Source organism: Nomascus leucogenys, chromosome 20, assembly GCF_006542625.1.
Source record: "Nomascus leucogenys isolate Asia chromosome 20, Asia_NLE_v1, whole genome shotgun sequence".
NCBI classification, from domain to species: domain Eukaryota; kingdom Metazoa; phylum Chordata; class Mammalia; order Primates; family Hylobatidae; genus Nomascus; species Nomascus leucogenys.
In genome coordinates, this window is record NC_044400.1 from 15,939,479 (window position 1) to 17,047,506 (window position 1,108,028).

Below are 1,108,028 nucleotides of genomic sequence, written 5' to 3' on the forward strand. Positions count from 1 at the left end.
TTTAAAATTTATTAACCTGTTTTTGGGCATTTCTCTTTCTTTTTTTTTTTCTTTTTTTTAGATGAAGTTTCGCCTTTGTTGCCCCGGCTGGAGTGCAATGGTGCAATCTCGGCCCACTGCAACTTCCACCTCCCAGGTTCAAGAGATTTGCCTGCCTCAGCCTCCTGAGTAGCTGGGATTACAGGTGCTTGCCACCATGCCCAGCTAATTTTTGTATTTTTAGTAGAGAAGGGGTTTCACCATGCTGGCCAGTCTGGTCTCAAACTCCTGACTTCAGGTGATCCACCCGCCTTGGCCTCCCAAAGTGCTGAGATTACAGGCATGAGCCACATTTATTTCTTTACTCATTCTTCCCAATAATAAGCAAAGCTCTGAGGAATAATTTTGTACACAAGTTTTTGCATAGGTCCGTACTATTCCTCTGGAATACATTCCTGGAAGTAGACTTGATGAGCTATAGGATGTGGATTGTTCTCCAGCCACAGTGAGCCAAGGAATATTCCACAGGTAGAAGGAGAGAGCCTGTCACTCCTAACCTCCCCAATGCTTGGTGTCCATTTTAAGTCTTTACCAATTTGATAAACCAAAAACAATGATTGAATTTTTGTTCTAGTTTTCATTCCTTTGATTACTAATGAGGCTAAACACCTTAATCAAATACTAACGGCCATAGAGCCAACATATAAAATCCTTCAGGTTGGATTTTATTAGTGTGAAATGAACTAAAAAGAATGCTTCAGATTCATTTTCATTTTGCTTCCTGAAATGAGATTATAAAACTATTGATCATGAAACTGCATCTATGGGAAAATAGGAGAGGGTGGCCTGATTTTCCCATTGATTGCACCTGCCCTCAGCTTCAGTCTTCGTTTGACTGGGAACAGCTGGCCTTTGAAAATTGGCCATGCTGTAATGCATTGTACTAGAACCCCAGTTCTGTGCCTTATCTTAGGCTCTTTGAACCTTGACCTCTTCTTCCAGCTCTTTGAAGCCTCATTAAAATTTATTCCTCTCTAAAGGCATGTATCATATCATATTTTGCTTGAAATAGGCACTTAGCTTTCCCTTCTACAAAGTAAGTTTTTTGAGAGCAGCTTTGTCATATTCACGTTATCCCCTGCAATTGCTAACATGATGCCTCCAGCATTTTATGAAAATAAATAAATATAACAGTTTAAAATGTATTTATGTCCTTCTCTTCAAAACAATGACTTTTTTTGTCATTGGGATTTCTTATTCTTAGAAAAACTACCCCCCAACATGAAAACAAAATCTCAAAAAAAGATATTAAATTAAATAACACAATGAATTAAATAATACACTTAATATCTAAATAACACCCAAAGAGGGTATTTCCTCCTTTCTAGAAACTCTCCCCTTCATGGGCCAGCTGTCATTGAATCATTAAATTATATTGTATTCTAGTGGATGCAAATAAGAACGTGTTTTTAAGCTAAATATGGTTCGGTTTTTGGACCCAGTTGTTTTTTCCCTTCGATTCTAAAATAATTTCAGATTTTTATACATATTTAAGGACTGTTTATTTAAAACCCCAGATTGAAGTATTTTCTAAACATAATTTATGTTGTATTTCTCCACTGGAAAGGTTCACCTCCATTGAGCACAGGGACTTCTGAAACAGAACCTTAATAGCATACTTAGCCAAGGAATAGTCACCAGCTGACTACCTATTGATTTAATGTTCCATCATTTCCATGGTTCAATCACACCTACCATGGTGAATCACTTGGAACATCCTCAATGAACCAATAAATGAGCAATTTCCCCCACCAAAGGGATACGTTTCATGTGTGGCAGAGGCATACATAACTTATCTCAAACAATGTGAGGATCAAGTGAAGCATTGATTTACCCTGAATCATCCAGCCTTCTGTTTTCAGTAATGGTTTAGTCCTCTAATTGGCACAAACCCCACACACCAGCTTTTTGTTTAAATATTTGGGCATGTGATGTATCTCTGCTTGAGGTCAGGGACCATTTCTTACATACTTTATCATTTTCAAGACATATATTAGGTGGTCAATATGTATTTGTCAAATGAGAATCATATGTTAAGGTAGAATAGGGCCAGAGTTTGCTATATGCCTGTGGTTCTCAACCCTCGGTATCCATTAGAATCACCTGGGGATCTTTCTGAACAATACCCAAGCCTCATCCTCAAAGCTGTGGGCTTAATTGGGTATAAGGTAGGGTCTGAGCATTCCATCCAAACCTTATGTTTTAAAAGCTTCACAGGTAATTCTAATGAATTGCTAGGCCTGAGAAGCACGGCTATATTGTCACACAATTAGGCAACAGGAAGTATGGTAAGTGGTCTGGTAAGTACCACACAGTACTTTGAGAAGTGTGGTCCCTGGACAAGCAGCAGCAGCACCATCCTGCCACTTGTTAGAAGTGAAAATTATTGGGCCCCTTTCCAGACCTAGAGAATCAGAAACAGGCCAGGCATGGTGGCTCACGCCTGTAACCTCAGCACTTTGGGAGGCCGAGGCGGGTGGATCACTTGAGGTCAGGGGTTCAAGACCAACCTGGACAACATGACGAAACCCCATATCTACTAAAATACAAAAATTAGCCCAGTGTGGTGGTGCAAGCCTGTAATCCCAGCTACTCGGGAGGCTGAGGCAGGAGAAGCACTCGAACCCAGGAGGCGGAGGTTGAAGTGAGCCGAAATCACGCCACTGTGCTCCAGCCTGGGCAACAGAGCAAGACTCCATCTCAAAAAAAAAAAAGAGAGAGAGAGAGAGAATTAGAAACTGTGGGTGACATCCATAAATTTGTGTTTCTGTGCCCTCCAGATGACTCTGATGCCTCCTAAAGTTTGGGAACCACTGTAATAGAGAAATCTATGTTGAACTGAAAATGGCAAGGCTGGCACTGTCTTAGAGAAACTGATTTCAAGTTATATTAAACTCAAAACATAAAGCATGTTATGCTTCATAAAACAACACTCTGAATCTTAGTTTTTTCTTTTAAAGAGACAGGGTCTCACTCTGTCACTCATGCTGGAGTGCAGTGCTGCAATCATAGCTCACTGCAGCCTCAAACTCCTAGGCTCAAGCTATCCACCCACCTTGGTCTCCCGAGTAGCTGAGTAGCTGGGACTATAGGCATGTGCCACCATGCCCAGCTAATTTTTTAAAAAGTTTTTTTAGACACAGGGTCTTGCTTTGTTTCCCAGGCTGGTCTCGAACTCCTGGCTTCAAGTGCTGGGATTATAGGCATGTTGGCCATTCACTGCCCCCACCTGTAGTTTTCCTTGGTATTATCCTTTTAGCACCTGAAAACGAAAACAAATTTCAGTATGTATAAGATACTCCACTAAGGCCAAACCGTGGAGATGGCCATGTCGGCCTTCCCTATACAAAGATACTTGGTCTAGAGGGGGAACCAACCACATGTCATCAGCTCCTGCCTTCATTGCTCTATGCTTCGTGGTGGCTCTTAATACTTGGGCAAGAGACCTGTTACTCAACCTCAATTTCCACTCATTGTAAAATCAAAGGCAGCGGGAACCTCAAACCACAGGCCCAACTTTCTAGCCAGGTTTGCAGAGCTTCTTCAGAAGCCAGGGTCAGAATTAGGTGTGCTTCTGCTCCCAGCTGTGGGCTTGTGAATGTAGAATGGGAACACCCTCATCCCGCCTTCCACAGTGGCTTCTTCCTCAAGTGCCCAATGCTGGATCTGACTCAGCTATGGAGGGTGAGGAGCAGAGGGACAGTGGCCGTTGGTGGTGGCAAGGGGGAAGTGACAAAGGGAAACGCGGGGGTTGGTGGCAACAGCAGAAGTGGTGACTGGCAGCACATGATGTGGTGAAGGGGTGATGCCGTGTCACACCCCACCGTGACAGGAGGCTTGTTTGCCACACCTTTATCCGGATCCATTCAAGGGACAGGCAGATTAGGGTTGCTGGTTTAAAAGTGATTAAAAGGCCAGGCACAGTGGCTCACACCTGTAATCCCAGCACTTTGGGAGGCTGAGGCAGGCAGATTGCTTGAGCTCAGGAGTTCGAGACCAGCCTGTCTCTAAAAAAAATTTTAAAAATTAGTTGGGCATAATGGAGCATGTCTGTGGTCCCAGCTACTCAGGAGGCCGAGGCAGAGAGGATCGCTTGAACCCAGGATACAGAGATTGCAGTAAGCCAAGATTGTGCCACTGTACTCCAGCCTGGGTGATAGAGCAAGACCCTGTCTCAAAAAAAAAAAAAAGTGATTAAAGGCCTAACAGAAAGTAAGGTTGGTGATGCAGAGCTGTGAACAAATCTCTCCAAGTTTGGCTGCTGTGCTACCTGTGTCAAAATCACCAGAGGTAATTGTTAAGGCTGCAGCCTCCTGAACCCCCACCACAAAACTCCTGAATGAGCATTTCTTTTTTATTATTATTTTATATTTTACTTTAAGTTCTGGGATACATGTGCTGAACATGCAAGTTTGTTACATAGGTATACATGTCCATGGTGATTTGCTGCACCCATCAACCCATCATCTAGGTTTTAAGCCCCACATGCATTAGGTATTTGTCCTAATCCTCTCCCTCCCTTTGCCTCCCACCCCCCAACAGGCCCCAGTATGTGATATTCCCCTCCCTGTGTCCACGTGTTCTCATTGTTCAACTCCCACTTTTGAGTGAGAACATGCAGTGTTTGGTTTTCTGTTCCTGCGTTAGTTTGCTCAGAATGATGGTTTCCAGCTTCATCCATGTCACTGCAAGGGACAGGAACTTCTGAATGAGGGGGGACAATCTAGAAATTTGCACACTAAACAAGCTCTTCATGGGATTCTGATACAGGTGGTTCTTAAGATTTCATTTTCAGAAAACCAACCGAACATAATTTTGTTGCTTAGAAATTTGAAGTTGCTTGTCCTTCAGTGTTGACTCTATGCAAAAAACTGCAGAAGACACATAGTCTTAAGATATAATCCCTTAAAAAGAAATTAACCATAAGTATTATTAGGAGGAGGAGCAGTAGTCATGATAAATAAACAAATAAACACTAAACTGCAACAAGGTAGAATGAGGGAGGAAAAATAGCAACAAAAGTTTATGGGCATTAAAATGAGAAAAGTTAAAACTCGGGGTTTAGGAAAGGGATTGGGAAGGAGGTGACAGTTCAGACTTCTTAAATAACTTTTTTCCTTAAAACAATACATGTGTAACAGTGGTTTATGTTCCTTGCAGACATCTGAGATCATTCTTGGAGGAATGAAGAGAGGATTTCAACAGGTGGAACAGGAAGGGGAAAGCATAGGATTCCAGGAGAAGGGAAAAACAGACATTGATGTGTGTTGACTAGTATTTCTGTCATCTCGGGAATTTGCTCTTAGTAAGAATCCTCAAGGGCCTTAAAGTTAGGACCTTAGGAAATTGGGTTCTCTTTCAGGCTAGCCAAGGCTAATTTACATTTTTGGGGTCCAGTGATTTCTTATAATGTTTCCTGGTTCCACAATGTATATAAAATTGAGGTATTAAATTATTAAATGATGATAAAACACTATGCTGCTTTAGGGGAAGGAGTACAGATATCTGCAATTCACTTCGAAAGGCATCCAGGAAATAAGATGATAGAAGGATGGATAGAGGGATAGTTAGAAAATAAACAAGTTTAATAAAATATTAACAGTAGAATCCAGGGAATGCATACACAGCTGTGCCTTGTAAAAATCCTTTCAACTTTGCTGTGTGTTTGAATTTTTTCACAATAAAATGGGGGTAGGGATGTTCTGCTTCTACAGGTCATGTGATTCTGAGCAACTCTCTGCTTAGCTCCCCTCGGCTTCACTTTGCCATTACTTTTAAGGGCAAAAACTGCAATTACTTTTGCACCAACCTAATGGTTAGTCTGCAAGGTCCTGTCCAGTTCTCAAATTCTCTCTTATTCCCTCTTCTCAGACAGGGAACACAGGGGTTACTACCACAGAGAAGCAGTCCTCTAACCTACCATGACTTAGCTCTGCTAATAAAGGTAGTTAATCTTCCTTATGGCATGGCAGGGATGACCTAACTTGGACCCAGACAGTGTCAAACTGCTGTCTGTGGTTCTAGAGCAGGTGCCAGGCGAGTCAGACCTTGAAATTTGTTTTGAAACTGACCACCTGTTACTGTAATTGTGTGGCTGTTTTCCTGGCTTATGGGATTTTACTTCAGCTGTTGTTCTCAGGCGAGAGTTTATTTCCTCTAGGAATCACTCAGTTCACTTGCCCTAAACTTAGAATTTGAGTATAGGGATCTTCCGGAGACTGAGTCAACTATGCAAATCTGCATCTTCTGTCAAAAATCCTGAAGTTACCTACAGACTTGAGTAACAAATTTTAAGGGAAAAAGTGAGAATCCTCTTTCAAGTCTTTTGTTACAGATAAAACATCTTCTGAATTTTGCAGGGAGAAGGAGCTAAAGGATTAAATTTATGGTTGCTCCTCATTTTTGTTCCTGGCTAACAGACAGCATTGTGCTGAGTCAGCACTTTCCTGGCATTCACCACCTCGCTGAAAATTCTAGTGCCCATAAAACTTTACTGCAAGCTACAACTTAACAAAGAATAAGTCAATTTTTCCCTGATGGTTAGAAGGGAATGCCACAATTATGGAACTAGAGTGGACCTTAGTGATTAACTAGTTCAATCCTTCATATCAGAATTGAAGCAAGTAAAGTTCTGTGACATTGTTATAAAGAGACTTGATCAAGATCATAAATCTTGTTCAGGGCTGAGATAGAAATCTCCTTATGTTGCAGAATGTGCTCGTATAAAGGGAAAAATAATAAAAGCAGCTTAAAAAGCTCTGCTTATGAATATCAAGTTATTTTCTAAAAAAAAAAAAAAAAAGGCTATGGTGTTCTAGTTTCCTATTGCCACCTAACAAACCACCACAAAACAGAGTGGCTTCAAACAACAATTTATTATTCCCTGCCATGGCTCTGTGAGAGAGAATAATACTAGGCTCCTGCAGGCAGTTCTTGCTTGGGGTGAGCAGTGTGGTTGCATCAGATGGTAGCTGGGGCTGGGCATCTAGGATGGCTTCTTCACCGCATGTCTGGTACCTGAACTGGGGATGGCTGGAACAACAGGGGGCTGGCCAGATGTCTCTCCATGTGGACAGCTTGGGCTTCACACAGGAAAGAACACTTGAGCAGAATCATGAAATACAAGTGGGAGTTTGCCATACACAGGAGATGGGAAAAGGAAAATCAATAGAACAGACATAGCATGTACAAAGGCATGGAAGCAGAAAACATCACCGAGAAGGGAAAGCAGCTTTAGACCGGGAGTGAGAATGCAGTGCCTCCTCCCTCAAAAAGAGCCCAAAATGGAGGTAATCCTAATGGGAAAAAGAAAGTCATTGAGGCCGGGCACGGTGGCTCACGCCTGTAATCCCAGCACTTTGAAAGGCCCAGGCAGGCAGATCGCCTGAGGTCAGGAGTTCAAGACCAGCCTGGCTAACATGGTGAAACTGTCTCTACTAAAAATACAAAAATTAGCCATGCGTGGTGGTGCATGCCTGTAGTCCCAGCTACTAGGGAGGCTGAGGCAGGAGAATCGCTTGAACCTGGGAGGCAGAGGTTGCAGTGAACCAAGATCATGCCACTTCCTCCAGCCTGGGCAACAGAGCAAGACCCTGTCTCGAAAAAAAAAAAGAAAGCTGTTGAATATTTCAAGGGAAAGCTGAAGGAAAATGGCCGGGCGCGGTGGCTCACACTTGTAATCCCAGCACTTTGGGAGGCCGAGGCGGGCAGATCACGACGTCAGGAGATTGAGACCACTGTGAAACCCCGTCTCTACTAAAAAATACAAAAAATTAGCCAGGCGTGGTGGCGGGCCCCTGTAGTCCCAGCTACTCGGAGAGGCTGAGGCAGGAGAATGGCATGAACCCGGGAGGTGGAGCTTGCAGTGAGCCAAGATTGCGCCACTGCACTCCAGCCTGGGTGACAGAGCGAGACTCCGTCTCAAAAAAAAAAAAAAAAGAAAGCTGAAGGAAAATAATGTTCCTAAGTGAGTACCATCTTGGAGTGAAGTTCTCCTTCATTATTTGAAACTTCACAGTTTTGTTAGAAATTGAAGCTTCTGCTGGGTAGCAACTGAACCCTCTTCTTTTGAGTTTTTCACTGCCAGAGAGAAGGGTCTTTTCTGCCTTGTGAAGGTAATAGAAACTTTCCCAGACTTAACATTGACATACATGTGTCATGTGTCTCAGAAATTAAAATGGAACACTCTTTTTTTAAAAAGTGAAAGCAGTTTGATAGCACTGAAGCATAGAGCCAAAAGGAAGGAAGAGGAGAAATGAGGTCAACTAGAAGCACCGATGAAGGGACCATTTTGGAAGCCATCTGACAGCCCAAGTAAGAGATGATGAGGGCTTGAACTGGAATTGAGATGAAGGAAGGGGTGGTGATTTGAGAGCAATCTAAGGAGTATAATGAAATGACTGGTTAGCTATCCAGAGACAAGATGAAGGAATCCAGAAACTGCCTGGATTCCTGGCTAAGATGACACAGTGGGTGATATATATAGTCATTAGCTGATAGAGTGTAGCCAGGAAGAAGAATGGATGGGGTGGGAAAGAAAGTAATGAATTTGGACATACTGAGATGAAGATGCCCGCAGGTCATCTAGATGAGAACTGTTCCATATGCAGTTCAATGTATGGGCCTGGAGCTGGGGGAGCTGGGCAGGAGAAGAGATTTGGGAGTTACTTGCCCATTTGGAGAAGTATTTTTAAAAGTTACTGTTTCTAGGCCGGGCACAGTGGCTCATGCCTGCAATTCCAGCACTTTGGGAGGCCAAGGGAAGTGGACCCCTTGAGCCCAGGAGTTTGAGACCAGCCTGGGCAACATGGCAAGACTCGGTCTCTGCAAAAAAAGTTTTTTAAAAATTAGCCAGAACTGGGCATGGTGGCTCGCACCCGTAATCCCAGCACTTTGGGAGGCTGAGGCAGGTGAATCACCTGAGGTCAGGAGTTTGAGACAAACCTGGCCAACATGCTGAAATCCGTCTCTACTAAAAATACAAAAATTAGCCTGGCATGGTGGCACATACCTGTAATCCCAGCTACTTGGGAGGCTGAGGCAGAAGAATCACTTGAACCCGGGAGGCAGAGGTCGCAGTGAGCCGAGATCGCACCATTGCACTCCAGCCTGAGTGACAAGAGTGAGACTCCATCTCAAAAAAAAAAAAAAAAAAAAATTAGCCGGGTGTGGTGGTGCACTCCTGTAGTTCTAGCTACTCAGGAGGCTGAGGTGGGAAGATCGCCCCCAGTGGGTGAGGATGCAGTGAGCCAAGATGGTGCCATCGCACTCCAGCCTGGGCAACAGAGTGAGGCTCTGTCTCAAAAAAAAATTTTTTTTAATAATAAATAAAAGTTCCTGTATCACAAACTAATCAGGAAAACCTGCCACCCCTTAGTTGATGTCCATTGAGTTGGTTCTATACACAACTAAATTATATACAAAGAAACAGTCCATGGTCATGGAGTTTGATTCTCCCTGGTTTACAACAGTAGCAAGTAGAGTTAGGGTCTAATAAAGGTGAAAGAATTACTGCCAGTTTGTTTTAACTATTTTCACTAAAAGATACTAAAGATCAATATCATTCCTTATCAGAACTTACTCAAGACTCTCTAAGAGCACACCTTAGGAATGAGGGGCTCTAAGTTCTGATATCTATTCCACTGTTTCCTGTTGCAATTGGTTCTCAAACTTAGCTTTAGAATGTCCTAGGAGCTTTTTTTTTCTTCATCTAGATTCCAGAGCCCCAGCCCCAGTGATTCTGATTCAGTAGGTCTAGGGTAGAGCCCAGGTATCTGCAATTTTCCAAGTGATTCTGATAAAGCAAGTATTACCAACACAAACGGAATCATTTCCTAGGGCTCAATTTCTTCATCTATAAAGGGGAAATAATGACACCTGCCATGCCTATTCTCAGGGCTTTTATGAAGTCCCGAACAACAGTGATATATGTAAGAGAGCTCTGAACACTCTGGGTTCTCCACACTGGTAAGATGTTGGTATTGTGTGGGGCAGTGCATCAGAATTACCTGGCAGGCTCCTTAAAACATAGAACGGTGAACCCTATTGCCAAGATTTCTGATTCAGTAGGTCTGTGGTGAGGCCCAAGAATTTGCCTTTCTATCAAGTTCCTAGGAGATATTGATGCAACCGGTCAGGGGACCAGGCTTTGATATGCTCATCCGGGCACCCAAAAGCACTGGTGTTAGGTCAATCAACTGAAAGCTGTCGGGTTGGTTCAGAGGGTGACATATTTTACCTTAGAATTGTCTGGGCCTAGGTTCTCAATGTTCATGATTCCCAAAACTGTATTCATTTACCCAATAAATATTAACTCAGCACCTTTGATGTGCCAGGCACTCTTCTGAACACTGGACACACAATCCTGAATAAAACAGACCCAAAAATGAATGAATAAAATTACTTCAGATAACAGTAAGTGCCATAAAAATATAAAACAGGGTAATGGAATAGAGAGTAGCTGGGTTGGAGGTAGTTCTTCATATAGAGGGGTCAGGAAAGCATCCTCAAAGGAAGTAACTTTTTTTTTTTTTTTGAGACAGGGTCTCGCTCTGTCACCCACGCTGGAGTACAGTGGTGCAATCTTGGCTCACTGCAACCTCAGCTTCCCAGCTCCTGAGTAGCTGGGACCACAGGTGTGTGCCACCACACCTGACTAATTTTTGTATTTTCTGTAGAGACGGGGTTTCGCCATGTTGCCCAGGCTGGTCTCAAACTCCCGGGCTCAAGTGATCTGCCCACCTCGGCCTCCCAAAGTGCTGGGATTGAAAGTGTGAGCCACCGCTCCCAGCCAGAAGTAAGTTAGGCTGAAATAAAAGAGTCAGCCATACTAGATGGGGCAAGAGCACTCCAGGCAGACAGAACAGCAAGTACAAAGGCTTGAAGGCCAGAACGAGAAAGACTAGTGGGGCTGGAACTAGTGAATGAGAGGTAGAGTGACATGGGATGAGACTGGAGAAGTATACAAGGCCAGAAACGTAGGATCTTGCAGGCTTTGGAGAGTGTGGGTTATGAGTCAGGCCTATAGGGCAGATCTGTGCAGATCAGCCCTTTCCAAACTAACATGCATGCAAATCGCCAAGGATCTTGTTAAAATACTGATTCTGATTCAGTAGTCATAGGATAGTGCCTGAGATTCTGCACTTCTCATAAGCAAGATGCTGCTGTTCTGCTGCTGGAATCACACTTTCCGTAGCAAGAGCCATAGAAGAAGATGCTAGGAAGCAAATAGACTCTTTCTTTCAGTCAGGGAAAAGTATGGATAAAAGGTAAAGGGAATGGCGGAAGATAGGGACCAAGGAAAAAAATCACCATATTGGGGAACCGTGGACACTAAAAATTATCTTTCAGGAGGATCTATAATGTCCTTTTCAGCATACAGCTCAAAGGATTAAAAGATTGTCACCGAAATGAGGAACCCAAATAAAATAATAATTCTCTTGGTAGTTTACTTAGAAGTGGCTGCATAGGTTTCCAAAGTGAGTTTGTCTGCTCACAGTTGAGTGCTGCTGCTTTCTCAAACCCCACCAGAACTGCTTGCAAAACAAATGACTGTTTCCACAACCTCTTTAACCTTCTATGACTCTCTATGGCTATTGCCTGCCACTGCCTTCCTCGAACATTCTCTATTCCTGTTAACGAATGTTGCTGGCCCTTCTCCCTCTCTCTGCCATGTAAGCGCCCAGGACTTGGGTGGAGTAAGAGGGAAACATAGGCCTGAGGATAGCAGGGGGAAGAAGGCATTTCAGAGCCTGCCTGTTACCTCTGCAGTACTGCCTGGAGTGCAGCCATAAAAATATAGCCAGAATCTGCTTCCCTTCCTCCATACTCTTCTGGGGGTTGGGGTGAGAACTGAGTAGTCTTACCTTATAAGCCATATGGCTATTTCTTTTAAGGAATGATCTTCCTAGAATGCAGCCAGAAGCCCAGAACGGTAAAAAAAAAAAAAAAAAAAAAAAAAAAAAAAAATCTTAAAATCGGATGCCTCTTTGTGTAAACTTCTATACCACACGATAGATCCCTTGTTTGTTATCATAAGCATGTTTCCCCAAAATTTCCTGTTTTTTAGATGATTTGTGAATTGAAAATTCTGTCTGTGGAAGGAAAGCCACATTATTGAAGCCCCAAACAATAGAATGACTATGGCTTTAATCCTTTGAATAAGGCTTTGTTTCCCATTGACTGAAAACTTCCGAAAGGAAGGAAAGATAGGAACATTCGGGAAGGATTTGTATTTCATTTTACAACAGTTTCACGAAAGGGGAAAATCATCTGGAGGCCTTAGACTCCCTTTCCTGGTTGATGGGTATCCGAACACACAGCCGTGCTGGGAGCTGGCTGCAGATGGTGGCTCCCGCCCACCAAACACTTCCCCACCCTACTGCCAACTTTGTTTCATTATTGTTGTGCTGACACCAACAGACGTTTATCCTGAGCCAGAGTTTCACATATTCCCTGGGCATGACTAGGAACAGGTGCACCCAGTCTATCTCAATTTACTTGCATGGATCAAAAATGTTTCCCTAATATATTCCACAAGGCTTATATTGCATACTCCTTAATTTATGAATTTCCTGTTAATAAAGAGATATCATAATAATTGAAAAAATAGTCATCAACCATTGAACTCTTAAATTACTTTCAATTACACTCCTCCTTGACTGTGTGTTTTCATTTACTTTACACATCAATAATTATTTTCTTTTAAAATAAAGTGAAATCAATGAACTGAATCCTTACAATTTGGGGAAGAGGTCTGTGGATAAAAGAAGCTGCTTTAGCCGGGCATGGTGGCTCACGCCTGTAATCCCAGCACTCTGGGAGGCCGAAGAGGGTGGATCACCTGAAGTTGGGAGTTTGAGACTAGCCTGACCAACATGGAGAAACCAGTCACCACTAAAAATACAAAATTAGCTGGGCGTGGTGGCGCATGCCTGTAATCCCAGCTACTCAGGAGGCTGAGGCAGGAGAATCGCTTGAACCCGGGAAGCGGAGGTAGTAGTGAGCCGAGATTGTGTCATTGTACTCCAGCCTGGGCAACAAGAGCAAAACTTCATCTCAAAAAAAAAAAAAAAAAAAAAAAAAACAACGCTGTTTTAAATCCCCAAATGCAGATACAGCCATTCCTGCTTTGCACAGATTCTATGCCGGAGGCATAGATTATGGAGCTCAGTTCACGGGCTGTCAGGCCCCATTGCAGAAGTCAAAAGGGCCTCTTGGACACCTGCCCCTTCTGAGTGATATCATCCTCATTTATAAATCCCCACTGAATGTAGAATACCACACACACCCTCTTACGGCCAACAGCCCTTAGGGTTTTGTCTCAGGTATGTCTCTGGGGACATAATTTAGAGATTCATCATCCTGAGAATTGTTTCAGGTACCAAATCCTAATTATAGGTCTACTCCATAAGTGACTTCCCAGAGACAGAAGGTGCAGTTGAGGTTAGGCCTGGGTCTTTGTTAGCTGTAATTAGAGAAGGCAATACCTCTTCGTCCACGTGGTCCTATCATTACCGCATTACCTGTACTGGTGGGAACAGTCAGCCTCACCACTCTGTTAGCGACACATTGGAGAAAAGAGACCAGTCCTTGGCTGAGAAAGACAGGATACATTTTTCCAGTGCTTTCCAAAGCAGCATCCACTTTAAGTCAGGGAAGACCTTCAAATTACTTTCCATAGAGGAAGAGTTAAAAGAATGTTTCTGTTTAGGGTTTTTCAGTCTTTTGTCCAAGGACTCTTCCATCTTTTGTCCAACCACAGAATCCTTTAAGAGTCTGTTGACAATTATGAATCATTTCCCCTCAAAAATGCACATATGTGTAGACACAAACAATGTTGCATGCAATTTCAAAAAGTTCACAGACCCCTGGAAACCCATAAGCCTCAGATTGAGCATTTAATCAAGATTTAGACACTTTTTAAATTTATAGAAGTTGTGAATTTATAGAAGTTGAAAGCAGAAGAGCTATTAAATGCTCCAAAACATTTAAAGGACAAAACTAAAATAAGAAAGTAAAAAGAGAACGATTAAAAGATAGCATTTTTCTTCCATTTGTTTGTGTCCTCTTTTATTTCATTGAGCAGTGGTTTGTAGTTCTCCTTGAAGAGGTCCTTCACATCCCTTGTAAGTTGGATTCCTAGGTATTTTATTCTCTTTGAAGCAATTGTGAATGGGAGTTCACTCATGATTTGGCTCTCTGTTTGTCTGTGATTGGTGTACAAGAATGCTTGTGATTTTTGTACATTGATTTTGTATCTTGAGACTTTGCTGAAGTTGCTAATCAGCTTAAGGAGATTTTGGGCTGAGACAATGGGGTTTTCTAGATATACAATCATGTCATCTGCAAGCAGGGACAATTTGACTTCCTCTTTTCCTAATTGAATACACTTTATTTCCTTCTCCTGCCTGATTGCTCTGGCCAGAACTTCCAGCACTCTGTTGAATAGGAGCGGTGAGAGAGGGCATCCCTGTCTTGTGCCAGTTTTCAGAGGGAATGCTTCCAGTTTTTGCCCATTCAGTATGATATTGGCTGTGGGTTTGTCGTAGATAGCTCTCATGGGTTGGAAGAATCAATATCGTGAAAATGGCCGTACTGCCCAAGGTAATTTATAGATTCAATGCCATCCCCATCAAGCTACCAATGACTTTCTTCACAGAATTGGAAAAAACTACTTTAAAGTTCATATGGAACCAAAAAAGAGCCCGCATCGCCAAGTCAATCCTAAGCCAAAAGAACAAAGCTGGAGGCATCACGCTACCTGACTTCAAACTATACCACAAGGCTACAGTAACCAAAACAGCATGGTACTGGTACCACAACAGACGTAGATCAATGGAACAGAACAGAGCCCTCAGAAATGATGCCGCATATCTACAACTATCTGATCTTTGACAAACCTGACAAAAACAAGAAATGGGGAAAGGATTCCCTATTTAATAAATGGTGCTGGGAAAACTGGCTAGCCATATGGAGAAAGCTGAAACTGGATCCCTTCCTTACACCTTATACAAAAATTAATTCAAGATGGATTAAAGACTTAAATGTTAGACCTAAAACCATTCAAATCCTACAAGAAAACCTAGGCAATACCATTCAGGACATAGGCGTGGGCAAGGACTTCATGTCTAAAACACCAAAAGCAATGGCAACAAAAGCCAAAATTGACAAATGGGATCTAATTAAACTAAAGAGCTTCTGCACAGCAAAAGAAACTACCATCAGAGTGAACAGGCAACCTACAGAATGGGAGAAAAATTTTGCAACCCACTCATCTGACAAAGGGCTAATATCCAGAATCTACAATGAACTCAAACAAATTTACAAGAAAAAAACAAACAACCCCATCAAAAAGTGGGCGAAGGACATGAACAGACACTTCTCAAAAGAAGACATTTATGCAGCCAAAAAACACATGAAGAAATGCTCATCATCACTGGCCATCAGAGAAATGCAAATCAAAACCACAGTGAGATACCATCTCACACCAGTTAGAATGGCCATCATTAAAAAATCAGGAAACAACAGGTGCTGGAGAGGATGTGGAGAAATAGGAACACTTTTACACTGTTGGTGGGACTGTAAACTAGTTCAACCATTGTGGAGGTCAGTGTGGCGATTCCTCAGGGATCTAGAACTAGAAATACCATTTGACCCAGCCATCCCATTACTGGGTATATACCCAAAGGATTATAAATCATGCTGCTATAAAGACACATGCACACGTATGTTTATTGCGGCACTATTCACAATAGCAAAGAGTTGGAACCAACCCAAATGTCCAACAACGATAGACTGGATTAAGAAAATGTGGCACATATACACCATGGAATACTATGCAGCCATAAAAAATGATGAGTTCATGTCCTTTGTAGGGACATGGATGAAACTGGAAAACATCATTCTCAGTAAACTATCGCAAGGACAAAAAACCAAACACCGCATGTTCTCACTCATAGGTGGGAACTGAACAATGAGAACTCATGGACACAGGAAGGGGAACATCACACTCCGGGGACTGTTGTGGGGTTGGGGGAGGGAGGAGGGACAGCATTAGGAGATATACATAATGCTAAATGACGAGTTAATGGGTGCAGGAAATCAACATGGCACATGGATACATATGTAACAAACCTGCACATTGTGCACATGTACCCTAAAACCTAAAGTATAATAAATAAAAAAAAAAAGATAGCATTTTTCTAAAATAGATCACGGTGATTGTCTTTTTTCCTCAGCAAACATTGTACAGCAGAGCATGAAACACCAGCTTTACCCTTTGCAGCTTACATGCTAAGATTGCATGGTATGTTAATGGTCTCATAGATCCAAAATATATTCTATGTTTGTAATTAATAGCTACCCTGATGGTTGCCTGGTATATATGAGGCCAAGGGTTTTGACTATAGGATTACTTACTGCTCACAACAAGCACACAGGGTAAATATCACTAACCCATTCTATAGCCAAGAACATTGAGAATCTGAGAAGAAAACAGCTTTACCAAAGCCACACAGCAATTAAGCAGCAGAGACGGAACTCTGACCCAGGGCTGTCTGTCTCCAAAGGCCTCATTCTTAATACAATGTAAGAATGCAGGCCTACTGAATTTAATAATTAGCTTTTAAAATGTTCCTTCAGAGTCCTTGGGGCAGTTATCAGGCAAATAGGAAGCAGGAGAACTTCAAGGGCTGCTTGAAGCAAAATCACACGCTTTGCAGTGACAGCTCCAGGATGTCTGCCTAGGAGGGATCTGAAGGTCGTGGGGAGCTTGCCTTAAGGCTGCAATTGCAATTGCGTAGCAAGCAAGGAGACTTTCCTCCCCTTCAAGTCAGATGGCACAGTTTTGGCAGCCACAGCCCTTGCTATTGGAAGAAGCAGCTGCCCTTGGTGAGAGTTGGGGCTGAGCTCCAGCCTAGCTCTCACGCCTGAGATGTGCAGATAGCTCCGCCCACCCCTGCCCTGCCTGGGCCCTCCATCAGTTCTGCTTCTCTGCCCCCTCTGCACCCTCAGCCTGTCACTCTGCTGCCCTCTGCGGTGGCCACACAGGGATGAGAAACCTGGGAAAACCAAGCAAGCACTCTATCCTACCCTGAATTGTGAATGTAGGAATAGTCAATTTAGACTTTTCTAACATTAGAGTTTTCTAAATGTAACTGCCAGCATGGGACACAGCCTGGAACCTAGAATAAATGAAGGAGGCAATCAAAGCCTTAGAGGATTTTCTTAACTCAAGTAGGGCCAGACATGGTGGCTCACCCGTATAATCCCAGCACTTTGGGAGGCCAAGGGAGGAGGATCTTTTGAGCCCAGGAGTTCAAGTTTTCAGAGAGCCATGATCATACCACTGCACTCCAGCTTGTGTGACAAAGCAAGATCCTGACTCAAAAAGGTTTTTTAAAAAAATTAAAATAAGCTTGAGATATTATTTACGGGAGGCAGGACATCACAGTAGCTAAGCATGTGGCTCTGGGGGCTGATGCTTGGGTTCTGATGGTGATTCGACCCACTTACTGTTTTACAAGTTACTTTGCCTCTCTGTGCCTTACTTTTTTTTATCATAAAATGGAAATAATAATAGTGCCTAGCTCAAAAAAGTTGTTCTAAAAATTGTTTAGATGGAAAAACCCTAAACAGAAACATTCCTTTAAATCTTCTGCTAATGAAAGTAATCTGAAGGCCTTCCCTGACTTAAGACAAAGAGAATACTGCTTTGGAAAGCACTGGAAATGGATCCTGTCTTTCTCAGCCAAAAAGTTGTTCTAAAAATTAAATATATGAATAAATATATTATACTTAAAACAGTGCCTGGCACATCGTGAGCATTCAAAACATCTTAATTAGTATTGTGATCATTATTTGGCCACTTTCATAGTCACTGATGAGTGAACCACTTTGTCCATAGAGCTAAAATGATTGTGAAAACCCAGAAAGTAAGTTGTATTTCCCTGCAGAGGTTTGAGGGTGATTAGGTGGGCAGGTGAACATGGTGCAAGCCCTCAAAACCAAGCTGAGCAAAGAAGCCCCAGTGTTTCAGTCAGGTATTGCTGCATAACAAACCACCTCCCAGTGTACTGGCTTAAAACAGCAGTTTATTATTTCTTATGATTCTGTGGGTCGATCAGGCAGTTCTAGTTTGCGGAGTGTTGGCTAGGGCTCCAATGGGCTGGAACACTCAAAATGGCCTCATTCACATTCCAACTGGGAGCTCAGCTGGGGTTGTTGGCCAAAGTCCTTGGTTATCCTCCATCAGGTCCTGTCATATGGCTCTGGAGCTTCCTCACAGCTTGGCAGATGGTTCCAAGAAAGAACACTCTAAGACATGAAGACAGAAGCTGAAGGCTTCTTAAGGCTCAGCCTTGGAGATTATATTATATTGGACAAAACAGGTCATAGGCCAGTCTAGATTCAAAGGGAGTGAATCTAGACTCTACTTCTTGATGAGGGAGTGACACAGTCACATTGCAAAAGAACATATGGGATGAGAGATACTGTGGCAGCCATCTTTGGAAACACGATCCACCACAGCTACGGGAAGAGAGAGGAACCGGATTTTCCTACCAAGCTTTGGATTGAGTGACTCACATAGGAAGACCAATCTGAGTTTGGATCACAAAGTTACCTACTAAAATGAAGAAGTAAATGGAACTAAATGTTTTTAATTTAGCACAACTTGTTTATACGTGACTTAAATAGGATTATTCTTCAGAATATTAAAAATAGTTCCTTTAGGTCAAAAATCACATGGAGAGGTCGGGCGTGGTGGCTCATGCCTGTAATCTCAGCACTTTGGGAGGCCAAGGCGGGTGGATCACCTGATGTCAGGAGTTTGAGACCAGCCTGGCCAACATGGTGACACCCCATCTCTACCAAAAACACAAAATTAGCCAGGAGTAGGGGCACACACCTGTAGTCCCAGCTACTCAGGAGGCTAAAACAGGAGAATCGCTTGAACCCGGGAGACAGAGGCTGCAGTGAGCCTAGATCACGCCACTGCACTCCAGCCTGGGCAAGACAGAGTGAAACTCCATCTCAACATACATACACACATACAACCAGAACCATAAATGAAAATAGAAAAAAAGACATTAGGTTGGAGAAAATAATTATCAGTAAGGTGCCTTTCTAAAAGTAAAAACTTTTCCTTAAAAGGTAGATGATAAAACCACATACTCCCTGATAGTGACAATGGTGAGCTTGTAGTGAACACTGAAGGGTACTGTGTTAAAGTGAGCAAAGCAGAAAACTATAAAAAGGAGGCTGAGTGATGAATAGGAAGAGTCAGACAAGAGCCCCAGGAGAGTCTTGAAATTGCTATTGCTGAGATTTTGATTTTTCCCTACCTCCTCGCACATGTAGAATTCTTTTTAAAGTGTGATATACTTTATATTTGTATTTTACATTGTAATTTATTGGGGTTGGGGGTTAACACCTTTTATAAAATTTCTGGATATGGCTGCAGTCATACATGGATTTACAAAATAAGACTGGAGATAATCTCACTAAATGAATTATGATTTACCTTGAATGTTCCAGTTCTCCACAATTACAAAAGGTCTGGTCTTTAAGATTCATTAGAGATGGATAATGTTAAAAAAGGAAAAAGCAGAAAGACTTTGATAGATTTTTGAATGGTAGGGAGAAGAGAAAGCAACAAGAAATGGCACCAAGATTTTGGGCCTTGGTGATAAATGAATGGTTATGTTTCCTAGAGTGATTGAGAAGGTGAGTAGAAGGAAAGAGAATTGCATACTGCAGGGCAGAATTACAAAAACAACAAGTTTGGGACTGAAAGACTATATTAAGGGAAAGTAGCAGCCATTCAGCATTTTCATAACATCCTGATGTCCCTGGCTCACTTCTATTTGGGAGAGGGGCCCCACTCGTTCTCATTTTATGAGACTATAACTTTTTAGTATTCATTTTACTTTGTCATTTATTGAGTTGTTTCTACCCAGTGTGTTTACAACTCACATAAAATACTGAAGACAATCAAATATACAGAAACAAGGCTGGGAAATGCAACTTGCCCAGTGAAAATGTCATTAGTATCTAGTGGCAGCTGCATACTGTAAAACCATTGGCATCGCCTCAGATAAAAGGCAGATGAAAAACAAGGGAAATGACTATCTAGATGCCTTGATGGAAAACTGTTTTTAATAGAAGGTGGTTTTAAATAGGCTGTCAGGGAAAGAGGATAAGTTGTCCAAGTGAGAAACTAGACAATCCATCAAGAACAGAATGCAAAGAGGAGAAAAAGGTAAAGTTCTCATGGGAACAGGATATAAAGTTGATGACAAAAGGCCTTCACAGGGAATGAAGAGCAGCATAACAATGTGTGCCATGTATTATTTGCATAAACTCCAAAGAACTTGGCACAATTTATATTTCCCACATCACAATCATAAACCAGGAAGTAAGAAAAAAGAGTGTCAAGCAGCCAAAATAGGTGGAGTATTCAACTTCACTCAAGGGAGTTAAAGGAGTTCTCAGGTCCTCACTTTAACAATAATTCCAATAAGCTTGACTATCCGTTTCTCCAAACCCAACCATTTCAAGTGAGATGCAGATTCAACATTTACATGTTATGTATCTCAACAGTAGCTCACACCTGTTGAGCATTAACTAAGCGTCAGGTACTGTTCTAAATTCTATCTAGCTGGACCTATTTATCACCATAGCAACCTAAGAGGTAGGGACTAGAATTATCCCCATTTTACAGATGAGGAAGCTGAAACACAGAAAAGTTTTTAAAACTACCCACCAATCACATAGCTAGTAAGTGGTAGAGTCAGGATGTGAACCCAGGCTAGGCAGGTTCCTATATCCTTAACAACTAGGCCAGCCCTGCCCATAACAATCACCTGTTGGGCTTTTAAAACAGTTTGCTGGGCTCCACCCTGAGAGCTTCTGATTCAGTGGGTCTGGGATGGGGCCAGAGACTTTACATTTCTAACAAGTTCCCAGGTATATTCGTTTGCTTGGACTGCTGTAACAAAGTACCATATACTGGGTGGTTTTAAATAACAAAATTTATTTTCTCACAGTTCCGGAGGCTAAAAGTCTGAGATCAAGATGTTGGCAGGGTTGATTTTTTTTCCGAGGCCTCTCTTCTTGGCTTGTAAATGGCCCTCTTCTCCCTGTGTCTTCACATAGCCTTCCCTCTTGTCTGTGTGTGTCTGCGTCCTATTTCCCTCTTCTACAGACACCAGTCATACTGGATTAGGGCTTACCCCAATTACCTCATTCTAATTTAATTATCTCTTTTAAGACCCTATCTCCAAACACAGTCACCTTCTGAGATATTGGGGGGCTCCAACATATGAATTGGGGAGGTGGAGGTGGGTCTACACCTTCAGCCCGTAACACCAGGTGATGCTGATGTTGACATGCTGGTCCAGGGACCACAATTTGAAAACCACTGAAATTAGCAAAAGTAGGTGTCATGGACTGTTTTCTCTTTCAATTTTTTTTATGCTTTTATTTTTATTTATTTTTATTATACTTTAAGTTTTAGGGTACATGTGCACAATGTGCAGGTTTGTTACATATGTATAAATGTGCCATGTTGGTGTGCTGCACCCATTAACTCGTCATTTAACATTAGGTATATCTCCTAATGCTATCCCTCCCCCCTCCCCCCACCCCCTGCCCCGGTGTGTGATGGTCCCCTTCCTGTGTCCATGTGTTCTCATTGTTCAATTCCCACCTATGAGTGAGAACATGTGGTGTTTGGTTTTTTGTCCTTGCGATAGTTTGCTGAGAATGATGGTTTCCAGCTTCATCCATGTCCCTACAAAGGACATGAACTTTAATCCTTACATGAGAAAACACCATGACTCTTATTTTCTTGACAAAACTGAGGATCCAAGATGTCAAATGACTCTCTTCAGATCACACAGCTAATGTAATGGACACAGCTGGCTATCTACTCAGCATCCATTCTTATCCTTCCTCCATCCTAACAGAATCTGGTTTTATTTAGATGTCCACCCCTCTCCCAGGTATACATGTGCTCCAGTGGAGGCAACAGTCCCAACCCACCCCCAAAATTCTGAGGTAGGCCTGACTACCTATTGATCCTATTTCCCTTACCAGTAACTGGTTTGAACACAAGCATGTTGATCCAATTCTGGCCAATCAGGTGTGAAGGAAAGCTGGCTGCAGAAATTTTAAGGAATGGTTTCTACATTTAAGGGAGAGGCACGGGAAAGTACGAGGTCTGTCTCCTTCCCTGATGTTGTCACAACTGAATGTGATGCCTTTTTGGTTCCTGCATGTTGAAGCCAAAAATGGTTGGTTGCTGCAGTTGCCTTGCTACCAACCTGAGGGTGAAGCCTCCAGAGCAGCGAGAAGGAAAGAACTGCTCCATCCTTGATGACATTGCTGAATGCATGGATCAACCAAACGTGGACTCTCCTCTTTCCCCAACGTCCTTCTGGATGAGCAATACATTACTGTTTGAAACAGGCTGAGTCAGGGTTTCTCTTATTCGCAGCCAAAGGCATCCCACCTGATTCAGCTGGTAAACAGGGGTGTTAAGATTTGAACTACATCTAGGCGTGAGAGAAGTAATAGCTAAATTCAACATGACAGCAAGGCTGGAGCCAGCATGAATTTGCAATACAAGAACTCAAAAAGCTTGGCAATATACAACAGGACAAATACTATATGATTCCACTTATCTGAGGTATCTAAAATAGTCAAAAATCATGAAATTAGAAAGTGGAATACTGGTTGCCCAGGACTTGGGGGAGGGGAAATGCCAAACTGTTACTCCATGGGTGCAGGATTTCTGTTTTGCAAGATGAACAATTTCTAGAGATTTATTACACAATGTGAATATAGTTAACATTACTGAACTGTATACTTTTAAAAGGTTAGAAAGATAATTTTTATGTGCTTTTTCACAATTTTTTAAAAAGCTTGGCAAACTAGAGTCATTCAGGATAAAGAATCCTACACACTTCAGAGGCCTTAAAGATGTTACCCTAGGTATAGAACATTGGCCTCCTTGCTCCTCCCATCTTAAAGCCCTTACACTGGTTGTCCTCTTCCCTGCAATGCTCTTTCCCCAAATATGTACACAGGCACATCTCTCAGTGCCTTCAAATCTTCAAATGTCACTTTCTCACTGAAGCCTACCACCACCATATTTAAAACTGCAACCTCACCACCCCAGAACTCCTGTTCCTCTTAACTTGCTCAATTTTTTTCCATTTTCTCACGTTACATAATTTACTTATTATGTTACTTATTTTGTTATTTATTATCTGCCTCCATCCTCTAAAACATAAGATGCACAGGAACAGGGACCTTTATCTACTTTATTCTCTGATGTATCCCAAATGTCTAGACTAATGCCTGACACATAGTCGACTCTCAATAAATACTTGCCGAAAAAATGTATGAGCATTGGGACCAGGTGTAGTGGTTCACACCTGTAATCCCAGCACTCTGGGCGGCTGAGGCAGGTGGATCATTTGAGGTCAGGAGTTCAAGACCAGCCTGGCCAACATGGTGAGATGCCATCTCTACTAAAAGTACAAAACTTAGCCGGGCATACTGGTGCTCACCTATAATCCCAGCTACTTGGGAGGCTGAGGCAGGAGAATCTCTTGAACCCAGGAGACGGAGGCTGCAGTGAGCCAAGATCGTGCCACTGCACTCCACTCCAGCTGAGACAGAGTGAGACTCTGTCTCAAAAAAAAAAAAAAAAAAAAGTATAAGCATTGGTATAAATTTTGGTAACTACAGTCATCAGCCAGAAACTTTGTATACACTGAGGTTATAAAACATGAAAAGTGACTTCTGTACTAAGATGGCAGATCTAATCTTGCTCCTGCCCTTAATGTCACAAAAACTATAAACGAGAGGATGGGAGAACAGGAGAGGAGACAATTCCCCCAAAAATGCAGGAAGCCAAAAAGCAGCAGGTGGGCCAGTGGTAACCTACTTAGCAGATATGAAAAGCTGAATCCTAAGGGAACAGTCAAGAAAGCTGAGAAGTGACCTCACTGATACCACAGAAATCACAAAAGACTCAAGACAAGCAGCACCAAATACCTCTGGAAATGGAGATGGGGAGTGGGAACGATAATGACAATTTGGGGGAAGCTACACGAGAAATCTGATCCCTGCAGCCTTCCATACTCTACTCTTTTGGCAAGAGTCTTCTCCTACCCTGACATGATGGATTCTCTAGAGAAGGTAAAAGGTGCTGGGTACTGTACCCAACTAGGGGAATTCAGTGACCAAATACATGTGGGATGCCAGATATTCCCAGAACACTAGCAGTCAGACCTTTATTCTTCATGCAGCAGATCAGAAGAGCTTTTTCCCTGAACAATCTGACCAGCCAAAGAGAAAGATCTAAAGACACTGACACCCATCAAATGGCCCAACCAGACCATCATACAGTAAAACCCACAATGGACAAACCCCATGGAAGTGCTCAGAGCTTCTAATCAGCTTTTTAGTCTCCACTTTTTTTTTTTTTTGGAGACGGAGTCTCGCTCTGTCACCCAGGTTGGAGTGCAGTGGCGCAATCTCAGCTCACTGCAAGCTCCACCTCCCAGGTTCACGCCGTTCTCCTGCCTCAGCCTCCTGAGTAGCTGGGACTACAGGTGCCCACCACCACGCCCAGCTAATTTTTTGTATTTTTAGTAGAGACGGGGTTTCACTGTGTTGGCCAGGATGGTCTCGATCTCCTGACCTCGTGATTCTCCCGCCTCGGCCTCCCAAAGTGCTGGGATTACAGGTATGAGCCATTGCGCCCGGCCACCACTTTGATTCTTGGTCCTTTGTATGTGTTTTTTTTCCCCCTGGAAAAGGAAGAAGCTCACAGGACATCTGCTAAGTAGACTACATGGGTCCTTCTTTGTTCCTAATGCTCAGGAATTTCATAATATTTATCAGCCTGTGGGTTTAAATTCATCATTGTGCTGGACATTGGGCCATTCCATCTGGAAGCTCATTAGTTCTGGGGCATTTTCTTGAAAAACGTCTTTGATGATTCTCTACCTTCCATTTCTTCTCTTCTCTGTTTCCTGAATTCTTATTAAGTATTGGACTTTCTCAGCTGGTCTAATTTCCTTATAATTTCTCTCCATTTTTCCATCTTACTGTATTTTGATATGCTTTTGGGAGATTTTTTCAACTTTATCATATAGTCTTTCAATTGTGTTTTTCCCATTATTGCCATCATTTAAGAATTTCCTAAAGCACTCTTTTTGTTATTTGAATGGTCCTTTAAAAGAATAGAATCCCGATCTTTTAAAATGTATATAATATCTTCCCATCGTACCTTAGAAATGGAAGGTAGAGAATCATCGAAGACATTTTTCAATTAAATGCCCCAGAACTAATGAGCTTCCAGATGGAATGGCCCAATGTCCAGCACAATGATGAATTTAAACCCACAGGCATTTTGGGAAGCCTAGGCGGATGGATCACTTGAGACCCAGAGTTCAAGATCAGTCTGGGCAACATGGAGAAACCCTGTCTACTAAAAAACAAAAAAATTAGCTAGTCTCATAACCCAGTCTTGAAAAAAATAAAGAAATAAAAGAACCACAATGGCACTTCAACCCTCTTAACAGCAACAACTAGGTCCATGGACCTACCCAAAAGTCATTTTCCTGCTCCCTAAATGTATAGTTTGGGATGGATATCGTATTGGAAATTGGCAGAGTCCCATGCTGATTGCTGTCAAGATAGGAACACACAGGACAAGCAAGGAAAGGTCAAGGCCTGAATGATTCCATCAGTAAAGCTGTAACATGCTGCTTTTAGATTTAGATGGTTTATTACTGACATAGACAGTGAAAACAAGAATAAGCCCCCAGCCTGGACAACATGGTGAATCCCCATCTCTACAAAAAATACAAAAATTAGCTAAGCATGGTGGTGCACACTTGTAGCCTCAGCTACTCCAAAGGCTGAGGTGGGAGGACCCCTTGAGCCCGGGAGGTCGTGGCTGCAATGAGCCTTAATCGCAAGGCTGCATTCCAACCTGGGCAACGGAGTGGGACCCTGCCTCAAAAAAAAAAAAAAAAAAAAAAAAGGCCAGGTGCGGTGGTTCACGACTGTAATCCCAGCACTTTGAGAGGCTGAGGCAGGCAGATCACCTGAGGTCAGGAGTTTGAGACCAGCGTGGCCCACATGGCGAAACCATGTCTACTAAAAATACAAAAATTAGCCAGGCATGGTGGCGGGCACCTGTAATCTCAGCTACTCAGGAGGCTGAGGCAGGAGAATCACTTGAACTCAGGAGGTGGAGATTGCAGTGAGCCAAGATCACACCACTTCACACCAGCCTGGGAGACAAAGGGACACTCTGTCTCAAAAAAAAAAAAAAAAAAAAAATTAAATTAAATTTAAAAAAAAAAGAGAGAGAGAGAAAGAAGAATAAGCCAAAGGTGCCAGCTCTCTGTGATTCTTGTCCCATTAAGGACATCACTGAAACAAAAGGCACCAAACGACTGCAACATGAGCAGTGGGACACTCGTTGCTGAAGAGCCACTTCTAGACCCCAGTTAAGCAGTAAGATATTATATACATTTTTGTATTCTGCATTTCCCTTGAGGGAAGGGGGCAAGAAGTCCCACACCTCATCAGAATCTAGGAGGTAATAAGAAACCATCCCATGACAGCCTCTCAGGGACACAGGGAAGTGAGTGGGAGATGGCCTTCCACCCTCTCATGTTCCAGCAGGATCACAAGGTGTTTTTCCAGGATTCAGGTTAGCTGCAGTTCACGCCCTTGCCTACATGGCTTATGTGGATCCTGCAAAGCAGCCAGAGCACCATGGCAGAGCTGTTCCCCTATTCCTTGGTCTGTGGAATAGGCTACCATACTGGATAAAGCTAAGAGGAAATTTCTAAAAGTCACTTTCCCAGCCCCCAACTAGGATAGTAAATCATAAACAATAACATGTCCCCAAGAGGAATAGTGGAGATCAGTGCAACCCTTAAAGACCTGATGGTTGGCAGTCTCCATCACATTCCTATTGTCACCGGTGTGGCTCCAGCAAAAACCAGACAAATTCAGGAAATTGATAGTAGACTACTGCAAGTTCAACCAAGTCACAGCCTCAGTTGCAGCTGTGGTATCTTTACTACAGCAGATTCTTAAGACCTCAGGCACAGGACATGTGGCCATTGATCTGGCAAATGCTTCTTTTCTATCACTATCAGGAAAGGAGGCCAGAAACAAAAATATATATTTACAGTCTTATTCCAGGACTAAATAAGAATACTTTTATCAAGGCAACGGGGCCAAAGTAAGAAAGAAGTACATGGACAGGCCTCGTGGACAGATGGAAAGGTAAGATCGCTACCCTAGCAAAGAGATAATAGATGGGATTTGTATTCAGATTTCTGATAACCAGTCCATACATTAGGACTATACCTGATTGAGGCAATCCAAGCTTTAAAAAAAAATTCCAAGATGAAGCAACTTCACAGACCTCCTTCTGTATTCCAATCCCATGAGTATAATGGGATGCCTTTTTTAACGGAATGTGATATTGATCATGAATATTCAGTGTTGCTCCCCAAGGAATGAGTAAATTCTCCTGCCCCCATGAACTCAGGAATGACTATGTGACCTTGTTTTGGCCAATAAACTAGGAGAATGTGAAATGTGTCACTTCCAGGCAGCCATTTTAAGAGCTAAATTCTCTTCCTGACTCTGTAATCATGGAAGCATGTATCAAGATGGCGCATCTATCAGCCTAGGTACCTGTGTAATATTAAGAACAGGAATTAGGACTTATCTTTTTATTGCTAGCACCTGATAGAATGCCTGGCACAAAGTAGATGTTTGTAAATAATCTTTGATCAATTAAATAGGGAATAAAATTTCATACCACCTGCAATTAGAAGGAAAGCTACAGGCGAGCAAGGACCATGGCTGTCTTCTCACTACTCCACGGGGGAGCCTCCCGAGAGAGCCTTTCACTTGCGCTGGGATCTATGTGCACCCCTTAACACTTTGTGCCAGACTAAGACACTACCAAGTCAGTGGAAACGACGGGGCCGGGCGCGGTGGCTCACGCTTGTAATCCCAGCACTTTGGGAGGCTGAGGCGGGCGGATCACGAGGTCAGGAGATCGAAACCACGGTGAAACCCCGTTTCTACTAAAAATACAAAAAATTAGCCGGGCGTGGTGGCGGGCGCCTGTAGTCCCAGCTACTCGGAGAGGCTGAGGCAGGAGAATGGCGTGAACCCGGGAGGCGGAGCTTGCAGTGATCCGAGAGCGCGCCACTGCAGCAGTCCGGCGTGGGTGAAAGAGCGAGACTCCGTCTCAAAAAAAAAAAAAAAGAAACGACGGAGTGCAAAGTCTGGCAGGGGAAAGAGTATCAAACCAAATCTCCAAATTATTTTCAATTTCGATCCAAAACTCATGAATGATAGTTTTTTTAAAAAACCAGTTTTTTAAAAAAGCCTAATTTGGGGATATTCGCCCATTGGGCAACCAACACTATGCACTGTCCCTAACACTGAACAGATCCAGGCAATCAGTGCAATTGTACGGGTTTCTTGTTGTCGTTGCCATTGTACTTACACTTCACTTACACAGGGACTGGTACCCCATGCTGCCTTGGCAAGCCAACTGCACTCCTCTGTCCCAACAAGCAGGGCAATGGATTGCGAAGAGGCCTCCTCCGTCCCCAAGCAGCTACGTCGCCCAGGGGAAGAGAGAAGGCGGGAAACTCCAAGAGAGGAGAAACCAAGGCCCGCTCTTAGGTGGGTGTTTTAGTGACGAGTCTGCGGTTACAGCCGAGCGGAGTTGAAAGGGCTGTTAGAAGAATGGAGCAGAAGTCGCAGTTGGGACGAAGTTGAAGAGAGCTGGCATTCGCCCAGTTCTACAGCCAGCCACCTGGTAACCCCAGGCCCCGCCCCCAGAGCCAAACCAGCGAAACTACCGCGAATTCCCGGGAATTCCCTCCAACTCCGGGAAAACTCCCGGAGGGGCGGGGCCAGAGTGGGAGGAGACCCCGCGCGCGCGGCCGCCAGCCCTCCCGGATCTCGAGATAGCCGCAGCTCTCGCGATCTTTCTGGAGCCGCCCCTCCACACGGAGTCCGAACGCGTGTGCTGAGACCCGAGGGTCGGGAGGGCGGAGACTGGGAGGGAGGGAGAAGCCCCTTTGGCCTGCCTTACGGAAGCCTGCGAGGGAGGGTGGTGTCCACTGCCCAGTTCCGTGTCCCGATGCCCAGCGCCAGCGCCAGCCGCAAGAGTCAGGAGAAGCCGCGGGAGATCATGGACGCGGCGGAAGTGGGTTTCTTCCTTTCCCGGGCCTGGGAGGACAGACCCCTGGGCCGGGCTGCGCCGAGGGAGGGAGGAGGGGGAGCGGGGCCCTCTAGGTCCTTGTCGGCACGTTCTCCGCAGGCTGCGGGCGTGGGGTCCGGGCGCCTAGAGCCCTTGCCCCATCAGTGGGGCCAGACCCTCTCCGGATCGCGTTTCTTGCGGGGGTCATCTGGGAGTTTGGCCTACTAGAAGCGTGTCCCCGGGGTGGGGAGGACGGGAAGAACCAGCCGCCCCGGAAGTAGGAGCGCGGCGTCACACTTGAGTCTGGGTTAGGCACGTCCTGCACGTAATGCACAATCCCTGGGAAAATTTTAATAACCACTAGTAATCGATATGTACTCAGCCCTCCTGTTCCTAGTGCTTTAGCAAGTAATGACAGTACTTAGCAAAACCATCTGCCAATATGTTTAATGACCATTTCCCATGTGACAGCTTTAAAGAACACATGTCATTTTTATTTACTTTCTCCCTCAGTGACCCAGTAAGGTAGGTAATAGGAGTTACTGAGAATGCATTTGAGGTGAAGTGTCCCCAAATCACGTGGATAATTCATAACACCCAGTGATCCTTCGGTGCTTTTCAGAAATCAAAGTTTGAAACCATCCTACAAGTTATGTGTGCTGTAGTACTGTTAAGCCTTAATTTCCGTCTGGCTCCCTAATTTTTCTATGAGGAGTTCTGAGTTTGTGGTAAGCAACATGAGAAATAGGTCATCTTAGAATACTAAATGAGGAAGAGTCACTGAAATATTAATAGTACTAATTATGAATGCAACTTTTTTGTCCTTCACACAATTTAATCTCCTTCTGTTGCCCTCAGGCTTCATTGCGTGACTGTATCTCTCTACTCTGGCCAGGGTTGTCTTTTTCTTTAAATTGTTCAGTAAGCGCCTTAAACATGTCTGGTTTTATTTTGGTGTAAACACAAAATCCAGCACCCTCCTGCTCTAAAGGAGAGGATTCCAACAGGTAGCTGTAAAGTGACAGAAACTTAATTGTTTCATACAGATCTTAAGTTACCTTGTAAAAATCTAGGGCAATTATTTTTGTGTACTCTTAATCTGCTTAATTACATAAACTATCAGTGTACCCTTACAGCTAGTATAGGTCTAGATACAAGGTAGACATTGTGGCAGAGTTAATGCCATTTTATAGCTAGAAGAATCTTAGATCATTTTAGAGGTAAAGTAAGATTGAAATAAAGGCCACTTATCTATTTAATAAGTATATTTTGTTAACAGATTGGACCCTAGGTCTCCTGTTTCCTGTTCCTAACTAATCTGTAACAAGAAATTTGATATTATTATATTATCAGTGTCAAACTCCTGTAACCTGGTATCCTGAAGCTGGTTTTTAGAAACAGGAAGCTAGTGAATTTTTTGATGATGTTTTACAAAAGGAAAGTTGTAGTTAGCTTATACCCAGCATCTCCAGTTTCTAAAAACTGTGGACATCTGGTGCTCAGAAAGCTTACCCAAAACGTTGGTTCTCTTTGAACATTTCTTCCTGTAATAGGAAGTTAATAAAACTGTGGTACTTCATTCTACTCCCTTCACAGAGGAAATTTATGTCCCTGCTTTGAAGTAGTTTCATCTTTTTGAAAAAGGTAGTTCAGATGTGTTGTACATATGTGTAAATTTTACTGAGAATGTTATTAAGTATGGTAAATCCATCTAGGAGTGGTGATCTTCAAAACAAGCTAACCAGGAACAGTACTTCTCTGTTTTCTGTAGAGTACATGTGTAAATGAATGACAGATTTCCACATTATGAAACTTCTGACTTTCTGAATTAATAAAATGATCCTGAAAGTTAAATTCATTTTTATATTCTATTATTAGTATTTATGTGTTTACTGTGCTGTTAGTGTTTACATAAAAATTCACGATGCAAAAACTTTTTTTGTAGGATTATGCTAAAGAGAGATATGGAATATCTTCAATGATACAATCACAAGAAAAACCAGGTTAGTAGCTATGTGACAATAAATAAAGCTTTTTTGCTTTCTAATTCCAGGAAAGCTCTTCATGAAGTTTTAAGTAAGGTTGGCATAAATCTGAAGGTATAATTCTGAAAAGCTTAAATGACATTAATAATCCAAGTAGATGTCATAACCCTGTGTAAACATTGTCAGTTTAGGGTTCCGTCTCTAGAAAAGGAAAAAAAAAAAATGTTATTAGGTATTGTAGGTTAAATGGTATGTTTTAAATGGTAGATTATGTTTTTTAAATATTCCTAAATGATTAGATAAGATTCAACCGTCGTCTAGATAGGAGAGTGGCTAATAATAACTGCCTTCATCACATGTAGCCTTTTTGCATGCTTTAATAAAGCTACCTCTTTTACTTCCCCCAACCCCCACAACTTTACTTCTCTGACTGTTTTTAGCTATTACTTATTCCTATTTTGCTTGACTCTTCCCAAACATTTAAATTTTCACTTATTCTCTACAGCATCCTTGAAAACTAAGGAACCAAAGTTGAAAGATAAGAAACTTGACTTACACAGAGTCTGCCAGACCTGGGATTAGAACCAAAGGCCATCTGACCCTAGAGTCCATGGGTCCTTCCATCTTACATCTTCTCTGGCTTCTTTGGCAGTACTGTGATTTGAGTTTTAAAGCCTCCACCCCTACTCCATTTTGTTTACTCTTAGCTTTAGTGTCTGGGAATGAAATTAATTATTCTTAGACCCCAGTCTATCTTTTCTCATAACCGCTCTTTTTTGTTAGTGTATGTTGGCATCTTTATATTTCTTTTTTTTTTGGAGACCGAGGCTCGCTCTGTCGCCCAGCCTGGAGTGCAGTGGCATGATCTCAGCTCACTTCAACCTCAGCCTCCCAAGTTCCTACAATTCTCCTGCCTCGGCCTCCTGAGCAACTGGGACTACAGGTGCAAGCCACCACGCCTGGCTTATTTTTTTGTATTTTAGTAGAGATGGGGTTTCACCATGTTGCCCAGGCTGATCTCGAACTCCTGAACTCAAGGCAATCCACCCATCTCGGCCTCCCAAAGTGCTAGGATTACAGGTGTGAGCCACCGCGCGCGGCCTTATAGTTTTTTGAAATTGACCTGACTCATGTTGTTTCTCTCAGACCTGTAGATTTTTTATTTATAAATGTTTGCCTTTCTTTTACTTCTATTTTATATATGTAATTTCAACAGATTTATCTTACTCAACTATTTGACAGTCTTTTTTCTTTTGGTAGACACTTCAAATTATGTCTCTCACTCTTTGGTGCAGTAATTATAGACCTTTACATTCTCGCCCATTGGAAGCACTGCTTCCAGTTTAGAGGGCTGCCTATGAATATTATGCTTTGGAAATAAAACACCTCTAGGTTAATTTTATTGTTGTATTTGGTTTACCACATGATCACAAAATCACTTTTCTTTCCCAGCCTTGTTGGGAAAGAATACAATAAAAGACCAAAATTCAGAGACTGAGTTGGGAGGATCACTTGAGCCCAGGAATTTGAAACTAGCCTGGGAAACATAGTGAGACCCCATCTCTACAGAAAATAAAAAAATTAGCTAGCCATGGTGGCATACACCTTTTATCCCAGCTACTCAGGAGACTGATGGGAGGATCACTTGAGTCTGTGAGGTCAAGGCTGCGGTGAGCCATGATCACACTACTGGACTTCAGCCTGGGCAACAGAGTGAGACCCTGTCTCAAAAAAAAAAAAACAAAAAACCCAAAACCAAAATTTCTGAAAATCATTTCCAAAACATAAAGATGAAATAAAATAATTGAGTACAGGTTGAGTATCCCTTAGCCAAAATGCTTGAGACCACAAAAGTGTTTTGGACTTTATTTATTTATTTTTTTTAGACTTTGGAATATTTGCATTATATTTACCACTTGAGCATCCCTAATCTGAAAATCCAAAATCCTCCAATGAGCGTCTCCTTTGAATATCATGTCAGCACTCAAAAAGTTTTGGATTTGGGAGCATTTCAGGTTTTCGGGTTAGGAATGCTCAACCTGCATAAAATAGACTATGAGCAGTAAAGTGTAGGGGATGATATTCCTCTGCCAGGGCAAGCAGGAGGAGACACTTGAGACTTTGTTTTCAGGTTAGGTGTCTTTCTCAACTGTACTTCCTTGAGCTGTAATACAAAGAAGCTCACTGGAGTTAAAGTCTTTAACATAGGCCCAAAGCAGCCATTAACATAATTGCTGTTCTTCTTTTGCTGGCAAATCCACAGACTGTTGCGTTCTTCCACTTAGAGAGAAAGATAACCTATGTATGTAATATGGTTGTAGTAACATAACAATAAAATTCTAACTTTGGTTTTACCTCTGCAAAAATCCCAATTCTTTGCTCAAGGTAGTTTCCTTTATCTCCTTTTCTCCACATTAATCACTCTGATGCCCGTGACTCTTAAAAGTGCAGTTTTCAAACTGAAATCCTACTACCTTGCTTGTTACTGGTTAGCCAGTCATACTGGTGTGAGTATGGCATGGGCTTCAGGTGTGTTCGGATGTATTAAAGGTTGAGAACCGCTATGCTAGTTAATTGCCATGCCACAAGAAAGAAGAGCCATTACCCTTTTTCTTTTCCAAAGTGCTAGTAAAATTATCCTAATTATCACATATCTCTTAGATTTATGCTTTTCTGTTTTGTGTGGTTTTGAGTTGTGATTGCTTGGTTAGCCATTGCTTTTTCAGTCTTGGCATTTTCAAATCTGCCTTTTAAAATCTTCTGCTGATGTGTCTGTCTTTTCTCTTTCACACTTTCTTTTGCCTGAGTTTACACAGCAGACTTGGAAGTTGGCTTAACTCATAAAGTCTGTTGGCAGTGTTTTGCAGAAATCCTCTTATGATGCCAGTGGCTTTAAAATTCCTCTTTCATTCTCTTTGCTTTTGGCTATGAGAACCATGTTATTTATTCTCCTGTAAATGAGATTCTCTCTGCAGCTGCATCTTTTCTTCAATAGGCAAATTATAAATACATTTAGACAAATTCGGTAAGACATACAGTATTTATAATTTGACTTCATTTTATGTCTCAAAAGGTATTCTTGATATTGTAATGTCATGTCTATTGCTACGTTTAATTTAACTAATACTTAAATGTTTTTCTCTAATCAAATGATTGCATTTAGAAGAGTAGCAAAAATGTTGTTGAATGTTGCGTTGTATACACATCTTTACATAATAGTTGTTTTGTAACTGTTTTCCTGTTTAGGAACTCTAGATGAATGTAGTATTTTGTTTAGTATTAGGAGCATAATAGTTGGGGCTCACTTACACCCAAAAGGCTCGATAGGGAAATGTATGAGATGACATCAAGCATGATTGGATCTTGGGGCTCAGGAAGCATCTACAAGCCTTTCTCTCTCCACCTTTTGGCTCTGTTTCCTTTAGGATATTGGCCTCCTTCTCGAATCCTGCAAAGATAGCAGGAAAGGTGAAAGCTGCAGCCCTGGGCCTGCACTGTGTCAGCGCAGCAATCCCAGCAAAGAGAGCTTCATTCCCAGCATCTGTATATTTAGTCCCAGAGAAAGACTTTGATTAGCTCAGAGTCACTCCATTCTGGGGAATAGGATACTGCAACTGTCCAGACTTGGCAGAGACTAGCTGACTTAGGTACTGTGGCAGGCAGGCAAAAGTTCCATGTCCTAGGCAGGATAGGCTGTGTTTGGCCTTACAAGTCATTGAAGTGTTCAGATTTGCATTTTGAAACTGTCTGACTTCAAAGGAGACTGAATTAGAAGGGGACACAGGGATTGCAGTTAGGAAGCTATTGCTGTAGTTTAGGTCGGAGACAATAGCTTGGTTTAGTGTGGCGGCAGTGAAGATGGTAGAGAAATAGACAGATTTTAAAAATATGTTTAGAAAGCACAATTCACAAAACTTGAGGCAAATTGCATATGGAACGTGATACAGAAGACAGTGTTGTCAAAGATTGAGAATTATTCAAGATGGTTCCAAGTACTTTTGTCAAAAATAATTATGATCTCTTTGTAAATTCTGAATTTAAAAATTATTTTACTATATAAAAATTGTTTACTGTTATTACAGATCGAGTTTTGGTTCGGGTTAGAGACTTGACAACACAAAAAGCTGATGAAGTTGTTTGGGTGCGTGCAAGAGTTCATACAAGCAGAGCTAAAGGTAGGATTGATTTCTTTGTTAAAGCTCTTCCGGTAAGGACTCCGAATTTTTTGTCTTACATATTCCTTACAGACCAAAGTAAATCTTTGAAAACAAAACAAAAACATATAACTTTTCTTTCTTAAAAGTCACCGTAAAGTATTAACCCATGGTTAATCAATTTTAGATTCCTGTAAGACATCCTTACAAATAATTTGACCCTAAAGACTGATGAAATCTAAGACTTCAAGCTACTTTTCTAGCATCGCTCTAAAGTTTAATTATTTTCAGCTGGAGAAGGAGTAGCTAAAAAAATAATAATAAAAAAAGAGTAAAGTTTAATTATTTAAGTGAAGACTGTTTTTGAGAAACTTCCTGTTTGTTAATATTTTTATATTTGTAATTATCTAGATGAGGAGAGAAGTGAACAAAAGACTGGGCAATTCAATACAGTAACCACTGACCACATGCAGCTATTTACATTTAAATTCAGTAATTCCGTCATACTAGCTGTATTTCAAGAGTTTAATGACCACATGTGGCTAACGGCTCCCATTTTGGACAGACAGCAGAAATACAGAATATTCTCATCATAGAAAGTTCTTTCAGACAGTGCTAAAAATTTAGCCTCAACAACAGAGAAGAAACATTAGGATCATTTAGACAGACCTCTGTTTCTTATAGAAAATTGGCCTACTATAGTGTTCAGAATTGTCTAAAAATATCAATTGACACGTTAGTTTATAACTTTGTGCTTTTCATACTTTTTCACATTTGATCATCCCTACAAGTTTGTGAAGTAGGCAGAACAAGCATTCCTATTCCACTTTATAAATGAGGAAACACGTTCAGAATGAAGCTACTTACCCAAAGTCTCGTAGTAATTGATGGAGTATAAACAGAAGCTAGAAGCTTTCTAAGACACCTCCGTCTCTTTAGCAGAGTTCTTTGCTTCTGTAGTATTTAATGTCCCATGATAATAACATTTTTTAATTGTGTTTTATAATATTTTTATTGTAGAATTAATACATGCCCATTATTATAAAAATTCTACTTTGCTTCTGTAGTATTTAATATGTCCCATGATATATAGCATTTCTTTTCTTTTCTTTTCTTTTTTTGAGACAGAGTCTTGCTCTGTCACCCAGGCTGGAGTGCTGTGTTGTGATCTCGGCTCACTGCAACCTCTGCCTCCAGGGTTCAAGTGATTCTCCTGTCTCAGCCTCCCAAGTAGCTGGGGTTACAGGCATGCGCCACCATGCCTGGCAAAGTTTTATATTTTTAGTAGAGACAGAGTTTCACCATGTTGGCCAGGCTGGTCTTGAACTCCCAACCTCAGGTGATCCTCTCGCCTTGGCCTCTCAAAATGCTGCGCCCAGCCAATAGAGCATTTCTTAATTGTGTTTTATAATTTTTTATTGTAGAATTAATACATGCCCATTATTTTTAAAATTCCAGCACTTCGTACATATATTTCAGTCTCAGGGCCACCATTGTTAAGAGTTTGTCTATTCTTTCAGTATCCTCCCCTGATGAATACTGACAGACTTTGAGAAGAATACTGGTGGAGTTTTAAATTTTCAAATAATGTTGATTTGCCTTCCTGAAAGGTTGGGCCATTTATTCTGCCAATAGTCAGTCACATTGTATTATAATCTTTCATTTACTCATCTCTCTCCCGTTATACTGAGAGCCTTTGTTCTATCCAAATTGGGCACTTTTTCCTAAACATAGTAATTTAGCAAATTAAAAGATAGAATGCATGCTACAAGTAAGCCTGAACCAAGAGTATTTCCCTTCACACCCATCCCTTTATTTTATGACTGCCATGTCTCTTTCTTAACAGTTAAAACACATAAGTGATACTTCCCAGTGGTTATAAGACCTTTTCAATGAGACAGATGTGTGTTTGAATCCTGGATTTGTGCTTACAATCTGTTTACTCTAGGCAAATTGCATAACCTTTCCAATCCTCAGTGTCTTCTCTTAAAACAAGTATATATTAATACCTAGCTTATAAGATGTTATGTAGTAATATTTATAAAGTATTTAGCTCTATGCTTGGTGCAGTGTAAGCCTTCGATAATCGAGTCATGTTAATGAGCATGACAGTTACTTACTTGCCTTCCATTGTAGTTTTTTATGTGTCTTATTTCCTGTTGTCAGCTCTTGGAAGGTGCTACTGCATATTTTCTTGCTTTGTTTGGTACACAACACATAATAAGAACCCTACCGAATAATAGATGAATAAAATAGGTGTTTTATACACATATAATAGAGCATTGTCTTCTGGGTCTTACTCTTGCTGTCCAGTAGCTCACTCTAATTGAGATCAGCATGGAAGTATGAAGCATCACGTAAGTGAAAAAATATACAGGTTGAGTATCCCTTATCCAGAATACTTGGGACTGGAAGTGTTTTGGATTTTGGATTTTTTTTTTTTTTTTGGAATATTTGCATTACTGGCTGAGCATCCCAAATCTGAAATCCAAAATGCTCCAATGAGCATTTTTTTTGAGAGTCATATCGGCACTCAAAAAGTTTTTGGATTTCGAAACATTGCAGATTTTCGGATTTGAGAATGTTCTTCCTGTACCATCTGCTAGTGTTTTTTTTTCCATTTGTGACAAATTATTTTAGTCTCTTAATTGATAGTGCCTCCTGCCTCAAAACCTGAAACAAATTGCAAGGTGTAAGGACTTTATTGATGATACGAGCTAATAATGGTGGGCCGATAGGGAGAGTTTATGAGTGTCAATGTTACGAACAGACTGAATGGTTTAAAACTTTCTTAAGAGTTTTTAATTTAGGAATTTCATAGCACTTTTTATTAGTATTTTAACTAACTTATTCTTTCTCAAAAAAATGAGTTATTTATGGGTATTGGGGAATTTTGGAGGGGCTAAATGCCAATGCACTATTTTAAAACTCAAACAGCACAAAAACTAAAGAATAAAGCAGAAAGTGTAATTCACTTTTTCTGCCCCCAAGAGAATAAAAACACTGTGAAAGTTGGAAATGATAGAAATTGCTTTAAACAAAAATTGATACTTTTTCTTTTACAAAAATTAGTTCATATGCTATATCAGTGTTTTATGTAGCTCTACATGATCATTTACAGTATTTTTAATTTGCAAAATAGAAAAATTTGTTCTAGATTATAAAAGTAATAACCATTTTTTGTGAAATACTCAAGCATTATAGAATTAAATCAGATATAAAGTGGAAAACTGACTGTAATTCTTCTTTACAGATTTGTGGGGTTTTTTCTGTTTGTTTGAGGTGGAGTCTCGCCCTGTCACTCAGGCTGGAGTGCAGTGAGGCGATCTCAGTTCATTGCAACCTCTGCCTCCTGGGTTGAGGCAATTCTCGTGCCTCAACCTCCCAAGTAGCTGGGATTATAGGCACCTGCCACCACGTACAGATAATTTTTGTATTTCTAGTAGAGATGGGGGCTTTTTTTTTTTTTTTTTTTTTTGAGTCAGGGTCTTGCCCTGTCACCCAGGCTGGAGTGCAGTGGTGTGATCTCGGCTTACTGCAACCTCCTTAGCTAGGACTACAGGCATGCGCCACCATGCCCAGCTGATTTTTGTATTTTTAGTAGAGACGAGGGTCTCACCATGTTGGCCAGGGTGGTCTCAAACTCCTGACCTCAGGTGATCTGCCTACCTCGACCTCCCAAAGTGCTGGGATTACAGGCTTCAGCCACTGTGCCCGGCCTCAGATTTGTTTTTATGGGGAAGTTGAGGGTCAATGTGAGTGTATATGTGTGTTTGAGCTAAAATTTTTATAATACTCTATATTATTTTATAACCTGCACTTTTCTTTATCTTTTGGATATCTTTTCATGTCTGTGCGTATAGTCCTGCTGCATCATTGTGTTTTTTTTGTTTTGTTTTGTTTTGTTTTTGAGACGGAGTCTCGCTCTGTCGCCCTGTCGCCCGGGCTGGAGTGCAGTGGCACAGTCTCGGCTCACTGCAAACCGCACCCCCTGGGTTCACATCATTCTGCTGCCTCAGCCTCCCAAGTAGCTGGGACTACAGACACCCGCCACAACGCCCAGCTAATTTTTTTGTGTTTTTAGTAGAGACAGGGTTTCACCGTGTTAGCCAGGATGGTCTCAGTCTCCTGACCTCGTGATCCACCCACCTCGGCCTCCCAGAGTGCTGGGATTACAGGCGTGAGCCACCGCGCCCGGCCGCATCATTGTTTTTTAATGGTTTCATAGTATTTCATAGTATGGCTATATTTATTTACATATATTTTTCCCATTTGTATAAAGTTCAGGTTTATCCATTGTTGCTTTAATTTGTGTTTCAGTCACTGGTTAGATTAAACTTCTTTTCCTGATATGTTAACTATTTTGAACTTCTTTTGTATATTGTTTGTTCTTGCCCTGTTCGTATTTTATTTAAAAAGAACAAATAATTTTCTCCAAGTCTGTTTGCATTTCAGTTTTTTGAGGTGAAGAGAGGCATTACAAATAATGATCATTATGTCCTTTTCTTTCAGGTGTTTGTATCTCATTTCTTGTTTCTCTTTGCAATACTAGTAGGTTCTCTAGTACTTCAGGGATTCACACAATGAAGAATTTTTGAAAGAGCAGAAATTCCAGTTCTAAATGAATGATTTTGAGTTTAGGGTTCTACATAAAATGTCATTAGAAAATAAATGGCAAAGTTTTAAAAAGTAGATTAAAAGTAGTTTCCCATCCAAGTTTTCTGTTTGTCAGGAGGAGATGTTGAATTTTATCAGACCTTTTTCTAGCATTTCTTCCCTTCAAAATATAATTGTGTTATGTAATATATATGTAGAGAGGTTCATTATACTATTCACTCTGCTTTTGTGTTTGTTGGAAATTTTCTGTGTAATAAATTTTAATGTAGTTGATCCTCATTATTCATGGACTGTGTATTCGCAAATTCACCTACTGGCTAAAATGTATTTATAACCCCAGAACACTTGCAGCACTTTTGTGGTCATTCTCAGTCATGCCAGACCTGTACATGTGCAGAGTGGCAGAGTATTTGCATCATCCAGTACACACATTCCCAATTAAAGTCAAACACAGTAATGCTTTGCCTTCTTGTTTCAGCTCTCATATTGTAAATAAGTGTCCCTTTCACAGTCTCTTTAATGCCACATTTATGCCTTTTAAAAAAGGACTTTTAAAAACTTTGTGTGAGTACATAGTAGGTGTATATATTTACGAGGTACATGAAATATTTTCAAATAGGCATGCAATGTGTAATAATCACATCATAGAAAATTGGGTATGTATCCCCTCAAGCATTTATTATTTGTGTTACATACAATCCAGTTATATTCTTTTAATTATTTTTATTTTTTAAATTTTAATTGTTTTTTGAGACAAGGTCTGGCTGTATGGCCCAGGCTGGCGTGCAGCTGTGTAATCTCAACTTACTGCACCTGTGGCTCCCAGGCTCAAGCCATCCTCCCACAGCCTCCTGAGTAGCTGGGACTACAGGCACATGTCACCACGCCCAGCTAATTTTTATTTTTTATTTTTTCATTTTTTTTGTAAAGGTGGGGTTTTACCATGTTGCCCAGGCTGGTCTGAAACCCATGAGCTCCAGCCATCCGTCCACCTCAGCCTCCCAAAGTGCTTGGATTACAGGTGTGAGCCACCACGATACCCAGTCATTCTTTTAGTTATTTTTAAATGTACAATTATTATTGGCTATAGTTCCCCTGTTCTGCTATCAAATACTAGGTCTTATTCATTCTATTTTTTTTTTTTTTGGTACTCATTAATTTCCCCAGGACCCCCCGCCTTCAACCCCTATTGCCCTTCCCAGCCTCTGGTAACTATCTTTCTATTCTCTATATCTATGAGTTCAATTGTTTTGATTTTTAGATCCCACAAATAAGTGAGAATATGTGATGTTTGTCTTTCTGTGCCTGGCTTATTTCACTTAAAATGACCTCCATTTCCATCTATGTTGTTGCAGATGATACGATCTCATTCTTTTTTATGGCTGAATAGTACTCCGTTGTGTATATGTAGCACATTTTCTTTATCCATTCATCTGTTGATGGATACTTAGGTTGCTTCCAAATCTTGGCTGTTGTGAATGCTGCTGCAGTAAACATGAGAGTGTAGATATCTCTTCCATACACTGATTTCCTTTCTTTTGGGTATATACCCAACAGTGGGATTTGCTGGATCATGTGGTAGTTCTATTTTTAGTTTTTTGAGGAACCTCCAAACTGTTCTACATAGTGATTGTACTAATTTACTTGCCCACCAGCAGTGTACCAGGGTTCCCCTTCCTCCACATCCTCACCAGCATTTGTTATTTAACTTTTTGTTATAAGCTTTTTTAACTGGAGGGAGATGATACCTCATTGTAGTTTTGATTTGCATTCCTCTTAAGATCAGTGATGATGAGCACTTTTTCATATGCCTGTTTGCCATTTGTATGTCTTCTTTTGAGAAATGTCTATTTAAATCTTTTGCCCATTTTAAAATTGTATTCGATTTTTTTCCTATAGAGTTGCTTGAGCTCCTTATGTATTCTGGTTAGTAATTCCTTGTCAAATGGGTAGTTTGTAAATACTTTCTCCCATTCTGTGGGTTGTCTCTTCACTTTGTTGATTGTTACCTTTACTGTGCAGAAGCTTTTTAACTTGATGTGATCCCCTTTGTCCATTTCTACTTCAGTTGCCTGTGCTTGTGGAATATTACTCAAGAAATTTTTGCCCAGACCAGTGTCCTAGAGAGTTTCCCCAATGTTTTCTTGTATTAGTTTTATAGTTTGAAGTCTTCGATTTAGGTCTTCAATTCATTGTGATTTGATTTTTATGTAAGATAAGAGATAGGATCAAGTTTTAGTCTTTTGCATATGGATATCCAGTTTTCCCAGCGCCGTTTATTGAAAAGACTGTATTTTCCCCAGTGTGTGTTATTGGCACCTTTGTCAAAAGTGAGTTTACTGTAGATGTGTAGATGTGCTTCTGGATTCTCTCTTCTATTCCACTGGTCTGTGTGTCTGTTTTTATGCCAGTACCATGTTGTTTTTGGTTACTATAGCTCCGTAGTATAATTTGAAGGTAAGTAGTGTGATTCCTCCAGTTTTATTATTTTTGTTCAGCATAGCTTTGGCTATTCTAGGTCTTTTGTGATTTCATGTAAATTTTAGGATTTTTTTTTTCTATTTCTGTAGAGAATGTCATTGGCATTTTGATAGGGATTGCACTGAATATGTAGATTACTTTGAGTAGTATGGACATTTTAACAATGTTGATTGTTAACATCCATGAACATGGAATATCTTTCCATTTTTTGTGTTTCCTCTTCAATTTCTTTCAATAGTGTTCTATAGTTTTCAGAGATCTTTTACTTCTTAGGTTAATTCCTAGGTGTTTAATTTTATTTGTGGTTATTGTATATGGGATTACTTTTTTTTATTTCTTTTTCACATTGTTCACTATTGGCATATAGAAATGCTACTGACGTTTATATGTTGATTTTGTATCCTTCAACTTTACTGATTACTGAATTTATCGGTTCTGATAGGTTTTTCTGGAGTCTTTAGGTTTTTCTAAATATAAGATCATAGCATCCACAAAAAAGGATAATTTTACTTCTTCCTTTCCAATTTGGATGCCCTTTATTTATTTCTCTTATCTGATTGCTCTAGCTAAGATTTCTAGTCCTACGTTGAATAACAGTGGTGAAAGTGAGCATCCTTGTCGTGTTTCAGATCTAAGAGAAAAGGATTTCAGTTTTTCCCCATTCAGTACAATACTAGCTGTGTATCTGTCATATGTGGCTTTTATTAATGTTGAGGTATGTTCCTTCTATGCCCAGTTTTTGGGGGGTTTTTATCATGAAGGGATTTGAACTTTATCAACTGCTTTTTTAGCAACAGTTGGAAATAATCATATGGCTTTTGTCCTTCATCCTGTTGATACAATGTATTACATTGATTGATTTGTATATTTTGAACGTCCTTGCATCCCTGAGATAAATCCCACTTGGTCATGATGAATGATCTTTTTACTGTATTGTTGAATTTGGTTTGCTAGTATTTTGTTGAGGATTTTTGCATCAGTATTTATCAGATAGTGGTCTGTAGTTTTCTTTTTCTGATGTGTCTTTGGTTTTGGTGCCAGGGTAACACTGGCCTCTTAGAATGAGTTTGGAAGTATTTTCTCTTCCTCTGTTTTTTGGAACAGTTTGAGTAAGATTGGTGTGAGTCCTTTAAGTGTTTAGTAGAATTCAGCAGTAAAGCCATCAGGTCCTGGGCTTTTCTTTATTGGGAGACTTTTTATTACGGCTTTAATCTTGTTATTTGTTACTGGTCTGCTCGGATTTTGGATTTCTTCATGGTTCAATCTTTTTTCCTTAGTCTGGCTAAAAGCTTATCAGTTTTGTTTATCTTTTCAAAAAACCAATTTTTTGTTTCATTGATCTTTTATATTGTTTCCTTTATTTCAAATTCATTTATTTCTGCTCTGATCTTTATTATTTCTTCTTCTAATTTTGGGTTCAGCTTATACTTTTCTAGTTCTTTAAGATGCATTGTTAGGTTATTTGAGGTTCTTTTTTTAGGTAGATACTTAAAGGTATAATTTTCCTCTTAGTACAGCTTTCACTGTATCCCATATGTTTTGGCATGTTGTTTCCATTGTCATTTGTTTCAAGAAATTTTTTGATTTCCGTAATTTCTTCATTGACCCACTGGTCATCCCAGAGCATATTGTTTCATTTCCATGTGTTTATATAGTTTCCAGAATTTCTCATTATTGATTTGTAGTTTTATTCTGTTGTGGTCTAAGAAGATGCTTAATGGGTTCTTTTTTTTTTTTTTTTTTTGAGACAGGGTCTCACTATGTTGCCCAGGCTAGAGTACAGTGGTTATTCACAGGTGTGATTGCAGCGCACTGCAGCCTCCAACTCTTGGCCTCATACAATCTTCCTGCCTCACCCTCCCAAGTAGCTGCGACTATAGTTATGCACCACTGTGCCCAGCTTGCTTTTGCCTTTTAAATTGGCCCCCAAGTATGGTTCTCAAATGTTTCTAAAGTTCGCAAGCACAAGAAGACTGTGCTGTTCCCTTAAGGAGAAAATACCTGTGTTTAGATAAGCTTTGTTTAGGCATGAGTTACAGTGCCCTTGTCCATGAGTTAAGTGTTAATGACTCAACAATATATATTAAGGTATCTTTAAACAGAAACACACACAAAAGAAGGTTATGTATTAATCAGTTGGCAAAAATATTGTGACCATAAACGTGAAGAAACCTAACCTTAAACTTCCCTCAGGAGCAATGATTCAGTATGCCCTAATTCAGTATTGTGGCAGCTTTACAGAGCATAACTTCTATAAATAACAAGAATCAACTTTATGTAATTGTAGTGATTGACAATAATGTATTTTATAATGTTGAACCATTTTTAGATTCTTTGAATAAACTCAATTGCGGGTGGCTTTTTTTTTAGTATAGTGCTTGTTTAACTTACTTTTTATGGAATTTTGCATTTATAATCTGGTCTTCATAAATTTTAACTGGAAAATTCTATTCTATTTTTAAGTTATAATACTTAATGTAAGTTACTCAAATAATACATTAATATTTGCACATGAATCTTTAAAAGAATACAGAAATAATGATACTCCCTTTTTTCTTCTATGCTACCTATCCTCTGCCCCAACCTTTTCTATTCATTCTTTTTTTTATTATTCATTCTTAATTTGTTCAGTGTCTTTCCAAATCTTTGTAATGCACGTATGTGCATGTACACACCCACACACACAGTTTGTTTTATTTTGGGTGTGTGTATGTTTAATATGTCTTGTTATACTTTATATTTTTTTTTCGACTTTTTAAAATAATTAACTGTTTCTTGGAAACCCTTCCATGGTAACTAGTTATAGATCTACACAAGGTAGTATTTCTACAAGATGGGTATATAGAAATGAGATTGCTGGGTTAAAGGGCATGCATATGCATTTTCTTTTTTTTTTTTTTTTGAGATGGAGTCTCGCTCTGTCGCCCAGGCTGGAGTGCAGTGGCGCGATCTCGGCTCACTGCAAGCTCCGCCTCCCGGGTTTGCGCCATTCTCCTACCTCAGCCTCCCGAGTAGCTGGGACTACAGGCGCCCACCACCACGCCCGGCTAATTTTTTGTATTTTTAGTAAGATGGGATTTCACCGTGTTAGCCAGGATGGTCTCAATCTCCTGACCTCGTGATCCGCCTGCCTCGCCCTCCCAAAGTGCTGGGATTACAAGCATGAGCCACCGTGCCAGGCCTGCATATGCATTTTTAAAATTTCTAATACTGGATCGTCCTCCCAAGAGGTTGTATTCAAATATATTCCCACAGGTATGTCACAGTACCACTTTCTCCACATCGTTGCTGCCATGGTTTCATTATTTTTCCCCTGCAAAACTCATATTGAAACTTAATCCTGGTCAGGCACAGTGACTCACATGTGTAATCCCAGCACCTTCAGAGGCTGAGTCAGGGCAGATCACTTGAACCCAGGAGTTCAAGACCAGCCTGGCCAACATGGTAAAACCCCATCTCTACTAAAAATATAAAAAATAGCTGGGCATCATGGCACACGCCTGTAATCCCAGCTACCCGGGAGTCTGAGGCATGAGAATCACCTGAACCCAGGAGGCAGAGGTTGCAGTGAGCTGAAATCGCACCACTGCACTCTAACCTGGGCAACAGAGTAAGACTCTGTCTCAAAAAAAAAAAAAAAAGCTTAATCCCCAGTGTGGCATTGTTAAAAGGTGAGGCCTTTAAGAGGTGATTGGGTCATGAGGGCTCTACCCCCATGAATGGATTATCACAGGAGTGGCATTAGTGACTTTATAAGGAGACCTAAACTAGCACACTCAGCTTCTCACCTTGATGCCCTCTGCCACCTTAGGACTCTGCAGAGTCCCCACCAGCAAGAAGGCACTTACAAGTTGTGTCCCTTCAATTTTGGACTTCCCAGTCTCCAGAATTTTAAAAAAATAAGTTTGTTTCCAATTTCAAATACTCTGTTATAAGCAACAGAAAACGTACTGAGACACGTGTCAGTAGTGATTGTCAGTGTTTTTTATTTCTGCCAATGTAGATTATTTATTTTTTGAAACAGAGTCTCGCTCTGTTGCCCAGGCTGGAGTGCAGTGGTATGATCTCAGCTCACTGCAACCTCCACCTGCCGGGTTCAAGTGATTCTCCTGCCTTAGCCTCCCAAGTAGCTGGCTGGGACTACAAGTGTGCACCACCACATCCAGCTAATTTTTATATTTTTAGTAGAGTCGGGGTTTCACCATTTTGGCCAGGCTGGTCTCAAACTTCTGACCTCAGGTGATCCGCCCACCTTGGCCTCCCATAGTCCTGGGATTACAGACGTGAGCCACTGCCCCTGGCTGTAGATTGTGTTTAAGAATAAAATCTTGTGCTGTGAATTTGCAAAAACTCTGATTGCTAGTACCCTCTTCTTCCTATATCTTATGTACGAAAAATCGTATCAATAAATACGACTTACTTGGGATCGTTTGTGTGCTTTAACCCCAGGAGTAATAACATATTAAAGCTGGGCTTGAAGGAACAACTCATAGTGGCAATTTCTAGTAGAGCAAAGCCCTGAGAAACTATGAATAAGGAAATGGAAGTGTCAAAATCCTAGTGTCAAAAGTATGACAGTTAGAATCCTGTAATGCAAAAATAAGAGTCTCTTCATATAAAAAAGCAAAACAAGAAAAGCCTGTATATTTTTTCCTTAAGGGCAGTGTTTCAGACATTTTTTAAAATGAAAATCAGATTTCTTATAGTAGGTTTATATATAACATCCCTAAAGTGAAGTGTTTTAAATAGGAGCAAGGAGAAATTTCTTACCTTAATGATATGCTTAAAATTAGTTTCTTTCAAGCGTGAAACATATGAGCATAAGTCTGCATATTGAAAGAGTAATTGGAATGTCTGTCATTCCTTTCAAATTTTATACATACCATGTGGAAGGCACTGGCACAAAATAATTATTTCAACACTATTCTTCCTAAAAACTTACTTACACTTCCAAAATCAACTTAAATCTATGCAGGAACATTACAGGGGAAACAATAAGTGGAAAATACATCAGAACGTTTAGATCTTTGTTGTTTTAATCCCTAATTGATTAATACAAATGATGAAGGAAAATATTAAGATTGGGTATTAGGAAGTTAAGGTACATTATCTAAATAATGAATCCAGGGGGCTTAGCAAGCTAAAAGTCAGCAGGAAGAGATGAAAACATAGGATTGCCTCACATCTTTGATAACCTGGTTCTCCCATGAAGGCCTATTTCATTGCTGAGCCATCACCATATTGGAGCTGAGAAGAAACTTTTTGTCCTAACTACCTACCATGTTTGTTCTTCAGCTCAGAAATAAAGACTTCATGAGAAAAAATTTCTAACTTTACATTTTTCTAAAACACTACATCCATATAAATTTAAGAAATAAACTGCTTCTTCTAAAAACTTAATCAAAATGCAGCACAAAGTTTTAAGTGTTAAGAATTTAAATTTAAAATATCAAAAGATAGACCAGGCTTGTAATCCCAACACTTTGGGAGGCTGAGGCAGGTGGATCACTTGAAGTCAGGAGTTAGAAACCAGCCTGACCAACATGGCGAAACTCCATCTCTACTAAAAAAAAACAAAAATTAGTTAGGCATGGTGGTACACGCTTGTAATCCCAGCTACTCGAGAGACTTGAGGCAGGAGAATCACTTGAACCCAGGAGGCAGAGGTTGCAGTGATCGTGCCATTACTCTCCAGCCTGGACAACAGAGCAAGACTCTGTCTCAACAAAACAAAACAAAAACAAATAAAATATCAAAAGATAGTTCATTCAGCTGTTTTGAACACTGACTTTGTTTTCTATAAGCTGTCTTTTGTATTGGAAAGTTCCAAGAAGAAAGATTAATAATATTTAGCAGTTGATTAATCTGCCCTCTAAAGTTCATATACCAGCTTTTGAAGTGAGAACTTTTTACTAAACTGAGGAATTATATATTTGCTTCTTAAAATAAAAAGTAATTTATGGGTATGGTAAAAATAAAAATTCCAGTAGTAGAAAAAGATATGGAAATAGAGGTCTCACAATTCTCCTCCATCTCACCACAGTCTCTTCCCTGCAAAATAGCCACTGTTTTTTCTTGTGTGTTCTTGCAGAAAAAAAATATATACATATACATTTACAGACAAACAAAATATACATACAGACATGACCATATTTTTTGTTTTTTAAATTTGCACAAAAAGGATCATGTACACACTGCTCCTATTTATCTCTCAGCATGTGGAAGGTAGTGCCTTGTAAAACATGGAACTAAGCTAATCATGCAGTACAATCTGTCACCAACCAGAGCCAAAGAAAGAACAGTTTTGTTTCCTAATACATGACAAGAGCTTGGTCTCAAAAGTACTTCATAGAGAAGTAGTCTGAGTGGACAGTTCTATTTACCAGGAAGCCAGTACTGATTGTTTGTTTGTTTGAGTCCTTTAAAAATCATTTTAAGTGGACCATCAAGGTTCTTGTATTTGAAAGTGCTTTGAACGTAGAAAGCTTGGGGACCATAGCATTAGTCACAAGTAGTTCTGTTTCAATTTTCTTAACATATATTCTAAGAAATGTATTTATTGAGTCAAAGATAACGTTTTTAAGCCTTTTAATGCTTATTGCCAAATTGTTCTCTAGAAGCATTACGCAAGTTTACCCTGCCTTCAGCAAGTTATAAAGGAACAGTTTTACGATTTTAATTCTCCCAAGCATTGAGTAATAATTTGATTTTGTATTTTGTATTTTTTTAATCTTTGCTCATTTGAGAGGTAAATAATCTGTCATTGTTGTTTGCTTCAACTTGCATTACTTGCATTACCAGTAACATTTTTTTCCTTATACTGTATTTACTTACTATGGTTTTTTTCTTTCTCCTTCAGATTATCTGTTTTGGTCTATTGCCTGTTTATCTATTGGGATCTCAGTGTTCTTTTCTCATAAATCTTTAAGATCCTTATATATTAAAAAGATTAACTTATATAGGTTATATGCTGTTCAGCACTTATTTTTTCTCAGTGTTATTGTTCCTTTGATTTATTTTTGTATATAGATGTTCTTTCATTCTTTTTTTTTTTTTGAGACGGAGTCTTGCTCTGTCACCCAGGCTGGAGTGCAGTGGCGCGATCTCGGCTCACTGCAAGCTCCGCCTCCCGGGTTCACGCCATTCTCCTGCCTCAGCCTCTCCGAGTAGCTGGGACTACAGGCACCTGCCACCACTCCCGGCTAATTTTTTGTATTTTTAGTAGAGACGGGGTTTCACCGTGGTCTCGATCTCCTGACCTCGTGATCCGCCCACCTCGACCTCCCAAAGTGCTGGGATTACAAGCGTGAGCCACCGCACCCAGCCAAGTTCTCCCTTCTTCCGTGATATAGTTTAATATTCACTTCCATTTTTTACTCTGTTTTTGTATTCGTTGGGGTGTTTATTTAAATTTTGTAATCTCCTGAATTCTGTTTAGAATTAGGATCTCCTTTATCTAATAGGCTCTATTATCAATTTTTTCTTATGCTCTATTGATCTGGTTATTTTTGTACTGGCACACTTTTACATACTGTATAGGTTTTTATAAAACAGTATGCTCATAGACTGTTCCCACTACTTCATTCCCTTCCTCCCCCATCTGTTGCCTTTTTTTATAAGAAAAATTTTTTAGAATTAAATCTAATAAGCACAGTAAACATTTAAACGATATAGTGAACGTTCTCCCCTTTTTTTTTTTTTTTTTTTTTTTTTTTGAGATGGAGTCTTGCTCTGTTACCCAGGCTGGAGTGCAGTGACACAATCTCAGCTCATTGCAACCTCTGCCTCCTGGGTTCAAGCAATTCTCCTGCCTCAGCCTCCCAAGTAGTTGGGATTACAGGCATCTGCCACGACGCCCGGCTAATTTTTGTATTTTTAGTAGAGATGGGGTTTCACCACGTTGGCCAGCCTAGTCTCAAACTCCTGACCTCAAGTGATCTGCCCACCTCAGCCTCCCAAAGTGCTGGGATTACAGATGTGAGCCACCATGACTGGCCTTCACTTCACTTATAACCATTGATTTTATTTCTTTTCTCTAGCAGGCATGCGAATCTTAGGAGGTACATTTGCTCCTATGTTCAGCTGCCTAAAACTTCCCAGGTTCTACTTACTGCTTGTGTTTAATTTTGAACTTGGCCAAAATTTCCTTTCAGCCGTTACCTTTCTTCTGTACCTACCTCTGAGTGTATAGTTCTCTTAAAAAATTTTTATTCTGATTAGAAAAGTAGTGCATATTTATTGTAGAAAGTTCAGAAAATACAGAAAAATGCAGGGACAGAACAATTTCCTATAATTTCACCATTCATTGGTAGCCACATTTTGGTGGTTTTTTTCCCTATATGCTCAATCTTAATATACTTCTTACACAAACAAAATTGGGACTACACGTTACATATGGTTTTATCACTTTTTCCTCATGTAAGAGTCTATCATGATTTTCTAACAAATATTTACGTTTGTGTTCCCAGCGCCCTGCATACTTTTTGTATATAGTCATCCACCTGTGAAATAGGAATGATAATCAATCATCAAATAAGTAGTCAGTGGTAGTGGTGTTACTAATAATAGTCATTAAGGCCGGGCACAGTGGCTCACGCCTGTAATCCCAGCACTTTGGGAGGCCAAGGCAGGTGGATCACCTGAGGTCACGAGTTCAAGACCAGCCTGGCCAATATGGTGAAGCCCCCGTCTCTACTACAAATACAAAAATTAGCCAGGTGTGGTGGCGGACACTTGTAGCCCCAGCTACTCGGGAGGCTGAGACAGGAGAATTACTTGAACCCAGGAGGTGGAGGTTGCAGTGAGCCGAGATTATGCCATTGCATTCCAGCCTGGGCAACAGAGCGAGACGCCATCTCAAAAAAAAAAAAAAAAAGTCATTAATAGGCCGGGCGCGATGGCTCACGCCTGTAATCCCAGCACTTTGGGAGGCTGAGGCGGGTGGATCACCTGCGGTCAGGAGTTCGAGACCAACCTGGCCAACATGGTGAAATCCCATCTCTGCTAAAAATACAAAAATTAGCTAGGCCTGGTGGCATGTGCCTGTAATCCCAGCTACGCAAGAGGCTGAGGCAGGAGAATTGCTTGAACCCAGGAGGCGGAGGTTTCAGTGAGCTGAGATAGCACCATTGGACTTCAGCCTCGGCAACAAGAGCGAAGCTCCATCTCAAAAAAAAAAAAAAAGTCATTAATAGTTAACATTAATTGGGCTCCATCTCAACTTTAAACATATTATAAAATCCTCATGATTATGGAAGAAAACCCCATGATTATTACCGTCTCCATTTTCCAGATGAAGAACTGAGATATAAAGTGGTTTAATAATTTTCCCACAGGCCCCTTCATAGGAAGTGATAGGATATGATACCAGGCCTTTTGATTTCAAAGCTTTTACTTTTTTTTCTACCAGACACTTACACTAATTGTTACCCCCTAGTGCTGACCCATAGACTTATCCTGTGCTCACCCTTTGTAAGTCCTTTAGAGTTCTCCATTCTTTCTCCAGGGTCTTTGTGTAGCACTGAAATTCATCACTGGACAGCTTTATGAGGCAGCTAGGTTGGTGCTGCTTCTGTCTGGACTATTAGAGTAGGTAATATACTCTGACTACATTATGGCTTAGCCTAGCACTGTCGTGTGCACATTACCTTCCATTTCACAGTAACATACTTTTCTAAGTAGGGTAACATGTGGCTGTGGTTTCAGTAGTAGTTCCTAGGAAAATGTTATTTTTATTCATCTGCAAGTTTCTCTGTGGTAATAACCTTTGTCCATCCAGTATTTTAAAATTCCTTTGAATTTGTTTCGTGTATTAATACAACTTCGTTTTTTAGGATTTCACTTTGTGACTGGATCATCCTCCAAAGGAAAAGGGAAAATTAAGAGTGTTTTTTAGTGGTTAAAAATCTGCCAATCATATATGACTCTACAGTCAATAGATTATGTCTGTGTTGACACTTTGTTTGCAACCTGTCTTTTTAAACTTGTGATTGCTATCTGATTTGCATTTCAAAATACTGTATGTTAAAAGTAGTAACTGTAAGTCTGCTTGCGTTTTTGCTTTCCTTTTTCTTTCTTTTTTTGGTTAAGGCCCATTCTAAATGTAAAATATAATGCTCAGTTTAAAAAACAAAATCTCCCCGTCTCTACTAAAAATACAAAAAAATTAGCCGGGCGTGGTGGCGGGCGCCTGTAGTCCCAGCTACTCGGAGAGGCTGAGGCAGGAGAATGGCGTGAACCCAGGAGGCGGAGCTTGCAGTGAGCCGAGATTGTGCCACTGCACTCCAGCCTGGGCGACAGAGCGAGACTCCGTCTCAAAAAAAAAAAAAAAACAAAAAACAAAATCTTCTTGTGATGTTTTACAAAACAATCTGATGTGAAAAGTGGTCTTGGAGAGATTAACCCCTCTTTTACGAAGAAGTAATTTCCCAGAATTTGATCAGAGACTTAAGAAGGATCTGCTTTGGAGGAAAAAGGGATGTCACAAGGATACATAATAACTGAAATATATTATGAATAATGTTTTTCAGAAGGTTAAGAATAAGGAGTGACAGTTCTTTATCAAAGGAGGAGGAAAAAAGAGGCCCAGGATATGTAAAAATAAAACTGGTTGTAGGGCTTGAAGAAAATGATCTTTAATAGACAATATTAAGTTATTTGGAGTAAAAAAAATGCAAGACTCATAAAATATGAAGGACTAGGAAGATGATAAAGGAAAAATGAAGAACGTAGAACATGAAAGGCACTAGCCTGTCAATTTAAATGCTCTTTAAAATGTACTTTGGTAGGAAGAAACTCTGTAGATGGACCACCCCCGTAGAATGTTTGTGTCCTTGTTTTTAAGCGCTGTGTAGCACTTTTGTGGTTGCAGTATTGAAACTTCCATAGTAGTACAGTGCCTTTGCATGTAGAATATACTAACTATTGAATGAATTTTGAAAGTGATCTCAAGTTACTTGAAATTTGTTTAATAAATCAATGCAATGACAAGATAATTTTCTTGATTTAGAAGTTTTTTTGAAATTGGTGATTTGCCTGTGTTCTTACAACAAACAAGTTGAAAGCGTTTCTTGTTACTCATCATAGGAACTTGAGTTTCTTTAAGGGTTGTCAGTTGAGTATGAGTATTTTGGCTGTGGAAGCCAAATGGATAGTGTACACATGTGTGCGTGCCTGATGAGTATAGTAAATTTTGGCCCACTTTTAAAGTCGAGAGCATTTTCCTTCTTTGTAAAACCTGAAGTTGCATGTCCTTAATACATTTGTGTTCTTTCTGTCTTTTTCAGGGAAACAGTGCTTCTTAGTCCTACGTCAGCAGCAGTTTAATGTCCAGGCCCTTGTGGCGGTGGGAGACCATGCAAGCAAGCAGATGGTTAAATTTGCTGCCAAGTAAGTAAGCAATTATATCCTGTTGTCAGAATAAACAATGGTGGGAACCAAGACTCCCAGGGGTTTGGAACATTTTCATACATTAACATCAATGCTTCGTTTGTTTAAAAATGTAGTTATTTAAATTGTCAGTTCAGTGTTGCTGAATACATTAAACTTACAAAAGAGAAAATATGGAGCACAGGCTTAAAATTCATTTGGAACTGCTGAAGCAGCACTCTCTACAGACAAGTCACATTTACTTTCAAGTAGAGTAACAAAAAGCCTGGCAGCCTCAACATAGCAGAGCAACTTTATTTTGTTGTGTTTGTTGAGCTTCATTTCCTCCCTCCTTCCCTCCCTCCCCCAGTTTGAGATTTGCATATTGAGCAACAAGTTTTCTAACCAAAAAATAAAAGTATATAAAGTAAAAGAATGTAGTTTGGCAAATGATTTCCTCCAGAAGGAAGTAAAACAAATGTTTTACAACTTTTAGCTTTGACACCAAAAGGGTTTAGGAGAAAAAAAGTGAAACTTGCTTTTTCCTCCTGTAAAAGTCTGAGCTGTCTGGCTCAGAGTTCCCGTAGAAGCAGCACATTGTTTTGTTCAGCTTGCAGGAGGCAGATATAGAGATAGAAGTGTGGTTGTGTGTGCAGTGGCTCTAAGGTGATGAGAGCTGTTTTACTTGGTAGTGGTGATGTGGCTAATTTTGTTTCATGTTTTTTTCAATTTCATCAGAATTTTATTTCCATGATAATGATCTCAGAAAACATGAGAAAATGGATGGTCTTTGTGTTTTAAGTAATAAAGTAATTTCATAGGTGTAAGTGTTTTTTAAAAGAAAGAATTCAGTCAGAGTAAATGATATATTTTTTCTATTGATTTTTGTAAATGTTTGCTTTTTAGATGCATGCTTTCTAAGAATGAGTTAATACAGATGGAATTATGAATTTTAGAATTGGAAAGAAACTTAAAAATTATCTAATTCAATATCCTAATTTAGCTTTCAGCCCTCCCTGACCTTCTAGCACAATGTTATACATATAGAGGATGCTCAGCAGCTGGTTTTGGTTTAGATATTTATTTATTAAATTACATCATAGTAATACCTGCACTCAGATTTAAGGACTTAAGTGCTATGAATTATATCAATTCATTGATGAGATCAGTAGTATTTTAATACTACTAGTACAGTAGCCCCACCTCTCCCTGTCTCCCTGTCGTGCTGCCCAGAGATGACCACTTTTCTTCTACGTGTGTCTTCTGGTAATTAGGTTTGCTTGTTTCGTCTCCTGGTTAAGAGTGTGTGCTTGTGGGGTGCATTTGTCTTCCAGCCTTTTAAGGTTAGTGTGTATCCTATGAAGTCAAACATAAATGAGCTTGGTCCCTAGAAATTTTATCTGCACAGAGAACCTTCTATAAAAGAAAAAAAGATGGTCCTGGAAACCACAGACGTAGATGCTAAATTCTATTACATATACTGAAAAATACGGGAAAAAAGTCAACCTCAAATCAACAAACAACTTTTGTTTTTTGTATAATAATTTGGTTTTGAAAACTAATACATGAAGCTGACGGTTACATAGAGAATATATTTTTCCATTAAACTGCATTATAACCTCAGTGTTACATTCCTAAAGCTTCCAGTGGAAAAGCCTTTTGAAAATCCCACTTACCCACAATATTCAGTGAGAGGCATTCTACTGACAAGTGGACAGTTAATCCATGTGATGTGTTTAGAAGCAGACACATTAAAGTACTCCACAAATAAGTTATTCCCATTATTTTGGATCTTCTCAGAAACTCCTGGGACTTGACTAAGTAACAGCGATTGACTATATCAGATGTCAACCATAGCTTAATAGCTAAAAGAGCTACTTTCAAATGGTCTCCCAAACAGAACTTAGTTCACTAATGCCCTCATAAAATTAAAGAACATCTTTTTATCATTATTTTATTAAAGGGTTTCATCCAAATGGGATGATATGGGATGATATACAGGCGATCTTTCTTTTTTTTTTTTTTTGTTTGTTTGTTTGAGACAGAGTTTCACTCTTGTTGCCCAGGCTGGAGCTGGAGTGCAATGGCGTGGTCTCTGCTCGTCGCAACCTCCTCTTACCCGGTTCAAGCAATTCTCCTGCCTCAGCCTCCCCAGTAGCTGGGATTATAGGCATGTGCCACCATGCCCAGCTACTTTTGTATTTTTAGTAGAGACGGAATTTCTCCATGTTAGTCAGGCTGGTCTCGAACTCCTGACCTCAGGTGATCTGTCCGCCTTGGCCGCCCAAAGTGCTGGGATTACAGGCATGAGCCACCGCGCCCGGCCGTGGGTGATCTTTCTTGTAGACAAGGGAAGAATATAGGTAATTTAGCCTAGATTTTTAAATTCCTGAAGTGGAACTCCATAAAGATCTAGACGCAGTTCAGGCTTAACTAAATTGTGACTTGATTTTTTTTTTTTTTAAGCAAAGAACATGCAGCTATTTTTAGTCCCTTTAAAAAATGGACTTTATATAAAGTAGCAGTGTGTGGGAAAAGGTTGAGCTGTTCCAAATTATAAACCTTGTCACTGGTTATATGTAAGTGAATGGAGCCAATTTTGTACAATAGGTTCAACATGTGGTACATAGATAACTATTATTAAACTTTTGGCACTAGTATGTTAAGGAATCGAGCCTGAATAATTACCAGTAGGTGGGTTAATGGTTTTTGCTATCTTGTGAAAAAGGAAAATTCTTATGGCTAAGACTCGTTGGCAAAAAATGATGAGTTTTTAGGTTTTGTAGTTGGTTAAGATAATTTTCTTAGAAACATGATTTTGTGTTCCAGATGGGTCAGTCAGTTTGTCCTTTCTGTGTGATGTAACCTATACTTCTAAGATAGTTCAGAAATCCTGATCCTTCTTGGTAGAAGAAGTCCACTTTTAGACTTCAGCAAGAACTTTTTAGAACTTTATTAGGGAAAAGAAATATGGGATTTTTCTTCGTCTTTTAAAATCCTTTTCCTAAAAATTGTTAACTGTGTTTTATCTAAAATGGGTATGCGCTAAAATTGTGAAAGCAAAAATTAAGGTAGCTTTCATATGTTTATCTCTGAGGTCACTTGTTTAGGCAGTACCATTTGTTGAACTGATACTTCTAAAAACAAAAATCTAAGGTGTAAGGTTATTATTGAATCATAAATAGCAATAAAAAGAAATTCCTCTATTTGTTATTAACAGATTAAAAGAAAGAAATTTTATAACCTGCTGTTGTCTCACTATATTCACTGTGGTTTTTAGTATTGTTATTCACTAACTGTATTCATTATTGTTGTACCAAACTGCAGAAACCTTAAGTTCACTTGGACTTTCTGTGTTTTTGTTGTTGTTGTTGTTTTGAGTTGGAGTTTTGCTCGTTTCCCAGGCTGGAGTGCAGTGGTGTGGTGTCAGCTCATTGCCACCTCCACCTCCCGGGTTCAAGTGATTCTCCTGCCTCTCAGCCTCCTAAGTAACTGGGATTACAGGCGCCCGCCACAACGCCTGGCTAATTTTTTGTATTTTTAGTAGAGATGGGGTTTCACCATGTTGGTTGGTACCAAACTGGTCTTGAACTCCTGACCTCAGGTAATCCACCTGCCTCGGCCTCCCAAAGTGTTGGGATTACAGGCGTGACTTTCTGTGTTTTTAAGCATGAAAGATAATTGAATTTTCTGATATGACACCAGAATGAAAGCAGTACTAAAATCTCTAAAACATTTGAGAGTAAAGTCTTAACGTTTGTCTCTCCACATGAGATTTTAAAGATATTTGGCTTCAATTTTTCTTGTCTGCTTTTAGTGTCATTCTTTATATGTTCTGCCATGTTATTTGGTTTAGGACAAAATAGTCCAATCATTTATTAAGCTAATATTTATTGAAGGATACATGCCCTTTTTGCTCCCTCTTTAAGTTCACACTTGCCAGAAGTTTTATTTTCAGTGCTAGTTTATCTAAAATCTTTAATGGCTTCCTACTTCCAACCATGTCCAAGATGAATCCTGCCTGTTGGTTCCCTCACTACAATGTTATTTCCCACTACTTCCCAGTACATACTCTTCAGATTGGGCAGACACTCCATGCCTGCAGTGACCTGTCTTACTTCACTTCTCATTTTAAAGGTATTGGCTTTATTCATTAATCCTCATTCTTTGTCATTTAGCTTAACCGCATATCCTTCATTATCCTCATTGTTTGGTTTCTCTGTTCCTTTCTTAGGGATCCACATATATATTCTTAGGAGGCTGAGAATTATATATATTTACATACATGTATTATATATATTTAAAATTTTTAGTATACATTTTGATGATAATCTTAGAGCTACATTATTCCATATCATCTTAAAGACAGATTTATAACTGAAAACTGCCATGTGAATCTAGTGCTCCATTAGCTTTACTGTCTTATTTACAATTGCATTCATGCCAGCTGAAGCCAAATGATGTTCATATTCTGTACAAATGAAGGTTTCATAGTAGTTTGAATAGAGACACATGCTGAACGAGTTGGGTTACCAGGTAGTACTTGGTAATTTAGAGGAATTCTGAACTCAGAAAATCCTGTACCATTCAAGCAGATATATTAAATTCTCTTTTTGTCTGTATAGGAGCAGCAGATCCCTAGTAGTATAACAGTTTGATGCAAGGAAAAATGTTTCTATTTCTAGTTCCAGTTAAGTTTCAGATATTTGATAATTCATTTGATACAAATTTTAATTAATGCCACATTAACTTTCACATAAGTAAGACAGTTTTATAAAATGATTGACTGATACTTTATTTCAATTGTCATTCTTAGATTACTCTTTGCAGAATTTTGGTTAATTATGAAGCTGAAATGTCCTGACTCTACCTCAAAGTTAATGTTTTAGGTAACTGAACAGGTATTCTTCCCATTACTAGTATTGAAGTCAGAATACAGAAATAAATTAATTATGGAACTGGCTCTGAGGCTACAAGCTTTATACAGTAAACCAAATGTCAGCAATTTAGTTTTAGTGAAACTAAAAATATTACTTACTAATTTGAATTTTGTTTTTATTTAAAAATTTATTTCTGTTTTAAAGTTAAGGGCTATAAGCATAAGCATTTACACTAGTTTGGTATTTGTAGGTCTTTAAATAACATGACAGAACTTATTTGAGTGATTAATGGGGTTTGCTGACATTTTTTGTTCCACTAAAGAGAACCCATATAGTAGTTTTAGAACTGCTAGTCTGTGCCTTATTGAGTAGTGCATACTTCTCACCACGCTTATTTTAGACCCAAAATTCTTGGGATTTTAGTGAAGAAAAGTGAGTTCATAAAATAAGTTATCAGCTGGGCATGGTGGCTCATGCCTGTAATTCCAGCAATTTGGGAGGCCAAAATGGGCCGTTCACTTGAACCCAGAAGTTTGAGACCAGCCTGGCCAACATGGCAAAACCCCATCTCTACCAAAAGAAATGTTTTTAAATTAGTCGGCTGGGCGTGGTGGCTCATGCCTGTAATCCCAGTACTTTGGGAGGCCGAGGCTGGCAGATCACGAGGTCAGGAGATCAAGACCATCCTGGCTAACACAGTGAAACCTCGTCTGTACTAAAAATACAAAAAATTAGCCGGGCATGGTGGCGGGCACATGTAGTCCCAGCTACTCGGGAGGCTGAGGCAGGAGAATCAGTTGAACCCAGGAGGTGAAGGTTGCAGTGAGCTAAGATTGTGCCACTGCACCCAAGCCTGGGCGACAGAGTGAGACTCTGTCTCAAAAAAAAAAAAAAAAAAAAAAAATTAGTAGGACATGGCTGCATGTACCTGTAGTCGCATCTACTCTGGAGGCTGAGGTGGGAGAATCACCTGAGCCCAGGAGATCCAGGCTGCAGTAAGCTGTGATTGAGCCACCGCAGTCCAACTTGGGCAACAGAGCAAGATTCTGGCTTAAAAAATAAGTTATCACAGGTCGGGCACGGTTGGTCAGACCTGTAATCCCAGCATTATGGAAGGCTGAGGTGGGTGTATCATCTGAGGTCAGGAGTTCAAGACCAACCTGGCCAACATGGTGAAACCCCGTCTCTGCCAAAAATAAAAAAAATTAGCTAGGTGTGGTGGTAGGTGCCTGTAATCCCAGCTACTCGGGAAGCTGAGGCAGGAGAATTGCTGGAACCTGGAGAATGGAGGTTGCAGTGAGTGAGCCGAGAATACACCATTGCATTCCAGACTGGGTGACAGAGTAGGACTCCGTCTCAAAAAAAATGAATAAGTTATCATGATTTAAAGAATGATTTACATCTTTAATTTTTGCAAAGCACCAGTGGACAGATGGGTGTAATAGAGATACAGAGAATGCAAGGATTTAGTTCCCTACTAACTAGTGACAAAGAGTCCCTCATTGACCAAACTCTCCTCAGATTCCTTTTGAAGAACTTTCTGCTCCAGTAAGCCTCCACTTTTTTACTTCATGTTTATGCTTGCATTGTTCAGTTTTAGTAAGAATCCTGCTGAGTTGCTTTAACTACAACCCCTGTCGTCCCCCCTCAGTATCTGATCACCCGCCATAGCTAATTGGGTTCCTTCTCCTCCACCATCCCTCAGGTGATGTTTGATCACCCTCGCCTGCCTTCAACAAGAATCCTGTTAGGTCACTTTAGCCAGCATCTTCCCTTTCTCCTGATGGCTCCTCTTAGTAATTTTCCATCCGCTGACTCTGTGTTCCCATCTTTGGCACTAAGTTTCCACTTGCCAATGATGTATTCAAAGTTGAGCCCAGTTCTATACTCAGATCTCTTTTCCCCTATTGCAATAATCTTGAATAAAATTTGTTTTTACCACTTTAAGTATTGTCCATCTCTGGTTTTCCCTGACACAACCATGTGACTTCTTATATTATTTACTGTTTGCTTAGCTCATTCTTCAAAGCTAAGACGCTTATTCAAACACTTATTTCTACTTGCCTGAGAAATATAAAAGTCTGAGATCTAGTGTGGTACTAATTCACTATAATTGAAAGAAGTGCTTGACCTATAAATGAAGCTTATGCTTACCTTAGAATTGAAACATATGGCTGGGTGCGGTGGCTCACACTTATAATCCCAGCACTTTGGGAAGCGAAAGCAGGCAGATCACTTGAGCCCAGAAGTTCAAGACCAGCCTGGGCAATAGGGTGAAACATCATCTCTACAAAAAAGGTCAAAATAATTAGCCGGGCGTGGTGGTGTGAGCCTGTAGTCCTCAGCTACCTGGGAGGCGAAGGTTGCAGTGAGCCGAGATCATGCCAAGGCACTCCAGCCTGTGTGACAGAGCAAGACCCTGTCTAAAAAAAAAAAAAAGAAAGAAAAAGAAAAAAAAGATTTTTATTTCCAAAAGGTGGTTTTATTATTTTTTGAAGTACTTACCTAATTTACGTTTGTTCTTTTGATGCTGTTTTAATTAGCAAATACGTGGTTTCTTGTGTTTGGGCATTTTGCATTTCTTTGCCTCAGTGAATTGTACATTTAATTTATAACATTGAAGCATTTTATGTTGGTGCATTATTTGAAGAACTGGTGTGTGACAACTTTATGGCATGCCTCTTTTCTAACTAATCTTTTATTACACCCCTGCAAAGATTTAAAAATTACTCATTTGAATGTGGGTGGTTATGTAGATCTGTAAGTATATTTATCATTGAGTATATAGTAAGATTTAACACATTATTTCTGACAACCAGAAAGCTAAAAAATTTATCGGTTTTGCTGAAAATCTTTAATAGTCAAGTTTCTGTGTTAAAAATTTTAGTAGTTTTTGTTGATATAAGGATATATAAATATGCAAATGGAAAAACTATTAATGTACATAGTGTCTCTTTCACCATTATTGATTTTTTTTTTTTTTTTGGTGGTGATGGTAATAAATGGAAATAGTTTAGAAAAATATGAGCCGATGACTACCCAAAAATAAAATTTGGTCATCCCCCAGCCTCTACCAACTCCCAAGTTTATCCCTACTATTAACAACACAGTCAGAATACATCAATATATAGGATTTCTGTTATATTTTAGGCCTTTATTGAGACTATCTAGTAGAATGAAATACTTCAAGGTGCTTAAATCTGTGGTACCTAGAATGATGAGAAATAAAAGGTAACACTATTTGTATAAAGGTTATGCTGCCCATCTTCTGTCATCTTGGGTTTATTGATAGATTATGTGAATAATGATGGGCTACTCTTCCTCGACCTCCGTAGCAGGTGTCATGTATTTTTTAGATGAAAGGTCATGGAAAACCCATCCCCCACCACATACCAGACTCATTGCATGTGGAATGTTATTTTTAATATTTAAGAAGCTTAATCTGAAATTAAAAGTATATTAACTACACTTGCTTTATTTTGCCACCTTTCCAGTGTCTAGCATGGATTTTTATGCTTATTTGGATGCCTCTTCTCTGTTAGTCCCTGTACCAGACCCAAAAGTTACAGTACAGTGGTCACCAGCATCTTCCCCAGTTGATGTACAGGGGAAATAACAAGTTCACGTATAATAATAGCAATAATAACTGACTATTATTATATACTAAGCATGGAGCCACAAAGTGCCAGACTTTTTTCTCACTTGATCCACACGACAGCCCCATGATTTGTAAATACCGTTTTTGTCTTTTTTTGTTTTGGGGCAGGGAGGAGGTTGGTTCTGTTCTCTCTCTCTTTGGTTTTGTTTTTGTTTTCAGATGAGGAAATCGGGGTGTGAAATATTAAGTGTCTTGACTAAGGTCTCTTAGATGCTGGACTCACACTCTAGTCTCTATGTCATCTTGCCTCTCTGAAATTGTGTGTAATGGTGTTAGATCAAAACCCTCCACATTATAGCTCCGCTTAGAATACAGTTTGTTAGCTAGACACTGCTCCCAGGGTATTACAAGTCAAAACTAAAGGGAAAAAAGTTTAGTTTAAAAAATAGAACTGGGCCAGGTGTGGTGACTCGTGTGTGTAATCCCAGCACTTTAGGAGGCTGAGGTAGGACGATCACTTGAGCCCAAGAGTTCAAGACCAACCTGGGCAACATGGCAAAACCCTGTCTCTACAAAAAAATAATTAAATAAATAAATAAAAATTAAAAATAAATAAAAAGTGGATCTGATTATAAAGTAATAAAAAATATTTTTATGTTTGAGTGATAAATTCCTGCTAAAAATTCCAAAGGAGGAATTTATTTTTAACCATTAGTAACACTAATTAGTTTGTCTCTTCCACTGTAAAGCAGTAGCTGCCTTCTGAGGAATCACCCTATTGTTAAAAAGCATGCTCTAAAAATAAGGGGGAGGGACAGGGAGTTGGAACCTAGAGAGTTTCATGTTTTCAGTGACAGTTATTCTTCCTGAATAATCTCAATAATAAAAATTTTGATAGTTATAAAACCTAACACCACTAGAGGCAAATCTAATAATTAATTGCATCTACTTTTGCTTAGGCTTTGGGCTTTTTTTTCTTATCAGCACTGCCGTTAACACAACACAAATACGTTTTGCACCTTTGTATCACTCTCTTGAGAAATAAGGCACAAAGTCACTCAAAAAAGCAGCTGTGTGGTATATGCCACTGACGTTGAAAATAAAACCACAGACTCAGAATTTAAAATAAGAATTTATCTTTTACTAAGATTGTGGATGCAGGAAAGAATTGAAAGGATTTGGCTGGATAACTAATACTGTTCCTTAACACATCAAATTGCAGGCGCTTTGTTAGACACTTGTACCAACTAAAGTCCTTTCCTAGAATTGTTCCGTCAACAGCAAGGGAGAAGAGATCTTGGGACATTTAGGTATGGGTGTCATTTTAGATTAGCTTTTTGTAGAGTGTGCTAATGTACTGTCAGTTCTGCTGTGTAACATATGCATTCCTAAAAATAACTGTCCTATGCAAATTTGCACAATAAAAACCACAGTGTTTATGGAGAAAATGGGGTTAATGGCGTAACACTCAAAAACTTGATGTGGAGAAAGGGAACCCATCATACACTATTGGTGGGAATGTAAATTAGTATAGCCTGTATGGAAAACGGTATGGCGGCTCATGAGAAATTAAAAACAGAACTACCATATGATCCAGTAATCCCATTATGGGGTAATTATTCAAAGGAAATGAAATGATTATGTCAAAGAGAGATACATGTTTGCACTCCAATATTTATTGCAGCACCATTCACCATAGCCGAGATATGGATTCAATCTAAGTTTCCTTCAACAGATGAATGGATAAAGTGTGGGATATATACACTCTGGAATACTATTCAGCCATAAAAAGTGAAATCTTGTCATTTGTGGCAACATAGATGAACCTGCGGAGCATTATGTTAAGTGGAATAAGCTGGACACAGAAACAAATACTGCATGATCTCATGTGCTAAAGATGTTGATCACATAGATGTAGAGAGAACAGTTGGTGGGGGGCAGAGGGGGATGAGGGAGAGATTGTTCAGTCTGTTCAAAATTACAGATAGGAAGAAGAGTAAGTTCTGGTGTTCCCTTGCACAGTAGGGTAACTACGTTTAACAATATTGTATATTTGAAAATAGCTAGAAGAGAGGATTTGGAAAGTTCTCACCACAAAGAAGTGATAAATGTTTGAGGTGATAGAAATGCCAAATGCTCTGATTTGATTTTTATACAATGTGTACATATATGGAGACATCACACCATACCTCATAAATATGTACAATTATGTGTCAATTTAAAAAAAAAAAAACTTCATTAATGGCATACTTTTTGAAAAGACGAGATGGAGTCTCACTCTTGTTGCCAAGGCTGGAGTGCAGTGGTGCAGTCTTGGCTTACTGCAACCTCTGCCTCCCAGATTCAAGCGATTCTCCTGCCTTAGCCTCCTGGGTAGCTGGGTAAATTACAGGCGCCCACCACCACGCCCAGCTAATTTTTGCATTTTTAGTAGAGACAGGGTTTCACCTTGTTGGCCAGCCTGTTCTTGAACTCCTGACCTCAGGTGATCCACCCGCCTCAGCCTCCCAGAGTGCAGGGACTACAGGCATGAGCCACCACGCCCGGCCAGTAACCTAACTTCTTAAAGGTAACAGTTTTATACTCATTGAATGGTTAAGAAATACATAAATACTACAATAAATGTAGCATTTTACCTTGAAAAAAATGTGCAGTTTGCTTGTGGAAGTGGGTTTCAAAAGAAAGGCAGTTTGTAAGTTATTGTGAAGTGATGGAAGGAACAGTGTCTGAAATCAGAGGGAAAGTTGTAACACCAGATGTGAATGGGTCTGGCTCATAACATGAGTTACAAGTAGATGTTTAAGGTGTGTGCATTTTGTATATTCCTCTATGGCCGAGTGCACCCAAGTATTGTTGTCTGCATTGACTGAGTGTTCTCACTGATGAAATCTGGCATAGGCAAAAGCAAAATTCTCATTATACTCAAATTATTCCCTAATGTGTCAACGATGTTGAAACAAATTCACATTTTCAAAACAAGCTTTACAGCAAAACTGTACTCTTGAAAGTGACAACAGGGTTTGCTAGTGAATGGGTAAAACATGAATCTTATCTGTTTGCTTACTACTTATGTGTGGGGGTAAGGAAAATAATGAATTAGAAAATTACTGGTTTGAGAAACTAAGTGGAAATGACACCATTAATCTGTAATAAATTGCCAACATGGACTGAGAGTACACATGACCCACTCTTTGGAACTGAGATGGGCTCATCTTCCCATATAGCACTTGGCCAAATAAAGAGTAGACACCGAAGAGGAGTGAAGCTAGCCTCTTTAGCAAAGAAGAAAGGAACTCCATTGGGTAGGCAGCCAGTAGTGTCTCCTAAGCTTGACTATATCGAGTTAATTGAAGAGAAGTTCCAGGCTTTCGAGTTTATAAAAAGCCCAACAGGTTGTTTTACCCAATAATCCTCTGATTGTGATTTCCACCAATCTGCCTCCCCCAGGCCGCCTCATTTTCTGTTGGACCTCATCAAGACTTTTAGTCTTTTTATCCATCTCCACATTCTCTCCCAGTCTTTTCAGCCTCCTCCTGACCTCATGTGGCCCCATGCTCCATTGCTGAAACTACTCTCTGCACCTTTATCCACTGTTCCCCGCCCCTTTGTTTCTCTTGCACCACAAACACCCTACAAACTCCCCTGTCCCAAAGACTCCTGATTCCATCATCTAACACCAGGCTAGAGTATCCTGTGTGTTCATGGCATGACAACTGATTCCTATTCCTCAGCTGGGCCCACTAGTGTATATTCTACTTTATAATGAAAATAGAGGTTTATGGGCTGTGCCTGTATTTTCGTTGTTTCACTGACCTCTTCAGGATCTCATTCCTCTTTATCTCTTAGTTTCTAAGTATAATTGGAAAGGCAAAATTTGGAAAGCACTGTGAGTTCCATTGCTTAGTATTCTACCACCCTTCTGTTATTATTAAAAACAGTACATCACCAACATCTAAACCAATTCTAGTGGATTCTGTTGCTTAAATAAAACAAAAATCTTTACTTAGAAACTTGAGGATCAATGAAGCATGAGATAATTCAGAAGAATATTTAGTTAGTAACACATTCTCTTTGGGAAGCTAGCAGCTCAGTTAGTGGACGAGCTAACTATTCTGCCAGAATCTCGTTTGGAAAATAGTATGGATAGAAATATGTCTGTGAGGAAAAGGCCATTTCTAATCTCCATTTAATTTTAATTCTGTCTTAGATCAGTTGTTATATATAAAATGCTTGGAGCTAGAGGAGTGCCTAAGGACTATTTATTTTCAAGATGTTACGTTTCCATACTGCCCAAAGAGACTGGACATTAAAGCATGTGAACTCATACACAACAAATTGGGAGAAATAATAGTATTTATATGTTAATTCCATGAAGCCCTATATTTAACTCTATTCCCTCTGGCCATATACCAGGTGGAAAAAAGCAAGGACTCTGCTATTAAAAATATCAAATCAGATAGTTCCAGCTGGGGTTTCTTAATCATTTAAAAGGCAAAGTATGAGGTCACTTTTAATATCTTAAGTAGATAACGATCTTAGCATTTACTTTAGATATTAAATCTGAAGTGTTTATCTTTTGCCTTACTGGCTAGACAATACTACTAGCAGTTTCTAGCTTTGGAGTATTTTCCTTAAAAGAAACATTGGAATTTAATACGGAGCCAACTATTTTGCCTCAAATTGTCTGTCTTAGGAATATCCAATTCATCAATAGAGTAATCTAAAAAGTTGATTCACTAATTGGATTTAAGTGCCACAGGACTCTTCACACGTTATTTTAATCAATTTGTTGGAAAGATCAATTTTCTCATGGCTGAATGCATATAAAAATGAAGCAACTGAATGAGTTACGTAGGAAGGTTGGCACATCTAATTCCCTAGAGGTTCTAGGAACAGGTTCTTAATTATATATCTGAAATGGTTTGAGGTTTTTAAATGAAATTTGTCTAGAAGCAGGAAGATGCAATACCTATCTATCCAGGCCTGTATTTCTGGATCCCCATCTTATCTAATATTTAATAGTTGATCCTGAAGTTGAGATATTATCCCTTTTTTCTTTAAAAAAATTTTTTTTGTATGTGTGCCATTTTAAAGTAATTAACAGAATAGTTTGTGTTAGTTTTGGTTAAGTGTTATAAAGCCAGTTTTTTTTAAAGGAAGTCCTGGAGGCCTTTTTGTATTGACTGTTAGAGAGGACAGTGAGTGTAAACACAAGTTTTTAAAGTTTAAAGTTACAGCGCCCGCTATAAAGGACTACAATTAATGTGAAAAGTAGTTTTAAAGTTAAAATTTATATATCGCTGTTTGTGCTTATATAATACTTCCCACTCTCCCCAAACATAGAGGTATTTTGATTCTGAAAATAAGCCTTTTTTAGTACCATTATGTGTATACATATATATTTTGTTTTATTTTTCTTCATATTAGTCATTGTGGTTAAATGATTTATTGGTAGCTGATGAGTCACAAGTATGTTTCTCATTCTCTAATGAGTCACCTAGCTACATACAAGTTTGTTTATTTTCTTTCCTTTCTAGATCTTTCACCTAAAACAGATGTTTTACTAGTTGGTAGGTTAAAATTTCAGTTTGCTACATTAACTTTTTTTTTTTTTTGGAGACGGGAGATGGAGGCTCACTCTGTTGTCCAGGCTGGAATGCAGCGGCACAATCTTGACTCTCTGCAGCCTCTGCCTCCTGGGTTAAAGCAATTCTCTCTGCCTCAGCCTCCCGAGTATCTGGGACTACCGGCACACGCTACCACGCCCAGCTAAATTTTTTTTGTGTACTTTTAGTGGAGACGGGGTTTCACCATGTTGGCCAGGCTGCTCTCAAACTCCTGACCTCAAGTGATCCACCCGCCCTGGCCTCCCAAAGTGCTGAGATTACAGGCATGAGCCACTGCACCCAGCCTACATTAACTATTAGATCTGGAAAATACCAAAATAATACTCAGAAGAAGTCTCATTGATTTTTACAAACTTGTATTTAGCACGTGCCCTGGTCCAGGTACTCTGCTGGGCTTGAGTATGCAAAGATTTATGTGTGTCATATATGTCTTAGGAGAAGCTTAATTTTGGGAGAGGGCAAGGGAGATAAACAACTGCATGCAGAGGCAGGGTATACAGGTGCTGTGGTAGGAGTGTATATTGTCTATAGTTGAGGCCCAAAGAGAGGTATGCATGTGGATACCCCTTGAGCATCCATGTGGATAAATTGGTGAATGTAGGCGAGGCCATTATACTATTGTGTATTGCAACTCCTTGAACAATTGCACCTACATTTTATACCTCTTTGTTGGAACAGGATATTTATCTGTTAGAGGAAAAATAGCTTCCATTTTCAGTCCTGTCCACTGCAACATCTGTATTGAAAATTTGGGTAATGCTAAAGATGTGCTAAGAAAAAAAACGGGTCTAAAATCTGCTGTCAGAAATTTTCAGATCGTTTGTAGGATTAATTCTCCTTGCCTAAATATAACTTTGTATAAAACAGTATGAAATTATTATTTAAAGATTTTGCTGAATTTCTACTAAGGTTGGCAACAACAGCAAAACATCGAGATACATCAGTGTTACTGGGGAAGGTAGTATGATCCCTGGACATTTGGGAAACTATTACTAAAGGGCCTATTAGTTTCAGGTTTTTTGTTTGTTTGTTTTTTCACAGAAACTATAAAGCAATCTAGTAGCTCATGAGCTTCTAAGAATGAAAATGTATTATTTCAGAGTGAGTTGATGATGCATTCTGAGATATTTAAATTTAGTTCTAATATGTCAGTCTGTAACAGAACTGTCTAGTGCAATAATCATTAAATGATCTTATTAGCTATGTGATGGTAGTCTAATTACTTAACCTTGTAGAGTCTCAGTTTTCTCGTCTGTAAAATGTTGATTTTTTTTTTTTTTTTTTTTTTTTTTTTTTTTTTTTTTTTTTTTTTTTTTTTTTGAGACGGAGTCTCGCTCTGTCGCCCAGGCTGGAGTGCAGTGGCGCGATCTCAGCTCACTGCAAGCTCTGCCTCCTGGGTTCACGCCATTCTCCTGCCTCAGCCTCTCCGAGTAGCTGGGACTACAGGCGCCCGCCACCACGCCCGGCTACTTTTTTGTATTTTTAGTAGAGACGGGGTTTCACCGTGGTCTCGATCTCCTGACCTTGTGATCCACCCGCCTCGGCCTCCCAAAGTGCTGGGATTACAAGCGTGAGCCACCGCGCCCGGCCAAAATGTTGATAATACCTACCGTGTAGGCCTTTGTGAAGCTCAAATGAGATAGTGTGTACCTAAAGCACTTCACACAGAACCTGGAACATGAAAGGGAATTGCTAAAGAGTTAATAGAAATAATACTTTAGGGATTTAGTTGTTAAATCTCTTTTCTCTTTTTTCTTTTTCTTTCTTTCTTTTTTTTTTTTCTGCGACGAAGTCTCGTTGTGTCACCCAGGCGCAGGAGTGCAGTGGCACAATCTCTGCTCACAGTAACCTCTGTCTCCTGGGTTCAAGCAATTCTTCTGCCTCAGCCTCCAGAGTAGCTGGGGCTACAGGGCCGCGCCACCACACCCGGCTAATTTTTTTGTATTTTTAGTAGAGACTGGGTTTCACCATGTTAGCCAGGCTGGTCTTAAACTCCTGACCTCAGGTCATCCACCCACCCGACCTCCCAAAAGTGCTGGGATTACAGGCATGAGCCACCGTGCCTGGCCTAAAATCACTTTCATTTGAGCTATAAAAATAAAAGTGTGTTTTCCAGGCATGGTGGCTCACGCCTGTAATCCCACCACTTTGGGAAGCAGAGGCAGATGGATCACTTGAGCCCAGGAGTGCGAGACCATCCTGGGCAACATGATGAAACCCTGTCTCTACATAAAATACAGAAATTGGCCGGGCGTGGTGGCGCCTGCCTGTAGTCCCGGCTACTCAGGAGGCTGAGGTGGGAGGGTCACTTGAACCTAGGAGACGAGTTTGCAGTGAGTCGATCCCAGTGATTCTTCTCTATACTCTCAGGAGGACTTATCCGATTCAAAACCTGACACTGGGAACCAGCAGCAAGAGATAAACTACTTTTTCTCCAGATTTATGTCTCCATTTATTTGCAAGATGGTGACCTCTTTGACTGGAGTTGTGTGCTGTTAAATATTTTTTCACCTATCTCCTATACAAAAATTACACCTTCACCCTTGGTTTTCAGATCATCTACAGTAGCCATTTCTCAGGGTTTATGATTCTTGTTCTCTACCCCAGTGCTCTCCAAAGTGTGATATGCTCAAGATTACCCATTGAGGGAAAGAAAATAATTCAACTTCCTTCATTCCGCCTACCCTTTCTTCCCTGCTTTTTTCTTTTATCTAAAAGAATGAGAATGAATTTGAGTTTTTCCAATAGTTAATTTATGCATAAACACTGGACCCATAACTTGGATTGCTTCTCAGGAGGTCACATATCACCTATAGCATGAGAGGTTTCTGAAGGAAGATTGTGGGATTCCAATAATTAAAAGAAGCTAGCAGTGGTACCCTCATTCTCCTCTCTCCTCCCCTCTTTCTTCCCTTCCTCTCCTTTCCTCTCCTGTAGATATTATGCCATCTTCATATACAATGTCAGTTAAAATCATATAATTAGACTGTTTCTACAATCAGTAGAATTTTATTCTTCTACTGGCAGTAATGTACTCAAGTATTCCTGTCTCTCTTGTTTTGACTCTATTTTATACATACACATAAAACCCTCGGATAGTCTGACCCTTTTTCACAAATGGAACCTTGATTTTAATGTTTTTTCTTCTGAATTCACTCATGTCTATAGTAAGATAAAAATAGATGTAGATACAGATGTAGCTGTATAGAGATAATAGAGCTAAATTGTCCAAAATCATGGAATAGTTTTACTAATGTCTAAATAGGTTATGATTTTTAACAGCTGCAAATAATAAGGGGAAATACTGAGATTGGAAGGGTTAAAAAAAATTAATTGTTCTCTATGTCTGATTAATCCTGCCTTCTTTCCCGTTGATTCAGTAGAACAATTTGTAATTGCAGAAATTTATAATAGCTTTGGCCCTAGCTTAAGAAATAGTTTGTGGTTTCAGAAGTTAATTTGTAAGTTGTTTAGTCCTGGAAACAATGTTCTAAGTGGTAATTGTTTTCTAGACTAACTGATCTAATATTTTAGCACTCAGTACTATGGAATTAAAGTACTAAAGGTAGATATAGTTCCAGGTTTCAGGTCCTGGGTTAAAAGAGTCATCTGGTACTTCTGAATGAGAAAGAAGAGGAAATTTTTGTTTGCTTTAATTGGACCTACAGCCAGCCCTGGGCAGAGTTATCTTTGACTACATTCCACCTTCTTTCTAGAAGGATACTAGCATGATGCTCAATCCTTAAAAGTAAATGTGTTTGGGCCAGGCACAATGGCTCATGCCTGTAATCCCAGCAGTTTGGGAGGCCGAGATGGGTGGATCACCTGAGGTCAGGAGTTCAAGACCACCCTGGCCAACAGGGTGAAACCCTGTCTCTGCTAAAAATGCAAAAATTAGCCAGGCATGGTGGCACATGCCTGTGATCCCAGCTACTCAGGAGGCTGAGACAGGAGAATCACTTGAACCTGGGAGGCGGAGGTTGTGATGAGTCGAGATGGAGCCACTTCACTCCAGCCTGGGTGACAGAGACGAGACTCTGTCTCAAAAAAAAAAAAAAAAAAAAAAAAAAGTAGATGTGTTTGACTTGAGTTGGCTTGAAGAAGACTGTCTGATAATGGAAGGTGCAGAGGGCCAGCAAATGCCTTCTAATAGGAGTCAAAGGAGGTGAGATGAGGGGACCAAGGGGTCAGGGATATAGAAGAAAGGTAGCAGAGTGGACCTCTACTTGGGACAGGTCAGATTGCTTGATGAAGCAGTACATTGATCGATACAGAGGAGAAAACCTTCCTTGTGAAGATGTGTGAGATAAGCAATAGAATTCTCACCAGGCCTGAATATACACTCAGTTATCACATTTACTGGTAGGTGGCAGTCACAGTGAAGATAGATTCATTCAGTGACACTAGATTGCAAGTATTAGAAAGCCCTTATAACAGTCCACTGGAGCCTCTTGATGCCTTCAAGCCTCAGAAAAGCCTTATCTTAGTTCACCAACTACTTCTTTTGCCATAATAAATTCTGAGTTTCTTCAGTAGTCAAGATTTTAGCTAGGTGTTAGGTGATAGCCCCAGTGCAGGAGACTTACAAGAGTACAAGAGATATGCATGCTGTTGATTTTTTGTTTTTTTTTAAGTTAGTTGGTAACAGACATACAGGTTTCTAGGCAGTGTAGCCAAGTGAAATAAACAATTTTCTTTCTTAACTACTCTTCACGTATTATCCTCATTTTGATCCTTTTTCATTGAAATGGATTCTGGTGTTCTCTTATATAAAGTAAGTACTGTCTGGTTTCTGGAATGTCTAACTGCACCACAACTACTAAAGACCCAAATCCTCATCAGAATGAATAGAATTTTTCCATGAAAATTAAATCTTATCCTTTTCATCAACTATATTGTGATATACTTTGTCAGTACAAGAATATACACAAAAGTAAAACGGGTACATTTTGTATGGGAATCACCATTTTGGGTTATACACTTTCTTCCTTGGTTATGTACTAGTGATTAAAAAAAAATCATTGTGTTTAATAAGCTACTTTATAAATTTTGTATTTTAGAATTTCAGTGTCTGGTGTTCAGAATTCAAGTTATTATAAAAATAAGCTGTCCAGGAGATGCATTTATTTTACATTCATCATATATTAAACTTAATATAGGCATCCTTTTAAATGGGAGTACACAATCCAATAATCATAAATCCGATGACAGAGTATACTCAGAAACTAAAGGTAGTGAGGATTTAATTGCAAAACAGCACCCTAGTGTCCTCTTATTACCTTAAAATCTTTTCAGTTGACCTTCTTCTATTATTTAATTCCTTCACATACCAGTAATTGCATTTATTAAAGCCAGTATTTCTCATTATAGGAAATGCTGATCTTAATGATTCTCAAAAATAGGGAGGGAAATGTTCTTTAATAAATAATTAAGACTTTTTACCACTTTTCCCAATTCGGTACTGGTTTTATTACCTTTTATGTCCAGAGTATTTTATAAGTGGTAACTAAATTATGGCATCTAAAAAATCATCTCTTCAAGGAATCTCACAAGGTATGCTACATAATAGCTTATTCTAAGTAGGTTAAATAGACTGGCTTTATCTCAAGTGGCTTACTGTATTAAAGAAGAGTTTAACATATTCAGCTTTACTGCTGAAACACCAGGTGAGTTCTGACACCTCTGATGAGATGATTAAAGTTGGGAATTTTTTCTCTTGACAGCATCAACAAAGAGAGCATTGTGGATGTAGAAGGTGTTGTGAGAAAAGTGAATCAGAAAATTGGAAGCTGTACACAGCAAGATGTTGAGTTACATGTTCAGAAGGTAACTTTTTTCAAAATATAAAATCGCGTATAGAAATAGATTTGGGTTCTAATTGTTTTCATGTCAAATTTATATGTTCTTACTAATTAAAATTAATGTAAAATACTGAGGTTTATAAATTAGTTACTGAATCAATTAGCTTTTGTTATGAAACAAATCACACCAGTACTTAGTGACTTGAAACAACAAACATTTATTTGCTTACAATTCTGTGATGCACCCAACTGAGATAGCTCATCTGCTCCATGCGACATTGGCTGGGCTCACTGATAAATCTGGCGTATCTCTTTCTGTGGCTTCCTCTCATCCAGCAGGCTAGCCCAGATATGTTGATATTCAGGTACCAGGAGGGTTCCCAAAGGCAAGAGAGTAAAACCCTAAGAACAGACACTTTTCAAGCTTCTACTTGTGTCACATTAGCTAAATATTCCACTCGTCAAAGTCACACAGCAAAACTTAGATTTAAGGGGTAGAGAAATAGATTCTAGCCCTTGATGGGAGGAAAGGCAACATGATTGCAAGGGAATATACATGCAGGAGCAAGAGGAAATATTGCAGCCATTTTTGCAAACAGTCTACCACAGCCACATAGGGAAAAATATAAAACACATCCGAAAAACTATTCACCAATATAAGTGAATAATAATGGACCTATCTTGCTGTAAGTTTTCTGATGATGTACTTTTATTTTATTTTTCAGTTTCCATTTTTTATTTTTTCTTTATACTTTAAGTTCTAGGATACATGTGCACGACGTGCAGGTTTGTTACATATGTATACATGTGCCATGTTGGTGTGCTGCACCCATTAACTCATCATTTACATTAGGTATATCTCCTGATGCTATCCCTCCCCCCTCCCCCCACCCCAGTACAGGCCCTGGTGTGTGATGTTCCCCTTCCTGTGTCCAAGTGATCTCATTGTTCATTTCCCACCTATGAGTGAGAACATACACTGTTTGGTTTTCTGCCCTTGTGATAGTTTGCTCAGAATGATGGTTTCCGGCTTCATCCACGTCCCTACAAAGGACATGAACTCATCCTTTTTTATGGCTGCATAGTATTCCATGGTGTATATGTGCCACATTTTCTTTTTTTTTTTTTTTCAAATACGTTTATTACTCATGGCAACAAGGGAGAAGTGTGGGGTGATTCAGTAAGATGGTGATTATAGGATCTTGGCTTTTGTTGGGTAATTTGGGGGAGGGTCTAAGTAAGTAGGGGTTCTGAATTGGGTGCCTCAGAAAACCAGGGCAATTCTAGGATCTAAAATCTTTTTTTTTTTTTTTCAATGATAATAACTCAATCCTCTATTTGACAAAGAAGAAGGAGAAGGAAGAGGAAGAAAAAGATAGTGGGATAAAGGATCACAAAGGGAGGAAAATAGAAAAAATTAGAGTATGACTCCAGGGTAGACCTGTTCTGTTGTCGCTGGGTTGGTTGGTTGGTTGGTTTGTCTGTTGTATTTTTCATATGTTTCGCCATGTTGGCCAGGCTGGTCTCGAACTCCTAGCCTCAAGTGATCAACCCACCTCGGCCTCCCAGAGTGCTGGGACTACAGGCGTGAGCCACCACGTCCAGCCCCCACATTGCGTCTGGCCTCCGTGGTAGACCTCCCAGACGGGGCGGCCGGGCAGAGGCGCTCCTCACTTCCCAGATGGGGCGGCCGGGCAGAGGCACTCCTCACTTCCCAGACGGGGCCCCGGGCAGAGGCTCTCCTCACTTCCCAGATGATGGGCAGCCGGGCAGAGGCGCTCCTCACATCCCAGACGATGGGCGGCCGGGCAGAGGTGCTGCTCACATCCCAGACGGTGGGCGGCCGGGCAGAGGTGCTCCTCACTTCCCAGACGGGACGGCCACGCAGAGGCGCTCCTCACTTCCCAGACGGGGCGACTGGGCAGAGGCGCTTCTCACTTCCTAGACAGGGTGGCGGCCGGGCAGAGGCGCTCCTCACATCCCAGACGATGGGCGGCCGGGCAGAGGAGCTCCTCACTTCCCAGACGACGGGCGGCCGGGCAGAGGAGCTCCTCACTTCCCAGACAGGGCGGCCGGGCAGAGGCGCTCCTCACTTCCCAGACGGGGCGGCCGGGCAGAGGCGCTCCTCACTTCCCAGACGGGGCGGCCGGGCAGAGGCGCTCCTCACTTCCCAGACGATGGGCGGCCGGGCAGAGGCGCTCCTCACATCCCAGACGATGGGCGGCTGGGCAGAGGCGCTCCTCACTTCCCAGACGGGGCGGCCGGGCAGAGGCGCTCCTCACTTCTTCCCAGACGGGGCGGCCAGGCAGAGGCGCTCCTCACTTCTTCCCAGACGGGGCAGCCAGGCAGAGGCGCTCCTCACTTCTTCCCAGACGGGGCGGCCGGGCAGAGGCTCTCCTCACCTCCCAGACAGGGCGGCCGGGCAGAGGCGCTCCTCACATCCCAGACAGGGTGGCCGGGCAGAGGCGCTCCTCACCTCCCAAATGGGGCGGCCGGGCAGAGGCGCTCCTCACTTCCCAGACGATGGGCGGCCAGGCAGAGACGCTCCTCACTTTCTAGACGGGGTGGCGGATGGGCAAAGGCGCTTCTCACCTCCCAGACGGGGCGGCCGGGCAGAGGCGCTCCTCACATCCCAGACGATGGGCAGCCAGGCAGAGACGCTCCCCACCTCCCAGACGGGGTGGCGGCCGGGCAGAGGCTGCAATCCCAGCACCCTGGGAGGCCAAGGCAGGCGGCTGGGAGGCGGAGGCTGCAGCGAGCCAAGACCACGCCATAGCACTCCAGCCCGGGCAACACCGAGCACCGAGTGAGCGAGACTCCGTCTGCAGTCCCAGCACCTCGGGAGGCCGAGGCGGGCAGACCTCCCGAGGTCAGGAGCTGGAGACCAGCCTGGCCAACATAGCGAAACCACGCCTCCAGCTAAAGGAGAAAAACCAGGCAGGGGTGGTGGCGCGCGCCCGCAATCCCAGGCAACCCGCAGGCCGAGGCAGGAGAATCATGGGAGCCAGAGGCAGGGAGTCTGCAGCGTGCCAGCTATACTGCAGCCCGGGCAACAGGGGAGGGGGGCGGGGGAGGAAGGCAAGCAGGCCGCATTTTCTTAATCCAGTCTATCATTGATGCACATTTGGGTTGGTTCCAAGTCTTTGCTATTGTGAATAGTGCTGCAATAAAGACACATGTGCATGGGTCTTTATAGCAGCATGATTTATAATCCTTTGGGTATGTACCCAGTAATGGGATGGCTGGGTCAAATGGCATTTCTAGTTCTAGATCCCTCAGGAATCACCACACTGTCTTCCACAATGGTTGAACTAGTTTACAGTCCCACCAACAGTGTAAAAGTGTTCCTATTTCTCCACATCCCCTCTAGCACCTGTTGTTTCCTGACTTTTTAATGATGACCATCCTAACTGGTGTGAGATGGTATCTCATTCTGGTTTTGATTTGCATTTCTCTGATGGCCAGTAATGATGAGCATTTTTTTCACATGTCTGTTGGCTGCATAAATGTCTTCTTTTGAGAAGTGTCTGTTCATATCCTTTGCCCACTTTTTGATGGGGTTGTTGGATTTTTTCTTGCAAATTTGTTTAAGTTCTTTGCAGATTCTGGATATTACCCCTTTGTCAGATGGGTAGATTGTAAAAATTTTCTCCCATTCTGTAGGTTGCCTGTTCACTTGTATGGTAGTTTCTTTTGCTGTGCAGAAGCTCTTTAGTTTAATTATATCCCATTTGTCAATTTTGGCTCTTGTTGCCATTGCTTTTGGTGTTTTAGTCATGAAGTCCTTGCCCATGCCTATGTCCTGAATGGTATTGCCTAGGTTTTCTTCTAGGGTTTTTATGGTTTTAGGTTTAACATTTAAGTCTTTAATCCATCTTGAATTAATTTTTGTATAAGACGTAAGGAAGGAATCCAGTTTCAGCTTTCTGCATATGGCTAGCCAGTTTTCCCAGCATCATTTATTAAATAGGGAATCTTTTCCCCATTGCTTGTTTTTATCAGGTTTGTCAAAGATCAGATGGTTGTAGATGTGTGGTATTATTTCTGAGGGCTCTGTTCTGTTCCATTGGTCTATATCTCTGTTTTGGCACCAGTACCATGCTGTTTTGGTTACTGTAGCCTTGTAGTATAGTTTGAAGTCAGGTAGCGTGATACCTCCAGTTTTGTTCTTTTGGCTTAGGGTTGTCTTGGCAATGTGGGCTCTTTTTTGGTTCCATATGAACTTTAAAGTAGTTTTTTCCAATTCTGTGAAGAAAGTCATTGGTAGCTTGATGGGGATGGCATTGAATCTATAAATTACCTTGGGCAGTATGGCCATTTTCACGATATTGATTCTTCCTATCCATGAGCATGGAATGTTCTTCCATTTGTTTGTGTCCTCTTTTATTTCATTGAGCAGTTGTTTGTAGTTCTCCTTGAAGAGGTCCTTCACATCCCTTGTAAGTTGGATTCCTAGGTATTTTATTCTCTTTGAAGCAATTGTGAATGGGAGTTCACTCATGATTTGGCTCTCTGTTTGTCTGTTATTGGTGTATAGGAAAGCTTGTGATTTTTGCACATTGATTGTGTATCCTGAGACTTTGCTGAAGTTGCTTATCAGCTTAAGGAGATTTTGGCCTGAGACAATGGGGTTTTCTAAATATACAATCATGTCATCTGCAAACAGGGACAATTTGACTTCCTCTTTTCCTAATTGAATACCCTTTATTTCTTTCTCCTGCCTGATTGCCCTGGCCAGAACTTCCAACGCTGTGTTGAATAGGAGTGGTGAGAGAGGACATCCCTGTCTTGTGCCAGTTTTCAAAGGGAATGCTTCCAGTTTTTTCCCATTCAGTATGATATTGGCTGTGGATTTGTCATAGATAGCACTTATTATTTTGAGATACGTCCCATCTATACCTAGTTTATTAAGAGTTTTTAGCATGAAGGGCTGTTGAATTTTGTCAAAGGCCTTCTCTGCATCTATTGAGATAATCATATGGTTTTTGTCTTTGGTTCTGTTTATATGCTGGATTACGTTTATTGATTTGCATATGTTGAATCAGCCTTACATCCCAGGGATAAAGCCAACTTAATTGTAGTGGATAAGCTTTTTGATGTGCTGCTGGATTCGGTTTGCCAGTATTTTATTGAGGATTTTTGCACCAATGTTCATCAGGGATATTGGTCTAAAATTCTCTTTTTTTTGTTGTGTCTCTGCCAGGTTTTGGTATCAGGATGATGCTGGCCTCATAAAATGAGTTAGGGAGGATTCCCTCTTTTTCTATTGATTGGAATAGTTTCAGAAGGAATGGTACCAGCTCCTTTTTGTACCTCTGGTAGAATTCAGCTGTGAATCCGTCTGGTCCTGGACTTTTTTTGGTTGGTAGGCTATTAATTATTCCCTCAATTTCAGAGCCTGTTATTGGTCTATTCAGGGATTCAACTTCTTCCTGGTTTAGTCTTGGGAGGGTGTATGTGTCCAGGAATTTATCCATTTCTTCTAGACTTTCTAGTTTATTTGCATAGAGGTGTTTATAGTATTCTCTGGTGGTAGTTTGTATTTCTGTGGGATCAGTGATGATATCTTCTTTATCATTTTTTATTGCATCTATTTGATTCTTCTCTCTTTGTTAGTCTTGCTAGCGGTCTATCAATTTTGTTGATCTTTTCAAAAAACCAGCTCCTGGATTCATTGATTTTTTGTTTCTCTATATCCTTCAGTTCTGCTCTGATCTTAGTTATTTCTTGCCTTCTGCTAGCTTTTGAATGTGTTTGCGCTTGCTTCTCTAATTCTTTTAATTGTGATGTTAGGGTGTCAATTTTAGATCTTTCTTGCTTTCTCTTGTGGGCATTCAGTGCTATAAATTTCCCTCTACACACTGCTTTAAATGTGTCCCAGAGATTCTGGTATGTTGTGTCTTTGTTCTCATTGATTTCAAAGAACATCTTTATTTCTGCCTTCATTTCATTATGTACCCAGTTGTCATTCAGGAGCAGGTTGTTCAGTTTCCATGTAGTTGAGTAGTTTTGAGTGAGTTTCTTAATCCTGAGTTCTAGTTTGATTGCACTGTGGTCTGAGAGACAGTTTGTTATAATTTCTGTTCTTTTACATTTACTGAGGAGTGTTTTACTTCCAACTATGTGGTCAATTTTGGAATAAGTGTAATGTGGTGCTGAGAAGAATGTATATTCTGTTGATTTGGGGTGGAGAGTTCTGTAGATGTCTATTAGGTCTGCTTGGTGCAGAGCTGAGTTCAATTCCTGGGTATACTTACCTTTCTGTCTCATTGATGTGTCTAATGTTGATAGTGGGGTGTTAAAGTCTCCCATTATTATTGTGTGGGAGTCTTAAGTCTCTTTGTAGGTTTCTAAGGACTTGCTTTATGAATCTGGGTGCTCCTGTATTGGGTGCATATATATGTAGGATAGTTAGCTCTTCTTGTTGAATTGATCCCTTTACCATTATGTAATGGCCTTCTTTGTCTCCATTGATCTTTGTTGGTTTAAAGTCTGTTCTATCAGAGACTAGGTTTGCAACCCCTGTTTTTTTGGTTTCCATTTGCTTGGTAGATCTTCCTCCATCCCTTTATTTTGAGTCTATATGTGTCTCTGCACGTGAGATGGGTTTCCTGAATACAGCACACTGATGGGTCTTGACTCTGTCCAATTTGCCAGTCTGTGTCTTTTAATTGGAGCAGTTAGCCCATTTACATTTAAGGTTAATATTGTTATGTGTGAATTTGATCCTGTCATGATGTTAGCTGGTTATTTTGCTCGTTAGTTGATGCAGAAAAGCTGAGAATTCTAAAAATCAGAGCGCCTCTTCTCCTCCAGAGGAACGCAGCTCCTCGCCAGCAACGGAACAAAGCTGGACAGAGAATGACTTTGACAAATTGAGAGAAGAAGGCTTCAGACGATAGGTAATAAACTTCTCTGAGCTAAAGGAGGATGTTCGAACGCATCGCAAAGAAGCTAAAAACCTTGAAAAAAGATTAGACGAATGGCTAACTAGAATAAACAGCATAGAGAAGAACTTAAATGACCTGATGGAGCTGAAAACCATGGCACAAGAACTACGTGATGCATGCACAAGCTTCAGTAGCCAATTTGATCAAGTGGAAGAAAGAGTATCAGTGATTGGAGATCAAATGAATGAAATGAAGCGAGAAGAGAAGTTCAGAGAAAAAAAGAGTAAAAAGAAACGAACAAAGCCTCCAAGAAACATGGGACTATGTGAAAAGACCAAATCTACTGTCTGATTGGTCAGTAGATTGGTCAGTAGTCTGATTGGTGTACCTGAAAGTGACGGGGAGAATGGAACCAAGTTGGAAAACACTCTTCAGGATATTATCCAGGAGAATTTCCCCAACCTAGCAAGGCAGGGCAACATTCAAATTCAGGAAATACAGAGAACGCCACAAAGATACTCGAGAAGAGCAACTCCAAGACACACAATTGTCAGATTCACCAAAGTTGAAATGAAGGAAAAAATAAGGGCAGCCAGAGAGAAAGGTCGGGTTACCCACAAAAGGAAGCCCATCAGACTAACAGCTGATCTCTTGGCAGAAACTCTACAAGCCAGAAGAGAGTGGGGGCCAATATTCATCATTCTTAAAGAAAAGAAATTTCAACCCAGAGTTTCATATCCAGCCAAACTAAGCTTCATAAGTGAAGGAGAAATAAAATACTTTACAGACAAGCAAATGCTGAGAGATTTTGTCACCACCAGGCCTGCCTTACAAGAGCTCCTGAAGGAAGCACTAAACATGGAAAGGAACAACTAGTACCAGCCACTGCAAAAACATGCCAAATTGTAAAGACCGTCGATGCTAGGAAGAAACTGCATCAACTAATGATGATATACTTTTAAAGGATGATTAATTAATTCTTAATCTTATAATCATTATTTTTCAGATATTTTTTACAACATAGAGAAGTCAAAATAAATAGTACCTTATTGGTCTTATATTCCAACAGTAGCTTCCTTTTTTTTTTTAAGCAAGACTTATCTCTGATCTGTTTTTTCTCAGGATTACAAACAGAAAGAGCTCATTATCATTGACTTAAAATACCATAAGTGTCACTTGAGATCGGGAGTTCAAGACCAGCCTGATCAACATGGTGAAACCTTGTTTCTACTAAAAATACAAAAATTAGCCAGGCATGATGGCAGGTGCATGCAATCCCAGCTACTCAGGAGGCTGAGGCAAGAGAATTGCTTGAACCCAGGAGACAGAGGTTGCAGTGAGCCAAGATCGCACCACTGCACTCCAACCTGCGTGACTAAGTGGGACCCCATCTCAACAACAACAAAAAATCTTAAGTGAATTCACACATATTTAGTACTGTTGAAATAACCCTGCCAGTTTGAACCTACAGTGCTCAGATTTAGGTCTAGATTGTATCTACAATATGCATCACTAGATTTCTCTTAAGGAGTAGTCTTTAAGACAGCATGGCCTCTTCTCGCCCTGATCCGTGTGCACATGCATGACCATATGTAAGAGTCAGGCAGACAGATTCAGAGATAGGCCCATATGTACTTACTAATTTAAGAGTAACATTGTATTTAACTGGAATCGATTTTCATGGAACTCTTCAAGACTTAGAAAACCTTGTAATTTTTACTGACCTAATTTGACAAATGACTTTGTTGTGTTTGTGTAAGTCTCATCTTGAACCAACCCCACCAGGAAGTTTGTAACCTAGTAAAGACAAACTGACCAAAGAGTAAGAATAAAGATAAATGAATAAACCCATTTATGTTGACCAAGAAAGATAACTCCCACATTTTCCAAGTAACACATCTTTTTCAGTACTTGAATAAAGAAAATTTGAGGCCGGGCATGGTGGCTCACGCCTGTAATCCCAGCACTTTGGGAGGCCGAGGCGGGTGGATCACGAGGTCAGGAGATCAAGACCATCCTGGCTAACATGGTGAAACCCCGTCTCTACTAAAAATACAAAAAATTAGCAGGGCGAGGTGGCAGGCGCCTGTAGTCCCAGCTACGCGGGAGGCTGAGGCAGGAGAATAGCGTGAACCCCCAGGGGGCGGAGCCTGCAGTGAGCCAAGATGGCGCCACTGCACTCCAGCCTGGGTGAAAGAGCAAGACTCCATCTCAAAAAAAAAAAAAAAGAAAATTTGGCCAGATATGGTGGCTCACACCTGTAATCCCAGTGCTTTGGGAGGCCAGGGTGGGAGGATCGCTTGAGCCCAGGAGTTGGAGGTTACAGTGAGCTATGATCACGCCACTGCGCTCTAGCCTGGGTGACAGAGCAAGACCCTGTCTCAAAACTAAAAAAAAAAAAGTGTGTGTGTGTGTGTGTGTATCTATATTTCTGTTTTTTTACTAGAAGCAAATGTAGTTTTAAGATATTCTTATTGTCTAGATGTGTGCAGTGCAACATTAATAAATATTAGTAATAAATTTTAAGCCTAAAGAGCTTACAGATTTTGCCATAATAAAAATAATTATAAAGTATTTCACAAAGCATGAAGTATTACCTACTAAGTAGAATCTTATATAAGTAATGACTTTGCTTTATCACTTATTTATTTATTCAGCCAGTAGTTACTGTTGATAGGTACTATGAGCCAAGCACTATGTGAAGATTCTAGGGTCAGAGTACTCATGGTCTAGTAAAGAGGATGATGAATTCCCACTAGTTATAAAAGTAGAAGTAGCAGCTCTTCAGTTCTCCAATTTGGATTGGAGATCAAGTTTCTGTTAACTTGTCAAAGGGAATCCTAGAATTTGGGTTTAGGGAGTGGTGACAAATAATTCTATTTTATAATAAGGAATACTAGAGTATCCTACACTATTTCTTGGAGTATCTAAGCTGAATGCCAATATTGATCTGCCAACTAGAAGAGTATAATTCCCTTTCCTGAAGTAATTAAATAAGGTATTTTTCCCGTTTGTGCTTTAGCAGGTTTTCCAGACATAGTTTGGGTTAACTAATATGGTAATATGCTTTAAAGGTAGCCAGAAAAACAAAAAGCAAAAAACTCTAGTTCAGTCTTTATGAGCCAGTTGCTTTTTATCACTAAAATGTGAAATTAGTGTGAGTGAATATTGAGGGAATTTTTATTTTTTATTTATTTATTTATTTTTCTTTTCGAGACAGAGTCTCGCTGTGTCACACAGGCTGGAGTGCAGTGGCGGGATCTCGGCTTACTGCAACCTCCACCTCCCAGGTTCACGCCATTCTCCTGCCTCAGCCTCCCGAGTAGCTAGGACTATAGGCGCCTGCCACCACGCCCCACTAATTTTTTGTGTTTTTTTTAGTAGAGACGGCGTTTCACTGTGTTAGCCAGGATGGTCTCAATCTCCTGACCTCGTGATCCACCCGCCTCGGCCTCCGAAAGTGCTGGGATTACAGGCGTGAGCCACCGCGCCTGGCCTATTGAAGGATTTTGACAACATAAAGGAACATCCTCTAGGGCATTTCCTAACCAGGAGACTGGCAGGAAATGAGATGTTTGTAACATGTTTGATGAGAGAGAACAATGAAGGGATACTTGAAAGGAGAAAGAATGAGAAAAGAAGTGTAGCAGAGCTGGACTGAATTTGATCCTAGTGGTGGCAGTGGCAGTGGCACTGGCCAAATACTGTTAAAAATAACAAGACGGCCGGGTGTGGTGGCTCATGCCTGTAATCCCAGCACTTTGGGAGGCCAAGGCAGGCAGATCACGAGGTCACGAGTTCGAGACCAGCCTGGCCAACATAGTGAAACGCTGTCTCTACTAAAAATACAAAAATTAGCTGGTGTGGTGGCACGTGCCTTTAGTCCCAGCCACTTGGGAGGCTGAGGTGGGAGAATCGCTTGAACCCGGGTGACAGAGGTTGCAGTGAGCCAAGACCACACCATTGCACTCCAGCCTGGGTGACAGAGTGGGACTCCGTCTCAAAAAAAAAAAAAAAAAAAAATGATAACAAGTCATATGTTAATTGCTCCTTCACATGAGTAAAGTGTTTTCACATTTATTATTCTGTTTGATTCTTATAGCAGGCTTTATTTTAAGTGAAGCTCTGAGATTAAGTGATTTCCCTAACAATAGCTTTTTTGTGTTTGTGTTTGTTTTTGTTTCTGTTTTTGTTTTTTTGAGACAGGGTCTCACTCTGTCACCCAGGCTGGAGTGCAGTGGTGCAATCTTGGCTCACTGCAACCTCTGCCTCCCAGGTTCAAGTGATCCTTGTGCCTCAGCCACCCAAGTAGCTGGGATTTTAGGCACGCGCCACCATGCCTGGCTAATGTTTGTATTTTTTGTAGAGACAGGGTTTCACCATGTTGCTCAGCCTAGTCTCAAACTCCTGGGCTCAAGTGATCAACCCACCACAGCCTCCTTAAGTGCTGGGATTATAGGTATGAGCCACAGCACCAACCCCTAACCATAGCTTTTTTGACATAGCTGGACCGTAAGCCAGTGCCTACACCCCAGTCATTACTTATTACATTGGTAGGCATCTTAGAATTTACAAATAATTTTTATATGTGTTATCTTATTTGACTGTTCTAACAACCATAGAGGTAGGCAAAAAATATTATTATCCCCATTTTAGACAGATCATCAAGGTGAAAAAACCTGTATCATCTTGTTTGATTTCAGCAAGTAGTTTCAATTATGCAAACATTGCTTCATGCTTAAGTAAACTGTAGATTGTTTTTTAAGCAAAAGATGCAGATTTTGCGTGCTTTCTACTATTTTTGGCAATCTCTCACTTACAGATTTATGTGATCAGTTTGGCTGAACCCCGTCTGCCCCTGCAGCTGGATGATGCTGTTCGGCCTGAGGCGGAAGGAGAAGAGGTAAAAATTATACTTATGAAATATTATGCTTCCTCTGTATATTTAGTTTGCAAAACATTGAAAACCTGATGTACTAAGGGTACCTGTGAATTGATTTTAAGCTCCATTGTTATTTAAACTTACTCTTAAAATCAGCAATTCTCAAACCTTTTGGTATCGAGTTGCCTTTTACATTATTAAAAATAATTAAGAACGCTACAAGCTTTTGTTTTTATTGGTATATATATCAATATTTACAGTATTGGGAATTAAAACAAATTTTTAAATATTTATTAAAAATTATATATACATTGCATACATGTTTGCATATGTAGTATTATGTAAATAATGAAGCTAATAACATTTTATGAAAAAATTACAGTTGTCCAAAGCAAAAAATAATTATTCTTAAGAGTGACATTGTATTTAGCAGTCCATTACCTTAACCACTCAGCTACCTCATCTTTTGGATGACATTCTATTTATATAACCACAATTCTTTGTAATTTCTGGCTTAATAGACAAAACTAGATTCTCATATTGCCTCTGCATTCATTCTATTGTGATAATACACATCATAGAAGCTTTAGAAAACTGCTCAGTACACTCATGAAGAGTGAAAAACAAAAAGTATTATTATGAAAAAGTAAGTTTGACTTCATCAACTTCTGGAAAGTCTCAGGGAGCTTCACTGCTCCCTAGACCACATTTTGAGAACCACTATTCTATGTCAGCTTTTATCTGTTCCTTCACCCTTGGGCTAACAGGTTAAATCCAGGAATCAATGAAGAAGCGGGTGGTTAATTTTTCTTATATCCCAATAATGAGGGAAGGCTTTGAGGGGTGGAGGAGGGAAAGAAACCATTAATATCTGTTCATTCTTTGTCTTTTTTCCATCTCTCTTTTAACGCTAACTTCTCTCTGGCTGCACTTTGTGTTTCTACCATTGTTTGAGATCCCTGATTTTCGGGCATAATATTAACGTACACACATCCTACTCAATTAAAAGTAAACAAGGCTTCTGAAAGTATTTTTTGTGCTCTTAAAAATATTAGTAAAATTTGTTTTTTTCTTTTCTTTTTTTTTAGGAAGGAAGAGCTACTGTTAACCAGGATACAAGATTAGACAACAGAGTCATTGATCTTAGGGTATGCCTCATTTATTTATTAAGTGAAGCGATTATGCCGCATTCGAGAGGGGCAGGGATACCATACCTGTCTCAGGCTTATAAAGCTAAATGGTATTTGCCTGACAGTAAGTATATAATACAGGAAACAATGTCCTTTTCTGACTGACCCTTCCCCTAAAAAGAACTGCAGGCAACAGGAATGGTTAAATACTAGTTAACAGGATATTGACTTTCTTTGTTTTAAAATGACAAATGAATTTGAAGCCAGTAAATGATCTTGCTTCCAGGTGATATCTTTTTTAGACAAGTTATTCAGCAAGTAGAAACATAACCGTTAATATCACTACAAAGTTATGAAAAAAATTACATGCACATTTTAGATCGACCAGGTGGAGATGAGTAATTAATGCTTCAATCCTTTGAATTTGATTGGAGCACCAAATTAAAAATATAAAAGCAGTTGGCTCTGGTGGTTTATGCAGTAGTCTCATGGGTCTTCAGTTTCCCTTTCTGGTTTGGTTGCAAGTGAAAGAGAGTTTAGTGGTTTCATCATTATTGTAGTAAAACCATTGCATCTTTCTTTCTTAATATTTTGACCACATCTTCCTTTTTTACTTAAATATTCTACCTCAAGCTCAAATTTTTTGTCACCTTAAGAGTTCTTCTTGGCTCTTCTACCATCATGTGAGTCTACCCTTATTATATACTCATGTTATTCCTAATTATTTGCTTTTTGTCTTTTACCTTTTCCATTTTAATTTGTATAGGAAAAGCAAGCAGTAATCCAAAGTCCTCTTGATACTACCTAGAAACCTCAGGTTTTTCATGTATGTTGGCCACAGGAGTGAGATATCTTCCTTTATTTGTTTGCCCTTGCTAGTTGTTCACACAAGTTATTATTGGTTTGTGCCTCTAGAATTTGGCCTGAGGGGTTTTTGGGTTTTGGGTTGTTTTGTTTTGTTTAAATTCATTGCCACCATTGAAAAAATGGGTTTTCACCTTAAAATCTGGATGACACTTCTTAAAAAGAGGAGAATCTGGAACATGAGCTAGCATGCTAGATGGGACATGTACAGGTTTCTTACACTGTCTTTTGCTTTGCCCTGTACCACCCAGCAAATATCATTCATTTCATTCATTCATGTTATTTGGCCCTTGCAAGCATTCACATGTTTAACTCTTTGACTTTACATTTTGGGAGATGTTGTGTACATTAGTAACTCTAAGTTTTTAAGCACCTTAGCTTCCTTCTAAACTACTGTCTTGGTTTGGTGCAGTGTCTCACGTCTGTAATCCCAACACTTTGGGAGCCTGAGGTGGGAAGAATGCTTGAGCGCAGGAGTTTAAAACCAGCCTGGGCAACATGGCGGGACCCCTGTCTCCTTAAAAAATTTAAAAATTAGCCAAGCATGATGGCATACATCTATGGTCACAGCTACTCAGGAGGCTGAAGCAGGAGGATTGCTTGAGCCCAGGAGGTTGAGTCTGCAGTGAGCTGTGTTTGTACCACTGCACTCCAGTCTGGGCAACAGAGCAAGATCCTGTCTCAAAAAAAATTAACTACTATCTAATTTAGTCCCCAACTAGCTCTTTCATAGACTGTCAGCAAAATCAAGGGTTAAAGAATTTGGAAATAAAAAGCAAAATTGCCATTCTTCTTCTATAATACAAACGTTCTAAGATATATCCTCCTTTAGGTTCTAGTGTAGCCTAACTTTTTTCTTGTATATGAATTGTTTTCTCTCTGAACTTTACAGGCAGGTGCCCTGATTAAAAATACTTCACCTTCCAGCCCCCAAGAAGGTTAAAGCAATTTTCATTCCTAGAAAAGTGAATTAAAATGTCTTTGGCACCCTTTTCATACATAGCACTCACATAGCTCATATTCCAGATTGGCACGGCAAATTAGCTTCATCCTCATAGGTTAGCAGGTTAGGAGGGTTTTCTGGGAACCTATTCAGGAGAGTTCCCTTTAGATCAGAATTGTCCCCTTTATTTCACCTCACTCTTAGGTACAGGTGAAGGTTGTCCTAGGAGTAAATGTTAGTCTTCCCTCTTGAGAATCATTGTTTAAGTACTTTTCCCAAATACGAATGGATTAGTTGGTTCAAAATTACAGTCTATTTATTTTATTTCTTTATCTAAACCCCCTGTACTATAGCTAGTCTACAAAATATTTATTATGTTCGTATTACAGGTTTCTTATACTGTGGAATATGTGTTGGTCATCTTCAAAGAACACATCATTTTGTTGGGGAGATAAGACTAGTAGTGTGAGGTCTCCTTAATAGGGATGCCCTCCCTTGGGTTGCCAGGTAAGCATAGAAACTGAGCCATCTTTAAAGGTGAATCATCAGCTCTTTTTTGCTACTTGGTTTCACATGCCCATGGGATAGACAATTCAGGACTCATGGGCATCCTAACCCTTGAGACCCCATGGCTTTCCTAAAGTTCCCTTCGTTTGCTAATACACCACATTATCCTCAGTGCTACCTCTGAAATCACACTATCAAATAGCCCCTACTATGTAATTCTGTAAGTTTTTTTCCTGAATGTTTAGGTATATTTTGGCATGCAGGGATTAAGAAATAGCTATCTGAGCATATATTTTATTGTTCACTAATGAACTCTACTTTGACCCTGTGGGTTAATGAATGAAAAGTATCTGCTATTATGGTGTGGTTTCAGCTTATCAGTTACATATTTTTGTTTTGAAATTTGTCACCTTTGTCTTCACCATTCTTTTCTCTTGGACAGACTGTTAGCCCTTTAACTCATGTACTTGCCTTAAGTTAACAGTCTGTCCAAGAGAAAAGAATTACATTCATGGCAAATGCCCCCAATCAGGCACAACATACCACATACACATTATTCTTGATGAGCTTCAAGTAGCCACACAGCACTCAGGGCAGCCTCCACTAACTGATTGGAAATAAGCCTATTTGCCATATCTCCCTGAAACTTTCTATTAACAAAGCCACAAAACGCTTAAACAAAGAAAAATTAGATAATATCAATAGCCCATCTTCTAACACATTGCCTAGCTCATTACTTTCTATACATATTTTCCAAACTAAAAATTAAAATCTCAACTGTTTAAGAGAAGTTTTGTAATTTTGTAGTGTAAGAGATTATCCTGGCAATATAGTTTTGATGCCAATATATTGAAACTTATATGACATTTCAGTGATTTTGCAGTGTTTTCCCAAGTATGATACCTTTACCACTGGAGGTACACAGTGATTTCTGGGTGTTAAACAGATGAACATTTTTTATTTTAATAGCTATACAATATAACCAGCAAATAAAATCCATGTTTTCATGGATATTATTGCTTAGAATTAGTTAAGTTTTAAAATATGATTTAAAGGAAAATATTAAGTACTAGTACGAGAGATACCCAGTATGACAGAAATGATAGAAGAAGGCAAAAGACAAATTTAAGAAATGCTGGTTTGTGTCAGCAGTGGGCAGAAAATTGGGAACTCGGGGCTGCCATGAAAATGATAGGTGTTTGATCACCACAGCTATAGGAGTTCTTTGAAAGTAGATCTGGACAGTCTGAAATAGTCAAGGGGAGGTATCCTCAGGGATGTCATAACTGTTGACCTCAAGACCAATGCATCAATTAGAAAAACATTTTAAGGATGCTCAGCACTGCTATGGATCACAGGGTCCCTCCATAGGACATACATACTTGATCTGCTAGTGTTTTTGTCATACGTTAGAATGAATGGATATGTGTTGGAATGTCTTGACACAGAGTTAACCTGAACACACAGCTGGAATCCCCCTGTTGCAATTGTTATTATATGTAATGTAATAGCAATTGCAGACAGCTCAGATTCTTTCTCACAGATATTACTTTTGTTCGATTAGAAATTCTATGTAATTCTGGCCAAGCGCAGTGAATCACTTAAGGTCAGGAATTCAAGACCAGCCTGGCCAACATGATGAAACCCCATCTCTACTTAAAATACAAAAATTAGCCAGGCATTGTGGCGGGCACCTGTAATCCCAGCTACTTGGGAGGCTGAGGCAGGAGAACCGCTTGAACCCAGGAGGCAGAGGTTGGCAGTGATCCAAGATCACGCCATTGCACTCTAGCCTGGGCGACAAGAAAGAAATTCCATTTCAAAAAGAAAAAAGGAAAAAGAAATTCTACATAAATCTGGCCAGGCGTGATATCTCATGCCTGTAATCCCAGCACTTTGGGAGGCTGAAGTGGGTGGATCACTTGAGGTCAGGAGTTCAAGACCAGCCTGGCCAACGTGGTGAAACCCCGTCTCTACTAAAAATACAAAAAAATTAGCCAGGCATGGTGGCATGTGCCTGTAGTCCCAGCTACTCAGGAGGCTGAAGCAGGAGATTCGCTTGAACCCTGGAGGCAGAGGTTGCAGTGAGCTGAAATCATACCACTGCACTCCAGCCTGGGCAACAGAGTAAGCCTCCATCTCAAAAAAAAAAAAAAAAGTTCTACGTAAATCTGATTTTTTAAAATAATAGTTCCCTTTGGAATTAAGTCAGATATCATTTTAGAAATGTCTTTCCCACTTCCTTTTCTACTATCTCTCCTGACCCCTAGTCCAGCTTCACAGTAGTGTCTCTGTAACCTGATAAACCATAAATAAACAGGAATTCTCTGCAGCCATTAAAAGCAAAAGATATAGTGGGTATCTTAACTAAGATGATAACTTAAATAGGTATTTTAAAAAGCTACAAGTCTAATACAACATGGAAGTAATTTGTTGTGAGGATTGTAAGGCGCTAAGTACTATTAAAGAGTGCCTTATAAAGTTTGGGTTTGTTTGAATTTTTGTCTCCTATCGGAATTCTTTCAACACCCTTACTTCTCTCCACGTACCTACCTCTCTTCTCCACAAAAGATATAATTTTGCTTTCTAGTGCTATGAGGACCTCAGGGAAAGGAATTCTATAAATGCAGAATATTGTTTTTCCCCTTATTTCAGATCTTTCACGTAATACAGAATAGCAGTGTTTTAATTTTAACAACCATACTTTTGGGAAGTTTGCTATAGAATTTAAAAATACTATTTTAATATAAGAATGTCAAGCTTTTCTAGAACTAAAGTTCAAGGACTGAGTTTTTCGTTTTGTTTTTCTAAAATTAATTTTTTTAAGTGTAGAAAAATTAGTTTTCTGCTTTCTGTTTAGTTTATCTTCTACCTCATGCCCTCTGTAATCACCGTTATCATCTAAACCTAGCCCAGTACCAGGAGGCATATAATAAATATTTGTTTAATGAGTGAGGAGGAAGTACTATTTTTTTTACATATTATGGAATCATGAAAATATTTGTTTGACCCAAAACAATTTTTAGATGTAAACATTAAGGAAACTAATATTATTAGTATGGTTTGTAACTTAAATGATAAAGAAAGCCTTTTTCCTGTTCATTTAGGTATCTTAAGGTAAGGGTAAGTATAGTAATGATAAATTAAATATATAAAGTATTTGTACATTCCTTGGCAATTGAAAATAAGGTTGTTATATATTTGCATTGAAATTAACATATGTTGCATTCATTTTATGTACTATATTTTAGAAGCATTTAATTTGAGATAGATTTAATATATAATTATCCTATTAAACATACTTTTCTTTTGTTATATACACTCTGTAATCTTACTGATAAGTTGGATCATTGTTGATTTTTACCTTAACCATCAAATTCTTACACACGTGTAGAAGTCAGTTGTAGTAATCAATATGTAATAGGGAAACAGTTTTAAAATGAGTCTATAAAAAATTGATTTTGTTTCTCTTTAGATGTGTTCTACCCAGAGTGTCTTGTTTCGATCAGGAGAGGAAAAAATACCATTACCATTTCTTATTTTAACTATATTGTGTTGTTCTCTCATGTAATGATAATGCTTTTTGAAAGAGGAATAAATGTAGAAAGACAACCCAGCAGTAGGTACAAAAAGTTTCTCAGACTCTGATGCAGTCTGCTTAGTACTCTTCCTCTACTAAATTAACTGACTAACCTGGGCCTGAGGACATTATTTTCCTCTGAGCAAAGTCAGAGAGTTTACAGGATACTAATCTTACCTCTTTGTCTTGTTCCAACCAGCAGAGATAGCTAGTCTGAATTCGCTCGCACAATGTGATTCTCTTTGCAGTAATGGGTATTCTTGCTAGTAAGATACATAATCAAAATAGTTGAAGATTTATTTTGAAATATTTGTTTTTCTTCCTTGTTATTTACTTTTAAAGAACATCTTATATTTAGTAATTCCTTTTTGTTTAATTCTTTTCCCATCTACCCCTGTGATTGGTGGTTTTCAAATTAAACCATTTAAAAGCTGGAATCTGCTAGAAAATATTCTCCAGTATGTAAATGCTAGGTGGAAATTAGGATGTATTAGAATTGTCATGTGAATAACTGTTCACTGTCTAATCAAGTAGGTGCCTGTCTTCCTATTAGCAAGTGCCTTGAAGAAACTAATGAGAAAAAAATCATTTTTCTTATATATGACAGATCCATTTTCCCCATAAATGTTACACATTAACATAGTTGTTTGTACAATCAGGAAGTGAAGAGGTACAGTTTTTTAAAAACATAATTGGCGGAATTTCAATTCATATTAAATAATCTATGACAACCAGTTCATAAGTTTAATTTCCATTTAGCAAGATGTTGAAGTGAGTTTAGGCAGGCGTCGTGGCTCACAGCTGTAATCCCAGCACTTTGGGAGGCCGTGATGAGCAGATCGCCTGAGGTCAGGGGTTCAAGACCAGCCTGGCCAACATGGTGAAACCCAGTCTCTACTAAAAATACAAAAATTAGCTGGGCATGGTGACGGGCACCTATAATCCTAGCTACTCAGGAGGCTGAGGCAGGAGAATCACTTGAACCCAGGAGGTGGAGGTTGCAGTGAGCCAAGTTTAGTTGAACTAGCCAAGGGACAAGCGGCAATAAAATGTATTCAGTGACCCTCTTATAGAATATATTCTGAAGTGAAATACATCTCTGTACATTTGTCAGTAACAGTGAAACAGCTTTTTGCTAAATAGGTCACTAGGTTTTTGAAAGCAGAAGATAATGCCATTTGTTTTGATTGGATGAACCAAATGTTTCACTAAACCACGTAATGTGAAAAAAACGCAAGTCTTTTTCTGTAGTTTAAATGTAGACATCTTGAAAATGAGTAAGTAAATAATCTAATAAATTATAAAGACCTTTGAAATGGTTTTCATTGTTTTATGAGAAACTATTGATTTGTAACTTTGTATGTAAGTTATAAAATAATGTTACTTAAGTATGACCAGTTTACATGAATGTTTTTATCTGATCTGCAGAAATTCAAGATTATTTAAATATCATTCTTTAGAGTGAAAGAAATGTAATCATTCCATTATTAACAGTGTTTTCACAGGGTACTACTGTGTAAATGCAGAAGGGGTGAGCCCTTTGATATGGGAGAAGTAATTGAAATTCTTGTAATGAGACTAAGAAGACACCTTCTTCACCTAACTCAGTTATTCACAGCTAACTTAGTGGTTTGAGGTCACATGTTTTACTGAACACCTACCTAGCCATAGGATAGCTATTTTTTAGAAATATAATAAGCCAAGACCTAAAGATAAGAAGTCACTTCTTTTGACCAGAGAAGTGGACAAAAGTTAGTCTAAAGTAGAGATAATTACCTCTAGAGCTTTCTGGTCATCATCACAACTGATTGAGGCTAAAAGTAAAATAGGAGGACCAGAGAAACTGAGAAAGAAAGGAGGGAAGAGAGAGAATAGAAAGAACAGGTAACTGTGCTGCACAGTTGGAGTGCTACTGTTGTTTTATGTACCACATTGGAAATCAGTGTCATGGGATGCCTACCCCTTTTATTGTATTTTTTTTCTTTTTAATTTCTTAATCTAATTGAACAAATACACAAGTATCTGCAATTGTATTGTTGTAATGGTTAAAATAAAAATACATGGTTTTTATTCATTTATTGTCAAGTACCAAAAGCTTACTTAGAACAATAGTATGCTGCACAAACATTGCTATGTCTCACTTTATGGGTTGCCTTTTAAAAAAAACAGTAAGACCATTCACAAGTAAGTTGTTTCACTAATTGTTAAGAAACATTTTTCTTTTATGGAATTCCTACAAATTAAAACATCTGCTCACTAAGCGTTTCTGGTGAAATACCTTTATATGATCATATATAGCCATTATATTCCAGCATGCCTTTTTGCCTTGTATTTATTTGTGTCCTTTTGTCTTCTCTCCAATTATTAGAATTTAAAAATGTTGAAAGCAAGAATTGTTAGGTTTCCACAGTGCCTAGCCCACAGAGTTAGTGCTTAGTAATTAACTACATTGATTTAATTAGATTTTATTACTGTCTTCTAGACATCAACTAGTCAGGCAGTCTTCCGTCTCCAGTCTGGCATCTGCCATCTCTTCCGAGAAACTTTAATTAACAAAGGTTTTGTGGAAATCCAAACTCCTAAAATTATTTCAGGTATGCTTCAAAATACTTGTCTTAATTTTTAAAAATAAATTTGCTCTCCCCAGAGTTGCTTTATATTAATAAAATTTTTAACTTGAGAATCCCGAGTGTCCATTAATGTTTATTGCCATGAGACTACTATTTTGAAGACCATCTTATATAGCAACAATCATATATCACCAACTTTAATAAGTACATTTTCTTATTCCAAGAGTCATTTTGTGATAATGATTGTAATGTGAGGCAGTAACACACAAAGCAAGATTCTTGTTACAGAAGTTACACCAGGAACTACTTTCATTATATAGATTTCTTTTGAAATTAGTATTGCAGTTTTGTTTTGTATAAACTGCATTGTAAAATCAGTAAATACTAATGATGGGAAAATTTCCTTAATTCTTGTTGCCCAGGCTGGAGTGCAGTGTTGTGAATTTGGCTCACTGAACCTCCACCTCCCGAGTTCAAGCGATTCTCCTGCCTCAGCCCCCTTAGTAGCTGGGATTACAAGCATGCGCCACCACGCCCAGCCAATTTTGTGTTTTTAGTAGATACAGGGTTTCTCCATGTTGGTCAGGCTGGTCTCGAACTCCCAACCTGAGGTGATCCATCTGCCTCGGCCTCCCAGAGTGCTGGGATTACAGATGTGAGCCACCACGCCTGGCTAATTCTTATTCTTGTATGAGAATCTTGTCTTAATCATTTTACCGTTTTTAGATTTGTTTAACACTAGAAAGTGTGTTACAAATGGCATTTTGTTACAAATTCAAAATTGAACATTGCATTCTTAATAATTAGAAAAATGATTATTCCAGGCTGGGCACAGTGGCTCATGCCTGTAATCCCAGGAGTTTGGGAAGCCAAGGCGGGTGGATCACGAGGTCAGGAGTTCGAGACCAGCCTGGTCAAAATGATGAAACCCCGTCTGTACTAAAAATACAAAAACTAGCCGGGCGCGGTGGTAGACGCCTGTAGTCCCAGCTACTTGGGAGGCTGAGGCAGGAGAATCGCTTGAACCTGGGAGGCGGAGGTTGCAGTGAGCCAAGATCGTGCCTCGGCATTCTAGCGTGGGTGACAGAGCAAGACTCCATCTCAAAAAAAGAAAAGAAAAGAAAAATGATTATTCCAGCTCCTGGGGAAATTTTTTTAAAAAAGGAAAAATGAAGAATATCTTTTTTCATTTAAAAAAAAAAAAATTTTACAACTCCAAAGGGGCTTTAATAGTTTTGAAATTGATGCAGAAAGGGAGCATATATATCCACAGAAGTGAAATAAAAGCATAGCCAAAGAAGTAAATCTGGTTTAAATATAAACTATTTAGAATCATATAGAAGACAATGTATATAGACTATGATTTAGCCACAATTTTTCATTTTCCAGTTTTTCTTAAAGTGAGCTACCTGAGTATAAACTTTTTAACTAGAAGTTTGCATTGATAAGCTTACAATTGATTATAATAATATAAATGTTTACCTTTCAGCTGCCAGTGAAGGAGGAGCCAATGTTTTTACTGTGTCATATTTTAAAAATAATGCATACCTGGCTCAGTCCCCACAGCTATATAAGCAAATGTGCATTTGTGCTGATTTTGAGAAGGTTTTCTGTATTGGACCAGGTAAGATTTTGGCAGTTATGTTTTATCCAAGTTCATTAATTATGCAGTAGTTACAATTTTAGAAACATTTTACTTATATAATGTACAGACACTTTGAAAGCTTAAATTATTTTATCTGCTGACTACACAAATGCTAGGCTTTGAGTTAGAGATAATATATTTGGGTAGACATTTTCCTAAAAGTAATAATAATAATAATATGGTCAATAGTACTTTAAACAGTTGAGCATCATTCCATGTGAATACAATTATAAGCATATGTATTCTTACAGGAGTGCTGAAGAAAATTTTTATCTTGAGAATGTCATTTTAAAAATGCATTTTTTGAAAATATACACCATCTGAAATATACCTAAGTATATGTTTTAATATACCTCAGTGCAGTTAGAACAGAATTAGCTCCCATTTGGACTCTTTTCAGCTCCCTATCAGCACTAAAGAGCAGGTAGTTGCAGTGGTCAAAGTAATATATGTTTTTGTCCTTTATAACTTCTTACTCCTGTAAGTTTACAATGTACCTCTGTCTAATTTGCTATTAATTTTATTCCAGAGCTGTTCTGTTTCACTATTTTGTTTGTATTGTCTTTACTATTGGTAATGTGCTGATGTCCATTAGAAACTACTAACAAATACCTTATATTTAATAAATTATATTAATATGGTCTTTAAGAAATGTTTGCTAAAAGTCAAGCACAGGCACGAAATCATGTGGCAGATTCTTTTTTGAAGCTAATTGTAAGTGAAAAGCCAGCATTACTTTAACACTTACCAAGTTATTTTATATATGTTTTTTGATGCCTTAATAAAAATTAAATACTTGCTAATAGAGAAACTGGCAAGATCATTAAGGATCTTAATTTTCTGAATTTATTAACTAGTTATTTGTTGAACACCTGCTGCTTATATAACCTTGTGCTAGGTACCATGTACATAAAAGAAGAACCAGCCAGCACTTCTCAAATGTTAATATGCACACAGATTACCTGGAGATCTTGTTAAAATGCAGATTCTGATCAGTTAATCTGGGGAGAGGTCTGAGATTCTGCAGTTCTCACAAGTTCCTGGGTATTGTTGATGCTGCTCATTTCCAGACCATGCTTTGAGTGATAAGGGAATCAATATTGTGCCTGCTAACAAGACTAAGACATACATACATATCACAGTCATAGGGAATAATCAAATAATTTTCACAACAAATAATCAGATTGTCCTATACAATCAGCAAATGGGTGTTAATTATGTAGTATAAATAGTAAGTGTAAAGAGAGAAAATGGAGTTTGCTAAAGTCACCATAAAAGAAAATTCAAACTGAGATTTGCTTTAAGGGCAAAGTAGGATATATAGACAACAGAGATGGCATTCTAGACAGGAAGCAGAGTAAGTAAAGAGCAAGAATTACACAAGAAAACAAAAATAAGACAAGTTAACTATTAAGAAGTGAGAAAATATAGGTTAGGATAAACTTATGAAAGCATAAAGGTTTTAGGGTTTTTTTTTGTCATGTTATGTCTTACTACAGTAGTCATTTGGGAACCATTGTTAAGTTTCTGAGCAAGGATGTATTATAGGAATATTAGTGATGTGAAAGGTGAGTTGAGCTAGAGTCAAAAAGACTGGACAGGAGGAAAAGGCACTGAGGATATTAAGGCTGGACTGGATATTGGCTGGACTGGATATTAGTTGGACTGAGCTAATGGCTCTTAATATCCTCAGTGCCTTTTCCTCCTGTCCAGTCTTCCTGACTGTAGCTCGAGTCATCTTTCACATCACAAATATTCCTATAAATGACTGCTGTAGTCAAATGGAATATGTATGTTACTTTATTTGTAGAGTTTCACTTAGTTTGAGTCAGGTTTTAATAAAATGGAGAAGAACTCACTATCTTGGTCATAATTGAATGTATTTTTAAATATTGAGAGGACACCTCAGGCTCTTGCATTCCCCCAGGGTTCTCGTGAACCTCTCTTATTAATTTACATTTGGTACGGCTTTTATTGCATGACCGTAGGAGTTTGTAATGAACTTGCTGTCCAAGAGAATGCTCAAACAGATGGTTCATCAGAGGTCCTTCCAGCCCTGTAATATGAAAATAATACCACTGGAATCCAACTAAATAAAATTTTGTATTTAAATCCCAATTTATCCAAAATTGAAAACAGTATTTGCTCTCTATTTCTTTTATTAACTTCACAGTATTCAGAGCAGAAGACTCTAATACCCATAGACATCTAACTGAGTTTGTTGGTTTGGACATTGAAATGGCTTTTAATTACCATTACCACGAAGTTATGGAAGAAATTGCTGACACCATGGTACAAATATTCAAAGGACTTCAAGAAAGGTAAAAAGTATTTTATGCACCTAGATGGACTTAATTTCAAATGTTTGGGATCTTTAAAAAAAAATTCTTCAGGCCGGGCACGGTGGCTCACACCTGTAATCCCAGCACTTTGGGAGGCCGAGGTGGGTGGATCACGAGGTCAGGAGATCGAGACCATCCTGGCTGACACGGTGAAACCCCGTCTCTACTAAAAATACAAAAAAAAAAATTAGCCGAGCGAGGTGGTGGGCGCCTATAGTCCCAGCTATGCGGGAGGCTGAGGCAGGAGAATGGCGTGAACCCTGGGGGGCGGAGCTTGCAGTGAGCCGAAATCGCGCCACTGCACTCCAGCCTGGGCGACAGCGAGACTCTGTTTCAAAAAAAAAAAAAAATTCTTCAATTTAAACATACAAACTTAAGTTTCTATGAACATATATATAAAGATTTATCAGTTAGATGATCCATTTAATTGGTTGGAAAAATCTACACTCAGAATACTGCTTCTGGATCCAAATCATTTGGGGGCTCAACTAATTAACCTCTATTTTGTTAGTAAATTTACCACATTGTGAACAATCCAACTGTATTTTGTTGTTTTTGTTTCCTTTATACTGACCTCCCGAATGTCTCAAGAAATACAGCATGTGTTACTTTTAACAGTTTATTATTTGGGAAATAGTATGAAGGTAGTGCGTAAGAGGTTGGATTCAGCAACATCCAGATAGCCTGAGTTCAAATCCCAGCTCTGCTGCTTCTCTGTGTGGGCCTTGTGCAGGTTATTTAACTCTGTGCCTCAGTTTCCTCAGCCATTAAGTGGAAATAGCATTATTACCCACCTGAGAGGCGAAAAGTTCCTTCAGTCAACTGAATCTGTTGACATGTAAATTAAGCCTGGTCAAATATGGTTAATTCTTAAATCAATTTATATTTACATTGAGTGCTCAGAAAAGATTAGAAACTAGTAGACTGAAGGGATGTTTAAACCTATTTGGATCTGATGAATGAACATTTACAGAAATATTACATGTGTTCTAGATGTTCAGAAAATTGAATTATGTAGAATGTCCACTTCACCTACACCCTCTAAACTAGCAAAGAGCTCTTCCCTTTAAAGGTCATTGAAAGTTGTTTACTTATGATGATGTTTAACATGGAGAAAATAGGAAAAGAAAATAGAAGCGAGTCAAGTTGATTAAGAAAGTCTCTATATTTTCCTCTTTATTTGTGACTATATTTCAAGTATTAGGTAAGCTATAATAGTCTAAGCTAGCATTTTAATAACTGACAGAAGATCATATTTAAAATTTTATTTGAAGACCAGCAATTCAACTATTCCTTGTTGATGTATTTGATATGTTTCATTGGTATTTTAAAAGAGTTCAAAAATATGAATTTTATTTACTGCATTGCAAGGCTAATGAGTATGTTTAAGAATGTAGAAATTGGCCAGGCAAGGTGGCTCACGCCTGTAATCCCAGCACTTTGGGAGGCCGAGGCGGGTGGATCACTTGAGGTCAGAAGTTCAAGACCGACCCAGCCAAATTAGCAAAACCCCATCTCTACTAAAAATACAAAAATTAGCCGGGCATGTTGGAACGCGCCTGTAATCCCAACTACTTGGGAGGCTGAGGCAGGGGAATCACTTGAACCCAGGAGGCGGAGGTTGCAGTGAGCTGGATCACGCCACTGCACTCCAGCCTGGGCAACAGAGCAAGACTCTGTCTCAAAAAAATAAATAAATAAAATGTAGAAATTAATCACTGATCTTAAGAATACTGTAGCATAAGTGCCAATATTTCCAGGCATTCTCTGCAGCTTTGTACCTTTGATGGCTAGTTAATTGCAGACAGCCTTTTTCTTTTTATATCTTTGTTCTCTAAAACATTTTGATGCAGTTTATTTTAATCAATTTTCAATGGTTCATGGAACAACTGATAACATTTTCGTTATAAAACGAAATATACTTTAGAACTACAATGAAGAAACACACACAGCTTTTGTCATTGTCTGTTCACATTTATAATTCAAGAAAGTTTCAGAAACTCATTTTTTAAAAATACTGATAGCTTCTCTATTAAATAATAGAGTTTGACATTTCCACTTTGATTTTTATAACAGACCAAGCATGAATTTGAGTCCTTGGGATTAATCAAATCTCTGCTTACAAATTAGACTCAAACGCCATTACTGCTGAACTTTTTCAGTAGAGTTAAGGTGGCAATTTGAAAATAAAAGCCTTCTTTGTATGTTCTTCAAGTCATTTAGGAATTTTAAGTTTTAGTGTCACTTGTTTATTGGGTTATCTGACCTGTGTCATGTTCCTGTCATGTTTATTATTAGTATTTACCTCTCATAGAAAAATACACATACAAATGTATTTGTATTATATTGTATGTATATGTATCATATATATATCCAAATATGTATATGTGTATAAAATACATATATAAATGTATTTTAAAGTATTGATAGTCATATTTTTGTACTACCATTGATAGACATGATGAATGGGAGTTGATATATAAAGCAAAGAAAAGCTATTTAAAAATCAATTGGGGGCTGGGCTCGGTGGCTCACGCCTGTAATCCCAGCACTTTGGGAGGCCGAGCTGGGCAGATCAGGAGGTCAGGTCTGAGACCAGACTGGCCAACATGGTGAAACCCCATCTCTACTAAAAATACAAAAAATCAGCCAGTCATGGTGGCACACACTTGTAGTCCCAGCTACTTGGGAGGCTGAGGCAGGAGAATTGCTTGAACCTGGCAGGCAGAGGTTGCAGTGAGCCGAGACAGCTCCACTGCACTCCAGCCTGGACAACAGAGCAAGACTCCGTCTAAAAAAATAAAAAATAAATTTTAAAAAATCAATTATGGGGTCTTTCTAACCCTTCTTACATCAAGATTTTAATAAATCAATGGCTAAGCTTTATTATTCCCATGAAAGCCTGTAAGACCAAGAAATGGTAGTGTTTTAATTTTGAGAATATAAATTCTAGGCCAGGCATGGTGCACATCTGTAATCCTAACACTTTGGGAGGCCGAGACGGGCAGATTGCTTGAGCCTAGGAGTTCAAGACCAGCCTGGGCAACATGGTGAAACCCCATCTCTACAAAAAGTAACAAAAAATTAGCCAGTCATAGTGGCACATACCTGTAGTCCCAGCTACTCAGGAGGCTTGAGGTGGGAGGATCGATTAAGCCCAGAAGGCCGAGGTTGTGGTGAGCCAAGATTGCACCACTGTGCTCCAGCCTGAGCAACAGAGTGGGACCCTGTCTCAGAAATAAAAAAAAATAAAAATAGAATGTAAATTCTAGTTAAAGAATTCTATATATAAAATACAAACATACTTTTTTTCTGTATATAGAATAAAAACATACTTTTTTCAAGTCTGTTAATTATGGAAAAATTTCAAACACATACGAAAGGATGTGCAATAGTCTAATGAGCCCCCATGAACTCATCAGCCAGTTTCAGTCCTTGTCAACCTGTGGCCAATTTTGTTTACCCATTTCCCTCATTCACTATTATTTTGAAGCAAATCCCAGCCATCATTTAATACATAAATACTCCAGCAAAAATAGACTTCTTTTTTTCTTTTTTTGAGTGGAGTCTTGCTCTGTCGCCCAGACTGGAGGGCAATGGCCGATCTTGGCTCACTGCAACATTCACTGCCCAGGCTCAAACAGTTCTCCTGCCTCAGCCTCCCGACCACACCCAAATAATTTTTGTAGTTTTAGTAGAGATGGGGTTTCACCATGTTGGCCAGACTGGTCTTGAACTCCTGACCTCAAGTGATCCACCTCCCAAAGTGCTGGGATTACAGGTGTAAGCCTCTGCGCCCGGCCAAAAATAGACTTTTTAAATCTCAATAAAATATTGTCTTCCATAGCAGAAATTCAGCTCAGTGCGGTAAACATTGTCCTGTACCTTCTATATATGTAGGGTAGGCATTGTACTATAGAGATTATCAAAATGGGAAAGAAATTGACACTCCCCTAAACATACAGTGTAATACTGATGGGGGAAGATAAGACAAATATTCATTAATTTGGTCTTCCTCAGTGATAACAAGAATTGTTAAAGATTAAAAAGTCAGATTTTTGTAATGCTTCATAAAATGGGCATTTTATGTTTCTAACCATATTAACTGATATGAATTATAAAGAAAATTTTTAATCCTTTGATGTTACTGTGGTTACAAAAACGAGATTGAAAAATGGTGTTAAATATTTGAAGTATTTAAATTTTATTCTTTAATAATTTGATAATGCTTTTCCTGGTGTATATACTGATTCAAAGATTGATTTTTGTATATTGCCACAGTGACCTCTTGTGGGGGAACCATTTATCTCATACATTTTGTTAACTAAATCATTCTGCAAATAGGTTTCAGACTGAAATTCAAACGGTGAATAAACAGTTCCCATGTGAGCCATTCAAATTTTTGGAGCCAACTCTAAGACTAGAATATTGTGAAGCATTGGCTATGCTTAGGGAAGCTGGAGTCGAAATGGGAGATGAAGACGATCTGAGGTTTGTCTTTGTGGTTTTTCCTATTTGTTTTTTTTTTACTTAAGTTCCAGGATCCATGTGCAGAACGTGCAGGTTTGTTACAAAGGCATACATGTGCCATGGTGGTTTGCTGCACCTATTGACCTGTCCTCCAAGTTGTCTTTGTGATTTTTAAAACCTAGTAATTTGGTTTAAGATAAGAGAAAATGAAAATATTAATAAATGATTTTTTTCACCTAATACACTTATATTTTAACTTTGGTATACAGTATGATGCTCTTTTATATAATGTGTGATCTGAAATAAAAATGTTTACTATAGTTTGCCTAAGTTTTCATAATTTTGTTTATAAACACCATTTTCTCTTATTTTCCCTCATGTTTGTAACTCTTTAAAGAGTATAGAGAGTTTTGCCTGTGATTTTATCTTCTAATATGTTACTTCTCTTTCCAAATTAGTGGTATTAGAGAAGGTAGACAACAGTCTAAATCCATCCCCACACAGGATCGGGGTATAAACTGTTAACATCCAAAAGTCACAGAAGTCAATATTGTTTATATAGTATCATACATACTATATTATATATAGTATTTGGTATAGTATTATCTAAATTTAGATCATACGACTTACAATTTTGAAACAAATTATGCAGTTTAATAAAGATTGAGGCTGGGCATGGTGGCTCATGCCTGTAATCCCAGTACTTTGAGAAGCCAAGGTAGGAGGATCATTTGAGGCCAGGATTTCGGGACCAGCCTGGACAACACAGAGAGATGCTGTCTCTACAAAAAAATTTAAAATTTAGCTGAACATGGTGGCACACACCTGTAGTCCCAACTACTCCAGAGGCTGAGGCAATTGGATCACTTGTGCCCAGGATTATCAAGGCTGTAGTAACCTATGATCATGCCACTGTACTCTAGCCTGGGTGATAGAGTGAAAGCCTGTCTGTGAAAAATAAATAAAACATGTAAAGGTTGAAAATTTCTATCTACTTATATTTTATTCAAGACTTCCTTCAATGATTCCTTTAAACCATCACAATACATATGTATTTAGGAGGGAAAGGAAATGATTATTGTCACTTTTTAGGGTTTCTCAAAAAACAATTCACCCAAAACCCTTTATTTTTGTTTAACAAAAAATATATATATGGCCTTAAACATTGCCTGCATTGCTAGATGACATTTTAAGGCAAAATGAAAATCCTATAAGCTTGGGTAGTATTTTTTTAAGTATTTTAGAAATTGTTTTTACATAAGATAGAAGCTAAAGTAGCTACCTCTTGGCTATAGAAATGTAACATGTTTATATAAACACTTTTAAAACCTTGGATAATACTAATTTTTATTTCATAAACCATTGATAAAGAGTACCAAAAAGGGAAGATTATTTCATGGCAAGACTAGCCCATATTAGTATAGCGAACTTTTATTATGTGTAATTGTAGGAAATTACTTCATCCATGATATTTCTGAATCAATGAATTGCTATATTCTGTTTATTGCTTTAATTAAATATTTGAGCAGCATCTACTAAGCACTGAGTCACTGTACCAAGGTATACTCATAAGTGATTTTCAATAGTACTTGCCTTTTTAAAAAAGAGCAGAATAGACAACTGCGTGTTTTGGCCAAATTTTGTAATCCCTTGAGAAACTCAAATAGAAGAAGTTCCTTATTAACGTTTTTAAGTTGCCATTTGATCTTCAAACACTGATTTCACGTTTCTTTTTCAGCACACCAAATGAAAAGCTGTTGGGTCATTTGGTAAAGGAAAAGGTAGGATTCTTGTATATGCTGGATTTCTTTTTCTAATTCTGAAATGTCTCTTGGGACTAAAAACAATTGCAAAGGGGTCTGAGCTTCCTAGAATGGTGTGATTCTGGAATAAATAAAAACTGAAGAAGGACAACATTAAAAAATTTTTTTCTTAGAAAATTGAGACATATTCAGACAGCCTGCCTTTCTCCAAGATGATCTGATTAACTCAGTATTTAATATTTCTACGAAGTTGTTCTGAGGTATCTCTAAAAGTGATACCTATGTCGGATTAGTTGGAAATGACCTCCAAATTATTTGAAATTATTTAGAAATGATCTTCCCTGTGTACCCCTGCTGTCTTATGAGACTTAAAGATGAATGAGCTTCCTCTCTGCCTCTTATGTAATAGCTACTTTGCAGTCTCATTTTCTAAAACGAAGTCTCCAAAGAGGATAAAAGCTAAACTTAGTATCATCTTTTTAAAAATTTTAAGATATAATGAAAAGGAAAATTAGTCCTTGAGCTCCTCCTACTGGTTGCAGTTGAAACTGTTAGACTAGAGAACTGATATTTCTGAAGTCATACAATATTCGGTTTATACCTTTAAAATGCTGTTTCAGCAGAGCCAATTTCAGTTTGTCAGCTGTTAACATCCTCATCTCAAGTTTTAGCAAAAATGTTGAAAGTCAAAAACTGTTGAAATGTAATTTTTTTTTTTTGAGACAGAGTTTTGCTCTTGTTGCCCAGGCTGGAGTGCAATGGCACTATCTTGGCTGACTGCAACCTCCACCCCCTGGGTTCAAGTGATTCTTCTGCCTCAGCCTCCTGAGTAGCTGGGATTATAGGCGCCCACCACCACACCCAGCTAATTTTTTGTATTTTTAGTAGAGATGGGGTTTCACCATGTTGGCCAGGCTGGTCTCGAACTCCTGACCTCAGGTGATTCACCTACCTTGGCCTCGCAAAGTGCTGGGATTACAGGCATGAGCCACCGCGCCCGGCCCTCAAATGTAATTTATTTATTTTTAATTAAATCTAGGTCACATAGTAAGCATTCTCTAAAAAAAAGTCGTAATTTCAAGTTAATGTCATGTATTTCTTTCAGTTGTAGCATTCACTTGAAGAAAACTACCAAAATCTCATGTATATATCTAGATAAAAATTTAAATTCTTGGGAAGATAATCCATGTTTTTCAATGATGAATACTGTAAGATACGTCAAATTTCCCAAAATAATTCATAGACTTTAAATACAGTTTCTATAACAACCAAAAGGATTTGAGATAATTTTTTTCATTATAAAATGCATCAGAATGACTAGATGAACTAGAATAACAAAGAAAAAAGTAACAAAGATGTTTATCAAAGCATAATTTAGAATGGGGGAGAAATTAGAAAGGGCTTACATGTTCAAAAAAAACAAAAAACAAAAAAATGAATATTTAAACGGTAGGCCTGGCACTGTGACTCATGCCTGTAATTCTAGCACTTTAGGAGGCCAAGGTAGGAGGATCATTTGAGGCCAGGAGTTCCAGACCAGCCTGGGCAAACATAGCGAGATTCCATCTCTACAAAAAATTTTAAAAATTAGCCAGGCTCCTGCTTAAGCCATGATCTCATCATGCACTCAAGCCTAAGCAACAGAGCAAGACCCCATCTCTTAAAAAAAAAAAAAAAATTTAAAAACTATGGATAATAAGTAATGCCTGAAAATTAGGTATTACAAGAATTTATGACACCATGGCAAAATGCTATAGGATAAAAATGTTACTTGAAAAAAAGCAAGATATTCATTGTATATACAATATAATTAGAGTAATTATGAAGAACCAAAATTTTTGTATAAAAAAGTTAGTTACTGGCCGGGCGCAGTGGCTTCACCCTTGTAATCCCAGCACTTTGGGAGGCCAAGGCAGGCAGATCACGAGGTCAGGAGATCGAGACCACGGTGAAACCCCGTCTCTACTAAAAATACAAAAAAATTAGCCGGGCATGGTGGTGGGCGCCTGTAGTCCCAGCTACTCAGAGAGGCTGAGGCAGGAGAATGGCGTGAACCCAGGAGGCGGAGCTTGCAGTGAGCCGAGATCGCACCACTGCACTCCAGCCTGGGCGACAGAGCGACACTCCGTCTCAAAAAAAAAAAAAAGTTAATTACCAAAATGTTAGCCATTTTACTTTTTTTAAATGTATTTTAATTGCATTTATTCTTTTTATAGTATGATACAGATTTTTATATTCTTGATAAATATCCATTGGCTGTAAGACCTTTCTATACCATGCCTGACCCAAGAAATCCCGTAAGTAGTTTGGTTTTAAGTAACCCATTTTGGGGCAGAAGGGAAATTTTATTGTCACTGTCAGATTGTATAATGGGGATAATGGTTTTCATTAATAATTTGCAGTTTTGATAGACATACGTATTACCACTGATGTCTGTCACCACTGGTCAAAATGATATTGTAAAATTTGAATATTCTAGAAAATTAGTTTTAAAAACCTATGTTAAAATCATTTTCCTTGGTCATTTTTCTGAAGATTTATGAGGGAGAAAGACTATGTAAATTATAAATAGTACTACTAGATTTGCATACTTTAGCAAATCATCCTGTCATTGACCTTAAACTGGGAATTCACTTGTATCCTGGGAGTTAATAATCTAAATAATGTCTTACGGTCTTTTACCGTTTTTCCATTTTAGTGGTTTCTAAACTTTACCATGCATCAGAATCACCTGAAGGCTTTTTAAAACACCAGTTGCTGAGGCAGAATTTCTCATTAGTTGCTCGGGAATGGGAGCCTGATAATTTGCAGGCCCCAACTAACAAATTTCTGGTAATACTGAAGCTACTGGTCCAGGAATCACACTTTGGGAACCACTGGTTTGTTGAAAGACAGGGGATTAAAGTAAAAAATAATAATAATTTAAAGACTCACACCTGTTGATAACTTGGAGTTCCAAACGTCACCCCAAAATCATACCATGCTTAAAAACATCTCAGATGATAAAATGAAATAAGGATCAGCACTACTTCTTAAAAATTAGATGTGGTGCTCTGATTTGTTATTGGGGGGTGTGGGAGGAGAGCACAAAATCTGATATAAACAAAGAAGTTATTCAGCCCTCAGTAGTTTAATTCTACTTTAGAGAACAAGGTTGCATTGTTAATTGTAGGAAAAAATGAACTTGCTCTTCATGCAGCAGAGATTTTTTTCCGTATATATGTAATAGAAGTAGGATGGTAGTCACTTGAGGAGTGGTGTTTTTCTCTTGCAGAAACAGTCCAACTCTTACGATATGTTCATGAGAGGAGAAGAAATATTGTCAGGAGCTCAAAGAATACATGATCCTCAGCTGCTAACAGAGAGAGCTTTACATCATGGAATTGGTAAACAACTTAAAATAATTTAGGAGAGTGTATATTCTGAAAATAATACATTGTAAACATTTAAAAGACTTCTTAGTCTTTTTAAAAATCTCCATTGAACAGTCATTGCTTTTGTGATCTTTTAAGATAAATAAGATGATAAATTATATTTTGTTTTGTGTCTTTTTGCAGATTTGGAGAAAATTAAGGCTTACATTGATTCTTTCCGCTTTGGAGCCCCTCCTCATGCTGGTGGAGGCATTGGTAATATTCTGTTATTGCTTACAAATAAGTTCATAAATTCTAAGTATAATACAAATTTGAATTACAAGAATTTTTAAAAGTGAATTACGACATAAGTGAAAATTTGATTTCCAAGAAAGAAAATAAACAGCTAATTTGTGTGTTATAAAATATTATTGTCATAAAGTTCTAGCCATTTTTTTCTCTTAAGAGTTTAGAAGCCAAATGTCTTGTAAGTGGAGTATCCTGTTTTCTCTCTGCTGCTGTGAGTTCATTCGCATTAGCACAAATTAAAGCTCTACCTTAAAATACCTCAAAGAGCTGCTAAGTGTTTTTATTGAGATGTAGCACTTGATTGACTTTAAGAACACTTCTACAGTATATGTAAGGGACTGCTCTGCAATTTAAAATGGGTAAATATTTAACTCATCTTTGGATGTCCATATCAAACACTCTTAAAAATTTTTTTGAATGTATAGTTTCATTGAAGTTTTTATTTGTTGTTTATTTTGGGGTTTTTTGGAAAATACAAAATGTACTTAAAAAATTTTCAAATTAAAATTGGTCGAGGGACAGTTTTTTCAACAGATGGTACAGAGAAAACTAATGTCCATTTGCAGAAGATTGAAATTAGACCCTTACCTAACATCATATACAAAAATTAACCCAAAATGGATCAAAGGCCTAAATGTAAAACCTACATATAAATGGCCAATAGGTATATGAAAAAACGCTCAGCATCACTCAACATTAGGGAAATATAAATTAAAACCTCAATGAGATCTCACACCTCTGGCTGTTAGTAAAAAGATAATGGATAATTGTTGGTAAGGATGTGGAGAAAAGGGAATCCTTGTTTGTAAATAGTTGATAGGAATGTAAAATTGGTACAGCCATTATGAAAAACAGGATGGAGATTCTTCTGGACATTACAAAGAGAATTACCATATGATTCAGGAATTCCATTTCTGGTCTTATATACCAAGGGAAATAAAATCAGCATGTTGAAGAGATTTGTGCACTCTCATGTTCAATGCAGCATTATTTACAATAGCCAAGATATAGAAATGACCTTAGTGTCCATCAGTGGATGAATGGATAAACAAAGTATAGATTGAGTATCCCTTATCCAAAATGCTTGGGACCAGAAGTGTGTCTGATTTTGGATTTTTTTCAGGTGTTAATCATATTTGCATTGTGCTTACTGGTTGAACATGCCAAATCTAGAAATCTGAAATGCTCCAATGAGCATTTTTGGTTTTTTTGTTTATGTTTTTGAGTATCATGTTGGCACTCAAAAAGTCTCAGATTTTGGAGCATTTTGGATTTTCATATTAGGAATACTCAAACCTATTTTATCTATATAGTGAAATAACACTCTGCCTTAAAAAAGAAGGAAATCCTATCATTTGTAGCAATGTGGATGAACATAGAGGACATCATGCTAAACAAATTAGCAACTCAGGCACAGAAAGACAAATACTGTGTGATCTCACATATATATGGTACCTTTTAAAAGTTGAACCCATAGACAAAGAGTAGAATGGTTATTGGATGGGGAGAAGATGGTCAAAGCTTATAAAGATTGAGTTAGGATGATTAAGTTCTGGAGATCCATTGTTCCACATTGTGACTACAGATAATAACGTGTGCTTGAAAATTGCTAAAAGAGTAGATTTTAAATGTTCTCTCCACAAAAAATATAGGTATGCAAGATGATAGATGTGTTAATTAGCTTGATTTAATCATTTCAGTGTATCAGAGTGTCACATCATACACTGTAAATACATACAATTTTTGTCAATTATAACTCAATAAAGCTGGGCAGAATTTTAAAAATAGCACCGGTTAAGGTCATTACATATGGTTTTTTGTTTTTTTAAGTTCTGGGATACATGTGCAGGATGTGCAGGTTTGTTACATAGGTAAACGTGTGCCATGGGGGCTTGCTGCATCTGTCAACCCATCACCTAGGTATTAAGCCCTGCATGCATTGCTCTTTTTCCTAATGCTGTCCCCTACCCCACCCTCCCGACAGGCCCCAGTGTGTGTTCCCCTCCTTGTGTCCATGTGTTTTCATTGTTCAGCTCCCACTTATAAGTGAGAACATGTAGTGTTTGGTTTTCTGTTCCTGCATTAGTTTACTGAGGATAATGGCTTCCAGCTTCATCCATGTCCCTGCAAAGGACATGATCTCGCTCCTTTTTATGGCTGCATAGTATTCCATGGTATATATGTACTATATTTACTTTATCCAGTCTATCATTGATGGGCATTTGGGTTGATCCCATGTCTTTGCTATTGTGAATAGTGCTGCAATGAACATACACGTGCATGTATCTTTATTACTCAGAATCCACAAGGGACTTAAACAAATTTTCAAGAAAAAGGCAAAACAAACAACCCCATTAAAAAGTGGGCAAAGGACATGAATAGACACTTCTCAAAAGAAGACATTTATGAGCCAACAAACATATGAAGAAAAGCTCAACATCACTGATTATTAGAGAAATGCAAATCAAAACCAAAATGAGATACCATCTCACGCCAGTCAGAATGGCGATTGTTAAAAAGTCGAGAAATAACAGATGCTGACAAGGTTGCAGAGAAATAGGAATGCTTTTACACTGTTGGTGGGAATTTTAAATTAATTCAACCATTGTGGAAGACAGTATGGCAATTCCTCAAAGATTTAGAACTGGAAATACCATTTGACCCAGCAGTCCCATTCCTTTGGATATAAACATGATTTTTTTTTTTTTTTTTTTTTTTTTTTTTTTGAGACGGAGTCTCGCTCTGTCACCCAGGCTGGAGTGCAGTGGCGCAATCTCGGCTCACTGCAAGCTCTGCCTCCCAGGTTCACGCCATTCTCCTGCCTCAGCCTCTCCCAGTAGCTGGGACTACAGGCGCCCGCCACCACGCCCGGCTAATTTTTTTGTATTTTTAGTAGAGACGGGGTTTCACCGTGGTCTCAATCTCCTGACCTCGTGATCCGCCCGCCTCGGCCTCCCAAAGTGCTGGGATTACAAGCGTCAGCCACCGCGCCCGGCCTTAAACATGATTTTTTTTAAGACTTATAGAGATGAATGACAGTGATGATTGCACAACACTGTGAGTGTATTTGGCACTACTATACTGGACACTTAAAAATGGTTCAGATGGTAGATTTTATGTTATACGTATTTTAACACTATTTTTTTAATTGGAGGAGGAAAAAGAATAGTGCGTATTCGCCTCCCTACGGGAAAGCATTGTTTCTAGTTTTCAGCTTAACCTTTGCAAAGATACCTTTGCATATACGAAAAGACACACACATTTCTTTAAATATTTTTACACAAATTGCAGCATACTATTATATATAAACCATTTAGTACTTTGCATTTTTTACTTAATGTATCATTTTTTTAATGAGTCCAGATAGAGAAGAAATACTTTAATGTATCTTGTAATTTGTTTCTTATCAATACCTGAAGAGCTTTTTCATTCTTTTCACATCTCTACATAGAATCAATTGAAAGGAGGGACCATAATCTTGTTAACCACCTTCCAAAAATCAGTTTCTTCTTTACAGTCAAAACACTTAGTATAATAATGTACTCCAGAGCTTTTTATCATAAGGTCAACCATGTTAAATGTCTATAGAATTAACAGTAAATTTTCTCATACTTCTATTATTGCTTAAGCAAGTTTATGGCTCTCATCCTCATTGCCTGGACTGTATAATCAGAGTGTGGTATCATTGGAAACATTCAAGCTTATAAATTTTCTTATTGTTTACATCATAGATTTTGTTCATTCTTATAGATTTTTGTGGTTCACATTTTAGACTCCTTACCACTTAAGGATATATTACTTAGTCCTTTTCATTTATAGTAGCATCTTTATTCTGAATCAATACTCAAAACAATTTTAAATAAACCCAAAATAATAGGAGTCATTTTCTTTCCTAACAAGGAAAAGTATTTAGTTTAACAATTTCATTTATGTCTGTAGTTCTAAGTAAGACCCTGAGAGATTTTCAAAAAGGAATTAATCATTATTTTTGTCTTCCCCAGGATTAGAACGAGTTACTATGCTGTTTCTGGGATTGCATAATGTTCGTCAGACCTCCATGTTCCCTCGTGATCCCAAACGACTCACTCCTTAAATTCACACTTTGCCACTTAACTCCAGTGTGGATGACAGAGCAAGACCCAGCCTCAAAAAAAAAAAAAAAAAAGCCACACTTACACTTTTCAGTAACTTGCTAGTGCACAGGCTGTACTTTAGGTACTTAAAATATGCACTAGAATAAATTTGCAAGGCCCTAAAGTATCACTGTTATTTTTGGAGTAATTCAGTATAGATTCGTTTAAAAAAGATTTTTATAACTTCAGACATGCATCAGTAGGAAATACTTGAGAAATTCATATGGTTATGTTAAAAATTCATATTCTGTTACTACAGTAAACGTTAAGAGTTTTAAACAGTTAAGATTGTACAATTTTTTTTCTTTTCTATATTACAAGGGCCCCAGTGTTGATGTCTTAGATTTTCAGTATTTGAACTTATTTTTTTAAATTCTGACATTGGGATAAGAATAATTCAGGTAGCATCTGAAATTTTAATGAATGTATAATTGGCATATCTTGGAAAATTAACCAGAAAGTATCACTTCTTAAAAGTTATGCCTAGAAATTAGGTAAAGCTAAACTACTGGTTAGAAAGTATTCAGTGTAATATTGTATTAATTTGTTAAATTCTAAACTTGAATTTCAATAAAATTTTAAAGCTAATTATAGTTTGTTTTTGTGTAACTTTGTGGCCATTTGATTTTATAAGTGGTGCTAGGCATTTATAATTTGGGAAAAGAAAAAATACACAACTAGTTTATATAAATGAAGACTAATAAGTTGACAACATGTATTCATTTCAGGATATTAGTTTAGATGGGCGTAGGGATAGAGCTCTTAAAGTTGACAGCTTGGGTCGGTTGACAGAGTTCATTTCACGTGGGTTAAAATATATTGCAGAATTTTGTTTGATTTTTAACTGGAACTGGTACTGATACTTAGTGAACGTAAGTAAAATCCAGTCCCATCTTATCCATCAAAAAGAAATTTTTGTGTAAGAATTACAATTGGAAACACTTTCCCTCTAGATTATTACAAATGTTGATGCTAACGTTAATTTTACATGAACCACAAATATTGGGGAGGAACAAAACATAACATTTTTGTACAGGAAGAAAAAATTATATGCAGAAAAATAGGAGGGTCAAAAAGTTAGGAAGTTACCCTGGACCACAAACATCTGCCCATTATTTTTGAAAGTTAAAGGGGGTGTTTACCATCTAGATTGTGCAGTCTTTGAAAGTTTAGATTCAGTTCTTATTTTTTTCTTTCATATCCTACCAGAATACCTTAAATATAGAAGGCATCCCAAAAGTATTTCATAATTTAATCCACAGCAAGAATAAAATATCCATCTTCTTCTATAGTGTGTAATTGCTAGACCCTAAAATAGTACAATAATATTGGCCCTAGAGCTGTTCTTAATTTCATATAATTATAGCTTGTTTCAAAATAAAGTTTGTAAAGTCTTAGAATGATGTAATCTTTGGAGAGGCTGAGGCAGGAGAATGGCGTGAACCCGGGAGGCGGAGCTTGCAGTGAGCCAAGATTGCGCCACTGCACTCCAGCCTGGGCGACAGAGCGAGACTCTGTCTCAAAAAAAAAAAAAAAAAGAATGATGTAATCTTTTTTATTGTGAAGGTTTTCAAACATGCTGACCAGATTAGAACATGATAAAATACTCTTGTACCTGTTATCCAGTCTTATCAAATCTTAACACTATCATATTTGCTTCAAATATTTTTTCTTTTTTTTTTATTTTTATGTATTTGTTTTGAGACTGGGTTATGAGACTGGCTAATTTTTGTATTTTGGTAGAGACAAGATTTCTCCATGTTGCCCAGTCTGGTCTTGAACTTCTGGCCTCAAGTGATCCATCTGCTTTCGCCTCCCAAAGTGCTGGGATTACAGATGTTAGCCACTGCACCTGACCTTTTATTTATTTATTTTTTTGAGACAAGTCTTGCTCTGTGGCCCAGGCTGGAGTGCAGTGGCACCATCTCTGCTCACTGCAACCTCCGCCTCCCCGGTTCAAGCAACTCTCCTCAGCCCCCCAAGTAGGTGGGATTACAGGCTGCCGCCACCACGCCCAGCCAATTTTTGTATTTTTAGTAGAGACGGGGTTTCTCCATGTTGGCCAGGCTGGTCTCAAACCCCTGACCTCAGGGGTGAGCCACCTGCCTGGGCATCCCAAAGTGCTGGGATTACAGGTGTGAACCACTGTGCCTGGCCCTTATTTTATTTTTTAAAGAGAAAAGAAATTAAAAAAAAAAGAAATTGTGGGCATAGTTAAGGTACCCTCTTATAGGAAACTATTATATGAATTCAAACTTTTATTCTTTGTTTTTATATTTTCGCTAAATATGTATGTTTCTATAAATGTCTAATATTGTTTTGCAGATGTATTTGATATGTAAATCCTGAGATTTTCACTGGAATTACCTTAAATTTATAGAATAATTTAAAAAGACTTGGAATTTCCCTCTCTTTAGTCTTCCAGTGGATGAACATGGTATATCTCTTCATTTATTGATTTTTTAAATTGTAGTAAAACATTTTTATTTTATACTTTAAAAGTATTTTGCTTTTTGTGTGATGTTACTGTTTACCCTATCAGCATTTTATTCTCAAGATTATCAAAGAATTTAGTACTGTTAATGCTGGAGGCAAATATCTTTCCATTTTAGCTCTACATCCTTGTCCTTTCCAGATCTGAAGATATTTTAGCTGAGTCAGAACAGCCTTGCCAAGGATCTGCTAATCATGTGATGAAGGGAGAAACCGGTGAAGGTAGCTTAGTGTGTTTTTGTGGGCAGGATTTAATGAGCACTCTTGAAAACGAAATATTCAGTGTAACAAAATTTAAAAGATCTCACCCTGTTGCCCAGGCTGGAGTGCAGGGGCAGGATCTCGACTCACTGTATCCTCCACCTCCGGTGCTCAAGCAGTCTACCTCAGCCTCCTAAGTAGCTGGGACTACAGGCGCACACCACCACACCCGGCTCACTTTTGTATATTTAGTAAAGACATGTAGTAGTTGTCATGTTGCCCAGGCTGGTCTTGAACTCCTGGGCTCAAGCGATCCACCTGCCTTGGCCCCCTGGAGTGCTGGGATTACAGGCATGAGCCACCATGCCCAGCTTGTGTATTTTTTCGGTTTCAGCCCAGAAATAAATGTTTCCCATGAGTTCAGTCATAATATAGACATTGCTTTGTTTACTGTAATTTTACTTAACATTAGCATATTAAAACTGCTTTTAATTTTCCAGTTGATGTTAGAACACCTTACAGTGTTTTTTTTTTTTTCTGTTGGGAGTGAAACCATGCCCCAAGGAGTTAAAAAAAAAAAGTTGAGTAACAAATTCTTGGGTGTGGAGGATAAACAGATAAGAAAAAACAACTTACTAACACTCCCCTCCCTTATAACAAAACTGTCTAAAATCAGTTAAAACCAATATGGCTAACTGGAGTTTACACAGCAAGCTTGCTAATGTTACAGCCTAAAGTTTCACCACATATTTTGTACTAACTACCTCCAGATTGGCACATGGGACCCATAAAGAGGCATAAAGAGGTAACTACACATGCCGAAGAACTTTCCAGACCTCTTCCACCAATCACCTACTAATCCCAGAATCCACCCGCTAAAGGATAAAATCACTGCCTTAACACCAGCACAGAGAGAGCAATTTGAGCTGCACTCCTGTCTCCTTGTAAGTCACTTGAAATAAAAAGCTTTTCTGAAAAACCCAGTGTCATTTTATTGGCTAAGGGAATTGGGCAGTGAGCCCCTTCTGCTTGGTAGCAGGATGGGGATCTCCTTTTCCGTGACATTTTTAAATTGTTACAAGGGTAAAGAACACTATCGGTTATCAATTTTTTTTTTTTTTTTCTTAGACGGAGTCTCGCTCTGTCGCCCAGGCTGGAGTGCAGTGGCGGGATCTCGGCTCACTGCAAGCTCCGCCTTCCGGGTTCTCGCCATTCTCCTGCCTCAGCCTCCCGAGTAGCTGGGACTACAGGCGCCCACCACCACACCCGGCTAATTTTTTGTAGTTTTAGTAGAGCCGGGTTTCACCGTGTTAGCCAGCATGGTCTCGATCTCCTGACCTCATGATCTGCCCGCCTCGGCCTCCCAAAGTGCTGGGATTACAGGCATGAGCCACTGCGCCCGGCCTCAGTTATCAGTTTTTATATGTTGCCTTTTTATGCAGCAGTATTCTTGATCTCTTACTGTTCTAATAGTTTGTATTGAGTATCTTGTATTTTCAAGGTAGGTGGAGAGGTGTGAGAAGGGATAGCGTAACAGGAAAAAGTATGGATTCTGTTAACCACACTGCCTGGGTTCAGATTCTGGTTTTGCTCTTACATTAATGTATAACCTTGGATAACTTGCTTATCCTCAGCTTTCCTTATTTGCATAATCCTACGTCATGAGACTATTATGGGAATTAAAAAGTGTAGAACACATAGAATAGTGTGGGGCAAAATAAGAGTTTAGTCTTTTCGCCGGGCGCGGTGGCTCACGCTTGTAATCCCAGCACTTTGGGAGGCCGAGGCGGGCGGATCACGAGGTCAGGAGATCGAGACCACGGTGAAACCCCGTCTCTACTAAAAAATACAAAAAATTAGCCGGGCGTGGTGGCGGGCGCCTGTAGTCCCAGCTACTCGGAGAGGCTGAGGCAGGAGAATGGCGTGAACCCGGCAGGCGGAGCTTGCAGTGAGCCGAGATTGCGCCACTGCACTCCAGCCTGGGCGACAGAGCGAGACTCCGTCTCAAAAAAAAAAAAAAAAAAAAAAAAAAAAAAAGAGTTTAGTCTTTTCCTGTCTCATATTTGCCAATTACATTAGATTGGTTCTTCAGTAGAGTGCTGAATAAAAGCAGTGATAGAGGCATGCTTGTATTGTTTTTATTTAAATACTAAAGTCTTGAGATTAAGTGTGATAATTTCTGTAGGTGGTTTTTGTTTTCGCTGTTCTGTTTTGTTTTTTTGAGACAGGGCCTTGCTCTCTTACCCAGGCTGGAGTGCAGTGGTGCAATCTCAGCTCACTGCAGTCTCGACCACCCAGGCTCAACAATCCTCCCACCTCAGCCTCCCAAGTAACTGGTACTACACGTGCATGTCACCACACCCAGGTAATTTTTTGTATTTTTTTGTAGAGACAAAAAAATGTATGTTGCTCAGCCTGGTCTCGAATTCCTGGGCTCAAGAGATCTGCCTGCCTCAGCCTCCCAAAATGCTGGGATATACAGACATGAACCACTTTGCCTGGGCTTTAGATTTTTAATAAATGTCTTTTATCAGGTTAATGGAGATTTTATTTGTTCATTTTCTGTTATGAATAAATTTTGAATTTGTCAAATACTTTATCAGTATTTGCTGTGATTTTTTCATTGTTGTTTGGATATAGTGGGCTGTAATAACAGAAATCCCTGATACTGTTTTTCTGGAATAAATACTGTTTGATCACTACGTATTATTTTGTGTATGCAGCTGGGCATGGGCAATATAGCAAGACCTCATCTGTACAAAAAATGAAAATTAGCCAGTGTGGCAGCACATACTTGTAGTCCTAACTACTTGGGAGGCTGAGGCAGGAGGATGACTAGAGCTCAGGCATTCAAGGTACAGTGAGCTATGATTGTATCACCACACCCTAGCCTGGGTGACACAGTGAAACCCTGTCTCTAAAAATAAACATTTTTTAAATAAATTTTTTGTATGTACTGAATTCAATTTGATAATTTTATTTAAATTTTTTCATTTTGTTCAGGTATACACAACAAAATTCTTTTTTTTTTTTTTTTTTTTTTTTTGAGACGGAGTCTCCCTCTGTCACCCAGGCTGGAGTGCAGTGGTGCAATCTTGGCTCACTGCAAGCTCCGCCTCCCGGGTTCACGCCATTTTCCTGCCTCAGCCTCTCCGAGTAGCTGGGACTACAGGCGCCTGCCACCACGCCTGGCTAATTTTTTGTATTTTTAGTAGAGACGGGGTTTCACCGTGGTCTCGATCTCCTGACCTCGTGATCCGCCCGCCTCGGTCTCCCAAAGTGCTGGGATTACAAGCGTGAGCCACCGCACCCGGCCAACAAAATTCATTTGAAGTGTACAGTTTTATGAATTTTGTTAATTGTATAGAGTCAATTAACCTTCACAATACGCAAGCTACAGAACATTTCCACTGCCCCAGAAATTTTCATAGTGTATCTTTATAGTCAGTCCCCATTGCTAGCAACTCAAGGTCTGTTTTTGCCTTTTCTAGGATTTTATATAAACAGAACAATATAGTATGCAGTCTTTTGTATTTAACTTCTTTCATTAAGCATAATTTTTTGAGATTCATCCATGTTATTGCATATATTAATAATGTGTTTCTTTTTATTGAGTAGTATTCCATAGAATAGATATACCATAATTTGTTTATCCATTCATCAGTTAATGGATATCTAGGTAGCTTCCAGTTTTTAATCTATAATGAATAATGCTGCTGTGAGCAATCGTTTGCAAGCCTTTATATAGACATGTTTCTATTTCTTTTGGATAGATACCTAAGAGTAAATTTTCCGGATTATATAAGTGTACTGTCTTGTTCTGTACTACTATAACAAAATACCATAGATTGGGTAATTTAAAAAAAAAAATTTATTTCTCATAGTTCTGGAGGCTGAGAAGCCCAAGATCAGGGTGCCAGCAGTGACTGGTGAGGGACCCAGTCCCTTCTTCGAAGATGGTGCCTTGTTGCTGCATCCTCTGGAGGGAATAAATGCTGTATCATCACATGGCAGAAGGAACAGAAGGTCAAGAAAGGGTCTAAGCTACTCTCTAGCCCTTTGATAAGGTGGATAATCCATTCGTGAGGGCACAGCCTCATGACTTAATCACTTCCCAAAAGGCCCCACCTCAATACCACCACAATGGGGATTAAGTTTCAACACGAATTTTGTTTTTGTTTTTTTTTTATTTCCAACTTTTATTTTAGGTTCGGGGGTACATATGCCAGTTTGCTACACGGGTAAATTGCATGTTGAGGGGGTTTTGGAGTAAAGATTATTTCATCACCCAGGTAATAAACATAGGTAGTTTTTGGTTTTACTTTGTTCTGTTTTGTTTTTTCTCTCTCTTTTTTTCTGGAGTAGGTGTTTGTAAGAAAATGATAGGTAGTTTTTCAATCCTCACCCTCCTCCCACCCTTGACTCTCAAGTAGGCCCCGGTGTCTGTTGCTCCTTCTTATGTTCATGTGTCCTAAATGTTTAGCACCCACTTGTAAGAAAGAACATGCAGTATTTGATTTTCTGTTCCTGCATTAATTTGCTTAGGATAATGGCCTCCAGCTGTCATGTTGCTGCAAAGGACATTATCTCATTCTTTTCTATGGTTACATAGTATTCCATGCTGTACATGTACCACATTTTCTTTATCCAGTCCACTGCTGATGGCCATTTAGGTTGATTCCATGTCTTTACTATTGTGAATAGTGCTGTGATGAACATACATGCATATGTCTTTCAGGTAGAACAATTATATTCCTTGGGTATATACCCAGTAATAGCATTGTTAGGTTGAATGGGTAGTTCTGTTTTACGTTTTATGAGAAATCTCCAAATTGCTTTCCATAGTAGCTGGACTAATTTACATTCCCACCAGCAGTGTTTAAACATTTCCTTTCTCCACAACCTCACCAGCATCTGTTATTTTTTGGCTTCTTAATAATAGCCATCCTCACTGGTGTGAGATGGTACCTCATTGTGGTTTTTATTTGCATTTCTCTAATGATTAATGATATTGAGCATTTCTTCATATGCTTGTTGGCTGTGTGTCTTCTTTTGAGAAGCGTCTGTTCATGTCCTTTGCCTGTTTTTGGTTTTTTGTATTTTTAGTATAGATGGGGTTTCACCATGTTGGCCAGGCTGGTCTCAAACTCCTGACCTCAAGTGATCTGCCCGCCTCAGCCTCCCAAAATGCTGGGATTATAGGCGTTAGCCATCGTGCCTGGCCCTAACTGATATTTTTAAGTGAATGTGTATACAATACATTACTATATAGATGGGTTAGATAAGAATATGTTTTTTAACACAGGCTCCTGTGATCTCTGGAATTTTTTTTCTTTTTTTCTTCACTGTATATGTTAGGATCTGGAAGTATTTAGACCATTAAAATAGCCTGGGTTTTGTTGTTGTTGCTTTTTGTTTCTGGGCTGTGGTTATAGACTTCTAAGTGACACTGCCTTTGGCAAAGTCTAACCGTAAAGAAAATACAACATTCTCCGAATTTATGTTTCAGTTCAGTTGGCTGGCACTTGAGGGTTTCTCTAGATTTTGAGTTGTATTTGCTACCTGCTGCATCAGTTTCTCAAAAGTCAGGTAGACTCAGATTAATACAAACTCTGTCAAATGTCAACATCTGCACAAATGACTGGCTAACTCACTAGTCAAAGTAGTCCTTTGTTCACCACATGGTGTTGTAAACCAAAAAGTGACTGAGGCAGATCTCAGCTGATTAGAGGTTTATTTTGCCAAGGTTGAGGATGCGCCTGGGAAACAAAACACAAGTTACAGTTGGATCTGTAACCCGTGCTTTCTACAGAGAAGGTTTGGGGAACTTCAATATTTAAAGGGGAAAAAGCTAGCAGGAGGGGAAGGAAAAAAAAAGGAGGGAGGGTAGGCAGTGAGGCAAGTGGACACATTCTTGTGAGGCTTTGATTAGGGCTCAGTGAATCTGCATTTTACATGTGAAAATAAAGGAGAAGGGGGAAAGTCAATTATGCATTTGTCTCAGCTCAGTAAATCTATATTTTGCATCAGATAAAAAAAGCATGTGAAGTTACAGCCATCTGGAAACAAAAAAAGGTTTTTTGTGTGTGACTCAGTTCCCAAGTTTAACTTTTCCTTTGGCTTAGCGAGTTTGGGTTCCCAAGATTGTATTTTTCTTTCACAGTGTCTTACATTTCCTCATCAGTACAGCAGAACCCACACCACCAGCCCCTGATGTTCTCTCTCTAGATGGGCTGCATCTGCCATTTCTTCCCCTTGCTCAGCCATAAAATGTTGTCCTTTTATCCTATCAGACCCAGGCAAACCTTCAACCCTCCTTTCCCCAGGCCTGCTTCTCTCTCCCAACACTTACAGGAATGAGTCTTCTGCTCCTAAAGCTGCTCAGGATCTTCCAAATACTCACCTGTCCATTCACTATATTGCAACTTATTCAACCAATGAAAAACGTGACAATCTTACTATCAAAACCGCATGGTTTTGGCGCCATGGGAGGTGGGCGGGAGGGCGGCCACTCCTGGCCCTGGGCCCGGGCCTGGAGCTGGCTGCCTTGGGGCGATGCCTGGAGGGGGCCCCGGGCAGAGCCTGCACATCCACTTGGACCTGCACACCTTCTACCATATTGTGGTACCAGAGCCTTCAGCATGAGGGCCACTACATTCACAGGGACCCCAAGATCTCAGCCAGCTACCCCCACAGCCACCACAGCCCCCCAGACAACTTGGGCTCCAGCTTCTACACGGAGCTGGGACCCTACAGCTCCTGGGACTCCAATGTCCTCTTCTCTTCCTGGTATCACCTGGCATAACTGATGGTCACGGGGAACCCTCACATGACCTGGTGCCTGCCATTCTGGACACCACCCATCAGTGCAGATCCAGGTGACTGGATCCACATCCAACCCCACATCCACATCCAACCCCACAAGGTCAGGATGACATCACTGTACATGACAACATCAAATACATCATTGACATGGATGGCTCCTATGGTGTATTTTATCCCTGTAAGAACAGCATGGGCAAGAGCACCCCACTCTTTTATATCTATGACTCATACCTGACGTCCCTTGAGGCCTGGACCCACCTCCTAACACCAAACAGGCCCCACTATGGGGTCTTCATAGCCCTGCTGGTGGAAGAGGGCCACACCCATGATGTCCTGGCCACGGGGTTTGACAGCATGTCTCCAGTGGATTCTCCTGGGGCTCCTCCCACCAGAAGTGGAAAGCTGTGAAGAACTTTTATGATGCCAACAACCTCATGTTCATTCCCAGCATGGGGCCTGGCTGCATAGACACTAGCATCCAGCCCTGGAACGACCACAATAGGGAGAACAGGGTCAATGGCAAGGACTATGACAGGGCCCTGCAGGCAGCCGCGATGGTGAGGCCCAAGATCAGCTCCATCACCTCCTCCAATGAGTGGCCCGAGGGCACCCAGATGGAGAAGGTCACTCCCAAGAAGACACCCCCACCTGTATTTGGACTACCTGCCTCCTCAGCGCAGCCTGTACTTGGAGCTGACCTGCTTCTCACTGGGCGAGCACTTCATCAAAGAGGAGGTGCAGTGGCTCAGGTGAGGAGCCTGTAAACAGGGGTGTGAGGTGCCAATGCCCTGTCTCTCTGGAAGATGTCACCACGTGGGGCTCAGCTGAGGTTGGAAGCACTCACTCCTTCCCACGTTGGCAGCTGAGTGCTTCTGGGTGGGCCCTCAGATAACCCAATTATCTGGAAATCATCCTGAGCGCTCTCAGGTTCATTGAACACTTGCTCCTCAAGCAACTTCCTATGTGCCAGGGGCCAGGGAAAGCTGGACCAAGGAGCGGTCCCTGTCCTGAAGCTTACAGAACCCAAGCTTTCCTTATCCGGCGCAGCCTTGTAGCTAGTGCCTGGGCACAGGTGTTTGTTTTTCTTTTTGCAGTTTTGCCCGGCGCTGGAAGTTCAGTTCTTTTTGCTCCAAAAAATACCTTGTGCAGCTGGGTACCGTGGCTCAAGCCTGCAATCCCAGCACTTTGGGAGGCTGAAGTGGGTGGATCAGGAGTTCGAGACCAGCCTGGCCAACATGGCGAAACCCCATCTCTACTAAAAATACAAAAATTAGCTGGGCAAGGTGGCGGGCACCTGTATCCCAGCTACTCAGGAGGCTGAGGCAGGAGAATAGTTTGAACCTTGGAGGCAGAGGTTGCAGTGAGCCGAGATCATGCCATTGCACTCCAGACTGGACAACAAGAGCAAGATTCTATCTCAAAAAAAAAAAAAAAAAAAAAAACCCAAACCTCTGTGCTCCAGAGCCTACTTTTTCCCAGGTGCATATTTCACTCCAGGGAGAGGACTAGGAGGACACCCCCCTCCCTTTAGCTGCCTGAACGGAATGAGGCCCACTCACTAAAGCCACGTCCAGTGCTCCTGTGATTTGTGGTAATTAAATATGAACTGGTATTCTCAAAAACACACACACACACACACACACACACACATATGGTTTCACACCTAATCTTTCTCTAAAATTTGTTACTTTGTCTCTTTAACTAGGTTTTGTTTTGTTTTGTTTTCTGGGGTCTTTTTTGAGACAGCATCTCACTCTGTTGCTCAGGCTAGAGTACAGTGGCGCCATCTTGGCTTACTGCAGCCTCTGCCTCCTGGGTTCAAGCAACTCTCTCGCCTCAGCAACCTGAGTAGCTGGGATTACAAGTGTGCGCCACCACCCCCAGCTAATTTTTGTATTTTTAGTAGAGATGGGGTTTCACCATGTTGGCCAGGCTGGTCTTGAACTTCTGACCTCAAGTGATCCACCCGCCTTGGCCTTCCAAAGTGCTAGGATTACAGGCATAAACCCCCGTGCCCGGCCTCTTTAACTAGGTTTTAAACAATTTGGTGTAGCAGCGTGGAATCAGAAAACTTCAGGTTCAAATTCTGACCTGACACTAGGTGTGTAATTCTGAGCACAGAATTCACATCTGTAGAATGGAGTTAACGATGCTTACCTTGAAAGATTATGAGGATTAAATGAGACCCATAAGCGAAGACTCTTCTACAGCTCCTGACATATAAAATGTATTCACCAAACAGGCATTGTTGTTAATGCTACGGGTAGGGACCACATTTTAAACTTTTTTTTTTTTTTTTTTTTTATACAGGGTCTCTCTCTGTCTTCCAGGCTGGAGGGCAGTGGCAATCATAACTCACTGCAGCTCGACCTCCTGGGCTCAAGTGATCTTCCCACCTCAGCTCCCAAGGAGCTAGGACTACAGGCACACACTATCACACCCAGCTAATTTTTTATTTGTCGTAGAGAGGGAGTTTCACTATGTTGCCCAGGCTGGTCTCAAACTCCTGAGCTCAAGCCATCTACCTGCCTCAGCCTTTCAAAGTGCTGGAATTACAGGTGTGAGCCACCGTGCCCTGACCACATTTAAACTTTTTGTAGTCCCATATTCATAGCATAATGATAAGTATATGGCATGTTCCTGATATTACAAATTGATTGCTTAGTTTTGGGAGTTCAGAGATAAAGCTGGTAATAATAAACCAAAGATAAAATGTATTTATACTAGAAGTTTTATTTTTACATTCACATCTGACAGTTTATTATGTACATTTATGTCTGATAGTGTGTGTGAATATATTTAGTTGAGAGATGAAAATATGACCCATAGGCCTTTCTTAAAAATGAGCTAAGACACTTTGCAAAGTCTTACCACTTTTTCTCTATAGTCTTTCTTCAAATCATTATGTATTAGCTTAATTAAAATGAGCTGGCAGACTCATAATTGCTACCCAGAACGTTAAATTGGTAGCTGCCACTATTTCTCATGGATAAAGATATCATACTCCTAGAGCAAGAAAATTCTCTGCTTTCAATGTCAGTAATATTGAAGGAACTCCTTTTTTTTTTTTTTTTTTTTTTTTGAGGTGGAGTCTCACTCTGTTGCCCAGGCTGGAGTGCAGTGACAGGATCTTGGCTCACTGCAACCTCCGCCTCCCAGGTTCAAGTGATTCTCCTGCCTCAGCCTCCCAAGTAGCTGGGATTACAGGTGCCCACTACCACGCCCAACTAATTTTTGTATTTTTAATAGAGATGGGGTTTCACCACGTTGGCCAAGCTGGTCTCGAACTCCTGACCTTAAGTGATCCGCAAACCTCAGCTTCCCAAAATGCTGGGATTACAGGCGTGAGCCATTGCGCCCGGCTGGGAACTCTTCAAACACCTTTTTAAAACCTTATTCTTTAAAAATATTCAGCTTCCCTGGTGATCATGAATTGAAACAACAGTGAGGTGACAAACTGGCAATGAAGATAAAATATGCTTATTGTTCACCACGGGGTGGAGAATTGGGAACTTTGAGGTGCTGTTGGTGGAGTATAAACATACATCATTTCAGGCAGGCAGTTTAGCTGTGTGTATCAAAATGTGAATGTGCATATCCTTTAACCCAGTAAGGCCTCTCTCTTAGAATTTAGCCTTAGCTGGGTGGGGTGGCTGGCACCTGTGATCCCAGCTACTATGGAGGACTGAGGCAAGAGGATCGCTTGAGCATAGGAGTTAAAATTAAAGGCTGCAGTGAGCTATGAGTGCACCACTGCATTCCAGCCTCAGTGCCTCAGTGACAGAGCGAGACCCCATCTCTTAAAAATAAAAATAAAAAAAGAATGTATCCTAAGAACACAGGTGCACAAAACAAGATGTGTTTAAAGATATCTATTGTAGCATTGTTTATACCAGAGAAAGAAATGCAAACAACCTAAATGTCCATTAGTAGAGGATTAAATAATGCTATATCCATATTGTAGAATGTTAATCAGCCATTGAAAAGCACAGTACAAGAAGTCCTCACTTTGCATAATTATGTGGGACCCTAAAAATGACCATGCAAAGCAATGTTAATATTCAAAGGGTAAAATATGATTGTCCTATGATCTTTAAAAATTTTTGTCAAATGTTAAAAATTCCCTTACTGTTAGTTATAAGAAGATAGAGAAATTTAAAAAACAGTGGCCAGGCATGGTGGCTCACACCTGCAATCCAGCAGTTTGGGAGGCCGATACGGGTGGATCACGAGGTCAAGAGATCAAGACCATCCTGGCTAACACGGTGAAACCCCATGTCTACTAAAAAATACAAAAAAAAATTAGCCGGGCATGGTGGTGGGCGCCTGTAGTCCCAGCTACTCAGGAGGCTGAAGCAGGAGAATGGCGTGAACCCGGGAAGCAGAGCTTGCAGTGAGCCTAGATCGCACCACTGCACTCCAGCCTGGGTGACAGAGCGAGACTCCATCTCAATAAAAAAGAAAAGAAAAAAGAAAAAAAGAAAAAAATAGTGAAACTAATATTTATTTTGTGTACTATAATTTCAAACATTGGAAACATTGAAAATTAAAATGGTTTATGCCTTTGTAAAAAAAAATTATGAAGAGTAGTTTGAACAATGCTTCGCTTCTTGTGGTGTAATTTTCACTATTGAATGACTGTTTGTTTTTTTAAGAGACAGAGTCTCCCTATGTTGCTCAAGCTGGTCTTGAACTCCAGAGATCAACCAATCCTTCTCCCTCAGCCTCCCAAACAGCTGCAACTACAGGCACGCACTGCTGCACCCAGCTTGGGGTGACCATTTCTTCTATGCTTTGGTGAATTGTCATACTCCATCCTAAATTCAGATCAGCTTCCAACATTTTATCTGTTGTGCTTTCAAAACCATGAAATCTCTTCAAAATATTTTAATGTGAAGTTTTTTTTGCTATTGTCACTTCCTCTAGGAAATCTTCATCCTTTCCATCACAACCTCTTTCCTCATTTATGGTATATACCTGGAGTTTCTCAAAAGGTGGCAGTGTCGACACTCCCATGGTCAGCTATTTCTTCTGCAATGTCATTTATGTTTGATGCAAATTTCACTTCCAGAGTTAACATGTTTTGTTCCTTTGCTGCACTGTCATCTTTGTTGACTAATGCCCTCTTTTGAATATCTATTTTTAAAAATATCACATGGATTCATCAGTGGGAGACATGGAGGCAACAAAACTACACACTTTGCTGTCTGTGCATGAACTGAATAACATGTACAGTGACTGATCACCAATAGATTTTGAAAGAAATGACATAGCTGATCACTGATTATGACACACATCTGTTATTTATGGAGTAATTTCTGACCTGAAGAGGTGACAGTGTATTTTATGCAATTACTCACAATTAATATACCATGGTAACTGAAATTTGAACCACGTTGAGGGACTGATGTAATTTAACTTGACAGTGGTAACTGAAAATAATATATATCAGAACCACCCAAAGCAAGGACTACCTATATGTGTGTTCATTGTCATTGAAAGCTCTTCCTGTGAGCTGGACATTCTCTGTTTGCCCTTCCTTTCTCCACTTACTGCCCTTTTCCACTCTGCTGTGTGTCCTGAGAGGTCAACCTCTATGGACTGCATCAACCAAGCACCTTCCCTAACGGCTTCTAATTGGGTTTGGTCATTGGAAAACACCAACAGATCAAATGGAGGGAGAAGAGAAAGGTCAGGATATTTATTTTCTTTCTTTGCTGGACCACATTCTAGCCATAGCTACTTTCCTCTCCTGAAGGCCACAGCCTCCTCTCTACCAGTACACCTGCTTCTTATACCCCACTAGCTGCTCCCTCTCTGCTCCTTCAGACCTAAAGGTGGTAATAGCTTCCTGTGGTTGCTGGCTCTAGGGTACTTCACCAATCCTTTCTGTTTCCTTTAAAGCTTCCCAAATCTTTATGGCTTCATTTTTTTTTTTTTTTTTTTTTTTTTTTTGAGACGGAATCTCGCTCTGTTGCCCAGGCTGGAGTGCAGTGGCACGATCTGGGCTCACTGCAAGCTCCACCTCCCAGGTTCATGCCATTCTCCTGCCTCAGCCTCCCAAGTAGCTAGGACTACAGGCGCCCGCCACCAAGCCCACCTAATTTTTTGTATTTTTAGTAGAGACAGGCTTTCACCATTTTAGCCAGGATGGTCTCGATCTCCTGACCTCATGATCCACCTGCCTCGGCCTCCCAAAGTGCTGGGATTACAGGCGTGAGCCACCACGCCCGGCTATGGCTTCTTTACATAACTGTTCAAGCATATTTTGTTTGAGTGTGGCATGTGTTTCTGACCAGGACCCTGACCTAGATAACATATCATACTGCTCAGGGAAATTTATATGCACATATCCAAATAGTATATGCATTCGGAGGTCTGAAAGGATGTAAGCAGTAACATTTTTAACTAATTTCCTTTTTCCCGTCTGTTTGTAAAAGTAAATAGATTACATATATTGATGGATTATTTGAGCTTCAAAATAGTTATTCATTTTTCTAATTTAGTCAAATCTATTATAGAAATTTCCAAATTAACTATTCTACCTTTTTTTTTTTTTTTAAGACGGAGCTTCACTCTTGGTGCCCAGGCTGGAGTTCAATGGTGCGATCTCGGCTCACTGCAACCTCCACCTCCCAGGTTCAAGTGATTCTCCTGCCTCAGCCTCCCAAGTAGTTGGGATTACAGGCATGTGCCACCACGCCCGGCTAATTTTGTATTTTTAGTAGAAACAGAGTTTCTCCATGTTGGTCAGGCTCGTCTCGAACTCCCAACCTCAGGTGATCTGCCCACCTCAGCCTCCAGCCAACTATTCTACTTTTTAACATGTTCAGTCAGGTATATCTTTGAATGAGTGTTCTTATAAATCTGTTCTAACAAAGAAGAGCAGATCATGCAGCAATCCATATTTAAAAATTGCTAGCAAGGCGCGGTGGCTCACGCCTATAATCCCAACACTTTGAGAGGCCGAAGCGGGAGGATCGCTTGAGGTCAGGAGCTCAAGACTAGCCTGGGCAACATAGCAAGACCCTGTCTCTACCACAAATAAAAAAAATTAGCTGGGCATGGTGGCATGTGCCTGTAGACCCAGCTACTCAGGAGGCTGAGGCAGGAGGATTGCTTGATCCCAGGAGTTCAAGGCAGCGGTAAACTGACTCCAGCTGGGGCAACAGAACAAGACCTTGTCTCTTAAAAAAAGAAAAAGAAATTGCTGATCAGAGACAAGTTTCTGGAATTAAATAAGATTAGCTGTTGTCTTCTTTCTTAGAGTAACTCAGAACCTGCTTTCTTTCATAACAGACTCCCACATCTGGACTGTCACTGAGTCCAATTTGGGAGAGCTAACATTTCCACTTTGCAAGAAAACAGCCAACATCCACAGTCAGCTTTAGTGCTGCTGACTGGTTATCAGCCACAGCCTCCACCTAGCAAACTTAACATTTGCTTCAGAATGAGACTCAGTTGATTTTTTTACTTATGAGAAGCATTAAAATGCTAATTCTGAAATTCCTTTGTGTTCTTAGTATTGTCACCAGAATATTCAACGAGGCAAGCAAACATGGTGGGGCTAAACACATATACAAAATGGCTTTTGAAAATGCCTATGTAGATTTATCATTTGAAATGCTAAAGGTTCTGGGTTTTTTTTTTTTTATTTTTATTTTAAGGTGATAGGAAAGTAAAACATTTCTTGGATGTTTTTGAAGAAACCTATCATAAAAGGGCACCCTAAAGGAAGATTTGTCTACTGAAATTCCTTGCCTTTGCCTTTAAAAGTCTACCATTTCTACAGCAATAGCTGTAGAATGCACTCCACTGGTTTCACGTTTGTGAATTGTATTAGGCCATTTTTGCGTTGCTATAAAGGAATACCCGAGACTGGGTGATTTATAAAGAAAAGAGAACAAATTGGTTCATGGTTCTAACGTAGGCTGTAAGGAAGCATGGTGCCACCATCTGCTTCTGGTGAGGGCCTCAGGAAACTGACAATCACGGTGGAAGGCAAAGGGGAAGCAGGCACGTCACATGGGAGGAAGAGAGGACAGAGATGCCACACACTTAACCAGATCTCACATGAACTCAGAGTGAGAACTCACTCATACCAAGGCGATGGTGCTACACCATTCATGAGGGATCTGCCTCCATGATCCAAACACCTTCCACCAGGCCCCACCTCCCACACTAGGAATTACGCCTCAACATGAGATTTGAAGGGGACAAATACCCAAGCCATATCATGACTGAAGAGAGATTTATTCAATAAATAACATTTTTACAGTGCCTCACTTTTTGTAAGGCATTCAAAAGTGTTATAATAATAATAACTTCTTGGTTTCTTTGGACTTCCCAAGTCCAGAATACATGGACCTAATAACTAAATAACTGTTGAGCCGGGCGCGGTGGCTCATGCCTGTAATCCCAGCACTTTGGGAGGCTGAGGCAGGCGAATCACGAGGTCAGGAGATCGAGACCATCCTGGCTAACACGGTGAAACCCCGTCTCTACTAAAAATACAAAAAATTAGCCGGGTGTGGTGGCGGGTGCCTGTAGTCCCAGCTACTCAGGAGGCTGAGGCGGGAGAATGGCGTGAACCCGGGAGGTGGAGCTTGCAGTGAGCCGAGACCATGCCACTGCACTCCAGCCTGGGCGACAGAGCAAGACTCCATCTCAAAAAAAAAAAAAAAAGCTATCAAACAGAACCTTCAAACAACACTGCTCTGATCCATCTACATGGAGTGCTGTCAGTTTTGAGCTGTGCCTAGCACAGGAGAGGGCTCTAAAGCAGTTCCAGGCTATGGTTCAAGCAGCAGATCCTATGCTACTAAAGCTATCTGCGGTAGGAAATGATGCCATGTAGAGTTTATAGGAGGCCCCAGTAGGAGAATCACAACACAGACCTCCTAGGTTCTGGAATAAGACTATGCCATCTGCAGCAGAGAACTATACACCATTCAGAAAACAGACTCTGGCTGGCTACAGGGCCCTGGTGGAGATAGAGCACCTAATTATAGGACATCAAGTGACTGTGCAGCCAGATCTTCCCATTGTGTGCTGGATTCTTTCAGATTCACCAAGTTACAAGGGCTAAAAGCATCCTAGGATAGTAGTTGCCAGCTGGGCACAGTAGCTCACGCCTGTAATCTCAGCAATTTGGGAGACTGAGGTGGACGGATCACTTGAAGTCAGGAGTTTGAGATCAGCCCGGCCAACATGGCGAAACCCTGTTTCTACTAAAAACACAAAAAAATTAGCCGGGCATGGTGGCACACGCCTGTAGTCCCAGCTACTCCGGAAGCGGAGGCATGAGAATCACTTGAACCTGGGAAGTGGATGTTACAGTGAGCAGCAATCTCACCACTGCACTCCAGCCTGGGTGACAGAGCAAGACTCTCTCACACACACACACACACACACACAAAATATACACACACACACACATATATAGTAGTTGGACACTTGGGATTGGGCACGAGTAGAAGGACCCAAGTAAGCTGGATAATAATCAGGATTCCCAGAGTTTCATGTCATCACCACTGTTGGGTCTGTTCTCTTCCTCAGCTCAAACTTATGGTCATGTTTGGAGTTGGAGGAAGAGGGAAAAAGGAATCTCCCTTGAGACCAGCTGGCAGAGGATGAAAAGGGCCATGTTTGTTTCACAGTTGGGCTGACTTGGCAAGAGGCTGCTACTATTATACTACAACCACTTAAGGGTGGCCTTGAAAGACTTAAAATCTTTCCAATGGGCAGTGCCTCTGGTTATGTATTTTGTATGGAAAGGGAAGTGGCCCAAGGTAAGAAGAACACACAGACATTTGTGGACATTAGTGAATGGCTAGGCTGATTAGTCAGGGGCCTGGAAAGAGAAAGATTGGAAGTTTAGGGGCAAGGAGGCTTGCCCAAAAATCATATGGGTGGAACTACAGAAATAGGAACAAAATGTAAAGATCTTAGTATCATACGTTAACACTCACCAGAGAATATCCACCATGTAACTCTGGTGGACAGAGTGACTTGACCATTCGACGTCAACTTGCCTCTGTCAACAGTCACTGCAAGTCTAGTACAACAGTCTCATGAAAGTAGGCAGGTGGCAGGGATAGAGGCTATGGACCCAACGTGGATTCCTGCTCACTGAGACTGATCTAGTTTCTCTCACTGCCAAATGTCCTATTGTGTCTGGAATTTATTCCTTCTGGTGGGTTCTCGGTCTCACTGACTTCAAGAATGAAGCCATGGACCTTTGCGGTGAGTGTTACAGCTCTTAAAGATGGTGTGTCCAGAGTTTGTTCCTTCAGATGTGCCCGGAGTTTCTTCCTTCCAGTGGGTTTGTAGTCTTGCTGACTTCAAGAACGAAGCTGCAGACCTTCATGGTGAGTGTCACAGCTCTTAAAGGTGGTGCAGACCCAAAGAGTGAGCAGCAGGAAGATTTATTGTAAAGAGCGAAAGAACGAAGCTCCCACAGCATGGAAGGCGAGCTGAGCAGTTGCCAGTGGCTCAGATGGCCAGCTTTTATTCCCTTATTTGGCCCCACCCACATCCTGCTGATTGGTCCATTTTACAGAGCACTGATTGGTCCATTTTACAGAGTGCTGATTGGTGCATTTACAATCCTCTAGCTAGACAGAAAAGTTCTCCAAGTCCCCACTTGACCCAGGAAGTCCCGCTGGCTTCACCTCTGTCTGCCAGCAACAGAACTCAATGCCAAGCCCTCAGTGTGGCATCATCCCTGGAGGAAACCAACCACTCACTTCTTAGCAAGTTGGTAACATTGGACCCTTCCAAACTCCAGCAGCAATTCACCTTACTGGACTCAGCACATGTTCTAGGTATGTGTTGGGAGAAAAGCTGAGTGTTGGGAGAGAAACTGAGGCAGGGCTTGGAATATGTCTGGGGTCCAGGGTCTAAAAGCCCTCGTGGCCTCTGGAATGTGTCTAGATTTGCTGGCTCCTTGCTTCTAGCACTCCCATTATCTCAAGTAGCCATATGTTTCAAAGAAAAATGCTAAATCATCACAGCTGTACCTCATTTGCTTGATACACTGCTTCCTTTCTTTTTTTTTTTTTTTTTTTTTTTTTTTTGAGAGGGAGTCTTGCTTTTTCACCCAGGCTGGAGTGCAGTGGCGCGATCTCGGCTCAACTGCAAGCTCCGCCTTCTGGGTTCACGCCATTCTCCTGCCTCAGCCTCTCCCAGTAGCTGGGACTACAGGCGCCCGCCACCACGCCCGGCTAATTTTTTGTATTTTTAGTAGAGACAGGGTTTCACCGTGGTCTCGATCTCCTGACCTCGTGATCCGCCCGCCTCGGACTCCCAAAGTGCTGGGATTACAAGCGTGAGCCACCGCGCGCAGCCGCTAACATTGCTTCCTTTCAACCCCCACATTCTCACCACCTGTTTCTTTGTTTGATCACCAATAAATAGCGTGGGCTCCCAGAGCTTGGGGCCTTCGCAGTCTCCAAACTAGCATTGGCCCCCGGTCCCATTTTCTTTCTTAACTTGTCTCTTCTCATTCCTTTGACTCTGCCGGACTTCGTAGCCCCCACGGCCTGGTGTTGGGTCTGATCACCCCAACAGTACGGGTTTTCATTTTCTGCCTTTGAGGTCTCATCTAGTAGCAGTGTCCCGGCATTTACAAAGTTTGATGCACCAACATGGAATCCCCCACAGCTCAGACTCAGAGTCCCACCTTACAGCAAAGCAATAGGTGCAATACCATGGGATCTACGGGTTGAGGAGTCTGGCCCTTGGTTAAACACCTATCTGTGATTTTTCAGGCCTGACCATAAGCAATTACAAAAACTACCTGGCAGGCCTCACAGGGAAAGCTGCCCTCTCCATGCCATTCATGGTGCACAGCCAGTGCATCCTGGTTTCTAAAGGAAGTTGTAGTCAAGGACTCAGGCTCCCCTGGCCAGCCATGCTCTTCCTGCATTTACATTCCTAGCCTGGTGCCTTTGTCTCTGGGTCACCATCTGAGACCTTGGGCAGAGGTCCTCCTTGGCCTCCTCTGCTGAGGTCTCCTAAGGAGGGGGGAGGAGGAAGAACCTTGAAGACACTTTTTCCCCAATCTGACTGAGCACCCAGGACTTTTCTACCCCAAACCCTCTCCACTTCAGGGTCCATAAAACTACTGGAGCCTTTTGCCCAAGAGACTGCCATGTCTGTGCTGATCCCCCGACCCTCATCCACTACATCATTTCATAGGCGAAATGAAGCAGGAGTTGGCGCTTTCTCTAGCTTTAAACTTGCTTTTACCATCACAGTAAGTGATTAAAGGCTTCACTTTCATTTTTGGCTTATTGCTCTAATCAGCTACTCTGACAGCTCACTCTCCCAGCTCCACTTCCTGACACTGATCCTACTACTCACTGAACTGCCCAGAAGCTTCATGACTTATAGGGTGATAGAAGGGCCTTTTGGAGGCTCAACCAAGGCGCTGGCTTGGAGATGTTATTGTGCAAGGCGGGGGCCTTGCACAATATGGTCTATGCCTTAACTCAGCAACTGTTTTAAGATGCATAGTACAGCCGGTCACGGTGGCTCATGCCTGTAATCCCAGCACTTTGGGAGGCCGAGGCAGGCGGATCACCTGAGGTCAGGAGTCTGAGACCAGCCTGGCCAACATGTTGAAACCCCGTCTCTACTAAAATACGAAAAAAAAAAAAATTAGCCAGGTGGTGGGCGTGGAGATTGAGGCAGACGAATCACTTGAACCCGGGAGGCGGAGGTTGCAGTGAGCCGAGATTGTGCCACTGCACTCTAGCCCAGGTGACAGAGCGAGAGGATTGCCCGAACCCAGGAGTTCAAGACTGACTGGGTGACATGAGGAAATCTTGTCTCTTCAAAAAATATAAAAATTAGCTAGGCATGGTGGTGCACATCGTGGGAGGCTGACGTGGGAGGATCACCTGTGCCCAGGAGGTCATGGCTGCAGTGAGCCATGATTGTGTCACTGCACTCCAGCCTGGGTGACACAGCAAGACTCTGTCTCAAAAAAGGCCCTGGTGTAGTGGGATCACACCTGTGATCCCAGCACTTTGGGAGGCCAAGGCAAGAGGATCGCTTGAGCCCACAAGTTCAAGGCCGGCCTGGGCAACACGGCAAAACCCCATCTCTACAAAAAATACAAAAGCTAGCCAGGCGTGGTGGCATGCACCTACTTGGAAGGCTGAGGCAGGAGGATCACTTGATCCCAGGAAGTCGAGGCTGCAATGAGCGGTGATTGTGTCACTGCACTCCCTCCTGGGTGACACAGCAAGACCCTGTCTTTAAAAAAAAAAAAAAAATTTTAGACTTCCAAGTATTCAGCATAAATCACATTTTACAGTTTAGGTACAATGAGCCATCCTTATCAAGGGATGGTGTTATATCGATGTAGAGAATTATTTACCAGTCAAGTTCCCAATGCCAGCCAAAGGCCAATCTTGTGAACAGGCCTTTCTAAGGATAGCGATCAGGCCTGGGCACCAGTGCACACACATAGCATACAACTTTCTGGGGTGTGACAGAGATATTTTATAACTCATACCCTCCTCCTGTTGTGGAAGTTATCCCTACAAACCTCACTTACACACCTCATCTACTATTCTGATTCAGAGATACATGTCTGAAGGAGGAAGGGAATACCTGTGAGATATGGAGAGCTGAGAAGAGGAAGCCTTGAGTTTCTCAATGAGCACAGCTGAAAATCAGCCCAGAGCTCTGCACTATCATTTTTGTTTTTTTCCTTCTGTACATGGGACTTTAGTTCTGAGAAATCTATCCTGAGGATAGAGGAGGAAGAGAAGGGAGAAGAAGAAAAATGAGAAAGAAAAGAGTGAGGCCTTTCGAGAGGATGGAGTAGAATCGGGTTAGCTCAATCGGGTTGTGAATATCCAGGAAGCATTCGAGTTCAGGCTTCCTAAAATATGTACAAGTGGTGATGTCTGGTAAGCAGGCAGACTCTGGAGCTGGTAAAGGGCTGTAGGACACAGAGCCTCAAGTGTTCATTTTCTTTTCTTTTTTTTTTTGAGACAGTCTTGCTCTGCCACCAAGGTTGGAGTGCAGTGGTGCTATCTCGGCTCCCTGCAACCTCTACCTCCTGGGTTCAAGCAATTCTCTGCCTCAGCCTCCCGAGTAGCTGGGACTACAGGCACCCACCACCACGCCCGGCTAATTTCTGTATTTTTAGTAGAGACGGGGTGTCACCATATTGGCCAGGCTGGTCTGGAACTCCTGACCTCAAGTGATCCACCCACCCTGGCCTCCCAAAGTTCTAGGATTACAGGCATAAGCCACCGCGCCCGGCTGAGTGTTCATTTTCAGTTTTTGGGTTTTTTTTGAGAAGGAGTCTCGCTCTGTCGCCCAGGCTGGAGTGCAGTGGCACGATCTCGGCTCACTACAAGCTCCGCCTCCCAAGTTCAGGCCATTCTCCTGCCTCGGCTTTCCTGAGTAGCTGGGACTACAGGCGCCCGCCACCACGCCCAGCTAATTTTTTTGTATTTTTAGTACAGACGGGGTTTCGCCGTGTTAACCAGGATGGTCTCGATTTCCTGACCTCGTGATCCGCCCATCTCGGCCTCCCAAAGTGCTGGGATTACAGGCAGGAGCCACCGCGCCCGGCCGAGTGTTCATTTTCAAATGAGGTAATACATACGATTACAGATAGACTGCAACACACCAGCATTGAGCTTTTTTGTTAAACTGTAAATATCTTGTGAATAGTGTATTTGTACGTATGTTAAAATAATTACTTGAGCTTCTGTCCACTCTGTTTGGCATTTTAAAATCTTTTCAGGCCGGGCACGGTAGCTCACGCCTGTCATCCTAGCACTTTGGGAGGCCGAGGTGGGCGAATTGCCTGAGCTCAGGAGTTTGAGACCAGCCTGGGCAACGTGGTGAAACCCCGTCTTTACTAACATACAAAAACAAAAAAATTAGCCGGGCGTGGTGGTATGCGCCTGTAGTCCCAGCTACTCAGGAGGCTGAGGCAGGAGAATTGCTTGAACCTGGGAGGCAGAGGTTGCAGTGATCCGAGATCATGCCACTGCTCTCCAGCCTAATGACAGAGCGAGACTCTGTCTCCAAAAAAAAAAAAAAAAAAAAAAAAAAAAAAAGAAAAAGAAAGAAAAGAAAAAAAAAAAGAAAAATTTTTTCAATAAGTTGGATTTGGTGGTGGCAGGAAATCCCAGCTACTCGGGAGGTGGATGCAGGCAGATTGCTGGAGACCAGGTGTTCAAGGTCAGCCTGCACAACATAGCAAGACCTCGTCTCAAAAAAAGAAAAGGAAGAAAAAATATTTTTAATATGCAACAAGCCTCAAAAAATGGAAGTGGTCCCCGTTTCTCTTAATGTCTTGGAGGCCAAAAAAAAGTACTAGTTGGTGAAATAAATACACATATAAATATCATCAGTACCCAGACGTTAATTAATGCCAAGGGAGTGTAAGGGGTCGCCCAAGAGAGCGACTTTATGGGAAAAGAAGGCTCTGGAACCAGAACATTTAAAAGACTCACTGAAGGAGAGGCGCCTACAAAGGATGCTAACCAGGAATGGCCAAAGAGATGGCAGAAAAACCAAGTGAAATGGTTAGGGAAAGATGGGGGAAAAAACATAAGGATAACTCAAGCCAATAGTGCATTTTAAGAAGGGTATTAAGGCCGGGCGCTGTGGCTCAGGGCCATAATCCCAGCGCTTTGGGAGGTCGAGGCAGGCGGATCACCTGAGGTCAGGAGTTCGAGAGCAGCCTGGCCAAGATGGCGAAAACCCTGTCTCTACTAAAAATACAAAAATTGGCTGGGCATGGTAGCGAGCGCCTACAATCCCAGCTATTCAGGAGGCTGAGGCAGGAGAATCCCTTGGACCCGGGAGTTGGAGGTTGCAGTGACCTGAGATCGCACCACTGCTCTCGAGCCTGAGCAACTGGGTGAGAGAGACTTCATCTGGAAAAAAAAAAAAAAAAGAAAAGAAAAAGAAAAAAAAGATTAATCAAAGTGTCAAATATTTCTTTCTTTCTTTTTTTTTTTTTTTTAGACGGAGTCACACTTTGTTGCCCAGGCTGGAGTACAAGTGGCACGATCTCGGCCCACTGCAACCTCCTCCTCCCGGGTTCAAGCGATTCTCCTGCCTCGGCTACCCGAGTAGCTGGGATTACAGGCGAGCACCACCACACCCGACTAATTTTTGTATTTTTAGGAGAGACGGGGTTTCTCCATGTTGGTCAGGCTGGTCTCAAACTCCTGACCTCAGGTGATCCGCACGCCTCGGCCTCCCAAAGTGCTGGGATTACAGGTGTGAGCCACCGCGCCCGGCCAATGTCAAATATTTCGCTGATTTTCCTCGGTCAGCACCACCACAATAATTGTGCCACCTTACCCATGCAAGGTTTAGATATCTCTTTGACTCGTTTACAGGGTTTTATACTGTTGTTTCCATTATTTCCTCCAACTAGACAGCAGAAGCGGGAGATTTGAATCTTACTCCTTTTTCTCTTCCATAGAGTCTTACGCCGATCGTTCAATTAATATCAGTGGAATGATTTAAAGAACATTTGAAAAACCACTCGGACAAAACCCTCAGATTCGAACTCGTTCCAGCAGCCAAAAACACCCGCGGGCCATGGCTACACTGCGCAGGCGCACAGGCAGATGGGCTTTCTCCAGAAGGGCTTTGCATTTGGCGCGAAATCCCTTTCCGTGGGCGGGGGCTCTTGGAGAAGTGCCGTTCATTGGTCAGGTTTGGCGCGAAATCTCCGGCTCCTGTGTCACGATTGGTTCCGGCCGTGCAGGTCGGAAGAGGGGGCGGGGCGGAAGCGGCGGCGGCGCGCGCAAAGCTGCAGCGTCTGGAAAGAAGCGACTTGTGGCGGTCGAGCGTGGCGTAGGCGAATCCTCGGCGCTAGGCAAATATGGACCTCGCGGCGGCAGCGGAGCCGGGCGCCGGCAGCCAGCACCTGGAGGTCCGCGACGAGGTGGCCGAGAAGTGCCAGAAACTGTTCCTGGACTTCTTGGAGGAGTAAGTCGGCGAGCGCCCGGGGCCTCGCCCGCCTCCGGAGCCTGCGGTGTCTGGGCCGGGCGGTGCCCTGTGGGCGGCGGGTGTTCCGGAACCTGGGGGTCGCGCGTCCGGGAAGCGCCTCCGCGCCCGCCCCTCAACTTTAGGCTCCGAGCCCGGCGGCCGCGAGGAGCCTGGGACAGGCTGGGTTTTTCTGGACTAAAACCCATCTCGAGCCCTAAGACGCTCGTGCCCAGTGCTCAGCGCTTTGCTTCTGTCACTTGATGCTTACCACCCCGTGAGCCTGGTATTTGCACAGCCCCCGGTGACCAGCGCGGAAACCTGGGCTCGCTGAGTATAGTAACTGGGCCGCTGGGTGCGGCCGGGTCGAGTGAGAGGCCGAAGTGCCACTGAATCCCGTCGGTGCCCTGTTGGGCCACGCAGCCGGGAGCCTGGTGCTGGGGGTGCGCAGGGCCCGGGCCACCCTCGCCTCCTGTGCTGATGAAAGTTTCTGCGTAAACTGGTTTGAAAGCTGCTGGGGGGCGGAGCCCTGCCCTGTAAGAGCGTAGCTCACCATATCCCTTCTTCTGGGTCCCTTGCTCCCCTTTCCCTCTGGCCTTCCTTTCCTTTCTCTACCCTTCTTTTTTTCTGTGCCTCTGGGCTCCTAGCTTCATAACCCCAACCTCCTGCCTGGCTTGCCTCACCCACTGGTTATTTTTCCTAGAGTAGATACACCATACACCACGGCCTCCAGGATGAAGGGTCAGCAGTTTGGAATGGCTTATGAAGTTCTTTTTTAGTAAAATATACATAACAAAGTTGACCATTTTAGCCATTTTTAAGTGTACAGTCCAGTGGCACTAAGTGCATTCACCTCGTTGTGCACGTTCACCACTCTCCCATCTCCAAACTCTTTTTTTTTTTTGAGGTGTAATTTAGCCCTTGTTGCCCAGGCTAGAGTGCAATGTCACCATCTCAGCTCACCGCAACCTCCGCCTCCCGGGTTCAAGCTTTTCTCCTGCCTCAGCCTCCCTGCTAGCTGGAATTACAGGCATGCGTCACCACGCCCGGCTAATTTGGTATTTTAGTAGACATGGGGTTTCTCCGTGTTGGTCAGGCTGGTCTTGAACTCCCGACCTCAGGTGATCCGCCCGCCTGGGCCTCCCAAAGTGCTGGGATTACAGGCGTGAGCCACCGTGTCCGGCTCCAAACTCTTTTCATCTTCCAAACTGACATTCTCTGCCCATTAAACACGAACTCTCCTCTGTTACCCTCTCCCTCAGCCACCGTCACCCACCACTCTGCTTCCTTTTATGAGTTTGACCATTCTAGGTACCTCATATAAGTGGAAGCATATAGTACTTGTCCTTTTGTGTCTGGCTTGTGTAGCATAATGTCTACGAGGTTCCTCTGCGAGGTAGCATGTGTCAGAATTTCCTTACTTTTTAAGGCTAAATAACATTGTCTGTACAGATTGAGTATCCCTTTTCTGAAACGCTTGGGACCAGAAGAGTTTGGGATCTTGGATTTTTTTTCAGATTTGGAATATTTACATTATACTTAACCAGTTGCATCCCTAATTTGAAATGCTCCAGTGAAAATCATGTCAGCACTCAAAAAGTTTCAGATTTTGGACCATTTCATATTTTAAATTTTCAGATGAGGGCTGCTCAACCTGTATATATACTGCATTTTGCTTATCCATTCAGTGGACACAGGTTCATTCCACCTTTTGGCTATTGTGAATAATGCTGCCGTCTTAGGAAATTTTGGTATACTTAAAACCATAATTTAATTTCCATTTCGCTACCTATGGCAATGTTATCGTCTGCCTGATAGTTCCTCCTTCAAAGCCTAGCTAAAAACTCACACCTTTGTGAAACCTTGTGAACGTTTTTGAGAGACACTAATCCTTTCTTCCTTAGGCTCCCAGGGTGCTGTTTGTTTTTCATTATCTCCGGCAGTGTAACACATTTACCTCTCAGCTACTTAGTCTGGAATTCAAATTCCATCCTCAACCCCATCTACCCACCACATCACATTACAAAGGTTCTTCAATAAATGTTTCATTTCAACAAATAATCTAAGTACCTTGACTTTGCAGCTAGATGATAATGATGAGACAAATAATCTCTGTACTTTGTTTAAAGAAATGCCAACTCCCTGTCACAAAATAAACTTTAATTCACCATTGCTTGTGGAATAAAGTTCAAATTCTTCACCACTCCTCTTTCCTGTTTGTCTTACAAAAACACCCCAGTCATCATCCACACCTCTCCCCTACCTTCTCTGACTTAATCACATACTTGGAATCATCTGTAGTCAGTCACTCCACCACCTGTTTTTGTTTGAAATTTTTAACTCTTTCAGAAGCTGAATTCCAACGCCACCTTTTATATGTATGACTCTTGTAGTTGTTCTGTTAGGCAGAATTAGTTTCTATTACCCTAGCACAGTTCTTGTTCTTCTCATTAACAGGAACATCTTTCTTGTCTGTCTTCATTGTTTACATGTCTAACTCCCTAGACGCAGACAAAGTGTTAGTTAACCCTAGGGCAGGAACAACACTGCTGTTTTCAGCCTCAGGTACCTCTGTTATAGGGCTTTGCGTGTAGTTGTTTAACAAATACTTTAAGGAGTCAGAACATGCTGTATTTGGAGGAGAAACTGATTTTTTTCTTAAAGCGAATCTGCATATTATGTTTGAAAGAACAGAAATAAATTTGTATGATATCCTGCTTGGGCTTTAGAAGCAAAAATACCAGCAGCTTTATTTAGTGTGCATGTTTCAATTTTCCTGAAGTCTTGGGCAGTGAAACACCTCATTTCCATGTATTCTTATTTCTATTCTGCTTCTTAAATCCCTGACTAATTTGTTAGTTTGCAAATTCCCTACAGAAATGGAATCATTGGGTTTGAGACTGAATTTCTTGATTTAACATTTTCCAGTCTTAATTATACATGACAATAATAAAAGAAGAGTTAGTTGTTTTGTTGGGTTTTTTTGTTAGTTAGCAGTTAAACTTCACAATCATGGTGGAGGGCAAGGAGGAGCAAGTCACTGATGTCTTAACGTGGATGGCATCAGGCAAAGAGAGCTTGTGCAGAGGAGCTCCTCTTTTTAAAACCCATCAGATCTCGTGAGACTTACTGTCAGAGAACAGCAGGGGAAAGACTTGTCCCCATGATTCAATTAACTCCCACCAGGTTCCTCCCACAACGTGGGAATTCAAGTCGAGATTTGGGTGGGGACACAGCCAAACCATATCAGAAGGGACGAGTAACTTGCCCCAAGTTACAGAACTGCCAAACATGGGCCTATCTGAGCCTAGTTGTTGGACTTTAACCAATATTCTGAATTATCATTCAGGTTCTTTGTACTGCCTGTGTCCTTAATCTAGTTGACTCGCATGTACCTGCAGGTTTCAGAGCAGCGATGGAGAAATTAAATACTTGCAATTAGCAGAGGAACTGATTCGTCCTGAGAGAAACACATTGGTTGTGAGTTTTGTGGACCTGGAACAATTTAACCAGCAACTTTCCACCACCATTCAAGAGGAGTTCTATAGGTATGGGCATATTAACCTTCTTTACTTTGAATAGGGGTTGAAATCCGGGAAGCCAGCTCTTCTTGGACTGTAAGTGTTCACTTGTGTAGCAGAAGGGCAGCTTTCACAGTTATTTCCCACTGAGAAGAGGTGCTTTGATACTGCCAGTGGTCATTTTAGTAATGCTCTGAACTTCATGTAGGCCTTTATAGAGCCGAACTTTTTTTGTCGTTATTGTTTGTTTTGTTTTTGTTTTTGAGATGGAGTCTTGCTCTGTCACACCCAGGCTGAAATGCAGTGGCGTGATCTTGGCTCACTGCAACCTCTGCCTCCTGGGTTCAAGCGATTCTTCTGCCTCAGCCTCCCGAGTAGCTGGGATTACAGGTGCCCACCATCACACCTGGCTAATTATTTACATTTTTTAATAGAGACGGGGTGTCACCATGTTGGTCAGGCTGGTCTCGAACTCCTGACCTCAGGTGATCTGCCTGCCTCGGCCTCCCAAAGTGTTGGGATTACAGGCGTGAGCCACCGTGCCCGGCCAGAGCTGAACTTTTTTTTTCAAATACAAATATTGAAAATCTTTGCTTTCTATATAGTTTTCCCAAGAGGAAAACTGTACTTGCTTACTTTTGTGTCATTCCATTGATCCTTTTTCCCCACAGGAATAGGTGTTTGTGTGGGTCCTTTTCTTGTACTGGGGATATCTTTACAGCATTGACGTTGTTGTACTTCTTGTTCCCTTAAAGTTTAATTTTGTTTTTGCTTATAAAAGTAATAGGTATATATTGTAGAAAATAGAGAAAAGTAGGGAGAATTAAATTGCTTGTACACTTGTAATCCCCCACCATCATTAGCAGGTCTGCTACAACAAAGTTCCAGGAGCCTTCCAAGTCTGCAAGTGCAGAGTTTTGTAAGGATCTTCTGTCACATTTTGATGTCTTTGTGTGTGTACTGTGTATGAAATTACTCAAATTCGTATAAAATTTCTTAAAATCATACTAATAGCTCCAATTGTGGTTTTTTTGTAGAAATACTGTGGTTAGACATTATATTTAATAGAAGGCTTTTATTTTGTTTTGACTTGTTATATACAGCAAGAAACATCTTTGCACACAAGACTTTCTATTAGGATTAAATGAATGTAACAATCTATAGAAATAGAATCAGGTTAAAATAAATTGTGGACAGTTGTGAAAGATAAATGAAGACCCAGGGATAAGGAGGCACAGTCTTGTTCATTTCTTGGTAGATTAGAAGATGGAGGATTTGTCTGTGTTTCTAGTCATAGCTGATGATCAAGAATAATTGGAGGAGTAAGTAAGCAACAGGATTTATTGTGAAAGCATGCGGCAGTAGAAGTTATAGCACTGACAGATGAGGGAGAGGTAGACAATCAAGTCTGGTGGTAGAAGCAGCTGTGCCATGCCTCATGCACAGCCAGGCAGCAGTTCTTTTCCTGAGAGTAGCACCTTTTTTAGAGGGCTTTCAGACCACACTTCTTAAACAAACTAAGCTGGAGTAGGTATTAGAAACATATCAAAAAGACATGCATAGTTCACTCTCACCAGTCAGATGGAGCATTTTTGCCAATTTTTTCTCACATTAGTGCACAAATACTTCTCCTGTCCTCATCCATTTCTTATCAAACCAGCCAGATGTAGTGGCTCACACCTGTAACCCTAACACTTTGGGAGGCTGAGGTGGATAGATCACTTGAGCCCAGGAGTTTGAGACCAGCCTGGACAACATGGTGAAATCCCATTTCTACAAAAAAACCCACAAAAATTAGCTGGGCATGGTGGTGCATGCCTGTAGTGCCAGCTACTCAGCAAGCTGAGATGGGAAGATCACCTGAGCCTAGGCAGATTGAGGCTGCAGTGAGCTGTGATCGTGCCACTGCACTCCAGTCTGGGTGACAGAGACAGACCTTGTCTCAGAATGAAACCAAAGAAATAGACTGACTTGACACCTGACTTACTAAGTCATAAACAGCCCACAGAAAATTCACAGTATTGAGCATAATATTGACAAGATGATTATTCAGCTGGGTATCTTGGACAGAGGAATGGCCAACAGTGTGGGTGCTATATGATAATCAGGTATGGTGTGACATTTTATATTTAGTGTTTCGGTGGGATAGGAGAGAAATGAAAGAGGGTCCTAAACCTAGACTAGATAATAGAAGTGTCCTGCACAGTTAAGTTCTAAGGCTTAGTTGTAACCAGATGAAATTCCTTAATCTCGGCTGTTGGTAGGTATGTAAAGGGAAGGAGGCCTTGGTAAACCTCTAAGGTATCAGTTGGCTTTTTTGTTTTTCAGAGTTTACCCTTACCTGTGTCGGGCCTTGAAAACATTCGTCAAAGACCGTAAAGAGATCCCTCTTGCCAAGGATTTTTATGTTGCATTCCAAGACTTGCCTACCAGACACAAGTAAGAAACCCTTCTCTGGAGAAAAAGGAATGCACCAATGGTATAGGTACCACTTAGCTGACAGAAAACTTGAGAGATTGCCTTGATCTGCTATTAGCTGGCTATTTAACATTATCCAAATCACTTTTACCTCCCTGAGCCTCAGTTTCCTTGTCTGAAGTCTTTTGGCTTAGGTTTTCTACCTAAATCATGCAAAAAGTAGGTTTGTTGCTGTAAAATTACTTTTTCATAATTGATAATCACAATAATTATAAAACAAGTACTTAAAAAATTGATGCTGTAAAATACCAGGAGGAAAAAATAGTGGTTTGCATTCAGATTTTGTAGAAGGTTGACTTTTGTAGGAGTTATACCCAGTTATCCAGAAAGTTTAGTTTTGGAGAAATGTATTTTCCTATGGAGATGGGATTGGATGTAAAGGGAGTGAAGCAAATTTTTAGGATTATCACATTTTAGGGCGCCTTTTAGGGAAATTTGGGAGAAAATTGATCAAGGCAGAAAATACGAAATTCGAGAAATTCCTGAATCTCTGGAAATTTTTGTCGGTTTAAATGCATAATTTTCAAACATCCCTTTGGCAATTATTTTAAGAATAAATTTACTGGATAAAATTGAAGTGATATTTTGAAAAGTTAAACTACTGAAATTACTTTATAAAATTACCAAATTATTTCACATAAAATGGGTTTGTAAAGGAAGTGTTTCTGAACTTTGAGTACAAAATTTTTTCTCGTGATAGGATTATTACATAACACATGCTTTTTTAGAAATTGCAGGTAAGCAAAAAAGTATTTGCATATAAAACAAAAACAGGATCATTCTGTTTTTTTTTTTTTTTCTGAGATAGAGTCTTGCTCTGTCACCCAGGCCGGAGTGCAGTAGCACGATCTTGGCTTACTGCGCCCTCCACCTCCCGGGTTCAAACAATTCTCCTGCCTTGGCCCCCCGAGTAGCTGGGATTACAGGCACCCGCCACCACAACTGGCTAGTTTTTGTATTTTTAGTAGAGATGGGGTTTCACCATATTGGCCAGGATGGTCTTGATCTCTTGACATCATGATCCGCCCGCCTTGGTCTCCCAAAGTGCTGGGATTACAGGCGTGAGCCACCGCGCCCAGCCCGTTCTGTTTTATAATTTTAATTTTCATTTTTTTGGCATCCTTTAGTTTGTTTATATATTTTGTTCTGGATACATAATACGTCATATAATTCAGGAATGGGCACGTTGACTAAATTATTCTTATAGGAGAGTCCAAAGAATACCTTGTCTCTTGAATTTTTTTTTAAACATAAATTATCTTTGAATACCGTCTCACTAAAATGGAAAGATTCTTAGTTAAGAGATGAATATTTACTAATGGGACATTTGTCTTTAAACAGGATTCGAGAGCTCACCTCATCCAGAATTGGTTTGCTCACTCGCATCAGTGGGCAGGTGGTGCGGACTCACCCAGTTCACCCAGAGCTTGTGAGCGGAACTTTTCTGTGCTTGGACTGTCAGACAGTGATCAGGGATGTAGAACAGCAGTTCAAATACACACAGCCAAACATCTGCCGAAATCCAGTTTGTGCCAACAGGAGGAGATTCTTACTGGATACAAATAAATCAAGATTTGTTGATTTTCAAAAGGTATTTATTTAACATCTGTTTAGATCAGAGTCCATCTATGATAATAATTCACTTCTAGGCCCTTGCAATAGCTTATTTAGATAATGTCCAACTCAATTTTTATATAAGTTAAGCATCATCAAAATGACCACAAAGTTAAGCCCAAAACTGTTCATGTAAATTGTAATTGTTAGTATATACATTTGTTTTAACTTTCAATAACTTGGAAGTTCCTTAAGACTGACAAGATGTGTTTGTCAAAGAATAAATGGTAACTAGGTGGTGGTGGTGGTGATTATGAACTGGAGTTAAGAAAACTTAAAGAAATAGCAACTTGTTAGTGTAAGATTTCCATTCGCTGCATAAAAAGGAAAGCATGAATATGACAGGCTAGCTTGGAAGCAATGAGGATTATCATGATTGAAGTAAAGGAGCCAAATTGGAGATCATCTGAGAGATGATTTGATGTGAGACCTGGAGGTACTTGGATCCCTAAATCTTAGGCTGAGGAGTTTGAGCCTATCTTAATAAGCAGTGGGAATATAGTGGGAAGGTAGTTTGTGTGTGTGGGTGTGTGTTTGTTTTGTTTTGTTTTTTGTTTTTTTTTGAGACAGAGTCTCTCTCTGTCACCCAGGCTGGAGTGCAGTGGCGTGATCTCCACTCACTGCAAGCTCCGCCTCCCGGGTTCACGCCATTCTCCTGCCTCAGCCTCCCGAGTAGCTGGGACTACAGGTGCCCACCACCACGCCCGGCTAATTTTTTGTATTTTTAGTAGAGACGGGGTTTCACCGTATTAACCCAGGATGGTCTCGATCTCCTGACTTCATGATCCGCCTGCCTCGGCCTCCCAAAGTGCTGGGATTACAGGTGTGAGCCACGGCACCCGGCCTGCGTGTTGTTTTTTTTTTTTTTAAATGAAACTAAATAAGTCTGTGATGGGTTTAACAGAGGGTAATAGGCAATTTCAGTTACCCGGGCAAGAGGTGATGGATGGCAGTAGTAAGAATGAAGGGGACCCTCAAATTTCAGCAGCACTTAATTTTATGGGACATACAAAAAGGAAAGAAAAGTTGAAGCAGCTCAAGTATGGAATAATTATTATCAGATGAATTTAATATTATTTATATTGCTCTGATAATAATTCTCCTTATTTAGCTTTCTTACATTAACCTGGTAGCTTATAAGATGCACATATTCTACCAACAGCTTTGGGTAGGAGATGCCTTATCTTACAAAGTAAGAGTCTAGATTGGGTCTTAGTTTGGAGGGGGAAAACACAACTGTATAAAGGACACTCTTGACAATCAAGACATTTGAAGATGGACTAGATAATAGAAGATATGTAATTTTATGAAATTAAATATTGTTTAATTATCTTGGTTGTGATAATGGTGTTGTAACAGGATTGTCTTTATTCTTAGAGATGAATGCTAAAATATTTAGGTGTGAAGTTTCTTGATGTTTACAACTGTGTTCAAATATATAGTAAAAAAGAAAAAACATGTATCTGTAAATAATGTTAGCAGTTGTGTTGAAGTGGAGGGTATAAAAGGTGTATTTGAAATTTTCTGTAAAATTATCTTAAAGTTTAGGAGAAGATGGAACATAGAACAGATATTTGGAGTCATTTTGAACAAAGAAAAAAATTATTTTTTAATGAGAGTAAAAGTGAAGTTTTTTTTTTTCTCTGCTGCTTGAATCAGCATGAAGTTTTTAAATAGATGTAATCTCTTGCCAAATTGAACTATTTGACTAAAAGGAGTTTTAGAGTAGATAATTTTTAGGATAAATGTTGGTACATGTGAAAAGTCTGCTAATGGGTCAGATAGTTTAGAATATGTCAGTATTTGTGGTATTTAATTTAGATCGTATGGCATCTGAAAGGGATCGCTTCTCATTCTTGTTTGGTTGTTTGTCTGTATTACAGGTTCGTATTCAAGAGACCCAAGCTGAGCTTCCTCGAGGGAGTATCCCCCGCAGTTTAGAAGTAATTTTGAGGGCTGAAGCTGTGGAATCAGCTCAAGCTGGTGACAAGTGTGACTTTACAGGGACACTGATTGTTGTGCCTGACGTCTCCAAGCTTAGCACACCAGGTCAGTAATCTGTGGCTCAAATTTAACAAATTCTCAGTTACCTAAACTGCAGAGTATCTAGCTTCCCACATCTTCATTGTCTCCTTTTTGGCTACCAATCAGAAGCTGAGCAAGGAAGTGTGATGAAAATAAAAACAAATTGGTTTTGCCACAAATGGTGCTATTCTGAAAGTATTCAAGGCTTAAGTGAAGTCTTTGGATTTATAGCTTTCATTTATTTGAGCAATTTTGATGTTCAGCACCTTTAATATTTAAGTTGTGAAACAACCTATCATTCTGTTTCAGGAGCACGTGCAGAAACTAATTCCCGTGTCAGTGGTGTTGATGGATATGAGACAGAAGGCATTCGAGGACTCCGAGCCCTTGGTGTTAGGGACCTTTCTTACAGGCTGGTCTTTCTTGCCTGCTGTGTTGCACCAACCAACCCAAGGGTCAGTTGTTTTGGGGGTTTTTGTTTGTTTTTGAAACAGTCTTTCTCTCTCACCCAGGCTGGAGTGCAATGGCAAAGTCATGGCTCACTGTAGCTTCCACTTTCTGGGCTCAAGTGATCCTACCATCTCAACCTCCTGAGTAGCTGGGATTATAGGTGTGAATCACTGCACCCAGCTAATCTAAAAAATTTTTTTAGAGATGAGGTCTTGCTCTGTTGGCCAGGCAGACCAACAGTGAGTCTTAGTAGAGTGACAGCTTAAGAAACACCTACCCTGAGGCTGCCACAAAGTGATAGGATTCTGAAACATCTGGGCTGTCTCATCAATGTTAAGAGCACGGGATGGGGTTAAGATTTGATGAGTTTTAAGACCAAACCTTTTGACGTATGTCTTTCTGATCTTGAAAAAAAGTCTTATTTGATGTCTTACATAAAAGCTCAATGCTTTTAAGTGCAGTAGTACAAATTATCCACGCTGTTTTTTGTTTTAAAGTTTCACAGTTCCTCTGTTATTCTTCTGGAGGAAATATAAATAAAAAGATTTAGTAATCTGGGAAGTAAACTTCTGAGAATGATGAACCCCTGGCAGTATCATTCAGTTAACTTGATTCTGTGTCATAAATGGGAGTTTGGAAAATAGTTCAGTATTGGAAAAAGGGAGTGAACATAATATTCTCTTATTTTATTTGCATCTTTATATCAGTGATTAACATTCTGCTATGGCTTATCTCTTGAGCATTCAGGTAGCTTGTTTCCTATTTAACTCACTGGACGAATGACATACCCTTAAGTGTCTTTGTTAACTGAGGGCTTACTAGTTCGGGGAGTTGTTTTGTTTTTTAAACCTTTACAGTCAATAAATTGTGAGGTGGACTTCCCATGCTATGTTGTGTTTGTAATGAAGTTTCTTCCCCTTTATGCTCTTTTGACTGCTTCTATACTAATGATTCTTCCTTTTGTTCTCTACCGTTAGTTTGGCGGGAAAGAGCTCAGAGATGAGGAACAGACAGCTGAGAGCATTAAGAACCAAATGACTGTGAAAGAATGGGAGAAAGTGTTTGAGATGAGTCAAGATAAAAATCTATACCACAATCTTTGTACCAGCCTGTTCCCTACTATACATGGTAAGAATTCCATCCATTTGTACCATAAACTTGAAATCAAAATAATGATTATAAACAGCCACAAGTGATTTCTGAAAGCACATGAATCAGACTGTGAAAGTTTTTAGCGGGTCTAAAAGAGGTCATTTACAAAAGGACAGGTACATGATTTCACTTATACGAGGTACCTGTAATGTGCAAATTCATAGAGACACGGTAGGATAGAGGTTATCAGTGGCTGGGGGAATGGGAGAAATGAGTTATTTAATGGATAAAGTTGCTATTTGGGATAATGACAAAGTTCTGGAAAGGGATAGTCGTGACAGTTATACAACATAATGTACTTACTGCCACTGAACTGTACACTGAAAAATGGTTAAAATGATAAGTTTTATTATTTATTTTTATCACAATTTTTTTTTTTTTTAAGGAAAAGTTATTTTGTCATCTTATTTCCTGGCCTTATGACAGAACTGCACTTAAGTGTGTTTCCATATGCTAGACTAGTCTCCTGGCCTTTTTGTGGTTGTAGTCTCCTGACCTTGTTGGTGTGTGTGTGCGCACATTGTGTGTGTGTGTGTGTGTGTGTGTGTGTGTGTGTGTGTGTGTGTGTGTTTTAGAGAGACAGGGTTTTGCTATGTTGTCTAGGCTGAAGCACTCCCTCCTGGGCTAAAGCAACCCCACCTCCAGCCTCCCCAGTAGCTGGGATTACAGGTGTAGGTCACCACACTTGGCTCTTGTTTGTCTTTTTGTTTACCCAAATGGAGTGTTTATGATTGGTTACTTGTTCTGTCTATACCTTTGGCAGTTTCTTTCACATTTTCCTGACTCTTGGTTGCTAGCTGTGTTTTGAAGGCTATGACTAAAATTTTAGGCCTGATTCTTTATCTTTGAACTCTTCCATCCTTGTCTTCCATACTCAATTGGGATTATGGTAAGAACTCAACCTTTCTTTATCTTTTTTTATTCTGTTTTATTTTGAGACAGAATCTCGCTCTGTCGCCCAGGCTGGAGTGCAGTGGCGTGATCTCAGCTCACTGCAACCTCTGCCTCCCGGGTTCAAGCGATTCTCCTGCCTCAGCCTCACGAGTAGCTGGGGTTGCAGGATTGCCCCTACAACACTCGGCTAATTTTTATATTTTTAGTAGAGATGGGGTTTCGCCATGTTGGCCAGGCTGGTCTTGAACTCCTGACCTCAAGTGACGCGCCCGCCTTGGCCTCCCAAAGTGCTGGGATTACAGGCATAAGCCACTGCGTCTGGCCCTTTTTTTCTATCTAAATATAAGTCAGAGAAGTTTTGTTTGTGGAATGGATTTTTAGTTTTCTACCTGTTTTGTTTTGTTAGGGTCTCAATCTTGCCCAGGCTGGAGTGTGGTGACAGCAAACATGGCCTACTACAGCCTCAACCTCCTGGGCTTAAACGATTCCCCACCACAGCCCCAAAATTAGCTGGGACTACAGGCGCCTGCCACCATGCCCAGCTAATTAAAAAAAAAATTTTTTTTTTCGAGACGGAGTTTCACCATGTTGCCTGGGCTGGTCTCAAACCTCTGGGCTCAAGCAGTCCTCCCACCTTGGCCTTCCAGAGTGCTCAGATTACAGGCGTAAGCCACCACACCCAGCCTGATTTTCTGCTTTAAGGAATGCCTTGTGTAAATTTGCATAGCACTTTGTTGATGGAGTTCAGAGAGTCGATAGTTCCACAGAAAAATGTTTCTTTTAATAGCACAGTGTTCTTTTTTAAGAAAATTGTTTTTCCTGGCTGGGCGCAGTGGCTCACGCCTGTAATCCCAGCACTTTGGGAGGCTGAGGCGGGTGAGTCACGAGGTCAGGAGTTCAAGACCAGCCTGGCCAACATGGTGAAACCCCATCTCTACTAAAAATATAAAAATTAGCTGGGTATAATGGTGCTCGCCTGTAATCCCAGCTGCTCAGAAGGCTTAGGCAGGAGAATTAGGCTTGAACCCCAGAGGTGGAGGTTGCAGTGAGCCGAGATTGCGCCACTGCACTCCAGCCTGGGCAACAGAGCGAGACTCTGTCTCAAAAAAAAAAAAAAAAAGATTGTTTTTCCTTCTTATTGGATTTATGAACTAAGCAGCTGTAAATTGCATTCAGCATCTTATTTAATCCACATGGATTCAGTTAACGTATATTTATTCAGTGCTGGTCACTGTAGGTGATAGAAAAGTGTTATGAACCATTTCCTCAAACTCTTGACAGAACTATAAGAACTAGCATTAAAAAGGACTAGCAAATGTGGTAGGCCTTGGTGGACATAGTTATTTATCAGGAGAGATCTTTGAGGGCTAAGGCATTGGGTAAGGTTTTGTGTAGGAAGTAGGACTCATGGACAAGTAAAGGCTCTTAGGATGGTGAGCACTGGCACGGTGACATCTGTGGTGTAGGAGAAAACATTGGAACAGTGGTTTAGGTGACTGAGTCCACAGAACAAGAACCAAGTTCGGAAGCCAGGTGTTATTACTCCAGTTTTATGCTTTGCTTTAGCAGACTCTGCCTTTTGATTGGTAAACATGCCTTTACTGTTTCCTCTGAAAGTGTTTAACTTCATGTTGAAAAATTAGTTTTTCATCTGTAGCTTCTTTTCATTTCAGGCAATGATGAAGTAAAACGGGGTGTCATGCTGATGCTCTTTGGTGGCGTTCCAAAGACAACAGGAGAAGGGACCTCTCTTCGAGGGGACATAAATGTTTGCATTGTTGGTGACCCAAGTACAGCTAAGAGCCAATTTCTCAAGTAAGCATTTGCCTGATACGGTGTAGCAGGAAAAAGTGTACATAGTTCCCAGGCTGGCCATGCTACCAAGAATGCAGTCAGTATGGCCTTACTAGGAGTGTAAATTAGGACTATGTTGAATATATAATTCTCATAGATTAAAGATACGGCAACATTGTACAATTTTTTAGACTAGGGAAATATTGCCTGTAATACCAATCTCACATTGAACTCTTTAGTCTTTATATAATATCTTTGTATAAAAGTCTTTGAATGGCCGGGCGTGGTGGCTCACGCTTGTAATCCCAGCACTTTGGGAGGCTGAGGCGGGCGGATCACGAGGTCAGGAGATCGAGACCACGGTGAAACCCCGTCTCTACTAAAAATACAAAAAATTAGCCGGGCGTGGTGGCGGGCGCCTGTAGTCCCAGCTACATGGGAGGCTGAGGCAGGAGAATGGCGTGAACCCAGGAGGTGGAGCTTGCAGTGAGCCGAGATTGCACCACTGCACTCCAGCCTGGGCAACACAGCGAGACTCCATCTCAAAAAAATTAAAATAAAAATAAAGTAGGATGTACTTTTCAAAGGGAATCCTGTGAGATATTTTATGTTAACTTTGTCAGTGTGAACACCATTTTTGACTATTTTTAGAAGCTATAATAAATATTGGTTACTTTCAAACTTTTAAGAAACTTAGGGCCCAAAATAAAAGCAACAAGTTTCTGAGCACCTGCCATGTTCTTGGTGCTGTATATGTGTTATTGTCTTAACTCTAGCAGCACCCAGACAGGCATGTGTATTACTCCCTTTTTTTCAGGGAGTCACGACCTCTCCAAGCCTAAAAGAAATTTACCCACTTTCTTGTAGGTGAAAGGTGACACGGAGCCATGAATATTAAAATTCAGATACAGTTGCCTACAAAATGAGTACTTCATACTACATCAAGCTGCCTTTTCTTTGTTTTGGAAATTTGTAACATAGTACCATTTTAGAATATTGAACATTTTTAGTTGGTTTGGAGTTTTATGATTAAATATTTCTTTTGAATATATCACGAACTGAGTTTTAGATTTTAAGATAGTAGTCCTGTGTTACAAAGGATTCTTTTTTTTTTTTCTTGTCATTCTCTCTCCCCCCCAAAAAAAAGATGTACTACAATATTGCCTCTGGTAACAGTATCATGTGGTATGTGACAGTCTTAGTGAATTCTATAGCATTTTCTATGTATAAAATCTGTATATAATGATAGTTGGAGTATCCAATCTGGCTGCCTTTTTTTCTTGCCTAATTGCCCTTGATTAGAGCCATCAGTATAATGTTGAATAGAAGTGGCAAGAGCAGACATCCATGTCTTATTCCTGATTTTAGGGGCAAAACATTCAGCCTTTCACCTTTAAGTTTGATGTTATCTGTGGGTTTTCATAGATGCCCTTTGTCAGGTTAAAGAAAAAACCCTTTATTAGACTTAGGAAAACCTCCTCTATTCCTAGTTTGTTTGGTTTTTGTAATGAAAAGGTGTTGGATTTTGTCAAATGCTTTTTCTACATCTGTTTAGGTGGTCATGTAGTTCTTTTATTAATTTAGCATATTGATTGATTTTCTGATGTTAAACCAATCTTGCATTTCTGGAATAAGCCCCATATCTAGTTTTGTTTGGTTTTATTTTTAATTGCAAAACCTTCTGGTAGATGATTGTTGCTGTTTATTACTATTAAAGACTTCTTTTAAAATTGATGTTTTAGCCGGGCGCGGTGGCTCACGCCTGTAATCCCAGCACTTTGGGAAGCCGAGGTGGGTGGATCACGAGGTCAGGAGATCGAGACTGTCCTGGCTAACACAGTGAAACCCCACCTCTACTAAAAATACAAAAAAAATTAGCCGAGTGTGATGGCGAGTGCCTGTAGTCCCAGCTACTTGGGAGGCTGAGGCAGGAGAATGGCATGAACCCGGGAGGCGGAGCTTGGAGTGAGCCGAGATCAAGCCACTGCACTCCAGCCTGGGTGACAAAGCAAGACTCTGTCTAAATAAATAAATAAATAAAATTTAAAAATAAATAAATAAAATTCGTGTTTTAGGCTAGGTGTGGTGGCTCACACCTGTAATCCCAGCACTTTGGGAGGCCGAAGTAGGCGGATCACCTGAGGTCAGGAGTTTGAAACCAGCCTGGCCAACATGGTGAAACCCCATCTCTACTAAAAATACAAAAATTAGCCGGGCATAGTGGCGCACACCTGTAATCCCAGCAACTCGGGAGGCTGAGGCAGGAGAATCGCTTGAACCCAGGTGGCAAAGGTTGCCGTGAGCTGAGATCATACCACTGCACTCCAGCCTGGGCGACAGAGCAAGACTCTGTTTCAATTAAAAAGAAATTGATATTTTTATCAGGTATTAACTCTGAAAATAGAAAAATTAGCCAGGCGTGATGGTACACGCCTGTAATCCTAGCTACTCAGGAGGCTGAGGCATGAGAATCGCCCGAACCTAGGAGGTGGAGGTTGCAGTGAACTGAGATTGTGACACTGCACTCCAGTCTGGTGACAGCAAGACTCCGTCTCAAAAAAAAAAAAAAAAAAAGAAAAGCCAAGGGAGATAAACCTTCCCATTTAGTCTATGACATGTGTCTTTATAAATTGCTTAAGCTTAAGCTCTCAAATGTTCTTTCAGTAATTTAAACTCTTCTGCTGGTTTTCCTGGGAAGGGTGCTGTATAGTCACATACTAATGAGTCTTTATATGATAATCTTGAACAGGCACGTGGAGGAGTTCAGCCCCAGAGCTGTCTACACCAGTGGCAAAGCGTCCAGTGCTGCTGGCTTAACAGCAGCTGTTGTGAGAGATGAAGAATCTCATGAGTTTGTCATTGAGGCTGGAGCTTTGATGTTGGCTGATAATGTAAGAACATTTTACATTCTTCAGTATAAAGAAGTCAGAATACCCCTACCCTATCAGTAAAGGCCTATAAGTTACCATTAAAAAGATGTCCTTAAAAACAGCATTCTCAGCTGGGCGCAGTAGCTCACACCTTTGTCCCAGTACTTTGGGAGGCCAAGGTGGGTGGATCACCTGAGGTCAGGAGTTCGAGACCAGACTGACCAACATGGTGAAACCCGATCTCTACTAAAAATACAAAAATTAGCCGGGCGTGGTGGCAGGTGCCTGTGGTCCCAGCTACTCAAGAGGCTGAGGTGGGAGGATCACTGAGCCCGGGAGGTGGAGGCTGCAGTGAGCTGAGATTGCGCCACTGCACTCCAGCCTGGGCGACAGAGCGAGACTCTGTCTCAAAAAAAGCGAAACAAAAAAACCCAGCATTCTTTAGTAAATAATTCAGTTTTCTTCATCTAGAATTTAAAATTGTGATAGTTGATCAGCATGTCCTGAGCACGTGTATTTGCTGTTACTAGTTTAGATCAGTAGATGTGTATATAAGTTGTAGATATAAAATCAATCCTGAGTTGACACAAGGTTTTGATGTTGAGTACAAGTACAGTAAGTGTATATTTTTAGTTATGCTCTTAGTTTTAAGTCAATTGTATGGTTCTTTCTAGCTTTAGGATCTGTTGAATTATGTTCCTTAGAAAAGGGACTTAAGAATCTTCACTTACCTATCTTCTACCTGTTTGGAGAATAAAAGAGTCCCTGCGGTAGCAGACTTTGTGAGTTTACTTGTAATTTTCCATCTGAAAGACTGTTGTTCTTGTTTTTCGCGATGAAGTCTTGCTCTGTCGACCAGGCTGGAGTGCAGTGGTGCAATCTTGGCTCACTGCAACCTCTGCCTTCCGAGTTCAAGCAATTCTCCTGCCTCAGCCTCCCAAGTAGCTGGGATTACAGGTGCATGCCACCACACCTGGCTAATTTTTGTATTTTCAGTAGAGACGTGGTTTCACCATGTTGGCCAGGCTGGTCTCAAACTCCTGACCTCATGATCCGCCCACCTCAGCCTTCCAAAGTGCTGGGATTACAGGTGTGAGCCCCCACACCCGGCCGTTGTTGTTTTTTAAGAGACAGGGTCTCACTCTGTCACCCAACCTGGAGTACAGTGGCAGTCATAGCTCACTGTAACCTCAAATGCCTGGCCTTAATGAAGCGTTCTTCCTGCCTTGGCCTCCCAAAGTGCTGGGATTACAGGTGTGAGCCATGCATCCAGCTTGAAAGACAGCTTCTTAGGCTTAATTTGTTTGGTTACAGGGTGTGTGTTGTATTGATGAATTTGATAAGATGGATGTGCGGGATCAAGTTGCTATTCATGAAGCTATGGAACAGCAGACCATATCCATCACTAAAGCAGGAGTGAAGGTACGTGTTATCTATTTCTGTTCTGCTGCATCATCCATAGGCTTGTTGATTAATGTAGTACTAGAGAAGTTCACCTGGATAAAATTCATTACTTCAGTGTTTAATGCTGTTCATTAAAATGGAAAGTACAGCCCTGAGAATTATTTATTCAAACTATAAATGCTGTTTAGAGTGCTGTGTAAATGTATTGCTGTGATAATAGAGGAAAATGTCCATGAACAAAGCTTCTATTTTCTTTGATAAAGCATGCTCCAATTATAACAAAAATAACCAAAGATCAACAGATTGATTATATATGTATGTATTTATTTATATTAACAGATTATTTAAATGAAAATAAGTATGACAGTATAACCAACACTAGGGAGAATCTAAACTTTAAAAGCTATAGATTCAAGTAGCTTTTAAGCAGTACACAATTGTAAATTGAAAAGACAACTCTTTCCCTGCAACTCCCAGCAACAGTAGATACTTAGAGGTATCTAATGGATAAAAAGGAATTTTAGGAGGAAGAAAAAAAGGCATCTATTGAGTTTGTGCCCCTTTTAGGAATATTTTTACATAAATAAGCATAATACCGACAGTTTCATTCCTGCTGGTTTAACTTCATAATTTTATTTTGGCAATCTTTTACCAGCACATATTAGATCAACTTTGGTTTTTTATTACTTTCCCATATTCAATTGTGTATACCACAGCTTGATTCTTTAGACTCCTGTTGAGTGACATTTGGTTCATTTTCAGTGTTTTGTATTACAAACAAAATTGTAGTAAGCATCCTTGAACGTAACATCCTCTTATATTTGGCTATAAGAGAAATTTCTAACAAATTGATGTCTTCAACGGTGTGCACATCATACCACCAAAATCACATAGGAGTTCCTGTTTATGTGAAAAAGGATATGTCATTATTTTGGTTTGCGTTTAGTTAATTATGGGTGAGATTGAACATGTTGTTATATATTTATTGGCTGATGTCTGTTTAAACCTGTTAAGATTCTTTCTTTTGTGGTCAGGCTACTCTGAACGCCCGGACGTCCATTTTGGCAGCAGCAAACCCAATCAGTGGACACTATGACAGATCAAAATCATTGAAACAGAATATAAATTTGTCAGCTCCCATCATGTCCCGATTCGATCTCTTCTTTATCCTTGTGGATGAATGTAATGAGGTAACCCCATGAGCTTCCTTTTTTATTTCCAGTTTGAGTAATCGAGTGAGACAAGGCTGGAAGATACACTGCTCAACAGCTGGTGCATGTATCTGCACCAGCCTTTGATTTCCCTCAGGGTGGCACAGGATCAGGCAAAGGGTTTAGTAAGCAGCTCAAAATAAAGTCATTTGAATTGCCGCTTCCACTTAATTGTGTTTAAGAATATTAAGTTTTCAGGTTTTGTTACTATTTATTTCTCAAAAGGAAACAAGTTACAGTTAACTTCCAACCACACTTTTTATTTTTTTAATCAGCCTCTCACTGGAGACTGGGCTGGAGTGCAGTGGCACAGTCTTGGCCTACTGCAACCTCCACCTCCCAGGTTCAAGCGATTCTTGAGTCTGAGCCTCCCAAGTAGCTGGGATTACAGGCATGTAACACCACGCCTGGCTAATTTTTATATTTTTAGTACAGACAGGGTCTCACCATGTTGGTCAGGGTGGTCTTGAACTACTGGCCTCCAGTGATGCACACCCACCTCGGCCTCCCAAAATGTTGGGACTATAGGTGTGAGCCACTGTGCCTGGCCCCAACCACACTCTTAAGATTTTTATACGATTTTTTGTTTTGTTGATTGGGCTTTTATTTTATTTTTCAGTCACCTTGAAAAAACTGGGATGCCAAAGAAATTTCTTCTTTTTTTTGATCACGAGTCATTTATCTTCGTATTTTTTCCTATCAAGTTGCTGAATGTATTTTACCTTTTTTTCCTCACTTTTAAGATTGAGTGAAAAAATGTAGATTTACTTGGATTCTGATATGTTAATTATTAGAGTTATTTGTACTTAAATATTTAACAATGCACCTCAGATGCCCACAGAACTATAAAATGACAGTTTGTAGGAACTAATATTTTAGGCTCTACTTTTTAAATCATTCAGCTGGAGGTTCTACGTTTTATTGGGTACAATGCACAACTCTTTATTACGGTGGAACTTTAAATATTATCTAAATAAAAGTAGCCTTCCATTTTGTGAGTGTTTGGAAGGCTTGGATTTTTATTTATTTATTTATTTTTAAAGACAAAGTCTTACTGTGTCACCCAGGCAGTGCCACAATCATAGCTCACTGCAGCCTCAATCTCCTGGGTTCCAGTGATCCTCGTGCCTCAGCCTCCCAAGTAGCTGAGACTACAGCTGTGTACCACCATGCCTGGTTAATTTTTTCATCTTTTTGTAGCAACAGCAACAAGTTCAAGACCCGTGTTGGTCTTGAACTCTTGGCCTCAAACCATCTTACCACCTCAGCCTCCTGAGTAGCTAAGATTATAGGCCTGCACCATCACACCTGGTTTGGTTTGGTTTGGTTTGGTTCACTTTTTTTCCCTTCACAAGAGAGGCATATTTAATCACCAGATAATTGAGTTGTCTGATTTTCATACATTTATGTTTGTTCATGATTCATTAAAGTAGCTTTAGTAGCATATCAAGTTATAAGCCTTTAAAAGATCAATTTATAAACCTTTAAAACATTCAAGATTTTTTTAAAAATTTTCGTTGTGTTTTGTGACAGAGTCTCGCTCTGTTGCCCAGACTGGAGTGCAGTGGCACAATCTTGGCTCACTGCATCCTCCACCTCCTAGGTTCAAGTGATTCTTCTGCCTCAGCCTTCTGAGTAGCTGGGATTATAGGCGTGTGCCACCACTCCCGGCTAATTTTGTGTATTTTTACTAGAGTTGGGGTTTCACCGTGTTGGCCAGGCTGGTCTCGAACACCTGACCTCAGGTGATCCACCCACCTCAGCCTCCCAAAGTGTTGGGATTACAGGTGTGAGCCACCACGCCCAGCTTGTTTTGTTTTTGAGACAGGGTCCCACTCTTTCCTGCAGTGGCGTGATCATGGCTTACTGCAGCCTCAGCCTCCTGGGCTAACGCAATCCTCCCACCTCAGCCTCCCGAGTAGCTGGGACCACACATGTGCACCATTGTGTCTGGCTGACTTTTGAGTTTTTTGTAGAAACAGGATTTTGCCATGTTGCCCAGGCTGGCTTCAAACTTCTGAGGTCAACCAATCTACCCACCTCAGCTTCCCAAAGTGTTGGGATTATAGGCATGTGCCATCGTACCTGGGCAAAAAGCCTTTTTCTTTTACTCTTTTTTTTTTTTTTTTGAGGTGGAGTCTCGCTCTGTTACCCAGGCTGGAGTGCAGTGGTGCCGTCTCACCTCACTGCAACCTCCGCCTCTCAGGATCAAGTAATTCTCCTGCCTCAGCCTCCTGAGTAGCTGGGATCACAGGCGTGTGCCACCTTGCCCGGCTAATTTTTGTATTTTTTGTAGAGATGGGGTTTCACTGTATTGGCCAGGCTGGTCTCAAACTCCTGACCTCAAGTGATCACCCTGTCTCGGTCTCCCAAAGTGCTGAGATTACAGGCGTGAGCCACCGCGCCCAGCCTGTTTTATTTTAGTTATTTATTTTGAGACAGGGTCTGGCTGTATTGCCCAGGCTGGAGTGCAGTGGCATGATCTCAGTTCACTGCAACCTCTGCCTCCTGGGCTCAAGCCAGCCTCCCACCTAAGCCTCCTGAGCAGCTGGAACTACAGGTGCAGGCCACCATGCCCAGCTAACTTTCGTATTTTTTGTAGAGACAGTTTTGCTATGTTGCCTGGGCTGGTCTTGAACTCCTGAGCGCAAGCTATCCGCCAGCCTTGGCCTCTCAAAGTGCTAGGATTACGGGCATGAGCCACTGTGTTCCGCCTAAACAACTTCTTAATTAGAAATAATTTCAAGCTTTCAGAAAAGTTGCAAGAAATGGAATAGTGCATAGAACACCCATATACCCTTTACATGATTCACATAATAACATTTTACCGTTTGCTTTATTGCTTACTGTGTCTGTATATCTGCACACTTTTTTCCTGAACCATTTGAGAGCAAGTTGCATATTTTGGGGTCTTTTTTTTTTTTTTTCCAGTATTCTGGGATGAATATCTTCAAAATTTAGTGGCTAAGAGCACAGTCTCTGAAGCTAGACTATTCAAATCCTGGCTCCACTACTTAACTGTGACCTCAGATAAATTACTTAACCTTCCTAGGCTTCAATTTGCCCACGTATAAAATGGGGATAATATCATTTACCTAATAAAATTTTTGTGAGGATTGCATAAGTTAATTCTAAGACCTGCCTAAGACAACAGTGTCTCATACACTGAGGGCCCTATAAATGTTAGTTCTGCTATTTTTGTTGTTTCGTTTTTGAGACAAGGCTTGCTCTGTTGCCCAGGCTGGAATGCAGTGGTGCAATCATGGCTTCACTGCCCCTTCAACCTTCTGGGCTCAAGTGATCCTCCTGCCTCAGCCGCCTGAGTAGCTGGGATTACACATGTGCACCACCATGCCCAGCTAGTTTTTTTGTAGAGACAGGGAGGGTCTCACTTTGTCGCCCTGACTGGTCTCAAACTCTTGACCTCAAGCTCTCCTCTCACATCAGTCTCCCAAAGTGTTGGGATTACAAGTGTGAGCCACTGCACTTTACCCTACTATTGTTTTTAAAGCCAATTAATTCCTTCAGGTATAGTTTTAGAGTGGGGCAATGGTATACATTTAAAAGTTTGATTTTAAATCCACCTGTTCCCAAACTTTCATCAGAAACTTGGTACCCATTAATACTTCTTTAAGTGGCATATTAGAGCTTGTTTTTGGCTATAAATTATTTCTTATTGCCTGGGATAGTCTGGAGAAGATATTGCTGTGACTGTCAAAGTGATTTTCTTGTTTTGAATTAGGTTACAGATTATGCCATTGCCAGGCGCATAGTAGATTTGCATTCAAGAATTGAGGAATCAGTTGATCGTGTCTATTCCCTCGATGATATCAGAAGATATCTTCTGTTTGCAAGACAGTTTAAACCCAAGGTAACCTACCCTTTTGTACTGGGATAAGGTATAATGGGTATATTAAAGTGGAATTTAAGTAAGTGTTATATGGAAATTAACTGAACCTGTCATCTACCTTAGTTCCTAAATTTTACAACCTTTTTTTTTTTTTTTTTTTTTTCTGGAACGGCAATTTGTTTTTTCAGAGAGGGCTGAGAAAGGGAACTTTAAAAAAAATTCTAAATAATTCCATTATTTGTTTGGTGGTAATAAAAAGATTTTTATGGGAGAAGAGTTTTGGATAACTGGATAATCTAGAGCATTCTTTTATTTCAAACATTACTAAGAACGTTAAAATTGTTTATGTGCCTAAATCAATAGTTGAATCTTTCTTTGAAGGAAACATTGGATTCATCTAGGCCATTATGATAAATATAAATTACTGTTTTACAGTGATTGATGCATTGTATTGGACTGACTCTGTCCTGGACCCAGGATTCTTACCTGGACATAAATCCCCAAATGCTTGGCATTTTCCCAAGATAGGGTATGAAAATACTCATTCTGGTTGAGATTTTCACACTGTTGGCTAACTTGACTTCTGAAAGGTGTTACTAGGTACTGATCATTTATCATCTTCACTTGATTTTTCATGAGATTGCGGTTGGCTCTCACTGTCTCAGAAGAAATTTAATCATTTAAAACTAAGGATTATGGGTGATTCTTGTGTAAAAAAAGAGCATCTGTTCTCCATTACTGCATACTGATATACTGATCCCTCTATAACCTTGGCATGCTTCCTTAATATGCTGAATTCCTTGCTCTGAAAAGCTGAGGATCCTTTAGATATAAAGTTTATTGAAACAGCTTTTTTTCCCCCCAGAGTGTGAGTTAATTAATTGAGCCTCAAATACTGAGCATTAATTTATTTAATGAGCATTGACATCCTGAGGTGTAAAAGACATTACATCTTGTTCCATCGCTTCAGCTTGTTAAGCAGCTTTTAGAAATGGTCATTTGCTTAAATACTAAGCCTTTTTTCAGGTTCATAAAATTAGTAACATGGAATTCACAAGCCTCCTTAATATTAGTTTCTTTTGAAAGACATTACAGTAGTAATTTATTGTCACTGGCTTCTCAAAGTTTCAACCCTCTCGGTTCCCTAAATGTTTCCACCTAGAAGGCTCTTAAACTTACGTTTACCGTAGCTCTCATCAAATAGAAATGTTTCTCTAACTTGAGTGATGATCTGAAACAGATTTCCAAAGAGTCAGAGGACTTCATTGTGGAACAATATAAACATCTCCGCCAGAGAGATGGTTCTGGAGTGACCAAGTCTTCATGGAGGATTACAGTGCGACAGCTTGAGAGCATGATTCGTCTTTCTGAAGCTATGGCTCGGATGCACTGCTGTGATGAGGTATCAGAGTCACTTTGATATGATGAGAGCAGAGATAAACAGATTTGTTGCATGTTTTTAATCTTTGGTATGGGACATACTAGAATTCACTGCAAATATATTTTTATGTAACTGTTGAGTGCTCATAGGACCATGGAATTCTTCCCTTTAAAAAGCTTGTTAAGCATTTGAGTGTAGTTGTTAGACGGAGATGATCATGTCATAGGTTATAGAGTGCATAAAGACGTAAGTTACCATTTAATACCTTTCATTCAGGAAAAATGTACTTAGACCCCACAATGTACTAGTAGGCCTCTGCGCTGGCAATACAGATAAGATAATGTAGCCCCTGGCCTCAAAGGAACTCTCCTCCTTACGTTACATTTGTATAATGTTTGATTTTTAGATTGTTCTTTGAGCCCTGCATTCCACGAGGATAGGTCAGTGGGTATTAACGGGGTAAAAGGGGAGTAGTACGAAAGGTCATTCAAGCGTTCCATCTTCGCTTCAGCCAAAGCAGCCCTGCTTTTTCCTAGTTTTATTAATAGGTTTGATGTGAGGTCTTCTTTGAAAAGGGGGTTTGGCTTTTTTTTACAGTATGACTGAGGTATAATTTATAAAAAGGGAAATGTATGGCATGGTGAGTTTTTTCACATACATCCTTGTGAATACCCAGCTCAAGATCCAAAACATTTCCATAATTTCAGAAAGTTCCAAACCCCTGCCTCTTTTCAGTCTTAGCCCTCTTCCCCTGAAGTAACCACTGTTCTGACTTCAATCACTACTTTTCTCCCACAGGTTAATTTTTTGGCTTTTTTCCCCTAAATTTTCAAATTCTTTGATATGGTACTTTACTATTGAGGAAGTACTTTCACACTAAGTTATTTAATATTCTTTGATTCACCTGATATTTAGGGAACACCTGTAGGGGACAAAAAAATGAATGAGAGCCCCTGCCTTCCGTTGCTGCTAATCTGGTGGGAACGAGACATGTATTTTTATTTATTTATTTATTTATTTATTTTTTATAGTTTTTTTTTTTAATTATACTTTAGGTTTTAGGGTACATGTGCATAATGTACAGGTTTGTTACATATGTATCCATGTGCCATGTTGATTTCCTGCACCCATTAACTCATCATTTAGCATTAGGTATATCTCCTAATGCTGTCCCTCCCCCGTCCCCCAACCCCACGACAGTCCCCGGAGTGTGATGTTCCCCTTCCTGTGTCCATGAGTTCTCATTGTTCATTTCCCACCTATGAGTGAGAACATGCAGTGTTTGGTTTTTTGTCCTTGCGATAGTTTACTGAGAATGATGTTTTCCAGTTTCATCCATGTCCCTACAAAGGACATGAACTCATCATTTTTTATGGCTGCATAGTATTCCATGGTGTATATGTGCCACATTTTCTTAATCCAGTCTATCGTTGTTGGACATTTGGGTTGGTTCCAAGTCTTTGCTATTGTGAATAGTGCCGCAATAAACATACGTGTGCATGTGTCTTTATAGCAGCATGATTTATAGTCCTTTGGGTATATACCCAGTAATGGGATGGCTGGGTCAAATGGTATTTCTAGTTCTAGATCCCTGAGGAATCGCCACACTGACTTCCACAATGGTTGAACTAGTTTACAGTCCCACCAACAGTGTAAAAGTGTTCCTATTTCTCCACATCCTCTCCAGCACCTGTTGTTTCCTGATTTTTTAATGATGGCCATTCTAACTGGTGTGAGATGGTATCTCACTGTGGTTTTGATTTGCATTTCTCTGATGGCCAGTGATGATGAGCATTTCTTCATGTGTTTTTTGGCTGCATAAATGTCTTCTTTTGAGAAGTGTCTGTTCATGTCCTTTGCCCACTTTTTGATGGGGTTGTTTGTTTTTTTCTTGTAAATTTGTTTGAGTTCATTGTAGATTCTGGATATTAGCCCTTTGTCAGATGAGTAGGTTGCAAAAATTTTCTCCCATTCTGTAGGTTGCCTGTTCACTCTGATGGTAGTTTCTTTTGCTGTGCAGAAGCTCTTTAGTTTAATTAGATCCCATTTGTCAATTTTGGCTTTTGTTGCCATTGCTTTTGGTGTTTTAGACATGAAGTCCTTGCCCATGCCTATGTCCTGAATGGTATTGCCTAGGTTTTCTTGTAGGATTTGAATGGTTTTAGGTCTAACATGTAAGTCTTTAATCCATCTTGAATTAATTTTTGTATAAGGTGTAAGGAAGGGATCCAGTTTCAGCTTTCTCCATATGGCTAGCCAGTTTTCCCAGCACCATTTATTAAATAGGGAATCCTTTCCCCATTTCTTGTTTTTGTCAGGTTTGTCAAAGATCGGATAGTTGTAGATATGCGGCATCATTTCTGAGGGCTCTGTTCTGTTCCATTGATCTATGTCTCTGTTGTGGTACCAGTACCATGCTGTTTTGGTTACTGTAGCCTTGTAGTATAGTTTGAAGTCAGGTAGCGTGATGCCTCCAGCTTTGTTCTTTTGGCTTAGGATTGACTTGGCGATGCGGGCTCTTTTTTGGTTCCATATGAACTTTAAAGTAGTTTTTTCCAATTCTGTGAAGAAAGTCATTGGTAGCTTGATGGGGATGGCATTGAATCTATAAATTACCTTGGGCAGTATGGCCATTTTCACGATATTGATTCTTCCAACCCATGAGCATGGAATGTTCTTCCATTTGTTTGTATCCTCTTTTATTTCATTGAGCAGTGGTTTGTAGTTCTCCTTGAAGAGGTCCTTCACATCCCTTGTAAGTTGGATTCCTAGGTATTTTATTCTCTTTGAAGCAATTGTGAATGGGAGTTCACTCATGATTTGGCTCTCTGTTTGTCTGTGATTGGTGTATAAGAATGCTTTGTGATTTTTGCACATTGATTTTGTATCCTGAGACTTTGCTGAAGTTGCTTATCAGCTTAAGGAGATTTTGGGCCGAGACAATGGGGTTTTCTAGATATACAATCATGTCATCTGCAAACAGGGAGAATTTGACTTCCTCTTTTCCTAATTGAATACCCTTTATTTCCTTCTCCTGCCTGATTGCTCTGGCCAGAACTTCCAGCACTGCGTTGAATAGGAGTGGTGAGAGAGGGCATCCCTGTCTTGTGCCAACGAGACATGTATCTAATTAAGCATGTAAAAAATGAGACAGAGTGGATGATGAAATAATCTATATACCAAATCCCCATGACACACAGTTTATCTATGTAACAAACCTGCATGTGTACCCCCGAACCTAAAATATGAGTTGGAAAGAAAAAAAAAAACAGTGAGAGGAAGAATAGAGCATCACAAGCAGAGTGCTGAGATTAATTACTTTATTACCAAAGAAGGAGGAGGACTCAGGGAGGTGCCGACATTTCAACCCAATCACTGAAGGGTGTGCAGAATTTGGATAGGCAAGATACCTTGGGACAAGGTCATTCTAAAACCATGCTAACATTTGTACTTTTTTTTTGATTGTGTTAGTTCCTGAAATGAGTTGCATAAAACTGATAAGTGTCTTAGGGCAGTCTCTAATTGATTTTTATTTTGTTGTATTTTTAAAAATTAGTCTGCAAATAGATAGCAAATTCACATGATATTAAAATATATGCACATAAATTATGTACACAAATATATTTTCTGAATGAAATTTAGTATCTTTGCATATATTTAAGAGCTATTTCTGTCTCATATGTTCATAATCTTCATCCATTAAAAAAACTTGTTAGAAAGGGCTTTTTCACTCTAAGATTATAAAAAATTCTCCCAGTATTTACCTAGCTAGTTTTCTAGTTGTTCCAACACCATTTATTGAACAATCCATCTTTTTGACACTGGTTTGGCATGCCTTAATTATATATTCTTGTGTGTGTTTGGATCTCTTTTTGGACTTTCCATTCTGTTTCATTGAGTCTTACCAGCTCCTCTTACTGTGGTACCATGATGTTTTAATCTATGGGGCTTTGTAGTTTAAATGTAGGGCTAGTTCCAGTACATTGTTCTCTTTCAGCTGTTAGGAACTTAGAAATCACCTTGCTCTGTTTTAAAGAAAAACCTGGTATTTTTTATCAGTATAACATTCAATTTATATTAACTTGAAGAATTGAAAACATCTTTATGATTTTTCCTATTCAATAACATAGCATCTAGAATAGGTTAGGTTGTACTACTATAAAATCTCAGCTGCATAAAACAGTTTTTTTTTGCTTGTGCTACATATCCATTAGGTCATCAAGGGACTCACCTTGTCAAGTTACTCAGAGATTCAGGCTGATACAAAGGTTTGATCTTGACATACGCTTTCATGATGATAGAAAGCAGGGAAGAGAAGGTGGTGAGCCACGTGCTTTCTCCACTTTCTACCCAGAAATGACACGTACTCACATTTCATTCGCCAGAGAAATTAACATGGCCACCCCTAAGTTCAAATGGATAGAGAAATGCCTTCCTACCAGGTGCGCAGAATTAGAAGAGCAAACATTTGTGGACAGTTGTGAATACCACAAATACTGTTATCTTTCCACTTAAGTCTTTTGTTTCACTCAGTAGTGTTTTAAACTTTTCTTCATATGTTTTTCAGTGTTTCTTGTTGAATTTCTTGATATTTTATCATATTTGTTGGTAGTGGAAGTAGCCTTTTTTTCCATTTCATTTTCTGGCTGGTGTCTTTGCTGGTTGTTTTTTTGTTTTGTTTTGTTTTTGAGATGGAGTCTCACTCTGTCACCCAGGCTGGAGTGCAGTGGCACAATCTCCGCTCAGTGCAACCTCTGCCTCCCAGATTCAAGCGATTCTCCTGCCTCAGCCTCCCAAGTAGCTGGGATTACAGGCATGTGCCACCATGCCCAGCTAATTTTTTGTATTTTTAGTAGAGATGGGGTTTCTCCATGTTGGTCAGGCTGGTCTCAAACTCCCAACCTCAGGTGATCCGCCTGCCTCTGCCTTCCAAAGTGCTAGGATTATAGACATGAGCTACCGTGCCCGGACTACTTCTTATGGGATGTATACGTCTTTGGGTTCATATGAAATGTATATATGTTGATATTTCTACAAGTACATACTTAGGAGTGGAATTGTTGGGTCATAGGTTAATGCATGTTTTTCTGCCAAACAGTTGTGTCAATTTCTGTTTTCACCGCTGTGAATGAGAGTTGTTCTACCTTCTTGCCAACACTTGATATTGTCAGTCATTTTAGCCATTCTGGTGAATTTATAGTGCTATCTCTGTGTGTGTAAGAGAGAGAATGAGAGAGGGTGTTTGTGAGAAAACCAAAGCAACACTGTGAGAGTGTGTGTGTTTGTGAGAAAACCAAAATATATACCACTGTGATTTCATTGGGAGAAAATCTGTTTGGTATATCAAAAAAAGTAACTTAATTACTTCATCATTGTTGGTTTAGGTCCAACCTAAACATGTGAAGGAAGCCTTCCGGTTACTGAATAAATCCATCATCCGTGTGGAAACACCTGATGTCAATCTAGATCAAGAGGAAGACATCCAGATGGAGGTAGATGAGGGTGCTGGTGGCATCAATGGTGAGATACTTGTTCATGTGACTGTTTTGGAGTTAGGGACCAAAACATTTTCTGAGATGTCATGTGGTAGAAGTACACCTGCTGATGGTTAATAAAGTCTATGGTAGAAAAAAGGGAAAAGCAGATACTGAATTCTATTAACTGTTTACAAGTTAAAATGAAATTAAATAGTTGATATAAAATATATATACTTGGCTGGGCACAGTGGCTCTAGCCTAGAATCCCAGCACTTTGGGAGGCTGAGACGGGTGGATCACAAGGTCAGGAGTTTGAGACCACCCTGGCCAATATGGTGAAACCTCGTCTCTACTAAAAATACAAAAATTAGCCAGGCATGGTGGCGGCCGCCTGTAGTCCCAGCTACTTGGGAGGCTGAGGCAAGAGAATCGCTTGAACCTGGGAGGCGGAGGTTGCAGTGAGCCGAGATTGTGCCACTGCACTCCAGCCCGGGTGACAGAGCGAGACTCTGTCTCAAAAAATATATATGTATTTGAAAGACTAAAAGGGCACCAAAATGGTGATAATAGACATAAATCCCCTGGGTTTTACCCTTATTTGTATTGTTGTTTTGCTTCTGAATTAAAAACATTTTTTCAAGCACATTAGAACAGAAAAATACTAGAAATTTTATTTATTTTGAGATGGGGTCTCATTCTGTCACCCAGGCTTGAATGCCTTGGTACACTCATGGCACTGCAGCCTTAACTTCCGCTCAAGCAGTCCTTCTCCCTCAGCCTCTCTAATAGCTGGGACATATGCCCATGCCACCACTCCTGGCTAATTTTTTGAGAATTTTTTCTAGAGACAGGATCTGCCATATTGCCCAGACCGGTAGAATTTTTTATTTTGTATATAATACTGCAAGTGGACTTTCAGGCTGTGAAATCTTTATATCTCTGATCCCTCACATTCCTCCCAAGTTAGTTTTTGTCTTTACTAGTAGAGTTTCTAATTTATTTGAAAATTATTATATACTCTGTATAACTGTATGCTTGGTTTTTTTGTTTGTTTGTTTGTTTTTTGTTTTTTTTTTTAATTTTTGAGATGGAGTTTTGCTTTTGTTGCCCAGGCTGGAGTACAATGGTGCAATCTCATCTCACTGCAACCTTTGCCTCCCGGGTTCAAGCAATTCTCCTACCTCAGCCTTCCGAGTAGCTGGGATTACAGGCACCCACCACCACGCCCAGCTAATTTTTGTATTTTTAGTATAGACAGGATTTCACCATGTTGGCCAGGCTGGTCTCAAAACTCCTGACCTCAGGTGATGTGCCCACCTTGGCCTCGCAAAGTGGTGGGATTACAGGCGTGAGCCACTGCACCTAGCCAGTTTATTTTGTTTTTCATTTTTATTTTTTGGCAGAGGAGATCCTGTGGGAATGTATGCTTGTTTTAAAATTAGTGTTAAGGCTGGATGTGGTGGCCCACACCTGTAATCCCAGCACTTGGGAGACCAAGGCAGGAGGATCAGTTGAGTCCAGTAGTTGGAGACCAGCCTGGGCAACATAGCAAGACCCTGTCTCTAATAAAACAAATAATAATAATAATAATTTTTAAAAGTGAAAAAATCAGTATTCAATATAAGTAGTGTATTTGTAAATGCTTGACAAGGGGATGTTAAGGGCACAAAAATAAGATTCAGGTGGTCAATTTTTCACTTAGGTCATGCTGACAGCCCTGTTCCTGTGAATGGGATCAACGGCTACAGTGAAGACATAAATCAAGAGTCTGCTCCCAAAGCCTCCTTAAGGCTGGGCTTCTCTGAGTACTGCCGAATCTCTAACCTTATTGTGCTTCACCTCAGAAAGGTGGAAGAAGGTGAGGCTTACCTGGTACCGCTTACATGCTCGGTCACTTCTGTAAGCTCTGTTCACATAGGCCACTTGTGATTGCCAAACTTCGTGTTGTTCTGTTGGAAGAGAGGATAAGTTGTTAGATAAACTCACTTTAGCAAAGTAAATTTGTGGAGTATCAGCATACCTGCCAGCCTGAACATTTCTTCACAAGCTTATTGTAAGGCAAAGGTTTGTAGGTCCTTCTTTTTAACATTGTGGGCCTATGTTAATAATTTTGGGACCTGATAACATATGAAGCAGCACATACAAATGTTTTTACAAATGCAAAATTACCATTCCCTTACAATGGTCCTGTTTAAAACAGCTGGACCCCTAGGGTATATTTTAACAGTAATATTTTAACAGTAATTAATTGAACCCAGAAATCTATACTATCAAAAGGCCATTGCAGACTGGAAATGGAGTAAAATCCTCATCTAGTTATTGGTAAAGTGTGGCATCTGGACACTAGTAGGCTTCCTACCCTTAACGGCTTTACCATGCTATTCAAGGTTTTATCACCCTATAGTTAACTACAAAGCAGAAGGAAAAATGATGAATTCAAGATGTTGAACCTAAACTTCTACTTGATAGTTAAGCATCAGATACTTCTTGATTAAAAGCCCCAAGGATGGCTTGTGCTGGCTTCCTGGAATATTTTGTCGTCACAGTATTTGCTCTGCTATGAAAGAAGAGAACAAGAGATTGTAGTTTCTGCCCTTGTTCCCTTGGGAACTTTAGACCAGTAGGAGAGAAGGCAACAAAGTGGCCACTAGGACGCCTCAGCTTTTGTCCTCATTCCCGTCTCACACAAAATGATTTGGGAACTCAAGGTGTTCTTGATTCATGTTATATGTCATTATTCTCTTTCTCCCTCATACAACTAAGTTTTAAACATAGAAGTTGAGTTTTATGATAGTTATATTATCCAGGTCCAAACATTTCCTATGTGTTGAGGGTTCTACCAGGACTTTCTAAAAGTCTGGTAGACCTTGGACTTGTTAAAAGCAGCAGGCAGTTCACTTAGTAAGATGAACCTTGCTAAAATAAACAAGTAATTTTTTATTTTGAGTGAATACTCATGAATTTTACTTCTTAGTAAACTCCAGTTCCATAAAGCCTTCCTCTTTCTACAGAGGAAAAATTGTTATATTTCAGAATTTTTGCTTGCTGTTGCTTCATTCCTAATTTATGCTTTTAGTTTCTGTTGGCAAACATTCTCAGAGGTGGTGAAGCATAAGAAGATGAAGAAAAGACCTTCATACTTTGAAATCTTAATAGCTTTAAGAAATGTATTTCTTATAATCTATTTTATTAGGTTTCTCTCCTTATGGATAAAATAAGGCATGGTTTAATACAATGATATGACTTGTTATTTCAGGCTTATGCTAGAACATTGCGGACCTTATGTCACCAGATGTACTTTCGGACGGCTTGACATTTATCTAATCTGTACATTATCTTGTTGTATATGTGGCAGAGATTTAACCAAGGACTGACAGTACGAGTTGCTAGGATAATTTGAATGTGTTTTTTTTTGTTGCAGAAGAGGACGAGTCAGCATTAAAGAGGAGCGAGCTTGTTAACTGGTACTTGAAGGAAATCGAATCAGAGATAGACTCTGAAGAAGAACTTATAAATAAAAAAAGAATCATAGAGAAAGTTATTCATCGACTCACACACTATGTAGGTGCAGAAGTGCGTGTGCTCTGGTATCAGGGAGGGAGGGAGTTCATGCCCTGTATCTGCAGGTTCACTAGTGAAATTTTTTTTGACCTTTGTTTGTTTTGAATCATTGGAGTGTAGTCAGAAGTATGAGTTGTAAAATAAGAGAGAATTAACAGCAGGTAAATGACTTATTTCCTCTGCTGAAACAAGCAATTCAGGTTAAATCTCAGAAGGTGGGATTGAGGTCTTACTAGTTAGGTGTTTTAAGCTTCTGTTTCCCACCCTCATATTCGCCCTTGGTCGTACTGCTGTCACCTACTTTCTATGTTTCATTTTCCTCACATCCTTAGTTCCCACCTTACCCAACCCAGTAGTCAATCTTCTGTCTTACTTGCTTGGCGAAACCCCAAACTTGGTTAAATATAACTTTTTTTTTTTTTTTTTTTTTGTATCCTTATCTAAGCAGCTGAAAGTATCTGGAGAAAAGCGTACAATTATGAGCCCAGTCTTATTTAAATTGATGACCAGAAATCTCAAGTGGACAGTTCTTACTGTCTCATCAACCTCATGATAGCACTGCCCAGTGCAATTCCTGTTGCCGGGTCAGTTCTTTGCCTCACCCTCTCACAGGCCCATCGCATACCTTCTCTCCACTCCTGTCACCTGGCCATTCTCAGTACTCAGCCTGTCCACAGCTTTGTCACAGTCAATCACTCCTACAAATACTGTCTTCCTCACTTGGTTCTGAGTCACTGTATCCTCCTGGGGCTTCCTTCTCCCTGGTTATTCCCTCTTAGTCTCTTTCCCTGAATGGTTTTGTTGTTGTTTTTTTTTTTTTGAGACAGAGTTTTGCTCTTGTTGCCCACGCTGGAGTGCAGTGGCACAGCTCACTGCAGCTTCCGCCTCCTGGGTTCAAGCAATTCTCCTGTCTCAGCCTCCCAAGTAGGATTACAGGCGCCTCCCACCACGCCCGGCTAATTTTTTAATTTTTTTTTTTTTTTTTTTTAGTAGAGACGGGGTTTTGCCATATTGGCCAGGCTGATCTAGAACTCCTAACCTCAGGCGATACGCCCACTTTGGCCTCCCAAACTGCTGGGATTACAGGCGTGAGCCACCGTGCCTGGCCTGAATCTTTCTCTTCTTACTTTACTGTCAGATAGTTTACATTCATTACCTAAGTGATCTCATTTGGTTTTATGAATTTATCCATCTACTGATGACTTCCATATTTATGTCACCAGCTCTCACCACTCCTGTAAACTCCAGATGTATAGAGCTGGTTGCCTACTGATGAGCGTTTAACAGGCATCTCGTACTTAACGTGCTCAAAAACAGAGTTGTTCTTCCCTGTTTGCGGTTGACTTGTTCTTACTCAATTGCTATAGGCCAAACGCCTTGGAATTGTCTTTGACTCCTTGATTCCACTCTCCCCTCACAACTCCTCTTCAGCAGCAAATCCTCTGATCCCCAGCTTCAGTGTGTGTATATTTTCTGTTCTCTTTTTACCACCTTCACCAGCCCACCCAAGCCACCAGGCATGGACTGTTGCAGAAGCCTCGTAATTGTCCTTTTTTTTTTTTATTGGCTTCTTGCTCAGCAGCCAGATAAGTCTTTTTAAAATATAAATCAGATTATTTTACTACCCTCCCTTCCAGTGCTTCTCTCACATTAGAAGGAAATTCAGCCTCCTTGTCATGGCCTGCAGAACTATTATACAGTGTAACCCCTGTCCACTCATTCACCTAATTTCACAGCAGTCTTCCCTGTACCCATTTCACCCTAGTGACACTGGCCTTGTTCCCTAGACACACCAAATATGAGGGCCTTTGCACTCACCCTTTGTCCGTTTACCTAGATATCCTCCTCCTCTCCGATGTCTGCTCAAATGTTACCTCTTCAAAGAAACCTTTCTTGCTAGCCTGCCAAAATAGTAGCCTTCTGCTCTTGCTGTCACCCTGCCTTGTATTTCTTCATAATGTTTAACATGGCCCAGCAGTATATTCTTTATTTAAGTGGTTAGTTTGTCTCTCTTATGGAATATAAGCTCTGTGAGGGTAGAGACTTTGCCCCAGGAGCTACAGTGGTACCTGGCACATAGCAGGATCAAATATATGTTGAATGGTTAAATTTTCCTATTATGTGGCAGAGATTTAACTGTTGTGCCAATTCACAGTGCTCACTATATAAATATTACAGAGGTCATGTACTGGGGTTGTGTCTTCTCAAAAACTGTTTTCCTGTGAAGGTAGATCAGTGTGTGATTATTGGGGGGTAGGGAGGTGTTAAGAACAGCTACTCAGATCAGGGTCCAGAGTTGCTTTTGTAGTGGTGGGACATGTCTGTGTGCTCCTTGGGATCAGCGTAAAGTAAAACGACCCAGGCAAGGAATCTGCTTCAGGACTTTGGAACACACTGTGAAGCTAACTGATCTAAACTTGAATTTCCTATTTATTTATTTATTTATTTATTCATTCATTCATTCATTCATTTATCTTTTGAGACAGAGTCTTGCTCTGTTGCCCAGATTGGAGTGCAGTAGCATGATCTCAGCTCGCCACAACTTCCGCCTTCTGGGTTCTAATGATTCTCTTATCTCAGCCTCCAGAGTAGCTGGGATTACAGGTGCCCGCCACCACACCCAGCTAATTTTTGTATTTTTAGTTGAGATGGTGTTTCACCATGTTGGCCAGGCTGGTCTCGAACTCCTGACCTCAGATGATCCACCTGCCTCAGCTTCCCGAAGTGCTGGGATTACAGGCATGAGCTACTGTGCCCGGCCTGGATTACCTTTTAAAATTTGGCTTACCACCTGAACTAATTTGCTACAGAAAACTAGAGAGCTTATACTGTGCTGATGAGATATGATGCTTCCTATGAAGGTATGTTAACACATAGAGTGAGTGCTTGAAAGTGTCCAATCTAACTTCAGGGGTAGATTTGAAAGGGCAATTTTTAAAAAAATGTCCAGTCCCCCTTAGTGGCTTCAGTGTTTATACTGTGGAGCCTTGCCAAACTTCTTAGGATCAAATCACAGTTTCCTGAGTTCCTTTCTATGGGCTTGGCTAGGAGCTTTTCTCATTTGTGGACATTTTTTACTGACCTATAATTATATCGTGGGCTTAAAATCTGTCATCAAGATTTTAAGCCAGATGGCATGTTCTACCTTTTTTATTAGCTCAGAGTGAAAAATTTTTCAGATGAATTTTCATAGATTCTTCTCCTAACTGTACGAAATGGTGGTATATGAAAAAGTTCAGTGGTCAGTAGTTAAAAATTACTGAATGATATTAAGTATGAAACACTTACAATTAATTAGAAGATTTTGCAGAGTTGTTTAACCTTAAAATTCAAGCATTACTTCCTTTTTTGAAGTTGTATTTACAAGCATTTGATGTAATATATTTAAGTATTTCTTAATTTTCCACAAGGGGTTTATGGTATGAAAAGGTCAGCATCCTACTAGGAACAGGGTTTAGCAGAGCACTGATAGTGATTTTTAAAGTGTGGTCCTTTTCCTAGTAGTTTCTAGTTGGGAAATGAAAGAAAATATTGATAGCAAACACTCGGAAGAAGGGTCAAGTCTTGTATATCTGGACATTGGTATAATACTGCTTGAAACCTGAGGACAAATATTTGTGTTTCACAGGATCATGTTCTAATTGAGCTCACCCAGGCTGGATTGAAAGGCTCCACAGAGGGAAGTGAGAGCTATGAAGAAGATCCCTACTTGGTAGTTAACCCTAACTACTTGCTCGAAGATTGAGATAGTGAAAGTAACTGACCAGAGCTGAGGAACTGTGGCACACCACCTCGTGGCCTGGAGCCTGGCTGGAGCTCTGCTAGGGACAGAAATGTTTCTGGAAGTGATGCTTCCAAGATTTGTTTTCAGAAACAAGAATTGAGTTGATGGTCCTGTGTGTCACATTCATCACAGGTTTCATACCAACACAGGCTTCAGCACTTCCTTTGGTGTGTTTCCTGTCCCAGTGAAGTTGGAACCAAATAATGTGTAGTCTCTATAACCAATACCTTTGTTTTCATGTGTAAGAAAAGGCCCATTACTTTTAAGGTATGTGCTGTCTTATTGAGCAAATAACTTTTTTTCAGTTGCCAGCTCCTGCTTTTATTCATCAAAATAAAATAACTTGTTCTGAAGTTGTCTATTGGATTTCTTTCTTTTTTTTTTTTTTTGAGACGGAGTCTTTCTCTGTCCCCCAGGCTGGAGTGCAGTGGCGCGATCTCGGCTCACTTCAAGCTCCGCCTCCCGGGTTCACGCCATTCTCCTGCCTCAGCCTCCCGAGTAGCTGGGACTACAGGTGCCCGCCAACACGCGCGGCTAATTTTTTGTATCTTTAGTAGAGATGGGGTTTCACCGTGTTAGCCAGGATGGTCTCGATCTCCTGACCTCGTGATCCGCCCACCTCGGCCTCCCAAAGTGCTGGGATTACAGGCCTGAGCCACTGTGCCCGGCCTGTTGGATTTCTTTCTACCGTACCCTGATTATTGCTTCCCTCTACTTGTGAATGTGAGACTTTCCCTTTTTGCTTAACCTGGAGTGAAGGAGTAGAACTGTGGTATTATGGATTAGGTTTCTATGAGAAGGAGTCAGAGAATTCATATGAAAGCTAGAGGCCTTGGAGATGACTTTCCAAGGTTAATTCCAGTTTTTTTTTAAGTTTATAAAAGTTTATTATACTTTTTTAAAATTACTCTTTAATAATTCATTTTACTTCTGTGTCCTAAGGGTAATTTCACAGGATTTTTTTCAAATTGCTCTTTTAGGGGAAATAGGTCATTTGCTATATTACAAGCTATCTCTAAATTTTATGGTCTTCCAGGAAAAGTTATTACTGTTTATGATACTAACAGTTCCTGAGACTTAGCTATGATCAGTATGTTCATGAGATGGAGCAGTTCCTGTGTTGCAGCTTTTAACAACAGATGGCATTCATTAAATCACAAAGTATGTTAAAGATCACAAAAGCAAAATAACTGTCTGAGGCTAAGGCCCACGTGGGACAGTCTAATACCCCTGAGTACTCAATTTGCCTTGATGTCTGAGCTTTGCAGTGCAATGTGAATTTGAGCAGCCACAAATCTATTAGTAGAAAGCAAGACAGATTAATGTAGGTTAAAACAATGATTTAAACACGTTTCTCCCAATAATTATCTCTTTCCCTGGAATCAACTTGTATGAAACCTTGTCAAAATGTACTCCACGAGTATGTACAAGTAAGTATTTTAAAAATAAATGACAAACATTAAAAAGAATGAATACTCAAGTAGATTTGTCATGGGATTTTATAAGAATGGTATCAGGTAATGTATCTTTAAAGACTAGGCTGCTCTGCCGACGTAGTAACCATTTTTTATTCCTTTACTTTCCTAATAGGCTTGCTTTCACTTAAAAAAAAAAGCTAGTCACGGTGGCTCACGCCTGTAATCCCAGCACTTTGGGAGGCCGAGGTGAGTAGATCACCTGAGGTCAGGAGTTCGAGACAAGCCTGGCCAACGTGGAGAAAACCTGTCTACTAAAACTACAAAAAGTAGCCAGGCATGGTGGCGGGCACCTATAATACCAGCTACTCAGGAGGTTGAGGCAGGAGAATTGCTTGAACCCAAGAGGTGGAAGTTGCAGTGAGCTGAGATCATGCCACTGCCCTCCAGCTTGGGCAGCAACAACAACAACAACAAAAGATTCCCAGGCTTCACCCTCTGCAGTCTGTGGAAAGTCATGGGAATCTTAAAAAAAAAAGACACTATAAACCAAATTAAAAGATGAGAAAATTTTTCTATCACGTTTTAATATGTGATATCCAAATTCCCATTAAGAATTTTTATATCAGTAATAAAATTCAGAAGAAAAATGCCCAGTTAACAAGAAGAGCTTCACCTCTTAAATAATCAGAAAAAGAAAAGCACATAATATTTACGTCAAAGTATCAAAAATGTAAAAGGTTTATAATAGGCATTAGCAAGGCAGATTCAGGCACACATCTAACTATATGTAGGATTTAACTTGGAAGACAATTTGCATTTCAATCAATCAAAAACCATTTTTTTTGAGACACGATCTCCCTATGTTGCCCAGATTGGCCTCAAGCTCCTGGGCTCAAGCAGTCCTACAGTCTCAGCCTCCAAAAGTACTGGCAAAACAGGCGTGATTGACCATGCCCAGCCTGTATATAAGGATATTCATTTGCAGCATTGTTTGCAACACAAAAATGTAAAACCAACCGAAGTGTTTAATATGCAAGATGTTAATTTATGGTACATTCTTGCTGTGGAAAGCTGTGCATCTGTTAGTGGTGGGTCTATATGTTCTGATACAGGTAGAGCTCTAAGAGCTATTAAGTGAAGAAAAGGCTGAAAATACATAAGGCATAATTCCATATATGTTAAGTTGTTCTGTATTTTAAATGTTATACACACATTTCCATTTGTATTTATGTAATAATAATGATCCCTGAGCTGTACTGTTCTATACATGCTACAAGAAAGACCCATTTAATTCCCACAGCCTATAATGAATTATCCACATTCTACAGGTGACAAAATAGAGGCACAAAGTTTAGTAATTTTCGTCGGATGAGATTTAAACCCAGGCATTCTGACTCCTGTATAACCATTAAGATGCAGAGAAAGAAAACTGGAAAGATACATATTGCTGAAGATACTTATTCTAGGAAGAAGGCGGGGGGGAGGGTGAAGGAATTTGCAAGTTTTTCATAGATGTTTCCAAACTGAATCTCTTACAAAATATGTTCAGCATATTTTTAAAGAGAAAATTTGGGGCAAAAGACTTATTTTTGTTGTATTATGTAAACAAATTTTAAAATAATTTGTGGCTGGGTGCGCTGGCTCACACCTGTAATCCCAACACTTTGGGAGGCTGAGGCAAGAGGATCGCTTGAGCCCAGGAGTTTGAGACCAGCCTGAGTGACATGGCAAAACTCCATCTCTACTAAAAATACAAAAAATTAGCCAGTCGTGGTGGCGCACACCTATGGTCCCACCTACCCAGGATCCTGAGATGGGAGGATCACTTGAGCCCAGGAAGTCAAGGCTGCAGGGAGCTGTGATCGCACCACTGCACTCCCACCTGGGCAACAGAATGAGACCCTGTCACCAAAAAAAAAAAAAAAAATTTGATAATTGTTTTCAGACATTTTCCGGGTTCCTTTGCTTAAATTGTATAGGAAGTCTGAGGTTTTTGTGTTGGTCTTTACCTTTTTTTTAAGATGGAGTCTCATTCTGTCGCCCAGGCTGGAGTGCAGTGGCATGATCTTGGCTCCCTGCAACTTCCGCCTCCCGGGTTCAAGTGATTCTCCTGCCTCAGCCTCCTGAATAGCCGGGACTACAGGCGCATGCCACGATGCCCGGCTAATTTTTTGTATTTTTAGTAGAGATGGGGTTTCACCGTGTTAGCCAGGACGGTCTCGATATCCTGACCTCGTGATCCGCCCGCCTCGGCCTCCCAAAGTGCTGGAATTACAGGTGTGAGCCACCGTGCCCAGCCCTGATCTTTGCGTTTTTAAATATTGCATTAGTGAACCGTGTACTGATTTTGTGATCATAGATAACCCAGTTAAATATTAAGTCTTAATTATCACTTAGTATTTTACAACCTTAGTTGTAGTTATAAAGTAAGGGTTCCACAGACCTCCTAACAGTTCCTAGAAAATGGAGCTGTCTTGGCATGTAGTCTTTATTGCCCTGCTAAGTTTTTCATGCTGGGGGTCAGACTGGGAGTCTGATAGAAATTTCATTTCCACCGCTGGTCCTCTAACCAATGATTTGCTGCACAACCTGAGTGGTCTCCTGGGAGACCAGAGTTCTAACTTTGTAGCAGGGGACAAAGACATGTATGTTTGTCACCAGCCACTGCCCGCTTTCCTGCCAGAATACTTCAGCAGTCTCCATGCCAGTCAGATCACCCACTATAAGGTATTTCTATCATGGGCACAGCTCCTCCCAGCAGGAAGCACCCAGAATCCAGACGAGAAAACAGTGCAGTGCTACCGGCGACTCCTGGAGGCCCTCAAGACTGCACGGCTTCAGCCCATGGTCATCCTGCACCACCAGACCCTCCCTGCCAGCACCCTCCAGAGAACTGAAGCCTTCGCTGACCTCTTCGCCAACTATGCCACATTCGCCTTCCACTCCTTCGGGGACCTAGTTGGGATCTGGTTCACCTTCAGTGACTTGGAGGAAGTGATCAAGGAGCTTCCCCACCAGGAATCAAGAGCGTCACAACTCCAGACCCTCAGTGATGCCCACAGAAAAGCCTATGAGGTTTACCACGAAAACTATGCTTCTCAGGGTGAGTACACATTGACCTGATGGTGACCCCTCGGCAGCCTTCACCACACACCTTCCCCATCCTCCTTAGAGCAGATTCGACATTTCTCCCTACTCACCTTCAGCAGTCCTCTTATGTCTGCGCATAGGGAGAAATTAATGTTGTATTGATTTCCCACTGGCGATAGGAAGGGGTAGCTAACATGGCAAAACGCTCAGCATTTCCTTTGAAAAATATCTTTGAGGCCAGGTGCAGTGGCTCACGCCTGTAATCCTAGCAGTTTGGGAGGCCGAGGTGGGCGGATCACTTGAAGTCAGGAGTTCGAGACCAGCCTGGCCAATATGGCAAAACCCCGTCTCTACTAAAAATACAAAAATTAGCCAGGGATGGTAGCAGGCGCCTGTGATCCCAGCTAGTCGGGAGACTTAGGCAGGAGAATTGCTTGAACCCAGGAGGCAGATGTTGCAGTCAGCCGAAATCATGCCACTGTACTACAGCCTGTGCGACAGAGCAAGACACAATCTCAAAAAAAAAAAAATATATATATATATATATATATATATATTTATATACACACACATATATCTTTGAAGTACCCTTGCCCTGTCTTGAGTTGTGCAAGCAGATTGTCTTTCTGTCTTCTTTCCGTCTATGTCCTGCTACCCTGACTTGGAGGCAAAGTTTCATGGTTTCCTGTCCTTCCCCCTCAGCTCCCCTATACTTACATGTCTTAATTGGAGCTTACATTCCAGCTTGGGAGACAGACAAATACAAGATGAAACAATTATATACCACAGGATGAGGAGAGCACAACTGTAACTGTTCACATTCCTGCCTCCTAATGGGACTTGAAGTTCTGATCTGTAGGCCTAGGCTGAACCAGGACATTTGTGATTATAATCAATTCCCTAAATGTATGTTAGGTACACCAATTTTGAGAATCAATTTTGGATTATATATGCTTTCTTGTTTTTATTATATACCATATACATACATATTTATATATATAGTACCTGATATATATATACTTCTGTGTTCTACTTTTTCATTTTAACATAGTTTATGACTATATTCTCATTTTATTAAAAACTTGAGCCAGGTGTGGTGGCTCATGCCTGTAATCCCCGCACATTAGGAGGCCAAGGCAGGGGGATTGCTTGAGGCCAGGAGTTGGAGACCAGCCTGGGCAGCATAGAGAGCCACCATCTCTAAAATAATATAATAATTTACTCCAGTGCTGGAATAGTATTGCTTAAAACAAAACAAAAACTTGAAAGCATAACTTTCAATGGTCTTTTAGGTTCCCATTGTATAAATGGAGCATAAAGTTTAAGGTATTTTCCTTATTTTTGTATGTTTATTCTACTTTTCACTAGTTACAAGTTATGTTGCAATGACATTCCTATCTATAAACTATTTCCCACCTTCTGATAAATTCTTTCTGACAGAGTCTTAGAATTGAAACTACTAGGTGAAAAGATCTGCATTCTTTAAGATTTTAAAGCATGGTACTAGATTATTTTCCAGAAAAGTTGTAATCATTTATACAAAGTTATAAAATTACTCTTCTGACCCCATTCTGTCAGTTTCAAATGCTATATTTTATTACTAATTTGACAGCTGAAAACAACTTATTTTCATCTCTTGTTAATTTGCATGTATTTGATTATAGACATGTTAAACATTTTTTTCTTCTTTTTTTTTTTTTTTTTTTTTTTTGAGATGGAGTCTCACTCTCTTGTGTAGGCTGGAGTGCAGTGGTGTGATATCGGCTCACTGCAACCTCCGCCTCCCGAGTTCAAGCAATTCTCCTGCCTCAGCCTTCCCAGTAGCTGGGATTACAGGCATGCACCACCACATCTGGCTAATTTTTGTATTTTTAGTAGAGATGGGGTTTCACTGTGTTGGCCAGGCTGGACTCAAACTTCTGAGCTCAGGTGATCCGCCTGCCTTGGACTCCCAAAGTGCTGGAATTACAGGCGTGAGCCACCACGCCCGGCCTTAAACAAAAAAATAAAATAAGGCCAGGCGTGGTGGCTCATGCCTGTAATCCCAGCACTTTGGGAGGCTGTGGCGGGCGGCTCACGAGGTCAGGAGATTGAGATCATCCTGGCTAACACGGTGAAACCCCGTCTCTACTAAAAATACAAAAAATTAGCCAGGCGTGGTAGCACGTGTCTGTAGTCCCAGCTACTCAGGAGGCTGAGGCAGGAGAATCGCTTGAACCTGGGAGGTGGAGGTTGCAGTGAGCCGAGATTGTGCCATTGCACTCCAGCCTGGGCGACAAGAGCGAGACTCTGTCTCAAAAATAAATAAATAAATAAAAAAGAAGCTAGGACATCGTAGCCGCCTTATTCACAATAGCCAAAAGGTGGAAGCAACCCAGATATCCACTGATGGATGAATGGATAAACAAGACGTGGCATAGACATAAAATGGAATATTACTCCACATTTATTAAAAAGGGAAGAAGTCGTCACATGCTACAACATGGATGAACCTTGAGGACATTATGCTATGTGAAATAAGCCAGACACAAAAAGACAAACGCTGTATGATTCCATGTATAGGAGGAAACTAGAGCAGTCGAATTCATGGACAGAGGAAGGAGAATGGCAGAGGCCAGGGGCTGGGGTAGGGGAGAAATGGAGAGCTCTTTAATGGGGGTAGAGTTTCTGTTCGGAAAAATGAAAAAGTTCTGGAGATTGGTTGCACAACAATGTGAATATACTTAATAATACTGAACTGTGCACTTAAAAATAGTTAAGATGGCCGGGCGCGGTGGCTCACGCCTGTAATCCCAGCACGTTGGGAGGCCAAGGTGGGCAGATCACGAGGTCAGAAGATCGAGACCATCCTGGCTAACCCGGTGAAACTCCGTCTCTACTAAAAATACAAAAAGTTAGCCGGAGTGGTGGCGGGCCCCTGTAGTCCCAGCTACTCAGGAGGCTGAGGCAGGAGAATGGCGTGAACCCGGGAGGCAGAGCTTGCAGTGAGCTGAGATTGCGCCACTGCACTCCAGCCTGGGTGACAGAGCGAGACTCCATCTCAAAAAAAAAAAAAAAATTAAAAAAAGATAGTTAAGATGGTACTTTTTCTGTTATGTGTATTTTATCACGATTTTTTTTTTAAAGAATGGGTAAGGGAAGAAAGTGTGAGAGTGGCTGGGGGTATTTTAGACAGAGTTGCCAGGAGGGCTGTTCCTGGGCCACCATTTGAGCAGTTGGGAATGCAGGGAGACAGCAGGCTCCAGAAAGAGGAAAGGGGCCCAGTCTGAGGGAGAGCGGAGCTGTGGACATGGAGACAGTTTCCTGAACCTAGGAGCGCCATGAAGAAGAACCACTGCGCTCATTGCAGAGCCTGTCTTGGGGCGGGTCAGCAAATAAACACAGAGATGTGTGTTGGCTCCAATCCTACTGAAGAAACTCTGAGTAAAATAAACTTTGAAAGAATGAGACGAGGCACAGTGGCTCACATCTGTAACCCCAGTGCTTTGGGAGGCTGAGGTGGGCAGCCTGTTTGAGCTCAGGAGTTCAAGACTAGCCTGGCCAACATGGCGAAAACCCCATCTCCACCAAAAAAAAAAAAAAAAAAAATCACAAAAATTAGCCAGGGGTGGTGGTATGCATGTGTAATCCCAGCTACAAGGGAGGATGAGGTGAGAGAATCGCTGGAACCTGGGCAGCAGAAGCTGCAGTGAGCCAAGATCACGCAGTGAGCCAAGATCACACCACTGCACTCCAGCCTAGGCAACAGAGCCAGACGCTGAGAAAAAAAAAAAAAAAAGGAAAGACAGAAAGAGAGAGAGAAAGAAAGGGAAAAGAAAAGAAAAGAAAACAAAAAAGAGTGAAAGACTACAGAAGAGGGATTGAAAAATAACAAAAGAAAGAAGGAAAGACAATATAATCTCAAAGAAAAATCTTATTTTGAGGGTGGATGCCACAAAATTCTTTAAATTATAAAACTATATGTACACGTTTATTTAAATGTTTTCCATATTTTATTTTTACTTTCCATCAGGTGACTAAAGACTTTCTTTTTAAACTCATATCTTCCTTCTTTCCTTCTGCTTATTTTCTTCCCTTCATTTTGTTTCCCCAAATATCTGTCCCCAATATCATGCAAGACAGAATAATTCTCTTTTTCAGTCTCCTTACTATTTTAAAAAGTGGTTTTTCTTCCCTCTCCCTCATTCTCACTTCCCTTCTAAGTCCAATCCTATAGACTTACTATTCTCTTAAAAATGTATTATTTAATATACATCAAAAATGTTATATAACATAGCTTGGTTAAAAGTAAAAAAAAAAAAAGAACTATAAGAAACGCCAATGAACCAACTACTTAATCCAACAATTAAAATAGAACAGAATACCGCTTCACACCTACGAGGAGGGCTATAATTAAAAAGACAGGCAATAACAGCGCTGGTGACACTGTGGAGTGAATGGAACCTGTGTACACTGCTGGGGCCATAAACAACGGTGCACCCACTTTGGAAAACAGCCCAGTGTTTCCTCAAACTTTAGAGTTAACATATGGCTTAACAATTCCTCTTCTAGGTATAGATCCAAGTGAATTGAACAAATATCCAAACAAAAATGTGTACACAAACATTCATAGCAGTGTTATTCATAAAACCCAAAAGTGGAAATACCTAATGACCATCAGCTGATGGATAAATAAAATGTGATCTTAATGTATCCATACAATAGAATATTATTTAGTAATAAAAAGAAAGAAATTCTTTAATTTATTTATTTATTTTTTAGACAGAGTCTTGCTCTGTCGCCCAAGCTGGAGTACAGTGTTGCGATCTTGGCTCACTGCAACCTCCACTTCCTGAGTTCAATTAATTCTCCTGCCTCAGCCTCCCAAGTAGCTGGCACCACAGTCATGCACTACCCCGCCCGGCTAATTTTTTTGTATTTTTAGTAGAGACGGGGTTTCACCATGTCAGCCAGGCTGGTCTCGAACTCCTGACCTCAAGTGATCCTCCCACCTCGGCCTCCCAAAGTGCTGGGATTACAGCTGTGAGCCACCGTGCTTGGCCAGAAAGAAGTTCTGGTATATGATACAACACAGATGAACCTTGAAAACATGCTAGTGAAAGCAGCCAGTCACAACCACATATTTACATTTACAATTTACATTTACATTTACAATAAATGTCCCGAATAGGCAAATGTATAGAAACGCTGAAGTAGATTAGTGGTTTAATCTGCGGAAGTGATGATGGTCTGAAGTCTGGAAATCTGTGGAATGTCAAACGGATCCATGGGGCACAACCATTAAATAACTGGGAAACGTTATCTTGTCAGAATCAGAACTAAATATCTCTGAGTGATATTCCATGCTCAGAAGGATTTCAAAGATTCATTATGCTTATCAAAATAAGCACCATTGTAGTTGGTAATGGTTGTTTGTGGTGGTTTCATTGGTGGAGGATATATCTTCCTCCTGCAGAGAATTTGGATGAAAGTGAGAAGACAGCCATATGGTCCTATTGTTAAAATCTGAAACTCCAGTTTTATTCCATTTTTGTTTCGTGTTTCCAAATCACAGGTCTGAGCACTTTCTATCCACCCAGTCCTAAGCTTGATACTTGGAGGGATTAAATAAATGTTTAAGTTTTGCTCCTCAAGGAACATCCAATATGGGTTGAAAATTTATATCCATCGATAGCAACACAGAACGGCTGAGCCATCCCAGCTCCACACAGTGTTTCTCAAATTATGGTTTGAGGACCATTGTATCGGAATCCCCCAAGAAGTGTGTTAAAATGTATGCGCCTGGGCCCACTCTACTCTGCTGACTCTGAATCTCTGAGGGCAGGGCCTGAAATCGGCATTTTTTTTTCTTTTTGAGATGGAGTCTCACTCTGCGCCCAGGCAGGAGTGCAGTGGTGCCATCTAGGCTCACTGCAACCTCTGTCTCCCGAGTTCAAGCAATTCTCCTGCCTCAGCCTCCCAAGTAGCTGGGATAACAGGCTCACTCCACCACGCCTAATTTTTGTATTTTTAGTAGAGACGGGGTTTCACTATGTCACCCAGGCTGGTCTCAAACTCCTAACCTCAAGTGATCCACCCACCTCGGCCTCCCAAAGTGCTGGGATTACAGGCATGAGCCACCATGCCCGGCCTGAAATTGGCATTTTAACAATCTCGGTAGGTAATTGTGATGCACACAACAGTTTGAGAACCACTGTTACATCATCCAATGTCAAAGCAAGTGGGTACAAGCCACACATGCTTATATTTCCTTGTTTCTCTCCTCAATGCCCAGTAGGGGCTGTATTGATGTTTTCCCATGAATAAGAATCAGGGAACAGCAGTTTCCTGAGAGCACCCTGACTTTAAAAAGAAGTTTAGGAATGGGCGCAGTGGCTCATGCCTGTAATCTCAGCACTTTGGGAGGCCGAGGCTGGAGAAGTGCTTGAGCCCGGGAGTTTGAGATCAGCCTGGAAAATATAATGACACCATAGCTCTACAAAAAATTTAAAAACTAGCCAGGCATGGAAGCACATGCCTGTAGTCCCAGCTACTCAGGAGGCTGAGACAGGAAGATTTTGAGCCTGAGAGGCAGAGACTGCAATGAGCCGAGATTGCACCACTGCACTCCAGCCTGGGCGACAGCAAGACGCTGTCTCAAAAAAAAAAAAAAAAAAGCCAGTTGCAGTGGCTCACGCCTGTAAACCCAGCACTTTGCGAGGCCGAGGCGGGCGGATCACGAGGTCAGGAGATTGAGACCATCCTGGCTAACACGGTAAAACCCCAGCTCTACTAAAAATACAAAAAATTAGCCAGGCGTGGTGGCGGGCACCTGTAGTCCCAGCTACTCGGGAGGCTGAGGCAGGAGAATGGCATTAACCCAGGAGGTGGAGCTTGCAGTGAGCCGAGATGGCGCCACTGCACTCCAGCCTGGGTGACAGAGGGAGACTCCGTCTCAAAAAAAAAAAAAAAAGTTTAGGAAGGAGTTCTCTCCTTGCCAACTTTCCAACTGCTCTGTATTTCATAGTCCTGATTTTCACAAAACACTCTCTAAAGGAACATTATTTTTTTAAGCCACCTTGTCTTCTAAAATCTTTCAGCTAGAGTAAAGTCATTTGGATGATTTCTTCGGGTCCATAGGAAATGAATCCCCCAGTGATTTCCGCACTCAGAGCCTCCTGCCCTCGCTCACCTGCTGTTCATGTCTCTGGTTGGTTTCAGGTGGGAAACTCTCTGTTGTCCTGCGAGCTGAAGATATCCCGGAGCTCCTGCTAGAACCACCCATATCTGCGCTTGGTCAGGTGACAGCAGCCCAAAAATATACCTGTAACATCTCAGGAGAGTTTGATTTTAATTTTTTAAAAACAAGAAGTTTTGGTCTATTGGTTTGACATTTCTGTAAATGCCTCAGAATGAGTGGTGTACATTCTCCAGGTTCATAATTACCTTGAAAACAAAATTTTGAAGCTGCAGCTCCTGCTTGGTCAAGTATCCGCTTCCCTGCAGGAAGGAGCCACCTGCTTCTGCTGGCTCTGATTTTTGAGTCCAAAATAGCTTATAGGAGAAGAGATGAGATTATGGCAAAACAGGTACTAGGGTAAAGGGGTTTTTCAAAAATGTGCACCTGGCCAAACACGGTGGCTCACGTCTGTAATCCCAGCATTTTGGGAGGCGGAGATGGGAGGGTTATTTGAGCCCAGGAGTTCGAGCCCAGGCTGGGCAACATGGCAAAACTCCCTTTCTACTAAAAATGCAAAAATTAGCAAGGCATGGTGATGCATGCCTGTAGTCCCAGCTGCTTGGGAGGCTGAGGTGGGAGGATCGCTTGAGCCCTGGAGGTCAAGGCTGCAGTGAACTGTGATCATGTCACTGCACTCCAGCCTAGGTGACACAGCAAGACCCGGTCATGAAAAAAAAAAAAATTACAAATGTGCATATATCCTCTATCACTTTTTTTTATTTTTATTTTTTTTTTAGAGACAGTGTCTTGGGGTCTTGCTCTGTCACCCAGGCCAGAGTGCAGTGGCATGATCACAGCTCACTGAAGCCTCTACTTCCAACTCCTGGCCTTGAGCAATCCTCCCACCTCAGCCTCCCAAAGTGTCAGGATTACAGGCATGAGCCACCACACCCAGCCAACTATCGCTTTTTAACTGTAATTTATATATCTATATATATATATATTTTTTTTTTTTTTTAAATTTTTTGAGATGGAGTCTCGCTCTGTCACCCAGGTTGGAGTGCAGTGGCGCCATCTCGGCTCACTGCAAGCTCCGCCTCCCGGGTTCACGCCATTCTCCTGCCTCAGCCTCTCCAAGTAGCTGGGACTACAGGCGCCCGCCACCACGCCCGGCTAATTTTTTGTATTTTTAATAGAGACGGGGTTTCACCGTGGTCTTGATCTCCTGACCTCGTGATCCGCCCACCTCGGCCTCCCAAAGTGCTGGGATTACAAGCGTGAGCCACCGCGCCCGGCCTGTAATTTATATTTTATATTTTTTTTTTTTTTTGAGGTGGAGTTTCATTCTTGTTGCCCAGGCTGGAGTGCAGTGGCACGATCTCGGCTCACTGCAACCTCTATTCCCTGGATGCAAGCAATTCTCCTGCCTCAGCCTCCCAAGTAGTTGGGATTACAGGCTTGCGCCACCACGCCCGGCTAATTTTGTATTTTTAGTAGAGATGGGGTTTCACCATGTTGGTCAGGCTTGTCTCGAACTCCTGACCTCAGGTGATCCACCTGCCTCGTCCTCCCAAAGTGCTGGAATTACAGGCTTGAGCCACTGCGCCGGCCTTTAACTATAATTTTTAAAAGAAAAATTAAAATAATCTGGGAAGTGAACAGCTTCGGGCCGCCTTGGGCAGCTGGGCAGTCTGGAAGCCATGGGAACCACCGCTGCATAGTTCTGCAGCATCGCCCTGGCACTGTAGAGATGCTGTGCTGCTCGTTGGCGTCCATGCGTTGCTGGGGGCCCCAGGAGTCAGGGTCCGGTCTTCAGATTTTCCAGTTCAAACACGATGGAACCAAGACCTGATAAGGTTCTGGAGGGACAACTCCCAGGCTGATTGCACGGCCAGAATGGCACCTAAATTAGTTTACAGAGGGCGATAACTGCTATCAGTTACGAACGCAGGAGACCAAAGTGCTGATCAGAAAAATGCTTGTCGAGAAATAGCCTTTGTCCTGGTCTCTCTGCCCCAGTCCATGCTGTGCAACGCTTCTGGGTAATCTCCCAAAAGCACAGTTCTGACCAGTTACCTGCTGGGAAGCCATACTCCCGAGTGGGACAAATCCGACAGGACCCTCTAGTGCATGAACATGTGGGCATCTCTCTCTCTCTCTCTCTCTGGCCTCACCTCCTATTTTGCCCATGTGAGTGCTATGCTTGCTTCCTACCCTCCTGCATCCCCTACTGGACGTCCTTCCTGTCTTCCTGCCTTCCTCAAATCTCCTTCCAGCAAAATTTTCTCCATTGTTAATGTATACATAACTGTGCTCTCCAGCGGAGGCCGTGCTCAGTAACACTCCCTCACTCACCCTGATGCGCTCTCTTCCCACCCGGACCCTTAGCCATTGCTTTAGACCAGTAGTTCCCAAGCTCAAGTGGGCATCAGAACCACCTAGAGAGCTAGGAGAGAGCACGGAGACCAAAACTTAATGTGGTGGGACCCACCTGGGCCTGCACAGGCGTCCCAAGTCCCCAGGTGAGTCTAATCCCCAGCAAGGCCTGAGAACCACTGGTGTGGGCTTCTTACAGCACTTCTAAATTTCTGCCTTCTCCTCGTGTGATTGGTGCATTTGCTAACCCCCCCTATTAAAGGTGTAAACCTCTGTGGATATTATTTATCTCTAAATGTGAATCCCTACCCACCATCCCAGCACAGTGTGACTTTCAGAGTTAGGAACTCAGTGACAATGTTTTATGCAGAACTGACAGACATAAGCAAGAGCTGTGAGGGTGGGCAGGGAATGCTGGAGTGATACCTGCCAGTGTGGTCTTTAGTGAATACTGATGACAACTTGACTGAGAAAGAAACAGGGAGCCAGTAGTGAACCACTTATTAACCCATTTATGCCTGAGGTTGCAATTTTTTGAACTTTTGCAATCAGACCTTAGCGAAGACCTTGAGCAGTAGGATATAAGTAATTTCCACAGGCTTAGCATTCCAATAATGGAACACTAGGCATTCACAGAGCACTTGGTTCTGACCAGGTGACAGTAACCATTAGTCCTTGACTTGAAGAAGCAGATGATCAGTGGGAGGGATAAGACAGGTAATGATCTAATCAGGCCAAGGGTAGACAGGTACGGCCAGCCAGGCTCGTGGAGGGGAGCGCAGCATTGAGGGTGTTGGCATGGTCCTGTGTAGACTCTCTGAATCTGAAGTTCTTTGAGCACATGCAGGCCAGAGACAGGGCAGAGGGAACATCCTCATCAGAAGTGTGGATGGGGGTGTCGACAACCAGGACCATGAGGGTTGTGCTCTGCTAACGAGGAAGTCCCCAACACGTACTCCACAGGCCCTAGCTCTTGGCCTGGCTAGGGATAACTGGGAATGGACTTCAAACGGTGGCCTGAAATTAAAACTAAAACCAAAAACCCAGTAGGATCACAGGGATGACTGTGGAGCCATGCGTGGCTGAAGGCTCCACCACCCCCATCCTGGCCAAGTGTGAGGGTCTGCGGAAGAAGCGCCAGGGGCAGCACTGGCCTCTAGCTGCCTCCCATTTCTGGCATACACACTCCTTCACCCATTCATTTAGCCATCAACACTACGTGCTTTCTGTGTGCTGAGCACAGAGGCACACGGTTGAGCACATAGGTGATGCATTCCCAACAACATACTGGCACAGGCAGCCCCCACCACCCTCCACACACACACACACACACACACACACACACACACACACACACTTTCTCATTCCATCTCTGTCTTTTCCTTTGGAAAATCCCACTTTGGAGTATTTGGTTTAGTGATAAGGGGAGAAACAAAAAAGCATACTTCTGAGAGGCTCTTAGTCTTGACACTGCTTAGGCTCTAATGACCCTATTTACTATTTCCAGGATGCGGTCGATTTCCTCTCTCTTGATTTGTCTTATGAATGCCAAAATGAGGCAAGTCTGCGGCAGAAGCTGAGTAAATTGCAGGTAATTTGAGCCCTTTTCCACATTGATGATGAATGTGGCGAAGGTTTCAGAGAGCAGATTAGACATTTAATGCTTTGGCTACTGCATAAACTGAACTTCCATCAACAGTCAGAGACGGCTGAGTTGTGTCTGGGGAGATTTCCGTTAGGCAGTCTTTCCTAGAAGGGATACGAGGGTTAGCTTGTTAAGGTGAGTATTTATATAGATCCTCTGCTTGCTTGTGTAGAAATCTGCTGAGAATTGAGATTCTAGGGTTCATTCTGAGTTTTAAAAAGGCAACTCATCAATGGGAGTGATGGTTGCATAACGATGAGCGTCTACTTAATGCCACTGAACTATACATTTAATGGTTATGATGGTAATTTTTTTTTTTTTTTTTGAGACAGAGTCTTCTTCGGTTGCCCAGGCTGGGGTGCAGTGGCGTGATCTTGGCTCACTGCAGCCTCTGCCTCCCGGGTTCAAACGATTCTCCTGCCTCACCCTCTCCAGTAGCTGAGATTACAGGAACACACAAACACGCCTGGCTAATTTTTGTATTTTTGGTAGAGGCAAGGTTTCACCATGTTGGTCATGTTGGTCTCAAACTCCTGACCTAAAGTGATCCGCCCGGCTCGGCCTCCCAAAGTGCTGGGATTACAGGCGTGAGCCACCACACCTGGCCCGTAAATTTCTTCTTTATGTCTATTTTACCACATTTTTAAAAAAACAAACATTTCACACCCAGGTCTACTAAATCAGATCCCAGCTGTCTGGACCTTCCAGTAAGCTCAGGACTCCCTTCTCTACCCGATACTTCTTTTCTCAAGTCTAATGGTGTGGGCTCATTAGAGAAAGTATGTTAGGAGCCTCCTATCCAACTACCAGGTTTCTCTCTTAGGCTTGGTCACTGCTGTGTGACTTACTTGCTTCATTCCCTAGAGTCCCAACTATTCCCCCATGACAAGGTCTATCTGATGGTGCCCATGTTTTCTCCTGCACCTTCTGAGTGCTGGCAGTATTCCTATAACCCTGGAGAGCTGCCTTCCTGTGGGCCTTTCCAAGGATGTCTGGCCACTGGAATGCACCCACTTTGGACCTCCTGCCTCTGCAGGTTTTGGCACAAAGCCCCTCCCTGCTGCTTTCATCCTGTGCCTCCCATGAGGCAGGCAGAGCAGCCCCCTACACTCACCTGTGGTTTTGAATCCCACCATCTCCATCACCAAGGAGGATGGTTTACCTGACGAATTATCCCTTTAAAGGCCAAATTTGGCCGGGCACAGTGGCTCATGCCTGTAATCCCAGCACTTTGGGAGGCCGAGGTAGGTGGATCATGAGATCAAGAGATTAAGACCATCCTGGCCAACATGGTGAAAACCCATCTCTACTAAAAATACAAAAATTAGATGGGCATGGTGGCACGCACCTGTAGTCCCAGCTACTTGGGAGGTGGAGGCAGGAGAATCACTTGAACCTGGGAGGCGGAGGTTGCAGAGAGCCAAGATTTCACTACTGCACTCCAGCCTGGTGACAGAGCGAGACTCCATCTCAAAAATAAAAATTAAAAATAAAAATAAAAGGCCAAGCTCAGGAATGTCAAACTAAGCTTCAGCTACATGGACCCTCCATTTTACCTGAGGCAGAGTGTTTGAAATGGACAAATTAGCACCAGTCCAATCCCAGTGTCTGTGTGTTTCTAGCTGTCTGTGTAGTAGACACTGCTGCTTTTGTTATCTACAAATAATAAGATGATCTAATTCAGGGGTCCCCAGCCCCCAGGCGGAGCACCAGTACTGGTCCATGGCCTGTTAGGAACCTGGCTGCACAGCAGGAGGTGAGTGGCAGGCGAGCAAGCATTACCACCTGAGCTCCACCTCCTGTCAGATTAGCGGCCCTATTAGATAGGAGCACAAACCCTATTGTGAACTGCACATGCGAGGGATCCAGGTTGCGTGCTCCTTATGAGAATCTAATGCCTGATAATCTGAGGTGGAACAGTTTCATCCTCAAATCATCCCCCCTACCTCCCCCAAGTCTGTGGAAAAATTGTCTTCCACGAAACCGGTCCCTGGTGCCAAGAATGTTGGGGACCACTGATCTAATCAAAGGTGACAGATGCAGCCACAAAGACATCTGAGTAACAGCTATATAATTTTAGTGCTTGCTTATCCTAGACACCTGGGAGGCACTTCATCCTTACATCATCTCAACCCCTCCAAACACACTCTGAGGTTTAAACAATTTTTTTTTTTTTTTTTTTTTTTTTTTTTTTTTTTTTTTGAGACAGAGTCTCCCTCTGTCACCCAGGCTGGAGTGCAGTGGCGCAATCTCGGCTCACTGCTAGCTCGCCTCCCGGGTTCACGCCATTCTCCTGCCTCAGCCTCTCCGAGTAGCTGGGACTACAGACGCCCGCCACCACGCCCGGCTAATTTTTTGTATTTTTAGTAGAGACGGGGTTTCACCGTGGTCTCGCTCTCCTGACCTTGTGATCCGCCCGCCTCAGCCTCCCAAAGTGCTGAGATTACAAGCGTGAGCCACCGCGCCCAGCAGGTTTAAACAACATAACCAAGGTGGTGAGCTCCAGGGTTGGGATTTGAACCAGGGCTTTCTCATTCTAAGACACCACACTGTCTCTTCAAAAGAAACATAAGTCTCACATCTGTAATCCCAGCACTTTGGGAGGCTGAGGCAGGCAGATCACTTGAGGCCAGGAGTTCAAGACCAGCCTGCCCAACATGGCGAAACTCCGTCTATACTAAAAATACAAAAATTAACCAAGTATAGTGTCACGAACCTGTATTCCCAGCTCCTTGGGAGGCTGAGGCACAACAATCGCTTGAACCCGGGAGGTGAAGGTTGCAGTGAGCCGAGATGGCACCACTGCGCTCCAGCCCAGGGGACAGAGAGAGACTTGTCTCAAAAAAAAAAAAAAAAAAAAAAAAAAGAAAGAAAAAGAAGTCCAAGGGTTGGGAACATGATAATGAGGGTGGTATTTTTTAAATCACATATGATCAATTTCAGTTGTTTTTGTGAATGCCTCACCTGAACCTAAACTTGCTTGCTACCCAGGGCCTGTGCTTGTGGGCTGGCTGACAAGGTTTCTGGGCCTTACATAGCACTCTAGTGTCTTCAAGGTCTGCTTGTGCCTGTGATGACTAAAGCTGCCTTTTGTCCCCCTCATGGAATTAAACCAGAGCTTGTTGCTAGGCTAATGAGTTCAGACACAGCTGCCATTTTAAAACCATCTCTGTTGTGCGGAGGCGGCGAGCCTCTGACAGGCAGTCAGCAGAGGCACTGCATGGCTGGTACTTGAGGATGTGATTTTCAGTCTCTTCCCTTTTTCCATCACAACACTTTTTTTAAGATGGAGTCTCGCTCTGTCACCCAGGCTGGAGTGCCCCGTGGCATGATCTCGGCTCACTTCAACCTGCACCTCCGGGGTTCAAGCAATTCTCCCGCCTTAGCCTCCCAAGTAGCTTGGACTACAGGTGTCCGCCACCATGCCTGGCTTTTTTTTTTTTTTTTTTTTTTTTAGCAGAGACGGTGTTTCACCATGTTGGCTAGGCTGGTCTCGAACTCCTGGCCTCAAGTGATTCACCGCCCCCCTTGACCTCCTAAAGTGCTGAGATTACAGGCATGAGCCACTGCACCTGGCTACCACATTTTCAAGACACTTCTACCAGTCTCTGGGTAAAGCACTGAAACTTCAGTCTGTAGCTGGCCAGCCAAATAGTAAAACTCTCTCTGGACAAACTTAGCAGCCGTTTATAAATGCTCTGCAATGGTTATCTATTCCTTTTACTTCCTTGGGTAGGGTTGGCCCCTCAGAGGCAGCCTCAAAGATGCGGAAATGACAGCTGACAACCCCTGAGCTGGAGAGGACACTGTTCCTGGGATTGTGTCTCATGCCTGGTAGCATTTCCCATGCACAGTTACCACACCCAGGACAGGAAGAACAGCTGAGCCTGCCCTGAGGACAGGGGCTGAGTTGTGTCCACAGGAGCCTGAATGGCGCTGCCCACCTTCCCAGTGTCCCCTCCCTCCCTGTCCCGGAACCCCACCCTCCCCTTGAAGGGGCCTCTTCCTGTGGGCTGTGAGGGAAGAGGGCGAAAGCAGGGCAGGGAGGAGCAGGCACCTGCTCCCATTCCCACCCTCTCCCCGGAGCACCTGCACAGCCCTCTCTGAGCTGCAGGGGCCCTCAGCGGCCACTCCCCAACGGCACACAGCTGTCTGAGGGCCTGAGAACAGCCTCGAGCCCAGCAGTGAAGAGCTGCAGCACACCCTTGGGTTCTCGGTTCTGCAGGAGGCACAGGAGGAGGTCCCGCATCCACTTATCAGAAAAAGCTGTGCTCCCTGGGAGTTCTCCGCTTGGCAGAAGGCAGCCTGGGGGCCACCGAGGCTCCTCTAGCTCTCCAGCCCTGGGACATCACCGGCTGCCTCATGGCATATCCGTCTTTCAGGAAGGAGAAAAAACCCTTGCTTCCCTAAGCACGCCACCCTGGGTCATTTGTCCCCACTGCATTGACCCCCAGCACAGGGAGGGATGAGGACTGTGTGGAGTCACAGCTCCACTAACTGCGCAGTCATGGGCAACCCGCTCGGCCTCTCGAGCTTCTGACTCCCCATCTGTAAAGAAAGTCATAGGTGGCTATGAGAAAGTAAAGACTATGCCTGGCTCCTTTTAAAGTGGTTACTGTTGGTATCTGTTGGTAGCTTTTAGTTGCTCAGAGGAGGAAAAAGTTACTGTGAGTAAAATGACCAAACTCCAACCCCTGCAAAAAAGGTAATTTAAAATGAAGTCAAACAGCATGTCAGCCCTGAGACGTTTTCCTTGATACTGGCTAGAAATAAGGAGAGGAAATTACATTGGCTTCCATTTTAATGATGACAGCTAATATAACTTTTTTTTTTTTTTGAGATGGAGCCTGGCTCTTATTGCCTAGGTTGAAGTGTAGCGGTTCACTGCAACCTCTGTCTCCTGAGTTCAAGCGATGCTCCTGTCTCAGCCTCCTAAGTAGCTAATATTACAGGCATGCACCACCAAGCCCAGCTAATTTTTGTATTTTTGATAGAGACAGGGTTTCGCCATGTTGGTCAGGCTGGTCTCGAACTCCTGACCTCAGGTGATCCGCCCACCTCAGTTTCCCAAAGTGCTGGGATTACAGGCGTGAGCCACCACACCCGCTGGGCTGCTGTAACTTTTTGTTTTGGAAAATTTCTAACATCCAAAAGTAGAAAGTATGATGAACCCCTATGAAGCCATCTCCAGCTGCAAGAGCTATTACTGGCTCATAGCTAATCTTCTTTCACCTAACCTATAACTTCTATCTCCCAAACTAGATTTTTAATTAAACTTTTTTTAGAGACAGGATCTTGCTCTGTCACCCAGGCTGGAGTGCAGTGGTGCAATCATAGCTCACTGCAGCCTTAAACTCCTGGGCTCAAGCGATCTTCCTGGCTTAGCCTCCCAAGTAGCTGGAACTACAGGCATGCACCACCACACACAGCTAACCAAACTGGATTATTTTGAAGCAAATCCCAGACATCCATAGATATGGCAATGGTGGCCTCTTAACTAAGCTTCTTAAGTAGCACAGGCTCTGGATGTGAGCAGTGGCCTTGTTCCTGATCCTAACACCGTGCCTGGCTCTAAGAGGTGCCCTGTAAGCCTGAGATGAAGGAAGAGGTGAAGGTGGGGGTTGGTGGGTAAGGTAGACTATGTTATTGAAAATTGTAGATCTTTCTCCTTCAGAGTCTAGAGTCAGCTCCTTTAATTAACTGAGATAGTTAAAGGTCATTTCCAAAGCCAGAGTAAGTGCCACAGCTTCTCATCTTGAAACTCTGTCCCTGTTATCAAGATGCTTTCCAGGAGGCTTCAGTTCACTTGCTGGTCCTTCTCTTTTTCAGACCATTGAGCCAAAAGTGAAAGTTTTCATCTTCAACCTAAAACTCCCGGACTGCCCCTCCACCATGAAGAACCCAGCCAGGCTGCTTTTCAGCCTTTTTGAAGGTGAGTGGGGCCATGGCTGAAGAGGTTTTGAGTGACATTTGGTGCACTGGTGTGCTGGGTAGCAGTCTTAAAAGTCCGGGATTCCAATGGGAGGAGGAGCATGGAGGAAGGCTAGTCTAAAAGCCCACCGTAGATTGAGTTAGTGTACTATGCCTTCCTACTGATGGTCCCTTGCAACCATCCCCCATTGACCCAAGAAAGGGGAGAGGTTCTACACAAGGATGCCTCTTATGGACAAAAAGATAGTTAGGCCTCAGCTGTGAGTTGTAAGCATGGAAACTCATCTTTGCCTCCTTTTATTACCTCTCCCTCCAAGGTCCCTCATCTCTGCTCCTCTTGGCAGGGCTTTTCTATGCCCCTCTCTCTCCAGCCAGCCCTCTCTACTTACCCTTGTTCTGTGTCCCCATTATCTCAGTTTGCACATGGCCCTGGTGGGTACCTGACCAAGATGCTAAGAACTTTTCAAGTGTAAGACTCACAGCTCAAGGGCCATCTTCCTAGTGTCTCTTAGTTCAAATTCTTGAAAGTGAATCTGATTGTTAGCCATGGATCAGGAGGCTGCTCCTGGTCCAATCAAGTCAGGGGAAAGGTGGGGTCTATGACAGCATTGAGGCTGGCAGTCACTGGAGACTGCAAGAAGGGAGGAAGGGGCAGAGGGGAATGTGCCTGAGGGCCCTGATATTCAGGTCTGTCACTCTTGTCCATAGGCCAGAGTACGGGAGAAGTCAGTAGTGTTCTTTCTACCACTGTGTCTTAGTCTGTCGTATGTTGCTATAATAGAATACTCTAGACTGCGTAATTTATAAAGAAAAAAGGTTTATTTAGCTCATGGTTCTGGGGACTGGGAAGTTCAAGATCAGCCAGCCACATCTGGTCAGCTTCTGGTGAGGGCCTCATGCTGCATCCTAACCTGGCAGAGAAGTGGAAGGGGAAGGAAGTGCCTGCAAATAGATGAAACACCAGTAGCAGCCTCACTTTATAACAACCACTGTTATGGTAACTAATCCAGTCCCACTAGAATGGGAACTCACTCTCCCTGGAGACTGCACTAATCCCTTCATGAGGGTGGATCCCTCATGACCCAAATGCCTCTTAAAAGTCCCATAACCTCTCAACAATGTTACATTGGCAATTAAATTTTAACATGAGTTTTGGTAGGGACAAACCACATCCAAACTATAGCACACCTGGACCCCCTCCCAGCATTGGGTTGGCTCCACAGGGCCCCTGAAGTTCATCCATAGATACCATTTAATAATGCTTATCTGAACTCACCTTTGACGGCATAACAATTTCTGTTCTTAGATCCCACCTCTCTCTAAGTGGTTAAAATTGTACCTTTTCTGGTTATGCATATTTGACCACAATTTAAAAAATATTCCACTCCTTTCTGATCTTTGAGTTCTTCTAAATCAATTGTTCCCAAAGTTGTGGTCCCCAGACCAGCAGCATCAACATTAGCATCACCTGGGAGCTCATTAGAAATGCATATTCTTGAGCCCTACTTGAGACCTACTGCACCAGACACTCTCGGGGTGGGACCAGCAACCTGTGTATTAACAAGCTCTACAGATGATTTTGATTCACATTGAAGTTTGAGAACCACTTTTAAGCAATAAGTAAATAGAATTCACTTCTAAGCTTTTAAAGTCCTTAGCACATGGTATTTTCCAAAGGGACTTGGAACCACTGCTTGGAGTTTGGGTGTGTTGTATGAGCGAGGAAAACTGTTGATTTCAGACTTGCATGTTCTTAGTTGGCATTTACATAGAGTTAATTTAATTTCTTCTCTTACAGCCATAAATAAAGACCAAGTGCTCACCATTGGGTTTGATATTAATGAGTTTCTGAGTTGTTCATCAAGTTCCAAGAAAAGGTAATGTCAGGTTGCCTATTGAACTATCAATAACTGATATTTGTAGAATACTGTTTCTTTTACATGTATAATCTTATAGGACTGTTGTCATCAACTCTTGGGCCACCAAGTTTGTTATTGCCATTCAATCGATGAGAAAGACTCAGAAAGAAAGCAGGGAGTCTCTTACTGAGTGGGACTCACGAGGTTCTGCTTTCTTATCTGTCAGTTCACCCAGCTGTGCGCAACTAGCATGATGGCTCACACCTGTAATACCAGCACTCTGGTAGGCAAAGGTGGGAAGATTGCTTGAGTCCAGGAGTTCAAGACTGGGCTGGGCAACATGATGAAACTCTGTCTCTACAAAAAATTACAAAAATTAGCCAGGCATAGTGGTGCATGCCTATGGTCCCAGCTACTTGGGAGACTGAGGTCAGAGGATCACTTGAGCCCAGGAGGCAGAAGTTGCTGTGAGCCGAGATTGTGCCACTGCACCAGCTAGGATTTGAACTCCTGCCTTCTAGTTTAAGATCTTGTTGGAGACAGTGTGAGCTTGTGGAAGAGTGGCCAGGTTAAAGATAGATCTGACCATCCCACTGAAGTTACATGATAAGTAATGGGTTCTCTGTGCCCATTTCCTCAATATGAAGGGTGAAACATCCTCCCCGGAAGGAGACAGCATAGACAGGAAAGCCAGCTGTTGCTGCAAGCCAGATGCCTAACTCGACAACATTCTAGGGACAGAGGTTTGAATCTATGGTGGGGTTGTAAATAATATCTTACTGAGTGACTCAAGTGCCAAAGTTTGCAAATGATACGCTTTAAAAAATTAGAGGAGATTGCCGGGCATGGTGGCTCATGCCTGTAATCCCAGCACTTTGGGAGGCCGAGGCGGCAGGCGGATCATGAGGTCAGGAGATCGAGACCATCCTGGCTAACACAGTGAAACCCCATCTCTACTAAAAATACAAAAAAATTAGCCAGGCATGGTGGCGAGTGCCTGTAGTCCCAGCTACTCGGGAGGCTGAGGCAGGAGATTCATTGGCGTGAACCCTGGAGGCAGAGCTTGCAGTGAGCCGAGATCGCGCCATTGCACTCTAGCCTGGGTGACAAAGCGAGACTCCATCTCAAAAAAAAAAAAAAATTAGAGCAGATTTTGAGATTGTGCCCATAATTACATTGCTTTCATGCACGCATATCCCAATATGCTCTTGAGTGAGTGAGAAAAGAATGGCATGGTAGCCAGCACTGGGAATTGCCCAGAACCTCAGCACTCCTGGAGGGATATTACATGCATGAAGTTCATGCACCATCCCTTAGGGTGGGACAAAAGCTGGAGACAATAATTGACTTCCAGACCTTCAGCTAGAGTTCTCTTTGTCACTCACATCTGATATTTCCAGTGCAGCCCTGTTCAGGGTCATTCAGTGCCAACACCTCTTTGTACCTTTCCTCTTCCAGTACTTGACTGTCCTGAGCCATATCCTCCTTCTATTGTTCCATCCTCTCAGTCCACTTCAAATCAGCAGTTCAGATCAACAGACCCACAGCAGCAGCTGTACCTCAGGCTTTGTGTGGCAGTACAGACTTGCAATAGACAGACATGGGTTACCATTGCTCCCTGACCACACTTGAAGTCAGCCAAGAAGGAGTGGCTGTGGCTTCAGGAAAGAAAACTCTAGAAGCCATAATAAAATGGGTTCCCTGAGAAGCCAGTGATTACAAGTGACCCCAGCTCGGAGGTCCTCTCAGCACTTGGTGGTGCTTTGCCTGAAGGGGAAGGCCAACACGGGCTTACATTAAACGGACAGCCAGGGGCCCCTACTCAGGAGGATGTGGTTGGAGAACCCGCTGAATGCAGGGGCGGTAAGTGGGGAGTGATTCAGAAAGGACTAACATAGTTTTCTCTTTCAGAATTTTAGACCTTATAGGGGAGACAGGCCCCTGAACAACTCTCACATGAGTGTGGCAGGAGACACACAGCACTGTACCCTAAAAAAGGGAGAACTTAGGAGCCCTGGGTGTGGAGCCTGAGGCGCCATCATGTGCTAAATCCCTCTCCATGGCCGGCAAACCCAGGGTTCCCAGCTCCAAGCCTGTATAGCAAGTTCTGTTTCATCCCAGGGCAGTTTATTTGTTTCCTCAAAACTCTTTTCATGCAATCCAGGAGGACAGAGTCAGGGCCAGGAGGGCTGGGTAAGAGCGAGGTTCCGAGCAGCGGAGGCTGTGTTTATGGGCACCGTGGATGTGCAGAGGCTGAGCACCAAGGGGCGGTGCCGCATCCCTGGCTGCGCTCCACAGTCGCACATGTGTTGGGATCATCTACAAAGGAGAAGATCATTTCCCTTTCCCCCTGATCTAGCAAATGTCAGGGAGTTGATGCTGAGTGAAACAGAAGGCGCTTAGGTTTGGAAGATGCCTCCTGCAGGGTGACCCGGCCCCAGGCTTCGCTCTTTGAGAGGAAGATCCCTGTGCAGTGTCCTGTCACTTCTCCCAGTTCTGCGCTGTGGGCCAGCCTGGTATAGGCGCCATGGGCTCTCCACATGATGGCTGTGTGACAGGGAGATGCTCTTGTACTCCACGTCGTTTTCCCCAGGCATATGCCACACTCCTCAAGGCCGCCCTCTGCTGGCTGTAATTTGCAGCATGCATGCTTTCCTGCCTGCAGGACATGACTCATTGACTGTGAAATCAATTTAGAAGTTGGTGATCACAATTGAAAAAAAAAGAAAGAAAAAAGAGGAAAGGAGAGTGGGAGGGACGAAAATGGACTAGAATAAAATAGAAAATATCAGACCACATTTTGTATAAATGCAGCATGCACTTTTATGTGCTTTCATTTCATATGCATATACATATGTACACGCATATACATGCACATAAACATGTATGTATATGAGGTTAAAAGCACAGAATCTGCTCCACCACCTGCAAGCTGTGTGCAAGGAGAAGTTACTCATAATTACCAGGAATCCAGGCTCCTTTGTTGTTGCTTTGTCACCTTTAACAAGGTTTCTACCTCATGGTCCGGGATGGATGCTTGAGCTCCTGCCATTATGTCTGAAATCCAAGCAGCATGAAGAAAGGAGGTAGTAGCCAGGACTGATATTCAACTGGTCCACATCAGTGTACTTCAGTACCAGCTGGTAAATAGCTGCTGGCTCCCTGAAGTCAGGAAGTTTTCCATTTCTTTTTTTTTTTTTTTCAGACTGAGTTTCACTCTTGTTGCCCAGGCTGGAGTGCAATGGCGTGATCTCAGCTCACCGCAACCTCTGCCTCCCAGGTTCAAGTGATTCTCCTGCCTCAGCCTCCTGAGTAGCTGGGATTACAGGCCCCCACCACCACGCCTGGCTAATTTTGTATTTTTAGTAGAGATAGGGTTTCCCCCATGTTGGTCAGGCTGGTCTTGAACTTCTGACCTCGTGATCCACCTGCCTCGGCCTCCCAAAGTGCTGGGATTACAGGCGTGAGCCACCGCGCCTGGCCCCCGTTTCTTAAAGTCTCAGTTTCCTCCTGTGTAGGATGAGGATAAATCATTGTAGTACCCATCTCATAAATTTGTTGGGAAAATTAAATGAGATAATACACATCCATTCTTATCACAGTGGCCAGTGCAGAATCAAGGCTCAATAAATTGGAGTCATTGTTATTATTAGCTATGTTTTACAAATAATGAATTATAAGAAGAATAAAGTATGGTAGTAACACTGAAGACAATATTCAAGGGCAATCTAATACAGAGAACAGTAGCATTTTAACCATGAAAGAGCAAGAATCACTCACCTCAGAAGGGGTAATAATAATAATTTTCCCATCTGCCAGTTACTTCCTGCCCATGGCTTTGCAGATATGACTTTTGACTCAGTGTTTCTGGAATCTTTTCTGATTAAACACAGTAGTCATCCGTAGGGGGCATTTGTAACTGACAGAGTCATTCATTATTATGTCCTTTTATGTCCCTTCAATCCCGCAGCATGTCTTGTTCTCTGACTGACAGCCTGGCCCTTCAGCCTGACCAGCAGCAGGACCACGAGACCACAGGCTCCTCTCCTGCCTCTGCCTATCAGAGAGTCTGGGAAGCATTTGCCAATCAGTCCAGGGTGGAAAGGGATGCCTTCCTGCAGGACACTTTCCCCGAAGGCTTCCTCTGGGGTGCCTCCACAGGAGCCTTTAACGTGGAAGGAGGCTGGGCCGAGGGCGGGAGAGGGGCGAGCATCTGGGATCCACACAGGCCCCTGAACACCACTGAGGGCCAAGCGACGCCGGAGGTGGCCAGTGACAGCTACCACAAGGTAGCCTCTGATGTCGCCCTGCTTCGCGGCCTCCGGGCTCAGGTGTACAAGTTCTCCATCTCCTGGTCCCGGATCTTCCCCACGGGGCACGGGAGCAGCCCCAGCCTCCCAGGCGTTGCCTACTACAACAAGCTGATTGACAGGCTGCGGGATGCGGGCATCGAGCCCATGGCCACACTGTTCCACTGGGACCTGCCTCAGGCCCTGCAGGATCATGGCGGATGGCAGAATGAGAGTGTGGTGGATGCCTTCCTGGACTATGCGGCCTTCTGCTTCTCCACGTTTGGGGACCGTGTGAAGCTGTGGGTGACCTTCCATGAGCCGTGGGTGATGAGCTACGCGGGCTATGGCACTGGCCAGCACCCTCCCAGCATCTCTGACCCAGGAGTGGCCTCTTTTAAGGTACTTCCCATCCCTGCAGCTGCTACTAATTGGAGGAGAAAGGACATTGGCTGGAAGAAAGTCATTTTCTCTGTTTTATTCTATCAGCAAGCCTTTACTTTTTGTTCTTTCTTTAAAGGAAATCAGGGGGAGGGAAGGAACCCTAAATTGTTAATTAAATTATTAATCACTCGGCCAGGTGCGGTGGCTCATGCCAGTAATCTCATCACTGTGGGAGGCCAAGGCAGGCAGATTGCTTGAGTCCAGGAGTTCGAGACCAGACTGGGCAACATGGCGAAATCTCGTCTCTGCAAAAAAAATATAAAAATTAGCTGGGCATAGTGGTGCACGCCTGTGATCCCACCTACCCAGGAGACTGAGGTGGGAGGATCGCTTGAGCCTGGTATGCAGAGGCTGCAGTGAGCCAAGATTTTGCCGCTGCACTCCAGCCTGGTCAACAGAGCAAGACCCCGTCTCAAAAAAAAAAAAAAAAATTGTTGATCACCTTCTTTTGTCCAGACACTCTACTGGTACTTTTAAAATATAATAGTTATTACATCCTCAGAATAGCACTGATGAATGAGTGAGGCTCAGACAGGATAGACAATGTGGTCATGATGACATTGCTAGTGAGTCACCAGGTGGAAGTCAGGATTTGAGCCCGAGTCTTCTTGACTCCAAGTTCCTCATGTCACGTAGTGACAAGTGACAGAAAACTCAACCCAAAGTGACTTAAGCAAGGAGAGAATTTGCACGTTCAGGAGGCTGAAAATTCTTCATTTGGCCTGATCAGGGTGGAATTTGATCAGAGCACAAGCGATGCCACCAGGACCCAGTTCTCCTCTTGTTCCTCATTGGCTTTATTCTTGGGCTACTTTGCAGCCAGATAGCAGCAGCCCTGTTTCTATTATTTCATGACCAGTAGGGAAAAAAGCTTGGCTCTTTTCTGTCCTTCCCAACAGAAGTGTCCCTGTGTCTCATGATCTCTCAGTGGGTCGCATACCCACCCTGAACCCATTGCTGGGTCCTGGCCGGGGGGGCTGTGACAGCTGACTGGTGTGGGCCAAGGACCCATGCTTTACTCCTCAATACGCTCGCTGAGAGCTGAGGAGACGCAGAGGGAAGAGGCAAGGAGGCATTGGCTTTCCAGACGCCAGTCAGGGCATCGTTTCAACAAGAAGGAGATGTATACACTTGGCACAAAATTTTAAATGGTTATAGGTCTTTTCCATTATTTCCCTTTTTCTTCGGAATCTCCCAGAAAACCCACCAGCTTTCTCTGACAGCGTTCTTCAGGATGGACGTGATAGTCTGCCTTTTCCCTGTCACTGTTTGGGTTCTGTTCTTAAAGATGAGTATTTCCGGCCGGGTGCGGTGGTTCACGCCTGTAATCCCAGCACTTTGGGAAGCCAAGGCAGGCAGATCACCTGAGGTCAGGAGTTCGAGACCAGCCTGGCCAACATGGCGAAACCCCATCTCTACTAAAATACAAAAATTAGCCAGGTGTGTTGGTGGGCGCCTGTTATCCCATCTACTTGGGAGGCTGAGGCAGGAGAATCACTTGATCCTGGGAGGTGGAGGTTGTAGTGAGCCGAGATCATGCCACTGCACTCCAGCCTGGGCAGCCTGGGTGACAAAGCAAGACTTTCATCTCAAAAAAAAAAAAGACTATTTCCTGTGCCCCATGGTAGGTGTTAAAGAGGGGTGACAGCCATGCCCTGGACATGTTATAGCCTTTTGGGGAAGATGACACTAACACACATAGCAAAATTACACAACTCTTCAAAAAGACCATTACTAGGGCGAGCTGGAACATCATGAATAAATGACTCAATGAAATGTCAAACATTGTAGCACATAAGTCAGAGCTTCCATTCAGCTCTTGAACAGCAAGTGACTGCACATATGGAGTCATTCCACCACCTGCCTCCTGAAAATGGAAGGTTTGAAATCTTCTGTTTCACTCCTTGTTGTAAAACTTATCTAAACCTTTTCTTCTTAGGCTTTTCTTCCCCTTTGAACTGTGGATATCTGAGATATCTTTACAGAGACTTTGATGAGAAAGTCCCCTTCACTCTTCTCCTTCAATTCTTCCCTTTATTTATTAGCTGAATGTTAGAATACCATTGTCTTAGTGAGCTTGAGCTGCGATAACAAAACACCATAGACTGGTGGTTTAAACAACAGATATTTACTTCCCGCCATTCTGGAGCTGGGGAAGTCCAAGATCAAGGGACCAGCATGGTTGGGTTCTGGTGAGGGCTCTCTTCCTGGCCTGCAGGCAGCCACCTTCTTGCTGTCCTCATATGGGGGTGGTTGGAAGAACTCACTGGTATCTCTTATAAGGACACTAATACCACCACCATGAGAGTCCCACCCTCACGACCTCCTCTAAACCTAATCACCCCTCAAAGGCCCCATCTCGAAATACCATCACATTGGGGATTAGGGCTTTAACATATGAATTTTGATGGGGGACCTAATTTAGTTCATAGCAACTATTAAGGAAAAAATTTAAAGAAAAAAATGTCTTGGGCCGGGCGTGGTGGCTCACACCTGTAATCTCAGCACTTTGGGAGGCCGAGGCGGGCGGATCACGAGATCAGGGGTTCGAGACCAGCCTGGCCAACATAGTGAAACCCCCTCTGTACTAAAAATACAAAAATTAACCTGGAATAGTGGCGGGCACCTGTAGTCCCAGCCACTAGGGAGGCTGAGGCAGGAGAATCGCTTGAACCTGGGAGGCAGAGGTTGCAGTGAGCCGAGATTGCACCACTGCACTCCAGCCTGTGTGACAGAGTGAGACTCCGTCTCAAAAAAAAAAAAAGAAAAAGAAAAAAATGTCTTTTATTATTTTAGAGTATTTCCTTCCAGTCTTGGCTCCTTTGCATTTATGATGTTGTCACAGGGCACCTCAGATTCTTGCTCACTGTTTACTCGATATCATGTCATTAGCACTTTTCCCTATTATTAAGCGGTCGCAATGACTGTTTTTGTCTTTTTTTTTTTTTTTTTTTTTTGAGACGGAGTCTCGCTCTGTCGCCCAGGCTGGAGTGCAGTGGCGCAATCTCAGCTCACTGCAAGCTCCGCCTCCCGGGTTCACGCCATTCTCCTGCCTCAGCCTCTCCGAGTAGCTGGGACTACAGGCGCCCGCCACCACGCCCGGCTAATTTTTTTGTATTTTTAGTAGAGACAGGGTTTCACTGTGTTAGCCAGGATGGCCTCGATCTCCTAACCTCGTGATCCGCCCGCCTCCTCCTCCCAAAGTGCTGGGATTACAAGCGTGAGCCACCGCGCCCGGCCTTGCAATGACTGTTTTTGATGGTTAATATTCCACTGAGCTCCCTTCCCAACACTGGCTAATGTAGAAGAAAGACATCTTTGCTTTTGGGAAAGGAGCACAGTTTGCCATTCGAGTTTAGAACTCAATTAAGGACTAATATTTGGGATGTGAGAAGCAGCCAGGCTTTTTAGTGATTATGGCATATTTTGACATGAAATTCTTCAGAAGTAAGTGTCATCCTCTTCAGATGATAAAAAGGAAAAAGGAAAGCAAGCTAAGATTTAGCAAGCTCACTCCTGCTCTCTGAGTTTCTGCTCAGTGCTTTGTATACACGTATTTAATAATCCCAGATGGATCCATAATTACCCACTTTTGGCCAACAAGTAAGCTGAAGTTGAGAGCAAATTGTCCAAGTTAACAAGTTAGTGACAGAGTCAAGATTTAAATCTAGGCTTGTTATATTTCAGACACCCTCCTGTTGCCCCCTGCTTCCCACAAAAAGCTGTTGCTGTTTGTAAGAGCATGAGTTAAGTCTACAAAGAAACTCCTAGTTTGGTTTTTCTTCTGAGATTCCATTAAATAGAAAGAAGAACAAATAAGCAAGAAAGAGCCCTCCTCTCCTTTGTGTGCTAATTAAAATAATCCTCCCCATGGACTGATTTCTCAACAAGCACTTATTAAGGACAGAGGAGAGGCAGAATAGCAGTGTGGGTAACAATAACAGGCTTGGAGTCAGACTGCCAGGGGCTTGTTCTCACTTTTCTCCTGACTCTCAGCCTTGTGAGATCCTGATCCACAGCTCTGGATCTTGTTTTCCCCATCTCTATAGTGGTGATAATGATTGTACCTGCCATACGAGGTTGTGGTGAGGATTACATGAGAGAATTCATTAAGTAGTAGGTGCCCAATACATGTTAGTTGTTATTGTTAAAGTGGTTGTTGATGCTGTTATTTTGTTGACAATGTTGAAGAATTGCTGTTGATTTGTTGACTTTGTTGATGATACTGGTGTTGACTTGTTGACATTGTTGACTTGATATTGTTGACCTTTTCACATTGGTGTTCACTTGTTGATGCCGTTCATGTTGCTATTGATGTTATTGACATCAACGTCATTGATATTATTGACTTGTTGACATTGGTGTGGATTTCTTGACATTGTAGACTTGTTGACATGTTAGCATCAGTCTTAACTTGTTGTTTATGTTGTTAACTTGTTAACTTTATTATTGACTTGTTAACATCATTGACGTTAGTGTCAACATTGTTATTTGTTGATAACTTGATGTTAACATTAGTGCTGATGTTGTCAATATTGACAATGTCAATGTTGTTGTTGTCTTTATTGACTTGTTGACATTGTTGTTGACTTGTTATTGGTTTATTAGTCCTGTTGTTGTCATTGTTCTTATTACTAATCACTGTATTTCCTTCTTTCTTTTTCACAAGGTGGCTCACTTGGTCCTCAAGGCTCATGCCAGAACTTGGCACCACTACAACAGCCACCATCGCCCACAGCAGCAGGGGCACGTGGGCATTGTGCTGAACTCAGACTGGGCAGAACCCCTGTCTCCAGAGAGGCCTGAGGACCTGAGAGCCTCTGAGCGCTTCTTGCACTTCATGCTGGGCTGGTTTGCACACCCCATCTTTGTGGATGGAGACTACCCAGCCACCCTGAGGACCCAGATCCAACAGATGAACAGACAGTGCTCCCATCCTGTGGCTCAACTCCCCGAGTTCACGGAGGCAGAGAAGCAGCTCCTGAAAGGCTCTGCTGATTTTCTGGGTCTGTCGCATTACACCTCCCGCCTCATCAGCAACGCCCCACAAAACACCTGCATCCCTAGCTATGATAACATTGGAGGCTTCTCCCAACACGTGAACCATGTGTGGCCCCAGACCTCATCCTCTTGGATTCGTGTGGTGCCCTGGGGGATAAGGAGGCTGTTGCAGTTTGTATCCCTGGAATACACAAGAGGAAAAGTTCCAATATACCTGGCCGGGAATGGCATGCCCATAGGGGAAAGTGAAAATCTCTTTGATGATTCCTTGAGAGTAGACTACTTCAATCAATATATCAATGAGGTGCTCAAGGGTAAGAACAATGGATGTGCCAGTGATTGGAAGGTGGGTGGTACTTCTCCAAGTCTTCACAGTTTCGTTTAATAGGACAAAGAAAGTCTCCTAGGGAAATGGAGCCAAAGAAAGCATTATTGGTAGTAATAGTGGGGAGTCCTTCGCATCAGCTCCCTAACTCTCTTTCCCAAGGTTCATTCATGTCATTCATGTCTTTGCTCCTGTGGTTTTATTGTTTTGTTTTGTTTTGTTTTTGAGACAGGGTCTTGCTGTGTTGCCCGCTGGAGAACTGGAGTGCAGTGGCATAAACGTGGCTCACTGCAGCCTCAAAGTCCTAAGCTCAAGCCACCTCCCACCTCAGCCTCTTGAGTAGCTGGGACCACAGTGCACACCACTATGCTTGGCTTTTTTTTTTTTTTTAGACACGGGGTCTCTTCACATTGCCCAGGCTGGTCTCAAACTCCTGGGCTCAAACAGTCTTCTCACTTCATCCTCCCAAAGTGTTGGGATTACAGGCATGAGCCACCATGCCTGACCCAGTGTCCTTATTGCCTAGAATACCTCCCTCTACATTCTGCCCATCTGAGTCCTATGCAGCCATCAAGCCTCATCATCTTTTTTTTTTTTTTTTTTTTTTAGAATCAGTGTCTTGCTTTGTCACATAGGCTGGAATAGAGTGGCATGTTCATAGCTCACTTCAGCCTCAAACTCCTAGGCTCTAGTGATCCTCCAGACTCCAACCCATTAACTCTTCCCTCATTGCTCCAGCCACACTGGTCTTCATGTCCTCTAATTGGCTATAAAATCTACGTTCTATGTCATTGATTTTGATCCAGTTGATCCACATCTACGGTCTCATTCTTACCTAACATACTATTTCATATGTCTTTTTATTCCAATTGGAAAGGTATGGCAAATAGGTTTCATCTAACAGGTCAGTCCTCAGTTAACCCAGGGTGTTCTTATGTTGAGCTCATTAACTTAATTACATCTGCAAAGATCCTTTTTTCAAATAAGGTTATATTCACTGGTACCACAGGTTAGGATTTAGACATATCTTTTGGGGGCCACCATTCAATGCACTGTACCAGGGAATACATGTTTTAGGCTTTATTTATTTCTTTATTTTAATTTTAATTTTTTTTTTTTTACTTCTTTAATCAGTTTTTTTGACATAATAACTCACATCAATTTTAATTTTAATTTTTTTAGACAGGGTTTTGCTCTGATGCCCATGTTGGAGTACACTGGCCTGACCTTGGCTCACTGCAGCCTTGACCTCCTAGGCTCAAGCGATCCTCCCACCTCAGCCTCCCAAGTGGCTGGGACTACAGGCGCACACCACCACGCCAGGCTAATTTTATTTTATTTTATTTTATTTATTTATTTTTTTGAGACGGAGTCTCACTCTGTCACCCAGGCTGGAGTGCAGTGGCGCGATCTCGGCTCACTGCAAGCTCCGCCTCCTGGGCTCACGCCATTCTCCTGCCTCAGCCTCCTGAGTAGTTGGGACTACAGGTGCCCGCCACCACGCCTGACTAATTTTTTTTGTATTTTTAGTAGAAATGGGGTTTCACTGTGTTAGCCAGGATGGTCTCGATCTCCTGACCTCGTGATCCGCCCGCCTCGGCCTCCCAAAGTGCTGGGATTACAGGCATGAGCCACCGTGCCCGGCCACCTTTTTTTTGTTTGTTTGTTTTTTAATAGAGACAGAGTCTGGCCATGTTGCCCAGGCTGCTTTATTTCTTTTTTAAAATATGAAATATGTTGTCACTTAATGTCAATATTACTAAACATAAACAAGGAAAAGCAAAAGCATATTGTTAAAAGATTGATTTATGTATTTTATATAAAACCAAGACCTGGTGGTAACACATGGGACACATCCCCTCCACTATTTATTTGAAGGTGGGAATGCTCCTTTGGCTTGAGATTTATGGCCACAAAAGTGGCCTGATGTTTTGTGAGGATCTTGTGGATTTTCCTTTTATCCATTCTGAGGAGGAAAAAGGGTGAACATTTGGGGGGTAACCCAAGTCACCCCCAAAACTTTCATGTCAAAAGGAACACTTTTTAAAAGCAACATTAGTAACAGAGACTACACTTCTAATTTTTCAATAAAAACTATTTCATTGCAAAACAGTCCTCGCTGGTCCGAGGTAATAACTTATCTCAGTTGACTGTTGACAACCAGTTACAGATCAAACAGCTTCTATTACTCTTCTCCCCCTTCTCACTACTGCACTGACTAGTCTTTAAAAGATAAATAAATAAAATAGTGGTGCACCAGCTCACTCCTGTAGTCAGTCCCAGCTACTTGGGAGGATCACTTGAGTCCAGGAGTTTGAGACCAGCCTGGGCAACACAGTGAGACCCCATCTCATTAAATAAATCCATAAATAAATAAATGTAATTTTTATTTTTCTTCACAGCTATCAAGGAAGACTCCGTGGATGTTCGGTCCTACATTGCTCGTTCCCTCATTGATGGCTTCGAAGGCCCTTCTGGTTACAGCCAGCGGTTTGGCCTGCACCACGTCAACTTCAGCGACAGCAGCAAGTCAAGGACTCCCAGGAAATCTGCCTACTTTTTCACTAGCATCATAGAAAAGAACGGTTTCCTCACCAAGGGGGCAAAAAGACTGCTACCACCTAATACAGCAAACCTCCCCTCCAAAGTCAGAGCCTTCACTTTTCCATCTGAAGTGCCCTCCAAGGCTAAAGTTGTTTGGGAAAAGTTCTCCAGCCAACCCAAGTTCGAAAGAGATTTGTTCTACCACGGGACGTTTCGGGATGACTTTCTGTGGGGCGTGTCCTCTTCCGCTTATCAGATCGAAGGCGGGTGGGATGCCGATGGCAAAGGCCCCAGCATCTGGGATAACTTTACTCACACACCAGGGAGCAATGTGAAAGACAATGCCACTGGAGATATCGCCTGCGATAGCTATCACCAGCTGGATGCCGATCTGAATATGCTCCGCGCTTTGAAGGTGAAGGCCTACCGCTTCTCCATCTCCTGGTCTCGGATTTTCCCAACTGGGAGAAACAGCTCTATCAACAGTCAAGGGGTTGATTATTACAATAGGCTGATCAATGGCTTGGTGGCAAGCAACATCTTTCCCATGGTGACATTGTTCCACTGGGACCTGCCCCAGGCCCTCCAGGATATTGGAGGCTGGGAGAATCCTGCCTTGATTGACTTGTTTGACAGCTACGCAGACTTTTGTTTCCATACCTTTGGTGACAGAGTCAAGTTCTGGATGACTTTTAATGAGCCCATGTACCTGGCATGGCTGGGTTATGGCTCAGGGGAATTTCCCCCAGGGGTGAAGGACCCAGGCTGGGCACCATATAGGATAGCCCACACCATCATCAAAGCCCATGCCAGAGTCTATCACACGTACGATGAGAAATACAGGCAGGAGCAGAAGGGGGTCATCTCGCTGAGCCTCAGTACACACTGGGCAGAGCCCAAGTCACCAGGGGTCCCCAGAGATGTGGAAGCCGCTGACCGAATGCTGCAGTTCTCCCTGGGCTGGTTTGCTCACCCCATTTTTAGAAACGGAGACTATCCTGACACCATGAAGTGGAAAGTGGGGAACAGGAGTGAACTGCAGCACTTAGCCACCTCCCGCCTGCCAAGCTTCACTGAGGAAGAGAAGAGGTTCATCAGGGCAACGGCCGACGTCTTCTGCCTCAACACGTACTACTCCAAAATCGTGCAGCACAAAACACCTAGTCTAAACCCACCCTCCTACGAAGACGACCGGGAGATGGCTGAGGAGGAGGACCCTTCGTGGCCTTCCACGGCAATGAACAGAGCTGCGCCCTGGGGGACGCGAAGGCTGCTGAACTGGATCAAGGAAGAGTATGGTGACATCCCCATTTACATCACCGAAAACGGAGTGGGGCTGACCAATCCAAACACAGAGGATACTGATAGGATATTTTACCACAAAACCTACATCAATGAGGCTTTGAAAGGTGAGTGAGGGTTCAGCTCCCCTTAAAGAAACCTTCCAACATTCCCTGGGTCATATGCCTGAAATGTTTTGCCAGGATGATTTATGAACCATCAACAGGTCTCTCTCTTAGGTCCCAACTCCATAATTCTTTATCTGTTTGGGGGTTATATGTTCCTTGAGAAGCTGGGGGAAAAACGGCTATGGTTGTCTCTGCAGAGGAAAAACACAAACACAACACACACAGGGTCCCTAGCAGAATATTCATATTGTCATGGGTCCATTCATTCATTACTGAGCAAGTTCTATTTTAGGTGCTGGGAATACAGCAATGAACAAAACACAAATTTCTGCCTTCATAGAGCTTATCCCATGCACTCCAGAACAAGAAAGTTGTGTAAATTCAAACTTCCTTTTTTTTTTTTTTTTTTTTGAGATGGAGTCTTGCTCTGTTACCCAGGCTGGAGTGCAGTGGCCACCATGCCCGGCTAATTTTTTTGTATTTTTGGTAGAGATGGGGTTTCACCATGTTGGCCAGGCTGGTTTCAAACTCCTGACCTCAAGTGATCCACCTGCCTCTGCCTCCCAAAGTGTTAGGATTACAGGTGTGAGCCACTGTGCCCAGCCTAAAAATCAACTTTTTGTTTCATTGATTTTTTTTTTTTTTTTGAGACAGAGTCTCACTTTGTTGCCCAGGCTGGAGTGCAATGGTGTGATCTCAGCTCACTGCAACCTCCACCTCCCGAGTTCAAGCAATTCTATTGCCTCAGCCTCCCCAGTAGCTTGGACTACAGATGCATTGGGCTTAACTTCCTAAGTGGGCTGAGGATCTTGAATTTGGGGCATGTTTCTTTACCCCAAGAGAACAATTTGATTTGGAGATGATCAGTCATTAATGCTAGCTGTGGGGTCATAGGTACTGGCAGAAAAGTAAGATCAACAGGTGATCTGTTAGTCTCTCAGGGCGTATGTCACTTTTAGGACCACAACCTTGAATTGAGGAGCTGGCACTGGGTTGGCTGCATGGAGGTCCTGACTCCTGGTGTCAAGCTCTCCTCTGCTTCCTTTGGGATGTTCCCAGCCTACAGGCTCGATGGTGTAGACCTTCGAGGGTATGTCGCCTGGTCTCTGATGGACAACTTTGAGTGGCTGAATGGCTACACGGTCAAGTTTGGACTATACCATGTTGATTTCAACAACACGAACAGGCCTCGCACAGCAAGAACCTCCGCCAGGTACTACACAGAGGTCATTACCAACAACGGCATGCCACTGGCCAGGGAGGATGAGTTTCTGTACGGACGGTTTCCTGAGGGCTTCATCTGGAGTGCAGCTTCTGCTGCATATCAGGTGAGGAGTTCAGGGTGGTGGGACACCAGTGACTGCACACTTGCCCTGTGCCAGGCTGTGGGCTCAGTGCTGGGAAGGGCAGATGCATGAACAGGAGATTCCAGCAGACCCATGGAGGGGCAGCATGGGGTCTGGGAGTTCCTCTTCCAGACAGCCTGGCTTTTTCACAGCCCCAAATTTACCCAGACCAGCATGGTGAGGCTCGCTGTCCTGAGATGGGTGCTTGCAGGGCCAGATGGAGCAGGGGGAGCCTGGGCAGAAGCACTTGGGCAAAGACACACAAATACAATCACGCATCGCTCACAACAGGGATTTGCTCTGAGAGATGTGTTGTTAGGTGAGTTCATAGTTGTGTGAACATCACACAGAGTGTACTTACACACACCTAGATAGTGTAGCCTACCACATACCTAGACTACACGGTATAGCCTAGTGCTCCTAGGCTACAAAGCTGTACAGCCTGTTACTGTACTGAATGCTGTAGGCAGTTGTAACACAGTGGTATTTGTATATCTAAATGTATCTAAATGTAGAAAGGCACAGTGAAAATATGGCATAAAAGCTGGACGACAGGGTACTCACCATGAATGGAGCCTGTGGGACTGGAAGTTGCTCTGGGTGAGTCAGTGGGTGAGGGGTGAGTGAATGGGAAGGCCTAGGCATTACTGTACACTACTGTGGACTTTATGAACACTGCACACTTACGCTACGCTAAATTTATTTTTTAAATGTTTTTCTTTCTTCAATAACCCATTAACCTTAGCTTAGTGTAACTTTTTTACTTTATTAACTTTTTAGTTTTTTAAACTTTTTTACTCTTTTGTGATAACACTTAGCTTAAAACAAGCACATTGGTCCAGGTGTGGTGGCTCACGCCTGCAATCCCAGTGCTATGGGAGGATCGCTAGAGACCAGGAGTTCAAAACCAGCCTGGGCAACATGGCAAAACCCTATCTCTATAAAAAAACCAAAAAAATTAGCCAAGTGTGGTGGTGTGCTCCTGTAGTCCCAGCTACTCGGGAGACTGAGGCAGGAGGATCACTCAGCCTCCCCAGTAGCTGGGATTACATGCACATGCCACCACACCCAATAAATTTTTTATTTTTAATTTTTTTGTAGAGACAGGGGTCTCACTATGTTGCTAGGGCTGGTCTGAACTCCTGGCCTCAAGTGATCCTCCTCCCTCAGCCTCCCAAAGTGCTGGAATTACAGGTCTGAGCCACAGCACCTGGCCTGCATGTGCTATACTTTTATACTGCTGGCCACACGGTAGGTTTATTGACATGAGCACCGCCACAAACATGAATAATGCAGTGCTCTACAACATTACGATGGCTGCAAAGCACTAGGCAATAGGAATGTTTCAGCTCCATTATAATCTTATGGGACCACCATCATATATCAGGTCCGTCATTGACCAAAACACTGTTCTACAGCCCATGACTACGACCAGTCCCTGCTGGACCCTTTTATTCCTCAGCTAGATCCTTCCAAGCAGGCAGTTTGCTCACATTGGCTCTCAGCATGGGCCTGAGCTTATTCTGATGTCCTAACAACATCACACCGCTACTGTATTCATGCCAAAATGAGGCTTACTCATACAGAAAATAGGATGGTTTTGTTTTTTCCAAGAAAAATGGAAAAGGCGAGTGACTTGCCTGGCAGTTAGTGGTGGTTCCTGCTTTCCATCTTCTGCCTGCGCCTGTCTCTGTGCAAGAGTGGGCCTGCCACATGCATAGAGAAAGCCGGGGGAGTTCCGAGACTGAGTTGGGGCTAGAGCAGGCTCCCAGAGGAGGTAACCACACTTGGCTAATTTTTTTGATTTTTTTATAGAGATGGGGTTTCGCCATGTTGCCCAGGCTGGTTTTGAACTCCTGGGCTCGAGCGATCCTCCCATAGCACTGGGGTCGCCGGCGTGAGCCACCACACCTGGACCAATGTGCTTGTTTTAAGCTAAGCGTTGTCACAAAAGAGTAAACATCCTGACTTGAGACTCACCCAGTGGCAGAAAGGAACCTGTGAGTGCTTGACTGAATGACCTAAAGAGACCATGTCTTGTCATTTTGAGATCGAAGGTGCGTGGAGAGCAGATGGCAAAGGACTCAGCATTTGGGACACGTTTTCTCACACACCACTGAAGGTTGAGGATGATGCCATCGGAGACGTGGCCTGCGACAGTTATCACAAGATTGCTGAGGATCTGGTCACCCTGCAGAACCTGGGCGTGTCCCACTACCGTTTTTCCATCTCCTGGTCTCGCATCCTCCCTGATGGAACCACCAGGTACATCAATGAAGCGGGCCTGAACTACTACGTGAGACTCATCGATGCACTGCTGGCCGCTAGCATCCAGCCCCAGGTATGGTGGGTCCTGGCAAGGCCTTGGGAAAGTCCACATGCAGGAACCAGCGGGGCTGGGGGAGCACATTTATTATGTAAACAAAATGCTAGTTTCAAATTTAGCTTTTGTTGTTGTTGTTTTTGAAACGTAGTCTCGCTCTGTCACCCAGGCTGGAGTGCAGTGGCGGATCTCGTTTTTCAGCCTCCAGAGTAGCTGGGCTTATAGGCACACACCACCATGCCCGGCTAATTTTTGTATTTAGTAGAGACGGGGTTTCACTGTGTTGGCCAGGCTGGTCTCAAACTCCTGGCCTCAAGTGATCCACCCGCCTCGGCCTCCCAAAGTGCTGAGATTATAGGTATGAGCCACCGTGCCCAACCTCAAATTTAACTTTTTAATTGTCAGTAAATTCATATGGTGCAGAATTCAAAAAGCATAAAAGAGTTTCCTTCCCAACCTTGACCTCAGCCATCTAGTTCTCCCTGAAAGCAATTTACCCCTTTCCCAAAAGAAAAAGAAAAAAATCTTTGAGCCTTTTTGTCTCATAAGTCACTCTCAGGATTAGTAGCAGACGTTGATGCTGGCACATCTAACCTAGGGCTTCCCATGGAAAGCATGATTGATGCAACAGCTGATCTGGCTTCTTCCCAGGTGACCATTTACCACTGGGACCTACCGCAGGCGCTCCAAGATGTAGGAGGCTGGGAGAATGAGACCATCGTGCAGTGGTTTAAGGAGTATGCAGATGTGCTCTTCCAGAGGCTGGGAGACAAGGTGAAGTTTTGGATCACACTGAATGAGCCCTTTGTCATTGCTTACCAGGGCTATGGCTACGGAACAAAAGCTCCAGGTAAGTCCCAGCCCTGGCTCATCGGCTCTTTGGATCATGGCATTCTTAGCACATCAAGAGTTGAAATCCAGATGGCACAGGATGAGGCAGCCAAGAAAGCCCCATGGCAGAAACCCTGCCTCTTGCTCAGGGCTGTAGAGGTTTCCCTCCTGGCACTGCATTACTAAACATGAATTTCACATCTCAATTCCTCAAGGTGGGTTCGTTTCTTTGCTCTGTGACTCTCATCGGCCTCAGGTGGGAAGCTCTCTGAGATCAGAGATGTGGGCAAATTGATGTGGTGAAGGACAGTTTGTCAGGCTGTACAGGTCTACAGTCTGTTTCCACAATTCCCAAACCCCAAAGTTTCTGACGATTGGTTTGGCTGACCTGAGCTCATTTAATAGTAGTGAAACCTGACTCAAAGCAACAGGAGGCTGCTCATGGTCTTTATCGCACTGAGCGAACATTCGTAAGTTCTGCTGCACAGGTACCAGTGTGCTTGACTATGGAGAGCTGATAGGTACTTTTCTCAAAGGAAACATTTAATTCCAAAACACATCTGACCCTAAAAGATTTTTTTTCTTTTAACTTTGGTTGACATGCAATAATTGTACATATGTATGGAGTACAAAATATATTTTGATACATGTATACAATGTGTGATGATGAAATCAGAGTAATTAGTATATTCATCACCTCAAACATTCATCATTTCTTTGTGTTGGGAAAATTCGGAGTCCTCTTTTCTAGCTTTTTGCAAATATACACTAAATTCTTTTGTATCATTATTTTTTATTTTTTTGAGACAGAGTCTTGCTCTGTTGGCCAGGCTGGAGTGCAGTGGTGTGATATCAGCTCACTGCAACCCCCACCTGCTGGGCTCAAGCAATTCTCCTGCCTCAGCCTCCCAAGTAGCTGGGATTACAGGCATGTGTCACCATGCCAGCTAATTTTTGTATTTTTAGTAGAAACGGGGTTTCATGTTGGCCAGGCTGGTCTCGAACTCCTGGCCTCAGGTAATCCGCCTGCCTCAGCCTCCCAAAGTGCTGGGATTACAGGCATGAGCCAATGTACCCAGCCTAAATTGCTAACTATATTCACTCTACAATGCCACACATCGCTAGAACTTCATCTTATCTAGCTTAACTTTGTATCCATTAACCAACTTCTCCCTATTCTCCCTCCCCACTACCCTTCCCATCCTCTAATAATCACAATTCTATTCTCTACTGCTAGGAGCTCATCTTTTTAGCTCCCACATGTGAGTAAGAACATGCAGTATTTGCCTTTCTATGCCTGACTTATTTCACTTTACATAATGACCTCCAGTTCCAGCGATGTTGTCACGAGTGACAAGATTCATCCTTCTTTATGGCTATATAGTATTCCATCGTATATAGATGCCACATTTTCTTTATCCATTCATCTGTTGATGGACACTTAGGTTGATTCCATATCTTGGCCATTGTAATAGTGATGCAATAAACATGGAGGTCAAGGTATCGATTTAGTATACTGACTTACTTTCCTTTGGATAAATACCCAAAAGTAAGATTGTGGGATCCCTTAGGGTTTTGAATAGGAAATTGTGGACATATTTTTGTGCCTTGAGAACCATCCAGTTTCCCTTTTCTTTACTTCTGAGCTAATGAGAGTAAATTTGTGTTCATCCATGTGATTCCTCAGAACACTGTGTAACAGCTGGAAAGAGCCACCAGGAGATGTGTCTCAAGTCGTTATCAGAGGCATCTCCATTGGTCCTAGGTCGCCTCTTTGGTTTACACTCCTTCAACACACGAGAGGCGACTCTCTTGCAGCATTCACTGTCAGGGTATCTCCATGTCAGCTGCTTGCATTAGCTACATTCTCCCACCCTAATGATCACAGTGGGTCCCCAAGGAGCTCCAGATTATCCCCCACGTCAGCTGCTTGCATTAGCTATATTCTCCAACCCTAATGATCACAGTGGGTCCCCAAGGAGCTCCAGATTATCAACTCCTGTCAATTCATTTGAGCCCAGGAGTTCAAAGCTGCAGTGAGCCATGATCATGGCACCACTGCACTCCAGCCTGGATGACAGTGCATGACCCTGTCTCAAAAATAATAATAGGCCGGGTATGGTATCTCATGCCTGTAATCCCAGCACTTTGGGAGGCCAAGACAGGTGGATCACCTGAGGTCAGGAGTTCAAGACCAGCCTGATCAATATAGTGAAACTCCGTCTCTACTAAAAATATAAAAATTAACCAGGCGTAGTGGCATGCGCCTGTAGTCCCAGCCACTCAGGAGGCTGAGACAGGAGAATTGTTTGAACCCCTTGGCTCACTGCAGTCTCACCTCCTGGGTTCAAGCGATTCTCCTGCCTCAGCCTCCTGAGTAGCTGGGATTACATGTGCCTGCCACCACAGCTGGCTAATTTTTTATATTTTTAGTAGAGACGGGTTTCACCATATTGGGCAAGTTGGTCTCGAACTCCTGACCTCAGGTGATCCATGTGCCTCGGCCTCCCAAAGTGCTGGGATTATGGGTGTGAGCCACCCTGCCCGGCCTGGGTTGTCTTTTAAGTTTTAAAAAATCATTTGTACATATAGTCCTTTCTGAATGTAACATTGGTTTGAAGCTAACTCAATAGAAAGAAATTCCATTTCTTTCGTCTCTCTAGTTTGACTATAGTAGCTAACAGAGCTGGGCTGCAATGTCACACTTCACCTTTAGGTGCCACCATCTGATTTGATTTGCTCCAGCCTAAGCATTTCTTAAATTGGAGGGCTTTAGATTCTGTGATAGGTATCTCTATTATGGGTATTTTGCCTGAGACATACGAGCCACTCTTCTGGAGGAGGGGAACAGAAGCCAACATTTTATCAAGTGGCCTTCCTTCTTCCAGACACAGTGCTGCTGTGGGTGGGTTTCATACACTGTTTCATTTCCCTCTCACAAGCACTCTGTGCTGCCCATTTCACCAAGGAGAAAACTGAAAGGCTGAGTTACTCACCCAAAGTTACACAGCCAGGTAATAAGAGGGAGAGCCAGGGTTTGAAGTCCAGTTTTCCTAGTGCCAGAATCTACACCCCTTCTCCCAAACACAGAGGGGACATCTGCAGGCAGGGACTAACAATCTCAGTCACATCCATTCTATCCACTCTCTGTTGACGTACATGTGTATGTTTCCAGGAATCTCCAATAGGCCCGGCACTGCCCCCTACATTGTTGGCCACAACCTAATAAAGGCTCATGCTGAGGCCTGGCATCTGTACAACGATGTGTACCGCGCCAGTCAAGGTGGCGTGATTTCCATCACCATCAGCAGTGACTGGGCTGAACCCAGAGATCCCTCTAACCAGGAGGATGTGGAGGCAGCCAGGAGATATGTTCAGGTCTGTTTTTCCTCTGGGCGCTTGTTCTTACTTTTTTCCATCTTTCCTTCCAGCCTAATGGAAACAGATTGTGAATCAAAGATTTAGGGTGTGGTGGCTCATGTCTGTAATCCCAGCTCTTTGGCAGTCTGAGGCAGGAGGATTGCTTGAGGCTAGGAGTTTGAGACTAGCCTGGGCAACACAGAAAGACCTTGTCTGTGAAGAAAAAAAAATTATTAGGGCATGGTGGCACACACCTATAGTCCCAGCTGCTCAGGAGGCTAAGGTGGGAGCTTGAGTCCAGGAGTTCAAGGTTGCAGTGAGCCATGATTTCGGCACCATTAAACTCCAGGTGACAGAGGGAGACCACCCCCAACCCCAAAAAGAGAAGAATTATTAGGATCTAAGCCTAGTTTTGCTATTGCCTGATTTTGTGAGCTTGGGAAAATCATCAACTTTTTCATACCTTAGTTTTCTCATCTTTGAACTGGAGATGCCCTGCCCACCTCATGAGTTTGCTGTGATGAAAGTGATAAAGTCTATGGGGTTAAGTTGTCTTTAAGTTTTTAAAAATCATTTGTACAGGTAATTCTTTCTGTAACATTGGTTTGAAGTTAACTCCTAGAGAAAAATTTCCATTTCTTCAGTCTCCCTGGTTTGACTATAGTAGCTAAAAGAGCTGGGCTGCAATGTCACATGTCACCTTTAGGTGTCGCCATCTAATTTGATTTGCTCCAGCCTAGGCATTTCTTAAATTGGGGGCTTTAGATTCTGTGAAACTCATTAGTGCCCCTAATTTGCCAACTCAGTGAGTTTAAGAACAGCATCTTTTGGTCATGGAATTTCACCCAAGGAAGTAGAGACATTAGTAGGAAGCCGACTGGGCATGGGGGCTCACGCCTGTAATCCCAGCACTTTGGGAGGCTAAGGCAGGCTGATAACCTGAGGTCAGGTGTTCTAGACCAGCCTGGCCAACATGGTGAGACCCCATCTCTACTAAAAATATAAAAATGACCCAGGCGTGGTGGCAGCACATGCCTGTAGTTCCAGCTACTCTGGAGGCTGAGGCAGGAGAACCCAGAAGCTGAGATCGCCATTGCACTCCAGCCTGAGCAACAGAGAGAGACTCCATCTCCAAAAAAAAAAAAGGAAGCAGGTGCCAGCATGGCCTACCTTTATTTCCACCTGAACCCCTGACTGACAAGAGGAGAGAAGGAAAAGAATGATCCTCATTCACGGCACAGCTCCTCTGGCTCCTCCTAGAGTCTCTGAAAGGGATAGAAGGTGCTCTCTCCTACATTTTGCATCAGGAAGGAAAGGCAAGGGTTTCTCTCTGGATTGGTTCCCACTTTGGGCTCCGTGGAAGAGTCTGTCAACTGTGGCACTATAACTGTCTTGGGGGAAACACCATGGGCCTTGGTTTGCCAAACTCTTCACAAGAGAACTTGACAAAGATAGTCAAATTAATAAATGCAACAAGGAGCTAAATTTTCTGGTCTGCTAGCCAGCTGGGGAAACAGTTTTGAAACAAAATGAACGTATCCCTCATTTCAGACTCACAGAACTGGTGATTTAGAGCAACATTTCCTTTTTTTCCTGAAATCAAAACTTCAAACGTCAGGAAACGTTAGGCTGTCATATCATTAGATTGAGCCACTTACTGGTGAACTGTGATACTGCAGCCATGGACTATGACAGATGCATCTCCTATTAGAATCAGCTTCCACGAAAATATCCAGTGTGTTACCTTGGAGTGGGTGCATTTAAGCCTCTTTACCAGGGCGCGTGTGTTCCATGCCTCATCTCTGACCATGAGTGGAAGCTGCCCTCACCCCACATTCCCAGCAGCAGCCAGTGGGTGAGGAGAGGATTTGGAGAGACTAAAGAAGGCTCTCAACCCCCCAGCATCATAGTATTTGGGTGCCACGTATCCCCCTTCATGATAAAGATGGCCTAGGCCTCATTAGAGAAAATGGGTCAAACAGTTCCACACTCTGGGGCTGTGAAAGCCCATTAAGAGTTACGCTTTGCCCGGAAAGTCAGGAAAGCCTTGCATCTCAGCCCTCCCCGGAAAGTTCTGGTTGCTCCTTGGGCACTTTGATGAGGAATTTCAGCCACTCAGTGGTGAGAAAGTGAACCGGGAGCCTGGAGGCTTGTGGGTTCTCCCTTCTCCTCTGCAGGACCCACCCAAGGGCAGCCAGGAAGCATTTGTTGAGCACCAGGGCCAGTGCCCAGGTCAGTTCCTGTCACCTCAAGCTGTAACTATGAAGAGGTGGCCCTGTCCTCAGTGCAACAGCAACTGAGCAAGCACAGACCCAGCTGGGAGACCTGTGGACACTGAAGCTGCAACAGGCAGGAGCCACAGAGAAGAGAACTTAACCTGGGGGTCCAGAAAAAGGAGGGAGGTTGTGAGGCCAGGCACTTCTGAGCGGGGATGGTGCTGTCTCTTGCTGTGCCCACCTGTAACGCTTAGGCTGACTGTCTCCCCCTCCCTACCCGCAGTTCATGGGAGGCTGGTTTGCACATCCTATTTTCAAGAATGGAGATTACAATGAGGTGATGAAGACGCGGATCCGTGACAGGAGCTTGGCTGCAGGCCTCAACAAGTCTCGGTGAGGGCCTGGTACCCGCAGTGGTGAGGGCATGGGCGTCGGGGTCACAGAGGCATGTCTCGGGCAAGTTACCATGACTGAGCTTCTTTGCTTGCTGGGAAGTTACATGTGATCATATATGTAAAGCTTAGCCCAGCACCTGGCACTGCTGTGTGCTTGACAGAGGGGGGTTGCTATTATGGTTATTACATTGTGGAACAGCCAGGAAATCTGTCCCAAGGATATCCACCTCTAAGCAACCCCACTACGCCACTCCACAGACAAATCCCAGCTCATCCTATCCTATTTCATCACTGCACGCGTGAATGTGGGTGGCAGTGGGTGACAGTCAGGTGTGTGCTTTGCATCACTTGGCCAGCAGGTGGCGATGGTCTGCACCAAAGCGTCCCTCCTTACCCGCCCGCCCCTTCTTGTCAAGGAAGGAGTAGCAACATCAGCAGCCAACGTTTACCCATCTTCTGTTCATATCTTTATTTCTACTTAAATATGAGTAAAGTGAGGCACAAAGATTAGGGCAAGATCACCCAGCTATTAAGAGATAGAGCTGAGATTTGCAGCCAAGCTGTCTGCCCCCAGGGCGCATGCTGGGGGCTTGAGAATCATGCAAGTGGGGTGGGAGGTGTGGTGTGCGGAAGCGCAGGAAGCGGTGGTCACTGCCCACGGGAACATGCCCACCGCTCCAAGGCCGGCGGGAATCAAGTGTGAATTCCCAACATAGCCTTTGAGTCCTGCCCCTAGATGCCCCCGTATAGCCCAGCTGAGGATTAAAAATCCAGCTCCCAGGCCGGGTGTGGTGGCTCACGCCTGTAATCCCAGCACTTTGGGAGGCCAAGGCCGGCGGATCACTTGAAATCATGAGTTCAAGACCAGCCTGGCCAACATGGCGAAACCCTGTCTCTAGTAAAAATACAAAAATTAGCTGGGCACGGTGGCGGGGGCCTGTAATCCCAGCTACTTGGGAGGCTGAGGCCAGATAATCGCTTGAGCTTGGGAGGCAGAGGTTGCAGTGAGCTGAGATTGTGCCACTGCACTCCAGCCTGGACGATGGAGCAAGACTCTGTCTCAAAAAAAAAAAAAAAAAAAAAAAATCCAGCTCCCACCTCACAATGCACACCCCGGCCTAGTTAGGGTAAGTCCCCCAGAGCAGGCTGTGCCTAAAGGTCTGATCTGTGAACTGTGATCTCCAGCAAAACCGGTGAGCGTCCGGCCCATCCACATAACTTTGCTGAGCACCTACCATTTGCCGGAGCCAGGGCCAGGGGGAGGGGTCCACAGAAGGAGACGATTCCAAGTCAGCTCCTCAAGCTGCTGACAGATCAGCTGGAAAGACAGTGCTCCATAGAATCCCATTCCCCAGGCTCTTCAGTACAAAGAAAACTCAGAAGATGAGATCAGGTTGGGCTGGGTAGACCCAGGAGATTTCATGGACAAGGCAGGACATCAGCTGAGCTGGGCCTTGACAGGAGATAGAATGTGGGAGATTACAGGTCATTCCTTCCAAGGGGCAGGGTTGTGAAGACAGGCCTAGAGGTAAGAATGAGTGGGGTGCCAGAGCTGAGAGTGGGGAGACCAGCCCAGCAGCAGTGAAGGGGCTGAGGCTACATAGTGGAGGGCCTGGAAGCCAAGCACAGGGCCTTGGCTTTGGTGCAACAGGCCATTGCTGGCTTCTGAGCAGAGGCGTCAGGGACATGAGGAGGCTGTGCTTTTGTTTTCTCCCATCATCTCAGAAATCCCAGGGAAGGGAGGTTCTTGATCCCTCAGGTTAATGGTAGCAGAAAGGTCAAGATGAAAGTGTCAGAGGCCTCAGCAGGGCATCTCTGGGCCACACCTAAACCGGAAGCACCAGGTCTCCCTGTGGGCATGCGCATGCATTCAGGATCACCTGTACATGCTGCACACAAGTGTATTAATCAGGTTGTACAGGAGAGGCTTTTCACTCAGTGTCTGGAAAATGCTCCATCTACACGTTAATAAGCCAAAGTTCCCAGGCTCACATGTAATCCCAGCACTTTGGGAGGCTGAGGCAGGAGGATTGCTTGAGACCAGGAGTTCAAGACCAGCCTGGGCAACATAGTGAGACTTTGTCTTTACAAAAAATTTAAAAATTATCTAGGCATGGTGGCGCACACCTATATTCCCAACTACTTGGGAGGCTGAGGTGAGAGGGTCGCTTGAGCCCAGGAGACTGAGGTTGCAATGCTATGATTGCACCACTGCACTCCAGCCTCAGGGGACATGCAGTGTCCCCAGGAGGACAGAGCGAGACCCCGTCTGAAAAAAAAAAAAAAAAGAAAGAAAGAAAACAAAGTTCAGTGAAATCATGAGAACTGAGAAATTCAAACTCAAATACTCAATTTGCAAATTATTTCCCCTGCTACTTTAAAGATCTTGAAGCTATTATTATTAGAGTTGGAGAAAAGAGGCATGCCTAAACAAACCCCAACAGGAGCAGAGAAACTTGGGAAGGGCAGAAAACGGAAAAACAAATTATACAAGATACAGAGTGGGGTGCGGTGGCTCACGCCTGTAATCCCAACACTTTGGGAGGCTGAGGTGGGCAGATCACTTGAGGTCAGGAGTTCAAGACCAGCCTGGCCAACATGGTGAAACCCCATCTCTACCAAAAATACAAAAAATTAGCCAGGAGTTGTGGCAGGCGCTTGTAGTCCCAGCTACTTGGGAGGCTGAGGCAGGAGAATCGCTTGAACCCAGGAGGCGGAGGTTGCAGTGAGCTGAGATCGCGCCACTGCACTCCAGCCTAGGTGACAGAGCCAGACTCCGTCACAAAAAAAAAAAAAAATTATACAAGATCTAATTTTACAAACATAGGGGAAGAGTCTCAGGTATGTACCTCAGGCATGCTCATGATTTTGAAATCTGTCATAGATGCTAAATATCAGAATTTGCATATGTTAATGTTTGAAGGAAATTAACTGTATGCGTGTGTGTGTGTGTGTGTGTATGTGCGTGGGTGCGTGTGTGTGTGTGTGTATTTGTGTGGTCCTTCAGGTTTCAGAGGCTCTTGTAGAGACCTAGGGAAGCCAGGTTTATGGTCTGGCGGGAGGAACCGCAGGTGCTTCCTGCACCGCCTGAAGGACCTCTTCTTCCCTGCCAGTTTCCCCTACTCACTGCCAAGTGCCTGGGGTTCAGAGTGCTCCCCAGCCCCAGCCCTATGACATTCTCTTCTCAAAGCATGGCTCTCCCCGGAGCCCTGCCCTCAATGGCTTCTTCCACCCAGGCTGCCAGAATTTACAGAGAGTGAGAAGAGGAGGATCAACGGCACCTATGACTTTTTTGGGTTCAATCACTATACCACTGTCCTCGCCTACAACCTCAACTATGCCACTGCCATCTCTTCTTTTGATGCAGACAGGTAAGTCCACCAAAAGGGAGCCCGGAGCCATCTCTGGAAAAGGCAGAAAGGTGCCCTTGGCTGTGCTCTCTGAGGCCTGCCCAGCCTCAAAACAGGGCCTCCAACACCGAATGTGCCAGGGTTTGCAAGATGCTCGCCACCCCACAGATCCCAAGGAAATCTCCAGCAAGCAAGAGGGAGAGAAGGCCGGGGTCTCCAGGGCACCTCCCATTAGGGCACATGTGCTTGGCTTTTTGTTTTATTTTATTTCATTTTTAAAATGTATTTATTTATTTTGTGTTCTTTTTCACAGGCTGCTCAACTCTAAAAATGCTTGGTTTTTAAAAAGGATTTTCAAGAAAAAAAAGTTGTTTAGGTTTTATCAAAATTCGCTTTAATATTAATAAATATTACAATAATACAAGAGTAAAATTTTATTTTCTCTTTTTAAACAATGCTTTTATGAAGTAGAGATAGTAAAAGATTTTGGTTCACCTTTTAAGTAACGGTTTTTATTTTTATTTCATTAATTTTTTTTGAGACAGAGTCTCGCTCTGTCACCATGCTGGAGTGCAGTGGCACAATCTTGGCTCACTGCAACCTCTACCTCCCGGGTTCCAGTGATTCCCCTGCCTCAGCCTCCGAGTAGCTGGGATTACAGGCACATACCTCCACACCTGGCTAATTTTTTTTTTTTTTTGTATTTTAGTAGAGACGGGGTTTCACCATGTTGGCCAGAATGGTCTCGGCTAATTTTGTATTTTTAGTAGAGACAGGGTTTCTCCATGTTGGTCAGGCCTCAGATGATCCACTCGCCTTGGCCTCCCAAAGTGCTGGGGTTACAGCTGTGAGCCGCCGTGCCCGGCCAATTGTCTTTTTCTTTATGATATCTATTTATCTAGAGACTTTTTCATCCATATCCTGTATTGTTTTTTAAATTTCGCTAAGTTAATTTTCACCTTTCTCTAGTACCTCCTTGAGTAGCTTAATAATCAACTTTCTGAATTCTTTATCTGGCAATTCAGAGATTTCTTCTTGGTTTGGATCCATAGCTGGAGAGCTAGTGTGACCTTTTGGGGGTCTTATAGGAACTTGTTTTGTCATATTACCAGAATTAACATTTCTGGTTCCTTCTCATTTGGGTAGACTGTTTCAGTGGAAAGATCTAGAACTCAAGGGCTGCCGTTCAGATTCTTTTGTCCTACAGGGTGATCCCTTGATGTGGTGCTCACCCCCTTTCCCTAAGGATGGGGCTTCTGAGAGCCAGACTGCAGTGATTGCCATTGCTCTTCTGGGTCTATCCACCCAGCAGGACTACTGGGATCTGAACTGGTGCTGAGGAATGTCTGCAAAGAGTCCTGTGATGTGATTTGTCTTCAGGTCTCCCAGCTATGGATACCAGCACCTGCTCCAGTGGAGGTGGCAGGGGAGTGAAGTGGATTCTGTGAGGGTCCTTGGTTATAGTTTTCTTTCATGTGCTGGTTTTCTCAAATGCTGGTTATGCCAGCAGTGAAGTTGTCATGTGGACAGACTCAGGACCTCTGGTTAGCCAGGATGTTGCAGGCAGTGGAATTAGTTGTCGTTCTCTCCTTCTTTGGAGCAGGGTTGTTATGAGTTGCTATAATGGCGTGAGTTGGTTGGTCTCCAGCCAGGAGGTGGCACTTTGAAGAGAGGAGATGGCACTTTCAAGGTGCTTTCCCCTTCCACTGCCACCAGCTGTGGTAGTAGAAGGGGGATTATAAGCTTGCCCTACGTTGGCCAGGGTAAGTATTTGGATTTCTCAGGTTATGGGCAGGGCCATAGAGCTCCCAAGAGTTTATGTCTTTTGTCTTCAGCTGCCAGCAAAGGTAGAGAAAGACCATCAGGTGGGGGCAGCGTTAGGCATGTCTGAGCTCAGACTCTCCTCGGGTGAGGCTTGCTGCGGCCACTGTGGGGGAATAGGGGGCTGGTTCTCAGGCCAGTGGAGTTCTGTTCCCAGGGGTATTATGGCTTCCTCTCCTGTGTCATACAGGTTGCTAGGGAAGTTGGGAAAGCTGGCAGTCACAAGCCTCACCCAGCTCCCATGCAGCCAGCAAGGCCAGTCTCACTCCTGCTGTGCCCTGCCAACAGTGTGCAGGGCAGAGATCTCACCCCAGGCTACAAGCCTTCTCTCTGAGAAAGCAAGCAGGGCTTTCAGGCCTTGCCCCTCCCCACCTGCCCACACGGTTGGCTGTGGCTTCTGTGCCAAGTCACTTGCTCCCCTTGTTTGCACTTCTTGTTTGCCCCCAAGATTCTGCTCAGGAAAATTCATGCTTCTAGTTGAAATTAAGTTGAGCTAGAAGCTTCCTTCTTCCTGCCCCTCCCTAATTCCACTGGCTTCCTTCTGCAAGGACCCCTGTAGGATAAAGTCAGGAATGGCTTCCCTGGGCTCAAGCTGGGGACAGGGAGTGGCTACAGGGCTCTTCCCACTGCTTCTTCTACTTTTACATTTCACTTGGCTCCCTAAATCCACTTGCGCTCTAGGTAAGGTTAAATCCTTCTCCTATGATCTGGATGTTCAGATCCCCAGAGAGGATGTGTGTTCAGAGGCAGACTTTCCCCTTCTCACACTTCGGGAACTCACCGTTTTGCAGCTGTCTCATGGAGTTTGCAGCAGCATTCTGCTTCTTTCAAAGGGTCTGTGAATTCTTTTGTTTTTTCTGGTATGTTCCTGCAGTAGTTCTTGGAGCAACAGTTCACAATGTGAGCCTCCACACACTGTTCTGTCCATCCAAGTGGGAGCTGTACCTAAGTCCTGTCTCCTGCCATTTTCAGAAAATCTCATTTTGTTCCTTTTCCATCAAGCATCTTTCCACACCAGTAGCTCTGACTGTGTCCAGGTTCTTTCTTTGAAAACCAGCCCCTCCCCTCCCACTGTATCCTGAAACCCCCAGAGTCAGGCTCACCAAGGGGGCTGAGGAGACTCCAGAACACCCCTCTACTCCTTCTGATTCTCCCTCCCTCTCATGAGCCCTGGGGCTATCCCTGGGAAGACCTCCACTAGTGCTTATGAAATGGCCCACATTTAATTCAGCTGAGTCAGATAAATCCAGGTGCTGATAAAACTAATTTTTTTTTCCCTGAAAGATCTGAGTGTAAGAAGTGTCTAAATGCTTGGTCCTTATTTGACATATGTGACTACAAGTATCAGGCTTCTGTGGCCTCCCCCAGCAGGCACGCCTGTGGCAGGAGCTGTCCACCTCCTCGTCCATCACTGAAGAGAGAGGCCAGGCTCTTGGACACTTGAAGGAGGTGCCAGCCTGTCTGCTGCCTGTCTTCACACAAAGCAGGGCCCCTACAAGTATTCGTGCCTGTGGCCTCACCCGTGGTCTGCATGTGGCATTGACTAGAATGGGTGGCCCATTCTCTGAAGACACAGCACTGGCGTCCATCAGAAGCCTGGAGCTGGGGACACCCACAGCTTTCATAGCTGGTGTAAGGAGCCATCTATTCAGAGTAGTGGAGGGCTGGGCTCCATGAGCAAGATCATTCTCTGCATAGGCAGAGAAATTGAAGGACGGAGAGCTGAGTGGCTTGTCCAATGCTATACCAGCATAGAGTGCAGGCAGCTAGAACCAGCGAAAGGAGGAGAATTTGAGGCAATTTGATTATTCTGGGTTTAGTATGATTCTTAAGGCTAGACAAAACCTAAGGCTTTTCCTGGTCTAAGTCCTGTTTTGTGTTTCGTGTAAAGGGCCTCTTGAGATTTACAAAACAAGACCTGATCTTTAGTTTTTGAACTTGTAGAGGAGTTGCTTCCATCGCAGATCGCTCGTGGCCAGACTCTGGCTCCCTCTGGCTGAAGATGACGCCTTTTGGCTTCAGGAGGATCCTGAACTGGTTAAAGGAGGAATACAATGACCCTCCAATTTATGTCACAGAGAATGGAGTGTCCCAGCGGGAAGAAACAGACCTCAATGACACTGTAAGGATCTACTACCTTCGGACTTACATCAATGAGGCCCTCAAAGGTACGACGGGCCTGCCCTTCCCCAGCATGCACCTTTCCCTCTTGGAAATATCCGCTATCTGCAGGAGTGTGATACAGCGTCCTTGGGCCACAGTAAGAGAATGATAAGGCTTCTTGCTCCTGTTGGGGTTAAGCTTTGCTTTAGGGCTGCGCTCTGAGTTTTTTCCTTCCTATGTCTAAGCTCAGCAAGCAAGCCCAGTGGCCTGACGCCACCAAACCCTAGTTCCTGGCCTGAGTCACTTGCTCCCCTTGATCGTCCCTGATGTCGGAACAGCAGAGCCCTCCTGAGAACGGTCTGGGTAGGCCCCAGGAGGAGTAGGCTGTATGGTTGCCTGTAGGGTCTCTTAGTCCCCAAGCAAAAGTTTGAGGCTCTTGGCTCAGCCCTAACAACTTGAGATGGGACCATGAGGACAAGAGAATGGAACAAATGCTGAGTAAAACAGCAAGCAATGCACCAGCAAAGGAAATGACTAGAAAAATCCTGCTCAGCTGAAATCTATTCTATCTAAGGGCTATTTTCTATAGGGAGAAGCATTAACATTCTAAGGCACTGACCAAGATCATGGATAGAAGTGTAGATGACCCAGGGGAATTAGTCCACCCATGTTCCCGACTCCCATTCAGGGCTGAGCCTTTCTAAAGATGCTGGTGGCTCTGCATCTCTATCCACAGAGGACCCGCTAACAATCACTGCATGCAAAGAAAGGGGCTGCTTTCTCACAGAGCTAAAGCCAAAGCTTACTGCCATCTGAGGGCGGTGGGGAGAGCAGTAGGCAGACCTGGCTTCCAAAGGCCTGGCAGGAAGCTGCCTCATGAGATAGGAAACTTATGCCTAGTCCTCTGTGTTTGAGCAGCTGTGCAGGACAAGGTGGACCTGCGAGGATACACAGTTTGGAGTGCGATGGACAATTTTGAGTGGGCCACAGGCTTTTCAGAGAGATTTGGTCTGAATTTTGTGAACTACAGTGACCCTTCTCTGCCAAGGATCCCCAAAGCATCAGCGAAGTTCTATGCCTCTGTGGTCCGATGCAATGGCTTCCCTGACCCCGCTACAGGGCCTCACGCTTGTCTCCACCAGCCAGGTGAGATGTGGCTCTGGAAGGGAATAAAGCCTAAGGGTGAGGGGCAGGTGTAAGGGCCTCTTTCAGTCTGTTTTCTTCTAGTTTATTACCCTCCTCTCTGCTGCTCCATCTCCTTCATTCATTCAACAAATGTTTATTTTCTTTGAATGCTCCAGACATTTCCTGGGTAGAACAAAGGACACTTAGGGTCAATGTTACACCTAGAAACCAGAGCCCTGGTCTGGGAATAAGCAGGTCTAGACTCTTCTTCCAGCCCTACCACTAACTTGCTGTGCACTCATAGATAAGAAACCAGGCACATGCTTCTGGGCAGTTAGAAGGATCAAATAAAGGGACCATGAAAGTACAATGCTTGCACCATGTGGGTGCCCCATGTTTGTTAAATGGAAGAGTATAAATCACTACACAAATGTAAATGACAATTATCCAGTTTCAATTATACAGGCTAAGAATCTTTCATCTGAAAATTCAAAATCCAAAATACTCCAAAATCTGAAACTTTTTGAGCACTGGCATGACAACACAAATGGAAAATTCAACACCTGACCCCATGTGACAGGTCGCAGTCAAAATACAGTTAAAGCTTTGTTTCATGCACACAATTATTTAACATATTGTATAGAATTACCTTCACACCATGTGGATAAGTTGCATATAAAACATATGAATTTCATATTTAGACCTGGGTCCCATCCCCAAAATATCTCATTATGTATATGCAAATATTCCAAAATCTTAAAAAAATCCCAAATCTGAAACATTTCCGATTCTAAGCAAGCATGTCAGATAAGGGATATTCAACCTGTATTCTAATTGCTGATAGAGATGTTTAAAAAATACAACTGCTTAACTTCACTCAGAGGCTCCTGACACAGTGAAAGGGGATGGGTACCTCCACCTCGGCAACCCGTCAATGGCTGGGCGGATTTGGGGTACCATGCAGCCTCTGCTGGGGTCTCAGAGATCTGAGAACTCAAATCAGCGACAGCGCCAACCACCCTGTGTCACACTCTCCTAGATGCTGGACCCACCATCAGCCCTGTGAGACAGGAGGAGGTGCAGTTCCTGGGGCTAATGCTCGGCACCGCAGAAGCACAGACAGCTTTGTACGTTCTCTTTTCTCTTGTGCTGCTTGGAGTCTGTGGCTTGGCATTTCTGTCATACAAGTACTGCAAGCGCTCTAAGCAAGGGAAAACACAACGAAGCCAACAGGAATTGAGCCCGGTGTCTTCATTCTGATGAGTTACCACCTCAAGTTCTGTGAAGCAGGCCTAGTTTCTTCATCTACCTTTCCCGGCCACCAACTCAGGGTCTTAGACTCTGCTTATACTGGACTTCATAAAGTCCTGCTACACCATTAGAGATGACTTTAATCTTGAATGATTTCGACTTACTGATTAAAATGGAAATATCTGCATCTTGCTCCAGTATCAGAGTTCATTTGGGCATTTGAGGAGCAAGTAGCTCTTGCAGAAACATGTAGATACTGGTCTAGTGGGTCTGTGAACCACTTAAGTGAACTTAACAGGGCTGTTTTAAGTTTCAGAGTTGTTAAGGGTTAAGTTAAGTTGTTAAGGGAGCAAAAACCGTGAAAATCCTTTCTATAAGAAATCAACTCCACTGCATAGACTGCAATATCTCCTGCCCTTCTGCAAGCTCTCCCTAGCTTCACATCTTGTGTTTTCCAGAAAATAAAAACAGCAGACTGTCCTTTCTCCTATGGTTGCCCCTCCTTGACAAAGTAGGTTCAAGAGAAGTTGTTATGAAGTCACACAAGCCATCTGGAGCTCTGATTAAGCTTTGCCACCAGACCAAGTCTTTCTGTTGACATTATATTCCTTGGGGCAAATACCACAACATGCAGAAAGTGGCCTTTTCCCACCCCTCAAACACCCCCACTGCCACTTTTTATGCCATCCCCAGCTCTCCCATCTGACCTTGGTTCATTTAGCCTGTTTCCGTCCTTTCCCAATTTGTGGTAGTTCTAAACTGCACATAGGACAACTATCCATATTCCTTTGGGTCTTCCCAAATGCTGTTCCTTCCACCTAGGATACCCTTTCTTCTGAAAATGCCTTCAAGTCTCAGCTGAAATAATGTACTTCCTCCTCTGAATGGCTTCCCATGCTTGTAAATATCCCCTATTACAACTTGACCATCCACTTTCTATACTGGAATTGCGTATTTCTCTATCAGCTTCTTAAGGCCAAGGACCATGTCTCATTGTCTCTGGCAAGCACAACTTGGAGAGGGCAATGAAAAGCACAAATGCTCCTTTCGTGTGTTCACCCATTCACATAGCATTTCCAGGGCAGTGGTGGGAGCAGAGAGAGATAGGTTCTTTATAATCCCCTCAAATGTGCCGAGAGACAATCTCAGTGTGAAACACCCAAACACTTGATTGGCCCATATATTACGTCTAGATAGCTGGGAAAATGTTTTGTAAAAATTAAGAGTAATTTTGGGCTGGTCTTAAAAGGATGATCACACTTGAAATTTGCTTCTTGTAAGCATTCCTTTCCCTATCAAAACATTCCAACACTGTGAGTCCCAACCTGGCAGTCAGGAGCTTGTGGTGCACGAGCATTTTTCTCCATCAATCGACTGGAAAAGTCTGTCAGATGGGGGTGGGGGTGGTTCTAAAATTGATATTAAAGACATTCCTTGGCCGGGCGTGGTGGCTCACGCCTGTAATCCCAGCACTGTGGGAGGCTGAGGTGGGCGGATCACGAGGTCAGGAGATCGAGACCATCCTGGCTAACACGGTGAAACCCCGTCTCTACTAAAAATACAGAAAATTAGCCGGGCGTGGTGGCGGGCGCCTGTAGTCCCAGCTACTCAGGAGGCTGAGGCAGGAGAATAGTGTGAACCTGGGAGGCGGAGCTTGCAGTGAGCTGAGATCGCACTACTGCACTCCAGCCTGGGCAACTGAGCAAGACTCTGTCTCAAAAAAAAAAAAAAAAAGACATTCTTTGGGTAGAAGCTCAGTATCATAAAGTGCCAATTATACCTAAATAATCTCAAAACTCAACATCACTTTTTTGGGACAACACTAACAAAATAATATAAAGTTTCATATATGAAATAAACTTGTAAGAAGAGCCAGGATAAATCTGGGGGAAGAAGATTAAAACACATTATAAAGCTAGCTTAGTTTGGTATAGCAGAGAGCAAACAGATCAATAAAGAGAAAGCCTAGACACAGAAGCATCTGCACATGGAACAGATGCCCGCCTCGCAGGCAGTGCGCCTACTCGGGGCAGAGGGCCCGTGAAGGCGGTGAGGGAACAGCCTCCTGGGGATGTTAGCCACAGGCATGGGAAGGAGCCAGGTCCTTTCCTTGGATACCAGATTTAAACATACAAAAAGGAAACCATAAGAATCCTAGGATATAAGAAAATTAATTTTTGAAGTGGGAAAGGTATTTATAAGCAAGACTCAAGACCTGGAGGTCATAAGTGAAAACACAGATAATATTGTGGCAAAAAATTACCAAATGTACTCAACAAAAGGGAGGGAGAAGCCAGGCGCGGTGGCTCACGCCTGTAGTCCCAGCACTTTGGGAGGCCGAGGCAGGCAGATCATGAGGTCAGGAGATCAAGACCATCCTGGCTAACGTGGTGAAACCCTGTCTCTACTAAACAAAATACAAAAATTAGCTGGCCGTGGTGGCGGGCACCTGTAGTCCCAGCTACTCGGGAGGCTGAGGCAGGAGAATGGCGTGAACCCGGGAGGCAGAGCTTGCAATGAGCCGAGATTGCACCACTGTGCTCCAGCCTGGGCAAGAGGGAGACTCCATCTGAAAAAAAAAAAAAGGGAGAAAATATTTACTGCCATATGCTAGCAAATGGCTTTAATGTACACAGTAGTCTTATAAATCAGTAAGAAAAATATGAAAACAATAAAAATTGGCAAGGAATACATGGAGTTCTCAAGATAAGCCAAACTGATCAATAACATCAAGATGCTCACTTCATTCATGATAAATACAATGCATACGAGATTATATCATTTTTCATCTATCATTTTGAACAAGCTAACAAAGTATGATAATACAGTATTGGCAAGGGTATGGGAAAATGGACATTCTCATGACTGTTGGTAGGGGTTCAAATTCACACAGCTTGTAGAGGAGGCATCTTTCATAACCCAAACTGCAAACACTCTTCTTTCACTTAGCAAGTGATACAAACATATTCTACAGGTATATTTTCACAGTAAGACTATACCTCCCACCCAAGTTTGCTTACGATAGCAATGTTTGTAATAGAAAAAGAAAAATGTGTAATAACCACTGAATGCCACCAGAGCATGGACAGTAAGCTGAATGCAGTACATTCATCAAGCAGAATGCTATGCAACCATTAAAAATGAGGTAGCTTGGTGTCGACAGGAAAAGATTTCAACATTATGTAAGCAAAAAAGCAAGATGCAAGGTAGAATATATAATATGATCCCATTTATTTAAAAAATAAAGATTACATATTTGCTTATATACGCATACAAATTTTCTGAAAATTACATAAGAAATTGTTAATAGATTACCTCTGGAGAATAGTACTGGGGTAAGAGGTGAGGGGGGAGAATTCTCATTTTACAGCCTTACATACTGTTGTGAATTTTTTTTTACCATGTACTTTTAAATTTTAAAATACAAAATTGAGGAGGGATCCTCCTACTCCAAAATTACGAAGCATTCTTTTATGTACATTTCTCTAAGAGTTATATTTGATATTTTTCAAGGCAAACTGACTTGAGGTACTCGCTGTTTTTCCAAATGTATTTCTAATAATTATTAGTAGAGTCACACCTATTTTGACAGCTTTTTTAAAAAGTCACATATTGCTGTATTTTTAAAGATGACAAACCTTTATTTAAATGGGATGCTTGCTGGAGATTTTCTTTTTCAAACTCACTTTTTAAGTTATGGAAATAATATCACTGCCGAAAGTTTGGAAAACATATATAAGGGTGCCAAAAATACCACTAAAATCACATAAACCAATCTTACCATTATTAATGTTTTGGTGTCTTTTCTTTCTTTACATATATATTAATACCTAGTACTATCTATGTAGAAAATGTGTGTGCAAAGCTGAGATCACACTGTACCTATAGCTCTGGATCCTGCTTCTTTTTTCCCCCAACACTTAACAGATGCTCAGTAAACAGGTTAAACCAAGTTGTTAATTAGTATTGTACCATTTCTCCTCATCAAAAATTACTTCTATAGAAGGCATTTAGTTGGTTTCCAGTTCTTGAGTAAAATAAATAACACTTAATGAGTATGTCTATACCTAAATGTTGTCTGCATTTATGATTTAGAAGAAGCTACTGGATCAAACGGTATGAAATATTTTAAGTTTCTGATAAATGTTTTTCAGAAGAATTATACTGGTTTTCACTCCTACCAATAGCACAGCCTGTGTTGCTGTTTCCTTGCCAACACTGTCACCATTTTTAAAAGTCACTGTTATTTCACAGGTAAAAAATAGAAAGTTTGCTCTGAGAAAATTTCTTCCTCCCATTACAAAATAAAGTCACAGTCTTTCCATATGTCCACTCTAGAGTGCTATCTTCCAATCTGAAACAGAGGAACTGTTTTCAAACATCATTAGTTTAGTGGTCTCCACTAACAAAGACATATGGATAAAGTAACATGTAAGTCAGATTAAGAATCTCAACTTTTTAAGAAAAACCAAATGACTAAAGGCATATCTTTATTCTATACTTTTTGTCCTATAGGTACTCTAGGTCCTTGTGTAATTATTGAGGACAAAACTTCAGTTAAAGGTGAGAGGGAAAACTAGGTTGCAGACTAGCAGCTGTTTTGCATCTCATGAGAACAAAGGCCTTAACAAACGGTAACTTTATGCAAAGTGATGCCTCACTGACTTAGGAGACAAGTCACATGGCATTAGTGTGTGTCAGAAAATTTCTTTCTTCAGTGATAGTTAAGGTAACCTAGCCAGCTACTTTCCAGAGACAGCTCCAGGGCAATACTGGGGGAAAAAAAAATCAGACATAGGACCTCAATAGAGCCCTGTGCAACAAAAAGATGCTAGATAACAAAACTCAAAGCAAAAATAAGATCATTCCAATTTTGGGGAAAGTTTTTTTATTCAGTGTTTAAGATTAAAAACTACAAGATTTTGCTTGCAGCTGATGAGTAAAAAGAGAAGTTAAACATAAATTCTCATCTGAGTGGCTAGTTAAAATGCTCTGACACAGAATCAAGTTACTCAGTGACATACCAGTTACTTTGGGCTTAAGAGTCTTGGAGCAAAGTAGCTCTAAACAAAACATGTCATCTGACAGCACAGGGCTAATGGGCATATGAAATACTAAATAAGAAGCTGATGGAGGCAGGCTGCGGCAGACTTTTTGGTTCTTTTAGGCTTCTAGCAGTGGTTGCCATATAAGCAAGGACCTAGCAGAGAGTTATTTCCTGTCTTTACTTTTCTGAGTTAAACACCTTCAACCCACACCCACTAAGCAGAAATAAAGAGACATTTTATAGATCAGATGGAAAATATAAAGCAGTCCCACTTCTCCAGTAGAATTTTAGTTGAATTAACTCTTAAGAGAAACAATGATTATTGCACATATTATACTTGTCACACTACATCTGTTGAGTGGAATTTCCATTCCAAGTGTTGTTTTCATCTTCACCATCATCTTGAGTCCTTAATCTATAAATTTTCCCCTCCTTTTTAAAGTCGTCTCCACGTTTTTCCAGCACTCTTTTTCTCACTGGTTCCCTGATACGAGAAAGAGGGAGCAAGGGGAAGATGTCATAAAATAAAAACAATAGTAATACAAGCTGTTTCCTTCCAACTTCCATCAGTACAGGCAACTAAGTTTTACTTTTAATGCCATCTAAAGTAAGGAAAGTCCATGGGAGACCATTGTATCTACTAACACAGTACTAGACTTTAGTAGTCTTTGGTAGTTTAGCTTCATCTGATCTCTAAGTCAAGCCAGCCAGCCAAATCATATATTCCATTTCCATTGTGTTTCTTAGTGACTTACTAAGCATTAGAGGACTGTGACCATTTGCCAACTAATCTTTCCTTTGTTATTTATGCAAGCTGACATATCTACCAAAACATTTGTAACTTAGCACCCTAGAGACTACCCAAAGCTCCAGTCAGCTTGACAGAAAGGGTCAATTTTTAATCCTTCGCAAAATCTTCAAGAATGACTTATTTATAAACAATTAAGAATGAAGAGGACTTCCTCATCTGAAAATACAAAGGTATAAGGATAAAATTTAAGCCAACAGACTTTTATAACTCTAGAGGGGAGAGAGAAAAAAGGAAAAATAATAGTGGAACATAAAGCTTCACCCTCTCTTTGACACACCTTTTTATTCCATCCTTTGCTCCAATCTAAGACCTTCCTCTTATTTGAAAAAAGTGTTGTTTTTTGTTCTTTTTTGAGACAGGGTCTCCCGTCTGTTGCCCAGGCTAGAGTGCAGTGGCATGATCACGGTTCACTACAGCCTCAAAACTCCGGAGCTCACACAATCCTGCCCCAGCTTCCCAGGCAGCTGAAACTATAGGCACACGCTATCACGCACAGCTCACTAAAAGTTTTTTTCTGTAGAGATGGAGCCTCACTATGTTGCCCAGGCTGGTCTCAAACTCCTGGCCTCAAGTGATCCTTGTGCCTCAGCTTCCCAAACAGCTGGGATTACAAGTATAAGGTACCACACCCAGCCTGAAAAAAAGTTAAAAATCCACACAACAAGCTCTCCTATATTACAGTAATTCAGTATTACATGCTCCCACCCATTGCTCTGTAAGAGTTTTAAGATTCAGCCTTGTTTGAGTTTCCCTCTGTCCTCACTAGAGTAATGTACTTAGTAGATAACTGGTCTTCCTGCCTAACAGTTACGAAATAAGATAAAGGACAAAGCAGCCCAATCACAATACTTATATAAGTCATTACCTATGGAATCCATAAACACATGACTAGGGGTTCTCCATACTGAGGGCAGAGAAGAAAGAATTTCTATTACTCATCACACAGGACTGGCATGAAGATTTGTTATAATGCCTATAAAAGGCCTCATAGAGTGCTTAACAGAGGTGTCCATTTCAGTAAGTTCCATTATTACGTAATTATTAGAAAGGGGCATAATCTTTCTAGGAAAATACTTCCCATTAACCTGTTTCAAGTATATAAAATCTTAACAAAGATATGAGTTAAAATTGTCAGTGTTATATTACTATGCTAACCATTGCATGCTATCTGCTATAAAAGTTGTTTTCTTTTGTTTTGAGACAGGATCTCACGCTCACTCTGCCACCCAGGCTGGAGTGCAATGGCACAATCTTGGCTCACTGCAGCCTCAATCTCCCGGGCTCAAGTGATCTTCCCATCTCAGCCTCCCAAGTACCTGGGACCACAGACATGTGCCTGGCAAATTTTTAAATTGTTTTTGTACAGACAAGGTCTCACTATACTGCCCCGGCTAGTCTTGAATGCCTGAGCTCAAGTAATTCTCTCGCCTCAGCCTCCCAAAGTGCTGGAATTACAGGCGTGAGCCACTGCATCAGGCCCTGGCCTCTTGGTTAAGGGATTAGTCCGAGGGAGAATTTTCAAAGGAATAACCTGTTTCCACAATTTGGTCCTTCTCTGAATGATCCAGACAAGGCTATCAGCCGATAGATAAAAGAACCAACAGGGTTAAAATGATTAAAGCAGAGTAGTTAGTTCATCTACAGTAATTATGCAAGATGACCCTGAACGATTAATGCAATGAAATATCTTGTCAAGCAAAACATGGTTACTAGAAAGAGGTTATTAGAAAAAAAAAATATGCCTTGATAGTTATGGGGTAAAGAAACTTCAATGAATGAAACAATAAACCAGTAGAAGTGAAGCTGCTTTCCAAAAAATTGGTTTTATAAAATTGGCTGAGAAAACACAGGTAGTCAGCTTTGCAGTAGAGATGATACAATAAAGTTTCAGAGCATCAGAGTTTTTCTCCTCCACTGTGGGAACTGGAGAGGACATATACAGAAAGGCAAAGTACTCAACTTTTTACTTTAAAAAAGATATTGGGCATGACTTACATATTTTACAAATGGGGAAAACACACACAGATACCTTTTTTCTGATTTGCTAGATGATGCAGAGTTTGGGGGTTCTGACGATGTTACTCTCACTGAAGTCTGTGTGGGAGGCGGACTACTAAACAAGAAATTGCTAATTAATCTCCAGATGGCAAGGAATGGATAAAGTACTGTTCCCAACAAGGTCCAAATGTCTCTGCTGGAAGAGTGTACAATGGATGCAGTTGGTCTTCCTGCCTAGAAATGAACAAACAAACCTAGATAAAGACTACATTAGCACAATCACATCACGCCCAAGGTTCCAGATGAAACTTTTATCTGGAAAAGGAGGTCCTACCAATTTTAGTTTACTTCAAGAGGGTAAAATGATATCTTTTGCTGTTTTTAACGTATATATAAACTTCTGAAGACTCCCAGAAGTTTTTAAAGATAAATTATACAATATTACAATTGTATAATATTGCATATTATATATACAATTGTAATTGTATGTTATAATATTTGGAGCTCTGTTTAAGAGAAATTGTAATATACAAACTAGAAGGTAGTTCTCTTTAAGAATATTAAACTTTTATAAGAAAAGTCTTTCTTGCTGATTTTAAAAAAAAGGTTCAGACAATGAAATCCTGATTACTGGAGAGCTAACTGTTTTGGGGTGGAGGGCACGTCTAGTATAGAGCAAAGAAAACTATGTTAACCAGGACATAGAAAACCCAGGCTCTCATCCCAGTTATGGCACTTAAGGTAGGACCTTGGCAGCAGGCGTTTAAGCTGTCTGAGCTTCTTTTCTTCACCAGAGATTAAAATATTGTTGTGCAGATCAAATGGGATAATCTGTTTGCATATTCATGTTACTTTTATGTTAAAATAATTTTTTTTAAAACTTGGCAAACAGTAAAGCATATATAAATAAAAGACACTAAGTGTGTGGATTAGGCAGATAATCTGCATTTCTCATTGTCTTCTCCTATTGGTCATTTTTTTGTACACAAAAATATGTGAAGAAAAAAGTTGAAAATTAAACTATTTCATGTCTCACAAGTAATATCAGCAATACAAATAAAGCAAAGAATAATGGAATTATAAATTCATCTAATTATTGGATCACTTGAATTTTAATTATCCACAGTATACCTCTGCACTTCCTTTCCCCTAATTATAAGAAATGAAGAGTATGATAAACAGAAAACAGTAAGAAGAGAAAAAAATGCATCTGTATATACATACTGGCAACAGTACCACCGAAGCGCTTGGGGCAAGTTCCAAATCCAGTAACTTCTTTTTATAATCTTCTTTGGTAAATTCCCTCCTGGGAAACATGGTTGCTAACGAAAAATTACCATAAGTGTTGCCAACAGTCTGTAAAATAAGTTTTAAAAACTTAAAGGGTGCCTTTATTTAAAAGTAAGATATTACTCAGATGAATCCAAAATGACTGCTTTAATTAAAATTGACTTAATTTTAAAAGTTCATTACATGTAAACTCAAAAAAAGGTATAAAATTGTGCTTCCAGCCCCTAAGCAGCTGAAAAGCTATCAAATCCAAATAGTTTTTAAAAGCTTCTATAACTCAAAGATGACCACAAAATAGCAAAATATAGTTCCTAAAAACACACAAATAAATTCAGTACAAATGGACAATTGTGTATCTCCTTTAAGTATTGTTGCAGTTCATCATTAGGTTTTCACTATCCTTTGGCAAACTTAATGTCTCATGAACACACATTTGGATTACAGGTAATCCCTATTAAGAATTTGGACTAGACCAGTATTTCCCCCATATATGCCTTCAGGAAGTGTAGCCTCCTCATCTCAAGGCACAAATGGTCCATAATCAACCTACATGATACACACAATCCCAGATCCAAGAATGTACAATGGACAGCACCATAAGTCACCCTCAAAATTTTAAGTCCTCTATATACAAAACTCACTTGTAAAATCTTAGATATCTGTGTATCTTTCCCTAGAAGATTCCAAAGGAGACTAACTTGTTTTTTGTATTTTTTTTTTTTTTTTTTTTTTTTTTAACCGTAGATCACACATACCCCTTACTGTTCTAAAGATATACAAAATACAAAACTTGATAACTGTACTGAGGTGGAGTTTTTGGTTTTTTTTTTTTTTTTTTTTTGAGACAGAGTCTCGCTCTGTCGCCCAGGTTGGAGTGCAGTGGCGCAATCTCAGCTCACTGCAAGCTCCACCTCCCAGGTTCACGCCATTCTCCTGCCTCAGCCTCTCGAGTAGCTGGGACTACAGGCACCCGCCACCACACCTGGCCAATTTTTTGTATTTTTAGTAGAGACGGGGTTTCACCGTGTTAGCCAGGATGGTCTTGATCTCCTGACCTTGTGATCCGCCTGCCTCAGCCTCCCAAAGTGCTGCGATTACAGGCGTGAGCCACTGTGCCCAGCCTGTTTTTTGTTTTTTTTGAGATGGAGTCTTGCCCTGTTGCACAGACTGGAGTACAGTGGCGCAATCTCAGCTCACTGCAACCTCCGCCTCCTGGGTTCAAGCGATTCTCCTGCCTCAGCCTCCCGAGTAGCTAGGATTACAGGCGCTCGCCACCACGCCTGGCTAATTTTTGTATTTTTAGAATAGATGGGGTCACCATGTTGGTCAGCCTGGTCTCAAACTCCTGACCTCGTGATCCACCCACCTCGGCCTCCCAAAGTGCTGGGATTGCAGGCGTGAGCCACCATGCCTGGCCTGAGGTGGAGTTTTAATAGGACACATGCAATCAAAGATGTAGTACCTTCTCCATTTACCTGTGGCAAAAGCAGTGAAACTCAGGACGGGACACATTGTGGGAGGCTCCAAGACAAAAGAAGAATGAAAGCACCTATTTGGGACTGTTTCTACTATAAAGCTTAGGGGGAAACAGTTTTTAAAATAAATGTTTACATTGTCCAGCCTAGTTCACGAGTGCAAGAAGATCAAATGTGGAGAAAAGGTCTGGCAGAAATATCTGAACCCAATTCCCTAATTTTAACCTTGAAGTTACATATATGAAAAAAATACTGATACATATAATCAGCCTAGAACCCAAAGGACATCTGATGCTCAGAATCCATTTTGAATAAGCAATCAATCAGGGAATAAAAATAAATTGAAAACTACTCATATCTTAAGATATATATTCCATTCAGATTCTGAGTAAGGCCACCTTTTGGAAGTAAATTACTGAAGCAGATACTATTGTCAAAGTTTACTGCCTCTTTTTCCTTAGCCAACAGGTAGATCGTAGGAAAATGACCAGCCCCTAAGCAATCTGTAGGAAATGGAGAGAGGACTGAGAAAAACTGCTTCCATTTCAGGAGAGTGGGACAATTCCCTCACATCAGACCTTCAGGAAATCACTTGCTTGTCACTCCTTCAATGAGTCTACTGATCAGTGAAGAAGTTCCCAGTGGCTGGGCTGGGTGGCTCACGCCTGTAATCCCAACGCACTGCGAGTTTGAGGTGGGAGGAATGCTTGAGCCCAGGAGTTCAAGACCAGCCTGGCTACATGGTGAAACCCTATCTCTACAAAAAAGTACAAAAATTAGCTGGGCATGGCAGTACATGCCTGTAAGTTCCAGCTACTTAGAAGGCTGAAGGGGGAGGGTCGCTTGAGCCCAGGAGGTCGAGGCTACAGGGAGCAGTGATCGCACCACTGCACTCCAGCCTAGGCGACACAGTGAGATCCTGTCTCAAAAAATTTTAAAAAAGAAAAGTTCCCAGGACCTATTATACAATATCAGCAAATTCCTACTTCTGCACACAAAGCAGATATGTTACTCCCATATGCACTGACACCCGACAGAATTTCCACAATATCTCAGAGGTGTCTTGTGCCTCCCTCCTGGAGAGGTCACAATTCACTCACATTCAACTTCTGCTTTGAAATTTTCCCTTCCTATAATTTAGTAAGCTACACATCTATTTTTACTACAACTCAAGACATAAATTTACCTGTGCAGCAAACTGCCTTGCCTCTTCTAGAGGAGCATCAGAAGGGAACTGATTTGTAAAGGAAGAACCATCAGGAAGACGGAATTGAATTCTTGCAATAGTGCTATGAAAAAAGAAAACTAAAGTCACAATCTTCACTTCTATATATTCTCTAACAATATCATTAAGTTAGAGAAAATGGAAGTAGAAATGTGCAATGACAATAGTTTTTTCCACCATATCAGATCTTTTTGTTTGTTAATAACTGCTTTACTGAGATTCATATAAAAAAATTAACTCTTTTAGGCTGGGTGTGGTGGCTCACGCCTGTAATCCCAGCACTTTGGGAGGCCGAGGCGGGCGGATCACCTGAGGTCAGGAGTTCAAGACCAGCTGGGCCAACATAGCGAAACCCTGTCTCTACTAAAAAATACAAAAATTAGCTGGGCATGGTGGTGTATGCCTGTAATCCCAGCTACTCAGGAAGCTGAGGCAGGGAGAAATGCTTGAACCCGGGAGGTGTAGGTTGCAGTAAGCCGGGATCGTGCCACTGCACTCCAGCCTGGGCAATAGAGCAAGACTCTCTCAAACAAACAAACAAAAATTAAGCCTTTTAAAGTGTACAACTCAGTGATTTTTAAATATATTCAGAATTGTGCAACTATCAACACTATCTAATTCCAGAACATTTTCATCATGCCAAAAAGGAACTCCAACCCCATCAGCAGTCACTCCCTATCCCTCCCTCCTCCAGACCCTGGCAACCACTAATCTACTATCTCTATGGATTTGTCTATTTTGGGCATGTCATATAATAGAATCATACAGTATGTGACCTTTGTAACTTGCTTTTTTCATGGAAATTATATTTTCAAGGTTCACCCATGTTGTTGAAAGTATCAGTTCTTACTCCTATTGCTCAAAAACATTGTTGCATGAGATACAGTTTACACATTCTTCAGTTGCTGGACATTTGGGTTATTACATTTTAGCTATTTTGACTAATGCTGCTATGAATACTCATGTACAGGTTTTTGTGTGGACGTTTTCAATTCTCTTGGATATAAACTGCTGTATAAACTGCTGCTGTAGAACTGCTGGGTCCTATGATAACACTGTGTTTAACATTTTGTGTTACTGGCAAACTGTTTTCCAAGGTGGCTACATCATTTTACAATCCCACCAGTAACAAAGAAAGGTTCCAAATTCTCCACATCCCCACAAACACTTATTACCTTCTCTTTACATTTAGGCATATTTAGTGGGTGTGAAATAGTATCTCATTGTGGTTTTGACTTGATTTCCCTAATGACTAATGATGTTGAACATCTTTTCATGTGCTTACTGGCCATTTGTTTATCTTCTTTGGAGAAATGTCTATTCAAATCCTTTCCACATATTTGAACTGGGTGTCTTTATAATTGAGTCACAGGTGCTTTTTATATTCTAGACACAAGTCTCTCAACAAATATATGATTTGCAAATATTTTCTCCAATTCTATGGGTTGTTCTTTGCATTTTTTTTTTTGTTGAGACAGAGTCCCACTCTGTTGCCCAGGCTGGGGTGCAGTGGCACAATCTCGGTTCACTACAACCTCTGCCTCCCTGGTTCAAGCGATTCTCATGCTTCAGCCTCCTGAGTAGCTGGGATTACAGGTGTGCACCACCATGCCTAGTTAATTTTTGTATTTTTAGTAGGGACGGTTTTTTGCCATGTTGGCGAGGCTGGTTTTGAACTCCTGGCCGTAAGTGATCTGCCTGCCTCAGTCTTCCAAAGTGCTGGGATTATAGGCGTGAGCTATCACGCCCAGCTTCTTTGCACTTTCTTGATGATATCCTTCAAAGCACAAAAGTTTTAAATTTTGGAAGTGTGATTTACCTATTTTTAAATTTTGTTCCTGTGCTTTTAGTGCCATGTCTAACAATCCATTGGCTACTCCTAGATCACAAAAATATATTCCTCTTTTTTCCTCTAAGAATATATATTTTATACAGTTTTACTTTTTGGTAGATGATCCATTAAGTTAATTTTGTACATGGTGTGAGGTAAAGGTCCAAATTCATTATTTTGCATGTAGATATTCAGTTGTCCAAGCACCTTTTGTTGAAAAGATTCTTCCTTCCCACTAAATAGTCTTGGTACCCTTTTCAAAAATAAACAGTTCATAATGTAAGGGTTTATTTCTAGAGACTCCATTCTATTACACTGATCTGTATGTTCATCTTATACCATTACATCACTGTATAGCTTTGTAGTAAGTTTGAAAATCGGGAAGTATGAGTCATCCATCTTCATTTTCCAGATTGTTCTAACTATTGTGTTTCTTGCATTTCCATATGAATTTCAGGTTTATAATTTATGGAAAAAAGCCAGCTGGAATTTTGATAGGAATGTTGAATCTACAGATCAGTTTGGGGAGGATTATCATCTTAACAATATTGTTCTTATCCATGAACATAGGATACTTTCCATGTATTTAGGTCTTAAATCTTTCAACAATGTTTTGTCATTTTTAGCACACAAATCTTACACTTTTGTTAAATTTATTACTTCATTATTTTTGGAAAATTATTTAAAAAAATTTTTCTGATTACAAAATACTACTTGTTAACTGTCCAATACGGAAATATGAAAAGGCACAGAGAAGACAATAAGTATTAACCATAATCCAACTAGCAAGGTGTACTAGAAACCTAAACTTTTTTTGTCTTTTCAACATATTCTTGTTTTGGGAACTGCCTTCTTACCCTGCTATGTGTCATTCATTCTGGTATAATTATCAATAACATTTCCCCCACCTCCTTCACCACAAGGTTGGGCATGTCACCTCCTCCAACCAGAGGGCCCACACATGTGGACACTGACTGGTCTGAAGGTGGCCACATGATCCAAACAGGGGCAGTCAGAATTCTCAGTGACTGATACAGGCATGAGAGAGAAAAGGTTAATCTCTTCTGTCTGGGATCGTGAATTCAAGGTCCTGAAAGTGCCAGGAGGTGATGGGCTCTCCTGACACTATTTGGAGAGTTTCTCTAAGAATGAAGCTAAAACAGAAGAAACCAAGAATTAAAAAGAGAGAGAAATTTTAATGGTATCCTTTAGATTGCTGGACACAGCTATGCCTAACCAAATTCACCCTCGGATTTCTGAACTGCAGAGCCAATGTATTTCTTTTGCTTAATCTTATCGGATAGGGGATTCTGACAACTAAAATATCCTAATACGTATGAGATAAACATTATATTCATTTGGTTACAAATCATTTCTGTCTTTGGAAAATGAGGTATTTATTGGGCCCTCTTTTCAAGTTATTTATGTAGTACTTTTTTAGTGTACCCTCACACGAAATGAGAGATATTATTGGGAGCTGTCAAATTAATCAATATGTCCCTCTGGAATGGACTGCTTATAACCACAGTATACATCAGTGTTAAAAACCAGCCTATAATCATTCTCCTCAGCCCCTATGTGCACAGAGATGTTTCAGCATGAAATATAGTACCTTCTTTCTCTTGCATAAGGTTCCCTCTTGACTTCCATTTCTGCCTGTTTGGCTAGCAAGGCAGCAGCTTTGGCAGCCTCTACTTCTTCCTTTGTCTTTGCAAAACGAGCAGCTCTCTCTGCACGGTCCTTTAAAACATCATTAAATACCAATTACCTTTACTGCCAGAATGGTCAATTCACACAATTCCAAACAAATATTCATGGAATTTTTTTTTATTAAGAGACAGGGTCTTGCTGTCATCAAGGCTGGAGTGCAGTGGCACAATCATAGCTCACTGCAGCCTCTGAACACCTGGGCTCAAGCAATCCTCCCACCTCAGCTTCCAGAGTAGCTGGGACTACAGCTGCACGCCACCATGCCCAGCTAATTTTTTTTTCTTTTCTTGTAGAGGTGGGGTCTCACTTTGTTGCCCAGGCTGATCTTGTACTCCTGGCTTCAAGCAATCCTCCCACCTCAGCCTCCCAAAATTCTGGGATTACAGTTGTGAGCCACTGTGCCTTGCTGCCTGAAATTCTCTAACACCATATGTGAACTTTAACATTCTGGAACTGTTATTTTTTAGTTTTATCAACTGTCAGAGACCAGAATTATTATTAAGGAAACAAGGAAATGAATTTGCTCACTATTTATCTCCAAAGCCTGGAACAAGGTATGGCACATAATAAATGCTCAACAAGACTGGGCGTGGTGGCTCATGCCTGTAATCCCAGCACTTTGGGAGGCCGAGGTGGGTGGATCACCTGAGGTCAGGAGTTCAAGACCAGCCTGACCAATGTGATGAAACCCCGTCTCTACTAAAAATACAAAAATTAGCCAGGCATGTTGGCATGCACCTGTAACCTCAGCTACTTGGGAGGCTGAGGCAGGAGAATCGCTTGAACTCGGGAGGCGGAAATTGCAGTGAGCTGAGACTGCACCACTGCACTCTAGCCTGAGCAACAAGACTAAAACTCCATCTCAAAAATAAATAAATAATAAATGCTAAACAAATACTTGTTAACTGACCAAATGAACAAAAAATATTAAGGTAGGGATGGTTTTTTTTCTTTCTTTTTTTTTGAGATGGAGTTTCGCTTTTTGTCGCCCAGGCTGGAGTGCAATGGCACGATGTCAGCCTACTGCAACTTCCACCTCCTGGGTTCAAGTGATTCTCCTGCCTCAGCCTCCCAAGTAGCAGAATTACAGGCCCCCACCACCACACCCAACTAATTTTTGTATTTTTAGTAGAGATGGGGTTTTACCATGTCGGCCAGGCAAGTCTTGAACTCCCGACCTGAGGTGATCCGCCCTCCTCAGCCTCCCAAAGTGCTGGGATTACAGGCGTGAGCCATACCTGGTGGGATGGTTTTAACATGTATTGCAGCTGATGAATTCTAAAAGCAGTTGTCGCAAACTAAGCTTTATGATGTGTCTAAATCCTTTGAATGTTGCAAAAAAGTGTGCCTGTGACTAGAGAAGAACTACTAGGTACTTAGCTTATTTTCTAGGGAATCTTTAAAAGCTGCTTTTTGAATGCTGATAAAAGTCATAAATTAACAAAATATGAATAAAAATCATTTTGAAAAAATCAACTCAATTTTAATCTTAACTATTTTAATTCATTTACGATTTCTAATAAAAGGAAGCTCAGGATTCGTAGTCTATGAGTCACTAAAATCTACTATTTTTGTGTGCACAGTCTGGTAGTAATCTAAAGCTACTGTGCACAGAAAAACAATTTCACGAATGTCTGGAAACTTAAGACTTACCAATGCAATCTGCTGTTTTATACGTTCTCGAGCTGCCCTGTCTTCTGCCTTTTCTCTGTTTCTTTCCTCCAGCATTCTTTTTGTTAATTCTTCTTCTTGTTTTCTTTTATAATCCAACATTTCTTTTCCAGTTTTTCTCCTCTCAATTTCCTTCTTTATTTCTCTCTGAATTAAAGAAAAAGTTTTATGATCCAAAAACTTGATAATCTGCCCCAGATATTATTTTGAATGCAAGGAAAACTGCAGTTAAAAGAATAAAACTTCATAAAGTGTAAGTCTAGACGAGTTTATTAATGGCACAGTTAATGGTCAAATGTCTATCAATCTATAAATCATTGCCAGTGGTCTGTTAATAATGTAATCAGTGTAATTTGAAGGCAAGCATAATTACAGGTCTTTAGTCATGAGGGTAAATATATTACCCTTCAGGGACAACATGGCAGTCATGTATTTGGCTTGAATGAAATGGTAACCTTCCTATATTAGAACTCCAAAGAAATGCTACACAGTTAGGTATACATGGTGAGAAAAGTGAACCATATGCTAGAATGCTTAACAGGAGAGGAAAAATTCAGCAAAATGTCTACACATTTTTTCACAAAAATGAACTAAAACTTTGTTCTGCCTCAAGCCAAACAATTTTAGCTCAAGTCCCTTTATTCTTAGTGTAAAAAAAATCATTGCAGAGGGAAAAAGCATGGTCTAATTTATTCATAGCAATTTACAAAAAGAACACAAAAAATGTATATACTATGACTCTACTAGAGAAAACAGGAATTATCTTCATAGTGCTGCAACACTGAACTAAAACTAGGAAGTCACCCTAGGCCTGCCACACTGAATACAATAATCAATCACAACCTCAGTTAATGAGAGGACAAAACAATGCTAACTGCATGAACTTTACCTGTTCTTCTTCTTTTCTTTTCTCTTCTCTCCTTTCTTCAAGTTTTTTTGTTAGTCTGTATTTAAAAAAAAAAAAAAAACAAAAAACACTAATTGAGACAAATCGTATTAATATAAAACACATTTAGGAGATGGATTTAGCTAAAACAATTCGAGAAATAAACAAACAAAAAGCAAGCAACTATTTATCTGCCTGGCTTCAGGCCCCTACAGAAACCCTGGAGTCAACGAGAGCCCATCGGAAGCCTAGCTTCACTCTAAATGCCTCACTTCCCACTTATGATTAGTTTCCCTTTTTTTCTGATTTACCTGATATTGACTTTAAAATCTACAAATACATTTTCAAACAAATACATAAATCGGTGACTTTTAAATGCTCTACTCCTTATATACAACTGAAGAGCACTATGGTAAAAAAAAACCTGTAAAAATAAAAATTTAAGGCCAGCAAATTATTAATACCAAATTACTAACACCAACTTGATTCTCAACTGTAAGAAGTTCATCAATTAAAAATGAATGGAAGCACAGTGGCTCATGCCTGTAATCCCAACACTTTGGGAGGGCTGAGGTCGGTGGATCTCTTGAGCTAAAGACCAGCCTGAGCAACATGGCAAAACTCTGTCTCTACAGAAAATACAAAAATTAGCCAGGTGTGGTGGCGTGTGCCTGTAGTTCCAGCTACTTTAGGGGCTGAGGTAACAGAATTGCGTGAGCCGGGAAGTCGAGGCTGCAGCAAGTCACGTTCACGCTACTGCATTCCAGCCTGGGTGACGAAGGGAGACCCTGTCTGAAATAAACAAACAAACAAATGGAGGCTGGGTGTGGTGACTCACATGTGTAATCTCAGCACTGCAGGAGGCTGAGGCAGGAGGATAGCCTAAGCCCTGGAGTTCGAAACCAGTCTGGGCAACAACTTGAGACCCCATCTTTACAAAAAATAAAAAATTAGGCTGGGCACAGTGGCTCAAACCTGTAATCCCAGCACTTTGGGAGGCCAAGGCAGGCGGATCAATTGAGGTGAGGAGTTTGAGACTAGCCTGGCCAACATGGCGAAACCCTGTCTCTACTAAAAATAGAAAAACAGCCGGGAGTGGTGGTGGGCGCCTGTAAACCCAGCTACTTGGGAGGCTGAGACAGGAGAATCACTTGAACCTGGGAGGCGGAGGTTACAGTGAGTCGAGATCATGTCACCGTACTCCAGCCTGGGCGAGAGAGTAAGACTCTGCCTCAGGGAAAAAAATAATAATAATAATATAAAATCAGCTGAGCATGGTAGTGTAATGAAACGTAATGAAACCCCATCTCAAAAACTAATAAAATAGGCCAGGCACAGTGGCTCATGCCTGTAATCCCAGCACTTTGGGAGGCCGAGGTGGGCAGATCACGAGGTCAGGAGTTTGAGACCAGCCTTGACCAACATGGTGAAACCCTGTCTCCACTAAAAATACAAAAATTAGCCAGGAGTGGTGGTGTGTGCCTGTAATCTCAGCTACTCAGGAGGCTGTGCCAGGAGAATCGCTTGAACCTGGTGGGTGGAGGTTGCAGTGAGCCGAGATGGTGCCACCGCACTCCAGCCTGGGAAAAAAAGCAAGTCTCCATCTCAAAAAAATAAAAAACTTTAAAAAATTAAATAATGATTCTGAAATTAGACAGTGGTAGTGGATGCACAACCTTGTGAATATACTAAAACTCACTGAATTGTACACTTTCAATTTCATGGTAGTGAATTATATTTCATTTTTTTAAATGGAAATGATATTTTCTCTAAAAGTGTTTGGTGTATACCAAACTGAATAACGTGTGCCAGCAATCAAGGGAGTGAGTACTGTCAAAAAGCCAGAAGACCCAATATGAAGGGGATTCCAACAAGTCAAATTTGGGGCAATTTGTGCACCAAAAAGAATAGAGAAATGGATAGTAACACATGAGACAAAAAAAAGCATCTGTGACATGTCTTAACTGCTAAGGGGAAATGTAAATTGGCCTAACCACTTTGGAAAGCTGTTTGATCAGTATGTATGAACCAGAAATTCCCGCTTCTTCATATATATGCCCAAAAGAAATGTGTACACATGTTCACCAAGACATATACAAGAATATTCCTCATAGCAGTTCTATTCAAATAGCCCCAAACTGAAAACAATCCTAATATCCACCAACAGTAGAATGGATTAATAAATCAAGGTAGAGTCAAATAGAATACTATACAGCAATGAGAGTGCACCAATTACTGCGACATGCAACATGGATAAGCCTCAAAATACAAAGCTGAACAAAGGAGATCAAACACAAAAATACATGTTGCATGATTCCATCACAAAGTTCACAAACAGATAACTAACCTACAGTGTTAGATTCAGGATAGTGATCATCTTATGGAGGGAATCCATAATTGGGAAGGAGCATTAGGAAAGCTTCTTAGGCACTGTTAATTTTATTTCTTTCATTTTTTTTTGAGACAAGGTCTCACTTTGTCACCCAGGCTGGAGTGCGGTGGCATGATCTCGGCTCACTGCAACCTCTGCCTCCCGGGTTCAAGTGATTCTTCTACCTCAGACTCCTCAGTGGCTGGGACTACAGATGCACACTACCATGCCCAGCTAATTTTTGTATTTTTAGTAGAGACAAGGTTGCACTGTGTTGGCAAGGCTGGTCTTGAACTCCTGACCTCAAATGACCCGCCCATCTTGGCCTTCCAAAGTGCTGGGATTATAGGCATGAGCCACCATGCCAGACTAACACTGGTAATTTTCTATTCCTTCATCTGGGTGCTGGTGTCCAATAAGCAGTTTACTAGAAAAAGGGGGTGGGGGTGGGCAGATGGAAAGTAGAGGGGGTAGATCAAAGCATTTCTCTACAGAAGAATGCTAGCTGATAAATGTAGAAAAAACAGAATGAGAAAAATACCACAATTTTTAAACGTCAATGAAATAGCTGATTACAGCAAAAATCAATGAATGCTGAAACCACTGGGTGAAGTTTTTAAGCAGTAGGATATTCACCGTTTGAATCACCCCATAGACAACTTATATATTAGAAAATGAAAAGGGTACCCAACAGATACCATCCTAACCAAATAATTAAACTTTACATCTCCAATAATGCATACATCTGATATTACTTGTCTCCTGATATGAGTAATGGAAAGGACAAAACATTATCTTAGTAATGTTCTTATCAGAGTTTAACCTGAATCTAATGATAGAACAGGGACCAGATCAAAGGACATTGTAGAAACAACTAACCTAGACTCTTCAAAATGTCTAAATCATGAAAAATGCAAACAAGAATAGAAGTGTCTTGGATTCAAAGCCTAAACTAAATGCAATGAAAATCCTTGACTGGATCTTGAATCAAGGGAAGAAAAGTTAAAAGGGCCATTATTGGAGCAACTGGGAAATCTGAATATGGACAACAAATTAGATAATCTTACTGTATCAATTTAGAATTTCTTGAGTATGATAATGGTATTGTGCTTATATCTGAAAATATACACCATCTGAAAATGGTGTATAAATGTATTTATAGACCATCTGTAGAATTTTCTTCTGAGAAATACAAACGCAAGTTTGTTTTAATGTGGGTGAAAAGCTACACTGCATCTAATTTAATAACAAATTGACTGTTCCATAACTTCTACATTTGGGCATCGACTTTTTTTTTTTTTGAGATGGATTTTCCCTCTTGTTGCCCAGGCTGGAGTGCCATGGCATAATCTCAGCTCACTGCAATCTCTACCTCCTGGGTTCAAGCAATTTTCCTGCCTCAGCCTCCCGAGTAGATGAGATTACAGGTATCCACCACTATGTCCGGGTAATTTTTGTATTTTTAGTAGAGACAGGGTTTCACCATGTTGCTCAGGCTGGTCTCGAACTCCTGACCTCAGTTGATCCACCTGCCTCGGTCTCCCAAAGTGCTGGGATTACAGGTGTGAGCCACTGTGCCGGGCTGGCATCTACTTCTTAATGGTCACTATGCCTGCCTGGGTGCCAGAAGGGGGCAGGACATGGGTCTGTGAGCACAGATCCCCAGATCCTGGCCTAGGATGGAGTCCCTGCTCAAAGCCCACAGACCCTCAGCCAATGTCTTCCTAGGAGATGCATGCTGAAGTATCTAGGCATGAAGTGAAATTATGTCTGCAACTTTCAAATGAAGCAGAAGAAAAAATAAAGAAAAAAATTAAAAGGTGGTCATTACACTATTTTTTCAACATTGAGGTTTGAAACTTACTCAAATAAAAAGACTGGAATTCACGGTACTATATATTATCTTTGCCAGATAATTCTGCCCATTTTAAACATAATGACATGGCTGGTGGCGGTGGCTCATGCCCGTAATTCCAGCACTTTGGGAGGCCGAGGCGGGCGGATCACCTGAGGTCAAGAGTTCAAGACCAGCTTGGCCAACATGGTGAAACCCCGCCTCTACCAAAAATATAAAAATTAGCCCGGCATGGTACTGGGCACCTGTAATCCCAGCTACTTGGGAGGCTGAGGCAGGAGAATCGCTTGAATCCGGGAGGTGGAGGTTGCAGTGAGCCGAGATTGTGCCATTGCACTACAGCTTGGGCGACAAGAGCAAAACTCCATCTCGGGGCAAAAAAAAAAACCATAATGAAATAAACAAAATAATGCATTTTAACTAAAGATTCGCTAAAAGATTCCTATTTCACATCTGTTAGCTTTAATGAAACATTATATATCCGGCCAGACGTGGTGGCTCAAGCCTGTAATCTCAGCACTTTAAGAAGCCAAGGTGGGTGAATTACTTGAGGCCAGGAGTTCGAGACCAGCCTGGCCAACATGGCAAAACCCTGTCTCTACTACAAATACAAAAATTAGCCAGTCATGGTGGCGCACACCTGTAATCCCAGATACTCAGGAAGCTGAGGTACGAGGACCACTTGAACTGGGAGGAGGAGGTTGCAGTGAGCCGAGATCACGCCACTGCACTCCAGCCTGGCAACAGAGTCAGACTTCACCTCAAAAACAAACAAACAAAACACCATCATAGGCCAGGTGCTGTGGCTCACACCTGTAATCCCAGCACTTTGGGAGGCCAAGGCGAGCAGACGACCTGAAGTCAGGAGTTCAAGACCAGCCCAGCCAACATGGCGAAACCCTGTCGCTACTAAAAATATTTAAAAAATTAGCCAGGTGTGGTGGTGCATGCCTGTAATCCCAGCTACTTGGGAGGCTGAGGCAGGAGAATCGCTGGAACCCGGGAGTCAGAGGCTGCAGTGAGCCAAGATCATGCCACTGCATTCCGGCCTGGGCAACAGAGCAAGACTCTGCCTCATAAATAAATAAATAAATAACCATTGTATATCCATTAATATTAAAAAGAAAAACTTAGATCTCACAATTTCAAATCACCAATCCGTTTTTTTTTTTAATTATGTTTACTTGACAAAATGCAGCTCAAGATTGAAGGACTATGTTCTTATGTACAAGATAGGATGAATTTCTCACTAATGTCAATTTGATTTAGTCACCCTGTCCCTTAACAAAATTAGTTTTCTTTGAAGCTAGATGAGAAAAAAGCCTAAGACTTAAAGTCAACTACAGTAATTAGTTTTCCAGAAACATGGTCTTTGGAAATAGATCTCAGTTTCAATTGTAGCCTGACAGGAAAGCAAGAATCTTACATTTGCTAATCCATCCTGCTTTTTTATTTTATTTATTTTGAGATGGAGTAGCACTCTGTTGCCCAGGCTGGAGTGTAGTGGCACGACCTTGGCTCACTGCAACCTCCGCATCCCGGGTTCAAGCAATTTTCCTGCCTCAACCTCCTGAGTAGCTGGGGCTACAGATGCGTACCATGCCCAGCTAATTTTTTTATTTTTCTAGTAGAGACAGGGTTTCACCATGTTGGCCAGGCTGGTCTCCAACTCCCAGCCTCAAATGATCCACCCACCTCAGCCTCTCAAAGTGCTGGGATTACAGGCGTGATCCACCATGCCTGGGCTTATTTATTTACTTTTTGAGACAGAGTCTTGCTCTGGCACTCAGGCTGGAGTACAGTGGTGTGATCATGGCTCACTGCAGCCTTGACCTCCTGGGCTCAGGTGATCCTCCCACCTCAGCCTCCTGAGTAGCTGGGACTACAGGTGTGCACCACCTCATCCAACTAATTTTTGTATTTTTTTTGTAGAGACAGGGTTTTGCCATGTTGTCCAGGCTGGTCTCTATTTCCTGGGCTCAAGCAAACCACCTGCCTCAGCCTCCCAAAGTGCTGGGATTACAGGCGTGAGCCACCATTCACAGCCCCTGCCAAATTTTAACTCTGAATTTTTAATCTGTATGAAATAGATTTTAAAATATCATCAAGGTCAGAAAAAAATACATGAATTTTGCTTTATAGAACTTCATATAATTCTAAAATATCAGATTACACCACAGGGACTGATGGGTCCAACTTAACCAGGCTGAGGAAAACCACTTCAGTTAAGTGAGACAGGGAAACTAGTAGTTTCAGAGTTCAATATCCTGCAGAAGATGGCAGGGGATGAGTTAGTTGAGGGCACAAGAGCTTCACAGTCTATGGCAGGGGATGGTGAGAATGATGGCAACTCTTAGGGTATAAATAATGAGCTAAGTGGACATTTGGAATAGGAATATTACATACGCTGGTGTTATTAGTTATTGTCATTGTCAATGAATCAGATTCCACAAAAGGAACAAGATTCCTAATTTGGCATGAACTCAGATGAATAAAATGCAGGATCTCAGCTTGTGAATTAATTAGTACTATGACACAGGCAGACACTAGCTGACATTCCCTTACATAAGAATGGAGGCTATTAAAAACTTTTTCCAGTGTAACTAAATAGCGCCTGATCCCACCTCAAAATAAAGAGCTACCTGATGTAATTGAGGTTTTCGCCCCAAGTCTCCAAACCCTTTTCCAGAATTTTTATTTTCACTTCAGCCCGGAGTGGTGCAAATAAAAGTACAGAGTAGTGGGCCTGGGGTTAGCAAATCAGAAAGAAGCAAAACAGGATGAACCCTTGGGAACTTAAGTTTTCTGCTGCTATTCTTCTAATCTCATACCACTTTCCTCACCACAGTGAGGTCCAGCCTGCTTTTCACCTCAAGGTCTGGGCACTGCCCCTACCTCTACAAAGAACAATCAGAATCTAGGTTTTGCTGAAAAGAAGCTGATCTTTACTGAGTCACAAGCAAACTCAAAGACAATATCAGCAATCACTTTGAACCCTGTTTCCCCAAAGCATCTATGTGAACAAGAAAATATCAAGTCTCTCTAAGGAAAGTTTTTTTAAAAAAATTTTTAAATGCTAAGGAATTTTTTTAAACTTCCATATAACTAACACTAAAGGGGTTTAAATCAGGGTTTAAAATATTCCTGCTTAACCACTATTAACTCATGTAGGAATCACAGCATAAAAGACTATGATTTGACAATTACTGTATCACCAAAAATACTAGAAACTACAAGAGCCAGAAATTTGTATCTGATTATTAGACCAACTAATGAAAAATGCCACTTAGTAGACACCCACTTATGCAGAACTTAAGCTCAGTACATAGTCATGAAATAAGCTGAAGTTCTTGCCCATCTGGAGCTTCTTATCCTTATGGCATAAAGAGATAAAAGCAGAAGTGACAGATGGAAACACCCATGTACCAAAATACCATTAAAAAGGGGATTCTTAGAATGATCAGACCAAAAGCTGACTGGTGACTTCAGACATACAGGTAAGCTTTACACTTAGAGTGTAATGTTTATGGATACAAATTACATGATCAAAAATTTCAACTCAGAATTCTAAAACTTCATTTGTATAACTTTAGCTTTAATTCAAATTAATGAAATAACTGAAAACGACTGTCTTTTTAAACAAAACACTATTTGCAAAAAGAAGAGCAAACCTTTCCACTCGGATGTTGAGGTCCTCTGCAGGTCTCTGAACTGAGCATCCACTAGGCTCCTGAGAGGAAGTGGCGTGGCCTGCACTTTCTCCTCCTTAATTATTAAATAAAAAGAAATAAGAATACTGCATTTAATGCAACTTTTTAAAGGAATAAATCTTTAGATTATAGCATCTGTTAATAATTTTATATCTCAAGCATTATATATTTTCCCTAAAAATGGAGAAGGAGCTAAATATGCTATTACTAATCCTAAAGTTTAGACATGGATAAAATTGTTCACAAATAGAAATAAAGCAGTTACTGAGTTAAAATCACCAAGGTAAAGGTCAGACGTAAAACATGAATACCAATCTGGCAGGAGGCATGCCTGGCTATGGGTAGGCTTCACTCTACAGCAGTGCCCTCCAATATCTATACTGTCTAATACAGCAGCCACTAGACACGCAGCTGTTGAACATCTAAAATGAGGTTACTGCAAGTGAGGGACAAATTTTAATTGTAATTAATTTTAATTAAAATGTGGCTGTGGCTATTGAGCAGTGAGCAATACAGGCCAGGTTTGATCCTGGGTATGGCTCTGGACTTAAACTGGTCCAAGGAATCTGCTTCTGCTGACCAGAGTGGTTCCTTAGACAGCCTCTTATGCTAGTTTTCTTTGAAGGATTTCCTGAAAGATAGACTTTGTCCTGGCCTGTTCTACAAGACTTCTGTCATTCCCTTCCTTACAACTTGCCACCAACCTGATTCTTCTTCACAGTCTTTGGCGAACAAGGACTCTGGAGCCACACAGTCATTTCAGTAAGTTTCTTAATCCCTCTGTATCTCATCAGTAAAATGGGGATAGTAACCTCACACGGTTGTTATAAGAAATACATGTTAATACAAGTAAAATGCTTAGAACTTAACTGAGACTGGCACATGGTAAGCATTTTCGTTACTACAGTAGTAGTAAAAATAGTATGACTAAGTAGAGACGATGGTGCGTATCTCTTCTCCCTCCCCATTCAGGGGCACAACCTAGGTAGCTTGAAATCAAAGTGGGAGTATTTACACCTTGGAAATTAGCAAATACAACAAATATGGGCCTTTGCTTCCACAGACCCTTCTGATAAACGTTTACCAGTGTATCACTGAATGCAACTCTTGCATAAGAAGTGGTAACCACTAGCAGCCAGTACAGGCTCAATAGGAAATTAACCACCTTTCTTTAGTAAATAGAATGAATGCTGAGGACGTCTTATTATCAGCAAAAATTTAACATCTTATGAAGATAACTTGTGGACAAGCTGGGGGAAAAGTGTTGAATAAGAGTACAGTTAGGCGAATCTATGACTCATAATCAAAGACAAATGGATAGATGTCATACACAGGAAGATTTCCAATTATATGTCACAGAGTTCTCTGCCTTTGGTATTTTGTAAATGACTTGAAGATGTAAAATATAAATCTGTAACTTTTCTTTTGAGACAGAGTCTAGCTCTGTTGCCCAGGCTGGAGAGCACTGGCGTGATCTTGGCTCACTGCAACCTCCGCCTCCTGGGATCAAGCCATCTTCCTACTTCAGCCTCTCTAGTAGCTGGGGCCACCAGTGAACGCTACCATGCCTGGCTAATTTTTGTATTTTGTGTAGAGACTGGGTTTTGTCACACTGCCCAGGCTGGTCTCGAACTCCTGAGCTCAAGTGATCTTGGCCTCCTAAAGTACTGGAATCACAGGCATGAGCCATTGTACCTGGCCCATGTGTAACTTTAAGGGTGACTCAAAATTGTGTGAAATAGCTTATTAACACTCATAGTTAACTGCTAATTCCTAAATGAAAAATTCTAGGTCGGGTATGGTGGCTCACACCTGTAGTCCCAGCACTTTGGGAGGCCGAGGCAGGTGGATCATTTGAGGTCAGGAGTTTGAGACCAGCCTGGCCAACACGGTGAAACCTCATTACTACTAAAAATACAAAAATTAGCTGGGCATGGTTGCAGGTGCCTGTAATCCCAGCTACTCAGAAGGCTGAGGTAGAAGAATGACTTGAATTTGGGAGGCAGAGACTGCAGTGAGCCAAGATCGTGCCACTGCACTCCAGCCTGGGAGACAGAGCGAGACTGTCTCAAAAAAAAAAAAATCTGGATTGAAAAAACACCTCAATAAGCTAAAACAACTGATAAAAATCCAAATATAACAAAAATGTATTAAGAGAAGTTCTGCCTTTAGGCTTAAAAAGCCAACTGGAATAATAGGCATAATGTATCTCCTGAGAGAAATATACAACATCATCTATAAAGTAGTCTTGTCAAACAGAATAATGAAGCTGACTTGATCAAGTCTGTAGCTTTACCAATTTAGAGGAATAAAGGGGACAGAGGAACATCTTACACAATTCCATGGAGATGCAGTAAAATCCAGACTGTGGAAAACTGTAGGAAAAACTACCAGGGGGAGCAGAAATCTATATATTAAATTTAAAACACATCAACCAACAGCAATATATCGAACTATAACTCAAACTGAAAAAAAAGTATAATATAAATATTGCCTAGATAATTGATGACAAAAAGGATTACTATTAAACTTTCTGGCTTTGATAATAGTATGTGGTTATTTTTAAAAATTTCTTATCTTTTAGATATTGATATTTTAAAAGATGAAATCATATAAATGCCTGAGATTTGCTTCAAAATAACCTGGGAGGGATGGTCATATAGGGAGACAGATAACAAAAACCGAGAAAATAATGGGAATCACTGACGTAGAATGATGAGTACCTCGAGCTCGTTATTCTGTTCTCTCTACTTTAGAATATGCTTGCAAATTTCCATAATTAAAATTTATTTTGGCCGGGCACAGTGGCTCACACCTACAATCCCAGCACTTTGGGAGCTGAGGCGGGCGTATCACCTGAGGTCAGGAGAGTTCGAGGCCAGCCTGGCCAACATGGTGAAACCCTGTCTCTATTAAAAATACAAAAATTAGCCGGGCATGGTGGTGCATGCCTGTAATCCCAGCTACTCGGGAGGCTGAGACAGGAGAATCACTTGAACCTGGGAGGTGGAGGTTGCAGTGAGCCGAGATCACGCCACTGCACTGCAGCCTGGCCAACAGAGTGAGACTCTGTCTCAAAAAAAAAAAAATTATTTTAAAAGGCAACTATATATAATCTTGAAAGATTTATATTCCTTTCTTATATTTTAGAGATACATATTGAAATATTTGGCCGGGCACGGTGGCTCACGCTTGTAATCCCAGCACTTTGGGAGGCCAAGGCGGGCAGATCACGAGGTCAGGAGATCGAGACCAACCTGGCTAACACGGTGAAACCCAGTCTCTACTAAAAATACAAAAAAAAATTAACCGGGCGTGGTGGCAGGCGCCTGTAGTCCCAGCTACTCGGAGAGGCTGAGGCAGGAGAATGGCGTGAACCCAGGAGGCAGAGCTTGCAGTGAGTCGAGATCGCACCACTGCACTCCAGCCTGGGCGACAGAGCGAGACTCCGTCTCAAAAAAAAAAAAAAAAAAAAAAAAAAAAAGAAATATTTTACCTGAGATTTGTTCTAAATAAGTTGAAAAAGAAGAGGAGTGGAGTGGAGGGCACAGATAAGAATATTGGCCATGAAGGAAGGCAATGGATTAATGGGGTTTTCTTATACTATTTTTTTCTACTTCTATATATGTTTGAAATTTTCCATAATAAATAGTTTTAAAAAGCTACAGGCCTGGATCCAATGACTCACGCCTATAATCCCAGCACTTTCAGAGGGCAAGGCAGGAGGAGGATTACTGGAGGACAGGAGTTTGAGACAGCCTAAGCAACATAGTGAGACCCCATCTCTGCAAAGAATATAATTTAAAAATTAGGCTGGGCATGGTAGCTCATACCTATAATCTCAGCACTTTGGGAGGCCAAGGCAAGCAGATCACCTGAGGTCGGGAGATCGAGACTAGCCTGATCAACATGGAGAAACTCCGTCCCTACTAAAAATACAAAATTAGCCAGGCATGGTGGCACATGCCTGTAATCCCAGCTACTCGGCAGGCTGAGGCAGGAGAATCGCTTGAACCTGGGAGGTGGAGGTTGTGGTGAGCCAAGACTGCACCATTGCACTCCGGCCTGGGCAACAAGACCAAAATTTCGTCTCAAAAAAATAAATAAATAAAAATAAATTAGCCAGGTGTGGTGGTGCAAACCTGTAGTCCTAGCTACTCAGGTGGCTGAAGCAGGAGGATCACGTGAGCCAGGAGTTGGAGATTATAGTGAGCTATGTTTGTGCCACCGCACTCCAGCCTGGGTGACAGAGCCCGACCCTGTCTCAAAAAAAAAAAGATTTTTTTTAGACACAGGGTCCGGCTCTGTCACCCAGGCTGGATTGCAGTGACATGATCACAGCTCACTGCAGTATCAACCTCCCCAGCTTAAGCAACCCTCCTACCTCTCAGCCTCCTAAATAGCTGAAACTACAGGCATGTGCCACCACACCTGGCTAATTTTTGTATTTCTGTAGAGACAGAGTTTTGCCATGTTGTCCAGGCAGGTCTCAAACTCCTGGGCTTAAGCAATCTGCCCACCTTGGCCTCTCAAAGTGCTGGGATTATAGGTGTGAACAACCACACCTGACCAAAAAAAAAAAAAAATTTTTTTTAAGCTAAAAGAAACTGAGATTAGAGCTGCTACTCACCTCAGGTAAGCCAGAGCTTGCAGTTTTAGTCTAGCCAAGTTAATTGTCTACTAAAACAAAAACAACACTCTTTACAGGAATACAATGAAATCCAGAGTGTCTACAACAATGCACAAGATATAGGCTGGGCGCGGTGGCTCACGCTTGTAATCCCAGCACTTTGGGAGGCCGAGGCGGGCAGATCACGAGGTCAGGAGATCGAGACCACGGTGAAACCCCATCTCTACTAAAAATACAAAAAAAAAAAAATACAAAAAATTAGCCGGGCGTGGTGGCAGGCGCCTGTAGTCCCAGCTACTCGGAGAGGCTGAGGCAGGAGAACGGCGTGAACCTGGGAGGCGGAGCTTGCAGTGAGCCGAGATTGCGCCACTGCACTCCAGCCTGGGCAACAGAGCAAGACTCCGTCTCAAGAAAAAAAAAAAAAAAAAAAAAAAAAAAAAAAAGCACAAGATATAATCCAGCATTTTTTGACATATAAACAGGAAAATGTGACCCATTCTAAAGGGTAAAGGTGATCAACACAAGCCAATCCTCAGATGAGCTAGATATTGAAACTGTCAAAGACTTTAAAGCGGCCATTATAACTCAAATGAGGAAAAGGGAAACACACTTGAAATGAATTAAAAGAATAAAACGTAGATGAAGAGTACTCATTCTGCACAACTTTTGTAACTTATGAGTCAAACTATTACAAAATAAAAAGTTATAATAAGAGAGAAAGAAATAGAAATCCTAGGACTAAAAAATGTATAACATAATTTTATCTAAAAAAATTCACTGGATGGGCTTAACATCAGAATGGAGATGATAAAGAGTCAGTGAACTTGTAGATCGACAGAATTATCCAATCCAAAGAAGAAAAAATAGGAGTGAAAAAAATAAACCTGTGGGACAATACCACGAAGCCTAATATACATGTAATTCATTCCAGCAAGATATATGGACCAAAATTCCCAAACTTGGTGAAAGTCACACATTTACAGATGCAAGAAACTAGGCAAACCAAACACAGGATAAATACAAAGAAAAATACACTTAGGCATATCACAGTCAAATTGCTAAAAACCAAAGAAAGAAAGAAATCCTGAAAGCAGCCAGAGAAAACCAACACACTCCTTACAGGGGGGAACAATCAGAATTTGTGGAGACTTCTCATTAGAACACTATGAAGACCAGAAGACAGTGGACAATACCTGTAACTGTAAACACAAAATTTTTATATCCAGCAAAAATATCCTTCCAGAATGAAGATAAAACAAAGTCATTTCACATAAAGAAAACTCCAGACCTGTACAATAAGTAATGCTAAAGGAAAATTTTCAGGCTGAAGAAATATTATACCAGAGGGAAACACGTGTCTATCTTCAAAACGGAATGAAGAATTTTGGAAATGATATATATCCAGGTAAATACAATTAAAGTAATTATTCTGTTGTAGACCTAAATGGACATCCATAATAGAGTCCCCCCGTTCCGTACACATCCAGAAGTTGAATGATCCATGGATGTAAAACCTCAAAATGAGACAAATAGCTGTACTTCAAATATTCAAAACCTGTCATGTGTAACTCCACAAGGCAGCATTAATGTTAATAGGAAGTTATGGGGCATCAAATTTCAGCTCAATATAAGAAAGACTCTTTCTAAAAGCTAGAGCTTTTCAACAACAGAACAGGCTTCCTAGCAAGGTAATGAGCTTCCCATCATTGAATGCATTCAAATAGAAGCTTGATAATTATTTGTGTGGGATGCTGGAGTAGAATCATCTTTTAGGACACTAATATTCTAACATCTTGATTTATCTACCCCTGGGTTGCCTAATACAAAGCCATATTACACCAAACAACTCCAACCACAATCCCAAAAATTCCGTTTAAAATTTCTCTTTTGCCTTTTCTATCAATGAGTTTACAGTCACACCTCTTACTTCTACAAGCTCTATTTCATAATTATCTTTTACCTCTAATTAAAAAAAGTATATAATACTATTCTCTTAAATTTATATAGCTTTTTACATGTTATAGAAACAATTCCAAATATAATACTTTAGTTCATTTGAAACTTTCAAAATTCTTTAGGCTAGTAAGAGATTTATAAAACTGCTCAGTGTCATGACATTCCTTGAAGCATATAGCGTAATAGCAGAAATTATAAATCAATTGCTCCGGATTGTTGACTATTTGGGAGTCAAGTTGACATTCACTGACTTTATTGTCTTCTACCACTAAATGACACATGTGTATTTAATACGATTCTTAAATTTTAAGTTAAATAAATGTGAAGAAAAATACATGCAATATATTTTTAAAATATTAATATTTAAATATTAAAATGTAGTGAAGGAGCTTCTATTGCACTCAAAAAGGTACATTAAAATTTACCTGTTGCAGTATCTGATTTTGTATCAGAAGTGGGTGGTATCTCACAAAGCTCTGCATTTCTGGACTGAGAGTTTTCACAAGTGTTGTTAGGCTCAAATGAGGCAGATGGAGCAGACACTGAACTTTCTGACTGACTGCCATTTGCTACTGATGTTTCACTTTTTAGCAAATGCATCTAGGGAGAAAATAAATCAGATATTAATTAATAGATAAGAATCTAAACTTACCATGGCAGTAGAGACCAAAATACAGGTTGATTTATACTCTATAAAAAGAGAAATACGAAATGCTCATAAATAGATGAATCCAAAATGTATAATACTAAGTATGATATAATCACATTATGGAATTTACCTGCAAGCTGGCAAGACCATAAAAACATTTGTTAAAGCACACTATTGATTTTCCCTCAAATTAGAATTCAAAGAAAAAAGTTACAAACTTCTCCTAGCCATTTGTCCAGAGTAGACAGAAATGATTAATTATTGAGTATAAAGTCCTTAAAATATATTAAGCAATATATAGTTAAGAGCCTTAATATGACAGCAACTTTCTCTTTCAACAAAGTTATGGTGATATTCATTATGTGTTGACATTGGAGTAAAAGATGGCTGGGTGCGGTGGCTCATGCCTGTAATCCCAGCACTTTGGGAGGTCAAGGCGGGCAGATCACTTGAGGTCAGGAGTTTGAGACCAGCCTGGCCAACATGGCAAAATCCTGTCTCTTCTAAAAATGCAAAAATTAGCTGGGCATGGTGGCATGCGCCTGTAATCCCGCCACTGGGGAGGCTGAGGCAGAAAAATCGCTCGAACCCAGGAGGTAGAGACTGCAGTGAGCTGAGATCAGTCCACTGCACTCCAGCCTGGGCAACAGAGTGAGACTCCATCTCAAAAAAATAAAAAAAAAAAAGAAAGGTAAAGAAGTCAGTCAAGTATTAGGTACTGGCTACTGGCACCTGTAACTTCATGCTATTTACAAAACAGGTGACAAAGACAGTACTTAACTACCTTTTAAGATTTTTGGCACGGCAGTTTCCTGAATATACAGAGGGGCTCCAAAAATATTCCAATGTTAGGAAGGGTGCGGTGGCTCATGCTTGTAATCTCAGCACTTTGGGAGGCCAAGGCGGGCAGATCACCTGAGGTCAGGAGTTTGAGACCAGCCTGGCCAACATGGTGAAACCCTGTCTCTACTAAAAATACAAAAATCAGCTCAGTGTGGTGGCAGGTGCCTGTAATCCCAGCTACTTGGGAGGCTGGGGCAGGAGAATCACTTGAACCTGGGAGGCGGAAGCTGCAGTTGAGCCGAGATCACACCACTGCACTCCAGCCTGGGCGACAGAACGAGACTACATCTCAAAAAAAAAAAAAAAAATCCAATTCCTGACGTACCATTCATTTATGGAAACAACAGTTCTGTTCCTTCTTACCTGTCGGACTTTGTGAATTCTTGTAACAAGTTCATCTGCAGAAACACTTCCTGCTATTACTTCCAAGGGAATTCCGCTGTCTCCAATAAAGAAACTGGATGGAACACACACTACAGGATCTGTACAGTTTAATTAAGTCTAACAACTCATGTGAAACAAACGGATAGTTTTATGAAATACTAATTGGTAACAAAGGAAAACAAATGATCTTTGTGATTTTCACAATATAATCTAACATATTAAATAATTTCAAGTACTGCGTCATTATACCTGTAGTATTAATACATGTGACGTGTTAATTTATGAGGTATATTCTAGTGAAGAATCTACTACATTCTCCTCTATCATAACTTCCTTTTCTATCCATCTTGCTGCCAGCTGACTCTTGCAAGCTACTTGTAACATTCCAACCCAACTGATCTATATTGTTTTTCAGATATTCACATTTTTAAAATGCCCTATCCTATCTTTAGCTACAATATATTATCTCAATGTATGGGGTGCACTACACCGTTGAGTTACTTTTATATATGTTTGAAATTTCCTATAATAACTTTTTTTTAAAATAAGGACACTTAGTAATAAAGTTTCCATAAAAAAGAATGCATGATTTCCTAAATAAAAATGAATAATTTCTAAGTTTCATAAATTAACCAAAAGGAAGGTAAATAAATGTATATATATATATAAGCAATTCTTTACTGAAAGGATACAGATTTGTGAAAACTGTAGGCAGGCTTCACTGTAAAACAAAATCAAATAGAAAATCACTAGATGAATGCAAGTATTTTCTAAATACTGAGTTGTTTTAATAAAATTTACTGTACCAATCACAAGTATTTTCCGCAACTACCAGTTTCTTTCACAGCAATCAGGTTGAACAAGAAAAATATAATTCTTATTTCATTAAGACTTTTTCTGGTTTGTTTTATAATTTTCAACTGAAAGAATTATTTGTGGCCGGGTGTGGTGGCTCATGCCTGTAATCCCAGCACTTTGGGAGGTCAAGGCGGGCAGATAACTTGAGGTCAGGAGTTTGAGACCAGCCTGGCCAACATGGCAAAATCCTGTCTCTTCTAAAAATGCAAAAATTAGCTGGGCATGGTGGCAAGTGCCTGTAATCTCAGCTATTTGGGAGGCTGAGGCAGGAGAATCGCTTGAAGCCAGGAGGCGGAAGTTTCAGTGAGCCAAGATCGCACCATTGCACTCCAGCCTGGGCAACAAGAGCAAAACTCCATCTCAAAAAAAAAAAAAAAAAAAAAAAGCGGGCTAGGTGCAGTAGCTCACAGCTGTAATCCAAGCACTTTGGGAGGCCCAGGCGGGTGGATCACGAAGTCAGGAGTTGAGACCAGCCTGGCCAACATGGCGAAATCTGGTCTCTACTAAAAATGAAAAAATTAGCTCGGCGTGGTGGCGCACACCTGTAATCCCAGCTACTCAGGAGGCTGAGGCAAGAGAATCGCTTGAACCCGGTAGGCAGAGGTTGCAGTGAGCTGAGATTGCGTCACTGCACTCCAGCCTGGGCAACAGAGTGAGACTTTGTCTCAAAAAAGAAAGAACTATTTGCTCTTACAACCCACAAGCTAGTGGCTGCATCTGGTGGCTAAAATATTAATTTGGTATCTGCCATGCTGCTTCCTCAGCAGCAAGTACACCTGAATACAGTATCTTAACCTGGAACACGAAGACATAAGGCCTACGACTTACTTAGGCATGTGATAATGCAATACTCCATAATAACAAAGGATTAAAAGCAATCTATCTACCAATAAAAACCGAGTAATTATGCAATCATAAAAAAAGGCAGGCCAGCACTGTGGATCACGTCTGTAATCCCAGCACTTTGGAAGGTCAAGGCAGGCAGATCACGAGGTCAGGAGTTCGTGACCAGCCTGGCCAACACGGCGAAACCCTGTCTCTACTAAAAATACATAAATTGGCCTGGCATGGTGGCTCATGCCTGTAATCCCAGCATTTTGGGAGGCCGAGGCAAGTGGATGAGGTCAGGAGATCGAGTCCAGTCTGGCCAACATAGCGAAACTCCCTCTCTACTGAAAATACAAAAAATTAGCTGGGTGTGGTGGTGTGCGCCTGTAATCCCAGCTACTCGGGAGGCTGACGCAGGAGAACTGCGTGAACCCAGGAGGCAAAGGTTGCAGTGAGCCGAGATCATGCCATTGCACTCCAGCTCAGCGGACAATGTGAGACTCTGTCTCAAAAAAAAAAAAAAAGAAAAACGTATAGAAAAGTATGTCAAAATGCTATTAATACTATTGTTGTAAAACATGGAGGGAAAACAAACAAATATATTTTCTTGATTTGGTTCCCTCCAGAGAAGGGAGCTGAGTGGTCAGGGATGGGAGAGAGAATTTATAAGACCAGTAAGAGATACTCATCGATGTAGATGCTTCCAATAATCAAACAAATGCTTCTGAGAACTAGAATTTGCCTTTTCCCCCCAAATATAAAGCATTATCATAAAAACATTTGAAAACATAGTAAAAAATCAAGAAAAAAAATACCAAAAATCCCACCATCTCAGAAATAACTGTAAACTTTTTATGCATTTCCTACTAATCTATTTTCAATGCACGCTATCTCCAAAAATACATACACACTAAAATGTTCCCAAAACATTGGGTGACTTAGTTATTATGAAATAAAGAAAATTTATTTTCCATAAGTTAAAGGCACACTAGATTCTATCATTGTGCAGTCTATAGTGAAACAAACATGAATCATCACTATATACAAGTATCCCTGCATCCGCTACTAGAAATTTGTTTTTAAGGCCAGGCGCGATGGCTCACACCTGTAATCCCAGCATTTTGGGAGGCCAAGGCAGGCGGATCACGAGGTCAGGAGATCAAGACCATCCTGGCTAACACGGTGAAACCCCGTCTCTACTAAAACTATTTTAAAAATCAGCCGGGCGTGGTGGTGGGCGCCTGTAGTCCCAGCTACTTGGAAGGCTGAGGCAGGAGAATGCCGTGAACCCAGGAGGCGGAGCTTGCAGTGAGCCGAGATCACGTTACTGCACTCCAGGCTGGGCTACAGAGCAAGACTCCGTCTCAAAAAAAAAAACAAAAAAAAATGACAGACACATCAGTCTGTATACAATCTCAAGAATTCTGGAATTCTCATGTATTGCACATTCCCTGTAAATCCCTATATTCTTCTTGCCACTGCCAACTCTCGAAGGTGCTTCAGGAAGGTGATGAACAATAAAAAAAAAAATGATATACTTAAATTGACAGATTCCATTTTTTTAAAAACTACTCAGTAAATATATAGTTCAGTAACTGTTGTGAGACAGGCTATATTACGACTTGATGTTTTTGTAAATACAAAAAATTTTTACACGAAATTTACAAACTTATAGGCAAATTGCTGAATTTATTTATTTATTTATTTGAGACAGAGTCTTGCTCTGTTGCCCAGGCTGGAGTGCAGTGGTGCAATCTCGGCTCACTGCAAGCTCCGCCTCCCAGGTTCACGGCATTCTCCTGCCTCAGCCTCCCGAGTAGAAATTTCTGAATGCTTTAATCTTGACAGTGATTTTCAAACACATTATTCATTCTGATAGTATCAATATCAAAAAGACAGGAATACCACTTTGTAAGTGCTAATGAATTAATGTTTTCTGCACCAGGCACAGTGAAGCATGCCTGTAATTACAGCTAGTCAGGAGGCTGAGATGGGAGGATCTCTTCAGTCCAATATTTTAAGACCAGCCTGGGCAACATAGTGAAATCCTGCTTCAAAGAAAAAAACAAATTATAATGTTTTTAGATAATGATCACTGATAGCTGCTAAGATCATAAAGAGAGAAAACAGGGTATTATCTGTCTTCTGATGGAAGACACATCATTACCTATGAAGTAGTCTTAGGACAGGATGAGGGGAGGGGAAACAAACCTGAATCTACCTATCAATACAGAAAACAGGAAAGAACCAACTTGACACCAACACATTGCAGTCAACAAAATCCATACTGTAGGAAACCACAGAACAAATGTATAGAACAAATGACCTGGTGTCTTTAAAATATAAATTCCATGTAGCAGGGGAGTTGGAGGAGAGGCCTACATACTGAGAGAAATCAATGCATCCTAATGTGTGGCCCTTGAATAATTTTGAACTAAAAAACTGCAATAAAGTAAGAAAACTATGACTTTGATGAGACAACTGAAAAGTCGAACACTGGCTGGTTATTTGATATTAAAGATTATTAGTTTGTGAAGTATTAATATTATAGTTATGCTTAAAAAATTAACAATACTTATATTTCAGAGACATACTAAAATATTTATAGATGAAGTGATACAGTGACTGTGATTTGTTTCAAAATTATTTGGATTGAATGGAAATGGGTGGGGGTATAGATGAAACAAGACTGACCATGAGTTAATTACCAAAGCTAGTAGATAAGTACATGGGGTACATTACACTGTTACATTACTTTCATATATGTTTGAAACTTCCTATAATAAAAAGTCTTTTAAAAGATGGGGAGGAGGAATGGAGAAACAAAATAGACTTGTGGACATCAGGTACTGTGAGGAACCTATAAATGTCCTTATTTCTATTGATTAAATGACTCCATTCCCAAAAATAGGATTCAAGACAGTAACTGATCAACCTCTCAGAGATATTCAATGTATGATTTACCATTACTTCCAAGTTTTTAGAAGCTGGAGATCACTGTTCTTTTTGCATTCCTGGTACGTGTTAAATGGCTGCTGAGTAGAGTAGGAAAGCTTAAAGTTTTTTCAGCAGGATTCATGATGAATTTAGCAAATGGCAGTCAGAATTTAAGTTCCTAATATGCCTTAGATATCCAAAAACACAGCATAAACTTTTTTTTTTTTTTTTTTTTTTTTTTTTTGAGACAGTCTTGCTCTCTCGCCCAGGCTTTAGTGCAGTGGTGCAGTCACTGCTAACTGCAGCCTCAACTTCAACCTCCTGGGCTCAAGTGATGCTCTTACCTCAGCCTCCCGAGTAGCTGGGATTACAGGTGTGTGCCACCACAGCCTGCTAATTTTTGTATTTTTTTTTTTAGTAGAGACAGGGTCTCACTGTGTTGCCCAGACTAGTCTCAAACTCCTGACCTCAAGTGATCCGCCTGTCTTGGCCTCCCAAAGTTCTGGGATTACAGGCGTGAGCTACTGTGCCTGGCCTACATTCTTTTTTTTTTTTGAGACAGAGTTTGACTCTGTCACCCAGGCTGGAGTGCAATGGCATGATCACAGCTCACTGTAGCCCCAATCTTCAGGGATCAAATGATCCTCCCCTCAGCCTCCCAAGTAGCTGGGACCACAGGCACACACCACACTCCTAATTTTATTATTATTTTTTGTAGAGACAGGGTCTTACTATGTTGCCCAGGCTAGCCTCTAACTCCTGGGCTCCAGCGATCCTCCCACCTGTCTCCCAAAGTGCTGGGAGTGCCCAGCCCAACATCAACATTCTTATAGTCCAAGAGTATCACTATAAATCAAAGACAATACTTAAAAATTTTAAAACTAATAAAATATTAAAACATAAACAAACCTTTTGGTATCGATTTTAATAGCAACAAAACTGTTTGAAGATGCTTCTGTAACTTTATCATCTTCCCAACTTGCAGCCATCTGTGTAGACTGTTCATCATCACCTGTAAAACATTTCAAAAATTCTTTTTTTTTTTTTTTTTTTGAGATGGAGTCTTGCTCTTTCTCCCAGGCCAGAGTGCAGTGGCGCGATCTCGGCTCACTGCAAGCTCCGCCTCCCGGGTTCACGCCATTCTCCTGCCTCAGCCTCCCAAGTAGCTGGTACTACAGGCGCCCGCCACCGCGCTTGGCTAATTTTTTGTATTTTTAGTAGAGACGGGGTTTCACCATGTTAGCCAGGATGGTCTCGATCTCCTGACCTCGTGATCTGCCCGACTCGGCCTCCTAAAGTGCTGGGATTACAGACGTGAGCCACTGCGCCCGGCCCTCAAAAATTCTTATACCAGGCTGGGATCTGCTGATTGCAAATTCTTTTTCCCTGGAAAACAGAAACTTCAAATAAAATATAATCCCACCTATACCACTTTCTGCCAAATTTGAAAACTGAATTTTCCACTAAATGAAAAGTGTGACTGCACACACAGTTCACATCATGAAGAGCAATGAAAACAAACTACATTGGACTATTTAAATGATACAAAATATTTCATAAAAGAAGCCATCTAAATTATGATGTGAAAAGTACCACAATAATAAGTAGTCATGGGTGCAGTGCCTATTTGGGTTTTTGTACATGAGATTTTAGAAAAATAAAAGTTGTGGGCTCAGCGCGGTGGCTCATGCCTATAATCCCAGCACTTTGGGAGGCTGAGGCGGGTAGATCACCTGAGGCCAGGAATTCGAGACCAGACTGGCCAACATGGTGAAACCCCATCTCTACTTAGCCAGGTGTGGTGGCGCATGCCTGTAATCCCACCTACATGGGAGGCTGAGGCAGGAGAATCACTTGCACTCGGAAAGTGGAAGTTGCAGTGAGCGGAGATCGTGCCACTGCACTCCAGCCTGGGCGACAGAGTGAGACCATCTAGAGAGAGAGAAAAATAAAACGTTTGATATCTGTCCTTGATGTGGCACCTTTCTGTTGAGTTCAACATCTCCACTCCACAGCATTTATACTCCAAAATTCCTCCAAGGTAGACAGAGGCAGGTACAATTCTGTTTGCAATTTTGGACTTGCCTTTTATTGTAGGTATGCTAATTATAAAAGGTATGCTAACCTATAACTAATCTATGGTGATAGAATTCAATATAGTGGCTACCTTGATAGAGGGCAAAGGTACTACCAACTGAGAAAGAACATGAAGGAGACTTCTGGAATGCTGAAAATATTCTGTATCTTTTTTTTTTTTTTTTTTGAGATTAGTTTCACTCTTGTCACCCAGGCTATAGTGCAATGGTGCGATCTTGGCTCATTGCAATCTCTGTCTCCCGGGTTCAAGCGATTCTCCTGCCTCAGCCTCCTGAGTAGCTGGAATTACAGGTGCCCGCCACCACGCCCGGCTAATTTTTTGTATTTTTAGTAGAGACGGGGTTTCACTATGTTGGCCAGGCCAATTTAATCCACTTTGGCCTTCCTCATTGCAGTAATTCGTTTATGGTAACTCCATCCTTCCAGTTCTCAGGCCAAAAACTTTAGTTTTCCTTGATTGTAATTGACTCCAGCTCCAAAATAAATCAAGAATGTAACTATTTCTTACCACTTCCACTACTGCTACCCTGATCCAAGCTATCACATCTCACCTAGAAGCCTAGTAAAAGCCTCCAAATTGGTCTTCCTGCTAAGTCTATTCTTAACACAGCAACTTTCTCTTAAAAAAAAAAAAAAAAGATCACATCAACCCTCTGCTTAGATCACACAATGGCTCCCCATTTTCCTCAAAGTAAAAGCCAAAGTCCTTACAGGGGGCTTGAAGGCCTCACACATCAGGCCTCCAACTACCTCTGTGATCTCATTCCTTTTTCCTTTCTTGCTATTCTTTTTCCTTCTATTCCTCAAATACGAAAGACACTTCAGCCATAAGGTCTTCGTACTAGCTGTTTCCTCTGCCTGGAATGTTCTTCGCCCAGATAACTACATGGTTAACTTCCAACTCCCTTAAAACTTTGCTCAAATATCAGCTCAATAAAGCTGATACTTAATCACCCACTTTAATATTACAACTTCCCTAATCACTCACTTTAAAATTACACTCTTGAGATATTCCCAAAGCTCCCTTATCTCCTGTTCTGTTTTTCTGTATTACTTATCACCTTCCAATATATTATGCATTTTTAATTATGTTTACTAGTATCTGTCTCCCCTAACTAGAATTAGGGTTCCATGAAGGCAAGGATTGGTTCCATTTTATTTACTGACAAGACTAAAATCTCTACAAAACATAGTAGGCACCCAATAAGTACTCTGTGGAATAGCTAAATGCCTAATATAGTAAGTATGATGGCATCCCTATAACAATTGACTCTAATGCTGTTTATTTGCATATATTTTGTGAGATGAGATTCAGGAATACCAGAAATAGGAGTTTGAGAAATTTGACCATGGAAAAGTAAACGGTCGTCGGGTGCGGTGGCTCATGCCTGTAATCCCAGCACTTTGGGAGGCTGAGGCAGGCGGATCACAAGGTCAAGAGATCTAGACCATCCTGCCCAACACGGTGAAACCCCGTCTCTACTAAAAATACAAAAATTAGCTGGGCGTGGTTGCACACGCCTGTAGTCCCAGCTACTCAGGAGGCTGAGGCAGGAGAATCGCTTGAACCAGGGAAGTGGAGGTTGTAGTGAGCCGAGATTGCACCACTGCACTCCAGCCTGGCAGCAGAGTGAGACTCCACCTCAAAAAAAAAAAAAAAAAAAAAGAAAAGTAAACAAGACTAGAATGCATCCACAGACCAAATGCTCCATTAAGAATGGTCCATTAACAGACTCCTAGATGTTGAAGATGCAAAATAACGAGAAGTTACTATTTGCAAGTGAGATCACTCTAAATGCATCTTCAGAAACCATCTGATGAGGAGAGATGTAAGATTCCAAATAAATGACTCACCTACCAAAGAAATACAAGTATATGAGAATATTCTTACTATAAACACTTCTCAGAGAAGGCTGTGAAGAGTGAGAAATCTTTTCTATTCATTCTTTTATATGTTCACTATTTTATTGCATATATTTTGTTCTAGGCATTCAAGTGTATACTAAATATAAACCAAATGAGACACTGTCTGCCTTCAACAGAGCTTAAAATCTAATGGTATACAAAATTTTAAAACAAATAGACGCTATACATAATTACAGTAATAAATGCTACGAAAAAGAAAACTATGAGAGAAAATAACGAGAACTCTTTATAATCATCAAAGAAGCCCTCTCTGAGGTGACAGTTAAGCTAAAACCTAAAGGATAAGAGAGCTCAGCCATGCCAACAGCCAGAAGAGTTCACCACGCAGAAGGAATACATGTGTAGGGAAAGGCCTACGTGATTTCGAATGTTGTGAGCAATCTGGAGCTCAAGACGAGACTGAAGAGTTAAGAGTCAAAGATGACTCTCACATTTATGGTTTATCCAACCAGATGTATGGTAGTGCCACTCAGATGCAGAACACTGGGAGAGAAACACAGGTTTAGGCAGTACTTACACGTTTAGGCTTGAGAATCCTGGGAGGATCTAAACAGGTATATCACCTAAGTTTAGCTGAAAGTATAAATCTTGCTTCTTGTGAGGCTTGTGCATCACTCCCTCACCTATACTGTACCATGTGATTAGGGTCCCAGATGTCTCAACCCCACTGGCAGTGTCTGTCCTAGACTCAGCCTAGTGGTGGCAGCAGCTGCTTGAACAGCAGTGGTGGAAAGCTGAATGGAATTACTCAATGCTTAATGACAACTTTCCTAATACTACTGAGTGGGATGACTGATTGCTAACTCTGGTATCTTTTCTTATTTTTAATCAAATTATCAACTATAAAGTTAGATGGGCCTAAGATTTTAGGAGAAAACATCGTATCCCTTCTATCGGCAGTATCCTAAGCGAAGGCACTTGAAGACAGCAACACGAACTCAGAAGCATAGAGTTGCAGACCCTCATACAGCCAGTCTTTCCGATGTAAAAAAAATCTCAACTGCTCAAAACCTAAAGGCTTCTGTGGTCTACATTCACCAAAAAAGGCAGAAAATGCGTCTGTCATTAACAAAGTTTAGCCTACCTACCTAGCAACATTAACCAGTGAACAGATACCTTCACTTCGGTCTCCTTGTCAGATTATTCTACCTTCCCAAGTATTAAATGAATATCGTTTTGTTTCACTTACTTTACACAGCCACAATACTTTGAAAATCATATTAATTTGTTGGCTGAAGTAGTAGTAATCTCTCCAGTCTCCTAATATCAACTCTACAATATTCTTTAATTCATCCATGAAAATGTCACTAACTAAAGACAACTTGCCTAAAACGTTTCCCACCTGAATAGTTCTACGAACCAAAGTGTACTCTTGAGATCACTCCTTCTAGCTATAAAGACATCTTTCAAATTTTCCATTAAGTTGGTATATTATTACTGAGGTTTCAGACCTAAGAAAATGACGAGTTCTGGCTTCAGAGTTATGAAGAAAGCTCTAAGCAATCTGTTAAGTGTTTTGGTTTCATGAGTCCAGTATCTACATATTCCTAGAGTGACACTAAACCTACTTACTCTTGGGGATTAACTGGCTAAAGCTCTAAAAAAGCTAGCTGTATTTTGGAACAGGTCAAGGGACAGACAGAGACTCCTTTGTGAGACTGCTAACAGTCTTCCTGCAAACATTCAAGAGTCATTATATTCTAAATACATGTAATACATGCTCATCAATAAAAAATTAATTGAAGAAAGTATATATACACACAAAGCCCCGAAAGGCAAGACCTATAACTTTATTTAACTATTCCAATAATTTGTATTAGAGTTTCCAAATATTAATATTTGTTAATAAAAATCTCTCGTTTCTTTTTTTAAATTAACTGATTTACCTCGAGTGCCTTCTAGGAATGTCTGGACATTTGTTCAAAAACATGACTACCATAATCCTAGACTTCTGATTTCTATATCAATTTAAATCACCAATTTACAATTGTTCAGTTTTTTCCTTAAGAAACAAAAAAGCCAGTTTTTTTGAAGCTACTAAAAAATTTGACTGTTAAGACAACATGTAAATCCTTTTTGCGATCCTAGTGCAAGTCACTTTATGACTGCTGACTTAAGTGCCTAATCTATAAAATAGGGACAATTAAATCTGTTCTATTTACTGCAAGGATCAACTGAGATATTAGGAGAAAAACAATTTAAAATGTCAAAAACCTACTACTGTACACAATAAGCATAATGTCATTTACTTTTCCTTTCATTTTCAATCCATTTTTTTCCTTACAGGATTACAGAATTAATTTATGTAAAGTATAATATAACCCCCCAGACAGCATAACAGAATCTAAACTATTCAAGCTCTATAAACAGCATTGAGCTAAAAACTTAGCGTAACAAAACAATTATAAATTCCAAATTTAATGCTAAATGACATTCACATTTCAGTAATTCGTTCTTCACTGCAGTGCATGAAGTTATAGAGCTATTAAAAGACGTGAGTTAATTATGAATAAACCGTTATTAAACACAAATAGTTGAAGAAATACACCTCAAATTAACAATAGCCACAAATATTGATTTGGTCCATGTAATGAGAAAGAGCAGAACCGTAGAGGCAAGGAGTTTACTGTAAATCTACAAGATTTCAGTAATAAAACAGGAGAATATGCAGCAAAATAGCCCAGAGCAACATAGAATATATGAGTTAATAAACGTTCTCAAAGTCGTATAGATTTTAGCCTAGGAAGACAACAACGGGAAGAAACCAAAGACTGAACGTCTATTTTCTTTGAAACTAATGGATTTTTTTTTTAAACTTGCAACATTATTTCACACTAGATCCCCTACCAAGACTGCCATTAAAAAAAATTAAACCTCTTTTCAGCTCAAAAGTTTACGTTTCAGGAACGTACTAACCACCAGTAACCGTGAACGTCAGGTGGTTTCTCTTTGTTGCTTATCGATGACACAGCTTTCTTCCCGACAGTCGACAACTAATTACAACCCAACTGCTTGCCTAATGGCCCGTTCCTACTTCCATCTAAACAGTAGTAACGAAACGGACGTCCAAGCAGCCCAAAGAGGGTCTTTGGAGACAGAGAGGGACGTCAGGGAGAGGGTCGCGGGGGTCTGGCTGCGTAGGGGAGAGGCTCGGGGCGACGAGCGGGGCTGGGCGGCTGGGGCCTGCTGGCCGCGTCCGTCGCCCCGAGCGGGGAGATTTCGGCCGGCCTCGGGGCGCTTTGGAGACCAGGGCCAGACGGTGCCTCCGGCCCGGGTGCCGGGAAACACAGCGGTGGCGCCATGCCCGCTGTATCTCAAACGAACCGGGGAGGCGCTGAACAGCCACAGGCCGGCAGCCCGGGCCTCTCGGACACTGAGGAAAGGCTGGGGGCGCCCGGGACCTGAAGGAGCAGGGCGCTGAGGGTCTGCATGGCCCGTGTGGGGGATCTGGCGGCGGAGTCGCAGCCGTCCCTGGGGCGCGGGGTAGTAGTGGCAGTTGTGCGAGCCGACAGGCGCCCGCGTCTCGGGGAGGGCGGGCCGGCAGCTGAGGTATACAAGAGGATGAAGGTAGGCCGGAGGGGTGTCCCGGCCGCCTCTCGAACCCCTGCCTCCTTCACCTGCCACAAACACCACGAAGACCGCGCCGCTCCTTTTGGCCGTCGCGATGGCGGCCGGAATGGCGCCCTGGAACCACAGCATCGCTCCCTTCGGGCCCAGGCGCTCGCTCGGTGTGTAGTCTCCGCAGTCCCGAAGCCGGCTCTGCCCTCCGTCTTCGTCCGGCTCTGCGGCCCCCGCAACCTCGGCTGGTTCGGCCCCCACCTCCGACTCTGCACAAGCGCGCACGCCAGTCAGCAGCACCCGGAGACGCGCGCTAGCGCGCGCGAGAACACCTCACGCCACATGACGCAACCCGTCGCTGTACGTGCCCCAGGGCCTTCTCTCGTTGGCGAGTCGGTGGTGCGTGCGCGCGCCCGCTAGGCCTCAGGTCGCGCAGTCCAGGAAGTGGAGGAAGGCGGTAGGAAGGATGACTAACCGCTAAGACACGTCGGCGGCGCCTGCCGTGAGGCATGATGGGAATTGTAGTCCCCTTAGGCTTATTCGCCTCCATATTGTGGAGCATGTAACTGTGGGTTCTGAGGCACGGCTAAAGGGGGCAGTAGTGAGGGCCACTACACATTCTATAAAGGGGAGAGGGAGAAAGAAGTGTCACTCCAACTGGCATATGCTATTCTCGGCCTTGTTGAGACTCTCAGTGTGGAGGAAACAGTCCTCGCATGGAACTAAATGGGCTTTGTAGGGATTAACTCCGAGGCTTTGATTTCTTCTGAACGTAGCCCAACCTTGCAGGAAAACAGGATAAAAACCGCAAGTCACCTTCTGTAATAACCTGTAGTCCATGAGCCCAAGCGGAGGAATTGGTAGAACGCAGGCCTTCAGCAATTTCCTAGACACTGGATAGAGATCATTCCAAAACTTCAAAACGCGTTAGGCTATTGCCACAGCTACTTTTTAAAGTAACACAAAAGCAGAGAATAGATTATTTATTTTCCAGCTATTTTCCATGGTAATACAAAAGAGATTAGATAGTGATTTATTTTCCAATTTTCTGGGAGAATGTCCTATAATCAAGATGTGGCGCTTTGTGATTGGCTGCCATTAAATGAAAACTGATTCATATTTAATACTTTCATGAAATCACATGGTCTGTAATAACTATTAGCTAAAGGCTTGCATGGTTTATTTAAAGTTGCATATACTATTATGTTAAATTCTACATCAATTAAATTTATTCTCCAGCAGTACAACTATCTGACAATCTTTGCAAGATAAAGGAAGTGATACATCTGAATATACCACCTTTCCTACAGATATTTTCCCTAAACATAGCTAATTATTTGCACTCAGATTTTTGTACTTTTTTTCTCAGTCAGGCCTCTTGTATATAGTGTTATTATAAACTAAGACATAATGCTGATTAGGGACAGTTGCTTCTACAGGACAACAGTCCTATAGAAAAATTAGAATTTACCTTTAACATCAACTTTAATGGACTTCTTGAAATTCCATCAATCTAGAAATTATTACAATAGAGCTAGGTCTTTAATTATCTCTAATTTTAGAATTAAATAAGAATACTTCATAGTTTTATATTCATTTGTCAAATGTTTATTACTCATCTATCATGAGCTAGGCATTGTGCCTAGCACTGATAAGGAGGTGAGGCAGTCAGAAAAAGGCCCTGTCTTTTTGACTGTACAGTCTAATCAGGAAGACAGACATTGAATAAGTGATTATGAATGATGATGAATGTCACAGAAGTGTAATTCAGAGTGCTACAGAAGTGTATGAGGATGGGACCGAACATGGACTAGTGGAGTCAGAAAGGGCCTTCATGAGGAAATGACATTTCGGGGAACTCTAGGTAGGTGAAGGAGATGGCCATTCCACATGGAGCAAGCGGCAGTGTGAGGCTCTGAAGGAAGCAAACACAGTGCACTTGCAGAACTAAAAAATGCCCAGTGTGGCTATAACATAGAAAGAGGAGTGTGGTACAAGTGAGGCTGGAAAGCTAGGCAAGGATCAGATGATACAGAGTCTTGAAAATCATGTTAAAAATTTTAAGACATTTTTCTAAGGATTACAGGAAGCCATTGAAAAATTTTAAACAGAAGAGTTGGCCAGGCACAATGGCTCACGCCTGTAATCCCAGCACTTTGGGAGGCCGAGGCGGGCAGATCACGAGGTCAGGAGTTTGAGACCAGCCTGACCAACATGGTGAAACCCCATCTCTACTAAAAATACAAAAATTAGCTGGGCGTGGTAGCACACGTCTGTAATCCCAGCTACTCAAGAGGCTGAGGCAGGAGAATCGCTTGAACCTAGGAGGTGGAGGTTGTAGTGAGCCAAGATGGCACCACTGCCCACCAGCCTGGGCGAAAGAGCGAGACTACATCTCAAAAAATAAATAAATAAATAAATAAATAAACAAACAGATACATATAAGACTTCCATTTTTAAATTGTAGCATAGCAATTGAATAGATTGGATTTGAAGTGGAATGGCTGAATGTGAATAGACCATGTAAGAGGCACTTATTCATGTATTAACATAAGGGAGATAGTGAAGTGGATACTTTTGATATTCTGGAGACAGACCCAATATATTTTGTTGATTACATGTGGAGGTTGAGGAAGAAGGACTCAAGAAGGGATTTTGTGGCCAGGTGTGGTAGCTCATGCCTGTAATCCAAGCACTTTGGAAGGCCAAGGCAGGAGGATCGCTTCAAGCCAGGAGTTTGAGGCTGCAGTGAGCCATGACTGCACCACTGCACTCCAGCTTGGGTGGCAGAGCAAGACTCTGTCTCTAAAAGAGAGAGAGAGAGATTTGGGGTATCTGCCTTGAGAAATCGTAAAGAAGATGGTACTGAGATAGGCAACACTGAAAGAAGCGAAGAATGGTGGGGAGGTTGTTCATGAAGGAGTAAGTTCAATATTAAACATGTGTTTGGAGTACTAGAGAGATATTCACATGGCGTTGTTAAGTAGGCAGATAGCTATTAGTCTTGGAGCTCAGATAACAGTTCTTAACTAGAGAGGAAAGTGAGATTTATCTACATACAGGGGATCAGTGAGGCACTGGAAGATAACGATACTATCACTTAGGGAGATGGTGCAAAGTGAGGTGAGACACAAGCATGATTGAGGTCTTAGGGCCTCCAACGTTTATAGGGTTGTATTAAAAAGTATAAACCAGTAAAAGAGACTCAACAGGAAAGGCAGAGTGTGGGGTGGTGGAAGAAAATGAGAGAGTGTGTGATATCAAAGAAGCCAAGGGTAGGGAGAGTTTTAAGAAAGGAGAAGCAGTGGTGTGGAATGCTGCTGTCGGGTCAGTTAAGATGGGAGACTAAAAAATGTCCATTGTTTAGTAACACAGAGGTCATTTTAAGCTTAGCAATAGCAATTCTTATGGTTCTTGTATAAAGAAGACAGATGGCAGAAGGTTGAAAAGTAAGGGGAGGTAAAGAGTCAGTGAGTGTGAAGGCGAGGAGGAAGAAAGGAACATTAGCTGGACAGGAATTTGGATTGGAAAAGACAGCCTTTTTTTTTGGCAGTCTTAATATTTTTTTCTTTTTATTAATTTTTTTCTTTTTTTGCACACAAAACAATAAACATTTTCTAAAAATACATACAAACAAAAAGATGGATATCAAACATATTAGGAAGGTTGCACATGGGAAGACCGGGAATAGAAATGGGGGGTGGGAATGAAAGAAAATAAATGAGAGAGGGACTTTGTATGGATCAATGATAATAACTCAATCCTCTATGTCTTTGACAAAGAAGAAGGAGAAGGAAGAGGAAGAAAAAGAAAGTGGGATAAAGGATCAAAAAGGGAGGAAAATAGAAAAAATTAGAGTATGACTCCAGGGTAGACCTGTTTTGTTGTTGCTGGGTTGGTTGGTTTGTTGTATTTTTCATATGTTTCCCCATGTTGGCCAAGCTGGTCTCGAATTCCTAGCCTCAAGTGATCAACCCGCCTCAGCCTCCCAGAGTGCTGGGACTACAGGCGTGAGCCACCACGTCCAGCCCCCACACTGCATCTGGCCTCGGTGGTAGACCTCCCAGACGGGGCGGCCGGGCAGAGGCGCTCCTCACATCCCAGACCATGGGCGGCCGGCCAGGCAGAGGCGCTCCTCACTTCCCAGACGATGGGCGGCCGGGCAGAGACGCTCCTCACTTCCCAGACGGGGCGGCCGGGCAGAGGCGCTCCTCACTTCCCAGACGGGGTGGCAGCCGGGCAGAGGCGCTCCTCACTTCCCAGACGGGGCGGCCGGGCAGAGGCGCTCCTCACTTCCCAGACGGGGTGGCGGCCGGGCAGAGGCGCTCCTCACTTCCCAGACGGGGCGGCCGGGCAGAGGCGCTCCTCACTTCCCAGACGATGGGCGGCCGGGCAGAAGCGCTCCTCACATCCGAGACGGGGCGGTGGCCGGGCAGGGGCTGCAATCCTAGCACCCTGGGAGGCCAAGGCAGGCGGCTGGGAGGCGGAGGCTGCAGCGAGCCGAGACCACGCCACCGCACTCCAGCCGGGGCAATACCAAGCACCGAGTGAGCGAGACTCCGTCTGCATTCCCAGCACCTCGGGAGGCCGAGGCGGGTAGAGCACTCGAGGCCAGGAGTCGCAGACCAGCCTGGCGAACATGGCGGAACCCCGCCTCCACCAAAAATACCAAAACCAGCCAGGCGTGGTGGCGCGCCCCGCAATCCAGCCACCCGGCAGGCCGAGGCAGGAGAATCATGGGAGCCCGAGGCAGGGAGTCTACAGCGAGCTGAGACCATGCCGCTTCACTCCAGCCTGGGCAACAGAGGGAGACCGTGGGAAAGAAAAGGAAGGGAAGGGGAGGGGAGGGGAGGGGAGGGGAGGGGGAGGGGAGGGGAGGGGAGGGGAGGGGGAGGGGAGGGAGAGAGAAAGAGAGAGGGAGAAAAGAGAGAGAGAGAGAAAAGACAGCCTTTTTAAAGATGGGAGAGATTTGCACAAAATTAAATGCTAGTGAAAGGAACTGGTCTTAGATTGAACAAATGAGAAAACGGAAGGCCCCTCTGGAGATGGGAGGGAAAATGGGGTATACAGCACATTCTGTTGATGGCCGATCCAGCAGTCATTCTTCTACCATGCCTTCTATTATTCCTTCCTGACAGAGTTCACTTTCTACTGAGAGGCAAAACTGCTGGGTGCAGTAGCTCACTCCTGTAATCCCAGCAAGTTGGGAGGCTGAGGCAGACGGATCACTTGAGGTCAGGAGTTCGAGACCAGCCTGGCCAACGTGGTGAAACCCCATCTCTACTAAAAATACAAAAATTAGCCAGGCATGGTGGCGTGCACCTGTAATCCTAGCTACTTGGGAGGCTGAGGCATGAGAATTGCTTGAACCCAGGAGGCGGAGGTTGCAGTGAGCCGAGATTGTGTCACTGCACTCCAGCCTGGGCTACAGAGTGAGATCCTGTCTCAAACAACAACAACAACAAAGCAACCTGCCAGATACTGGGCTTTTCAACCTCCCCTTGAAGCCAGTAAGACCTTGTAGGAAGGGTAGGGGGGTGGGAGGGGCTACTTCTAGGAAAAGCTTTCCTAATAAAAGACACATAGAAGAAAGCACAGATTGGATGCAGTGGCTCATGCCTATAATCCCAACATGTTGGGAGGCTGAGATGGAAGGATTGCTTGAGGCCAAGGGTTCGAGACCAGCCTGGGCAACATAGTGAGACTGTCTCTACAAAAAAAAAAAAAAAAAAAAAGAAAAAATTAGCTGGGTGTGGTGGTGTGTGTCTGTAGTCCTAGCTACTTAGGAGGCTAAGGTGGAAGGATTGCTTGAGCCCAGGAGGTTGAGGTTGCAATGAGTCATGCTCACACCATGGCACTCCAGCCTGAGTGACAGAGCGAGACCCTGTCTCAAAGAAAAAGGAAAAAAAGAAGGCACAATCTTCCTTTGCTGGATGTGTTTATATGCAAATGATGCCAGGTACTGCTGCAGCCATCTTGTGGCCATGAGGAAAGACATTGCTTATGCTCTAAGAATGGCAGAATGGAATCTAGAAAGCACTTGTGTCTATGATGACCTCACAGAGCTCCTGAACCAACGTTGGGACTACTCAGCCTCCATATGTCTTGTTTTATGAGATAGTAACTGTCCTCACTAGTTAGGCTACTGGAAGTTGGATCTTGCTTCTTGTAATTACCACCATTCTAAACAATCTGGGGTGGGATCCAGAACACAGGCAGATAGAAGAGATACCCTTCCCATTTTAACAGACAGAGGAAAGAAAAAATTACTTATGTATTATTTTTGTTGCTGTTGTTGTTGTTGTGTTTTGTATTTTTAGTAGAGACAGGGTCTCACCATGTTGCCCAGGCTGGTCTCAAACTCCTGAGCTCAAGCAATCCAACCACTTCAGCCTCCCAAAGTGCTGGGATTACCGGCGTGAGTCACCACACCTGGCCGAAAAAATAACTTCAGATATAAATAAGTTTATTTAAAAAAAACAGATATAAATATGTTTATACATTTCAAAACAATAATTTGAGGAAGATTTTACGTGAAAGCTTTACCTTTTTTTTCTGTGGAGAGGTTATTTGCTGAGAGTAAGGGGGGAGGTAAGGAAATTGGCATCTTGAGTACAAGGAAACAAGGTTTGAAGTAATGTTGTTGAGTGTTGGAGGGCAAGTGGACTAGGGAAACACAGTGTGCCAGACAGTGCAGAAGGGACTGTGAAATTGGTGGTCTTGAATTTGCCCAACTGTGTAATTTTCTTCAGCGGTCACTTAATCCCTGAGGGCAGGCGTGGAGAAAGTGGAGACTTGGATTTATCCAGGGTTTTAGGTGCTAGGCAGTGGGAGAAAGAACAAATGAAAAAGGAGTTTAGGAGATTAGCAATGGAACAATGTGATGGAACATGGAATCTAAATTGGTTGGGGGACAGGCTCGGTGGCTCAATTTGGGAGGCTGAGACAGGTGGATCACCTGAGGTCAGGAGTTCAAGGCCAGCCTGGCAAACATGGTGAAACCCCATTTCTACTAAAAATATAAAAATTAGCCATGCATGGTGGCTCATGCCTGTAGTCCCAGCTACTCGGGAGGCTGAAGTATGAGAATCACTTGAATCTGGGAGGCGGAGGTTACAGTGAGCTGAGATCACACCACTGTACTCCAGCCTAGGCAACAGAGTGAGACTTAGTCTCAAAAATAAGTAAATAAATAAATAAGTCGGGGAGGGAAAGAAATGCAGAAAGGAGAAAAAAAGCAAACAAACAAAATGGTACAGGGGAGGCAATGGCCTGGAGGGCTCAGAGTGGGCAGGAAACAGGTCAGCAATATGGAGTTTTAAAATGTTGGCTGGGCGTGGTGGCTTATGCCTGTAATCCCAGCACTTTGGGAGGCTGAGGCAGGTGGATCACCTGAGGTAGGAGTTCAAGACCAGCCTGGCCAACATGGCAAAACCCTGTCTCTATTAAAAATACAAAAATTAGCTGGGCATGTTGATGGGCACCTATAGTTCCAACTACTCAGGAGGCTGAGGCAGGAGAATCACTTGAACCCGGGAGGAGGAGGTTGCAGTGAGCTGAGATCGCATCACTGCACTCCAGCCTGGGTGACAAGAGCGAAACTCCATCTCAAAATAAATAATTAATAAATAAATAAATAAATACAAATAAAACGTGTCCAGGCATGGTGGCTCACAACTGTAATCCCAGCACTTTGGGAGGCCGAGGCTGGCAGATCACTTGAGGTCAGGAGTTCGAGAACAGCCTGGCCAACAGTGTGAAACCGCATCTCTACTAAAAATACAAAAATTAGCCAGTTATGGTGGCACATGTCTGTAATCCTAGCCACTCGGGAGACTGAGGGAAGAGAATCGCTTGGACTTGGGAGGAGAGGCTGTAGTGAGCTGAGATCCTGCCACTGCACTCCAGCCTGGGTGACAGAGCGAGACTCTGTCCCCAAAAATAAAATAAAATAAAATAAAATAACAAAACGTTATGCTTTCTGGGAGGGAAAGCAGTCAGAGATTATGGAAAAGATTCTTGAGTCCTGAAGTCTGATATTATAAAATTCAATTAGAACATATCCCCTCTCGGCCGGGCATGGTGGCTCACGCCTATAATCTCAGCACTTTGGGAGGCCAAGGGGAGTGGATTGCCTGAGCTCAGGAATTCAAGACCATCCTGGGCAACATGGTGAAACCTCGTGCCTACTAAAATATAAAAAATTAGCCAGGCATGGTGGCGGGCGCCTGTAGTCCCAGCTACTTGGGAGGCTGAGGCACAAGAATGTCTTGAGCCAGGAAGGCGGAGGTTGCAGTGAGCTGAGATCGCGCCATTGCACTTCAACTTGGGCTACAGTGACTCTGTCTCAAAAAAAAAAAAAAAAAAGAACATATCCCTATCTCTTCTCAAATCAACACACCCTGGTGTCTTCTGTCACACAGAGTGAAGCCAGAGTCTTCCCTTTACTTGTATGAAACCAGCCACAGCAGCCTTCCAATTGTTTTGTGTTAATCTTAAATCCTTTTAATTTCTACCGTAATGGATACCATGGTGTCCCATCTTCAGGACCCTGGCACTCTCTCTCCCCAGCAGTTGAGAATTTCCAAAGTTGTGTCCTTTCCAGGAGTGGTGCTTCACTGAGGACACAAAGGCCTGGGCCCCTTGCCTCATTTTGGCTTCTGAGGGGCTTCCCATCTCCAGCTCTCTTTGGGTGCATCTCACCAATGTTATTTCCCATGTAGCTCACTCCGTCAACCTCCTGCAAACAGATCTCCTCAGTCTGTTTCTGTGAACCCAGCTGAGAGACATACCTAATCACCTGATGCCTGAAAGATTCATACAGCTTTCCTAACTACTCTGTCTTCTCTCCAGTCTATCTCACACAATTATGTCATATCCATCTTCCCTGATTCATGTTTCTGCTTAAAAATCTTCAGTGCCAGCCGGGCGCGGTGGCTCGTGTGTGTAATCCCAGCACTTTGGGAGGTCGAGGGGGGGGCGGATCACGAGATCAGGAGTTCAAGACCAGCCTGACCAACATGGTGAAACCCCGTCTCTACTAAAAATACAAAAATTAGCCGGGCATGGTGGTGTGCACCTGTAATCACAGCTACTCAGGAGGCTGAGGTAGGAGAACTGCTTGAACCCAGGAGGTGGAGGTTGCAGTGAGCCAAGACTGTGCCACTGCACTCCAGCCTAGGCGACAGAGTGAGACTGTGTCTCAAAAAAAAAAAAAAAAAAAAAAAAAAAAACTTCAGTGTATCTGTAGTGCCTCCAAAAACAAAGTTTGTAGCCATTCAAAATCCTCTGCAATCTGGCTCCAACCTGCTTTTCCAACATTCATTTCTTCTCTTTGCCCATGTGGGTCCTCTAAACCGACAATACTATTATTCACCTACCAGGCCATACTCTTTGCCAACTCTGTTTTTGTTCACACCATGCTGCTTCTTGCATGGTTCACCCTTGCATGGAATTCTGTCTCTTCACTTATTATTATTTTGTTTTCCAGACGGCGTCTCGCTCTGTTGCCCAGGCTGGAGTACTGTGGCGCGATCTCGGCTCACTGCACGCTCCGCCTCCCAGGTTCAAGCAATTCTCCTGCCTCAGCCTCCCAAGTAGCTGGAATTACAGGTGTGTGCTACCATGCCTAATTTTGTATTTTTAGTAGAGATTGGGTTTCACTATGTTGGCCAGGCTGGTCTTGAACTCCTGACCTCAAGTGATCCTCCTGTAATCCCCTCCCAAAGTGCTGGGATTACAGGTGTGAGCCACCACGACCGGCCTCTCCCTTATTAAAACTTTGAATGCCTGTTTTGGGACAGGCAATAGATTAGGTGCTGGGTTTGAACTATTGGTTAATTCATTGACAATAATACTATTTTTGTCCTCAAAAAGCGTGTAGTCTAGTCAGTGAGAGAGATTGATACATGAATAGGTGACCATAATTCTTTGGCTTGGATAAAATGAAGGAGCCATGTACTGGTTATTGTAGAGGGAAAGGAGGGGTGAGTGGTGGCCTGTTGAGGGAAGTGGTATTAATGCCAATTTTCAAACAGACCTGAATCACAAACTACAGCAACTTTTTATACTCAGGCCCTTACCACAGAAGTTTGTTCACTGCTGCGCAGCAGGAAAAATATGGCATGGTTTGTACTGTTATTTTCCTTCCCAGTGCAAACCCTTAATTCTAGAGATAAAAGACTTCCCGTGAGCTGAGTCCCAAGGTTTTGTGGGCTTCTTTGATAAACAATGAGTGGTGTCATTGCAATGAGCTCTTCTCTGAGGGGTCTTGGGTCTTAGGCTGGTTACCAAGTCTACAGCTGCTGAAGAGGAAGGTCAGGTTTCAGCTGGTGTCTCTGTGACCATTGGAAGAACCCTCATCACATCAGCTTGACCCCAATGTGCATTCTCAAAGTCCTGCTTTTTGTCTTCCAAGCCAGAGAGGTTGTTCATGGTGGTCCCAGGGCAAGATGGGGAACCATCCCATGTGGCTTGCCATAAAGCCCCTGGCTTCCACCTTTGAAATCTCCCTGTTTGCCTCTGTGACCAATCAATGTGTGCTGTTTCTGGTTTGCTCTGTGGAGGCCCTGCAGCTGTTTACCTTACACAGGGCCCTTCTAACTCTCTTCATGTCTTGGCAGTGTGGGATGTATGAACTGTGTTTGGTTTTCTGATGTTCTTACTGGGCCTGCAAAAGGTTGTAGAAAGGTCATGTGCATTCTCCTTTGCCACAGCCCCTCCCACTACTAAGCTTCACTCATTTACTTACACTCAGGCTATAGCGAGTATTTGAGTTTGCGGTCCCTGCTGTACATGTGAAGCTGGCATCAGACAGGCATCAGTGTACTCACAGCATTGGCCAGTGTGTCACATACCTGTTCAGTACTGGCTCCTGTCACATCTCGGGGAAGAGCGCAGTTTCTCATGGTCATTTATATCCTGTGAACATTTTATTTTATGTAGTTACTTAAAGTTCTGGGTTTATATCTTCTCTCTTCCCCAAGAAGAGAGTTCGGAAATAATAGCTTTGGCTGGGCGTGGTGGCTCATGCCTGTAATCTCAGCACTTTGGGAGGCCAAGGTATGTGGATCACCTGAAGTCAGGAGTTCGAGACCAGCCTGGCCAACATGGTGAAACCCCATCTCTACTAAAAATACAAAAAATTTGCCAGGTGTGGTGGCAGGTGCCTGTAATCCTAGCTACTCTGGAGGCTGAGGCAGGAGAACCACTTGACCCAGGAGGCAGAGGTTGCAGTGAGCCCAGATCACACTATTGCACTCCAGCCTGGGTGGCAAGAGTAAGACTCCGTCTCAAAACAAACAAACAAACAAACAAAAAAAAGCAAAGAAAGAAACAGTAGCTTTACTCAATCTTCTTTTATTTATTTATTTATTTATTTGAGATGGAGTTTCGCTCTTGTTGCCCAGGCTGGAGTACAATGGCGCGATCTCGGTTCACTGCAACCTCCGCCTCCCAGGTTCAGGCCATTCTCCTGCCTCAGCCTCCCGAGTAGCTAGGATTACAGGCGCACACCACCATGATCAGGACATTTTTGTATTTTTTTTTTTTTAGTAGAGACAAGGTTTCACCATGTTGGCCAGGCTGGTCTCTAACTCCTGACCTCTGTTGATCCACCTGCCTTGGCCTCTTAAGGTGCTCCTAAGTGGCTCCTAAGGCGTGAGCCACTGCGCCCAGCCTCAGTCTTCTTTCTATTTTCAGTGTCTTGTATTTTTTGCCAAATGAATGAGTTACTAGTGTCACTGAGGCCAAAGGTTTCCCACTACTACAGTTCTATTTCAGTTTGCACAGAGAAAAACCTACCACAAACTGAATTCTTAACTGTAGTCATTCAAAAGAAATCAAAGGGCATTTCTTACTGAAACTGGATTGGTAACATCACCTTGAAATATAAAGTCTCACATCATGCTTAAAAAAAAATAAAACATTTTCTGTTCCACAGAAGCCTGTACCTGCTTACCACCAGAGGAGGCTTTATAACTTACATGTTGCAAAGCTGGTTGTATGAAAACCATGTAAAGGAAAAATATTATTCTCTGTTCTTGTTTTTCTTGACTGAAAGTGAGATGTATAAAAAATGCTAAATATGGCCAGGTGCGGTGGCTCACATCTGTAATCCTGGCACTTTGGGAGGCCAAGGTGGGTGGATCACCTGAGGTCAGGAGTTTGAGACCAGCCTGGCCAACATGGTGAAACCCCATCTCTACTAAAAATACAAAAAATTAGCTAGACATGGTGGTAGGCGCCTGTAATCCCAGCTACTTAGGAGGCTATAGCAGGAGAATCATTTGAACCCAGGAGGTGGAGGTTGCAGTGAGCCGAAATCGTGCCATTGCACTCCAGCCTGGGCGACAGAGCAAAACACTGTCTCAAAAAAAAAACAAAAAGCTAAATATGATAGATTATACAGAGCATCATCACTCACTGTAGACCAGTAGGAGAATAGTTTAATTACCACATAAGGTTCATGGGTGTGCATAAAATAAAAAAGAAGAGAAGAAGCATTTAAACAGGTTCCAGGGCTGGGCGCAGTGGCTCACGCCTGTAATCCCAGTACTTTGGGAGGCTGAAGTGGGTGGATCACAAGGTCAGGAGTTTGAGACCAGCCTGGCCAACATGGAGAAACCCTGTCTCTACTAAAAATACAAAAATTAGCCAGGCATGGTGGCAGGCGCCTGTAATCCCAGCTACTTGGGAGGCTAAGGCAGGAGAATCACTTGAACTCGGGAGGTGGAGGTTGCAGTGATCCGAGATCATGCCATTTGCACTCCAGCCTGGGCGACAAGAGCAAGACTCTGTCTCTACATAAATAAACAAGTAAGTTCCAAGCTTCACTCAGAACAATCAAATTTTCACATGTAAGATAGGATGGTACTCTTTTCTGGCTTCTCATAGAGATCCAGGTGAATAAGCCAAATCAAAAATGGCAATTACTGCATTAGCAAGGCTTGAAGCAGTAATATAAATAGTTTAGCCCATGACCTCTGGAGTCAGCCTGCCTGGTTTATGAATACCACCATCACTTACTAGCTGAGATGTTAGGCAAATTTCCTCACCTCTCTGACACTGCAGTTGCCTCACTAGTAAACTAGGGTAATAATATAATTTATTCTTTAGGGCTATTGTGATGATCAATTACATAGAGACCCTTGTAAGTGCTTAGCAAGTACTTGGCACATAGTATTTAACTGCTTTACTTATGTTAGCTATTTCTGACAGCCTGCCAAAACCTTGCATATATATATATATATATATATGTATATATGTGTATATATACACACATACATACGTATATATGTATATACGTATGTATGTGTGTATATATACACATATACATATATATACACACACACATACATTTTATATATACACATATGTATAATATATATGTGTATATATACAGATGCGTATATATATATACATATGTGTATATATATAATGTATATATGTGTATATGCAAGATTTTGGCAGGCTGTCAGAATATAACTAATAACTAACATATGTAAAGCAGTTAAAATATATGTATATACATACACATATATATGCGCCTTTCAAGATTCAAAGCAGCTGCGCACAGTGGCTCAAGCCTATAATCTCAGAATTTTGGGAGGCTGAGGTGATCGCTTGAGTTCAGGAGTTTGAGACCAGCCTGGGCAACACAGTGAGACTCTGTCTCTACAAAAACTTTTTAAAAATTGGCCAGGCATGGTGGCTCATGCCTGTAATCCAGGCACTTTGGCAGGCCGAGGCGGGCGGATCACGAGGTCAGGAGATTGAGACCAGCCTGGCTAACGCAGTGAAACCCCATCTCTACTAAAAAATACAAAAAATTAGCCGGGCGTGGTGGCACGCGCCTTTAGTCCCAGCTACTCGGGAAGCTGAGGCAAGAGAATTGCTTGAATCCACGAGGCAGAGGTTGCAGTGAGCCAAGATTGCGCCACTGCACTCTAGCTTGGGTGACAGAGCGAGACTCCGTCTCAAAAATAAAATAAAACAAAAAAGAAAAACAAAAAATTTTAAGAAATTAGCCAGTGCAGTGGCTCACACCTGTAATCCCAGCTGCTCGGAAGGCTGAGATGGGAGGACTGCTTGAGCACTGGTGGTTGAGGCTGCAGTGAGCTATGATCATGCCACTGCACTCCCAGCTTGGGTGACAGAGCAAAACTCTCAAAAAAAAAAAAAAAAAAAAAAAAAAGAAAAAAAACATTCAAAGCATTTGACTCTGCCAGATCATTTGTTCATTTAATCACTGGATAAATGTTTACTGGGAAAGGCACTGGTGGTGCCAGGGATATATTAGTAAACAGAAGCAATAGACATTTTCCCTGTCCTAAAGATTACATTCTGATGGGTAGAAAAACAGTAAGCAACTAATTGGCCAATTACTCATGTAATTACCATTGTGATAAATGCTTTGAAGAGGAAGTACAGGATATTATTAGAGTTTATTATTTGCAGAAATGAGCTAGTCTGGCAGATCACCTGAAGTTAGGAGTTTGAGACCAGCCTGGCCAACATGGTAAAACCCCATCTCTACTAAAAATACAAAAAATTAGCCGGGTGTGGTGGTGTGTGCCTGTAGTCTCAGCTACTCGGGAGGCTGAGGCAAGAGAATCACTTGAACCTGGGAGGCAGAAGTTGCAGTGAGCCGTGATTGCGCCATTGCATTCTAGCCTGGGCAACAGAGCAAGACTCTGTCTCAAAAAATAAATAAATAATTAATTAAAAATTATTTAATGTATCTATTTCAATGCTTCCTTTTCCTCAACCCCCAAAGAACAAACTTTTATCATTTTACTTTCTGATTCAGAAGTTTCCACTGCCTTTTCTTTACAGCCCTCCAGTATTCTTATGTGGGTGAAATCAAACCAAAATGAATACAAGTAGAGACATTGAGGGGAAAATTAATGAACAAATATGCACTGTATAGCCTGAGCATATGTGGACGTGGGGGTGGATTCAAGGGCAGCTGTATCTGCTTTTCAAGCTGGTGAAGGTCATGGGCTGAATGTGTGTGCAAGAGACTCAGGTTCTTTTAGCACCAGCCGTTAAAGGCTTCTAGAATCCCAAGCAACCAGGAGCCAGCTTTGAATCCCACCAGCATGTATATAATGCCTTTGTGCTAGCACTTCACTGGGCCCTAGAAGATGGAACTCATGCCCTTAGCCTTTGACGACTATAGATAACATATTATCTGTTGGGCAGGCAGTGGGCTGGGATTAGGGGTCTTGCCTCTGCTGAAGTCTTAAGTTTGCATGTTTTCTGTTGTTGATAACAGGTGGAGAATCCAACTCAGCTGTTTCCTGAGGTAGCTGCAGATATGCTGACTTTACTCTTCTCAAGCTAATCCGGAACTGTGGGTTCTATTCAGAGGCCTGTGTTGCCACACTATTCATAGGCCATAAGGCCCTCCCTAGTGGGATCAGGAAAACATTTTCCTAGCTTGGGAAAGGCTCACATCCCTATTTTGTTGCCAGCTCTGATGCCAATCTAATAATTTTTTTTTTTTTTTTTTTGAGACGGAATCTTTCTCTGTCCCCTAGGCTGGAGTGCCGTGGTGCGATCTCGGCTCACTGCAAGCTCCGCCTCCTGGGTTCACGCCATTCTCCTGCCTCAGCCTCCCGAGTAGCTGGGACTACAGGCGCCCGCCAACATGCCCGGCTAATTTTTTGTATTTTTAGTAGAGACAGGGTTTCACCGTGTTAGCCAGGATGGTCTCGATCTCCTGACCTCGTGATCCGCCCGCCTCGGCCTCCCAAAATGCTGGGATTACAGGCTTGAGCCACCGCGCCCGGCCCAACCTAATAATTTTTAATTACCTGTGGCACCATGGCAAACACACCTTGTACTCTAGATCACAAACACATACCCAATATATACATGTTCTTTGCAAATCAAGAGCTTCAAACCATAAGTCATATTCTCAGTTTTCTAATATTAAGTAGCATAAACAGACAGAATGTTATGGACTGACCTCTATCATTCCCAAAGAAAGGACTGCTGGAGCTGCTAATATTGGCACAAGAAAGAATAACACTTTGTTGGTAAAAGTAGTATCTGGCCAGGCGTGGTGGCTCACACCTGTAATCCCAGCACTTTGGGAGGCCGAGGTGGGTGGATCACGAGGTCAGGAGATCGAGACCATCCTGGCTAACACGATGAAACCCCATCTCTACTAAAAATACAAAAAATTAGCCAGGCATGGTGGCTGGCGCCTGTAATCCCAGCTACTTGGGAGGCTGAGGCAGGAGAATGGCGTGAACCTGGGAGGCGGAGTTTGCGGTGAGCAGAGATCGCGCCACTGCACTCCAGCCTGGGTGACACAGTGAGACTCTGTCTCAAAAAAAAAAAAAAGTAATATCTACCCCTAAAAATGGTCAGGGGTCTGGAAAAACCCATGATAAGGATTATTGCCAGGGCTATGGGACATCTGAAGCTCTCTTTGAGATTACCAGTCTAGACCAAATCACATCTTAAATGCCTCCTGTGTGTGCTTCTACCTCCCACCATTTTTATACAGGGGAAATCAGATTTTAGACAAAAAAAAAAAGGGGGGGGAATGTAGATTAGGGAACACATGCATATTTTTGTAATGGTGGTGGGATTGGCCAATTTCATTATTATTTCCATGTGATTGTCAGGGAATGTGGTGGTGGTGGCTAGGAGTTAACTCTACAATAGCCTCTGATCTTTTTTAGCACTAGTGTCTTACCTATTTACTTTGCAGAGTATTCAATTCCTACAAGGTAAAACTAAGAGTTTAAAGCAAAAACTGGTTTACCAGAATTCCTACTGCAGGAGTTAAAGATAATTTTTTTTTTTTTTGAGACAGAGTTTCGCTTTTCTGCCCAGGCTAGAGTGAAGTGGCACAACCTCGGCTCACTGCAACCTCTGCTCCCCAGGTTCAAGTGATTCTCCTGCCTCAGCCTCCCGAGTAGCTGGGATTATATAGGCCCCCACGACCACACCCAGCTAATTTTTGTGCTTTTAGTAGAGATGGGGTTTTGCCATGTTGGCAAGGCTGGTCTCGAACTCCTGACCTCAAGTGACCCGTCTGCCTTGGCCTCCCAGTGCTGGGATTATAGGCATGAGCCACCGTGCCTGGTCTAAAGGGAATATTCAAGAGAAATTAATTGCAGGCCAGGTGTAGTGGCTCATGCCTGTAATCCCAGCACTTTAGGAGGCCGAGGCGGGTGGATCACTTCAGGTCAGGAGCTCGAGATCAGCCTGGCCAATATGGCGAAACCCTGTTTCTGCTAAAAATACAAAAATTAGCGGGGCATGATGGCAGGTGCCTGTAATCCCAGCTACTTGAGAGGCTGAAGAAGAATTGCTTGAACCCAGGAGTCTGAGGTTGCAGTGAACTGAGATCATGCCACTGCACTCCAGCCTAGGTGATAGAGTGACTCTGGTCTCAAAAAAAAAAAAAAAAAAAAATTAATTGCAAGAAACCATGAGGTTGTGACTTTTTTTTTTTGAGACAGAGTCTTGCTCTGTCGCCAGGCTGGAGTGCAGTGGCACGATCTCGGCTCACTGCAACCTCTGCCTCCTGGGTTCAAGCAATTCCCCAGCCTCAGCCTCCCGAGTAGCTGGGATTACAGATACGCACCACAATGCCCAGCTAATTTTTTGTATTTTAGTAGAGATGACGTTTCACCATGTTGGCCAGGATGGGAGGTTGTGACTTTTTTGGTCTCCATCCCCATGTATGATTGAAGAATCGTTGCTGAAATGCTAGCCTTACTTACGTGTCCTCTCCATCTTTGACTCTCTGCAGGTCAAAAATAATTAAAATTCAACAAGCCTTGGAAGCAAGAGATTTTCACAGACCTCACACTCTTACTCTTTCCCCTGGCTATGGCTCCTTAATCTAAAATAGTTCTAAGACAGCTTCAACTTTTGATCCCAGGAGTACAATATTCACAATTGGGATGTGCTCGTTGGTGGGGAGGCCTGGCATTCTCTGGCACCAGTGGGACCTTGCAAATGCGCTAAAGTGACTGCACATCTGCACCAGAGTCTGGTAACACCTAGTGCTCTTCAATTTCATAGTAAAAGCCCTAGTCTGGGCTGGAAGATAACCAGGATCCAGGCAAACTGCAGCTGGCAGACTCCTACCTTTTAGATTTCCCAACAGGGTGACTTTGCTTGGCTACCCAAAGGGAAAAGATGTCTATAAAGCATTTGAGCCTAAGTGGACAACTGGGTATACAATATATAAGCTAAAAAAAAATTTATCTCACCAAACATAATCTTCTATTTTTATTTGCCTGACAATAAGTATGTTCATACTTCAAATTTCTACAGTTGGTAATAACTTTATGATAGAGAACACAGTAACAAATCATATCCACCAGGAATCACTGCCACAGAGTAAGGGATGTTTAGGACATTTGTAAAATGAGGTGGTTTACTGTTTTTCATCTTCTGTAAGTCTGAAATTGACTTAAATCTTCCAAAAAGGTTATTGTCTTCAAAACTGACACTCATTTAAAAGGTGTTTTTAATTAAAAAAAAAGACAAAGTGAGCCTATATTTGTAAACATTTATTCTCTTGAACTGAAAAAGGCTTGCATCAGCACACATTGTACAGCCTTGCAAATTACACAGAAATTGAAAAGAAGGTTCCTTGTTCATAAGTGCAATGAATCTTTGATGTCCAGTGATCCGCTGCAAACAATGAAGACAAACTGTAAAGCACTTAAGAAGTTTCCAGCACTCATCAAATGCATTTCCTTAGGTGACAAAAAATCCACAAGGAGGGGAATGCAAATAAGTGCATTTAGTTATTAGAGAGATACTTGAAAAAAAAAAAAGTGGAAGTATTTTCCTGCTTAGAATGATTTCTGTTCCCCTTTGAATGTAAGTGGTTTAAGAGGCATTAAGAACATAATTTATTTTATACTTAATGTTCGCACTACCTAAATGAATAAGGAAAGGGCCCTACAGGGAAGAGTTATGTATTTTTTGGCAATTGTTTCTGAGTTTAGAGATTCAGAGGAAGAGTAATCCGCTATTTGTGGGCTCTTCTTAGCATCCCTAACGCCCAAGGAGATTGTACATGGTTTTGACTTGGTTATTTCACTCCTGCATTCTTTTTCCCCCAAATTTTAAGTTGGGTCACATTGTGCTGGCTGCAAAAATAAATACAGGTTGCAACTGGTTATAATCATTTTGAAGAACAATTTGCTGTACAATAGAGCTTTGGATCTGATACAAGAATTTAGAAATATAAAACAAAGTAACTATAAAAGTTAGGAGGCATTTGAACGGCATTTCCTTAGAAAAACCTGCTAACTCTGTATCATTCTGATGTGGATTCCTATAGTCATGTGGGGTGAAATGCATATTTTTTCCCCCTTTGCTGGATCACTGGCCTTTCTTCAAAAGCTATAACGCCATGAATACACATCCTAGGAGTCTCTATAATGTTAACAGAAGCTCCAAATACCAAGCCAATCAAAGATGGGAGAGGGCAGGGGAACCATAAAGGCGAAGGGTCCAAAGGTGGCTGTTACTGAGAACTTGCCCTTTCCAAAATGTGAAAGTCATAGTGCTTCTTGCTTGTTCTCAGCTTAAACTTGTTAACTGAGTTAATTTGTTTCTTCAGTGCATTCTGTGCAGCTGAAATGGAGGGGAATGTGGCTAAGACGGTGTAGGTGGAGGCCAAGTCACTGGGTTTAGAGCGTTCAGGGTTGACAGTGTTGTCCCCGCTGCCACAGCAGAGGGGGTGACGACGTGGTTGGGACTGGGGGTCCCGGAGCCACCGGATTTTGGCGCCAATTTTAAAGAGTTCCCCAAAAAGCTTTTCAGCTTCCATGCGAGTTATTCCATCTGGTAGTTCAGTAATTTCCAAGACCTTCCCAACAACTAGAATAGAAAAGGTACAGAATACATCCCTGTTACCAAAAAAGTTGAGTAAAAAAGCACTGCAGACCCAAATATGACATGGGAAATGACCATTCAAATACGCAAAATTGAAATTGTTAGGGCCATTTTTTTTTTTTTTGTAAATGGAGTCTTACTCTGTCTCCCAGGCTGGAGTGCAGCGATGTGATCTCGGCTCACTGCAACCTCCACCTCCCAGGTTCAAGCGATTCTCCTGCCTCAGCCTCCCAAGTAGCTGGGATTACAAGCACCCGCCACCATGCTCAGCTAATTTTTTGTGTTTTCAGTAGAGACGGATGGGGTTTCACCATGTTGGCCAGGCTGGTCTTGAACTCCTGAGCTCAGGCAATCCACCTGCCTCAGCCTCCCAAAGTGCTAGGATTACAGGCATGAGGCACTGCACCCGGCCAGGGACATCCATCTTTTAAATCATTCCTACTTACCCCACAGGCAAGGAATAGAGGGCCAATAGTGTTAAAGCTACTGAGCCAGGCGCACCTGTAATCCTAGCACTTTGGGAGGCCGAGGTGGGTGGATCACCTGAGGTCTGGAGTTCAAGACCAGCCTGACCAACATGGTGAAACCCCATCTCTACTAAAAACACAAAAAATTACCTGGGTGTGGTGGTGGGCGACTGTAATCCCAGCTACATGGGAGGCTGAGGCAGGAGAATTGCTTGAACCTGGGAGGTGGAGGTTGCAGTGAGCTGAGACTACACCACTGCACTCCAGCATGGGCAACAAGAATGAAACTCCATCTCAAAAATAAATAAATAAATAAATAAAATTAAGCTACTGATGTCATAGTCTTTACTGGTAGTTGCACAAATAAAAAGAAGCATTGTACAGTGGCTTCTCTAAATTAGGTGATCTCAAACATTTTTCTGAACTTCACATTTCCATTGTAAAATAAAATAAAAGCACTTGCCCTAACCACACCACAAGGCTGCTGAGTAGAAAGTTAAAGTACAAACTTGAAGGCACTTTATCACAGAGAGGCAATATATTTGTTCACTCAGACTCTTTCCCACATGGATGTAAGGACAAACCCTTTCTCAAAGAACTAAGAGGCTAAGAGTTTCACTCTACTTGTTCCTCTCACACATTTCCCTTTGGCCCCTCTGTACCTCCTAAACCCACCATCTTACCATATATACTCTCACATCTCAAATGACACAGGGTCATAGGAACATATCCAAGAACCCTAAATCAGAGATGGCAAAAATTATTATGACTTTTTGCAGGATTCTAGGAAGAGGAAAACCCATTTCTGTGCTGTGGTGTATTTTTAAAGACTGTCACCAGTTTGCAGACCCACATCCAGTTGCCCCTCAGAGACATACCTGTTTCTCCTGCTCCAAGGTCCGTGGATGCAGCTTTTTTAGCTTGTCTCCTTCCTCGGTTTCCATGCCTGCTGCCAGGTTGACCCTGAAAACCCACAAATAGTTGAGAAACAAGGTTAATAATGCTGACAAACACACTTTGGATGTTTAAAAACTTAACACCCAAACACCTTTAGTTTGGGTTTTGCACTCTGGCAGAAGAAAATCAGTCCCAGGCCTTCCGGATTCTGCCTCTGTGGCAGTGGCATTTCTGTCTTTCATTATGACCAATCACTTGCTGACAGTCCTTCATTAGCAAGAGTGTCCCAATCCCTTGCCACTGCCTTGTCTTTGGGTGGCACTAGAGAATTACTGCTCTGCCAAGCAGCACACCATCTTCTCCTTTGCTCTGCTTCTGATGGAGCCAGTGATAATCTGTGTAAACCAACTGGCTGAGGCACAGAGCTCTCCTTGGGCAGTGCCAGCAGGTGGGCTCAGGGTTGCCCCTTATACTCTGAGGGAGCTATGACGTTCTGCAACAAAGCCTAGGAGGTTAGTTGTCTTTCATACCTGTTGGTTTGGAATGTGTCCGTGCAGAACAGCAGGAGGGTTGTACTGCAGTGGCTGGCCAAGTAATGGATACCTGGAATCTCCTGAAAGTCAATAAAATATTTTTACATTTTTTCTTTCCTCAGTTAAAAAGTACTTGCCAGAGGCCGCGCACAGTGGTTCATGCCTGTAATCCTAGCACTTTGGGAGGCTGAGGCAGGCAGATTACTTAAGGCCAGGAGTTCGAGACCAGCCTGGCCAACATGGGTGAAACCCCATCTGTAATAAAAATATAAAAATTAGCCAGGCATGGTGGTGGGCGCCTATAATTCTAGCTACTCAGGAGGCTGAGGCATGAGAACTGCTTGAACATGGGAGGCAGAGGTTGCAGTGAGCCGAGATGGCGCCACTATATTCCAGCCTGGGTGACCGAGTGAGAGACTGTCTCAAAAAAATAAAAAATAAAATAAAATAAAAAGTACTTGCCAGAGTTTTCTAATTGATCAAAATAAGATGAACAGGGGAAACAAGTATGGTGGCATAAAAAAAGTATAGATAACTGACATTTTTCTTTTGGAGACAGGGTACTGCTCTGTCGACAACCCAGGCGGGAGTGCAGTTGTGCAATCATAGCTCACTGCAGCCTTGAACTCCCGGGTTCAAGGGATCTTCCTGCCTCAGCCTCACAAGTAGCTGGGACTACAAGCACAAACTACCATGCCTGGCTAATTTTATTTTAGTAGAGATAGAGTCTCACTATGTTGACCAGGCTGGTCTCAAACTCCTGGCCTCCAGCAATCCTTCCACCTCATGAGTTGCTGGGATTACAGGTGCAAGCCACCATGCCTGGTTAAATGACATTTTAAACAAGAATTAAAAATTTCCACATATCCTTTTAAGAGCCCAGGCAAAATTCTGAAAAGATTAAGGACTAATAACAGTGGCTAGGAAGGAGGGTGCATGGTAGGAACTACATGAACAGAGACAGGATGGAGAGAAACTACTCTGGATACTTTGAAGATATGGAAGAGGAAGAATCTAAGAAAACTATGACACTAAATCCTAACATCCCATATGAAATATACCAAAATAACTGCAACACACATGCCAACCACTTGAGGTGCTGAAATCCACATCATTCTATTATGATTAAAATCTTACCTTTCAGAGGAAGGAAGAAACTCTGGATAAACATTAAGTTTTTATCTCCCCAATTCACTATTAATTGCTATAAATTTGTAAATATAATATATGCATGTACACATTTACATATACTCAAACACACTTTAATAGTTCTAACAAATGGGTAGTTGTACATCCTAGGTCTTAAGTCTGCTCTTCTTAATCTTTAAGTGAAATTTGCATTTATAATTTGAACCTGTTCAGAAAAAGTTGTGTAGTTCTTAAGTGTCATTATTCATAAGTATTCCATTCCTGAATCAGTAAATGTAGGTTAGTGAGGATGGAGATCTTCCAATTGCTTTCTTTTACTCAGGAAAGCCTAAAGTCATCACACGGCAAAGGCTTAATAAATGCTGACTGCAAAAACTTTGTCTTGGAGAATAAGGTTTTTGTGTTATATTTTCATTTATTTTATAATCGTAAGTTCTCGAATTTAGTACATTTTGTGTTTGGAGGAGGGTTATCAGTAGGTGCTAGGAAAGCATCCTCAGGAAATTGTACACCCCTTCTCCTGAGAGCTTCGTAACAGAAAGCAGCAAGGTGTGGACTTCTTGCCATTCCACAAGGCTCCTTCCAGGTGAACACAGTGAAGATGCCTGGGCAGCGCAGGACATATGCATGACATACTCACTCTTTCCTAACCTATAGATGGAAGGGAAGATATGACATGGGGGTTTAGCACTGAGATCAGAGATGCCAAGTGAAGTGTGAAGGTGTATAAAAAACAGTTGTGAAGGCTGGGTGTGGTGGCTCATGCCTGTAATCCCAGCACTTTGGGAGGCCGAGACAGGCGGATCATGAGGTCAGAGTTCGAGATCAGCCTGGCCAACATAGTGAAACCCCATCTCTACTAAAAACACAAAAAATTGGCCAGGCGTGGTGGCGTGTGCCTGTAGTCCCAGCTACTTGGGAGGCTGAGGCAGGAGAATAGCTTGAACTCAGGAGGTGGAAGTTGCAGTGAGCCAAGATCACGCCATTGCACTCCAGCCTGGGCAACAGGGCAAGACTCCGTCTCGAAAAAAAAAAAAAAAGAAAAAAAAAAGAAAATACTTGTAAAGAAGTCAGAGTTAAGTGCTACAATAATGAAATTTTAAAAATTTAATGAGACTCAAAAACTTAGCATTAACAGAATATAGAGAACATTGCTTAAACATTCTGGAATCCCCTAGATAAAGACATTTAAGATTTTCCAACAAAAGATAAAACCTTTTAATCCTATAAAATTTCAAGTATATAAATGTATAGATAGAAAAGCATAATGTACCCATCATCCAGGTTCAACTGTGATCACTCCTGCTTTGTTTTTCCTGTTAAAGCAAATCTCAGCATTTTACTTGTAAATATTTCAGTGTACAAACATCTAATGGATAACTCCTTTTTTTTGAGACAGAGTCTTGCTCTGTCACACAGGATGGAGTGCAGTGGCACCATCTCTGCTCACTGCCACCTTTGCCTCCCAGGTTCAAGCGATTCTCCTGCCTCAGCTTCCTGAGTAGCTGGGATTACAGGCGCCCACCACCACGCCCAGCTAATTTGTTTCAAATATGGAGATAAGATTATAGTCAGCAGTACAAAGACCCCTCCTAATAGGTTGGGCCAGGTGTTCCTCCTGCGGCATTCATACCAGACTGCATGACGCATACTGTTTCAATTTATTTTTTTAAAATAGGCAATTTCTAAATTTATTTATTTAGAGATGGAGTCTTGCTCTGTAGCCTAGGCTGGAGTGCAGTAGCACAATCTTGGCTCGCTGCAACCTCCGCCTCCCGGGTTCAAGCGATTCTCCTGCTTCAGCCTCCTGAGTAGCTGGGATTACAGGCATGCGCCACCATGCCTGGCTAATTTTTTTTTTTTGTATTTTTAATAGAGACGGGGTTTCACCATGTTTCAGGCTGGTCTCTAACTCCTGACCTCCTGATCCACCCACCTCAGCCTCCCAAAGGGCTGGGATTACAGGTGTGAGCCACTGCGCCTAGCCTTTTTTCTAAATTTAATAAGGAATTTGTTTTGTAGAAAATTTGGAGATAGGGAATTACAAAGGAGAAAATAAAAACCACTCTGGTGCTGGGTGTAGTGGCTGACATTTGTAATCTCAGCACTTTGGGAGGCCAAGGTGGGGAGATTGCTTGAGCCAAGGAGTTCGAGACTAGCCTGGGCAACATGGTGAAACCCTGTCTCTACCGAAAATACAAAAATTAGCCAGGTGTGGTGGCGTGCCTGTAAGCCCAGTTGCTCAGGAGGTTGAGGTAGGGGGATCATCTGAGTCCGGGGAGGTCAAGGCTGCAGTGAGCCACAAATGCACCACTGCACTGCAGCCTGGGCGATGGAGTAAGACAGTGTCTCAAAACAAACAACAACAAACAAACCAACATCAACAAAACCCACCCTGGTAATTCCATCACTTCTAACATTTTGGTGTGTATCTTTTCACTCTTCTACATGTGTGGGCTGACTCATACATATGTGTGTGTATAAGTTTTTAAGGAAATTGAGATATAATTAACATACAATAAAATCAATAAAATAAACATTCTAAGTGTTGAATCTGATGAATTCTAACAATTGTAAAAGTCCGTGTAACCATACCCCACCCCCCCACCCCCTTAAAGAATATTTCCATCCCTGGAAGAGTTCCCTCCAGCCCCTTCCCAGTCAGTTCCACACCCCATCTCTACTACTATCTGATTTTTAACATCACAGATTAGTTTATCTGCAGCTGGATTTCATATAATTAGAATCATATAGAATATATTCTCTTTTTGTCTTATTTTTTGGTTAACATCGTGACCTGGAGAGTCATCATGTTGTTGTGTGTCAGTAGCTTGCTTTGTTCCCTTTTATTGTTGAGTAGTACCCTTTTAAGGATATAGCACAATTTGTTTATCCAGTCTCCTGTCGATGGACATGTTGGTCTTGTCCAGTTTGAGCTATTATAAAATAAGGTTGCTATATTTTGTACACAAGACTATGTGAACATGTTTTCAATTCTCTTTCCCCTAGGAGTGGAATTACTGGGTTATATGGTAAGTGATTAAAGTCTTAGGAAACTGCCATACCTTTTCCTAAAGCGGTTTCTTCACTGTACACTCTTACCGCCAGTGTGTGAGAATTTTAGTAGCTCTGTATCTTTACCAACATTATTTTTTAAGTACTCACATGTGGATTTTGCATGTTGTAGGGGTTTGGGGGTTTGGTGTACTTATTATTTTGTCACCCAGGTAATAAGCATAGTATCCAATAGGTACTTTTCAATCCTCACCCTCTCCCCTCAAGTAGGCCCAAGCGTCTATTGTTCCCTTCTTTGTGTCCATCAATGTTTAGCTCCCACTTACAAGGGAGAACATTCTTCTTTTTTTTTTTTTGAGATGCAGTGTCAATCTTGTCACCCAGGATGGAGTGCAGTGGTGCGATCTCTGCTCACTGCAACCTTCGCCTCCAGGATTCAAGCAATTCTCTTGCCTTAGCCTCCCAAGTAGCTGGGATTATAGGCATGTGCTACCATGCCGGGCTAATTTTTGTATTTTTAGTAGAGATGGGGTTTCACCATGTTGGCCAGGTTGGTCTCGAACTCCTGACCTCAAGTGATCTACCCACCTCAGCCTCCCAAAGTGCTGAGATTACAGGCGTGAGCCACCATGCCTGGCAAGTGAGAACATTCTTTACCAACATTTGGTGTTGTCCGTCTTTTTGATTATAGCCATTCTAATGGGTGTGAAGTGATATTCTGGCTTCATATTCATTTCTATAATGACTGATGTTAAATATCTTTGCAAGGGCTTATTAGACATCTGCATACTACTTCAAAATGTCTGTGTAACTTGTTTTTCAAAATCACTCACCATATTGTGAATATTGCTCCCCCTGTCGTCATTTTTTTTTTGAGATGGAGCCTCTCTCTGTCGCCCAGGCTGGAGTGCAGTGGCGCGATCTTGGCTCACTGCAGCCTCTGCCGCCAAGGTTCAAGCAATTCTCCTGCTTCTGCCTCCCGAGTAGCTGGGATTACAGGTGCCTGCCACCGTGCCCAGCTCATTTTTGTAGTTTTAGTAGAGACGGGGTTTCACTATCTTGGCCAGGCTGGTCTTGAACTCCTAACCTTGTGATCCACCTGCCTCGGCCTCCTAAAGTGCTGAGATTACAGGTGTAAGCCACCGTGCCTAGCCTGAATACTGCCCCCTTTCAGTGATTCTTTAGATAGCTACATAATCTTACTTGTATGAATATCCCATAATTTAAGTATTCCTCATTGATGAACACAGGTTGTTTGTAAATTTTTTTGCTATAGGATAAACTCTTCTGTATATAAATCTTTGTGTGCATTATCCTTAGGATAAATTCTAGGAAATACAATGGTTTCCATATTAGTTTATAATCATCTGCTTGCACGTCTGCTCCCCCAAGTAGACTAAGGGTTAGTGAGGGTAAGGACTTCTCCTTACTCATCTTTATACACCAAGGGCATAGCCATTTCCTTAATAAATGATTGCTGAATAAATTTTTGGATAATCTCTTTTTTGTTTTATTTTTGAGACAGAGCCTTGCTCTGCTGTCCATGCTGGAATGCACTGGCATAATCAGAGCTCACTGCAGTCTTAAATTCCTGGGCTGAAGTGATCCTCCCACTTCAGCCTCCTGAGTAGCTATGACTACAGTCATGTGCCACCACTTCTGGCTGATTTTTGTAGTTTCTCTAGAGACGGGGTCTTGAGTGGCCTCAAGTGATCCTTCTGCACTGGCCCCCCAAAGTGCTGGGATTACAGGCGTAAGCCATTGCGCCCGGCCTGGATAAACTTTTGATCTATATTACTCTAATGCAGAAATTAAAATACCGAAAAAATGTTGAAAAATGTGTATTATTACTATAGAGGAATGGATTCTAAGAATAAGTTAAAGCGATTTTAATGTGATCATGTAATTACTAAATATAAGTAATTACTGAATTAATAATTATTAATTAGCAATGACACATTAAGGTTAGGAGTATATGGTCACAAATAGACATGCCTGAGTGTAGGTGAAGATGTAGCTCTGTGGAAAATAGAAAGGCAATATTACCAAGATAAATTACCAAGTCACTGGGAATGGATGTCTTAAATTCTCTGAAGCTGTGACTAGTTTCATGTACACTTACCTTGCCCGGGGACAAAAGGTCTAGAAAATTGGGGCATGATGGAAAGTGGTGGTCCAGAGGGACGTACAGTTTTCAGGGTGGACAGCTGAGCTGGTGCTGGCGACTGAGCTGGTGAAATAATGGGGCTACTGAGTTGAGGGCTGTGCTGCAATTACAATACATCAAGAAAATGGGTCAGCATTTTGGGCAGGCTTATTTTTTATTATTCCTGATTACATATATGTACTTGTTACAAAATAAGTCAAACACAGAAACATGTAATCTGCGACTCCCAAAAATAAACACTGGTAACAGATTGTTTCTTTTTTTTTCCTTTTTTTTTTTTTGAGACAGTCTCGCTCTGTTGCCCAGGCTGGAGTGCAGTGGTGCAATCTCGGCTCACTGCAAGCTCTGCCTCCCAGGTTCACACCATTCTCCTGCCTCAGCCTCCTAAGCCTCCTGCCTCAGTCTACAGGCGCCTGCCACCATGCCCTGCTAATTTTTTGTATTTTTAGTAGAGATGGGGTTTCCCTGTGTTAACCAGGATGTTCTCGATCTCCTGACCTTGTGATCCGCCTGCCTCAGCCTCCCAAATTGCTGGGATTACAGGCGTGAGCCACCACGCTCAGCAGAGAGATTGTTTCTATGCACATGCATTCATACATCCATTTTTCACAAAAATGATAACAGACTACATCCTACTTTTGAAACTTGCTTTTTTACCTTGGCAATAATATTGCCGATACTTTTGCATGAGAGAATACATACAGCTAACTCACTCTTTTTTCATATTAAATACTGTAACATTTCATATGTAAATAATTTCATTAGAGAATAGTTTCTAAGATTGTAAAAGAATTCCCAGATTTCCCAAATGACGTTAACTTTTATTACACTGCTTTCTGTGTGTGTGTGTGTGTGTGTATACATCCACATATATACATATATATCACTGTGTTTTCTGGAACTGTTTGAAAGTGAATTTCACATGATATTCCTTTAACCCAGAATAATTAGTGTCTATTTCCTAACAACAAGGACTTTTATAATATAATCAAAGTAGAATAATAAAAGCCAGAAAATTAACAATACAATAGTATTATCTAATCTACAGTTAATTTAAATTTTGCCAAGTGTCCCACTAATGTCCCTTATAGCAAAAGATAAGAAAAATGTTTCCCTTCAAGTCCAGAATCCAGACTAAAATCAAGGGCTGCATTTTGTTGTCATGGCTCTTTAATCTTCTTTAATCTGAAGCAGAACAGCACAGTCTCTTCTTTCTTTCATGACTGTGACATTTCTGAAGATTTGTTTCAGAAGATCAGTTATTTTGTAGACTGTCCCTCAATTTGGGTTTGTCTGCTGTCTCCTCATTAAAAGTTCATGTTATATATTTGGGAAAGGAACACCAGAGAAGTAATGTGTCCTTCGCAATGGATCACATCAGAAGGAACCTGATGTCTATCTGTCATCACAGTATTGGTGACATTTACTTCGACTGCTTTGTTAACGTGGTGCCTATCAGGTTCCTCCACTGTAAATTACCATTTTTTTCCTTTGTAGTTTTAAGTATCTTGTAGGGAGATACTTTAAAAAAAATTCTGCTTTTCCTCAGAACTTCACCCACTAGTTTGGTAGCTTCTGGTGGTGACTCCTGCCTGATGGTTTCCTGGTGGTGATCTTCTAATTTCACGATTCTACATTTATCACTTTACATTACACTGAGGTAAGACAGAGTTTCATTTTCCATTTATTGATTTTTATCAGTATGGACTCATGAATTCTTATGTTATTCCATGGATGATCATTCATTTCTATCATTGTTTTATGCCCCAAACCTCCACTCCTGATCCTGTATTCTTCAACACGTCCCTATTTTTCTTCCATCCCTTCCTTACTTTCTGGCACAGCCAAGATGGCCTACGCCCATCTGGTACTTTCCTTGCACCAACTCTGGCAACAGTTATTTTTCTAAGGAGCCTTAGTTCCTTTTAATGGAGACTGGTTATTTACAAACTACCATCTCAATAGTAGGTGTATCTTCAGTAGTAGGTGTATTTTCAGTATTTCAATAGTAGGTGTATTTTCAGTATTACACACTTAAGGGCATTTTCCTAAATGGCACAGTAATAATCAGTTACCCACTGATGAATGTCAAGACTGTTTACAGTTTTTCAATATTACAACAGGGAAAAAAGAAATATTGTACACATATTTTCGCACTTATTGTATAATTTTTACTGGATAAAGTTCCAGAAGCATTATCTGTGGGTCAAATTCTACATTTTGAAAAATGTCTCCAAAGTGCATTCCAAAGAGCTGTACCAATTTACACTACCACAAAGAGAGTCCCAGAGCTTATAACTTGATCTTTGCCAAACTATTACTACGGCAGATTATTGGTCTTCCTGAATTTTCCCAATTATATAGATGAAAAGTAGTTTTATATTTTCATCTGTTTAATGGCCATTGATAGTTTGTGAGCTGATCTATAATAACCTTTGTCCCACCCCCTCCTTTTTTTTTTTTTTTGAGACAGGGTCTCACTCTGTCAACTAGGCTGGAGTACGGTAGTGTGATCACAGCTCAACGCAGCCTCTACCACTCAGGGTCAAGCAATCCTCCTGCTTCAGCCTCCCGAGTAGCTAGAACTACAGGTGTATACCACCCCACCTGGCTAATTTTTAATTTTTTTTATAGAGATGGGATCTCATTATGTTGTCTAGGCTGCTCTTGAACTCCTGGACTCAAGTGATCCTTTCTCCTTGGCCTCCCAAAGTGCTGGGATTACAGGCGTAAGCCACCATGCCGAACCTCTATCTTTTAAAAAATGTTAAAAACTGGCTGGGTAAAGCGGCTCAAGCCTATGATCCCAGCACTTTGGGAGGCTGAGCCAGGTGAACCACTTGAGCTCAGGAGTTCGAGACCAGCCTGGGCAACATGGCAATACCCTGTCTCTACAAAAAAAGAAAAAATTAGTTGGGCATGGTGGTGTGCATGTGTGGTTTCAGCTACTCAAGTGGCTGAGGTGGGAGGATGGCTTGAGCCCAGGAGATGGAAGCTGCAGTAGGCCCAGATCATGCCACTGCACTCCAGCCTAGGTAATAGAGCCAGACCCTGTCTCTAAATGATGAGCCCAGGAGGTTGAGGCTGCAGTAAGCCGTGATTGTGCAAATGCAGTCCAGCCTGGGTGTCAGAGTGTAACCTTGTCTCAACAAAAGATAAAACCTTTTAATTCTATAAAATTTCAAGTATATAAAAGTATAGATAGAAAAGCATAATGAAATTCCATGTACCCATTATCCAGGTTCAACTGTGATCGCCCCTGCTTTGTTTTTCCTGAAGTATTTAAAGCAAATCTCAGCATTTTACTTGTAAATATTTCAGTATACAGTTATATCTAATGGACAACTCTTTTTTTTTTTTTCTTTAATTTTAGACAGAGTCTCGCTTTGTCACCCAGGCTGCGGCGCAATGGCACGATCTCGGATCACTGCAACCTCCGCCTCCCGGGTTCAAGCGATTCTACTGCCTCAGCTTCCTGAGTAGCTGAGATTACAGGTGCCCGCTACCACGTCCAGCTAAGTTTTGTATTTTTAGTAGAGATGGGGTTTCTCCATGTTGGCCAGGCTGGTCTCGAACTCCTGACCTCAGGTGATCTGCCCGCTTTGGCCTCCCAAAGTGCTGGGATTACAGGCATGAGCCACTGTGCCTGGGTCTTTTTTTTTTTTTTCCCAAAGAGTTGGGGTCTCCCTCTGTTGCTAGGGGGGAGTGCAGTGGCATGATCATAGCTCACTGCAGCCTTGAACTCCTGGGCTAAAGCTTGCCTCAGCCTCCTTAGTGGCTGGGACTACAGGTGCACACTGCCATGGCCGAATAATTTTTTGTATTTTTTATAGAGACAGGGTTTCACCATGTTACCCAGGCTGGTCTCGAACTCCTGCGTTCCAGGTCTGCCTTAGCTTCCCGAAGTGCTGGGATTACAGGCATGAGCCACCGCGCCTAGCCTTAAAAAATATCTTTTGATCATTCAATATCCAAATAAGATCCATATATTATATCTGATATTATACCTCTTGAGTCTCTTGTAATGTATAACAGAACAAGCTCCTATTTCAAAATGCCATCTATTGAAGTCACAGGGCCAATTTGTCAAGTAAAATATCCCACTGGTATCAGGTAATTTGTTTTTGTTCCTTCTTGTATTTCCCATAAACTAGTAGCTAGGGTTAGAGGCTTGAATAGATTCAGGTTCAAATTTCAGTAAGAGTATATCATAAGTGATGCTGTGTACTTCCTTCTATACCACATTAAGAGGTAAATAATGTTTGGCTGGCCCACTTTTGGTGATGTTATAACTGATCAGTGGATTCAGGGCTGTCTGTCTAATTCATCCATTTAAAATACCCCTCAAAACTTTTTTTTTTTTTTAAGTGAGCAGTTTCTCAACCAAAACTTTTTAATCTAATATTTTTAGGATCTGCTGATGATTTTCTGGCAATTTTCTAATTCTATCATTGCTTCTGCATTTGTTAACTGGATTATTCTACAGAGAACATTCCCTTATCAACTATTTGGTTACATTAATATATAGTCATATGGGAAAGGCAGGATAAATGCTTATTTTTCTTTACCAAATTTTAGATCTAGTTTATCTTTTGAAGTTAAAAAACGTTTTTTTGAATACGCAGAAGTTAGCAAATAATATTTAAATACTGATTCTTTTTCTTCTTTTTTTTTTTGAGACAGAGGTACGCTCTTGTTACCCAGGCTGGAGTGCAATGGCACGATCTTGGCTCACTACAACCTCCACCCACCTGGGTTCAAGTGATTCTCCTGCCTCAGCCGCCTGAGTAGCTGGGATGCATGCTACCACCATACCCAGCTGATTTTGTATTTTTGCATGCACCACCACACCCGGCTGATTTTGTATTTTTAGCAGAGATGGGATTTCACCATGTTGGTCAGGCTGGTCTGAAACTGGGTGATCCCTGTGCCTCAGCCTCCCAAAAAGTGCTGGGATTACAGGGAGAGCCACCGCGCCTGGCCCAAATTCTTTTATTAATCTGGCTGACAGGATTTCAAATTCAAGCCTTATAAGTCAATCTTAGATAACAAAAATGTAACGTTTCAAAATGATAATGAACAAAACCATCTTACCTGGACAATACTGTCTACACTGCTAAATTCTACACACTTCTGTCCTCTCTGGTGATCACAGTAATATTTGTTTTGTTTCCACTGAGGGGGTGAGTGGGCACAAGATTGTGGATTGTTTGGTACACTGAGCTGCATCATCACCATCCCCCCACCAGGTGGCGGTGGTGGCCCACCTGAAAATCGGAATTAAGATGCTACAGTCAGAATATTTTAGCAACTAGTTGGTGTTTCTGAACACTAGGGTAACAGCAGTAATTTTACATTTCTGAATAAAATTTTACTATTAACTAAGAAAACCGAGTTGAAGCCCTAGTGCATCATACTACAAGTATTGTGTGTTTAAACAGGCAATAAGATGGACTCTGTAGGCCTAAATATCTCACTTATCATAAAGGTAAGTTGGCGTAAACAGGAACAGCTGGAAGAGTAATGAGAGAAGGCATAGGAAATAACCCTAGAGAATATCAATACTTCTGAGAAAGGAGGATCAGGATAGTACTGTGATAGCAGCAGTAGAAGGAAAGGAAGAAGTGGACTGCACATGTTAACTATGATTCAGAACAGCACCCTCAATATTGTGGGTGTATTTCAGCACATCAAAAATTGAGAATCTTTTTGTAGAAATGCCTAAGGAAATTAATCGAACTATTTCTCATATGAACCAATCATTATCTTATTTTCACTGATTTCTTCATACCTGTACACTGGTGGCCTTGAAGCTGCTGGGAACTGCATGGTGAAGTGGTTCGAGGAAACTGTACTTGTTCTGATCCTGGATGTTGCAGGTAACCTACTGAAGAGCTATGGAAAAAACAAATACAAAAACACAGCATAATGAGAGGAGGATGACTATAGAGATTCCTGAATGGGCCAGGCGCGGTGCTCACGCCTGTAATCCCAGCACTTTGGGAGGCCGAGGCGGGCGGATCACGAGGTCAGGAGATCAAGAACATCCTGGCTAACACGGTGAAACTCCATCTCTACTAAAAATACAAAAAATTAGCCAGGCGTGGTGGCAGGTGCCTGTAGTCCCAGCTATTCAGGAGGCTGAGGCAGGAGGATGGTGTAAACCCGGGAGGCAGAGCTTGCAGTGAGCCGAGATTGCGCCACTGCACTCCAGCCTGGGTGACAGAGCGAGACTAATTACTAAGAATAGAGGAAACAACAGAACATGTTCTGACATAGTTAACAAAATATTGACAAAAATTAAAGGCTATTAGTGTGAAACCATTAAGTTACTGCTGTATTTTTGAACAGTTAGTCTTTTTTTTTTTGAGATGGAGTTCTGCTCTGTCACCCAGGCTGGAGTGCAGTGGTACGATCTCAGTTCACTGCAACCTCCGCCTCCAGGCTTCAAGCGATTCTCCTGCCTCAGCCTACCAAATAGCTGAGATTACAGGTGCCTGCCACCACACCCGGCTACTTTTTGTATTTTTAGTAGAGATGGCGTTTTGCCATGTTGGCCAGGCTGGTCTTGAACTTGTGACCTCAAGTGATCTTCCCGTCTCAGTCTCCCCAAATGCTGGAATTACAGGTGTGAGCCACTGTGCCTGGCCTGAGCAGTCTTTCAGACTCAAATTAATACGGGTTTGTCATAACATTATCTCCGAAGTTTTCTCTAGAAAATTATTTTATAATAGTTAAAAACCACAGAACGATACTATTCTTTCTGAGAATTCATGAGTTACTAAGAACCATAATTTATGTCTAAAACCCTATTGTCTTTCTCATTTTAAAAAGCTGTCTTACAAAAACAGTATTTCTTAATTTAGTTGAAATAACTTTTTGCACCTGTGTCTCATATAATTGCATGAAACTTTATATACAACTACTAAATTACAGAGAATACAGGAAGACATGTTAAATGACAGCATGATGATGCAATCGGTAAAATCCAGATTATGGGAAACTCTAAGACAAATGTGTAAAAACATAAGCAATATTTGTGGGGCAGAAGGAAATACAAATATTAACCGGATATTTGACGTAATTAATGAATTAACCTCAATATTTTAAGATATAAGATGATATTAGTTATATGGGATTTAAAAAATCCTTCAGGGATACATATACTGAAATACTCATGAAAATGAAATACTATGATACCTGGGATTTATTTCAAACTAATATTGGAGGGAGACGAGGCAGAGATTTATATGAAAACAGATTAGTAATTACGTAATTGGTGATGGGCACATATGGGTTCAGTATACTTCTGTTTATATTTATATATGTTACAGATTTCCATAATAAAAAGTTAAACAATTCTTTCAGGCTGACAGTTAATAAGAATTAGTAAAGCTTTATGCATTTTTAGGGGCAGTAACTCAGAGCGGTTCAATAAAAGGGAAAAAGAGATATAAAGGGAGGATTTAATAGAAAGTGATTTTGGATCATAAGTGAAAACAGTACTTTCTGAAATTTATGTTAATTATGATTGGAATGTGTAATATAAGTATTAGCTACCTGTGGAAATAATACAGCTTAAGTCTGTAAATGTGCCGAAATTGAGGAAAACAGAAAGGCCCCCATAGGTGGGAGGTTTTTTAGGCTCTGTTCTAACCCATGTGAACAGCTCTCCTGAGCCATGCCCCTCACTCTCATCTTGTTCGCTAAGGTCTGAGACATGTGCGTGAAAGCAAGCCATCCTGCAAAGGGAAGGGAATATTCAGGTTGGTCCCTGAGGTAAGCAATATAGCCCATACTCTACTAAACTACAAACTGCGATTCCATTTTACCACTCTAGTGGGTTTTAGTACAGTTAGAATAAAACAGGTTTCTAGCACTAGATTACCTGTTAGGTAAATGAGTAAGAATCAAGTTTTAGAATTACATAAATGAGTTCCAGGCCTCTACTAATCTTCTGAGAGACATATAGATAATTCAAGGGACATAGACTAGGCAATGAGACAACCTCTTAAATCACTTAAACACTTCAGAAAAAAGAAAGCATAGAAGTCAGTATTTACACTCTCTCTTTAAAAATACAAATATGGGCCAGGCGCGGTGGCTGAAGCTTGTAATCCCAGCACTTTGGGAGGCCGAGGCGGGCGAATCACGAGGTCAGGAGATCGAGACCACGGTGAAACCCCGTCTCTACTAAAAATACAAAAAATTAGCCGGGCGTCGTGGTGGGCGCCTGTAGTCCCAGCTACTCGGAGAGGCTGAGGCAGGAGAATCGCGTGAACCCGGGAGGCGGAGCTTGCAGTGAGCCGAGATTGCGCCACTGCACTCCAGCCTGGGCAACAGAGCGAGACTCTGTCTCAAAAACAAAACAAAACAAAACAAAACAAAACAAAAAAAAACAAAAACAGTTATACCACAGATGAATCAGTTCTGCAGTAATTTCACAAGTTTCTCCTCCTTTGGAAAACAGGAGGGAAAGAAGGACTTTTAAAATAAAGCACCAGGCCCAGTCATTCAAAGTTGATATCCTACCCTTTAACAGAAAAATGAAACGTCAATCTCAAATAATCCCATTTATCCCCAAATTTCCTGAAAAGTCCTAATACAAAACTATGAATATGTAAACTAAAAAAAATCAAAATATCCACTTTCAAATGTATTAAGGCCACTGCAATAAAAATTATTACCAATATTTTTTTCCTAACTGTTTAGGAGCTGCCTCTTCTCTATGTAAGGTAGAGCTGGGCAAACTGCTGTGAAATGCTTCTAGAAGATCACTGGAGATTAATGAATGACATTATAGGATATCCCACAGGTTTCTTCTGAGTTGTTTTTTTTTTTTTTTTCGAGATGGAGTCTCCCTCTGTCACCCAGGCTGGAGTGCAGTGGCGCGATCTTGGCTCACTGCAACCTCCACCTCCCGGGTTCACACCATTCTCCTGCCTCAGCCTCTCGAGTAGCTGGGACTACAGGTGCCCGCCACCACGCCTGGCTGATTTTTTTGTATTTTTAGTAGAGACGGGGTTTCACCGTGTTAGCCAGGATGGTCTCGATCTCCTGACCTCGTGATCCGCCTGCCTCGGCCTCCCAAAGTGCTGGGATTGCAGGCGTGAGCCACTGTGCCCGGTCCTTCTTCTGAGTTTTTTACAGTGCTCATCTTATTCCTTTAACACTGTAGGGTAATTCAGAGAGATTCCCCTTCTCTCCAGTTAATTATTTCTTCATTCTTATCATGTTTTGGAATTGAAGCCATGACAAAAAAAATGACATATATAATGTATTTTTAAAGTTAGAAACTTACTTTATCAAAGTGTGATTTTATTTATTTATTTATTTATTTTAAACAGACAAGGTCTCACTCTATTCCTCAGGCTGGAATGCAGTGGTGTTATCATAGGTTACTGAAGCACTGAACACTTGGGCTCAAGTGATCCTCCTGCCTCCGCCTCCCAAGTAGCTAACTACAAGCACCCACCATTGCTTAATATCAAGCAATATCAATGCTTGATATTAAGATATATTCACTAGATCTTGCAAATTCAAGTGACAGTACATTGCTATTTTAATGCCTTTGACATTGAATACCTGACCTAGGGCAAAGCACCATGTATTTGGGTGTCGGAAGGGAGCACACGGCTGTGTTCCAACTCTACTTGTTATTTGTATGTAAGTCTGAACATGTTATTTGAACTTCAGCTCTTTCATCAATAAACATGCAATTAGCACTTGCCTTACCAAACTATGATGAAAGATTTGGCCAAATAGTTCAAAGTGTAAACAGCCAAACATAAAAATGTACAACTTCATTAATAATCACAGAGCCAAATTAGTATGTTGCCATTTATGAAATGTGAAAACAATAAAGCAGAGTCAGTACATATTGGGACTGTGAATCAAAGATTTTGGCAAAATGTACCATGGACCTTCATAACAGTCACATCCTTTAACCTACTAATTCCCTTCTAAGGACTCATGCCAAGGGAGTCATTAAAATTGCTTACAAGATGGCCCCATAAAGTAAAAAGATATGACCTAAATGTTCTGCAGTAGGGTAAATATATTATTATATATTCATAAAATGTAAGAGTATGATCATTATATTACTGAAATTTTTAATGGGATGAAAAAATTTTTACTATGACCAATAAGTGAAATATATACAGTAAGATTTCAACTACATTAAAACTCTGTAAGAGGCTGGGTATGGTGGCTCATGCCTGTAATCCTAGAACTTGGGGAGGCCGGGGCGGACAGATCACTTGAGGTCAGGAGTTTGAGACTAGCCTGAAACCCTATCTCTGCTAAAAATACAAAAATTAGCTGGGTGTGGCGGTGCATGACTGTAGTCCCAGCTACTTGGGAGGCTGAGGCAGAAGAATCACTTGATCCCGGGAGGCAGAGTTGCAGTGAGCCAAGATGGCACCACTGCAGTCCAACCTGGGCAAAAGAGCAAGACTCCGTCTCAAAAAAAAAAAAAAAAAAAAAAGCATGCATGTATTTTTTATAAATAATACTTTATAAATAATAATTATAAATAATTATAATACTTTAAAAATGCTTTTTGAAAACTGAAAATTTTAGCTTTTAAATGTTATAGTAGAAAGTTAATTTCAGTGAAACAATCTGAATCTGCTTCAGAAAACTTCAGCAGATGTCAAGAGTATGGCCATTTGAAGATGTTTATGCTGATATTCTGCAATATAAACCTTCAATTCAGCCAGGTGTGGCGGCTCATGCCTGTAATCCCAGCACTTTGGGAGGCTGAGGCAGGCGGATCACTTGAGGTCAAGAGTTCGAGACCAGCCTGGTCAGCATGGTGAGACTCGTTTCTACTGAAAATACAAAGATTAGCCGGGCATGGTGGCGGGTGCCTGTAAACCCAGTTATTCAGGAGGCTGAGGCAGGAGAACTGCTTGAGCCTAGGAGGCGGAGGTTGCAGTGGGCTGAGATCACACCACTACACTCCAGCCTGGGCAACAGAGCAAGACTCTGTCTCTAAATAAATAAATAAATGAATAAATAACCAATTCATTTGTGGGTCAGATGCTCAACTAGGCTTGTAGTCTCTGGAAGAAAACACCAGCTTTCTGCCTCATAAGCTTTCTCAAAGTCATAGTGATTTCCATTTTATATACATTTTTTGTGGTGAGGGTATATATACCAAGTATAATGTAAACTTTCAATTAATCAGAATTTGACTATATGCTCAATTAATGAAAATAAATGTCAAAATCTTTAATGTGTAATTTTTTTGGGTTTTCCTTTAAATGCTAATAGCTGATTTATCAGGGCTTTCTGGTTAAATGCTTATATTCATAGAAGTATTAATTTATAGCTCATCTATTCCCCAATGTGAGCCATTTAAAAAAAACTGAATTTGACTAAAAAATGAAGTATTAAAAAAAGGGAGTGGGGACACCTGCCCTAAGATTGTTGCTTTCACAGAGCACTAAATGTAGCTTTGTGTTTCTTGGCAGCTAAGATAAAATGGTGAGCCCAGGGATTATATAACTGCCCGGATGATAAGGAAAGCAAGCAGTTAAGCCACTGGCAGGTGCTGGATTGCAGAATATCATAATTGCATTCTACAATAAATTTACAGCATGCAGTTAATTATAGAGAAATCCAGTCTTCCAGTACCACCTATAAAACATACTTCATGTTTTACTAGGAAACTTAGAAGCTGAGCTGGAAATCTTGCCCAAAGAGGATTATTTCCCATTTAATAAATAGGTTAAGATGCAGAAGTACCTGCAAGAAGGGCTAATATATTCCTTAAAAAGGAGCTCTGAACTTTTTAAGTACTTAATCAAGTATTTGTATGAAACCTAAAAAAGAGTCTACATTATATATTTAATGGAAGAGATGCCTTTGGCTTGAGAAATTGGAGGGTAGGTATCATAAACACAATTCACCACAAAGATGTCTCTGATGCTTCTGGAGAATGACTGATCTTGAGATGGGGTATATTCTGACCAGCCCATCAGGATGAACCAGGCATCATCAAGCAGCGTATTAGCAGATCTGTTACAGACAGCACTTTAGTGGGTCAATGAAGTGATAGAAAACACCTGCTAAACAATTTCAGTTTTAGTATAGTTGATTCTATGCTGCTTTCTTTTGCCACTTCTTAAGTCTGTTCCTAGACTGAGATCTCCTTACTCTTTACACATGTTTTTTTTTTTTGAGTCAGGAGTCTTGCTCTGTCACCTAGGCTGGAGTGCGATCTTGGCTCGCTGCAACCTCCGCCTTCCAAGTTCAAGTGATTCTCTTGCCTCAGCCTCCCAAGTAGCTGGGATTACAGGTACACACCACCATGCCTGATTTTTTTTTTTTTTTTTTTTTTGAGACGGAGTCTTGCTCTGTCGCCCAGGCTGGAGTGCAGTGTCATGACCTCGGCTCACTGCAAGCTCCGCCCTCCTGGGTTCACGCCATTTTCCTGCCTCAGCCTCCTGAGTAGCTGGTACTACAGGTGCCTGCCACCATGCCTGGCTAATTTTTTTGTATTTTTAGTAGAGACGGGGTTTCATCATGTTAGCCAGGATGGTCTCGATCTCCTGACCTTGTGATCTGCCAGCCTCGGCCTCCCAGAGTGCTGGGATTACAGGTGTGAGCCACCACGCCCAGCTATTATTTTGTATTTTTTAGTACAGATGGGGTTTTGCCACGTTGGCCAGGCTGGTCTCAAAACTCCTGACCTCAGGTCATCTGCTCACCTTGGCCTCCCAAAGTGCTGGGATTACCAGCATGAGCCACTGTGCCCAGCCTTTTTTTTTTTTTTCCTGAGACGTCTTGCTCTGTTGTCCAGGGTGGAGTGCAGTGGTGCAATCATAGCTCACTGCAATCTCAAACTCCTGGCTCAAGCCACTGTATGTACATACTACATTTTCTTTATCCACCTGTTGATAGACACTTGAGTTGATTCCACCTCAGGGTTTCTTTCTGAGGGTGATGAAAATGTTTTAAAATTGGCTGGGCGCGGTGGCTCACGCCTGTAATCCCAGCACTTTGGGAGGCCGAGGCAGGTGGATCACAAGGTCAGGAGATTGAGACCATCCTGGCTAACACGGCGAAACCCTGTCTGTACTGAAAAACAAAAAATTAGCCGGGCGTGGTGGTGGGCGCCTGTAGTCCCAGCTACTCGGGAAGCTGAGGCAGGAGAATGGTGTAAACCCGGGAGGCGGAGCTTGCAGTGAGCCGAGATCGCGCCACTGCGCTCCAGCCTGGGTGAAAGAGCGAGACTCCGTCTCAAAAAAAAAAAAAAAAGAAAATGTTTTAAAATTGACCATGGTGATGGTTGTACACATTTGTAAATACACTAAAAACTACTGAAATGTACATATTAAGTGAATTGTATAGTATATAAATTATATCTCAATAGAGCTGTTTAAAAACAAGATAAATAAGAACATGGCAGAATGAATAAAAATGGTGCATACAGTAGTCACCCCTTATCTGTGGTTTTGCTTTCCTTGGTTTCAGTTACTCTCAGTCAACCATGGTCCAAAAGTATTAAAAATGCCAGAAATAAACTTTATAAGTTTTAAATTGCATGTCATTATGAGTAGCATGAAGAAATCTCATGGTGTTCTGCCCAAGATGTGAATCATCCCTTTGCCCAGCATATCCATGCTGCCTGTTAGTCATGGACACTGTTTGCTCCTGACATTTAGCTATCAACACTGTCACGACTTGATGATCTAGATCACCTGAAGCAAATGATCCTCCTCCTGACATCCTGTTGGAGAGTCAATAGCAGCCAAACACTATGTCACAACGCCTACATCATTCACCTCACCTCATCACGTATGCATTTCATCATCTTACATCACCACAAGGATGAGTACATTTATATGTATGTATGTGTATATATTTACTTTATTATTTTATGGAGATAGGGTCTTGCTCTATGACCCAGGAGTGCAGTGTTAAGATTGTAGCTCACTGTAACCTTGAACTCCAGGGCGCAAGTGATCTTCCCACGTCAGTCTCCCTACAGGTGTGCACCACTACACCTGGCTAATTTTTGTAGGTTTTTTTTTTTTTTTTTTTTTTGAGACGGAGTCTCGCTCTGTCGCCCAGGCTGGAGTGCAGTGGCGCAATCTCGGCTCACTGCAAGCTCCGCCTCCCAGGTTCACGCCATTCTCCTGCCTCAGCCTCTCCGAGTAGCTGGGACTACAGGCGCCCACCACCACGCCCGGCTAATTTTTTGTATTTTTAGTAGAGACGGGGTTTCACCGTGGTCTCGATCTCCTGACCTCGTGATTCACCCGCCTCGGCCTCCCAAAGTGCTGGGATTACAAGCGTGAGCCACCGCGCCTGGCGGTTTTTTTTTCTTTTGGTAGCGATGAGGTCTTGTTATGTTGCCCAAGGCTGGTCTCAAACTACTGGCCTCAAGCGATTCTCCCACCTCCGCGTCCCAAAGTGTTGGGATCACAGGCGTGAGCCACTGTGCCAGGCCGATGTACAATATTTTGAGAGACCACATTCCTATAACTTTTCTTACAGTATATTGTTATCATTGTTCTATCATTAGTTATTAATCTATCATTGTGCCTAATTTTAAATGAAAACTTTATCAGAGGCATGTATGTATAGGAAAAAACATAGTACATACAGGATCCAATTCCATGGTTTCAGGCATTCACTGGGAGATCCTGGAACATATACCCTCTGGATAAGGGGGACTACTGTATATGAAAGGTATTTACAAAATCCTATCGTATGAAATTACCCACGAAAATGTCGAGACTTAGGAAAATTAATAGCATGGGAAATTCCACATGAAAATATATCGCCATCATGTGTCTTTTCTCTTTATGTTTTTGTAAATATTTCATGGCTGCTATTTCAAATTATTTTTTAGATGGGAGAATAGGAACAAGTGTATTCTTCTCAAGCAATAATTGATTCGTTTGAAAAGCAAGCCATACATCTACTGCAGCTTTTAGTTACTACTAGAAGCGATGTCTTTGAAAATTTATGAACAGTTGTCAAGGTGTGTTAAGTCATTTGGTTTTCTGCCTTTTTAAACCACCTGACATCTTATTGTCAATGGCAGTTAAGCAAGCTTCCTAAATTTAATAATATTACTTTATAGACATGTGCTCTATTCACTTAAAATGCTGTAAGTCATCAATAAAATCCATTTGTGAACTATAGCAGCCTGAGTATCAAACATTTATTCTTCTGAATTGAAGATACTGGAGCAATTAACACAGAACAAACACATTTAAAACTCACTGGTCCCACTATCTGAGAAATGGTCTGTGACAACTAAGTAAATCTCACTATGACTTAAGCTAAACTTAATCAGCCTAGCAGAAAAATAAATGGAGAAGAAAATTTAAACTATTTTCAAAGGTTACTAGGTTACTCCATGTTTTTTTTTTTGCATCTTTATTTGGATTCTTATGTTAATAATAGCACTGTTACAATTTGCTTAGCCACAATTTAAATTCTGGGGTGGATTATCTTTGTGATAAAATTTTAGAAGTGGAATTTAAAAGTATAGCCATTTTGCATTTTGTTAAATATCCCGACTGATTTATAGAAAAATGGGCTTGATATGCCTAGCAACCAGCAATGTTTAAACGTCTCTATGCACAGTATTGCTAACTATATGTTTTAGCCTAGTTTTCGTGTTAAAGTTGCCTTAATTCTCATTTTTTGGATTGCTGGTAAGACAACATTTGCCCATGTGAAAACTTACTATCAGTTTTCTTCGAGTAACAATTTATCTTTATGGATTGTTTACTTGTAGTCTCACTGTTACCATCTTAGAACATAGAGAAGTGATAAAAATGTTCTACATAATAAGCTCTTATTAGGCATACTTGTCACATTTCCCCTATATCTTGCTTCTTTCCTTTGAATATTAGTCTTAATATAGCTGTAATGGATTTCTGTATTTACAAAACTTTAAAACGTTCTTCTACTCTGATAATGTACTTGATATCTTGACTAATTCACTGAGAAAAGCAATCAGAAGAGAATTTCTCTTGCTGCCATATCTATCCACCTACCCATATCTGTATCCTTATACTCTCCTTGTCCTCGTTTATTGCCCATGAAATCCTCTGCACTGCTATCTAAGGCTAACCTGCTTCTATTTTTGTGGTGGCTCTCACCCTCCCTGGGGACCTTACAACTCTCTCTCTCTCTCTCCTGTCCCTTGTAGAGGCAAATCTTCTGTATCTACTGAGCCTTTCTCTTCAGCATACAAACACATGCATCTTTCTTTCAATTAAAAAAGGATCCTCTGGCCGGGCGCGGTGGCTCAAGCTTGTAATTCCAGCACTTTGGGAGGCCGAGGTGGGCGGATCACGAGGTCAGGAGATCGAGCCCACGGTGAAACCCCGTCTCTACTAAAAATACAAAAAATAAGCCGGGCGTGGTGGCGGGCGCCTGTAGTCCCAGCTACTCGGAGAGGCTGAGGCAGGAGAATGGCGTGAACCCGGGAGGCGGAACTTGTAGTGAGCCGAGATTGCGCCACTGCACTCCAGCCTGGGCGACAGAGCGAGACTCCGTCTCAAAAAAAAAAAAAAAAAAAAAAGGATCCTCTGTCTTGACTTCATCCTCTCCATATACGAATCCAATTCAATGCTCATCCTTATGAAAGCAATTCTCTTCAAAGGCTGTCTTTATTTATTGTCTCCAATTCCTCTCCTCACATTGTTAGCTTTTTTTCTCCTAAAGTCTTCTTCATATTTAGGCCTCTCTTCGAATGATTTTATTATTTTCCGGGGTTTGGAATATCTATCTATCTATCTATCTATCTATCTATCTATCTATCTATCATCTGGTGTAATATTGTTTGGATGTGTGTCTATCTATCTGAGTGTAATATTGTTTGTATGTATGTATGTATGTATGTATCTATCTATCTATGAGTGTAATATTGTTTGGATGTGTGTCCCCACCTAAATCTCATTCACAATGTAATTCCCAATGCTGGAGATGGGGCCTGCTGGGAGGTGACTGGATCATGGAGGTGGTTTTTTTTTTTTTCCTTTTTTTTTTTTTTTTTTTTTTGAGACGGAGTCTCGCTCTGTCACCCAGGCTGGGGTGCAGTGGCGCGATCTCGGCTCACTGCTAGCTCCGCCTCCCAGGTTCACGCCATTCTCCTGCCTCAGCCTCTCCGAGTAGCTGGGACTACAGGCGCCCGCCACCATGCCCGGCTAATTTTTTTTTTTGTATTTTTAGTAGAGACGGGGTTTCACCGTGGTCTCGATATCCTGACCTTGTGATCCGCCCGCCTCGGCCTCCCAAAGTGCTGGGATTACAAGCGTGAGCCACCACGCCCGGCCGGAGGTGGTTTCTAGTGGTTTAGCACCATCCCCCCTTGGTACTGTACAGTGAGTTCTCATGAGATCTGGTTCTTTAAAAAGTGTATGGTGCTCCCCCCATTCTTCTCTTCCTCGGGCTCCAGCCATGTAAGACGCGCCTGCTTCCCGCTTGCCTTCCGCCATGACTGAAGTTTCCCGAGGCCTCCTTAGAAGCCACTATGCTTCCTGTAGAGCCTGCGGAGCTGTGAGCCAATTAAACCTCTTTTCTTTATACATTACCCAGTCTCAGGCATTTCTTTACAGCAATGCGAGAACAGACGAGTACAGAGTGCTTAGAAATATATTACAGTTTAAATTAAGTGTAATAACAAAATAATTATCTATGTAACTTCATTCAGACTGGGAAACAGAACATTGCTAGTATCTTAGAAGTATCCTTGCCTTGGCTGGGCGCGGTGGCTCATGCCTGTAATCCCAGCATTTTGGGAGGCTGAGATGGGCGGATCACGAGGTCAGGAGATTGAGACCATCCTGGCTAATATGGTGAAACCCCGTCTCTACTGAAAATACAAAAATTAGCTGGGCGTGGTGGCGGGTGCCTGTAGTCCCAGCTACTCGGGAGGCTGAGGAAGGAGAATGGCCTGAACCCGGGAGGCGGAGCTTGTACTGAGCCGACATTGTGCCACTGCACTCCAGCCTGGGTGACAGAGTGAGACTCTGTCTCAAAAAAAAACAAAAACAAAAACAAAAACAAAAAACAGAAGAAAAAAAGAAGTATCCTTGCCTTCCCGTCTCATGCACCTCTAATATCAGAACCCCCTCCTACCAGTTTTGTGATAAGCACTTCCTTTTTTTTTTTTTTTTGAGACAGAGTTTTGCTGTCACACAGGCTGGAGTGCAGTGGCACCATCTTGGCTCACTACAACCTCTGCCTCCCAGGTTTAAGTGATTCTTATGCGTCAGCTTCCTGAGTAGCTGGGATTATAGGCATGCACCACCATGCCCGGCTAATTTTTTGTTTTTAGTAGAGAAGGCGTTTCACTATATTGGTCAGGCTGGTCTCAAACTCCTGGCTTCAACTGATCTGCCTGCCTTGGCCTCCTGAAGTGCGGGGATTACAGGTGTGACCCACTTTGACCTGTACTTACTCGCTTTTTATTTCTTGTATAATTTTACCCCATATAATGTATCCCAAAAGAACATAGTTAAGTTTTGACTGTTTTTGATCCTAAATAGAGTAATAGATTATTTTATGACTTTCTTAATTCTCAGTATCATATCTGTGAGACTCAACCAATTAGATACAAGTAGTTGTACTTTAGTAATTTTCTTTGTTGTATAGTAGTGTCTGAAATGAATACATCAAAATATACTTACACATTCTATTCCATTTTATTTGGATTACTTCCAGTATTAGGCTAAACATTGTTGCTACATTCATAAACATGTCTCTGATACATATCTGTCAAGGTTTTTTTAAAAGCAGATGCTGGTAAACTTTTTCTGCAAGAGGCAGCTAGTATATATTTTAGCTCTGAGGAACACATGGTCACTTAGGAGTTAAAAAATAATAATCCTTTAAAAATTTAAAAACCATTCTTAGATTGTGGGCTGTAGTTTTCTGACATCTGTTCTAAGATATAAACCACAGGGAGTACAAATCTTCCACATCACAAGATGGTTTTGGGCATAAAGGTTTTACGTGTATTTTGTTGGGATTGCAGGAGTATGCTACCACATCCAGCTAATTTTTTGTATTTTTAGTAAAGATGGGGCTTCACTATGTTGGTCAGGCTGGTGCAACATAGTTATTTGGACTTTCTTTTTATTGTTTTTTTGTTTCCCCCCAATCTCTCACCTCTGGCTGAAAGGAGTTTTTAGTCATTTGCTTTTTAAAAAAAATTTTTTGATTAAATTTTAACATTTCAGTATGACTCTGTAACAGGTTTTACGATCAGTTAGTTCAAGTCTACCTTTATCCCTCCATTAAATGCCCTGTGGCCTATCTTACCTTACACATTCTTACTCTTGTTTTTAATAATTTGTTAGTTTTACAGTATTTCTTTTCACTTTATCTAAAACTAGTCTTAACAAACTATTAGAAAAGAAGGCTAGGCAAGGTGGCTCACATCTGTAAACCCAGCAGTTTGGGAGGCTGAGGTGGGAGGATTGCTTGAGCCCAAAAGTTCGACACCAGCAGGGTAATACAGCAAGATCTTATCTTTAAAAAAAATTAAAAAATTAGCCAGGTGTGGTGGCATGCACCTGTAGTCCCAGCTACTTGGGAGGCTGACGCAGGAGGATTCCTTGAGCCCAGGAGGTTGAGGCCTCAGTGAGCCAGGATCACACCACTGCATTCCAGCCTGAATGACAGCAAGAACCAGTCTCTAAGAAAAAATTTAAGACTCAGATTATTTTATAGTTTTACTGAGGTATAATTTATAGAAAATAAACTGCACATAAAGTATAGAATTTAAAGAGTTTTATGTATATGCACATCATGAAGCCTCACCAAAGTTGCCTTGTGTCCCTTTGTGGTCCCACCTTCCCTTCTTCCCCATAAACTCTTCCCAGCCTCCTGGCTCCAGGCAACCACTGATCTGTCTGCTGTCAACAGAGATTAGGTTGTATTTTCTATAATTTAATATCAATGGAATAATATGGTTTATATACTTTTTTTGGCCTGACTTTGTTTTCTTTTTTTGCTCAGGATAATTATGAGATTCATCCATGTTGCTGTATCAACAGATCATGTTTTTTATTGCTAAGTAATATTCCACTGATGAATATACCCTGGATTGTTTATCCATTCACCTGTGAGTGGACATTTGGGTTGCTTCTAGTATTCATTTTTCTTAAATACTTGGAAGTGGAATAATTGGGTTAGATGGTAGGAGTATGTTTCACGTTTAAAACAAACTGTATCCCCAGGGGTTGGTTTGAGAATTCTTGATTTATTATACACACAAGTCCTTGTCAGAAGGACAAAAATATATTTGGTTTTTAAGCCTGTATATTGCTTACCTTTTATTTGTATTCTTTTGTGTACCACCAATTTCCATTTGGTATCATTTTCCTTCTGTCTGAAAAACTTGCTTTAACAGTTCTCACAGTGCGGGTTGGCTGGCAATTAATTCAGCTTTTGTGTGTTTGAAATCTCTGTTTCTGAAAAATATTTTTACGGGTATAGAATGCAAGTTTTCTTTCTTTCACTTCTTCAAATAAAGACGTTGCTCCACTGTCTTCTGGCTTGTATTGCTTCTAAGTCGGCTGACATTCTTAACTGTGTTCCTCTGTATGCAATGACTCTTTTCCCCCTCTGGCTGCTTTTAAGATTTTCTCTACAACTTTTTAAGATGTTTTCTTCACATTTCTTTTGCTTGGATTTGCTGAGCTTGTTGGATCTGTGGGTTTATAATTTTCATCAAATTTTGAAAAACTTCAACCATCACTTACTCAAATAGTTTTTGTTCCCTTTTCTCTCTTTTGAGGATGCCCGTTACACATGAATTAGCCCCTTAAGAGCAATGATGCTTTGTTAATCATTTTCCCTCTCTGATTTTTATACTGGGATTGTTTCACAGTCAGTTTCAACTCACTGATTTTTCTCCTCATTATTAGCCTTAGTTTCCTGATTCTCTGCATTCTCAGTAATTTTTGATTGGAGACATGTAATTTCTGATTAGAGTCAAGACTAAATTGTGAATTTAACCTTGTTGGGTGTTGGATACTCTTGTAATTTCTAACAGTATTTTTGAGCTTTGTTCTGGACCACAGTTAAGTTGTCTGGAAGTATTTAATTCTTTTGGGTTTTGCTTTTATGATTCTTAAGGCAGGACCACAGCAGCCTTTTGTTTTTAAATGTTTTTGGGGGGGGCAGGCAACAGGAAGCTTAGAGCCAAACAGAGCAGCCTTTAATCTAGGACCAATTTTCCTCCACATTGAGATAGTGTCCTTTTAAGTCCTCTACTTGTTGCTTCCTGTATTATGAAGTTTTGCCAATGGCTGGTAGGACTACAAATGATTACTGTCCTTGGGTGAGTTCCAGGGATTGTTTGTGTCTGCTCCTTTTGAGTGGTTCTTTTCCTGGCCTCAGGTAGTTTTTGCAAACATATGCACCAATCTCTTCAACTAAGACTCAAAGAGGTCCCTCCAGAGATCTCTAGAGCTCTCTTCTCTTCAGCACTCTGTCCTGTAAACTCTAGCTACCTTGGCTTCCTAAAGTCCCAACTCCATACCCTAACTCAGAGACTCTGGTTGGGTTTCCCCTCCCTGAGCTGTGTCTGGGAAACATTCTTGTGGCACTAAGCTGGGGCAATCCTAAGACTCACTTCTTTTGTTTCTCCCTCTCAGGGTTTACTGTTCTTCAATGTCCCAGGTCCAATATCTAGAAACTATTGTTTCACATAATTTCTGGCTTTTTGGTTAAGGTAGGAGGATAAATCCAGTCTATATTACTCCATTTTGGCTAAAAACAGAGGTCAGGGTGATGCAAGTTTTAAAGATCCTTTCTTCAATATCCCTCATATTGGCCCTGATACCACGTAAGATGCCAAAGTCAGCACACTCCCAAGACCTGGAAATTATTCAAAAAATAAAATACACAGGATATGCTAGAGGGACACTTCTAAAACATACCTCTTCTACCCTGTAAATTGGGTTGGCCTATCTCAGGGGACTGCTTGTTATATAGGTTGCTTGTGGCCTCAAGAAATATCTAAAACAGCAAGTTTGGTAATAGCCATTCAAAATCTTAGGCAGTTAAAATAGTCACTGGATTTTTAAAAACAATTTGGAAAAGTTTAAAATTTACTTGAGGAATAAAAGCTGTAAAAATCTAAACTGAAGAATAATTCAAAAGTAGGCAGGGAAGATTTATCATTCCTTTTTGTCTCATATTAAATTTTTTTTTTTTTTTTGAGGCAGTTTCGCTCTTGTCCCCCAGGCTGGAGTGCAATGGCGTGATCTCAGCTCACTGCAACCTCTGCCTCCCGGGTTCAAGCGAGTCTCCTGTCTCAGCCTCCCGAGTAGCTGGGATCACAGGCGGGTGCCACCAAGCCCGGCTAATTCTGTATTTTTAGAAGAGATGGGGTTTTGCTATGTTGGCCAGGCTGGTCTTGAACTCCTGACCTCAGATGATCCACATGCCTCAGCCTCCCAGAGTGCTGGGATTACAGGTGTGAGCCACTGCACCTGGCCTAAGAGTTCTTTTCTCCTTTATATAAGTTCTTGCTCTTCTAGTTTTCAAAGTGGTTACATCTTTCCTCTTTTTGAATAAATACTATGACCTTTTGTCCATGATACTTCATGAACCATCTAAACTTTTATTTTTTTCTAAAGAGTCCTTTTTACTTTCCCACATACTATCTCAAAGGTTATAAATGACCTCTTCTGGTCACATCCAGTGTTTTTTATTCCCTTTAATGGTCTTCAACTCTCTTCCTTCCTCACCCCCCACAACATCTGACTATTAACCTTTGACATCTCCTTGTATGTTGGCTTCCACATTCTTTTTTCCTAAGTTGTTGGTCTTCATTTGTGACCACTGCCTCTTGGTCTATTTTTTTTTGCTGGCTATCAACTGTCTAGTACAGGAGTTGGCAAACTATGGCCTATAGGCAAAACCCAGACCACTGCTTGCTTCTGTATTGCCTGCAAGCTAAGAATGGTTTTTACAGATGAACACCTGAAATCAACTTGATGACAAAGAACACTAACTTTGAACCCCAATTAAGTAAAATATTATCTGCCACCCAAAGTAAATCCATTGTGCTCATTATTATATTTTGAATTTTAGCAATAAAAATTTATGGAAACTTATTTTTCCCCTTGTTATATAAATACCTAAATAGAATCCACAATTCTGTATTTTGGCTTACAAAGCCTCAAATATTTCCTATTTGGCCTGTTTCAGAAAAAGTTTGCCGACCTTAGATCTGGTAGGTATGTTAAAGTAAACGATACCCAAATAACAGTTACACTGATTTTCAATCCCAACACGTACTGCTGCTAGTGGGGCATTACCCATTATGATATCTCAAATCTTCCCTTAATCCTCACTTAACATAAGATATTTGTTTCTTCTTTCAACGTGCACCCCAGATTAATCCCCCTCCTACTGCCACTACCACAGCTGAGGATGCCACTACTTGATGCACGTAACACGATATCCTTCTGTCTGGGGGTTCTTTCCACTTCAAGTTCACTTCAAAGACTGCTACTGGGCTAATTTTTGGTCTTTTTTAAAGAGTCTCAAACTAATTTCTTTCTATCCTAACCTAAAATTCAGATGCTCTATGGAAAAAAGTTTAAGCATAATGTTTATTTTTTTCTGAGACGGAGTCTTGCTCTTTGGCCCAGGCTGGAGTGCAATGGCGTGATCCTGGCTCACTGCAACCTCTGCCTCCTGGGTTCAAGTGATTCTCCTGTTTCAGCCTCCTGAGTAGCTGAGAATACAGGCATGTGCCACCACGCCCAGCTAATGTTTGTATTTTTTAGGGTTTTGCCCTGTTGGCAAACTCCTGACCTCAGGTGATCCACCCACTTTGGCCTCCCAAAGTGCTGGGATTACAGACGTGAGCCACTGCACCCGGCCAAGCATAATGTTTAATAAGACAAGCAAGCTGCAGAATAAAAGATTCATAAAGACTCCACATGACACAGATAAAAACAACACTGATCTCCACCTTAGAAAAAATGGCTGGGTGTGGTGGCTCTTGCCGGTAATTCCAGCACTTTGGGAGGCCAGGGCGGGCAGATCACTTGAGGTTCAGGAGTTCGAGACATGCCTGGCCAACATGGTGAACCCCGCCTACACTAAAAACACAAAAATCAGCCAGGTGTAGTGGCGGCAGCCTGTAGTCTCAGCTACTTGGGAGTCTGAGGCAGGAGAATCACTTGAACCCGGAGGGCAGAGGTTGCTCAGTGTGCTGAGATCGCACCACTGCCCTCCAGCCTGGGCTACAGAGTGAGACTCCACCTCAAAATAAAAAAACAAAGCAACAAACAAAAACTCTAAATAGTGATTATATTGGTGTATAGTGACTGCTTTCCAGAAAGAGCAATGGAGGTAGAATTTTACTATTTAACTTCAGATATTTATATATGGTTTATTTATATATTTTTGAGACAGAGTCTTGTTTTGTTGCCCAGGCTGGAGTGCGGTGGCACAATCTCGACTCACTGCAGCTTCTGCCTCCCAGGTTCAAGCTATTCTCCTGCTTTAGCCTCCCAAGTAGCTAGAATTACAGGGGCCCACCACCATATCCAGCTTATATATTTAATTTAAAAAGAAAATTTCTTTACTTCTGTTTTTTTTGGAGGCAGGGGTTCTCTCTGTTGGAGTGAAGTGGTGTGATCTCAGCTCACTGCAGCCTCAATCTCCTGGGCTCATCCCACCTCAGCCTCCTGAGTAGCTGTGACCACAAGTATGCACCACCATGCCCAGCTAATTTTTGTATTTTTTTGCAGAGATGGGGTTTTGCTATGTTGCCTAGGCTGGTCTTGAACTCCTGAGCTCAAGTGATCCACTCACCTTGGCCTCCCAAAGTGCTGGGATTACAGGCATGAGCCACCATGCCCAGCCTAAAAGAAAAATTAATAATGGAGTTTTTATAAAGTATAAAATAAAATGTTAAAAAATTTGATTGCTAACATAGTTCATATATATGTATGCACACTGAAAAATGACTTTGGTGAGGTACATCAAAATTTATCAGTGATCATTTCTGGGTGCTAAGATTGTAGTTGATTTGTCATCAAACACTTGAAATTTCAAATATTTTCAAATTTTCTACAATGACTATGTAGGTTTAACCAGAAAGACCTAAACAAGGTACACAGAGGAAAGACTGTTTTAATAGACAAAATACAGACATAAGAGAAGTATTTTTCAACAACAGAAACTCATTGAGAGGCTGAGGAAGCACCACAAATACTCGGTGTGATCAATTATGGATAAAGAGGTTTTTTCATGAAGTGTTGCCTCTCCTATTCCTTAAAGGTACCTACTTAAACAATTTAAATCCAAAGTATTACTATTATCACTCATTTTGGTGAGTTCACAAAAATGAAATAGCTACAGCACCCTTTTCCCTTCTCCTTTAACATTTTTTGGTGAATAAAACAATTTACTAATAAATTTTGCTAATACACACATGCCTACAAAAATGGTAAAAAACCAAAAACCAAAAACCAAAAAAAAAACCAAAAAAACCCCAAAAAATAACCCCTTTTATATCCACTAAAGAAATGAATGTTCTGAAAAGGCAATGTTTTAGCAGTGAAAGTAACTTTTTTTCTTTTGCATTTTATTCCTTCAACAGTATCTTTCTTCATCTATTCTGTTAGTGCTACAAAATCATACATAGGTTATCAGTGCAGATATGCTGTAGAGTATATTGGTTTGCTCAGTTTAAAAAATATTTTTCTTGGTGTAAAAACACTTAACACAAGATCTATCCTCACAGAGTTTGAATTGTATAATACAATATTTATCTGTAGACAAAGTCTTGTGCAGCACATCTCTTGAACTTATCTTTCAAAATCAAAATCTTATTTCTTATTACATATTATTTCTCTAAGCTAAATGTTAGTAACTTCATTTTTAATAATGAGAGAAGTAAAACTTTACCAAAAGATATAGTTCAGATTGACAGACTTATTATCAACAATTATTTCAAAGGATAGCTGAAGCAAACAAAAAACTGAAAATGTAAAACTAGAAGCCTAGGAGAAATAAAGTGAATACGAGAGGTATCACAAGTAGGACAAAAGGGACACTAGAGAAATACTAGGATACAAAAATGAGGAAAAACAGACTGTGGACAGAAAAAAGGGAAAAAGACTTGAAAGTAGGTTTTCTTTTTCATAATTTCATAAAGATTCTGTGAAACATTTTTTAAAGGTTCTTAAAAAAAGGCTACAGTCTTTTCAAGTTCCTCTCTGTATGCTACCCCTTTGAGAATACAGATCAAAGAAAAAGGTATTATCGTTTTGAATTTCAAGATAAAAATAGCGAAAATGAAAGGCAAAATAGGAGAAAAACCAGGAAAAATGAGAGCATTTTGAAGATATCCAACTCACTTGCCCACTTTTGAAGACTGCTGGTATCAAACTAATTTTCTCTCCACGCTAAGGACTGAGAAAAATCTCATGAGTTGTAAAATTAGTGTCCCTGACTAGTACTTTGCTTGCTTAAAGTGACAGTACATGTTGACTTAGGCTGTGCTCAATCTTCGTAATGATAAGTAACAACACAATCCAATCCAAACACAAAGTTGCCTCAGTGAACTGAAAGTTTGAGCTGAAAGTAGACATATAATTCAAGTTCTACCTTTCTACACAAGGAACCTCTGTAAGAAAACGATTTTGCTAAGCAACCCAAGCTAAGTAAGACATTTTTCAAAACAAAGACTCACTTTATGTTCTTACAGGAATCTTATTCCTTACAATCTTGTAATAAAATGAAGGCTACTACAGTCCATTTAGCATCTAAAACATAGTAAGACTGTATGGATCAAGACCCTGTAACCTAGAGTTTAAGATACACTTTCCATCTAAGATCTAGAAATTTATAAACTTGTTGCTATGTAGTAATTTATAGTTTTATGTCAGGACACTGGATTTCAGATGAAAATCTACTAATAAACAGTGACAGACATCATGACTTTTCTGCTGATGTGTAAAGTTTTACTGGGCTATAGCTACTTGTGGACAGCTGAAGGCATGAATAAAAACCAGACTGAAGGGCTGGTTAGTGTAGGCCAGAGGGTTTCAATTCTTGGCGCCCACTAGAATCACCTGGAGGGCATTAAAAAATAATGTTGCTCAGGCTTAAGATCAGGGCCAGACCAATTAAATCAAGACATATAGGGTTGAAATTTCATAGTGTCTACATGTAAAATAAAAACAAATACATACTTATCCTTTTTAGAAGGACACTGTGAAGACAAATGAGATTCTAGAAATGTAAAAACTCTGCAGTACTTCTTTTTGAGAGGGAGTCTCGCTCTGTCACCCAGGATGGAGCGCAGTGGCACCATCTCGGCTCACAGCAACCTCTGCCTCCTGGGTTCAAGTGATTCTCCTACCTCAGCCTCTTGAGTAGCTGGGATTACAGGTGCCCGCCATCACACCTGGCTAATTTTTATATTTTTAGTAGAGACGGTGTTTCACCATGTTGGCCAGGCTGGTCCCCAACTCTTGGTCTCAAGTGATCCACCCGCCTCGGCCTCCCAAAGTGCTGGGATCACAGCCATGAGCCACTGTCCTTGGCCCTTCGCAGTATTTCTTGATAACAAAACACTATTTGAGAAGTGTTTACCATTTTCCTGACCCTGGGTAACATGATCATGAATTTCTTTGGCTTTCAGTTTCACAACAACGCTGTCCAGTCTGCTTTTTTAAAAAAACTTGGTTATCATATTGAGAAGCCAAGAGAAAGGAAAAAAAATCCCCCAAAACAGGAAGATAAACTCGTTCATCATCTCATGAATCCAACAATCCAGCTGCCTTTCCATCTTTTTCATAACTTTGTCATGTATTTCGGATGTTACTTTAGGACTTTCTAGAGTGGCCTCACATATACATCTGTGAATTTCCTCTTTTTCTGGATGTACTGTATTGTTGATTCATTAACACTGAACTGATGGCCAGTACCAACTCATGCTTGAACACACAGCAGAGCTTTCTTGTGCTGAGTAACACAAGACAGAAAATCAGCATTGTTTGGGAGCCATTTCAAACAAAAACCAAAAAAGTGTGAACAACGTGGCACTAAATAGACTGAAAAGGACAATTGTTTATAATAGAAGAACTGAAACAGGGAGGCAGCATGTGCCTTGTTTGACCTCAGATGGGAATGTGCTTGCCTGATGACTCAAACTTTTTTGCCACACTGAACATGTCCACAAATGAAAAAGAAAGTACAATGAGTATCAATTTAGGGGTTACAAATAATTTCAGCAAATAGGCAAATTTGCAAATACAAAGTCTACAAATATTGAGAACCTACTACACATATTTTTCTTTATGTAACTGAAAATTAATGTGATTTATTTTTCATTTCTCTGCTGAGTGTTCTTGTAAAAATGTAGACTTCAAATTCAGTGAGGTAAACAAAAAGATAACTTTTCTTAAACCCAAAAAGGTAGTGTCTTTGAAAAAGTATTGGTTTGATGAGCCAGAAAAGAACAATGACGTAGATTCATGTTACACAGAAAACATATTAATCAGGAAAAAAGTCACACTAAAAAAATTCACATCTTACTATATTTAGTCTAATTGGGAATAACAGCCAAAATAAAAATATTTGTTGCTTTAAGGATAAACTAATGATTCTGTATGGTTTCTTCAAGCTTTCATACTTGCTTTTTGGAGAAGTATTCACTCATTACAATGATCTGGAACAGAGCTTAGAAACAGGTTAAGTGCTAAAGACATGTGAACTATTAAAACGGATGTCACAAATCCCGCAAAGACACCATAACTGTTTTTCTTTTTTTGTTTGTTTTAAACACGGGAGCTACCCTTTTAATAAAATTTCAAGTGTATAACACAGTATGACTATAGGCAAAATGTAGTACAGCAGATTTCCAGAGTTCATTCATCTTGCATAAAAGAAATGTTATATCCACTGAAGAGTAACTCTCCACCTCCCCCTCCCTCCAGCCCCTGGCAATGACCATTCTACTCTCTGCTTCTACAAGTTTGACTATTTTATTTTATGTATTTTTTGAGACAGAATTTTGCCCTGTTGCCTAGGCTAGAGTGCACTGGCACTATCTCGGCTCACTGCAACCTCTGCCTCCCAGGTTCAAGTGATTCTCGTGCTGCAGCCTCCAGAGTAGCTGAGACTACTGGCACCACCATGCCTGGCTAGTTTTTGGTATTTTTAGTAGAGATGAAGTTTCACCATGTTGGCCAGGCTGGTGTACACTCCTGACCTCAGGTGATCCACCTGCCTTGGCCTCCCAAAGTGCTGGGATTACATGTGTGAGCCACTGCGCCCAGCCAAGTTTGACTATTTTAGAGGTCATACTGTGGAATAAGGCAGTATTTGTCCTTCTGTGACTGGCTTATTTTACTCAACATAATGTCCTCAAGGTTCATCAACATTGTTACACATGGCAGGATTTCCATCTTTAAAGGCTAAATAATGTTCCATTACAGTACATATATAACCTTTTTTTCTTTTTTGAGAGAGGGTCTGGCTCTGTCGCCCAACCTGGAATACAGTGGCGTATCATGGCTCGCTATAGCCTTGACCTCCCAGGTTCAAGTTATCTTCCCACAACTCAGCTTCCTGAGTAGACTAGCTTCACAGGTATTTGTCACTACACCCAGCTACTTTTTAAATTTTTTGTAGAAATGGGGTCTCCCTATATTGCGCAGACTGGTCTCAAACTCCTGGGCTCGAGCCATCCTCATGCCTTGGCCTCAAAAAGTGTTGGGATCACAGGAATGAGCCATACCCGTATTTTCTTTATCCACTCATACACCAATTGACATTTAGGTTGTTTCCACATCTTGGCTATTGTGAATAATGCTGCAATGAACATGGAGGTGTAAATCTCTCTTCAAGATACTGATTTCAATTCTTCTGCATAAATATCTAGAAGTATTTGGAATTGTTGGATCAAATGATAGTTCTATTTTTATTTTTTTTAGGTATCTCTGTACTGTTTTCCATAGCAGCTACACCATTTTATATTCCCAACAACACTGTTACAAGGGTTTCCTTTTTTCCACATCCTTACCAATACTTATTAGCTTTTGATTTTTTTGATAATAGCCATTTTAACAGGTGTGAGGTGATATCTCATTATGGTTGTGATTTGCATTCCTCTAATGATTAGTGATATCAAGCATCCTTTCACTGGCCTGTTTGCCATTTGTATGTCTTCTCTGGATAAATTTCTATTCAAGTCCTTAACCTTTTTTTTTTTTTTTCTGAATTGTAGGATTTCTTTAATATTTTGGATATCAGATATACAGTTGGAAAATTTGCAGTTTCCATATACAAAGTTCTAGACATGTAATTCCTCCCACCAGTCCTGTAAGGTATTATTTCTGTCTTACAAATGAGAAAACAAAAGTACAAATAAATAACTTGTCCAAGGTCACACTGGCTTGAAGACAGGTTTTTATGATTCCAAAGCCCATTTTTCTAACCATATCATGCCACCTAATAACTAATGTTTAAAGGCATGAGTTTTAGTTATCTGAAAAATTAGCTTATTGGACCAGCATATTCCCTGGTATCAGATCAGTGGGATTCCATGATGAAGAGTCTCAATGAATATAGCACGTATTTAGAGAAATTTCTCAGATAAATATGTGAGAAAACAGCAGAAGACTAACCAATCAGTCATCAGTTACAAGTACAGTGTGGTGAAATAGACAAATACAAGCTGGCGGAAAAAAGTTCGGTATATCAGTTGTAATATTAAATGTGAATGGATTCTCCCATCACATGTCAGACATGATGTGCTCCTACAAGAAACCAAAACCAAGTTGTACACATTTTATATTTAAAACTATTTATAAACTCAATTTGAGTGTGTGTATGTGTGCTATTTTGTTCATGTTGCCGTACCATATCTGTGTTAGTATATGAATAAGCACAAGGAGAAAAGTGAGGAAGGAAGGACAGAAACCAGGAGAGAAACACGGGTTAACTAGAGTGTGTGTGTGTGTGTGTGTGTGTGTGTGTGTGTGTGTGTGTGTGTGAAATGGTCCAGTGGTAGGGTAGGGAGAGAGAAGCAGGTTAGGACAATAAAAAACTGCCAGGATGACATAATCTTATTTATATAAAATTATGTTTGTCAAGAAATTAGAAAAACAAAAAAGGATGTTTTACACTAGTATTTACTAATCTGATGTTCCTGATATATTATTATAAAAAAAAATGCAGGCCGGGCACAATTGCTCATGCTTGTAACCCTAGCACTTTGGGAGGTAGAGGTGTGAGGACTGCTTGAGCCTCGGAGTTTGAGACCAGCTTGGGCAACATAGTGAGACCCCATCTCTACCAAAAATATAAACAATTAGCTGAGTGTGGTGGTGCGTGCCTGTGGTCCCAGCTACTTAGGAGGCTGAAGTGGAAGGATCACTTGAGCCTGGGAGGAGAAGGTTGCAGTAAGCCATGATCATGCCTCTGCCCTCCAGCCTGGGTAACAGAGTGAGACACCTCAAAAACAGAATAAAATGGAAAAAGAAAAAAAAATGCAAGAGAATGTGTATTTCACTAAAACTCACCACCCAATTCCTATATATGAGTATTTATGCCTGTATTGTTTGTGTAGCCAGGAGGCCAATGTGACAGAACATACCTTAGCCTGTGAATGCTGGTTACCTGGGGATGGGGGGTGGAGTAGGGCATGTTGATTACCTTTCCCTTTACACACCTCTGTATTACTTCACTTATATTAACAGCATTATTTGTTTTGTAATTTTAAAAATTATTGATGAAAAATTTAAAAAGCATAGAGAGGTTACAAAAACAAAATAAAATTGAGTCCAACAGTTAATGACATCTATGTACATACATGCATGTGCAAGCTGGCCTTTGACATTTAAGAAATATGTTCGGCCGGGAGCAGTGGCTCAACGCCTGTAATCCCAGCACTTTGGGAGGCCAACGTGGGCGGATCACGAGTCAGGAGATCGAGACCATCCTGGCTAACACGGTGAAACCCCATCTCTACTAAAAATACAAAAATTAGCCGGGCGTAGTGGCGGGCGCCTATAGTCCCAGCTACTCGGGAGGCTGAGACAGGAGAATGGCGTGAACCCGGGAGGTGAAGCTTGCAGTGAGCCGAGATCGCGTCACTGCACTCCAGCCTGGGCAACAGAGTGAGACTCCGTCTCAACAACAACAACAACAACAACAACAAAGAAATATGTTCATTCAGTATAGATTTACCAAGCTCTGACTCTATGCTAGGCACTGTGCCAGGTGCTTGAGTATGTATGTATGTATGTATGTATGTATTTATTTATGAGACAGAGTATCACTCTGTTGCCCGGCCGCCACACCCAGCTGGTGCTTCAGTAATTAGATCAACCCTGCTTTTCATGTAAATATACTGAAATATGTAGGATAAAATATAATTTATATAAGCCACTAAGTCTAGATTTCTGAATTGCCTCTATTCATTAGCCCTTAGATGGTAATTCAACTACCTGATTAACAAAAATTACCAGTAGTTGACTTTTTAAGGGATGGTTCCAAGTAAACTTGAAATATTATGGTGATCTGTCTACTAAATATTGCCCAGCAGCAGAAATGACATTTTCTGTAAAGAATGCTGCTGTTTTAAAAAATTAATCAGTTAATTACGAATTTTTTTTCACCCAAAGAGATCTTTAATGAATTCTGTTTCTGTTTTGTTTTTTTTTTTTTGTGATGGGGTCTTACACTCTGCTGCCCAGGCTGGAGTGCAGTGGCACGATCTCGGCTCACTACAACCTCAACCTCCCAGGTTCAAGCAATTCTCCTGCCTCAGCCTCCCAAGTAGCTGGGATTACAGGCACCCACCACTGCGCCTGGCTAATTTTTGTATTTTTAGTGGAGACAGGGTTTCAACATGTTGGCTAGGCTGGTCTCAAACTCCTGACCTCAAGTGATCTGCCTGCCTTGGACTCCCAAACTGCTGGGATTACAGGCGTGAGCCACTGCAGCCAGTCACAGATCTTTAATTAATTCTGTACATGACTTGATTTCCTACCAAGTAACTAGTCCAAAATGCACCAAGATAAGTCTGACAGAATACACATTCCCTGCTTCATGTACAACCCATTCAATTTCTCACATTGGTACTCTATACTCGGAACAGATCAATGCTAGTTTGTCACATGGTGACCAATCACTACTGTTAGCTTACACCTACCTTATTTCAAGTTTATCTGCCTCATTTGGGTCACAGCTCCAAGCTATGGGTAATTCCAAAGACTTTTTTTTATTTTGTTGAGGCAGTTTCCCTCTGTTGCCCAGGCTGAAGTGCTGTGGTGCAATCTGAGCTCACTGCAACCTCTGCCTCCCAGGTTCAAGCGATTATCCTGCCTCAGCCTTCCAAGTAGCTGGGATTACAGGTGCTCGCCACCATGCCTGGCTATTTTTTGTATTTTTAGTAGAGCTGAGGTTTCACCATGTTGGCCAGGCTGGTCTTGAACTCCTGACCTCAAGTGATCCACCCGCCTCAGCCTCCCAAACTGCTGGGATTACAGGCATGAGCCACCATGCCCAACACCAAAGACTTTTAATCAAGATTCACATTGGAGGTTGTTGGAGAATCTCATCTATCTTTTAATTTCTGTGCTGCAGGCTATCCCTCGGGCCAAGGCTAGCTCTTAAAAATATTTTATTTTCTTTGTGAAGCAGGCCCAGGGACTAAAACCAAGGATCTTTCCAAAGTGTAGTCATCAGCGCCCACTTGACAGCTTTTGGATTCTGCCCTTATGCTTAAAATAAGGCTCACTATAGAGGCAGGAACATAATTATGCTCTCTCACCTGTATCCACACTCTTATGGCAAGCTCTCTCACAAGTCAAGCACACACAATCTTTTTTGTTTCAAGGGATTGACAAGTATAACAAACGTGAAAAAGTGTGAAAGCCTAAGCCATCTTATACAGGTTCTTATAGGCTTGATATCCTTCCCTCATGAAAGCCCCTCTTCCCAGTATGCAGGCCTACAAAGGTAAATTAATACCCATCTCTCAGCCTCTGCCCCACATAGAAATGATGACTTTGGTAATATTCTCTGATAAATAAAAAATTAAACTTTGGTTCAAAAAGTAGATAATTCATCAATTTTCTCGCGCCTTTTTTCACCCTACTTTAGCACAGATTTCTGCCTCTAACTGACAGTTTGGAAACTGAATTGGCATTCTAGATCCCAAACTTAGATTTATCAGGGTAAAAAACTCAGATGTGGAGTATTTTTTCCTTATTTATAAAATTTAAACTCAGACAACAAATGGGAAATTTAACCAAGTACATATTTCTATTTTCATTGTGTAGCAGTTTTGCCTCAAAAGAGCTGGGATTCAGTATGATATAAAATTGCAAGGTTGCCTGAGAGATTCACAACTAATTTGCCATTTAAAAAGCTTGGGCCAGGCCGGGCACGGTGGTTCACACCTGTAATCCCAGCACTTTGGGAGGTCTAGGCGGGCAGATAACTTGAGATCAGGAATTCGAGACCAGGCTGGCCAACATGGTGAAACCCAATCTCTATTAAAAAAACAAAAAAAAAATTAGTGGGGCATGGTAGCATATACCTGTAATCCCAGATACTTAAGAGGCAGGAGAATTGCCTGAACCCGGGAGGCAGAGGGTGCAGTGAGCAGAGCTTGCACCACTGCACTCCAGCCTGGGCAACAGAGTTAGACTCTGTCTCGGAAAAAAAAAAAAAAAGCCTGGGCCTCCTCCATCATGTACTGAAACACTGGCAGCCATCAAGATGGAAGGAGAGAGAAAATATACGAGTTCCTCTTGGGGGAGGGTGAGTTCTGATAAACTCAGAACCAAGCCCCCCTTTTCCAGTGCAACAAAGTATGTCAATCCCTTCTCTACCCCCACATGCCATCTGTAACCATAACTGAATGACAACTTATTTATTTTTTGTGTCAGAGTTTTGCTCTTGTTGTCCAGGCTGGAGTGCAATGGTGCAATCTCGGCTCACTGCAACCTCTGCCTCCCAGGTTCAAGCGATTCTCCTGCCTCAGCCTCCTGAGTAGCTGGGATTACAGGTGCCCACCACCATGCCTGGCTAATTTTTTGTATTTTTAGTAGAGATGGGGTTTCACCATGTTGGCCAGGCTGGTCTTGAACTCCTGACCTTAGGTGACCCACCTGCCTTGGCCTCCCAAAGTGCTGGGATTACAGGCGTGAGCCACCACCCCTGGCCTAACAACCTCTTATAAATGATAGTAACTTAGATCCCCATTCTTTAAAGGAGAACAGCTGCCCCTCTGGCAACCTCCCAGGTGAAACAGAGGGCTAACCTAATCAGCCTGCCAAACTTAACTGGCTTTGCTTGCTTTTAATCGATTACTTTTAGCTAATCTTAAAACTCCCACTAGCAAGTCATGTGGCCAAGCAATATATAACTAAACTCCCACTGTTTTCCTTATAGATAACATTTCTGACTGTGGGTAACTATATAACAGGTATTTAAAGCTGTTTTTCAGGATCCAGGGGGCAGCTCATGTCCAGTCCAAGCTGGTTGAGATCACGAACCCTTCAACTAGGCCTGCACAGGTGCCCAGAGAGTGACCCTTTGGCGTCAGAGGGCCTAAAACTCCACCTTCAGATCATGCTAACGCCATTTTCTGCACACATGTCCTATGAAGAACCATGTAGCTTCATTATGCTTGTGCAGAAACCCCAATTACCTCATCTTTCCAACCTGCCAATCACCTTTCCCACCCATCAATCACATTTTCTCACACTTTAGACCACCCTACTTTCTATTCCATAAGTACCCACAAGCCCTATTTTCAGAGGCAGATTTGAGATTTGTTCTCCCATCTCCTTTCACAAGCAGCCTTGTGAATAAAATATTTTCTCTTTTGCAAAACCCACTGTCACAGTGATTGGCTTGCTATACGCAGGCAGAATGGACTTGGTTGGTAACACATGGATGCCATGAGAATAAATGAATGGTTTGGTAATACATTCTGAACGATGAACTAAAGGGACCCAATTCAATGAAAGATTAGTATTTTCAACACATGGCTTGTCAGAGACATTTCTGCTCATGGAATACTTCATGACTTGCTTTAATGTAGAACTACTATCATTTACTTCTCTTTTTTTTTTTTTTTTTTTTTTTTTTTTTTGAGACGGAGTCTCGCTCTGTCCCCCAGGCGGGAGTGCAGTGGCGCAATCTCGGCTCACTGCAACCTCCGCCTCCCAGGTTCACGCCATTCTCCTGCCTCAGCCTCTCCGAGTAGCTGGGACTACAGGCACCCGCCACCACGCCCGGCTAATTTTTTGTATTTTTAGTAGAGATGGGGTTTCACCGTGGTCTCGATCTCCTGACCTCGTGATCCGCCTGCCTCGGCCTCCCAAAGTGCTGGGATTACAAGCGTGAGCCACCGCGCCCGGCCTATCATTTACTTCTCTTATATGCCTTCCCTCCCTTAATGATGAAAAATGAGCTTCCCAAAGCCTGAAATATTCCACCAAGATATTTCACTGCTAAAATTATACACAGGAAATACAATTTTTCCAGACCCCTATAAAAACCTTAAATATTACACTCCAACTGTTACTCCATTTGTGTGAGTAACAGAAGATTGGCCTAATTTTTAGGCACAAGAGAGATTTGACTTGTCTTTAGTTTTTGCATGGACTGCTTTCCTTGTACTGATTTTACTGAAAGAAATATACATATATATTTTTTTGGAGACACAAGTTCACTCTTGTTGCCCAGGCTGGAGTGCAACGGCGCAATCTTGGCTCACTACAACCTCTGCCTCCTGGGTTCAAAAGATTCTCCTGCCTCAGCCTCCCGAGCAGTTGCAATTACAGGCGTACGCCGAGCAGTTGCAATTACAGGTGTACGCCACCTCACCCAGCTAACTTTTGTACTATTAGTAGAGATGGGGTTTCGCCATGTTGGCCAGGCTGGTTTCGAACGCCTGACCTCAGGTGATCCACCAGCCTTGGCCTCCCAAAGTGCTGGGATTACAGGCGTGAGCCACTGTACCTAGCCGAAAGAAATATTTTAAAAAGTATACGGTATTATAGTTTTTTTCTATTCTACATTAGAGAATGTTCTCAAGTAATGCCCCTTAGTCAACTTTAAAACTAGCAACACACCATAATCCTGGTAAACAATGAGAAGCTGGAAGATTAGGTTACTCAGTCATACTCACCTTAAATTATTTTGTTGACCAGGTGGAATGACACTATAGTAAACAGGCATTCCCGTTGTGGGCATCGATCCTTGATTAGACTGATTAGGGAACATAACAGGCTGTTGATAAGTCTGATGGGGAATTCCTTGAGAACCTTGAGGCAGTGAAACCTAAAATTTGAAAGACAATTTCAAGAGAAAAAGGTTTTTTTCAAAACCTTGCAAATGTTTAAGTTTTCAATCTCCATAAACTTTATTTTTTTCGAGACGAAGTCTTGCTCTGTTGCCCAGGCTGGAGTGTAGTGGTGCAATCTTGGCTCACTGCAACCTCTGCCTCCTGGGTTGAAGCAATTCTCCTGCCTCAGCCTCCTGAGTAGCTGGAACTACAGGCATGCGCTACCATGCCCAGCTAATTTTTGTATTTTTAGTAGAGATGGGGTTTCACCATGTTGGTCAGGCTGGTCTCGAACTCCTGACCTCAAGTGATCCGCCCACCTTGGCTTCCCAAAGTGCTGGGATTACAGGCGTGAACCACCATACCCAGCAGCCTCCATAAACTTTTAAAGCATGAGCAATCAGAAATAAGCTAACACTGCCAGCAGGCTTTCCTGTTAGCCACAGCACTACCGCTTTATTTCTATGTCAGCTATTGCTTCTGGCTAGCATTTGTAAATGTATGTACTGTAGGCTGGATGCATTAAATTATGAAAAGGTTAAATTATGAAAAAGAAACTTTCCACATAAGGATGGCCATTTGGTATAGAAAGAGTAACACAGTTTACCTCAGGTAGAACTAAGTAAAAATCAGGCAAGATGGCAGTGAGGTGCAATGGGTCAGAAAAAGTGAGAGCTTTGGAGTTTAAAGTACCTACACGTGGTATCAGCCGTCTATCTAAGTGATACTGGGTAAGTGACTATTCTGAGGCTCCTTAGCTTCTTATCAGAAGAAATGGAAACACCACCTCCATTATAAAGGAGGTATTATTTCCATTATGAGATAGCACAACTAAAGGATCTAGTATAGTAGGCATTCAGTAAACAGTGTATCTTTCAGTTCTGTTTTCTATATCATCTAAATGAAATTGCATGAACACAATTCTGTATTGCCACTCTCTAGTTTCTACAGTTTCTAAGATAGAAACAACACAGGCATAAAGGGTTCTTAATTTACAAATGTACCATAATATTAGAGTTGGATTACAGTAATTTTGTTAAATAAAGCCAATATATATTCAATGGCCTGAAGGATCTTTATTTAAAAAAAAAAAAAAAAAAAAAAAAAAAGAAAGCTGGGCTGGGCGCAGTGGCTCACACCTATAATCCCAGCAGTTTGGGAGGCCGAGGTGGGCAGATTGCCTGAGCTCAGGAGTTCGAGAGCAGCCTGGACAACATGGTGAAACCCCGTCTCTGCTAAAATACAAAAATTAGCCGGGAGTGGTGGCGCATGCCTGTAGTCCCAGTTACTCAGGAGGCTGAGGCACAAGAATTGCTTGAACCAGAAGCTGGAGGCTGCAGTGAGTTGAGATTGGGCCACTGCACTCTAGCTTGTGAGACAGAGTAAGACTGTCTCAAAAAAAAAAAAAAAAAAAAGCCAGTATAACCACTATAACCACTGATGATGATGACGATGACGTCAGTAATAGTAATGATAGGGAGGGTTAACATTATTGGGTACTTCTTGCCATGCTTTAAGTTCTGTTCTAAGTGCTTTATGTGTATTATCTCATTAAGGCTTCTGAACAACCTAAGAAGGTTGAGTAGAGATGGGGTTTCACCATGTTGGCCAGGCTGGTCTCAAACTCCTGACCTCAGGTGATCTGCCTGCCTCGGCCTCCTACAGTGCTGGGGTTACAGGCATAAGCCATTGCACCAGGCCTGAAGGTACCTTTATCATCTATTTTATAGATGGGTAAATAGAGGGCATGAGTTTGAATTCTGACTTTCTCACTTACTAGCTGTAAGACCTTAGATTAGTAAGTAGGAAAGTCAGAATTCAAACCCTGTGGCTCCAGAAACTCAGTTCTACAATCACTTCACTGTTCTCTATACCTGGCTCTATGATTTAAAAGGTAATGACTGGCCAGGTGCAGTGGCTCATGCCTGTAATCCCAGCACTTTGGGAGGCCAAGGAGGGTAGATCACTTGAGGTCAGGAGTTCCAGACCAGCCTGGCCAACATGGTGAAACACCGTCTCTACTAAAAATACAAAAATTAGCCAGGTGTGGTGGCATGCGCCTGTAAGCCCAGCTACTCGGGAGGCTGAAGCATGATCGCTTCAGCCTGGGAGGCAGAGGTTGTAGTGAGCCAAGATCGTGCCACTGCACTCCGGCCTGGGTGACAGAGCAAGACTCTATCTCAAAAACAAAGAGAGGGAGGGAGGGGGAGAGAGAGCAAGTGAGAGAGAGCGAGCGACTGACCACTACTAGACAGTGTACAGGCATAGAATACACTGGAGGGAAAGTCAGAATTCAAACCCATGCCCTCTGGCTCAGGAGGTGTAGGACAGATGACTTTTCTGGCTTATTTTTTAGATGACAGTTTATCACCACCTAGCTTGTTTACCAAATGTAGTAGGAGCCATACTTTAAAGCAGATGACTATTATTGATTGCTGGCCAGAGCAATATTTCCTACAATCATTCAGCCAATGTGAGAATTACATTAAATACAATGAGAAAATAATGTTAAAATGTAAAAATGTGTGGTGTAAAAATTATGACCACTACCTTAGCTCTGGAATATTTTCAATATCCAGCTAATTAAAAAAAAAAAAAAAACTATACTAATTAGGCTGTAATTTGTTGAAAAATGACATTTCTCTTACTAGATGTAAGCCCCCAAAGATTAAGGGCAGATCTTATATGCTGAACTCTGTATTGGATTAGATAGTATAATCAAAGTCTTTGAGAAGAGAAGGCTTCAGGCTTGGTGCCAATCCTGTTTAATGCTTAACTATGGGGAAACAGACGAAGGGCAGGCTCATGTGCCTAGGCTCAAGGATGGAGGATAAGAGGTCAGAAGCATGGGGGATGTGAGAGAAAACGAAGATGGAAAACCCAGTTTTCATGAAGTATCTTTCTTTTGTAGATGTGTTCTATGGTCAAGGGTTCTCAAAACTGGATACACACTTGGTGCTCAACAACGTTTGACAATCTCACATTTCACACTTTAATTTCAATTTTCTGAAATTATACGGAAAATGCTTGCACCTTTGCTTATACTCTTCTTCATTCTCAGAACATCATCTTAACCAATTTATGCCCATCATTTTCTTTGAAGAGCTAAAGGTTTCTAACTTCCCAGAAGGCTTCAGATCAAGTCCTTAACCTGTTCATTGCTATATTTCATGATCCTCTCAGTTACTAATCTGTACACTATCACCAATTTGTTTACATGTGTTCAGATAAAATACATAAAATATGTGTATTTTATCTTCCCAACTAGGCTATTCTCTCCTTGTTGAGATGAATGAAAGTGGTCTTTGGAGTTCTCTCTTTTTTTTGTGACAGAGTCTCTCTTTGTCACCTAGCCCGGAATGCAGTGGCACAATCTCGGCTCACTGCAACCTTCGCCTCCCGGGTTCAAGTGATTCTCCTGCTTCAGCCTTCTGAGTAGCTGACATTACAGATGCCTGCCACCATGCCTGGCTAATTTTTGTATTTTTCATAGAAATGGGGTTTCACTATGTTGGACAGGATGGTCTTGAACTCTTGACCTCAAGTGATCTACCCGCCTTGGCCTCTCAAAGTGCTAGGATTACAGGCATGAGCCACCGCACCTGGCCCTGGCCTGGAGTTCTTAAAATCAGACTCAGCTATGAAAAACAATGAGGCTAATAAAATAAACCCTCTTGCAAGTTACTCCATAAAGACAAAGGAAGGTAAAACAAATTTTTGAAAAATGTGTCATATTATATTGAAGACATGTGCTTATTCATGAAATAATAGGTATTTAGAACTATAAATTAAAATCTATAACATTTTGTTTTTATTTTTGAGATGGAGGCTGCCTGTTGCCCAGGCTGGAGTGCAGTGGTGACTCACTGCAACTTCCACTTCCCGGGTTTAACCAGTTCTCCTGCCTCAGCCTCCTAAGTAGCTGGAATTATAGGCCCCACCACCTTGCCTAGCTATTTTTTGTGTTTTTAGTAGAAACAGGGTTTCACCATGTTGGCCAGGCTGACCTCGAACTCTTGATCTCAAGTAATCTGCCTGCCTAGGCCTCTCAAAATGCTGGGATTACAGGTGTGAGCCACTGTGCCTGGCCTAAAATCTATAACATTTTAAAATATGAGACATATCATCACTTTTTGGGATGGAGAGGAAGGAAAAAATCAGTCACCGGACAGGAAACTGCACATACTTTCCTATTCTATAACTACAGATTCATGGTCTATACTGCATCTCACTATTTCAAATACCTACTACCAACCTCTATTTTCCCTCCTATTCCTCTCTCCCAGCAATGAGGACTTTCTAAAGAGCTGAGGAATAGAATAAGACATTTGCTCATCTACCTATATTGCTGGAAACATAAGACAATGCCAGACAATATTTACTTGCCAATATCAATGTTTTTCAGATCCTAAACATTAATAAATGAAAAATGCAATAAAATGAGGATAAAACCAAGCTTCTACGACTAATAAAACTCTTAAGATGATAAAGTTGTATATTACAGAAGTGTTTTTCCTGTATTAAAAGGAGAGCATAGAAGATGTATTGTAGTTGTGCACTTAATTTATTCAAAATCATCTCTACCCAAAGTACATAAAAGAGACAATATACCTGATATGTTGGCACTGAAGTATAGGGGATGACCACTCCTTGAATCTGATTTCCAATGCTGTTGGGTTGGCCACTGACTAGGCTCTGACTCTGGGGTTGCTGAACTCCAACTATTCCTTGGTAGTTTTGCTGCTGGTTGGGTATTACTTGATAACCTGTAATGGCACAATGAGTTAAATCCTGCTCTGAATTCATTTCATCTAGTAAGATTTAAAAAAAAATTTAAGCAAGTACTTTTATGCTCTAAAATCATAAAATTTTTATTAAATGGTAAGCCCCTAAAACCATGTATTATGAAATAACATTTTAGCCCCAGTTACCTACATTCCCTCACTAAAATATACTGAAATAAAATCTGCCTACAAAGATTTCTTCTACAATTGCGAAGATTATAGGGTCACACACTTAGATAACATAAGACAATTACTATTCAGGGCATATTACAATCTATTATGACAACTAGTTTCTCAGGACCAGGAGTTGCTATATAACATGAGCCCAGAGTAAATGGAAAATATGTAGGGCCCTTTGTTAAAACAAATAAACAAACAAAAAACTATTAAGAATTTCAAGTTGGTAACAACAGAATATTAACACAAGCATGGGGCTCTATGCATCTGCAGAGGTTCCATTCCCATGAAACTGTCCCTGCTGGGGATTAAAAAAGAAAAGGCAGGGGAGAGAACCACTTTTGAAAGTGTCAAAGACAGGCAAATGGAGTTACACCGTAATTTTTTAGATTATTTCTTCATTGTATGATTAAGGTCACTTGACAGATCATTAAACAAATCAAGTAATCTGCTCAAGGTCACAAAGCAAACACATAAACTGACTGTTGGTAATTTAAGTGGTAAGTTAAGTGCACAAATTTACTTTTATCAAGTAAACTTATTTACTTAACAAGAATCTACAATGATAAGCTCTAAGTAGTGAATGCGAACTGTATTTTGTCTCCTGATCCTAAGAGGACTCTTTTAGGTATACTAATTAGCTAAAGACTCATGTAAATTACTAGATGCTACCCACAAAGTTCCTTTTATTTTTTATTTATTTATTTTTTATTATTATTATACTTTAGGTTTTAGGGTACATGTGCACAATGTGCAGGTTTGTTACATATGTATCCATGTGCCATGTTGTCTTGCTGCACCCATTAACTCGTCGTTTAGCATTAGGTATATCTCCTAATGCTGTCCCTCCCCCCTCCCTTCTTTTTATTTTTTAAAGAACTAGATAAAAATAATCATCTAGCTTCAGAGTATTGAAATGTTTTTACAAAGATGAACTGAACTAGAACACCACCTATACAGACTTTAACAGCTAAAGGGCAATGAAATTGTTTCCCTGATAACACCATAAATACATTTTGTTATCAGTTTTCATTTACATCCTCACTAATTCCTAAAGCAACAGAAATGGCAATTTCAAGTATTGATTATAGACAGCAGCATCACTGTAGTTGTCTGGTAGTCTTAATAATTCTGCTCAAGGACCAAATAATTGAATAAAATCTAGCACCTATCTTCTCTAAAAATATAACTACAAAGTATATCCAGTAACAAAGCAACACATTAAAATTAAGAAACTAAAAATCTTGGCCAGGTGTGGTGGCTTACACCTATAATCCCAGCACTTTGGGAGATGGATGGATTGGGTGGATGGAGGTGGGTAAGCTCAGGAGTTTGAGACCAGCCTGGGCAACATGGCCAAATCTTGTCTCCACAAAAAAATACAAGATAGCGCCACTGCACTCCAGCCTAAGCGACAGCGCAAGACCCTGTCTCAAAAAACAAACAAAACCAACCAACCAAACAAACAAAAAACCAAAAACACAGAAAAAAAACCAAAACCAAAGTAAAAATTCAGTTACAGTGAATCCCTTAACAGTGAAGGGTTTTTGTAAAATGATGTTATTTCTATGGCAGAACTACTTTATGGCCATGTTTCCAATGACTTCCTTCTCACCAATCTAACTTTGTACAAATAGAATACTGTGTATTCTAGTTATCTGTAATAAAGTGATTGATAATATGCTGTTTGCTAAACCTTTACTCCTTGTGAATTTCCTATACTACTTAAACTTATAGGCAGGTAAAGGCAGAGAACAGAATAAAGTTCTTCCTTTTTAATCTAACAATTAACATTTAACACTATTTTCAGTTCATCAAATGACAAGTATTTCGAATTCATACCCCAAATTCCAAACACCATTAAAACATACAATGACAAATTTCCACCCTTAGAAAAATAACATAGGAATGGAAATGAAATGTGAACATGAGATCTTTTTTTTGTGTTGGAAATGCCACCTCAACACATACACATGTCTATTGCAGCATCAGAATTTGGGTTCTGTATAGACTGGGATAATAACTTCTTACGACAGACTTGGCAGAATTATAGTTTACTAAAATGAAAACAAACTGTATATATCTGGCAGAAATCACTGTATATAATCTGACTTAAAATAATTTTGACTTCAAACAGTCATACCCCCCTAAGAAACTAAAAATGTTATGCATATTACTTTTGTAGTCTATTCAAGAAATATTCAAGGTTATAGGTTGCCTTGAAAGAAAGCTTTAAAAAGCAAAAACAAGGCCAATTTATATGTAAATGTGCTTCTGATTTTTTTTTTTTTTTTTTTGAGACAGAGTCTCACTCTGTTGCCCAGGCTGGAGTGCAGTGGCACGACGTGGGCTCACTGCAGCCTCCGCCTCCCGGGATCAAGTGATTCTCCCACCTCGGCCTCCCAGGTAGCTGGGATTACAGGCACATGCCATCACACCCGGCTAATTTTTCTATTTTTACTGGAGACGGGGTTTCACCACATTGGCCAGGCTGGTCTCCAACTCCTGACCTCAGGTGATCCATCCGCCTCGGCATCCCCAAGTGTTGAGATTACAGGCGTGAGCCACTGTACCAGGCCTGATTTTTTTTTACTTATCTAAATTTAACAATTTTTCGAGGCTCGTCTTGGAGGTCTCCTGCTTAAAATTCTCTATTATGATAAAAGGTCTGAGACAAAAGGCTTTCAATAAATACCTATAGAAACCATTCGTACTGATGTAATGTGCGGTCAGTAGGACTCTACGTCACGGAATTTGTTTTTCTGTTTTGTTTTATTAGAGACAGGGTCTCACTCTGTTGTCAAGGCTGGAGCGCAGTGGCATGTTCACAGCTCACTGTACCCTCGAGCTCCTGGGCTCAACGAATCCTCCCCACCTCAGCCTCCTGAGGAGCTAGGACTATGGGTGTGCACCACCATGCCTGGCTACATCATGAAAGCTGCATGAGTAAATTTCTAATGGTATCTTATTCTTTTTTTTTTTGTTTTCGGATGCAGTCTCTATCGCTCAGGCTGGAGTACAGTGGTGCAATCTTGGCTCACTGCAACCACCACCTACTGGGTTCAAGCGATTCTCTTGCCTTAGCCTCCCCAGTAGCTGGGGCTACAGGAGCGCACCGCCATGTCCGTCTAATTTTTGTATTTTTAGTAGAGATGGGGGTTTCACCATGTTGGCCAGGTTGGTCCTGAACTCCTGACTTCAGGTGATCTGCCCACCTCAGCCTCCCAAAGTGCTGGGATTACAGGCGAGAGCCACAACGACTGGCCTGGTATCTTATTCTTTAAAGCAGCCCGATCTCCATTAATATCCATGCCTACTAATTGCCCCCCCCCCCCCCACACACACACTCTCTCTCTCTCTCTCACAAACACCACGTACATTTTGAAAATTTGACATGAAATATAAAACAGTTGATCTCAGCATCTGGTCATTTGTTACGAACGGTAGTAAAAAGGACACCATCTGGGTTAGATAAAGATAGATATGTCATGGTTCCTATCTTTGAAATTAGGCATTTTTAGCCACCATACCGTATGAGGATAGCAGTATAAAGAGTCTTATGAAAACAAGAGGAAGAAATTAGTCCTGACTGATATTTATAGCGGTAGTGACATTTGGGCTTGGACTTAAAGGAAAAGCTCATTCCAACAAAAATAAAAGGTTTGGAAAAAGTAAGACAGTTAATATGTTTGAGGAATGGGGAATAGTCATGAATGAATGAATATGGTATGTGAAGTGATAAGTGGAAGATGACGGTACAACAGAATACTGGTGAAGAAGCACAGGTTTTACACATAGAAGAGTGATAAGAACTACCAGGAAGTTCTAGATTTTAAAGACTGTGAAAGCAGAAAAAACACTAACATCTCAGTACTTCATTCAGCAGTAGCATAAATAAGCTAGGATTGAGTTTTTGAACACAGTGGAGCTATTAAAAATAATGATGCCAAGCACTTCAAAAATTACCTTCGCTAAGAATCTATCTTATTAATCCCTTCACGATTTTGTCTATTCTCTTATGCCACATCTCATAAAACTCTACAGGTAACATAAACGTTTTCTGGTTAGTTGTTCTCTCATGGTTTGTGTATGCCTTTTTTTTTTTTTTTTTGAGACAGAGTCTCACTCTGTCGGCCAGGTTGGAGTGCAGTGGCACCATCTTGGCTCACCGCAACCTCCACCTCCCGGGTTTAAGTGATTCTCATACCTCAGCCTGCCGAGTAGCTAGAATTACAGGCGTGTGCCACCGTGCCTGGCTAATTTTTGTATTTTTAGTAGAGACAGGATTTTGCCATGTTGGCCAGGACGTCAAACTCCTGACTTCAGGTGATCTGCCCGCCTCAGCCTCCTAAAGTGCTGGGATTATAGGCATGAGTCATGGCGCCTGGCCTGAATTTAAATTTTACGGTAACATTGGGCCAGTGTGGTGGTTCACACCTGCAATCCCAGCACTTTGGGAGGCCAAGGTGGGTAGATCACGTCACATCAGAAGTTCAAGACCAGCCTGACCAACATAGTGAAACCCCATCTCTACTACAAATACAAAATTAGCCAGGCGTGGTGGCGCATACCTGTAATCCCAGCTACTTGGGAGGCTGAGGCAGGAGAATCACTTGAACCTAGGAGGCAGAGGTTGCAGTGAGTTGAGATCGCGCCATTGCACTCCAGTCTGGGTGACAAGAGCAAAACTCCATCTTAAAAAAATAAAAATTAAAATTAAAAAAATAAATTTTAACGTAACATTGGTTTATAAGATTAAACACATTTAATCACCTTTTCATTAAAATGACACTCCCACGAATACAAATCACATCAGACTGGAATTTCTGGATCACTCATTAAGTCTCTCCTAGAAAAACGTACAGCAGCTAAATCACAGATTCCATATAATTAGCCTCAAAGTGCTTAGGAAGAACTCAAACAAAGAATACAAACTGTTTAACTTTATATCTAGTATGTAAAGTTTGAAATGAAGGTATTATTTGAATATTTTTACTTTTAATTTATTTACTATTATTTTTTGAGACACAGTCTTACTCTATTGCCCAGGACAGAACGCAGTGGCGTGATCTCACCTCACTGCAACCTCCACCTCCTGGGTCAAGCGACTCTCCTGTCTTAGCCTCCTGAGTAGCTGGAATTACAGGTGTGTGCCACCTCACCTAGCTAATTTTTGTATTTTTAGTAGAGACAGGGTTTCGCCATGTTGCCCAGGCTGATCTTGAACTCCTGAGCTCAAAGTGATCCGCCCTGGTTGGCCTCCCAAAGTGCTGAGATTATAGGGGTGTGCCACGGCACCTGGCCTGAATATTTTTAAAAATGTAGACTTAATATCTTTTATAAAAACCTTATAGAGCATAAAAAAGATTTTTATAGTAGAAAATTTGGAAAAAAATACAAACATAGAAAAACCCTATATGGGAAAATAATCACTTATAGATACTCCCCCATTTACATTTTTATATATGGCTAGCCTAATTTTCTATGCAGACGGCAACATATATATTCATTTTCATTATTTATAGAAATGGGGTTATATGACACAGACTATTTCAAAATCTTTTTTCATATAATGCTTCCACATCTTATCAATAGAAATTTTACAATGTATGGGAAGAAAGTATTTAAGTAATATTCTTCAAAACATATTTAGACCTCAAGTTTAACATCAAACAACTCAACTGATCTTTACTGTACTTTCAGGATGAAGGCATGCGTTGAGAAGCTAAAAGGACAAAAAATATAAACATTTTAGAACAAACTATGTCAGCTTCCTGTGTCTGCTCTGGAATTTGGCCCCAAATTCCTGTCTTTTCACTTAAAATATAATTTAAAATTATATTTTCATTTTAAATTTAAATTTTCACTTAAAATTATCTTTAAAATTATATTTTCATTTTAAATTTAAATTTTCATTTAAAATATAATTATCTTTGCTTCAATGATACCACAAGCTAATCTTTTTTGTTGATTTTTCTTTTTTTTTTTTGAGACTGAGTCTTGCTCTGTCTGCTTTGTCACCCAGGCTGGAGTGCAGTGGTGCAATCTTGGCTTATGGCAACCTCAACCCCCTGGGTTCAAGTGCTTCTCTTGCCCAAGGAGCTGGGATTACAGGTGCGTGCCAGCACACCCATCTAATATTTGTGTATTTAATAGAGATGGGGTTTCACCATGTTGGCCAGGCTGGTCTTGAACTCCTGCCACCAGGTGATTGGACCACCTCGGTCTCCCGAAGTGCTGGGATTACAGGGGTGCGCCACTGCGCCTGTCACACAAGCTAATCTTAATACCTAAGCCTCAAATGACATTTATTAAGTTTCAGGCACTGTTCTGAGTACTTTACATATGTTAACTCATTTAGTGTTCACAATCTTATGAAACAGATACAATTATTATCCCTATTTTTCAGATGAGGAAACAAAAGGCACAGAGAGGTTCATACCTTCTCTATAGTCAACAGCTATCAAGTGTGTAGCTGGGAGCTGCACACAGCTGTCTGATTCTAAAATTTACTTTTTTGAGGAACACATGTTAAAGAAGAAAAAGTATTATAGTAATATTGTTCAAATAAGCAGAACCTGGCCTTGTTTCATTTTCTGATAATTTTGGTTAACGAAGACTTTACTGTAGCTTAACATACCTAAGTCTCAAGATAAACTTAATTACAAGAAAACAGATAATTACTGGAAATAATGTCAATCAACAAGGAAACTTTTTGTTCATTTGAACTAAAGATTTATTGGTGAGTATAAGCATTGCTATTCAAAATAGGAATCAGAGTGAAAATTTTTGAGTAGTTAGTTCAGATGGTAGCCACATGAACTTGGGGGCGTTAAAAAAGAGCAGGTGTAAGTGAGCATATGATTAGCCCATAATGTCCTCTCGGTGGGAGGAACAGTCCTTCCCTTGGTTTGCCCACTACCCCCAAGATGCGTGGTTTACTACTTATGTATTTCAAAGTTACACTTCCTTGCCTTACTATAATTAGACTATATGCATAAATTGTATTAAACAATTAGGAAGGGCCACTGCACTCCAGTCTAGGCAAAACAGTGAGACTCCGTCTCTAAAAATATTAAAACATAACAAAAGACAATTGGGAAGGAGAAGAACTGGCTCAAATGGTGACACTACTTCAGGTTCCACATCCCACAGTTCTGTCTCTCAGCCTGAGTATTTTCATGTGAATCTCCAATGTTCCCTTTGGGCTTTAGTTTTGCTGTTTTGCCTCAGAGGCTGCTTTTGCTCAAAATGTCTGTTGCCACATTCCAGATTAGTCTATACAAGATTAGTCTAGCAGAGTTTTCATAGATACTGGCTGTCTTCTCCACAAAGTCAGGCTGCTTTGCCAAGAAGTCAGACTTTACTCAGCAGGGCAGTGCCAGCTTTAGCCTGTACACATTTTGTGCAAGGAGAGCTACTATGTTTTATGGGTGAAGTCTTGAAGTTCTGTGAAGCACTGGCTTTTTTCCATCCACTGAGTAGCATTTCATTCATTTTTACATCCAAGGCAGGAAAACCCACCAGGTTTAAACTACACTGGGTAGAAAGCCATCAGGGTCTGAGGAACCATTCTAAACTAACACAACTAAAATTGTCATTTAACATTTGATGCTCAGTATGATCGGTACCCCAGGAACGAAATTCTACTGGCATTAGGACAGGTATATGAATGTTTTTTCCAGAAATCATGATGAAATGTTTCATCACTTATTCTTTTTTTTTTTTTTTTTGAGACGGAGTCTCGCTCTGTCACCCAGGCTGGAGTGCAGTGGCGCAATCTCGGCTCACTGCAAGCTCCGCCTCCCGGGTTCACGCCATTCTCCTGCCTCAGCCTCTCCGAGTAGCTGGGACTACAGGCGCCCGCCACCACACCCGGCTAATTTTTTGTATTTTTAGTAGAGATGTGGTTTCACCGTGGTCTCGATCTCCTGACCTCGTGATCCGCCCGCCTCGGCCTCCCAAAGTGCTGGGATTACAAGCCTGAGCCACCGCGCCCAGCCGTTTCATCACTTATTCTAATAATTATAACATACAACACAGTAACTGGCTGAAAAGTATATAATTTTGAATTATATTCTCTAAAGAGCAGAACATTAAAGATTACTAAAAGATTATTGGTCTTTTTCTAATGCAGTGCTTAGCAGAAAAGTACTCAATAGGCATTAACAGGCTAGCATTTGTTCCAATGAAAAAGAAACTAAAACTGGGATCTATATTGGTTAAAATTATTATAATCACAAGCAAAACTAGAAATACTCAGCTGGAAAGCACTAAAAACAAAAAAACCCACATCATTCTCCTAATCCAATCAAAGATAAGAACCTTATTATTGCCTATGTAAGACAGAATCATTAATAAAATAATTGTTAACATAAAATAAAGGATCATTTAATTACAGGTATGCCTCACATTATGTACATTTGCTTAATAAAATTTACATCTTGAACTGTTCAAGTTGCTCATGATTTCCTCTGAACTTTTGTTTAAACAAAGAAATTTCAGACTGCTGGGCATGAACTGTTACAGAGTGACACCTAGAGAAGTGGCATTGTAGGTTAGGTTCCTCGTCTAATTATTCAGACAAAAGCAAGAGTGGGTACAGAGTTCTGATAGTGTCAAAAGTATAGTTTGAAGACTGCCAAGTTTGAGAAAGAAAAATCCAATGATCTGGAAAAGAGGGAGAAGGCTGAGGATTAGGAAGGAGAAGTAGATTCCTAGAGAATGAAAAGTATCAACAGGTTTCAAAAATGCTGCAAGAAGAGTATTTCCGGTATCCCGACTCCAACTTGGCTACCACATAAATTATTCTTTCTTCATTAAAAAGTATATTTCAGTATATTAGAATTACAAAAAATTCTTCCTGTGATACATCTGAATTTAACCTGGAAAGTAGAGGAAAACAGTATATCTTTTATAGGAATTTACGTCAATATTGTGCGAAAGCCTCTATTTTGTAAAGTAAGAAATGCCAATAGTAAGTGATACCAAACAACAAAATAAATATCCAGATCTCAACATAGATTTAAAAAAAAAAACAAACACTACCATTCTGCTTTGTTAAAGGACTGCACTGTTGCAATATTATTCCATTTCTTCCAGCATTTTCAGAGGAAAGCACAATCAATTCTGCAAGCTGAGAGAACTAGGACAATATAAATTGATGGTTCAGGCACTTCCCTGGAGAGCTCCAAAGAATATTCTATTTTTAACTCTCTTTCACTTTAACCGAGAAAAGAGCAGGAACGAAATGCAGTGCTCAGCAGAGAAGTACTGAACAGGCATTAACAGGCTAATTTTATTTTATATAGGTGATCCAAACTAGCATTTGTTCTAAAGGAAAGCATTCTTAATAACACAGAAATAATCAGAAAAATTACAAAAAGAATTAAAGAAATGCTTACAATACCCATGAATCTAAGGTTATTTCACTTAATAGCACCTATTAATTTTTTTTCCAGACTGCACTTGTACAATAGAAGCACTGTGAAGGTAGTTTTTTTTTTTTTTTTTTTTTTTAAAGATGAGCCATTTTAACTAAAGCCAAATTTATTTGTAACTAGGCATCTACAAGACCAAATTGTTAAAACCTCAAGCTTATAATCTTGGGCTTCTGTCTGCGGTACTATTTTAGTAGGCGGGCAAGTTCAACTAAAGCTAGCCCCATGGGTGTATTTGGAAGGAGATGCAGTTGCCATCACACTTGATTATCCCTTCTCATCTATCATCCCCTCTTCTCTCACTCCTGTGCCTGAAATAAACATATACATATACAAAAACCAATTCTAACAAAAACAGCCACACAGAGTTTGCTCACAGCTATTTAAAGAACTATTCCATGGAAGAGTCTATACAACTCAAGGAAATCTGTGGGTACTTACCAGATATATTTGGCTCCAGATTTCAGTGGCGGCAGGTTAATGGAGAAGGGAAAAGGGAAATAGGTGGATTTGTAGGTATTATACAATGTCTGAATCTATGCTGAATCACATAATACATACTAAGAAATGCTCACAGAATCAATGAAAAAACAAGAATAGCCAGAGCCACTACCTAGTAATTTACAAATATAAAATTCCTATTACTTGGATTGAAAGTTGTCAATAAAGAAATTGACTTTGTGCCTAGAGTCCCTATTTGACATAGCTGACTCTCCTATCAATAAGCCCCCTCACCTGCTTACCCAGTAGTGCTGACTTTTCCTTGCTTGCCTTTTACACCCTAGTTACTCTTAAATTTGTGCCTTCAAATTCTGTCAACAGTCTGCGCACGTTGAAGACTGTTTATCCCAACAAGTTTCTTCCACAGGGTCGTTCATCAGGATCCTACCACAGTCTGCTGGTAATAAAGCTTAATCAACTTGGAACCATATGATTCTGGGTTATCTGGAAAGCTAAGACTAAAGATATAATGCACTGATAATCTTTGAAGTTATCAAATGGTTGTAAAACTAAAAGTATAGTTTCATAGAATCATTTTGCTTCCCACAGGTATGCAACAACATCATCGATGGAAAAAAAAAATTAAATTATATCGTTGGTAAGAACCGAGACCAAGTAGCTTCAAATGCATTTAGGTGTATTAGGTCCATTTGATGTCATGCTTTCATATATAACAATATCCCTAAAAAGTTGTGTAGCAATAGGGAGAGACATATTTGACTTCTGCTAATGAGTTTGGTATGCTTAAAACACTAAGCTAATTTTTAGATAAGCTCAAAACCAAACTGAATTTGTCATCCAAATCTACTTTGGAAAAGAAATAAGCAATAGCTTTCACAAGTTTTTAATAGGTAAATTATATTAGGCCAAAGCTGTCACTTAAATTCAAATCCCTATTTCTGAGTATGATGCATGATTTAAAGGTATTACAATTAATGAAAAATATAAACAAATGTTAACATCTTCATACAGCATTAAAAAAAAGCAAAAAAGCAGTGGAAACCTGAGTAAAAAGAAGCCAGGAAGCAGCTGAAAAAGAGACCGGTTCACTGTGAGAAATGTAAACCTCTCAGACAGTGCTACGGCCCCGAATCCAACAGCTCAGGAACAAGGCCAATTATTGCAAAATATTAAATGTATATGGTGAAGCTACAAACTTTTCAAGAGTCATAAGAATAATAACAGCTACACAGAAAACAGCTAGGGCTCTGTAAACCTAAAATCTTCACTATACTTACTACCTGCAGAAAAAGTTTCTTTATAGTATACCACACTCCTTATATGCAGTGTACTTTACAGTATTCAAAGCATACATTTTATGATAAAGGTTTAAAGTAATAAATCTTTATTAGTGAAACTGGTAAGTAATCTGATCTTTTGAAATAGTTGCTTTCATTGACTCCAGTTATTGACAGTTGGTTGCCAAGCTGTTACAAACCAATTCTCTATTATTCTACCTTTCTGAACTAGAAATGACTCACGAGACACAAAGAATCATGGAGTTTTAGAGTACACAGAGGCTTCAATAGACAATACAGTAAAACTTCCATACTTTGCAAATGAGTCCAACTGAAACTCAGTGGCTTTAAGTGATATGCCTAACACCAGTTACAAAGGACTAAGGGCCATCAGGATTCTGACTTTTATTTTGTTGTTCTTTCCCATTATGTAGTGCATTGTCTAGAAAGTCTTATGTGTGTAGCCAGGGTTTCTTCTGTTTCTGTTGATAGGGGTTTACTCAACCTTGTTTTGAAAGAATAGTTCAGTAGTTTCACATTCATAACAAAAGACTAGTACATTCATTTCCCCAGCAGTAATGTTAGTCCTGATTTCAATTGTGGTCCACTGGCACATGTGGATAAAAGACCTAGAGAATTTTATCCTTGAGATATTTCCCCAACCTCCTTCCTACCCACCAAAGGAAAAATAATGAAAGATCCTGTATTTCTACTGCCCATACACTATCTGGTCTAAAAATACTTTGCTCAGCTGGGTTTGTTAATTTAGGGCAAAATTTCTTTAAGTTCAAATACAAACATTTAAACATTACTTGTGCCAGAGTGAAAAAAAAATTGCTCCGAATCTACTAGTGTTTTCATTATTTGGTTGAATATTAGTTTCACCCTTTTATGTAATTAAAAAAAAAACATGCTTCTTGACACTTTGTGGGGTAAGTGTTGTTTGACAAGAAATAAAAATATAAGAGATATTAAAAATTATTTCTCATTTTTAATCAGATTGGGATAGTAGAATGTAGAGAGGTAAGAAAGTAAAAACCAAAAGGAAACCCAGAAGTATGTTTCCATATAAAAATGTAAATTATGAGACCGTAATTGCTATATATCTGTAAAAAAACTAAAAAAACAATAAACTGTCTTGTTAATTTCCCAGTACATTTTACTTTTCTACACTAGGGCACATACAAACATAAATGCACACTTTTCTGTTAAGCTTTTTTTTTTTTTTTTTTGAGACGGAGTCTCACTCTGTTGCCCAGGCTGGAGTGCAGTGGTGCCATCTCAGCTCACTGGAACCTCCGCCTCCCAGGTTCAAACGATTCTCCTGCCTCAGCCTCCCGAGTAGCTGGTATTACAGGTGTGCGCCACCATGCCCGGCTAATTTTGTTTTTGTATTTTTAAAGTAGACACAGGGTTTCACAATGTTGGCCAAGCTGGTCTCAAACTCCTGACCTCAGGTGATCCACCTGCCTCGGCCTCCCAGAGTGGTGGGATTACAGGCATGAGCCACCGTGCCTGGACTTCTGCAAGTTTTGACATAAAAATTAACGATGAGCTAACTATAAAAAAGTCTTTAGATTATAACTTTTAAAAAAGAGTTCAAGTCCCCACTAATTCTATGAAAAGGTTCAATACAATTACCAATACAATAGTTGGCACTAGCCCTGCTGAACTTTTCTTTAAAGGAAAATTTTCTATGATACTTATTAGCATAACAAAATTCCTTTCTCTTTTAGATAAGAATGCTTTGAGGATTTATTCCTTTCATTCTTCAAACTGAATGAGTCAACTAACTTAAGCTGTAAGTTAAGAGGATACTATATAAAACAGCTGAAAGGACAAGTCTAGTTTTTATAAAGTGTTATATTATGACTGACTCATAAGAGTCAAACACAATGTCAAACATTTTTCAAAGACATGATTCTCTTTTTTGTGTCTGTAGCACTATCCAGATGCAACCTGATTTATTGTTTCCTCCTTCTTATCATAACTAGCATCAGAGAAAACCCCACAGTTAAAAATATCACCAATGATAAACACATGCTATCTGTCACACAGATGTTTTCACCCCCAATCAGGCATATTTAGTTGAATTCTATTAAGTGTTTTTTTTTTTTTTTGCAGAGAGGCATTTGTACTAGCACACTAGTCCCAATCTGTGATTGAAAGTGATTTTGTAGGCAGTTTGACCATGGAGAGGGATAAACATTTTGCCGTGTTGAAGAACAAAATTAGTAAGCTAACACAAACACAGAACAAAGGATTTTTGCTTGCCTTATCAATAGAGTGTACTAATGAATTAAGTTAATTACTCACACACAAGGATATTTAAATGAGTAGCATGAAGGTACATTTCTTTATTATGGCATCAGCTACAGTCTGTGTTATAATTTTGGAAGAAAAAAATCAAGAAAAAACAATATGAAAATTCTATTACTTGAGGTCCAGAAAAATTCAGAAAATTGTTTCTGAATAAAACACCAATGTATATAAAGCTAATGAGCAGTCCCACAACCAATGTTCCCACAAATAGAGAATAACTTTTGATACCTTTTGAAATTATATCATATACTAGTTTACATTATTTGATGTGGACTGTATTATTAAATTTTAGGTAGCTTGGAACTAAAAGTATAACTTGGCTAAAAATGACCAATGTTTGTATTCAACATTCTTTGGAAGAACATTTGTCACACGTACAATACAAGGCTAGTAACATACTAAAAAGGGGAGAACCTGTAAACTAACCACGAGACAACTCCTAAGGGTAACAGATTAAGGACCTGGAAGTTATCCTGCGTGGCTACGCTAAGCATGAACTATATCTAGCCGAGAAAGTTAGTGAGTCACAATGATCACTGAAGACTGCAACAGTAAAGAGAAGTGTAACTACTATTCATCAGATGGGCCAGTGCAGAGATGCTTCTCCTAAACTGGTGGTAACCCTGAAGAGTTTCACACAATATCAAGAGCAGTAGATAGCTTCAGTGGAGGTGGAGGTTATGGGTTCCTCAGTGAGTCACACTCACATAGTCTGGGAGCCTCCAATAGTGATAAGCAGTTAAGAAAGCTCTAAAGAAACCAATGATAAAATTCTACTTCAACTCCTAGAGTTATAAAAGGCTGAATAAATACCTTATTAAACATCTGGGAAGTACACATCTAGGTGAGAAGCATATAGAGAAATGAGTTCATTAAAAAATCAGTAAGATAGTTTTATACACTGAGATCAAAATTGTTTTCACTGAATGCTTGAAGAAAATCTGCAAAGTGCTAAAACAAAAACAATGCTGAGTTTTAATAAATTTCATTTAAGTGGCCTTAGATTGTATTTGGTTTAAAAATACTTTTCACTATCAATCAATAAACTGAAAAGCAAAACACAGAAAATAATGCTAAGTACATCATTTCTTCTAAAGGCATGCCTACTAAGAGATCAAAATATCATCCCTAGACTAGGGTTCTCAATCCAAGTTAGGTGGTTTTGATCTTTGCTTCTGGTTAGCCATTCATAAGTCATCTTGCCTTGCCTTGCCCCTCTTTTGCTGTTACCATAGGTGATTTATCAGGCTGCAAAGACAGTTTCAATCTCAATGGCAGTGAGAGATGGCAGCCACTTAACAAACTGCTTAAGATATTCCCAGTACAGCTCCCAACCCTTTAGCATGTAGACCTGACACTGTGGTATTTTCCAGAAGATGCTAAGATTTGCTCACTGTATTAATCTCATTGGTTTGCAAACTCATATGTATGAACATATTCGAGATCCTGAGAGACTAAGTAGGTACTATCTTAAGAGCAATACCGAAATAGAAGATGGAAAAAAGCACGGCTCAGAAGTTATGACATAAGAAACACAACTCACCTGTCTGCTGCGCAGGTTGTGGCAGTGGCTGGTTTAGATGTGAATTGTAATGAACAGAAGGGACTGGGCGATACTGAGGTTGGCTGGAGTGATAGTGGCCTGGAGCACAATAACAGGCTGGCATCTAGGATCATAAATATTGCGGGAAAAAAATCAATTTTACTTGCATTACATATGTTTTTCTGTGAGGAAGATCAGAGCTTAATGAGTAATAGTTCTTTTTAGCACTAATCATTGGAAAACTGATTTTTCTTAAATTTAACTGAAATTAAAAAAAATTCAAACATACAGTATGCATAAAAAGATAACTAATGTGTCATCAATCATATTTAGATTTTAATCTTTTTTGCCATATTTGCTTCAGCTCTCTCTCTTACAAAACCAACATTACCGAATTAGCTAAAGACTCACCCTATTTCCTTTACTCTAACTTCCGTAGAAGCCATTATTCTGTAGTTGGTGATTTTACTATATAGTATATATCTATTTACCATATATCTATTATCCATACATACATGTATTATTATTTTATTTATTTTTAGGGTTTGTTTTTTTTTTTTGAGGTGGAGTCTCGTTCTGTCGCCCAGGTTGGAGTGTAGTGCTGCGATCTTGGCTCACTGCAACCTCTGCCTCTCAGGTTCAAACGATTCTCCTGCCTCAGCCTGCTGAGTAGCTGAGATTATAGGCATGTGCCACCATACCCAGCTAATTTTTGTATTTTCAGTAGAGATGGGGTTTTACCATGTTGGCCAGGCTGGTCTCAAACTCCTGACCTCAAGTGATCTGCCCACCTCAGCCTCCCAAAGTGCTGGGATCATAGGCATGAGCCACTGTGCCCGGGTGAGTATTTTAAAAATCCAAATGTCCAAAATCTGAAATGCTCCAAAATCTTTAACTTTCTGAGTACAGTACTCAAAAAGAAACTCCATACGTGACCGCATGTGACAGGTTACAGTCAAAACTTTACGTCATGCATGAAATTATTTAAAATATTGCTTATATTACCTTAAGACTATGTGTATAAGATGTATATGAAACACAAGTGAACTTGGTTTTAGACTTTGGGCCCTATCCCAAGATATCTCATTGTATATATGCGAATATTCCAAAATCCAAAAAAAAAAAAACAAAAAAAAAATTCTGAAACTTCTGGTCCAGGCTTTTCAAATAAGGGAAACTCAACTACATATAACTTCATGAAACTTATTTTGCAATTCATATTGTTTTTGAGACATCTTTCTTTATTGAAACACATACAGCTAGCTCATTCAATTTAACTGCTAAACAACATTCATTGTATAAACTATTTTAACCACTCCCACATTAATGCACAGTTGTACTGGTTCCATTCTTTAATTTTTCTGATACAGTCATGTATCGCAAAGTGACATTTCGGTCAATGATAGATTGCATATATGATGGTGGCCCCCTAAGATTATAAAGGAGCTGAAAAATTCCTATCACCCAGTTATGTCATAGCACAATACATCACTCACATGTCTGTAGCCCTACTGTGCTAGCAGTTTAAAAGTATAGCAGACAGTATATAAATAAGACTTGGTAATGATAATAAATGGCTGTTATTGGTTTATGTATTTACTACGTTTTTAACTATTATTTCAGAATGTAGTCCTTCTGGGCCGGGTATGGCGGCTCACACCTGTAATCCCAGCACTTTGGGAGGCTGAGGCAAGAGGATCACTTGAGCCCAGGAGTTTGAAATCTGGCTGGGCCACATAGTGACACCCTATCACTACTGAAAATTAAAAAATTAGCTAGGTGTGGTGGCGCACACGCCTGTAGCCCTGGATACTCAGGGGCTGAGGTCGGGGATTACTTGAACCCAGGAGGTCACAGCTGCAGTGAGCAGTGATTGCACCACTGCACTCCAGCCTGAGTGACAGAGGCAAGAGCCTGTCTTAAAAAAAAAAAGAATGTAGTCCTGCTACTTATTAAAAACTACAAAACAGATTCAGGGCCAGGGGCAGGGGCTCACACCTGTAATCCTAGCACTTTGGGGAGGCTCAGGTGGGTGGATCACTTGAGCTCAGGAGTTTGAGACCAGTCTGGGTGACATGGTGAAACCCTGTCTCTACAAAAAATACAAAAATTAGCCAGGTGTGATGCGCTTGTCTGTAGTCCCAGCTACTTGGGGGGCTGAAGTGGGAGAATTGCTTGAATCTGAGAGGTCAAGGCTTCAGTGAGCCAAGTGCATGCCATTGCATTCTAGCCTGGGTGACAAAGTGAGACTCTGTCTCAAAAAAAAAAAACAACAACCAAAAAACAACTCCAACCCCCCCCCCCCCCCCACACACACACACACACACAGACTCAGGTAGGTCTTTCAGGAGGTATTTCAGAAGAAGGCATCATTATCACAGGAGATGACAGCTCTACATAGGAGATGACAGCTCCACGTGTGTTACTGCCTCTGAAGACCTTCTAGAGGGACAGGATGTGGAGGTGGAAGACAATGATGCTGAAGATCCTGAACTGCGTAGGTCTAGGCTAATACGCATGTTTGCATCTTAGTTTTTAATAAAAGAAATTAAAAATAAAGAAAATTTAAAAATTCATAGAAGAAAAGCTTTAGAATAAGGATATAAAGAAAATATTTCTGTACAGCTATACTGTGTATTTGTGTTTTAAGCTAAGTTTTATTACATAAGAATAAAGTGAAAAGAATTAAAAAGTTTATAAAGTTACTGTAAGCTAAGGTTAGTTTATTATTGAAGAAAGAAAAATGTATTAAATAAATTAAGTATAGCCTAAGTGAAGAGTGTTTATGAAGTCTACAGTAGTAAAACGTCCCAGGCCTTCACATTCACTCACCACTCACTGACTCACCTAGAACAACTTACAGTCCTGCAAGCTACATACATGGTTAAGTGCACTATATCGGTGTACCATTTAAAACAATCTTTTGGCCGGGCACAGTTGCTCACACCTGTTAATCCCAGCACTTCTGAAGGCCGAGGCGGGCAGATCATGAGGTCAAGAGTTTGAGATCAGCCTGGCCAACAAAGTGAAACCTTATCTCTACTAAACATACAAAATATTAGCTGGGTGTGGTGGCATGTGCCTTGTAGTCTCAGGTACTTGGGGGCTGAGGCAGAAGAATCACTTGAACCAGGGAGGCGGAGGTTGTGGTGAGCTGAGATCGTACCACTGAACTCCAGCCTGGCGGCAGAGCGAGACTCCGTCTCAAAACAAAAAAACAAAAAAAACAAAAAACCCAAAAAACTTTTATATCATATTTTTACTGTACCTTTTCTATGTTTACATACATTTAGATACACTAATACTTATCACTGTGATATAATTGCCTACAGTATTTAGTACAGTAACATGCTACATAGGTTTGTAGCTTGTAGGCTATACCATATAACCTAGGTGTGTAGAGGGCTACACCATCTAGGTGTGTGTAAATACACTTTGCGACATTCACACAATGACAGAACCCCCTAGAGATGCATTTCTCAGAATGTATCTCTATCCTTAAATGATGCATGACCATATTTCTAATGCAAATTAAAATGCCATCAAGACTATCTTGATTTATTTTTCCTTCCAGAGCTATTAGTATTAGTTATGAAGTTCTCTTAATCTGACCTAGTTTGGGGTGAAGAATAAACACCTAATCCAGTATTACAGAAGTATGTGGTAAGTTAACTTTAACAGTGTCATGGGCTCACTCACATTCTGCTCTTCTGATTGGGTTATCTCTAAAAAGAACAGAGATCTGTGGAGATCTTAAAGAGTGCTCATCTCATCTGAAAACCAGCCAGGCATAACATTCCTAGGTTAGTTTTTAGCCAAGAATCTCTCGTTTACTGTAGATCTCCTGTCTTTGAAGCATTAAAATAGACACAATACATATGGGATCCCTTAACTGTTCGTGGAGGTATCAGAAAGTAATCTAAATCCTGAGTTTAGGTATTTTCCTTTAATTAAAAAAGGTATCTTTTTTTTTTGAGACAGAGTCTCACTCTGTCTCCCAGGCTGGAGTGAAGTGGCGCAATCTCAGCTTACTGCAACCTCCACCTTCCAGATTCAAGCAATTCTCCTGCCTCAGTCTCCCGAGTAGCTGGGATTACAGGTGCCTGCCACCACACCTGGCTAATTTTTTTTTTTTTGGTATTTTTAGTAGAGATGGGATTTCACCATGTTGGCCAGGCTGGTTTCGAACTCCTGACCTCAAGTGATCCGCACATCTCGGCCTCCCAAAGTGCTAGGATTATAGGCTTGAGCCACTGTGCCTAGCCAATATCGCTCTCTTTTTTTAATTGAAATGGAGTCTCACTCTGTGGCCCAGAAGTGCAGTGGCACGATCTCAGCTTACTGCAACCTCTGCTGCCCGGGTTCAAGCAATTCTTGTGCCTCAACCTCCCAAGGTAGCTGGGATTATAGGCACCCGCCACCAGGTCTGGCTAATTTTTTTTTGTATTTTTAGTAGAGATGGGGGTTTCGCCACATTGGCCAGGCTGGTCTCAAACTCCTGACCTCAAGTGATCCGCCTGCCTCGGCCTCCCAAAGTGCTGGGATTACAGGTGTGAGCCACTGTGCCTGGCTGCCAGTATCTCTTTTAAGGCAAAAATTATTAACACTATTTTTGGTATATAATATATAGAGATGCAATGTATATGGCAACAACAGCAAAAGGATGGAGAGAATGTAAATGGAATTATACTGTTATAAGGCTGCTACATTTTACTTGAAATTTCAATATTAACTTGAAGTAGATTTTGATAAGGTAAAGGTGTGTAACACATTCCCTAGAAAAACACACACATTCAGAAAATTCAAGGGAAGGTACCTAAAAAGACAATACTCAAGAAAGTGAACTAAAGTGCTCAGTTCGGCAGCATATATACTAAAATTGGAACAATACAGAGATTAACATGGCCCCTGCATAAGGATGACACGGAAATTCGTAAAGCATTCAATATTATTAAAAAAAAAGTTCAAATAATATAAAATGCAGGAAAGTAGAATAAAATACAGATAGGGCAAATAAAAAAAATAGCAATGTGGCATACCTGAATCTAACCATGTCAAAAATATATTAAATTTAAAGGGTCTAATGACACTCCAATCACTGTACAAAGAGGCAGAACCCAACTAATAACCATAAATGAAAGACACTTTAAATATAGGGGTTGCAAGTAAGATAGAAAAAGATACACCATTTAAATGTTACTCAAAAGAATGACACTATAATGTCAGATAAAATAGGTTTCAAGAAATACTGTTAGGGACAGAGAAAAACGTTATATATGAGTCAATATATCAGGAAGACATGATAAATATAAATTGTTTAATATAGCTTCAAATACTATAAAAAACTGATAGAACTTAAAAGGGAGATAGACAAATCCCAAAACAATAGAATATGAAATCAATGATGACCAGAGTAAATGAAAAAACATCCCATGCTCATTTAAGACTGGAAAACTTAATATTGTTAATATGGCAATAATATCAAAGAGACCTACATATTCCACGCAATACCTATCAACACTCCAAAGGTCTTTTTTGCAGGAACAGAAAAGCCCATTCTCAAATTCATATGGAATTGCAAGGAGCCTGAATACTAAAAACAATTTTGAAAAAGAGCAGAGTAGGCCGGGCGCGGTGGCTCAACGCCTGTAATCCCAGCCCTTTGGGAGGCCGAGGCAGGCGGATCACGAGGTCAGATCGAGACTACAGTGAAACCCCGTCTCTACTAAAAATACAAAAAATTAGCTGGGCGTGGTGGCGGGCACCTATAGTCCCAGCTACTAGGGAGGCTGAGGCAGGAGAATGGCATGAACCCGGGAGGCGGAGCTTGCAGTGAGCCGAGATCGCGCCACTGCACTCCAGCCACTGCACTCCAGCCCGGGCGACAGAGCAAGACTCCGTCTCAAAAACAACAACAACAACAACAACAACAACAACAACGACAACAACAAAAAAAAACAAAAAAAAGAAAAAGAAAAAGAACAGAGTAGGAGTACTCACTCTTCCCATTTTTAAAAGTTACTACAAGGCCACAGCAATCAAAACAATGTAGTACTAGCAAAAGGATAGAAACACATAATGGGTAAGGTGAGAGCCCAGGAAAAAACCCTTACATTTATGGTCAACGGATATTCGACAAGGATTCCAAGGTTATTTAATGGGGAAAGAAAAGTATCTTCAACAAATAATGCTAGAATTACTAGATATATACTTGAAAAAGAATGAAGATGAACTCTTGCCTCACGCCATATTCAAAAATTAACTCAAAATGGATAAATGACCTAGGAGCTAAAAACATAAAGCACTTAAAAGACAGGACAACAAATTCTTAGATATGACACCAAAAGCACAAGCAATAACAAGAAAAAATGGATAAAGTGAACTTTACCAAAATTAAAAAAACGTTTGTCCATCAAAGAACATTATTAAGAAACGAAAAAGACAATTTTACAGAATGAGTGAATAATTGCATATCACTTATCTGACATGGGTCTAGTATCCAGAATACATAAAGAACTCTTAGCTCAATAACAAAAAGACAAATATATATACACACACACACACACACACACACACACACATTTAATATATATACACACATACTCCAAAAAACTGAAAACAGGTATTAAAAAAATACATGTACCTACATATTCAAAACAGCACTATTTACAGAAACAAAAGATGAAAACATTCCAAATTTTGGCCAGGTGCCGTGGCTCATGCCTGTAATCCCAGCACTTTGGGAGGCCGAGGTAGGCGGATCACTTGAGGTCAGGAGTTCGAGACCAGCCTGGCCAACATGGTGAAATCGTCTCTACTAAAAATACAAAAATTAGTTGGGTGTGGTGGCTCACGCCTGTAATCCCAGCTGCTTGGGAGGCTGAGGCAGGAGAATCACTTGAACCCGGCAGGTGGAGGTTGCAGTGAGCTGAGATTGCACCACTGCATTCCAGCCTGGGCAACAAAAAGAGACTCTGTCTCAACAACAAGAACAACAAGAACAACAACAACAACAACAACAAACATTCCAAATTTCAACAACAACAACAACAAAAAACATTCCAAATTTCAACTAATGGATAAAAAGGTAAAGTATGAATAGTGTGAACAGATTTTTAAGTGTGAATACATTTTAAGTATGAATAGTGTGCCACTGTGTGTGTGTGTGTGTGTGTGTCTGTGTGTGTGTGCAGGCCTATGCTACAATGTAGATGAACTTTGAAAATATTATGTTAAGTGAATGAAGTCAGACACAAAAGGTAACATGTCGCCTGATTCCATCAATATGAAGTATTCAAAATAGGTAAAACCATAGGAGACAGAAGCAGATTGGTGGTTGCCAGGGGCTGGGAAATGGGGGAATAAGTAGCAACCGCCTAACAGGTATGGGGTTTCTTTTTTGGAGTGATGAAAATGTTTTGGAACCAAACAGAAGTGGTGGTTGTACAACACTGTGAATATGTACTAAATGCAACTAAAATGTTCACATAAAAATGGTTAAATGATTCATTTTATATTATGTGAATTTCAATAAAAAAATCAAAATGCCTTGCCCCACAAAAGAACCCTGAACAAAAAACCACATAACACTAAAATATTAGAACACAAATTCTCGGCTCACTGCAACCTCCGCCTACCGGGTTCAAATAATTCTCCTGCCTCACGCTACCGAGTAGCCAGGATTACAGGTGCGCACCACCACGCCCAGCTAATTTTTGTATTTTTATTAGAGATGGGGTTTCACCATGTTGGCAAAGCTGGTCTCAAACTCCTGACCTCAAGTGATATGCCCTCCTTGGCCTCCCAAAGTACTGGGGTTACAGGCATAAGCCACTGTGTCTGGCCCAAAACTTTGAAATCTTAAAGAGTAAGCTCTCTGACCACATGTAATTAAAATAGAAATCAATAACAAAAGGTATTTAAAAAGCCCCTAAATGTTTGGAAATTAAATAACATACTTCTAAGTAAGTCATGGGTCATAAAAAGTCCTCTCAAAAGAGAAAACATTTTAAACTAAATAATAACTAACATACTACATATCCAAATTTGTGGATAGCACCAAAATGGTGCTTAGAAATTTGCAGCATCAAAAAAAAAAAAAAAAAAAAAAGAAAAAAAGAAATTTATAGCATTAAGAACTTCTATTAGAAGAAAAATCTAAAATCACTGAAAATAAAATCATAAAAATTAATGAAACTTTTGTTGTTTTTTTTGAGATGGAGTCTCGCTCTGTTGCCCAGGCTGGAGTACAGTGGCTCAATCTCAGCTCATTCCAACCTTCATGTCCCGGGTTCAAGTGATTCTCCTGCCTCAGCCTCCCCAGTAGTTGGGATTACAGGCGTGCACCACCACGCCCAGCTAATTTTTGTATTTTCAGTAGAGAAGGGGTTTCGCCATGTTGGCCAGGCTGGCCACGAACTCCTGACCTCAAGTGATCCGCCTGCCTCAGCCTCCCAAAGGGCTGGGATTGCAAGCGTGAGCCACCCACCACGTTTGGCCCATGTTTTTTTTTTTTTGTTTTTTTAACAACATCAAAAGACTTGATAAATCATCTGGCTAAATTAATAAAAAACAAAAAAGAGAGAGCAAAATTACCAATATCAAGAAATAAAAAGGGGATACCACTAAGATCCTAAAAATATTAAAAGCATAAGGGGATATTAAGAATAATTTTATGACAACAAATATGAAACATGAAATGGAAACAAAGTATGAAATTTAGTCCAAAGAGAAAAAGAGAACTGGAATCGTTTTATATCTACTAAGAAATTAAATTTGTAATTTAAAAACCTTCCCTGCAAAAAATCTCCAGCTATAGATGAATTCATCGGTGAATTCTGGCAAACATGTGAGAAGAAATAACATCAATCCTACATAAACACCTTCAGAAAATAAAGGAGGAGGGAACAATGCCCAACTCATTTTAAGGCTAGTACCACCCGGATACTACAACCAAAAATACTACAAGCAAACTGCAGACCAATATCCTTCATGAACATAGATGCAAAAATCTTTACCAAATATTAGCAAACTGAATCCCACAATATATAAGAAGGAAACTACATCATAACCAAGTGGGGTCTGTTTCAGAAATTAAAAGTTAGTTAAACATTCAAAAGTTTCGCCACGTTGCCCAGGCTGGTCTCCAACTCTTATGCTCGAGCCCAGCCTTGTGAGTCGGCCTCAGCCTCACAAAGCGCTGGGATTACAGGCGTGAGCCACTGTGCCCAGCCTTACCATTTTATTTTTACAGTGGATTTACACTTTATTGTGTTTCCCTTAGGTTAGTTTTTTAGAAACCCATACCTCTCAGAAAAAAAACCCCTCAAAGCTCACATACTTTACCAACCAACTGGAGCATTTACCTGTCATATGGTTGCTTAGCATGTGCATGAAAATCTCCAGAGGAGGAAAGATGAGTATATGCTTTGCTTATATACTCTCACAAATTCTCTTCATGAGAATGTAAAAATAAGTTCTTTGAAGTTAAAACTGATCTCAAGTGAGAGGTTTCCACAAGAAAGAAAAGGTTAAAAAGCAATATACCTGTGGTGATGGCTGCTGAATATATCCCTGCTGCTGGAGCACAGGCTGGCTGACAGGATGACCAGAGGCAGAATATCCAGCAGTAGGGACTGGCTGCCCAGGTGGTAGGGGAGGAGGAGGAGGAGGTGGTGGTGGTGGTGGAGGAGGATGTGGTGGAGGGGCTGCTGTCATGATGTAACCAGACTGCTGTGGAGACTGAAGAACCACAGTGGACTGGAACATGGCGGCATGAGGGTCAGAACCATCAGCAGATGGCTGGCGAGCAAGACTCATGTGGCTAAACTGAGACCCAAGGTTATCCTGCTAAAAAAGGAAGAAGTCAAAAATTAGTAAGCCTTCTACACATAGGCCAAACTTATCAAAGAAAAATACTTCCTACTTTTAAATAAGGTGCAATAGTACACATTATGGAAAGTATATATATCAACAACGGCAATGATGTAACAGGGTGAAGCGTCAAAAAAATGACAACTCTATTGTTGAATATTACAATGCTATCATCATAATTTAAAAAATATATCTAATGGAGATGTACAGCATGCAGAAAAGAGTAGGGTACAACATTTCACATTAAAAAATGAAGACTTTATTTAAATGAACATGAAAGCAACATTAGAATGTAGAAGTGAAATTGGCCAAGTTCATATTATACAATTAATATTTTCTGAAAGGGCTTCAAAGACCAAGCAATGAGCAAGGTACTAATTAGTATTTGCTTTTAACTAACTCCCCTATTCCTAGAAGGCAAAATTCAAATTCTATGCATTTTTGTATCCCTAACCATGAAAATTACTTGCAGAAATTAAATACATAAAATCCAACTACACAGTCCTTTCTCTAATCTTTCAAAAATAATTTGGCCATACATTCCATTCTTTCCTTGTGTTTTTCAGTCTGTTCTGGAAGTCAGATAATTTGACAAATGTAATTCAAATGATAGTTTCCTATGCTTTTGGTAAATGGTGCCCTACCAAGACAAGGGTTATGATTTATGTGCTATCTGACAAACAGTTCTCTAATTCAACAGGATAAGGACCAGCTCTTATTGTTCCAGAAAAATATCACTGAAATGATGATATAGGGTTAAAATGCTCCCTGTTCCCAAGAAACCACAGACTGGCAACAACATATACCACATTTTGTTAAAAGGTCAACACTGAAAAAAATGACTTACAAAATTGTGGCAATTGAGTCATCATATCAAAGTTGACATGTCTGCAGTTTCTAGATCTGCTGGATTTTCCAAAGTAAATTAAGGCTATGGAGAAGATAAAGGACTGAAAGGAGACACCTGATTTAATGATTGAAAATACATGGTTTTTCTCTTCCCAAACTGTCACTCTGACACTCTTAACACGATTAGCCTAATTCAGTGAATGGTGTCAAAAGGAAAAAAATGTACCTATGAACTGTAATTTCAATGTTATATGATCAAATATTTTTAACAGAAGTACCATAACTGTATACCACTCTCAGAGTCACCTTGGAAAAAAGTCATTTTCTTATTCCAATAAAAATTGGGGCATACTTTGGATTGAAGAAAGTATCATTACTTTACAGTCACAGATTAAATATCCAGAAATCTTCTTAGAAAATATACTTAGAAGTCCTGGCAACTACCCTAAGAACTGGTACTGGGTCTATTGGACCAACAGTGTTGGGGAGAAAATAGAATGCCTAAACCCAGATGAAAGCTGCCATCCCAGGGCAGCACAGATCCTGCACTGGCCTCAATGAGAAAGTTGCTAAAACATCTTAGGACTAGAATAATCAACCTGAAAATTCTTTCGTTATGAAAAGCAGGAAAAGGTTAAACAATCACCATAATAAGCCACTATAACCAATATTTTATGGAATAGAATAAATTATTTCTAGTATGAATTAGAAATACTTTTTTTAGATACATATGTAAACCTGACTCAAAAAAAAATCACAAAAGATCATATTACATTAATGACACTCTTGAGCATTCATCACACATCCACCCACAGAAACAACGCAGGAGGTGAATAGAGATATAGTACCACGGAGTATTGCTGGGTGGGTGAGACTGGCAGGAGCGGGGATGGGTAAGGGGCTGTAGAGTACTGAACAGGCTGTGAAGAGGACTGCAGAGGACGAACAGGCTAAAGAATAACAGGTTGGCAAACAATGTTAATGTCAGAATAAAACGTTAGAAGAATTGCATAAAACGGAAATTTACACTTTTTTGGCAATAGTTTTAACTACATTTATAAAGTCATTTAAAATATAACAACATCGGAAACAACAAAAACAATACAAAGTGAAGAAACTCTAATATAGTAAAACTCTCAAAAACATGTACGCCTGAATTTATTACATTGGGAGAATAATATTTTGCAATAAATTATTTCTTTATTATAGATTAATGGGAACAGGTGATTTAGGCATTTTGAATCCCATTATTTAACCAAGACCCCTGGGTTAAGTCAGTAAAAGCAAAACTACTTCTCATTATTTCCTGGTTTTATGAAAGGGCTGCCCTATTTTGCAGTATAACACTAAAATATAAATGAAAAACTTCACTTACTATCAGACAGTAATAACTTACATAATAACTATTCCAATTACCCTACTGATAAGGTAAAATTAAGCAGTCTTTTGGGACCAAAGCCCCTAACTTTTAGCAATTTTATAAGAAAAATGCACTGGGTAAAAAAATATATCCCAGCACTTTGGGAGGCCGAGGCAGGCGGATCACGAGGTCAGGAGATCGAGACCATCCTAGCTAACACGGTGAAACCCTGTCTCTACTGAAAATACAAAAAATTAGCCGGGCGTGGTGGTGGGCGCCTGTAGCCCAGCTACTCGGGAGGCTGAGGCAGGAGAATGGCATGAACCTGGGAGGTGGAGCTTGCAGTGAGCTGAGATGGCGCCACTGCCCTCCAGCCTAGGCATGAGAGGGAGATTCCGTCTCAAAAAAAAATATATATATACATATATATACATATATATGTATATATATATGTATATATATGTATATATATATAGTGGGAACTATTAAGAATAATAGCCTAAGGAACAACACATATATACATACAGACACACGCACACACACACAAACACATCTCTTTTATATAAGGAAGATAAACACTTTCTTTGTAATTAAACACATTTCTATTAAGATAGTACATGTTAGGAGCTGAGAAACTAGTTACTTAAAATCTCTGGCCATTAATGAAATACTCCTGAGTTTCAGGAAAAAAAGGGTTTTATGTTCCCAGGGGCACTCAAGAACAGGTGTTTTTTTAAAAAAAGTTGTAATCACTTTTCAATCTTGGGAATACAGCTGGTCATCCACAAACTAAAATTGCATCTGTTTAATTTTCTCATATTTATACTGTTTATTACAAAAATGGTAATATACATATTGGCTTAAAGACTATAGCAACCCACTTTAGAGAAGGCAATTAGACTAAGGTAAATTAAGTGACTTGTAGACAGCCACATAAGCAAGTAGATGAGGAACCCAGGGAATCCTACTTGATAAAAACTCTTAGTTAAAATGTATATTCATGCATCTCCTTCTGAACAATATCTCTGAATATCGTCTTCAGAGACAATACTTTAAAAATGTTAGATAAACTAATGGAATTAAGATTGTTCAGGCAATAATTTAAATAGACAACTTCTATGTCAACTAAGATAGACATTGTTTGTCTATACATTGTTTGTCTATGACATCATAGATAGATAACAGATAATGATTTGAATTGCACTTTCACCACAAAATCAACACAATGGTTTCTAAAAAACAAAAGCTTAGATAAGCTTAAAATAAAGCAAAAAAAAAAAAAAAAAGCTATAATTAAAGCATTAAAAAATCTTTCAGTAAAAGCTGAAAGATCTATAAAGTAGCCTCTAGTTCCTCAGAAAACTCATGGATAGAAATAAGTGAGCTTCCTAACGGATAGTACATATTATACTACATGAGGTGCCATAGCTTTAGAACTCTCAAGAACAGGCTACTTGGTGTGTTACTAAGTCAGATAACCATTAAGACATAACTTTCAGAAGACTTGATCTCCTATGTGTCAGATGAAACAAAAGTTTCAGTCAGCTGGGGGATTAAGCAAAGTACTATGAGCACCAAGGGTATGAATTAATGTCTTCCTGAGTTTCAGAGAGTAATGAAAAAAACTGTGGGCTAGAAGATTGATTGATGAAAGTGAAATTCTGACACCATTTAGGGAAGAAAAAGCCTTAGCACATCCTTTTCCTACTCGAATTGCAACTGGCTGCAAAACAACATCCACCTAAAGTAATTGGTTTTATGTTAGGTCTAAGAAAAGTAGCCCTTCTGAAGGCTTTGGAAATCATAGCATTATTTTGTTTGGTTATTTGAAATCTCATTGATGAATTATTTCAGATTGTGCAAAAGGTATTTATTGAGAGTCAGTTTTCTTTGAGTCTCTGTTTCTGGATCTGATGATGCATTACCTGAACTTGGAGCAATGCTAGAAAAATAAGTTATGGAATTTGATGAATATCCCAAGAATTCACATTATAGCTCATTAAAGCATCTGTTTCTAAACTAGGTGGCCTACATCTTCATTTAGAACTGTCTCTTATCACTAAATCAGACAAAGTTCTAAGAGATAATAATCTGAAATATATAATCACAGATAAATCCCAGAGTTTTTTAAAGTTGCTAGATTAACATTATTTCCACTGAAATTTAAATAAAAATGAAACCAAATGAAAATTAGTGTTTTAAAGCTCCTGGTGAAATACACGGCACTGCAAAGTCAACTACCTGACAGCATAATAAAGAGGAAACTCTTTGGGACCAAGCTGACTGAAGCCAAGGCAGAAAAAGCCAAGGGAAGAAGTTTTATGCAAGCTCATTGTATGTAACCAAATGGGATTGGGAAGGGAATATGGGAGTCTGTGGAAATAGTTTTAGGCAATCTCTTCTACATACATTAACTGATTTGTATGGTCTTAGAAGTATATCCAAAACCCGTAAGTTCTTCTTCTTCTTAAAAAACTGCCTTGCCCAGTATTGGGAGTCTTAATTGCCAGAAGTACAACTATTTTTTATGACTTTCACACCATTAAATAATATAATTAAACTTGTATGTTCTTCAACCCTGCAATACAAACGATATCACTTGTGAGCAAAATTAATGAAATTTCTCCAGTTCAAGTTTATCATCATACTTCTTCTTCTTTTTTTTTAAGGGATACTCACTTATTTAATTTTTTTTTTTTTTTGAGATGGAGTCTCGCTCTGTTACCCAGGCTGGATTGCAGTGGCCTAATCTCAGCTCACTGCAACCTCCCGGGTTCAAGTGATTCTCCTGCCTCAGCCTCCTGAGTAGCTGAGACTATAGGTGCACACCACCACGCCCAACTAATTTTTGTATTTTCAGTAGAGACGGGGGTTTCACCATTTGGGCCAGGCTGGGCTCGAACTCCTGACCTCAGGTGATCTGCCTGCCTCGGCCTCCTAAAGTGCTGGGACTACAGGTGTGAGCCAACATGCCTGGCCCATCATACTTCTTTCATACAAAATCACTCTGAATGTTTTCACCAATGGAATATTTAGAGTCTTGCAGGGAAAAAGAGGTATAACTAACTACATAAACTTTAATATGTCAAACAATCTTTAAAAGTTAGAATAGGCCGGGCGCGGTGGCTCATGCCTGTAATCCCAGCACTTTGGGAGGCCGAGGCGGGTGGATCACGAGGTCAGGAGATCGAGACCACGGTGAAACCCCGTCTCTACTAAAAATACAAAAAATTAGCCGGGCGTCGTGGTGGGCACCTGTAGTCCCAGCTACTCGGGAGGCTGAGGAAGGAGAATGGTGTGAACCCGGGAGGCGGAGCTTGCAGTGAGCCGAGATCACTTCACTGCACTCCAGCCTGGGTGACAGAGCGAGACTCCATCTCAAAAAAAAAAAAGTTAGAATAAAAATCAGAGTTCATACTGGTATAATCAAGTTCCCCAAAGATGGATAATACATCTGTAGGGGAAAAAGACTGAATGTGAAAATGAATGTGTAAATTCTAAACATTTTTACAAACTCAAAATATTACTGAGAGTACTTTTGGGAATTCTAACTCAGAACTGCTTTGTCTTTCATAGGGTGGGTAGAATGGATGAAGAGTACCTTGTAGAACCTGAGCAGCCTATCTCAGTTTCTTCTAACTGCTTAATCTGTGGAATCTTAAAACAACTCACTTTGCTCATTGGGCCAATGAACAATCACAGTTTTGTTTTTATTCCTCCTGTTGTCCATTTCTTGCTGTTGTGAAATAGGGATAAAATACTCACTAGACAGGCTCATAAGATTAAAACAATTCCCTTCTTTCCAATATATTTTCAGTATTTATCGGGGAAAAGCCTTTGAAGTTATCTCTCTTTTCCTATGAGTAGTGAGTGGAATATCACTGGTGGCAGAATATTAAAGTTCTAAGAGATACTTACTTAGGCTATCTCAATTATAATTGGCAAATTTAGTCCCAAATATGTAAAGGCAAGTCAACTTAGCATTATGTAATCATGGATATGTGCACCTGTGAGAAAATGTGATTAGCTGCTGGTTGTTGAGGTGGGGCTGGCAGAGGTGGCTGTGGAGGTCCAGGCACTTGGGGTCTAACTGGTTGTTGAGTCATAGGAGGATTATACACAACTGGACTCCCATCTGGGTTTATGAAGGGCTGACCTGAAAAATTTAAAAAGAAGGAAAAAAAATAACTTAGAATACAGATGGAAAATAGGTCCTTTTACTAGCAATTTACAAAGCATGTCCAAAATCCTTTAACCACAATTAAAAAAACCCCTAATATTTTGAAAACAAAGATTTCCTTAGGTTGGGAAATGCCTGCTCTGACATGAGGCTATTAATAGTCTTTATTTCCCTCACTTAGAGTAAATATTCAAATGTTTTACTGCATTTCTTATTATGGGGTACTGGCCCAGGCTGCTAGTGAGCTTAATTTAATTAATTAATTTATTATTATTTTCTTAGATGGAGTCTCACTCTGTTGCACAGGCTGGAGTACAGTGGCACAATCTCACCTCAGTGCAACCTCTGTCTCCTGGGTTCAAATGATTCTCCTGCCTCAGTCTCCCGAGTAGCTGGGATTACAGGCATGACACCACACAGGGCTAATATTTTATTTTTAGTAGAGATGGCATTTCCCCATGTTGGCCACGCTGGTCTCAAACTCCTGACCTCAGGTGATCCATCCGCCTTGACCTCCCAAAGTAATCCTAGCCTTATTTCATAATATGTAGTATTTTCTGAAAAACTCTGACTTACGAAACGCATTTAGCCTAAGAAATTCAGTTAAAGGATCGGGGTCCTATGAGGCTATATTTCAGTTCAAAGAGAAAATGCTTGGCTTCAGGATATTGGAAAGTTATTTATTAGGAGGTAGGAAATATCTAATTTTTAGGCCACATTACATATATTTCACTAATAAAATTAGAACTGGATGAAAAACTAAAATAATTAATAGCTTCATGCTTCCAATTGTAAACTTGATGGTACTGTCCTTATTTTACAACTTTTTTTTTTTTTTTTTTTTTTTTTTGAGACAGTCTCACTCTGTTGCCTGGCCCAGGCTGGAGTGCAGTGGCGCGATCTCAGCTCACTGCAACCTCAACCTCCCCCGGGTTCAAGCAATTCTCCTGCCTCAGCCCCCAGACTGGCTGGAATTATAGGCACCTGCCACGCCTGGCTAATTTTTATATTTTTAGTAGAGATGGGGTTTCACCATGTTGGCCATGCTGGTCTTGAACTCCTGACCTCACGTGATCCATCCACCTTGGTCTCCTAAAGTGCTGGGATTACAGGTGTGAGCCACTGCACCTGGCTTCTCTACACATACATTCTAAACAACTTTTTCTTTTTTTTTTTTTTTGAGACGGAGTCTCGCTCTGTCGCCCAGGCTGGAGTGCAGTGGCACAATCTCGGCTCACTGCAAGCTCCGCCTCCCGGGTTCACGCCATTCTCCCGCCTCAGCCTCTCCGAGTAGCTGGGACTACAGGTGTCCGCCACCACGCCCGGCTAATTTTTTGTATTTTTTAGTAGAGACGGGGTTTCACTGTGGTCTCGATCTCCTGACCTCTTGATCCACCCGCCTCGGCCTCCCAAAGTGCTGGGATTACAAGCGTGAGCCACCGCGCCCGGCCTCTAAACAACTTTTTCTTATTACAAAAAGTAACATTTGTATTTTAAGAAAATAACAGAGACAAAAAAGAAAATAAATTCCCCATAATCTCTGTGTGCGTGTGATTTCACTTTTAAGTTCAGGGGCACATGTGCAGGTTTGTTATGCAGGTAAACTTGTGTTATGGTGGCTTATTACACAAATTATTTTGTTGCCAATTAGTTATTTTTCCTGATCCTCTCCTTCCTCCCACCCTCCACCCTCCGATAAGCCCCAGTGTGTATTGTTTCCCTCTTATGTGTTCACATGTTCTCAGCATTTGGCACTTATAAGTGAGAACGTGTGATATTTGGTTTTCTGTTCCTGCGTTAGTTTGCTAAGGATAATGGTCTCCAGTTCCATCTGTGTTCCTGCGAAGGACATGATCTTGTTCTTTTTTATGGCTTCATAGTATTTAATGGTGTATATGTACCATATTTTCTTCATCCAGTCTATCACTGATGGGCATTCAGGTTGATTCCATGTCTTTGCTACTGTGGAATTCCCCATAATCATATCATTAACATTTCAGATACTGTCTTCCAGACATTTTTTCAATAAATAGATTAAAAGATTAGTATTTTTCTTTACTAAAATTGGATTGTTAAAAAAAGAAACAAGAAAGGACTACATAAAAATTAACTGTTCAATGACTATGAGTGAGAAAAATACAGAGAAACACAGAAAAATTTGACTGAAAAACAGTTTCTTAAATTGCTTAAAAACATCTGTTCTTCCATAGTAAATCCCTCTCCATTTTTTTTTGAAGAAACTTATGATATAAAATAATAATATTTGGGAGAGAAGACTATACTAGTCTATAGCTATCAAGCAGAAAAAGTCCTCTAAAGTAAAATAATTTTAATCAATTAGTATACTGATAATTTGTGTGACAGTTATAGATAACTAAAAACAAGTTCGTCCTGGGTATTTGTTGACTGCTAAATAATTTGGGGAAAAAATTGGTGGAGCAGATTTGGGTAAAGGCGTTCAAATGTAATTTAAGGGTCGCCTTAAAAAAGTTAAATGTATTGTAATACTGTTGTCAAAAACCAAAGAGATCACTTTTGGATTCATTTAAATTAATAGTACAATTCAATTTCAGACCAATCAGTTTCTCACTCTATCCCTTCCTAAGCAAATGAATCTTTCATGTTACCAAAACCATATTAATATGTTTTGAATGAAAAATAATAGGAAAAGGTAAAATATTAAATCATCTTACATCTTGCTGGACAAAAACAGGAATGCTAGTAACATATTAACCTGAAGAATAAGAAGGTAATTACTAAGCAAAAATGGAATTTCTGAAAAATCAGTTATTTATGCTAATTTAAATCTTATAAGAGAAACAAATGTTTGCATACTTTATCTTAAAAAGACATGTGAATAAAACCTGAAAGTAATGAGTCCCAAGTCAGGATTTTTCTACTACAAATGAAAGGAAAGGGCCAGGAACACTTAGAGACCTTATACTCCCACCGGTATCTGCCTGTAAACTACTGCCATTATGATGAGACCACATCAGCTAAATCTATGAGATTTAAAGTTATCAAAAGATCAAGGAGAATTTTCATTATCTTGCCAAATGACTGGGCTATGCTATCTTGAAGAGACCAGGACTTCTTGTGATCTTTTAAAAGATCATATTTTTTTCTATATAAATCATTTTTACCAATTTACATAGTGAAATGTACTATAACTGCAGTTTCTTCACCTCCCTGAGGTTCAGTTTCTTTCTGTAAATGAGGATTTCACCTACCTAACAAGGTTATAACATATTTAAAGCACCTAACAGAGCATATGGTAAAAGTAAATGCTCCAAAGTGTAAATTACTATTAGCTAATTGCAAAGAATATGTACTGTCAATATTAATACATGACTCCCCCCACTTTTTTTTTTTTACTACCAATAAGATGTCCTTTAGCTTTTCCTCAGTAGAAAATCACCACATTCTGAAAAATAATTATTTTTCCTCCCTCCATTATATAATGAAAAAAAGCTGCTTATTCAGTCCTTCTTCATAAAATGTACCCGATTTTCCCAAGTATAAAATTGTTATGTCATCCAAAAAAATCAATGTTGGTTAAAAAAAATTGTTATATCAAACAAAGCTCTTTCGTAAGTAGTTGTCTCATTTCTAGGAAATAAATTTTTTTAAAAATTATAATTGGGCCATTATTTGGCATAGACGATATCACAGATGTCACAAGGGGAAAAAATGCTTTCTGATATAAATGTCTTTTAAACTTTCCTAGCATAAATGTTTTTGTTATAAAGTTCTTGGAAAATGCTAATTATTCATGAATAATAAAAAGCTGACTACACATATTCAGAAAATACATTTAATAAGTATCCTTAAATTTTCAGATAATTCCTGAAACACCTTTTTCTGGATACCAACCTGTTTGTGGGTTGATCAGAATACTGCCAGGTGGTATGCCTGCCGCTTCCAAGGGAAGCAAAAAGAAGCTAGTGCTAGGAGATGCGACTTGCCCATTTAGGCCACCATCAAAGGAAAGAGAACTATGAGTGCTGACAGTTGGATAGACGACAGGTGCGCCATGAGAAGACTGGCTGAGAGCTGTACCTGGAAGAGGCTGCTGGATGTGAGAAAGAGAGCCTGTAGATGACCCTACACTACCAGAAGACTCAGAACCTAGAAGAGGAGTAATGAAAAATATGGATTTTTTAAACCTCATATAAAAAACACAGGTTTTTAAAACAACAATAAAATTTACATTGCGTAACATGCAGTTACTACATAAAAGCATTGGCTCTTTTTAATGTACTGTCCATGTTTGCTTACCCTCCCCATAACAAATAAGTTTAATACAGCAAACTGATTATGTAAGTTGTCAGACAAATCACTGCCAAAGCATGCAACTTAAGCACGTTTATAACACCAGCCACAGACAGCCACAAAAAGCACATTACCCGCATTCCCAAAAGGACAAAGTTATGTACATTTTACCTTTTAGATTAACACCTAGGAATATATAGATAATTTCCCCCCAGGAAAAAGAATTTAGTACAGCAAAATGCCCAAAACCTTTAATACCAGAAACCCCTTATCTATAAGAACACAGAAAGATTCAGTGTAAGAAATAAAAGAAATGATAAATTCTGTATTAAGACAAACAATTGTCAAGTTTAATTGCAGAATCTAATTTCTCATTTTACTAGCATAGCATTTTCCCAAAATGTAAAATCAACTTTGAATATTTTATCTAATCAAGGGACAGAGATACCATGAAAAATATTCCAAGTACTTATACTGGTGTTAACTTAAAATTTATTTCTTACTGAACTAATTTGATAACTGATTTTTAAATGCTTTCATCCCTGCAATTTATTCCATTTTCTATTATACAGGGACTCAAAATGGGATTTTTAGCATAATGTCTAAAAAAGGTGGCCAACGAGACAAAGAAAGAAAATGATTTGCATCTTATGTATATAGTTAATTAGGTCTTGAATAAGAGAATTGACTCTGGGATGGACAATTAATCTTTAATGAATGAAACAACTATGAGACACTATACAGATTGCCTTCTGAAGGACAGCTTCTATTTTAAGTTGTGCCAAAATAACTCTTCATAAAAACTGTATCAATTTACCCTAAGAATTAAAAACAAAAAACATGTTTTGCCTATTCAAAGGGCCAATTAATATTTCTTTTCATCTCTGAAGAGAATACAGAATACATATAGTACACGTTCTTAAAATGTTTTAATTTGGCAGTGTGTCTAACATAATTTTCTCATGATACATAAATAGCTTTTTCTGTTATGATGACTAAGTGGCCATTTTCCAAATAATGCATATTTGGTACATAAGCAGATTTCTTATACTGATAAAATTTACCTATCTTTAGCAAAATCCTAATATAGATACTAAGATGTTTTCAATATGACCACATTATACATTAAAAAGATGGCAACTGCAATTCATAAGCCTTAATAATTTAAAGCACTGATTACTTACAGCCCTTCAGTTCAAATATGTCCTTCAATTCTTATGTGTACAATACCTTATGTTTAGGCTCACCCAGATAGGTTAGGGAGAAACAGTCATTTCTTTTACTTTTTTTTTTGAGACAGAGTCTTGCTCTGTTGCCCAGGCTGGAGTGCAGTGGTATGATCTCGGCTCACTGCAGCCTCTGTCTCCCAGGTTCAAGCGATTCTCCTGCCTCAGCCACCCAAACAGCTGGGACTACAGGCATGCGCCACCATGCCCAGCTGATTTTTAAATATTTTTAGTAGAGATGGAGTTTTGCCATGTTGGCCAGGGTGGTCTTGAACTCCTGACCTCAGGTGATCTGCCTGCCTTGGCATCCCAAAGTGTTGGGATTACAGGCATGAGCCACTGTGCCTGGCCAGGGAAACACCCATTTCTGACTTTCATGCTTATTTTGGGATAAAAATAAAGATCTTCAAGGATCCTAAAAACACATGAGTTTCTTTCGTATTGAAGCCAGTTAGTGAAAATGAAAAGAAGAAATGTTATGAGCCAATGAACTCCAAGGAAGCAGGTAGTAGAATGAGGAGATTATTGAAATTTTCAGTCATTTGTAATAGTTATTTATTTCTGTTTTTTAAATTCTTCAAAATCTCCTCAGCAATTTAATTTTTTTAATGGAAAATGAAGGACTTTATCATAAAAAATGCAATCAATAATTGATAGTATTAGCTGAAAATGCAATCAGTGTTAAATAATCCTAGGTGAGAAACCATGCCTTCTACCAACTAAGAATAAGTAATAAAGAATTTCCAATTACCTATGGGCATTCAAACAAGAGATAATGTTTCATTGAACCTACGTAATTAAGTTTATGACAATAGAGAAGAATTTTTTTTTTTTTTTTTGAGACGGAGTCTCACTCTGTCGCCCAGGCTGGAGTGCAGTGACGCAATCTCAGCTCACTGCAAACTCCGCCTCCTGGGTTCATGCCATTCTCCTGCCTCAGCCTCTCCGAGTAGCTGGGACTACAGGCGCCCGCCACCACGACCGGCTAATTTTTTTGTATTTTTAGTAGAGACGGGGTTTCACCATGGTCTCGATCTCCTGACCTCGTGATCCGCCTGCCTCGGCCTCCCAAAGTGCTGGGATTACAAGCATGAGCCACCGCGCCCGGCCGAGAAGAATTTTTATAGTAATTGATGGTTGTAAATCTGTGTCCAGGACAGAGAGAGAATCCTCATGTCAAGAAACATATTACCCCTTAAATACTTTGGAGGCGGTCAAGGTACTATTGATAGTGATTTTATATTTTAGGATAATTAGAAGCTATCTGATAAATAAGGACCTAAGACAACATTAGGAAAACTAATGACTTGACTGCACAGTTTTGTGTAGATATTTATACCTGTTTTTGAAAGCCTGCCTATGCTTTTGCTGCTTCCAGAACTATCACCTCTTGTCAGGACTGAGATTCCACTGAAGCTGCTGGCTTTGGTTACAGCAGGTTTCAGGTTTCGAAGAGAGCTGTCTGAATCTGTGCTGCTCCAGGGTCGTGGTTCGGAGTACTTCAACTCATTCTCAGTGCTGCTTTGATGGCTATTTGTAGATCTCCCTGAAGCATCTTTATTAACTCTGTAATTTAGAAATAAAACTTTGAAAAGCTAATGCAGGGGAACAAAAAGTAAAGAAAAAAATGCTTTAATTTTTCAATACTGTATTGAAAACATGCTTCCAATACCTAAATATCTGGCGCCTCTGCTGGGTACTACTGGCATCCTCGTCTTGGAGTCTGTTGGCATTTTAATAGGACATTTTAATTTTTATTAGCATCAGTCAGACAATTACCAAAACAGATGTTAAAAATTCCCTCACCTTTTGTCAATAATGTAATTCTCTTGGGAACACAGGGACTAGAAAAAAGAATAGATAGAAAAAGTTGAGCTTTTGTCAAACATAATATAATGCCATCTGTAAACCAATGATGACAACAAAAATAATGTGTAATAATATAAGTTAAAAATGGTGATAAGGGTACACAAATAAATAATAACGGAATTTTTTTTTCTGGTTTGGAGATCCTATGCTTACTTTTAACAAATATATAATATATATATCTTGAAGCCATTCATTTTGTGGCTCAAAATAATTTGAAATTCAAATATTATCTTCCAAATAAGTGAACCCATTTTCATTATATATTCAAGGTATATATATAGGATACATATTCCACTTCATTCACTTAACACATATTTTATCACCTGTGCTTTATCTGTGGCTAGAGCAGTGAACAAGTAGCTATGCCTTAATGGTGCTTAAAGTCCTTCAGCACTGTTAACCTGGGTTAGGAATGCCCATTTTTGTTTGTATGATTACAACAGTCTTCTAACTAGTTTTCCAGCTACCATTTTTTGCCCATTTTATATAACAGGAGCAATCTCTCTAAGATGTCAACCTGATCATAACTCTTCCCACTTGAATGGCTCCCTGATGTTTTAGCACCAGTGTCAGCAAACTACAGCCAGATACCTGTTTCTGCAAATAAAGTTTTAGTGGAACACAGCCATGACCATTCATTTATGTATTGTCTGTGGCTGCTTTCACGTTTGAGTAGAAAAAAAGTCAGATTTGAGTAGCTGCAGTGAAGACTATGTGGCTCACAGTGCCTAAAACAGCTATTATCTGACCTTTACAGAAAAAGTCTGCTGACCAAAAAAGAAAAAAGCCAAAAGTAAAAAACAAAACAAAAAAACACCACCAAAAACCCCAGAAGTCCAATCATCTTAAACCTTCAGGACCGAGTCATCTCATTTCTGATTGTTTTTCCAACCTAAACTTTCCTTACGTCCTATATCACTCAGGCTAGAATCTGGCTACTCTGAATCTTTTGAGACAGGGTCGCTCTGTCACCCAGGCTGGAGTGCAGTAGTGCCATCTTGGGTCACTGCAACCTGTACTTCCCGGGTTCAGGAGATCCTCCTGTCTCAGCCTCCCGAGTAGCTGGGACTACAGACATGCACCACCATGTCTGGCTAATTTTTTGTAGAGATGGGGTTTTGCCATGTTGCTCAGGCTGGCCTTGAACTCCTGAGCTCAAGTGATCCACCCACCTCAGTGCTCCTATAGTGGTGGGATTACAGGTGTGAGTCACTGTGCCTGGCCTACTCTTAAATCTTTTAATTCCTAACGTGTGTCAAGTTCTCCCTTACCTCTGGGCCTCTGTACATACTGACTCTCTACTTGGAACTCTTCACTGCTGTAAGGTTACTTCTTGGAAGCTAACTCTCCCATCCCTTCCCCGGTTCTGGTTTTGGTGCTTATCTGCTGTGTCATCTATTATACCTTCATGTCTCCATATAAACCACACACCCTGTTGTCATTACTTGGCTATTCATCAAGGGCAGATACCTCATCTATCTTATAAACTAGAGAGAAAGACATTTAGTATAGGCTTGGAGTTCAGCAGACCTGGGTTGAAATCCCAACTCTGCCATTTTCTAGCTGTGTGATCTCTATTTTAGCCTCCTGGAATCTCAGGTTCCTTATCTATAAAATAAAAACAATGATAGTATCTACCATATAGGGTTGTTTTGGGGATAAATTATTGTAACTGTCCATGAATATGTTCTCCAGTGCCTAGGATAGCACTTACTACAGGTGCTCAATAAAATTTGTTGAATGAATAAATTCTTCACTTACAATCTGGATTTTAGTGTTATTTAATCTTTTTTTTTTTTTTTAACAGAGGAAATTTCTATCTGTAGCTGATTAACACATATTACAGGACAGATGCTTAATAGATGTTGACAAAAAAATTGATTCTCTTCTGGCATATATGCATAAAATAATTAGCCATTTAGAAAGCCTACCTTATATAATCACTTATGAAGTAGAAAACAGATATTAACCTACAAAATCAATTAGCTTTATTTCAAAAGAAGAAATAAATTATTTGTCAAAGAGAGTCAACTAACAAGTAGCATCTAGAGTATATGATTTTGTAGACAGTGGAACAAAGTTCTATTAATAAAAATCTCACGTATGTCAGAAGTCTGGGGAAAAAAAAATCACACAAACTATATAGACTGGAGAACATTCTCTTAATGACTCCTGTAGTCCACCTGCTTCCAACTTTTGTAAAATTTTACATAACTACTGCAGTGTAGTATTTTATAAACTATTAAATTAGTAACACAAGCAAAACTGATCTCAATATTTCTAAAAGATGATCTTATGTGCAACAAATGTGATTAAAAATAAATGTGATCAATAGATAAAAGGGAGACTGAGACCCTACAATGTAATTAGAATATATTCTAACATGAAGACCTAAATATGTTAGTACATACATCTTGGGAAAATATTCGGTCTCTAGCTCTCTGGTACTCTTCTTCTCTTTCTTCTATAGATTTGCTTCTTCTGTCATCTTTCAAACGTATTCTCATCTACAGAAAAGAGGATAATTTTTAGGCAAATGAACTACTGGTATAGTATGTCTTGCACCTATAAAAATGCTACAATTATTCTAGATTACCTGGTTATCATCTTTGTCAAAGCTAGAGTTATCTCTCTTGAGGATATAACGTTTCTGAAAGTCTTCACCTTTATCATCCTTAATATGTTCATTAAATTTCTGATCAGGTCTTAAAAAACAAAAACAAAAACAAAGGAACAGGAAAAGATAATGAATAATATTAGCCAAGAAGTTAAACATAACACTTTATGAAAAGCAATAAAAGTTACCACTTTTTTGTGCCATCCACAGATACTTATGCAATCTCATTTAGTCCTCACAATAATCTCATGAGAAAATACTAACTATTCCATGTTATGGTTGAGAGGCCATATCAAATACAATGTTGGCTCTGGAGTCAGTCCGCTTGGATTCAAAGGTTGTGCTTTAGCACTTTAGCTGCTTTATGACTTGCACAAGTTACTTAACCTTTCTCTTTCCCAGTTTCTTTATTTGTAAAATGGGAATTATATAGTGTACCTACTTCTTAGGGTTGTTCTGAAGATGAAATGAATACGTCAATAACACATAAAACAGTAAACACTCAGAAGTTAGTTACTGATATAAATATTATTGAGCAAACCGAGGTTCAAATGGCTTAAGCAAATATGCAAGGTCAAAAAGGCAGGCATATGATTAAGCCATAGTTGGAGCCCAGGTCAGTTAGACCCAAAGCCTGTACTGCCTCGTCTAAACCTATGAAAAAATGCTGGGACAAGGAAAGTACTGTATCTTATGCTATTCCCATGTTACCTAGTTTGGTGTTATACAACTGAAAGTAATAAAATATTTTGTCACTCAATTAGCTAAAAACTTACAGACTACTTCAAAGTGTATCCATTAATTTTAAATTACAGTAGGGCACAGGTTTGCTTAACATTAACTGGAACAGGTTAGAAAAGAGATGTTCTTTTATAGAGGTTAAAGTTGTGACCTAAAGTAATGATTATGAAATCTTAGCAATATATTTTTATAGTGGACTCATCTTTCTTCTACAGAAATGTTCCAAATTCCACTGTGATCTAGAGGACAAACACAAGGTTGTGGCCCTTGGAAAATGACAATTATATAAAATTTCACCTCCCAAAACACATCCTTGGCTTCAACAAATTAATTCATTCAATATTCTTGTGACTAAGTATCATTCTATTATAAAACTGGAATTATTCTTTTGAAATATGAAATATAACAATATATTAAATGGCTTTAGAGAAAATCTCATTGAACTCCTAGGTAGTTTTTACAGTTCAAATATCTATTATATAGTCAAATGATACATGTGAATAACCTAAGTAAATTTCCAATCCAAATAAATCTGAGTAATGATATTTTCAGCAAACTTCTTTATATCTAGAATGTAAGTAACACTTCCTTTTTTTAAAACTTTTTTAGAGACAGAGTCTCACTCTGTCACCCAGGCTGGAATGCCATGGCACGATCTTGGCTCACTGCAACCTCTGCCGCCTGTGTTCAAGTGATTCTCCTGTCTCAGCCTTATGAGTAGGTGGGATTACAGGTGGGTGCCACCATGGCCAGCTAAATTTTTTTGTATTTTTAGTAGAGATACGGTTTCATCATGTTGGCCAGGCTGGTGGCGCACTCCCGACCTCAAGTGATCCACCTGCCCCAGTCTTGCAAAGTGCTGGGATTACAGGCGTGAGTCATTGCGCCTGGCCCTAGAACCGAAGTAATACTTTTGAACATTTATTTTAACCTACGAATTTCTAATAAAGTACGTAAAAGCCTCCTGTCAAATTATGCAAAAGGAGATTAAAAGTGAGAATTATCTAAGCAATTTAATGAAATTTCTATTGTAAAATACTTAGATGGCTGAAATAGAGAACAGATTTGTACATAAATATATATAAGAAGTAAAGAAGAAAAATAAGACTAAAAACAAGTTTGTGACCAAAATAATAAGAAAAAGACTATTTTCTTCAAGGGTTTGAAATATTTTTATTTAGTTCTGACAATGGCAGTATGTTATTTTTGTCACACGATTGCCCCATTTACTTATGTCATCTATCCTTGTAACTGTTCAAAGTCACATTTTCTTATTCGTGGAGTTTATATTTGAATGAGAGACTGATATTCCAAAGTGAACTATAAGGTTTAACCAAGGGCCTGGCAACTTTTCTAAGAGCAGCTGGATTCCCACACCAATAGCACTGGCAGGCATTTCAGCTAACCTTAAGACTGTCTTACCTCATTCTTTTATAGATGCCTGAATTTACTGCCCTGTAATCGCCAACTTCCCGCTCCATTGAGACACCCCAGTGGACACTGGGTTGTTGACATCCACAACACCACTGATTCAAGGCTGGAGCGGGTAATCTCCCTATGAGGAAAAGGTAAGTTTGTTTTTATTCAATGTGGAGCAGATCTCTAAGGTTTTCTGATTTACAACCTTCTTCATATCCCAGAAGATATTAAAAAAAAATACAGTGTAACTTCAATGATCTGAAATGTCTGATTATATTATTGACTCATACTTCTTTAAGTATATTATAAGCATCTCTGCTGAGCCTAGCTTTTGATTATCTTGATAAAGAGAGCTCTAAAGCTTTTTGACATCATTCATATAATTCAAATAACTGAGGTTACACTGTATTGAAAACCTTAGAGAGTCACCAGTCAAAATGTTAGTCAAAATGCCTGCTAATGTATATGTGCTTGTGTATCCAGCAGCTCTGAGTAATGTTGAGAGGTACTGGTTAAATGAATTAACAGCTCTATTCACCTCTAGCTCAGCTCATAGCTTAATGGTTACTATCCTACTTTAGTCATGATATAACTGACTGGAACAAGGCTAATTGAAAAGAATATTAAAGACTAAGGGATATGAAAATTTAAATTTTAATGAAAACTAAATCAGACTCACATTTTGGTAACATTTAATCCCTGTAAGAAGAAAAGATCCCTTTCTAAACACATCTATTTTCACTAATTTACTTTTAATTATAGGAACAATCATTTAAAAATACTAAAGTATCTACCTAGTTGACAAAAAGACTATTTAAAATGGGAGAAAACCAATAGTTCCAGCAAGTGATATGGCAGCTATAAGGACACAAGACCATAAATCAGAAAAGGCATAGATGAATTAAATATAACCATGTAAATTAAATCATTCATAGATAAGAACCTGGGAGAAATCTGGCTTCAGGTAAGAAAGAAAAATAATGGACCAAAAAGGATTATTTATGCCACCTGAAGTTGACTGCTATTCATTACCACAGACTTGTTGCTGCCTCATATCAAACTGAAATTCCTTTTGATAGGCAAATCACCATCAAAATATAAATTTCAGCTGAACTCAGCTAGTTGTTTTAGGATTAGCCTTATAAATAGGCAGAAGATGTAACGGATGTGCTGTGTATGTTTTATAACTTGGGTGCCTCTGCACTGAGTCTTCTGTTCCCAAGTAACAGCAATGATGATCTACTTCCGCAACACTATAAAGCAATCAATTCTTAAAACAAAAAGCTCCTCCGGAGAATCATGCATAGCCTAGGAAGAAGACAGCACTAATGATATGGCATTAACCAACAGTCCCACTTTCTTAAGAATTGTCAGAGAAAAGGAGTAAATTCGGAGGCTTTTGGAAAGACTGGTAAACTGACGGAAGATTAACTAAATGTGAGGGTGTCACAGACAAAGTCTGCTCTCTCTTTTTTTTTTTTTTAATTTGACTAAGGCTGGCTATAGCTATCTAAATTAATTTTAAAAATCCCTAAGAGTGGCTGTCAAACATCACTGATACTATGTCCTCTGGATTTTTATTTTTTTACCATACGCCCCAGTCTTCATTCATATGCCATATTTGAGTCCAGGCTGTTGCATTTTGTTCCCAGTAAACTAAATGTGTTTTTCAGTCCTACCACATAAGGTTATCATGAAACTTAATTAAGACTGTTCAAACATGTGGAAAACCTCAGATGAAAGGTACTATAGAAAGATAAAGTATTATTATTTAGATATATAATATGTAGTTACATCTCTTGACACTTACATTCTTGTATTGCTAGTTTTGTTTACTATGACAGACTTCCCACTCTGATCAACATTGTGGTCTAATCCAAAGTAAGCGGCTACTCTGTGTAATAGCATCCTATGGTAAGATGTCATTGGGGGGAATTTTTTACGTGGAGACCTAGAAGCACAAGAAAAACCAACTTAGTAAATCAAGGAGGATGGTGATGACAATTTCTTTTCTTGTTAAATGTCAGGACTTACTCATTATTACCAATGAAATCTAAAATTTCTTGTTCCAATTTCAGCAGCATCATTCTGTCCCTGAAACAAAGTATGAAGACTCTTATATGTAAAACTTAGCAATGAAGTAATCACAAATGTCAACAGGCTATGATTTATACCGCTAAATTTCACCCCCTAAAAACTATACATTCAGGACTATCCCAATCTTGATGCTAGAATATTTATTAATGTTTTAAAACAATAAAAGATAATTTTTTTAGTTTAACTTTTTATTACAGAAGTTTTCATACATACACTAATGTAGAGAATAGTGTAATGAATTTTGATGTACCCATCACCCAACTTTAGCAATAATCAACATGTGGCTATTCTTAAATGCATTTTTTTATTTTGCTTACACATAACGAAGGAACTTAAATGTATTTTGATCTGCTTAGTATTATTATATTAGAGTTTGCTCTGTGAATGTGTGGATAATAAAAGCATTTTAGTTTCCTCATTCAATAAAGTGGAGAGGAAGCAGAAAAACAGACATCTATAGTTAGGCTCAGGACTTTGTTATCATGCTGAACTCCATAGAAACAGTATTCTGAAGAACATGCAATGCCAGTAACAACAGGAATACTCCTATGGGAATCTAATACTAGCATGTAGATGGGATTATGGCAGAGAAGTATTAATTATATCGCTAATTTAGAAGAAGAGGATATTTCAACCCATTCTATAAACTGCCATTATATATTTTTAAATTTTCCCATAAAAATCTAAGTGAACCAAAAACCTCCAACATATAAAATAAATAAGGACTCTAGGGAGTACCTGTGTGTGCTCCTTTAGATCACTAGGGTCTTATTTAGTTCTCTTGGCTGCAACAAATTAATGGTATCGCTCCCCAAAGGACCTCCCTGCTCACATACCCACAACATGGCTCCAGAATTTTCCTGTGCTAATTGGAAATTTCATGTACATGTGAAAAAAAAAATGTAACTTACAGAAACTTAAAGCTAAAAGCAGCTTCACAAATCATTCAGTTTTGTCTTCCAAAGTTTATAGATCAAGAAAATGAGGCCAAGAGGTAAATGATTCCCTAAAATAGACACTATGCAGATTATTCTCAATTTCAATGGAAGAACTGGTAGCCCCTCCTTCAGTCACCTGAAAGTCTACACATCAGACCTGCATTTGATTCTCCTCCTATACTGCAAAAGTTTCATAAAACTAATTAATAATTTTTCCATCACTGATTAAATATTTAACTATACATTTTTATATTCGTTTAAAAAAAATCAAGAGAAAAACATGCCTACCTGATTTCAAATCCAAAGCTGAACACAGAATTACATTTTAACAAAAATTATAGCAATATTCAGTTTTGTCTCCAAACCTGCTTCTCCTTAGTATATCCCATCTCAGTAAGTGGCACCACCTTCTACTCAGTATATGATACTAGAAGCATGAGAATTTTAGTTTTTTTTTTTTTTTTTTTTTTGAGACGGAGTTTCACTCTTGTTGCCCAGGCTGGAGTGCAATGGCACAATCTTGGCTCACTGCAACCTCTGCCTCCCAGGTTCAAGTGATTCTCCTGCCTCGGCCTCTCGAGTAGCTGGGATTACAGGCATGCGCCACCAGGCCAGACTAATTTTCTATTTTTAGTAGAGTCGGGGTTTCTCCATGTTGGTCAGGCTGGTCTCAAAGTTTTTTTTTTTTTTTTTTTTTTTTTAATCATCCTTTTTCAAATGCTCCTATACAGTTAATTACTACTGCAAATTTTATCTACTTTTGATCTATTTTGCTACCTTCACAACCCTGGATCCAGGCAATCATGATTTCTGGCTTGACTACTACAGCAGGAGTATGTTGTCTCCCTGTATCTTCCCTAATCTATTCTACATGAAACATGCATAACAATCTTTTTTTTTTTTGAGACGGAGTCTTGCTCTGTTGCCCAGGCTGGAGTGCAGTGACGCAATCTCGTCTCCCGGGTTCACACCATTCTCCTGCCTCAGCCTCCCAAGTAGCTGGGACTACAGGCACCTGCCATCATGCCTGGCTAATTTTTTGTACGTTTAGTAGAGACGGGGTTTCACCATGTTAGCCAGGATGGTCTCGATCTCCTGACCTCATGATCCACCCGCCTCGGCCTCCCAAAGTGCTGGGATTACAGGCGTGAGCCACTGCACCAGGCCCATAACCATCTTTTAAGAACACATATGTGATCACACATTGCTCCCTTTGTTAAATCTGTCATGGGTTTCTTACTGTTCTTAGAACTAAACATATGTACAAGGCAGGCATGAGCTGGTCTTCATCCAGCTCCAGCCTCATCTCCTGACCTGAACTCACAAAACTGTTATCATCCTGGTTTATTTCTGTATTTGCCAAGCTCTCCTATCTTTCTCAGGTACTTTGAATATGCTGTTCCCCTTTGCTGAAACATTCTTATATTCTTTCTTAGAATTGTTTCTTTCATATTTTTCTTTAATAGCATTTATCACAATTATTGTCATATATAGTTATTTGAACTATTTGTATATAGAAAGGTTCAACAAATATATTTTGCATGGAATAAATTAATAAAATTACTTCATCCAGAAGGTCTTTTAGTATTCTTTTTGTTTTTCTTAAATTTTAGGGGAGGGTGAAGAATTTTTACTTCCTAAAGTTTTCCCAACAAAGAATTTATTTACTAAACTATAAGACCCTCTTTCACCCAAGTTTTGTTTGTTTGTTTGTTTGTTTTTTTGAGACAGTCTCCCTCTGTCCCGCAGGCTGGAGTGCAGTGGCATAATCTTGGCTCCCTGCAACCTCTGCCTCCCAGGTTCAAGCGATTCTCCTGCCTCAGCCTCCCGGTAGCTGGGGTTACAGGTGCGTGCCACCACACCCGGCAAATTTTTGTATTTTTAGTAGTCACAGGGTTTTACCACATTGTCCAGGCTGGTCTCGAACTCCCAACCTCAGGTGATCCATCCGCCTCGGCCTCCAAAAGTGCGGGCATTACAGGTGTGAGCCACTGTGCCCAGCCTTATCCAAGCTTTTGGGGTTATCGTGAGACAGTATTTTCAGTTAACTTTTATAATTTACATATTGCCTTATTGTAAAAAAAAATAACGACGAGAATCAAAAGCAGGCAAATAGCTGGGTGCAGTGCTCACGCCTGTAATCCCAGTACTTTGGGAAGTTGAGGTGGGTAGGTCACCTGAGGTAGGGAGTTCAAGAGCAGCCTGACCAACATGGAGAAACCCCCATCTCTACTAAAAATACAAAATTAGCCGGGCATGGTGGCACATGCCTGTAATCCCAGCTACTTGGAGGCTGAGGTAGGAGAACTGCTTGAACCCGGGAGGCAGAGGTTGCTGTGAGCCGAGATCGCGCCATTGCACTCCAGCCTGGGCAACAAGAGTGAAACTCCGTCTCAAAAACAAACAAACAAAAAAGCAGGCAACTTATTTGGAGTTCATAAAACAGTACATTTAAATTGATTTTCTGTGTTTGAGCTAAAGAGTAGGTATAAGAATATTTCAATTGTTCTTCAGTGAATGTACTGCCACTGAAATTTCCACTATCTTCATGAAATAACAGAATCTAACAATTTTACTGCAATTGATACAAATTTAGGCTTTCTCTCCCCATAATACGTAGATCTATAGATTGCAGAGGATTTTGGATTATCTGGGTCACTTATTTTAAAAAAGATACCCTGCTTTTAGTAGCACTTGTTAAAAAAATAAGAATGACAACTTTCCTAAGGTCTTAAGATTTATACCTTCTGCCTTTTATTCCACATTGCAGCTCATCCAAGCTTTCAAATTTTCAAATCTGTAATTGAGATTAGATATTTTTATAATGGTCATAAGTTAAAGGTTACTAATCCTTTATAGGGGCCCTACATATGAGACTCAACCTAACAGGTAAACTACTTTTCTTAAGGTATATTGATGTTTTAGCAGGTGAGCCAAAACCATCTAAAAGTAGGCACAAACTAAAACTTCTATCGTGTAACCTTTAAAATGAACTGATACATGCGATTAATTATTAAAGAAGTAATAAAAACAAGCTAATAAACTAAAAGCTAAAATGAAAGGCTAACAATCTTTTAGTTACTAGTGTTCTAGTCATTATTCCAGAAGTAATTTTAGAGAGAGAGGGAACTGATGTTATACCAGCGGCAAATAAAGAAGAAAATAGTAATGCTTCTGTTTGACCACCCTCCACCCAATGTTTCATATGCTCTTGGTTAAATGTCTGCAACAGATAAGAAATAAAATGACTTAAATATTACCTCCAATAAAAATGACTTTTAGAAGATATTTCAGAGAACAAATACGTGATGTTCCCTAGAGCAAATTACTTAAAAAATATCCATTTTCAGGATTAATCCATGTTATCGTTTTCCTGTTACATAATATAGTTATCTGTACCATCCATATTTCTCCATATAAAATTTATACAATATGGCTAAAAGCAACACAAAAATACGTATAAAATTATATCAGTGAGTGTAATCTTTATCAATAACACCTTTAGGTTCCTAGGTTCTAGTTTATTAATGACTGTATTTAATAGGGTAGTCTCTGAAAATATTGCAGACACCCAGAAATTCCAGATAACTTATTATTTAACCCCTGAAATTTAGTTTATTTATTGTGCTGTGAACAAGATAATGAAGATTTAATGATGTGAAAAAAAATTTGAAGTTAAAGTGATCCAAAAATGAAAGGTTGACTAAATTTTATTATCACTAAAAATAAATCTGCTTAACATTTAGTAGAATTCTCCAGGCAATATTCAACCCTGAATGCTTCAGTGGGAATTTGCCATACTTCTAACTCATTGTGTACCAGGTATAGCTGGCAATTAGCTGTATGCTTCACTGAGAGAGAATACTGAATCAATTATTAAGCAAACCTTATTTCTCACAAAATTTAACATTAGCTTCAACTTCCTAAAACCACAATGACACTAATAGTAACTTATACATTAGCCATTACACAAATTATTCACTTGTATATTTGCTCAAATAAAAATGCATACACAGAAGGAATAAAAAACCAATACATGCTACAATATGGATGAACCTTAAAAACATTACGCTAAGTGAATAAAAGCCAGTCATGAACGACCATATATTATATAATTTCATTCATATGAGATGTCCAGAACAGGGAAATCTACAGAAACAGAAAACAGATTAGGGTTGGGATCATCCAATATCAGTATTACTATTATTATTAGCATAGGAATAGCTACAATGTATGGGGTTTCTTTTGGGGCAATGAAAAAGTTCTATAACTGTGGTGATAGTGCTCCTATCTGTTTACAGAATATACTAAAAACCATTAAACCGTACAGTTAAAAAATGTCTACGTGGATAACTTAAAAACGTTTGCATCTATAGAGGAAAAATAACTACATAATCAAAACATAATTTGGAAGACATAAAAATGGATTTATAATCTTTGTTCCTTGCTGATGTCTTTCCCACAGGTTTAGAGAGAGAAGAAAAATTCTGCCTGTCTAGGATCTTGTTTTACTCATACTAGTTATGAATTCCTACCTTCCCACTTATTACTCAACCCACTGAGTTCTGGTTCCCACCATCCTATCCCAAATGAAATGACTTGTTAAAATAGCCAACAATTTCTAACTTCTGAATCTAATGAATTATTTTTGGTACTTGTTTTGGAAAACCTCTTTAATCATGTTTTCCCTCTGTTCTCACACCAACACAACAACAATCAACAGAGAAGACTTCTGTGACCCGAAATATGTGGAGATTTCTCTCCACCAGCAAGCAAGCAAGCAAGCAATTCTGCAGTGGACAGCAGCTGGGTGTCCTCCAATTCAATTCTGACACTCTATACCTGGAGATGGTGTCAGATCCCACAGTTTGGGGCTCAGTCCCCAAGACTGCCCCACTTCAGACACCAGTTCCAAGTCTAGGCCTCTGGAAGTTCTGACTACCGGCTTCAAGTTGGGGTTCCCATGACCCCTGCTTTGGATTCAACTAGTTTGCTGGAGCGGATCACAGAACTCAGGGAAACACTCATATTTGTTGGTTTATTATAAAGGATACAGATGAAGAGATGCATACAACAAAGTATGGGGGAAGAGGGATGGAGCTTGCATTCTTTTCCTGAGGCCTGACATCCAGGAACCTTCATGTGTTCAGCTATCTGGAAGCTCTATGAACCTGTCCTTTTCGGTTTTTATGAAGTCTTCATTATGTAGGCATGACTGTTGAGGAGACTGACCTTCACCAATCTCCTCATCCAGGAGGTTGGGAGCAGGGGCTGAAGTCCCAACCCTCTGATCATGCCTTTGTCCTTCCAGTGACCAGCCTAATCTGGTATCTTGAAGCTATCAGTCAACATTAGCATACAAAAAGATAGCTCTTTGGAGATTACAGGTATTTTAGCTGTAAGCTAGGAAACAGGGAGGAAGACCAAATATATATATTTCACAATCTTACAATACTTATATTTTCATATCCCTCTATTATTTTATTTTAATTAATTCATTCATTTACTTTGAGATGGAGTTTTGCTTATTGCCCAGGCTGGAGTGCAACAGCGTGATCTCGGCTCACTGCAACCTCTGCCTTCCAGATTCAAGCAGTTCTCCTGCTTCAGCTTCCCAAGTAGCTAGGATAACAGGCATGCACTGCCCAGCTAATTTTTGTATCTTTAGTAGAGAGGGGTTTCACCATGTTAGTCAGGCTGGTGTCGAACTCCTGACCTCAGGTGATCCACTGTCCTCAGCCTCCTAAATTACTGGGATTAACGGCATGAATCATTGCGTAGGGCCCCTCTGTTATTTTATTTTCTGTGTAACTGTTCCCTTTTGGTTGAGTTCCAGGACAAATGTTCTCAGGATTCCTCTGCTCTCTCTCTCTTTAGAGATGGGGTCCAAGCTGAAGGGCAGTGGTGAGATCATAGCTCAGTGCAGCCTCAACCTCCAGGACTCCAGCAATCCTCCCACCTCAGCCTCCTGAGTAGCTGGGACTACAAGCACGTGCCACCAGGCCCTGTTTTTGCTATCTTTAGTACTTGGCCATTCTGTTCTACTCTACTGTCCTCATTGCCTTTCCATAGACAAATGATCATCAGGTCCTGCCATGATACTTCCTAAATATCTTTCAAATGTGTCTTTTCCTCTCCATTCTTTTCTATGGTCTCCTAGCCACTCTTTTTGTTTACAGTTATCTCTGCCAAAATAATCTTTCTAAAACACCAAAGTAATCTTTCCAAAACACAAATCTCATTATGGTATGGCCTTATTTAAAATCCTGGTTACTCCTTAACTTGGCATGCCATACTCAGTATTTCTTGACTGATGCACTACTGGCATTTCAAGACAATTTTTCATGGTTCATCACCATTTTATAGGTCTTTTTGGCATCCCTGGCTTCCCAGCAGCACTCTGCACTCACTGGGACAATCAAAAGGTCCCCTCACATTTCCTCACTGCCATAGGGTGTTGGTATTATCCCTTGTTGACAATAGTTGGATATGACCTATGCTTCATACCTCATCAGTACCTTTACTGTCACTTTCTTTCTTTTTTTTTTTTTTTTGAGATGGAGTCTCGCCCTGTCGCCCAGGCTGGAGTGCAGTGGCTCATCTCCGCTCACTGCAAGCTCTGCCTCCTGGGTTCACGCCATTCCCCTGCCTCAGCCTCCCGCACAGCTGGGACTACAGGTGCCCGCCACGGCACCCAGCTAATTTTTTGTATTTTTAGTAGAGACGGGGTTTCACCGTGTTAGCCAGGATGATCTCGATCTCCTGACCTCGTGATCCACCCGCCTCGGCCTCCCAAAAGTGCTAGGATTACAAGTGTGAGCCACTGTGCCCGACCTTTACCGTCACTTTCTAGAATAACTTGCCACATGCCTGTGAGAGCCAGAGGGTACAATCTTACCTTTCCTTGAATATAACACTTCCTCTCACATAACTATGCCTTGGCATCCTCTAGTCTCTATCTGGAATGCCCTTCCCATGCTTCTCTGTATAGGCAGCTCCAATATAAAACACTCTTAATTCAAGATTCAGGTTAGGCACTACCTTTTCACTGACACATTGCCAAATCCTTTCAGAGGTTGTGGCCCTTCTCTGGCTATTACAGCACCTGTAAACCTCTTTTACATTTGTTTTATTTTAATTATCATGTGTCTTTTTCTAGTACAGAGACAGTGAATACTGTAGGGTCAAAGCTTTTATGTAATATCTTTTCGTATCTACAATGTTTAGCACAATGCTTGGCACATAGTTAGAGCTGTTCAATAGACTCATAAATTTATCTTTCTGTTGGGACTACTGAGGAATAAACTTGAACTGGAGGAAAAAAAGTCAAGCAGAGTTGCCTATCTTCTCTCTAAATCCTTACCTATAATCCTTCAGCTTCTATTATAGAGACCACTTCATTTTGGTAATTCTCTTTGGGGTTGATATTAAATACAAAACAGAAAATCAAGATAGTACTGAATACAATACATCCTGAATAAAAACAAGCTATCTTGAAGCAAGACTGTATAAGACATAAACAACTCTCTTATCTTTTGTGTGCCCATATCTAGTGACATCATTTTTATTTCAACGTATGTCAAATACCTACTACTCTGGAAAGCTAACATCTATAGGAAGATTTCTTCACCTTGGCATCTTTCACTCCATGAAAAGTGTTGGTCAGATAATTTATGGGTAGCCATTTTTGTAGGGAGAATGCCTCAAAGTGCTTATGAGTTGCCAAAAAGTTAAAAATTATTCATTTAGTAATCTGACAAAATGAAAGATTTCACAAAGTACTGACTCAAACACCTCAAAAATCTTTGGATGGATGGTTTATAAACTCAGCAAGAAGGAACAAAAACTTTGCATTTAAAAAGTTCAAAAACTCATAAGTGAATACACTAAGTTCTTATTTGGTTGAGTGCACTGTGGTGAGATACCTGTTTTTCTTTTTTCTCATGATTAATGGTATATGTCTAACTCAATTAAGAGCCTAAATATCTTAGTGATTCTGTATTTCCCAAAATTCATACATCATGGTGACATGCATAATGCAAAAATATATTTATATATTTGCATATACTAGACCAACAACAACTTCACCCTGAAAAACTAAAATGTTTCTGGTGTACTTCAAATATCTGCAATCTTATTCTATTACTCTAACTCAGTAATGAAAACATATATAGCAAAATTATGGTACTCTAGAAGCAATGGAAACCTTATAATATTTAATTTTTACCTGGGATTGTTTTTTAATGTGTTTACTAAAAATTCATGTAGATCTATGCCAGTTGAATCAGTGTATTCTTGACTGGAATCTAAAAAACAACAACACAAAAACCCAGTATAAAGTTGTTTGAAAACAAGTCCCATTCCCTTTTACACATGATGTATATCTTAAATAAAACAAGATGCCCCACAATGAAAAAAATTTGACAAAGTAGGAAAAGTTACAATGAAATCAGGTGACCACAATTTTTCTATTCCCATATAATGTGCATGACATGAGTTTATATAACTGCATATCCACGCACATTCTTAAAAAAAAATTAACCTCTCACATGTGTCTGTTTAATTTCCTCTAAATAAAGATCCTTTTATATACTCACCACAACCTCATGTTCAAAATGCCTCCGTGGGTGAAAAATTTAAATGATTTACATAATTGACTACATTTGTAGCAAATTAAGACAGCTTAGTTCAGATATGAATATAATGGAGGCAGTAATTTGGAGGTAGATAGAAATTTTAGTTGTGAAAGAATTTGATTTTTATCAGGTCTATTACTACAGGCTTGCTGTCAAAATACTTTTCAAATATTCATGCTATCTTCGACTTAAATGTAGTATCTTTATACTATTTATAATACTGGTCAACATAACTGGGTTTTTAAATTTAAAAAGCATTTCTATTGATCTGCAATGCTAGGTAATAGTGAAGACCCTCCAAACTTATAAAAAATAAACACTCTGTTTCCAAGAATATTCTTACTGGATACTCAATATTATGACATCAGCTCTTTGTACCATAAGGAATTCAGGAGTGATAGTATCCTTAGTGGAATCAATATAAAAATTATAATGACTTTAGTATGTTACTATGAGTAAGGGACCAGTAAGAGATTAAGATATTTACCTTCCTCAAGGTCTGTTATGTGTTGCAGTTTTTGACTGACGTCTTACTGATATATGGAACTGTGTTAAACCATTTTGCCCAGATGAGTAAGTACTATATCATCCTTCCAGTCTGTTCTGTGTCATTTTACATAAAGATATACTATATATAATTATTCAAGGGGAAAAGGATGGAATTACTGATAGCAAAATTATTTAAAAAAAAACAAAACAAAACAACTACAAACCTCTTGATAACATTTTTCTGGGCAACTTATCACTGGTCTTTTCTTTTTCTGCTTCATCTTTTGAGGGCTTCTCTTCTTTCTCAAATGATTGTGTTAACTGGATCTGAATTTTCTCCTGTTGGAAGGCAAAGTCAATTATTCAATGAAAATACAATATAATTCATTTAATACCACACATTTATATTTTTTGAGTAACACAGAATTGTACAGAGGAAAAAGATTATTTTACCCAACTGGATTCTTCAAACTAAAAAACAACTTAATAATACTTTACCACTTTTATCAAATACTTTATGTAAAATGTAAAATTAAGGTTGAGTTGAATATATCAATTAAAACAAATCCTCAAGATTATAGAGAAAATGAATGTTTTCTATTATAGTTTAAGTTCATCAACTTGTAAAATCTCTGGAGGATGAGAACTCAGGTCTTCTTAACCTATTTTTGCAAGGAAGATGCCAAGCAAGAGCATAATTATCATCAATCATGATAATATGAATGTATAAGTGTCAAGTCAATGATTAATAAAAATCAGGTTTCTGAGTATCCATTACAATCACACATTCCTTCATTCTCCTACCATATAAAAATGTTAAGTACAAAAATTTCCAAAATCAATGGCACACAGCTTTTTTTCCTTTTTGAGATTTATATATCACTGTCAATCCTTCAATCACCACAGTTGTTTAGAAAGATTTCAAACAAAATTGTATCCTTACAGATATGTAATGTTTAATTGTAAAGTAACCACATTCTATAAGACTGAAAGGAGAACTCACGTTTTATTTTAAAAGCAATGCCATTACTTGTAATTCCAGAACCTAAAGGGATTACTAGAAATTAATCCACACAGAAAAGGCAAAAATCATGTAGCTCTGTTTACTTAGGTAAAGTTATAAAGAAAGCTATAATAAATTCTACACCAGTTTTACTAAAGATAAAGGTGTAGCCTATTTTTAGACTAAATTATACTGTTGTTCTATAGTCATGAAAACCATCAATCAGACACGTAGACTTTTTACCCCAATAGGACTGCTACCTGCTATTTTCATCTCTTTTCTTCTTCTTAATTCATCATACCAGTTAAAATTTATGTTCATAATATAGGGTAAATGATGCACACTGGCAGTTTTCACTAGCATGACAAACACTTGCTTTATGCACTCTCTGTCTTGTTTACCAAAGACACTGGCAACTTCCTTACACTCATCAACCAGTAAGTAATTTTTCTTATTGTGATTCATTTTCCAACCCACTTTCTTTACTCTTTTCATAACTGTAAAACAGGTATCTAGAAATAAATCCCAGAACTATTTTTCAGAAGTATAATATTTAGAAGTTTTCTTGACTTGTAACTACCATTCTGGTTACTCAAGAGGAACCCAGTGAAATCCCGGCTGGGAGAAAAGATTTCACACTACCTCCTCTTAAGATCTTCACTAAAAGGCACTCTAGTAACTAGCAGATTGCATTTCTAAGCTCTCCTCAAAAAGCCATATATTTTAATTACAGATACTAAACTATTTTATCAAAATGAACTATATTTTTAAAGTCTTGTAAGCTTAATATACTGAGGCCTGTCTTCAGTTGGCCTAGTTTTCAGTAGCAAATAAGTAAAATACATTTTAAACACTGAAGTTCTTATATACAAATTCTTCAGACTATAAATAACTGGAATAATAGCTACCTCTCCATAGGAAGCTGCAATTCCTTTACTCTTCACTCTGTCAATGACATCTGTTATTGAGGTCATTTCCCTCTCACAAGCTCTCATCAGATGCAAGTGACATCTCTCTCTTAATTGCCTCTCAACTTTTTGAGTAATGAGTTTTATTCCAGATTAATTCCTCAAAAATCAATTCTGAATCAAGCAAATTAGTTGGAAAGTGTGTCTACCATCAAGGATTAGATACTAGTACCTTTCATGAGAAATAATTTATTTTCCAATTTCCACTCAGGTGCAATTTATTTATCTCAAGGCTTGGAAAAAGACTTCCTACTAGAAGAAGTATCTTTTATTCAGAGGATTGCATTCATAGGCAATTATCCAAAAAGAAAAAGCTTATTGTATCTAAGAGAAACTGAGAAAGAATATATTAAGGGAAATAATTGAGTTTTGATATAGCTTCTTTAGTCATTATCCACATGCCATAACTCATCTTTTTGAACTGTCAACACAAAAATTTATCTATGATCAATAATGTATATATCAATACACAACATACATTCCTGTTATTTTTTCTTCATATAAATTTTGACTAGCCAAATTTAGTACCATAACAGGCTCTCCCTCAAGAGAGATATTTTCAAATAGGTAAAATGCACTACAAAAAACAAAGGTCATGGTACAGCTTTTGTTTTTTCAAAAAGTATACGCTTTCTCTGTATTAACAGATTTATGAATGCCTGACCCTTCCTTCCTCAATCTCTTTTGACTGTCATGAGGCTAAGATGGTGTAACATCTGTTTTTTGGTCAACAGAACGAAGAAACGAATTTTCAAAAACATTACACTGCCTCCTACTCCATCCCAAACAGGCGTACTCTTTACTCTGACTTGTACAACATAACTTTTTTTTTTTTGAGATGAGTTTTGCTCTTGTCACCCAGGCTAGAGTGTAATAGCGCAATCTCGGCTCCCTGGAACCTCTGCCTCCTGGGTTCAAGCAATTCTCCTGCCCCAGCCTCCCAAGTAGCTGGGATTACAGGCGTGTGCTACCATGCCCGCCTAATTTTTGTATTTTTAGTAGAGACGGGGTTTCACCATGTTGGCCAGGCTGGTCTTGCACTCCTGACCTTAAATGATCCACCTGCCTTGGCCTCCCAAAGTGCTGGGATTACAGGCGTGAGCCACTGTACCTGGCCAAAAGAACTTTTTAAAAGTGCTGTTTCAAAAAACAGTTTTATCGATTTTTTTTCAGACTGTATTATAGCTCTTCAGCTTTATTACAATCACGCAAAAGCCAAAGGTTAATATTTGAAAATGTTCTCCAAGCAAGGATTTAGTAAATTTTGACTGTATTTCTGCTTTTTGCTAGAAAGTCTATTTCATTGCTAAAATATATCTAGTGTATCAAATAAATGCATACAGTTATCTCCTATGTAGATACATTAAAAAAAAAAAAAAATCGGCCGGGCGTGGTGGCTCACACCTGTAATCCTAGCACTTTAGGAGCAGAGGTCAGGAGTTCGCAACCAGCCTGGCCAACATGGTGAAACCCCGTCCCTACTAAAAATACAAAAAGTTAGCCAGGCGTGGTGGCAGGTGCCTATAATTCCAGCTACTCGGCAGGCTGAGGCAGGAGAATGGCTTGAACCTGGGAGGCGGAGGTTGCAGTGAGCTGAGATCACACCATTGCACTCCAGCCCGGTCAACAAGAGTGAAACTGCGCCTCAAAAAAAAAAAAAAAAAAATCATAAATTAATTTTCAGCCCTATGTTTCTGATGCAAAGAAATGTCAAAGCAAACACATTTTTAAGTACATTTCATTGACAACAATCTATTTCAAAATATTTTCCTTGCATTTTCAAGCAATAAAATGTAGTGCTTTTCAAAAACAGTACATATTCTGAATATGTGACAACTATCCTAAATATCTGCAATAGGCTTTTGAGGGTATCATGTAAATCAAGAGAGAGTATAACAATTTTAGTTTGAATCACCAAATGTATAATGATATTTACTTTATAAAAAAGATGTACATGTCATGGATCAGTCATGGCTTCTTAAATAACCACAAAATTGCCCAAATTCCTTGGAAACTGTTTGTTGGGATAAAGGAGCATTCCAAGTTGCTCAAACTCCTATTAAGTAGAACAAGCCACTAGGCAAAGTTATCACAAGATAAACATTGGTAAAGGATCCAAAAATATTTATGCATAAATATACAGATGTAACATGAGACAGAGATCAACACATAGCTGAGATTAACAGAAAAGTAGTCATAGCATTAAAAAGAATGCAAACTAAACGGTTTGCCTAAACCTCATTGTTCTAAATTTTACAACAATGGACATATGAGAAATTAGAAGTACTAGATAACTATTTAAGAGCCAAGCTAATATGAAAACTGGTTTCACCATGCATTCAGGTTACGTTAAATAACCTATCAAGAAGAAGTCTTGGCCGGTCTCTTTACATACAAGCATTAAGTATCTGAGAAATTTCTAAAAGGTAAAACTAAAAGGGCAAATTTCACCACAATTATATTCACTGGAAGTGCTACCTTAATACTTTTTTTTTTTTTTTTTGAGACGGAGTCTTGCTCTGTCACCCAGGCTGAAGTGCAGTGGTGCGATCTGGGCTCACTGCAAGCTCCGCCTCCTGGGTTCACGCCATTCTCCTGCCTCAGCCTCCCGAGTAACTGTGACTACAGGCGCCCGCCACCACGCCCGGCTAATTTTTTTGTATTTTTTTTAGTAGAGATGGGGTTTCACCGTGTTAGCCAGGATGGTCTTCATCTCCTGACCTCGTGATCTGCCCACCTCAGCTTCCCAAAGTGCTGGGATTACAGGCGTGAGCCACTGCGCCTGACCAACATTTTTTAACTTTATAAAAATTAATTTATAACTTTCTTAAAGCCACATTCCTAATTAATTACATGATTCCTAAGTTTTTCCAGAAGAGAAATAATTGCTCTAAGCCTTAGATTGAAGCAAAGAGGTTTTCTAACTTTTCATATACATCTTGGGTGCCAAGTATTATTGAATCAGTTTCATTTAGTCAAAATAAAACAAATATAACAAACACAACTTAAATCATATACAAAAATTCTCCAGTTCCACCATGTCTTGAAATAACATTTGTTTTGCTTTTTTACCTGGTTCTCCTGTGATATCTCTGGTGCAGGGGGTGGTGGAGATTCTTCACACACTGCAAGGCTCCGAACTAGCTTTAACTTTGAGCTTGACTAAAGAGAAGTATTTATAATTAACACTACATTTCAGAAATCTAGGGCATATCCAAAAGCCCCCTAGAAAGAGTTTCTAAGTTTCTTTATAGTTTCTGCCACGTATAACAGCAGATGAAATGTGCAAGTTAAATATATCATTAAACACTACTAAAGACCTTTGTTAAGAAGGAAAACAAACACTTGCAGCTTTGAAAATTATAGCAATAGAAAGAATGGGAATAATTCCAACTTCATATCCCAAAAAATGGTGAGAAAGCGATTTTCTCTACAGATAAAGAACCATCAAGATAAAAAAAGCAATGCACAAAAGCGACTAGGCAAGACAAAAATCCCAAATAAAACAAAATAAGCTTTCTGCCCCCCATAAAATATGAAAGAACTAAACTGAATGTAGTGCTATATGAAAACAAGGATTCATCAAGCATGAAGGAAGGCCCTTGGCATGCCAGCACACCAAAATATTTACTATACCTTAGACCTTTTTCCTGTCTGTCCAAATGACTGCAATGGCCGCTGAATATACAAGAAAGATTTGTATTAAATTTCATACTGAAACAGAAAATTTGCTTCTTAATTCATAGTCCTACACCACAGAAAAACTGACTGTACATAAAGTATGAAAAGTGAGGAAATAAAAGTTGGTTTCAGTAAAGGAGTACTGATTCCTCCCAGAAGCACACTTGCAGAAGATTCTTTAAAATCCTGAGATGTTGGCATTTTTATTATTATTTTTCTTTCTTAGGCATTTTTCTTTAAATCAGCAAATGGCCACAATTTCTGTGTTAATTGAGTACAATGGAACTTATATGTTGACTTCGTGGTAGTGAAATAAAATATACTTCATTATTTTATAACATATTATAGTTTAGCCAAGGTTAAGGAAAAACAATACACACAAAAACCAGCAGTTAAAGGTGGATAAACTCAGAAAAGTTCCAAACTTAATGAGAATGTTTCAAATGCACAGTGAGTCAGAGTCCAGCCACAAATCTACTGAGGTGTTTCAACACTGTATAAACTAAACCACCAGTTTATTAGTGATAGAAACCTATTCAACAGGTCTGAGGTGAGGCAATGAAGCAGAAAGGAAGAAAAAAGGGCAGACTTCCAATATGGATGTCCACCATGACTGACAGGCCGACCATCAGTCACATGATTGGAGAACGCGGTAAGGCAAACTAACTCAAGTTTGTGATACAAGCTTTGGTTTGGGAAATCAGCCGAAGCACCTGTGAACCAGAGCCAGCTAGGTTTTAAACACTCTTTCCTTCTACTTTCTTCCAATTTTCCTCCCCAAACCCAACACCAAATAGGACATGACCCAAGTATCTATCATTTTTACTTCTTAACATGAGGGAGCCAGTCTGGTACCAAACATAAAACAGATACAAAATCCTTAATATCAGACTAGTATGCTTTACATTAAAAAAAAAAAAATTATTTCAAAAAGGCCTTCCTCATAGAGTCAACAGAAACAAGAGTCTACAGTACCAGTATGTCCTGCTCCCATTTTGAGCCAAAAGTTCTTCAAAATTAAAAAGAACTGTATTCTTGGGATTTTAACCCTAGATTACACAAACTACAGAATAACAACAAAAGGAAAATAGAAAAAATAAAAGAAAAATGACTTTGTTTCTTATACAGAAGAAAATAGCATGTGTGCACATACATGCATACGGCAGTGCTGCCTAAGAGGGCTTCTGCACGTTGGTATTGTCTTCTGTTTTTACCTACTCTCTAACTTGTTCAAGAGGATTTCTAATTACCTGTAACTCACATCTAACAATAGAAGTAAAATAAATTGTACCACCATCTAGTCTAGGTGGTAGATGCCACCATCTAGGGATTATAGGAAAAAAAAAAAAAAAGAGCGAGAAAAGCAACAGGTGAATACTGTGAAAATGCACATACCTAAATGAGTTCTGAGGAAGCAGAAGGGAAAATAATTTCTGACTTACTCCCAGTCCTCTGCTTTAATCTCTTGTAATTTTAAGTATCACTGGTATAAAATCTTCTATTAAAAATTCTAAAATGAAAGGGGTCATTAACTGTCAATGTAAATCCTGTATTCATATGCAGAAGAGCTGGACTTAAATTTTTGAATTTGCTTCTTATGAGTGGGTAACAATGGTCAAATCAGTTTACTTTTATCTAAAAGTTCATACTACTTGCACTAATTCACAGCATTCTTGAGAGGATTCAGTGAAAGCGTAGCTAACAAAGGGGCTTTGAAAACTCTAAAGTGCGTTATAAATGTAATCGATTATTAAAGGTTAGGAACTGACCATGTCAGAAAACCAATGTGCTGCCTCTGCTTATTAGCAATGAGATTAAGATAAATTACTTAATCTAACAAATGCTAATTTAAAAAACGTCTATAAAATGGGGGTGCTGTATATTGTCCCTATCGTAATGCTTGAGAATATTCATAGACTTACACATGTATTTATCTCACTTTTAATCTACAAGGAGGCTTTGATGAAAATGAGGAAAAGATAAAGGAAGATACAGAGAAGTAAAATTATCTTAATTTGACTTCATTAACGAACATGTTTTAGGTTTCTGCTGTACACCAGATACTGTGCCAGGCACTAGAGCTATGAAGATGAATAAGACATAGTTCCTGGTCTTAAAAGACCTCACAGTCCACAATCAGTTACTAAAGTCAAACAGAACCCCAGATCTTCAGAATCTTAGTTTAGTGCAATTAGTATATTTAAAAAAACTTTACTGTGGATTAAATTCTACCTGAGGTAGACAGAATCCTAAAGATGGCACCCAAGATTCCCATCCACTGGTTATTTAATCAAACACAAATCAAGGTACTGCTGAGAAAGGATTTTGCTTTTTTTTTTTTGAGACTGAGTCTCACTCTGTCGCCCAGGCTGGAGTGCAGTGGCGTGATATTGGCTCACTGCAACCTCCGCCTCCCAGGTTCAAGTGATTCTCCTGCCTCAGCCTCCCGAGTAGCTGGGATTACAGGCACTTGCCACCATGCCCAGCTAATTTTTGTATTTTTAGTAGAGACAGGGTTTCACTGTGTGGCCAGGATGGTCTCAAACTCCTGACCTCAAGTGAGCAGTCCGCCTTGGCCTCCCAAAGTGCTGGAATTACAGGTGTGAACTACCATGCCCTGCTGGATTTTGCATTTGTTAACTAAGCTCCAAGCCAGCTGATCTTAAGATACAATTTAAGATTCAGGTGAGTCTGATTCAATCAAGTGAGCCCTATAAAAGCTCAGACTTTTCTCTGGTGGGAGCATGGGGGCAAGTCAGAGAGATTTAAAGCGTGAGAAGGACTTGACATATCGTTGATGGCTTTGAAGATAGAGGGGCCATGTAAGGAGGACTATGAGCAGCCTCTTGGAACAGAGGGGCCTTTACTGACAACCAGCCGAAAAACAGGACCTCAGACCTACAGCTTCAACAAACTAAGGTGTGTCAACAACTGGAATGAGCCTTGAAGCAAATTCTTTCCCAAAGCATTCAGAAAAGGGCCCAGCCTGGCTGACTTTGGCCTCATAGAACCCTAAGCGGACAACATAGCTGGGCCCACTGAGCTGATAACGGGTGTTGTCTTTTAAGCTTCTATGTTTGTGGTAATTTTTATGCAGCAATAGAAAACTAATACACTACGATATAAGTAAACTATAAATTGCCAAACTGGCATTATTCAATAACATAATTTATTTCAATTTCCTTCAAACAGCAAATAGAAATTATATGTACCAGAAAATATGCCATACACACAACAAAGCAGAGAAAACAAGTTGTTTATTAAAGTAAACATACTTTATTTCATATTTTCGTAATCTACTTGGCAGCCAGATTTGGCTTGAAGTAGGAATTCCCTCTATCTGATATGTAATTATTTTAAAAGTGGATTTTATTATTTAGAGCACACTTTTCACCCTTAGCAGAATTTCACTGTCACAGTAAAAATTTAGCAGCTTGTTTAATAGACCTGTCTTAGTCCAGAGAAATGCTATTCAAATTAGAATTTAGAAGGCTTAGGGACAAAGTCCCCAATTTATAATTTACATTGTTTTATACTGAAGTATAAGACAGGAACTAGGCCAAAAAATGGGTGCAGAATATGAAACATCCTTAATAGAATTTCAGTTTGAAATTGATACTAATACGTTGTCAGAGTTACCAGCTACTAGAACTTGGAGAACCAAAAAAAAACAGAGCAATCCTTATGAGTTATATATGTATTAGCACAAAAATAACCAATTAAACATCACTCAACTAAGAAAATCTGATATTTAAAAAATAGGCATAATTTTATCTTTGTAATTAATTGTTATGAAGAAAAATTATAATGGTTACACCCTTTCAACCAGACTCAAAACACCTTGAAGAGGTTATGAATTCTCAGTACTTTTCTAGGTAATAGTAAAGATTAGTGGCAATTGTAAGGAAGATAATGAATTAAAATGTTCCATGTCTAGTTAAGGTCAGGGCAGTAAAAATAATGGATGCCAGGATGCTAATTTCTACTGGAATAAAAGAAAAATACGAAGTTCTCTGAGGTGGGAGAGCTATTTTAAAAATAAAAAAACTAAACACAATCACTAATTTGTTTTTAACATTTAACCTTTTGAGCCATAAAGCACAGAGTTAAGTACTCAAAGGCCTGACTCATAGATTCTAATGAAAAGTATGTGGAGAAAGTCACAAACTACCTGGTTTATACTTATTCCTTATAATAAATGAAGATACAGGATCATCCCATCCTACTGGTGATGTAGTACGTGAAAATTATCCAAAGAAGTACAAACGTTAAGTATGCAAAAGCATTTCTACATCTACAAGATGTAGCCAACATCTTTACACAGCACAAGAAAGCACCGTGAAAAGTAAATGTGCTTAAAAGAGCTACCATATGTGCATATGACCCAAGTTCAGTAGAAAGAGTACCAAATCCTAGAAATAATTATAAAAATATAGTATGGAAAATGGATCATAAGTTTTAAGAAGTTGAACTCATTCAATATTAATAAACAACAATAAAAATACAGCATACAGATACAGAACTTAATAGAAATAAAACTACTGTACTGATAATGTGGGTAGGTTATGTTAAAAGTAAGTTTCACTCTTTGTTTTAGTACTAAAGAAAAAATCTATCTTGCATGACAATAAAGCGACAAATTTTTGAGAAGCCATATAATCGTGTTATTGCTAATAAATAGTAACAATTATAATTATTATAACATTGTTAATAGCACCTACCATTTGCTAGGCTCTATGTACTAGGTACATTACATACATCTTTTTTTTTTCTGAGACAGGGTCTGACTCTGTCACCCAGGCTGGAGTCCAGTGGTGCAATCACAGCTCACTGCAGCCTTGACCTCCTGGGCTCAGATGATCCTCCCACCTCAGCCTCCTGAGTAGCTGCCATGCCTAATTGTTTGTGTTTTTTGTAGAGATGCGGATTTGCCATGTTGCCCCAACTGGTCTCACACTTCTGGACTCAAGCATTCTGCTTGCCTTGGCCTCCCAACGTGCTGGGATTACAGGCGTGAACCACTGTGTCCAGCCATCCTTTTTTTATTTATTTTTTTTGTTGCCCAGGCTGGAGTGCACTGGTGCAATCCTAACTCACTGCAGCCTTGAACTCTCAAGTCATCCTCCCACCTCAGCCTCCCAAGCAACTATGACTACAGGTGTGTACCGTGATGCATGACTAATTTTTTTTTTATTTTTGTAGAGACAAAGTCTTCCTGTGTTGTCCAGGCTGGTCTCAAAGTCCAGGGCTCAGTAAACCTCCTGCCTTGGCATCCCAAAGCGCTGGGAGGAGCCACCATGCTTGGCCACATACATCCTTTTAATCTTTGTTTGACAAACAGGAAGTAGCTAAGATTATTATTTGAATGATTTTATATAAAGAGACTTTTATTCAGTCCTTTAAAAAAATACTTCATTTCTTAACAGATTAATGAAATAAGTTAATTGTTTCATCAATACTTTCCAAGCAAATGAGGGAATTTGTTAGGTACTGCCTTCATTGTCAAAGAAGTGTGGCATTGTGTTCTGAACTTTTCTGATAGCCTTATTAGATTCATTGCTTTCTTGCCCAAACCCCTTTTAAAGAAATGCACTGGAATTAACTTGAGGGATACAAGACATAAGAGTCTCATCTTGATTATCGAAGGGCTTACTACTGAAACAGAATATACAAAATATGTACTTTAGCCAACTCTGTGTATGGAAAATTGACTCACGTATGTCAGAGCTATTCATTGACTCTGGCACACAGGGCCTAGTTTTTAACAAAAATCAGCTCTCTTATTTTCTCCATGACAAGGGTTACCAACACAATGTGGACTCGCTATCCTATTGTTAATAATAATGTGAGGGAGAGGCATTGTTTGAACTGTTCCCAAATATGTTTTGAATTGTGTGCATATACACATGTATACAGATGAACATCCCTGGACAAACTATTTAAGTACAAAGTTACAACTGTGAAAGAATGGGAAAGTTGAGTTTGAACCTTTAATAAGCAGAGCATAGGGTTCTGAATTTTATATTTAAAATAAATGACTGTAAAAATCAACACAAATAATTTACTCTAAGTTTATTATTTAAATTTTTTTTTTTTTTTTTTAAGACGGCCTCACTCTGTCACCCAGGCTGGAGTAGAGTGGCACGGTTTCAGCTCACTGCAACCTTGATCTCCCTGGCTCAAGCAATTCTCCCACCTCAGCCTCTTGAGTAGCTGGGACTACAGGTGCATGCCACCACACCCAGCTAATTTTTGTATTTTTTTTGGTAGAGACAGGGTTTCACCATGTTGCCCAGGCTGGTCTCGAATTCGAGCTCAAGCGATCTGCTTGCCTTAGCCTTCCTCAAAGTGCTGGGATTACAGTCATGTGCCACTGCACCAGGCTAATTTAGACTAATTGTAATCTGAAAAACCTATCCGTGAAGAAAATCAAACAATGGAGACCCATCGGTGAGTTATACACAGGAAATCAAAGCAAATACTCCCCACCATCCAATTAACCCATGTTAAGGATTAGGGATACTCATAGTCTAATAAAATACATTTTTCTGGATTTAGAAACCTGGCATCCACCACCCCAAACTTCCAAATGTTTCATAAAAATATAAAGTCCGAAATGTACCTCCACATTCTCAATAGGAACAGTGTGTGGCAGCAGAAAAATTCCTAACTAAAAACCTGTCAGATAATTATTTGAGACCATAATCAACAATTCAGAACAACTCCAAGGCAATTATGTGGGAAAGTTAACTTCCTGACGTTAATGCACACAGATTTCTTGAATTAGCTCTTAAGTATTAAGAAATTCTTATGAAAGTAATCCTAAAATTTCTATAAAAGATTACAGTCCAAAACAAAACCCTGAATAAGAAACACAACATTTTTTAAAAGTGGAAAGAGAAAACTAGTAAAAGTAGAAAACACAAGTAGAATTATTTATAAATTAAATGGTCAAAGAGCTCTCTTTGAGATAATCTCTGCTTGGAACCACCTAAGATGACATGTAATGTCTGTTGGCCTCTCCCTAGTTTGATGAAATTATTTTTTATGTAAATACTATCCTTAACAGAAAGAAAATCATAAGGTCTCTTCATAGTACAAAAGGGGCTGTAACATCCCTTAATTAAAAATGACTTCACTCAAAATGTATATATTAAATGTGCAGTTTTTTTATATAAATGAATGAAATGAATGCACCTTTTGGAAGGTAAACATTTGTTCCTTTAATCACTTTAAATATTACTATGCTGAAGCAAAATAACAGACTAACAGACGTAAGTTATAACATTCATGGTAGCTGACTTTCAGAATGAGAGCAAAGTAGAGAATATCTTATCACTGTATTCTAATAAAGTAAGAGTTTATTCAAAAATTTCAATAGAAAACCTACATTATTTGCTACATACATCCAAACTTATAAGTGAAAAATAGCAGTTGCTATTTAAGATGACAACCTTTAGGCAGTACCTTAGAGGTACCAAAGGAAGATGAAATATCTGGTAGTATGTTAGAATAGTTAACTCCACATAAAGTTAAAAGTAACTCTGTATTAACCAGACTTTTTAAAACAAAACACTTATTACCTGTTGATGCTTAAAATAGTTAACTTTGTTTTACAATATTTTAAATGAAAACACAGAAGAAACCAATTTTCCAATTTTATCTACTTCCAATTCCCAATTTCCATTAATTAAATCTGTTTTATAGAAGGTATCTCAACTGTACACCCCTTGCCAGGCACCTTGGATGAAGGCATCTTGGGCCTCAAAAGCTCAAAGCAGAGTCAATATTCTTACATATAGTAAATTATTATTATTATTTTGAGATGGACTCTCGCTCCGTCACCTAGGCTGGGGTGTGGTGGCGTGATCTCGGTTCACTGCAACCTCCGCCTCCCGGGTTCAAGTTATTCTCCTGCCTCAGCCTCCCAAGTAGCTGGGATTACAGGTGTGCGCCACCATGCCCAGCTAATTTTTTTGTATTTTTAGTAGTGACAGGGTTTCACCATGTTGGTCAGGCTCGTCTCGAACTCCTGACCTTGTGACCCGCCCACCTCGGCCTCCCAAAGTGCTGGGATTACAGACATGAGCCACCGTGCCCAGCCCATATAGTAAATTATTAATACATACTTCAGTAAACAATGAATATGGCATTCACCAGATTAACATAAAATAAATTCTCACATTCTCTTTTCCCCTCCTCCCAAATCGTTATGGTCACTATGCTATAGGAAACAAGAGGTCAAAGACCATACCCATGTTTGTTTACTATGGTATTCCCTTTGTAAAGAAGAGATTTTTCAATAAATGGTTTGGGTAATGTGGGAAATTTTCTTATACTACAAACAACTGGGCCATGATACAAAAGTGGTCATCAGAATGTTCTTGTGGCTTACTGCCAAGGGCAACACAACAGACATGGTAGGAAATGCAATAACCCAAATTAATGACTTGTTGATAAGCATGATCTAGGAAAAGAAACATTAGGTGTAGAAAAGAGGCTAAAATGAAATATTTTATTATTTCAATCACAAATGCAATAGAATTTTAGCAGATTTTCTCTGATGCAATCAGGACACTGGCATGCTGTCATCACTGAGTGTACTGATTACAGGCATGGCAATTTTTTGTTGTTCTAAAAAGTGCTATTAGTAAAAATGACTGGGAAAAAATATGTTATTTCTCCCAATTTCTTAGATGATTACCACTTGACTATAAGTGGGGCCTAAATGCTTTTTTATAGCTGGAGGAATTGCTATCATTGTCTAACCTGGTGTCTGGTACATAATAGGGAAAAAAGACAGTTTTTGACTGAACGAAAGAATGAGAAAACCTTTAAAAACAGGTTTCTTGGCCAGCAGTGGTGGCTAACGCCTGTAATCCCAGCAGTTTGAGAGGCTAAGGCAGGCGGATCATGAGGTCAAGAGATCGAGACCATTCTGGCCAACAAGGTGGAACCCTGCCTCTACAAAAAATACAAAAATTAGCTGAGCATGGTGGCGCACGCCTGTGGTCCCAGCTACTTGGTAGGCTGAGGCAGAATTGCTTGAACCTGGGAGGTGGAAGCTGCAGTAAGCCGAGGTTGTGCCACTACACTCCAGCCTGGTGACAGAGCGAGACTCTGTCTTTAAAAAAAAACAAAAAACAAAAAAAAACAAAAAACCCCCACACCCCCCAACCAAAAAAACCAGGTTTCTTTACTTTAAAAAAGTGAAGCTAAAAAAGAAAACACAAAAGAAAAAAAAGTGAAGCTATAATTTTTGGCTTATAGCCTTCAAAGTCTTTAGCATATAGAATGATAGAATATTTTCTCCAAAAATAGAATTCTTTAATTGCAAAGCAAAATTAAAACATTATTGTTAAACATTTAAAAAAATTTTTTAACTTTTTTAAGACTCCATCTCAGTAAAATAAAATAAAATAAAATAAAATAAATTGTTTAAAAGTGTTAGCCCTTCATTCTGAGAAAACAGATAACTAGAAAACCTTACCAAAGAAATGAATACTACTAGAAATGCTATTACTTGGGACCATTTTTACGTGTCTTCAATTTGTTAACTCAATTTCCATTTATGCCTGGAATTAGAAGCCTTCTCAGTGGCTAGTTCTAAGTCATTATATATGCACAGCATTAAAAGCATTAACTTCCCCCGGGCCCACAAATCTTTTTTGTCAGTCAGGTTGAGTGACTGAGGAACCCCGAGGGCTGTTTTTGCCAATAGTTCGTCTGCAGTTTTATTCTATTCTATTTGTCTTTCCTCTAAGAGCTCTTAGGTTAAACTCAAAATTTAACTGTGAGAGTTCAAAACTCTCACAGCACTGGTAATTAGGAAAAGGGTGGAATGAGAAAGTAGAAAGCCAATAAAAATGCACTAGCCACATACAAATAAAAAGAATTATATTACATGATACAAGCCAAGTTAAGACTCACAGCAAGCTAATCCAACTGGCTCCAAAACCAGCTAGTAAGCATGTCACGAACGGTCAACTTACCCTTTTAGAATTTTGAGAAGTGAGTTTTGTATGAAAATAAACATAAATATATACTGAATATTTAGTATTTGTAGCCAGAGAAAAATTCCTGTTTACCTGCAAATCTATATTGTTCTCAATACAATGTTCATTCTTCTCTACCAAAATCTTCCCATAGTTTTCTGATTTGATAAGATTTTCAACTCTGGTTGTCTCTTTCACTTCTGCCTCCAAATCCTTCATTGTTGCAGTTTCATCTTTTACAGTAACAGTATCAGACATCCTCATTAGCAAAGGTTATTTTCGAATTCTACAGGGAGCTTGAAGCCTTAAGAAAAAAAAATTAATACAGTTTGAAACTTTTTTACATTCAGTTACTGCATGATACTGACCTACTGTCTGTTATGTTCCAGAAATAATGTTGAATATAGACAGGAACAAAATTCTTGATTTCAAGGAGTATATAATTTTGTGCTAGATACATTCAAATTAAAAAAAAAGATCACAATACAGTGAGAAAAGAGCTATAGAAAGTATGTGAGTCAGGCACACTGGTACCCAGCTGTAGTCCCAGCTACGTGGGAGTCAGGCAGGACGACTGCTTGAGTCCAGGAGGCTGAGGCCAACCTGGGCAACATGGCAAGACCCTATTGCTAATACATAAATAAGTACATTTAAAAAAAGAATATGGAGTGATTTTGATGCACATATACTTGTGGCAATTCTTAAGACACATTAAGGACTGAGCCAGATCAAGGTAGAAGGTATTGGCTGGAGAATAATATATGTGTATTTAGAAGACATTAGAAATCTTTTTCTCCAAAGGGATGCCTATAATAGCTTTTTCATCTGGATTCCTAAAATTCCAAATTTCTTAAATTACCCTGAAATATTTCCAAAAGGAAATAATTTAAAAATAAACAGTAACATTCTATTACAAAATACACTTATAAATCTGGATTAACAAATAATGTTCAGCAATATGAAGAAAGCATTGAAAACTCTCCTGAATTAGGTGATTCGATGCCAAGCAACACATATCATCCAGGCACTCTAGAATACGGAATCCACAGGAGATCAAGTACATAAGATTCCAATGTATTTTCACGTCATTAGTGAGTTTAAGAAAATCACTGGTTTCACACTGGATTAATGTATCAGAGATTAAGCTAAAGAAAGCACTCATTTTAAGCTGCAAAAAATGTAATAAAAACAGCAGAACTTGGCCAGCTGTGGTGGGTCACGACTGTAATCCCAGCACTTTGGGAGGCCAAGGTGGGCGGATTGCTTGAGCTCAGGAGTTCGTAACCAGCCTGGACAACCTGGCAAAACCCAGACTCTACTAAAAATACAAAAATTAGCCAGGCATGGTGGTGCACGCCTGTAATACAGCTACTCAGGAGGCTGAGGCACAAGAAGTGCTTGAAGCCGAAAGGCGTGTGTTCCAGTGAGCTGTGATCACGCCACTAGACTCCATCTTGGGTGACAGAGTGACGTTCTGTCACAAAACAAAACAAAACAAACCAATAATGGCAGAACTTGATATAAACAACTTATTCTGAAATGCATCTTAAAAAAAAAAAGAACAGATTGATATATAGAGGGATAGACAGACATAGGTTATAGCAAGTATGCTAAAATGTTACTGGTAAAATCAAGGGGTGGTTATAGGGGTGTTCACTGTAAAATTCTTTCAACTTTTCTATATTTCTAAAAATTTTCGTAATAAAATCTTGTGTGTGTGGGGGAGCCAGTGAAACTTATTTTCTCTATATCAATTTGAAAAATTCAAAAGTTCACTTCCTGAAAGAATGTTTTGCAATCTAAATGGATTTTAGGGCCAGGCGCAGTGGTTTACACCTGTAATCCCAGTGCAGTAGGAGGCTGAGGCAGGTGTATCACTTGAGGCCAAGAGTTTGAGACCAGCTTGGCCAACATGGTGAAACCCAATCTCTATTAAAAATACAAAAATTAGCTGGGCATGGTAGCACATGCCTGCACGCCTGTAGTCCCAGCTACTTGGGAGACTGAGGCAGGAAAATTGCTTGAACCTGGGAGGCAGAGGTTGCAGTGAGCCAAGATCGTGCCACTGCACTCCAGTCTGGGTGACTGAGTGAGACTCCATCTCAATAAATACATAAATAAATGGATTTTAGGAATTGATAAATACAGCTGAAAAGTTAAAAAAAAGCCAAAGAGAAGTAGATCCTAAAGTCACAGACAGACTGAACTGAATTAAAAAAAAAAAACCATGTCTTCCTTAATTATAACCCATACCAAAGTTAATTGGTTCATTCCGAAAACAAACAGCTGCAAAGTAGGGAGAGGGTGGTGAAGTTACTTAAGACACTGGCTTCTTGCTTTTTATAGGTAAGATTTTGCAAGAAAAGGAAATGTGTTTTTCTGAATGACAGGGAAGTATTACCTGATGCGTCCTTTGGATTTGGGATTGTGGTGTCCCACAAAAATAAAATAAAATAATCCAAGGTTCTTTTTCACAGTTGTCAGCCAGGATGTCAACTGTAGTGAACCATCTGTAATCTGGCAGGAGGAGTCCCATGTCCTTGTCACCACCGTAGATTCCTGGACTGGAATGGACTGTCTTGGATCAAATATATCATACCTTTCCGTGGCCTAAAATGAAAACAAAATAAACCATTTTAACAAAATGGCCAAGGGAAATGGAACACTCCACATGAAACTGAGAAATTAAAAATATTACGGTCAGTTGTTTTATTACATTATTTTCCTAAACAAAAGTCAGAACACTGAGTAACAATGAATTCTAACATATATTAGCTATGTGAACCTGAGTAAGTCCCTGAGGCCGAGAGGATTGATTAGTTAAAAGCAGAAGAGAGAAGAGGAAAGAAAATGATATGTACTGAGAAGCTACAATGCAGTCAGGGTTATAATTGAGATGGTATCTATAGATAAGGAGAGAGAAAAAAGATCACAATCAGAAACACTTTAACTCCAAGAACCATCATTTTTAGAGTTCTCTTCTAGAGCTGTGTAACTCTATGGACTTAAGACTGTAATTCTGAACAGTAATAACATTCTAGATTTTTAAAAATACAAGAGAAAAAATAAAACAAAAATAACAAGCCATTTAACATTTTTAATGAAACCCATATTGTCTGTTCTAAAAAAAAAAAAAAAAAGTTGGCTGGGTGCAGTGGCTCGTGCCTATAATCCCAGCACTTTGGGAAGCCAAGGCAAGAGGATCACTTGAAGCCAGGGGCTCAAGACTAGCATGGGCAACACAGTGAGACCCCATCTCTAAAAAAGTTAAAAAATTAGCTGGGTGTAGGGGTGTGCACTTGTAGTCCTAGTTACTTGCAAGGTTGAGGTGGGAAAATAGCTTTAGTTGGGGGTTACAGTTAGCTATGATCATGCTACTGCACTCCAATCTGGATGGCAGAGCAAAAAGAAAACAAAACAAAACAAAAAACCCCCAATACAAAATTTTCTCCATGTTATATTTTTGAAGTCAGTTTTATTTTATATTTATTTGGTATGAATGAATATAGCCTAGCAAGTAAACAACTCTAAAAAGATTATTTACCTCTTCCATTGTCCTTTGACAATTTTGCTGTCAATAAACAGAATAGTACAATTTGAAGGTGAAATAACTAAGCATACATATATGCATATAATGAGATCTAAGCACCAAGAGACCTAATACCAAGACAGCCAAGCATGCATTATAGAGTAACTCACATTTTATACTAACTCTTCAAAAACTATTTTGAAATACAATTACTTGGAACCCGATATATCCTTACATCACTTTTCACATTTTGATTTCACAATGTTTGTTTGACACAAGGATAATAGAAAAGGGGGTATCAAAAACAAACGTCAAAAAACTTTTAATTGATACCGTGTCATCTCAATCTGACCAAGATTCTCCAGCCACTACATCAAAATGATTGTTTTAAGTTCCACCAAAAACAAAACAAAAAAAATCCTTCAAGTATTTTTTCTCAATTTCAGCTTTTTATCTCATAAAATGGTAGACACAAGATGGCAGCATTCTCTAAGCAACCAAATTGTGTTCTTTGTAAAGTGACTTTACAATTTAATCATGAATCTCTTAATTTTGTAATTCCATAAAAGCAAGGTTTTTAAATCCATTTAAGAAATAAATAAGGTACTAGATAAGGCAATAGCTGTGGGAGACTGAGGAAGGGGCAAAACCGAAGAGGTGAACGAACACCTTAGAAGATCCTTTTAGGATCCCAAGCTTCCATGAAACCCCAAAGAACCTGAGAGACCACCTAGTCCAATATTGTAATTCAGCATTCAAGTTATTATTGCCTAGAAGTCAAATGACTTCTTCAAAGTCACACAACCAGAATGTGTGACCAAAACTTGCTAATATGCCACACCACTTGATAACAGACTAAATAAATGATTCAGAATGAAAATGACCGGTTATTGCCTGGGAAGGAGTCAATGGCATACAGAAATGGCAATAGAAAGGGAAGTGCACTAGCATTAGACAATAGTTTAAATCCCAGCTCTGCTAGTTACATTTTCGGTAAATAACTTAATCTCTCTGAGCTGCAGTTTTCTGATCTGCAAAGTGGAAAAAAGAATATCTAGCTTCTAGGTTTGTTGTGAGGACTGACTGATTTAAATGTAGAGGACGGACCACAGCCTCTCTCCCAGGGCAGGCCCTCCAAAAATGTTAGCTCTCTTCTCTGGTCAGAATCCCTTTAGATCAGCAGTTGGCTGAGCCTGAATTTGCTGTGTCCTGACCCCTACTACTACACAGCAGTAGATTGACAGGAGGCCTACCACTGTGTACAAGTGGCTTGGCATTTTTGTGTATGGCTCTCATTTGAAGGCTTCTAATTGAATATTAAAAATTCATATAAACTGTTGGGTGTAGTGGCTCAGGCCTGTAATCTCAGGACTTTGGGAGGTGGAGGCAGAAGGATCACTTGAGACCAGGAGTTCAAGACAAGACCAGGCAACATAGCAACAAACCCTATCTCTACAAAAAAAAAAAAAAAAAAAAATCATATGAACTTTGTATTCTTCTCCAAAATATTAAGGCACTTGTTTAATTTTTAATTTTTTTTTTTTTTTTTTTAGAGACAAGGTCTCACTCTGTCACCCAGGTTGGAGTTTAGTGGCACAATTCTGACTCACTGCAGCCTTGACCTTTGAGGCTCAAGCTATCCTTCCACTCCGGCCTCCTGAGTAACTGCGACTATAGGTGCACACCACTATGCCCAGCTAATTTTTAAATTGTTTTTGTAGAGACGGGGTCTTGCTATTTTGCACAGGCTGGTCTCAAATTCCTGCGCTCAAGTAATCCCCCATCCCAACCTCCCAAAGTGCTGGGATTACAGGTGTGAGCCACTCTGCCCAGCTAATGAACTTGTTTGATATAAAAATGTTTTCCCTCTCCAAATCTTCAAGTAAAAGGGATGTTTCAGCTTTTGGTACTCACTGGAAAAACAAAAACAAACCCCTTTTTGGTAAACCCATGAAGCCTACACTTCTCAGTTTGCCAAAGGTTGTGTGGGCACGTGGGTGTCAAGTATAGAAAGCTACAAGATAGATTGGCACATCATGTCTCTAATACGACGTTTAGAAGTCCATTAAATATACTGTCTTAATATAATAAATAGTTGTACAGTAAGTGAAAGATACTTGGGAACTCACAAAATTTAGGAAGACAACTTAGAGAAAAAAATGAACAAAATATAGGCATTCAAGTATATATCTCAGTTCCCAATATTACTGAAATTTAAAAACTGATTTTTTTATAATCTTTGTCAACCTAAGAGAGATGGATATATGAACTTAAAATTCATATTCAACTTCAAAAAAAAATTCTAATTGTCAACATGCTACTTATTAGGGACAAGTCAGAGATGTGCTTATATACAATTCCTGTGCTACCATACCAGAGAAACACCACGTGTATGTTTACATATGCACAAAAAGGATGGCACCTACCTGAAACCATAAATGAAAGGAAATTGCAGGTAAAATTAAAGGTCATAACCTTAAAACTATGAATGTACAAGGATATATAGGAAATGTTTTTATAATTTTTGGGTGGGAAAGTCTTCCCAAGTGTGACACCAAAATCTAGAAGCCATCAAAGGTAAATAGTTATAAAACTTAGAACAAAGTTTTAAAATTCCTATATAATAAAATAGAACATAAACAAAAGGCAGATGATACATATGAACTATTTCCAACATGAAAGGGTCAAAATGTTGAAAGTAAAGAAGGTCTTATAAATCAAGGGAAAGAAAAGGATGGGGGAATGATAGGAATAGGTAAGCTAAAAAAGAATACAAACAACTACCACGAAAACCAAATACTAATACATATATTTACCATGTGCCTGGCCCTATGGTAATATTTTTCATAATGAATTCATTTAAAACTCACACAACAGTTCTAAGAAGTATGTCCTATTATCACTCTGTCCTTCAACAGATTAGGAAACTAAGGCACATAGAAAAATCAAATAAAAAAAAAACTAAGGCACATTGTGTCCAATGTCACACAGCCAGTAAGTATGGAAACCAGGATTTGAACTGGACAGACTAGTGCTCCATTTCAGGCTCTTACCTGCAATACTGCATCATCATTTGTAGGTACCAAGAAGAGGGGCAATTTGTGTTTACGGAGCACTTTTATTTCAAGAGTAATTGTGACATGGTAACTCCTTTGTACTGCACTTAAGACAAAGTAAATTTATTCTTTTCGCATGAAGAGGAGCTATGTATTGTTTTTTTGTGTATAAGAAGATAGTACTATTAACTTTGTGTTAATGGTCACCAGGAGTAATCACTACCAAACTATCAGAACTGCCAGGAATTATATAACCGTTCTGTTTCTCTCAATCCTCCTATTGCTTGTGATGATGAGTACCTACTATGCAAACTTGGGTGGCGATAAGGATTCAGAGTTTGTGGCTAAGGAACAATGAGAAGGCAGTAGCTTACAAATGATAAATATGCACGGTTAAGTACTTTCCTCTATGAAACAAGGCAAGGCAGAATTACGATCAACACTTTCAAACGCAAACTAGTATATATGAAGTCTAAAGACAAGTAGTTTCTCCAGTGAAAATTTTAGTTAGAAGTATTAACAACAAAAATGCAATACTGATACTGACAATTCAAAATATCACTTTATTGTACTTGGGGTCTAAGTTTTGGTTTCATAACATAAAATACCTGAAAAGTTCAGTAGCCCCAACAATAAATACTCAAATTTCACACAAGGAAAGTCAATTTACCCTAGGTTAACAAAATATTTTAAAATCATTTAAGTTAATTTATATGTGGGAAAGAAATCTCGCGCCTATAGGTAAAAATATTCTTCACAAAAATATTTAGGGGAAAAAGAGTTACATTACTGATGTCATCTGAACAGAATTTGGCAAAGCCCAAAAAAAGGGTCATTGCTTCCTTATCACTATCTAGTTATCCAATCCCGTTTCAATAGATAAGATGTTATGTTTTTTCTCTTAGAGACAGAAATATAACCAAGCAGGCACATCTATAAAGAAAATCAAATGCACAAAAGCAACCCATATCAAGTTCTCCCTGAGGTTATAAATTGGCACAACCAAATTGGTCAAATGCCTCTAGAAAGAAAGGCAGAGAGCCTGTTTATGCTGTATTTAGAAATAGTGGAAATTCACATTTGCAGTCACTTTGTCAGTCACTTGAACAAGAATATAAGCACTGACATTTCAAAATGTTAAATGTGTATGTGATTTGTAAACAGTTACTGTCATCTAACAAAAATTTACCAAATAACCACAGAAGGCACTATAGCTTTAACGAATATCAGTTACATTTAAAAAGAGTAAAGAGATGAACTCCCTTGACCTAAAAGAGTTCGTTAAACCATGAAGAGGTTAATGATGACCCTTATCAACAAATATAAATAATAATTTTAGGAGGACATTATAAGCAAGAAGGAAAGATTTCTGGTAGTTGAAGAATGAGAGAGAATAATTTATTAGTGGAGTCTTGTAAGACTATATGAAACAAATTACTTTTAGGGAAAAAGTTATATGGAGAGGCAAGGTGTTACACGAATGTGCTGCATTCTGAGTAGAGAAATGGGGAAGACACTGGGCCTCTCATACACTGTGATCCACTTTAGAAAACAATTTGTGCTATCAAATTAATTTTAAATCCCACATATCCTATGACTCCACATTCCCACTTCTGGTGTAGATACACCCTAAGGAAACGCCTTATACAAAGGGACATATACAAAAATATTCACTGCATTGTTTTATTTAAAAGCAAAGAATGGGAAAGACCAAATGTTGTATTAATAGGAAAACTGTTCTTTTCTTTTTAAAGTAAAAACAACTGTGGCATATTCATGTTGCATGATACCATGAAACGATTAAAATGAAATGAACTAAAACTATAGGTACAAATGTAAGTCCAAAGAAGGATGTCAGAATGTTTAGCTAAAAAGCAGAATGAACTCTACCATATGATGTAACGTATATAAAAATTTAAAAACCACACAAGCATGGATGGGAAGAGTATATACTTATTTCATGTTAGTAATTACCTCTGGAGAGGGAAATGAAAGGGATTGGGTAAGACAGAGAAGGGACTTCAAATCACATCTGTATTATTTGATTTTAAAAAAAGATCTCCACAATATAACAAAGGTTAGCAACTGTTAATTCTGAGTGGTAAGTACTGAGTGTTGTAATGCTCCTTTTTTGTTGATGACATTTTTCATTAAAAATGTCCTGAAAATAAATGAGAATAACATTAAAAATGTGGATATATTTGAAATTAAGATTAGAAACTTAGTATTACGCTGGGCGCGGTGGCTCATACCTGTAATCCCAGGACTTTGGGAGGCTGAGGCGGGTGGATCACTTGAGGTCAGGAGTTTGAGACCAGCCTGGCCAACATGCTGAAACTCTGTCTCTATTAAAATACAAAAATTAGCTGGGCATGGTGGTGCGCACCTGTAATCCCAGCTACTCAGGAGGCTGAGGCAGGAGAATGGCGTGAACCCGGGAGGCGGAGCTTGCAGTGAGCCGAGATTGTGCCACTGCACTCCAGCCTGGGCGACAGAGCGAGACTCCGTCTCAAAAAAAAAAAAAAAAAAAAAAAAGAAAAAAGAAAAAGAAAAAAGAAGAAACTTAGTACTGATCCCAGGAGCAACAAGAAGTTTGAGTAATAGAGGAACACATTTTAAGAGAAGCCAGGGAGAATGATTTTAGCTACAATATAGATTAACCCTATTCTAGCAAACAAAATGTTGAAAGTTTTGATGGAAAGTGACTAGGGTTTAGACAAAGAATTAAAAGGTGAAAGCTGAAAAGAAGAAAAGATATTTCATTCATTCAATCTCCAGACTGGATACTATGTACAGAGCACTGTCCTAGGTAATAGGGATACACGAGTGAACCAAGCAGATAGGATCCTAGAACCTAAAATGCTTACATTCTAGTGCAGAGACAAAATATACAAGATAATAACTGATTGCAATATGTGCTGTGAAACCAGTAATATTAACAGCAAACCCTTAAAAAGTTACTTATTATTTACTAAGCACTATTCCCAATGCTTTAAGTATATTAATTCATCTAATCCCCATAAAAGCAGTATTATATAGTTTGCAGCTGAGGCAGAGGAAGATTAAGCAGCTTTTTCAAAGTAGCAAGACTAGTAAGGGGTAGAGTTAAGATCTGAATTCAGGTAGTGTTGGCTCCAGAGCCCTTGGTATCAGCCACTACCTGTACTCCATGTAAAAATGAATAGATTAGTATAACAGGAAGTAACTAACTGGGGGAAGCCAATTCAATACAGGAGTGGTCAGGAAAAAGGTAAGAGCTGTGAGAGTTGGAAGAGTTATGAGAGGACACACTGAAGGTGCAGGTAGTGCTTGCTACCACTAAATATAGGAAATATATCTGGGAGGAAAATGGATTTGATGGCAGAACGATGATTTCGGTTTTGCCTACAGTTAATTTTAAGGTGTCTTCAGCACATTCAGGTGGAGAAATCTAACAGAAAATTGGATATATAGACTTGGAGCTCAGCAAAGAAGTCAGCTAATGTTATTATTTGGTGGAGAATCACTATATAGATTGAAGTTTTGAGTTATCAATGTCAATGAAGTTGCCCACGAGCCTTCATTGAAAAAAGTGGGTGTGGGATAGAATCCCTAGGGAACACTGAACCCTTAAGAATTGAGGAGGAAAGTGGAAGATCACAAAGAGTATACACGATTTGGTAACAAAGTTAGCAGGAGATGCGAAGTTAGAGGAAGGTTGTCAGAATGAAAAAGTGTGTAGGCCGCAAAAGCCAGTAAGGAAAGATGGGGAGAGGCTAGAGGTTTAGGAGGGAAGAAAGGTAGTAAGAAGGAAAATCTGAAGAAGTGGGATGAAATGAGAAAATGTAATCAGAAGCACAAACTGGTGAATAAGCCTGAAATGTATACATTATCCGAAGATACTGAAGGGAATGTGGCAGGAAAAGGAGGGAATTCATATCTAATAAATTTCTTCTTTTTTACCCAGAACCTATTTGCTAGAAGAGAGGGAGCCGGGATGGCTGTAGGGCTTGTGGAGAATGGTGAGTGAGTCACTAAGGGGTGGTTCATTAAGGCCAACACCAACATTCAGGACTGCTTTGGCACAGTCCTTCTAAGGAGAAGTCTGTAAACTACAAGACTGGGGGCTTCTCTAATTCTTTGACTGAGGGCATTGTAAAGAGTGAGAGTGATGCAAATGAAGAAAGCTCAGATGCTACGTGGCTATAGAATAGGCTAAATGTTTTTTTCACAGCCATTTCCAGATCTGATTTTTATCACTGTATGGTATAGTAGCTTAAGAAACATAATTTAAAATGCCAAATCAAAACATAAAAAGCTGGAAATTAGGAATCCTAGAGTACTAAAAGAACTATACATATATCTTAATGTAGCAGCGATCCTAGTTTAAGTGAAAGCAAAAGCTAAAGGAAGTGTTTTCACTGGAGAACCAAAGCAGGGAAGATGTGGGAGACAAGCAGCTCCTGGTGCCCAGGTGACCAAGCCCACCACAGAAGCGGGTGAATGGCTTGCCTAACTTCTCTGAGGATGGCATGGTACATAGAAAATTCTAGAGAAGGCCAGGCGCACTGGCTCATGCCTGTAATCCCAGGACTTTGGGAGGCTGAGGCGGGCGGATCACTTGAGGTCAGAAGATTGAGACCAGCCTGGCCAACATGGCAAAACCTCATCTCTACTAAAAATATAAAAATTAGCTGGGTGTGGTGGTGCCTGCCTGTAATCCCACTATTTGGGAGGCTGACGCATGAGAATCGCTTGAACCCGGGAGGTGGAGACTGCAGTGAGCCGAGACTGTGCCACTGCACTCTAGCCTGGGTGACAGAGTCAGACTCTGTCTCAAAAAAATAAATAAAATAATAAAAAATAAGAAAATTCTAGACAATATGGTACCCTGAAGACTAAAGATGTTGGGAACACTAAGAGATACAACCTTTGGCAAGGACATGACCTAATTCGTGGCAAACACTAGCAAAATGGTAGTGGGCAGTGGGCCAGAGAAAGACAAAACTGGAAGATCATGAAAGGGCTGTTCTTGAGCTCATGAGGAGATCCTGGATAATCCTGGGGATAACTTGGTGAGATTCTAAAGGGGTTTAGATATTGGCAGATGTAGGTAAGAGACAATGCAAGAAAGTCAGGCCCATTAATGTACTCTAAACCTGAAGTTAATGACCTCCTAATCTAGTGCTAGTGAGGGTAAAATGTATTTTGCCTTAATTCTGAACCTACCATAGTCCAGGGTTATACTGAGAGCCCCCTATGTATGTGCTAAATGCAAGACTGAAATCAATAACTCAGGGTGTAATATGATCTGATTGGCATGAGGTAAAATCTCTTTTAAAGACTACACACAGGGCCAGGAGTGGTGGCTCGCGCCTGTAATCCCAGCACTTTGGGAGGCTGAGGTGGGTGGATAACTTGAGGTCAGGAGTTCGAGACTAGCCTGGTCAACATGGTGAAACCCTATCTCTACTAAAAATACAAAAATTAGCCAGGCGTAGTAGCAGGCGCCTGTAATCCCAACTATTTGGAAGGCTGAGGCAGGAGAATCGCTTCAATCCAGGAGACGGAGGCTGCAGTAAGCTGAGATGGAACCACTGCACCCCAGCCTAGGCGAAAGAGTGAGGCTCAATCTCAAAAAAAAAAAAAAAAAAAAAAAAGACTACACAGAGGTAGAGTATGGTGGCACATGCCTGTAGTTCCATCTACGACAAGAAAGGATCCCTTGGGCTCAGGAGTTTGAGGGTGCAGTACACTACGATAGCGCCACTGCATTCCAGTCTGGATGACACAGCAAGACCCTGCCTCTTAAAAAATAAAAATAATAATAAAAAACTACATGGAGGAAAAAAAAAAAAACCCAAACTGGTATTACCATCTAGTCATGCTTTGAGAAATAAACAGCAAAGAACATTCAAAAGGTTTGGATTCCTGGAAACTGAGCTATGGATAATAAGGATGTGAGAGGAGAGCTTAAGATAACAGGCATGTAAGAGAAAACATAGATTTTTTTTGTTTGTTTCCAAACTGGATTGTTTACAATTCATTTTTTAAAAAATAATTCATTCTTTCAAAAGTGATCCGCTTAGAGATGCTTTTAAGGTACAAAATCAGCGAAAGGGAACTGGTCAGAAGGAGAAAGATCACTTACTCCGTCTTGACCTCAGAGTTATATATGATTACCATAAAAGTAAATTACTTCCCAATATAGGGTACACCAAAGACATTATCAATAATTGGAAAATAAGATATTGTGTAATGGAAAATTTGGCTGACCTTTGTCCCTGGTAGGCAGCTTCTAAATTCTTGGAATTTCTGGACTGATGGAAATGTCTTTGTCATTCATGGTGGGTCCTGATAGTGTATGCTAATGAGGTTACTCATGGTGGATAGTTTATGTTAAGATGGTGATTCCAGATGGGGACTGGCTGGAAAGACTAAACACGTTCATTAGAAAGTTGGGGCTTTGAGGAATGTGATAAATAGTCTGACTTCCAAGGAAGGAAGTGAGGCTGGATATTGAATTCAATTGCATGGCCAATGATTCAATTAATCATGCCAATGTAATGAGATCCCAATAAAAACTCTGAACACTGAAGCTTGGGTGAGCCTCCCTGATTGTCTGCAAATTGCTCCGCAAATTAACAAACGCCAATGTCAGGAAAGACAATACATCTTGACCTCATGGGGAGAGAACAAAAGCTTTGCATTTGAGACTCACCCAGACCTTACTTACCCTGTGTGTCTTTCCTTTTGGCTAGTCCTGGTTTGTATTCTTTTGGTACAATAAAGCTCTAATGCTGAGTGTAATTGTGAGTTATTCTAGTCAATTAAACCTGAGGGAACCTCCAAATTTGTAGCCAGTTGATCAGAAGGGTGGCCTGGTGGCTGAAGTGAGGGCAGTCTTGTGTAGGACTTGTCTGGCCTAACTGCACATTAGTGTCAAAAGTCATCATGGGTGCATAATCTAGTCTCATCAAGTTATATTCTTCAATGTGTTTTGTGCTATGTTCATAGCATGATAATGTTGGTAGTTCATAAGGTGAACATCATTATGAGCATAATCTTGGTTTCTAAAATTTAGCCATTCAGAATGCCATCAATCAGTAGGCATTTGCTTTACACAGACTTTGGCAAGTAAGAAACCAGCAGTCTTATGGTATTTTAGCTAGACTTTGATGTGGTGTTTCCTTCATGCTTTCAAAATTCGATTTCACTTGATATATTTTTCTCTACACTACTAATATATAACTAAATGAATATATCTCTATGTACTTTTTACCCATGACCAACATTTCATTTTTATTATAGGGACACAATGAAAATCCTTTACAGGTCTTAAAGGTACAAAGCTTATCATCAAAGAATCTTAGCAAAATTCACGCTGGGCTCCTGGCACATTAACGCACCCAATGGTTCTTTGATGGCTTAAAACGTGAAACTTCACATTCTCTAGCAGTTGAATCGGTAGATCTAACATGACCCATTTCCTTCCTTCACCAAAAAATCTGTTTCCTTTATAGGATTTTAATTTAGGTTACAATTGGCAGACATTTGGTTTCATAACTACTAATGTGCCACCCTTTATTTCTTCAATTGCCAACTACATTTTTTTCTAACAAAGGATCACAGCCCTCTCTCAAGAAAGCACCTAAGGATTATGTTAGAAGGAAAAGGCTCGAAAATGTTTGATTTCTTCTTTCTGTCAAACAGCATTTTGTGGCCAGTAAAAATAGCTTAAAAACAGCTTGAGATAGAACAGGTGCTGTCTTTCAGCTGCCATCATCTACCTTCATACGCTATAAAAGGATGTGTACAACAAAGTGCAAACAATTTTACAGCTTGAAGGTGCTGCTGCTGGGCATGGGTGAACACTGCTAAAAAGCTCACAATCTCTCATAGTTCACACTATATACTATACATGTAGAGCTAGCAGATAAATTTCTCTTTAAAGTACCTGTCCAATTTAATTGGCTCAACTTCCTATGGCTTTGCACAAAACACAAAAATTCAATGGGTTTAATGCATTTCAGATTTGATTTTTTTTCTGGCTTTATTTCCTAGCTATGTCTACCACATCAAATTGTTTTAGTAGTTATTCATATTTAACACATGGGTTTCTTTACAATTGTCTCATTGGAGCTCAAGGGGGCATACAGTTTTCTATTTTTGTTGTCATTCATTTTCTACCTGTTAAGGAAAGCTGTGGTTTAGCCAGCACTCTGAAAGTACTGGAATAAAAAAATGTTCTGCTCTCTCTCTCTGGTGACCCCAAGCTGAAGTCTGACATCTGATGTGCCTAGTAATCAGTCACTGTATATTTTCAAACTACTTCAAAAAACTGTATGTGATCTCTGTTGATGTGTCTGCTATTGTGGAGGTACTACATAACTTTCTAAGCATTTGAAAATGAAAAGAGAGAAAATTTAAAATTAACAAAGCATATTGAGCAATGATTTATAAACATTATAAAGCCGTGACTCTTAATTATTTTTGGGCCATGAAAGGATCCCTCTTGAAAATCTTATTAAACCCAAGGATCCTCTCCTCAGAAATGTGGCAGTCACATGTGCTTACTCACACGTGTATGTTCACAGTTTACACATGCTTTTAGGGTTGCTTGGTTCTCCAGAAGCCTATACATGAATCCTAGCTAACAACCCCTTTTTTATATCTATGTATATTATAACAAAATGACATGCATATTTATGACAGATTTGCATCATATATATTATATAATGTAACAGATTTGCATAATATATATTATATAATGTGACAGATATATTATCCAAGTCACTTTATAACATACATATATAAAATATAAAATAAGGGTTAAGTAGGATTCATATATAGGCTTCTGGAGAACTAAGACCGTGGAAACATATATTTATTATATAAACTTGCTCTGTTCAAGTGAGAAGGTGGGGATGAGTAGAGCAGTGTTAACTGGGCTTCAGGCTTTTCTCTATTTCCTGATGTACTTTTGTGGTACTCTGGGGCTTAGAGGAACTCAGTTTGGAAAAAATAAATTATATTAACTGTATTAAAGATCTCAGTTATTAATCAGAAGGAGGGTTGGTCAGCTGCGGAAGTATGGCAAGATTTAGAGATGATGATTTTGTTGGTTCTGTTTCATTCCCATCTTTTGTCCCCTACAACCAGAGAGGGATCACAGAGCAGATATGAAAACTATACAAAGCAGGAGAGACATCAAAAGAATGCAGAAACAAGGAATGCTACATAATTTCAGAGGAAGAGCTGTATGTGAAAATGACATTTAACTCAGCTCTGAGATTTTCATCTTATACATCTTTCTTTGCTTCTTGAATACTTTATATATGTAACTTGTTACTCGTAAATCTAATTTTCTTTCCTGATAGCTCTATGCTAGTTAAGACAAAGCCATACTGCTATTAATATATACTATGCTTGCATCAAATGGTATTTTAATCTGCTTTACAAAATGAAATGAAAACAATATAATGACAGTTGCTAGGTTTGTGATTATGTAAACAGGTAAATGCTAAATGAGCGTCTGTTCTTCTATTTTAAATACTCAGATACAAAATACAAAATCTTGAGGAAAACATTAAAAAATACTCTGTACTATTTTCGCAACTTTCTATAAATCTATAATTATTTCAAAACAAGAGGTTAAAAACAAAAGAAGAAAATACTAGCATATATCTGCTGTTAACACATTTGAAAAATACAGATGGTATAAAAAAGTCAATACAAGTTTTAAATACAAGCTTACCCATAATCTGAAATATAACTATGAAGTGGGGTATTATCTTCTGTATCCTTAACAGGAAAACAATTTAAATTGCTTTCTATAAATCTTAAAAATTAATGGAAAAATCCTTTAAGAGAAAAATAATTCCCTTTAATAATGGCCTAACACGTATCTCTTTAGAAGACAAAAAATTTTTAAATAATGATTTCAATCCACTTATAAGACCTCAAGCATAAGTTTCTCAAAATTAAAAAACTGAGCAAACAGTAAATCATGTTTATTTAAAATATAGTATTTAATTTCTTTATCTAATGGTTTATTAATTCACCAAAAATTTTAAATTAAGTGCAGATCTGGCTCCAATGAAAACTGAAAACCTGTATGAGAATGAAAATTTGCAGAGTGAATGTGTGTGACTGAAGCTTAGACAGAAAAGAGAAAGATCTGGGAGTAGGGTGGGAAAGAGAGCAGAGTGCCAAGAGAGGGAAGGACGGAGGCAGAGAGACTGAAAGAGGTGTAGCCAGGGAGACACACAGATAGAGACAGAAAGGTAGGGAGAAAGAGAGGCACGGAGCAGCAAAAGGATTAGAGAGGGAGAATAAAGAAGGGAACATAGAGAAATAGACAAAGGAAGAGGGAATGATGGACGGAGACTAACAGATAGGGACAGGAAGAGACCAAGACACAATGGGAAAGCAAGAGACAGAGAATGGGAGATACTGAAACAGACAGGGAGAGAGAGTCAGAGGGGCAGAAAAGGAAAGACAGAAAGAGAAAGAAAGAGGAAGGAGGGAGGGAGAAAGATACAAGAGAGAGATTAGGATAGATTTAGTCAGAAAGGGAGAAACACCCTGAAACACCAGGTAGATGAACAGAAAGGGAGACAGACTGAGACAAAGTAGGAAAGACAAATGTAGAGGGAGAGGGGGAGAAAAATGGGTGGGGATAGGGAGAATGGAAGATGGAGGGAGAGATGAGATAAAACAAGAGGGAGAGACAAATATTCAGAAAGTCAAACAGAAAAAGAGAGGGAGGGCAACATAGAGACACACAGACAAACAGAAACCTAAAGGAAAAAGAAGAAATGAAAATGAGGAAAAGTATGAAAAAGAAAAGCAGAATGTGACAAAGGATGGATAAAAGCAGTTGTTAAGTAAGAACTGAGAGTATGTGTTGCTTATTTTAATTTTTTCTTTTATAGTTCTCAACATAAAACTTAAAATCTGAGACTTAAAAATAATGAAATTCTCTTGGCATTAGGGTGAAGCAATGCATCTGATAAAAGACCCTAATTTTAATAATAGCTATTAATATTTTCATGACCCTAATTACTTACACAGTTGGGAATCAGAAATAGACAAAAGAAAGAGCAATGACATTCAGCGTTGATAAAAGGCCATTTAGTGATTTTTCTTCCTATTTCCTCTAGAAAAGAGATGAATTATTTCTTAAGAACAAAATAATTGTTTCGTAAATGGGGGGGAAGGAATTCATATCATAACAATTCCAAATGCTGTTAAAATTTCAGCTAATTCCAGATAAAAAGCAAGCAAAACTCTCAAAAACCTTCTAAACAATTCAATTATACACTAATGGACATGTGTTAGTCATTCAGTATCACCTACATGATGAGATTTCAGTTTTGAGGAATCAAAATATCGAGGTAAATGTCAAAGTTTTCAGACTGTATAATTAGGAATAAGGTAGTCCTCAAAAATTACATAGTTTGATTAGCATTTGCTCTCTTTTGCAATGTGATATCTGATTATGTTAATCATAGCAATGACAGATCTAGGTTTTGCTGTTACAAGCACTTTAAAAATTATTCCACCTCTTCCCCCAAAATGGTAGAAAACCGTTACCATGAGTTTTGAAAGTTAAGATTCTTAGCTTCTTAATTTCCAAAAGTCTCATTCACATTGTACTTGTTCCACAAAATTTTTAAAATTGAACAAGCCATATAGTATGTCTATTTTAAGATGAACTTGAAAGAGAAGTCATTTTTCTAGCTGACAATTTGCTGTGCTATACACAAATACCAATTAGCACACAGGTAAACCATTCTATCAGTAAGTTACAAGAAATATCAAACATGTGAGGGGTGGGGAGAAGAAATTGGTGCTACAGCTGAGAAGTAAATTACTCTACTTTTCACTCCACCAACCTAAACAAATATATTTTTGCAAAAATAAACAAAAACAATTTTAAAATGCTCTCACTTTCAATATAGTAGAATTTTATCACACATCCTCTAACAAAAATTATGGTACTAAGTGAACATGAATACTTCTTCATGTATCAGATTACCTTCTATACAAATTTAGCAAATGAATTAAGAGTCACATACCTTCATTGTATTGGTATTTGCTTCATCATACAGACTTAAGAAGATGTTCTTTCCATAGTACCTGTAAACTGATGCTCTGCATTGCTCCTCTATAGAGCTCACTGCACACATCCAGCTGATTAGTCAGGCATTGGGAGTGCCTGCTAGAGCAGTCTAAAGCACTTGCCGAGGAGGACTCAGACAATAGAAAGTCAACAGCTGTATGTTGTGATGTCAGTAACACTCTAGCCAGTCACCACCCAGAATATCTGAAATGCATCAGAAGCTATATTGAGCTCTTCATTAGCAATTCAGAAGCAATGATGCAAAAGCCCATGAAACTGTGAATATGCAAAGACTGTCAGGATTTTTGAGATTTCTCGCTATTAAAATATTGTTGCACAATAATGCCTGATCCCAGGTCGAAGAAAAAAAGTTGAGACAACTATATTTTTCTATAATTCCTTAAAGAACAAGCCATAAATAATTTAGGTATGGTTAATATATCATTTTTAAATTACTCTCTTTGACACTTTTAATATTACTAACAAAAAGCCTTAAAAAAAAGGCAATTTGTCTATTACAGCTAACTTCCTGTGACAGTTTTGCATCTTCCAACTAACTTTACCTGTCACAAAGAAAGAAAATGAATTAACAGCACAATTCCTTATTTCTTAATCGGTTTTTGCTAAAATTAAAATAAGCTTGCTTATTCTGGCAAGAGCATTACTTCTTCATACCAACAGATGGAGATAGCAATAGAACTGCGATCCGAGGACAATTCTGCCTCGTGTCAGATGCTTGTTGGCTATATTAGCTCAAGTGGCGGACTTACAAGAAAAGGAATCAATCAAAACCAAATTTAAAAAACAATGTTTAATAATTATAAGGCAAACAAATAAGATAAAGAAAACAGAATACTAATTGTATCTATTGGGCAACACACTGAACCAGATTAGTATGTTTTCTGGATTCTAACTATTGTTTTCTGTGATAGCTGGGTACAGCATGTGCCTCTGTTTCCCATTTTGTTAAACAAAGATCATACTTTCCAAAAGCATACAGGAATGTTGTAAGGATCCATCAGACAATGCTCATACATTACCTGCACTATGTGAAGAAAGATCTGTACACCAACCAGAAATCCCACTTTTCTATGTCACTAAAATGTTAAGTCATGTAGAGTTTATACAACCTTACGGATTAACAAACCAGTAGTGCTCTTTATACCAACTTGACAAACACTAAAAGATACCAGCTTTATAGTATAATGTGAAAAAATATTAACACCTTTCCAAAAACAGACTCAGCCCTAGAAGTAGATTGTTAAAAATACATAGAAATCCACAAAATCTTCCTAAATCTTCAAACAACAAAGGTGATGAGGCAGCTAACAACACTGAGACTTATCTGAGAGGCTTCCCACTGATTTACCTAAAATTTCTCCAGTGTACAATCTTTTACTGCACCCTGCACTTTCTGGTAAAAATCAAGTGCCAGCCTAGGTACCCAAAAAACAAATATCCAAGCTCCTGACTTTTCCATAAAGAGTTACCACTTTTGCCAAAGGGTATAAATGATTCTTTTCTCAGATAAAATCTTTGTTACTTATGAGAAACATATTTCAAGGCAGCTTTTCTTAAAAACTGTAATAGAAACTCTTGTTATGAAACAGATGGACAAGCTAAAATGCAGAATAATGAAGCAACCCACTTACATTGTAGCAAAAACAAATGAATATTTTCTACTACATTTCAAAAGATTCTCTCTGTCTCCAAGCTTTGGAAATTGTTAGGTAGGCCTTATAAACTCAAGTAATTGTGAATCAGTGAAAACTCATAATTAAAAATATCTTAAAATACAGGGAAGGGAAGTAACTTAGTTGTTAATAGTGAGCTTTAGTGATAATAAACCATTAATTTAGGAATAATCTACAACTTGTTAATAAGACAGAATCTTATCTTTTAATATTCTTTTTGGATGCTACACTAGTAATTGTATGAGTTGGCTTTGTCTCTACCTTACAAATGTTAAAACACAAATATGAAACAGGTTTAGGTTTCTAATGATGTTGTGGAACTGTGCTTAAACATGCTACCAAGGTCAGGGAATGAAAACTTTCAAATAAATCCTCAATAACAGAAATTTGAGTTAATATTTATTTATTTATTTATTTTTAGATGGAATCTCGTGTCACCCAGGCTGGAGAGCAGCGGTGCAATCTCGGCTCACAGCAACCTCTGCCTCCCAGGTTCAAGCAATCCTCCTGCTTCAGCCTCCCGAGTAGCTGGGATTACAGGAATCTGCCACCACAACTGGTTAATATTTGTATTTTTACTAGAGATGGTGTTTCACCATGTTGGCCAGGCTGGTCTTGAACTCCTGACCTCAAGTGATCCACCTGCTTTGGCCTCCCAAAGTGCTGGGATTACAGGTGTGAGCCACCACACCCAGCTGAAATTTGAGTTAATAAAATTTAACTTTTTGCTTGCACCTTAAATTTTGTGCTATCCATTTTGCAATGTCCAGCAACTTCTTCTGCAAAAACAGAAGTATACTGACTCTACAGGGCTTAACTATGGTTATAAGGAAAAAGATAATACCCATCTGAATGATAGGAACTAGGGCAACTATGGGACTAATAGCAGAAATTTAATATCTAAATCTAATTACTAACATGGCTGATAAACTTTCTTCTTAATTTTTCTGGTGCCTTAGCTCTTGCGGAACTTTTTAAAGATCTCAACCTTTATAGGTAAAGACAACATTTGAACCTAATCCTCTCATATACTTCCTAATACATTCTAAATAAAAAGAGCAAATGATTACTATAGCCAAGGGCCATCTTATGGTAACAATTTTTTAAAGAAATTTAACACATCTCTTGAAGTAGAAAATCAATATTTTGCAACCACTAAGGTAATCACTGATTCTGGCAAGGATCATAAATAGATGACAAAACCTATTAGATGAGAGACGGTCACTGAACAAGATATTCTTTGGTTACTGATAACTTTTAATTTCAAAGGTATGTTTTCTACCAGCAGACTCTACCTTAATCAAGTGATCAAATTTAACATCACCAATAATCAGGCAGGCTAACCTTTCATGCCTCCTGATATAATGCAACAGGGAAAAAAAATCACCTATGCTGTATTCCTCCAAAAATATTTAATCTGAATCTAATCATGAAACAATCAGATAAATTCAGACTGTGGACTATTCTACAAGAGAGCCAGCTTTAATGCTGAAAAAAAAAGTCAGTATTATGGGAAAAAACTGGGAAAATTACAGAAGACTAGAGAGACTGGTAAACAAAATGCAAAGTGTTATATCTGATTAGATTCGGGAATCTGAGGAGCAACTGAAGTAGTATATACACGGTTGGTATATTAAATGATTGCATTTTATAAACGTTAAATTTCTTGGGTGTGATAAAAATACATTAGCCAGAGAAACAGACACACACAGAGAGAGAAAGCAAATGTGCCAAAATGTTAAGAACTAGTGAAGACAGAAGGCTATCTGTGTGTCTATTTTATAACTTTAAACTTTTCTGTGTAACCCTTTCCAGTAGGCCTCCTTTCCTTTTCTTTTTGAAGTAAAGATCTATATTTACTGCGGCATTTTTTTTATTTATTAAGAATTTAAAACATTTTAAAAACTGGTTAGGATTTGTTTTTCTTTACAATGTTACGGGGGCAGAAGGAGACCATTATATAGCAATAACCCTCTATTAGCAAATACACAACATTCTCCTATTAACTATATACAGTACTGTGATTTGAAGTAAAAATACCTCACTTTGAAATATAAAAATAGAATGCAGAGGATGTTATCCTTCTAAGGGAGGGTTCTTTTCTACTACTCCATACCACGCATCGTGGGTTTCTGGCCCTCCCGGCTTCCCCCGTTCCCTGCACCCTGTACTGAGTAAGCTGATCTCCCCAAGTGGTATTCTGTAGCAGAGTCACACTGCCAACAGTCCAGGGACACAAAACAACCAAGGCATTTCAACTCTGGAAGCTTCCTCATTCCCTTAAGATTCTGCTTTTACTGAACATAAAATGGTAATAACCTAAAAGGAGGTAAGAAATTCACTTCCTATGATCTGTTTTTAATTTTCATTAAAATTAAAACCATTAACTAAATAATTTGTATTTATTTATTTGAGACAGTCTTGCTCTGTTGCCCAGGCTGGAGCGCAATGGTGCAATCTCGGCTCACTGCAACCTCTGCCTCCCGGGTTCAAGTGATTCTCCTGGCTCAGCCTCCCTAGTAGCTGAGATTACAGGTGTGCGCCACCATGCCCGGCTAATTTTTTTGTATTTTTAGTAGAAACGGGGTTTCACCATGTTAGCCAGGCTGTTCTCGAATTCCTGACCTCAGGTGATCCGCCCACCTGGGCTTCCCAAAGTGCTGGGATTACAGGTGTGAGCCCAGCAAGATGGAGGGAATAAATCAAGAGGTATGGGATATACAGTTACAAAGCACTCATCCATTATCTCATTTAGTCCTTAAAATTCTGACGAAAAATCAATTCACCAAGATAATTTGATGTCAAGGCTTAGAGTCAATATAATTCTTAGGAATCTAAGTTGAGGATAATGATGCAAAGAAATTAAGAATATAAACTGAGAGATTTTACAATAATTTAGATATAAGGTACCACGAGTTAAGGTCAGAGTGTTAACTGGGAAAGAAAAATGAAGACACTGGAGAGACACTTCAAAGCAAAACTTAGAAGGCTAATAAAAATTCAAAAACTTGAAAACCTGGATAAATAAAAGAATGTTGATGCCACTACAAGTAGGAAATTTGGCATGGTCAACTGGAATAGGGGCAAAAATATTAATTTCTACTCTTGTTCACCACTCACCAAAAGCAAATAAACAAACATTAAGCAAATAAACAATCCTAAATCATCCTCTTCAACTTAACATGTCATAGAGAGGAGATACTATTAATAAGTGGTGAGGAAAGATTGTGGTATTAGTCAGGTGAGGTCAATCAACAGTCCACAACCAATGGTGCAATGAGGTATCCAAATTTCCAGCGTCAAAGACTACACAGATAATTATAGAAATAAGGCACCAAGACCGTTAAGGGTAAAGTGAAAAGTTCCACAGGTGGGAAATGGAATTGGAATTATGAGTATAAGGAAGGACTCATGAGAGTTCCCCTACTGTGGATCTACAGGCAAACAGGACAATGCTCTCAAGGATCTTATACTCCACTTTCTTCATAGAGTATCTCTGGGCTCCATCCTCACTAATACCTTAATATAGGCAACCATTATTAGTTCCTGCTTAGATTTCCCCAAGAGGCTTCCTACTGGTCGCCAGCCTTTAAAATGGTTCTGCTGCCTTCTAATTTATTCTTCATACCATAGATGGTCTAGTATAAGATATAAACATTATAATAGAGTAGTAAGTGCCAGGACAGGGGAACTAAAGGATGCCATGGAAGTATCTGAGGGGGACACTGAAAGCCAGTCTTTGAAGGTCAAAGAATGTTTTGTAGAGGAACTAATACTTAAGCTATCATTTGAAAGAATTAGCCAGGGAAAGAAGTAAGACAAAGAATTAGAGGAAGAAAGAACAATATGAACAAGACCCAAAAAGCATTAGGAAGAGTGGATCTGAAAGTAGCTCAGCAAGGCAACAGCTTCAAGTTCAAGGAATGAGTGAATTTCAGAGTACCTCAGCAAGGCAAGAGCTGCAAGTTCAAGGAAAGCTAAGAGTTTGTTGTTTTAAAACAATAAAGCTGAAGATGTAAGTAGGAGCAGACAGGCAAGGCCTTGTGAGTAAGTTTAGGAGCTGGGACTTTTCCTGAGACTCATTAGGGAGATAATGAAGACAATTAGGAGAGTGACATGTACAGATTTTTCACTTAAAGGGTGACAGCTGATGCCAATCAAATGGATGAGTCCTCTAAGGGAGAGTATATTAAGAGAACAAGCAAAGAAATCAATGGTTGACTCCAGGAGAATAAGAATAAATTCTATTTAGAACAAGTTCCAATAATATTGCAACAAAAATATCAATAATAAATACAAGTATCTCTTGTGACTCTATTCAGTCTTAGTTCAAATAGTGAGAGCCCTGATAGCAAAGCTTACTGTGTCATGAAAATTTTTCTGGCTTCTGAGCTCAGATAACAACAGTTGAGGTAACAACAGATACCTGGTACCTCAAGCCTTTATCATCTATTCATTCATTTATTTAGAGACAGGGTCTCCCTCTTGCCCAAGTTGGAGTGCAGTGCTGCGATCTCAGCTCACTGCAACCTCCGCCTCCTGGGCTCAAGCCATCCTCCCACGTAAACCTCCCGAGTAGCTAGGACTAAAGGGTGCATGTCACTATGCCCGGCTAATTTTTGTAGAGACGGGTTTTCGCCATATTGCCCAGGCTGGTCTTGAACTCCTGGGCTCAAGCGATCCGCCTGTCTTGGCATCTCAAAGTGCTGGGATTACAGGGCTGCGCGAGCCACTATGCCCGGCCCCTATTTTTAAAGATGTTTTATTGGAAATAATTTTAGACTCGGAGAAAAGTTGCAAAAATAGCACAGACTTCCTGTATATACCTCACCCAACTTCCCCTTAAAACATGTTACAAAATTATAGTACAATTACTGATATCAGAAAATTATCATTGATGTAACACTATTAACTAATCTACAGACCTTATTTAGATTCCTTAAGCAAACGTCACCAGTTTCATGATTAGACTGAACTTAGGCATTTTTGGTAGGGATACCACGGAAGTGAAATTGTGCCCTTTCAGTGCATCAGGGAACACATGACGTTGGTGTGTCTCAGATTACTAGTGACTTCTACTTTACCTGGTTAAGGTGGTATCTGCCATTTCCCCCCACCCGCCGCCCCATAGTTACCATTTTTCTCTTTGTAATTCGTATCTTGTGGGGAAGTATTTTGTGACTTTGAAAATATCCTGCTTTTCATCACAACTTCTCCATTGAGTATCCGCTGATAGTTCTTGCATGCAATATTTATCATAGTGTTGTCTGCCTAATGATGGTTTTTATTTCTCTCTTTTCATCTATGCTAATTGGAATTCCATGTAAGGAAGACCTGTCCTTCCTATCCCTCCCGTCTATTTTATCTACCTAAATGCCTGTACATGTGTTTTATTTTGTGGGTTACAATCTAATATTCTCATTATTTTGTTTCTCAAATTATCCCAGTTTTGGCCATTGGAGTTCCAACAGATTGGTTCCTGTTGTCCTTTCAACACGCCCTCATCATTTTTTGAATTACTTTCTGGTGTCACATGATGTTCCAGGCACATCTTGGATTATTCTTGCCCCAGACTCAACCATTTTTCCAAGGACCCATGGTTCCCTTTACTGGAGAATGGCATTTAAAGAAGATCCGAACACCTAATGTGCTTACTAGGGTATCATTCCTCTGGCTCTCTCAGGACAGAGCTCAGGAATATGTGTATGTACAGTATACACATATTCACACATCTGTATTATGTATTTTTGTATTCATACATCATATATACATATATATTAAAAACCATGACTTCATATGGATACCTCAAACTCCAGTCAATGAACACAGGGTTAATTCTAGCCTACTCCTATCTTAATCTGTAACTTCTTTGTACAACAATGAGAAGTCTGACTTTCATTACCTACAATATATTCACTTATTTTTAAAACTTTACACAAAAGGCAGTTTCAGAATTCCTAAGCGATACCTCTGTGAGAAACACATTTACTACTTACAATATTTGTTTTTTGTCTTGTGTTTGGCTTTAGAATGCCTAATCAAAATACTGTTTTCCAAAGTTACTTAGTTCTTTTCTTCCCCACTCAAGTCAGTGTTATTCATTGACTTCATAAATCAAGTTAATATTGTTCATCTGTTACTGCTTGCATTACATTTTGGGCTCCTTTCTCCATATCTGCCAACGTCCCAGTTGATTTTATGTTATTTCTGGAGACTACGTAAAAAATTACCAGGGTTCTGAGAGTCAAAGTCATATAAAAAATTATAGTCAGAGAAATGCTGCTCCCTATCCCTACAATCTTATGCCCATTACTCCCAATCTTTCTACCTCATTCTCATGTATTCCCTGTAAGAAGCCAGTTTCATTAGTTTCTAGTTTATCATTCTGGTATTTCTTTCGCACACTAAGTTGACATCTGTGCCTGTATTTCCCTGCTTCATAAAGAGTAGCATATTATAGATACTCTTCATACTTAATTCCCTTAATTGCACTGCAGGTAGTTCAGAGATTTTCCTCATTCTTTCTTACAGTGACACAGTACTACTCCATTGTGTGGCTGTACCATCATCTATTCAATCATTCCCTGCATGGGTATTTAGGCTACTTGCAATATTTTGCAATTACAAACACTCCTAAAATGGATAAACTTCTTTAGAGAAGATTCCTAGAAGTGGGATTGTTGGGTCAAAAGATAAGCGCATATGTCAATTTATTAGGCACTGCTCTTCAGAAGAAGGGCTATGCTAGTGTGTACTTTTACCAGCAGCATATAAAGGTGCCTCACACAGAATTAGCTGATATTCTTTTTGGTTTTCACTAATCTGGTAGATGAGAAATGGCGTCTAAGTGCTGTTTTACTTTTTTTTTTTTTTTTTTTTTTGAGATGAAGTTTCATTCTTGTTGCCCAGGCTGGAGTGCAATGGCGCGATCTCGGCTCGCCGTAACCTCTGCCTCCCGAGTTCAAGTGATTCTCCTGCCTCAGCGTCCCAAGTAGCTGGGATTACAGGCGCCTGCCACCACGCCTGGCTAATTTTTGTATTTTTAGTAAAGATGGGGTTTCTCCATGTTGGTCAGGCTGGTCTCGAACTCTCGACCTCAGGTGATCCACCCACCTTGGCCTCCCAAAGTGTTGGGATTACAGGCGTGAGCTTATTTCTCCGTATGAACTTAAAACTTTTTACATGCTTAAGGCCCAATTGTCATTGTTTGTGAGTTGTCCATTTATGTCTTTTCCCCATTTTTTCTATCAGGTCTTTGGTCCTTTGGTGCTCAGGGTTTTTTTTTTTTTTTGGTCATTTTTTTTGGTCATTTAATTATTAAGAGTTCTTTATATATTAGGGATATATAATAGCCTTTTGGCTAAAATCAAGTGTATGTATTAGTGCTATAAGCCTTTTGGCTAAGATATATGTTGAAAAAATTTTCTTCCAGTTTGTCAGCTTGTCTTTTTGACTTTTTTTCATGTTGGTTTTTGCCATGTAAAATTTTCTTATTTTTATGTAGATGTATTTGTCAATCTTTGGTTGTCTCTGCATTTTGAGTCATAGCCCAAAAGCCTTTTTCATACACAAAGGTTAAAGAAGAAAACATGGGTTTTCTTATATGGTCTTTTTTTCTCTCTCTTTAAACATTTAGATCCTTAACCTGTTTGGAGGTTTTTTTTTTTTTTTTTTTGGTAACAGCTAATTATTGGATATAATTTATATAGCATACATTCATCCATTTAAATTCATTCAGCATCTTGTTCAGTGGCTTTTAGTATATTCATACGGTTGTGTAGCCATCACAATAAATTTTAGAACATTTTCATTATTCCAACAAGAAACTACTGTACCTTTTATCAGTCACCCCTCTTTAAACCAAACTCCCTTAGCCCCCGGCAACCACCAATCTACTTTCTCACTTTATAGATTTGCCTATCATTGACATTTCATATAAATGAAATCATACAATCTGTCGTCTTTTGTGACTGCTTTATTTCACTTAGTATAATGTTTTCAAGTTTCACCCACATTGTAGCATGTATCACTGCTTTTTTTTATTGCTGAATTATGTTTTATTGTATGGACATACCACACTCTGCTTATCCAATTATCAGTCAATGGACATATGAGTTTGAATTTTTTGGCTGTTATGAATAATGCTATGAAAACTTGTGTACATGTTGTATTTATTCTTATACATGGCACAAGATGTGTATCTAATTTTATCTCTTTCTAAATATCTCAGTACTATTTATTCAGTGGTATCATTTATTATCTGGGACATTCAGATATCTCGGTACCATTTATTAAAAAGCCAATTTCTACCTCAGTGATTTGAGATAACACTTTTTTTTTTTGAGACAGGGTCTCACTCCGTCACCCAGGCTGGAGTGCAGTGGCACTATTATGGTACACTGCTGTCTTGAATGTCCCGGGTTCAAGGGATTGTCCCATCTCTCAGCCTCCTGAGAAGCCACCATGTCTGCTAATTTTTGTAGTCAGGGTTTCACCATGTTATCCAGGGTGGTCTCAAACTGCTGGGCTCAAGTCATTCGCCTGCTTTGTCCTCCCAATGTGCTAGGAATACAGATGTGGGCCACTGAGCCCAGCCCAAGATACCATTTTTATTATTTCCACTTGTACCTGTGTCTGTTTCTGGGCTTTCTATTCCACTTCTCTATTTACTTATTCATGTGACAGTAGCACACAGATTTAATTATAGAAGCTTTATAGTATATGTTTTAATGTCTGGTAGAGCTAGTCCCACCAGCAGCTTTTCTTTTCTAGTTTCTTCCTGGCTATTCTTGTATGTTTGTTTTCCCATAAGACTTAGTATCAACTTGTCTAACTTAAAAAATAAAAAAAATAAAAAATAAAAAAGTCTTCTTGGTGTTTTTACTGTGAATGCATTAATTTCAGAAATTAAGGAGAACTGACATCTTCATAATTATGAGCCATCCTATTCAAATCTAATTTTATGACTTAAGTATTGAAAAAGTTTCTTCCTGTAGGCTTTGTACATTTTTATGTTTAATAAGTATTTAATCTTTGTTGCTATTGTAAGTGGAGTTTTCTCTACCATTGTGACTGACTGCTAACTGGCTACTGTCTGTATATAAGAGTCTGTTGATTTTTTAAGTTAATTTTATATCCTGCTATTTTATTGAATTCGATTATCATTTGGATTAATTTTACCAGTGATCCCCTGTAGTTTTCCAGCCATACTACAGGTTGACTATCCCTTATCAAAAATGTTTGGTTTGGGCCGGGCATGTTGGCTCATGCCTGTAAATCCTAGCACTTTGGGAGGCCAGGCGGGTGGATCACCAGAGGTCAGGAGTTCAAGACCAGCCTGGCCAACATGGTGAAACCCTGTCTCTACTAAAAATACAAAAATATCCAGGTGTGGGGACAGGCGCCTGTAATCCCAGCTATTTTGGAGGCTGCGGCAGGAGAATCACTTGAACCTGGGAGGTCAAGCTTGCATGAGCCAAGATTGTGCCACTGCACTCCAGCCAAAACCAAAAATCAGTTTGGGTCGAGGTATTTTGAATTTTTTTGCATTTTGGAATTTCTTCATTATTTTCATTGCACCCTTAATCCAAAATCTGAAGTGCTTCAACAAGCATTTACTTTGTGCATCGTGTGACTGCTTAAAAAGTTTTGAATTTTGGTGGCTTTCAGATTAGGGATACTCAACCCATATCATATAATCTGCAGAGATAGTCTTTCTTCTTTACCCATTCTTATGCCTCAAATCAATGTATCTAACTATATTGGTTAATACCTCGCATTATAATGTTGAACAGCAGTGAAGATACTGCACATTTGCCTTGTTTCTGTATATTGTGGAAATACTTCCAGTATTTCCCATTATATATAAGATTCTTGGCTTTAGGACTAAGATATATAAATTTTATCATTTCAAAAATGTATCCCACAATCCCTATTTGAGAGAGAGAGAGAGGGAGAAATATCACAAAATGGGTGGACCTTGTTGAAGGCTCCTTCAGCACCTATGGAGATAATGAGTTTTCCTCACAAATCTATCAATAGGGAGTATGCTAATGAGTATCCTAACATTAAGCCAGCCCTGCATCCCTGAAATAAATCTCACATGGTCATGGTGTATCACTTCATAATGATAATATTTAATTTAGTACTTCTGCATCAATATTCTTATGGGATGCTGATCTATAGCTTTCTTTCTTCAATACTGTTCTTACCAGGTTTAAGTATCAATACTATATTTGTTTCACAGAAATTCAGAAGCTTTCCAACATTCCAATGCTCTGGAACAATTTATGCAGCAGTGGAACTATCTGATCTTTGAAGGTCTGATAGAATTGCTCTGTGAAACCATTCAGGTCTAATGCCTTTTGGTGGGATAGTCTAGTAGAATTCTTTATTTCTTTTATGGAAATTAGTCTGTTCAACTTCTTTAACTCCATGTTGGTAATACGCATTTCCCTAGAAAATTACTCATTTCATCTAGGTTTTCAAATAACTGCAGTGAGGTCTGCTAAGTAGTCTCTTGTGATTTTAAAATTTTTTTAAAATTATTTTTAGTGGTTATTTACCGCTTTATCTTAATTTGCATATCTGTTTTACTCCTTTCCTTTACATGATTAAGTTAGCTAATCATTTGTCTATTTTCATAATTTAAAATTTTCAGAATACAGATTTGTTAGGGCTTGTTTTTCTATTCCCTACCTCATTAATTTCTGCTTTTATCTTTATTATTTCCTTCTGGGTATGCTCTTTAGGTTTACTTTGTTTTCCTAAATTTTGTTTTGAGCTGTAAATTTTATTCATTTATGTTCATTTTTTCAGATAAATGTGTTTACTGCTATAAATTTTTTTTTTTATTAAAGCACCCTATTACTGGGATGTTTTACAAGATCCCTATTTTAATAGTGCCCTCTTCTGTCAGTATAGCAAAGTCCTGCCAATTATTTGTTTTGTTGTGGGGGTAACAGTTGGCTATGAATCCTGTAACTTTGTGGTTCTCTTTGTTTTGCTGCACTTCTGAATTTCCTCCTTTGCTTTATTACCTTTTCACCACTCAACTGCCAAAGGGTGCTTCTCCTCTACTTATGTACCTTCTTTTTCTCCCCTAGAAGCTACACACTTTGAAGACTGCCTCTTCAGATTGTATGTATTTTTAAGTCCCTTCCCTATAATCCCTACCCTTATTCTATTTGGATACTTTAAAAAAAAAAAAAGAATTTTCAGACTTAGGGTGGACTTTTTCTGGCTGAACATTTAGATAACGTTAAGATGCCCTCTCCATTTTGTCTTCATTTTTCTTTGCCTATGCTTGCCACAAAGTCTTGTGGCAGGCAGGAGCTGAATGGGAGTATGAGAGATCACATGCCAGGATCTGGTAAGTGCTCTCTTTTTAGTTACAGTTATACTGAAGTCTTAAATTCTCTTCAAGTTATGCTATGTCTTCAAATTCTGTATAGATTTTTGTCCTTCTTATTCTATATTTATTTGAAGGAAAATTGGGAGGCAGTAGATCGATGACCACTACTGTCTTTAGCTATTTGGAAGTCCTCCTTGAAAATTTTCTTTTCGTAACGGTTTATTGACATACATACGACACGTCATATAACTGCCCATTTAAAGTGTATAATTCAATACTTTTTAGTATATTCATAGTTATGTAACAATCACAATCAATTTTAGAATATTTTCATCATCCCATAGAGCAACTGCCCTTTTTAGCTATTGCCTCCTAATTCCTCCATTCCCCATACAGCCTGAGACAACCACTAATCTACTGTCTCTATAGATTTACCTATTCTAGGCATTTTATATAAATGGTATCATACAATATATGGTCTTTTGTGGCTGACTTCCTTCACTTAGCACAGTGATATCAAGAGTCATCCAAGCTGTAGGATTTATCAGCAATTCATCCTTTATAGTGAAAATAATATTCCATTTTATGGATACACCACATTTTGTTTATCCATTTGTCAGCTGATAACATTTGGCTTGTTTCCATCTACTGATTATTATAAATATGCTTGCTATGAACATTCATGTATTATCCAAATTTTTGTGAGAACACGTTTTCATTTCTCTTGGCTATATATCTGGGTTGACTTGTTGGGTAAAATGACAACCGTTTCCCCAGCAATTTGTGTACAATTTAACATTCCCAACAACAATGTAGGACGGTTCCAATTTCTCTACATCCTTACCAATTCTTATGTGTGTTGTTTTATTACAGTCATCCTAGCGGGTATGGAGTTGTATCTCATTGTGGTTTTGATTTCAATTTTGGTTTTGATTTACATTTCCTTGATGGCTAAAATGTTATCTTTCCACGTGCTTATTGGCCTTATGTGTATCTTCTCTGGAAAAATATCTGTTCAGATCATTTGCCCCTTTTAAATTGGGTTATGTGTCTTTACTATTGAGTCATAAGAGCTCCTTGTGTATTCTGTATACACGTCCTTTATCATTTTTTAAAATTTTGCAAGCTGGGGCCAGGCACAGTGGCTCATGCCTGTAATCCCAGCACTTTGGGAGGCCAAGGTGGGGTCGCTTGAGGTCAGGAGTTTAAGACCAGCCTGGCTAACATGGTGAAACTCCGTCTCTACAAAAAAAAAAAAAAAATTAGCTGGGTGTGGTGGTGTGTGCCTATAATCCCAGCTACCTGGGAGAGGCCAAGGTAGAATTGCTTCAACCTGGGAGGTGGAGGTTGCAGTGAGCCGAGATGGCACCACTGCGCTCCAGCCTGGATGATGAAGTGAGACTCTGTCTCAAAATAAAATAAATTAAAATAAAACCAAATAAAATTGTGCAGGCCACGTGTAGTGGCTCACGCCTATAATTCTAGCACTCTGGGAAGCCAAAGCAGGTAGATTGCTTGAGTCCAGGAGTTCGAGACTAGCCTAGGCAGCATGGTGAAACCCCGTCTCTACAAAACATACAAAAATTAGCCAGTATGGTGGAGTGTGCCTGTAGTCCCAGCTCTGTTGGGGGTTGAGGTGAAAGGATCGCTAGATCCCCAGAGGTAGAGGCTGCAGTGAGCTGTGATTGTGCCACTGCACTCTGGCCTGGGTGAGAGAGTGAGACCCTGCCTTAAAAAAATAAATAAAATTAGGCCGGGTGCAGTGGCTCACATCTGTAATCCTAGCACTTTGGGAGGCTGAGGTGGGCAAACTGCCTGAGCTCAGGAGTTTGAGACCAGTCTGGGCAACGTGGTGAAACCTGGTCTCTACTAAAATACAAAAAATTAGCCGGGTGTGGCGGTGTGTGCCTGTAGTCCCAGCTACTCGGGAGGCTGAGGCAGGAGAATTGCTTGAACCGGGGAGGTGGAGGTTGCAGTGAGCCGAGATTGTGCCACTGCACTCTAGCCTGGACAACAGAGCAAGACTCCATCTCTAAAAAAAAAATAAATAAATAACAAATAATAATAATAAAATAAAATTTTGCTAGTAAACATCCTGTAAATCTTTTATCAGGTACATGGTTTGCGAATATTTTCTTCCATCTGTGAAAATATTTCACTTTCTTGATGGCATCCTATAAAATATAAAACTTTTTAATTTGATGAAATCCAATTTATCTGAATCTGACATACTTGAAAAACATTTTTCAACAAACATTTTATATTCCTCATTAACTAAAAAAAATATCGCAACTCCAGGAATTTCTGGTAGTATAGGCACGTTTTAAAAAACAATGTATAGTTATTTTTGGCCTCAAGAAAAGTATATAAAAAATGCTAATAAGTATATTGACTTTTCTGAGGGGTCAAAATGCAATTTTTGATCAAGTCATTGCCTAAATCAGTCTTCCCACCATTAGGCTACAACACACATGTTGAAAATACTTTTGTGACACTTTAGGTTAGATGATTTTTTAATAACGAAAATAGTTTTAAAATTAAGACAACAAAGCTAAGTAAAAGAGCAAAGGACCTGGAACAATAAAATTGTACATTTGATGGCATGTAAGAGCAACAAGGACTTTGTCAATACTGGCAAGAAGCTTTATTACACATAATCTCTACAATGAAGTCTGTGAATTACTTAATTTCTATCTTCTTGTGCTCATTTCTACAACTTTGGGAGAACTAATTTTTATCCTAGGTCCTCAGACAGTTGTAAAGGGGAACTGGTTCTAGCATTAGGTGTGGAATGCATAATGCAATCAATAAATTTTTTTTCCAAAAAAGTTTTTCTTTCCCTTTGAGTATATAAACCAGTTTTCCTTCCTCTTTTTAGCTGCTAATTAAGTTATACAAAATAGATTCTTGAGAGGCTGAAGGTAACTGTGACACAGTCATCTAATCACTAACAGAAATCAAATGAAAGATATTTTTTTTGCAAGTACACGGGCCACAAAGTAGAAGGCAGTATTTGCTTACGTATTCCTACAGCATACAGACACATCATTACACATGGAAGATACTTTACTACCCTACATGACATTTAATACTGGGATCATTTAACTTGTGTAGCAAATGAAAGGTCAGAGAATTATTCTAGATGCAGTTGGTGGAACACAAGCTTAAGTGGCAGGAAATAAGAATAATTTATTTGTTTAAAATTCCTCATCTCAAATATCCTAGTAAATAAAAGAGATGTTTACAATCAATAGTTAATTCAAAATCATCAGCTGAGGAAATTGATTTTTCTAATTCTTGAATGAAAACAAACGGATCAAGAGTTAACACTTAAAAAAAGCTTACTGGCCGGGCGTGGTGGCTCATGCCTGTAATCCCAGCACTTTGGGAGGCAAAGGCGGGCAGATCACAAGGTCAAGAGATCGAGACCATCCTGGCTAACATGTTGAAACCCAGTCTCTACTAAAAATACAAAAAATTAGCCGGGCGTGGTGGTGGGCGCCTGTAGTCCCAGCTACTCTGGAGGCTGAAGCAGGAGAATGGCGTGAACCCAGGGGGCGGAGCTTGCAGTGAGCCAAGATTGCGCCACTGAACTCCAGCCTGGGCGACAGAGCGAGACTCCCTCACCAAAAAAAAAAAAAAAAAAAAAAAAAGAGCTTACTATGTGAAAGGTATGTTCTAAGCATTCCCTATGAGGCAAGTTGTACTAACATCCTAATCTCTGAGCTGGGAAAACTGAGACACAGGTAGGTTAAGTAACTTGTTTAAGGTCACACAACTAGTGAGCGGTAGAGTCTAGTATCTGAAGTGAGTGGTCTGGCTCTATAACCCATGTGCTTAACTACTTTGATATACCACCTATTTCTCTGTGATTATGAATTTTTTTTTTTTTTTTTGAGATGGAGTCTCATTCTGTTGCCCAGGCTGGAGTGCAGTGGCTCAACCTTGACTCACCACGACCTCTGCCTCCTGGGTTCAAGCAATTCTCCTGCCTCAGCCTCCCAAGTAGCTGAGACTATAGGCATGCGCCACCATGCCCGGCTAATTTTTCTATTTTTAGTAGAGATAGGGTTTCACTACGTTGTCCAGGCTGGTCTCGAACTCCTGACCTTGTGATCCACCCGCCTCGGCCTCCCGAAGTGCCGGGATTACAGGCATGAGCTGCCGTGCCCGGCAGTAATTGTGAAATTTAAAAAAATCTTCTACATTCTTAATAGTTTTAACTGACAAACATCACCATCTACTCTGATTTATTCCTACAGAGTAGGGCAAATCTAGCCCATGTATTCCAGAATATTAAACCAGTGAAACTTAAATAGGCCAAAGTAAAAACTGCAGGACTTAGTAAGTGACTGGACTGGAGGAGATAGAGGAGATATGATGCCTAAGTTTCTGGTTTGAGTGACTGGGTATACAGAGTGAGAATTAAGATCAGGATTTCCTGAGGTGGGGGTGGGGGAGGAGGAAGTCTTCCCTTTGCTGTCCTCTTACACATTATTTGACTCTTAGGGCAGTGAAATCTCAAGACCGAATCGGACCTCATCCACTTGAATCTATTTCCCTTACCGGCCAAGTGACGACTCCTTATCCTTTTCTTCCGAGAGGTCACCAATACGCCCTATGAATAGAAGTGTTTTTTAAATGAAAAACTGTTTTTTTAAAAAGTATTGTTAAACTTGTATGAATACTGAACTCCATTTCAAAGGTTAAAAAAACTGTGGCCAGGCCGGGCACAGTGGCTCACGCCTGTAATTCCAGCATTTTGGGAGGCCAAGATGGGTAGATCACCTGAGGTCAGGAGTTTGAGACCAGCCTGGCCAACATGGTGAAACCATGTCTCTACTAAAAACACAAAAAATTAGCCGGGTGTAGTGACGGACACCTGTAATCCCAGCTACTCGGGAGGCCGAGGCAGGAGAATCACTCGAACCTGGGAGGTGGAGGATGCAGTGAGCGGAGATTATACAACTGCACTCCAGCCTGGGCAACAAGGGCAAAACTCCGCCTCAAACAAACAAAAAAACTGTGGCCAGGTGCAGTGGCTCACTCCTGTAATCCCAGCACTTCGGGAGGCCAAGGTGGGCGGATCACTTAAGCCCAGGAGTTTGAGACCAGCCTGGGCAATATGGTGAAATCCTGTATCTACAAAAAATTAGTGGACATGATGGCATGTACCTACAGTCACAGCTACCTATGAGGCTGAGGTGGGGGGATCACCGGAGTCTGGGGAAGTTGAGGCTGCAGTGAGGCGTGATTGAGCCACTGCACTTCAGCCTGGGCGACAGAGTAAGACCCTGCCTTAAACAAACAAAAACAAAAAAACACAAAAATGTGGCCAGGCATGGTGGCTTAGGCCTGTAATCCCAGCACTTTGGGAGGCCAAGGCAGGAGGATCCCCTTAGGCCAGGAGTTCGAGACCAGCCTGGTCAAAAGAGTAAGATCCTATCCCTACCCACCCAAAAAAAAAAAAAAGCCAGGTGTGGTGATGCACGCCTGCAGTCCCAGCTACTTGGGAGTCTTGGAGGTACGAGAATCACCTGAGCCCAGGAATTTGAGGCTGCAGTAAGCTATGACTGTGCCTCTGCACTCCAGCCTGGGCAACAGAGTGAGACCTTGTCTCTAAAAAAATCAAAAATAAAAAAACAACAAAGGTAAAAATAGAAAAACTACCTACAGGAAAATCCTGAAATGAGAACGGTAAATGACTTGGGCATGGTTTACCCTTTTGATGAAGAAAACCTGTTAGTTTAAATATTTAATTAAAGATTTTAAAATTTTACTTTACCTTTTTAAAGGGAAGATAAAATAGACGCATCTTGATATACTCTAGGATACTAAGCTCTAGAGGTGAACAGGTGAAATACTCAGCTTTATCATTCTCACCAGAACATTGGTCAAGCAGTAAGCCCCTAGTCCCCTTCCCCACACTGGTAAAAGGTCACACTTTGGGAGTGAAAAGTAAAGCTTATGAGTGTACATGTATGCATATACACAATGTACTCATTCATCTTTGGGAAAAATCAAGTTACTGTCTATATATGACTCAAGAAATTAACAGCACCCAAAGTACCTGGGTGTATAATTCCAAGGAATAAGTACTAATTAATTATATTCGGCTCTAACTGGACCAAATGTATAAAGAGAAGCAGGATTGTTAGGAGATAGCAGGGACTACCTGTCTATGAGCTGCAGATTGGTAGGATACTGCTCAGTTACTGCAAAAAATCCATACATTCATCTGTATCCCAAGCACTATTACAGACACTTTTGAAATTAAAAACAAATTCTTTCGCACTTGAAAACGCTGAGAACTTGACCACAAGGACGTGTAGTAGAGCCATTAGTGCCAATACCAGCAAGGTAGAAAGCATCTTGCTGGGGTTTACATTTTTTTTTTTTTCCTGAGACAGAGTCCCACTGTGTTGCCCAGGCTGAGGTGCAATGGCACTACTTAGCTCAGGGCAACCTCTGCCTCCCAGGTTCAAGTGATTCTTCTGCCCCAGCCTGCCAAGCAGCTGGGATTACAGGTACCCGCCACCATGCTGGCTAATTTTCGTATTTTTGTAGAGACGGGGTTTCACCATTTTGGCCAGGCTGGTCTTGAACTCCTGACCTCAGGTGATCTGCCCTCCTTGGCCTCCCAAAGTGCTAGGATTACAGGCGTAAGCCACCACGCTGGGCTTACAGTTTTGATCATTTCCTTCCCTAGAACCATCCAAACGACTAACAAACCTCAATCTGAACCTCTTGGTCACCAAACAGCCTTCTAATTAATAGTTTGGATTTCCATGCAGATTAACCTGAAGAAGAAAATATACTGGTAATGCTGACAGAAGCACTACTCAACTTTCACAGTACATTAATAATCTGGCATTCAGACTTATTCAGTCTCTGCAAACATCATTAGCATATATAACCTGAGCTTATTTTATGTGAATCTACAAAAACGAAATTTCTGAGTTCTCAAAGTTGAGGCCACAAGCACTGTATTTCAATAATGTAAACGATGCCTTGTGAGATCTCTGGGCAGTATCACTCTTACTCCCTAACTTATCCCTTTTCACATAAAGATGCTATGTAAGATAGTACAAAGAGTTTTACATATATTCTAGATTAGTATTACAAAACAACTGCCAAGTTTTTTTAAAGAAAAAACTCCCTTGCTTCCCCACTCAAAACCCCTAGCCTTCTATCTGCTTCAAAAGGGTGTGTCTAGCTCAGGGAAGGTAGAAGTTGTTCAGGGTAGACAATCAGATAAAATAAGATGCAAACATAATATATGAATCATAAGTTATTTTAATAAATTTTCAATTTTACTATATGTATATCTGAAGTTAAGTTTCAAATATATCTGTTGGGAGAAAAGCTGAGTGTTGGGAGAGAAGCTGAGGCAGGACTTGCATGTCGGCTAGACTTGCTAGCTCCTTGCTTCTAGCATTCCCATTATCTCAAGTAGCCATAGGTTTCTCATTCACTTGATACACCGTTTCCTTTCAACCCCCACATTCTCACCACCTGTTTCTTTGTTTCATCACCAATAAATAGTGTAGGCTCCCAGAGTAGCCCCCGGTCCCACTTTCTCTCTCAAACTTTTTCTCATTCCTTTGACTCCACTGGACTCATCGCCCCCATGACCTGGTGTTGGGTCTGATCACCCCAACATAGATCTTTTTATTGTACAAGGCAGTGATTTAGTTTCTTATTGTTGAAACTGCAAAAAAAAAAAAAAAAAAAAAAAAAATCAAGTCTGGCTCTGAGCAGTAATTTCCACTAATTAAAATTTAATAATTACTATTAAGTTATATTTTTAATTTTGCAAGTAAAGAAGAAAAAGATGAACATACCTGAAACAGCCAAAGAAATGAAGAGGCCAAGGCAAAGAAATGAAAGATTTTTGATTAAAGAAAAGCAATTTTTAAAACAGCATTTTTGAACTAGATGCAATGGCACGTGCCTATAGTCCCAGTTACTTAGGAGGCTAACGCAGAAGGATTCCTTGAGCCCAGGAGTTTAAGTCCAGTCCAGGCAACATAATCAGATCTTGTCTCTTAAATTAAAAAAAAAAAAAATAATAATAATAATTTTTTTCACTGGCAAGGACAGAAGAGAATTTTGCCAAGTGCAAGGGGGGCTCAGTAAATGTACACTCTCATAAACTGTTGTGAAAAATGGTCCAAACTCTTTGGAGGTCAGTTTACCAGTATGAAAGCCTTATAACGAATATATCTTTGATTCAGGAAGACCACTTAGAGAAAGTTTATCCTAAAGAAAAAATTACAGCATACATCAAAGTGTTGTTTTAAAAGACTGAAAAACTGTACACACTAGAACTGGCTGTGTTAAATGGAAATACGGTACATTCAATAAAATCAGAAATGTACTTACTGGCAGCAAAAGAGGATGATGACATTTTAGGTGAAACAAAAAAGTAGACCATAAAATGGTATGTACAGTATGATCTGATTTTTAGTTAAAATAAGAAAAAGGAATACCTTATCCATTTTGTGATAACTACTTGCCAGGCAATGTGGAAAATACACTTTTAAAAATTTGGAAGGTTATACACCAAATGTTAACAGTAAATAGTAATTTATTGGTGGCTAGTTTTCATATTTTTGCTTATCTGTATTTTGTCCTCTATGAATGTGTATTACATATTTATTTATAAAAATATAAAGAAAATCTATGTGCTAGGACCTACACATATGGGAAATGTGACTCTTTGAGACCAATCTTACTCTACTGTGCACTACAGAAATTTTTCTGCAACATTTAGGCTGGGCCTGGTGGCTCACGCCTGTAATCTCAGCACTTTGGGAGGCAGAGGCCGGGTGGATCACCTGAGGTCAGGAGTTTGAGACCAGCCTGGCCAAATGCTGAAACTCCATCTCTACCAAAAATACAAAAATTAGCCGGGCATGGTGGTGCACACCTATAATCCCAGATACTTGGGAAGCTAAGGCAGGAGAATCGCTTGAACCTGGCAGGCAGAGGTTGCAGTGAGCCAAGATGGCGCCACTGCACTCCCACCTGGGCAACAGAGTGAGACTCTGTCTTAAAAACAAAACAAAACAAAAATAGGAAATTTTTCTGCAACATTTAAATTCACCGTTTGCAGAATGCACATTTCATTTATCTCATTTCTAAGTACAATATTACACATGGTAAGAAAGAAGTTGCATATAACTTACTGTCTAGGTAGAGGTACAAAATATACAGTAATAATAGTTTGGATGTTTGTCCCATTCAAATTTCATATTGAAATGTAATCCCCAATGTTGAAGGTGGGACCTGGTGGGTGGTGTTTGGGTCGTGGGGGCAGATCCCTCATGAATGGCTTGGTGCTGTCCTTGTGATGATGAATGAGTTTTTGCTCTGAGATCATAGAGGATGTGATTCACGCGGCACCTCCCCACTCTCTCGTTCCTGTTATCGCCATGTGATGTGCCTGCTTTCCCTTACCTGCCCTATGATTGTAAGCTCCGTGAAGCCCTCACCAGGAGCAGATGCTGGCACCACGCTTCCTGTACAGCCTGCAGAACATTGAGCCTAAACAAACCACTTTTCTTTATAAATTACCCATGCTCAGGTATTCCTTTATAGCCATGCAAGAATAGACTAATACATACAGAATAATACATAAGAGCTAAACCGTAACCATAAAAAAATTAAGGCTGGTATTGTATAGCTAGTTTATTTTTAGTGGTTGGTCTTTTCCTCCCATAACAGGATTATAAAAGTACTCCACTGGGCTTCGGGTACTTACCCCACCCTGGTCCTAACTTATTTAAATAGTAATGGCTATCAATATGGAGTTCTAAAAAGATACTTGTTATGATTTTATACCAAATACCTTGCCAAAAATTTTAAATGGCTACTAAAGAGCCAAAAAGTATACAATAAAATCAAATAAATCACCCTTACCAAAAGGAAGACACATGCTAACCAAAAACGCTGATGCAGAATTGACAGTGGATCAAATCTGGACCTAGGAGTCGTGGCAGCAAGAGCAAAATGGAACAAGGTATGTACACAGTTCTCATTCTCAGCAAATCAGGAAATGTACCAAAGTTTTTAGAACAAAGAAGATTTTTCTTGCTTTAAATTAAAAGGCAATTCTTAAGTTTGCTTTGGCAGTGCATAAGCAAAAATTATATTATATGGCCCCAGCACAAGAGTGACACACATGCACGCATTTATTCCCCATGCTAAGGATTTCAGAGTGCCTGAGTATGATCTCATAGACTACTTGTTAGTTGTAAGGGGTAAATGAAAAAATTAGGTTATCAGCCAAATGGAATGAAACACTCACATAAGACATTTCTGCCAATCATTGCCAAAAATGGTAAACAACAGTGAGGATGACCAAATAACTTATCCAAACTGGAATACTTTTCATTATGAAAGGGGATACTATTATTTTTGCTGGGCAACAGGTAATGTGGTCGCCCTAGTTATCAACCTGACAGCAAACAGTAAAGGCACAAAGTCAAAGGATAAAATGGTCCATTTATTTTCATAAGAAATGAATAAAAGGAACAGTTAACATTTACTGAGGTTGAAACAAGAAGTTTTCCTTTGCTAAAGACGAATTTATCCCAACCAGATAAGGTTAGTTGACTTAGCATAGTTGGCTTTAAAAAGATACCTGATAAAGTATGGGACTAAAGTAGGAATGTAAAGATGAAAGCACCTGGCCACTTAAAATCAGTTCAACTGTCCAGGTCTTCATGAACCTGAAGGTGTAAATAAATTTGAGAAGGAAAGTTTTATTCAATTAAGGAGATAAGATTTTTCAAGTCTGGATATTGGTAAGTGAACTCTCAATTTGCAATAAATGGTGTAAGACTTATGATGCCAAATCCTACCAAAATTATAGTCTGGATTACTAGAAGAAATGCAACTAGAAAAAAAATAATGTGACCAAATAATTAAGAACTGGCATTGACAGAATAAGTCATATCATCTAATACTCAACTTTATATACTTTTTTGATAGAATTAGTATGTTGTTAATATGCTACAGACTATATGCTGTATGATTTCAGAAAAGTTCTTGACCAAATATCCTATAGAAGCTTTGGGGATGATGGTCAAACACATAACTGAAAGATGTTGGCTAGAAAGATCCAATGTAAAGCCTGGATGCCCATACACCTCATTTCTACAAACAGCTATTAGTCACCTGCTGTGAAGATAGAGGAAGAAAATTAATAAAAGACAGATTTCATTGTAACTATCTGAGATCATAAGATATTGTCCAGTGGGCTGTTTCTCTTTAAGTATCTCTAATTCCTTTAGCCATTCACTGTGTTTACGGTATCTAGACTTTTGTTGAGACATTCTGGTGACCATTCCTCTAGACTAACTTTGTCAGTTTTTCCTTTAAAACTTGGTTGCCTTTAATGTAATAGATGGCTGGACTCGTTCACAGTACAGGAGAGAAATATTTGCCATAAACAAAATGCCAAGCCTATAATTCAGTTAATTCTTTAATGGTCATTTTATTGTTTTATACAAAGCTGACAGTTTTTTTCTCAGAACTGGGTCAAATCTTCTTACCGCTTGTGTAGTTAATTTTTCTAAAGTTAAATGTAGTTTATTATATTCTAGTTAATACAACTTTTATTTTAAGCTTTTGTTTGTTTGTTTGTTTTTGAGGCAGGACCTCACTTTCGTCACCTAAGCTGGAGTGCTGTGGTTCTATGGTGGCTCGCTACAGCCTCAACATCTTGGGCTCAGGTGATGCTTCCAACTGAGCCTCCTGAGAATCTGGGACTACAGGCACATGCCACCACAACCAGCTAATTTTTTATATTTTTAGTGGAGATGGGTTTTTGCCATGTTGCCCAGACTGGTCATGAACTCCTGGGCTCAAGTGATCCGCCTGCCTTGGCCTACCAAAGCGCTGGGATTTCAAGTGTGAGCCACCACGTCCTGCCAAGCTTAACGTTTTTTAAAATGTCATTTGCTATTTTCTTCTGTTTTCTCCTATGTTAACAGACCAGGGAGACCTGAAAACTATCTTTGGATAATGAAAAGCTGCCACAAAATATAAAACTTATCTGGAGGCAAAATTGGAACCAACAGATAAAATGGAATCAGGACTTTGGCTCACTAAAAAGAGAAAAATTTGTTACAGATAAAGTTGTCCATCAATGGAATAGGTCATCTCACAGAATGTACAGTGCAGAGATTCCTGGTATCAGAAGCATTCTTTAGAAATCTGGTAGAGTCAGACAGTTAGATGAGATCACCTGTGATCTAGTAAGTCAGGTAATGCTGTGATAACCCTTAAAACTTACTGGATTAACAGAAAGACTTTTGTCTTGATTGCATCATACATTTGTTACCACTCAGGTGACAAGCACAGAAGTTAGTAAACTAGGGCCTGTGGCCTGTTTCTGTATGTCCCTTGCACTAAGAACAACTTCTATATTTATATTTATTATCTGCTTTCCATGTCATGACTCAGAGACTCAGGATGCTTTAAGTTTGGGGTTTCTGGCTTCTTTCTGTAAGTGGCTCTGCCATCTTAACATACAGCCTCCACGACAGTCTCTCCTCACACTCCAGAATGAGTCACCTGGTACCACCTAAGTGCAACGGGACTGGGAAGTGTACTGTTCCAGATGCCCAGAAAGCAGAACTGAGTACAGGTAAGCACTTCAAGTCTCTACCACAACTTGTACATTTTTTATTCTTATCCAAACATTCTATGATTCTAAATATTTCAACTATAATTTTCATTTTTAGTGAAATGGTTTAAATGAAAGATTCAGAAAGAGCCTGTAATCCCAGCACTTTGGGAGGCTGAGGTGGGCGGATCACGAGGTCAGGAGATTGAGACCATTCTGGCCAACGTGGTGAAACCCCATCTCTACTAAAAATACAAAAATTAGCCGGGTGTGGTGGTGCGCGCCTGTAGTCCCAGCTACTCGGGAGGCTGAGGTGGGAGAATCACTTGAACCCAGGAGGCAGAGGTTGCAGTGAGCCGAGACAGCGCCACTGCACTCCAGCCTGAAAAAAGATTCAGAAAGAAATGTGTCAAAATATCATAGATTGTGGTAAAGTAAAAATGCTTCATGTTTGAGTTAGAACTGAGACAAAGGGAATCTAAGTATCACCTGCAGCATGTTTAAATTCTTTGGTTTACACAGCCTTCAATTTTTAGTATGCTCACAATGTTACTAATAAATCCTAAAAACTTGAAATTTTAAACATTAAGTGGTTTAGAGTGGAAAAATCAATAGGTCCTGCAGAAAAATACATACATGTGCCAACTTTATAAAAAAAGACCAAGTGATTTCCATGCCATCACTGCAGGGAAAATTTGTCATTTGGTCATTTCAAAATCTCAGCCCTCTCACTGAATTGATTTAGTAAGTTATGGAACAGATGCGAACTGAATTATACATGATGATAGTGAAATATTTAAAAGTTTTGTTCAACTCTATCTACTGCGCATAGCATAAATTAAGAGTATCTTTTTCCTTTAATTTAGTAAGTGAATGTTTCATTACTTAGACGAATTTATTACTAAGAGAAAGCTATAGTAAGCTCCACATTCCAAAAACATAAAGAGCTCTGCCAGGGCATACTTCAAACATTCATGGAGACAGACAGTTCCTTCAATCAAATAGTGATAAGAGACAACCAACTACTAAATGATTGTCTAAAATACTGAATTACAGACAGTAGTAAATAGTTGGATCCTACTGCAGGAAGGAGGGAAATGAGATGGTCCAAGGGGCTCAGCACAAGAATCTAATAATTGATAATACAGAGATTAAGGCATATAAATATACTTCTAGCCAAGGGTTGATATTTTAAAAGCCACAAAAATAATATAAATTAGAAGAAATGCAGGATGGACCTGGTGATTTTCTACCATCCCAAAATATCTCAGGGGACAAAATAACAATCCAGTAAGGAACGCAAGAAGGTAATACATTTTGTGGACCCAAGTATGGTGACTAATGCCTGTAATCCCAGCACTTTGGGAAGGTGAGGTGGGAGGATTGCTTGAGCCCCGGAATTTGAGATCAGCCTGGGCAACATGGTGAGACCCTATTTCTACAAAAAAAATTTTTTTTAAATTAGCTGGATGTGGTGGCATGTGCCTGTAGTCCCACCTGTGTGGGAGGCTGACACTGGAGGATCGCTTGAGCCCGGAAGGTTGAGACTGCAGTGAGTCGTGATCATGCCACTGCACTCTAGCCTGGGAGACCAAGCGAGGCCCTGTCTCCAACAACAACAAAACCACACACACACACACACACACACACACACACACACACACACACACACACACACACTTTGCAGAATCATAAATACCAGTGATAAGGTGTTTTAGTTTTAAGGTTTCGTAAAACAATTTTAAAGTTAAGACAGGCTAAAAAGTAGTAATCTTTTAAACTTTTCAAATTACATTTTGACTTTTAGAGAAGAAAACCCTTAAGGAATCCTAAAAAGAAGATTATCATCATTTTAAAAGTTTAAAAATAGATTTAACCACCTTAGAAACAAAATACTGACCAAATTACCATGAAATATGTACAGCAACCTTTGTTTGATAAAAATTTTAAATTGCCAAGACAGACTGAAATGTTCATCCCTAAATCTCCCCAAACTACATTTTCTGTACTCAGTCTATAATAATATACACATTAATAAATGGTTCAACTGCTACAGCTCCAAAGATGTTCAATAAAAGTTTTAACTGTTGGATTACTGGCTACTCATTTCTTTAGCTCCCATTCTAAGGTAGTGATATAACAATGACAAAGACTAACACTTAAATGCTAAATGCTAGGTGAGTGCCAAGCACATTTACAAGGATTAAGTCATTTAATCCTCAAAATAACCCACTAAGGTTATTTATTATAAGATATTTACTCTCATTTTACAAATGGGAAAACAACAGCAAGCAAGGTTTGTAAAACTCTCCAATATCTTAAAGATATTAAATATAGGAGGCAGGATATTGATCAAGCTGTTCCAAATTTAGATAGCTGTGCTGTCTAATAAGGTAGCTACCAGCCACATACGGCTGTTTAGTATTAAATAAAATTAAAAATTCACTTCTTTAGTTACACTAGACACATTTCAACTGCTCAGCAGGCATATATGGCTAGTGGCCACCATTTTGAGCAGTGCAGATACAAAACAATTCCATCACTGTATAAAACTCTATTGGATGGTACTAATGTATGAAAACTGATGTTTTCATATCAGCTGCTTATGATGTGTGCTTAAAGAATTGGCATTACACTTGAACCAATTAATCTATAACTCAGTATTTCTAATGTTTTATTATTTTTCTCCCCACTATCATTTATCATTATCCACTGTATCTCTTAAAATACGTACTTCTCTAGCACTGTGGGCTCCATGCGACTCAAAGAGTTACATAGTTTTAATGTATTCTAAGATCTGATGTCATTCCTTTGTACATGGGCCCATGTTTTTTGTTCAATGTATACTAACTACACTTACTAGCCTCTATTATTTTTGTCTCTTGAATGCCTTGTTCCTCCACCTCTCCTGGTAATAATATCATTCAATGTCAGCAGCCTTGCCTGGCACTTAAGTTCCACTTCCAGCCCCAGGGGTGAGAACACGACCTAGACATGAACTATACTCCAGTCCCTGGCCACAGTTCGATGCTGAACATGTGACTTAAGCTGGGTCATTCAGAATATGCCATATGATCTTCCTTGCCACTGGCTCATTGCTATCGGGATCAAGAGCCATAAGGACCAAGTAAGTCAGGATTTATAGCAACCAATTTTTCCTGGCAACATGAATGAAGCTGTCTACAGAATACCTGTGGAGAAGAAATAAGACTCGGATTATACCATCCGAGACCTGAACCTGGCTGCCTCTTAACTTCTGGACCTGGCATTCAGATGAGTTTAGTAAATTCTCCAACTCCTGTTTTGTTGAGTTTGCATGCTTTGGATTTGTATCACTTACAATTTAAAGTGCAGGAGTAGAATAATCAGAGATAAAGAGTTTTAAGACCCTTGATATAGTATGGGAAGAAAAAGATACAAAGGATATACTTACGTTAAATATGGACAGTAAAAAGAAAAAAAAAGTAAAATTAGTAGAGGAAAAAAAGAGCAATAAACTAACAACAAAATACTTCCTTAAGGTTACTAAATTGCTAATTGCCACTGTAGAATAAGTAGAACCACAAGGGCACTTGTCCTAGAATTCTAGATCTGGATCTTCGTAGAGGTTTAAAAGTCACTGATTAAGAAAGAAAAAAGGCAGTAAGATCCCACGTTTCAGTCTTCATCTTATGCTCGTCAATCTTTAAAGAGCAGTACCTTTCTTACAAGTAAAGCTAAAAATATTTCTAAAATAAGCTAGATCAGTGAAGAATTCTTTGGGTTTAAAAAAAAAAGGATGCTAGAGCAATATGATCTAGGTAAACAGGTAGCTGATAAAGTTGTAAGACCTAGAGAATCTAAGCAGAGGAATTTTAATAGTTTTTTTTTTTTTTTTCCTATATGAATTCTAGTAAGTGTTGCTTCAAAATGACAGTTTTGGGCTGGGCACGGTGGCTCATGCCTGTAATCCCAGCACTTTGGGAGGCCGAGGTGGGCAGATCATGAGGTCAGGAGATTGAGACCATCCTGGATAACACGGTGAAACCCTGTCTCTACTAAAAATACAAAAAATTAGCCAGGCGTGGTGACGGGTGCCTGTAGTCCCAGCTACTCGGGAGGCTGAGGCAGGAGAATGGCGTGAACCCGGGAGTCAGGGCTTGTAGTGAGCTGAGATTGCGCCACTGCACTCCAGCCTGGGGGACAGAGTGAGACTCCATCACAAAAAAAAAAAAAAAAAAAAAAATTCTGACATAGCACATGCATAATAAATGATCAATCAATTGCTACTCTTAAACACAGATTACCAGGTCTAGTTGATTTTTTCATTTTTTGATCATATATGTTCTAGTGTTTTAAAAAAACCCCTCTGAGATATTATTCACATACTATACAATGGCATATTACTATCGAATGGTATAAAAGCCATTAAATGGCTTTTGTATATTCGGAGTAGTGTGACCCTCACTACAATAAATTTTAGAACATTTTGATTACCACAAAAAAACACCTCCACTGGTCTTAGTCATCACCTGCTAATCTCCTCCATTCTCCCAGCCCAAGGCAACCACTAATTTACTTTGTGTCTCTATAGATTTGCCTATTCTGGACATTTTGCATGCCTGGAATCATACAGTACATTGACCTTTGTAACTGTCTTCTTTTACTTAGCATGTTTTCAAGGTTCATTCACATTGGAACATGTGTCAACACTTCATTCCTTCCCTTCCCTCCCCCCCATCCCCCCACTTGGGACACGGTCTTGTTCCACTGCACAGGTTGGAGTACAGTGGCAAGATCATGGCTCACTGCAGCCTCAACCTCCTGGGCTAAAGTGATCTTCCTGCCTCAGCTTCACATGTAGCTGGGACCACAAATGTATGCCACCATGCCCGGCTAATTTTTTTTTTTTTTAATTTTTGTAGAAATTATGTTGTCGCAGCTGGTCTCAAACTCCTGGACACAAGCGATCCTCCCACCTTGGCCTCTCAAAGTGCTAGGATTACAGACATGAGCCACTCGCCTAGCCCTTCATTGCTTTGTATTGTCATACAATATTCTACTGCATGGATATACCACATTTTGCTTTTCCACGCATCAGTTGACGGACATTTGGGTTGTTTCTACTTTTTCACTATGATAAATAATGCTGCTATAAACATTCGTGTGCAGTTTTGTTTGGTCATATTTTCATTTCCCTTGGTTATATACCTAGGAGTGGAATTCCTGGGTCATACGGTAAATCATGTTTACTTATTTAAGTGTTTAACAAATTGAGGAACTTCCAGACTCACCAAAACGACCACACCCTTTACATTCCTACTGGCAGTATATGAGGATTCCAATTTGTCTACATCCTTTTCAACCGTTGTTATTATCTGATTTTTATAATTATAGACACAGTGGTATCTCACTATGGCTTTGATTTGCATTTCCGTCAGGACAGATGACATCTATTTTACTTCTTTTTTTTTTTTTTGAGACGGAGTCTTGCTCTGTCACCAGGCTGGAGTGCAGTGGCTCCATCTTGGCTCACTACAATCTCCGCCTCCGGGGTTCTCCTGCCTCAGCCTCCCAAGTAGCTAGGACTACAGGCACACGCCACCATGCCTGGCTAATTTTTGTATTTTTAGTAGAGACAGGGTTTCACCATGTTGGCCAGGAAAGTCTCCATCTCTTGACCTCGTGATCTGCCCACCTTGGCCTCCCAAAGTGCTGGGATTACAGGCGTGAGCCACCACGCCTGACTTATTTTACTTTTAAGTTTACTACTGTATGTCACAGCAGGAGTGTGTGTTATCAAAACAAAAGAAGTTTGCCTATTTGCTAGGACAGAATGGACATGGACCACTTATGTAGTAGTTTGCGAGGGCTTCTGTGACAAACTATGACAAACTGGGTAGCTTAAACAACAAAAATTTATCTTTGCACAGTTCTGAGGGTAAAATCAAGGTGTTGGCAGGGTTGGTTCCTTATAATGGTCAAGTAGGATCTGTTCCAGGCCTCTATCCTTGGCTTGTAGATGGCCATTTTCATGTTCATGTGGCATTTTTCCTGTATGAATAACTGTCTCCAAATTTCCCCTTTTTATAGACACCAGTTATTAATATATTGAAATAGGGGCCCATCCCTAATCCACAGCTTGGTGAGAATGCAAAATGGTATAGCCACCTTAGAAAACTTTCTGGCAGTTTCTCAAAAGGTTAAACATAGTTACCATATGACCCAGCAATTCTACTCCTAGACATATAACCAAGAGATATGAAAACATACATCCACATAAAACCTTATCCAAGAATGTTTACAGCAGTGATGCTCCCAATAACCAAAAAAATAGAAATAACCCAAATATCCACCAACTGATGAATAAAAAGTCATATATCCATTCAAACACATATTATTCAGAAATGAAAAGGAATGAAGTACTGATTCATGCTACAATATGGATGAACCCCAAAAACATTACGCTAAGTAAAGCATCCAGTTGCAAAAGACCACATACTATATGATTACATGTATATGAAATGTCCAGAATAGGCAAATCTATAGAGACAGAAAAGTAGTGGTTGCTGAGGACTGGGGAAGAGGGAGAATGTGGAAGGGACTGCTAATGGGTATGGGGTTTCTTTTTGGAGAGATGAAAATGTTCTATAATTAAATATGGTGATAGTTACGTAACTTTGTGAATATATAAAAACTGAATGAACTGTACACTTTAATAGGGTTAATTTTACAGTACGTGAATTATATCTCAGTAAAGTTGTTTAAAAAACTAGCAGAGGCTGAGCGCCGTGGCTCATGCCTGTAATCCCAGCACTTTGGGAAGCTGAGGTGGGCGGATCACCTGAGGTCAGAAGTTTGAGACCAGTCTGGCCAACATGGTGAAACTCTGTCTCTACTAAAAATACAAAAATTAGCCGGGCGTGGTGGCTCATGCCTGTAATCCCAGCTACTTGGGAGGCTGAGGAAGGAGAATAGCTTGACCCGGGAGGCAGAGGTTGCAGTGAGCTGAGATGGCTCCACTGCACTCCAGCCTGGGCAACAGAGCGAGACTCCATCTCAAAAACAAACAAACAAACAAAAAACACATACAAAAACCCCAGCAGAACAGCAGAATATTAACATCGGCCACTTTCAACATGATTCACATAAGTCAGGTTATATACAAACTTGTAAAAACATCACATTTTGAAACCTCCTTATAGAAATTTATAACAGTGCTTGACCGAGCATCAGCTTGACTGACATTCAAATATTTTGATGCTCCTGAATCCCTGAATTCTGCAACTGCTACACATCTCAATGCCTTCCTACTCCTCTTTCCATGGTGATGACTTGGAAACACTATTATTGCTAATCTGGATCTGCTGAAATTTTGTACAAATCACTGCTGTTTGGCTTTTGCCACAACATATTTATTGTGATCCTAAAAAGCACAAATGTCACTTTATAAAAAAGGAACCGAGGGTTGTACTTCATTTCAGTATGAAATATACTGAATTTCCTCCCATTTGGCTGAACTTTAGTTCAGACTCTTTCAAATATTTAAGCAAACATAATCTAGATAACCAAGAAATCTATTCAAAGAATGGATGCCAAGCAATGTTAGGGCCAGGCACGGTGCCTCATGCCTGTAATCCCAGTGCTTTGGGAGGCCAAGGCAGGTAGATCAGTTGAGTTAAGGAGCTCAGGACCACCCTGGGCAACACAGTGAGACCCTGTCTCTACAAAAATTAACCGGATGCAGTGGCACATGTCTGTGGTCCCGGCTATTAAGGAGGCTGAGGTAGGTGGATCGCTTGAGCCCAATAAGTGAGGCTGCAGTGAGCTATGATCATGCCACTGCACTCTTTAGCGTGGGCAATAGAGTGAGGGCCTGTCTCTGAGGAAAAAAAAAAAAAAGCAATGTTAACAACAAACTACCTATCAAACTGTTCTACTTCACAAAATTTACTTCATTTAAAAATATATCCTGGTTTGCAAAATGAGTAAGAAATTACAAATTTCTAAAAACTCTACTTTTTCAAGTCATTACAGTGAAGAAAGCTAACTTAAACTGGAGTACCAATGATGACCTGGGCTTTTTAAGAACCAGTATCTCTATCAACTTCCTCCAAAGCTGCCCTTAATTAATATGCAATCTAAATAAATATAGTATTTTTGCTATGAAAAAAGTACCTAGGGTCAACTATCAGATTGTCACTCTCAAGTTACTCACTAGAAATTCTGAAGCTGTGACTGGTTGTTGACTTAGTCTATAGTGTGAAGAAATTAAATTCTGGATTAGGCCGGGTGTGGTGGCTTATGCCTGTAATCTCAGCACTTTCGGAGGCTGAGGCGGGTGGATCACTTGAGGTCAGGAGTTCGAGACCAGCCTGTCCAACATGGCAAAACCCCATCTCTACTAAAAAGATAAAAATGAGCCAGGCGTGGTGGTGTGTGCCCATAATCCCAGCTATTTGGGAGGCTAAGGGGGGAGAATTGCTTGAACCCGGGAGGCAGAGGTTGCAATGAGCCGAGATCATGCCAATGCACTCCAGCCTGGGTGAGAGAGCAAGACCCTGTCCCTCCCCGCACCCCCCCAAAAAAGAAAAAAAAATTCTGGATTAGGTCAAGCCATAAGTTAAAAGAGATGTAGGTATGCTTTCATAATTATTATAGCATATATTTTATTATTAAATCTTACAATGCTGAAAGCAAAATCCCTTGCAGAGTAGACACAAAAACTTCTTTACTAAATAAACAAATTATTTTTCATTTATATGATGGATAATTTATGCTAACTTTTCAATTTTGCAATTAGACCCTAAGCAACTCATGTTAATTTATGATACAGTCATAAATACTAGCATCAACACACGAACTATCATTTTCATATTAAAATAAACATTTGCCTTCAAGGTAATACTGAGTTAAACAAAACCTGAAGCTTAATGAATCAGATAATGAAAACAACTCTCAAATCAGTTTACAATAATTTTTGACATTTCACTCAAAAAATTTAAAAAGCTATAGAACCAGAAAGAAACCAGAAAGATACACCCCCCGATCTCAAACAGCAATCACTCTAGGAATTCCATTTGAAAAGATTCTCCTAATACCCCACAATGTAAAAGGACAAAACTATAAATTACATACGACTTCACTAATGTGAGTTTGAAATAACTATCAGTGCTCATATGCAATTCAACGTGACTTAACTTTTAATGCACACTCAATTATTTCGTAATATCTTAATTACTTGACATAGTCAAAGAATGAGTATATCTTCTGGATAACTGTTGCACTGTTTTTTTTTCATTATTCTTTTAAAAACAAAATACCAGAGTGCAATAGAATAACCTTAGCAGTGTTTCATTCTAGTAGGTACATGGACAATTTATCCTATGCTAAATGGTCCCGAATAGTTTTAAACTACTTAACACCTTTTATAGTTCTCTTTCCTTCTTTGATTTTAGTTATCAGTTCCTGCTGCTAGTGCAGCTACAGCGGGCAGCCTCTCCCACTTCTAATTTTGTTTCTAATTTTCTATGAGGAAAAACAAACCTGTCAGTCTGCCTGCATCTCCTATTAACCTACTGCCATGCACTGGCTAAATAAAAGTGTTAATGATAGAATGGCAGGGAATCACTACTCTGTGCCTATGATCTTAAAACCATTATCAATGAGGAAATTACAGATTTCCTCAGCCACCTGTCCATAAATAACTTACAAATTTGGATTACATGGTATAGGTCCCTTGTCCACTGGTGCATGGATTTATTTTTTTCTTAACCTTCATGACTTGAGTCAAGACAGAAGGTCTTCTAAGTGCATATGTAATTTGCTGTAAGCAACTAACAATTCTAAGAACATTACAAAGTCTGAACAAAATACGGAGTATAATTGTAGTATGCCTGACAAGCTATCCATTTTGAAAATTTCCCTAATACACTCATTAAATTTTGGGGATAAAGGCACATTAATTGACTTGATTCCTAAAATGATGTATACTTGATACAAGCATAAAGTTGAACTTTTATAAGAGGAGGACAAGTAGAAAGAGGAGAAAAAAGAAAGAAGGTGCAATATTTTATATTGAAATTTTGACTCAAATGGATCTCCACTAAGTCATGAGCAGAAGTATATCTTTGATGATAGAAACAATTTAATTAGTATCCATTTCTGTGATCTTGGTGTGACTTTCACAAACAAGAACACCAATTACCCCTTATCGTAGGACCAGTATTTCTGTAAGCATTTTCACAAATACCACATAAGCCAAGAAAAAAATGACATGAGAAAAGATAAGCCCTTTCTAAAATTACAGTATAGGTGTTAAATGCTAATGAAGTACAAGTGATACAAACTTAACATTTAAGTCAATTCTCTTAAACTGCCACCTATTTTACCATTGGGTTCTCCATTTCAGTAGCAAGGTAAATGCAACAAAAACATGGTAGAGCAGCTGTATGAAAGCTGCTTGCCTAAGAAAAGGCATAAAGAAATTTCCATATACCACAAATAAAACTTAAATGCTAGACTAAAAACACGCTTTACCCTTTCCTTGCTTTAATTTTCAAAATCAGCATTCACTAAAAAGAAAATCAACACTCACAAAAAGCTGTGGAGTGTGTAAAAAAAATTTCGTGTAACATAGAATGACAACCAAAAAATTTCATTTGTAATTTATCACATGGACTTAACAAAACTTCAGCTGGAAAAGACATTCCAGATCATGAAAAGATTTTAAACTTGGGTCTTATGAATATAAACTGCCATTCCAAAAGCTATGAAAAGTAGAACTGACAATAATCTTTACCAAAGAACAAAGAAAAATTTATAACTACAAAAGTTACACATCTTTGTGTCAAGGGTAATACATATGTAATGTATTCTTATTTAAATGAGGTGAAAATCAAACACAATTGACCATTTTTAAAGGTACAATTCAGTAGTATTTAGTCTATTCACAATGTTTGTCTCTACCAGCTATCTCTAGTTTCAAAACTTTTTCATTACCCCGTAAAACACCCATTCCATTTAAGGAATAACTATTTTTCCCTTCCCCCAACTCCTGGTAAACTCTAACCTGTTTTCTGTCTCTGGATTTGCCCACTGTGAATATGTCATATAAAAGGAACTATCTAAGCTGGGCATCCCTTGAGCCCGGGAGTTTCGGTTCACCCTCAGCAATACAGCAAGACTCCATTTTTTTTTTTTTTTTTTTTTTTTTCAGGCAGAGTTTTGCTCTTGTCACCCAGGCTGGAGTGCAATGGCGCAATGTCGGCTCACTGCAACATCCGCCTCCTGAGTTCAAGGGATTCTCCTGCCTCAACCTCCGTCTCCCGAGTAGCTGGGATTACAGGCACCCACCATCACGCCCAGGTAATTTTTGTATTTTTAGTAGAGACAGGGTTTCGTCATGTTGACCAGGCTGGTCTAGAACTCCTGACTTCAGGTGATCCACCTGCCCCAGCCTCCCAAAGTGCTGGGATTATAGGCGTGAGCCACCGTGCCTGGCCAAGACCCCATTTTTTTAAACAAAACAAAACAAAACCATACGTGTTCTTTAAAATTAAATGACTTCATATGCTGCATATGCAAATAAATGCATTCTAGGAAAGATACATACTTAATTACACCTAATTAATATAAACACCTATTTACCTAAAGTCAATTAAGAGTTAGAAAGGTTAATTCTAGTTTCAATACAAATGTTCAAAACTTTTTTTTTTTTTTTGAGACGGAGTCTCGCTCTTTCACCCAGGCTGGAGTGCAGTGGCGCGATCTCGGCTCACTGCAAGCTCCGCCTCCCGGGTTCACGCCACTCTCCTGCCTCAGCCTCTCCGAGTAGCTGGGACTACAGGCGCCCGCCACCACGCCCGACTAATTTTTTTTTTTTTTTGTATTTTTAGTAGAGACGGGGTTTCACCGTGGTCTCGATCTCCTGACCTTGTGATCCGCCCGCCTCGGCCTCCCAAAGTGCTGGGATTACAAGCGTGAGCCACCACGCCCGGCCGGAGGTGGTTTCTAGTGATTACTGAGAATAAGAAATCATAAAAAGTTTGACAGTATTAGACTGACTGAATTTTGTATTAACAAAATTTCAAAAACTAGGAATAAAGAAATGTAGGACTAAGAAGTAGATTTTTGTGCACTGCATGTTAGCACGTATTTCTTATTGAAAGATTTAAAACATTCTTAAATTACTAAATAGAAACAATACCGGAAGCCATCAACAGAAAGGAAAAATTAACTGTGTATTTATATAATAAAACACTATTCTGTAATAAAAAGCATATTCATATGTGCAATAAAATGGATAAATCTGAAAAACATGTTGAGCGGAAGAAGCCCTACACAGAGTATATACTGTATCATTTCATTTACGTAAATCCTACAACAGCCAAATATATGACGGAAAAGAATCGGAAATTTTGGTTGTTGCCTCTTGGGGTATGGGGTGCAGGGGCAATAACTGGGAAAGAGAATGAGGGAACTTTCTTGGGTGACAGCAATGTTCTATATCTCGATGGATGTATGGGTTGTAGAGATGTATACAATTTGTCAAAAACTAATTGAATGACATATTTATGATTTGTGCATTTTTCTGAATGCTTATGTACCTTTAAAAAGCAATCAAACATTGAACTCTAGTTAATGATATGCATGCCCAAGTGTTTAGGGGTGATGTATACTATTATAATACCTGCAACTTAATTTAAAATGCATAAAACATGGATTAATATGGCAGAAAGCAAAAAGAGCAAAAGGTTAACAACTGTAAAATTGAGTAATTTCTCAAACTTTGTGTACGTTTGGAAAATTTCAAAATAAAATGAAATATCAGATTGGCAACAGATCTCTCAACAGCAATCTAGATGTTAGAAGACACTAGAAATATGTCTAAGTACAAAAGGAACATGATTCTGTACTTAGCATTCTATGCGTCAATCAAGTCTGATGTCAGAAAAAAGACTTCAGGCTGGGGCGGTGGCTCACGCCTGTAATCCTAGCACTTTGGGAGGCTGAGGCGGGTGGATCACGAGGTCAGGAGATCAAGACCTGTCCAACATGAAGAAACCCTGTCTCTACTAAAAATACAAAAATTAGCTGGGTGTGGTGGTACGCGCCTGTAGTCCCAGCTACTTGGGAGGCTGAGGCAGAAGAATCGCTTGAACCCGGGAAGTGGAGATTGCAGTGAGCTGAGATCATGCCACTGCACTCCACCCTGGAGGACAGAGCAAGACTCAGGCTCAAGGAAAAAAAAAAAAAAAAAAAGAAAAGAAAAAAGACTACAGACATATAAGTTCTCAGAAGGTTTATTTCCTAAGCAATCTTCCTCGGGAAAATATCTCAGACTATTACCTAGACAAATTAATGTAAAAACAAGAGAAGGATCCGTAAGATTCAGCAAACAGTTGATTCAACCTAGTAGGGCAGTGAAGGAATGAGAGCTGTGAGCAGGACATAAGATTCCAGGAGAAAAATCTCATGGAAACACAGACTGGATAATCTTGAGGATATGCTGATGGTGCACTATTGTTTGTCAACCAGGAAAAAAAAAAAAAAAAAAAAAAAAAGAATTAGAAACTCCAGAAAAAAAAAATCGAAGACAGTCATAACAAGTAACAATGTGACACAATTCTGATAAACTGATGGAAGCATTACAAAAATTCATTTGATTTTTGGTGCTAGAAACATTCTCTTCAAGTAACTCATGAATCCTGATGATAAAACAGAGGATGAGAATGATAGTCAAATGCAGACCCACCATACTGATTTCTATGTGTATGTACTGTTTTGATTTTTAAAAATGCTACTTAGAAAAAGTTCTAAAAAATTAATTTAATTTTAGAAATGTAGTTAAGTTCTACACAGGCTCAGTTTTCTATCCCATGCCTTCCACCAAAATGTTTATAATTTGTCAAGCATACTGAACAGTATGATAGGTGTTTGAGTTCAAAAGATGCAGGAGTTACCAAAATTATTCAAGATAAAACCAATCTGACCATCTTCTTTCTCAAATTAACTTATTAAAATGATCTTAAAAAAGGTTTTAAAAATGTTCTTCAAAACATTTCTTGGCTGGGTGCAGTGGCTCATGGCTGTAATCCCAACATTTTGGGAGGCCAAGGCAGGCAGATCACTTGAGGTCAGGAGTTCGAGACCAGCTGACCAACATGGTGAAACTCCATCTCTACTAAAAATACAAAAATTAGCCAGGCGTGGTAGCACACGCCTGTAATCCTGGCTACTCAGGAGGCTGAGGCAGGAGAATGTCCTGAATCCGGGAGGTGGAGGTTGCAGTGAGCCAAGATAGTGACACTGCACTCTAGCCTTACCATTTCTTTTCTGCGGTCAAACCATCCTGAGTAAGACAAAAACTAAAATCACAAAGATCACATTATGGTCTGGTTGCCTGGCTCTGTGATAACATCTCATGTGCTTTGGGTACTGGATCTAGCATCTTAGTCAGCAACAATATGTAATACAACTGGTAAGCCTAAGAAGGGTGCCAAACAGCCAAGGGGAATATAAAGGGGAGATAATTACTTACTGAGGACATTTATAGAATTACTCGTCCGCCATTTCCCCCCTTTTTTTTTTTAGCACAACTGAGCCAGGCTGGAGGGTCTTGAGCGCAAACAAAGTCTCCTATCCCTATTCCCATCCCATCTATTCTATTCTCTTCAGGCTGGAGAGGAACGGAAGGGAAGAGGACACAGGTGACATTGATACTGATGCACTTTTAGGATAACATCTCACTTGTGTCTGGGACCAGGTGGATTTCCTCTCCCCTGCCTATCCCCTTCCTCCCTATATCCAAAAAAACAGAAAAGAGAACAGAACAAAAATTCATCCGGTAATCTTCAGACCCTGAAACAAAGAAATACAATGTCGAGACAAACATTCTCTTAGGAATGCACTCTTGTCATTAGAATAGTTCAAGCAAAGAATAAAAACATTATCTGCCTGATTTCAGATACCCATAGGCACTTGCTCGAAAGGCATGAGCCAGGCATCTCCTCTTCCCCTATTCTGATATCCCCTGGAAGAAGACAGACAAGGAAAAGCAGACAATTTTAGGAAAAGCTGCCCAGGTGATTGCCCCTGGATGCGTCCCACACCACTGAGGCTGGATCGGATGACTTCTCACATTCTAATAGCTAAGATTTATCAGTCTGCCTAAACGCAGGTAATTTTGTTTAAGAAAAACTATGGCATCTTTTGTTTAAACACTAAGAAGACAGGACATCCTTGATATATGGAGATTAAAGATTGGGTTTTAGATTTCACAAGTGTCCCCCCAAATCCACTACATTTGGGATGAAGAGACTACTGTGGGAATGATTCACGTAACTAATGAATACACCTAGCTGACAGCCCAGAACCACACCTCCAGTATTCTTTATGTACTTTTTATTTTAATTCCCAATTATCTACAGGAAAACACTGCTGAATTTCAGTAAACAAGTGTACTTGCAACTTCATCCAAGTGTGTACTTCTTTGATGGCCTTTGTACTTTCTGTTCCTTCTATCCAAAATATTCTTCCCTGATATATCTCATGGCTTTTTCCTTCATTTCATTCAAGTGTTTGCTTGAATGTCAAGAGATGTTGCTCTGACTACCCTGTGTAAAACAGGCCCTACATTCCATTCCATCATGTTCTAACCTCTCAACCTCCTTTTTTAAAATTATCGCAATAGTTTCTGACACTATATTATACATAAATATTTCATTCTTTGTCTCACTCACTAGAAAATAAAATCCATGAGGGCAAGTACTCTCTGCTTTATATAGGCAGTACAGGGCACATAGTAAGTTATCAACAAATATTTCATGAATGAATGCTGAGTGAATCCATAATGTCCTGGGTGGGCAACAATCCTATCACTTTAGTTTTGCAGATACATTCAAAATTAAAATTGCCATTGGAATAATACAGAGTTTTAACCACAGGAATTTATTTTTTAGAACTTTGCGTATGATTTGGGCCAGTATTTATGGAATCGTTAAGGAGGTGGGGTTATTTACATTTTATTAATTGTAACAGGGAAAATACATGCTAAAGCACTATGCTCTATTTTTTTTTTTTTTTTTTTTTTTTTTTTTAGACAGAGTCTTACTCTATCACCCAGGCTGGAGTGCAGTGGTACAATCTCAGCTCACTGCAATCTCTGCCTCTGGGGTTGAAATGAATCTCACGCCTTGGCCTCCCCAGTAGCTGGGATTAACAGGAGTACACCACCATGCCCAGCTAATTTTTTTGTATTTTTAGTAGAGACGAGGGTTTCGCCAGGTTGCCCAAGCTGGTCTCGAGCTCCTGGCCTCAAGTATTCCACCTGCCTCAGCCTCCCAAACTGCTGGGATTATAGGCGTGAGTGAGCCACTGTGCCTGGCCCTGTACTCTAATTTAAGGGAGAATTTTTGCAGTTTCTTTCATTCTTCAACAGTTGATAGTGGGATTAGGGTGAGTGGCAAATGGTTTTAAAGGTGCTACTAATTTTATTCCTCCATTTCTGGAAATTTTTACCTTTTTTTGTTAGCCCTTCCCTTTACTTGTTCAATATCATTTGTAGTTAAAAGGCTGGATAATAGGCAACTATATGAATACAGCTCAGTTCACTGTAAATACCACTACAAAATCTAAAGTTTTCATCTTGAGACTACTAAGAGTTTGTCAAGTTGTGTTTGCCCCTGCTCCAGTAAATCTAATAAACACAACTTTGATCAACACATTTTTTCTGGTGTCCTTTTTTGGGAGTCAACAATTGACAGCTGAATGTCTATATGATGTGTTTTTACTACATAAGTATATTTAAAATTCCAACCTCTCTCATTTCCCAACTATTTGTACCTTTCACTGGAAAAAAATTAGCTAATCCTATAGCGAGAGGTCGACAAGTATAAATGAATGAAAACAGCATAATTTCTTTAGTGGTTTCCACATACCAAAACGTTTACAGGCATTATCTTGTTTCCTCCTTACAAAATCCCTAAAAGGAGACATCATTATCTTCATTTTATAAATGAAGAAACAGACTGAGAGGCTAAGTAACTTCACTTGTTCAGCTGTTAAGAGGCAGAGCTGTGAATTTCAATTAGGTCTCTGAGTTTCCAAACACATACTTGTTTCCATTCAACATGTGGTTCTCTTTTTTTGTTTTTTTTTTTGAGACGGAGTCTTGCTCTGTCACCCAGGCTGGAGTGCAGTGGCGCAATCTCGGCTCACTGCAAGCTCCGCCTCCCGGGTTCACGCCATTCTCCTGCCTCAGCCTCTCCGAGTAGCTGGGACTACAGGCGCCAGCCACCACGCCCGGCTAATTTTTTGTATTTTTAGTAGAGACGGGGTTTCACCGTGGTCTCGATCTCCTGACCTCGTGATCTTCCCGCCTCGGCCTCCCAAAGTGCTGGGATTACAAGCGTGAGCCACCGCGCCCGGCCCAACATGTGGTTCTCTAAGTGTGGTCTGAGGACCACTGCAGGGTCACCAAGATCCTTTCAAAGGGTTCATGAGGTCCTCCCCTTTTTATCTTTGTATCTGTGTTTGGCCAAAATTGTCTTCTTATATTTCAACCCAAACCACATATATCAGAGTGAATGCAAAAGCAGGTATGTGAACCCAGCCATCTTCTTTGGTTAAGCCAGACATTAAGGAAATTTGCAAAAATGTTCAAACAATGGGATTCTTCTTTTTTAAGTTATTTTGTATAAAATATGGTATTATGTAAACTTGCAATAAGTTTATCATTCTTATCATTAAATTTTTTTAAAATTTCTCATTTAGTATTTTTTAAATGGCAATACTATCCACACTGACTTACATATTTGACATAATCCCAATTAAAATCCAAGCTGACTTCTTTGCAGAAACTGGCAACCTGACCCTAAACTATATAGAATAATAAATAGGATCTGGAATAACCAAAGAAAGACAAAAAGAAAAAAAAAAACTCCAAAAAGAAGAACAGAATTGGAGCTCTCATTTCAAAACTTGCTACAAAGGTACATAATCAAACAGTGTGGCACTGGCATAAAGACAGACATATAAATCAATGAAATAGAATTGAAAGTCCAGAAATAACCACATTTTTTGATCAATTGATTTTCAACCACAGTGCCAAGGCAATTCAATGGGGGAAAGAACAGTCTTTTCAACTAATGGTGCAGAAAACTAGATATTCACGTATAAAAATAAATCTGAACCCCTATCACACCATACACAAAAATTAATCATCCATTTTACATATTACAGAGACTGTATCCTCCCCAAGTTGGTGGTCTTTTACTTTTGATCTCCTCACATTCCATTCCCATTGCTTTAAAACATTTAGACCAGGCACAGTGGCTCACACCTGTAATCCCAGCACTTTGGGAGGCTTGAGGTAGGCAGATCACTTGAGATCAGGAGCTTGAGACCAGCCTAGCCAACATGGTGAAACCCTATCTCTACTAAAAATATAAATATTAGCAGCATGGTGGCACACATTTGTAATCCCAGCTACTCGGGAGGCTGAGGCAGAAGAATTGCTTGAACCTGGGAGGTGGAGGTTGTGGTGAGCCAAGACTGCAGCACTGCACTCTAGCCTGGGCTACAGAGTGAGACTCCGTCTCATGGTCATATAGTAACCATAGTGTAACTTAAGCATTTACATTACCCTCTTCCTTCAAATTAGTTATCATCTGCCAGTTTGATGCTTGGTATGTCATTATAGGGGATGAAATCTTTTATTTCATCTTACAGATAATATGCTTACAATATAAATATCTGGTTGAATAATGCCTCTTGACAAAACCGTATTATAGCAACTGGACAATGAAAAATGCAGATAACAGATTCTTTTTAGTTTAAATGACGAGGAGTTAAAAAAACGAAAGAACAGCAAGACCTAACAAAAGGAGAATGAGAAAGGAACTGACATTTAGAAAAAAACAAGGTATACAAAGTGAAAACAAAAACTGTAACTTGGATTTGTTCAGTGTTAGAGGTATTTCTATTGTGCTCTATAGGTGTGAACATGGCTTAGTAAAAATAACACAATTGAACTATGTTAAATATATGAATGGTATTTTGCAGAGGATATTCGTTTAAAAATAGGTACTTTTCCCCCTTAGTACTATACAGGAACACACACAGGTTGTGTATACCTAATGTGAAAATGTGAAATCCAAAATGCTCCAAAATCCAACAGTTTTGAGCACCAACATAACAATACAAGTAGAAAATTCCACACCTGACCTTACATGATGAGTTGCAGTCAAAACTTTGTTTTATGCAAACAATTATTTAAAATAGTGTATAAAATTCTCTTTAGGCTATGAGTATAAGGTACACATGAAACAAATAAATTTCCTGTTTAAATCTGGGTCTCATCCCAAAGATATTTCAATATTCCAAAATCTGAAAAAATCCAATACACTTCTGGTCTCACACATTTTGGGTAAAAAATACTCAACCTATATACACTTCAGAGACATTGCTTTTCTTTTTTTCTTTTTCTTTCTTTTTTTTAATTTTTAACAAATTGAAGGTTTGTGGCAACTCTTGAGTCAAGCATATCGATCAGTACCATTTTCCCAGCATGTGCTCACTTCATGTCTCTGTGTAATAGTTTGGTAATTCTTGCAATATTTCAAACTCTTTCATTATTATGTCTGGTGATGGTGATCTGCAATCAGTGATCTTTACCACTGTAATTGTTTTGGGGGACCACAAATCACACCCATATGAGACAGTGAACTTAGTTGATAAATGCTGTAGGTGTTCTGATTGCGCCACCAACTGGCTGATGCCCCATCTCTTCTCTCTCTCTTTGGTCCTCTCTATTCACCGAGACAAAACAATATAGAAATTAGGACAACTGGCCGGGCACGGTGGCTCACACCTGTAATCCCAGCACTTTGGGAGGCCGAGGCGGGCTGATCACAAGGTCAAGAGATCAAGACCATCCTGGCTAACACAGTGAAACTCCGTCTCTACTAAAAATACAAAAGAAATTAGCCAGGCATGGTGGCAGGCGCCTGTAGTCCCAGCTACTCCGGAGGCTGAGGCAGCAGGATGGCGTGAACACGGGAGGTGGAGCTTGCAGTGAGCCGAGACTGCACCACTGCACTCCAGCCTGGGCGACAAGGCAAGACTCTGTCTCAAAGAAAAAAAAAAAAAAAAGAAATTAGGTTAATTAATAACCCTACAATGGCCTCCACATGTTTAAGTGAAAGTAAGAGTCACAGATGTCTCACTTTAAATCAAAAGCTAGAAATGATTAAGCTTAGCAAGAAAGGCATGTTGAAAGGTGAGACAGGCTGAAAGCCTAGTCCTCAAGCTAGGCCTCTTTGCATCAAATAGTTAGCCAAGCTGTGAATGCAAAGGAAAAGTTCTTGAAGGAATTAAAAATTGCTACTCCAGTGAACACACAGATGATAAGAAAGCAAAATAGCCTTATTGCTGATATATGGAGGTTTTAGGGGTCCAGACAGATGATCAAACCAGCCACCACATTCCCCTAGGCAAAAGCCTAACCCAGTACAAGGCACTCTCTTCAATTCTATGAAGGTTGAAAGACACGAGGAAGCTGCAGAAGTCGAAAGCTAACAAAGACTGATTTATGAGGTTTAAGGAAATGACACAATCTCCATAACATAAACATGCAACGTGAAGCAGCAGGTGTTGAAGAAGCTGCAGCAAATTACCCAGAAGATCTAAGATCATTGACTCTCAGGTGATCACTAAACAATAGATTTTCAATGTAGACAAAACAGCTTTCTATCGGAAGTTGCTATTCTAGGACTTTCATAGAGAGAAGTCAATGCCCTGCTTCAAAGCTTCAAAACACAGTTTGACTCGAGTTAGAAGCTAATGCAGATGTGGCCGGGCGCAGTGGCTCATGCCTGTAATCCCAGCACTTTGGGAGGCCGAGGCACGCGGATCACAAGGTCAGGAGATCGAGACCATCCTGGCTAACACGGTGAAACCTCGTCTCTACTAAAAATTAAAAAAATTAGCCGGGCGTGGTGGTGGGCGCCTGTAGACCCAGCTACTCAGGAGGCTGAGGCAGGAGAATGGTGTGAACCCAGGAGGCGGAGCTTGCAGTGAGCCGAGACTGCGCCACTGCACTCCAGCCTGGGCGACAGAGCGAGACTGTCTCCAAAAAAAAAAAAAAAAAAAAAAAAAAGAAGCTAATGCAGATGCTTAACTTTAAGTTGAAGCCAGTGCTCATTTAACATTCTGAAAATCCTAGGGCCATTAAGAACTATGCTAAAAGTACTCTGCCTGTGCTCTATAAATGAAACAAAGCCTGGATGACAGCACATCTGTTTACAACAGATATGCTATTTACAAATACTTAAAACCCTCTGTTGACACCTACTGCTCAGAAAAAAAAGACTCCTTTTAAAAAACTTACTGTTCATTGATAATTTACCTTGTCACCCAAGAGCTCTGATGGAGACGTTAAAAAGAATGAATGCTCTTTTGACTGCTAACACAACATGTATTTTTCAGCCCATGTATCAAGGATTAATTTCTATTTTTAAGTCTCATATTTATGAAATACACTTTGTAAGGCTACATGGTTGCCAAAGACAGTAATTCCTCTGATGCAACTGGGTAAAGCAAGCTGAAAACCTTCTGGGAAGGATTCATCACACTAGATGCCATTAACAACATTTGTGGGCATGGTGGCTCATGCCTGTAATCCCAACACTCTGGGAGGCTGAGGCAGAAGGATTGCTTGAGGCCAGGAGTTTGAGACCAGCCTTGGCTACAGAGCCAAGACCCTGTCCCTACAAAAAAATAAATAAATAAAAATAAAAACAGACAGATGTGTTGGCATGCACCAGCACTGAGGTGGGAGAACTGCTTGAGCCCTAAAAGTTCAAGGTTACAATGAGCTATGACGGCAGCACTACACTCCAACCTGGGCAACAGAGCAACACCTCCATGTCTTAAAAGAACATTTGTGATTCATGGGAGGAGGTCAAAATATCAACTTTAAAAAATTTTTATTTTTTGACCACCTATGCATCTGTGAAGTTACAAAATATCAACAAGAGTCTGGAAGAAATCGATTTCAACCTTTATGGATGACTTGGAGGGGTTCAAGACTATCCTGGATAAAGTAACTACAGACGTGGTGGAAATAGTAAGAGAACTAGAATCAGAAGTGGGGCCTGAAGATGTGCTTGAATTGCTGTTCATGATATCATTATTTGTTCATGATTATGGATGAGCAAAGAATGTGGTTTCTTGAGATGAACTCTACTCCTGGTAAGTCTATTTCTGTTAGCATTGTTGAAATAGCAACAAAGGATTTAAAATATTACACAAACTTAGTTGTAAATTAGTAGGAAAATTGGAGAGGACTGACTACAATTTTGAAAGAAGTTCTAGGCCGGGCACGGTGGCTCACGCTTGTAATCCCAGCACTTTGGGAGGCCGAGGCGGGCGGATCACGAGGTCAGGAGATCGAGACCACAGTGAAACCTCGTCTCTACTAAAAATACAAAAAATTAGCCGGGCGTGGTGGCGGGCGCCTGTAGTCCCAGCTACTCAGAGAGGCTGAGGCAGGAGAATGGCATGAACCCGGGAGGTGGAGCTTGCAGTGAGCCGAGATTGCGCCACTGCACTCCAGCCTGGGCAACAGAGCGAGACCCCATCTCAAAAAAAAAAAAAAAAAAGAAAGAAGTTCTACTGTGGCTGCTTTCAAACAGCAGCACATGCTATCGAGAAATCTTCCATGAAAGGAAGTGTCCATCAACGTGGACATTGTTTTCATTGTTGTCTTATTTTCAGATATTGCCACAGCCACTCCAACCTTCAGCAACCACCATCTTGATCGGTCAGCAGCCACCAACACTGAAGCAAGACTCTCCACCAGCAAAAAGATTACAACCTGCTGAAGGCTCAGATGATTAGAATTTTTAAGCAAAATTTAAAAATTAAGATATGTGCATTTTTTAGACATAATGCTCTTCACACTTTAAATAGACTACAGAATTGTATAAAACTCTTTTTTTTTTTTAAAGTGATACCGTCAGTTGTAAACCTAACTTTTAAATGCACCGGGATACCCAAAAATGTATATGACTCGCTTTTTCATGGTTGTCTGGAACTGAACTCGCAGTATCTCCCAGGTGTGCCTGCAATTCTTTTGGGATCCATTCTAGTTGCTGTATCAATACAATCACGCACTGCATAATGACATTTCAGTCAACAATGGACTGCATAAATGACAGTGGTCCCATAAGACTATGTTGGTGAAAAATTCCTGGCACCTAAGGATTATCACAGCCTTCATAACACAACACATTACTCACGTGTTTATGGTGATGCTGGTGTAAACCTACTGCACTGCTATATGCATATGACTATATGAAAGTATAGCACAGGCCGGGCGCAGTGGCTCACGTCTGTAATCCCAGCACTTTGGGAGGCCGAGGCGGGCAGATCACGAGGTCAGGAGATTGAGACCATCCTGGATAACACGGTGAAACCCCTCTCTACTAAAAATACAAAAAAGTAGCTGGGGGTGGTGGTGGGCGCCTGTAGTCCCAGCTACTCGGGAGGCTGAGGCAGGAGAATGGTGTGAACCCGGGAGGCGGAGCTTGCAGTGAGCCGAGATCGCGCCACTGCAATCCAGTCTCTGGGCGACAGAGGGAGGCTCCGTCTCAAAAAAAAAAAGTATAGCACATACATACGTGCAGCACATAATACTTGATAATGGTAATAAATGACTATGATACTGATTTATGCATTTACTACACTTCTTATCATTATTTTAGAGTGTACTCCTTCTACTTATTTTAAAAAAAAAAAATCAGAAGTTAACTGTCAAACAGCTCAGGGAGGTCCTCGAAGAGGTATTCCAGAAAAAGACATTAACATCAAGATGATAGATTCATGTGTGTAATTGTCTCTGAAGACCTTTGGGTGGGACAAGATACAAAGATGGAAGACAATGATACTGATGATCCTGACCCTGTGCAAGCCTAGGCTAATGCATGTGTTTACATTTTGGTTTTTAAAAAAAAATTTTAAAGGAAAAACAACAACAACAACAATAAAAACTTTTAAGCCAGGTGCGGTGGCTCACGTCTGTAATCCAAGCACATTGAGAGGCTGAGGTGGGTGGATCACCTGAGGTCAGGAGTTCAAGACCAGCCTGGCCAACATGGTGAAACCCCGTCTCTACCAAAAATACAAAAATTAGCTGGGCATGGTGGTGGGCACCTGTAGACCCAGCTACTTGGGAGGCTGAGGCAGGAGAATTGCTTGAATCCAGGAGGCGGAGGTTGCAGTGAGCCAAGATCGTGCCACTGCACTCCAGCCTGGGTGACGGTGACGAGAGCAAAACTCCATCTCAAAAACAAACAAACTCCAAAAACTTTTAAAATAGAAAAATGCTTATAGGGCAAGGATATAAAGAAAAAATATTTTTGTACAGCTATACTATGTCTATTTTAAGCTAAGTGTTACTAAAAGAGGGTCAAAAGTTTAAAAATTTTTAAAAATTTATAAAGTAAGAAGTTACTGCAAACAAGTTAATTTTTTAGATAGAAAAATATTTTATAAATTTAGTGGAACCCAAGTATACAGCATTTATAAAGTCTACAATGGTACAAGTATGTCTGAGGCCTTTGCATTCACTCACTGGCTCACCTACCATAATTTCCAGTGCTACAAGCCACATTCATGGTAAGTGCCTTAGGTATACCATTTAAAAATATCTTACACCTTATTTTTACCATACCTTGTCTTTATTTACATATATAGATACTTAACCATGGTGTTAGAATTGTCTACAGTATTTGGCATAGTAGCATACTGTATAGGTTTGTAGCCCAGGAGCAACAGGCCATACATATCATATAACTTAGATATCTATAAGGCTATATACCATGTAGGTTTGTGTAAGCACACTCCATGATGTTGGCACAACAAAACTCTCTAATGACACATTTCTCAGAACTTATCCCTAATGTTAAACAAGGGATAAGTTTGTTTAACTGCTGTTAAGGACTGCTGTTTGTTCCTTTTCTAAGGCAGCATAGTATTCCATGGTATGGATGTATCACAGTTCAATAATTCACGCAGCGAAGGACATTTGGGTTGTTCCCAGTAAAAAACAAACAGATACACAGTATTTCTGTATGAGGGGAGCTTCTTTCCCAAGAGCACTTCTAAAATGAGAGCCCACCGGGCGTGGTGGCTCATGCCTGTAATCCTAGCTACTAGGGAGGCTAAGGCAGGAGAATTGCTTGAGCTCAGAAGGCGGAGGTTGCAGTGAGCCGAGACTGCACCACTGCACTCCAGCCTGGGCGACAGAGCGAGACTCTGTCAAAATAAAATAAGGGCTCACTAAAATGAAGGCCTAGGCTGGGCGTGGTGGCTCATGTCTGTAATCCCAGCACTTTGGGAGGCTGAGGTGGGCGGATCACTTGAGGTCGGGAGTTCAAGACCACCCTGGCCAACATGGCGAAATCCCGTCTCTACTAAAAATACAAAAATTAGCTGGCATGGTGGCTCGTGCCTATAGTCCCAGCTACTTGGGGGGAGCTGAGGAAGGAGAATCGCTTGAACCTGGGAGGTGGAGGTTGCAGTGGGCCGAGATTGTGCCACTGCACTCCAGCCTGGGTGACAGAGCAAGACTCCGTCTCAAAAAAAAAAAAAAAAAAAAAAAAAAGAAAGACTAATGCTCACTTTAGCTATTGTTTTGTATACATGTTGCATACATGTACAAAGAATTTTGATTTCACAACAGTAAGACTTTTTTTTTTTTTTTTTTTTAATTCCAGAGCTTCTCTCCCCACTGAGGGGCAAGGTAACAAAGTAAATCCACAGTTAAGCTACCTCATACTGTAAGGTGACATTTTACTCTAGTTATGGAACTTCTTTCTTTCTGTCCTAAGAGCAGCAGTCCCCAACCTTTTTGGCACCAGGGACCTGTTTGGTGGAAAATAATTTTTCCCCAGATGGTGCAGGCGGTGAGGAGGATGGTTATGGGATGAAACTGTTCTACCTCAGATCATCAGGCATTAGATTCTCATAAGAGGCACGCAACCCAGATCCCTTGCATGTGCAGTTCACGGTAAGGTTTGCAATCCTATGAGAATCTAATGCCACCGCTGATCTGACAGGAGGCAGAGCTCAGGTGGTGATGTTCACTGGTCCACTGCACACCTCCTGCTGTGTGGCCCAGTTCCTAAGGGTTGGGGACCCCTGCCTTACAGGGCAGGTTAGCAAAGTTAATTGTACAACTAAGCCACAAAAGTAATTTATATTTGTCTTTCATCAAACTAATGTTGTGACAAGCCAAATTCACTATTTTAAATGCTTAGATGAGACAATATCAAGTTATTCCCTCTCGAGAATGGTCAAGAATAAAAACGAATGTAGTTTATTTTCTCTACCTAATTTTTTTTGCAGATGAAGTCGTTATAGGGAGTTGTAGATAAAAACTTCAGTAAAGCAGACATCATTTAAACATGCTGTACAATCTACTATTTATGAAATAGGCTGGGTGCAGTGGCTTATGCCTGTAATTCCAGCACTTTGGCAGGCCAAGGCAGGAGGATCGCTTGAGCCCAGGAGGTGGGAGGCCAGCCTGGGTAACACAGTAAGAACCTGTCTCTACTAAATTAAAAAATTAGCCATGTGCCTGTAGTCCTAGTGACAAGCTTGTAGTCCTAGTTACAAGCTTGTAGTCCTAGTTACTTGGGAGCATAAGATGGGATGCTCCCTTGAGCCTCAGAGTTCAAAGCTGTGGTGAACTATGATCCTGTCGCTGCACTCCAGTCTGGGTGACAGGGTAAAACCCTGTCTCTTAAAAAAATAAAAAATGAAATAAGGGGGCTCAAAAACCTTACAACTTTTCTAAAGAAGTGAGCTGACAGGTACAAATTTGGAAAAAACTCACAAATATAAAATTCACAAGGCAAAGAGGGAAAAAAGATCATAAACTATAGGCTTTCAAAATTCTCAGAAAAAGAAATTTAAGTTAATAGGTGTGTATAGAGATGAGAGAAAACATTAAAGATAAAATCTAGATATAAAAAAACCAAATTGCTGGAAAATAAGGTACAAAACTAGCTTTGGGCCAGGATTTCGTTTCATCTCTATTTCATCCCTCAGCCAATAACTAATTGAATTAAATTCTGGAAATGATATACATTCATGTTGATGCTAATGTCTTATTAGGTACAAGCAAATGTGTTTAATTATACAACTTCCTTATTTGAGAAGCAAAGTTAACTTGACAAAATTTTGTTTAATTATACGATTTAATTCTTTGCACATGTCCATATTATTAAACATTACGGGAAGTCTCAGGGATTAAGTGGAAGATGATTTAATTTTTTTTAGTTTACAATTATACTGAGAAAAAACTGACTTCCTTCTCTTCACAACAGCCATCTCATTTTATTTACTTATTTATTTATTTTTGAGACAAAGTCTTGCTCTGTCGCCAGGCTGGAGTGCAGTGGTGCAATCTCAGCTCACTGCAACCTCCGCCTCCCGTGTTTAAGTGATTGCCCTGCCTCAGCCTCCCGAGTAGCTGGGACTACAGGCACCTGCCAACACGCCCTACTAATTTTTGTATTTTTAGTAGAGATAGGGTTTCACCATACTGGCCAGGCTGGTCTCGAACTGCTGACCCTGTGATCCGCCCACCGCGGCCTCCCAAAGTGCTGGGATTAAAGGCGTGAGCCACCCCGCCTGGCCCTTCATTTTAGTTATCTTAAGTTGTAAGAAATAAATTATTATCCCTATATGCAAATGTGGTTATAAAGACAGAGCATTGATTCTGTGGTTTGGTGCTGCAATAGCTATTTGAAAATTACATTACCATTTGTTACCACACCTCCTCGACACACTAATTCCCCAACTTATTTACAATAGAATATGGAAAGTCAATAGTGAAATTTTCTAATTCAAAAAGCAACAGTATTTTACAAACCTATCGAGCCTTGCTTATCACTGTAACATTTTCAAGAATGGGAAAAACAAAACTGCTACCAATTTTCACCACTTTATTTCTGAGAAACTAAAACTTAATACTAACTCAAATGGATGTAATTAGGTATACTAAAGCAGCAGTTCAAAAGAGAAGAAAAAACCCTATTACTTGCAAGGCATGGCAATGCACATCTTCTGCATAATATTTGACAAAGCTTATTTCAAGTTTATATAATTTTCTATTGCTACTGTCATGTAAGACCTCCTTGGAGGAGCACCCATTTGTACGAGGTCCATTGACTTGGGAGGCCCACCATATATACCTCAGCTCGTTATTTTGCATAAGGTGCAGCTTGTCTTGAACCCTAACTGGACATTCCTGTCAGAAAGACTTCATAATATAACTGTCTTCATGCTAACCTTAAATTTGTTTAACTATACAAATTCCAAGAACACTATTATGTGTGAAGACTCAGTAAATTTTCAGAAATGCTCGGAAGAGAAAGGAATAGCATCTCCCACAAGTTGTTTCACAGAAACGAAACACTCAAGTGTTGATAAATAAGGAGAATTAAAAAGAACAGCAACAAAACTGTAGTCACATATGGTCATAACAATTTCAAATGATTTGCTTAATCTTAACTCTGTATTAAACAGTTCAAATGTCATCTGGTAGCACAATGAATATGGATAGCAAGTATATAAACTAGAGCTTGAAACATATATCAGCTAAATAAAATTTAAAAGATATTACAATAGTTAACCACTACATGGAGTACACTAATTTTTATTCCCAATAATCCATTTGAAATGTATTCCACAGACACTTGCATTTTAATTCAAAGTCAAAAAAACTTCCATAAGCTAATCAAAAATAACTAGACGCAAACTGTGCTTAAGTCACTATATAAATTAATACACCCATGGTACTCTTCAGTAACAGAATGTGTTCCAAGGCTGCAACAACACCCTCAGCATATGAACAACAAACCCATTCTCTAAATATGCATGAAAATAACAACAGTTAATATTTAATTGCACAAACTGTGTCAGGCACAATGCTAGGGGATTTACATACTTTATCTCTAATTTTCTGTTTTATTTTTAAGATGGAGTTTCGCTCTTGTTGCCCAGGCTGGAGTTCAATGGCCTGATCTTGACTCCCGCTGCCTCCCAGGTTCAAGCGATTATCCTGTCTCAGCCTCCCGAGTAGCTGAGATTACAGGTGCCCGCCACCACGCGCGACTAATTTTTTGTATTTTCAGTAGAGACGAGGTTTCTCCATGTTGGTCAGGCTGGTCTCCAACTCCCGACCTCAGGTGATCTGCCAGCCTCAGCCTCCCAAAGTGCTGGGATTACAGGTGAGCCACTGCGCCCGGCCGTTATTATATATTTATCTCTAATTTTCATAACTCCCGAAGTTAAGCATTATCATCCTCATTTTACAGATGAGGAAACCGAACTGAGGTTTATGGAGGGATCCAACAGCCAGGAAGAAAATGTAGAAGACTCCTAAATTTTCAACAGCCCTTTCTCTATATAAATCACCCAAGATGTGAAAGTATCGATTGTATAATTTATCAATTAACTCTTAAGTTTTGGAAAATACTATGCTGGCAGCTGGCAATATATGTTACAAGAACTTTGTGGGGATCTCAGGGGACTTGCCTTCCAAGGCTATGTATTTATTTCTTCATTTTTTTGAGACGATGTTCTGCTATATTGCCTAGGCTGGCCTTGAAGTCCTGGGCTCAAGTGATCCTCTCACCTCACACTCCTGAGTAGCAGGGACTACAGGTGACTACTACATGGCTGGCAATTTTCATTTTTTAATAGATACCCAAATTTCCTCCAGGACCTGAATGTATCTATGTCAATTCTGTATCTGGATGTACTAGTTATGGAATATAGAAGATCATAAAGCCACCATAGTCTTCTCAGACCCTGAAGAAATGATCAAAACTCAGATATTTCTTCAGAACCCAAGTTTATTCTGCTAACAAGTAAACCTCAGAAATGGGCCTAGAATTTTATCTCTGATCACAGTTATGTCTCCTACAGACTATAGAATCCACGATTTAAAGACATATTCTTCCAGGCATAAAAGCAGAGTGGTATTTGAAAAGACGAGCACTCCATCAAAATGTGATGAAGAAATCATAATAGAATGCCCTAAAAATAGCCAAATATGCCAAATTTTTAGAAATTGAGACGTGTCCAATTATTCCTGTTAGACTGGTATCCTATTACTTAGAAGATCTTGTTTCACATATTATAAATGGGTAGACTTTCAGTTTGACTTTAACCATCTTTTCATTTAAAAGTTTTTGTCATCAATGACATGTAAGCTAAAAAAGGGTTTCTTACAGTTACCCTTTTCAGGTAAACTATAACCATGAATATATATATATATATATTTAGAAAATTTTATTAGAAAAACCATTTGCTGTTCACTAATCCTAATTGGGAAAGCACCTCTTCACCTTTTACTTAGTTAACTTACTATCCCAGGACAATTACACACGGAGCATGATAGTCCCAATAATTTAAGTTTCTTTATAAAAACAAGCTCAACAGAGTCACCCTTTGCACCTAGTCACAACAACAAAAGAAAACAAAACACCAAAAAACTTCAAAGCACACAAAGATTTGTTGGCAGCCTAAGGCTCAGGCACCAAAACGTGTGTAAATCTGATCTCGGGGGACCGTGGCACTGACAGTCATTCAACTTTCTTTTTAATATTCCCACTGTGCTTTTTCTGGTACCACAGGGAAAATGTACCTACATTTTACCATCCGGTCGAAGCTGAAAATTCTCTTGGTGCAAGGCCAGGGGATGCGGCCGTGGGGCGGCCGGGGGAGCCCGGGGCACCGGCGCCAGCCACCCGTGAGAGCAGTGCCATGCTCCTGACAGGCCTGCTGTGGCTGGCTCCCGAGTCCCTGGGGCTGCAAGAGCAGCCGCGGAGGCAGCAGCAGCAGCCATGGCAGGGACTCAGGAACCTTTCCCCTGCCTCCTCCGCTAGGCCTCGAGGGGTTTGCTTTTCACATGGCCCCCGGGTGGGGGCGGTGGGCTCAAGGTAGTGGCTGCAGCTGCAGCCGCAGCCGCGGGCCAGGCGAGCCTGGCTCACTCGGAACCCGACCTAACGGCAGGCTGGCAGCAGCGGGACGTCAGAAGGCCCTGGCTGAAGCGCCGACGACCCGGCGGGGAAGGCCACCTTTTCACACACCACATCTCTCCCCCTGCCTGCCTCCTTCTCCGTTAGCGCTACCGGTTGGCGGGCGGGGGAGGGGAGCGAGGCGCGTTATTCCCGGGGAGCTGGACGGGGGAGGGGAGGGCATCTCTTACCCGCGTTACTGAGGAGGAGGAGGCGGTTGGAGCGCGGCGCGGCGGGGCGACGGCGGGGCTGGGTGGGTGCAAGTAAGAGTCTTACGAAAGGGAATTAACCCCATCACCAGCCCGGACACCGGCTCCAGCGGCAGCCGTGGCTGGCAGAATCCCGCCCCTTCCCACCACGCACTAGCCCCGCCTCTTCGTTCTCTTTGAGCGGCAGCCGACTACTCATAGGTTGTACGTCTCCGGAGTGACATGAGCTTTGCCCAATCACGCTTGAAAAAACTGTCTTCTCTCCACCCCTTTACCTCCTCCCAGGCCGCGGAGAGCAGTGCCAAATCTTCCTCCAACCTCAAGAGAAACAGAACCAATCCGTGATAAGTAACCGCCCTTGAAGGACGCAAAAGCCAACCAATGGTAAGACTAGGAGGACAGCCATTTTGCCCACTTGTAAAGAGCTACCTTTTCCCACGAGTTGGAACCTGAGGTGAGGGAGTTTCGTGAGTTTTTACTGACTCGAGGTATTTAAAAGACAACCATATCTCCTCAGGGGGTATTTATAGTACTTTTTAGGGGTAAAGGAAAATTATCCTCCATGTGGGGCGAAGTGAGGCATGCTGTTTAAGGGCTTGGCTCCTCCCCTTAGCGCTAACGGGTTCTGAAACGAACACCTGGTTTCTCCAGCCTCAGTGGCGGAGGGCGGGGTGATTTCTCTTTTCGGCCTGGAGCCGACTACAATTCCCAACATGCTTTTCCCTTACCCATAACCTCTCCTCCGTTCACTTGTCGCGGTGCTTGGCTGGAATTGTAGTTCCTGAGAGGTACCCGTGCCGCCGCTTCAGCCAATGAAAAGGGACAGAGTTTTGAATGACTTGGAATTAGGGCGGAGAACGAGTTGTCGCGAGGCTGTACAGATCCCTTTTCGCAACCCTAACAGGAGAGAAATGATGGAAGAAGGGTAGCCAGAAGAGTTTCCTCAAAATACCATAGGGGTTTTAAATTATTAGTACGTATTTAAACTCATCTACTTTCACGTTGTCCCGTCGAACGTCACTTCCGCTTAGGGGCGGACACGTTCCAAACCTGTGGCGGGAGTTGGAGATTCTGCAGCGAATACGCCAGGTGTGACTGTCTGGAAGTGGCGTGGCTGGCAAGTCGCTAGTTTCTTGCATGGGAGATAAAAAGTTGAACGGAATTTAATGGCATTTTAAGAAAGAGTGGGTGACGTGGGATGGGGGTAATTTCCAGGGCCTTCATGCTTTCTGCACCCCGGCCTTCAATCGCGGGCGTCTCGGCCTGCTCGCTGTTAGATTGCACGGCTAAATTTGTAGAAAGTACCTCTAATGCCTTTAGTCTTCGCGTGGTCAGTTTGAACTGTAAAGACAGGGCTCCGAAGTTCTAAACTACATTTACAGACACACTTTTTTTTTTTTTTTTTGAGACGGAGTCTTGCTCTGTCGCCAGGCTGGAGTGCAGTGGTGGGATCTCGGCTCACTGCAACCCCCGCCTCCCGGGTTCACGCCATTCTCCTGTCTCAGCCTCCCGAGTAGCTGGGATTACAGGCGCGCGCCACTCCGCCCAGCTAATTTTTTGTATTTTTAGTAGAGACGGGGTTTCACCATGTTGGCCAGGATGGTCTCGATCTCCTGACCTCGTGATCCGCCCATCTTGGCCTCCCAAAGTGCTGGGATAAAGGCATCACTAAAAAGATTAAGGAGACCACAGCCTAATAATCTTAGCACGTCAGGCCCTGGTTTATGCCTCCTTCAGAGTTCAAGGGCGACTGTATATATGCTTTTGGACATTCCATTTAAGGTCCGCAGGAAAACTGATTGAATAAAGGAGATACAAGTTACAGAAAAGGCTTTTTCCCTCCCTATGGGTGCGCCCTTTATTCTTAAACTCTTTCCTTTATTATTTTGACTGAGACTTTCTCAGATAAATTCTAATTCAGTTTACCCCATGATTTTACTGAGATTTTCTCTTATAAATCCTCTTGTATTTATGGTATGAGCGCCTACACTCTATTGGGTACTATACCAGACTTTGTGGGTAGAGCAGTGCCTAAAAAGAGGCTCCTTGTCCAAAAGTTGTGAGGAAGAGAGAGGCTAAACAAAATTGTAATGTCACTTACTCTTTTAATCTAAGTCAAGTCTTCTTTAGTCACATTTTGTATGTTTATTTGGTCCCTTCTTTACATTCTACCTTTGGATTAAAATGAGCACGTTTTCCTCTTTGCATTATTTTTACCAAAGCACTGATCTGTGTCCAATACTCATGAGTGATGTTTATATACAAAATAGATGGTAAATTTTACAGTGTAATCCTGCTAGATATAGGCATGTAACCATACCTTGCAGCAAGACATTTTTGTAGATCTACCAGGCAAAGTGTTGTCTCTTGCTTTTTAATGCAATTAGGATATTCAGTGATAATTTAGCAATGCAGTCTACTGTAGATGCTTAGTTTTTTTTTTTTTATTTGTTTGTGTCAGGAGTTCTTCCAGTGTAAATCGAGTCACTGAATAGTAATGATCGCTATCATTTTATTGAGTTTCATCTGAGCCAGAAATGATGTTATGTGTGATAAGTACATTTTCCTTGTGACAAACTGTCAGTCTTCTTGACATTTTTATATTTGAAGAAAGTGAGGCTCAATGAAGGTAAATAAGACTTGTAGAGGTCTGACCTGGTGGCTCACACCTGTAATCCCAGCACTTTGAGATGTCAAGGTAGAGAATCACTTGAGTCTAGCAGTTCTAGACCAGCCTGGGCTACATAGGAAAGCTCGGTCTTTACAAAAAATAAAAAAATTAGCTGGGCATGGTGGTGCACAACTGTGGTCCGGCTACACAGGAGGCTGAGGTGAGGGAATCGCTGGGGCCCAGGAGGTCAAAGCTGCAATGAGCTGTGATTGAGCCACTGCACTCCAGCCTGGGGCAACACAGGAGAGTGTCTCAAACAAACCGAAAAAAAAAAAAAAAAAAAGATCTTTAAGGTCTGAGGCCCCTATTAAATAAATTTGAGTTGAGAGTCATATCCAGGCCTGTCTGATTCCTGAACTCTTAACCACTGTTCATCTTGCCTCTCAAATTTTTATTAATCCTTCAACATGTGCCAGACACATAGTGATGAGGGAAACAAAATTCCATCCCAGGATTCTGGAGCCAGTGGTGGCAGTCACTTCTTCTTTTAAGCCATCTTTTGCCATGTACATAATACTTAGTCCACACGAGAAAATATAAAAAAGAAAGTAAAGGTCATCTGCAATTCTATTACCAAGGGATGCCACTGTTTACACATATCTCTGTCTTTAGTTATAGGTATGGACACATGTTTTAATGATATAATGCTTTGCTTTTTTTAAATTGAAAAAACTTGCAACAATGGGCTATGGGTGTGGCTGAATAGATAACAGTATTATCATTTTTGATGGCTACTTTATTGTATAGCTCTAGCATAACCAATTCCCTACTGATGGCTATTTACATTGTTTTCAATTAATAATTTTTTATTGTGTTAAGAACTCATAACACAATTTATCATCTTAACCATTTTTTTTTCTTTTTTTATTTTGAGACAGAGTCTTGCTCTGTCACCCAGGCTGGAGTACAGTGGCTCACTGCAACCTCTGCCTCCTGGGTTCAAGCGATTCTCCTGTCTCAACCTCCTGAGTACCTGGGATTACAGGCGTGTGCCACCGTGCCTGGCTAACTTTTGTATTTTTAGTAGAGACAGGGTTTCACCATGTTGCCCAGGCTGGTCTCGAACTCCTGACCTCAAGTGATCCACCCACCTCGGCCTCCCAAAGTGCTGGGATTATAGGTGTGAGCCACCATGCCTGGTCATCTTAACCATTTTTAAATGTATAGTATGACCCTGAATCTTCTCTGAGGCCCCATGTGTGGGTGCCAGATGATTGTTGACAAAAAGAATCAAACTGTAAAATATGAGGAGATTTATACTGAGCCAAATATGAGTGACCATGGCCCATGACATAGCCCTTGGGAGGTCCTGAGAACATGTGCCCAAGGTGGTTGGGGTACAGCTTGGTTTTATGTATTTTAGGAAGGCATGAGACGTCAATCAAATACATTTAATAAATGCATTGGTTTGGTTTAGAAAGGTGGGACAACTCAAAAGTGGGGACTTCCAGGCTATAGGTAAATTTAAACATTTTCTGGTTGACAATTGGTTGAGGTTGTCTGAAGACCTGGGATGGACAGAAAGGAATGCTCAGGTTAAAGATAAAGGATTGTGGAGACCAAGTTTTATTGTGCAGAGGAAGCTCTTAGATAGCAGACTTCAGAGAGAGCAGGTTGTTTTTTATTGGATTTAAAAGGGTGTCTGGCTCTTAGTTGATTATCTGCTGGATTTGGGAAGAAAGGTAGGAAAACAAAGGGGGAAGGGGATTCACTGTAGAATATGGATTTTTCCCACAAGAGACTGCAGGACAATTTTAAGGTATGGCAAGGAAATATATTTTGGGGTAAATATTTCTTCCTTGTCTCATAATGTTACGCCACAGTCAGATTGAAAAGTAAATCACAATATATAGTGTCAAATAAAACCCACCTGATAAGAATTTATGGTTTGTAGGGCATGACTCCCTAGACCCCTTAGGAATTTGGGTAAGATAAAAAAATCAGGTTGGGCTCATTGGCTCACGCCTGTAATCCCAGCACTTTGGGAGGCCAAGGCAGGTAGATTACTTGAGGTCAGGAGTTCAAGACCAGTCTGGCCAACAAGGGGAAACCCTGTCTCTACTCAAAATACAAAAATTAGCTGAGTGTGGTGGCGGGCACCCGTAATCCCAGCTACTCGGGAGGCTGAGGCAGGAGAATGGCTTGAACCTGGGAGGCGGAGGTTGCGGTTAGCCGAGATAGTGCCACTGTACGCCAGCCTGGGCGACAGAGTGAGACTGTCTCAAAAAAAAAAAAAAAAAAAATTCAGAGCTTAGTCCTCAAGTGCAATTAAATGTACCTTGTGCAATAGATATCTAGAACTTTTTCATCTTGCAGATGTGAAATTCTATACTTATCAAACAACAACTGCATCTCCCCTGTATCTTTTGCCCCACAGCCACCATTCTACTTTCTGTTTCTGAATTTGACTACATACTTTAGATACCTTGTAAGTGGAATCATGTAGTACACTATTTCACTTTTTGTGGCTAATTTATTTTACTTTCCATAATGTCTTCAAGGTTCATCTGTACAGAGCATGATAGGATTTCCTTTTTTTTGAGACAGAGTTTTGCTCTTGTTGCCCAGGCCAGAGTGCAATGGTGTGATCTCAGCCCACTGCAACCTCCTCCTCCCAGGTTCAAGCGATTCTCCTTCCTCAGCTCCCCCCAAGTAGCTGGGACTATAGGCACGAGCCACCATGCCAGCTAATTTTTGTATTTTTAGTAGAGACGGGATTTCGCCATATTGGCCAGGATGGTCTTGAACTCCCGACCTCAAGTGATCCACCCACCTCAGCCTCCCAAAGTGCTAGGATTACAGGCGTGAGCCACCACGCCCAGCCTAGGCCTTTATTTTAGTGAGCCTAATATATAGTGAGCTAATGTTGCTGGTGTAGACACAGTTGAGTGAGGGGTTTCTGCCATCATCAGTGCTGTGTAGCAGAGCTAGTTCCTCTCTAATTCAGCCGCACAGGTTTGGACATATTTGACTTTTTCCCCCCAGGTTGAATTGACCAAAAAAATGGTGATGGAAAAGGCTAGTCCCCTGCTGGTTGGGTGGGAATTTGTGAGACAGCATTACCCACTGCTGAACCAGGCCCCAGACATGCTGCATAGATTTTATGGAAGGAACTCTTCTTATATCCATGGGGGATTGGATTCAAATAGAAAGCCAGCAGATGCAGTTTACGGACAGAAAGAAATCCACAGGAAAGTGATGTCACGAAACTTCACCAAATGCCACACCAAGATTCTCCATGTTGATGCCTATGCCAAGCTAAATGATGGTGTGGTAGTCCAGGTGTTGGGGCTTCTGTCTAACAACAACCAGGCTTTGAGGAGATTCATGCAGATGTTTGTACTTGCTCTTGAGGGGTCTGTTGCAAATCAGTTCTATGTTCACAATGATATCTTCAGAGAGCAAGATGAGGTCTTTGGAGGCCTCAGGAGGAGTCTGAAGAAGTAGTAGAGGAACCCAAAGAAAAGACAGCAAACACCTCAGGTGGTACCTGATGATTCTGGAACTTTCTATGATCGGGCAGTTGTCAGTAATGACATGGAAGAACATTTAGAGGAGCCAGTTGCTGAACTGGAGCCTGATCCTGAACCAGAACCAGAATAAGAATGTGTATCTGAAATCCAAGAGGAAAAGTCTGAGCTAGTATTAGAAGAAACTGCTCCTGAGGATGCTCAGAAGAGTTCTTCTCCAGCACCTGCAGACATATCTCAGACAGTATGGGAAGACCTGAGGACATTTTCTTGGGTATCTGAGACCAGTAACAACCTTCAACCCAGTGGAGCTGTTCCAGTTACTGGGATACCTCCTTATGTTGGTAAAGTACTAGCTTCACAGCCCTGTACAGTCTAAGCCTGAATCTCAGATTCCACAACAGAGACCTCAAAGGGATCAAAGGATGTGAGAACAACGAATAAATATTCCTCCCCAAAAGGGACCCAGACCAATCTGTGAGACTGGTGAGCAAGGTGACATTGAACCCCAAAGAATGGTGAGACACCCTGACAGTCATCAACTCTTCTTTGGCAACCTGCTTCATGAAGTGGACAAATCAGAGCTTAAAGATTTCTTTCAAAATTATGGGAACGTGGTGGAGTTGCGTATTAACAGTGGTGGGAAATTACCCAGTTTTGGTTTTGTTGTGTTTGATGATTCTGAGCCTGTTCAGAAGGTCCTTAGCAACAGGCCCATCATGTTCAGAGGTGAGGTCCGTCTGAATGTGGAAGAGAAGAAGACTCGAGCTGCCAGGGAAGGGGACCGACGAGATGATTACCTTAGGGGACCTGGAGGCCCTCTATGTGGGCTGGGTGGTGAAATGAGAGGCCCTCCCCGTGGAGGCATGGTGCAGAAAGCAGGATTTGAAGTGGGAAGAGGGCTTGCTCCATGGCAGTGAATCTTCATGGATCTTCACGTGGCCATACAAACCCTAGTTCCTACAGAATGGTGAATTTCTTCGACCAGCCTTTGGTATCTTGGAGTATGACCCCAGTTTGTTATAAACTGCTTAAGTTAGTATAATTTTACTTCTTTTGTGTGTTAATGGTATGTGCTCCTTCTCCCTCTCTTCCCTTTCCTGACCTTTAGTCTTTCACTTCCAATTTTGTGGAATGATATTTTAGGAGTAACGGATTTTTCAAGAAGAAGAAGAAAAAAAGACTGGATTTCCTTGCTTATTTTGCATGTACAGACTGGATTTTTTTTCTAACAGCCATTTCCCCGAAGGAATGTGTCTTGCGTATTACTGACATTTGGTAACATTTCATTCATTGGAATATTTCTTACTTTCTGTGTGTTTCAAAAGCCTGTGAGAAATACAGGATTTGATAACATTTTGAAGGCAGGAAAACCCCAAATTGTTTCTTCTTTGAGAGTCATGACCACTTTCTGGTGTGGAGAAATTGCCATTGGAAAATTTAACAATTTTGATTCTCACTGGTATGTTTAAAAACTGAATAAAAGGAATAGAATTTTTCTTTTGATATAGGATCACAAAACACTTCGAAAACCTTACAGTGGGTTTGGAAAATTTGACAAGTTTGATTCTCACTGGTATATTTAAAATTTGGAAAATTTGGCAATTTTGATTCTCGCTGGTATGTTTAAAAACTGAATAAAAGGAATAGAATTTTTCTTTTGATATAGGATCACGAAACAATTCTGAAACCTACTGTTTTTATTATATTGTGATATAGGTTTTAAATGTCTAGAATGCAACTGGATGAGCTTTTCTTGAACTGTTAGTTTTTTTGAAGTAGAGTTTTTTCATGTTTAATTTGTATTTGTAAAAAAACAAAAGACAAAATATTCCCAAAACCCAGATAACAACCAGAACAAAACTGTTGTGCCTTCTGTTTATCTTTGATTTTAGTCTCAGCAATTGTGTAAAGAAAAATAACTTTTTAATATATTTAGATTTGTTTTATTAGGTTCAGATATTGTTTTTAATATCTAGATTTGTTTTATTAGGTTTTGCTATGGTTGACTTATACTTCATGTGGGGAATTGTAGAAACCCTCTTTTATCACCTTGTATGTCTTCTGTTAACATATTTGTTATACCTTTTTCTAAAATTGAGTCTCAAACTAGAATTCCTTTGAAGACAGATGCTTCTATAGAGGTTCTTTGACCTAAATGGTTCAGCATTTGTAGTAAGTTTTATTCTGGTATCTAATTGGACTCCTATTCATAGCCCATAAGAAGGAATGTGACTTTAATAATGGACTTTGCTGATGTGCTCCTGTCCACATTTTTTTTCTTTAAATCATAGCCATATGGTAAATTTTCTATTTTGTTATGGTTCTCTTTAATTGATGGGCATGCAGTGGGTGTTTCTTGGAAATGGTCAATGTTTATTAAAATATTTCTGGAAGAAAATTTTTTTTTTAGTTATGTATTGCTGGTTTCATTTTGATAGGCTCCCCCCGCCTTACTATAAGCAAATTAGTGTATATATATTGAATAAAACCTTTTAAGCTAAACCTCTGAACTGAATAAAGTATTCATTATTAAAAGGTATGCACATTATTGTAACTGTTAATTTCTTGGTAATCTAGAATGAAGATAAAATGTGCATTTTCTTTTATTGTAATGTGGATTACAACTGACTTTTTGTAGCAATTAAAACTATATGGCTGAACCTACATGAGATATTCTTTATTACACCTTTTTTACTTTAGACCCTATAAATAGAAAAGAATAAAAATTATTTTTAGGATTAACAAAAACATTCATGTTCTATTCATTAGATTGTACCACTACATATTTTTAAGTTCTTTATCCAAATGTCTGTTTAAATCATCAGTGAACCACACTATAATCTTAAGTTCAACTGAAATTTTTTTCTGTACATTTTCATAATGTTTTAGATTTCTTTTATCTTCATATTTGTTGTTTTCTCTTATTTGTGCCTATTAAAACAAATTTTTGATTAACATAACTTTAGTTTCATTGTTTATTTTTACAAATATTGTGCCTTGGCCAGGCACGGTGGCTCACACCTGTAATCCCAGCACTTTGGGAGGCCGAGGCGGGTGGATCACAAGATCAGGAGATTGAGACCATCCTGGCTAACACGGTGAAACCCCGTCTCTACTAAAAATACAAAAAATTAGCCGGGTGTGGCGGCGTGCGCCTGTAGTCCCAGCTACTCGGGAGGCTGAGGCAGGAGAATGGTGTGAACCCAGGAGGCGGAGCTTGCAGTGAGCAGAGATCGCGCCACTGCACTCCAGCCTGGGCAACAGAGCGAGATTCCGTCTCAAAAGAAAAGAAAAACAAAAACAAAAAACCAAATATTGTGCCTGAGTCAGTCCTCATAAACATAAATCGTGTAAGTGGTAAAATGACCCCAATTTACCAGATTTTTTTGGAGTGTCTATTAAAATTTTTTACCGAGTAAGTAAAATGAAAAGGAGTCGTTTTGTTTTGTTTTGTTATTCTCTCTCTTTCTTTTCTTTCCCTTTCCTTCTTTTCCTTTCTTTCTTTTCTTGATGTAGTCTTGCTCTGTCATCCATGCTGGAGTGCAGTGACAAGATCATAGCTCAAATTCCTGGGCTCAAGCAGTCCTCAAGCCTCCCAAGTAGTTGGGACTACAGGCATGCACCCCTACAACCGGCTAATTTTATAACAAGATCTTGCTGTTTGCCCTGGCTGATCTTCAGCTCCTGACCTCAAGCTATTCTGCCTCAACCTCCCAAAGTGTTGGGATTACAGGGATGAGTCACTGTACCCAGCAAAGAAAAAAAAAGGAGTCCTGAATAAAGATGATAGCAAATTTTTTTTAAAATTTTTTACTTCTCGCCAGTGTTCCACCCTAAAACATTGCATCCTTTATCCCATTGACCCTAAAAAGTGCTTCTGAAACTCCTGTTACTTCTGGAAAGTGGACATGGTTTTCTGCTGCTGTTAGCCTTGCCAGAAGGAATTTTACTTAATCTCTGCTCCTTTGAGTTTTGACTTTCTAAAGTCCACAATAGGTATACCTGATTAGTAGCTCTAAGGCAGGCTGGGAAAGTGTCTGATATTTCTCGTGTGTATCCAGCCTCTATCTCTCCCTATAGGAACTTCAGACTCATGTATTTTCAAGCATACCCAACATTTCCACTTCGTATCTTATAGCCATCTCAAAGAAAATCTATGGATTTTTTTTCTCCCCAATTTATTTATTCTGTAGTCCTCACCATCCCAGCCAATTGCATCACTAACTCCATCACTCTAGGTCCACATTTTGATTCTACATTTCTGTTATTCTCTACATGTACTGCATCAGCAGGTGCTGTTTGCTTTGCCTCTGATATACTTCCTGAATCTTTTCAGTTTCACTGCTAAAGGTTTTTTGCCTTGTCTGTTGCAACCTGAAAACAGTTTTCCTGCTTTCATGCTTTCCGTTTTTGCTCCATTCTCTATTCCTTGCTAAGTTTTGTTATGGGGGTGGTGGTGGTGGGAGGGTCCTAGGGAGGGCCACTCATGAGTGTTTATGAGGATCTTATTCAGACAGAACTGACTCATAAATCATTTCTAAATTCAATTGCCTACTGAAGCAGTGGAGGCTTTGTTGACTGGCCAAATACTATAAGAACATTTATCTCCTGCCTCCTTATTGATATCTTTGTGTCCTTCAGGTGTTTTTTGAAATGTAAGTCAGATTGTGTCATTCCCCTGTTTAAACCTTCCATTGAGTACTGTCCAATAGAACTTTAAGTGAAGAGAGAAATGTTCTGTATCTTTACTATTAAATATCATAGCTACCAGACATATGTTACTGTTGAGCCCTTGAAATATGGCTGGTGAAACTGGAGAACCAAATTTTTAATTTTAATTTTAATTAAATTTAAATAGTCCTATTTTGTTAATGGTGTATGCGACAGCACATCTCCATTAGCATTCCTTCCTTCTTAAAAAGGAATCCAAAGTTATCATCAAGGCTGTATATGATTTGGCTCTTGTTTATCTTGGTAGCTTCATCTTATACCATTCCCTCCTTTGGATCATCAGCCACATTGGCTTTTCTTTTTCTTTTTTTTTTTTGAGATGAAGTCTTGCTGTTACCCAAGCTGGAGTGCAGTGGTGCGATCTCAGCTCACTGCAACTTCCTCCTCCTGAATTCAAGTGATTGTTGTGCCTCAGCCTCCTGAGTAGCTGGGATTACAGGCCTGTGCCACCACACCCAGCTAATTTTTGTATTTTTTTTATTATTATTATTTTTTTGAGACGGAGTCTTGCTCTGTCACCCAGGCTGGAGTGCAGTGGCGCAATCTCGGCTCACTGCAAGCTCCTAATTTTTGTATTTTTAGTGGAGACAGTGTTTCGCCGCGTTGACCAGGCTGGTCTCAAATTCCTGACCTCAGGTGATCCGCCCACCTCGGCCTCCCAAAGTGCTGAGATTATAGGCATGAGCCGCCGTGCCTGGTCCACCTTAGCCTTCTTTCTGTTTTCTGAAAACACCAAGCCCTTTCTCAATTTGGGTCCTTTGCACTGATGCTCTCTGCTTGGACTGCTCTTCTCTTAATTTTGATCCTGGGTGGCTTTTTAAATCTTTCAGACCATAAGCCAAACAGCACTTCCTAAGACAGGCCACTCTTGGTCAGCCTACCTAAAGTGACCAGTACTCTCTTAAATTCCTTATACTATTTGTGCTATATTATAATTAATCATCCTTCCCATTCGATCAGGTGTAGCTGAAAACAAAAAAGAAAAACCATCATATTTATTTATTTGCTAATTTTTAGTCTTTCCCTGAAGAATATAAGCCCTACGAGTGTGTGGGTCTTGCTTCTCTAGGTTGTGGCATGTAGTACCTATTTGTTATTAATAAATAAATACTTGCTTTATTCTTGACCTTCTTAGTAGACACAGAAGTTGGTTACTTTTTTGGATGGAAGAGAGCAATAATTACATAAGTCTGCATGTAATTGAGGAAAAAAGCAAACTTTTTTTTTTACTTGAGACAGAGTCTCAGTCTGTCACCCAGGCTGGAGTGCAGTGGCATGATCTCAGCTCACTGCAACCTCTGCCTCCTGGGTTCAAGCGATTCTTCTGCCTCAGGCTCCTAAATAGCTGGGACTCCAGGCAAGTGCCACCACGCCCAGCTAATTTTTGTATTTTTAATAGATACGGGGTTTCAACATATTGGCGAGTCTGGTCTTGAACTCCTGACCTCGTGATCCACCCACCTTGGCCTCCCAGAGTGGTGGGATTACAGGCGTGAGCCACTGTGCCTGGCCCGCAAACTTTTTTTTAAAGATGAAATGAGATAATATATAAACAGAAGGCAGGGTACCATCTAAATATAAAATATTATTTGATAGACATTATAGTGTAGTGGTATAATAGGATATTTTCTTCCAGAGTTATAAGAATTTACAGATATATGAAATTTTTATGTCACAAAATTACAGTAACATCTGTGGAAAACTAGGAGTGAGGAAGGTGTTAATCAGGCAAAGTGTTATACTGTGGATTCAGCTCATTAAAAAGAATTAATTTTCATATTTAAACAATTTAATAATATTACATTAGTTTAATTAGTATAAATTTGATTTTCGCTGGGCACGGTGGCTCACGCCTGTATTTTATAATTTTTTTAAATGCAGCTTTATCTCACTCTTAGAAAATATGGTGTGAAATGAAAATGTGGATCAATAAAAGGATAAATTATTAAAGGACTCATCTTTCTCTAGCAGATTCATCCCTTATTTTAAAAATTATTCAATTTGTGAAAAATCTAGTTTATTTATAATTTTTTAGTAATAAATTTGTGGCGTTAAACTGGTGTATGATATTATGGCTCAAAATGAAATAGTGCATGCTGAGTTCCTAGAGAGTGCATTAAGTAATTGCTTTCAAACTCAGTGCTTTGAATTTTCTTAGTAGCTTACTGTGAGAATATGATTTAGTTTATATAAATGGTATGTCAAAGCTATTTATAAGTACTTTAATATTATTTATATGTGATTCTGTAACATACTTAGTAATATCTATTTCTTATACCCCTCCCTTTTTTGTTGTTTCTTTGTTTTTAGGATCATCATGCCTAGGGTTCATAACATAAAAAAGTCTCTTACACCTCACATTTCTTGTGTGACAAGCGAATCTGATAAACTGCTGGATTTTTTGCCTGACAGACTAAGAGCAAAGCTGCTTCCATTCCAGAAAGATGGCATCATTTTTGCCCTCAAAAGAAATGGCAGGTAAAGTTCTTCTTTTAAGACATGCTAAAAATGTTAAATTCCTGGCAAGTGTATTAAAAACAAAGTTCTGTTCAAACTATTCTTTTCGTGTATTCACAGTCTTTCTTTAGTAGAATTGATTGTGACTAAGTTAGCTTTATCCATTTACTATGGTTGACTTATACTTCATGTTGAAATATATTGAACCAATTGTGATTTCTTAAGAGAAAGTATGTTCAGTTATCTTAATTATTTCAGTTGTCAGTTATTCTCAGAAACTCATATATTGACGGTTTTCTAGAATGTATTGCTTTCACATGAAACTAATTCAACTTATTTCCATCGTTTTTTGTTTTTTTGTCTCTTACCAGAAGGATTTTTTTTTTTTTAACAGACCCTGCCCTTTCACCCAGGCTGGAGTGTAGTAGCATGATCTTCGCTCACTGCAACCTCTGTCTCTTGGGTTTAAGCGATTTTGCCACATCAGCCTCCTGAATAGCTGGGACTACAGGGTGCACGCCACCACACCCGGGTAATTTTTGCTTTTGTTTTGTTTTTTTTTTTTAGGGATGGGTTTTCACCATGTTGCCCAGGCTGGTCTTGAACTCCTGGGCTCAAGTGATCCTTCTGCCTTGCCTCCCAAAGTGCTGGGATTACAGGCATGAGCTACTGCACCCATCCATTGTATTTTTATTCTTTTTATTTTCCACGTTAGATTCAGCAACTTTTGAGTGTGTCTTATGAGTACCTTATACTACTGTCTGTATTTCTTTACCTTTTTCAAACTTCATGATAGTTGTATGATCTCTTCCATCAAATTGGGCCATTTTATGGTTTTGTATATTTTTAAGGATAGCATTGTCTTAGTTCCACAGTCACATATATCATATACTTTCTCTTCAACATTTTATTATGAACAATTTAAAAAACATACAACAAAGTTAAAAGAATGTTAGAGTAAATGCTTGGCAGAGGCAACACCCGCAGTTTATTATTAACATTTTGCCATGCTTGGTCTATCACGTATTTATCTATTAATCCATCCCTCTATCTTTCTGTCCCATCAGTCCCTTTTATTATTTTCATTCATTTCAAAGTAAATTGCAGACATTATTATACTTTCCCATATATACTTAAGTATATGTAGGATTAACCAGAATTCATATTTGTTTACAGACTTTTTTCTGTTGAGATTTAATGAAATGTACAAACCTTGACAAATGCATATACTCTTACAACCCAAACCCATCATCCTAGAAAGTTACTTCATTCCCTTTCTCAGTCAGTCCCCACTCTCACGTTGATCTGATGTTTTTTATTTTGCCTGTTTTTAATGGTTTATGTAAATGGAATCCAGTAATATGTGCTGTTTATGAAAAACTTTTTAAAATTGTAATCTTACTGAGATTCATGTATTAGTAGTTTGTGTCTATTGTACACATTGGTATTTACAGCTGTTAGTTGACACTCAAGGTTATATATCTGATGTTTTTCACCTTACACCTGCATCTTCTCAGTTTTTCCAGCGTAGACATCACTTCTGTAGTTTTCCATTGCTTTTATGGAGTCAGAAAAGTTGTACTCTTCCATAGTCACAGCATTAACGGTCCTCAGATTCCTGAAGATTCAGTCACAAATGACATTTTAAACTACCATTTGACAGCGTTTAGCTCCTTTAGGTATTTCATACTTGTGTGGTTGGGCTTCTCACTATGGTGGAGTAGAAAGAACATATGCTTTAGGTTTAGACTTGGTTTAAATCTGAGCCACTTACTATCTCTGTGATGTTGTGCGTGCTTCTTTAACAATTCATACTTCAGATTCATTAACTATAAAATGGATTTTATAATCCTAATTACTGTGGTTACAAAAGAATCCCGAGTTCTTCATAATGGTGAAATAAAATGCCTTTTCCCTTTTTTCGTAAGTAGACTTAGTGATTTCCAAACACTTGTCCCTGAACTGTTAACCAGTCCTAACAAAATATGGATACATGTAACAAAATATGGATACATGTAGCAAAATGAGAAAATAAAAAGTGTGCTGTTCATAAAGCAAAATTCATTCATTTTAGAGAACGTTCATTTATTTTCAGCTTAAATGTTCTTTTTTGGAGGCTTAGAATTGTCCTTTCTTTTCTGAAAACATGATGTCAGTAGTGGAAATTTTTTATCATGTTATTTGGCAAATGAAAACTTGGCAATGTTTCCCATCAAGTTTTTTGTTTACTTGACTATGAAATAATAATTTTAGGATTTAAAAATAATTTAAGGATATATTTTATCTTGAGTTCATTCTTCAGTAATATTTTCATTGGCAATATAGGTCTGCTTTAATAGTTATTTTTTTCTTAGCACTTTGAAGGTTGTATCCTCCTGTCTTCTGGCTTCCATAATTGTCATTGATAATACCCTTGAGTCTCAAAATATCACCTTATAGATGACTTATTTATTACAAAGGGAAAAATTACAAAATGGCCGAGCTTAGTATTGCTAATAGTGGGACAGCCACTTGCATAATGTGGTGCACAGGAGAGACATAACATTACCCTATGTGGTGTTCTTACTGGAAACATTTGATCTGGGAATCATGGCGAAACAGTCCAACTAATCCAGAATGTAGAACATTTTTTCATGACAACTGACCTGGACTCTTCAAAGGATTCAGTGTCATCAAAAATCAAAGGAAGTAGTGTATCAAGGAAAGTCTCTAAATTGAGAGAGACCTAACAACTATACCATCTGAAAGTAATGCACAAGCCTTGATTAGATCCTGGATAAGCAAAAAGAAAAGTTTTAGGGAACCCTTTTAAGATCGCTGGGAAAATTTCATCAGGACTCTGTTTAGATTATGTTATTGGATTAATGTTGATTATCTTAGATGAGGTAATGGTGTTGTCGTTGAATAGAAGAATGTTCTTGTTCCTGATAAATGCATGATAAAGCATTTTCAGACGAAGAATAATAGTGCTATTGTTAGTGCTGCACTTTCTACATTTTCCCAAAAGGGAAGGACTTATGTTCAGAAACATTTTGAGTGGATGAGCCAAAATGTTAACAGTGTGAATTTAGTGAGTAGTATATTCTGGTGGGTGTCTTCATTGGTGAGTGGTATAATCTGTGGGGTATACTCATTGAATTATTCTTTTTAGCTTTTCTATGAGTTTGAAATTTTTCAAAATAAAAAATCAGTCTAATTTTTGTTCCTTTGTGCATCATCTGACTTGAAGATGTTCTCTTTGTCTTTGGAGTTCTGCAGTTTCACTATACTTTATTCAGTATGGTTTTCTTTTTATTTATCCTGTTTAGGATTATTGTGCATTTTAAATCTGGGATTTTTGTCTGTTGATTCTAGGAAATTCTCAGCTATTCCCTCTTCAAATATTGCTTCTCCCCCATTTGTTTTGTCTGCTGCAATTCCAGTTAGATTTATACTTGACCTTTTTACTTCATCGTATGGTTCTATTAATCTCTCTTATATTTTCTCTGTCTGTGCTACATTATGACTGTTTTCAAGTTCTCTCATAGAATTCATAACCAGCTGGTCTAATCTGCTGTTTAACCAACCTATTCAGTTTTTTAAAGTACTTTTTTTTTTTTTTTTTACTGATATGTAATTTTTACATGGACAAAGGTATACAGATTATGAATGTATAGCTTGAGGAATTTTCACAGTATAGCACCACCAAGATCAAGAAATAGAACATTGCCAGCATCACAGAAACCTCCCTCTTGCCCCTTCCCAATCATTACTACCTCCTTTCTCTTGAAAAGTAACCACTGTCCTGACTTCTAACATTATAGATTGCTGTTGCCTGTTCAACTATATTATTGTAATTGTATAGTCTTTTGTATCTTGTTTTTCTCAACGTTATTGTGAGATCAATCTACGTTTTTGTATGCGGTTGTAGTTCGTTCATTCTCATTGCCATCTAAAATTCCATCCTGTGAATATACCGTAATTTATTCATTCTACTGTGGAGCATTTGGGTTATTTCTAGTTTGGGGCTCATAGAATAGTAATGATATAATTGTTCTTATACAAATCTTTTGGTGAAAGTATGTACACATTTCTGATGTGTATCTACCAAGAAGAATTGTTAGGTCATAGGGTGTGCGTGTATTCCACTTTAGTAGATAATGCCTATATTAGTTTGCTAGGACTATCATAAAAGCATACCACAACTGGGTGGCTTAAACAACAGAAATTTATTTTCCCACAGTTTTGGAGGCTAGCAGTCCAAAATTAAAGTGTTGGCAGGGTTGCTTCCTCTTGAGAGCTGTGAAGGAATTATCTTTTCCAGGGCTCTCTTTCTTGACTTGTAGGCTACTGTTTTCTCCCTATTTCTATTCAAATTGTCTTCCCTCTGTTTATGTCTCTGGGTCCAAATTTGCCTTTTTTATACGGACACTAGTCATATTGGTTACATTGGTGATACCCTAATGACTTCATCTTAAGTAATTATGTCTGCAGTGATCATATTTCCAAATAAGGTCACATTCTGAGGTACTGGGGGTTTGAACTTCAACATATGAATTTTGGCGATTCGTAGTTCAACCCATACCACTCCTAAACATTTTCCAATGTAATTTCACCAATTTTTACTTGTATCAACAGTGTTTAAGAGTTCCACTTACATCTCATCCTCACCAACACTTCATTTTGCCTATCTTTATTTTCATTTTAGATATTCTGGTAGGTATATAGTGATGTACATTGAGATTTTTATTTACATTTCTCTGATGATGAGTAAAATTTAATACCTTATCATATGCTTATTAGCCATTTGGACATCTTTTGTTAAGTGCCTGTTCATGTCTTATCTGTTTTTCTTCTGGATTGTCTATTTGCCTTTTTCTTATTGTTTTGTAGGAGTCCTTTTGTCAGATTTATATTCTGGATATGAGTCTTTTATCAGGTATATTTATTGCAAGTAAATTTTCTCAGGTTGTGTTTTGCCTTTTCCTTGTCTTAATGATGTCTTCTGGTAAGCAGAGATTCTCAATTTTAATGTCATCTTACATAATCTTTATCCGTATTCATTCTATGGCTGGCACTTCTTTCATCAAATTTTAAAAATCTTTTGTCTACTACTATCGGGGGATATCAGCCCCCGATATTCAACATGGGTCCTTTTCTATTTTCCCTAAATGTTGGCTGGCCTGAGAAATAAAGGGAAAGAGTACAAAAGAGAGAAATTTTAAAGCTAGGTGTCCAGGGGAGATATCACATGTTGGCAGGTTCCATGATGCCCCCCAAGCCGCAAAACCAGCAAGTTTTTATTAGTGATTTTCAAAAGGGGAGGGAGTGTACAAATAGGGTGTGGGTCACAGAGATGACATGCTTCCCAAGGTAAACTCTCACAAGGCAAATGGAGGCAGGGCGAGATCACAGGACCAGGGTGAAATTAAAATTGCTAATGAAGTTTTGGGCACGCATTGTCATTAATAACATCTTATCAGGAGACAGGGTTTGAGAGAAGACAACCAGTCTGACCAGAATTTATTAGGTGGGAATTTCCTTGTCCTAATAAGCCTGGGAGCGCTATGGGAGACCGGGGCTTATTTCATCCCTTATCTACAACCACAAAAGGCAGACATTCCCAAAGCAGCCATTTTAGAGACCTCTCCTTGGGAACGCATTCCCTTTCTCAGGGATGTTCCTTGCTGAGAAAAAGAATTCAGCGATATTTCTCCTATTTGCTTTTGAAAGAAGAGAAATATGACCCTGCTCAGCCCGGCTCTCAGGCAGCCAGACTTAATGGTTATCTCCCTTGTTCTCTGAACATCACTGTTATCCTGTTCTTTTTTCAAGGCGCCCAGATTTCATATTGTTTAAACAATTTGTGCAGTTAACACAATCATCACAGGATCCTGAGGTGACATTCATCCTCAGCTTATGAAGATGACGGGATTAAGAGATTAAAGTAAAGACAGGCCTAGGAAATCACAAGAGTATTGATTGGGGGAGTGATAAGTGTCCATGAAATCTTCACAATTTATGTTCAGAGATTGCAGTAAGACAGGCCTAAGAAAGTATAGAAGTATTAATTTGGGGAGCTAATAAATGTCCATGAAATCTTCACAATTTATGTTCTTCTGCCATGGCTTCAACCGGTCCCTCCGTTCGGGGTCCCTGACTTCCCGCGACATACTACAAAGTCATGAGATTTCCTGTGTTTTCTTCTAAAAGCTTTATTGTTTTAATTTTTACATTAATTCGATTTACAATCTACTTGGAATTGTTTTGTGTATATGGTATGAAGTAGACATCAGGATTGATTACTTATTTATTTATTTATTATTTTTTAGAGACAGAGTCTCGCTGTTGCCCAGGCTGGAGTACAGTGGCGTGATCTCGGCTCACTGCAACCTCTGCCTCCCGGGTTCCAGCGATTCTCCTGCCTCAGCCTCCCGAGTAGCTGGGACTATAGGTGCATACCACCATGCCCAGCTAATTTTTGTATTTTTAGTAGAGACAAGGTTTTACCATGTTGGCCTGGCTCGTCTTGAACTCCTGACCTCCATTAATCTGCCCGCGTTGGCCTCCCAAAGTACTGGGATTACAAGTATGAGCCACTGCGTTCAGCCTCACTTACTTATTTTTAAATTTATTTTTACATTTGAATGTCTACTTGATCCAGCACCATTTATTGAAAAGACTTTTTCCTACTGCATTGTAATGTTACTTTTGTCATAAATCAAGTAATTTTATGTGTATACCTTTCTAGGTAAGTGCTGTCTAATGGAACTTTCCGCTGTGATGGAAATATTCCTTATGTGTACTGTTCAATTCAGTAGCTATTCACTGCAGATGGCTATTGAGTACTTGAAGTGTGGCTAGTGCAACTAATGACTGAATTTTTAATTTTACTAATTTTAATTCAAATTTAAATAGTCACATGTTAAGTGCCTACCATATGGAATAGTGCAGTTGTAGATTCTTTGTTTTGTTTCTCTGTTTGCAATCTTTGTGTCAGTACCATACTTCTTCATACTTCTCACAGTAGCTTTATAATAAATATTCTGGTATCAGGTAGTATAAATCTTTCAGCCTTACTCTTTTTCAAAATTGTCTCAGCTATTATTGACTCTGCATTACATATAAATTGTAGAAGTCATTTATCAATTTTCACAAAATTTGCTGGGATTGTGAATGGAGTTTTACTGCATCTGTAGATCAGTTTGGGGAGAATTGATATATTTATAATACCAAGTATTTCATTCCATGAACATGAATTATTTTTACATTTACTTAATTGCTCTTTTGGTGTCCTGTATATCTCTTATTTTTTTCGTGTGTGCTGCAGTTTTGATATTTTATATTTAGCCATATTCAAGCTTACTGATTTTATCTTTTGCTGTTAATTAATTTACTGAATTCTCTTAAGGATGAGACCATCACTCAATATACTTGAAATCAGAAACCACTCAATTTCTTTCTTGATAAGCAAGGGAGAATTGTGCTTTTTAGCCATGACTTTCTAAACAAAGCAAAGAGTTGATATTGCATTGGGCTTTGGAAGCCTGGAGACTTTCAAAAACAGGAGTGTTTTAGGACTGTCTGAAATTTCTGTGTATAGTTTAGGGATTAGCTGACTACCAGAGAACAGTTAGTCCTTTCCTTTCTTGATATTGGAGAATAGGGACATTTAACTTTGTGTTCTTAATTTCAGAAAGTATATTTTTAAGTCCTAGAATATCCAGTTCAGCTCTGCCTGCTTATGTTGGTAGTGTCTTGTTTTTTGCAATGTTTTGATTCTGTGTCTTCTTTCTGTTAATATTTAGAACATACTTATTTATGTAATTATACTTATTTACGTATTTGAAGTCTTTTAGAAGTTAATTTTGCCTCTTATTGTCTTATGTGGTGGTTTATTTCCCGTGTATTTTCAGATGTCTTAAATTTTGTTGTAATAAATAATCTTAATCTGTGGATTTTTTTTTTTTTTTTAAGATGGAGTTTTGCTCTTGTTGCCCAGGCTGGAGTGCAATGGCACCATCTTGGCTTACTGCAACCTCTGCCTTCTGTGTTCAAGCGATTGTCCTGCCTCAGCCTTCCGAGTAGCTGGGATTACAGTCGCATGCCACCACGCCTGGCTAATGTTTTGTATTTTTAGTAGAGATGGGGTTTCGCCACGTTGGCTAGGCTGGTCTCAAACTCCTGATCTCAGGTGATCCACCTGCCTCGGCCTCCCAAAGTTCTGGGATTACAGGCATCAGCCACCATGCCTGGCCAGTCTGTGCAAATTTTGAGAGATGTAAATGAGTAAATTCTTCAATGGAGGATTTGCAAAATTAGATTCTTGGCTTGTGGTTTCCCAGGTCACACAGGTAATGTAAATTCAAACCTCAAATTCATTTTTAGGTAGGCTTACTATTATGAATTTTAATCATTAATTTTCATCTCTTGCCAAGCTTTAAGTTTCCTTATTAGCTTAAAAAATTAAGTATAATTTAATTTAATAAAATATATGGATTTTAGGTGCACAGTTTTGTAGATTCTGATACACTGAATACCCCTGTGTTTTCAAAAACGTCAGTCAAGATATAAAACATTACCATCACTCAGAGTAGGCCTCTTTCTAAATAACCCCATCCTCCTAAATTAAAATCACTGATCTGACTTCTGTCACTAAAGTATATTTTTTATAGTTACTTGGTGCTGTATTTTTTCAACTTTTTGAAGTAATTTCAAATGTACAGAAAAGTCACAAAAATATAGAACAACTTTTATGTATGTTTTACCTAGAGTCACAAATTTTTAACATTTTGCCACATTTACTTTATTATTCTATCTCTCTACACAAACACACACATACACATATATACACCTATGCTTGCATTCATGTTTTTATAAACCATTTGAGAGTAGGTTGCATACATCATGCTCCTTTAATCTGCAATACTGGCTGCTCTGCCTGTGGAGTAGTCATTCTTTTATTCCTTTACTTTTCTAATAAACTTGCTTTAAAAATAATAATAATATGCAATACTATAGTATTGTATGTATTTTTAAAAAATAAAGACATTCTCTTACATAGACACAGCACAGTTACCAAATTTAAGAATTTAACTTTTTATTTATTTTTTATTATTAGTTTTGTTTTTTTAGAAACATGATCTCACTCTGTCACGTAGGCTGGAGTGCAATGGCACAATCATAGCTCACTGTAACCTCGTATTCACAGCCCCAAGTGATCCTTTCACCTCACCCTCCCAAGTTGCTAGTATTACAGGTGCACACCACTGTGCCCAGTGTATTTTTTATAGAGACAGAGTTCTGCTATGTTGTGCAGGCTGCTATTGAACTCCTGGCCCCATATGATCTTCCTGCTTTGGCCTCCCAGAGTGCTAGGATTACAGGCATGAGCCATTGCACATGGCTGGAATTTAACTATTATATAATACTTTAATATATTTTGTCAGTTATCCCAATACTGTCCTTTATAGCATGTTTTTTGTTCAGTATGAAGATCTAATCCAGGATCACTTACTGCATTTAATGGTATCTTTTTGTTTCCTTTAATGTGGGACAGTTCCTTACCCTTTCATGACACTGGCCTCAACTTATTTTTATAATGTTTCATCACAACGAGATTTAGATTATGCAATCTTTCCTGCATCGGTACATAGTGAGATTGAGGTCATATTCTTCTCAGGGTACTATTTTGAGCCCCTTAGCCCCAAGGCCAAGTTCCTGACCAAAGTTTGGTCTGGTTTCACTGTATAGTTACTACTTTTTCTTCTCACAGTTGTTTAGTAGGTAACAATTAACATGAGATATTGTGACCATGCAAATATGCTGCTGCTCCTCTGATTTTCCCTCTCTTGGATTTAGCATACATAGATGATTCCTGTTTTAATCAAATTTTGTCATGATGGCTGTAAAATGATTTATTAATTGGCATTTTATTGTAAAGAAGAGCCCCCCTTCTGCTCCTTTCCTGTCCTCTCCTTTCCTTCCTTTCTTTCCTTTTCCTTCCTTCCTTTTCTTTCTTTTTTTTTTTTTTTTTTCGAGATGGAGTCTCGCTCTGTCACCCAGGCTGGAGTGCAGCGGCGCGATCTCGGCTCACTGCAAGCTCCGCCTCTTGGGTTCATGCCATTCTCCTGATACAGGCATGAGCCACCGTGCCCGCCCGCCCTCCCTCCCTTCCTTCCTTCCTTCCTTCCTCCCTCCCTCCTTTTTATTTCTGTCCATCCATTCATCTTCCCATCCATCCATCCTTCAGATGGACTCATGAATTTCTTACTGTATCATATCTTAGTTTTCTCTGTTTTAGAACATGCTACAAACAGAGTCATTCAGTTTATGTGGGTCTTCTCTCACTCACCATAATGTTTTAGCAATTTCATCTATGTTGCTTTACCTCTGAATATGTCACAATTAATTTTGTTCATTTAATTGGTGATGGACATTTAGGTTGGCTCTGGTTTAGGGCTCTTACGAATAAAGATAGTCTTAACATTCTTAGATGAGTCCATCTGTGGACATGTTTTCAATTCTCTTGCTAGCTCTTTGGGTGGGAGTCTGTTTTAACTTTATTTAAAAACTGTACAACTTTTTCCCATCAGTCAACAATATATGAGAGTTCTAGATGATCCACATCTCTGTCAACATTTGATATTGTTAGCCTTTTTTATTTAAGGCATTCAAAATGAATGACTATTCGAGAGGTAGCTTATTATGTTTTACTTTGTACTTTCTGAATAATGTTGAACATGTTTCCCTGTACTTACTGATCATCCTTATATAGTTATGTATGTTATATACAACATAGATACATTGTAAAGTGCTGAAATGTTTTGCCCTTGTTTTAATTGGGTTGCCTTTTTATTATTTGTTGGAAGTTCTTTTCATATTCTAGATATAAGACTTTTGCCAGATGTGTATCTTGTGAATATTTTTCCTAGTCTGTAGCCTCCTTTTGATTTTCCTTGTAGTATAGTATTCTAATGAACAGAAAATTTTAACTTTAATAAAATTAACTTCATCAAGTTTTCCTTTTATAGTTAGTGCTTTTTATATTCGAACAAGTCATTTCCTACCTCAAGATTACAAAATCGTCTTCTGTTTTCTTCGGGAAGCTTTATAGTTTTCCTTTTTCTATTTTGATATATATATACGTATTTGATATCATCTCAATTTTTAAATACAGGGTGAGGTAAGGGTTCTAGGTTCTGTTTTCCTTCATACCAATATCTAGTTATTTCAGCACCATTTGTAGAAAAGTCTGTCATTCCCATAAATAATCTTGGCACTTTAGTGAAAAATTGATTGACCACATATGTCTAAATCTATTTCCTGTTTGTTTCCTTCTGCTACTGGATCTCTTTATCTATTGTCAGCCTTCTTCCATTTTCATTTAAGCTCCAGCTTTCTTAGGCTCAAGCTTTATTTAGGACTCTTATTTCCGCTATCTATTTCTTTTAGGTCTAGGGCCTTATTCTTGTTGCTCTGCATGGTTCTTCAGTCCTAAGGTTCTTTGTTGGTGGCTTCTTAGACATCTTCAATGTAGCGTGTGTTTTATCACTCATCACTGTACGTTTGACTTTCTCTTTGTAAATTTTCCTTGACCATTGTAAATTACCTTTACTTTTTCTTCAGACTGATGCTACATTTTAAAAGATAATGTTTTACCTAATTTAGCATTTCTAGGTGTTTGCAAAAGGAGAGATTTTTAGAATATCTAAACCACCATAGTACTGGGAGCAGAAACCTTACAGTTAAATCTTCATTCTGGATTACACTGTTTATCATTATAAAATATCTTTATTATAAAATCACTTAATTCTTTCCTTTCTTCCTCTGAATGTGATCTGTAATTAGTATCCCAACAACTGTTTCATTCTGTCCGTGCTTTCCTAGCGTGCCTTTAACCATCTTTTTATTTTCAACATTTTTGAAACCTTTAGATGAATTTTTATGTTACAAGTTTAGGTTTCACTTTGTTACTCAGTTTGTCTTGTAAGTAACAGTGTTAAACTCACTTTCATCCATTGATATTAGAGTTATATTTAGTCTTTATGCAATTATCATAGTATTTGTTATGTTTTCTGTTGCCTAAAAATATGTTATTATATGATCATTCTATGAGCCACTAAATATGTCATTATATAATCCGTGTTTTCCTGTTTTCATTTAGTATAAACCATTAGTAATTTAAAGATTTGGTTTGGAATCCATTGGTTATCTTTATAACTAATGTTTTGTGTAATATACTTGGTTCTCTATTTTATTACGTATTGTTTTCTTATTCCCAGTTATATGCAATGACATTGGTATATTGCCTTTTTCTCCCTCTCTGTCCTTTCTGAGCACGATATCGATTGGTTATTTTTTTTATGTTCACCTTTATATCTTTAATAATACTTACACTTTTCATTTATAAAAATACTCACGTGGCTGGGCGCGGTGGCTCATGCCTGTAATCCCAGCACTTTGGGAGGCCGAGGCAGGCAGATCACAAGGTCAGGAGATCAAGACCATCCTGGCTAACACAGTGAAACCCCATCTCTACTAAAAACACACAAAAAATTAGCTGGGCCTGGTGGCGTGACCTGTAATCCCAGCTACTTGGGACCCTGAGGCAGGGGAATTGCTTGAACCAGGGAGGTGGAGGTTGCAGTGAGCCGAGATTGCGCCACTGCACTCCAGCCTGGGCAACAGAGTGAGACTATGTCTCAAAAAAAAAAAAAAATACAAAAAATTAGCCAGGCGTACTGGCACATTACTGTAATCCCAGCTACTCGGGAGGCTGAGGCAGGAGAATCGCATGAACCCGGGAGGTGGAGGTTGCAGTGAGCCAAGATTGTGCCACTGCATTCCAGCCTGGGTAATAGAGCGAGACTCTGTCTCAAAAAAAAATAAATTAATTAAAAAAAACTTACGTTATTTTCGTTACCAATTTAAACTTTGCCTTTGTTTCCTTTTTACCTTCTGTTAGGTATGTAATTTCTGTGTTGTGATTATCTATAACTTACGTTCTCATCTGTAAACCAGATTATTTAAATAGTTAAGTATTTTCATTGATTCCCTCAGTCCCTTTTGTTTCTGTACAGTGTCCTTTGGTTGAAGTTATCAAAGTTTTTTAAAAAAGACCTGGGTCTGGTAACAGTGACTCACGCCTATAATCCCATCATTTTGGGAGGCTGAGGCGGGAGAATCACTTGAGCCCAGGAGTTCAGGACTTGCTTGGGCAACATAACAAGACCCTGTCTTGAATGAATGAATGAATAAATAGCTAAATAAGTAAATAAGAAGTAATGTGAGGCCAGGTGCTGTGACCAACTCCTGTAATCCCAATACTTTGGGAGGCCAAGGCAGGTGGATCACCTGAGATCAGGAGTTCAAGACCAGCCTGGCTAACATGGTAAGACCCCATCTCTACTAAAAATACAAAAAATTAGTCAGGCGTGGTGGTGTGCACCTGTAGTCCCAGCTGCTTGAGAGGCTGAGGCAGGAGAGAATTGCTTGAACCTGGGAGGCAGAGGTTGCAGTGAGCCGAGATCGCACCACTGCACTCCAGCTTGGGTGACAGAGTGAGACTCTGTCTCAAACAAACAAAAGAAGTAATGTGAAGTCTATTCCCTAATTTCTTGTACTTTATTTATAAATTTTCTTTTTTGATAACATAAGAGATGTATTTTTGGAGTACATGTGATAATTTGACAGATTCATATAATGTGGAAAGTTCAAATTGGGGTAATTGGGATATCCATCACCTTAAATATTTATTTTTTCTTTATGTTAGGAACATTCAAATTTTTCTCTTCTAGCTATTTTGAAATGTACAATAGATTAATGCTCACTATAGTCACCCTACTGATTGACCAAATATTAGGTCTTATTTCTTCTATCTAACTGTATATTTGTACCCATTAATCAACCTCTTCATCCTCCCGTCCCCACTACCCTTCCCAACCACTAGTAGCCACTAAGGTACTCTGTACCTTGTGAGATTCACTTTTTGAGCCCCCACATATGAGTGTGAACATGTGATATTTGTCTTTCTGTGCTTGGCTCATTTCACTTAGCATCATGACCTCCAGTTCCATCCATGTTGCTGCAGATGAAAGGATTTTATTCTTGTTTATGGCTGAATAATATTTATTGTGTATATATAGATGACATTTTCTTTTTCCATTTATCTACTCATGGGCATTTATGTTGATTACACATATTGGCTATTGAGAACATTGCTACAGTAAACATAAGAGTGCAGTTATCTCTTGATTTATTTTCTTTTGGATATATACCCAGTAGTGGAATTGCTGGATCATTGGTATTTCTATTTTTAGTTTCTTGAGGAACTTCCATATTGGTTTCCATGGCAGCTGTACTGATTTACATTCGTATCAACAGTGTGCAAGGATTCCCCTTTCTCTACATCTTTACTAACATCCCTTATTCCCATTGTTTTTGATAAAAGCAATTTTAACTGGGGTGAGATGATATCTCATTGTGGTTTTGATTTGCATTTCTCTGATGATTAGTGATGTGGAGCATTTTTAATATACCTGTTGGCAGTTTATATATCTTCCTTGAGAATTGTCTGTTTAGATCTTTTGTCCATTTTTTAATTGGAGTATTTTTTTTTTTGAAATAAAGTTTCTTGTATATTCTGGCTGTTAATTTCTCGTCAGATAGACATTTTGCAAGTATTTTTTCTCATATTCTAAAAATACCCTTTCACTCACTTTATAATTACACATCTGTTGGGTAAGAAATTCCTCAGGCCCACTTTATTTCCTGGCTGATTTTGTAGGCAGTGCTCACTGTTTGCTATAGACTAGTCTGAGGGCTTGCTGGATTTTTTTCTATTTAGAAGTGATCAATTTTTTACCTCACTACCCATTTTTTGCAGTCCAGTACTAGAATATGTCTTGGCATTGACCTTTATGTTTCTCTTTTTCTTGGATATGCCATATTCTTTTAGTTTCTAGTTTACATTTTTCTTCTATTTCTGGAAACTTTTCTTTTTTTTTTTATTATTGTACTTTAAGTTTTAGGGTAAATGTGCACAATGTGCAGGTTTGTTACATATGTATCCATGTGCCATGTTGGTGTGCTGCACCCATTAACTCATCATTTAGCATTAGGTGTATCTCCTAATGCTATCCCTCCCCCCTCCCCCCACCCCACAACAGTCCCCGGAGTGTGATATTCCCCTTCCTGTGTCCATGTGTTCTCATTGTTCAATTCCCACCTATGAGTGAGAGCATGCGGTGTTTGGTTTTTTGTCCTTGCGATAGTTTACTGAGAATGATGATTTCCAGTTTCATCCATGTCCCTACAAAGGACATGAACTCATCATTTTTTATGGCTGCATAGTATTCCATGGTGTATATGTGCCACATTTTCTTAATCCAGTCTATCATTGTTGGACATTTGGGTTGGTTCCAAGTCTTTGCTATTGTGAATAGTGCCGCAATAAACATACGTGTGCATGTGTCTTTATAGCAGCATGATTTATAATCCTTTGGGTATATACCCAGTAATGGGATGGCTGGGTCAAATGGTATTTCTAGTTCTAGATCTCTGAGGAATCACCACACTGACTTCCACAATGGTTGAGCTAGTTTACAGTCCCACCAACAGTGTAAAAGTGTTCCTATTTCTCCACATCCTCTCCAGCACCTGTTGTTTCCTGACTTTTTAATGATGGCCATTCTAACTGGTGTGAGATGGTATCTCATTGTGGTTTTGATTTGCATTCTCTCTGATGGCCAGTGATGATGAGCATTTTTTCATGTGTTTTTTGGCTGCACGAATGTCTTCTTTTGAGAAGTGTCTGTTCATGTCCTTTGCCCACTTTTTGATGGGGTTGTTTTTTTCTTGTAAATTTGTTTAAGTTCATTGTAGATTCTGGATATTAGCCCTTTGTCAGATGAGTAGGTTGCGAAAATCTCCCATTTTGTAGGTTGCCAAAATCTCCCATTTTGTAGGTTGCCTGTTCACTCTGATGGTAGTTTCATTTGCTGTGCAGAAGCTCTTTAGTTTAATTAGATCCCATTCGTTAATTTTGGCTTTTGTTGCCATTGCTTTTGGTGTTTTAGACATGAAGTCCTTGCCCATGCCTATGTCCTGAATGGTAATGCCTAGGTTTTCTGCTAGGGTTTTTATGGTTTTAGGTCTAACATGTAAGTCTTTAATCCATCTTGAATTAATTTTTGTATAAGGTGTAAGGAAGGGATCCAGTTTCAGCTTTCTACATATGGCTAGCCAGTTTTCCCAGCACCATTTATTAAATAGGGAATCCTTTCCCCATTTCTTGTTTTTGTCAGGTTTGTCAAAGATCAGATAGTTGTAGATATGTGGTGTTATTTCTGAGGGCTCTGTTCTGTTCCATTGATCTATATCTCTGTTTTGGTACCAGTACCATGCTGTTTTGGTTACTGTAGCCTTGTAGTATAGTTTGAAGTCAGATAGCGTGATGCCTCCAGCTTTGTTCTTTTGGCTTAGGATTGACTTGGCGATGCGGGCTGTTTTTTGGTTCTATATGAACTTTAAAGTAGTTTTTTCCAATTCTGTGAAGAAAGTCATTGGTAGCTTGATGGGGATGGCATTGAATCTATAAATTACCTTGGGCAGTATGGCCATTTTCACGATATTGATTCTTCTAGCCCATGAGTGTGGAATGTTTTTCCATTTGTTTGTATCCTCTTTTATTTCATTGAGCAGTGGTTTGTAGTTCTCCTTGAAGAGGTCCTTCACATCCCTTGTAAGTTGGATTCCTAGGTATTTTATTCTCTTTGAAGCAATTGTGAATGGGAGTTCACTCATGATTTGGCTCTCTGTTTGTCTGTTATTGGTGTATAAGAATGCTTGTGATTTTTGTACATTGATTTTGTATCCTGAGACTTTGCTGAAGTTGCTTATCACACTTAAGGAGATTTTGGGCTGAGACAATGGGGTTTTCTAGATATACAATCATGTCATCTGCAAACAGGGACAATTTGACTTCCTCTTTTCCTAATTGAATACCCTTTATTTCCTTCTCCTGCCTAATTGCCCTGGCCAGAACTTCCAACACTATGTTGAATAGGAGTGGTAAGAGAGGGCATCCCTGTCTTGTGCCAGTTTTCAAAGGGAGTGCTTCCAGTTTTTGCCCATTCAGTATGATATTGGCTGTGGGTTTGTCATAGATAGCTCTTATTATTTTGAGATACGTTCCTTTTTTACTTTTTTCATTTTGGCTTGCTTCTTTGAAGACATCAAATATGCTTATATTTGTTGATTTGTCTTGGCCTATTTATATCACTTGTTTTTTCCTCTTTTGCATTCTTAATTTATTTTTTTCTCCAAGACCCTTTTTTTTGTTTAAATTCTTTTTGAAAATTTCCTTTTCAATCCTATCCTATGTGTACTTTCCTATTTTAGTAGTACCTGTTCTCTCTTCTGCTTCCATTTGGCCTTCATTTCAGTTTTGTTTATTTATGTATTTTTTTTAATTTCTCTGACCTTAAGTTCACCTTTTATTTCTTTATCTTTTTGACCATAGCTCCCCTGAGCTCCTGCATCTCCTCTTTATGTTTTCTGTGTTATAGAGGTGATTACTTCTTTTAAGTTTATATTTGTGGCAACATATTTGACTGTAATTTTAATCTGCTTTGTAACTGTTTTTCTTGTGTGTTTCCATTTGATTTTCCTTTTTCGTTCCTTCATTTTATTTGTAGAATTCCTTTTTTAAGAATGACTGCTAATCATTCAATGAGAAACATTTTTTCCTGCTCATACTGTTTGCAAAAGGTCATCTTGGAGGGCTAGAGCAATGTTATTATAGACTAACACCTATTCTCCTTATGACACTGTTTTTGTATGTAATTGATTCTTTTGATATGACACTATTTTTGTATGTAATTGATTTGTTTTGATTATATAGCATACTTTGTTTTATTATGCTATATAGTATAATCAAATATAGTATGCTATATAGTATAATAAAATATATATGCTATAAAGTATAATCAAATATGATATGCCATATTTTGTTATATAGCATACTTTGTTTTATTATAATTCGCTTTATTGTGCTTTGCATATATTGTGGTTTTTACAAGTTGAAGGTTTATGGTATTCCTGCATTGAGCATGTCTTTTGGAACCATTTTCCTAACTGCATGTGTTAGGTTTGTGTCTCTGTGTCATATTTTGGTAATTCTCAGTATTTCAAACTATTATCTGTTATGGTGATTAGTAATTAGTGATCTTTGAGTTTACTGTTAGAATTGTTTTGGGGTGCCGTGAATGATACCAATTCATATAAGATGGTGAACCTAATGGATAAATATTGTGTGTGTTCTAACTGCTCCACCGACTGGCTCTTCCTCTGTTTTTCCCTCTCCATGGGCCTCTATATTCCCTAAGACAAAACAATATTGAAATTAGGTCAGTTAATAACCCTACAGTGGGCTGTAAGTGTGCAAGTAGAAGGAAAGATCATACATCTCTCACTTTAAATCAAAAGCTAAAAATGATCATGCTTATGGAGGAAGGTAGGTCGAAGTGGATATAGGCTAAAAGCTAGGCCTCCTGTTCCAGACAGCCCAAGTTGTGGATTGCAAAGGAAAAGTTCTTGAGGGAAATTAAGTGTACTCCTCCAATACACAAATAAGAGATAAGAAAGCGAAACAGCCCTATTGCAAATGTGGAGAACGTTTCAGTGGTGTGGATAGAATATCAAACCAGTCACAACATTCCCTTATACCAAAGCCTAATCCAGAGCAAGGCCCTAACTCTTTTCAGTTTTATGAAGGCTGAGAGGTGAGAAACCTGCAGAAGAAAAAATGAAGGTTAAGAGGTTGGTTCATGAGGATTAAGGAAAAATGCCATCGTCATAACATAAATGTGCAAGGTGAAGCAGCAAGTGCTGATGTAGAAGCTGCAGCAGGTTACTCAGAAGATCTAGCTAAGATCATTGATGAAAGTGACTACACTAAACAACAGATTTTGAATGTAGATGAAACGGGCTTCTATTGGATGAAGACACCATCTAAAACTTTCATAGTTAGAGAGAAGTCAATGCCTGGCTTAAAAACTTCAAAAGATAGGTTTTCTTGTTAGGGGCTAATGCAGCTGGTGACTTTAAGGTGAAGCCAGTGCTCATTGACCATCTGAATATCCTAGAGCCTTTCAGATTTATCCTAAATCTACTCTGCCTGTGTTCTATAAATAGAATAACAAAGCCTGGATGACAGTACATCTCTTTGTAGCAAGGTTTACTGAATATTTTAAGCTTACCATTGAGACCTACTGCTCAGAAAAAAGATTCCTTTCAAAATATTATTGCTCATTGACAATGGACCTGGTCACCCAAGAGCTCTATTGTAGATGTACAAGATGAATGTTGTTTTCGTGCCTGGTAACACAGCATCCATTCTGTAGCCCATGTATCAAGGAGTAATTTTGACTTTCAGGTCTTAATATTTAAGAAATACATTTTGTAAGGCTGTAGTTGCCAAAGATAGTGATTCCTCTGATGGAACTGGGCAGAGTAAATTGAAAACCTTCTGGAAAGGATTATTCTAGATGCCATTAAGGACATTCATGATTCATGGGAGGAGGTTAAAATGTCAAATCAATAGGAATTTGGAAGAAGTTGATTCCAATCCTCATAGATTACTTGGTGGGGTTCAAGACTTCAGTAGAGGGGGCTGGGCACAGTGGCTCACGCCTGTAATCCCAGCACTTTGGGAGGCCAAGCAGGTGGGTCACCTGAGGTCAGGAGTTTGAGACCAGCCTAGTCAACATGGCGAAACCCCATCTCTACTAAAAATACAAAAATTAGGCAGGCATGGTGGCAACCACCTGTAATCCCAGCTACTCAGAAGGCTGAGGCAGGAGAATTGCTTGAACCTGGGAGCGGAGGTTGCAGTAAGCTGAGATCACACCACTGCACTCCAACCTACTCAACAGAGCAAGACTCCTCTTATATTGAAAAAAAAAAAAAAAAAAAAGACTTCATTGGAGAAAGTAACTGCAGATGTGGTGGAAATAGCAAGAGAATTAGAATTAGAAGTGGAGCCTGAAGAGGTGACTGAATTTTTGCAATCTTACGTTAAAACTTGAATGATGAGGAGTTGCTTCTTACGGATGAGCAAAGAAAGTGGTTTCTTGAGATGGAATCTACTCTTGGTGAAGATGCTGTGAGCATTGTTGAAATGACAACAAAAGATTAAGAATAAAACATATACCGAGTTGATACAGCATCAGCAGGTTGGAGAGTATTGATTTCAATTTTGAAAGAACTTCTACTGTTACTAAAATGCTTTCAAACAGCAGTGTATGCTTCGAGAAATCTTTCATGAAAGAAAGAGTCAATTGATGTGGCATAAGTCATTGTTGCCTTATTTTCAATAAATTACCACAGCCGTCACACCCTTCAGCAACCACCACCTTGATTAATCAGCAGCCGTCAACAATCATCGAGGTAAAACCCTTCACTCTCCATATTCATGTCTGGATATGTGTATTTGTGAATATACATGGTTAGTAATAATTGATAAATGTATTAATACATGAAATTTTTAGTATACAGTTGAACAAGAATGTTTCCTATTTGTCATTTACTTATTCACGTCTGGGAGATATAAGAAGAAAATGTAATCCAAAAAGATTACAACTCTCTAAACGATCACATGTTCATTACCATTTTTTAGCAATGTTTTAAAACTAGGATATGTACATTGTTTTAGACATAATGCTATTGCATACTTAATAGGCTATATTATGGTATAAACAGAGCTTTAATATACACTGTGAAACAAGTCTGTGTGACTTACCTTTTTATGACATTAGCTTTGTTGAGGTGATCTGGAATGGAACCCGCAATATCTCCAAGGTATGCCTGTATCAATCTGACAGTATTGTGACCAACTATAAAGATTAAATGCCATGTTTATGACAGCACCCTGCACTGTGCCTCTAGGGGAGCAGACACTGTAAATGGTGACTGCTATAATAATTATTGTAATAATCTGTCTTATTCTGGGCTGAACTCACAATATCTTGGAGGTATGCCTGTATCTTCTGAATCAAAAGAAAGATGGCTAGCAGGGCAAAGTCTCTCATACATGCCCCTGCCTTAATATGACTGCTTCCTACATTCAGCATTTGTCATTGAGTCTTGCCTGCTTCTCTTCTCCTGCACCCAGACTGGCCCCAGGGATAGACAGTGTACATATCATCCTGTGTTGCTGCAAAGAAGGGATTCTTAACTTTGCAACACAGCTATTCCTCCTACTTTGGAACTGTGTTTGGTTGTTATGTTATGTTTTGTTTGTTTTGTTTTGTTTCTCCGAGATGTATAGCCTGAAGTGTTCTTTCTAGGTATACTCCCTCAGTTATTGGGGTTTTTAAAATATATTTATTTTTATTTATTTGTATTTTTTTGAGACAGTCTCACTCTGTTGCCCAGGCTGGAGTGCAGTGGTGCAATCTTGGCTCACTGCAACCTCTGCCTCCCAGGTTCAAGTGATCCTCCCACCTCTCCCTCCCGAGTGGCTGGGACTACAGGTGCCTGCCATCTCGCCTGGCTAATTTTTTTGTATTTTTAGTAGAGATGGGGTTTCACCGTATTGATCAGTCTGATCTCCAACTCCTGACCTCAAGTGATCTGCCCGCTTTGGCCTCCCAAAGTGCTGGGATTACAGGTGTGAGCCACTGTAATATTTAAAATATTTATTAAATATTTTAATTAATTTTATTTTATTAATATTTATTAAATATTTAAAAACCCGGCCAGGTTTTTGAAATATTTAATACCTTTGGTAACCTATCATTTTGTTTTGCCATTTGAGATTTTTAGATTTCTCCCAATTTTTTCATAGATATTAAATAACCATGCATTAAATTTTTGAATCTGCTCCATCAAGCTTAGTGTTAGATACATTACCTAATTTTTTATTAATTAGTATTTATGTCATGTATTTATTTCTGGATATGTATATTGTGAATGTACATGGTTAAAAATAATTGATAAAGGTAATAATACATGAAATTTTTAGTATACAGTTGAACAAGAACATTTTGCTATTTGTCATGTACTTATTCATTCAGGAGATGTAAGAAGCCTGTGATTGAATGAAATTATTAGGCTTAGCATTGTACATTTTCTTTTTTGCCTTTTTCATTAGTTCATACTCTTCGTATGGATATTGTTCTGAAATAAAGTGTATTTTATTTTTTCTGGAAATCCTGGCAGAGCAATTTGTTTTAATTGTCTATCTGGGGAAGAAAAGACTTTGTGGCATTTAAGGCTTTTGCAAAAATGATAAGAGAAGATTTCATAGTAATTTTTATTCTTTAAAAGTATCACTTGATGACAACCTAATTTCTTTTATTGTTTTGTTTTCTCTCCAAAATTGAAAAGTTTTCTGTTACATTACCCATTTAGGTGGGCTGTTTTTGTTGTCTTATAATCCTTATTATTTGGCTGACTGTAGATTGAATTTTTGCATCAGTGAACAAAAATTTTCTTCAAAAAATACCTGGTGGTTTTCCTGTAAGAAGATTCTTTGTTAAATTATTTTAAGGGCATAAATTTCCATGCTTATCCTCTCATCTTAACAAGGTAAGGGTAATTAAGTGAAAGTATGAGGCCGGACGCTGTGGCTCACACCTGTAATCCCAGCACTTTGGGAGGCCAAGGCAGGCGGATCACGAGGTCAGGAGATCGAGACCATCCTGGCTGACACAGTGAAACCCCGTCTCCACTAAAAATACAAAAAAAAAAAATTAGCCGGGCGTGGTGGCGGGCACCTGTAGTCCCAGCTACTTGGGAGACTGAAGCAGGAGAATGGCGTGAACCCAGGAGGCAGAGCTTGCATTGAGCCCAGATGGCGCCACTGCACTCCAGCCTGGGTGACAGAGCGAGACTCCGTCTCAATAAAAAAAAAAAAGAAAGTATGAATTAACATAAGTATAGGTATAAAAAAGCGAAAAGAGATAAGTTACAAAAATTTACTAATTAATTGCCTACTGCCTGATTCATCTAATTTATGGGAAACCATATCTTGGCATTCTGAATAGTATTAATTTGATTTGTAGAATAGCATCATAGTTTTGTCCCCTCTTCAAGCAGGGTGGGTCCTGTAAGAGTGTCTATAGAGAGACTTGGCTGTCCGTGTCTGAAAGTGTTATGCATGCATGTATCAATAGGTGTCTTTTTTTTTTTTTTTGAGACAGTCTCGCTCTGTCACCCAGGCTGGAGTGCGATGGTGCAATCTCGGCTCACTGCAACCTCCGCCTCCTGGGTTCAAGCGATTCTCTCGCCTCAGCCTTGCGAGTAGCTGAGGTTACAGGCACACACCGTCATGTCCGGCTGATTTTTGTATTTTTGTAGAGATGAGGGTTTCAGGATGTTGGCCAGGCTGGTCTTGAACTCCTGACATCAGGTAATCTGCCTGCCTCAGCCTCCCAGAGTGCTGGGATTACAGGCATGAGCCACCGTGCCCGGCCAATAGGTGTACTTTTTAAATAGATGAATTTAACTGCTGTTTTCGTTGTAGATAAACCTTCTACTTTATCTGACTCTTTAAGTAACTTTTTTTTTTTTTTTTTTTTTGAGACGGAGTCTCGCTCTGTCGCCCAGGCCGGAGTGCAGTGGCGCCATCTTGGCTCACTGCAAGCTCCGCCTCTCGGGTTCACGCCATTCTCCTGCCTCAGCCTCCCGAGTAGCTGGAACTACAGGCGCCGGCCGCCACCACGCCCAGCTAATTTTTTTTGCATTTTTAGTAGAAACAGGGTTTCACCGTGTTAGCCAGGATGGTCTCGATCTCCTGACCTCGTGATCTGCCCGCCTCGGCCTCCCAAAGTGCTGGGATTACAGGCGTGAGCCACTGCGCCCGGCTGAAAGTACCTTTCTACAATTCTCTAGCCTGTGAATTTTGGAATAATATTAAGTTGCGTTAGTGAACATATATATTAATTTCTGTTGGAGATATGCATATATAAGAACAAAATTGGAATGACACTACATACATACCTACCAGAATGACTGCATTAAAAAAAAAGAGACAATACCAGCAAGGATGTGAAAGAATGTTAACTATCTTATACTATTGTTAGAAGGGGAAATTGGCACAACTACTTTGGAAAACTGTTTGGCAGTGTCTACTGTAGATGAACATATGTGTGTTCTGAGAGCTAGTAATCCTTCCTGTAGGTATATAAGTATATATAACATATATAAGTATATATACACATGTTTACATATATACATATATAACATCAAACATACATATATACATATAACATGTATACATAAACATGTATTAAGTAAATATAAACATATATATAACACATATATGTTTATATATATAAAACAAAAGAATAGCAGCCCTATTCATAATAGTTAACTTCAGCTGTCTATCCACTCTATAATGGGAGATAATCGTGGTATATTCACATAATGGAAAACTTAAAACAATGAGGATGAACAAATTTATCACTACCATAACAACTGGATGAATTTTTCAAACATAGTGTTGAGTGAAAGAAACCAGCCATAAAAAGACATATTAATTGTACATACATACATTAAGTGTATATGTCCATTTACATAAGAGTTATATAAGATACTAATTTATGTATAACCACTTATGTGAAATGTAAATAACATTAAATCTATGGTGTTCAGTGTCAGTCAGTGGCCAGCATAGCATTCAGTGGAGGTGGGGGTGTTGTGAAAGGATGGGCCACAGGAGAGGCTTTGGGGGGTGCTGATAATATTCTGTTTCTTTAACTTGGTGCTGTTTACGTGGGTATGCTCTTTTTATGAAAATTTTTGAAGTTTCTTAAGCCATGTACTTGAGATTTGCATAATTTCTGTGTTTTTAATACTTCAGTAACAAGTTTACGAAAAATATTAAATGTGCTTTGCTTTTCATTATATATACATATAATGTATGTATGTATATTTATGTATGTGTGTATGTATGTATATATATATATTTTTAAGCATAGACACTATCGAAATAGTTCTATTTTAGGTAATTTATCAAAAAGAAAACAAATTCTAATAAGCAATAAAAAAAATGTGTGTTTGTTTTGTGTTTGTATATGTGTGTGTGTTTCCAGACTGAACTGTTAACACTCTTTTTTCTTTTTTTGTTTTTTGAGACAGGGTCTTATTCTGTTACTCAGGTTGGAGTGTGGTGGCATGATCATGGCTCAATGCAACCTTCACCTCTAGGGCTTAGACAGTCCTCCTCCCACCTCAGCCTCCTGAGTTGTAACCACAGGCATATACCATCATACCTGGCTAATAATTTTTTGTAGACATGGAGTCTCACTGTGTTGCCCAGGCTGGTCTCCAACTCCTGGGCTTAAGCAGTCCTCCAGCCTTGGCCTCCCAAAAGGCTGGGATTACAGACCTGAGCCACGACACCTGGCCTACTCTATTTTCTTATACTACTTCATTAGTCATTTTAAGCGGGAAGTAGAAATTTACTCAGATGATTCAACTTAAAAGATTTTAGTGGGAAACTGTTTCAGACATGTAAGGTTAAGAGAGCCAACAGTTAGTTTCAGTTACCAAGAAACCGGCAATAGATAGCAGCCAGTCATGACCATTCCTAGGCCTGAGAGAACAAGTATAGCCCAGTGGGCCTTGGAGCTAAGGAAGAGGGGCCGCAGGCAGGATCCAGCTACTACCAGAACTTCCTCTACCATTCCTTCTTCCTGTTGTATAACCTCCATTGATCAAACTCCATTCGAAGCTATTTCTCAAGGGAGTATTCTGTAGGAGAGAGCAAATGGAGAATAATCAGCATAACTAAGACTTTGGAAGACTCCAGAGAATTAGTATAGACTATGACTTTGTTTTCCCCCAATCACCTTTTGCCTTTGAAGTTCCATTTTGGGTAATTTTCATGTTACATATACATATCCATTGTTCTTTCTCCTTCTTTCTGGTTATGTGTATGTATATTTACGCATAACAGAGAAAAAGACATACTATACTTCACAGCAAGTAAAATGAAAATTAAACACTAAATTTAAAATCACTAATTAAAAAGTGATGATATATAAGCAAATATGATGAGTTTAAAGTAGTAAAATATATTATTAGAAATATAGAGAAGGTAGGCATGGTGGCTTATGTCTGTAATCCCAGCACTTTGGGAGGCCAAGGTGGGAGGATAGCTTGAGCCCAGGAATTTGAGACCAGTCTGGGCAACATAGTGAGGTCCTGTGTCTATAAAAATTTTCTGTTAAGTAAAAATTAAAAATTAGCCAGGCATGTTGGCACATGCCTATAATCCCAAGCTGCTTGAGAGGCTGATGTGGAAGGATCTCTCGAGCCTGGGAGGTCAAGACTATAGTGAGCCATGATCATGCCACTGCACTCCAGCCTGGGAGACAGAGTGAGACCCAGTCTCAAAAAAAGAAAAAAGAAAAAAAAAAAGGAAAAGAAATATAGAGAGCTAAATATTTGTTGGATTTTCTGGTTTTCTCTCAATTGAGGTTTGTAACATAATTACCCAGTGTTTAGTACCATTAAGAAAATGTACAAAGTACAGTACTGCCTTTTGTTTTATCTAAACATTTTTATTATGGGAATTTTCAAGTGTATATGGAAGTACAGAGAAGAATATAAGAACCCCTGGTGTGGTTGTCACCCAACTTTAATAATTATGAACATTTGGCTAGTTATTGATTGTTCTGTTTCCTGTCCCTTATCTACAGACGTACTTTTCTTTCCCTGAAATGTTTAAAAGTAAATTTAAGAAATTATATTTTACCCACAAATACTTCTGTTATTTTAATCTCTAACAAATAAGAAACTTTTCTCATACATACAATGTTATTTATCACAGCTATCAAAATTTAATTGCTCAATATATCTAATATTTGGTCCATATTAAAATGTCCCCACTTATTTCAAAAGTGTTTTCATGCTGTTTGTTTATTCATATGAAGATCCATATAAGCTCCACACATTGAGTTTAGTTGTCTTTTTAACTTTTATTAGATCAGCAAACTCACTAAACATTTTCATTTTTTTTCTTTTTTTTTTCTTTTGAGATGGAGTCTTGTTCTGTTGTCCAGGCTGGAGTACAGTGGTGCAATCTTGGCTCACTGCAACCTCCGCCTCCCGGGTTAAACGATTCCCCTGCCTCAGCCTCCCGAGTAACTGGGATTACAGGCACCCGTCACCATGCCCGGCTAATTTTGGTATTTTTAGTAGAGACCGGATTTTACCATGTTGACCAGGATGGTCTTGAACTCGTGACCTCAGGTGATCCTCCCGCCTCAGCCTCTCAAAGTGCTGGGATTACAGGTGTGAGCCACTGCATGCAGCCAAAATTTTAATATTTTTATTTGCCTTATTAGCCACTTTAATTTTTTCTTTGGTTAATTTAAATATCCTTTAGCACTTTGTATATTTTTGTGAATCCCCAAAATAACCTAATGAAATAATTTTCAAACTTGGCCTTTATGGAAAGTGTCTGTGTAGTGCTTAGCATTGCTTTAAGTACTTAATAACATTGGGATGGCACAAAAGAAGCATGAGCTTTGGCCAAAGCTGGCTTTAGGTTCTGTTCTTTCCACCCATGTCAAGAGTATGCCCATGCCACCATTATGATCATGGGTGTACTCTTAAAACTCTATGAAATTGAGCATGACAACATGATGCCCAGTTCAAAAGATATAGTCAAGAAGCGTTAGATTTAATTATTGTGAGTTGGTTATTTACATATTTATGAAGAGATGAATCGTCTCTGCAAACTGAGGCTTTCAAAATGACTGCAGACAGAGAAGTGGATGGAGGGCAGGAAGAGGATCCTCTCTAGCAGTGAAGACGTAAATGAGACCCCAATGTTAGGTGAATGCTTCATGTCTAAGTATAGACTGTGTAAGAAAGGGTTCTTTTTTTCTATTCAGAAACTAGAAATTGGGGAATAGTTGCAAAATACAGAAGAATGTGTTACATTTCTAACAATTAAAACTGGCTACTGGATAAGTGAATGGTTGATCCCATTGTTAGGCATCAACAGATGAGGAAACCAACAAAGGAAGTGCAAGGTAGAACAGCCCTTTTGTCTGCAGAACAAACATGCCAAGGTTCTTATGAGTTCATGAAGGCAGAGGCAGATGGCCAGTATCATCCTGAAAGTCAGTGTGTGAATGGGAGTGCAGGGGTGGTGTGTTTTTGGATTAAGGTAATGCCCTTTTGAGTTGCATCTCAATTCTCGGTTTATGATATCTCACTGGTATGTATAAAACCTTTCTTTCCCCTACCTTAGAAGAAAGAACTTTGAACAGCTAGATATTGAACTTTCAGCTTATCATAGTAACTGTACTATATTTAAACCAAACTACAGGTATTCTTGAAAATATTTCAGTATCCGTGCTTGCGTTAGTCCTTGTAGTATTGCTATAAAGGAATATCTGATGCTGCGTAATTTATAAAGAAAATAAGTTTATTTGGCTCTGGTTCTGCGGCTGTACTAGCATGATACCAGCATCTACTTGGCTATTGGTGAGACCTCACAAAGCTTTTACTCATGGTGGAAGGTTAGGAGCAGGCATGTCATACGGTGAGAGAGGGAGCAAGAGACAGAGGAGGTGCCAGCTTCTTTCGAATGATCAGATTTCATGGTAACTAAACGTGCGAGAATTCACTTCTAACCGTGGGGAGGGCACCACGCCCCCATGAGCCGGATTCCTCCCATGAGACCCTACCTCCACCAGTGGGGATCACATTTTAATGAGAAATTTTGAGGGGACAGACATCCAAATTATATCAATCCCTTGAAAGAGGAAATTTAAGGCTAGAGTCGGGTTGAGTCAAACATGGCAGAATCCAATGAATTTATATTATTTACTAAAACTGAACTGGCACTAATTGTTGGTTTTAGCATTCTAGATTAGTTTTTTGGTTTTTTGTTTGTTTGTTCATTTTTGAGATGGGGTCTTGCTCTGTCTCCCAGGCCAGGGTGCAGGGGTGCTATCATGGTTCACTGCAACCTCTGCTTTCCAGGCTCATGTGATCCTCCCACCTCAGCTTCCCAAGTAGCTGAGACTAGATGCATGCCACCATGCCCTGCTATTTTTCGTATTTTTGTTTTTGGTAGAGACAGGGTTTCACTATGTTGCACAGGCTGGTCTCAAACTCCTGAGATCAATTGATCTTCCTGCCTCGGCCTCCCAAAGTGCTGGAATTACAAGCATGAGCCTCTGTGTGTGTCCTACATTAGTTTTTATAAGTGTGTCTATCAGGCAAGGTAAGTTTCTTCTATAAAAAGGGATATTTTTATATTGGGTAGGATGGGAGCTTTGCAGCTGAGAAAGTGACTTCTGCCCTGGGCCACACTGCCACCTGGGGGTCTAAAAGAAAGATGGCTATTGTGTCGTAGCCAGAAATCTTTGACAATGACCTTAGTTCTATTTAAGACAAATACCAAGATACCATTATCTATTCATAGGCACCAGGATAATTCTGTGGGCTTACCTAATGATGTGGAATGATACACTATTATGAAAACACATTTTAAAATTGAATGTGTGTTTCCATATTCTTTTCTTTTCCATCTTTTTTTTTTTTTAGCATATTACCAGCTATCTTGAGACAAAGGCAATGCACATTCCCTGAGTCCTTTCATATGTATACTTCTACTTAGTACTTATAAAGCATTATGTGGGCAATGGTAGTAGTTTTCCAGTTATGCCATAAAGTTGATTAGTATATCAATATCCTTTTCCCAGCTCAAATTATTTGATCATAAAAATACATTTTTGTGGTGTTGGTATGTATGCATATGTTTATTTTAGGTCTTTTTGGTAGATGAATTGCTGTTACTAAATATGCCATTGGATTATTTGATCCTTTATATATAACTGAAGGACAAATATTATATGATTTCATTTACATGAGGTACCTAGAATATTCAAATTTATAGAAACAGAAAATAGAAGGTGGCTACCAGAGTTTATGGGGAAGGGACATCATGAGAATTATATTCATTTAATGGGTAGAGTTTTAGTTTGGCAATGATAAAGTTCAGGAGATGGATAGTTGTGATGGTTGTACAACAAAGTGAATGTACTTAATGCCATTCAACTGTATATTTCAAATGCTTATAGTACAGCTGTACTAGTAATATTGAATGGTCCACTGTCTTAGGGTATAAGAATGAATATGAAAGTGAATTTGATTTTCAAAAGCACATATTATATGCTAAAAGTGTTACATATATAAGGCTACAAGCCTATGATGTATATACTTATTACTAGCTCTCCTTAACCTGTAAATGAACCACGTTGAGCTTAAAGTGGTTCATTTATACAAATTTATTAATAGCCTCCTGTTTGTTCAACTCTCGTTATAATTTGTTTGAGGTGTAAGACTTATATGCCAGTAACAGAGTGGCTGATATTTCAACCTATTTCTGCTTTACTCTTTCTGTTCCACCACTCTGCCTTCCATGAGAATATTGCAGGTTCTTGTTATGATGAAATATGGACATGGCATTCTGTTATACCATAGTTTCTGACATGTCATAATGCAAGACTGGGGGAAAAAAAGTCAAATAGTGACAATGCAAGCATCCTGAGATAATCCCAAGCTTGTGAACATCTGTGAGTTTTTTGTTTTTTGTTTTTTTTTTGTTTTTTTTGACACCGAGTCTCTCTCTGTCACCCAGGCTGGAGTGCAGTGGCGCGATCTCAGCTCACTGCAAGCTCCGCCTCCCGGGTTCACGCCATTCTCCTGCCTTAGCCTCCCCACCAGCTGGGACTACAGGCACACGCCGCCACAACCAGCTAATTTTTGTATTTTTAGTAGAGACGGGGTTTTACCATGTTAGCCAGGATGATCTCGATCTCTGACCTTGTGATCTGCCCGCCTTGGCCTCCCAAAGTGCTGGGATTATAGGCATGAGCCACCGTGTCCGGCCACATCTGTGAGTTTTAAACAGGTCATATGTAATTTGAATACACTATAAGGTGGAAATGATTCATATACTATGAGGTTATCTATGACAGTATGTTTTGTTTTAAATTAGTTTCCCATCAGATATAAAGTTGGTGCTTTTCTTTATAAAGCCACGAATCTCTGGGGTCTCTCAGGGAAGAATTTCATTCTTGTATTTATTTGCTGTTTCACTTTGCATTCCTTCATTTCTATTTTGCTTTCTTCCTTTGGGAGTCTTCATGCTTCCAGTGAAAGAAGACTGAAGTTGTCTCTTCATGATAAATAATTCAATGGAAAATGTCAGAATATAATAATTTCCAAAGTCTAGTCATGGAATGACTGATTTTTGGTAATGCTAAAGGCAAAATAACTTTAGCCTATACCATAAAAAAGATCTAGATATTCCCTTTGTATTTGTGGTAACTTGATTTTATGTATACCCTTTCCATTACCTTTCAGAAATGGAATATTTGATGTACTATGGAGAAAACCAAATCAATTCTACATTTCGTGAACCCTATTACTTAACTATCTTTCGTAGCCGTGGAAATAATTCCCCAGTAAATATGTAGTTACTAAATCACTGGCTAGTTACCTTTCTTTACATACAAAAATGACTAATATTTGATAAAATATGAAGTTTTTAAAAATAGTTACGATGTTTTGTTAAGTGAAGCAATTTATATATTTTCTTAACATCTCCCCAAAACTCTGAAACACACTGAATGCTTCTTTGGAAGCCAAAGAGCTTGTTGCTGACATAGTAATAATTTGGTTGTTTGCACATTTTATAAAATACTAAAATGTTCCAAGTTACCATATTCCTTAAATAACTCATGGTAAGATGTTATCGCTGAAGTGTTGGCTTGTGTGTAGGAGGGAAATTATATGTTACAGTGTTATGTAAAACTGACTCATATGAGTAGGTGAAAGATCCCAAGAATACCAGGGCACCCACACTACAAAAAGCCAATATGTACACTTTCTCTTTACACTATGTTCTAGCAGGCTGCTTAATGGAACTGTATATTCATTAAATAAATTTCTGTAATTTCTTTCATTGCCTTGGTGGATATCTTTCTAGTTAAAAAAAAAAAAGTGACGCCAGGCGCGGTGGCTCACCTCTGTAATCCCAGCATTTTGGGAGGCCGAGGTGGGCGGATCACAAGGTCAGGAGATAGAGACCATCCTGGCTAACACGGGGAAACCTCGTCTCTATTAAAAATACAAAAAATTAGCCGGGCATGGTGGTGGGCGCCTGTAGTCCCAGCTACTCGGGAGGCTGAGGCAGGAGAATGCTGTGAACCCGGGAGGTGGAGCTTGCAGTGAGCCAAGATTGCGCCACTGCACTCCAGCCTGGGCGACAGAGTGAGACTCTGTCTCAAAAAAAAAAAAAAAAAGTAAAATTTTGTGATCATTAAAAAAATTTTTTTCTGTAGGGTAAAAAAGCTTGACTCAGTATTTGAAGTAATTAACTTCTCTGTGCTTCAGTTTTTGTTCTGTTTTGATTTGTTTTGAGACAGAGTCTCAATCTGTCACCCAGACTGGAGTGCAGTGGCGTGATCTTGGATCACTGCAACCTCTGCCTCCCAAATTCAAGCAATCCTCCTGCCTCAACCTCCCGAGTAGTTGGGATTACAGGTCCCTACCACCACTCCCAGCTAATTTTTGTATTTTTTAGTAGAGATGGGGTTTCACCATATTGGTCACGCTAGTCTCAAACTCCTGACTTCAGATGATCCACCCGCCTCGGCCTCCCAAAGTACTGGGATTACAGGCATGAGCCACCGCTCCCGGCCTGCTTCAGTTTTTCGATTAGTTATCAAAATAATAAAACATACCTACTTTTAGAGTATTTTAGAATTTTTTTTTTTTTTTTGGAGACAGAGTCTCACTCTGTCACCCAGGTTGGAGTGCAGTGGCGCAATCTTGGCTCACCGCAACTTCCGTCTCCCGGGTTCAACCGATTCTCCTGCCTCAGCCTCCCGAGTAGTTGGGATTACAGGTGCCCACCATCACGCCTGGCTAATTTTTGTATTTTTAGTAGAGATGGGGTTTCGCCATGTTTGTGAGGCTGATCTCAAGCTCCTGACCTCAGGTGATCTGCCTGCCTCAGTCTCCCAAAGTGCTCGGATTACAGGCGTGAATCACCATGCCCAACCTAGAATATTTCTTTTTCTTTTTTTTTTTTTTGAGACAAGAGTCTTGCTCTGTCTCCCAGGCTGGAGTGCAGTGGCGTGATCTCGGCTCACTGCAAGCTCTACCTCCTGGGTTCACACCATTCCCCTGCCTCAGCCTCCGGAGTAGCTGGGACTACAGGCGCCCACCACCACACCTGCTAATTTTTTGTATTTTTTAGTAGAGTTGGGGTTTCACCGTGTTAGCCAGGATGGTCTCGATCTCCTGACCTTGTGATCCACCCGCTTCAGCCTCCCAAAGTGCTGGGAATCCAGGCGTGAGCCACCGTGCCCGGCCCAAATATCCTTAACTGTATTTATTATATTATCCAAAATATTGTTTGGTTGAATATCACAAGTTAGATTTTGTTTGTGTGGAGAATTTTTTGTTGGTGTTTGTTTTTTAAAGAATGGTTCTGAGGTTCTTTCACAACGTGCTAACTAAGCCTTATTGTTTTATTGGAATTCTCATTCTATTTTTAACCAACGTTCTTTGTCTAAACTGAGAACCTCAACCAATACTTAAAAAAAGTCCTATTTTGTTGAGAAGAATATAAACCCCATTTGAAGAGAGCAAACGGGAAGCTCTTGTGACATAGACCTTCTATAAGACATTTTCATTAATGGTGTTCAGTTACTACAAGATCTCTGTGATGGTGATGGTGTTATTCTGATTTTTTCAGAGAGAGCCGTGGCTGTGAGAGATAAAGTAACCTGCCCCTCTAATGCAGAGTTGGGATTCGAACATAAGTCTGTCTGACAAAACCCTTGCCCTTCAATTTCTGAGTGCTATAACCGTAATATATCTGCATTTGTATATAAATATTTTTCCTTCCTCTCTGTATTGGTGTTTACATGTGTAGCATACATGTGCTTTCTGTATTATTGCATGCCTGTCTCCACCTCCAGTACAAAAAGAAATCTAACAAACTTTTAAGGAAGTTTGTTCCTGTTATCTTCTCAAAATGGGATGCTATTCAAACTGAATTAATTCTATTATACATTAGTATGGTTATATTTTCCAGATTAAAAAAATGAATTTAAATTTATTAATTATGTTCTTAATTGATAATGATTAAAATAACCCTCCTTATGATAGTTATTTGTATTAGAATTTCCATACTTGATCATGTAACTAAAGCTGTGATCAAATAATTAACGTTATTTTTACAAATTGTTTATTTTAGTAAAGAGGACCCATGAAAGAATTTTAAGTAAATCCAAATTTCTAGGATGTATATGTTTATCACATATATATACGCATATATATATATATATCTGTGTGTTTTTGTCTGCCTGCATGTTGATGTGTGTATCACATTATATTTTAATTAAGATGTGTTGAACACTTAGAAAAATATTGATTTGTAAATCTTTTCTTAGTCAATGGAAACTTAATTTGATCAGCAGGGTCTTCAGAAGTTTAGTTTTGAATTGTAGTCAATCATAACTGTAACTATAGTGATGATTCCTTGGATTTATGTGGCATCTTTATTTTTTATAATTTAACGTGTATGATTTCATTGTAGTTGTCACTCCTACTGTATGCAGATAGTAGGTTGAAGGAGATAATTCTTGATAATTTTCTCAGTGTTGGATAATGTCAAAAATAGAAATAGAATTCAGGCTACTTATGACCACTGATCCTTAGTTCTCTCCACTGAATCATTGTTTGCAAATATGTCTGTCAGATCTGTGAGAATTTTTTACTGTCTTTTTAGCTTAATGATAAGTTCTGTAGGCAAAAACTCATTTCTCATAATACTTTCTTGTTGCATTGACATTTTCGTAAGATTGGGCTTTGTTTCTTAAACCAGTGTTTTACAACTTAGGGTCTAAATACTGTTTTTGCTTTCTGGTGGCAGTTCAAATAAATGTCCACTGAGTGGCTATATATTGGCCACAGAGAGAGGCCCTTAGATACAGAAATGAATAAGACATTGTCTTGTCTTCAAGAAATGCATTGCCTAGCTGCAGAACATACATACATTTTGTTACATTGTGTAGATGTCACAGTGGAAGTGTGTTGAAAATACATAGAGTATACTGGTTGAAGATGGCATGAAAGGAAAGTTCATCTTGGAATACTTCTCAGGGAACTAATGTCTAAACTGGGTTTCAAAGGACAAATATGCATTTACTAACTAGATAGGGTGGGATATGGGAAGGGAATTTTTATGAGATCATTTCAGGTAAAAGGAACATAATGATTAGGGAAACATTATACAGAAGAGTAATCCACATATATGCCAGAAGATGTTTTTAAGCATGTTTCTTCTTGCTTTTTAAGTAAAATTTTGTGGTAATTAGAGCATTTATCAAGTAGTACTTGTACTGATCCAAGCTTCTATCCATCTGTGATCACTGATAAGCATTAAGGTGGCACTAATAAATGATAAAGTAACTGAGTAGCAGGTAATAAAAGGGAAATGGAAGAATAAGATGCCTGGATTATCTACCAACTTTATAAAGAAAAGGTAACTATATGTTTTCTAAATATAAATTCTGCAGAAGACTTATTTATTCAACACATATATATTGAGCTGGTATCCCCACTTTACAAGCCGTAAAACTAAAGCACAGAGGTAAAGTAATTTGTCTAAGCTTACCAGTATAAGTGGACAAGGCAGCTTACATTTTTATTCCAAGCCAGTGCTTAAAGAACTTGAAAAGAGCTCAGAGGGTCTGGAGTGCTGTTAATGAGAGAGAGACACAAAGTAAGGCTGGAAGCTAGGCCGTGAAGAGGTGGGACAGAATGGCTGGAAGCTGGAGAGGCAAAGTAAGGACCAAGGAGGCATTTTTGTTTGTTTTTAAGATGGGCAATGCTTAGCATGTATAAATGCTGATAAAAATTATCCAGCAAAGAGAGATAATTAGAAAGTACAGATGAAAGAAGGGGGGATCCTCAATAGTAAAGGTTTCTGAGAATGTAAGAGGGGTTAGGACCCAGAACACCAATTTAGAGTTTGCCAGAAGGAACACCCCCAGGGAGGACGGAGATGGGCATAGGACAGATGAAGAGTTAAGGTTTGTATTGGGAAATTAAAGGTGGTTAATTTATCTCATGTATTGGCCTATTGGGCTGCTTTGCTTGTGCACATTGTCCTTTAAGTATCTCTGATATAACTGAAACAACAACCTCATATGGATTAGAAGTGCTCTTGGCATTCATCTGGGAGTCTTAACTGTAGATATAGACAAGGAGGGGTTGGTATTTGGGAGTCTTAAGAGAGAAAGTTGTGACTCCCTGGTACAAAGGAAAAAGTGAGATAATGCTCTGCTCATTTGTTTAAATGGGAGCAGAGAATAAAGCCACTCGAGCCTGGGTCTAGGAGAAGATGTGGAGAGAAATACACATTAAGCCATAGGAAGAGGAATTGGATCAAGAGAGACATAGTTCCTACAGCTCGTCTACCTTAAAGGTAATGAAAACCTACCATGTAAAATAATAGAATAGCATCACACTTAAAGAATCTAACCTTTTTTCTAAGTGCTTTTATACGCAATAACTTTTCAGATCACACATCTGTAAAGCCAGGTGCGGTAGCTCACGCCTGTAATCCCAGCACTATGGGAGGCCGTTGCAGGTGGATCACTTGCAGCCTGGGCAACATGGTGAAACCACGTCTCTACAAAAAATACAAAAATTAGCTGAGTGCAGTGGTGTGTGCCTGTATTCCCAGCTACTCAGGAGTCTGAGGCAGGAGAACTGGTTGAGCATGGAAGGTGGAGGTTGTAGTGAGCTGAGATTGTGCCATCGCACTCTAGCCTGAGCAACTGGAGTGAAACCCTGTCTCAAAAAAAAAAAAAAAAAAAAAAATCAAGACAAATCATAGAATTCTAAAGCTGAAGGATCCTTATATACTATTATGGATCATTTAATAAAAAAGAGAACTGAGACCCATCAAAGTGGAGTGATTAATCCAAGATTCCAAACACAGCTTTTAGTGGCAAGGTCAGAACTCAAACCATAGGTTTTTAACTCGCAGTTTACTGTCCTTCCACCACACCATGCTTACTTTAAACATGATCCTCGCCTCTTCAAACATTTTTTTCTCTTGTAATAGTTTATTCATCCATTCTTCTTCTTCTATTTTTTTTTTTTTTTTTTGAGACGGAGTCTTACTCTGTCGCCCAGGCTGGAGTGCAGTGGCATGATCTCAGCTCACTGCAACCTCCAACTCCCGGGTTCAAGCTATTCTCCTGCCTCAGCCTCCTGAGTAGCTGGGACTACAGGCATGCGCCACCACACCCAGCTAATTTTTGTATTTTTAGTAGAGATAGTGTTTCACCATGTTGGCCAGGCTGGTCTCAAACTCCTGACCTCAGGTGATCTGCCTGCCTCAGCCTCCCAAAGAGCTGGGATTACAGGCGTGAGCCACCACACCTGGCCCATCCATTCTTCATATATTGTGTTTTTCAGATTCTGTATTATTTTAGTGAGTCCTCAGCATTTAATTGATATTTCTCTTCAAATACCTAATTTAAATGGTCAGTTACTTGGTCTGCAAAACGTCTGTTAGGTGAAACCATCAAATTTATTTTGTTATTTTGTTTCAATAAATATGATGAGCTTTTTTTCATGTGTTTGTTGGCTGCATAAATGTCTTTTGGCAAGTGTCTGTTCATATTCTTTGCCCACTTTTTGATGGGGTTGTTTGTTTTTTTTCTTGTAAATTTGTTTAAGTTCTTTGTAGATTCTGGATATTGGCCTTTTGTTAGATGGATAGATTGCAAAAATTTTCTCCTATTCTGTAGGTTGCCTGTTCACTCTGCTGATAGTTTCTTTTGCTGTGCAGAAGCTCTTTAGTTTAATTAGATCCCATTTGTCAATTTTGGCTTTTGTTGCCATTGCTTTTGGTGTTTTAGTCATGAAGTCTTTGACATTTCATATTTTTTTGAATTCCTGTGTTTTCCTTCCGTGGATTGAATCAGTTTTCAGAACATGAACTGAATATTTATGTGAAGTTGAAAATAAACGATTAATAACTTAGACTTGTACTTTTGGATATAGATTTCATTTCGTTGTCATAGGAACCAATGGGTAAGATAATGACAAAATTAGGTAACCATCAGTTAAGGGGGAAATGTTTACATGAACTTTAAAACAGGACCAGAACTAAAGATTTCTGAATCTTTGATATTTTACCTTGGTGTTCTTTGATAAGTCTGCATTGGATTCCTTATCTTCATTGATGGAATGAAGAGGTTTATCAATACACGCAGGAATTGTTTACAAAATACCTCCCACACATGAGGAACTGAGTATACCATTTCATTTCTCAACTTCTTCGATTTTGTTCTCCTTTTTCTCTCCTATAGACTGAAATGCCTTCTACCGCCCCATTTTTAGTTTCTCTTGGTGATAGCATGCCCTCCAGGCTGAGGCTATTTTTTAGTTCATCTTGCTTGCCCAGACTAACAAAGCTTCTAACTATATGGCATTCAAGTGGTTTGTGTAATTTTGTTTTGAAACAGAGGTGGTGTCCCAACACATCTAAACAAAGTCCCATTCGGCAACCCTTGTTAGCTATTAAAATATTAAATGAAAGACAGATCCTTATACCCCAGCAGTCAGATGATTGGCATGTCCAAGCTGTGGAATAAGTACATGGCTTAGTTGCCTTTCCTATTGTAGATCTTAAGAACTACCTGTCGGTTTCTCTTGAAATCAACTTGCAGGCACCAGGCAGGTCACATATATCGATGTAGCAGGTTGATTGCAAAGCAGCACTAGCCTCATATCTCGGGGACAGCTGCTTCTCAGCTTTAGCCAATTATTGCCAGGCCAGAGTACCCATCCAATATTGCCAAATTTCTCACTTTTTAAAGGTTTTTTGTGAATTATTCTGATTTTGAAATGTTAGCAACAAATGTGAATTTCCCAAGCACTCTGACACAAAAGCAGTTCCTTCTGTAAACCAGACTGTGAGTTTGCAACTTCCACCCTAAGGAGAACAGTGTGACATGGATCCCTGTACCTCCACATTGCTTCACCTGCCACCACTACCAGTCTTAGCCAGCTCTGAAAACATTTAAGGGCTCTGGGGCTGTTAGGAAGGAAGAAGAACAAAAGGAGGTAGGAACTTGTTTAGTTCTGTGTGTTACCTCAGCTCCTATACTTTTCCCCTTTGAAGGGGAAAAGCGTTTATATTTAAAAATAAATAAAAGCCTATGTTCCTCTGAGAAACACTTTCTTTTCATGGATGATAACTCAATTTTGTTTTAAGATTGACCTTACTTGTCTGTTGAAATTGACCATAGCACATCCTTGATCCTTGAGATTTTACTATTCAACCTGTTTTTCTGTTTTTGTTGTTGTTCTTTTCACTTCCTGAAATTAGGAGAATAGTACATATTTGTATCTTCAACAGATGATACAGACTTTTAAGATGTAGAAGCTGATGGTTTTATAGATGAATGGATTTGGAACTCTTCCCTTCAGGGTCAATGTACTTGATTGTCTGGATTAAACTTGGTTCCCAAGTTAATAACTCCCAAGCTAATAAGTCAATTTTTTGACTGGTTCTAAGGTACACTTCTGTCAATGAAGAAAAACTTTCTGGTATACTTTTGTGGAAAAATAGAAGGAAAGATAGGGGTAACAGGCAGTTGTTAAGACCTAAAGGTGACTGGGTGTGGTGGTTCACACCTGTAATCCTAGCACTTTGGGAGGCCCAGGCGGACAGATCACCTGAGGTCAGGAGTTCGAGATCAGCCTTCCCAACATGGCGAAACCCCAACTCTACGATAAACAAAAAATTAGCCAGGTGTGGTGGCAGGCGCCTGGAATCCCAGCTATTCAGGAGGCTGAGGCAGGAGAATCACTTGAACCTGGGAGGTGGAGGTTGCAGAGAGCCGAAATCGCACCACTGCACTCCAGCCTGGGCGTCAAGAGTAAAATTCCATCTCAGAAAAACAAAAAACCAAAACATATTCCTATCTTTTGGAAAGATAGGAATATTGTAAGTGACCAATGAAAATTTCTAGTTACTGATGCCATCCTTCCAAAACATTGTTTTAAATGTTTTATATATACAAAACAGAAGAGGATTAATATAATGAATCTTTATGTGCCTATCACAAGCTTCAACAGTTACCAACTCAAGTATACACACCCCCAACCCCTGTGCCTCCCACTGGAGATACATTTATATGTAATTTTTAGCAACTTAAAACAATTTTTTTTAGAGTCAGAGTCTCACTGTGTTTCCCAGGCTAGTCTTGAACTCCTGGCTTCAAGCCGTCCTCCCACTTCAGCCTCCTGAGTAGATGGGACGTCAGGCTCATGCCATTGCATCCAGCTTGGATATTTTTTTAAAAGCAAATCTCAGACTTACATGAAATTCACCTTAAATACTTTGGTTCACATGACACTTCAATTAGTTTCCTCTGAGGAGGGAAGAGTTATTTGTGAATGAGCTAGAGAAAAGACAATAATAGAATAAAAAATAATTAGGGCTGGACGTGGTGGCTCATGCCTGTAATCCCAGCACTTTGGGAGGCTGAGGCAGGTAGATCACCTGAGGTCAGGAGTTTAAGACCAGCCTGGCCAACATGGCGAAACCTTGTCTCTACTAAAAATACAAAAACCAGGCAGGTGTGATGGTGGGCACCTGTAATCCGAGCTAATAGGGATGCTGAGGCAGGAGAATCTCTTGAACCTGGGAGGCAGAGGTTGCAGTGAGCCGAGATAGTGCCACTACACTCCAGCCTGGGCAACAGAGGGAGACTAAAAAAAATAAAAAGAAAGAGAAAGAGAGAGAGAGAGGGAGGGAGGAAGGAAGGAAGGGAAAGAAAGGAAAAAAAGGAAGAAAATTAAAGAAAGGACAGAGTTAAGGAAAAATTATTATAATATGAAAGTTGCCTGAGAAGAGGCTACAGAAAGTTGCCTGAGAATAGGCTACATTTACCACGGATTTAAATACTATGTGTGCTTATATATATCTACTCTTTTTGGTTACATGGAGTTGTAGCCAAAGATTATTTCTGTACTGGATGCAGCCCCTGGGAAGAAGCTTTCAAAGTGACCCCTAGGGTTTCATTTAAAGGAAAGGAGGAGCTTGGAGTACTTACAATCAACTGAAGTAGAAAAGGCTTTTAAGCTAATAGATTTGTTGTGGAAAGTGTCCATCAGTGCCTATAGGTTTTTCCCTGGTCCTTAAAGTTTTTATTTGTCGTACAGCAGTTTATTCATATATATGTATGAATGTGTATATCTGAAACTTGAACAAATAAGATAATTAATGTTTTTAGTCTACTTTAAATTGCATTTGCCTTCTATTTTGAATTCGCATCCGATTTCCTTTGCTATTCTTTAGTACTAGTCCAACTCTATCCCCCAACTCTAAAACTTTTAAATTTACTTATTATTGAAATTTAGTCTTTTCCAGGCTAGGAGTGTTCACTGACTCTTACTTTGCCTAGAGACTGCTAAATGATATATATGTTTTAAATTATTTAATCCTGCTAACAATCTTTTCAGACATGTACTATATTTTCCATTTTGCTAGTGAAGAAACTAGGTTCAATGAATTTAAGGTTTCTCAGACAAAGTGGCAGAACCTATGTTTGAATCATTTTTTTGACTTCAGAACTAGTATCATCTCCAGTGCCTACGACGCTACGCAGAGCCGTCTAGTCCAGGTACAGTGTTTTCTGCTTATAAGCTCATAATTTTAGACTCATAGTACTGAGCTATAGATTATAATTATCTATAGAGAAAGACCTGCTTTGTGAACTTGTTGTCAAATTTATCTGTTTTGTTTTGTTTTGTTTTGTTTAAGATGGAGTTTTGCTCGTTGACCAGGCTGGAGTGCAATGGCATGACCTCAGCTCACTGCAGCCTCCGCCTCCCGGGTTCAAGCAATTGTCCTGCCTCAGCCTCCCAAATAGCTGGGATTACAGGCATGCACCACCAAGCCTGGCTAAGTTTTTGTATTTTTAGTAGAGACAGGGTTTCTCCATGTTGGTCAGGCTGGTCTTGAACTCCCAACTGCAGGTGATCCACCCACTTTGGCCTCTGAAAGTGCTGGGATTACAGGCGTGAGCCACCATGCCTGGCCAAATTTATCTTAAAGGCATGTTGTTTATCACTTATTTGGTTGTGAAGGTCAAACAAGTATACCAGCCATTTTTATTTATAGCATAATATGTGAATAATGTATAAATGAGCTATACAGGAGTGATGAAAGTGATTATATGAAGTTTTCACACCCACTAAGAGGAGTATCAGCTTCAATGATCATTTTCAGGCCTGTTCTCTATTGCTATCCAATAGAACTTTATGCAGTGATAGAAATGTTTTATATCTGCAGATGTCTAATACAGCACCTGATAGCTACTATGGTTATTGAGTACTAAAAAGTTACTAATATAACTAAGGGACTGAAGACTGAATGTTTTATTTTATTGCCTTTTAGTTAATTTAAATTAATTAAAAATTGGTCACTAGTGGCTACCATATTGAACAGCACAGCTCTATAAGATTATAGTTTGTATTATGATTTATATGTATTATAAAATATATTTATTTTAAGGCAAAAATAGAATACTTGATTTAATTTCTTTTTCTGAGATTCTTGTTGGGGCAAGAAACGTAATTTGTTAAATTCAGTGCTTACTACCTTTGAGAAAATAAGAAGATTGCCTTAGATAACTAAAGATTCACGGAACTAAACTTAACTTTGGTTTATTTTATGCAGTTTCATCAAGCAGCAAGTTATAAATATTACATAATTGATAATGCTTCTGGATAAGTGGAAATTTTCAGGTTCAAAAGTTAGCCGTTTCGTCCAGGCTCGGTGGCTCACACCTGCAATCCCAGCACTTTTGGAGGCTGAGGGAGGCAGATCACCTGAGGTCAAGAGTTCAATACCAGCCTGTTCAACGTGGTGAAACCTCATCTCTACTAAAAATATTTTTTAAAAATTAGCTGGGCGTGGTGGTGGGCACCTGTAATCCCAGCTACTCGGGAGACTGAGGCAGGAGAATCGCTTGGACCCAGGAGGCAGAGGTTGCAGTGAGCTGAGAGATCACGTCACTGCACTCCAGCCTGGATGACAGAATGAGACTCCATCTCAAAAAAAAAAAAAAAAAAAGTTAGCTATTTGAAAATTTGCTAATATTTAAGCAGTAGACAGAAAAATTAAACTAAAAGTTACCTTTGGAGTAGGGACTTCTTGCAGCTACAGGTGTAAAACATTGTCAAATAGCAATTCTGAGCCAAGTCAGGAAGGGACATTTAAAAATTTCACACATCCTTACCGTCTTTCTACACCCCCTACCCCTGCCCCATTCATCACCTTCACACCCTTGAATATTCTGATATGTTTCCCTTTCTGTTTCAAGGTACTTTGTATAATGGGAAATCTTACTGATAGTAGTGAAGTACCCATGAGAATGAGATTGACAGGAAAAAATACTTGAGAACCAGAGTTTTAGACTTTAATATTTAGGATGAATCAATGAAAGATTTGTTACTTGAAATTTTTCTATTTTTTTTTAATCTTTTGGCTGCTATCAAATTAATATAAATAAATCAACCCAAAGATTCCTTTTTCTTAGTTGTTTTCAGAGTTGGTGCCCCAGAAATTTATGTTGCCATTCTGAATAGATCCCTGTAAAGTTAACTATGTTGTTAGAAGGTTTGTTTCATAAGGAGAATTTCTAGATATGTTAAACTCTGGAACTGGATGAAAACTTTTTTCTTTGTGCATATCTTACTTTTTTAGATCTTTATGTTTTTCAGATTTTAAAAAGCAGATAGAGATACACAATTGCTTTAAAAAAATCAAAGACAGTGATAAAATTCCTCAATGGAGCGAAGGATCCTAATTTCTTCTGTTAGGGCCTTTCTTTGACAGAATAATAATAGGACATTTATAATAAGAGGAAATTATAGTAATATTCTTTCTTTTCTGGGCATGGTATGCTTCTTTCTTTGTGCTTTGATTTGAGCTTCAAGTTTTACTAGGCAAGCTGGGCACTGACATTGTCTCAGTAAGCTGAAAGTGTATTAAAACGAGATGAAGAGATGAGTTTTAGAAGCCTATTGGTGACATTGTAGCCCCAAATATCTCATGTATATGGGAGTAGTCTTATGTTTAAGAGAAGAATGAGGCAGAAATAATTGACAAAGTCGAATGATTATGCTTTCTGCGTAGCTACCAATTCCATTAATACAGTATTAGGCCTGTCTGAACTGTGACAGTCTGGGAGTCTGTCACATATATAAGAAATAGTCAGGATCACTTTCATTTAGTTTTTATCAGTTACCCAAAAGAAGATGATAAGAAGTGTCATGACTGGGGAAGAGAGAGTTCAAAAAGGTTAGCTTATAATCTACAAACCACAGTGTCTTTGGGAGTTAGGAGATCTGGGTTCTTGTTTTAGTTTGAATATTAATTAGGTGTCTGACCTTGAGCAGTGATTTAACCTGCTTTGATCAGAGTTTTATTTTTTTCTTTCTGTCCCTTTTAATAATTTGGAAATATTTGATTATAGTCAAAGTAATGTATGTAAGATATTGTTTCTACAATAGCAAAATAATAAATTTAGCACATATCACCCTACAACTCAATTTAAAAATATAGGAATATTAGTGATACTATTGAGTTTAGTACTGGGTGGATTAGAATAGATCTCTGTGTCTCCTCATAATTTTTTTTGTTGTTTTCTTCCCCCCACTTAGATCTAGGGACTGTCTGGAAGAATTTTCTGATTCTAAATGGTTTTTATTCCCGGAATGATTTTCTTCTGTCATCAGTAGAGTTCAGTGTAGAGTTCCCTGAAGTACCAATTTCATAAGTGGTTAACATGGTATGTAATAAATGTGATCATTTTTCTCTGAACTCTAAATGTAACATCTTTTTTGCATGTCTAGTAGACATATATGCAGCACGTCTAAAATCAATTGATATTACACATTCAGTGTAATAGCTATCAAGATTCCAGTTGCCTTTTTTTTTTTTATAGCCTTGGCAAGCTGATTCTAAAATTCATATGAAATGCAAAGCATCCAAGATAGCCAAAACAATTTTGAGAAAGCCTCATACTTCTGATTTTGAAACTACTACATAGCTGTAGTAATGAATGAAGACTATAAGTACTGGCATAAAGAGAGACATATACACGATCAATGGAATATAATTGAGAGTCTAGAAATAAATGCATACATTTATGGTCAGTTGATTTCAACAAGTATGCTTACTCATTGGGGGAGAGAATAGTATTTTCAACAAATAGTGCTGCAACAATAGTTAACTCACATACAAAAGAACAAAGTATAAACCCCTACTTTACACTATTCACAAAAATTAACTCAAAATAGATCAAAGATGTAAGAGCTAGAACTTGAAAGAAAACCTAAGTGTAAATTTTTGTGACTTGGTAGGAGGCAGTGGCTTCATAGGTATGACACCTAAAAACATACAACCAAATTAAAAGTACATAAACTGAATTTCATTAAAATAAGAAACTTCTGTGCTTTAAAGGACATCATTAATAAAGTATAAAGATAACCCACAGACTAGGAAGAAATATTTGCAAATCATGTTTCTGATAAGGGACTTGTATCAAGAATATATAAACAACTTATAACTCAGCAATAAAAAGATAACTCAATTAAAAACTGGGCAAAGGATATGAATAGATGGGCATCATCAATAAAGTGTAAAGATAACCCATAGACTAGGAACAAATATTTGAAAATCATGTTTCTGATAAGGGACTTGTATCAAGGATATATAAACAACTTGTAACTCAGCAATAAAAAGATAACTCAATGAAAAAATGGGCAAAAAATATGAATAGACATTTATCCAAAGAGGATATACAAATTGCCAATAAGCTCATGAAAAGATGCTGAACATCTTTAATCTTACCCATGAGGATGGCTGTAATCAAAAAGAAAGACAATAGTAAGGGCTGACAAGGATGTGGATTAATTGAAATCCTCATGCACTCCTAATTGGAATGTAAAGTAGTGCAGCCACTTTGAAAAACAGTTTGCTAGTTCCTCACAAAGGTATGCATAAAGTTACCACATAATCCAGCACTTCCACTTGTAGATGTATTGTACCCAAGAAAATTGAGAATATATGGTGACAAAAACATGTATACAATTGGTCTTTCACTATTTTTCATGTTATCCTAAAAGTAGAATGAAGTCAAATAGTCATGGACAAACAAATGTGCTAAATCCATAAAATGGACTAGTAGTATCCATGAAATGGAATACTAATACACTGTATCACATGTATGAACCTTGAAAACATCATGCTGAGTTAAGGAAGCCAGACACAAGAGGCCACTTATTGTATGATGGCATATTTATGAAATGTCCTGGAATTAGATAAATGATTGCACAACTTTGTGAATACATTAAAATCTGCATTGTATGCTTTAAAAGAGTGAATTTCAGGGCAAGTGAATTATATTTCCATTAAAAATATTGAATTTACTAATTTCCTTGTCAATCCTGCCCCTCCTACAGTCTTCTCTATTTCAGAATTTAGAGACCATTTGAAAGGTGTTCTACTGTTAGAGGTGGTAGATTCTTAAATGAGAATGAGATCCAGAGGCAGTCAGTAGAGTGATAATTTGAGATTCTTTAGGAATAGACTGTTCCCCAATCCTGTACTTTGCATCCACGTAAAAAATTCTTTGGCCAGGCATCTAGTAGTGTAGCAATCTAACTTCAGATGAATTGGTAAGTGTGGCTTTCTGGTTCCTTTGGAAAGATCACCACAGCTTCCCATGGCTGGCATTCTCAGGATGAATGCGAACTACTTTACCCATAAAATTAACTATTAATACAGTCTACCCCAAAGCACCTCCCATCTCTCCTCTAAAAATAGATTGTCATGAATAGTGCTTTAACAGAATGGCTGTGACAACACTGTTAGCTGTTCACCAAGATATGTTTCTTATTCTTATTGAGTATATAGCTAGCCTACTTTTCCCCACTTTCCTTACAGGTAATGTAAGGCCATGTGACTGAGTTCTAGCCAATGAAATATTAGCAGAAGACACTTTCCACATGTGTTTTCTTGCTTTTCCCCCTTGCCAGCTAGATGGAGAACCTAGGTGTTGGCAAAACCTCAAGATGTAAGGAGCCTGGATTCCTAAGTTCCCACATGGAGGAGAACTGCTTGCAAATCAGCAACACCTTCTCCTGCTACTATGTGATTAGGAAATAAATTCCTTTTTCAGATGAATTCTTACACGTTTTGGAGTCTATTTGCTATATAGCCAAGTCTGCCCTAATCAACATACTGGCTGAATGTAATTCTCACAAAAAATAATGACAAAAAAAGAAAAATCTCCAAAGCCAGTATCATGACAGGCAATGAACTAAACAAATAAAATAACTTTAATCCAAGGAAATAAGCAAAGTAGATTTTGGAATAATTTAATCCTTTAGAGATGTGGAATATTTTATCCATAAACAATAATCAACTAGAGATACTGGCAAGCTGAAATTTTTAAAAAATCAATAGTTGGGCTGGGTGCGGTGGCTCATGCCTGTAATCCCAGCACTTTGGGAGGCTGAGGTGGGTGGATCACCAGGTCAGGAGATCGAGACCATCCTGGCTAACACGGTGAAACCCCATCTCTACTAAAAATACAAAAAGAAATTAGCTGGGTGTGGTAGCGGGCGCCTGTAGTCCCAGCTACTCGGGAGGCTGAGGCAGGAGAATGGCTTGAACCCAGGAGGCGGAACTTGCAGTGAGTCGAGATCGTGCCACTGCACTCCAGCCTGGGGGACAGAGCGAGACTCCGTCTCAAAAAAAAAAAAAAAAATAGTTGGCCTCAGTAGTAGTATGGAGTCATTTGAAGGGTGAACTACAAGGTTGAGAAAGGAACTCTTCTAGTTAGAAAGTATAAGAAGGCGGCTGGCCGTGGTGGCTCACGCCTGTAATCCCAGCACTTTGGGAGGCTGAGGCGGGTGGATCACCTGAAGTCAGGGGTTCAAAACCATCCTGGCCAACATGGCGAAAGCCCGTCTCTAGTAAAAATACAAAATTAGCCAGGCATTTTGGCGCATTTCTGTAATCCCAGTCACTTGGGAGGGTGAGGCAGTAGAATCGCTTGAACCTGGGAGGTGGAGGTTGCAGTGAGCCAAAATCATGCCATTGCACTCCAACTTGGGCAACAAGAGCAAAACTCTGTCTCAAAAAGAAAAAAAAAAGTATAAGAAGGCATTGTGATCCCATTCAGTGGCCAGGCACACTGAAAGAGTTTGAGCAGGTAATTGACTTAAAGATAGTTTTCATTTTTGTATTCTTCTTGACCCAGCCTAAGTTATATATACCTCTTGTATATAATTGTTCTGTGGGTTCTGGTGCCTCTTTTGTTGGCTGAAATAAAAAAATAGCAAGACTGTTGGATTTGGAGAATGGGAATGGAAAATTTGCTCTCCTAATATTCTCCATTCTAAATTGTAGTAGTGCATTGAGAGAGACACAAGACCACAGCACAATTCACAATTACAAAGATACAGAATTATTGTAAGTGCCCATCAGCCAATGAGTGGATAAAGGAAGTGTGGTATGTATATACCATGGAATACTACTCAGCCATGAAAAAGAATGAAAAATGTCTTTTGCAGTAACCTGGATGGAACTAGAGGTCATTATCCTAAGTGAAGTAACTCAGGAATGGAAAACTAAATACCAAATATTCTCACTTATAAGTAGAAGTTAAGTCATGGTTATGCAAAGGCATACAGAGTGGTATAATGGACCTTGGAGCCTCAGAAGGGGGAGGATGGGAAGGGAGTGAGGGATGAAAAGTCATCTTTTGGGTAGATTGTACACTATTTGGGTGATTAGTAGACTAAAAGCCCAGGCTTTACCACTCTACAATTAATCTATGTAACCAGAAATCACTTGTATTCCTAAAGCTATTCAGATTATTAAATTTAAGAAAAAAAAAAAGATTTACAAAGAGAGAGAGTGAGAGACCCAATAAATTAATAATGAGAGCCTGGTCACTGTCTGTGAAAGGCTCCAAAACAATGTTTTTATATAATATGAATGTTGATATGGTTTGGCTGTGTCCCCATTCAAATCTCAACTTGAATGGTATCTCCTGGAATTCCCATGTGTTGTGGGAGGCTGTACTGTCTAAAAATGGCTGCACCAATATTTCCTATTACACATGTTCTTCCTGGAAAGGACCCAGCAGGAGGTAACTGAATCGTGGGGGTCAGTCTTTCCCGTGCTGTTCTCGTGATAGTGAATAAGTCTCATGAGATCTGATGGGTTTATCAGGGGTTTGTACTTTTGCTTCTTCCTGATTTTTCTTTTGCTGCCACCATGTAAGAAGTGGCTTTCACCTCCCACCATGATTCTGAGGCCTCCCCAGTCATGTGGAACTGTAAGTCCAGTTAAACCTCTTTTTGTTCCCAGTTTCAGGTATGTCTTTATCAGCAGCAGGAAAACAGACTAATACAGTAATTGGTACCAGTAGAGTTGGGCGTTGCTGAAAAGATACCCAAAAATGTGGAAGTGACTTTGGAACTGGGTAACAGGCAGAGGTTGAAACAATTTGAAGGGCTCTGAAGAAGACAGGAAAATGTGGGAAAGTTTGGAACCTCCTAGAGGTTTGTTGAATGGCTGTGACAAAATTGCTGATAGTTATACGAACAATAAGATCCAGGCTGAGGTGGTCTCAGATGGAGATGAGGAACTTGTTGGGAATTGGAGCAAAGGTGACTCTTCTTATGTTTTAGCGAAGAGACTGACAGCACTTTGCCCCTGCCCTAGAGATTTGTGGAACTTTGAACTTGAGAGTGATGAGTTAGGGTATCTGGCGGAAGAAATTTCTAAGCAGAAAAGGATTCAAGAGGTGACTTGGGTACTGTTAAAAGCATTCCATTTTAAAAGGGAAACAGAGCATAAAAGTTTGGAAAATTTGCAGCCTGATGATGCAGTAGAAAAGAAAAATCTATTTCTTGAGCAGAAATTGAAGCTGGCTGCAGAAATTTGCATAAGTAGCAAGGAGCCTAATGTTAATCCAAAAGACCATGGAGAAAATGTCTCTAGGCCATGTCAGAGACCTTCATGGCAGCCCCTCCTATCACAGGCCTGGAGGCCCAGGAGGAAAAAATGGTTTTGTGGGCTAGGCCCAAGGACTTGGTGTCTTGTGTCCCAGCTGCTCCAGCCATGGCTGAAAGGGGCCAATGTAGAGCTTGGGCTGTGGCTTCAGAGGGTGAAAGCCCCAAGCCTTGGCAGTATCCATTTGTTATTGAGCCTGCAGGTGCACAGAAATCAAGAATTGAGGTTGGGAATCCCTGCTTAGATTTCAGAAGAAGTATGGAAACACCCACATGGCCAGGCAAAAGTTTGCTGCAAGGGCAGGGCCCCCATGCAGAACCTCTGTTAGGGCAGTGCGGAAGGGAAATGTTGGGTCGGAGCCCCCACACAGAGTCCCTACTGGGGCACTGCCTAATGGAGCTGTGAGAAGAGAGCCATCGTCCTCCAGAACCCAGAATGGTAGATCCACTGACAGCCTGCACTGTGTGCCTGGAAAAGCTGCAGACACTCAACACCAGCCCATGAAAGCAGCTGGGAGGGATGCTCTAGCCTTCAAAGCCACAGGGGCAGAGCTGCCCAAGACTATGGGAGCCCACCTCTTGTATCAGCCTGACCTGGATGTGAGACCTGGAGTCAAACGAGATAATTTTGGAGCTTTAAAATTTGACTGCCCCACTGGATTTCAGACTTGCATGGGCCCTACAACCCCTTTATTTTGGTCAATTCCTCCATTTGGAACTGCTGTATTTACCCTATACCTGTACTCCCATTGTATCCAGGAAGTAACTAACTTGCTTTGGATTTTACAGGTTCATAGGTGGAAGGGACTTGCCTTGTCTCAGATGAGACTTTGGATTGTGGACTTTTAGGTTAATGCTGAAATTAGTTAAGACTTTGGGGGACTGTTGGGAAGGCATGATTGGTTTTGAAATGTGAGGACATGAGATTTGGAGGGGCCATAGGGGGAATGATATGGTTTGGCTGTGTACCCATTCAAATCTCAACTTGAATTGTATCTCCCAGAATGTCCATGTGTTGTGGGAAGGACCCAGGGGGAGGTAATTGAATCATGGGGGCCTCTTTCCCATGCTGTTCTCATGATAGCAAATAAAGTTTCACAAGATCTGATGGGTTCATCAGGGGTTTCTGCTTTTGCTGCTTCCTCATTTTTCTTTTGCCGCTGCCATGTAAGAAGTGCCTTTTGCCTCCCCAGCCATGTGGAACTGTAAGTCCAATTAAAACTCTATTTCTTCCCAGTTTTGGTATATCTTTATCAGCAGTGTGAATACAGACTAATACAAATGTTTATAATTTTTCCTATATTTTTTGACTTCTCTCCCCTTCTGTTTCATTTTGGATGTTTTGCTCTGTCTTCAAGTACACTAATCTTTTCTTCTACAATGTCTTATCTGTTGTTAACCATATCAAATGTATTTTTATCTTTTTCAGACATTCTAGTTTTCACCTCTAGAAGTTTAGTTTGGATGTTTTGTGTGTCACATATGTCAAATATGCTAAGTCATTTTCTCTAGCTTCTTCAACATATGGAATGCTGTTATTACTAACAGTTTTAATATCCTTCTACTGTTTAAACTACTGGTTTTAGTTAATTGGTTTTCCTCCTCATTGTTTGTCAGTTTCCTGGAGTTTGTCTGGCTGGTAATTTTTGTGTATGTGTGATTTTTTGTTTCTGTTTTTATTAGCTCATCAGCTGTTTTTAGTGTTAGTGGTTTTTTGTTTTGTTTTGTTTTGTTTGTTTGTTTGTTTGTTTTTGAGATGGAGTCTCGCTCTGTTGCCCAGGCTGGAGTGCAGTGGCGGGATCCCAGCTCACTGCAACGTCTGCCTCCCAGGTTTAAGTGATTCTCATGCCTCAGCCTCCCAAGTAGCTGGGATTACAGGCATGTGCCACTTTGCCCAGCTAAGTTTTGTATCTTTAGTAGAGACGGGGTTTCTCCATGTTGGCCAGGCTAGTCTCGAACTCTTGATCTCAGATGATCTGTCTGCCTCGGCCTCTGAAAGTGCTGGGATTACAGGCATGAGCCACTGCACCCGGCCAGTAATTTTTTACTGAATGCCAGACATTGTATATATTACCATGTTAGTGTTGGAAATTTGTAATATTCATAGGAACATTGTTGAGCTTTGTTCTAGGACATAGCTAGTTTACTTAGAAATGGTTTGATCCTTTAGGGCCTGGCTTTTTAACTTTTGTCAAATAGGACTAAAGCAGTATTTAATCTAAAGATAATTTTGCCCCACTGTGAAGGCAAAAACTCTTCTGAGTACACAATATCCTGTGTGAATTATGAGCAGAAACAATTCCTGGTCTGGAGATTGTTCCCTCAAATCTTTCAAGTGATTCTTTACCTGTACTTTGGTAGTTTGCTCACTGGCATGCATTGAAGAGTACTAGGCTAAAGACTTGAAGGGATCTTTGGATGTAGTAGATATGGATATCTCTCTCATATGAACTTTAATTGTCTTGGCCTTCCCAGACGCTCAGCTCCCTCTCTTCAACTCACAGAGACTGGATATTCTGAGGCTCCATCTGGGTTCCCCCTGGAAGCTCTTCTCTAGGCTTACTCTTTGGCTTTCATAGGGCTAACGTCTTTTGATTTCTGTCTTTCAAGGATCACTAGCCTTTGTTGTCTCATGTCCAGTGTCTTGAAACCCATTGTTTATTTTGCATTTTTTTGTTTCTTTGTTTTCAGATTTAGATAGAGGGTTAAATCCAGTCTGTTACTCTCTTGGCTAGAACTCTTTCTATAGTTTTAAGAGTCTCGTAAAAGCAGTATGAGAAGGCTCTGAAGCTCAATTGCTTCGGTTTAAATGCTGGGTCTTCTTCTCCTAGCTGTTTGACCTTGGATACTTTACTTAACCTCTCCGAGCCTCAGTTTCCTAATCTATAATAGAAACATAAAATTTTTTAATATCATAGGGTGTTTTTGAGGATTAATAGAGTTAATGCATATGAAATGCTTCAAATATTGCCTGTTATATAAGCTCTCAATAAGCGAGTTATTCTTTTTTTAAAAAATATTTTATTTTATTTTATTTTATTTATTTATTTATTTATTTTGAGACGGAGTCTCCCTCTGTCCAGGCTGGAGTGCAGTGGCGTCATCTCGGCTTACTGCAAGCTCTGCCTCCCAGAATAAACGAGTTATTCTAAAATAAAATTTCTACTGCAAGAGACTCCACCTTTGGAAAGAGACAGATGTTGGTTTCATTATCAGCTCTACCACTTATTGTAGACTTACTTAACCTTTGTTAATCTCATTTTACTCATTACAAAATGTGGACCAGGTGCCATGGCTAATGCCTGCAATCCCAGCACTTTGGGCGGCTGAGAGCCCAGGAGTTTTGAGACCAGCATGGACAACAGAGTGAGACCCTGCCTCCACAAAATATACAAAAATTAGTCATATATGGTTGCCTTTGCCTATAGTCCCAGGTACTCAGGAGGCTGCAGCAGGAGGATTGCTTGAGTCTGTGAGTTCGAGGCTGTGGTGACCCAAGGTTTTGTCATTGCACTGCAGCCTGGATGATAGAGAGAGACCCTGCCTCAAAAAAAAGAAATAAATGGGGATGATAATAAACCTACTTATTAAATAGTTATATAAATAAAATAACATGGTATTTGTAAAGCACTTGGCACAGTGCCTGGCACAGATGAGTTAGTCAGTGATTATTATTTTTCCAATTATTTTATTTTTTATTTTTTGAGATGGAATCTCACTCTGTTACCCAAGCTGGAGTGTAGTGGAGCAATCTCGACTCACTGCAACCTCTGCCTTCCGGGTTCAAGTGATTCTCCTGCCTCAGCCTCCCGAGTAGCTGGGATTACAGGTGCCCACCACCACACTTGGCTAATTTTTGTATTTTTAGTAGAGACGAGGTTTCCGCATGTTGGCCAGGATGGTCTCGAACTCCTGACCTCAGGTGATCCGCCTGCCTTGGCCTCCCAAAGTGCTGGAATTACAGGCATGAGCCACCATGCCCAGCCAAAACAATTCTTAAAATACCATAGCTTGTTTTATTATCTGTCATGGTTCAGGGGTTTGGCTGGGTTCACTCAGGATTTCTCATTGCAGTTGTATTGGATGGTGTCATCTTGAGGCTTTCCTAGTCACCTGTCTGTCAGTTGATTTAGGTTCTTTGCTGGAATCTCATCTGGTGCTATGGACACCCTCGTTTGATCTCTTTAGTTCCTCATAGTCTGGTTACTGAATTCCAAGAACAAACATCCCAAAAGGATCAAGTGGGAAGACCACCTTTTATGACAGCCTCAGAAATCACCTGGTATTACAGTGTAGTTGTAATCACCTAGTATTACAATGTACTAGGTTATTTTTATTGTAGTCATAGGCCCACATAATCTCCAGAGGAGGAAACATAGACTCCTCTCTTAGTAGGATGAGGGTCAGTGTCACCTTGCAAGAAGAACATGTGTAATGGGAAGTATTGGTGCAGCCATTTTTAGACAGTATAGTCTGCCACAGTTAGCTACTATTCATGCGCATGTTTACATGTATGCACACATTTCACATAAAATTTTGGGTCCTCTCCCCTTCTTTACAAAGTTTTCCATATACTTTTTGTGAGCTCTTTTGTCTATATCTGAAGTACCTGTGGCCAGCATTCTTCTAGCTCGCATTCTTCTGGCTTTCATTTGAGCCTTATAAATCATTATTAGTCTTTAATCGGAGTGCATGAAGTCTGCCTTTTGAGACTAATACACAAATTCCTTCTCATTTTTATCATTAATGAATAATTTGCCCACTCATATGTGTTTATGGAGGACATCAGCAATTGGCATAAAGTCTTTACTTCTCTTTCTTCTGTTTTGCATGTGATTGCTAATAATTTGTGTTATAGTGAATGTCTTAGTATTTTCCAACTGTTGTTCAGCTGAAATATCTTTTATTACTTTACAAAGAGACTGAATTCCAGATTGATGTGATTGAAGTTTCATCATAAGATTACTTTGAGATTTTTCAAAGTAAATGTATGGCGGCTGTTCAGATAAATGTCAACATTTTATTGATGTCAACTCAACAATTAATTGCCAAGAGTGGTTTTTATTAAAATTGGTGTGCAGCTGAGAGCGCAGGAAATCTTTGTTAAAAGAGGAAAGATCATGAATCATAATGTCTAGTTCTTATCTACTTAGACTATTTGTGTATTTTTCTATTTCTTTTAATCTTGCTTAAGCCCAATAGACCTGGAGATTTGGCCAAAAACAAGAACTCTAAAATATTAAATATTAAAGAAGCTCAACTATTTCCTTTTGCTTTGTAATTTAGCATACGTATTTGGGAAGTCGGGTCTGTTCTCTCAAGTTGGCAAAAATACGGCAGCTCTTCATCTTTGTACAATACTCTAGAGTTTCCAAAATTACTTTAACTAAATGGGCTTTCTAGTTGAATACATTTCAGTACAATAAAAAGAATATGGCTTCTGGTACAAAATGGTAGAATAAGTAACCACTGTCATTTCTGTTGTTTCCCTCTCAAAATCTCATTAAAACTCACTATAAATATAAAAAATAAACCCATGACAGTGAAAAGAGATTGGTCATTTGTAGATGAAAAGCAAATTTATTGAAGATTGCTGACAGCTGAAATAGAAAAAGAGGAAGTTCCAGCCCAGAGTACAAAATAGAAGGAAACTTTGTGGAGCTTGCAGCTGATTTTTCTACATATCCAACAGCAGAAGGGATAAAACACAACATATTACCTAGAATTATAAGTCCACCCCTTCATTCTCATTATAAATGAACCACCAGTGATCATCCATCATAGGAAGCAAATGAGCATTTTGAAAGAGGGAGACTGTCCTCAGAAGAAGCAGATTATTCAGGGAACATAAGATACTTTAGAAAAAATATTCTGAGAAACATAGAGAATGCTGAAAAAGCCACAGCATTTACAAAATGAAAAATGGCTATGAAAAATGAACAGGCTGAGAATAAGAAAGAGCTCTTATAAATCAAAAGTATGATTCTTGATATTTTAAAACTTAATAAAGTGCTGGCCAGGCACAGTGGCTCACGTCTGTAATCACAACACTTTGGGAGGCCAAGGTGGACAGATCACCTGAGGTCAGGAGTTCAAGACCAGCCTGGCAAACATGGTGAAACCCCATCTCTACTAAAAATACAAAAATTAGCCAGGTTTGGTGGCACGCGTCTGTAATCCTAGCTACTCAGGAGGATGAGGCAGGAGAATCATTTGAACCCGGGAGGCGGAGGTTGCAGTGAGCCGAGATTGTGCCACTGCACTCCAGCCTGGGTGACAGACAGAGCGAGAGTCTCTCAAAAAATAAATAAATAAAATTAAAAAAAATAAAAGGTTGAAACAAGGAACCTAAAAAGACAGAAAAATAGAGGAAAGAAAATTAAACAGAACAACCCAAGAGGTTAAACACATAGCTAAGAGATACTTCATAAAGAGAAAATAAAATAACAGAATTAAACATTAAATTGAAGGAATTATCAAATAAGTTTTATAAGGAAAATTTTCACATCTTATTTTTCTAGCTCACATCTTTTCTACTCCAGTTCCAACAATTAGTCAACACTACCAGGACCTACAAACTATTGATCCTTCCAAATGCTACACCTTTGCACAGTCTCTCACTCTCCTGATAGCCTCCTTTCTTTATACCTAGATTAAATTCCATGGTTAATCATTCTAATAATTTCCTCAAATACACTCTCAAATTTCTTGCTCCCTCTTATTTTTTGTCCTCATGTGGCTAGGACAATTCTGGTTAAATCTGACTTTTCATCAAGCTTGTTCCTGTATGTCCGTACTTTTAATGGTGGTTGGAGAAAAACCTGCCAATTATTCTAGCTTTAAACCCATGCTCTGGCTGGCAGTCATACTATACTGCACTATTCATTCTCTATCATTCTCCATGACAACTATTTCTTTCTCCCATGTCCTCAAATTTCTAACACCTCCTCCTGCATCTTAACACCCAGCTGATGACACTGCTTCCTCTGTTTCCAAGGAAATGAAGCTATCAGGCAAGAAGTATTATAAGCTCTCTATATCTACTCATGTCTCTGCTTTTTTACCCCTGTATTTTATCATCTCCCCTAATACCCTGGATGAACTATCCATCTGTTGATTCTGTCATACAATTTCTTTCTTTCTTTTTTTTTTTTGGAGATTGAGTTTCGCTCTTATTGCCCAGGCTGGAGTGCAATGGCGCAATCTCGGCTCACTGCAACCTCTGCCTCCTGGGTTCAAGCGATTCTCCTGCCTCAGCCTTCCAAGTTGCTGGGATTACAGTCACTCACCACTATGCCCAGCTAAGTTTCTGTATTTTTAGTAGAGATAGGGTTTCAGCATGTTGGCCAGGCTGGTCTCGAACTCCTGACCTCATGTGATCCACCCGCCTCGGCCTCCCAAAGTGCTGGGATTACAGGTGTGAGTCACCGCACCCTGCTGTGTCATGGAATTTTTTTTCTTTTTTTTTTTGAGGTGGAGTCTTGCTCTGTCACCCAGGCTAGAGTGCAGTGGCACAATCTCTACTTATTGCAACCTCTGCCTCTTGAGTTGAAGCAATTTTCCTGCCTCAGCTTCCCGTGTAGCTGGGATTACAGGCACCCACCACTGCACCCGGCTAATTTTTGTATTTTTAGTAGAGACAGGGTTTCACCATCTTGGCCAGGCTGGTCTCGAGCTCCTGACCTTGTGATCCACCCGCCTCAGCCTCCCAAAGTGCTGGGATTATAGGTGTGAGCCACTGCACCTGACCCTTGTCATGCAGTTTCAACCATTGCCTCCTATTATATACTCAAGAACATTGCCCTGGCAATTCTATAGATTTTCTCCCACTCAATCCATTCTCTATTGATCGTTCTAATTACCATAGAAGCACACTATTTTCCCCTTTATTTATTTACTTATTTATTTAGATGGAGTCTCACTGTGTCACCCAGGCTGGAGTGCGGTGAGCCATCTTGGCTCACTGCCACCTCTACCTCCTGGGTTCAAGCGATTCTCCTGCCTCAGCCTCCCCATTAGCTGGAACTACAGGAGTTCGCCAACATGACCAGCTAATTTTTGTATTTTTTAGTAGAGATGGGGTTTCATCTTGTTGGCCAGGCTGATGTCTAACTCCTAACCTCAAGTGATCCACCTGCCTCGGCCTCCCAAAATGCTGGAATTACAGGCATGAGCCACCATGCCCGGCCTATTTTTCCCTTTAAAAACAAAGCAACCAAACCAGCCTACTCTTGACTGCATACTCTCCTCCAGTTACCACTATATTTCTCTACTTCTTTACTGCAAAATTCCATGTAATAATTATCTATATTTGTTGTTTCCATTTTCAGCTCCTATTCTTGTTGGGTTTTCATGCTAACCATAACACCAAAATTAGGCTTACGGAGGCTACTAATACTCCCCAGTGTGTCTAAATCCAGTGATCATTGCTCATTTCTTATTTTATCAAAACTATTAGCATAATTTGAGACATATGTTTTCTTATCTTTTTGATTGTACCCTCCCCCCCCACACCTACTGCTTTAATAGCTTATTGAAGTATAATCTACATATAAAAAATTAACACATAACTGTATAATTTGTGTTATAAACTATACACAGTTTGATCAGTTTTAGCAAGCATCACTAGAATTCTTTTAGAATTTCTGTTTTACCAAAAAGTTTGTGCCTGTTTGTAATCCGTCAATCCTTGTCTCCACCTCCAGACCTAGTCAACAAATGATCTTGCTTTTTTTCCTTCTTTACAGTTTACCTTTTCTATACATTTCACATAGTTGAAGTAATATACTGTCTAATCTTTTTGAGTTCCTATTTTTTTTCTAGTCATCAGCTCTCTGGCAAACTATGTAATCTTTTGTGTCTGGCTTTTGTTTCCAGGTTCATCCTTGTTGTATAAATCAGTAGTTTGTTCCTTCTTATTGTTGAGTATTTCGTTGTATGGGTAAACTACATTTTGTTTATAAATTTACTAATTGATGGAGATTTGTATTGTTTCCACTTTGGGGCTATTATGCATAAAGCTGTTATGAACATTCCCATGCAATTCTGGATATTTGTTTTCATTTCTCTGGCATGAAAAACTAAGAGTAGGATTACTGGGTTGTATGTTAACTGTATATATTATATAACCTCCTAAGACAATGCCAAGTAGTTTTCTAAAGTGGCTATACTATTTTACATTCCCTATGGCAACATATGAGGGTTCCAGTTTCTCCTCATTCTTATCAGCGCTTTTTTTTTGTCTTTTTGATTATAGCCATTCTAATAATGTGTATTACATTGTGGCTTTAATTTGCATTTCCATGTAAGTAATGATGTTGAACAACTTTTCATGTGCTTGTTTGCCATTACGTATTGTCTCTAGTGAATTGTCTATTCACATATTTTACCTAAGTTTTAATTGGGTTGTCTGTCTTCTTATTAAAGAATTCTTTATATATTCTTCTTACATAGCTTTTATCAAATACAATATTTGAAAATATTTTCTCCCAGTCTGTGACTTGTTACTTTATTTTGTTAATCCAATACAGGATATTACATTGCATTTAATTATTGTGTCTTTTTTGTCTCTTCATTCTGTGGTAGTTTCTCAGTCTTTCCTTATCCTTCATGATCTTGATACTTTTTGAAAAGTACTGATCAGTATTTTGTTGAATGTCCCTCATGTCAGATTTGTCTGATGTTCTTTCACTTTAGACTGAGATGATGGACTTTTGGGGAGAGTACCACAGAGATGCTGCATCTGTTTCTCTTTGACTCCATTCTTTTGTGTTAAACAAATGCCTTTTGCTTACCAATGTCCTTTTTTTTCGTACTTTAAGTTCTGAGGTACATGTGCACAACGTGCAGGTTTGTTACATAGGTATATATGTGCCATGTTTTGCTGCACCCATCAACTCATCATTTACATTAGGTATTTCTCCTAATGCTATCCCTCCCCCAGCCCCCCACCCCCTGACAGGCCACACTATGTGATGTGTCCCCCCTGACACTCCCATTGTCCATGTGTTCTCATTGTTCAACTCCCACTTATGAGTGAGAACATGCAGTGTTTGGTTTTCTGTCCTTATGATAGTTTGCTGAGAATGATGGTTTCTAGCTTCTTCCATGTCCCTGCAAAGGACATGAACTCATTCTTTTTTATGGCTGCATAGTATTCCATGGTATATATGTGCCACATTTTCTTTTCTTTTCTTTTTTCTTTTTCTTTTTCTTTTTCTTTTTTTTTTTGAGATGGAGTCTCCCTCTGTAGCCTAGGCTGGAGTGCAGTGGTGCGATCTCGGCTAACTGCAAGCTCCGCCTCCCAGATTCATGCCATTCTTTTGCCTCAGCCTACCAAGTAGTTGGGACTACAGGCGCCTGCCACCATGCCTGGCTAATTTTTTGTATTTTTAGTAGAGATGGGGTTTCATTGTGTTAGCTAGGATGGTCTCGATTTTATAATGTATTTTATATAATCCTGGCCTATAAATTTTTTTTTCTCAGAATTTGTAGGTGTTGCTCCCTCTGTTGTCCAGCTTTTGGAATTCCTATATGCTCCATATTTTTCTAAGCTTTCTTGTTCTGATACCTCATCATTCGTTTGCAGTCTTTTGTATAATAGATACCTTTTGTATGAAACCTTTTCCTGGAAGCTTTTAGGATCTCCTGTTTTCCTCATTGTTCTGAAATTTTATAGGAGTGGCTTTAGGGTTAGAGTTATTTTCAGACTTTGTGCTGGGCACTGGTTCGACCCATTGAATATAGAAACTAATTTCCTTTCATTTGGGGATTTTATGTATTTATTCTTTATTTTTTTTTTATTTTTTTTTATTATTATACTTTAGGTTTTAGGGTACATGTACACAATGTGCAGGTTTGTTACATATGTATCCATGTGCCATGTTGGTTTGCTGCACCCATTAACTGGTCATTTAGCATTAGGTGTATCTCCTAATGCTGTCCCTCCCCCCGCCCCCCAACCCACAACAGTTCCCGGAGTGTGATGTTCCCCTTCTTGTGTCCATGAGTTCTCATTGTTCAATTCCCACCTGTGAGTGAGAACATGCGGTGTTTGGTTTTTTGTCCTTGCTATAGTTTACTGAGAATGATGTTTTCCAGTTTCATCCATGTCCCTACAAAGGACATGAACTCATCATTTTTTATAGCTGCATAGTATTCCATGGTGTATATGTGCCACATTTTCTTAATCCGGTCTATCGTTGTTGGACATTTGGGTTGGTTCCAAGTCTTTGCTATTGTGAATAGTGCCACAATAAACATACATGTGCATGTGTCTTTATAGCAGCATGATTTATAATCCTTTGGGTATATACCCAGTAATGGGATGGCTGGGTCAAATGGTATTTCTAGTTCTAGATCCCTGAGGAATCGCCACACTGACTTCCACAATGGTTGAACTAGTTTACAGTCCCACCAACAGTGTAAAAGTGTTCCTATTTCTCCACATCCTCTCCAGCACCTGTTGTTTCCTGACTTTTTAATGATGGCCATTCTAACTGGTGTGAGATGGTATCTCACTGTGGTTTTGATTTGCATTTCTCTGATGGCCAGTGATGATGAGCATTTTTTCATGTATTTTTTGGCTGCATAAATGTCTTCTTTTGAGAAGTGTCTGTTCATGTCCTTCGCCCACTTTTCGATGGGGTTGTTTGTTTCTTTCTTGTAAATTTGGTTGAGTTCATTGTAGATTCTGGATATTAGCCCTTTGTCAGATGAGTAGGTTGCAAAAATTTTCTCCCATTCTGTAGGTTGCCTGTTCACTCTGATGATAGTTTCTTTTGCTGTGCAGAAGCTCTTTAGTTTAATTAGATCCCATTTGTCAATTTTGGCTTTTGTTGCCATTGCTTTTGGTGTTTTAGACATGAAGTCCTTGCCCATGCCTATGTCCTGAATGGTATTGCCTAGGCTTTCTTCTAGGGTTTTGAAGGTTTTAGGTCTACCATTTAAGTCTTTAATCCATCTTGAATTAATTTTGTATAAGGTATAAGGAAGGGATCCAGTTTCAGCTTTCTACATATGGCTAGCCAGTTTTCCCAGCACCATTTATTAAATAGGGAATCCTTTCCCCATTGCTTGTTTTTGTCAGGTTTGTCAAAGATCAGATAGTTGTAGATATGCGGCATTATTTCTGAGGGCTCTGTTCTGTTCCATTGATCTATGTCTCTGTTTTGGTACCAGTACCATGCTGTTTTAGTTACTGTAGCCTTGTAGTATAGTTCGAAGTCAGGTAGCGTGATGCCTCCAGCTTTGTTCTTTTGGCTTAGGACTGACTTGGCGATGCGGGCTGTTTTTTGGTTCCATATGAACTTTAAAGTAGTTTTTTCCAATTCTGTGAAGAAAGTCATTGGTAGCTTGATGGGGATGGCATTGAATCTATAAATTACCTTGGGCAGTATGGCCATTTTCACGATATTGATTCTTCTAGCCCATGAGTGTGGAATGTTTTTCCATTTGTTTGTATCTTCTTTTATTTCATTGAGCAGTGGTTTGTAGTTCTCCTTGAAGAGGTCCTTCACATCCCTTGTAAGTTGGATTCCTAGGTATTTTATTCTCTTTGAAGCAATTGTGAATGGGAGTTCACTCATGATTTGGCTCTCTGGTTGTCTGTGATTGGTGTATAAGAATGCTTGTGATTTTTGTACATTGATTTTGTATCCTGAGACTTTGCTGAAGTTGCTAATCAGCTTAAGGAGATTTTGGGCTGAGATGATGGGGTTTTCTAGATATACAATCATGTCATCTGCAAACAGGGACAATTCAACTTCCTCTTTTCCTAATTGAATACCCTTTATTTCCTTCTCCTGCCTGATCGCCCTGGCCAGAACTTCCAGCACTATGTTGAATAGGAGTGGTGAGAGAGGGCATCCCTGTCTTGTGCCAGTTTTCAAAGGGAATGCTTCCAGTTTTTGCCCATTCAGTATGATATTGGCTGTGGGTTTGTCATAGATAGCTCTTATTATTTTGAGATACGTCCCATCAATACCTAATTTATTGAGTGTTTTTAGCATGAAGGGTTGTTAAATTTTGTCAAAGGCCTTTTCTGCATCTATTGAGATAATCATGTGGTTTTTGTCTTTGGTTCTGTTTATATGATGGATTACAGTTATTGATTTGCGTATGTTGAACCAGCCTTGCATCCCAGGGATGAAGCCCACTTGATTATGGTGGATAAGCTTTTTGATGTGCTGCTGGATTCGGTTTGCCAGTATTTTATTGAGGAATTTTGCATCAATGTTCATCAAGGATATTGGTCTGAAATTCTCTTTTTTGGTTATGTCTCTGCCAGGCTTTGGTATCAGGACGATGCTGGCCTCATAAAATGTGTTAGGGAGGATTCCCTCTTTTTCTATTGATTGGAATAGTTTCAGAAGGAATGGTACCAGCTCCTCCTTGTACCTCTGGTAGAATTCGGGTGTGAATCCATCAGGTCCCGGACTCTTTTTGGTTGGTAAGCTATTGATTATTGCCACAATTTCAGAGCCTGTTATTGGTCTATTCAGAGATTCAACTTCTTCCTGGTTTAGTCTTGGGAGGGTGTATTTGTCGAGGAATTTATCTATTTCTTCTAGATTTTCTAGTTTATTTGCGTAGAGGTGTTTGTAGTATTCTCTGATGGTAGATTGTATTTCTGTGGGATCGGTGGTGATATCCCCTTTTTCATTTTTTATTGCATCTATTTGATTCTTCTCTCTTTTCTTCTTTATTAGTCTTGCTAGCGGTCTATCAATTTTGTTTATCTTTTCAAAAATCCAGCTCCTGGATTCATTAATTTTTTGAAGGGTTTTTTGTGTCTGTATTTCCTTCAGTTCTGCTCTGATTTTAGTTATTTCTAGCCTTCTGCTAGCGTTTGAATGTGTTTGCTCTTGCTTTTCTAGTTCTTTTCTTTTTAAATCATCAGTGTTTTTTCCAAGTTGCTTTTTTAAAAAGAGTTTTGCATTGTGTGTTTCATGTTATTGGCTTTTCTTAAATGTCTAGTGATCCATCTCTGTCTGCTTCAGTTTAAGATCAGGGCAGCAAAAAGGCAGTCAGAAGCACCCTGACTAAATGAGGTTGTGGGGTTGTTGACTGCAGTCTTTGCTGTAGATTATTTGGCTGAGTTGATCTCTTGGAGGAACTCTTGATGGTAGCATATTTAGATGATTTATTGTGGGCTGGTCTGATTGTCTAGAGAAGATACTTTCAGACTTTTACCTGAAAAATATAAAACCAGCTGTTGGTTTTCTTTAAATTGGGAAAGAAGGCTGGAAGTTTTCCTCAAATTTTGTAAAGCCTCACCTATTTCTCCTATTTTCACTTCATATCCACCTACCCTCCACTGTGACTGTTCCAACTCTCTAAATCCTCTGGGTAGTAGATGAAATTGTGTCCCCTGAAAAAAATATGTTGAAGTCTTAATCCCTAGTACCGGGGAATGTGACTTTCTTTGAAAATAAGGTCTTTGCAGATGTGATCAATTTAAGATGAGACCATACTGGATTAGAGGGAACCCTAAATCCAGTGACTGGTGGTTTTACAAGGAGAGATTTTTTTTGTAGTTTTAATTTTTTTGAGACAGGGTCTTACCTTGTCGCCAGGCTGGAGTGCAGTGGCGCGATCTTGGCTCACTGCAACCTCCGCCTGGGTTCAAGCAATTCTCCTGTGTCAGCCTCCCTAGTAGAAGGGATTACAGGCAACTGCCACCACATCTGGCTAATTTTTGTATTTTTAGTAGAAGACAGGGTTTCACCATGTTGGCCAGGCTGGTCTCAAACTCCTGACCTCGGGTGATCAGCCCGCCTCAGCCTTCCAAAGTGCTAGGATTACAGGCGTGATCCAGTGCGCCTGGCCAGGGGAGATATTTAAACACAGAAAAACACAAGGAATAATGCTGTGTAAGCAGAATGGCAGAGATTAGAATGATGTGCCTATAAACCAAGGAACACCAAGGATTCCGGGCATCCACCAGAAGATAGGAGAGAGGCATAGAACAGATTCTCTTCGAAACCTCCAGGAAGAACCAGCCGTGTTGATATCTTGATTTTAGATTTCTAGCCTCCAGAACTGTGAGAAGACAAATTTATTTTGTTTTAAACCACCCACTTTGTGGTACTTTTTTACAGTAGCCTTTGGAAACTAAAATACTCTGTTTCAGTCTCTCTAGAGAAGAAAGTCAGACTTCTAATAGAATGTGAGAAAACTTTGTATCAAGTAGGGGATCTGTAAATCTAATTATTTTATAAACTTATAACCAGTCATTCTATTTTCTTCACATCTTCACCCCTCCTCCCCCTGCAGTAATACCTTTTTCTGTCATTTTCTCGGCTCTTTGGGGGTTCATCAGTGGCAATCAGGTTGCTTTTCTGGTCTGTCCCCTATTGAAGTAGAATTCCCCATTCTTTTCTGTTAAGGGACTTTTCAATTGTTCATCTCCTTTCCACCTTCTGGAATTTACTTGCTATTTTCTCCTTCTGTCCTGTGGGTTTATGCCCCCGCCCCCTTTTTTAAAGAAAGATACCAGAAGAATATGGCATTCTAGAAGCCAAGTAGAAATATTTTCAACCAGAAGACAATGAACAACTGTAGTAAATGATGCTGAGAAGTCTAATAAAATGAGGACTGAGAAATGACCATTTGATTTGGCAAGATATATCATTCATGGCTTTGACAAGAGTAACTGTGATGGAGTAGTAGGGGATAAAGCCTCACTTGAGTGAGTTCAAGAGAGATGAGAGGAAAGGAGAAACAGTAAGTATAGATTACTGTCTCAGGAATTTATCTTATAAGGGGAGCAGAAAAACGTAGCTGTCAGGAAAACTGGGGTCAAGAGAATTAAAAAAAAAATAGAATAGAATAGACAACCTAGTGTCTCATTGACTCTACGAATGTGACACCTTGCAGGCAGATAAAAATGTGATTCAGGAATTTAGAAATCAATTCAAGACAATGAATAAAAATAAGAAAGAAGCTATGCATGAAGATAATGATAAATGTAGAAATGAATAGGGTTCTCGTGTAAATTGTAGAGAGATGAGGGAAATTTTGCATGGCCAGAACCTTGGGAAACATTCTTTTAGAAAGCAAAAAGAAAAAAAGAAAAAAGAAATAAAAGTATTCAAGAAAGACGAGAACAAGAAGCCGAGGGGAAAGACATTAACCACAGAGTCAATGGGTTGACAATATAAAATACCACAAAGATGTTGCAAAAGAAGAGGGCTAAAAGGCCACCGTGCTAGGTAATGATCAGGTCACTTGTAAATATCATTCAAAAATGGTTAAGGAGATTGTAGGTAGTGAAAAATGGAAGCAACAGATATAGAGTAGTCAGAGAGGAATTTTGGTAGCAAAGAAAAGTTTAAAAATAGGGCAGGAGCTATGGAATGTGTTGGAAATCTGGAAGAGTGAGGAAGGAGTCAACAGTGAGAAAGAAAATAAGAAAGATGACTAATGGAAGCTTTAAAGTGCTACTATAAAAGGGGGAAAATATGGCTAATAAGACTTTTTACTTTGTAGAAATTTCATACCATATTTGACTACAAATGAAGTCTACTTTGTAAAAGGAGGCCTCTCCATAATTACAGTTATCCATGGAAATAAAAATTGCTTTTTTTCCTCATTGGAAAATGTCAAACAGGATCTGAGTTATAGGGTTTTTAACCTGCAGCTAAAAAGAAAACTTCCTTCATTAAAGACAATCCATTGTATTTGCCAAATCTGGTTTGGTGTGCCAACAGCTACACAATTCTATTAGAATTTTACAAGCAGTTCAGTTTTCCATAGTTACAAAAAGTGAATGATATTCATTGTTTCAAATTCATTGTTAATTGCTTCAGTTGTAATTTATTGAGCTTGACTGCAGACTTCAAAAATCAGCTTTCCATTTCAGAGTGGTTTCCAGAACCTTGAGGCTCCTTACATTAATCATCCACTTACAGTATCAATACATATAGACTCCAGTGTTTGCAGCAGCCGTATCTTTGGATGCACATACTCGGTGTTTGCTATTTTTAACCCAAATTCTGATACAGATAGAAAATAGAAAAGTAAACAGCATTATGTTTTCCTGAGAATCATTTTAAACACCAGCTAAATTAATGAAGACCCATAGAACTGAACAGTATGTATCTAACCTAAAATTTTCCTTTAATTTCTTTACATAAAAACACCTTTTTCTGTAATACTTAACATCTCTTTTGAATAAATTATATCGAGATAAAGAAAACAAGAAAACTCTCCAAAAGAATATTTTGATTATTCCGAGAATTTGAACAGATATAAGAAGAGCACTCTTACTCTCTTTGGAATCCTAAGTACAGGATTCAGGACATGAAAACAGATCTACTTTATCAATTACCATGCATACTTCAGCCTCAGAAGTAGGATATTAGCTCAAAGAGAATTGGCCCCATTTGGACATTCATATGTAGTCTGTCCTTAATTAGGAATCAATCACAACCTATTTTTTTATGTGGTATATTTGACTAACACTAGCTTAATTAATATTAATTTAAAAACTCCCCCACTACCTCAGCATAGACTAAGTTACAAAGATCCTGGGTTCAGTGGACCAAGTCACAACGTATTTTTCAGCCATGGTGATGTCTAAAAATATTTTTCCCTAAACTGTAAAACAAGTGCAACATGATAAAATGGCCTTTATTTATCAGTTTTAATTTTATTAATTTTTTGGATTGATGATAAATCTACTTGTATACCATTAAAGAGGTACAAAAGTGGAAAGTCTCTAATCCCTATTCCTCAGGAGTGCCCCAGATACTGGCAACTCTGGAGGCAGAAAGTTACTAATTTGTTGTGTAGCCTTCTAGAAATATCCTCTATAAGTTTTATATATATATACATAAATGTATAAATATAAGATATATATATGTATCTTACGTAAAATCTAAAATATACACAAAAGGTACATATATATGGAGAGAGAGTTAAAGGTACATATGTATGTATATGGAGAGAGAGCAAGTTAAAGTTTTCAAAATCAAAACAAATTCAATTGTGTTAAAAACCCTATCAAAGACAAAACCTAACAAACAGAGCCAGGGAAGGCTGTGAAGGGAGGATTCTTAGACACAAATGCCTGGTAACAACAACTACCACCAAAGACTGCAAAAACCACAACTTTGCACAAAGGCCATCCAACCTTACGCAGAATAATACTTCTGGGTATTCTGGGTGCACTGCCTATGGGGTAGCCCTGCTCTGCAAGGAGCAGTATAATTTTTTTTATTTAAGGAAAAAAAAAAAAACCTTTGTGAGGACATTTGCCCAGCAACTGTCTTCAGACTGGTGCCATCCTTGTTACTGATTCTCGTGGTCAAGGATAGTTATCTCAAAACAATTTCTCGTTTAGAACTTGTATATGGGTGCAATCCTTATTTTACCCTTAAAAACCTTTGTTTTCTGTTACCTCCCTGAAGATGCATACAGTTTACTATGGCATGCATATTCCCATTTCAGTGCCTGTTTCCAAATAAACATCATTTTCTCTCAGAGTCTTCCTGTTATTTAGGTTATATTTCTCTCTCTCTCTCTCTTTCTCTGTACACACACACACACACACACACACACAATGTGTGTATGTCACATATAACCTACGATTTATACCTTTCCTAATCTTATGTAAAATCCAAAATGTACACAAAATAGTATTGTAACATCATGAAAACTAAGAAATGGAAAACTTTGGTTGAAAATAAGAAACAAAAAGGCCAGGTGTGGTGGCTCACACCTGTAATCCCAGCATTTTGGGAGGTTGAGGCAGGCGGATCACGAGGTCAGGAGATCAAGAACATCCTGGCTAACAGGGTGAAACCCCATCTCTACTAAAAATACAAAAAATTAGCCGGGCTTGGTGGCGGGTGCCTGTAGTCCCAGCTACTTGGGAGGCTGAGACAGGAGAATGGCATGAACCCGGGAGGTAGAGATTGCAGTGAGCCAAGATTGCACCGCTGCACTCCAGCCTGGGTGACAGAGCGAGACTCTGTCTCAAAAAAAAAAAAAAAAAAGAAAAAGATAATCCTTATGTTTCATTGCTTTGGCAAATGGCAGGTATATATAGTTAGGAAAACCTTCATTGTCAACTCTCATCTATCTCAGCCTCTTTGTAGTGTCTCAGGAGGAACCACTGCTTCCTAGAAAAGCTCCTCTCGGCCCCTCAGCTTTTCTGATTCTTCTTTAAGCTCTCATCTCTGCCTCTTTTCCTAGTACCTCCTCCTCTGCCCACCATCTTCAGTGTTCAGTCTTTAGTCATTTTCAGTTCTTGTTTCACTTAAATTCCTGAGGCTATCATCCATTCTCATAGTTTTAAGTACCACCCATATATAAGTCCTAAATCTGTACATTTGGCTCTTAGTGTATGCTCCAGATCCAAACTTAATAGCTCCTTTTGGACTTTTTTCCTGTATATTCTGAGGTTATTATGACATACAGTGCATGTTGATATTTGAAACTAAAGCTAATTAAGCCCTAGATTTTAAAAAAACCTTTAAATGCATTAAACAATTTGAGTCTGTGATTCTTATTCTTGGGCCAGAAGTTTCTGTTTAAAATAAAAACTACAAAACAATAGTATAGTCATCCCTTGGTATATGCAGGAGATTGGTTCTAGTACTCCAATGGATACGGAAACCCACAGATGCTCAAGTCCTTCATGTAAAATGGCATAATATTTGCACATAACTTACATATGTCTTCCCATATACTTTAAGTTATCTTCAGATTACTTATAATACTTAATACAATGTAAATGCTATGTAAATAATTGTTGTACTGTATTTTTTATTTGTATTGTTTTTGTTATATTTTTTGTTTCTTAAAAAATATTTTTGATCTATGGTTGGTTGAATCCACAGATACAAAACCTGTGGAAATAGAAGGCTGACTTTATCCTGGTTGCATATCAAATTAGTCTGTTGCCTTTCTGTAAAAGCTTAAAGTATACTCTTGTTAACAAGCTTATAATTATAAATAGCCTAGATCTCTGTACTCAGTTTCCTAGTCTCATGTGTTTTTGTGAAAATGACTAAGCCAAGTAAACCAAGCTGTGATCAAATGAGGAGAGATGGTACTTTGTAAATGGAAAAGTGTCATAAAAGCTTTATTGCTGTTGTCAGTAAATAAATATTGGCAACAGATACAAGGAAGTTACAGAGGATAGTAGCTTCAAATTTAGCCGTTATAAACTGAAGGAAATGTGATTGGCCTTAAAACCTGCTTTTATAAATACTTTGAATTAGGATGTTGTACAATAACAGAAATACAACTCAAAATGGCTTAATCACTAAAGAGATCACATAACACAAAATAAGAGTGGGATAGATCTAGGATTGGTTGATTCCCTAGCCTATTCATGTCATCTTTCTACTTTGTCATCCTTAGCAGCTCCAGACATCATATCCTTACCCAGCAATGTTCAGAAGCACATGGAAGGATATATCCAGAGTTCTAAGGTGTCTTAACAGGGAAGGAAGAGGAGAAAAGCTTTAGGTGAAGCAGCCTATATTTGCAACCTATGTTACAACTTTGAAAAACTAGTTAAAATAACAGTCAGTGTTTTGTTTTTAGTTCTTTTTACCTATTATGAAACATCAGTAATATACAGGAAAGACATAAAAGCTTGTAATAATTTCAAGGTACATAAGAGATCCAGAGTAATACAAATAAATCCTTGTGTATTCCAAAAACCTAATGAATTTTTTAAAAGAACTGCCTTTTCTGTTCATAAGCTTTAAAAAAAATTAAACTAGTCTCTAATGCTTGATAATATCTTGAAAATATTATGCTTCATTAGTCTGACTCCATTAGCAGAAAATTGCCCTGTAACTTTCACTGATAAAGAACAAAACAGGAAATAGTCTCTGCATCTTACTAGATGGTTTAAAAAAAGGTATACCTCAGCTGTTTTGAGAGAATTTATTATTTTCAGGATGTATAATAATTCCCACTGAGCCATTATTTCACACATTAGCTTTTACACAATTATTTATTCTTATTCAGAAAACTGCAGATCAAAAAACTTGATTATGCCTGCAGGAACTAGTAGAAAATTTTTAGGGCTTAATTAGCTAATAATATTCATTAGAATATTTTGTAGTTAAAAACAAAAATATATTTTATATAAAAAAGCAACAAAAAGTAAGCCAGGTCTACTCGATCTAGTTTATAATGATTTTATAAGTAGTAAAAATGACTTACAATATTAAAATCACTTCATTAATAAAGATGTGGATATAACTGATACCTAAATGTTGATAGATCGAGGAATAAGTGAAATAGTTTTGTTACAAACTGAGTGCCTCTCTTAGAATATAATGTGACACCGTTTTGTCTACTAATCAGCTGTAGGTGAAGCAGCCCATGTCTAGCCCATATTTAGTCTAGTTGTTTTGATTTATTGAATTATATGCTAAGAAAACCTGAGCATTTCTGTTATAGTCTGTATATTGTGGACATGTAGAGGTTAGAGCAAGTATATATCAAAAATTGTTTTTCAATTTCAGTAGCCATCAAATACACATTATTATTTATTTAGTCATTCACAAAACATACCTTTGAGCATCAAGCAGAGTGCTAAGCCCTTAGTTTAAGCAAGAGATAACCATATAAACAAATAAGTGTACCAAATGTTATTGATGTTGTGGTATAAGTTTATTCAGAGGCAGAAGAAGGGTGCAGTCACTTCTTTTTTAAAAAATTATAGATTCAGAGGGGTACATGTATAGGTTTGGTACATAGGTATATTGCATAATGGGAGGGTTTGGGCTTCTGGTGAACCGTCACCCAAATAGTGAACATACTCAATAGTTTTTCAACCCTTGCCCGCCTTTGCCTCTACCCCCTTTCGGAGTCCCCAGTGTCCATTGTTCATCTTTATGTGTACCCACTGATCAGCTCCCACTTATAAGTGAGAACATGAGGTATTTGTTTTTCTGCTTCTGAGTTATTTTAATTTCAGTAACTATTAGGATAATAGTCTCTAGTTGCATGCATGTTGTTGCAAAGGACATCGTTTTGTTCTTTTTTATGGTAGTATTCCATGGTGTATATACACTAAATTTTCTTTATTCAACCCACTGTTGATGGACACTTAGGTTGATTCCATGACTTTGCTATTGTAGCTAGTGCTGTGATAAATAAATGAGTGCAGGTGTCTTCTTGATAAAACAATTTCTTTTGCTATGGATAAATACCCAGTAGTAGGATTTCTGATTTCAGTGGTAATTCTATTTTTGTTCTGTGAGAAAACTCCTTACTGCTTTCCATCGCGGTTGAACTAATTTACACCCACCTCCCCCCTTATCAGTGTATAAGTGTTCTCTTTTCTTCATGTTCTTGCCAATATCTGTTATATATTTTTTCTTTTTTTTGAGACAGGGTCTCACTCTGTCACCCAGGTTGGTGTGCAGTGGCATGATCAGGGCTCACAGCAGTCTCAACCACTGGGGCTCAAGCAGTGTTCCCACCTCAGCCCCCAAGTAGCTGTGACTACAGGTGTGCACCATCATGCCCGGCTAATTTTTTGTAATTTTAATAGAGATGGGGTTTCACCATGTTACCTAGGCTGGTCTTGAACTCTTAGACTCAAGCAGTCTGCCCACATTGGCCTCCCAAAGTGCTGGGATTACAGGCACGAGCCACCACACCTGGCCTACTTTTTGACTTCTTTATGATAGCCATTCTGACTGGTGTGAGATTGTATCTTATTGTGGTTTCAGTTTGCATTTGTCCAATGATAGTGATGTTGAGCATTTTTTCATGTTTTTTGGCAACTTGTATGTCTTTTGAGAAGTGTCTGTTCATGTCCTTTGCCCACTTTTCAATGGGGTTATTTGTTTCTCCTTGTTGATTCGTTCCATTTCCTTATAGAGTCTAGATATTAGTCCTTTTTCAGATGTATAGTTTGCAAATATTTTCTCCCATTCTGTAGGTCATCTGTTTACTCTGTTGACTGTTTCTTTTGCTGTGCAAGTCCCATTTGCCTATTTTTTGTTTTGTCGCATTTACTCTTGAGGTCTTAGTCATAAATTCTTTGCCTAGTCCAGTGTCCAGAAGAGATTTTCCTAGATTTTCTTCTAGGAACTTTATAGTATGAGGTCTTACATTTAAGTATTTAAACCATCTTGAGTTAATTTTTATATACGGTGATATGTAGGGTTCCAGTTTCATTCTTCTGCTTATGGGTAGACAGTTATCCCAGTACCATTTATTGAATATAGAGTCCTTTCCCCATTGCTTGTTTTTGTCAGCTTTGTCAAAGATTAGGTGGTTGTAGTTGTGTGGCCTTATTTCAGGGCTCTATCCTGTTCCATTGGTCTATGTGTCTCTTTCTGTACCAATACCATGCTGTTTTGGTTACTGTAGCCCTGTTGTATAGTTTGAAGTTGGGTAGTGTGATGCCTCCACCTTTGTTCTTTTTGCTTAGAATTACCTTGCCTATTGGGGCTCATTTTTGTTTCATATGAATTTTAAAATAGTTTTCTCTAGTCCTGTGAAGAATGCCATTGGTAGTTTGATAGGAATAGCATTGAATATGTACTTTGCTTTAGGCAGTATGGCCATTTTAATGTTATTGATTCTTTGTATCCATGAGCATGAGATGTTTTTCGATTTGTTTGTGTCATCTATGATTTCTTTTATCAGTGTTTCATACAAAGTTCTCCTTATAGAGATCTTTCCTTTCACTACCTTAGTTAAATGTATTCCTAGGTATTTTATTTTTTTGTATGTGTGGCTATTGTAAATGGGACTGAAGTCTTTATTTGGCTCTCAGCTTGAACATTATTGGTGTATAGAAATGCTACTGATTTTTGTATGCTGATTTTGTATCCTGAAACTTTACTGAAGTTGTTTATCAGGTCTAGGAGTCTTTTGGAGGGATCTTTAGGGTTTTCAAGGTATAAAATTGTGTCATCAGTGCACCAAGATAATTCAAGTTCCTCTTTTTCAATTTGGATGCTTTCTATTTCTTTCTCTTCCTCTGGCTAGGACTTCCAGTTGTGTGTTGAATAGGAGTGGTGAAAGTAGACATCTTAGTCTCGTTTCAGTTCTTCGGTGGAACACTTTCAGCTTTTCCCCATTCAGTATGATGTTGGCTGTGGGTTTGTCATAGATGGCTCTTATTATTTTGAGGTATATCCCTGAAGCCTAATTTGTTGAGAGGTTTTTTTTTTTTATCATAAAGGGATGTTGGATTTTATCAAATGCTTTCTCAGCATCTATGAAGATGATCATGTCTTTTTTGTTTTTAAGTCTGTTTATGCAGTGATATAGTTTGGATATCTTCTCCAAATTTCATGTTGAAATGTAATCCCCAATGTTGGAGTTAAGGCCTGGTGGGAGATGTTTGGATCATGAGGGTGGATCACTCATGAATAGCTTGGTGCTTTCCTTGCAATAGTGAGTTCTTGTGAGACCTGGTTGTTTGAAAGTGTGTGACACCTCCCCACTCATTCTCTTGCTCCTACATTTGCCATATGATGCGTCTGCTCCTCCTTCACCTCCCACTATGATTGTAAGTTTCCTGTGGGCCTCACCAGAAGCAGATGCCAACACCATACTTATTGTACTGCCTGCAGAACCATGAGCCAATTAAACCTCTTTTCTTTATAAATTACTGAGCCTGAGGCATTTCTTTTGCTTTTTTTTTTTTTTTATACTTTAAACTCTAGGGTACATGTGCACAACGTGCAGGTTAGTTACATATGTATACATGTGCCATGTTGGTGTGCTGCACCCAGCAATTCGTCATTTAACATTAGGTATATCTCCAAATGCTATCCCTCCCCCTTCCCCCCACCCCACAACAGGCCCTGGTGTGTGATGTTCCCCTTCCTGTGTCCATGTGTTCTCATTGTTCAATTCCCACCTATGAGTGAGAATGTGCAGTGTTTGGTTTTTTTGTCCTTGCGATAGTTTGCTGAGAATGATGGTTTCCAGGTTCATCCATGTCCCTACAAAGGACATGAACTCATCACATTTTATGGCTGCATAGGATTCCATGGTGTATATGTGCCACATTTTCTTAATCCGGTCTATCATTGTTGGACATTTGGGTTGGTTCCAACTCTTTGCTATTGGGAATAGTGCCGCAATAAACATACGTGTACATGTGTCTTTATAGCAGCATGATTTATACCCAGTAATGGGATTGCTGGGTCAAATGGTATTTCTAGTTCTAGATAGCTGAGGAATCGCCACACTGACTTCCACAATGGTTGAACTAGTTTACAGTCCCACCAACAGTGTAAAAGTGTTCCTATTTCTCCACATCCTCTCCAGCACCTGTTGTTTCCTGGCTTTTTAATGATGGCCATTCTAACGGGTGTGAGATGGTATCTCATTGTGGTTTTGATTTGCATTTCTCTGATGGCCAGTGATGATGAGCATTTTTTCGTGTGTCTTTTCGCTGCATAAATGTCTTCTTTTGAGAAGTGTCTGTTCATATTCTACACCCACTTGTTGATGGGGTTGTTTGTTTTTTTCTTGTAAATTTGTTTGAGTTCATTGGACATTCTGGATATTAGCCCTTTGTCAGATGAGTAGATTGCAAAAATTTTCTCCCATTCTGTAGGTTGCCTGTTCACTCTGATGGTAGTTTCTTTTGCTGTGCAGAAGCTCTTTAGTTTAATTAGATCCCATTTGTCAATTTTGGCTTTTGTTGCCATTGCTTTTGGTGTTTTAGACATGAAGTCCTTGCCCATGCCTATGTCCTGAATGGTATTGCCTAGGTTTTCTTCTAGGGTTGTTGTGGTTTTAGGTGTAACATTTGAGTCTTTAATCCATCTTGAATTAATTTTTGTATAAGGTGTAAAGAAGGGATCTAGTTTCAGCTTTCTACACATGGCTAGCCAGTTTTCCCAGCACCATTTATTAAATAGGGAATCCTTTCCCCATTGCTTGTTTTTGTCAGGTTTGTCAAAGATCAGATAGTTGTAGATATGCGGCATTATTTCTGAGGGCTCTGTTCTGTCCCATTGGTCCATATCTCTGTTTTGGTGCCAGTACCATGCTGTTTTGGTTGCTGTAGCCTTGCAGTATAGTTTGAAGTCAGGTAGCATGAGGCCTCCAGCTTTGTTCTTTTGGCTTAGGATTGACTTGGCAATGCAGGCTCTTTTTTGGTTCCTTATGAACTTTAAAGTAGTTTTTTCCAATTCTGTGAAGAAAGTCATTGGTAGCTTGATGGGGATGGCATTGAATCTATAAATTACCTTGGGCAGTATGGCCATTTTCACGATACTGATTCTTCCAACCCATGAACATGGAATGTTCTTCCATTTGTTTGTATCTTCTTTTATTTCATTGAGCAGTGGTTTGTAGTTCTCCTTGAAGAGGTCCTTCATGTCCCTTGTAAGTTGGATTCCTAGGTATTTTATTCTCTTTGAAGCAATTGTGAATGGGAGTTCACTTATGATTTGGCTCTCTGTCTGTTATTGGTGTATAAGAATGCTTGTGATTTTTGCAAATTGATTTTTGTATCCTGAGACTTTGCTGAAGTTGCCTATCAGCTTAAGGAGATTTTGGGCTAAGATGATGGGGTTTTCTAGATATACAATCATGTCATCTGCAAACAGGGACAATTTGACTTCCTCTTTTCCTATTTGAATACCCTGTATTTCTTTCTCCTGCCTCATTGCCCTAGCCAGAACTTCCAACACTATGTTGAATAGGAGTGGTAAGAGAGGGCATCCCTGTCTTGTGCCAGTTTTCAAAGGGAATGCTTCCAGTTTTTGCCCATTCAGTATGATATTGGCTGTGGGTTTGTCATAGATAGCTCTTATTATTTTGAGATACATCCCATCAATACCTAGTTTGTTGAGAGTTTTTAGCATGAAGGGCTGCTGAATTTTGTCAAAGGCCTTTTCTGCATCTGTTGAGATAATCATGTGGTTTTTGTCATTGGTTTTATTTATATGCTGGATTACGTTTATTGATTTGCGTATGTTGAACCAGCCTTGCGTCCCAGGGATGAAGCCCACTTGATCATGGTAGGTAAGCTTTTTGATGTGCTGTTGGATTCGGTTTGCCAGTATTTTATTGAGGATTTTTGCATCAATGTTCATCAGGGATATTGGTCTAAAATTCTCTTTTTTTGTTGTGTCTCTGCCAGGCTTTGGTATCAGGATGATGCTGGCCTCATAAAATGAGTTAGGGAGGATTCCCTCTTTTTCTATTGATTGGAATAGTTTCAGAAGGAATGGTACCAGCTCCTCCTTGTACCTCTGGTAGAATTTGGCTGTGAATCCATCTGGTCCTGGGCTTTTTTTGGTTGGTAAGCTATTAATTATTGCCTCAATTTCAGAGCCTGTTATTGGTCTATTCAGAGATTCAACTTCTTCCTGGTTTAGTCTTGGGAGGGTGTATGTGTCGAGGAATTTATCCATTTCTTCTAGATTTTCTAGTTTATTTGCATAGAGGTGTTTATAGTATTCTCTGATGGTAGTTTGTATTTCTGTGGGATTGGTGGTAATATCCCCTTTGGCATTTTTTATTGCATCTATTTGATTCTTCTCTCTTTTCTTTATTATTTCTTCTTTATTAGTCTTGCTAGCGGTCTATCAATTTTGTTGATCTTTTCAAAAAACCAGCTCCTGGATTCATTGATTTTTTTGAAGGGTTTTTTGTGTTTCTATGTCCTTTAGTTCTGCTCTGATCTTAGTTATTTCTTGCTGTCTGCTAGCTTTTGAATGTGTTTGCTCTTGCTTCTCTAGTTCTTTTAATTGTGATGTTAGGGTGTCAATTTTAGATCTTTCCTGCTTTCTCTTGTGGGCATTTAGTGCTATAAATTTCCCTCTACACACTGCTTTGAATGTGTCCCAGAGATTCTGGTATGTTGTGTCTTTGTTCTCGTTGGTTTCAAAGAACATGTTTATTTCTGCCTTCATTTTGTTATGTACCCAGTAGTCATTCAGGAGCTGGTTGTTCAGTTTCCATGTAGTTGTGCGGTTTTTAGTGAGTTTCCTAATCCTGAGTTCTAGTTTGATTGCACTGTGGTCTGACAGACAGTTTGTTATAATTTCTGTTCTTTTACATTTGTTGGGGAGTGCTTTACTTCCAAGTATGTGGTCAATTTTGGAATAGGTGTGGTGTGGTGCTGAGAAGAATATATATTCTGTTTATTTGGGATGGAGAGTTCTGTAGATGTCTATTAGGTCTGCTTGGTGCAGAGCTGAATTCAATTCCTGGATATCCTTGTTAAGTTTCTGTCTCGTTGATCTGTCTAATGTTGACAGTGGGGTGTTAAAGTCTCCCATTATTATTGTGTGGGAGTCTAAGCCTCTTTCTAGGTCTCTAAGGACTTGCTTTATGAATCTGGGTGCTCCTGTATTGGGTGCATATATATTTAGGATAGTTAGCTCTTCTTGTTGAATTGATCCCTTTACCATTATGTAATGGCCTTCTTTGTCTCTTTTGATGTTTCTTTGTTTAAAGTCTGCTTTATCAGAGACTAGGATTGCAACTCTTGCCTTTTTTTGTTTTCCACTTGCTTGGTAGATCTTCCTCCATCCCTTTATTTTGAGCCTATGTGTGTCTCTGCACATGAGATGGGTCTCCTGAATACAGCACACTGATGGGTCTTGACTCTTTATCCAATTTGCCAGTCTGTGTCTTTTAATTGGAGCATTTAGCCCATTTACATTTAAGGTTAATATTGTTATGTGTGAATTTGATCCTGTCAATATGATGTTAGCTGGTTATTTTGCTCGTTAGTTGATGCAGTTTCTTTCTAGCCTCCGTGGTCTTTACAATTTGGCATGTTTTTCCAGTGTCTGGTACCAGTTGTTCCTTTCCATGTTTAGTGCTTCCTTCAGGAGCTCTTTTAGGGCAGGCCTGGTGGTGACAAAATCTCTCAGCATTTGCTTGTCTGTAAAGGATTTTATTTCTCCTTCACTTATGAAGCCTAGTTTGGCTGGATATGAAATTCTGGGTTGAAAATTCTTTTCTTTAAGAATGGTGAATATTGGCCCCCACTCTCTTCTGGCTTGTAGAGTTTCTGCTGAGAGATCAGCTGTTAGTGTGATGAGCTTCCCTTTGTGGGTAACCTGACCTTTCTCTCTGGCCGCTCTTAACATTTTTTCCTTCATTTCAACTATGGTGAATCTGACAATTATGTGTCTTGGAGTTGCTCTTCTCGAGGAGTATCTTTGTGGTGTTCTCTGTATTTCCTGAATTTGAATGTTGGCCTGCCTTGCTAGATTGGGGAAGTTTTCCTGGTAATATCCTGCAGAGTGTTTTCTAACTTGGTTCCATTCTCCCTGTCTCTTTCAGGTATGCTAATCAGATGTAGATTTGGTCTTTTCACATAGTCCCATATTTCTTGGAGGCTTTGTTCATTTCTTTGTATTCTTTTTTCTCTGAACTTATCTTCTCGCTTCATTTCATTCATTTTTTCTTCCATCACTGATAACCCTTTCTTCCAGTTGATCTAATTGGCTACTGAGGCTTGTGCATTTGTCACGTAGTTATCGTGCCTTGGTTTTCAGCTCCATCAGGTCCTTTAAGGACATCTCTGCATTGGTTATTCTAGTTAGCCATTCGTCTAATTTTATTTCAAGGTTTTTGACTTCTTTGTCATGGGTTTGATATTCCTCCTTTAGCTCGGAGTAGTTTGATTGTCTGAAGCCTTCTTCTTTCACCTCGTCAAAGTCATTCCCCATCCAGCTTTGTTCCCTTGCTTGTGAGGAGCTGTGTTCCTTTGGAGGAGGGAAGGCACTCGATTTTTAGAGTTTCCAGTTTTTCTGCTCTGTTTTTTCCTCATCTTTGTGGTTTTATCTACCTTTGGTCTTTGATGATGGTGACGTACAGGTGGGGTTTTTGTGTGGATGTCCTTTCTGTTTGTTAGTTTTCCTTCTAACAGTCAGGACCCTCAGCTGCAGGTGTGTTGGGGTTTGCTGGAGGTCCACTCCAGGCCCTGTTTGCCTGGGTATCAGCAGCAGTGTCTGCAGAACAGCGGATATTGGTGAACAGCAAATGTTGCTGCCAGATCCTTCCTCTGGAAATTTTGTTTCAGAGGAGTACCCGGCCGTGTGCGGTGTCTGTCTGCCCCTACTCGGGGGTGCCTCCCAGTTAGGCTACTTGGCGGTCAGGGACCCACTTGAGAAGGCAGTCTATCCATTCTCAGATCTCCAGCTGCATGCTGGGGAACCACTGTTCTCTTCAAAGCTGTCAGACAGGGACATTTAAGTCTGCAGAGGATTCTGCTGCCTGTTGTTTTGCAATGTCCTGCCCCCAGAGGTGGAGTCTACAGAGGCAGGCAGGCCTCTTTGAGCTGCAGTGGGCTCCATGCAGTTCGAGCTTCCAGGCCGCTTTGTTTACCTACTCAAGCCTCAGCAATGGCGGGTGCCCCTCCCCTAGCATCTCTGCTGCCTTGCAGTTGGATCTCAGACTGCTGTGCTAGCAATGAGCGAGGCTCCGTGGGCGTAGGACCCTCCGAGCCAGGCGCGGGGTATAATCTCCTGGTGTGCCGTTTGCTAAGACCGTTGGAAAAGCGCAGTATTAGGATGGGTGGGACCCGATTTTCCAGGTGTCGTCTGTCACCCCTTTCTTTGACTAGGAAAGGGAATTCCCTGACCCCTTGCACTTCCTGGGTGAGGCAATGTCTCACCCTGCTTCGGCTCCTGCTGGGTGTGCTGCACCCACTGTCCTGCACCCACTTTCTGACACTCTCCAGTGAGATGAGCCTGGTACCTCAGTTGGAAATCGAGAAATCACCAGTCTTTTGCGTTGTTCACGCTGGGAGCTGTAGACTGGAGCTGTTCCTATTCGGCCATCTCGGCTCCACCCCCTCTGGGATTTGTTTATAGCAGTGGAAGAATGCCCTAATACATGTGTATTATGTAGTAAAGGTTACATTGAGAAAGAATGGACTGGCCAGGTGCAGTGGTTCATGCCTGTAATCTCAGCACTTTGGGAGGCCGAGGTGGGTAGGTCACCTGAAGTCAGGAGTTCCAGACCAGTCTGGCCAACATGGTGCAAACTCGTCTCTCTTAAAAATACAAAAATTAGCTGGGCATGGTGACCCGCACCTGTAATTCCGGCTACTCAGGAGACTGAGGCAGGAGAATCTCTTGAACCCAGGAGGTGGAGGTTTCAGTGAGCTAAGATCGCACCATTGCACTCCAGCCTGTGTGACAAGAGCAAAACTGTCTTAAAAAAAAAAAAAAGTCTGGGTGCAGTGGCTCACGCCTGTAATCCCAGCACAGTGGGATGCCAAGGTGGGTGGATCACGAGGTCAGGAGATTCAGACCATCCTGGCTAACATGGTGAATCCTTATCTCTACTAAAAATACAAAAAATTAGCCGGACGTGGTGGTGGGTGCCTGTAGTCCCAGCTACTCGGGCGACTGAGGTAGGAGAATTGCTTGATCCTGGGAGCCGGAGGTTGCAGTGAGCCAAGATCGTGCCACTGTGCTCCAGCCTGGGCAACAGAGCGAGACTCCATCTCAAAAAAAAAAAAAAGGAGAAGAAAAAAAGAGAAAGAATGGACTAACACGTGTATATGCAATAAAGGTTACATTGAAATATTAAAATATTGCCTCAAATCAAGATTAATGAATAACTCTAGAGCAGTCCTCGTATGTGATTAATCACCGAAGTCATTTCAAAGGAAAAGTATTTTCCAAAACCTCATTGTTTACTTAAAATTTTTATATTATGTTAAATATGTGCACACCAAAACTAGGTTAAAAAAATTTCTTGTACTTACAGCTTTTAGGAAATATTTTCCAAATATGAAAAATTTTCAAAATTTAATACAAATAAGACAAAATAAAAACAGTTCAGTTAACAATATTAATTTAATGTGATAGTATTATTTGGCAGATGCCAAATTGATGCTATGGAAGTTTTATGGCCAAAACTAATAGCCTCATGTCTGTTAAATATTTAAAGTTTATTCACATCCTATACTTCCTTTTTTAATGATGAGGAATTGTGTTCAGCTGCACATAATAATAGCTAAAATATATTGGACTGTTTTCTCCTGCAGTTAACAGGATTTTAGAGCCACACCTTTCCAATCTTCTTGTCCTTTTCTGCCTAGTATATCACAAGGCAGCTATTACATTTCCAGATTTGGCATCATTTCGTGATGCAGGAAGAAAGGAAGAAGACAAAACGACATGTGCCAACTGAGTCAACCCTATTTTAACAAGCTTTCCCAGAATCACCACCTAGTGATGTTGACTAAGTCCTCATTGGCCACACTTTGTCATATAACCACAGCTAGTTGAAAAAGAGATTGGAAAAGGAGAGGTTTAGTTCACCACAGGCCCCCCATCCACAGGGTGTGTTAGTGAGGGGGAAGGGGAGAAGGGATTTTGGAAAAGCAACAGCAGGCTCTACCACAACATCTAAGGCCATTTTTATTGAGGGATGATTTGGAAGCACTATAGCCATCTTCATCACATAAAGATCACATCAACTTTGGGGTGTTATTGAAATCTCTCTCAAGTAGGTATCTAACTGTCTGCAATCCGGGAAAGAAAAATGCTTCGTATTTGCTCTCATAATTACTGATAATTAAAGTTTAAATTTTAAAAGCTAAAAGAAATCAGTTCTCTCATGAGTATGATGTTCTCCATGCGTGCACCCCTATGTGCCTGGTGATGTCTCAATTCCACACTACCGTAAGTCTGACTATTGTAAAAACCTCTATTTACTCATCATTCTGCAATAAGTATTTAATATAGGTAAATGGGAAGGGATTTCTCATATCATCCTAAATGCAAAAGGGACCACTAAATATACATATGCCTTATTTTAAAGTAGTTGTTCAGATGACCCAGAATATACTTACGGTAATATTTTTTGGAATTTAATCTAAATGACTTAACAGTTAACAAAGAGAATTCTGAGTTCCTTACAAGTTCATAAATTGCTGTCCATAGGCCAAACCAGGCCCACCAATTATGTTTATAAATAAAGTTTTTTTTGGAACACAACCCTGCTCATTCATTTATTTGTTGTCATTGGCTGCTTTTCCGGTATTAGAACAGAGTTGAGTAGTTGTGACAGACATTGCATGCATGACCTGTAAAGCCTAAAATATTTACCATTAGAAAAAAATTTGCCAACCCCTGCCTTAGAATATATTGGTGAACAACCTTTTAAGAATTAGTGACCTAAAGAAAGTTTCTGGTACAGTGCCAAAAGTTATGACTTTAGTTTGATACATAAGACCTTTCTATTAAGACTAGATGAGGCCAAGGTGGGCAGATCATGAGGTCAGGAGTTCGAGATCAGCCTGGCCAACATGGTGAAACCCCATCTCTACTAAAAATACAAAAAATTAGCTGGGCGTGGTGGTGTGTGCCTGTATTTCCAGCTACTTGGAAGGCTGAGGCAGGAGAATCACTTGAACCCAGGAGGCGGAGGTTGCAGTGAGCCAAGATCATGCCATTGTACTCCAGCCTGGGCAACAGAGCAAGACTCCATCTAGAGAAAAAAAAAAAAGACTAGATGAAGAAACAAAATATGGATTCATCAGAAGAGTGAACACACAGAGTCCATGCCAATAGGATGTTATTTATTTATTTATTTATTTATTTTTATTATTATTATTTTTGAGACGAAGTCTTGCTCTGTTGCCCAGGCTGGAGTGCAGTGGTGCAATCTCGCCTCATGGTAACCTCTTCCTCCCAGGTTCAAGCAATTCTCCTGCCTCAGCCTCCCGAGTAGCTGGGATTATAGGTGCCTGCTTCCACGCTCGGCTAATTTTTGTATTCTCAATAGAGATGGGTTTTCACCATGTTGGCCAGACTGGTCTCAAACTCTTGACCTCTTGATCCGCCTGCCTTGGCCTTCCAAATTGCTGGGATTACAGGTGTGAGCCACCACGCCCAGCCAGGATGTAATTTAATAGGAATAAATTCAAAGTCCTAAGTTCAGAATTGAGAAAAATATGAAAACCTTTTTGAAAAACAAATTAGGCCTTATACACTGAAAGAGCTACAATGACAGAGAGATCACCAGTTACAGAAATGGTAGTCTCGAATTGATAGAATCTTGTGTTTTGCCCCTTCCTCGTGACCATGTACCAAGATCTTTCTCATTCAAAAGCATGTTATTGGCATTCCTTACAAACAGCACTCAGGCAACTCAGTTATAAGTGAAAAACATAGAATACTAAGCAATACTAAATATTTTTAGTAACAATACTAAACATTTTTCATTTTTGTCATCATGTTGTGAGTTAAAGTGTCTAAAGAGAATCTTCTGTCTAACCTTGTATGCCCTTGTCTTAAGAATATAAGTGGCATGCCTATGAAAAGACAATGTCAAAAAAACCCTCCAGTTTATACGTGTTCACCCTCATTCCTTCCAGGGTGCAGCTTAGTCAGTCTTACTCTAAACCTTGAGCCTGTGATCTTATTTCCTATAACATTGTTCATATTTTAAAAAGCTGTAAATTTTTGTCAATGGCATACTTAATATGTTGCCACCCATTGAATGTACACTTTAATACTATCTGAGGTTGTAGTTTTAAAACACTGTATTTCTGATCTATAATTCACATATGCTTATAAATTCATAGACTTCTAGAAGGATACATAAGAAAGCAGGTCCAGAGGTTGCTTCTGGGAAGGGGCCTGGGGAGCTGGGAGACAAGGTGACAGGGTGAAGAGAAATATTTCACGTATATTCTATTGTGCCTTTTTACTGTTGGTCCATGTACATGTATGGCCATTCAAGTAAATCAATGAAATATCTTTTAAAACCCATATCTTCTCCAGAATCATCTTCTAACCTAGGCGTAGTTCATTTGCAAATCATACTATCATCACAGTCACACTACGGACGTGAAACAGCCAACAAAAGCAACTATGACAAGCCGAAGATTCAACAAGTGTACTGAACACAGTGTGATTAGGTGGTTATCATCACTTAGGGAAAATACTTTAATTGGTTGGATAGTTATATGAAAACCCAGTTTACACAGAAATCCAAAGAGAACTGATCAGTAAAAAAAGTGACAAAATGCTGGGCGCAGTGGCTCATGCCTGTAATCCTAGCACTTTGGGAGGCTGGGGCTGGCGGATCACTAGGTCAGGAGATCGAGACCATACTGGCTAACACAGTGAAACCCTGTCTCTACTAATAATACAAAAAAAAATTAACCAGGCGTGGTGGCGGGCGCTTATAGTCTCAGCTACTCGGGAGGCTGAGGCAGGAGAATGGCGTGAACCCGGGAGGCAGAGCTTTGCAAGCTCTTTGTGAGCTGAGATCACACCACTGCACTCCAGCCTGGGTGACAGAGCGAGACTCCATCTCAAAAAAAAAAAATAAATAAATAGTAAGAAAAACAAAAACAAAAATAAAAATAAAAAGAACAGGCATGTAAAACATGGAGAGCAAATGGACATGATCCTTATTGCTACAATTCTCCAAAGATAGGAAGTTCATAAATGTGCAGGATATGGAGAAACAGCCACTTCTGCTACGTATGCAGACAATGACCCTAAGTATGTGTCTCCTCCTTGTATATGTTTTGGGAGAGGAGAGGTAATGGAAAGGGTTACATGGTGACTTTCAGCATTCCTCTTGATCTAGGGCTATAAAAGCAGCAGAATACCGTAGCTTATTGAAAGCACAGCAAACAGGACATTTCCGGAGTGTAGCAGAAAGCAGGCATGGAAGCCCACTGTATCCCTAGCATGTATTCACAGTTACCAATGGAAACAATGGTTACTTTTAGTAGCCCTCCTGCTAAAATAACTTAAATTAGAAATGGGTTCTTGGCTGAAGAAATTAAGCAAGATTTCTGGTTAAAAAGTTTTAAGAAGAGGAGCTACATGAGCATGTTCAAATGCCATCTTTAACTATAATAGAAATCTTTCTTATTTCTTCAACAGGATATACCCATCCTAAAGTGAAAATAAAAGGTTTTTCTTTTCTTTCCTTTTTTTTTTTTGTTTTTTGAGGCAGGGTCTGTCTTTCTTGCCCAGGCTGAAGTGCAGTGGTACGATCATGCCTCACTGCAGATTGAACCTCCTGGGCTCAAGCAGTTCTCCTACCTCAGTCTCCCAAGTAGCTGGGGCTAGAGGCACACACCACCACACCTGCCTAGTTTTTTATTTTTATTTTTAGTGGAGAGGAGGTCTCGCTGTGTTGCCCACGCTGGTCTCAAATTGTTACGCTAAAGTGATCCTCCCACCTCAGCTTACCAAAGTGCTACCTTGTCCAGTCTCTTGGTTTTGTTCATTTGTTTTTGTTTGTTTGTTTGTTTGTTTGTTTAGATGCAGTCTCATTCTGTTGCCCAGGCTAGAGCACAGTAGCATGATAATAATAGCTCACTACAGACTCAACCTCCTGGGCTCAAGGGATCCTTCTGCCTCAGCATCCCTAGTAGCTGAGACTACAGGCGTGGATAACACACCTGGCTAATATTTTTTTAATTTTATTTTAAATTTTTTCTTTTTTGTTTTTGTGGGTACAGAGTACGTGTATATATTTATGGGGTACATGAGCTATTACAGGCATACAATGCATAATAAGCAGATGTATCACCTCAAGCATTTATTCTTTATGTTACAAACAATCCAATTATATTCTTTTAATTATTTTTAAATGTACAATTTAATTATTATTGACTATAGTCACCCCATTGTGCTATCGAATACTAGACATTATTCATTCTATTTTTATTTACCCATTAACCATCCCGACTTTCCCCCTACCCCACCACTACCCTTCCCGGCCTCTAATAACCATCATTCTATTCTCTATCTCCATGAGTTCAGTTGTCTTAATTTTGGATTCCCACACATAAGTGAGAATGTGCAAAGTTTGTCTTTCTGTGCCTGGCTTATTTCACTTAACATAACGACCTCTAGTTCCACCCATGTTGTTGCAAATGATAGGATCTCATTCTTTTTTATGGCTGAATAGTACTCCATTGTATATATGTACCACATTTTCTTTATCTCTTCATCTGTTGATGGACGTGTAGGTTGTTTCCAAATCTTGGCTATTGTGAATAGTGCTGCAAAAAACATGGGAGTGCAGATATGTCTTTGATATACTAATTTCCTTTCCTTTGGGTATATACCTAAGCAGTAGGATTGCTGGATCAGATGGAAGCTCTATTTTTAGTTTTTGTGAGGAACCTCCAAATTGTTCCCCATAGTGGCTATACTAATTTACATTCCCACCAGTGGTGTACAAGTGTTCCCTTTTCTCCATATCCTTGTCAGCATTTGTTGTTGCCTGTCTTTCATTTTAACTGGAGTGAGATGATATCTCATTATAGTTTTGATTTGCATTTCTCTGATGATCAGTGATGTCGAGCACATTTGTATATAACTGTTTGCCCTTTGTATGTCTTCCTTTGAAAAATATCTATTCAGACCTTTTGTCCATTTAAAAAATTGGATTATTAGATTTTTTTCCTGAAGAGTTGTTTGAGCTTCTTCTTTATTCTGGTTATTAATCCCTTGTCAGATGGACAGTTTGCAAATATTTTCTCCCATTCTGTGGGTTGTCCCTTTACTTTGTGGATTGTTTCCTTTTGTGTGCAGAAGCTTTTTAACTTGTGATCCCATTTGTCCATTTTATTTGGTTGCCTGTGTTTGTGGGTTATTACTCAAGAAACCTTTGCCCAGCCAGGCACCGTGGTTCACCCCTGTAATCCCAGCACTTTGGGAGGCCGAGGCAGGTGGATCATTTGAGGTCAGGAGTTTGAGACCAGCCTGGCCAAAATGGTGAAACCCTGTCTCTACTAGAGATACAAAAATTAGCCGGGCATCGTGTTGTGCGCCTGTAGTCCTAGCTACTCGGGAGGCTGAGGCATGAGAATTGCTTGAACGTGGGAGGCAGAGGTTGTAGTGGGCCAAGATTGCACCACTGCACTCCAGCCTGGGTGACAGAGTGAAACTGTGTCTCAAACATAAAAAATAAAAAAAAAAAACAAACAAAAAGAAATCTTTGCCCATTCTTGTGTCCTGGAGCATCGCCTCAGTGTTTCCTTGTAGTAGTTTCATGATTTGAGGTCTTAGATTTAAGTCTTTAATCCATTTTGATTTGATTTTTGTTTATGGTGAGAGATAGGGGTCTGGTTTAATTCTTCTGAATGCAGATATCCAGTTTTCCCAGCACCATTTATTGAAGAGACTGCCCTTTCTCTCAGTGTATGTTTTTGACAGCTTTGTCCAAAATGAGTTCACTGTAGATGTATGGATTTGTTTCTGGGTTTTCTATTCTGTTCCTTTGGTCTGTGTGTCTGTATTTATGCTAGTACCTTGCTGATGACAATAGCTCTGTAGTATAATTTGAAGTCAGATAATGTGATTCCTCCAGTTTTGTTTTTGCTCAGGATGGCTTTGACTATTCTGGGTCTTTTGTGGTTCCATATAAGTTTTAGAATTGTTTTTTCCGTTTCTGTGAAGAGTGTACTTTATTTTTTGTTTTTTTTTGTAGAGACAAGGTCATGCTATGTTGTCCAGGCTGATCTCAAAGTCCTGCATTCAAGCAATCCTGCCTCAGCCTCCCAAAGCGCTTCGGGATTATGGACATAAGCCATTACACCCAGCTTGGTATCTTTTACATAACTGGACATTCCTTCTCATTCTCTTTTGCTGGATTCTTCCCCTCTCTTGACTTTTCATTGTTGTAGTGCCCCAAGGCTTTTTTTCTCTTGTGGTAAAAAAACACAATGTAAAATTTACTACCTTCACCATTTTAATTTTACAGTGTAGTAGTGTTAACTATATCTTATTATGTAAGGTATAGGTAACAACTTTTTCATCTAGTAAATCTGAAACTCTATACCCATTTAACAGCGTCTGTTTTCCTCCTCCCTTGTCTCTATACTCTTCCTTCCTAGGTGATCACATCTAGTCCCTTGACTAAAATATCATCTATTTTGCTTTAAAATAATTTCAGCTTCCCATTTCCTTACCTCCCTTCAGTTTTGCATATTCAGATTTTTGGATTATGTCCCTTCTGTTTCTAGTCTTTATTTAGAATATATATGGTCCATTAAATTATCACATATCAAGCTTCATTGCTTGCCAGATTCCTTTTTCCTTTTCTCCTATCTTGAATCTATGTTAAGGTGTTTTTATTGTTTGGTTATTTTCTCAAGTATTTTTACTGAAATGGTTTGCTTTAGTGGTATAATTTTAGTAATCTTGAATAGCCTTAAGTATCTTTTTGCCATCCCATAACAAATCAGGGGTATCTCAGCTGAGTATAAGATTCATAACTTCTAAGATGGGCATGGTGGCTCACGCCTGTAATCCCAGCACTGTGGGAGGCCAAGGCAGGCAGATCACGAGATCAGGAGTTTGAGACCAGCCTGGCCACTGTAGTGAAACCCTGTCTCTACTTAAAAAAAAAAAAAAAAAAAAAAAAATTAGCTGGTCATGGTGGCGGGCGCCTGTAATCTCAGCTACTCGAGAGGCTGAGGCAGGAGAATCACTTGAGCCCGGAAGGCGGAGGTTGCAGTGAGCCGAGATCACGCCATTACACTCCAGCCAGGAAAACAGAGTGAGTCTCCATCTAAAAAAAAAAAAAAAGAAAAAAAAAAGATTCATAACTTCTGCTGCTTTTCGTTTCAGTTAGTTTAGATCCTATTGCATTTTATTCTAGCTTCTAGAGTTGATGATTAGACCAGTACCAGTCCTAGTTTTCTCTTTATGGATAATTGTTCTTTCTTTCTGGACACTTAGAAGATTTTTTTCTTTATTTGTAAAATTAATGAATTTTACAAGGGTATAATAGATATTTGTCTTTTCTCTTTAATCCGTCCTGAAACTTGGTTTCCCTTTTCACTTATCCACCAAAAGCCAGCCCAGAGAAATTTCCCTTTATTATTTACTTAATTGTTGCCTCTCCCCCATCTGGTGCTTTTTCTTTTTTTGAACACCTATTTTTCATAAAATAGGTCTTCTGGGACTATCTTCAAGTCTTTCTGTTTCTTCCGTATTTCCATTTATTTTGCTTTCTGTTCTGTGCTTTGAGATAATCCACGTACTGCATCTTCCAGTCTATTTATTTAGCTGTCAATAATGATCATCTTAAAAAAAAAAAAAGTTCATGTTCTCGTTTTGCTTTGAAATCTATACATGAATCTTCCTGGAAAAAAAAATCATGTTTTTCCAAGTATTGCTTTTTAGTTTTCTAATCTGTTGGCTTGTTTACAAAGAATGTAATAAATTTTTTACTCTTACATATGTTTTAAGTTTCAATTAAAGTATTTGAATTTTATTTTTTGTAAAGATATTTATTGGGGCTGGGTGCAGTGGCTCACGCTTATAATCCCAGCAGTTTGGGAGGCCTAGGTGGGTGGATCACATGAGTCCAGGAGTTCTAGACCAACCTGAACAACAGAGTGAAACCCTGTCTCTACAAATAAAAAAAATAAGCTGGGTGTGGTGGTACACACCTGTAGTCCCAGCTACTTTGGAGGCTGAGGTGGTAGGATCATTAGAGGTCAAGGCTGCAGTGAGCCGTGATCGTGCCACTGCCCTCTAGCCTGAGTGACAAAGGGAGACTGTCTTAGAAAAAAAAACCAAAAAACATATTTATTGGGTAAGCTGACATCTTTTTGAACAATGAAATTTCATTTTCATTTAACTGTAATGTATTCATTGGTAATATATTTACTCCAAATGCTTAATTTGTTGTTGTTGTTGTTGTTTTTGAGATGGAGTCTCACTCTGTTGCCCAAGCTGGAGTGCAGTAGCATGATCTTGGCTCACTGCACCCTCCGCCTCCCGGGTTCAAGTGTTTCTCCTGCCTCAGCCTCCCAAGTACCTGGGACTACAGGGGCGCGCCATCACGCCTGGCTAATTTTATACTTTTCGTACAGACAGGGTTTCACCATGTTGGCCAGGCTGGTCTCGTACTCCTGACCTCAGGTAATCCAGTCGCCTCAGCTTCCCAAAGTGCTGGGATTACAGGCGTTAGCCACTGTGCCCGGCCATAATTTGTATTTTATATATAGAAATAAATCTTATAAGATTATATAATATCAAGACAACTGGGAATAAAGGAACAATAAAATAGAAAAAGTAGTTTTTTTCCTGCCCTTTTTTTTTTTTTTTTTGTATTTTTGTTTTGTTTTGTTTTGTTTTAGAGATAGGGTCTCCCTCTGTTTTCCAGGCGGGAGTACAGTGAGACAATCATAGCTCAGTGTGGCTTCCAATTCCTGGCCTCAATCTATCCTCCTACCTCACCCTCCTGAGCCACTGGGATAACAGGCATGAGCCACTGTACCTGGCCTCTTGCCAATTTTTATAATATTCCAGCACTTTTTTTAGGTTGTCTGGAAATATCCTCACTTAAGGGATTGGTTTTACCCCTTATCATATGTTTGCTGTCTCAAAGGAACACCCGATGATCCTGACCATGCCTGCTATTCTTTCCCTTTGCCCTCTGTTTTTCTGCTACTTAATACTTGAGTTTATGCCCCTATCCTCAATTATCATTGCATAGAATTTATTTATACAGGTTAATAAGAAAGAACTGAGAAAAGAAAGTTTAGCAAAGTAATAGAAATAAAAACTCAGCAGCCGGGCGCAGTGGCTCATGCCTGTAATCCCAGCACTTTGGGAGGCCGAGGCGGGTGGATCACGAGGTCAGGAGATGGAGACCATCCTGGTTAACACGGTGAAACCCTGTCTCTACTAAAAATACAAAAAAAATTAGCCTGGTGTGGTGGCGGGTGCTTGTACTCCCAGCTACTCAAGAGGCTGAGGCAGGAGAATAGTGTGAACCTGGGAGGCAGAGCTTGCAGTGAGCGGAGATCGCACCACTGCACTCCAGCCTGGGCAACAGAGCGAGACTCCGTCTCAAAAAAAAAAATAAAAAATAAATAAATAAATAAATAAAAACTCAGCTTAAAGGTAGGCTTAGCATATATAGTTATGTATTTAACTTATGCTAATATGTAATTCACACTTATTTTCTTACATTTTAATGCAGCATTCTTCTGTTTACAGGGAAGACCAATCTTAAGGTTTAAGGATGAGGAGGGTGGTCATTGGTACAATCACTTACCACTTTGCTCACGTTTTTGAAGGGTCATTGTAGCTATCTTCATGGGTGGGCTGTGGGAACCGCACATCTGAAGCTCTAACACTCCCATGTAGCCATATGCCTCTGGCAGCTGGAGAGTCATATAAGATCAGCACTGGCCCATGTTCTCATACTTATAAACACCTCTCTCTGGCTTACTACTTTAGTATTTATAAACTGTTTTGTGGCAAGCTACTTAATCAGAACTTTAAAAATGGTTCACTTTGGCTGGGCATGGTTGCTCACGCCTGTAATCCCAGCACTTTGGGAGGCTGAGGCGAGCGGATCATGAGGTCAAGAGATCGATACCATCCTAAGCAACATGGTGAAACCCCTTCTCTACTAAAACTACAAAAATTAGATGGGCGTGGTGACACGCACCTGTAGTTCCAGCTACTTAGGAGGCTGAGGCAGGAGAATCACTTGAACCTGGTAGACAGAGGTTGCAGTGAGCTGAGATCGCACCACTGCACTCCAGCCTGGTGACAGAGTGAGACTCCGTCTCAAATAAAAAAAAAAAAAGGAAAAAGTTTCACTTTGATAATTATTATTTTTTTATTTTTTCCAGGTGTATGGTGGCTGATGAAGTAAGTGTTTCAATGGTTTTTATGTCTTTTATAAGATTACACAGCCTGTTTTTAGTGTCTGCTATTTTCCATGTACTCTTTCTCCATATGACTATATGTCTATATATGGGGATGGGGAGAGAGAGAAAGATGGGAGGGTGAGAGGGAGGGGGAGAGAGAATGAGAATGAATGAATATGTTTATGTGTGTGTGTGTGTGTTTTCTAGACATGCATCTGATACATATGTTAATATTAACATTAGTGACCCCAAATTGTTACCTAGGATGCATGAATGAGCTTTGAAATGCAGCCCCCCAAAAAGCTTTCCTGTTATAATAGTACTTGCTTAAAAGCTAAACTTTAAAGATTCTGTTCTAAAGGTTATTGTTAATTGTTTCCTATGAGTTTGAAACATAGTTCTGAAATGGTATTTTATTATAACTCAACAATTTGATACATTTAAATGGCATGTGCTTATGTGTATCCCTATTCGTGTTTTCTCTCTGAAATGGAGGCTCTTGTTACATGAACTATGATATTCTTTGTGTACATTCTCAGACTAATATAAATCAATAAAGTTCTAATTTCTAACAACAGTTTGAGAAATGTGTTGCTGTTTTTCAGAATAACAGCAAAACAGCCAGGCGCAGTGGCTCACGCCTGTAATCCCAACACTTTGGGAAGCCGAGGCAGGTGGATCACGAGGCCAGGAGTTTGAGACCATCCTGGCTAACACGGTTAAACCCTATCTCTATTAAAATACAAAAAATTAGCCGGGCGTGGTGGTGGGCGTCTGTAGTCCCAGCTACTCAGGAGGCTGAGGCAGGAGAATGGCGTGAACCCAGGAGGCAGAGCTTGCAGTGAGCCGAGAGCGTGCCACTGCACTCCAGCTTGGGCGACAGAGTGAGACTCCGTCTCAAAAAAAAAAAAAAAAAAAAAGAATAACAGCAAAACATACACTTTTCAAAATGTATTAGAAATGAAGGGAAGGGAAACTGAATTGTTAAAAAATTAAAGTGGAATCACCAAAAAATTCTCCCAATTAATTATTATTTAGTTTTACTTGCATATAGACTCCCACCAATGGCTTATCTCTGTAGTCTCTTCTTTTGAGATGGAATCTGGCTATGTCGCCCAGGCTGCAGTGCAGTGGCACAATCTCGGCTCACTGCAACCTCTGCCTCCTGGATTCAAGCAATTCTCTTGCCTCAGCCTCCCCAGTAGCTGGGACTACTACAGGTGCGCACCACCACGCTCAGCTAATTTTTGTATTTTTAGTAGAGAAGAGGTTTCACCATTTTGGCCAAGATGTTTTCGATCTCTTGACCTGGTGATCCGCCCGCCTCAGCCTCCCAAAGTCCTGGGATTACAGGCGTGAGCCACCGTGCCTGGCCTGTAGTCTGTTTTTAAAGAAAAACATGAATAGAGAATTTAAGAATGTATTTAAGGAATAACATGAGTCCTATACAGAAATGTTGATATAGGGGTTCATAGTTCATGCTGATTTATAATGACCTAATTTTTTAGTTTGAACTCTTCGTTCATTCAATAGGCGTTTATTTAGACTAGATGTTATAGTTAGAAAGAGAGTCATTGCCAGTGAAGAACTTTAGTGATATAATCGGAGAAACAAGACATAGACATTTGGGAAACAATAACAGAAATTTTTCTTTTGAAACAGGATGAGTTCTTTTGTTCTTTGTTTTTTTAATTTTTGTTTTTGTTTGTTTTTGTTTTTGTTTTGAGAAGGAGTCTTGCTGCGTCGCCCAGACTGGAGTGCAGTGGTGCGATCTCGACTCACTGTGCAAGGTTCGCCTCCCAGGTTCACGCGATTCTGCTGCCTCAGCCTCCCGAGTAGCTGGGACTGCAGGCACCTGCCACCATGCCTGGCTAATTTTTTGTATTTTTAGTAAAGACAGAGTTTCACTGTGTTAGCCAGGACGGTCTCAATCTGCTGACCTCAGGTGGTCCGTCCGCCTCCGCCTCCCAAAGTGCTGGGATTATAGGCGTGAGCCACTGCACCCGGCCTAAAACAGGATGAGCTCTAAACGGCTCTTCATAAATATAATTAATTTGAGAGTCCAAATGACTGAAAGAGGCTTATGTTTTTAGTCCTTGAATACATTTTCAACAAATAGAAATGTGAACTCATTCTCCAAAACCTCAAGACTAGCCATAGCTATTTCCTCTTATATATATACATGTATAGAATATATATGTCATATATGTATATGCATGTGTGTAAATTCTTTTCCAAACAGACTAGTTGATGTCCACAGAAAATATATTATAAAAGGTAACAAACAGCATCCTTTATGATTTCCACAAGTAAGTCATGGTGAAAAATCTTAGCAGTTATGGTACACCATTGGTACTTTGGTCCTCACTTCGATGTTGTAGAAATTTAGATGCACCTTAAATCTGTGGAATTCACCATGGATTCAGATAAGCACTTGATCTGCACCGTAAGCTTTCTGATACAGTTTGGCTGTGTCCCCACCCAAATCTCATCTTGAATTGTAGCTACCATAATTCCCACATGTGGTGGGAGGGGTGACCCAGTGGGGGATAGTTGAGTCATGGGAGTGGGTCTCTCCCATGCTGTTTCATGATAGTCAGTAAGTCTCATGAGATCTGATGGTTTTATAAATGGGAGTTCCCCTGCACAGGCTCTCTTGCATGCTGCAGTGTAAAAGATGTGACTTTACTCCTCTTTCGCCTTCTACCGTGATTGTGGAGCCTCCCTAGCCATGTGGAACTGTGAATTAAACCCCTTTCCTTTATAAATTACCCAGGCTTGGGTATGTCTTTATTGGCAGTGTAGGAACAGACTAAGACACCTTCTTAACTCTTGTATTCTCTAACAAACCGTTATCCTCAGTTAACATCAGTTAACGAGTATGCAGAGGTCATGAACCCTTAGCCAGCAAGAGCATTCCCATTATACACATTGCTTTTCCATTTCTTGTGATTTACAATTACATAGCACTTTTCACATTTGGCTAATTCACGTGTTGTCATCTTCTTTCAAAACCATTCTTACTTTTTAATTAAATAAATTACAAAATCTGTTTAATATTTCCTCAATACTTAAAAAAACTTCCACCTTTCTTGTCCATCATAATTACTTAATTACTTCTCTCTTTTCACCAGCATTTTTGAAGACCCATTATTGTACACCTGTTTGACTTGACAGGGTTTATGATGTTATATCCTATTAATAATGTTGATTAAGGAAAAATCTTTAACTTTGTACATGAATACAAGAATCAGGCCATAGAAATAAACAGAATGACATACAAGACTTAAGATCACAGCTCATAACAACTAATAATCTATTTAGTGGTAGAATTGGACTGCTATTTTTATGGAATCTTACCATGCCAGTGTGGATGAAAGTTAATAAATTAAATGTGCTGAAGTAAAAAGAACTTCTATATATATAAATTATATGAACTCTGGTTTGACCTTCATTCTATTTTCTAATATGGTTTTGCTTCTCTTGCTCTTATCATAAAACAGTGGTGAAGCCAGAGAAGGAAGTACAGTTTATAATTTAAAGGTCAACCACTTTTTGATTTGTAAATTAAAAATAGATTTTGATGTGATGACTGTTTGACTCATCAAATAGTGAAAAGCTTTGGGAGGGCAATTTTACATCTGTGTTATTGAACCTACTTTTTCTTATAAACGCTTGAATACCCACTTGGAGTATTCTGTACTTTAGCTGTCTGCTGTGATCTTTTCTCCCTAGCTTTAGAAACAAATGACGTCCTTCACTGGTATTATTCCCCCTTCTTTCAGTATCTTTTCACTGTTATCTTTTTCTTTTTCTTTTTTTTTTTTTTAATTCTTTAAGATCTAGGGTACCTGTGCAAAACGTGCAGGTTTGTTACATAGGTATACATGTGCCATGTTGGTTTGCTGCACCCATCAACTTGTCACTTACATTAGGTGTTTCTCCTAATGCTATCCTTCCCCCAGGGCCGCACCCCCAACAGGCCCCCGTGTGTGATGTTCCCTGCCCTGTGTCCAAGTGTTCTCATTGTTCAGTTCCCACCTAAGAGTGAGAACATGCGGTATTTGGTTTTCTGTCTTTGTGATAGTTTGCTGAGAATGATGGTTTCCAGCTTCATCCATGTCTCTGCAAAGGACACGAACTTATCCTTTTTTATGGCTGCATAGCATTCCATGGTGTATATGTGCCACATTTGCTTAATGCAGTCTATCATTGATGGACATTTGGGTTGGTTCCAAGTCTTTGCTATTGTGAATAGTGCCCCAGTAAACATACGCGTGCATGTGTCTTTATAGTAGCATGATTTATAATCCTTTGGCTATATACCCAGTAATGGGATCACTGGGTCAAATGGTATTTCTAGCTCTAGATCCCTGAGAAATCACCACACTGTCTTCCACAATGGTTGAACTAGTTTACACTCCCACCAACAACGTTAAAGCATTCTTATTTCTCCACATCCTCTCCAGCATGTGTTGTTTCCTGACTTTTTAATGATTGCCATTCTAACTGGCGTGAGATGGTATCTCATTGTGGTTTTGATTTGCATTTCTCTGATGGCCAGTGATGATGAGCATTTTTTCATGTGTCTGTTGGCTGCATAAATGTGTTCTTTTGAGAAGTGTCTGTTCATATCCTTCACTCACTTTTTGATGGGGTTGTTTGATTTTTTCTTGTAAATTTGTTGGGGTTCTTTGTAGATACTGGATATTAGCCCTTTTTCAGATGGGTAGATTGTGAGAATTTTCTCCCGTTCTGTACGTTGCCTGATCACTCTGATGGTAGTTTCTTTTGTCTTGCAGAAGATCTTTACTTTAATTAGATCCCATTTCTTTCTTTTGGCTTTTGTTGCCATTGCTTTTTGTGTTTTAGTCATGAAGTCCTTGCCCATGCCTATGTCCTGAATGGTATTGCCTAGGTTTTCTTCTAGGGTTTTGATGGTTTTAGGTCTAACATTTAAGTCTTTAATCCATCTTGAATTAACTTTTGTATAAGGTGTAAGGAAGGGATCCAGTTTCAGCTTTCTACACATGGCTAGCCGGTTTTCTGATCACCATTTATTAAACAGGTAATCCTTTCCCCATTTTTTGTTTTTGTCAGTTTTGTCAAAGATCAGATGGTTGTAGATGTGTGGTGTTATTTCTGAGGCCTCTGTTCTGATCTATTGCTCAATATATCTGTTTTGGTACCAGTACCATGCTGTTTTGGTTACTGTAGCCTTGTAGTATAGTTTGAAAGCAGGTAGCATGATGCTTCCAGCTTTGTTCTTTTTGCGTAGAATTGTCATGGCAATGCAGGCTCTTTTTTGGTTCCATATGAACTTTAAAGTAGTTTTTTCCAATTCTGTGAAGAAAGTCATTGGTAGCTTGATGGAGATGGCATTGAATCTATAAATTACCTTGGGCAGTATGGCCATTTTCACGATATTGATTCTTCCTATCCATGAGCATGGAATGTTCTTCCATTTGTTTGTGACCTCTTTTATTTCATTGAGTGGTAGTTTGTAGTTCTCCTTGAAGAGTTCCTTCACATTTTTTGTAAGTTGGATTCCTAGGTATTTTATTCCCTTTGTAGCAATTGTGAATGGGAGTTCACTCAAGATTTGGTTCTCTGTTTGTCTATTAATGGTGTATAGGAATGCTTGTTATTTTTGCACATTGATTTTGTATCCTGATACTTTGCTGAAGTTGCTTATCGGATTAAGGAGATTTTGGGCTGAGACGATGGGGTTTTCTAAATATACAGTCATATCATCTGCAAACAGGGACAATTTGAATTCCTCTTTTCCTAGTTGAATTCCCTTTACTTCCTTCTCTTGCCTGATTGCCCTGGCCAAAACTTCCAACACTATGTTGAATAGAAGTGGTGAGAGAGGGGATCCCTGTCTTGTGCTAGTTTTCAAAGGGAATGCTTCCAGTTTTTACCCATTCAGTAGGATATTGGCTGTGGATTTGTCATAAATAGCTCTTATTATTTTGAGATACATTCCATCGTTATCTAGTTTATTGAGAGTTTTTAGCATGAAGGGCTGTTGAATTTTGTCAAAGGTCTTTTCTGCATCTTTTGAGATAATCATGTGGTTTTTGTCGCTGGTTCTGTTTATGTGATGGATTACATTTATTGCCTGGCATATGTTGAACCAGCCTTGCATCCCAGGGATGAAGCCCACTTGATCATGGTGTATAAGCTTTTTGATGTGCTGCTGGATTCGGTTTGCCAGTATTTTATTGAGGATTTTTGCATCAATGTTCATCAGGGATATTGGTCTAAAATTCTTTTATTTTGTTGTATCTCTGCCAGACTTTGGTATCAGGACGTTGCTGGCCGCATAAAATGAGTTAGGGAGGATTCTCTCTTTTTCCATTGATTGGAATAGTTTCAGAAGGAATGGTACCAGCTCTTCTTTGCACCTCTGGTAGAATTCAGCTGTGAATCCATCTGGTCCTGGACTTTTTTTGGTTGGTAGGCTATTAATTATTGCCTCAATTTCAGAGCCTGTTATTCGTCTATTCAGAGATTCAACTTATTCCTGGTTTAGTCCTGGGAGGGTGTATGTGTCGAGGAATTTATCCGTTTCTTCTAGATTTTCTAGTTTCTTTGCATAGAGGTGTTTATAGTATTCTCTGATGGTAGTTTGTATTTCTGTGAGATCGGTGGTGATATCCCCTTTATGATTTTTTACTGCGTCTATTTGGTTCTTCTGTCTTTTCTTCTTTATTCGTCTTGCTAGCGGTCTATCAATTTTGTTGATCCTTTCAAAACAGTAGCTCCTGGACTCACTGATTTTTTTTTTTTTTAAGAAACAAACTTTTATATAAAGAAATTTTTTTTCAGGTTTCCCAAAAATTTTTTAATGGAAATTTTGTATTAAAAGCCTGCCTTTTATTTTTATTTTTTTATCTTTTTTTTTATTATTATACTTTAAGTTCTAGGGTGCATGTGCACAACATGCAGGATTGTTACATATGTATACATGTGCCATGTTGTTGTGCTGCATCCATTAGCTTGTCATTTACATTAGGTATATCTCGTAATGCTATCGCCCCCCCGTACCCCCACCCCAGAACAGGCCCTGGTGTGTGATGTCCCCCTTCCTGTGTCCATGTGTTCTCAATGTTCAATTCCCACCTGTGAGTGAGAACATGCAGTGTTTGGTTTTTTGTCCTTGTGATAGTTTGCTGAGAATGATGGTTACCAGCTTCATCCATGTCCCTACAAAGGACATGAACTCATGATTTTTTATGGCTGCATAGTATTCCATGGTGCATATGTGCCATATTTGCTTAAGCTAGTCTATCATTGTTGGACATTCGGGTTGGTTCCAGGTCTTCGCTATTGTGAATAGTGCCACAGTAAACATACGTGTGCATGTGTCTTTATAGCAGCATAATTTATAATCCTTTAGGTATATACCCAGTAATGGGATTGCTGGGTCAAATGGTATTTCTAGCTCTAGATCCCTAAGGAATCGCCACACTGATTTCTACAATGGGTGAACCAGTTTACATTCCTACCAGCAGTGTAAAAGTGTTCCTATTTCTCCACATCCTGTCCAGCACCTGTTGTTTCCTGACTTTTTAATGATTGCCTTTCTAACTGGTGTGAGATGGTATCTCACTGTGGTTTTGATTTGCATTTCTCTGATGAGCAGTGATGATGAGCATTTTTTCATTTGTCTGTTGGTTGCATAAATGTCTTCTTTTGAGAAGTGTCTGTTCATATCCTTTGCCCACTTTTTGATGGGGTTGTTTGTTTTTTTCTTGTAAATTTGTTTGAGTTCTTTGTAGATACTGGATATTCGCCCTTTGTCAGATGAGTAGATAGCAAAAATTTTCTCCCATTCTGTAAGTTGCCTGTTCACTCTGACGGTAGTTTCTTTTGCCTTGCAGAAGATCTATAATTAGATCCCATTTGTCAATTTTGGCTTTTGTTGCCATTGCTTTTGGTGTTTTAGACGTGAAGTCCTTGCCCATGCCTATGTCATGAATGGTATTACCTAGGTTCTCTTCTAGGGTTTTTATGGTTTTAGGTCTAACATTTAAGTCTTTAATCCATCTTGAATTAATTTTTGTATAAGGTGTAAGGAAGGGATCCAGTTTCAGCTTTCTACATATGGCTAGCCAGTTTTCCCAGCACCATTTATTAAATAGAGAATCCTTTCCCCATTTCTTGTATTTGTCAGGTTTGTCAAAGATCAGATGGTTGTAGATGTGTGGTATTATTTCTGAGGTCTCTGTTCTGTTCCATTGGTCTATATCTCTCTTTTGGTACCAGTACCATGCTGTTTTGGTTACTGTAGCCTTGTAGTATAGTTTGAAGTCAGGTAGCATGAGGCCTCCAGCTTTGTTCTTTTGGCTTAGGATTGACTTGGCAATGCAGGCCCTTTTTTGGTTCCATATGAACTTTGAAGTAGTTTTTTCCAATTCTATGAAGAAAGTCATTGGTAGCTTGATGGAGATGGCATTGAATCTGTTAATTACCTTCGGCAGTATGGCCATTTTTACGACATTGATTCTTCCTACCCATGAGCATGGAATGTTCTTCAATTTGTTTGTATCCTCTTTTATTTCATTGAGCAGTGGTTTGTAGTTCTCCTTGAAGAGGTCCTTCATGTCCCTTGTAAGTTGGATTCCTAGGTATTTTATTCTCATTGAAGCAATTGTGAATGGGAGTTCACTCATGATTTGGCTCTCTGTTTGTCTGTTATTGGTGTATAAGAATGCATGTGATTTTTGCACATTGATTTTGTATCCTGAGACTTTGCTGAAGTTGCTTATCAGCTTAAGGAGATTTTGGGCTGAGACGATGGTGTTTTCTAGATATACAATCATGTCATCTGCAAACAGGGACAATTTGACTTCCTCTTTTCCTATTTGAATACCTTTATTTCTTTCTCCTGCCTCATTGCCCTGGCCAGAACTTCCAACACTATGTTGAATAGAAGTGGTGTGAGAGGGCATCCCTGTCTTGTGCCAGTTTTCAAAGGGAATGCTTCCAGTTTTTGCCCATTCAGTATGATATTGGCTGTGAGTTCATCATAAATAGCTCTTATTATTTTGAGATACGTCCCATCAATACCTAATGTATTGAGAGTTTTTAGCATGAAAGGCTGTTGAATTTTGTCAAAGGCCTTTTCTGCATCTATTGAGATAATCATGTGGTTTTTGTCATTGGTTCTGTTTATATGCTGGATAACATTTATTGTTTTGCATATGTTGAACAAGCCTTGCATCCCAGGGATGAAGCTGACTTAATCATGGTTGATAAGCTTTTTGATGTGCTGCTAGATTTGGTTTGCCAGTATTTTATTGAGGATTTCTGCATCGATGTTCAGGGATATTGGTCTAGAATTCTCTTTTTTTGTTGTGTCTCTGCCAGGCTTTGATATCAGGATGATGCTGCCTCATAAAATGAGTTGGGAGGATTCCCTCTTTTTCTGTTGATTGGAATAGTTTCAGAAGGAATGTTACCAGGTGTTCCTTGTACCTCTGGTAGAATTCGGCTGTGAATCCAACTGGTCCTGGGCTTTTTTTGGTTGTTAAGCTATTAATTATTGCCTCAATTTCAGAGCCTGTTATTGGTCTATTCAGAGATTCAACTTCTTCCTGGTTTAGTCTTGGGAGAGTGTGTTTTTTTCGGGGAGAAACGTATTTATCCATTTCTTCTAGATTTTCTAGTTTATTTGCATAGAGGTGTTTATAGTATTCTCTGATGGTAGTTTGTATTTGTGTGGGATTGGTGGTGATATCCCCTTTATCATTTTTTGTTGCGTCTATTTGATTCTTCTCTTTTCTTCTTTATTAGTCTTGCTAGCAGTCTATCAATTTTGTTGATCTTTTCAAAAAACCAGCTCCTGGATTCGTTCATTTTTTGAAGGGTTTTTTGTGTCTCTATCTCCTTCAGTTCTAATCTGATCTTATTTATTTCTTGCCTTCTGCTAGCTTTTGAATGTGTTTGCTCTTGCTTCTCTTGTTCTTTTAATTGTGATGTTAGGGTGTCAATTTTAGATCTTTCCTGCTTTCTCTTGTGGGCATTTAGTGCTATAAATTTCCCTCTACACACTGCTTTGAATGTGTCCCAGAGATTCTGGTATGTTGTGTCTTTGTTCTCGTTGGTTTCAAAGAATATCTTTATTTCTGCCTTCATTTCATTATGTACCTAGTAATTCAGAAGCAGGTTGTTCAGTTTCCATGTAGTTGAGCGGTTTTGAGTGAGTTTCTTAATCCTGAGTTCTAGTTTGATTGCACTGTGGTCTGAGAGACAGTTTGTTACAATTTCTGTTCTTTTACATTTGCTGAGGAGTCCTTTACTTCCAACTATGTGGTCAAGTTTGGAGTAAGTGCAGTGTGGTGCTGAGAAGAATGTATATTCTGTTTATTTGGGATGGAGAGTTGTGTAGATGTCTGTTAGGTCTGCTTGGTGCAGAGCTGAGTTCAATTCCTGGATATCCTTGTTAACTTTCTGTCTCGATCTGTCTAATGTTGACAGTGGGGTGTTAAAGTCTCTCATTATTATTGTGTGGGAGTCTAAGTCTCTTTTTACGTCTCTAAGGACTTGCTTTTTGAATCTGTGTGCTCCTGTATTTGGTATATTTAGGACAGTTAGCTGTTCTTGTTGAATTGATCCCTTTACCATTATGTAATGGCCTTCTTTGTCTCTTTTGATCTTTGTTGGTTTGAAGTCTGCTTTATCAGAGACTAGCATTGCAACTCCTGCCTTTTATTGTTTTCCATTTGCTTGGTAGATCTTCCTCCATCCCTTTATTTTGAGCCTATATGAGTCTCTGCACATGAGATGGGTTTCCTGAATACAGCACACTGATGGGTCTTGACTCTTTATCTAATTTTCCAATCTGTCTGTGTCTTTTAATTGGAGCATTTAGCCCATTTACATTTAAGGTTAATATTGTTATGTGTGAATTTGATCCTGTCGTTATGATGTTAGCTGGTTTCCATGAAGGTCTTCCTTCAGGAGCTTTGGTAGGGCAGGCCTGATGGTGACAAAATCTCTCAGCATTTGCTTGTCTGTAAAGGATTTTATTTCTCCTTCACTTATGAAGCTTAGTTTGTCTGGATATGAAATTCCGGGTTGAAAATTCTTTTCTTTAAGAATGTTGAATATTGGCCCCCACTCTATTCTGGCTTGTAGAGTTTCTGCTGAGAGATCAGCTGTTAGTCTGATGGGCTTCCCTTTGTGGGTAACCTGACCTTTCTGTCTGGCTGCCCTTAACATTTTTTCCTTCATTTCAACTTTGGTGCATCTGACAATTATGTGTCTTGGAGTTGCTCTTCTCGAGGAGTATCTTTGTGGCATTCTCTGTATTTCCTGAATTTGAATGTTGGCCTGCCTTGCTAGGTTGGGGAAGTTCTCCTGGATAATATCCTGCAGAGTGTTTTCCAACTTGGTTCCATTCTCCCTGTCACTTTCAGGTACACCAATCAGACATAGATTTGGTCTTTTCACATAGTCCCATATTTGTTGGAGGCTTTGTTCCTTTCTTTTTATTCATTTTTCTCTGAACTTCTCTTCTTGCTTCATTTCATTCATTTGATCTTCCATCACTGATACCCTTTCTTCCAGTTGACCGAATCGGCTACTGAGGCTTGTGCATTCATCACGTAGTTCTCGTGCCATGGTTTTCAGCTCCATCAGGTCCTTTAAGGACTTTTCTGCGTTGGTTATTCTAGTTAGCCATTCATCTAATCTTTTTCCAAGGTTTTTAACTTCTTTGCATTGGATTTGAACTTCCTCCTTTAGCTCGAAGAAGTCTGATCATCTGTAGCCTTCTTCTCTCACCTTGTCAAAGTCATTCTCCGTCCAGCTTTGTTCCGTTGCTGGTAAGGAGCTGTGTTCCTCTGGAGGAAGAGAGGTGCTCTGATTTTTAGAATTTTCAGTTTTTCTGCTCTGCTTTTTCCCTTTCTTTGTGGGTTTATGTACCTTTGGTCTTTGATGATGGTGCCGTGCAGATGGGGTTTTGGTGTGGATGTCTTTTCTGTTAGTTTTCCTTCTAACAGTCAGGATCCTCAGCTGCAGGTCTGTTGGAGGTTGCTGGAGGTCCACTGCAGACCCTGTTTTCTTGGGTGTCACCAGTGGAGTCTGCAGAACAGCGGATATTGGTGAACAGGAAATGTTGCTGCCTGATGGTTCCTCTGGAAGTTTCGTCTCTGAGGGGTACCCAGCCATGTGAGGTGTCAGTCTGCCCCTACTCTGGGGTGCCTCCCAGTTGGGCTACTCAGTGGTCAGGGACCCGCTTGAGGAGGCAGTCTGTCCATTCTCAGATCTCCAGCTGCATGCTGGGAGAACCACTACTCTCTTCCAAGCTGTCAGGGACATTTAAGTCTCCAGAGGTTTCTGCTGCCTTTTGTTCGGCTATGCGGTGCCCACAGAGGTGGAGTCTATAGAGGCAGGCAGACCTCCTTGAACTGCCATGGGCTCCACCCTTTTCAAGCTTCCTGGCCGCTTTGTTTACCTACTCAAGCCTCAGCAATGGCGGGCACCCCTCCTCCAGCCTCACTGCTGTGTTGCAGTTCGATCTCAGACTGCTGTGCTAGCAATCAGCTAGGCTCTGTGGGAGCAGGACCCTCCGAGCCAGGCATGGGGTATAATCTCCTGGTGTGCCGTTTGCTAAGACCGTCAGAAAAGCACAGTATTAGGGTGGGAGTGACCCAATTTTCCAGGTGCCATTTGTACCCCCTTCCCTTTGCTTGGAAAGGGAATTCCCTGATCCCTTACACTTCCTGGGTGAGGTGATGCCTACCCTGCTTAGGCTCACGCTCAATGCACTGCGTCCACTGTCCTGCACCCACTGTCCTACAATCCCCAGTGAGATGAACCCAGTACCTCAGTTGGAAATGCAGAAATCACCCATCCTCTGCGTGAGATGAACCCAGTACCTCAGTTGGAAATGCAGAAATCACCCATCCTCTGCGTTCCTCATGCTGGGAGCTGTAGACTGGGGCTGTTCCTATTTGGCCATCTTGGCACCGCCCTCACTGATTTTTTGAAGGGTGTTTTGTTTTTCTGTCTCCTTCAGTGCTGCTCTGATCTTAGTTATTTCTTACCTTCTGCTAGCTTTTGAATTTGTTTGCTCTTGCTTCTCTAGTTCTTTTACTTGTGATGTTAGGGTGTCAATTTTAGATCTTTCCTGCTTTCTCTTATGGGCATTTATTGCCAATAATTTCCCTCTACACACTGCTTTAAATGTGTCCCAGAGATTCTGGTACGTTGTGTCTTTGTTCTCATTGGCTTCAAATAACATTTTTATTTCTGCCTTTATTTCGTTATTTACCCAGTAGTCATTCAGGAGCAGGTTGTTCAGTTTCCATATAGTTGTGCGGTTTTGAGCGAGTGTCTTTATCCTGAATTCTAATTTGATTGCACTGTGGTCTGAGAGACAGTGTGTTGTGATTTCGGTTCTTTTACATGTGCTGAGGAGGGCTTTTACTTCCAATTATGTGGTCAATTTTAGAATAAGTGTGATGTGAAGCTGAGAAGAATGTATATTCTGTTGATTTGGGGTGGAGAGTTCTGTAGATGTCTATTAGGTCCGCTTGGTGCAGTGCTATGTTCAAGTCCTGGATATCCTTGTTAACCTTCTGTCTCGCTGATCTGTCTAATATTGTCAGTAAGGTTTTAAAAGTCTCCCATTATTATTTTGTGGGAGTCTAAGTCTTTTTGTAGGTCTCTAAGAACTTGCTTTATGAATCTGGGTGCTCCTGTATTGGGTACATGTATATTTAGGATAGTTAGGTCTTCTTGTTGAATTGATCCCTTTACCATTATGTAATGGCCTTCTTTGTCTCTTTTGATCTTTGTTGGTTTAAAGTCTGTTTTATCAGAGACTAGGATTGCAACCCCTGCTTTTTTTTTGCTTTCCATTTGCTTGGTAGATCTTCCTCCATCCCTTTACTTGGAGCCTATGTGTGTCTTTGCATGCCAGATGGGTCTCTTGAATACAGCACACTGATGGGTCTTGACTCTATCCAATTTGCCAGTTTCTGTCTTTTAATTGGTACATTTTGCCCATTTACATTTAAGATTAATATTGTTACGTATGAATTTGATCCTGTCATGACGTTAGCTGGTTATTTTGCCTGTTAATTGATGTAGTTTCTTCATAGCATCGATGGTCTTTCAATTTGATGTGTTTTTGCAGTGGCTGGTACCGGTTGATTCTTTCCATGTTTAATGCTTCCTTCAGTAGCTGTTGTTAGTCAGGCCTGGTGGTGACAAAATCTCTCAGCATTTGCTTGTCTGTAAGGGATTTTATTTCTCCTTCACTTATGAAGCTTAGTTTGGCTGGATATGAAATTCTGGGTTAATTAAGTTGCCCAAGGACATACAACTAGAAGATGCCAGGACCTGATATTTGGCCTCAAGTGAAATAATTGGAGTGATTCAGCTCCAACTCTCACTATCAATTACTATTACAGTCCCCAGTTACCAGACTTTCTATTTTTGAAACAGTATTCTTGAGGACTGAAGAATTTGGAAGAAATAGGGCTCAAAGGAATAAGACGGTAAAGTTAGAATGAAGGTGATAGCATTAAAATTTTGTGTTGGTGAGAGTACACAGTAGTCCTTTAAGTCAGTGTCACCTGTCTGCTTACTTCCTTGTTTCTAAGTCCAACTTTAATATTTTTGAATGTGCTCTTTTAAAAAAAATCTTATTTTAAAACAATTTTAGATTTATAGAATTATTACAAAGATATTACAGAGTTCCTGTATACCACACACCCAGTTTCCCCTATTATTGATATCTTAGATAGTATGGTACATTTGTCTCAATTAGTGAGCCAATATTCATGTATTATTATTATCTGAAGACCATAGTTTATGCAGGTTTTCTCAGTTTTTCTCTCCTGTCCTTTTAAGAAAAATAAAAATAAAAATAAAACTAGGATTCCGTCCAGGAAACACATTATTCCACATTTTAGCAATGTCTCTTTAGGCTTCTCTGGGTTGTAACAATTTCTCACACTCTCTTTGTTTTTGAAGACCTTTACAGTTCTGAAAATTAATGATTAGGTATTTTGTAGCATGTCCCTTAACTGGGATTCAACTGGTACTTTCCTTGTGGTTATACTTGGGTAATATGTTTTTTGGGGGAAGACTATAGAAATGAAGTGCTATTGTCATCACATCATACAAAGTATGCATACAATCAATATGATTTATCACTGTTAATATTAATCCCGATTACCTGGCTTAAGGTAGTGTTTGCCAGGTTTTGTTACTGTATAGTTACTCATTTTTCACCCCTTTTTGATACTGAATTTTTGGGAAGAAATTAACTATGCACAGCCCATACTTTAGGAATGGAGAGTTGTGTTTTACTTTTTTGTTTTGTTTTGTTTTGTTTTTGAGATGGAGTCTCACTCTGTTGCCCAGGATGGAATGCAATGGCGTGATCTCGGCTCACTGCAACCTCTGCCTCCTGGGATCAAGTGATTGTCCTGCCTCAGCCTCCTGAGTGGTTGGGATTACAGGCACCCACCACTACACCTTGGCTAATTTTTGTATTTTTAGTAGAGATGGGCTTTTGCCATGTTGGTCAGGCTGGTCTAGAACTCCTGACCTCAAGTGATCCGCCTGCCTCAGCCTCCCAAATTGCTGGGATTACAGGTGTCAGCCACCGTGCCTGGCTGTATTTTACTTTCTTAAGCTTGTATTGTATTCATCATTGTCTTGTATTCATCATTATAGTATCATACAGAACAGTTTCACTACCCCACACAATCCCTTGTGCCTCATTTATTCAATTTCCCACAGGGCTGAACCCCTGGTAACCACTGATATGTTTAACAACTTCATAGTTTTGCCTTCTCCAGAATGTCATATAATTAGAATCCTATATCGTATAATATTTACAGACCAGCTTTATTAACTTAGCAATATGCATTTAAAATTCATCCGTGTCTTTTTGTAGCTTGATAGCCTTTTCTTTTTATCGTTGATTTATATTCCATTGTATAGATGTACCACAGTTTGTTTTTTCGTTCACAAAGATGAAGAGACATCTTCGTTGCTTCCAGTTTTTGACAATAAAGCTGCTGTACATATTCACGTGTAGGTTTTTGTGTCAACATAGGTTTTCAAATCTAGGAGTGTGAAACTGCTAGATCATATAGTGTGCTAGTTTCCTAGGGCTGCCATAAGGTAGTACCACAAACTGGGGGGCTTAAAATAACTGAAATTTTTACTCTCATAGCTCAAGGCTAGAAGTCTGAAATAGGTGTCAGCAGGGTAGATTTCTTCTGATGTTTCCGAGGGATAATCTGTTCCATGCCTTTCTCCAGGGTTCTCTAGAGGGACAGAACTAATAGGATAGATATATATATAAAGGGGAGTTTATTAAGTATTAACTCACACGATCACAAGGTCCCACAATAGGCCATCAGCAGGCTGAGGAACAGGGAAGCCAGTTCTAGTTCCAAAACTGAAGAACTTGGGAGTCCAATGTTCCAGGGCAGGAAGCATCTAGCACAGCAGAAAGATACAGGCTGGGAGGCTAGGCCAATCTCTCTTCTCACATTTTTCTGCCTGCTTATATTCTAGCCATGATGGCAGCTGATTATATTGTGCCCAACCAGATTAAGGGTAGGTCTGCCTTTGTCATCCTGCTGACTCAAATGTTAATATCCTTTGGCAACACCCTCACAGACACACCCAGGATCAATACTTTGTATCCTTCAGTCCAATCAAGTTGACACTCAGTATTAACCATCACAAAGCTGGAGTAAATACATAAATTATTTAGAATTCATTCATTCATTTATTTACTTAATCATGTATTTGTATCAGTGTGGACTCATGGATATTAATTGTATACTTCGAGTTAAAATTTATTACTACTTTCTTTATCTTGTTGCTCAAATTGTTTCAGCTTTGGCCATTGGGAGCCCACTCCTGTGTCCCTTTGACATAACCGCTTCATTTTGGAAGTTTTTTGTTTTGTTTTTATTTTTTGAGCATTTTCTTACTTTCTGGTACTACAGGATGCTTCAGGCTCATCTTGTGCATTTCTTGTCCCAGTCTAGAATCAGTCATTTCTCCAAAAAAAACTAATTTCATTTTACTGAAGATTGATACTAGAATGAGGACCTGGGTGCTCCATTTCTCTGGGGGTGTCCTTCCTTCTAGGTTCTATCAGCTTATAGTGCAAGGAGATTATGTCTACTAACTTGTATGTGTATTTATAAGTAGATATACATATATATATCTATATCTATATATACATGTATAGCAGGGTGTGAAGGCCAGGAATCCTTGACATTCCTTGGTTTGTAGATGCTGTACACACGCATTGCTATGCACACACATTATATATCTGTAATCTTTAACCCTAACAGTGGGTCCCACCATCTGCCATCTACTTACTTAATTGCTAATTTCCAGTATACATGAATAGCAGTTTCACAGTTGTTAACCTGTACCTCCATGGGAAAGAACTTTATTAGCTAGAGCATGGTGTAATGTACAGTTCGTTTTGACTTTATTCTTACAGACTCCATTCATTTCCAATGTTAGTCAGGTCAGCACCTTATTCCCCCACATCCTCCAGTGAGGATATTTCAGACATTTGTAATACATATATATTCTTTTATCACAGTTTGTTTTCCATCCTGGTATCCTTGCCCTCCTCAGTTATTTTTAAAATATTTGCGTGCATTCAGGTTTACTCTTTATGTGATAAAGTTCTGCGGATTTTCACAAATGCCTAATGTCTTGTATTCATCATTATAGTATCATACAGAACAGTTTCACTACCCCACACAATCCCTTGTGCCTCATTTATTCAGTTTCCCACAGGGCTGAACCCCTGGTAACCACTGATATGTTTAACAACTTCATAGTTTTGCCTTCTCCAGAATGTCATATAATTAGAATCCTATATCGTATAATATTTACAGACCAGCTTTATTAACTTAGCAATATGCATTTAAAATTCATCCGTGTCTTTTTGTAGCTTGATAGCCTTTTCTTTTTATCGTTGATTTATATTCCATTGTATAGATGTACCACAGTTTGTTTTTTCGTTCACAAAGATGAAGAGACATCTTCGTTGCTTCCAGTTTTTGACAATAAAGCTGCTGTACATATTCACGTGTAGGTTTTTGTGTCAACATAGGTTTTCAAATCTAGGAGTGTGAAACTGCTAGATCATATAGTGTGCTAGTTTCCTAGGGCTGCCATAAGGTAGTACCACAAACTGGGGGGCTTAAAATAACTGAAATTTTTACTCTCATAGCTCAAGGCTAGAAGTCTGAAATAGGTGTCAGCAGGGTAGATTTCTTCTGATGTTTCCGAGGGATAATCTGTTCCATGCCTTTCTCCTACTTTCCAGTGAAGGCCAGCAATCTTTGACATTCTTTGGTTTGCAGATGCATCACTGCATTGTCTGCCTCTGTCTTCACATGCCATTCTCCCAGAGTGTCTATGCCTCTTCCCTTATAAGGACACTGGTCAGATTGAATTAAGGTTACTCTAATATGACCTCATTTTAGCTAATTATATCTGCAGCAAACCTATTTTTAAATAAAGAATTTCGTATCCTGAAATACTAGAGGTTAGAACTTCAATATATCTTTTGGGAGAGAGTTACCCAATTCAACTCATAACATATAGTAAGACAATTTTTTTTTTTTTTTTTTGAGATGGAGTTTTGCTCTTGTTGCCCAGGCTGGAGTGCAGTGGCACAATCTTGGCTGACCACAACCTCCGTCTCCCGGGGTTCAAGCGATTCTCCTGCCTCAGCCTCCCAAGTAGCTGGGATTACAGGCATGCTCCACCACCCCGGCCAACTTTGTGGTTTTTTGTTTTTTGTTTTTTTTTTGAGGTGGAGTCTTGCTCTGTTACCCAGGCTGGAGTGCAGTGGCACGATCTCGGCTCACTGCAAGCTCCGCCTACCAGGTTCATGGGACTACTGGCCCCCGCCACCATGCCCTGCTAATTTTTTGTATTTTTAGTAGAGATGGGGTTTCACCATGTTAGCCAAGATGGTCTCAATCTCCTGAGCTCCTGATCTGCCCGCCTTGGCCTCCCAAAGTGGTGGGATTACAGGCGTGAGCCACCATGCCTGGCCACTTTGTGTTTTTAGTAGAGATGGGGTTTCCCCATATTGGTCAGGCTGGTCTTGAACTCCCGACCTCAGGTGATCCACCTGCCTCGGCCTCCCAAAGTGCTGGGACTGCAAGCATTCTTTCTCTGATTAATTCCTTTCCTTCTGTGTCTCATATTTTTCTCAAGTCTATCTAAAAAGTAATCCTTCAAAACATTCTTCAGTTTTGAAGAATGTGGCAAGCATGAACCACTGCACCTGGCCAAGACTATATTTTTTTTAACAGAAACTGTCAAAGTGTCTTGTATTGGCTATACCATTTTCAATTTCCATTAGCAGTGAATGAGAGTTCCGCTTGCACTGCATCCTCACTAGCAGTTGGTATTATCACTTTTCTTTTAGCTATTCTAATGTATGTGTAGTAGTATCTCATTTTCATTTGTAATTCTCTGTTGTTGAGGATCTTTTCATATGCTTATCTGCCATCTGCATATCTTCTTAGGTGAGGGCTCTGTTCAGATCTTTTACCCATGTTTAAATTGTTTCTTTTTCTGTTGTTGAGTTTTAAGAGTTATTTGTATATTTTAAGTACAAGTCTTTATTAGATATGTTTTAGGCCGGTCACGATGGCTCACTCCTGTAATCTCAGCACTTTGGGAGGCCAAGGCGGCCAGATCACCTGAGGTCAAGAGTTTGAGACCAGCCTGGCCAACATGGTGAAATCCTGTCTCTACCAAAAATACAAAAATTAGGCAGGTGTGGTGGCAGGTGCCTCTAATCCCAGTTACTCAGGAGACTGAGGCAGGAGAATTGCTTGAGCCTGGGAGGCAGAGGTTGCTGTTAGCTGAGATTACGCCATTGCACTTCAGCCTGGACAACAAAAGTGAAACTCCATCTCAAAAAAAAAAAAAAAAAAAGATATGTTTTAATAAATTATTCCAATCTGTGGCTTTTCATTCTCTTAACAGTGTCTTTCACAGAGCAGAAGTTTAGTTTTAGTTTAGTTTAGTTTAGTTTTTTTGATGTAGTCTTGTTCTGTCGCCCAGGCTGGAGTGTAGTGGCGTGATCTCAGCTCACTGCAGCCTCCCAATCCTGGGTTCAAGCAGTTCTCCTGCTTTAGCCTCCTGAGTAGCTGGGATTACAGGAACTGGCTACCACACCCAGCTAATTTTTGTATTTTTAGTAAAGACGGGATTTCGCATGTTCGCTAGTCTGGTCTCAAAATCCTGACCTCAGGTGATCTGCCCACCTTGGCCTTTCAAAGTGCTGAGATTACAGGCCTATAGAGTAAAGCACTTCACAAGCTAGCCACTACCTGTTTCTTCCATTTTTTTCTGCTATTCTCTGGCAGAAATTCTAGAGACAGTTCCATCTATTTGTTGTAATCTTTACCAGTTACTATTTACATCACACTGGACCAGTTAATTGATCTCTCAGCTTCAATTATCTCTTGTTTAAAGTAGGCAATAATACTTTTGCCATTGGATTGCTTATGTAAAGCATAGGAAGAATATGTCTCATATACCCAACAAATGTTAGTTTTCTTTCTCTTTTTCTTTTGTTTTCAAACACCACGACCTTCTTTCTTTCTCTTTCTCCTCCTCTCCTCTCCTCTCCTCCCTTCTCCTCTCCTCTCCTCTCCTCTCCTGTCCTCTCCTCTCCTCTCCTCTTCTTTTCCTTTCTTTTCTTTTCTTTTCTTTTCCTTTTTTCTTTCTTTCCTTTTTTTTTTGACAGAGTCTTACCCAGGCTGGAATGTAGTGGGGCAGTCTCGGTTCACTGCAACCTCCATCTCCTGTGTTCAAGCGATTCTCATGCCTCAGCCTCCCGAGTAGGTGGGATTACAGGAATGCACCACTACACCCAGCTAATTTTTGTATTTTTAGTAGAGACAGGGTTTTGCCATGTTGGCCAGGCTAGTCTCGAACTCCTGGCCTCAAGTGATCCACCTGCCTTGGCCTCCCAAAGTACTGCAGTTACAGGTGTGAGCCACTGCACCCAGCCCATCATGACTTTTTATGCTTTACTATTTCTATGTAGTTCTTTCTCTGATTAATTCCTTTCCTTCTGTGTCTCATATTTTTCTCAAGTCTATCTAAAAAGTAATCTTTCAAAACATTCTTCAGATATCACTACCTCTATATTGTCATCTCTGGTTGCCTTTCATTCGCAGCAACCTGGATGATATTGGAGACTATTAATCCTAAGTGAAGTAACTCAAGAATGGAAAACTAAACATCATATGTTCTCACTCATAAGTGAGGGCTAAGCTATGAGGATGCAAAGGCATAAGAATGACACAATGGATTTTGGGGACTCGGGGAAAGAGTGGGAAGTGAATGAGGGATAAAAGACTAAAATTGGGTGCAATGTATACTGCTTGGGTGATGGGTGCACCGAAATCTCACAAATCACCACTAAAGAACTTACTTATATAACCAAACACTACCTGTTCTCCAATAACCTATGGAAATAAAAAAGTTGAAAACAAAAAGATTATAGAACAATAGGTATAAAATGAGCTTGTTTTTGTTTAAGCCACATCCCTCAAAACACACAAAATTATAGCTATTTATCTGTATGTGTATAGATAAAGATCTTCAAGAATATTAAAAAAAAAAAAAGAAACATGCCCTCCCTCTAATCAAGTAAGGATGAGTGGGGGTGTATAGCTCTGTGTGGTATCTGTAAAATGTAGGGTACTGGAAATATTGGAAGTGAAGTTTACAATATAAAGTCTATGATACTATTGTGGAAGGAACCATTGATTTCGTATTGATTAAGTTGGAAGGGTTTGTGGAGGAGGTAGATTGGAAGTGGGTCTTGGAAAAGAAATAAGTAGAAAACCAGCATTGAAAAAACGAAAATTGAGGAGTTTGTTGACTGAGCAACCCTCCATGATTTGCAAGCCCTGTTTCACAGAACTGTCTTTCACAGAACTGAGGTTGAGACTGAGGGTATGGGACTATGAGGTCCCCACTTTACTTCGGCTATAGTGGTCTCACTTTTTCGGCTTTACAAATGTTGAGTTTCTGTGTAATATTTTATTTGTAAAAAACTTCCATTGCTTTACAAAAAAAAGTGTAAGATTGACTTTTATTGATTCTTAGCTTCGTGTCCTCTTCTTATATATTATAGTGAGGCAAAGTGTGTCTGTTTTTCTTAACCTTAATCTAATTTTACTCATCAGTGGTTCAAAAGTTTTCAGCAGAATGATTAATCTTTGACATTTTCTGCAGGTTCTGATCTTCTCATACTGCTTTCAATTTTTTAAACATTAATTTAGAAACTCAAACTATTAATAAAATATATTTGTAACGATGGCAATGTTTTACTGTTTTAACATTTTATATATTTAAGCCTATAGGAAATGAGATATTTCTAGAGAGTCAGAGTTTTTAGGATAGCCAGGCATTCTATTTTTTTTTACCGTAACAGTTTTGAAAGAAACATTTTTTTCAAATACTTTCTATATATTTCTGTTTTTTTAAACATTGTACTCTGAACATAATTTAACCTTTTTTTGTTACTCAAAGTTATCAACTACTGAGACAAGTTAGGCCCTTTACTTAATCTAATAGAGTGTTTTAAGTTATGTGTCTGCATCTTATTTTTTATTTTCACCCCTCCAAAGCCTTTTTCTTCTCTGTCCTAAGTGAGTTTACAGGCAAAATGAAATGACTCTTTATCTATTTTTGTTAATGTTGGTATTGAGGCTATTATTGATAAATAATATTAGAAAAGATGAATAAATGCTGTCTGTTGAAATTTTCTGCTATTTTTCAGTACATTTTTATTTGAAATTTACGTTTTAGGTTATTTTATAATAGATCATTAATTCATGGATTGAGTTAGCTATCTTTTTTTAATTTTTAATTTTTGTGGGTACATAGTAGATGTAGATATTTATGGGTATATAAGATATTTTGATACAGGCATACAATGTGTAATAATCACATTAGGTAAATGGGGTATCTATCTCCTCAAGCATTTATCCTTTGTGTTGCAACAATCCAATTATACTCTTAGTTATTTTCAAATGTGCAATTAAATTATTATTAACTACAGTCACCCAGCTATCTTACTTTTTTATTTCAATATTGATTCCTACCACTTACTACTTTATTTCAACATTTTCATATTTTATGTTATTTTATTTTAACTTACTAGTTTATGACATGATGTTAATCATGAATTTAATGAACTATTTTCACTGCTTTTAATGCCACTAATTTTTCAGTAAAATAAAATCAAGCCCAGATTTGGTCTTAACATATTCATTTTCCCATAAAAACTAACTTTCATTATTTGTTGTTTATTGTTGTAGTTATTAGTACATAGCAAATAACATTTATTTTGATTCTTAACCCAATTTGAAATATTTTTCTTAGGAAGATATTTTTAGATAATCTTCTCATTAACTTTTCTGAAGTTCATTATGTACTGCATTTTCTCTAATCAACTGGTTCTACAAAATTAAAGTCATTTTAAAATTTTGACATGAATAATATTTAATAAATTAGGAATGTGACTAGCATATGATGACATTATCAGTTTTGACATATCTCATTTCTTTTTATAGATTAAAAGTGAATTCCTTAAGTAATAATTCACAGAGTGTGCTCTTTCGACTATATTCTACATATAGATTCATTTAAGAAATTTGGAGCTATTACTAATTCTACTAGAAGACAAAAGAACAGAGAAGTTATTCAATAATAACCTGTTATTATTGGTTATTATAACTAATAATTAAACATTATTGAATAACTTCTCAGTTAATTCATGCTATTGAGTAACAGAGAAGTTATTCAATAATATATTTAGTTATATTGGGAAAACAAGGGACATCTCTATCCAATAAAAATGTCAGAAACTGAATATTTTTCACCTTGTCGTAATACTACCCTGGAGATCATGGTGACATTGCATTATAGGGAAAAGTTATCTATCACTATGTTTAATGCAGAAACAATTTATGCAGATGCTACCCTAGAGAAGAAAACCATATGGTTTAGACCCAGGAAACTCTACCTTGACAATGGGATGGTTGATTTTTTTTTTTTTTTTTTTTTTTTTAGGTTCTAGATCTTTATTAACTTTTCCAGATTTGTGATTTTTGGTTTTCTCTCTCTCGTTCATGTGCGCACTCTCAAACACAAACACACACACAGTGATTGTTTATAAAGACTTGACATCAATTCTTTTTTTTAAAATTTTTATTTATTTATTTATTTTTTATTATTATACTTTAGGTTTTAGGGTACATGTGCACAATGTGCAGGTTTGTTACATATGTATCCATGTGCCATGTTGTTTTGCTGCACCCATTAACTCGTCATTTAGCATTAGGTATATCTCCTAATGCTGCCCCTCCCCCCTCCCCCCGCCCCACAACAGTCCCCGGAGTGTGATGTTCCCCTTCCTGAGTCCATGAGTTCTCATTGTTCAATTCCCACCTATGAGTGAGAACATGCAGTGTTTGGTTTTTTGTCCTTGCGATAGTTTACTGAGAATGATGTTTTCCAGTTTCATCCATGTCCCTACAAAGGACATGAACTCATCATTTTTTATGGCTGCATAGTATTCCATGGTGTATATGTGCCACATTTTCTTAATCCAGTCTATCGTTGTTGGACATTTGGGTTGGTTCCAACTCTTTAGGCAGGCGTCCCAAAAGCAGATACAGACAGGGCCTCCAGGGAGTGAAGTCCTCTCAGGGACATGGGCACACTGGGATGAGAGGACCCCAGCTAAGGAGCAGCCCCCGCCTCCAATCCACTGTCTACACGGGGACGTGGCTGCCACCAGTCCTGAGCTGTTGAGAGAAGCCAGGAGTCACATTTTTACACAGATTTGATTTTTAAACATTATAAGCTGAGGTTCTTACCATACAGGTCCAAGAGATCACACTATGGGCCACCACTCCAGAGCCTCCTGTCCTAAAGTATGAGTTCTGAGCACCAACTTGGAAATATCAAGGTAATTAGCACACATTTGCACGGCCATTTTTACAAAGCAGCGTTGGGGTGGTTTTTGAGTAAAAATCATTGGTGCAAATGTTCTTTAAATATATAAAAATTATTATTGTTATTTTTTTTGAGATGGAGTCTCGCTCTGTCGCCCAGGCTGGAGTGCAGTGGCATGATCTCCGCTCACTGCAAGCTCTGCCTCCTGGGTTGACGCCATTCTGCTGCCTCAGCCTCCCAAATAGCTGGGACTACAGGCACCTGCCACCTCACCCAGCTAATTTTTTTTTTATTTTTAGTAGAGACAGGGTTTCACCGTGTTAGACAGGATGATCTCGATCTCCTGACCTCGTGATCCGCCCACCTCAGCCTCCCAAAGTGCTGGGGTTACAGGCGTGAGCCACCACGCCCGGCCTAAAAATTAATTTTTAAATAATAAATGCTTAAAAGAATTGGTAGTTTTCTCTTTCTTTTTCTTAGTAGTCCTGTTTTTTTTCTTTTATTGCCTAACTCAATTTAAACAGCAAATTTTACTTGTAACATTCCATGTCTTTCTTAGAATAACAAATTGATTTTGCTGTCTCATTTGATTCATATTCTTGTTTTCATTTCTGCGCATAATACCCAGCCTAATCTCAGTATTCGGTGGCCTTCCTTTATGTTTTAACTTTTGAAAACTACTCAACTCATTAGGGCTCAATTTTTAGTCAATCGTTGCATTTTGGCAACTGGCAGAGGATGTGATTAACCAGCATTTTGTTTTCCTCTTGCTTATTTCCTTTTTCATTTTATGTAATGATTTAGTAACCATTAGGTAAGTTAATTTTTACTTTTCTTAAAAAAAACTTTCACAAAGGCTTCCTTTCTTTCTCCTTCTTTTTAATATGTACGAGACCCATCTTAAAAGGGTGTGTGTTCTGAATCTGAGTAGAGAATCTCCATCATTGTTTAATTAACATTTCCAAAATTACCTAGTTGAGATTTGGAATTCTTTCTAATGGTTTATTCTAAAGTGATTGCTGTGTGTCAATACATGAATTGACAGATTAATCCAAGTACTTGTTCAACTGAAAGCATCCTAATAACCTGCAAAAATTTTGTCTCAAGCTGTTGTTGGATGTGTTTTTGATTCCTTATTTTGAAAGCAGAAATAATTTCCCCTTTATTACAAATAAGTGGTGGCTTTATTTATTTACTTCACTTCCACCATAATTTCATGTGTCATTATGTAACTGCGGAACATAGTATTTTAATATACTAGTCTGAATTTCAATACAAGGTTCTTTATTTTCTAATTATGATGTCTTCAAATTAATTATAGTGTTGCCACATTAAAAAGGATATGAAGCATCACGCTGTAATTATTTATGATACTAAGCAAGGGATTTATTCATCTTACCTTTTATAAAATCTCCAACTGAACTTATCTATGGTCCTTGATGGCAGTAATCAAGTTTGCCAAGTGCAAATGCTTCTTATCTGCTCTTTGTTTCCTAATCCTTATTTTCATATATTTTGAAACACCCTTTTGTTTACATTTGTGATCAACAAATTCACAATGTTAGTAAACAACGTAGAAAATTTAGTATTTTTTCATACATTCTTTTTTTAAGAATATGTTATATTTTGTTTCACTGTGTTCATTACATATAGAAGTTTTAGTGATGTAAGTTATTGTTCTTCCAATTTGTTAAACAGTTAAGGTTGATCATTGAGGCTTATATGTAGCACTTTAATTGATTACCTGAGATATATAATCAAAGCAAGGTGCAAATTAGATACCCTTTCAGTGCCTTTATTAAACTTCTGAAATTAATCTTTTTCTATAAAATTGCTAGCGAATTCAAGTAGATTGTGAAGTGAGAAGCCAAATTTCGTCTTTGTTTTGTTTTTTGAGACAGAGTCTTGGTCTGTCACCCAGGCTGGAGTGCAGTGGTGCAATCCTGGCTTACTGCAACCACTGCCTCCTGGGTTAAAGCAGTTCCCCTGCCTCAGCCTCCCAAGTAGCTGGAATTATAGTTGCCCACCGCCACACCTGGCTAACTTTTGTATTTGTAGTTTTATTTTTCATTTATTTATTATTTATTTTTATTTTATTTTATTTATTTATTTTTTGAGACAGAGTCTCTGTTTCCCAGGCTGGAGTGCAGTGGCACCATCTCAGTTCACTGCAACCTCCGCCTCCCAGGTTCAAGTGATTCTTCTGCCTCAGCCTCTCGAGTAACTGGGACTACAGGTGTGTGCCACCACGCCTGGCTAATTTTTGTATTTTTAGTAGAGACAGGGTTTCACCATATTGGCCAGGCTGGTCTCGAACTCTTGACCTCATGATCCGCCCGCCTCGGCCTCCCAAAGTGATGGGATTATAGGCATGAGCCACCGTGCCTGGCCTTATTTATTTTTTTGTGACAGGGTCTCATTCTGTCATAGCCTAGGCTGGAGAGCAGTGGTGCAATCTCGGCTCACTACAACCTTCGCCTCCTGGGCTCAAGCGATTTCTCCTGCCTCAGCCTCCCGAGTAGCTAGGATTACAGGCATAAGCCACCACACCTGGCCTAATTTTTGTATTTTTAGTAAAGGTGGGGTTTCACCATGTTGGCCAGGCTAGTCTTAAACTCTTGACCTCAAGTTATCGACCCACCTCAGCCTCCCAAAGTGCTGGGATTACAGGCGTGAGCCACTGTGCTCAGCCCCAAATTCTGTTTTAGATAAATTTATTCTACATATTATATAGCAGGGTAGAAAGCACTATGTTTATACTGCCTTGGAATTTTAATTAACGGTCAGTCAAGAAACCAGATACCCCAGAAATGATTTAAAAGTTCAAGAATCAAATCATGGAAGTGTTTTTCGTGTTTTTATCTTTTTGTTTCTCTTAATGAGGAAATGGCCAAAAATTAGGCAAAGCTAAGATTTTTTTCCCAAAGTTTAATCATTGTAGTAGTTATTCTCAAAATGCAACCTGAGAGTCATCCACATAAGAATCATTTTTGCTTGCCCCATCCTTCCTTCCTTTCTTCCTTCCTTCCTTCCTTCCTTCCTGCCTTCCTGCCTTCCTGCCTTCCTTTCCTTCCTTCCTTCCCTCTCTCCCTCCCTCCTTCCCTCCTTCCCTCCTTCCTTCATTTCTTTGTTATTTTTAGAGACGAGGTCTTGCTGTTTCACTCAGGCTGAAGTGCAGTGTCCTGGCCTCAAGCAATCCTCCTAGCTCAGCCTCCCCAGTAGTTAGGACTACAGGCACATGCCAGCACATCAGCAAATTTTTGTATTTTTTGTAGACATGTGGTCTCTCTATATTGCCCAGGCTGATCTCAAAACTCCTGGCATCAGACAACCCTCACATACCAGCCTCCCAAAGGAATTTTTATTTTCAAAGTCCATTTCTATTGAATTAGAATTTGAGGTGTTGCCCTGAATTCTGAATTTTTAACTTGTATCTAAAAGATGCCTAGGTATAATAGATTGTAAGAACTTAGAGCATAACTGGGAGATTGGACTTTTTCCCCCCATTTCTTTATGTCCTTTCCTTTTCTTTCTCCCTACCCCGCCCAAGCACTTGCAGTTATTTTCTTTGTGCTGCGTTGGGCTTTCAATTTTAAGAAATTGCTGAGGCTTCTATACTATGATGCAAGTGGAAAAAAATGACTACAATCTTAATTAAGTTTGTTAACTTGGTTTTAATTTTACAAAACAGATTTAAAACGTACAAAAATTATGGAAAATTTATTTCTGAACTTCAAATTTTATCTGAGGAATGGTACTGTTGAATGAATAATACATATGCATGTGAGCAGTTCCCATTATAGTTAAGTATCTCATTTTTTACTGTCTTGTGACTCTTTAAGATTAAATATGAGCTGAGTGAGGTGATGCTTGCCTGTAGTCCCAGCTACTTGGGAGGCTGAGGCAGGAAGATCACTTGAGCCAGGAGTTTGAGGTTACAGTGAGCTATGATCATGCCACTGCACTCCAGCCTGAGCAACAGTGCGAGATCCTGTCTCAAATAAATGAATAAGAATTTAGAAATTTTGCTTCTTTTGGCACTGTCTGGTATAGATTAGTATCACTTCTTTTTATCTACTACTTTTGAAATGTAGAACAGCCCTCTTTTCCTTCCACCAAGCACAACTGCTACTACGTTGTAGAGCTGTAACTTTTTTTAAAAATCTTTTTACTTGAAAGTCATTTCATATTTACAGAAGGATTTCAAGAACATAAATAATACAAAGATCATCCATATACCCTTTACTCAGATTTATCAGTTGATGACATTTTATTCCATTTGTAAAGCTGTGACTTTGAATAAAACTTTACTAGAGACTGGAGGAGGATAAAAATACCACATTAAAAGCATAACATTTAACTGCCACTAGAAATGTCTATTCTTAAAACATGTTTGCTCAAGTGGGGCACAGTGGTGTGTACCTGTAATCCTAGGTACTCTGGAGGCTGAGGCCAGAGGATTGCTTGAGCCCAGGAATTTGAGGCCAGCCTGAGTAACACAGAGAGACCCATGTCTGGGAAAAAAAATAAAAATGGGCATATATTTGCTTATATTCAGCCTCTCAGACCATTCCAGAGCCTTCTCCCTGATTTTCTTTTTCTAGTCCCAATATGGGAATCTCTAAGCCATGCTTTGGACTACAACTCTACTTAAGTTCTGCCACCATCCCCGACTCAGTGCCCTCTCTTTAGATAAATAAGTTTTTCTTCTCTCATCCTGCTGCTCTCTAAGGCCCATCTCCTTTCTACCTTCCCCTGTTCCCAGTGCATTTCCTTCAAGAGAAAGCCTGCTTCTGCACACAAGGACCAGCCAACCATCAGGAAAGTGATAGCACAGTCCCCAAAGCGTAGACTCTTCTGTCTTGAGTAAGAAGAAGATCAGGGCTATGGGCATACCCATATGGTCTGTTCTCTTTTCCTAGTCCCTTATGAGAAACGAAGACAGAATTGAAATGTACACACACTATTCTTTTTTTTTTTTTTGAGACGGAGTCTTGCTCTGCCGCCCAGGCTGGAGTGCAGCCTGCAAGCTCCGCCTCCCGGGTTCACACCATTCTCCTGCCTCAGCCTCCCGAGTAGCTGGAACTACAGGTGCCCGCCACCATACGCGGCTAATTGTTTGTATTTTAAGTAGAGATAGGGTTTCACTGTGTTAGCCAGGATGGTCTCCATCTCCTGACCTCCTGATCCACCTGCCTTGGCCTCCCAAAGTGCTGGGATTACAGGCGTGAGCCACTGTGCCCGGCCGTACACACACAATTCTAAGAACAAATAATCTTCACGTGTACCATCTAAAATTCTCTATTGGAAATAGCACTAACAATGTACAAGAACAAGAAAGTGGTTCTGCTAAAATATATACCCCCTTAATAATAAATAACAGAACATAGTATTTCAGTCTGCTATTTCTCTATGTGGATTTTCTTTCTTAATTGAAATCCTAAGATTTTAAAAGCATACCTAAAGGTGTCCTCCAAAGCAATCTCTTTTATAACAAACAGGCCACCTATTTTAAAGACAAACCTACATCTCTGCCTTCAAAGGAACAAGCTGCTTATAACATTAAAACTGGAAAAGTTTTGAGTTTCAAAAAATTGTCAATCAATGAGCATTTTTTAATGCATAGGAATAAAAATTGCTTTATAAAAGTAATCACAGTATAAAAAAGTGAAACTGAAATTTTATGTATCAGGATAATTGTTATTTAATTGCTCTTAATAATTTCATAGAATAAAACATTTAGGAAACCTAAAATTATAAGTAAAATGGTGATTTACAATTTTGACAACATTGATGAAATGTGTTCTTGAGGTTAATGTATTCTATTTAATTCTTATGTAGCTACCTGGACATTTGTACTATTGTTTATTCAAGACTTTGATTTTTAATCATTGATTTAGCCTTAATGGTGATGAAACACTGAAGAGCTCCACATTTACAAATTCTATTGTTGTTAGAGCCCAGGGCTTTGAACCACATGTTGAGTGTAGTTATTCCTGTATGCCTAAATTACTTGAAGTGTGTTGTTGCTTTTATAATTGAATGCTATGCTATTTTCAATTCTTTTCAAAATACTGGAATCTGGCCAAGTGTGGTGACTCACGCCGGTAATCTCAGCACTTTGGGAAGCCAAGACAGGAGGATTGGTTGAGCCAGGAGTTCAAGACAAGCCTGGACAACAAAGTGAGACCCCCCATCTCTACAAACAAACAAACAAACAAACAAAAACAGGCATGGGGGTGTGCACCTGTAGTCCCAGCTACGCAGGAGGCTGAGGTGGGAGAACCGCTTGAGCCCAGGAGTTTGAGGTTGCAGTGAGCTGTGATCAGGCCAGGCCACAGCACTCCAACCTGGGTGACAGTGAGAGCCTGTCTCAAAATAAAAACAAAAACTGAAAATCTAAGTACATGTTTTAAAAGTTTATTTTTTATTTTATTTTATTTTATTTTTTTGAGACGGAGTCTCACTGTGTCATCCAGGCAGGAGTGCAGTGGCACAATCTCTGCTCACTGCAAGCTCCGCCTCCTGGGTTCATGCCGTTCTTCTGCCTCAGCCTCCCAAGTAGCTGGGACTACAGGCGCTCACCACCACGCTTGGCTAATTTTTTGTATTTTTAGGGGAGATGGGGTTTCACCGTGTTAGCCAGGATGGTCTCGATCTCCTGACCTCGTGATCCACCCACCTCGGCCTCCCAAAGTGCTGGGATACAGGCATGAGCCACCGCGCCCAGCCAAAGTTTATTTTGTTTTATCTACTTATTCATTTCTTTATTTTTGAGATGGAGTTTCACTCTTGTCGCCCAGGCTGGAGTACAAACCCATGATCTCAGCTCACTGCAACCTCCGCCTCCCCTGTTCAAGCAATTCTCCTGCCTCAGTCTCCCGAGTAGCTGGGACTACAGGTGTGCGCCACTATGCCGTGCTAATTTTTTTTGTATTTTTCATAGAGACGGGGTTTTGTCATTTTGGCCAGGCTAGTCTCACACTCCTGACCTCAGGTGATCCACCCACCTCAGCCTCCCAAAGTGCTGGGATTACAGGTGTGAGCAACTGCGCCTGGCCTTAAAAGTTTATTTTAAAAGGTAGTCCTTTTCAAATTTTATTTAGAACTGAGTCATTCTATGTATTATTCCTTTCTTTAATGGGAATATGAGATTATGCCAATATACTTTTATTTTCTAATTTAGAACTGTGTATTTTTCTAGTATGTTCCATCAAACTTTATTTCCTACTTCACCATGGCCCAAAAATGAACAACCAAAAACAAATACCTAAGAAAAATAGTACCCAAATGTTTCACTTTGTATTGATAAATATCTTTCTAATTTCTGAGAATCACTTTTAGTCATTTCACTACATAATCTTTAAACTAAAGAGATGCTGAATAAGAAGTTGGGGGTTGTTACCAGGAAAGATAGCTGGACAAAAACTGAGTGTCAGTGTCAGTCCTAATACCATAGGGTATGATCTTCAAGTAGATTAGGAAATGGGTAGATTAAGAAATTTTCTTCTCTTTTCTTCTTTTCTTTTCTTTTTTTTCTTTTTCTTTCTCTTCTTTGTTTCCTTTTTTTTTTCAGCGTCTCATTCTGTCACCCAGGCTGGAGTACAGTGACGTGGTAATGGCACACTTCAACCTTCTGGACTCAAGCAGTCCTCCTACTTCAGCTTCCCTATTAGTTGGACTGTAGGCACATGCCACCACACCTGGGAATTACTAAATTTTTTTATAGAGACAGAATCTCACTCTGTTGCCCAAACTGGTCTTGAACTCCTGGCCTCAAGCAGTCCTCCTGCCTCAGCCTCCCAAAATGTTGGGATTACAGATGTGAGCTACTGTACCCAACCAAGAAATTTATTATTTTCAGTGATAGCAAGTCGATCAAATCCTGAGATGTTTTACTCTAGCTAACAAAGCTCAAGGAAACTCTTATAAAAATCACAATGCCAGTTTATTAACGTATATTGAAAGATGGCTTTCCCTTTATCTTGGTCACCCTAAAGAGATGCAATGGACCTTTCCACTGAAAATTTCATTTGGATGTCTAGGCTGATGATGCTACCCAGACATGAAGAGGGTATGAAAGGGTTTATTACTGACATAACAAGTCTTTCTGGGATGAGGAGGGCAGGCTCCTAAGTAGATATAAAAATGACTTGAAAAAAAAAAACAAGGAGAAGAGACAGGCATAGTCTGTTATTGGGCTTATGGGGTGGGGTTAAGGTGAGGGTTCTTACCATGTGGGCTAGGGCTTGCATAGCTTGTATTTCCCACCAGTGCCAAAGGAAATAGCACCCACACTTTCGTATCTGCTTGTACACAATTGGGGCAGAAGGGTAAGTGGGCTTGCATGTAAACATCAAAAAATGGAGTGAGACTCTTTATTTTATCCTTCTGTTTGCTTCCATTGCTTATTCTTATATTCAACACATCAGCTTTGAAGACCAATCCTTCCATGAGTTATACTGAAGACTGTTTGACTTGAGAAACTATTTTTTCTTTTTAAAATGACTTCATATTTCTTAATTGGTACTTAATGTTTTATGTTTAATAGTTCTTAAATGGCAGTCGTACTTTTTTAGGTTATTAGGAAAGAGTATGATATGATAGCTGGGAACAGGAAGAAAATGTTTAGAATTTTGAAAACCTAACAAAAATAATACATTATTAGCTCCCATAATTTGTTTTTTCCTTTTCAGCTGCCTAAATTCATCACCGAATATTCAATTATTTATCTTCTTTAAGCCTTAAGCAACATAAGTCAAACAGGCTGCTTCTACTTGTTTCTCTCAGAGACTATTCTGTCTGCTTCCCAAACTATGCACTGTGCATGTAGATACGAAGATAAAAATCTCAGAGAGGAGGAGACTTGAGAGAATTATAGAGAAAATCTGCATACACATTAGCCTTAAGTCTTTGGCTATTTCCTAAACTATACATGCACAGAATGGGATCCCAAGAAACCCAGAAGAAATATAGAGTTGGGAAGATAAAAACTAAGCCAAGATTTTGACAGTATTGTGATACTAAGTAGACAGAGATGGGGTTGAGCCTTGTTGAGGTGAGAGATTGTTTACAAATATCTTGCCTTGGCTTCTGTTGACCCCCAGGAGGGCCATCTTCTATAATAAATACAGGCGCTGGGAATAAGGGCAACACTGAGTAAACTTGCCCTTTAAAAGCCTAAAACCAAGTCTTAAAAGGAATGAGGTATTTGCCGTTACTCAATTTGCCTTCCCTAAGAAAACTTAACCTAACCCCTCTTGGGAGAAGATAATACTATCCAAAGCTTCTATGAATTTTTTACTCATGATATCTGGTGTTAAATCAGAAAGTATGAGGGATCCTGAAAAACTGGTACCAAAAGGAAAAGGAAATAGAGCCCACACGAGATCAGATGTTGTTATCAGAGAGAGACTTTAAAATAACTTAATTTTTGGCTGGGCACGGTGGCACACACCTGCAATCCCAGCACTTTGGGAGGCCAAGGAAGGCAGATCACTTGAGGTCAAGAGTTTGAGAACAACCTGGTCAACATGGCGAAACCCTGTCTTGGCAAGGCGCAGTGGCTTATGCCTGTAATCCAAGCACTTTGGGAGGCCGAGGCGGGTGGATCACCTGAGGTCAGGAGTTTGAGACCAGCCTGGCCAACATGGCGAAACCCCGTCTCTACTAAAAATACAAAAGTTACCTGGGAGTGGTGGCATGCGACTGTAATCCCAGCTACTTGGGAGGCTGAGGCAGGAGAATCTCTTGAACCCAGGAGGCAGACGTTGCAATGAGCCGAGATCGTGCCACTGCACTCCAGCCTGGGTGACAGAGCAAGACTCCATTTCAAGAAAAAAAAAAAATAACCCTGTCTCTACTAAAAATAACAAAAATTAGCCTGGCATGGTGGCACTCACCTGTAGTCCCCAGGTACTCAGGAGGCTAAGGCACGAGAATCACTTGAACCCAGAAGGTAGAGGTGGCTGCAGTGAGCCAAGATCATGCCACTACATTCCACCCTTGGTGACAGAGCAAGACTGTCTCAAATATAAAACAACAACAACATCAAGAAAATCAGCAAAAAGGTGGACAAAAAGACGTTTCAAAGGAGAATGTAATCTATTAAAAAGAATGTAATAGATTGTAAAAAATGTAATTAATAGAATGTAATCTATTAGGCCGGGCATGGTGGCCCTCGCCTGTAATCCCAGCACTTTGGAAGGCTAAGGCAGGTGGATCGCTTGAGCTCAGGAGTTCAAGACCAGCCTGGCCAAATAGTACCAAAAAAAATAGCTGGGCCTGGTGGCACATGCCTGGAGTCCTGGCTACCCAGGGGGCTGAGCTAGGAGGATTGCTTGAGCCCAGATCGAGGCTGCAGTGAGCCACGATTACGCCACTGCCCTCCAGCCACAGCAAGACCCTATCTAAAAAAACAAGCAAACAAACAAAACCCCAAGAATTTTTAACATGTTAGAACAACAACAACAAAAACAGATTCTAATGGACATTTTAGAACTGAAAAATAACATCTGGAGTTAATTCTAGTAGATTTAATTGATACAAGAATACAGAATTAGAGAACTAGAAGACAAAAATATTCCAACTTCTAATAAAATTAAGTTCCCACCATATCAGGATTCTTCTTATTCTTACCCATACTTATGCTAGTTTCCCTTTTCTTCGCCTGTCATCAACCTAAAACTTATTTTTCTTATTTTTTCTTTAAAAATATTTATTTGACAAATAAAAATTATATATATTTATGGTGTACATTATGTTGTTTTGAAATATGTATACATTGTAGAATGGCTACATTGAGCTAATTAACATATGCATTACTTCACGTGCTTTTTTGTGATGGGAACACTTAAAATCAACTCTCTTTGCAATTTTTAAGAATGTAGTATGTTGTTATTAACTATAGTTACCCTGTTGGACAATGTATCTCTTCACCTTATTCCTTCTATCTAACTGAAATTTTGTTGGTTTTTAAATTCTACCTATTGTTTCAAGTCCCAATTCTACGTATCCTATTGAAGGCTTACATACCTGATCTCAGTAGACAAGATTAGGAAATTTTGAGGAGTGGTGGTCTTTGGGAGAGAGTTGTCTGGCAAGCCAACACAAAACACTGTTAGTCATACATGAAGTGCAAATGTATACATAGACAAGTGACTGGCACCAAGTAAACTTAGCAGCAAGAAGCTGAGGTTCTAGTGATAGAATCTGGGTTGCAGAGAAAGAATTCTGCTTTCCAGAAAATCAGGGAAGGAAAACAGATCCTATTTCCAGATAAACTGAAATTAAGAAAATGTGTTATGAAACTATGGCAGGAAACAAAACCAAAGCCTCCTAACCATAGCACAAAGTTAGTGGTATTGTCCACACACAAAAAACAGGGCCAAGCCTAAGTTCCTGGAAGTCTGTTTTTGGCAGAGTTGTTGAGGCGTGGGAAATGGCACACTGAATAACTCTAGCCAGGTAAAGATCTGTAATTGTTGGCTGGGCACGGTGGCTCAGGCCTGCAATCCCAGCACTTTGGGAGGCTGAGGTGGGTGGATCACCTGAGGTTGGGAGTTTGAGACCAGCCTGACCAACATGGAGAAACCCCGTCTCTACTAAAAATATAAAATTAGCCAGGCGTGGTGGCACATGCCACCTCAGCTACTCCAGAGGCGGAGGTTGCTGTGAGCCGAGATCGTGCTGTTGCACTCCAGCCTGGGCAACAAGAGCGAAACTACGTCTTAAAAAAAAAAAAAGATCTGTGATTGTTAAAGTTCTGCTGTATTGGAACCAAGTTGTTCCCAGAATCCAGTGATGTTTGAGTGGCTTCAGGTATGAAAATTGGAGGGCTTTGAAGACACGGAAACATACTAGTTATTATCCAACGAATGTATAAATATAACTTTGCATGAATTCTAAGATTGCTTTTTTGTTGTTAACAGGAGCAGTTAAAAGAAAAGTACATAAACAAAATAATAAAGTTTTCTCAATGGAAACTTGCTTAAAGTCCAAAATCTGCTCTTTTCTCATTTCTTTAGTTTTGCTCAGCATTTAAAATTCATTTTTAAACTCTTTGTTTTCAGTTTCTGCATTTTTCTTTTTTCTCTTTGTATAGTCTGGTAAACAGGGCCTGTCATTTAGTCTCTCTTTCCCATTGCTTGCCATAGTAACTACTAAAAAAGTAAGGATTATTGAGGTATAATTCACACTTTTATGTAAACTCACCCATTTTTAGTGTACAATTCTATGAGTTCTAAAAAATGCATACGGTTATGTAACAGCCACTAACATCAAGGTATAGACCGACTCCATTCCCAAAAGTTCCCTCATGCTATCCCCCTCCCTCACCTCCAGCCCTGGCAACCGCAGATCTGCTATGGCTCCCTTTTGTTTTACTTTCCAGAATGAGACATATAAATGGAATCATATAGTATGTAGATTTTGAATCTGGCTTCTTTCGCTTAACAAAATGCGTTTTAGATCTATTCACGTTGTGTAGAGCATGAGTTCATTCTTTTTTTTATTACTGAATAGTACTCCATTGTATGAATATGACATCATTTGATTATTCATGCACAGGTGAAGTACATTTAAGTTATATCAAGTTTCTGGCTATTTTGAACAAAAACACTATAAATATTCACTAAGTGACTACTATTTAAATTGGAACAGCTTAGAAGTCAGACATTGTGACAGTGTGGATACAAATCAAGTGGGAAGACACCTGAGACCTGGGATCTCATACGAGTTTTGCATCAGCCAGCTGTGATTTAAATAATTTAACTTCTCTATGTCTGCTTGTTTTGTAAAATGTGCGTCATTCAGGACTTACTCTAGTTTTGAAATAACATGGTTTTGTGCTGTTAAGACATTTACTATTGTCTAAGAGGAGAGACTATAAATGGTTACATACATTTTATAAAACTAATTATATAAAATCAACATAACTAATACTTAACCTTAGGAGTAATTTTTTCTCTTTAAGTTCAATCATGAATAGTTTGAACATAATATGATTTGCTTAATGAATTTTACAGGTCCTTATAATCTCAAACTTTTTATTAACTGTATAATCCAACTAATTTTACATTGGAAAATTATTTTGATAATACATTTTTTTTTTAGACAGCCTTACCCTGTTACCCAGGCTGGAGTGTAGTGGTTCAGTCTAAGCTCACTGTAGCATCAACCTCCTGGGTTCAAGCAATCCTCCCACTTCAGCCTCTGAGTAGCTGGAACTACAGGTGTGTCCTACCACGCCCAGCTAATTTTTTGTACCTTTTTTTATAGAGACAAGGTTTCACCATGTTGGCCAGGCTGGTCTCAAACTCCTGGGCACAAGCAATCCACCTACGTCAGCCTCCCAAAGTGCTGGGATTACAGTTATGAGCCATCACACCCAACTAATAATACTCTTAAATAAAATGTTTGATAAATATTTTCTTTTAAAATACTTTAGGCTTTATTCTTAATTAACATTTATTTATTTTTTAATTTAGATGGGTCTAGGAAAGACAATCCAGGCAATTGGAATTACTTACTTCTATAAAGAGGAATGGCCTCTGTTAATAGTGGTCCCTTCGTCTCTGAGGTACCCCTGGACAGAAGAAATCGAGAAATGGATCCCAGAGCTAAGTCCAGAAGAAATCAATGTTATTCAGAATAAAACTGATGTTAGGTAAGAACAACTATTTAATATTTAAGGAGAAAAGTCTTCCTTGTGTGTACCTGGTATATATTCATGTTTTAGAATGCAATATCACCTATAGATCATAATTTAGAAGTGGAGTAAGTAGTATGGAGAATTTTATTTTACATTTTAAAATAAGAATTATTTATCTAAAACCCAACAGTATATTTTATTTCTAAGTTCCTTTATGGTATATTTTTAAAGTAAATGTAAAATACATATACTTTTAAAGATATATGTAGTATATTTACTTTATATATACCTTAAACATATTTGAAACCATCTTAAGGTTCAAAAATAAATCTCACAACTTTTCATTGATTGACTTGAAGCTTTGTGATCATTTATTATCAGCAACTTTAGTAGATTTTGCTTTCCAATTTGTTAATTAATATGCAAGTTTTGTGTGTGACTCATTAGTAAGTTTGATTTTCCTGATTTATAATTTTAATATTTTATATCTTGAAAATATTTGCTTTGTGTTTATTTGAAGCTCTCACTCTAAAATCTGTTATAGTGTTGTTAGTATTTTTTTCCTCATTTTGCTTTCTAGCAGTTAGAATAAGACAATCAGTTTGAGTATTGATGAGTTATTACATGGAATGTGTAGGTGATTCATACAAATTATGTCTCTGGAGGTTCAAAGTTATCTATTTCTGAACCTTACATAAAAAGCAGTATAGTACATCTACTGAAATAAATATCTGTTAATACTTAGATTTTTTAATTTTGGTATTATTTTACTGTATTGTATTCTCTAAGACTGTTAACATAAAAGGTATATTTAAAAATAAATTTGTCTTATGAATGTGGAAGGAGGAAACACAAAATCTATGGAGGGCCTTTTCACTTTCAACCTTGAAATGCTAATTCAGTAGAATATATCTTTATGGGCCCTAGAAAATCTGGACTCTATTTACATGGTTAAAATGGAAAAACTGCTATCTTATCCTAATTATTATAAATAAATCTCCTCTCCAATAAAACTGAATGAAATTGAAAAGACTTACAAATATAGAGAATGTAGAATTTTTTTAAGGCCTCCATAACCATCATCTGTTTGATATACCTTATTTATTTAATAATTTAATTAATTAATTTTTTTTTTTTTTTTTTTTTGGAGATGGAGTGTCACTCTGTCGCCCAGGCTGGAATGCAGTGGCACCATGTCGGCTCACTGCAACCTCTGCATCCTGGGTTCAAGGGATTCTCCTACCTCAGCCTCCTGAGTAGCTGGGATTACAGGCACCACCACCACACCTGGCTGACTTTTTTTATTTTTAGCAGAGACGGGGTTTCACCGTGTTGTTCAGGCTGGTCTCAAACTCCTGATCTCAGGTGATCCACCCACCTCAGCCTCCCAAAGTGCTGGGATTACAGGCGTGAGCCACTGCACCTGGCTGATAAACCTTATTTAAATGTTCACGTTTAAATTTTCTTAAAATGACTCTTCTATCATCTTTTATAGCCACTAGGGCATCTAGTTTTTATATTATTTTGAAAATACACTCTTGCAGTTAAATGGTGGATAATATTTTTATTTGAATAGTATTTGGGATATGTTAGATAGGACTACAACTCCAGAGTATAAGTTTCCTGGAGGATGTTAGTTAAGGACAGAAAAACTACCCAGTGTCTTCCAGGTACTTGAAGAAACAGGTTTAGGTGTATACCAATATGTCCACCACAAATACATATACTTTCCTTCTGGCTTATATCGGTTATTCCTGGACTGTTTACTAGTCAAGACATGGTAGGATAGAAGCTACAGACTGCTGCAGTGGCCTTTGAAGCCAGTCTCCTATCTGTTGCTCTCAGTATACCTAAGTTAGTTAGTAATATTAAATAACCTATTACTTTTCTTCTTCAGGCTCTTCTGGTGTTTGAATACAGTGAGAAAATTATAGGTCTCAGCCAGGCGCGGTGACTCACGCCTGTAATCCCAGCACTTTGGGAGGCGAGGGCGGGTGGATCACGAGGTCAGAAGGTTGAGACCATCCTGGCTAAAATGGTGAAACCCCGTCTCTACTAAAAATACAAATAATTAGCCAGGCATGGTGACAGGCACCCGTAGTCCCAGCTACTCGGGAGGCTGAGACAGGAGAATGGCATTAACCCAGGAGGCAGAGCTTGCAGTGAGCCAAGATCGTGCCATTGTACTCCAGCCTGGGCAACAGAGCGAGATTCTGTCTCAAAAAAAAAAAAAAAAAATTATTTGTCTCTGTATTAAGTAGATTAATCCAGGGCTTAAAATGCAGTAGCCATAGTGCTTCTGGCTGCTTAGGAACTCTACCTTTTCTGTTAGAGGATAGAGAACTGCAGAAGACTGGCTCTGTCCTGTATTTTTTTCTGGTGATATAGAAAATGCAAAAGTGATATGTCTTAGTATTAATGAATTTATTTGTCTAATTATTTCATTCTATAAACTTTATTTGGGATCATAGCACTGTGTATGAATACTACTAAAAGATGAATAAGACACATTCCCTGCCCTTACCAATCTCATGATATGGTAACAGACATAAATATGTAAATGAATAATTTATTGACAGCAAGATACAGAATATTACAGATGTATGAATTATAGAAATCTAAAGATCAGGGATCATTTTAGCTCAATGGTTCTTGATGTGAGGTGGTACCCGCTTCTTCTAACCGCACTTCACATTTTATCACCTCAGGTCCAGGAAACTTTTGTTGTCACAGTGACTCGGACTCCTCTGTCCTTTAATGGGTAGGACCAGGAAATGAAGCTCTGCAATGCACTGAACAGCCCTATAAGTCTGTTCTGCTACTGGTATTTTGAGCAAGAGGGCCTGTTCAGTGCACTGCAGAGCTTCACTTAGTCCTGCTCAAAATACCAGTAGCATCTGGATTGAAAAACTGCTATCCTATTTGTGTGAAAGTTTCATTGAAGAGTCAACTAATATTTAGGTATCCATTTTATGCATGATCCTAGGTGCGTAGAAGCAAATATTGTCAGAAAGTAATGTGGCTTGCTGGATGTCAAAATTTTTCAAAGATCATTTAACTAAAATTTTGGTTTTGGTTAACCAAAACTGTAAATTTTGGATCCTGGTTTATTACATTTGAGGATTGTGAAATCTTAAGAGTTGCAGTAGTAGTAGTACCATCTCCTTTTATTTTTCTTCTATTCTTTTTTCTTCTCCTCTGTATTTTTTCCCAAGAGAGTTGTATTGTTTATGATAACGTCATTACTGAGATATTTTTTAAGTACATGGATTTTCTTTTCTAGGAGAATATCGACCAGTAAAGTGACAGTTCTGGGTTATGGTCTCCTAACCGCAGATGCAGAGACTTTGATAGATGCACTGAATAATCAGAACTTCAAAGTAGTTATAGTGGATGAATCACACTACATGAAATCCAGAAATGCAACTCGCAGCAGGATTTTATTGCCAATAGTACAGAAAGCCAGACGAGCCATTCTTCTTACAGGAACACCAGCTTTAGGAAGGACTGAAGAGGTATTACAATCCTTATACTTTGAACTTAAAAGAAGAGAAGGGGGGTGGGAGGGGTATTGAATCAACCACCTATTTTGCAATTTTTAATTTCAAATTAGATGCCTCAAATGCTAGAGGAGTACATTGGGAATTTCTAGATAGTTCGTATGTTTTATCATGGCTATTTTAATCTATTTAAGCCTTAGCCAAGCTTGTAGGTATGTATAAAACATAGCTTTTACCTTTATTATAAGGCTTCCATATTTAGTACAACTTTATAATATTCTTCACAATGTGTTCCTGAGGTTCTTCTATGGTCTTAATCTTCATTTATCCTATCTATTTTACATTATAAGCTTCTTAGGATTGGGATTGAATCTACCTTATTTCTTTTCACCGCATTTCAGAACTTCTCTCTGTTCTTCTTTTGCTTTAAGAGTCACATTTGGGAAAGTAAAGAGAAACTAAAGCTTATGTGCAGACCAGATAAGGTATCTGCTTAGAATGAAAGAATAAGTCATGTGTTTGATACCCCATTTAGCTTTTGCTACTGTAAGAAATGGGTAGTTCGTGGAGTGGTTAAAGGGTTAGGAAGAAGACATGATGGAAGAAATGTCTGTAAGGTTTAGTGTTGTTTAAGGAAGCTCTGTTTACTAATGAACACTGAATCTTAGAAAAACATGGGTTGTCCTGTAGGGTTGCTGGGAGAATTAAAGGTAATACTGCTTTGAAAGTTCCTCACCCTGTGCCTTGTCACATAGTAAGCACTCAACATATTAGCCAATATTATATTAATTTTTGAGCCAAGCCTGGGTGACAGCTGTTATCATTGCCCTGTCTAACAGTATTACCTAAGCTCTGCTTTTCAATTCTATCCTGGAAATCTTGTGAGATACATATAAAAGTACATAGATAGTGATGATAAAATGCTTAATTTTACTTTTTATAGTTTTTACTCTTGGATACCCACTGACAGTGCTGTAGCTCCAAGTAATTGACATTATGTCCGCAAATTATGTCAATGAATAATAGGGGTGATGATATCCTTAAAAAAAATCATGAAACGTATCCTTCAAGATACTCAGTCCTACTGAGTCCAGCAAGTCGGCTGGACTCAGTAGCTCATGCCTGTAATCCAAGCAGTTTGGGAAGCCGAGGTGAGTGGATCACTTGAGGCCAGGAGTTCAAGACCAGCCTGGCCAACATGGTGAAACCTCATCTTTACTAAAAATACAAAAATTAGCTGGGCATGGTGGCCTGTGCCTGTAGTTTAGCTACCCGGGAGGCTGAGGCAGGAGAATCACTTGAACCCAGGAGGCAGAGGTTGCAGTGAGCTGAGATCTCACCATTGCACTCCAGCCTGGGCGACAGAGTGAGACTCTGTCTCAAAAATAAAAGAGAGTATACAAAAGATACATACGTTTCAAATGATAATAATAAAATGAATACTCATCTACTTATTATTGAGCATAAGAAACAGAACATTAACAGTACAACAGTGGCTCTTACATCCTACTCTGATCATATGTCAGTACTTTTCACTCTTCACCTGTGGTAGCCACTATTCAAAGCAAGGGTAAATACCAATTTTGTGGGTCCTGATGATTGTACAATTTGTGTTTGGGATTTTTTTCTAAGAAAAAGAATATAAAATTAGAAATTCTAAATTAGGAGTTTTGAAATTAGGAAGTGTGAGTTCTCTAATTTTGTTTTTCTTTCTTTTCTTTTCTTTTTTCTTTTTTATTGAGACAGAGTCTCACTCTGTTGCCCAGGCTGGAGTGCAGTGGCATGATCTTGGCTCACATCAACCTCCACCTCCCAGACTCAAGCAATTCTTGGACGCCTCAGCCTCCCGAGTAGCTGGGATTGCAGGCGCATGCCACCACGCCTGGCACATTTTTGTATTTTTAGTAGAGACGGGATTTTACCATATTGGCCAGGCTGGTCTCAAACTCCTGGCCTCAAGTGATCTGCTCGTCTTAGCCTCCCAAAGTGCTGGGATTACAGGTTTGAGCCACCGCACCCAGTCTATTTCCACTCTTACCTTTATTGTGACCTTCCTTCTATTTGCTGTGGGTTGTTTGCTCTTACTTTTCCAGTGTGTTAAGGTGAAAAATTAGGTTATTGATTTGAGTTCTTGTTTAACATAGTCATATGCAACTATTAATTTCCCTCTAAGCACTATTTTTGCTGCAACTCATGTTTTGGTGTATTGTGTTCTAAATTTCCTTTATCTCAAAGTGTTCTCTAATTTCCTTTGTGATTTCTTCTTTGGCCCATTGGTTATTTCTGAATATGTTGTTGTATTAAACGGATATAAAGCACTGAAGTCACTTTAGAAAAACTTAGGAGTTACTTAAAACGTTACTGTATGACCCAACAATTTTATTCTTAGGTATATACCCAAGAGAACTGAAAATAGGCCGGGCGCAGTGGTTTACGCCTGTGATCCCAGCACTTTGGGAGGCCGAGGTGGGCGGATCACGAGGTCAGGAGATCAAGACCAAGGTGAAACCCCGTCTCTACTAAAAAATACAAAATATTAGCCGGGTGCGGTGGTGGGCGCCTGTAGTCCCAGCTACTCGGGAGGCTGAGGCAAGAGAATGGCGTGAACCCAGGAGGCAGAGCTTGCAGTGAGCCGAGATTGCGCCACTGCACTCCAGCCTGGGTGACTGAGCGAGACTCTGTCTCAAAAAAAAAAAAAAAAAAAAGAGAACTGAAAACAAATTCTCACCAAAAATTATATATTCATGCGTATAGTTACATAGTAGCATTATTCATGGTATTCAAAAAGTGGAAACAAGTAAATGTTCATCAGTTGATGAATGTATAAACAAATGTGATACAGCCATACAATGGAATTATTTGGACCTAAAGAGGAATGAAAATACTATACATGAATTAACTTTGAAAGCACTATGCTGGGTGAAATAAACCAGATACAAAAGGCTACATATTGTATGATTCTATTTATATGAAATGCCCAGAATAGGCAAATTCATAGAGACAGAAAGTGGGTTAGTAGTTGGCAGCACTGGAAAAGAGGAGAAATAGGCAGTGACCACTAATGGGTGTGGAGGTTTTTTGGGGGGTGATAAAAATATTATAGAATTAGTCATAATTGGTGCACAACTATGTGAATCTATTGAAAGCCACTGAATTATGTTCTTTCAAAGTTTGAATAGTATATGAATTACATGTCACAATAAAGCTGTTGGTTTTTAAAAATATATTAAAATAACAAGTAGACAGTCCTGTGTGCAGGCTATCAGAGCTGTAAAAATGAAAAGATTTAATGATACTATTGATGGGAGTGTAAATTGGGATAATCTTCTTACTGGGCAACATGGTAACATCAAACTTTAAAACAGCATATACCTTAGAATCAGCTATTCCATTTCTAAATATAATCCTACATCACCTCTAATAGAAATGCAAATGGATGGATGAATGAATGGATGGATGGATGGATAGATGATTAATAGATACAGATATAAATATATGTAGTATACCTATATATTCATATATATATATATACACACACAGTTATATGAAGTTGTTAATATTAGTAACTTCATAAAAGCTAGAAATAGGCTGGGTGTGGTGGCTCATGCCTGTAATCCCAGTACTTTGGGAGGCCGAGGTGGGTGGATCACGAGGTCAGGAGATCGAGACCATCCTGTCTAACAAGGTGAAACCCCATCTCTACTAAAAATACAAAAACAAAATTAGCCGGGCGTGGTGGTGGGCATATGTAGTCCCAGCTACTCGGGAGGCTGAGGTGAGAGAATGGCGTGAACCCTGGAGGGGGAGCTTGCAGTGAACCAAGATCATGCCACTTCACTCCAGTCTGGGCAACAGAGCGAGACTCTGTCTCAAAAAAAAAAAAAAAAAAAAAGCTAGAAATAGCCTATATGTCCAATATCAGGAGTCTGTTTAAATCTTTTACAGTACATCTACATCATAATGGGTTGCTATTCAGTTTTTAAGCAGTGCATTATTATTATATTGTCTATAAAAGGTTTTAAAACTAAATAAAAACAGACACATGTAATTTAAGTGTCTGCGACATGTTTTATGGGACAAAATTCTAGTGTAACAATATATATGATATGATCCTCCTTATGTGAATAAAAGCATAAACATATGCTTATATCAACATAGAAAAATGTATAAATGTATATTTATAAAACAGGTAACGGTTATCCCTGATGAATAGTAGTGAGGGGATTTGAGGAAGAAAGAGTTGGATTTTCTTTTATACTTCCTACTATTTTGTTAAATGGTTTTATCATTGTAATAATAATTTACTTGAAAATATTACAACATACTACAAACACTTGTATTATTATAGCTTTTTATGCAGATTGAAGCTCTCTTTCCACAAAAATTTGGAAGATGGACCGACTATGCAAAAAGATACTGTAACGCACGCATCAGGTAACATAAACTATTTTCCGTAAACTTTTTCCTCACATATTTACTGTGAACATTGCTTTGCTAATCATTCTTTTTTTTTTTTTGAGACAGTCTCACTCCCATCGCCCAGGCTGGAGTGCAGTGGTACCATCTTGGCTCACTACAATCTCTGCCTCCTGGGTTCAATCGATTCTTCTGCCTTAGCCTCCTGAGTAGCTGAGATTACAGGCATGCACCACCATGCCCGGCTAATTTTTTTGTATTTTTAACAGAGATGGGGTTTCACCATGTTCGTCAGGCTGGTCTTGAACTCCTGACCTCAGGTTATTAATCATTCTTTATTCCAGTGTTTTACAAATTTGTGGTAGCTATGAAATAATTGGTGGATTATTATACATATAGGTGGATGACCTATATGTAAAGTAAATAAAAGTAATAGATAATGGCAAAGTTTTCCTTTGTTTTTATTTTTTACTTTCTACTTTTTATTTTTGAAATTATTTATTTTTATTGGCTAGATTTATATGTACATTATACAAAAGTAAAAAGTAAGTGTTTCTTCCACTCTTGTCTCTCAGCAAACCATTTCCCTTCCCATGTAACCAGTGTTGGCACTTTCTTGTGTATCCTTATGAAGATACCCTTTGGGTGAATAAGCATGTATGATTATATGTGTATAATATTATTTCATTTTATTTCAACATATATAGCACAATTTGTGCCTTATTCTGCAGTTTGCTTTCTTCATCTAGTATGTATTATAGATCTTTCCATATCAGTTACTCAAAGAGCTTTGATACTCATTTTATTTTATTTTATCATATTTTTTTCAGACGGAGTCTTGCTCCGTTACCCAGGCTGGATGGAGTGCAGTGGTACAATCTTGGCTCGCTGCAACCTCCGCTTCCAATGTTCAAGCAATTCTCCTGCCTCAGCCTCCTGAGTAGCTGAGATTACAGGCATGTGCAACCATGCCCGGCTAATTTTTGTTATTTTTACTAGAGATGAGGTTTCACCATGTTGGCCAGGCTGGTCTCGAACTCCTGACCTCAGGTGATTTGCATGCTTTGGCCTCCCGAAGTGCTGGGATTACAGGCTTGAGCCACCACGCCCAGCCTGTTACTCATTTTAAATGCTGCATCTATTCTACTGTTTAGAATTTATTTATGCAGTCTACTCTTCTTGGACATTTGTAGTATATAGCTGTGCATACAATGCAGCAATGAATATCTTTGCACATATTGAGAGGTAGTATTTTATAGTTCTGAAGAGCATGGAAATTTAGAGCTAGACCACCTGTGTTTTATTTTCACGTCTACTATTGCCGAATGCTTCATTTTAGAAAAGTAACTTTATCTCCTCATACCTTAGTTTCTTCAGCTCAAAAAAAATGGCAAATTATTATGCCTGCCTTGGAGAGTTATTATGAGACTTATATTAACTAATATTTCTAAAGTGCTTGAACAGTGCATACATAAGGAGTACTTGATAATTGTTAGCTATTTTAGTATTTCATGCCATATGCATAGGGGAAAAATCTAAGATAAAGTTATAGAAGTAAAATTGCTAGTTTAAAGGGCATGTGTATTTTTATATTATTAGATTTTTCCAAATCATACTCTACGGAAGGTATAGCTTTTTATATCCACCAGCCTTGTGTCGGATTGTTTCTTTTTCTATACTTTTCAAACATAGTGAAATGTAAATTATTTTATTCTTGCCAATGTGAACTGATAGTAGCTTGTGACATTTGCCCATTATGTCATTAAATGCATTTAAGCATTATTTTTTCACACATATGGGTAATTTGTACTTTTTTTCTGTCAGTTGTCTATGTGTGCTGTTTGCCCTTCTGTCTACTAAATGTATTGGCTTTTGTCTTGATATGCTGAAAATCTTTATATATTACAAAAATAATCTCTTTATATGTGATATGAGTCTCTCATGTTTTGTTTCCCAATGCATTTACTTATTTATTTATTATTATACTTTAGGTTTTAGGGTACATGTGCACAATGTGCAGGTTTGTTACATATGTATCCATGTGCCATGTTGTTTTTGCTGCACCCATTAACTCATGATTTAGCATTAGGTATATCTCCTCATGCTGTCCCTCCCCCCTCCCCCCACCCCACAACAGTCCCTGGAGTGTGATGTTCCCCTTCCTGTGTCCATGAGTTCTCATTGTTCAATTCCCACCTATGAGTGAGAACATGCGGTGTTTGGTTTTTTGTCCTTGTGATAGTTTACTGAGAATGATGTTTTCCAGTTTCATCCATGTCCCTACAAAGGACATGAACTCATTATTTTTTATGGCTGCATAGTATTCCATGGTGTATATGTGCCACATTTTCTTAATCCAGTCTATCGTTGATGGACATTTGGGTTGGTTCCAAGTCTTTGCTATTGTGAATAGTGCCGCAATAAACATACGTGTGCATGTGTCTTTATAGCAGCATGATTTATAATCCTTTGGGTATATACCCAGTAATGGGATGGCTGGGTCAAATGGTATTTCTAGTTCTAGATCCCTGAGGAATCGCCACACTGACTTCCACAATGGTTGAACTAGTTTACAGTCCCACCAACAGTGTAAAAGTGTTCCTATTTCTCCACATCCTGTCCAGCACCTGTTGTTTCCTGACTTTTTAATGATGGCCATTTTAACTGGTGTGAGATGGTATCTCACTGTGGTTTTGATTTGCATTTCTCTGATGGCCAGTGAGGATGAGCATTTTTTCATGTGTTTTTTGGCTGCATAAATATCTTCTTTTGAGAAGTGTCTGTTCATGTCCTTTGCCCACTTTTTGATGGGGTTGTTTGTTTTTTTCTTGTAAATTTGTTTGAGTTCATTGTACATTCTGGATATTAGCCCTTTGTCAGATGAGTAGGTTGCAAAAATTTTCTCCCATTCTGTAGGTTGCCTGTTCACTCTGATGGTAGTTTCTTTTGCTGTGCAGAAGCTCTTTAGTTTAATTAGATCCCATTTGTCAATTTTGGCTTTTGTTGCCATTGCTTTTGGTGTTTTAGACATGAAGTCCTTGCCCACACCTGTGTCCTGAATGGTATTGCCTAGGTTTTCTTGTAGGATTTTAATGGTTTTAGGTCTAACATGTAAGTCTTTAATCCATCTTGAATGAATTTTTGTATAAGGTGTAAGGAAGGGATCCAGTTTCAGCTTTCTACATATGGCTAGCCAGTTTTCCCAGCACCATTTATTAAATAGGGAATCCTTTCCCCATTTCTTGTTTTTGTCAGGTTTGTCAAAGATCAGGTAGTTGTAGATATGCGGCATTATTTCTGAGGGCTCTGTTCTGTTCCATTGATCTATGTCTCTGTTGTGATACCAGTACCATGCTGTTTTGGTTACTGTAGCCTTGTAGTATAGTTTGAAGTGAGGTAGCGTGATGCCTCCAGCTTTGTTCTTTTGGCTTAGAATTGACTTGGCAATGCGGGCTCTTTTTTGGTTCCATATGAACTTTAAAGTAGTTTTTTCCAATTCTGTGAAGAAAGCCATTGGTAGCTTGATGGGGTTGGCACTGAATCTATAAATTACCTTGGGCAGTATGGCCATTTTCACGATATTGATTCTTCCAACCCATGAGCATGGAATGTTCTTCCATTTGTTTGTATCCTCTTTTATTTCATTGAGCAGTGGTTTGTAGTTCTCCTTGAAGAGGTCCTTCACATCCCTTGTAAGTTGGATTCCTAGGTATTTTATTCTCTTTGAAGCAATTGTGAATGGGAGTTCACTCATGATTTGGCTCTCTGTTTGTCTGTGATTGGTGCCAATGCATTTTTTTTTATAATTCCTTTAAATAACACCACATGGTCATGGTTTTCTGATGCTTTTTAAAGGGCTCCAAAGTACAAAGATAGAATTCTTCTAAATTGTTTCTATGAAGTCAGTCTAACACTTAATACCTAAATCAGACAAGATAGCACAAAAAATGAAAACAAGGGACTACAAATGCAGAAATACTCAATATTAATAGACTAAAGAAATTCAGAAACTCATTAAAAACCTAATATAGCTCCAGCCTGGGCGACAGAGCGAGACTCCATCTCAAAAAAAAAAAAAAAAAAAAAAAAAAAAACACCCTAATATAGTGATTACATGCAAATGGCATTCACATTAGGAATTCAAGGAAAGTTGAATATTAAGAAAGACATAAATATAATTCACCATATTAATAATGACAAAGAGAAACCTCATCATCTCTATCTGTGCTGGAAGTCCTTAGGTAAAATATAGCATTTACCCTCTGTGTTTTTTTTTTTTTTTTTTTTTTTTTGGAGACAGAGTCTCACTCTGTTCCCCAGGCTGGAGTGCAGTGGCACAGTCACAGCTCACTGCAACCTCTGCCTCCCAGGTACAAGCAGTTCTCCTGCCTCAGCTTCCAAGTAGCTGGGACTACAGCCGTGCGCTGCCATGCCCTGCCAATTTTTTTTTGTATTTTTAGTAGAGACAGGGTTTCGCCATATTGGCCAGGCTGGTCTCGAATTCCTGAGCTCAGGTGATCCACCCGCCTCAGCCTCCCAAAGTGCTGGAATTACAGGCGTGAGCTACCATGCCCAGCCAACATTTACCCTTGATTAGAGTTTTTAATAAATTTAGGGTATATATGTGTATGTGTGTCTTTACATATATATATGTGTATATATGTTTATGGGTGTCTTTCAATCCCAAAACACTACCACATGAAACACTAAAATCCAGGAAAGAATGTTCACTATTACTACAGCTTACCTGTACTCTGGAGAACTGATAATTCAATTACTCAAAAGAAAAATAAGAGGATATGAGGCTAATTTTGTCAGGAAAAAATTTTTTTACTTAAAAAAAAAAAGAAGACGGGCACAGTGACTCACGCCTGTAATCCCAGCACTTTGGGAGGCCAAGATAGGACAGTCACTTGATCCCAGGAGTTTGACACTAGCCTAGGCAACATAGTGAGACCCCATCTCTATTAGAAGAGGTAAACATTTTCAAGAAAGAAAAAATTACCATTATTTACAGCTGATGTTATTTATTTGGAAGACTGAGAATCAGCTGAAACATGTTCAAAACAAGAATAGATTAAGATATCCTAGCACAAAGTTACTATTAAAAAGTCAGTTGTCGGCCAGGCGTAGTGGCTTGTGCCTATAATCCCAGCACTTGGGAGGCCGAGATGGGCAGATCACACTTTGGGAGGCCGAGGTGGGCAGATCACTACTGGGTGAACCAGCCTCCAATATTTCAATGTAGGTTCTTTTCTATTTTCCCTAAGTGTCGGCTGGTCTGAGAAATAAACGGAAAGAGTACAAAAGAGAGAAATTTTAAAGCTGGGTGTCCGGGGGAGACATCACATGTTGGCAGGTTCCATGATGCCCCCTGAGCCATAAAACCGGGAAGTTTTTATTAGCGATTTTCAAAGGGGAGATAGTGTACGAATAGGGTGTGGGTCACAGAGATCCCATGCTTCAAGGGCAATAAAATATCACAAGGCAAATGGGTAGGGCAAGGTCATAAGGCCAGGGTGAAACTAGAATTGCTGATGAAGTTCATGTCCCACTGTGCACCCATTGTCTTTGATAAACATCTTAACAGGGTTCCAGAGCAGAGAACCAGTCTGACTAGAATTTGCCAGGCTGGAATTTCTAATCCTAGTAATCCTGGGGGTGCTGCAGGAGACCAGGGCATGTTTCATCCCTATCTACAACTGCATAAGGCAGACACTCCCAGAGTGGCCATTTTAGAGGCCCCCCCACCCCCAGGAATGCATTATTTTCCCAGGGCTGTTAATTATTAATATTTCTTACTGGGGAAAGAATTCAGCGATATTTCTCTTACCTGTTTTCAGCAATAAGAGAAATACAGCTCTGTCCTGCCCAGCTCCCAGGCAGTCAGACCTAATGGTTATCTCCCTTGTTCCCTGAACATCGCTGTTGTCCTGTTCTTTTTTCAAGGTGCCCAGATTTCATATTGTTCAAACACACATGCTCTACAAACAATTTGTGCAGATAACACAATCATCACAGGATCCTGAGAGGACATGCATCCTCAATTTACGAAGGTGATGGGATTAAGAGATTAAAGTAAAGACAGCGATAGGAAATTATAAGAGTATTGATTGGGGAAGTGATGAATGTCCATGAAATCTTCACAATTTATGTTCTTCTGCTGTGGCTTTAGCCGGTCCCTCCGTTCGGGGTCCCTGACTTCCCACAACAGATCACGAGGTCCGGAGATTGAGACCATCCTGGCTAACACGATGAAACTCCGTCTGTACTAAAAAAAACAAGAAGAAAAATTAGCCAGGCGTGGTGGTGGGCACCTGTAGTCCCAGCTACTTGGGAGGCTGAGGCAGGAGAATGGCGTGAACCTGGGAGGTGGAGCTTGCAGTGAGCCAAGATAGCACCACTGCACTCAAGCCTGGGCAGCAGAGCAAGACTCCGTCTCAAAATAAATAAATAAATAAAATAAATAAATCAATAAATAAATAGTTGTTTTTCTCTACACAAATAATAAATATTTCTAAAATACAATGAAAATAAAAGATATAAGACTCAAGAATATTACTAAAGGACATATAAAAAGATAAATAAAAAGACATACTCCTATTTGATGAAAAGACTTGGTATTATAAAGATTTTACTTTTTTTTTTTGAGACAGAATCTCACTGTATTGACCAGCCTGGGGTGCAATGGTGCGGTCCTGGCTCATTGCAACCCCCACCTCCCAGGTTCAAGCAGTTCTCCTGCCTCAGCCTCCCGAGTAGCTGGGATTACAGGCGCATGCCACCACACCCGACTAATTTTTGTATTTTTACAAAATACAAAAAATACGTGGTTTCACCGTGTTGGCCATGCTGGTCTTGAACTCCTGACCTCATGATCTGCCTGCCTCGGCCTCCCAAGTTGCTGGGATTACAGGCATAAGCCACCACACCTGGCCAAGATTTTACTTTTTTCTGAATTTATTCGTAGATACAATATATTCATGTAAGAATATTTTTCTTGTAGATCCAGAAAATTGATTCTACATATTATTTGAAAAAATAAATAAGCAACAATTGCCAAGAAAGTTATGAAAAGCTAGAGTATTAAAAAAAGGGGGTTGGGCACAGTAGCTCATGCCTGTAATCCCAGCACTTTGAGAGGCCGAGCCAGGTAGATCACCTGAGGTCAGGAGTTCGAGACCAGTTTAGCCAACATGGTGAAACCCCATCTCTAATAAAAATATAAAAATTAGCTGGGCGTGGCGGCGGGCACCTGTAATCCCAGCTACTCAGGAGGCTGAGGCAGGAGAATCACTAGAACCCAGGAGGTGGAGGATGTAGTGAGCTGAAATCGCGCCACTGGCCTCCAGCCTGGGCGACAAGAGCAAGACTCTGTCTTAAAAAAAAAAAAGAAAAAAGAAAGGGACAGGGATTCTTTCCCCTCTTCTTACACAACAATAAATTCCAGATGAATAAAATATTTAAACATTATTAAATAAAACCCTAAATAAAACATAGAAGAATTCTTTTATAACTTTGTTTTAGGGAAGTCATAAAAAGGAATATATGTGATTGCATAAGAATTTAAAAGGTGTCACCATTCTAGAAAATATATATGTAAAGTAAAAAGAAATTTCTAATTAAGGAAACATTATTTATGTGTTGCTAATTAAAGAGAAGGCTAATTTCAGCGAGTGAAAAAAATGTGCAAAAAATGTAAACAAATAATTGATAGAAAAGGAAATACAAATAGGTTTTAACTGCATAAATCTAATTGATAAGAGGAATTTAAATTGAAACTACAATAAGACAAATTTTTACCTATTTTAGTTATAAAAATTATAACATTTAACAAAACAGTATATCAATAAGCATATGAAGAAACAAACTGTCTTACATTGTTGAAAGGAATGTTATGGCTATACCATCTGTTTTGGTTTTTTTTTTGATACAGGGTCTTTCTTGTCACCCAGGTTCGAGTGCAGTGGCACAATCATGGCTCAGTACAGCCTCAACTGCCTTGGCTCAAGTGATCCTCCCACCTCAGTCTCCCTGGTAGCTGGGACTACAGGGATGCACTATCCTGTCTGGCTAATTCTTTGTTTGTTTGTTTTTTGTTTTGTTTTTGTTTTTTGAGAGAGAGTCTTGCTCTGTCCCCCAGGCTGGAGTGCAACAGCACACTCACTGCAACCTCTGCCTCCTGGGTTCAAGCGATTCTCCTGCCTCAGCCTCCCAAGTAGCTGGGATTACAGGCATGCACCACCACACCCAACTAATTTTTGTATTTTTAGTAGAGACGGGTTTCACCACATTGGCGAAGCTATTCTCGAACTCCTGACCTCGGGTGATCTGCCCGCCCTGGCCTCCCAAAGTGCTGGGATTACAGGTGTGAGCCACCACACCCGGCAACAAAAATTTTTTTTTGTAGAGACAGGTTCTCACTATGTTGCCCAGCCTTGTCTGGAACTCTGGGCTTGAGCGATCCTCCCACCTCAGCATCCTTAAGTGCTGGAATTACAGTCATGAGCCACCCTGCCTGGCCTATACCATCTATTGATAGAAATTTCACTATACCTACCAAACATTGAAAAGCCCATACACTTATTCTAGCAATTAAAATATAAGTTTATCTTACACTTGTTCATATATACTATTGTATGTAATTGTTCGTGTATGTTCTTATACATGTGTTATTCACATATTTATTAAATATACAACATACAGATATACACATACACACATATGCACATGTATGCAAAATTTAAATTGCATGTTTAGTAAATACATGATTGGATAACAACTAGTTGTAGAGAACTTACTGTAAATTATTGTACCTCCATACAGTGGAATACTGTGTCATCTTGATGCAACTCATTTCCAAGATACAGTGTTGAAAGAAAAGGAAATTACAGAAAATTGTGTTATCTTTTGTATTTTTTAAAACGTATATGTGTAAAACACACGCACTGATTTTCCCTGGATGTCTTGAAATTATCAACATGGTAGCCTCTGATGCCCCTGACCCAAGTAACGGTCTCTGAGACTTCTCTATAGAAGCCACGCAGCACTGTGGAGTCCACTTTGCATGCTGTTAATTTAACTGTTCAGCATAGTGTGATTACCCAGCTGACTGGAGATTTATAACAAGAGACCAGTTTGCAGTGGCAAGTGATCAGTTTGATAGGGAACTTGACCTGCATTGTATTCCTCATTGGAGTGAGTTACTAGCTAGAAGCTCTTTGAGGGCAGAACATTTGTTTTTTCCAGTATTCTATTCCCAAAGGCTAACACGGCACCTGGCACATGATATCCAATGTTTATTGAATTATTGAATACTGGATCTGGGTTTTTTTTGTATGCTAGATCCATGTAACTTCTTCACATGAATAACATCTTTCATCTGCTAAATTCACAGATGTTGTCAAACTAATGAGGTTACTCAGATATAACTTAAAATTGCTCTGAAAATTGACATAGTATTAAAAAATACACAGCACAATCATCTTGGAGAAGCATTTCTTATAGTTTAGATTTGGAGCTTCTGGAATAAAATGGCTGAACTAAGTGATTTGGATAATCTTTCCCAGCTCAAAATTTGGTTTCTTCATATCGACATTAAAAATCATGAGCAAAACAGGGATTCTTCTTACATTAAGTGAAGTACTAAGAGGAGGTCTTACATAACTGACACTGTTACATTTATTTTACTACTTCTGTATAAAAGAAAGAAAAACTAGTATAATTTGGCTACTTTCCATTAAGAATTTTAAGTTAATATAGTTTTGTGACTTGGACTGAGAGAGTTCTGTGACACAAAGTTCATAGTTGTTTTTCTGGTAACTGGGGGCATAATTAATTTGCTAACGTCAGTTTTGATTAAACTATAAATCCATTTAGATGCTAGTTTGGCCAAAGTAATGACTCTTTAGTCTTTACCAAGTGATTTTTTTAACAGTGCATGGAAATGACTATAATGATTTTGCTACAGTGCCACAAATTAATAGCCCTTCCCTCCACTAGGAAATCAACAGTAGCAAATGTAGTAAACACTGTTAGTTGCCTACCCCATCTTCCTTCCAAACAGATTTCTGATTTACTTCAGGTATATATACATATCTATAGGACTCTGGGGAAGTTGACTTTCTATCCTTTTTCCCTGGTGGATTCTGGTCATTCTAAGCCAGTTAACACATAGTATTCTTCAGACAACTGTTATTGGTCTAGGGTTGGTCTTGGGCCAAGCATGCTGAAGAAAGGCTTTATTTCAAGTATGGAGGACAAGATAAGCATCTTAAGCTGAATATGAACAAAGAAGCATGTTGTCCTACCTGCTTCTGGTAGCTGTCTTCTGACCATGGTGGGTATCGGGTTTAGATGAGGCAAGCTTTTTAATGGCACAGTGAAGAGGTGCAAGGAATACAAGAGTTGACCAATCCAGGAGCCTTCCTAGACTCTGAATTCCTTTTATTCATGTTGTAAAACATTTCTTTTTTTATTAAACAATCTTGATTCAGAGTTTCAGTTCCTTATAGCCAAAAACCATGGTTCCTGGCATGTCATTTCTAAATATTCATTTTGTTCCTATCATAGTTCTTTTTTTTCATGATGCTAGGTATTGGTGGGAAGCCCTTAATAGTAATTCTTGCAGACTGTAAATGCCAAAAATTCGCCCACATAAAACAAACATACTTACCTGCATTTATCTTTTGGAGTCTGGAGCAACCTACGTGGTCAGTAAGCATTTCTTTTTTTTGTTTCCTGACTAGAACTTGTCATATGACAACAGAAAGAGACGGTATACCTGTCTCTTTCTTATTTAATGCCTACCCCGTTTCATAAAAAAATTCATCTCTGTGAAATGCTTAATGATTGTGGAGGACATGTTCTGTTTTCTGGAGAAAGCCATTTCAAGATTAATATGCTTCTCAAAAGGCATTTTCTTTCAGGTTCCATTCCAGAAGTTTTATGTTATTTCTTTACTTTACCTTGAAAGCACTATGGTTCCATAGACTCCAACTCAGCTCAAGTCACTTCCTGGCATTTTAAGTTAGTCTGTGGAATGCTATATATTTTTCCATAATGTTTTGATTCTGTGAAGGTGTCATTTTCACACTATAATTTTGCAGAATGCAAATTTTGGTTAGTTATTCAGTTCTAGACCCATATTTTATATTTGAAATGTCATGACTGTGTTCAAAATAAGTTAAGTGAAGCTTCAGCAAAAATATAATTTTGCTTTTATAAAATGTATTAAATACCTGAGTAATGACAAACAGAAATGAACTAATGCAAATGTAGTTCAGGGATGAGAAGTCAGGGTATAGGTAACCAGCTACCTGGTTTGACTTGAGACAGACAGCAGAAGTATTACTCAACCAGAACATCTTTTATCCAAAATGCCTTACATCATTCACTTTACAGGGTTACATTAAGAAGAAACTATAAATACAAATATGATTTGGAGAAGGCAACATACTCAGTTGTCAACCATTAGCACATTGAATGATCAGTTGTTAAAGCTAAAAGACTTTGGAGATCACCCAGTTCCCCTCTGTCATTTTATAAGCACTTGGTGAGTTTAAATGGCTTGCTGTATCTCACTTCCTTTTATGTTGTTTTTTTTTTCCCCTGTAAGTAATGAAAACTTAGGGAATGGCAACTTTAATAAATATTGTTTTACATTGAAAAAGAGGACACGTAGATAACCCAGCCAAGCATCCTGTTATCAGCAGCTGTCTTCAAAAAGTATGCTATGAGAAGACATATTGGTCTTCCCTAATATTATGTTTTTGTTTTTGTTGTTTTGTTTTGTTTGAGACAGAGTCTTGCTCTTTTGCCTGGGTTGGAGTACAGTGGTGCAATCTCTGTTTGCTGCAACCTCCGCCTCCCTGGTTCAAGAGATTCTCCTGCCTCAGCCTCCCGTATAGGTGGGACTGCAGGCATGTGTCACCACACCAGGCAAATTTTTGTATTTTTAGTGGAAACAGGGTTTCACCATGTTGGCCAAGCTGGTCTCGAACTCCGGACCTCAAGCCATCTGCCCACCTCAGCTTCCCAAAATGCTAGGATTTACAGGCATGAGCCACAGTGCCCAGCCTCTTCCAATGGTGTGTTAATGTTATGTTTGAATTACTGTTGAATTACTATGTTAATGTAAAGTTATGTTTGAATTACTAAGATATTCTAGACACTATTCTGTGTGACACTGAATATCTTAACAGTAATTCATCAATTTTTTAAATGTTCTTTGTCATTGATATTTTGTACCATTTCCACCTCTAAGGAGAAATCGTTGTCTAAATTTTTATGAGAGGAAAAATGCTGCATGATAATACAAATTAGAAGTATTTATAGACATGCCTAAAGATTGTTAATTAATGGGTCATTGTCAGCTTCAAGAAATGTCTCGAGGGAGAGCATCAGGATAAATAGCTAATGCATGCAGGGCTTAATACCTAGGTGATGGGTTGATAGGTACAGCAAACCACATGGCACTCATTTACCTCTGTAACAAACCTGCACATCCTGCACACGTATCCTGGAACTTAAAATTAAATTAAATTATTTTTATTTTTATTTTTTAAATTTATTTATTTATTTTTTAGGTGGAGTCTTGCTCTGTCGCCCAGGCTGGAGTGCAGCGTTGCGATCTCAGCACCCTGCAACCTCCTCCTCCCGGGTTCAAGCGATTCTCCTGCCTCAGCTCCTAAGTAGCTGGGACTACAGGTGCGCGCCACCATGCCTGGCTAAATTTTTGTATTTTTAGTAGAGACGGGGTTTCACCATGTTAGCCAGGATGGTCTCGACCTCCTGACCTCGTGATGCACCTGCCTCAGCCTCCCATAGTGCTGGGATTATAGACGTGAGCTACCATGCCTGGCCTAAATTAAATTAAATTTAAAAAATATCTCTTGTGGAATTGCACTGTCCCTCCTTTGTCCTCAGCATTGTTGCATTTAATGTTCTCACCCATGGCTAAATAGAGGTTGTGTCTGTTCCATTTGCAAATGGTTCAAATCTGAGAGAAATAGTTAATATAGTGGATGGCAGAGATATGATTGAAAAATAATTAGATAAATATTAATAGAATATGTATTCTGCATTGAGACCTAGAAAGTCAGCTTTGTGTGGAAGGGATTTGAGAAACCCTCACCAATTTATCAATAGTTCAGTTCTAAAAGATTTGTGGTTTTCAATAACCTTAGGCTAAATTGGAGTAAGGGGTGCTTCTACTCCATTCATTGATTAGACTGCATGTAGAGTACAGTTTAATTTTGAATTTATCCATTTGTTCTGAAAGTATTTTAGGATGCCTCTTACATGCTAAGCCATGTGGTAGCCATCAGATATGCATTAGGGAGCAAGACTCACATAGTCCAGCCTTCACTGAGTTTTCAAGTCAAATACTAACCTAGTTGAATATTCTAGAACTAAAAGAAGAGAGTTTCAAGATAGTGATGGAGTTAGGTAGGGATAATATACAGAGTCTTGTTCTTCATCATAATGGCAATAAGACGACATTGCAGGGTATTTTGGTTGTTAGTTATCAGTATTGTAGATTTTTTAATTGCAGTAAATATGCATAACAACATTACCATTTAAATATTTTTAAATGTACAGTTCAGTAGATACACTTGCCTATATGTATGTTGTATGTTTTAGGTTTTTAATTGCAGTAAAATATGTACAACAAAATTTACCATTTAAACATTTTTAAATGTACAGTTCAGTGACTTTCAGTACATTCTAATGTGTTTCAGTACATTCTGTTGTTGCAACCATTACCACTCTTCATCATCAGAACTTTTTCATCATTACAGATTGAAACTCTGTACCCATTAAATAATTGACCCCATTTCCCCCTTCCCCAGTCCCTATAATGTAAAACTTAAAGCATGAAACATACATCATTAGATTTACAAATTTGATTTATTATCTAAGATATTTCACATGGTTCAAAATTCTAACCTATAGAAGAGTATACACGTTGAAAAATCCCTTTTACCTAAGTTCTTCTCCCTATAGGCAACTGTGTGTAGTTTTTAATCATCCCTCAGAAACTGTGTGCATATTCAAGCAAATTCATTGTTTTAAAAAGATTGTAATATAAGCATAAACATTGTTTTCTACTTTCCCTTTTTGTCTTTTTTTCATACACATAAATGGTATACATTATGGTTGCATGTCATTATATCATTGGAAATATACTGTACTTTCGGGGATGGCAGGAAGTTGAGAGTTTGCATTGTACAGTTTATATTTTCTCTGTGGAATGGGAAGGACAATCATAGGTTCAGAGAAATGGAAAAACAGAGGGTGAAAGGTTTCATGAAAGTTGATGTGGTTTGAAATTTTACCAAATGAGAATGAGATTAGTGTGGTAGGATTGTTAACAGCTCTAGTAATCATTTGAGATCAGCAACTCCAGATTTGTAATGGAACCAGTTTTCTCTAAGGTACAGTTTCTCCAGCCACACCCAGCAGCCTGGATACAGGTCTGAAAAAGGCTTCAGGCCTTTTTGATCCTGAAGTTGGATCCATTCAAGATTGAATTTTTTCAACAGCTTATGATGCATGGACTGTGGGACAAGGGAACTTAAACTATATTAATAAGAACAAAGGTAATGTATGAACTCAGAAATCAAAAGGGCTGAGGAAAGATGTGAAGACAGAAAAAATGTAATGGATTTGGAAATTAGAGGAGTCAGTTGACTGAAATGTATTGATGCGATAGTAAAGACATAGTGAGTATGAATGAACAAGCACCTTCGAAGGATGGGGTAAGTAGAGAGTGGAATGTCTGAATTTACCAGGTAGAACAGTTTCTTAGGACCTGGTTGTAAACATAGGGATAGTTGGAGTAGATTTTAGAAGGTCATTGAAGACAATGAGTGTGAGGAGCTAAGAGGGAACTAGAAGCCATGTTTTAAGAAGCATTTTAACAAATGAAAACATATCTGGAAAAGGGTGACCAGAATAATGAGAGGAATCTCATATTCAATTCAAAAATGTCTAATGTTATTGATTGCTTACTATATTTAAGACATTATTTCAGAGCTGCCGGCAATACAAAGATGAATAAGACATAGTACTTGATCTTATGAAGCCTATAGGAATGTGAAAACGAGAAGCCCTAAGGGGAACAGGTTTTTAAATATTTAAAGATCTGTCATGTTCTAAAAGAATTAGACTTATGTCTTTGTGGCCTCAGAGAGCAAAACTAGTATCAAGCAGTGGAACTTAATAGGGAGGTAGATTTTGGCATAATATGAGTAAGAAGTTTTAAAATATATATACTTATGTATGTAGCACTATAACAATAAAAATGGAAAGGAAAAATACCATAATTCTACTATACTAATAAGTAAACTTTTCATTTTTTATTTCTACTCTTGTCTATAGATCTAATAATTTTTACATAGTTTTATCTATCTTTCATGTAATGAATGCTATCATCTGCTAATTTTCTCTTAGGAATGCCTTGTCCCTTGCGTTAACATTGTCTTTATAAGTTGTTTCATTTCCTTTACTTTTATTGACTTAAAGATAGTTTATTTCATTTTGGAAAGTTATTCATACTTATTTTAACAAACCACACATAGAAAAAACATTTTTTTAAAAAAAGTAAAAGTCTCCTAGTCTCTGATAAAACAGACTTTAAACAACAACAAAGATCAAAAGAGACAAAGAAGACAATTACTATAATGGTAAAGGGATCCATTCAACAAGAAGAGCTAACTATCCTAAATATATATGCACCAAATACAGGAGCACCCAGATTCATAAAGCAAGTCCTTAGAGACCTACAAAGAGACCTAGACTCCCACACAATAATAATGGGAGACTTTTTAACACCCCACTGTCAACATTAGATCAGCAACACAGGAGATTAACAAAAATATCCAGGACTTGAACACACGTCTGCACCAAGCAGACCTAATAGACATCTACAGAACTCTCCACTCCAAATCAACAGAATATACATTCTTCTTAGCACCACATCACACTTATTCTAATATTGACCACATAATTGGAAGTAAAGCACTCCTCAGCAAATGTAAAAGAACAGAAATCACAACAAACTGTCTCTCAGACCACAGTGCAATCAAATTAGAACTCAGGATTAAAAAACTCACTCAAAACTGCACAACTACATGGAAACTGAACAATCTTCTCCTGAATGACTAGTAGGTACATAATGAAACGAAGGCAGAAATAAAGGTGTTCTTTGAAACCAATGAGAAAAAAGGCACAATGTACCAGAATCTCTGGGACACATTTAAAGCAGTGTGTAGAGGGAAATTTATAGCACTAAATGCCCATAAGAGAAAGCAGGAAAGATCTAAAATCGACACCCTAACATCACAGTTAAAAGAACTAGAGAAGCAAGAGCAAACAAATTGAAAAGCTAGCAGAAGGCAAGAAATAGTTTAACTAATAAGATCAGAGCAGAACTGAAGGAGATAGAGACACAAAAAACCAAAATCAGTGATTCAAAAAATCAGTGAATCCAGGAGCTGGTTTTTTGAAAAGATCAACAAAATTGATAGACCGCTAGCAAGACTAATAAGAAAAGAGAGAAGAACCAAATAGATGCAATAAAAAATGATAAAAGGGATATCACCACTGATCCCATGGAAATACAAACTACCATCAGAGAATACTATAAACACCTCTACGCAAATAAACTAGAAAACCTAGAAGAAATGGATAAATTCCTTGTCACATACACCCTCCCAAGACTAAACCAGGAATAAGTTGAATCTCTGAATAGACCAATAACAGGCTCTGAAATTGAGGCAATAATAGCCTACAAACCAAAAAAAGTCCAGGACCAGACAGATTCACAGGGAATTCTACCAGAGGTACAAAGAGGAGCTCGTGCCATTCCTTCTTTTTTTTTTTTTTTTTTTTGAGACGGAGTCTTGCTCTGTCGTCCAGGCTGGAGTGCAGTGGCGCAATCTTGGCTCACTGCAACCTCCGCCTCCCGGGTTCACGCCATTCTCCTGCCTCAGCCTCTCTGAGTAGCTGGGACTACAGGCGCCCGCCACCACGCCCAGCTAATTTTTTGTATTTTTAGTAGAGATGGGGTTTCACCATGGTCTCGATCTCCTGACCTCGTGATCCGCCCGCCTCGGCCTGCCAAAGTGCTGGGATTACAAGCGTGAGCCACCGCGCCCGGCGCTCGTGCCATTCCTTCTGAAACTATTCCAATCAACAGAAAAAGAGGGAATCATCCTTAACTCATTTTATGATGCCAGCATCATCCTGATACCAAAGCCTGGCAGAGACATGACAAAAAAACGGAATTTTAAACCAATATCCCTGATGAACATTGATGCGAAAATCCTTAATAAAATACTGGCAAACCAAATCCAGCAGCACATCAAAGAGCTTATCTACCACGAACAAGTCAGCTTCATCCCTGGGATGCAAGCCTGGTTCAACATAATGCAAATCAATAAATGTAATCCATCACATAAACTGAACCAATGACAAAAGCCACATGATTATCTCAACAGATGCAAAAAAGGCCTTCGACAAAATTCAACAGCCCTTCATGCCAAAAACTCTCAGTAAACTAGGTATTGATGGAACACATCTCAAAATAGTAAGAGCTATTTATGATAAACCCACAGCCAGTATCATACTGAATTGGCAAAAACTGGAAGCATTACCTCTGAAAACTGGCACAAGACAAGGATGCCCTCTCTCATCACACCTATTCAGCATAGTGTTGGAAGTTCTGGCCAGGGCTATCAGGCAAGAGAAAGAAATAAAGGGTATTCAGTTAGGAAAAGAGGAATTCAAATTGTCCCTCTTTGCAGATGACATGATTATATATTTAGAAAACCCCATCGTCTCAGCCCAAAATCTCCTTAAGCTGATAAGCAACTTCAGCAAAGTCTCAGGATACAAAATCAATGTGCAAAAATTACAAGCATTCTTATACACCAATCACAGACAGAGAGCCAAATCATGAGTGAACTCCCATTCACAGGTGTTACAAAGAGAATAAAATACCTAGCAATCCAGCTTACAAGGGATGTGAAGGACCTCTTCAAGGAGAACTACAAACCACTTCTCAATGAAATAAAAGAGGACACAAACAAATGAAAGAACATTCCATGCTCATGGATAGGAAGAATCAATATCGTGAAAATGGCCATACTGCCCAAGTGCAGATTCAGTGCCATCCCCATCAAGCTACCAATGACTTTCTTCACAGAATTGGAAAAAACTACTTTAAAGTTCATATGGGACCAAAAAAGAGTCCGCATTGCGAAGACAATCTTAAGCAACAAAACAAAGCTGGAGGGATCATGCTACCTGGCTTCAAACTATACTATAAGGCTACAGTGACCAAAACAGCATGGTACTGGTACCAAAACAAATATATTGAGCAATGGAACAGAACAGAGGCCTCAGAAATAACACCACACATCTGCAACCATCTGATCTTTGACAAACCTGACAAAAACAAATATGAGGAAAGGATTACCTGTTCAATAAATGATGCTCAGAAAACTGGCTAGCCATGTGTAGAAAGCTGAAACTGGATCTCTTCCTTATACCTTATACAAAAATTAATTCAAGATGGATTAAAGACTTAAATGTTAGACCTGAAACCATAAAAACCCTAGAAGAAAACCTAGGCAATACCATTCAGGACATAGGCATGGGCAAGGACTTCATGACTAAAACACCAAAAGCAATGGCAACAAAAGCCAAAATAGACAAATGGGATCTAATTAAACTAAAGGGATTCGGCACGGCAAAAGAAACTATCATCAGAGTGAACAGGCAACCTACAAAATGGGAGAAAATTTTTGCAATGTACCCATCTGAAAAAGGGCTAATATCCAAAATCTGCAAAGAACTTCAACAAATTTCCAAGAAAAAATCAACCCCAGCCAAAAGTGGGCAAAGGACATGGACAGACACTTCTCAAAAGAAGACATTTATGCAGCCAAAAGACACATGAAAAAATGCTCATCATCACTGCTCATCAGAGAAATGCAAATCAAAACCACAATGAGATACCATCTCACGCCAGTTAGAATGGCAATCATTAAAAAGTCAGGAAACAACACATGCTGTAGAGGATGTGGAGAAATAGGAAAGTTTTTACACTGTTGGTGGGAGTGTAAACTAGTTCAACCATTGTGGAAGACAGCGTGGCGATTCCTCAAGGATCTAGAACTAAAAATACCATTTGACTCGGTGATCCCATTTCTGGATATATACTCTAAGGATTCTAAGTCATCCTGCTATAAAGACACATGCACATGTATCTTTATTGTGGCACTATTCACAATAGCAAAGGCTTGGAACCAAACCAAATGTCCATCAATGATAGACTGGATCAAGCAAATGCGGCACATATACACCATGGAATGCTATGCAGCCATAAAAAAGGATGAGTTCATGTCCTTTGCAGGGACGTGGATGAAACCGGAAACCATCATTCTCAGCAAACTGTCACAAGGACAGAAAACCAAACACCTCATGTTCTCACTCTTATGTGAGAATTGAACAGTGAGAATGCTTGGACACAGGGCAGGGAACATTACACATGGGGGCCTGTCGGAGGGTGGGGGCCTGGGGGAGGGATAGCATTAGGAGAAATACCTAATGTAAATGACGAGTTGATGGGTGCAGCAAACCAACATGGCACATGTAAACCTATGTAACAAACCTGCACGTTGTGCACATGTTCCCTAGAACTTAAAGTATAATAATAATAAAAAAAAATCAGCCTTAACTAAAAGAAAAAAAAATTAAAAGTCAACTGAAGTGCTTTCGTAACTTTCCCGCTAGATAGCTTCTCTACTTAAGTACATAGAGAAGGATGAATTCATAGATAAGCAATTTTATATAAGTAGGATCATATTGTACACACTTTTCTGTATTATGTCTTTATCACTTAATACTATCTTAGGACATTTTTTGATATCAGTAACTAAAATGCATAATTTTTATTGGCTATATGATATTTTATATATAAGATACTATGCCATGTGTTTTAGATGTATTATCTTTAATTCCTTCAACAATCCTACAAGGCAGATGATAGTATGTCCATTTTATAGATGAGGAAGCTGTATTTGGAGAGATTAAGCTGTATTTGGAACGGTTAAGTAACTTGTCAAATCACATAACTAAAAAGTGAAAAAACAAGAGTATAAACACCCTTTGACACCCCTTTTCTTCCATTCTCCTTCTAGTATTTGAATTATTTGGTAATTCAGTGTCCAATTTTATATTATTGAATAAGTATATTAAATTAATGGACTGAAGAAATTAATATTGTTCTCTACTAAATCAAGCAGTTGACTGTTCCTTTCTTGGTCAACTTTTTGTTTACCTTATAATTCATTTTTTTCCCATCTGTTTGGTTTTCTATATAGCTATTGCTGCTTTTTCACTGCAAGACTCCAACCAATCTGTCAACTTCCAACATGTCTCATAAGCACATAAAATAATCTTCTTTCTTTTTCCTGGAGATTTTCCTCCCACAGCCTTCTGTTATGCTCCAGTCTAAACCGATTTTTCTTTAGGCATAGCAGAAAGCTGTCACCCTGAATTTCCTTGGGCCATTCTGCTCTGTTGGATCCCCACATTCCTGGATTTCATGACTTTTATTTCTTAGTTTATTCCCTGATATTTTATATATTTTATTATGGAAAAATTAACATATACAAAAGTACATCCTATAGTATAATGACCCCCCCCATGTACTCATTACCCAGCTTCAACAATGATTATCTCATGACCAGTTTTGTTTTCGCTATGCTCCCATCTACCTCTTCTACTCCATATTATTTTGAAGGAAATCCTAGAGATTGTATTTTCTCTATAAAATGTTTCACGTGTGTCTCTAAAGAGTAAGGAAGGACTGTTCTTTTTTTTCTTTTTTTTTTTTTGAGATGGAGTCTTGTTCTGTTGCGAGGTTGGAGTGCAGCGGCATGATCTCTGCTCACTGCAACCTCTGCCTCCCAGGTTCAAGCGATTCCCCTGCCTCAGCCTCCTGAGTAGTTGGGACTACAGGTGTGCGCCACCATGCTTGCCTAATTTTTTGTATTTTATTAGAGACGGGGTTTCACCGTGTTGGCCAGGATGATCCCAATCTCCTGACCTCATGATCTGCCCGCCTCAGCCTCCCAAAGTGCTGGGATTACAGGCATGAGCCACCACGCCCGGCCGGGACTGTTCTTAAAAATAATTATGTGGGACTTAATACCTAAGTCATGGAATAATAGGTACAGCAAACCACCACGGCACACGTTTACCTATGTAACAAACCTGCACATTCTGCACATGTATCCCGGAACTAAAAGTAAAATTTAAAAAAAAACTATAAATTTTAATCCCCATTTAAAAAGTAATTAATTATAATACCATTATTATACCTTAAAAAATAAAATTAATTGCATTAAATCCCTTGATTGCATTAAAAATGCAGTAAATGGTTGGGTGATGGGTGCACCAAAATCTCACAAATCACCACTAAAGAACTTATTCATGTAACCAAAGACCACCTGTACCCCAGTAACCTATGGAAAAGCACAAGCATGCACACACACATAAAACATATTTAATTTTACATAATTAAAATGCACTTTTTATGTTATAAAAAATGCAGTAAACGTTGAAATTTCCAGTTGTTTTGTGAATACATAATTTTACTATTTTGTGGGGTTCTTTTTGGTTTTTTTCCTGTAGTTTGTATAGATCAGTACCCAAATAAGGCTCACATACAGCAAATGATAGATGTCACTTAAGTCTTGGGTTTCTCTTTTATTTCCTTGTTTTATTTATTTATTTTTCCATTGTTGAAGAATCTAAATGGTTTTTATAATCTAGATTCTGCTGCCTGCATCCTCATGGTGTTAACATGTTCCTTTGTCCTCTGTATTTCCATATTCGTATTTAGATCTAGAAACTTCTAATATTTAGAGATAATTCTCCTTTGTAGTGATGTTTTCTTCTGTTAGGAGATATCTAAAGCCTCTCTTTTTATGATGTTAGCAGCTGTCAATGTTCAGTACATTATTAAGCCATTGGACGTTGCAGAATGGTGATATTCTAACACACTTTCTTCATTTAATAGTTGGGATGCCTCATGGCCGGGTGCGGTGGCTCACGCCCATAATCCCAGCACTTTTGGAGGCTGAGGTGGGGGAATCATGAGGTCAGGAGATCAAGACCGTCCTGGCTAACATGGTGAAACCCCGTCTCTACTAAAAATACAAAAACAAAATTAGCCAGGCATGGTGGCAGGGGCCTGTAGTCGCAGCTACTTGGAAGGCTGAGGCAGGATAATGGCGTGAACCTAGGAGGCGGAGCTTGCAGTGAACCGAGATCGCACCACTGCACTCCAGCCTGGGGACTCCATCTCAAAAAAAAAAAAAAAAAAAAAAAGTTGGCATGCCTCTTTAAAATAAAACCTCCTCATCATTTATTATTTGGACATTCACTGGTTCAGTTTGTTTAAGAAAGGCAGGATAAATTTTTTCCTTCTCATTTATTAATTTTCAATGTAATAAGTTGTTTTGTTAGCAACTTACAATTGTGTCCAGTGCTCTTTATTTTCAAAGTTGGCAAGTTGAAGTCCTTCAACTTTGTTCTTTTTCAAGGTTGTTTTGGCTATTCTGTGTCACTTGCATTTTTATGTAAATTTCTGTATCAGCTTGTCAACTTCAGCAAAGAAGTCAGCTAGAATTTTGATACAGATTGCATTGAATCTGTAGATTAGCTTTGGGAGTTTAGCATCTTTATAATAGTAGGTTTTCAAATTCATGAACAGTAATGTCTTTCCATTTTTTTAATTAAAAAAGAAATCCTACAATATCGTGTAGCTTTCAGGGTATAAGTCTTACATTTTAAACAAATTTACAAGAAAAAAAACAACCCCATCAACAAGTGGGCAAAGGATATGAACAGACACTTCTCAAAAGAAGACATTTATGCAGCCAACAGACATATGAAAAAATGCTCATCATCACTGGCCATCAGAGAAATGCAAATCAAAACCACAATGAGATACCATCCCACACCAGTTAGAATGGCCATCATTAAAAAGTCAGGAAACAACAGGTGCTGGAGAGGATGTGGAGAAATAGGAACACCTTTACACTGTTGGGACTGTAAACTGGTTCAACCATTGTGGAAGACAGTGTGGCAATTCCTCAAGGATCTAGAACTAGGAATACCATTTGACCCAGCAATCCCATTACTGGGTATATTCCCAAAGGATTATAAATCATGCTGCTATAAAGACACATGCACGCGTATGTTTATTGCGGCACTATTTGCAATAGCAAAGACCTGGAGCCAACCCAAATGTCCAACAATGATAGACTGGATTAGGAAAATGTGGCACATATACACCATGGAATACTATGCAGACATAAAAAATGATGAGTTCATATCCTTTGTAGGGACATGGATGAAGCTGGAAACCATCATTCTCAGCAAACTATTGCAAGGACAGAAAACCAAACATCGCATATTCTCACTCATAGGTGGGAATTGAACAATGAGAACTCATGGACACAGGAAGCGGGACATCACACACTGGGGCCTGTTGTGGGGTGAGGGGAGAGGGGAGGGATAGCATTAGGAGATATACCTAATGTAAATGACGAGTTAATGGGTGCAGCACACCAACATGGCACATGTATACATATGTAACAAACCTCCACGTTGTACACATGTACCCTAGAACTTAAAGTATAATAATAAAAAAAAAAAATCAAGATGAGGGCCAGATGCAGTGGCTCATGCCTATAATCCCAGCACTTTGGGAGGCCGAGGTGGGCAGATCACCTGAGGTCAGGAGTTCAAGACCAGCCTGGCCAGCATGGCGAAACCCCATCTGTACTAAAAATATAAAAATTAGCTGGGGTGGCTGGTGCATGCCTGTAATCTCAGCTGCTCAGGAGGCTGTGACAGGAGAATGGCTTGGACCCAGGAGGCAGAGGTTGCAGTGACCCGAGATTGCACCACTACACTCCAGCCTGGGTGACAGAGCAAGATTCCATCTCAAAAAAAAAGAAAAAATCAAGGTGAGGAAAGACCCTTTCTAATTCTAATTTATTGAGTATTTGAGGGTTTTCAACTCATGTTTTTTTGAATAAATTTTATTTATAATCCTTATTGATCATCAAATTGTCCCTCTTTTGACAAATGGAACGATCTCCAATTACTTTGTAATTTACATTCTACTCTTTTCGTGATGATACCTTTATTCCACTTTCAGAGCACTTTGATAGTTCAGTATTTAGTGAGCAAGTTTGTGTTCTGTTTATCTGGGCTGTTCTTTGTCAATTCTATTTGTAATCTGTCATCATCATTTCACTCTGAATAATTTCAGTTTTCCAATGTATCCTCCTGTAATTTCCACACTCCATTATCTCCCTCTGTTATGTTAACAATTAGATTGTTTCCCCTTTCTAAATCTTGTCTAGTCTATAATATTCTTCTTGGATGATAAACCAGAACTAAACATTCTGTTACATTTGCAGGGCACTATTATTTGATATAAGAACAGAGTGTCGTAAATTTTCCCCCAATTCTATTATGTGTCAAACTGTTTCATTGTTAAACTCATGTGGTTGGAAAGCAAAATACTACAACCATTTTGGAAAACAGTTTGATAATTTGTTTATAATTGTTTATAAAGTTAAACTTACAAGACCTGCAAAACGCTAATGAAAAATAAAAGAAGACCTAAATGAATGGAGTGATATACCATGTTCGTGGACAGGGAGACTAAAAAAAAAAAATTTTTTTTTTTTTTTTTTTGAGACAGAGTTTGGTGCCCAGGCTGGAGTGCAGTGGCACGATCTTGGCTCACTGCAACATGTGCCTCCCAGGTTCAAACAATTCTCACGTCTCAGCCTCCCAAGTAGCTGGGATTACAGGTGCCCACCACCACTCATAGCTAATTTTTGTATTTTTAGTAGAGACACAGTTTCGCCATGTTATCCAGGCTGGTCTTGCACTCCTGACCTCAGGTGATCCACCTGCCTCGGCCTCCCAAAGTGCTAAGATTACAGGCGTGAGCCACCGTGCCTGGTCAAAAAAAATTTTTTTTAAGAGACAGGATCTTGCTTGGTCACCCAAGCTGAAGTGCAGTAGCACAATCATAGCTTACTGTAGCCTCAACCTCCTGGGCTCAAGCAATCCTCCTCTCTCAGCCTTCCAAGCAGTGAGGACTACAGGAGCACAGCACCACACTCAGCTAATTGTTTTTCATTTTTTATAGAGATTGGGTCTTGCTATGTTGCCCAGGCTGGTCTTGAACTCCTGGCCTCCAGCAATTCTCCCACTTTGACCTCCCAAAGTGTTGGGATTACAGGCATGAGCCACCATGCCTGGCCTCAATGTTTTTTTTTTTTTTTTTTTTTTTTTTTGAGACGGAGTCTTGCTCTGTCACCCAGGCTGGAGTGCAGTGGCGCGATCTCGGCTCACTGCAAGCTGCACCTTCCAGGTTCACGCCATTCTCCTGCCTCAGCCTCTCTGAGTAGCTGGGACCACAGGCACCCGCCACCACGCCCGGCTAATTTTTTGTATTTTTGGTAGAGACGGGGTTTCACCGTGGTCTCGATCTCCTGACCTCGTTATCCGCCCGCCTCGGCCTCCCAAAGTGCTGGGATTACAAGCGTGAGCCACCGTGCCCGGCTGCCTCAATATTTTTTAAATGGCAGTTTCCCTCAAATTGTTTAGTAGATTCTGTGCAATAACAATCAAACCCGAGTAAGATTTTGTAGAAATTGACATTTTAAATCTAAAATTTATATGCAAAGGCAAAGTTCCTTTTTAAAAGGAACTTTGAAAAGGAAGAAAAGAATCTTAATTCACACTATTTCTCTTTACAGTCATCAATCAGGAGACACATGTAAATCACTGGAACATATAGAATCTAGAAATAGACCCATATATGTGATCAATTGATTTTTGACAATATGCAAGACAATTCACTGGAGAAAAGCTAGTCTTTTCAACACAAGCTCTTGGAACACTTGGACATCCATATGTGAAAAGAAGAAGAAACCCAAACCATATCTTACACAATATGCAAAATTTAATGATAAATGGATTGTATATTTGGGAATTTGGGTTAGGTAAGGATTTTTTTAGACGGGGCACAAACTTCATGAACGGTAAAAGACAAAAGCGATGAATTTCACCTCATCAGAACTTAAAATGTCTCTCCCCAACACTGTTAAGAGGTGAATAGACAAGGCATAAACTTGGAGAGAAAATTGTAAACTACATATTTGATAAAGGAATATATAAATTTATAAGTACACAAAAGGAATTTTTAAAATAATATATTAAAAATTCTCAGCTAGGCAGGGTGGCTCACACCTGTAATCCCAGCACTTTGGGAGGCAAGGTGGGCAGATCACCTGAGGTCAGGAGTTCGAGACCACCCTGGCCAACATGGCAAAACGCCATCTCTACTAAATAAAAAAATACAAAAATTAGCCCAGCATGGTGGCACACACCTGTAGTCCTAGCTACTTAGGAGGCTGAGGCAAGAGAATCGCTTGAACCTGGCTGGCAGAGATTGCAGTGAACTGAGATCGTGCCACTGCTCTCCAGTTTGGGCGACAGAATGAGACTGTCTCAAAAAAAAAAAAAAAAATCCCAAAACTCAGTAATAAGGAAACAAAATAATTTTAAAAACAGTTAAAAGATTTAGAAAGGCACTTGACCTAAGGCGATATACAGAAGTCAAATAAGCACATGAAAAAATGCCCAAGACCTTAGTCGTTAGAGAATGAGTTGAAATCACAGTGAGGTACCAGTACATGTGCATTAGAATGGTGGCAAGGTTACCGAACAACTGGAACTTTCTGCTGGGAATTACATTGCTTACATTGCTGCTGGGAATGCAAAATGTTCAACCACTTTGGAAACATTATGGCATACACTGATGATACAAATTAGAAATCCTACTGCTGGGTATTTAGTAAAGGTAAATGAAAACATGTTCACTCAGAAATCTGTATGCAGCTGTTTATAGTAGCTTTATTTATAATTACCTAAAACTGGGATAATCCAGATGTCCTTCAACTAAAGTGATTGCAGAAATTGTGATATAGCCATACATTGGAATGTATTACTTGACAATAAAAGCAATGAACTATTAATATACCCAATAATATATATAACTTTCAAATGCAATATGCTAAGTGAAAGAAATAAGATTTAAAAGGCTACTTACTGTAAAATTCTATTTATATTACATAACATTCCAGAATGTGCAGAACTACTAAGGCAAAAAACAGATTAATGGTTGCCAGGAGCCAAGGATGAGAGGAAAGGATTGCTACAAGAGGCACAAGAGAACCTAACTTTAAAAAATCAGAGAGTGATTTCCAAAGTCAAAAGTTAACTCTGCATGTGTATGTGTGTGTGTTCATGAACACAGATAAGCGTATATGTTCTTGGCCATAAACTTCCTGTCTCATCATCGTAAGCTAATGTTAAATGCTACTGGGAAATGCCTTTTTTAAATTATATATGATCAAAAGGAGATTAAAAGGCATAGGTTTATTCTTTCAATTTAGAAAAGGATAAATGAATTTTTACTTACTCTGTAAAACTGAATGAGAAAATAATTATTCTAAGCTCAAAAGAAAGTTCATGTTTCATAATGTCTTTAGAGAGATTTACAATTTTTTGGTTGTTGCTAATTTTAGTTTGTTAGGAATTAAGTATCCTTTTGTTTTAAACCTACCTCCAAAGCATACTGCTTATACTTTGTCCGTAAAAATATTTTTCTTATTCATTTACACCTTTTCTCTTTGTTTTATGCACTTTACCTCTTTGATAATGCATTTACAAATTTGTTTTATAATTTTCTTTCCTTCCCATGAAACTATGGACCTTAATCTTCAGAATCTTTCACTTTTAGCTGGGCCTGGTGGCATGTGCCTGTAGTCCCAGCTCCTCAGGTCACTGAAGCAGGATAATCACTTGAGCCCAGGAGATCGAGGCTGCAGTGCACTATGGTTGTGCCTGTGAATGGCCACTGTATTCTAGCCTGGGCAACATAGTGAGAACCCATCTCTTGGGGGGGAAAAAAAAAAGAATCACTCACTTTTTAGGCCATTTCAAGACCGTAGGAGAGAGTTTTGGCATTTTTCACAGTATCATATGTCCCTGTCAAATTTATAGAAGTAGAAACTTTTAATATATTAAAAGATCTCTTTTCAGCACAACTTCCTCTTCTCATATTTTTCCTTGTGTTTTGTGATGGTGGAGTTATCACCAAGTGTTGTTGGGATCAGGCTAAGAAGAAATTATATTAGCGGTATGTTTGGTTTGGATTTAGTGGGTTATATTTATGTATTTAGTTAGGTTATTGCTAGCCAACCTAGTATAGGAATGGCTTCCAGAAATAATCCTGGTAATGGGTAAGTGGACATATTGGAGTGCGTACGTTTCTTATGGTGCCAGATGCTGGGAACATGTGAGTACTGGAAGAGAAGCAAGGTTGAAATGTAGAGAGCCAGAGGATAATCTGCGAATAATTCTTTCAATTCTTATAGCTTATATTTGACAGAAATTTGATAGAGATTTTTTTCAAATTCAATTATAATTAGAAATACATGTACACACACAGAGTATGACAGTAAGTTATAAACTTGAAATAAACTTTAAAAAATTATCATTAATAAACAACAAAATTCGATCATCCATGCTTGAGTAAAGACTGAAGTATCCTATTTCTCAAATATTACAAAGTTATTGTCACCTGAAGAGGCAGTCAAAGTGTAAGCAGTGGACAATGTTGAAAAAACATTATAGATGTGATAAGTGGTTAATCAAAGAGTGTTATTTTTCTGGATTTAGGAACATCTGTAAGCATTTATAAATTTTTTGTTTTGTGTAACTTGTGTTTTTTTCATTATAGACTCATATTTGTACTTCACTTTTTATTCGTAATTCTGTTTAAGTAACAAAAGTGTGTAACTCTATAAAGGGCTCATTGTATCTTTACTGGCCAATTCTGTCAGTCAAGTTGTGCCCATGCCTGCTAGGCACTTGCCAGTCTTCTCAACTCTGTATACACCCCATTTTAAAGCATTGTTTTTTAGCATTACTGCCAATGCATGAATTATATTCATGTTACTATTCTAAGCATTATGTATATTTTAAAACGTACATGAAAGAGAAGCTAATTTAGAAAGCTGAGATAAGAATACAATATGTAGAGAAAGTTCCTTCTGCCCCTCAGTGGGTTGACTTGAATGCCTCTGGAGTCTACCCATCCCCACACTTTGGAGACCAATGCTATGAAGTGGGAGCTATTGAAGGTATTTTTTTTTTTAAGATTCTTTTTACTTCATTCAATTTTAATTACAAAAGCATTATTTGCTTATTGTAAACTTTCAGATAGACAAAATGAAAACAAAATGGGGTAACAAAACCCCAGTTTTTCACGTAACCTTTTCAGTCTCTATGACCCCGAAGGTAAGCAATGTATCATATCTTGATGTTTATTCTTCTGGAACTGTTTCCATTATTATACAGACATACATATGTACACACATCTACACACATACATAATCCTTCATACTAAACATATTACTCTGAGACTTCCATTTTTATCTTTGACATTCATCTTACCCCTTACATAAAGATCTAAATGATTCTTATGAATAGTTGGTTAATAGTCCATAGTTGGCATGCCCCACATTTTATTCAACCATCCCCCAAACAGTGGATCTTCCTGTTTTATATATGTAGGAATTGAGAATTAAGAAAAATAAAGGCCAAAACCTAAAGTTAGGAATGTTTCCTAGTCCCAGAATCTCCTGCTTTTGTGTAGCTGCCCCCAATACACACACACACACACACACACACACACACACACACACACACACACACACACAAACTAGGGTGTAAATAGCATAGGAAAATAATCCCAAGAAATATATTTAATATAATTTTTATATTATTAGGTAAAAGTTGGCTTTTAGTAAAGCAAGACTTTGGAGTCAGACTGCCCAAGTTCAAATCCCAGCACCACTATTACCATCCATGAGATATTGGGCAAATTCTTCAAATTCAGCAAATTTAAAGAGACTGAGTGTTTACAGGTGGCACCTCTTCTAGTCCTCCCTAATCCCTCTTATTTCCCCTTTGCACCCCAAACATGAGGCTGGGGTTTTTGCAAATGTGGTATTGTCACCACTCTTTAGAACAAATGCCACCACTAGCATTCCAAGCTCTAGATGAAAGAGATGTGGGTGGGGAGAGTGGGTAACAAATAATTCCTCTGAACCATGGTTCATACCAGGCATGTGGCACTTAGGATCAACTAGTGGCATAAGACCCAGGAGGCAACTAGCTGAAACTTCTCTCAATAGTGTACCCTCCCCTGGAGCAGTGAGGAAACCTCACTGTTACAGACCAGGTCCTGGCACTATGACACACTGAAAATAGATTGCTCAGACTTCAAAACAGATCTGCATTTTGGGAATACAACTGTTGGTACTCTGCAGGAGGCAAGTGTGGCCTATGTGGTTAGCCTGTTTGAAGACACTTGTATGTTGTCTTTGCCAGCATGTAGCAGTCATACCAAAAGACCTCCAGCTAGCATACTGCACACCTGTACAATGTCTCATGTAAGTGGAGAGTGTGCTTAAGAATCCATTTTAATGGCAAACACTGCCTTTTCAACAAAACAAAACAAAAACCACCACCTACCAACTTCTTCCCAATATTGGTAGTTCTGAATGTTAGATTTTTTTCGTGACCATGTGATCAAAATATACCTAAGTGTATGAATGGAAAAATAGGTGCAGAATAGGTGTTGGCAAGTATTTTCCCATTTTTATTAGTGTGTGAATTTTTAATATAAATATGGGGACATAATGCATTAGAGGAAGTCAAAATATTTTAATAAACAAGTTTCAGCAATTTATAACGATTATAAGTAAATCTTAAAAATTTTTATATAGTGACAGCACTTAGATTTTTTTAAACAAGTAAATTTCTTATTGATAACAACTAAATGGTATGTGTATAATTTTATCATACAGTAGATTCCGTTCCTTCACTATAGTTATGTAATTGACTCTACATGCAAGTATATCTTTTTTTTTTTTTTTTGAGACGGAATCTTGCTTTCTCGCCAGGCTAGAGTGCAGTGGCACGATCTCGGCTCACTGCAACCTCTGCTTCCCGAGTTCAAGCGATTCTCCTGCCTCAGCCTCCTGAGTAGCTGAGACTACAGGTGCACACCACCACGCCTGGCTAAATTTTGTATTTTTAGTAGAGACAGGGTCTCACTATGTTGGCCAGGATGGTCTCGATCTCTTCACCTTGTGATCTGCTCGCCTTGACCTCCCAAGGTGCTGGGATTACAGGCATGAGCCACCGTGCCCAACTACAAGTATATCTTTTTAATATTGTGTGTACTGTTTATGTTTAATATTTATTTTTTATGACGCTAATGTGAACAAGTTCCACATTTCTCAAATTGACACCTATTTATGCTAAAATACACCCAGTATTTTTTATCCAGTAAAATGGATAGATACTTAAGTTATTAATATTAGTAATCATAATCCAACCTAACAGGAATTTTTTATTTGTTAATTATTCTCTAACAGCTGTTTTCAGTAGTGGGTAGTATGGACTCCTAGGAGATGATTGGGAATTTTATGGGCTGGTATTTTTGTTGTCACATTGATAGAGATATGTTATTGGATCAGTTGTCCTAATGTGTAAGTTCAGTTGATCCACTAGATTTCAACCCTTCTCTTAACATTTATTCACAGTACTTGGTGCTTCGAGCTTCTGATTTTCTGAAAGATCTAGAGAATAACTTGTCTTTTGCAAGCAGTTTAAATTATTGCTTCCTTTCTTTTGCCAAGTCAGTTACCACTTGTCTATCTGCATTATGCCTTCTAAATATTTCTTCAAAGCACTTATTCTCTGATGTCTCCTCTCATTCTCTCTTTCATAGTAATTTTGTGTTCATTTATTTTATCCCTTTGCTGTCAATCCAAGAAAGGGTTGGAAAGAAGTATTTCAAAGGAAGAAGAGACCACCGTGTAATCAATCTGCTATGCTTTAACAGCTCTATTGGAGATAATATCTCCTCCTAGAGGGCACAGAAAATGTTCTGGGTGGTTTTGGTTATTATAATGACTGGCTGATGCACTGGCAGTTCATGCCTACTTTATGGATAGATCTGCTAAAACACCACCATGTGTGAGCCCACTCAAAATGCCAATAACACCCCATTTACAAACAGTGACCTAGTGCAATTCACAGTCATCAGTTCATCACAGCCTTGCATTAACTCAGTGTAAACAGTATGCTTAGACACTAACATCTTCTCTAGTTTAAAGTAGTGTTAAATCTTATTCATTACTGTTTTTCAGGCTGAGCTTTTTGAAACTAATATTCATTCAGAAATATCAATGAAAACAGTGTCATGGCTCCTTATCATTAAAAGGAAGAACACATTGGATAAATTTTCTTAACTCCAGAATTCAATTTTGCTACATGTTTTGTCTTCATTTTAACAGATATTTTGGTAAAAGACCTCAGTGGGATTGTAGAGGGGCATCAAATCTTAATGAACTTCACCAGCTATTAAGTGACATAATGATTAGAAGATTAAAGACTGAAGTTTTAACCCAGCTACCCCCTAAAGTCAGACAGCGTATTCCACTTGATCTTCCATCAGCAGCTGTCAAGGTGAGAACCGTTGCTTGACTGAAAGTCTTACTTTAAATAATCTTGAATTATACTATTGAAGATTGTACGTATTTCATATTTCACAGAAGGAAAGGTTTGCATTCTTAAAATAGGTTTAATTAATAGACCTATACATTGGTTTTGTATTTCAGCAAGAAGGCAGGAAGAATTCAGTTTTATTCATCAGATACGTAAAAAGATACGGTAACCTAGTGGTTTTAAAAAAAAAAAAGTATTTTTGCTGAAAAAAGAACTTCAATTGCAACAGAGATGTAGTATTAAGAATTCTAAATATTGGCCAGGCGTGGTGGCTCATACCTGTAAACCAGCACTTTGGGAGGCTGAGGCGGGCAGATCACCTGAGGTCAGGAGTTTGAGACCAGCTGGCCAACATGGTGAAAACTCTTCTCTACTAAAAATACAAAAATTAGTTGGGTGTGGTGGCGAGTGCCCGTAATCCCAGCTACTCGGGAGGCTGAGGCGTGAGAATCAGCTTGAAGCCAGGAGGCAGAGGTTGCAGTGAGCCGAGACTGGGCCATTGCACTCCAGCCTGGGTGACAGAGCGAGACTCCATCTCAAAAAAAAAAAAAAAAAAAAAAGAATTCTAAATAGAAGGTGTGAAACCCAATAATTAGCAAGGGAAATTGTGTTCCTTGCTCTAGAATTTCTTTTTAAAGTATGAATAACTGTCTTCTAGAATAACTTCATGCAGCCCTATTCTTGAAATTCTAAAACTCTGTGATCATGTTGTAAGATGTGAAGTTCAGTATATCAGAAAACCAGTTTACTAATCCTTACCTAATCCTTATCCATGTTTACTTTTGGGGAATGCAGTGCTTATATATTCTCTGAAATTTCTGCAGATCTGAAAATGACTTTATTAACAGAGTTTTTCATTGTTATCTTGAAAGCTTATAAGCATTTTGTAAACATTGAGCAATGTTACTTCTAAAATAACAATCTGATTTTCTTATCTATTATTTTCATATTAGAAAGAAAAAATGGAATCAACATATGATTATATTTGTACTTAATATTAATTTTATTTAATATTCCCCATCTTTATTTAAATCAAACCACATCTTTTTACAAAAGTACTTAGCTGCCGTATACATTTTTACTACTCTGCTTTCTTATGTTTCTTATGTTCACTTTACAGAATGTATCTTCTTAAGAAGTTACAGGCCAGGGCGCAGTGGCTCACGCCTGTAGTCCCAGCACTTTGGGAGGTTGAGGTGGGCAGATCACCTGAGGTTAGGAGTTCGAGACCAGCCTGACCAATATGGAGAAACTCTGTCTCTACTAAAAATACAAAATTAACTGGGCGTGGTGGCGCATGCCTATAATCCAAGCTACTCGGGAGGCTGAGGCAGGAGAATCGCTTGAACCCGGGAGGCGGAGGTTGCGGTGAGCCAAGATTGCACGATCGCACTCCAGCCTGGGCAACAAGAGCAAGACTCTGTCTCAAAAAAAAAAGAAGAAATTATAATTGTTTGATTTATGCTGTTAGCAAAGGGCTTTGTTTTCACCCACAGCTTATCATTGGTTTCTATAATTTTGAAAATATGACTGACCTACCTCTGCATTAATGTTTTTAAATGAACATGTTGGAATCTTTGGGAATTTTCTTTTTATATCTTTCTGTAGAGAAAAGGAAAAAAAGTAGGACATGATTCATGATTGCATCAATTTGTTCTGTTCGTTATGCTATACTCATAAACAATGTTGTTTTTTCCCACATAGGAATTGAATACCAGCTTTGACGAGTGGGAAAAAATAATGAGAACTCCAAATTCAGGTGCCATGGAGACAGTCATGGGGTTGATAACTCGCATGTTTAAACAAACTGCTATTGCCAAGGTACTCTTTGCTGGGCCATCATGTATTTGTCTTCATACAAATTATTCAATGTATTTTACTGTTTTTAATTAAGCAAGTTATTTATATATTGCAGAATTTCTTTGCTGTCGTTTAACTTTTTTTTTTTTTTTTTTTGTGAGTTGGGAGCCTCACTCTGTCACCCTGGCTGGAGTGCAGTGGCATGATCTCGGCTAACTGCAGCCTCCGCCTCCCAGGTTCAAGCCATTCTCCTGCCTCAGTCTCCCAAGTAGCTGGGACTACAGGCACATGCCAACATGCCCAGCCTGTTTAACTCTTTTTTATGGAAAAATTCAGACATACTCAAAGTAAACAGTAATGCTGTATCCAACCATATATTTATCTTTTCCAATATACAGGTATATTTTGATGCGGGAGGATACTATACGTTATATTTTCTCATTTAAATTATATATATATTCATCTTTTTCTTTTTTTTTTCTTTTTTTAAAGACAGAGTCTTACTCTTTTGCCCAGGCTGGTGTGCAGTGGCTCGATCTCAGCTCACTGCAACCTCCACCTCCTGGGTTCAAGCAATTCTCCTTCCTCAGCCTCCCAAGTAGCTGGGATTCCAGGCACGCACCTCTATGCCTGGAAAATTTTTTTTTAATACTTTTAGTAGAGACAGGGTTCATCATGTTGGCCAGGCTGGTCTTGAACTCCTGACCTCAAGTGATCCACCCACCTTGGCTTCCCAAACTGCTGGGATTACAGGTGTGAGCCACCGTGCCTGACCTATATTCATCTTTATTATTAGTATTCCCATGGTTTTACTACATTATTACTGCAAATAATCTTTTTTTATTTGTCAGTCATCTTCGTTTGATAGTCCATGTTCAGTACCCTACAGAGGTAATTTTGCTCACATTCTGTTTGTCTAAAAGTGAAAAACATAGGATTTTAGAGTTTAGTAAAATTAGTGTAACTGTCAAGTAAACTTACCATATATTTGTGGTAGTTGTTTTTACCACCATGGTAGAACCTGTAAGTACTGATGAGTGTCACCCCTCTTGATTCTGAGATTTTCTTTGTAACATAATTTTTTAAGATGAGGATTGTTGAGGTATATTTACATAAAGTGAAATTTATCCTTTTAAAATGTATAGTTGGTCCAGACATGGTAGTGCGCGTGTAGTCCTAGTTACTTGGGAGGCTGAGGAGGGAGGATCGTTTAGCTCAGAAGATCTGGGCTACAGTGAGCTATGATTGTGCCACTGCACTCCAGCATTGGCAACAGAGCAAGACTCTGTCTCTAAAATAAAATGAAATGAAATAAAAAAAAATGTATGGTTGGATGAGGCTTGACAAATGTGTATAGTTAGGTAACCATCAGTACCATGAAAATAGAGATATTACTGTCATGCCAAAAAGTTCCCTCATGTACCTTTGTAGCATTTCCCCTCCACCCATCCCTATACCTTGGCAATCGCAGATATGCTTTCTGTCACTATAGTTTTACACTTTCCAGAATGTCACAAAAATGGAACAATAGCATGTAGCCTTGTGTCTGGCTTCTTTCACTTAGCATAAAGGTTTTGAGATTGATTCAGGTTGTTGTATATGTTATTACTTTTCCTTTTTATTGCTTTCCTTACATCCTCCAATGTATGGGAACAAAACTTTAAAAAAATTTTTTTGAGAGACAGAGTCTTGCCCTGTCACCCAGGCTAAAGTGCAGTGGCACAATCATAGCTCACTGCAGTTTCAAACACCTGGGCTCTAGGGATCCTTCTGCCTCAGCCTCCCAAAGCACTGGGATTATAGGTGTGAGCTACCTCATCTGGCCCCTAAAATTGTTTTTCTTTTTATTCCTTCACCAATTAATGGACATTTGGAATATTTCTGTTTTAGACTATTGTAAGTCAAAGTGATATAATCATTCACGTACAAGCCTTTGTATAGTCATATATTTTCATTTTCCTTGAGCAAATACTTGGAAATAGAACTGGTGAGTCATAAGAAAAGTATAGATTTAACTTGATAAAAAAAACTGCCAAATTGTTTTTCAAAGTAGCTATATTATTTTGCATTTCTACTGACATTGTATGCGAGTTCCATTTGATATCTTTGTCAGCACTAGGTATTGCCATCTTTTTCATTTTAGCCATTATTGTCGGTATGTAGTGCCATCTCATTGTGCTTTTAATTTTTCTTTTCCTGATGACTAATGGTGTTGAGCATGGTTTTTGGTGCCTTTTGTCTATTCATTTTCTTTTGTGAAGTATCTGTTCATATTGAGTCCATATTTATATGGGGTAATAAGAACTCTTTATTTTGGAAACAAGTTCTCTAATATATATATATATGTATTTTACAAATATGTCCTCCAAGTCTATGGATTTGATTTCTATTTTATTAACATTGTCTTTCAGAGAACAGAAGTTTTAAATTTGGAAACAATCTAGTATATCAGTTTTTTTCTTTCTTTCTTTCTTTTTTTTTGTATTTTGAGTCCTAAGAAATTTTTGCCTAATCTAAGTTCACAAAGATACTCTTATATTTTCTTCTAAAAATGCCATAGCTTTAGGTTATCAGCCATGTGCTATTTAATCAAATTTCAGTCAACAGAACAACACATATACAACGCTGGTCTCATAAGATTATAATAGAGCATATATAGAAACATAATAAATGGCACTTGACGTTGCATTGCAGATCAAGTAGGAGAAATAATTGGTATTCGGTAATGATGCTAGGTCCTTTGGTTTTTCATATGAAAAATATATATATAAATAAAAATACATATACCATATAGGTTTGTGTAAGTACACTCTGTGATGTTCTCACAATGACAGCATTCCCTTAACAATGCATTTCTGAGAACATATCCCATAGCTAAGTGATAGATGACTTAGATGTAGGTCTATAAACTATTATTTTTGTAGCATATCATTCTTTTATATGCTACAAAATAAAGGTAGAGGTTCTGATTTTTTTATTTTTGTTTTGGTTTGTCATTTTACATATGGATTTTCAATTGTTACAACACTCATCGGAACACAAAAGACTATTTTGCCCTCCTTAAATTTCCTTGGCACCTTCATCAAAAATCAATTGGCAATGTATGTGTAGGTCTGTTTCTGAATTCTATTCTCATTCATTGGTCTATTCATCAGCCTTATACTACAATGGCTTGATTACTGTAGCTTTATAATAAGTCTTGAAGGCCAGGTGCAGTGGCTCATGCCTGTAATCCCAGCACTTTGGGAGGTCGAGGCAGGTGGATCACTTGAGGTCAGGAGTTTGAGACCAGCCTGACCAACATGGCAAAACCCCGTCTCTACTAAGAATACAAAAATTAGCTGAGTGTGGTGGTGCACACCTGTAATCCCAGCTACTTGGGAGGCTGAGACAGGAGAATCGCTTGAACCCAGGAGGTGGAGGTTCCAGTGAGCCGAGATCGCAACACTGCACTCCAACCTGGGCAACAGAGCAAGACTCTGTCTCCAAAAAACAAATAAATAAATAAGCCTTGAAATTATATAGTGTTTACCCTACTGTATTCCTTTTCAATATTGCTTTGTCTTTTGTAGGTCCTTTGCTTTTCTGTATGAATTTTAGAATCAGCATTTTAAGTGTATACAATTTTGTTGGAATTGTGTTGGATCTGTTGACTAATTTGGAGGAATATACTTCTGAATAATATTTGGTCTTCTGGTCCCTGAAAAGAGTATCGTTCACTTTTAATTTATCCCCACAATGTTCTCTAGTTTTTTGAATACATTTTGTTAGATTTATCCATAGGTATTTTGTGTCCTTTTATGCTCCTGTAAATGGCATTTTTTAAAATGTAAATTTCCAGGTTTCCGTTGCTAAGTATAGAATTATTATTGATTTTCATATATTAACCTTTTATTCTGTGACCTTGCTGAACTCCTTTTGTTAGTTCTTGTGGATTTTTGGTTAATTCTAGAAGATACAGGATCATTTTGTCTGCACATAAAGACATTTTTATTTCTTCCTTGTAATATATATGCCTTTTATTTATTTGTTTTGACTATTACGTTGAAGGAAGACTAGTACAACAATTTTGGATAGAAATGATAGGACTGAACAGCCTTACCTTGTAGCCAATCTTAGGGGGAAGGCATTTAGTCTTTCACCATTAAATATGATTTTATTGTGACTGGGTGTGGTGGCTCACGCCTGAATCCCAGCACTTTGGGAGGCCGAGGCAGGCGGATCACGAGGTCAGGAGATCAAGACCATCCTGGCTAACACGGTGAAATCCCGTCTCTACTAAAAAATACAAAAAATTAGCCGGGCGTGGTGGCGGGTGCCTGTAGTCCCAGCTACACGGGACGCTGAGGCAGGAGAATGGCGTGAACCCGGGAGGCAGAGCTTGCAGTGAGCCGAGATTGCACCACTCCAGCCTGGGCGACAGAGCCAGACTCCATCTCAAAAAAAAAAAAAAAAAAAAAATGATGTTATTACTAAGTTTTTTATAGATGACTTTTCTTATGTAGAGGAAACTTCCTTTTTTTTCTAGTTTGTTTAGAGAAGAGATGGAACATGTGAACTTTTTTTCCTTTGGCAGAGAAGGGGAAGAAGAGGTGGTTATTATAAAAGTGGATATGAAGAAAATAGCTAACGTTCTAACACTACTATAAGTGAAAGAACTAGGCTTTTATGAATATTCACCCAGGTATGGTGGCTTACATCTGTAATCCCAGCACTTTGGGAAGCCGAGGTGGGAGGGTCCCTTCAGCTTACGAGTTCAAGATCAGGCTGGGTAACAGAGGAAGACCTTGTCTCTATTCTATAAAAAACAAACAAAGGAAAAGACAAGACAAACAAAAAAGAACAAATTTTTTTCAGAAACAAAATTTAAAGAAAGAAAGTTCACAATAAAAGTAGTCCTGACACAGGGGAGTTTATAGTCACTCACAAGCTTTATTTCCACTGGCATCTAGCACGTGCTAGCTGGGAGTCCTGAGAGCATATCCATTAGTGGAGCACAAGTTCAAAACTGCCTATTTTCAATACCCCTTTCTTACACTAAACAAAAGCCTTAAGCCATTGTGGAAGAGGCAGAGTACCCCCTCCTCCAACCTCATAGCCTAGTCCATGATGGACTGCTTCTGGTGGTGGGATAGGGACAAATGCTGCCTACTCCTGGGAAGTGGGCAGGAAACCCTGTTGGACTCAGGACCCTGCACTGATATAAGGCAGAGATCTGTTACTGCCAGGGGAGAGGCAGAGACCCCTTTAGCACCACCTGCAGTTACAAGACATAGTTTTGTTAGTGGTGTGGGACAGGAGCACCAAGAAAGTACCACCCCCAAGGCTCAGCTACAGCAAAAAATTGCCTTACGCTGAGTTGGTACCAGGAGACTCAAAAGGTCCCCCAACCCCCACTATGAACTTAACACTGAGAAACCTTCAAGATCAATCTACCACTGGGAAAGAGAGACAACCCTCTATAATACAGGCGTGCAGGACTAATGAAAGCTGAGAATGTGGCAGGAACACTTAGCAAAACCCTTGACACACAGTATTACAAGCTAGAAGTATCCTGTTGCTGGGGGAATTTGAGATTCATGGTGCTCCAAAGGTAAATGTAACAAGAGAACCTAAACAGAACTCAGTGCTGACTACATTCACTCATTCCCCTCCCCCACCATACTATCACCTCAAAGGAAGAAGCATGCTCAATTCTGGATGTAACTATCATTTCCTCAGTCTGTACTGTCCTTCTACACATAACTCCTAGCATTCAATAGAAATTGCAAAATAACAAAAGAGACATTTAAAAAAAACAACCATTGCCAAGAGATAAAGCAACTGATAAAGCCAGATGCAGAAATGACCCAGATTGTAGAACTATTAGACAAGGGCTTTAAAATAGCTATGAATAATATGTTAAAGCATCAAATAGAATAGATAAACAACATGCAAGAAAAGATGGAGAATTTTAGAAATAGTATGAAAATTGTAAGACAGTAAAATGGAAATGCTAGAAATAGAAAACACAGTATCAGCTATGAGCCAATAGTGGAGATAAAATGTAATCATAAAAAATCTGGCCGTGTGTGGTGGCTTACACCTATAATCCTAGTGCTTCAAGAGGCTGAGGCAGGCAGATTGCTTGAGCCCAGGAATTCGAGACCAGCTTGAGCAACAAGGCAAAAACCCATCTCTACTGAAAATACAAAAATTAGCTCAGTGTGGTGGTACACGTCTGTGGTCCCACTACTCAGGAGGTTGAGGTGGGAGAATCACTTGAGCCCGGGAGGCAGAAGTTGCAATGAGCTATGATCATGCCACTGCACTCCAGCCTGGACAACAGAGTGAGTGATACCCTGGCTCAAAAATTAAAAAATAAATAAAATAAAGTAAAATAAAATAAAATTCATTAATTAAAACATTTGGCTGGCACAGTGGCTCACGCCTGTAATGCCAGCAGTTGAGAGGTTGAGGTGGGAGGATTACTTGAGGCCAGGAGTTAGAGACCAGTCTGGCCAACATGGTGAAACCCTGTCTCTACTAATAAATACAAAAGTAAGCTGGGCGCAGTGGCTGATGCCTGTAACGCCAGCATTTTTGGAGGCCGAGGCAGGAGGATCACTTGAGGTCAGGAGTTCGAGACCAGCCTGACCAACATGGCAAAACCCTGACTCTACCAGAAATACAAAAAATTAGCCAGGTGTAGTGGTGCTTGCTTATAATCCCAGCTACTCGGGAGGCTGAGGCAGGAGAACTGCTTGAACCCAGGAAGCAGATGTTGCAGTGAGCCAAGATTGCACCACTGCATTCCAGCCTGGGCAACAGAGTGAGACTCTGTCTTAAAAAAAAAAAAAAAAGGCCGGGTGCGGTGGCTCATGCCTGTAATCCCAGCACTTTGGGAGGCCGAGACAGGTGGATCACGAGGTCAGGAGATCAAGACCATCCTGGCTAACATGGTGAAACCCTGTCTCCACTAAAAATACAAAAAAAAAAAAAATTAGCTGGTTGTGGTTGCGGGTGCCTGTAGTCCCAGCTACTCGGGAGGCTGAGGCAGGAGAATGGTGTGAACCCAGGAGGCGGAGCTTGCAGTAAGCCGAGATTGAGCCACTGCACTCCAGCCTAGGTTACAGAGCGAGATTCCATCTCAGAAAAAAAAAAAAAATCAGATGAAAAAAGAATAAAAAGGGATGAGGAAAGCCTATGGAATACCATAAAGTGTCCAAATATTTAAATTTGGGTATTCCAGAAGGAGAAGAGATGGGCAAAGGCATTGAAAAAATATTTAATTAAATAATAGTTTAAAACTTCCCAAGTCTAGCAAGAGCTTTAGACATCCAGATACAGGAAGCTCAAAGATTTATCAGATAGATACAACCTGAAAAGGTCTGCAAGACACATTGTTGTCAGAAGTCCAGACAAAGGGAGAATTCTAAAAGCGGTGAGAGAAAAACATCAAATCTTATATAAAGGAATGCTCAGCAGAGTAAAAGCAGATTTCTCAAAAGAAACCTTACAGGCAAGGAGACACTGGGATAATATATTCAATTTGCTGAAAGGAAGAAAAAAAAAAGCTTTCAGCCAACAAAGCTATCCTTCAAAAGTAAAGGAGAAATAAAATATTTCCCAGACAACGAAAAACTGAAGGAATTTATCATCACTAGAACAGCCCTATAAGAAAAGCTTAAAGGAGCCCTACACCTGGAAAAAAAATAATTGTGTCTACCATCATGAAAACACATGAAAGTACAAAACTCATTGGTAGAGCAGATACACAAATGAGGAAAAGAAAGGACTCAAATGTTACTCCTACAGAAAGCCACCAAACCACAATGATAAAAAATAAGAGAGAAAGAAAGGAACAAATGATATAGAAAACAACGATAAAACAATTAACAAAATGGCAGTCCTCACATGTAAAACATAACGTTAAATGTTAATGGATTGAATTATTCACTTTAAAGATACAGACCGGCTGAATGGATTTTTTTAAAACAAAAAACATCACCCAACTATATGCTGCCTACAAGAAATTCACTTCATCTGTAAAGACATATATAGACTGAAAGGAAAGAGTTGGAAAAAGATGTTCCACACAAAGAGAAACCTAAAGTGAGCAGGAATAGCTATACTTATCAGAAAAAGCAAACCTTATGTCAAATAGGAAGAGGGGCCAGGCACAGTGGCTCACGCCTGTAATCCCAGCACTTTGGAAGGCCGAGGCGGGTGGATCATATGAGGCCTGGCAAACATGGCGAAATCCCATCTGTACTAGAAATATAAACATTAGTCAGGCACGGTGGCACACACCTGTAATCCCAGCTACTTGGGAGGCTGAGCCAGGATAATTACTTGAACCCGGGGAGGTGGAGGTTTCAGCGTGCCAAGATCGCACCACTGCACTCCAGCCTGGGCGACAGAGTGAGACCCCATCTCAAAAAAAAAAAAAAGAAGAAAAAAGAAAAAGAAACTTGAGATTGATTGTTTTAAAAGAATAAAACTTGTAAAACTTAAAACAAAAATAGAGAAGAAAGTAATTTACCCATGTCAGCAGTAAAATAGAATTAAAAGACTTTCACTCCAGACCCTATAGGCATTCAAAAGATAATGAGAATATCATTAACAACTTTATGTCAAGAAAGCCAACAAAATTTATACGAATATATAGATTCTATAAATATCACAGCTGACTCAAAAAGAAATTAAAAACCTGAATAGCCCCGTATCAACTAGAAAAATTTAATTCATAGTAAAAATCATAATGAAAATTTGAGGCCTCAATGGTTTCACTGCTATATTCCATTGAACATTTAATGTAAAAAGTAAAACGAATTCTAAAAATTTCTTAGGAAACCAAAGAGAAAGAAATACCTCCCAACTAATTTTATAACTTCAGGATTACTCTGTTACCAAGACCAGACAAACAAAATAATGAGAAAACTATAGGTCAGTGTTCTTAATGAATATGAAAGTCCTTAACAAAATATTAGCAAATTGAATCCACCAGTATGTAAAAAAGTGTACCAGCAATACAAAGTTTAACACTGAATTAATCACTGTTAATCATCACATGAACAATATAAAAATTGAAAACCATATGATTATCTCAATATAAGCATTTGACAAAATTCAGTATCCATTCCTGACAAAACCTGTCAATAAATCAGGAATAGAAAGAAACTTCTTTATCACAATAAAAGGCATTTATGAGAACTTACATCTAACATCATACTTAATGCAGAAAGACTGATGCTCTTGCTCTAAGATCAGGAACAAGACGAGAGCCTTTCCTCATCACTTCCCTTTAACATTGTTCTGGTTCTGGTCTTAGCTGTGCATTAAGGCTAGAAAAAGAAATACAAGGTGTACATATCAAAAAACAGTAAGTAAAATTGTCCATATTCACAGGCAGGATTATCCACATAGAAAATCGAAGAGTGATTTTATCAAGGTCACAAAATTCATGTTCAACATATAAAAATCATTTCTAGTTCTGTATACTGGCAATAAAAATTGGAAACAGAAATTTTAAAAATACAATTTGAAATAGCATCCAAAATCATGAACTAATTTAGAATAAAGTCAACAAAAAATATGTACTGAAAACTACAAAGCATTGTTTAGAATAAGTAAAGCAAATTTAAATAAACAACAGATACATTATGTTCATGAATCAGAAGAGTCAATATTGTTAAGATGCCAGTTCTCTGTAAATTTTTATATTCAATGCTGTTAATTAAAATCCTTGTAGTCTTTTTTGTATAAATTGACACACTAAATATAAAATTTATGTGGCAATACAAAGGACTTACTATAGCCAAAACAATTTTGAATGAGTCACACTATATTATATAAATACTTAATAAGAAGTTAAATTAATGAATCAGAAAAGAGAGTGTCCAGAAATAGAACCTCACATAGATTGTCAGTTGATCTGTTAAGAAAGGAGACAAGATAACTCAATAGGGAACATATAGTTTTCAATAACGGGTACTAAGACAATTGGATATCCATAAGGAAAAAAAGAAGTCTTGAACATTATTTCACACCATACATAAAAATTAACTCGAAATGAGTCATAGAATTAAATATGAGAGCTAAAATTATAAAATTCTTAGGAGCATACATATGTAAAAATATTCCCAACTTTTGGGTAGGACAATGTTTTAGATAGGATACAAAAAGCACAAACTTTAAAGAAAAAATTGAGATTAAAAACTTGAACACATGGTGGTAAAAAAAAAATATATGTAGTATGAAAGATACTGTTAGGAAAATGAAAATGCAAAACATAGATTGGAAGAAAATATTTTCAATATACTCTCCTTGTTCCATTTTCCCATGTCTTAATTTTCAGTTTGATCATAACTTTTTGTTAGATCAGTGTTCATTGTTTACAGTATAACAACTTTGTTAAACATCTCACTGTTGAGTTACAATTAAATTTTTTTCTTTGACAACTGTTGTTTTTCCTAGAGTTAATAACTCTCTTGTTTTTTGCTTGTTTGCTTACTTAGCTTTCTTTGTATATAATACTGAATACAGAATGCTTGCTTAAGGAAAAAGAACATATATGAAAACCTTTTAGATCATTTCTTGTCTGTGGTTAAAAAACCCTAGTTGGTGCCGGGTGCAGTGGCTGCTGCCTGTAATCCCAGCACTTTTGGAGGCCATGGTGGGCAGATCATGAGGTCAGGAGTTCGAGACCAGCCTGGCCAGCATAGTGAAACCCTGTCTCTACTAAAAATACAAAAATTAGCTGGGCATGGTGGTACGTGCCTGTAGTCTCAGGTACTCGGGAGGTTGAGGCAGGAGAATCGCTTGAACTCAGGAGGTGGAGGTTGCAGTGAGCTAAGATGGTGCCACTGCACTCCAACCTGGGTGACAGAGTGAGACTCCATCTCAAAAACAAACAAACAAAAAAAACCCTGGTTTGAAGTCAGAAGCGTTGACAATCAGTAGGAATCTGGCATCTAATTCCTAGGATTCTTGAAGGAAAAGAAAAGAGATGAAAAGTAGTTGTCCCTAAATTAGCTAATGTTCCCAAAGATTAATGGCAGCAGAAGGCCAGTCCTTGCTTCCCCAGTTCCCTAGAGTTTTTAGTCATTTTTCATTCCCTCTCTAATAGAACTTGGGTCCTTAACCACCTATGGAGATTGGAACTGTGTATTTCTATTCCTGAGCTACAGCTAGAAATAATTAATTCAAGCTATGACCAAATTGGAATTCTTAGTACATTTTCCCCAGAAATATTACTGATATTTAGTAGAGTCTATAGTAACTGTGAATAATACAGTTTACCCACATTATAGATTAAATAGGCTTTGCAGGAGGTAGCTAGTTATCAACTACATTTAATATTGATTCTGTGAGAAAATGAGTTTCAGAGTTCTCCCAAACCAGTTTGTAAATGAACTTGAAATACCATAGATTATAATTTGATTATTATATTGTATGTATACCAGTGTTGGTGCTTCTTTTCTTTGATTAAATGTTTTCCTATTAATTCAGTACATATTTATTGATTGCCTACTGTGTGGCAAGGTGCTAGGGAGGTATGGTGAACAGAATGTCTTCCTCTCAAGGAACTTGCAATCTACTGGGGAAGACCATGAAATAAATATTCAACTACAATAGAGTGTATTTAGTGCTTCAAAAACAGGATGCTTATGAAAGTACATGAGAGAAGATACCTGGCCCAGTCTTGAGGGTGCCAGAAAGACATCCCAAGGAGTGAACGATTTAGCCTGCCAGAGGGAGGGAGTAAAATGGATAGGAGATGGGCTGGTGGAATGTATTTCAGGCAGTTGAAACAGTTTGTGGAAACTCACAGAATAACCAGGAGAGACATATTCAGGGAACCAAAAGTAGGTCAACATGCCTGAAGCATACAGTGCTAGGGAGGAATTCTCCAGCCTGGGCAACATAGTGAGACCACACCTCTACAAAAAATTAAGCATAGCCAGGTGTGGTGGCTCATGCCTGTAATCCCAGCACTTTGGGAGGCCTAAGCGGGCAGATCACTTGAGGTCAGGAGTTTGAGATGAACCTGGCCAAATGGTGAAACTCCATTTCTACTAAAAATACAAAAATTAGCTGGGCATGGTGGTGCATGCCTATAATCCCAGCTACTCGGGAAGCTGGGGCAGGAGAATTGCTTGAAGCCAGGAGGCAGAGGTTGCAGTGAGCTGAGATGGTACCACTGCACTCCAGCCTGGGCAACAAGAGTGAAACTCTGTCTCAAAAAAAAAAAAAAAAAAATTAAACATATTAATTGGGCGTGGTGGCATGCGCCTCTACTCCCAGCTACTTGAGAGGCTGAGGTGGAAGGATCACTTGAGCCCAGAAGGTCAAGGCTGCAGTGAGCCACGACTGTGCCACTGCATTCTAGCCTGGGTGACAGAGCAAGATACTATCTCAAAAAGAAGAGGAATTCTGACTGAGACTAGGCTGGAGGTCAATGAGAGCTGTAACTACATTATGAAAGTCACAGTTCATAGTTTGTAATTTATTCTAAAGGTTCTTAGCAGTCAGGTACAGTGGATTGGAGTAAAATAATCAGATTTGGGCTTTAGAGGAATAACTAGCTGTGTGGAGAATGTATTGGAAGCAATAACTAATAGGCAGAGAATCCACTTAGGATGCTCACTGATAATCTAGATGAACAATGCTGGTGATCTAAACCAATGTAGTGGCTGTATCATATCTTAACTGGGAAAGGAATAATTCACGATAGATTAAGGCAGTGCAATCAGTAGACATTGGTGATTGACTGAATGTGGAAGTGAGGGAAAAGGTCAAATCTAGATTTCTTGCTTGGTCAACTGGGTTGATATTTCTGCCATTCATCAAAATTGTAAAAAAATAGAGATATATTTTGTGCCCACACCCCCATTAAGCATGATCTGTGCCAAACACAACAAGGTGTAAGCTGTTAGATAGTAGAAATTTTCTTTGTACTCTGTAGCATCATTTTAGAAATACTTTTGGTTTTAATGAATCATTTGAAAAATTATGTTGAGGAATTTGAAGATAATTTAAAACCTCCTGATGATGTGTTTTTTTTAATTTTGATAAGAATAAGAAGGAACAATTGAAAGAGAATAATGAGTTTTCAAGTAAATAGATTGGTGTAAATATGCAGCTACTTATAGGATATGCTATTTTAAGGGCATATACTTAATTACTGCTTATAGTAAAATGAATTCCTCATTATTTGTGGTGTTTAGTTTTTAAAAGGCTATAATTCCATAATAAATACATTAATGTATGAAGTATGAAATCTTGTTCTTGTCAAACTGAGGAAATGAATACTTTCTCTATTCTTTTTTTTAACACTGTTCACTAGTTGTGGTTAGAGAGCATTGGGCCTAGAGAATATTGGGTCATCTTTCCTCTTCCTTTGCTCTAGACAGAGTTATGCCTAAAGCCTTCCAAACAAATGGGTCTCTATCTATCCTAATTTTATAGATCTTCAAGATAAAAGATTTCTTTCTCTGCTGTAATCTTTTCTTTGCTTCATAACATACACACTATTATAGGCAGATAAGATGATAGTACAGGGCTTCAAATTAGGTCATGTCAGCAAATTAGGTCATATTGTTAATAAATTTTAATATGTACAGTGCTATGCTACAGAATTATGGTATTGGCATATATTATTTATGTGCTATATAAACATTTATGCTAGTCTGCCTTCTGAAGTACTTTTTAGGAGGACAGAGTATATTTTAAGTATGTTTGTTATCTCCTTAGTGGTGTTATTAGATTATCAAGGTCTCTTTTTCAGATAGTTCTTAAAGAAAACAAATAATGGTAATGATAAATAGTAAATAATGACGATAGGGAGGGCTTCCAGTGGAACTGGGAAAGGACCACAAGGAGAAGGAAACTTCTAGCTGAACTCTAATAATTTCGACTGAGTGCAAATTTTCCTGGGCAAAAACCTGGGGAGGGGGATGGTGCTCAAGGAGCATGGGAAGTGCAGATACCAGCACAGAAGCAGCTGTAGGCAGAGCAGGGGAGGCTTGTAGCCTGGGGCAAGAGCTGCCTGGATGTAAACTCAGTGCTTTTAGTGGAGCACAGTGGGAGTGAGACTGGCCTTGCTGGCTGCCTGGGAGCTGGATGAGGCCTGTCACTGCAGGCTTTCCCCCACTTCCCTGGAGACCTGTATGACACAGCAGAGGCAACCATAATCTCCCTAGGAACATAAGTCCATTAGCCTGAGAACCACACTCCCAGCCCCCACAGTGGATGCAGCAGTCCCAGCCCAAGGAGAGTCTGAGCTCAGACACAACTAACCCTGCGACCTGATGGTCTTCTCTACCCTCCCTGGTAACAGAAGACAAAAGACATAATCTTTTAGAATCTATATAGTCCTGTCCATCGCCTGAGAAAGTGGAATACTTATCCAGGGACTTTAGACAAGCTTGTATGCCCCCTATACTGCTGCAGCTGATGTTCTCTTGAAAGCACCCCCTCCTGGCTGGAGGCCAGCCAACTGAAGCCATTACAGTGACTCAGAACAACGCTGCTCCAAAAAAGGAGGAAACAACAGCTAATTCCACTGCCTGTAACATCCTGGCTAACCAGAGGTCCTGAGTCTGTCCATGTGACAAATTCACTGCTAGCACAACCAGCATTCCAGAAAACCAGTGCACTAAACAAAACTACAACCAAGGACCCTCACAGAGTCCATTTCACTGCCCTACTATCTTCACCAGAGCAGGTGATGGTATGCACAGCTGAGAGACCTGAAGACTGATCACATCACAGGACTCTTTGCAGACACTTCCCAGTACCAGCCCAGAGGCCAGTAGCTCTACTGGGGTGGCTAGACGCATAAGAGCAATAACAATGACTGCAGTCCAGCTCTCAGGAAGCCCCATCTCGAGGGGAAGGGGGCAAGCACCACATCAAGGGATCACCTTGTGAGACAGAAGAATATGAACAGCAACGCTTGAGCCCCAAATCTTTCCTCTGACATTATCTACCCAAATGAGAAGGAACCAGAAAAACAATTCTGGTAATATGACAAAGCAAGGTTTTTTAACATCCCCAGAAGATCACACTAGCTCACCAGCAATGGATCAAAACCAAGAAGAAATCTGAAGTGCCAGAAAAAGAATTCAGAGGTCAATTATTAAGCTACTCACGGAGGCATCAGAGAAAGGCAAAAACCAACTTACATAATATTTTGTTGTTTTTGAGACAGAGTTTCACGCTGTCACCCAGGCTGGAGTGCAGTGGTATGATCTCGGCTCACTGCACCCTCCTACTTCCGGGTTCAAGCAGTTATCATGGCTTAGCATCCCCAGTAGCTGGGACAACCGGTGCGCACCACCACACCCAGCTAATTTTTCTAGTTTTAGTAGAGATAGGGTTTCACCATGTTGTCCAGGCTGATCTTCAACTCCTGACCTCAGGTTATCCACCCACCTCAGCTCCGCAAAGGGCTGGGATTACAGGCGTGAGCCAACAAGCCCAGCCAATAAATTTTAAAAACAATACAGGATATGGACAAAAAAGTCTCTAGAGAAATAGATATCTTAAAGAAAAGACAATCATAACTTCTGGAAATGAAAGAAACACTTAGAGAAATATATAATACACTGTAAACGTACAATATAATTGAACAAGTAGAATAAAGAACTTCAGAGATCGAAGACAAGGCTTTCAAATTAATGCAATCTGATAAAGACAAAGAAAACAGAATTTTTAGGATGGCTGAATAGGAACAGCTCCAGTCTACAGCTCCCAGTGTGAGCGACGCAGAAGACAGGTGATTTCTGCATTTCCAATTGAGGTACCAGGTTCATCTCACTGGGGAGTGCCAGACAGTGGGTGAAGGACAATGGGTGCAGTGCACTGTGCATGAGCCAAAGCGGAGTGAGGCATCACCTCACCCGGGAAGCGCAAAGGGTCAGGGAATTCCCTTTCCTACTCAAAGAAAGGGGTGACAGACAGCACCTGGAAAATCGGGTCACTCCCACCCTAATACTGCGCTTTTCCAACGGGCTTAACAAATGGCACACCAGGAGATTATATCCTGCACCTGGCTCGGAGGGTCCTACGCCCATGGATCCTCGCTCATAGCTAGCACAGCAGTCTGAGATCAAACTGTAAGGCGGTAGCGAGGCTGGGGGAGGGGCGCCCGCCATTGCTGAGGCTTGAGTAGGTAAACAAAGACTGGGAAGCTCAAACTAGGGGGACTCACCACAGCTCAAGGAGGCCTGCCTGCCTCTGTAGGCTCCACCTCTGAGGGCAGGGCACAGACAAACAAAAGGCAGCAGTAACCACTGCAGACTTAAATGTCCCTGTCTGACAGCTTTGAAAAGAGTAGTGGTTCTCCCAGCACACAGCTTGAGATCTGAGAACGGGCAGAATGCCTCCTCAAGTGGGTCCCTGACCCCCGAGTAGCCTAACTGGGAGGCACCCCCCAGTAGGGGCAGACTGACACCTCACACGGCCGGTTACTCCTCCGAGACAAAACTTCCAGAGGAACAATCAGGCAGCAACATTTGCTGTTCACCAATATCCACTGTTCTACAGCCTCTGCTGCTGATACCCAGGCAAACAGGGTCTGGAGTGGAGCTCCAGCAAACTCCAACAGACCTGCCGCTGAGGGTCCTGACTGTTAGAAGGAAAACTAACAAACAGAAATGATATCCACACCAAAAACCCATCTGTACGTCACCTTCATCAAAGACCCAAAGGTACATAAAACCACAAAGATGGGGAAAAACAGAGCAGAAAAACCGGAAACTCTAAAAATCAGAGCGCTTCTCCTCCTCCAAAGGAACCCAGCTCTTCACCAGCAACGGAACAAAGCTGGACGGAGAATGACTTTGATGAGTTGAGAGAAGAAGGCTTCAGATAATCAAACTACTCCAAGCTAAAGGAGGAAGTTCGAACCCATGACAAAGAAGTTAAAAACCTTGAAAAAAAATCAGACAAATGGCTAACTAGAATAACCAATGCAGACAAGCCCTTAAAGGACCTGATGGAGCTGAAAACCACAGCACGAGAACTACGTGACGAATGCACAAGCCTCAGTAGCCGATGGGATCAACTGGAAGAAAGCGTATCAGCAATGGAAGATGAAATGAATGAAATGAAGCAAGAAGAAGTTTAGAGAAAAAAGAATAAAAAGAAATGAACAAAGCCTCCAACAAATATGGGACTATGTGAAAAGACCAACTCTACGTCTGATTGGTGTACCTGAAAGTGATGGGGAGAATGAAACCAAGTTGGAAAACACTCTGCAGGATATTATCCAGGAGAACTTCCCCAATTTAGCAAGGCAGGCCAACATTCAAATTCAGGAAATACAGAGAATGCCACAAAGATACTCCTCGAGAAGAGCAACTCCAAGACACACCATTGTCAGATTCACCAAAGTTGAAATGAAGGAAAAAATGTTAAGGGCAGCCAGAGAGAAAGGTCGGGTTACCCACAAAGGGAAGCCCATCAGACTAACAGCGGATCTGTCGGCAGAAACTCTACAAGCCAGAAGAGAGTGGGGGCCAATATTCAACATTCTTAAAGAAAAGAATTTTCAACCCGGAATTTCATATCCAGCCAAACTAAGCTTCATAAGTGAAGGAGAAATAAAATCCTTTACAGACAAGCAAATGCTGAGAGATTTTGTCACCACCAGGCCTGCCCTACCAGAGCTCCCGAAGGAGGCACTAAACATGGAAAGGAACAACCGGTACCAGCCACTGCAAAAACATGCCAAATTGTAAAGACCATCGAGGCTAGGAAGAAACTGCATCAACTAACGAGCAAAATAACCAGCTAACATCATAATGACAGGATCAAATTCACACATAACAATATTAACCTTAAATGTAAATGGGCTCCAATTAAAATGTAATGCTCCAATTAAATGTAATGCTCCAATTAAAAGACACAGACTGGCAAATTGGATAAAGATTCAAGACCCATCAGAGTGCTGTATTCAGGAAACCCATCTCACATGCAGAGACACACATAGGCTCAAAATAAAGGGATGAAGGAAGATCTACCAAGCAAATGGAAAACAATAAAAGGCAGGGGTTGCAATCCTAGTCTCTGATAAAACAGACTTCAAACCAACAAAGATCAAAAGAGACAAGGCCATTACCTAATGGTAAAGGGATCAATTCAACAAGAAGAGCTAACTATCCTAAATATATATGCACCCAATACAGGAGCGCCCAGATTCATAAAGCAAGTCCTTAGTGACCTACAAAGAAACTTAGACTCCCACACAATAATAATGGGAGACTTTAACACCCCACTGTCAACATTAGACAGATCAACGAGACAGAAACTTAACAAGGATATCCAGGAATTGAACCCAGCTCTGCACCAAGCAGACCTAATAGACATCTACAGAACTCTCCACCCCAAATCAGCAGAATATACATTCTTTTCAGCACCACACCACACCTATTCCAAAATTGAACACATAGTTGGAAGTGAAGCTCTCCTAAGCAAATGTAAAAGAACAGAAATTATAACAAACTGTCTCCCAGACCACAGTGCAATCAAACTAGAACTCAGGATTAAGAAACTCACTCAAAACCGCACAACTACATGGAAACTGAGCAACCTGCTCCTGAATGACTACTGGGTACATAACGAAATTAAGGCAGAAATAAAGATGTTCTTTGAAACCAGCGAGAACAAAGACAGAACATACCAGAATCTCTGGGACACATTCAAAGCAGTGTGTAGAGGGAAATTTATAGCACTAAATGCCCACAAGAGAAAGCAGGAAAGATCTAAAATTGACACCCTAACATCACAATTAAAAGAACTAGAGAAGCAAAAGCAAACACATTCAAAAGCTAGCAGAAGGCAAGAAATAACTAAGATCAGAGCAGAACTGAAGGAAATAGAGACACAAAAAACCCTTCAAAAAATCAATGAATCCAGGAGCTGATTTTTTGAAAAGATCAACAAAATTGATAGACCGCTAGCAAGACTAATAAAGAAGAAAAGAGAGAAGAATCAAACAGATGGAATACAAAACGACAAAGGGTCTATCACCACCGATCCCACAGAAATACAAACCACCATCAGAGAATACTATAAACACCTCTACGCAAATAAACTAGAAAATCTAGAAGAAATGGGTAAATTCCTCGACATATACACCCTCCCAAGACTAAACCAGGAAGAAGTTGAATCCCTGAATAGACCAATAACAGGCTCTGAAACTGAGGCAATAATTAATAGCTTACCAAACCAAAAAATGTCCAGAACCGGATGGATTCACAGCCAGATTCTACCAGAGGTACAAGGAGGAGCTGGTACCATTCCTTCTGAAACTATTCCAATCAATAGAAAAAGAGGGAATCCTCCCTAACTCATTTTATGAGGCCAGCATCATCCTGATACCAAAGCCTAGCAGAGACACAACAAAAAAAGAGAATTTTAGACCAATATCCTTGATGAACACTGATGCAAAAATCCTCAATAAAATACTGGCAAACCGAATCCAGTAGCACATGAAAAAGCTTATCCACCATGATCAAGTGGGCTTCATCCCTGGGATGCAAGGCTGGTTCAACATATGCAAATCAATAAACGTAATCCAGCATATAAACAGAACCAACAACAAAAACCACATGATTATCTCAATAGATGCAGAAAAGGCCGTTGACAAAATTCAACAACTCTTCATGCTAAAAACTCTCAATAAATTAGGTATTGATGGGACGTATCTCAAAATAATAAGAGCTATCTATGACAAACCCACAGCCAATATCATACTGAGTGGACAAAAACTGGAAGCATTCCCTTTGAAAACTGGCACAAGACAGGGATGCTCTCTCTCACCACTCCTATTCAACATAGTGTTGGAAGTTCTGGCCAGGGCAATCAGGCAGGAGAAGGAAATAAAGGGCATTCAATTAGGAAAAGAGGAAGTCAAATTGTCCCTGTTTGCAGATGGCATGATTGTATATCTAGAAAACCCCATCATCTCAGCCCAAAATCTCCTTAAGCTGAGCAACTTCAGCAAAGTCTCAGGATACAAAAATCAATGTGCAAAAATTACAAGCATTCTTATGCACCAATAACAGACAAACAGAGAGCCAAATCATGAGTGAACTCCCATTCACAATTGCTTCAAAGAGAATAAAATACCTAGGAATCCAACTTTCAAGGGACATGAAGGACCTCTTCAATGTCAGTAAACCACTGCTCAGTGAAATAAAAGAGGATAGAAACAAATGGAAGAACATTGCATGCTCATGGGTAGGAAGAATCAATATCGTGAAAATCCCATACTGCCCAAGGTAATTTATAGATTCAATGCCATCCCCATCAAGCTACCAATGACTTTCTTCACAGAATTGGAAAAAACTCCTTTAAAGTTGATATGGAACCAAAAAAGAGCCTGCATCGCCAAGTCAATCCTTAGCCAAAAGAACAAAGCTGGAGGCATCACGCTACCTCACTTCAAACTATACTACAAGGCTACAGTAACCCAAACAGCATGGTACTGGCACCAAAACAGAGATATAGACCAATGGGACAGAACAGAGCCCTCAGAAATAATGCCGCATATCTACAACTATCTGATCTTTGACAAACCTGACAAAAACAAGAAATGGGGAAAGGATTCCCTATTTAATAAATGGTGCTGGGAAAACTGGCTTGCCATATGTAGAAAGCAGGAAGTGGATCCCTTCCTTACACCTTACACAAAAATTAATTCAAGATGGATTAAAGACTTACATGTTAGACCTAAAACCATAAAAACCCTAGAAGAAAACCTAGGCAATACCATTCAGGACACAGGTGTGGGCAAGGACTTCATGTCTAAAACACCAAAAGCAATGGCAACAAAAGCCAAAATTGACAAATGGGATCTCAGTAAGCTAAAGAGCTTCTGCAGGGCAAAAGAAACTACCATCAGAGTGAACAGGCAACCTACAGAATGGAAGAAAATTTTTGCAATCTACTCATCTGACAAAGGGCTAATATCCAGAATCTACAGTGAACTCAAACAAATTTACAAGAAAGAAACAAACAACCCTATCAAAAAGTGGGCAAAGGATATGAACAGACACTTCTCAAAAGAAGACATTAGGCCAAAAGACACATGAAAAAATGCTCATCATCACTGGCCATCAGAGAAATGCAAATCAAAACCACAGTGAGATACCATCTCACACCAGTTAGAATGGCCATCATTAAAAAGTCAGGAAATAACAGGTGCTGGAGAGGATGTGGAGAAATAGGAACACTGTTACACTGTTGGTGGGACTGTAAACTGGTTCAACCATTGTGGAAGTCAGTGTGGCGATTCCTCAGGGATCTAGAACTAGAAATACCATACACACTGGGGCCTGTTGTGTGGTGGGGGGAGGGGGGAGGGATAGCATTAGGAGATATACCTAATGCTAAATTACGAGTTAATGGGTGCAGCACACCAACATGGCACATGTATACATATGTAACAAACCTGTACATTGTGCACATGTACCCTAAAACTTAAAGTATAATAATAATACAATTAAAAAAATAAAAAAATTTTAAAAAAACATAAAAAATAAAAAGAATTTTCAAAAATGAACAAAGCCTCCAGGAAGTTTGGGATTACGTTAAATGACCAAATTTAAGAATAATTAAGAATGGCCAGGTGCTGTGACTCATGCCTATAATCCCAGCACTTTGGGAGGCTGATGGTAGTGGATCACTTGAGGTCAGGAGTTCAAGACCAGCCTGGCCAACATGGTGAAACCCCGTTTGTACTAAAAATACAAAAATTAGCTAGGTGTGGTGGCACGCGCCAGTAATACTAGCTACTTGGGAGGCTGAGGCTGGAGAATCACTTGAATCCAGAAGGCAGAGGTTGCCTTGAGCCAAGATCATGCCACTGCACTCACTCCACCCTGGGTGACAGAGTGAGACTACATCTCAAAAAAAAAAGAATTAAGAATAATTGTTGTTCCCAGGGCCAGGCGCGGTGGCTCACGCCTGTATTCCCAGCACTTTGGGAGGCCGAGACAGGTGGATCACCTGAGGTCTTGAGTTCAAGAGCAGCCTGGACAGCATGGTGAAACCCCATCTCTACTAAAAATACAAAAAATTATCTGAGCGCAGTGGTGTGCACCTGTAATCCCAGCTACTCAGGAGGCTGAGGCATGAGAATGGCTTGAACCTGGGAGGCAGAGGTTGCAGTGAGCCAAGAACATACCACTGCACTCCAGCCTGGGTGCCAGAATAATTGGTGTTCCCTAGGAAGAAGAAAAATCTAAAAGTTTGGAAAACTTATTTCAGGGAATAATCAAGGAAACCATCCCTGCCCTTGCTAGAGATCTAGACATCCCAATACAAGAAGCTCAAAGAACACCCAGGAAATTCATCGCAAAAAGATCATGAAACTAGATCTTGAAACAAATCCTTGAAATACACCAAAACAGAACCTCCTTAAAGCATAAATCTCACAGGGCCTGTAAAACAATGACACAATGGGGTTGGGGCCAGAGGGTGGGAACCCAGGGTATTCAGGCAACAACTAGCACAATTAATAGAATAGTATCTCACATCTCAATACTGACGTTGACTGTAAATGGCCTAAATGCTGTGCTTAAATGATACAGATTGGCAGAATGAATACGAATTCATCAACCAAGTATCTGCTGTCTTCAGAAGACTCACCTAACACATAAGGATTCACATAAACTTAAGCTAAAGATTGTGCAAAAAGATAGTCCATGTAAATGGACACCAAAAGTGAGCAGGAGTAACTATCCTTTCATCAGAAAAAAACAGACTTTAAAGCAACAACAGTTAAAAGAGACAAACAGGGACATTGTATAATGATGAAAGGACTAGTCCAACAGGAAGGTACCACAATCATAAATATATATGCACCTAACACTGCAGCTCCCAAACTTTTGAAACAATTACTACTAGACCTAAGAAACTGATAGACCACAACACAATAGAGGGAAGCTTCAATACTCCAGTGACAGCACTAGACAGGTCATCAAGACAGAAAGTCAACAAAGAAACAGTAGACTTAACCTATACCCTAGAATAAATGGACATAACAGATATGTACATAACATTCTGCAGTTGTACCCTAGAACAAATGGACTTAATGGATATTTAGAGAACATTCTACCCAACAACTGCAGAATATACATTATATTCATCAGCACATGGAACATTCTCTAAGATAGACCATATGATAGGCCACAAAACAAGCCTTAATAAATTTCAGAAAATCGAATGTTTTTGTTTTTGTTTCTGAGACAGGGTCTCACTCTGTCACCCATGCTGGAGTGCAGTGGCACAGTCGTGACTCACCACAACCTCCGCCTCCTGGGTTCAAGCATTTCTCCTGCCTCAGCCTCCCATGTAGCTGAGATTACAGGCATGCACCACCACTCCCGACTAATTTTTGTATTTTTAGTAGAGATGGGGTCTCACTATATTGGCTAGGCTGATCTTGAACTTTGGTCCTCAAGTGATCCACCTGACTCGGCCTCTCAAAATGCTAGGATTACAGGCGTGAGCCATCGAGCCCAGCCACAAAAATCAAATATATCAAGTACTCTCTCAGACCACAGTGGGATGAAATTATAAATCAACTCCAGGGCTGGGCACAGTGGCTCACGCCTGTAATCCCAGCACTGTGGGAGGCTGAGGTGGGTAGATCACAAGTTCAGGAGTTCAAGACCGGCCTGGCCAACATGGTGAAACCCCGTCACTACTAAAACTGCAAAAATTAGCCAGGCGCAGTGGCAGGCACCTATAATCCCAGCTGCTTGGCAGGCTGAGGCAGGAGAATCACTTCAACCTGGGCGGCAGAGGCTGCAGTGAGCTGAGATCACACCACTACACTCCAGCCTGGGCAAAAGAGTGAGACTCCGTCTTAAAAACAAAAAAAGAAATCAACTACAAAGGAACCCTCAACACCAGGCAAATACATGAAAATTAAATAGTCTGTTCCTGAATGATCACTGAGTCAACAATAAAATCAAGATTGAAATTTATAGATTCTTTGAACTGAATGATAATAGTGACACAGCCCATCAAAACCTCTAGGATACAGCAAAAACAGTGCTAAGAGGAAAGATCATAGCATTAAATGCCTGCATCAAAAACTCTGAAAGAGCAGTAATAAGACAATCTAAGGTCATAACTCCAGAAACTAGAGAAACAAGAATAAACCAGACCCAAACCCAGCAGAAGAAAAGAAATAACAAAAGTCAGAGCAGAAGTAAATGAAATTGAAACAACACACACACACACACGATAAATGAAGCAAAAACAGGTTCTTTAAAAATATAAACAAAGTTGATAGATCATTGGTGAGGCTAGCCAAGAAAAGAAGAGACAAGATCCAAGTAGGCTTAATTAGAAATGAAAAAGGAGATACTACAACTGATACCACAGAAATACAAAAGATTATTCAAGGCTGCTGTTAACACCTTTATGTGCACAAACTAGAAAACCTAGAAGACATGGATAAATTCCTGGAAATATACAACCCTCCTAGATTAAACCAGGAAGAAATAGAGACTGTGAACAGACCGAAAACAAGCAGCAAGATTGAAATGATAATTTAAAAATTGCCAACAAAAAAAATTTCAGGACCAGATGGATTCACAACTGAATTCTATCAGACTTTCAAAGAAGAATTGGTAACAATCCTATTGAAACTGTTCCAAAAGATAAAGTGGGAATCCTCTCTAAATCATTCTATGAAGGCAGTATCACCCTAACACCAAAACCAGGAAAGGATATAACAAAAAATGAAAACTACAGACCAATATTTCTAATGAACACAGATGCAAAAATCCTCAACAATATACTAGCTAACCAAATCCAACAGTATATCAAAAAGATAATCCACCATGATCAAGTGGGTTTCATATCAGGGATGCTGGGATGGCTTAACACACACAAGCCAATAAATGTGAAACACCACATAAATAGAATTAAAAACAAAAATTACATGATCATCTCAATAGATGCAGAAAAGGCATTTGACAAAATCCAGCATCCTTTTGTGATTAAAACCCTCAGCAAATCATCATAGAGGGGACATATTTTAACGTAATAAAAGCCATCTATGACAAACCTACGGCGAACATTATACTGAATGGGGAAAAGTTGAAAGCATTCCCCGCTGAGAACTGGAACAAGGCAAGGATACCCACTTTCACCACTTCTATTCAACATAGTACTGAAAGTCCTAGCCAGAGCAGTCAGACAAGAGAAAGAAATAAAGTGCATCCATGTCAGTAAAGAGAAAGTCAAACTGTCATGGTTTGCCAATGATATGATCGTATACCCAGAAAACCCTAAAGACTCATCCAGAGAGCTCCTAGATCTGATAAATGAATTCAGTAAAGTTTCAGGATACAAAATCAATGTACACAAATCAGTAGCACTGCTATACACTAACAGTGACCAAGTCAAGAATCAAGTCAAGAACTCAAGCCCTTTTATAATAGCTGCAAAAAAAAAAAAAAAAAGGAAAGAAATATACCTAACCAAGGACCCAAAAGACCTCTACGAGGAAAACTACAAAACACGGCTGAAGGAAATCACAGACGACACTAACAAATGGAAACATGTCAACACATCCCATGCTCATGAATGGGTAGAATCAATATTGTGAAAATAACCATATGGCCAAAAGCAATCAACAAATTCAATGCAATTCCCATCAAAATAACCATCATCATTCTTCACAGAACTAGAAAAAGCAATCCTAAAATTAATATGGAATCAAAAAAGACTCCTCATAGCCAAAGCAAGACTAAGCAAAAAAGAACAAATCCAGAGGCATCACATTACATGACTTTGAACTGTACTATAAGGTTATAGTCACCTAAACAGCATGGTACTTGTATAAAAATGGGCACATAAGACTAATGGTACAGAATAGAGAACCCAGAAATAAAGTTAAATATTTACAGCCAACTGATCTTCAACAAAGCAAACATAAAGATAACGTGGGGAAAGAACACTCTATTCAATAAATGGTGCTGGGATAATTGGCAAGCCACATGTAGAAGAATGAAACTGGATCCTCATCTCTCACCTTATACATAAATCAACTCAAGATGGATCAAATACTTAAATCTGACCTAAAACCATAAAAATTCTAGAAGATAACATTGGAAAACCCCTTCTAGATATTGGCCTAGGCAAAGAGTTCATGACCAAGAACCCAAAAGCAAATGCAACAAAAACAAAGATAAATAGATGAGACTTAAATATATGTAAAAGCTTCTGCACAGCAAAAGGAACAGTTAGCAGAGTAAACAGACAACCCACAGAGTGGGAGAAAATCTTCACAAACTGTGCCTCCAACAAAGGACTAATAGCCAGAATCTACAAGGAGCTCAAACAAGTCAGCAAGAAAATAATAGTAATAATAATAATAATCCCATCAAAAAGTGGGCTAAGGACATGAATAGACAATTCTCAAAAGAAGATATGCAAATGGCCAAAAAAATGAAAAAATGCTCATCATCACGTATTATCAGGGAAATGCAAATTAAAACCATAGTGCGATACCACCTTGTTCCTGTAAGAATGGCTATCATTTAAAAATCAAAAAATAAGGCCGAGTGCAGTGGCTCACGCCTGTACACTTTAGGAGGCCAAGGCAGGGAGATCACTTGAGGCCAGGAGTTTGAGACCAGTCTGGCCAACATGGTGAAACCCCGTCGCTACTAAAAATATAAAAATTAGCCAAGTATAGTGGCATGCGCCTGTAGTCCCAGATACCTGGGAGGTTGAGGAAGGAGAATTGCGTGAACCCAGGATGTGGAGGTTGTTGTGAGTCAAGATTGCACCACTGCACTCCAGCCTGGGTGACAAAGTCAGACTCCCTCTCAAAAAGAAAAAGAAAATGCAAAGGCATAAGAATGATACAGTGGGATTTTGGGGACTTGGGGGAAGGGTGAGAGAGGTGTAAGGGATAAAAGACTACACACTGGGTGCAGTGTACACTGCCCAGGTGATGGGTGCACCATAATCTCAGAAATCACACCTAAAGAACATATCCATGTAACCGAACACCACCTGTTTCCCCAAAAACCTAATAAAATAAAAATAAATAGTAAAACAATGGAACATTTTTTAAAATAATGATGATAAATAGTAAACAAAGGAATGAACCAAAAATAATCAATGTTACCAGTACAAAGTCAATTAGTGGAGAATCTGCGATAATTAGGAGAATTCTTTTCTTCTATATCATTATTTTTGTTGCTTTGTAATGTATGTTGAGAATACAATGGATGAAAATGAACAAATTCTTCAGATTTGTGATCAGCATAATATTCTCCTAGAAAAAAAACAGATACATGTGTTACATATGGTCTAGCCATCTCTCAATTCAAGTGCATTACAACAGGTACATCACAACAATGCCTTATTTTTAGAAGAAACCATTTTGGGAGAAATGCCAGTTGTTTTTCTATGAAAAGGATTAAAGCCAACCCACAATTTAAAATTTCTTGTCACTAGAGGGATGGCAGCATTCCTTCGTGCCTTAACAACTTTCCAGAAGGCAAATTACTTTAAACACGTTTTCCTTATGCACAAAGTGTGTTTCCTCTTTAATTGCCTCAGCAGCTTAGCACAGGTGGAATCCTATTTATAATATTCAGTGAGGTATAATGAGGCCACTGCAATATTCCCTGCTGCACAGGGTCTGGGAAGATATGAGACTGAAGAGTGCTTCTTCTTGTGCCAGTTCTGTAGTTTTGGAAAGGATCTCTGGCTCTGAACTGGGGACACTCTGCCTCCTCTTCATTAGCAGGAAATAGTCAGCAATAATCAATACAGTGCAAATAAAATAATAATGTTACCATTTTAGAGGATGAAAGAGTATATTAGCTATATGGAGATGTGGCATGGAGGAAGGCTTTATTAAAGATAAGGAAATAATCCACTTGAGAAGGAGTGTTGTAAGGTTTTTGAGGTGGCAAGAATGGGTAGATTGGAATCACAAATAGAGGAGTTTACCATAGAAAATAAGAAATAACCTCTCTGCCAGGCACAGTGGCTCACGCCTGTAATCCCAGCACTTTGGGAGGCCAAGGCGGGCGGATCACCTGAGGCCGAGAGTTTGAGACCAGCCTGACCAACATGGAGAAACCTCGTTTCTACTAAAAATACAAAATTAGCCATGCGTGGTGGTGCGTGCCTGTAATCCCAGCTGCTCAGAAGGCTGAGGCAGGAGAATTGCTTGAACCCAGGAGGCAGAGGTTGCAGTGAGCCAAGATTGCACCATGGCACTCCAGCCTAGGCAACAAGAGCAAAACTCTGTCTCAAAAAAAAAAAAAAAAAAAAAAAAAAGAAAAAAAGAAGAAGAAATAACCTCTCTTGTTACAAAAGGAAAGGAAGTGAGGATGAGTAAAGTAAGGAAAGGTAGCAGAATTCTCAGATGTGATTCTATTTTCTTTGGGCAAGGGGTGATTTGAGAGCCAGGAGTCATAGGTTATGATTTTGAAGGAAGTGGAAGAGGTTGAAATAGTTTTTGCAATTTACTGGAGAAATATGCTAATAATAAGAGCTAATACTTTCATAATGTTCACTATGTGCCAAGCACTAATCCAAGCATATTTCATGGACTAACTTATTTAATTTTCACCACAACCCTATGCGGTGTAGGTACTTTTATCTTCTTTTATAGATGAGAAAATTAAAGCACAGAGATTAAGTGACTTTCTCAATGTCTCTCACAATATAAATGATGGAGCTAGGATTCAAACCCAGACTGTCTGGCTCCAGAGTCCATGTGCTTAGCCATTATTCAACAAGGATAGCTTAATAGACATAATATTTGTTAGTGACCATGGATTAATGTGTTACCTGTTTTTCTATTAGTGATTTTTTTTAAGGGTCAGGGTCTCGCTCTGTTGCCCAGGCTGGAGTGCAGTGGTGTGATCATGGCTCACTGCATCCTCTAACTTCCGGGCTCAAGCAGTCCTCCCACTGCAGCCTCCTGACTAGCTGGGACTACAGGCATGAGCCATCATGCCTGGCTCCCTATTAGTGATTTTTCAACATCCCAGAATAGGCATGGAAAAGATACAGACTTTAAAGTCTGTACATTCTGTGTATTTTGATTTTTAACACTCAAATAAGGTTTATTCTGTACTTTAGTAGGACAAAGTTGATTATCTTATTGTCATGACTAGTGGATGGAGTTTAGAAATAAATCAAGAATGTTTTTAAAAATTGAATTCGGTTTTAAAAGAATTAGATTAGCTGTTTTGTTTGTTTGAGACAGAGCTTCACTCTGTCACCCAGGCTTTAGTGCAGTGGCACAATCACAGCTCACTGCAGCCTCAACCTCCCAGGCTCAAGCAATCCTTCTGCCCCAGCCTCCCAAGTAGCTGGGAATATAGGCACATGCCACCACACCTGGCTAATTTTTAAATTTTTTGTAAATACAGGCTCCCACTATGTTGCCCAGGCTTGTCTCAAACTCCTGGGCTTGAGCAGTCCTCCTGCCGCAGCCTCCCAAAGTGCTGGGATTATAGCCATGTGTTGCTGTGTCTGGCCTAGATTAGCTGTTTTGATCAATGACTTATGATCAAACTTCCATGAAAATAACTTTTTTAAAGCTCATAATACTATTGGCTTTACTTTGTCAAAATTTGGGTAAATTTTGGGTAAATGGAATTATGTCATTCATGGGAATGTTCTCATGTATCCTTGCCAAATTGATAGATTGATTGATAATGATTGTCTTATTATAACTTGTTCTGAAAACTTTATGGAAAGATTTAGGATCCCAGGGTTTTTTTGTAAAATTATGTTAGTTAAGATATTAAATTGGAATTGCCTTCTTCACAGGATATTGTATCCCATCTACTTTTCAGTGTGCTGCTTGTGGAACTCCATCAGTGTCAAAAGATTAAATGTATTAGAGGTATTAGATTTGTATTTGCAGATATATTTATAAGGAAGTAAAATATTCCTTGAGATAAGAAAATAATACTTTTGATAGTTCACTGGAACCATCTTTTGAAGTGAAACTAGTGTTTCTTTGGGAAAATTTGGGCATGAGGCTCTGTAAAAATGTTCAAAGCCCTGACGTTATGGTATGGAAACTGCCAGTCTTCTGAAGGCTGCCTCCTACCAGATTTGAAAATGTTTACTAACAGATTTGAAAATGTTTTTTCAGGCTAATGAAAAAGTTTCTAAATTAAAAACTATCGGAAAAGGGGGAAGGGATACTGGAAGACAATGTCTAGCCTTCCTTTTGTGGTGAGCTGCAGAAGCTAGGTGGGGAGTAAATAAACAATGTGTATTCTCCTTTACTTTGGTACTTGTCTCTGCTTATTTAAGATAATTTTAAAGGATAGAAAGTAAATCAACTATCACACAAAATAAATAAGTTATTAAGGAACAGTATAAGGTGAGCTAGATAAATGAATAAAAATAAGAGTATATTAACTGATGGATAAATAAAATGCATATATATTCATACAATGGAATATTATTTAACATTAAAAAAAAGAAGTGCTGATGTATGCTACAACATGGATTGGAAACCATTACACTAAGTTAAAGAAGCTGTCTCAGAAAACACATATTATATGATTCCATTTATATGGAACGTCCAAAAGAGTCAAATCCATAGAGACAGAAAGTTAATTAGTGTTTACCTAGAGCTGAAATGATGGGGAACTGGGGTGTGACAGCTGAGAGGTAAAGGAATTCTTTTTAGGGTAATGAAAAGGTCCTAACATTGTTAGGTTGTGATTGTTATGATGATACACAATTCTGCAAATGTACTAAAAGCCATTGAATTGTACACTTTAAAAGAGTGAATTTTATGGTATGTGAATTATATGCCAGTGAAGCTATTTTTTAAAAAAGAGAGAGAACCCAGGTTCTTCTGTCTTCTGTTGTCTGACCCAGTTCACTGCTTGCCCTCAACAGCTCCTATTATAGCGCCAAGATGACTGCTGCATTCTGGGATATCAGATATCAAGTGCAGCCCATAATGTCCAAAGCAAGGAAAAGTGTTCCTAAGAGTGCCTTTGTCAGGGAGGATGTTTTTTTGAAACCCCCAGCAGACTCCTCAGGTGTCATATTAGTCAGAATCATTTGCAAGGGAAATGAAAATGCTAGGTTTGCTTAGACCAATCACAATTCACCTATGACTAAGAAGACATTAAAAGAGCTTTAAAAAAAAAAAAAAAAGAGCTTAAAAGGTCATGCGATACCTGAACAAAACTATCATTTGATTGGGTTCTGAGGACTTCAGGACTTACAGGGAAGCTTCCTTTGTGCTCACATTCTCTTAGCTACAAGTTATAGCTGTTAAAGAAAAGATTATTCTGACTTGTTAAAACAGTAGGGAAGACTACTCAAGACTATTGCAGTAGAGGTCAACTCTTTTGCAATAGACGAGAGAGGTTGAGCTCAATTCCAAACACAAGGGCAAGTAGAGATTTATAGCCAGCGAGTAGGTTGAGAGAGTTGATGAATGGAAAATTACTAAGAGGAGACATCAAGGGTAAGGGGATTCTTGCTAAAGACAGGCCAAGGGTTTATACATCAAAGGTGCGGAATAAGGAACTAGATCCAATATCACGAGTGCGGGGATTTTCACTGAAATAACTTAGTGGGGTTCCTATAAGACCGGGCTATGCAGGCCTGGCAAGGACAGGATGGACACCGAAGGCCAAGGTGAGGGCTCGGTTGCAAAGAGGGCTCAGGAGAGCCTAACTAAAGTTAGATCAAAGGAGAGTGTTTGTCATAGCTCAGGTTTGAAGTTTTTGTCTTTCTTTTTTTTCTTTCTTATTATTTGTTTAAAAGCCAACAATTTGAAATCAAATAACTTTTATCAGGTCTTTAGTGCAGTATAGATTTTTCTTTAACTACTTTTACTTCAGAAAGTAAGATGTGTACCTCTTCACTGAAAAAAAATCATGAATATTCTCTTCATTGTTGTATTTTATTTAATTAATTAATTTATTTTTTGAGATAGAGTTTTACTCTTGTTGCCCAGGATGGAGTGCAATGGCATGATCTCAGCTCACCACAACCTCTGCCTCCCAGGCTCAAACGATTCTCCTGCCTCACCCTCCCAAGTAGCTGGGAGCACAGGCATGTGCCATCACACCCGGCTAATTTTCTACTTTTAGTAGAGACGGGGTTTCTCTGTGTTGGTCAAGCTGGTCTCGAACTCCCGACCTCAGGTGATCCACCCACCTTGGCCTCCCAAAGTGCTGGGATTACAGGCATGAGCCACCATGCCTGGCCTGCATTTTTTAAAATAAGATATAATGTATAGTCTTCATTAATTACTTAAATTAGATCTTCGACTAACAGGCTTATTACTAACAGATCAATTCTAGTAAAATAAAATAGAGTTTTGAACACATGCATTTTCTGCAACTTCTGTGAAACCTGAACCGACATAACCAAGATGCTGATTATTATGAGGACCTGCCATTCCACATACTAGGTACTTAAGATCGTTTGGAAGCAAATTCCTGTTCAGATAATTTAAAATCTGACAATGCAGTGATAGTTTTTATTAGGATAAAATCAAAATAGTTACAATGCATGCATAGTACATTTTAAAATGAAAATCTATGTAATCCCCATCTTAAGAACCTAAGAGAATCCCAAAAGTTCATTTGTTACTTTTGATGTTTTGGTATTCCCAACACATTTTCTCCTAAAAAGCAGTATCACAAATGATGGTTAAGTTGCTTTATTAGTCCTAAGAGACTATTTAGTCAGTTATGTAATTGAACTTTATAATAATGTTAGTAACTGTAAACCTTTTTGAAGCAAAGGGGGCTTGAACTTTGGCATCGGCATCTCTGGTTGTGATGGAAGCAGGTGATATCAGTGGAGGAGACTCTAAGAAAAATTGCTCACTTGGGAAGAGGAGGGGGAATCCATCTGAGACTAGAGGTTTAGCAATTATATAGTTTGTAAGTCTGGACTGGATAGTAATGAATGTACCTTAAAAGTACTCCATCTTGACATGTACATTTTGAAAGGCTTATCACAGTAAATATAGCTCTTTAGGCAAATATGCACTTTATTAAAGTGGTTCAGTTGCCATGACAACATATCCGGAATTTATAGCTCCTTGTTTTGACAGTACTTCATTTCCACTTTCCAAGGCACTGAAATCCAAGGCTAAAGTTCTTAACAGCCCCTACTCTCATTGTATGATGAATTTCTGTGGTTTAGAAAACTTAAACATGCAAAATGTAGTTTGCAGAATCTGTCATGTGACTTTATAGTCATATATATGAATTTTAAGTAGGTATTTTTCAGTTTTGAAATGCCTCCTTTATAATTTTTTATTATTGCCAAAGCTACATAGTATCATAGTTTAATGACCAGAGATCCAAAAAATAACAGTCCCCTAACCTTATTTCCCAAAGGCAACAACTTTCTTTTCTTTCAGCTGATTTTTTTTAGTATTTACTTCAAATCCCTCAACACCATACTTATATTGCTGCTTAGTTTGTATTACTATTTGCTTTGTAATTTTAGCTGTCATCCATTGGCTTCTTAATATGGAAGATTAAAGTTTTGCCCTGTCCCCTGTTGCCCCACTCTCACACACATATCTTTCTGTTATTTCCATCCTTCCATGAAAGTCATAATCATAGTTTTACTGATTTTATAGGAACTTATTACCAATTTTGGCTTGATCAGTATTCACCATGTTTATTATTAGAACCATATTTATAACATTTACAGGTGAAACATGGTATGCTATGGATATGTTTTCTTCCACAACTCATTTTATTTTCTTTGGCATTAATAATTATAAAGGTTTTTCTTTTCTTCTTTTGTTAGTTTTCTGTATGGTAGTCACTAATCCATCCTCAAAGTTTCCTCTAGTTATTTAACCTCCTCCCAATATCTTTAAACATTAAGCATTGTATTAATCTCATCTTCTTAAAGAAATTTCCCCGGGTTCCTTCTGATTAGCTCTAGTCTGAACTGTTACTCCTTAGGCCTGCTGCAGAGCTCTCATCCTGGAGATTTTCACCTCTTTCCTTTATATTATTTTCTTTCTTTGTTTACTTCCTATTTTGTTGGAGCATTTTGTCCAGTAGGCTCCCAAGAAATGGTATATTGGGAGCAAATTATTTGCATTCCTTGCATATTTGAAAATATTACTATTCTATCTGATTTTTAATTAGCTGGATATAAAATTTGGGGAAATCATTTTCTCTCATTTCTGGTATTGGTATTGAGAAATCCAATACAATTCAGAATTGTTATTCTATTTTGATTCTATGAAATCTTTTCTTCCCTTTTCTGGAAGCTTATAGAATCATTTCTTTGTCCCAGTGTTCTAAAATTTCTTGATAATGAGCCTCGTTCTGGGTCTATTTTCATTCAATGTGAAAGACACATAGTGGGTTTTTTCCATTTTTCATTTTGGAAACTCATGCCCTTCAGTTATGTAGAACTTTATTTCTTTGATGATTTTTGTTAGTTTTCTCTGTTTGTTTTCTGAGACTTTTATTATTCATATATTTTCATACATTGCCCTCATGACCTGATCCCCTAATTATTTTACATTTTATATTTCTTTTTTTTTTTTTGAGACAGAGTCTCACTGTTGCCCAGGCTGGAGAGCAGTGGTGTAATCTCGGCTCACTGCAACCTCTGCCTCCCAGGTTCAAGTGATTCTCCTGCCTCAGCCTCCCAAGTAGCTGGGATTACAGGCATGTGTCACCACGCCCAGCTAATTTTTGTATTTTTAGTAGAGATGGGGTTTCACCATGTTGGCCAGGCTGTTCTTGAACTCCTGACCTCAAGTGATCTGCCCACCTTGGCTTCCCAAAGTGCTTGGATTACAGGCGTGAGCCCCTACGCCTGGCCTATATTTTATATTTTCTGTTTACTTTCTAGGAGATTTCGTTAGCTTAATAACCAATGAATTATCCATTTCTGCTATTATATTTTTCATTTCTGACAGTACTTTTATTCCTCTTTATATCTGTTTTTTTTGTAGCATACTGATGTTGTTTTATAAATGCAATCTCTTACACTTTTGTTAGCTCTGTATATTTGATCTGTTTATACATGTTGCTTTCTACAAATATCTATTGATGTTTGGTTGGTTGCTTATATTTACAAGAAAGACACCACTGACTAGAAGCTCTGTGCATGTATATGATTTATAGACTATGGCCTTCAATAAATGGTGATCTGAATGGGATGTCTCCTTGGGAAACCCCTGATAGCAGTATCTTTAGTTTTTTCTCTTGGCTGGTCCAATTCCTTAGAAAAGAATCACTTTATATGATTCTGCTCTCTTGCCTGAAGGACATAAGCCTGTTTCTGTTTTGGGAAGTATAGGGGTAAGAAGGCTGGGACGGGGGCGCAGATCTCAGCATTTATTTTGTAACTTTCATGTAATCCCCATGAGTTTTGTAGGATATACCTATCATCAATATAGGATTCCTCCATCCAAATACCCTCTATTTTATCCACTCCAGAGAATAAGTCTGTAGTTTTCTACCAGAATGGTTATGGTAGTTACCTATTGTATGGAATAGGTAGAGAGAAGGTAAATAGCAGTATTGTACATAATCAACTACTTAAACATTATTTCAGCAGGTCCTCCTAACCACACTCCTACCCCCATTCCAGAGGTGTCATTTTCTGAGCCTTTTTAGATGACTGCAGCATAAATCAAGTGCTTCTCCGCTTTCCATAGCCAGTTTAGGATCTGTGAGATTGGTTAATCAGTTATCAGTCATTGTCTACTTTTTAGCTTCCAAAGTTTTGTTGCTATTGACTTTTCTCCAGTTCTCTTTGTCCCTTTACACTGCGATGTTTTAAACATAGCATTGAGAAGGAGCAGAAGTTAAATGTGGTCAGCCTGGTATCTTTTTCCAAAATTTCTAAATAACCAGTTTTTAAAAGTTAAAAGATATATAATTCATATTTTAAACTTAATTCATGCTATCCTCTTTAATTCCTATTTACTTCATATCAAATTGATTTTTCACTCTTAATAAGTAACTTGGCCTCAAGTTACCTGTTAATCTGAACTTTTTTTATTTTCTTCCTTCTGTGTCACAATTGTTCGATATGTCCCCCTGTTCTCTCAGACCTCACTACTGTTGTCTTCATCCCATCACTCCAGCCTCTTCTGGAACCTTCTCCATCCCAGAGATAAGCTAAATGACCTCATTTCCATTTCTCTTAATCTGTGTACTCCTTGAACTGCTTATTTGTAAGGCTACCTAAGTTTCTTAATTAAAAAAAAAGAAAAAAAACTTTCCTTAAACCTTAAGCTTCAGTGCCTGATTTCTTACTGTTTTCAGTCTTCCCTTTTTAAAAAAAATTCTCTTCATCTGATTTTTTTGCTTTCTGTTTTCTCCTTAACTGTGTTCTACTTGGTCTTAAATATAAACTTTTTTGAAAATCACCTTCTAAACAAAACTGCCACCTCCTTCTTGGCCATAGCCTACTTGACTACCTCCTTTCCATTGAAACCCATTGTTATGTTGTTTTTTAATTCTTCTAATTCTTGTCTTCTTCTCATTTAAAATTGCTCAGTTTTTCCCCTTCTTGTCCCTCTTCTTTTACATTTTCCTTATATGTGGGCTTCCACTTCCTTAGGCTACCTAGAGAACAGTGCAGCTAAAAGTTCATACTTAGTGATTTTCAAGCCATTTTTCTTGCTTTATTAAAAGTGACAAACTTTAAATAATCATTTTTATGACACTAATAAGGTTTACCTTTTAATATTTAGGCAGGTGCTGTAAAGGATTATATTAAGATGATGCTTCAGAATGATTCGCTTAAATTTCTGGTTTTTGCTCACCATTTAAGCATGCTCCAAGCTTGCACAGAAGCAGTCATCGAAAATAAGGTATGTTGCCATTTTTTAACTAAATACTTTTTAGAATGCATATTTTTACTAAAAATCAGTTGTAGTCTCATAATTGAGGTGTTTTATTTCTTCTTTAGATGATGGTATATAAATTATTACACATTTTTCTTGAAAATTATATTAATATTATATGATGATGATTATATACTATTAAATTTTCTCTTTTCTTAACTGATCTCATAATTTTCCACTGACCAAATTATCTGGATTGATTAAAGATATGCTGCTATGATAGGCTATAGTGTGAATTTTATTTTTGTTCCTGGATATATCGTTTTAGAGTGGTGTAGGCAGTTAAACATTATACTTTTTATTTACCTACACAGTGGCCTTTGAATGTGGGTGACATAGAGAGGAAAGAAAGAATGAATTTGGCCAATGTTAGTACCCAACTGCAGTCATACTATTTAAACTTCCAGGCAGTATATGGAAAATGATTACTAAAATTTAGTGTAGATGCATTTGAAACATATGGCCCAAGTAATTTATCAGGTTAGCTCCATCAAGCCATGTGGCTTTACTGCATCTTCTTAGGTTTACCTTGATTTCCAGTAGTCCACCAGTGAGTGACAACATCTTCCTTTGTTTCTATCAAAGATAAAAACTTAGTATACATTGTTTAAACATTAGGTAATATGTTCATTAATATTACCAAAGAAATACTTCTAGTGTTTCCTTCATAGGAAGAGTTATAATAAAGTGCTATACATTAAAAGGTACTTTCTCATTGGTTATCATATAGTTTCTGAAAAACACCCTCTAAGAGTTAATTAACCTTAATATTTTTTAAATGATTGGGCAAGAAATTAGATTCATAATATTTTTCTTATTCTGATTCCATTTCACTTAAAACTACTGGGATCGATTCCAAGTATAATAGTCTTTTTTTCTTACATCCATTTTACTGATATGTTTAGAATCCCATTTAGCTTTACTAAGAGTTAAAAATGTAGATATAGGCCAGGTGTGGTGGCTCACACCTGTAATCCCAGCACTTTGGGAGGCCGAGGTGGGCGGATCACCTGAGGTCGGGAGTTCGAGACCAGCCTGACAAACATGGAGAAACTCCATCTCTACTAAAAATAAGAATTAGCTGGGCGTAGTGGCACATGCCTGTAATCCCAGCTACTTGGGAAGCTGAGGCAGGAGAATCGCTTGAACCTGGGAGGAGGCAGAGGTTGCAGTGAGCTGAGATCCTGCCATTGCACTCCAGCCTAGGCAATAAGAGCAAAACTTCATCTTAAAAAAAAATGTAGATAATTAAATTAAAATTAAAAATTAAAATGTAGATACTCATGAGGTTGAAGGTGAATTTTTCCCCAACTCTCCCTACCCAGACAATGGATTTTCTTTAGAAAGACCCTCAGAGGATTTTATAATCTTCCTTAATGGCTATTAAATGGTTTACTGGTTAATGTATACTTGTTCTTTGAGGACGGAACATTAATATGGGACATTCTTTTTAATAATTAACTTGGATATTCCCTTATAAAAGTGAATATTCATATGTTCCAACTATTTAAGGCTATATTTCCTATGGCAGTACATATATGAATAAGATTTTTTGAAATTTAGGACTTACTATTTTTAGAAGTTGAATAATGACTTTTTTTTTTTTTTTTTTTTTTTTGAGACAGTCTCGCTCAGTCGCCCAGGCTGGAGTGCAGTGGCTCGATCTCTGCTCACTGCAAGCTCCGCCTCCCAGATTCATGCCATAATCCTGCCTCAGCCTCCCGAGTATCTGGGACTACAGGCGCCCGCCACCACGTCCAGCTGATTTTTTTGTATTTTTTTAGTAGAGATGGGGTTTCGCCATGTTAGCCAGGATGGTCGCGATCTCCTGACCTCGTGATCCGTCCTCCTCAGCCTCCCAAAGTGCTGGGATTACAGGCGTGAGCCGCTGCGCCCGGCCAATAATGACTTCTTTTTAGCTATTCTAACACATAGTGATAACCCCCTTTTCTCAACTCAAATCATTCTTAAAGACAACAATGTTCAGTTTAACACTTAATGTTTCCCTACTTTTCAAAAATGTATGTGGGTGCCTCAGTGCCTCACCTCACTGGAGATGACCATATCACATATTTCTTTAAAGTTTAATAATGTGAAAAACCAGAATTAAAAGCTCTATTTTCCGGCCTGGTGCGACGAGGTGGGCAGATCACGAGGTCAGGAGATTGAGACCACGGTGAAACCCCGTCTCTACTAAAAATACAAAAAAATTAGCCAGGTGTGGTGGCAAGCGCCTGTAGTCCCAGCTACTCGGGAGGCTGAGGCAGGAGAATGGCGTGAACCCGGAGGCGGAGCTTGCAGTGAGCAAAGATCGCGCCACTGCACTCCAGCCTGGGCGACAGAGCAAGACTCCGTCTCAAAAAAAAGCTGTATTTTCCCAGTTAATATTTGGGATATTTCAGAAATAAATGTCCTACTCCTCATGAATCCATGATTTGTGGGCAGAATCATCTTTCTCTTTTCTCACATGTCTGGCTGTATTTTCACTTTAGAATTAGTGATCTTATAACTTTAGAGTTAATCTGATCCATGGTTTAAAGTTTGCATGTCAATTTACGTAGAATTTTACTGAAGACAACATTAGCTTAATTCATAAAAGATTTGTGGAGCTTCTGCTATATACAAGGCATTGCCCTTGGCATTGATGGGATGAAGATGAATTAGACATAGACTCTACCCTCAAGTAGCTTAAAAGATTAAAAAATTAAGAAATTGTTATAAGAAGCTATTAAAAAACTTGGTTAAGATTCTTCTTGTATAACATTTACCAATCTGTCACCTTAACCAAGTTCCATTTTGTTATATGACCATAAAAATAAGCTGTAAAATATATAAAATGAGATGGGTATATAGGGGCTTGTCCTAATTTTGCCGTTTTCCTTGTTAACGCTAGACTGGTTACATTAGGATAGATGGAAGTGTTTCATCTTCAGAAAGAATACACCTGGTTAATCAGTTTCAAAAGGATCCTGACACTCGCGTGGCTATCCTAAGCATTCAGGCTGCTGGCCAGGTAAGAAATTTCAAGTCTAAATTTGGTAATGAAATGTCATTGAAATAAGAAAAAAGGCCATTCACTATAACTTTGGTTTATAAACTTGTAACTTTGTTTCTGGATGCCTTGTGTAACAAATATTAATTCTTCTTCAGAGAGTTCCAGAAAGTGTAATAGAAAGAGGCTTCGATGTCTTTGACACAGATCTAAATTTTCAAGGTATATGTCTTTGAAAGAATATACTTTCAAAGAAGAGTAAGAAGAGTATAGTTAATTTGATTGTAATATTTTTGCGTGACCTTTTTTCCTTCCTTTGAATTTGTATAGGCTTTTCCCATACCTGTCTTATATCCAACCCTTCACTTACTTGATTGTGTTGCATTAGGACCTGTGTGGCAAGGTGGCCTGGGGGAAAAGAACTCTTGTCTCAGGACTTTTTATGGAGTGCTTCTGTTTTGTCCCTTAGGATTAAGTTTGAAGGCAAGTAAACAGAAATTCACATTAAGACTGACTTAAATACACAAAGTTTAATTCTCTTATGTAGACAGTCCAGGCCTAGCCTGATGTTTGCACAAAGTCCTTAGGACCTACACCCCTTCTCGCTTTCTGCTTTACCACTCTTAGCAAGTATGTCTTATCTAAAAGGGCTGCTAGAGTTCCATCTTATCTGCAGTCTAAGCAGCTGCCTGGAGAAAAGCACACTGCGTCTCTTATAGTTAGTCCCACAACCACACCTAATTTCAAGGGAAGCTGGGAAGAGTATTCTTTATTCCACATAGCCCTGCTAAAAATTGGGTGTTATTTTACAAAGGAATAAGAGAAGGATAGATATTAGGGAAAGTAATGGCAGTCTCTGCCACAGTAGGTAAGAGGGGATCTTCTGGACTGTTTTTCTGCTAACATTCTAAAATACTTTGTTGTAAATGTCTAAGCTAGGACATTTAACATAGGGAAAAGTAATTGAGCATACTGCTGTTCAACCAATCTGGTACATGCCAAAGATCTGCTTTTACTCAGCTAATTAAAGTATATAAAATTATATACAGAGAGAAACTTTATGAGGATGAAGCAGTTCCACAACTCTCTGGGAGTTCTAACCAAAAGGAGGGTTGTCTCAATGCTTCCCTCATGTTCAGTTAAACTTCCAATAATCGGAGTTATTTATCTGTTAGACTATTCCAGCCATAGAGAATATCATCAAAAAGGGCTTAGAATTAGAAATGAAGTACTTAGAGCTGGGGAGGTGCTAAGTTGGAGAAAGCCAGACAGGAGAGTCTAGGACTTTTTTAAATTAATAATGTATGGGGCACTTACATTTTATTCAAGGCTGTACTTCTGAAGACCTTATATAAATCAAGACTCACGTACTTGAGGACTGATATCTCCATAGGAATAAAGGAAAGTGGAAAGGTCTTTGTTCTTGGTACTGTGAGTCTTACATTATAGTTTAGCAGCTGCTTAGAGTGGTATTGATCTTGCCAACATATTTTCCCTTTATGCTTGTATAGTCAAATGATGTTTTTTATAAAATTGAAGATGTCTCTCTTTTTAAATACTACTTTTTATTTTTTCAGCATTATTTCTAATATTCTGTGGCATTTTCAGTCCTAAATAGCAGCACAGTTTAATATATTTGTCTCTGTATTTTTATTACCTCTAACTTCTTTTTCAGATACTGATTTTCAGTAAATTTTTCAACTTGAGAACTAGTACCACCATTTAACTAATGTTAGCATGATTTTGTTATGTGACATGAAAATATTTTAAGTGAAAATAACATATCAAAATAGTAGCATAGCAGTCACAAAAGTCACTCACAGGAGTTTGGTGCATGTGAACAACAAACAGCATTGATTAAATAATACTCCAAAAAAATGGCAGATATTTCTGTTTACCACCTAATGTCATTTTACTGCTATATGGCTATAGCATAAGCGTGGTTCACACTTCATTCAGCCTACCAACATTAAAGTCATGCATTTTTTGACACATTTTTTAGTTTAACACATTTTTTAGTTTGAGGATTTTGCATTATTTCATATATTGATTATAAAGAAAGACTTAGTTAATATTTTTATGTCACACTATTTGAAATTCATGAAAATGCAGTTGTACAGAAAATGCAATTGCATTGTATATATTGAGACATAGGCAGTAAATTTCAGGTCTTTGGAATATAACATCACAGGAAGAAAATAGTATAACCAGAGACGTTATTTTCTTGCTTTATAACATGACAGTGTGAGTTAAATGAAGAGGATGTAAATGCTCTTTGCTTAGTTGCTATAGATACCATATGTTGGAAATTGTATTCTCATTTGTAAAGTATTTTATTAGATTTTCCAGTGGTAATGTGAATCTGTTCATCATCAGAGAATAAAGTGATTTAGTTTATATACTTCCATCAAGGTGACTTTTGAAATTTTGAAATACCTTTCAAATGTGTTTTTTGTAGTTCACCTAGCTATGTTGCATTAAACATTCTTCATTTGCCTTTCATGAATTAAATCTTAATTTGGCCTAAAATAAACAACTAATTTGTTTTCAAGTCCTTCAGTATTCTCCATTTAACATGTTCAGACTTTATTATATATGGCTGTATGTTACATTCTCAATTTATTTGCATCTCAATTTATTTGCTTTATTTCACTTAGGGATTAACATTTACTGCGGCAAGTCATGTTGTATTTGCTGAACTGTATTGGGACCCTGGACATATAAAACAAGCAGAAGACCGAGCTCACAGAATTGGCCAGTGCAGTTCTGTGAATATTCACTACCTTATTGCAAATGGAACTCTAGACACCCTTATGTGGGGAATGTTGAATCGCAAGGTAAAGCTTGAATTTAAATCAAGTTAGCAGCTTACTTATTATTAACCATAGCCAATGTGAGTTAAGAGGCTGAGTTTTAGTGTTTTCAGGCAAAGGATACTTAAGTACATCAAGATAATGATGATAATAGAGACCAAGGTAAGAAAAGGCTTAAATAGTAGTACCTTGCCTGCTCTCCTCTGTAATAAGACAGGCATGAACTTCCACATATTCCTATTATCTTCCAAGCCCTTCTACTACTTTAGAGGTACAATGATGGGGTTGGCTAGCAAGGAAACGTAATGTTTCAAGCCCCAAGTCCTTTGCGTAACCTAAGAATAAACCTTTTCTAGAAGAATTCTTGAGTTCCAAGCTAATTTTGGACAGAAGGTAGCCTGTACCCAGACTCTAGAAAACGTAGGAATGACATTGCTTGCTCTGTCCTCTCAGCTGTCTCTTTTCCTCAGTCTTGACAATGTTTATAGAAAGGACTTGACTAAGGATTAGATGATTTCAGGCTGGGCGCCGTGGCGCATGCCTCTAATCCCAGCACTTTGGGAGGTCGAGACGGGTGGATCACCTGAGGTCAGGAGTGCGAGACCAGCCTGGCCAACATGGTGAAACCCTGTCTCTACTAAAAATACAAAAATATTAGCTGGGCATGGTAGCAGGTGCCTGTAATCCCAGCTACTTGGGAGCCTGAGGCAGGAGAATTGCCTGAACCTAGGAGGTGGAGGTTGCAGTGAGCTAAGATCGCACCATTGCAACAATTGAACTCCAGCCTGGGTGACAGAGCAAGACTCTGTCTCAAAAAAAAAAGAAAAAAAAAAAAAGGATTAGATTATTTCTGGGTTAGTTTGTTTGGGCAGCCATAACAAAGTACCAATCTATATTGGGTAGTTTATAAATAACAGAAATTTATTTCTTATACTTCTGGAGGCTAGAAGTCTGAGATTAGGATGCCAGTATGGTTGAGTTCTGGTGAGGGCCCTCTTCCAAGTTGCTGACTACTGCTTTCTCATTGTGGAAAGAGGGCAAGAAAGCTCTTTGGGGTCTCTTTTATAGGGGACTAAGCCCATTCATGAGGGCTTCACCCTCATGACCTAATCACATCCCAAAAGCCCCACCTCCGAACACCATCAACATTGCGAGTTAGGATTTTAACATCTGAATTTGGGGGAATACAAACATTCAGCCCATAGCACTGTTTTTCAATGAAATGTTTTTTAAGCACTGGATATAAATATTCAAAATGATCCATCATATGTTGGTTAAGTTTCAAAGCATATAAATATTAGAATAAAAGTTTTTATGAAGAAAGTGAATAGTATAACTTCTCAAGTTTGACCTTTTCTCATTAAGCATCGAACCATTGGCTGGGTAATGGATTATAATTTTGGATAATTATTGCTATGGTTTGAATGTTCATTCCCTCTAAAACTTACTTTGAAACTTAATCCCCACTGTGGCAGTATTGAGAGGTGGGCCATTAAGAGATGATTGGCCTTCTTTCCCATCCTCTTCTAAAAAAAAGAAAAAAAGGTGATTGGGTCATGAGGGCTCTGCCCTCATGAATGGATTAATCCATTCATGGATTGAGGGATTAATGGGTTATCATAGGAGTGGGACTGGTGGCTTTATAGGAAGAGGAAGAGAGACCTAAGCTAGCACCACTCAGCCCCTTCCTCATGAGATGGCCTGTGCTGTCTCAGAACTCTGCAGGTACCCATCAGCAAGAAGCCCTCACCAGATGTGGCCCCTCAACCTTAACTTCTCAGCTTCCATAAGAAATAAGTTCATTTTCTTTACAAATTACACAATTTCAGATATTCTGTTATAAGCAAAAGAAAACAGACTAGATGTCAATGAAGAGTCAAACTGTAAAATATTTTAAGAGATTTATTCTGAGCCAAATATGAGTGACATTGGCTCATGACACAGCCCCAGGAGATTCTGAGAACTTGTTCCTTAGATGGTTGGGCTACAGCTTGGTTTTATGCAAGGTGGGGTGGAGGGAGGCATTGGTTCCAGATCATAGGTAGATGCAAAGATTTTCTGATTGGCAGTTGGTTGAAAGAGTTTATCTGAAGACTTGGAATACCTGGGTTAAGGTAAGGAGTTGTGGAGACCAAGGTTCTTCTTAGGCAGATAAAGCATCCAGGTAGCAGGCTTCAGACAGAATAGATTGTAAATGTTTCTTATTAGACTCTTTTTTTTTTTTGAGAGATGGAGTCTTGCTCTATCGCCCTGGCTGAGTGCAGTGGCATGATCTCAGCTCACTGCAACCTCTGCCTCCCGGGTTCAAGCGATTCTCCTGTCTCAGCCTCCTGTGTAGCTGGAACTACAGGCGCAGCCACCACAGCTGATTTTTGTATTTTTAGTAGAGACGGGGTTTCACTATATTGGCCAGGCTGGTCTCGAACTCCTGACCTTGTGATCCGCCCACCTCAGCCTCCCAAAGTGCTGGGATTACAGGCATGAGCCACTGCTCCTGGCCTCTTATTAGACTTTAAGAGGTGCCAGACTCCTTACTTAATTCTCTCCTGGATCAGAATAAAGACCTGGAAAGGAAGGGGGATTCTCTACAGAATGTAAATTTTCCCCACAAAAGACAGCTCTGCAGAGCCATTTCATACAAAAGAAATATGTTAGGGAATAAAAGGTTTCAATTTGTTTTAGGGCCTGCTATCTGTCATGTTGGCATCTTATTGCTACAAAGAGTCTGTTTTGTCAGTCTTAAGATCTCTATTTTAATGTTAATATTGGTCAGCTTTTTTGAGACAGAGTCTCACTCTGTCACACAGGAATGCGGTGGCAGGATCTCAGCTCACTGCAACCTCCGCCTCCTGAGTTGAAGCGATTCTCCTGCCTTACCCTCCCAAGGAGCTGGGATCACAGGCGCCTGCCACCACGCCAGGCTAATTTTTCTATTTTTTGTAGAGATGGGATTTCACCATGTTGGGCAGGCTGGTCTCAAACTCCTGACCTCAGGTGATTGCCCCCCTCAGCCTCCCAAAGTACTAGGATTACAGGCGTGAGCCACTGCGCCTGGCCTGTTTCAGGTTTACTTTAGAATGCTCTTGGCCAAGAGGAGGAATCCATTAAGTTGGTTGGGAGGCTTATAATTTTATTTTTGGTTTATAAAGATAATTATATAACTAAAGCCCATGAAATGTTGGAACAGTAAGATTTTCTTGGTGGGTAGCTTATGATTTAAATGCAAAATCAAGTTACTTAGTGAATTTCAGCTGTGAGGTGAACTGCTGAAAAATTCATTTACTTTTTCCTCTTGTAGGCTCAAGTTACAGGGAGCACACTGAATGGCAGGAAGGAGAAAATTCAGGCTGAGGAAGGTGATAAGGAAAAATGGGATTTCCTGCAGTTTGCTGAAGCCTGGACTCCAGATGACAGTTCTGAAGAGTTAAGGAAGGAAGCTTTGTTCACTCACGTAAGATTATGTGCCTCTTTTCTATTTTTTTTTAGTATCCTGAAACTATGACTTTGTATGTGTGGTTTTAAATAGCAACTCTCAGTTATTTATGGTGTTGAAAGGATACTTCACATAAAGCTGGAAACCCTCTTAGAACCAAAAATTAACATTGTTTTCCAACAGTTTTAGTACTTACTGTTCAGCTCCTCAGATAAACAAACCGAATAAAATTCAGAGTTCAAAAGAAAATATAGGAGCCTATCTTTATGACACTGAGAATAGGGAAGAGTATATTAAATGTGCCTTAAAACGTGCAAATAATAAAGAAAAAGATTCAGATATTTGAGTATATCGAAATCAAAGGTTTTGTTATACAAAATGTCCTGTATATAAATCACAGACTCAGTAAAGATATTTGCATTACAATGTCCAAAGTATATGAAGAATTTATACAACTCAATTAGTAAAGCATAAACAAGTCAACAGAAAAATAGGCAAAGAGCTGGGCATGGTGGCTCACACCTGTAATCCCAGCACTTTGGGAGGCTGAGGCAGGCAGATCACCTGAGGTCAGGAGTTTGAGACCAGCCTGGTCAACATGGTGAAACCCTGTCTCTACTAAAAATACAAAAATTAGCTGGGTGTGTTGGTGCATGCCTGTAATCCCAGCTACTCGAGAGGATGAGGCACAAGAATCGCTTGAACCACCTGAAGGCAGAGATTCCCGTGAGCTGAGATTGCATTGCTGCACTCCAGGCTGGGTGACAGAGAGAGACTGTGTCTCTGTCTCAGAAAAAAAAAAAAAAAATAGGCAAAGAATATGAGCATCAGAGGATACCTGAATAGCCAATAAACATGAAGAGAAGCTCTACCTCACTAAAATAAGGCAAATTGTAAAGATAATTTTGCCCTTTACTATTTATTAGTAAGTAATTAGCGGTATAACACTTTCAAAGCATGTGACCCCCCCATTCCCAAAATTTTTTACTGAGTGTTTTTAGCATTCATTAATGATATTTGCCTGAATCACCTTTGAAATGGTTTTTCTTTTCTTTTCTTTTTTTTTTTTTTTTTTTTTGAGACAGAGTCTTGCATATTGCCCTGGCTGGGTGCAATGGCATGATCTCAGCTTGCTGCAACCTCTGTCTCCTGGGTTCATGCGATTCTTCTGCCTCAGTCTCCCGAATAGCTGAGATTACAGGTGCCCACCACCATGCCTGGCTGATTTTTTGTATTTTTAGTAGAGACAGGGTTTCACTATGTTGGCCAGGCTGGTCTCGAACTCCTGACCTTGTCATCTGCCCACCTCGGCCTTCCAAAGTGCTGGGATTACAGGCGTGAGCCACTGCACCCGGCCTGAAATGGTTTTTCTAATTCCATCATTGCTTCTATATTTATTAGTTGGCACTTTTCTGTAAAGAAGACGTTTACCTCCCCGCTTTGAAAAATTACCACTATGGACCAGGCGTGGTGGCTCAGAGACCTGTAATACAGCACTTTGGGAAGCTGAGGTGGGTGGATCAGTTGACGTCAGGAGTTCGAGATCAGCCTGGCCAACATGATGAAACCCCATTTCTACTAAAAAAAACAAACAAAAAATTAGCCAGGCGTCATGGCACACGCCTGTAATCCCAGCTACTTGGGAGGATGAGGCAGGAGAATCACTTAAACCCAGGAAGTGGAAGTTTCAGTGAGCCGAGATCACGCCACTGCACTCCAGCCTGGGTGACAGAGTGAGACTCCGTCTAAAAAAATAAAAATAAAAATTACTATGAACTTAGGGGTTTCAATTATTATTATTTAATGTGTTATAATCTTTTACCTTTTTTTCTTTTTCAGCTTAGATCTGGCTAATGAAACCTCCTTTAAACTGGCTCCTTTTTTAAAAAACACATCCTTATAATTCTCTGAGTGCTTCCTTGCTTTCTGGCACACAATATATAACAGGTTCACCTAAATTTTTTTACCCCAGACCTGGAATTAGCCATTTCTTTAAGGAGCACTTACTCCCTTTACTGTGGAGTGATATTTAGAAATTAGGATTTTTTTGTTGCTGTTCCTCTGGGCTATCATTGCTTCTAGGCTCTTTTCAATATACAGAATATATTCTCACACATATATAAGGATACATGCACAAAGATCTTTACTGTGTCATTTTTTAGAATGCAAAAAAATGGAAACATCCAAAATGCTCATCAATAGAAGAATGGATATGTAGATTGTCATATCTTGTAAAATGCTATTTAGAAGTTAAAGTGAATGAGTTATATTTATATGTATCAACATGATGAGATCTTGTAAACACAAAGTTGCTTTAAAAACACATAGCACACACACAGTATATTCTATATTTATGAGTATATATATGTAGTAAAACATAAACACACATTGGAAGAATATATATCAAATTTATAAAATTGGTTACCTCTGGGAGAGAAGAATGGATATGGGGAAGAAAAAAAATGTGATAGCAACTTCAGCAAAAATGTTTTATTTCTTTTATTTTATAAAAAGATCAGAAGTACAATATTAATATTTGTAAATTTTGAATGGTGGATATATAGATTTTTGTTATATTCACTATACATTTCTATATGTAAAATCCCCCAGTCTCACCTCTAACAAATGCTATATGTAAAATCTCCCAGTCTCACCTTATAACAGATTATTTATAAATTTAATAAGAAATAATGTATTAGAGAAATTTGTAATTTATAATGTCTGCTGTTTCCTAGCCTTTTTTTTTTTTCAATTCTTATTTTTTTAAAAGACACGCTCTCTGCCTATCACCCAGGTTGGAGTCCAGTGGCATGATTATAGCTCACTGCAGCTTCAAAGTCCTGGACTCAGGAGATTCTCCCATCTCAGCCTCCTGAGTAGCTAGGACCACAGGCATGTGCTACCATGCCTGGCTAATTGTTAATGTTTCATAGAGACAGAGTCTCACTATGTGGCTCAGGCTGGTCTCAAACTTCTGGCCTCAAGCAATCCTCCCACCTCTGCCTCCCAAAGCACAGAGATTAGAAGCATGAACTGCCACCACTCTTGGCCTTCTAGTCTTTTTGAGGTAATATGGTGTCAGAGTTATGGAGAGTTTAATTTTAATTTTTCAAAGAACTGATCAGAAATTATAGGAATAAAATTTTTACATTTTTTCTGATAATACAAAATTAAAAATTTAATGTGAAGTTTAATTTCACAAAAATACATTATTTTATGTAGAATTGTATTACATTTTTAATTATCTTATTTGGAGGTCTAGTACATTTTTTTTCTAGAATATTAGAATAATTCTGTCAAATATTGCTAAAAATTAGATTATTTATAAGATTTTCTTTTAATTTAAAAAAGAGTTTTCTTTGTTTTTTTTGTTTGTTTGTTTTTTGAAGATGGAGTCTCACTCTGTTGCCAGGCTGTAGTGCAGTGGCGCAATCTTGGCTCACTGCAACCTCCGCCTCCCGGGTTCAAGCAATTCTCCTGCCTCAGCCTCCCAAGTAGCTGAGACAACAGGCACACACCACCACGCCTGGCTAATTTTTTGTATTTTATTAAAGACGGGGTTTCACTCTGTTGCCCAGGCTGGTCTCCAACTCCTGAGCTCAGGCAATCTGCCCACCTCAGCCTCCCAAAGTGCTGGGATTACAGCCATGAGCTACTGTGCCCAGCCAAGGTTTCTTTCTTTCTTTTTTTTTTTTTTTTTTTGGAGACGGAGTCTCGCTCTGTCACCCAGGCTGGAGTGCAGTGGCGCGATCTCGGCTCACTGCAAGCTCTGCCTCCCGGGTTCACGCCATTCTCCTGCCTCAGCCTCTCCGAGTAGCTGGGACTACAGGTGCCCGCCACCACGCCCGGCTAATTTTTTGTATTTTTAGTAGAGACGGGGTTTCACCATGGTCTCGATCTCCTGACCTCATGATTCGCCCGCCTCGGCCTCCCAAAGTGCTGGGATTACAAGCGTGAGCCACCATGCCCGGCCCCAAGGTTTCTTTCAACAATGCTTATTATATTATATTCTGGTCTACAATAAAGTCAGTAGAAATCCTAGCTATTTTTAAAATATATAAATAAACCTATGATTTGTAGCTGTTCTTTCTCTAAAATTTCCTATCAAACTATGTTTACAAGTTCATTTCTAAGATAGATATTAAGAATTTGAAATAAATCTTCCTACATATATATATGTTTATTGTTTTTCAAAGTTTATCTGAAGAAAAATATATATTCGTATACACAATTTTAAAAAATCACCCATACCAAATTTTACTTTCTTGAGTTAGGTTTATGTCTTTCACAGTTTAGTGTTGTCTTATAGATTTTCCAATACTTGTCTTTATACAGACACAGTTTGATGTACATTGGAATCTTACAATGTAGGGATCTTTTGTTTGTTTTGGTTAGTTTTGCTTTGTTGGTATTTGCTTATTTATTGTATGGCCAGCAAGTGAAGTGTGGTTTGATTGACTTTAGGTGGGTGCGCCCTCTCATCACTCTGTCTATACCTTCCCAGCTTCATGCAGTTTAAGAAATGTTCAATTTGTTGGCAGGTACTAAGGAAATTTAATCTACTGATTAACTTATTTTTGTTCTGAACATTGCCAGAATTTAAGCATTTCCAATGGGAATTTTCCTATGAATTTGATTTATTTTTATCCATTTACAAAGCCTTTTAAAGAACATTTCCAGCATCTCCATTTTTAGAAAACTTTCAACTTTCAATTAAACTTTCCTAGATTAACCAAACTTGCCATTTGACATCAAAAACTTCTTTGACTCAAAAATTTTTATCAGTTCTAATTGGATGGTTTTTAACAGCTTGTGGGTATTTCAGTATATTATTGAATATTATATATTCAAGTATACATATACTATATATAGTATATACTATATATATCAAGTGTATATATAGAATAAAAATACAAAAATACAAAATTTTTATATATAGTATACTCTATATCAAGTGTATATATAGCATATATATATCAAATATACTTGAATATATAGTATATATATAGAATATATAGTATATACTATAAACTTGAATATATATAGAATATATATAGTTTATATACACTATATATATTCAAGTATACTTGATATATATACTTGAATATATAATAGTCAATAATATATTCAAGTATATATATAATATGTTCAAGTATATATATATTCAAGTATGTATAGTACATATATAGTACATATAGTATAGTATATATAGTACATATATACTATATATATGCTTGAATATATATATAATTAAATATATATTATTCAAGTATTTGAATAATACCTTAAATGAAACTAATCCACACAAACGTATGAATCACAATTCTTTACCCATGCTAGATGTATTTACATTTTTTAAGAAATTACGGTATTTATTAACCCAAATGAAACTCAAATTGAAGTCCAGTTCAAGTGAAAAGAAAAAATTCCACCACCACAAGGAAAGATACTTTTGCACAGCCCAGTTGGCTGTCCTATAAGTAAGCAGTCTTGCCTTGGAGTCCATCACCAGGGTCACCGCCTAAGATGTGGTCAGTCCAATTTCCACTGCTTCTTCCTTTCTTCTACATCTGAATGTGTCTGACTTCTAAATACTATTTTGGCTTTGAGGTGTTTTGATTTCTCTACAGTGGCTTCCATTGAGTGATAATGTAGGTCATCTCCAGGTGGGAGAATGGTATGGATATTAGTGTATGTTATTTCTAAGCAACGAAAGGCTGTTTCTGAATAAAGCAAACTGAGTGGAGTATTCAAATAGGGAGCCTCCTTCTCTCTTCGGTTTTCATTTTGCTGCCATCATCTAACAAGTGTCTCTTCCTCTAGCTCTAGCTGTGGGAAATTGGGGCCCTTCCCTTAATCTCTTTAGGGCCTTTTCTTACCCTCTTTTGCTCCTTTCTCCAATAATCAGCAACATTATTTATCTAGCCATTTGAGTTACTAGATTACTAGATGGCTTCTAAGCCCCCTTTCATCCATTATATATAAACTATAAAGTATCCTAAGAGAAACTTGGTGCATAAATGATTCATAGGTGAGCCGAAAAAAAAAAAAAGGACTCTAATTTAATATGGGTAATGAGTCCTGCTTGTGGTTAGGACATGTCTGCTTTCTGGCTGGGCGCAGTGGCTCACGCCTGTAATCCCAGCACTTTGGGAGGCTGAGGCGGGCGGATCACCTGAGGTCGAGAGTTCAAGACCAGCCTGACCAACACGGAGAAACCCCGTCTCTACTAAAAATACAAAATTAGCCGGGTATGGTGGCACATGCCTGTAATCCCAGCTACTCAGGAGGCTGAGGCAGGAGAATTGCTTGAACCCGGAAGGCAGAGGTTGCGCTGAGCTGAGATTGATTGCATCGTTGCACTCCAGCCTGGGCAATAACAGCGAAACTCCGTCTCAAAAAAATAAATAAATAAAAATATGTAGAATGGTTGCCTGTCTGCTGCAAAAAATTGTATGTAGTTAGGAGAGCTCTTCAGCATTATTATGAAATTTAAAAATATGCCCTCAGACCAGAGCTTGGTGGCTCTTGCTTGTAATCCGAGCACTTTGGGAGGCTGAGTCTCCATTGAGCCCAGGTGTTTGAGACCTGCCTGGACAACATGGCTAGACCTTGTCTCATTAAAAAAAAAATAAAAATAAGAAAATTAGCTGGGCATGGTGGTACACACATGTAGTCCCAGCCACTTGGGAGTCTCGAGCTCAGGATGATTGCACCACTGTACTCCAGCCTGGGCAACAGAGTGAGACCCTGTCTCAAAAACAAACAAAAACAAAACAAAGTTCTCAAACTTCAAAAAGAAAACGCATTTTTAAATTAAATGCCAACATTGTATGAAATGTTTGCTTTGTTGTGGTAAAAAGTGCAAATTAAAAATGTCTCATATATACAAAAAATAACCTTTTTTCCCTGCATATTGTCCAATTGAATACATGGTAACAGCAAAAAGAAAGTTGACCACAGGAGCTGTGGCACTTGTGAAATCTAAATCCCTCTTGTCCAAAATATCTTCTTTCTGAATATGGTAAAGAATTGGTTTCTTGGGGCAGCACATCTTAAATGAGAATATTTATTTAATATATATTTTAGGAGTTCAAAGCACTTTGTAATTATTATGTAATTAGTCTGCATATAGCCTAATTAATAAGGACATGAGGGCAGCCTCATTGTTACAGATAGAGACATACAAATGTCTCTGTCGTAGTGTTGTAGGAAAATCCGGGTTCTTGTCACACGACCAGGATAATTTAGGCATGCGGATACATTGTAGGGTGAGAAGGGCAGCATTTATTGTGTGAAAAGGAATAGAAGGGAAACAGGGACTCTCAGCAAAGGCGAGAGTCCTGCTAGCAGGCTTTGCGCTTCACAGATTGAATCCCCTTTTACCACCCAGGAACAGGGAGGCCAGGCTCCTCCTTCCTGCAGTGGGTGCTAACTCCCCAAGGCTCCACCCCATCCTCCCAATGCACAGGCAGGTTGGAGATTCTCCAGGGAGCCCTTTTTACTTCACTGTCTCAATAGTTTACATAACATTATGTTATTATTAGACATTTGTCTTATTTACTTTTATGACTTTTAATACACTCAATAATAATGACTAACATCTATTGAGTTGTTATTTCTTGCAGCCACTGTGCTAAGCCCTTAACATTCAGGATCTTTCTTTAAAAAAAAAACTTACTTAAATAAAGATGGGATCTCACCATGTTGTCTAGGCTGGTCTTGAACTCCTAGGCTCAAGCAATCCTCCCACCTCAGCCTCCCAAAGTGTTGGGATTACAGGCATGAGCTACCACTCCAGGCTCATGATCTTATTTAACCTTCAGAGCAACATCCATGAGGAAGATACTATTAACTTGCCCCACTAAATCTGAGAAAGGTTACGTAATCTGCCCAAGGTCATACAGCCAATGAGTGGCACAGCTGGGGCAGAAAGTGCCAGGCCTTTCTGCTCCAAGGTCTGTTCTCATAACTTTGCCAATCCATACTAGGTGCATTAGAGTTAGCATATCATGGGCCTTCAATAAATATATGTGGAATGAATACAACATTGAAAAACTTGAATTTGATTTAGCCAAGTTTCTGGGATGTGAGCCACATACAGGACGTTCAAAGATCATTGATTATATAAACATCTATTAAGATTATATGAAATACAAGTCAAAACCACAATGAGATACCACATCACACCCACTAGGATGACTAAAATAAAAAAGACAAGTATTGGCAATGATGTAGAGAAATTAGAAGACTCATATATTGTTGGTAGGAATGTAAAATGATGCAACCATTTTGTAAAACCATCTGGGAGTTCCTCAACATATTAGACATAAAGTTACCATATGACCCAGCCATTGTACTTCCAAGAGAATTGAGAACATCTGTCCACACTAAAACTTGGACATGGACATTATGGCAGCATGATTCATAGTAGCCAAAAAAAGTTAGACCAGACCAAATGTTTATAAATTGATGAATGGGTAAACAAAGTGTGGTTAATCCATATGTTACCAGAAAGAGGTCTCGATCCAGACCTCAAGAGAAGGTTATTGGATCTCATGCAAGAAGGAATTTGGGGTTAGTCTACCAAGTAAAGTGAAATGACATTTATTAGAGAAATAAAGAAACTAAAGAATGGCTACTCTATAGGCAGAGCAGTGGCATGGGCTGCTTGACTAAGTATGCTTATGGTTATTCCTTGATTATATGCCAAACAAGGGGTGGATTAGTCATGAGTTTTCCAGGATTGCAAGTTCCTGGAACTGAAGGTTCCTCCCCTTTTTAGACCATATAGGGTAACTTCCAGATGTTTCCATGGCATTTGTAAACTCTTTTGGTGCTGGTGGGAATATCTTTTAGCATGTGAATGCATTATAATTAGCATATAATGAGCTGTGAGGATGACCAGAGGTCTCTTTCATTACCATCTTGGTTTTGGTGGGTCTTGGCTGGCTTCTTTATTGCATCCTGTTATATCAGTAGGGTCTTTGGGACCTGTGTGTTGTAAAACCAGTCCTGCCAAACTCCTGTCTCATCCTATGACTAAGAATGCCTAACATCCTTGAAATGCAGCCCAGCAGGTCTCAGCCTCATTTTACCCTGCCCGTATTCAAGATGGAGTTGCTCCAGTTCAAATGCCTCTGACACATACAGTGGAATATTATTTGGCCTTAAAAAGGATACATGCACTGGGCCTGGTGGCTCACGCCTGTAATCCCAGCACTTTGGGAGACTGAGGTGGGCGGGTCACCTGAGGTTGGGAGTTTGAGGCCAGCCTGACCAACATGGAGAAACCCCATCTCTACTAAAAATACAAAATTAGCTGGGCGTGGTGGCATGCACCTGTAATCCCAGCTACTTGGGATGCTGAGGCAGGAGAATTGCTTATACCCGGGAGGCAGAGGTTGCAGTAAGCTGAGATTGTACCACTGCACTCCCGCCTGGGCAACAGAGTGAGACTCTGTTTCAAAAACAAACAAACAAAAAAAAGATACATGCTACACCATGAATGAACCCTGAAAATTTACTAAGTGAAAGAAGCAGGACATAAAGGCCACTTCTTATATGGCTCTTTTTATTCAGATCAGCCAGAATAGGCAAATCCATAGAGACACAAAGTAGACTAGTACTTGCTAAGAGATTCAAGGAGAGGATGGGCAGTGACTGCTGTCAAAGAACAAAATTTAGCCTGGACAACATGGCAAAACCCTGTCTTTATAAAAAATACAAAAGTCAGGTGGGCGTGGTGGCACATGCCTGTAGTCCCAGCTACTCAGGAGGCTGAGGTGAGAGTATCACCTGAGCCCAGGGCAGTCGAGTCTGTAGTGAGCCGTGATTTCTCCACTGCACTCCAGCCTGGGTGACAAAGTAAGGCCCTGTCTCAAAAACAAACAAAAAAAGAACAAAATTTTAACGAATTGACTTTTAAATATCTGATTGGGTTTTTTTGTTTGAGGAGGGTTGTTTTTGTTTTTAAGAGACAGACTCTCACTCTATTGCCCAGGATTGTTCAGTGGAGAGGTCATAGTTCACTGCAGCCTTGAAATCCTGGGCTCCAGTGATCCCCCTGCCTCAGCCTCCCAAGTAGCCAGGACTATCATCATGCCACCATGCCAGGTTAATTTTTTATTTTTTGTAGAGATGGGGGTCTCCTTATGTTGCTCAGGCTGGTCTCAAGTTCCTCAGCTCAAGCAATCCTCTTGCCTCGACCTTACAAACTGTTAGGATTACAGGCGTTAGCCACTGCACCTGGCCCTGATTGGTTTTTATTAGCAAGTCATGAATTGGGCAGCATCCTGTTTATGAACTAGAATGATGCTTTACTAAGCTGAGCAGAGAAGATTGGGTGAGTTTTATAGGCAGAAAAGGAGAAACAAGGAACAGAAAAGGAAGCAGAAACAAGGAAGAAAAAGCAGATTAATAGTTTCAAAATTATTTTCTTCGTAGGGGTAAAGCAGAGAGAACTTCCTCATCATCTGGTTCAGGTTGACTGGGCCCCTTTTGATTGCTGTGAATCCCTGGTGTGTGTGTGTGTGTGTGTGTGTGTGTGTGTGTGTGTGTGTGTGTGTGTGTGTGTCTGTGTGTGTGTGTGTGTGTGTTTTGTTTTTTTAAACTGGCCTGTTTTTAAGTTCAGTTTGATTAAGTGGCACCTAGCATGTGTTACTCCATCCTGGTTTAGTCTGGTCTTTTGGGTCCTAGTGTAGGAGCTCAGACTAAAACAATGGCTTCACATACATTTTATTTAACATTGCCTAATGAGTATAGGGTTTCTTTCTGAGGGTAATGAAAATGTTCTACGGCTGGACGCAGTGGCTCACACCTGTAATCCCAGCACTTTGGGAGGCCGAGGCAGGCGGATCACCAGGTCAGGATATCAAGACCAGCCTGGCCAACATGGTGAACTCCCATCTCTACTAAAAATACAAAAAAATTAGCTAGGTGTGGCGGCGTGTGCCTGTAGTCCCAGCTGCTTGGGAGGCTGAGGCAGGAGAATGGTGTAAACCTGGGAGGTGGAGGTTGCAGTGAGCTGAGATCGCGCCACTATACTCCAGCCTGGACGACAGAGCGAGACTCTGTCTCAAAGAAAAAGAAAAGAAAATGTTCTACAATTAAACAGGGGTGATGGTTGCTAAAGTCTGAATATACTAAAATCATTGAATTGGACACTTTAAAAGGGTGAATTTTATGGTATATGGATTATATCTCAATAAAGCTGTTTTTTGTTTTGTTTTTTTCAAGACTGAGTCTCACTCTGTTGCCCAGGCTGGAGAGTAGTGGTATAATCTTGGCTCACTGCAACCTCCGCCTCCCGGGTTCCAGTGATTCTCTCGCCTCAGCCTCCTGAGTAGCTGGGATTACAGGCGTGAGCCACCACGCCTGGCCAAAGCTGTTATTTTTTTAAAAGACTATATGCTAAATTTTGAGAATGCAAAGATAAGGAAAATAGCTAACTTTCTTTTGGCGCTTACTCTTTGGTTAGGAAAAAACAATTGTAAACAAATCATTTTAATGCAATATGATAAATATGAAAATAGAGACATGTAAGCCAGGCTCTGGGAACACAGGACAGAATAACTAACTACCTGGAGCATTTGAGAAAGTTTCCGTTGGGAAATATCTGAGCTGGATTTTGAAGGATGAATTCAAAGGCAGTAGGTCCAATTTCAGGCAGAGGGAACACCAAAAGCATGCCTAAAAGCACAGGGATATGAACAAATATTAATTGTTCTGAGAATGCAAAATCTACACAAATATGTGAGCTTAGGGCACATGAGAAGTGAGTTGGAGAGGAAGCCTAAAACTTGGGCAGTAACCAGTTGGAGAGGAACTCACACTTGCCATGCCAAAAAGTGAGACTTGATTCTGGAAGTATGTAGTGTCATGAGATGTTTTTAAGCAGATAAATAACATGATCAGATTTCTGTCTTCAAAAGATAGTCCTAATGGTAGTGTGGAAAACAAATGGAAGGGTGAAGAGACAGAAGTTCTTGGAGGTAGTGCTACTTGGGGATGGATTACAGTCATACACCACATAATGATGTTTTGGTCAACTATGATCACATATACAATGGAAGTCTCATAAGGTTATAATGGAGCTGAAAAGTTCCTATCACCTGGTGAGGTTGTAGTCGTAGTAACACGGTAGCACAATATATTACCCTTTCTATGTTTAGATACACAAATACTCACCATGTGATACAGTTACCTATAGTATTCAGTACTGTAACTGCTGTACAGGTTTGTAATCTGGGAGTAATAGGCTATACCAGGTAGTCTAGGTGTATAGTATGCTATACCATCTAGGTTTGTGAAGTACACTCTGTGATGTTGGTACAACTGCAAAATCACCTAAAGATACATTTCTTGGAAGGTTTCTGTATCTCCGTTGTTAAGCAAAGCATAGTATACTCTCCCATCTAGTTTCAGCCTATGGTGAAGGGATCTCTCTTTCTCTCTCCACTCTCTGTCCAGGCTTTCTCCCCCTGATTTTTTAGAACCTGAGAACTTGGTTGGGTCACAGTTCAAGGTAGGTGAGTTACTGTTCCCCCAGGAGGCATGCCTCTCCTTTGCTTTCTGCTTCCACTGTGAGCACAGCAAACAAGCCTGCGTTGGCAGGCCCTACCACCTCCTCTGCCGCTAGATCTGTGCTGACAAGTTAGGAAGTCTAGTTTTGACCTTGGGTTCTAGCTGGGTTCTTCAGTATACCTTTTACCAGAATTTTACTTTGGTACTATCAGGCACTTACAGGTCTATTAATAAAGCCAGTTCCTTTTTATTCATGAGGCTATTAGTATGTATAAAGCTCCTTTGTCAAGGATTCCTAGAGGGGATTTGAGGCACTATAACCACCCTGAATTCCTAACAGTGGTAGTGACAATAGAGAGGCAAAAAATGCCAGACATTTCAGCAGTAGAATCAATAAAATGAGACCTGAGTGGAATCCTATCTAATAGCAGCAGTGCAAAAAGAGTAGAAGGGATTGAAGCAGGCACTTAAGGAAAACACCACAGCCAACAGCATGCAGGTATATAAGGAGAGGACAAATTGAAACAATGGAAAGAGATCCAATTTAGTCTAAAACTGGAGATTTCCATGCAGAGGACTTAATAGTTAATTTGGATGAGCAGTGAAGAGCCAAAAGATTGTGGTGGTAGAATAGGAGCTGGCTTAAGGACAGAGGTGAAGCGTTCACTCAGGACGTCTTGAGTTTGAGGTATCTCTGAACCTCAGCTGTTGTCCAAGAGTCATTTGGAGCTCAGCCCTAGAGCTTAAAGAGAAATAATGGTACATAGGTACACACTAGACATAAGTGGATTAATTTAACCCCCTGAGTTACATTCTAATAATCTATATGTTATATGATATTTTGCTATAAATTCTCATTGTCCTTATTGGAAGAGACAGCCATTCCCAAAGACATTTGCATATACTACTTTTGATGTCATGGGATTTTTTTGTACAAAATAATCTTTTTAATCTTTTCTTTATATTTTTTAACTTTTATTTTAGGTTTGGGGGCACATGGGAAGGTGACACATAGGTAAACGTGTCATAGGGGTTTGTTGTACATATTATTTCATCACCCAGGTATTAAGCCCAGTACCCAGTAGTTATCTTTTCTGCTCTTCTCCTTCACGCAACCTCCCCTCTCAAGTAGACCCTAGTATCTGTTGTTTCCTTTTTTGTGTTCATAAGTTCTTATTATTTAGCTTCCCATTTTGTATTAGTCCATTTATGCTGCTGATAAAGACATACCCCAGACTGGGAAGAAAAAGAGGGCTTTTGTTTGTTTCTTTTGTTTTTTTGAGACGGAGTCCTGCTCTGTCGCCAGGCTGGAGTGCAGTGGCGCGATCTAGGCCCAATGCAGCCTCCACCTCCTGGGTTCAAGCAATTCTCCTGCCTCAGCCTCCCGAGTAGCTGGGACTACAGGCACGCACCACCACACCCAGCTAATTTTTGTATTTTTAGTAGAGACGAGGTTTTACCATGTTGGCCAGGCTGGCCTCAAACTCCTGACCTTGTGATCCACCCACCTCAGCCTCCCAAAGTGCTGGGATTACAGGTGTGAGCCACCATGCCCAGTGGAAAAAGAGGTTTAATTGGAATCACAGTTCCACATGGCTGAGAAGGCCTCAGAATCATGGCAGGAAGTGAAAGGCACTTCTTACATGGTGGCGGCAAGAGAAAATGAGAAGGAAGCAAAAGTGGAAACCCCTGATAAAACCATCGGGTCTCATGAGACTTATTCACTATCACAAGAATAGTGCAGGAAAGACTGGCCCCCATGATTCAATTACCTACCCCTGTGTCCTTCCCACAACACATGAGAATTCTGGGAGATACAATTCAAGTTGAGATTTTGGTGGGGACACAGCTAAACTATATCATTCCGCCCCTGGCCCCTCCAAATCTCATATCCTCCCATTTCAAAACCAATTATGCCTTCCCAAAAGTCCCCCAACATCTTAATTCATTTCAGCATTAACCCAGAAGTCCACAGTCCAAAGTCTCATCTGAGACAAGGCAAGTCCCTTCTGCCTATGAGCCTGTAAAAGCAAAAGCAAGCTAGTTACTTCCTAGATACAATGGGAGTAGAGGTTAAATACAGCTGTTCCAAATGGAAGAAATTGGCCAAAACAAAGGGGATACAGGGCCCATGCAAGTCTGAAATCGAGTGAGGCAGTCAAATTTTAAAGCTCCAAAATGATCTTCAACTCCAGGTCTTACAGCCAGGTCACACTGATGCAAAAGGTAGGTTCCCATGGTCTTGGGCAGTACTGCCCCTGTGGCTTTGTAGGGTACAGCCTCCCTCATGGCTGCTTTCACAGGCTGGCATTGAGTGTCTATGGCTTTTCCAGGAGCATGGTACAAGCGGTCAGTGGATCTACCATTCTGAGGTCTGGAGGACAGGTGGCCCTCTTTTCACAGCTCCAGTAGGCAGTGCCCTAGTAGGGACTCTGTGTGAGGGCTCCAACCCCACATTTCCCTTCCACACTGCCCTAGCAGAGGCTCTCCATGCGGGCCCCACCCCTGCAGCAAACTTGCCTAGGCATCCAGTCGTTTCCATACATCTCCTGAAATCCAGGTGGAGGTTCCTAAACTTCAGTTCTTGACTTCTGTGCACCCACGGGCTCAACACCACATGGAAGCTGCCAAGGCTTGGGTTTTCCACCCTCTGAAGCCACAGCCCAAGCTGTACATTGGCCCCTTTCAGCCATGGCTAGAGCAGCTGGGATGCAGGGAACCAAGTCCCTAGGCTGCACGGAGCACAGGGACCCTGGACCTGGCCTACGAAACCACTTTTTCCTCCTGGGCCTCCTGGCCTGTGATGGGAGGGGCTACCATGAAGGTCTCTGACATGGCCTAGAGACATTTTCCCCATGGTCTTGGGGATTAACATTAGGCTCCTTGCTACTTATGCAAATTTCTGCAGCCGGCTTGAATTTCTCCCAAGAAGTTTTCTGTCACATAGTCAGGATGCAAATTTTCCAAACTTCTATGCTCTGCTTCCCTTATAAAACTGAATGCCTTTAACAGCACCCAAGTCACCTCTTAAATGCTTTGCTCCTTAGAAATTTCTTCTGCCAGATACCCTAAATCATCTCTCTCAAGTTCAAAGTTCCACAGATCTCTAGGGTAGGGGCAAAATGCCGCCAGTCTCTGCTGAAACATAACGAGTAGTCACTTTTGCTCCAGTTCCCAGCAAATTCCTCATCCCCATCTGAGACCACCTCAGCCTGGATTTTATTGTTTATATTGCTATCAGCATTTTGGGCACAGCCATTCAACAAGTCTCTAGGAAGTTCTAAACTTTCCCACATTTTCCTGTCTTTTTCTAAGCCCTTCAAACTGTTCCAGTCTCTGCCTGTTACCCAGTTCCAAAGTCACTTCCACATTTTCAGGTATCCTGTCAGCAGTGCCCCACTCTACTGGTACCAGTTTACTGTATTAGTCCATTTTCATGCTGCTGATAAAGGCATACTTGAGACTGGGAAGAAAAAGAGGTTTAATTCGACTTAAAGTTCCACATGGCTGGGGAGGCCTCAGAATCAACAGCAGGCAGCGAAAGGCACTTCTTTATATGGCAGTGGCAAGAGAAAATGAGAAGGAAGCAAAAGCGGAAACCCATGATAAACCCATCAGATCTCATGAGACTTACTCGCTATCACTAGACTAGCGCAGGAAAAACTGGCCCCCATGATTCAATTACCTTCCCCTGGGTCCCTCCCACAACATGTGGGAATTCTGTGAGATACAATGCAAGTTGAGATTTGGGTGGGGACGCAGCCAAACCATATCACACTTATAAGTGAGAACATGTGGTATTTGGTTTTCTGTTCTTGCATTAGTTTGCTAAGGATAATAGCCTCCAGCTCCATCCATGTTCCCACAAAAGACATTATATCATTCTTTTTTATGGCTAAATGGTATTCCATGGCATATAAGTACCACTTTTTCTTCATTTAACCTGTCATTGACATGCATTTCTGTTGATTCCATGTTTTTGCTATTGTGAATAGTGCTACAGTGAACATTCCTGTGCATGTGTCTTTATGGTAGAATGATTTCTATTCCTCTGGGTATATGCCCAGTAATGGGATTGCTGGTTCGAATGGTAGTTCTGCTTTTAGCCCTTTGAAGAACTGTCATACTGCTTTCCACAATAGTTGAACAAATTTACACTCCCACCAACAGTGTATGTGTTCCCTTTTCTCTGCAACCTTGTCCACATCCGTAATTTTTTTTGCTTTTTAATAGCCATTCTGACTGGTGTGAGATGGTATCTCACTGTGGTTTTGATTTGCATTTCTCTAGTGATCAGTAATACTGAACTTTTCTTCATATACTTGTTGGCCGCATGTATGTCTTCTTTTGAGAAGTGTCTGTTCATTTCCTTTGCCTACTTTTTGTTGTTGTTGTTGTTGTTGAGACAGAGTCTCGCTTTCTCACCCAAGCTGGAGTGCGATGGTGCAATCTTGGCTCACTGCAGCCTTCGGCTGCCAGGTTCAAGCAAATTGCATGCCTCAACCTCCCGAGTAGCTGGTACTACAGGTGCACGCCACCATGCTCAGCTAATTTTTGTAGTTTTTGTAAAGATAGGGTTTCACAATTTTGGCCAGGCTAGTCTTGAACTACTGACCTCAGGTGATCCACCCATCTTGGCCTCCCATAGTGCTGAGATTATAGCCATGAACCACCATGCTGGGCCCTTCACCCACTTTTTAATGGAACTTTGTGTTTTTCTCTTGTAAATTTGTTTAAGTTTCTTATAGATGCTGGATATTAGGCCTTTGTCAGATGCATAGTTTGCAAATACTTTATTCCTTTCTGTAGGTTGTCTGTGTACTCTGTTGATAGTTTATTTTGCTGTGCAGAAGCTCTTAAGTTTAATTAGATCCCACTTGTCAACTTTTGCTTTTGTTAAGATTGCTTTTGGTGTTGTCATGAGAACTTTGCCCATTCCTTTGTCCAGAATGGTATTGCCTATGTTGTCTCCCGGGGCTTTTATAATTTTGGGCCTGGAGGCTCTGTACAGGGAGTTGCCGAGCAGCTACTGGCTCGATAGCTCTGGTGAGGGATGGCTAGAGCCCCAGGCTTGGAGGACCTACCCAATGAGCAGATATGGGAATGGGCACCCATGTAACAGTCTGGCCAGTTTTCTGTAGGGCTACTGAAGTAGCTGAGGGCCCCTCCAGTCCCTAGTCATCTCGGATTTTCTAGTACCTAGAGGTATCACCAGTGAAGTCTGTGAAACAGCAAAGATGGCAGCCTATGCCACCCTCTAGGAGCTTCATCCCAGGGAGGTACAGGCCTGTTGCTGATCCAAAGGCACCTGAAGGAGGTAGCTGGTGACCTGGTTGGGAGGTTCTGTCCAGTGAGGAGGAATGGGATCGGGGACTCACTTAAAAAAAGCAGTCTGGCCACGTTTTGGTAGAGCAGCTGTGCTGTGCTGGGGGATCCCTTCCACCCTCCACACTCCCTTCCGCTTGGACTCTCCAAAGCTGGAAGACTGGAACAGCTAAGGTGCCCAAACAGCAAACATGGCGACTAGCCCCTCCCCTCAGGACCTCCTTCCTAGGGAGGTGCAGTGCCGTTTCTGGTAGCTGACTGGCATTTTAGAGGTGCCATGGAAGTGAGCTGCCGTGGAAATGGGGCCTGCAGGCTGTTGCTGCTCATCCACCTGCATTCAGCCTCTTTCCTAGGGATATGTACAGGAGTCTAACCTCCCACTTCATGGGACACCACACCTGGCTAAGACCATGTCTCTAAAAAAATAATAATAAGTAATAACGTTTTCTTTTTTACTACTTTGGGTTTTTAAAAAAATCAAAATGTTTTTTATTTTGTGTGTTTTGTTTTGTTTTCTCTCTACCTGCAGAGAAACACTAGTAGTAGTGCCTAAGAGTGGATATTGTCAGTATTTTATTCAGCTGTATGGGAATGAACATTTTGGAAAATGGAAAAAAAAAAACAGTCATGTCTTTCTTAGAATAATTTAAATCTGTTTTTTCAGTTAGATGATTAAAACCCTACTTGTGTCACTCTATCTCCTTTGAAAACAGACTCTTGTTGGCTTGTTTACAAATGCTCACGAGGGCTCTTTAGTTCCAGTTCCAATCATCAATCCTCTGTGGTTCAAGAGACCAGCATGATGTCCCAATCACCCATTTGTAAAATAGGGTTATTAATATTTTTAGGAACAGGAGCCAAATGACATGAGGCAGTAATGGTTCCTACCAGAGCTGCCCTTTGATCAAAGTCTATTAAACTTGACATCAGTGCTTTTGTTGGTAGCCTGTGCTTCCCTGGAATAGCACCAAGCTTTGAAGTGCTTTATTTTTTATGAGTTTTACTAGATTTTTTTTCCCTCTCCTTCAGTTCTAATAACTGACTTTTAATCCTATCATCATAGCCAGGGGATTTGTCTGTAAAGACCAGTAGTTTGCTATGGTGAAAAACAGGGCAAATAGATTAGGACTCTGAACTTTTCAGATAAAAACATGCATTTTGCCATCTTAAGCATTTTGCAGTTTGTATTCCCAGCACTTCTCACCAAAAGCAGTATTTTTCTTTTGTTTTTCAAAAACAATATTGAACAAAAGACAGGAACATAATAACTGAGTTTCAGCTGTATAACTGAAGAGAGGAATATGTTCTTCTGTCTTCCGCTTTCCTTATGACATGAGCGTGTTGTTATAATATTTTTCTCAAAAGCTTTGTGATAAAAATTACTATAGGCTTAGATCACTCTTCCTTCTCTAAGGAGCAGGGAGTCATGTTATTGATGAATCTAACATTTTTGGAAAATATGCATTCTTTTGGGAAGCATTCTGTTTGCAATTATTTCTTACGTTTTTCCCAAATGCTTTAATCAGTGAATCTACTAACAGCTGTAGCAGTGTTGCCAGCTCTACTAAAAGAGAACTACTTAATGAAAAATTAACAAAATAGGACAACAGAAAAGTCATTAGAAGCATCTTACAGATATTTATATTTGATATCTGTATCTACAAATTAGTATCTTGTTTAAGGTCACCTTCTTCTTTTATAAACCAGACATATTCCCAATACCTGCTTGAGTCTCCATGAGTTGATGGTGATATGTCTCTGTCTCAAAACATCAAGGATGGCCGGGCACAGTGGCTCACACCTGTAATCCCAGCACTTTGGGAGGCTGCGGTGGGTGGATCAACTGAGGTCAGGAGTTCGAGACCAGCCTGGTCAACATGGTGCAACCCCATCTCTACTAAAAATACAAAAAATTAGCCAGGCATGGTGGTGGGCACCTGTAATCCCAGCTACTTGGGAGGCTGAGGCAGTTTTGCAGTGAGCCGAGATCGTGCCATTGCACTGCAGCCCGGGCAATAGAGTGAGACTCCGTCTCAAAAAAAAAAAAAAATCAAGGATAATGTGTTTTGTTTTAAACTGACCTATGTGACCTTTGGGTCCTGCCAATATAGTAATTTCCTAGCCATTCAAATCCATGTACTTTCTTCTACTTACCTTATCAACAGTTTCCCTCTTTTGATTGTGTGACTCTACTTGTCATTTGCCGTCCTATGAGAAACTATCCAAACTCCAGTTACAGTGACAAGACAGATGAGCTCAGCTAGCACATTTCATGCCTGCACAGGGGTTACTCTGTGCCGGCATTCTTCAGTTTATAAAAATTATTATTTCAAAGAGGCCAGAGGGATTCTCATGAAGTATGTAAGAGAGTTCATGTATTTGTTTCTCCTTAAAAAGAGTGTCACCGCCCATGTGTATATTCACATATGAATTCTCAGTCCCTCTTTACGTGCAGAAAATTAAGGAAAGAAATGAAGCTATTAGGCTTGGCACAGTGGCTCACGCCTGTAAGCCCAGCACTTTGGGAGGCCAAGACAGGCGGATCACCTGAGGTCAGGAGTTCGAGACCAGCCTGGCCAACATGGTGAAACCCTGTGTCTACTAAAAATACAAAAAATTAGCCGGGCATGGTGGCGGGCACCTGAGGTCAGGAGTTCGAGACCTCAGGCAAGCGGATCACCTGAGGTCGGGAGTTCGAGACCAGCCTGACCAACATGGAGAAACCCCATCTCTACTAAAAATACAAAAATAGCCAGGCATGGTGGCACATGCCTGTAATCCCAGCTACTTGGGAGGCTGAGGCAGGAGAATGGCTTGAACCTGGGAGGCAGAGGTTGCAGTGAGCCAAGATTGTGCCACTTCACTCCAACCTGGGCAACAGAGTGAGATTCTACCTCAAAAAACAAAACAAAAAATCATTTTCAGTAAACCAGGAGACACTCTTTGTTTCCATCCAGCAGGTATAATTATCTTTAGAATATATCAAAGAGATTTTCTCACTTGTTTTTCTATTAGTCATAGCTGCTAAATGTCAAAAAGACCTCATCAGCCAACTTCCTGCTGATTGCCCAGAGGCTACAATCAGAAAGCACAATTGATGACATGGATCAGGTTTCTCACTGATTACCTCATAGGAAATCCTTACTCCTTTTAGGCCTTCCAGCTTATGGCAGCCCTGTGGCCAGGACCCTAACTTGTAAGGTTTACTTCCTGTGACAGCATTAATCATTGTTCAGTTTAGCCATTATAACATTAGCCATAGTCGTTGCTAATCTTGCCCTCTCCTTTTGCTAACATTGTATTCTTAAGAGTATCTTTTGGTTCACAATATTATTAAAATGATTTCCTTTCTATCCTTTCCCTTGTTTTCTGGATTTTATGTACTAAAGCCTCAATTTTATTACCCAAGTGGAATGTTCTGTTTTAGAACATCACCTATACTGATTACTCCCATGCACTGTTCATAAACTACCATAATGGCAGAAGTATGCATCAGTTTCTCATTACTGTCAGTCACTCCTAACCTTACCTCTCAACCTGCCTTCAGCACGAGAATTCTCAAATGCTGTTTTCCCAAAATAAGTCATTGCTTAAATAGTAAAATAAGTTATTTTTAAAATAGCTTAATTAAATAGCTTAATTAAGAAGATCAACTGTAAAGCTGGTATTTGAAGGCCCTGAGAATTCTTTTTTTGGGGGGAGGTTTCTTTAGTTGTTTTGTTTATTTATTTATTTATGTGTTTATTTTTGAGATGGAGTATGCTCTGTCACCCGGGCTGGAGTGCAATGGTGCGATCTCAGCTCACTGCAACCTCCACTTCCCGGGTTCAAGTGATTCTCGTGCGTCAGCCTCCTGAGTAGCTGGGATTACAGGCACCCACCACCACACACGACTAATTTTTTTGTATTTTCAGTAGAGACAGGGTTTCACCATGTTGGCCAGGCTGGTTTCGAACTCCTGACCTCAAGTGATCTGCCTGCCTCGGCCTCCCAAAGTGCTGAGATTACAGGCGTGAGCCCCAACGCCTAGCTAATTTTTGTATTTTTAGTAGAGATGGGGTTTTGATATGTTGTCGAGGCTGGTTTGATCTGTTTGGCCAGATCAAGTGATCTGCCCGCCTTGGACTCTCAAAGTGCTGGGATTATAGGCATGAGCCACCACGTTCGGCCTTCTTTGTTGTTTTGTTTTGTTGTTGGGAAGGTTCCTTTTGTTTTAACAAATGTTGCAAAAAAAAATTTTTTTTTTTTTGGTGGGGAAATGGAGACATAAGTCATTAAATAAACAGACTCTTTAAAATATAGGGCAAAAGATTCAAGTATTATTTAAACATTATTCAGTGTAGATGACAGTGGAGTATTATATATTTTATATATATAGCTATGCTGACATCAGTTTGTTTTATTTGCTCTTCTTAAAAAAAAAAAAAAAAATTTAAGGCCAGGCATAGTGGCTCATGCTTTTAATTCCAGCACTTTAGGAGGCTAAGGCAGAAGGATCACTTGAGCCCAGGAGTTCAAGACCAGCCCAGGCAACATAGGGAGACCCTTGTCTAAACAGCAACAACAAAAATTAACCAGACATGGCAGCATGCACCTGTAGTCCCAGCTACTCAGGAGGCTGAGGCAAGAGCATCTCCTGAGCCCAAAAGGCTAAGGCTGCAGTGAGCTGTGATCACACCAGTTACAAAGTGAGACCCTGCTTCAGAAACAAAAAATTTTTTTAAGTATAGGAAGAGAGGTGGTTGAGGGTATGGTTAAGGCATTAAATTGAAAACAAGCAGATTAAGAAAGATTCCTTAATTAATGATAATTTATTATTATTATTATTATTTTTTTAGAAGGAGTCTCACTCTGTAGCCCAGGCTGGAGTGCAGTGGCGTGATCTCGGCTCACTGCAACCTCTGCCTGCCGGGTTGCCTGCCTCAGCCTCCTGAGTAGCTGGGATTACAGGTGCCAACGCTACGCATGGCTAATTTTTGTATTTTTAGTAGAGATGGGGTTTCACCATCTTGGCCAGGCCGATCTTGAAATCCTGACCTCACGATCCAGTCACCTCGGCCTCCCAAAGTGCTGGGATTACAGGCATGAGCCATCACGCCCAGCCTCTTCAGCATCTTTCTCTGACCAGCTCCGTGGTAGCTAACATTGTGTCATCTGTGGAGAAACTGACTAGACCAAGCAAAAACTTGTGGAGACTGAAGGACATCATAAAAGAGTCTGTGATGACCCTATGTGAAGTCTCCCATGTGGAACTCCTGATAGCATTTTAGCATCTTATTAAATATCAGTGGATAACAGAAGGCCACCTCTCATGTGAAAAACAGAAACCAAAACAAACATGCAAGCCAAGAATGAGATACAAAAGAAACAGAGACAATGTAATGAGCTGAAGAAAATGTAAAAACAAAACAAAAAACTACCATCAGTAGACACAGATAAGTAAAAATATTGTGCTTATGAAACAAGAATAAGGAAAAGTCAGAGAACACAACAAGCTCTTAGAGCTTAAAACTGTAATACCAGAAATTAATAATAAGGAAAGAAAGGAGGATAATGAAGAAATTACCCAGAAGTAGAACAAAGATATAGAAAAAGTGAAGAAAATGAAATTATCTGTTCAGAAGCTTTTTTCCTAATAGGAGGTCTAGAAAGATAAGATAGAGGAAGAAAAAAATAATTTAAGAAAACTTCCCAGGACGGAAGGATACAAGTTGTCTGATTGAAAGTACCTACCGAAAGCCAGGTGCAGTGGTGCGCCTGTAGGTTCCAGCTACTTAGGAGGCTGAGCAGGAGGACTGCTTGTGCCCTAGGAGTTTGAGCCCCACCTGGGTAACACTGAGACTCCATCTCTTTAAAACAAAAAAATTAAAAAAGAAAGTGCCTACTGAGTGTCTACTATAATGAATGGGAAACCGAAACACACACTAAAGCCATTACCCTCCTGATTTTTTGCTTTGAGTTTTCTTCTGGATATCTTTTACTCATTCGACCATTAATTTTGTTCCCTTGTTTTCTGTCCTTTTTACCTTTTCTTACTTTATTGAACTACCTCTATGTGGCATGACATACACTTTTATGATTTTATCCACTTGCATGTCCATGATTGTTCTCCGATACCTAAATCCAATTGTCTCTCTCTTTGTTTTTTTGGAGACAGAGTCTTACTCTGTCACCCAGGCTGGAGTTCAGAGGCAAAAGTTGGCTCACTGCAACCTCTGCTTCCTGAGTTCAAGCAATTCTCATGCCTCAGCCCCCAAGAAGCTGGAATTACAGGCGTGTGCACCATGCCCAGCTACTTTTTGTATTTTTTGTAGAGCTGGGGTTTGACCATGTTGGCTAGGCTGGTCTGGAACTCCTGATCTCAAGTGATTTGCCCACCTCACCCTCCCAAAGTTCTGGGATTACAGGCGTGAGCCACCGCGCCTGGCCTCAGTTGTCTCTCTTACGGACTCCAAACCTGCTTCCTGGAATCCTCTACCCCAGTACCACTAGTTATCATACATTTCTAAAAGTGAACTTGTTTCCTTAGCTCTTCTTTTTTGGTCTTCTAATGAACCTATTTATCTTTCTGTATTTTCTATTGCAGTAACTGAAAATATCATCCCTACCATGTTACAAGTCAAAAATCTCGGAGTCTGAAGATTACTCTAGGCCCCTGCATCTTCCTTACCCCTCATGTTCAATCAGCATGTCCCATCAGATCTTGCTGCTAGCCCCATGTGTCCTGAGTTCCCAGGAAACCTTCCCATTCCCCATTTATCCCTCAAGGAAGGGACAATCAAGGGTCATTAGACATTTGAAGAGAAAATCTATAGCATGAGAAAGGTAAACAAAAGTAAACTAATACACAACTTGATCCTGAAGATAATTTTTTAAAAACTCTGAAGTAGTAGTTTCAGATTTGAGATTATATTGCCCATAAAAATAAAATGAGAATATGGTTAAAAAAATAGAGAATAACAAGGAACTTTTAGATGTTAAAAATATGACTGCCAAACTAAAATAATTCTATAGAAGGCTGAAAGATAAGTAGAGGAAAACTAAGAGTTTACAGGGTAAAAAGACAAAAAGAAGGAAAATTTTACAGTAAAAGGTAAGACATAAATGTATAAGTCTAACATTCTACTAATAGGAATGCCAGAAAAAGAGAAAAGAGAAAATTAAGAGGAAGGAACTATCAAAGAATAATAGAAATTTTCAAGAGCTAAAGATAATAGTATTCAAAATTAATAAGGTATCTTAGGTGCTGAGCAGAATTTTTAAAGGCATATAAATATAGACTATATAGAGGTAAATCACTGTGAAATTTTAAAACACCAGAAATAAAAGTTCCTGAAGAGCTCTAAAAGAAAGCAAAAATGTGCAGCCTACCAAGGAACAACATTTTCAGCAACAACAGATGTTGGAAGAAACAGAACAATGCCTTTAAGGATTTGAGAGGTCAGGCATGGTGGCTCACGCCTGTAATTCCACCAATTTGGGAGGCCAAGACAGGTGGATTACTTGAGCTCAACAGTTCAAGACCAGCCTGGGCAACATGTTGAAACTCAGTCTCTACAAAAAAATACAAAAATTAGCCAGGCCTGGTGGCATGCTCCTGCAGTCCCAGCTACTTGGGAAGCTGAGGTGGGAGGATCACTTGAATCCAGGAGGTCAAGACTCCAATGAGCTGTAATTGCACCACTACACTCCAACCTGGGTGACAGAGCAAGACCCTGTCTCAAAAAGGAAGGATTCAAGGAGAATCGTATGCCCAGCAAAACTACTGAATAAAGATGAGGACAAAATCAACTCATTTCTAGACAGGCAAGGACAGAAAGTTTACCTCTATCAGAAAAACAGTATGGTTTAACTAGAAATAGCTGATAGAATTTGTTCATGTTTGCTGAACATTTGCTAGTATTTTCAAAATTCTGCAAGCTCTCTTTGCTGTTTTATTGTATAGAATAGAATATTTTCTTTAAATGTTTAATTCTATTTGTTTCTTTGTTACCTTTTTGTTTTTAAGAGACAGGGTCTTGCCATGTTGCTCAGACTGGTGTGGGACTCCTGGACTCAAGCAATCCTCCTTCCTCAGCCTCCTAAAGCAGCTAGAACTACAGGCGCATGCCACCATACCTGGCTAATTTTTCTGTTTTTTGTAGAGACAGGATCTTGCTATGTTGCCCAGGCTGGTCTCGAAATCCTTGCATCAAACAATCCTCCTGTCTTGGCTTCCCAGTGTACTGGACTACAGGCATGAGCCACTGTACTCAGCCTGTTACCTTTTTTTAAAAAACACCAAACTTGATCAGTCTATTAATCTCTCTGCTTTCCTCCACCTTTTTTTTTTTTTTTTTTTTTGACGTGGAGTCGTGCTCCGTCGCCCAGGCTGGAGTGCAGTGGTGCAGTCTTGGACCATGCAACCTCCACCTCCCAGGTTCGAGCGATTCTTCTGCCTCAGTCTCCCAAGTAGCTGGGACTACAGGTGCATGCCACCACGCCCGGCTGATTTTTGTATTAGTAGAGACAGGGTTTCATCATGTTGGCCAGGCTGGTCTCGAACTCCTGACCTTGTGATCCACCCGCCTCAGCTTCCCAAAGTGCTGGGATTACAAGCATGAGCTACCATGCCTGGACCACTCTTTCTTTAATTTCCCTTACGCATTGTTTTAAAAATCGTGTCTCGTGGTTAATGATTTCATTCTTTATCTGAATTCTGTATATTTCACAACTAGATAACTTTTTATAGTATTTGAGAATGTATAAATTAAGAGCTATGCAAAATAAGAGTTCTACATTATTGGGAGTAGTGGAGTAGGGGAGAGAGATGATAACATGTTTTAATTTTACAAATATGGGAACAGCCTAAATTTTCCTTCCTTATTTTTTCGCTTCCTTTTTTCTTTAATTTTTATACTGTGGTAAATAAAATTTGCCATTTTAACCATTTTTAAGTGTACAGTTAGGGGCATTACATTCACAGTCTGTTGTGCACCCACCACCAGTATTTCCAAACATTTTCCATTACCCCAGAGAGTCTATAATTATGTAGCAATCACTCTCCATTTCCCTTTCCCCTCCAGCCTATGGTAACCACTAATCTTTCTGTTTTTATGAATTTTATAATTCTTTCTTACACAGTACCACTAAGAAGTACAGATAATATTCATTATGTAAAATATCATTTACAATATATGGTATTTTGCTATCATTATCTACAGGGTCTTAGTTATCTATTATTGCATAACAAATTGCTCCAAAACTTAGTGTCTTAAGACAACAATAGCCATGTATTATTTCTTATAGTTTCTATGGGTGCAGGATTCAACCAGGGTACAACAGGAATGACATGTCTCCTCCATGATGACTGTGGCCTTTGATGGAAGACACCCATGCTAGGGGCTGAAAACTTCTCTGAAGGCTTGTTCACTCACATGTCTGGCAATTGGTGCTGTCTGTCACCTGGGAGCTTTTCTGGGGCTGTCAACTGGAACACCGCAGGATTTCTCCATGTGGCCTGGGTTTCCTTACACCAGTGATGGCTAGGTTCCCAAGGCAAGTGTCCCAAGACAGAAAAAAAGGGAGAGACAGAGGGCCAGCCAAGTTGAAGCCATATTACCTTCAATGACCTAGCCTCAGAAGTCACACAGCATTGGCCAGGCACGGTGGCTCACACCTGTAATCCCATCGCTTTGGGGGGCCGGGGTGGGTGGATCACCTCAGGTCAGGAGTTCAAGACCAGCCTGGCCAACATGATGAAACCCCGTCTGTACTAAAAATACAAAAATTAGCTGGGCGTGGTGGTGAACACCTGTAATCCCAGCTACTTTCGGGAGGCTGAGGCAGGAGAATAACTTGAACTCCGGAGGCGGAGGTTGCAGTGAGCCGAGATTGCGCCATTGTACTCCAGCCTGGGCGACAAGAGTGAAACTCTGCCTCAAAAAAAAAAAAAAAAAAAAAAGTCACACAGCATTACTTTAACTGTGTTCTGTTGGGTGAGACCGTTACAAAGGTCTACTCACGTTCAAGGAAGAAGAACATAGATCCCACCTCTCAATGGAGGCATGTCAGTGTCACATTGTATGAAGAGCATGTGAAATGACATAAGAATTGGTGTGACCATCGTTGAAAATATATTTAGCCACACTGTGTTTCTAACGTGGTTCCCAGCTCCACCTCTGAAACTAAATCGTTTAATTTGTCCTAACTGTAGCTAATTAACCATGGAGATAGGTATCCTACTTTCTCTAATTAGGAAACTGAGATTCACACATTGAAAAGATGAAAAACATGCAATGATATAACTGTTCTTAAACAAAAGAAATACATTTCATGAAAACAAGGTTATTATTAAAATGTGTCTACTAAAGAAGCTGTCCTAATTAACAGGTTTTTTGTTTTTATACTTTAAGTTTTAGGGTACATGTGCACAACATGCAGCTTTCTTGCATATGTATACATGTGCCATGTTGGTGTGCTGCACCCATTAACTTGTCATTTAACATTAGGTATATCTCCTAATGCTATCTCTCCCCCCTTCCTCCACTCCACAACAGGCCCCAGTGTGTGATGTTCCCCTTCCTGTGTCCATGTGTTCTCATTGTTCAGTTCCCACCTATGAGTGAGAACGTGCTGTGTTTGGTTTTTTGTCCTTGCGATAGTTTGCTGAGAATGATGGTTTCCAGCTTCATCCATGTCCCTACAAAGGACATGAACTCATCATTTTTTATTGCTGCATACTATTCCATGGTGTATACGTGCCACATTTTCTTAATCCAGTGTATCATTGTTGGACATTTGGGTTGGTTCCAGGTCTTTGCTATTGTGAATAGTGCCGCAATAAACATACGTGTGCATGTGTCTTTATAACAGCATGTTTTATAATCCTTTGGGTATATACCCAGTAATGGGATTGCTGGGTCAAATGGTATTTCTAGTTCTAGATCCCTGAGGAATCACCACACTGACTTCCACAATGGTTGAGTTTACAGCCCCACCAACAGTGTAAAAGTGTTCCTATTTCTCCACATCCTCTCCAGCACCTGTTGTTTCCTGACTTTTTAGTGATGGCCATTCTAACTGGTGTGAGATGGTATCTCATTGTGGTTTTGATTTGCATTTCTCTGATGGCCAGTGATGATGAGCATTTTTTCATGTGTCTTTTGGCTGCATAAATATCTTCTTTTGAGAAGTGTCTGTTCATATCCTTTGCCCACTTTTCGATGGGGTTGTTTGTTTTTTTCTTGTAAATTTGTTTGAATGCATTGTAGATTCTGGATATTAGCCCTTTGTCAGATGAGTAGATTTCAAAATTTTTCTCCCATTCTGTAGGTTGCCTGTTCACTCTGATGGTGGTTTCTTTTGCTGTGCAGAAGCTCTTTAAATAGATCCCATTTGACAATTTTGGCTTTTGTTGCCATTGCTTTTGGTGTTTTAGACATGAAGTCCTTGCCCATGCCTATGTCCTGAATGGTATTGCCTAGGTTTTCTGCTAGGGTTTTTATGGTTTTAGGTCTAACATATAAGTCTTTAATCCATCTTGAATTAATTTTTGTATAAGGTGTAAGGAAGGGATCCAGTTTCAGCTTTCTACATATGGCTAGCCAGTTTTCCCAGCACCATTTATTAAATAGGGAATCCTTTCCCCATTTCTTGTTTTTGTGAGGTTTGTAAAGATCAGATAGTTGTAGATATGCGGCATTATTTCTGAGGGCTCTGTTCTGTCCCATTGGTCTATATCTCTGTTTTGGTACCACTACCATGCTGTTTTGGTTACTGTAGCCTTGTGGTATAGTTTGAAGTCAGGTAGCGTGATGCCTCCAGCTTTGTTCCTTTGGCTTAGGATTGACTTGGCAATGCGGGCTCTTTTTTGGTTCCATATGAACTTTAAAGTAGTTTTTTCCAATTCTGTGAAGAAAGTCATTGGTAGCTTGATGGGGATGGCATTGAATCTATAAATTACCTTGGGCAGTATGGCCATTTTCACGATACTGATTCTTCCTACCCATGAGCATGGAATGTTCTTCCATTTGTTTGTATCCTGTTTTATTTCATTGAGCAGTGGTTTGTAGTTCTCCTTGAAGAGGTCCTTCACATCCCTTGTAAGTTGGATTCCTAGGTATTTTATTCTCTTTGAAGCAATTGTGAATGGGAGTTCACTCATGATTTGGCTCTCTGTTTGTCTGTTATTGTTGTATAAGAATCTTGTGATTTTTGCACGTTGATTTTGTATCCTGAGACTTTACTGAAGTTGCCTATCAGCTTAAGGAGATTTTGGGCTGAGACAATGGGGTTTTCTAGATACACAATCATGTCATCTGCAAACAGGGACAATTTGACTTCCTCTTTTCCTGCCTGATTGCCCTGGCCAGAACTTCCAACACTACATTGAATAGGAGTGGTGAGAGAGGGCATCCCTGTCTTGTGCCAGTTTTCAAAGGGAAGGCTTCCAGTTTTTGCCCATTCAGTATGATATTGGCTGTGGGTCTGTCATAGATAGCTCTTATTATTTTGATATACGTCCCATCAATACCTAATTTATTGAGAGTTTTTAGCATGAAGAGTTGTTGAATTTTGTCAAAGGCCTTTTCTGCATCTATTGAGATAATCGTGGTTTTTGTCATTGGTTCTGTTTATATGCTGGATTATGTTTATTGATTTTCGTATGCTGAAACAGCCTTGCATCCCAGGGATGAAGCCCACTTGATCATGGTGGATAAGCTTTTTGATGTGCTGCTGGATTCGGTTTGCCAGTATTTTATCGAGGATTTTTGCATCGATGTTCATCAGGGATATTGGTCTAAAATTCTCTTTTTTTGTTGTGTCTCTGCCAGGCTTTGGTATCAGGATGATGCTGGCCTCATAAAATGAGTTAGGGAGGATTCCCTCTTTTTCTATTGATTGCAGTAGTTTCAGAAGGAATGGTACCAGCTCCTTGTACCTCTGGTAGAATTTGGCTGTGAATCCATTTGGTCCTGGATTTTTTTTAATTGGTAAGCTATTAATTATTGCCTCAATTTCAGAGCCTGTTATTGGTCTATTCAGGGATTCAACTTCTTCCTGGTTTAGTCTTTGGAGGGTGTATGTGTCGAGGAATTTATCCATTTCTTCCAGATTTTCTAGTTTATTTGCATAGAGGTGTTTATAGTATTCTCTGATGGTAGGTTGCATTTCTGTGGGATTGGTGGTGATATCCCCTTTATCATTTTTTATTGCGTCTATTTGATTCTTCTCTCTTTTCTTCTTTATTAGTCCTGCTAGCGGTCTATCAATTTTGTTGATCTTTTCAAAAAACCAGCTCCTGGATTCATTGATTATTTTGAATCATTGATTTTGGTTTTTTATGTCTCTGTCTCCTTCAGTTGTGCTCTGATCTTAAACTATTTCTTGCCTTCTGCTAGCTTTTGAATTTGTTTGCCCTTGCTTCTCTAGTTCTTTTAACTGTGATGTTAGGGTGTCGATTTTAGATCTTTCCTGCTTTCTCTTGTGGGCATTTAGTGCTATAAATTTCCCTCTACACACTGCTTTGAATGTGTCCCAGAGATTCTGGTATGTTGTGTCTTTGTTCTCGTTAGTTTCAAAGACCATCTTTATTTCTGTCTTCATTTCATTATGTACCCAGTAGTCATTCAGGAGCAGGTTGTTCAGTTTCCATGTAGTCGTGCAGTTTCGAGTGAGTGTCTTAATCCTGAGTTCTAGTTTGATTGCACTGTGGTCTGAGAGACAGTTTGTTATAATTTCTGTTCTTTTACATTTGCTGAGGAGTTCTTTACTTCCAACTATGTGGTCAATTTTGGAATAGGTGTGGTGTGGTGCTGAAAAGAATGTATATTCTGTTGATTTGGGGTGGAGAGTTCTGTAGATGTCTATTAGGTCTGCTTGGTGCAGAGCTGAGTTCAGTTCCTGGATATCCTTGTTAACTTTCTGTCTCATTGATCTGTCTAATGTTGACAGTGGAGTGTTAAAGTCTCCCATTAATATTGTTTGGGAGTCTAAGTCTCTTTTGTAGGTCTCTAAGGACTTGCTTTATGAATCTGGGTGTTCCTATATTGGGCACATATATATTTAGGATAGTTAGCTTTTCTTGTTGAATTGATCCCTTTACTATTATGTAATGGCCTTCTTTGTCTCTTTTAATCTTTGTTGGTTTAAAGTCTGTTTTATCAGAGACTAGGATTGCAACCCCTGCCTTTTTTTGTTTTCCATTTGCTTGGTAGATCTTCCTCCATCCCTTTATTTTGAGCCTATGTGTGTCTCTGCACGTGAGATGGGTCTCCTGAATACAGCACACTGATGGGTCTTGAATCTTTATCCAATTTGGCAGTCTGTGTCTTTTAATTGGAGCATTTAGCCCATTTACATTTAAGGTTAATATTGTTATGTGTGAATTTGATCCTGTCATTATGATGTTAGCTGGTTATTTTGCTCGTTAGTTGATGCAGTTTCTTCCTAGCCTTGATGGTCTTTACAATTTGGCATGTTTTTGCAGTGGCTGGTACCGGTTGTTCCTTTCCATGTTTAGTGCTTCCTTCAGGAGCTCTGGTAGGGCAGGCCTGGTGGTGACAAAATCTCTCAGCATTTGCTTGTCTGTAAAGGATTTTATTTCTCCTTCACTTAGGAAGCTTAGTTTGGCTGGATATGAAATTCTGGGCTGAAAATTCTTTTCTTTAAGAATGTTGAATATTGGCCCCCACTCTCTTCTGGCTTGTAGATTTTCTGCTGAGAGATCAGCTGTTAATCTGATGGGCTTCCCTTTGTGGGTAACCCGACCTTTCTCTCTGGCTGCCCTTAACATTTTTTCCTTCATTTCAACTTTGGTGAATCTGACAATTGTGTACCTTGGAGTTGCTCTTCTTGCAGAGTATCTTTGTGGTGTTCTCTGTATTTCCTGAATTTCATTGTTGGCCTGCCTTGCCAGATTGGGGAAGTTCTCCTGGATAATATCCTGCAGAGTGCTTTCCAACTTGGTTCCATTCTCCCTGTCACTTTCAGGTACACCAATCAGACATAGATTTGGTCTTTTCACATAGTCCCATACTTCTTGAAGGCTTTGTTCATTTCTTTTTATTCTTTTTTCTCTAAATTTCTCTTCTTGCTTCATTTCATTCATTTGATCTTCCATCACTGATACTCTTTCTTCCAGTTGATCGAATCGGCTACTGAGGCTTGTGCATTCGTCACATAGTTCTCATGCCGTGGTTTTCAGCTCCATCAGGTCCTTTAAGGTCTTCTCCGCATTGGTTATTCTAGTTAGCCATTTGTCTAATTTTTTTTCAAGGTTTTTAACTTCTTTGTCATGGGTTCGAACTCCCTCCTTTAGCTCGGAGTAGTTTGATCGTCTAAAGCCTTCTTCTCTCACCTTGTCAAAGTCATTCTCCGTCCAGCTTTGTTCCGTTGCTGGTGAGGAGCTGCATTCCTTTGGGGGAAGAGAGGCACTCTGATTTTTAGAGTTTCCAGTTTTTCTGCTCTGTTTTTTCCCCATCTTTGTGGTTTTATCTACCTTTGGTCTTTGATGATGGTGACGTACAGATGGGGTTTTGGTGTGGATGTCCTTTCTGTTTGTTAGTTTTCCTTCTAACAGTCAGGACCCTCAGCTGCAGGTCTGTTGGAGTTTGCTGGAGGTCCACTCCAGACCCTGTTTGCCTGGGTATCAGCAGCGGAGGCTGTAGAACAGTGGATATGGGTGAGCAGCAAATGTTGCTGCCTGATCGTTCCTCTGGAAGTTTTGTCTCAGAAGAGTACCTGGCCGTGTGAGGTGTCAGTCTGCCCCTACTGGGGGCTGCCTCCCAGTTCGGCTACTGGGGGGTCAGGGACCCACTTGAGGAGGCAGTCTGTCCATTCTCAGATCTCCAGCTGCATGCTGGGAGAAGCACTACTCTCTTCATAGCTGTCAGACAGGGACATTTAAGTCTGCAGAGGTTTCTGCTGCCTTTTGTTTGGCTATGCCCTGCCCCCAGAGGTGGAGTCTACAGAGGCAGGCAGGCCTCCTTGAGCTGCGATGGGCTCCACCCAGTTCGAGCTTCCAGGCCACTTTGTTTACCTACTGAAGCCTCAGCAATGGTAGGCACCCCTCCCACAGCCTCACTGCAGCCTTGCAGTTTGATCTCAGATTGCTGTGCTAGCAATGAGCAAGGCTCCGTGGGTGTAGGACCCTCCGAGCCAGGCATGGGATAATAATCTCCTGGTGTGCTGTTTGCTAAGACTGTTGGAAAAGCGCAGTATTAGGGTGGGAGTGACCCGATTTTCCAGGTGCCATCTGTCACCCCTTTCTTTGATTAGGAAAGGGAATTCGCTGACCCCTTGGGCTTCCCGGGTGAGTCGATGCCTCGCCCTGCTTCGGCTCACACTCTGTGCGCTGCACCCACTGTCCTGCACTCACTGTCTGACACTCCCCAGTGAGATGAACTTGGTACCTCAGTTGGAAATGCAGAAATCACCCGTCTTCTGCGTTACTCATGCTGGGAGCTGTAGATTGGAGCTGTTCCTATTCGGCCATCTTGGCTCCAGTCCCCTGGTTTTTTTTTTTTTATTTTTTTGACAGGGTCTCACTCTGTTGCCTCAGCTGAAGTGCAGTGGCACAATCACAGCTCACTGTAGCCTCAACCTCCCAGGCTCCAGCAGTCTTCCTACCTCAGCTCCCTGAGTAGCTGGGACTACAGGTGCACACCACCACTCCTGGCTAATTTTTGTTTTGGGGTTTGTTTGTTTGTTTTTGGTTTTTTTTGTTGTTTTTTTTTTGTAGCGACAGGGTTTCACCATGTTGCCCAAGCTGGTCTTGAACTCCTGGGCTCAGGCAATCCTGCCATCTCAGACTCCCAAAGTGCTAGGATTACGGGCATGAGCCGCTGCAACCAGCCTAATTAACAGCTTCCTGGTCAAGATGCTTTCTGGTCAAGAAAACATTTTCATATGAATAACATTATGTGTGAACATTGTGTTTATAGTTTGGGTGTGAAAGCATTTTTTTAGGTCCTTGATTGACCTGAAATATTTGAATACACAATTGCCTTTTTTCCCTGACATATATTTAGGGTAATATATTAAGTATATTTTTGTTATATAACTGCTCTAACCAAGTTACCTTACCTCTCTAAAGCTGCAGTTTCCTCCTTCGAAATGTTATAATAATAATAGTATTGACTTCACAGAGCTGACATGAGGATTAAATGAGTTAATATATGTAAAATGCTTGGCACACAATAAGTGCTAAGAAAAAAGACACAGGAAGTACATGGATATGTTTTACATATATATATATATATATATATATATATATATATATATATGTATATATGAAGAGTCAGAGCATAATGAATTCATTTCCAAAAGGTATTTAAAGGATAAGGCAGTATGGTTAATTAAAATATTTTATTAAGCTCTTTTATGTAAGAAGAACATATTAGATTGCTTCTTACTTTGATAACTACTGTTTGCTTTTCCTAGTTCGAAAAAGAAAAACAGCATGATATTCGATCATTTTTTTTACCACAACCTAAAAAAAGACAGTTGATGACCTCCTGTGACAAATCAAAGAGATTCCAGGAGGAAAATACTATAGTGTCATCAGACCCTACAAAAACAGCTGCAAGAGATATCATCGATTCTGAAAGTGATGTTGAACCTGAAACTAAAAGATTGAAATTGGCCGCCTCGGAAGACCACTGCAGTCCGTCGGAAGAGACACCATCCCAGTCCAAGCAAATCAGAACTCCACTCATGGAAAGTGTCCAGGAGGCCAAGTTCCAGTCAACCACCCCAGCCTTTCCTGTAGAGGGCTGGCAGTGTAGTCTCTGCACCTATATCAATAATTCAGTGGTACCTTATTGTGAAATGTGTGAGACTCCTCAAGGCAGTGCTGGTGAGTATATAGAAGGTGACCATGGAGGTAAGGGCTGTTAATGGTGTCTTCAGATAACCTGTGCTTTCAGAGACTGCTGTTATCCAGGGTTAGTGTGACTCAGCACAACTTTAGCTTTTAAATTGGAATAAGAGCTTCATATAGTGAAGACTGAATTTATCCCTTATGGAATGTGAAAAGCTCTCAGTTCTGTCAAGAATGTATATCCCCAAACGTCTGTGATATGGCATTAATTTGGCACAAATGGACATTTCTGATTAATGTCAGCAGGATATGAATTCAGTGAGCAGGAATAGAAGCTCTGTTGCTATGGTAGCAAATATGCCTTATACTCATAGACCTGCTATTTTCCCTCCTCTGTAGCTAATACTTATTTTTAAGGAAATTGTGGATTATTTTTATGTTTAAATAGCAAAATAATCTAATGTAGCTTCTTTGCCTAGTCAGTATACATTGTGCCATGGTTTTTGCTTGTCAAGCATCAAAACTCCTCTATGGATCAATCTTCATTTGTGAACCAATTTGATGTCTGGTTTTTTTGAGTTTATTCTTTTTTAAAACATATTATTTTAAAATCAGAAATCATAAATATACCTCAAGTATGTTTTTATAGCATGTGATACTATTTTCTTATGTTTAGTTTCTGAAATGATTATTAATGCCCATGGTTGTCATAAGAAAAAGATCATTCGTATTCTTGTTTCCAATTCTATAGAGCATTTTTATAGTAATAAAAATGCCAAGTTGATGGTTTTGGAAACTGGAAGTACACATTGTATTTTATCAGTTGTAATAATTGTACACATCTAATTTTGCATCATACATTAATTCTTCAAAATATTGGCATTGACAAAGACTCAGCTAAGATATAAATTCTGATATTGCAGTTCCTTCCTCTTGCCTTGCTCTTCTCTCTGTCTTAATTTTGATTTGAAGGAAAATGTAGGGAGGAGCTGAGTCTTCCCTCTTTCACTTCTGGGTACTCCTACCAAAATTGACAAGCCTGCCATCTGAGTGGTTATATTTGTATGTGGGCACCTGTTGTCTGTGAACTAAATTGGAATCACATGCTTATTCCATGTAATATCTCTGTCACAATTAGCATGATTGCATGCAATTCCCAACTGCTACAGGCAATAAAAATAAGCTCTATTGTGACTATAAAATAATGTCAGTTCACATTAAATGTATAAGTTGAATGATTTAGCAACAAAAGTCATAATTTAACATGGGTTTTATAGTTCTGATTTTTCCTTTGCAATCCAAGAGCAACAATGAAAATTTCTAGACCCATGATTTAATAAGGAATCTGTCAAGCAACTTAAAAAAATAAAAACTACCTTTTGTGAATATGAAAGTCTGATTAGAAATACATAGTCTTGGCTGGGCGCGGTGGCTCACGCTTGTAATCCCAGCACTTTGGGAGGCCGAGGCGGGCGGATCACGAGGTCAGGAGATCGAGACCACGGTGAAACCCTGTCTCTACTAAAAATACAAAAAAAAAATTAGCCGGGCATGGTGGCGGGCGCCTGTAGTCCCAGCTACTTGGAGAGGCTGAGGCAGGAGAATGGCGTGAACCCGGGAGGCGGAGCTTGCAGTGAGCCGAGATCGCGCCACTGCACTCCAGCCTGGGTGACAGAGCGAGACTCCGTCTCAAAAAAAAAAAAAAAAAAAGAAATACATAGTCTAAGTAACAGTGATATTACTATATTTAAAAAATGTAATTATTAGATTTATATTTCTACCACTGCCACATCTGATACCCAAATCTTCTCCTCCCTGTTCTTTACTACATCATGCTAAAAACCTGGGCTGTATCTTTGGTCTCTTTCTCACCTCCCACACTCAACCCAGCAAGTAACCTCCAAATAAATCTTGATTCCAACCACTTTATTTTTATTGCTACCATCCTACTCTAAAGCCACCATCTTTCTCCCAGGCCTCAATAGCCTCCATATTAATCTGATCCTTCAGTGCACAGCAGCCAAAGTGATCCTTTATTCCTTTGCCTAAAACTCTTTAATGGCTTCCAGTTACATTTAGAATATTTAGACCAAGAATACAGGCCCGAGTCCAAGCTTCCTAGATCCATGAACAGCTCTCAGCTCAAATGGGACTCCTGTCAGAGCTTGGTCCTCATGACTTTTGCTATAGTAGTGCTCTCCAAAACCTTCTTACTAAAAAAAAAAAAAAAAAAAACTTAGTTGTGTTCTCTTTATCTGAAAATTTAGTATTTACCTATTTGTTAATTTTATTGTCTTTCTCTGCCATTTAGAATGGAGTCTAGAATGCAGGGATTTCTCTGTCCTGTTCCTGCTGTCTCTTCAGCATCTAGAATAGTACTGGGTATATAGTAGGCTCCTGATAAATGTTTTGAACATATGAATAAACATTATTCACTTTCTTTTTATAAGACCTAGCTGTTACATTCTTTTTACTTTACTTTTAAATGTAAATTATTACATTTTAAAATAATTTTTATTTTAATAGTTATGCAAGTGGATAGCCTCAACCATATCCAGGATAAAAACAAGAAGGATGATTCTCAGAAAGACACCTCAAAAAAGGTTCAAACTATCTCAGACTGTGAAAAACAAGCCCTTGCACAGTCAGAACCTGGCCAGTTAGCTGACAGCAAGGAAGAAACATCAAAAATTGAGAAAGAAGACGGACTTACATCCCAGCCAGGTAATGGTAAGTCCTGTTTCCATTCCTAGCATCCAAGTAATAACCATATACTTTCACACATAATACTGTTATTAGATTAGTAATTACTACCTTGTTCCAGGTTCCTTTTACCCTTTTATATTAAAAATACCAACCATTTGTAACCACATACTTAAACACCAGATGGCTAGAAGAGCTGAGTGTGTCTGTTGGCATTCAGACATTACACATAGAGCAAAACCGATAAATAGCTACATGTGCTGCCACCAGGCCTGTTGCCCAGCCTCAACCAAGCCTAGCTCATTCACACAGTAAGGGTGTTGTTTTGATATTTGGGAGGTGCTTTGGGACAAAACAGTAAGACTGACAGATAATTAACTAACACTTAGCATATCATTAATCCTTTACACAAAAATTCTTGTAAATAGTTATACTTAATTGGCATATTTTTTAAAAAGTATTTTAAAGAAAATGTTTTTAGGGAACATAATGTCAAGACTGTGTGAATCATGACTGCATTTGGAGCCAACCATACAGTGTTTCAGATTTGTTTACTTTTTGGATGATTCCATTCATTATTTATAGCTGTGATGGTTAGCAAATACCAGCCTGTATGTCATACTTCGCTATCGTTTATGGGCTAGCTGGCAAGAGACTGAGTACTTTTGGGTTATTTTCCTTGTTACTCATTTAGTGACCACAGTAACATACAGATTGATATTCTTATTCAGACAAACCCAGTAGTTGGGATGAGACTGTTGAAGCTTTTCTTCTAAGTTAGTTGCTATTAAACACTAATATAATTTAGAGTCTGACTCATAGCTATAAAATGAAATGTTCATTTAAGAATTTCTGAGCTCAAGGCATCCTCTTTTCTTCTTCTCTCAGCCTTCCTTCTAACTCCTCAAGGTCTTCCCAAAGAATGTCTTGGAGTGGATCTGTTTAGGTCTGTTAATTTTAACAGACTACTTAAAAGTAGACAGTGTAGACTCAGGTGGGTTATACTCTTTTGTGTCTCTAGTTTTCTTGATCTCACTGTGAGAAACTCTCAAGTGCTGATGAAACTCTGGTTATGGGACAGCATATGGCTCAGTGAACTAAATATCAGACTAGGAACCAACACCTGGCAATTGTCATCACCTGGGCTATGGGTCTCTTCATCTATGGCAGGGAAATATTGGCTTGTTAGTTGTACATTGATCTCTTGATGAAAACATGTTAGCTTGTACTTACAAATGCTTTTTAAAAATCACTTTGAAGTTTTGTTCTGCCAATGAAATTTGCTTTGCCCTCATTCACTCCAGACAATGCCAGCATTTACCCCTTACCTATTCCTGCTTCCCTTTTTTGACTTTTCAGATCACTGGGCTGAGAATTCCACATAAGAGGTATGCTTCACATCTTTCCACTAACATGGATTTCCATGAAAAACAAACAGAAAACAAAGTAGGCACACTATGTTAAATGCTTATTCTACCTACATATGCTCTTTTAGAACCAGAGTGGTACATACTACTCTAGGACTGTAGTTTTGTTCTCTCTGGAATTCCAGGAGTTTGGAAGAATGACCATAGGTGCATCATCTATAGTCTCAAACCATTAATTTACATTTCATGGCAACACTGAAAAGAGAAATATGTTCCCTAATGTAGCTGATAGCTATCAAGAATTAATATCAACTGATTTGGAATTGTTGTTACAGTTATTTTTATCAAAGAATGGCTTCTGATCTTTAAGCATTAATGCATAGTTCTTCAAAGAAAACTGCCAATTAAACTATGACACATTACCTTAATGATAGCCCAGGCCAGGCCACATCATCCTCTGTTGCTTGGACATTTCTTTCATTTGTTCTGAGGGATCTGGCAATTTCTCCTGCTATCAGTTCCTTTCTTTGGCATGTAATAGGCAACCCTTTTGAACATCTCAGTAACCAATGTAAGACACTTTCCTCTGTTTGCAGAGCTCTCGCTTCCTTCAGTACCATGAAGCACTCCATTGTTCCTTTATAAGAAAATAAGATATTTTGGTTATTCCTCCAGTGATATACATTTGCTTCTTTAATACCAAGTTTATGCTTTCCTGGTCTGTATCCAAGTTTTATGGTATATATGATTAACTTTTCATTTCAATACCAAATCATAGTGAAAAAATGTAAAGACATTTTAAAGGTAATAAAGTAAATACATATAGTAACAACAATGCATATACCTCATGTGTAGTGTAGAAGTGACAATAGTATTACAGCTATGACTCAGCTCATCCATACTAAGGCAAAGACAACTATTTTACAACTGCCACATGGCCAGCAATGATTGTAAAATGCCATTGTTGTTATTGACTGTAAGACATGCCAGTTTCAGAGATGTTAAAGTACATTTTTGAATTTACAAAATAAGGGAATAATTCATAAATCAAGTTTGTAAAGTGGCCAATGCCTTGATTAGAAAAATAATGGTATGATGACATTGCCAAGTAGAATGGCAAACAAATCATAGACTTCTAGGTCTGGGAAAGTACTTTAAAATATCACTGAGGAACTGTGAGAGAAGCTAAGAGCATAGGCTCTGGAGCCAGCTTGCAGGTTTTACGTCCTCTTTATGACCATAAGTAAGTTAACGTGCCTCAGTTTCTTCCTATGTAAAATGCACTATTTATTTCTGAAAGATGTTCTGTATGTACTTACAACAGTGCCTGGCACATTGTGTGTGCCCACTAAATGTTAACTGTAATTATTATTTAGACCTGCATTGATAATCCTGTATCTCCTGCAAAATATATTGGACAATAGGACTGAGAAAGGGCTAAAAAAGAAGAGATTATCAGAAAAGAAGCTTGTCTGCTTATTTTCTTTTGTGAATGTCAGGCACCAGGCTACAGGGAATCAGGCATTTAAGTGGCCCTCAACATAGTGATGTTGCTGCTAATAATCAAAATGGTGCTCATTCGGTCTCAGATCTACTCTAGCAAAAGGAATAGATTAGTCTAAATTTCTTCAAGACCAATAACAGCTCTTATTGGTGGAAATTCTTCCTTATGCCTACCAACTTGTGTATTTTCAGCTAATTCTGAATCTGTTTGTTTCTTGTTAGGTCATTAGCAAAAATGTAAAACAATTGGTTACCGTATAAGCCAATATGCTCTTCAGTGGCCTACCATGGTAGTTTTATTTCAAGCCTAGACAATTACTTTTTGTTAAATATATTGATATTTTGATATAGCTATTTCATCATTCTAACCTACACACGATTAAAATAAGCTATTTTAGATAGAGGGTAGATAAGCCTTCAGGTTCTCTTTTGTCGTCTTTAACAGAACAGTTGAAGAGTTCAGACACTTTGCCAGTGTATGACACCTTAATGTTTTGTGCAAGTAGGAATACTGACCGGATTCACATCTATACTAAGGTAAGCGTCATGCAGATTCTGTAACCTGAAACATAAAAAAGACTTCCTTTTTTCACTTTTCACTTAATTTTATTAACAATGAGATAAGCATCTAGTTATTTTCCTCAAAGCTAATTCTCAAATTTCTGTGTTAAATCTAAAGACAATGAGAGGTAAAACCACATGTCTTTAAGAACATAGACTTCAGGGCCAGACTGCTTCAGTTCAAATCCGTTAGTATGTAATCTTGGAGACATTACTCAACTGCTCTGTGCCTCAATTTCCTCAACTGTAAAATGTGGTATACCCCATTTACCCTGATGTGATTATGACACATTGTATGCCAGTATCAAAATATCTCATGTATCTATAAATATATAAACCTACTATGTACCCTTAAAAATTAAAAATTGTTAAAATAATAAAAAATAAAATGCAGACAGGATTTGTTGCAAAGATAAAACAAGCTGAGTCCTGTAAAGCACTTAGCACAGTGCCTGGCCTATATGAATGCTCCATAAATGTTAATTCCTGCAATGATCACTTGCAGCAGCAGGAGCAGCAGCATCCTTACAGAAGCCTAGACCTGCCCATTCGTGTTGAGTAAATGCTAGGAAGCTTTTTGTCAGATGATTGCTGATTCCTGCCGTAGGCTAGCTTAGTAGTGCCCAAACTTTTTAGACTCCGGACCCCTTTGCACTCCTAAAATTTATTGAGAACCCCAAAGAGCTTTTGTTTATATGGGTTATATCTGTTGATGTCTACTATATTTGAAATTAAAATGGAGCCTCTCAAAAATACTCATTTATGGCCGGGTGTGGTGGCTCATGCCTGTTATCCCAGCACTTGGAGAGGCCAAGGTGGGTGGATCACCTGAGGTCAGGAGTTTGAGAGCAGCCTGGCCAATGTGGCGAAACCCCCCCCCCCCCGCCCGGCCCCGCTCTACTAAAAATACGAAAATTAGCTGGGTGTGGTAGCAAGTGCCTTTAATTGCAGCTACTCAGGAGGCCGAGGCAGGAGAATCGCTTGAACCTGGGAGGCAGAGGTTGCAGTGAGCCAAGATCACGCCACTGCACTCCAGCCTGGGCGACAAAATGAGACTCTGTCTCAAACAAAAAAAAAATTCTTTTTCATTTATTCACTTAAATGTGAATAATTAACAATTACATTTTTCTGTTCCTGTTTTGTATTTTTTTGCTTTTTTTAGGACAGAGTCTCGCTCTGTCACCGAGGCTAGAGTGCAGTGGTGCAATCTCGGCTCACTGCAACCTCCGCCTCCTGGGTTCAAACGATTCTCCTGCCTCAGCCTCCAGGTAGCTGGGACTATAGGCGCCCACCACCATGCCTGGCTAATTTTTGTATTTTTAGTAGAGATGAGGTTTCACCATATTGGCCAGGCTTGTCTCGACCTCTTGACCTTGTGATCCACCCACCTCAGCCTCCCGAAGTGCTGAGATTACAGGTGTGAGCCACCCGCCTGGCCGTTTTTTGTTTGTTTGTTTGTTTTTGGAGAGAGAGGGTCTTGCTGTGTTGCCCAGACTGGTCTCAAACTCCTGGGTTCAAACAGTCCGCCCACCTCAGCCTCCTAAAGTGCTAGGATTATAGGCGTGAGCCACCATGCCTGGCCAACAATTATTTTTAAGTGAGTAAATGCATATTTTAAGAGAAACGAACCCATTATATATTTATATAAATAACATTTTTTATTTAAAATTATATTTTCCAAGTCAAAAAAATATTTAGTGAGAAGAATGTCATTGTTTTACATGTTTAGCAATTTTCTCTAAAGTCTTAATGGAAAACAGTGGGATTCCCATATCTGTCTCTGCGTTCAGTTTGTCGTGATAGCATTTCATGTAGCCACTGGAAAAAGTCACCATACATTTGTGAAAGAATGAGAGGGGAAAAGGCAAACAGTATCTTACTATTAGTATGAAAACACTTATGACTTTCTGAAAGGATCACAGGAACCATGTGAGAATCTATGGCCTGGATAGATTATGAATACTTTTATTTGGTCTAAAATTTTAAATTTCTTTTTTTTTTTTTTTTTTTTTTGAGACGGAGTCTAGCTCTGTCACCCAGGCTGCAGTGCAGTGGCGCAATCTCAGTTCACTGCAACCTCCACCTCCCAGGTTCAAGTGATTCTCCTGCCTCAGCCTCCCAAATAGCTGGGATTGCAGCACCCACCACCACACCTAGCTAATTTTTCTATTTTTTAGTAGAGACAGGGTTCCACTGTGTTGTCCAGCCTGGTCTTGAACTCCTGACTTCGTGATCTGTCTGCCTTAGCCTCCCAAAGTGCTGGGATTACAAACGTGAGCCACCACGCCCAGCCTAAAATTTTAAATTTCTAATCTTTATAAGTACATAAGATAGTATTTGAAACTTTTAAAACTCGTGGTCCATTATATCAATGTTTAAAAGATAATATGTTGGAGATGACCAAACTTTCAGTTACAGGTTTTCTACTAAACTGAATATAGATACAGATAGATAGTGTACCATGTAATAATATTCTTTTAGGAGGAGATGGCTAAGATGGTGACTACCAGAATCCCCAAGCAGCCTCTAGCATGGGACAGTAACTGAGAGAGAGACATCAAGAACCAAGCCAGGCAGTAATCAATGCTCCTCTTATAGGTGTGGAGCCTGGTCTACCATGTGGAGCCTCTGACATGGTGAACCAGGCTGCAGGGAGCACCAATGACTCCTTTATTCATCTTGAGGCAGGTTTAAGTGCCTGAGCCACCCTCATCCCCCATGTTGGGGGATCTTTAGGCCATGCCTCTTTCTCAGACCATCACATGAGAGGAACAGAGAAATGATCCCAAGAGGGTAAGGAAACCAAAGGGCAGACACCAGGCAGAGCATACCACAGAAATCCAGAAGCCCTTAAATTCTTTAATCTTTTTTTACTCTATACAGTGAAAGCTCTGCCTCTTGGATTACCTGATCAGTGTTTTATCCCCGTTGGGGTGGAGACCGGGAGAGAACTGCAAGCTCCCGGTAGAGGGTATAATGCACCTGCTGCCAAACCAAACCACAGCAACCACCTCGCTGACCTGTATTCAGGCTCTGCCACCAGCCTAGTAGCCTGCTTCTTGACATCTCTGTTAATGGTCTCAAATATATTTTTATGACTGTTCTAAATACTTACATGTCCCTTTACCATAAAATGTTATCATCCAAATAATTTTCCAAACACAAGACACTAAGCAGATGAGTTGTTGACATATCTTTTCACAACCAGAGTAGAGCTGAGATGAAAGCTCTCCTTTTCACCTTAAAAGAGCTGAAGTAAGGCTGGGCACAGTGGCTCATGCCTGTAATCCCAACACTTTGGGAGGCTGAGGCAGGCGGATCACCTGAGGTCAGGAATTCGCGACCAGCCTGGCCAATATGGTGAAACCCCAACTCTACTAAAAATACAAAAATTAGCTGGGCATGGTGGCAGGCACCGGTAATCCCAGCTACTTGGGAGGCTGAGGCAGGAGAATCGCTTGAACCCTGGAGGTACAGGTTGCAGTGAGCCAAGATCGTGCCACTGCATTCCAGCCTGGGCAAAAGAGCGAGACTCTGTCTCAAAAAAAAAAAAAAAAAAAAAAAAAAAAAAATTCCTAGTTCACTGCCTAAAAGGATATCCCTTTAAAGGAAGAGTAGTAACAGACATTTAGCATCCTGTATCATATTAGAACTGTTCATTTCAGCCAGAATCCCAAGTCTATATCAGGGTTTAGAATTACATATCAGTTTTTTTTTTTTTTTTTTTTTTTGAGATGGAGTCTCTCTCTGCCACCCAGGCTGGAGTGCAGTGGCGGGATCTCAGCTCACTGCAATCTCTGCCTCCTGGGTTCAAGCGATTCTCCTGCCTCAGCCTCCGGAGTAGCTGGGATTACAGGTACACACCACCATGCCCAGCTAATTTTTGTATTTTTTAGTAGAGACGGGGTTTCACCATGTTGGTCAGGCTCGTCTCGAACTCATGACCTCGTGATCCTCCTGCCTCGGCCTCCCAAAGTGCTGGGAGTACAGGCGTGAGCCACTGTGCCTGGCCTCAAAATTTTTAATCAGTGCGTACTTTTTGTATGTTTTTCTCCAAAGCAATTGTGGGAGCTGTAACTTTTTTTTTTTTTTTTAGCTGAGAGAATATGAGTTCAACTATTGTTGATATAATAGATTTTCATATGAGAGGTTCTTCTTCCCCTTTATAAAGGAAATACTTCTACTACCCCGCTGTATGTGGTTACTTTCTACCCTTAAGATTTCAGGGGCTGGGCGTGGTGGCCTATAATCCTAGCACTTTGGGAGGCCAAGGCAGGAGAATCACTTGAGCCCAGGAGTTCAAGGTGGTAGGATCACTTGAGCCCAGGATTTTGAGACCAGCCTGGGCAACATGGTGAAACCCTGTCTCTACAAAAAATATAAAAAATTAGCCAGGCGTGGTGGAACGTGCCTGTAATTCCAGCTACTTGGGAGGCTGAGGTGGGAGGATCACCTGGGCCCAGGAGGTTGAGGCTGCAGTGAGCTGAGATCACGCTGCTGCACCCTAGCCTGGGCAACAGAGTGATACCTGGTCTCAAAAATAAAGGGAAAAAAAAGATTTCAGGATGTTGTGCACTGATTGTTGGGACCTAAATGCAGTTCTACTTACTCTCCAGGTGGTACCATTGGCAGACAGTCCTCATTGACTGATATTGTGACAATCCTTTGGGGGAGCCAATTTTTAAGTAATTTCTCTAGAATTGATCTTTCTACCTTCTCTTTACTTCCTTGTTCCTGTAACAATGGACAGGCATATCATTTGGTGAAGGTTATTCAGACTATTCTTTGATACCATTCTTTGATGTGATACTTATATTGTCAGTGAGTATAAAGAAGTTTATTTGCAAATTTGGAATAGTTGTGCTACTGTTAACTTCAAGGATGTAATATTCTTCTATATTAATTTGCAGTGTACAAATTTTATTGTTTTGATACATCTTTCCAAGATTAGTCAATAGAAAAGAGTATGACACAGCAGTAAACAAAGCATTCCAGGCTGAAGGCAATAGCCTTGGGCTAGGCATGGGCAATGGAGGCATACAGTGCGGTAGAGAGCCTGACTCCTCTTCTTGGCTCAGTTTCTCCAGAGGAGCCATTTTGGTGGACCCTTGTCTAGAACGTGTCACCTCAGTTTTTCTTTTAGGAGACTAGGCATATTGTGTCATAATGTAATTATTTTCATTTAAAATAGTTGCTAGTGCCTATACAAAATTGGATTATTAGTGTCTTCCTAATCTATCATCAGGATGGAAAACAGATGAGCTGTAATTTCATTCCTTTGGATATAAAATTAGACCTTTGGGAAGATTTACCAGCAAGCTTTCAGCTGAAACAAAATCGCTCACTGGTAAGAATAGTTTTAAATAAAATGGCTTTATTTACTTTAAATAAACTTGTTTTAGTAATTTTAATGATCATTTTGAGTTTAATTTTAAAAAAGCACTTTGTGGCATGTTGTAGAGTCAAATCACTGGTTGCATTTTCATCAGCCTAGGCGGTGTCTATTAATTACCCAGTGCTAAGAATATATGTGAAATCTGTTTCCTTGGCAAATGATCACACCTACAGTTGCTGTTTCTGTGGATAGAATCCTCCTCACATTATTTAATTTCTCATTCACAGGATTAGCAACAGTGATATTTGTATCTGCTAGAATCACATTTTTTCTATTAAGGTTAAGTTCTAACAATGACAAATTCCCAAAGCAGAGGTAATACCTTATTGGGTGATTCTTTATTCATTATCAGAAGCACTAGCATGCAGCTTCAGGCCAAGTTCCTGCCAGGGAGGTCTTAACACTGATCTGTGGCTGATTTTCCTTCACTGCCAAGAAGGGTCATCATGCGCAGGGACTAACCCAGCAGGCTGTGTGCTATTTTTACAAGAAAATGGTGATTTTTTTTTTTTTTTTTTTTTTTTTTTTTACCATTTGAGTGGAAATGAAGCATTGCCCGTAGATCAGCTACACGTGTTTTAAATGAAAAGGGAGCAGTAAGCTATTTACTTGGAATCATCTAACCCTGATTCTCAGAGTCCCAGAAAATAGCCAGTTATGTATACTTGACTGGTAGCCCTACTAAAAATGTCCCAGATTTACTGATGTTTTTTTTTTCCTGTGAAAACTTAGGCATCATTTACGAAGCAATTCTCAAATGTTGCACTATCATTCTGTCACCCAGTTTTGCCTTGACCCCAGGTAGGGTATGTACTTCCAGACCTTTTTTGGTCTCAATGAGCATATTATCACTGTTGATCCATGTGTGTAAAGGGCATACACTGCATGTCCTGAAACATGCCTTTAGAGAATCTTTGGCTTGAAAAAGATCTCTTGGCTGGGTTAGATGGCTCACGCCTGTAATGCCAACACTTTGGGGGCTGAGGCAGGAGGATCACTTGGGCCCAGGAGTTTAAGACCAGCCTGGGCAACATAGTGGGACCCTGTCACTACAGAAAATAGAAAAACTAGCCAGGTATGGTGGCATGTGCCTGTAGTCCAGCTACTCAGGAGACTAAGGCAGCGGGAGGACTGCTGGAGCCCAGGAGGTCAAGGCTGCAATATGTCATGATCATGCCACTGCACTCCAGCCTGGACAACAGAGCAAGACCCTATCAAAAAGAAAAAAAAGATATCTCTTGAGAACTGCTGTAGGTAGTTTACAATAAAGATATGAAAACTGCATCAAATTGAAGAAAGCCTTAGGTTGTGGAACTCAAAAGCCTATTTGGGGGACATAACATAATAGCAGTTTTCTGATGTTGTAAATAGGCTCACTTTCAAAGGAAGATATCTGCCTGTGAGCTGTTAACTCTTATTATCTCATTTTCTGCCAGATTTTGAGATTTGTTCGAGAATGGAGTAGTCTAACTGCCATGAAGCAAAGGATAATCAGGAAAAGTGGACAGCTATTCTGTAGCCCAATTCTTGCTTTGGAAGAGATCACAAAGCAACAAACCAAACAAAATTGCACCAAAAGGTATGAGTTGTCTTTTTTTTTATTTTGTATTATATTACTTGTCACGGTTCTTTCTACAAGGGGTCTGAGGCATCTTTTGGAACCAGTAATGAAATCCCGATGAATTATGAGAAAATTATGCATAAAATCAGAGCCATATTATTTCATAACAACATAATTATATGTCTAGTGAATTTGATAAAATCTGCTAAAAGAGATCAGGTTGTCCAGATCTTACTCTCCATGAGTCCCTTCAATCAACAAAAAGACCAGAGTCACAGGATGGTGCAACCTATGACCTGCCAAGCCTGGGACACTTATTAGCAGCAGTAATACATTTTACTCTTAGAACATCAGAGCATGCCTCTGTACCCCATCTGCTTTGCCCTGTTGTGGGTGAGTATGATGCTGTGCAGCAAGGGAGCTGGTTCTATTTGAATGCATCACCACCCAAGTAGTGGAAGATAACTATAATTGGAAATGAAATAAAAGGAAAGGTTGACTGTCAGTATTTGTGACTGTTTTGCCCTTATCATTACAGGTTCCTGTCTAATCTCTGTACATTTTATTTCCTTCCTTGTCATCACAATCATCTTTATCCCACTCAAGTCTCCCCATGTGTGATCTCAAATCCCTGTTCTTTGTAAACTCTTTTCTTAGCATGAAGCAAGGATTATCAGGAAAAGTGGTCAGCTGTTTTGTAGCCCAATCCTTGCTTTTGAAAGAGATTGCAGGCTGGGCGCGGTGGCTCATGCCTGTAATCCCAACACTTTGGGAGGCCAAGGCAGGTAGATTGCATGAGCCCAGGAGTTCAGTGATCAGCCTGGGAAACATAGGGAGACCCTGTTTCTATTAAAAAAAAAAAAAAAAAAATTAGCCAGATGGAACACTCCTATAGTTCTAGCTACTTGGGAGGCTGAGGCTGGAGGATCGCTTGAGCCTGGGGGGTTGAGGCTGCAGTGAACTGAGACTGTACCACTGCACTCCAGCCTGGGCAACAGAGTAAGACCCTGTCTCAAAAAAAAACAAAACAAAACAGATTGCAAAGCAATAAACCAAATGGCAGCATTGGCAGAGAAAGCCCTTTAGCTCTTGCTGCCTCCATACACCTGTAATCTCTCTTCATCCTTAATTTCATCAGTTTATCAGAGAGGTTTCCTTTCTCTAGCTTTTTCAATGCACACAGGTGAAAAAAATCCAGGGGGTTGGAGGGGAGCAAGGGACTGAGAACATGGTTGATTAAATAAATTATGATATTTCCGTAACATGGTTGATTAAATAAATTATGATAGTTCTGTGCAGTGAAAATCTTTTCCACTGTTTCAAAGTATGGCATATGGTACATTTATTTGTTTGTAAGAACAAGGAATAATACTTGTGATAAATTGTTAAGGGTAAATATAAATTGTAAAAAAAAAAAGGGATGGAGACACAAACTTTACTATTTGCACAACTTGCTATTACTGACATAGAAATTGTCTAGAAGGATACCTTAGAAATTCTTATCACAGGTTTCTCTTGGACAGTGGTTTTCAATTCAGAGCAATTTGGTCCCGTAGGGTGGTAGTGTCTGGAGACATTTTAAATTGTCTCAAGTAAGGGATGTGACTAGGGAGTATCTAGTGGGTAGAGGCCCAGGATGCTGCTGAGAATCCTACAGTAAACAGGATTGCACCCCCCAAAACAGAATTATCCATTTCAAAATGTCTATATTACCACTGTTGAGAAATCTTGCTCTAGGGCATAAAACTTGAGGATTTGTGGAGGTAATAGGGACTTTATACTTTATGCCAGGATTACAAACTCATTTGACTAAAAACAAAACAAGAATCACAAATGAATGAATGAGGTCAGTTATAAAACTAAAAAAGGATGAGATATGGGCTGAGACTATGTCAAACAGGCAGATTTGGAACCCATCTGAAGTCATTCAAATTCAGATTTAAAAATAAAATACTGGTACATGGTGGCTCACGCCTGTAATTCCAGAACTTTGGGAGGCCAAGGAGGACAGATTGCTTGAGCCCAGAGTTCAAGACCAGCCTGGGCAACATGGCAAAACCTCATCTCTACAAAAAACACAGATAAATTAGCCAGGCATGGTGGTGCGTGCCTGTAGTCCCAGCTACTTTGGAGACTGCGGTGGGAGGATCACCTGAGCCCCTGGAGGTTGAGGCTGCAGTGACCCACGATTGTGCTACTGCAATTCAGCCTGGGAGACAGAGTGAGACCTTGTCTCAGAAATAAAATAAAACAAAAATTAAATTAATAAAATAAAAAAATACTGGCTAGCCATGGTGGCTCACACCTGTAATCCTAGCACTTTGGAAAGCCAAGGTGGAAGGATCACTTGAGGTCAAGAGCTCGAGACCAGATTGGTCAACATAGCGAGACTATATCTCCACAAAAACCCCAAAAATAGCCAGGTATGGTGGCTCACACCTGCAGGCCCAGATATTCGGGAGGCTGAGGCAGGAGGATCACCTGAGCCCAGGAGGTCAAGGCTGCGATAAGCTGTGATTGTGCCACTGCACTCCAGCCTGGGTGATAGAGCAAGACCCTGTCTCAAAATGAATAAATAAATTTAAAATGCTGTATGAGTACAGTAAAGTCCTTTGACTAATTGAATTTGTCCACAAGTTGCCAGTTTTGGACTCTTAGCCTGAACTCTTCTGTAACGGTTGATTTTTTTTCCCATGGGCATGTGTCATTTTCTATAAAAGTACATTTAAGATATATGTGTTACATATTTATATACATATATACACATACTTACAATAAGTGCACACACACACACATATATCAAAAAGCACAATGCCTATTTTATTTTTCCCAATACTTCCAGTGTTCTCAATCTTTCTCATTTTTGTAACCAGTCTTTGTTGACCTTCTCTTTCTCACATGATCATAATTCTCTTCATAACTGAATTTCTAGCTATTTCTAGACATGCCCTATTATTTCTTCTCCATCGGACATGGATGACCACTTAAAGTACCAACTCAGAAAGGTGACTGATCAGATTTAAAAGCAAAAATCAATTCATAAAACCAAAGTCAGACACAATATTATTTATAAAATTATATATAGATAATATATTAAGGATATAACTTGTGTTAACAAGCAGATTAATCAGATTTGTATTTTTAAGAGCTAGCTCTAGCAGCAATTGGGAGATTAGATCAAAAAGGGCAAGACTCAAAGTGGGGAGATAAGTTACATTTTTCTATCGCTGCCATAACAAATTACCACAAATTTAGCGGCTTAAAACAACACACATTTATTATCTCACAGTTCTATAAGTAAGAAGTCCAAGTTGGCTATTACTAGTTTTCTAGTAATGCTCTGGACTTTACAAGGCAGAAATCAAAGTGTTGGCTCGCTGGGCTCTAGTTGATAAGCTTGGAAAGGAATTCACCTCCAAGCTCACTAAGATTGTTGGCAGAACTCAGTTCCTTGCAGTTGTAGGACTGAGGTTCCTGTTTTTTGCTGGCTGTCAGCTGGACCATCAGCTCCTAGAGGCCTCTCTGTGGTCCTAGCACATGGACCTCTACATATTTCTCCTTGGAATCTCTCTGCCTTCCTCTTCTGCTTTTAAGGGCTCAAGTGATGACATTGGGCTCACTCAGTAATCTCCCTATCTTAAAGTGAGCTGATTAGTAATCTAATTATATCTGTAAAGTCCTTTTATAGCATTATGTAAATTAGTGATTGATTAAATAACTGAGGGACAGGAATCCTAGAGGGTATCTTAAAATTCTGCCTACTACACAAGTTAAAAGACTATTCTAGTATACCTGGAGAAAAATGATGAGGATCTATATTAAGTTATTACAATGGGAATCAGGAAAGAGAATGAAGAGAGCTATTAAGGAAGTATATCTAGAGACTTGGTAACTGATTATAGAGAGGCAGAGAGAGAGAGACCTCCAGGGAAACCAACTTAGCAGCATCATGAAATGAAACCTCTGTACCGGCAGCAGGGAGATACTGTTGGGAAGCATTCTGATTCTTGCTGCAGAACCCAAGTTAAGTCTCAGTAATTTTGAATAACCATGTATCTCTGAAAGCAAATGTGAAATACGATGTTGAACAACAGCATTGACTGGCAGTCTGTATGAGGATCAGTTAGACACTGTCCTGTACTTTCTAGAGAAACTGAATCAGAGTCTCCAGACTTACTTAGAAACATCAGGCTCAGTAGAGATAAAGAGTGAGGTATTATATTGAAAACCGAAACTCCTCAGACCTCCATTTTTGCACAGCTTTCAGATTGACAGCAGCGACATTTTACTTCCTAAGCAGGACATTAGAGGATTTCTCTCTTAAAAGTATTGAATGGTTCTGAAAAAAGACCTATAGTTAACTGACTTTGGGCACTCCCCCAAATGCAATGGGTAGGTCTCCAACCAGATTATCCGCCAGTGATGTCCACCAGTTTGCAGGCCCCATCCAAGCTCAGAGCTTGCAGTCAGCTTTTGAATGTCTCACTTTTACATTTGAATGGAAGCCAAGATTACCAGCCACTGTTTTGGTTACTGAGTCCCATTTATCAGAGGCAGGCCTAATTCACTTGGAGCCCTATCATGTTTAGGATGCCAATTGTTTAATCTCTAGTTACAGCTGAGCTCGAAAGCAGGTCAGAAATCCAGAGCCCAAGATTGTGTTCATTGATGTGGGCCACTTTGCAACGTACACTTTTCTTGCAAAAATTGCCATCTTCCACTCCCGTCCCTATCCAGGAATTTGTTTAGTAGACAACATTCTCCCTTCTCTATTTACTAAAATTGGGATTTACCATAATCCTTTTGGGAGTTGGTGAACTTCCTAGCAAACCTCAGTAGAAAATTAAGTATTGGCAACTGGCAACTGCATATGAAAAAGTTGTCAGCTCCATTTTTTGGAATTGGTTCATCTGTTTCTTGTGGTTTCCAAAAATTTATTCTTAAACCTCTTGTAGGAAAGCAAAAGGTTATTTTTAGTTTCTAAATCTCTGACTAGATTTCTCAGCATCTTTTAAAGTTACTGAATTAGGTTTTTAAGCTTTTAAACACTGAATAATACCTCAGGCAAGGCTTAATGTCCCATTGCTCCTCAAAGCTAGGAAGCTTTTGAGTTCATTTAGAATTCACAGAAATACTTTCCCAAAGTGCATTTTTCAAGAGAATAAAATGGTTGAAGAAATTGTTGGAGGTGGGGCCAGAGAAGGAGGAAATTTGGGAACTAAAAGGGCAAGTAAAAAAACTCTAAAACAATTTACCGTGCTTTAACTACTACTACTGCCCAGACTGGAGCACGATGGCTTAATTTCCTTTTTGCTCTAAGAAAGACATGCAAGTAGAGTGCAAACATGTGAAAAGATATTTCCCCCTACTCTTAACAGGAATGCAAATTTTAAAATCTATGATGAGATACCTATCACTATTAGCAGAGACTCTTAAAAATGACATTGTGCTAGTGAAAGAGAAGAAACAGATACTCTTATTCATTGATGGTAGATACATACACTGGTATAACCTTAGAGGAAAGAAATTTGTCAAAATCTACCCACATTTAAAACACCTAAGACCTCTGACTGAGGAATTCTACTTCCGGGGATTTATTCTACAGATACATAATGTGTAGAAAATATCATATATAACGATATCTATTGCAGCATTGTTTGTGATAGCAAAGACTGAAAACAACCTAAATGTCCATTTATCAGAGACTGGTTAAATATATGGTTTATCCATATGATGGAATAACATGGAGCCATTAAAAAGAATAGGGAAACTATGAATCCTAATAAGGAAAGATCTCTCAGAAGCATGTTTTGGTAAAAAGAGCAAGTGAAGATTAGTGTATATGCTATGCTATTATTTATTTCTAAAAATAAAAGGTATAATGAAAAATGAGTGCTAGTGGGTATGGGTTTCTTTCCGTTTTGTTTTTGTTTGAGACAGGGTCTCAGTCTGTTGCCCAGGTTGGAGTGCATTAGCATGATCTCAGCTCACTGCAACCTCTGCCTCCTGGGTTCAAGTGATTCTCCTGCCCCTGCCTCCCAGGTAGCTGGGACTGCAGGTGCGCACCACCATGCCCAGCTAATTTTTGTATTTTTAGTAGAGACAGGGTTTCACCATGTTGGCCAGTCTGGTCTCGAACTTCTGACCTCAAATGATCCACCTGCCTTGGCCTCTCAAAGTGCCGGGATTTCATACGTGAGCCACTGCACCCAGCCTCAGGTTTCTTTTTGGAGTGATGAAAATATTCTGGAATTAATGATGATGGTTGTACAACCTTGTGAACATACTATTAATGCACTTAATTGTAAACTTTAAATTGGTGAATTTTATGCTGTGTGAATGATATGTCAATGGAAATGCAAAAATAAGTAAATAAAAGGCATACACCTATACTCAGAAAAAAATAAGCTATTTCTTATTTTATTATTCTTTCTTTTTTTTTTTTTTTTTTGTGACAGAGTCTCTCTCTGTCACCCAGGCTGGAGTGCAGTGGCTCAATCTCAGCTCACTGCACCCTCCATCTTCCCAGTTCAAGCGGTTCTCCTGCCTCAGCCTCCTGAGTAGCTGGGATTACAGGCACACACCACTATGCCCAGATAATTTTTGTACTTTTAGTAGAGACAGGGTTTCACCATGTGAATGTGTGAAAAGATATTCCCCCTTACTATTAATAGGAAGGCAAATTTTAAAATCTATGATGAGATAGATACCTATCACTATTAGCAGACTAATATGTTGGCCAGGCTGGTCTCGAACTCCTGACCTCAGGAGACCCACCCACCTTGGCCTCCCAAAGTGCTGGGATTACAGGTGTGAGCCACCATGCCAGGCCAAAAATAAACTATTTCTAAAATGAGCCAGACATGATGGCTTACACCTGTAATTCCAGCACTTGGGGAGGCTGAGATGGGCGGATCAATTGAGGCCAGTTCAAGACCAGCCTGGCCAACATGGCAAATTCCCATCTCTACTAAAAATACAATAATTGGCCAAGCATGGTGGTGCATGCCTGTAATCCCAGCTACAGGAGGCTGAGGCATGAGAATAGCTTGAACCAGAAGGTGGAGGTTGTAATGAGCCGAGATAGTGTCACTGCACTCTAGCCTGGGCAACAGAGTGAGACCCTGTCTCAAAAAATAAAATAAAATAAAATAAAATGAATTAATCAGCATTTCTGCAAAGATGAATTAGCATGTCTCAGAGATAGGGAAATACACTATTTCTCTAATGATATCCAGAGTTACTGAAAGATCTTTTGGTTTAATTGGCGAGGGACGTATTGTACACATCCCAGGGATGTCAGTCAGACTCCAGTTACTGCTGTCTCAGTGTGATGGCTTCCAGAAGACACGCAACAAAATGACTCAAGGTCATTTTGAGTCAAAATAAAATAAAAACAAAACTGCCAACAGAGGTAACTTTTGGGGAGGGGAAAAAGGAAGATGGGAGTGAGAGAGAAAATTACTCATCACCATAAACACGCTTGTTTGCTTTTTGAATTTAGAACCATGTGCTTATACCACCTAATCAAAAATTAATAAAATAGTATATTAAAAAAGGAGACCTGTTTATTATTAAATCTATCCTAATAACATAAAGCAAATTTCTAAAATTTTACCTACAAATGCATAATTCCATTGTGATTGAACTTTAATTTTATTGTCAAGCTGCCTAATTAAGAAGCACTCAATAATATTAAGAAATTCATGTTTAAACTAATTTCCAAAAAAATCTACAATAGGTGTAAACCACCAGAGAAACTAGGCCAATTAATAAGAAGGAATTAATTGGGTAATTGCATTTTACCAACTTAAATTCCCCCATCACCTTTAATTGGAATAACTTCTCTTTACTTCTAGTCCCTGAACATTGTGTGGTATTGTTAGTATTGGGTAATAAGGTTCTGAATCCCATATCAAGAGTGGCTTTATTTCTGTGGAAGAATCCATAAACCCTGTATGGGCTGATAATAAGGGGAACAACCTTGAGATTACAGAAGATGTGATTGAACCTGGTTAACTAAAAAGAGACTCAGTTTACCCAAACACTGATACACTATTATAACTGACTAAGGTGATTTGGAGAAGCCTTGAAGGGAAGGCCAAGAGGGAGGTAAAATACAGTTAGAGATTTTCTGCACAGCTTGCCAAGCAGTTTCCTCAAGGGTGTCAGTTGTGCGTGTATTTGATCATTTCTTATTCTCACACCCACTCCTTTTTCCCCTAAATGAAAATTGCTCCAAAGGATATTGAATGACTCTTGAATTTCTTAGAAAAAGAAATTTGAGAAAACTAATTTGGAACAAAGAGATGTATTTCTCACATAATGGACACCAAGATAAAGGGTAAAAATTCCATTTTCTAACTTGAGTTTTAACACAGTGAATAGAATTGTGCTTGCTTTTTCTTCTATTGCTTTTGCAAGGAACAATGTGAACATGCAATAGAGACATTTTTATATGAGATAGCGGGTAATCTATTTAACAAATCATTGTTTTAGATACATAACCAAAGAAGATGTTGCCGTAGCCTCAATGGACAAAGTGAAGAATGCTGGGGGCCATGTCCGTCTGATCACAAAGGAGTCCAGGCCACGGGATCCTTTCACAAAGTAAGGTTTTTCTACTACTAGTATATAGTAGTACTAATTCCACTCCTTTACATTTATGTATTGATTTTCACAATAATGTCTCACCTTTGCATGACCACTTTAGAGATTACAAAGAACTTTCACAAGGTAGTAGCTCTTCAGTTGTCGTAGCAACCTGTTGAGGTACCTGGTGTCCTCATTTTAAACATTAGAGATGAGATGAGGAAGGACACTGAGACCAGGTGGACTAAGTAACGTGCCCCAGGGCTTGGGGCTAGATGCCAGGAGACCTGAGGTTAAATCTGGGCTCTGTCCCCCAATCTTGAGATCCATCATTAGAAGTCTTTCTTTTAACTCTTCTAACAAACAACCATGGAAAACAGACAAAGCAGCTGTTGTTACTTCCCAAGTAGGACCTTCTAACAAAATTGAGTAGTGTACCTTTTCTTTTATTCTAACAAATTGAGCACATATCCTATCATGTTTTGTATCCTATCATGTTTATTCATCAACTCTGCGTTTACCTGTAGGAGCAAGTCTTCTGTTATAATTCCTATCAGCACTGTCAGCTATTTCACTCTGTCACTTTATGGCTGTGACTCTGTTTCCTGTGAGCTAGCAGAGGCTGGAGGAGAGAGTTTGTAATTACCTGAGCTAATGAGGTGTGTGACCCCATATATTTAAGGAGCAGGGTAGCCACTAAGCTTTAGTTGGGGTTTTACATTAGCCTGTCCTTTCCCAGCCTGAAGAAGCATTTTCTAACAGCTTCTCCAGATGTTTCACATGTTTCCAGATCGTTTAACACGAGGGCATCTAAATTCCCAAGAGAGGCAACATATTTATATTCAATTAATTGTTGTAACACACCATTCTTCCTTACTTGGCATGGAATATAGAGTGCTGACTGTAACTATTTTATTTCTACACTGTGATCTGTGTTTACTATTTATCTGTATAGAAGCTGATAAGCTTTATATGAAGCAATTACTATTTAGACTAATCATTCATTAGTTACTTATTCAGTGTTTTTTTCAATTGTAGAAAGCTTCTTGAAGATGGAGCCTGTGTCCCATTTCTAAATCCATACACAGTCCAGGCAGATCTCACTGTGAAGCCCTCTACATCCAAAGGCTATTTGCAAGCCGTGGATAATGAAGGAAATCCACTTTGCCTTCGCTGTCAGCAACCCACTTGCCAGACTAAGCAAGCGTGTAAAGCGAACTCTTGGGATTCACGGTTTTGCTCTCTGAAATGTCAGGAAGAGTTTTGGATTCGATCTAATAACAGTTACCTGCGAGCCAAAGTATTTGAAACTGAACATGGTGTGTGTCAGCTCTGTAATGTGAATGCACAAGAACTCTTTTTACGTCTGAGAGATGCCCCTAAAAGTCAGAGGAAGAATCTTCTGGATGCCACCTGGACTTCAAAGCTCCCATTAGAACAGGTAAGTTATAATCATGTGATACATGGAAGGCAGCATTGTACTGAGTAATGAATATTGACTCTCTAACTTCATTTTTTACATTTTAACATGGGAATATTCAGATATATAAAAGGAAAGAAAATAATGGACCCATATGTCCATCAGCCAGCTTTAGCAATTTCCAGCATTTTGGCATTCATTTTCATCTGTCATTGACTCACTTGTTTGTTTCTCCTAGAATTATTTGTTTATTTATTTATTTATTTTGCAGACAGAGTTTTGCCCTTGTCACCCAGGTTGGAGTGCAGTGGCGCAAACTCAACTCACTGCAACCTCTGCCACCTGGGTTCAAGCGATACTCATGCCTCAGCCTCCCGAGCAGCTGGAATTACAGGCATGTGCCACCACGCCCGGCTAATTTTTTGTATTTTTTAGTAGAGATGGGATTTCACCATGTTGGCCAGGCTGGTTTTGAACCCCTGACCTCAGGTGATCCGCCCACCTCAGCCTCCCAAAATGCTGGGATTACAGGCATGAGCCATCGTGCCTGGCCATCTCCTAGATTATTTTAAAGAAAATTCCAGACATTTCTTTTCACTCTTGAATATTTTCATTCTGTATCTCTCACAGGTAAAGACCTCCTTCCTTCCTTCTATCCTTCCTTTCTTCTCCCTCCCCTGTTCCCCCCTCCTTCTTCCCCTTTCTCTCACTCTCCCTTCCTTCCTCCCTTCCTTCCTTTTCCCCTTTCCTCCTTCCCTCTTTGCTTGTCCTCATTTCCTTTCCTCTCTTTCTTTTAAATATAATCCCAGTATGAGTTATCACACCCAACACAATTACAATTCCTTAATTATACTAAGTCTATGGTTTCCCAGGTTGTCTCAAAAATGCCTTTTGCTGGGCGCAGTGGCTCACGCCTGTAATCCCAACACTTTGGGAGGCCAAGGCAGGTGTATCACCTGAGGTCAGGAGTTCGAGACCAGCCTGGCCAATATGGGAAAACCTCATCTCTACTAAAAGTATAAAAAATTAGCCAGGTGTGGTGGCGGGCACCTGTAATCCCAACTACTTGGGAGCTGAGGCAAAAGAATTGCTTGAACCTGAGAAGCAGAGGTTGCACTGAGCCAAGATCATGCCACTGTACTCCAGCTTGGGCAACAGAGCAAAACTCTGTCTCCAAAAAAAAAAGTGTTTTACAGTTACTTTGTTCAAATTAGAATCAAAATGTCACCCACATAGTATATTGGATTATAATGCCTCTTATGCTTCAGTTAATCTATTATAGCACCCCATTCCTTTTTTATACTATCATACTATCAATGGTTGAATATACTGGATCATTTGCCATTCTGGATTTGTCTCCCTGTATCTGCAAGGTATTGTTTGACATGCTCTTCTATTCCCCCAATTTTCTCAATAATAACTGTAAGATCTAGAGGCTTAGTTTCATTCTCAGTTATTTTGGGAAAAGATCTTAACAGGTGGTGCAGTGTATCAAGAGGCTCCTATGGTCTGGCGATTCCCCTTTCCATAATGTTAATAGTGAAAGACAAGAGGCAAGCAGATAACCCAGAAATGTAGTCCATCACAATCAGAAGGCTATGTATGTGTATATACACTCATACACATATATGTGTTCATTGCATTGAAAAATGTAATTTTAATACACCAAATTATGACAAATTATTATTTATAGCACACTATCATCAATATTCACTTTCATTTCCAAAATTCAACTGGATTTCTAATTTTGCTATCTGAATAATTCCAAATTTCAAACTAGGCCAGGCGTTGGCTCATACCTGTAATCCCAGTACTTTGAGAGGCCAAAGCGGGAGGATTGCTTGAGCCAAGAGTTACCAGCCTGAGAAACATAGTGGAACCCCGTTTCTACAAAAAAAGAAAAACCCAGAAAAATTAGCCGGGTGTGGTAGCATGCACCTGCAGTCCCAGCTACCTGGTTGGCTGAGATAGGAGGATTGCTTGAGCCCAGAAGGTCAAGGCCGCAGTGAGCTGTGATGGTGCCACTGCACTCCAGCCTGGGCAACAGAGCGAGACCCCATCCCTAAATAAAATGTAATTTTGTAATGTGCTTAATTTAAAAAGAATCACCCCTCAGCCACTGTCTGCTCACTAAAATATTGGATGAATTCCTGCCAGTTTGATAAATTATATATTTTTATTTACCTAGGACAGTGTTGCTGAATTATGAGAGAGTGAATTAATCAGCATTTCTGCAAAGATGAATTAGCATGTCTCTGAGAGATGGGGAAATACACTATTTCTCTAATGATATCCAGAGTTCCTGAAAGATCTTTTGGTCTCATTGGCGAGAGACATATTGCACACATCCCAGGGATGTCAGTCAGACTCCAGTTACTGCTGTCTCAGTGTGATGGCTTCCAGAAGACATGCAACAAAATGACTCAATGTCTTTGAAAGCAACCTGTCCAGGAATGCAGAAGTAATATAATAGACATCCAAAACAAAAGTGCTCTGAGAATAAGGAACACAATAGGCTTGAATTGGGTAGGATTAGTTACAGAGTGATTATATATATATATATATATATATATATATATATATATATATAGCGATTGAGTCTGGGATCTCACTGTGTTTCCCAGGATGATCTTGAACTCCTGGCTCCTGGGCCAAGTGATCCTCCTGCCTCAGCCTCCCAAACATCTGGGATTACAGGCATGCACTACCACATCAAGTGATTCTTTCAAGAGGCGGGCAAATTTAGGATATTGAAGAGTGGCCCCAAGTGATTTGCCTTACAATTGCTTGGAAAAGCTAAAGAAGCATCTTCTGAATTATTGAGTCTGTCAGAGTGGGGGCTGCTCAGAGAGAAGGAATTGGTTTAAAAAGCCAAAACCAAAATGGATTTTTTTTCCCTAAGACTATGCCATTTGCTTGATGCACAAGACCGCCATTTGTATAGCTTCTAACAATGCCAACCTCAAAAACAAAAATCAATACATTTCTTCTAACAGAAGGTGGGAAGTTCAGCACAGAAGAGAAGGTAAGGCAGGCAGTAACAAAGGTCAGCTGGACAAAGTTTACTGCTCCAACTTGTTGCCTCTTGTGACTCCTCATGGGCCAGCACTATTGATCAGGTCATTGTGCCTGACAAGCTTGCTTAAACAGGCTTTATACATAATCATGGGTTCCCATGGCCAGCAGCCATGAAGTTGAGGAAATAAAAGCAAGTGCCCTACTCATCTTTGTGATATTTAGACAACTGCATTGCCATGGTGTGAGTTGGTTTTACTACCTCAGGTAAAATGATAAAATACATCCCATTTTAATATAGGTTATCACTGATTAAATATAAAATGTGTATATATGGACTGGCCTAAATAAAGGCTACTTTAAATGGTTGTCTTTAATTATTCCAAATATGCAAGTTACAGATATTTGTTGTAGAAATTTCATTCCAGTTCACATAACTTGGAAAGTTCTCTGGTGAATAGTATAAAAGTTCTAGGTAACAGCTATTTACATTAAACTGCCATTGTAGTGACAAAAGCATTTAGGTCAACAATTAAAGATTGTTTGACTCAGTAGTATTGAGAAGTTTTAAATTTCTTTTTTTTTTTTTTTTTTTTTGAGACCGAGTTTGTCACCCAGGCTGGAGTGCAGTGGCGCGATCTCTGCTCACTGCAAGCTCCGCCTCCTGGGTTCACGCCATTCTCCTGCCTCAGCCTCTGGAGTAGCTGGGACTACAGACACCTGCCACCATGCCTGGCTAATTTTTTGTATTTTTAATAGAGACGGGGTTTCACCATGTTAGCCAGGATCATCTCAATCTCCTGACCTTGTGATCCGCCTGCCTTGGCCTCCCAAAGTGCTGGGATTACAAGCATGAGCCACCGTGCCTGGCTGAGAAGTTTTAAATTTCTAATCTATTCTTATTCTTTTCTTAGATTTGGTTTAGTGAATATATAAACTAACTTACAGGTGCAGAAAAGCCAGTTTTTCCCAATCTGTCAGGAGTCTTGGTATTTTATATTTTCTTGTAGTTTTTTCAAAATGATTTAGGTAAGGGAGAAAAAAAAACTTTCAGAAACACATCTTATTGCTTTCAAACTTCTAACAGAGGGCTTTTTCTACTCATAATAAAAGCTATAAAAAGCTCTCCTGATGTATTTTTCCCCATGATTTTCCTGTATAAACATGATTGCACAATGCAAAACCAACAAACACTTGTTGCAGTATATGTTGAAAATTGCTTATCTTGTATTCTTATTGCAGCTAAATGAAATGATAAGAAACCCAGGGGAAGGACATTTCTGGCAGGTGGATCACATCAAGCCAGTGTATGGGGGAGGAGGACAGTGTTGCCTGGACAACCTGCAGACTCTCTGCACAGTCTGTCACAAAGAGGTCAGTGAAGCTCTCATATAGCTTTGACTGCATCCTGAGAAGTCAGATGGAAAATTGTGCACAACAGTTGTGGAAGATTATGTGGATGAATTTATCTCTGGTCTGAGATTCGAGGCACATTTTACTCCTTTCATCATCTAACACTTGCCTTTCCTCTCAAGGCCCATGTCACAGATGCAAGACAAGCTGCTTCCCTTTTCATTCATTCTAGGACCAAGACATTTGCACCACTACCAAGAAAGAAATGAATACAATTTACATATTGTCTTGATGAGACCCAGATCCTCAAACTGGAAGTTTGTTGAATTGGGGCAGTGATACATGTTTGCATATAACTAAGGATATCCTGAAATATCTGAAAACATTGATAAGTTATCTCTAGGACCAACTCAGTTCAACATGCAAAGGTTTAATTGCTGGCCAAAGTATGAAACCAATTAACTCTGCCCCATCTTTGGGTAGTTAGTTACCTGTTGCTTAGAATGAGAGGAAAAAACACATACTATTGTTTATCTACCAGGATGAATTTTTTACAGGCAGCCCAGTAAAAGGTAGTGGGATTTACCTGCTGAGATCATCTTAGAAATATTCAATATGCAACTTCATATTCAACTATTTTTCACTTACAGCAAGATCTAAGCATTTCTCATGTTCTCTAACCATTCATAACTTATATCATCTAAAATGACTGCATAATACAGTATTCTATTGAGCAGATCTCTACTGTAGTTTACTTAACCATTCCCATACTGATTAATATTTATTTAAAAGTTTTTGCTTTTATATATCATGCCACCAAGCACATTTTTTGTAAACAAAACTGTTTTCTACATTTTGAGGTCATTCCTTAAGGTGTAAAAATCACCGAGTCAAAAGTATTTGGATATTTTTGACAATGTAGGAATTTATCACCAAACTGTTTTCCAAAGAATTTTACTCATTTATGGCCCCAGAAGCCCATTTAACTGCCACTGGGTATGGTCAGTGTGTACCAATGTGGTGCAGGGAGAATGGCCTGCAATTGTTTTGTTTGCTAAAGACACTAATGTTTTTAAAAGATGCTAATCAGTTATATTTAAACTTTTGAGTACTATTTCAGATCCTTTGCCAAGGTTTATAATGTATGAACTCTTTACTACTTTTTTTTTTTTTTTTTTTTGAGATGGAGTCTTGCTCTGTCACCCAGGCTGGAGTGCGATGGTGTGATCTCAGCATGATCTCGGCTCGCTGCAACCTCTGCCTCCCGGGTTCAAGCTGATTCTTCTACCTCAGCCTCCTGAGTAGCTAGGATTACAGGCACCCACCACCACACCTGGCTGATTTTTGTATTTTTAGTAGAGACGGGGTTTCACCATGTTCTCCAGGCTGGTCTCGAACTCCTGACCTCAGGTGATCTACCTGTCTCGGCCTTTCAAAGCATTGGGATTACAAGTGTGAGCCACCACCCTCCACTGTAAGCTTCTCTTCTGTCCTTACTGTTTCCGCCTGGATCACCTCACATGGACTTCAATTGGGAAAAAAAGTCATCTGATTTCTCAGCTGTACAAGTTATTAGCAAATTCAAGACCTATAAGAGAATTAAGAAATAGCCAAAGAAAATGCAGCCCTTTCTGTAATTATTTTTTTAGATTCTCATGAAAAATGTTATTTGTGGGATTAGTGGAAGAATCCAGTTCTGGTCTATGTCATTTTATTTTCTACACCAGCTCATCTGTTGAGTTGGAAATGGCCTCTGGGATCAGAGAATAGGAAGTGGGTAGATTTTCTTTGCTGGGTAATCCCAAGTTGCCTTAAGAACTCCCACTTGGGGAGGCTGAGGTGGGTGGATCACTTGAGGTCAGGAGTTCGAGACCAGCCTGGCCAACGTGGCAAAACCCCATCTCCACTAAAAATACAAAAATTAGCTGGGTGTGGTGGCAGTTGCCTATAATCCCAGCTACTCTGGAGGCTGAGGCTGGAGAATCGCTTGAACCCGGGGGGCGGAGGTTGCAGTGAGCCGAGATCACGCCACTTCACTTCAGCCTGGGCAAAAGAACAAAACTCCATCTCAAAAAATAAAAAAAAAAAAGACTCCCACTTGGATGGGAGAATCAGGGCCTTCCTAGTCTCCAAATGAGGAATTCATGCTGTCACTGGATAGCAAGACATCCCCCCAAGTTGTATGTTTTCTCCTGCTATGTTGGTCCTATGAACCTAGGACCTCAGGGACTTACCAGAGCTGCTGAGATACTCTGCCTTGTGGTTTGGTAACTCTTTAACAAACAGCCAACCACTGGAAAATGGGTGTAGTGACGGTGTAGATTTTCCAAACTAACAATATAAAGAGTTTTTGAGCTTCTGTAGCCAGTGCTGTTTTCCTAACATGTACACATGCATATTTTTTAACTTTTAGAGAACTGCCAGACAAGCTAAGGAAAGAAGCCAGGTGAGAAGACAATCTCTAGCATCAAAGCATGGATCAGACATCACACGATTTTTGGTAAAGAAGTAAAGTAGAAAAATATATGAATGAATGACAAATGGTTTACATGTGGAAGACTTTAATACAGAAGTTTTCCATGTTTGTTTAATATATTGAGAGTAAAAATATTCAGAACAAAAATCAAGAATTCAAATTCTCTTCTACTAATTACTTTTAGTGTTAAATACATTTTGAAAGTACTTAACAGAAACTAAGATACCATAGTAAATATTTCTGTGGCCTTTTTGATTTGATGCAGACTCGTAATTGTGTTTCAGCAATGTTTTGTTAAGCTCTTTACCCCTAATATGCCTAATCACTGTATTGTGCATAGATTGTGTTTAAAAAATGTACTCTCAATTACCTAAAAATGCTTCTGGATTAGTACTGTTCTGGACTGTCATAGGTATGAATGGAACATTGCAAAACCTTATGGGAAATTTCAGACGCAAATCATTATTTGGGAATTCTGGGCCAAGCATGACCAGCCTGCTTAGGATTCAAGAGAGATTGTCCACTAAATACCTCCAGAATGAGCTTGGGGTACACATTTTGGGTATTGCTTTTCTTGCTTTATTTCTTAGCTAGTCATCTTTATCAAAAATATCCTTTTCAAAATGAGGTACCTATGGTGTTTGTGGACAATTTGGGGGTTCTGTGTAATTGTTAAAACTATTAAATAACTGAAAACATAAAATGTAAAATGCCACTTAAGCTTGACTTCTTTAGATCTTTTTTTAAAAAATGAATAAAACTAGGCTTACTGTTGGCTGGGCACGGTGGCTCACGCGTGTAATCCCAGCACTTTGGGAAGCCAAAGCGGGCGGATCATGAGGTCAGGAGATAGATTGAGACCATCCTGGCTAATACAGTGAAACCCCATCTCTACTGAAAATACAAAAAATTAGCCGGGTATAGTGTTGTGCGCGTGTAATCTCAGATACTTGGGAGGCTGAGGCAGGAGAATTGCTTGAACCTGGGAGGCAGAGGTTGCAGTGAGCCGAGATCACGCCATTGAACTCCAGCCTGGGCGACAGAGCAAGACTCCGTCTCAAACAAACAAACAAACAAACAAACAAAAAAACTAAGTGTACTATCAAAATACTCTTTGTCTTCTGGTTCTCATTTTCTGTTTTTAAAACCCTGTGTTATTGGCCGGGCGCGGTGGCTCAAGCCTGCAATCCCAGCACTTTGGGAGGCCGAGGCGGGTGGATCACGAGGTCAGGAGATCGAGACCATCCTGGCTAACACAGTGAAACCCCGTCTCTACTAAAAATACAAAAAATTAGCCGGGTGTGTTGGCGGGCGCCTGTAGTCCCAGCTACTCGGGAGGCTGAGGCAGGAGAATGGCGTGAACCCGGGAGGCGGAGCTTGCAGTGAGCCAAGATTGCGCCACTGCACTCCAGCCTGGGCAACAGAGCAAGACTCCGTCTAAAAAAAAAAAAAAAAAAAAAAAAACCCTGTGTTATTAAAGGTATGTTTCTGGTACTTCTTTTAAAAAGAGTGAGGATGATAAAACACTTTATAATAAGGCATAATCAGATGGTTATATGCATTTAAATATACAATAATAACATTAAAATGTAATTGACATAAAATAAGAGTGATGATGAAACAAACCCAGGGCCTAGTCCTGCAATATGTCAGAATCATGAGAGCAAAGAGTCAGAACTATACAAAATACAGGACCAAGGAAGAATTACATTCCCAAAAGGGAGCTGTTTGTAAATACTATTAGGACATATACCTCTTTAGTTTGAGCATTTTCCCACGTTAATTAATAGCTAGTGTTTTACAACATAAAGGACTTGTTTTTAGAAAGATTATACAATCAAAGATTATACAACCACAGTTGTTCCTCAGTTTCTATTTCATTGTATGAGATCAAATCATGTTGGTTATTTTATAAATGAAGTTGGCCTTTCTTTGGCCTCCTTTCTGCTTAGTTGGTCAGGTGCTCTTTGCAGTTTTCTGCCTCATTTCCAAGGTAACCTAGGATTTGTCACGGTTGAGAGCCAAGAAGCAGGCACGCTGCCTTTCTTCCAGCATGGGGTTTTGCAAGCGAGGTCTAAGTAGGTCAAATTTGAGGGGAACTTGCTCTTCAGATCACACTAAGGTGATAATTCTAAGGAGAAAGTTCTCAGATGTAAGAACTGTGTGATGGTTTGAGGTGAAACAATCCATGAAGATAGGCTCAAGTCTATACCAGGTTTCAGAATTCTGACTAATAAAAAATGCCGTAAGGAGCAGTGAGTATTTGCTGTACAGGACACTGACTGGCCCATCCCCATCCCTTCCTGACATGTCTCAGAGCTTTGTGTCCTGCCTTCCCCTAGTTTGGTCTGCATTACTTGTGGGGCGCATTGAGATGAAGGGTTCTGAGACTGAAAATAAAGATAGAGATTGATCTAATAACCAAGACCGAAAGGGCATCTTGAGGAGACTGTTCTTTCCTCCTCACAATCTGAAACAGAAGCTCCCCACTATGTATTGCAAATGGAAGGTTATGACAGAGGGACACAGAAAGTGTCAGAGCAAGCAGCAGATCCTGAGTGCAGAAAGAAGTGCAGATGCCCCCAGGAAGAAGATAGCTGCTGCCACTCAGGAGATGGAGATGGAGTGAAAAACACAGGTGGGTAGAATCAGTGTAAAAGGATAGGCCTGGCTCTGAAAAGACTCCGAGAAGCTGCAAGATACAGTTTAGGCTAAGAAAACAACAACAAAAAAGGGTCTGGCCAGGTATGATGGCACTTGCCTGTAGTCCTAGCTACTCAGGAGGCTGAGGTAGGAAGGTCACTTAAGCCCAGGTGTTCATGACCAGCCTGGGTAACACAGCAAGGCCCCATCTCAAAAAAGAAAAAAGGCTCTGGGTCCAGGGAACAGAGCTGGGAAGTGGTAGGTGAGGAAGGAACCTGCTTACAATAGGGAACCATATGAAAATATGCCTGTGGGTAGGGGTAGGGTGGGGAGGACTTCTGGAGCATGGTGGGCTCACACACTCAAACCTTGCACAGCCAGCGTCAGGCTGGTCTGCCTTCCTCTTCTCGTCACTGGGTGACATTGGTCCCAGACACATTCTGATGACTAGTAAAGTTGCTTTTAGCAGCCCCAGAGCCAGGAGGAATAATTCATATGGAATTTTTAAAGATGCCCGCTCTCGGCGTTAATTACAGCCCAACGTACATTTCTTGGGGAGACTTCCCTGTGACAAGTGAATACCCTCTACATTTTCTTAACTGGATGGGAAAAGGATTTTCTGCCCATACATCTTGCTAATAAATCAAATCTCTTCTTCAGATTCTTGAGTGAAACATTTAAAATGTAGTTTCTTTAGAAATAAAAGTATGAGGCATTTTAAATGACAAAAAAGTCAATGCTCTTGAGCTCTTTACAGTAAATAGGTTGTGTTTACTCATAGGACACAGAATCATAGATGTCGAACATCAAAAATAAATTGTAAAAATAATATCTCATTTTCTGTTGCATATTATTAGCCTGTCTCTCATTACACCATTTGTTCTTTTGAACTGGAAAATTGTGGGCTCCTAGTCACTGCACTAATCTATCTGAATATCCAACTACCAGAAAAAGTTTTATCCCATCTCAAGTTTGTCAGTTGCTTTATGTCGTTAAGGGTGTTTTTGCCACCCTGGTTGTGTTCATAATTACCATTAAGAAATGTCACTGTTATTAAAATACATTCTGTGTTCCAACTACCTGCCTCTCTGCCTTAGCAGTTTCTCTCCTACCTCCTTCAAATCATTGACTAGGGTGTTTCCAGCAGTAGCTTCTAGCTATTTTCTGGAAACTGGCCTCTGGTACACCTTAAAAATATTGTTAATTATTCCACATTTGCTAAAGTGTTTGTTTATATTTCATGGTCTCTCTGCTGTCACATATCTGCCTTCCCTGCAACTAGATGTCATTAGATTGGAGAACCGCCAAACACCTAAACTATATGAAGCTAAAGTCTGTTTAAGAAAGAGCCCATCCAGGCCGGGTGCAGTGGCTCATGCCTGTAATCCAAGAACTTTAGGGGGCCAAGGTGGGTGGATCACAAGGTCAGGATATCGAGACCATCCTGGCTAACATGGTGAAACCCCGTCTCCACTAAAAATACAAAAAAAAAAAATTAGCTGGGCGTGGTGGCGGGTGCCTGTAGTCCCAGCTACTTGGGAGGCTGAGGCAGGAGAATGGCATGAACCGGGGAGGTGGAGCTTGCAGTGAGGTGCGATCACACCACTGCACTCCAGCCTGGGCGACAGAGCAAGACTCCACCTCAAAAAAACAAAAAAGAAAAAGAAAAAGAAAGAAAGAACCCACCCCAGCACTTTGGGAGGCCGAGGCGGGTGGATCACCTGAGGTCAGGAGTTCAAGACCAGCCTGGCCAACCTGGTGAAACCCTGTCTCTACTAAAAATACAAAAAATTAGCCGGGCATGGTGGTGGATGCCTGTAATCCCAGCTACTCGGGAGGCTGAGCCAGGAGAATCACTTAAACCTGGGAGGCAGAGGTTGCGGTGAGCTGAGATTGCACCATTGTACTCCAGCCTGGGCAACAAGAGTGAAACTCCATCTCAAAAAAAAAAAAAAAAAAAGCCCAACATCATTTCAACTTAGCCTCCAAAATGAGTTAAAGAAAGCACTCTCATGCTACCTGAATCTAGCAAGTGCTTGGCATGCATCATTTACACACAGATGCCACAGACACAGCCCAATCTTCTTGGTGTAACCCAGATCGCTGTGCTTCAGCTTAGAGCCTTTGCAATCCTGCAGAAATGTTTTACCTGCCTTCTACATAATACTTTCTTACAGAACTGTGACTTAATTTATGTCTTGGCTTTCATCAAATGGATAATTTTTAAAGCCATACATGAAATACTGCTATGCTGTTTTTGTTCTGTTTTGAAAACTGCTCTTAGGAGGTTTAGGAAGGATAATTTCTAATGCCTCTCTCCCCACATCAAACTGGGAACCAGTTGAGAAATGAGACACAGAAATCAGACAGATGGAATTGACAATGTCAGTTTTGAGGTTAATAAAAGAGAATTCGAAATCATGCATGGATCTGCAGCACCAGTCAAGCTCTCTAATACTTAAGGCCTCTGTGTTCAACTGGGGCCCTGGGGTAGCCCCCCTGCAGGAAAGTAAGAGTTAATCTATCCTGGAGGGCAAGCAAACTTACCCCAAAACCCAGGCCTGCCGTCACTTGACTTCATCTTGGGGACAATGAGAGAAGGATCCCCAGGCCAAACTTGAGTGCTTCTGTCCTCAGCACATAAAAGCAGTCTGTTCTGTAGACAGGCTGATCAGAGAGAGAGGGGGCAGGCGTTTTCATCCCCCATAACTTCTCCTAAATTTGCCAATGGCATAAGTCACTCTGCTTCCTTTAGGGAGGAGGGAGTGAGGGTAGAGAGAGGCCAAAAATTTCTTCTGTTAGCAAAACTTGAGGTGTGAGGAAGAGGTATTTCATGTTGCATCACTGTATGCCATCTTGTGCATATAGCACGATGACAAAATCAGTCCCTATTGAAATACTATTGCTCAAATACTACCCTAACCCTGGACCCTGGACATGTGTCCACTAGTTCTTGAACTCCCCATGGGCCTTAGAAACCATCTGCCACCCTGACATCAATGCCTGCCCTTCCAGCCTAATGTGCATCTCTGTGGCCCATTTGGTTCCTTGTGCCTGCTGCAGCTTGTAAGTAAAAATGACTCCCCTCCTTAGTGTGCCATATGCCAGTGTGGTTTCATAGTAGTAGTTAAGTAGAAGTCAGGCACCCGATTTTGTTCAAATAAATCCTGCCAAGGGTGTTTTTGCTTTAAAAAAAAAAAAAGGTATTTGTGAATTATGACCACTAATCACAATGAACTATAAAACATTTTGTGTTTCTAGACCAGTACAATCCAACAGAAATATAATACAAGCCATATATGTAATTTTTGTGGTAAAATTTATCATTTTGTTTTTAAATGTACTTAAATTGGTATTAAGTACATTCACATTATTGTGTAACCATCATCACCATGCATCTCCAGCACTTTTTTATCGTCCCATACTGAAACTCTGCACTCATTAAATAAACTCTTTTCCCAGTTCTTGGTAACCACCTAATATAGTTTGGCTACTTGCCCCCACCCAAATCTCATGTTGAATTGTAATCCTCAATCTGGAGGTGGGGCCTGGTGGGAGGTGTTTGGATCATGGGGGCAGATCCCTCATGGCTTGGTCTGTCTTCATGATAGTGAGTTCTTACCAGATCTGGTTGTTTAAATGTGTGTGGCACCTCCCTCGCCACTTCCTCTCTCTCTCTCTCGTTCCTGCTTTCACCATGTGACGTGCCTGATCCCCCATCACCTTCTGCCATGATTGTAAGCTTCCTGAGGCCTCCCTAGAAGCTGAGCAGATGCCAGCACCATGCTTCCTGTAAAGACCGCAGAACCATGAGCCAAATAAACCTTTTTTTTTTTTTTTTTTTTTTTGAGATGGAGTCTCGCTCTTGTCACTCAGGCTGGAGTGCAGTGGTGCAATCTCAGCTCACTGCAACCTCCGCCTCCCGGGTTCAAGTGATTCTCCTGCCTCAGCCTCCTGAGTAGCTGGGATTATAGGCACCTGCCACCATGCCTGGCTAATTTTTGTACTTTTAGTAGAGATGGGGTTTAGCTATGTTGGCCAGGCTGGTCTCAAACTTCTGACCTCAGGTGATCCGCCTGCCTCAGCCTCCCAAACTGCTGGGATTACAGGTGTGAGCCACCACACCCAGCCATAAACTTCTTTTCTGTATAAATTACCCAGTCTCAGGTATTTCTTTATATCAATGCAAGAATAGTGTAAAACACCACGATTCTACTTTCTGTCAGTATGTATTTGACTAATAATCTAGGCACTTCATATAAGTGCAATCATACAATATTTGTCCTTTTGTGTCTGGCCTATTTCACTTATCATTATGTCCTCAGGGTTTATCCATGTTGAAGCATGTGTCAGAATCTCCTTCCTATTTTAGGCCAAATAATATTTCATTGTTATCTACTGTTTTTTTTATTCATTCATCCATCCATGGACATTGGGGTTCTGTCCACCTTTCAGTTGTTGTGAATAATGCTGCTATGAATATGAGTACGCACATGTCTGTTTGAAACTCCGTTTTCAATTATTTGGGGTATGTACTCAAAAGTGGAATTTCTGGAACACATAATTCTATTTTAATATTTTGAGGAAATGCTACATTGTTTTCTACAGCTGCAACATTTTACATTTCCAGCAGCAATGCACAAGGGTTCCAATTTCTCTACATCCTCACCATCACTTTTTGTTTTGTTTCGTTTTATAGTAGCCATCCTAATGGGTTTGAAATAGTATCTCATTGTGGTCTTGATTTGCTTTTCCCTAATGATTAGTGATGTTGAGCATCTTTTCATATGCTTATTGGCCATTTGTATATTACTGTTGGAGAAATATCTATTCAAGTCCTGTGCCCATTTTTGAATTGAATTATTTGCTTTTATTGTTGAGCTTATCTTCTGGACATTAATTACTTACCAGATATGTGATTTGCAAATCTTCTCTCTTATTCTGTGAAACGTCATTTTACTCAGTTGAATGACCTTTACACAAAAGTTTTAAATTTTTTATGAAGCCCAGTTTGTCTGTTATTTCTTTTGTTGCCTGTGCCTTTGATGTCAGATCTAGGAAGTCATTGCCAAGTCCAATGCCTTGTAGCCTTTCCCCTGTGTTTTCTTCTAAGAGTTTTATAGTTTTAGTTCCTACATTTAAGTCTTTGATCTATTTCATGTTAGTTTTTATATTTAGTATTAGCTAAGGTCCAACTTCATTCTTTTACATGTAGATGTGCAGTTTCCCCAGCACCATTTGTTGAAAAGACTGTCCTTTCCCCATTGAATGATCTTGGCACCCTTGTTGGAAATCATTTGACCATATAGGTATGGATCTATTTCTGGGCTCTGTACTTTATTCCATTGGTCTATATGTCTGCCTTTATGCCAGTACCACACTGTTTTGATTACTGTAACTCTGTAGTAAATTTTGAGATCAGGAAATGTGAGACCTCTGATTTCTTTACAAGATTGTTTTGGCTATTTGGGTCCCTTGAGATTCCACATAAATTTTAGGATGGACTTTTCTATTTCTACAGAAATATCAGTAAGATTTTGATAGGTGTGTTAGGCCATTCTTGTGTCACTATAAAGAAATACCCGGCCTGGGTGTGGTGACTCACGGCTGTAATCCCAGCACTTTGGGAGGCCGAGGCAGGTGGATCACGTGAGGTCAGGAGTTCAAGACCAGCCTGACCAACTTAGAGGAACCCTGTCTCTACTAAAAATACAAAATTAGCTGGGTGTGGTGGCGCATGCCTGTAATCCCAGCTACTCGGGAGGCTGAGGCAGAAGAATCACTTGAACCCAGGAGGCGGAGGTTGCAGTGAGCGAAGAATGCACCATTGCACTCCAGCCTGGGCAACAAGAGCAAAACTCTGTCTCAAAAAAACAAAAAAAAAAGAAAGAAAAAGAAAAAGAAATACCCAAGGCTGGGTAATTTATAAAGAAAATATATTTAATTGGATCACAGTTCTGCAGACTGTACCAGCATGGCTCCAGCATCCCCTTCTGGTGAGGGCTTCAGGAACCTTACACTCAAAGCAGAAGACAAAGGAGGAGCCAGTGTTTCATATGGTGAGAGCAGGAGGAAGTACCACATACTTTTAAACCACCAGATCTCACAAGAACTCATTATCACAAGGACAGCATGAAGCCATGTGGGATCTGCCCTCATGACCCAAATACTTCCCTCCATGCCCCACCTCCAACATTGGGATTACATTTCAACATGAGATTTGGAGGGGATAAATATCCAAACCATATCAATAAACATTGCATTGAATCTGTAGATCACTATGAGTAGTATTGAGACATTAACTATATTAACTATTCCAATCCACGAACATGGAATGTGTTTTCATTTATTTATTTATGTCATCTATAATTTCTTTCAGCAATGTTTGTAGATTTTAGTTTATAGGTCTTTCCCTTTCGTGGTTAATTCCTACATATTTTATTCTTTTTGATGCTAGTATAAATAGAATTGTTTTTTAAATTTCCTTTTCAATTGGTTCATTTTTAGTGTACAGAAATGAAACTTATTTTTGCATGTTTTATATCCTGCATCTTTGCTAAATTCATTTATTAGTTTTTACAGAGTTTTTAAAATGTGGAATCTCTAGGAGTTTCTATAGTTAAAGATCATGTTGTCTGCAAACAGATAATTTTATTTCATCCTTTCCAATTTCAGTGCCTCTTCTTTTTTTCTTGCCTAATTGCTCTGGCTAGAACTTCCATTAGTGTTGAATGGAAATGGTGAAAGCAGGCATGTCTTGTTCCTGATCTTAGAAGAAAGGCTTTTAGTCTGTAATCGTTAAGTATGATGTTAACTACGTTTTTTTTAATATATTGCCTGTATTATGTTGAGGTAGTTTCCATTCCTAGTTTGTTGATTGTTCTTATTGTAAAAGAGTGTTGAATTTTTTGTCAGATTCTTTTTCTGCAGCAAATGAGATGATCATGTGGTTTCTGTCCTTTATTCTTTTAATGTGGTGTATTACAATGATCCATTTTTATACGTTGAATCATGCTTGTATTCCAGGAATAAATCCAACTTTGTCACAGTGCATAATCCTTTAATATGCTGCTGAATTCCGTGTGCTGGTATTTTGTTGAGCATTTTTGCATCCATGTTCATAAGGGATACTGGTTTGTATTTTTATTCTCTTGTGGTGTCCTTGTCTGGTTTTAGTATTAGAGCACTGCTGGCTTCATAGAATGAGTTAAAAATTGTTTCCTTGACCAGCCTGGCCAACATGGTGAAACCTTGTCTCTACTAAAAATAAAAAAATTAGCCGGATGTGGTAGTGCACACTTATAATCCCAACTCCTCAGGAGGCGAGGCAGAAGAATCACTTGAACCTGGGAGGCAGAGATTGCAGTGAGCGGAGATTGCACCACTGCACTCCGGCCTGGGCAACAGGAGACTGTCTCAAAAAAATAAAAAAAGAAAAAGAAAAAAGAAATGTTTCCTCCTCTTCAGTTTCTTAGAAGAATTTAAGGATTTATACTTGTTTAACTTCAGTAGCACATAGAAACTCTATTTGTAGGCCAGGCGCAGTGGCTCGCGCCTGTAATCCCAGCACTTTGGGAGGCCAAGGTAGGCGGATCACCTGAAGTCGGGAGTTCAAGACCAGCCTGGCCAACATGGTGAAACCCCATCTCTACTAAAAATACAAAAATGAGCTAGATGTCATCATGCACGCCTGTAATCCCAGCTACTCGGGAGACTGAGGCATGAGAATCGCTTGAACCTGAGAGGCAGAGGTCGCAGTGAGCCAAGATGTGCCACTACACTCCAGCCTAGGTGACAGAGTGAGACTCTGTCTCAAAAATAAATAAATAAATAGAATAAAGAAACTCTACTTCTATACGGCTTCATCTTAACCCCTTTATTAATGCTACAAGATTCTATTTTTATGTAGTGTGTGTGCAGAAACACAGACTAATAATTGTTTTTTTAATGCATTAGTCTCTTAAGTCATGTGAAAACAAAAACTGGAGTTACAAACCAAAGTTACAATAATACTAGCTTTTATAATTTTCCAAGTATTTATCTGTGCTGGAGATATTTCTTCATATGGTTTTGATCTACTGTCTCATATCCTTTCATTTCAACCTATAGGATTCCCTTTAGCATTTCTTGCAGTTAGTCTAGTGGTAATAAGCTCTCTCAGCTTTTATTTATTTTAAAGTATTTTAATCGCTCCCTCATTTTTGATGGACAGTTTTGCCAGATACAGGATTCTTGGTTGGCCATTTTATTTCTTGCAGCACTTTGAATATAACAGCCCACTGCCTTCTGGCCTCCAAGACTTCTGATGAGAAATACGCTGATAATTTTTTTGAGCACCCTTTGATGTGATGAATGACTTCTGTTTTGCTGATTTTAAGATTCTCTCTGTGTTTGGTGTTAGACAGTTTATTAGAATGTGTCTTAATGTGGGTTTGTGTTTATATTCATCCAAGAATATAAACACTAAATTGCATTAAATTTGGGATTTTTTTTGCTATTATTTTTTCAAATAATGTCTCTGCTACTTGTCTCTTCTCCTTCTGTAACTCCCATACTGCATATGTTTGTCTGCTTTATGGTGTCTTACAGATCCCATAGGCTTTGTTCACTTTTCTTTAATATTTTTTCTTGTTCCTCAGGTGATAATTTCAATTGTACTTTCTTCACATTCACTGATTTTCTCTTCTGCCTGCTCAAATATGCTTTTGAATCCCTCCAATGAATTTTTCATTTCAGTTATTGTACTTCTCAGCTCCAAAAAGAAATTTTTGTTTTTTTGAGAGAGTCTCACTCTACGCCCAGGCTGGAATGCAGTGGCTCAATCTCAGCTCACTGCAACCTCCACCTCCCAGGTTCAAGCGATTCTTGGGCCTCAGCCTCCCAAGTAGCTGGGACTACAGGGCTGCACCACCACACCCAGATAATTTTTATATTTTTAGTAGAGACAAGGTTTCACCATGTTGGCCAGGTTGGTCTCAAACTCCTAACCTCAGGTGATCTGCCCACCTCAGCCTCCCAAAGTGCTGGGATTACAGGCATGAGCCACTACGCCTGACTCAAAATTTCTTTTTTGTTCCTTTTTATGTTTTCTATTTCTTTATTGATAATTCCATATTGTTCATACATCATTTTCTTGATTTTGTCCACCTCTTCCTTTAGCTCTTTGAACATCTTTAAGACAGTTGTCCTAAAGTCTTTGTCTAGGAAAAAGTTTTCTACTATTTGGTCTTTCTCAGAGACTGTGTCTGGTGATTTAATTTTTTCCTTTGAATTAGCTATACTTTCCTGTTTGTATGCCTTGTAATTTTTTGTTGAAAACTGGACATTTGAATTTTATATTTTGGCGGTTCTGGAAATCAGATTCTCCTCTTCCCCAAGGTTTGTGGTTTACTGGGTTTTTGGTTGTTATTGCTGTTGTTTTTTGATTTTTTTTTTTTTTTTATTTTTTTTTTGTTTTTGAGACAGAGTCTCACTCTGTCGCCCAGGCTGGAGTGCAGTAGCGTGATCTCAGCTCACTGCAACCTCCACCTCCTGGGTTCAAGCAATTCTTCTGCCTCAGCCTCTCGAGTAGCCGGGACTACAGGTGTGCACCACCATGCCTAGCTAATTTTTTTGTATTTTTAGTACAGTCAGGGTTTCACCATATTGGCCAGGCTGGTCTCTAACCCCTGACCTCATGACCCGCCCACCTTGGCCTCCCAAAGTGTTGGGATTACAGGCGTGAGCCACTGCGCCTGGCGTGTTGTTGCTGTTCTTACGGCAGTCGGGTGACTTTGTGCCAGGCATTCACCTAAGGTGTAAATTTAAGCTCCTCTTGGGTATTTTCTGAGCCTAAATCTTTCCCTGGACATATGTAGTGACTTTCTGAATTCCCTATATATGCAGCTGCTTTTTGATGTTCCATTGTTCAGATGTGGCTCCCAAAACGGAAAAGAGGGAATAACAAAGGGGGCGGAAGGTAACAGGCTCTGGGTCTTTAAATATTCTGAAACCTACTTCAGATGGTGAGGTTGCAACAGTGGAGTCTGCCTCTGTGTCTGCACCTCCATGATCAGAAGCAGCATTCAGAACATAGATCCCCGATATCTGGAAGACAAGGTCCTTATTCCCTTCTCTAACTTCCACAAGCTGTGTGCAAACTGCAGCAGGTACGCATGCATGACTGACTGCCATGGAGCTGGGAGAAGGGGATGGTTAGCCACTACCGTGCAAAGAGCTGAAATTGACCAAAATTAATTGCAATTTACTGTCCAAGCCTTCCTTTGGCAGCTGCAAGCCTTTGAATAGACTCCAGAGTTCCAGAATAGTTACATCAAACAGATTCTGCCAGTGTAATTATCTAGATAGGGAGACAGAGTCCTATATTTCCCACGCTACCATCTTGCCTGATGTCATCCACATATGTAGTTTTAAATTTTTTAGTAGCTGCTTTAAAAAGTGAAAAGGAACAGATAAATATTTTAACAATATATTTTACTTGAACCAGTGTATCCAAGATATGATTATTTTAATATGTAACAATATAAAAATTGGTGACTTTTATACTAAATATTTCAAAATACATATTGTATACCTAAAGAACATCTAAATCAAAGATGCTAAATTTTCAATGGCTAAAGTGAAATGTCGGACTACCAAAACAATAATGTTGTGCTTAGCAGAAAAATATTTTATTTGCTTTAGTTTCTAAATTAAAATTTAACAAAATTAAAAATTTCAGTTCCTCAGTCTCAGTAGCCACATGTGGCAGTGGCTGGTGTACTGACAGCGTGGCTGTAAACACCCACTTCCAAAACAGGGAATGTGTGAGGTAAGGTTTGATTTGGTTCTCTTTTTTCTTCTCTTTTTTTTTTTTTTTGTTGTGTATGTGTGTAGGGTGGGGGACGGAGTCTTTCTGTGTCCCGCAGGCTGGAGTGCAGTGGCGTGATCTTGGCTCACTGCAACCTCCGCCTCCTAGGTTCAAGCAATTCTCCTGCCTCAGCCTCCCTAGTAGCTGGGATTACAGGCACCCGCCACCATGCCCAGCTAATTTTTTTGTGTTTTTAGTAGAGACGAGGTTTCGCCATGTTGGCCAGGCTGGTCTCGAACTCCTGACCTCAGGTGATTCGCCCGCCTCGGCCTCCCAAAGTGCTGGGATTACAGGTGTAAGCCACTGTGCCCGGCCAGGTTTACTTTAAGGGCATTCTGTTCCTTCGTTTTTCAAAATGCATACCGGATTAGGTGAGACGGTTCCCATGCAAGGCAGTCTTCAATCTGTAGAAGGCTGGGAAGTCGCTGTTAAAACAGAAGCCTCCACAGGGAATCCCTCCATCCCTCCTAAGACTAACCCTCAACATGTGGGTGAATGGTTATATCTTCTAGGCCATAAGCTTCCAGCAGGGATGGAAGTGTGCACAGCCATTTCGTGCTCGTGTTCTGTTCTGGAAGCAGCAACGCTTTCATTCTCAGACCAGCATAGAGCCTGCCACTTCTGATAAGAGCAGTGCTGGCAGCAGCTTCAGCTTCATTGTACAACCCTGAGAAGTTCTGCCCTGTTTGTGGGGATTCGTGCTGTGAACATCCATGCAGTAGAATTCCTGCTGCTTGCAGAAAGTTTTTAATAGAGCTGACTGAGCAAGGCAAAGAGGACTTCTGAATTTTTTAAGATTTTTAATTTTTCAAATTTAGTACAAGATGGTAAGCCTCAGGAAATGCAGATTAAAACCATAATAAGAGGCCGGGCACAGTGGCTCATACCTGTAATCCCAGCACTTTGGGAGGCTGATGCAGGCAGATTGCCTGAGCTCAGGAGTTTGAGACCAGCCTGGCCACCATAGTGAAACCCCATCTGTACTAAAAATACAAAAAATTAGCCAGGTGGTGTGGCACGCATCTGTAGTCCCAGCTACTGGGGAGGCTGAGGCAGGAGAATCGCTTGAACTAGGGAGATAGGGGTTGCAGTGAGCCGAGATCTCGCCACTGCACTCCAGGTAGGCAACAGAGTGAGGTTCCGTCTCCAAAACAAAACAAAACCATAAAATGATACTGTTTTACAATCATCAAATTTTTGGTAAAAGAAAAAAAATATTGTCTTTGTCAGCAACACCCAAGAGCCTGTAAGGATATAGACTAAAACAAACCCTCATCCAGAACTAGTTAGACTGTAAATTAGTTCGGCCACTTTGGAAAACAACTGGACATTATCAAATGAAGTCAAAGGTGCAGATACTTCACTGAATGTACACACTAGAGAAACTGCATGTGATGGAGGTGTCACTCCCCGGGTTGCTCAGAGAGCACTGTTTGTAACAGCAAAAAGTCTGTTACGAACCCAGGTGTTCATAACAGACGAATGGATAAATTGGATATATTCACATAATAAAATACTATATAGCTATAAAAATTAATGAAGTTATGTGTATCAACATGGTGATGTCACATATACAAAGTACAACACAAATCAGGATGAATACATACACTGTGATTTCACTTACAGGAAGGTCAAAAAGAAGCTAAACTGGATATCAGGTCAGGCGCAGTAGCTCACGCCTGTAATCCCAACACTTTGGGAGGCCGAGGTGGGCAGACAGCCTGAGGCCAGAAGTTCGAGACCAGCCTGGCCAACAAGGCGAAATACTATCTCTACAAAAAATTTAAAAATTAGCTGGGCATGGTGGTGTGCACTTGTATTCCCAGCCGTTTGGAGGCTCAGTGAGGTAGGAGGATGACTCGAGCCTGGCAGATCAAGGCTGCAGTGAGCCATGATTCAGCCACTGCACTCCAGCCTGGGCAACAGAGTGAAATCTCTGTCTCAAAAACAAAAACAAAAAAACCTCAACTTGATAGCGTATTGTTTGGGATTGCATTCCTATGTGGTGAAACTATAAAAAGAAGCAAGGCAGCCTGCTTGTGGTGTTTCACACCTGTAATCCCAACACTTCGGGAGGCAGAGGTGGGAGGATTGCTTGAGGCCAGGAGTTCAAGACCAACCTGGGCAACATAACAAGACTCCTTGTCTACAAAAAAAATTTCAAACCTTAGCTGGGTGTGGTGGTGCACACCTGTAGTCCCACCTACTCAGGAAGCTGAGGTGGGAGGACCTCTTGAGGCCAAGACTTGGAGGTTACGGTGAGCCATGATCACTTCACTGCACTCCAGCCTGGGCAACAGGGTGAGACCCTGTCTCTAAAAAAAAAAAAAAAAAAAAATACAGGCTGGACGCGGTGGTTCACGCCTGTAATCCCAGCACTTTGGGAGGCCAAGGTGGGCGGATCACAAGGTCAGGAGATCGAGACCATCCTGGCTAACACGGTGAAACCCTGTCTCTACTAAAAATACAAAAAAAAAAAAAAAAAAAAAAAAAAATTAGCCAGGCGTGGTGGCGGGCACCTGTAGTCCCAGCTACTCGGGAGGCTGAGGCAGCAGAATGGCGTGAACCCGGGAGGTGGAGTTTGCAGTGAGCCGAGATCACGCCACTGCACTCCAGCCTGGGTGACAGAGCGAGACTCCATCTCAAAGAAAAAAAAAAGAGAGAGAAAGAGAGAAGTGAGGCACTGGTTAAGAGAAAACCCAGAGAGTGGTTACCTGTTTTCTTTAAGGTACAGTCATGCTCTGAAGTTTGGTTTAAGTCACAGTGATCATTGCATTCTGTATACCTTCCAACATACACATATTTGGAAATCTGAACTATTTCCTAACAGAAATGCCACCTAGCTTAGCTAAAAGGAATTATAGGAAATATACTTCTCTATAGACTCATGTGCATGCTCAATTAATTAGTCATATATTGTATATCATTTAGGTGGGTTAAAGAGCAGTGTAAATAAAACATGGTCCCTGCCCCTCAAGAATGTTCCATCTAGCAGATTCAGAGGCTTGCCCATCTGTGGCACAATGTATCCTGATAGTCACAGCTGGCCTCCTCTGTGTAGGCATGAAGTAATTCATTAGATTAGCTAGCATGAAGGCTCTGCCGTATTAAGTAAGTGTAATGGGGGGTGGCTCATAAGTGGGGGTGTCTGAGGAGTGGGCCTGACCAATTGGTAAATTGGACGATTAGTTTGAAATGGCAGGATTTCAAATACATGCTTCACCCATTGTGTAGTTTTGCTGAAAATCACTTCTGAATCTTAGGAGTTCTGTGGCAAATAAAAGGCAGATATCATCCTCATTTTGCCACTGGAAGAATTGAGACATTTTCTGGCTTACTCTGTTCAGAAATACTTGGTGCATGGAAATATCCCAAAGGAACCCTGGTGGGTTTATACTTAGTTCTGTGTGTCCTCGTGTTAAACAAGCTGAGCGTGCTCAACCTCGGGAAGTGTAGGTCTCCTTGGGTGTTGCTGGCTTCCAGGCCTGCTGGGGGGCATCATTTTGGAGCCCATGCCAGTATTTTATGGGTAAATTTTTCATCCAGCATCCTACTCCCACCTTCCCCAAATGCTCTTGATTCTGAGCAGCCATGGGCCAGGCCTTTGCACCTAACAGGTAACAGTTTGATAGGTGTATTGCTGGAAGGCTCAAGAGCACATGGATCTTTAAAAGGAAGCAAATCAGGATAGCTGAGGAAAAAAAATTACCAATTCCAGTGCTCAGTGAGAATGTATACAATTCCTACTAAGGCATCTGCTCTATGGACTGTTTTATCAGTCTGATTAACGGAGGGACCAAATACACCCTCACAGTTAACTGACATGATCTCTGCCCTTACTTGTTATTATTCTATTTTTATGGTTATTTTTATTAACTAGAAAACTATTGTTTCTAGTGAACTTAAGATGGCTGAATATCAAACCTAACAATTTAGGATGTTTTCCCAGAGTCCTCCAATCATTCCTCCGAAAAATGAGGGAGCATTTGATTCCTAACTTCCTCTTCTCCCTTCCCACGACAAGCCATAGAATTATAAGCACAGGTATAAATATCTTTCAGCTGATTAAATGGTGTCCTGCCAAAAGAAGATTTGTTTTGAGTATAATTTCTTGGATGCTCTTCTAAAGGAGAATGATCTTTCTTTAGAGACCTCCATGGAAATGCAGTATTACGTTTTCCATTCTTTTAGAGAAGGGTAACAAAAGAACTATCTTCCTCCTGAAATCATGAAATCCAGGGTCGGAGGATCCTAAGCTGTCCAGAACCCTCTGACTGAGTCAGCTGGTAATTCCTGGTAAGAACTTGGCGTTTTCGAAGCCACCTGGGCCGGGTAAGTCAGGAGGTCCAAAGCAACCTTCCAGATCAAGTCCTGCAGTGGAAGCACCTCCTACCGTCCTCCCTCCAAATCAGGAAATGTGCTCAGAGCTAGGTTTGGGGACAGTTTGAACAGACAGTCTTTGTTCCCTGCCCAGCACATTCCCACCTGGTGGGAGCTAAAAGCCGCAGCAGGGAAGGGTCTATCCCTCTGAGGGTCGGGAACATAACGGGGCTGCAGCGTTCGGTCCCTTCTGCTCTTCTGGGTGCCCCGCTTCTTGTCCTGACCCTGGAACCCAACACTGTGCTCCTGGAACTTACATATCATTCTCTTCCTGTCAAACGTGAGCCTTCTGTGAAAAACAATGCCTGGATGAAGTTTCCCTGAGAAGCCTGCTTGTTTCAGACACTGAGATCTGCTAACAGCCCAGATGGCAGGATTGCTGACCAGCCTCTTGTCATTGAAAAAGGCTGCTTGGGGAAGGTCTTTTGTTGAGAGGATGCATTAAATCCTTCTTAGTGGGGTCAGCCCCAGTCCTTGCATAAATACCTCCTGTGGATTCGATCTTGAAGGATGGGTAGATCCCAAAAGCAGACTACCCTTCCTGAGCTCCAGAAGACTTGCAGCTCCTTCCCGTACTCTATGCAGCTGCGGCTGCATAGAGGAAATTTATCCTTTCCACTACTGCAGGCCAGTAGGCCCTGTGAGAAACGAGTGATGAACACGATCGTGTTTCTGCAGCACTTGCCTACCTGTGACTCCCAGAAACAGTGTACCTGGAGAGCAGCAGCCCCAGGTGGCATCTTCCCATGGCCACACCTCCAGCCTGGCCTTCCCTAAACCCCCTTACACGCAGCCGCCAGAGTGCTGGGTTTGATCACTGAGAGGCTAAATCTCTGTCACGTGACTGAGTGACTTACTGACCATCTGTCATTATTTTAGGGAAATATTTGTTAAAAGGATTTTTTATAAAGATAGATGACTTTCCTAAATGCTCATGTAAATGAAAGTTTTTAAAAATTACCACTCACAACCATAAATATCCTTTCTTTGTTGTGTGTGTGTACCCACACACATAAACATATACATAAGACATACACAATAAAACTGCACTATTATAAAGGTTCTCATAAATTGCAAATTGGCTTCCATCCTCCACTCAGGCCCTGGCTAAAGCTCTTATCCTACTGGGAGAAGAGGAGACATGGAGGGGCCGGCGAGGTCAGCTGGCAAAAGAGAAGGCCCCACTGAGGCCCGGGGTGGAGAGGCAGAAGGGGGACTCTGCACTCCCTCATCCTCCCTAACTCATCCCTTCAAACCCGGCCGTAAGATCCAGAATTGTCCCCATCACTATGCAAGCTGCTGCCAGTCTGCAGAAGCCAGACCAGCTGGGGGCTCCCAGCTGGACCCTCAGACTCAGGCCTCAGGCTCGGCGGGCTGGCTGCAGCCTTTGCATCGACCATTTGATAATGCAATCCTGCATCTTCTGTGATGGAAACTTTTAGTCCCACATTAGGATAGAAATATATACTATTTTTATTTTATTTCATTTATTTATTTTTGAGACAGAGTCTCACTCTGTCACCCAGGCTGGAGTGCAGTGCTGCGATGTCGGCTCACTACAATCTCTGCCTCCCAGGCTCAAGTGATTCTCCTGCCTCAGCCTCCTGAGTAGCTGGGATTACAGGCGCGCACCACCATGCCTGGCTAATTTTTTTATTTTTAGTAGAGACAGGGTTTCACCATGTTGGCCAGGCTGGTCTCAAACTCATGACCTCAAATGATCCACCCGCCTCAGCCTCCCAAAGTGCTAGGATTACAGGGTGAGCCACTGTGCCTGGCCTAAATATAAACTATTTTTTTAAAATAGTAAAATGAACAGCAGTGTACCTCCCACCTAGCTTAAAAATAGAGTATTCCCTCTGCCTTTAAACCTGGTCCCCTGCTGCCCAAGTACGTTCTCTTTCCTTCCCCATAAACAGACCCACTCTCCTGAATTGTGTGGAAAGCAGCCCTTTGCTTTTCTTTATGGAATACCACATATGTGCATATTCCTAAACAGGTTATTGTTACTTGTTTTTGACCTTTAGATAATGAAATTATACTGCATATATGTCCCTGTGACATGCTTCTGCCACTCAGTTTTACGTTTGTGATACTCACCATGCCAGTAAGTGTAATAATAGTAGTTCATTTCTTTTCACTATTCTGATATAATTATCATTTCCACTGTTCAAGAACATCATAGTTTCCAGTTTGTGGTTTCTCTAAAGTGCTGCTGTGAACATTGCTGTTCATCTCTCCTGGTGCCGTGTGCAAACATTTCTCACACTTGGATGTGCATCAGAATCACCTGAAGGGCTTACTGAAACCCAGGTTGCTGGGCCCCAGCCCTAGAGTTTCTGCCTCAGTAGGTCTAGTGGCTGGAGAATTTGCATTTCTAACAAGTTCCTGTGATACTGAAGCTGCTGGTCTAGGGACCACTGCCCTAAAGTACATCCCAGGAGCAGAGCTACTGCGTTGTAGGGTATGTATTTGTTCAAACCTTATTAGGTAATGCAAAATTATTTTCCAAAGTTGCACCAATTTGCAGTCTTGCCAACAATGAACACGAGTTCCTGTTGCTCAGAATCCTTGTCAACATTTGAATATTGTCTAACTTCAAAATATGTGCCCATCTGGTATGTGTGAAATGGTGTCTCGTGATTTTGATTTGCATTTTTCAAAATACTAATGAGGTTGAACAACTTATCCTGTGTGTTTTGCTCATTCCTCTTTCCTCTTCTATGACAGACCTCTTCCTATCTTTGTGTGTGTGTGTGTATTTTGCTATTAAGTTTTTAGTCTTTTCTTACTGATTCAAGGGAGGGATTGTAAAGTCTGTTCTGCACAATAATCCATATTGATTGTCTAGGTACAAATTTATTTTCCTAGTCTGTAGCTTGTCTTTTCTCATTCTGTATTTTCCTAGTCCTAGCTTGTCTTTTCTCATTCTGTATTTTCTTTTTCTTTTTTGATATGGAGTCTTGCTCTGTTGCCTAGGCTGGAGTGCAGTGGCGCGATCTCGGCTCACTGCAAGCTCTGCCTCCCGGGTTCACGCCATTCTCCTGCCTCAGCCTCCTGAATAGCTGGGACTATAGGTGCCCACCACCACGCCCAGCTAATTTTTTGTATTTTTAGTAGGGTCGGGGTTCACCGTGTTAGCCAGGATGGTCTCAATCTCCTGACCTTGTGATCCGCCCACCTCGGCCTCCCAAAGTGCTGGGATTACAGGCGTGAGCCACCGCACCCGGCCTCATTCTGTTCTTTCTTTGTTAAACAGAAGTCCTTAATATTAATGGAGTCAAGTGTATCCATCTTTTCCTTTGTGGTTCATATTCTTTGTGTTTCCTTTATGGTTCATATTCTTTTGTGTTTAAATATGTGTTTAAAAAGACCTCCCTGCTTTGGAATTTTAAAGCTACTTTCTCATATAGTATTCTAAATGTTTTATGTATTTGTGTTTTACAGAACAGTATTTAGTCTACCAGAAATTGATTTTTTGAGTAGGGAGTGATGTAGGGATCCAATTTTATTTTTCCTCTTGGTATACAAGGATAACCTCTCATCCTTGTATGAGAGGTTTATTGACTATTCCATCTTTTCCCACTGATCTGCCTTGCTGTCTCTATCAAAACTCAAGTTTCCTTATATGGACAGTCTGCTTCTGAACTCTCTATCTGTTCTATTGGACACTTTAAGTCAGTGCCACGCTCTTTTTTTTTTTTTTTTTTTTTTTAAACTTCTGTTTTTTGAGACAGGGTCTACCTCTGTCACCCAGGCTGGAGTGCGGTGCAATCTCAGCTCACTGCAGCCTCAGCCTCTCAAGTAGCTGGGACTGCAGGCACATGCCACCAAGCCTGGCTAATTTTTCCTTTTTTTTTTTTGAGACGGGTTTCACTCTGTCACCCCAGCTGGAGTGCTGTGGCACGATCACATCTCACTAAGCCTTGTCCTCCCGGGCTCAGCCTCCCAAGTAGCTGGGACTATAAGCATGCATCACCACATCCAGCTAATTTTGTATTTTTTGTAGAGACAGGGTTTTGCCATGTTGCCTAGACTGGACTCAAACTCCTGGGCTCAAATCTACCTGCTTCAGCCTCCCAAAGTGCTACGGTTACACACGTGAGCCACTGTACCCAGCCATTTTTACTATTTCTTTTTATAGAGATGGGGTCTCGCTATGTTGCCCAGGCTGGTCTTGAACTCCTGGGCTCAAGTGATTCTCCTACCTCAGCCTTCCAAAGTGCTGGGATTATACGTGTGAGCCACCATGTGCAGCCTTAACTTTTGCTTTTAATTGACCATAAGAATTGTACATATTTATGGGGTACAGTGTTTTCATACAAGTATAGATTGTGTAATAATCAAATCAGGGTAATTAGCATATCCATCACCTCAAACACTGTTGCGCGAAGTCAGGGACCCTGAATGGAGGGACCGGCTGGAGCCGTGGCAGAGGAACATAAATTGTGAAGATTTCATGGACATTTATCAGTTCCCAAATAATACTTTTATAATTTTTTATGCCTGTCTTTAATCTCCTAATACTGTCATCTTCATAAGCTGAGGATGTACGTCACCTCAGGACCACTGTGATAATTGTGTTAACTGTACAAATTGATTGTAAAACATGTGTTTGAACAATATGAAATCAGTGTACCTTGAAAAAGAACAGAATAACAGCGATTTTTAGGGAACAAGGGAAGACAACCATAAGGTCTGACTGCCTCTGGGGTCGGGCAAAAAGAGCCATGTTTTTCTTCTTGCAGAGAGCCTATAAACGGACGTGCAAGTAGGAGAGATATCACTAAATTCTTTTCCTAGCAAGGAATATTAATTTTAATACCCTGGGAAAGGAATGCATTCCCGGGGGGAGGTCTATAAATGGCCACTCAGGGAATGTCTGTCTTATGCAGTTGAGATAAGGACTGAGATACTCCCTGGTCTCCTGCAGTACCCTCAGGCTTACTAGGGTGGGGAAAAACTCCGCCCTGGTAAATCTGTAGTCCGACCAGTTCTCTGCTCTCGAACCCTGTTTTCTGTTATTTAAGATGTACCGCTGAACACAGACCCTTATCAGTAGTTCTGCTTTTGCCCTCTGTCTTGTGATCTTTGTTAGACCCTTATTAGTAGTTCTGCTTTTTGCCCTTGGAAGCATGTGATCTTTGTACCTACTCCCTGTTCTTAAACCCCCTCTCCTTTTGAAACCCTTAATAAAAACTTGCTGGTCTAAGACTCAGGTGGGCATCACGGTCCTACCAATATGTGATGTCATCCCTGGTGGCCCAGCTGTAAAATTCCTCTCTTTGTACTCTTTCTCTTTACTTCTCAGCCAGCCAACACTTACGGAAAATAGAAAGAACCTATGTTGAAATAGTGGGGGCAGGTTCCCCCAATAAAACACTTGTCATTTCTTTGTGGTAAGAATATTCAAAATCCTCTCTTCTAGCCATTTTGAAATAAACAATACAGTATTGTTAACCATAGTCACCATACTGTGCAATAAAACACCAGAACTTATTTCTCATATTTAACTGTAACTTTGTACCCATTAACCAACTTCTTCCCATTTCCCGCTACCCCCCACCACCTCCCCAGCCTATGGTAACTACTATTCTACTCTCTACTTCTATGATACCAACTTCTTCAGATATGAGTGAGAACATGCATTATTCATTCTTCTGTGCCTGGCTTATTCACTTAACATTATATCCTCTCTGTTCATCTATGTTGTCGCAAATCACAGGATTTCATTCTTTTTTTAATCACTGAATAGTATTCCATTGTGTAGGTACACCACATTTTTTTTTTTTTTTTTTGAGACAGAGTCTGCCTCTGTCACCCAGGCATGGAGTGCTGTGGTGCAATCTCGGCTCACTGCAACCTGTCTCCCAGGTTAAAGGGATTCTCATACCTCAGCCTCCTGAGTAGCTGGGATTACAAGCATGTGCCAACATGCTGAGCTAATTTTTGTATTTTTAGTAGAGGCGAGGTTTCACTATGTTGGCCAAGATGGTCTCGAACTCTTGAACTCAAGCGATCCACTCACCTTGGCCTCCGAAAGTGCTGGGATTACAGGTATGAGCCACCGCACCGGGCCATGCACCACATTTTTTTAATCCATTCATCTGCTGATGGACACTTTGGTTGATTCCACATCTTGGCTGTTGTGAACAGTGCTGCAATAAACATAGGAGTACAGATATCTCTTTGATATGCTGATTTACTTTCCTTTGGTTAGACACCCTGTAGGGGGATTGTTGGATCATAGGGTAGTACCATACTCTTTTATAGTATAGCATTACAGTAAGTCTATCTTATAGAGCAATATCCACGACCTTATTCTTCAAGAATTGCTTGGTTGTTCGTGGCCTTTTGCACTTCTATATACAATTCAGATTCAACTATTCTAATTCCACCAAAAAACACCAAAAACAGTATTTTGGGGATTTTGTTTGGAATTATATGCCATTGTGGGGAAAATGGACATCTTTGTGGTACCTTATCTTTCTGTACAAGAACAATGGTATGTTACCAAAATAATATAACAATGGCAATATTGACATTTTCAACTTAATGTCTTTTAATTCTTTTTCAATAAAGGTTCATGATTTTCTCTCTGGAAACCTTACATATCTTTTGCCAAATTTATCAGTAGCTCTCTACCATGTCTGATAGAGTTCGAATTTGAAAACCTAGAATACAAATTTGAAAACCTATCTCCTAATTGAAAATGTATCCCCTAAATCAGCTCTATGGCCACTTTGCCAAGTTCTGTCCTGAGAAGTGACCCAACATAGCTTTTGTCTTTTCTCTCCATCTGAACACACACAAGAAAGGAAAAGTTAAGTTGGTAGCAGGGGAACGGGCCACTCATAATTTCTACTTAACACAGATTTTTATTTACCTGTGAGAAAATGATCTGCTCTAAGAGCATATACAATTTGGATATTTGCAGAGGTCTCAGATGAAATCTTCAGTGACAAGGCCACATCTATCCCGGCTCGCTCAAGGACTTTTGGTTGCATTGTTTCCATTACAACCCAGCTGGATCCTTGCTGGGCTCCTGCCAGCAGCTTCCACACGCCTGGAGTGGGTCGGCTTTTCCTGCAGGTTTGCTTCTGTGCCAGCTCCTGGGAGCAGTTGTCTACCAGGACACACCTGGGGAGCTGATAAACACACAAAAGAAACATGTCTGGCTCCCCAGCCAGATGGCAAGGCCTGAAACCCCTGAGCATTTTGGACAGGTTTGCTTTACTGATGGGACAGCATTAACCCTGCTAACACCTGTGTTGGGGAAGCTTTCTTACCATGTCCCTCAGTGGCAGGGAGGGAGCCTACACACTCATTCAGGGTAATTTGCTCGCCTGGACTAACCCCCAGTGGGGATTTCAGCCTCCTACTTGAGTCCCTAAGAGGACAGGCCATTGCTTGTGTTTTTTTCCCCATAGTAACAACAGGAGTCAAGAAAATCAATGAAGACTATTCCTAGGCTCTGGAGTCTGCTGCTGACAGTGGAAAGCCCTGTGCAGAGACAGCCACCTGCCACTGGGACAGGGCAGGATAGGGCACGTCCCAACCCAGCCTCAGTGGCAACGGAAGCCCTTGGGTGGGACTCAGCCACAGCCACAGCCACAGAGAAGGCTGGGCCTCCCACCGTCGCACTCCCTTCGTGATGTTGTGACTTCAGTCCCAGAATAGTTGAGGACGTTTGGGAAATTCACACTCTAAAAATATTTCATTTTTTCATGTAGGCAAGATAACACAGCAGAGTGACAGTGGGTTACTAAGAATGCAGTTCCCTCGTTATGTAACATGGGCAAAGTTAGTGTTTGGGGCCAAAATAGGGCTGAGAAAGAGGAATGTGAACAAATAGCATGGACAAGTCATTATTTACTCAAATCGTCCTGTGGCTGGGGGGCTTTGGAGGAGCTTTGATGGTGTCCCATCACTGTTTACCCAGGTCAGACTGGCCTCTGGCCACAGCCGAGGCCACCTTTCTGAAGCAAAGTTTAATGGAAGCAAAGGTGTCTGTAGAGGAGGCTGTTTAAGGCAAGGCCCTGGCCCAGCACACAGGCAGGCTGGGAGACTCCTGGATGAGTGACGGATGGAGACTGCCTCCTGGGACACCATCCCATTTTGGGGCACATGCTGAAGAGGAGGGGCCATTCCAGAAGAGGAGGGGCCATTCCAGAGCACAGGTCACACAGCGTTCCTGTCACGGGGCTTGTGGGTGGGGTGGTGGCAGGGCCCCAACCCTGAGGGGCTGGGCCATGTCCCCACCCTCTCTGGATGGGGTCTGAAGTTGGGGGTCTTCTGGTTCAGCTGCATCCCTGGCTGCTAAGCTAAGGCCAAGAACGCTCCCTGCAAGAGGGGGGAACTTTTCACTTTGGAGGGATCTATCCATGACCACCTGTCAGGCATCACAGCTGCCAGGGGAGGAGTCGGCAGAGAAGTTGTGCTTAGATGAAGTAGCTTGAGTTTGTGCTACAAGAACTAGCCAACTTCCACTTTTGAGAGCCAGAGAAATGCCAGCGGCAGAGTCCTTGGGCTTCCGGGAGCTAATATTCTCAAACTTAGTCTCATGATGCCCGATGGCCGTAAATTAGAGGCCAGAAGAGTTAAACACAATAGTGGGGCCTCTTTTGCCATAGAGGCATCGAGGCATCCATCCATCCAACCATCCATCCATCCACCCACCCACCCCTATTCGTTACAGTGTGCCCAGAAGAGAGGAGCTGGCAGTAGGGGCCAGGGCAGTAGACAGGGCCACCTGTTGGACTGAGGCAAACTGGCGGCTGCTTCATGACCTTCTCCCCTTCCACATCCTGCCCACCAATGCCTGGCAAGGAGCAGTGCAAGAAACCCAAACGCCACCTGGCTTGGGGCAGAAGTTTTAAGTGCACCCACCCTGCTAGCAAGGGGGTACTGACCTTCCCAGACTGCCCTCGAGGCAGCCCCTTCTCTATTCTTTCCCAGTAAGAAGTATTTGCCTCTGTCTGAATGCATTTGCTCCTCTGCATAGACAGACACAACAGTTGCCTCTTAGTCCTCATCTTACTTGTCATCTCAGTGGCATTTGACACAATTGATCAATTCCTGCCCTCTTGAAGTATGTTTTTTCTTAGCTTCTAAAACATCACACGTTTGGTTTTCCTTCTGCCTCAGTAACTATTTCTTCTTCATCTTTTCTGCCGGTCTTTGTCCTCTTCCTTTCTGGCTCAATCCCCAGACCTCTTCTGCTTGGGTGACCTTATACTGTCCATGGCTTAAGTACTATCTATGTTTCCCAATTTATTATATTATAAGCCTTAACCCTTTCCTTAAGCTCCAAACTTACATAGCCAACCACTTGGGTGTTATCTATTGCTGCATAATAAATTACCCCCAAATTTAGCAGTTTAAAAATAAACATCTTACACAGTTTCTGAGGGTCAATCATCTGGGAGTGGCTTAGCTGGTGGTCCAGGCCCAAGGTCCCTCCTGAGGCTGCAGTTACCTGCAGGCCAGGAGGATCCACTTCCAAGCTCTCACATGGCTGTTGGCAGGGACCTTCCATTTCACACCATGTGGGCCTCTCTTTACGAACCAAAATAGAAGTTGGAATGGCTCCTATAACCTAACCTTGGGAGTGACAACCCAACACTTCCTCCATGTTCTGTTGGTCAGAGACTAACCCTGGTACAATGGGTGTGGGTTTGGGGGACTCCACAGGGTGTGAGTTGGAGGCAGGAGGCTGGCCACCACAGCCATCTAATAAACCTCCCAAAATTAACATGTCCCAAGCTCAAATTCATCACTTGCAGCAGCCCCACAACTTGCTCTTCCCTGTCTTCTCCATTGTAGTAAATGACAACATCATTCACTCAGGTCCCAAACCTTCAAGTTATCCTTGACTCTCAGACCCTCACTGAATCCACTGGTAAATTCTGCACATTCTACCTTCAAGATCTGTATCAAATCTGATCCCTTTTACCCTCCGTGACTACCACACCAGTCCAGAGTGCTCTCACCTCCCCTCTTCTCACTAGTTTCACTACTTCCACCCCAGCCTCTGCAGTGTATTTTCCACACAGTGGCCAAAGGGATTTTTTTTTTTTGAGACAGTCTCACTCTGTTGCCTAGGCTGGAGTGCAATGGCGTGATCTCAGCTTACTGCAACCTCCACCTCCCAGGTTCAAGCGATTCTCCTGCCTTAGCCTCCAGAGTAGCTGGGACTACAGGCATGCACCACCATGCCCAGCTAATTTTTTTTTTTTAACTTTTAGTAGAGATGGGGTTTCACCTTGTTGGCCAGGCTGGTCTCGAACTCCTGACCTCAGGTGATCCGCCCACCTCGGCCTCTCAAAGTGCTGGGATTACAGACACGAGCCACTGCGCCCAGCCCCAAAGAGATTTTTAAATGTCACATCATGACATTCCCTGGTTCAAACTCTCCAATGGCTTCCCTTCTTAATCAAGAAAACAAATCTCAACTCCTACGGCTTTACACATCTGGCCCTTGCACGTGTGCAACTTTCTTTCCTGCCCCTCTTCCCCTCACTCCCCTTCAGCCACACTGGCCTTCCTTCTGTGCTTCACACTCCTGCCTCGGGCTTTTCATTGGCTAGTCCCTGTCTGCAATCTTCTCCTAGTCATCTACATACAGGACTGCTTCCTCACTTCAGTCTCTGCCCAAGTGTCACCGCCTCGTAAGCCCTCCCTTATCAAACCTCCTAGAAGGCAGACTCCCTTCCTAGACCAGCTGTTGACACTTGGTGTCCCATACTGTGAGCTTCCTGAGCACCAGGTCTTCCACGTTCTAGTTACTGCTGTCTCCCTGATGCCTAGAACAGTACCTGGCACATAGCACGTACTCAATAAACATTTGCTGGACTAATGAATGAAATATAAACATAAATGCTTAGAGTTTTAAAATACTCCAACTTGAAGAAAAATCTGAATTATTACAGTGGTATAGGAATGTATGAGGGTAGGAGGGCCCCGGAGAGGCCATTTCACAAGCATGTGCTCCTCTTAGGAGCACGGTCTCAGGCACACAGGCGGATTAGAAAACACATTGCAGCTGTAATTGCCACCTTCCTTCTAAGGAGCAGACAGTTTAGCTCAAGATCTAGGACAGCTGTATACTCTCTTAGCCTCTCCTCTCCTGCCAGAGTGTGGCCTTTCTAAAACCCACGTCACTCCCCTGCACAAAACCCTTCAGTGACTCACTACCGCCCCAAAGGCAAAGCCCTAACTAACTTGTAGCTGCAGCTTCCCCCAAACTTCTTGGTCTTGCCTTAGTTCACCTCACCATCTTCATTTCTTGCCCCTTCCCACTCTAGATACCACACTTCAGCCAAATAGAAATGTTGGCTGCCCCCCAAATAGACATTTTCCCTTATTTCTGGGATTTTGCTCATTCCGTTCCTCTGCTTGTAATACGCTTTCTGCCCCCTCCTGTCAGTTACCTTTTGCCCCAACTCTCACCCTAGAGTGGGCTTCTTCACAGCGGCTTCAAGGCTCCTGGCAAGAAGGGAGGGCAAGCCCCAACGTGCAAGGACTTGTCAAGTCTCTGTCTGTTGACCAAAGAAAGACATGGCCGAGACCAGATTGAAGAGGTGGAGAAATAAAGCACTTCACAATGAAAATCATGATTTCATTGCACGCAGGGCTGGAGGAATGCCTGGTTCTCTGCACGCCATTTCCCATACGCCCCCGCCATGCTTTCCCCAGTGCCTACTCAGCTTCTGGTCTCAATCCTGAAATCACACCCTCTGGGGTAATTTTCCTGATCCCCAAAGCCTGGGTGAAGAAACTCCTACAACACTTTATGACACTGCTGCATTTATTACTCCATACATTGTAGGATAAATGCAGGCCCTCCGATCCACATGGCGGAGTTGACTATACTCAACATTTTCTGGCAACGTGGTGCCAGTTTTCCCTATAAGGGAGTGTGTTTTGGTTTCTGTTTTATCTTCATTGCTTGTACTGTACCTGACACAAAGTGGGTACTTAAAAATATCTGTGAAGTAAATACATAACTATCATAAAAATAAAATGGAGTACTTTAAAAAGGCACAAAGAATGTTCTTGAGACCACTGCCTTGTTAGGCTCAGCAGGCTGCAAACATTAGAGCTGAGACAGCACAAAACTACGTGAAATGAGACTGAAATGCCTCAGCGGGAGAAAATGAAAGAAAATGCCACAGAAAGTGACACTTTCCTTTTATTAGATTCACAATGCCTTTGTAACGCCCAACCTCTCCTTTGTAGAATTTTTCTTTGTTAGAAAACAGACAAACTCTGTCCTTAGGAACCGTCTTCTACTTGGTACAGCGCTGGCCTCAGGCCGCCTGCATCTGCGTGGACCAGTAAGAATGAAGTCCAGCAGCATACAGAAAAGCATCATAAGAGCTGGAGGTCATCCCCCAGGGCCTCCCCTACTTCACATACACAGAGACGTGTGCATATGTCACACACACATTATATATAGATATGTATTTTCTTTTACAAAAATAACAGGGTTTGCACAGCTCTATTAATTCTTTAAAATTACACAGGCAAGGTTTATGCTTCAGTATAACCATTTTTACTTTGGATTTAAGTGGGAATTTTAGGCCTAAAAATAACTTAAGATTACCAAGCAGAGGCCATCTAGTGACACAGACACAAGACATCTTGAGCTCCATGAAACTAGAAATGTGGTGATGTCATCCTCACACGGGGGGCTACACATCCCCATCGATTATTTTAACTAAAATACAAAAGCAAAACAGTGTGTTAAAATAATCCTCTACTCAATGCATTAGCACATATACCAAATTATACTATCTCCATGACAGTCTCTAGGTACCAAGACTGTATTTTTGCAAGTGCTATTCTCTACTTCATTAAATACAGTACCCAGCCAGCAACCACAAAAAGAGAACGCACATTGTACAGCAAGAGAAGGGGAGGGAGATGATTTTCAGGGCCATAACTTACATGGCAACCAAAAGGAAAATAAGACAAATCTCACAAGACAGATATAAAACTAATTTGCAGTGACATTTGATATACAGTTTTATCAGAAGTAATACATTTAGGTTACAGTTATGTGAAAAAGAGAAACTATGTGAAATTATAGGCTTTCTCCTAGAATATCCAAAATGCTCATCAACAGTTAATTATTACAAGAAAGATGACCACCAGGTGATTGAATAGACAGAATGTCATGTAGTATTTTAAAAACACAGATTCTGGGACTAGAAGCTACCACCAAAATATCCAGAAATCTGAGTTAACAGGTCCTTTATTTTGCACACTTGCTGCTGATATATAGAACCACGAAGTGTTTGCACAGACCACGAATGCAGCCGCTAGCCTAGAGGCCGGTCACAGAAGAGAATGCAATGAACACCGTCCCGCCAGGGTGAAGACAGAGTGTCTGATGTGTTTGTGTTTCCCCCCCTCATATACAAAGGCCATCTCTAGGGCAGAAATCTCTCAACAGCTCAAGCCCATTCTCGCTGCCCCCTCCACGAAACGACACAGCTCAAGCTTGGTGCTGGGAAGTCTTTCCGACGCTGGTTTGATTCCTGATCACCCAACTGGACAGGGCCCTCTCCAGGACCTCCCAGGTTCTCCCTGGTACCTTCCCTCCCACAGGAGGAGGCAGCACTGTCTCTGAAGCCACCAACGAGTAATGCTAGAAGAATCAGAAGAAGGAGGTATCTGATGAAAAGGCACCTGCAAGTCTAAAGTCCTCTTTGGTGAGAACACTGTACATCCGCTGAGGCAGAGCTTTGGAGTAGGGAGCAGGGCGTGGCACAGTGGTGCGCAAAATGAATTCCCGGCCAGCAGGGGGTGGGAAGTCTGACACGGAGTTCTGCCTTCTTTCCTCTTGGGAGCCCATTCTCTTCAACTCCTCCTCTGGTGGAGTCATGGCTGCAGCCTGGAAAAGAATCAAATGCTAAAGTCAAAAGCAGGTCAAATGCTAAACTCAGATGCTTTTGAAGGACAGATGAATTAACAAAATAAAGATATGAAAATGTCCCACGTTAGTAATGCAGTCAGCTACATGTTAAGATTACTCAAAAACCACATAACACAGCAAATGCAAGAAGCTTGAGACACTGCATGAGCAGCCGGGCTGGAGACAGACAGGAGGGACGATGACTGCCAGGCAATCTGCTCTGAAGAGAGAAGGCCATATTCACACATCTGATGAAAAAGGACCTCGGAGTTGTGCTGCTTTCTATGTTTCTTCCAGCAATGACCCAAGTCTACGTCTGACAGCCTCAGTCCAATAAGGAGCTGTTTTTCTCCAGAGTGAACAGATGATTTTCATCTTGACTCTGGGTAAGAATTTTTTAATCGATTCTTTTTAAGGTTCACTTGCCAAATTAAAAGTGGGGGCATTGATCTTGCTTGCTGGGCAGCTAATGTGATGCCGAAGTGATAGAGGCCCATATAGCAATGACCACAAAAGAGAAGTTCTCAATATTAAAGGCATCTATTTTTTCATTGAAATGACATAGGATGCATATTCATTTACAGCCTACAATTTTAATTCTGATTACTATATTTTTCTTTAATACCATCAATTTGGAAAAAAAATTGTTCTGGCAATGGAAACATGAAATCATGTTGCGCTAAACATCAGCAAGAAAGGTAAGCCAAATCCAGACTGTGAGAGAGGTGGTCAGTGTTAATGACCTTATGAAATTAGAGGGATGGGAAGGAACAAGGAACTATGAGGGGCAAGGCTATTTTGTTACCTCATCAGAAGATTCAGTCAGCTTGAGAAGGGGTAAGAAAAGAAACAGTGATGAAAGGGAAACAAGCAAGATGGTTTAAATAGGGCTAGACAAGGGAGTTCAGGATTATTTCAAAGACAGTATGCACTACATTATGGAACATGATCCTATCAAAAGAATATTCAAGACAAAGTCACACCAAACACAGCACACCTAGCTGTCAACTACAGCAGACATCTACTACTACTCATGCATCCATGGCTCAACAGGTGACATATGATGTCATTTAATGGGAGAAATGACCAACAAAAACCTAGCTCTTTTACTGAGAATTATGATGCAAAAAAAATAAAAAGTGTTCATGGCTTGAAAAATAGATATTCCAGTGAATTTAGGAATAGGTGCCTAAGAGTTATTCAATCTAGCAAGTCTGAAGCGAAATCCAGTCAGTCATTTATTTGCTGAATTCTATCTCTATGTATGTACATACCAGAGATACCTATAATCATGATAAGGCTTGTTACTATTTATAATTTTAAGGAAGAGTTATAAATATATAGAATTACTATAAGCTATAAAAACACCAAGTGATATTACATCACAACTTTTTTAGAAAATGTGTTAGTATCTTGACTAGTAAAATTGATATAAAGTATCAACTAATGAAAAGTTACATGAATAAATTCTAACAGTTTACTTCAGCCAGATATTTAAGAACTGAGTTTAAAAATGTACCAACCAGGTGCTTGTTATATGTATTACACAGTCTACCAGTTCCCTAAAAACATTCACTACAAGGTCTGAAAACTTTAAAATTTTTTCTTAAATGACATAATGTAGATGGATGTACAATTTCAGTAGCCATTAAGGGAGTTAGCTATACAATGAGGCTACTGAAAGATGATATACCATGTTCCTGTATTTAGTGATTTTGAAAGATATCTTAATTTGCTACATTCATATCGGTAGCTAACAAGGTATATTAAGTGGAAAACAAGAATAATGAAGTAATTATATAATATAACCCTACTTTTAAAATTATATATACATATGTATATACTAGATGTTAAATCATCAATGGGTAGTGAGATTATGTGATTAATATTTTCTTATCATTTTCTAGGCCAGGTGTGGTGGCTCACACACACCTCTAATCTCAGCTCTTTGGGAGGTTAAGGAAGGAGGATTGCTTGAAACCAGGAGTTCTAGATCAGCCTGGGCAACAAAGTGAGACCCCGTCCCTACAAAAAATACAAAAATTAGCTGGGCATGGTGGTGCATGCCTGTGGCTCCAGCTTTTTGGGAGGTTGAAGCGAGAGGATTGCTTAAACCTAGGAGTTCAAGGCTGCAGTGAGCTATGATCGTGCCACTGCACTCCAGCCTGGACCACAGAGTGAGACCCTCTCTTTAAAAAATGAATAAATAAATAAAAAAGTTCCTGTACTGTCAAAGTTTTACTTGCAGTCAGTAGAGGGGGTAAGGAGGTTATTTCTATTTTGGGGAAAATAATTTTGCTTAGTTAACTAAAATAAGTAACGATCTCAGGACTAAAAATATAAATACTTCACATTTTAAATCCTCTTAACACATAACTTTTTTGTTTTTTTGAGGCGGAGTTTTATCGCCCAGGCCGGAGTGCAGTGGCATGATCTCAGCTCACTGTAACCTCTGCCGCTCGGGTTCAAGAGATTCTCCTGCCTCAGCCTCCCAAGTAGCTGAGATTACAGGTGCTCGCCACCACACCCAGCTAATTTTTGTATTTTTAGTAGAGACAGGGTTTCACCACGTTGGCCAGGATGTTCTTGAACTCCTGACCTCAGGTGATCCACCCACCTCGGCCTCCCAAAGTGCTGGGATTACAGGCGTGAGCCACCGCACCGGGCCAACATGTCACTTTTTAAAAATGATCAAAGAGGAAAGAATTTGTGCAATATGAGGAACATTCATATCGGTAGCTAACAAGGAGATGTGCTTGTAAGCTTCTGGTGAGTGAACTGGATAGATATTATCAGATGTGGAACCAAACTCGGTTCTTGTTTTCATGCCAGAGAGAAAAAATAAATCAAAGCAAGCATCTATTGTTTGCTAGAAGTCTAATTTATAAGGAAATAAATATTTGGTTATTAATTTGAAATTCTGAAGTTTAGGGAGCTGCCCCATAAACAAACTCAGATTTTAGCTCTTGCTAAGAATTCCTATCCGTGTATTTGGCTATGAATTTGAATATATTAACTAGTTGTACTCCACACCAACTCTACAGGGATTATCCAGTTGTTGTTCCACGTGTAGACTCATAGAAATTATTTTTCTTATTTGTTTCTGAAAATTACACTCTCAAAACTGGGTCGAGTGTAATCACAGTGCCATATAAGGGGAAGCGTGTAATTAGTGCACATAACACCTTTATCAGAATCCCTAATATTAATGAGCCCTGAACTGAGAATTATCTGTGGGATGCCAGAGCCCTTAGCCAGTAACCAAGATACTATATAATTTTAAAATCTTTACTTTCACTACTAGAGGTAATGGTTACGATAATTTTTCAAACTGGGCTTTCTTTCTGTGCTGAAATCTGTTTCCATAGCCCTAAAAATCTGAAGTTTTCCTCTTCTTTTCTAGGAAACCTCAAAGGTAGATCTCCTCACCATTACAAGAACAATTATATTTATAATTCAAGCTGAGTTGTGACTCCACTTTGCCCTACATGGGGTTTAAAGATGGTAAAACTGAACTCCATTCTAATTTGAAAGTACCTATGAGTAAACATTTTTTTCCCACAGCACAGCACTGGCCATTGCTTACTGAGTCCCTGCCAGCTTCTATAACGATGGATTTTGGACTCTTCTAATTTTTAAAATTTGGGTCCTAGAATATACTTATCATTTTAATTCAACATGTAGGAAATCAAATGGATTTCGAAGACTCAGAAGTCATTGTTTCTTCAGTGTTCAAACCAAATGCCCAGACTTACACTCAGGTAACATGAGTGTGATCAGCCATGTGTGGGAACTAAAACAGCCTCTTCCCAAGTAGAGGTTTGGAGAGATCATGATGGAGTCAATAATGACTCTCACATACCCTCTGCGCATTCACAAACAGCTTGTGAATGATCCTGCCAGCATGTCCTCTTCCTGCACCGGTGACTAACACTTCAGGCTGCTCCAGCAGGCAACTCACAAACCTAGGAGAGAGACACAGGCAATGAAAGGGTGGAAAGTGAGCTGTCCAGGCCACTGGGTGTCCATCCTTCCACAGGAGTTTTGTGGACAAATCCTCAAGCTGATACTGGCTAAACTCAACAAGGTTGGAGTGAAATTTTACAGCAAGATAAGATTGACATTTGGAATTGTTATCGACTTAACTGACAATCTTCCTGCTTTTTCACCTGTGCTCATAAAAAATGTTTAAAGCCTATCTCTGTCAAAGTGTAAGAAAAAATATTCAGTCTATTTTTTTCAGACTAGAAGCTTAGAAAATGCTACAGTCAATAAAAGATGAAAAAAATTTGTATAATATAAACCAAGTTATATTTATCCAATAAAAGCAATGATCCATATTTGTTTTTGTTTTTTTTAAGGGGTTTGTGTCTGTGTGTGCACGCACACGTGCACATATGCTTAAAATACTTGTGTTGGGCAAAGTCTCTGGAAACACTGAACTTCCAAGTATGTCACAGATAACGTATGGTGGAACTAACAGAGTTGAAGGCACAAAGCCACCGAGCCTGCACCACCTGCCCACTAATTCATACTCTACTATTTTAGAAACAAGTCCCTTGATTAGAGCTTATTCTTCTCATTTAAAAGGAAGACATTTTCAAGAGCAAAGCAGTCTGAGAGAAAACTTCACCTAACAAAAGACATAAAATTCAAACATGAACTTGTTAAAAGACAGCAAATGCCTTGCCATACAATATTAATTATTTAGCATCAATAATGCCATTTATTATGGAAAGGCTAATGAAAATTTTTAAATGATGACAAATTTAAGCCACTGAACAAGCTAATTTGTAAACACTTTATCACACATTAAAACAATATTGTCCTTCCAAATAACACGGGCAAAAAATGAACAGGGCCTCACACTGATCTAAGCTCCATTGGTAATGGTGCTGAGTCTCATAAAGAGAATGCTCCAATCGTTTGCTTCACCTGAGAAAAGCCATCTGATCAATCTTTCAAAACATAATTGCAAGGCACATAGGATGTGTACCTTTGCTCTCACAAATCTTGTTTAAAATAAACAACTAGGAACAGTAAGCAGAAATGGTTTCAGCACCTGCACCCTGTGGTCAAGGAATAGTAACAGCTGAAAACAAAGTTTTGGGGCAGGGTGAGCAACACAGTTAATGGCTTCTCCATAAGAAATTCCAGACACCACATCTCCAAGAGCAAACCAAGGAATCCCTAGAAAAGAAGGCTCTGGGAGACTGTTTCTAAAAGTGGGAAGAATGGAAACACCTGGTAGAGACCCAGAAATACAGGAGAGGTCAAATGCTATGATAATTATTTCTGTCTCTAGACAATGCTTGCTTCAAATAATATATGAGTACCACAAAAGAGTCTTAACATCCTATTACAATTTTTCTTAAGAGAGTGGTGGCTTTTCCTACTGCAGACCAAACTGAATTAGCCAAATAGCAATTACCTTTCAAGATCTTCCTTTTCCTCCTCCTGTTCACATTTCTCAGTTCCAAACTTGGCTTTTAGTGACCGAGCTCTGGCAATGAGAGCTTCCACATTAGTAATCTGGTGAATGATTTCCTGGCGGTGGAAAAGGAACAGGCATACGTTGGGAGATGGCAAAAAAGCAAAGCCCTTTGAAAACGCATCTTAAAAATTATTTTTGCCAACTGAGGAGAACACTTGGCAAGATTCTGACACTACATCAAACTTACTTCCAATTTCTTGTCTTCTGGATTGGGGAAGTGCAAAACTTTACTGGAATGGGATATTATCTGCTTTATGATCTTCTTAACTGAAGAAATGTTTTCCAGACTTTCTATTTTAGAAAAGATTAAAACCAGCATTAAATAAATTAAGCAAAATATACTTTCACTTTGGAAATGACTAATGACTAGTTAAATATGACATTTACCTTCTTCCTTTACCTTGAGTACAGCTGCATGAATCACACAAGGTAACAGGTGCCGAGCAAGGTCTGCAGGTTTCTGGATTGCCAGATAGTGCAGCACCTGAAGGAGGCGCAGCGGACACAAATGATCAGCGCAGGTGTCAAAGGATGAAGCAGCCACTTACAGAAGTGCCAATCCTCAGCCACTCGTCTTAATCCTTAACAAGACAGCACTCCAGGTAGGCAGCCACGACCCCAAAGGTGAGGATAATGTTACTGAAAGCAACTAAGAACTTCAAGCTTAATAATTATAAATATTCTATTTTTTTCCGCTTTCTTATGTAATACACGCAAATAAGGAAAATACAAAGAAAATAAAAACTACCAATTGATTATAATACCAAGAGAAAACAATCATTGACAGTGGAGCATTTTCATTGTAAGACACAGAATACACATACTAAGGGCACTAATATTAAATATGTAAAATACTGCCTTTTAACCTGCTTTTCTCACTTAATATTTCTAAACATTGTTAGTGACTTCCCACACATTTTTTGGTTTTAGTTGTTTTGGTTTATTTTTTTTCCAATTCTTATTATAAGAATACAGAGAAGTATGTACAAAACACGGACCCTACCTTTAGGTTCCTTATTCAACAGTAGTAAAGATAAAAGAAGTATAACCCTATAAATATGTACAATTCTTTTACATCAATAAACAAAATTTTAAGAAGTATAATCTCATAATGTGAGTCTGACTGATAAATGCTCATGGATTTCAAAATTAAAAACAAATACAGGTGATGCAGAAATTTTCCTGAAATCCTACTTCCCCAAAACCACATTTTCGTGTTTATCCTCTCAAACTACTTGTATGTCCATTTAAACACAAAATATAGATGCATATGTAATTTCTTAACAAAAATTAATAACTTACATACTGTTTTATTATTTGCTTTAATGACTTGTGGTGGACTTTTTTTGGCTTAGAGAGTTTTGTCTGATTTGAAACTTTTTTTTAAGAAATATACATACCAGAGTATTAGAAATAGTTTAAAGAAAACACCAGCTTAGGAAACAGAATGTTACCAGGCTTTTCCAAGTCCTCCTGTGTACCCTCCCTCCCCAGAATTAACTACAAATCATTCTTTTGCTTTTCTTTATGTTTTTTTTTCACATATGTAGCCTTAAATAATAAATTGTTTACTTTTGTCTAGTTTTAACCTTTATATTAATGGAATGTTTCTGTTTATACCCCTCAGTGACTTGCTTTTTTTAATTCAGTATTTTGATATTCGTATGCCATTCCAATATGCTATAGTTTACTTATTTTCACTGCTGTATTAAAATGTTCCTACACTAATAGTGGATAGCTCCTCAGTTTTTGGCTATTACAAATGATGCTCCTGTTACATTATTGCACATATTTCCTGGTGCAAATGGCACATGCACAGCAATTACTTTAGGATATATGCCTAAAAATTGAACTAGGAAATGTACAAGATAATTATCCTACAAACTGTTTCAACAGATTTACATTATCTAGAGTAATGAGTTCCCTCTGTTGTACATCCTTGCTAATACCCACCTTTCTGAATTTTGTTTTCCCCTGATTCACAGAAAAACAAATTTGCAGGAATAACACGAAATATGTGATTCCCCTTTACCTGGATTCACATATGAACTGTCTCCCTCCTGTGTTCTGGATCCCTTGCATCTTTCTCTGCTCTCGTATGTGTACACACTATAGACATAAACTTTTTTCGAATAATTTCAGAATAAGTCGCATACTCATGTCCCTTATCCCAAAATATTTGTATTTCCTAAAATTAAAAATATTTTATTATATAATCAAAATGCAAATGATTCTAATTATATACAATAAATTTAACACTGATAAAAATAATTGTAATCTAACCTACTATCTTCATTTCTTTCATTGCAGTTTTGTCAACTGACCCATATGTGTTTTTTTTTGTTTTTTTTTTTTGGTTTTTTTTTGTTTTTTTTTGTTTTTTTTTTGAGACAGGGTCTTTCTCTGTTGCCCAGACTGGAGTGCAGTGGTGCGATCTTGGCTCCCCCACCACCTCCGCCTCCCGGGCTCAAGCGATTCTCCTGCCTCAGCCTCCTGAGTAGCTAGGACTACAGGCACATGGCCACTACTGCCTGGCTAATTTTTGTATTTTTAGTAAAGACGGAGTTTCACCATGTTGGCCAGGCTGGTCTCGAACTCCTGGCCTCAAATTATCCACCTACCTCAACCTCCCAAAGTGCTGAGATTACAGGCATGAGCCACCGTGCCCAGCTGAGTAATGTGTTTTTTATGACCCTTTCCCTCAACCACTACAAGTCTTGGTAAGGATCATCCATTGCCTTTAGTTATCATAGCCCTTTAATCTCAACTAATCTGGAAGAGCTTTTCACTCTGTCTTTTATAACATTGGCATTTTGAGTATAGTTTCCTCTTCCTCCCTACTTTTTGGCTAACTAAAATTCCATACTGTATTCAGATTTCCTTAGTTTCTAAAAATTGAGTTATAACACATACCATAAAATTCACCACTTTAAAATGGATAACTTCAGTGGTTTTTAGCATATTTGCAAGGTTATATTACCATCACCTAATTCCAGAACATTTTCTTTCATCTCCCCCAAAAGAAACCCAGTACCCCAAAGCAGCCACTCCTGATTTCCCCCATTCCCAATCTCCACTGCTGCCAACTACTAATCTAACTTACTGTCTCTATGGACTTGCCTATTCTGGACCTTTCACATAAATGGACGACGCAACACGCAGCCCATTGTTTTCTGGCTGCTTTCACTGAGCATAATATTTTCAAGATTCATCCATGTTGTAACACATATCAGTGCTTCATTCCTTTTTATGGCTGAATAATACTCCATTGCATAGACAGACCATATTTGTCTTATCCGTTCATCACTGACAGACATTTGGGTTTGTTCCATTTTTTGGCTGTCATGAATAATGCTGTCAGCATGTATGTATGTATGCGGTTTCCTTAGTTTTTATCTAATGTCATTTTCCTGTTCCAGGATCCCCTTCAAGATACCACATGATGTTTAGCTGTCATGTTTCTAGGCTCCTCTTGGCTGTGACAGTTCTCAGACTTTTGTTGTTTTTACTGACCTTGACAGTTGTGAATTCTGGTCAAGTATTTCATAAAAACTCCCTCAATTATGGTTTATCTGATGTTTTTCTCATGATTAAGCTGGGTTATGTATTTCTGGGAGGAAGAGCAGAGAGGTAAAGTGCCACTGTCATCACATCATGTCAAGAGTACATACTGCCAGTATGGCTTAGCCTGTGGATGTTAACCTTCACCACCTGGCTGAGACAGTGTCAGTTGGGCTGCTGCACTGTAACATCACTCCTCTCCCCTCTCTGTGCACTGTAGTCTCTGGGACAAACACACTATGTGCAGCACACACTTACGGAGTGGGAATTAGCTTCACCTCCTTGAGGGTGGAGTATCTATATACATTTAGAATTTTGCACAGGAGATTTGTCTCTTCTATCCCATTAATTTATATATCCAATCAATTATTTATACCAGTATGAACTCAAGGATATTTATTTTGTACTCTTAGTTACAATCCAAAATTATTTTATTTTGTTGTTCAAATTGTTGCAGTCTTGGCCAGTTGGGAACTCTTTCAGTTGGCTCCTGTGTCTTTAATATGCCCCCAAACTTGTGTAAATTTTTCTTTTTTCAAAATCTTTTAAAAATAGAATGTTCCTCATTTTGGGTTCATCTAATGTTCCCTCACAATTAGACTAAGATTTTACATTCCTGAACCAAATAGCATGTAAGTGGTGTTGGTTCCGTCAGAGTATCACAGCCCAATGTGTACGATCTCCATTTACTCCTTATTGGTGATGTTAATTTGGAGATACTGTCCTATTTCTCCACTTTCCTTGCAATACAGAAGCATTCTATAGAGAAACACTTAAAAATCATGCAATATGATGCTCTTCAAATTTCCACCTAGACTTAATATTCATGATTCTTGCTGAACCAATCCTTACTATGAACATGGTTGCAAAATGAAGACTTCCAACTCCAGCATACCCTCTACATTTACTACTCATCTTTGTTCTGTAGGAAATGACGTCCCCTTTCCCCTAGTTCTTTGTTTATCCATTAATTATCAATATGGTTCCAAGAATTCCTATTTTTTTCCAACAGTTTATAATCATTCCTGTCCTTAAATATTTAGAACTCAAAATTGTCCCAGATTTGGCCAATGTGAGTCCTTTCAAGTTAGCTCTCTATGAAATGCCCCATCTTTTTTTAAAGCACTTCCTTACTGTCGAGCAATCCAGGATGTTCCAGGATGTACCTTCCTTGCCTCAACCTTGAAATCAGTCATTTTTCTGAGGAAAGCATGGTTACTAAAAGTAAATGTGTAAAAAAAGGAATGTGTAAAAAAAAAATCAAGCTATGTGTGCTCACTGCTATGAGAGTGTCAGTGCTTCTAGACTCTTTCAGAAGAAAGCCCGGGAATGTTTGCTTGTGTATATACATTTACACAAACAGTTACTATGTCCATACCCACATACGTATCCATATTTTAAAAACCCGTGTAAGTCCACACCAATACCTCCAATTCCAATTCATTGCCACTGGGTTCTTCCTTGCCTTCCTGTATTTCATATTTGCATCTCACTTCCACAGTAAGAAATTCTGGCTTCCAACACCACCAACACATTTAGTTACTCACTTCACCCAACCAATAATACATCTAAAAGAGTTTCAGAATTGCTCTACCCATATCATTACAAAAACCAAGCTTAGATAGTAAGGTTCAAGATTTTTTTTTTTTTTTTTTTTTGAGATGGATTCTCACTCTGTCACCCAGACTGGAGTGCAGTGACGCGATCTTGGCTCACTGCAACCTCAGCCTCCCAGGTTCAGGCGATTCTCCTGCCTCAGCCTCTTGAGTAGCTGGGATTTCAGACGTGTGCTACCACCCCCAGCTAATTTTTGTATTTTTAGTAGAGATGGGGTTTCACCACATTGGTCAGGCTGGTCTCGAACTCCTGACCTCAGGTGATCTCACCTCGGCCTCTCAAAGTGCTAAGATTACAGGCATGAGCCACCCCGCCTGGCCTCAAGATTTTTTTTGCAGTCCCATCCCCCACCACAACTGAGAGTATACAGTCAAACACATTTGATGTGTCGATAAATCACTTGGATTAGATTTTCCATCCTCTCTTCACCAATCCCCGTCGGTGTGGTTACGTTACTCATTTAAAATACAGCTGGATTAATGTATCTCAACTTGCTTTCAGGTTTAGGTTATTTTTCCTCTTTCCATTCTTGTTATTTTTTGGAATAAGTAAAGCATAGGCTAGCACGGTGGCTCACACTTGTAATCCCAACACTTTGGGAAGATGAGGCAGGAGAATTGCTTCAGGCCAGGAGTTTACGATCAGCCTGAGCAACACAGTGAGATCTAGTCTCTATAAAAAATTAAGAAAAATAATTAGTTGGGCATCATGGTGTTCACCTGTAGTCCTAGCTACTAAGGAAACTGGGCCAGGAAAATCACTTGAGCCTAGGAGTTTGAGGGCTATCTTTCTGTTATTCAAGTGTGTTTTTGAGGAGCGTTTTATTTTCTTCATTAAGATTTCAAACATTTTCTGTTAAGTATTTTACTTTTCCCCTTATAATGAAAATTATATTTAGATATTCTAAATGTTTGTTAGTGTATATGAATGCTACTGATTACTGTATGTTAACTATATATCCTGCTGCCTTGCTGGATTCTTTTGTTTTTATTAGTTTTAACACTGACTTTTTGAATTTTTCCAAGTATAGAGTCATATCACTGCAAACAGGGTTCTTCTTTCAACTCCCATGCCTCTGCTTTCTCTTGCTAATTACACTAGCTAATACCTGCAGAACAATTTTGATTGGCAGTGGAGATGGCAGGCATCCTTGCTTTGTTCCTAACCTTAGTGACCCCCTAAGGCTTCCCAAATTAAGATGCTGTGTTTAGGACTAAAGTTTCTATATATTTTCTTATTTTAAGGAAGTAGCCATCTATTCCACTCTTTTCCCAAGAGTTTTAAGTTAAATTTATCAAAAGTTTTTTCAGCATAGAGATACAATTTTCTGATTAGACCTATTAATGAAGCAAATTATATAAACAGACTTCTAAATAACCATCCTCATATTTGATCAACATGTATTATTTTCTTAAAATGATATTAGAGTCTGTTTACTTCAGATTTTGCATTAAATTTCTTAAGTATTACTGGTCTGCTATTTTTAAAGATATGCTATCTTTATCAGGTTTAGGTACCAATGTTATAGTTGCTTCACAGAAAGAAGTTGGAAAATTTCCTCCAATTATTATGTGTTGAAATAATTTATGTAGCATTGGGACTATATGGTTTCTTGATATTTAGCTGAATTTCCCTGTGAAACCACCTGGGCCTGGTTCTTTTTAATGTGGCAGTTCCTTGATAATTGTCTCTATGAAAATTTGTCTGTTTATACTTTCTGTTTTTACTGGGGATAGTTTTGATATAAATTATATTTTTGGTGGGAATTTCTGTAGGAAATTGTCTAATTCAACTTATTTTCAAATTTACATACACAGAGATGTGCAAAGTAGTATTTTTAACACATTTCCTCTTTATCAGTAGTTACTAATATTAGTAACTACTGATAAAGGACTAAGGCCCTTTTTGTCATTTATTATTTTATTATATATATGTGCTTTCCCTTTTCTTGATTAAATTAGCTAATGGCTTCTCTATTTTGTTGATTTTAAAAGAACTAGATTGAACTCATTAATTTCATCTGTTTTGTGTTCTCTACTTCATCATTCTCTCCTTTTCATTTGCTTCCTTTTGTTTTCTTTTGATTTGACTTTTTTTCTAGGGTTTTTAGTTAGGAATTTAATTCATTAATTTTCATTCTTTTGTTTTTACTGATATAGGGCTATGAAAGTTCCTTTCATCAATTTCTTAAGTATAGCCTATAGGTTCTAATATGTAGCGTTTTCATCCTCGTTGTTTTTCAAAAATTCTGTACTTTCAATTTGTATTTTCCCCTTTCACCCATACTGTTTAATAGAAAGTTTGTATTCCATTAATTTTCTAGCCTGAGTGGTAGGCTACACCATCTGGGTCTATGTGAGTATACTCTATGATGTTCCCAAGATAACAAAATTGCCTAATGAGGAGCTTCTTAAAACGTATCCTCTTTGTTAAGCCATAGGGACTGTATTAGTTCTGTCTTAGTATTCTGATTTTTCTCCTTAAAGGAAACTAATGAATTGAATATTCTGACTTTTCTTATCTTTCATTTATACTACTTTCTCTTCAATTCCTTTTACTCCTATATCTCATTTTCATTCTCTGGGCTCTTTGCCCACTTTTCTTCAATGCCCTTTATAAAATTTAAATATAAATCTATTCTTTCTTGGGCCTCTTGTAATTTAGTCTTTATTTTTTGTATGGTTGTCTTTTTGCTTTTACTTCTATCCTGAGCTAAATCAGTTGTGGTTTCATTTCTTTGTGGGGTTTTTTGTTCCATCTCTGTTCAATTTTAGTATTTCTGATTAAACATGGTTTTTTCATATCCTCCTTAACTGTTTGAGGATATCTGATTCAGTTTGGAATGTTATGTTACAATTTTCTTCTGTTTTGTGACTGATTTTCTGGGAAATATTTTCATTAGCTGAAATGAGCTGATTTGCATTTCTGTTTTGTAAAGTAGTTTTATATGGATGTGGTCTGTTCTCTTCTATTCCTAGTAATATCACAAATAGCTTCAAAGTGCCCTCTTCTGAAGTTTCTTTAATGGATAGAGGGGGATGAGGGAGGCTGGTTGTCTTGTTTTTCTTTCATTTCTGCAAGATCCTTAATTTTCCCCTCTTACTTCCTTTTTTCTCATCATTCCCATCCATTCCTTCTTTGTATATCTGATTTTCTCCAAGGCTCCATTTCTAGCCCTGTTTTTTTTTTGGGTTTTTTTTTTTTTTTGAGATGGAGTCTCGCTCTGTCGCCCCAGCTGGAGTGCAGTGGCGCAATCTCGGCTCACTGCAAGCTCCGCCTCCTGGGTTCACGCCATTCTCCTGCCTCAGCCTCTCCGAGTAGCTGGGACTACAGGCGCCCGCCACCACGCCCGGCTAATTTTTTGTATTTTTAGTAGAGACGGGGTTTCACCGTGGTCTCGATCTCCTGACCTCGTGATCCACCCGCCTCGGCCTCCCAAAGTGCTGGGATTACAAGCGTGAGCCACCGCGCCCGGCCTTCTAGCCCTGTTTACATTCAAGTCCCTTCCTTGTGGCAAGTGCTGTGAACTAGCAAACCCTACCTGTGTTCAGTGTTTTGGCATGTAGTGTTAGGCTCTCTCTTTCTGGGGTGACTTTGTGTTTCATCTAAGTCTTCTGTATCTCTTGGCTCTTTTTCTTTTCCTGCCCCCTACTCACTGTATCTACATAGACTTACAGCCAGGGGGAGCTCCATTGGAATTTGGCTTCTCTATTTACTGTTAATTTGAAGGTCACTGAAATTTCTATCTCTTAGTAATGCTGAATACATGGATTTATTTACTTATTGATTTCATGGGTTTTTTTTTGGGGGGGTGGAGGAGGTAGGAAGGTGTGCAGGGCAATTAAATATCAGACAGGTGCCACTATATTCTCCATAACTCCAAATGTTTTTTAATAGCTGCTGCAAAGCCGGCCACTAATGGATATACCATAATTTATTGAACCAAGTCCCTGTTGTTGGAAACTTTGGTTGTTTCTACTTTTTCACTTAAGAACTTTGTTGAACATCATTTATATACATAGATCTTTGTATATTTCTCATTATTTCCTTAATAAATGTTTTGGTAATAGAACTGCTAGCTCAAAGGACATACACATTTTTAACACTTTTAACATATACTGTGAGACAGTTCAATGGTAAGCAGTCTGTTTAAAATATGCATGCCTGTTATTTGCCCTATTTGCAACTAGTTCTAGTATCTTAAATGTGAATAGATATGTAAAAGGCTCATTGAATTTCAATGCTTTGCACCTCAAGTGTGTCCAAAGCTCTCATGTCTATGACAGTGAGTTCCTAAATCACAAGAACAGTAATTTGCATTCTAGTATTAGAGATTCTAACCTCAATTACCTTTTCTGCTTCCCGTGTATCATCAAAGAGTCTCCTTTGCCTTCTAGCAGGAATTGGCTTAGCTGTTTCCCAGGCTTCTACCCACATATTGCTTGGAATCTTCATCCGGGCACTCAGTGCTCCTTTCAGCACCACGGTGCCCTTTTCATCAATCACCTCCTCTTCAATATAATCCCGGGGTGAATACCACCTCACAAAATCTTCCAGGGAGCAACCTGGATTAGCTGCCTAAAATAAGACAAAAAAATTCAGCAGAATCAAATGAAAATCAACAGTTACTGATAAGCCTGTTTGCAAAATTATATTTTCAAAAAAAGCCTATCGAATCTTTACAATCTAATACGTAAAATGAATTTGGATGTCACCTTTAAAATAGGTCAGATGTTAAAGTACCAAAAGCATTTCATTTTTATTTTCTCAGCTTTATAGAAAAAACATTTTCATATAATGAATTTGGATATAAAAACTCGATGTAAAGAGAAAATCATTTCCTTAAACACATTATGGGTTACACAGCTTAGTTTCATATTACAGTATAATAACTACTCAATACTAAGAAAAGTAAAAATTAAATAATACACCACATGATCAGAATAACACAGTGATGGAAAAGTGCTGTTCTTCTTTTCCTCAATAAATCAATACTGGTTCTGCAATAAATGTCAGCTAACCTCAAAACTGTTCTATTCTGCCATCAAATTCTTGTACTTTATATAACAAATTACCATCAAATTAATTGCTTTTGTGCTGTTAACGAGTTGGAATTCAAACTACTGTTTTTCAGGCTTCTGGAACCAAACTGATTAAAGTTTTACTCAGTGGATAGTTCTATTGAATTAATGATGATGTATGCCAAAAACCTTTCAGTGATTCTAACTTCAAGCCTGGAAAAAAAGACGAGGCTTCCCAGTGTTTATGGTAAGGCACAGAGGTCTTTCTGCAAGTGTTCCAGTGATGTACTAGTAGAGTCCTAAGGATGGGCATGAAAACTACCATGATGAGAATGTTCTGTCTTAAATGTGAAGAGTAAAACTACCAGTTCCTCCTCACTGGGCTCAAGGGCTACCAGCATGACCATCCCTACCATCTTAGGATATACCCCTGAGGGCATACCCCCTAGAAGATCCTTCACTGACTGTCAACAACACAAATGTAAAAGGGTTATGATACGGTCCATGGCAAAAGCAGTGGGTCAAGATTATTTCATGATACTAGGTGACTCAGGATTCATGTATAAAGATCTAGATCTTAATCAGTCAACATCATACCCACATGAAAACATCCTAGGAAACCAGAGGCCCGGAGTAAAGAGCATAAACTTCAAAAGAAAATAATATTCACTCATACACTATAGATTATATTGAAGAAAGGCATTTCATACCAAAATTCTTCCTTCTGGTTGTCCCGACTATACTAGGCTGAACATAGCTACCAAGAGAAAGCCAAGGTTCACTTGAGCTTATCTTCTCTTTACTGTTGAAGGTATGTACCACAAGGGCATGCCCCAGAATCCACCCTCTCCTTCTGGAACTCTGAGGTGTAGGTGTAGGTGCCCAGGCACATATTAGTATGCTTCCAATGCTCTGGGGACTCTCAAGAGCCCCTAACTCATCCCTATACAAAAAGTAAAGGCAACCATATCTATTTTAGAATAACTTCATGTTTCCTTAAATGTATTATCTGATTTCTACATATGGGTGTATATGTACGTTGACTATTTAAATTACTGTCTATTTTCTGGTTAAAACAATGTCATGAAAGATTTGCAGGTACCCAGGTTAGCCCAAAATAGTCTAATGAATCACAGTTTTGCTGAAGTGCAGTGTTAGAGGAACTATATAGAACCTTACCAAGAAGAACTAGTATGTTTCCATGGGGAAAAACTTTCACAGTTCCTATTTGGAATGTCCTCCCGTGCATGCCTCTGCAAAGACACTGCAGCAGGACAGGGAAAGATGACTCTGAAGGCAGCTAGAGGTCAGATGGAAAATTACTGCTGCGGAGGCTGGTATTTCCTGCTGTGCACACACATCTTAAGCCAATTCCCTTCTCTACATTTTGGTTTGACATGTGCCCCAAGAGCCAACTGGCTTCTCTTTATCCACTGTACCAACTATTTGTTTTAAAGCAACTTATCTCTTTCTTGTCACATGGCAGTATAGAACTTGCAGATTTTCTGTATCATTTTAGTCTCCAAGGAAAACATACAGCTCTTAAGACGTTTTTCATTTAGAAAAGATGGGTAAAATAAGCAGGAAACAAGTCTCCTTTTTATTGTCACTTAAATCTGCTAGCAAAAAAGGATGAAAGTGGCATAGGTGTTTGTGGAGTGTTTATGTTTAAAAATAATACACAGGTGTTTCAGAGAAAAATCAAACTCACACTGGCCTAAATAGTACAGAAGCAGGACTGAGTAGGGGCCATGGATTGGGAAGGTGGAGGCCACCACAGGTTAAAGAGGGAAGTCTGGGCCTGGGGATAGTTCAGAGTATCAGCAGTAGGAAAGGAAGCCCTGTAGCCCATGGGGCTACCCACTTGGGGTTTTAAAATATACATGAACTTGCCTTTGCTTTCAAAAACAAAAGTCCTTTCTTCATTCCTAGTTTTTAAGCTAATAAGCCAAATGTCACCATTCTGTGAATCCTATATGTTCGAAATATAGACCTATATCCAACCCTAAAATATTCTTCAGATAGCAAATGCCTACTCATCTCAAATAGTGACTCTTCTGAGAAACCTTTCATGACCTACTCAGCAGAGTCAGTCTTTTTGACCCTGCCTTCATAAGAGAACTCATGACAATTCCTTACATGTCTCCTCCCACAACCTCAATCGACTGTAACTGAGGGTAAACACTGTATTTCTTAACTCATCTAATCACAGTGCAAGGTACACAATAGGCGCTCAAAAGTTCGTTGAGTGAAGTGACCCATGTTAAATCCTAAGTTTCCTAAAAGTCTTCCATTAAACTGGCTGAACACAAACAAAGAAACCACTCCAATTCACATATAGAAATGATTCTATTCTCAACTTTCAACTATTAATAATACTGGATCTTTGCTTTTTTAAAACTTAAGAAACAAGTTTGACTATGTCCTCTGGGGGGATGGCGGCAGAGTGTTGAACTACTAATGAAATCCAAACACTTAACAAAAAGACATTCAGGCCTTTATAACACTTTACAGAGTGACTTTCACAGTTTCATCCTAGAATAGCTCAAAATAGACCCCAGAGCTCTGCAAGTGTGACCCACCTTAAAAGACTCCATATCTGAAAGCAGACAGGCACTCTGCATGCGTGCTCGGAGGTGAGCCCCTTCTGCCGATGTACCTAATTTAGCTAAAACCTCAGACTGCTCTTCTAGCAGATCTTCTGTCATAGGTGCTGGTTCCTGTGAAGCACAAAAGGACAAAGCTCACAAACAGCCCTTTTTAGAAAAAGAAGTACCGTAAAAATAGAATAAAGACAACATTCATTTCAGCTCTAGCAGTCACAAGATGAGTATTTTTAAAAATTCAGAGAAATGCGTTAACTTTTTTAGAACTTACATTAAAAAGGTAACAAACTAAGAAAAATAAATATCACTTTCGGGCCTCCTCCCCCTCACAGATAATATTACCATGTTTCCCTTGATGAGGATTGATAGTAAAAGACAGAGGAATTTGGGTCCACTGAGCAACATTTTCCTGCCTATTAGTGATAAACAAATGAAGTCCTAATGATATTATTATATATGTCATCACTAGCTACAACAAAATTTTAATTATAAGTAATAGAAATGGTTTGATATAGAAATAATGGGAAATAATTGCTCTAACAAGGCCAGGCGCGGTGGCTCACGCCTGTAATCCCAGCACTTTGGGAGGCCGAGGCGGGCGGATCATTAGGTCAGGAGATCGAGACCATCCTGGCTAACATGGTGAAACCCCGTCTCTACTAAAAATACAAAAAAATTAGCCAGGCGTGGTGGTGGACGCCTGAAGTCCCAGCTACTCGGGAGGCTGAGGCAAGAGAATGGCGTGAACCCAGGAGGTGGAGCTTGCTGCAAGCCGAGATCAAGCCACTGCACTCCAGCCTGGGCAACAGAGCGAGACTCTGTCTCCAAAAAAAAATTGCTCTAACAATGATCATCTCTGGTTATAGAACTAAGAGTTTTTATTTTCTTTTCTCTACAATGAACATGCATCACTTTTAATTATCCTGCAAGTACCAAGCAAGAATCTCACACTGAGATTTAAGGTTGAATAACAACCTGTAACATAGTATTGTATAATGGTTAAGAGCTTGGGCTCCAGAAACCATATGCTATGTGTTTGAATCCCAGCTTTGTGACCTTGGGCAATCACTCAGCCCTCTTGTGACTCACTGTTGTGAAGAACAGATCCTGGCACATGCTCAGTAGATACTAGCAATTAAAGACAAAATACTTAGGTTATATTATAGGCTTCATACTTTCTCTTTGAAAGGTCAGTATATTTCTCAAAATATTTCGGTCAAGTTCACAAATTATATTCAATCTCTCATGAAGGAGTATACTCAAAAGCAAAGGCCTTCATTCTTTCTATTAAGAAGGGGCTACATTTCATTGGCCTACAGCCCTGAAATCACAGGATGGGAGGAAAGGAAAGAGATATTGAGAGGACACTGACTATCTCTCCCACTTGGAAATCTGAGCCACTTATAAGTGGAGAAGAACATGATAAAGAGGAGAATAAGCAGCAAGTTGCATGTGGGCCATACATTTTCACATATACTGTTTCTGAATATGCCCAAAGCATTCTTATATACATGGACCCATGGGATCACTGAGAGGGGTAAAGGAATTTTGCAAATGATGAAAATGAGGTGCAGAGATAAAGTGCCTTGCCCAGGATCACCAAGTGGCAAAACTACCAAGCAGCAAACAGAAAAGAGAATCTAGGACATACATCAGTTTAATGCTGACTTTAAGAATTACTAGCTTGAGGCTGGGCGTGATGGCTCAAGCCTGTAATCCCAGCACTTTGGGAGGCCGAGGCAGACGGATCACTTGAGGTCAGTAGTTTGAGCCCAGCCTGGCCAACATGGCGAAACTCCGTCTCTACTTAAAAAAAAAAGACACAAAAATTAGCCGAGCATGGTGTATGCCTGTAATCTCAGCTACTCAGGAGGCTGAGACAGGAGAATCGCTTGAACCCAGAAGGCGGAGGTTGCAGTGAGCCAAGATCGCGCCACTGCACTCAGGCCTCGGTAACAGAGTGAGAATCCCGTCACAAAAGAAAAAAAAAAAAAAAGAATTACTAGCTTGGTTCCAATCCACTGGCTAAGGACATTTTTTTCTAGCCCTGGCTCTAGTATATTGGGGTAAAGTCTTCAAACTTTTTCTAGCCATGTATTTTATGTTGTGACCTAAGTCTACATAAATGGAACACAAAAGTATGTCTGAATTCTTATGAAGCAACTATATAAAGTCATTATTTTTCAGTGAAGAGGCAACTGATTAATGGCACATTTTCAGCTAACTTCTAAAGCTTGAAATTACATTGGTTTCAACTGGGATCATTTTGAATTTCAACCATTTCATATAAGTACACTTATAATGATTATAATTCAAATAAAATTAACCTTAAAATAAGAAAGTAAAATGGACTAAAATTTTGCCTAGATTTACCTAAAGGCAAAATATAAAAATTAATTTCTAAATACATAAGATGCACATTGAAAGAAGAGTAAGTCAGTCCATATTTAGACTATAAATTCAATGTGAAAATTCAAGCATCTGAAATAAGAGAGGGAGCACAGCCTTTTGAAGAAAAATAAAGCATTAAATTTAAAAAGTATTATTTTTATTTCAGGAAAGAAGAAGCCTGAGCTTCCAAAATAACTTTTCAGACTGTTTATTAACCCAGTCAAACCAAGGAAACAAATGTACAATTAGCTTATGAAAAATAGGGACTCCAGTCTGGGCAACAAAGCAAGACCCTGTCTCTACAAAAAATTAAATAAGCAGCTGGGCATGGTGGTGGGCGCCTATAATTCTAGCTACTCAGGAAGCTGAGGTGGGAGGACCGCTTGAGCCTGGGACATTGAGGCTGCAGTGAGCTATGACTGAGTCACTGCACTTCAGCCTGGGCAACACAGTGAGACCCCGAGTCAAAAAAAAAAAAAAAGGTGGGGGAGGGGACTACTACTAATTAAAATCTGAAGGGAGAAAGGATACAAAAAAATTAACTTTCGCTGAACACTTACATGCCAAGTGTTTTCGAATATGATATGTGATTTAATCCTGAACAAACTAGAGTAATATAAACTATTATTGCTTTTTAAGAATTCAGTATTTATTTATTTATTAAACAGATAAGGAAGTAGGGTTTTAAAACTGCAGATGTGTTAGAACAAGACAGAAACACCTTCATTTTTCCTTTGTTAAAGGTTTTTTTTTGTTTTTTGAGACAGAGTCTCACTCTCACCCAGGCTGAAGTGCAGCAGCGCAATCTCAGCTCACTGTAACCTTCACCTCCTGGGTTCAAGCAATTCTCATGCCTCAGCCTCCCCAGTTGCTGGGGTTACAGACATGCACCACCATGCCCAGTTAATGTTTGTATTTTTAGTACAGACAGGGTTTCGTCATGTTGGCCAGGCTCGTCTTGGACTCCTGACCTCAGGTGATCCACCTGCCTTGGCCTCCCAGAGTGCTAGGATTACAGGCACGAGCGACCTCACCCAGCCCTAAACAACTTTTTAGAAGTATAATCAACATACAATAATTTAAAGGCACATTTGATAAATTTTCGTGTGTGTTTATACCCCCATGAAATAATCACACAATCAAGATACTGAATATATTCATCACCTCAGAAACTTCCTTATGCCCATTATTTTTGGAATGTTTATCAAGAGTGAATGGATAAACAAACTGTTGTATATCCATGCAAGGGAAAACGACTAAACCTAAAAATATATGAACTATTGATACATACGTGTGAATCTCAAGGTAATTATGCTGAAAGAATGCACACAAAAAATGTTATTCCATTTGCATAAAATTCTAGAATGTGCAAATTAATCTATTACTGTTTTTTAAGATGAGAAAAACAAGGCTCAGAAAGGTAACATAGCTTGTACTAGCAATACTGTTAATAAATGGTGATGCAGGATATTAATCCAGTTCTGCTACATCCTAAAACCCAGGTCTATACAAGACCTCAATACCAACTGCATTCTCCATAGCAAGATTAGAACAAATATACATTTGGAGTCAGGGGCAGTGGCTCAAGCCTGTAATCCCAGCAGTCTGGGAGGCCGAGGCGAGATCACTTGAGGTCAGGAGTTCAAGACCAGCCTGACCAACATGGCGAAACCCCATCTCTATTAAAAATACAAAAATTATTCAGGCTTAGTGGCGGGCACCTGTAATCCCAGCTACTCAGGAGGCTGAGGTACAGGAATCACTTGAACCCAGCAGGCAGAAGTTGCAGTGAGACAAGATCACGATCGCACCACTGCACTCCAGCCTGGGTGACAGAGCGAGACCTTGTCTCAAAAAAAAAAAAAAAAAAGAACAAATATGCACTTATACACTTGGTTTCTGGCATTAGAAGATTCTGTTCTAACACTAAAATTTAATCATGAAAAACCTAAACTCTAACTTACTTTGAAAAAGGTATAATAAAGCAAATAGCATATGGGCTATCAAAAACAAAACAAAAACCAAACCTAGTAAATTATACCTGGCAAAGAAACAATATAAGCATGGATAATAAAGTTAACAGAATCCATGTTTCAAATTATTATTTATTTCACTATACCTGGTACTTTATTAAAATTCATGACTATTACAGCATATTATCATATACCACAAAAAATCCAAGTTGAGGGATATAATGGAAAGCACACAACTCCCTGTACAAATATTATAATTCATCAACCCATTTCAGAATATAAAGACTAGCTACAAAAACTAAGTAATCCTTGCATCTTGAGGAGCAATAATAGCCACTTATATAAGAAAATGTCCTCAGAAGAAGAATAGCTAAAAATTGTTCATTTTGAATTAGACATTATGTTAATCACTTACCAGGTACTATGTCATTTAAATGATGTAGGAAGTACTATGAACTTATAGTTGAAAAAACTAAGGCAAAGAAAGATTAAATAATGACCCCAAGCCATACATATGCTAAGTGGTAGAAATGGAATTTGAACTCAGGCAATCTGACTTCACTGACAGTGTTCCTAACTATCATGCTGTGACTCCTTATAGGTTTGGTAGGCTTAAAGCAAATGAAATAAAAACCACGTAAAATTAGAATAATTACTAGAGGTTGAGAAGTGTGTGTGTGTGTGTGTGTGTATGTGTGTGTGTGTTGGTGAGGGGTGGTATGAAGAGAGGTTAGCTAATGGATACAAACAGTTAGATAGAAGGAATAAGTTCTAATGTTCAATAGTAAAGTAGGGTGACTATGGCTAACAACAATGTATTGTATACTGCAAAATAACTTGAAGAAAAAATTTGAAATGTTCCTAACGCATAAAAATGATAAATAAGTGACAGATTTATCAATCACCTACCAGGGTGATTGATACTCCAAACACCCTGACTTGATCATTACGCTTTCTATGCATGTAACAAAATAGCATATGTACCCCATAAAAATGTACAAATATTATGTACCAATAAACAAATTTTAAAGAATAAATGCCAAAAATATTAAGCAAAACTCTGTTAGTATTGACTTAGCAAATGGCAAATAAACCACTGTTACTCTACAATAGCACATTTTCTAAAAGAAAGTTCAGGATAATAACTTTTTTTCATCAACAGTAATTTGTCAGTACAACCATCTTGTGTGCAATGGCAAATTAAGACTCCGTATGAGGAAACTGGAAAGTTCAGAGGCAAGAGAGAATACTGCATGTACAACACAAGAACCATTTTCTTTACAAGAAAAGAATCATTTTTAGGACTTGGAAATGAAAGTGTGATAAATCCCCCAAAACAAGAAAACACAAAACAAAACTAAAAATGGCAAACAGAATAAACAAAAAAGGTAAATTAATTTGTCAAAAGATTCTCCCATAATGCTACTGACAGTGGCAGGAAAAAGTCAAATGCCTAGGCAGATAAGAGGCAGGTCCTCAGTGAAATCTGACCTTCAAACCAAAGATAGTTTAAAGCCTGAAAGCCATGGTACAAGTTCCAGGTAAATCCACAGACCAGATTGAGAAACTCTCTTCCTACTTGGCATGCTTTCCTCTGAGTAATCCTCACCCTTCACCTATTTACATACACCTATCCTTCCCTAATTGGTTTTATACATTGTCATGCCCCCCCTTTGAGTGGTGCCTTTGTTTTAGCCCTTTTTGCATACTCACAAACCAATCAGCAAGCACTCCCCATTCTGAGCCCATAAAAGCTCTGGACCCAGCCATACTTAGAGAGAAACCACCTGACTTCAGGTGGGGGACCACCCTTGCAGCCCCTTTCGGCTGAGAGCTGTTTCTGTCACTCAATAAAATTCTTCTCCACCTTCCTTACCCTTTGATTGTCAACGTAAATTCATTCTTCTTGGATGTGGGACAAGAACTCAGGAACCACTGAATGTGGGTGCAAGCTGTAACACAGGTGGATTAGGGCACGCTCGAGTTAGGGCACGCTCAGCCCAGCTGAGAGCTAAGCTGGTGCACAAGCCTGGCGGACAGAGCACCTCCTGCAGCAGGCCCAGGGCTGAGTGAGGCCTGGGCGGAAGCATCACCAGCCACAGAGGGCCCCAGCTGGCAAAGCAGCCGAGAAAAATCCCGTGTCACTATGCAAAAAGATAAAATGTATGAAAAAAAAGTGAAGAGGCAAGAGTTAAGAGAACATATTCAGGAATTATGACATCTGAGTCCCAAATAAAGGAGACTGCTTAAAATGTAACATGTCAGAGAACAAAGGTTGAATATCAATTACCTATGCTTCTAATAAAACAAGTTAGAAAAATAGCAGATTAGTTCCAAGGAAAGTAGAAGCAAAGAAATAATAAAAGAAATCAATGAAATAGAAAACAAAATCAACAGAGAAAAATCAACAAAACCAAAAGTTGTTTTTTCAGGGGAAAGATTCATAAAATTAATAAAACCCTCTTATAGATTGGGAACAAAAGAGACAATATACCAAATGCCAATTTTAAAAATTAAAACTGCAATATCATTATAGATTCTATAATCATTGAAAAGATTATAAAAGAATACTATGAAATAATTTATGCCAGTAAATATAAAATTTAGAAAAATAAAAAATTACTTGAAAAACACTATTTGCCAAAGTTGATACAAGAAATAAAAAATCAGAATAGTTTTTTTATCTATTAAAGAAATCTAATTTAAAAGTAAGTCTATATTTGAAAATATTTCTACAAACAAAACTTCAGATTCTGAGTGGTTTCACTGGTGAATATGTTCAACATTTGAAGAAGAAATAAAACCTTATACAAATTTGTCCAGAGAAGAGAAAAAGAGGGGACACTTCCCTGACAAGGACAACATAAGAAAGGTCAATACCTCTGACATATGAATATAAAAATCCTAAAAAAAAAAAAAAAAAAAAATCCAGCTATATAAAAAGGGAAAGTCCAAGTGGGATGTATACCAGGAATGTAAGGATGTTTTAATACTCAAAAATCAATCAGTGCAATTAACCACATTAATGGAATAAGGGAGAATAAAATAGGATTACCTTAATATATAGGAAAACATCTGATAAAAGCAATAGCTGTTCGTGATTAAAAAAAAAACAAAAAACAAAACTCTAAGCAAACTAGGAATGGAACTCCCTTAATATAAGTGATGTCTGTATCAGGTGCCTTCAGTGACTATCATATGCTTTCTTTCTGAGGTTGGGAACAAGAGAATAATGTCCAGTATTCAACACTGTACTGGAGGTCCTAGCCAGTGCAATAAGATAAGAAAAATAATTCAAAAGTATAAAGATTGCAAAATCAGAATTCAAATCATCTTTACTAAAAGACGACATGATTGTGTATGTAGAAAACTCCAAATAATCTCTAAACTACTAATAAGTGAATGTAGCAAGATTGTTATAACCAAGGTCAATATATAAAAATCAACTGTTTATATCTATCAAGGGAAAAAAATTGGAAAATGAACTTTTAAAATACCATTTATAAAACCATTTAAGAAATTACAAATACCTTGGAAGTATATCTAATGAAAGATATGTAAGACCTCTACATTGAAAACTAAAACACTAATGAGATAAATGAACAGAAACTTTAAATAAAATTGAAGATATTTAATGGACTCAATATTAAGATGTCAATTCTCCATAAATTGATCTACAAATTCAATGCAATCTGAATTAAAATCCCAGCAAGATTTTGAATATGTGTTTGTTTATAAAAGTTGACAAGCTGATTCTCAAATTGATATAACAATGCAAAGGACCTAGAATAGCTAAGATAATGTTGAAGAATAACAAAGTTAGAAGATTTACACTACCAGATGGACTTATTATAAAGCTACAATAATGATGACAGTATATTATTGGCACACAATAGATAGAGACCAATGGAACAGAAAAAATAGTCCAGAAATAGGCCAACACACATACAGTTGCTTGATTTACATCAAAGATATCACTGCCACTCAATAGGAAAAGGCAGATCTTTTCAACAGTGGGGGTGGAACAATTCAATCTCCCTATAGAGAAAAGAGAATCTTAACCTGTTCCTCTTACCAAACAATTAATTTGAGGTAGGTCACAAACAAATGATATAGGTAAAACAATAAAGCTTCCAAAAGAAAAGAAAATATCCTCAGGACTTGGTAAAGAGTTCTTAAGCAGAACACAAAAAGCACTAAGAAAAAGGAGGATAGATGAGACTATTAAAATTAAGAACACCTCTTCAACCCAAGGCATCATTAAGAAAGTGAACAGGCCAGGCGTGGTGGCTCACACCTGTGATCCCAGCACTTTGGGAGGCCCAGGCAGGCAGATCACGAGGTCAGGAATTCGAGACCAGCCTGGCCAACATGGTGAAACCCCATCTCTACTAAAAATACAAAAAATTAGCCAGGTATGGTGGCACGCTCCTGTAGCCCCAGCTACTCGGGAGGCTGAGGCAGGAGAAGCGCTTGAACCCGGGAGGCTCAGGTTGCAGTGAGCCAAGACCACACCATTGCACTCCAGCCTGGGTGACAGGGTGAGACTCTGTCTCAAAAAAAAAAAAAAGAAAAAGAAGTAGTAAGTGAACAGATAAGCAACAAAATATTTGCAATACAAGTATCTAAGGACTCATATCCAGAATATATGAAGAATTCCTACAAAGTAATAAGAAAAAAAAGACAACTGCTTTAAAAAAAAAAATAGGCAAAGGCCTTGAACAGGCTTTTCACCAAGAAGATAGACAAATGGGCAATAAATATAAAAAAATCTGTATATGCTTCAGGAAAATGTAAAACCACAAGATCCTACCTCCTACCCTTCAGAAAGGCAAAAATTAAAATGACCAAAAATATCAAGTGTGCAGAAAAGAGTTAACACTGCAGGTCTGAGACTGCCATTCTTAGAAAGTCCTGCTTGCAAAGTTGGCCTATGGCTGGTATCTGAGAACCTGGATTTTGAGAAGGTTCCCACCATTCCCAGAACTGATAAAAATGACTCACTATGCCTAAACAGTTTATGCAAATAATATGGTTTATGCTGAACACCTGCTTTCTTTATGGGAGTCTAGATTTTGGTACGGTTAACCTTATGCTTAAGCAAAGGATGTCTACTTGACCAGCCCCTCCTGATAACTCCCACTGCTGTGCCTCTAACAAGCTTCCCAGGGAAGAGAGCATTTCACACATGTGGTCGCAATTTGTTGCAACAGGAATTAAGTGCACTCTGTGTAACTACACTAGGGGAAGCTTTTTGGAAGCTTAAACCTCATTTCTTCCAAACTTCATCCCATGTGCCTTTTCTCTTTGCTGATTTTCCTGTAATAAATTACAGCCACGAGCATGATTACAGGCTAAATCCTATGAGTCTTCCTAGAAAATCACTTAACCTGGGAGTGGTCTTGAGAACACATCAAATGGGGAGGATTCTGTAGAATAACTATACTACTATAAATTGTTGGTGAGAAGGTTAACTAGTTCAACCACTTTGAGAGACTATTTAGATAGATCTACTAAAGCCAAAACATATTTGCACCATATAGCCCAATAACTCTACTCTTAGGAATATATCCAAAAGAAAATGAGTGCCTGTGTCTACCAAAAGAAACAAGAATGTTCACAGCAGCTTTATTCATATTAGCCCAAAGTGAAAACAATCCAAATACACATCACAGGTGAATGGATAAACAAGTTGTGACAAATTCATAGAATAGAATACTACAAAGTAATAACACATGCACAAACACTGAAGCCTGCAACAACGAGGATGACTCTCAAAATCGGTAAATAAAAAGCTCAATGGTATACAATGTATGATTATACAATGAAAGAGTACACAATGTATGATTACATTTATATACAAAAGAGTAAGCAAAGTGTGCCATTTAAAAGGTTCAAAAACTGACAAAAACTAACCTATCGTGATAAAAGTTAAGAGAAAGAGTTGCTGGAGGGGACTACTGGGCTTCACTATCCAATATATCTGGCTATTGAATTTAAATAAATTAAAATTAAAAATCTAATTCCTTAGAAACATTAGCCACATTTCAAGCACTCAATAGTTACATCTGGATAATGGCTATTGTATTGAATGGGAAAGACAGAGAATGTAGAGAATTTCCATCTTCACAGAAAGTTTTATTTATCAGCACTGTTCTAGGATGATGGGAATTTTCTGTATCTTGATCTAGGAAGTAGTTATATACATGTATCAATATGAAAAATCTCACCAAGCAGTATACCAAAGATTTGTGCACTTTCTTTTTTTTTTTTTTTTTTTTGAGACAGGGTCTTGCTCTGTTGCCCAGGCTGGAGTGCAATGGTGCAATCATAGCTCACTGCAACCTCTGCCTCCTGGACCCAAGCCATCCTCCCGCCTGAGCCTCCCAAGTAGCTGGGTCTACAGCCACACACCACCATGCTCGGCTAATTTCTGTATTTTTTGTAGAGATGGGATTTTGTCATGTTCCTCAGGCTGGTCTTGAACTTTCAAGCTTAAGCAATCTGCCCACCTTGGCCTCCCAAAGTGCTGGGATTACAGGCATGAGCTACCATGCCCAGCCAAGATTTGTACACTTTATTGTATTAAGTTATAACTCAATAATTAATACATGAACATGTTTTTAAAATGACTAGCAGAAAACATATACAATATATATAACTGTAGATTTACATCTAAAATATGAAGAATTCATATGAATCAATAAGAACAGAAGAGCAACCTAGAAGAAAAATCATAGGCGATTCACAGGAAAGGATGGCTAAAAAACACATTAAAAGATGCTCAGGTTCATGAAAATTCGGAAAAATACAATCTAAAACACTGAGATACTACTTTTGACCATCATGCTAGCAAAAATTTATATGGTTGGTAACACCAATTGTTCATAAGAAATTAAGGCTGGGCACAGTGGCTCATGCCTATAATCCCAGCACTTTGGGAGGCCAAAACAGAGTACTGCTTGAGGTCAGGAGTTTAGGACCAGCTTGGGCAACATAGCAAGACTCCATCTTTACAAAAATTTTAAAAGTGAAAAAATCAGCCTGGCGTGGTGGTGAGCACTTGTAGTCCCAGCTACTTGGGAGGCTGAGGTCAGAGAATCACTTGAGCCCAGCAAGTCAAGGCTGCAGTGAGCCATGATCATGCCACTGCATTCCAGTCTATGCAACAGAATGAGATCCTGTCTCAAAAAAAAAAAAAAAAAAAAAATCCATAAAACCATGTATTAATATGCACACACATATATGTATTATATATCAATGCAGAGAAACAGGTATAAGAAATATAACCCAAACCAATAAGACTTGTTAGTTACTTCAAGGAATGCGAGTCAAAATTAGTGGACGGTGGCTTTCACTTTTTATTTTTTTGAGACAGGGGCTTGCTATGTTGCCCAGGCTGGAGTACAGTGACACAATCATAGCTCACTGCAGCCTTAACCTCCTGGGCTCAATTGATTCTTCTACCTCAGCCTCCTGCGTAGCTGGGACTACAGGTGTACGCTAACCCACTCAGCTAATTTTTTTTTTTTTTCTTTTTGGTAGAAATAGGGTTTCACCATGTTGCCCAGGCTGGTCTTGAACTCCTGGGCTCAAGCAATCCGACCCCACCTCGGCCTCCCAAAGTGTTGGGATTACAGGCATTGAGCCTCTTTCATTTTTACTAGATTACAATTTTCACAATAAAATGTTTTCAGGCCGGGCGCAGTGGATCATGTCTGTAATCCTAGCACTTTGGGAGGCTGAGGCAGACAGACAGCTTGAGTTCAGGAATTTAAGACCAGCCTGGACAACAGGGCGAAACCCCACCTCTACAAAAACCACAAAAAATTAGCCAGGCATGATGGCATGCACCTGTAGTTCCAGCTACTTGAGAAGCTGTGGTGGGAGGATCGCTTGATCCCAGGAGGTCAAGGCTGCAGTAAGCTATGGTCATGCCACTGCACTCCCACCTGGGTGACGAAGAGAGACTCTGTGTCAAAAAAAAAAAAACAAAACCAAAACGAAACCCTTAAAAACAACTATTGCTGCTGTTGTTGTTGAGTTATTGCTGTTCTACATCCTAATGGCGTATATGACTTCAAACTATATTTTTGAACAGATAAAAGCTAATCATATAATTGAAGGATATTTACTTTTGTTCTCTATACTTTTGGATTTTCTTTTTCTTTTTAAGTCAATAAATTTTTATTCAAGGAATTCCATGTTGTGATTTCTTCCACAATCCACCAAGGTCACTTCAGATCCTCTAAAGAGCTGGAGTCAAAAGATTTATCTTCAAGTTAGCCCTTTTTAATGAAACTGATGCTTATTTTAATCCAGTTGTCCTGTTAGCCCATAATTCTTTTATTTTGGCTTCTGTCATCTCGTTTTAATATGGATATACTGATGAAGACCTCAAAATTCACCAAGAATCTTTGGGATCCAATTCCTTCAACCAATTTACTTTAGGGTCCTTTTTACTGTAGGTGGTAGATCTGCCTGGTTCTCAATTTGACACCCTAAGCGGTCATACTCAAGAATAGTACAGATGTGTGGAATACGCCAATACCTTCAACTACAGACATCACATTCTCAAGATAAAAGCCTTTAAAACAAAAAGCCATCGTATGTATCAAGTCAACATGAAATTGAAATGCAAAATTAATACTGCTGAGGATTTCCTTCATATCCCATGCTGTTTAACTATCTCTTCCACAGTCCTAGAATCAATCTTTTTTTACTAAGAGACAGGGTCTGTCTTTGTTACCCAGGCTGGAGCACAGTGGTGCCATCAAAGCTCAGTGCAGCCTCCAACTCCTGGGCTCAATTCTCTTGCCTCAGACTCCTCTTCCTGAGTAGCTACAACTACAGACACATGCCCTAATACTCTGCTAATTTTTAAATTTTTGTGGAGATGAGGTGTTTGTTACTTTCTTGTACAGGCTGGTCTTCAACTCCTGGCTTCAAGCAATACTCCCACCTCGGTGTGGGGCTTGCAGGCCTGAGCCACTGCCCCTGGCCTGGGACCAACCTTTATGGCTATCAATACTCCCATCAGTTAACTGTCTCAGGTATCATAATATCCCTTCTTATATGTATCAAAACTCATACTGAAGAATGAGTTCTGGGTTGCAAAAGAGGATTTATTTTTTTGCACCTATCCATAAGTCTTTGTCCACAAGTTAAACAAAAACATACCTAAGTGCAGTTGGATTTTCTTTTTTAAACATCTGAGCATTCACTGCTCAGTTTAACAAATAATCTTATATATGTCAAATCACCTTATATATGTTGAGGTGATCTACTTAAACTTCAAAACATTTCTCAATTACAGAAATGGCAAACCTAAAAGCCCCAAAAGTTTATTTAGATTTCTTTAATCTTTAAACACAGACTTTGTCCAATCTTTTAAAGGTCCTTGATTAAATCAAGACCACATTTATCTGTGTCACTGGGAAATCCTTACCTTTAGTTTCTTTAAACACAGTCTATATCTTTATCTTTAAACATAAACTTTTTTTTCCTTTTGAGACAGAGTCTTGCTCTGTTGCCCAGGCTGGAGTGTGGTGGCGCGATCTTGGCTCACTGCAACCTCTCACTGCTGGGTTCAAATGATTCTCCTGCCTCAGCCTCCCCAGTAGCTGGAACTACAGGTGTGCACCACTGCGCCCAGCTAATTTTTGTACTTTTAGTAGAGACAGGGTTTCACCATGTTGGCCAGACTTGTCTTGAACTCCTGACCTCAGGTGATCTGCCCACCTCAGCCTCCCAAAGTGCTGGGATTACAGGCGTAAGCCACCACACCTGGCCTAAACATAGACTTTTTGGATAATTGTCCTTACCCAAAGCACTATCTTCTACTAGGATGAAGTTATATAAACCACAAAATAAATTAAAATGGAAAGAACTAGTGCATCCTACCTGGGTTACTGGAATGTAGAGAGGTTCTCCATTATGCAGCAGTGTAAGTTTCCCATGCTGATAGAGCCGTCCTTCTGGCCTTAAATTTGCCATCTCCTTAGGTCCTCCTTTCTTGCCACTCTCTTGTCCATTTCCTTTAAGTTCTTCAGTATCACTTAGACATTCAAAAAATTCTTCTTCACTGTCACTCCAGGAATCCCAAGATTTTCCTACCTCTCCCTTTTCCTTATCTGTTTCTTTTAGATTATCTGGCACCAACTGGTCTCCTGCTTTTCCAGCATCCCCTGGATATATATTAGTGACATCTGAAGCACTTGTCTTTTTCCCCTCATCACGTGCCTTCTTTCTTTCAATACAACAATTTAACATCTTAAGAAAAGAGAAATAACATTTATAGTTGAATTAGTTACAGAAAAATAAAAATCTACCTACTGCTTGAATATTTAATTTTCACTCTCCACTTCTCAGGACTTTGTGAACTGCAGTGACTACTGAGTATAGGCAACCTACAGCAGCACCATGAGTACAGCACGTAACCCATTATTACATTTAGTATTAGAATAATCTCTGATTAAATCAAGACCACATTTATCTATGTCATTGAGAAATCTTTACCTGTAGTTTCTGATGCAGTAAACAACACCTCAGATCTGGGGGACCACTTGCTAATCTATCAGATAAAGTAAGGAGAAAAGAAGGCTTAGTTTTAGTAAAATTGCTTCAGATATGATTATTTTCTATATACCACAATTTTTAGCTATATTGATAAGAAATCAAAACTAGATTTCCACAGGTAAGGTAAGTGAATTCCAGAGGGGGAGCACATAGAATTAAAAGATGAAAATTTATTTTATGCTCCTCGTTGACAAATTGCCAACAGCAAATATAATAGATACTTCAAAACATAACAGCAAATTAGTGATAGTTTTCAGGCTGACAAAAACTAAAAATGAGAAAAAGCCCCTGAACCCACTCCAGGAAGTACTAGCACACAGTATTTCACACCATACAAAATAAATCAGTTTGTGTATTCAGTACTAAATTCTTACAGTGGATTCTCACTGTAAAAACCAAGATCTCCACCTGTATTTCAATAGGACCTCAGACTGTCTCTAGTTCTAGGTTCCTCTAGACCACTAGATTCCCAGCAATCAGCCAGAGGCACTCCCTCATATTCAGCATGCTTCCGGGTCTGTAAAACGTTCCAGAGTGAACTGTCTAAAACCAAGAGAGAATCCAGCTAAGCAGAGACTGGCAAATGATATAAATGTTTTTGGATCAGTAATCATTTTATATTGCTCAAAATCATGATCCTCCTATCTTAGCATGGGTAGATGAGCACTAAACTATGCAATATCAACCTATGTACTAATGAAAATGTTCTGTTTGATTAAGTAAAATGTCAATTACAAAATACAGGTTTATTACAAAAGACTTTGAAAATGCATAAAAGTATAAAGAACAAAATAAAAATATAATTTCACACTGGGAAAAACTAATAGCATTTCACAGTATTTATAATCTTTTTCCTATACAAATATAGCAACATAATTAAAAGCACTTTGTATATGCATTAGTATATTCTACTTTATTAGAAACAATATGAACATCTGTTATTAAAGATTATTGCAAAAAAAATTGTAATCAATTGGTAATTTTCTATTGTAGAGATACAGTATAATTTATTTAACTATTCTTTTATGTTTGATATTTAGGTTTTGCCTTTTTTTCTATTATATTAATAAATTTGCTGCAGTGAACACCTCTGAACATAAATCACATCTAAGCTTCTTGCCACTTTCTTAGCGCAGATTTCCTAAGAAGGGGGAAAAAATAGGTCAAAAGTCAAATGTCTGCTAACAAACAAAATCCTATCCAAACAACTGAAATTGAAATTATTACCCTGGAATCAGAAAGTTGTTTTCCCATCGGAAACGCATTTCAAGAACAAATTCCTGCCAGAGGTGTGCCACTCCTTTCAACCCTCCATGGTAAAAATTGATCATACAGAGACACAAAGCCAATTTGTATGTTAAACTGTCAGATGGTGCAGACTTGAACTGATTGTAGAGATTCTAAATTTAACAAAATAGAAACAAAGCAAACTTGTTACCAAAATATTTTACACATATAACTGAAAAGTTCATAGGGAGAGAGTTTAATTCTAAAATTAACCTATCCCACCTAAACTACGCATTATCAAATGTCTAATACACTACTGCATAAACTATTCTTAGGAAGTCCCACATTTTCAAGATTTCTACTAAGATTAAAAAAGATAAAGCTATAGTTTAATGAAGCTAAAGTTATAGCTTTCAATTTCTTCTGTGGAATATTTAGGAAGTATTCCAAATTTCGTGTTTTGTTTTAAAAAATCTTTTAATTACAAAAATGAGCACATCTAAAAAAACAAAAATCATAACTCTCTAAACTGAAAATGTAAAAAGCCTTTCCTTTTTTCTCTCACCTCATGAAATCTACTTCTCAACAATAACTACTGTAAAGTTTGATATATATCTACACTTGTCATGTAAATTCTTCAACTTCTTAATTTTTCAAAGACTAGACAAAACAGACCATGAAAATTTTACCTAATTTTACATATTTTACTTCATTAAAGAGTTGTCCATTCACTAACTAGTTTTAAAATATAGAAAAGAATCTGTTGAAAAACACAAATTTAATGACTTCACCAAAACTCTACAATGAGGGAAATCCTACAGCTGTGTAGAGTATATTCATGCTATTTTTTCATTGTTTCCAGAAAAATTCTTGCTACCCAAAAATACGTATCTGTGCTAGTTATCCAAGTGGAAACCATGATCTCCCATCCAAAATTCCCAAGGTGATTTTTGAAACAAAAAGATATTAAGCTACTAAACTAGAAATATATAGAACCTCTAGAAATTCAGTGCATTTAAAACACTTTAATATTGAACTCCAAATCAACTTACATAGTCTTCACTCTCTGATGGAGGATTATTATTATCTGTTGAAGTAGTTCCATCTAATGGTTTCTCAGAAACAGCATCAGGGAATAAGAACTTGAAGGAAAGGGAAAAAAATTGCATTTTAGACCACATTTCCTATTTTGTTGATTTTTATAACTCATATAGACATTATTTAACTTTTTAATGGTTTTGCTGCTCTAATAATAGAAATGTTCCAGTTGTACTGGCCAGTTTGTTCTACACTCTCAAATTTTTTCTATTTTTCTTTGAAAATATACAAAGTTTCAGTGACTAGCCAATTTTAGAAATTAGAATTTTTTTCTTAAAAGTAATCACTTGATTCTGTAAGCTGAACGGTGCAAAAGCAAAATCTCATCACTGTGACTTCATGCTCATCCAAGGCCATTACATTTTTTTAGTGTTACTACTATTTAAAAAACAAAACCACAAAAGACAATTTAAAAACACCCATGTACTCATGAGGATCTGAAGAGTTACATCATCCACAGGCTTTCATATATAGACTATTAAGAGATGATATTCAAGACCCACAACTTTATTTTATGATACCCATGGAAAGTAGGAAGCAGTCTAAACCTGTAATAACCAATGTACCTTTTCCATGTGGTTTCTGTTTATATGTACGTGTACGAGTAGTCAAAAAAAAAATCCAGTGTACATGACAACTGAGCTACCTGATTTGAATAACATTCTTTAACAATACAGTCTTAAGAAGGAGGCTCTCTATAGACATTTATTTACAGTCCTTTTATCACTGTTCCTCTCAATTGTTTTGTGGTACTGCTGATTAGTAATCCCTCTTTCTATGTATACTTTGCCACATATTATAGAACACGTCCAACAGACTTTTAAAAATTAGATTAACTACTATGTGCCAAGTGTCATAAGGCACAATTACCAGCATTATCCTATTCTCACACAACTGTTTGAGCTAAGTATCACTGCCTGCATCTTAGGATGTACAAGCTAAAAAGTTGGCTAGGAGTTTTGTTCAGATAAATGGCAGGGGATAAGATTAACAGTAAGTTCCCAAGTCCAGTTTTCTTTTCAACACTTTTCTTGAAGGTTTTTCCCAAGATTGTCTTAATTTCCAGGAGTATGATTTTAACCACAATTACAGTAAGAATAGCTATCATTTATCAAAGGCCCATATATACCAGGCAATGTCACAGAAGATCCTTTAATCCTCACAACAATCTCGCAAGGTTTTGTTAGCCATATTTTATAGATGAGGAAACTGAAGTGACTTATTCAAAGTCATGCAGTAAGTCATGCAGACATTAAACCACGGTGTGGATGGCCCCCAGGCTGGGGCCATTCCACTCTGCTATACCTAGGAGCCACCTTAGCCCTCTATTCATCTCCCTCTCGTCCTCACTAAAAGCTTTCACTCAACTGTTTTCAAAGCAATCCTTCAAAAATATAATTCTGGGGCCACGCGCAGTGGCTCACGCCTGTAATCCCAGCAGTTTGGGAGGCTGAGGCAGGCGGATTACGAGGTCAGGAGATCGAGACCATCCTGGCAAATACGGTGAAACCCCATCTCTACTAAAAAAAAAAATACAAAAAAATTAGCCAGGCGTGGTGGCACGTGACTGTAGTCCCAGCTAGTAGGGAGGCTGAGGCAGGAGAATTGCTTGAACCCAGGAGGTGGAGGTTGCAGTGAGCCAAGATGCGCCACTGCACTCCAGTCTGGGCAACAGAGCTAGACTTCGTCTCAAAAAAAAAAAAAAAAAAAATTCTAATCATGTTGATCTTCTACTTAAACTGCAAGATAAAAGCCAGTGCTTCGGCATGGCAGGTTACCTGCTACTTCTCCAGCCTCAACCCTGGTCACGGTCTGGGAAGCACCCTACAAAATATCAACCGTTTAACATGCTCTCGAACCTCTGCTGTTCCTCTGCTTCTAAAGCCTTCTTTTCATCAAGATTCAGCTCAAATGTCCCTCTTCATGAAGCCTTCCCTGATTCCCACTGCCCAGACAGAGACAAATGCACCTCTGCTGTGCTCTCACAGGCCCCTTGCCAGATTTCTCACATGCAACATGGTATCGTAACTACTATTTACTTTCCTTCTCACCACTAAACTAGTAGGAATTTTCTGAATGTGGTAACTGTTTTACTCATTGTATATTCCAAGGTCACTGCCTACCACATAGAAGGAACTGACTATATAATGAATAAATGATTCTGCATACAGACCTATAAAGACAGAACATTTAGTTACCAGGAGAATAGTATTGAGGACATCATTATTTAGCGGTGACTCCTCTACACCTCTGTGTTTTCGGATTTTCTTCTTTGCAGTGTGTACCATATTTGAAACTGATAATTTATGAATTGGAACTGATGCCGGCTCTGTCAATTTTGACAAAGCATGAGTTATATCAGCAGTTTCTATAAAAAGAACAGAAATAAATATAAATTATATTGCCAACCTCAGCAGGTGAAAGTGATGAACAAATTGATGATTGTATAGAATATTTTACTCATTTTTACTAGTGTTACATGGTCTTGGAATTATAAAATATTAATATACATGTTCAGCTTTATGTGCAAGCATGAGTGACAACGGTGTCACACAAATTATTTCTCCCCAGGAGACTTCAAAATTTAACCTCTAAAACTCTGCTTTTCAAAATATTTTACATTTTTGGTGAGAAGAACTTATTAAATGCCTTTAATGTCTTAACAAGCACTGGGTACAGCCTGGAAAGGAACTGTAGCTGTCCAGTCCACCAAAGCTTGATTATCCAACTTAATTCAAAATGAGAAAACAGATGAAAAGTTGCTGAAAAAATGTGCCAAGGAAAAAGAGTAAGACATTTGAAAGTAATGTTAAAAAAAAAAAATGTAGGTTACCTTTGCCTTCTTCCTCAAATGCAGATCGTCCAAGAATCTCATCAGTTGACTCCTTTCGACGGCAAATTTTAAAAAATTCAGTGACAAAATCCCCTATGTAGGAAAGAAGTTATTTTTGACACTTAACTGAAAAAAAAAAAATCAGTCCTATAAATTAAAGTACGTCTTTCCACAAAAGCTATTAACTAAGATATGATAGAAAGTAAAACCATTCAGTTTTTCCATTGAAAAAGACAAAAATTAATCCTATATCAAAGGTAGCCTTGTTCTTTTCTTTCTCTCCATGTCCCAGGATATTTAAAAAGCTTTTCCTTAGAATTCCTTCTAGAAGGAAAGAAAAAAAATAACTGTACCTAACAGTACTTACTATATGCCTCAATGAGACACAGTATCCATTTGTCATTAAGTTATATAAGTAACAAGAACTTTATGTATGTAGTAATCTTTCCCCAACTGCTACACTACTAGAATCTAAATCCATTAATAAAATTAAGAAGAAATGCTAAAGACATGTTTCTAGAGGATTAGGAAATCATGTAGGATAAAAATATTTCAGTTTCTGCTACATATTAATGGTATTCTTTCCGTCATTATTACTATTATTATTTTTGAGACAGGGTCTTACTCTGTTGCCCAAGCTGGAGTGCAGTGGCACGATCATGGCTCACTGCAGCCTTGACCTCCCAGGCTCAGGTGATCCTCCCACCTCAGCCTCCTGGGTAGGCTGGGACTACAGGTGTGCATCACCATGCCCAGCTAATTTTTGTATTTTTGTAGAGACGAGGTTTTGCCATGTTGCCAAGGCTGGACTCAAATTCCTGGGCTCAGGCAATCCACCTGCCTCGGCCTCTCAAAGTGCTGGGATTATAGGCATGAGCCATTGCACCCAGCTGTCTGTCATTATTATAAACAGAGGTAAAGCGATTTGAATCTTCTAAAGAGCTACAATGTTTACACAAATAAATGAATGCTTAACAAGTACTATCAGTACTAAGATACATCAAGTACATCTAAATTTTATAATTCACCAACTAATTCTGAATTAACCCATAACTTTTTTGAGGCTTCTTCAGAAAGGTAGGAAAAGTCTATAATCTAGTCATACAAAATATTAAAAGAGGTAGGGTAAGATCATGGAACGTAAAACTAAAATGAGAATACTTTCAATTCTAAGGTCCTCAGCAATTATCATAGAGTCACAAGACGAGGAATAATAATGTTACCAAGAAGCAACTTAGTACGTAAACATAATATGAGTAATTCAACGATTAAACAACAGAAACCATTTACTGTTCATTTACTATAAAAAAGGCACTGTTAAATGTGATATGTACACACACAAACAGGTACATAATCTCATTTGATCCTCCCAATAACCCTATGAAGTAAGTAGTAGTGTACTAGTGTTATCTCTGTTTTATTTATGAGGACTCTGGGGCTTAAAAATATTAAGAAACTTGACCAACCTGGTCAATCTAGGATTTGAACTGAGGTCTGTCCAACTGTAAAACTCTTGACATTGACCCCTATACTGTTGCCCTAAAACCCTAGACAAATTCGCCAGTGGTGGACTTACACCTTATACATCTTTGTATTCACTATTATATAGTTAGCACAAATGGCAGCTACTAATCAGCATTTGACAAATAGCATATGAATGATAAAGAGCCCAAGAAAACAATGCTTTAGAGAAATGCATCACTACTGTTATAATAAATATTTGGTAACTCCATCAGTTAAATGGTAATATATCAAGTGATAGGGAGTTAAGGTAGCATGGATGAACATAAAGAAAAAGAGAAAATATTTTCATGTGTACTAAATATAAGGAGGAAAACGATGACAAGGCACATTGAGGGGATGGGTTCAAAAGACTTCATGAAAGACATACACCTAAAAAAAGAGAAGGGGACGAATCCCAGACATAAGACACAATAATATTATCTGAATAGCAATTAATATTTTTCAAAGTACTTCCATTTATGTTATTTCACTTGATCCCTCAAATAACCTTGTGAGGTGTGTAAGATTATTCACATTTCTTTTCCCGTATCAGAAAATAGGCTGCAGATGGGACAGAAGAGCTCTAAAGCGCACCGTCAAAAACAGTGCTCTTCAGGTCGGGCGTGGTGGCCCACACCTGTAATTCCAGCACCTTGGGAGGCCGAGGAGGGCGGATCATGAGGTCAGGAGATCGAGACTCTCCTGGCTAACATGGTGAAACCCCATCTCTACTAAAAACACAAAAAATTAGCAGGTGTGGTGGCGGACACCTGTAGTGCCAGCTACTCCGGAGGCTGAAGCAGGAGAACGGCGTGAACCCGGGAGGCGGAGCTTACAGTGATCTGAGCTGGCGCCACTGCACTCCAGCCTGGGCAACAGGGTGAGACTCCCTCTCCAAACAAACAAACAAAACAGTGCTCTTCAGATAACACAGGTCTAGAGGGACAACAAAAGGCAAAAAGGACTTCAATAACAGAAATAGAAGATGCAGACTATGCCACAGGAGGAAGGAAAGGGAATAATATAAAAGCATCCAGGAAAAAAAAAAAAGAAAAAGCATCTTAAGGCCGCGTGGTGCCTCATGCCTGTAATCTCAGCACTTTGGGAGGCCGAGGCAGGCGGATCATGAGGTCAGGAGATCAAGACCATCCTGGTTAACATGGTGAAACCCTGTCTCTACTAAAAATACAAGAAATTAGCCAGGCATGGTGGCACACGTCTGTAGTCCCAGCTACTCGGGAGGCTGAGGGAGGAGAATCACTTGAACCCGGGAGGCAGAGGTTGCAGTGAGCCGAGACGCACCACTGCACTCCAGCCTGAGAGTGAGACTCCGTCTCAAAAAATAAAAAATAAAAAAATAAAAAATACATAAAAGCATCAGAAAAATAAAGCTGAGATAATGAGAAAATAATGGAGAATTTGCTGGCACTATTCAAAAAAGGATTCACTGCTATTGGCAATGATTTTTTTCCTACATGGTGTTAACTGAAGAGGTGACAAAGTATAAAGAATGTATGCAGTGTTTCTGATTTGGAAGTTAGGCAGATCAGCGATATTTCAGGAAAGGAGCATAATATACCTTACCTAGCAAACACTGAGGATTCTCAGCTTTTCGAACTCTAACAGACCAATGTGGAGCTTGAATAGGATCCAAATCACTAAAATGTAAACCAATAAACGTAAAATCCTAATTATGACAATCTGCAAGATTCATGAACTTATTAAAATGCAGTCTAATGAAAACATAGAAGGACAAGCAATCCATTTAGCCTCTCTTAAACTTACTCTTATCCAGATACATAGAGCCATTTGGATAAGTTTTTAAAAAATAACATCATGCTGGGCACAGTGGCTCACGCTTGTAATCCCAGCACTTTGGGAGGCCAAGGCGGGTGGATCACGAGGTCAGGAGATCGAGACCACAGTGAAACCCCGACTCTACTAAACATACAAAAAATTAGCCAGGCGTGGTGGTGGGCGCCTGTAGTCCCAGCTACTCGGAGAGGCTGAGGCAGGAGAATGGCGTGAACCCGGGAGGCGGAGCTTGCAGTGAGCCGAGACTGTGCCACTGCACTCCAGCCTGGGCGACAGAGCAAGACTCCGTCTCAAAAAAAAAAAAATAAATAAATAAATAACATCATAAGAAATCAAAGTCCTTAGACAATAAAACACAAAAGGGAACACTAAAATCAAAACAAAATAATAAAAAATGCATATAAAAATTACTAGCAATTTGAGAGTTATTGTACTGAAGTTTTTTAATCTCAATGTACTACTACTCTTAACATACTTACGAATAAACATCATTATCCACAACGATCCCTTCTGTCAGATGAGGCCATGTAGTAGCTAAATGGAGTTCACTAAAAAACATAAAATACACCCAAAAGCTTTAATACTGACTCAGCAATTATATTTAATACTTCTAGAAAACTATACCAAGGAAATAAAAGTATGTTACAGTGGCATTATTTATAATACAATATACTGGAAACAACTTATTTAGCAAATGGTAGCACATCCTTATGAAGTTAATGTTTTGTAAACATTCAACTCATTATACATACTAGCCAAAAAGCATAAATAACCCACCAACTAATGAATGGTAAAACAAAATGTGGCATATCCATACAATGGTATATTTACAGCCATAAAAAGCACAGAAGTACATTAGTTCCCCCTTATCCACAGCTTCACTTTCTGCAGCTTCAGTTACCCTAAATCAACTGCAGTCTGAAAATATTAAGTGAAAAATTCCAGAAAAAAAAATCCATAAATTTAAAATTGCATGTTGTTCTGAGTAGCATGATGAAATCTTGTGCCATCCCACCCCATTAGGTGAATCATCCCTTTGTCTAGTGTATCTACACTGTCTATGCTACCTGCCCTGTTAGTCACTTAGTAACTGTCTTGGTGATCAGAGCGATCACAAGAAAAGTGTGCATAGTACAATGAGATATATTGAGAGAGAAAGATCACATTCATGTAAATTTCATTAAGGTATATTTTTTTTTTTTTTTTTTTTTGAGACGGAGTCTTGCTCTGTCCCCCAGGCTAGAGTGCAGTGGCGCGATCTCGGCTCACTGCAAGCTCCGCCTCCCGGGTTCACGCCATTCTCCTGCCTCAGCCTCCCCAGTAGCTGGGACTACGGTGCCCGCCAACACGCCCGGCTAATTTTTTTGTATTTTTAGTAGAGACGGGGTTTCACCGTGTTAGCCAGGATGGTCTCGATCTCCTGACCTCGTGATCCGCCCGCCTCGGCCTCCCAAAGTGCTGGGATTACAGGCGTGAGCCACCGCGCCCGGCCTTTAAGGTATACTGTTATAGCTGTTCTATGTTATTATTAGTTATTATTGTCAATCTCTTACTATGCCTCATTTATATATATTTATTTATTTATTCTGTATTACTACATCACCTGGAAATCTTACTGTGCCAAATTTATAAATTAAATTTTACTACTTATATGTATGCGTAGGAAAAAACAGTATATTTAGTGTGTGGTACTATCCATGGTTTCAGTCATCCACTGGGAATCTTGCAACATACCAGCTGTGGATAAGGGGGGGACTACTGTACTGATTCATGCCACAACATGGACAAACCTTGTAAACATGCTAATTAAAAGAAGTCAGACACAAAGAAAGCCACATGTTATATGATTCCATTTATACGAAATGTCCAGAATAGGTAAATCCAAAGAGACAGAAAGTATATCAGTGTTTGCCTAGAGCCGGAGGGCTGAGAAGACTAGGGGGAAATGATGGCTAAGAGGTGAAGAATTTCTTTTTAAGGTTATGAAAATGTTCTGGAATTAGATGATTATGATGGTTGCATAGCTCTATAAATGTTAAAAACCATTGCATTGTATACGTTTAAATAGTGAATTTTATGGCAGGTAAATTATATCTTGTTTGAAAAATGTTATCGATCAGGAGTTGGCAAACATTTTCTATAAAGAGCCAGACAGTAAATATTTTAGGCTTTGTGAACCATGTACAGTCTCTATTTTATTTTTTTTCTTTCATAACCTTTAAAAATGTAAACATCATCCTGACTTCACTGGCCAAACAAAAATAGGCTAATGGCCAGATTTGGCAAAGGACACAGTTTGCTGAATTATAGATGAATATTAAATCTCAGAAAGTTTTCATGTAAAATTATAAAATAAAGAAAGCAAGTGTAGGTCTTTCTTTCTTTTTTTGAAATGGGGTCTTGCTCTGTTGCCCAGATTGGAGTGCACTGGCATCAGTGATCTTAGCTCACTGCAACCTCTGCCTGCCGGCTTCAAGTGATTCTTGTGCTTTAACCTGTTGAGTAGCTGGGATTACAGGTGTGCACAACCACACCCAGTTAATTTTTACATTCTTTAGTAGAGATGGGGTTTCGCCACATTGGTCAGGCTGCTCTCGAATGCCTGACCTCAGGAGCTGCCCACCGCAGCCTCCCAAAGTGCTAGGATTATAGGCATGAGCCTGTGCCCGGCCCAGGCGTACGTCTTTCTTTATTTCCAGTACTACATTCATCCCAGCAGGCTATAGCATCATAAAGCACAGTGAAATCAATATTAATATAAATTCAAAGTAAAATATTCCCACAATTCAAATGACAGGTTGAAATTCTCACCTAATAGGATCTTCGCAGGCACCAAATGGTAACTTGCCAAACTCCAAGCCTCCAACTTCTCCTCCTACAAGGGCGTCTATGTCTAAACAAAAGAAATATTTTTCCATTATTTGGGAAAAAATAAAGAAGAATCTAATCTAGTTAAGCCCTTTGGAATATTAAAGCTTTAAAAGTGTCTACAAGAGAACACATATAGCAAGTTAGCAAGTTAGAGCAAGTTACAGCATATGTAGTCTAACAAATATTTGACTTCCCCAGAGAACGTTATAGTAAAAGGGCACACTTATTTCCCATTTATCTAGTATTTCATTCAGGCCATGTATTCTAAATTTTGCCCTTCTGAAATATTCCTTAAATATTACTCAAGAGAATATTATTTCTGTAAATTTCTTTGCATTTTAAAAGAATGTAATTAGTATAACCCAAAAAGAGTATCCAAGTATTTAAAAATCACCAACTACATTAATCAGTTTTGCTATCAGTAATTTCTGAATAGGAAATTAGTACATTTGTCATCATTAATAACATTATATTTTGGTTGACAGTAAATGGAAATATATAAAGATCAGAAAAGAACCTCCTTTCCATTATGAATGGCATACTAGACTGGAAGAGAACTTAGAGGGTAAATCATTCCCTTAGTTCTATCTCTCCTGAGGAAGTAATAAGCATTTCTAAAAGGCATCAAAAGGATTTTTTTCTCTTTGAAATAATACAAACTGTGATATTTAATTATTCACACTACACTAAGATTTCCTGAAATTAAAGCCTACTGAGTTAAGAAAACTTCCCATATTTGCTAAAATCACATCTGATATTTATCTACATCCTAAGTAAATGATTAAAATTAGTCATCAAATATGAATCAATTACTTGATTCAGTAAATTTTCTCAAGTCAATTCCCTTTTTCCAACTAAAGAATGCTTATAATAAGAAAGATCACAATGACTAGCATTGTTACAAGTGAGTTTGTAAAAGCTTCAAAATTACAAGCACATTTTTATAATTAGTAAATTAAAAATTATTACTAAAATATAACTGTACAAAAGTTTTAGCTGAATTAAAAAGGGAGAAGCAACTCATGGAATAAAAAGCACATCGGACTTGGAGTTTGACTAGTGTTTGTATGCAAACTTTATCACTTGGTGACCATATGACTTTAAGCCAGTTACATGGGTTCTTTAAGAAACTTACATCTCTAAGAAAGATAATAATACTTGTCTTGGGCCGGGCACGGAGGCTCAAACCTGTAATTCCAGCACTTTGGGAAGCTGGGGAGGGTGGATCACCTGAGGTCAGGAGTTCGAGACCAGCCTGGCCAACATGGTGAAACTCCATATCTACTAAAAAATACAAAAATTAGCCAGGCGTGGTGGCGCATACTTGCAGTCCCAGAGACTCAGGAGGCTGAGGCTGAGGCAGGAGAATTGCTTGAACCCAGGAGGCAGAGGTTGCAATGAGCCGAGATCATGCCACTGCACCCCAGCCTGGGTGACAGAGCAAGACTCTATCTCAAAAAAACAAAACAAAACAAAACAAAAGATAATAATATAATTATCTCATAGGTAAGTGAAAATTATACAAAATGGGATATAAAATATGAAAAGCACAGTGTCTCATCCATATTATATGTTCAGTCCCTTCCCCCTTATAAAGGAAAATGTTAAGAATTCATATGGCTTTCAATCTACTGAGGGAGAAAGTTAATATTTTTAATCTCCATTTTAAAAACTTGACAATAGAAGATTAACAAAGACCTTATTTGCAATCTTATAATGCTAAGGTTCTAACTCTTGGGCTTCTTCACAGATCATGAGCAGACCATACCACCTTAGGAAATCTTTAAAACTGCTTTATAAGAGAGTAGCCTTGGAAGAAAAAAAAGGAAGATAAGAATGGAAACTTCTAACCAGACGTAGACTATAAATTGTCCAGTGAGTACTGTTATCTGGGAACTAAAATTACCAATACAAACATTTGAGTGTTTCTCCTGATATAAATCTAAAGCTTAGCTTTTATTTCTCTGTTGTACTCTAGATATGGTCCTTTTAGTGTACATTAGAGTTGCAAATTATTTTGTGGTATATAAAACAAAACAGTACTAGTACATATAACTGCCAAAAGCTAAGGATATATTACATTATTCTTTTTTCTTTTTTGAGACAGGGTCTCACTCTGTCACCCAGGCTGGAGTACAGTGGCACAATGTCGGCTCACTGCAACCTCCGCCTCCCAGGTTCAAGGGATTCTCTTGCCTCAGCCTCCAGAGTAGCTGGGATTACAGGCTCCTGCCACTGCACCTGGGTCATTTTTGTATTTTTAGTAGAGACAAGGTTTCACCATGTTGGCCAGGTTGGTCTGGAACTCCTGACCTCAGGTGATCTGCCTGCCTTGGCCTCCCAAAGGGCTAGGATTACAGGTGTGAGTCACCGTGCCCGGCCTGTATTATATTAATTTTTATATCATCTCATGCCTACCAATTATTTTCAATCCTATAAATAGCCAACTACTTGGAATAAAAATAAACAGTAAAGAATATTAGTTTATTTTATTTCTCTTTAGGAGAGGTAGATTAAAAAATGTTTTCAGGCTAGTAAAATGCTTATATTTTATAAGTTTGTATTATATTCCTTATTAGATGTGCTTTAATATAATCAAACATGTGAAAGAAACACCCAGGAATCAAAATATTAATTAGGATCTATGTCCATGAAACTGAGCTTTTCTAGAACTTAGGTAATGTGTTGTTCATATTGCTGTCTTAGCACCGCCTAGTCTCAGGTTAATAATTAATAATTGTTGAATGAATCTGTTTATCAAGGGCAAGCAGGCAAACTGATTTTGATTATATTTCTGTAACATACAAGTTAATTATTATTTTTCCCCTACATATATTTTTCTTCTCTGCTTTCCTTATTTAGCCCCCTTTCTTGAAACACTACTCTCTTCAAAGCTTTTTGCATGAGTGTTCTCAGTTTATAAGGGTGAGCTGAGAACAGCTCTTCTAATAGTGTAAAAACAGACATGTTAATCATTCGCTACATAATAATTTATGGCACATGATGTGCCACAGCAAGCGGTGCCTTATAAATAAGGCTTTCAAAGACAGATTGTCAAATATAGAGTAATACTATCTCTAGAGAACCTACACTTTTTCTTTAAGAGAAAAAAAATAAGGGCAATGAAAGCAACAATATTACATTTAAAATGAATCACAAATATTTCTAATGTAAAACACTTGAAACTCTTAAGTAATTTTAATTTCTGAATGCATCTTCTTTTCCATTTATATTCAGTAAGTTAAATATAATTCTGAATGATCTCACCTGGAGGTTGCTGAGGCCAAAAATACTGCTGCCAATCTTGAAGTACATAGGTAAATCGAATAGCAATACTAACTGGAGGCAATGGAGTTAAAGGACATCCCTAGGAAATACATGCAAAGACAATACCGTGTAAATGCTGATACCCTGTTCATATTAATTCAACATCAAAATTTCAAACTTATGGAATGGATTAATACTACCTTTATGAAACCTGGATTTTCAGATTCCAGTGTTAAACAATAGTGTGCACATTCTAGTTATTAAAAACATGATATTCTAGCCATTCCAAAGGAAAAATAAGTCACCGAAGTCATTAGAGCCAAAGATGCAAAAGTTAGGAAATCCTTTTCACAGAAAATCCTTCTCACAGTCCAAAAGCTCAAGAGGTGGATCAGGGATGAACAAGAGGAAAGATCCCATAGTAAGGAACAGTACTGGCAACTGTGAGACTGAATTTTAAAAAATGGAAAAGTAAACTTTCCAAAGAATCACTGTATTTTTGTCCACATATTTGTGTGTACAGAAGGATTTCCATAATTTCTGCATACTGCTTCCACAAATGTTTTCATTTGATGTAGCTAAAAAAAAAGTTTCAAAAACAAGGCGACAGCTTTAAAATAAAGCTGTTTAAACTGCTATTAGAAAAAGAGATATTACATTCTATTAAGCAAAATGCTCTTTAAAGTATCTTTTACTATTTTAATCATAAAATACCATTTCTTACTATTCACTTTAGACATATTAAATGTGAAAAAAAGGTGATTCATTTTTCAAATAAGTAAAAGTATTATAAAGCATAAGACTTGGTTTGGGGAGAGGATATCTTTTAAGTGAAAATAAATTCAAATTAAAGCCAGCCTTGAATATTTAACCAAAATTTCAGACAAAGAGAAATGAATGATCACTCACACAAAATAGATTAACGAATCAGCTAACAAAAGAAAACTTAGATTTATCTGTCAATTCACTAAAAATCATAAAACTTAATACTATCATTTAAACATCCTATGACCTCAGCTTCCCTTCATAATGCTTAATCTAAACTAATATAAAATAGGACTTAAATATGCATAGGAATCACCTAGGGAACTTGTGAAATGCAGATTCAATACTCTTCTGCATATCTAACCAGTTTCCAGATGCTGCTATTCAGGAGACTATACTTTGAGTAGCAAAGGAATACATGACCTTTACATTTAGCTCAGCAGCAGCATCTATAAATGTCACTAGTTGCTTTAAGAACACAAACTCAATTTGAAGTCACAATGGTAAATAGCTGCTCCCAAAAAACGTAATTCAGTTTTGGGCTCCTGTGCCCAACAGCAAGGTGAGATTTTGGCTGGTCAGTATATCAACTTTTTAGTCATGTCCAGATATCAAATGAGCATTCACCTATAATAAGGAGCAAATGTTCTAGAAGCCATAACAAGGCCACTTTGACACATAACCTCTGATCCAGTCACAGAGATAAATACAAAAACAGATACCCAGAAAAGAAGTAATTATGGCCAGGTGCAGTGGCTCACGCCTGTAATCCCAGCACTTTGGGAGGCCAAGGTGGGTGGATCATGTGAAATCAGGAGTTCAAGACCAGCCTGGCCAACATGGTGAAACCCCATTTCTACTAAAAATACAAAAATTAGCCGGGCGGTAGTGGTGCGTGCCTGTAATCTCAGCTACTTGGGAGGCTGAGGCAAGAGAATCGCTTGATCCCAGGAGGCAGAGGTTGCAGTGAGCCGAGATTGTGCCACTGCACTCCATCCTGGGTGACAGAGTGAAGCCCTGTCTCAAAAAAAATAAGGAAGGAAGGAAGGAAGGAAGGGAGGCAGGGAGGGAGGGAGGGAGGATGGATTAGATGAAAAATGATGGAAATATCTTTGTGGACCCTGGAGGATAAGTGGGGTTCAAGGCACATGCCTTGAGGTGTGGAAGGCGGCACTGACAACCTAGGATGAAACCAAAAGGGCTCAGTCCAGAGTGAGGGCATTGCAAGACTCTCTGCTTAAGCCAGACACTGGGACATGTCACTCCTGCTTGGCACAATGGCTTTCTTGGAAGGTATGGGACTGGAGGTTATTGTGTGAGGGGAAAAAACCCTCACCTGCATGTGGTGAGCAAACAACCCGATTCTAAGACCAGTTATCAAAATCCCCTACATTACTACAGAGCAAGAGACTCCAAACACTATTTCAGACCTAATTCTGAAATATTCTGCAGGTAGGGAGTAACCATAAAACTACAGAATCACTAGAGAGGATGGATGGGAGTGAACATTAAAAATTCAAAATGAAACTCATTCAAAATGTGCCTACAAACTAAATTTCCCAAAACATAAAAGTAGTTCTAAAAGAGACAAATATCCAAATCAACAGTCATAATATAATACCATAAAATGTAAAGAACATCTCAAGAACTAAGAATGTCTAAGCTGAAAAAGAAAGATGAAGCTATCAGAGTTTTCAATTTAGAGGATTATGGCAGAAGAGGATTAAACTTAAGAACCTAAACCAGCTCTTAAGTTCAATTCTCTCAAATCAATTTTGAGAGATGTTTCTTAACAGAAAAGTAAGTTTTAGCTTTGTCAGATGATGAGATAAACTGATTAAAAACTTTTTTTTTAAACTACTGCTAATAAATAGCCAAGATCTAAGTTGGGTTCCACAGATCAATGTAGTCCCTAGCTTCAAAAGAGATGTGACATAAAATATCTGAAGATCATATTCATTAATGACTTTTTAAAATTTTTTTAAAATTATACTTTAAGTTCTGTGATACATGTGCAGAACGTGTAGGTTTGTTACATAGGTATACACGTGCCATGGTGGTTTGCTGCACCCATCAACCCGTCATCTACATTAGGTATTTCTCCCAATGCTATCCCTCCCCTAGCCCCCGAACCCCCGACAGCCCCTGGTGTGTGATGTTCCCCTCCCTTGTGTCCATGTGTTCTCACTGTTCAACTCCCACTTATGAGTGAGAACATGCGGTGTTTGGTTTTCTTTTCCTGTGTTAGTTTGCTGAGAATGATGGTTTCCAGCTTCATCTATGTCCCTGCAAAGGACATGAACTCATTCTTTTTTATGGCTGCATAGTATTCCATGGTGTCTATGTGCCACATTTTCTTTTTTTTTCCTTTTTTTATTATTATTATAAAGTTTTAGGATACATGTGCACAACTTGCAGGTTTGTTACATATGTATACATGTGCCACGTTGGTGTGCTGCACCCATTAACTCATCATTTAGCATTAGGTATATCTCCTAATGCTATCCCTCCCCTCCACCCCACAACAGACCCTGGAGTGTGATGTTCCCCTTCCTGTGTCCATGTGTTCTCATTGTTCAATTCCCACCTATGAGTGAGAACGTGCAGTGTTTGGTTTTTTGTCCTTGTGATAGTTTGCTGAGAATGATGGTTTCCAGCTTCATCCATGTCCCTATAAAGGACATGAACTCATCATTTTTTATGGCTGCATAGTATTCCATGGTGTATATGCGCCACATTTTCTTAATCCAGTCTATCATTGTTGGACATTTGGGTTGGTTCCAAGTCTTTGCTATTGTGAATAGTGCCACAATAAACATACGTGTGCATGTGTCTTTATAGCAGCATGATTTATAATCCTTTGGGTATATATCCAGTAATGGGATGGCTGGGTTGAATGGTATTTCTAGTTCTAGATCCCTGAGGAATCACCACACCGACTTCTACAATGGTTGAACTAGTTTACAGTCCCACCAACAATGTAAATGATTTCTTAAGAAGAAGGACTAAGGCCCAGCACGGTGGCTCAAGCCTGTTATCTTGGCATTTTGGGAGGCTGGGCAGGCGGATTGCTTGAGCCTAGGAGTTTAAGACCAGCCTGAGCAACAGGCTGGTCTCTACAAAAAATACAAAGATTAGCTGTGTGTGGTGATGCACACCTACAGTCCCAAATATTCAGGAGACCAAGGTGGGAGGATTCAGTGACCCCAGGAGATCGAGGCTGCAGTGAGCTGTAATCATGCCCTACACTGCAGCCTGGGTGATAGAGTGAGACCCTGTCTCAAAATAAAGAGAAGAAGAAGAAGAAGAAGAAAAAGAAGAAATAAAGTATTGATATTTCCATGTGACCAGAAACTTGATCTAAAAATTTTAAATATAATGAAGACTTCTGGTGAGAGCAAAGGAAAACTAATGGAGAAGATACTAATACATACTTGCCTTTTTCAAAAATTTCCCAAACTATATGTGGAATTAAGCAGTACCTACAGCACTTCAGAGCCCAGCGGTTTTTGAAAAGAAAATTACATATATACATGGAATTCTCTAAAATCGAAGCATCTGTAATTTTTCTAATGGAGATAATCACAAGCCACTGCTAACAGTTGTCATTTTGAGGAGACAGGCAGAGAGGTAAAAGGAAGCTTTTACTCTAATTTCCTAACCTCGTAAATGCATTACTTTTTTTTTTTTTTTTAATATCAAAGGGATTTATCTAGTTAGTAATAATGCTACCAGTACACTATTTAGGTCCTCAACACTAAAAACATATTTTTATGATTAAATTCTAATCCTAAATACCTTTCTAACAAATGTTATCTATTTAAAAAGAAATTTCAGCAATTTTTTCTTATAATTCTTTTTCTTTTGAAAATTCTCAAACCTTCAGAAAGATTGGAAAACTAGTATATTGAACACCCATATGACTTTCACGGAGTTCATAATTATTAACACTTTGCCACACATACATATATATATATTATGCATATGATATTTTTTTGGCTGAACCTTCTGAAAAAGGTAGGCATCATAACAAATCACCCTTAAATACTTTAGCATGTAATTCCTAAGAACAAGGACATTATTCTATACAACTATAATACAATTATCAAACTCAATAAATTTAACATTGATACTATTTTCTAATATACAGTCCATACTAAAATCATCCCAATTGTCCCAATAATGTCCTTACTGGCTATTTTGTTTTGAAAAAGGATCCAGTCAAGAATCATGTGTTGCATTTAGCTGTCAGGTTCCATTTTCTCCTTATATCTAAATTGCTTCCAGCCTTTATTTTGCCTATCATGATACTGACCAGTTACTGTTGCAAAACACAGCTCACTTTGGAAATATGTGATTGCTTCCTCATGTTTTGATTTATAGTATGTTAAACATTTTGGCAGGAATGCCACATATGTATATATATCATAATTAATATATTTATTTATAATCAATATACTTCATTATAATATACATATAATCAATATCCTAATCAATATACTTATATATTTAAGTGCTAAAGCTGCCACTATCTCACTTAAGTGGCAAAATGTGACTAATAGCCATCACACGACACATGATGTCGGTTTATTAATCAACTGTGAGATAGTGAGATAGTGTCATGTTTAGCACTTAACATACTCCAAATTTAAATCAGCATCCTAATAACCTAAGAGTAATATTTCTCTAAGTAGATGATACCCTCCACTACTTGGTTATCTAGCTTTCTCTATTTTCTAGAGGTATTCACAAACAGCTCCTCAACTTAAGCCCTAATCAGCCCCATTCCCCCAACCCCCATAGAGCAGCACAGCCAAGTCCTCCATAGCTACAGACAGTGTTGTTATGGAATATAAGAATATATTTAGCATGTTCCATTTAGCCCTGCTGCTCTCAGGCCTAGGATATAAGCCAGATTAACCTTGAAAATTAAATCAAATAAAGATTTGGGGGAAAAAATGCAATTCAGAACCCAAAGGGTTTAGACCTTAAGGAGCTCATAGTCAAATGTTTCAAATGCTCAAACAAGCAGTTACCCGAGCCCCATTAAGCTTGGGAGACTGACAATATTACCAATAGAGGACAAGGAGTAGAAGAGATAACACAGTCAATAAATGCTAACAGACTGAACAAACAAACAGACAAATCAGTCGTTGCTTTAGCATTAGTACACTAAAAATACAATTGGATATTTTGTTTCTTAGAAATTACAAAGTAATTTATGCAGTCACTTATAGCCTTCTTCTAAGCAATTACATTATCAATATTATAGAGAAATGTTTCTATATGCTGAATACAATGATCAAATCTCTACTTTTATCTGGATGTCAGGTAAGACTGACAATATCAATCCCAACTCACAATCTTTGATTTGAAGATATCCAGCAGACCTGATAAGTGAGTGTACTGATTTGGCACTTTTCTAAGATGAACCATTTCGAAGTCAGTTCGTACACCAGGACCTTGACATTCTCCTACATACATTCTTCGCCATTTGTGGTGAATTTGCACAAAGAGTGGCACCTGACTGCAGGACATGATTAAACAGGAATAGAATACAAGCTCATTAAACATTAAACCTGAACCTCAAATTTTTTCCAAATTATTTTAATCTCAAGAATTTGAAAGCACTAAACTGGAAACACAACAAAAACGCAGGTTTGTGTTTATAACAAAGACATTCTTAGTTCCTTTTTCTCCTTATGCTACTAAACTGAAGAAACTATCATCTAGAAGTACTTTGATTAGTCTGAAAATTGTTTTATCAGCTAAATGTCAGAAAACATCAGAATGAAAACTGCCTTGAATAAAAGTGATTATTTCATATTAGTCTTTCCAAAGTAACAATAAAACCAATTTACAGGTATTAAACAATATATATTAAGCCAATACTGTGGTGAAATATTTTTCACATCATTTAAAGATAAAGTAGGGCTCCTAAGCACAAGAAGGTTGTGATGTGCCTTACAGAGAAAATACGTGTTAACACACGTATTTTCCCAGAAGCATCGTTCATGCACAAGTTACACTGCTTTTGGCTACAAGTTCAATGTTAATGACTCAACAATGTATATTAAATAAGCTATCTTTAAACAGAAACACACATAAAAGAAGGTTATGTATTAACTGGTTGCCAAAAAATGTGACCAGAGGCTCGAAGGAACCCAAGTCTGTATTTCTCCTAGGAGAAATAGGTGAGGAATTGATTATTCAGTGTTTGTGGCAACTTTATAGCACATAACTACCTTAAATAACAAGAAAGGATTGTACAAATACATCCCCAAGTTAATAATCCTACATTAGTAAATATTCTAGCAAAATTATTCCCTTAGGATATACCATGGAGTACATCCACTAAAATAAATTAATTCTTCCCCAGTAGATTTAGAGTATCATAGTCTATTCGATATACAAATGAAATACAACTCAAAATAGCAGAATAGTGATTAAACAAAATTCATTTTCTTAAATACTTCCATTTAAGAATAGGGCCTAAAGGTACTGAAAATTAACTTTTAAAAAAGTTATTCCAAATATACATTGAATTGTTTCAGGAAGATTACCTTTAGAAATGGCCTCCATTTAGGTTTTATTAGTTTTGTCCTTATATACCAAATTCCAGTATAAAAACATGCAGATATATTGTTAAAAGAAAAATTTTCAACTAATTAAACTTAATGGAGTTTATTTAAGGCTGGGCACAGTCGCTTACACCTATAATCCTACCACTCTGGAAGGCCCAGGCAGGTGGATCATCTGAGGTCAGGAGTTCAAGACCAGCCTGGCCAACATAGTGAAACCCCATCTCTACTGAAAATTTAAAAAATAAAAATAAAAATAAAAATTAGCCAAAGGTGGTGCACACCTGTACTCCCAGATACTCGGGAGGCTGAGGCAGGAGAGTCGCTTGAACTCAGGAGGTGGAGGCTGCAGTGAGCCCAGACTGTGCCACTGCACTCCAGCCTGGGCAACAGAGCAAGACTACATCTCAAAAAAAAAAAAAAAATTTATTTGAGCAAAAATGAGTGGAGAATCACATAGTCTTCAGAACTAGTGGAGGTTCAGACAGATCAGCTCTGTAAGGTGGGCAGGCAGCATTTATAGACAGAAAATGGAAGTAAGGTACAGAAACAGCTTGATTGGTTACAGCTCCGAGTTTGCTTTATTTGTGCATGCTCTGATCAGTTGCCTTGTGATTGACTGAACCTCAGCTGCTGTGATTGTCTGGGACTGAGTTAATTGTCCCAAAAGTATACTCCTAAATTAAGCTTTCAGTTTGTACACGGAGTAAGTTAGGTAGCAGTTCTTTATATAGGGAGCAGGTACAGAGGTAACCTCAAGCCAAATTTAGTTTAACAATACATATGCACTAAGTTCCTAATTACAATAAAAAAGCTAACATTTAATAACTGTTTGCCTTTGTAAATTATTGTTAAAAACAGTTTTTTTGTCTAGGTTTTAAAAAATGTCCACTCACCAGCCAGTGTTTCCCAAAGCAATAGAAACAGAACTCAGAAGAAGGTTGCACTTAGATTCGCTGAGAACAGCGTCACTGTGTGCAGCAGGGGCAATCACCACGAACTCACGTAGCCCATACCTTAAAAAAAGAATTAACTGCATTAAACAGGGGAAACCTCAGAACACAAAAATCCATTACTTGAAAAACGCAAAAAAATTTCCCTACAGAAAATTTAACAAGTCAGGTTTAAACTAAAAGTGTTTCTTTTAATGGTAACCGAACCTACAAGACTTCAATTTTAAGAAGCACTTCCATCATCCACCTACTAGTTCCCCTCTATTCTTTACAAATTAGAAACAATTTGCTGAAATCTAAATTTGATTTGGCTAAAATAGGCTCAGATATATTTGCGTGCCCATCTGTGTGTGTGTGTGTGTGTGTGTGTGTGTGTGTGTGTGTGTGTGTGAGTGAGAGAGACTTTGACCGTTGTAAATACTTTTTCCGCTTTGCCTACTTTATGTTGTATACCCATGTGTTTACTAAGAAGTTGATCACATGGATGTATTCATAAGACCACTGTAATATTGATGTTATTGTTGCCGCTTGAGAAAAAGGGTCAACAGCTGATTCCTTAAAACAACTGTCACAGAATGGCTGGGCTGAGAACGCTGCCAAGAGCCCTGCAGCGGGGGGAGAAGTGTCCGGTAGGAGAGGTGTGTGGTGGGACAGGTGTCTGATGCCTCGGCCTGGTGCTTCACACCTCTCACTCAAGAGTTTCTTCTGGTTTCACACTTTTTAACCTCTCTGTGCTTTAGCAGCCGTGACCTTGCCTTCATTGCTTCATCCAGTGCAGGCCTGATTTCTGAAGACACCAAAGTGTTTCTCTTTCAGCTTGAAAACCAAGCAGGTTTACACATGGGTTTCAGTGTATTTGCCTTTGAACCCTTAACTAAACTTTAGCCTTCTGGCTGGTGTAGAATGTCTTTAGCTGGGGTGACCTGGGATGGTGTTGGGGTTTACCGTCTCCAGCTTCGGCCTTTCCAGAAACCCTTGTGGAGGGCAGTATCGGCTGCAGGTTTCATCATCATATTGCAGTTTGAGGTCACCACTATTTGGGGGACAAGCTTGTGTCCTGCTGAGGGGCAGGGTTTTCAGCAGAGGGTCAGTGGTGGGGCTGAGCCATCGTGGAAGTGGCCCCAGGGGTCGTATGGCCATGCGTATGGCCATGCTCTAACACACTCCATGTGGCCTGCCCAGAGCTGGATGCCTCCTTTAGGCAAGGTTTACAGTCTATTTTCTAAAGTTTTAAGTATTTTAAGAGGTATTGAGACTAATGAATATAATAATTCAGTAATTTAAATGTTTATTTTTAATGGAAGGATTATTAATAAGAAGCTAATTGACATGGAAATGTCAGTGAAATTTCTTACCTACAAGGAAAGTGAACATTTTGTATTTAAGTAAACTATAATGTGCACATTTTAAGAATAAAGAAATCTGATACTTGAAAGGAAAAAAAAGAAACAATTTGCTGAAATCGCAAGGACCATTAAACAATAGTTTTGCCTTTAAAGTTAAGTTTACAAGATAAAAGAAGCAAGTATTGAAACTTTGCTTTAATGAACTGATACCACTAAGTCTGCAGATGAAGAAAGTTTGACAGATTCCCTAAACTGCAGGAAAATTATCAGCAATGATGTATATGTCCTTTCTAAATGTAAGAACAGTTTACTAAGTATCCTAATTAAGGAATTCTTATGTTCTTTTACTCAATAACACATTAAAAAGGGGTTAAAAAATTATCATAAAACAGCTTAATCTTGCTATGACATCTACATTAATTAAACTTCTCATTCAGTTGCCATATCCTTTAAAGTCACAAATGTGCTGCCAAACTTTTATGAAAATATACAATCAAACTGATCATCTTGTCTACTGAAAATTCCTCTCCTATTCACTCTTTAATGTATTTATATTTAATATTTTTTGAATAAAGAAAATAACTTAGAGATATTACTCATTTGCCTAATTTATTATCTCTGGTATATAAAGAATTATTAATGCTTATTTTTATAAACATCCTCCTCAAGAAATCCCCCAAACAGGAGTAATGATTTAAGTTTAATTCATAATGTTTATTATTTAGATGACAAAAACTTATTTCATTTCCTCACCCTACCTCCACCCTCCTAGCCCTGAAATCAAAATCAGTTATGTAGAGGCAGCATAAAATAATGAAGAATAATCTAGAGCTTTAAAAATTAACCTCTAAAAATCTTTGAAAAATACAGTTTTCTTTTTTTCAAATGTCCCTGGAAGAAAGAAAACAAAACAAAACAAGTGAACATCCCCGTTCCATCCTCTGTGCTTGTATAAAATCACTGCCAACAGTTTCTTGGTTATTCTTCCAGAAATGTTCCACTTATCTGCATAACCACCCTACCCTCAAATACAATTACACTATTTGTATACACTTTGTAAAGCTTCTTTTCAAAAGGACAATCCCCTATTGATCAGTACTTTATTTCCAGTTTTATGCTGCTGCAACAATACTGCACCTGTCTTTCTACATATATATCTCTATAATAAATTTCTAGTGGTTGCTGGATAAAAGAACATTTGCATTTTAACACTGATAGCTGTTGCCAACCTTCTTACTGTACACACACACAATGCCACTGTATACAAGCCATGAATAACAAGCCAAATTGCCATTTATCTGCAATCTACCTTCTATCCTCTAAGCCTTTCTTTCCTCTATCTATTGATAAAATGTCTCCCCCTCATCCATTCTACTGCCATTACTAAATACACAAATCCTGACAAATTCTTTAAAGATTTACCTTGCCAGGTGTGGTGGCTCACACTTGTAATGCAAGTATCTTGGGAGGCCAATGCAGGAGGATCACTTGAGCTTAGGAGTTCAAGACCAGCCTAGGCAACATAGCAAGACCCACTCTCTACAAAAATTTGTAAAAATTAGCTGGGCATGGTGGAGAGCACCTGTAGTCCCAGCAGCCTGGGAGGCTGAGGTGGGAGAACTGCTTGAGGCCAGGAGGTCAAGGCTGTAGTGAACCATCATCACACCACTGCACTCCATCCTGGGAAGCAGAGCAAAACCTCATCTCAAAAAAAAAAAAAAAAAGATTTACCTCAAATATCACCCCATCACTCTTGATAAATGTACTCTCTTCTTTATGATCTTTAAAATGTCAGCCGGGCGCGGTGGCTCACGCTTGTAATCCCAGCACTTTGGGAGGCCGAGGCAGGCGGATCATGAGGTCAGGAGATCAAGACCACAGTGAAACCTCGTCTCTACTAAAAATACAAAAAATTAGCCGGGCGTGGTGGCGGGTGCCTGTAGTCCCAGCTACTCGGAAAGGCTGAGGCAGGAGAATGGCGTGAACCCAGGAGGCGGAGCTTGCAGTGAGCCAAGATTGCGCCACTGCACTCCAGCCTGGGCGACAGAGTGAGACTCCGTCTCAAAAAAAAAAAAATAAATAAATAAATAAAATAAAAAGTCAATGTAAGTCACTACTTTTTCCCCAATAGGTCTACTTGAATCCTGAGACTATGTCTTCATCAAAAGTAAACATTAAGTGGGAGCTTTAAAAAAAAATAAGCAAAAATCAACAACAACAACAAAAAACAACCAACCAGATTTTAAAATGGGCAAAGGACTTGGATGGATGTCACTCAAAAGAAAATATACAAAGGCCGGGAGCAGTGGCTCACACCTGTAATCCCAGCACTTTGGGAGGCCGAGGCAGGCAGATCACGAGGTCAGGAGATCAAGACCATCCTGGCTAACATGGTGAAATCCCGTCTCTACTGAAAATACAAAAAAATTAGCCGGGCGTGGTGGTGGGCCTCTGTAGTCCCAGCTACTCGGGAGGCTGAGGCAGGAGAATGGCATGAACCCAGGAGGTGGAACTTGCAGTGAGCCGAGATCACGCCACTGCACTCCAGCCTGGTGACAGAGCAAGGCCCTGTCTCTTAATAAAAAAATTTAAAAAAAAAAAAAAAAAAACATTTTAGAGAGCAAAAGGAAGAATATATCAATATTTAAAATGGACAAATCTCAAACGAATTACATATTTCTTTATATCTCTGCTACAAAACCATTCATACAAATGCAAAAAGGTGTATGTACAGTGATTTTCACTATAATATTTTAATTTAATTGTAAAAATCTAGAAACAACCTAAATATTCTTCAATAGAGGTGTGGCAAAATAATTATGGTTACCACCACCAATACCACCACACACACACAATAAAGAGATATTCTATATTCATGGATAGGAAGATAATATTATCAAGATATTAGTTCTTTCCAACTTCATCTACAGATTCAATGCAATCTCAATCAAAATCTCAGCAAGTTATGATATCCACAGACTGATTTTAAAATTTACAAGCAGAAGCAAAAAAACACTCAAAGTAGCCAATAAAATACTGAAGAAGAAGAAAGTTGGAGAACTAATACTATCAAACTTCAAGCACTACTATAAAGCTACAGAAATCAATACAGTGTGGTAATGGCAAAAGAACAAATAGAGATCAATGGAACAGAATAGAGAGCCTAGAAATAGACCCAGACAAATATGGTCAACTAATCTCTGAAAAGGAAAAGAGGCAATACAATGGACATAGTCTTTTCAACAAATGGTGTTAGAACAACTGGACATCCACATACAAAAAAATTAATCTAGACAGGCTTTACATTCTCCACAAAAACTAACTTAAAATGGATTACAGACCTGAATATAAAATGCAAAGTTATAAAACTCCTAGAACACAGAATAAAATCTAGATAACTTTGAGTTTGTTGATAACCTTTTAGACGCAACACTAAAAGCACAATCCAGAAAAGAACAAGCTGATATGCTAGACTTCATTAAAATTAATAATTTTTGCTCTGCAAAAGACACCGTCAAGAGAATGAAAGAGAAAACCATAGTCTGGGAGAAAATATTTGCAAAAGACATTTCAGATCGAGGACTGTTATCTAGAATCTACAGAGAACTCTTAAAACTAAAAAATAAGAACATAATCCAAGTTAAAAAAAAAAAAAAAAAGGCCCAAAGACTTCAACCAGACACCTCACCCAAGAAGACATAAAGATAGCAAACAAGCGTATGAAAAGATGTTCCATATCACATGTAATCAGGGAAGTGAAATTAAAACAACAGTGAGAGACCACTACATACCTACTAGGGTGAGTTTCATTAATAAATCATTATATTTCCTACAATTTCTAGCCCAGTAACTTAAATTTATTAGGAGATCAAATGTATCAACACAAATTAAAATGTCACGATTGCACTTCTTAATAAAAGAACTGTTTCATCTGAATAATAGATTGCATATGTATACAAAATACCATATTTAAATATAAATGTGTTTTAGCATCCCATCCACCAAATGAGAAAGGTAGGACAATCAACCATTCATTTTCAAGATGCATTTTTCTTTCCTGCACCAATAAAGATCAAAAGTAACAACAACAAAAAGTTAACCAATATTTGATATATTTGTTGTTACTCTCAAATAGGCAAATCATAAAACCATACCACTTACTTTGTGGTTTTTTTTTTTTTTTTTGAGATGGAGTTTCACTCTTGTTGCCCAGGCTGGAGTGCAATGGCACGATGTTGGCTCACTGCAACCTCTGCCTCCCGGGTTCAAGTAATTCTCCTGTCTCAGCCTCCCCAGTAGCTGGGAATACAGGCATGTGCCACCACACCCGGCTAATTTTTTTGTATTTTTAGTAGAGACAGGGTTTCACCATGTTAGCCAGGATGGTTTCGATCTCCCGACCACGTGATCCGCCCACCTCGGCCTCCCAAAGTGCTGGGATTACAGGCGTGAGCCACTGCGCCCAGCCATACCACTTACTTTGAATTCTACAACTCTCACATATATTACCTTACAAAGACATCGATTAAGGACCTCTCTAAAAAAAAAGGTATAAAAAAGTTAAATACCTACCACTTACAAAAATACCTGGGTAATTGGAGGTGTTCAAAGAACAATTCACTTTTTGAATCTATTTTTAGTAATTTTTTAGATATTATAATACACATCTTTAATTTATAATCTATTCAGGTTATTCTCGTAAAATCTACCAATTTTATACAGTGTAACTCCATTCCTTCCCCCTCTTCCTTTGTGCAGTATTGTCATATATATTACATATTACATATATGTTATAAACCCAACAATACAGTGCTGTCATTATTGCTTAAGCAATCTTATGCTTTTTTTTAAATTATGAGAATAAATTTATTGTATTTACTAGAGTATTTCCAATGCTCTTCATTCCTTTCTATGGATTCAAGTTACCCTCTTTTAGTATTACTTGTAAGGCAAGGATGAATTCTGTCAATCTTTGTTTACATGAGAATGTCATTATTTCATCTTTATTTTTGAAATATAGTTTCACTGGATATGGAATTCTTGGTCAACAGTGTTTTTTTTTTTTTTTTTCTCCCTTTCAGAACTTTGTGTCATTGCACTGCCCTCTGGCCTCCACTGTTTCTGATGAGAAGTCAGCCAAGGGTATTGTTCCCTTGTACATGAGAAGTCATTTTTCTTTTGCTGCCTATAAGATTTTCTTTCCATCTAAGGGATTCAGCAGGTTGCCCATACTATGTCTAGGGGTGGTTCTCTTTTGTGTTTATCCTACTTAAGATTCACTAAGACTTCTGGTTCTGAGTGTTTTTAATCAAATTTGGAAAATTCTCAGCCATTATTTCTTCAAATTTGTTTTTCTACCACTTTTTCTCTTCACCTGGGAGTCCCATTACATGCATGCTTTGGAACACTTGACACTGACCCACAGATCTCAGAAGTTCTGTTCTTTTTTCTCCAAACTTTTTTCTCTGTGCTTTGGACTGGACAATTTCTGTTAATCTTTCAAATCCCCCAACTCTTTCTTCTGTCATTTCAGATCTGCTTTTGAGCCCATGTGAAGAAAGTTCATTTCAATTATACTTTTCAACTCTGGAGTTTCCATTTGTTTTTGTTTGTTTTTTGTTTGTTTTGAGATGGAGTTTTGCTCTGTTGCCCAGGCTGGAGTGCCGTGGCAGTATCTCAGCTTACTGCAGCCTCCGCCTCCTGGGTTCAAGTGATTCTCCTATCTCAGCCTCCTGAGTAGCTGAGACTATGGGCACATACCACCACACCCAACTAATTTTATTTAATATTTTGTACTTTTAGTAGAGACAGGGTTTCACCATGTTGCCCAGGCTGGTCTTGAACTCCTGACCTCAAGTGATCTGCCCACCTCAGCCTCCCAAAGTGGTGGGATTACAGGCATAAGCCACCATGCCTGGCCGCCATTTGGTTCTTTATTATAGTTTCTATTTTTTGAGATTCCTATGTAACTCATTGTTAGTATTTAATTATTTGAAGACCCTTTCCTTCAATTCTCTCAACATACTTGTAATAAATGTTTTGATGTTATTGCTAAATCTAATATCTAGACCCACTAAGAGTCCATTTCTACTATTTTTCCCCTTGTATGTGTCACACTTTTCTGTTTCATTGTACATCTAGTAATTTGTGGTTGAAAACCCTATATTTTGATAATACATTGTAGCAAGACCAGATTCTGTTTAACTTTTCTGAGGGTTGTTAGCTTTTTCAATTTGTTTGTATTTCGTAACTTGCCTGGACTTACACTGAGGAAACTGTCTCCTCAACAGTGTGCAGCCTCTGATATCTCTATTCCATTGCTTTATTCTTATTTTCAATGTTTTAGCCTGGCTCCCTAGCGGCTACCTCTTGTCTTTATAGTTTGCAGGTAAACCAATAATTTGAGCACAGATCATGCCCAAACACCTGAGCCTATAAGGTTTTCCTTTCACTTTCTGCTAAATGATCTGCGTGTAGGTTAGGGAATGCATTCAAAATTGCAACCAGCACTCCAGTTTGAGCTCTGCTGGGTCTCTCCTGCATATATGTAGTTTTCCTGTCATCTAGGGATGTGCAGAGAGGGTATCTATGGCTCTAATACAAGATCTCCTTGTTAAATTTCTGACTAATCCATCACTTGCCTCGATTTGGGACTGCAACCTTGGTCTAACAAAGGTACAGGTTTTATCCACCTGTTCCCAACCAAATCTGTTCCTTTTGGTTGGCAAAGGCAAAAGTTTTGGTACCTTCCCTCCCCCTCAACAAAGAATTAATTAAACCTGCTCATCTGGCAAAAGAGGTGGTATTTTCATGGCCAGCCTAGACTAGAAAGCTCAGTTATCACCAACATAGATTAAAGAAAAGAGGGAAGGTGACAGAAACAGCTACAGGAAGAGGGGCCAGAAATGGTTGTTTTTTGACAGTTCTGTCCAGTTTAATGCCTTTTTTAAAAATTCCCCTTTAGCAAAGAGGAATCACTAACCACTTCACACTGCCATTACAAGAAGTCCTCTTAACATTCACTTTTGGAAGAATGAAAACATTTTACAGGTCCTTAGGGCTATTCTAAAATGCTGGTTTCTCAAAACTGTCAGGTTCTTTTACGTGTATCTCTATTACCAGCAAAAAAATACATTAAAGTCACAAAAATGAGGCTGGGCGGGGTGGCTTATGCCTGTAATCCTAGCACTTTGGGAGGCCATGGTGAGCAGATTGCCTGAGATCAGGAGTTCGAGACCAGCCTGGGCAACACATTGAAACCCCATCTCTACTAAAATACTAAAAATTAGCCAGGCATGGTGGCGTATGACTGTAGTCCCATCTACTCGGGAGGCTGAAGCAGGAGAACTGCTTGAACCCGGGAGGCGGAGGTTGCAGTGAGCCAAGATTTCGCCACTGCACTCCAGCCTGGCAATACGGCGAGACTCCATCTCAAAAAAAATAAAAAAATAAAAAATCACGAAAATGAATATTTCTTTTTTTTTTTTTTTTTTTTTTGAGATGGAGTCTCACACTGTCACCCGGGCTGGTGTGCAGTGGCGCGATCTTGACTTGCTGCAACCTCTGCCTCCCGGGTTCAGGCAATTCTCCTGCCTCAACCTCCCAAGTAGCCGGGACTACAGGCATGTGCCACCATGCCCCGCTGATTTTTGTATTTTTAGTAGAGACGAGGTTTCACTATGTTGGCCAGGCTGGTCTCGAACTCCTGACCTCGTGATCCGCCCACCTTGGCGTCCCATAGTGCTGGGATTACAGGCATGAGCCACCACGCCCAGCCAAAAATGAATATTTCTTAAAAGCCATAATAATTATTCAACTACACAGTTTTCACAAGATTATTTGTGGACTGTTTCTTTGTGGTGACCAATAAAGCATGACTAAAGCTAAAGGCCCAAAGACAACGCTCAACAAAGGCAGAGCCATGGGGACAAAATGTGTCCTCCCTTAAACCTAGCTGTGCTTTCAGTGTATTGTTCCACTATCAATAGAGCCTCTCCAGGCATCTACAGCTTTCACGCTGTTACTTTCTGTATTAGTTCATATTGCTGCTGTAATAAATTACTACAAGTTTGGTGACTTAAAAAAACACAGATTGATCATCTTATAGTTCTGCAGGTCAGAAGTCTGAAACAGGTCTCAAGAGGCTAAATTCAGGGTGGCAGCAAGGCTGTGTCCCTTCGGGAGGCTCTAGCGCAGAACCCATTCCAGTTTCTAGAGGCTTACCCTCATTACTTGGCTCTTGGCCCTCTTCTTCCATCTTAAAAACCTACATTACTGGGACCAAGTTCTTCTCATACTGCTATGACACTAACTCTCCTCTGTCTCCCTCTTCCACTTTTAAGAACTCCTGTGATTATATTGGGTCCACCCAGATAATCCAGGATAAATTTCCCTACCTTAAAGTCTATTGTTAAGCAATGTTAATTCCATCTGCTCCCTTAATTCCTCTTGCCACATAACATATTCACAGGTTCTAAGATTTAGGTTGTGGACCATCTCTGGGGGCTAGCAGGGTTCATTATCTTGCCTACCACACCTTCCTATTAAAATCTCTGCTCATGAATTTCCATTTGGACATAAATGTTTGCTACGGTTGACGTCTGTGTCATTTCCAGGGCTATTTATATTATCATGAAGCATAACAATCAAGAGAATAAATCTGTAATGATGATATTTAAAGGATAAGTATATTAGAAGGCTGAAATACATCCAGCAAAACACATCATTAAGATCAATTACATTACCAAGAACATAAAATTGATCATGCCCACATATCTTTTAAAGTCCACTTTTATAAAAGTCCCTTAACAAAGTTAAACAGGCTTGGGGCTAATCTGAGAGGTGCTTGATATGAAAACTGAAACTAGAAGATCTCAAAATAGATACAGATTAATAGACAAACTCGAACTATCAAAACTGAGCATTGGACATAAATGCCAAAAATCTATTTTCCAGAATTTGATTTGAAAATATAAGTTAATATTAATTTTAAATCACTCTGACAGGGTCAACCTATACTAATTGTATATTTATGGTATAAATAAGTACAGATGCATATATTGTAAAATCGTTTTCAAATTTTAACTGTCATTGCTTTAATTCTGGTTTAACTTTTTAAAATTCAAATTTAAATAAATGTTTAGGTGAAAACTTCTGTGTATGTTATTCTTCAGTATCTCTGAAGCACTACAAGTAATTTGTATCCTTGAAATTTTTGAGAAATTTATTAACAATTACAATAAAAATTATATGAATAAAACAGAAGGAGAATATTATGAAATCCTCTTAAGATGTCCGGTTCACATTAGTCTTAAAATACCCACATACCAAAGTGCTTCTCATCTTTTCCCATTCCCAACCCTCTACTGCTATACCCAACCTTACCAAACTACCTACAAGTTTCAAAAGTTCATTTAAACATCATCACCTCTACTAATTGTGCCTCAAGTATCTTTTTACCTAACTTATTAGTTAAGCTTATTCACCTGGTTTATTCTCACTTGTCTTTCAGGATTCAGATGAGGTATCACCTTGTCTGGAAACATTTTCCTGACTCAATCTGTCTGAATTACAGGTACCTCCTATGAGTTTCCATCAAACCTTGTGTTCTGCCTTCTATGAGAGCATTTATCACAAAATGTTATTGTTGTCTACCCCCTTATCTGTCTTTCTATTAATCCCAAAGATTACTAAGGCAGTAACCATGTTTTATCCTTGATATTTCTGTATCTGGATCACAGTAAATGTTTAAAAATAATGTTTGCTGAATAAAAGAAAATACACATACATTTAATATGCTTAACTTTTAAACAGTTCTCAAAAGCTTTATTGTTGGCTTCCTAAACTTTAAGAAAGGTCGAGTAAGACAAAACTGAAAGTGACTTCCAACCATACGGCAAAGTAACATGACACAGGCCCTCCTTGTCCCAAACCACACAGAAATACCTGATCAAATATGCAATGCTGTCAAAATACACAGCTGAATTTGAAATAATAAAAAGGAGATTCCTGGGTAACAGAAACAAAGAGTATACTGAAAGGCAAAAGCAGGCATAGAAGGTGACTGGAAAATAACAGGGGATGATCAGCTTTGGCTACAGGCCCTAACAGCTGGGCACTGGGAGCTGGGATTTTACAGGGTAAGCCTTTTACTGCTAAATGTCTGTTAGTCTGACTTATAAAACTGTTTGCAACTGCTAAAAGTCTGTTAGTCTGACTTATAAAACTATTTGCAAAACTGACTATGCTGTGCTAGACTGAAGAGAACAAGAATGATGGAAGAAAAGTCTGTTTACATCTGACAATACCATGTATTTTAGCCTAGCAGTCATAATGTGAATTATATAACTCTGAGATGATGAGGTACACCCAGCCCAGGGAAAGTGGTCTTTGGCATGCATCCAGATTAGGCTATGTCCAATAATGCCCCAGTCTCATAATAATAAATATAAATAAGTCTAGGCCCAGAAACTAGGCTTCCAGAAGCACAATATCACTCAGATATTATCATCTACAACTGTGCCTCTGCTTACGAGGGCCTGGGACTTGGAAGCTGCCTATCTTTCTGATGAGATTACCAATCTCTCTGCTATATAACCTAAACACACAAGCTTCCTTCTGTATCCTTTAGATTTAGATTTACTCCATCAATCCAAATCACTATGGAGGTTGTAATGTTTTGAATGACCTCTCAGGGATATGGATATACATGAGACAAGGTACTGGAACTGAGACTTCTGCTTAAATCCTGGACCCTAGAAGGAATTGCCACCTCAATAAAATGAGAATGCCAGGCTCAGAAAGTTGCAAAGGCAAATTCTATCAGACAGTTAAAAAAAAAAACAATTTTACACACTCTCTCAAAGAAGATAAAAGAGAACAAAATACTTTCTGACTCACATTATAAGGCCAACATTACTCTGATACCAAAACCAAAGCATGAGAAAAGAAAACTACAGACCAACATCCCTCATGAACATAGACACTGAAGTCCTCAACAAACTATTAGCATATCAAATACAGCAATACACATACACACACACACACACAAACACACACACACACGCCCAGAGAAATACAAATTGTACCACAAAGAAGTGGAGTTTATCTTGAGAATGCAAAGCTGGTTATATATCCAAAAATCAATCAATGCAATCAACATATTAAAAATCTAAAGAAAATAAATCATATCAATTTAAACAGAAAACAACAATCATATCAATTTAAACAGAAAAAGGACTTGACAAAATTCAACATCCATTCATAATAAAAACTCTCAGCAAAGCAGGAACAAAAGGGAATTTTCTCAATCTGATAAAGAGCATCTATGAAAAAACCTACAGCTAATATCATACTTAATAGCAAAAGACTAAATGCTGACCCCCTGAGATAAGGAACTCCTATTCAGTATTTTACTGGAAGCCCTAGCCAGTTTTAAAAAGCAAAAAAAAAAAAAATGGACAGACTGCTTCATGTTTTCTTGTAATACATATTTTTTAAAAAGAACAGAGATTAGAAAAGAAATAATACTATCCATATTCAGAGACAGTGATTGTATACATAGAAAACCCCAAAGAAATGACAACTCCCTGAGCTAGTCATTGTGTTTAGCAAGGTTACAGGATACAAGGTCAACCCCTCAAAATCCGCCATATTCCTACGTACTAGAAACAAACAATTGGAAATGAAAAAATTTTTAAATATCATTACAATAGCTCCTTTATAAGAAAGCAACAAGTAGAAACATAATATATAACATTTACAGGATCTTCGTGCTGAAAACTGTAAGACAATGCTGAAAGAAATCAAGTAACATCTAAATATCAAAATGGATACATTAGGATTAGGGGTTTTTGGAAAGAGTATTACAGGCCACTGCCACCCCTTTTGCCAGCCAGGTAATGGACCTGCTACCACCATCTCCAGCATCCATAAACAGCTGCTTTCACCCTCAGATTTTGAATAATTCCAAAATAAAATAATGTTTTTAATAGGAGAAAGATTTGTGACCTAGAGCAAAAAGTCCTCAGATATAGCACCAAAAGCAAAATCCATAAAATTAAAAATTGATAAAACTGAACTTCATTCAATTTTAAAACTTTTCTTCTAGAAAAGACATCGTAAGAGAAATTAAAAGTTACAGTCTTATCTGTTACAGATAAGCTTTTCATTTCTCTTAGCGATGTCTTCTCTAGAAAATTTTTGGAAATCACACATTATAAAAAAGATTTATATCCAAAGTATACAATGAACTCTCAAAACTTAACAGCAAGAAAACAAACAACCCCCCACCCCCAGAAAAGAAAACAAACAACCCAATTGAAACATGTGCAAAAGACTTGGACACTGTAATATAGAGAAGATATACATGGACAAATAAACACATGAAAGATGTTCAAAATTAAAATTAGGATGAGATACCACTATGCACCTACTAGGAATGGCTAAAAACAAATACTGACAATACCAAGTGCTGATAAGGATGTAGAAACTGGAATTTTCATACATTGTTGGTGGGAATGCAAAATGGTACATCTACTCTAGAAATGTTTTGCAGTTTCCTATAAACATACACTTACCACATGACTTAGCAATACTACTCTAGGTATCTACCCAAGTGAACTGAAAATGTGTTTTCACACAAAAATTGTATACAAATATTTATAGTATAGCGCTATTTAAAAATGCCAAAACCTAAAAACAATCCTAATAACCCTCAACAAATGAATGAATAAACAGCTTTGTATATCCTTACAATAAAATACTACTCAGCAATAAAAAGGAACGAACTATTGATAAGCAGAATCACCTCAAAGGATTTCAAAGGCATCATGCTGTTTTAAAAGTCACATACAGTAGAACTCTATTTACATACAGTAGAATTCTATTTATATGACACTCTCAGAAGGACAAAACTATAGTGACCAAGGAAGATCAGGGATTCCAGGGATTATAAGGATGTGGGGAGTGTGGTCAGGTACAGTAGCTCACACCTATAATCCCAGTACTTTGGGAGGCTGAGGTGGGAGGATCACTTGAGGCCAAGAGTTTAACACCAGCCCAGGCAACAAAGCAAGACACTGTCTCAACAAAAAATAAAAAACCCAACTTAGCCAGGCATGGTGGTGTGCACCTGTAGTTCTAGATACTCAAGAGGCTGAGGCAGAAGGATCACTTGAGCCCAGGAGTTCAAGGCTACAGTACCCATGATTGCACCAATGTATTCCAGCCTGGGTGACAGAGTGAGAGAGTGAGACCTGTCTCTTTAAAAAAAAAAAAAAAAAAAAAAAAAAAAAAAAAGTGGGAAGGATGTGCCTATGCTTACTAAGAGACAAAAGGGACAATAGGGCTTTTTTTTTTTTGGCGGCGGAGGTGAGGGGGTGTTATAGAACTGTTCTATCTCCTGATTTTGATACTAGTAAAAAACTACATAAAGTGTTGAAGTTCAGAGAACTGCTCACCTCCACAAAAAGTCCAATTTTACTAAAAATATTTTTAAAAGTAAATGGAAAGGTTACAAAAACCACCCTACTAACAAGTTATTTGTATTAATATATAGAAAGGTTTCATTACTTCATTTAATATTTTGACCACGGACTATGTAACAGTGAGGAAATACATATCAAAAGGCTGAAATCATGTTAATAGCATTTAGATTTTGATAAACATACTAGGTGCCATTATCTTATTTGATCCTCATAACTACCCTGAAAGTGCATATTATTTATTATTCTTAGTTTACCAGTGTAGAAACAAACTACAAGAAATTAAGTAACTTGCTCAAAGTTGCAGAGATACTAAGTACCTGAGTTAGGAATTAAACCTAATTCAGTATGTAGCCAAACAGTAAGTAAGTGTTCAATTAATGTTGAATGAATGCATACAAAGCTCATGCTCTGATACTATGCTGCCTTCTGATAAATTTAATCATATTAAATGTATATATTCATATTTTAAAAGGCCAGAACAGAATGTGGAAGGATTAAATTTAATAAACATAATTATTACATTTCTTTTTTAGTTAAGTTGTTTAAGTGAACAATTTTTTTTTTTTTTTTGAGACGGAGTCTCGCTCTGTCACCCAGGCTGGAGTGCAGTGGCGCAATCTCGGCTCACTGCAAGCTCCGCCTCCCGGGTTCACGCCATTCTCCTGCCTCAGCCTCTCCGAGTGGCTGGGACTACATGCGCCCGCCACCACGCCCGGCTAATTTTTTTTTTTTTTTTGTATTTTTAGTGAAGACGGGGTTTCACCGTGGTCTCGATCTCCTGACCTCGTGATCCGCCCGCCTCGGCCTCCCAAAGTGCTGGGATTACAAGCGTGAGCCACCGCGCCCGGCCAAGTGAACAATTTTTAAAAGGTCATACTAAAAGAGGAATATTTACGAAACACTATCCCGTTTACCTGCATTTGCAAATAATTTTCTTTTTTGAAGTGCTACACAGCCTATTTGCTATACGAAATGAAGAAAAAGATAAACACAGATTAATATCATTTTCCCCTACCTTAGAATTCTTTAATTAAAAAAAATCAAAAGACCAACTGATACCAATAATTTCAAACCAGTATATAAATTTCCTTTAACTAGGTCTCCTTTCTTAAACATGTATTCTTTACTAGGGCCATTTTGGTGGTAGTTTGTTTTAAGACCACTCCATCCAAAATAAAGTTCAGAGACACTTGGAATAATTGAAAAAGACAGAAGAGACCTTTTAAATGTGACGTAAATAGTCCCTCCTTATCCGTGGAAGGTAAGTTCCAAGACCCCTAGTGGATGCTTGAAACTGCAGATGGTATCGAAGCCTGTATGTACTGTTTTTTCCTATATATAGTACCAATAGAACAGTTATGACAATATTTTGTAATAAAAGTTATATAAATGTGGTCTCTCTCTCTCTCAAGATACCTTATTGTACTATACTCACCCTTCTTCTTGTGATTTGTCAATCTGATAACCAAGATGACTACTAAGTGCCTAAGGGGCAGGTAGTGTATACATTGTAGATACACTGGACAAAGGCATGATTCACTTCCAGGACAGAATGGCCCAAGACTTCACCATACTACTCAGAACAGCATGCAATTTAAAACTTGTTGTTTTTGCCTGAAATTTTCCATTTAATATTTTCAGACTACACTTGACCACAGGTAACTGAAACCACAGAAAGCAAAACCACAGATAAGGGGGTAAGACTGTACCTCTTAATGTATCACATTTATAGTTTAGACACAGTGAGTTTTGATTTTATCATATAACAGGTCAACATCCAACATATTGAGTTTATTTCAATATTCAATAATATGTATTAAAATTTCTATGATATTTAGATGTCCCATGCTTGTCACGAGACTATAGTTAAGCACTATCCTGGATTATGAAATACATTGTGCAGAAAAGATGAACCAGCAGGCCTGTGATGCTATCCTTAAAAAAGCCTGCCTGTGGCCGGGTGCGGTGGCTCACGCCTGTAATCCCAGCACTTTGGGAGGCCGAGGCAGGTGGATCACGAGGTCAGGAGATCGAGACCATCCTGGCTAACACGGTGAAACCTTGTCTCTACTAAAAATACAAAAAAATTAGCTGGGCGTGGTGGTGGACACGTGTAGTCCCAGCTACTCGGGAGGCTGAGGGAGGAGAATGACATGAACCCGGGAGGCAGAGATTGCAGTGAGCCGAGATCACGCCACTGCACTCCAGCCTGGGCGACAGAGCGAGACTCCGTTTAAAAAAAAAAAAAAAAGCCTGCTTGCACAAAGGAAATCAGTATACTGAAAGGATATCTCCACTCCCATGTTTACCACAGCATTATTCACAATAACCAAGATATGGAATCAACCTAAGTACCCATCAATAGATGAATGAAGAAAATGTGGTACATATACACAATGGAATATTATTCAGCCATAAAAAACAAGGAAATCCTGTCATTTACAACAGCATAGAAGGAACTGAAAGACATTTAAGTGAAATAAGCCAGGCACAGAAAGACAAGTATTGTACGTTTCCACTAATATGTGGGAGCTACAAAAAAAAAAAAAAAAAAACTGAACTCATGGAGATAAGAGAATAGAATGATGTTATTGTCTTATGGATAGTCATTAAAGTGTGTAAACATGGGTTAGAAGTGGGAAGCTGGGTAGAAGTTTTACAAGAAGATTTAAGATGGCCAGGGGGCTTAAAAAGGCTAGCTATGGGAGGTGATACAGAGTTGACATATCTCTAAGTAGAATTACCAGAGGCTTAGAAGGGTAACGGGGAGCAGGGCATAAAGAGCGGATAGTTAATGGGATAAAAATACAGTTGGATAGAAAAAGTAAGATCTAGCATTCAGTAGCAAAATATGGCGCCTACAGTTAACAATAATTTGTTGTATATGTCAAGTTAAATAAAAGAATGGAATTGGAACGTTTAATTGGGGAATCCATCACCTCAAGCATTTATCATTTCTTTTGAAAAAAAGATAAATATGTACAACTATTACATTTGTAAAACTATTATATATCCACAATAATTAAAAACAAAAAAACTAAAAGAAAAAACAAACCAAAAAAATAAAAAAGAAAAGAAAAGCCTGGTTGCAAGGTTAGCTCTTGGCCGACAGCTGGGAAATGGGATTTGGGGAGGGTTCTCACCATTCCCAGAACTGATTAAGCTGCTCACTAAGCCTAAATTGTTTATGCAAACAATGTAATTTATGCTGAACACCTGCTTTCCTTCTGGGAGCCTGAAATTTTGGTATATACCAGTTAAAGGGTGCTTATATGACCAGCCCCCTAATTAAAAACCTGGGGTGCTGAGCCTCTAACACTGTCCCTGATAGACAATGTTTCACATATTTTGTCACAATTTGTTGCTGAGGGAACTGAGTACATCTTGCCTGACTCCATTAGGAAAGGATTCTTAAAAGCTTGTACTTCCTCTGGACTTCGCCTCACGTGCCTCTTCCCTTTGCAGATTTTGCCCTGTATCCTGTCTCTGCAATAAATCAGCTGCAATTAAATGCTGAGTCCTCTGAGTCTTCTTAGCAAATCAGTGAACTTGGGGACAGTGTTGAGGTCCCCTGCAATATACATACTAAAAGATACTGGGTAAAATATATACCTACCATCTTACCAGGCAATGTGCTCTTGGAGGAAAGTCATTATTCATACACAGCAAATCTTGCATAGATTGTGGAATAACATCTACAAAAACATTTGATAATGAAAAAGTTAGTATGTTCATGATCAGGCAGAGTTTTATAACATGCTTTGAGGAAACACATGTCTTGCTAGATCATGCAGTTTTGGTATTGCTTTAAGATTCATATCTAAAGATAGCTCTTGAGTACAGGGAGAGGGATTTCTCTCTCATTTTTTTTTCTTCAAATAAAAGTAGCCTATAAAAAAGACAGATGCCACTTCCATGTTTAAAGTATTTTTTTGCTTCTGAGTCACAACTCACACAATTCCTCATCCTTACCAGAAAGCTTCGTTTTATTTATTCTTCTTAGCCTGTCCTTGCCTCTACTTTTCTTCAACATTCTATTTAGAGATATGTCAACTCTGTATAACCTCCCATAGCAAGCCTTTTTAGGCCCCCTGTCCATCTTAAATGTTCTTGTAAAACTTCTACCTGGCTTCCCACTTCTAAACCATGTTTACACACTTAAATTGCTATCCACAATAAGGTACTAACATAAAAGATCATTATACTCATAAATACATGACAAATTCAATGCATAAAAAATAGTATCCATTCAAAAAAATAATTTTTGTTGTATAGCTATCATTGCTTAGCAAATCTATGCTTTTTATTTTGCTAAAAGACTAAAGAGAATGCCAACAATTTGATGCTTTTCAGACCAAAAGCAATAGGCAACTCTGACAAAATAAATGATTAGTGCTCAAATCTCCTGACCTCTGATAATATAGTTTTAAATGTGTATCTGTAAAACTGAGCTGATGGTTTGGCTTGTAACTCCTACTATAAGTTACAAGCTCAGTCACAACCAAATTAAAAGAAAACTGCACTTTATACGTACACTTGCAACAATGCCTTAACTAGCTTAAAATTCATTCACCTTTGGCTGGGCACAGTGGTTCACGCCTGTAATCCCAGCACTTTGGAAGGCCAAGACAGGTGGATCACCTGAGGTCAGGAGTTCAAGACCAGCCCGGTCAACATAACAAAACCCTGTCTCTACTAAAAATACAAAAAATTAACTGGGCACGGTGATTGGTGCCTGTAATCCCAGCAACTTTGGAAGCTGAGGCAGGAGAATTGCTTGAACCCGGGAGGCAGAGGTTGCAGTGAGCTGAGATCGCGCCATTGCACTCCAGCCTGGACAACAAGAGTGAAACTCCGTCTCAAAAACAAACAAAAAAATCATTCGCCTTCATTGTACCACAGTCTCCTTTATCTATTCATCTCAGACCACTGATTCTAAGGCTCTTTACTACAGCAGCTTTTCCTTGATGCATGATCTTCCCTTAAATTAACAGCACTTAAATTTTTGCTATCTTGAATAGTTTCCTTCGTTAATTGGCAGAATGTTGAACCTGAAAATTGCTGGGCTATTATGAGACCTCCCACCAATTGCACACACTTCCCTCTTCCTCTTAAACTTCTCATATTCACATTCTGGCTTAATTATTTTCTTTTGCTGTATAATTGCCTTCAATATATGTATATATGGTTAATGTTATCTTCCCTGGTTTATGAATCTGAATGTATATGTTATCTAATTGTTTTGTTTCTAAGAAGAATATACATAATAGAAAAGGTAACATAACTCTATTCTTACACAAGAAAAAGCACAGATTTTTTCAGGTCTGAGCTTACAAATGATAACCTGTTATGATCAGAAAAAGTTTAACACATTCTACCTATTTATTTGCTTAGTGAATGAAGAAGGGTATTTGACTGGCCGCTCCAAAGTTCATGTTTATTCAGTATCTTGCCCACTCACTGTTATGCGCTAGTTTATGTAAGGACAGAAGATTTTGGATGATTTGACCTATTAACAATTATAGACACCATTTATTGAGTACCTGGCATGGGTCAGGTACTGAGATACTTGCTTATGTACAATTTCTCATTAAATCTTCACTTAGCCCTCCAGGTAGTATTACTTCATTTTACAACTGAGATAACTCAAGCTTAGAAGGGGCAACTAACTAGCAAGTAGAAAAAATAAAATTTTAATCCACTTGTTTTGACTCCAAAATCTGGAGTAAATCCAAAATACTACCCTCTAATCAACAGATTTTCCTTTATTTGTAATCCTTCAAAGCCAAACTTTACTTGCTTAATTCTCCTTCTCTAATCTCCCAATTAAAAGTGATCTTTTCTCCTCTGAATTCCAACAGAACTTTATCTGTACTTCAGGATGCACTTATCACTTTCTACCTATTACGGTTACTTACTTATCTATCTTATCTTCCCTACTGGAATGTAGGGCTTGGAAGAGTACTTGGTACATGTTAGGTACTCAATAAATATGAGCTGATTTAATTAATTGAAAAATGAATGACACTGTAATTCATCCTCTACCTCAGATGTGGTGAAACAACTTTGCTTATGTAAAACAGTTCCAGAGAAACTGACACTATGGAAGAAAACTAAATTAATAATTCAAAATTACAGCCACTCTTAAAAATCAGAAGTTAATATTATTATATAGAAATAACTTACCCTCTAATAACTCATCCTTTCCTTCTTTATCAGTGGACTCTTGTACAAGATAATGATGAGTGACTGAGAACTTGAAGTCAGCAAAGGAAATTTCATCTGATTTCTCTTCCCATGTGCCAGAAGTAAATATACCCTATATGTAACAATAAAATGGCAAAATATTTACCTTAATCAATAGCTATCATTACGTTTACTAACGACAGGAATATTTTCCCCTTTTTCTGCTCTATAAATATCCTCCATACAATCAAAGAAAAACATAAAAGTGAATGCAACCAAGAGAAAATTATTTTATAAATGATTTATCACAGTGTTCCTTTAAAAAGAAATTTCTCCTAGAATATTAACTATCAAGTGACTCACAAAGATTAATAACAATTTTTTCCAAGATGTCTCTACATAAAATCATGAACACATCAATATATATTAATAACACAGCATATAGCATTATTTGACACCAGAAATTGCTTCATAAAGAAGCAGTCTGCACAATCAATTTAAGTGGCATGACACCTGTAGCACTTATTTAACAGATTCCTGCTTCTTTATCAAGCTTTGGCATTCAAGTCTTTCCATTTGAACAGCAACTTCTTGAATGAAAAACATATATTAAGAGTTCCAAAGAGCTCCTTACTTACACATAACCCTAAGCATAAAAAAGGATTTTTCCCACAGAGCTTCTAATCTCCCATAGCTATTTTTTCCAATGGAGAGGTAAACAGTCATTACAGCATAGCACCACATAAGGCAGGAAACACCAACCAAGCAACTAGCCAAGCACAGATAGCCCCAAACTAGACTGAAAATATATAAGCAATGAATCTGTGAGTTACTATTTTAAAAATGTTTTCATGGCTATACCTAGTGTAAACATCTCAGTTTTTATATATATTCCTGGAAAGATACTTATAATTCTAAATTAAATTAAATCCTATTTTAAGTGTCCTAAGTGTATATTATTACATAAGTACATCAAATATCAATCTTTTCATTAGTATTTGAACTGTCATGTATGATACACATCCAAAATCATAATTCTTTTATTATACTTTAAGTTCTGGGATACATGTGCAGAACATGCAGGTTTATTACATAGCTATACACGTGCCATAGTGGTTTGCTGCACCCATCAACTGGTCATCTACATTAGGTATTTCTCCTAATGCTATCCCTCCCCTAGCCCTCCCCTCCCCCAACAGGTCCCAGTGTGTGATGCTTCTCTCCCTGTGTCCATGTGTTCTCACTGTTCAACTCACACTTATGAGTGAGAACATGCAGCATGTGGTTTTCTATTCCCGTGTTAGAGTGCTGAGAATGATGGTTTCCAGCTTCATCCATGTCCCTACAAAGGACATGAATTCATCCTCTTTTATGGCTGCATAGTACTCCATGGTGTATATGTGCCACATTTTCTTAATCCAGTCTGTCATTGACGGACATCTGGGTTGGTTCCAAGTCTTTGCTGTTGTGAACAGTGCTGCAATAAACATATGTGTGCCTGTGTCTTTATAGTAAAATGATTTATAATCCTTTGGGTATATACCCAGTAATGGGATTGCTGAGTCAAGGAAATAAGAGAGGACACAAACAAATGGACAAACAGTCCATGGTCATGGATGGAAAGTATCAATACTATGAAAATGGCCACACTGCCCAAAGTAATTTATAGATTCAATGCTATCCCCATTAAGCTATCATTGGCTTTCTTCACAGAATTAGAAAAAACTAAATTTCATATGGAACCAAAAAAGCGCCCATATAGCCAAGACAATCCTAAGCAAAAAGAACAAAGCTAGAGGTATCACGCTGCCTGACTTCAAACTATATTACAAGGCTACAGTAACCAAAACGGCATGGTACTTTTTACCAAAACAGATATATAGACCAACAGAACAGAACAGAGGCCTCAGAAATAACACGACACATCTACAACCATCTGATCTTTGACAAACCTGACAAAAACAAGCAATGGGGAAAGGATTCCCTATTTAATAAATGGTGTTGGGAAAACTGGCTAGCCATATACAGAAAACTGAAACTGGACCCCTTCCTTATACCTTATACAAAAATTAATTCAAGATGGATTAAAGACTTAAACATAAGACCTAAAACCATAGAAACCCTAGAAGAAAACCTAGGCATATTAGCAAAGACTTCATGATTAAAACACCAAAAACAATGGCAACAACTGCCAAAATTGACAAATGGGATCTAATTAAACTAAAGAGCTTCTTGCACAGCAAAAGAAACCATTATCAGAGTGAACAGGCAACCTACAGAATGGGAGAAAATTTTTGCAATCTATCCATCTGACAAAGGGCTAATGGATCCAGAATCTACAAAGAACTTAAACAAATTTACAAGAAAAAACAACCCCATCAAAAAGCGGGCAAAGAATTTTAATTTTTTTTTTTTTTTTTTTTTTTTTTTTTGAGATGGAGTCTCACTCTGTCACCCAGGCTGGAGTGCAGTGGTGTGATCTTGGTTCACTGCAACTTCCGCCTCCCAGGTTTAAGCGATTCTCCTGCATCAGTCTCCCATGTTGCTGGGATTACAGGCATGCAGCACGATGCCTGGCTAATTTTTGAATTTTTAGTAGAGACAGGGTTTCACTATGTTGGCCAGGCTGGTCTTGAACTCCTGATCTCAAGTCATCTGCCCACCTCAGCCTCCCAAAGTGCTGGGATTACAGGCATGAGCCACCACACCTGGCCAAAAATCATAATTTTTTTGTGTGGGGTAGATTTCTTTACCATGAGGTTGACCTGTGTTAAATCAAGGCATCAACTGCCTATACCAAAGTCTCAAGAGGCAGTAAGTAATATGATAATGTACATACGAGCTTGTTTTGCTAGAAGAAATGCCCAATATAAAGCAGTTATGGCTAAAACTAGGTAAAAGAAAGTCCAGAAAAGAAGAGAGAAATCCCTTTTTCAAGTTTGCAGTAAATCTTTTAAAATGATACAGAGATACTGTCTCACCCTAATTTTGGATTCTGGTACTGTTGTCAACCTTACCAACAACAATCTAGAGGAAGATCTGATTGTATTCAATAAAGACAAGGCATCCAAGTTCTGTCTCTAAAACAGACTCAACTGATAAACAACACTCTAACATCCCATATTCAATTCCATTAGGATATAGTCATTTGATACCAATTTCCAGTATGTCATGTATCTGCTATGCGAACCGAAATGACAATTCTAGTTCATCAAAATCGACCTAGTAATTCATTAAAAATTACCTTTGAGGATCCTAACCAGAAAATAAAAAGAGATAAATGTATAGATTTAAAAGAAAACTGTCCCTATTCACAGATTACCTGATCATGTATGTAGAATATCCAAAAGAATCTACAAACAAATGATTAAAACTGATGAGTTTACAAAGTTATGAAATTCAAGGTCAATATATAATAACCATCTGTATTTTTATATACTAGCAACAAATGCTTGGAAAGAGAAATTTTTAAAAATACCCCTTACTACCATTAAAAAAAGAAATTATCTAGGAATAAACCTAATGAAAGATGAGAAAAAACTCTACCTAAAATACTTCAAAACACTGCAGAGAGATATTAAAGACCCAATAGAGATTCATCATATACATGGATTGGAAGATAAAACACTGTGAACACATCAGTTCTCCCCAAGTTAATCTATATATTCAACATGATCCCAATCAAAACATCAGCAAGAGGCATTTTGTAGAAATTGACAAGTTGATTCTAAAACTAATATGAAAATCCAAAGAACCTAGAACAGCTAAAATAATTTTGATGAATAAGTATGCTACCTGATTTTAACACTTACTTTGCTACAATAATTAAGACAGTATAGTATAGGCATAAAGATAGACAAACACATCAATGAAATAGAGTCCAGAAATAACATTCGCACTTATACCTGACTTCACAACAGAGATGCCATTGGAATTCAGGGGGGAAATAATAGTCTTTTCAACAAACGGTCCTGGAATAATTAAATATTCACATGGAAGAAAACATGAGAATATCTTGGGATCTTGCAAATACCTTGGGATAGGCAAAGATTCCTTTGACCAGACACAAAAAACACTAACAATTAAAATTAAAAACAGAGAAAATGAACTTCAGCTAAATAAAATTTGTGCTTATCAAAAGACACAGTTAAGAAAATGATTAAGTGGCTGGGCACAGTGGCTCACACCTGTCATCTCAGCTCTTTGGGAGGTCCATCAGGGAGGATCACTTGAAGTCGGAAGTTTGAGACCAGCTTGGGCAACAAGACCCTGTCTCTACAAAATAATTAGCTGGGCATGGTGGTGTGCACCTGTAGTCCTAGCTACTTAGGGAGGCTAAGGCAGGAGGATCACTTGAGACCAAGAGTTTAAGGCTGCAGTGAGCTATGATTGTACCACTGCACTCCAGCCTGGGTGACAAAGCAAGACCCTATCTCTAAGAAAAAAGAAAAAAAAAAAAAAAAGATTAGGGGAAGCCATGGACTACAGGAAAAACAAAATACATACCTGAAAAAGCACTTGCAACCAGGATATATGAGGATAATAAAAAAAAATTGAACAATCCAAATTTTTTAATGAGCAAAAGACTTGAATAGACAGCAGAAAGCGCTATGAATGACCAATAAACAGTAATTGTGATTAATTACTAGATGACTACTATCAATAGTCATCAGTGAAATGCAAATTAAAACCACAATGAGATTCCATTTCATGCCCAACAGAATGACTAAATATAAAAATCTGACAATGCCAAGTGTCACAGAGAACACAGAGGAACTTGAAATCTCATGCATGGCTAACAGCATAAAATGATAAAACACTTTGGAAAAGAATGTGCCAGTTTTTAATAAAAGTAAACATGTAACTACCCTAAGACCTAGCAACTCCACTCCTAAGAATATACCCAAAGAAAGGAAAGCAGATATCTACAAAATTCTCTAGAGAAGCTTTGATAATAACAATCCAGAAATGGAGACAATTTAAATGCCCACCAATAGGAGAAAGGATAGTGTATTGTGGTATAGTTATAGAATAAAAAGAATGATACATACTATATGGGTGAATTTTTAAATCATCACGTTCAGCAAAAAAGTTAGATACGAAGAGTGCATACTGTATGAGTCTATCTGCAAAAAGCTCAAGAACAGGAAAAACTAAAATATACAGTGAAAGAAGTCAAAACTGCAGTTACCTCTGGGATTGAGAAACAAGCCATCTTTCTGGGATAACGAAAATGTTCTATATTTTGATACGAATGGTGGTAACATGGGTATATACATTTGTTAAAACAATTACATACATGAGTTCTGTAAACTTTGCTGTGTACAAATCATAACCCAACAAATAAAAAATTCAATAAAGGCCGGGCGCGGTGGCTCACACTTGTAATCCCAGCACTTTGGGAGGCCGAGGCGGGCGGATCATGAGGTCAGGAGATCGAGACCACGGTGAAACCCCGTCTCTACTAAAAATACAAAAAATTAGCCGGGCGTGGTGGCGGGCGCCTGTAGTCCCAGCTACTTGGAGAGGCTGAGGCAGGAGAATGGCGTGAACCCGGGAGGCGGAGCTGGCAGTGAGCCGAGATCGCGCCACTGCACTCCAGCCTGGGTGACAGAGCGAGACTCTGTCTCAAAAAAAAAAAAATTCAATAAAATATCCCTTAAAAATGAGATAAAGAAGCAGTGGAAAAATAACTTCTGAGGAAAATATGAGTGTTGGTGAGAGGAAGATGCTCTTTTTCCGAAAGAAAAGACAGTAATGGCAATTATGTAACAACAGCATGGTACTAATCATCATAACTTGGCACCAACAATCCTTTCCACTTATCTTTCAACCTACTCAATAAACATTAGGTAACTAAGATAGAGTCTAAGCCATAACTTTGGAGGGCCAAAGACCTCAGTAAGATAAAGACCACTGCCTTAATTAAGCCCTTCACAATATGTTTCCTGGACTGTTTTAATAGTCCTCCATCCTTCTTCCACGTGGTTATCTTCCTAAAATACAAATCTGCTATTTTTCCCTCCTCCGCTTAAAATATTCAACAGCTTTCCATAATCTATAACAGTGACCTCTATTGGTAAAAATCTGATTATACACCTCCATATATTTTTTTATTTCCAATTATGTATTCTAGTATTACACATATTGTGTAAAAACAAAAAACCTGACATTAAAAGGATATAAAAATGTAACATAATTGGAAGTTATAATATACAAATGTTTCAACACGAGCACCTCCAAGATAGCCAAGTTTCTCACGTTGGTGGAAATACAAAGCTTACAGATCTGACCCTATTCCTTTCCAGTTTTACCCCCACAGCTACCTTCCATCTTCCTTGTATTACAATTATGCCTAACAACTTGTTTTTCCCCAGAGGTGTGCTTTCTTTATACACCTGTGCATAGGCTATTCCTACTGCTCTTCTCTACTTCATTCTTTCAGTATACTTTTAACTCATTGTTCAAAACTCAACCTAAATATTAATTCCTATAGAAAATCTGCCTTTGATTATTTTCAAGCAGTTAGTGATTATTTCTCAGCATCTTGTTCAAATACAAGAATGATACCTTATTCTAATTATTTATTTATATGTCTATTTCTCCACAAGATTGTGAAAGGCAAAGACTATTGTTCTATTCATCTTTGCAGCCTGGTACTTAACAGTACCTACATGCTTAATACATATTTAGGGAGTTACCGTTGTTCAGTATTAATAATAACCCCTATAATTTCCAAAGGTACTAGAAAATATTTCCTAACCAGTATGTTAACCAGTAACATACTGGATATCCATATATTTGAGTAATATATACACTGTGATCTAACAAGCTGAAATAGTAAACAACCCCATCCAAAAGGTATTCCTATGTTTTCAACTGCTGCAACAACTAGATATCCACATGCAAAAGAATAAAGTTGGATCCTTTTCTTACTCTAGACTTAAAAATTAACTAAAAATGGATTGCAGATCTAAATGTAAGAGCTAAAACTATAGATACCATCAAGAAAGTAAAAGGATGACTCACAATGATACATGCTACAATATAGAGAATGGGAGAAGATGTTTGCAAATTATGTACCCGGTAGGGACTTGTATCCAGAATATATAAAGAACTCTTACGACTGGATAAGGAGAAGACAACCCAAATTAATTATTGTTTTTATTTTCTGAGATGGAGTTTCACTCTTGTTGCCCAGGCTGGAGTGCAATGGAGTGATGTTGGCTCATTGCAACCTCTGCCTCCTGGGTTCAAGCAATTCTCCTGCCTTAGCCTCCCAAGTAGCTGGGATTACAGGCATGTGCCACAACATCTGGCTCATTTTTTTATTTTTAGTAGAGACAGGGTTTCACCTTGTTGGTCAGGCTGGTCTCGAACTCCTAACCTCGGACGATCCACCCGCCTTGGCCTCCCTAAGTGCTGGGATTACAGGCATGAGCCACCGCACCCGGCCAACAACCCAAATTTAAAATGGGCAAAGGACCTGAAAAGACATTTCTCTAAAAAAGGTATACTAACAGCCAATAAAAACATCAAAAGATGTTCAACATCATCAGCCATTACAAAAATGCAAATCAAAACCACAATGAGATACTACTTCATATCTACTAGGATGGCTATAATTAAAAAAAAAAAAAAAAAAAAAAAAAAAACCGTGTCGGGTACAGTGGCTGATGCCTATAATCCCAGTACTTTGAGAGGCTTAGGCAGGAGGACTGCTTGAGGCCAAGAGTTTAAGACCAGCCTGAGTAACAATGAGACTCCATCCCTAACCGAAAAAAAAAAAAAAAAAATTTTTTTTTCGTGTGTTGGTACATGCCTATAGTTCTACCTACTTGGAAGGCTGAGGCAGGAGGATCACTTGAGACCCAGGAGTTTGAGGTTACAGTGAACTATGATTGTAGCACTGCAATTCAGCCTGGGCAACAGAGCAAGACCTTGCCTCTAAAAAATAAAAATAAATGTAACAAGTGTTTCTCAGGAGTCTTATACATGGCTGGTAGAAATGTAAAATGAAAGAGCCACTCTGGAAAACAGTCTGACAGGTCCTCAAAAGGTTAAAAACAAACATAGGATCTAGAAACTCTACTCCTAGATATACAGCTAAAAGAAATAGAAACACGTCCACACAAAAACTTAATGCGATGAATGTTCATAGCATTACTCACAGTAACCAAAAGGTGGAAACAACTCAAATTCCCATCAATAGTCAAAGATAAATGTGGTATACCCCTACGATGGAATATTATTCAGCAATGAAAAGCAATCAGCCCTGCATATCTGCAGATTCCACATCCTTAGATTCAACCGTGGGTTGAAAATATTCAGAAAAAAAAATCAATACAATTTAAAATAATATATATGTATTTTTAAATATAGTATAACTACTATTTATACAACATTTACATTGTACTAGGTATCATAAGTAATCCAGAGAGGATTTAAAGTATATGGGATAATGTGTGTAGGCCATTTGCTAATACGCCATTTTATAAAAGGGACTTGAGCATCCAGGAATTTTGGTATCCACAACAGGGATAGGGGAATGGTGTCTTGGAACCAATCCCCTCAAGGATACCAAGGGATGACTACACTGATAAATGTTACAATATGACAAACCTGGAAAACATTATGTTAAGTGAAAGAAGCCAGTTACAAAAGTGTACATATTGGCCGGGCATGGTGGCTCACGCCTGTAATTCCAACACTTCGGGAGGCCGAGGCAGGTGGATCACCTGAGGTTAGAAGTTCAAGACCAGCCTGACCAACATAGTGAAACCCCGTCTCTAAAAATACAAAAATTAGCTGGGCATGGTGGCAGGCACCTGTAATCCCAGCAACTTGGGAGGCTGAGGCAGGAGAATCGTTTGAAATCAAGAGGCGATCTGCCCGGCCGCGCCGTCTGGGAATAAGTGAGGAGCGCCTCTGCCCGGCCGCCCCATCTGGGAAGAAGTGAGGAGCGCCTCTGCCCAGCCGCCCCGTCCAGGAAGAAGTGAGGAGCGCCTCTGCCCGGCCGCCCAGTCTGGGAAGAAGTGAGGAGCGCCTCTGCCCGGCCGCCCCGTCTGGGAAGTGAGGAGCGCCTCTGCCCGGCCGCCCCGTCTGGGAGGTGAGGAGCGCCTCTGCCCGGCCGCCCCGTCTGGGAAGTGAGGAGCGCCTCTGCCCGGCCGCCCCGTCTGGGAGGAAGTGAGGAGCGCCTCTGCCCGGCCGCCCCTTCTGGGAGGAAGTGAGGAGCGCCTCTGCCCGGCTGCCCCGTCTGGGAGGAAGTGAGGAGCGCCTCTGCCCGGCCACCCCGTCTGGGAGGAAGTGAGGAGCGCCTCTGCCCCGCCGCCCCGTCTGGGAAGTGAGGAGCTCCTCTGCCCGGCCGCCCATTGTCTGGGATGTGAGGAGCGCCTCTGCCCGGCCGCCCATCGTCTGGGATGTGAGGAGCACCTCTGCCCGGCCGCCCATCGTCTGAGAAGTGAGGAGCGCCTCTGTCCGGCCGCCCCGTCTGGGAAGAAGTGAGGAGCGCCTCTGCCCGGCCGCCCCGTCTGGGAAGTGAGGAGCTCCTCTGCCGGGCCGCCCATTGTCTGGGATGTGAGGAGCGCCTCTGCCCGGCCGCCCCTTCCAGGAAGTGAGGAGCCCCTCTGCCCGGCCACCACCCCGTCTAGGAAGTGAGGAGCGTCTCTGCCCAGCCGCCCCGTCTGGGAAGTGAGGAGCGCCTCTGCCCAGCTGCCCCATCTGGGATGTGGGGAGTGCCTCTGCCCGCCCGCCCCATCTGGGAGGTCTACCACGGAGGCCAGAAGCAATGTGGGGGCTGGACGTGGTGGCTCACGCCTGTAGTCCCAGCACTCTGGGAGGCCAAGGTGAGTTGATCACTTGATACTAGGAGTTCGAGACCAGCCTGGCCAACATGGCGAAACATATGAAAAATACAACAGACAAACCAACCAACCAACCCAGCAACAACAAAACAGGTCTACCCTGGAGTCACACTCTAATTTTTTCTATTTTACTCCCTTTCTGATCTTTTATCCCACTTTCTTTTTCTTCCTCTTCCTTCTTCTTTGTCAAATAGAGGATTGAGTTATTATCACTGATCCATACAAAGTCCGTCTCTCATTTATTTTCTTTAATTCCCACTCCCCATTTCTATTCCCCGTCTTCCCATGTGCAACCTTCCTAATATGTTTGATATGTATCTTTTTGTTTGTATGTATTTTTAGAAAATGTTTATTGTTTTGTGTGCAAAAAAAATTAATTAAAAAAAAAAAAGAAACCAAGAGGCGAAGGTTGCACTGAGCCGAGATCACACCATTGCACTCCAGCCTGGGTGACAGAGTGAGACTGTGTCTCAAAAAAAAAAAAAAAAAAAAAAAAAAGTGTGCACATTATATGATTCCATTTATATGATATGTCCAGAACAGGCAAATATATAGAGAGAGAAAGCAGGTTAGCTGTCATGTAGGGTTAGGGGAAAATGGGAAGTGACTTCTAACAAGTATGGAGTTTCTTTAGGTGGTGGTGAAAATATTCTAAAATTGATCATGGTAATGGCTGACAACTCTATCAATATACTAAAGACCACTGAATTATATGCCTTAAATTGGTAAATTTTATGGTATATAAATTTTATTTCAATTAAAATCTTCATTCATTCATTCATTCATTGTTTGAGACAGAGTCTCGCTCTGTCACCCAGGCTGGAGTGCAGTGTCATGATCTTGGCTCACTGCAACCTCCGCCTCCTGGGTTCAAGCGGTTCTCCCACCCCAGCCTCCTGATTAGCTGGGACTACAGGTGTGTGCCACCACACCTGGCTAATTTTTGTATTTTTAGTATAGATGGGGGCTTTACCATGTTGGCCAGGCTGGTCTTGAACTCCTGATTTCAAGTGATCCACCCATCTCGGCCTCTCAAAATACTGGGGTTACAGATGTGAGCCACTGCACCCAGCCCAATTAAAAATTTACACTGAGAAGATTCTCTTTTAATCACAATATTTTGTATCTGTCTAATCTGTCTTAAAAGAACCCAAGCGGTTTATAATCCGAATGTGCAGAAATCTTTAAAAATAAAGAATACTCACTGAGGATTTCATCTATTTCTGGAATAAAATAAATCAAATGTTTCTTTAGTCACAAGTAACCCTAGAACTATACATTTTTCAAGCAGCTTTCCTAAAACAAACATGCAATTATGCTCACAAAGTTGTATGCAAATAAAAACCTAGCTCTCAATTCCAACAGATATCTGGTCTGCTGGTGACCACAAACAATAATCCCAAAAGACAGCAAAAGTGTGGAAGAAGACTTTAATCTAGAAGGTTGACTTTCCTCTCACCACTCATACATATTGTTATGGAGATTTGATATATATATATATATATATATATATATATATATATATTTTGAGACGGAGTCTTGCTCTGTCACCCAGGCTGGAGTGCAGTGGCACGATCTCGGCTCACTGCAAGCTCCACCTCCCGGGTTCACGCCATTCTCCTGCCTCAGCCTCCCGAGTAGCTGGGACTACAGGCGCCCACCACCATGCCCAGCTAATGGAGATTTGCTATTTTAAGGAATTCTTCTGTGCTGTGACATAGATATAATATGTAACATGGTCTTAACACTAATGAACATCTGCTTCATGGCAAAATTTCCAGTTCAGTATATGTATTATGCAGACATGGATATAGATATTTTGATCATGACAATTTGAGATTAATAAATAGTTTCTAATCATTGAACAAAAACAACCCAGTCATCTAGATACATTCCACTCTATACAGGTGGCCTGGCTGGCCTTCAGCCTGGATCAAGATCATCCCACTAAAAGCACAAAAGCACAGAAAGGAATGATATCAAGGCTCAGTCCAAAAGCTCTTTTGTACGCAACTTTTGACTTTCATTCCACAGGGGAAATTCAGAAACAAAGGGGAACTTGAGATAGTCCTTCTTCAGTCACCAAGAACCACAATTCATCCAGAGAACATTCAACTACCTAAGAACTGTCACAGGAAGAGATCCTGAGCAAAGGGGACATAGCCAACTGTTAAGTGAAAAACCAGATCAAATATAAGAAGAAATCCTCAGGGAAAAGAATTAGCCAGGTATTGATTCACGTAGGCATAAGGTACATTGGTTAACACAAATAAGCCTTCTTTAAAGGAAACAAGTACCATTTAGCATCGTTTTGGGCACTCAGATCTAATAGGCACTTGGGCCTACCTTAGCAGTCAAAATCTATACTCCTTTCTGAGCCAGCCTGGCTTCATTTTAAGCCTGTGTGTTTTATTTCCTGATCTGACCTTCTCCTCTGTATATATGATCTTCTCATCTCATAAATATGTATCACATTTATGTATATCCACCAAGGATTTTAATTACTCCAATTGCATATACTTGAAGTTCATTATATTTTTTAAGTAAAAGCAGACTGTACAAATTAATTTCCTGCTCTTCAAGATAGGAACTCACTCACATCTGCTAAGTACCTACTAAGCCAGATAATTCATGTGTGTGTACCCCGTGCACACAAAATTAAACTTACATGAGGTTAAGTATTACCTCATTTTATAGATGAGAAAAGTTAAGAGACTGAAAAATCTGTCCCAGGTTACCAAACTATTAAGTGGTAAACTGATTTACCATATCATTTACCAGTAGGGTAAGTGGACATGACTAAGGACATAATTAAAGACATGATTAAATGCCAGATAAGTAGGCCATCAGTAGATTCATGAAGAAAATTGGATCCCTGTTAGCCTTTAGGTAAGGTAAAACTGATAAGAAAGAACAGACGAGGATTCGGGGCAGGAAATTGAACAGCAATTTTAGGAAACAACCCAACTCAGCTAAAGTTCCCTATAGGGGAGAAAAGAAAAAAGATGGAGAAATTAGAAGCCTATGAATATCAGTCCTAGTTCAGACTACCCTGTAGGCAATGGAAAGCCACTGAAGGCTTCTGTGAAGTCTCATAATATAATGACAGCATTAGTTCAGGAGAATTCATCTGAACACGCTGGAAGGAGAAAAACAAATGAGAAAGAGAAGGTAAGGAAGGGGAAAGCATGGAGAAGTAAGGAATAAAGACAATCAGAAAGTAGTATAGGGGCCAGGTGTGGTGGCTTAGTCCTGTAATTGCAGCACTTTGGGAGGCCAAGATGTGAGGACCACTGGAGCCCAAGAGTTCAAGACCATCCTGGACAACATGGTGAAACCACATTTCTGGCTGGGCACAGTGGCTCACGCCTGTAATCCCAGCATTGTGGGAGGCTGAGGCGGGCAGATCACAAGGTCAAGAGACTGAGACCACCCTGGCCAACAGAGTGCAACCCTGTGCCTACTAAAAATAAAGAAAAAATTAGCCGGGCATGGTGGCACATGCCTGTAATCCCAGCTACTCAGGAGGCTGAGGCAGGAGAATTGCTTGAACCTGGGAGGCAGAGGTTGCAGTGAGCCAAGATCGTGCCACTGCACTCCAGCCTAGGCGACAGAGCGAGACTCCATCTCAAAAAAAAAAAAAAAAAAAAGAAACCATATTTCTACAAAAAATAAAAAAAATAGTGAGGTGTGTTGGCACATGCCCGTGGTCCCAGCTACTCTAGAGGCTGAGGCAGAGGATCACGTGATCCCAGGAGGTCGACATTGCACTCCAACCTGGGCAACACAGCAACACTCTGTCGAAAGGAAAGGAAAGGAGAAGGAAGGAAAGGGGAGGGGAGGGGAGGGGAGGGGAAGAGAGGAAACTAATATAGCCCAGTGATTGCAGAAGGAAATAATGGGGGGATATTTGTCCTACCAGAATGTGTAACAAATTTATAGTAATTAAAATAAAATGATCTATATAGGAATAAACATTATTCAGAATTCAGAAATAGACCCAAATACATATGGGAACTCAGTACATAATAAAGGGAACATATTCAATGGGACAGTTTGGAAAAGTTGCCTATCCAATAGCAAAACAAAAAACAAAAAGTCTCATTTCACTCACAAAAATTAATTCTAAGTAGAATTCTAAAAGAAAAAATCTTTCTTTAGAAGTACTAAAAAATAGAGAATTATAAATTTATCATAGTAAGGTCAAGAGACCCTTTCTACATACAGTATGAAATCTAGAAGTCATAAAGAACCTCACTGCTTAAAAATATAAACTCTTGTTACATTACATATAAAAATCAAAATGGATCAAACATCTCAACATAAGAGTTAACAACTATAAATCTCTTAGAATTAAACAGGGGAAATTCTTCATAACATTTGAATTTGCAATGATTTCTTGGACAGGACACCAAAAGCACAGGCAACAAAAGAAAAAATAAAATGAATTTCATCAAAATTAAAAACTTTTGTGCATCAGTACACTATCAACAGAGTGAAAAGGCAACCCATGAATGGGAGAAAATATCTCCAAGTCATATATCACATAGGGGATTAATATCTAGAATATATAAAGAACTCTTAAAACTCGACAACAAAAGAAATAACCCAATTGTAAAAATAGGCAAAGGACTTCAATAAACATTTCTCCAAAGAACACAGACAAATAGGCAATAAGACCAGGAAAAGATGCTCAACATCACTAATTATTGGGGAAACGCAAATCAAAACCACAACCACTTCATACTCATTAGAATGATCATTATTTTTTTGGAAAAAAAAAAAAAAAAAAACCAAGAAACACCAGGAAATAACAGTGTAGAAATTGGAGCCCTTGAGCATTGCTGGTGAGAATGTAAACTGCTACAGCCACTGTAGAAAACAATGTGATGGTTCCTCAAAAAAATTAAAGAGTTACTATAGGACCCAACAATTCCACTTCTGATTGTATACCCAAAAGAGGTGACACCAGCAGTTTCTTGGGTTTGTTTTGATAGAGATAGGGTCTCGCTATGTTGCCCAGGCTGGTCTCAAACTCCTGGCCTCAAGTAATCTTCCTGCCTGGGCCTCCCAAAATGCTGGGATTACAGGCATGAGCCACCATGTCCAGCCTACACAAAGGAACTGAAACCAAGTAGAAAACTTGTAAAACACATGTTCACAGTAGCATTATTCACAATAGTCTATAGAAGCAACAGATGACAGATGAATGAATGGATTTGTTGTTGTTGTTGTTGTTGTTGTTGTTGTTGTTGTTGTTGTTGTTGAGATGGAGTCTTGCTCTGTCGCCCAGGCTGGAGTGCAGTAGCTTGATCTCATCTCACGGCAACCTCCACCTCCCAGGTTCAAGTGGTTCTCCTGTCTCAGCCTCCCGAGTAGCTGGGACCCCAGGCGTGAGCCACCATGCCTGGCTAATTTTTGTATTTTTAATAGAGATGTGGTTACGTCATGTTGGCCAGGCTGGTCTCAAACTCCTGACCTCAGGTGATCCACCCGCCTTGGCCTCCCAAAGTGCTGGGATTACAGGCATGAGCCACCGTGCTTGGCCAATGAATGGATTTTAAAACGTGGTATATACATATAATGGAATATTATTCAGCCTTCAAAAGGAATGAAATTCTGACACATGTTACAACATGAATGAACCTTGAAGATATTACTTCATGTTTCATGTTAAGTGAAACATGTCGGACACAAAAGGACAAATATTGTATGATGCCACTTATGTGAGGTTGTTATTGTTTAATGGGTAGAGTTTGGGATGATAAAAAAGTTCTAGGCCGGGCGCGGTGGCTCACGCTTGTAATCCCAGCACTTTGGGAGGCCGAGGCGGGCGGATCACGAGGTCAGGAGATCGAGACCACGGTGAAACCCCGTCTCTACTAAAAATACAAAAAAAAACATTAGCCGGGCATGGTGGCGGGCGCCTGTAGTCCCAGCTACTCGGAGAGGCTGAGGCAGGAGAATGGCGTGAACCCGGGAGGCGGAGCTTGCAGTGAGCCGAGATTGCGCCACTGCACTCCAGCCTGGGTGACAGAGTGAGACTCCATCTCAAAAAAAAAAAAAAAAAAAGTTCTAGATATGGATGATGGTAATAATTGCACAACAATGTGAATATATTTAATGCCACTGAACTATACATTTAAAAATGGTAAATTTTATATGATGTACTTTGCCACAGTAAAAATATATATAAACTCTTGTGAAGTATAAGACATTCAAAGAAAAATGACAGACGAGGGAAAATATCTGCAACCCACAGAGTCAGCATTCATAAAAATATAAAAGCCCTTGTACAATCCAATGAGACAGTAGAAAATTGGTTGGCATATGTAACATGCCATCAAAAAGGAAATTCTAATACCTAATAAACACTAATGAATGCTCAATGTCATCAGTGCTCAGGAAAATGTAAATAACAATGAGATAGTTTTAGTCTGTTATATTAGAAAAAATATGAAAATAAACAGTGTGGACAGAGTGAGGATATGGGTGCTTTCATATACCATACGTGGAAAAAGTATAAATGCAGTCAACTATTTTGGCAGAAAACATGGCTGTATTTATCAAAAATAAGAATCATGTCCTCTTTGACCGAGTAATTCCACTTTTAGAAATCTGTTACAGAAGGCCAGGCACGGTGGCTCAGGCCTGTAATCCCAGCACTTTGGGAGGCTGAGGCGGGTGGATCAGGAGGTCAGGAGGTCGAGACATCCTGGCTAACATGGTGAAACTCTGTCTCTACTAAAAATACAAAAAATTAGCCAGGCTTGGTGGCACATGCCCGTAGTCCCAGCTACTCAGCAGGCTGAGGGAGGAGAATCACTTGAACGCAGGAGATGGCGGCTGCAGTGAGCTGAGATTGCACCACTGCACTACAGCCTGGCGACAGAGTGAAACCTCGTCTCAAAAAAAAAAAAAAAAAAAAGAAATGTTACAGAAATATTCATACAAATATGCAAGAGTATTCACAAGGAGGAGATTGGTGGGCTCAAATGAAAATGCCTACAGGGACTGACACTGTGACTACACAATGAAATAAAAAAGTTTTTGATCCTATGACTCCCACGAATTTTAGTTCCTCACTCTCAAATGAGTAGATATTGTCAGATATTTGAGGAAAACCCCCATATGAAGGAAATAGTGACCCCCCCAAAAAAAGGCAAATATGCAAAAAAAAAAAAAAAAAAAAAGGCAAATATGCAAGAGTATGTAGAACAATGCTTACCACCACAGTACCTTAAGTGCAAAAACTGGAAAGTAAATATTCTTCAATAGGAATATGTATAAACACATTATGATAATCATACAACAGACTACAATGCAAGAATTAAATTAACAATAGATGTTTATGTCCTATCTTGCAAACATGCCAAGATACAGTTTTTAAAAAGATAACTGTAATAAAAAGTTACTGATCTTTTTTTCAAGGCATAATGTGCACACATGGAACTGTTAAAAGTTGTTCTGAAAAGTAGATGAATGGAGAAGTGATGAGGAAGGGACTATCACTTTTTTATACATATGCATCATTTGGTGTGGTTACTTTATTTTTGTAATTAAAGGTCTCTAAAATTTTTTAATGAAAGAATTTGCTACTCAAAAAGTAGAAAAGAAAGAACAAGGGAAACAATGGGGACTCGCTCCATAGGACAGCCTTCTAGGCCCTTAGACCTTGCCCCAAAATATTTCCCCATATAATTTTAAAGTGTTTACTTAACTTTTCTTACATTTTACTGAAATTCCAGAAGCATTTTTTTTAAACGTTAAAAACTTGAGGACAATGATGCAAAGTGTGGAGTCCTGATTAGTAAGCAACAAGGAAGGGATCCCAGGTGGGGGAGAACAACTGTTCCAAGAGACAACTAATCACAAACAACCTGCTGGCACAACATTCTGTTCCCAAATACCTCGCCCGTACATGGCCCCTTTGGCATGACCCTATAAAACTTCCCTCCAGCTCCCGCCTCTTAGTAGACAGCCCCTTCTCTGCTGTGCTGCCAGTATCATATCTTCGTACTTTTCCTAATACGTACTTTCTCTAAATCTGCCTGTCTTTACTTACAACTGTCTTGGTAAATCCTTTACTGCCCATGACACTGGCCCCAACCAGTGGCACCTGCAACATTTTGGTGGCCCATCTGGGGAGTGCTTGGGGACTGCTTGGGGACCCCTCTCTTACTGTCTCCCTTTCCTCTCCTCCAACTCTGACCTCTTGGTGGACAGTGTCCAAGCCCGGAGACAAAGGAAGGTTCCTGGCCAGGGCCAGTAAAAAGATGTCTGACCCACCACCCAATCGGGTAAGAGTTCAAAGTTTGCTTTCCTTTTCAGTCTTCTGGCAGACAAACTCTAACATTCCTCTGGCAATGAATGACAACTGGCCAGGGCGACTCCCTGGTGTAGCCTGAAGGCTAAGGACTGAACAGGTTTGGCTGCCTTGCCCAGAAGGGAGGAAGGCTCTCTCCTATCCTTTCTAGTCAAAAGTCCCCAATCCCTACATTTGGCATAACTGGCAGGCAGAAGCTTGACCAGGGCGAACCTATGCACATTTTGGGGGAAGTCAGACCCCCGTTTCTCACTCTAAACTCTCCCACGTAAGGCAGCCAACCCTCCTGCTCCAGACATCTTAAACCAGGTAATCCCAAACAGCACCAAGACAGTGAGTCTTCCCTCAACCCTTTCCCCTCCTACCTGGATTGAGCACCCAGCGCAATTCGTACCTAGACTAACCTGGGGTCTTTCAACTAAGTGTTCATCCAGTGTAAGGCCCTAGTGCCAGGAGATACTTTCCAATAGGTGGAATGCCCCTTTGGAAAGTGCATCAAGAAGTCCCTCAGCAGATGTGAGTGGTTCCCTTATCCCTTGGTGGGATGCCCTGGGAGAAATTGCAGTTTGCGTCCCCAAGAGACATTTTTTACAGTCCCATCACGGGACGAAGCCCCTCAATTCCCTCAGACTCACCCCTGGGTTGAATTTTAAAGCACTGAGATAAATTTAACCCTCAGACTCTCAAAAAGAAATGTCTAATTTTCTTTAAGCATGGCTGCTATGCAAGAAATCCTCAAATTAACCTCCTCAGTCTTTTATAACTGAGAGTAGAATGAGGAGGACAGGGCTAAAGAGAAAGAAAAACACAGGAACACAAGTCAGGCTGAAGTGCTGGCTGCTTTATAAGCCCCCAGCCTCCTCCAGGTTGCCCTAAGGACACTCCTCCAGGTAACTGCCACCGGTGCAGAAGGCCAGGCCACTAGAAGGCAAACTGCCCCAATGAGATACATGGGAAAGAACCCTGTACAGCTTGCCCCTCTGTCACATGCTCAGCCATTAAAAATGGGACTGCCTAAAGGCCAAAGGGCCCCCAGGATAATCCCAACCACCGATAGCCTTGAGCTGAGGGGTCTCTCTGCTCTATCTGGCTTCCAAATCAGACATTGGCATCAACAAAACAAAGCCAAGAGCAACTCTGTAGGATGCAAATGAAATTATAAATTTCCCTTTTGGGTTCAAGAGCTGCCTACTCTGTACTAATCTCCTTCCCTGAGCAACACTCTTCCAAATCCTGCTAGGTAATGGGGGCAAATGCACTCCCTCTCTCTGTCCAAAAGAAAAAAATCACACCGTTTTATATTACTTAAGGGACCAATTACCATTCTCTCACCAGTCCTGGGTAATGTCTAAATATTCCACACCCCTTTGGGTCAAAAATATACTTTCCAAGATGGGTGCCTGCTTAATATTTGCCCAATCTCTGAATTCATCTTTCCCTCTAATAGCCCTATTTCTCCCAGGAAAGCTACCTAAATCTTTAACCAATAACTTCAACCTAGATAGTCCTATCCCTGGGCTTAAAAATAGCCCACACTTATTCAGACAGACCCTAGCAGGAAATCTAACTGGGCAATCTCTTGAAGGGGGATAACTTCTACAGTATGTAGACAACTCCCCTATCTGCTCCCCTTCACAGGCTCACACAGCAACATGTAATACAAACCATAACTAACAGAAGAAAAATAATTTCTGCCTATTTAAAGGTTATAATGGTAAAGAGGTATTTTTGGTAAGGAAGGTTATAAAAAAGATATTTTATATGAGAAAGGATCTTGTATGGTAATTTCTTGTCCTAAAGTAAAATAACTCGTTGTTTAAAAATAAGGGATGTTCAGGACAAGTCAAAAAGTCCAAGTATATAATAGATGGTCTATGTAAGTCATGAGAAAATTATAATAGGAAATTTATAAAAAGAATATTGCATGTAATTAAAGCATAATAGTCTCTCTAAAATTGGTTCCCTATGTTGTGTCTAATTCAATTTAAACACTTTTTCATCAAGTTTAACTTCCAGGTTACCCAAATGGGCTTCCAATAAGGACAAAAAGTCACACTGCAAAAGGTTTTTTGTCTTTTTTTTTTTTTTTTTGAGACAGAGCCTCGCTCTGTCGCCCAGGCTGGAGTGCAGTGGCGCAATCTCGGCTCACTGCAAGCTCCACCTCCTGGGTTCACGCCATTCTCCTGCCTCAGCCTCCCAAGTAGCTGGGACTACAGGGGCCCGCCACCACGCCCAGCTAATTTTTTTTTTGTATTTTTAGTAGAGATGGGGTTTCACCATGGTCTCGATCTCCTGACCTCGTGATCCGCCTGCCTCAGCCTCCCAAAGTGCTGGGATTACAAGAGTGAGCCACCGCGCCTGGCTGGTTTTTTGTCTTTTTAATAACTGGCTTAAAAAACAAAACTTTATCTTCTAGAATTCTATAGTTTCACCTACAAATGATACTGCAAACGGGATATAAGTCTCTCCCCAATGATGCCTGCTATTTTTATGAATCTTCCCTGGATTCAGTTGAACGCTAGTTATGTCTTAACATGCTCCCCATCTCTGATAAGTCCCTTCCTCCAACAAGATCCAATATATGGCCAGGCACCATGGCTCATGCCTATAATCCCAGCACTTTGGGAGGTTGAGGTAGGAAGATCACTTGAGGTCAGGAGTTTGAGACCAGCCTGGTCAACACGGTGAAATCCCGTCTCTACTAATACAACAAAGTAGCCAGGCATGGTGGTGCACACCTGTAGTCACAGCTACTTGGGAAGCTGAGGCACGAGAACTGCTTGAACCCTGGAGATGGAGGTTGCAATGGGCCAAGATCACACTACTAGATCCCAGCCTGGGCGACAAAGCGGAACTCATCTCAAGAAAAGAAAAGAAAAGAAAGACAGAAAGACAGAAAGACAGAAAGAAAGACAGAAAGACAGAAAGAAAGACAGAAAGAAAGACAGAAAGAAAGACAGAAAGAAAGACAGAAAGAAAGAAAGAAAGAAAGAAAGAAAGAAAGAAAGAAAGAAAGAAAGAAAGAAAGAAAGATTCAATACAATATCCTAAGTCCCACAATCCAGGACAATGACCCACAGAGTCTCCTGACATACCAACAGCCATCGGCAGGGCCATTGCCATACCCATGGTTAGCAGGAAGTGGTTGGGAGATGAGACCTCTACCCTCAATGTCAAAGACTTGTCATTGTTGTTCTGTTGCGGGGGGGAATGTGGAATCCTGATACATAAGCAACAACAAGGAAGGGGAGCATGTAGCCCCAGGAACATAATCTCATCCTGCATTTAGCCCCTTCCAGCTCCTTCCTCTTTGCAGGCAGCCCCTTCTCTGTTGTGCTGCACCTTGTACCCTTGCAACATATTTTTGTATCTTCATACTTTCTCTAATAAACCTTTCTTTTTTTTGAGACAGAGTCTCACTGTTGCCCAGGCTGGAGTGCAGTGGCACGATCTCGGCTCACTGCAGGCTCCACCCCCAGGGTTCACGCCATTCTCCTGCCTCAGCCTCCTGAGTAGCTGGGACTACAGGTGCCCGCCACATTGCCCAGCTAATTTTTTGTATTTTTAGTAGAGACGGGGTTTCACTGTGTTAGCCAGGATGGTCTTGATCTCCTGACCTCGTGATCTGCCCGCCTCGGCCCCCCAAAGTGCTGGGATTACAAGCCCGAGCCACTGCGCCTGACCTGCTCTTTTTTTTTTTTTTAACCTACGCCTGTCTCGGTAAATTATTTTACTACCTGCAACACCAGCCCCAGCCAGTCGTACCCACAACAGAAAGGAATTCAAAGATAGGAGCCTAAAAGAAGTTTCTGTGACTATTTTAGTAAAATATGAAACCAAACTATTTTTGTAACATCAAGTAATTATCATCCATTCAAATATTTTAAATAAATTAATAAAACTGCTTTCCACTGATTAGGATTAGCATGATATTTTGGACAGGAGATGAAGATAGGGGGTAGAGACTGGAAACAAAGGAAAACAGTGGGTAATTTTGGAGCATTCAAGGGCCAGTAAAATGAGGTTTTGGGCCTCAAGGCCAGGATACTAGGATTACGAAAAAAGGTAAGATGGTAGAAGGGTATCAAGGACAAATTTCACCAACTTGAAAAACTACCAGTCCTGTATGTGAGTAAACTGTGGCTTCCACACAAACCTGTAGTCTCTATCATACAAGCTGTCCCAAAAGTACATGTTCAAGTAAGCCTTTGTATATATACTCTGCCAAAATGAAATACATTAATTTTTAAAATAATGAATATATACCAAAATATTTTTAAATGTTAGCTTTTATTTAACCTTTTTGGGGTCATGGGCTCCTTTAAGTAACTGACAAAAGCTGTGGACCATCTCCCAAGAAAATTGTGCATATTCACATTCAAAATTAAGAATGCATACAATTTAAAGAGACTCAAGACTCTGGATTAAGAATTCTCTTTACAGGCCGGGCATGGTGGCTCACGCTTGTAATCCCAGCACTTTGGGCGGATCACGAGGTCATGAGTTCAAGACAAGCCTGACCAACACAGAGAAACCCCATCTCTACTAAAAATACAAAATTAGACGGGCGTGATGGTGGGTGCCTGTAATCCTAGACATTTGGGAGACTGAGGCAAGAGAATTTCTTGAACCCGGGAGGCAGAGGTTGCAGTGAGCCGAGACTGCGCCACTGCACTCCAGCCTGGGTGACAGAGCTAGACTGTCTCAAAAAGAATAAATAAATAAAAATAATAATTCCTTTCACAGGCCAGGAGTTTGAGACCAGCCTGGACAACAATGCAAGATGCTATTTCTACTTAAAAAACTAAAGACAGAAAGAAAACCCATTATATACTGTGGTAAAGTCCTTCTATCCACGATGAGCTATGTGGCTTTTAAACTGGTTGAACTCTAACTGCCCGAACAGCTCCAAGTCATTAGTTACACATGTCGACCTAAAAGAAGAAGCTGAGGCGAAATTAACAGAGGGACTTTATTTGGGCCAAAGTTGAGGACTGCAGCCCGGGACACATTTCCAAGTTGCCTTGGGGAGTGTTCTGTCTGTCTGTCTCTGTTACAAACTGGTTTTTAAAGGAAACAACGAGTGGGCTGTTACAAAGTTGTTTGACAGGAATTCTCATTGGTTTACAGAGATAACACTGATTAGTGATTGGCTACACATTGTTCAACTACAGGGTATGAATTATAATACCCATCATATGGCATTTTATGGCTATTTGGCATCAATTAACAACCCACATGGCAAGTGGCTTCAAGGTAATTATTTAGCTCAGGAGAGGTGAGACTGCTGGTACATTTTAAATGACTCTCTCTGATGGATAATTTAAAGAAGCTCCCATTCCTCAGATAAAAAGTTTTTTTCCTTTCCTGGAGGGAGGCACAGAAAGAATGACAGCTGAGATAAAATGACTTTGGAGTAAAGGGAAAAGGGTTTAATAATCTGGAGGTGAGGGAGGGCAGGGGGAGAAGGTTGTTTTAATAAACAGGAAGTGAGGGGGATAATTCCTAATGCACAGTAGGCTTTCTACAAATAAATAAATGAAAAAAATGAATAAAACAAAAGAACAAAAAGACGTAGTTGAGATGATGAAGAATCTTTTATGACATGGCCCCAAAAGTAGAGAGAAAAAATTAATATTTTATTTGCTACCCTGTAAACATATCTTAAACACATCTGTTCTATGGAAAAATGCAATTGAAATTCTCAACAACCATCTTTACGAAGTTTTAGAAAATGACTCATCCATAAAACTTGCCAATTTATATGAAATTCATTAGAAGGAAAAATCAAATCACTAAATCAAAAACCTAAAGGGAAAAATGACTAAATAAAGAAAAAAAAGTACAGAAAATGGTTAATTATAAAACTAAATGCAGAAAAATTAAACTACACAGTTATTTTAAAAGGTACCAGACCATCCAGAAGACTTTCCATCTTCTGTATAATGCTTTTAAAAATGCCAACATCACCTTTTTTTTTTTTTTTTTTTGAGACAGAGTCTCGCTCTGTCACCCAGGATGGAGTGCAGTGGTGCGATCTCGACTCACTGCAACCTCCGTCTCCCGGGTTCACGCCATCCTCCTGCCTCAGCCTCCTGAGTAGCTGGGACTACAGGCGCCCGCCACCACACCCGGCTAATTTTTTGTGTTTTTAGTAGAGACAGGGTTTCACCGTGTTAGCCAGGATGGTCTCGATCTCCTGACCTCGTGATCCACCCACCTCGACCTCCCAAAGTGTTGGGATTACAGGCGTGAGCCACCGCGCCCGGCCAACATCACTATATTTTAACAAAATTCCCAGGTAAGTAAATGTGGTCTGTTTACACTGCATATCTTATACAAAGGGAACATGACAAGTTCAAGGGGTTAATCGTGTATTCTGGGGAGTCAATCAACAAACATGTACTAAGCACAAACCAGGCAATGTGTTGTGTATGTAATAAATGAATTATCAAATTAACTCTTACTACTAATGATACCAAATTACACCCTCTGCATGCCAGACCATAAAAAAGGTTAAGAGTCACAGCAACAGAGATGTAACTGCCAAAACGCCCCGAAAATGATTATGGCTTTGTTAATTTATTTTTTGTGAAAAATCTTTTTCGTTGCATTTGTTATAACAAAATGTGATCCCTACCCAGCCAAGTGGTAAAATTTAAGTTAGCACGTCATTTAATGAAAATGAGTATTAATTTATGAAAAACTCTCATAGCAGATTGATGTTTGTTGTTTAGAATTACAGAGAAATTTCATTACATCAGTGTCTAAAATAAGTATGGATTTTTTTTTTTTGAGATGGAGTCTCACTCTGTCACCAAGGCAGGAGTACAGTGGCGTGATCTCAGCCCACTGCAACCTCTGCCTCCCCAGTTCAAACGATTCTCCTGCCTCAGTCTCCCAAGTAGTTGGGATTACAAGTGCCTGCCACCACACCTGGCTAATTTTTGTATTTTTAGTAGAGACAGGGTTTCACCATGTTGGCCAGGCTGGTCTTGAACTCCTGAACTCAGATGATCTGCCCGCCTCAGCCTCCCAAAGTGATGGGATTACAGGCGTGAGCCATGGCGCCCAGCCTCTATTTTTTTTTTTTTTTAAGAAAGATTTTTATAGTCTACTTCCTTTAGTGGCATATACGTTACACCAAATTTAAGTTCAAAGTGAAATTCATAATGCATATTGAAAATTTCACTTATCACAAATTTAGTTATTGTGCTATAACTAAATGGCAAGCAAATCATTAAAAATAAATAAAAGAATTAGGAAATAAAATAACTAAAAATGTCTACAGAGATATTTAATTCTTATCTATCTCAGAATTAAACTTGAGCTTTTTCAGCCAGAATATATTACATAAAGCTTTCCCCCAGCTAGGTGCTATGCTTTTAGCTGACAGGTGCTCTAAGAAACAATGAATCATTTTTATTGCAATAGAGTGTTAAATAATAATTCTGTTTATATTCTACTCTACTTAAGCAAATATCATTTTACTGACTCTAGTAAATACTTCAGGTTCAGTGGATCACACCTGTAATCCTAGCATTTTGGGAGGCTGAGGCGGGAGAATCACTTGAGCCCAGGAATTCAAGACTAGCCTGGGCAACATAGTGAGACCTTATTTCTACAGAAAAAGAATTATTTAACCACTTAGCTGGGCATGGTGGCATGTACCTGTAGTCCCAGCTACTCAGGAGGCTGAGGTGGAAGGATAACCTGAGCCCAGGAGGTTGAGGCTCCATCCAGTGAGCCAAGATTGTGCCACCACACTCTAGCCTGGGTAACAGCAAGACCCTCTCTCAAAAATAATAACAGCAATTAAGACAGAAAGGCAAAAACAATAAATAATGACTAACAGTAACTGAGACAGCACAATGCCACAAAGCAAATAAGCAACAGAACTAGGATTCCAACACAAGCTGTACCACTTTAAAGTGCATACTCTTCATCAACTATGTGTGCTATTCCGCCTCTTAAAGATATCTCCTGCCATTTTTATATTACAATAAAAATGTTGACAACAATAACAGCAAGACTCCCAAAACTTCCAATTTGAATGAATCGGAGATATAACAAAACACCAATTTTTTTTCTTCTACATAATATCCAAAGAAGCTATAGACACTATGGTTACGATTTAAAGGAAAAATAAAAATGAAGAGGAAAAAAACAAACTACAAACCTTATCTAACATGTCCTATTCCAAACAAGGTTGTGAGTAGCTCAATGTTGCTTGTTTTCATTTACTTCATTTCAAAAACACTGCATTCCCATCAGTGACTGATCCTCAACCTTCTAGTTTCAAAAAACTTCAGTTTTGATAAAATATATACTCCCCCACTTTAATACTCCATAAAACACCTAAATGTTCTGAGATAATGCAAATAAAGGAATCTAAACTGTTTACATAAAGTTTACATAAGTCCCAAATTTGACTTATTGTTATAACTTAGTTTGGGAAGTTTCTAATTGAGAAAATTTATAATTCAAATTCATTTTAAATTTGCCATATGAACTGTAAGTACTGAAGTGTCATTCCCATCTACTGAGTGGGTATGAAAAATGTGAACTCATTTCAACATTATTATAGTCATTATTCTTCTATTAATACTCTCAAGCTAATTCTTCTTCCATGAATTTTTCAGGGAGATACAAGTCAGTCACTGACTAAACAGTTATATTACTGGATCATGACATACCTAAACTTAACATTTCATTAAAAGTACTTAAAATTTTTGCTAGCTAAATAGAATCATAAAATTACAAGGCTAAAAGGAACTTAAAAGGTCATTTCTTTACTTCCCTTGCCTTCAAGGATCACATTCATACCACCAAGATTTTTATCTATTTTATAAAGCCCCAGACAACAGAATCCCAAAATCTGCCTTAGAAACCTATTTTAATACTCACTGGAAGTAATTTTACACACACTTAAATTTCTGAAACCAAAAAGGGCAGAGCAAAATAGAAACATGGGTTTTGAAGGCAAGACCTAAGTTTAATCCCGCTTATACCAAAACTACTGGCAAAATGACACTGGGAAAATTACAGTACCACATGAACTCAAAGCCTTATTTCTTCTCCATAAAATGGGGTTATAACTAACTGTTGAAATCTGTTTAAGGATTAAGTTAACAGACACAGTCCCAACTATAGTGCATGATACCAATACCATAGCTGGTGCCCAATAATTGCCATTTCCTTCCCTTTTAAAATCATTTCCCAGTACTCTGGGTTCTGGTAATGGCGAAGCAGCTTGGTCAGATAAACTTTCCTATAAAATCTGGACAAAAACACCATTTTTCAATGCTCTAGAGAGAGACCAAATACAGGGAGAAGCTGGGAAGAGTTTACCCATGAAAAAAAGAAAGTGTATCTGACAACGGGCACTTGTTTATACCTTTTTGTCTTAGAGCAATTCTCAAACTTTCTGGACTCAGACACCCTTAGAATCTTAAAAATTACTGGCCGGGTGCAGTAGCTCACACCTGTAATCCCAGCACTTAGGGAGGCTGAGGCAGGCAGATCACAAGGTCAAAAGATTGAGACCATTCTGGCCAACATGGTGAAACCTCATCTCTACTAAAAATACAAAAAAAAATTAGCTGGCCATGGTGGCGCACATCTGTAGCCCCAGCTACTCAGGAGGCTGAGGCAGGAGAATCACTTGAACCTGGGAGGCGAAGGTTGCAGTGAGCCGAGATCGCGCAACTGCACTCCAGCCTGGTGACAGAGTGAGACTCTGTCTCCAAAAAAAAAAAAAAAAAAAAAAATTACTGAAGATCCCATATTAGAAATTTTAAGAGATCCTTTCATAGTTCGAAAGCATGACATTTAAGTTTTCATGCATACATATGAGATATGCCTCCCTCAAACACTGTCACAACATTGGTACATTACCATCTGACATGAAAACACAAAAAAATTGAAGAGGAAAAAATTGTAATTTATTAACTCATTACAAATAATGATGAACTTCTTATATTTTAACATATAAGTTCTAATGACATTTTCTGGAACAAAAATATTAATGAGAAGAGTAACCCTGTTCTACCTTTTTGCAAACCTGTTTAATGTATAGTTTTAAAAAAGTTAACTGTATTCTCATATCTGCTTCTGCAATGAATCACTGCAATCCATTGTTCTAGTTGAAGTATATGAAGAAAATTTGGCCTCAAGTACACACGTACCTAACTGGAAAAGGCAGGGACCCTGATCACCCCTTGCAAAGCTCTCAGAGACAGACAACGGTCCTCAAATCACACACTGAGAACTGCTGATCTAAGGGGGCTCTAATCTGTGTACAACTCAGGAAGCAGAAAGATACAGCTTTACTGAATTTAGGTGACACCGGACAAAGTTTGAGGTTGACAGGACAGTTCTAACATTGAGGTGTAAATTCTGGAAGGGAAGAAGCCAAAAGGGGTAAGTCCCCCAAATTTATATATAAACTGTCCCAAACCTTGGCTATCTGCTAAACCATGCATGTGCAGAGGAGATTCTAGGGTACAACGACAAAGAAAAAGCTGGAAAGAAAAGATTTCAGCTGCTGCCATCACTGAGAAGAGAATGCAGTTTTAATCTAGCCAAGCAAACCACTAGCTAGAACCAAAAAAATAAAAAATAAAAAAAATAACTCTTCAGAGGAACACAACAAAAATGTTATAAATTTTATGAACGAAAATTTATGCTTAAATTATAAATAAAATGTACACTACATTTCGTCTCTACATTTCATAATGTAAGCATGAAACTTTAAAATTACTGGATACACATACCAAAAAAAAAAAAAAAAAAAAAAAAAACCTCAGGAAAAAAACAAAACAAAACAGGAAAATGTGATCTATACCCCCCCCCAAAAAAAACATAGTCAACAGAAACCAACCCCAAAAAGACCTCTAGTCATGCAACTGGCATTAGACTGGCTATAATAAATACACTCAAGGACCAAAGAAACTATTTTCAAACAAACTTAGAGATAAGTAATCTCAGAGAACTGGAAATTATTCATAAGAATCAAATGAAAATTCTAAACCTAAAAAGTACAATAACTGAATTGAAAAATACAGCAGGTAGGCTTAACAGCAAGTTGGAAACAAAAGAAGAAAGAATAAATGAACTCGAAATCAAGAAAAATTATCCAACCTAAAGAACAGAGAGAAAAAAGACTGACAGCAGAACCTCAGAGACCCACCTGTGGGTCAAGATCAACAAGTCAAATGTTAAGTATAGCTTAAGTCACAGAAAAAGAATAGAGAATGGGGCAAAAAAATTTTGAAGATATAATGACCTAACACGCCCCCAATGTGGTGAAAAACAAAAATTTATCCAGTATCAATATAAACCCTACGCAGCAAAAATAAAAAGAAAACATATCTGTGCACATCACAGTCAGATGGTTCAAATAAAATTTTTTTAAAGAAAAAAATCTCAAAAGCAGCCAGAGAAAAACAACAAAGTCAAACAAAAATATGAATATATCTACCTTCTCCTGAGAAACTACAGAGAACAGAAGACAATGGAACTACATCTTTATAGAAGCGGAAAAAAATAACCATCAAGCCAGCACTCTTCAGCAAAACCATCCTTCAAAAATACGGCAAAATCTTTCAGGAAAACAAAAACAAAATTTGTAGAAAGCCAAAAGTATGGCAGTTCCCCAGAAAGTTAAAAATAGCACCATCAAATAATTCAGCAATTCCACTTCTGGGTATAAACCTAAAAGAACTGAAAGCAGGAACCTGACAGATATTTGTACATTCACGTTCATAGCAGCATTATTTATAATAGCTAAAAGGTAGAAGTGACCCAAGTGTCCATCAACAGATGAATGAACAGATAAACAAAATGTGATATATACATACAACATTCAGCATTAAAAACGAAGAAAATTCTGACATGTGATATAACCCTGGATGAACCTTGAAGACATTATGCTATGTGAAATAGGCCAGACACACACACAGAAAAACAAATACTGTATGATTCCATTTATATCAGGTACCTAGGATGGTCAAACTCATGGACAGAAAGTAGAAGGGTGATTACCAGGGGACTGAGGGTGGGGAAAGAGTTCTCGTTTAATGGGTAGTTTCAGTTTGAGCTGATGAAAAAAGTTCTGGATGTGGATGGTAGTAATGATTGCACAATAATGTGAAAGTACTAAATGCCACTAAATTTTACACTTACAAATTGTTAAAATGGTAAATCTTGTATTTTACAACAAAAAAATGGTTTTAATCAACATAATTTACCATATTCAGAAAACAAAAAAGCAAAACCATATGATTATGTCAATAGATGCTAAATAAGATTTTACTAACTTGACTACTCATCTACAATAAAAACAAAAAACTTCCAGCAAACTAAGAAAATAATTTACTCAGTCTTATGGACACCTATTAAAAAACCTACAGTTAACTTAAGTTTTGAAGCATTGAACATTTCCCCCCACCTCACATTTAAAGAGGGCAAGGATGTCTACTTGCAGCAGTTCTACCCAACATGTCACTGAAGGTCTGGGATAGTACAGTAACAGTAATAAAGGTATAAAAATTGGAAAGAAAGTAAAACTGTCCCTATTTGTGTGCAACATAATTATTAATGTAGAAAAATGCAGAAGAATTAAATGATTATGATTAATAAGTGCATTTAGCCAGGCGTTATGACAAAGTTAACATACAAATTTTACTGTGTATCTATGTACTAGCAACGAACAACTGGAAAACAAAACTAAAAAATAATTCCATTTATTTTTGCATCATACAACATAAAATCCTTAGTAATAAATTTAACAAAGGATATACAAGACCTCTATCAAAACTACAAAATGTTGCTGAGGAAAATTAAAGATGACCTAAATAAATGGAGGGATGTGCCATGTTCATGACTAGAACTTTCAAGACTGTTAAAATGTCTCCTAAGTGATCTACAAATTCAACACAACCCCAATTACAGTCTCAGCATAATCATACTCCTTTTTATAGTAATTAGCAAGCCTATTCTAAAATTCATAATTGAAACACAAAAGATCTAAAATCTTGGGAAAACAACAAAGATGGAGAATTTACATTAACATCAGGATTTACTAAAAAGCCATTCCATGGTTCTCAGCTGGGGCCAATTTTGCCCCTCAGCAGGCATTTGGCAATATCTGGATACAATTTTGGTTGTCACAACTGAAAACATGTTACTGGCATCTAGCAGGTAGAAACCAAAGATACTATTAAATATTTGACAATGCATAAGACAGCCTCACAACAATGTGGCCCAAAATGTCAATAGTGCCAAGGTTGGGAAACCCGAAACTACAGTAATCACGACAATATACGACGGGCGCAGTGCCTCATGCCCGTAATCCCAGCACTGTGGGAAGCCGAGGCAGGTGGATCAGCTGAGGTCAAGAGTTCAAGACCAACATGGCCAACATGGTGGCAGGAGGCTGCAGTGAGCCAAGATCAAGCACTTCAACCTGGGTGACAGAGTGAGACTCTGTCACAAAAAAAAAAAAAAAAGGTCAGGCGCGGTGGCTCACGCTTGTAATCCCAGCACTTTGGGAGGCCGAGGCGGGCGGATCACAAGATCAAGAGATCGAGACCACAGTGAAACCCCGTCTCTACTAAAAATACAAAAAATTAGCCGGGCGTGGTGGCGGGCGCCTGTAGTCCCAGCTACTCGGAGAGGCTGAGGCAGGAGAATGGCGTGAACCCAGGAGGCGGAGCTTGCAGTGAGCCGAGATTGCGCCACTGCACTCCAGCCTGGGCGACAGAGCGAGACTCCGTCTCAAAAAAAAAAAAAAAGACAATATGGTATTGACATAAGGATAGCCAAATAGATTAATGAAACAGAATACAGACTCCAGAACTAGACCACTTAGGTCAACTACTCAATAAAGGTGACAAAGCAACTCAATGGAAGAAGTGTTTTCCAAAGTAGGTTCTAGAACAACAGGATATCCATACACAAAAAAAAAGGAAGAAGAAACTTGATCCCTACTTCCCTCCATATAGTAGCTCAAAATAAATCATAGACCTTAACAAAAGTTAAATGATAAATTGGTAAAGCTTCTAGAAAAATGCATTAAAAACATCTTCACAACCCAGCAAAACTACTGAGAAAAGACTTAAAAGCAGAATATATATATTAAAAAAAAAACACTAAAAGAACTCCTACAACTCAATAAAAAACAAAATCCAATTTTTAAAATGGATAAAGAACTTTTTAAGACATTTCACAGAGGAAGATAAACAAATGGCTAATAAATGCATGAAAATTCAAAGTGGTCAATATTAATATCATCACAGAAATACAAACTAAAACCAAAATGAGAAATATAAATTAAAAGCACAAACTACATGCCCATTAAGATGACTAAAATATACAAGACTGCAAACAACTGATTGTTGGTGAGAATGTAGAGCAACACAACCTCCCATGTATTGATGGTGGGCAGGTAAAACAGTACAAAAAGCTCTAGCTGTTTCTTATAAAGTTACACCTATCCTATTACCCAGTGATTACAATCCTAGGTATTTACTCAAGAGAAATAAAAACATATGTCCACAAAAGGCCTCATACAATAATGTTCTGCTTTATTCCTAATAGTATGTATGTGGACAAGTGAAAGAAACCATGTATATTCATAAAACAGATCACTTACTACACAGCAATAAAGAGAAATGAAATTCTGATATGTACAATAACCTAGATGAATCTCAAAAACATTATGGTGAGTAAAGGATGTCAGGGACATTTATGGTCACCTAAATGTAAAATTCTAGAGCAGGTGACAGTAATTTATATTAAAAAAAAAAAAAAAAAAAAGGCTGGGCCCAGTGGTTCACACTTGTAATCCCAGCACTTTGGGAGGCCCAGGCAAGCAGATTGCTTTAGGCCAGGAATTGGAGACCAGCCTGGCCAACACGGCGAAAATACAAAATACTAGAAACACAAAAATAGCCAGGCAAGGTGGCATATGCCTGTAGTCTCAGCTTCTTGGGAGGCTAAGGCATGTGAATTACTTGAACCCGGAAGGCAGAGGTTGCAATGAGCCAAGATCACACCACTGCACTCCAGCCTGGGCAACAGAGCAAGACTCTGTCTCAAATAATAATAATAATAATAATAATAATAATAATAATAATAGCAGATGACTGGAGGGCACGGGAATTAACTAGAAAGGGTCACTAAGGATCTTCCTGGGGTAACAGATGACCTCTATCTTGATAGGAGTGTAAGTTATACCCATGTGAACATTTGTCAAAATCAAGCAGTTGGCCGGCGCGGTGGCTCACACCTGTAATCCCAGCACTTTGGGAGGCCAAGGCGGGCAGATCACAAGGTCAGGAGATCCAGACCATCCTGGCTAGCACTGTGAAACCCCGTCTCTACTAAAAAATACAAAAAAAATTAGCCAGGCGTGGTGGCGGGTTCCTGTAGTCACAGCTACTTGGGAGGCTGAGGCAGGAGAATCACTTGAACCCAGGAGGCGGAGGTTGTGGTGAGCTGAGATCACGTCACTGCACTTCAGCCTGGGTGACAGAGCAAGACTCGGTCTCAAAAAAAAAAAAAAAAAAAAAAAAAAAATCAAGCAGTTAAGTTGTGTGCATTACGATGTATATAAATCTTACCCAAAAGAAACTATTAAAAAAATCTAGCAGAGGTAGGGGAGTAAACAGAGGTACCACTCAAACAAGAAATGGCAAAGTATTAATTGTTGACATTAAGTGATGGGTACATGGGAGTTCATTATACTATTCTGTTTACTTCATATATGTTTGAAATTTTCCATAATTAAAGGTTTTAATAAAATAATTTCCCTTAATTCCCCCTCAGTGGAGGAAGAAAATTAATAATCACTGTCCTTCATATAAATTAAAATCTTCTAAGGAAGTCTCTAAACTTTGTTTTCTACACCAAACAATCCCTGTCCTCTACACTTTCTTCATATTCATCATAGTTACAGCTCACCTTGAAATCTGCCCATATTTTCTGTATCTTATTTATGTACTACTATCTAGTAGGGAGAAACAGACTGGAGCTAACACTTCATTAGCCTCTACTACACACCTGGCAGTATGCTACCTACTTTAAATAATTGCCCATTTAAATCCCAAAACTGAATTTAGCATTTAAAACTTTAACCCTTAGAGTGACTTTAGTTAACACTAATTGTACATTTCAAAATAGCTAAGAGAGTAACTTGTATGTTCCTAGCATAAAGATAAATATTTAAGGGTTCCCAAGTACCCCGATTTGATTATATGCATGTATCAAATTATCACATGTACCCCAAAATATGTACATCTATCACATATCAATTTAAAAAATAATAATAAAATAAAATTTTAATGTTTCGTTACTGATCACCCTCACTAGAATTTATGTTCAATGGCAACTGATCTTATCTTGTTCACAATTTCTTCACATCAGGCACATAGCAGGTACTCAGTAAATACATGTAAATCAAAGAATGAAAGAATATCAGAGCTCATAAGTACCCGGTTTAGCTCTCTTCTTGGTAGTGTAAATCATTTCCTATTCTAGCTATATCCAGCTTATTTTGCCTTTAATCTTATTGGCATCTATATCAATTGTTATGTATTTGTTTCAAGTGGAGTAGAATGACACGTGTTTGAAAAAGTCACATTTTCTTCATTCACACATGTAGTATAGTAAATCAATGTATATATTGCCAAGAGTCTTTGAATGATGTATTTTTTATATGTGGTCTTACTTTTTCTGTTCATATTGATACAAATAAGGAGATTTTTTTTCCTTAAGAGACAGGGTCTCACTATGTTGCCTGGCTTCCTAACGCATTTTGACAGTCTCTTTTTTGATAGTATCACCATCACAAAGCTGAAAAACCCTAGCAAATATTGAGAACTCAAAGTTCCTAACACAGGGTAAATTATAATTAAGTTACTATTGAATTAATAATTACTGAGTTAATAAGTTATCACTGAGTTAGTAATACTGAGTTGTAATAAAACCAACCATAAATTTTATTTCAAAAGAATTTATCTAACAAACTAAGCATCTACATAAACTTAAAATCAAATTGTTAGATCCCTTCACAGTGAATCCAGGTTTGTTCTCAGAGTACATTCTTCAGTAAACATTTGGGGTGTGGTTTATGAATAAAATTACCAATACTTTAGATTAGAATTTGATTTCTACCTCATTTTCAAAGAGTAATTTTTTCATTCTTAAATAAAATCCTTAAAACATCTGTAAGTTAAAAAGTTTAAAAGGGAAGGGGGATGTTATTAGTGATAGTATAAAATACAAAAACTGAGTGAAATCGTTGTTAACTACAGTAAGTCAATGGTAAGTACTAGAATTTTCCTCATTAGTAAGCAAAATACGCTACCAAAGAAGCTGGTCACTGCAATGTTTCTCTGACCAAATAAAAAACTTTTAAAAACATGTTTTAACATTCCAAGGGAGAAGGCAAAAGAGAAGCAAACTTCACTCACAAAGAATCACTCACAAAGAATAACATTTTTTTATATATTATATATATATATAACTTTATTAAACATTTCACAAATGTCTTCCATATATCATTTGCCACAGATTTAAATCCAAATTCTTCCAAATGCCATTTGATGTTTATAGATTATACATAACTTTAAAAAACATTTAATTCAAATGTGCCAAATGCAGCAAAGGGCTGGAAAATAGAGGTTTCAAAGTAAATAGTCATTTAGAGACACCAGCAAATAGATCTGACCTTTTCAAGTGGCTTTCCCAAAGAGTTTCCAATCAGTTTCCAGTCATTCAAGACTTCTTCAACTTTGGAAATAAACCTAGGAAGTGGGGAGAAAGCTTCTAAATACAACAGCACACATTTTTTCCTATTATTATATAATTTCTTTAAAAAGGTATTTTTTATATTTTAACAATTTGACCAGAGACGACTCAGTACATTTAGTATTGCTAGCTTAATTTATGGATATGGGGTGAGAGAAATAATCTTCTTTCATTCAAGAATTCTTAGGTTTTGATTCATTTATATCTATTGCTTACCCAACAAAAGCATTCTGCCTTCTACAAAATGTAAATTAAGAATTAATGAATCTCTATTAAAATGAATAAAACAAATTTGAGGCACAAATAAAAACTGACAGACTAAAATGATACTATTAAAGATAATTATGGGCTGGGTGCAGTGGCTCATGCCTGTAATTCCAGCCCTTTGAATTCCCAACCCTGAGACTGGGAGTTCAAGACCAGCCCAGCACAAATACAAAAAAAAATTAGCCCGGTGTGGTGGCACACATCTGTAATCCCAGCTACGCGGGAGGCTGAGGCACGAAAATCACATAGAAGTGGACACTGCAGTGAGTGGAGATCGCGCCACTGCATGCCAGCCTGGGCGACAGAGCGAGATTCCATCTCAAAAATAAATAAACAAATAAATAAAATTATGAAACCAATAATCTCTCTCCTACCCAAAATAACTGACCTATTTAAATAAACTTTTCCTTTAAATATATTAGGAATTCCCTGATTTACCCCCCCACCCCCAACAAAAAAAGAAAATATTATTTGGAAACTTGGCTCATGAAACTAAAACAAGTTTTAATGGACAGCTGACAAGAAATTGCAAGTAAATATGCCAACTTTAAGGATAAGTGACAGATCTTAAAACTAGTCACCAATCTTTAAATCCAATGATCAAGAAGGCCTATTAAAAAGAGAACTGAATTTTGACTAGCAACATGCTCAACATCAGTAAATGAAAACTGTCAAGTCTCAGTCAAAGACACTTTCAGAAGAATTGTTATTACTCTAAGAAGTTGACTTCTTATATAAGCTAAGTATGATGCAATCTAACAGCAACACTGCTCTCTAAACACCTGGAAGTACTGCTAGAGTACTAGAGTTAATTCTAGTCAAACTGTATGAAAAGGCAATAGATTTTTTCCTTCAGTGACATTATGAACTAATATGAACTAATAATTACATTTTAAGATAGTAATAATAAATCTATGATTCATCTGAGGCTTCTTACTAATTCCTCTTTAAAATTAAATGCAGTATCAATTCATACACTAATTCATAGGGGAGGTCAGTCAAATGACAATTACTAGGTTTGAAAATCAGTGCTCTAGAAACAAGTTTACATGTTTACCAAAAAGAAAAAATTTAAATATATCCATAGGTAAGCAAAAATTTGCATGAAATGTATACTACATTTATGAAGGTAAAAAAAACTGGAAGTTACCTTAATGCCCAACTGCAGGAAATACTTGTAAATTAATGGTATATTCATCCACTCAGAGGACTAATATGCACCCAATAAAAATCATGTCAATCAAAAGAAAATATACAAAGGCCAGGCACAGCAGCTCACGCCTGTAATCCCAGCATTTTGGGAGGCTGAGGTGGGTGGATCACGAGGTCAGGAGTTCAAGACCAGTTTGTCCAAGATGGTGAAACCCCGTTTCTACTAAAAATACAACAAAAATTAGCCAGGCACAGTGGCAGGCACCTGTAATCCCAGCTACTCAGGAGGCTGATGCAGGAGAGCTGGTTGAACCCAGGTGGCAGAGGCTGCAGTGAGCCAAGACTGCACCACTGCACTCCAGCCTGGGCGACAGAGTGAGAATCTGTCTCAAAAAAAAAAAAAAGAAAAAGAAAAAGAAATATTAATATTTGATCCAAAAAAGTTTTTAACACACGTTAGAAGGAAATACGTCAAAAAATTAACAGTAGTTATTCCCTGGTGGTAAGTTTACAGGTGATTTTTATTTTTTATTCTACTATAAGGTATGACTGTTATAGTAAAAACTATTTAAAATATAGTTTTTACAGTAAAAGAAGAAATGTCTTTTTTTTTTTTTTTTTTTTTGAGACAGGGGCTCAACTCTGTCACCCAGGCTGGAATGCAGTGGTGTAATCACGGCTCACTGCAGTTTTGTCCTCCAGGACTCAAGCAATCCTCCCATCTCAGCCTCCTCACTAGCTGGGACTATAGGTGCACATCACCACGCCCAGCTAGCTTTTGTATTTTTAGTATAGACAAGGTTTCACCATGCTGCCCCAGCTCCTCTTGAACTCCTCAGCTCAAGTGATCTGCCTGCCTTAGCCTCTCTAAGCACTGGGATTACAGGCATGAGTCACCATGCCCAGCCAGGAATGTCTTAAAATATCTATTGTAAGAATAATGAATTCTATCACTACTAGCTAAGAGACTTGGACTTTATCCTACAAGTACTGAGATTTGACTAGAAAAACTAAGTAATTTTTTCCTTAAAAGCTCTCAGGAAATGAAGGGTCATTTCCTGATTCCTTATTCTATATTAGGTCCCTTTGTTATAGGCTCTTATAAGACCAGATTTCTTTCCCTTTCTAGCTCTTACATAAACTCATAATTACAGACTTGTATTAGTTGATTTGTGTCTGTAATGCACTAGACTGCACATTTAGTAAGAGCAGAAACCGTACCTGTTTTACTAACCACCACATCCCTAAATCCCTAATGTGTACTGTGCTTGACATATGGGGATTCAATAAATATTCTGTCAATGAACAAATGATAAAAAGAGTTATGGGCTTCTATACAGTTCGCTCAATAAATTATCTATATAGTTCATAACATACTGTACTCACAAGATCTTTCATTTAAAATTAAACTCAAGGTTTGAGACTTCAAAGTCTTAACATTTTTTCTCATGAACTGTAAAATGCACACTACAGTGTAAAAGCCAAAAACCAAATTTTCTACTTTGCAATAGTTCTTATAACTGTGTTAATAATTATTTCCATATGCAAAGCTAAAGGACTTAATATTCCACTTCAGGATATTTTTAACTAGGGGAAAGTGATCATTTTTCCATTCAAAACTCTGATGTTTCCCTACCCCCCCCCCCAAGATTTGAATTACATTTTTCTAACTACCTTCAAGACATCAAATTATTTCAGAATCAACAGGTTCAACACAGGTTCAAATCTTCTCACTTTGACACTTCCTTATATTCATTCTTTCAGGCAAAAAACTACAGTTCATATCTGATTTTTCCCACTCTTAACATATCATCAAGCTTATTACCTAAATCTTCTCTGAAATATGTTACAATCCTCCCTTCTAGGTTCCCTTTCTATTCCAGTCCACAAATCACCATCCTAATTATGAATCAAGTCTCCCACCATTATTCTACATCATGTCCTAAAACCACTCTCATCATATCACCTGGCCACTCTAAAACCAAGGGTCTCTCACTATTGTCTTAAGCAGTGGTTCTTTCTAAGTGTGGTCTCCTGACCAGCAGCATCTGAATTACCGGAGACCATGTTACAGAAGCAAAATTTTCAGTCCCACCTCAGACCTACAGAATCAGAAACTCTGAGGATGGGGCCCAGCAACCTACGACTCTGATGTACATTAAAGTATGAGAATAACTGGTCATAGGAATACTGAATCTGGATTCCTGTATTTAGTTTGGGAAGACGTCCATAACCCAATCCCGTCTTCCTCGTTAACCTTATTTATTTCCCTTCAACAGACAGTCTTCACTCTAGTGAAGATATATTTCTTCATTCAGTCCCTTCAAAGATTCATTCTCACCTATGTCTCTACCCATGTCAGTCCATTCTTATGTTTAACCAACCACTTCCCATTTCAAGGCCCAGCTCATTTCCTATCTCTTCTATGAAAATATCTCCAACTCTTGTAGTCCACAATATCACCCCTATTTAAATAATAATTATTTTAATTATTATTTTTATAGGTAGTACCAATTGGCTTACATTTCAACTATTTGCTGTTTGTTGTTTTTTAAAAATATATGGGTCAAGTTTCTGCTTTTCCCTTTGTATATAGCTCTGGACACCCAGTACCTACACAATGAAGTCTTGCCAATGTGGTTATGTCTTACTGACACTTTTATGAAGGGTACCACAGGTCTAACTATTATTCCAACAAGGACCTTTTATATTTTCCTGTGCCACCTAATGACACGACATCCACAAATTTCCTCTCCCAACCAGAAAGATTATAAAATGTTGTAACAGCGTAAACACTGACTTCAACACCCAGAAAACTGAAGGGTTTCTGTGACACTTAACAGAAACCTTCTCGATCGAAGCTATCACTACTCCACAAACTTGGCTTTCAACTAATTTCAGTAATACAACAGTTTCACCCAGACAGCTGTTCATCTGAGTTTGACAGGCACAGGAAGCCTGGGCACAGTACCCACTTTAATGTAACAACTTGAATCAAAGCATTCCAAAACCATATGCAGACTTTTTAAAAAGGTTATTCTAAAAGACAGGATGGGCGGAGGCTCACGCCTGTAATCTCAGCACTTTGGGGGGCCGAGCTTGAGCCCAGGAGTTCAATACTAGCCTGGGCAACACAGTGAGATCTTTAAAAAATTAGTTGGGCGTGATGGCGCGTGCCTGTGGTCCCAGATCCTCGCGAGGCTAAAGCGGGAGCTTCACTTGAGCCTAGGAGTTCGAGGCTGCAGTGAGCTATGACCTCGCCATTGCACTCCAGCCTGGGCGGACAGACTGAGACTCTGTATCCAAAAATAAATAAAATAAAAAATTAAAGACAGCATGGAGACGGTGGGAGTGTGACAGACGGACAACCACCAATACTCTGAAGAAAGACTTCCACCTGAAAAGGGTATACCAACGTACACGGGATGAGATGCGAGATGCACCTGCCAAGTTTACTGCTTACGATAATAAGTTAAACGGTAGTGAAAACCGCAACGCTTGTTGCAGCCTCGGAAATTGTTCTTGCGAGTAGGTAACAACCAGAAAACCAAAGTCTAAGGGAAGCAGTCTGACCGGAGAGAAAACAAAACTTTCTGAGAGCCTGAGCCTCAAGAATTGGCTGACGGGGGCGGGCCGGGTCTTGCCAGAAGCGAGACGCGGAAGACGCTTGCGGCTGACCACAGAAGACGGAGAGGAGACCCGGGACCCAGGCTATTACCGTTCCCGCACAAGTGGCGTTACTTATGGTGTGTCTGGGGTCAGGGAAGCGGCTAGGGGACGCCAGGGCCCATGGGAGCTGGTAACCAAAAATGCGATTCACTCACCTTTCCCATTCCGAGGCAGTGGTGAAGTCTGTGATCTCAAATACCTCGGATTCGGGCTGCGGGAAGGGGAAGGAAAGAAAAAGAAATTAAGCCCCAAGGCGAAGACATGGAGGAACGAATTTAGATAGTGACAAGGATTAAATAGGGAGCAAACAAATCACCTCACTGTCGGCAGCCATCTTGAGGAGCGCCGGGCTGGGCGCTAAGGCTGCCGGGAAGAAGAGCGGAAGCGATAGGGGCGCGTCCCCGCCCCCGGAGCCCCCGCCCCCTGTTCATGAGTCTTGCCCTAGTTAAGTAGGAGTGCTGCTTCTTCGCCCGGGTCTGGAAGTCTTTAGTCCGCCCTCAGCTGGTTAATAAAACTCCGCTCTAGCTGGTTTAATAAAACTTGAAAATTTCCTGTAATGAATACAGAAAGGGAACAGAAGCCAAGGTGGTAGGACAAGACCCTAAACTCATGTGGATAAGATTGTATTAAAAAACCTAAAGCATGTTGGGTTTGTTTTCATTCAACCCCTATTTGTAGTTAGTACCAATTAGCTTACACTTTAAGCTAATTTGTTTTCATTCGCCCTCTATTTATTGATTGCAAGGCACTAAACTAGGTGCTGCAATACCACTTCTACCCTCTGCCCCCTGACCCTGCAAGAACTTGCTCAGTTGATTGTCCTGAAATAAAATCATACTAGTTACCTGGTTTCTGGGAAGAGCAACATGGTGTTCAACAAACGCTTCATTTTTTTTTTTTTTTTTTTTTTTTTTTTGAGATGGAGTCTTGCTCTGTCGCCCAGGCTGGATGGAGTGCAGTGGCGCGATCTTGGCTCACTGCAAGCTCCGCCTCCCGGGTTCACGCCATTCTCCTGCCTCAGCCTCCCAAGTAGTCAGGACCACAGGCACCCGCCACCACGCCCGGCTAATTTTTTGTATTTTTAGTAGAGACGGGGTTTCACTGTGTTAGCCAGGATGGTCTTGATCTCCTGACCTCGTGATCTGCCTGCCTTGGCCTACCAAAGTGCTGGGATTACAGAGGCTTCATTTTTTAAGTTGTTGAAGAACAGAAGGGGTGTCAGCTAGCAGTTAAGAATTCTCTTACTGAAATATTTACAAATGAAATGCTGCCACATCTGGGGTTTGCCTCAAAGTAATGGGAAGGAGAAAAGATTAAGGATAGGAGTGAAATAAAAGTTATGAGAGGATAATTGTTTAAACCAGTGATATACACTCTTTCCTCTACTTTTGTTTAGGTTTGAATGTTTACATAATTAGAAGTTTTTAAAAATTTAATCTCGTTTAATGAGTTTTGCAACCCACAGAGGGCATTTGGAGGTGGGGAACTAGGAGATGCAGCCTCAGTGATAAAAATTATTATTGGCTGGGCGTGGTGGCTCACGCCTGTAATCCCAGAACTTTGGGAGGCCGAGGCGGGTGGATCACAAGGTCAAGAGATCAAGACTATCCTGGCCAACATGGGGAAACCCCGCCTCAACTCAAAATACAAAAATTAGCCAGGCGTGGTAGTGCATGCCTGTAGTCCCAGCTACTCAGGAGGCTGAGGCAGGAGAATCACTTGAACCCAGGAGGCAGAGGTTGCAGTGAGCCGAGATCGCACCATTGCACTCCAGTCTGGTGACAGAGCGAGACTACATCTCAAAAAATATATTATTATTATTTATTAATGTATTTTTTTTTTAGATGGAATTTCGCTCTTGTTGCCCAGGCTGGAGTGCAATGGCACGATCTCAGCTCACCACAACCTCCGCCTCCCAGGTTCAAGCAATTCTCCTGCCTCAGCCTCCCGTGTAGCTGGGATTACAGGCATGCACCACCAGGCCCGGCTAATTTTGTATTTTTAGTAGAGACGGGGTTTCTCCATGTTGAGGCTGGTCTCAAACTCCTGACCTCAGGTGATTCACCCGCCTCGGCCTCCCAAAGTGCTAGGATTACAGGCATGAGCCACCATGCCTGGCCTGTATTTATTTTTTGAGATGGAGTCTCACTCTGTTGCTCACGCTGTTGTGCAGGGCACAATCTCTGCTCACTACAACCTACGCTTCCCAGGCTCAAGCGATCCTCCCACTTCAGCCTGCTGACTAGCTGAGACCACAGGCTCAAGCCATCATGCCTGGCTAGTATTTTGTGTTTTTGGTAGAGACGGGGTTTCACCATGCTGCCCAGGCTGGTCTTGAACTCCTGAGCTCAAGTGATCACCCGCCTCAGCCTCCCAAAGTGCAGGGATTATAGGTATGAGCCACCACACCCAGCCAAAAATTATTAATCTTAAAATAAGAATGAAAGATATCAGGCTGGGCGCGGTGGCTCACGCTTGTAATCCCAGCACTTTGGGAGGCCGAGGCGGGTGGATCACGAGGTCAGGAGATCGAAACCACGGTGAAACCCCGTCTCTACTAAAAATACAAAAAAATTAGCCGGGCGTGGTGGTGGGCGCCTCTAGTCCCAGCTACTCGGAGAGGCTGAGGCAGGAGAATGGCGTGAACCCGGGAGGCGGAGCTTGCAGTGATCCGAGATTGCGTCACTGTACTCCAGCCTGGGCGACAGAGCGAGACTCCGTCTCAAAAAAAAAAAAAAAAAAAAGAATGAAAGATATCAAAAAGTTAGTGATGTAAATAGACCAGATGAGGAAACTAAAGGTCAGAAGAATTTTGACAACAGGTTGTTACTGCCAGTGCCAAGCCTTGAACTCCTGTCTCTTGATGATCCTTGTGGTTTCTATCCACTACACTAGTGAGGAAGTGTGGGTTACTACTGCAGCAGTCTTTCCCAAAACATCTCAACTTGCACCTTCACTCATTTACAGGCATTCATTAAACACCCACTACAAGCCAATCACTATGCTAGGCTCCAGGGATATGAAAATGTATTGTAGGTACAGAATTTGACTTCGAAGAACTCAGGGTCTTGTAGAGAAACTGGAACTTTGCTGCATGAGCAGAGAGAAGAGGTGCCACATATGTCCACATGGCTATTAGCAATGTGGAGGCCAGTGGTAACCTTGACAAGAAGAATCTTGGAGGAGAGATGAAGGATAAGATGGAGGCAAGAGAGTTAGGGGTGGGGAAGGCTTCTAAGCAGAGGAAATAACTTATCCAGAGGCTCAAAGGTAGAAAAGTCTGATTCATCTAATGAACTGAAGGAGTGTCTTGCACCTAGAACACAGTGTTTGTGATAAAGTTGAAGAGATTGGCATGAGCCAGATCCTAGAGGGTTTTCTACACCAGGGTTGGACTTTATTTTAAGTACAATGGAAGTCACTGAAGTGTTTTAAGCAAGAGAGCTATGTGATCCAGTTCACATTTTGCAAATGTCTGGATGCTACATGAACAATACATGGGAGGGGGCAAAAGAAGAAGAAGGAATAGCTGGAGACTATTAAAACATCCAGTGACAGAGGGTGGAGAAGCTTTGACTAGAGTAGTCAACAGGCAAAGCGAACTAATTTGATATGTATTTTGGAGATAGGTCAGACAGGACTTGCTACTGTATTGAATTCAGGGATAAGGGAAAGGTAAGAATCAACGATAATTTTCAGATATCTGGCCTAAGCAACTGTGTGAGGATGGTGCCACTTCCTGAGATGGGGAAAAGTGGAAGGAGCAAGAAAACAAGAGTTGAGTTTGGCAGATGTTAAGTTTGACAAGCTGGTAAGATAGTTTAGGGGAGATGTCAAGGAGAAAATTGAGTGTAGTAATAGGACTCAGAGGGAGGACCTGGGGTTAAGATGGTATTTTAAATCACAAGCCTAGGTGAGGTGATTCCAGAAAAGAATATAGAAAGAGAAGAAATGGCACCTCATATAAAGCCCTGAAGAAATTCTATATTTAGACAATAGATAGAGGAAAAATATGAAGCAAAGAGTGAGAGAGGTGGCTAGAGAAACAGAAGGCAAACAAAGAAAGAGTGATGGTGTAGAACCCCAGGATGGAAACTATTTCAAAAGGTAAATATGGACTACTGCTGAAAAAGCAAGTAAGAGAGGAATGTAGAGTCTAGGATGATTGGGTTTTTTTTTGTGGGTGGGGGGGGGCGGGGGTTGTTTGTTTGCCTTTAGAACAGAGAATAGCAGACCTGTTGGTATGGTGGTGGAAATACTCTAGGAGAGAGAGAGATTGATGGTGAAGAGGAAATGGGAGAGCTGAAGGAAACAATTCCTAATAAGGTGAGAGGAAAGGAAATCCACAGAGCTGGTAGTCACACAGCTCCAAGGGACACTACTCACATTGTGTTCTGAAGTCTTGCTTCAGGAAGTGCCACCTGCAGAGAACTCCTTGTGAATCATACCCCTTGGAGTTGTGCAACCGGGCAGTGGAGGAATTCAGAGCCCACGTAGCAGGAGGGAATGAAGCATATGTGGTGAGGTTGGCCTTTTTTGAGAAGAGAAGGAAAGGAAAAGATGGGTACAGACATAGGGAGATTTATGCACATAAAAGGAAAAGAGTTTCTTGCTCACTTACGTGTTAAGATTCTCACCAAGTGAAGAAAGTCCTTGGGTTTTAAGATCAGGTAGATCTGGGTTCAGTCATTTATTAACTATATGACTTTGGGAAAATTACTTAACTCCTCTGAACCTGTTTCTCCAGTAGTAAAATGGGACTTGTAATACCTATTTCTACATAAAATTTTGGCCAAGATTAAGTTCTATGTTCATATGTAAAATGGTCAGCACAATGTCCTGGCATGTAACAGATGATCAATTATTGTAGTCATATTTATAATGAATGTACCAGGAAAACCAGGAAGTGCTACTCAACATATAAGGCATTACTGTTTTTCCTTCCAGCTTAGACATGAAGAAGTTTCAATATATAAAAAAGTCAGAAACTAAAAAAATCACAAAAGCTTCATTGCATGAAGTTAAATTTTAGAAGCTGTATGAAACAGCCTATCAGGTTGCTAGGTAAAGTTTTCTTCCAAGATATTTTTGGCTCCTTGTCTTCACCCAGGAGAAATTTTTAAAATAAGTTATTTGTTAAACCAAAGTGAGAAGCCAGGATGCTAATGATGTAAAATACCCAGAGGAGACATACTTTTATTAGATTTTACCAGTTTACAAAGCAGAAAAGGTTCTGTTTCTTCAGTATTAAGAACTATTTTGCTACACGTCCAAAGGCAAGGGCTTTTCCATGCAAGTGCATTTCCTTTCTGGCATAATTCAGTTATATTTTGAGGTGTTACCAATAATGGCCACAGGGAGATAGTTTGACGCATAGACAACTTAAGAGATTAGAAGCCTGGAAAAATCACCCTTAGCTTAGTCCTCGGAGGAATGTAGGGGCATAACAGTTTAATTAGATCTTAGTTATAGAGCAAACATTGTTTGTGAAAGCAGCAACAACTATGAAACTGATTATAGCATCCTCATCTATCTGGACGGCCTTTGTGCAGGGAGAATCAAGAATTCTCTGTGATGCTGCTGTGAGAACCAGTGCAATAGAAGGTGCAGCTGGAAGAGGAAGACTTGTATGAGAACAAGAAACTCTTCAGAGAAAAATTCTCTAAATCAAAATTATCGGACAGCATTTTTTCATTCATTTGGTCATATTTATCAAGTGTCTGCTGTCTTGGCACTATGGTCAATCCTATGGAGGGATTCAAAGAATCTCTGCCTGTTGGGTTCTCACAGTCTGAGCATCTAGAGATAAGACAGAAATAACTATACATGGTTTATAAAGGGATGCATGATGGCTATCCAACTTCTTAAAGCTCTTTGTAAAATCAATGGTAAAAAGAAATTCAAGGACTTCTTAGAACACACACATGAAATCTTACGTGCTTTTTTTTAAAAAAAAGTAGTCCACTATTTCTTCAACCAGAAAGCAGTATAGTCACCTAGGCAAGGCATCTCCAAAGAATTTAATTTTTTTCTTTTTTCAGGTCAGATGGGTAATGCGCTGACATTGTAACAAGGTTCAAGGGTGGCACATCTCACACATGTGTGTGAACACCCAATCATCATGTTTGTGAACTACAAAAGGATCACGAATCTCCACAGAATTTCAAGAGAAGTAATGCAATCTTCATTCACTCACCAGTCACTCAGTCATTTTTTCTCTCAGAAAAGATTTGTTAAAGGCAGCTGCTATGTGCCTGGCACTGTTCCAAAAACTGGGAAACAAAAATATAAAAACAAGGTGCCTGCCCTCAGGAAGTTTCAAATATAAAGCAATTGAATTCTTCTAAATGGTAATAATAAGTCAAGAGCAGCTAATTTCAGTCCTTAAGTTTGTAATTTGTTGTCTGGCAGGTTCGAATAAGACATAACTGCTAACAGGTTGATTTAGTTTGCTCAAGTTTATGTGTTTCTAGTTTTAAAAATATTTTAATGGATCTTGAACTCAGAATGTGAGAAACAAAATAGTTAATTAAAGAGTCATGAGAATTACATAAAGTTTAGAGAATAAGCATATTCTGCTAAGCATGTACATGTGAGCCTATATCTATATACAACTAATTACTGTATTTTACACAGACATATTCTTACTTAAACTCTAATCTTTCCTAATTCAGGATAGTGAACTATTCCAGCTGCAGATGATTAACAAATGAGGCTGAGCGCGGTGGCTCATGCCTGTAATCCCAGCACTTTGAGAGGCCCAGGCGGGGGGATCACCTGAGGTCAGGAGTTTGAGACCAGCTGGCCAACATGGTGAAACCTTGTCTCTACTAAAAATACCCAAAAAATTAGCCAGGCATGGTGGTGCGTGCCTGTAATCCCATCTACTCAGGAGGCTGAGGAACGAGAATTTCTTGAATCTGGGAGGCAGAGGTTGCAGTGAACCGAAATCATGCCACTGCCCTCCAGCCTGGGTGACAGTCTCAAAAAAAAAAAAAAAAAAAGAAAAAAAGAAAAGTTTTAGACCTAAGCCTGACTCTCTTCATTTGTTTCCTATTGCTTATAACAAAATACCTGGAAACTGGGTAATTTATGAAGAAAGAAATTTCTTATAGTTATATGGAAGCTGAGAAGTCCAAGGTCAAGGAGGCATCACATGGGGAGAGGGCTCAGTGTGCTGGCTTAGATCACTTCTTCTTCCTCAAAGCCACCAGTTCCACTCCCACGATAACCCATTAATCCATTAACCTATTAATTGATTAATCTGTAAGTGGATTAATCCATTCATGAGGCCAGAGAACTCATGATCCAATCACCTCTTAAAGGCCCCACCTCTTACATAGCCACATTGGAGATTAAGTTTGAACATGAGTTTTGGAGGGAACATTCAAACCATAGCACTGACTTTCTTTTGTATCACATTGCTCTGAGTCCCACTAACTACTTTCACAGCAATAACATCACCAAATGCTTGCTGATCTGCTCCTCAGATTTATTTTAACAATGCACTTCAGTCTAGTTACTAACGTTTAAAGATTTCCATCTCGGCCGGGCATGGTGGCTCACGCCTGTAATCCCAGCACTTTAGGAGGCTGAGGCAGGCAGATCACGAGGTCAGGAGATTGAGACCATCCTGGCTAACATGATGAAATCCGTCTGTACTAAAAAAATACAAAAAAATTAGCTGGGCGTGGTGGTGGGCGCCTGTAGTCCCAGCTACTTGGGAGGCTGAGGCAGGAGAATAGCATAAACCCGGGAGGCAGAGGTTGCAGTGAGCCGAGATCATGCCACTGCACTCCAGCCTGGGTGATAGAGCAAGACTCCATCTCAAAAAAAAAAAAAAAAGATTTCCATCTCTACCGCTTCTGCTATGTTGCTGCAGTTGATCTTGCATCTTCCATTTATGCCTGTTGTTTGGAGATACTTATCACTGTTTATCACCAAATATACAGCCTGGGAATCTGTATTTTAATTTAAATTGTTTAAGTATGATACAAGTAATAGGAACGTCTTCTCACTGTAAAAAGTTCAAATGATATGCATAAAATGAATGCCCTCCTTGACTGTCTTTCCAATGCACATACTTCCAAGATATAATGATTGATACTAGTTAAGTGTGAATCTTTTCAGATGCTTTCCTATGCTGTTACATACATATTTGCATATAGAGAAACAGTTTTTACCTTTTCTTTTATCAATATTTTGCACAAATAAGGACGTCTGTCACTTGATATGTACATTCCTCTAAGTACTTTACTCCTATTAACTCATTTAATTCTCACAATAACCCTATAAGGTAGACACTATTGTTGTACAACCCTGTTTTATAGATGAGGAAACTGAGGCAGAAAGAACACAGATGACTTGCCCAAGTCACACACCTAGTAGGTGGTAGGGCTGACCCCTGAGCATGTTCTCTGAATCCCTTCATCATACCGGTATCATATGATATGCATTATTTACCAATTCACTTTTTTTACTTAAGTATATGATTTGGAGCCCATTTAAGACGTAATATAAAGCTCTTTCCTCCTTTTTTATGCTGTTGCACAGCACTCCAAAATCCAGTGCATGGATATACCATCTTTTGTTTAACTGTCTTCTAAGTTTTGACACACAGACCATTTACTATTGACTGCTGAGTCAATAGTAAATAGCAATAACTTGCTATCAATAACAGTCTTAGATGGGTGAGAAGTTTATGGGGGTTCATTTTACCATACTGTTTACTTAGTATATTTGAAATTTTCATAATAAACATTTAAAAATATGGTCATGTAAGAATTATTGTAGGGTAAATACTGAGAAATAGAAATGCTGGGTTGAAGAGTATGCGCGTTTTGCAATGTAATAGGAGCAGATTGCAATATCTAAAATGGACTTCACTAATTTACATACTTACTAATAATATACAAGAGTACATATTTCCCTACAACATTTAAAACTATCAGTCTTTTGTACTTTTGGCAATATGAGCAAAAATGGTTTGATTTGCATTTCTCTGGTTCCTAGTCAGATTAAACAATTTTAGGCCAAGTACAGTGGCTGACATCTGTAATCCCAGCACCTTGGGAGGCTGAGGTGGGTGGATCACTTGAGCTCAGGAATTCAAGACCAGCCTGAGCAACTTGGTGAAGTCCTGCCTCTACAAATAATACAAAAATTAGCCAGGCATGGTGGCTTGTGCCTATAGTCCCAGCTACGCGGGAGGCTGAGGTGGGAGGATAGCTTGAGCCCAGGAAACAGAGGTTGCAGTGAACCAAGAGTGTGCCACTGCACTCCAGCCTGGATGACAGAGTGAGACCCTGTCTCAAAAACAAAAAATAAAAATAAAAAATAAACAAAACTATTTTATATGTGGTTTTTAGCCACACGTATTCCTCTCCTATAAAGAATGATTTCAAATATTTTGCTTCTTTTTCTGTGGAATTGCAAGAATCTGTGTTTTTATAAAATCTCTCCAGATGAAGCTAGTAGTCAATCATATTTGGGAGCCAGGGCTTTAAGGGATGGTGATCTTTGGCTCTATGCCATAGAGTTGGGGACCCCCCTGCTCACATTGCCTTTCTGAGTCATAAAACACCTTAGTTAATGAAATTGTCAGCCATCCATTCAGAGTTACAGGAAATCCTGTTCCTTCACATTTCTCCAAGCTTCTGTGACTCTTGGACCTCAATGATTTTTTTTTTTTTTTGAGATGGAGTCTCGCTCTGTGGCGCAGGCTGGAGTGCAGTGGCATGATACCAGCTCACTGCAACCTCTGCCTCCTGGGTTCAAGCGATTCTCCTGCCTCAGTCTCCCGAGTAGCTGGGATTATAGGCGTGTCCCACCACACCCAGCTGATTTTTGTATTTTTAGTAGAGACAGGGTTTCACCATGTTGGCCAGGCTGGTCTTGAGCCCCTGACCTCAAGTGATCTGCTGGCCTCGGCCTCCCAAAGTGCTGGGATTACAGGCGTGAGCCACCGCGCTCAGTCCCCCGGTGGTCTTTTACCTCTCTTCTCAGCCCATTGAGATGCTCTATTTATCTTGCCCCCTTTCTTCCATCTTCTATTCCTTCCTGATACCATCTTCTAAGTGGAAAAAAAAAGAGATTTTGGGCAGTGTTCCTAGGAAGTTTGTGTTCCTTAAAAGCAACAGGCTTCTTCATGGTCTTCCTGAAAAATCTTTCACCTTTTCCAATTGTGTTGCAAGGGAAAAATAGGTCATGCTTAACATGCAGAAGATGTAGCTAACATTCAAACCAGTGCTGCCTCAGCAAAAAAACCTCTTTTTTAGAACCTTAAACTCCTTTAATCCTTTTTTACTCGATTTATTGGGGTCACCCAAGCATTCCAAAATTATTCATAGTGTTCTTTTCTTACAGCTAGCATTAGATTCAAAATGATAATTGTCATCCCTCTCAAAGCCCTCCTTTCCAGTATCTCATTTGACACTAGTCTCCTGAAATTATTTCTCCTCCTTGCCACCTAGCCAGGATGTAATAAACACATAGCTCTGCTGAGAACCTGAGCTTCTGCTAGAGTGAGCAAAATGCCACTGCATGAAATTCTCTAAGAAGCTTTTTTTTTTTTTTTTTGAGACCGAGTCTGGCTCTGTTGCCCAGGCTGGAGGGCAGTGGCGCGATCTCGGCTCACTGCAACCTCTGCCTCCCGGGTTTACGCCATTCTCCTGCCTCAGTATCCCAAGTAGCTGGGCCTACAGGTGTCCACCACCATACCCGCTTAATTTTTTAAAATATTTTTAGTAGAGACAGGGTTTCACCAAGTTGGTCAGGCTGCCCTTGAACTCCTGACCTCAGGTGATCCTCCTGCCCCGGCTTCCCAAAGTGCTGGGATTACAGGCGTGAGCCACCGCGCCTGGCCTCTCTGAGAAACTTTTATGTGTAAAACACATAACCACAACAGAGGAAACAAAGGTAATTAAAACACATTTCTAATCCTCCACAATCTAGAATCTAATGGAGAGATAAGACAACTCCAAACAAGACTGGCTCTGTTATGTGTTGTAATAGAAGTAAGAAAAGGCACGGGAATAGAATGGCTTGGGGCTTGGGAGGGACTAAAGTCCTCAGGAATATAGCTGAAGGAGGGCCGGCGTTTGAACGTGTTGACCACCAGAGGGAAGACTTGACTACTGTCATGATTCTTGTTTCTTTCTTAATTTTTCTTGTGTAAAGAAATTCTTGGCTGGGCGCGGTGCCTCACGCCTATAATTCCAGCACTTTGGGAGGCCGAGGTGGGCGGATCACATGAGGCCAGGAGTTTGAGACCAGCCTGGCCAACATGGTAAAATCCCATCTCTACTAATAATGCAAAAATTAGCCAGGTATGGTGGTGCACATCTGTGATCCCAGCTACTCAGGAGGCTGAGGCATGAGAATCACTTGAGCCTGGGAGGTGGAGTCTACAGTGAGCCGAGATCACACCACTGCACTCCAGCCTGGGTGACAGTCTGTCAAAAAAAATAAATAATAAATAAATAAATAAATAAAGAAGAAGAAGAGATTGTTTTGCTTACTTACTGTCTTGGAATTCCAGATTTTTAGAACCAGAGGGGATTTCTGAAATCAAATGACCCAACCCTTTCATTTTAGAGACTGGAAAACTTAGCCCAAGTCACATAGCAAGATAACATTGACGATGGGAGCTCAGTAATTCTGTCTCCTATTCTAGCATCCCTTTCACCAAAACCATCGTCTTTATTATTTGAAGTTCTCTGTTCTTCTGTCTCTTGGAATATGAGTAACTGATATCACCTATAGAAGGGGGCACAAGCTGTCCCCACTACCTAGAAGTCTCTGCCCCTAACTCTTTAAAGGGCTGGCTGCTTCTTTTCAATCAAGTAACAGATGAAGTGTCGCTTCTTCAGGAGATCTTCCATGAACACACAATCTAATAAAGTTCCCCTCTTGTCCACAACTGTCGGTCTCCATTTCTTTAATTTTCTTCACGGCATTTATAGCCAGTTATTATTACCTTGACTGTTTATTTGCTTATCTTATCTATTTGGTTTTTCTGATATTTCTCCAGTGCTTATAGTAATGCTTTGCACAAAAAAGGACACTCAAGATACAGCACTGAGGACTGGTTCAGCAGGTCATGCCTATAATCCCAGCATTTTCGGAGGCCGAGGTAGGTGAATCACTTGAGGCCAGGAGTTTGAGACCAAGGTGGCCAACATGGGGAAACTCCATCGCTACTAAAAAATTCAAAAATTAGCTGGGCATGGTGGTGCACGCCTGTAATCCCAGCTATTCAGGAGGCTGAGGCATGAGAATCACTTGAACTCAGGAGGCAGTGAGCTGAGATCACACTGCTGCACTTCAGCCTGGGCAACAGAGCAAGACCCATGTCTATAGTTCAAGGGTGCTATTTGGGTGAAAGAGAAAAATCTGAGAGTCATCTACATATGGATGACATAAGGCCATGGGACTGGGTGAGATTACTTGAAAGTGTGCCTGAAGGAAGGAAGGAGACCTACCCATTCATTCATTCATTCATTCATTCATTCATTCAATACTAGTATCATACTGAATGAGGAAAAACTGAAAGCCTTTCCTCCAATATCTGGAACAAGGCAAGGATACCCACTATTCAACATAGTACCAGAAATCTTTGTTGTTGTTATTGTGGTTGTTGTTGTTGTCGTTGAGGTGGAGTCTTGCTCTTGTCACCCAGGCTGGAGTGCAATGGCACTATCTCAGCTCACTGCAACCTCTGCCACCCATGTTCAAGCCTCTCCTGCCTCAGCATCCTGAGTAGCTGGGATTATAGGCATCCACCACCATGCCCAGCTAATTTTTGTACTTTTAGTAGAGACGGTGTTTCACCATGTTGGCCAGGCTGGTCTCGAACTCCTGACCTCAGGTGATCCACCTGCCTCAGCCTCCCAAAGTGCTGGGATGGCTCACAGGTGTGAGCCACCGTGCCCAGCCCCAGAAATCTTTGCTAGAATACTAAGACAAGAGAAAGAAATAAAGGACAGCCAAATTGGGAAGGAAGAAGTCAAAGTATCCTTGTTTGCAGATATGATCTTATATTTGGAAAAACCTAAAGACTCCGCAGGAAAACTATTAGAACTGATAAACAATTTCAGTAAAGTTGCAGGACAAAAAAATCAACATACAAAAATCAGTAGCATTTATATATGTTATCAGTAAATAATTTGAAAAAATATCAAGAAAGTAACCCCATTTACAACAGTTACAAATAAAATACCTAGAAATAAACTTAACCAAAGAAATGAAAATTCTGTACAATGAAAACCATATCCAGGCATGGTAGCTTATGTCTGTGATCCCAGCACTTTGGGATACCAAGGTGGGTGGATCACTTGAGGCCAGGAGTCTGACACCAGCCTAGCCAACATGGTCAAACCCCGTCTCTACTAAAAATACAAAAATTATTCAGGCATGGTGGTGCACACCTATAATCCCAGCACTCAGGAGGCTGAGGCAGGAGAATTGCTTGAACCCGGCAGAGGTTGCAGTGAGCCAAGATGGCACCACTGCACTCCAGCCTGAGTGACAAAGAAAGACTCTGTCTCAAAACAAAACAAACCATAAAATGTTGATGCAAGAAATTGAAGAGGACACAAAGAAATGGAAAAACATTGCATGTTAATGTATTAAAAGAATTGATATTGTTAAAATGTCTATACTACTCAAAACAATCTATAGATTTAATGTAATCCCTATCAAAATACCATGACCTTCTTCACAGAAATAGAGAAAACAATCCTAAAATTTATATGGAACTATAGAAGACCCAAAATAGCCAAAGCTATCCTGAACAAAAAGAACACAACTGGAGGAATCACATTACCTGACTTCAAATTATACTACAGGCTATAGTAACCACAACAGCATGGTACTGGCATATATGCAGACACATAGACCAATGGAACAGAATAGATAACCCAGAAATAAATCTGTACATCTACAGTCAACTTATTTTCAAAAAAGAAACCAAGAACATACATTCGGGAAATGACAATCTCTTCAATAAATGGTGCTAGGAAAACTGGATATCCAAATGCAGAAGAATGAAATCAGACCCCTATCTCTCATTATACAAAAAAATCAAATCAAAATGGATTAAAGACTTATATCTAAGACCTAAAACTATGAAACTCTAAAGGAAAACATAGGGGAAACTCTCCAGGACATTAGTCTGGGCAAAGATTTCTTGAGTAATACCCTACAGGCACAGAAACCAAAGCAATAATTGACAAATGGGATCACATCGAGTTAAAAAGCTTCTGCACAGCAAAGGAAACAATCAACAAACAAAGAGGCAACCCACAGAATGGGAGAAAATATTTGCAAATGACTCATCTGACAAGGAATTAACAGCCATAATATATAAGTAGCTCAAACAGCTCAATAGGAAAAAAATCTAATAATCCTATTAAAAATAGGAAAAAGATTTGAATACACATTTCTCAAATGAAGACATACAAATGACAAACAGGCATATGAAAAGGTGCTCAACATCACTGATCATCAGTGAAATGGAAATCAAAACTACAGTGAGATATTATCTCACCCTTGTTAAAATGGCCTTTATCCAAAAACAGGCAATAACAAATGCCGGTAAGGCTGTGGAGAAAAAGGAACCCTTATACACTGTTGGTGGGAATGTAAATTAGTAAAACTACTCTGGAGAACAGTATAGAGGTTACTCAAAAAACTAAAAATTGAGCTACCATGTGATCCAGTAATCTCACTGCTAGTTATATACCCAAAAGAAAAGAAATCAGTATATCAAAGAGATGTCTGCACTCCTATGTTTGTTGCAGCACTGTTTACAATACCTAAGATTTGGAAACAACCTAAGTGTCCATCAACAGATGAATGGATAAAGAAAATGTGGTACATATACACAATGGAGCACTATTCAGCCATAAAAAAGAATGAGATCCAGTCATTTGCAACGCCATGGCTGGAAGTAGAGATCATTATGTTAAGTGAAACAAACCTGGCACAGAAAGACAAACATCACATGTTCTTATTTATTTGTGGGATCTAAGAATCAAAACAATTGGACTCATGGACATAGAGAGTAGAAGAATGGTTACCAGAGGCTGGGAAGGGTAGTGGGGGTTGGTTGGGGAGGGTGAGATGGTTAATGTGCACAAAAATGTAGTTAGACAGAATGAATAAGATCTAGTATTTGATAGCACAACAGGGTGACTACAGTGAACAATAATTTATTGTACATTTTAAACAACTAAAAGAGTATAAATAGAATGTTCATAACAGAGAAATGATAAATACTTGAGATGATGGATACTCCATTTATCCTGATGTGATTATTTATACATGTTATGCCTGTATCGAAGTTTATTATGTTACCTGTATCACCTACTAAGGTCCCATAAAAATTAAAAATTAAAACAAAATTATAACAGTGTGAGAAATCCAATCTGACTCCATCTTGCTTCTTACCTCACTGGTTTTGCTAACTTTAAAACAAAGAGAATAACAGTCCCTCCCTGAAACTAACCCCCTCCTTACTTGGGGTCTGAAACCATCATAAGTTAGGATTATGGGATTGAATTCCACTATGATGTAGGCATAGTTAAATGATAACCAGCCATTGTTCCCTAGTTTGCCTTAATCACTTACTGCTCAAAAGTAGCTGGAAGTCACAAGATTTGCAACTTCCCCAATTGCTCCTATAGATAACATCACCATTGTCAAAATCTAAGATTAGTCCTTCAGATACTTTTCAGATTTTTGCATTTTGGTGACTGACTGACTCCACGCAGACCTGTGACTCATACCTAGAGACTGACTCCCACCCAGAAACGCCCACCGGAAACTGATTCAGCACAGTTTGGATACTCATATGACTTCCTCTCCTACTGATCAGCAGCACCTATTCCCTATCCCTTCCCTGCCAAATTATCCTTAAAAACTGTAGCCTCTGAGCTCTCAAGTGGATTTGAGAAATATCTACCATTCTTCTGCTCATCCGGCCCTGCAGTAATTAATCTCTTTCTTTACTGCAAAACCTGCTGTTCTCAGTGCATTGGCTTTTTTGGGCAGTGGGCAAGAAAAACCTGTCAGGATGCTACACTATTGCCTTCCTTCAATTTGTTCTCCTGATTGTGGATCTTGCTAAAGAAGGATTTTGGGGGTGGGGGTTGGTCTGCTTTCTATTTCATTGGTTATATTCTTACTTTATTATTTGCTTTCACCTATTTATGTCTACTACAGTCTTCTGTTTACAGCTTCTTCAGACGGAATATTTGAAGGTCAATAGCTTTAGCCCTTATTCTCTTCTAATATACTTATTGAGGCTATCAGTTTCTCTCTAGGCACTATTCTTACCATAGCCCATGAATTTTAATATGTTGTATTTTTATTGTCATTCACTTCAAGATATTTTAAATTTTTGCAGGTGATTTCTTCTTTGATCCCTGGGTTTCTTAGAAATATGTCTATAATTTCCAAATATTTGAGATTTTACTTGATATATTATCTAATTTAATTACATTGTAAAATTTCAGTATTTTGAAATTTATTGAGAACTGGTTGTGGCACAGCATATGCTCTAGCTTGTTGACTATACCACATTCACTTGAAAAGAATATATATTCCATAGTTTTTGTGTCTGGAATTCTATACACGTCTATTAGGTAATAGTGACTGATAGTACTGTTCAGATTTTCTATGTTGCTACTAACCTTTTTGGTATATTTATTCCACTGATTCCTTAAAAGCAGTATTAAAATCTCCAGCTAGTATTGTGACATCCCTTTTGTCCCTTTAATTATGTCCATTTTTGCTTCACTTTCATGATTGTTGTGATTTCCTGATGAATTGACTCCTTTACCATTATGAAACATTTCTCTTTATCTCTGTTAATACTCTTTGCTTTGAAGTCTATTTTATCAGATATTAATATAGCCACACCAACTTTGCTTTGGTTGGTTTCTGTATGGTATATCTTTTGTGATCTGTTCACTTTCAACCTACCTGTGGCTTTATATTTACAACGTGTCTCATATATAGCATGTAATTTGGGTCTTCTGGGGTTTTTGTTTGTTTGTTTGTTTGAGAGTCTCACTCTGCTGCCCAGGCTGGAGTGCAATGGCACAATCTTGGCTCACTGCCACCTCCGCCTCCTGGGTTCAAGCAATTCTCCTGCCTCAGCCTCCTAAGTAGCTGGGATTACAGGCATGTGCCACCACACCCAGCTAATTTTCTGTATTTTCAGTAGAGATGGGGTTTCATCATGTTGGCCAGCCTGGTCTCAAACTCCTGACCTCAGGCAGTTCACCTGCTTTGGCCTCCCAAAGTGCTGAGATTACAGGTGTCAGCCACCGTGCCCAGCTAGGTCTTCTGTTTTATTCATTCTGACAATCTCTACCTTTAAGTTATAATCAACATAGTTATTTATATGACTGTATTTCTGTCTACCACCCTACTATTTGTCTTCTATTTACCCCATCTATTCTTTGTACCTTCTTATCTCTTTAACTTTCAGATTACCAGTTCATTTTCCATACAGCAACCAGAATGATCTTCTAGAAAAATTGAATCAGACCAATGCAATTTCCTGCTTAAAACCCATCGATGGCTGTATAGTGCCCCTGAAATAAAATTCTAACTCCTCACTGTGGCCTGCGTGATCTAGCTTTTTCCCACTACACAAATCTCATATGCTACTACTTTCTCCCTTGACCAATCTGCTTGAGTCACGCTCCTCCTTCTTATTGTTTGAACAAAGCTCAAAGTTATTCCCCTCCCTAGGCCCTTTCCACTGACGACAGCCCCTTTCTGTAGTGCTCCTTCCCAGGATCTCATATGGCCTGCAATTCTCATCTGCCAGGTCTCAGCTCTTGTGTCTTTTCTGTCACAGTAAGAAAAACAGTGAAAGCTCATAAAACAAACACTCAAGTACCACCAGGTGAAGAAATAGAACATTGCCAGCATTTATGTGACCAATACCAATTACAGTTCCTCCTTTACCCTAGAGATAAGCACTATCCTGACTTTTGTGGTGATCATTTCCTTGCTAATCTTTAGTTTTACTACCTGTAATCAATTCATCTGTAAACAATATAGGCAGGACATGGTGGCTCATGCCTGTAATCCTAGTGCTTTCAGGGGCTGAGGTGGGAGGACTGCTCAAGGCCAGGAGTTTGAGACCAGCCTGGACAACATAGTGAAACCCCATCTCTACAAAAAATTTAAAAATTAGCCTGGCATGATGGCACATGCCTGTACTCCCAGCTACTTGGGAGGCTGAGGTTGGAGGATCACTTCAGCCCAGAAGTTCGAGGCGGCAGTGAGTGATCACTGAATGACTGAGAGATCACTCCATTGTACTCCAGCCTGGGTGACAGAGCAAGACCCTGTCTCAACAAAACGAAACAAAACAATATAATTTAGTGTTGCCTGCCTTCCATGGAATAATATTGTATTTTTTGTGTGTATCTTTTCTTCAACAGTGTGCTTGTGAGATTCATCCATGCTACTGTGTGTAATAGTAATTAATTAATTTTATTGTTATAAGGTAGTCCATCATATGAATATGTCACAATTTATCCATTAAGTGCTTATAAACATCTAGATTATTTTTAGATTTTGATTATTATGAATAATGCTAGTGTAAATATTCCTGTACTTCTGTCATGTTACACATTTATGAGAGATACTAGGAGTGGCTTTACCCCAGGTCATAGGGTATCAGTATTATCAACATTGCTAGATAATGCCAGTGTTACAAAGTGGCTTATCAAATTATATTCCAGCAATTAACAGATGTCCCCACTGCTTTGTATCCACACCAGCCCCTGGAATTGTCAGATTAAAAATATTTTGCCACTCCAATGGATGGGGAGTATCCCACTATGATTTTCATTTTCATGTCACTCATTTTTAATGAAGTTAAGCACTTTTTCATTTGCTTATTGGCCATTTAAATATGCTGTTTTGGCAAAGCAGAAAATTTAGTGTTTTTAGTTTTGGTCTATAGGGCTGTCTTTATTTTATTTTATTTTATTTTATTTTATTTTATTTTTTGAGACAGAGTCTCGCTCTGTCACCCAGGCTGTAGTGCGGTGGCGCGATCTCGGCTCACTGCAAGCTCCACCTCCTGGGTTCACGCCATTCTCCTGCCTCAGCCTCCCGAGTAGCTGGAACTGCAGGCGCCCCCCACCACACCCGGCTAATTTTCTGTATTTTTAGTAGAGACAGGGTTTCACCATGTCAGCCAGGATGGTCTCAATTTCCTGACCTCATGATCCGCCCACCTCGGTTCTGTCGCCAGGCTGGAGTGCAGTGGCGTGATTTCGGCTCACTGCAATCTCTGCCTCCTGGGTTCAAGTGATTCTCATGCCTCAGCTTCCCAAGTAGCTGGGATTACAGGCATGCGCCACAACACCCAGCTAATTTTTGTATTTTTGGTAGAGATGGGGTTTCACCATGTTGGCCAGGATAGTCTCGATCTCCTGACCTTGTGGTCCGCCCGCCTCCACCTCCCAAAGTGATGGGATTACAGGCGTGAGCCACCGTGCCTGGCCCTGTCTTTATTTTATTAACACCTTAAAGTTATTTATATATATTCTGCATCTGAGCTTTATATTGTTTATATATGTAGCAAATATCTTCTCCCACTCTGCAGCTTGCTTTTTCACTATTTTTTTTTCAGACTGGTGCTCTAAAAAAGCAGAGACTACAATTTCAAGCTGGCGAAGTCTCTGAACTCCACCTGGAAGTGCTGGGGCAAAAATTATCCATCAGGAAATGCGTAGCCCCTTGTACTACTGCCTTGCTCAGTCAATCATTGGCCAGGATCTCCCCAAGAAAAGAGTAGCCTTGGCCATCACTGTTTGCTCAGTTTTTGGCCAGAGGAAGCACTCCAAGAATAGCAGGTCCTTGGCTCAACAGTTAGACAAACCTGATAAACCCAACGGCCGTAGGCTGTTCATCTAATCACACACCTTACAGCTGGGCAGTGAGTCTTTCTTTAAGGGAGGTCTGAGCAGCACATCTCTGTGTCTGCCACTCTCTTTTAATAGACAGCCTCTTTTAACATGCACCTACGATGTTTTCAACATCCTGTGCTTTCTCTTTCCTCTGGACATGTTGTCGTTTAGAATCTGCAATATCCTTGTGTCTATAGTTTACCTGGTAAACTATTTGTCCTTCAAGTTTCAGTTTGGATATTTGCTCTTCTGTGAAGACTTTCTCTGCCCCCCTGTTAGGAGCTTATTGGTATTTGCAATCAGCTTGGTGGTAATCGACTGGATTCTCACTCAAAATTCATATGTTGAAGCCCTAACTCCTAGTACCTCAAAATGTGACTGTATTTATGGACAGGGTGTTTAAAGAGGTGATTAAGTTAAAATTAGGCCATTAGAGTGGGCCCTAATCCAATCTAACTAGTGTCCTTATAAGAAGAGATTAGGACACCAGGGATGTGCACACACACAGGAAAGGCCATGTGGGGACATAGAGAGAAGTTGGCCACCTGCAAACCAAGGAGAGAGGCCCTCAGGAGAAACCCAACCTGCTGATACCTTGGTCTTGGGCTTCTAGTCTTCAGAGCTGTGTGCAAATAAAAAAAAATTTTTTTGAGACGAAGTCTTGCTCTGTCACCCAGGCTGGAATGCAGTGGCGAGATCTTGGCTCACTGCAATGCTCACCTGCAGATTCAAGCAATTTTCCAACCTCAGCCTTCTGAGTAGCTGGGATTACAGGCATGTGCCACCACATCCGGCTAATTTTTGTATTTTTAGTAGAGACAGGGCTTCACCATATTGGCCAGACTGGTCCCAAACTCTTGACCTCAGCTGATCAACCCTCCTCAGCCTCCCAAAGTGCTGGGATTACAGGTGCGAACCACGGCACCCAGCCCTGTGAGCAAATAAATTTTTGTTGTTTAAGCCTTCCAGTCTGTGGCATTTTGTTCAAGCAGCCCTGGGCAAACATACATCCCTCACCCTCAATCCAGGAAGTCAGATACTCCCCTTCCATGCTTCCTTAGAGCTTTTGACACAGCCCTAGGGCAGCCTGATATTGTCCTTGTTTTGCATGCCTATCCCTCCATTATTTCTAAAAATTGAGTTTCTTGAAAAAAAAAATTGTTTGAATGACTCTATCTCAAAATGAGAGACAAAAGGAGGATTCCTTTTGTTTGAAGACAGGATGTCTTTCTGTTTCCCAGGCTGGAGTGAAGTGGCATGATCATAGCTCACTGCAGCCTCAAACTCTTGGACTCAATCAATCCTCCTGCCTCAGCCTCCTGAGTAGCTGAAACTACAGTTACCCACCACCACGTCCAGCAATTTTTTCTATTTTTTGCGGAGACATGGTCTCACCATGTTGCTCAGCCTGGTCTCAAACAACTAAGCTCAAGCAATCCTCCTACCTTGGCCTCCCAAAGTGCTGGGATTACAGGCGTGAGCCACTGCACCTAGCCAAAGGATTACATTTTTTTGTGGGGGGTGGGGACGGAGTCTTGCTCACTCTGTCACCCAGGCTGGAGTGCAGTGGCACAATCCCGACTCACTGTAACCTCCACCTCCTGGGTTCAAGCAATTCTGCCTCAGCCTCCTGAGTACCTGGGATTACAGGTGCTAGCCACCACACCCGGCTAATTTTTTTTTTTTTTTTTTTTTGAGATGGAGTCTCTCTCTGTCGCCCAGGCTGGAGTGCAGTGGTGCGATCTCGGCTCACTGCAAGCTCCGCCTCCCAGGTTCACGCCATTCTCCTGCCTCAGCCTCCTGAGTAGCTGGGACTACAGGCGCCTGCCACCACACCCGGCTATTTTTTTTTTTTTTTGTATTTTTAGTAGAGATGGGGTTTCACCATGTTAGCCAAGATGGTCTCAATCTCCTGACCTCGTGATTCACCCACCTCGGCCTCCCAAAGTGCTGGGATTACAGGTGTGAGCCACCACGCCCGGCCTAATTTTTTTATTTTCAGTAGAGATGGGATTTCACCATGTTGGCCAGGCTGGTCTGGAACTCCTGACCTAAGGTGATCCACCCATCTCAGCCTCCCCAAAGTGCTAGGATTACAGGTGTGACCCACCACGTCTGGCCAGGATTACTTTTTGAGAAGCCAATTTAAAGTTCATGGTTTGCAGACAAGCTGGAACCCTAGAATAACCCGGCAGAAATCCTAAAAGTCAGAAACTACGGTACTTACACCTTCCTCTGTTAGGCTGAGAGAGTACTCACCTTGCTGGGAGTAGAAACAAAGTAGAATATAGGAAGCAAAACAGAATAATAGCCTGTGTGTGCTTAAATTGGTGTCAAGCAGCTTGAAGCTGAATTGGTAATAAGGGAGTTTACATAGATCTAACAATCTCTGAATTGTTTTTACCCTGAAGTCTTCATCCACTAAAGGAGAGAGACAGAGAGAGAGAGAGAGGAGAGAGAGAGGAGAGAGAGAGAGAGAGAGAGTGTGTGTGTGTGTGTGTGTGTATGTGCTCGCGCATAGTAAAAGTAGTATTGCAACATTGTGACCAGGCCACTTAAGTTCAATCCCTAGCTCTACCATTCATTAGCTTAAAAGTTCTAAGCCTCAGTGTCATCTTCTGTAACGTGGTAACGATGCTGTTTATTGTTTCAACTCCACAGAGTTGTTATGAGGGTTAAATGGCATTAATCATGTCCTTTATGGACTAACGTAGGAACTAGTCAATAAATGTCAGCTGTTGTTATTGTGATAGAATATCGTACCCTATTCAGTTGAGAATATATAATGTTACGCCCTACCTCAGAAGAGAAACCCCTGCATCCTTTGGTAAGTGGCAGAAAAGAATTTAGCAGCACACAAATGCCAGGTGACCTTATGCAGTGCCCTGTGTCCACTTCCTCATGATTATGTTTTCATAGTCCATGATTTGAAGTCTTTTGCAGCTGGGTTTATTACTATTTGACTGAGACAAAAATGCAGTCTGTTTACTGAAGCTTTTGCTTCAGAATACTACAAGCATATCTAGAGAAGTATGTTGTAATGTAAGGATTTCTGTCTGCTAGCGCTTTCTCAAGGCTGAGTCTAAGAATGCAATCAGTTTGGTGGTAATCGATTGGATTCTCACTCTGTGACCTATATGCAGCTTTGAAAGGGGCCCTTCTGGCACGTTGTGGGGATTACAAAGGCATGGATCTCTTGGAGAAAGTCTCAGTGCATCAGGTGATCACAGTAATTGTGCCAACCATGGAAGTACATAGGGGTTCCGTAGTTTTAAAGCACTTAAGCAACAACTTGGAAGAGCATACAAAACTTGTTTTCCTTCCTGGATGAGACTGTCCTGCTTTCAATTCTCTAAGCTAAATGCACAGTGGATGGTTGCCTGGGCGACAACCTGTAAACTAAGCAGTCTCTTTGCAGCTAACTAAAGGGTTTGTGCATGCAGGACCAGCTTAATTAAAGACAAAATTTAAAAGGAAAAATTATTTGGGCTGTGCAACACTGAAAAAAAAAATCTGAATCTATGCTGTTTTTAAATGGATCCCTAGTTGAAGTGTGGGTTACAGCTGTCCCAGAAACCAGTGCCACAATGAATTAGGGTGATGTTGGCTACTGTTTGGCTTGGTGTTTCTTCAACTGTGTGCCACGTCCCTCAGCAAAACACAGCACAGGTAAGCCGAATCTCTGCTTTTCATCTCATTTTAGATAAACTGTTTGTTGCAACTTTTTTACTCCCCAAAGGATGTCCCAGAGGAGGAACGCCAGGTATACTGATAGAAGAAACTGTGTCCTAATCTCAAATAATAATATCCTTGGAGTTGTGTAAACTATTTTTTACTTTTCAAATATTGTGACGATTTCCTCCAATACTTATGCAGGCACCTCTAGACCCCATAGGCTAAATTACTAATGACAAGAAAAGTGTATGAAAAACACTTGCCTTCATTGAATTATACCTAGGGTTAATCTTTTAGTTTAATCACCCAAATATGTGTAAACTTTACATGGTATGAATCTTCTTGTAACCAATCAATGTTGTATACATATGTTCTTAACCATGCTTTCTCAACATGAAATGAGATTTCTGTTGCCTTAAATCTTTATTACATAAGGTTCTAAATCAAATGTACAGTATAACAAAAGGTTTTGGTTTTACAAATAGATAAACCATGCATGCAATTAAAAATAAAAAAGACTGGGCTTTAGTAGTTGCTAAACTGAAAACCTCTGTGGAATGAAACACTATTCTTCAAAAATCATTGACCAAAACAATTCTAAATGGGGCAGGCATGGTGGCTCACGCCCGTAATCCTACCACTTTGGGAGGCCAAGGAGGGTGGATGACCTGAGGTCAGGAGTTCGAGACCAGCCTGCCCAACATGGTGAAACCCTGTCTCTACTAAAATACAAAAATTAGCCGGCGTGGTGGCGGGTGCCTGTAATCCTAGCTACTTGGGAGGCTGAGGCAGGAGAATTGTTTGAACCTAGGAGGTGGAGGTTGCAGTGAACCGAGATTGTGCCGCTGTACTCCAGTCTGGGCAATAGAGGGAGACTCGGTAAAAACAACAATAACAACAACAATTCTAAACGGAAAATTGAGAAATATTTTCTTTTTTTTTTTTTTTTTTTTTTTTTTTTTTTTGAGATGGAGTCTCGCTCTTTCACCCAGGCTGGAGTGCAGTGGCGTGATCTCGGCTCACTGCAGGCTCCGCCCCCCGGGGTTCACGCCATTCTCCTGCCTCAACCTCCCTTGTAGCTGGGACTACAGGCGCCTGCCACCTCGCCCGGCTAATTTTTTTTTGTATTTTTAGTAGAGACGGGGTTTCACCGTGTTAGCCAGGATGGTCTCGATCTCCTGACCTCGTGATCCGCCCGCCTCGGCCTCCCAAAGTGCTGGGATTACAGGCGTGAGCCACCGCGCCCGGCCGAGAAATATTTTCTTATAAAAAATCGAAAACAGACATGTACAGATTGAAGGTCAGAAGACGAAATAGAGCTCAATAATAAAAAGCACTGTGGGTTCATGACTAAGCCTGGGCAACATAGTGAGACTCTGTCTCTACAAAAATAAAACAAAAATAACTAGTGGGGCATAGTGCTGTGCACCTGTAGCCCTAGTTATCCGGGAGGCTGAGGTGGGAGGATCCCTGAAACCTAGGAGTTTGAGGCTGCAGTGAGCTATGATCAAGCTGCTGTACTCCAGCCTGGATGACAGAGGGAGACCCCATTTCTAATAAAAATAATTTTTAAAAGCCATAGTCTGTGCCTGTTAACTAAAAGAATGACCTGCATATAGGGATAATGCTATGTGCTCATTCAATCTTCATTGTCTTCCTCCAGTCACTATTGAGTATGTGAGACAATAAATGGCCAAATAATGACCACATTACCCAGTATTGCAGTGATTTGATTTGATAACTTTGGGATTGTAGTTTAGTTAAATCTAAATTTTTATGTTTTATTTTAGATGATAGATACTACCTATGAAATGCTTTCCCTTAAGGGTCACATTAAAAAGTTAAATTACAACTCCATAACATTGCTAGGTAATAACCTTGGGGGAAAAATGTTTGAAGTTTTATTACTACTTTATGAATAAGGTGTGATATAAATCTCTATTTCTTGCCTAGTTGTTATTTGAATATCTGATTTTTAGCTTTATTGAAAGACAAGTTTTAATTATCCTTTGTTTCGGAAAACCTTTTTTTTCCCCCTGAAATGATCCTGCAAATACTGTTGCATTTTCAAAAACAAGTATGTAAATCTAAGTTACAAAGCAATTTGCTGGGACAGATGTGTGTATTGGTTTTAATTATTTCTATGGCCTGATTTTGAGTATATCATCTGCCCCTTCCGCACTTAGTAAGGTTCCAAGTACACTGCTTATTAAATGCTAATGATTAAGATAATGATGATTAAGTGACAGCAATCAACTAAACGTCTGCTTCTCTTAAAAGAGCTTAAAGAAAACAGTTAGGCATTACTGGTGGGAGTGTAAATTGATACAGCCATTCTGGAGGACAATCTGGCAGTACTTCGTGAAATTAAATCCATTCGACCCACTTGCCCCAGAGAAACGTTTACAGGGTGCATAATAAGGCCCAAACAAGGATATTTATCACAGTGTTGTTTGTGGACAACTTAGATGTCCATCACCAAGGGAGTAATAAAATACGGTGAACATAAAACCAAAAACCTTGTACATATAAGTACGAGGATAAAGCTTAAAAAGCAAAGTGTCAACAAATAATTAACAAGCTCTAGAATATATATTATTTGTGTAAATTAAAAACCAATGTAATATAACAGCACTATATGCCTTATAAGGATATACACTTATTGAGGATACCTCTCAGGCACATTAGATTGGGTTCTTATCAGACAGAGGGGATCAGAGCTGAAGGGAAAAAATAAAACAAGAGGAAAGCCTGACACCATCCAGTGTGGCTAGCAAGGAGTAATGATGAGCTCATCCCCATCTAGCTAAGGTCCAAACATGAAAATGGAAATAAGCCTATTCTGCAAATGCACCTTTAAATACTAGTTCCATTACATCTTTTTTGTTGTCATTGTTTGTTTGAGATGGAGTTTCACTCTTGTTGCCCAGGCTGGAGTGCAATGGTGCGATCTCGGCTCACTGAAACCTCTGCCTCCTGGGTTCAAGCGATTCTCCTGCCTCAGCCTCCCAAGTAGCTTGTATTATAGGCATGCGCCACCATGCCTGGCTAATTTTGTATTTTTAGTAGAGATGGGGTTTCACCACGTTGGCCAAGTCGGTCTCGAACTCCTGACCTCGGGTGATCCACCCACATCGGCCTTCCAAAGTGCTGGGATTACAAGTATGAGCCACTGCGCCTGGCTCCATTACATCTTTTTGGGCAGTAGCACTCTCATCTCTCTGGAGTGAGATACCATTTTGCCAATGTCTGTGCTGCATTTTCCTCATCTATAGAATAGGGATAATAATACAACTGTTCTGATGGTGTTATTTGGAATTAAATAGAAAAAACACCTGTAAAGCATTTAGAACAGCATATGACACGTAGCAAGCATTCAATAAATGTTGGGCATGATTGCTGTTGTTGTATTATTGTTATTATTATGTAACTTCACTTTGAACAAAGGTAGATAAAGACTTGAGGAATTCATTCTGTATTTCAAAGTATTCTGCTAGAAATTTGAAGGGGAAACTAATATCTATTCCAGGAAGTTTAAATCAAAAGGAGTAACAGGTAGTAATGATAAATGTCAATTAGAAAACAAAGTGGATTGCAAGAAAGATTGTGGATTCAATTCTAATCACAAGATCTGTGTTTCTAGAAGTTGCCTTTTAATGTGGCAACTGATTGGGAGCCTCCCAGAGAAATAAAAAGGTCACTGGTTGCCCAGGGTTAGTGAGGAGGGAGGAATGAATGGGCAGAACACAGAGGAGTTTCAGGGCCACGAAACTATTCTGTACCTACTAAAATGGTGGATACCTGTCATTATACCTTTGTCCAAACCCATAGAATGTACAACACCAAGAGTGAACCCTAATGTACACTACAGCCTTTGGGTGATATACTGTGTAAGCTCATCAGTTGTTAACAAATGTACCACTCTGGTGCAGGCTGTTGATGGCGAGGCCAGTAGGGGGCAGTGGAGAGGGAATATTCTGTACTTTCTGCCCAATTTTGCAGAATTTGCCCAATTTTGCATAATAAACTTAAAACTGCTCTAAGTAATAAAGGCAATTTTTTAAAGTCTATTAAAAATTTCTTTCAAAAAAAGAGAGTCGCCAGGCTCATCCCAGATCTACTAAAGGAAACTTGGAATCTTTATAACAAGGAAATGTTTATGCTCAAGCAAGTTTAGGAAACTGCACTGAGCTAAGTCCACCATTTCTTTGAAAGCCAAGAACACGAACCACACACACTTGTTTATGTACTGGCTCTGCTGCTGACCTCATCTATTGTCTTTCTGTAAAAGGCATCACCTGCCCAGTAGTGGGTCCTCCCTCAGTTCCTGGACCCCAACCTCTTGGACCTTTTCATTGTCTATGGTCAATCAGTCACAAATCCTGTGAACCCTCACATTCAAATTTTGTTATTGTTATTGTTTTTTGAGATGGAGTCTCGCTCTGTTGCCCAGGCTGGAGTGCAATGGTTTGATCTCGGCTCACTGCAACCTGTGCCTCCTGGGTTCAAGTGATTCTCCTGCCTCTGCCTCCTGAGTAGCTGGGATTACAGGTGTGCACCACCACACCCGGGTAATTTTTGTATTTTTTAGTAGAGACAAGGCTTCATCATGTTGGCCCAGCTGATCTTTAACTCCTGAACTCAGGTGATCCCCTTGCCTCAGCCTCCCAAAATGCTGGGATTACAGGCGTGAGCCACCATGCCCAGCCACATTCAAATTTTTGTTTCTGCCTTTTTCCTCTGCATCATAATAATCTTACTAAAGTACCAATGTTCCTAAAACGCACTGCTGAAAGCTCTCCATAGGTTTCCCAATGTGTTGGGGAATCCAGGGTAAATTCCCATCTGGTTTTACTCTCTTGTCCTCGGCCCCGGATAGAGGCCTGAGTTCATGCCTGCCCTTCATCAGAGCTGCCCATTCTCCTTCACTGTGACTCTCCAGATATCACTAATGCCTTCTTTTTTCTTTTTTTTGAGACGGAGTCTTGCTCTGTCGCCCAGGCTGGAGTGCAGTGGCACGATCTCAGCTCACTGCAAGCTCTGCCTCCTTGGTTCACGCCATTCTCCTGCCTCAGCCTCCAGAGTAGCTGGGACTACAGGTGCCCGCCACCATGCCCAGCTAATGTTTTGTACTTTTAGTAGCGACGGGATTTCACCGTGTTAGCCAGGATGGTCTCGATCTCCTGACCTCATGATCTGCCCGCCTTGGCCTCCAAAAGTGCTGGGATTACAGGTGTGAGCCACTGTGCCCGGCAATGAATGCCTTCTTTCAAGGGGATCTTCCAGATTACGTGGCCAGCCCATTTCTCTGACATCTGTAAGATTCATTATCTGATGTTTGCATGGACACTTAATCATGTGTGTTCTTTCTTGTATTTTGTCTAACCTATTTTGTGTTATGTTTATTGGGACAGGTCAATGAAAGCTGCTGAAGGGCATATAGCATCTTCCTAATGAATGGATGAATTCATGGGCTAGTACTATTTCTAGAGTGAAACACATGTTCTCTGTGTTTCTGTACATGTTCTTGTAGTCTGGCCCATGAATTCTGAAGGCATTTGTGTGTTTAGAACACTAAAGAGCAAATCTAGACTTTATCTTGTTTGTTTTTCTTTTTTTTTTTTTTGAGACAGAGTCTGGCTCTGTCACCCAGGCTGGAGTACAGTGGCACGATCTCGGCGCACTGCAAGCTCCGCCTCCCGGGTTCACATCATTCTCCTGCCTCAGCCTCCAGAGTAGCTGGGACTACAGGCACCAGCCACCATGCCTGGCTAATTTTTTGCATTTTTGGTAGAGACAGGGTTTCACCGTGTTGGCCAGGATGGTCTCGGTCTCCTGACCTTATGATCCACCCACCTCGGCCTCCCAAAGTGCTGGGATTACAGGCGTGAGCCACAGCGCCCGGCCTCTTGTTTGTTTTTCTTAGCTGTCCTCCACAAAGTTATACTATGAAATTAGCCTCTTGTTCTTTTGCTTTCAATCTCATGCCAGATTATGGCAAGGAAGTTGCACATCGAATAAATAGCATGTGGCTACATACAGTGACTGTGGTGTCAGAAGCAGAAGTTGGAGTATAGAGCCTGACAAAGGACGTCGTGCTGTTACTAACAGCAAGAGGCTCCAGGCTGGGTGCAGTGGCTCACACCTGTAATCCCAGCATTTTGGGAGGCCAAAGCGGGCAGATCACCTGAGGTCAGGAATTCGAGACTAGCCTGGCCAACTCGTCACTACTAAAAACTACAAAAATTAGCGAGGCATGGTGGCGCACCAGTAGTCCCAGCTACTCAGGAGACTGAGGCAGGAGAATCGCTTGAACCCAGGAGGCAGAGGTTGCAGTGAGCCAAGATCGTGACACTGCCCTCTAGCCTGGGCGAGAGAGTGAGACTCTATCTCAAAATTTTTTTAAAAAAAGGGCTCCATGCAGGAGAGGGTAGTTTGGTGACCTCCAAATGTGAGATATTTCAATGATTTGGAAAACTGATATGAGTTATTTAAAATTAGGGCTTTCCTGGAAAATCCAGAACAGTGGGCACTGCTCCTCAATGATTCCCACTGTGCTAGAATCACAGAGGAGACAGAAGGATAAGTCATGTAATGTCCCTGCTACTGAGAAGCTTACAGTATTGTTGGGAAGCTAGGAGTTTCAGAAAGGAAATTGTATAAGGTGGTTAATAAACAAGCTAAAAAAAACATCCAAAAAGATTTTTCACCTGTAGAATGTGCCAACCCTCTGTAGATCATATTTCAGATCCTCACCAACCTTTTGAAGAGGGGACGATCATTTCCATTTTAGAGATAAGTAAACGCAGCCCAGAGATGAGCCATATGCTCATGGTCACACAGTTGGTAATCTGTGGAGAAGGAATTTAAATCCAGGTTCTACTGGGCTCCAAGCTTGTGCTGTTTCCACTCTACTGTTGATCCATCCTCTCTTCTCCTCTACCACAGCAGATCTTCCAAAATAATGATGAAATTATTATTCTTCCTAATTCAAAATGTACACAAAGAACCAAGCCTGTTGGTATTGCGGCATTTCCCCCTATTTTCAAAATTGTCTTTAAAACTGTTATAAGATTTTTATACAGAAAAGAAGGAAACAGGTGGCAGTAAAGGCAGAATACGTTACATTTGAACTACTCACAGCTTTGCTGGCTCTCATATAATTAAATGTTTCCTTTTCTTTTCAAGGCAATCATGTGGAACTAGCAAGATGAATAAAAATAAACTGATTCATGATTTCCTAGAAGTAGTTTCAAGAGGTGATGTGGAACTCATCTGTGACTATATTACTAAAGTCCAATCCATCCTCGGAAACCTTGACTTTCAGCACCCAGAGACGGGGAATACACCTCTCATTACTGCAGCAGAGGAAAATTTAACAGAGGTAACATGTGGCATGCTGCGCTCAAGGATAAAAAGTCTTCCAAGCTAATGATTCTAAGAGTGAAATATTTGTGAATAGTGATATCACCCATTGCCATAAAAGAATGTCTGAAGACACAAAGCGGGGTATGGGGAGGGGGATACCCTAAATCTAGATAGGAACCATCTCTATTCATTTCCTCACTCAGTCCACAAATATTCCTGCTATACCCAAGGCAATCACTAGATTTTATGGTGGATCTGGATGTCAATCAAACACAGATGCCACCTCCGAGGAGCTAATGGTCTAATGGCGCCACATAATGGACCCCCAACTCCATCAGTACCTGGAAATTTATGCTCTGCTCTAACAAATGTATGTAAACCTGGAAGTAGGGAAACAGGGGTAAATAAGTGAATAATAAGGCCTAAAAGGGCAGGAGACTTTGTCCTCTTTGTTCTAGCTGTATCTCCAGCTACCAGCAGAGAGCCTGACCCAGCCAGGTGTTAATAAATATTTATTAAATGGAGACATTAATGAAAAAGTAACCCATTTGGGTCTTATTCATCAGTTATATCATTGTGTGCCGTAACTTATAAAGTTCTGTTTAAGCATTCAGGTAAAAGTGGCAACAATATGAGCATGTAGAGTTGGGGAGAGGCAGCAAAGAGGGAGGCTTCACAAATAGAAAGGGCAAGAATAGGGAAACTAGACTGGAAAAGACAAATTTCACTCAACTGCACAAGTTGATGCCTCTACAAGTTCTTGGGACTTTGTTTTTTGTTTGTTTTCTTTTGTTTTTTGAGACAGGGTCACTCTGTTGCCCAGGCTGGAGTACAGTGGCACCATCTTGGCTCACTGCAGCCTCAACCTGCCCAGACTCAGGTGATTCTCCAAACTCAGTCTCCCAAGTCGCTGGAAATTACAGACACACACCACCATGCCCGGCTAATTTTTTTTGTTCTTTTTTTTTTCTTTTTCTTTCTTTTTTTTTTTTTTTTTTTTTGAGACATGGGGTTTCAGCATGTTGCCCAGGCTGGTCTCAAACTGTTGGTTTCAAGAGATCCACATGGCTCAGCCTCACAAAGTGCTGGGATTCCAGGCATGGGCCACTGCACCTGGCCAGTTCTTGGGACTTTAAATGCAAGTGGACCCTCAATCCTGCCTGGTCAACTTTGCTTCCTCAATTAGCCTCTCTTGACTATGTTTGAAGCTCTTTTTCTTTTTTGACTCCTTTCCATGAATCCTTTTTAAACAAATTATAAAATATAGCATATATTCTAAAAAAAAAAAAAAAAGAAAGAAAATTAATGAAACAAGCATCTGTGTACCAAATACCCAGGCCAAAAATTAGAACATTGCCATGCCTTAAAAGCCCTCTCTATATATGCCTGTCTTGAATTGCATCTCCCACCCTGGCTAACCATTATCTTGAATTTTGGGTTAATAATTTCCTGGCCACCTCTGCATCCACGCCTAAATAATTACTTGGCTTTTTCCTGCTATTGAATATTATAAAAACAAACTCACATGTATATGGCTCTTGCATAACTTTTTTTTTTTTTTTGAGATGGAGTCTCACTCTGTAGCCCAGGCTGGAGTGCAGTGTCGTGATCTTGGCTCACTGCAACCTCTGCCTCCTGGGTTCAAGCGATTCTCCTGCCTCAGCCTCCTGAGTAGCTAGGACTACAGGTGTGCACCACCACACTCAGCTAATCTTTTGTATTTTTAGTAGAGACGGGGTTTCACCATGTTGGCCAGGCTGGTCTTGAACTCCAGACCTCAAGCAATCCTCCCACCTCAGCCTCCCAAAGTGATGGGATTACAGGCCTGAGTCACCATGCCCTGCCATGTTCCTGCATAACTTGCTGCTTCTGTTCATTATCATGTTTTTGGAATTCCTCCATTTTGAAACATGAAGTGTAGCTATGGTTTTTCATTTTTAGTGCTATCTAGTGTTCCATTAGATAAAAATATATGCCACAATACAGGCACAGTGGCTCATGCCTGTAATCCTAGCACTTTGGGTGGTCAAGGTGGATGGATTGCCTGAGCCTGTCAGGAGTTTGGGACCGGCCTGGGCAACATGGCAAAACCCCATCTCTACTAAAAATACAAAAAATTAGCTGGACATGATGGTTTATACCTGTAATCCCAACTACTTGGGAGGCTGAGGTATGAGAATCGCTTGAGCCCAGGAGGTAGAGGTTGCTGTGAACCGAGATCGTGCCACTGAACTCCAGCCAGGGCAACAGTGCAAGACTCTGTCTCATTTAAATATATATATACACACACACACACATCTATATACATATGTATGTATATATATGCCACAATTTATCTGCCTACACTATTTATCTCCCTCTCCTACTCTGGTGGACATCTAGGTGGTCTCCAGATTCTTGTCATTACAAACAATGATGCTTCTTTCCATCAGCATTTAAAAATGCTTAGATAAGTGCCTTCTGCCAGCCCGTAAAGAAGCAAACACCTCCACTGATCTCACGTCCTCCTGCAACCATTTCCTTTCCTCTCTCAGGCCTTTTCACTCGCAGACATCTCTCGAGAACTATGAAGGATCAGAGATTTTACCTTACTTGCAGCTAATGAGTTAGCGTGCCAGAATTGCTTGAATTCCTGGCAGAAGAAACAACTACTGGATCAGAGAAAAAGGGCAGTGTATTTATTCATAACAATAGCATTAGTCAGAATTTTAGCAGTTTTGTATCAGTTCCCTAAGCCCTAATTCCCACTGAGTGATACGAAGAGGACCAGGTGACCCCTGAACATGCAGTGAGTTGCATGACAGCAGAGGAACCCTCAACTTAGAGACCCCTAATAATTTACAATGTGCAGTAAGCAAAGCTACTCTTTGCTGCAGAAGGAGACACTATCTCTATATTCCAAGGCCATTCACTATACAAATAAGCTTGAAAGGTTTGCATGGAATAAAGGCAGTTGGCACCTTTGCTCACAAGACCTGCAGAAATGTAAGAGACCTGTGGAGACGTGCCTCCTAACAATGTCTACCCCTCATTTCGACACTATCTTGGCATCTGATTAATTTTCTCATTATTTCATCACTCTCTTGGCCACTCTGATTAATCTCACCAACAGAGGCTGGGACCAAATTCATCAATTTGTCTCATGTAACATTCAGTGAAAGCTACTGTCAACAGAACTCCAAGCAGCAGGAGGTGGCCAATCTACAGTACTCACCTCAACAATGCCGCGCAAAGTCCTGAATCCATTCAGCTGAACAAATCACATAAACCATCAGGGTCTGCTGTCAAAAACCAGGTGATGGCTCATGCCTGTAATCCCAGCACTTTGGGAGGCCGAGGCAGGTGGATCACCGAAGGTCAGGAGTTTGAGACCAACCTGGCCAACATGGGTGAAACCCCATCTCTACTAAAAATGCAAATATTAGCCGGGCATGATGGTGGGTGCCTGTAATCTCAGCTACTATAGAGGCCAAGGCAGGAGAATTGCTTGAACCCGGGACGCAGAGGTTGCAGTGAGCCAAGATATTGCCACTGCACTCCAGCCTGGGCAACAGAGGGAGACTCTGTCTAAAAAAAAAAAGAATGTTTTACTGGTTTATCCTCACTGCCTCCACTTACTTACCTCTTCAAACTACTGCAGTCTGACACCTTCCTCTACTACTCCATTGAAACAGCTCTTGCCAATGTTCCCTACAATGTCCTTTGCCGCTTCTACCTCTTAGCACCACTGGACTCCAATTTTTCTTCAAGTGTTTTCTTCCTTGACCTCCTCCTGGTTTTTCCCCCTTACCTCTCTGGCAACTTCTATCCAGTCTCCTTTATGGGTTGTTTCTTCTCATCCCTTAAATGTTGGTGTCCTTCAATCATGTGAGGATGGCCCCTGATTCTCAAGCCCATATCACTCACACACACACACACACACACAATGTTGAACTCCAAACTACATATTTCCACTTGTATATTACAGACATCCCAAACACAACATGTCCAAAATTATCTTCATCATCTTTCTTCCCACACCTTACCCTCCTGAGGGACACCAGCATCAGTGTTACCCATTTTATGAAATCAAATAAACATTTAATTATTTGAAATTGAATTAAGGCATCATCATTTATCTTAAACCATTCATTCACTCATTCATAAAATATTTATTCATGTGATAAGATCTCTTGCCCTTGGGGACTTACATTTGAATGCAGGTGAAACACAACAAATAAGGAAACAAGCACATAAATTACAAATTGTTATTAGTACTTTAAAGTAACCAAGAGTGCCTTCTCTTTTGATAAAGTGGTCAAGAAATCCTTAATGAAGTGGTTGTATTTATGCTAAGACATAAACAAAGGGCAATTGGGGTAGAGGGAACAGCAAAGACAAAGGCTTTGGTTAGGAAAAAAAAAATCTTGGCTGGGCACCCGGCGGCTCACATCTGTAATCCCAGTGTGTCCGGAATTGGTGGGTTCCTGGTCTCACTGACTTCAAGAATGAAGCTGCGGACACTCGCGGTGAGTGTTACAGTTTTTAAAGGCGGCATGGCCGGAGTTTGTTCCTTCTGATGTTCGGATGTGTTAGGAGTTTCTTCCTTCTGGTGGGTTCGTGGTCTCGCTGGCTCAGGAGTGAAGCTGCAGACCTTTGCGGTGAGTGTTATAGCTCTTAAGGTGGCGCGTCTGGAGTTGTTCTTTCCTCCCGGTGGGTTCGTGGTCTCGCTGGCTTCAGCAGTGAAGCTGCAGACCTTCGTGGTGAGTGTTACAGCTCGTAAAGGCATTGTGGACCCAAAGAGTGAGCAGCACAAGATTTACTGCAAAGAGCAAAACAACAAAACTTCCACAGTGTGGATGGGGACCCCATCAGGTTCCCACTGCTGGCTCAAGCAGCCTGCTTTTGTTCCCTTATCTGGCCCCACCCACATGCTGCTGATTGATCCATTTTACAGAGAGCTGATTGGTCTCTTTTACAGAGAGATGATTGGTCCGTTTTGAAAGGGGGTTGCTGATTGGTGCATTTACAATCCCTGAGCTAGACACAAAAGTTCTCCAAGTCCCCACTAGATTAGCTAGATACAGAGCACTGATTGGTGCATTTACAAACCCTAAGCTAGATACAGACTGCTGATTGGTGTATTTACAATCCCTTAGCTAGAAATAAAGATTCTCCAAGTCCCCACCAGACTCAGGAGCCCAGCTGGCTTCGCCAGGTGGATCTCGCACAGGGGCTGCAGGTGGAGCTGCCTGTCAGTCCCGCCGGCACTCCTCAGCCCTTGGGCGGTTGATGGGCGCCCTGGAGCAGGGGGCGGCGCTAGTCAGGGAGGCTCTGGCCACGCAGGAGCCCACGGCGGAGGGCGAGGGGGTCTGGGGGGAGGGGGTGGGGTGGGGCGGAGGCTCAGGCATGGCGGGCTGCAGGTCTCGAGCCCAGCTGCGAGGGAGGCAGCTAAGGTCCGGTATCAAGCGCAGGGCCAGTGGGCTGGCACTACTGGGAGACCCCGCTGCACCCTCCGCAGCTGGTGGCCCGGGTGCTAAGCCTCGCACTGCCCAGGGCCGGTGGGACGGCCAGCCACTCCGAGTGCGGGCCCGCCAAGCCCACGCCCACCCGGAACTCTAGCTGGCCCACAAGCACCAGGCGCAGCCCCCGATTCCCGCTCCTGCCTCTCCCTCCACACCTCCCAGCAAGCCGAGGGAGCCCGCTCCGGCCTTGGCCAGCCCAGAGAAGGGCTCCCACGGTGCAGCAGCAGGCTGAAGGGCTCCTGGGCCAGAATGGGCGCTGAGGCCGAGGAAGCACCGAGAGCGAGCAAGGGCTGCGAGGGCTGCCAGCATGCTGTCACCTCTCACCAGCACTTTGGGAGGCTAAAGCAGGCAGATCACCTGAGGTCGGGAGTTCCCGACCAGCCTGACCAACATGGAGAAACCCCGTCTCTACTGAAACTACCAAGTTAGCAGGGCGTGGTGGTGGGGGCCTGTAATCCCAGCTACCCAGGAGGCTGAGGCAGGAAAATCGCTTGAACCCTGGAGGCAGAGGTTGCAGTGAGCCAAGATCGCGCCATTGCACCCCAGCCTGGGCAACGTGAGTGAAACTCCGTCTCAAAAAAAAAAAAAAAAAGGAAAAAAATCTTGCATTCTTGAAGTATAGAAAGATGACTTGATCTTGCAGAGGGAGGGTGAAGAATGGCACAAGATAAAGCTGGAAATGCAGGCAGGGGCTGGATCATGCAAAGGCATAAAGGCATGCAAAGACATTTTCAAAAACAGCTTTATTGAGATAAAATTCATATACCATACGATTTGCTTACTTAAAGTGGCCACTTCCATGTTTTTTGTATATTCATATTAATGTGCGATCCTCACAACTGATTTTAGAATACATATCATCTCAAAAAGAACTTCATCCCCAGAAAAAGAAGATAAAAAGAAACCCGATATCCTTTAGCTATCACTCTCTATCCTTTCTTCCCAACTCCCACCCCAGCTCTAAGCAGCCACTTATCTACTTTCTGTCTGTACAGCTGTTCTTTTTTTATTGTTTTTTGTTTGTCTGTTTGTTTTGAGACAGGGTCTCACTCTGTTGCCCAGGCTGGAGTGCAGTAGCACAATCACAATCACAGCCCAGGCCCTACCTCCTGGGCTTAGGTGATCCTCCCGCTTCAGCCTCCTGGGTAGCTGGGACTACAGGCATGTGCCATCACGCCCAGCTAATTTTTGTATTTTTTGTAGAGACAGGGTTTCACCATGTTGCCCAGGCTGGTCTTGAACTCCTGAGCTAAAGTGATCCACCTGCTTCTGCCTCCCAAAGTGCTGGGATTACAGGCTTGAGCCACCGTGCTTGGCCTCTGTAACTTTTCTTATTTGGGATTTTCATATGAATGGAATCATACAGTATGTGGTCTCCTGTGATTGGCTTCTTTCACTTAGCATAATGTTTTCAAGGTTCATTCATGTTGTAGCATGTGTCAGTACTTTATTTTTATAGCCAAATAATATCACATTGTCTTGATATACAACATTTTATTTATCCAATCCATTGACAGAAAATGGTTCTTTTCATCTTTTGGTTACTATGAATAATGCTTCTGTAAACATTTTGGTGTGAGTATATGTTTTCATTTCTCCTGAGTACCATACCTAGGAGTGGAATTGCTGGATCATAGGAGAGTTCTATGTTTAATCATTTGAGGAACTGACAGACTGTTTTTCTTTTCTTTTCTTTTTTTCTTTTTTTTTTTTTTTGAGACAGAGTCTCACTCTGTCACTCAGGCTGGAGTACAGTGGTGCAATCTCGGCTCACTGCAACCTCCGCCCCCTAGGTTCAAGCAATTCTCCTGCCTCAGCCTCCCAAGTAGCTGGGATTACAGGCGCCTGCCACCGTGCCTGGCTAATTTTTGTACTTTTAGTAGAGATGGGGTTTCACCATCTTGGCCAGGCTGGTCTTGAACTCCTGACCTCATGATCCACCCACCTTGGCCTCCCAAACCAGACTGTTTTTCAAAGTGGATGCACCGTTTACACTTCCACCAGCAGAAATGGTGGTATGAGGGCTCCAAGTTCTTCTCATCTTTCCAACTCTTGCTGTTACCTGAATCTTTGATTTGGGCCTTTCTAGTGGGTTTCATGCAGAAGCACTTGAAATGGAGAGAAGGCTGTTCCATTGCTTCAGGCAAGGGACCATGGTGGCCTGGTCTGCAGTGGCAGTACAGGAGATAGACAAAAATACACTGAAGACAGTATCTTGGAATTATCCTTGATTTCTGGCTCACCATTAACTCCCATATTGAATAAGTGGCTATGTTCTGTCAACTCCACCTCCTAAGTGTTCCTAGATTATGCCCTCAGCCACTAAATCTCCACTACCATTTCTCTTGTTCAGTCACTGCCATCTCTCCGTGAGGCCGCTGTGGTATTCTCCTCCCTGGTTTCCCCACTTCCCTTCTTCCCCACATCGATCTATTTCAGCAGTCAGAGTGATTTTCTAAAACACTGACCTGATTATGTCATTTTCCCGAGGAAAATCTTTCGCTGTCTGCCTATTGCCCTGAAGACACAGCCCTAACTCCTCATAGGGGTTTGTCAGGTCTTCCAGGACTCAGGCACTGCTGATTTCTCCACCTGCATCTCCTTCCCTTCGTTTTCTTATCCTGAGCTCTAGACATACCTAACTCCTTCCAGAGCTTTGAATATTACTTGCCCTCTTGTACACACTGTACTCTACTCACACTGTATCCTCTGCTTGGAACCATCTTTCTCCCAGTCTGCCTGGCTAACTGAGTCTGATTCCTCAGGTCTCAGCTTAGACATCACTTTCCCCAAGAACGCTTTGCAGACTCTCCAAGATATCTTAATAGATTTCGTTGAAGTGCCCCCATCAGCCTCCTGTATTCACCTCTCTTGTTACATTTTTCACTCCATGTTGCAATTGCCTTTTTTTAAATCTGTCTCTGATCTTCACTAGACTGCAAATACCTAAATATCTTAAAGGCTGGTTGCTGGTCTTGTTCATTGGTGCAGTCTCAGCACCAAGGACAGTTCTTAACATGCAACTGGGCAGTCTGTCCCCTCACCATATTGAATAGAGTTTACTCTCTTTCTAGAAACACTTGCAGAAATACTTGTGATATTCAAGAATATATAAGCCTGAATCATCTTTGTTTTTGTATTTTTTAGAGACAGGATCTTACTATGTTGCCCAGGTTAGAGTGCACTGGCAATTCACAGTAGGATTATAGTGCACGATGGCCTTGAACTCCTGGGCTCAAGTGATCCTCCTGCCTCAGCCTCCCAGTAGCTGGGATTATAGGCACACACAACCATGCCTGATCCCTTTGGTTTTGTATTCTCAATGATAGACAGTTATAAAACTTCAATGTTTTGTGTGGATTTAACATACAATACTCATAGATCTCTAGTCCCTCCAAAAAAGAATATCCAAAAATTATGCATGTCACGGAGATTTTTGTTAGCCAAATTAAAAAGGGCAAATAGCAGTTACCCACATCCCGATGAATCAGAGCCATGCCTAAGTCAGTTTTCCACCCAGCTCTGAAGACACTGTTGGTACTTAAAAATATTTAACTAAGACTGTGTTGTTTTGCAGGTTGTTGGATTTCTTCTGGAAAAGGGAGTAGATATCACCCTTTGCAATTACAGCAATCGAACCGCAATTCATGTAGCTAACTGCAATATCCAAAGACAACTCTTGGCAGTCAATAGAATCCAGGCTCCCCAAATGCAACTTCTACAAAGTTCATGGCAAGGTGATCTTGAGCAAGTTCAACATTTACTGGTTAGTTGATATTTGTTTCTGTCTTTGGGTGGGTGAGTGGATGGTGAAAAGGGCACAGACTACATATGACTCCTTTTAAAGAAAAATAAGTTCTTTTCAAATGTAATCCTAGGAAGTTTCAGACAGAATATATAAAAAAGAAAGGGGATCAAACAGGACACTGGGGTGGAAAACAAGATAATACAAGAACACAGGAACAGTCGATTTCCACCTTCCTTGAGCTGGATGCTAGAAGTCACGCAACACCCCTGGGAAATGATTTGCTCCCAGGAAGCCTCCAGAGGACCAGTATCAACTTGCTCAGAGGAGTTCCCTTGGCATTATTGCCATTTGTACAATTGCTGTTTAGATCCCTTTGGACCAGTTGCTGTTATTATCTTTATCCTGAAAAGGGAATCTGAGAGCCTATGCCTTGCATAATATTTAGTTGTCATGAAAGGAGTTCACAGGATACGTTTTTAAAGGGCTGTCTTCTCAGGGTATTGATCTTTGTGTTTAGATTTTCTACTTACAGATACTTTTTCCCAAAGCAACTTGCAAAATCATATGCATAACCAAGGACATTAATTATTGGTAACTGGCAATTGCCTACTCTTGGCATTTACGTTCAAAGAGACTGTCAGACCATGTGACCTTCCAACTGAAAGAAAATCAATTGCTGCTAGGAAACAGTTTCCTCTAATCCCTTATGGTAAAGACACAAACAGATAAAGAAAAAAGTGAAAGATATTCCAGTCAGGTACAGTTCAAGGAGAGACATAACAAAACCAAACAATACTTCAAATTCTTTTGTTGGACTAAATGATAGTCTAAAATTGCCAGACATCACGAACTGAGGCTTAGAAATTTTTTTGAAAGACAACGTATTTTACTTAATGGTATTTTCAGCAGTTGTAATTGTAATCTAATGTTTGTTTGTTTGTTTGTTTTTTGATGGAGTCTTGCTCTGTCGTCCAGGCTGGAGTGCAGTGGCGCGATCTCGGCTCACTGCAAGCTCCACCTCCCGGGTTCACGCCATTCTCCCATCTCAGCCTCTGGAGTAGCTGGGACTACAGGCGCCCGCCACCACTCCTGGCTAATTTTATTTTTGTATTTTCAGTAGAGACGGGGTTTCACCGTGTTAGCCAGGTTGGTCTTGATCTCCTGACCTTGTGATCCGCCCACCTCGGCCTCCCAAAGTGCTGGGATTACAGGCGTGAGCCACTGCGCCCGGCCCAATGTCCGCTTTTATAACATTTTTAACCCCTAAACATTAGGAACCAAGTTTTAAGAAACTGGTACCTGTAACTGGATCTATACCTTGATCAACAGCTGCTGAATTGATATGCTATTGCAAGACTATTCTCAGTTGAAAATTTTCATATTGGTTCTAACTAATAATAAACATTGCTACAAGAGGTGGTTTCTTCTTAGCGACGAAAAAAAAAATTAACTAATTAATTCCCACAGTACCCTGCTTAAGTAATACCATTATCTCTAGTTTGTCCCTAGAGAAGCTGAGGTAGAGACACTGAGTATACTTACATGGCATAAAGTGAAATAGAGATGGAAATTAGTGCATTTCTTTGGTCTATAAAATGAACAATTTAAGTGTTTTGGCCTGCGGTAGCTTTTCAGTTTTGAATTATCCAAATTAAGTTTTACTTTCTTTAAGGCATCACATTACATCCATATACCTCCCTCCATTTGACTATATAAATACAGGTAAGTTCACTGTTTTTTAAAACTTTTTTTTTTTTTTTTTTGAGACGGAGTCTCACTATGTTGCCAAGTCTGGAGTGCAGTGGTGTGATCACAGCTCACTGCAGCCTCAACCTTCCCAGGCTCAGGTGATGCTCCCATCTCAGCCTCCTGAGTCACCAGGACTACAGGTGCATGCCACCATGCCTGGATAATTTTTTGTATTTTTAGTAGAGATGGGGTTTCGCCATGTTGCCCAGGCTGGTTTCAAACTCCTGGGCTCAAGAAATCCACATGCCTCAGCCTTCTAAAGTGCTGGGATTACAGGTGTGAGCCACCATGCCCGGCTGAGCTGCTATATTATTATAAATGATTTATTCATTCAATGAATGTTTACTGAGCACCTACTGTGTGTCAGACACTCCGCTAAGTGCTTTTTACATTCTAGCTCCAATCAGCAACATAACCCTACAAGGAAGACACCACTGTTCCACCTTACAGCTGAGGGCTCTGAAGTTTAGCAAGTATGGTTGCCAGACTTTGCAAAGAAAAATAGAGGACACCCAGTTAAATTTAAATTTCAGATAAACAACCAATAATTTTTTGTGTAAATACATCCCAAATGAAAATTATACATGATTTAACTGGATATCTTCAATGTATCAGGGTGATCTGATCACCTTTTAACAGGGTGTCCCTGATACAATCTGTCAGGAAAGTTAAATAACCACCTTAAGGAGCTGAGATTGAAATCCAGATCTGTCTTTCTGGCTTGTGTTCTTTCACCTCATCAGTTCCCTTTCAAGACAGACACTGAGAAAGAACATACTGAAGTTATAATGAAAAGTTGGCCAAGCAATGAAAATGCAAAGATTAGCATAAAGAACTATGCAGTGAACACAACAGAAATAAAACTGCATGTTTTTAAAGGCATCTGAAGAGTTCCTGGACATAAATTTCCCAAACCAACATGGCTTGACTCCTCTGATGCTGGCTGTGAGAGATGTGGACCTGTTTGAGAGTCTTGACATGTTAACAGTGTACAAACCTGTGGAAGTTCTGTCCCAGCTCCTAAGGCATCATGCGTGAGTATGAGCAGTTAGTCAGCCCAGCTGAAGGGTGTCTATTCCATTGTTATTTACAGAAATCACATGTAAACTGAGACACAAAGCTTCTTTTTTACCCTTTCCCTCCCTCCCTCCCTCCCTTCCTTTTCTTTCTTTCTTTTCTCTTTCTTTCTCTTTTTCTTTCTTTTCTCTCTCTCTTTCTTTCTTTTCTCTCTCCTTCCTTCCTTCCTTTCTCTCCCTTCCTTCCTTCCTTTCTCTCCCTTCCTTCCTTCCTTCCTTGTTTCCTTCCTTCCTTCCTTCCTTCCTTCCTTCCTTCCTTCCTTCCTTCCTTCTTTCTTTCTTTCTTTTTCTTTCTTCCTTCTTTCCTCTTTTTTATACAGGATCCTGCTCAGTTGCCCAGGCTGGAGTGCAGTGGTGCAATCATAGCTCACCGCAACGTCAAACTCCTGGGCTCAATGGATCCTCCTGCCTCAGCCTCTCAAGTAGCTGGGACTACAGGCACATACCACTATGCTCGGCTAATTTTTAATTTTTTGTGGAGATGGAGTCTCACTATATTGGCCATGCTGGTCTCAAACTCCTGCCCTCAAGCAACTCTCCAACTCCTGCCCTCAAGCTACTCTCCCATCTTGGCCTCCCAAAGTGTGGAGATTACAGGCTGTTTTCTACTATATATACCAAATGCACATGCATCATCATAAAAGTGACTTCACAATTGCAAAGTGATGTGCAGTTTCTAAAATTTGCTACCTATTATTCTTATGATATCCGGCTCTTTGTATCATTTCTTGAAATGATTTGTTTTGGTAGTTACTGGGAATGTCAAATAATTCTTGAGTATCCAGCTCTCTACCCCCAAGATATTACTAATTATTTCAGAAAACACTGTGAATGTCTGAAAAGCAATTTATAATAGTGTTTTCAAGTTATCTTAAAATTACTATATGTCAAATGCTCTTTTAGGAGGGGAGAGAAAAACAATGAACTTTTTTTTAAAAAAAAAGAGGGTTAATAAGCAATCTCTCATGTTACAATTGCAGTTTCCTAAAGCTGTTACTTAGTTATCTTGTCATCAAATAAGAACAGATGGCCTGAACACTTTCTCGGTATTTCATATGAATTTTGTTTTGAAAAAAAAAAAAGGAGGAGGGAGCTTCAAGAACAAAATTATAGTCAAGAATACAAGATACTGTAAAAGGATCAGTTAGTATAATGGAATGAAAAGGGAATTTTGAAGCTACTTCAGACTAGTGTTGAGAAATAGTTTGGCCAATTGATAAAAGTGGAGATTCCTGGACATCATCCCAGAGATGTTCAGTAGGTCTGGATTGGGGTCCAGAATACTGGAAATCAAGGTATGCCACTTGGAGACACCCTAATCTAGGCAGATGAGGAGAGGTCCCAATGAGTTTACCTTTACTTGATTTTATGCACCCTTAAATAATTATAAAACTTTTTGTCCAAAGTTGGGAATTCTCTGCAAATATGATAAGCGGCTTGCTTAAAGCCATATATCAAGGTAGTGGCAACCCCAATTCTCAGTCCTATGCTATTTCTTTCGAATTACAATCTTTGATGAAGAAAAGTCCATAAGAGAATATTACCGTGGCTCATGACACATTACCCTGTCCCGTAGCAATGAAGAGATTCAAATTCAAATGTTTTAGGATAGAGACCATGATCAACTTGCTCCTTGTCCTAGAATAGGATAAGTAAAACAAGTTTCATCATTGTTTCCCTCACTATAATCTATTAATGGGATTCTCATCATTTAACTTTGGATTTCTCTGAGCTGATATCTAATGCAAGGGTTCAGTACAACATGGAGAGGATAAGAAGAGACTTGTGCTGTTGTAAATGGTCCTAAGATCAGCCAGTTGGGCTTACCAACCACAAAGCCAGGTAAAGAAGAATGAAAAGGCCATGTGGGGGCCGGGCACGGTGGCTCACGCCTGTAATCCCAGCACTTTGGGAGGTCGAGGCGGGCAGATCACGAGGTCAGGAGATAGAGACCATCCTGGCTAACACAGTGAAACCCCGTCTCTACTAAAAATACAAAAAAAAAAAAATTAGCCAAGCGTGGTGGCAGGCCCCTGTAGTCCCAGCTACTCGGGAGGCTGAGGCGGGAGAATGGCGTGAACCCGGGAGGCAGAGCTTGCAGTGAGCCGAGATAGGGCCACTGCACTTCAGCCTGGGTGACAGAGCGAGACTCCGCCTCAAAAAAAAAAAAAAAAAAAGAAAGAAAGAAAAGGCCATGTGGAGAGGCACTTTGTTTTTATGACAAGATTGCTCCACTCATCCAAGAGACCATGAAATAAAAGCATCAGCTTAATTTTAAAGAGAAGATTCTATGCCATTCCACCATTTTGAATCATAAAAGGGCTAGCTGTTAGCATTAGAAAAAAGAAATAAAAAAAGTCAGCAGTTAGCTTAATTATTGAAAAGAAAAAAAATCAAGTGAGCTATTTGGAATGATAAGACAATCGTTTATCAAAATGTTTTAATCCTTATGACTCATTGAAAAAATTTAAAAATAAAAAAAAACAAAAGGTGTTTTTATCTTTGCTTAATTTTATGCACCCTTAAAGAATTATAAAAATTTTTGTCCAAAGTTGGGAATTCTCTGCAAATCTTAGAATGTTTTTAGAATGGGGATGGGAATAAAGATACACAGCAAATTCCTTTTATTTAAAACCTTGTAAAATTGTCATCCTCTATTCATACATTTTGAAATCATTATTATCATCCCCAAACTACATAAGATTACTTTTTATTTATTTGATGTAAATGTTTTCCCTCTCATATTAGTTTTTTTTCAACAGATTCAACTAAATAAACTTTAATGTTGATTCTGTTCTTCCTAGAGATCCTAAACTTTGTGATTTTAGTGGAAAATCAGCGATACATTATGTGTCACAAATAGAGAGTTCAAAGAAACAGCAGCTTTTGGACATTTTAATGAGTTCTATGCCAAAACCAGGTAAATACTTTAACTCCATATGCATAATTTCCCAACCCAAAAATTCCTGTTAGAACTGTTTCTTTTTCTACATGTGTTTGATGGATCCATTTAAAGAAATCAAGTCCACGGCTATTTATGGAGCAGTGACTCTGTAGAAGGCCCATGACTAGGTGCTCTGGGGGATGCAAAGAAGTCTAATGCAAGGTTTAAACTTTTGAAAATATACAGCACGGTCAGGGGCACATCACATAAGTCAGAGAGAAAGAGCTTGCTGTAAACCTGAAAGGGGAAGAGGGACTTCCAGTGGTTCTTGAAGGCTGGATAACTGTGGGAAGGTTTGATATAGGTGGGAAAAGAGTCCAAGCAAAGACAAAGAAACAGCCACAGCAAGAAGTATAATGAAAAGTGTGCCACTGAGCAGCGTGTGACTTTGTGAAAGCTGCCCAACTTTACTGTTTGATTCACTTTCTGTTTGAAGCTTCGAGGGCAGAGGACAAAGCTATACCTAAGAAGGTTTCATGAAAGAGGTGAGATTTGATCTGACCTTTGAAAAAAGGATGCAATTTGATTTTGTGGAGCAGAGGCCCCTTGCTGGGAGCGAGCATGGCTTATCCCAGGGGCAAACAAGAAACTAGAACTGAAAGTTCATGTCAGGGAAAAGAGAAACGAAAGGTCAGATACATAAAGAAACTGGGTCCATGGAGGGGAGAGCCTTAGATGTCAGGCTGAAGGACATCACTTTTTTTTTTTTCAATAAAACAGACACTAAAGAATTTTAAGCCAGAGAATAATGAAGGCCATGTTTTAGGCATATTCACCTATTCCTATCGTGTTGGCTACATCTGAGAGAAAAGGTGGGGATCTCTATTAAGAAATTATAGATGTGCCCATATGTGTGGTGGTAAGAACTAGGGAATGAGTCCTTGGGTGGGGCATGAGAGTGAGCCTGAGAGATGCTGGGAGTGGTGGGTCAGGAGACATTGTGGAAGAACAATTTACAGAACTGCGAGATGTGATGTTGACAGCAGAGACACAGAGATAAAAGCTGAGAAACTTGAGTCAAAGATGACTAAATTTTAAGGCCTGGAAAGTGCAGGAGATGGAAATACAACCAACAAAATGGGAGCACGTTGGAACTTTCAAGTAGCAAGTTTCTGTAGGACTGGGCTTGTGGGAAAGGACCTGTTGAAAAGTTAGTTTGGGAGTTCTCTACAGAGAGGAGATTGTGAGGACATGACGGTGGGTGAGGTCGTTGAGGGACTGATGAGAGTGAGAAAATTGCAGAGGGCTGAGCCGAGGAGGTGCACCCATAGATAGAGAGGAGCGGTGGGGACATCAGGACTCAGAAAGTGAGAGGAGGAGGAGGAGGAGAATCAGAAGAGAGTTGCAGGAAGAAAGGAGCAGGAAACAATGTTAAATTGGAACAGAGATTACAAAGCAGATGTGGTAAGGATGTGAGACGTTTCAATGGCAGGATGTAGGCAGAAGATAAAGTGCAGAGAATAAAGAAGGAAAATATGATGAAGAAATGGAAGGTCTGGGTATAGATCACTTGTTCAATTTTGTTTCCACTACAAGATAAATGGAGGAGCACTGAAAGAGGGGGAGTTTTTGCTGAAAGAAGCCAATGCTTATTTGAAGAAGCCAGGATAGCAGGAGGGGATACATAGGAGAGCAATGTCCCTAGGGTACAAACTGGGAGTCTGCTGTTTGGTGTTAGGATCTCTGTCCGTTTAATGTGGCTTTAATCACTAGATAGGAAGTGTGCTCAGAGGAACTGAGTGTCTTTGTCTTGGGCAACTGTAAAGCAAATGTGATTTCCAGCTCATCATTAGGGTTTCACTTAACAACTTTGCCTACCACAAACCATTAATCCCAAACATTTGAAGTGATAACTGTTGATCGCTATCAATTTAACTTCATGATTCACTCTCTTCTACAAACTAAAGAAGAAAGTTTGAGCAATCTAAATTTTTTAAATTATAGGATGGTCTGTAAGACCCTGTATTGCTCTGATTTCAGTTGTTACCCAAATTGTGCAGAAATTATCCTCAATCCCCAAGAAATAACTTCAGGGGCTTCAGGGCAGTGCGCAGATTCAGAGAAAGAAAATCCAGTATCGATTGAGCAGGCACTAAGTCTTTAGTACCCTGAAAAATACATGGTAGTTTTTCAGGGTTTAGTTGGAAGAGGCCAAGAAGCATCTCCTAATCTTCCACCAGTAGAAGTCCGTAATGATGGGTCATCCTCAGGAAACATGGAAGACGGATGTCCTTCCTCTGCACAGCTCTGGAGAAGAGGGTTCCCTAACCTTGAACTGCTGATGGCTTTAATGATTAAAAAGTTCTTACTCAGGTCACAGCACCCTACAGAGGGTTTTGCATTGACGATGTAGACATTAAGTATGAGGTGACTGGATTTAAGTTGAACTAAAATCTGACTCTTGTTAAGTTTTAATTTCTCATACGGCTTACAATTTGGTGGGTGCTCAGATCAGATAGGTTGATTGTTTCACCCTAAGTCTCTAAAAAATACTTCACTTGCTCAAAATCTCAAAGTACCTGTTTGATTTTTTTGTCCCTATGTAATAGCAGTTACCATCAAAGCCTTAAAAAAAATAGTAAGCCATCCACTCTGTGGACTCTTGTCTTCACATCTCTTCCTGTGAAAATTAGTGCCTGAAGCTTCATCAGGATCCCAGACCACTATTTCAGGAAAATCTTTCACAAAATGGAGCTGATTTTAGAACATAGAGCTAGATCTTCCTTTGAAATTGCTGGAGATGAATCTTATCAAAACATACTATTATGTTTCTTTTGATAGAAAGACATGCTGAGTCATTGCTTGACATTTGTCATGATACAAACTCTTCTCCAACTGATATGATGACAGTTACCAAAAATCAAAACATCATCTTGCAAAGCATCAGCAGCAGTGAGGTAAGAGCCTGCCTTTAAAGAAACAACAGAGAGCCTACGCCATCTCCTACTTTATTTGTGTTGCTTGAATACTTCGTAACACTCATATATTATAATTTTATTTTTAAGTGTAATCATAAAAAAGCACATTTGGTAAGACACTCTTCTGAAAGTTCAATCTCAGAGCAGTAATTAGCTAGTAAACTCTGAGACTCATGCGTAACATGTGTGTGTACACGTGTGTGTGTGTGTGTGTGTATGTGTGTGTGTCTTAGTCAGTTCTGGCTGCTGTAACAAAGTACCATAGATTGGGTAGCTTATAAACAGAAATTTATTTCTTACAGTTCTGGAGGCTGGAAGTCTGAGATTAGGGTGCCAGCAGGTTTGAGTCTGGTGAGGGCTGTCTTCTGGACTGCAGATTGCCAACCTCTCATATGCTCACTTGATGGAAAGAGAGCTAGCTAGTGCTCTGGGGTCCCTTTTATAAGAGGCACTTATCCCATCATGAGGACTCTACTTTCATAACCTACCTCCCAAAGGCCCTACCTCCTACTGCCATCGCATTGGTAGTTGAGATTTCAACATACAAATTTTGGTGGGACACAAATATTCAGTTCTTTACTCTGGGTGTGCCTGCCTGCGTGTGTGTGTGTATGTGTCTCCCGTACCACAGAAGATTGTTTCAGCTGAATCCATACTAAATAATCAAATATACCTTCCTTTTATGTACATTAATATTGAAAAGGAAGTCTAGGCTGGCCGTAGTGGTTCACACCTTGTATTAGTCCATTTCACACTGCTATAGATACTACCTGAGACTGGGTAATTTAAAAACAAAAGAGGTTTAATTGACTCAGAGTTCCACATGACTGGGGAGGCCCCATGAAACTTACAATCATGGTGGGAGGCAAAGGGGAAGCAGGCACATCTTCACAAGGTGGTAGGAGAGACAGAGAGAGTGCAGGGGAAACTGCCACTTTTAAAACCATCAGATCTTGTGAGAACTCCCTCACTATCACAAGAACAGTATGGGGGAAACCGCCCCCATGATCCAATCACCTTCTACAAAGTCCCTCCCTTGACATGTGGGGATTACAATTCAAGATCAGATTTCCTAGGGAACACAGAGCCAAATCATATCACACCTGTAATTCCAGCAGTTTGTGAGGCTGAGGATCTCTTGAGGCCAGGAGTTCTGGACTGGCCTGGGTAACAAAAAGAGACCTCATCTCTACTAAAAATAAAAAAAACTAGCTGGTTATGATGGCACATGCCTGTAGTCCCAGCTACTTGGGAGGCTGAGGTGGAAGAATCACTTGAGCCCAGGAGTTTCAGGCCGCAGTGAGCTATGATTGCACCAGTGAACTCTAGCCTGGGTGACAGAGCAAGACCCTGTCTCAATTTTTTAAAAAAGTAAAAGACAGGCACAGTGGCTCACGCCAGTAATCCCAGCACTTTGGGAGGCCAAGGCGGGTGGATCACCTGAGGTCAGGAGTTCAAGACCAACCTGGCCAACACGGTGAAAGCCCATCTCTACTAAAAATACAAAAAAATAGCCAGGCTTGGTGGTGGGCACCTGTAATCCCAGCTACTCTGGAGGCTGAGGCAGGAGAATCGCTTGAACCAGGGAGGCAGAGGTTGCAGTGAGCCAAGATTGTGCCATTGCACTCCAGCCTGGGCAATAAGAGCGAAACTCCATCTCAAAAAAAAAAAAAAGGAAAAGAAAAGGAGATCATTAATCTGATCATATCAAACCCATCATAGGGTACCAAAAAGGAGGTGCCCCCTCGTGGCCCTGGTTATCATCCTGTCTGTGATGAATGACTTTACAAAAAGTCCCCTATAGTACAGTAACAGTATTAGTAACAAACATTGCAGACCATAGAAAACTGTGGAATGAGACCCAAGATGTCCAACAAACTGGCAAAAGTGGTTGCCTACAGAGAGAGAACTGGAGACGCAATTTGCACTGTGTACTCATTTGTACCTTTTGAATGTTTATAAAAATTAACATATCCCAAATAAAGATCCTACTACTCTATATTTTATTGGTTAAAAAAAAAAGTCCAAAAATTGTTTTATTTATTTTGAGATTGAGGTCTCATTCTGTTGCCCAGGCCAAAGAGCCCTGGCATAAACATGGCTCACTGGAGGCTCAATCTCCCAGATTCAAGCAATCCTCCGACCTCAGCCTCCTGACTAGCTGGGACTGCAGACACATGCCACCACACCCAGCTAATTTTTAAAATTTTTTGAACTCCTAGCCTTAAGCAATCCTCCTGCCTTGGCCTCCCAAAGTAGTGGGATTACAGGCATGAGCCACCATGCCCGGCCCCATTGCCCATTTTCTAATTGGATTATTTGCTTTCTAACTGATAGGTTTAGAGAAGCCTTTATATATTCTAGGTATACGCTTCATAAAATATTTTCTCCTAGTCAAGAAAATAATTTGACTTGTTTTTTCATCCTTTTAATGTTTTATTAAAAAGAAGTTTTAAATTTTGATAAAAAACAGCATCCATTTTTTTCTTTATGGATCATGATTTTTGTAACTAAGTATTGTTCACCCAAGCCTAGGTCACAATTTTATCCTATGCTCTCTTCTAAAAGATTTATAGTTTCACATTTTACGTTTAGATTCATAATCCAATTTGAGTTTTTTTTTTCTTTTTTTTGAGATGGAGTATCACTTCTGTCACCCAGGCTGGAGTGCAGTGGCACGATCTCTGCTCATTGCAACCTCCACCTCCCAAGCAATTTTCCTGTCTCCACCTCCTGAGTAGCTGGGATTACAGGTGCCTGCCACCACGCCTGGCTAATTTTTGTATTTTTAGTAGAGATGGGGTTTCACCATGTTGGCCAGGCTAGTCTCGCATTCCTGAGCTCAGGTGATCTGCCTGCCTTGGTTTCCCAAAGTGTTGGGATTACAGGTGTGAGCCACCACGCCCTGCGGAATTTGAGTTAATTTTTACAAAGTACAAGGTTTAGGTCGAGGTACATATTTTTGCCTGTTGTTCCTCTGTCATTTGTTGAAAAGACCATACTTCCTCCACTGATTTACTTTCACATCTTTGTAAAAAAAGAAAGAAAGAAAAAGAAAAAAGATCTGGGCCAGGTGCGGTGGCTCATGCCTGTACTCCCAGCACTTTGGGAAGCCAAAACAGTGGGATCACTTGGGGGAGGCAAGAGTTTGAAACCAGCTTGGACAACATAGCAAGACCCTGTCTCTACAAGAAATTTTAAAAATTAGCTGGACATGGTGGTGTATACCTGTAGTCCTAGCTACTCAGGAGGCTGAGGCAGGATGATCGCTTGAGCCCAGGAAATTGAGGCCTCAGTGAGCCAAGACCATGCCACTACTCTCCAGCCTGGCCAACAGTGGAGAGGCCCAATCCCTTTAAAAAAATATATGTTGAGCTACTTTCTTCAATTAAACTACTATCAGTTCTTTTTTTTTTTTTTTTTTTTTTTTTTTTTTTGCTGTTGTTGCCCAGGCTGCTGGAGTGAAATGGCTCGATCTCGGCTCACCGCAACCTCTGCTTCCCGGGTTCAAGTGATTCTTCTAACTTAGCCTCTGGAGTAGCTGGGATTACAGGCATGGGCCACCATGCCTGGCTAATTTTGTATTTTTAGTAGAGACGGGGTTTCTCTGTGTTGGTCAGGCTGGTCTCAAACTCCTGACCTGAGGTGATCTGCCTGCCTTGGCCTCCCAAAGTGCTGGGATTACAGGCATGAGCCACCGGACCCGGCCTAAACTACTATCAATTCTAAGATGTGTACTTTGTGTTTTAACCTCTTTGAAGTCAGGCATCTTGCAATTGTCACTGTCAAATTGGTACTGTTTTGTCATTTTTAATGGTACATAAAACAACAGTGTAGCTTTTAATCAAGGACATCTTAGATTTAGTGAAACATGGTAGGATACATTGCTAAACCCAAGTCGCAACATAAGATGTCAGAAAGTGGATAGAGAAGTGAGAAATGATTTTGCAGCATGGAGAATGGTAAAAACTAATTTTCCAGAGAAAGGATATTAATGAGAATCAAGATGATGTACTGCAAAGAACCATGGAAAAACCCAGGAATTAGAGGCACCAGGTACTGCAGACGTTGGGAGTTAGCATGAGGTTGAAAAACAGGAGGGTTTGGTTGAAAATGTATACAAGGAGCAGAGAGATCCCCAACATTCTACTTCCACTCTGTGTAACTACATCACTACTCCTTCCCCACCCTCACCAGAAGGCAGGAAGATTTGGTGGAGGATTATTTGAGCTAGAGGAATTCTGGAATTAGTAACAACATACAAGGTGAAAGATGGGAATCGGGTCTCAACCTGCAGGCTTAAGTCTGAATATTGACAGAGAGATTGCATCCATCCTCCTTCCCCACCTAGCTCCCATATGGCCAGCAGCCCGTTTATACTACTAAGCCAAAAGACTAGAAGATTCTCTTCTGGAGATTTAATAACCCCAGAAAATAAACCTGCTGATACTGACATTTTTAAGTTCCCTGAAACAAAAGCATTTCACTACCAGATTAACCCCAGTGAAGCCCACCAACAGGTAAATAGCAATATACATAGAGAACTTCTAGTCATATTTTTAGTGTCTCTTTCTTAATATGAAGAGCCAAGATAGCCAAGGGTCACCAGGTATTTGAGGAAAGCCTCCAATATGAAAAGTAGCATCAAAACAACAAGGAATGCAGATGACATCAGGAGCACAAAGAAATGAAGGGGAAGAAATAGTTTTAAAGGGAGGAGAGAAAAATAAAGAAAAAAATGTTATCAGAACCAAATGATATGAGTTTTCAAGTTTAAAGCACCCATCACTGCAGGACCCATCATTGCAGGACAGTGACTAAGTAAATTACCTTAAAGTATTATGAACATTTAAAGCACGGAGGCCACAAGAGAATCCTAAAAGTTTTCAGAGAAAGAGAGAGAGAGATAATATAAAGGATGGGAAACTAGAATGGCACCAGATGTCTTAAAAATACCACTGTAAGCTACAAATATACGGAGCTACAAATATATGGAGCAATAAAAGACCTCTACACTGAAAGTAGTAAAATATTGCTGAAAATTTTAAAAAGACTTAAATAAACAGAATGATGTAACATGTTAGTGGATTGGAAAATTTACTTTTATGAAGATGTCAATTCTGCCAAATTAGTTTGTAGATTCAGCACAGTCCCAATCAAAACCTAGCAGGTTTGTGTGTGTGTGTAAATTAACAAGCTGATTCTAAATTCATATAGAAAGGCAAAAGGCCAAGAATACTGAGGGCAATATTGAAGAACAAAGTTGGAAGATTTACGCTACCAGATATCAAGTCCTATTATAAAGCTAAATCAATTAAGGCAGTGTGATATTGCTAGAAATATAGATAAATCCATTACCTGATTTATGACAAAGTTCATGCTGCAGTGAAATAGGAGAAATAATTTTCAATACATGGTTTTGGGTTGCATGGATAGTCATGTAGAAAACAATACATATGTTGACCCCTACCTCACACCATACACAAAATCAATTCCACATTGATTAGAACAGCTCACTGCAGCCTAGCATTCCTGGGCCCAAGCAAAACTCCTGCTTCAGCCTCCTGAGTAGCTGGGACTGCAGGCACATGCCACAATTCCCGGCTAATTTTTTTCAATTTGTTTTTGGTAGAGATGGGGTCTTGCTTTGTTGCCCAGGCTGTTCTTGAACTCCTGGCTTCAAACAATGTCCCTGCCTCATCCTCCCAAAGTGCTGGAATTATAGATGTGAGCCATTTTGCCTGACCACACTAACGCTTTTGAAAGAAAATGTAAGATGAAATCTTTGTGACCTTGGAGCTGGCAACAATTTTTTTTTTTTTTTTTTTTGAGACAGAGTCTCACTCTGTCACCAGGCTAGAGTGCTGTGGTGCAATCTCGGCTCACTGCAACCTCCAACACCCTGGTTCAAGGGATTCTCCTGCCTCCGCCTCCCGAGTAGCTGGGATTACAGGCATGCACCACCATGCCCGGCTAATTTTTGTATTTTTAGTAGAGATGGGGGTTTCACTATGTTGGCCAGGATGGTCTAGATCTCCTGACCTCGTGATCCACCCACCTCGGCCTCCCAAAGTGCTGGAATTACAGGCATGAGCCACCGTGCCTGGCCAACAATTTTTACAACAGAACACACACACACAAAAAATGCTTGCCATAAAAGAAAAGTTAATTAAATGGACTATATTAAATGAAGCATTTCTTTTTATCTAAAGACATCATTAAGATAATAATAAGCAACTCATAAAGTGAGAAAAGATACTTAAAATGTATGTATCTGACAAAGGACCTGCATTCAGAAAAAATTTAAAAACTCCCACAAATTAGGAACAGATAGGCTAATAGAAAGTGGGCAAAAACTTGATCAGACACTTAGCAAAAAAAAAGATGTCTAAATGGCCAATAAAATATATTAAAAGATGCTCAGCTTTTAGTCACTGGATAAATGTAATTTTAAACAACAATATGATAACACTGCACATCCACAGAATGATTACAATTTTACAAGTTGGGAAATATCAAGTGTTGACAAAGATGTAGGGCAACAAGAACTTTCATGCACTGCTGATGGGAGAATGAACTGTTAGAATAATTTAGAAAGCTGTCTTTTGGTGTCTGATAAAGAGAAATATATGCATACTCCATAATCCAGCAATTCTGCTCCTAAGTACATACCTAACAGAAATGCATCATATGTTTACCATAAGCTACATATTATAATGATCATAGCAGCACTATTATAATAGCCCCCAAATGGAAAATACCCAAGTGCCTATCAAGAATAGAAAGGATACATAAATTGTGGTATATTCACATAGTGTAAAACTACACATAAATGAGAATGAGAGTGAATGATCTAAAATTACATGCAAAAATACACATGAGTCTCACAAATACAGTGTTGAGCAAAAGAAGCCAGACATAAAAAATTAAATCCTGTATGGGTCTATTTATATAAAAACAAAAGGAGGAATAACAAATCTAATCTATGGTGTTAGAATTCAGAATAGCACTTGCATGAGAGTGTTCTTTGGGGATATTGGTAGTGTTCTTTTATTTGATCTGGGTCCTGGATACACAAATGTATTTGGTTTATTAAAATTAATCTATACACATATGGTAAGTGAACTTTTCTGAATGTATGCTATACTAAAATCAAAAGTAATGGAAAAGGGGTGGAGTAAGGAATGTCTTCAAATATCTGACACACACACAGAAGAATATGGCTTTCAGCCAGGCATGGATGTGGACACCTGTACCTGTGATCCCAGCTACTCAGGAGGCTGAGATGGGAGGATAACTTGAGCCCAGGAGTTTGAGACCAGCCTGGACAACATACCTTTCTTTTTTTCTTTTTTGGAGACAGGATCTCACCCTGTCACCTAGGCTGGGGTGCAGTGGCCAGTGGCACGATCACAGCTTATTGCAACCTCCTCCTCCCAGGCTCCAGCAATCCTCCCACCTCAGCCTCCTGAGTAGCTGGGACTACAGGCATGCTCCACCATGCTCAGCTAATTTTTGCATTTTTTTGTAGAGTTGGAGTTTCACCATATCACCCAGGCTGATCTCGAACTCCTGGCCTGAAGTGATCTGCCCACCTCAGATTCCCAAAGTGCTGGGATTACAGGTGTGAACCACTGGCCCGGCTGAATGTGGTTTTCAAATTAGGATTCTATGCCCAAACAAACTCTCAGTTAAGCATTAGAGTTGAATAAAGACATTTTTCAGACACAGAAATCTCAAACATATTACTTCTGATACACCTTTTAAGGAAGCTACTAAGTGCTGTATTAAATTGAAAAAGTAAATAAAGAAAGAGGAAAAAATAGGATCTGCGACTCAGGGGATCAAGAGAGAGGAGGGAATCATTGGTATAATGAAGAAGGCAGGTCCCAGGACTCCAGCTATGTAGCAAGTCTAGGAAACAAAGAGCTCAGATGATTGGGGGATTGGGGTGGGGGCAGGGAGCAGGACAGAGGAGGGAAACAGAACAGATATATTGTCTGATAAATTTCACCAAGTGGAGAGTCCATTGTAGGTTGGGAAGATTTAGGCATTTAATAAAAAGACATAAGAAAGTAAATAAAATAAACCAACTAGAAATTTAAAAACCAAGGAATGAGGGGAAGGAAGGATGAATAGGCAGAGCAAAGAAGATTTTTTAGGGCACTGAAACTACTCTGTATGATTCTATAATGGTGGATACAGGTCATTATACATTTGTTCAAACCCATAGAATGTATAACACCAGGAGTGAACCTTAATGTTAACTACGGACAACTGTAACAAATGTACCACTCTGGAGGGCGATGTTAATAATAGGTGAGGCTGTGCATGTGTGGGAGCAGGGGGTATATGGGAAATCCCTATACCTTCCTTTTTTTTTTTTTTTTTTGAGATGGACTCTTACACTGTCGCCCAGGCTGGAGCACGATCTTGGCTCGCTGCCACCTTCACCTCCTGGGTTCAAGTGATTCTCCTGCCTCAGCCTCTCGAGTAGATGGGATTACAGGCATGCGCCACCATGTGTGGCTAATTTCTGTATTTTTAGTAGAGACAGGGTTTCACCATGTTGTCCAGGCTGGTCTCAAACCCTTGACCTTAGGTGATCCACCCACCTTGGCCTCCCAAAGTGTTAGGATTACAGGTGGGAGCCACTGCGCCCGGCCTATACCTTCCTCTTAATTTCTCTGTGAACTTAAAACGGCCCTAAAAATACAGTCTATTCAAACAAACACACAAACAAACAAACAAACAAACAAGGGTCTGGGGATTTGTTCAGGGAAAATAAAAAAACAGTTATACAAGAAAGAAACCATAATCATACTACAGAACAATTGTACTACTACATAGTACAATATCCTCATAATCATAATTAGCCATTGACTATTGATTTAACAACAAAGAAGGTAAATGGATTGGGAGGATGGAGGCAGGGCATAAGAATATTAAATTATTAACTACCATAATAAGTCAATAGATGATGCCTCACTTTGATGAATCAAGAGACAGCATGATAACTATGCAGAAATATGGAAGAAAATACCAAAAGAAACAGCAAAAAGTTTGAAAGTGGTTGCCTCTGAGGAAAACAGTGACTGTTTTTCTTGGTATAAAGTCTTTTACCATTATTTGATTTTTTTAAATGTGCAGTTTAATTTTGATAAAAATCAAGCGAAAATTAAAAATAAATGGTTAAATCAAGACTTCTCTGGGACATGGGATGGGATGAGCTACCATGGAAACATTCCTTTTTAAATCTTATTTGAATATTTTAGCTTTGTGCATTTATAAATTTTCTAAGTAGTTTAGTCTGCTTCCTACCAAAGTGGAATTTAGTACACTGGTTCCCAACAAGGGAGTGATTCCCAGCACCCACCTCCCACCCCTCCCACCCTAGGAGGTCATTTGACAATGTTTGCAGACATTTCTGGTATCATCACTGGGGGAGAATGCAACTGGCATCTAGTGGGTACAAGCCAGGGATGCTCCTAAACATCCTATCAGGCACACGACAGCCCCCACGGCCAAGAATTATCTGGTCTTGAAGGTCAACAGTGCTGAGACTGAGAAATTTGCTAGGTTTTGTCACAATATTGAAGGTTGCACTGTGTTTGGTTACTAATATTATATAGTAATCAAAATAAAATACCTAGAGACAAATCTCTAAGGTGAGTGTCATGCATAAGATATTGATAAACAAAAACATACTTTTTATTTTTTATGATCTATTTAAGCAATTTTCTTTTTAAAAGGACTAACTATATCACTTCATATTAGTACATTGAAATAAATGTTTAAAAAAATTTTTGTAGAGATGGGGTCTCACTATATTGCCTAGGCTGGTCTCAAACTGGCCTCAGCCAGGTGTGGTGGCATGCAACTGTAGCCCCAACTACTTGGGAGGCTGAGGCAAGAGGATCACTCAAGCCCAGGAGTTCAAAGTTACAGTGAGCTATGATCACACCACTGCACTCCAGCCAGGATGACAGAGTGAGAGTCTGTTTCTAAAAAACAAACAAACAAACAATATCAAACTCCTGGTCTCAAGAGATTCTCCCACTTCTGTCTCCTAAAGTGCTGGGATTACAGGTGTGAGCTACCGTGCCTGATCAGTACATTTTTTGAGGCAACTTTAAAACTTTTTTTTTTTTTTCAGACAGAGTCTCGCTCTGTCACCCAGGCTGGAGTGCAGTAGCTCGATCTTAGCTCACTGCAAGCTCTGCCTCCCGGGTTCACGCCATTCTCCTGCCTCAGCCTCCAGAGTAGCTGGGACTACAGGCACCCGCCACCACGCCCGGCTAATTTTTTGTAATTTTTAGTAGCGACAGGGTTTCACCGTGTTAGCCAGGATGGTCTCGATCTCCTGACCTCGTGATCCACCCGCCTTGGCCTCCCAAAGTGCTGGGATTACAGGCGTGAGCCACCGCGCCTGGCAAAACTTTTTTATAAAAACTTTCATTAGGTGTTTTTTCTTATTGTAGCTGAAATAAAGTTTAAATTCCTTTTTGAGGGAGAAATGGACTTTTTCAGTATATTTGCCTTTTCTTCCCTAGTGGTTTAACTGGAGTTTAAATCTCTTTCACTCTTCTCTTTAAATGAAAGCTTTGTTTTCTTTTTGGTTGTCTGAAATAGATTTTTATAGTTTACAGATATAAGCAGCTGCCTTGCGTGTAGGACAGCTCCAGAGAGGCTCGTTATAGACTCACCCAGTCATCTTTTTTCATCTGAAGAGAATCTTCTTTCACAATTTTATTATAGGCTGGATATGGTGGCTCATGCCTGTGATCTCGGCACTTGGGGAGGCTGAACTGGGAAGATCCCTTGAATCCAGGCATTCGAGACACTCCCGGGCAACATAATAAGACTTTGTCTCTACAAAAAAATTAAAAAATTAGCTGGTTATGGTGGCGTGCGCCTGTAGTTCCAGTTACTTCCTGGAGGCTGAGGTGGGAGAATCACTTGAACACAGGAGTTTGAGGCTGCAGTGAACTATAATTGTGCTGCTGTATTCCAGCCTCGGCAACAGAGTGAGCTCCCATGTCTCTAAAATATAAAAATAAAAAAATTTAATTACGTCTGATTTCCATCGTGCCTTTACCTTCTGTATGTTCGGTATGCTGTTGTCTGCAGGCTAGAATGCGATGCTCTATTTCTCATCCGTCTATCAGCTCCCGTGGTGTTGTCAATGGTTTATGAAATCCATCTATGTTTGGGACTTGCTATTCTGATGTATTCCCTCTTTTACTCACTCCTAGGTGACACTATTTCAATTCTCCTCCTTGTGGCACGCAAGCACATCTTAAAGTCATTGCTGGTTAGATTTATAAAATAAGTTAGAAAATTCTGAGCTGTTTCTGTTTGAGTCTTCACTTCCATCATCACCTTCAAAGTAGATCTTATTCCCTACATACTTTTTGACTGTGGTACTTATGGTTTTTCAGTTTATTCCAGGGTATAAATTTTTGTCAGGTACTTATAGGGATCACACATCTTTTATTATTATTTTTTCTATGCAAAACTTACCAGTTAGGTTTGAGTATCCTTTCCCTTTATTTTGCTCCTTAATTCTTTTTTTTTTTTTTTTCTGGTTCTTGTTGAAATTCATTGTTTCAAACTTTTCATGCTAACAAGATCACAGAGTGGTCACAACCTCTGGACCCAGATTTCAGAGTCTGGGTGTGAATTCTGGCTCTGCCACTGGCTAGCTGTGTGACCTCGTGTAAGCTACTTAACTTTTCTGGGCCTCAGGTATAAAATGAAGATAATAGATCCTAACTTTAGAGTTGTGAGGATTAAATTAGTTAACCCATTTATGCCTAGTGTTCCATTATTGGAACGGTGAGCTTGTGGGGTTTATTTATATCCCACTGCTCAAGGTCATTGCAAAGGCCTGATTTTTCACACAAAAAAATTTGAAACCTCCGGGATAAATGGGTTAATATGTGTAACGCATGTAGAACAGTGTCTGGTACTATATATGTAAATGCTAGTCATCATTATGGATTTTGTAGGTGGGTATGACCACACTGCCGGCTTCCAACTTTTCCTACAGCACCAACTGACAAATGAACTGAGTAGTTGAGATTGACCACAGCCCAGTAATCAACATGGAAACTTGATGTGAGAGCCTGCTGTATGAGTAACACTTCCAAATGAAGGCTGCTGTTTTCTCAAAGCTTAGCATAAAAATTTCACCGAATCACTGTAATTAAATGAAATGGTAGAAATGTGTTTTGAGGTCTCTTAGAGTGTTCTAGACTAAGGATCTACACAAAAACTATATATAATACAAAAAAGAAAACTTCAGATGACCCATAAGCATCTAAAACTATCTCCAACTTTTCTATTAATCAAAGTATGCACATTCAAACAACAATAAGAAGACCAATTCCATATATTACATTAAATATAATAAAATGAAAAGTCAGCCAGACGTGGTGGCAGGTGCCTGTAATCCCAGCTCTTTGGGAGGCAGAGGGAGGTGGATCACCTGAGATCAGGAGATCGAGACCAGCCTGGTAAACACAGTGAAATGCCATCTCTACTAAAAATACAAAAAAAAAAAAATTAGCTAGGCATGGTGGCGGGCACCTGTAACCCCAGCTACCTTGGAGGCTAAGGCAGGAGAATCGCTTGAACCCGGGAGGTGGAGTTTGCAGTGAGCTGAGATTGCACCACAGCACTCCAGCCTGGGCAACAGAGCAAGACTCTCTCTCAAAAAATAAAAAATAAAATGAAAAGGGGCAGGGCATGGTGGTACATACCTGTAGTTCCAGCTACTCAGGAGGCTGAGGTGGGAGGATCACCTGAGCCCAGGAGTTCGAGGCTGCAGTGAGCCATGATAGTACCACTGCATTCCAGCCTGGGTGCCAGAGTGAGACGCTGCCTCAAAATAATAACAATAATCATATAAACACCTGTGAAAAGAAGGGAAAACAATAATAATTAATTAAATGAAAAGGAATGATGATAAGGGAGAAGATACAATATAGCACATTCGTGCACTGCTGGTGGATTATAAATAGGGATAAACTTTACTTTTAAGGCAATGTGGGTACAAAAAAACAACTTTTTCATAGTCTTTGGATCAATAATTCCATATCTAGGGATCTACTCTAAAGAAATAATGCAAAATTGGGGTATTAGTTGCAAATATTTAATAATACTATTTGTAACAATGAAGAATTTAAAATGACTACTAAGCATCATGGGAGTTACATTGTAAGACTAATGGGGCTTATTAAAGAAGTACTATTGGCTGAGCGTGGTGGCTCATGCCTGTAATCCCAGCACTTTGGGAGGCCGAGGCAGGCGGATCACAAGGTCAGAAGTTTGAGACCAGCCTGGCCAGCATGGTGAAACCTCGTTTCTACTAAAAATACAAAAATAAGGCGGGCATGGTGGCGGGTGCCTGTAGTCCCAGCTACTCGAGAGGCTGAGACAGTAGAATCTCTTGAACCCGGGAGGTGGAGGTTGCAGTGAGCCGAGGTTGCACCACTGCACTCCAGCCTGGGCGACAGAGCAAGACTCCATCTCAAAAAAAAAAAAAAAGAAGTACTATTATGGGCCTCTGATATTTGTTGAAGGAAAGAAATTTTAAATTCCATTAAAATTAAAATGACACTTACTTAGTAAATTGCTTATGAATTTACACTTAAGTGAAAAAGCCAGATACAAAACTTAGGTGATGCAACTATATTTTTAAATACTTAGGAGAAACACAAAGAAAATATGATTCCTGTGTTAACAGTGTTTGCTCTTTGGTTGTCAGGTTATAGGTGATTTTTTAAATCTTGCTTTAAAAAATAATTTTTTGTATTTTCATATGTTCTAGGAAGAATAAATCCCCCTTTGTGATTTGATAGGAAGCAGGAGGAATTTGCCAGATAATGGTAGAATTTTTGAAATACAGAGAAGGTTAAGCAGTGAAATTGACAACAGCCTAGGAGCCGAGTGAACCCATCCGCCACTGACAACCAGGATAGTCTGAGATAGGGCACCCAACTTTTGCCAGGAGATAGAAAATGCTTTAGAAAGTATTAATAAGGGTAGTGGGGAGAAGGGAGGAAGGGGGATGGTTAATGGGTACAAAAAAAAAATAGCTAGAAAGAATGAATAATCAACCCAATGAGAGAACAAAAAGAAAAAAAAAGGAAAAGAAAGAATAAGACCTAGTATTTGATAGCATAACAGAGTGACTATAGTCAGTAATAATTTAATTGTATGTTTAAAAATAACTAAAAGTATAATTGAATCGTTTGTAACACAAAGGATAAATGCTTCATATGATGAATACTCCATTTACCCTGATGTCATTATTATGCATTGCATGCCTATATCAAAATATCTCCCGTACCCCATAAATATATATACCTATGTACCCATAAAAATTAAAAAACAATGTTTAAGTATGAACTGCTGAATAAAAGTAAGGTATGACAACTAAGTTATTATGATTGAATACCTAAAATATTTTTAATGACTGTATAAATGGAGGATTTTACTTCTGGTTTTTTTTTTTTGAGACAGGTCTCACTCAGTTGCCCAGGCTGGAGTGCAGTGGTGCAATCATGTCTCACTGCAGCCTCAACCTCCTATGGCTCAAATGATCCTCGCACCTCAGCCTCCTGAGTAGTTGGGACTACAGGCACGTGCCACCATGTCTGGCTAATTTTTGTATTTTTTGTAGAGATGGGGCTTCACCCTGTTGTCCAGGCTGGCCTCAAGCAATCCACCCATCTCGGCCTCCCAAAGTGCTAGGATTATAGGTGTGACCCACCATGCCTGGCCAGGTTTTACTTTTATTTCCTTTTTCTTTTCTTCTTCTTTTCTTTTCTCTCTCTCTCTCTCTCTTTTCTTTTCTTTCTTTTGACAGGGTCTCACTCTGTCACTCAGGCTGGAGTGCAGTGGCATGACCCTAGGTCACCGTAGCCTCGACCTCCCGGGTTCAAGCCATCCTCCTGCCTCAGCCTGCCAAGTAGCTGGGACAACAGGCATCTGCCATCACGTCCGGCTAATTTTTGTATTTTCAGTACAGACAGGGTTTCGCCATGTTGCCGAGGCTGGTCTTGAACTCCTGAGCTCAAGTGATCCACCCGCCTCAGCCTCCCAAAGTGCTGGGATTACAGGAGTGAGCCACAGTGCCTGGTCAACTTTTATTATTTGCTACGACAATTAAAACGAACAAGGAGAGGAAAGCAAGAAACTTCCTAGCTCTCTTGGGAATTAATAAATGAGCTATCAGAGAATTTTTGTGACAGAGAATTTTCTCTGACATTTCAGATGACAGGCTTGTGCACTTAGGGCAAAGACTTATTGTCCATCAGTCCCCTTAAATAGGTAGTCCGCCTAGATCATAGAAACCAGACAGCTAGTTGTAACATACGGGTTGTGATGGGATGTTTTAACTACTACTTGGGTCTATCATGGTTCTAGAAATTTAAAGGCACAAAATCACCAGCTATAACTTCGAATGAAGGAAACTATCAAAAACAATGAATTCTACTAAGAAAACATTTCTTCTTTAAAATGTTTGGAGTACTTTTTGTAAATCAAGTTGGTTTTCAACTATAATGATTATTTTCTAGAGAGTGAAAAGGAAGTTTAAGAGGTTATGCACCACGATTTAGATCAGAACTCCATCACAGGGAAGACTTTAATCAGCTTTGCTGCCTCCTTTCAGTCTAGGGTTATATCTGTAGCTTCCACAGGGGCAGGGATTTCCATTCTTGCCATTTGTAAATGATGCCCCAGGGAGGCATTATGGAAAAGATCACATTCCTTTGGGGTTTTTCACTGTGACTGTGGCCAAAGGATTCTTTCCAGTTACCCACCCAGATGGAATTTGGGGCAGCTTAGCAGCCTGGGCACTGAGATGATAAAGTATAAAATACTGAATTTCTATGTGTCGATGTGATTTCAGCTTTGCTCTTCATTTTTTATTATGCAATTAATCACATCCATGACTGTCTGAGCCTAGTGCTCCAAGGGCAGATACTTTCTTATTATTTTAGTCCTAAATACTTTATTCAATTTAAAAGGAATCCACGGTGTAAATCTTTAGCCCAGAAAAATCAACATTCACTCTGCCAACAAACTGATACATCGAATAACTAATAACTGAGTTTTGAATTTTATGATATTGCAGGAGTTCAACCAAGATGGTGACTGCAGTCATTCCACACTGGTTAATGAAGTAGAAGATCCCAGTGGTGGTAGACAGGACTGGCAACCCAGGACAGAAGGTATCGGGCTTCAGTCCTTAACGTGTTTACAAAGATAACATTATCATATGGGCTTCCCTCCAATTTCAGAAGGGCTTATTGTAGAAGTTTGAACAACATACACTGGGGCCTATCAGAGGGTAGAGGGAGTGGAGGAGGGAGAGCATCAAGAAAAACAACTAATGGGTACTAGGCTTAATACCTGGCTGATGAAATAATCTGTACAACAAACCCCATGATACATGTTTACCTATGGAACAAACCTGTACTTGTACCCCTGAGCTTAACTCCTGCAATAAAAGTTTTAAAAATAATTCTAAATAAGTTTGAAAACACAGAAAAAGCCCAAAGGAGAAGAAAAACCACTCATAATACTACCTTTTGGTCCGTATCTGTATCAGTGGGTCTAGGCAGCTTGACTGCCTAGAATAGGCGATGCTCTCTGGCTCTTTTATTCCACCTTACTCCAGCTCAGCCAAGCCATTCCCTGTCCCTTTCTTTTTGTCTGATAACGTCCTTTCCCCATTTTCTTCCTCTCAGAATCTTCCAGCAGCTTCAGCGATCGGTTCCCTTCCAGAGCCGCACATGTCTCCATCAGCTGTTGTCCCTGAGGGGAAGGTGGGGGAGTGTACGAGGCATGAAAGTCCCCAAATCTCGGTCTTTTATTTACGAGGCCATAAGTCTGGAATCTTCCAGAGCACCACCCATTTCAAATATGCTATCCTGTCACACCGTAGGTGCCCTTGCACTTAACAGACCACAAGGTATTTGCAGATTCTCGCCTCAGAACATAGTTGCCACGGCTATCCCATTTGTCTGTCATCTATTCATCCATAACCTTCTTTTTTTTTTGAGACGGAGTCTCGCTCCATCCCCCAGGCTGGAGTGCAATGGCGGGATCTCCGCTCACTGCAAGCTCCGCCCCCTGGGTTCACGCCATTCTCCTGCCTCAGCCTCCCAAGCAGCTGGGACTACAGGCGCCCGCCATAAAGCCCTGCTAATTTTTTGTATTTTTAGTAGAGACGGGGTTTCACCGTGTTAGCCAGGATGGTCTCGATCTCCTGACCTCGTGATCCACCCGCCTCGGGCTCCCAAAGTGCTAGGATTACAGGCTTGAGCCACCGTGCCCGGCCCATAACCTTCTTAAAGTAAATGTTTATTTGAACTGCTGCAATTTCTCCCGGGCAATTTTCTGGCTCCTATTTCTAACACTCCAGGGAAGCCGCCCTGTTTGATGCCCGTTTCTCATCCCTTCGCACCTCCCAGAAGGCTGCAGCTCTCTGGAGTAGCGTCTCCTCCGGGAGGTGGTACAATGCTGCCCTCTCCTGGGCAGCCGCCTGCCTTTCTCACGCCCACTGGGACTCTTCCCTCCCCAGGCTGAGGGCCGAAGAGTAATTCAGTAACCATTAAAATTATGAACACCATTAAGCCTGAAAAAGCTAACAGAAAGAAAATAAACCCCGAAACCCTTCAGAACGGTCCTTGCAGTCCTCCTTTGACTTTCATAGACTTCAAAGCCAAGCACTTAGAAGCCTAATGGTGTCCCAAGCGCCTTCCAGGAGGTTAAATATTTCATTTATTCCGCTCAATTTGGAGATAACTCACCATTTGGGATGTTAGTCATTCTTTTAAACGTGATTTGCAATGTTTTCATATGGGAGCCATAATACTTATGAGGAATCCCCAGTAAGTTATTTCAGTTTTAAGCTTTTTTTTTTTTTTTTTTTTTTTGTCACGGAGTCTTGCTCTGTCACCCAGGCTGGAGTGCAGTGGCACAGTCTCAGCTCACTGCAAGCTCTGCCTCCCGGGTTCACGCCATTTTCCTGCCTCAGCCTCGAGTTGCTGGGACTACAGGCGCCCACCAGCCACCATGCCCAGCTAATTTTTTGTATTTTTAGTAGAGGCAGGGTTTCACCATGTTAGCCAGGATGGTCTCAATCTCCTGACCTCGTAATCCGCCCGCCTTGGCCTCCCAAAGTGCTGGGATTACAGGCGTCAGCCACCGCGCCCGGCCAGTTTTAAGCTTTTGACAACTTGAGTTACAAATTTGGAATAAGCAATTCTCTTCCTGATAAAATTTCATCTCACAGTTTATAGAGACTTCAGTTGAGCTAGCTACTCTTTCCAATCACAAATTCTGAAATAAAAGTGTTTTAGATATTATTGTGCATTATATTCATTTTAAATATTGGTTTAAATCTCTTTAAATGGGCGGGGCTCTGTGGCTCATGCCTGTAATCCCAGCACTTTGGGAGGCCAAGGTGGGTGGATCACCTGAGGTCAGGAGTTCAAGACCAGCCTGGACAACATGGTGAAACCCTGTCTCTACTAAAAATACAAAATTAGCTGGGTGTGGTGGCGCGCACCTGTAATCCCAGCTACTTGGGAGGCTGAGGCAGAAGAATAGTTTGAACCTGGGAGGCGGAGGTTGCAGTGAGCTGAGATTGTACCATTGCACTCCAGCCTGGGTGACAGAGTGAGGCTCCGTCTCAAAACAAACAAACAAACAAACAAACAAACAAACAAGCACTATTTTCTCAGAACATAACAGACACAAATCCTATAGACTAGAAGCTGAGCCTATAAATTTACTCTTTTCATGAGTGAACAAGAGAGCCTATTCCCTAAAACTAATGGGCTTAAAAATATTTTAATACAGTATAAATTCATCAGGATTTGTAGTTGCAGGTATACAAGAACCTACTCTTGGTTGGTTTAAAAAGGAAGGGAATTTTGAAAGATATTAGGAAGTTCATATATCATTGAAAAACCAGAGGAGAGGAACATTCTTAGTCCACTCATTCTGCCAAAACAAAATACCATAGACTGGGGGGCTTAAATAGCAGACATTTATTTTCTCACAGTTCTTAAGAATGGGAAGTCCAAGATCAAGATTCTAGCAGGGTTGGGTTTCTGGTGAGGGCTCCCTTCCTGGTTGCAGATGGCTGGTCTGTCCCCACGTGGTCTTTCCTCTGTGCACACACAGGCAGAGCGCAAGTGAGTGAGCTCTCTTCTTAGAAGGACACAAATCCAACTGGATCAGGGCCGCACCCTGGACACTTCATGCAACCTTCATTTCTTCCTTAGATGCCCCATCTCCAAATAAGCCACACTTGGGAGTTAGGGCTTCAACATATGAATTTGTGGTGGGGGACACAAACACTCAAAACATCCAGTCCATAACAGGAAGGCTCTAGGTTGGATTGTTAGGAAGAATTCCCATAACTGCATTTCAAAACTGGCTGCTACTGACCCCCAAATCATGCCACCTCTGCCATAACCAGAGAGCCGCTCCTACTATCAATGTAAGAACCCCCTCCCTCTGCTGGTACCCACATCAGCACACAGCATGCCTGCACCTTATCTTTTTTCATGTAACTCACATGCATCAGTCTCTCAAGTAAGCTTTCTGAATCTAGCAGAGGAGGAGGCTGGAAATACAGTTGTTGTTTTTTTTTTAAGTCTGTGTTGAGCTTCACAATTTAGGAAATCATCAAAACGTGAAGATGGCATCAAAATATTCTGAGCCTCCATGCTCACAATCCAGACAGATATGCACATCCATTTAAATAGAACAAGGACCTCATTGATATATGCACCTGTTATGTACCCACGGAAATTTAGCAAATAAAATAAAATAAGGAGACCAAACAGGAAAGTAAGGCTTTTCTGGAGAAAATAATTTTTTTTTATTGAAATCAGTTAGGCTGGGCCTGATTTTAAGTTTTTATTTTAATAATTGGTTTTGACACTAACAACAACAAATTAATGATCATTTTCTGACTGGTTATGAATGTCATTTTTACCTCTTCTATAAAGAAAATATATTCGTGGCTATGTTGAAATGTTGCCTTCTAATTTCTCTCTATGGTAATATTTTCTAATAGGGTTAATTTACCCTCATTATGTAAAAAATGCATTTAGCTAAGAGCAAGTGTTTCGTCTTTACCTGTGACAATGCATCCTCTTCTCTGGCCTACTGGGTAGCTTGAGAGGCCTTATCCACAGCAACTCAGCAACTCACAGTATTCAAGAGGCAGAACAAAGAGAACATTTGTATGTTTCTAGAGGATTTCAGAATCAGTACATTCTGTAATCTTTTTTTCCAATTAAGACCAACAATTAGAATGGTGGCCATTAGCTCTTAATAATATCTTAAAAGGCAGGTATTTCTTACATGTGCTTATTATATCTTTGTTTCTTGGTTTGAAAAAGAAGTCAGCTGATGAACAGACTTTGAAGCACATTAAATTTGTTTGAAAACGTTCTAGGTTTATTAATTCTTGACAACTGCAAAAGTACAGTTGTTCTTAAATACGGTTCATGTGAATACACTCAGTTTTCTAACTTCCACAGAAAAGAACTAAATACATTTAGCTTTTGTGCCAGAACATCCTTTTCACTGACAGTTTAGTTATTAGGAATGTATGCTGTATGTTTCTCTTGCTCTAACATGTCAGCTAGGTGTTTGCACTCAAGGATGACTACAAAAATGTTACGAAAGACATCCATCTTCCTTTCAAGTAGGAGAACGACCTTGAGCATGTCATGCAAACTCATTGCTATCAGTTTCTTCATCTCTAAAATGAAAGGCTTGGATTAGGTGACCTCTAAGTTCCTTCCAGCTCAATAATTCCAAGTCTCTCATTTTGTGCTACATAGTGTGGTGACAGGTTCTTTGAAAACTTAAAAAACAATGGACTATTCCAGGGAAACTTCATTTTTAGACAAGTGTTCCATGCAATTGTATAGTATTAGAAAACATGCAATCAAGTTGTCTCCTTTGAGAAACATTTAGAAAACCAAAGCTAGCTACATTTTTATGGTAGCACAAAACAATATTATTGGATGACAATGATAGTAAACACTATTATCATTTGCCCGATTGTAAACAAAACTTTTCCTTTTGGAATTTTTTACTGTGTTTTTTTTTAATGCACTTGTTTCATTAAACGGCACAGGTATAAAAATTGAACAACAAAAATGCTTTCACTATGGTAGTTCCTATGTATTACACAAATATATCCAAAGTCCTTTAAAATAATAAAAATCTACCAATTTAGATAACAATGATAGCTATTAAACAACTTTCCCAAGGTCACCCAGGAAGTGGCAGAAAAGGGATATCTGATTCACACCTTAACCTTATTCTCCCTGCGATACTCCTTCCCCAGCCTTCAGTTAGTGGAGCTCATACAGCCATTGCTCCTGCAGGCACATGCACATTGAGTGAATAAATGGCTCTGACAGATAAATGGATAGAAATGAATACCGGGGCAAGCATTGCGTCCTCCTGGAAGGACACCCCTCTCTGCTTCCACATCACCACTTGCTTCTATCACAGTGCTTATCTCACTGCATTCTTTATTTTCTTATCAGCTCTATTAGGGCCTCAGCTGCATCTTGTTTATTTCCCTGTTTTCAGCACAAAGCGCTGGGCTTGGCATATCCTTAATAAAAGTTTGTTAAGTGGAAAAAAGGAATGAATGAACACACCTTAAAGAACAGGCAATGTTAGAGTAGTTCACACTAGTTTTTTACATAAATTTGCTTAACATCTTATATTGTGAGCAAGCGCGTATTCTATAAGTTGGAACTTTCTGTCTTAAGGGTTATTCTGGGAATTAGTTCATGGAATGAGACAGGAGATGACAAAAATTACAAATACAAGCAAACATCTTTGGTGTTACATAAATTATCTCATTGAATGCTCACAATAGTTCTGGGAGATAGGTGTCATTACACTTTATAGAAGGTGGTTCTGTTTTCTCCATCCTGAGGACAACATAGTTTGTTATAAAACTTTATTTTACATCTGTAAAATATTATTATATGGTTTTTTGCTCTTTAAGAAAGCATTTATTTAGGATCTATCATATCCTGAACAGGAAAGATACAAAGATGGCTAAACCTCAGCCCCTGAGTAATGTCCATTTTGTAATCATTAAGAAGAGATTAGCCAAACAGAAATAAAGTACATCTCCCGCTTTCCGCTGGAATTCATTACTTTCTTCCTTCTACTACTGTGGTATGTTTCCACAGGTGTTGAGATCACTGTGACTTTTCCAAGAGATGCCAGTCCTCCCCAAGAAATGAGCCAAGAAGACTTAAAAGAAAAGAAGTAAGGAATATTCTTTGAAGTATCAGATTTGAAATGAAGTATGAAGCAATGATAGTCACGTGGCAACCTACATTATTAGTAATTCAATCCATAAAAATGCTTAAAATTGGAGGTCACAATAAATGGTATGTGGCAGAGGCCAGATCATAAACACTTTGGCTGTGTGGGCCATATGGTCTCTGTTGTAATGATTCAACTCCACAACTGTCATTTGAATGCAGCCACAGACAACATGTAAACAAATGAGTGTGGCTGTGATCCAATTAAAGATACAGAAAAAGGCTGAAGGCCGGATTTGGCCCCCGGGCTGTAGTTTGCTGACCCTACTGCAGGGCAGAGCTACTTAGAATGTGGTTGTGCGGTCCTGTTACTAGTCCGTGATGAGGTCAGGACAGGCTGTGAGGGTGACCATTAAAAAAGTTGCAGAGCAATTTGGCAAATAACTTACATTCATTAATCGGGTAGTGAAACAAATTGAGGCTTATTTTTTGCATGTCTTTTATTTTTCTTCCATTTTTATGGCAATTCATTTATATTTTACAAAAGTATCAGTTCACAATGATTGGAAATTTAAATGCTGGTTCTTCATCAAAGATAGTTTGAGAAACACTGGGCTAGTCAGTGCCTGTGGAGATAAAAGGGTACATCCGCCAAGCCTGCCCTTGGTCTCTGATTTCTCTGTGCAAGGAAATGGTGATTGGGAAAACGAGAGTGAGCTGAAACCTAATCCATCCAAGTGATGGTACAGAGGGCTAAGGAGGCCAGGAGGAGTCGGCAGGTGGAGATGTCTTACCCTCTCAGGATTCAGCCTTTCCTTTCAGCAGCACCATTTGGAAATAGTTCTTCAAACTTTCTAGTGATGTCAGGCTGGACTGAGGACTGGAGATTCAGAAGATGTGGCAACTTCTTCTTGAGTTTTAAATCAAACATTTCCCTCCCCCTTTAGTCAGATAACCTCATCACATCAAGAATGGGCACAAGCACATGCAGTTTTGCATCCAAATGAAACAGAAAGAGTGGAGCTCAGGACAAAGACGCTGACCATGCGGCCCTTAGTTTTGCAAAAAGAGGAACGTTCCAGGGAGTTCTGCAATGTGAACTTGGGCTTTTTGCTGCCAAGATCTTGTTCAGAACCAAACATTTCCAAGTCTGTAACCAGAGAAGATGCTCCTCATTTTCTGAAGGAGCAGCAAAGAAAATCTGAAGGTAAGTTGAACATTGAATTCCACAGTGAGTCCTTTTGGTTAACAAATATTTATATATTGTGCCAGGCACTGTTCTAAATGCTGGAGATAAAGCAGTAAACATATCAGACAATAACCCCAGCCCTTGTGTAATTTACATTCCTGGGGGTCATGGGGGTGCGGGACAGACAGTAAACTAGTAAACAAGTAAAATGAAAGATGGCATAATGTTCCAGCAGAAAGAACACTATATGTGCAAATGATTATATATTTGTTCAAGGAATAGAAGGCAAATATTTTGAGAATATCTTATTGTTTAGATTATTTCATTGCTTATTTCTTTAAACATTTCAGACATTATTTTGTAAACTATATTTGATAATTTCAGTATCAATATCCTACTGATCTGCACTATGGTTGGCTTTTTTTCTTGAGTGTTTGAAAATCTTCATTGTGAGCTCATATTTGGTTGATGTTTATCTGTGGGAATCTTGGGGGCCCATGCTGTGGATGCTTTTGGCCAGAAGTATTGAGTTTACTTCTACCAGTTCCCAGGGTCATTATGGACTTGAGTCTACGTTAGCCTTATTCCTGGATCTCCAAGCTAATGTGCAACTCTAAGAGCCAACTTCCAACTACCTTGAGCCCAAGACTCATTTGCTAGATAGCAGCACTGATGGAGCATTTCCCGCTGCGGCAACATTGTCTTTGCTATTTGCTTACCACTGTCGTCAACCAATCAGCCAAAACCACCAGGAACAACCTTATAATCCAACAAGTTACATTCATTGATTTATCACAGTGAGGGAGACTGCATGCCAGTGGAGCTGTGATGCATCTCACCAAAAAAAAAAAAAAAAAAGAGAATAATTATTATGGGATTTTAAGAGAAGGATACATTTTAAGTGAAATTTAAGTGAAGCAGTGCTTAAATTTTTTTTGTTTCTGTTTTTTGTTTTTTGTTTTTGAGACAGAGTCTCGCTCTGTCGCCAGGTGCAATCTCAGCTCACTGCAACCTCTGCCTCTTGGGTTCAAGCGATTCTCATGCCTCAGCCTCCCAAGTAGCTGGGACTACAGGCACATGCCACCACACCCAGCTAATTTTTGTATTTTTAGTAGAGACGGGGTTTCACCATGTTGGCCAGGATGGTCTTGATCTCTTGACCTCGTGATCCTCCCACCTTGGCCTCCCACAGTGCTGGGATTACAGGTGTGAGCCACCACACCTGGCCTAAATTTTTTTTAATTTTATTATGCTAAAATGTGTGTAACGTAAAATTGACCATTTTAATCATTTTCAGGTGTACAGTTCAGTGGCATTTAAGTACATTCACATTGTTGTGTAACCATCACAACTATTCATCCCCAGAATATTTTCTTCTTGCAAAACTGAAACTCTGTGCCCATTAAACAATAACTCTCTATTTCCCACTCTCCCAAAGCCTCTGGCAACCACTATTCTATTTTCTGTCTCAATATGAATTTGACCATTCTAGGTCTTTTATAGAAATGGAATCATGCAATATTTGTCCTGTGTCTGTGTTTCATTTGGCATAATGGTGAAGCAGTGTTTTGATGGGCTGTATGTAAAATAGTTCATAAGAAATCTGGACTGTGAAGTGGACCTAGACGCTTGTTCCTTGAAATTTACAAAGTTAGTTCCCAAATCTTGATAGCATTTTTTTGTTTGTTTGTTTGTTTGTTTGTTCGAGACACGTTCTGGCTGTGTTGCCCAGGCTGGAGTGCAGTGGCATGATCTTGGCTCACTGCAACCTCTGCCTCCTGGGCTCAAGTGATACTCCCACCTCAGCCTCTTGGGTAGCTGGGACTACAGGTGCATGCCACCACACCTGGCTAATTTTGTTTGTTTGTTTGTTTGTTTTTTGGTACAGATGGGGTTTCACCGTGTTGCCCAGGCTGTTACTGAACTCCTGGGCTAAAGTGATCCTCCCATCTTGGCCTCCCAAAATGCTGGGATTACAGGTGTGAGCCACCGTGTTCAGCTTCAACAGTCTCTTTCAGCCTCATGTCTTACCACTCTTCCTTAGCAGCATGATAAACTTTAGCACACTAAATGCCCTCTATTCCCTAAACATGCATGTGAATACTTGCACCTACTGTTCTTTCTGCTGGAGTTTATGCCATCCTTCAGGTTTTGTCTTAGAAACCCCTTCCTCTGGAAAGTCTTCCTGAACTTTCCAAGACTGGATGAGTTGCCATTTCTTTGTTCTGCTATAGGATCCTGATCTTACCTACAACATAGCACTAATCAAGCATAATTGTCACTATTCGTTTATGTGTTCATCTTTACCAGATTACAAAAGCAAGAATCATTCAACCTCCAAGCACTTGACATCATACCTGGCACATAGCCATTACAAATGCACTTTTAATTAATAATAACAATAATCAGGTCCAGGGCAGCACTTTGGGAGGCTAAGGCAGGCAGATCACTTGAAGTCTCAAAAAAAAAAAAAAAAAAAGAAAGAAATAAGAAGTACTAGCTGTGCACAGGCATATGCCTGTAACCCTAGCACTTTGGGAGGCTGAGGCGGGAGCACTGCTTGAGGCCAGGAGTTTGAGACCAGCCTGGGCAACATAGGCAGACTCCACCTCTAAAAAAAGTACATATGTAAAAATAAATTTTAAAAATTAGGTGGCTGTGGTGGTGCACACCTATAGGCTCAGCTACTCAGGAGGCTGAGGTGGGAGGATTGCTTGATTCCAGGAGGCCAAGGCTGCAGTGAATGATGATTAGTCCATTGCACTCCAGCCTGGGTGACAGACTTTATCTCTTAAAAAAAAAAAAAAAGTACAACTAATACAAGATTTTCTTCTAGTGTGTACTTTCATATTGCTAAATATCATGTTTAGAATGGTATTTATTGATTGTTCAGTTATCTATTAAGACTTATTACTTTTACATTACTTGCCTGACACACAAGCAATGCCCAATTTTCCCAATCTTTGTGTCTATTTTTTTAAAATCAATATTCATTGTCTCTGTTATTATGACTAGGTAAAATATTATTTGCAGCTGAGCCCCATAGTGTGTTGATTACATTTCCTCTCCTTTTAGACATTGTATTTATCTCAGCATTAGTAATAACCACTTCATTTCTTCATTTGCTTACTTTTTGTATATCTGTTACTAATTCATCCCATCCTGTGTATTGCACATATAAAACAAATCTCAATACAGGTGATTAGATATCAGGCAATCCATTGGTTCCTTTTATTTTTGGAGACATTGCTCCTGGACCCTCCTGGCCTCCAGTTTTACTCTGTACCACCTGCCGTCTGGATCTACTGCCCAGCCACCCATCTGAGATTCCCTTCGTGTCATCCTGGGAATTCCCTTGCCTCCTTGCTGTGTTGAATCCCTGTGTACTGGATATGTGGCTTAATCTTCCTTTCCTTACTTTTTTTTTTTTTTTTTTTGAGACAGAGTCTGACTCTGTCACCCATGCTTGCAGTGCAATGGCACGATCTCAGCTCACTGCAACCTCTGTCTTCTGGGCTGAAGCCATTCTCCCTCTTCAGCCTCCTGAGTAGCTGGGACTACAGGGATGCACTACCAGGCCCAGCTACTTTAAAAAAAATTTCTTTTTTAGAGATGGAGTCTCACTATATTGCCCAGGCTGGTCTTGAACTCCTGGGCTCAAGTGATCCACCCACCTCAGCCTCCCAAAGCGTTGGGATTACAGGCTTGAGCCACCTTACCTGGCTTCCTTGCTTTACTTAATCCTCATTTACTAGGGCATATTTCCCAGCAGCTTCTTGAGAAAGGGTACACGGAGAATATGAATGATAGAGTTGTTTGTTTGTTGTTTCTAATTCCTCTGCGCTCCTTTCTTTCTTTCAGTTTGATCTGTTTTCTGTATTTTCGTATTGGAGCATTTCCTCACATATCAGTTGAATCTTGTCTATTTGTATCTAAAAGGGTTTCACTAAAAAGTTCTGTATGTTTCAATGAGCTTGTTGAATGGGCCTCAAAGGAGTTGAATAGGTGGAGAACTGGAAGATTGGTAGAGGGATTCACAAGTGTCAGCTTGTATAGATCGATGGACCTTTTCTCTTGGCTAGTTTTCCCCAGAGAGATAATCCAAGTGCCTGCCTGTAGGTTATGAGACTAGAGGCAACGTTCTTGGCACTGAATGGGGTTCAAATTTCAGTGTGTAGACTCTTCCTTAATCCTCATATTTTCACTCCAGAACCCCATTTCTGCTCCCAGCCATACCCAGCTCCTTAGCATCTTTGTTTCAAGCCCTCCAGGGAGTAAATTTCCAGCCATCTGCCAGGAAAGGAGAAGAGAAACTCCTCATAGTGGACAGGGCAGGGAATCCAGGACTTACTCCAGCACAGACTTATGAGCACCCTCTCGTTTCCATCTTGCCTGCATCCCTGTCTTCAAAGGTACCTTCAGTTCCCATTCCTTGCCGAGATTCTTATTTCTGGTTGAGCTCTCCCCTTGCAAGCACTGGGCAGAACACAGAAAGCTGACAACTCAATCAGTTATTATTCATCCATAGAGTTTTCTCTGTCCAAAATCAACATTTTGCTCATCTGTTGTTTTATCATTTGGGTGTTTTTATTTTTTTGTCCTTATTTACACGTTTTTTAATTCCTTTACTCTGATTTTAGTGTGATTTGTGGAGGGATTGGAGAAAAGCTTGTACATTCAATCTGCCATTTTTAATTGAAACTGTGTACTTATTTTATTTTATTTTATTTACTTTTTTGGAGATAGGGTCTTGCTCTGTCACCCACGCTGGAGTGCAGTGGTGCAAACATGGCCCACTGCAGCCTTGGTATCCCAGGCTTAAGTGATCCTCCACCACAGCCTCCTGAGTAGCTGAGAGTGCAGGTGCATGCCACCACACCTGGCTACTTTTAACATTTTTTGTAGAGATGGGGTCTCGCTATGTTGCTCAGGCTGGTCTCTACACATTTTTAAAAGGCTTTGACACATGTTATCAAATTACCTACCAGAAAGATCTTGCCTCTACATTCCCACCAAAAGTCTTTACCCCACATAATTCCTGACCAATACTGGATAATACCTATTCAAATATTTATAAGAATACTTGAAAGCGTTTTTTTAAAAACTCAGGATGCTATCCATATGTACCCAGCTATAAATTATATTCAGTTGTATTTCTAGATTAACTTCTAACATCTTTTCAATAGAAAATCTCAACCTCTACAATGCAACCTCTGGGAGCAAAGAGCAAAGATCTGTCTTTCCTGCTCACAACTATAAATTGCCATCTTCTGGGACAGTGCTGGCCACTCAGTAGGCACTCAGTAAATAATTGTTGAGTAAATGCATTACGAATGAAGGGGGGGTGCCATGGCCAGCTCTGTCCAAGGGGAATGCCTATGCCCCCTCCTGTTGTCTGTTGGGGTCCTCTTCTTAGGTGACTTGTTTTTCACTTCGGATTGGCTTTTCTACTGTGTTAAATCTTAGAGAAGTCTTTTTCTCTCTGTGTGAAACTTCAGAATGACAGCCTGAGTCTGAAATGGACCTACAGACATTTGTTTGACCCTCACAAAATTGAAAAACAAGGGAGGAGAGGCCAGGCCCAGTGGCTCACACCTAGAATCCCAGAACTTTGGGAAGCCAAGGAAGGAGGATTGTTTGAGCCTAGGAGTTTGAGACCAGCCTGGGCAATATAGTAAGACCCTGTCTATAAAAAAAATTAAAAATATAAAAATTTTAAATAAATAAGCAAGGGTGGGGGAATGAGATTTCACATAAAACCTGCAGCTTGGGCCGGGCGCGGTGGCTCACACCTGTAATCCCCGCACTTTGGGAGGCCGAGGCTGGTGGATCACGAGGTCAAGTGTTCGAGGCCAGCCTAGCCAACATAGTGAAACCCCGTCTCTACTAAAAAAAATACGAAAAATTAGCCGGGCATGGTGGCAGGTGCCTGTAATCCCAGCTTCTCGGGAGGCTGAGGCAGGAGAATTACTTGAACCCAGGAGGTGGAGGTTGCAGTGAGCTGAGATCATGCCACCATACTCCAGCCTGGGCGACAGAGCGAGACCCTGTCTCAAAAAAAAAAAAAAAAAAAAATCTGCAGCTCTCTGGCTTCTTTTGGAAGATCTAGCAGGGCTAGATTATCCATCTGGGTTGGATAACATCTGAGAGCTGGGTAATGATGCCCTTTTAGTTGGGCATATGATCTCGATTTACTGCTGTGCCTTCCTGTCCCACATCATCCATTTCTGTGACCTGTTTTGACCTTGGGGACACTGGAGCTTTTGGCTTCAACTTTAGAAAGTCCAAACTATGCAGAAGTGGTGGTGGTTCATGGGGTTTTGGGGATCATTCTGACTTTTTGGTAAGAAGAGAACAACTTCCAGGTTTTATACTACCTAGTAAGTCCCATCTTGTTCCCTAGGTGAGCCTTCCTCACACTCACCTTTCAGAGTTTATGGTTGATCTAGTTTAAACAACTGTTGGGAGACACTTACACAAGAATATTTTCACATTTCTGCACAGCTCAGGCTTTCTAAGCAAAAAACACTAGGAAACTAAGTTAAAAGATGACTGAATGGCAAAAACGCCTCCGAAGTTAGTGTATTGCTCCAGAGAAATTGAGAGACTGATTTTCCCAAAAGCTGTTTGCTTATATTCTAGGGTAATAAAACATAGCGTCACCTTTCTCCTGGAGGCATTTGCTTACAATTCACAGTAAAGTTCTCTCTTTCTCTGGAGGGAAAGATGGGCTAAAGTGCCACCCACCCAATACACCCCCTGAGTCTCATCATTCCAGGGCTTCCTCCTGTGATGCAGCTCTGCCAGCTGCGCAGGTCAACACCCGGCTCTCATCACGTTGCCCTGTGAGGAACTGGGTTGTGGGGAACTGGCATTACAATGTTCTGTGAGTGATAAATGGCCTGCTCTCTGGTCCAGAGATCTCAGGTTTTCTGTCAGAATTAGAGATATAAATATAAAACAGCAACTCCTGCTAGTGGCAGCAGCCTGAAGTTTTGTGTAATGTTTCCACCTCTGTGTGAATTCCACAGGGGAAGCCTCCAATTTCTACAACTTTTCCTCAGACCCCTTAGCATCTGTATTACTCCATCCCCAGACTCTGGCTTGAGACTGTTTTCTCTCTACTACTAAGAATATCCAGTTATTTTTTTTCTTGTTGTAGAGTTTTCGACCTCTCATATGAAGTACAGTGGCCGAAGCATCGAGGTAAGATTAGTGCTAGCATTTTTGACTTGAGAATTAAAACCAAAAAACTCTATCAACTAATTTAGAACCAAATCCTCAGCAATTACAGTTGACCCTTCAACAATGCAGGGGGTAGGGTCACTGATGTCCCCAACACAGTCAAAAATCCACACATAAGCTTTGATTCCCCCAAAACTTAGCTACTAATAGCCTACCGGTTGTTTTGTTTTGTTTTTTTGAGACAGAGTCTTGCTCTGTCACCCAGGCTAGAGTGCAATGGCGCAATCTCGGCTCACTGCAAGCTCCGCCTCCCGGGTTCACGCCATTCTCCTGCCTCAGCCTCCTGAGTAGCTGGGATTATAGGCACCCGCCACTATGCCTGGCTTTTTTGTATTTTTAGTAGAGACGGGGTTTCTCCATGTTAGCCAGGATGGTCTCGATCTCCTGACCTCGTGACCCGCCCGCCTCGGCCACCCAAAGTGCTGGGTGTTCTGTTTTGTTTTGTTTAGAGACAGGGTCTCGCTATGTTGGCCACGTTGGTCTTGAACTCCTGGCCTAAGCAATACTCCCCCTTAGCCTCCCAAAGTGTTAGGGTTACAGATGTCAGCCACTGCACCTGGCTGCAGTAGCCTACTGTTGACCAGAGCCTTATAGATAACATAAACAGTTGATTAACACACATTTTGTGTTATATGTATTATATGCTGTATTCTTACAATAAAACCAAGAAAATAAAATGTTATTAAGAAAATCATAAGGGGCCAGGTGTAGTGGCTCACGCCTGTAATCCCAGCACTTTGGGAGGCCAAGGCAGGTGGTTCACGAGGTCAAGAGATCGAAACCAACCTGGCCAACATGGTGAAACTCCGTCTCTACTAGAAACACAAAACATTTGCTGAGCATAGTGGCGGGTGCCTGTAGTCCCAGCTACTCGGGAGGCTGAGGCAGGAGAATTGCTTGAACCTGGAAGGCGGAGGTTGCAGTAACCTGACATCATGCCACCGGACTCCAGCCTGGCAACAGAGCAAGATTCCATCTCAAAAACAAAACAAACAAACAAAAAAAGAAAATCATAAGGAAGAGAAAATATATTTACTCTTCATTAAGTGGAAGTGGATCACCATAAAGGTCTTCATCCTCATTGTCTTCATGTTGAATAGGCTGAGGAGGAGGAGGAACAGGAGGGCTTCGTCACGCTGTCTCACAGGTAGCAGAGGAGGAAGAAAATCCACATATAAGTGGACTTGCGCAGTTTAAAGCTGTGTTCTTCAAGGGTCAACTGTATTTCTTGGAAAAACAACAACTCACATATAGTTCCTAAAGTAGCAAATCATCCTGGGAAAATTATGCCTTGCCATGTGCAGTGCTTTTCTGGAGTGTTTCTGTTCTCTACATAATGAGCTGAGTAGCTCCCTTAGACATTTTTTTTTTTTTTTGAGAGTCTCACTCTGTTGCCCAGGCTGGAGTGGAGTGCAGCGGTGCAATCTCGGCTCACTGCAACCACCACCTACTGGGTTCAAGCGTTTCTCCTGCCTCAGCCTCCCGAGTAGCTGGGATGACAGGCACCTGCCACCACGCCCAGCTAATTTTTGTATTTTTAGTAGAGTTGGGGTTTCACCATGTTGGTCAGGTGGGTCTCGAACTCCTGACCTTGAGTGATCTGACTGCCTCGGCCTCCCAAAGTGCTGGGATTACAGGTGTGAGCCACCGCGCCTGGCCAGACATATTTTAATTTGTCTTCTTTCAACCTATTTAGAAATTAGGCAATTCTTTTTCCCCCAGTGGTGGAAAGATTTTCCTAGCTGTCTAATTTATAATATTTTGGAAAGATATTTGCAGTTCTTAGTTTCTCAACTACCTGACCCTTCTTTCCCTATGAGCCTTGAAGAAATACTTATACATAGGTACTGCTTAGCATTGTAAAAAGGAGTTTATTGACCTAAAAAATTGTAATGTCCATTACTAGGCAGATGGTTATGCACTGGGTGAATCTGCCTTTATTTCCTAAGTCATTTTTGAGAAATGGGGAAAATCATCTAGACAGTAAAACTGGGGCCTACACTACATCTCATCTACTTTTAATGCCTAAGTTTCTAGAGTCAGGTTCCATTTCCTTCCTTCTTACACACAGGTGGCAATAGAATGAAAATTAAACACATATTTCTCAATTACTACCCATGACCCATGCCTATAAACATTGTGATATAAATAGGTATTGAATCTGTATACACAGGAAAAGACCACAGTGAAAAGAAGCATAAAGTTAAGGAGTTTATAGCTTACTGCGTACAAAGTTTAATATTATACATTGGGTTACACTGACCTCTACAGGATGATAATAAAAACTAGCTTAGTTTGAAACTAGAGGGCAAAGGAGAAAGGAAAGCCATCCATTTTCCTGTCATCCACAAAAATGAAATTTTGTACATTTCATTCACAAACTAATTCAGCAAAACGATGGTGAGTAGTTGTGTTTCAGATACGAATTCTGAGTTAGTCAATAACTGATAATTTTTGAGGTATTTTAACAGCAATTTTAAACTGTTCTCAGTGGGATTTCAAAAATCTTAAATCAATTCTATGGAAAGTAAAAAGAAAAAAGAAGAGAAATAAAATACTTCTTATCTTAAATTTTTACCATTTACATTATAGGGCCTTCATTTAAAAATATATAGCCATGAATATTTACATCTATAATAATCCTGGTTTTAAAACGTGTTGTTTTAAATTGGTTCTAAAAAATATATTGGGAATGAGGTTTTAGTTTTAAAAATTGTGATCCTTCCAGGCATAGTGGCTCATGCCTGTAATTCCAGCATTTTGGGAGGCAGAAGTGGGAGGATTGCTTGAGGCCAGGAGTTTGAGACCAGCCTGGGCAACATAGAGAGACCTCGTCTCTACTAAAATTTAAACATTAGCCGAGCATAGTGGCACACGCCTGTAGTCCCAGCTACTCGGGAGGCTGAGGTGGGAGGATCGCTTGAGCCCAGGAAGTCAAGGCTGCAGTGAGCTGTGATTACGTCACTGCACCCCAGCCTGGGTGACAGAGCGAGATCTTGTCTCAAGAAGAAAAAAAAGAATTGTGATCTCCAGAATAGCTTTGAACTTTAAAAGCCTTCCTTAAGAGGATATTATAATCTCTTTAGACTACTTTAAACGAGTTAGCGTGATATTTATATATGTTTCTGCATTCATAGCTTTTTCTGTCTTCCTTTTAGTTCCTTCTGCCACCACTGTCACTCTTGCCCACGCGATCTGGTGTCCTTACTATCCCCCAAAATCACAAGTTTCCAAAGGAAAAAGAAAGAAACATTCCAAGCCTCACATCTTTTGTGCCTAAGCTCTCAGTCTCTTTTCGTCAATCTGATGAGCTTAGCCCATCAAACAAGCCTCCGGGAGCCCTAGTTAAGTTGTTGATGGATCCGACTCTCAGGTCTTCTGATGGCTTCATTTGGTCAAGAAACATGTGCTCTTTTCCTAAGACTAACCGTCACAGACAATGCCTGGAGATGGAGGAGAACTGGAAATCCAAGGAAATAGAAGAATGTAACAAAATTGAAATCACTCACTTTGAAAAAGGGCAGTCTTTGGTGTCTTTTGAGAATTTGAAGGAAGGCAATATTCCTGCAGATAGGGAAGAGGATATTGACCGCCATGGCAGTAAAACACGAAAACCTGAAGAAGAGAACTCTCAATATCTTTCATCGAGAAAGAATGAGAGTTCAGTAGCCAAAAACTATGAACAAGATCCAGAAATAGTATGTACCATTCCAAGCAAGTTCCAAGAAACCCAGCATTCAGAAATAACTCCAAGCCAGGATGAAGAGATGAGAAATAATAAAGCTGCTTCAAAAAGAGCTTCATTACATAAAAATGAAGCAATGGAACCAAACAATATTTTAGAAGAGTATACTGTACTTAAATGCTTGTCCAGTGTAGTCTTTGATGACCCCATTGATAAACTCTCAGAAGGTCATAGCAGCATGGAGACAAACATAAAAATATCAATAGCAGAAAGAGCCAAACCAGAAATGAATGGGATGGTGCCTCTTATCCACATCACCTTCCCCGTGGATGGAAGCCCCAAGGAACCAGCGATAGCCAAACCAAGCCTCCAAAAAAGAAAGGGAACCATTCATAACAACCATAGTGTCAACATACCTGTACACCAAGAAAATGACAAGCATAAGATGAATTCCCATAGGAGCAAGTTGGATTCAAAGACCAAGACAAGTAAGAAGACACCTCAGAATTTCATGATTTCTACTGAAGGTCCCATTAAGCCTACCATGCTTAAAACCAGCAGAAAGACACAAATTTTCCCGGCTTTGGGACTTGTTGACCCCAGGCCTTGGCAATTGCCCAGGTTTCAAAAGAAAATGCCACAGATAGCAAAGAAGCAATCAACTCACCAGACCCAGAAACCTAAAAAGCAATCATTTCCTTGCATCTGTAAAAATCCAGGAATACAAAAGTCATGTGTTCCTCTCTCTGTTCAACCGACAGAGCCAAGACTAAATTACCTAGATCTTAAGTATAGTGATATGTTCAATGAAATCAATTCAACTGCTAATGGACCTGGAATCTATGAAATGTTTGGGACCCCTGTTTATTGTCATATGCGAGAGACTGAAAGGGATGAAAACAAATATTACCATGAGATATGTTCGGCTCCATCAGGCAGATGTATCACCAATAAATGTCGATCTTCACGCAGTGAGAGGAAGAGCAATATTAGAACAAGACTTTCTCAGAAAAAAACACATATGAAACCCCCAAAGACTTCATTTGGCATTAAACAAGAGCACAAAGTCTTGATTTCTAAAGAAAAGAGTTCCAAGGCTATACATAGCAACCTACATGACATTGAAAATGGTGATGGTATTTCAGAACCAGACTGGCAGATAAAGTCTTCAGGAAATGAGTTTCTATCTTCCAAAGATGAAATTCATCCCATGAACTTGGCTCAGACACTTGAGCAGTCCATGAAACAGAATGAATTCCCTCCTGTCTCAGATTTATCCATTGTTGAAGAAGTTTCTATGGAAGAGTCTGCTGGTGATAGAGACATTTCTAACAATGAAATACTCACCACAAGCCTCAGAGATCTGCAAGAACTTGAAGAGCTACATCACCAGATCCCATTTATCCCTTCAGAAAACAGCTGGGCAGTGCCCAGTGAGAAGAATTCTAACAAGTATGTACAGCAAGAAAAGCAGAATATAGCATCTCTTAGTAAAGTAAATGCCAGCCGAATTTTAACTAATGATCTAGAGTTTGATAGTGTTTCAGATCAGTCTAAAACACTTACAAATTTCTCTTTCCAAGAAAAACAAGAAAGTGCATCTTCCCAGACATATCAATATTGGGTACATTATTTGGATCATGATAGTTTAGCAAATAAGTCAATCACATATCAAATGTTTAGAAAAACCTTAAGTGGCACAAATTCAATTTCCCAAGGAATTCTGGACTCTGTAAATAATGAAGAATTGACAGATGAACTATTAGGTTGTCTAGCTGCAGAATTATTAGCTCTTGATGAGAAAGATAACAACTCTTGCCAAAAAATGGCAAATGAAACAGATCCTGAAAACCTAAATCTTGTCCTCAGTCGGAGAGGAAGTACCCCAAAAGAAATGGGCAGAGAGACAACAAAAGTCAAAATACAGGTTGGTATAATTAGAATCCAAGGTTCATTGGGGTGGGAAGGACCTCAGAGACAATCTGGTTCAAACCCCTTATTTTCAAATGAGGAATTATAAACCCTAAACAATTAAATAGTTGCTTCAAGGTCTCATTGTTTGATCACAAGGTTGGAATTCAGGTCCTCTGACCCCCAGGCTAAGATGTTTTCATTATGTTGCCTCCCTTCTGGAATTTAGCTAGCTTGACACTGCAATGAAGTCAGTGTGGTTAAATTAATTTAGCAAAACCATTCAAATTGGTCAGTATTTTATTCAATGATGACATTTTCAATCAACAGCATATCATTTCCAACTATCAGCAGATAGATAATTATAGGCAAGACATTGCTCTAGGTATGTGAGACAGAAAGAAATGAACATGGCTCCAGAAGTGGCTCACCATTTTGTTCACAGGAAGACATGAAATGTACATTTCTCAGAGCCCCTACACCTGAGCATTTGCTTTCAGATTATTCACTACTTTAATGCAAAATTATTATTGATGCCTACTGTGTTTCTGGCAGTGGGCCAAGAACTAGGAGCATAGTGCTGTACAAGACTCGGCCTTTGCTCTCATGGAAGTGTAAGCAAAAATCCTGAAATAAGATTTTAAAAAATTTTGTTTGGCACGGGAGTGGGCATGGAGTGGGGAAGAAGATCAACACATAGTCGGGTTTTCTTTGTTATCGTTTTCACTGAAGTACACAAGCCTCCCAAACTGAAATTTTAAAGACAGAAACAGTAGGTAAACTGAAATATTATTTATTGAACACTAACTCAGGTCATACTACACTGTATCCACACTATATCAGGATCAGGAATAATTTTTTTTTTTTGAGATGGAGTCTTGCTCTATTGCCCAGGCTGGAGTGCAGTGGTGCGATCTCAGCTCGCTGCAACCTCCGCCTCCTGGGTTCAAGCGATTCTCCTGCCTCAGCCTCCCAAGTAGCTGGGATTACAGGCACTCACCACCACGCCTGGATAATTTTTGTATTTTTAGTAGAGACGGGATTTCACCATCTTGGCCAGGCTGGTCTTGGAACTCCTGACCTCGTGATCCACCTTCCTCGGCCTCCCAAAGTGCTGGGATTACAGGCGTGAGCCACTGCGCCCAGCCAGGAATAATTATTTTAAATAATCATTGGGCAGAAGAACATACAAGATAAATAATTATCCCATAGCTTCCTGGACTGTTTGCTAGAGATACTAGTCTGACTTCCTGCAAGTCTGGCTTGTGGATGGTAAACTGGCTTCCTGGTTTGGTTACTGTAGATAATGGGTTGATTTCCTGGGTTGGTTTCTGCACATTGTAGATCAGAGTTCTATTTTTATATATCATCTGGCCATTGTTGGTTTGTATATTATCTCTCAGTACCTATGTGTATGTATATATGTGATATATATGTGTGCATGTATGTTTATGGATTATATATCATTTATGTTTATGTGTACATTTGTGTGAACACATGTGAATATGTGTGTATGAGTTTGTGTGTCTCTATGTGTGTGTCCAGCTCTGTGTATGTTTCTCTTTCTGAACTTGTCTGTGTTTAGGAACAAGCTGACCATGATAATGGGAATTTTGAGGAGAGAGTTGAGGTTAGGGGGCTGAGGAGACGGCACACACTAACATATTCTGTCATGATAGGGACCTTGTGAAAGATCATTCTCAAAAGACAGTGGTTAGTAGCTTCAGGCCCATGTGGGGCCTGAGATGAACAGGGCTAAGATCTCCTCCTATAGAATATACAGAGCAAGATGTGGTTTTAAAATGTGTATAATTAACAAGGCTGAAGTTCACAACTAAGATACACTATGTGGTCATTTGGGGGGAATGATGTGTCGCTAGAAGTTACCTGTAAGAGTGGCCACAGACAGGAACATTTGAAAAGAAGACTTTACTCTTACCCCTTTCTCTCCATCCCAGTGACTTGGTTTAATGGTCATCTTTCCTTTTGTCTCATTCTTCCAGAGGCATAGTAGTGGGCTCAGGATATATGACAGGGAGGAGAAATTTCTCATCTCAAATGAAAAGAAGATATTTTCTGAAAATAGTTTAAAGTCTGAAGAACCTATCCTATGGACCAAGGGTGAGATTCTTGGAAAGGGAGCCTACGGCACAGTAAGTTAAACTGGAAACTTGAAATCAGCACTCCCCACCCCTCCACAGTCCCTCCCTCCACCCCTCCCACTCCCCCAGTCATCCTCCCTGCTTCCTCTGGCAAGCACTCTTTTACTTAGAACGCTTTCAGTTGGAAGTAACAGAAAATCCAACCACGGAGGGAAAGGACAGTTACTGCTTTATCCGACTGAAAGGTCTGGAATAGGTCTGGCTCTGGGCCCAGGTGGCTTCAGGGATCAGACAATGTCATCAGGATCTGGTCTCTCTCTCTCTTTGCCTGGCTTTTTCTCAGGCACATATAGTGATACGACGGCCACTGCATTTCTAGCCTCCCATCCTCCCGGGTTCAAGTCCAATGGGAAAGAAATATCTTCCTTCAACAGCAGAATATGTTACTGGAAGTTTGGAGAATCATTGCTAGATGGCAAAAACAAAAGATGTTCCTTACATTTTGTGAACTGCATAAGAGATCTTAGGGGGTGGGTGATGAAGAGAGGTGGGTACAAACATACAGTCAGATAGAAGAAATAAGTTCTAGTGTTTGATAACACAGTAGGGTGACTATAGTTAACAACAATATATTGTGTATTTCCAATTAGCTAGAAGATTGAAATGCCCCCAACACAAAGAAAATGACAAATGTTTGAGGTGATGGATGTCCTAAACACACTGTCTTGATCATTACACATTCTATGCATGTATTAATATATCACATGTACCTCTTAAATATGTACAAACATTATATATCTAAACCCTAGCACTTCAGATAGTTATTTACATAGACGAGTAAAGAAAAGGCTGGCCCCCAAATAAGACTTGTGCTGTCTCCAGATGGGGACATTTCAGAAATCAGTGAGAAGACAGGAAGACACAAAACCACTGAGATTACATCACAAGGGTGAGTTCCAGGGCCTGTCTCCTCACTCCAGAGAGCTTGGGAGCTGAACTAGCTCTATTTTACATATTATCAGGAGCTTTTCCAAACCACCATCTCATGTAGTCATCACAGAAATCTGGGAGGCAGGCCAGGTGTGGTGGCTATCACCTGTAATCCCAGAACTTTGGGAGGCCGAGGCAGGTGGATCACTTGAGGTCAGGTCTTCGAGACTAGACTGGCCACATGGTAAAACCCAGTCTCTACTAAACATACAAAAATTAGCCAGGTGTGGTGGCACACACCTGTAATCCCAGCTACTCAGGAGGCTGAGGCATGAGAATTGCTTGAACCCAGGGGGCAGAGGTTGCAGTGAGCCCAGATCACACCACTGCACTCTAGCCTGGGTGACAGAGCGAGACCCTGTCTCCAAAAAAAAAGAAAAAAATCTGTGACGCAGCCTGGGCAACATAGAGAGAACTTGGCTCCACAAAAATACTTCAAAAATTAGCCTAGTGTGGTGGTACAGGCCTGTAGTCCCAGCTACTCAGGATACTGAGGCAGGAGGATCGCTTGAGCCCAGGAGTTTGAGGCTGCAGTGAGATATGATCAGGGCCACTGCACTCCAGCCTGGGTGACAGAGAGAGACTCTGTCTCCAAAAAAAAAAGAGAAAGAAAAGAAAAAGAAAAAAAAAAGAAAAAGATAGCACGGTGGCTCTACAAAAAGTACACACAAACACACACACACAATTAGCCAGGTGTGGTGGCACACACCTATGATCCTAGCTACGAGCTGCTCAGGAGGCTGAGGTAGGAGGATTGCTTGAGCCCAGGAGGTTGAGGCTGCAATGAGCTGTGATTGTGCCAATGCACTCCAGCCTGGGCAACAGAGTGAGAACCTGTCTAAAAACAAACAAACAAACAAACAAAAGAAAAGAAAAGAAATCTGTGAGGCAAGTATTGTTACCTCAGTTTTACAGATGAGAAAAACTGAAGTCAAAAGATTACACATTTATCCCAAGTTATACAGCTGGGGAAAGTTGAAGCCAGGATTCTAGCCAATTCAAGCCACTTGACTTTAAGCCAATATGACATCCATCCACCATGTTTTTCATACCCATCTTGGCTCCACTGAAACACTGAAATTGCTTAAACACTTTGCATTTAGGAAGGGAGGTATCAACTTAGAGAAAGACAAGGGTTTAGGAAGAGAAGGGAAAGTCAAGCGTCACCTGAGGCATTTTGTGAATAAGTTATGTCATTAATTTAATAACAAGGTATTATTGGTTTGCTTCTAGGTATACTGTGGTCTCACTAGCCAAGGGCAGCTAATAGCTGTAAAACAGGTGGCTTTGGATACCTCTGATAAATTAGCTACTGAAAAGGAATACCGGAAACTACAGGAAGAAGTAGATTTGCTCAAAGCACTGAAACATGTCAACATTGTGGCCTATTTGGGGACATGCTTGCAAGAGAACACTGTAAGCATTTTCATGGAGTTTGTTCCTGGTGGCTCAATCTCTAGTATTATAAACCGTTTTGGGCCATTGCCTGAGATAGTGTTCTGTAAATATACGAAACAAATTCTGCAAGGTGTTGCTTTCCTTCATGAGAACTGTGTGGTACATCGCGATATCAAAGGAAATAATGTTATGCTCATGCCAACTGGAATAATAAAGCTGATTGACTTTGGCTGTGCCAAGCGTTTGGCCTGGGCAGGTTTAAATGGCACCCACAGTGACATGCTTAAGTCCATGCATGGGACTCCATATTGGATGGCCCCAGAAGTCATCAATGAGTCTGGCTATGGACGGAAATCAGATATCTGGAGCATTGGTTGTACTGTGTTTGAGATGGCTACAGGGAAGACTCCACTGGCTTCCATGGACAGGATGGCCGCCATGTTTTACATCGGAGCACACCGAGGGCTGATGCCTCCTTTACCAGACCACTTCTCAGAAAATGCAGCAGACTTTGTGCGCATGTGCCTGACCAGGTAAGAAACTGAAAGCAAGAGGAGGAAGATAAATGCACAGAGATTCCAAGTGGCTGACATTTCCCTTGCAATTTATGCCCCATTAAAAGCTCTGTTTTGGTTATGAAGTCAAGTAGACAGTGATTTTGTGCCGAAAGTAATCATAATCAGTCATATTGGGTAATTGTGTTCATTGTTGTATCAGGGTATAGGAGGCAATGCTTCAAGTAGAAAGTGCCTCCATTAAATGTCTTATCAAGTTCTGTCAATACCTGCCCAAATCAATGGGTTTGCAAAATTTGTTAAAGATCTACTTATTTACCAATGAGACATCTTCCTAGGAACTGGCTAGGGTGAAATGGTATCATCTTGCATTTAAAGTGAGGGGAAACATTTTGAGCCAAAGAAATGTCTAATTGGAGATTTCAAGCGTCAAGTGGGGGAGTATTTGGTGAATCAGAAAAGCCTTAGAAAATTGCCTGTTTTCCCCTTCCTTATCTTCTCTCATATCTATGGAATTAAATTCTGGGTAAAATGTTAGAACTGTAACTGTAATGTAATGGAGATTAACTAGTGCTGTGATTTTCAAATTTTTAGCCAGGTACTCTCTGTTCATAGAAATCTTAAATCAAAGAATAAAACAAAAGCAGAGAGATGGCTCTAGTTAAAGTGTGTACCCGTGGGGTTGGGAAGAGTTAAGGAGTGGGGCTGTGGGTGCTGGAGCCCACTCTAGGCTACTGCATAGCAGCCCCAAACCCACCTAGCTAGCAAGGCTCAACTTTAGTTGGAGGACAAGAAAGGCCTGAGACTCAAAGTCAATTTCCTGTCTTTCAAGGAAGTTTGCCTTCTTATCCCTAGATGAAAAACTCCAGTGTCCCATCTTTTAGCAAGCACATATGGCAACCCCCAACTCCCAGGGGGTTCATTTTGCCTTTCTGAATAAATCTTAGAATCTACAGGTCTCCCTCTCTGCCAATGAATGTGCCTCTCTTTCAGTCTCTGTCTCTCTCTCCCAGCACATGTGTATCAGCCTGTCCTGGCTGATTTCAGGATGATTACATGGGCCAGGGCAGGAATGCCACTCCAGGGGTACAGTTTTTGGCACTGCTAGATGCAGAGACCCCTTAGGTTTCCAGCGTGGATTTTGTGGACACAGCCCCAGTCACTGAGCTGCCCACCCTCTCCAAAAAAAAAAAAAAAAAAAAAAAAACGGCATAAATGTGTTGGAAAATCGTATAGACCAGTACTAGTTTTAGAGATTGGTGTTAACTCTTAAAACTATTGTAGTTGCTTTGTTCCGAATTTAACAATTACCTATATTATTGACTCACAGCTAGAAACCACTTGTTATTCTCATTTTCTTTCAAGTTGTGAGTAAATACACACACACACACACGCGCGCGCGCGCGCGCTTTAAAGAGAAAGGGTGGAATCTTCTTTTATGGCTCTCCTTTTGAACCATTGCTTCATAAACTAAGCAATATACAATTCACACCACTGATAAAAATTAACAGGGTTATTGTGAAGGTTAAGTGAAATGGTACATGTAAATTGCTTAGCAGAGTGTGGGGCACAAAATTAGGAGTTTACAGTTAATAATCATTAGGAAGAATACTAACATACCTTACCTAATTAGAGTCATATACAAGTATATAATTACCTCCTAAAATTCTATGGCAAAGGCCCTGAGGACCCTAGCATCTCACCTGATATCAATAATAATACTCCTTGGAGATATGGATAGCCAGAAAATAAAGGGCGAGGCACTCTTAAAGATTCAGAAATAGAGGTCATCAGGCATAGACTAGGAAAAGTCTAAAGAAAACAGAAAGGAACTTGGGGAAGCTGAGAGAAATAAGCATGGAGGGGGTACTCCTATTGACAGATCAAGTTCTGGGAAGTCAGGCCAAGGAGTTTAGCTTTGTTGCAATAGGCAGTGAGGAGCAGGGGGCTGCAAAAGATTTGGGGTAGAAAAGGCCATAAAGAAAAGGGTCTTTGGGAAGGCAGGTCAGATGGCAATGTATTGAAGGGCCTGGGACGGATGCTGCTTGAGACTAGAAATCTGTGCAGAAATCCAGAGCTTGGATGCTGATGGTGGTAGAAGCAGTGGGATTGTAAAGGATTCCAGAAAATTTCAGAGAAAAGGTGAATCAAGACTTGATAATGGAGCAGGATGATAGGATTTCACATTTTTGAGTCTCGATAATGGGAGAAATCACAGTTGTGAGAGAAGAACAGGGGAGGCAGCTAAACCCTTCCCACCCCCTGTAAGGAGACATTTGAAGCTATGGAATTGCAGCTCAGGAAAGCAATTGAGATTGGAAGGACACATTTAAAAATAATTATAACAGCCAGGTGCAGTGGCTCATGCCTGTAATTCCAGCACTTAGGAAGGCCAAGGTGGGCAGATCACTTGAGCCCAGGAGTTCAAGATGGAGAACAACCTGAGCCACGTGGAGAAACCCCATTTATTCAAATAGATAATCAAGGAAACAGAAGAAAAAGAGAACAAACCAAACCCCAAATTAGTAGAAAAAAAGAAATAAAGATCACATTATGTTAAGTGAAATAAACCAGGCTCAGAAAGACAAACATTGCATGTCCTCACTTATTTGTGGGATTTAAAAATAAAAACAATTAAATTCATTAACATAGAGAGTAGAAGGATGATTACCAGAGGCTGGAAATGATAGTAGGAGGATAGGAGTAGGGCAGATAGGGATGGTTAATGGATTAAAAAAAATAGTTAGAAAGCCTGAATAAGACCTGCCATTTGACAGCACATCAGGGAGACAATAGTCATTAATAACTTAATTGTACATTTTAAAATAATTAAAAGAGTGTAATTGGATTGTTTGTAACACAAAGGATAGATGCTTGAGAGGATGTATACCCTATTCTCCAGGATGTGATTATTTGACATTGCATGCCTGTATCAAAACATCTCATGTACCCCATAAATATATACACCTACTATGTACCCACAAAAATTAAAAATTAAAAAATTAAAAAATTAATAGAAAAATAATAAAGGTCAGAGTAGCATTAAATGAATTACAAAAAAAAAAAAATACAAAGGATCAGTGGAATGAGAAGTTGGTTAAAAAAACATAAAATCAATAAACTGCTAGCCAGACTAACCAAGAAAAAAAAGAGAGATGACCCAAATAAAAATCAGAAACAGCCGGGTGTGGTGGCTCATGCCTGCAATCCCAGAACTTTGGGAGGCTGAGGTGGGCGGATCACGAGGTCAGGAGATAGAGACCATCCTGGCTAACGTGGTGAAACCCCATCTCTACTAAAAATACAAAAAATTTAGCTGGGCGTGGTGGCAGGCACCTGTAGTCCCAGGTACTTGGGGAGCTGAGGCAGGAGAATGGCATGAACCCTGGAGGCGGAGCTTGCAGTGAGCTGAGACTGCGCCACTGCACTCCAGCCTGGGCTACAGAGCGAGACTCCATCTCAAAATAAATAAATAAATAAATAAATAAATAAATCAGAAACAAAAAAGGAGACATAACAGCTAATACCACAGAAATGAAAAAACCCATCCGAGAACATTATGAACAAGTATAAGCTAACAAACTGGAAAACCTTGAGGAAATGGATAAATTCCTGGACACATACAAGATTGAGTCAGGAAGAGATAGAGAACCTGAACAGACCAATAATGAGCAATAAGATTGAATCAGTAATAAAATACCTCCTAACAAAGAAAAGCCCAGGACTGGATGGCTTCACTGCCATATTCTACCAAACTCATAAAGAAGAACTAACACCAGTTATCCTTCAACTATTCCAAAAAATTGAGAAGGAAAGAATTCTCCCTAACTCATTCTATGAAGCCAAGCATTACCCTGATACCAGAACCAAACAAAACCACAAAAAAAGAAAACTATAGGCCAATATCCTTGATGAACACAGATACAAAATTCCTGAACAAAATACTAGCAAACCTAACCCAACAGCACATCAAAAAGATAATACACCATAATCAAGTGAGTTTTATACTAGTGATGCAAGGATGGTTCAACATGCACAAATCAATAAACATGATACATCACATTAACAGAATGAAGGACAAAAACAATATGACCATCTCAATAGAAACAGAAAAGGCATTTTCTAAAATCCAACATCCCTTCGTGATAAAAACTATCAACAAACTAGGCATAGAAAGAACATACCTCAATATAATAGGCCATATATGACAAACCCACAGCTAACATCCAGAATGGGGAAAAGGTGAAAGCCTTTCTTCTTAGAACTGGAACAAGAGAAGGATGCCCACTTTCACCACTCCTATTCAACATAGTATTGGAAGTTCTAGCCAGAGTGATTAGGCAAGAGAAAGAATAAATGGCATTCAGGCCGGGCGCAGTGGCTCATGCCTGCAATCCCAGCACTTTAGGGGGCCAAGGTGGGCAGATCATGAGGTCAGGAGATTGAGACCATCCTGGCTAACACAGTGAAACCCTGTCTGTACTAAAAATACAAAAAATTAGCCGGGTGCAGTGGCGGGCACCAGTAGTCCCAGCTACTCAGGAGGCTGAGGCAGGAGAATGGTGTGACCCCAGGAGGTGGGGCTTGCAGTGAGCTGAGATCACGCCACTGCACTGCAGCCTGGGCGACAGAGCGAGACTCCATCTCAAAAAAAAAAAAAAAAAAAAAAAATAGAAGGCATTCAAACCAGAAAAGAGAAAGTCAAACTGTGCCTCTTTGCAGATGACATGTTCTTATATCTAGAAAAACCTAAAGACTCCACCAAAAAACTCTTAGATTGATTCAGTAAAGTTGCAGGATACAAAATTAACATACAAAAATCTGTAGTGTTTCTATATAGCAACAATGAAGTAGCTGAAAAAGAAATCAAGAAGGCAATCCCATTTAAAATGGATACAAAAATAACATAAAATACCTGGAAACAAATGTAACCAAGGAGGTGAAAGACCTCTACAAGGAAAACTACAAAACATTGATGAAATAAACTACAAAACATTGATGAAAAAAATTGAAGACACAAACAAATGCTCATGGGTCACAAGAATCAATATTGTTAAAGTGGTCATACTAACCAAAGTCATTTATGGATTCAATGCAACCTCTATCAAAATACCAATGTAATTTTCCACAGAAATATATACAAAACAATCCTAAAATTTGTGTGGAACCAAAAAGGTGCTCAAAGAGCCAAAGAGCCAAAGCAATACTGAGCAAAAAGAACAAAGCTGGAGGTATCACACTGTCACTTCAAAATATACACAAAATATATACAAAATATATTACAAGGCTGTAGTAATCAAAACAGCATGGTATTGGTATAAAAACAGACACATAAACCAATAGAACAGAGTAGAGAACCCAGAAATAAGTCCCCATATGTAAACCAACTTATTTTTGACAAAGGGACCAAGAACATATACTGGGGAATTGACACCCTCTTCAGTATATGGTGCATATTCATATGCAGATGAACGAAGTTAGACCCCTATCTCACCATATACAAAAATCAACTCAAAATTGATTAAATACCTAAACATAAGACTCAAAACTATAACATTACTAGAAGAAAACGTAGGGAAACACTCCAGGTTATTGGTCTGTGCAGAAGTTCTTTATAGTTCCATTTGTCTATTTTTGGTTTTGTCACCTGTGCTTTTAAGGTAAAGGAAGGCACAGAGTGAAGAGACGACCTGTTGAATGGGAGAAAATATTTGCAAAATGTTCATCCAACAAGAAACATATCTCAAAAGAAGACACAAATAGCCGACAGGTATATGAGGAAATGCTCAACATCACTAATCAACAAGGAAATGCAAATTAAAACCACCAAGAGATACCATCTTATCCCAGTTAAAATGTCTACTATTAAAAACACACAAAAATAACTGATGCTGGCAAGAATGTGTAGATAAGGAAACTCACGTACTGTTGGGTGTGAATGTAAATTAATACAGCCATTATGGAAAACAGTATGGAGATTTCTCAAAAAAACCCAAAAAACTAAAAATAGAACTACCTGCCATATGGTCCAGCAATCCTCCTACTGACTATTTATCCAAAGGAAAGAAAATCATTATCTCTAAGGGATATCTGCATCCTCATGCTTATTGCAGCACTAATCACGATAACAAAGGTATGGATCCACCTAAGTGTCCCTCAACAGATGAATGGATAAAGAAAACTTAGTATATATACACAACAGAATGCTACTCAGCCATAAAAAAAATGAAATCTTATCATTTTCAGCAACAGAGATGGATCTAGAGTTCTTAAGTAAAATAAGCCAGGCCCAGGAAGACAAATACCACATGTTCTCACTCTTATGTGGGAGCTACGAAAGTAGATCTCATGGAAGTAGAGAGTAGAATGATAGTTATCAGAGGCTGGGAAGGGTGTGTATGTGGTGGGGCAGGGAGGATAAAAAGAGGCTGGTTAATGGGTACATAATTAGATAGAAGGAGTAAGTTATAATGTTTGATAACAGAGCAGGGTGACTGTAATTAACAACAATGTATTCTGTATTTCAAATAGCTAGAAGAGAGGACTTGAAATGTTCCTGACACATAGAAATGATAAATACTCATTATATATCAATAAAGTGGTTGCACAATGTAGCGGGTAGGGGAAGTTACCTGTTTGTTAAAGCCTTAATAAATATTTATGTATCTGAAAAAAAAATCAAAAGATAGCCAATTTAACCAAAAGAATGCCTCTGGAATAGGCCATTGCAGCTAATCATTGGCTACTTCATTAGCTCATTGGTTCATTAACTGGCTCATTGAATGATACCTTTCTAAAACGTTTTGAATTTCTTGAAGAAAGAAACTATGCCACAATAGTACTAAACAACTCTCTCCCTCTATCTTACATTAATCCAGGAGTGCCCAAAATGGGATTATTTCAATTAATCACCAAAGCATATTTGAATATCTATTTTAAAAAGTCTTTTCAATTCTGGATTTTAATGCTTCTAAATTTTAAAAGTAAATGTGTGAATTTTACCATATGTAAATTAGACTCCAAACAAATTGAACAACAGTATAATGGGAAAGTAGGGCCTAGTTTTCAATCACAATAGCTACCACTTTTCGAACAAGTACCATGCTATTGTTTAAAAGTTGTATATATATTATTTAATTCTCCCAATGAGTTAGGTATTATTGTTGTCTCCATCTTACTGATGAGGAGAGTTTTAGTCACTTAGCTTAAGGTCACACAGCTAAAAATTGGAGACTGGACTCAACCCAAGTCTGTTTGACTATCAGAAGTTGTGTTTCCATCTTTGAAAGTTTGCATTTAAGTAGATCTCATTGGCAGTCTCATTACTGGGTGCTGCTGCTTCTAATGTGTTTTTCCCTTCTTAGGGACCAGCATGAGCGACCTTCTGCTCTTCAGCTCCTGAAGCACTCCTTCTTGGAGAGAAGTCACTGAATATACATCAAGACTTTCTTCCCAGTTCCACTGCAGATGCTCCCTTGCTTAACTGTGGGGAATGATGGCTAAGGGATCTTTGTTTCCCTACTGAAAATTCAGTCTAACCCAGTTTAACCAGATCCTATGGAGTCACTAACTGAAAGTTGCAGTTACATATTAGCCTCCTCAAGTGTCAGACATGATTACTCATAGTATCAAAAAACATGTTCTTAATAACAACAAAAAACATATTTCAGTGTTTACAGTTTTGATTGTCCAGGAACTACATTCTCTATTGTTTTATATGACATTTCCTTTTATTTTTGGCCTGTCCTGTCAATTTTAATGTTGTTAGTTTAAAATAAATTGTAAAAACAACTTATATTTTCTTGCTTGGTGAGTAAAGACGCTTACTTAATTCGTCCAAAACAGACTAGAGGAAGGCAGGAAGGTAAGTTAAAGAGATTCTAGATTCTGTACTTTGGCAGCAATCTTAGCCTAAAAGATTCTAGGAGGCTCAAGGCCTGATAGGGAGGAGGTGAGGGCCTCAGCATTTCATTATCAGAGGGCTCCCAAACTCCTCAGATGTCTCTGAGAAATTGTGCTAGTTAAGGTGGCATCATAAACCTTGGGCCCTTTTCTCTGTAATTTATTTGTAGTGATTTAAAGTTTTTATCTATTTGCAGTGAATCAGGTCATTTCCATATGCAGAAGTAGCTAAGCCTAAACCAGTTGGTGGGACAAAAGCTAGGTCTGGTAAGGGAAGGATGATTTTTCCAGACCTTTGCTCATTTCATTTTAATAGTTACCTCTGCTGAGGTCATCCTTCAAATACTGCCATTCCCAGAACATTAGTAGACCTCACAAAAGTCAGCATGGATGAGTTAGTAGTATTACAAGCCATTTTAAGTTGGTGGATTAAGCAATTTTTTTTTTAGACTGAGTCTTACTCTATTGCCCAGGCTGGAGGGCAGTGGCGTGATCTTGGCTCACTGCAACAACCTCCGCCTGCTGGGTTCAAGCGATTCTTTTGCCTCAGCCTCCCAAGTAGCTGGAATTACAGTTGCCCACCACCATGCCTAGCTAATTTTTGTATTTTTTGTGGAAATGGGGTTTCACCATGTTGGCCAAGATGGGGTTTCACCGTGTTGTCCAGGCTGGTCTCGAACTCCAGACCTCAAGTGATCCACCTGCCGCGTCCTCCCAAAGTGCTGGGATTACAGGCGTGAGCCATCGTGCCCGGCCAGGATTAAGCATTTTTTATAAGGTTTCCATTGCTGTTGATCTCACTCATCCACTAAACTTCGCACCTATTGTTCTTTTTATTATTATTATTATTATTTGAGATGGAGTCTCACTCTGTTGCCCAGGCTGGAGTGCAGTGGTGTGATCTTGGCTCACCGCAACCTCTGCCACCTGGGTTCAAGTGATTCTCCTGTCTCAGCCCGCCAAGTAGCTGAGATTACTGGGACCTGCCACTGCGCCCGGATAATTTTTGTAGTTTTAGTAGAGATGGGGTTTCACCATCTTGGCCAGGCTGGTCTTGAACTCCTGACCTCGTGATCCACCTGCCTTGGTCTCCCAAAGTGTTGGGATTACAGGCATGAGCCATCGCGCCCAGCCAGCACCTATTGCTCTAAGCTATAGCCACAGATATTTTTATTGGCTGCCATCATTTCAAGGTGGTACAACTACAAATTAAGAGTATTCTAATACTAGTATCAGGATTTGTCAAAACCAAGCTGGTTTAGTTTTTATGAAATAAATGTGAAATGCTGTCCAGGTGAGGTAAAAACAGATTTTACTGTGGACATGTAACATTAGGTGAGTCTTTGTGGGTATAACTTTTCTCAATTTTTTTTCATATTTAAGAAATTAAGGGAAGAATATGTCCTTTATTTTACTTACTTGTATCTCAACATGACCAGAAACAACATAATTTTGAAAGGTTAGGGCTTATTTCTTTTCCATTTTGGAGGGATCTTCAGCATTCTTTCAAATCTGAATATTAAATTGGATTTTAAAGCAACTATTTACAATCAAGCCTGTTAAACCCTATGGGGAAAGGGCAAAGAGTAAGACCTGTTAATACTGTGTATAGAGATCACAGTAATGGAAACATGAAGTTGGTGTTAAGAAGTTTACTCCTATTCTACTGAAATATAAGGATACTGAAGACAATTTTGGAATATTGAACAGAAACTTCAAAAAGCTGAAGTTTTGGCCGGGCAGGGTGGCTCACCCCTGTAATCCCAGCACTTTGGGAGGCCGAGGCGAGTGGATCACTTGAGGTCAGGAGTTGGAGACCAGCCTGGCCAACATGCTGAAACCCCATCTCCACTAAAAATACAAAAAATTAGCTGGGCATGGTGGCGTGTGCCTGTAATCCCAATTACTCGGGAGGCTGAGGCGGGAGAATCGCTTGAACCTGTAAGGCGGAGGTTGCAGTGAGCCGAGATCGCACCACCTCACTCCAGCCTGGGCAACAAAAGCGAAACTCCATCTCAAAAAAAAAAAAAAAAAGCTGAAGTTTTCAATAGGCAAGCCTTGGTCCTCAGAGCTTCTGTGTTTTTGTTATTCACTGTTTAAGACATGAACAATTGTTTGGAATTACACTCTTCATTATCGTTGCCCACATGTATGCTCTCTTCCTTTTGAAGAGGGTCTGAAAGGAGGTTGGGAGTGGAGGTAGGTTAGGGCTGGCATGGCTAGCCTTCACTGAGCTTTTTGTGAAGCTAGAATAGATTCTAGCTGCTGATTGGGATGGTAGTATCGTCCTCCCTTTATTATTCTGAGTACTTTAATGGTGTGAAAAGCTTTTCATTGTTCACCTAGCAGTAACATTGTCCTCCCTTCCATGAGCATCACCCTTTTCCCAAGGCACAACCACTGAGTTTTCAATCACATCTAAAACCCATCTTATTATGTACTAAATTCCTGTATGCTCTGGGCCCAAGCTCAACCAAAGACATTTTAACCCCCAAGTTCTAAAAAGTAGATCTACAGCATCTCCTTAACTTTCACCTACTTTAGTCATACACTGTGTAATGAGTAGCTCCAAGATAATAACCCACTTAATCTGCTCAAGGAGCAGCCAAACATACCATCACCTACCAGGCCATCTTTATTCTTCACACGAGCTGCACTTAACAAGTATTAATTCAGTTTAAAGCAGCTATTTAAATGCAGAAACTTGCATTTTAAAAATCTTTCCAGGTGATTCTGCCAATTAAAAAATCTCTGGTGTAAGCAGCCTCTCTCTCTACTGGTAATAAAGTTTTAAAAAAGTTTGTATATGCCATTACACTGTCACGTTTATAGAGGATAGTGCTTTTTCCTATTGACAGGACATCACATTATGAAAATCCATGGCTGAATTCATCCATAAGGCAGTCACTAACAGGCTGACGTGAAAGACTAAAGAAAACTGGCCTCTTCAACTGTGTCTGAACATTTGAAAGGTCTAAGTAAGCCTCTTAATTTCATGGCAATATAATAAAAATCTTTTGTCAGTGAGGCCCTACATTGTTTTGGGAGGTGGTGTTGAGGGGAAGGAATAGGCAGGCCATATGCTACGGCTAAAATAAAAACATACAATTTATTATATTGAAAAGTGCAGGGGGCAGGGGTGAAGGAATAAACAATGGACTTGTATGAGTTTGGTTAGATTGAATTACTCACTTTGTAAAGTTAAAACCCATCCAATTTATTATGTTAATAGAACAAGGCCTTACTGGTGTCAGCACCAGTGAGACAAATCTCTTAACTGTGATATAAAAAAATATTATGTTACATTTAGGCTGAAAATGTTTTATTTTTAATTAAAAAAAAATTATTTTTTTTGAGATGGAGTCTTGCTCTGCCGCCTAGGCTGGAGTGCAGTGGCGCTATCTCGGCTCACTGCAACCTCTGCCTCCCAGGCTCAAGTGATTCTCTCCTGCCTCAGCCTCCCGAGTAGCTGGGACTACAGGCGCCCACCACAACACCCAGCTAATTTTTTTGTATTTTTTAGTAGAGACAGGGTTTCGCCATGTTGGCCAGGCTGCTCTCGAACTCCTCACCTCAGGTGACCCGCCCGCCCGCCTTGGCCTCAAACTCCCAAAGTGCTGGGATTACAGGCGTGGGCCACCGCACCCGGCCTGAAAATCTATTTTAAAAGAAGTGACTTTTCTATCCTAATTCTACTTTATCAAAGTTATTGCAATTAGCTTTCATTTTCTTTCAAGCGGAAGGTGCGGGGATATTGCTGGGAAGGGGAGGGAAGCTGGCGAGCAGCCTTATTAAAGAACAGCTATGTTTGAATATTTTTGAAGGGGCCGGGCGTGGTGGCTCACACCTGTAATCCTAGCACTTTCGCAGGCCAAGGTGGGCGGATTGCTTGAGCCTAGGAGTTTGAGACCACTCTGGGCAACCTATCAAAACCCTGTTCTACGAAAAACAACAACAAAAAACCAAACCAAAACAAAAAAACCCCCAAAAATTGGCCGGGCATGGTGACACATGCCTGTAGTCCCAGCTACTCAAGAGGCTGAGGTTGGATGATCGCTTGAGCCTGGGAGGCGGAGGCTATAGTAAGCCAAAAATCACACCACTGTACTGTACTCCAGCTTGGGTGACAGTGAGAACTTGTCTCAAAAAATAATTTTAAATGGGTAATTCCTCTTCCAGATAACTGCAATTATTCTTTGTGCTTTTTATGGGAGTGATGCAAAAGGTTAGACAAGAAAAATCTTAAAACAGAAATTAGAATGAACAATTTAAGAGAATTCTGGACACAGCAGGCATGCAGTATTTAATATGTTCCAGTTATACATCTGGATTGGCTTTCATCATTCCAATATCCCAAATCTACCCCTCAATTAGGATTCTCTTTAATGCTATTCTGTTTAGCCTTCCTTGACCATCCAAGCCTTACACAATTCTGTGATGAACAGGTACTACTACTAACACTTTGTATGGAAGAAAAAGCATGAGATGAAGTAATTCACCCAATGCCATTCTGTTATTAAATGGTAGGGCTGAGACTAGAGCATGGACCATTTGATCCCAGAGCCTGCACTCCTGAATGATACATGAAATTACTTGGATAAAGGGTCAATTATATTAGAGACCTCACATTTCCCAGGGACTGAAAGTTACTTCTGTTTTTGTTGCTGTTGAGAGTGCAGTGGTGCAATCTCGGGCTCACTGCAACCTCTGCCTCCTGGGTTCAAGCGATTCTCTTGCCTCAGCCTCCCGAGTAGCTGGGACTATAGGCACGCACCACCACACCCGGCTAATTTTTGTATTTTTAGTAGAGACAGGGTTTCACCATGTTGACCAGGATTGTGTTGAATTCCTGACCTCAGGTGATCTGCCTGCCTTGGCCTCCCAAAGTGCTGGGATTACAGGCATGAGCTACTGCGCCCCACCTGAAAGTTACTTCTGATTCACATTAACTTAAGACATGTTAGAGCCTTGGATTTATGTTGTCAATAAACATTTTATTAGTTCCTTGTATAGATAAGAAGCTTAAAGTCAATGACTAGTTCATGCCATATACACATATTCCTGTTTTAGATTTTCTATTAGCAAACATCCTATTCAATTGTTGTTGGGAGTTTTGAGTACATTCAGAAAATGAAACTCCACAATCTCTGTTTACAACAAATGAGTACATACTAAGTTTTTCTAATAAAATGAAGTTGCTTGAAAGACAAAACATGCCTTAAAAATAAGAATGTACTCATCACTTAATAAGAATGTACTCGTTATTAAACAATAGGCAAATCAAACAAACTACTAAAGTGGCAATGCTCGGGATTTTGAGTTTCCGCCCCAAACTTGAAAATAAAGGAAATTAGACGGCTCTCAAAACTTTGAGATAAATGGATTCCACAGTGAAGTTGCCTATATGAGAACAGAATTACTCCTAGCCATTCAATCTTCGATGTATCTTATCAACCTACTTAAGCAATCTGTCAGGCAGAATAGGTAACAGTAAATTATAAAGGTGCCACAGAGGCAAAAATTGGCTGTGCCCAAATTGACACTGCAGAGCAGAAAATTAATGTATGATATTAGGCCTAAAACATTTTGAGCTTTTCAGTCCCACTGGCAAGATGTATTACAAAAATAGATGCTCCAGGGAAACTAACAAAACAAGCAACCTTTTGATTTCGGCTTCCATGTATGTCAGCTTACAGCAATTAGGTTGCTCACTGATTTCTGATATTAATGTATCAGAATGCGATTCTCAAATTAGTATCATAGCTTGGTACCCAAGGTCAGAGAATGTACTGCTTTTCCAATGCAAAAATCCCTGTCTAAATAAGCCCATCTTAGAGCGCATGAGATTAGCACCTATTGTCCTGTCAACTCATTTAATTCAAGTGTGAGATTTGTTGATCTCTCATCTGGGTAAAGGTAGTCAGTAAATCCTACTGCCTCCCTTCAAGACAGCCTCTGAGGCAGTAATCAGGTTAGAAATACCGAATCCATGACTCTTCCTAACAAGAGCCTCCAAATATTCTCAGCAAAGACATCCTAAATTTAATCAGATATGCTTTTCATTTGGATAAAATTGGAAATGGTGTAATACCTTGAGAGAATGGTTTTCCTAAAATGTTACCATGTTAAGAAAGTCCCCATGTCTATAGAAAATGCAAAACCCTGAAATATCTAGTCAACTAACTGTACTCATGAAATGCATAATATTCATGCAGATATAAGCAGTGGTTTATTTCTAAGGTTGCTTAAAGAATACAAGTCAGCAATTTAAGTTCTCAAATATAAAAGAAAATGTGCTTGAAACCTTTTAAGGCAAGGGTATTTGGTACTAACAAAAACATTTCATATTGGTTCTCTGAAATAGCCCTCAAGTAGTCATTTCTAGTTCAAAGAGGATAGGCCAAAAAAGTTAGGTATTCTATGTAATTATTAATACAATCTGTTGCTACAAAGTAATATAAGCAGCCACTCATGACAGTCAAGAAACCATACATCATGTCAGAAATTTCTTTAACTCTGAATAAGAACTTTAACCAGAACGAATCTGCACACACGGAGAAGACCAAGGTGCACATTTAACTTTCAAAGATAAACCTAGGGCTGACAACAGGACTTTTTTGGTATTTACATACCTGCTATTAGGAAACTGTGAGGTTTTACCACTATAGGACACTGCTGCCCGTTAAGCAGGCCTCTAAGAATGTTTCAGTGAACAAACCATCCCTTTGCTTTGGTTCTGAAAATACCTATTTTGAAATAGCTAAGGCAAATATTTAGAGGGACACAGCTCAATATTGGAAAACTAGCTGGAAGAGGTAGAAGTAAAGCCTTTCTTTGCAACAAATCAGTGATCTAGGGAAAACACAACTTAAAAATGACTCACTCTTTTATAGGATGTTTAAAGATAATGCTTTTTAATATTTCAAATATTTTTTTTAATCTCATCAAAAATGTTATCACCTTAACAGTACTTTGCACATGTGGAATTTCATACCTAAATTTGATACTATTTTGGTTTATTTATGGCTACTTACAAGAGTCACAGTAATAATGTCCACTCATCAGAGTCTTTCTTTGGTAGAGCCTAATGGGACCAGGCAGATGAACTGTTATGCAAATGAGATGGATAAAGCAAATTCATGATAGTATGAATTATAAGGGTTTTTGTTAAATGGAAATACAACTTAAAAAGGATTTCCATATTTATCCCCATCGTTATTTTGGAAGCTTAATATCCTGTTCAGGGGTTGAAGAGTTTGAATAGCTCACACAATCCTGTAAAAATGACAACTGGCTGCCCTTTAATAAATAAAGTCATTGTAAAGAATTACATTTACAGAGTGAAAAGTGAATACATAGCATTTCAAATTCAATTTTGGAAGTACTAATAAGTACTGACCCATAACAATATACACTAGCTATCTTTTTAACTGTCCATCATTAGCACCAATGAAGATTCAATAAAATTACCTTTATTCCCACATCTCAAAACAATTCTGCAAATTCTTAGTGAAGTTTAACTATAGTCACAGACCTTAAATATTCACATTGTTTTCTATGTCTACTGAAAATAAGTTCACTACTTTTCTGGATATTCTTTACAAAATCTTATTAAAATTCCTGGTATTATCACCCCCAATTATACAGTAGCACAACCACCTTATGTAGTTTTTACATGATAGCTCTGTAGAGGTTTCACATCTAAATTACCAAGAAAGCCCTTCCCTCCCTCATCTTGCACTCGGCTTAATTCTATACTAGTCCTTGGATTATGTACCACTGTAAAAGTATAACTGTATCAAAATTACCATGTTTATGGATACAATATTATGCCATACAGAGCAACAAAGTTACATATAATGACAAAGATTACTAAAGTTATGCAAGACAAGAACAAATGTTAGGACATGCTACCTAGGCACAGTCCCTACAAAGAGGCTCCTAAGTACCCCAAGTTCAAATAACATTGACAAAATAATGAACAATTATCTTTAAAAATTATAAAGCTACTGGCAAATTAGGTAATTGCTAAATAAAGGTAGAGCACGAGATTAAACTCTAATATTTACAACTGCAACATACTTAATTACAATTGTGCACATATCAGTGGCTTTGTAACAAAAATACAGAGAAAAAATTAAGTTTTCAGTTCAACAAGAGGTTGATCCAATCAATCTCAAATATACTCAACAACTCAGATTTACCACAGAATAAATTCAAGATTAGCTGATAAACAAGAGCCATATTACTGGTGTTTAAGACAAAATCTAAACAAGTTAAAATCTAATGTTTGATCAGAAGTCAGATGACTGTGCAAACTTTACCTCAACAGAAATATACTGAGATGTGCAAACAAATGTAAAACCTCCACTAGTGGTTTGCCTGGGAGGCTGACCTTTTCTTTCTTACAGAGCTTCCTGATAACGAGAAACTATAAATACAGGTACAATGCACAGTCAGTAATCTTTTCTTTTTTATTTATTGTTAGAATATAAAAGAATTGAGAGCATAGGTTTAATTTCATTTTTATAAGGAAGACTACATTTACCTGAAAAAGAAATATGGCATCACACACAAACACGCTTCAGGGAAGGAGTATATTTAAGAATATGGTGTCATTCTGAATGCTAAAGGAAAAGTGATCCCTGTTTACTATTAAAATATGTAGTGTAAAATTCTTTAAAGGAAACAACTCACTAAATCTCTACTAGGTAAGTTATTGTGAATTTAGTTTTCAAATCACAGTAATCCACACAACCATTATTAACAGCTCTGTTTCATAGAACTGCAACAAGCCAACAAACATTTAAATGCACTTCACATCAAGAGTATGTAAACTTTATTTTTTCCTCTTCAAGCCTTCAGAAAGTTAGGGGCTATTTCAGCAGCCAATCTGGTCAGAACCTCTGAAGGCAAAATTTCAGTGCCTCACAGTGTATATGACCATCTGTGGCACTGCATACACATCTGGTAGTGAAGTGTCCCCTATCAGTGGCTTCCAGTAAGGCCTAGAGTTTAAGGTTAACATAAAAAAGTGCCACCTTTGTTTTAGATTAGTGATGGACTCTGACAAGATAAAGTTATTCTGTATATTGTTATACTTACAAGCAGCTCCAATCCTGAGTATTTATGGTAATATCTAAACATACAAAAATGTATGTACATTTTTCTCCACTTTCTTGTAAACAGTTGTCAGTATACTGTTTTATCCCTTTATCATTGAAACATGCAAATCATACATACAAGTATAAATACACAAAAGAAAACAATTTACACTCATTCAAAAGCCAAGCAACAACAAAAAATAGCTACAGTATTCAAATCATAAATAATGAATGCTTGAGGCATCTTATATTCCTAGAAGCAGCCAGCCATTCATCCTAATGTTCTTAGCTGCAATTGTAGAAATACTGAGTTTTGCACCTTCCATGCTTTTACAGTATTTATAACACTATCGTATGTGGAGATAAAGACTTGTTTACTATAATCTCTTCTTTTCAGAATGAAGAATAAAGCAGCACTTACAAATATTGAAGCAGTGGCAGCAACAGCAGGGGTTACCACTGCTAGATCAGAAGGAATTTTTCCATTCTAACAATTTTTAAATTAAAAAAGTAAAGGAAAAATTGACCTAAACAAATTATTACATGTTCATTCCTTGGGCACTTAACAGCGAGTCCAGCATGTCGAATGTGTCTTTGTAGTCCATATGCTGGCTGCTTGTACTGTACTCGTGATTGGCATCAGGACCGTTGGTCTCCACTGGCTTCTTGTCCAGTTTCACGAGGGTGCTGAGATGTCCGTAGCCCACCTGGTATGTGACAGGGGGAGGAGGGGGTAAGGGATGGTTAAAAACAGAGTTGTGAGAGGATATATACTGCTTAACAGAGGAGGAAGAACTAGATGAACTACCTGAACTTTTGGAACTTTTGCTCATTTTGGAGTGGTGGTTGTGAGATGCATCATTGACATGCAGCCTCTTCCTTGAAGAGCTGGAGCTAGAGGAAATGCCATCACTGCTCAGACCAACAGGACTCCTCAGAACAGTGGGTGGTATTCCGTCGGCACTGTGTTTACTGCCACCGCTGCTGCTGCCACTATGTGAGTGGGCATGCTTGTGGCTGCTGGTGTGGTGGCGGCTTGAAGGATGCTCCTTGTGCTTCTCCTTATGGTCTCTGCTAATATGTGGGCTTGAATGTTTGCTCTTCCCACTGCCTTCATCAGAAGAGCTGTGTCTTTCTGAAGAGGAAACTTTTATTTTCATTTTCAGTTCTTCTTTACTGGCGCTTTTATCAGTGGGTGGTATTGGAATCCGTAATTTCAGTGATCCACTCTTTTCCTTTTTATCTGCCATGTATTTTTCAGTATTTGCGATAGGTATTTTCATTTTAATGGGAGAAGTAACAGAACTGCTGCTGGCTGCCTGTGACTGCCCTTGTTTGTGCTGCTGTTCTACCTGGGCAGCTATATAATGATCCCTTACATCAAGATCAAGAGTTTCTAGTTTACGCTTTTCTCTATATTTATCTAAAGACATTTTCTGAGGAATTATTCCTGGAGTAGCGGAAATTGGCCCATGGTGTTTACTGCTCCCTGCTTTATGAGTATATTCTTGCTTAACAGAAGAATGATCTGAAATTTTGTCAGGTCTGTGATGTAATCCTGAATGCAGTGATATAGAAGGTCCCTGCTGGAAGTTGATGTTGTACTGGCTACCAGACAAAGATGTCTCCTGTTTCTGTGAATATAGCTGTTCTGTCCTTGCAGAGTCTTGATGTTGAGGCCATTCCTGGTGTGATGATAAACCGTATGAAGTACTTGGCATTCCTGTTGCTAGCATTGACAAATTATCAGATGTATGGCTGTCTTGAACAGAAATATTTCCTGAATTTAGAGGTACTGGCGCAGGGAATGCTGATGTAGATGGTTTCTGAAAACTTGGGTTTGTAGGCACACCAGTGACACTATCTACTAAAATGGAATTCTGGACCAAAGATGAACCAAGAAGTGGTGTCTCTGATACCTGTCCATCTACTTTTGGTTTCCTAGCTGCCTGATTAGCCTATTAAAATAAAACACAGAAGAAGCAGTGATATAGCAAAATAATTTAATGCAAATTTCTTGTCTTATAAAAGTTACATATTAAAAACATTACATATTAAATATATGGAAATAAAATGACCCGGGTTCAAGGTTTTATGTTGCCAGTAAATAAATGCCTTAGAGGCATAAAAGAAGCCTATAAAAAATTGAAAACACCAATTTTAGAAACAGATACAAGTTAAATCCTAGCCCAGCACTTGAGAAAGTAATTAAACTTGTCTAGGCTTCAGTTTCCCCATTTGTAAAATGAAGAGGATACTTTTGTCATAATCACTGCAAAAATTTTTTTAAAAGTATAATGTACTTTTAGCAAAGTCCACTGGACTCAGTAGTTGGGTATGTGAGTATATGTAACTTGAGATACGTTGAATTATTCAGGAATACTGCAAAGATTATTTAACCACAAAAATTCAAACTGGTTAGCTATGTAAATGTTACATAAAGACTGAAATTCTGTTAAACCCTGTCAATTCTCTTACCCTCCAGTTTCGAATCTTCTTCAACCTATTAGGCGTTTTCTCCAATATTTGTAGAAACTCATGTGTTAGCTCTAAAAATAAAATTTAAATTTGAAACTTAGAAGATGCCTTTAGGATTTAAATTTCTCTTAAGTGGGCAGTATTAAAAAGGAATGCTAGGAGTTCATCTACTTCACTTTTACCCTCCTATTAAATCCTCAGCATACACAGAAGTACACACAACTCTCAACCGGCATTTTCAAAGCTGAATCCTTTTGTAACGATTACTTTCCCTCTTGATTTTACTTGCTTAATTAGAATCTCTAGAAAATCTAGTAGCATTAAAAATAATCCGCCCCCAATAAAAAAAAATCTTCATTAGGTAAACAACACAATAATTTTTGTTGCAGGCAAGATCTATCAAAAGATTCTTTAAAATTAGTGGACAAAAGTTTGAGGAAAAGGGTTATTTGTATAATCCCAACGTCTCTTCCCCATGAAATGTGTTAATTACAAAGAGAAAAAAAAAAGTGACTTTAAAGTGCAGAAACCACTTGAAGGATACCAAGTGATCACGGTTGTCATTACCAGTTATAAGACATATCAACATACTGTACCCCTTGATATGATGCACCAAGCAAGACCCAATCTACTTCTATGGTATTCTCGCTCAAAATGCGTAACTTCAACGTAATAATGAGAAATCATCAGACAAACCCCAAATAAGGAACACTGTATAAAATGACCATTATTCTTCTAAGTGTCAGTGTTATGAAAGACAAGGAAAGATTGAAGAACTGTCACAGACTGGAGAAGACTTGAAGGGACATGTCAACTAAATGGAACATGGGATCCTAGAACAGGGAAAAATATGGAATACTGAATAACATCTGTGGTTTAGTTAACAGTATTGTACCAGTGTTAATTTCCTAGTTTTGATAATCATATATTGTTATGTAAGATGTTAGTATCAGGACAAGCTAAAGGGTATACGGGGAACTATGCAATATTTTGCATTTCTTTTTTTGTTTGTTTGTTAAATAATAGATACAGGGTCTCGCTATGTTGACCAGGCTGGTCTCAAACTCCTGGGCTCAAGTGATCCTCCTATCTTGGCCTCCCAAAGTGCTGGGATTACAGGTGTGAGCCACCACGTCCAGACTTTTTTTTAAAGGGGAAAATTCCTCCAAATATACTCATACTTCCTAGCAATCAACACTATTAATATATTAGCCAACTATCTTTGTTGTAAATTTCTATTAACTTTCTTAAAATTCTGATTACAATGAAATGACCCACTTTTCCAAAGTAGTGTGGTTTTGATGAACTAATGTCATTAATAGTTACCAGCCACTCTCAAATATTCATCAGTCAAATACATTAGAATATTATATAATATTAATAATGCCAATTCCACCTCAATACTGGGGGAACCTCTATTAATAGAGACTACAGGTTCATTTTGTAATAGCAAGCTTCTTTGTAAACTATTCTAAGCCAGTGTTAAGATCGACAATTCAGACAAGCTATAATTTAACCATTAATCTTTCAAGATGTAATTTCCTTGACAATGTCATGACTAGTCCCTGCTAAAGTCTCATGAGCTTTTTCATCTAGTTTGGATGAAAAAAACCCTGATGCCCAGACCTTTACTTCCTCATTTGAAAAAAAAGACAAAAAAAAAAAGACTATTTTTCTACTTTTGGGTCCAACATTAACAAAGTTGTTTTGACTCAATTTCTGTTAACAACTTGGTTGTAAAACATTAAATACACTTCAAGTTCTGGTCCAAAATCTCGTACACAAAATGTAAGCTTTGTTTTTCTTAAGTATCCTACTGTATTAAATTTTATAGCAGAAGAACAAAAGATCTGTTAAATAATCCATTAACATAATTAATTAGCTATATGCACAAAAATCATAGTATGTGCCTAAAATAGAGGCCCTTCTCTCTCAAAGCTACTGTCTAAACCAATGTTCTTTTCTGGAACACAGTCATTAAGTGAATTATTTCAGTAAATAATAAGAATAGTAGTAACACTTCACTCTACAATTCAGATAAATCTTCATGTCTTTTTTTTTTTTTTCAGACAGGGTTTCCTCTGTTGCCCAGGCTGGAGTGCAGTAGCATTATCACAGCTCACTACAACCTTGACTTCCCAGGCTCAGGTGATCCTCCCATCTTAGCCTCCACAGTAGTTGGGTCTATAGGAGTGCGCCATCACGCCCGGTTTGTATGTATTTTTAGTAGAAACATGGTTTTGCCATGTTGCTTAGGCTGGGCTCAAACTCCTGTGCTCAAGATATGTGAGTGACTGCACCTGGCCACATCTTCATGTCTTAAATTTTGAATTGTCTTTTTGTGACTGACACAGAAAAAAAAGCTGCTGCAAAACATGGTGAAAGTCTTAATGTATCAGGTCTCCAAGATTCCTATTCAATTGCTCTCCAAATTAATAAACTTTTCAGAATGGAAATGAGGTAGCTCCTGCTGTGTCAAACAACCCCACATAAACAACAACCTAACCTCTGACCTAAAGACAGGATAAAAGGCAGATTACTTTTTTGTGATCTTTCTACTTCAGCACCAGGTATATAAACTATTTTTACTAAGATTATGCCTACTGGCTGGGTGTGGTGGTTTGCGCCTGTAATCCTAGCACTTTGAGGCCGAGGTGGGTGGATCATGAAGTCAGGAGTTCAAGATCAGCCTGGGCAACATGGTGAAACCCTGTCTCTACCAAAAATACAAAAATTAGTCAGGTGTGGTGGCGGGCACCTGTAATCCCAGCTACTCAGGAGGCTGAGGCAGAGAACTGCTTGAACCCGGGAGGCAGAGAGTGCAGCAAGCCGAGATTGCGCCACTGCGCTCTTTAGCCTGGGCGACTGAGCGAGACTCTGTCTCAACAACAACAACAACAACAACAACAACAACAACAAGATTTTGCCTACCTGGTAATCTTAATCTAGTGACTATTAAACTAAAACAATGACCTAGATAACCTGATTTTTCAAGCTGTAGAACAGATTAAGCCCTCGCTGAGTTTTAGATGTCATTTCAACTCACTGAAGGTTTCCTTTCCTCTGGGTAAACTCTGAAAAAGCCTCTAACAATTTAAGAAAACATTATAATCATGCAACAATAATACAGCATGAGATATATATTCTGGGATAATTTTCTCCAGGTGGAGAACAAAACAGAAAAAGATGAAACAAAGAAGCATATTTCACAAATAAGAACAGGCAAACTATGGATAATTGGCCAAATATGGCTGGCCACCTATTTTTGTCAACAAAAGTTTTATTGGAACACAGCCACACCCAATCAGTTACAAGTTGCCTATGGCTGTTTTCCGGCTGCAATGGTATAGCTGTATAGTTGCAACAGAGACCTTATGGTCCACAAACTCTAAAATAAAGAGTAAAATAGTGTTACTCTTTGCAGACCCCTATCTTACTCTAAAATAAAGAGTAAAAAAACCCCTATCTTACTCTAAAATAAAGAGTAAAATAGTGTTACTCTTTGCAGACCCCTATCTTAAACATCAAGTGGGGCACGGAGGCTCAAAACTGTAATCCCAGCCCTCTGGGAGGCTAAGACAGGTGGACTGCAAAACCCCGTCTCTACTAAAAATACAAAAATTATCCGGGCGTGGTGGCATGCGCCTGTGGTCCCAGCTCCTTGGGAGGCTGAGGCACGAGAATCGCTTGAACCTGGGAGGCAGAGGTTGCAGTGAGCCCAGGATGCACCACTGCGCTCCAGCTTGGGGGGCAGAGTGAGTATCTGTCTCAAAAAACAAACAAAACAAAACAAAACAAAACAAAACAAGGCCAGGCACAAGTCTGTAATCCCAGCACTTTGGGAGGACAAGGTGGGCAGATCATCTGAGGTGAGGAGTTTGAGACCAGCTTGGCCAACATGGTGAAACCCCATCTCTACTAAAAATACAAAAACTAGATGGGTGTGGTGGCTCGTGCCTGCAGTCCCAGCAACTTCGGAGGCTGAGGCAGGAGAACTGCTTGAACTTGGGAGGTGGAGGTTGCAGTGAGCCAAGATTGTACCACTGCACTCCAGCCTTGGCGACAGAGTGAGACTGACACACACACACACACACACACACACACACACACACACACACACACAAAAGGTTATCTATTTTCTTGCTGAAATCTACAGTACATGGTTAAAATGCCCTAATCCCAAGAATCTCCCATTTCTGGCCAGCTTCTTTTACTTCTCAACCAGAGGAATTTCTCATCACAACATCCCCAAAATTCCACGTTCCTAATTAACAGAACACACACCCATAATTTCTCCTTATGTATTCATACTTAACAATGTAAGGCAACAATGGTAATACAGAGCAAGAAACACAATCCCCTGAAAATCCCTTTAGTTTACTGCTTCACAGTTAACACTCAACTTTCAGTACACATTTACAACTCAACAGAATTAGTATACTTTAAATCACTATTCTTATCTTGTCAGCTTATGGTTACGGAATTCTAAACCTTATTTATTTATTTTTTAAGTCCTGAAAAGGCTTTAGATATTCGGTGGTAGTTAATATACACCCAGGCTGGAGTAGAGCAGTGCCTTCAAGGCTTACCGCAGCCTTGACTTCCTGTGCTCAAGTGATCATCCCGCCTCAGCCTCCCAAGTAGCTGAGACTATAGGCACGCACCACCACACCCAGTCAATTTTTAACATTTTTTTTTGTAGAGACAGAGTCTATGCTTCCCAGCCTGGTCTTGAACTCCTGGGCTCAAGTGATCCTCCTGCCTCAGCCTCCCACAGTGCTGGGATTACAGGCATGAGCATAGCTTCCAGACTCAATTTTTTTTTCTTTAGGCTGATGAATTGTTGTTTTCATTCTGTTCATTTGATAGTGTACTGACACTTTCTATTGTCAATTCAGACAACTGCCAACTTAGATAATTCCAAATTTTTAAAAATTTATTTTCTCTACTTACCATCTAATAATTCTAGAGTAACTGTAGGATCCACATATTCCCACCAATGCTTTCCATCAGTTGATACAGGGATCTCCCAATTGGACCATTTGCAAGCCAAATGAATGCATACACATGCTATCACTGTTGGTTTGTACTGAAGACAGAAGGTTGTAAGATGCAGACTGTTGCAGAGCAGGTTTGAAAATGGAGAGCCATAAAAATTCAAGTATGTAAAACAAAGAAAAACATTTACCAGTAAGATTAGAGCAAAATTTAAACTCTTTAAGTCTAGAGTATAAAACCTTATTTTATTAAATTAAAAGCTAAGTTATAAAATTCTAGTACTGAAAAATCTACATAAAATGAACATTTCCCCTCACTCACTCCCGAGTATATTACTACTACTAATATATTAATATTTAAAATTTTGTTTTTACATCTAAAATTGAAGTATTTTATAAAAGGAGAGGAAGATAGTACATTTGCAATAATCACTATATAGATAACACTGTAAATTTTTTGTGGTATTTTTCTTTTGTAATGTCATGGTAAATATGTAAATGGAAAGATAAAAACTATTTGTAAAATTGACAAAGTAATTTCAATCTCACAATAATCAGGGATTATCCCATCTGATGTGGCTTAATAGGCATTTGCTTTCTTTAGTGAAGCAGAGAGAATTAAACACATATCTATGTAAATCTATGCCTAGTTTTTCAGCAAAGCCACAAAGGAAACTTACCTTTTGCCAAACAGCTTCAAGGCTCAATGTTATTAAATACTGCAAAAATACTACCTTTCTCCTGCCATTATATGCCAACTATGTGGCATGTAATATGTGTCACAGCTAGCCTTTTCTAATCAAAGTTTCAAATTTAAGTCTTTTTATGTTGCTGTTCAGAATTACTGGGGATAGAGGTTAAATACCAACAACAGATATTTGAGAAAATATAGCAGTATTTGCCAATCTGAAATTGTAAATAAAACTTATCAGTGTCACAAGAAATTAGGGACCATACAAAGCTGGTTTGGTCCCTTCTCCCCAATGATCCACTCAAAAAGATAAATTTAAATCATTAATAAATCTAGAACAGAATTATATATTAAAGCCTCCTTAAAACTATTCTTCCAGTTTGGTTTCAATGATGGAAATGTTATCTGGTCAGCCATAAACACATACCATTTTTTACTCTATATAAAACTGAAAAGGAAGGTATTTTTGTTTAAAAAAAAAAAAAAAGGAAAAATTGTGTTTATGCAAATCCAGGCATGGATAGGACTTGACTACTTTTAACTTGCTACTAGTGGGTATTATCTGAAAAAAAATTTCAAATTACATAAATTTTATTTATTAAAAAAACTTTAATGAGTATTTTAAAGTTAAGACTGGATCAACGTGAAATTTTTAAAATTGTCATTTAACTATAATTGTAAACTGGAAATAGCTTTATACTTACCAAGTTGCTCGAATTTCTACGTTAAGTTTAGCTCTTTGTAATCTTTAGCTGCTATTCAGGCTACCAATTTTAGACTTATGCACTCACAAATCGAGAATATGTCATCAGAAAGCACCACTACACTTCACATTGTGCATTTAACCCCTCTGTGCCCAAAGTCCCTTGTACAATACACCGCAAAGCAAACAGGAAGGTACCACCACAGTAGATGGTCCAGTCTCCTGTCGCAACAAGGGTAAGAGACACATTGAGGGGGCCCTGCATTAAAGGAAGCTATAGTGTGCTACAACAGTGCAACAAAGAGGGTCAGGATAACAACCTGTTGGTAGCCATGAAATAGGATGTCTGTGCCAAATCCTTGCTTGCTGTAAGAAAAAAAAAAAACGAAGACAATACTATCAGCTTTAACGTGCTACCATCAAAAAGTTCTCAACACAACAAAAACTTCAAAGATTTGTACACAAAAAGTAAATTTTACTTACTACTTACAAATATCACAAGAGCGCCATCATTTTCTATACTACTGAAAATCTTCAACAACATTCACTCAAATGTTTCTTGCTATCCCCCAAAGATCTGAGAAACAAGCCGATTTGCTTTTAGCTAGCCAGTTACAAGGGCTAAACTTGTTACTAAGTTAAGCATCTAGTCAGCTAAAAGTTGCAATAAAGCATTCTCCTGGATTTAAAAAAAAAAAGAAGAAGAAGAAGAAAAGATTTTGAAGTCTAATACAAAATACAAAGAGTTGCCTGCCAGACTTAATCCTCAGTCATATTTAAGTTGGCTTAAATACTTCCATCAAAAACAAAACAAAACAAACCCCCACCCCACAAAACACAGAGCACAAACTGCTCAGTTTTTCATCATGCTATTAAGCATCAACAGAGAATAAACCTAGAAACAGCATATGGGTATAGATACAGGAGGCTCCACTGTATTTTATTTCAAATTACAGAATCTAATTAAAGACTAACTTAGGAAAGATACAGGTATTCTAGGGAGGATCAGAATGCTTCAACACTGGTCCCCAACAGAAAGGCAGTTTTTAATTAGCTTAAGACACTGAAAAGTTTTCCCTCCCCTTATTCTGCCTCTTAGTCTTCCCAACAGGGATGCTCTTGTTATAGTTTCCCTTTTTCCCAATTACATCTACAAGCACTGACATACCTTTCCCCTCTGCTCATCTAGGATCAGTTTATCTCAACTCCGCCCCTCTAACAGTCCTCAAATTTCTTTCCCCTTCCCCTATTTTTTATTCATGGCACCTGTAATCCCTGCTGCCCCATGTGGATCATCAACATAAAGGTTTTACAAAAGGGACTGGGGTTTAGCAGAGTTGTGCTAAGGAAGAGTGTCAAAGCATCAGATGTCTTGGTGGCAGTGTGACTTTCCTGGTGGGGAGGGAAGGAGAAATCACAGAAGTGAAGGTCCCTGTAAAATGACATTAGCCAATTCTGCAGCAAAGTAGCATAATATCAACTTTCTCATCTCCAGAGGGGAGAAAAAGACTTCACAGAAATCAAATTTATTTTCCCCTCCCCCCCAGAATAAAAATACGTAGAGAAGGAAAAAATAATAATTAAAAAATGCCATTAGCAGTTTTCACCTAGGAATGTATCTAAATTCAGTGATCCAGAAACAGTCACTGTGCAACAGAGAATAGAGGGGAAATGCTGTTAGCTAAAAGTTGTAAAAGAGCAAAGAAAAAAAAAAGACACCAAAACATGAAAGAGTACTTTTAAAATGGAGTAAGATATATTCTATAGTTACCTGAAATGTTAGTCAGACAAAATGACATTAAACATATATATGGTTTGTACTCAAAGAATCGGTCATATTTTAACATTAACAACAACAAATAATCTGGTCTAAATATTTGTTTTGGATGATAATCAAATTTGTAGTTTTTGTAAATGTTTTAAAAGTTACTATTTTTCAAGTAAACTGACTTCATGTCTCTAGAATTTTTAGTTGTAGGAGAACATGTACAAAAAATATTAAACTCTGATAATTTAAAGTTGATTCAAATTTCACAACAGTAACCTGAAAATCCAATTTCCTAAGTTAATATTCATAAGCAATATTTTTAAACATATACTAGTACTTCCAACTAATGTTTCTTCAATAGGCTCTTAATTTAAAGCAAATTATATGGCTACAATGCTTACAAAGTTTAGCTTAACCTTTTTCAAGTTTTTAGAAAAAACTAACCCTTTTTCCGTAATTCAACATCTACAACTAGTTATGTATACAATTCTATGCTATACTGTAATATTCAGATGAAAATGTGCTATAAAACACACTGATATAAACATGAAGAACAGGAACCACAGTTAAATATGCTCTAGCTTACAAATGATAATGTGTGCTACTACAAAAAAATACAAATTGGATTTTCAGATGTCTATTTCCTAATGACACTATCAGACAATTTTTAAAAAATTGTAGCCACTAACATAATAAATCACAAGGTATAAAATGAATTCAATTTAGAATGAATAAAATGTGAGAATACTTAGGTAAATACTAAAAACAAAAGACTTTCAGAAGTCTTACTCATTTTGTTTGGTATAAATCTAAAAAAGCTTGGTAGTAAATGAATGAAACTGCAAAATTCTATTTTCAAAAAGGAAGAAAATGGCACATTACAGGTCCCAAGTGGTTGCTATGAATACGTTAACACTTGAAATGGAAACAGGAAAGTAGAAGAAAGAAGCAGAACAACATGCAACTGTGTAAAAAATATTTCTAGGGATACAACAGATATACAGAATTCATTTAGGAGTAGAAAAATGCTGTATCAGATACTACCAGATATTTTACAAGCAGTAAAGCAATACTTTTAAAAAGTCCTCCTGTTTATAAACAAGAGGCTTATCAGGCACATCACAAACTAAATGTATTATGCTCTAATTATTTCTCCATTACGCACAAAAAGGAAACCACTTTTAGTAATGTCAAAGACCCTCAAAAAATACATTAAATCAATTTTAGATTGCCCAAATGAATATGGGCAAAACACTTCCCCCAAAAAATAACTTTTTTTTTTGAGATACGGTCTCATTCTTGTTGCCCAAGGTAGAGTGCAGGGGCATGATCTGGGCTCACTGCAACCTCCGACTACTGGGCTCAAAGCCATCCTCCCACCTTGGCCTCCCGAATAGTTGAGACTACATGCGTGTACCACCACAACCAGCTAATTTCTGTGTTTTTTGTAGAGATAGGGTTTCACCATGTTGCCCAGGCTGGTCTCGAACTCCTGAGCTCAAGCAATCAGCCTGCCTTGGCCTCCCAAAGTGCTGGGATTACAGGTGGGAGCCACTGTACCGACAAATCTTTTAACAAAGGCAATTTTTATCTGAAAGGTCTGAGGTCGGCCTCAAAATTCTTCAATTGTTATCACTTTTCAAAAACTCAAAAGTTTGACACAAACCCAAAATTAGTATTATTTTCTGGATCTATGCACTATTGGCCCACGCCTGACTGAAATGGGACTAGCAAAGCTCAATGGGGGATGGATAGAGTCCTAATACTTGGAAGCCCTCCAGAGTTTTAGTGAAATGAGATTCTTACCTATGTTTAAAGGAAGCTAACACACCAGGTAGAATCACACATAGAAGTAGAACACTAAAAAGTAATGCTTAAAAAATGACATTTCCCCCTAATTTTAATGAAACCTAACAAAAGGCTAGAAGAACAAAATAGCACCCAAATTAATTAGAGATAATAAAAAGCATTAATACTTATCTTAAAAGTTTCAAGGATCACCTACCTCTTACTAACTGGGTACATTTCACCACATCTGTGTGTGGGTGTTCAATGGTGATCTCAAAACCTGAAATGATAAGCACTTTTTTTTTCAATCATTTACCACTACAGTACTTGCTGAGAAATGCCATAAACGTATAATATATTCTTCATTATTAAGAAAAATCCAAAGTTAAAGTTTCTCATCACTGACATTCTCATTACTTTTCCAATGACAAGATATAATTTTTCAAATACGATGTCTCGATTATGAAAATAAAATTAAAAGACCAAGGGTAAATTTATTCAAAATTCTGAATTATAAATAATTTGGGATTATCTTAAAGTTAAAAACTAATTAAATTCCCGGCAAATACAACTGTTAAGCTGGTCCCACAATTTAAGGACGGAATTCAACTACGTAATATCTTTCTTAATATTCCAAAGCTTTCTTTCAGAAGACGTGAAAAGTGCAGTTTTCATAAACATAACTGTTGGGCCACAGTGGTAGAAATGAGCTTTTAAATGATACGGCACTGTAGATCAAAGGGTTTCAACCAGTTACCTTATAACTATACTTCATTAATAATTAAAATCATATGACAAACAAACCATAGAGGTCTCATGACTGCTTAAACTACTGTTTCTAATACCAAAGATGAAATGTTTAAAAGCTTTCAACGTGCAATCAATCCTTAGGTGTTGCGGGGTTTCTGCTTTTATTAAAAGTGAAGATCACATTTGGTTGTCTTCAGAAGCAGTAAGTAAATAAAATCCTAACAAATGGGTAATCTAGATTTATAAAGTTGTTGTGTGGTCTATATATAGTTCTACTGTAATTAAATATGCAGAATACTTTAAATAAAGCCATAGAGGCATATCTTCTAAATTCTAATGTTCCCCTTAAAATAACACTTTTCATTCTGTGCTTAAGAATATGTCACAAACAATATGGATATTACATTATAATTTTATATAACAATAACTAAATATTTTATAATGATTTATAATTTTTCATTCTCAAATTTTTACTTAAATGAAATTTATATAATTTTGTATAGTAAAACAATAACATGCTAAATCATTGGATTTGGAAGAAATAAGACCCTCGCTTTTTTGGTATCTTTTCATTTTATAGAAACTTCAAATAATTTACAGCTGACTTCTGAATAACACAGTGCCTAGGGGTGCCGATCCCCATGCAGTCGAAAATCCATGTACTCCCCTAAGACTTAACTATCGTTGACCAGAACCTGCTTACCGCTGAAGCCTTACTGGTAACATGAACAGTTAATCAACACATATTTTTTATATGTATCATATACTGTATTTTTACAACACAGTAAGCTAAAGAAACTATTAAGAAAATCATAAGGAAGAGAAAATGTATTTACTAGTACTAAGTGGAAGTGGATCATCATAAAGGTCTTCATGTAGAGTAGGCTGAGGAAGAAGAGGGGTTGGTCTTACTGTCTCAGGTTGGAAGACACAAAAGAGGAGGCAGGAGAGGCAGGCAACACCTGGTGTAACTTTATAGAAATACACCATAATTTCTGTCTTTCGCTGGCATTAAATTCTCTGGCTTTAGATCCTTCACCTTCCCTTTGCTTTAAGCTTCTCTCCAATCATATTAGAGTCCATAGGTATGCCTTTCTTACAGCAATCCTGCATTCACATAAAAGCTGCATTTTCAATATGAGATAAAGTGCAAGGTTTTTGTGCCTGCTGGTATAGCTGCAGCAATGAATTCACAAATGTCTTTTTCTTCTTTCACACTGAACCTTACACGGGATTCATTTATCTTGAAATGGTGGGCAACTGTAGCTACAAACCTCAATCTACAGTACATATCAAATAATTCAACTTTTTTTTTGTAGCATCACAACTTTTATCTGCTTCTTGGGAGCACTTCTGGCATCACTAGAGGCACTTTGTATGGGTCCCATGGTATTAATCCAAGTTTCCAGTATCGTGCTAAATACGGTAAAAATATGCCAGAACCTCTTTTACTGCAATATGTAACTTACTGGAGAGACAAACTGTTCAGAGATGACAAGTGTCACACAGCATTTTAAGTGGATACTCATAACACGTGAGCTCACTGCAATAGCAACAGGAGGTGGCTACAAAATTATCATAGTAGTACGGTTATGTATTATTAAAGTTAATTTTATGTACCTTTACATTTGTTTATTTACATTTTCTCTTAACTGTGAATACAGCCACGTATGGTGTGTTTGTGTGCCCAAGTTCTTAAAATTTTTATCTTTTAAAAATAGATTTATGTATATTTTATGGCAATAAATGATAAAATAGACTAATATCTATATATATTTTATGCATTCATGACATATCCAGCTTTTTCTTAATTTTTTCAATATTTCTAGGCTACAGCTCACCTACAAGTTTTTTCAAATTGTTGCAAATTCTCAATTTTCCATTATTTATTGAAAAAAATCCACGTAGACCCATGGAGTTCAAACCCGTGCTGTTTGAGGGTCAACTGCATATGTATTTCACACAAGCTAGTTTTGTAATGAAGAGTCTGTCACAATGGGAAGTTGTGACTGATTTATCACACTTCTATTCAACATCTGGGAATGGAGTAATGAATTAAAAAAATGACAAATTCACGATATGACTCAGATACTATTCCACCTCCACAGAATGGAGGTATAACAGGTAAAGGAACTTCTGCCCAAGTTTACAAAGCAAGTCAGAGGCCTACAGGTTTTAACTCGGATCTCCCCAAAGCCCATGTTCTTCCTACCACATCCTAGTAGGTTCTTCCAGAACTAATATATGACTTTAGATAAGCCATCACTTTCTTAGGCCTCAATTTCAGTAAATCAAGTAAGGTTAATGGTGACAGTAACTGAACTTGCATACAAAGATGTAACTTTTAGAAATGGATGACCAACATTTAAATAATTACTGTGTCACATTAAAAATCATGTGACAGGCCGGGCATGGTGACGCACACCTGTCATCCCAGCACTTTGGGAGGCCAAAGTGGGCAGACTGCCTGAGCTCAGGAGTTCATGTCCAGCCTGGGCAACATGGTGAAATCCCGTCTCTACTAAATTACAAAAAAATAACCGGGTGTGGCAGTATGCACCTGTAGTCCCAGCTACTTGGGAGGCTGAGGCAGAAGAATTGCTTGAACCCAGGAGGCAGAGGTTGCAGTGAGCCGACATGGCGCCACTGCACTCCAGCCTAGGCGACAGAGCGAGACTCCGTCTTAAAAAAAAAAAAAAAAAAAAAAAAAAAAAAAAAAAAAAAGCGATATACTCATAAAATACTGACTGGAAGCTCGAGGAGAACAAGGATTGCTGTGTAAGTTTGTATACATCATAATCATATGAAACAGCCCTAAAGGACCATTTTACTCTCCAGTGCAAATCCAGAGCGAAGCACAGTACTTCAACTACCTGAAAACCTAATAAATCATACTGAAGGGTATGTTTATCATTCAATTTAATTATGCCAAATGAAATTAAATTCTAGAAAGGTAATTTTCTTATAACCAGGCAACCTTATCCTGTCTAAAACCTGTTTTAAAATAACTTTCTTCAATAATACAATTATTTCAGAAATCTTTTCACTTATTTAGAATGCTTTAGTGAAATACACACAAAAAGCCATTATCTGACGTAAGTACGTACCTAGAGTTTGTAGCATTATGGTTTCAAGTATAACCAGTTCTTGAGTCTGTTGAAGGTAAGCCTGTCAGATAAAAATATTATCAAATTGATTAAAATAAAAATAACATTCCTAGACTACATGACTGTTACATCTTGTGAGAATTACAGGTTGATTACAAAAGAACCACAGTAGTTTGAAAATATGGAGAAAATAAATTGAGGGTGACAGAGAAAACCTGTCTTCTGTGGCAAGCCTAAACTGAATTACTTTCTGTAACAGGAAACAAACAGCAAAAAACAAAAACCTAACCAATATGAAAGAGGGTAAGTTAACTGAAATAAGGAGATGTGCACAGTCTGTAAAGTCAAACAACCTAGGCATTGGTGCTTCAAGAGATATTAAAGACAGGAAGCACCAAGTCAATTAAAAACATCCAACTCAAACCTGCCTTTAACCCAAACCTGGCTTACAAACTCACTCTAGGACATTTCATGTGGTAATTCCTCAAAAGTCACAGTAAGTCACTGAGGTTAATTTTAGAATTAACTTCCCTGCCACCTTAGAAACGACCAAACATACCAAAATAATGTATTTCATACCCATGGGGACATAAATACCAGAGAACCTCCTTACTCAATTTCAAGAAATTATCCGTCTATTACAATTACTCTGGAAATAAAGGATATGAAAAATTTACTGCTGTCCTATTCTGAAATCATGACAATTGACCAAAGTGATAAGGAAATACTATATTACTGATATGAATATACCTATACTCATTTTTGTAAGGACATATTGCTAAAGCCAGAGAGTAAAAGTACCTTTCATTTGATTTATGCTCTACTTTGAAAGATTATTGAGCTGATTTTTAAAACGGTCAATTTCTATTATTTAAACAGTACCCCAAGAAATAGTTCTGAATTTGTACAGTTAATAGAAACTGTAGGAATTATCTTTAAATAATGACAACCTATTATTTAATGGCTACAGTAATAGTTTACTCCCTTAAAGCCAACATCTATGATACAACTTGCCATTAATAAAATCAGATATAGTTCCATTGAAGCTTAAATTAATCTGGACTTTGAATTAATATAATCTGTTAGTCATTCAATGGGTAAAAGTTCCTGATTAAATAACTCGAGATGCTAGAGAAAAAAATTTTTTTTTTTGAGACGGTGTTTCACTCTTGTTGCCTAGGCTAGAGTGCAATGGCGTGATCTCGGCTCACCACAACCTCTGCCTCCCGGGTTCAAGTGATTCTCCTGCCTCAGCCTCCCAAGTAGCTGGGATTACAGGCACGTGCCACCATGCCTGGCTAATTTTGTATTTTTAGTAGAGATGGGGTTTCTCCATATTGGTCAGGCTGGTCTCAAACTCCCGACCTCAGGTGACCCACCTGCCTTGGCCTCCCAAAGTGCTGGGATTACAGGCATGAGCCACTGCGCCTGGCCGAAAATTTTTAAAGGGCCACAATTCTAACTTCCATCTTAAGAGGTCAGAAAAATTTAAAATAGTTCTTTCAAATAAGGTCTATTACAATGTTGATGATAAAGTTGTCTGGAAAGGAACATTACTCTAGGAAAATTAAAATACTAAAAAAATGCAGCTCATGAAAGCATAATAAAATGCAGCTTTATGTATCAGAGAGATAAATAGTAGTACATGCATTAAAAAAGGAATAATACTTTAAAAAGACTACTCATCTAGGGGTAAATTCAGAAGATTTTCTGTTCCTTCATCTGTTGACAATTTAAGGAGTTATTTATATTCTGGTCTCAGACACAGCTTCCAGTGGAGGTGATAGGACTTACCCTCTACATGTATCATAACTCTGAACAACAAAACGTGAAACAAAAGTATCTTTGAATCAACAAAGCATCTGCAATCAAAGCCTTCTATAATTCAGAATGACATCCAAATTCATGAACATACATGATATGTTTTTCTGCCAGGCTGCTTCCTGGCATTGCATTCCTAAGAGGTAATAAAATAAGCAGCATTTTGAAGGCAACACTAATTGAACTGTGTATTTTTGTTAGGCCTACATTACAAAAAAGTTTCAAATTTACAAAGAAAAATAAAAAACCCAGTATTTACATACATCACATTTAGTATCCAGCAGTGGCTCTAGAGGATGAAGACAAGCATGTGCTACTTTGATAACATGTTCAAGTTTTCGAGCCTGTTCTTCCACTTTTGCAGCCAAAAACAATGCAGTAGACGATATTATCTGCAGAAAAGATAAAACTCTGGTCATTTAAAAATAAATACATTTCAAAAAACCCTCTATTTTCTTCTTTTTTTTTTTTTTTTTTTTTTGAGGTGGAGTTTCGCTCCTGTTGCCCAGGCTGGAGTGCAGTGGCGTGATCTCGACTCACTGAAAGCTCCACCTCCCAGGTTCAAGCGATTCTCCTGCCTCAGCCTCCCTGAGTAGGTGGGATTACAGGCATGCACCACCACACCGGCTAATTTTTGTATTTTTAGTAAAGACAGGGTTTCACCATGTTGGCCAGGCTGGTCTCGAACTCTTGAGCTCAGGTGATCCATCTGCCTTGGCCTCCCAAAGTGCTGGGATTACAGGCGTAAGCCACCGCACCCAGCCCAAACCCTCTATTTTTTAAGGGGGGAGGTGTGCAAGGAAGGAATGCAATATTAATAGTATGAACTGTGAGGTGGGCTATGACAAGACTGATGTAATAGTTTTAATAAAGTTATTCATTAAATAGAACTAATCTACAAATCTGTTTTACTAGTTTTGCACACAGAACAAAGGGGAAAAGGGAAAAGACATACTAAGTAAGTTGACTGAACATACTAAAAATGCTAAAGAGAAAGTTTAAATAATATTAATTTGCACATTGTGGAGGCAAAGAAGAAAATAAGCAAAAAGATGATGCTATACCTAAAAAAAAAAAAAGATGAAAAGTGGATCAAGTATACCCACTATACTCCTTGTCTAGGCACAGAGTCACCATTTTCTAGTACTCTTTTAAATCAAGCAATGATTCATTGTGTGGCTATAACTGCCACACAAGATAGTGAAGATACCTTCACTATCTTGTTGAAGGAACAGAAAAACCACCTAGAGGGCAAAATAAGGAGGATTCTGAATATAAAACTGTTACTTAATTATCTCTATTACTTAACTATAGCAATAATGAAAGCAGCTACAACACTGGGGTATAAGCGTGTAATATAAACCAATACAGTAGAAACTTTGCCAATCAGAGATCCAGAAATTAGCAATTTTTTTTTTTTAGCTCAGTAAATTAGGTCCTTGGGACAGAAGTATAAGAACACAAGCACTACAAAGATACTAAGACAGAGAAACATGAAGTTTGAATATGTACCCCAAAAGTTAATAATAAACCAAGTAACTGCGGACTTAGAAAATAGGCATAAAATAAACTCAAATAATGTTTTAAGATTACATTCAAGAAATTTCCCATGGGAAGATAATTTCTAAATGTCAAGATTTGAGTACTCATTTTTCAAGAGACGAACATTTGAGCCTCACTATGCCTTGGGGGTGGTCAACAATTACCGTACAGAAACAATGCCAAACTGGAGGTGAAGAAAATTTCTGACAGAGGGACAGTGGATCCTTTCGGTATGAGATCTTTTAAAATGTAATATGAAACTTAATCACTGGATTTAGGATCTGAAAAGGACCTTTCTAGTCCAACTGCATTTGCAGATGTGTAAATGAAGTAAAAATGACTTCAAGAAGTTTTCTTTCTGCTAAATCTTTAAAACAGATGTAAAATAGAGTTTGGCTCCCAAGAACTAGAAATAATGTTACCTTAAAACGAGTGAATAATTTTAATTTGGCTTTCAACTTATTTCTTCCTTTTAAAATTACAACAAGGAAAGGATTAGAAAAATTGAGAATGCTCAAAAGAGTAATTTAGTCTGGAAGTAGCTTGAACACAGAACAGAGTTCTTTATTTGTGTTCCTAGTATTTAGCACCATGTGGCTGTGGTTCAATTTGTTGAATGAATATGTATAATATATAATGGCACCAATATTAAATTCAAAGTATTCCAAATGCCACTATAAAAATCTGAGAGCTGATGCCCACATAAGACATTCAAGAAAATGAAGACACTCTCAGTTTCCCACAATCTCTCATTTATTATCATTATTCATGTCTAACAGAGGAATGGCTAATTAAGCCTTCAAATGCTAAAACTATTTGTCAGAGTAAAGCAACAGAGGCTCAGGTCAAAAGTCAAATTAGACCAAATTTAGTACTTAAAATTCCTTCCTGTCAGATGATCCAGAATTTCTCTTACTTGCCTGAAAGACACTGATCAAGAAATACTTTCCAACTAAACACTAACACCAACACTCTTCCAAAGTTCCTGGTGAAATCCACTAATTCCATTCACATTCCTTCTCTATAACCTGCAAACATTTTCCTCCATCAAGGCTGTAAAAACAAAACAAAACACCTTTCTAGATAAATATTTTGTGAGTATCCATGTGAGGCTTTAATTTCAAGGATGATTAAGGAAGGTGATCAAACTAGGTACTACTACTTTTTGTATGGAAGGTGATTTTGTTGTGAGGCTTAAAAGAATTCCAAATGTTCTGGGTAACAAATATTACTAGTTGGTCCACAGCTTTTAAAGGTGAGTATACTTTTGAAGCCAACAAACATTCACTGGCACATGCGAGCTTGGTTCAAGCCAAATAATTCACACCAGCATTGTTGGAGGAGTACAGCTGGTCTGGTTCAGGTAACCAAACAATTACAAACTGAGATTCAGTTCACTGAGGACAGGGACCATGCACTATTTATTTTCGTATTTTGGACCTAGTTTAATAAAGGTTCTCAAATTAAAGGGAAAAAAGTAAAAGGAATGCGAATAGTGTCTAGAACTGTTTGAACTCTGAATACTGTCATGAGTTTGTTACTCTAGCAGATATGTAACTATTTCAAGTAAATGTAACATTCTCAAAACAAGACAAATTTCTATAAAATATATCATACAAATCATGGAGACAGGGAGGTAGATAGAGCTGACAGAGACAGCTGTAGCCATGCTGCCTCAAGTGGAATCTTGGCTCTGTGATCTGACTAGCCTAGACAATTTACTTATTCTCTTTCTGGCTCAGTTTCTGCATCTGTAAAATGGGAGAAATATTAATAGTACCTGCTTGTAAAGTTGTGTGAGGATTAAATGAACCAATATACACAGGACTTAGAATAGTGCTCCCTAGTACTATGACTCAAATATTATTATTATGTTGAAAAATTTTAAAAATTGTGCATATTAATGCTGATTTTAAATTTAAAAAACAATTTAACAAGTGTATTTTTTAAATTCCCTTCTCTCTTGCTCACCTTCTTCCTTTCACAGGTAAACTTAATTCTTGGAGGGTCTTGCTGCAGTCTAAGCAAGCATATCCAAACACTGAATTTATGATACTTGACATTACTTCAATGATTTACATGCGTATTCCTTTCACTCCTTCTCTTTTTTAGTCCTTTTTGTTTCCATTCCTACTTCTTGATCTGACTCCCTTCCTTCTCCATTTTTTCTCCTCCTGCCCACTCCTGGCTGCTGTCTCCCCTCTCTGCTCCTGATACCCTTACTGCTGATATTCTTCACTCTCCACTGCTGGCTTCAACCTTGATAGCGGAGGCAAGGTCAGGCTGAGTTAACAAAAAGTCTGGGTAATTTCTAAGTCACCGAAGATGGCTGTATTCAGTTTCAATGAATCATTCTAGTCCTTATTCTCTTAATATTAATAATTAATCCTGTGCAAACACTTTGTGGGTGCATTTGTATTTAAAAACTAGCCAAAGCTATCTGATTACTCTTCAACATTAAATCTCCCAGTCCAGGAAAACCCCAACAGAAGCAAAGAAAAGGCTTCCAAGTTTGCTTTTCACTTACTATTACCAACAGGTTCATTCTAACCTGTTCTTGTTTTTCATCTTTAGGTTCTATAGGCTAGTGATGCCATTTCTCCCCTTGCCCTTAATTGCCCTGAACACCTCCCTATCCAATCCCTGACTAACACTAGGATAACTATTTTCAGTGCCTTGAAACGGACTCCATTAATAAATATTCAGCAAGCTCTAGTCAGACTATCACAGCTCAGAAATTGGAAATTTCTTGCTAAGGCTATAGTTTAGGAGAAGGGATAGTTGTATAACCTTACTACAGGCTTATAGAAAGAAGGTCTTAGAATAAGAAAAGGAAAGTAGAGGAAAGACAAGAGAGGTAACAAGCCGACAAAGAAGGAAGTGGAATAAGTCAAAATGCCCATTTGTTAACTGGCATTTGCCAAGTGTGAGCTTATCAAACCAAAATTCCAGCACATTGTTAAAAAGTGGTTTAAATCCTTAATTTTGCTGCACTAGAAACACCAGCATTAAGGAATTGCAGAAAATGTTATTAACCCAGTGTGGCATTTTAGTTGTTTTCTTACTCAAATAATTATGTGAGTGAAAGACTGACGTGAAAGAAAATTTGTATTAAAAAATTAAAAAAAATCTTCAAGCTGGATGTTAAGATACCTAATTACATTAAAAAGAAAGCTGGGTTAATAACGGCCCCAAAATATCAGTATTCAATATTGCTGAAAAGCAGTACTGATTAAGAGAATAAGGCTTGATTTCCATAGAGTAGCTACATTATACTTAAACAATATACTGAAAATGGTTAACATAACCGGCATTTAAAAAATTATTTAGTGGGGAGTACCTGAGCACTACGAATGTTTCTAAAAAAGAAAAAATATCAGCCGAGCATGGTGGCTCATGCCTGTAATCCCAGCACTTCTGGACGCCGGGATGGGCGGATCACCTGAGGTCAGGAGTTTGAGACCAACAGGTCAGGAGTTCGAAATCAACATGGTGAAACCCCGTCTCTACTAAAATACAAAAAAATTAGCCAGGTATGGTGGCACACACCTGTAATCCTAGCCACTTGGGAGGCTGAGGCAGGGGAATCGCTTGAACCTGGGAGGCGGAGGTTGCAGCGAGCACCACTGCACTCCAGGCTGGGTGGCAAAGTGAGACTGTCTCAAAAAAAAAAAACAAAAAAGAAAAAATGAAAAAAAATCAACTTATAAAGTATACTTAGTATTTCATAGTTAAGGCTCTATCTACTCTCTTATATAGACACAGCTCCTAACAGCCTACAATAAATACTAAAAAATACCACTCTAAGTCCCAGCTACCTGGGAGGCTGAGGTGGGAGGACTGCTTGAGTCCATGGGTTTGAGGCTAGCCTGGGCAACAGAGTGAGATCCCTTCTCTTAAAAAACCAAAAGGACAAAAAATGACTTGTATTGTGAGACAAGAACATTAACATTGCACAGGCATTCAAATATACTACATAAATGTTACAAAAGGCCACTTTCCTTCGAACAGATTATCACGAAGATGGCAGTACTCCCCAAATTTATCTACAGATTCAATGCAATCCCTATAAAAATCTCAGCTTCCTTTTTTTGCAGAAACTGATGAGCTTGATCCTAAAATTCACATGGATATACAAGGGACTAAGAATAGCCAAAACAATCTTGAAAAAGCACAAAGTTGGAAGACTCGTATTTCCTGTATTCAAAAGTTATTACAAAGCTACAGTAATCAAGACTATGTGGTCTGCATAAGGGGATGGAATAGAATCTAGAGTCCAGAAATAAATGCTTACATTTATGATCCATTGATTTTCACTAACAATCCCAAGAAAATTCAGTGGGAGAAAGAACTCTTTTCAGCAAATGGTGCTGGGACAACTGTATATTCAAATACCAAAAAAAAAAGAGCCTGGCATGGTGGCTTATGTCTGTAATCCCAGCACTTTGGGAGGCCAAGGCAGGTGAACCACGAGGTCAGGAGATCGAGACCATCCTGGCTACCACGGTGAAACCCCGTTTCTACCGTATCTACTAAAAATACAAAAAATTAGCCAGGCGTGGCGGCAGGCGCCTGTAGTCCCAGCTACTTGGGAGGCTGAGACAGGAGAATGGCATGAACTTGGGAGGTGGAGCATGCAGTGAGCTGAGATGGCGCCACTGTACTCCAGCCTGAGGGACAGAGCGAGACATCTCAAAAAAAAAAAAAAAAAAAAAAAAAAAATTCAAATCCGTATTTACATCATACATGAAAACTAACTCTAAAGGAATCACAGACCTAAATGTAAGAGCTAAATCTATAAAGCTCTTGAAAGAAAAGACAAATAAATCTTTATGACTGTAGTTCAGGTAAAGGTTTCTTAGATATGCTTTCAAGAACACAAGTTACAGAAGAAAAACATTAATAAACTGGATGTTTGTGCTGCAAATACCACCAAGAACATAAAAAGGACAATGCATAGAATGGGGGATATCATTTCACACCGTTAGGATGGCTACAATAAAAAAAAGATGAGAAATGTGATGATATTGGAACCCTCACACATTGTGAGAACACAAAATGGTATGGCTACTTTGGAAAATGGTTTGGCAGTTCCTCACAATGTTTTTTAAAAGCTATCCAAAAAGATTACTGGAGTCTAAAGTTGCCATACCAATCCAGCAATTCCACTCTCATGTATCTCTCACCCGTAAGAAATGAAAACATACGTTCACATAAAAACTTGTACATGAATGTTCATAGCAGCATTATTCATAATATCCAGTGGAATGGCTAAGTGTAATCAACCCAAATGTCCATCAGCTGATCAATGGATAAATAAAAGGAGGTACAGCCGCATGACGAATAGAATATTAATTACTCTGCGTAAAAAGGAATGAAGTACTAATACATTCTACACCATGAATGGACCTTGAAAACATGCTTCGTGAAAGACCATATATACATGATTCCATTTATATGAAATGTCCAGAATGGGCAAATCTACAGAGACCAGAAAATAATTTAGGGGTTGCCCAGGGTTGGGAAGGGGAGTGGGACTGGTGAACTGCTGCTAACAGGAACCAGGTTTCTTTTTGGGGTGATAAAAATATTCTAAACATAGATTGTGGTGATGGTTGCACAACTCCGTGGGAGCCACTGAATTATGCATTCTAAATAGGTGGATTTTACGGTATATGAGTTGTATCTCTCCTTCTCTCTCTCTTTTTTTTTTTAAGCAGCTAACGTTAAAGACATCTATTTAGGCCAGGCGGGGTGGCTCATGCCTGTAATCCCAGCACTTTGGGAGGCCAAGCCAGGTGGCTCACTTGAAGTCAGGAGTTCAAGACCAGCCTGGCCAACATGGTAAAACCCTGTCATTACTAAAAATACAAAAATTAGTCAGGTATGGTGGTGCATGCCTGTAATCCCAGCTACTCAGGGAGGCTGAGGCAGGAGAAACGCTTGAACCCAGGAGGTAGAGGCTGGAGTGAGCTGAGATTACACCACTGCACTCCAGCTTGGGTAACACAGCAAGATTCTGTCTCAAAAAAAAAAAAAAAAAAGGCATCTATTTATTAGTTCTCTCTCTCTCTCTTTGTTTGTGAGACAGGGTCTTGCTCTGTCACCTAGGCTGGAGTGCAGTGGCATGAATGTGGCTCACTGCAGCCTCAACCTCCTGGGCTCAAGCAATTTTCCTGCCTCAGCCTCCCAAGTAGCTGGGACCACAGGCACACACCAAGATGCCAGGCTAATTTTTTTTAAAATTAATTTTTGTAGAGACAGGGTCTTGCCAACTTGCCCAGGCTGGTCTTGAACTCCTGGGTTCAATCCTCCCACCTCGGTCTCCCAAAGTGCTGGGATTGCAGGTGTGAGCCCCCATGCCTGGCCAGATCTCCACAGATGTAGTGTGCATGCACTAACAAAAGAAACTTCAAGGAAACCGAAAGCCTAATCATAACATAACAAATACTAATAAACAATATGCATCTTAACTATGTATAACTTTATCACACATTTGTTAATTTAAAAGTAGAATCAGGTTTTGTTTTGAGAATATCAATTTCTTAAACAGCAAGTAACATTTTGGCATTTACATCATGCAATTAAATTATTTTTTAAAAAGCAATTATTTCATAAAATTATTAATTTGCTTGTTTGGGTAACAAAAATAATTTTAACAGATATTTAAGACTACATAAAGTGAACCATATCAATTCAAACAGTTACTCACACTAGGCATTCAAAACCCCAATTGCGGAGTTATAGCAACACAAAGTAACTGAAATAGCTACTTTGGGGTGGGGGTGTGGAAATACCTGGTATCCTCTCTGAATCCTTGCATCATTTAAAGATTGCCCCCAAACCCTCAGAATTTTCTCTTCCTGTCCTCTCAGGTATTTCTTTTTAAGCATGGAACTATATAAAGTTTCATTATCTGCCAATTTTTGGCCACAGAAGAAACATCTTTCCCATTTTTTTTTTCAACTTCTAAATGAACCCTCAGTTTAAGATTAGTGTGAAAGTGCACATTTGCCTTTGGAAGGAATTACTATAGTGTGAATGGCCAATAGTAATTCAATTTGTTAGTGGATACAAATGACTATAGCCCACACCATCATTGTCAAATAGAAATATAGGCTGGGCATGGTGGCTCATGCCTGTAATCCCAGTACTTTGGGAGGCCGAGGCGGGCGGATCACCTGAGGTCGGGAGTTCTAGACCAGCCTGACCAACATAGAGAAAACTCGGCTCTACTAAAAATACAAAATTAGCCGGGCATGTTGGGGCATGCCTGTAATCCCACCTACTTGGGAGGCTGAGGCAGGAGAATTGCTTGAACCTGGGAGGTGGAGGCTGTGGTGAGCCGAGATCGCGCCACTGCACTCCAGCCTGGGCAACAAGAGTGAAACTCTGTCTCAGAAAAAAAAAAAAAAAAAAAGAAATATAATGTGAGGCCGGACATGGTGGCTCATGCTGTAATCCCAGCACTGTGTGAGGCCAAGACAGGTGGATTACCTGAGGTCAGGAGTTCGAGACTAGCCTCACCAACATGGTGAAACCCCATGTCTACTAAAATTAGCCGGGTGTGGTGGCACATGCCTATAATCCCAGCTACTTGAGAGGCTGAGGCAGGAGAACTGCATATTGTCAACTTAGCACAAGCCATTAACTTCACTTTTAACTTTTAACAACAAATGGTGACTTCTACAGTTCTCGTCCATTTCTTTTTCTATCTCAGCTCCAAATAATGTAGAGAAAAATTCACGTTACATGTATTTCCTTATATATAGCCATATAAAGAGTATGTAATATGTCACTAAACAATCAGAGCCTTAGCTTATTTAAGGGTAAAATATTAGGTTAACACCAGAAAATGCAGAGTGGTAAGGAGATTCCATCGTTTCCCCTAATCCCTAGAACATGTGTAAATATGTACTCCCTAGAATGTAAATGTATGTTTATAATAAAATGCAGTGATCTAATTGGATTTGCACTTAAAAAATTACCTTAACCAATTTTAGGTATTAATACTAAAAACAAAACTCCTGTTCTGAAATGGCCTTGAAAATCAGTTTATAAACTATATAAAATCTGTCTGATTTTATACTGAGACATTTGTATGCCCTGGCCAATGCAAACACTCAATGCACATTTGTTAATATATACACCTATTCTACTCTATACACCTAAGTTTAGAATTTGTTATGGTTTGAAAGGGCCTTGGATCTTGCAGGACTGGGTTCACTCTCTTGCACTTCTGCCATGCGATGACTCAACAAAAAGGATGAGCTAGGACCACAGAAAAGCATATAAATTACCAGGGCTAAAATATACATGTATCTGTGTGTGCAGAGAAAAGGTATGAGTTATTTCACAATCATTTAATTTTACAATCATTTAATTTTGCAAAAAAAATTTTAAGCGGCTTCAGGAATACTTCATAAGACTTGTATAATAATACAGAGTCATGAAGTCAGCATCCCTGTAATTAGGCAGATAAGAGCAGCATGTTTCAAAATAACATTTAAAGCTTTCTGCGGAAGTTCTAGAGTAGCTTTCAGAATTAATTTGAGAAAATCAGTCGAGAATATCATATATTCTTTGTAATGCCTATCAATAAATGAACTCTCCCACAGCTTCCTTATTTAACATAAACTTCAAGTGATTTATTCTTTTAAAAAAAATCAACTTCATCTTCCCAGAAGTATTTATAAGTACATTTAAATGATAGCCTATTGTGGTCCCACTGAAAATGAGTGTATCATCTTCTGAATGAAGATAAACTTTTAGTGATTTACCTGAAGAATTCTGAGATGATGGCTGCAGAGGGGATACCTAAATCCCCACAGAAAAACAGAGCAACAAGATAGCAAAACCAAAACCCCATGGATAGTTACAACCAAATCACATGACAAGCCATTCCTAGGGAATTCCTAATATATATGAATGAGGACAAAACAGACTACTATGTCAACATACACAGCACAGCGCAACAAGATGCAAAGGAATGGGGCACGTGCTGGACTTGATAGAAGAAGAACCTCAAAGAGCCAAAAGACATTCACTGGAAATCATGGCAGGCCAATGTGAGAACAGCAGCTAGAACTGGAAGTTTTGCCAGTCCAATAAGTAGATGGATGCAAGAGACCTACAGTAAGGAATAAAAGACTGAAGCTAACTTCTACGAACTTTTGAAATTGATCTCCCAAGGTTCTCTTCCAAGACTCCAGTTTGAAGAGAAACCACTGGGAGGAAAAGCACAATCAGCAAGATAGGAACAATGGAAAAGAGAAACTAAAAATGTGGAGGGGAAGAGGGCCAGAAACTCCCAGAAAGTAAGCTGCCACACTTCTGAACATTATACAAAATAACAGAAAAGGGAGCTCTGTGAAATTATTAAAGCACTCTGAAAGTACATCACCTTTTTAAAGTTCGTATCTCACAAAAATGAGTAACCAAAGAGTATTCAGTTCACACAAAGACAGTGTAAGAAAAGATTAGAAGAGTGGTGCTTAAAGTGACAAATCACACTGCAAAGAGCTGCTTTAGGCTGAGTGTTGGGAGGCTAAGGCAGGAGGACTGCTTGAGTCCAGGGGTTTAAGAACGGCCTGGGCAACACGGTGAGACCCGTCTCTACAAAAATTTAAAAAAATTAACTGTGTGGTGCCACGTGCCTGTAATCCCAGCTACTTGGGAGGCTGAGGTGGGGGAATCACTTGAACCCAAGAGGTTGAGGCTGCAGTGAGCCATGAATGCACCACTGCACTCCAGCCCGGGTGTCAGAGCGAGACCTAGTCTCAAAAAAAAAAAAAAAGGCAGCTAGCCAAGTTTCCAACATTATTGGAATCTAGAGTTACCATATGATCCAGCAATTCTACTCCTGGGTATAAGCCCAAAAGAAACCAAAAACACAATTCTACATAAAAACTTGTACACAAATGTTCTTAACGGCAATATTCATATTAGCCAAAAAGTGGCTAACAATCCAAATATCCACCAACCGATGAACATATATCTAAAATGTGGTCTAGCCATACAGTGGAATAATGGGTAGTACAGCAAGAAAAATAAACAACCTACTGATAAATACAACAACACAGATGAGCCTTGAAAATACGGTAAGTGAAAGAAGTCAGTCACAAAGGACAACATATTGTATGATTCCATTAATGAAATGTCTATTAATAGGCTGGGGGAAGAATAGGGAGAAATGACTGCGGGGTTGGGGGTTTCTTTTTGGTGTAGTGAAAACTTCTAAAAATTGATGCACACCTCTGTGAATATTCTGAAAAACCCCACAAACCCCATGGAATCATACTTTCAATGGGTGAAATGTACAGTATGTGAATTATATCACAAAAACGGCAAAAATCAAGTAATTATCCCATATGATATGTACCACTGGGTGTCCATATAGGGGATGAATCAAGAATTCCAATACAAAAATACCAATTTGTAAGAAAGAAATGACAGAATTAGAGTATCGCCAATGAATGAAAGGACCCAGGCATTGAATACCAGCAGCCACTAACACTACAAAGAGAGATAACCAGACTTTAGACCTTCTGACGGAAGAACATTAACACCATCTATAGTCTTGCCTAAGGGATCTAACAGGAGTCTGATTAAGTTTCTGGATCTAATCATCAATTTTTCCAGGAATGCAAGAACAAAGGAACACAGTAAACTGCACCATGAGTATACAATCAGCAAAATTCAGACAGTTGGAAACTCTACAGGTCACACACTCTAGGGTCCTTCAACAGATAAAACTTAGGTGACATAAAAGGATGGAGGGGAAACATGCATACTGAGAGACTTCGAAGACTTACCAAATCTTTAATAATAAGCAAGGTCTATGGTATTTGGGAATGGAGAGCTGGGTGCTAAAACTATAAAGAAAGTGATTACTGTTAGAGTAAGAATACTGGGGCCAGGTAAGGTGGCTAATGCCTGTAATCCCAGCACTTTGGGAGGTCGAGGTGGGGGGAATCACGACGTCAGGAGTTTGAGACCAGCCTGACCAATATGGTGAAAACCCGTCTCTACTAAAAATACAAAAATTAGCTGGGCGTGGTGGCACACGCCTGTAATCCCAGCTACCCAGGAGGCTAAGGCAGGAGATTCACTTGAACTCAGGAGGCGCAGGTTGTGCCACTGCATTCCAGCCTGGGCGACAAGACCAGACTCCCATCTCAAAAAAATAAAAAAGAATACTGGTTACTTTTGGAGGGAGGGGGTCGACACTGAGTTGAGCACATGGAGGCATTCTGGGGTAGTTGGCAAAGTTCTATTTCTTGACTTGGTTGGTGATTACAAGGTTGTTTTATAATAATCCACTAAGCTATATATTTGTTTGGTGGTTTTATATATTTTATAATTAAAAAGAAAACACTCATCTCATATATGTACAGTTACACTACAGCACTATAAACTCCCAAATAGATGGAATACAACTGGATGTGAATAAGATTCAAAAGTAAGATCAGAGAGATAAATTCACAAATGGAAAAGAGCATTATCTGGGGAATGCTTTATGAAAGAGTAGCAACTTCAGCTGAGTCTTAAAACATGACAGAGCACAGTCACATGAAAGCAAAGAGAAAGCACCCTAAGGAAAAACAGTTATACACAATGCACAAATGCTAACACTGATGTATCGTTGAAAAAGAGGAAATTTGGGACTTATAAAGAGGACCTCATTGGATTTAGTGCAATGCGGTGGGCAAATCAAAATCTGAGGTTTTTTCATTGTTTACTTTATAAATCTTACAAATCACTGGCATAAATTGCTACTGTGCTCTACTTCTGAAATATACTAGAATAGGAAAAAGTGAGAACTACAGTTTGGGATTAAGCAAAGGACTTGGGTTCAAATCCCAGCCACGTAATAATTTTAATTTTGGACAAATCACTTAGTAACTGCGTCTGCTTCCTTAGGAGAATACTTTACCTGAGAAAACAAGACAAATATAAAGTGCCTGGCTCAGTGAGATCTTAATAAAATTTCAACCAAGTAATTTATAGTTTAAAAGGAATTTAAAAATCATCTAGGCTAATCGTCTCAAATTTACAAGTTAGTACCTACTACATTGAAGAGCACAGATACACAAAACTTGCGCTATGCAGAAAGTTCTACCGGGCAACACTGCAGTATTTTTGAGTAATGCTAATGGATCTTGGGCATAAGATTATTCTTGGATTAATTATTGCTTTATTAAACTAAAAGGCAGAAAGAGAAGTGAGCTATAAACACCTGCTTAGACTTCACAATGAAACACATGCTGATTTGACTCCTGTAAAACATGACCAGAGTATAACAATGAATTGAAATGAACAGGAGAAAAAGCAAAATTTATTTATTTTTTTATTATTATTATTGTGTTTTGAGACGGAGTCTCGCTCTGTTGCCCAGGTTGGAGTGCAGTGATGTGATCTCGGCTTACTGCAACCTCCGCCTCTCAGGTTCAAGCGATTCTCCTGCCTCAGCCTCCCCAGTAGCTGGGATTACAGGCACATGCCACCACACCCAGCTAATTTCTATATTTTTAGTAGAGATGGGGTTTCATCATGTTGGCCAGGCTGGTCTTGAACTCCTGACCTCAAGAGATATGCCCACTTCAGCATCCCAAAGTGCTGGGATTACAGGCATTAGCTACCATGCCAGGCCCTACAATGCCTTTAAATCTTGCATATTATACATGGAGTTCTGATTGCTAGAGCTCAAGAAACAGGCAATGGAACTAAGTAAAGAGAAGATGGAAAAGATCAAATAAATTGGAGATGTGCTATGAGAACAGACCATGACCAAAAAAAATACTTAGAAAAGGGTGTGCTCTTTACAACCTAATCTTAAGAGACCTGGAACTGGTATAAGAAAAAAAAATGCATCACAAAAGACCAAATTAGGAGTTTGTAAGAGAAGCTGGGTCAGTATCTACTTAAGTGTGACTTGGGGGGTGGGTGCTTTCCCTCAGTATATGCCTTGGCATCAATTTTGGCTCCAGGGCTTTTACACTTCACTAAATTTATTTTTGAGCTTGATCCAGCAAGGCCATTCTTTATTAATTCCAATTACATGAACCTCATTGCATCTAGTGAACAAAGTATAGATTTATCTAATTAGGCTACATATAAAAGTCCTTTACTGCTGACAGCTATTCAACTCTGAGTAACTGACAAAAGAACTCAATGATAAGAGACCATTTCTGGGTCACCAAAACATGCTGATACTGATTTTATTCTTAAATATTAATACAACAGCACATTACTTTTGGGGGTTTTAAAACTTTTAATATGTCAATGTGGGAAAATACAATTAAGTCACCTGAACATTTAAAAATATTTTCGCACAGTTAATGGATGTTATTAATATTTACTGTAAGACTAGATATAGTTTGTCACTAGCATCTTAACTTATTTAAGCTTGTTATTTCATAGGGTTTAATTTGCTGAAAGGTGTTCAGTTTACTCTGGTGAAGATTCATGCTTTTTTAAGTTTACCATAACATTTCAGTACATAGAAAAAAATTTCCCACTGATGTGGAATAACACAAATTTAAAAGCAACTCACATTCAATTTCAGACCACCCCCTTTGCCCTAAAAGAACGGGGGAAAAAAGATGAAAGTGAGGCTCTGCAATTGGTGCAAGTGCACTGACACAAATATAAAAACCACTTTTGATATTATAATAGCAAAGGTAAAAAAAGACAACAGACATGAAGGGTATAATATTATTTCTCAAAACAGAAATGAACAGATTTCAATTATTACTGACTCTACGTAAAAATGCCGGTTTACCTTCATACACAATAAGACATTAAAGAAGGTAATAAACAATTAATACCGTGGCCTTTTTATTGAAGGAAAACATTCAAGTAAAATAGTGAAAGCTAGAATGCAAACGACAATCTAAAGTTGTGAATTCTGGCTTTAAGCAGGCTATTTGTTGTAAAACACGCCAACCACGCCATAAAGACAAATTATAAGGAGGGCTCAAAACAAAGAAGTGAAGAAGGCTGGGCACGGTGGTTCGTGCCTGTAATCCCAGCACTTTGGGAGGCCGAGGAGCACGGATCACCTGAGGTCAGTAGCTCAAGACCAGCCTGGCCAACATGGTGAAACCCCCTCTCTACTAAAAATACAAAAATTAGGCGGGTGTGGTGGCACACACCTGTAGTCCCAGCTACTCGGGAGGCTGAGGCAGGCAAATAGCTTGAACCAGGGAGGCAGAGGTTGTGGTGAGCCGTGACAGCACCACTGTACTCCAGCTTGGGTGACAGAGTGAGACGTTGTCTCAAAAAAAAAAAAAATAAATAAAATAATAATAAATAAAAGAAATGAAGACTTGTGGCTAGATCATTTATTGGAAGTAGAAAAGTATGCCTGATTCAGCAAATGAGACATCTATAGCCATATAAAGAATAGTCAGAACTATTTTGATTTGTAATTTCTACCATTATTATCCAGGGTTACGTAAGGAAAGCCACATTTATATTAACATTCATTAGTTCACTACTGCCTTTGGAGACAATTTATATAAAAATTGAATTCCCTTAATCTAAATGTTATCACCAATGGCTTCCTTTCTCTTCCATAACACTATCACTGATCTAAGTGTTATGCACAAGAAACAACTAGGAAACTAGAAGCAACAGAGCAAGAATTATGCAGATTTAAAAAAGAAATAGAAGAAGTCTTCAAGAGACCCAAATGTATATTAAAATACAAATGGTCCAAGATAAACCTATATGCCAAACTGATAAACAAAATAGGATCCGAAGAGATTAAGGTAGGACTCAATCTAAACCATGAAGCCTTTCCTTCCATTTCAAAAATAATATTCTGAGGATCTTTCCTAGGATTGTTTTCTTAGCAAGTAAGTCCTAATGACTATCCACAAATAGAAAGTCTTCTTTGGTCCATTTGTCTACACATACCTTTCAGAATAATATTCTAAAAATAACTATGATAAAAAGTAACAAAGATAGAATTAAAGCTGGGTTAAACATTGCTAAACAATATGCAATTTTCTTTAACACACAACACAGTATGCATGTTACTCAACATGCACCAAACTCGTATCTTCCATAAATGAAATTAACATTTCAACAAAATGCCATTACTCTATTTGTCAAGGTTTACAGGTTATGTACCTTAATATTCAGTGTAAATTTTACAAATAATACACAAACATACCCCTGACGTACTATATCTGAAGCAAGAGTTGACGTTTGAATCACCCAAAATTTTGGGAGACAATTGATGCTAACGTGATAAACAGAAATGTTTGACATCTTAAGAAATTACTAAGTTAGCAAATGAAGAAATAAATTATTTCTACTAAATAGCTCTTTCAAAAGAACGTCATAATTAATTTAATCTCAATTGATAGTCTTTTAAACAATGAGTCCAACATAATTAAGATGTATCACAGAACGACCAGGCTTGCCCAATTCCACTGTATATCACTACTGAAATTATTCAAATGTTAAGTATAGAATTTAAATGAAGAAAATCTATGTAATAACTCTGTAAAGAAATAAATGTTTTTCTTTTTTAGCTTAAAAGGCCTGGTAGAGCTTAACAGTGCCTTGCAGTTTAATTCATCATAAATTTTAAAAACACAAAAACCCCGCATTTGAAGCAAAATATTTATCACGTGATATACGTTTACCACTAATTCAGAACACTAAATCCAACAGCGCAATAACCAACTTTTTTTCTGCGTATCGATTTACCCTCAAATTTGCGGGCAGTTAAAACAGACAACAAACTAGTACTTACATTTTTGTTGAATTTGGTGAAAGAATGGTGCATATAAAACCTGTGCATATAAACAATCGCAGTGTTTATTGTAAGCTGAGAGCTGGAACGTAATATTTAGGAAATATCTGACAAAAGCAAGATCTCATACCCAGAACAATTCTGATGGAAAATTCCGTTCTTTTCCAATACCTCCCATTCAAATCCAAACCCCAAACTGGAAATAAAGAAATAAACGCCCGCGGGGGGTGGGGCGGCAGGAAGAGAATAGGCTTGACGCCAAATAAATGGGAATAAGAACTGCTGATCTTTTCACTCTAACAGCGCTGAGGGCTCTGGAACTATTATCAATGGCTAGGACTGACTAAACTCAAAATGAAACAGTTGAAACGCGCGCGCACACACCCATACAAAACCACGCCAAGAACATAAAGATCTCCAGTGAGCTCCCAAGGTAGAAGAGAGCCGCCATCAAGCCGGCAACGAGAGCCGGGAAAGGCTGAGGAAAACACTTAGGCCTTTCAGCATCGCTAACCCTCCTACCTCTCAAACCCTTCGGGGTCAGGGACAAGTCCAAGGAGCCGCCCTTTTTCTGCAATAATCCCTAAAATTCCTCTTTCGCCTGAGCCACACTCCCATCCCCCGCCGCCACCACCACGCGCTGCCCCAAACAGATTACACAACGCAGGCTCCTGGCCCGCATTCCTGGGGTCCTATCTCCTCCTCCCCTCCTCTGCTAGCCCCTCGCGGCTGCCCGAGCTGCAGCATTACTTCCCTGACCGCGGCGCCGAGGACCAGCGAAGGCCCAGGTCGGCGGCGCCATGTTCGCGGGGCACCAGGCCCGGCGACCGGGCAGGAGAAACAGGGCGTGAACGGCGGAGGATAGAAAAGGATACACATTGAGACGCTGTCCCATCTCCTGGATGAGGTTGGCCGCCTGCTGGCGGCAGGAGAGCTCTTTATCAGCCTCCACTCCGCAGCGGCGGCTCGGCGTGTTCTCCAGCTGTTCCCGAGTAAAGAACCAGCGAGAAGAAGCTCCACGGCCCGACGCCATGACACTTCCTCCTCCGCCCGCTCCCTCATTCACCCCCCGCCCCTCCTGGCTCGCGGACTCCCCGCCAAGGCGCGCGACCCCGCCCCACTCCGCTTGCCGTAGACCACGCACCACCCTTTTTCACCACCGCCTCCGCCCTTGCGCATGCGCAGGGCCCGCTCTGCTGGCTCGCCCTAGTCTTTTGCTTTCTTTTTCTGCCCTCGGCTTCGCTCTTGCGCACGGGACCACAATGCTCCGCGCCGCTTGTCATTGGGAGGCGCCGAAGGTGGGGGTCGGTTCGGAAGGAAAAGGTCGGCGCAGCGCATGCCGGGTCTAGGGTTGGCGGGGCGAAGGGGCGGGGAGGGGAGGGGAGGGGAAAGTGGGAGAGGGTGGACTCTGGCCGGTGTGGAGAGAGGCGGTCGGGCGGCTGCGCTATGTGGGCCTGGGCGTGTACTTCGGAGGCCCGTCGGGCGCTTCCTTTGACGGGAGGGCTAGCGGCCCTTTAAAAAGAGAAAAATACCCTTCACTGTTACAGCCTCACGCCACTACCTCCATTTTCCTTTCGGGCGGGTCCGCGCAGTCTCGTAGGCGTGCGACTCCGGTCTCCGCCACCAACAGTCTCCGCCACCAGCAGTCTTCGCCTAGCGCGCGGCTCTGGCGTGGAGCTGGCGGGGAAAGAGTGCACAGGAAGTCACGCTCCATGGCTGTCCGCGCCTGAGTGCTTTTTTCACCCTACATTATTTTGTTTAAATCCCAGACCACCCGGTTTATTTTTATTTTTTCAAATTACTTGGCAAACGCTATCCAACTAGCAACGAGAAATTGAGTTTCTAAATGAGGTGTTGAATCTAGACGGGGCGTGTTTTCAGGCCGCGCTGTGGTTTCTGCGAGACAAGGTTGGGGAGAATCAGATAGTGCAAGAGGAACTGAGTTAAAATTTAGGATTTCATGTGGGAACATCCCACATACCTGTTGATTAACTCCTGTATTTCTTCCTGTAAGAAAATGCCGCAGAGCTTCCACTCGGAGTTTGTGTTGTGAATAGGGTTTCTAAGTTTAAAGTCTTAACTATTTGGAGGCCGGGCACCGTGGCTCACGCCTGTAATCTCAGCGCTTGGGGAGGTCCAGTGGGCCGATCAGTTGAGGTCAGGAGTTCGAGGGCAAGGGCAACATGGTGAGACCCCGTCTCTACCAAAAATACAAAAATTTGCCAGGCTTGGTGGCGCGCCTGTTAGTCCCAGCTGAAGTGGGAGGATGGCTTGAGTCCAGGAGGTGGAGGCTGCGGTGAGCTAGATCTCGCTGCTGCACCTCAGCCTGGGCGATAGAGCAAGACCTTGTCTCAAAAATAAAAAATAGGCCAGGCGCGGTGGCTCACGCCTGTAATCCCAGCACTTTGGGAGGCCGAGGCGGGCGGATCACGAGGTCAGGAGATCGAGACCACGGTGAAACCCCGTCTCTACTAAAAATACAAAAAATTAGCCGGGCGAGGTGGCGGACGCCTGTAGTCCCAGCTACACGGGAGGCTGAGGCAGGAGAATGGCGTGAACCCTGGGGGACGGAGCCTGCAGTGAGCCGAGATTGCGCCCCTGCACTCCAGCCTGGGTGAAAGAGCGAGACTCCTTTCTCAAAAAAAAAAAAAAAAAAAAAAAAAAAAAATTAAAAAATAAAGTAATATCTATTTGCCAAACACCATGGAGGCAAGTGATTGTTTTGGGGCTCCCACGCTCAGCATACTGCATTGCACAAGAATATTGATTATAGTAGGCAGTTTTTGTAACAGTAGCTATTTCATACTGACCTCCCTTGCTTTACGTTTTATGTTGCTTACAATTTCCAGGATAGATTGATTTAAAGCAACATTTTAAAAGTGCACACCCTTGGCCAGGTGCAGTGTTTCCCGGCTGTAATCCCAGCACTTTGGGAGGCCAAAGTGTTCTAGACCAGCCTGGACAACATAATGAGTCCCCATCTCTACAAAAGTTTTTTTTAAAAATTAGCTGGATGTGGTGGCGTCTGTAGTCCTAGCTCATTGGGAGTATCGCTTCAACCTGAGAGGTGAGGTTGCACCCCAGCCTGGGTGACAGAGTGAGATCCTGTCACACACACACACAAATAAAAGAAGTGCCCATCCTCAACATCCATTCATGATAAAAACTCAGCAAACTGAGAATAAAGGAGAACTTCCTCAACTTGATAAAGAGCATCTACAAAAATTCTGCAGCTAACAATAGATTGTTTCTATTGTGAGAAACTACATTCTTTCCACCTAAAGTCTGACAGAAGGCAAGCATGTCCCCTCTCACCAGTCTTTTCAACGTGGTACTGGATGTTCTAGATAACAAGAAAAGTAAACTCAAAGTATGCATATTGGGAAGGAAGAAATAAAACTTCTTCTGTAGAATTTTAGGATACAAGGTTGAATACAAAAGTCAATTGTTTTCCTATATACCAGCAATGAACAATAGGAATTTATAATTAAAAAATGCCATTTACAATAGTACTGTCTCCCAAAGTAATACAGGTTGAGTGTCACGTATATGAAATGCTTGAGACCAGATGTGTTTTGGATTTCAGATTTTTTTAGGTTTTGAAATATTTGAATTATAAACTTAGCTATTGAGCATCCTAATCCAAAAATCCTAAATCTAAAATGCGCCAATGAACATTTCCTTTGAATGTCATGTCGGGGCTTGAAGTTTTGGGTTTTGGAGTGTCTCTGATTTTCAGATTTAGGGATGCTCAACCTGTACTTAGATATGGATCTAGGCAGGGCGCGGTGGTTCACACCTATAGTCCCAGCACTTTGGGAGGCCAAGGTGGGGGATTGCTTGAGGCCAGGAGTTCAATACCAGCCTGGCCAACATGGGGAAACCTCGTCTCTACTAAAAATACAAAAATTAGCTGGGTGTGGTGGTGCATGCCTATAATCCCAGCTTCTTGGGAGGCTGGGGCACGAGAATTGCGTGGACCCAGGAGGCAGAGGTTGCAGTGAGCCGAGATCACTCCACTGCACTCCAGCCTGGGTGATAGAGCAAGATTCTATCTCAAAAAAAAAAAAAAAAAGATGTGGATCTGAAATATGTACAGGATCTATATGCAGAAAACTATAATAAAACTCTAATGGAAAAAATAAAAAAAGATTAGATAATAGAAAGCTATTCTGAGTTCATAGATTAGAAGAATCAATTTAGATGTCAATTCTTCCCAGGTTGATCTACAAATTCAGTGCAATCCCAACCAAAATTCCAGCAAGTGATTTTGCATATATTGACAAATTGATTCTAAAACTTCTATGTAAAGGCAAAAAACCCAGAATAACCAACACAATACCAAAGAAGTTGAACTGACATTACCTAACATCAAGCTACAGTAATCAAGACAGTGTGGTATTTGAGAAAGAATAGACACATAGATCAATGGAACAGAATAGAGAGCCCACCCATAAATAGTCAACTCACCTTTGACAAAGGAACAAAGGCAAGTCAATGGAGGAGTGGTGCTAGAACAACCGGAAAGCCATATTTAAAAAAAAAAAAATCTACATACAGACCTTATACCTTCCACAAAATTTAATTCAGTGGGTTGCAGACCTAAATGTAAAATGCAAAACTGTAAAACTTCTGGAAGATAACATAGGAGAAAATATAGTTGATCCTGTGTTTGGCAATGAGGTTTTCGATGCAACACCAAAAGTACAATCCATGAAAGAAAAAACTGGTAAGTTGGACTTCATTAAAATTAAAGACCTCTGGCCAGGCACGGTGACTCATGCCTGTAATCCCAGCACTTGGGAGGCTGAGGCGGGCGGATCACCTGAGGTCAAGATTTCGAGACCAGCCTGGCCAACGTGGTGAAACCTTGTCTCTACTAAAAATACAAAAAAAATTAGCTGGGCGTGGTGGCGCATGCCTGTAGTCCCAGCTACTTGGGGAGGCTGAGGTAAGAGACTTGCTTGAACCCAGGAGGTGGAGGTTGCAATGAGCCAAGATCGTGCCACTGCACTCCAGTCTAGGCGACAGAGGGAGACTCCATCTCAAAAAAAAAAAAAAAAAAATCAGCTGGGCATGGTGGCAGGCGCCTATCATCACAGCTACTCAGGAGGCTGAGATAGGAGAATTGCTTGAACCTGGGAGGCGGAGGTTGCAGTGAGCCGAGATCGTGCCACTGCACTCCAGCCTGGGCAACAAAGAGTGAAACTCTGTCTCAAAACTTAAAATTAAAAAAATTAAAACCTCCGTTCTGTGAAAGACACTGTTAAGAGAATGAAATACAAGGAAGAAATATTTGCAAAACATACGTCTGATAAAGAACTCTTAAGATGGCTTAACTGCTAAATTTACTAAACATGTAAAGGAGAACTAACACCAATACTACACAAACTATTCTGAAATAGAGGAAGAGAGAATACTTCGAAACTCATTCTACAAGGCCAGTATTACCCTGATTCTAAAACCAAAGACACCATGAAAAAAGAAAACTACAGGCCAATATCTCTGATGAATATTGATGCAAAAATCCTCAATAAAATACCAGCAAACTGAATTCAACAATGCATTAGAGAGATCATTCATCATGATCAAAGGGGATTTATCCCTGGGATGCAAGGATGGTTGCAAATAAATCAACGTGATCCATCATATCAATAGAATGAAGACTGGAAACCATATCATTTCAATTGATGCTGAAAAAATAATTGATAAAATTTGACATCCCTTCGTGATAAAAGCTGTAAAAAAACAGGGGATAGAAGGAGCTTACCTCAACATAATAACAGCCATATATGACAGTCCCACAACTGGTGTCATACTGAGTAGGAAAAAACAAAGCTTTTCCTCTAAGATCTGGAACTCGACAAGGATGCCCATTGTCACCACTGTTATTCAACATAGTACTGGAAGTCCTAGCTAAAGCAATCAGACGAGAAAAAGCTATAAAGGGCATCCAAATTGGAAAGGAAGAAGTCCAATTATCCTTGTTTGTAGATGATATGATCTTATATTTGGAAAAACCTGAAGACTCCAAAGGAAAACAGAACTGATCAACAAATTCAGTAAAGTTGCCGGATACAAAATCAACACACAAAAATCAATAACATTTCTATATGCCAACAGTGAACAATGTGAAATAGAAATTAAAAAGTAATCCCATTTACAATATCTACGCATAAAATTAGGTACCTAGGAATTAACCAAAGAAGCAAAATACCTCTATAACGAAAACTATAAAACACTGATGAAAGAAATTGAAGATGACACAAAAAATGGAAAAATATTCCATGTTCATGAGTTGGAAGAATCAATATTGTTAAAATGTCCATATTACCCAGAGCAATCTACAGATTCAGTGCAATCCCTATCAAAACATCAATGACATTCTACACACAAATAGAAAAAACAATCCTATAATTTATATGGAGTAACAGAAGACCCAGAATAGCCAAAACTATCCTAAGCAAAAAGAACAAACCTGGAAGAATCACATTACCTGACTTCAAATTATATTACAGAGCTTTCAGCACCAAAACAGCATGGTACTCACATAAAAACAGATACATAGGCCAACAGAACAGAATAGAGAACCCAGAAACAAATCCACACACCTACAGTGAACTCATTTGTAACAAAGGTGCCAAGAACATACACTCGGGAAAAGACAGTCTCTTCAATAAATGGTGCTGGGAAAACTGATGTCCGTATGCAAAAGAATGAAATTAGGCCTTTATCTCTTGTCCTATAAAAAAATAAAAATAGGTTAAAGACTTTAAGACCTTAAACTATGAAACTACTACAAGAAAACATTGGGGAAAATCTCCAGGACATTGGTCTGGCCAAAAATTTCTGAGCAATACCCAACAAGCACAGGCAACCAAAGCAAAAATGGACAAACAGGATCACATCAAGTTAAAAAGTTTCTGCACAGCAAAGGATACAATCAACAAAGGGAAGAGGGCTGGGCAGGGTGGCTCATGCCTGTAATCCCAGCACTTTGGGAGGCCGAGGCGGGCGGATCACGCTGTCAGGAGATGAAGACCATCCTGGTGAACATGGTGAAACCCCGTCTCTCCTAAAAATACAAAAGAATTAGCCGGGCGTGTGGCGGGCGCCTGTAGTCCCAGCTACTCGGGAGGCTGAGGCAGGAGAATGGCATGAACCTGGGGGGCAGAGCTTGCAGTGAGCAGAGATCGTGCCGCTGCACTGCAGCCTGGGCGACAGAGCAAGACTGTGTCTCAAAAAAACAAACAAAAAACAAAACAAAGGGAAGAGACAGCCCACAGAATGAGAGACAATATTTGCTAACTACCCATCTAACAATGTATTAATAACCAGAATCTATAAGGTGCTCAAACAACTCTGTAGGAAATAAAATCTAATAACTTGATTTTAAAATGGGTAAAAGATTTGGATAGACATTTCTCAAAAGAAGACATACAAATGGCAGACAGGCATATGGAAAGGTTCTCAGTATCATGGATCATCAGAGAAATGCAAATCAAAAGTATAATGAGATATCATCTCACCCCAGTTAAAATGGCTTTTATCCAAAAAACAGGCTATAATACATGCTGGTGAGGATGTGGAGAAAAGGGAACTCTTTTTACACTATTGGTGGGAATATAAATTAGTACAACCACTATGAACAACAGTTTAGAGGTTCCTCAAAAAACTAGAGCTACCATGTGATCCAGGAATCCCCCTGATAGGTATATACCCAAAAGAAAGGAAATCAGCATATCAAAGAGATATCTGCACTTGCATGTTTGTGGTAGCACTGTTTACAATGGCTAAGATTTGGAACATAAGTGTCCATCAACAGATGAATGGATAAAGAAACTGGTACGTATACACAATAAGTACTATTCAGCCATAAGAAAGAATGAGATCCTGTTATTTGCAACAACATGGATGGAACCAGAGGTCATTATGTAAAGTGAAATAAGCCAGGCACAGAAAGACATAGATTGCATATTCTCACTTATTTGTGGGATCTAAGAATCAAAACAATTGAATTCATGGACATAGAGAGTAGAAGGATGGTTACCAGAGGCTGAGAATGGTGGGCGGAGGGACTTCTGGGGATATGGGGATGGTTGATGGGTACAAAACAAGAAAGTGTGAATAAGACCTATTTGATAGCACAACAGGGTGACTGTAATCAAGCATATCTTAATTATACATTTTAAAATAACTTTAAAAATATAATTGGATTGTTTATAACTCAAAGGATAAATGCTTGAGGGGATGGAGATCCCATTCTCCTTGAAGTGTTTATTTCACATCATTAAATGCCTGTATCAAAATATGTCATATACCCCATAAATTATATATACCTACTATGTTCCCACATAACTTTTTAGAAGATTAGATGGCGAATGAAAAAAAAATTCTTAAAGCTCAGCAATAAGAAAATAAACAACCCAATTAAAAAATGGGCAAAAGATCTAAACTGATACCTCACAAAGAAGCTATATAGATGGCAAATAGGCATATGAAAAGATGCTGAACAAATATATAATGGTGCCAGAGGCGTTTGAACCAGAGTGACTCCATCTTGAGTAGGGGCTGGGTAAAATAAGGCTGATACCTACTGGGCTGCATTCCCAGGACGTTAGACATTCTAAGTCACAGGATGAGATAGGAGATCAGCACAAGGTACAGGTCTTAAAGATCTTGCTGATAAAACAGTCTGTGGTAAAGAAGCCAGCTAAAACCCACCAAAACCAACATGGCGATAAAAGTGACCTCTGGGCATCCTCACTGTTCATTATTTGCTAATTATAATATATTAGCATGCTAATTGACACTCCCACGGGCACCATGGCAGTTCACAAATGCCATGGCAATGTCATGGTCTGAAAAAGGGGAGACATGAATAACACACCTCCTGTTTAGCATATAATCAAGAAATAACCATAAAAATAGGCAACCAGCAGCCCTCGGGGCTTCTCTGCCTGTGGAATAGACATTCTTTATTCCTTTACTTTCTTAGTAAACTTGCTTTCACTTTATAGATTACCTCAAACTCTTTCTTGTGTGAGATCCAAGAACCTTCTCTTGGGGTCTGGATTGGGACCCCTTTCCAGTAACAAGGGTATTCTTGGCAACAGTTCATAATTGCAAAAGATTGAAAACAGGAATGTCCATGTGTTGAGGACTGGATGATTATGTACATCTATGTAATCTGTAATTTTCATTCGTAGGATCCACCCATTAAAAAGAAAGAGGCAGTTTATATGTGGAATGACCACCAAGGTGTTAAGTACCCTGCAATGTATTTAAAAGGCACCAGAAAGGGCAAATTCTACTGTTTGCTTAAAATGAAAAAGGAATATATACATGTAAATACTTGTATAATCATAGACTGTGTTTGCAAGAATACACGCACACAAAACAGGTAAAATTGGTTCCTTCTGGGGTGTAGACTGGGAGACATAGGTTGAGTTTGACCTGTTTGAACTTTTACATATGTTTGTGTTGACTTTTTAAAAATAAACTTTAATGTTTTTAGGTTGTGAGCAGTTTTTTATTTTCAGAAATGGAAACTTCAATTTACCTTTTTTCAATTTTGATTGGGAAAAATCTTCATAATGGTCTCTTTAAGTTAAACAAATTTAAAGCTGGTATTTGTCTTGGTATGTTAATCTAAAGTGATTACCTTGAATACAGATTTAAGCTTTTTGGTCAGGGAATATGAATTAGGCTGAGCCAGTACTGGCTTCCTTTTTAGGGGATATAGGAGAAGGTACTGTACAAAGGAAAGAGAAAGATGCTTGGATGGCTATGAGTGGTTGTTTCTCCTTTGGAATCTGGTAGTGTGGGGAGTGTTTTAAAAAGGTTGTTTTTGGAGAAGTGCTTGCAGTAGATAAGGAAGGAGAGAAAACGCTGAAAAGGTGATTTTCCTGAGTGACTTTTCTAGATTCTGTGTTGTGAGCAGATTCACTGTGTAAGCAATATTGTTCCAGGGCCAGGCAATCAAATATGGTACTGAGGAGGTTATTCTCGTTACCTTTGCTTAGAACCTTGTGCTGCTAATGGCCTCTGAGAAGAATGTCTGCTGTCACCAAATGACACCCCTGGTATGGGCATTGCCAGATTGGTTTGTGAATGTGTATAAGGCATTTGTTACGGGCTGAATTGTGTCCCGAAAGTCCTAACCCCAAGTAGCTCAGAATGTGTCTATATTTGGATGCAGTTTCTTTTAAGTGGGAATTAAGTTAAAATGAGGTCATTAGGGTGGGCCCTAATCCAGTATGACTGGTGTCCTAGAAGAAGAGTCAATCATGATGTAGACATGTACAGAGGAAAGACCATATGAAGATGCAGGGAGAAGACACCCATCTATTAGCCAAGGAGAAGGGCTCACTAGGCGGGTGAGCCAAGAAGAAAGGCTCACGAGGATAGTGAAGACTCAAGTCATTGTAGATAGTCACAAATTTGGGAGACCTTGCCATTTGGATTACCCTCAGAACTGCATGAATTCCCAACATACTCAGTGAAGATTGATATCCAGTTCCTTTCTTTGCTCATTTTAGGAGGAAGACCTGTTTACTTATTTTTATTTTACTATTTATCCAGTGAATGCTAGTAGAGATGTTACTATGTGCTAGGAAATTCAAACTGCATTAGTCTGCACACTCGACTTTCCCTTTTGTATGTCTCAAAGGCATTAATATTCAATATTTCCCCAAACTAAACTCATAATCCTGTCTTTCCAACCTGGTCTTCTCTCTGTGCCTCTTGTAGTAAAATGGCAATACTTCCAGTTATGCAAGTCCGAAACTCAGGGGTCATCTTTGGTATCTCTAATCCTTATCTTCCGTATCTAACCCATCACCAAAGCCTTTTTGTTGACCCTTCTTATTATCTCTGGAGTCTATTACATATGTTTCTCCACCAGCAACAGTACCACCATCTTGGCCCAAGCTATTTCACTTAAGCTCCCCTGCAAGCTATTGTCATCCTGCAGCCTGCCAGAGGAATCTTTTCAAAATTGAATTCTATCCCGCAGGAGCAGGACTAAAAAAAAAATCAGCTCTAATTAATGCCATCCCCTACTTAAAAACCTTCTCATTGCTTTTCTTTGTTGTTGTTGTTTGTTTGTTTGTTTTCTTTTGGTATTGTTTTTTGACTTAAAACAAGAGAAATTTATTCTCTCGCAATTCTAAAGGCCAGAAGTTTAAAATCAATGTGTTGGCAGGGACTATGGTTTGAATGATTGTCCTCTCCCAAACTCATGTTGAAATTTAATCCCCAGTGTGGCAGTATTGAGAGGTGATTGGGTCATGAGGGCAGAGCCCTCATGAATGGATTAATAGGTTAATGGACTAATGGGTTATCATGGCAATGGAACTGGTAGCTTTATAAGAAGAGGAAGAGACTGGAGATAGCACATTTAGCTCCCTTGCCATATGATGCCCTGTACTACCTTGGGATTCTGCAGAGTCCCCACCAGTAAGAAGGCCCTCACCAGATGTGGCCCCTCAACCTGGGACTTCTCAGCCTCCGTAACTCTAAGAAGTAATTACTGTTTCAGGTATCCTGCTATGAGCAATGAAAACTGGACTAAAACAGCAGGGCTGTGCTTCCTCTGAAGACTATTGGGGAGAATCTGTTTCTAGGCTTTTTCAGATTTGGTGACTCTAGGCCTTTCTTGGCTTGTGACCGTGACTCCAATCCATGCTTCTTTGCCTCCAACTCTTGTTTTTTTTTTTTTTTTTAAATTTTTAATTTTTGTGGGTGCATAGTAGTATGGGGTACATGAGATCTTTTGATACAGGTATGCAATGCATATTAATCACAACTTGGTAAATTGGGTATCCATCCCCCTCATGCGTTTATCCTTTGTGTCACAAACAACTCAATTATATACTTTTAATTATTTTTAAATGTATAATTAAATTATTATTGACTATAATAGTCACCTATTGTGCTATCACATATGAGGTCTTATTCAGTTTTTCTAACTACTTTTGGTACCCATTAGCCATCCCTATTCCCCAATTATCCACTCCAGTCTCTAGTAATCATCCTTTTACTCTTTATGTCTGTAAATTCAATTATTTTAATTTTTGCTCCCACAAATAAGTGAGAACATGCAAAGTTTGTCTTTCTGTGCCTGGCTTATTTCACTTAACATAATGACCTCCAGTTCCATCCGTTGTTGCAAATGACAGGATCTCATCCTTTTTTATGGCTGAATAGTACTCCATTGTGTGTATGTACCACAGTTTATTTATCCATTCATCTGTTGATGAATACTTAGGTTGCTTCCAAATCTTGGCTATTGTGAACACAGCTGCAACAAATATGAGAGTGCAGATATCCTTTTGATATACTGACTTCCTTTCTTTTGGGTATATACCCAGCAGTGGAATTACTGGATCACGTGGTAGCTCTATTTTTAGTTTTTTGAGGAACCTCCAAACTGTTGTCCATAGTGGTTGTACTAATTTACATTCCCACCAACAATGGACAAGAGTCCACATCCTTGCCAGTGTTTGTTATTGGTTGTCTTTTGGAAAAATGCCATTTTTACTGGGGTGAGATGATATCTCACTATAGTTTTGATTTGCATTTCTCTGATGAGCCATGAAACTGAGGACATTTTCATATGCCTGTTTACCATTTGTATGTCTTCTTTTGAGCAATGTCTATTCAAATCTTTTGCCCATTTCAAAATCAAATTATTAAATTTTTTTCTTGTAGAGTTGTTTGAGCACCTTATAGGTTCTGGTTCTTAATCCCTTGTCAGATGGGTAGTTTGCAAATGTTTTCTCCCATTTGTGAGTTCTCACAGCTTTTCAACATATAAAATTCCTCAACTGACTTATGGCCTCACATGAGCTTGTCACTTTTTACCAAGAATGTCTTCCTTTGTCATCTTCAGCCACAGTGGTTTTCTTTCTTGCTGTGTTCTCTCCTGCCTGTTCCGTGGTGAGCAGGTCTGTGCAAACCCACCCCCAAGGTGAGAGGCTGAAGAAAGAGGCTGACAAATTCAGTTTCTCAGAAAGAAATATTTAATAGGCTCTTACAAAAAGAAGTGATATCTGGGATAGCCATGCAATGGTGGGATACTGTCCAGAAAGTATCCTTTGTATGGCAAGCTTTTAGGGTACAAACATCTGCAGCTGATTACATCTCAGACTTTCTTGCTGAAACTCATGACTACTGGGGAGGTTAGATAAGCATCTTTATGCAGGGCTATGTATGCTACAGGCGTTGCTTAAAGACCTTGCTGCAGAATACCTTGGTATGCTGTGGTCAAACATCAGTTACCATGGCGAGTCTCCTTCCAGATGGAGTCACTCTTGCCATACAATGGCTGTTTTCCTACACAGACACAAGGCTTTCATTTATCCTGTTTCTCCTGCCTGGAATACTCTTCCCTTCCCTTTTTACCTTTTAGCTCTTGTTTGCTTTCAGATCCTAGCTCAAGCAAAACTTTTTTCTGAAAAATCTTTCTCCGACTCTGACTAGGACAAATCCTTTATAATAAGCTTTCTACATACCGTGTGCCTTTCCTTAGCTCCTGTCGTGGTAGCAATTTTATATTGATTTGTTGCTTACTTGATACATGTCTCCCTAACTAGATTATAAGCACAACTGAGGGCAGGAACCATGTTTGCTTTTTTCATAGTCTCAGAATCCAGCATGGTTCTTGGCCCATAATAAGTTCTGAATAAATTTTGTTGAATGCATGAGTGAATGAAGACTTAGGTCATCCCTCAAGAAAGTCCAGTCTAGAAGAAAGATAGGAATCACAACTCAAAATGGGAGGTGTGCTCTGTTAGAGATGGCAGTACATTTTTTTTTGTTTTTGTTTTTTTGAAGGGGAAGTTACTGAGTGATGAAATCCCAAAGCCTAGAAACCACCACTTTAGGTCCTGAGGAATTTTAACAGAGAAAGTAATATAATCAAACACATACTGTGGACATTTTTCTCTGGCACCAAGGTAGAAGATGGGTTGTACCAGACTAAGCCAAGGGGCAGGGGTACAAATAAGGGATTATTTCAATATCCTGCTGAGAGATGAAGACCTGAATTTAGTTGGAAGCCATATGGAGGAAAGAACAGATAAGAAATAAAAGATATAAAATGGGTTGAATCTTTTGGATTTAATGGTGTATTGATATGGGTGAAGGAGAAGACTTAGGTGACTGGGTGATGCCATTCATCAGGGTTGGGACTATAAGAAGTGGAATTAAATTTTGGGATAAAGGGATTGAGTTATATCTGAGGCATATGGTTCTATTGAATACCATAGTATTATAGCTTTGATTTTGTGTGTGTGTGTGTGTGTGTATGCCTAAAGCTGTTAGGACTTCTTGAAACATTGTCTGCTCTTGACTCCTGAGTATATTTTCCTGGTTTTCCTCCTACCTCACTAGCTACTCTTCTGTGCACAAAGCTGGTGCCTTCATCTAACTTTTTTTTTTTTTTTTTTTGAGACAGAGTCTCGCTCTGTCACCCAGGCTGGAGTGCAGTGGCACAATCTCGGCTTACTGCAACCTCCGCCTCCCTGGTTCAAGTGATTCTCCTGCCTCAGCTTCCCGATTAGCTGGGATTACAGGCACGTGCCACCATGCCCAGCTAATTTTTGTATAGCCTTCATCTAACTTCTAAGTGTTAGTGAATCCCAGGAAATAGGCCTAGGGTCTTTTGTGTCTCTGCTCTACTTTTTCGCCAGGTGATTTCATCCAGTCTCATTTCTTTAAATACCTTTTATACACTGGTGATTTTTCCCTAGTCTCTCTCTTGAACTCTCCAGACTAGTAGACTCAAGTGCTTACTTGACGTTCCTACTTAAATGTCTAAGAGGCATCCGAAGTATAACAAGTCCAACTACAGAACTGTTGATTCTCTTTCCTCTCAAGACTGTTTCTCCCATAGTCTTCCTCATTATGGTATACGGTAATAAATCTACCCAGCTGTTCAAGTGAAAAGCCTGGGAATCAAAGCACCTATGTTTAAAGTATGGATGCGTTTAACACCATTAACTACCATTAATCATCTCAAAGCTTAAATGTCACCAGGATTATGTGCCCAGGAAAGTCCCAGTTAGAAAACCCTCTTTACACCCAGATTAAAGAGGAATTCTCTCATCTTTTCTTCTAGTACCTGCATAGTTTAATATTTTAGAGTTAAATCTTTGATCCAATCAGAGTTATAGTTTATCCATATGTATGATTTTGGAAATGAATCAAATTTTATTGCAGTATTATTTATAATTGCAAAACATTAGGAATTATTTAAATGCCCAAATGTAGGAGACTGATTGACAAAAGCATGGTGTGCACATGTGTACACACGCTTCACATTCACACACCCAGGAGTCAGCTTTGATTTCTTTCCTCCCCTTCCTCCCTCTTCCTCACATTTAGTCCATCATTAAATGCTGTTGGTTCTGCCTACAAACATATCTCATGATCCCCATTCTTATATTTGTGCCTGAGTCACCATCATTTCTTGCCTAGCCTCCAACTTCCTTTCTTGCCTCCCTTTAATAAGTCTCTACAAAGCTGTTAATGTATATAGGTTTCTTTTTTCTTTTTTTCCTCCTCTCCTCTCCTCTCCTCTCCTCTCCTCTCCTCTCCTCTCCTCTCCTCTCCTCTCCTCTCCTCTCCCCTCCCCTCCCCTCCCCTCCCCTCCTCTCTCTCCTCTCCTTTCTTTTTTCTGAGACAGGGTCTCACTCTGTCACCCAGGCTGGAGTGCAGTGGCATGATCCTAGCTCACTGAAGCCTCGAACTCCTGGGCTTAAGCCATCCTCCCACCCCAGCCTCCTGAGTAGCTGAGATTACAGGAATGAGCCACCACACCCAGCTAATTAAAAAAAATTTTTTTTGTAGAGATGTGTTGCCCAAGCTGGTCTCAGTCTCCTGGCTTCAAGTGATCCTCCTGCCTCAGCCTCTCAAAGTGTTGGGATTACTGGTGTAAGCCACTGCACCCTGCTATTTTTTTTTTGTTTATTTTAAAAGAATAACATAAGTCCGAGCATGTCACAGACCTATTAAAAACTCTCCAGTGGTTTCCTATGAAACAATATAAAAATCTTGGCTGGGCATGGTGGCTCATGCCTGTAATCCCAGCACTTTGGGAGGCCAAGGCGGGAGGATCACGAGGTCAGGAGATCGAGGCCATCCTGGCCAACAGGGTAAAACCCCGACTCTACTAAAAAAAAAAAAAAAAAATTAGCTGGACCTGGTGGCGCGTGCCTGTAATCCTAGCTACTCAGGAGGCTGAGGCAGGAGAATCACTTGAACCAGGGAGTTGGAGGTTGCAGTGAGCCGAGATCGCCCCACTGCACTCCAGCCTGGCGACACAGTAAGATTCTGTCTCAAAAAAAAAGAAAAAAAAAAAACCAAACAAAAACCTCAACCCTTGACTCAACCCTTGACGATGATCTACTGATCTAGCCAACTTTTTGGCTTCCTCTCCTATCTCTCTTCCTTGCTCACAAACTTGTCACGAGCTTTCTTGCCTCAGAACCTTTGCATTTTCTTCCCTGTCCTATCATTCAAAACTCAGTTGAAAGTCCTCTTTAAAGAGGCCTTCTCTGACTCTACAATTTAATATTTTACCCCCATCTTTCTCCTGGTCACTACCACATTTTCGTTTTAATTTCTTCATAGTGTTTATCAGTATAAGAAAAATTTCCTTCCTTCTTTCTTCCTTCTGTTCCTCCTTTTATTCCTCTTTTTCTTCTTCCTTACCTTATTTATGTTTCTCACTCTTCAGATTGTAGGTTTTGTCAGAGAAGGAATTTTATCTTTTTTGTTTACATCTATACCCCCAGTGCCTGGAGCATTCCCATAGTCCTGGCACGTAGAAAACATGTGAATATGAATATATCCATTCACTCTGCATGTGTATGTGTGTGTATGATATTGAATAAAGTGATTGGGTTACTTTTTATAATAAAACAATCTTTAAATGCTGTATTCAGAGTGCTCAAATATAGAATATTTGAAAAGGTGTAGACATTACCCCCGAAGATTGGGGAAGGAAAAAATAACATATGGTTCATGTTGCTGCTTTGTTCAACTTTGTTTTCCTTTTTGGGCAGATTGGAGCAATAAGCAGATGGTGGGTGGGTAAAATCCTAGAAAGAAATGGTGGGGGGCGGGGTGAGAAGGAGGTGGGGCAATGAACTATATAAAGTGAAAATAATGGCGTGAGCATAGTGAAGTAAGAATTAGATCTCATCTTTATTCTGGAGAGGGGTCAGCACAAATTACTTGTCAATACTCAACTCTGGATTTTCTAGATGAATGGAAGGGAAAAGGATGAATGAATCCATGGTTGATTTTGGAATTCAGCCAGAGGCAGATGAACCATAGATTTCATCACCCATCCCAGGACCAAGTTCCTTTTCAGCAGCCCAAGTGGGACCATAAATGAAATGGGTAAAACAAGGCTACTCTGGTATTGCCCTATTAACTTTCCATAGTTAGCTTTATACATTCTGCTTGGTATTTTAAAATCAAAAGAGCTTCTGGTAGAAGTAAATTTATAGATAAAAACTTTTAAAATGGATGTCTCATTCAGTCTGAAACCACAGCTGTGTTCCCATAGTTTTGCCTTCCTGTTTCCCATCCTCTAACCCTAAAAATTCCTTATTCATCT

At 39.7% G+C, this 1,108,028-nt stretch overlaps 10 protein-coding genes, 4 non-coding genes and 2 pseudogenes across 46 annotated transcripts; 10 read left to right on the plus strand and 6 right to left on the minus strand.

The window, feature by feature from the left end:
• Window positions 1-29,041: 29,041 nt before the first annotated feature.
• On the plus strand, window positions 29,042-113,793 carry DARS1 (aspartyl-tRNA synthetase 1). Of its 2 annotated transcripts, XM_003267607.3 has the most exons (16): window positions 29,042-29,320; window positions 31,260-31,317; window positions 35,382-35,474; window positions 53,837-53,939; window positions 73,747-73,849; window positions 85,537-85,617; window positions 86,685-86,744; window positions 95,103-95,214; window positions 96,680-96,814; window positions 99,009-99,156; window positions 103,522-103,668; window positions 105,386-105,428; window positions 107,627-107,707; window positions 108,685-108,796; window positions 108,968-109,039; window positions 113,074-113,793. In XM_003267607.3, exons 1-16 carry the CDS (start codon window positions 29,255-29,257, stop codon window positions 113,163-113,165), a joined length of 1,506 nt encoding a protein of 501 aa, XP_003267655.1. In that variant the 5' UTR covers window positions 29,042-29,254; the 3' UTR covers window positions 113,166-113,793. The 2 variants fall into 2 exon arrangements, with proteins under 2 accessions (XP_003267655.1, XP_030656768.1); XM_030800908.1 differs by lacking the exons at window positions 31,260-31,317; window positions 35,382-35,474 and having other exon boundaries at window positions 29,268-29,320; window positions 113,074-113,227.
• Window positions 113,794-122,454: 8,661 nt separating this feature from the next.
• Window positions 122,455-139,579, plus strand: LOC100586056 (annotated as a pseudogene).
• On the plus strand, window positions 139,481-177,526 carry MCM6 (minichromosome maintenance complex component 6). Its single transcript, XM_003267606.3, has 17 exons — window positions 139,481-139,710; window positions 143,109-143,255; window positions 145,557-145,667; window positions 147,048-147,297; window positions 149,204-149,369; window positions 149,655-149,800; window positions 150,773-150,923; window positions 153,515-153,656; window positions 156,385-156,526; window positions 157,820-157,927; window positions 158,944-159,099; window positions 162,863-162,991; window positions 164,211-164,372; window positions 169,736-169,871; window positions 171,531-171,686; window positions 173,250-173,389; window positions 177,018-177,526. The coding sequence occupies exons 1-17, from the start codon at window positions 139,604-139,606 to the stop codon at window positions 177,132-177,134; spliced, it is 2,466 nt and encodes an 821-aa protein (XP_003267654.1). The 5' UTR covers window positions 139,481-139,603; the 3' UTR covers window positions 177,135-177,526.
• A 3,370-nt stretch (window positions 177,527-180,896) lies between these two features.
• On the plus strand, window positions 180,897-235,274 carry LCT (lactase). 2 transcript variants are annotated; one of them, XM_003267604.3, is made up of 17 exons: window positions 180,897-181,694; window positions 188,882-188,961; window positions 192,724-192,807; window positions 198,691-198,793; window positions 200,591-200,669; window positions 204,622-205,342; window positions 210,054-210,699; window positions 213,113-214,663; window positions 215,723-215,991; window positions 218,060-218,350; window positions 218,984-219,182; window positions 222,339-222,541; window positions 225,023-225,132; window positions 228,371-228,505; window positions 232,250-232,473; window positions 233,327-233,554; window positions 234,573-235,274. In XM_003267604.3, the coding sequence occupies exons 1-17, from the start codon at window positions 181,055-181,057 to the stop codon at window positions 234,791-234,793; spliced, it is 5,784 nt and encodes a 1,927-aa protein (XP_003267652.1). In that variant the 5' UTR covers window positions 180,897-181,054; the 3' UTR covers window positions 234,794-235,274. The 2 variants fall into 2 exon arrangements, 1 of the variants encoding a protein (XP_003267652.1); XR_004027345.1 differs by lacking the exons at window positions 222,339-222,541; window positions 232,250-232,473; window positions 233,327-233,554; window positions 234,573-235,274 and having other exon boundaries at window positions 228,371-228,458.
• A 2,717-nt stretch (window positions 235,275-237,991) lies between these two features.
• UBXN4 (UBX domain protein 4) lies at window positions 237,992-281,783 on the minus strand. The gene is made up of 13 exons (XM_003267605.3): window positions 281,390-281,783; window positions 274,659-274,761; window positions 269,819-269,847; window positions 269,106-269,224; window positions 267,676-267,850; window positions 260,626-260,719; window positions 252,732-252,786; window positions 251,825-251,989; window positions 250,074-250,201; window positions 246,592-246,694; window positions 243,865-243,996; window positions 242,672-242,874; window positions 237,992-240,315 (listed from the first exon to the last, which is right to left on the minus strand). Exons 1-13 carry the CDS (start codon window positions 281,469-281,471, stop codon window positions 240,177-240,179), a joined length of 1,527 nt encoding a protein of 508 aa, XP_003267653.1. The 5' UTR covers window positions 281,472-281,783; the 3' UTR covers window positions 237,992-240,176.
• Window positions 280,763-282,568, plus strand: LOC115831855. Its single transcript, XM_030801249.1, has one exon. The coding sequence runs from the start codon at window positions 280,792-280,794 to the stop codon at window positions 281,191-281,193; it is 402 nt and encodes a 133-aa protein (XP_030657109.1). The 5' UTR covers window positions 280,763-280,791; the 3' UTR covers window positions 281,194-282,568.
• A 17,291-nt stretch (window positions 282,569-299,859) lies between these two features.
• R3HDM1 (R3H domain containing 1) lies at window positions 299,860-498,808 on the minus strand. Of its 21 annotated transcripts, none has more exons than XM_030801250.1 (27): window positions 441,641-441,897; window positions 425,395-425,603; window positions 423,087-423,297; window positions 412,954-412,995; window positions 412,390-412,479; window positions 407,571-407,685; window positions 406,449-406,527; window positions 397,221-397,280; window positions 396,997-397,137; window positions 393,006-393,114; window positions 392,821-392,916; window positions 390,347-390,384; window positions 390,213-390,263; window positions 389,880-390,106; window positions 386,916-387,170; window positions 382,870-383,018; window positions 378,351-378,452; window positions 376,327-376,629; window positions 366,781-366,904; window positions 351,387-351,541; window positions 346,620-346,771; window positions 315,234-315,337; window positions 314,537-314,709; window positions 309,398-309,542; window positions 303,109-303,191; window positions 302,560-302,644; window positions 299,860-301,199 (listed from the first exon to the last, which is right to left on the minus strand). In XM_030801250.1, exons 3-27 carry the CDS (start codon window positions 423,255-423,257, stop codon window positions 300,844-300,846), a joined length of 3,405 nt encoding a protein of 1,134 aa, XP_030657110.1. In that variant the 5' UTR covers window positions 423,258-423,297; window positions 425,395-425,603; window positions 441,641-441,897; the 3' UTR covers window positions 299,860-300,843. The 21 variants fall into 21 exon arrangements, with proteins under 21 accessions (XP_030657110.1, XP_030657125.1, XP_003267649.1 ...); XM_030801251.1 differs by lacking the exon at window positions 441,641-441,897 and adding an exon at window positions 498,636-498,808 and having other exon boundaries at window positions 299,863-301,199; XM_030801257.1 differs by having other exon boundaries at window positions 299,863-301,199; window positions 387,102-387,170.
• LOC115831992 lies at window positions 371,630-371,733 on the plus strand. Its single transcript, XR_004027469.1, has one exon. It is a non-coding gene; the product is annotated as a U6 spliceosomal RNA (small nuclear RNA).
• Window positions 498,809-499,540: 732 nt separating the features above from the next.
• On the plus strand, window positions 499,541-798,347 carry ZRANB3 (zinc finger RANBP2-type containing 3). The gene is made up of 21 exons (XM_030801279.1): window positions 499,541-499,626; window positions 511,839-512,006; window positions 604,723-604,741; window positions 643,254-643,432; window positions 646,701-646,932; window positions 651,266-651,351; window positions 683,883-684,054; window positions 685,798-685,914; window positions 722,627-722,746; window positions 725,673-725,792; window positions 728,429-728,608; window positions 731,883-732,035; window positions 767,292-767,733; window positions 770,197-770,400; window positions 773,689-773,780; window positions 779,050-779,151; window positions 780,636-780,778; window positions 789,260-789,370; window positions 790,391-790,793; window positions 795,030-795,161; window positions 797,554-798,347. The coding sequence occupies exons 2-21, from the start codon at window positions 511,846-511,848 to the stop codon at window positions 797,650-797,652; spliced, it is 3,267 nt and encodes a 1,088-aa protein (XP_030657139.1). The 5' UTR covers window positions 499,541-499,626; window positions 511,839-511,845; the 3' UTR covers window positions 797,653-798,347.
• LOC100585733 lies at window positions 504,328-505,714 on the plus strand (annotated as a pseudogene).
• A 29,316-nt stretch (window positions 798,348-827,663) lies between the features above and the next one.
• RAB3GAP1 (RAB3 GTPase activating protein catalytic subunit 1) lies at window positions 827,664-948,044 on the minus strand. Of its 2 annotated transcripts, XM_030800921.1 has the most exons (25): window positions 947,990-948,044; window positions 947,829-947,884; window positions 942,506-942,581; window positions 906,583-906,715; window positions 904,013-904,091; window positions 885,507-885,626; window positions 883,391-883,556; window positions 877,265-877,364; window positions 873,938-874,019; window positions 871,606-871,674; window positions 870,896-870,969; window positions 867,809-867,901; window positions 867,174-867,343; window positions 864,930-865,019; window positions 863,878-864,050; window positions 862,591-862,645; window positions 861,976-862,344; window positions 847,685-847,822; window positions 844,432-844,659; window positions 835,291-835,387; window positions 835,091-835,194; window positions 834,841-834,956; window positions 833,272-833,374; window positions 830,215-830,235; window positions 827,664-829,388 (listed from the first exon to the last, which is right to left on the minus strand). In XM_030800921.1, the coding sequence occupies exons 1-25, from the start codon at window positions 948,005-948,007 to the stop codon at window positions 829,152-829,154; spliced, it is 2,967 nt and encodes a 988-aa protein (XP_030656781.1). In that variant the 5' UTR covers window positions 948,008-948,044; the 3' UTR covers window positions 827,664-829,151. The 2 variants fall into 2 exon arrangements, with proteins under 2 accessions (XP_030656781.1, XP_030656782.1); XM_030800922.1 differs by lacking the exon at window positions 830,215-830,235.
• LOC115831956 lies at window positions 861,133-861,261 on the minus strand. Its single transcript, XR_004027441.1, has one exon. It is a non-coding gene; the product is annotated as a small nucleolar RNA SNORA40 (small nucleolar RNA).
• On the plus strand, window positions 934,575-934,677 carry LOC115831970. The gene has a single exon (XR_004027455.1). It is a non-coding gene; the product is annotated as a small nucleolar RNA U13 (small nucleolar RNA).
• Window positions 948,045-953,713: 5,669 nt separating the features above from the next.
• On the minus strand, window positions 953,714-953,817 carry LOC115831959. Its single transcript, XR_004027444.1, has one exon. It is a non-coding gene; the product is annotated as a small nucleolar RNA U13 (small nucleolar RNA).
• A 39,792-nt stretch (window positions 953,818-993,609) lies between these two features.
• On the plus strand, window positions 993,610-1,045,767 carry MAP3K19 (mitogen-activated protein kinase kinase kinase 19). Of its 6 annotated transcripts, XM_003267594.3 has the most exons (10): window positions 993,610-993,656; window positions 996,462-996,577; window positions 1,012,746-1,012,842; window positions 1,018,864-1,018,942; window positions 1,019,889-1,020,148; window positions 1,027,293-1,027,336; window positions 1,030,534-1,032,987; window positions 1,034,975-1,035,124; window positions 1,037,297-1,037,994; window positions 1,045,341-1,045,767. In XM_003267594.3, exons 1-10 carry the CDS (start codon window positions 993,635-993,637, stop codon window positions 1,045,405-1,045,407), a joined length of 3,987 nt encoding a protein of 1,328 aa, XP_003267642.1. In that variant the 5' UTR covers window positions 993,610-993,634; the 3' UTR covers window positions 1,045,408-1,045,767. The 6 variants fall into 6 exon arrangements, with proteins under 6 accessions (XP_003267642.1, XP_003267643.1, XP_012358015.1 ...); XM_003267595.3 differs by lacking the exon at window positions 1,030,534-1,032,987; XM_012502561.2 differs by lacking the exon at window positions 1,030,534-1,032,987 and having other exon boundaries at window positions 1,034,975-1,035,092; window positions 1,037,409-1,037,994.
• Window positions 1,045,768-1,050,851: 5,084 nt separating this feature from the next.
• On the minus strand, window positions 1,050,852-1,091,462 carry CCNT2 (cyclin T2). Of its 5 annotated transcripts, none has more exons than XM_030801055.1 (10): window positions 1,091,272-1,091,462; window positions 1,090,397-1,090,478; window positions 1,073,349-1,073,477; window positions 1,071,265-1,071,325; window positions 1,067,625-1,067,687; window positions 1,064,342-1,064,428; window positions 1,064,172-1,064,217; window positions 1,062,414-1,062,577; window positions 1,057,461-1,057,531; window positions 1,050,852-1,056,940 (listed from the first exon to the last, which is right to left on the minus strand). In XM_030801055.1, the coding sequence occupies exons 7-10, from the start codon at window positions 1,064,183-1,064,185 to the stop codon at window positions 1,055,522-1,055,524; spliced, it is 1,668 nt and encodes a 555-aa protein (XP_030656915.1). In that variant the 5' UTR covers window positions 1,064,186-1,064,217; window positions 1,064,342-1,064,428; window positions 1,067,625-1,067,687; window positions 1,071,265-1,071,325; window positions 1,073,349-1,073,477; window positions 1,090,397-1,090,478; window positions 1,091,272-1,091,462; the 3' UTR covers window positions 1,050,852-1,055,521. The 5 variants fall into 5 exon arrangements, 4 of the variants coding, with proteins under 4 accessions (XP_030656915.1, XP_030656914.1, XP_012358018.1 ...); XM_030801054.1 differs by having other exon boundaries at window positions 1,064,335-1,064,428; XM_012502564.2 differs by lacking the exon at window positions 1,064,342-1,064,428 and having other exon boundaries at window positions 1,050,852-1,055,689; window positions 1,055,791-1,056,940; window positions 1,091,272-1,091,456.
• Between the last annotated feature and the right edge of the window lie 16,566 nt (window positions 1,091,463-1,108,028).

Coding starts and splice junctions, on each gene's coding strand:
- MAP3K19 (XM_003267594.3), top strand. CDS start 993,635: ATGAGTTCTATGCCAAAACCAG. Junction 1,018,943..1,019,888: donor GAAGACTTAAAAGAAAAGAA/GTAAGGAATATT, acceptor CTCCCCCTTTAG/TCAGATAACCTCATCACATC. Junction 1,020,149..1,027,292: donor GCAGCAAAGAAAATCTGAAG/GTAAGTTGAACA, acceptor TTCTTGTTGTAG/AGTTTTCGACCTCTCATATG.
- CCNT2 (XM_003267597.3), bottom strand. CDS start 1,091,429: ATGGCGTCGGGCCGTGGAGCTTCTTCTCGCTGGTTCTTTACTCGGGAA. Junction 1,067,688..1,071,264: donor CATAATGCTACAAACTCTAG/GTACGTACTTAC, acceptor TTATCATTTCAG/GTTTTGAGATCACCATTGAA. Junction 1,064,218..1,067,624: donor ATGTACCCAGTTAGTAAGAG/GTAGGTGATCCT, acceptor TTTTTCTTACAG/CAAGCAAGGATTTGGCACAG.
- R3HDM1 (XM_030801250.1), bottom strand. CDS start 423,257: ATGAGGATGTCTGATACTGTTACTGTAAAAGATGAAACTGCAACAATG. Junction 412,480..412,953: donor AGACAGGAAAAAGGTCTAAG/GTATAGTAAATA, acceptor ACTTCTCTTTAG/TCAAGCTCAAAGTTAAAGCT. Junction 309,543..314,536: donor GTGTAGACAGTATTGTCCAG/GTAAGATGGTTT, acceptor TTGTAATTGCAG/CACAGCCCTCAACTCAGTAG.
- MCM6 (XM_003267606.3), top strand. CDS start 139,604: ATGGACCTCGCGGCGGCAGCGGAGCCGGGCGCCGGCAGCCAGCACCTG. Junction 143,256..145,556: donor ATTCAAGAGGAGTTCTATAG/GTATGGGCATAT, acceptor TTTGTTTTTCAG/AGTTTACCCTTACCTGTGTC. Junction 162,992..164,210: donor CAAGACAGTTTAAACCCAAG/GTAACCTACCCT, acceptor GATCTGAAACAG/ATTTCCAAAGAGTCAGAGGA.
- UBXN4 (XM_003267605.3), bottom strand. CDS start 281,471: ATGCTGTGGTTCCAGGGCGCCATTCCGGCCGCCATCGCGACGGCCAAA. Junction 267,851..269,105: donor GAATTCACAAAGTCCGACAG/GTAAGAAGGAAC, acceptor TTTTCTCCCTAG/ATGCATTTGCTAAAAAGTGA. Junction 246,695..250,073: donor CCTTATGCAAGAGAAAGAAG/GTACTATATTTC, acceptor CTTTTTTCATAG/CACTATTGCAAGAATTCAAT.
- ZRANB3 (XM_030801279.1), top strand. CDS start 511,846: ATGCCTAGGGTTCATAACATAAAAAAGTCTCTTACACCTCACATTTCT. Junction 651,352..683,882: donor TACTGTAACGCACGCATCAG/GTAACATAAACT, acceptor TCATTTTAACAG/ATATTTTGGTAAAAGACCTC. Junction 770,401..773,688: donor TACATCCCAGCCAGGTAATG/GTAAGTCCTGTT, acceptor CGTCTTTAACAG/AACAGTTGAAGAGTTCAGAC.
- RAB3GAP1 (XM_030800921.1), bottom strand. Junction 864,051..864,929: donor CATCAGAGAGTGAAGACTAT/GTAAGTTGATTT, acceptor TGTTAAATTTAG/AATCTCTACAATCAGTTCAA. Junction 834,957..835,090: donor CAGAAGACAAGAAATTGGAA/GTAAGTTTGATG, acceptor TTCCACCGCCAG/GAAATCATTCACCAGATTAC.
- DARS1 (XM_003267607.3), top strand. CDS start 29,255: ATGCCCAGCGCCAGCGCCAGCCGCAAGAGTCAGGAGAAGCCGCGGGAG. Junction 53,940..73,746: donor ATGGTTAAATTTGCTGCCAA/GTAAGTAAGCAA, acceptor TTCTCTTGACAG/CATCAACAAAGAGAGCATTG. Junction 85,618..86,684: donor CTGAGGCGGAAGGAGAAGAG/GTAAAAATTATA, acceptor CTTTTTTTTTAG/GAAGGAAGAGCTACTGTTAA.
- LOC115831855 (XM_030801249.1), top strand. CDS start 280,792: ATGGCCCGTTCCTACTTCCATCTAAACAGTAGTAACGAAACGGACGTC.
- LCT (XM_003267604.3), top strand. CDS start 181,055: ATGGAGCTGTCTTGGCATGTAGTCTTTATTGCCCTGCTAAGTTTTTCA. Junction 219,183..222,338: donor CTACGGAACAAAAGCTCCAG/GTAAGTCCCAGC, acceptor GTATGTTTCCAG/GAATCTCCAATAGGCCCGGC. Junction 228,506..232,249: donor TCTTCTTTTGATGCAGACAG/GTAAGTCCACCA, acceptor TTGAACTTGTAG/AGGAGTTGCTTCCATCGCAG.